This window comes from Scyliorhinus canicula, chromosome 15 (genome assembly GCF_902713615.1).
Source record: "Scyliorhinus canicula chromosome 15, sScyCan1.1, whole genome shotgun sequence".
NCBI classification, from domain to species: domain Eukaryota; kingdom Metazoa; phylum Chordata; class Chondrichthyes; order Carcharhiniformes; family Scyliorhinidae; genus Scyliorhinus; species Scyliorhinus canicula.
In genome coordinates, this window is record NC_052160.1 from 51,584,906 (window position 1) to 52,738,338 (window position 1,153,433).

At 47.0% G+C, this 1,153,433-nt stretch overlaps 2 protein-coding genes across 5 annotated transcripts; one reads left to right on the forward strand and one right to left on the reverse strand.

The window, feature by feature from the left end:
• Positions 1 to 5,082: 5,082 nt before the first annotated feature.
• Positions 5,083 to 950,190, reverse strand: lmf1 (lipase maturation factor 1). 4 transcript variants are annotated; one of them, XM_038821133.1, is made up of 14 exons: positions 949,964 to 950,099; positions 935,722 to 935,850; positions 935,442 to 935,610; positions 907,188 to 907,497; positions 857,850 to 857,860; positions 715,909 to 716,057; positions 592,784 to 592,849; positions 411,076 to 411,243; positions 319,539 to 319,722; positions 304,389 to 304,542; positions 295,030 to 295,213; positions 210,439 to 210,551; positions 88,018 to 88,169; positions 86,908 to 87,129 (listed from the first exon to the last, which is right to left on the reverse strand). In XM_038821133.1, the coding sequence occupies exons 4-14, from the start codon at positions 907,325 to 907,327 to the stop codon at positions 86,963 to 86,965; spliced, it is 1,488 nt and encodes a 495-aa protein (XP_038677061.1). In that variant the 5' UTR covers positions 907,328 to 907,497; positions 935,442 to 935,610; positions 935,722 to 935,850; positions 949,964 to 950,099; the 3' UTR covers positions 86,908 to 86,962. The 4 variants fall into 4 exon arrangements, with proteins under 4 accessions (XP_038677059.1, XP_038677061.1, XP_038677058.1 ...); XM_038821131.1 differs by lacking the exons at positions 86,908 to 87,129; positions 935,442 to 935,610; positions 935,722 to 935,850 and adding an exon at positions 5,083 to 5,140 and having other exon boundaries at positions 949,964 to 950,171; XM_038821130.1 differs by lacking the exons at positions 935,442 to 935,610; positions 935,722 to 935,850 and having other exon boundaries at positions 86,910 to 87,129; positions 949,964 to 950,190.
• A 14,204-nt stretch (positions 950,191 to 964,394) lies between these two features.
• On the forward strand, positions 964,395 to 969,684 carry sox8a (SRY-box transcription factor 8a). Its single transcript, XM_038819847.1, has 3 exons — positions 964,395 to 965,230; positions 967,013 to 967,269; positions 968,909 to 969,684. The coding sequence occupies exons 1-3, from the start codon at positions 964,791 to 964,793 to the stop codon at positions 969,634 to 969,636; spliced, it is 1,425 nt and encodes a 474-aa protein (XP_038675775.1). The 5' UTR covers positions 964,395 to 964,790; the 3' UTR covers positions 969,637 to 969,684.
• Positions 969,685 to 1,153,433: the final 183,749 nt, after the last annotated feature.

Sequence of the window (1,153,433 nt, forward strand, 5' to 3'; positions counted from 1 at the left end):
GTCGGGACGGCCTCAGAATGTCACCTGAGGCCCTCCCTCAATGCTCTGCCCACGATGGGCCAAGTTCCCGACGGCACGGAACACTGAAGCTATTTTATTATGTGGACCCCGCGGGGCGACTACGGACTGTGTCCAGCGCTGCAACAGTCGCGGTGGGGATGCCGTGCCACTGGCAGGGGTGGCTTCGCGAGGGCTGGGGGATTGGTGGGGGGTGGTCCGGAGGTGGTGAGAGGGGTTACTGGGGGTCATTATTTGGTAGGCCTCCAATGTACGGGCCTGACCATTCTCCAGCCGTATTTGGCACGGGAGCCGGGAGCTTTACCTGGCGGGGCAGCAAGGCCCCCAACGGTCCCGGAATCTGGCTTGGGTTGGACAGCTGTCATCATAGTGCGAATTATCTGTAAATGCAATTACTACAAGAGAAAGGACTCAAGGCAGAAATGAAGGGGGCAACCCAGGAACAGCCATTATTTCCTCAAACAGAAAATAAGATGTGGAGAACACATTCCTCTAAGTAACCAGTTTTCAACCTCCCATCACTTCAGGAAACATGAGTTGACGGTCCAAGTCAACTTGAGAGTCGATTTATTGATCTGTGTTTGTCCAGCTGTGAGAGTCCTGCTGAAACCGTCTTTGCCAATAGTCAGAACCAGGGTACCAGCGGAAAACAAGCATTGTTTACTAAGTAAATCAGGTAACTGCAAAGAGAAAGCGAACAGCTACTACGAAAACAATTTTACAGATGGTGATGCAATTACAAAATTGATTATTTAAAAACCCTAATGCTATGCTAGTATGGCCATGTTTTGTACATTGTGGAGGTATACAAACAACTAACAGCTGCTGTAACTGAGAATGAAAGAAATAACTTGTATTTCTTTCTGTAGAACTTTTCGTGACCTCAGGATATCCCAAAGCACTTTACAGCCAATGAAGTGCATTGTGTTGTTAAGTAGGAAACCCGGCAGCCATTTTGAGAGCACTAAGGTCTCACAAACAGCAATGAAATAAATGGCCAGATTGTCTGTTTTGCGATATTAGTGAATGTAGTAGCACTCCCTTTATGGGGCGAGCCCTCAAGGTCCATATGGCCGGCTCAGAGCCTGTTGCACAGGGACTCGTGAACCCCAACCAATGGGGAGAAAGCACAGGGCCTGAGGAGCAAGGGCACAGGTTGTGTGGACCCGGGAGTCAGAGTGTGAAGACTGATTAGTGATTCAGTGCCTGTATAAAGTTTACCTGTACTTGTTACCAATAAACCCTTGTTCTGTTACATTGGGCGTGTCCCGGATATTGTCTCAAGCCACCACGCTGGCGACGAGTGCAATCCGAATCGATTGTAAAATTGTTTTCGTAGTAGCTGTTCGCTTTCTCTTTGCAGTTACCTGGTGATTAGCCATCAATTGCACGAGAGACGAGTTGCTATACAAAAGTTAGGCTTTAATAAGCTAGAACTTAGCCCTGCGGTTGATTACAATAAAATGGACGACTGCCGGGAGTTCCGACTATTTATACCTCGGTATGGCGGCGTGGTTAACTCAGCCTCTCGACCAATCGGAGAGCCGTCACATGACTGGTCTCAACCAATCGGTCGAGAGGCACATGACCGACCAGGGCCAATGGTAAGCCGGTGTTCTGCACCAATGGCAGACAGCTATGCAAATCATACCACCACATTCAACCTTGCGGAGAAAGCGCGGGCGCTTAGTTCGGCGACCTCCAGGGAGGTGGAGAGAGTCCGTGCCTCAGTTAAGCTGAGGTCGTCTTTCTCCAGCATCCGCTGGCGGATAGCAGGGGACTGCATCCCAGCCACGTAAGCGTCTCTGATCAGCAGTTCCATTTGCTCCGTAGCTGAAATAGTGAGGCAGGAGCAGTTCCTCCCCAGGATGGCGAGGGCCTGGTAAAAGTGGTCTAATGACTCACCGGGGAGCTGTTGTCTGGTGGCCAGCAGATGTTGGGCGAATACTCTGTTGACTGGTTTAAGGAATTGTCCATTCAGCTTTAGCATGGCGGCATTGTAATCTTTCTCCTCCTTGATTATGGCGTAGGCTGCTATACCCATGCTGGAGTGGAGGATGTGAAGCTTCTGTGCCATGGTGGGGGGGCTGGTTGCAGATTCCAGTTTTCCTTCGAGACGTGCCAGCCAATGTTGAAAAAGTTCTGAAGAGTTCGGAGTTTGCGGGCTGATGCGGAGGCATTCGGGCTTGATCCGGAACTTCATCTTCAAAAATCTAGCTTATTAAATTGATGAGCCATCAATTGCACGAGAGACGAGTTGCTATACAAAAGTTAGGCTTTAATAAGCTAGAACTTAGCCCTGCGGTTGACTACAATAAAATGGACGACCGCCGGGCGTTCCGACTATTTATACCTCGGTATGGAGGTATGGTTAACTCAGCCTCTCGACCAATCGGAGAGCCGTCACATGATTGGTCTCAACCAATCGGTCGAGAGGCACATGACCGACTAGGGCCAATGGTAAGCCGGTGTTCTGCACCAATGGCAGACAGCTATGCAAATCATACCACCACACCTGGTTTATTTAATAAACAATGCTTGTTTTCCGCTGGTACCCTGGTTCTGACTGTTGGCAAAGACGGTTTCAGCAGGACTCTCACAGCTGGACAAAAACAGATCAATAAATCGACTCTCAAGGTGACTAAGAATTTAAGCGGCAAGGATTTATTTAGTAAACGATGATAGTACCTTGGGAAGGAAGAAGCCTGCAAAATGAACAGAGACATTGCTAAATGTCGACAGCATCGTCATATAGTGAGTGACAAAATGCCCATGGTTGGGAAGCTTGACCCATTCGATCAAGGGGCCGAAGACTGGAGCCAGTATATTGAGAGGTTCCGTTACTTTTTTTTAATGAACAAAATAATGGGGGAAAATAAACAGAAGGTTATCCTATTAATGGTTTATGGACTCCAGTCCTACAGCCCCATAAGGAATTTGACACCCCCAATGGCTCCTGACACTAAATTGTTTGACTATCTGGTGATGCTTGTGAAGGAGCACTTCAACCCCAGATCCTCAATCATACTACAGCGCTATGAGTTTAATTCCGATGTCAGAGACCTAGGAGAGACAATCTCCACCTTCATTGCCAGACTCCACCAAATGGCTGAGCATTGTGAGTTTGGCACAGCGCTCAGTGACATGCTGCTTGACCATTTTGTATGCAGTGTTAACAACATAAGTGTGCAAAAGACGCTTCTGACTGAAACAAAAATTTCCCTAAACAAGGCGGTAAAAATAGCTCAGGCAACCAATGGCACTGAGAGGAGTGCATCAGAGCCTCAAAGCAGGGAATAGGGCAAGGTATACCAGCTGAGCTACGGAATGGCTGTGAGACGTGCCAGGTAGACAGCAACAGAGGACATTCAGCCATAATCCCAGGAACAGGATTGCAGTCAGCGGTCGGGAAAGAAATTGGGTCATCAGCCCAAAAGTCATGGCCTCGCTCATGATGTGGGGGAGGTCACCTCGAAGAAAGGTGTCGCTGCAGGGAGTTTATTTGCATTCGGAGCAATAGGAAGGGTCACATCCAGGTACAGTGCAGCAAATTAAAAAAACGTCAAGATTCCAGTGAACAAAGTGGAAAGAAATTTTGATGAAGAACCTGAAATGTACAGATTAAACATGGTGAAAGTGAGTATTGCCAATTGAGATAGTCCTCACAGTAAATAGAAGACCAATGATGGAGGTCGACACCGGGGCGTTGGCATTCATTGTGGGCGAATAAATATTCAAATACCTCAGAGGAGTTCAGCCTTTGAACCTAACTAGTACAACAGCTAAGTTGGTGATATGTATGGGGAAACATTGAAACGTTTGGTGATAACCCCCCCAACGTCAGTGTCATACCAGCAACAGACTTGCCATTGTGACTTGCTGGATAGCAACCAAGTACCGTACATGGGCCCTGACTAATTTTCTCCTCCTTACCCTGAGGTGCGCTGAGGTGTGCAGGTTAGGAAGGGTTATGGGATAGGGCGGGGGAGTGGGCCTTGATGAGTTGCCCTTTCAGAGGGTCGGTGCAGACATGATGGGCTGAATGGCCTCCTTCTACACTGTAGGGATTCTATGATTCTATTATCTCTAGTAGGGATAACTCATGATGCATTACTACATCAGAGGTTGGAATATTAATAATTTTGCTTCATTCTGAAAATGTCATTTCTTTAGCTGTGGAGGAAATCGCACATAAATAAAAGTTAGTAATTCCACAGTTAATGTAGTAAGTATGGTCCATGTGACCTCCTGACTAGTTTTGATCTCTTGAAGGTATCAGAAAGGAATTTTCCAGATTTCCCTCCTGTTTCTCAGCCCTGGGTTTTGCACTCTGTTTTTTCTGTGCCTCACCCAAGGAGATTACATGGGCTGGCAGGAAGAGTGGGGTGTTCCTGATGAGCCAGCTGTTTTTTTTACTGTCCATCATTTTCCTATGCTTGTGCATGGAGGTTAGATGTTTTTAGGACACTTGGCCCTTCAGAAATTAGGAAAGCCTCAAAGGTGTTGCATTTCCTCTCACCTTCTCCCCGCTCCCCCTCCCCCTCTACCGTCACCACTTGCTCGTCAACCCAGAGAGCAGTTCTATCCCTTGCTGACAGCCAATGGCGCACCATGACAAGCCATCTGAATTCATGCAAAGGTCTCCGGAGCGGTCCCCTCCAATTTGCCCTTTCAGGAACCCATGGGAATTCTTGTTCTCTATGTCCAACCCAGTCTCTCTTCCTCCACCCTCTGACAGCAAGGTTGAGATGGGGAAATGGACTGCATGGCAAGATCCCGGATGTGAGCCCTCGCGCTGTGAATCCATAACGTAAAGCACCACATAACCAGGCACAATAGTGCTGCGGTTGTGGGCTGGACTCGAAATCGAGTGGTAATAATCCAGATAAAGTTGAGGTAGTATCTCACCATGGCATTTTGAGACTTTATTTTTAAAAACCTGGGAACAAAAGGCCACTTTCAGTAAAAGTGTCCACGAAGCTGCTGTTGTTTAAGGTGGAAACCTATTGCTCTTACCTTGAACACCAACGTGGTTGGCCCTGGTCTGTCCCCTGAAGTGGCATTCAGTTGTGTCAAAATGCGTTAGCCATAGTGGTTGTTGAAGAAGGTTTATCACCAGCTTCTGAAGGGAAATCAGGGATTGCAATTAATGTCACCGTTCATGATGATAGCTTCGATTCTGGAATCAGTGGGGCGAATATATGAAAGCAGAAACGGAGACTATTTTGGCCAGAAATTCAGCCACACTAAACCACTTACTGCTATCGGCCTTTCTCATGCAGCATGGCATATTTCAGAACATTCTGTTGCGATTGGCAAAATCCATAATGACACGCAGACAAAGTGTAGAAAATATAATTTTCAAGAGGAGGATGAGAATGTTAGATTGAAGGCAATGGGTTGGGCCAGATGGGAACATAGATCAACGGGAAAGAAGGGCGATGGATAAATTGAACCTGCAAACAAAAAGCAGCAGTGGTGGAGTAATTAAAATGCTTACAAGGGCGGAATTAGGTGAATGCAGAGGTCTCAGAGGATTGCACGGCTAGAGGAGAGAACAGAGTTCGGGAGGAGTGCGGCCGTGAGGGATTTGAGAACAAGAACTAGCATTTGAAAATGGAGGCGTCAATTAACCAGGAGCTTAAGTTGATCAGCGAGCAGAGGGGATTTGCATTTATACAGCTCGAATTCAGGATGTCCCAAAGCACTTTACAGTCAATTAAATACTTCATGAAGCATAGTCAATGAGATATGCATTGGTTCTGGATGTGCATAAATTCAAAGGATCATACTTTCTTTCACACCAGAAAGGTGTAATGTTTTGAGTATTTTAATCTATTTGTGACCTGTCAGAGTCCAAAATGTACCAATGCATCCACAATTAATCAATTATCCAGTTAGCCCACTGGCGATAACCAGAACTAATTCTGGAACTTATTTATCCATTCAAGGTTCAAGGGTCAAATCCCTCCCAGCAAGTTGCCTCTTCAAAAATGTGTGTTGTATTATATCTTGTAATTGCATTTTCAAGCATTTACTGAAAAAAGGAACGATCGACCGGCTGTAATTCTCTGCAATGTTTCTCTGGTGGGCATTTGGAGCAGAGTGTTCATGTATTTTCTGTAAGGTAATAGGTCAAAGATGATACAGCACAGCAGAACACCATTCGGCCCATCGTGCTGGTGACACCTCCTCAGTCGCAATCTCTAATCCTCATTACCCTGTGCTTTTCGCCAAATTCTTTCATATTCTTCCAGGTTATTCTATATAATCGGATGCACTGTGTTAAGGGTCAGGGGTCTGAGATGCAGGTGAGTGGGGAACAGGAAATTTAAAAGGCATTAATGCACACCTGGAGGAAGCAAATGTGGTTCTTCCCATCATCATTAATATAGCACAACGTGAAGGAACAGTTTAAACCAATATTCATCAATGGTACTGTTGCAGATGGTTCAGAGCCTAATGATCCACTGCATATCATCGAGACAGAGAGATTTAGGGCAGAGATACAATGGAAATGGCACTGTGGGATCTTTGCAATGGAAATGGCACTGTGGGATCTTTTACATCCATGCGAGAGTGCAGATGAAACCCAGGGAAGATGGCAGCTCGAACAGTACAATACTTCCTCAGTAATCATAGAATCATAGAATCACTAACAGTGCAGAAGGAGGTCATTCGGCCCATAATGTACTGGAGTGTCAGCCTAGATCTTGTGCTCAAGTGTCTGTGGTGATGTGCATCACTGTAAATACACAAGGGGTTAATGTAAATACACATAGACTAGCTAGACACTAGAGGGAGCACCAGAGACATGACACACAGACATTCAACCAATAGGTCAGTAAGATAAGATACGACCAATGGGCATTCAAGACACACACACAGGTGCCACTACCACAGGAGGGCATTACACCAACCCATATATCAGCACACATGATCTTCCTCTTTCCAGTGGAGACTCTCAGTGAGTACACAGGATTGATTTGAAACACATCACACCCACCACCTGGATTGTAGCAGACTGGTTCGTCAGTCTGAGTAGCTATAGAAGGATTAACAGAGGGTCAAATCCATGCAGGAGAATTGTTAATAGTTTAATAAACATGTTAAAGCTATCTCCAAGTCTGAATCTTCCTTTGTCAGAGTGCACATCAAGGAAGCAGCTTATGTCAAGAGCATAACAAAACATGGTACACAGGAGTGACCTGTTTCAATCCACATAGTTACAATTCAGCGAACAGTGACAACCAGCAACAGCAGTCAGGCAAGATGATGTTCAAGATTCCGGTTCCACAGCAGCTCAGGTACCAAGGGAATCTCAGTGAAAACTGGCGTTGGTTCAGGCAGAGATTCGAGATCTACCTGGTAGCGTCCGACCTAGATGGCGTGGCGGATGCAGAGAAAATAAAGCTTCTACTCACCATCGCGGGTCCAGAAGCAGCTGAAATCTTCTAGACCTTCAAATACTCAAAGGTGCAAAATAAGAGCGACTTCCAGGCAGTTCTGGACAAATTCCAAGAATTCTGCGAGGAACATACAAGAAAAAACAATAAAAGAAGAAAAAACTCACCATGAGGCGAAGGTAGACTTTCCATTGAAGAAATCTGCAGTTTTGAATTGCAGCTACCTTGGTAAAGGTGCTGCACATGCGCAGTTGCGCGAGAAGCGCACAGAACGGGAAGGTCCGTTTGCGCATGCGCGGCTTCTCGCGCATGCGCAATTGCGAAAAAGGCCCCAAGTAAAGGCACAGCGATATGCGCTTGCGCAATCGCTTCCTACGCACTACGTCACACGCTTCATGACGTCAGGGGCCCCGGACCACACCCACTTAAAGGGGAAATGTCCCAAAACGCAAAAGAAAAGCTTTAAAGCCGTAAAACCCGATTCTTTCACCTGGAACGACAGTACAATGACAGAAAATTCGACCAGTAGCTGAAAGTAACCTCCACAGAACCCTGCAACAAGCAGTTAGCACCACCCAAAGAGATGATACAGTCCTTGAAGACAATGACTCAGACCTTGAATTCTTCTTTGGACATTGCGAGCCCAGTGTCAGCTCCGACACAAAACGTGATGATATGGTCTTGGAAGACAATGACTCAGATGAAGATTTCACCTTGGGAGGTGGCTACCCCAGTACCAAATCCGAACTGCAACTAGACGTGTTGTACATTGAAGACCCCGACCACGAGTTCTTCGGATTGAGGAATCTTCAGCTCAGCATATATGACATCCCGACTCGTGAGTGCAGGATTATGCTGCGGCCTGACGCCAAGAGACAGAGAGCGGCACACACCCACAGAGAGAGGCCTGCTTCCACACAAAGAGTGGTCCACGCACCACGAAGGGTCCCCGACTCCACACAGAGAGTGGTCCACGCACCACGAAGAGTCCCCGACTCCACACAGAAAGCGATGAAAGACTCCACAGCAAGACAACTGCACGTCTCCACACAGAAAGTGACTCCAGTGACACAACCCTCCGCAGCGAGCTCGTGGACAGACTCCATGATAGAGTAGACTCCAAAGCGCAGTCCTTGCATGAACAAGACCATTAGGGTCTAGCAACCTTCATTGGACAACCAGTAGCAGACAATGCAAGTCTGCCACGCTCAAGTGAACAACAGAAAGACTATGACAGTCTGCCATGCTCAAGTGCACAGCAAGAAGACTATGACAGTCTACAACACTCCAGTGAACAAAAAGAAGACTCTGAGTGTCTACCCAGCTCAAGTGAACGACAAGAAGACACTGAGGCTCTACCCACTGTATGTGCGACAAGTGACAACAGCATCCCACTTCCCATATAAGATGTGCAACGTGACAGACCTCAGCTGGTGTGTACAGAGGCACTCGACAATCACAGTGAGACTACTGGTGACTCCGGTGACACCACGTTAATTCAAACCTCATCCGCTTGAGCCTCTCCACAAGCAAATTCATTCCTGAACGTTTTGACTCCGGACGTGTAGCATCAAGAAACCTCAGAAGATGCAAGTGAACCTGCAATGACTCTGGATGGGGAGCATCAAGAAACCAAAGCTGATTCAGGTGAACCAGAAAGGGCTCCAGACGGGGAGCATCAACAAGCCAAAATTGACTCAGGTGAAATAGATCAGACTCCAGTCGGGGAGAATCGACAAGCCAAAGCTGGTTCAAGTAAGCCGGACATGACTCCAGACGGGGAGCGCCACAAACTCAGTGACAGCACGCTCAAGGAAACAGCAGATGCCACAAAGCACGCTGACACGAGCAACTGTGTGAAGGACTCATATTATCCACAGAGTGTGGTCCTTGAGTGCAGCAAACACAACAACAAAACCAACCAGCGCAACAACAACATCAAAGACAATAACAAGAAGCGTACCAAAGGCAACAACGTCGACAACAAGCATGACAAAAACAACGCCAATGGAACGACTGGTACAGCATGGTACAACTCTGCCCATGAGGGGCACTGTTACTGCTCAGCTCAGTACAATGACATACCATGGCAGGACGATGCATCTGACCAATTCACGTTTGCTGCACTACCAACAGGCAACCTGGCTTTCAGGACAGATGGCATCCAACATCGCTATCACAAGCTTCGGAAGAGAAAAAAGACTCCAAATCAGACAATGAAGTGATTTGACCACTTCATTGTTCCTTACGCATAGGGACACTGATGGCGTTCACAAGGACATGCCACCATCAACATCACCAACTCACCAACCAAACAAGAAAGACACTCGACCATAATAATTTATGAATTTTGGGCTCGTGCATATGATTTGGACTTATTGTTTAATGATCACTGTTATCATGATTTGTACATAGCATCACTTATCTACCTAGTTTGTTCAATTTTCTTTAACACGGTACAGAAAATGTGTAACACGAAGAAAGGGGGGATGTGGTGATATGCATCACTGTAAATACACAAGGCATTAATGTAAATACACGTAGACTAGCTAGACACTAGAGGGAGCACCAGAGACATGACACACAGTCATTCAACCAATAGGTCAGTAAGATAGGATACGACCAATGGGCATTCAAGATACACACAGAGTTGACACTACCACAGGAGGGCATTACACCAACCCATTTAAAAGGACACAACACACATGATCTTCCTCTTTCCAGTGGAGACTCTCAGTGAGTACACAGGGTTGATTTGAAACACATCACACCCACCACCTGGATTGTAGCAGACTGGTTCGTCAGGATATAGCAGGATAAACAGGAGAGTCGAATCCAAGTAGGAGAATTGTTAAGTTTAATAAATGTGTTAAAGCTATCTCCAAGTCTGAACCTTCCTTTGTCAGAGAGCACATCAAGGAAGCAGCTCATGCTACGTCAAGAGCATAACAAAACAGTGTCTAGAATGGGCCGTGTAACTACAACCTTCTGACATGGAGGCCTGGGTGCGCCGCCCTCTTCACCCCCTCCCCCCCGCACCCCATCCACCCCCTCCGCTCCCCCTACTCCTACACCCCCCAACCCCCTACCCCCTCCCTCCCTATGAGCCACGGTCAACAATTGAGGAAAGAAAACTGTCAAATGCTAAACAGATTTCTGAATTTTGACAGTCTCACATTGATAGATTTTCCAGAATAGACTCAGCATTTACTGATTTGGTCGAACGGTACTTTTTTCAATGTTGCTTGCATATCTGGATGTGATAACACCAGCATAAGCCAATCTCATTGCAGTGAGGAGAAACAGCTCGGTTCAGAGAATAATCCATGTGCACCTTAGACAACATTGATTTTATTATCTGTTTTCAGCTTGTGTTAATAAGAGGGAGGATGTTAACAAGAGTTATGTGAGGGAGTGACAGTTCCTAAACCTGGTCCAATTTTAAATCAATTACCGCCGGACCAACTCACTGGCAGATGGAGACTGAGAGCAAATTTGTTTTAATTAAACTTTGACTGCAGTGCCTTAATGAGGGGGTCAGCCTGACCCACCTTTCTTTACTTGCAACCCAATGCTACTAACCTCATGACATGCAAAGTAAATCAGTGGAGGCTGTGTTATAAAAAATCCACTCTGATGTTCATATTAAACATATACTGCAAATCTGTGGTCATTCAGCCACGTTTTGCATCAAAGGTGACCTACCCAGAACTAAACATGTAAATGTTAGTGAAAATCTGATTATAATCTTTGTTATCCAGGAGATAACTCTGTTCCTCTGCAGCAGCTAACTGTAAATCATTAGCGTCACTGCTAACCCAGTGATATGATACACAATTCGAAAAGATAACAAATTGCTTGCAGCAAATTTTTATTGACCTTTTTCTGCCCTTGATATTCTGAGATTTGAGAATCTGGTATCCCATCATGCATTTGGTCTGACATGATGGTGGCCTACATTACTCTATTTTCAATAATTTTCTCATTCCCAAGATTGAAAGAAATGAATCGGACGGCATGAAAACCTCAAAGTCTTTATCGAAATTCATTCTCAAGACGTCGGCATCACTGGCAAAGCCTCAATTTATTTCCCTGAGAAGTTGGAGATGAACTGTCATCTTGAACCGTTGTAGTCCATGTGGTGTAGATGCACCCACAGTACAACTAGGAAGGGAGTTCCGGGTTTTTAACCCAGTTGACAGCGAAGGAATAGTGATATAGGTGCAAATCAGGATGGTGTGTAACTTGGAAGGGGAGCATACATGTAGGTGATGGCATTCCCCATGCATCTGCTGCCTTTGCCCTTCTAGACATGATGGTCATGAATTGGGGAGATTCAGCTGGAGTAACCTTAGCGAGTAGCTAATGAATTGCAGTGCCAAGACCTCACTGCCATTTGTTTTTGAATTCACTGCTCATATTGGACTGGGAGATATTAAGACCAAAGGATTGGTGGAGAATGGGGCTAGTTTTAAGTCTCCATAAAGAAATACACCATAAGGCTTGGCTGAGAGCCCAGGCATTCATGAGACTGTTGAGACAGCAGCGCCCCAAGGAAAATATTTATAGAATCATAAAATACCTACAGCGCAGAAGGAGGCTATTCGGCCCATTGAGTCTGCACCGACCCTTCAAAAGACCACCCTACCTGGACCCAGTAACCCCACCAACCTTTGGACACTGAGGGGAAATTTAACAATAAACCTAACGTACACATCTTTGGACTGTGGGAAGAAACCGGAGCACATGGAGAAAACCCATGCAGACACGGGGAGAATGTGCAAATTCCATACAGTCACTCGAAGTCAGAATCGAACCCTGGTCCCTTCCGCTGTAAGGCAGCAGCGCTAATCACTGTGCCACTTGCCTAAATCCCCCATTGCATGTATGAGCGCATATCTTATCATTAATGGGGCCTTGTTTTGAACTTACACATAAGTGGAAATATCTCTACATCTACACTATAAAAAACATGCTTTGTGACAATCTGAAACATCTCTTACCATTCAGCCTAGTTTTGGGGCTCCTTGCAAGTGACCACATTTGGTACTCAGAGAGTTAACAGACTAGGTAGTTTTAAGAATAAAGGTCTATCAGTTCCCGGGGTGCTATTTTCTGAATGAAATGTGCATGATGATGTAACCCAGGCTTGCACATGGAAATCACAGTTTTAATATCCTGATTTGAGCTCCAGTCATGCACACCACAAAACCACGTGGAAATGTGCAGGAATTACTTCAGTTGCACAGCCCAACCTCTACATGCCCTGTCCACATCCTCAGTCGGGAAGGTCATCATTAAACCACACAGTCACCTTTCCTGGGAATCACAGTCAGCCTGCGGCCCGGGACCAACTTCCTGCCCATTGGAGAATTAATTAGCTCCAGCTTGAAAATCATCAGCTTCCTAAAAGAAGGCACAGCTTGACCTTTGCCGAACTGAACCCTGGATAATAGAGTTGCTCAAAATTTATGATTTGCTCTTCCATTTAAAGAGGCTCAAATAATTTAATATGCGCCTGAATGTTATTCAAATGAAGTGGTAGCAATTCTTCATTTTCTCTCGGGCACACTGCAGTGCTCATAATGTGTTATAAATCAATCTCAAAGTGGCTCCCTAGAAATATGAAGGAGATGTACCCATCAATATAAATGATGGCTGATGGAATCTCATTCTTCAAAATACTTTAAATTATATTTAGCACTAAGTGCTTTTTTTAAAATAAAGAAATATCTTGCATTGGCATAGTGCCTTTCAGGACGTGAGGACATCTCAAAGTCCTGTACAGCCAATGAAGTACTTTTGCAGCATAATTATATATGCTGCGGCAACCAATTTTTACACAGCAAGATCCCACAAAAACAATCTTCTTTTATGATATAGTCCAGGGATAAATACTGGCCAAGACCAGAGGGGTCAGCTCCCCTCCACCTTAATGCTGTGGGATTTTTCACATTCATCCGAGAGAATAGATGTGACTTCACTTTAATGTTTCATCTGAAAGACCTCCAACTATGCGACACTCCCTAAATACCACACTGGAAGGGTCAGCCTGGAATCTGTGCTCAAGCTTCTCAAGTGGGACTTGAACCCACAACCTTCTGACTCAGACAAGAGAGCAATCAACTGAGCCACAGCTGATGCATGGAAACATTACGTTCACAAGCAGTTACGTCTGACTGATCAAAGGCCAACCCCTTCAGATTAGATCCAGCAGTCTGTTTATATTAATTTCTCGACTTAAAAAGAAAGCTGGCACATCGCCCAGGTTGAGACGGAGCTAAAAATCAGGAAAATCCCAGGCTTTTCCTTGGGCCTTTCGCTGAGTTAACCGGTCCCAATAGTTAATGTAATTGCGATTCTAGAACTGACCTCAATCCCTGCGGCCGATCGGAGAGGGAATGAAATCAGGCCAAGGCTCTCGTTCCTCATCACTGACTGCTGCTGGACAGTGTGTGGAGGTCGGGTCCTCGTTGTGATGCCATACGCATTCGACCTGCACATTGTCACTGTTTAGCAATTTGGACAACATACAGGAGGACGACTGGCTTCAAAAGGACTGGAAACCCAGTCATTTAATTTTAAGGACCAGCTTTCTTCCCTAATACAGTCCGGTTCAAGCTCCAAAAGGGGCATCCCTGCAAATGGTAACAACAACGCAGTACCGCAATTACCTAAAGAGAAACAATTAGAAGCACACATCAAGTCTCACTCCAGTGTTTTAAGCACATAAACTAGGCTGACACCCCAATGCAGTACTAAGGGAGTGCTGCAGCATCAGAGCTGCCATCTTCCTGAACAGGTGCTCAACTGATGTTCCACCTGCCTTCACAGGTCGACAGAGGGCTCCTAGCACTATTTCAAAGCTGGGAGTCCTCCCTGGTGTCTGAACTTATATTTATCCCTGAGCCAAAATGACTAAAATAGGCAACCTGGTTATTATCACATTGCTGCTGGTGGGACCTTTACGTGTACAGAGTGGCTGCTGTGTTCCCTGCATTACAACAATTATTTCAAAACTACCTTATTGGCTGTGAAGGCTTTTAGGATTGTAAAAATTACTACAAAAATGGAAGTTATTTCATCTCTACATACTAATATACAGAATTCTGTCATGTGAGAGTACCTTTAAGAAATGGGTGTTTAAGAAATGTACCTTTAAGAAATGGGTGTTTAAGAAGTGTACCTTTAAGAAATGGGTGTATAAGAAATGTACCTTTAAGAAATAGTGTTTAAGAAATGTACCTTTAAGAAATGAGTGTTTAAGAAATGTACCTTTAAGAAATGGGTGTTTAAGAAATGTACCTTTAAGAAATGCGTGTTTAAGAAATGTACCTTTAAGAAATGGATGTTTATCAGTGATGTCAGAGTGTGAGTGGAGCTGGGCTGTCTGTCAGCTTTTTTACTTTCGTTTTAGGCTGTTTGCTGCAGGGTGTGTTTTAGTTTCATTTTCAGTGTTGGAGCTGAAGCCAGACCAAGCTGCTGTTCTCTCTGCCATCAAAAGACTATCTCTTGATCATTTGGTGAATTCAGAATTATAAATGTTTTCAGTAGTGACTCTAAATATACAGAGTGGCTAAGGTAAATATTGGTCCTTTAGAAGATGAGAAGGGAGACGTAATAATGGGAGATGAGGAAATGGCTGAGGAACTGAACAGATTTTTTGGGTTGGTCTTCACAGTGGAAGACACAAATAACATACCAGTGACTGATAGAAATGAGGCTGTGACAGGTGAGGACCTTGAGATGATTGTTATCACTAAGGAGGTAATGATGGGCAAGCTAATAGGGCTAAAGGTAGACAAGTCTCCTGGTCCTGATGGAATGCATCCCAGAGTGCTAAAAGCAGATGGCTAGGGAAATTGCAAATGCACTCGTGATAATTTACCAAAATCCACTAGACTCTGGGGTGGTCCCGGCGGATTGGAAATTAGCAAACGTGACACCACTGTTTAAAAAAGGAGGTAGGCAGAAAGCGGATAATTATAGGCCAGTGAACTTAACTTCGGTAGTAGGGAAGATGCTGGAATCTATCATCAAGGAAGAAATAGAGAGGCATCTGGATGGAAATTGTCCAATTGGGCAGACACAGCATGGGTTCATAAAGGGCAAGTCGTGCCTAACTAATTTAGTGGAATTTTTTGAGGACATTACCAGTGTGGTAGATAACGGGGAGCCAATGGATATGGTATAACTGGATTTCCAGAAAGCCTTTGACAAGGTGCCACACAAAAGATTGCTGCATTAGATAAAGATGCATGGCATTAAGGGTAAAATAGTAGCATGGATAGAAGATTGGTTAATTAATAGAAAACAAAAAGTGGGATTAATATGTATTTCTCTGGTTGGCAATCAGGGCCCTCAGGGATCAGTGTTGGGCCCACAATTGTTCACAATTTACATAGATGATTTGGAATTGGGGACCAATGGCAATGTGTCCAAGTTTGCAGACGACACTAAGATGAGTGGTAAAGCAAAAAGTGCAGAGGATACTGGAAGTCTGCAGAGGGATTTGGAGAGGTTAAGTGAATGGGACAGGGTCTGGCAGATGGAATACAATGTTGACAAATGTGAGGTTATCCATTTTGGTAGGAATAACAGCAAAAGGGATTATTATTTAAATGGCAAAATATTAAAACATGCTGCTGTGCAGAGAGACCTAGGTGTGCTAGTTCATGAGTCGCAAAAAGTTGGTTTACAGGTGCAACAGGTGATTAAGAATTCTGTCCTTCGTTGCTAGAGGGATGGAGTTTAAGACTAGGGAGGTCATGCTGCAATTGTATAAGGTGTTAGTGAGGCCACACCTGGAGTATTGTGTTCAGTTTTGGTCTCCTTACCTGAGAAAGGACATACTGGCAATGGAGGGTGTGCAGAGGAGATTCACCAGGTTAATCCCAGAGCTGAAGGGGTTGGATTACGAAGAGAGGTTGAGTAGACTGGGACTGTACTCATTGGAATTTAGAAGAATGAGGGGGGATCTTATAGAAACATATAAAATTATGAAGGGAATAGATAGGATAGATGCAGGCAGGTTGTTTCCACTGGTGGGTGAAAGCAGAACTAGGGGGCATAGCCTCAAAATAAGGGGAAGTCGATTTAGGACTGAATTTAGGAGGACCTTCTTCACCCAAAGGGTTGTGAATCTATGGAATTCCTTGCCCAGTTAAGCAGTTGAGGCTCCTTCATTAAATGTTTTTAAGGTAAAGATAGATAGTTTTTTGAAGAATAAAGGGTTATGGTGTTCGGGCCGGAAAGTGGAGCTGAGTCCACAAAAGATCAGCCATGATCTCATTGAATGGCGGAGCAAGCTCGAGGGGCCAGATGGCCTACTCCTGCTCCTAATTCTTATGTTCTTATGTAACCTGGTGTGCTTCTGATAAAGGTTTTGTTTTTAAGTCGTTATGGATGTTAAAAAGGAAAGCTTAAAGGTTTACTTAGTGTTGTAGTCTTTGGGGGTTGTATTTGAATTAATGGTTGCTAAGATGTTCACTGTATGTTTTAAAAAGGTTAACTTGAGTTCATAGAATAAACATTCTTTTGCTTTAAAAAATACTTTTCCATTTCAGCTGTACCACACCTGTAGAGTGGGTCCTGTGCTCCGCATACCACAATCTATTACAAGTTGTGGGTCAGGTGAACTCCATGATACACTTTGGGATTCTCTGAACCCTGGCCCATAACATTCCTTTTAAAATACATGCTACTGCTATTAAGTGCCAAGGTTGAGAGTCTCAGGGATATCTGTAGTTAAAAACACTTTAGCTAATAACATTTGTTTTGTAGCTCCTTTCTGTGAATAAACTTGGAGAGCTCTGTAAAAATCATATCCAATTATTCCCTACAACATCTGGCACAGTGGGTTAAATCAATGCATACATCAGGGTAATGAATAATTAAAAGCCACGATAAAATGTCACGCAAGGCACATAATTGCCCAAATAGAAATATGCAAATGTTCCTTTTGCAATACTAAAAACTTGTTCTCACCCCAAGCATTTTGTTGGAAGTGTCTTATTCCAATATTTTACAAAGTTTTTAAAAAAGTATTCAAAACCATTAAAAGGTCACTGAAATCTGTGAATTTAAAATAAGTATTTTTAGGATATTTTAAAGTTTGTTACTCAACATGTCCACAGAGCCAGGAGTGTCTTTGAGGTATGCAACTGAGATTGGGGGGGGGGGGGGGGGGGGGTGTACATGTCTGTGTGTGTGTCAGTGTGTAATTGTGAGTTTGTGTGTGTGCGCAAAACTGTGTGTGAACATGGTTGTTTGTGCATGTCAGTGGGTGCAATTTTGAGTGTGTGTGCCCGTGGCTGTGTGGTGAACAGGTTTGTGCATGTTGGTGAGCAATTGTGAGTTTGTGTCTGTGCGCGTAGTTGTGTGTGAGCACCTTTGTTTGTACATGTTGGTATGCAATTGTGAATCAGTGTATGTGTGCTTGACTGTGTGTGAGCATGTTTGTGTGTGCGTGTCGGTATGTGCAATTGTGAATCTGTGTGCATGCATGACTGTGTGGTGAACATGTTTATGCATGTTAGTGAGCAATTGCGAGCCTGTAATTTGTGCACATGGCTGTGTGTGAACATGTCTGTGTGTGATGCTGTGCAATTGTGAGTCTGTGTGTGTGCACATGGCTGTGTGTGAGCACCTTTGTTTGTGCATGTCGGTGTGCAATTGTGAGTCTGTGTGTGTACATGGCTGTGTGTGAGTACCTTTGTTTGTGCATGTTGGTGTGCAATTGTGAGTCAGTGTGTATGCGCATGGCTGTGTGTGAACATGTGTGCGCGTGTTGGTGTGCAATTGTGAGTCTGTGTGTGTGCACGTGGTTGTGTGTGAGCAACTTTGTGCATGTTGATGTGAAATTGTGAGTCTGTGTGTGTGCGCATGGCTGTGTGTCTGTGTGTGAACATGTTTGTTTGTGTGAATCAGTGTGTGCAACTGTGCGAAAGAGATAGAACATAGAACAGTACAGCACAGAACAGGCCCTTCGGCCCTCGATGTTGTGCCGAGCAATGATCACCCTACTTAAACCCACGTAACCCGTATACCCGTAACCCAACAATCCCCCCATTAACCTTACACTACGGGCAATTTAGCATGGCCAATCCACCTAACCCGCACATCTTTGGACTGTGGGAGGAAACCGGAGCACCCGGAGGAAACCCACGCACACACGGGGAGGACGTGCAGACTCCACACAGACAGTGACCCAGCCGGGAATCGAACCTGGGACCCTGGAGCTGTGAAGCATTGATGCTAACCACCATGGAGAGGTTTTAACAGCTTTGAAGTGTTAACTGGGCCCGGAGATTGTACCATAAATATAGCGGAGTGTTCCAAAAGCCATAAAAATTTCCTGTGTCAGCTGCGGTTCAGTTTGTAGCACTCTTGCTAGAAAGTCACAAGGTTTAATGTATTCCATCCGACTGATCTAAAGCACTGTCCTCAATGTTGTGTTATTTTGCTTTGTAGTTTTGTTGACCTTGAGTACAAATCTGTTCAAATCTTACCAATAAGGCTTGAAATATTGAAGAGTGCAATATATTAAACCCCTCCTGCTTCCTTGTGTATCTGTAGTCAGAGCTTTTCATAATATTCCTGGTGAAATATTCCCACCTGTGGTTCCACTGGGGATTGGTGCCAAGGCACCAAAGAAAGAAGAAAGATTACTTAAAAAGGAGCTGCTGCCTCAGAGGATAAAAGATCATTTTTCTTGTTGCTGGAACTCCAGCCACAGATAGAAACTATTATCTCGCAACTAGTGTGAATTTGTCTTGGCTACTATCCTGAGAAATGTCAGCTTTATTTTTATTATTACGAAACACGGGTGACCAAGCAACCTGTTACTCAACCCTTGCCAAATCCACTGTTCAGTCAGCCTGTGGGTGGATGCGTCATAGGGGCCCGAGAGTGACTCACCATTTACTTTCGGTCCCCTCCCTCTGCCTAGCCTCTGTTCCATGGCTTCTCCTGACATTATGAGACAGGACAGCACCCTGCTGTCTTGTGAAGAACCACTCCTTCCCTCCTCCCCCATTCTATAGAATTCCCTGCCACAGCGCAATGGTGTGTTGTGATGTTCCCTCAGCTGGAATTATGCCTTCACCATTTTCTTCTCAAAACTAAACCCATCATGTTAATTGCTGATTCTGGACCAGTCAAGCAAAACATGTACTAGGCACAGTTTCTTTGCAACAGAATGCAACGTCTAAGTCAGGGGATGGATGCAATCCTATTTCTATCCTTTGGAGGAAGTCAAAGGCCTCATCAGACCATTAGACGACGACCTGGCTCATGCAGAAATTTTAACTTCACTTTCCAATCCCACCTCAGCGACAGTAACAACAATCCTTATTAGTGTCACAAGTAGGCTTGCATTAACACTGCAATGAAGTTACTGTGAAAAGCCCCTAGTCGCCACATTCCGGTGCCTGTTCGGTTACACTAAGGGAGAATTCAGAATGTCCAATTCACCCAACAAGCGCGTCTTTCGAGACTTGTGGGAGGAAACCGGAGCACCCGGAAGAAACCCACGCAGACACGGGGCGAACGTGCAGACTCCTTATAGACAATGGCCCAAGCCGGGAATCGAACCCGGGTCCCTGGCACTGTGAAGCAACAGTGATAACCACTGTGCTACCCTACCGGCCACAAAAATAATAATCTTTATTAGTGTCACAAGTAGGCTTACATTAACACTGCAGTGAAGTTACTGTCAAAATCCCCTGTTTGCCACACTCCGGTGCCTGTTCGGGTACCTGAGGGGAGCACTAGAAGGAGCAATTCTAACTGAAGCCACCCTTTGGGAACATGACAGGACTGGGCGTGAATCTGGTTTTACATTCTGTCAAAACTGAAACTGAACCTATTGTAGTCAAAGGAGTGTAATACTGAGCAAGGACATTCTACCAATAACCCCTGGGTATCCCACCCAGAGAAATCAGTTCTGATGGATCCTCCACCAAGTTTAGCCATTCTTTTGTATTCAGATTACACCCAAAACAGCTGGAATAAAGTATATGTGGGAGGCTCAATTAGGGATGTCCGGTTTAAAATGTAACTTGTTCCGACTCTGCAGTTTAGGAGAGTCGAAAAGCCAAAACACCTGCACAAGGAGAAGAGGTAGGAAATGAAACAAGAAAACTACGTGGAGAAGCTGCGGTTGTTTGCCTTGGAGTGGAGAAGGACAAGGGAAGATTTGAGTTTAAAATTTTGAAGTGAATTCGATAGAGTAAATGAAGCGAACTGTTTCTAACGGATGGATATCCAATAACAAGAGGACACAGGGCCCTGGTGATTGACAAAAGAACCGGAGGTGATAAAAGGAGACATTGGGCGCGATTCTCCCATATGGGGAGAAATCGTAAGGCTGGCGTCAAATCCGGGCGGGTTTGACGCCAGCCCCCCCTTCCCTACCGGGAACCGATTCTGGTCCCCGGTCGGGGCTAGCATCCCGACGCCGTAAACTCCGGCATCGCGGGCTTGCCAGAGTTAGCGCCGGCTGACGCGTCATATGACGTCAGCCGCGCATGCGCGGATTGGAAGACTCCAACCCGCGCATGCGCGGATGACGTCATCGCGCATTTGTGCAAAACCCGTGCATGCGTGGGCCGGGATGCCCCTCAGCCGCCCCGCGAATGGATACTGCGGGGCTGCGGAAGGACAAAGAGTGCGCGGGCATCGGGCCCGCTGCCCGCGATCGGTGCCCACCGATCGCGGGCCAATGGCACCCTTGGCACGGCCGTGGTACTGCCGTGCCAATCGGTGCCATGGTTTTAAAAATCGACAGTTTACGGCCGTTTTTACGAATGGCCAGACCAGGTGTGTTTGCCGTTCGTAAAAACAGCCGTAAAGGGCTGGGAACTCGGCCCATCCATCAGCTGAGAATCGCTGCCGGCCGTAAAAAAACGGCGGCAGCGATTCGTATCGGGAGTCGGGCGTGGGGGGGGGGGGAGAATAGCGGGAGGGCGTCGGAACAGCGTGGCCGTAAAATTTTACGAGCCACGCTATTCTCCGCACCGTCGGGAGTGCGGAGAATCGCGCCCGTACGTTTTTTAATGTAAAAGTTGATAGGATTTGGAATGCAATGCGCGATAAAGATTCAATAGAGTTTTAAATAAGTACTTGAAGGAGAATAATTGCAGAATTGGGGGGCAAAGACCCAGTGAGATTAACTGGATTACTTTACTAAAGAACCACTACAGAATTGATGGGTTGAATGGCCGCCTTTATTGCTGTATTATTCTAAGATTCTATAATGCTCTGTATTAATAAAATACAATGGGCAGGATACTCCGTTGCCCGATGCCGAAATCAGGAATGGTGATCGGGCAGACACGAACTCCCGACGCCAAAATCGTGTCAGACGCTGGGTTGACGCCGGGTCGTGATGCTCTGCCCCCTCCAAATTGCATCACGACGCACGCAGTTGCAACCATGTTTGCATCTCATTATCGGGCCCACCCACAATGCTCCGCCTCCGATCGGCCGAGTTCCCGACGGCGCGGTCCATGTGTGGTCTCAGTAGTCATGAGCCTGGTGCGGCAGCTGCAGAGAGAGAGCGCATACGGCCAGTGTTCAGCACCACCATACTTTGCCGACAGTCGTGCCGGGGGGCTTTTGCCAGGGCCGGGGGGGAGTAGTAGGGAGGTGGGCTGTGGGGTCGGTGTGGTCCAGCACAACCGGAGCCATCTTTTCGGGCATGATTGGTGCATGTGTGGGGGATGTAAGTGTACGCGCGGCTGCAGCTTGTCAGCCTTGCGCGTGTCCAGCACGGACCCGCCGATTCTCTCATCGTTTTCCGTGTGTTCTGTGAGTTTTTCACACGTAACTGGTGCTAGACTCTCACCAGTAGCAGAATCAGTGTGGGTATGGCACCGATTAATCCGTTGCGGAACTCCATGGATCCTCCGTTGGCTTCAGCACTTGTACGCAGGAATGGAGAGTCCAGCCCAATATATTTCAAAACCAAATTAGAAGATATGCAAGGTTCCAACTCTATCAATTTCACAGGAAAATGGAGGGAATTCCAAAATCAGGTCTCCCCAAAAAGCTGGTAATGACTTTTTAGTTAATATAAACTGGGGCCTTGAATTGTATTTATTACCAAGGGGTTACAAGTCTTCAAAGGGTTAATTGGTGATGAATGTCACTCAGGATAAGTTGCAACACTTAAAAGTTGACCTGAATCTCAACAGGATCATTAATTACAATGATGTTAAGCCACTGAAAAAATATATAACTCAATGAGTGATTAACCTTGAGGGATTCAGTCGCTCTGCACTATAATTCTTCATTAGTTTCTGGGATAAGACACCAGTGGAAGCAACTGCTCTTTGTCTCCTCGAAGGACTTTCTGTAGAATCCCAGCAAGAAAATTATAAGTAAATCATTTATTGTTAAATTCGTCTCTTTAGTCCGATGTGCTTCAGTTGTGTCGAAATATGAATATTACAATTTTCCACACCGTGCCAGTTTTTTTTGCCCCTTTATGTTTTCTGGGGTCTGAAAGGTTCCTGATTGACCAATCAAGAAAAATTAAAATCACGCTGTGCCAAAACAAAATCCTTGAGGTTGAGCCACATTTATGCTTTGTCACCCTATTAACCTCAGCACGATCTCCTACCTCAAACACCACTAAACAAGATTTCATTGTGCTGCTACCCGCAGCAGTCAGCTCATCTCAGGAACAGCAATTTGAATTTACATAGTGGGCGCGATTCCGCGGCCTTGCCACGTCCAATTTGGTATCGGAGCGAGGCCGTTGAATCTTGCAAGGTGCTTCTCGTAAAACTTGCCATGCTCAAAATTCCTCGCAAGATTTAATGAAATCTCATGAGACGTTGCAATCTGGATCTCGACCGCACTGGCCATGATCCAGATCTGCATATTGATATGCTTTTGCGGGTTTCTCCCGGTGCCCGGGGCCTCACGGCCGTGATTGGTAGTTCTCGCCAGGCCGCCATTTAAACTGGCTCTCACAAATGTGGACCAGTCATAATAGCGCCTGGGAGTTTGGGGGGGTGGGAGGCTGGCACAGGCCACTCGTGACCCCCGGGTGGTCGATGACAGGTTCTGGTACCCCGGCAGTGCCATACAGGCATAAAATGTTCTGCCATTCAAGTAGGCCATGGCTTAACTCCATCTATCCACCTTGGTTCAGGAACCCTTAATGCGCTTGTCTAATAAAAACAATATTGTCTGTGGAAGGGAGCGATTTCATGAGAGGAGAGAAGAAAACTGACAGAAAGGAAATAGCAAATCAGCAGCTTGATAGTATTCCGTTACGGCCTGTAGCAAATATGGCTGCCACTTTAGAGACCAAAGCCAGACCTGTGGAGAGAACACTTCATCAAGGTTTGAAATAAAAGTAAAATACAACAAAATCACTCGACAGCTCTCCCAGTCACACTACACTGTCACTCACATCAGCTGTCAGAATATCTTTTCACATTTCAACACATTTTGCATTGAAAAAAAATCTCTCTCGCCGATCTGTGCAGTGAGTGAGTGAGAGAGAGTGCAGCTGATTGAGGTTGGGGGCCTGAATGAGCTCGGACAAGAGACAACAAAAAAAGGAGATTCAATTGCACCTACAAACCAAAACCTAACCAGTCCAGGAAAGGGTTTGCTCAATATTAGACGTCAAGTTATTGAATATAAACACAGCGCTGCAGCTAAAGACATATATAACAGAACCCCACAATAATTGGGAAACATTTTAAAGTTATTTTGGTTAGCTATCAGACGATAAGACCTGGCAGGTTAAAGGACCAAGAAAGATATATCATCATCATGGGAACTCCCACTGGGTTTGAAACTGTTCGATAGGATCTTCCATTTTTTTTTGTTGGTCAGTCCGACATCGAGAATTGGCATGTCTAATAATCTCAAGAGCACAATTCCAGAACCATCATCACAAGGGGTTTGTTTGATTGAGTCCACATAGAATTGGTGTATCACAACACATCCTACTTATTTACATCCAGGACAGCACAGATTGGCAAGCCAAGGATTAGTGAACATATAAACCATGAGTGCAGAATTGGGATAATTGGACAAACGTACTGGCATTTGAATCCCTCCATGGCCTTGCCAATCTCTATTGCTGTAACAGCCTTCAGGCCAACAACCTGAGTCAAGGGGAGTGGGTGGGGGGAACTTAGGCTCCTCAACCTCCTGGAATAGGTAGCCCTATACAAGATAGTTCGGGGAATGAAAAAAAAGCTTGATCAAGTGGAGGGCAAAAGTAATAAAAGGTACATCCAGAACAGAATGTATGGAGAACCTTCGTATGAAAATGGAAAACCCTGAAATTGTAAGTAAGTAACCGTGGAAAGGACTTAACAGTCACATAGAGATGGCGCATTGTCGTCCTGTGAGTATTCAGGAAGGGACCTTTATTGGAAGTGTCTGCACATCGTTTGCATTTCCATCACAATTAAAAATTGCTTTTTGAGTCAAGGACGGTAATTTTGTTTTATTGTTAAGAAAAAATGGTGAATCGTACGAGCAGCAACAGCTGGCATTGCTACACGTCAATTCCCTCCTTTTCCTTTTACTATAAGACACATATGTCGCTGCCTGTTAAACCCACAATTTCACGCTAGAAAAACAGGGTTGACACGAGACAGCCGGCAGGAAATATCAAATGATAGGCCCGTGTAAACAGACGGGAGGTTCTGGAACAGCTTTGTGAAAATGCAAGGGTTGGAGGGCAGCACCAGACTGGGTCAGTTGTTGTTGAGGTGGCTGAGAGATGTAATAGACGTTTCCACCAGTGGAGGACGCTGTTGTCTGGCTCTTTCCAGGAAACTGCGGGCCAGTGAATTCTTGAATACTCACAGAATTATGAATATACAAATCCAAAGGTGGATTACATAGAATCTTATATGTTTCATTCTTCCAAACACCAATGAGCATAGCCCCAACCTGCTGAAACTTTCATCATGGGACACCCTCGTCATCCCAGCAATCAACCGGTGAATCTGCTCTGAACTGCCTCCGATGCAAGTACCGTACATACATCATGGTGTATAAGTTAACCTGGCGTATAATACAACCCCATATTGCTGGTCCCAAAAATGGTCTTTTTTGCAAATACTCGCCATTTAAGTTGACTCGTCTTTTCAGCTAGGACAAGCGATGTCTGCATCAGTACTCAGCATCAATTATTTCCCTCGCAAATGCATGTTTATGGGCGGCACGGTAGCACAGTGGTTAACACTGTTGCTTCACAACGCCAGGGACCCGGGTTCGATTCACGGCTTGGGCCACTGCCTGTGCGGAATTTGCACATTCTCCCCGTGTTTGCGTGGGTTTCCTCTGGATGCTCCGGTTTCCTCCCACACGGCCCGAAAGACGTGCTTGTTAGGTGAATTGGACATTCTGAATTCTCCCTCTGTGTACCCGAATAGGCTCCGTAATGTGGCGTCTAGGGGCTTTTCACAGTAACTTCATTGCAGTGTTAATGTAAGCCTACTTGTAACACTAATAAAAGATTATTATTGATTTACTTACCATTTAAGTGGGTGCAAGTGATCAAGCAGATGATACCAAGCTTTGTGGGAGTTTAATACATGCCCACACAAAGTAGACCCTCTGTACATGGCGAACGACGAAGAGAAACAAATCTTCCAACACAACAAATTTAGTACAAAGCTGGTTTCAAGATATAAGTCAGACCATTTGCGAGCTTGTCACATGACTGCTGCGGCGCGAGAATTCAATCTGAGTGAAAAACTGGCGTGGGAATAGAAGAAAATGCCCAAGATTGAATGCAGCACCAGAACAGGGAGCAGCCATTGGCCTGGTCTTGAGAATAGAACCATCTATCGGAATGAGTCCTCGGAAATCGTCAGAGGGGCTTCGTCAGGACCAGAAATGCAAAACAGTGGTCACATGAAACTCTGAACCTAGCAAAGATTTCAGACCAAGAGTTAGCTGGTATCGTCACTTTGTGGAACAAAATTGTCTGCTGTTGTAGCAGAAGACCAAGATAGCTCACAGACTACCAAAAGACCTTGATGCCAAAATGACCAATTTCCAGTGGGTCACCCAAAACAACAGTAATTTCATGAATGCCTACAAGCCACATCTAGTGAGTACCTCAGGACATGAGAAGACAAGAACCTGGATTTTTGCTCCAAGTCGGGACATTTCACAACTTCGGGGGGGATGGGGTGGGGTGGTGGGGTGGGGTGGTGGGGTGGAGTGGGGGGGGGGGGTGGCTGGGAATGGATCCATGGAGATTCAGGCAGCCGAGGGCCAAGGAATTTTCTTTTTTCTCCCACGTACACAAGGTGTACTCCCGGATAGATTTCTTTGTTGTGGGTAGAGCCCTGTTGGCGGGGGTGGTGGACACAGGGTATTCGCCGATTACGATCTTGGACCATGCTCCGCACTGGGTGGACCTGCAGATCAGTATGGATAGCAAGCAGCGTCCGCAATGGAGGTTGGATGGCGGGCTGTTGGCGGACAAAGCGGTGTGCGAGAGGCTGAGGAAGTGCATGCTGAATGACCTGCAGGTAAACGATACGGGGGAGGTCTCAGCAGCGGTGGTCTGGGAAGCGCTGAAGGCAGTGGTGAGAGGAGAGCTGATCTCGCTCCGGGCTCACAGGGACAGGACGGATAGGGCAGAAACGGACCGACTGGTAAAAGAGATTCTGCGAGTTGATAGGAGGTATGCGGAGGCTCCAGAGGCAGGGCTTTTAAGGGATTGCCGGAGGCTACAGGCGGAATTTGGTTTGTTAACCATCAGAAGGGCAGTGGAACAGCTCAGAAAGGTGAAGGAGGGGATTTATGAGCACGGGGAGAAGGCCAACAGGATGCTGGCACAGCAGCTCAGAAAGAGGGAGGCAGCTAGAGAAATAGGGAATGTTATTGACGGGAATGGGAACTTAGTTGGGGACTCGGCAGGGTGTGAGCAAGACCTGTCGGGACTTTTATAGCAGGTTGTACAGGTTCAAACCCCGCCAGGGCTGGAGGGGATTGGGCACTTTTTGGACAGGTTGACTTTCCCGAAGGTGGACAGGTAGCTGGTAGAAGGGCTGGGGGCCCCGATTGGGTTGGAGGAAATAGTGGAGTGTTTGAAGGCCATGCAGTTGGGTAAGGCCCCGGGACCGGATGTGTACCCAGTCGACTTCCATATAACGTTCTCTGAAATATTGGGGCCGGTGCTGATGAAGGTCTTTAACGAGGCCAAGGAAAGATGTCACAGGCCATGATCGCGCTCATTCTGAAAAGGGACAAGGACCCGGAGCTGTGTGGTTTGTGTAGGCCGATTTTCTTGCTGAACGTAGATGGCAAACTTCTGGCCAAAATTCTGTCCTCCGGGATTGAGGACAGTGTACGGGATGTTGTAGGGGAGGATCAGACTGGGTTCGTTCAGGGCAGGGAGCTGGTGATCAAAGTAAGAAGGCTGCTAAACATGATCATGATGCCCCCAGAAGGTAGGGAAGTTGAAGTGGTGGTCGCGATGGACGCGGAAAAAGCATTTTACTGGATCTAGTGGGATTACTTATGGGAGGTGCTGGAGCGGTTTGGGTTTGGAAGGGGCTTTGGTGACTGGGTTAGGTTGCTGTACCGGGCTCCGGTTGCTAGTGTACGGACAAACAGGACGACTTCGGACTATTTCAGGCTGCACCGGGGGATGAGACAAGGATGCCCCCACTCCTCACTGCTATTTGCGCTGGCGATAGAGCCGCTAGCAATTGCTCTGAGGGCCTCAAGGGGCTCGAAGGGGTTGGTCCGGGGAGGGGGGAGGGGGGGGGCGGTGGAGCACAGAGTCTCGCTGTATGCTGGTGACTTACTATTGTATGTCTCATACCCGATGGAGGGGATGGAAGAAATTATGGGAATCTTCGGGGAATTCGGCCGATTTTCGGGATATAAGCTCAATATGAGTAAGAGCGAGATGTTTGCAGTCCAGGTGTGAGGTCAGGACAGGCGACTGGCGGAACTGCCGTTCAGAGTGGTAGGTACCTGGTTATCCAAGTGGCGAGGGATTGGGATAGGCTACATAAATTGAACTTGGCCCGGTTGGTGGATCAGATGAAGGACAATTTCCAGAGATGGGATGCGCTCCTGTTGTCTCTGGCGGGTAGAGTGCAGTCAGTAAAAATGAAGGTCCTCCCGAGGTTCCTTTTCGTTTTCTAGTGCCTCCCCATCTTCATCCCACGGTCCTTTTTTAAGCGGATCAATAAGATTATCCTGGGCTTTGCGTGGGGGGAGGGGGGGGGGGGGGGGGGAACAAGCCCCTGCGGGTGAAGTGGGCAATGCTCGAGCAGAGTCGGGGGGCTGGCGCTGCCGAATTTCAGCAATTATTACTGGGTGGGAAAATATAGCTGATGTACCATCAATTTAACGCGAGACAGGTTGCTGTACAAAAGTATGGCTTTAATCAGCTAGATGTTAGCCCTGCGGTTGATTACAGTATATGGACGACCGCCGGGAGTACTGGGTATTTATACCCCGCCCTGGAGGCGAGTTAACTCAGCCTCTCGACCAATCGAGGAGCCGTCACATGACTGGTCTCAACCAATCGGTCGAGAGGCACATGATCGACCAGGGCCAATGGTAAGCCGGTGTTCTGCACCAATGGCAGGCAGCTATGCTAATCATACCACCATATTCACCCCTTGCGGAGAAAGAAGCCGGGGGCGGGGGTGGGGGGGGGAGAACTGGTGGTATGAGTAGTAGTGAGAGAAGGAAAAAAAATGTATCCTTGGTTTCCCATTGGCCCAGACATTTAACAACAGTACATACTGTCCATACAAGGTATATGGTGGTGTTGAAAGTTAAATGGACTCGATCAGCCTTTTCGTTGCCCGTGACGTCCTGGCAGACCGCCGCAGGGTAGTTGGTGATGTTGGTTCAGCCGATGGTGGTGTTTCCGCTGATGTCCTGGACTCCGGGAGCGATGGTCCTTGAACTGTCTCCGTAACCCGGGCTGGTGGTGGAGACGCCATGGATGGGGAGGGGTGGCCTGGGTGGGGCGCTGGGGGAAAAAGAACAGGGGGGGGTCTGTGGTGAAGGGGGGGGGAGGGCCGCACGCCGGCGGGTGCCAGGTCCCGGAGGGAGACCGTGTCCTGCCGACCGTCGGGGTACTCCACGTACGCATACTGCGGGTTAGCGTGGAGTAACTGGACTTGTTCCACCCACGGGTCGGAATTGTGCACCCGCACATGCTTCCGGAGCAAGATTGCTCCGGGGGCGGCCAGCCACGTCCGGAGCGGGGATCCGGAGGACGACTTCCTGGGGAAAACAAGAAGACGTTCATGAGGTGTCTGATTTGTTGTGGTACAGAGGAGTGAGCGGATAGAATGTAGGGCATCGGGGATAACCTCTTGCCATCGGGAAATCGGGAGATCTCTGGACCGGAGGGCCAGTAGTATGGTCTTCCAGATGGTACCATTCTCCCGCTCGACCTGTCCGTTACCCCGAGGGTTATAGCTGGTCGTCCTGCTAGAGGCAATGCCCCTGTTGAGCAGGAATTGACGCAGCTCGTCGCTCATAAATGAGGACCCCCGATCGCTATGTATGTATGCGGGGTAGCCGAACAGGGAGAAGACGGAGAGGAGGGCCTTAATGACGGTCGATGTGGTCATGTCGGGGCAGGGAATGGCGAAGGGGAAGCGGGAGTATTCATCGATTACCGTCAGGAAGTAAATGTTGCGGTTGCTAGAGGGAAGGGGCCCCTTGAAGTCAATGCTGAGACGTTCGAAGGGGCGGGATGCTTTGATCAGATGTGCGCGTTCGGGGCGGTAGAAGTGCAGTTTGCACCCTGCGCAGATGTGGCAGTCACGGGTTACTGTCCTGACTTCCTCGATGGAGAAGGGCAGGTTGCGGGCCTTTATGAAATGGTAGAAACGGGTCACCCCTGGATGGCAGAGGTCCGCGTGGAGGGAGCGGAGGCGGTCTATCTGCACGCTGGCGCAGGTACCGCGAGACAGGGCATCAGGAGGCTCATTGAGCTTCCCAGGACGATACAAGATATCGTAGTTGTACGTGGACAACTCGATCCGCCGCCGTAAGATCTTGTCGTTCTTAATCTTGCCCCTCTGTGCATTATCGAACATGAAGGCCACTGACCGTTGGTCTGTGAGGAGGGTAAACTTCCTGCCGGCCAAATAGTGCCTCCAATGTCACACAGCTTCGACTATGGCCTGGGCTTCCTTTTCCAGTGAGGAGTGGCGGAGTTCGGAAGCCCGGAGGGTTCTGGAGAAGAAGGCCATGGGTCTGCCCGCTTGGTTCAGGGTGGCCGCCAGAGCTACTTCTGATGCGTCGCTCTCAACCTGGAAGGGGAGGGACTCAGCGATGGCGCACATCGTGGCCTTTGCGATGTCCGCTTTGATGCGGCTAAAGGCCTGGCAGGCCTCCGACGACGGCGGGAAGGTCGTTGTTTGAATGAGGGGACGGGCCTTGTCAGCGTAATTGGGAACCCATTGGGCGTAGTAAGCGAAGAAACCCAGGCAGCATTTGAGGGATTTGAGGATACTGGGGAGAGGGAGTTCCATCAGGGGGCGCATGCGTTCAGGGTTGGGCCTATCACTCCTTTACGCACTACGTAGCCGAGGGTGGCTAGACGGTCGGTACTAAACACGCACTTATCCTTATTGTAAGTTAGGTTAAGGAGTTTTGCGGTTTGGAGGAATTTTCGGAGGTTGGTGTCATGGTCCTGCTGGTCGTGGCCGCAGATGGTGACATTATCGAGGTACGGGAAGGTAGCCTGCAATCCGTACTTGTCGACCATTCGGTCCATCTCCCGTTAGAAGACCGAGACCCCATTTGTGACACCGAATGGAACCCTAAGGAAGTGGTACAGACGCCCATCAGCCTCGAATGCGGTGTACTTGCGATCACTCGCGCGGATGGGGAGCTGGTGATCGGCGGACTTGAGGTCCACAGTGGAGAAGACTTTGTATTTCGCAATCTCGTTTACCATGGTGGAAATGCGGGGAAGAGGATACGCGTCCAGTTGCGTAAACTGGTTGATGGTCTGGCTGTAGTCGATGACCATCCGGTTTTTCTCCTCAGTCCGGACCACCAGCACTTGGGCTCGCCAGGGACTATTGCTGGCCTCGATGACCCCTTCCTTCAGCAACCTCTGGACCTCAGACCTGATGAAGGTCCGGTCCTGGGCGCTGTACCGTCTGCTCCGGGTCGCGATGGGTTTGCAATCGGGGGTGAAATTAGCAAACAAGGAGGGGGGGTCCACTGTGAGGGACGCGAGGCTGCAGACAGTGAGAGGGAGCATAGGGCCGCCGAATTGAAAGGTCAAGCTCTGCAGGTTGCACTGGAAGTCCAGTCCTAGGAGTGCCGGTGCACAAAGGTCGGGGAGGACAAGGAGTTTATAATTTTTAAAAACCTTCCCTTGGACCATGAGGTCCGCGATGCAGCACCCGGTGATGCGGACGGAGTGCGAACCTGAGGCTAACCCGATTTTGTCTTTTACAGGGTGGACAGGGATGGCGCAGCGTCTTACCGTGTCAGGGTGTACGAAGCTTTCCGTGCTCCCGGAGTCCAGCAGGTAGCCCGTCTCGTGGCCGTTGAGGTGGATTAGCGTTGTCGTTTTGGCGAGCGTGCGTGGACGTGACTGGTCGAGCTGAATGGCCGCGAGCCATGGAGAAGATCCATCGTCGTAGTCGTCGTTGGCCGAGTAGGTGCTGGCAGGACCGTGTGTGCCAGTGCAGGATGGCGGTGCCTAGGATCCGCACGTGGAGTCGGGGCCCCAAGATTGCGGCGCCCAGGACACGCACGTGGAGTCGGGGCCCCAAGATTGCGGCGCCCAGGACCCGCACGTGGAGTCGGGGCCCCAAGATTGCGGCGCCCAGGACCCGCACGTGGAGTCGGGGCCCCAAGATTGCGGTGCCCAGGACCCGCACGTGGAGTCGGTGCCCTAAGATGGCAGCACCCAGGACCCGCACGTGGCGTCCGGGGCCCAAGATGGTGGCGCCCGCGGGACCCTCGTGGTTGCTGGGGGCGGGGTTAGTGGTGCCGGCGGGCTGATCGGAGCGGCTGAGAGCGGGGCCAGAGAGTCGTGCAGGCCGGGCACAGGGGCCCGGGGGCGGGGGGGTGGGGGGGAAATTGGCGCGGTGCGCTGGAAGGGCCCGGACAGGCCCGCAGGGGGGATCCCCGGTCGCTGCACGGCACAGCAGCGACCGATTTGGCCTGGCAGACCGATGAAAAATGGCCCTTCTTCCCGCAGCTCTTACAAAGGGCGGAGCGGGCCGGGCAGCGCGGGCGAAGGGGGTTTGGCAAGCCCACAGAAATAGCAGCGGGGCCCCGCGGACTTGTCGGGGCGTCCCGCGGCGCAGGCCTGAGGGGGGTCGGGAGTGGCGGATGGCGGTGGGGAAGCGTGCCAGGAGGCCCAGGGCGCTGCAGCGCGGCTGGGGACATAGGCGCGGGCGTTTAAATCGGCGACCTCCAGGGAGGTGGAGAGAGTCCGTGCCTCAGTTAGGCTGAGGTCGTCTTTTTCCAGTATCCGCTGGCGGATTGCGGTGGACTGCATCCCAGCCACGTAAGCATCTCTAATCAGAAGTTCCATGTGCTCAGTGGCTGAAACTTGGAGGCAGGTGCAATTCCTCCCCAGGACAGCGAGGGCCTGGTAAAAATCGTCTAAGGACTCACCGGGGAGCTGTTGTCTGGTAGCCAGCAGATGTCGGGCGAACACTCGGTTTACCGGCTTAAGAAACTGTCCTTTCAGCTTATCCATGGCCGCGTCGTAATCCTTTTCTTCCCCTATCATCGCATAGGCCGCCATGCCCACGCTGGAATGGAGAATATGAAGCTTCTGTGCCAGGGTAGGAGGCTGCTTGCGGACGCCAGGTAACCATCGAAACACACCAGCCAATGTTTGAAGATTTCCGATGCGTTCTGAGTTTGCGGGCTGATGCGGAGGCATTCGGGATTGATCCGAAGCTCCATCTTCAAATTTCTAGCTGATTAAATTGATGTACGATCAATTGAACGCGAGACGAGTTGCTGTACAAAAGTATGGCTTTAATCAGCTAGATGTTAGCCCTGCGGTCGATTACAGTATATGGACGACCGCCGGGAATACTGGGTTTTTATACCCCGCCCTGGAGGCGGGGTTAACTCAGCCTCTCGGCCAATCGGGGAGGCGTCACATGACTGGTCTCAACCAATCGGTTAAAAGGCACATGATCGACCAGGGCCAATGGTAAGCCGGTGTTCTGCACCAATGGCAGGCAGCTATGCTGATCATACCACCACAATAGCCATGGTGAGGAGGTGGCTGGTGGGTGTTGAGCTGGCGTGGGTGCACATCAAGGTCGCTTCTTGTAAGGGCACACGCCTGGGGGCGTTGGTAACAGCTCCCCTGTCATTCCCGGCGGTGCGGTATTCCACCAGTCCAGTGGTGGTGGCGGCCCTGAGAGTCTGGGAGCAATGGAGGAGACATGTGGGAGCAGAGGGGGCATCAGTGTGGTCCCCAATCTGCGATAACCATCAGTTTGTCCGGGGAGGATGGAGGGGGGGTTCTGATTTTGGCGGAGAGCAGGGTTTGAGAGGATGGGGGACTTGTTCTTAGAAGGAAGCTTCCTGAGTATGAGGGCGCTGGAGAAGTTTGCATTGGCGGGGGGGAAATGAATTCCGATATTTACAGGTACGGGACTTTCTGCGGGAGCAGGTACCAACCTTCCCACTCCTGCCGCTAAGGGGGATTCAGGATAGGGTGGTCTCTAGAGGATGGATAAGAGAAGGGAGTATCTCGGAGGAGACGCAGACCGAGGAGCTGAAGCAAAAGTGGGAGGAGGAGCTGAGGGGAGAGTTAGAGGAGGGCCTCTGGGTGGACGCGTTAGGAAGGGTCAATGCGACCGCAGCATGTGCCAGGCTCAGCCTGATCCAATTTAAGGCTGTTCACCGGGCTCACATGACAGTGGCCCGGATAAACAGATTCTTTGGGGTGGAAGACAGGTGAGCGAAGTGTGTGGCGGGGGGAGGGGGGGGCAGCAAACCATATCCATATGTTCTGGGCAGCGCCGGCCCTAGGGTTGCTGGCGCCCCGGGCAAGCTGAACTTCGGCGCCCTTGGGGGGGGGGGGGGGGGCGAGAGGGGGGTGGGGCCGAGGGAGGGGGGCGGGGCCGAGGGAGGGGGGGGTGGGGCCGAGGGAGGGGGGGAGGGGGGGTGGGGCCGAGGGGAGGGGGGCGGGACCGAGGGGAGGGGGGGCCGAGGGAGGGGGGGCGGGGCTGAGGGGGGGGGGCGGGGCTGAGGGAGGGGGGCGGGGCTGAGGGAGGGGGGCGGGGCTGAGGAGGGGGGGGCGGGGCGAGGGAGGGGGGCGGGCCGAGGGAGGGGGGGGCATGGCGCAGAGGAGGGGCGGGGCCGAGGGAGGGGGGGGGCCGAGGGAGGGGGCGGGGGCGCGAGGGGGGGGGGCGGGCGAGGGGGGGGGCGGGGCCGGGAGGGGGGGGGGGAGGGAGGGGGGGCGAGGGAGGGGGGGGGGGGAGGGGGGGCGAGGGAGGGGGGGGCGCCGAGGGAGGGGGGGGCGGGGGAGGGGGGGGGGGCGGGGACGGGGGGGGGGGGGCGGGGCCGAGGGGGGGGGTGGGGGGGGGGAGGGGGGGGGGCGGGGAGGGGGGTGGGGGGCGGGGGGGGGGGCGGGGGGCGGGGGGGGGGGGGGGGGGGGGGGGGGGGGGGGGGGCGGGGGGGGGTGGGGAGGGGGGGCGGGGCCGGGGGCGGGCCGAGGGAGGGGGGGGGGGCCGAGGGAGGGGGGGCGGGGGCGAGGGAGGGGGGGGCGGGGAGAGGGAGGGGGGGGGGAGGGAGGGGGGGCGGGGCCGAGGGAGGGGGGGGCGGGGCCGAGGGAGGGGGGGTGAGGGAGGGGGGCGGGGCCGAGGGAGGGGGGGGCGAGGGAGGGGTGGAGGGAGGGGGGGGGGGCGGGGGGCGGGGAGGGGGGGCGTGGAGAGGGAGGGGGGGTGGGGCCGAGGGAGGGCGGCGTGGGAGGGAGGGGGGGAGGGGGGGTGGCCGAGGGAGGGGGGGCGGGCCGAGGGAGGGGGCCGAGGGAGGGGGGGGTCGGGGACGAGGGAGGGGGGGCGAGGGGGGGGGGGGGAGCGAGGGAGGGGGGGCGAGGGAGGGGGGCGGGGCCGAGGGAGGGGGGGGCGAGGGAGGGGGGGGCGGGCACGAGGGGGGGGGCCGAGGGAGGGGGGGGGCCGAGGGAGGGGGGGCGGGGCCGAGGGAGGGGGGGGCCGAGGGGGGGGGGGCGGGGCCGAGTAGGGGGGCGGGGCGAGGGCGGGGGGGCGAGGGAGGGGGGCGGGGCCGAGAGGGGGGCGGGGCCGAGAGGGGGGGCGGAGGCCGAGAGGGGGGGCTGCGGCCCGAGAGGGGGGGCGGACCCGAGGGGGTGCGGACCGGGGGACCCGGGGGGGAGGGGGTGACCCCGAGGGGAGGGCGGGGGGAGCGGACCCGAGGGGGGGCGGACCCGAGGGGGGGGCGGGGCGGGCGGACCCGAGGGGGGGGCGGGGCGGGTGTACCCGAGGGGGGGGCGGGGGGACGGACCGAGGCGGGGGGGGGAGCGGATCGAGCGGGGGGGACGGACCAGGGGGGGCCGCCCTGGGGGAGTGCGGCCACACTGGGGGAGTGCGGCCACCACGCATGCGCTGGTTGGCGCCGGCCCAACTGCGCATGCGCGGGACCCGAGTCTGGCGCCCCCTAGCACATGGCGCCCCGGGCGACAGCCCAAGTTGCCGGTGCCTTGAGCCGGCCCTGGTTCTGGGCATGTTCAAAACTGAGGCGATTTTGGCAGGGGTTTGCTGACGCCATGTCCACAGTATTAAATACGAGGGTGGCAATGAGTCCAGAGGTGGCGATTTTTGGGGTATCGTAGGACCCGGAAATCCAGGAGGAGAAAGAGGCAGATGTTCTGGCCTTTGCTTCCCTGGTAGCCCTGAGGCGTATATTGCTGGCATGGAGGGACTCAAAGCCCCCAAAATCGGAGACCTGGCTTTCAGACATGGCTGGCTTCCTCTGCCTGGATAAAATTAAGTTCGCCATGAGAGGGTCTCTGCTGGGGTTCGCCCGGAGGTGGCAACCATTCGTCGACTTCCTCGCAGAGAATTAATCATCAGCAGAAAGGGGGGGGAGGGGTTAGGTTAGCGTAGGTTAGGGGGGTAGGTAATGGCAGGGCCTGTGGGAGGGGGAGGTGGAATTTGCACTGTGTTTATATTTTTATATGACGTGCATATGTTTTAATGCATGAAGTATAACTGAAGGAAGCTAGAGAGGAAATTGCTGAGGCCTTGACAGAAACCTTTGGATCCTTACTGTCTTCAGGTGATGTCCCGGAGGACTGGAGGAGAACCAATGTTGTTCCTTTGTTTAAGAAGGGTAGCAAGGATAATCCAGGGAACTACAGGCTGGTGAGCCTTACATCAGTGGTAGGAATTACTGGAGAGAATTCTTCGAGACAGGATCTACTCCCATTTGGAAGCAAATGGACGTATTAGCAAGAGGCAGCATGGTTTTGTGAAAGGGAGGTCGTGTCTCACTAACTTGATAGAGTTTTTCGAAGAGGTCACAAAGATGATTGATGCCGGTAGGGCTGTGGATGTTGTCTATATGGACTTTAGTTAGGCCTTTGACAAGGTCCCTCATGGCAGACTGGGACAAAAGGTGAAGCCACACGGGATCAGGGGTGAGCTGGCAAGATGGATACAGAACTGGCTAGGTCATAGAAGGCAGAGAGTTGCAATGGAAGGGTGCTTTTCTGATTGGAGGGCAGTGACAAGTGTTGTTCCGCAGGGATCAGTGCTGGGACTTTTGCTGTTCGTAGCATATATAAATGATTTGGAGGAAAATGTAACTGGTCTGCAGACGACATACAGGTTGGTGAAATTGCAGATAGCGATGAGGACTGTCAGAGGATACAGCAGGATTTAGATTGTTTGGAGACTTGGGTGGAGAAATGGCAGATGGAGTTTAATCCGAACAAATGTGAGGTAATGCATTTTGGAAGGTCTAATGCAGGTAAAGACTATACAGTGAATGGTAGAACCCTCAAGAGTATTGACAGTCAGAGAGATCTAGCTGTACAGGTCCACAGGTCACTGAAAGGGGCAACACAAGTGGAGAAGGTCATCAAGAAGGCATACGGCATGCTTGCCTTCATTGGCCGGGGCATTGAGAATAAGAATAGGCAAGTCATGTTGCAGCTGTATAGAACCATAGTTAGGCCACACTTGGAGTATAGTGTTCAATTCTGGTCACCACACTACCAGGAGGATGTGGAGGATTTAGAGAGGGTGCAGAAGAGATTTATCAGGATGCTGCCTGGTATGGAGGGCATTAGCTATGAGGAGAGGTTGAATAAACTCGGTTTGTTCTCACTGGAACGACGGAGGTTGAGGGATGACCTGATAGAGGTCTACAAAATTATGAGGTGCATAGACATAGTGGATAGTCAGAGGCTTTTGCCCAGGGTAGAGGGGTCAGTTACTAGGGGGCATAGGTTTAAGGTGCGAGGGGCAAGGTTTAGAGTAGATGTATAGAGGGTAGTGGGTGCCTGGAACCCGCTGCCGGAGGAGGTGGTGGAAGCAGGGACAATCGTGACATTTAAGGGACACCTTGACAAATACATGACTAGGATGGGAATCGAGGGATAGTGACCCCAGGGGCGGGATCTTCCGACACCACGCCGGGATAGAGACTCGCCGGGGGCTCGTGAATCATGGCCCTACCGGCTGCCGAATTCTCCGGCGCCGGAGATTTGGCAGGGGCGGCAATCGCGGCACGCCGGTCAGCGGGCTCCCCCGGCGATTCTCCGACCCACAATAGGCCAAAGTCCCGCTTGTTGTATGCAGGTCCCTTACCGGCGGGACCTGGCGGTGCGGGCGGGCTCCGGGGTCCTGGGAGGGGGGGGCGCGGGGCGATCTGGCCCCGGGAGGTACCCCCACAGTGGCCTGGCCCGTGATCGGGGCCCACCGATCTACGGGCAGGCCTGTGCCGTTGGGGCACTCAATTCCTACGCGCCGCCCGTGTAAGCCTCCGTGATTGCTGCCGCGAAGGTGAACCCCCCCTGCGCATGCGCGGGGATGATGTCAGCAGTTGCTGATGCTCCTGTGCATGCGCGGACTCCCGCCAGCCGGCGGACTCCCTTCGGCCCCGGCTGGGACGGCGCCAAAGGCCTTCCACACCGGCTGGAGGATTCCGCACCTTTGGGACGGCCCGACGCCGGAGTGGTTCACGCCACTCCGTCCTGCTGGGACCCGCCAGATACGGGAGAATCCCACCCCAGAAATGCAGAAGATTTAAGTTTAGATGGGAAGCATGGTCGGAGTAGGCTTGGAGGGCCGAAGGGCCTGTTCCTGTGCTGTACTTTTCTTTGTTCTTTCTTTGAACTCTAAATGAATTTTAAGAAAAGCATTATTGGTCAAAATTTGATTTCTAATCAAAGTACAATAACATTATTTCTTATATTCACTAACATGCATGAAAAATATAAACATTTGGTTGTTTTATTTCTTGAAAAGGAGGAAAATATTTTGCATTTGAAAAAAATAATTTTATTAAAGAGCTCATTGAAGCTGACTTCCTGCATCATTGCAATTACACTATAACTGTTTTAATTGCAAATATTTACAAGGAGCACCACAGATAGGGGACAAAATTCTCCACCTTGCGCTGCTGCAATTGCAAACTGTGATTGGACAGAGGATCGGGTGTCCCGCGCCGACGGCTGCATGCAAAACTGGCACTTGCGTGCATTTCAATGTTATTGGCGGGTTGGACACCGTCTGCTCCGCCCTTCCATAAGGCGGTTCCTCTCAGGCGGTTATCTCGCCGGCATGAATTACTACAAATATTTATAAACGTGGACTGGGCGCCGTAGCTGCAGAGTGGGAGCGGGAGTCTAACAAAAACATTGAAAACTGTCGGGCTTGCTAGGTATTGGCTGCCCGACCGGGGTCGGTAATAGGCAGTGACTTGGTGCCATGTCAGTGGACTTGGGTGTTCCCTTCAAGATCAGGGTGGCCTGTCTCAAACCGCCATTGCTACAGTCTGTCATTTAAACACACCCCTTTGATGCTAATAACAGGCTCCTGGCTGCTCACACTGCTGAGGGCTGCCTGTCTCCTCTAAATGTTCAAAAGGCCTCTGATCATCTGGGAAGCCACCCAGGCCACCCCTCTGGTCACCCTCATACCCCAGCTGTATTGTCAAGTGCCAAGCTCAATCAGGAGCCCACCAGGTGTTGGCACTCCTCAGAAGCACTGCCCCATTGCAGGGGAAGCAGGGGATCAGCAGAGTTCACCCCAACCAGAGGACCCCTGTACTGCGGCCTTTGGAATCGTCCCGGGTTCTCTGCCCCTCTCAGGGTGGAGGTCTCACCAGTGACCCCCACCCCTCCGGATCACCAGCTGTCTCACCCTGATGAGACTGGCAGTGGTGACTGCCTCTGCCACCACCTCCCAGGCAGTGTTTCAGGAGGGCAGGCCTGAGTCTGCGACCCATGCTGGGGAAGTGGGTGTCCCTCCGCTACTCACTGGTATGGAACTGTGGGTCCACCTCAGACTCCCAACCTCAGGGGGGGCAAGTCTCTGAGAGCCATTTTTGTGGCTGCAGTGAGTGTTTAGTAAGTGGAGCACTTAAAAACAGTTCCAGCTGACAGTCTCTTTGACGCTAACTCCAGCCCCAGCGGTTACAACGCCCGCTGGGCCAGGAGTTTCTCAGAGTTCCCCAAGGCGCAGGATCGAATGGCCTCACCTAGGAGATCCTACTATTGGGAGGAGGGGGTGGCGGTCTCCCAGGGGTCTCCCAGGCGATCGGAGGCCCCCGTGTGGTCAGGCTCTGGGCAGTGTGGTACCGTAGCACTCCCAAACTTCACCTGAACACCTTGGCACTTCCAGTCTGCCACCCTAGTTGTGCTCAGGTACATGGGTACCAGGTTGCCCATGGCAGGGATCGGGCCTGAGGGTGCTTTCCTCTTTGGGAGGGGGGGGGGGGGGGGAGCGGGCTCGAGGTCCCCCTAATTGAGAAGTTGGGGTGTTGGGGGCCCAGAGGCCACACAGAGTGGATGAGATATTGAAATGCCATTTAAAAATGCCATCCCAATCTCATCCTGCACTGGCAAGCTGAACTCGTTAGTGCAGGAAATTAGTCTAAGTGTGGCCTCAAAGGGGCATTCCTCACCGAGGCTCAGAAATTAAGCAGAATCCCATTTAATAGCGGGATCATTCTCAGCTTTGAAAGAGCCGGGAAACACCTCACTAAATATTCTCAAAATGGGACTCTTTTTTTTCCTATTTAATTGCGTGCTTCCTCTCACAAAATGAGAATTTCACCGAGGGTGACCAACCTCCAGTAAAAAATGTAAGGGTCACTTTGGTATGATGAAGATTAAAGTGCGGAAGCGAGGTGGTGAATTGGTTTGAGGAGAGGTGAGGGGCGGTTTTCCAGTCATCCCAGAATGCAGGACCTGACTCATCTTAAGGCCAGACGCACCGGAAATGACCTGTCCTGCAAAGGAGAAATCTGTGCCAAAACTGTTAGTATGTCCAAATGGTTTTGGTCTGCTATATGGTGATGGTGTCAATCATTTATGATCACTGTCAACGTTCAAGTTTTGGCTATGTAAGCATTTGTAATCTTGTGTAATGTATATTGCTGATGTGGGAGATTGCTATGTGCATGGCTGCCATGTTTTCAACATTATAACAGTCACTACGCTTAAGTATTTTAATGGTTTAAAACTCTTGGGACATCATGGAGTCATTGAAGGTGCTCTCGAAATCAGTACAAGTGCCGGGATCTGGTGATTACCAAATGTAAAGGGAATCAGTGCCAGGGGTTGTAGTGACGTTGTTGCATTGGACTACAAGGACATAAAGATGTGCTGGATGTCAAGGAGGAGGAATGAAGCAACTCCGAGACCCCATCTTTGCAGCAGTAAGTGGCACTTCTATTTCAGGAATTGGCAGCCATGCAGCCTGAGTTCAAGATGACCAACTGTCCTGGATTTTCCAAGACCATCCGTTCACTACCTCGTCTACTGAGGTAGTATGGGCTGAGGTTAGAAACAGGAAAGGAGAGGTCACCCTGTTGGGAGTTTTCTATAGGCCTCAGAAAAGTTCCAGAGATGTAGAGGAAAGGATTGCAAAGATGATTCTGGATCGGAGCGAAATTAACAGGGTAGTTGTTATGGGGGCTTTAACTTTCCAAATATTGACTGGAAACTCTATAGTTTGAGTACTTTAGATGGGTCAGTTTTTGTCCAATGTGTGCAGGAGGGTTTCCTGACACAGTATATAGAGAGGGAGGCCAACAAGAGGCGAGACCACATTGGATTTGGTACTGGGTAATGAACCAGGCCAGGTGTTAGATTTGGAGGTAGGTGAGCACTTTGGTGATAGTGACCACAATTCGGTTACGTTTACTTTCGCGATGGAAAGGGATAGGTATATACAGCAGGGCAAGAGTTATAGCTGGGGGAAAGGCAATTCTGATGCGATTAGGCAAGACTTAGGATGCATAGGATGGGGATGGAAACTGCAGGGGATGGGCACAATTGAAATTTGGATGTTGTTCAAGGAACAGCTACGGCGTGTCCTTGATAAGTATGTGCCCGTCAGGCAGGGAGGAAGTGGTCAAGCAAGGGAACTGTGGTTTACTATGAATCACTTGCCAAGAAGAAGAAGGAGGCTCATGTAAAGGTGAGACATGAAGGTTCAGTTAGGGCGCTTGAGAGTTACAAGTTAGCCAGGAAGGACCTAAAGAGAGAGCTAAGAAGAGCCAGGAGGGGACATGAGAAGTCCTTGGCAAGTAGGATCAAGGAAAACCCTAAAGCTTTCTATAGGTATGTCAGGAATAAAAGAATGAGTAGGGCCAATCAAGGACGGTAGAGGGAAGTTGTGCGTGGAGTCCGAGGAGATCGGAGAGACACTAAATGAATATTTTTCGTCAGTATTCACACAGGAAAAAGACAATGTTGTTGAGGAGAATACTGAGATACAGGCTACTAGACTAGATGGGATTGTGGTTCAAAAGGAGGAGGTGTTAGCAGTTCTGGAAAGTGTGAAAATAGATAAGTCCCCTGGGCCAGATGGGATTTATCCTCGGATTCTCTGGGAAGCTAGGGAGGAGATTGCTGAGCCTTTGGCTTTGATCTTTAAGTCATCTTTGTCTACAGGAATAGTGCCAGAAGACTGGAGCATAGCAAATGCTTTCCCCTTGTTCAAGAAGGGGAGTGGAGACAACCCCGGTCACTATAGACCAGTGAGCCTTACTTCTGTTGTGGGCACAATCTTGGAAAGGATTATAAGAGATCGGATTTCTAATTATCTAGAAAGGAATAATTTGATTAGGGATAGTCAACACGGTTTTGTGAAGTGTAGGTCGTGCCTCACAACCCTTATTGAGTTCTTTGATAAGGTGACAAAACAGGTGGATGAGGGTAAAGCAGTTGATGTGGTGTATATGGATTTCAGTAAAGCACCTGATAAGGTTCCCCACAGTAGGCTGTTGCAGAAAATACAGAGGCATGGGATTGAGGGTGATTTAGCGGTTTAGATCAGAAATTGGCTAGCTGTAAGAAGACAGGGGGTGGTGGTTGATGGGAAATGTTCAGCCTGGAGTTCAGTTGCTACTGGTGTACCACAAGGATCTGTTTTGGGGCCACTGCAGTTTGTTATTTTTATAAATGACCTGGAGGAGGGCGTAGCAGGATGGGTGAGTAAATTTGCAGATGACACTAAAGTCGGTGGAGTTGTGAACAGTGCGGAAGGATGTTGCAGGTTACAGAGGGACATAGATAAGCTGCAGAGCTGGGCTGAGAAGTGGCAAATTGAGTTTAATGCAGAAAAGTGTGAGGTGATTCATTTTGGAAGGAGTAACAGGAATACAAAGTACTGGGCTAATGGTAAGATTCTTGGCAGTGTGGATGAGCAGAGAGATCTCGGTGTCCATGTACATAAATCCCTGAAAGTTGCCACCCAGGTTGATAGGGTTGTTAAGAAGACGTACGGTGTGTTGGCTTTTATTGTTAGAGAGATTGAGTTTCGGAGCAATGAGGTCATGTTGCAGTTGTACAAAACTCTGGTGCTGCCGCATTTGGAGTATTGCGTGCAGTTCTGGTCGCCGCATTATAGGATGTGGAAGCATTGGAAAAGGTACAGAGGAGATTTACCAGGATGTTGCCTGGTATGGAGGGAAGATCTTATGAGGAAATGCTGAGGGACTTGAGGCTGTTTTCGTTAGAGAGAAGAAGGTTAAGAGGTGACTTAATAGATCCTTTTTCCTCGGATGGTGATGGCTAGCACGAGGGGACATAGCTTTAAATTAAGGGGATATAGATTTCATTTCATTTCATTTCATATCGATGTAGGGCAGATGTCAGAGGTAGATTCTTTACTCAGAGAGTAGTAAAGGCATGGAATGCCCTGCCTGCAACAATAGTGGACTCACCAACATTCTGGGCATTTAAATGGTCATTGAATAAACATATGGATGATAATGGAATAGTGTAGATGGGCTTTAGAGTGGTTTCACAGGTTGGCGCAACATCGAGGGCTGAAGGGCCTGTACTGCGCTGTAATGTTCTATTTCTATTTCACTTGGTCTTTCACCCAACATCCTAGGTCAAGCCTTCCCGAGACGTGTTTGTCCCAGGTTTCTTCCTTCGCAGGAGACTTTGTTTCTGCATGTAAGCCGTGCCCAGCACATTAGTCTTTCATTGCTGAGTGTGATGAGAATGTCACTTTAAGAAATGTTTGGTGGCTGATGTTACTGCAGTGATGTCAGAGTGTGGGTGGAGCGGAGCTCTGGATCTGCTTTTTAGTTTCACTTTGAGAAAAGCTTGGGTGTGTCTGTGTTTTTTTGGTTTCGTTTTCAGTGTTGGAGCTGAAGCCAGACAAAGCAGGTGTACTGCTGTTCTCTCTGCCATGAAAAAACTATCTCTTGATCATTTGGTGAATTCAGAATTATAAATGTTCTCAGGAGTGAATGTAAACCTGATGTGCTTCTGTTAAAAGGTGCTTCTTTTGTCTTCTGGATGTTGTTTGGGAAGTTATTAAGGATTACTTAGTGTTGTAGTCTTTGGAGGTTATTTGAATTGATGGTTGCTAAGATGTTCACTGTATGTTTTAAGAAGGTTAACTTGAGTTCATAGAATAAACATTGTTTCGCTTTAAAAAAAAACTTTTCCATTTCTGCTGTACCACACCTGTAGAGTGGGCCGTGTGCTCCCCATACCACAATCTATTAAAAGTTGTGGGTCAGGTGAACTCCATGATACACTTTGGGGTTCTCTAAACCCTGGCGCATAACACTGTGTCTGTCCCCAGAATGCATTGGGCCCTGAGTTCTGGGATGACCGGAAGAACCCACTACTCTCCCCTGCTCCCCCACCCTTGCAGGTTCACCATGCCAAAGTGTCCGTTAAATTTTTCCAAGGGAGTTGGTCACCCTGTCTGTAATGCTCTTGCCAAATATTTGCATTCAAAACAGTTATCCATTGATTTTCCACCATTGTTCAATGTGATCAGCCATGACCTAACTGAATGGCACAACAGACTCGTGGGGTTGAAAGGCCTACTCCTGTTCTATTCATCCAATTCACTCAGATTGAAGAGAAAAGGAGATATAGTGGGAGGGAGGGGAGGGAAAAAGGGAGGAGGGGGAAAAATGGAGAGAGACAGAGCACAAGGGAGGGATGGGGAGAAGGAGTGGGAGAGAGAGATGGAAAGGGATAGAGAGAGAGGAGAGAGGGAAGGAGAAGAAGGGATGGACAGAGAGAGGGATGCAGTGAGAGAGGGACGGGGTGAGAGCGGCATCGACAGAGGGGGATGGACATAAAAGGGATGGAGAAAGAGAGAGGGAAGGGGAGAAAGCAAGAAGGAGGGAGGGAGAGACAGAAATACGGAGGGAGAGAGAAGGTAGGAGAGAGAAGGAGAATGAGAAGGAGAGAGAGAAGAGAGAGTAGAATAATTTTCTCTGCCCTTGGCTCAAAATAAATAAGCTGTAACCGCAACAGGTAAGCTGTTTAACTGTGCTGTCCCAACCCTCGCCGTCCCCCCCACCCTCTCGACTCCCACGTCATCCAGTCTCCAGCTCATCTCCCATCAGGAACATTTACCTTTAGACTCGAGACTGATGGGATGAAAGTCTCCTCCCTGGTTGACTGATAGGATCGGATCAAAATAGTTTCGGGCAGTTTGAATCCATTTCCTTGTGGAATGGGCTTAATTTTGCACTAGCTGGGTATTTCCTTCCAATTCTATGACATGGTGCAGTAAGATGTTCCCTTCTGAGGAAGGTATGACTCAGGGACATTTAAGAAGAGACAGAGCTTTATTCTGCTTACCCTGGAGTGGGAAATGTTCCATTTCTAAGCACTAAACATCCCCTTTGAGGTTCTTGGATTCTAACTTCATTGCAGAAACCCGAGCACATAATCGAGGTTGACACTCCAATGTGGCAGTGAGGGGGTGGGGCACTGTCAGAGGTGTTGTCTTTCACATTTGATATTAAACCTGAGAACCCTGCCAGCCCTCGCAGGGAGGACATGAATGGCAGGTTTTTAAAAGTCTGAAGACGCCAAGAGGAAATCGAGACAAAGGAATGGAAGGTCCCTTGCTTTGAGATTCTGGGATAGGATGAGCAGAGAAAACAAAAAAGGTGCAGTAACTCTTGCTTTCAACACAGCAAGAATGCAGGAAAGAACATGTTGGTGTATTTTTGGACTTTGTAGACATGCAAATTCAGAGGAACAATTATTATGAAGAAAACGTAAAAAAGAAATTGTGTCAGAGAGAAAAAGCGGTTTGGAGGGTTTGGATGTTCAATCAGAAAAAAAGCTGCTTTTTCTGTACAGTGCGCCCAGACTCTTGGAGATCAATGAGATTCGCCATTCATTCAGACTTAATTCAGGAACATAACACTACATCCCTGACATCACATACATCTTGGCGTCTGTAGTAAATATTTTCTTTTCGTTTCACGGTCCTGTGATTTTGAACAGTACGTTCTGCACCCCAGTACCACACATTTATATCTCGTGCATCAAGAACATGCACTGGCCCAAGGCATCAGCTCGTGTCTATTTTGAGAATCAACCCTCTCAGCTTCATGTATTTTAAGAACCTACTGCAATTTGCAAAGAGGTCACTTGTCGGAGAGGAACAACAGAAAATTGTACATCCAAAACACAGGCCAGACTTACACTCCTGTCGACTGTGGTATTCTCACTTCCTATGTGGCATTCTCAAACCCGAGTCAGAAGCCAATGGGTTCATATCCCATTCGAGGACCTGAACACATGACCCAGGCCCCAACTCCAGAGCAGCATTCTCAGATTGGGAGGTTAAACTGAGGTCCCGCCTGCTCTCACCAGTGGATGTAAGGTACCCTTTTGGGCTCTTGAAGAGCAGTAGGGTAGTTTACCTGGTGTTCTGGTCAATATCCATCTCTCAAACCAACATCATAGAAGAGCAGATTACCTGGCCATTATTTCATTGCTGCTTGTGGAGGTTTGCTTTGTGCCAAGTGGCTGCAGCATTTCCTACATGAGAGTGCCCGGACTCTTTTAAGTATTCTGTTGCAAAGCACTTTGGGACAGCCTGAGATTGTGGAAGGTGCTACAGATATCTCCCAGTTGTCAAAGGGACAAAATATGTGGAAAAGCAGCTCTGCCTGTGAAGTGGAAAGATGGCTGATACGCAAGAGATGTCATAGCGACAGTATATTGGAGGCTGCTTCCTTTCAGAATGGCTGAGGTGTTTTATTCATACAATCAGAGAATGATTCCAGTATCACAAAGAGACCACTCAGCCCTTTGTACCTTTGTCAACTCTTTGAAAGTGCTGCCCAATTAGTTCCACTCCCCTGCCATTTACCCATAGCCGGGTAAACGTTCGCCCTTAAAGTATTTATCCAACTCCCTTTTGAAAATTACGATTGAATCCGCTTCCACTGTCCTTGCAGGAAATGCATTTCAGATCATTAGAGCTCACTTTGTAAATTATTTTTCAGTTGCCTCTGTTTTTTCCCAGTCACCTTAAATCTGTGACCTCTGGTTACTGACCCTTCAGCTACTGGAAGCAGTTGGTCTTAATTTGCTTGATCAAAGTCGTTCAGGATTTTGAACACCTCTATCGAATCTCCTCTTAACCTTAGGAAGACCAACCCTAACTTCTTCAGATCATCCATATAACTGAAGTCACCGGAACCATTCCAGTGAATCTCTTCAAGGCCGTGACATCCTCCCTAAAGTGAGCCACTCAAGATTGAACGCTATGCTCCAGTGGAGGACGATAACCGTTGTTTTATAAATGGTTAGCGTGACTTTTGTATTCTACTCTTCTATCAAGGATCCCATATGCTTTATTAACTGCTTTGTCCATTGGAGGGCTGATGGTTCAGTTAAACGGTGAGGAGGTGGAGCTTCACAGAGGAAAAGGGTCAGTCACAGAGATGGCAGCTGGCTACAGAAATTTTATATAAAGCATTTCTGTGGCATCTTTCACAACCCAAGTCATCTTCCAAACATTGAAGTGCTTGTAGAAATTTAGGCTGGGGTTATCTGGCCCCGGCATGGTGGATCCTGCCATGGTGGATGCTGTGAACAAGCCAAAAGCCAAGCGGGGCTGAAAAAAGCTGCCAGTGAGCGGGGCTGGAAAATCCCACGCCTGTCACTGTTGCAAGGTGGTATAGATGGCAGCTATTTTGCACACAGCAACCTGGTAGAATGCCCCTGTTTATCTTTGAAATATGGGGCGCGATTCAGCAGACTTAATAATAATAAGCTTTTATTGAGCTAAGTCTCCTTTCAGGTGTATTTAATGGGGTGCTTTTCGGCAGCTGCAGTGTCAAGAATCTCACCAGATGTTTGCCAGTTCCTTGGGCCTTGGGGAGTTTCTCCGGCCAAGGCCTCACTTTAGTTGACTTCATGCACTGGTGAGCTCAGTCCACCAGCAGGAATGGCTCCTCACAGATCGAGGCGCCATTTTGAGTGCCAGCACTGAACTCTGCATCCCTACCCTTTCTGGCCCGCCCACCCCCTTCAATCTCCCAACCTATTCATGACCCCGGAACCTCCCAAAAACCCTCCCCTCGCATGGACAAGCCCCCCCAAGCCCAAACCCTGGCAGTGGCAACCTGGCACCCAGGCACATTGGCACTGTTAGCTTGGCGCCCTGGCAGTGTGCATGGGATACTGGCAGTAGTGCCACCTGGGACTCTGAGCAGCACCTGGGTGGCCAGGTACCAGGGGATGTGTAAAGGTGCTGCCCTGACCCCGAGAACCAGGGGATCTCTAATGGCCTGCAAGACCTCCCTCCCCAACGTGCCATCATGCCTGGTCCATGAGAGAACAGAGCAAATAGGACACTGGGACAGTCAGCAGCACCAAGAAAAGAGGGCGAGGGGACACCAGGACAGACAGTCAGCAGAACCTAGGCGAGTGCAAGTGGAGGCAGTTGAGCAGTGGTATTGTCAGTGGACTTGTAATCCAGAAAGTCAGGGTCACGTTCTTGGGTCCAGGGTTTGGATCCCGTCTTAGCAAATGGTGAAATTTGAATTCAATAACCTACATGTAACTCCAGTCACACAGCAATGTGGTTGACTCTTAAAACATCCTGCGGATGGCCAATAAATGCTGGTCCAGCCAGCAATGCCCAAATCCCATGAACAAATTTTTTAAAAAGGCAGGATACTGGGACAGACAGTCAGCAGCACCTACAGGAGAGTGCGAGCGGAGGACACCAGGGCAGACAGTCAACAGCACCCAGAGAAGAGTGCAGGCGGAGGGCATTGGGTCAGACAGTCAACAGCACCCAGAGAAGAGTGCAGGCGGAGGGCATTGGGTCAGACAATCAACAGCAGCCAGAGAAGAGTGCAGGCGGAGGACACCGGGACAGACAGTCGGCAGCAGCCAATGAATAGTGTGAGAGGAGGACACCGGGAAAGAATGGCAGCAGTACCCAGAGGAGAGTGCGAGGGGCGGATACCGGGACAGACAGGCAGCAGTACCCAGAGGAGAGTGCGAGCGGAGGACACCGAGACAGACAGGCAGCAGTACCCAGAGGAGAGAGCGAGCGGAGGATACCGAGACAGACAGGCAGCAGTACCCAGAGGAGAGTGCGAGCGGAGGACACCGGGACAGACAGGCAGCAGTACCCAGAGGAGAGTGCGAGCAGCGGATACCGGGACAGACAGGCAGCAGTACCCAGAGGAGAGTGCGAGAGGAGGACACCGAGACAGACAGGCAGCAGTACCCAGAGGAGAGTGCGAGCGGCGGATACCGAGACAGACAGGCAGCAGTACCCAGAGGAGAGTGTGAGCGGCGGATACCGAGACAGACAGGCAGCAGTACCCAGAGAAGAGTGCGAGCGGAGGACTCCGAGACAGACAGGCAGCAGTACCCAGAGGAGAGTGCGAGCGGAGGACACTGAGACAGACAGACAGCAGCACCCAGAGGAGAGTGCGAGTGGAGGATACCGAGACAGACAGGCAGCAGTGCCCAGAGGAGAGTGCGAGCGGAGGACACCGAGACAGACAGGCAGCAGCACCCAGAGAAGAGTGCGAGTGGAGGACACTGGGACAGACAGGCAGCAGTACCCAGAGGAGAGTGCGAGCGGAGGACTCCGAGACAGACAGGCAGCAGTACCCAGAGGAGAGTGCGAGCGGCGGATACCGAGACAGACAGGCAGCAGTACCCAGAGGAGAGTGCGAGTGGAGGACACTGGGACAGACAGGCAGCAGTACCCAGAGGAGAGTGCGAGCGGAGGACTCCGAGACAGACAGGCAGCAGTACCCAGAGGAGAGTGCGAGTGGAGGACACTGGGACAGACAGGCAGCAGTACCCAGAGGAGAGTGTGAGCAGAGGACACCGGGACAGACAGGCAGCAGTACCCAGAGGAGAGTGAGAGCGGGGAAGAGTGCGAGCGGCGGATACCGAGACAGACAGGCAACAGTACCCAGAGGAGAGTGCGAGTGGAGGACACTGAGACAGACAGGCAGCAGCACCCAGAGGAGAGTGCGAGCGGCGGATACCGAGACAGACAGGCAGCAGTGCCCAGAGGAGAGTGCGAGTGGAGGACACTGGGACAGACAGGCAGCAGCACCCAGAGGAGAGTGCGAGTGGAGGACGCAGAGACAGACAGGCAGCAGTACCCAGAGGAGAGTGCGAGCGGCGGATACCGAGACAGACAGGCAGCAGTGCCCAGAGGAGAGTGCGAGTGGAGGACACTGGGACAGACAGGCAGCAGCACCCAGAGGAGAGTGCGAGCGGAGGACACTGGGACAGACAGGCAGCAGTACCCAGAGGAGAGTGCGAGCGGAGGACACTGGGACAGACAGGCAGCAGCACCCAGAGGAGAGTGCGAGCGGCGGATACCGAGACAGACAGGCAGCAGTACCCAGAGGAGAGTGCGAGTGGAGGACGCAGAGACAGACAGGCAGCAGTACCCAGAGGAGAGTGCGAGTGGAGGACACTGGGACAGACAGGCAGCAGCACCCAGAGGAGAGTGCGAGAGGAGGACACCGAGACAGACAGGCAGCAGTACCCAGAGGAGAGTGCGAGCGGAGGACACTGGGACAGACAGGCAGCAGCACCCAGAGGAGAGTGCGAGCGGAGGACACTGGGACAGACAGGCAGCAGTACCCAGAGGAGAGTGCGAGCAGCGGATACCGGGACAGACAGGCAGCAGTACCCAGAGGAGAGTGCGTGCGGAGGACACCGGGACAGACAGGCAGCAGTACCCAGAGGAGAGTGCGAGCGGAGGACACCGGGACAGACAGGCAGCAGTACCCAGAGGAGAGTGCGAGCGGCGGATACCGAGACAGACAGGCAGCAGTACCCAGAGGAGAGTGCGAGAGGAGGACACCGGGAAAGACAGGCAGCAGTACCCAGAGGAGAGTGCGAGCGGCGGATACCGAGACAGACAGGCAGCAGTACCCAGAGGAGAGTGTGAGCGGCGGATACCGAGACAGACAGGCAGCAGTACCCAGAGGAGAGTGCGAGCGGAGGACTCCGAGACAGACAGGCAGCAGTACCCAGAGGAGAGTGCGAGTGGAGGACACTGGGACAGACAGGCAGCAGTACCCAGAGGAGAGTGTGAGCAGAGGACACCGGGACAGACAGGCAGCAGTACCCAGAGGAGAGTGAGAGCGGGGAAGAGTGCGAGCGGCGGATACCGAGACAGACAGGCAACAGTACCCAGAGGAGAGTGCGAGCGGCGGATACCGAGACAGACAGGCAGCAGTGCCCAGAGGAGAGTGCGAGTGGAGGACACTGGGACAGACAGGCAGCAGCACCCAGAGGAGAGTGCGAGCGGAGGACACCGGGACAGACAGGCAGCAGTACCCAGAGGAGAGTGCGAGCGGAGGACACTGGGACAGACAGGCAGCAGCACCCAGAGGAGAGTGCGAGTGGAGGACACCGAGACAGAGAGGCAGCAGTACCCAGAGGAGAGTGCGAGCGGCGGATACCGAGACAGACAGGCAGCAGTACCCAGAGGAGAGTGCGAGAGGAGGACACCGGGAAAGACAGGCAGCAGTACCCAGAGGAGAGTGCAAGCGGCGGATACCGAGACAGACAGGCAGCAGTACCCAGAGGAGAGTGTGAGCGGCGGATACCGAGACAGACAGGCAGCAGTACCCAGAGGAGAGTGCGAGCGGAGGACTCCGAGACAGACAGGCAGCAGTACCCAGAGGAGAGTGCGAGTGGAGGACACTGGGACAGACAGGCAGCAGTACCCAGAGGAGAGTGTGAGCAGAGGACACCGGGACAGACAGGCAGCAGTACCCAGAGGAGAGTGAGAGCGGGGAAGAGTGCGAGCGGCGGATACCGAGACAGACAGGCAACAGTACCCAGAGGAGAGTGCGAGCGGCGGATACCGAGACAGACAGGCAGCAGTGCCCAGAGGAGAGTGCGAGTGGAGGACACTGGGACAGACAGGCAGCAGCACCCAGAGGAGAGTGCGAGCGGAGGACACCGGGACAGACAGGCAGCAGTACCCAGAGGAGAGTGCGAGCGGAGGACACTGGGACAGACAGGCAGCAGCACCCAGAGGAGAGTGTGAGCAGAGGACACCGGGACAGACAGGCAGCAGTACCCAGAGGAGAGTGAGAGCGGGGAAGAGTGCGAGCGGCGGATACCGAGACAGACAGGCAACAGTACCCAGAGGAGAGTGCGAGCGGCGGATACCGAGACAGACAGGCAGCAGTGCCCAGAGGAGAGTGCGAGTGGAGGACACTGGGACAGACAGGCAGCAGCACCCAGAGGAGAGTGCGAGCGGAGGACACCGGGACAGACAGGCAGCAGTACCCAGAGGAGAGTGCGAGCGGAGGACACTGGGACAGACAGGCAGCAGCACCCAGAGGAGAGTGCGAGTGGAGGACACCGAGACAGAGAGGCAGCAGTACCCAGAGGAGAGTGCGAGCGGCGGATACCGAGACAGACAGGCAGCAGTACCCAGAGGAGAGTGCGAGAGGAGGACACCGGGAAAGACAGGCAGCAGTACCCAGAGGAGAGTGCAAGCGGCGGATACCGAGACAGACAGGCAGCAGTACCCAGAGGAGAGTGTGAGCGGCGGATACCGAGACAGACAGGCAGCAGTACCCAGAGGAGAGTGCGAGCGGAGGACTCCGAGACAGACAGGCAGCAGTACCCAGAGGAGAGTGCGAGTGGAGGACACTGGGACAGACAGGCAGCAGTACCCAGAGGAGAGTGTGAGCAGAGGACACCGGGACAGACAGGCAGCAGTACCCAGAGGAGAGTGAGAGCGGGGAAGAGTGCGAGCGGCGGATACCGAGACAGACAGGCAACAGTACCCAGAGGAGAGTGCGAGCGGCGGATACCGAGACAGACAGGCAGCAGTGCCCAGAGGAGAGTGCGAGTGGAGGACACTGGGACAGACAGGCAGCAGCACCCAGAGGAGAGTGCGAGCGGAGGACACCGGGACAGACAGGCAGCAGTACCCAGAGGAGAGTGCGAGCGGAGGACACTGGGACAGACAGGCAGCAGCACCCAGAGGAGAGTGCGAGTGGAGGACGCAGAGACAGACAGGCAGCAGTACCCAGAGGAGAGTGCGAGTGGAGGACACTGGGACAGACAGGCAGCAGCACCCAGAGGAGAGTGCGAGTGGAGGACGCAGAGACAGACAGGCAGCAGTACCCAGAGGAGAGTGCGAGCGGAGGACACCGGGACAGACAGGCAGCAGTACCCAGAGGAGAGTGCGAGAGGAGGACACCGAGACAGACAGGCAGCAGTACCCAGAGGAGAGTGCGAGCGGCGGATACCGAGACAGACAGGCAGCAGTACCCAGAGGAGAGTGCGAGAGGAGGACACCGGGAAAGACAGGCAGCAGTACCCAGAGGAGAGTGCGAGCGGCGGATACCGAGACAGACAGGCAGCAGTACCCAGAGGAGAGTGTGAGCGGCGGATACCGAGACAGACAGGCAGCAGTACCCAGAGGAGAGTGCGAGCGGAGGACACTGGGACAGACAGGCAGCAGCACCCAGAGGAGAGTGCGAGTGGAGGACGCAGAGACAGGCAGGCAGCAGTACCCAGAGGAGAGTGCGAGCGGCGGATACCGAGACAGACAGGCAGCAGTGCCCAGAGGAGAGTGCGAGTGGAGGACACTGGGACAGACAGGCAGCAGCACCCAGAGGAGAGTGCGAGCGGAGGACACCGGGACAGACAGGCAGCAGTACCTAGAGGAGAGTGCGAGCGGAGGATACCGAGACAGACAGTCAGCAGTGCCCAGAGGAGAGTGCGAGCGGAGGATACCGAGACAGACAGTCAGCAGTACCCAGAGGAGAGAGCGAGCGGAGGACATCGGGACAGACAGGCAGCAGCATCTAGTGCACAAAGCTTGGAGTTAGGAGCTCCTGAGATGATGTCACGATTCAAAAGTGGTGTGGGGAAAATGGAAGCAGCTGATTGGATGAGTACGACGTGGTAAGTATTTAGTACTTTTATCGCTTATAGTTTGTAAGGTCTATATATAGATATATATTTTTTAATTTAAAGTACCCGATTCTTTTTTTCCAATTAAGGGGCAATTTAGCATATCCAATTCATCTACCTTGTAATTGATATTATTTGATTTTATGCGTCCTCCAAAAGGTTTAATTTAAAGGGATAAGTCTGGTAGGAGAGCTCAAAGACATGGGGCAGGATTCTCCGGCCGCATCCACCTGGTGACCAGAGACTCCCGCGCAAGGTCAATGAAGTTCTCCATTGTCCGTGACTCGCCCGTGGCGTTCTTTTGGCGGGCAGGGCGGAAGAATCCAGCCCATGGTGTGCATTTCTTGCTCTATGTGGAAATCCAGTGCTCTGGGCCAGCATATGTGCAGGAAGTGACTCCAGCTGCAGCTCCTTGAATCCTATTTTTTTGAGCTGGAGTGGCAGCTGGGGGCATTAGGGGAAGAAAATGCTATGGATAGCACATATAGAGAGGTGGTCACACTGCAGGCTTAGACTCCACACGAAGGAAGGAAATAGGTGGCCACCAGGCAGAGCAAGAGGACTAGACATTTCAGGGATGTGGCTATTCCCCTACTAAACAGATATATATCACTTTGGATATGGTTATGGGGAATGGCCTCTCAGGTGAAATTTGTTGCACCACGGTTGACTCTGCTGCAAAGGGTAGGATTAAAAAGTGTGAAAATGCAATTATTACAGGGGATGCAGTTATAAAGGGAATAGAATAAATCTATGGCCACAAATAAGACCCCAGGATGCTGTCATGTTGCCTCTCTGGTGCTAGGATCAAGGATGTCTCAGAGTAGCTACAGTACATTCTGGAAGGGAGGAGGGTGAACAGTCAGTAGATGGTTACACATTGGTACAAACAACAAAGGTTAAAATAAAGGGATGAGGTCCTCGAAGCAGATTTGGAAGTAAGATGAAAAGTAGGATCTCAAAGATAGTGATCTCAGGATTACTATCCATGTCATGTGTGTCATGCATTGTGGCACACTGCTGGCATTGTTAAGAGACCTCAGACTTCGTTAGGAACAAATAGGTGTTTATTAATAAAGAGTAACTTGGGACAGGATGTTTTGCAGCACTAAGCTGCATTGCAGGAACAGTTCCAAGCCGTTACACTCTTCCCTCGTGGCTACTGGATGTATTCTGCCCAAAAGAGGACTCCAACCCCAAGGGTGATCACTCACTCTTGGTTCCCATTGGTCCATCCAGGTTAGGTGACCCTTTTCAGCTGTACTGTCTTAAAGAGACAGACACCGCAAACACTGCAACATGTTAGTCAGAGCAGACATACTAAGATATATCAGGTGAATACGTTGCTGAAGAGGTGGTGTGAGGGGAAGGGTTTCTGATTCCTGGGGCATTGGGACCAGTTCTGGGGGAGGTGCGGTCAGTACAAACTGGATGAGTTGCGCATGGGCAGGACTAAAGAGGATATTTGCTAGAGTTGTTGGGGAGGGTTTAAACTAAAATGACAGGGGGGTGGGAACCTATGCAAGGAGTCAGAGGAGGGGGAATCAAGGATAAGAACCAAAGACAGAAAAGGGAATACAAAGAGTTAAGGCTGTGAAACCAAGGGCAAGAATCAAACAGGGCCACAATGAAAAATAACATGAAGGGAATGTTAAAAAAAATGAATTAAGGCTTTGTGTCTTAATGCGCTGTGCATTCACAATAAAGCAGATGAATTAATCATGCAAACATGTGAACAAATATATAGGAGGGAATACGGAGACATGGCTGCAGAGTGACCAGCGATGGGAACTGAAAATCCAGGGGTGTTCAGTATTTAGGAAGGACAGATAAAAAAGGAATAGACGGCGGAGTTGCATTGCCGGTTAATGAGGAAATTCAATAGGGATGGTTGAGAAACACCAAAGGGCAAAAATCATTAGTGGGGTTTTACATAGACCCCTAAATTGTAGTTGTGATGTTGGGGATGGCATTAAACAGGGAATTAAAGATGTATGCGATAAAGGGACATTTGTAATTATGGGTGACTTTAATTTCCATATAGATTTGGCAAATCAAATTAGTAATTATACCATAGAGGAGGAATTCTTGGGAGTGTATATGGGATTTTTTTTGGACCAATGCTTTGAGGAACCAACTAGAGAACGGGTCATTCAAGAAAGTGTATTGTGTAATGAGAAAGGAATAATTGGCAATCTAGTTGTATGAGGTTTTTTGGTATGAGCACCTGTAATATGACCGAATTTTTTGATCAAGGTGGAGAGTGACATAGTTGATTCTGAGATTAGGATTTTGAATTTAAACAAAGGAAACTACAATTGCATGAGGTGCGAGTTGGCTATGATCGATTGGGGAATGTTTCTTAAAGGGAAGACCGTGGATTGGCAATGGCAAACATTCAAAGAGCACATGAACTGCAACAATTGTTCATTCCAGTCTGGTGCAAAAATAAAACAGGAAAGCTGGCCAAACTATGGCTCATAAAGGAAATCAGAGATAGTGTTAGATCCAAGGAGCAGGCATCAAATTGGCCAGAAAAAATAGCAGACTTGAAGATTGGGATCAGTTTTGATTTCAGCGAAGGAGGACAAAGGGATTGGGGAAAGTACTACACAAGTACTGTATGCGGGGAACATAAAAACTGAGTGTAAAAGCTTGTATATGTATGTGAAGAGAAAAGCGCTGGTGAAGACAAATGGAGGTCCCTTACAGTCAGAAACCAGGTATTTTTTCATGTTAGGACCCGCTGGGCTAATGCGCGGTCAATTCCAGCCCTACTTGACCCAGAGTTTTAACACAATTGAAATTAACAAATAATTTGTGGAAAAACACTTGAAGCCTTTGGCCCTTGGGACTTCCCATTAACTACCAGGTTTGTAAACTTAAGCACAATTAATTTTATTAATAACAATAACTTCAATATGCAGCAAGTACAACTGGTCAAGTATTATCAAATTCCTAACCCCCCCCCCCCCCCTTCACTCACTCCATGCACACACACACACATACAGATGACAAACAAAGACAGAGGGGAAAAGAGGGGTGTCAAAATAATGATGAAAGTAAAAGAATAAGAGTATTCCAGATTGTTGTCTTGTAGCACTCCTTCCTCCAGTCTAGGCTTTCAGTTCAAGGTTTCTGCTTTCAGTCTGTAATGGTTTTCACTGTAAATTCAAACAGGTTCTCTGTACATTCAGAAATATAGCAGCTATGCAGCTTTGCTGGGGAAAAAGAGAGAGAGATTCACAGCTTCTTCTCTGAGCATCCTGGACCCGACTGACCTTTCCTTGGTTCCCTGAAAACCATTTCACTAGGGTAGGAAGCAATCACCACCCTTTGTCGGGCAGAATATGACCTTTTGGCAAATTCATTGGCTACCAACCAACCAATCAAACAGAGTCCATTCATCTCTCACAGGTCCTGGACCTGTGTCCCATCCCCTGGGTGTTTGGATGTAGGCTGCTGCGTGTGTGGTATTGCCTCCTGCAGTGTTCAAGCACAGTGTCCAGGCATCAATGTGTGATTGGGAGGCTAGGCAATGACATGCAATGTGGTTCGCCACCCATGCAAATCTACTTGGGTTGTGTGAAATGCTCAATTAACCACAATTACCAATTCCCTATTAGCTATGGCCTTCAGCCGCACGGCCAGAGGCCTCAGCAGTCAGTGGGGATTATGGGTGGTCGGTGGGGCAGACAGGCAGGAACATGGGTTTCCCCAGGAATGGGTACACACAATCCAGCGGTTGGTATGGTGGTGCCACATGCGGTTGCCCCCGGGTTGCCCCCACAGCGTCCCTCCAAACCTCTCATGGCAGCCCACAGCTGCAAAGGGTCCCCCACCCCCAGCCGAGGGTCCCCCACTCCCCACCGAGCATTGGGTGCCAAGCCCAGCGCCCCGGGCTCTTTGCCTGTGAGCAAAGATGGCTCCTCAACAACTAGGCTCCGCACAGAAGCCCTTTCGCCAGATTCACGTTTTTCAAAACGAGTACTAATTGGCACCAGTAATCACTTGATGGGGAGGCTGCTGAATGATGGGAGGTTGTTGGATATGGGGTGGCTCTCATTAATTGTATGGAAATGGGGCTTAACTGGTGATAATTGGTATCTCGCCACGCCACGGCGACATTGCAGTTTCGCCAATCGAGTGGGCCGGTTGCATCGCAAACTGTTTGGCGCTTGGCATTGTTCTCGTTTTTGGCCTCTCTCGCTATTCTCTGGCATTGTTTCGCTTGAGCGAGAGAGTAACGAATTGTGCCCTAAATGTGGGCTAAACCAGTGAGAACCTCCCCAGGGCCCAAAAAAATGACTAAGTGTCATTCAATAGCAGTAGGGGACTCGCCGGCAGAGCCGGTGGAAAACTCACTGAAAGATTCGCCACAAATTAACTTAGAAATTTTCCGGAGAATCGTGCCCCTGACTCTCTAAAGCCTGTCCACCACCTGCAAGGCACATGTCAGGATTGTGATGGAATACTCCCCACTTGCGTCGATGAGTGCAGCTCCAACAACACTCAATAAGCTTGACACCATCCAGGACAAAGCAGTCCGCTTTATTGGCAGCCTCGTCCACAAACATTCACTCCTTCCACCACCGATGCACAGTAGCAGCCACGTGTACCATCTACAAGCTGCACTGCTGGAACTCACCAAGGTTCCTTCAACAGCAACTTCCAAACCCCCAGCACTACCACCTAGAAAGACAAGGATAGCAGATACATGGGAACAGCAACAGCTGGAAGTCCCCTCCAAGTCACTCACCATCCTGACTTGGAATTATATCACCATTCTTTCACTGTCATCGGCTCAAAATCCTGGGACTCTCTCCCTAACAGCGCAGTGGGTGCACCTACACCACATGGACTGCAGCGGTTCAAGAAGGCAGCTCACTACCCTTGTCAAGGACAATTTGGGATGGGCATGGTGGTTAGCATAAATGCTTCACAGCTCCAGGGTCCCAGGTTCGGTTCCCGGCTGGGTCACTGTCTGTGCAGAGTCTGCACGTCCTCCCCGTGTGTGCGTGGGTTTCCTCCGGGTACTCCGGTTTCCTCCCACAGTCCAAAGATGTGCGGGTTAGGTGGATTGGCCATGCTAAATTGGCCGTAGTGTCCTAAAAGGTAAGGTTAAGGGGGGGTTGTTGGGTTACGGGTATAGGGTGGATACGTGGGTTTGAGTAGGGTGATCATTGCTCGGCACAACATCGAGGGCCGAAGGGCCTGTTCTGTGCTGTACTGTTCTATGTTCTTTGTAAATGCTGGCCTAGCCAGTGTAACCCACATCCTGTAACAAAAAAAGAATTTTAAAAATTGACATTACCATCAGAATACTGATACACTGACATATTAATACATTTATATCAAACTCATTTGTTCAGAGTTGTTAACCTATTTACATTAAGCATCCAAGCACATCGATTGACAGATATATTTGACATAAGCACGTTTGCTGCTGCAGCACGGAAGACTGGCAAACACAAGCTGAAATAGTCCGGTAATCTACCCAGCCACTTTTTCTCCCTCAGGAAAGCTAAGTATAGATTGATTGCTTTTATACAAGTGTTACATTGTGTGTCAATGACGTCCAATTCTGGTATTCAGCTCTTACGTAGCCAGAGGCAAGACTCCAGTAAAAATAGAACTGCATAGAATTTACAATAGAGCAACAGGCCATTCGGCCCCATCTGCTCAGTGCTAGTGTTCATGCTCCACCTGAACCTCCTCCCACCCTATTTAATGAAATCCTATCAGGATGTCCCTTTATTCCTTTCTCCCTTATGTGCCTGTAACTAGTTTTCCTTTAAATCTATTCCCCTCTATGCACCTTAACCACTGCCTGTAGCAGCAATCTGCACAATCTAACCACTCTGTTCTTTCTAAGTATTTTTATTCCAATTTTCAACATTTTACAGAAAATACATCCAATATATTAACCCCCCCCCCCCCCCCCCCCACACCCAATAAGAACCCCCTCCCCCCATAACAGTCAACGGTCACCAATTCTCTAAAATGCAAAATGAACAAGCCCCAACTCTTGTGGAACCCATCACTTGCCCTCCTGAGGGCAAATTTCACCTTCTCCAATAGGTCCCCCGCCGCGCCAAGACACAGAGTGGAAAAGCTGACCTCCACCCCAACAGGACCCGTCTGCGTGCAATCAGCTAAAACATCTGCCCCCGCAGCCATCTGCAACTCCGGCCAGTCCGTCAACCTGAATATGGTTTCCAGGGAACCGGACTCCAAATCTACATGCAATGCCCCTGGAATGTGTCATAATGTCCACTCATGTATGTAATAAGATGCAGACAGGCAGTGATTGACACATAGGATGACCAGCATGCATACAACACAGTACAGCCAATCACCAGACAGGACACTACCACTATAAAGCCAGAGGGCAGTAGGTTTCCCGCTCTCTCGGAACCCAGCTACTGAGACAGTCAGAGTCCACGAGCTAGCAATTGCTAACACCATGCTGTACCTAGTAAGTCTGGTCAGGCTAGTACAAGGTCACCTGTCAGATCAGTATAGTGTCGACCCACAGCTGAATATGTATAGCAGTTCTATAGTTGAATAAAACAGTGTTGGATCTTCTCCAGTGTTAGACATCTGTTTCTAACTTCCCTGCATCGAGTGCAGTCCACATGGAACCAACCTGCCTAACATATCAGAATGTTGTTGGAAACTGACCTCCAGATTCCTTCCAACTTCGGGCAGGACCAGAACAGATGCACGGGATTAGCAGGACCCCTCCCATACCGCTCACAGATATCCTCTACCCCCTCAAACAGCTGGCGCATCGTTGACTTCGTCAGAGATGCCCTGTCCACCACCTTCAGCTATATCAGCCTCCGCCTCGCACAAAAGATCAAGGCATTCACCCTCCGCAGCACCTCACACCACAATCCCTCCTCCAATGCCACCCCAAACTCCTCTTCCCACTTAGCCTTACTCCCTTATCCTCTTCCGAAACCCTCCAAGATGACAACATTCTCCAACTCCCCCACTGACAGCACCTCCTCCAGCATCTAAGAGGCAGGTGCTATAGGGCAGGTCGCAAAGTCCTGCACCTGCATATGCCGGAAACTCTCCTCCCACGCCAGCCCAAACTTCTCATTCAACTACTCCAAGCTCGCAAACCGCCCTCCTCGAATCAAATCCTTCATCTCCCTGATCCCTCTCTCCTCCCATCACCAGAACCTCGCATCCATCCTCCTGGCTCAAATCCGTGATTCCCCCTGGTTGGCATCGCCTTCGACCTCAATCCCAACTGCAAGTGCTGCCGAAACTACCTCCAAACCTTCAGCATGGCCTCCACCACTAGACTTCCCGAATACTTGCCTGGAACCAGCGGGAGCGGCGCCGTTGCCAGTGCCCGCAACCCCGACCTCCCTGCACAAACCCGCCTCCATCCTTACCCACAAAGCCCTGTTCCAACCCTGTACCCTGTGCTACCGTGTGTTGCACGGTAGCACAGTGGTTAGCACTGTTGCTTCACAGCGCCAGGGTCCCAGGTTTGAATCTCAGCTTGGGTCACTGTCTGTATGCAGTCTGCATGTTCTCCCCGTGTCTGCGTGGGTTTCCTCCGGTTTCCTCCTACAAGTCCGGAAAGACATGCTGTTATGTAACTTGGACATTCTGAATTCTGCCTCTGTGTACCCGAACAAGCGCCAGATTGTGGCAACTAGGAGCTTTTCACAGTAACTTCAATGTTAATGTAAGCCTACTTGTGGCAATAAAGATTATTATTATTATATCTTCTCTGCATTCGCCGCCCAGTAATAATACAGAGGGCCTAACTCTCCCTGACTGCCGTCCTCTCTGCAGTACCACCTTCCTTATCCTGGCCACATTCCCTGCCCAGACAAACAAAGAGATCAACCTGTCCACCCCCTTGAAACACGCTTTAGACATAAAGTGTGGCAGGTACTGAAATAAAAACAAAAACAGTGATAAAATGTTCATCTTCACCGCCTGCACCCAGCCCTCCAACGACAGAGAAAGATTATCCCATCCACAAAATACTCGCTTTTCCCCAAGATTAGCTTATGCCGCAAAAACATCCCAAATCTTTGAAACAAACCCATTATGGCCCCTATCGAGTCTGAAATGTACAACAGCAAATCATCTGTGCAAGGGCACCCTATGTTCCACACCGCCCCCCCCCCCCCCCCCCCCCCCCCCCCCGCCCCCCCTCATTATTCCCTTCCTCATCTCCGAGCACCTCAGACCAATGGCCAAATGCTCTATCGTTAACACAAACAGAACGGGGGACATGGGGCATTGCTACCATGTTCCCCGGTGCAACAAACAATACCCTGAATTCATATAGTTCGTGCACACACTCGCCATCGGCTCCTTATACAGCAACTGCACCCATGTCACAAATTTAGGCCCAATCCCAAACTTCTCCAATACTGCAATCAGATAATTCCACTCCATCCAATCAAACCTTCTCCACGTCCAATGCCAACACTACCTCCAACATCCTTGCCTCTGCCAGAGGAAGCACCACAGACAGCAACTGCCACATGTTCAATGACAACCGTCTTCCCTTAACGAACCCCATCTAATCCTCCCCAACCCTCGGAAGGCACACCTCCAACTTTAACGCCAGCATCATTGCCAATATCTTGCCATCTACATTCAGCAGAGATATGGGTCTGTACAACCCACACTCTACGGGGTCCTTATCCTTCTTTAGCAGCAATGAGATGGAGGCCTGTCCAATCATTTTCAGTAAAACCTCCTGACCATCGCGTCGTCGATCATTTCCACCAGCAACGGTGCCAGCTTATCCCTAAATTTCCTGTAAAATTCCACCGGGAACCCATTCGACCCCACCGCCTTCCCCATCTGCATCTTTCCAATTGCTGTCTTCACCTCCTTTACCCCCACCAACTCCTTCAGCCCTGTCTTCTCCATTTCACCCACCCTTGGGCACTCTAATCTCCCAAAAAATCCCTCATCTCCCGCTCGTCCTCTGGCGGTTGCAGGATACCACATCAGCTTTCAAACTCCTAAATGCAAGAAAACCCTGCCCCTCTCCCCGACCCCACCGCACGCCCGTACATTAGCCAACCTTCGTTTGTTAGCATGGTGGCCCTGTCAGAGCCCCCTCCTCCTCCCAGCCACACCCTTAGCCCCAACCAGCCCCCCATGCCCAGCACCCTCCAACACCCCCACACCGCACTCCCATCAAAAGCACATTTCAGCCCCCCCGGCCATACAGTCAGAGTGGGGAGATGACATCTGCAGAGCAAAAAAGAAACACCAAAAAAAAACCACATAAAAAAACTCCAGTGAAAAATATCAAAGAAAAAAGATCAAAGAAAGAAGATCCCAATCCACACCCTCCAAGTCCAAATCCCAAAGCTCATCTCAGTCCCAGTTCTACAGCCTTCACGAACACCTCTGCCTCCTCCGCTGCCTCAAAATAGAAGTTCTTCAAATTTGAGTCACTCAGCTTCGCAGGATAGACCACTGCAAACCTCACCCCACTGCTGTTCTGTGCCACCTTCACCCGCCCAAAGCCGCCCGCCTTCTCACCAATGCCACTGTAAGATCTTGGTTTATACGTATACCAACACCTTCCCACTTCACGCCCTATTTCTGCTTCACCTATCACAATACCCTCTTCTTCACGTGGTAGCTGTGGAAGCAGACTATGACCACCCTTGGTGACTCATTTGTTCTAGGCCTCAGCCTGAGTGACCAATGGACCCTGTCCAGCTCATAGAGGGAGAGCTCTCCTTCCTCCCCCATCAACTTGGCAAACATGTCTGCAAAATACTTGGTTGGCCTCCGGCCATCCACCCCCTCGGGCTAGCCCACAATTCCCAAATTCTGGCTTCTCAACCTGTTCTCCAGGTCCTCCAGTTTAGCTCTTAGCCCTTTATTTACCTCCACCACCCCCGCATCTCTCACCCATCGAGGTGAACTGGTTTCTATGCTGCAACAATGCTTCTCCACCTCCTTCATCTTCTCTCCTTGCTCCCGCACCTCGACTGACATCTTAAACAATACAGCCTTTATCGGGGCAATTGTCTCCTGCACCCACTCTTTGAATGAGTTCACCATCTCTCCGATGCACCTCCAAATGCTTTGTGGACAGCCTTTCAAACTCCCCCGATACCACCTCGCTCAGAGTTTCAACCATGATGGGAGAGGCCTCACCCGACGAACCGACTCCCGCCATCTTGGACTCACAACAGCACTCGGCGGAGAACTTTTGCTCGCCCCTTCCTTCCCTGACTATTCTTCTGGAACTTCGGCATTCTACCGATTCCTTAGAACTTCCCACCAGCTCATGCAAAAGGTTCCCCTGAGAGCGGGCACAACGATCCAAAAAACAAAGACTCCTGCAGTGTGACCTTCACCTACACGTTCCCACCGGAAGTCCTAACCACTCTTTCCGGCAATGAGTTTTCTCCTGAGTTACATGTTGGAGTTAATGACTGGGATTGACAAAGGATCATCAGGACTGCAAACATTAGCTCTTTTCTATCACTACAGATGCTGCCAAACCTGCTGAGACTTTCCAGCATTTTCTCTTTTGAATTCAGATTCCGGCATCCGGAGTAATTTGCAGTTTTGCTTTTATCCAGTGTTTATTCCTACTCTTTGTTTTCTGCCTGTTAGCCAATTGTCAATCCACGATAGTCTCTTGCCTCTCCCATGTGCTTTTATTTTGCTGATTAATCTCCTGCGGGGAACTTTATTAAAAGCCTCTGAAAGTCCAAATATATGTCTATCAGTTTTGTTAGTAACACACTGCTGATTGAGGGAGCAAGCTGTGTGCAAATTGGTGCTGAATTTCCTATGGGCGGGATTTTCTGGCCCCACCCACCACCAGGATCGTCCGGTCCCACCAAAAATCAAGGGATTGTTGGCTGGACCACCGAATCTCCCATGGCGGGTCCCACCTTGACAGGGCTGGAAATTCCTGGCCATTGTAACACTGACCACAATTATTGTTAAAGCACTTAGTGACTGAAAAACACATTGGGATGTCATATGGTCGTGAAAGTCTATATTTAAATTCATTGTCGTGTTAGGTACACTGGTCTAACACTGGCTGCAACTCGATGCAGCTTGGATCGAAAAGACCTTGAAGTTAGTTCAATCAGGTTTATTGAACCAGTAGCACAGTTAGCACAGTTCTCTGTGAGTTCGACTCTCTGCTAACTTAAGTGTGGTTTCTCTGTCTGACTTAACCAGACTAGCTCTTAGCCACGTGGTGGAGGTGTGAGATTGTAACAACACCCTTGACTGACTCTGTAGATGTTCATCAGTGGAAAGAGGTGAAGTGTGAGTGCCTCGTGTCTTTTATAGTCAGATCCCACCCCTGAGTGTCCTGCCTGCTTAGTGGTCATGTCCTGTTCTCTGTGTCCATTAGCTGCTTGTCTGTGTCTGCCTGCATATCATTATGTGTGTGTTTGCATATCATGACATTCATGTCCTTTTATGTCCTTTTATTTATGGCAGCATGGTAGCATAATGGGGCAGCACGGTAGCATAGTGGTTAGCATCAATGCTTCACAGCTCCAGGGTCCCAGGTTCGGTTCCTGGCTGGGTCACTGTCTGTGCGGAGTCTGCGCGTCCTCCCCGTGTGTGCGTGGGTTTCCTCCGGGTGCTCCGGTTTCCCCCCACAGTCCAAAGATGTGCGGGTTAGGTGGATTGGCCATGCTAAATTGCCCGTAGTGTCCTAAAAAGTAAGGTAAAGGGGGAGTTGTTGGGTTACGGGTATAGGGTGGATACGTGAGTTTGAGTAGGGTGATCATTGCTCGGCACAACATCGAGGGCCGAAGGGCCTGTTCTGTGCTGTACTGTTCTAAATCTAAATCATTCCTCTTATTGGTTAAACTTGTCAAACAGGCTGCTTTAATGTGCTGAACCTGAAGAAGAGGGAAGTGTACGATGAGAATACCTGACGAGTAGAATTAGATTTGTTTTAAAAGGATTCTGAGCTGAGCATTACTTTCTCTGCCCATGTGATAGGAAACAGTTAAAAACCAGAGAAAGTCTGCAGTTGATGCAAATCCAATCCCTTGTGCTGTCCATATTTTGGCCATTAACAAATGCTTTGGCTCCTAGCCCAGCAGGTCCATTTGCATGATAAACCCACAGCTATCAAACCAAAAGCCTTGCCCTAAGTCTACCATGAGCTTTGCCAGGCTGCCCCCCACCCCCCCCCCCCCCCCCCCCCCCCCCCCCCCCCCACCCCCCCCCACCACCACCCCATTGATAAAGACTAAGTATGTGCCAAAGAAAAAGAGTGATGTGTGCATCCTAACAAAAGGAGAAGAAATTCAAGACACAAAGGAAGGTTTATAAGAGGAAATCGCCACCTGACATCCCGAGGAACGTGCTCAGTTGCATCAATCTCCATTCGGGCAGGATTGACACATACAGATAGCAACAGCTGAGTTGAGGCCCTTCCAGGAGATGAACTCACCCAACAGCTGTTCTGCTCCACGATTTTTCTTTCTCTCTCTTCCCTTTTTCATAACTCTACATGTAGTCGTTGAATCAGGCCACTAAAGTGTGACCAATTATTTTTGAACAGATAAGACTGCATTGCAGAACACAGTGCCGAGGGAAACGGTGGCCATTCCGATCATCTGCAGCAAGGGCAGACCCTTTTAACCCTTTGCAGTCTTACAAATGCACCTGCTACAATATATACCCAGTTCAATACCAAATATAGAGACAAATCCATTTCACTTTCATTTGTATCTTCAATTGTACTTTCAAAAGTAACCTTGATGGGTCATAAAGAAATTTATACATGACACCCTCATCACGCTTTGCCCACACAATGAATTACTTTTGAAAGGCAATCACTGATGTGTTCATGAATCCAGTAACCATTTTGCAGCAATTTTTCTGCTGCTGTTTGAGAGGGAAGGTTGTTTGGCCAGAACACCACTCTACTTGAAAAGGTGATGTGGGTTTTTTTTCATCGTTGGCACTGGCTGGCACGGCCTCAGTTTAACTCTCCTCTGGAGGGCGGTGCCCTCAATCCTGTCCTGGGAAAGGCTTCAACCCCAACCTTCTGACTCATAAAGTAAGACTGTTGCCAACTGACACCATGTTGAGTAAAAGGAGGCAATACAGTCAGAAAAATAGTGTAGGGTTTAGTGCCATTCTGTCATTTCAGTTCATGCCAGTGTGTTGTAAACTGTGTAAGTCAGATCTTTCCAATTCAACAAAGGTGAGGTACAAGGAGCAAGATAATAAACATTTGTGATAGGAGTTTTCCTATGTATAGCACTTCAGAAAATAAGCAAAAAAGTGGGATAACGTTCCTCTGTAATATGTACAAAACCCCTGGACAATTGGCATACTGCCACCTCAGAATGAAACGGTGAAATCATGACGTTCTGACTAATCTCAGATTCAGATTCATTACCAAAAAATTCCTTCCATTGCCGTCTACCTCCCAGCTTTCATTAATCTGCCAACAAAACTCTGGTTAATATCTTTACCACATCAAAGCTGGACTTTTCTAGTATCCTCAACTTCCACAGGCTTCAGCTCATCCAAAGAGACTTGCTCCAAGACCTCACCATGCTAATGCAGTAACAGCTCCATCTTCTCACTAATGCTAATGCAGTAACACCTCCATCTTCTCACTAATGCTAATGCAGTAACACCTCCATATTCTCACCATGCTAATGCAGTAACACCTCCATCTTCACACCATGCTAATGCAGTAACACCTCCATATTCTCACCATGCTAATGCAGTAACATCTCCATCGTCTCACCATGCTAATGCAGTAACACCTCCATCTTCTCACCATGCTAACGCAGTAACACCTCCATCATCTCACCGTGCTAATGTAGTAACACCTCCATCTTCCCACCGTGTTAATGTAGTAACATCTCCACCTTCTCACGAAACTTAATGCAGTAACACCTCCATCATCTCACCGTGCTAATGTAGTAACACCTCCATCTTCCCACTGTGCTAATGTAGTAACACCTCCATCTTCTCACCATGCTAATGCAGTAATGCCTCCATCTTCTCACCATGCTAATGCAGTAACACCTTCATCTCACTAATGCTGATGAAGTAACACCTCCATATTCGCACGATGGGAATGTAGGAACACCTCCATCTTCTCACCATGTTAATGCAGTAACACCTCCATCTTCTCACTAATGCTGATGCAGTAATACCTCCATCTTCTCACTAATGCTAATGAAGTATCATCTCCATCTTCTCACTAATTCTAATGCAGTAACACCTCCATCTTCTCACCATGCTAATGCAGTAACACCTCCATCTTCTCACTAATGCTAATGCAGTAACACCTCCATCTTCTCACTAATGCTAATGCAGTAACACCTCCATCTTCTCACCATGCTAATGCAGTAACATCTCCATCTCACTAATGCTGATGCAGTAACACGTCCATCTCCTCACCATACTAATGCAGTAGTACCTCCATCTTCAAGCCATGCTAATGTAGTAACACATCCATCTTCTCACTAATGCTAATTCAGTAACACCTCCATCTTCTCACCATGTTAATGTAGTAACACGTCCACCTTCTCACTAATGCTCATGCAGTAACACCTCCATCTTCTCACCATGCTAATGCAGTAACATCTCCATCTCACTAATGCTGATGCAGTAACACGTCCATCTCCTCACCATACTAATGCAGTAGTACCTCCATCTTCAAGCCATGCTAATGTAGTAACACATCCATCTTCTCACTAATGCTAATGCAGTAACACCTCCATCTTCTCACCATGCTAATGTAGTAACACCTCCAACTTCTCACTAATGCTGATGCAGTAACACCTCCATCTTCTCACTAATGCTAATGCAGTAACACATCCATCTTCTCACTAATGCTAATGCAGTAATACCTCCATCTTCACACCATGCTGATGCAGTAACACCTCCATCTTCTCACTAATGCTAATGCAGTAACACCTCCATCTTCTCACCATGCTAATGCAGTAACTCGTCCATCTCACTAATGCTAATGTAGTAACACCTCCATCTTCACACGAATGCTAATGCAGTAACATCTCCATCTTCTCACCATGCTCCATCTCACTAATGCTAATGCAGTAACACCTCCATATTCTCAGGATGGGAATGTAGGAACACCTCCATCTTCTCACCATGTTAATGCAGTAACAGCTCCATCTTCTCACCATGCTAAAGCATCAACATCTCCATCTTCTCACTAATGCTGATGCAGTAACACCTCCATCTTATCACTAATAGTAATCTAGTAACACCTCCATCTTCTCACCATGCTAAAGCATCAACACCTCCATCTTCTCACTAATGCTAATGCAGTAACACCTCCATCTTATCACTAATAGTAATCTAGTAACACCTCCATCTTCTCACCATGTTAATGTAGCAACACCTCAATCTTCTCACTAATGCTAATCCAGTAAACCCTCCATGTTCTCACCAGGTTAATGCAGCAACACATGAATCTTCTCACCATGTTAATGCAGTAACACCTCCATCTTCCCACTGTGCTAATGTAGTAACATCTCCAACTTCTCACCATGCTAATGCAGTAACACGTCCATCTTCACACAAATGCTAATGCAGTAACACCTCCATCTCACTAATGCTAATGCAGTAACACCTCCATCTCACTAATGCTGATGTAGTAACACCTCCTTATTCTCACGATGGGAATGTAGGAACACCTCCATCTTCTCACCATGCTAATGCAGTAACACCTCCATCTTCTCACTAATGCTAATGCAGTAACACCTCCATCTTCTCACTAATGCTAATGAAGTAACACCTCCATCTTCTCACTAATGCTAATTCAGTAACACCTCCATCTTCTCACTAATGCTAATGCAGTAACACCTCCATCTTCTCACTAATGCTAATGAAGTAACACCTCCATCTTCTCACTAATGCTAATGCAGTAACACCTCCATCTTCTCACAAATGCTAATGTAGTAACACATCCATCTTCTCACTAATGCTAATGCAGTAACAGCTCCATCTTCTCGCCCTGCTAATGTAGTAACAACTCCATCTTCTCATCATACTAATGCAGTAACACCTCCATCTTCTCACTAATGCTAATGCAGAAACACCACCATCTTCTCACAAATGCTAATGCAGTAACACCTCCATCTTCTCACTAATGCTAATGCAGAAACACCACCATCTTCTCACAAATGCTAATGCAGTAACAGCTCCATCTTCTCGCCATGCTAATGCAGTAACACCTCCATCTTCTCACTAATGCTAATGCAGTAACACCTCCATCTTCTCACTAATGCTAATGCAGTAACACCTCCATCTTCTCACCATGCTGATGCAGCAACACATGAATCTTCTCACCATGCTAATGCAGTAACAGCTCCGTCTTCTCACCATGTTAATGTAGCAACACCTCAATCTTCTCACTAATGCTAATCCAGTAAACCCTCCATCTTCTCACCATGCTAATGCAGTAACACCTCCATCTTCTCACCATGCTAATGCAGTAACACCTCCATCTTCTCACCATGCTAATGCAGTAACACCTCCATCTCACTAATGCTGATGCAGTAACACCTCCATATTCTCACCATGTTAATGCAGTAACACCTCCATCTTCTCACTAATGATAATGAAGTATCACCTCCATCTCCTCACCAGGTTAATGCAGCAACACCTCCATCTTCTCACTAATGCTAATGCAGTAACACTCCCATCTTCTCACCATGCTAATGCAGTAACACCTCCACCTTCTCACCATGCTAATGCAGTAACACCTCCATCTCACTAATGCTGATGCAGTACACCTCCATATTCTCACGATGGGAATGTAGTAACACCTCCATCTTCTCACCATGTTAATGCAGTAACACATCCATCTTCTAACCATGCTAATGCAGTAACACCTCCATCTTCTCACTTAGAGAACATAGAACATAGAACAGTACAGAACAGGCCCTTCGGCCCTCAATGTTGTGCCGAGCCATGATCACCCTACTCAAACCCACGTATCCACCCTGTACCCGTAACCCAACAATCCCCCTTTAACCTTACTTTTTTTTTTATTAGGACACTACGGGCAATTTAGCATGGCCAATCCACCTAACCCGCACATCTTTTGGACTGTGGGAGGAAACCGGAGCACCCGGAGGAAACCCACGCACACAGGGGGAGGACGTGCAGACTCCACACAGACAGTGACCCAGCCGGGAATCGAACCTGGGACCCTGGAGCTGTGAAGCATTTATGCTAACCACCATGCTACCCTGCTGCCCCTAAGATGCTAATGCTAATCTAGTATCACCTCCAACTTCTCACCATGCTAATGCAGTAAACCTCCATGTTCTCACTAATGCTAATGCAGTAAACCTTCATCTTCTCACTAATGCTAATACAGTAACACCTCCATCTCTCACCATGTTAATGTAGTAACACCTCCACCTTCTCACTAATGCTAATGCAGTAACTCCTACATCTTCACACCATGCTAATGTAGTAACACTTCCATCTTCTCACTAATGCTAATGCAATAATACCTCCATCTTCTCACTAATGCTAATGCAGTAAAACCTCCATCTTCTCACTAATGCTGATGCAGTACAACCTCCATCTTCTCACTAATGCTAATGCAGTAATACCTCCATCTTCTCACTAATGCTAATGTAGTAAAACCTCCATCTTCTCACTAATGCTGATGCAGTAAAACCTCCATCTTCGCACTAATGCTAATGTAGTAAAACCTCCATCTTCTCACTAACGCTAATGTAGTAACAACTCGATCTTCTCACCATGCTAATGCAGTAACACATCCATCTTCTCACTAATGCTAATGCAGTAATACCTCCATCTTCTCACTAATGCTAATGCAGTAACACATCCATCTTCTCACTAATGCTAATGCAGTAACACATCCATCTTCTCACTAATGCTAATGTAGTAACACCTCCACCTTCTCACCATGTTAATGTAGTAACACCTCCACCTTCTCACTAATGCTAATGCAGTAACACCTCCATATTCTCACGATGCTAATGCAGGAACACCTCCATCATCTCACCATGCTGATGCAGTAACACGTCCATCTCCTCACTAATGCTAATCCAGTAACTCCTCCATCTTCTCACCAGGTTAATGTAGTAACACCTCCATCTTCTCACCAAGCTAATGTAGTAACACCTCCATCTTCTCACCATGTTAATGTAGTAACACGTCCATCTCCTCACTAATGCTAATGCAGTAACACCTCCATATTCTCACCATGCTAATGCAGTAACACCTCCATCTTCTCACGATGCTAATGCAGTAGTACCTCCATCTTCTCACCATGCTAATGTAGTAACACCTCCATCTTCTCACTAATGCTGATGCAGGAACACCTCCATCATCTCACCATGCTGATGCAGTAACACCTCCATCTTCTCACTAATGCTAATGTAGTAACACGTCCATCTCCTCACTAATGCTAATGCAGTAACACCTCCATCTTCTCACCATGCTAATGCAGTAACACCTCCATATTCTCACGATGCTAATGCAGGAACACCTCCATCTTCTCACCATGCTAATGTAGTAACACGTCCATCTCCTCACTAATGCTAATGCAGTAACTCCTCCATCTTCTCACCATGTTAATGCAGTAACACCTCCATCTTCTCACCATGCTAATGTAGTAACAACTCGATCTTCTCACTAATGCTAATGCAGTAACACCTCCATCTTCTCACCATGTTAATGCAGTAACACCTCCATCTTCTCAATAATGCTAATGCAGTAACACGTCCATCTCCTCACTAATGCTAATGCAGTAACAGCTCCATCTTCTCACCATGCAGATGTAGTAACACCTCCATCTCCTAACAATGCTAATGCATCAACACCGCCATCTTCTCACCATGCTAATGCAGTAACTCCTCCATCTTCTCACAAGGTTAATGTAGTAACACCTCCATCTCCTAACAATGCTAATGCAGTAACTCCTCCATCTTCTCACCATGTCAATGCAGTAACTCCTCCATCTTCTCACCATGCTAATGCAGTAACACCTTCATCTTCTCACCAGGTTAATGCAGTAACACTTCCATCTTCTCACCTTGCCAATGCAGCAACACCTGAATCTTCTCACCATGTTAATGCAGTAACACCTCCATCTTCCCACCGTGCTAATGTAGTAACACCTCCATCTTCTCACCATGTTGATGCAGTAACACCTCCATCTTCCCACCGTGCTAATGTAGTAACACCTCCATCTTCCCACCGTGCTATTGTAGTAACACCTCCACCTTCTCCCTAATGTAGTAACACCTCCATCTTCTCACCTTGCCAATGCAGCAACACATGAATCTTCTCACCATGTTAATGTAGTAACACCTCCATCTTCTCACCATGCTGATGTAGTAACATCTCCATCTTCTCACCATGCTGATGTAGTAACACCTTCATCTCACTAATGCTGATGCAGTAACACCTCCATATTCTCACGATGGGAATGCAGTAACACCTCCGTCTTCTCACTAATGCTAATGCAGTAACACCTCCGTCTTCTCACTAATGCTAATGCAGTAACACCTCCATCTTCTCACTAATGCTGATGCAGTAACACCTTCGTCTTCTCACTAATGCTAATGCAGTAACACCTCCATCTTCTCACTAATGCTGATGCAGTAACACCTCCATCTTCTCACTAATGCTAATGCAGTAACACATCCATCTTCTCAATAATGCTAATGCAGTATCACCTCCATCTTCTCACTAATGCTCATGCAGTCAACCTCCATCTTCTCACTAATGCTAATACAGTAACACCTCCATAGTCTCACCATGCTGATGCATTAACACCTCCATGTTCTAACCATGCCAATGCAGTAACACCTCCATCTTCTCACCATGTTAATGCAGTAACACCTCCATCTTCTCACTAATGCTTATACAGTAACACCTCCATAGTCTCACCGTGCTGATGCATTAACACATCCATCTTCTAACCATGTTAATGTAGTAACACCTCCACCTTCTCACTAATGCTAATGCAGTAATACCTCCATCTTCTCACCATGTTAATGTAGTAATACCTCCATCTTCTCACCATGCTAATATAGTAACACCTCCATCTTCTCACTAATGCTGATGCAGTAATACCTCCATCTTCTCACTAATGCTAATGAAGTAACACCTCCATCTTCTCACTAATGCTAATGCTGTAACACCTCCATCTTCTCACCATGCTAATGTAGTAACACCTCCATCTCACTAATGCTGATGCAGTAACACCTCCATATTCTCACGATGGGAATGGCGTAACACCTCCATCTTCTCACCAATGCTGATGCAGTAACACCTCCATCTGCTCACCATGCTGATGCAGTAACACGTCCATCTTCTGACTAATGCTAATACAGTAACACCTCAAACTTCTCACCTTTTTAATGCAGTAACCCTCCATCTTCTCACTAATGCTAATGCAGTAACACCTCCATCTTCTCACTAATGCTAATGCAGTAACACCTCCATCGTCTCACTAATGCTAATGCAGTAACAACTCCATCGTCTCACTAATGCTAATGCAGTAACACCTCCATATTCTCGCCATGCTAATGTATCAACACCTCAATCTTCTCACTAATGCTAATCCAGTAACTCCTCCATCTTCTCACCAGGTTAATGGAGTAACACTTCCATCTTCTCACTAATGCTAATGCAGTAACACCTCAATCTTCTCACTAATGCTAATCCAGTAACTCCTCCATCTTCTCACCAGGTTAATGCAGTAACACTTCCATTTTCTAACCATGCCAATGCAGCCACACCTGAATCTTCTCACCATGTTAATGCAGTAACACCTCCATCTTCCCACCGTGCTAATGTAGTAACACTTCCATCTTCTCACTAACGCTAATGTAGTAACAACTCAATCTTCTCACCATGCTAATGCAGTAATACCGCCATCTTCTCACCATGCTAATACAGTAATACCGCCATCTTCTCACAATGCTAATGCCGTAACAGCTCCATCTTCTCACTAATGCTGATGCAGTAATACCTCCATCTTCTCACTAATGCTAATGCAGTAACACCTCCATCTTCTCACTCATGCTAATGCAGTAACAGCTCCATCTTCTAACCATGCTGATGTATCAACAACTCCATCTTCTCACTCATGCTAATGCAGTAACACCTCCATCTTCTCACTCATGCTAATGCAGTAACACCTCCATCTTCCCACCATGCTATGGTAGTAACACCTCCACCTTGTCACCATGTTAATGCAGCAATACCTCCATCTTCTCACTAATGCTAATGCAGTAACACCTCCATCTTCTCACTCATGCTAATGCAGTAACAGCTCCATCTTCTAACCATGCTGATGTATCAACACCTCCATCTTCTCACTAATGCTAATCCAGTAACTCCTCCATCTTCTCACCAGGTTAATGCAGTAACACCTCCATCTTCTCACTAATGCTAATGCAGTAACACCTCCATCTTCTCACCATGCTAATGCAGTAACACCTCCATCTTCTCACTAATGCTAATGCAGTAACACCTCCATCTTCTCACTAATGCTAATGCAGTAACATCTCCATCTTCTCACCATGCTAATGCAGTAACAGCTCCATCTTCTAACCATGCTGATGTATCAACACCTCCATCTTCTCACTAATGCTAATCCAGTAACTCCTCCATCTTCTCACCATGTTGATGCAGTAACACCTCCATCTTCCCACCGTGCTAATGTAGTAACAGCTCCATCTTCCCACCGTGCTAATGTAGTAACACCTCCACCTTCTCCCTAATGTAGTAACACCTCCATCTTCTCACCTTGCCAATGCAGCAACACATGAATCTTCTCACCATGTTAATGTAGTAACACCTCCATCTTCTCACCATGCTGATGTAGTAACATCTCCATCTTCTCACCATGCTGATGTAGTAACACCTTCATCTCACTAATGCTGATGCAGTAACACCTCCATATTCTCACGATGGGAATGCAGTAACACCTCCGTCTTCTCACTAATGCTAATGCAGTAACACCTCCGTCTTCTCACTAATGCTAATGCAGTAACACCTCCATCTTCTCACTAATGCTGATGCAGTAACACCTCCATCTTCTCACCATGCTAATGCAGTAACACCTCCATCTTCTCACTAATGCTGATGCAGTAACACCTCCATCTTCTCACCATGCTAATGCAGTAACACCTCCATCTTCTCACTAATGCTAATGCAGTAACACCTCCATCTTCTCACTAATGCTAATGCAGTAACATCTCCATCTTCTCACCATGCTAATGCAGTAACACCTCCATCTTCTCACCATGTTGATGCAGTAACACCTCCATCTTCCCACCGTGCTAATGTAGTAACACCTCCATCTTCCCACCGTGCTAATGTAGTAACACCTCCACCTTCTCCCTAATGTAGTAACACCTCCATCTTCTCACCTTGCCAATGCAGCAACACATGAATCTTCTCACCATGTTAATGTAGTAACACCTCCATCTTCTCACCATGCTGATGTAGTAACATCTCCATCTTCTCACCATGCTGATGTAGTAACACCTTCATCTCACTAATGCTAATGCAGTAACACCTCCGTCTTCTCACTAATGCTAATGCAGTAACACCTCCATCTTCTCACTAATGCTGATGCAGTAACACCTCCGTCTTCTCACTAATGCTAATGCAGTAACACCTCCATCTTCTCACTAATGCTGATGCAGTAACACCTCCATCTTCTCACTAATGCTAATGCAGTAACACCTCCATCTTCTCACTAATGCTAATGCAGTAACACCTCCATCTTCTCACTAATGCTGATGCAGTAACACCTCCATCTTCTCACTAATGCTAATGCAGTAACACATCCATCTTCTCAATAATGCTAATGCAGTAACACCTCCATCTTCTCACTAATGCTCATGCAGTCAACCTCCATCTTCTCTCTAATGCTCATGCAGTCAACCTCCATCTTCTCACTAATGCTAATACAGTAACACCTCCATAGTCTCACCATGCTGATGCATTAACACCTCCATGTTCTAACCATGCCAATGCAGTAACACCTCAATCTTCTCACCATGTTAATGTAGTAACACCTCCATCTTCTCACTAATGCTTATACAGTAACACCTCCATAGTCTCACCGTGCTGATGCATTAACACATCCATCTTCTAACCATGTTAATGTAGTAACACCTCCACCTTCTCACTAATGCTAATGCAGTAATACCTCCATCTTCTCACCATGTTAATGTAGTAATACCTCCATCTTCTCACCATGCTAATGCAGTAACACCTCCATCTTCTCACTAATGCTAATGCAGTAATACCTCCATCTTCTCACTAATGCTAATGAAGTAACACCTCCATCTTCTCACCATGCTAATGTAGTAACACCTCCATCTCACTAATGCTGATGCAGTAACACCTCCATATTCTCACGATGGGAATGGCGTAACACCTCCATCTTCGCATTAATGCTAATGCAGTAACACCTACATATTCTCACGATGTTAATGCAGTAACACCTCCATCTTCTCACTAATGCTAATCCAGTAACACCTCCATCTTCTCACTAATGCTAATGCAGTAACACCTCCATCTTCTCACCATGCTAATGTAGTAACACATCCATCTTCTCACTAATGCTAATGTAGTAACACCTCCATCTTCTCACTAATGCTGATGCAGTATCACCTCCATCTTCTCACTAATGCTAATGTAGTAACACCTCCATCCTCTCACGATGGGAATGTAGTAACACCTCCATCTTCTCACCATGTTAATGCAGTAACACCTTCATCTCACTAATGCTAATGCAGTAACATCTCCATCTTCTCACCAGGTTAATGCAGTAACACCTCCATCCTCCCACCATGTTAATGCAGTAACACCTCCATCTTCCCACCATGTTAATGTACTAACACCTCCACCTTCTCACTAACGCTAATGCAGTAACACCTCCATCTTCCCACCATGTTAATGTACTAACACCTCCACCTTCTCACTAATGCTAATGCAGTAACAGCTCCATCTTCTAACCATGCTGATGTAGTAACACCTCCATTTTCTAACAATGCTAATGCATCAACACCTCCACCATCTCACTCATGCTAATGCAGTAACACCTCCATCTCACCATGCTAATGCAGTAACACCTCCATCTCACCATGCTAATGCAGTAACACCTCCATCTTCTCACTAATGCTAATGTAGTAACACCTCCATCTTCTCACTAATGCTAATGTAGTAACACCTCCATCTTCTCACCATGTTAATGCAGTAACACCTCCATCTTCGCATTAATGCTAATGCAGTAACACCTACATATTCTCACGATGTTAATGCAGTAACACCTCCATCGTCTCACTAATGCTAATCCAGTAACTCCTCCATCTTCTCACCATGTTAACGCAGCAATACCTGAATCTTCTCACCATGTTGATGCAGTAACACCTCCATCTTCCCACCGTGCTAATGTAGTAACACCTCCATCTTTTCACTAACGCTAATGCAGTAACACCTCAATCTTCTCACTAACGCTAATGTAGTAACACCTCCATCGTCTCACCATGTCAATGCAGTAACGCCTCCATCCTCTCACCATGCTAATGCAGTAACACCTCCATATTCTCACCATGCTAATGCAGTAACACCTCCACCTTCTCTCGGCTCCATTGCCTTTCCCTACTCAAATGATTTTGAATTTCCACCCTATTTCCACAATCTCCCCCGCCTATGTCCCCACATAAACTCTCTGCAATTTTAACTTTGGATGTTTCTTCATCAGTCATTCCCTCCACTCCGACATCTACAGCCACACCCTCTCAAGCAGTGTAATGTGCATCCTCCATCTCAACACCTTCTCCCTGCCTTGAAAAAGGATCTCAAACGCTCAGCTGCTCCTTTCATTCTCCATCATTGCCCATTCACGTTTTTTCTCCTCCTGTTGTTTGATATTTATTTTAGTCTTTTCTCTCTTTATTGTAAAGCATTCAGAGATCTTCCTGCACTTGAGAAGTAACACATAAATGCTTTAAGATAGCTGGATTTTGCTATATTAAAGGCTCTAAGTAAATTAAAGTTGTTGTTGAATATAAATATACAGGTAGATAGCGAGGCAGGGAGACATAGAGATGGGAATACTTATGTTTAAATGCATCGAAACTCAGATTTGTACCTAAGGCGATCAAATAAGTTACAGAGATCCCAAACTGTTGCTCTGGATTTCATGTCACCACTTTAGCTGTTTTCAACTGCTTACAGCTGACTTTGCTAAAGAGTCAGGTACAGGGTCAGAGTTCAAAGCTGAAACTCTCAGCACTTGACCCCAGAAAGTTAACCCCCCTTCCCCAGGTAATTGCAGGTTCAACTGCAAACTCCTGTCCATTGACCCTCACAGTCAACCTCAGACTCTGAGCAGATGATTTGTACAAGCTGCTGTGGGCACTGGGAATTTGCGGTCATCTAATTTTGCCACCAGGAATCAGTCAACTTTTGGGGCGGGCAGGCGGGGAAGTCAAAACCTCTAACTGCGTTTTTTATTTTTGGACGATGCACAGGCTGAGGTGTGTCATCTGAAGTAGGGAGGAAAGAGAGGAGGGAGGAGGGAGTGGTCAGTCTTGACTCTCTGTCTCGTACGGCTTCTGATTCTGTAACTGTCTTTATTAAAAGAGGAAATGCCGCGCGATTCTACAGTCAGGTCACTGTACTTTCGCCTCTCAGTTAGAAAGTTGTGAGCTCAAATCCCACACCAGGGATTTGAGCATATTTTCGAAACTAACATTTCTCGTACCCCTGCCAATTCTGCACTCCTTCACAGACTCTAGTGCTGACTTTCAGATGCAATGTTCAATAGAGACTGAATCATCCCTCTCAGGTGGATAGAATAGATGCAGTGACACTTTTTACAGAATAGCAGGAGAGTTGTCCTGGGCCAATATTTAACCCTCACTCCACACCACCCAAAATGAACACCACTGATAAATGATCTGGTCGTTTTCCCATTGCGGGAGTTTTGTTTGTGTCAATTCCCCCAGCAGCATTTTCTATATTACAACAGTGACTACACTTCAAGATGTTGTTCATTGGCTGGTAAGCATTTTTGCATGTCCTGCAGCTATAAAACCATGATATAAAATGTTCTGTCTTCCTCCCTTTTAGTCTCGGATTACCTGCCTTACAATCTCCCAGGCTTTTAAAAATCCACAGCTAATGGCAATAACTCACTGCCACAGTCCCACCCCGGATGCTGCCAGATCCCATTCGGAGGTACTGTAAACATGCACCCAATGCAACAAACATCTTCCATCACAATCGTTGACAGGAAATAATCATTTGGTCGTTGGTCAACAATGGGCCAATCACAATCCTATATTAATATATGGGCAGCGCGGTGGCACAGTGGTTAGCACTGCTGCCTCACAGTGCCAGGGACCCAGGTTCGATTCCAGCCTTGGGTGACTGCTGTGTGGAGTTTGCACGCATGTTCTTCCCATATCTGTGTGGGTTTCCTCCGGGTGCTCCGGTTTCCTCTTATAGTTCAAACATGTGCAGGTTAGGTGGAGTGACCACGCTAAATATTGTCCCTTAGTGTTGTTGCTTGTTGTGTTCTCTCTCTAATTGGCTCTGTTTATGGTGGTTAATATGGTCGCCTTCCTTAATTCTAATTACATTTGCTCCAGAGTCGGCAGGTATCTTTCGATACAGCCACAAGGTTCAAAACCGAATACTGATCAAAGACTCGATACACCAGTTAGTAAGTTCAAAATCAATGCTCATTTATTTACACACACAGTCAATTATACTCATGCACAAACTCTACCAACTAAACTATCACTACTACTAACGCCTATACTTAGCTTCGGGCGCCCACTCAGTCAGAGGAACAATGGCCGTTGTCCGGTTCTGAGGCTGCTGGGGTCGAACTGGTATGGAATAGTAGCTAGGAGCGTCTATCTCGTAGCGTGCGTTGACTTTGGAATAACTTGTTCTGGTGCAGCTGCTAGGCAGGCCTCTCGTCCCTGAGAGCCAAGGCCAAGAAGAACAATTCTCTCTTGGGGGCTTCTTCTTATACCCAAAGGGGGCTTCGCGCGCTTTTGGGCGGTCCTTGAACTTGGTCCCAATTAATTGGACCACATCCTGATCATTGGTATCGATTTTCTCCAATAAAGGGGTGGCTGCCCTGATTGCTGGGCGGGCCCTAGGTGTCCGTTGGCCTGTTTTGTTCTAATCTCCTCTGGCACCGGGGTGTCTGCTTTAGTATCGTTTACCTAAATGTTTCCCTTTTGTCCCCGGAGATGGCTCATTAGTATGCTAATGGCTTTGCAGTATAGGTCTTGTCTAGGAGCTGCAAACTCCAATCAACAGACAAACCTTGCACCTGCTTGCTTTCTCAGCATTGTCCATTTTTCCCTTCATTCTCTGCAAGTGTCCATTTTGTAATCGGGGCGTGGCCATTTCAGGTGGCTACAGTGTCTAAAGATGTTAGGTTAGGTGGGGTTATGGGGATAGGACGGGGCAAAGGGCCTATGGTGCTCTTTCAGCGGGTCGGTGCAGACTCCCTGGGCCGAATGGCCTCCTTCTGCACTATAGGAATTCTCTGATTCTATTTTTAACGGGAAATGATCAGACATTCGTGGCATGCAAAGGAGAAATGTTTCACCAACAGAATGTTACTGTGCTTGGTTTTAAACTGAGCAAAGCCATTTGTTCAAACAGCATTTCCACATCATTTATCAGTTGCTGAAGAAGTTATTAACCGGGTGTACAAATCCTGAAATATCTGCCCTCAGAATAGCAGAAGACATCCTTGTAATCTCTTCACAATAAAGCCACAGCAACCCCCCCCCCCCCCCCCCCCCCACCACCTCCTCCCACCCCAATATATATAAAACAGCATGTTAGTCAGCACTGGCATCTTAACAGGAGCTTATCAAAACACTGACCCAGCCGTGTCAGGAAGACATGGTGACCCTGACTGTTCAGGGGTCAGAGGAAGTGTCACTTAGAGAGGGGAGGGGGGTGGGGAGCCGAGGAGGAGGAAATGGAAAGGCCAAGGGATTATCTGTGAAATTCCCCAATAATTCCCACAGGAGGTGGCCCCGACTGGCCACCTGCCTTGTGCAAAATTCTGGGAATTGTTCCGCAGTGATTGAAGATACATTTTAGGAGAGAGTTTTCAGAAGGAAAGCAGCAACACGTTGATTTGAAAGTGCGGTGATACAAGAACTTCTCAATCACAGAGAAATGCAATCACCATCCAATGCCTTTCGCTTACTCCTCATCATTGTCAAGATAAACCGCTTTGTACAAATAAATGAAAGAATTTGATCATTAATGGAATGTTTTATTTCCCTTCATGGCTTGTAGCATACTTGAAGTGGGGACTGCTACCCCCAAAGAGGCCTGTGATTTTGTTCAGCCATGGGAAGTGTGTGTTGCTGACAAGGCCAACATTTATTGTTCTTCACAAGTGGCCTTTAAGGTGGCACTGCTGCCTCACAGCGGCAGGGACCCGGGTTCAATTCCGGCCTTGGATGACTGTCTGTGTGCAGTCTGCACGTTCTCCCCGTGTCTGCGTGGGTTTCCTCCGGGTGCTCCGGTTTCTTTCCACAGTCCAAAGATGTGCAGGTTAGGTGGATTGCCATGCTAAATTGCACATTAGTGTCCAAAGGGGTTCCAGGGATAGGGTGGGGTGTGGACCTCAGTGGGTGCTCTTTCGGAGGGTTGGTGCAGACTTGATGGGCCGAATGGCCTCCTTCTGAAGGTATTCTGTAGGTATTCTATGATCCCTCTGCCACACTCACACTCCCTCCTACACACCCACTCGATGGAGCCATAAAGTCGGACCGTGCAGAAAAGGCCCTTCGGCCCATCAAGTCTGCACTGACAATAACTACCCCTAATCTCACGCTAATTCCATTTACCAGCACTTGTCCCATATCCTTGAATGTGATGGTGTTTCAAGTGTTCGTCCAAGTGCTTTTAAAGATTGTGAGGTTTTCAGCCTCCACAACCTTCCTGGGCAGTACATTCCAGATTCTCACCACCACCTGAGTGAATTCTTTTTTTCTCAAATCCCCTCAGAATTTGTTAGGCATGAGCTCCCTCTGACAAATCCATGCGCACTACCCCTAATCAACCTTTCCAAGTAGAAATGAATTCTCTCCTTCAGAATTTTCTCCAATAGTTTCCTTACCACTAACATGAGACTCTCCGGTTTATAATTCCCTGGTTTATCTCTACCACTCTTCTTGAAAAGTGGAACAACATTAGCTGTTTTCCAGTCCTCTGGCACTTCCCTTTTGGTCAGAGAGGAAATAAAAACTTGCCCCAGCAATTTCCTGCCTCGCCTCTCACAACAGCTTGGGATGCAATTCATCCAGGCCTGGGGATTTATCTATTTTTAACCCCTCAAAGTCTCCAATAGCTCCTCATTTCTTGTGGTTCTCCCTAATCTTTTTTGCAAGTTCTTTTTCATGCCCCCATTTTGCTCTTCTAATTGCTTTCCCCTCTTGCACTTCCTATATTTCTCTAGGGCTGCAGTTGAATTTCTCCCTTTGGACTTGCTAAAAGCCTTTCTATTTGTCCTTATCCAGTCCTGGATTGTTCTAGTCATCCAGGATTCCCTGAACTTATTGCTCCTACATTTCCCCCCATAGGGAACATATTGGACCTGTACTCTCCCTATTTCCTTTTTGAATGCCCTCCATTGCTCCGCTGTAGATTTTCCCGCAAAAAGCTGTTCCCAGTCAACTTTGGCCAGATCCTGCCTTATTTTAGTAAAATCTGCCTTCCCCTAATCCAAAACCGTTTTATGCAGGTTATCTTTTTCCTTGTCCATAACAATTTGAACTGTACCGTGTTGTGGTCGCTATCACTAAACTGCTCCCCCACTGCCTCATTGAACAGTTGTCCAGCTTTGTTCCCCAGAACAGATCCAGCACTGCTCCATCTCTGGTTGGGGCTTCTACATATTGATGCAAAAAAACTCCCCCGAGTACCTTTCAAGAAATTCGCCCCCTCTAAACCCTTTACACTATGACTATCCCAATTTATGTTGAGGAAGTTGAAGTCCCTTAATATAATTACCCGATTATTATTCTTACACACCTCAGTAAATTGCCTACCATATTTGCACCTCTATTTCCCACTGATTCTTTGGGGGCGCATAATACACTACCAGTAATGTGGCTGCCCACCTTTGTATTCCTAAGTTTTACCCAGTGTTCTGGCCGGGCAGTGTTTTATTCTCCTCCCCCACTCCAACCCAGAAGTGTCTTCTTCTCCTCCCCTACTCCAGCTGGCAGTGTCTTCCTCCCCTGTCTTCCTGCACCAGGTACTTGGGAACACGCCCACCCACAAGAATACATCATCCTGATGTGGAAATCACCATTCCTTCATTGTCACTGAGTCAAAATCCTAACAGCACTGTAAGTGTTCCTACACCACCTGGACCACGTAGTACGAGAAGGCCTTTGCCACCCCATGCTCAAAGTGAATATAGGGATGGCCAACCATTGATGGCCTCGCCAGCGATGTTCATGTCCCCAGTCCCCAACATGGACTGCAATGGTTCGAGAGGGGAGCTCACCAGAACTCCCTGTCGGGCAAGTAGTGATGGGCGATAAATTCTGGTCCAGTCAGCAATGCCCACATGTAAAATTGCACATCAAATCAGGTTTTTCTCAAGCGGCCACAGGCGCTGATCAGAGTTTGAATGAAACTTGTACTCGTGGTAGTTTGCTAACTGTGAAATGGATCCTTCACGTTTATATCTGGCCTGTGCCAAGTCTTGCACAATAAGAGTGGCTGCTAGAACTATCAGTACAATATTACTCCATCTGGCCATTAACTCAGCATTATAGAGATATCTGATACAGCATATCAATATTTCACATATTCAGAAAGAAAAATAAGAACACATTCTCCCTGCACTCAGGAACTGAAGGAAATAAACTCCCCTCACACTCCACCGGGTAATGACAGTGTCGCGTGCCGTAGAATGCCAGGTTTGATCCCCATGCTGAATTCAGCTAAAGCTGGGGGTGGTGGGGGGAGTGCCATGCTCGAGCAAGACAGCAGAGTCAGGTGGGGGGGAAAGGTTCCAGCTCCCCACCGTTGCTGGGGGAAAGTAATCCTACATAAGAGGGCAGCAGAGTGGTTAGTGCTGATGCCTCACAGCGTCAGGGACCCGGGTTCAATTCCGCTCTTGTGTGGCTGTGTGGAGTCTGCACTTTCAGTCTCTGCGTGGGTTTCCTCCGGGTGCTCCGGTTTCCTGCCACAGACCAAAGATGTGCAGGTTAGGTGGATTGACCACGCTAAATTGCCCCTTAGTGTCCAAAGATGTGCAGGTATGTGGGGTTATGGGGGTTACAGGATAGGGCGAGAGAGTGGGCCTTGGTAGGGCGCTTTTGTAAAGAGTCAGTGCAGACTCAATGGCCCAATGGCCTCCTTCTGGACTGTAGAAATACTATGGGCGCGATTCTCCCAAAACGGGAGAAATCGTAAAGCTGGCGTAAAATCCGGGCGGGTTTTACGGCAGCGCGCCCCTTCCCGACCGGGAACCGATTCTGGTCCCCGGTCGGGGCTAGCAGCCCGACGCCGTAGGCTCCGGCAAGACGGGCTTAACGAAAATCGTTAAGCCCGCTTGCCGGAGATAGCGCCGGCTGACGCGTCATATGACGTCAGCCGCGCATGCGCAGTTTGGAAGACTCCAACCCGCGCATGCGCGGGTGACGTCATCGCGTTTTTGCGCGAAACCTGCGCATGCGCGGGCCGGGTTGCCCCTCAGCCGCCCCGCGAATGGATACTGCGGGGCGGCGGAAGGACAAGTAGTGCGCGGGCATCGGGCCCGCTGCCCGCGATCGGTGCCCACTGATCGCGGGCCCATGGCACCCTTGGCACGGCCGTGGTACGGCCGTGCCAATCGGTGCCATGGTTATTAATAGCGAGTTAGTCACGCCGTTTTTACGAACGGCAAGACCAGGTGTGTTTGCCGTTCGTAAAAACGGCGTAAAGGGCTGGGACTTCGGCCCATCTAACAGCTGAGAATCGCTGCCGGCCGTAAAAAAACGGCGGCAGCGATTCGGGTCGGGACTTCGGCGTGGGGGGGGGAGAATAGCGGGAGGGCGGCAAAAATGTCGGGAAGGCCCTCCCGCTATTCTCCCACCCGTCGTGGGGGGCGGAGAATTTCGCCCACAGTTTCTATTCTATGTTTCTAAGAACTTCAGGGTGCCATTCAACTCCTCAAGCTTGTTTCACCATTCAGTTGGTTCATTGCCTGGCCTGCATCTCACCTCCATTTACCATCTTTATTTCATATCCCTTCGTATACTTTGCGAACAGAAAATCTATCAATGTTACAATGTAACAACAACCCCCCCACCCCAAGGATCCACAGCATGTTGAGGGGTACATTTCCTGAGCTTCACCATTCCCGAAAAGGTTTTGACCAACTTCACTCTTAAATGGCCTTGTTTTAGTTTTAAGATTGTGCCCTCCTCCTTTCCCCCAAACAGAGGAAACAGGTTTAATGTTCAGGAGCAATGTCTGATTTATTCAGAAGTAGAAATACAAATGAATGATTTTCACAGACAGTGGCATCTGATGCACATGTACAGAACTATCTCCCTCTCTCTCTGCTGCTTTAATCTGGCCTGGGCTGAGACATGGCCTTGTGTGTTATGCACAGCTGCAGGGACCGGCAGCGAGACAGGTGACAACGACAGCTGCTGCCTGCAGTTAACCTCTTCCATCTCAGCCTGCTCCCTCTGCCGGACATGGCCCTGGAAGCCTGAGGGTGCATTGGAAACCCTGAAACAACAATCAGTGGGGTGCATTAATACTGCTTTGCTGGGTAACAGATCCCATTTTGTGACATCCCCGCCCTCCACTCCACGCACCTTTCCGTTCCCCAAATACAGCAGCTTACAATTATTGGTCATCTAACCAGCTTCTCAGGTCAAAGGTCAAAAGGAAGCACCTGCCACTGCAGGGCAGGCTCCAGATAAACAGGTTGCCCAGATGTATCCCCAGTATTCAGATTTGTGGGAATTTGACAGAGTTCATATGAGAATCTTCAGCCTGTTTTCATTTTTCCCATCAAGCCTGACCTGTCACTATGTTTATTATCCAAGTTGTTTCCTTTCTAATACCTGAACTGATTCTGTACCTATGACAACAACCTACACATTCTCACTGAAAGAAGGGTGTATGTAATCATTGCAGGCGGTGCAACACAGATTCAACTGGGTTTGAAGGAGTTGAATTAATCAAAGTGTTTAAGGTGATTAAAGAAGAGAGAAAAACTATTTCCTCCAGCAGGTTATCCAGAACAAAGGGAGCATAACAGAATTGTTTCTAAACATAGCCCAGGTTCAAATGATAAGATTACATCTTTACCTGATATAACCACACTCCAAACTTCAGCATGAACCCATGAACTCACCCACATAGTTACAGGAGGTGAAAGACGTAGAGTCACGGAGCGGGGAAATTCCAGAGCTTAGAACCTTGGCAGCTGAAGGCCAGACACAAATGGTGGTGCGATTAAAATGAGGGTGCAAAAGAGACTAGAATTGAGGGAGTGCAGAGATCTCAAACTTAATATAAATTGAGTCTTTGCTTTAAGAAAGTGAAACCCATACATTGTATGGCGCGGGGACAGTCTCTGCCATTTTCCGACCTCTTGCCGCGCTTTACCTGCTGCTTTATCTGCCGAGATGGAAGACAATCCCTGCTCACAGCTGGTCATTGTCAAATGGGTGACCGGGGACCAGTGTACAAAGTTTCCCAGCCAGTGCTTCTCCAAATCAAACTGACCTTTTTGGTTTTGTGCACACTGAACATAAAGTCTGTAAAACAAAAAAAAGACAAGATCACTTCCATTTCCAACTAAAGAAACAGCTGAAAAATAATCAAAGTGGCTGTGAAATTGTTATTAGGTTTGTGCCTTAAGCAAAGGTCTAGCTCGCTGGTTGAAGCACATCATTGCTGAACTCCTGTTATTATATATCATGTGGATAAATCAGTGACTGGGGAGTAATGCACAAACCTAATCGCAATTTCCCAGCCACTATGTTTCAGCTATTGCCTCCTTGTGTTTCTCCTGGATTGGTTAATAGGGGGTTTATTCATGCACCTCAGTTTACATTCGTTTGTCCTTTTTGTGGATTGCACGCAAGATTATTTCTTTCTCTTTCTTCTTCACAACCCTGACAACCTTAATGAACAGCAATTTATATTTATATCTTCAGCTGCCAAACAGCTATTCTCCACATGCGAGCCTGGACGAGCCTGGGTTTGTTTTCCTTAGTGCAGAGACCGTTAAAGGGTGTTTAACAGGGGGTGTTCAAAATCTGCAAAGGGTTTCAATAAGAGTAGACAAGGAGAAACTGTTTCCATTGACAGTATTGTTAACCAGAGGACATAGGTTTAAGATACTTGACAAAGGAGAAGGCGAGTAGAATTGCTTTCTTTACGCAGCAAGTTGTTGAGATCCGGAATTCACTCCACAAACATTCACTCCCTCCACCACTGACGCACAGTAGCAGCCGTGTGTACCGTCTACAAGATGCACTGCAGGAACTCACCAAGGCTCCTTCGGCAATACCTTCCAAACCCATGACCACTGCCGCCTCAAAAGACAAGTGAAGCAGATACACAGGAACACCACCACTTGAAAGTTCCCCTCCAAGTCACTCATCATCCTGACTTGGAAATATATCACCGTTCCTTCATTGTCGCTGGGTCAAAATCATGGAACTTCCTCCCCAACAACACAGTGGGTGTACCTACACATACGGATTGCAGCGGCTCATGAAGGAAGTTCATCACCATCATTTCAAGGGCAATTAACGATGGCAACAAATTCTGGCTTAGCCAGCGAAGCCACATCCTGTAAAAGATAAACTTTTAAAAAAATTCATTCCCTGAAAAAACAGTGAGGCAGATACAATGATATCTTTCGTGAGATATTTCATAATGGAAGGAATTGCAGGGTTAGGGGGATGCAGCAGGGAGAGTGATTTTGAAAAGCCTGATCAAAGCTTACACAGGGACAAGAGGTTAAATGGCCTTGTTCTTTGGTGAATGAATGACTGCACATAGAGCAGGGTTGGGAAAGGAAAAGGGACATTCCTGCTATACCGCTAACCCACCTTCTGTACCTGACATTATTGGTGGACGATCAGGAGCAGGAACATCGGGACCTTTCTTCCCCCTCCTTACTTCTGAAGCTAAATTTAGGCATGAACATTATCCAGGGCATGGGGGAGAACTCACCAGCTTTTCCACTGAATGTAGTCAGCAAGTAGCTATAGACAGAGTGGGGTAGAAATGCATAATATGGATTTGGACAATTGTCCTCGGAGAAGGGAAGGTTTATAGGGGATTTGATAGAGGTGTTCAAAATCCTGCGGAGTCTGGGCAGGAAAGATGGGGAGAAGCTGCTCCCATTGCTGGATGCATGGAACCAGAGGACACCGATTTCAGATGATTGGCAAAAGAAGAAATGGTGGCAGGTTCAATTGTGGCTTTTAAAAGAGAACTGGAACATACACGGAAAGGGTGGAGGGTATGGCACTAGGGAAAGTGATCTTGTAAAGAGTTGAATTAACATGAGAGGGCAAAAAGCCTCCTTCTGTATTGTCACCATTCTACATACTCTGCCTGATAGGTATGGTCATCAGGTGGTCGTCATGACACCAGGGGCATGTCTCAACATGGCCCAAGGCAGATTTCTACCTCTGGAGCTCTCACCGGGAAGAGGGACAAGAAGCCGCTTTGGTTGTGCAAGTGACAGAACTCGAGACTGAGAAGGAAGTATGAATTGGTGGGAATATCAGAAGCTTAGTCAACCCCAAAAGGATGGAAATTCAGGGCAATAAGACTTTTAGGATGTTAGAGCTGAAAGGGAAAGATCAGGGAATTGAGCTAGAACAGACACAATAGGCTGAATGGCCTCCTACTGTGCTGTATGATTCAATGACATAAAAGGAGCTGGTGTCACTATATATGTCGGGGCAACAAAGAGGACATCCTGTTGGAAGATTTAAACTCTACAGAGGGTTACTTCAGAGAAGAATCTCATGTGTAAAAAAAAATCAAAGTTTACACAAAGGGTTGACTAAGGTGGAGGACTGCTCATTCCATGAAGAGGTGAACAAGAGTATGTAAGAAAGGAAATGTCATTAAAATGGAGATTTGGGTCAACCTGATATAAATTAGTAAAAATCAAGTCTTCTGGAGTAAGAGTTGGTGAATGTAATGCATGACTGCTTCTTGAATCAGGCAATATTCATTTTGACCTAGTATTTACAAATGACCCAGACAGAGTGGAGGAAATGGATATTGTAGTATCTCCAGGGGACAGTGACCACAGATGATCAAGTTTAACATTAACTTTCAACAAGGAGCCAGGTTTACAACTTTAAAATTCCAAGAAATGGGAAAATGTAAAACAAATGGATTCGAAGAGCAGGTTTACTTCATTAGGAAGCAAACGGGAAAAAAGACTTGCTTTTATGTAACTCATTTCACAACCTCAGGATGTCCCAAATTACCTCACAGGTAATTAAGTATTTTGCAGATGCAGTTGTTGTTGCAATGTTGGAAATGGGACAGTCACGTTTGTGCATAGAAAGCTCCCACAAACAGCAGCAAGATAATAATCAGGGAGCCCAGTTTCTGACGCTGATCGAGGGATAAATAGTGGCCAAGACACCAGCTCTTCTTTAAAAGGTGCCATGGGATTATTAACGACCATCTGAGGGGGAGAATGCTGCCTCAATTTAACCTCTTATTTACAAGTCGGCAACTCCAACGGTGAAGCACTCCCTCATTAGTGCTGCAGAGTATTAGCCTGGAGATTATGGGCGGGATTCTCCGCTTGCCGACGCCAAAATCTTATTCGGCGATCGGGCAGAGAATCCCTATTAACACCGAAATTGGGGCGGTGTCTGTTTTTGGATGCTCTCTGCCTCCAAAATGGCATCATCACCGAGTACGGCGCACACCATTGTGACGGCCTCAGGACGTCACCCGAAGGCCCTCCCCGATGCTCCGCCCCCGATGGGCTGACTTCCCGACGGCATGGGACACTTGTGCTCTGAGTTTTCGTCAACCTCGCGTGGCGGCTGCGGAATGTGTCCGTCACCGCCACAGTCGTGCGGGGGGGGGGGGGGGGGGGGGGACCGTTCTGCTGGCCAGGGGGGTTTTGGCGAGGGCTTGGGTGGACTCGTGGGGGGTCGTCCGGGGATGGCAACGGGGGTTACAGGGGGACACTATCTGGTAGGCCGGGTCCGTGCACGCCCGGCGCCATGTTTTATGGCGCAACCGCTGCAGGTCGTTGTCGTGCGCATATGCGGCCACGGACCTGGCAATTTTCCGGCCGTTTCTGTCAGGAACACCAGGGGCTTTACGTGGCACGCCTGCAAGCCCCCCACCGGGTGGAGCATCGGTGGGGTGGGCGCCACCGACTTTTTCTTCGTAAAACCAGACTCTTCCACCAGACGTAGCCTCAAAATCGGAGAATTGTGCCTGGTTTTGAAGTGGAGTTTAAACCCAGGGCCTCTTGACTCAGAGACACGAGTGCTGTGGAAGGACAGAGCAGCAAGTGAAATATCCACTGCGAGGTTAAGTAGAAAAATTCTGAATTCAAGTAATTACAAAGGAGGCCGTAAACTGGGCGATACTGAGGACTCCAATTAACTTGGCCATTCCACGGCTGGGAATGCAAACCTGCACCGAGCTCTTTGACAACAACGCATTCTCAATATTCAATATAAAAATAGAAAATTCAGGGAATATTTAGCGGGTTTTGTGGCATCTGTGTAGATGTTTTGTATCCATTTGACTCATCATAACCTTTACTTTTATTCTCTCTATTCAAGATGGTCCATGAAAGACACTTCTTTCAACACCTTTTGGCTACTTGCACTAAAATATCTCCTGAGGTGGCTTAGTGTCAAATGTTGTTTGGCAATGTGCTTTGGAATGTTACCATGCTAAAGACACCATATAAATGCAACCTTCTGTTGCTACTTGGCAATAGGTCATTTTGACTTATTCTGCTTTAGTTGCTATTGATAGCACGTTACAATAAAAACCAGGAAAAAGACGACGTGCTCCTGCGTTCATCTTCAGTTATTTGCTAAGAGGCCACAGTGAGAGTGAACAAGCCCTCAGGTTAAACCCAAGAGTTCACACTGGATAACATCTCCCTTTTGGATTTCCCTTTGCAGCTCAAAGCTGGGTGGCAGATAGGCTAATCGCCCCAGGGATTCAACGACAACACGCAGGAAAGAAGTTCAGGATTATTCATTTCCTGAGGGGCTTGAAACTTCAAGACCATTTGAGCTATTTAATCTCATCCATCCGGGATATCAACTCTACATTTTCCTGCCATAGCTCCCAGCTATTTCTTGTATGATTCCTGGCCTCTGCAACCCTTCCTGTCAACCAACTCCTGCTATTCATTACCCTTTCCTATGATGTGAAAGAATTGAGCATAAAACTGCCACGAATCCATACAAACAGACAAAGTAGGAGGAGGAGAGCCCTGAAGTTGCATTGTCATTCAGTAAGTTCATGGCTGATCTGATTGTAACCTCAACTCCACATTCCGCCTACCCCTGATAAACTTTCACCCCTTTGCTTATCAAGAATCTATCTATCTCAGCTTTTAAAATATTCAAAGACTCTGCTTCGACCACCTTTTGAGGAAAAGAGTTCCAAAGACTCATAACCCGCTGAGAGAAAAATAGGGCGCGATTCTCCGCCCCCCACGACGGGTCAGAGAATAGTGGGAGGGCCTTCCCGACATTTTTCCCGCCCTCCCGCTATTCTCCCCCCTCCCCCCCCCCCCCCCCCCCCCGCCCAACTCCGGACACAAATCACTGCCGCCGTTTTTTTACGGCCGGCAGCGATTCACAGCTGTTCGATGGGCCGAAGTCCCAGCCCTTTACGCTGTTTTTACGAACGGCAAACAGACCTGGTCTGGCCGTTCGTAAAAACGGCCGTAAAAACTCGCATTTTATAACCATGGCACCGATTGGCACGCCAGTACCACGGCACCGATCGCGGGCAGCGGGCCCGATGCCCGCGCACTATTTCTCCTTCCGCCGCCCCGCAGTATCCATTCGCGGGGTGGCTGAGGGGCATCCCGGCCCGCGCATGCGCGGGTTTCGCGCAAATACGCGATGACGTCATCCGCCCATGCGCGGGTTGGAGTCTTCCAATCCGCGCATGTGCGGCTGACGTCATATGACGCGTCAGCCGGCGCTAACTCCGGCAAGCGGGCTTAACAAAATTCGTTAAGCCCGTGATGCCGGAGCTTACGGCGTCGGGCTGCTAGCCCCGACCGGGGACCAGAATCGGTTCCCGGTCGGGAAGGGGGGGCTGGCGTCAAACCCGGGCGGGTTTGACGCCAGCCTTACGATTTCTCCCGTTTTGGGAGAATCGCGTCCATAATTCTTCACACGTGTGCCTTAAATGAGTAACCCCTTATTTTTAAACAGCGATCCCCTTGTTCTCAATTCTCCCACAAGAGGAAACATCCTCTCCACTTCCCCCCGCCCCCCCGTCAAGATGCCTCAGAGTCTTAAGGTTTCAAACAAGTCACCTCTTACTCTTCTAAATTCCAGCAGATGCAAGCCTAGCCTGTCCAGCCTTTCCTTGTAAGACAGCCCTCCCATTCCAGTAAGCCTTCTCTGAACTGCTTCTAATGCATTTACATTCTTCCTTAAATAAGGAGACCAATACTGTACACAGGACTCCCGATAGAGTTTAACCAATGCCCTAGTTAACTGAAGCATAACCTCACTACTTTTTTGTTCGATTCCCCTCACAATAAAAAATAACATTCTATTAACTTTCCGAATTATTTGATGTACCTGTACACTAATATTTTGCAATTCAGGCACTGGAACACCTAGATCTGCCTGCATCTCAGAGGTCTGCAATCTCTCATTGCCAGATATGCTTTTTTTTTTCTTTTTCCAGCCAAAATGGACAATTTCACATTTTCCCACATTCAACCCCATTTCCCAGATCTTCAACCACTGACTTAACCAATTTATATCCGGTTGTAGCCTCCTTATGTCAACCTTGCATCTTACTTTCCTACCTATCTTTGTATCATCAGCAGATGTAGCAACCAGGCCTTCAGTCCCATCATCCAAATCATTATATAGGACATGATTCTCCGGCCGCATTGCGCTCAAGAGACAGCACAATGCGGCCAGAGAATGCCGCGAGGGGCTTCCAGCATGTCTCCCTCCAGGCTCCACACCTCGCGGAATTCTCTGGAGTCCCGCCAGATGTCGGAACCCTGCTCCAAATGGGCAGGACCAAATGACACTCACAGAAGTAGGTCGTAAATCTACTTACAACCTACCTGCGCGGGATCCACCGATCCCTTGATTTTTCGGCCTCCCCAGGGAGGCTGCAGCCAGGCATCGATCAGTGCTGCTCCACACAAACATGGACCAGGTACAGCAACACCCGGGGGTCTCCTGGCCCATCGGAAACCCCTGGGCGGTCAGGGTAAGTGCAGGGTGGTCCCCCGGCCCTCCTCCTGGAACACAAACACCTTGGCACTGCCTAGCTGGCACCTTGGCATTGCCACTCTGGCACTGCCAAGGTGCCCAGATGGCACTGTCAAGCCAGCAGGAGCACTGTCTGGGTGCCAGGGTGCCCGAGTGCCAGGGTGGCACTGCCAAGGGTCAGGAGGCGATGGGGGCCATGTCCATGAAATGAGGGTGGAGGAGTGCATGGAAAGTAAGTAGTGGTCTCTGAGAGGTTGGGGGGGGGGGGGGTGGATGATGGGTGAGGGTGCTAGAAGGAGGGGTACTGTAACGGGGCTTGGGTGGGCCTGAAGAGGGGAGACCCCCAGGGACCCCCTAGTGGGGTGTCCTTACTTGGGGGTGTGAGGTAGTGTCCATGTGTGTGGGGAGGTGACATTGCCCATGGGTGGGGGGGTGGAGACACAAGCTCAGCTAGAGAACGGGCACCCTTTCAAAATGGCGGCTCGATCTCTGAGTTCAGCTCCCCAGTGCTAAGAAAAAATTTAAGTGTGGGCTAAACCGGTGAGAAACTCCGCAGGGTCCAAAAAAGTGACTAAATGTCATTGAATAGTGGTGGGGAATTTGCCAGCAGAGCCGACGGGAAACTCCCTGAAAAACCCACCACAAATTAATTTAGAAATTGTTTGGAAGAATCGCACCTATAAAGTGTAAAAAGTTGAAGCCCTAGCACAAATCTTCGTGGCACGCCATTCATTATATAAATTACATGTTTGTGTCTACTCTGTTTCCTGTTATCCAGCCAATCTTCTGTTGATAGAATTAAATAACTTACAGTGCAGAAGGAGGCCATTTGGCCCATCGAGTCTGCACCTGCCTCTGGAAGGAGAACCCTGCTTAATGCTTATGTTTCTACCCTATCCCCATAACCCAGTGACCCCACCTAATCTTTTTGGAGACTAAAGGGCAATTTAGCATGGCCAATCCACCTAACCTGCACATCTTTGGACTGTGGGAGGAAACTGGAGCACCCGGATAAAACCCACACAGACACGGGGAGAAAGGGCAAACTCCACACAATCACCCTAAGCCAGATTTGGACCTGGGACCCTGGAGCCGTGAGGCAGCTGTGCTAACCACTGTGCCACTGTGCCAATATGTAACCCGCTATACCATGGGCTTTTATTTTTCACAATAACCTTTGATAATGCCTTCTGGAAATCTAAGTACAGTCTATCCACTGCTTCCCCTTTATCCACAGCATATGTTATTACTTCAAAGAACTCCAAGAAATTGTTTCATCATGATTTCCCTTTCACAAAGTCATGTTGACTCTGCCTGGTCATCTCAAATTTTTCCAAGTGTCCGGCTATAACGTCTTTAATAACAACATTTTCCCTATGACAGATGCTAAGCCTACTAGCCTGTAGTTTCTTGCTTTCTGTCTGCCCCCCTTTTCGAATAAAGAATTACATTAGCTATTTTCTAATCTAATGGAACTCCCCTGAGTGTCAGGAATTTAGGAGAATTAAAGCCACTATCTCACTAGCCACTTCTCTTAAGGCCCTAAGATGAAGTCCATCAGACTCAGAGACTTAGCAGTGCACAGCTCCAACAATTTGCTCACTACCAGTTGCCTGGTGATTGTAATTTTCTTGAGTTCCTCCTTCTCTTCCATTTCCTGATTAAAGTCCAACAGGTTTGTTTCGAATCACTACCTTTCGGAGCACAGCTCCTTCCTCAGGTGAATGATGAGGTGTGTTCCAGAATACATATATAGACAAAGTGAATGATGCAAGATGATACTTTGAATGGGAGTCTGTAGGTAATGAAGTCTTTACAGGTCCAAACGGAGCAACTAGAGAGAGGGATAATCACAAGTTAAAGAGGTGTGAATTGTCTCAAGCTAGGACAGTTGATATGATTTCGCAAGCCCAGACCATTTGGCCTGAGCTTGCGAAATCCAGGACCAAAACACAATCCCTCATAAACTATCTACATCCCAAAACCCAAAACAATATTCCATTATCCCACTATATGTGGACAAGTAAATGGTGAAAACAAAATATTACCTGATTTTTACAACCCCCTTAATCACAGCTTTAGTCGACATCCTGACTGTATGCATCATAAAGCCATTACTCGAAAAAATATAAAATATACCAATTTCTTACATTCATCACAACCTACCCCTTAACCTAATTTGCCAGTTCATTTTAGCTAGCTCTGCTTTCATGCCCTGCTAATTGCCCTTATTTATGTTTTAAATACTAGTCTTAAATCCACTCTTCTCTCCCTCAAATTGAATGTAAAACTCAATCATATTATGATTGCTGGTACTTAGGTGCATCTTCATAATGAAGTCATTAGTTAATCCTATCTCATTGTACAATACCAGTTCCACTATACCCTGCTCAGTCCCAGAACGTGCTGTTATGAGAAACTACCCTGAAAATATTCAGCTGTAAAATTTTTATTAAAAGCAAAAAACACCTATTGTTGCATTCTGACATTAATAACTGATTGTTGTATATATTTCTGACACACAATGCCAAAAGACATTGTGAAATAACAGAAGCTAAGGCTACATGCCCGTACATACAATCTTCCACTCAGAGTTGCTGATCTCAGATGTGTCATTATGGGGAGGGATACCAGCCAAGTGCCAGACATGTCCACGTACAAAGTGAGATTTATCTAAGTCTGTAGTCACCAAGTGCCTTGCAGATGGTGTGGGCTTGCTGGTCATGAACATCATCACTGACTCACTCTTCCACAAGAGTTGCTTCCATGTCCTCTCATTTTCCATTAGTGTCTCCAACATTCTTCCCACATTGGTGCTTGGGAAAGATTGTTTCCGTTGTGGGAGAGTCCAAAACTCGGGGTCATAAAATAAGAAAGTCACTGATAAATCCAATAAGGAATTCAGGGAAAAAAATCTTTACTTAGAGTGTGACAAGAATTTGCTACCCCGTGGAGTAGCTTAGATACCTTGAAGAGGAAGCTAAATAGGTACATGAGGGAGAAAGGAATAGAAGGCTATGCTGATAGGGTAAGATGCATTGGAGCAGGAGAAAACCTGTTCGGGGCATTAACACCAGACCAACTGGACAAAGACCTGATTTTGTTCTGCAAATTCAAAGTCATTCTATAATATGCAAGGGAACAAATAAAGACAAATTCTTTCTCAATTACTCAAATACTTTCCTAACTTCCAGTAAGAAACATATTATCTTTTCAAGTTCCGACGGTCACTAAATAACCCTCAAAATAATTTGGGTTGTAACATTCAAACAGTTGTGACAGAATGACATCATTTGACATGGTAACCACCAGTTGGATACTGTACAGACCACTCTCTGAAATGCTTTTGATAAAGAGGTAACCTCCTTAATGTTGAGTCAATCTCCAGATATTTTATTTTGGGCTGTTTTGAAGCACAGATTATTTTTGTCATTTGTTCATGGGATCTGGCGTTGCTGGTTAGGTCAGCATTTATTGCCCTTCCCTAATTGCCCTTGAGAAGGTGATAGTGAGCTGCCTTCTTGAACCGCAACATCCGTGCAGTGTAGGTACATCCACAATACAGTTAGGAATGGAGTACCAGGATTTTGACCCTGCGACAGTGAAGGAACGGCGGTATAGTTCCAAGTCGGAATAGTGTGTAACTTGGAGGGGAATTTTCAGGTATTGGTGTTCCCAAGAATCTTCTGCCCTTCTCCTTCTAGATGGTAGAGGTTGCGAGTTTGGAAGGAGCCTCAGTGAGTTACTGCAGTGCATGTTGCAGATGGTACACATCTGTGCATCGGTGGTGAATGGAATGAATGTCTATTGTGGTGGATGTGCTGCCAATCAAGCAGGCTGCTTTTTCTTGAGCTTCTTGAGTGTTGTTGGAGCTGCACTCATCCAGGAAGTGGAGAGTATTCCATCATGTGGTGAATTCATACTGTATTGTAATTCACACTGTATTGCATTGCATTGTATTATGTCCTTGTGGGCTCTGTATGTGAGCCGTTGCGCGGCTCTGCCCATAGGGGGAGATGAGGAGCTTGTACAGGGCTCCACCCTTGGCTCCGCCCATGGCTCCGCCCATGGCCCCTCCCACTACCGGAAGTATAAAGTGCTGCAGCCATAAGCCCTGCTCTCAGTTCCTCTGGTCACATGCTGGCTCAGTTGTAAGACTATTAAAACCACAGTTTACTTCCAATCGTGTCTCTAGTGAATTGATGGTCACATCAATTTAATAGTCTTAGAAAACTTGAAGAAAACTACTATGGAATCAACTCTCAAACCTGATCGACTAGAACTCGACCCGCAGGCTGCAGAGGCGAAGGAAATCTTCCTACACTGGCTTCGATGTTTCAAGGCCTACCTGGCTGAATCAAGCACATCCGAGACTACAGAGGAGCAGAAACTCAGCCTACTGCATGCACGGGTGAGCCATCGTATCTCTACGCAACTCAATTGTACCACCTCATATACTGAGGCCCTGGCTATGTTCGACCGATTGTACGTGCGGCCGATTAACGAGGTCTACGCACGGCACATTTTCACGACCCGCCGCCAGCGCCCCGCAGATCGCTAGAGGACTTTCTGCGCGATTTAAAAGCTCTTGCTCGGGAGTGCAATTTTCAGGCTGTAACGGCCTCCCAGCATATGGAACTTGCTGTACGTGATGTATATGTTGCAGGGCTCAGGTCTAACTATGTGGGCCAGCGATTACTTGAGAAAGGGGCCCAGAACTAGGAGGATCGAACTCTCCACCTATAATTACGATATCATATATCAACCGGGGAAGCTCAACGAGCCCCCAGATGCCCTGTCCCGCGGCACAATCGCCAGCGCGCAAGACGACCGCCTGAAGGCTATCCACAATGACCTCTGCCATCCAGGGGTCACCCGGCTCGCCCACTACGTCAAAGCACAAAATCTGCCTTTCTCCACCGAGGAGGTAAAAGCCATCACCAGGGATTGCCCGATCTGCGCGGAGTGCAAACCGCACTTCTATAGACCAGACAAGGCCCACCTGGTAAAGGCATCCCGGCCCTTTGAACACCTGAGCATCGATTTCAAAGGGCCATTCCCCTCGACCAATTGAAACGTGTACTTTCTTAACGTCATCGACGAATTCTCCCACTTCCCCTTTGCCATCCCGTGCCCCGATATGACCTCCCACACAGTCATCACTCATCAGAGCCCTACACAGTGTCTTCACCCTGTTCGGTTTCCCCAGCTACGTACACAGCGACAGGGGTTCATCCTTCATGAGCGACGAGCTGCGTCAGTACCTGCTCGACAAGGGCATCGCCTCGAGCAGGGCTACCAGCTAGAATCCCAGGGGGAACTGGCAGGTGGAGATGGAGAACGCGACGGTCTGGAAGACCGTCCTACTGACCCTCCGGTCCAGGAACCTCCCGACCTCCCATTGGCAGGAGGTCCTCCCCGACGCGCTCCCTGCTATTAGGTCCCTCCTATGCACCGCCACCAACCAGACCCCTCACGAACGGCTATTTGTTTTCTCTAGGGGCACTACCACGGGGGCTTCGCTCCCATCCTGGTTGAGGACACCGGGCCTGGTTCTCCTCCGGAAACACGTCCGGACACACAAAGCAGGCCCGCTAGTAGAGAGAGTGCTACTGCTTCATTCGAACCCCCAATACGCTTTCATCGAATACCCCGACGGCCGTCAGGACACCGTTTCCCTCCGGGACCTGGTGCCTGCAGGATCCACCGCCACCACCACCGAGGTACTCCTCACACTACACCCCACCCAACCCCCCACGCCCTGCGTCCCCGTACCTATAGGTTCCCTGCCCACGCTCGGTGCCCCCGCGCCTATAGGTTTTCTGCGCCCCCCTTCGCCCGTCGCACCGGTCAGGAACGAAGCTCGGACCAAAACACCCCCGGAGTCCGTCCTCGTACCCACACCGATCGTCACCGCCCAGCCATTCCAAGAGGCTGCAACCCTGGTGCTCCGCCGATCCCAAAGGACGACTCGGCCACCGGACCGGCTCAACTTGTAGACCCATCACCCCTGCCGGACTTGATTTTTTTTACAGGGGGTGAATGTGGTTAATTCATACTGTATTGTAATTCACACTGTATTGCATTGCATTGTATTATGTCCTTCTGGGCTCTGTATGTGAACCGTTGCACGGCTCTGCCCATAGGGGGAGATGAGGAGCTTGTACAGGGTTCCACACTTGGCTCCGCCCATGGCTCCGCCCATGGCCCCACCCACTACTGGAAGTATAAAATGCTGCAGCCATGAGCCTGCTCTCAGTTCTTCTGGTCGCAGGCAGGCTCAGTTGTAAGACTATTAAAACCACAGTTTACTTCCAATCGTGTCTCTAGTGAATTGATGGTCACATCACATCACACTCCTGACTTGTGCCTTAGAGATGGTGGACAGGCTTTGGGGAATGGTGAGTTGTTAGATCTATTTGAAATCAATCCCATCTGGCACAGTGGTGGTGCCACACAGCACGATGGAGGGAATCCTCACTGTGAAGGCGGGACTTCATCTCCATAAGGACTGTGCGATGGTCACATCTACCAACACAGTCAAGAACAGGTGCATCCCCTCCCGACTATATAGAACCGTGCCACCACCTTTGCTGGGTCTGTCCTGCCTGTGGGACAGTACAGATCCAGGGATGGTGATGATGGTGTCTGGGTCATTTTGTGTAAGATATGATTCGTTGAGTCAGGCTGCTGTTGACCAGTCTGTCAATTTTTGCACAGGCCTCCAAATGATGCGAAGGAGGACTTTGCAGGATCGACAGGGCTAAGTTTGCCATTGTCAATCCCGGCACCTAGGTCGATGTTGGGTGGTCTGGTCACTTTCAGTCCATTTAGACTTCATAGCGGTTTGATACAACTCAGTGGCTTGCTGCGCCATTTCAGAGGGCATTTAAGAGTCAACCACATTGCTGTGGGTCTGGGATCACATGTAGGCCAGACCAGGTAAGGATGGCAGATTTCCTTCACAAAAGAACATTAGTGCATCAGATGGGCTGTTGCATCAATTGACAATGGTTTTGTGGTCACCATAACTGAGGCTGGCTTTTAATTGCAGGTTTTATTAAGTGAATTAAAATTCCATCAGCTGCCATGGTGGTATTAGAACTTGTGCCTCCAGAGCATTAGCCTGGGGCTCTTGATTACAAATTCACTGATATTACCACCATGCCACTGCTCTTCTCAAACTATCTGTAAATATTAATTTTAGGATAATGTTTGATTCATAAAGTTTCATCACAATCTAAATGGTTAATAAAAATCTCTGCGTGCAAAAGAAAACTCCCTTTTCCTGGTATTCAATGTGCAAAGTAAATGCCTCATCATGTTGCAAAGATTTTGGTCTTTCTATCTCCAATACTATGAATTATAAAGCATCGCTTGGTTTGTTATTGTTCTCAATTTCTACAGAACATTCATATTTCGGCCCAGGACGTAGACCCAGGCTCAGTGGATAACCTTGGGCATCGCCCTATGTATGCGGATTAGTGGACGAGTGGGACAGTGGGCTGGTGAGCAAAAGGGACAGTGAGCTATCGGGGCAATGGGCAATGAGCAAGAAGGGTAGTTGGCCAAAGGAGCAGTGGGCTATCCTGGTCCCCAGCAAGTAAGCAAGAGGGACAGACAGTGGGCTAATGGGTTAGCAGGGTGGAAGATAGCTGTTGATTCCTATCTTTGTTACGTTCGCAGCAGTACGTGGCAACGGCAATTGATAGAGCATCGTAAACAGGGAGGTAAGTAATAAAAGAAATGGGAAGGACACCACGTCAATCCAGGCTCCAACTCACCAAACTTCCTGATCACTGGGTTAAAAACATCAATGACGCGGAGGTGACTGCAGATCAACTTTGACCTTTCCTAGATAAAGATGACCATGTGTCTACGGGGGGAGGGCAGGAAGTGGTGGCAGGGGTTTAGAACTGAAGAAACAAGCGAAGCTGACATTTTAAAACCTTTGATGCTGATTTTACATTTCCCTTTCTTTCAGAAACTTAGAATCGATTTTAGTTTCTGTGCATTGTCAAATGGGTTGGGGGTGGAGGTGGCAGGAGCACATTTCTAGAAAGAAGGTTCTGGAATTAAAGGATTATATTGAACATAGAGGACAGGCGGTTAAACCACTTGGGCTTTAACAGCTGGAATGCTTAATCCCAGAAAATTATAGAAGGAAAATAAATTAATGTTATCCTCAACAGCCCCCCCCCCCCCCAGTAAATGTATCACTTACTGATTTTCAGAACATTTTTCATCCTGCAGAACCTGCTTTCCGAACACAGCCCCCACATCTCCCCGTGCTTTCTAAGAGCCCTTTCCGCATATAATTGTCTACACCAGTCAGCCCTGTGATGAATGGTTAGTCTGGGTCCCCTCTGTACCAAGCACGCGCAGCTGTCTCATTCTTTATTAAGCAAAAATATCAGGGACCTTGCCAGGGCATAAGTCACCTCCTCTCTCTCACAGCGACCAGCTGCAGGGCACCCTGGCCAAAAGCAATGGATTCCAGCTTTCAAAAAATAAACATCGACATTTAAAATGCCCCAAGGACAATAATGCTTGCTTTTCATTGGTATCCCCTTCCCCCATCGAACGTTAACCCCTCATCATGACAACCAGGGCCTCGATCAGACAAAAGACACATTAGGACTGGCGGCAGAGAAGGAGAAAGCGGTCGTCCCACTTTCCTCTCAGTACAGTTCCTGCGGCCGGGACAGTTCAACGGATAGGTCAGCAGAGGGCATAGTTAGCACGGGGGAAGGGGGTAAGAGGGCTAAAATGCAGAGGCAACACTGTAATTCTGGGGATCTGAAATAAACTGGAAAAATGTGGGATAGAGTGGGGTGGAATTATGGAATTATGACTTGCCAATTTTGGCGGAAACACGGTTAAAATGGAGGGATGGAATCACCTGTTGCTTGGATCCTTTAAACTACAGGTCATTTGTCGATGACATCATTGGAATCTGACTGCAGTTTTCACCCCTCCCCGTGTCCTAGTCTGCTTTGGGAAGCCTTCATGGCTTCTCCTCTGGGTTAAGCTCGACAGGAACAGATGATGATGTATATTTCAGCAATTATTTACCTTATTTCCTTGATGAATGTATCATAATATACATCCATGTATATAATGGTGTGCAGACAGGCAGTGATTGACACACAGGATGACCAGTAAGCGCACAGAACAGAGCAGCCAATCACCAGACAGGACACGGTCACTATAATGTCAGAGGGCACCAGTTTTCCCGCTCTCTCAGGATCCAGCCTCTGAGACAGTCAGAGCTCGTGAGCATAGCCAGTACAAACACCATGTGGTGGTCAGTAAGTCTGGTCAGGCTAGCATCAGGTCTCCAGTCAATTCAGCATAGTGTCAACCCACAGTTGGATATGTAAAATAGTTAGATTTTAAATAAAATCGTGTTGCATCTCATCAAGTGTTGGAAGTCTGTCTCTCGCTACACTGCACCAAACGCAGTCCACATAGACACAGCCTGCCCAACACATCATGTTACCAGGTTTGGATGCTGAGAATTGAAGTATCTACCTTGAGTGAATCAGCATTGACCAGCGATCAGCCATCCGGTGACATGGACAATGTCCGCCCTCCTCCGCAGCTCCGCGTCGCCGGCAACCTCGGTGCAAATTGGAAGATCTTCAAACAGAAGTTCCAACTCTATCATAAAGCCACCGACCTCAAGGCCACATCGGACGCCAGGAAGATCGCACTATTCCTCTCCACAGCCGTGGACCACGCCATCCACATCTACAACTCCCTTACATTCGCTGAAGGCGAAGACAAGACAAAATTTAAAACAGTCCTGCTGAAGTTCGACAGCCACTGCGACATTGAGGTGAATGAGAGCTTTGAACGGTACGTTTTCCAGCAGAGGCTTCAGGCTAAGGACGAACCTTTTCAGTCCTTTTTGACCCATCTCCGCATCCTCGTGCAGTCATGTAACTATGACTCAACAACTGATTCCATGATCCGGGATCAGATCGTTTTCGTGGTCCAATCCGATTCCCTTCGCCAGCAGCTCCTGAAAGTCAAGCAGCTCACCCTCACCATCGCCATCGAAACGTGCGTTCTCCACAAGCATGCTAACAACCGGTACTCCTAAATCAGGGCGGCAGAAACGGCAAAGCTAACCCCCCACGAGGCAGAAAGGGTGCAGGCCATCGCACAAATGCAGGGCCTGACTTGATGAGTGTGGCCATTTTGCGTGCTTTTCCCAGGCTCCAGCGCATGCACGCCACGACCAAGGGGACGGCGAGTCCGACGACCAGCCTGCGCAGGTGTGTACGTCATTCGACCGCACTACGCATGTGCGTTGGAGCATGGAACGCGCTGACGTTGGCGTCATGATGTGTCCGAATTGTGGCTCTGCCCATTTAAAGCGGCAATGTCCAGCAAAATTACGACGGTGTCTACAGTGTGGCAAGCTTGGCCACAACACAGCCCTTTGCAGATCTACTCCACTGCCCAGCAGCCAGCGATCCTAGCCATGGCGTAGAAGTGTCCATTCGATACAGCAGGCCGTGCCAGACTCCGACCCCGACAACTCAACAGATCCTGATGCAGAGTGCCTCAAATCCCCCTTCCGCGTAGGCATCATTACGAAGCATGTGCTGCCTTTCTCAAAGATGGTGCAACACCTCCCAATCCTAAGCATGGATCCTGACGACGAGTGATGTGCTGTCCTCACAGTTAGCAAGGCTCGCATCCGTTTCAAGCTGGACACCGGCGCATCAGCTAACCTCATTTCGAAATCCGATCTCGACACCATCCGCGTCAGACCAAGCATTCTTCCACCGGCCTGCCAGCTCCTTGACTACAATGGCAATGCCATTGCTGCCAGTGGCTCATGCCAACTTGGAGTTTCCAATAGGTCACTTAAAGCGACGCTGTCATTTGAGATCATAGGACCTGACAGAGCATCCTTGCTCGGTGCTCGGGCCTACAAACTCCTGTACGTGGTTCAGCGAGTCCACTCCATGTCATCCTCACAGGCGACGGCCTGATGAAAATTTCCAGGCTCAAATTGACGACATCATAGCGCAGTGCCATAGCGTGTTTGAAGGTATGGGCACACTCCCATACCGATACAAAATCCTGCTGAAACCAAATGCCACCCCTGTGGTCCATGCACCATGTCGGGTACCGGCACCCCTCAAGGACCGCCTCAAGCAGCAGTTGCAAGACCTAAGGACCAGGGCGCCATATCAAAGATCATAGAACGCACGGACTGGGTTAGCTCCATGGTCTGTGTCAAGAAGCCATCAGGGGAGCTTTGAATCTGTATTGACCCCAAAGATTTAAACCGCAACATCATGAGGGAACATTACCCGATACCAAAACGAGAAGAGTTAACCAGCGAGATGGCTCATGCCAAATTCTTTACGAAGCTGGACGCCTCCAACGGGTTCTGGCAAATACAGTTGGACGCATCCAGTCGCAAGCTGTGCACATTCAATACCCTGTTTGGTCGCTACTGCCACAACTGGGTGTGTTTTGGCATCATCTCTGCCTCAGAGATATTTGACCGCATAATGGAACAGATGATGGAAGGCATCGAGGGGGTGCGAGTGTACGTCGACGTTGTCAGAATCCACAACTCCTCAAGAACACATCGATCGCCTCAAGCGGGTATTCCACAGGATCTACGAGCATGGCCTCCGACTCAACAGGGCCAAATGCTCATTCGGTCAATCAGAAATCAAATTCCTTGGTGACCACATCTCGCAGCAAGGTATGCAGCCAGATGCTGACAAGGTTTCGGCGATCAACGCCATGAAAACCCCAGAGGACAATCTGCCACCGTCTTCCCAACATTGATTGGCTGCGAGGTATTCCCAACACTTTCTGCTTTTATTTCCGTGCGAATAGAGAGAAAGAGAGAGAGAAAGAAAGTAGACATGAGCGAGAGGCCAAAGAACGCTTTGGAGGGACTTGGGTGTAGTGCCATTGAGGCATACAGCCAGAGGAGCCCACTCTGCCCATCCTATGTGCACCAGCTCTTTTCTTGAGGAATCCAAAGCTTATTTCACTACTCTACCCTCTCCCTGTGGCCCTGTACATCAAATATTTATCCAACTTTCCCTTCAAGAGATCCAATGGTCCTAGCTTCAACCTGTATTCTACATTCCAAGAACCATTTGCACAAAGCAATTTGACCGAAACTTACATCTCAGTGACAAGTTTATGAGTACTCAAGGTGATGGCACCTTGAATTAGATCAAAAGATATAGGATCAGGAGTTGGCCATTCGACCCATAAACCTGCTTCACCATTGAATAAGATCGTTGGTGATCTGATTGTGGATTATTAGATCACAAATGTGTTGAACTCAGTCTTAAATGTATTCAATGGCCCTGCCTCTATTGCTCCCTGTGGAAGAGGATACCAAAGGCTAATTACCTTCGCAGAAATAAATTCCCATCTCTATCTGAAATGAGATGCCATATTTTTAAAACGTGCCCCAAGTCCTAGATTCCGCCATGAGAGGAAAGCGTCTACCCTGTCAATCCCCCTCAGAATCTTATACCTTTCAATAAGATCCACCTCTCATTCTTTTAACCTCCAATGTGTATAGACCCAACCTGTCCTCATAAGATAACCCTTCCACCCCACTCAGCCCTCTCTGAACTGCTTTTAATACACTTCTATCCTTCCTTAAGGAAGGACACCTGAACTGTACATTGTACTCCAGGTGAGGCCTCACCAATACCCTGTACGGTTGTAGCAAGATGTCCCTACTTTACCAACATTCTTTTGTGTTCCAAAGTTTTTGCTGCATCTGCAAGTTGACTTTTTGTGGTTCATGGCCAAGGACATCAAGCCCCCTCAGTAATGCAGTATTTTTCAGTTTCTCTTCATTTAAATAAAATTGCACTTTTCCCGCCAAAGCGGACAACCTCACAATTTCTCACATCAAAATCCATCTGCCAATTTTTGCCCTATCATTTAACCTATCGATATCCCTGTGCACCTTTGTATCCTCCTTAACCAATCTTTACACTGTCAGCAAATTGGGCTGCAATACATTGGGTCTCGTCATCCAAGATATTAATATTGATTATAAATAATTGAGACCCCAGCACTGATCCCTGTGGCACTCCACCAGTTACAATTTGCCAACCTGAAAATGGCTCATTTATCTCGACTCTCTATATAATTAAAAATGACTAACATTTATAATTTCTGCCTTTTCACATGTTTTTCCACATGTTTTTCTTTGCACACCCCATCATAACCGTTCCTAATTTTAGAAATTCTTCTTAATTCTGTTATCTTTCCAGACTCCAGTGGAAATAGGTCCATTTGGTCCAGTCTCCACTTAGAATAACAGATTGGATATTAACTCGGACCCAGGAGGGAACAGGGTGGTGGTGCCATTGTGAGGTCGAGTTCCCAAAGTTTTTAAACTTTTGTCAAATTTGTCGAACAGGACTTGGAATTTAATAGCTCTACGGTGGTTGTCACTGATTAACCCACACATTTCTAAATGTTCACTCATTTAACCTTCAACTCTTCATTTTAAGAGTTCACTCACAAGTGACTGATGTGATTGTGGCCTTAACTCCACTTTCCTGCCTGCCTCTGTAACCCTTGTAGATCAAAAATCTATCCAACTCAAGCCTTGAATGTGTTCAATGACCCAGCCTCCACTGCTTTCTGGAAAAAAGAATTCCAATGATTACTGACCCTCAGAGAAGGAACTCCTCCTCACCTCAGTCTTAACAGAGCCCTTTTATTTTGAAACTGTGCCCCCATTCTAGGTTCCCCTAAAAGTGGAAGTTTCCTCTCAACATCGACCCTGTCAAGGTCCCTCAGAATCTCACAGGTTTCAATAAGACCACCTCTTATTCTTGTCAGTTTGCTCAGTTGACTAAATGGAGAGTGTGGGATGCAAAATAATGCCCGAGGTGCAGGTTCAATGGTTGTACTCGCTGTGGTCAGGCTCGTGGATGATCAAGGCCAAATGGCCTTCTCCTGCTACTATTTTCTACGATGTTCGACTGGTTTAATTTGGATATGTAAAGAGCATCACAAATTTGGGCTGAACGAGCATGGACCAGGCGGAACGGCACCCGAGGGGTCTCCCGGGTCACCGGAGATCCCAGGGTGGTCAGGGTAAATGCAGGATAGCTCCCTGGCCCTCCTCCTGGAAGGTGGGCACCTTGGCATTGCCAAGGTGTCTAGATAGTACTGCCATGCCAGCAGGAGCACTGCCTGGGTGCCAGGGTGGCAGTGCCAAGGGTCAGGGGCAAGGGGGGCCATGCCCATGAAATGAGGGTGACGGAGGAATTTGAAGGGTGTGGAATGCAGGGCAGGTAAGTCGAGGCCTTTGAGAGGTTGCGTGGGTGATGGGTGGGGTTCCTAGAAGGAAGTTGGTACTGTAAATGGCTTGGGGGGGCCCGAAGAGGGGGGATCCCCAGGGAACCCATAGCAGGGTATCTTCACTTGGGGGTGTGTGGGGTTGTGCATATGTGTTGGGGGTGATATTGCCCATGGGTGGGGAGGACCCACAAGCTCACTTAGAGATGGGGGCACCCGGGGCAGCACGGTGGCCTAGTGGTTAGCACAACCGCCTCACGGCGCTGAGGTCCCAGGTTCGATCCTGGCTCTGGGTCACTGTCTGTGTGGAGTTTGCACATTCTCCCCGTGTCTGCGTGGGTTTCGCCCCCACAACCCAAAAATGTGCAGAGTAGGTGGATTGGCCACACTAAATTGCCCCTTAATTGGAAAAAATAATTGGGCACTCTAAATTTATATAAAAAAAGAGATGGGGGCACCCTTTCCAAACAGCGGCCTGATCTGAGTTCAGTTCCCCGGTGCTAAAAAAGTATGGGCTAAACCGGGGAGAAATTCTCCAGTGCCCCAAAAAATGACCAAGTGCCATTGAATAGTGTTGGGTAACTCGTCACAAATTAACTTTGACATTTTTTGGGAGAATCGGGCCCTTAAAGCCAATCCAACAATTATCAACGCTTCCACGACATGGATCAGAGATAAAGATCTTCCTGCATAGTGAAGAAGGAACTTGCATTTATTCGGCATCTCAGAATGTCTCAAAGTGCTTAGAAGTATTTATCAAGATTTTTGAAAAGTAGTTATTATTGTAATGAAATGAAATGAAATGAAATGAAATGAAAATCACTTATTGTCACAAGTAGGCTTCAAATGAAGTTACTGTGAAAAGCCCCTAGTCGCCACATTCCGGCGCCTGTTCGGGGAGGCTGTTACGGGAATTGAACCATGCTGCTGGCCTGCCTTGGTCTGCTTTCAAAGCCAGCGATTTAGCCCTGTGCTAAACAGTCCCTTAATATAGGAAACAGCCAACTTGCGCACAGCAAGGTCCCAAAATGAGCGAATACTTTTCTTTTCCTGAGATGCTGTTTGATGGATAAATATGGGGACCACTTAGCTCAGTTGGCTGGATGGCTAGTTCGTGATGCACAATGTCGGCAACAGCGGCGTTTCAATTGCCGGACCGGCTGAGGTTATTCACGAAAGGGAAGTCCTAACCAAGATGGTGTGCTCAAGTTTCAGGACTGGGACTGGAACCTGCACCCTTCTCAATTGGACAAGAGTACTACCCACTGAGCCACAGGTAGGTGATGTGACTGGGGTATTCGAGCTGAGGTTCACCCAGTACTTGACACAATACAATGCAAGGCCAAGAGAGGAGCCACGAGTCCTTTGAAACACATCCCCCTTGAAACCGGGTTGCAGGGAAATGCATTTGCACAGTATCACTGCCTTGGCTTCTGGTGCTCAGCTTGGAAAATCACAAGGGCTGGAGGAGGCCCATTTAACCCATTGACCAGCTTCCTCTATTTAATTAGATCATGGCCAACCTGCATTTACTTGCCTGTGCTCCAAAAATCCTCACTGAACAAAAGTCTACCAATCTTGAAATTTTCAGTTGCCCCCAGCCTCAACAGAGTTTTGTGGGGTTAAGTATTCCGATTTGCCCTTTGTCTGAACAAACACCTCCTGACATCATCCCTGAATTACCCAACTTTAATTTTAAGGTGATGTCCCGATGTTTCGGATTCTCCCGAAAAGAAATAGGCCGGGATTCTCCAACCCGGTGCCGGGGGACGCGGGAATCGCGCCACGATGCCGGCTTCCCTATTCTCCAGCACAGCGGGACCTGGAAGTTGTGTGTTCAGGGGGCGGCCTGGTTGGGGGTGGGGGGGGGGGGGGGTTCCGACCCCAGCGGGGGGCCAATGTGGCCTGGCCCACGATCGGGGCCTACCGATCAGTGGGTGGGCTGGTTCTGTGGGGGCCTATTTTACTCCGCTCTGGGCCCCTGTAGGGTTTCGCTGTATTGCCCGGGGGCCGGAGCAGAGAAGGGAACCCCCGCGCATATGTAGAAATACGCCGGTCATAGCGCGCATGCGCAGAAATATGCCGGCCATTCCGCGCCGACTGGAGCTGTGGGGACCACTCCGGCGCCAATCTAGCCCCCTCAGAAGGGGAGCATTCCCCATTATCAGGGACCGTTGATGCCAGAGTGGTTGGTGCCACTTTTCACACCGGCGTGGGGACATAGCCCCATTATTGAAGAATCCCGCTCATAGTTTCTCTCCATCTATTGTGATGTCACAAGGGGCCGGGTACTGGAGGGCGGTATTTCCAATACTTGCTCCTCCACTTTCTAGATCGCGTCCATCCCTCACTCAATGTGGCTGAGTACAGCCAACAAGATGGCTGTCAGCAATCCAAGAAGGAGCTGGCGCCCTTCAACCCAGAGCACATCCACATCAATCTCGGAGATGGGGTTCAGCTGCAAACCCTTTGATGGACTACAAAAGTAGATCACCGAGCAATAGTAAAGGGCAGAAACCTTAGGTTTGAATCGAGGAGGACGTTGCATCCCTGTGTACTTTGTGGGTTACAGCTAGTATGACCTGCTTTGGAACCTGACCCTGGACTGTGTGAGAACCTGCCCCTTTTGTGTTTATAAGACTACTAACTTGGCTACGCACCTTCACGTGTGTTAATCAATAAATTGTTTATTGATTTGACTTGGTCTTCCAGTTGCTTACGTTGTGTCTCTAAGCCTCACCTATATCATCGCCCGACCCCTTGCAACATTACACTAAGCTATCAACACTTTTAATCATTGCAAGCACTTTGATCAGGCTGCCTCGTAATCTTCTACACCCAAGGAAATACAAACTCACTCGGTGAAACCTGACTTCATAATTAAACCATTTTATCAATCTGGTAAATCTGTTCTGATCCCCGTCATGCCAATTCGGAGTAAGAAAGGACATGAGGCACTACTGATGTCGACTTACAACAATTAAGTCATGTTTTCCCACTTTGTTGCATTGAGAAAGCCACGATTCTTTAATGTGCAGATGTGCAGAAAACGAGTCACAGCGCAGGAGGTGAACCACTCCCAATAGCTTGTGTTAGTGTCACAGTTTAACTGGTGCTGACCAATTTGATTTAAAGCTCTCCTCCCCCTACTCAGAAGCTTAATTAAAATAAGATGAAACAGTAGCAGGTGAGCTGTGCATTACTATCGAGTATCGACTGAGTGCATTACTTCAGTCGTTAGCTCACCACACAGAAGCATGAGCAATGACTCAGATGTTAAACATTAACAAACAAAATGAGGTCCGCCAGTAAGTGTAGGTGGAGTAGCTGACCTCAAGGCCTCCAGATAACCACAGGTCACACCACCTAATGACTCATGATACTTCTTGGGGGGGGTGGAGGTGAGGGACAAGGCCTTGTGCCAACTAAACAGTATCAGGTGCAGGGAAATAAAGCATTGATCAGTGCATAAAGAGCAGTCCCTCAGGGTCAGCAATCAGCAACTTTGTTACTCAGTGGAATGACTGACAGCCACGAAGGGGAGAACTGCAACTGATGGCCATCTTTGCACCTCCCCCACAATGCTGCCCCATCTCCCCAAATGCTCTCCCCCCCCCACCCCCCAATGCTTTTCCCCATCTCTTCAAGGCGCTGGCCATTCCTGACCTCCTGTATGGAGGCAAAGGTGGTGACTGGCTGTGCAGAAGGTATTGCAGCAAAACGCGAACTTATCTTCCCCTGCTGCCCTTGTGTGAATTATTATTCAGGGTTACTGGAGAGCAGCCAAAAATAGGAATCCAGCCGATTATTTATTACTGCACTAGTCACCGAGAGCTGACCCTGAATGGGCAGCCCAACATTAAATGAAAGAAAGACTGACATTTATACAGCACTGTTCAGGTCTCAGTGTTGTGTTGCATGCTCGGTAGATCTGCTGAAGAGGTTCGGAGTCTTGTCCGGTTGAACATACACGGTGCAATTTTACGGCCATGCTACACCCAAAAAGCAGCTCACCGTGGCACAGCGTGGCCGATAGAAGCCGAGAGACCCCACTCCCAGGATCTACCCGGCTCGCAAGATCTGATGAGATGTTGCAATGTAAAGCCCACCCATTGTGGGTGGGATCATTTTTAGGAAAATCTGCATATTGTAACGAGATAGCTAGTCTCGTTGTAATAAGCAGTTTCCCAAGGCACCCTAAACATGGGATCTTTCTCCTTCCTTGGAGACCTCAGGTGGGCGCCATTCAATGCTGGTCTCCACAAATGGGAACCAGACAGAATGGCACTTATGAGGGTGCCACAGAGGATCAGAGGCCCCCCCAGGTGCATGCTCTTTGGGCAGGGTGTCAGGCTGGCACTGCCAAGCTGGCATTTTCCGCGTGGTGGCGATCGGGCTGGGGGAGCCTGGGGCAGCATGGGAAGATAAGCTTATGTGTTGGATGGGTGGGGACCCTCTCAAGTTGGGGTTTGGAGGGGTTTGGGCGTCACATCGGGATGCCATTTACAAATGACGTCCCGATCTCTCGCTGCACTGAGGAGTTCCGACTACGCAGATCCTAAGTGCAAAAAAGAGGATTATGTGCAGCCTCAGCCGCTTGTTCCCTGCTGAGGCCCCCCATCTATCTGGGGCATGTTAAATAGCAGGGTGTTTCTCAATGCTGCGGCTAAATGTGCTCACTGTGGGACTTTGTTCCCCATTTAATTAAATCACGTCCTAAGTGTTTATTGATAACTATGTACATGTATACAGGGTATAGCGTAACTCCATGCTTGCTTTTACATAGGTCTCTGTTCAGTCCACAGCTGATCCGAGTCGCAGGCCATGTGTCCCTTTACATCACACCGTGGACGGTACTGTTCCCAGTCCCACATTAACCCTTGCTACGCTAGGTTCCTTTATACTACACCTCCCCCAAGTATTTACCCCTCTCGTCACATTTGGAGGAGCAGTGGGTTCTGTTGATTTGGGAAAGCTTTGTTGATTGCGAGTTTGTGTTGTAGTCTGTACTTCCGGCACTTCGTTGTCTTCCTCTGATGCACTTTTTTCCACTCCTTGAAGATGAACCTCTCTTTCTCAACTCCCCATCTGTTTTGCTCAGGGACCACCGACCTATCCCATTGAGTGCTCACTCCATTCATTCATGGTTTTTGAAGTACCTTCCTGTCCTTGCCACATTGTGGCCGGCTCCTGCGGCAATGGCGGTACTAACCTCTTTTGTTTATTTTTTTTGCAGCAATTTGCTAAGTAGACAATTTGGGGTGAGGTCAGAGGATTGTCGGGTGTTTTACTGTGGATCCTGGCTTTGGTTGAGATTTTTAAGCTTTCCAATTTTGTTTCTTTCAACGAGCTCAGCCAATTGCGAACCCAGGCTGGATTTGGGAATGTGCTGCTCTGACTTTTACATACCACTGAAGTTTTTTTAGACTCGTCCTGGCTTAGAACTAAATATTCTAATGCTCATCGCTGCTGGGTCCTTTGAATCCGCACTCTCTGTGAATTCACAATGGACCTTTATGAGATCTTGTGATGTCCACAGCTGCACAGTCCAATTTTTTTCTTCTGCCTTTCTGCTTCCAATTCTGCTACTGAGATTCTTTCAGATGATGTCTCTCTGAGTCTTCACTTCAGGTGATTTCAGTCAGGCCAGAATGCCTGACCTTAACCCTTTCATTTTCCAGCTTTTGAATTTCTGCTGCAGCTTCTCTGAGGTTCTAGGTTTTTCAATTAGCTGCCACCATGTTCTATATTCAGTTGGTCTCATGAAAAGGTTCTGAGTTTTGTACGGTTGAACACCAAGTGTTTCGTGATGACACATAACTTATAATGAGGAGATGGTGGGCAGAAGGCCTTCAGGATGTGCGACAACGCAGAATTGCCGAGCAGAAACTTATAGCCAAGTTCCGCACACATGAGTGCGGCCTCAACCGGGACCTGGGATTCATGTCACATTACATTAATCCCCCACCATCTGGCCTGGGTTTGCGAAATCTTACTAACTGTCCTGGCTTGATACAATTCACACCTCTTTAACCGAGGGTTACCCCTAACTCTGGATCTGTAAAGACCGAATTACCTGCAAATGCTCGCATTCTAAGCATTGTCTGGCATCTTTGAATTTGTCTATATATATGTTTCTGGAACATACCTCTTCATTCACCTGAGGAAGGAGCAGTGCTCTGAAAGCTAGTGTTTGAAATGAACATCTTGGACTTTAACCTGGTGTTGTAAGACTTCTTACATAACTTATATACAGGGTATAGCCCAAGCGGTGAGCTAACTTCATGCTTGTTTCTACACAAGTCTCTGTCCAGCTCACATCTGTCTTTAGTTTCAGGTCATGTTTCTCTTCACGTCACACTGTGTACAATACTGTTATACAGTCCCACATTAACCATGGGCAGCACGGTAGCACAAGTGGATAGCATTGTGGCTTCACAGCGCCAGGGTCCCAGGTTTGATTCCCCGCTGGGTCACTGTCTGTGCGGAGTCTGCACGTTCTCCCGTGTCTGCATGGGTTTCCTCCGGGTGCTCCGGTTTCCTCCCACAGTCCAAAGACGTGCAGGTTAGGTGGATTGGCCACGATAAATTGCCCTTAGTGACCAAAAATAGGTTAGGAGGGGTTATTGGGTTACAGGGATCGGGTGCAAGTGAGGGCTTAAGTGGGTGGGTGCAGACTCGATGGGCCGAATGGCCTCCTTCTGCACTGTATGTTCTATGTTCTATGCTCTATGTAACCCTTGCAAAACCCTTTTACTGCACTCAGGACATCCTTTGGTTTTTTACAACTTATGAAATACATTCTTTTTAAAATGACGTTGCGTGAGGGCTGCTTATTGATCAGAGTGTAATCAATATGCTCTTCCTTGAAATTGTTCCAGGGAATCTTTTACGTCCACCTGACTGGGCTGACAGAGCATTGGTTTACACCCCATCTGATGCTGCAGCATTCCCCCAGTACTGCACCCGGAGTGGCAGTCTCTAATGTGAGTTCCACCATGTCAGCACAGGGTCAGATAGCAAACTCAGAATTTCTGAAGCATTTCAACTGTTAGCAACTGAAAGTTGCCACTCACTTACTGAATCTTCAGAAACATCCGCTTCTGATAATATTTTAAACAGGATAAACTAACAGAAAAAAACTAGCACGACAGGAAGAATTTCCAACATTCAGCAAATTTCCTTTTTTTTCTTCAGCAACAACTTAATTTATATAGCGCCATTCACTCAGTAATTTGTCCCAAGCCACTTTACAGGAGCATTATGAAGTGACGTTTGACCCCAAGCCAGATAAAGGGTTATTAATCTCATTGACCAAAGAGATAGCTTTTACGGACTTAAAGAAGGAGAGGTGGAGTGGGTGAATTTGAGAGCTAAGTAGCTCGGCAGCTGAAGGCACGGCCATTCATGGTGGGGTAATCAAAAGTGGCTGGTTTAGCACAGTGGGCTAAACAGCTGGCTTGTAATGCAGAACAAGCAGCAGTGCGGGGTTCAATTCCCGTTCCGGCCTCCCCGAACAGGCGCTGGAATGTGGCGACGAGGGCTTTTCACAGTAACTTCATTGAAGTCTACTTGTGACAATGAGCGATTATTATTATTATATGGGATGCTCTAAGAGATCGGAATGGGAAGAATGCAGAGATTTCGAAGGGCTGAGGAAAATTACAGAGGTAGGGAGGAGGCAGAAACATGGAGGGATCTGAACATGAGGAAGAGAATTTTAAAACAGAGGTGTTACTAATTTAGTTTAGCAAGTAGTGTTAAAAAACAAAGAACAGGAGCCTGGGAGGACTTCATGTAGAATTTCAGGAAAATTGTACATTAATCCATGTAGTCATCTCCTTCTGTTAACTTCAGATAAGGAAATAAATCTGAATGATCTCCCACCCAAACATGGGAAGTGAAAACCAAGAACTCGGTGGACACAAAATTATCCCACCTCCCCCGCCTCCTCTCGCCTCCCCACAGAGTAGTACGATAAATCGCCATCCGAGCATCTTGAACAGGCTCAGTGGGAGCTGAGATCTCTGGAAAGTGGCTTGAATTCTCCAGTGTTGCAGTGTGATTGCAACCAGTATGTTTTTTCATCTAGTTAAATGTTAAGTGATTTATGAGGCATTAATGTTTGCCAAAGTTTTATCTGGAGACGTACAATATGTAATTTATGATTAAATAAGCAGAAGCACGTAGGCGTTCTGACTAGACAGGACGACAATGCTGACAAATAAACACCGCCCCCCCCCCCCCCCACGCTTCTTTGAAACTGTTGTATCAACACAGCCTGTTGTTATAGCAACATCCACACTGTCTATAAAGCAATACTTGCCTTTCTGAAGATGAAACACTTCTTTAAAAGTAATAAGCAGAACTGGTAGTGCGTCGTCCATGTAAGGCAAAGTGCATTCCTCTGAGGACAGAGAAGGTGAAGGGGTGATCGAACAGAGGTGTTCAAAATTAGGAGGGATTGTGATGGTGAAAAATATAGAGAAACTGTTTCCAGTGGCTGGGGGGCTGAATAACGAAGGGCCACAAATTTAGTCCTGAGTTTTAGTACATTGTCTGAAAGACTGGTGTAAGTCGATTCAATGGTAACTTTATGAGCCACTTTAGCCCTTCAAGGCTGTTTCATAGAATTTATACAGTGCAGGCGAGGGCTATTCGCCCCATTGAGTCTGCACCGACCCTCTGAAAGAGCACCCTACCCGGACTCAATGCCCCTCCCTATCCTCACAACCCCACCTAACCTTGAGACACTGAGGCTCAATTTAGCATGTCAAATCCATCTAACCGGCATATCTTTGGACCGTGGGAGGAAACCGGAGCATCCGGAGGAAACCCACGCAGACAAGGGGAGAACGTGCAAACTCCACACAGTCACCCAAGGTCGGAGCCGAACCCTGGTCTTTGGCGCTGTGAGGCAGCAGTGCTACCCACTGTGCCATCGTGCTGCCCTCTCAAGTGGGAATTGGAAAGGGAAACTTTGCAGGGTTATGGGGGAAGAATAGCGGAGGGGGATTGCTTGGAGTTCTCTCAAAGAGCCTGATTTGTTGAATGGCCTCTTTCTGTGGTCTGAGATTCCAGGTCACTTTCTATGCATCCTTCAATGAGCGGGGTTCATTTTAAAGGTCCCCAACCGGAATATGTGGGGAGCAACATTCTGAACCACATCTAAAACTGACCAACAGGACGTGGTCTAAACATGAAGCTGGCCCATCATTAAAATCAATTCCAGTTTGTTCGCAGAGTGCACGTTGGAACTGGAATTTCAGGAGACAAGTTGTTCGTTCAGCTCTAGATTCTGTGAACATGGATCCTTTCTGGCCAAGTGTCAACTTGGCTCAGTGAGTGGTACTCTCCCTTCTGAGTCAGAAAACTGTGGATTTCAACTCCAGGTACTTGAAACCGCAGATGCTCAGCTGATGTTGCAGAATAGGAGAGAGGGAGCATCGCATTGTTTAAGATACAGAGTTTCAGATGATTTTTTAACTGAGTTTCCACTTGCCTGGATGTGGACTTGGGTAGGGTGCTCTTTCGCAGGGTCAGTGCAGACTTGATGGGCTGAATGGCCTCCTTCTGCAATGTCGGGCCTACTCCTGCTCCTATTTGACATGTTTCGATGAAAAATGAATTATCTTGTCATTATCACAATGCTGCTTATGGATCAAATTGCTGCGCTTCTTACATTACAACGGCTCAAATATATTTCTGTGGATATATAGCGCTTTGGGGTATCATAAGGTCATGAAAGACGCTATATAAATGAATGTTTTATTCTTTCCTTAGAACCGGAGAACAGTGGCCAGAATTCTCCGCTCCCGCGATAAATCGGGAAGGCCTTCGTGAACTCGGCCGAGTTTCACGACGGCCTCGGAGGCCGCTCCTCGCACCTAATTCACCCCCACCCGGGGGCTAGGAGCGGCGCTCCGTAAATCTCGGTCGCCGAGCCTTGACGCTTGCGTTAAGGCGGCGCGCCGAGAATGATGCGATGGCGGCACCTATGTGACGTCAGCCACGCGTGCGCAGGTTGGCCGGCTCCAACCCACGCATGCGCGGTTGACGTCACGACGGCTGACGGCTCCAACCCGCGCATGCGCGGTTGCCGTCTTCCCCTCAGCTGCCCTGCAAGACGTGGCGGCTTGATCTTGCGGGGCGGTGGAGGGGAAAGAGTGCGCCGCTTTGAGACGCCGGCCCGACGATCGGTGGGCACTGATCGCAGGCCAGTTCCCTCCCAAGCAGGGCCGTGGTGCTCACTCCCCTCTCCGCCCCCCACAAGCTTCAAACGAGCATTTGGCATCCATGTTCACAACGGGGGGCAGCACAGTGGCACAGTGGTTAGCATTGCTGCCTATGGCCCTGAGGACCCAGGTTCGAATCCCGGCCCTGGGTCACTATCCGTGTTTGCACATTCTCCCCGTGTCTGCGTGGGTTTCGCCCCCACAACCCAAAAGATGTGCAGGGTAGGTGGATTGGCCACGCTAAATTTCCCCTTAATTGGAAAAGGTAATTGGGTACTCTAAATTTTTTTTTTAAAAAATGTTCAAGACGGCAGCAACCAGGTGTGGTTGCCGCCGTCGTGAACCGGTCGGGAACGGCAGGCCGTCGGCCCATCCGGGCCGGAGAAACGCCGGTAGCCGTGAAAAATGGCGACCGGCTATTCTTCCGAGCCGGGGGGGGGGGGGGGGGGAATCGCGGGGGGCGCCAGGGGGGCGTGTCGTCCGGCCCTCCCGCGATTCTCCCACCCGGCGTGGGGAGCGGAGAATTCCGCCCAGTGTACTTGCAAAATTGTTGCTGTCACACATTCTTCTTGTTATTTCTCTTCCCGCATCTAGTGGTGCACAAGGCAGAATGTCCTCTGTCGCAGTAGCGAATCTCTCTGGAACAGGTCTCCAGTGTGTCGCCATAGGCTTATAGCCTGAGGGGCACCACTCCACATCAAACATGGCTGACCAGGAGTCTCTCTTACCACCTGCCACAGGTGTGTTTTGGAAGGATTTTGCAGATTGACACTGAACCTGTTTGGCCGCATCATGAATGCATCTTCCTCGGCCATCAAGTCCTGGAGTGGGACTCAAACTCGGATCTTCATGGCTGAGAGGCAGGGGCTTTACCCAGTACATCACAAGACACCCCCCCCCCTCCATCACATGTCGTGAGGGTTAATCCACTGAATTCCTATGATCGGGAGCTGGAGCTCTTTCTTACTACGCCAAAAAGCCACCTCATGCTCGAGGTGACACTATTCTGAGCAGCCCATGTGAAAAGTCGGGGGAATTAACAGTTGTGGACTTTTAAAGCTTCTCTTGGACATTTTTCTGCTTAGTTCTAGAAATATTGCAGATGAGGGATGTAATATCCCGCAGGGGATCTACGGGTGGGAATGCTTGTCTTCCCCATGCTCCTTGTGGAGTACGAGCTCCCCCGCCTGGGGCAGAGTATATTGAATAACCCATGTGTATAAGGTCAACCAGTAAGGAACCGACCAGAGAGGAAGACGGTGGGATCTACCAGGTAGCATACATGTCATTTGCATAAATAAACTTTTTTCTTATCCTGAGTGGGTAAGTGCAGTCAGTGTCTGGGACAGTACTGAGCAATGGTCAGTCAGGGGAGTTTCTCCTCATGAGCTGAATATTCATTGGCACATGATGCAAAGGACATATGTAGATATTCAATTCTGATGCCCTCACTAATGCTGAGATTCAACCTAACTAGGATTCCATAAGGTAAGCTTCTGGACATTGCACCTCAGTGCTTTCAATACTGCAACAAATGGCTATGCTTCAATAAGTAGTCAATTGGCTGTGAAGCACTTTTGGGACAGTGGTCATGAAAGGTGCTCTAATAATGGTGTTTATTTTTCCTTTGCAAGTGCCTTCAGGAGTGAAGTATATTGTAGGGCAAGGAAACCGGATAAAACAACATATTTATATGATATACCTCATTGGGAAATGTGTCAAAAGTATTTTCTGGAGGGGGGGAGCAGGAGACAGGAAAATGTCTTGGGCAAGAGTGCTGACAAAAAGGACATGTTTTGAGGCAGCTTTTGAAGTGTTCGTAACAATGAGAAGTTTTGACAGCCGAGATAGAGACACCAATTCCACAGGCAAAAGGATTGAGAAGCAGAGGATGCAGATTTATTGACAATTGGCAAAAGAGTCAAGGGGATACATCATAGACATTCACCACACAGAAAGGCCATTTGGACCATGCTGTCTGTGCTGGCTGAAAAATAATTAAACAGCCTATTCCACTTTCCTGCTTTTAGTCCATAGCCCTGCACGTTACAGAACTTCAGATGCATATCCAAGTATTTTTAAAATACAAAAAGGATTTTTGCCTTTACCAACTTTTTAGGGCAGCGAGCTCCACTTCTATTGCACTCTGAGTGAAAAGTCTCCCCACACTCTTTCAATTCTTCCACAATTACTTTAACTCCATGCCCCCAGTTTCTGACCTCTCAGCTAAGGGGAACAGATCCTGCCTATCCATTCTATCTAGGCCCCTCATCATCCCCACTCAGCTTCCTTTCAGCCAAAGAAAACAATCCCAACCTTTTTCCTCGTAGCTAGAACTCTCCCGCTCCAGCAAAATCCTACTAAATCCCTTCTGTACCCCCTCTCTCGTATGATTGCATCCTTCCCGCACTGAAATAACCAGAACTGTATGCTAGCAAATGAGTATTTTATACAGTTCTAGCATAACATCTCTGCTCTTATATTCCATGCCTGAGCTAATAATGGAAAGTGTAGCGTCTAACTTATAAACCACTTTATCTACCTATCTTGTTACTCTCAGGAATCTCTGGACGTGCACTCCACATCAAAGAGAGAGGCCCTTCGACGGGGATGGGACAATTGGGCGCGGCCGTTTTGGCGCGGCCGTTTGGACGCAGCCGTTTGGGCGCCATGGGACAATTGGGCGTGGCTGTTTGGGCGCAGACGACAGAAATTCTTTTAGTTTTTGTGGCTAGTAACTTGTTGCAAATTGTTGCAAGTAAATTTAAAAACCTTAAATTAGTTCATTTAGTTTAGTTCATTTGGTGATTATGAGCAAGGCTCCTCAAGTACTCAAATTTTCAAATTTAAGAACACTTTCATGTATTCTTTTATCTTTATTGTAAATTAAAAACCTTAAATTAGTTCATTTAGTTAAAAACCTTAAATTAGTTCATTTAGTTAAAAACTAAAGTTAAAAAACCTTTAGTTTAGTTCATAATTACATATATCTGAGAAAAGAGGCTGGGAGCAATACTGAATGTGCCATCTGCAAACCACATATCAGATGTCAATAAGTGCTGTAGCCAGCTCTGTCTTCCGAAGATTAATATCCGGTCGTGACCTGGTCTGCTATCACAAAGTAAAACATTTTCTTCCACTCCTGGTTGAGGGACATATATCCTGTAGCATTCTGGCACAATCAATTGTTGTAAATCACTTGGATTGGTGGGGGCGTTCAATACATAATTACGCTTTCTGCTTATCATTCTCCTCAAAGCAGATATATTAGGAATATATATGGGGGCCTCACGGTAGCATGGTGGTTAGCATCAATGCTTCACAGCTCCAGGGTCCCAGGTTCGATTCCCGGCTGGGTCACTGTCTGTGTGGAGTCTGCACGTCCTCCCCGTGTGTGCGTGGGTTTCCTCCGGGTGCTCCGGTTTCCTCCCACAGTCCAAAGATGTGCGGGTTAGGTGGATTGGCCATGCTAAATTGCCCGTAGTGTAAGGTTAATGGGGGGATTGTTGGGTTACGGGTATACGGGTTACGTGCGTTTAAGTAGGGTGATCATTGCTCGGCACAACATCGAGGGCCGAAGGGCCTGTTCTGTGCTGTACAGTTCTAAGTTCTAAGTTCTAAGGAATGGCTGGTAGACTAGCTTGGGATATGTCTGTCAAACATTCATTAACAACTACAGTCGGTGCCTCAAGGGTTTCCTGTGCTCTCTTTTTTATTTTAGTTTTCACGAGTGCAACCTCTACTTGTGCAGCAGAAGCATCATGCGAATGGCTATTCAGCTGCCTCACCACGTTTGCAGCTTTAGTATGGAGACGTGCTTTGCACCGATTTTTTTGCTCACAACGCCAAAATTTCACTTCGCTGTCACCTTTGCTTGTTTTGTCAAAGACGTAAAGGAATCCGTTATGAACAAATTTTTCTTTACCACGTTTCGTTGATACTGCCTCAGCCATCATATGGGTATGCAAATTGGTTTAGTTAAAAAATATATAAAAAGATGGTGATAGAACGCACCAGCACCCAACTCAACGCACCCGCACCAGCAGCCAACTCACCTGAGGCTAATTCACAAATAAAGAAATGTTATTTTGGCGCCAAAACAGCCGGCGCCAAAACGGCCACGCCACAACGGCCGCGCCCAAATGGCTGCGCCAAAACGTACCTAACCCCCCTTCGACCCATCATGTCCGCACCGGCCATCAAGCATCTATCTACTCTGATCCCATTTTCCAATACTTGGTCCATAGCCTTGCATGCTATGGTGTTACAAGTGCTCATCTAAATGCTTCTTAAATGTTGTGAGGGTTCCCATCTCGACCAGCCTAACAGGCAGTGAGTTCCAGGTTCTTAGATTTCTCTGGGTGAAAAAGCTTTTCCTCAAATCCCCTCCAAGTCTTCAGCCCCTAATCTATGCCACGTGGTTATTGGCCCCTCTACTAAGGGAAAACATTTCTTTCTCTCTACCATATCTATGTTCCTCAAAATTTTGTACACCTCAATCAGATCCCCCTCAGCCTTCCCTGCTCCGGAGGCACACCAAACCCAGCCAAACCAGCCTCTCTTCATAGCTGAAATGCTCAGCCCAGGCAACATCCTGGTGAATCCTTCTCTGCACCCTTTCTATTGCAATCCCATCCTTCCTATAGTGTGGTAACCTGAGCTGCACACAGTACTCTAGCTGTGGCCGAAGCGTTTTATCCAGCTCCGTCATAATATCCCTGCTCTTATACTCTATGCCTCATCTAATAAAGGCAAGTATATGTCATCTCAGTATCCTACGTCCTGTTTTCTTTCCTCAAATGCATTACCTCGAGGTTGATTTCCATGTCATGTTATTACCCCTCTGACCATGGTCAACCACACAATCATTTTTTTGTAGCATCTGCAAACTTCTTAATCATTGATTTAGTCTAAATATACCACAAAAAAAGCAAGGGACCTAGAACTGAATCCTGTGAAACCCCCTGAGAAACAGCTTCCCGGTCACAAAACAGAAGGAGGATAAATATTTTCTTTGTAGCGAGTCTTTGCAATCAGGATTGCGTTGCCTGAAACTGGAAAGAGATTCAATAGCAACTCTCGAAACCGAACTAGATATACCTTTGCAGGTCGATGGGAGAAGAGCAGGGGAGAGGCACTAAGACTTTGGAAGAGCTGATATAAGCGCGATGGACCTTACTCAAGGGCAGCACGGTGGCGCAGTGGTTAGCATTGCTGCCTACGCGCTGAGGACCAGGGTTCGAATCCCGGCCCTGGGTCACTGTCCATGTGGAGTTTGCACATTCTCCCTGTGTCCGCGTGGGTTTCGCCCCCACAACCCAAAGATGTGCAGGATAGGTGGATTGGCCACGTTAAATTGCTCCTTAATTGGAAAAAAATAATTGGGTCCTTTAAATTATTATTTTTTAAACAAACAAAAAAAAAATTCCTTACTCAGCGCACGTGAGGGAAACCAAGGCAGCCTATCCCAGGGAGATCGAGCCAAAGAGCAGGAATACATGATTAAAAGATCAGCATCTTCTGGTGACTGAAGGTATTCCGGGAAATACAGCCGTCAAGAGTGGTGCAAGCCATGGCGTGTGGCTGGGGAGGGTCATCCAGATAAGGTGCGGTGGCGAAAGGACCTTGGAGTTAATATGCAAGTGACAGCAGGCAGAGTTTTGCAAGGATGGGGTAATAAGGTGTGTGGGACTTTATGGAGTTCACTATTAACTAAGTTTGAGACGTATGAAGGACAAGAAGACTAATTGATAAACTGGTCAACAGTAAATGTGTCTACACAGTAACTTTTGTTGATAGGGTCAATGAGAACAGATTGAATGAATACAGTGAGAGCAGAGGTCAAACACGGCAATAATTCAACAAGCATGTTATTTAGTTGGTGGGGCTCCAGTCTGTGGTCGTTTTTCCAGTATACCTTGAAAAACTCACATTTTATATTTGTTTCCTTCTGTTTATGAAGTATTATAAGTTATTTACAGCACAGAAATATGTCATTTGACTCACGAGGTGTACATTGGTGTTTATGTCCAACACCAGCCTCCTCCCACACTATTTTCTTTCTGTACTTTCTGTCTATTGCTAACCAAACACAGCAATGATGTGCATCATTTGGTAGCGAGTCAATTTAAGAGCCGTGAGGTAATGATGCAGCTGTACAAAACCTTGGTAAGGCCACATTTGGAGTACTGTGTGCAGCTCTGGTCGGCTCATTTTAGGAAGGATGTGGAAGCTTTGGAAAAGGTGCAAAGGAGATTTACCAGGATGTTGCCTGGAATGTAGAGTAGGTCTTATGAGAAAAGGTTGAGGGTGCTAGGCCTTTTCTCATTAGAACGGAGAAGGATGAGGGGCGACTTGATAGAGGTTTAGAAGATGATCAGGGGAATAGATAGAGTAGACAGTCAGAGACTTTTTCCCCGGGTGGAACAAACCATTACAATGGGACATAAATTTAAGGTGAATGGTGGAAGATATAGGGGGGATGTCAGAGGTAGGTTCTTTAGCCAGAGAGTAGTGGGGGCATGGACTGCACTGCCTGTGGAAGTAGTTGAGTCGGAAACATTAGGGATCTTCAAGCGGCTATTGGATAGGTACATGGATTACAGTAGAATAATGGAGTGTCGATTAATTTGTTCTTAAGGGCAGCACGATAGCATTGTGGATAGCACAATTGCTTCACAGCTCCAGGGTCAAAGGTTCGATTCCGGCTTGGGTCACTGTGCGGAGTCTGCACAACCTCCCGTGTGTGCGTGTGTTTCCTCCGGGTGCTCCGGTTTCCTCCCACAGTCCAAAGATGTGCAGGTTAGGTGGATTGGCCATGATAAATTGCCCTTAGTATCCAAAATTGCCCTTAGTGTTGGGTGGGGTTACTGGGTTATGGGGATAGGGTGGAGGTGTTGACCTTGGGTAGGGTGCTCTTTCCAAGAGCCGGTGCAGACTCGATGGGCCGAATGGCCTCCTTCTGCACTGTAAATTCTATGATAATCTATGATTAATCTAGGACAAAGGTTCGGCACAACATCGTGGGCCGAAGGGCCTGTTCTGTGCTGTATTTTTCTATGTTCTATGAGTCCCAAATTCTCACCACTTTCTGGATAAGGAAGTTTCTCCTGAATTCCCTACTGAATTTATTAAGTGACAATCTTACATTTATAAATCCTGTTTCTGATCTGTAGCAAAAATAAATCAATCTGTCAGTTGTGTGGTGGTTTAAAACCCTGACTTCTCTCCACTACAGAAAGAGGAATTACACTCGTCCTTCTGCTGCGTAGGAGAGGTTTGGGACAATTCAGATCATGCACTTGATGGATGTGGGTGCAAAGAACTGACCTTAATTCAGCACTAGCTGGAACTCTCTCACTGAAGTGATGCGGGAAGCTCTAATGTCAAGCTGCTCCAGTAGGAGGCACTCATTTGGCATCTGGTGTATATTAGAATACGAAAGCAAGGGAGTTACACTAAACCCGTATAGTGGGTGGATCCCAGCAGGAATACCCAATCCAATACTGTACTTTAGAAAGGAGTTTGAGAAGAGGAGAGAGAAGGGGAGAAGAGGGGAGGGGAGTGGAGGGGAGAGGAGAGGAGGAGGAAGAGGGGGAGGAGGGGGTAGTGGAAGAGGGGGAGAGGATTGGGAGAGAAGTGGAAAGGGAGAGGAAAAGAGAGTGGATGATGGGGCAGGGGAGGAAAGGAGGGGGGTGGAGTAGGCAGAGTGAAGGAGGCGGAGGGCAGGAAAGGTGGGGGGCGGAGAGGGAAGGGAGGAGCGGAGTGGAGGGGAGGGGTGGGTGAGAGGGAATGGTGGGGCAGGAAGGGAGAAGGGAAGGGAGGGGAAGGGAGAAGAGGGAGGGGTAGTGGAGGAGAGGAGAGGGGAAGGGGGAAATGGGAGGGGAGGAGATGGGAGGGGAGGAGTGTGGAGGGGAAGAGCGGGAAGGGGAGCAGGGGAAAGGGGAGGGGAGGAAGAGGGAGAGTTGGAGAAGCGGAGGAAGAGGGGGAGAGGAGGGCGATGGGAGGGGAAGGAAGGGAACTGGAGGGGGAGGGGAGGGGGAGGGGAGGGGGAGGGGAGGGGGAGGGGAGGGGAGGGGGAGGGGAGGGGAGGGGAGAGGATAGGGAGGTGAGGGCGGTAATGCACCATCAATTACCACAAGATGAGAATGGTGGAACAATCGAGGCTTTATTGAACAAGATGTTGTGCCTCCTGTAGCTGGAACCAGAATGGCTGCAGCGCAGGAGAGCACACACTTTTATACACCGCCTGCTGGGCGGAGCCAGCAGACAGGGATTTACCATTGTACCTCTAATATATGGACAGTGCCATAATACATATAATATACCACTAGTGGTGCCTACCACAGGGAGGGGGGGGCAGGGAGTGGGAGGGGGAGGGGAGGGGAACGGTCAGGGAGAGGAGGGGGGGGGGTGGATGCAGATATTTACTACAATGTCTCCAGTTATGATGCGAGATGAGAGAAGCTGAGACTGTTCCTCCAGAAAGTTAACAGGGAATTAATAAAGGATTTAAAAAATGTCATAAGGATAAACGTCCACCGGCACGGTGTAACTTTCAAAAGGAAATGGGATATATTGCTATAAGGGGAAGTTTACAAATAATGAGGAGCCACGCCTGGACAGGTCTCCAACACCGTCCCCACCACTGGGGAGGTTTCTAGTGGCGTGCAACAAGGCAGAGAAGCTGCTCACTTCCTTCGATTTGCACAATAAATGCCCCATTGTGGGCTCATATTACAGGACCTCTGGCCTTTTGCCAAAGGCAGTGCAACATGCCCCATCATGGGGCAGCATAGTAGCAGTGGTTAGCACAGTTGCTTCTCAGATCCAGGGTCCCAGGTTCAAATCCCAGCTTGGGTCACTCTGTGTGGAGTCTGCACGTTCTCCCCGTGTCTGCTCCGGTTTCCTCCCACAGTCTAAAGATTGGACTGGCCATGCTAAATTGCCCTTAGTGTTCAAAACGATTGGGTGGGGTTACAGGGATAGGGTAGAGGTGTGGACTTAGGTAGGGTGCTCTTTCCAAGGACTGGTGCAGACTCGGTGGGCCGAATGGCCTTCTTCTGCACTGTAAATGCTGTGATTCTATGATCACATTGCGAAGTTTCCAGGTTCATGGAAGTGCTTCTCTCTGGTGATGGAACAGGGAGGCCAACCCCCATGGCCCCTGTTGACTGTCAGAGGCCTACAGCTCTTGTCACCTAAATTTTAATTGTGACAGACTTGTCCATGTTGAGAGACCCCTCAGGTTGTCTACCTTCTTCAGCAGTGCTGAAGTAGAAGACCAGCCATGATCATATTGAATAGCAGAGCAGGTTGGAGGGGCCAAATGGTCTACTTTACTCCTATTTCTTATGTTCCAAAGTGGGTTGGCTCCAAATGGGTGGTGACGCAAGTGAAAGAGCTGATTTTGAATCAGTGATTATTTCGGGAATCAGATGTAATAGTCTAGGATTTATTGCAAGGCTGCACAACCCCCAGAGGATTTCTAGCAGTCTGCGGTTTTTGTACGTCTGTTACCTTCTTTTTAAATCTTAACTATTTCCTGGCATATAGAGCTGCTCAAGCCTGAAGGCAGGAAGCTGTGGACTGCACTGCTACTTGTTTGACACACAGGAATGTAGAGCGTTATCAACAGTATATATAATCATTAATACAGGAAGACTCATGCTCTCTGCATCTGTAATACATCACCCTCCCATTTCTATCTGCAATATGTTCATCCTCACTGCCACGTTTTCTCCAAGCTTAGCTACTTAAACACACTATCCTTATTTGATTCATGGAATCATAGAATTGTGACAGCGCAGAACAAGGCCATTCAGCCCATTGGGTCTGTTCCGCCTCTCTGCGGGGGGGTAACTCAGCCAGACCCACTACCCTGGCCTTTCCCCCAAATCCCTGACAATATTCTTTCTCTTGAGGTGCTTATCTAATAACCTTTTGAAAATTCCAATTGACTCTGCCTCAGGCAGTGCATTCCAGATCCAAACTACTCACTGTTATGAAAATATTTTCCATCATGTCACGATTGGCCCTTTTGCCCATCACCTTAAATCGGTGTCCTCTAGTTCTCGACTTTTCTGCCGTTGGGAATGGCTTTCCTCTATCTACTCAGTCTGGACCACTCTTGATTTTGAGCGCTTCTATCAAATTTCCTCTCAACGGTCTCTTCTTTCGAAGGAGAGAAACCCCAGCTGCTTTAATCTATCCGCATTACCGAAGTTCCTCATCTCCAGAAAAATTTTCATTAATCTTTCTGCATCCACTCTAAAGCCTTCTATTCTCCAGTCTCTCTTTCCCTCTGACCTCCATTACCCACTCAGTCCCTCCAGAACGAAAGAGAAAGAGAGAGAGAGATGGTTCCCTCTGCACCAACCCTGCTCCACTCCTCAACCACCTCCCAACAACCCTCTTCAGCTTCCCATGGCACCTTTCCAAAGTGCAGGAGATGCAACAACTGCCCTTCTATCTCTTCGCTCCTCACCATCCAGGCTCTCAAATCACTCCTTTCCAGGTGAAACAGTGATCTATGTGTACCTCTTAAGGTGATAAGAAATAGGAGCAGGAGAGGCCATTCAGCCAATCCATAGTTCAGTAAGATCTAATTGTGGCCTCAACTTAACTTTCTTGCCCGTTCCCCATAACTTTTGTTTCGTCTGTCAATCAAAAATCGATCTAACTCAGCCTTGAGTATATTAAATAAGTCCCAGCTTCCATCATTCCCCGAGGTAGAGAATTCCAAAGACTAATGACTCTTTGAGTTAAGAAATTCCTCTTCATCTCAGTCTTAAATGAGAGGCACCTTATTTTGAAACCGTGCCACCAGTTCCAGATTCCCCCATGACTGAAAACATCCTTTGAGCATGTACTCCATCAGGCTCCCCAAGAATAACATATGCTTTAACAAGATCACCTCTCATTCTTCTGAACTCCAATGAGTATAGATCCAATCTGCTCAGCCTTTCCTCAAAGACAACCCTTCCATTCCAGAAATCATACTAGTGAACATTCTCTGAACTGTTTTCAATGCAACTATATGCTCCTTAAGTAAGGAGACCAAATTGTGTATAGAAATGTACATGCGGTCCCAACAATGCCCTGTACAGTTGGAGCAGGACTTCCCTACATTTATCAAATGCAATGAAGGCCAACATTCTATTTATCTTCCTGATAATTTGCTATACCTGCAGGCTATCCTTTTATGATTCATAAACAGGGGCACCAGATCCCTCTGCATCACAGCATTCTTCAGTCTCTCATTTAAATGATGTTCTGCTTTTTTATTTTTCCTGCCAAAGTGAACATCCTCACATTTTCACACAAGATACTCCAAATGCAAATTTTTCCACAACTCAGCTAACCTATCTATAACCCTTTGCAAACTCTTTGTATCATTCAAACAACTTGCCTTCCGACCTATCTTTATGTTATCAGAAAATTAGGATATGCTACAGTTGGTCCCTTCATCCAAGTCATTAATAAAGCTAGCAAATAGCAGAGATCCCAATGCTGTGGTACTTCACTAGTTACAGATTGCCAACAGGAAAATGATCCATTTATCCCCGACTCTCTGTTTCCTGTTTATCAACTCATCTTCTGCCCATAATATATCACTCCCAATACCATAACCTTTTATGTGGCACCTTATCGAATGTCTTTTGGAAATCCAATCATAGTACATTGACCGGCACCCCTCTATCCACCTATATTCATCAATTTTGTATACTATATTCATTGCTCATATTACTGTTTGCTCTCTATTGAGGAGACCAAATGCATATTGGGTGACCACTTTGCTGAACACCTCCATTCTACAAACATGACTACGAGCTTCTGTCGCCTGTTATTTTAATTCTACCTGTCGGTCTCTTGCCTACTTCTCTGCCCTCAGTTTCCTGCACTGTGCCAATGAAGCTCACAGCAAGCTCAAGGAACAGCACCTCATTTCTCAATTGGGAAGTTTTCCAGCCCTTTAGCACAGGGCTAAATCGCTGGCTTTTAAAGCAGACAAAGGCAGGCCAACAGCGCAGTTCAATTCCTGTACCAGCCTCCCCGAACAGCCGCTGGAATGTGACGACCAGGGGCTTTACACAGTAACTTCATTTGAAGCCTACTTGTGACAATAAGCAATTTTCATTTAATTTTCATTTCATTGAGTTCAAACATTTCAGACGGTAATCTCTGCCTCCATTTTGTTTTTCATTTTCTTTGCAGGATTTATTTTTCATCGTTTTGCTCTTGGATGGCATCACTGCCATTCATACCCCCTCCAGGTACAACTTTTGTATCTTTAGTTGTCCCATTGCTTTTGCCCTTGCACAACCAATTATTTTGCGCATTTAATCTCTTCCATTTTCTGCCCTATCACAGACCTTTTTGTTCTTTGTCTATCCTCTCCCTTTCACGTGCTCAACATCTATTATTTTTCTTACATTTTCCAGTCCTGATCATCATAGAATTTACAGTGCAGAAGGAGGCCATTCGGCCCATCGAGTCTGCACCGGCTCTTGGAAAGAGCACCCTACCCAAGGTCAACACCTCCACCCTATCCCCATAACCCAGTAACCCCACCCAATACTAAGGGCAATTTTGGACACTAAGGACAATTTATCATGGCCAATCCATCTAACCTGCACATCTTTGGACTGTGGGAGGAAACTGGAGCACCCGGAGGAAACCAACGCACACACGGGGAGGATGTGCAGACTCCACACAGAAAGTGACCCAAGCCGGAATTGAACCTGGGACCCTGGAGCTGTGAAGCAATTGTGCTATCCACAATGCTACCGTGCTGCCCCTGATGAAAGGTCATCGACCATGCGCTAATTCAATTCTTTGCTCTCCACAGATGCTGCCTGGCCTGCGATGTACTTCCGGTATCTGCAGTATTTTGCTTATGTTTTGGGTGAGGAATGTCCCAGTTTAAACCACTACCTTGTGCTGTATCAGTCCATCTCCCTAGTTGACAATCTGGATGCTTCAGGGGGAAAAGATAACCTCCTGAGAACTCAGAAGACTGTTAAAAACTCATTCCAACTCCTTGTCTTAGGATCTCAAACATTCAAAGGGTTAAATGGAAATGAAATCCTTCTTCTGTCAGAAATCGATGGCAAAGGATTTCATGATCCAAAGTGTTTTTCAGCATCTGTAGAAGTTGTGGTGAAAATTAGATATAACATGAGCTTTGATGTGAGAGTAATCACAGTGAGCAGAAACTGTGATAAAGGAGAAAGCATTCCACTTCAAACTCTGTGCAGGGAATGACGGGAACAGATAAGGAGTTTGGTTTACAGATGATCAAAAGCAGAAGGGGGACAGGAGGAGGCGAAGGTATATAATAACTTCTCCACAATTATTGCACACATGCTCAATCTACTTTCACTTGAGTAAAAAGCAACAACCTCGCTTTATAACTTTCCTTTTACAGATATAATCTATCCGACCTTGTGCTGACGATAACACTCTGTGATAGTAGCACGTTTTGCCCCCGGGGTCAGATTGGCAGATGGTAATTTGAATGATGATTGATATTCAAAACTTTCATGTTGCGCAGGGTCTGTTTATTTTTTTCAAAAGTGCAATTTTTTTTTTCCTGCTTTCTTGTCATTGAGGACTGAGATAGGCAAGGGCAAGGGATAAAATACTGGCCAATGTTCATCTTTCCCCTCCCCAGCCTGAGTTCAATTCTTTGGGTTAATTGTCAATTGTTGACATCCTATGCAGGTGTTAAAAGCTATCAGGAAAGCCGAGAGTTTATGGCCCTTGTAAGTGCTTGCAGGTGTGAGAATTAGTGTGATTATTACAGTAACCATCCTTGCAGTTCAGGGCTGTGAACTATTGCGTAGTAGAGCTGCTACTCCGAGCTTCCTCCACAAAGAAAGAAATGCCATTCATTGACTACTGTAGTGAGGATTTCTTTACATAAACTAACTGGATTTGTTGGAACGGGGTGAATCTGCTAGTAGTGTTGTACCTCAAGGACTAAACTGGAATTTAACAACTTGGATTTATATAGCACCGTCAGCATTGTAAAATGTAGCAACGTCATTCACAGAAGTGGATATAAAAACTTGACGCCAAGCCACATAAGGAGTTATTATAAGGTGACCAAATGCTTGGTCCAGGAGGTAGGTTGGTGAAATGGCTTGCAGGAGAATGGTAGAGGGCACAGGGAGGAAATTCCAGGGCTTAGGCCCCCAGCAGCTGAAAGCACAGTCATCAATGGCAGGATGAAGGAAATCACGGATGTGTAGGAGGCCGTAATAAAGATATTGAAGAGAACATTTGAACTGTAATTCTCAACTAGTAGACATTGACAATGTGTTCAGGATGGGATTGCGACCTCAGACAGGCAAAAACAATATAAACGTTGAGCAGGACTCTCCGCTCCCCCAGCTGTGTGTTTCTCAGTGGCACGCTGTTCATTGGCAGTGGGATTCCATACTCCCGCTGCTTGGTCAATGGGATTGCCCATTGAAGCTATCCCATGCCACCAGTAAACCCGTGGGCAAGGGTGCGCTGCTGGCGGGAACAGAGAATTCCGGCCATTATAATTCAAAGATATTAAGGGAAAGACGAATAGCATGCAAGGGATCCTGTGCCTTTAAAATAGGCACAATACATGCCTTAATCCATTTTGGGTACATTTTTACTTGTGGTACAAAAGCAATTTCAAGACTTCCCCCTTAAAGCATCACCAAGCATTGCTGAAAAGTTAAAGGCAAACATGAAACAGGACAGCACACATTTCTACAATCAAAGAAATGATCTGAAGCAGACGGGGGAGGGAAGGGTCAGCATAAATCAAATGATCAGTTGGCAGCGATACATGGGAAGCACATCGCTCATCCACCCATCTCACTCTAGGGAAAGAATGGGCACAGTATTACATGTGCTTTTTCCTCCCACATTGCGGACCTAACACTGATGTGGGTGTAAGCATTGATGATCAAAGGGATCAACAGGATTTGTACCAAGGGAGTTGATAAGGTTTAACAGAAACCATGAGCTATGAAGGGGAGACAGAACTTTAATGAAGGAGAAGAAACAGCAATTGTGTAAGCTCGGGTAGAGAGATGAAGTTTAGCTACGGGCGGCGATGCTGAAGAAACAAAATAAAGCTAGATGTGAGTAATTGCATTACTGTGAATATGAAGGTGTTTGGAATCAAAATAAGAGTGATGGGAAACCAAGTTAGTGGGAACACTCAGGAGGTTCAAGGATGACATTGTCTAATATGGGTGGCACGGTAATACAGTGGTTAGCACTGTTGCTTCACAGCTCCAGGGTCCCAGGTTCAATTCCTGGCTTGTGTCACTGTCCCTGTGGAGTTTGCACTTTCTCAACGTGTCTGCGTGGGTTTCCTCCGGGTGCTCCGGTTTCCTCCCACAGTCCAAAGATGTGTAGGTTAGGTGAATTGGCCGCTTTGGATACTGGTGGGGTGGGGGGGGTGGGGGGGGTGGGGGGGGGGGCGCTTGCTGGGGTAAGCCATGGGGTACAGGTCTCTAGCACAGAGTCTGTCCCTGTTGCTCAGAAGGGAAGGGGGGAGAGGAGTAGAGCATTAGTCATTGGAGACTCCATAGTTAGGGGGATAGATAGTAGATTCTGTGGGAACAAGAGAGACTCGCGGTTGGTGTATTGTCTCCCAGGTGCCAGGGTTCGTGATGTCTCGGATCGTGTTTTCGGGATCCTTAAGGGGGAGGGGGAGCAGCCCCAAGTCGTGGTCCACATAGGAACCAACGACATAAGTAGGAAAAGGGATAGGGATGTAAGGCAGGGATTCAGGGAGCTAGGGTGGAAGCTTAGAGCTAGAACAAACAGAGTTATTATCTGTGGGTTGTTACCTGTGCCAAGTGCTAGCGAGACGAGGAATAGGGAGAGAGAGCAGTTGAACACGTGTCTACAGCAATGGTGCAGGAGGGAGGGTTTCAGATACCTGGATAATTGGGGCTAATTCTGGGGTAGGTGAGACCTCTACAAACGGAATGGTCTACACCTGGACCAGAGGGGTACCAATATCCTGGGGGGGGAAATTTGCTAATGCTTTTCGGGAGGGTTTAAACTAATTCAGCAGAGGGTTGGGAACCTGAATTGTAGCTCCAGTGTACAGGAGGTTGAGAGTAGTGAGGTCATGAGTAAGGTTCCAAGGTTGCAGGAGTGTACCGACAGGCAGGAAGGTGGTTTAAAGTGTGTCTACTTCAACGCCAGGAGCATCCGGAATAAGGTGGGTGAACTTGCAGCATGGGCTGGTACCTGGGACTTCGGTGCTGTGGCCATTTCGGAGACATGGCTAGAGCAGGGACAGGAATGGTTGTTGCAGGTTCCGGGGTTTAGATATTTCAGTAAGCTCAAGGAAGGTGGTAAAAGAGGGGGAGGGTGGCATTGTTAGTCAAGGACAGTATTACGGTGGCAGAAAGGACGTTTGATGAGGACTCGTCTACTGAGGTAGTATGGGCTGAGGTTAGGAACAGGAAAGGAGAGGTCACCCTGTTGGGAGTTTTATATAGGCCTCCGAAAAGTTCCAGAGATGTAGAGGAAAGGATTGCAAAGATGGTTCTGGATAGGAGCGAAAGTAACAGGGTAGTTGTTATGGGGGACTTTAAATTTCCAAATATTGACTGGAAACGCTATAGATTGAGTACTTTAGATGGGTCAGTTTTTGTCCAATGTTTGCAGGAGGGTTTCCTGACATAATATGTAGATATGCCAACAAGAGGCGAGGCCACATTTGATTTGGTACTGGGTAATGAACCAGGACAGGTGCTAGATTTGGAGGGAGGTGAGCACTTTGGTGATAGTGACCACAATTCAGTTACGTTTAGAGAAAAGCAAATTACTGCGGATGCTGGAATCTGAAATGAAAGGGAAAATGCTGGAAAATCTCAGCAAGTCTGGCAGCACCTGTAGGGAGAGAAAAGAGCTAACGATTCGAGTCCGATGACTCTTTGTCAAAGCTGGTTATGGTTACATTTACGTAAAGTTACGTTTACTTAGCGATGGAAAGGGATAGGTATATAACAGCAGGGCAAGAGTTATCGCTGGGGGAAAGGCAATTATGATGCGATCAGGCAAGACTTAGGATGCATAGGATGGGGAAGGAAGCTGCAGGGGATGGACACAATTGAAATGTAGAGCTCGTTCAAGGAACAGCTACTGAAATGAAATGAAAATGAAAATCGCTTATTGTCACGAGTAGGCTTCAATGAAGTTACTGTGAAAAGCCCCTAGTCGCCACATTCCGGCGCCTGTCCAGGGAGGCTGGTACTGCGTGTCCTTGATAAGTATGTACCAGTCAGGCAGGGAGGAAGTGGTCGAACGAGGGAACCGTGGTTTACTAAAGTAGTTGAATCACTTGTCAAGAGGAAGAAGGAGGCTTAAAGATGAGACGTGAAGGTTCAGTTAGGGCGCTCGAGAGTTACAAGTTAGCTAGGAAGGACCTAAAGAGAGAGCTAAGAAGAGCCAGGAGGGAACATGAGAAGTCTTTGGCAGGTAGGATCAAGAATAACCCTAAAGCTTTCTATAGGTATGTCAGGAATAAAACAATGACTAGGGTAAGAGTCGGGCTAGTCAAGGACAGTAGTGGGAAGTTGTGCGTAGAGCCTGAGGAGATAGGAGAGGTGCTAAATGAATATTTTTTGTCCGTACTCACGCAGGAAAAAGACAATGTTGTCAAGGAGAATACTGAGATACAGGCTACTAGACTAGTAGGGCTTGACGTTCATCAGGAGGAGGTGTTAGCAATTCTGGAAAGTGTGAAAATAGATAAGTCCCCTGGGCCAGATGGGATTTATCCTCGGATTCTCTGGGAAGCAAGGGAGGAGATTGCTGAGCCTTTGGCTTTGATCTTTATGTCATCATTGTCTACAGGAATAGGGCCAGAAGACTGGAGGATAGCAAATGTTGTCCCCTTGTTCAAGAAGGGGATTAGAGACAAGCCCGGTAACTATAGACCAGTGAGCCTTGCTTCTGTTGTGGGCAAAGTTTTGGAAAGGTTTATAAGAGATAGGATTTGTAATCATCTAGAAAGGAAGAATTTGATTAGGGATAGTCAACACGGTTTTGTGAAGGGTAGGACGTGCCTCACAAACCTTATAGAGTTTTTTGAGAAAGTGACCAAACAGGTGGACGGGGGTAAAGCACTTGATGTGGTTATATGGATTTCAGTAAAGCATTTGATAAGGTTCCCCATGGTAGGCTATTGCAGAAAATACGGAGGCATGGGATTCAGGGTGATTTAGCAGTTTGGATCAGAAATTGGCTCGCTGAAAGAAGACAGAGGGTGGTGGTTGATGGGAAATGTTCATCCTGGAGTTCAGTTACTAGTGGTGTACCACAAGGATCCGTTTTGGGGCCACTGCTGTTTGTCATTTTTATAAATGACCTGGAAGAGGGCGTAGAAGGATGGGTGAGTACATTTGCAGATGACACTAAAGTCGGTGGAGTTGTGGACAGTGCGGAAGGATGTTGCAGGTTACAGAGGGACATAGATAAGCTGCAGAGCTGAGCTGAGAGGTGGCAAATGGAGTTTAATGCAGAAAAGTGTGAGATGATTTACCAGGATGTTGCCTGGTATGGAGGGAAGATCTTATGAGGAAAGGCTGAGGGACCTAAGGCTTGTTTTCATAAGAGAAAAGAAGGTTAAGAGGTGACTTAATTGTGGCATACAAGGTGATCAGAGGATTAGATAGTGGACAGTGAGAGCCTTTTTCCTCGGATGGTGATGGCTAGCACGAGGGGGCATAGCTTTAAATTGAGGGGGGATAGATATAGGACAGATGTCAGAGATAGGATTTTTACTCAGAGAGTAGTGAGGGCGTGGAATAACCTTCCTGCAACAGTAGTGGACTCGCCAACATTAAGGGCATTTAAATGGTCATTAGATAAACATATGGATAAGGGAATAGTGTAGATGGACTTTAAAGTGGTTTCACTGGTCGGTGCAACATCGAGGGCCGAAGGGCCTGTACTGCGCTGTAATGTTCTATGTTCTAAATTGCCCTGACTGTCCAAAAAAAGGTTAGTTGGGGTTCCTGGGTTGCAGGGATAGGGTGGAGGTGTGGACTTAGGTGGGGTGCTCTTTCCAAGGGCCGGTGCAGACTTGATGGGCCAAATGGCCTTCTCCTGCAGTGTAAATTCTATGATTCTATGATTGTCATTGTGCATGAACAGGGCTGGTTAGGCGCCAAGGTATCAGCCATAGCTCAGCCGGCATAAGTCAGAAGTCATGGGTTCAATCTCACTGCATACACTGGAACATACAATTCAGTGAGGGGGTGCTGCTGTGTTGTTTTCTTTTGGGTGAGCACCTCTCAGGTGAATGTATAAGATCCTTTTACAAGGATCAGGACAATCCTCCCCAGTGCTCTGCCCAATATTTATCCTTCAATCAACACTTAAAACAGCTCATCTGGTCTTTGTCACATAGCTGTTTGTGAGACCTTACTGTGAACAAATTGGTTGCCGTAATTGCTATTTTACAACAGTGACTGAACTTCAAAAGTACTGCATTGGCGCTAAAGTACTTTGGGATGCATTGCAAGTTGTGAAAGCATCTGGAGAAATACGCCGTTCTTTTCTTTCCCTGACCAGAATAGTAAGTAATTCAAAATCTGTTGGGTGCAGATTGTAACCAGCTTTTCTTGAATTAAAAACTGTCTTTGCTCATTTTGACAGCAAAACACCTTCTAAATGCAGAATTCAGTCACTGAAGCTAACAAATAGGTATAGTCTCATTCAATATTGGTGCAAAAGTGCTCCCTCATCCCTTTTTATACAAGGATGGCTGCTTTCAACGTGACTTCAGGGAATCGGTACAGCTACAATGCCTTTGGGTTGTCATTGGGCAACCAAGTTTTAAGCAGCTTCCAGCCAAACGGTTACACATTGGCAGCTGTACTGATGTGATGCAAATCTCTGTCTCAATGGGAAAATGGAACAGGTGACAAAAATACAGTGCAGCCTATCAACTGTCTGTTATATCAAAATAATCCTGATTACAAATGGTAAATGGTGTGGGGTGGGGGCAGGAGAGGGGCGGGGGAGGCGCCAGGGGAGAAGGAGCAACTCTAAGATAGCCAAGATTTTTTTTTTTTTTAAAGGAATTCTTAAATCCTGCATCCCTCTGGACAAATTAAACCTTCATCTGCTGAAACAACACTTGAATGTGGAACCATATGGATTTCGTCCAAGAATATGGGTTTTAGAAAATCGCTGAAAACGATATTTCAAAGTGAGTACTTAGTACTCTAAAGTACAGCTGTTCTTATGATCCCTGTAGGGTAGAATGTTTTGCCATTTATGTTAGAAGGCCAGCTTAATTCTGATATCTCTGATCCCTGCTTCTTCCACTATTAAATTCACCTTTTTTTATAAAAAAAATAAGAGCTTTCTAATCCACCTCTGCTCATTGGACAATGTGGCACAGATGGAGGCCATTTGATCCATCGTTCCTGCGCCGTCTCTTTTGAAAGAGGTATCTAATTGATCCCATTCCTCTGTCCTTTCCCCCGAGCCCTACATTTTTTCTCTCCTTATTAAGTACTTATCTAATTCCCTTTAGCAAGTTACTATTAACCCTGCTTCCACCATTACAAGCAGTACATTCAGAACTGTAATAGCACCCTGTGTAAAACAAAAACAAACTCCATTACCTTAAACTGTGGCAGGGATTTACCACCATCCCTCCCCCCACAGGTTTTCTAGCAGTGAAGGCATCTTGCCATTGGTTACCAGCGGGATTTTCCAGTCCCCCCAATGTCAATGGCCATTTGCGTTGCTCGCCGGTTGCACTGCTGGGGAAATTACCGCGGGGATGGGTCGCCTTTGGTGAGACTGGAAGATCCTGGTGGAGGGAAGGGTCAGAAAATCCCACCCTTGCATCTCTGGTCATTCTTCACACCAAGTGCCATCAAACAATGTGCTCTTATTCATGATGTTGGTCAGTTTTGATCCTTTCTTGCCGTGAGGGGAGGTGCACTCCCAGATCATGATTTTTCTGTGCACTGATCCAAAGGTCAGTCCCAACTGTGGTCATTAGAGACCTAGCATCTCTCAAACTGAAATCCGTAAAGCAGGAGGCACTGTCTGCATCAAATAAGCCCTCAACCTAAAGCAGTACAAGTTGTTCAAGCTGAAAAAGAATTAGACAAATAACCAACACTTTACAGAAATTTTGAAGTGCAAGATTTAGTATTCTGTGTCGAGGAGTGTCCAAAGGTTTTTGTAGGGCATTGTATGAGAGTGCATTGTATTGAGGCTTTGGTGTCACATATAATGTTACATTTACATACATCTCAAGTTGCTGATGCTAACAGATCTTGCTGTGTGATTTAAATGTTACATTTGAATTGGGAAAATAAATTTAATTATCCAGCAGTACGAATTAGGCAAATTTAATGAATATATGTTTATTTCATATTTCTGATTCAATAATTTGCATTAAGCAACTCTGCATTAAAAGAAGTAGGCTTCATAGAATCATGCAGCACAGATGGAGTCCATTTGGTTCATTGTGTCTGTGCCAAAACTTTGAAGCAACTATCCAATTGCTCCGATTCACCTGTTCTTCTGCCATAGCCCAGCAAATGCATTCCTTTTTCAAGTATTCCCTTCTGAACTTTATCACTGAATCTACTTCCACCAGCCTGTCCACCAACATATTCCTGATCGGAACAATTTGCTGCATAAATCAAATTCTCATCTCACGTCTGGTGCTTCATCCAATGAACAGCACTAAAAACATCTTTCTAAATTTCCAAGTCTGAACTGGACAAACAAGGAAATCAGAAAGATACTTACAAGAAGCAATATAAAAAAGCAAAAGTCTGTAAAAATCTAGCAGGTCAAGCAGAATCTGTGTATTTGTGTGTGTGTGTGTGGGGGGGGGGGGGGGGGGGGTCAGAGGCTAGCCCCATGGCAGTAGCAGGTAGCCCGTATGAATATTTAAGTATCCATTTGTGAGCAGACTGGGGAGACCACGAGAAACATGCTGCAGTGGTCCACTACCTCTCCTAGTGCCTACAGCAGGGCAACTCTGTGGTCCCCTCCCATTGACTCAGCCAGGTGTCTGTCCTGCCCGTCAGCCTTAATTGGGTGAGATTCCTGGAGGCAACCTCTTCACTGCTCTCTAAGAAGTTTGAATATGGGCAGGCAGTCAGATAGCACCAGCGGGATTGGGATCTGCTCTCCGGCCCTGTCCTCTGAAAATCTCCCAAGGCGGTAAGATTCCATCCAGGGTTCAATGATCTTTTGTCAGAACTGGAAAAAGCTAATGATGTAACAGGATTTAAGCCACTTGGGCACCCTGGCAGTGCCACCCTGTCACACTGGCAGTGTGCCTGCCAGCTGGCAGTGCCACCTGCACACCTTGGCAGTGTCAGACTGGCACCCAGGCAGCAGTGCCAGGGTTCCACCCTGCCCAGAGGGAATGCATCTGGGGGCCCCCAATCCCCTGGGAGACCCAGACGAGTGTTGTTCCATCTGGTCCCTGCTTGTGGGGACCAGCACTGAACGGCGCTCGGCCGAGGTCTCCAAGGCGAGGGAGTTAGATCCCACGCCTTGGGTAGAACTCAGAAATACATATTAGAGACTGGCTGTCTCACTCTAATATGCTGATTTGCCAGAAAGTGATCCTGCCCACAATGGTCAGGACTCACATCGCAACGTCCCGGAAATCACGGTAGGTCTGGGTAGATCCAGGAAGTGAAATCTCCCGGCATCTACCGGTCGCGTTGCGCGCTGTTTTTCAGACACAATGTGACCACTCGATTCCACCCAATAATAAAGATTTGTTGTTCGTGCAATCACTCCTGGAACGAACTATTCTTTCCGCACAGACTTACAAAATAAACTCCATGCAAACTCCACACGGACTGTGACCCAGGGTCGGGATCCGAACCCGGGAGCTACAACAAAACTTAAGAAGCTTGACAACATCCAGAACAAAGCAGAATGCTTAATTTGCGCCCATTCAACATTCAATCCCTCCACCACCAACAAACAATGGCAGCCGTGTGTCCTATCTACAAAATGCAATGCAGGAACTCACCAACGTTCTTCAGACAACACCTTCCAAATTCAAGCCCACTAGCATCTAGAAGGGCAAGGGCAGTAAATACCTGGGTAACACCACCACCTGGAGGTTCCCCTCCAAGTCACTCACCATCCTGACTTGGGAATATATCACCGTTCGTCTACTATTGCTGGGTCAAAATTCTGGAACAACCTCCCTAACAGCACTGTGGGTGCACCTACACCACAGGGACTGCAGCGTTTCAAGAAGGCAGCTCACCACCACCTTCTGAAGGGCAACTATGGATGGGCAATAAATGTTGCCATACTCAGCGATGTCCACATCCTGTAAATGAATTTTTATTTAAATCATCACTATCTCTGCTCCCTCAAAGACCTGCCCTCTTATTCTTTTTCCCCTTGCCCTGCCGTTGTACTTGTTTAAATTGCTCCGGTTCTGGTGAATGTTTCTCTCGCCACCGACTAAGTCTTCCTCGCATTTTCCATTGTTCATTTAGATTTTTTGATTTTCCTCAGACTTGCGGGATTGGCAGGGGACAAGGAGGAGTGACAAGTGGTCCATAAACTAAACCATAGACATCCCTGTTCGTTGTTCAGTGTATGCTGCTCTCTGTGTCGGAATAGACAGACTGCACTAAGCCATCAGTTTGCCTTACGATCAGCCACCGACTCCACGGCATCATCATTCAGTGAATCCGTTCATCTGAAAGAAGGGGAAACAATGGTAATCCCAGCAACACTAAGTTTTAGCTGTGAAACATTCAATTGAAAAAATATGCTTTAAGTGGGTCTTGATGGAATAACTGCTCTGATAAGCAGTACACTTTATGTACACTGGCAGACTGAAGCTGTGAGGTTTATTGATACATCAATTATCTACACAGGTTAAGCACTCTCAACCACAGTGTTCTCAGAGCTCGTGAGTTAAGGCCCAAGTGACAAAATAATCAATCGAAGCCCACTCAGTATTTCTGGATGCGCACTGAAGAGGAACATGGCCCCTGGGGCGATAAGATCTCACTGGCTGAGTAATCAATAAATTCAACGTCAGTTTTACACCTGTAGTTTCTCAGTTGACAGTAAGTGGAAGCGTATTTACTCTGGGATGGGTGAGTGCCTTGAAGAATGAATCGGTTTCCTCCCAAGTGGGATGATTAATTTCTATGGACGATTTGATACTTGCCGCCAAAAACAGGCAGGTGAAGAATGTTGTTGCAAAGGCATTCTGTGACAGTTACTTCCAGTTATTTCAACCCGCCACAACTCAATGCCACTCAACATTGGGGTGGAACCCCAGTGGTGACCCTGGATGTGGAAGATCACTGACCGATAGCATCACCCAGACATCAACAGCTCTGCATTTCCTTGTTGGCACGTTCTCTAAAGCACAATCTTGAAATCTAATCAATATATGCATTCGACCTTACTTACCAATAGAATGCATTTGGTTCATTCTCCATATTGGTTTGTGACTCTTCCTTGTCTCATGCCAATCCCTCAAGGCTGAGGAAACTTGATTCTCTTCCTAAAATAAACTAAAAATGGAACATGCTTGAAATACTCGGTGGGCGGAGAGAGGAACAGAATTGCGCAGGTCGCGTTCAAATTGCTGCATCTGGTTTCTCCAAATTTGGGAAATATTGAGATTATGGCACTCACAATAGTTTTTTTTCCATCCCTTTTGCGCAACTGAAGGAGGCTACCGGCCGACAGACCTCATTCTGGCAAGGCACTTCCTTTTAGTCATGGTTAATGAGAATGAGAGTCTAGTGATGTGGAGAGGAGAGATTCTCTTCTCACAGATGTCATGTTTCAGTGGCCAGGCAATCTGCAAATTTATATTATTTCCTTTTAGAAACACAAATACAAGAGCCCATTCCAGATTTGGGGTGGGGTAAAGAAAGGAAGATGATTATTTTTATAGACCTATGCTGTTTAGAAAATGATCGCTATGTGTCTAGAATGCTTCCTTTTTTAGCTAGACATGAGTTTGTTTCCCAGCCCCCCCCCCCCCTTCTCAGTTCCAAATCTGTTGGGACATTCTACGGTTGTGAAACAGCGAACATCATTAGCAATCAACTGCAATCGAACTACAATGGAGGCCGGGTCCATTTGCCGTCCTTTCTCTAGAACACAAAACCTGAGGTCATAATTATTCCAGCAGAAATCGTGTTATGCGCTGCATCTCAGAGTGTTCCTGAACAGACAGGCAAACGACACCTGAACCCCTCAGTTGTCTCAGATTTCCATTGTGCTATCTGGTTAGCTTATCATGTGATAGCCTGAAAAAGGGGTGGGGTGGGGGAGGGGCAGGGTAGGGGTGTGTGGTGTGGTGACTGCACAAGTTAACCCTTTACAGACTGGACCAATTGTCCTGCAGGAGAGAAAATGGCGAATGCTGGTAATCTGAGTAGTTAATCACCCAAGGGGGTGAAGTTCTCTTGAGAAAAGAGACATGTAGGGAGCAAGCTGCAACTGTACAGCTGCTGAGAATTCTTATTAACAAATCCTTTTTTTATGTTCATTAATGATGTTGGTGAAAGTGCATCATTTTTAAAAAAAATAATTTTTATTCAAATTTTCACAAAATATCAATAACGAAATGAATACCAAGAAAAGAAAGAACAACCCCCCCCCCCCCCCACCTCGTGTATACAAAAAAGAAAAATAAATTAACGCCCGTCATTAGCAATGAACAAATATACACGTCCCTTCAACCCAAAACTAATTCCTTGCTTTACCTCCATTCTAACCTTTTATGATTCATGCACTGCACTTAGATTTCTCTGCATCTCTCACTTTTAGATAATGTTTCTTTCTGTTCTTCCTGCCAAAATTAAACTCCAATTGCCAGATCGTTGCCCACTTACTTAACCTATCTACATCGGGTTACAGCGTCCTTATGTCTTCTTCGCAACTTACTTTCTTACCTAAGTGTTATCAGTAAATTAGCAACCATATCTTCAGTCACTTCACCAAGTCATATATTGTGCCAGGGTGAATCGGAGGAGAGGCGCAATTCATGCTTCGCGGCAGGTGCCGAGCCGATCGCGAGTCGCAGCACTCCAGCAAGGACGTGATCCAGATAATGACATTTAAATGCGCCATTAGGTTAATTTAAATATATTGACGTCGCATTCACCCGCCGCCCGGAAGTCAACGACCGCATTGGCGAGGCCCAACCTGTCAATTAGTACTGGTCTCCACAACGAGATCAGTCATGATGGCCACTTGGGAGCGGGGCCCAGAGGCCATTAGAGTCCTCTGGGTGGTCAGAGGCAGAGCAGGGCAGTACCATGGCACTCCCACTGGCACCCAGGGAAATGCCAGCATGGCACTGCGAGGGTGCCCAGTAGGCACTGTCAGGGGCACTTCTCGGGTGTTAGGTTGGCATTGCCAGGGTGCCAGGTTGGCACTGCCTAGGGTCAGAACCTGAAGAGACCATGCCCATGAAAGGGGTTGAAGAGGGCTATGAAGGGTTTTAGAAAGATTTGGGGGTGAAGAAGGGATCCTGAAAGGGGGCTGGCCCAAAAGGAGGGTGGGGGGTCTAGAAAGGGAGGCCCTCAGTGTCCCGAAGCAGCAGGTAAAGCTCATGTCTGCGGTGGTTGCATTCCCTGTGAGTGATGGGTTTGGGGGACCCTCAAGTGCAGTTAGAGATCAAGGTACCCTTTCAAAATGGCGGCCTGATTTCTGAGGAACCGGTCTAACCAGCATGTTCAGCCCCCCACTGCGAAACCAATTTCGAAGTTTGGGCTGGACCAGGGAAACTCCCCAAGGCCCAAAAAAAACAATTAAGTATGGGTGAATACTGGTGTGGATCTCACCCAAAAAGCCAGTGGGAAACCCCCCGCCAAACCTGCTCAAAATTACACTTCTGGCTCGATTCAACCAAATGGGAACAAAGTTTTCTGGGGAGCACGTTTAGATGTGTATTTCCCAGCGTTTGCAGTGCCGAGAAACACATGGCTATTCAAGCAAGTTGCGTTGTCTAAGGGACCTAAATGGGGAACACGCGACCGAAGGGCCACATAACCCCGTTTTCTACACTGGGGAGCTCCGTTCGCCGGAACTCCACAGTGTAGCAAGAGATTGGGAAGCCATTTATGAATGGTGTCCTGATCTCCGAGGCCCCTGAAGTGATCCCTGACCTACCCCAAAACCCGAATGGACTATGGGAGGGTCCCTGGGCCCCCCTCAACCCATGTAGGGCACTCCAGCATGATTGCCTGCGTGAAAAAAATGCGAACTTAGCACCTTGGCACTGACAACCTGGAAGTGCCCGTGCCAAATGGCAATGCCACCTGCACCCAGGTGGCACTGCCAGGGTGCCAGGCTGGCACTGCTAGAGTGCTCAAGTGGTACCAGCAGTGCCAGGGCACCACCTTGCCCAAACGGCATGCAGCTGGGAGCCTCCGACCCCTGGGAGACCCCCCATAAGTGCCATTCCAGCTGATCCCTGTTTGTGGAGACCAGTGCTGAACGGCTCTTGTCTGAGGTCTCCAAGGTGAAGGGGATGAATCCCAAAGCCTCAGGTACCTCGGGAATCTGCACATTAGAGTGAGATTAACTGTCTTGCTCTAATATGCAGATCTGCCAAAAAGTGCTCCTGCTCACAATGGACGGGATTTACATCCCAATGTCTCACGATATCGCTATGGATCCCATGAGGCGTTGCGAGTTGGGTAGATCCTGGGAGTGTGGTCTCCCTGCTTTTATCGGCCACGTTGCACCACAGTGAACTACTTTTCTAGTGCAGTGTGGCCAATGGATCGCGCCCTTTGGTTGAATTGCGTCCTTAAATTGTAAAATGTTGAGCCCGCAGCTCTGATCCCGGTGGCATGCCAGACTTTACATTTTGCCTACCAGAAAATGATCTATTTATGCCAACTGTTTCCTGTTAGCTAGCCAATCTTCAATCAATGCCAATATGTTAACCTCTACACCATGAACTTTTATTTTCTGCAATAAATTGTTATATCGCACTTGATTAAATGCCTTCTGGAAATCTAAGTACAGCACATCCACTGGTTCCCCTTTCTCCACAGCATATGTCACTTCTTCAAAGAACTCCAATAAATTGGTTAAACATGGCTTCCATTTCACAAAACCTTGTTGTCCCCACCTCATTAGCATTAACTAGCTCACCAGCCACTTCTTTGAAGGCCCTAGGATGAAATCCATCTGGACCTGGGGACTGGCCAGCCCACAGCTGCAACAATTTGTTCAGTACCACTTCCTGTAGAGACCAATAACTTATTTTTAAAAGAAAGGAATCCCCACAACAGCAACGCAAAAGAAGTTGATGGACAAGGTTTTGTATTTTAAAACATTTACTGAAGCTAATATTCCAACAATCTCTGCTTTCATTACTCCTGATTTCAAGTCAATCCTTAATTCCTATGTCACAGCCTTCAAATTAACCTTTGTTAATTGTTCCAAGGCAATGACAGACAAGTCTTCTTCTTCCAAAAATGTTTGACAGTAGAAGCAATCATATTGATTTTACATTGAGGACTGCAAAAGTAAATGTAAAATCTTGTTGATTTAAATTCGGAAAAGTCCAGTGTACGTGCTTTCCTGTCTCAGTGTTTCAAGATCTCAGATGAATCCCCAATTTGTTATGATCCCCATAAAGAGTGATAACTCTCAACAATAAAGGAACAATGGATAGAAAATTGTTGGACAAAATTTTACTTTTGGGAACTTTTACTGTCATGAACCAACTAAAATTAACATCACTCGAACATTATCTGTGGAGAGAAAAGGGAGCTAATGTTTTGAGTCTGGATGACTCTTTGTCAAAGCCATTGACTCGAAACGTTCGCTCCCTTTTCTCTCCACAGATGCTGTCAGACCTGCTGAGATTGTCCATTATTTTGTGATTTTGTTTCAGATTCCAGCATCTGCAGTAATTTGCTTTTATAACTCTAACATTAATTAACAGAGGGAGGATATTTCAAATAAAAAGGTACGTTATTTAAAAATAGTTGATGCAACAAAGATATGCCTGACATACATATCAGAGGCACTGACATTACTTACCACACAAATGTGGCATCAGATGTGATTGCACAGTGGTTCCAATTTGACCTTCATTTTATATGATCGCTCACTTTCCATCCAACTGTTTTGGCCCTTCGAGCCACATTCACCAGCAACTTTTTTCCATCTGAAGTCCCCGAATATGGTTACCGCCAACAAGATCACAATAGACATGATTGCACATTCTATCTCCTAACATTGCATCGTCAGATGTAATTTGGTTGAGAATTTTATTGCTGCAAACAACATACTGTACCAGTTGTAAGAATGGGTTCAATTTTCAGGTGCAAAGAAAGCTTTCAAAAATGGATATCGGAGTGTGCTGGTTGATGGAAATTCATGATAGGGAAGAAAAATAAACATTTTGCAAAGTACAAAATATTGTCAAGATTGCATGAATAGATTTCAGATATTGCTGACGTTAACTAAAGCCACAATTGAATGCCAAAAATACATTGGAAAAAAACTATTTCCATGATAAAGCTTTATAATAGCTGTTAGTTGCCAGAAAAGCCTCATAGGTCCTTCAAAGGATTTTGCCTGTGTGGTTAGGACTGAGGAGTGGATATGGCTGAAATGTAAATGTATATGTTTTGTATTCATTTTCACCATTGAAGATTATTCAGTGGTGTGTAAAAATGTTTTAGATAGTGACTCCTTGAATGTAAATGTATAAATGGCCCTAGATTGGTTTATGGCACAGAAGATTGATCAGGTTGCTGGACCTGATAACATTTAACTTCAAGAGCTGAAAGAAATCGGAGAGGTATAAGGCGAGCCATTAAAATAAAATGCCAATTGGCACTAATATTTTTCACTTAAAAAGCATTGATACTGATGTCTGCCGATTCAAATTATTAATACAGAGGAAAGCAATTGTGGTGATACAACCGCTATAGATATGTGTGCTTGCAGTAGGGGGATGTATGGCCGTACCTGTAATACAGGTTTCTCCGGTAAGCCCCTGCCGGCTAGCTCCGCCCACAGGGAGCTTGTGTATAAATATGCGCTAGCTTCACTGAGATACTATTCTACAGCTGCCGCCGGAGGAATAGCATCTCACAGCAATAAAGCCTCTTGTGGTGAATGTAACATGGTAATTCACATTGTATCTTTGTAAGCGCAGTAAGTAGCGTTATCCGACCACTAGGGGGAGTAGCTCTGGGAATGCTCAGGAGCTTGTGCAGGGCTCCACCCTTGGCTCCGCCCATGACTCCTCCCCCTTGTGCTGCTGTATAAATACCCTCGTCCAGAGTCAGCCTGCAGTTCACCAAGAGTTCATCAAAGGGTAACAGGCTGGCTCTGTAGTAAGTAGATTAAAGCCAATATTCATATCGGAAAACACGTGTCTGGTGAATTGATGGTTCCATCAATTTAATCTACTTAAGAACAGTCAAGATCGATCATGGAATCGGCCCTCAAGCCTGGACGCCTGGAACTCGACCCGCAGGATGCAGAGAAGAAATCTTCTCCCACTGGCTGCGGTGCTTTAAGGCCTACCTGGCAGAAGCGAGCACAGCCGAAACGACAGAGGAACAGAAGTTAAGTCTACTGCAGGCGAGGGTGAGCCACCGAATCTCTACGCAACTAAACTCAGCCGGTTCATATACTGCAGCGCTAGCGGTACTCGATAAGATATATGTAAGGCCCATTAACAAAGTTTACGCACGCCATGTGTTCACGACTCGCCGCCAGCGACCTACAGAATCACTCGCCGAATTTTTAAGGGAACTCAATAATTTGTCAAATGACTGTAATTACCAAGCGGTTACCGCGGCTGAACACAGAGAACTTGCTGTACGCAATGTTTTTGTAGCGGGCCTCAGGTCTAATTATGTGCGCCAACGACTGCTGGAAAAGGGGGCCCAAGACTTAGAAACAACTGTGGAAGCTGCGACCACGATGGAGGTCTCCTTCCGCAGCCTTAACTCGTTCCACGCGGACCCCGCGACCCAATCATGGGCCCCCGACCAGCGACTCCCCCAGGCCTGTGCTACGCTGCTCCAGCCAGCCACTATGCTACTCCAGCCAGCCACTATACTGCTCCAGCCTGCCATTTCTGCGGCCAGAATCAGCACCCGCAGCAGCACTGCCCGGCCCGCAACGTGACCTGCAGCAGCTGCGGGCAGAAAGGCCACTACGCAAGAGTGTGCCTCGCAAAAAGGGCCCCAGCTTCCAACTCCACAGCGGCACAAAGTAATCGCTCCCCACACCCGCAGGCCCACGGGGCCCGAAACGCTGTGGCCTATGCCCCGACTCCGCCCCCTCCCGCCACGTGCGATCCATGGGGGCCGCCATCTTGGCAAACCTCCACCACGTGACCGGCCACGTGAGACTCATGGGGGCCGCCAACTTGGACGCCATCTTCCTCGCCGCCCGCCATGTGCGATCCACGGGCCCGACCTGCATCTCCACGCTCGGACAACTCATCGGAAGAGTACGACTATGAACTCAGAGGGCAGTCATCACGGAGCCACTCCAGCACGCAGTCATCACGGGGCCACTCCAGCACAACTGATCGAGCCGCCGACTACCCGCAACTCAGCGCAGTCTCTCTGGACCAATCACGCCCGAAGCATCTGCGAAAGTCAATGGTCCAAATCAACGGGTACAAAACGCCATGCCTTTTCGACTCCGGGAGCACAGAGAGCTTCATACGTCCAGACCTGGTAAGACGCTGTTCGCTCCCCGTTTTCCCCGTGCGGCAAACTATCTCGCTCGCTTTAGGCTCCCATTCGGTCCAGATCCAGGGGCACACCGCCACGACACTCACAATCCGAGGCGCTAGCTACTCAAAATTCAAACTCTATGTTTTGCCCGACCTCTGCGCGCCACTCTTATTAGGCCTAGACTTTCAATGTAACTTTAAGAGCCTCACCCTCAGCTTCGGTGGGTCCCTGCCCCCACTCACTATCTGCAGCCTCGCTACACTGTGAATCTCCCCCCCTCCTCTCTTCGCCAATCTCACAAAGGACTGTAAACCCATAGCCACTCGTAGCAGGCGGTACAGCCTGCAGGATATGGTATTTATCAGAACAGAGTTCCGAAGGCTTCTCAGTGAGGGGATTATAGAGGCCAGCAATAGTCCCTGGAGAGCTCAGGTGGTGGTCGTTAAGACCGGGGAAAAATTCCGCATGGTTGTCGACTATAGTCAGACCATAAATAGATTTACGCTCCTCGACGCGAATCCCCTCCCCAGGATTGCAGACATGGTAAACCAGATCGCCCAGTACCGGCTCTTTTCCACGGTGGATCTGAAGTCTGTATACCACCAGCTCCCAATCAGCCCGGAGGACCGCCACTACACGGCATTCGAGGCCGATGGCCGCCTTTTCCATTTCCTCCGAGTCCCTTTCGGCGTCACTAATGGGGTCTCGGTGTTCCAACGAGCAATGGGCCGAATGGTGGACCAGTACGGGCTGCGGGCCACGTTTCCGTACTTGGACAATGTCACCATCTGCGGCTATGACCAGCAGGACCACGACGCCAACCTCCACCGTTTTCTCCAGACGGCACAGAAACTGAATCTCATGTATAACAAGGAGAAATGCGTTTTCCGCACAACCAGACTAGCCACCCTCGGCTATGTCGTGGAAAACGGAGTCCTGGGCCCAGACCCGGACCGTATGGGCCCCCTCTTAGTACTCCCCCTCCCCCATTGCCCCAAGGCCCTCAAACGGTGCTTTGGCTTCTTTTCCTACTACGCCCAGTGGGTCCCTCAATATGCGGACAAAGCCCGCCCACTCTTTAGGGCAACACGATTTCCCGTCAGCCGAGGCACGCCAGGCCTTCGACGGCATCAAGGAGGATATCGCCAAAGCGGTCATGCGGGCGGTGGATGAATCCACTCCATTCCAGGTTGAGAGCGTCGCCTCAGAGGTAGCTCTTGCAGCCACACTAAATCAGGCAGGGAGGCCAGTCGCATTTTTCTCCCGTACCCTCTCCGCTTCAGAACTCCGACACTCCTCAGTCGAGAAAGGAGCACAAGCCATTGTGGAGGCTATTCTTTACTGGAGGCACTACCTCGCAGGTAGGAGGTTCACCCTCATCACCGACCATCGATCGATCACCTTTATGTTTGATAACTCGCAAAGGGGCAAAATTAAAAACGACAAAATTCTGAGGTGGAGGATCGAACTCTCCACCTACAATTATGATATTAAGTATCGACCCGGGAAGCTCAACGAGCCTCCGGGATGCCCTATCCCGCGGGACATGCGCCAGCGCGCAGATTGACCGATTGAAAGTCATCCACAATGACCTCTGCCACCCGGGGGTCAGCCGGCTCGCCCACTACATCAGAGCCCGAAACCTGCCTTTCTCCAACGAGGAGGTAAAAGCGGTCACCAGGGACTGCCCGATCTGTGCGGAGTGCAAATCGCACTGCTATAGACCAGACAGGGCCCACCTGGTCAAGGCTTCTAGGCCCTTTGAACGCCTCGCAATTGATTTCAAAGGGCCACTCCCCTCAACTAACAAGAATGTTTACTTTCTAAACGTCGTAGATGAGTTCTCCCGTTTCCCATTTACTATCCCGTGCCCCGACATGACCTCCCACACAGTCATTAGGGCCCTGCATAGCATCTTCACCCTGTTTGGTTTCCCCAGCTACGTACACAGTGACCGGGGTTCGTCCTTCATGAGCAACGAGCTGCGTCAGTACCTACTCGGCAAGGGCATTGCCTCGAGCAGGACTACAACCCCAGGGGGAACGGGCAGGTGGAGAGGGAGAACGCGACGGTCTAGAAGACCGTCCTACTGACCCTCCGGTCTAGAAAGCTCCAAGTCTTCCAGTGGAAGGAAGTCCTCCCAGACGCGCTCCACGCTATTAGGTCCCTTTTGTGCACAGCGACCAATCAGACCCCTCACAAGAGGCTCTTCATTTTTTCCAGGGGCACTACCACGGGGGTCTCACTTCCGGCATGGCTGAGGACGCCGGGCCCCGTACTCCTGAGGAAACAGGTCAGGGCGCATAAAACCAACCCCCTTGTTGAAAAGGTGCGCTTGCTCCACTCCAACCCCCAGTACGCATTTGTCGGGTTCCTGACAGCCATCAGGACACTGTATCCCTCCGGGACCTTGCACCCACCGGATCCAGCACCCCCTCTACCCCCACAGAAGGACCTCTCACCCTACACCCCATGCTGCCACCCCCTCATGCTCCCGAGCCCACGAGCTCACTCCACCAGTTCCGCGCACCCGCGCCGGCCAGCCCCTAGCGCCCCCAGTTCCCGGTCGAACCAGGAGAGTATGAAGCTCGGATACAACCCTCCCTGGAGTCTGCCATCATACCCCAGTGCACAACACCCATCCAGCCACCGCAAGAGGCTGCAACCCCGGTGCTCCGCAGATCACAGCGGACAGTTCTACCAACGGACAGACTGACTTTGTAAACCACCACCCCCGCCGGACTTTTTTTGAAGGGGGTGAATGTGGTGAATGTAACATGGCAATTCACACTGTATCTTTGTAAGCGCAGTAGCGTTATCCGACCACTAGGGGCAGTAGCTCTGGGAATGCTCAGGAGTTTGTACAGGGCTCCACCCTTGGCTCCGCCCATGACTCCTCCCCCTTGTGCTGCTGTATAAATACCCTTGTCCAGAGTCAGCCTGCAGTTCACCGAGAGTTCGTCAATGGGTAACAGGCTGGCTCTGTAGTAAGTAGATTAAAGCCTATATTGTTATTGGAAACCACGTGTCTGGTGAATTGATGGTTCCATCACCTCTCTTGTACCTTATCGAGTCTTTTGTGTGCAATTGTTAGCACCACAATTTATTGCTGTGAGATTTTCCTTACACCATGGACATCAGGATCAAACCTGACCGCCTGCAGCTGGATCCGCAGTCGCCCCACGCCAAGAAAGACATTGTTCACTGGCTTGCATTCTTCGAGGCCTACATCTCTTCAGCGGACCCTCCCCCGACGGAGACTCACAAATGACAGCTTCTCTACTCAAGACTCAGCTCCAGCGGCTTTCCGCTAATTCGCGATGCGCCTGACTACGCCAGGGCCATGGAACTGCTCAAGGAAAACTACGCACAGTCGACGAACACCCTGTTTGCGAGACATCTACTCTCTACTCGCATCCAACAGCCGGGTGAGTCGATTGAGGACTTCTGGAGGGCCCTTATACATCTTGTACGAGACTGCGACTGCCAGGCCCTCACGGCCACGGAACAGTCAGACTTACTCATGCGGGATGCCTTTGTTACGGGCATTGCATCGGACTCCATCCGGCAACGAATGCTGGAAGGGGCCGCTCTTGCGGCTACAAAGACTCTGGCGCTATCAATGACGGCCGCCTCCCGTAGTGCGCGATCCTACCCTGCTAGCCACTCGGCCCACCCGTCCTACCCCTCGTTCACCCCGCAAATGGTCCCCCAGGCCCACCCGTTCTACCCCTTGTTGACCCCGCAACCGCCCCCCCCCCCCCCCAGCAGCCGCCCCCGCGCACTATGCCTGCGCTGCTCGCTGCACCGCGCACCCCGGGGGTCCCCGATGTGGTCAGCAGAAGCATCTCCGCCAGCGCTGCCCGGCCCGCACCGCGACCTGCAAAGCTTGTGGCAAGAAAGGCCACTTTGCAGCGGTGTGTCAGTCCCGGACGGTTGCCGCTATCGCGCCCGCATTCCCCCCTCGCCTCAGCCGATCGCACAATGGACCCTGCCGTCCGCTGCCCCCGACCCCACGTGCGATCAGTGGGCGCCGCCATCTTTTGCCGCCCCGCCATGTGCGCACCATGGGCGCCGCCATCTTCACCCCCCGCCTCCATGTGCATTCCATGGGCGCCGCCATCTTGTCCCACCCCCACAACATGCGCTCCATGGGCGCAGCCATGTTGTCTGCCGACATCTTCTTCCTCACAGGTACTCCAGACGCCGCCGTTTTGTCCTCCCCTTGGGACGGGACCACGGGACCCGGGTCGCTGCCGCTACTCGTCGGACTCATCAGACTTGTCGGCCGATCGCCTCCGTTACACTCGAACAGTCCTGTCCTCGCAACCTGGCACCATTTTCCACGACGGTGCTCGTCAACGGCCATGTGACCTCCTGCCTCATCGACTCCGGGAGCACCGAGAGCTTTATTCACCCAGACACGGTAAGGCGCTACTCCCTTGCGGTCCACCCCGCCAACCGGCAGATCTCCCTAGCCTCCGGTTCCCACTCTGTCCCGATCCGGGGCTCCTGCCTGGTTAAACTTACTGTACAGGGCATGGAATTCGACCGTTTCCGCCTGTACATTCTCCCCAACCTCTGAGCGTCACTCTTACTAGGCCTGGACTTTCAATGCATCCTCCAGAGCCTCACCCTCAAATTCGGCGGACCCCTACCTCCCCTCACCATTTGCGGCCTCGCGACCCTCAAGGTCGAGCCTCCCTCCCTCTTTGCCAATCTGACCACAGATTGCAAGCCCGTCGCCACCAGGAGCAGACGGTACAGCACCCAGGACAAGGCCTTCATCAGGTCGGAAGTCCAGGGGCTGCTTCAGGAGGGTATCATCGAGGCCAGCAACAGTCCCTGGCGAGCCCAGGTGGTAGAGGTTAAAACTGGGGAGAAGCACAGGATAGTCATGGACTACAGCCAGACCATCAACCAGTACACACAGCTCGTCGCGTACCCCCTCCCTCACATATCTGATATGGTCAATCAGATTGCACAGTACCGGGTCTTCTCTACAATTGACCTGAAATCCGCCTACCACCAGGTCCCCATCCGTAAATCAGACCGCCCCTACACTGTCTTCGAGGCGGACGGTCACCTGTGCCAATTTCCGAGGGTTCCCTTCGGCGTCACAAACGGGGTCTCGGTATTTCAACGAGAAATGGACCGAATGGTTGACCGGTACGGACTGCCGGCCACTTTTCCGTACTTAGAGAATGTCACCATCTGCGGCCATGACCAGCAGGACCATGACGCCAACCTTGCTAAATTCCTCCACACTGCATCCCTCCTTAACCTCACGTACAACAAGGAGAAGTGTGTGTTCCGCACAGGCCATTTGGCCATCCCCAACTACATAGTCCAAAACGGACTACTGGGGCCCAATCCCGACCGCATGCGCCCCCTCATGGAGCTCCCCCTCCCCCACTGCCCCAAGGCTCTCAAACGCTGCCTGGGGTTCTTTTCTTACTACGCCCAGTGGGTCCCACAATACGCAGACAAGGCCTGCCCACTAATCCAGTCCACACAATTTCCCCTCACGGCCGAGGCACAACAGGCCTTCGCCCGTATTCGCTCTGACATAGCTAAGGCCGGGATGCACACAGTAGATGAGACTGCCTTTCCAAGTAGAGAGCGACGCTTCAGATGTCACCCTTGCCGCCACACTGAATCAGGCAGGCAGACCCATATCATTCTTTTCCCGCACCCTCCATGCCTCTGAAATTCGACACTCCTCTGTTGAAAAGGAGGCCCAGGCATTCATTGAAGTGGTGCGGCACTGGAGGCATTATCTGGCCGGCAGGAGATTCACTCTCCTCACTGACCAACGGTCGGTAGCCTTCATGTTCAACAACACGCAGCGGGGCAAGATCAAAAATGACAAAATCTTGCGGTGGAGAATCAAGCTCTCCACCTATAATTACGAGATCTTGTATCGCCCCGGCAAGCTCAACGAGCCCCCAGACGCCCTCTCCCGAGGTACATGTGCCAGCGCACAAGTGAACCAGCTCCGTGCCTTGCACGAGAGCCTTTGACATCCAGGGGTCACTCGTTTGTACCACCTCATCAAAGCCCGCAATCTGCCCTACTCCATCGAGAAAGTACGGACAGTCACCAGAGACTGCCAGGTCTGTGCCGAGTGCAAGCCGCACTTCTACCGGCTAGACCGCGCGCGCCTGGTGAAAGCGTCCCGCCCCTTAGAACGCCTCAACGTAGATTTCAAAGAGCCCCTCCCCTCCACCGACCGCAACACCTGCATCCTTAGTGTGGTCGATGAATTTTCTAGGTTCCCCTTTGCCATCCCATGCCCGGATATGACGTCTGCCACCGTCATCAAGGCCCTGGATTCCATTTTTGCTCTGTTCGGTTTCCCCGACTACATCACAGTGACAGGGGATCCTCATTCATGAGCGATGAGCTGCATCAGTTCCTGCTCAGCAGGGGTATCGCCTCCAGCAGGATGACCCCCGGGGAAACGGGCAGGTAGAGAGGGAGAACGGGACGGTATGGAGGGCCGTCCAGCTGGCCCTAAGGTTCAGGAACCTCCCAGCCGCTCGCTGCCAGCAGGTCCTCCCTAACGCGCTCCATTCCATTTGTTCACTACTGTGCACCGCGACTAACAGTACACCCCATGAACCCCATGCCTTCCCTAGGAAGTCTACATCCGGGGAGTCGCTCCTGACTTGGCTCACGACTCCGGGCCCAGTCCTTCTCCGTAGGCATGTCAGGCACCACAAGGCGGAACCCCTGGTGGACAAAGTACACCTGCTCCACGCCAATCCCCAGTATGCCTATGTGGAGTTCCCCGATGGCCGCCAGGACACAGTCTCGCTCCGGGGCCTGGCCCCCTCAGGTGCCGATCCCACGCCCTTTATCCCCCCCGCGCCACCCTCCTTTTCCCCTGCGCCCCCGTAATGATCCCCACCGGGTCCATCCCTCGTCCCCCTGCCCATACTGGAGGACACGGAAGATTCCGGCTCGCTCTCGGAGTCATCCCGCCACTGGCCAGCACCATCACCGCCAGCACCTGCACCGTCATCGCCAAAACCGCCTGTGCCGACGTCGCCACCACAGCTACGCCGATCACAGCGGAACGTCCGACCGCCGATTCAGCTCAACCTGTGACCTGCTAACCGGATGGACTCTTGGTTTTCTGTTGTTTGGACCTTTTGTACATAGATCACCTTTTGTATTATAGTTCCACGTCACCCTGCCGGACTCATTTTTTACAGGGGGTGAATGTGGTGATACAACCACTGTAGATATGTGTGCTTGCAGTAGGGGAATGTATGGCCGTACCTGTAATACAGGTTTCTCCGGTAAGCCGGCTAGCTCTGCCCACAGGGAGCTTGTGTATAAATATGCGCTAGCTTCACTGAGATACTATTCTACAGCTGCCACCGGAGGAATAGCATCTCACAGCAATAAAGCCTCTTTTGTACCTTATCGAGTCTTTTGTGTGCAATTGTTAGCGCCACAGCAATGTAATAAATTATTGAAACATTATATGGGCAACACATTTTCTCTGAACTGTTGCACCTCAAAATCTCCCACTGCACCACTGGTGGTGATGGGAAGAGAGGGAGAGAGAGAGAAAGAGCGAGAGCGAGAGAGAGAGAGAGGGGGGAGAGAGAGAGAGGTGGGGGAGAGAGAGAGAGAGAGAGGGGGAGAGAGAGAGAGAGGGGGAGAGAGAGATTGAGAGAGAGAGAGAGAGAAAGAGAGAGAGCAAGTGCGGGGATCAAAAAGCGTATGTGCAGTGGCTTGGAGTAGAGAGAGCGTATGTGAGGGGTTGGGGGAAGAGAATATGTGCGAGTGGTGGGGGAAGAGAGAGTATGTGCGAGGTGTAGGAGAAGAGAGAATTTTAGTGCGGTTTGGGAAAGAGAGAGTGTGTGTGAGAGGTGGGGGAAGAGACAGTGTGTGCGAGGTGTAGGAGAAGAGAGAATTTTAGTGAGGTTTGGGAAAGAGAGAGTGTGTGTGAGAGGTGGGGGAAGAGACAGTGTGTGCGAGGTGTGAAGAAAGAGTGAATGTGTGTGAGGGAAAAGAGAGAGTGTGTGGGGGGGGGGGGGGGTGGGGGAAGAAAGAGTGTGTGCGAGGTGTGGGGGAAGAGAGAGTGTATGTAGGGGGTGGGGAAAGAGAGTGTGTGAGTGGGGTAAGGGAAAAGAGAGCGTGTGAGAGATGTGGGGGAAGAGAAAGTGTGTGTGGGGGGTGGGGAAAGAGAGAGTGTGTGAGTGGGGTGGGGGAAAAGTGTGTGTGTAAGGTGTGGGGAAAGAGTGTGTGTGAGGTGTGGGGGAAGAGAAAGTGTGTGTGAGGTGTGGGGGAAGACAGTATGTGTGTGTGAGGTGTGAGGAAAGAGAAAATGTGTGAGCAGGGTTGGGAAAGAGAGTGTGTGTGAGGTGTGGGGGAAGACATTGCGTTGTGTGAGAAGGGTGGGAGTGAAGAAAGTGTGTGCGAGGAGTGGGCTTCGACCTTGGGGGGCCCAAAATGAAGATGAGCATTGGGCCCCATGAACTGTAAATCCGCCTCTGTCCAACATGCTCTTCAGCATATTTTGTTCTTAAAGGGACATCAAACAAAAATAAAATACAGGTAAAGCACATAAGTCATCACAATACTGTACTTCTGCTCTGAAAGACATTGATCTCAAACTCTGAAGAATGTCGGGGCGATTTCCTATCTGAACATACAATATAAATGCAAATTTTGTTCACAGTGAGAAAACAGAAGTACTTCATTGCCTTCAATGCATCCACTTTGGCAAGGTAGTGGGCCGGGCACAGGAACTGGGTCCAAATTATGTTGTTGACTCAACCAGTTGTTGGGCTTTCCACATGCTGATGAGTGGTTGAAAATACAATACTACAGTATTACTGCAAGTCTACTGTAGCCTTATGGCCAACGTAGAGAGCATTCACAAGGCAGCAACCCTGCTTTGTGATTCAGGGCCATCATCTGAGCTCCACGAGTTAATAACTGCACAACCTTTTCCATGTATCAGGCAGCTGATATTAAACAAGTGGCATCAATTCATCTTGAGAGATCCAATTGGACCTGCAGGAGCCACATGACAACGACGCACACAGCATGGAGATTCAGACATCATTGGGTGCTGTATTTGTCCTGAAGACTGGTTAATTTCCCGCCTGCTCCTTCCAGTCCAGTGTCCCGATTCCATCCTCCATCCCTGGCCTATTGCTTTCTAGGCCTTTGCACTGTGCATGCCGTTCTTGCTTTGCGTTGTGAATGGCAATAAAGTTAAGGAAAAGCTGTGCTTTCTATGAGTGAAATGGAAGCAACAATTATTGGCAACAATTAGATCAGGTGATGATTTTGGATCTTTACAGTAGCTTTAAACCAAAATATTTTACATAAACTTCTACATAAAAGGAGTGATTCCTCAAGTTTTAATGTTTAATTATTATAATTGTATGATTGAATAATTATAGTATAGTTTATAACGGAACAAGGTTAAACAATATTTAATACAATTTATATTTGTCAGTTGCATATTGAATATTAATGAGTATTGTGAGTGTGGAGACAGAAGAAAGGGGAGAGAGGGAAGGAGAGATTTAACAGGCAGAACATGTACAATGCCTTCCTGGACGTCCCAAAGCGATTTGTGATGTCAGGGTATGGATGAAGTCAGAGACAAATAGAAAGTAAGGGAAAAGAAGAAAGAAAGAGAATGAAAGAAAGAGTGAGAAAGATCAGAGAGATTGACAAAGAAAGGGAACATCACAGCAAGAGAAACTGTCTTTTTAAAATCATGGGCAGAAGTTCAAATAGACTGTTACATTTTATGTTATTTATAGTCATACTTCCTATTTTACATTGTGCTCCATTTTCTTTCAATACCAGGTCAATTTGTGGTAATATTGTATTCAGATCTAGTTCCATGGTTGTTAAGCTATGAGTATAAGCATGGTAGGCACAGGCATTGGCACATTTAATATTGTTGATATGTAATGACATCAAAAGTGAAGGCGTAACAATGATGATTTATAATTCCGAGTTTATTCAGTAAAACAATCGCAGCTCCTTGTCTGAAAATAACAGGACAGTTAACACATAGACTGATAATGGCAGTGATAGGACATTCCCTGGCTTTTTGGAATACAACATTGTGATTTGTCATACAGTAAGGAACGGCGAGCATTCTCAGACTGCTGGGTTATTCTATTGCCATTCTCAGTCAGGCTTCTTCAAATGGAACTGTGCCTCCAACACTAGCCAGGAATGATGTAATGGCTCAAAAAACATGACTGAAATGGTTAGATAATGTGATACGCCGTGACAAAACAACTCAATTTATGCGACTGTTTGAACGCTGCCACTGAGTAACTCTCCAAAAATTCACAAGTGGAATGGATTTCGACCGAATGTCTTGAGATAATCATGTGCCCAGCAACCATGAACTGATTAACTTTTTATCCAGCCACACAAACTCCTAACTCACACCTCATAGGAATGTGATTACACAATAGGAAGCATGCAGGACAGAAACTTGGCATTTTGATATCTGCGAGCCTGATGACTATCCAAGACGATGGATTGAAATGGACAGGAACTACACGTTAGTGAGATGCAGGTAATTTTAAAATTGTGGCAAATCTTTGGTGCACAAACAACTTCTCCACTCCCATACCAAGATATCTTTGCTCAGATTTTCTCTTGTAATGATCTCATAAACCACATTCTCTCAGCTAATTTACCTTTAACTATTTGTCTATCATTGCAAAGACATCGGGGTAGATTCTCCGCATCCCCAGCTGCGTGCTTCTTGGCAGCGTGCCGTCGCTGACAGCGGGATTCTCCATTCCCGTTGCTGGTAAATGGGATTCCCATTGTAGGCCCCCCCTCCCACGCCACGGGAAAACCTGCAGGCGGGGATGCACTGCTGATGGAACGGAGAAACCTGCCGGCTGAGAATTCACCCCTCAGTGTTTGAATTTGGGGAAAAAAACATTGTGGTCACAGCACAAAACATATATTACAATATAATCTCTCCCTTTATTTTATTTTGATTACTCAGAATCTGAAAGTTCTCAAAATATACCTCTGCCTTGAAACATTCACTTTGGTCCAAAATGGCCTGTTTAAAGATAAAGGGCGGGATACTTCAGTCCCCCAGCGCCATTTGCTGGCTGCTGGATTCTCTCTTCCCGCCACTTGTCAATGATCATTTCCCTTTGAAGCCACCCCACGTCGCCGGGAAATCCGCAGGCGGGGGTGCCAGCAGGAAAAGGGAATCCCAACGTCCGGAGAATTCCGGCCAAAGTAAAACCACTCATAAGATTGGGACAGCATTTAGCTGTTCAGTCCCTTGAGCCTGCTCAATTTGATCATGGACAATCTGTACCTCAACTCCAATGACCAGCATTTGCTCCATGTCTCCCTATGCATTTCTATACAAGAATCTTTCTGATCTCACTCTGAAAAATTTCAATTAACCACTGGCTCGCACATCCTTTTGGAGGGGGAAAACAGTTTCAGATTTTTACACCATTTGTGTGAAGAAGTGTTTGCTGATTCCACTTCCGAATGACCTTGCTCTTATTTTATCCTGTGGCCAAGTTTTTACATTTCCCATGAGAGGAAATAGCTCTGCTGTATTTACCCTTGAATCCTTTTATGATTTTAATCACATCAATTAGATCACCCGACAATCTTCCACACCCAAAAGGATTAACGGGCCAAGTTCATGCAACAAACTCATTTTTCTTGAACTGTGAATACCTACAAAATGTGGAAACAATCTGTACTCTGGTCTTATTTCAATTTTCTTCTAAAAGCGATTATTGCTTCTCTTTTCCTACTACATAATGGGCCTGAGCACACACTTCTTTTCATTCCTGTCACAATTGGCATCATGGGGTAACACACATGCAACGGTGCTCTGCCACTCCTTTTTGTAACAGAAGGAGAATAAAGTTTCCCTTCCCCACGGGAATGCATCTACAATACACTCTGAAACTGAGGTCAGGGAGTTGAATGGAAGATCAGAATGCTGAAATGTTGGGGATAACTTTCCAAGGAGGAACGATTTTCATCAGAAGGTGATCTTCATTGTGCCTAGTTTATTACAATGGAAGACGTGGTTATAGAGTGTGTTGTTCCTAACTCGACGGCCATGGAGTTGCATCATGGGATGGACCTCAACTTAATCTCAGCTGTTAAAAGTGCTCTTAGGCCCATGCCTCTTGGAGCTGAGCCTGGAGGTGAAACTGGGCTGCTGCAGTGGTGCAGTATGAGTTGATTTGGCAATCAGCAGCTAGTTATACTCACCGTACTTAATTTTGTTTTCCACTGTCCTTTGTTCAGCCTGTTGTGCACTACACAATATCCCAACCTGTTGTTCCTTATCTTGATGAAATTCTTTTAGCTGACTGGGGGAAGTGAATGATCAGAATGCAAACTTACTTCATGATCGGTGTGTCAAGTGTCTGGACACGTGTTAAGCAACAGGCAAACAGAAGGCTGACTGAAGACCTGGGAAAACGTTCTTGACATGTTGTACATTGCAAATACAAATGTATTCAGGAGAATAACATATCTTTATTGTTAGGACAGTTAACTCTGCTGTGTTAGCTGCTAAAATACTTGACATATTATTCCCCATTATTCCCCATTAAGAACATGAAACAAGTTTATGAATTATTTTTGGCTTCCAAGCATAAACCACATTGTAGGCAGCCAAACATAAAGGTGAACAGTTATAGCAACGCACAAGCACAGTTCAGGCAAGGAAGTTAGAGCTCTTCATTGTTCTGGCAGGCATTTTGGAGGGGGCCCGATTTTCATGTCAGTCCTTGGGTGGAAATGGCACAGTAGTGGTATTCACTATCAGCTCAGGCAGCACAGTTGGCACAGTGGTTAGCACTGCTGCCTCATCACGCCAGGGACCTGCGTTCAATTCCGGCCTCAGGTGACTGTATCTGTGGGGTCGGCACATTCTCCCGGTGTCTGCTTGGGTGTTCTCCGGGTGCTCCGGTTTCCTCCCACAGTCCAAAGATGTGCAGGTTATGTGGATTGGCCATTCTAAATTGTCCCGTAGTTAGATCAGGTTACTGGGTTACAGGAATAGGATGGGGGAGTGGGCCGAGGTTGTGCTCTTTCGGAGAGTCGGTGCAGACTCAATGGGCCAAATGGCATCATTCTGCATTGTAGGGATTATATGGTTAAATCAGCATGTAGAATTATCACCCCACTCCTGCTGTGATTCCTCATACCTCCATTTCAAAATCACTGGGGAGGAGGCAGCCCATGATTTTGATCATCGCCATGGAATCATCAGAGAAGGAGGCCATGACACAGCTACATTACCATTAACTGTTATTCCCGTGGGGGTCATTAAAACACTGAAGATACAACAGGAAACAAGTGATAAATATCCTCCTTCAGGGTTAGAAATTCCAAACTCAATTTCTGGTAACATTTCTGACAAAACAACACATTCCAAACCCTCGAAGAAACCAGAGGATTCATGGCCTCTTTCTTTCCAGAATGGACAAGATCCACCTGACAGCATGATTGATTCATACAGAAAACAAAAGTGTTGGAATTATAAAAGAAATATGATTAAATGGCAGTGGCTCCCAGACTGAATGTAATGTTCTACATCCTCGCACTGTCTCATTATGTTTTCCAATCAAGGCAGCTGTAAGCAATTCTGGTCTTCTAATACTATGGCTAAACATTCCATTGTTTTAACGGGGAAACTGCCACCCCCTTCGTTTACACACCATTCAAATAGCTGATAAAGCCACGGCAAGGCAAGGTGCAGCTGATGTGGATGGTGGCAAACTTGAGATTTGGGGCAAGAAGGAAACTGAGTTGGGAAATATCTGCTCATGCTTAGCGAAGGCCGTGAGGAGAATTACGCAGACACCAGGCTGAGCGGGAAACCACACGGACCAGCAGGCTGAGCGGGGAACCACACAGACCAGCAGGCTGAGCAGGGAACCACACAGACCAGCAGGCTGAGCGGGGAATCACACAGACCAGCAGGCTGAGCGGGGAACCACACGGACCAGCAGGCTGAGCGGGAAATCACACAGACCAGCAGGCTGAGCGGGGAACCACACAGACCAGCAGGCTGAGTGGGGAACCACACAGACCAGCAGGCTGAGCGGGGAACCACACAGACCAGCAGGCTGAGTGGGGAAGCACAAAGACCAGCAGGCTGAGCGGGAACCATACAGACCAGCAGGCTGAGAGGGGAACCACACGGACCAGCAGGCTGAGCGGGGAACCACACAGACCAGCAGGCTGAGCGGGGAAGCAGACAGACCAGCAGGCTGAGTGGGGAAGGAGACAGACCTTCAGGATGAGCGGGGAACCACACAGACCAGCAGGCTGAGTGGGGAAGCAGATAGACCAGCAGGCTGAGTGGGGAAGCACACAGACCAGCAGGCTGAGTGGAGAAGCAGACAGACCAGCAGACTGAGTGGGGAAACACAGAGAGCAGCAAGCCAAGCGGGGAAGCGCATAAACCAGCAAGCTGAGTGGGGAACCACACGGACTAGCAGGCTGAGTGGGGAATCACACAGACTAGCAGGCTGAGCGGGGAACCACACAGACCAGCAGGCTCAGTGGGGAATCACACAGACCAGCAGGCTGCGTGGGGAATCACATAGACTAGCAGGCTGAGCGGGGAACCACACAGACCAGCAGGCTGAGCTTGGAACCACACCGACCAGCAGGCTGAGTGGGGACCCACACAGACCAGCAGGCTGCGTGGGGAAGCACACAGGCACCAGGCTGAGTGGGGAGCCACACAGACCAGCAGGCTCAGTGGGGAATCACACAGACCAGCAGGCTGCGTGGGGAATCACACAGACTAGCAGGCTGAGCGGGGAAGCACACAGACCAGCAGGCTGAGCGGGGACCCACACAGACCAGCAGGCTCAGTGGGGAATCACACAGACTAGCAGGCTGAGCGGGGAAGCACACAGACCAGCAGACTGAGCGGGGAACCACACAGACCAGCAGGCTGAGCTTGGAACCACACCGACCAGCAGGCTGAGCGGGGAACTACACAGACCAGCAGGCTGAGCGGGGAAGCAGATAGACCAGCAGGCTGAGTGGGGAAGGAGACAGACCTTCAGGCTGAGTGGGGAAGCAGACAGACCAGCAGGCTCAGTGGGGAAGCAGATAGACCAGCAGGCTGAGTGGGGAAGGAGACAGACCTTCAGGCTGAGTGGGGAAGCACAAAGAACATCAGACTGAGCGGGGAACCACACAGACCAGCAGGCTGAGCGGGGAACCACACAGACCAGCAGGCTGAGCGGGGAACCACACAGACCAGCAGGCTCAGTGGGGAAGCAGATAGACCAGCCGGCTGAATGGGGAAGCACAGAGACCAGCAGACTGAGTGGGGAAACACACAGAGCAGCAAGCCAGGCGGGGAAGCGCATAAACCAGCAAGCTGAGTGGGGAACCACACGGACTAGCAGGCCGAGTGGAGAAGCAGACAGACCAGCAGGCTGAATGGGGAACCAAACAGACCACCAGGCTGAGCTGGGAACCATACGGACTAGCAGGCTGAGTGGGGAAGCACACGGACTAGCAGGCTGAGTGGGGAAGCACACAGACCAGCAGGCTGAGTGGGGAAGCACACGGACTAGCAGGCTAAGTGGGGAAGCAGACCGACCAGCAGGCTGAGGGGGGAAGCACAGACCACCATGCTGAGTGGAGAAGCAGAGAGACCAGCAGGCTGAGTGGGAAAGCAGACAGACCATCAGGCTCAGTGGGGAAGCACACATACCAGCAGGCTGAATGGGGAACCACACAGACCAGCAGGCTGAGTGGGGAAGCAGACAGACCACGAGGATGAGTGGGGAACCACACAGACCACCAGGCTGAGCGGGGAACCACACAGACTAGCAGGCTGAGCGAGGAACCATACAGACCAGCAGGCTGAGTGGGGAACCACACAGACCAGCAGGCTGAGTGGGGAACCACACAGACCAGCAGGCTGAGTGAGGAACCACACAGACCAGCAGGCTGAGTGGGGAAGCAGATAGACCAGCAGGCTGAGTGGGGAAGCACACAGACCAGCAGGCTGAGTGGAGAAGCAGACAGACCAGCAGACTGAGTGGGGAAACACAGAGAGCAGCAAGCCAAGCGGGGAAGCGCATAAACCAGCAAGCTGAGTGGGGAACCACACGGACTAGCAGGCCGAGTGGAGGGGCAGACAGACCAGCAGGCTGAATGGGGAACCACACAGACCACCAGGCTGAGTGGGGAAGCGGGCAGACCATTCGGCTCAGTGGGTAAGCACACAGACCAGCAGGCTGAATGGGGAACCACACAGACCACCAGGCTGAGCGGGGAACCACAGGGACTAGCAGGCTGAGTGGGGAATCACACAGACTAGCAGGCTGAGCGGGGAACCACACAGACCAGCAGGCTCAGTGGGGAATCACACAGACCAGCAGGCTGCGTGGGGAATCACATAGACTAGCAGGCTGAGCGGGGAACCACACAGACCAGCAGGCTGAGCTTGGAACCACACCGACCAGCAGGCTGAGTGGGGACCCACACAGACCAGCAGGCTGCGTGGGGAAGCACACAGGCACCAGGCTGAGTGGGGAGCCACACAGACCAGCAGGCTCAGTGGGGAATCACACAGACCAGCAGGCTGCGTGGGGAATCACACAGACTAGCAGGCTGAGCGGGGAAGCACACAGACCAGCAGGCTGAGCGGGGCCCACACAGACCAGCAGGCTCAGTGGGGAATCACACAGACTAGCAGGCTGAGCGGGGAAGCACACAGACCAGCAGACTGAGCGGGGAACCACACAGACCAGCAGGCTGAGCTTGGAACCACACCGACCAGCAGGCTGAGCGGGGAACTACACAGACCAGCAGGCTGAGCGGGGAAGCAGATAGACCAGCAGGCTGAGTGGGGAAGGAGACAGACCTTCAGGCTGAGTGGGGAAGCAGACAGACCAGCAGGCTCAGTGGGGAAGCAGATAGACCAGCAGGCTGAGTGGGGAAGGAGACAGACCTTCAGGCTGAGTGGGGAAGCACAAAGAACATCAGACTGAGCGGGGAACCACACAGACCAGCAGGCTGAGCGGGGAACCACACAGACCAGCAGGCTGAGTGGGGAAGCACAAAGACCAGCAGGCTGAGCGGGAACCATACAGACCAGCAGGCTGAGAGGGGAACCACACGGACCAGCAGGCTGAGCGGGGAACCACACAGACCAGCAGGCTGAGCGGGGAAGCAGACAGACCAGCAGGCTGAGTGGGGAAGGAGACAGACCTTCAGGATGAGCGGGGAACCACACAGACCAGCAGGCTGAGTGGGGAAGCAGATAGACCAGCAGGCTGAGTGGGGAAGCACACAGACCAGCAGGCTGAGTGGAGAAGCAGACAGACCAGCAGACTGAGTGGGGAAACACAGAGAGCAGCAAGCCAAGCGGGGAAGCGCATAAACCAGCAAGCTGAGTGGGGAACCACACGGACTAGCAGGCTGAGTGGGGAATCACACAGACTAGCAGGCTGAGCGGGGAACCACACAGACCAGCAGGCTCAGTGGGGAATCACACAGACCAGCAGGCTGCGTGGGGAATCACATAGACTAGCAGGCTGAGCGGGGAACCACACAGACCAGCAGGCTGAGCTTGGAACCACACCGACCAGCAGGCTGAGTGGGGACCCACACAGACCAGCAGGCTGCGTGGGGAAGCACACAGGCACCAGGCTGAGTGGGGAGCCACACAGACCAGCAGGCTCAGTGGGGAATCACACAGACCAGCAGGCTGCGTGGGGAATCACACAGACTAGCAGGCTGAGCGGGGAAGCACACAGACCAGCAGGCTGAGCGGGGACCCACACAGACCAGCAGGCTCAGTGGGGAATCACACAGACTAGCAGGCTGAGCGGGGAAGCACACAGACCAGCAGACTGAGCGGGGAACCACACAGACCAGCAGGCTGAGCTTGGAACCACACCGACCAGCAGGCTGAGCGGGGAACTACACAGACCAGCAGGCTGAGCGGGGAAGCAGATAGACCAGCAGGCTGAGTGGGGAAGGAGACAGACCTTCAGGCTGAGTGGGGAAGCAGACAGACCAGCAGGCTCAGTGGGGAAGCAGATAGACCAGCAGGCTGAGTGGGGAAGGAGACAGACCTTCAGGCTGAGTGGGGAAGCACAAAGAACATCAGACTGAGCGGGGAACCACACAGACCAGCAGGCTGAGCGGGGAACCACACAGACCAGCAGGCTGAGCGGGGAACCACACAGACCAGCAGGCTCAGTGGGGAAGCAGATAGACCAGCAGGCTGAGTGGAGAGGCAGACAGACCAGCAGGCTGAATGGGGAACCACACAGACCAGCAGGCTGAGTGGGGAAGCACACGGACTAGCAGGCTGAGTGGGGAAGCACACAGACCAGCAGGCTGAGTGGGGAAGCACACGGACTAGCAGGCTGAGTGGGGAAGCACACGGACTAGCAGGCTGAGTGGGGAAGCACACGGACTAGCAGGCTGAGTGGGGAAGCACACAGACCAGCAGGCTGAGTGGGGAAGCACACAGACCAGCAGGCTAAGTGGGGAAGCAGACCGACCAGCAGGCTGAGGGGGGAAGCACAGACCACCATGCTGAGTGGAGAAGCAGAGAGACCAGCAGGCTGAGTGGGGAAGCACACAGACCAGCAGGCTGAGTGGGAAAGCAGACAGACCATCAGGCTCAGTGGGGAAGCACACATACCAGCAGGCTGAATGGGGAAGCACACAGACCAGCAAGCTGAGCGGGGAACCACACAGACTAGCAGGCTGAGCGAGGAACCATACAGACCAGCAGGCTGAGTGGGGAACCACACAGACCAGCAGGCTGAGTGGGGAACCACACAGACCAGCAGGCTGAGTGAGGAACCACACAGACCAGCAGGCTGAGTGGGGAAGCAGATAGACCAGCAGGCTGAGTGGGGAAGCACACAGACCAGCAGGCTGAGTGGAGAAGCAGACAGACCAGCAGACTGAGTGGGGAAACACAGAGAGCAGCAAGCCAAGCGGGGAAGCGCATAAACCAGCAAGCTGAGTGGGGAACCACACGGACTAGCAGGCCGAGTGGAGGGGCAGACAGACCAGCAGGCTGAATGGGGAACCACACAGACCACCAGGCTGAGTGGGGAAGCGGGCAGACCATTCGGCTCAGTGGGTAAGCACACAGACCAGCAGGCTGAATGGGGAACCACACAGACCACCAGGCTGAGCGGGGAACCACAGGGACTAGCAGGCTGAGTGGGGAATCACACAGACTAGCAGGCTGAGCGGGGAACCACACAGACCAGCAGGCTCAGTGGGGAATCACACAGACCAGCAGGCTGCGTGGGGAATCACATAGACTAGCAGGCTGAGCGGGGAACCACACAGACCAGCAGGCTGAGCTTGGAACCACACCGACCAGCAGGCTGAGTGGGGACCCACACAGACCAGCAGGCTGCGTGGGGAAGCACACAGGCACCAGGCTGAGTGGGGAGCCACACAGACCAGCAGGCTCAGTGGGGAATCACACAGACCAGCAGGCTGCGTGGGGAATCACACAGACTAGCAGGCTGAGCGGGGAAGCACACAGACCAGCAGGCTGAGCGGGGCCCACACAGACCAGCAGGCTCAGTGGGGAATCACACAGACTAGCAGGCTGAGCGGGGAAGCACACAGACCAGCAGACTGAGCGGGGAACCACACAGACCAGCAGGCTGAGCTTGGAACCACACCGACCAGCAGGCTGAGCGGGGAACTACACAGACCAGCAGGCTGAGCGGGGAAGCAGATAGACCAGCAGGCTGAGTGGGGAAGGAGACAGACCTTCAGGCTGAGTGGGGAAGCAGACAGACCAGCAGGCTCAGTGGGGAAGCAGATAGACCAGCAGGCTGAGTGGGGAAGGAGACAGACCTTCAGGCTGAGTGGGGAAGCACAAAGAACATCAGACTGAGCGGGGAACCACACAGACCAGCAGGCTGAGCGGGGAACCACACAGACCAGCAGGCTGAGTGGGGAAGCACAAAGACCAGCAGGCTGAGCGGGGACCATACAGACCAGCAGGCTGAGAGGGGGACCACACGGACCAGCAGGCTGAGCGGGGAACCACACAGACCAGCAGGCTGAGCGGGGAAGCAGACAGACCAGCAGGCTGAGTGGGGAAGGAGACAGACCTTCAGACTGAGCGGGGAACCACACAGACCAGCAGGCTGAGCGGGGAACCACACAGACCAGCAGGCTGAGCGGGGAACCACACAGACCAGCAGGCTCAGTGGGGAAGCAGATAGACCAGCAGGCTGAATGGGGAAGCACAGAGACCAGCAGGCTGAGTGGAGAAGCAGACAGACCACCAGGCTGAGTGGGGAACCACACGGACTAGCAGGCTGAGTGGAGAGGCAGACAGACCAGCAGGCTGAATGGGGAACCACACAGACCAGCAGGCTGAGTGGGGAAGCACACGGACTAGCAGGCTGAGTGGGGAAGCACACAGACCAGCAGGCTGAGTGGGGAAGCACACGGACTAGCAGGCTGAGTGGGGAAGCAGACCGACCAGCAGGCTGAGGGGGGAAGCACAGACCACCATGCTGAGTGGAGAAGCAGAGAGACCAGCAGGCTGAGTGGGGAAGCACACAGACCAGCAGGCTGAGTGGGAAAGCAGACAGACCATCAGGCTCAGTGGGGAAGCACACATACCAGCAGGCTGAATGGGGAACCACACAGACCACCAGGCTGAGCGGGGAACCACACGGACTAGCAGGCTGAGTGGGGAATCACACAGACTAGCAGGCTGAGCGGGGAACCACACGGACTAGCAGGCTGAGCGGGGAACCACACGGACTAGCAGGCTGAGTGGGGAAGCAGACAGACCACGAGGATGAGTGGGGAAGCACACAGACCAGCAGGCTGAGCGGGGAACCACACAGACCACCAGGCTGAGCGGGGAACCACACAGACTAGCAGGCTGAGCGAGGAACCATACAGACCAGCAGGCTGAGTGGGGAACCACACAGACCAGCAGGCTGAGTGGGGAACCACACAGACCAGCAGGCTGAGTGAGGAACCACACAGACCAGCAGGCTGAGCGAGGAACCATACAGACCAGCAGGCTGAGTGGGGAACCACACAGACCAGCAGGCTGAGTGAGGAACCACACAGACCAGCAGGCTGAGTGGGGAAGCAGATAGACCAGCAGGCTGAGTGGGGAACCACACAGACCAGCAGACTGAGTGGGGAACCACACAGACCAGCAGGCTGAGTGGGGGGTCTGAAGACAGGTGGACAGATACCTCAAAGCCCCATTAACTGTACATTAATAATTGCTGAATGGGGGCATCAGAACCATCCTTGATTACCCCTCCATTATGTAATTTTCCTCGCTTGCCAACAGTAAATTCTGCCTCTTGTTGCATACCTAACCTTTGAGACAGGAGTTGCACACGCTGTAATGGGATTGAATCAGAAAGACATCTCCAGATCAAATCACAAAAAAATCTATTAAAACTTGGAAAAGCTGGTCATAATGAGAACTGAAAATAGATCAAAAACCCACCAGAATTAGCATCACACGTCTTGAAACTGAGTTTCAATTTCAATTAAACATTGTTTACTCCATAAAACTAGAGGTCAAATTGTTCATTGTTGATAATTCCGGTCATGTTGCATCCATCAGTTGTACATTAATCAATGTGCTTCATAGTATGAGGTGACATGTTTGCAGTCCTGAGGTACCATTAATGTGTTCTTGCTGGAAGCCAGTTGTTCTTCCAGAGGGAACATGTCACTTCATTGGGTCTCATGAATTGGCCAGTCACGCTCCTTAAAATACTTCTTCAAGCCCTTCACGTTAACCGGGGGGAAATAAGTGCCGATCCGTTTCCGAATCCACCACTTACCCTCCGCCGCATGGTTGCCACCGGGCTTGCTGAATTTGTAGCGATAGTGTTCACCCCTTATCCACCTGTCGACAAAACGTATTCTGTTATTATGGCTGGATATTGGACCACGCATGCATGAAAATGCACCAGAATCAACACCATGTGAATGACTTGCTGAGGAGGAGGAAAAATAGCTGACTTACGTTCATATAGCATCTTTCACATTGCCAAAACATTCCAAAGCACTTTACAACCAATTCCGTACTTCTTTAAAGTGTAGTCACTGTTGACGCGTAGGAAACTAGGTCATCAGTGAACTTCAGCACACAGCTATGTGACAATGACCAGATAATCCATATGCTGATGTTGGTTCAGGGATGAATATTGGCTGGGACACCAGGGACAACTCCCTATGCCTGCCTGGAAATTTGTCAAGGGTTCTTTTACAACCACCCGAAGGGGCAGAACCTCCGACAAAGCCAGCGCCTCCAACAACGCAGCATTCCCTCAGTACTGCACTGAAAATACCCAACACTGTCACAACTGAAGAAAGATACCAATCAGAACTTTACTGTTACCTAAAGGCTGAAATTTAGGGGTGTGTGGATGGTGTCCAAAGACAAATCAGGCTCAATTGTGCAGCTTCTCCAAGTCAAACAGCACTCCAGTGTCCTTAAGACACTGGGCAACATGCTGGTTAGCACTGCTGCCTCACAGCGCCAGGGACCGGCGTTCGATTTTGACCTCGGTTGACTATGTGGAGTTTGCACGTTCTCCCCGTGTCTGCATGTGTTTCCTGCAGGTGCTCCGGTTTCCACCCACAGTCCAAAGATGTGCAGGCTAGGTGGATTGACCATGCTAAATTGCCCCTAAGTGTCCAAAGGTTAGATGGGGTTATCGGGATAGGGCTGGGGATTGGGCCTAGGTAGGATACTCTTTCGGAGGGTCGGTGCAGACTCGATGGGCCGAATAGCCTCCTTCTGAACTGTAGGAATTCTATGATTCTATGAAAGTTAAAAATTTAGATAGTAAGCTTTTTTATTCTTCCTGTCAAAATGGACAATTTCACATTTGCCCACCTTATACTCCATGTGCCACATCTTTGCCCACTCTCCTAATCTGTCCATATTCCCTTCGAGCCTTTGTATGTCTCCTTCATAATTTACTTTCCTACCTATCTTTATATCATCAGCAAAGTTAGCAACCACACCTTTGGTTCCTTCATCCAAGTCATTTATATAAATTGTTAAAAGTTGAGGTCCCAGCACATCCTTTTGGACCCACTTGTTACATCCTGCCAGCCGGATAATTACCCATTTGTGCCTACTCTCTGTTTCCTGTTAGCTAGCCAATCTTCAATCCATGCCAATATGTTACTGCCATTACCATGAATTATTTGCAGCAATAACCTTTAATGTGGCACCTTATCAAATGCCTTCTGTAAAGCCAAGCACAGTACTTCCACCAGCTCCCCTTTATCCACATATGTTATTGCTTTAAAGAATGCAAATAAACTGGTTAAACACGATTTCCTTTTCACAAAACCATCTTGACTCTGCCCAATTGGCTTGAATTTTTCCACGTTCCCTGTTATAACATCTTTAGTAATAGCTACTAACATTTGACCAATTACAGATGTTAAGATAACTGGCCTAAAGTTTCCTGCTTTCTGTCCCCCGCCGTTTTTGAATAACGGAGTTACATTTGCTACTTTCCAATCTAATGGAGTCTTCCCTGAATTTTGAAAAATTAATACCAACACACCAACCATCTCATTAGCCACTTTTCGAAGACACTAAGGTGAAGTGCTTCAGGACCCATGGATTCGTCAGCCCTTAGTTCCAACAATTTGTTCAGCACCACTTCCCTGGTGATCGTAATTTTGATGAGCAACTCGCTCCCTTTGTTTGTTGCCTTACCGTTATCTCTGGACTGTTACTTATATTTTCCATAGTGAAGATACAGGTTATCCATGGAGGCCCCACTTTCTCAACTTCGCCTGAGGTATGCAGGCCCTCAGGTTAAATCACCACCAGTCAGCTCTCTCTCAAAACCGAAGAACAGCCTATGGTCCTCGATGGTGATGGTGACTTTCACTATCGTGAAGACCAATGCAAAATTCAATTCATTTGCCATCTCTTTATTTTAATTATTAATTCCCAGACTCACTTGCTATAGGACCTACACTCACTTTATTAACTCTTTCCTGATTTAAATATCTATAGAAACTCATCGTACCCGTTTTTACATTTCCAGCTAGCTTTCTTTCGTACTCTAATTTCTCCCTCCTTATTAATCTTCTTGCCACTCTTGGCTGTTCTTTATATTTTGTCCAATTTTCTGGACACACATCTTTGCATAATTATATGCTTTTTCTTTAAGTTTGATACAGTCTTAACTTTGGGGTGGTACGGTGACAGAGTGGGTAACACTGCTGCCCTCACCAGGGACCTGGGTTCAATTCCAGCCTTGGGTGACTGTGTGGAGTTTGCATATTCTCCCTTTTTCTCTGGGTGCTCCAGTTTCCTCCCACAGTCCAAAGATGTGCAGATAAGGTTGAATTAGCCACGTTAAATTGCCCCTTGGTATCCAGAGATGTGCCGGAAATTCTATGGATTTTACTTAACCACGGATGGTGGGTCCTCCCCTTGGAATTTCTCTTTCTCGTTGGAATGTATCTATTGTGTGTATTCTGAAATATACCTTTAAATATCTGCCATGCATCTCTAATGGCCCATCTCTTAAACCCATTTGCCAGTTCACTTCAGCTAGCTCCACTTTCTTGCCCTCATAATTTCACTTATTTAAGTTTAAAATACTGGTCTTGCGCGCACTCTACTCTCCCTCGCATTACATGTAAAATTGAATCATATTATGATCGCTGCTACCTCAGGCTGCCTTCATTATGAGGTTACCAATTAATCCTATTGCATTGCACAATATCAGGCCTGCTGTCTGGTTGACACCAGAACATGCTGTTCTAAGAAACTAACCCCAAAACATTCAATTAACTCTGCATTTATGTTACTTTTGTTCATCTGAATTTTCTAGTCTCTATGTCTGATTCTATGACTCCACGTAGATTAGAATTTCCCCCAGGATTATTGCCGTACCTTTCTGACAAACCCCCATGTTCCCATCCTTTATACTCTGTGGCAGTTAAATTAGAGGGCTGGTTCACCACTCCTACAAGTGACTTCTTGCTTTATCATTTCTCATCTCAACCCAAACCGCTTCTACATCCTGCTTTCCTGAACTTAAGTCATCCCTCTCTAAAGTGCCAGTACTATCATTAATTAACAGTCATCCCTCCATCTTTTCCTAGCTTCCTGCCCTTCCTAAATGTCAGGTACCCTTCAATATTCAGGTGCCAATCTATGTCATCCTGCAGCCATGTCTCTGTAATGGCTATCAGATTATACTTATTTATTTCATAGGAACATAGGAACAGGAGGAGGCCATTCAGCCACTCGAGCCTGTCCCACCATTCAATGAGATCATGGCTGATCTGTGACCTAACTCCGTAAACCTGCCTTTGGCCCATATCCCTTAATATCTTTGCTTAACAAAAACCTATCGATCTCAGCTTTAAAATTAGCATCTGTTCTAGCTTCAATTGATGTTAATGGGTGAGAGTTCCAAACCTCTGCCACCCATTGAATGAAGGAGTTCTTCCTGACATCTCTCCTGAACGGTCTAGCCCTAATTTTTAGACTATGCCTCTCGTTTGAGAAGCTCCAAAGGAAAGCACCTAGCCTGTCTTTCCCTGTTGATATCTTGAATACTTCAATCAGATCACCCCTTAACCTTCTAAATTCTAACGAAAACAGGTCGAATTTGAGTAATCTCTCTTCATAACTCAGCCCCTGTAATCCTGGTATAGAACATTACAGCGCAGTACAGGCCCTTCGGCCCTCGATGTTGCGCCTACCTGTGAAACCACTCTAAAGCCCATCTACAGTATTGTCTTATCATCCATATGTCTATCCAATGACCATTTAAATGCCCTTAATGTTGGCGAGTCCGCTACTGTTGCAGGCAGGGCATTCCATGCCCTTACTACTCTCCGAGTAAAGAATCTACCTCTGACATCTGTCCTATAACTATCTCCCCTCAATTTAAAGCTATGTCCCTCGTGCTGGACATCACCATCCGAGGAAAAAGGCTCTCACTATCCACCCTATCTAATCCTCTGATCATCTTGTATGCCTCAATTAAGTCACCTCTTAACCTTCTTCTCTCTAATGAAAACAGCCTCAAGTCCTTTAGCCTTTCCTCATAAGATCTTCCTTCCATACTAGGCAACATCCTTGTAAATCTCCTCTGCGCCCTTTCCAATCCGTCCACACCCTTCGTATAATGCGGCGACCAGAACTGCACGCATACTCCAAATGCGGCTGCACTTGAGTTTTGTACAGCTGCAACATGACCTCATGGCTCCGAAACTCAATCCCTCTACCAATAAAAGCGAACACATCGTACGCCTTCTTAATAACCCTATCAACCTGGGTGGCAATTTTCAGGGGTCTATGTACATGGACACTGAGATCTCTCTGCTCATCCACACTACCAAGAAACTTACCATTAGCCCAGTACTCTGTCTTCCTGTTATTCCTTCCAAAATGAATCACCTTACAATTTTCTGCATTAAACTCCATTTGCCACCTGTCAGCCCAGCTCTGCAGCTTATCTATGTCCCTCTGTAATTTGCAACATCCTTCCGCACTGTCCACAACCCCACTGACTTTAGTGTTATCTGCAAATTTACTAACGCATCCTTCTACGCCCTGCTCCAGGTCACTTATAAAAATGACAAACAGCAGTGGCCCTAAAACAGATCCTTGTGGTACACCACTAGTAACTGAACTCCAGGCTGAACATTTCCCAACAACCACCATCCTTTGTCTTCTTCCAGCTAGCCAATTTCTGATCCAAACTGCTAAATCACCCTGAATCCCATGCCTCCGTATGTTCTGCAATAGCCTACCAAGGGGAACCTTATCAAATGCTTTACTGAAATCCATATGCACCACATCAACTGCTTTACCCTCGTCCACCTGTTTGGTCACCTTCTCAAAGAACTCAATAAGGTTTGTGAGGCACGACCTACCCTTCACAAAACCATGTTGACTATCGCTAATCAAATTATCCCTTTCCAGATTATTATAAATCCTATCTCTTAAAAACCTTTCCAAGACTTTGCCCACAACAGACGTAAGGCCCACTGGTCTATAGTTACCGGGGTTGTCTCTACTCCCCTTCTTGAACAAGGGGACAACATTTGCTATCCTCCAGTCTTCTGGCACTATTCCTGTAGACAATGATGACATAAAGATCAAAGCCAAAGGCTCAGCAATCTCCTCCCTAGTTTACCAGAGAATCCTAGGATAAAGCCCATCCGGCCCAGGGGACTTATCTATTTTCACACTTTCCAGAATTGCTAACACCTCCTCCTTATGAACCTCAAGCCCTTCTAGTCTAGTAGCCTGTATCTCAGTATTCTCCTCGACAACATTGTCTTTTCCTTGTGTGAATACTGACGAAAAATATTCATTTAGCACCTCTCCTATCTCCACGGACAACTTCCCACTACTGTCCTTGACTGGCCCTACTTTTACCCTTGTCATTCTTTTATTCCTGACATACCTATAGAAAGCTTTAGGGTTATCCTTGATCCTACCTGCCAAAGACTTCTCATGTCCCCTCCTGGCTCTTCTAAGCACTCTCTTTAGGTCCTTCCTAGCTAATTTGTAACTCTTGAGCGCCCTAACTGAACCTTCACGTTTCATCTTTACATAAGCCTCCTTCTTCCTCTTGACCAGTGATTCAACTACTTTAGTAAACCAGAGTTCCCTCGCTCGACCTCTTCCTCCCTGCCTGATAGGTACATACTTATCAAGGACACGCAATAGCTGTTCCTTGAACAAGCTAAGTTGCACTCCCTCCAAGGCCATAATATCCTTCCGGAGGTGTGGTACCCAGAAATGCTTACTACTCCAAGTGGGGTCTAACCAGGGTTTTGTAAAGCTGCAGCATAACCCCTGTGTCTTTATATTCCAATCCTCGTGATATAAAGGCTAGCATTCCATTAGCCTTTTTGATTATTTTCTGCACTTGTTCCTGGAATTTTGAAGATCTATGCACCTGAACCCCCAAGTCTCTTTGAACATCCACTGTAGAGCAGAGTACTTTCTAAATGGAACAAGGTTTTTAACCTCTTCCCATTTAGAAAGTACTCTGCTCTATCTTTTTTTTGATCCAAAATGGATAACCTCACACTTGCTTACATTAAATTCCATCTGCCACAATTTTGCCCACTTACCTGTCAATATCTCCTTGTAATTTTATGTTATCATCTAGGCTGTCTACAATGCCACCTAACTTTGTATCATCAGCAAATTGTGCTAGATGACTTTCTATGCCATCACCCAAGTCGTTAATGAATATTGTGAATAGTTGAGGCCCCAAGACAGATCCCTGTGGTGGACCATTAGTCACATCCTGTCAATTTGAGAAATTACCCATTATCCCCTCTCTGTCGCCTGCCAATGAAACAGTTTCCTAACCATGTCAATAATTTGCCCTCAGTTCCATGGCTTCCACCTTTGTTAAAAGTCTCTTGTGTGGGACTTTATCAAATGCTTTTTGGAAGTCCATATAAGTGACATCCATGCACATTTCCCTGTCCACTACATTAGTCACCTCCTCAAAAAATTCAATGGGCAAAATTCTCCGTTCCTGAAACAAAGTGTTGATGCCAAGGCAGGATTAGTGGAGTTCTACAACAGTAAAAGTGGCGCCACATCTGGACCAATTCAACGACCATTAAGGGCTAGCACCGGCGCCACATGGAACACAATCGATCCAAAAGCGAAACAGTGCCGGATTCGCTGGGTTTGGGATTGACACTCAGGAGGCTGACAAGCTGCATTGCCTACACATACTTCACTCCACACACGACTCATCCCAGCCAACAAGATGGCAGAGGGACGAGCGACACCAAGGTTTAGAGATGTTGAACAGGAGACCACGCTGGATGCTGTGGAGGAGGGGCGGGCAACATTGTACCCCGGGGTGGGAAGGAGGTTGCCAGCTGCCGCCATTCGCCGGGCCTGGGTTCAAGTGGCAGAGGTCGTCGGTGCCATGGAAACACTACAAGGACCAGCCAGCAGTGTCGAAAGAGACTGCACAACCTCCTTAGGGTGACCAGGGTGAGTAGGCAGCACTGTGCCCCTGGCACCAACACACATCCCATACACCCATAACACCACCCCATCTCACCCTCACCCGGAGGGTGGCCGAACCCCCACCTGCACCACATCCCGGCACCCACACCGGCTGCCATGGCCGGTGAAGTCACCAGCGATCCACCCCTTAGGCTGTATTTGTCGATTGTCTAACACTGTGCGTTTTCTGGTTCCCCCCTGCCCCCCAGGAGAAGGCCGCCCACAACTGCTGAGAGAGGGAGAAGACTAGAGGGGGACCATCAGACCTGCAGACGCTCACTGCAGGAGGGTCTCCATGTTCAGAGGGCACTGGACGCGTTGGAGGTCCCGAAGAAAGAGAAGTCACTGGGCGGAGGTCGGCATTGGGCGAGGAAGTCAGACCCCACAGAATTGCGGTTCCCCATGGCACGTGTGTCACCTGACCAATTCTCACCAACACCCCATACCCACCATCACCACCCCCCCCCAAACCCCCTGTCCACCACCACCCCTATCCCCACTAACCCCTCCTTCCCCATTCCTCCCAGCCCACCATGCAATCATGCGTCTTGTCTTGTGTCATGCAGGAGCAGCCGGTGATGAGGCAGGCACTTCTGGTCTCCCCCACCCCCAACCACAGGTGTCGACCAGCAACGTCGATGACACCGACACGGACGGGAGCTCTCGACTCGCCTCCCGTGATACCCCGGAGCCCGAGTCCGGGGAAAACATTGACTTCCCATCACAGCTGCCTCCAACACCCTCCACCATCCCAGAGACACTCACCTCAGTTCAGCACTTTAGTGAAGAGGTTCCTGGGTGTGCTCACCACACACATACTCTGGTAAAACAGATGGAGGTAGGAATCCCCGAGATGTCGGACGGTCGGAGGGCTGCCCAATTCAAGGAACCAGCTGCCGTCTAGACAGGTTTCAGGCTTCTGGAACGGACAGTTCATTGATTGTGGAGATGCCGCCACAGCACCAGGGAGGTTGTCGGCGAGCATCCAGCACCTACAGGTGCAGTTGGAGGAATTCAACCGCCTGCAGGAGCAGAAGGTGGTCCCTTCCATGCATACCACCCAGGCCAACACCACACGGGTGGCGTCAGCGGGGGAGGCCTTGGGGACAGAGATTTCGGTCATCGGTCAACAATGTCCAAGTCCAGGGGCAATTAGTGCAGGCGATTGCCGAGGCCCAGGACAAGGCTGCCCGATCACAGGCAGCCATGTACCAGAGCTACCTGGATATTGCAGCGGCGCACCTGAGCGTGGCCCTGTAACAGCGGGCCATGGCCGAGATCGTCGGGGGCATTGCCCACGTGCTGCCCGATGTGGTACAGGCCCAGAGGGAGGTGGCCCAGTCCCAAAGGGAGATGGCTGATGTGGCACAGGCCCAGAAGGTGGTGGCACAGTAACTGGGTGTGCCACTGTCCCAGATGGGGGTGGTCCACTCCCTGTGCTCCCTGGTCGCGAACATGGAGATCCTGTTCAAGACGGGAGTGGGCCCCCAGGACTGGCAGCGGCAGGTGGCAGGAGGGCCTCAAGGGTTAGCACTGCTTCCACGTCCATCCCTTGGAGTAGCCCGGGGGCCATCAGGTACCCATGTGGGAGGGGGAGGCGATGGGACCCGTGCCGGTCACTCTTGGAGGGGAGGTGTCGGAACACCGCAGTGTCTCGGACCCCTTTCCTCTCCTGTCCCTGGCGCATCACATGGGCAGCGGGCACAGCAGGGTGGCACCATGCCACTTGGGACATGGAGCAGCAACTGGGCCCATCGAGGCCCGGTCATCCCAGAAGACGGCCGTCTACAAGAACTCAGGTCCTAGGGTAGGAATTACAGCAGGCCGCCTCCAGTCCTGCTGTACCGTCTGGGGATCCACCTAGACGTAGCATTAGGGCCCGTAAGGCCAGAAAGGTAGACACCAGCTAATTTGGCATGGGTGCAGGACACAGTATAGCGTTAAGGGCTTGGGCAAAAAACATGTATATATTTGTTCACATTAAACACCTGTGCATAATGTGACAACCTGCCTCTGTGCTCTGTCAGAAGGGTGTGAGGGGTGGGCTGGCCACAGGAAGGAGCATAGGGGTGGGGGGGATGGGCAGATTCTATGGGTGGACTTGGCCCCAGGTCCGCAGTTCAGCCAGTGCTCACTGCTCCAGTGTCCTACCAACAGCACTCCCCTCCCCCCCCCCCGCCCCCCCCAGACACAGTAGCCATGGCCGCCACGCCAGGGATTCGATGGGACTGAGTGATGGAATGGCCAGCTCACATGCAGGGATCACCCAGGTGGACAGTGGAAAGTGCTACCATAGGCAGGAGTCAGACTTTGCCAAATTATGTGGAGCACCAGAGCTCACCCAGAGCAGGTTACCATCATCCTCTATCCCACTGGCCAGATCCACTGTTACTGCCAACCCAAGGCCCACACCCTGTAGTGAGGCAGGTAGGAATCATGGAGGAAGTTTCGGGGGGGGGGGGGGGGGGGGGGGAGGTTTGCAGTGATGCAGGAATTGTGTACATGTGAGGAGGTGGCCGGGGTGGTAGGGGGATTGGGGGTGGGAATGTAAAGTCCGTGCCCCTGGCCAGTCCCCCTAGTTGGTAAACTTGGAAGCGATTAGAGCATCCCATGCCCGTTCCAATATCCATTGTCTGCAGAGGGTGAAAGGCATGTTGTGCATCCCCATGCCCTAACAGATCCAACAAGCTGCATGATGGTCCCAGTTAGCACTGTGGACCCTGCTCCTACATGTCCCCCTCTCTCCCACCCTCCTCCACAATCTCTGCATCCCTGGCCCCTCAGTGGTCCTGGTGCCCGTACATGCTGCCAGGGGTACAATTAGCTGGCATTACCCATGCCAGCAGTATGCTCTGCGGCCCCCATCCGGGGATATCTCCAATACGGGCTACTGTGGGTGTTGCCCTTGGGTGGGCTGGGTGATGCCTTGCCGGAGGGTGGTAGCTGGTTGGACGGGGGTGGGGGTGGGGGGGGGGGGGGGGGGGGGGGGGGGGGGGTGGGTGGTATGGCAGGAGCTGGAGTGTGGGATGCTGGGCTGGATGATGGGGGCTGGGGCACCCATACGGTCATTGGCACGCTGCTTGACCAGGGACCATAACGGGTGGTCAGTAGGGAGCACAGCAAGATGGCTGCCATGCAGGCCGCGGCAATGGCGGTCCATGCCTGGAAACCCCGGCCCCATGGCCAGTCACCCTCCCCACATCCTGCCCATTGTTTTAAAAAAGTGTTATAATGCCATTTTCAAAATTCTGGGGATTGGAGTAAACATCATTAGGAATCTAGTGAAATGTGAGTGGAAGTTACCACTTACCTCTGCTGCCTTGGACTTAGCTACAATATCAGAACATATTTGTTTTGAAAAGGTATTATGAAGAAAGTTACCATTGGCAGTAAGTGCAGTGTAACTGAAATGGTTTATCCAAGTGTGTATCCTTTAAGTCCACAATGGACTCAGAATACCTTTATCGTTTATTAAGTTGGTTGATGTTTCTGCTCCCAGAGTTCTGGGTTGAGATGTATCATAAAGAACTTAATAAGAAATCTTTTGTCTTCCATTTGAAAGTGGTAACTTCCGACAGGATTCAATCTCTTTTTTTTTTTAAAATAATTTTTATTGAAGAAATTTTTCAAAATACAAACATTTTAACCCCCCCTACATTTACATTTAAATTATAACAAAACAAAGTCAAACCCCCCTACTTAACAAGAAAAAGAAAAAAAGTCGCGTCCCCCCCCCCCCCCCCCCCCCCCCCCGCCGGCGAACCGACAGTCAGACCAACTTATCATTTCTAGCAGCGTCCTCGGGCAGGCCTTGCCCGTGCCACCACCGCTACCGTACTTCCTTCGTCTTTGTCCCCCCTCCCCCCCCCCTCCCTCCCGCCCTCCCCTCCCCTCCCGGGTTGCTGCTGTCACGGCCTCAGTTTCTATCTCTGATCCAAGAGGTCTAGGAAGGGTTGCCATCGCCTGAAAAACCCCTGCACCGACCCTCTCAGGGCGAATTTGATCCTTTCCAATTGGATGAAGTTTGCCATGTCGTTTAACCAGGTGTTAACACTCGGAGGCCTTTCGTCCCTCCACTGAATCAGGATCCTCCTCCGAGCCACCAAGGACGCAAAGGCTAATATTCCAGCCTCCCTCGCCTCCTGTACCCCCGGTTCCACCCCAACCCCGAAGATCGCAAGTCCCCATCCTGGCTTGACCCTGGACCCCACCACTCTCGACACCGTCCCTGCCACCCCCTTCCAGAACTCCTCCAGTGCCGGACATGCCCAAAACATATGTGCATGATTCGCAGGGCTTCCCGAACATCTAATACACCTGTCTTCACCCCCGAAAAACCGACTCATCCTTGTCCCCGTCATGTGGGCTCTATGCAGTACCTTAAATTGAATGAGACTTAGTCTCGCACATGACGACGACGAGTTGACACTCTCCAGGGCGTCTGCCCATGTCCCGTCCTCTATCTGTTCCCCCAGCTCTAACTCCCACTTATCTTTCAGCTCCTCTACTGGTACCTCCTCCACCTCCTGCATAATCTTATAGATGTCCGAGATCTTCCCCTCCCCGACCCAGACCCCTGATAGCACCCTATCACTCACCCCCCTGTCGGGAGCGCGGGGAACCCCGCTACCTGTCGTCTGGCAAATGCCTTCACTTGGAGGTACCTGAACGTGTTCCCCGGGGGGAGCCCAAATTTCTCCTCCAGCTCTCCCAGGCTCGCAAACCTCCCCTCTATAAACAAGTCCCTCAGTTGTCTAATACCCGCCCTCTGCCAGCTCTGGAATCCCCCTCCTGTGTTTCCCGGCGCAAATCTGTGGTTCCCTCTTAGTGGTGCCCCTATCAGACCTCCCACTTCCCCCCTGTGTCGCCTCCACTGCCCCCAGATCTTGAGGGTGGCCGCCACCACCGGGCTCGTGGTATACCTCGTGGGAGGGAGCGGCCATGGTGCCGTTACCAGTGCCCCTAAGCTTATGTTGCCGCAGGACGCCCTCTCCATGCGCTTCCAGGCTGCCCCCTCCCCTTCCATCATCCACTTTCGTACCATCGATGTATTTGCCGCCCAGTAATATCCTGAAAGGTTGGGTAACGCCAGCCCTCCACTATCCCTACTCCGCTCCAAAAAGACCCTTCTAACTCTCGGGGTGCCATGTGCCCACACATACCCCATGATACTACTCGTTACCTTCTTGAAAAAGGCCCTGGGGAGGAAGATGGGCAGACACTGGAACAAAACAAGAACCTCGGGAGGACCGTCATTTTAACTGACTGCACCCTCCCTGCCAGCGACAGCGGCACCATGTCCCACCTCTTAAACTCCTCCTCCATCTGTTCCACCAGTCTGGAAAAGTTCAACTTGTGGAGGGTCCCCCAGTTCTTTGCCACCTGCACCCCCAAATACCTAAAACTTTTAACTGCTCTTTTGAAGGGGAGCCTCCCAATTCCCTCCCCTTGGTCTCCCGGGTGTATTACAAAGACCTCACTTTTCCCCAGATTTAATTTATATCCCGAAAAGTCCCCGAACTCCGCTAGTATCCCCATTACCTCCGGCATTCCCCCCTCCGGGTCTGCCACATACAACAACAAATCATCCGCATAGAGCGAGACCCGATGTTCCTCCCCTCCCCTTGTCAGTCCTCTCCACCCCCCTGAACCCCTCAGTGCCATCGCCAACGGCTCAATCGCTAATGCAAAGAGTAAGGGAGATAGGGGACATCCCTGCCTAGTACCTCGATGGAGCCCAAAATATTCTGACCTCCTCCCGTTTGTTACCACACTTGCCATCGGAGCTGAATAGAGCAGTTTTACCCACTTGATAAATCCCTCCCCAAACCCAAACCTTTCCAACGTCTCCCACAAGTATTCCCACTCCACCCTGTCAAATGCCTTCTCCGCGTCCAGCGCTACCACTATCTCCGCCTCCCCTTCCACTGCTGGCATCATAATCACATTTAACAATCTCCGGACATTTGTGTTAAGTTGGCGTCCCTTCACGAACCCCGTCTGGTCTTCATGGACTACCCCTGGCACACAGTCCTCTATCCTGGTTGCCAGGACCTTTGCTAACAGCTTGGCGTCAACATTCAGGAGGGAGATGGGCCTGTAGGACCCGCACTGGACCGGGTCCTTGTCCCGCTTCAAAATCAAGGAGATCAGGGCCTGCGACATTGTTGGGGGCAGAACCCCCCCCTCGCGCGTCTCATTAAAGGCTCGCACCAGCACTGGACCCACCAAGTCCACAAATTTCCTGTAAAACTCCACCGGGAACCCATCCGGCCCCGGCGCCTTCCCCGCCTGCATCTGGCCTATCCCTTTAATTAGCTCCTGCAGCTCTATCGGCGCCCCCAACCCTTCCACCAGCTCCTCCTGTACCTTTGGGAACCCCAATTTATCGAGAAAGTTCTTCATTCCCCCTCTCCTCTTCGGCGGTTCAGACCTATACAATTCCCTATAGAAGTCCCTAAAGACCCTATTCACCTCTTGCCCCTTCTGCACTACGTCCCCACCCCTCTCTCTCACTCCCCCAATCTCTCTGGCTGCATCTCGCTTACGAAGCTGGTGTGCCAGCATCCTGCTCGCCTTTTCCCCGTACTCATACGCCGCACCCTGCGCCCTTCTCCACTGCGTTTCCGCCTTCCTAGTGGTCAGTAGGTCGAACCTGGCCTGCAAGCTACGCCGCTCCCTTAATAGCCCCTCCTCTGGTGCCGCCGCATATTTCCTATCTACTTCTAGGAGCTCCCCCACCAGCCTCTCCCTTTCCTGCCTCTCCTTCCTCTCTCTGTGTGCCCTTATGGAGATCAACTCTCCTCTAATCACTGCTTTCAGGGCCTCCTAGACCGTCCCCACCTGCACCTCACCTGTGTCATTCGTACCCAGATAGTTCTCAATGCCCGTTCTCACCCTTCTGCACACCTCTTCGTCCGCCAACAGCCCTACATCCAGGCGCCACAACGGGCGTTGGTCCCGCGCCTCCCCCATGTCCACGTCCACCCAATGTGGTGCATGGTCCGATATCGCAATGGCCGAGTACTCCGTGTCCTGCACTCTCGGTATCAGCCCCCTGTTCAATACGAAAAAATCGATCCTAGAGTACACTCTGTGGACGTGGGAGAAAAAAGAATACTCCCTCGCCCTAGGTCTACCAAATCTCCATGGGTCTACCCCTCCCATCTGCTCCATGAACCCCCTTAACACCTCTGCCGCTGCCGGCCTCCTATTCGTCCTGGAACTCGATCTATCCAGCCCAGGGTCTAACACCGTATTAAAGTCCCCTCCCATGATCAGGCCCCCTGCCTCCAGTCCCGGGATGAGGCCCAGCAGGCGCCTCATAAAACCCGCGTCGTCCCAGTTCGGGGCATACACATTTACCAGTACCACATTCTCTCCCTGCAGCCTACCCCTCACCATCACGTACCTGCCCTCCTTGTCTGCCACCACCTCTGCCGCCACAAACGACACCCTCTTTCCCACCAAAATCGCCACCCCCCGGTTCTTGATATCCAAGCCTGAGTGGAACACCTGTCCCACCCACCCCCTTCTCAGGCGACCTGATCTGCTACCCTCAAATGAGTCTCCTGCAGCATTGCTACATCAGCCTTCAGTCCCTTCAGGTGTGAGAAGACCCTTGATCTTTTGACCGGCCCATTCAGCCCCCTTACGTTCCACGTGATCAATCGGGTCGCAGAGCGACCCGTCCCTACTCCCTGTCGATTAGCCATGTCTTGTCCCTTGCTCGCCCCGGGTCATCCCTTCTTTTCTGACCCGCTTCCCATAGCGATGGCCCCCCCCCCCCCCCCCCCCGGCTCTCCCCTTCTCGTCCCTGGTCTTTCCAGCAGCAACCCGGTGTCCCCCCCCAGCCTCCCCCCCCCCCCCCGGCTAGGACCCCTCCTAGCCGCGATGTACCCCACATCGTACTCCCGAGAGTCAGCTGGTCTCCGCTGACCCGGCTGCTCCTGCCACATTCCGACTCCTCCCGGTTCACCCCATCTGCGCCCGTGAAAGATCCCCTTAAAACCCCCGAGAAAGACCCGCATAATCAACCCGCTCCCCCCCGTCCCGTCTCCCCAACTTAACGATATAAATACCCAATGGCAACTAAATACATAAATACTTAACTAGAGGATTCAATCTCATTCAGAGGTCCCATGCAAAATGGTCATTCGTCACATGCCAGCTTAGATATCCTTGGAGTCCTTCGCCCTGTCATTGCAGGCCTTGCCTTTAGCTGTCTAAATTCCAAACATTGTACTTCCATCCCTAATCTTCTCCCCATTTTTCAATGACAACTTATTTCTTAATGTCTAAATCTCTCCAAAGATGTTTACGGGGAGAGTTGTCAAACAGAATTTCACACCGAGCCCCATGAAAAATCAGGACAGGCGCCCAAAGACCTTTATCACTGAGGTAACTTGAAAGGAGCATCTTACATGGGGGGAGGGGAAGAACTGAAGAGGTTTACAGAGGAAATTCTAAAACTCATTCTGTCTTAAAGAAACTCAGTGAATTGGCCTACACAGCCTTCTGCGACAAAGAGTTCCACAGATTCACCACCTTCTGGCTGAAGAAATTCCTCCTCATCTCTGTTTTAGAGGACCGTCCCTTTAGTCTAAGATGGTGTCCTCTGGTTCTAGTTTTTGCAGGTTAGGTGGAGCCAATGGAGCTCCACCTAAATCAAGCTCATTGACCAAGCTGTCCTATTATTTCTTTATGTGGCTCAGTGACATGTTAAGGGCAGCACGGTAGCACAAGAGGATAGCACTGTGGCTTCACAGCGTCAGGGTCCCACGTTCGATTCCCTGCTGGGTCACTGTCTGCAGAGTCTGCACGTTCTCCCTGTGTCTGGGAGCTCCGGTTTCCTCCCACAGTCCAAAGACGTGCAGGTCAGGTGATTTGGCCATGATAAATTGCCCTTAGTTATCAAAAAGGTTAGGAGGGATTATTGGGTTACAGGGATAGGGTGGAAGTGAGGGCTTAAGTGGGTCGGTGCAGACTCAATGGGCCGAATGGCCTCCTTCTGCACTGTATGTTTCATCGAATAATGTTCCTGTGAAGCGGCTTGATGCTATGTTTCTGTAAATGGTTGTCGGTTTGCCAGCGTTACATTTTAAAATGGTGCTAAGAGAGCCCAACAGCAGGATTGGGAGCTTTCCTACTTGACAACCAAAAAAAAGTCCCTCTCCTGCCTCCTCCTTTTTTGCCTTCATGTCCATTGGCAGTGCAGAGTTGGAAATGGAGAAGTGAGCTGGAACTTGCAGCCCCATTCAGCACATCGAATCTGCACCAACCTCTGAAAGAACACTCTACATAGGCCCCTTCCCCCTGCTGTATCTCCGTGACTCCACCTAAACTGCACATATTTGGACTGTGGAAGGAAACAGGAGCCATTGGAGGAAACCCATGCAAACACAGGGAGAACATGCAAACTCCACACAGTCACTCAAAGCCGGATTTGAACCCGGGTCCCCAGTGCTGGGAGGCAGAAGTGCTAACCACTGTGCCAGCCTGGCGCCCCACTATCCTCAGTACAAGATGAAATGGCATTTCATTGACAAGTGTACTTGGGTTATTGGCAGGCTTAATTTTTTTTTTATAAATTAGAGTACCAAATTATTTCTTTTTCCAATTAAGGGGCAATTTAGCATGGTCAATCCACCTAACCTGCACATCTTTGGATTGTGGGGTCAAACCCCTGCAGACACGGGGAGAATGTGCAAACCTCACACGGGCAGTAACCCAGGGCCGGGATTCGAACCCGGGTCCTCAGCTCCATAGGCAGCAGTGCTAACCACTGTCCCACGTGCCTATTGGAAGGGTTAATTGCCAGGTATAAACCACTACAATGACCTTGCTAGAATTAACAGCACATATACAACTGTGGGTTTCCGAGAGAGGAAATTATTGCAGATTTATTCTCATAGAAAGAAAAAGACAAAAATAATTTGTGTTCTCCAATTTTGGAGTTACATGCGCCCTTCGAAAATCAATGTGCTCGCTACACTTTAGGTCTTTAAGTGGATTTAGTTCACTGGAGTACCTATTGCAGCACACACTGGCTGCGTGCATCACTGGACAATGGATCGCAGTAACAGCCAAAATACTGAAGGATGCTTGCGAAAATCCTCGAGTCCAATCATGTGTGGGGTGGCCCTTCTGATCATCAGCCTGGCCAAGAATTTGGAACGATAAGTTTGACACAGGAGGAGGTTACTTGACCCATCAAAGTCTCTGCCAGCTTGTTCACAGAACAATGCTTTTAGTTCCATTCCCCGCTCCCCATATCCCTGTAATACTTTCTACTTGAACTATTCATCCAATTCTCTTTTGAAGGTTATTATTGAATCTGTATTCACTACCCACCCATCAGGCAGCCGATTCCAAATCCTAACCACTCGTTTAAAAAAATATTTTTTCTCCATGTTGCCTCTGGATTCTTTTTCCAATCACCTTAAATCTGTGCTCTCTTGTTATCAATCTTTCAGCCATAAAGAGCAGTTTCTCCTCATTTACTATAGCTAAACCCTTCAAGATTTCAAACACCTCCTCTTTACATTCTCTGCTCCATGGAGGGCAGCACCAGCTTGTTCAGTCTATGCACGTATCTGTAATCTCTCATTCCTGGAACCATTCTCGTAAATCTCTTCTGTATCCTCTCTAAAGCCTTCACATCATTCCGAAAGCCCAGAATTGGATATGATTCTCCAGCTGGGGTCCAACATGTGGTTTGTATAGATTTCGCATAACTTCCTGGCTTTTACGCCCAATGCCTCGGGATCTCCATATGCTTTGATAATCATTTAGGTGAGCTGTTGATTCTCTTTACCCTTGTTGTCCTATTTTGTCCTGTCAATTACTTGAAGTCTCTACCTCTCCCTGGAAATCCCAGGAGAAGGACCAGCCAGAGTTTCTGCTCCCAATCCTTGTCCAATGATCCCTTCTGGACAGTATAAGTGAACTGGGGGTGGACTGTGACGCCCCTAGTGGTTAAATAGCCTGCTAACAATCATTAAGCATGGCTCAAACGTGGAAAATAGCCACCCGGGCTATAAATGCAAGAGATGTTTCAGTGAAAGTCGGAGTATCAAGGTGTTGGCAGGTCAAAATGGTGGAGGCAAGGAGAAAGAGATTCAATGAACAAAAACAGGTTTTATCTTCATGGAAGAAAACTTTCGACAATTTTGTTTTGGAACATTTACAGACAGGCTCGAAGCACACCATTTCACTCCCTGATTAAACAACAAAAGAAGCAGCATTTCCGAAACACTTTTTCATGAAGACGGTGGGCCCTTTAAGGATTGAAAACAGCAAATCCTCCCTTCAAAGGAAGGTTTAAAAAGATGATTTCAGTTCCAGATGCGCCAGAGTTGGGTGGTTTCCATGTACACAAGCTGGGTCTTTTTTTTTTTAAAAGCCTGCTTAAAGAAAAGGGAGCACGAGAAAGAAAAGCTGAGGAGGTTAAAATCGCAGAGTTCACCTGCACACTGTTAGGTGATTTACTTGCAATCCTGCAAATGCCTGAGCAAAGGGGACTGCGGCTTTTAATCATTTTGATGATTTTGTTTTGTTTAAATAAGGATTTGAAAGTCAGCAATATTCTGTCCTTATCGTGGACTAACCAGAAGTGAAGTAACACTTAATGAACAGAAAGTGTTATCTTCACTTTGTTATGACATGGGCAAATGCCAGGTTAATCTTTACTATGGTTTAGATAAATTCTACAGTGCACCTGGCAGTTTGGGCTCATTAAAAGTGAGGGCTCGATATCTGGTGATCAACGAGTCAGAATTCCCCCTATTAATATTCAAGTCCTGAGCAGTCTGTCACACAAATCTAGCTGCCAGGGCGGGAATGCTTTGGGGGGGAGGGGGCGGAGTTGAAGCCTCGTAACATAGTGGTGTGTTTCCTCCGTCACAGAGAGGAGCAACAAGACATCTTGGCGTCTGCACCTGTCAGGTCAGAGTTGGAAGGTTGGGGGAGGGGCACTTCCGCGATTCTATTCAGCTGCGCCCCCTGGTGAGTCAGCACAGGAACTAGGCTGAAGGCATCCAAATGGGGATAGCTGTTGGGTACAACATGCCACTTTTTGGCTTGAGGAAGCCTGGGCCCAGCTAGCCTGGAAGGAGAGGGAAAGACAAATGGGTAGAAGGGCAGGTAGAGGGACAGAAAGACTTGCATTTATGTAGCACCTTTCAGGAGCTCTACAAAAAGCAATATGACCAGATATTCTGTTTTCATGACGTCGCACGAAGGATAAATATTGGCAAGACACCAGGGAGAATCCCTGCCACTCTCCCTTGAAAAAGTGTCATGGGATCTTTTATGTCCACTTGAGAGGGCAGGCGGAGCTTCATTTTAACACCCCGTCCAAAAGATGTGGCACCTCCGATAGTGCAGCACTCCTTCAGTACTGTAGTGATGTGCCAGCCCCTGATTGTGTGCTCATGCCTTCTGGAATGGGACTTGAACCCATGATCTTCTGATTCAGACGCGAAAGTGCTACCCACTGAGCCACGATTGTCATCTAAACAGACAACAACAGTGTTCATGAATCTTTGCCAGCAAACTCCACATCTCCACTCTGCATGGCCAGTGGGAAAATGCACCTAACCCATAAATCTTGCATGTAAAAACAGTCAGTAACTAGTCCAGCAGTGCCAGAGCTACAATTTTGGAACAGAGCTTGAATTTATTGGCAATTATTTCATCTCTGAGTCAGATATGATTCATTTCATTTAAAAAATAATGTGTGCTCCAACCCGGGGGGTACATTATATCGAGCTGTGATTCATTACAAAGTTACAGCAATCTGTTATTCCAAAAGTATTACTGATTTACATTTTGTTTTCTAATGAAAGAGGAAAAAAGTAGTGATTTAATCCAAATCCCTCCACAATTCCAATGCTGCAGCTTCATGGTTATCCTTATCCAAGCCTTGAAAGGCTTATTGCATAACATTGAAGTTTGCCCCTCCAGCAATATTGGCCCATAACCACCTGGTTCCCCAGCATCGTATCTAGGGGGATACCCCAGTGGTGCGCTGGGGAATCCCTCTAGGCTGTACCCAGGGTTTACCCGGCAATTATCCAGCAAAGTGATTTAAAGTGCCAACTTCCAATGGTTCTGCCAGTTTTACCCTGATAGTTAAAAGGAGGGAAAGAAACACCGAGACCGAGCTCCGCATGGGAAACACCACGCACTCCCATCCCCTAGGTGGCACCCCACATCAAACCTTGCTGCTCCCCAACACCCCCCCCCCCCCCCCCCCCCCCCCCATGCATGTCCAACTCCATTCCCGGTCTGTCTTCTAATTCGCGGTTCAACTCCTGCTGGTCCGACCCTACCCTGCCCTCCCCAGTAAATATGGAGGACAGCAAGGATACATTAGTTAGTGTGATTCTGAATCGCTACCCTGTAGAAAGTCGAGTCAACGTTTACTGGAGAAATCACACATAGAAGTAATGGAGAGGAGAAAATTCCCATCTAGGAAGTACGTCGGTTCCAGTCACACACAAACAGCAATGGGCAAAATTGCTCAACATTGTGGTGAAGAGTGAGAAACCAGCCTTGTCGCAGAGAAACTGGTTCACAGCATTTAAGTTAAATTGGAGTGATCTGTTTCGCATAGAAGCAAAATTCAGAGTGCAAGACGACGCGATTGACAAGTTCCTTCAAGTGTTTCATGGAACTGGCAAACCGATTCAAGACTGACAGATTCAGAGCAACGTAAGACCAGTTTACTGCAAGCCACTTCCAAAGCTCTCAGGGAGAAAGTTGAGGAAGAATTGAAAACACTTGAGACCGAGAACAATACCACAACAGCAGAATAGGTTAATTGGGCTACTCTCATAGTGGTAATCCCAAAGTGATACAGTAGTGTAAGAATATCTGGAAATTACCCGTAATTCAGGCACTGGAATTTAATCCACCTGATACTTCACCAAACGTGGAGAATCTGTTTACAATGTTGTCAGGGGGCTAGATGAAATAAAATGCAATCTTACAAATGCCAATTTGCAACTTGAGTTAGCCGATGAATCCAAGCTATATTTGACGATGAATACATACAGGGGTCTATTTCAGTTTATTAAACTGCCATTTAGTGCTTGTTCAACCCTCGCATTTTTGAAAGGATAATTAATCAAATTTTGCAAGATATTCAGGGAGTAGTGTACTATTTGGATGACATACTTATTTTAGCTCCAAACAGGCATACCCATGATGACAGGCTGCAAAAGGTGTTCTTTTTTTTAAAAATAATTTTTATTGAAAGAGTTTTTCCATACAGACATTTACCCCTACTAATTTTTAAATTATTTACAACACAATCCCTCTAGGCAAATATCCCTCCCTCGCCCGCCCTCTCGCGCGCACCAGTCCTCTCCCCCCCCCCCCCCCCCCCCCCCCAAGCAACAACTTAACAAACAAGGCAGCCTACAGTTTCAGACATGAGCAGCGAGCAGACTTGCCCGCGTTACAGTCGTGCATGTCCCCCCACGACCATTGCTGCCCCCCCCTTCCCCTCCCCTCCCCCCCTCCCCTCCCTCCCTCCCCTCCCCCCCCTCCCTCCCCTCCCCCCCCTCCCCTCTCCCCCCCCCTCCCCTCTCCCCCCCTCCCTCCCCCCTCCCTCCCCCCTCCCCTCCCCCCCCCTCCCTCCCCCCCCCTCCCTCCCCCCCCCCCTCCCCCCCCCTCCCCTCCCCCCCTCCCCTCTCCCCCCCCCCTTCCCTCTCCCCCCCCCTCCCTCCCCCCTCCCCTCCCCCCCCCTCCCCTCCCCCCCCCTCCCTCCCCCCCCCTCCCTCCCCTCCCCCCCCCCCTCTCCCCGGGTTGCTGCTGCCACGACCCCGTACGCCTATCTCTGATCTAAAAAGTCAAGGAAAGGTTGCCACCCGCCTGGAGAATCCCTGTACCGACCCTCTCAGGGCAAATTTGATCCTTTCTAGCTGAATATAGCTAGCCATATCGTTAATCCAAGTTTCAACGCTTGGAGGCCTCGCGTCCTTCCATTGAATTAATATCCTTCGTCGAGCCACTAGGGACGCAAAGGCCAGTATTCCGGCCTCCCTGGCCTCCTGTACCCCCGGTTCTACCCCGACCCCAAAGATCGCAAGCCCCCATCCTGGTTTGACCCTGGACCCCACCACCTTCGACACCGTCCTTGCCACCCCCTTCCAGAACCCTTCCAGCACCGGACATGCCCAGAACATATGCACATGGTTCGCTGGGCCTCCCAGACATCTGACACACCTGTCCTCACCCCCAAAGAACCGGCTCATCCTTGTCCCCGTCATGTGAGCTCTATGCAGCACCTTAAATTGAATGAGGCTCAGCCTCGCACACGAGGAGGAAGAATTGACCTTCTCCAGTGCATCCGCCCACGTCCCGTCTTCTATCTGCTCTCCCAGCTCCACTTCCCACTTGGCTTTCAGCTCCTCCCCTGATGCTTCTTCCGCCTCCTGCATTATCTTGTAGATGTCTGATATCTTCCCCCCTCCGACCCAGACCCCCGAGAGCACCCTATCACTCGCCCCCTTACTGGGGAGCAGGGGGAACCCCTCCACCTGCCGCCTAGCAAATGCCTTCACTTGTAAATATCTGAACATGTTTCCCGGGGGGAGCTCAAACTTCTCCTCCAGCCCTCCCAGGCTCGCAAACCTCCCCTCTATAAACAGGTCCTTCAGCTGCCGTATGCCCACCCTGTACCAGCTCTGAAATCCCCCGTCGATGTTCCCCGGGATGAATCTGTGGTTCCCTCTTATTGGCGCCGCCAACAGACCTCCCATTTCCCCCCTGTGTCGCCTCCACTGCCCCCATATCTTGAGGGTGGCCGCCACCACCGGGCTCGTGGTGTACCTCGTGGGGGGGAGCGGCCATGGTGCCGTTACTAGGGCCCCCAGGCTTGTGTTGCCACAGGACGCCCTCTCCATTCGTTTCCAAGCTGCCCCCTCCCCTTCCATCATCCACTTGCGCACCATTGACACATTTGCCGCCCAGTAATACCCCGAGAGATTGGGTAGTGCCAGCCCTCCACTGTCCCTACTCCGCTCCAAAAAGACCCTTCTCACCCTTGGGGTGCCATGCGCCCACACATAGCTCATGATGCTACTCGTCACGTTTTTGAAGAAGGCCCTAGGGAGGAAGATGGGCAAGCACTGAAATAAAAACAGGAACCTTGGGAGGACCGTCATTTTGATTGACTGCACCCTCCCCGCCAGCGACAACGGTACCATGTCCCACCTCTTAAATTCCTCCTCCATCTGTTCCACCAGCCTGGAAAAGTTCAACTTGTGGAGGGTCCCCCAGTTCCTTGCCACCTGCACCCCTAAGTACCTAAAGCTCTTTCCTGCTCGCTTGAAGGGGAGTCTCCCAATACCCTCTCCCTGATCCCCCGGGTGTATCACAAAAACCTCGCTTTTGCCCAAATTTAGTTTGTACCCCGAAAAGTCCCCAAACTCTGCTAATAGTTCCATTATCTCCGGCATTCCCCCTTCTGGGTCTGCCACGTACAGCAGTAGATCATCCGCATACAGCGATACTCGATGTTCCTCCCCTCCCCTAGTCAGTCCTCTCCACCCCCCTGAACCCCTCAGTGCCATCGCCAACGGTTCAATCGCCAGTGCGAAAAGTAGGGGGGATAGGGGACATCCCTGCCTGGTCCCTCGGTGGAGCCCGAAATACTCCGACCTCCTCCCGTTTGTCACTACACTCGCCGTCGGGGCCGAGTAGAGCAACTTCACCCACTTAATAAACCCTTCCCCAAACCCAAACCGTTCCAACGTCTCCCACAGGTACTCCCACTCCACCCTATCGAATGCCTTCTCCGCGTCCAGCGCTACCACTATCTCAGCCTCCCCCTCCACTGCCGGCATCATAATTACATTCAGCAATCTCCGCACGTTCGTGTTGAGCTGCCGCCCCTTCACGAACCCTGTCTGGTCCTCATGGATTACCCCTGGCACACAATCCTCTATTCTAGCTGCCAGGATCTTTGCCAGCAACTTGGCATCCACGTTCAGAAGCGAGATAGGCCTGTAGGACCCGCACTGCACGGGGTCTTTATCCCGCTTCAATATCAGGGAGATCAGAGCCTGCGACATTGTCGGGGGCAGAACCCCCCCCTCTCGCGCCTCATTAAAGGCTCGTACCAGTACCGGTCCCACCAAGTCCACATTTTTCTTGTAGAATTCCACCGGGAACCCATCTGGCCCCGGCGCCTTCCCCGCTTGCATCTGACCTATTCCCTTGACTAGCTCCTCTAGCCCTATTGGCGCCCCCAGCCCTTCTACCAGCCCCTCCTGGACCCTTGGGAACCTCAATTTGTTTAGGAAGTCCTCCATTCCCCCTCTCCTCGTCGGCGGCTCAGACCGATACAACTCCTTGTAAAAATCCCTGAAGACCCCATTCACTTCTTGCCCCTTCTGCACTACCTTCCCGCCCCTCTCCTTCACTCCCCCAATCTCCCTAGCCGCATCTCGTTTGCGAAGCTGGTGTGCCAGCATCCTGCTCGCCTTTTCCCCATACTCATAGACCGCGCCCTGTGCCCTTCTCCACTGCGTCTCTGCCTTCCTGGTGGTCAGCAGGTCGAACTTGACCTGCAGGCTGCGCCGTTCTCCCAGCAGCCCCTCCTCTGGTGCCTCCGCATATCTCCTATCCACTTCCAATAGCTCCCCCACCAGCCTCTCCCTCTCCTGCCTCTCCGTTCTTTCTCTGTGCGCCCTTATGGAGATCAGCTCTCCCCTGATCACTGCCTTCAGGGCCTCCCAGACCATCCCCACCTGCACCTCACCCGTGTCATTCAAGTCCAGATAGCTCTCAATGCTCTTCCGGACCCTTTTACACACCTCGTCGTCCGCTAACAGCCCCACATCCAGCCGCCACAGCGGGCGCTGGTCCCGCGCCTCCCCCATTTCCACATCCACCCAATGTGGTGCATGATCAGAGATCGCAATGGCCGAGTACTCAGCTTCCCGTACCCTCGGGATCAGCCCCCTGCTCAACACGAAGAAATCGATTCTGGAGTACACTCTATGGACGTGGGAGAAAAAGGAATACTCCCTCGCCCTCGGCCTACCAAACCTCCATGGGTCTACTCCTCCCATCTGCTCCATGTACCCCCTAAGCACTTCTGCCGCTGCCGGCCTCCTATTGGTCCTTGAGCTCGATCTGTCTAGCCCGGGGTCCAGCACTGTGTTAAAGTCCCCCCCCATGATCAAGCCCCCTGCCTCCAGTCCCGGAATGAGGCCCAATAGGCGCCTCATAAAACCCGCGTCATCCCAGTTCGGGGCATATACGTTGACCATCACCACTTTCTCCCCCTGCAGCTTACCCTTCACCATCACATACCTACCCTCCTTATCCGCCACCACCTCCTCCGCCACGAACGACACCCTCTTTCCCACCAGAATCGCCACCCCCCGGTTCTTTGCGTCCAATCCAGAGTGGAACACCTGTCCCACCCACCCCCTTCTCAGGCGAACCTGGTCCACTACCTTCAAATGGGTCTCCTGTAACATTGCTACATCAGCCTTCAGTCCCTTCAGGTGTGAGAATACCCTTGATCTCTTGACCGGCCCATTCAGCCCCCTCACGTTCCAAGTGATCAGCCGGGTCGCGGGACGACCCGCCCCCTTCCCCTGCCGATTAGCCATGTCCTGTTCCCTGCTCGCCCCGGGTCGACCCTCCCCTTCTGACCCGCTCCCCATGGCGATGTCCCCCTCCCCCCACCCCTCCCGTCCTCCCCTTCCCGTTTCTGGTCTTTTCCGCAGCAACCCGGTGTCCCTCCCTAACCCCCCTCCCCCCCCCCCCCCCCCAGGCTAGGACCCCTCCTAGCCGCGATGTACCCTCCATCGTACTCCCGTAAGTCAGCTGGTTCACGCTGACCCGGCTGCTCCTGCCACACTCCGACTCCCCCCGGCTCGGGGGGGGGGGGCCTCCCCCCCCTTGCCACTCCTCCCTGGCCCCGCTCCAGCGCAGGAAAGGTCGCCATTGCTAGCCACGTCCCGCACTCCTCCCCTCCCCCCCTCCTCTGCCCCGCGCGCGGGAAAACAGAGGAAAGCCCGCGCTTTCGCCCTGCCACACCCCACCCCGCCATCTTCAGTTCCACCCCCGTCCCCGTCCATGCCTGTAAAGAACCCCCCCTAGGAGCCCATATCCCCGATCTGCTCTCCCCCCCGTCCCGCCTCCCCAACTTAACATTATAAATAGCAGATAGATAACAAATAACAATGTACTTAACAGTCGCCCTCTACCAAACAGCATAAATAACCATAAATAACCATGAATAACCACAATAACAATAACTAAGGGAAGTTGGCAAAGGGGGAAAAAACATCAGAAGAAAAACCACAGCAAGAGTTCAAAATCCAAGCAAAGAATTCAGCTGAAAGTACCCGAGCGGCTACGGCCGCCAAGTATCCCCTGGGCCTAATTCGAGTCCAGTTTCTCTTCCTGTACAAAGGCCCACGCCTCCTCTGGGGACTCACAATAGTGGTGTTGGTTCCTGTAGGTGACCCACAAGCGCGCTGGCTGCAGCATTCCGAACCTGATCCGTTTTGCATGTAGCACCGCCTTCGTCCGGTTGTACCGGGCCTGCCGCTTTGCCACCTCCGCACTCCAGTCCTGGTAGACCCTCACCGTCGAATTCTCCCACTTGCTGCTCCTTTCCCTCTTGGCCCACTCCAGCACTCTCTCACGGTCGCTGAGTCGCTGGAACCGCACCAGCACCGCCCTCGGGGGCTCATTTGCTCTTGGCCTCCTAGCCATGACCCTGTAGGCCTCTTCCAGCTCCAGGGGCGAAGGGACGGCCCCTGCCCCCATCAGGGAGCTCAGCATTTCTGCTACATATCCCGGGAGGTCTGACCCCTCCAGGCCTTCTGCCAGGCCCAAGATCCTCAGGTTCTTCCGCCTCATTCGGGTATCCAGCTCCTCAAAACGGCTCTGCCATTTCAGGTGGAGTGCCTCGTGCACCTCTACCTTTCCCACGAGGACCGTGGCCTCCTCCTCCCTCGCAGTCATCTCCTGCTGCAGCTCCCGAATCGACGCCTCTTGGGTCGCCTGGGCTCCCATCAGCCTGGTGGTCGTCGCATTCATTGACTCCAAGAGCTCCATTTTCAGCTCCGTAAAGAAGCGCAGGAGAGCGGCCTGCTGCTCCTCTGCCCATTTCCTCCATTCCTCGGGTGCGCCACCGGCCGCCATTTTGGTCTTCTTCCCCCGCTTTTTTTTGGGAGCTGCTGTTGCTTTCTTTACCACCCCACTCCGGGTACCGACCATAAAGTTGGTCTGGTTCTCTTCAGGGAGCCTTCCCCCACCGGGATTTGTCCTTACAGCGCCGTTGGGGCCCTCCAATCGGCCCGAAAACACCTTTGTAGCAGGAGCAGCCAAACGTGCGACTTAGCTGGTCATAGCCGCAACCGGAAGTCGCAAAAGGTGTTCTAACGTTTGGAAAAGCATGGAGTTCAGGCAAAGACATACAAATGTAAGATATTTTAAAATTCTGTGGAGTATTTAGGTCACTGAGTAGATAAAGATGGGTGACATCCTGCCAAGAGTAAGGTTCAAGCAATAAGAAATGTGCCACAACCTTAGAATCTCCCAAAGCTCAGGGGTTGGATTCTCCGTTTTCTGGACCATGAAAACTGTGGTCTTTTACGCAAGGAAAACTGGCGTCAAAAGGCCACAGAGTAAATATCCCTTGCAGGGTCTAGCAGGCAGCTGTTGATGAGCTAGCAGCTCCAGCTGCCGATACGGCCCCTCGCACTGCTGGGTCAGAGGTTGTGCTTGTGCACGGCGGCAGCCTCCAGCAGCCGCACCGTACTCCATGGCGGACTCAGACCGCGGAGCTGGACTGCTGAAAGAGTGGTCCCAATTGAAGTGTTGGGCACTGTGGATTCGTGAAGTAGACATATGCCACCAACACTGAAGATGGTTGAACACTATTATATTAACTCTTATAAAACGCTGGGCATACTATAACTGTGGGTTTACACGATGCTAGTTTAACTAGAGACCTGTGCCTGTCCGAACCATTTGAATCACTCAGCACGTGGTGAGAGTCTGAATTGTACTTGATGAGCATTTGTGCTTCTGAGAGGCAGCATCCAGAATGAGCTGGAAAAGTGATGCCCTTTGTCTTTATAGTGCGTGTGCTCTAACTGGTGATTGGCTGCGGCGTTTGTGCATGTTGATTGGGCCGAGTGTATGTCCATCAGTGTGTGTGTCTACACCATGATATACTGGTGTATATTATGACACCGATCACCTGACCCGGACGGCCCGCACAAAACTGAGTCCGGAGCTGCCACGCGAGGTTCCCGAACGGCAAGACGGTGAGTGATCCACGCCGACGGGAATTTGGCCGGTTGGGGGGGGCGGAGAATAGTGTGGAGGGCCTCTGGCAATGGCCTCGGAAATGGATAAGGGAGTGTGATAAGGAATCCCAGCTGTGTTAAAATAAATTGGTAGGTGCTGCAATGTTTGGAGACTACAATGTGTCCAAAATTGTAAAAGTTAGCACGTGATGGGGTGGCACGTGGCACAGTGGTTAGCATTGCTGCCTACGGCGCTGAGCACCTGGGTTCGAATCCCGGCTATGAGTCACTGTCCGTGTGCAGTTTGCACATTCTTCCAGTGTCTGCGTGGGTTTCCCCTCCACAACCCAAAGATGTGCAGGTTAGGTGGATTGGCCACGTTAAGTTGCCCATTAATTGGATAAAGAATTAATTGGGTACTCTAAATTTGTTTTAAAAGTTAGCACGTGATTCCTCTCCATCCAGAGTAGATGCTGTAATCTCTCATGCGCTGGTAAATGGTGAGGTGGGACCAATTACATTTGTCTCAAGCATCATCAGTGCCTGTGAGTGAAATTATGCTCAGGGTGAACGTGAAGCTTTGTAAGAGGATCGCACAAATATTAGTAGGTTGTATCTTCACAATCGAAACTGATCATAAACCACTGATGGCTATTTTTAATCCAAAGTCTTCAGTACCCACTTCAGCTTCTGCAGCACGAATGCAGAGATATGCTTTAATTTTATATGGTTATCATAGAATCATAGTGCAGAAGGAGGCCATTCAGCCCATCGAGTCTGCACCGGCCCTTGGAAAGAGCACCCTACTCAAGCCCACGCCTTCACCCTATCCCAGTAACCCCACTTAACCTTTATGGCCCCAAGGGCAATTTCGCATGGCCAATACACCTAACTCGCACATCTTTGGACTGTGGGAGAAAATCAGAGAACCCGGAGGAAACCCACTCAGACACGGGGAGAACGTGCAAACTCCACACGGACCCAGAGTCGGGATCAAACCTGGTACCTCAGCACCGTGAGGCAGCAGTGCAAACCACTGTACCACCGTGCTGCCCTGACATGGATTTATAATAAGGAAATCATGGGTGCGATCATACAGCCACGCTGCACCAGAAAAGCAGCTCGCAGCGGCACACCGTGGCCATTGAAAGACGGAGAACTCCACTCCCGGGATCTACCCAGTTCGCAATTTCTCGCGAGACTCAACGCAATCTCACAAGACTTTGCAATGTGAATCCAACCCACAATGGGTGGGATCACTTTTCTGCATATTGGAGAGAGGCAGTAAGCCTTACTCTAATGTGCAGATTTTCACGTGAGGAAAAATACATTTTCAAAGTGCCTTAAACTTGCAGTCTGGATCGTACCACTGTGGCAGGTGGGAATCGTACCGATTTTCTTGCCAATAATGATACTTTGTCAATTTTTGGGGGAAAATTCCGCCCTTTATCTTAATTTCTGTCAGATTGCAGCTCATTCTGCCTTACTTATATTTCTGTGTGGAAATCTTGCCCCAGGACTGCTGAGATTAGCTAGATGTTGTTCAGGGCAGGAATTGAACCTAGGTCCCTGGCGCTGTGAGGCAGTAGTGCTACCTTGTGCCACCCCAAAGTTAAGACAGCATCAAACCAAAGTTAGGTAGTCAGCAGTTTTGTGAGATCAGATCAGAGAGCAGGATGGAGGTCTCATGGGCTAAATGAGTTTGGAGAGGGTACGAGTGGAGACAGGAAAGGAACTGGAGAAAGACACAATTTCAGGGTGAGGGCAGGAGAATACCAGAGGGAAGTCTGACACTTTGGGCTAGGGCAAAGGAAGGAAGTGGCAGAGGGAGCAGAATAGATGGCCACAATCTCAATGACAAACAGGTCCATGAGCTTCTGAACTTGCTCGAGGTGAGGGTTGAGGGGTTTCAAAAGACAGCTGGTTTAGAGAAAAGAAGCTGGGGTTTATCGTTACATTCTATTCTGGAATAGTACGCAGTTTTGGCAGACAAGAGCAGAATCTGACAGTGCTTTAAGTGGCCCAGCTTCATCTGGCAATGAAAGGTTAAACTGACTGTCCACCATATCTGTTCAAGACTGAGGAAGCGATGCAAGCAACATCATCTAAAATTTTCACAAACCATAAACAACATCATCTAAGTTACTATCTTTCTTCCTTGGTGAAGAAAGTTCACTGAAAGCAGCAGGTGCGTACGTGTGTTGACTCTCGCCTTCCAGCTGGACATGCCAAACATTCAGATTAATGGTAATACAGCACCCATTAGAACCTCATGCAGAATTTTCTCTGGAAGATTGGACAGCGCACATTTTGAAAACTGTTTCAAGTTCCTGAATTTCCACCGTTACTCCAATTGTGTGCATTCTATTGCAACAAAGATGCAAATTCCTAAGGATCAAGAGCATAACCTGTAGTTTATTCATCAACTACTCTCCATTCACAAAATTTGGGTATTGCTCGCACTGCTGCCAAAAGAAGAATGACAGTTATGTATTGCTTGCTGTAGAATCTGCCTCTCACACGGCTTTCCAGCACTGAAGTACAGACAATCAGAAAATCATCATGATTCCAATATGGATTACTATCCCCAATCGAGGTAGAGCCCAAAAGGGAAGATGTATTTTTCTTTCAACAGCAGGTGACAGTAGGAAGAGCTTGGGGGGCGCCCTGCATTTTGGCAGGGGTTATGGCTATATCACATCAGGGCGGCTAACACAGATACTGGATTCAGAAGTCAGGCTATTTTGTTATGCGTAAGAATGAGTTGTCAGTTGATAAAGGTGTGTTATGTGGGGGACTAAGGTTGTAATTCCGGAAAAGTACTGATCGCAGCTGTTCTGTGATCTGTGATCCATACTTGGGAAGACTTTGACAAAGCATCGAATGAGAAACTTTCTTTGGTGGCCAGGGATGGAGAAGGACACAGGAGACAGAGTAAAACAGTGTAGAGTATATCAACTGGTAGAAAAGAAGCTGCCAACGGTATCTATGGAAGCATGGAAATGGCCAGCTGCAGCGTGGCAGGGCTGCAGATAGATCCTGGGGAATTTGGCACCTATACGTTGTGATAGACAACCATTTGAAGTGGGTTGAGGGGTTTCTGATGAATCAAACAACTAGTAAAACTCTCAACATTTGGCAGAGTTTGCTTGCTGCTTATGGGTTTCCGATGATGGATCTCAGGTTTTGTTTGGAAGAGTTTGTAAAATTCATGACAAAACACACTAGAGTTCCACTATATCACCCTGCTCCGGAGCAGCTGAATGCACAGAACAAATTGTTAAGCTTGCTTTTGTTAATAAAATTTATTTGAGATACAAATTGGAAAAAATGTCAATTATCATTGAATCACAACCTGGCAAGTTTTTTTTGCTTATTTATTGTAATATGCTTCGTAGTATACCGGCAAAATGCACGTTGAATTATTTCTCAGAAAACAAGTCTAGGATGAGGTTTTCATTGCTCAAGCCACATTTAGCACAGTCAGTAGAAGACAAACAACTCGGGCAGAAAGAGAGCTATGATAGGAGTGAAATGAGAGAAAGATGTCTGGAGTTGAACGAGAAGGTTAAGATAAAAGATCATTCCAATAAGTGGTTGAAGTATCTACCTAGAAAAATTGTGTAAATATGTGGTCCTCATACATATTTGGTCACATGTTTGGCAGTGGGAAGGTTAGGTCTGTACGTGTAGATCATATTTTACCTTCTGAGGTTCAAGAAGGAGGAAGTTGGGAAGAATCAAATACTTTTGGACAGTTGGGATGCCAGTAGAGTAACGTGTAGTCCTCGAACACAAGTTGTGTCTGAAAGCAGTTCACATGCAATTCAGAGTCAAATAGACATGTTTGATGAAGTGGAAAATTACACTGAAGGTCAAGGTCAAAATCAGTCGTTGTTGGAAAAATCGGATCCTCAGAAATAGATTATGGTATTTCCCCAAGTTCTTAAAGTTTGGGTTAAGAAATGAGGTATCCTCTTAAAAATATGAACCCAGTGGAAAAGTTGGATTTGCAAATAAATGAAAAACAAGAAATATATACAAGTTGAATGGAATTTTCAACATTGTGTAATGTTTTTCATTAAGGAGGGAGGAGCACAATAACAGTGTCGGCATTTTTGCATGTATGTATATAAGTCAAACCGGCATTAACCAGTTCAGTTTGGAGCTCCATGTGCGAGTACGAGTCTCTTTTTGTCCTAATCACATTATGATTAGGTGAGTATGTACAACAATTTGACAGCTTCATGGTCACTCTTCCTGATACCACCTTTTATTATTCCCAGATTCTTTAAAGTAGATTCAAGGTCCAGTACTCAATTTGCCAAGGTGGGATTTGAACTTGCACTGAAATTAGTCTAGTTCTACGTAGCCGTACTGTATAGCAAGGCTGCTGCTGACCAGGGACCTACATTCGAATAACATTCAGCACCTTCAAGGGAGGGCAGGAGTTAAAATGAAATCAAAAGAGTATCATTTTTACAATTAATTGCTAATTTTGGAAGAGGTGAATCCAGTGCTTCAAGTGTTAAAAGATAGACTTAACCTCTTGACTGCTGACCATCTACAGCCACAGCCTGCAGTGAGTACAAGATACCTTTGATCAACACATGAACTGTGTTGAATAGATTAATTATTGACCAACAGAGAGTACAACTGTAAAAGCAACACAAGCCACGCAGGTTTCAATATATTAGCTTTTTTTAAGGATAAACTCAAGAAACATGACCAGAGATTTGCTCGAAAAAGCAAGACCAGTCCCGGTCAGCCAATTACATGGGGGCGGGAATGGGGGGTGGGGTGGGGGGCGGGGGGGGGGGGGGTAATGGACCAAAAAAATTGCAATATACACTAAAAACCACACGGCTATATTCGTAATGTTATGCTTAGCACTTAAGACTCCCGACAGCTGGAATTAATTCCAGAGGGGAGCAGCTGCTCCTAAGCAACAGCTGGGAGGTTTTGGAGGGAAAACGTAATCATGTCTTGTGTCAGGATTAATGGCCTGACAGTCCAGCGGGAAGCTGGGCATCCAAGAGCCAAACTGAGCAACGCAGGGGTTTTGCATCTTCTTTTCCTTTTGTGTAGTTACTGCAAGTCAATGTTCTCCCCCATAAACTTTCACTTTCTTTCTCCCCAGTGCCGGCTTTTAAATCACAAAACCCGTGGTGTAAAAACTGCTGGTGTTTCAGATTACTTTTACTGCATTTATCCCAGCTTTGCTTTGTGTTTCTCTTCAGCTAATACTGTCGTGAGGTAGAAAAAAAAGCCTGTTTAAAATTTAGGCTGCAATATTATCTTTCCGGAGGCTTCTGTGGGTGGCTATGTTATTTTGTTTGCCACATTTTATTTTTCTCAGTTTCCACACAGCAAGTGTTTCTGGCCAAGAAGATAAACAGGCAACCGCCTTCAACAAAAGGAAAAAAGAAAGAAAAGGATGAAAGGATGAAAGAAAAAGAACACATTTACAGCTGAAAACACTCCCAGCCACTGAGACTTCTAAAATACTAAATGAATACTAGTCAATGCCAAGTGATAAATTCAAAGTGCAAGAAAGAACGTGCATTTAAGACAGCACCTTTCATGATTTTGAGATGTCCCAAAGCATTTTACAGCTAACAAAGTACTTTTGAAATGTAGTCACAGTTGCAATATAGGAAATCTGACAGCCAATTTGCACACAGCAAGCTTCCACAAACAGCAATAAAATAAATAACCTGAATGTGTTTTTTAGTAATGGCAGCACGGTAGCACAAGTGGTTGGCACTGTGGCTTCACAGCGCCAGGGTACCAGGTTCGTTTCCCTGCTGGGTCACTGTCTGTGCGGAGTCTGTACTTTCTCCCCGTGTCTGCATGGGTTTCCTCTGGGTGCTCCAGTTTCCTCCCACAGTCCAAAGACGTGCAGGTTAGGTGGATTAGCCATGATAAATTGCCCTTAGTGACCAAAAATGTTAGGAGGGGTTATTGGGTTACGGGGATAGGGTGGAAGTGAGGGCTTAAGTGGGTCGGTGCAGACTCGATGGGCCGAATGGCCTCCTTCTGCACTGTATGTTCTATGTTGGGTGAGAGGTAAATGTTGGCCAGAACACTCTGGTTCTTCAAGTAGCGCCATGGAATCTTACCACTAAGCTAAAGCTGGCCTGTAAACCAATGCTAAAGATGGAAATCTGGGGCATATCTGAGGTGGCTGTGAGTAACAGATAGAGAAGCCACTGTTGTATATGTAGGTGCAGGGAGGATTTAAACTATGAAAAGGTGCTTCATATTTTCCTTTATCCTCACTATCTTTCATCAATATTCTCCCTCCTGCCTAACTCCCACTCATATAGGAAGAGATGCAGTCAGTGTCAAGAACGTATTTAACTGTGAAAGGTCCTGATCTTGCCCTCAATGGACATCATTTGTTTACAAGAGTTGCTTGATAGCCACCAGGAGTGCACCACCTCTATCAGAGTTCTTCTCAAACTGACCAGCTTGACTGTGTTGAGGTCAGCTACCTCAACACAGACTATTAACCGGCCTTGGGCCTTCCTGACCCACATGGGTCCGATACTTAACTGGCCCAGCCATTGGGGAACTGCCAATTCACTCAACAGTAATCAGCACAAACTGTACTTGATGTCAGTCCATTCATATGTCAACGATTCCAAATAAGTTATTTACTGGCTGTGGATGGGGCAGCACAAAAGAGGCATTAGGTTGGTTACATATTAGAGGGCTTATTCTGCCAATTTTTAAATCATTAGTTATTCCAAGTGCTTATCTGTAGATCATCACAATTTATTTGCAACAGAAATTTACTCCAAGGTTAATGCCTTTGTTAAACTGGCAGAAAGAGTCAATTGACACAGGAACAACTTACAGTGCCTTAAAGTAGCAAATCAACCTAAGGCAGAGGCACAATCACAATTGTGTTCAGACACCATATGGTCACATGACTAATGGTCATTCCGAGCTTATGTACAAAATAAACAGGCATTGGGCTGAACAATACGGCGGGGGGGGGGGGGGGGGGGGCGGGCACAGGACCCAAGTCAGTGTGGAGTCAGCACACTCCATACCAACCTACCCTGTAATCATAAAGTGCTGAGGGGCAGATTAATGAGGGTTGAGAGGGATGTACCCACCCTCTGATGCTGCAGGCCCATCTGATTGGCCGTCAGCTCCTTCAGAAGCACCAGGGAGACGTCAGTAGCCATGCCAGGAGTGCTGGAGAAGAAAGGGCCCCAAGGCATTGGATCCCTGGAGAAAGCAAGTCTGGGGTCTTGGGCCAGGGGTGTTTGGGAAGGTCAGGGAGAAGGGCAGTGGGGAGGGTGGGGGGAGAAGTGATAAGTGGGTTTAAGGGAGGGAGCGGATAGGAAGGGGGTTTCAACCTAAGGGAGGTAGTCCCCGAGGAGCGACCGCCACCCCTCCTTCCTTCCTTAACTTTAACAATTTGAGGTAAAAAAATAAATTGGGCTTTCCGCTCCGCCCTGCTCCCCACACTTAATGTTTTATGGCGTGGCAGCATATTGTCAGAGTCAATTGGTTTGATGAGAAGCCTAACTGCCCCTTAATTGTACATTCAAATATGGTGGGCAGGCAGAAAAATTGGCAGCCTAGCTGCTCCCCCTATTATGGGGTGAGCTGAGGGGCAGGCTCCTGCCCCATTTAACACACACCTCCTGGGGGGAAACATGCCCAATTCAGCCCATTATGTTTGCAGTAGGTTTAGTGATGCTTTGCCTGTGTGATACTGTCACACTTTTTTTTTTGAAGAGAAAATACATGCCTCAAAAGCAAATAGCGCATGGTTATTTGAGACCCTATTTATATACTTCATACTGTTCACTAAAGAATAGCCAGCACAACAGGCTTCCCTTGGAATATCTATTACTGGTTGTCACGTGACTAGTCGGTGTGGAAAATGGTGGTGTAATGGGAATGTCACCGGTAATCCAGACAGCCAGGATAATGCTCTAGTGTTCAAATTGCACCACGGCAGCTGGTTGAATTTAAATTCAATTAATAAATCTGGAATTGAAAGCTGGTCTCGGTAATGGTGACCATGAAACTATCATCGATTGTCATAAAACCCCAGCTGGTTCACTGATGTCCTTTAGAGAAGAAAATGTGCCGCCCTTACCTGGTCTGGCCTCCATACAAAGAACAAAGAACAATACAGCACAGGAACAGGCCCTTCGGCCCTCCAAGCCTGTACCGGCCATGATACCAACCTTTGCCAAAACCCTCAGCACTTCCTTGTGCCATGTCCCTCTATACCCATCCTATCCATGTGTTTTTCAAGATGCCTTTTGAATGCCGTTAAATGTATCCCATGTGACTCCAAACCCTCTGAAATGGCCCAGAAAAGCCTCTTGGCTTCTAGCCTCTAGGTCCAAGGGCAATTAGGGATGGGAAATAAATGCTGGCCTTGCCAGCCATGCGGACAACTCAGGAGTGGATTTTAAAAAAAAATGAGTTCAATCAGATTTTGTATTCCCTCACGCTACCCAGCAGAGCCTAATATAGGAACAGGAAAAGGTTCTGAGGGTAAAATAATTGTGGCTATTTGTACCATAGGAGACAATGTAATGGTGAACCATTCGAATACCACGGTTGAATTGATCTCCCATTTGCTATGTATGTGAACTAGGGTGACACGATCAAAATCCTGAAGCTTCCTCCCTAACAGGTCTGCAGGAGTATCTTCACCATTCAGACTGCAGCAGTTCAAGGAGGCCCACCAGCATTTTCTCTAGGGCAACATAGATGGGCAATAATGCCATGAATTGATTTTTTTAAAATTGACTTGGGACCCCTATTGACTGAAACTAAAAGGAAGAGGACACTCTTAACTGAATAGCACCACCGATTCAACTTGAAACATTGAAACATAAATAAAGAAATGGAATGTCTCACCGTGGTGCTCCTCGACTCTCAAAAGGGTTTTGTGCCATTAGCGACAGTATATGGCTGTCATTCTTCAGCAGTCGTCCTGCCAGGTGGATTAACCATTCATTTTGTTCATAGGTCTGGAAAGTTAATAAAAACAAAACAACATTTATTACCACACACTTTCCGAGAGGTCGTAAGACTGCCAGCGTGAGCTTTGGGTGTGCTGCTTTGTCAGGACGAGAGTTGGAGAACTGCTAGAAGGAAGGGAAGGGAAATCAGTCTCATTTGCTCTCCTAGTTGCTACATGTAATTGTGTAATCTCAGCAGTCCTGAGGAAAGATCTCCACACAGAAGTGTAAGTAAGGCCCTATGCGCCAACACACTAGGGAATCAGTCTCGAGTTTGTCTTCGGAGTTTGACTTGGGCCCACAACCTTCCAATTTGAAGGTGCTGAGCCACAGCTGATAATGGCAACCTCTGCTGAGATCACGGCATAGACAAGGGACCGGCTCTGGTTTCTTCCCAATCTGCATGTCTCAGTAATCTGCAGCCTGAATCAGTGGGTGTTATTGGCAAATTCCTCTGGTTCCTTTCTCTATTGTTACTGCCACGCGCTCATTGCTAGTGATCGTGACTGTGGACGTTGCAGACATGGAATGCTGCATGTTGCATTCTTCTCTTTAGCACAAACATACCAATCATGCAGTCAGGATTGATAGAACAATAACGCGTTTTTTTTATTTGAAGCTAAGCCGCTATACATACAATGGTAATTCGGAGACTATGTAGACATGCCTGACCTGTAGGATTGCTACTGTCTTCTGTCCAAAGTCATGGGACTATACATCATATCCTATCTCATGGTGGATTATAATGGACAGCACATAGAACATAGAACAGTACAGCACAGAACAGGCCCTTCGGCCCTCGATGTTGTGCCGAGCAATGATCACCCTACTTAACCCACGTAACCGGTATACCCGTAACCCAACAATCCCCCCCATTAACCTTACACTATGGGCAATTTAGCCTGGCCAATCCACCTAACCCGCACATCTTTGGACTGTGGGAGGAAACCGGAGCACCCGGAGGAAACCCACGCGCACACGGGGAGGACGTGCAGACTCCGCACAGACAGTGACCCAGCCGGGAATCGAACCTGGGACCCTGGAGCTGTGAAGCATTGATGCTAACCACCATGCTACCGTGAGGCCCCCGTGAGCAGCGTAAGATCCTTAAAGGTATATCATAACACTACACAACTAGTGCAGAATTCAAAGGGATTTACCAATAATAGAACAACATCTAATTAATCTCAGCAGTCCTGGGGAAAGATTTCCACACTGAAGTATAAGCAAGGCCCTATGAGATTCGAAAACAGACCAATATATCATTGATGGGTTCACGCATCTCAAACTGACAGAAATTAAGATAAAGGGAGTAATTTTCTGAACAAATTGACAAAGTGTCATTTTCGGCAAGAAAATCGGTGCAATTCCCCCCCCGGCCGTGGTGGTGCGATCCGGACCGCAAGTTTAAGGCACTTTGAAAATTTATTTTTCCCTACGTGAAAATCTCTGTGCCTGAGGCAGGAATCATCTGATTCGTCCAACCTGGGAGTCTTATGAGCACTCCAATGAAGGGGGAACTGCATTTCAACAGCTCCACAGCATTTTCTCTCATTCAAGCCAGCAGGATGGCAGCTATGAAACCAGCTCCTAATTTACAGAGCAGGCCCTCAGTCATTTGTTGGATTCCGGGGAGGAGAGCTGGGCTATGTTATACCCTCGGACTGGCAGGAGACCCTCCAGCAGGGTGACAAATCCTGCCTGGGAGACGGTACATGTCTCCCTGGACTGGTCAGTGCCAACCGCCTAACCAAGAGGACGGGTGTACAAAGCAGAAAAAAGATTAATAACCTACTCCGATCAGTCAGGGTAAGTGGTCCCTGTCTCCTCTCTGCACTCCATCCTTCCATCACCTCCTGGAATGTCACCTCAATCACACATGCCACTACCTCACAGTGCCCAAGGACCCGAACTCCCAAGAACATCCTAAAGCACCCCCCCTCCCCACCCCCGGCACTCCTTAGAAGAACCCCTCCAAGCTTAAGTGTAGTGCAAACATCCGCCAGGTGTCATCGACATCTGATCTGCCATGCGTCCAGCTTACATTATCCCCATTTGTGTTCCTGCAGGAGAAGGGATGCCTGAGCTGAGGAGGCTGACTCCATGCAAGGAAAGAGCCGTGGAACTCGCAGGGGAGGAGCAGGAGTGGGCCTGCGATGAGAGCGAGGTGGACCTGCGAGAGAAACGTGAGGTGCCACCGCACCTTCATCCAAATGAGCAGTCTCAAATGAGTTCTGTGTAATCCAAACCCTTGGCCAGGCCATGTACTGAAACCATGTCCCTTGACTTGCTCCAACATCAACCGAATGCCTGGCCCATCTACCAGCAGTGTCCCACTGCCCACCCTCGACACCACCCTGGAGGAGATCTCAGAGGAATGGATGAAGCACACAACTATTACCCTCACCATCCACCATCAAAGAGACACACACCTTGGTGGGTGCACTGAGCAGGCAGGCTTCTGGGTCACTATCTAGTGATCACCACACAGCTTTTGATGTACATCAGATGGAGGCAGGCGCTCCCGGGGGACAGACAGTTGGAGGACTGCTGAATCCCAGGACTCAGTTGTGCCCCAGCCAGGTGCTGTTCCTCCGGGCATGTTCAGCCCTCAGCTGCCCCAGATGCAAATCCAGAGCCAGGAATACCAGGAGAGGTATGACTACAAGGCCAATTGGTGGAGTCCAAAGCTTTCAGTTGCAGGAGATGTTGTCGGCGATGCATAACATCTAAACCAACATTGCAAGAGTGCCAACCGCAGTGGAAAGCCTGGGGCAAGAGGTCAGATCCATGATGGAAGATCTCCGAAGCATGGCTCAGTCCCAGAGGACCATGGCTGAGGGCTTCAGCACCATAGTGCAACAATGGCAGGTCTCCAGGACTGGCAGCACGAGATGACATTGAGTTCTTTGGAGCTTACTCCAGCTGCCCCTCCATCCCATGGAGTAACCCAGGGGACAACAAGCACCCGGAGGGAAGAGCTTCTGTTGGAGCACATCCTGGGGCCTTCCAACCAGGAGTCCCTGGGAGTGACCAGCCAATCTGAATCCCCCCTCCCTGAGACCGGTGCAACTCAGGCACAGCAAGCAGGATAGGGTGACACGGCAACACCAGTGCCACCCGAAAGTGGGCGGGGTCTCTCCAGGTCAAGAGGATGCCTGCCAAAGGCACCGCAAGCAACAAAGCGTGGAAGGTAGCAGGCTGCCTCCACCTCTATGTGCATCCTAGGAACACACCCAGGCATAGATCCATTTTCTCTGGCGTAAAATGTTACCGTTCCAATGCCGGTATGGCGACAAACCCCCAGAATTGAGGAATCTAGCCTTGGTTTTTCTCTATACCATTGATTTTCTTCAATGAAAGTAATGACTCAGATTTGAAGAACAACAGGAATCCCTGAGGATTGCCCAGGAAGTGCTGAAAGGAAGTTCTCCTTTTGGCATTAATTGAAGCCCTATATATCTCTTCCCTGCTCTGAATTAAGATTCTGGGTGTATTTTGTGATCTCTGAACTTCCAATAGTTCTGCCCAAATATTTGAAACATCCCACCAGTAAGATTATTCAGTGTTCATTCTTGTAGGATCCAACAGAGGGGAGATGAAGAGAATTAGATTTTTACCCAGAGTTATTTGGGTCTGGAATGCATGCCTGGAAGGGTGGTGGGTTAGATTCAATGTCGGTCTTCAAAAGGGAGTTGGATAAATCCATGGTGGGGCAAGAACTTGCAGGGCTTTGGGGAAAGAGCCAGACCAGGGACTGATTGGACTGCCCCTTCAAGGAGCCAGCATAGACAAGATGGGCCAAGTGGCCTGCCTTTGTATTGTAAATTGTAAATGTGTTCCTTTAGAAGTATTCTCTGATTTTACCCCAAATAGCAAATGCAGCACTTTTGCGAGTAATTCTTTTTGTTATCATTCATGGGATTTGGGAATTTCTGGGTAGACCAACATTTATTGTCCATTTCTAATTGTCCTTCAGTAGGTAGTGATGAATTGCCTTCTTTAATCCCTGTAATCCATGTGGTGTAGGTACCCCCACATTGCTCTTTGGGAGAGAGTCTCAGGATTTTGACCCAGTGATAATGAAGGAGCAGTGATAAATTTACCAGTCAGGATGGTGTGCCACCTAGAAGGGAACGTGGGGGTGCTCATATTACTAGCCACCTGCTGCCTTTGTTCTTCTAGGTGGTAGAGGTCACAGGTTTGTAAGGTGCTGTCAATAAAACCTTGGTGAGTTGCTGCCAGTGCATCATGTAGGTGGTACACACAACTGCCACTGCACGTCAGTAGTGGAGGGAGTGAAGTTCTAAGGTGGTGGATAGGACGCTGATCAAGTGGGCTGTTTCGTCCTGGATATTGTTAAGCTTCTTGAGTATTGTTGGAGCTGTACTTATCTGACAGGTGAGGAGTATTCCATCACATTCCTGACTCGTGCCTTCCAGATGGACAGGTTGTGGGGAGTCAGAAGATGAACTACTCGCCACAGAATTCCCAGTCTGTGATGCATTCCGGTAGCCATCATATTTATGTGGCTGATCCAATTAAGTTTCTGGTCGATAGTAATGTCATAATATACACCAGTATATCATGGTGCAGACACACACTGATGGACACACACAGGGACCAATCAACATGTACAAACACCGCAGCCAATCACCAGTTAGAATACACACACTATAAAGGCAGAGGGCACCACGGTTCCCGCTCATTCTGGGTGCTGCCTCTCAGTGTAACAAGAACTCATCCAGCCCAGCACAGACTCACGTCACGTACTGAGAGACCTAGAGGCTTAGGTCTCTAGTTTAAGTTAGCATCATTTAGACCCACAGTCATCGTGTGTTAGTTAGTTCGAAGTAGTTAATAAAATTGAGTTGAACCTTCATCAGTGTTGGAAGTGTCTGTTCATCTCTCAAGTCTACACTAGCCAACACTTCAAGTAACAGCCGGGATAGGATGTTGCTGGTGGGGATTCAGCAAAGGTAATGCCACTGAATGTTAAGAGGAAATGGTTAGGTTCTTTCTTATCGGTGGTAGTCATGGCAGAGACTTGTGTGGCACAAATGTTACTTGTCATTTCTCAACCTATATTGCATTAATTAATTCGCAGAGCAGTCTTAGAAAATAAATAAGCGTATGTGGTTCACGTTTCTGCTGCCATGAGGTGGGCTTTTGAGGGGAAGGTTTTTTTTTAAAGATATTCCTGAAAGCTCACAGACCAGGTCTGGGAGTGAGGAAGCAGCTCTAGGCCAGAGGTTTCTGTCATTCACCATGCAGGAATATAGGTGGGAGCTCGTGCTTGGATTGGAAAGATCAAATTAATTCGGAGTTCAAACAAGTCTGGAAGTTTGTCTAGCTTTAGGTATCTGGAGAAGTCTCTGGGAAAAGATGCAGCATGAAAACCAGTTCTAGAGTTAAAAGTTTCCAGGCTGGGAAAAGAAAGGATCAGAAATAAATCCTCGGGAGATACGAATCATTTTGGGTTTCGGGGGAATTAATTGACTGCTTAAAGGAGAGTGTAACACATACCTTGTTTTGTAGTTAGTAAAATACAGTTTGATCTTTCGTCTGGTTGTCAGAGAAAACATTTTTTATTCTTTCATGAGCTGTGGGCATCACTGCAAGGCCAGCATTTGTTGCCCATCCCTAATTGCCCATGAACTGAATGGCTTTTTAGGCTATATCAGAGGACAGTAAAGAGCCAACCACATCACTGTGCGTATGAGGTTACATGGTGACCAGATCAGTTAAGGGTGGCAGATTTCCTTCATTAGTAAATGAGATGGATTTTTACATCCATTACTGAGACGCGCGTTGTATTTCAGGTTTATTAATTGAATTTAAATTCCACCAGCTGCCGTGGTGGGATTTGAACCCTTGTCCCCAGAGCATTAGCCTGGGCCTCTGGATTACTAGTTCAGTGATATTACCTCTACTCCACCTTCTCCGCTGATGAATGTGAACTCTTGTGTCATCTGTTCAGCTATTAACCGGAAGTTCAAATTTCTTTTTAGAAGTTATTGGTCTCTATGGGGGGGGGGGGGGGGGGGGGGGGGGGGGGTATTATAAAAAATGAAAGAAAGGATGATAAAACCATGGCAGTGACAATATGACATAGGTTCAACATTTTGGTTCATCCACTGATCTTATGTTTTACAACGCCACTTGCTGAGCTCGGTTAACTTCGAAATGATTAATTCGCTATCAGCCATCTAATAACATAATTCCAGCTGAAAAATAACCCACATTGATATCCAGCACTTCAATGATACAAATGTGATATCTAGAAGTAATTAGAAAATGAAATGCTGAAAAAACACAGCTGGTCTGGCAGCATCTGTGGAGAGAGAAACAGAGTTACGTTGTGTGTACAATATGATTCTTCTTTGGAAGAAGATGCTGCCAGACTAGTTGTGGTTTCCCAACACTTTGTTTTTATTTCAGATCTCCAGCATCCGGCCTGATTTCCCAACATAATACCTGGAATTTCCCACAACCAGGAAAGAAAGCTGAAAGAAAATTAATGCTGCCAACTTTGTAGGATGGCACTGGGGTCACCAGGAATTAAAGACTTATCTCCGGATCACTACTACAAGCAATGTAGGAGAAGATCACAGGAAGCGGTAAAAAAAAGTTCCACTTCATGAAATAATTTTGGAAACACTTTTATCGCACAAATATTGGATGTGGGAATAATGGGACTTCCATCGACAGTCAGTCAATGGAGAGTCATCTCACTTTCCAATTGGCGGTGGGAAGGACGTGCAGCACAAGGATGAGCATGTTGGACAGCCAATGACGAGGGTTTGGGGGAGGGGACACCATCATGATTGGCATGTCGGTGGCCAATGACAGGAACATGGGGATGCAATGCTTGTATCGAGGCTGCCATGCAATGATACCCCCAGGAATAAGTCCAACCAGAGTAAACGAGGAGAATCAGCATAGACACTTAAAATGTTTTATTACCATATTAAATAAAGGTAGACATTTCATGCTTGCGATTTGCAGCAGAATTGCAAACTTTGTGTGTTATGAAACAACACAAATGCTGGATTTAAGCAGTCGGGGTTTACAGTACAATTGTTGCGCTACTTCTCGGGGAAGTTTACATGAAGTAGTCGGGAATGGATTCAAAGTTACGGCTGACAAGTTTGTTGACACGTCTGCTGGGTGAATTAAGTGGTCTGATGGAAGTAAAGAAAGAAAATCAGAATAAAGAACTGAGCTGCTCCCATTTGCAAGAGGCTGGCAAGTCTTAGGAAATGGCTCATGCAAAGACACCAGATGTGCAGAAATCGCAAGTCATCATCGATAAATCTTTCAACAATTCAGGAGCTGCCAGCGCACACTGATTACACACAAATAGCATCAGTTAATGACTTTAATCAACAAAATTAAACGTGTCAACACAGTGGGAGATGTACTTCAGTGATTTAGTGGCATAGGGCATTGCTTTGCAAGCAGAAGGCCTTTGATTCCATCTCTGACACCTCCAACTAATTTGACAGTACAGCCAGATTGATGAAGACAGCATTTCCCTGTTTGCTTCCATGTTCAAATGGTAATGGAACATGTTACCGTGTGACCTCGTCATATCAGCATCATATCCCAAATCATGCAATTAAATGAATACCTGGAGAAAGGGCCTGGAGTTCTGGCGAGACTGCAGATTCATGGCTCGAAATGCAAGTTACTTTCTGCACAGAATCATTTTCTTTTGAAACTCTAGGGGACAGTGTAGTAATGCAAGAACCCGAACTCACAAGGCTTTAACTGTGCCAAGGAAATTACATCCAGGCGGAACATTCATTTGTTGATAATCAAAAGCCAATATCCATCTAAGCTCTAGGAAGCCCCAACATCATAGTTAATATCATAATTTTAATATCAAGTGCTGAAAAGCATGTTAAGTTTGACGAAAGCTGAATTTGGAGAACGAACAACTATCGTTCAGGGCTGGGGAATGACCTCAGGCAATGGTGTTGCTGCAATGATTAAAAACATTTGCTTAACGTTCAGAACATTGTTTAAAAATCTGAGCTGGAATAACAATGTTAAAACAAATTAATAAAAAGGAAAAGCAGAAGGGTAATCTGGCAGCCCTACCAACTCTAGTATACCCAAAGCACTGAAGGGAAAAGCTAGATAAACACAAGAGAGAGACCAGAATTGAAAGATAAATTCATGGGATTAAATGATGTGGTGTGGGAGGAAGCTCTGGCCAGCATTAACACTGGTGTGGATCAGTTGGGCTAAATAGCCTGTAACTAGGATACCTGTTGACCATGACCCCTTTGCCAGAGGTGAGTAAGGGAGAGAGAAGAAGAGTGATGGAACCAGAAAAAGGAGGAGACAGGGAGAAAGAAGAAAGGGAGAGGAGACAAAGAGGTGGTCAGGTAGAGGAAATGTCTCTCTGTGCCTCAAGTAGATAGGGATGTCACCCAATCTGGTATTCAATCACTCAGATCAACAAGATTCCTGATTGGTACAAATGATTGATGTCAACCAGTTCAAAAATTGCGAGAGCTACAATTGGGCGCAATGACCCTGAATGGGATAAAGAAATAAAGAATGGAATAAAGAAACAAATCAGCCAAGTGATCTTCAACACAGAATAATATGATACAGATTGAGGCTATTAGACACACTAGGCCTCCACTGGTGCTTTACAGGAGCTATCCAATTGGCCTCACTATTCTCCTCTTCCTACATATTCCTGCTAATGTCTCCTTGTCAAGAATATATTCAATGTCCTTTTGAAAGTTATTTTGAATTTACGTCCACCGCATTGCAGCCAGCGCATTCCAAATCAAAACTTACTGCGTAGTCACTGTCCTTTAGTTCCCACATGCCCCCCACAGCTCTGCCCCATCACACTCCCCACCGTTGCGCCTCTCTACACCACATCCGCTACATCCCACTGCACCCTACCGGACCGCCGCTCCGCACTCCCACCGTTTAGCCCCACCGAAACCACGACCACTGCAACCTCTCTGCCCCACTGCACACTCTCCACCGTTCCACCCTTTCGCACCCTCAATCCGCACCCCGACAGCACCCTCTCCACCGCTCCGCCCCACTGCACCCTCTCCACCGCTCCGCCCCCTCTCCACCGCTCCGCCCCTCCGCACCCTCTCCACCGCTCCGCCCCTCCGCACCATCTCCACCCCACTGCACCCTCTCCACCGCTCCGCCCTCCGCACTCTCTCCACCGCTCCGTCCCTCCGCACCCTCTCCGCCCCACTGCACCCTCTCCACTGCTCCGTCCCTCCGCACCCTCTCCGCCCCACTGCACCCTCTCCACCGCTCCGTCCCTCCGCACCCTCTCCGCCCCACTGCAACCTCTCTGCCCCACTGCACACTCTCCACCGCTCCACCCCACTGCACCCTCTCCACCGCTCCACCCTTTCGCACCCTCAATCCGCACACCGACAGCACCCTCTCCACCGCTCCGCCCCACTGCACCCTCTCCACCGCTCCGCCCCCCACTCCACCGCTCCGCCCCACTGCACCCTCTCTGCCCCACTGCACCCTCTCCACCGCTCCACCCTTTCGCACCCCGACAGCACCCTCTCCACCGCTCCGCCCCACTGCACCCTCTCCACTGCTCCGCCCCTCCGCATCCTCTCCACCGCTCCGCCCCACTGCACCCTCTCCACTGCTCCGCCCCTCCGCATCCTCTCCACCGCTCTGCCCCACTGCACCCTCTCCACTGCTCCCTCTCCACCGCTCCGCCCCTCCGCACCCTCACCACCGCTCCGTCCCTCTCCACCGCACCACCCCACTGCACCCTCTCCACCGCTCCGCCCCTCCGCATCCTCTCCACCGCACCGCCCCTCCGCACCCTCTCCACTGCTCCGCCCCTCCGCACACTCTCCACCGCTCCGCACCCTCTCCACCGCCCCTCCGCATCCTCTCCACCGCTCCGCCCCACTGCACCCTCTCCACTGCTCCCTCCCTCCGCACCCTCACCACCGCTCCGTCCCTCTCCACCGCACCACCCCACTGCACCCTCTCCACCGCTCCGCCCCTCCGCATCCTCTCCACTGCTCCGCCCCTCCGCACCCTCTCCACCGCCCCTCCGCACCCTCTCCACCGCTCCGCACCCTCCCCACCGCTCCGCCCCTCCGCACCCTCTCCACCGCTCCGACCCACTGCACCCTCTCCACCGCTCCGCCCCTCCGCACCCTCTCCACCGCTCCGCCCCTCCGCACCCTCTCCACCGCTCCGCCCCTCCGCACCCTCTCCACCGCACCGCCCCACTGCACCCTCTCCACCGCTCCGCCCCTCCGCACCCTCTCCACCGCTCCGCCCCTCCGCACCCTCTCCACCGCTCCGCCCCTCCGCATCCTCTCCACCGCACCGCCCCACTGCACTCTCTCCACCGCTCCGTCACTCCGCACCATCTCCACCGCGCCGTCACTCCGCACCCTCCCCACCGCCCCTCCGCATCCTCTCCACTGCTCCGCCCCACTGCACCCTCTCCACTGCTCCGCCCCTCCGCATCCTCTCCACCGCACCGCCTCACTGCACCCTCTCCACTGCTCCGCACCACTGCACCCTCTCCACCGCTCCGCCCCTCCGCATCCTCTCCACCGCACCGCCCCACTGCACCCTCTCCACTGCTCCGCACCACTGCACCCTCTCCACTGCTCCGCCCCTCCGCACCCTCTCCACCGCTCTGTCCCTCTCCACCGCTCCGCCCCTCCTCCACCGCTCCGCCCCTCCGCACCCTCCCCACCGCTCCGCCCCTCCGCACCCTCTCCACCGCTCCGCCCCACTGCACCCTCTCCACCGCTCCGCCCCTCCGCACCCTCTCCACTGCTCCGTCCCACTGCACCCTCTCCACCGCTCCGTCCCACTGCACCCTCTCCACCGCTCCGCCCCACTGCACCCTCTCCACCGCTCCGCCCCTCCGCACCCTCCCCACCGCTCCGCCCCTCCGCACCCTCTCCACCGCTCCGCCCCTCCGCACCCTCTCCACCGCTCCGCCCCACTGCACCCTCTCCACCGCTCCGTCCCACTGCACCCTCTCCACCGCTCCGCCCCACTGCACCCTCTCCACCGCTCTGCCCCTCCGCATCCTCTCCACCGCACCGCCCCACTGCACCCTCTCCACCGCTCCGCCCCTCCGCACCCTCTCCACCGCTCCGCCCCTCCGCACCCTCTCCACTGCTCCGCCACTCCACACCCTCCCCACCGCTCCGCACCCTCTCCACCGCTCCGCCCCTCCGCACCCTCTCCACTGCTCCGCCCCTCCGCACCCTCTCCACTGCTCCGCCCCTCCGCACCCTCTCCACCGCCGCTCCGCATCCTCTCCACCGCTCCGTCCCTCCGCACTCTCTCCACCGCTCCGTCCCTCCGCACCCTCTCCGCCCCACTGCACCCTTTCGCACCCCGACAGCACCCTCTCCACCGCTCCGTCCCGCCGCACCCCTCTCCGCTCCACTGCACCCTCTCCACCCCACTGCACCCTCTCCACTGCTCCGCCCCTCCGCATCCTCTCCACCGCTCCGCCCCACTGCACCCTCTCCACTGCTCCGCCCCTCCGCATCCTCTCCACCGCTCCGCCCCACTGCACCCTCTCCACTGCTCTGCCCCTCCGCATCCTCTCCACCGCTCCGCCCCACTGCACCCTCTCCACTGCTCCCTCTCCACCGCTCCGCCCCTCCGCACCCTCACCACCGCTCCGTCCCTCTCCACCGCACCACCCCACTGCACCCTCTCCACCGCTCCGCCCCTCCACATCCTCTCCACCGCACCGCCCCTCCGCACCCTCTCCATCGCCCCTCCGCACCCTCTCCACTGCTCCGCCCCTCCGCACACTCTCCACCGCTCCGCACCCTCTCCACCGCCCCTCCGCATCCTCTCCACCGCTCCGCCCCTCCGCACCCTCACCACCGCCCCTCCGCATCCTCTCCACCGCTCCGCCCCACTGCACCCTCTCCACTGCTCCCTCCCTCCGCACCCTCACCACCGCTCCGTCCCTCTCCACCGCACCACCCCACTGCACCCTCTCCACCGCTCCGCCCCTCCGCATCCTCTCCACTGCTCCGCCCCTCCGCACCCTCTCCATCGCCCCTCCGCACCCTCTCCACCGCTCCGCACCCTCCCCACCGCTCCGCCCCTCCGCACCCTCTCCACCGCTCCGACCCACTGCACCCTCTCCACCGCTCCGCCCCTCCGCACCCTCTCCACCGCTCCGCCCCTCCGCACCCTCTCCACCGCTCCGCCCCTCCGCATCCTCTCCACCGCACCGCCCCACTGCACCCTCTCCACTGCTCCGCCCCACTGCACCCTCTCCACTGCTCCGCACCACTGCACCCTCTCCACCGCTCCGCACCACTGCACCCTCTCCACCGCTCCGCACCACTGCACCCTCTCCACCGCTCCGTCCCTCTCCACCGCACCACCGCTCCGTCCCTCTCCACCGCCCCTCCGCACCCTCTCCACCGCTCCGCCCCTCCGCATCCTCTCCACCGCTCCGCCCCTCCGCACCCTCTCCTCCGCCCCTCCGCACCCTCTCCACCGCTCCGCCCCTCCGCACCCTCTCCACCGCCCCTCCGCACCCTCTCCACCGCTCCGCCCCTCCGCACCCTCTCCACCGCTCCGTCCCTCCGCACCCTCTCCACCGCTCCGCCCCCTCTCCACCGCTCCGTCCCACTGCTCCCTCTCCACCACTCCGCCCCTCCGCACCCTCTCCACCGCTCCGCACCCTCTCCACCGCTCCGCCCCTCCGCACCCTCTCCACCGCTCCGCCCCTCCGCACCCTCTCCACCGCTCCGTCCCTCCGCACCCTCTCCACCGCTCCGTCCCTCCGCACCCTCTCCACCGCTCCGTCACTCCGCACCCTCTACACCGCTCTGCACCCTCTCCACCGCTCCGCCCCACTGCACCCTCTCCACCGCTCCGCCCCACTGCACCCTCTCCACCGCTCCGCCCCACTGCACCCTCTCCACCGCTCCGCCCCACTGCACCCTCTCCACCGCTCCGCCCCTCCGCACCCTCTCCACCGCTCCGCCCCACTGCACCCTCTCCACCGCTCCGCCCCACTGCACCCTCTCCACCGCTCCGCCCCACTGCACCCTCTCCACCGCTCCGCTCCACTGCACCCTCTCCACCGCTCCACCCCACTGCACCCTCTCCACCGCTCCGTCCCTCCGCACCCTCTCCACCGCTCCGTCCCTCCGCACCCTCTCCACCGCTCCGTCCCTCCGCACCCTCTCCACCGCTCCGCCCCACTGCACCCTCTCCACCACTCTGCCCCCTCTCCACCGCTCCGCCCCCTCTCCACCGCTCCGCCCCCTCTCCACCGCTCCGCCCCACTGCACCCCTCTCCACCGCTCCATCCCACTCCACCCTCTCCACCGCTTCGCCCCTTCCGCACCCTCTCCACTGCACCCTCTCCACTGCACCCTCTCCACTGCCCTGCACCCTCTCCACCGCTCCGCCCCCTCTCCACCGCTCCGTCCCTCCGCCCCCTCTCCACCGCTCCGCCCCTCCGCACCCTCTCCACCGCTCCGCCCCTCCGCACCATCTCCACCCCACTGCACCCTCTCCACCGCTCCGCCCCTCCGCACCCTCTCCACCGCCCCTCCGCACCCTCTCCACCGCTCCGCCCCTCCGCACCCTCTCCACCGCTCCGTCCCTCTCCACCGCTCCGCCCCTCCGCACTCTCTCCACCGCTCCGTCCCTCCGCACCCTCTCCGCCCCACTGCACCCTCTCCACTGCTCCGTCCCTCCGCACCCTCTCCGCCCCACTGCACCCTCTCCACCGCTCCGTCCCTCCGCACCCTCTCCGCCCCACTGCAACCTCTCTGCCCCACTGCACACTCTCCACCGCTCCACCCCACTGCACCCTCTCCACCGCTCCACCCTTTCGCACCCTCAATCCGCACACCGACAGCACCCTCTCCACCGCTCCGCCCCACTGCACCCTCTCCACCGCTCCGCCCCCTCTCCACCGCTCCGCCCCACTGCACCCTCTCCGCCCCACTGCACCCTCTCCACCGCTCCACCCTTTCGCACCCCGACAGCACCCTCTCCACCGCTCCGTCCCTCCGCACCCTCTCCGCTCCACTGCACCCTCTCCACCCCACTCCACCCTCTCCACCGCTCCGCCCCACTGCACCCTCTCCACTGCTCAGCCCCTCCGCATCCTCTCCACCGCTCCGCCCCACTGCACCCTCTCCACTGCTCCGCCCCTCCGCATCCTCTCCACCGCTCCGCCCCCACTGCACCCTCTCCACTGCTCTGCCCCTCCGCATCCTCTCCACCGCTCCGCCCCACTGCACCCTCTCCACTGCTCCCTCTCCACCGCTCCGCCCCTCCGCACCCTCTCCACCGCTCCGTCCCTCTCCACCGCTCCGCCCCTCCGCACTCTCTCCACCGCTCCGTCCCTCCGCACCCTCTCCGCCCCACTGCACCCTCTCCACTGCTCCGTCCCTCCGCACCCTCTCCGCCCCACTGCACCCTCTCCACCGCTCCGTCCCTCCGCACCCTCTCCGCCCCACTGCAACCCTCTCTGCCCCACTGCACACTCTCCACCGCTCCACCCCACTGCACCCTCTCCACCGCTCCACCCTTTCGCACCCTCAATCCGCACACCGACAGCACCCTCTCCACCGCTCCGCCCCACTGCACCCTCTCCACCGCTCCGCCCCCTCTCCACCCGCTCCGCCCCACTGCACCCTCTCCGCCCCACTGCACCCTCTCCACCGCTCCACCCTTTCGCACCCCGACAGCACCCTCTCCACCGCTCCGTCCCGCCGCACCCTCTCCGCTCCACTGCACCCTCTCCACCCCACTCCACCCTCTCCACCGCTCCGCCCCACTGCACCCTCTCCACTGCTCCGCCCCTCCGCATCCTCTCCACCGCTCCGCCCCACTGCACCCTCTCCACTGCTCTGCCCCTCCGCATCCTCTCCACCGCTCCGCCCCACTGCACCCTCTCCACTGCTCCGCCCCTCCGCACCCTCTCCACCCCACTCCACCCTCTCCACCGCTCCGCCCCACTGCACCCTCTCCACTGCTCCGCCCCTCCGCATCCTCTCCACCGCTCCGCCCCACTGCACCCTCTCCACTGCTCCGCCCCTCCGCACACTCTCCACCGCTCCGCACCCTCTCCACCGCCCCTCCGCATCCTCTCCACCGCTCCGCCCCACTGCACCCTCTCCACTGCTCCCTCCCTCCGCACCCTCACCACCGCTCCGTCCCTCTCCACGCACCACCCCACTGCACCCCTCTCCACCGCTCCGCCCCTCCGCATCCTCTCCACTGCTCCGCCCCTCCGCACCCTCTCCACCGCCCCTCCGCACCCTCTCCACCGCTCCGCACCCTCCCCACCGCTCCGCCCCTCCGCACCCTCTCCACCGCTCCGACCCACTGCACCCTCTCCACCGCTCCGCCCCTCCGCACCCTCTCCACCGCTCCGCCCCTCCGCACCCTCTCCACCGCTCCGCCCCTCCGCACCCTCTCCACCGCTCCGCCCCTCCGCACCCTCTCCACCGCCCCTCCGCATCCTCTCCACCGCACCGCCCCACTGCACCCTCTCCACTGCTCCGCCCCACTGCACCCTCTCCACTGCTCCGCACCACTGCACCCTCTCCACTGCTCCGCCCCTCCGCACCCTCTCCACCGCTCTGTCCCTCTCCACCGCTCCGCCCCTCCTCCACCGCTCCGCCCCTCCGCACCCTCCCCACCGCTCCGCCCCTCCGCACCCTCTCCACCGCTCCGCCCCACTGCACCCTCCCCACCGCTCCGCCCCTCTGCACCCTCTCCACCGCTCCGCCCCTCCGAACCCTCTCCACCGCTCCGCCCCTCCGCACCCTCCCCACCGCTCCGCCCCTCTGCACCCTCTCCACCGCTCCGCCCCTCCGCACCCTCTCCACTGCTCCGTCCCACTGCACCCTCTCCACCGCTCCGCCCCACTGCACCCTCTCCACCGCTCCGCCCTCCGCATCCTCTCCACCGCACCGCCCCACTGCACCCTCTCCACTGCTCCGCCCCTCCGCACCCTCTCCACCGCTCCGTCCCTCTCCACCGCACCACCGCTCCGCACCCTCTCCACCGCCCCTCCGCACCCTCTCCACCGCTCCGTCCCTCTCCACCGCACCACCGCTCCGCACCCTCTCCACCGCCCCTCCGCATCCTCTCCACCGCTCCGCCCCTCCGCACCCTCTCCACCGCCCCTCCGCACCCTCTCCACCGCTCCGTCCCTCTCCACCCGCTCCGCCCCTCCGCACTCTCTCCACCGCTCCGTCCCTCCGCACCCTCTCCGCCCCACTGCACCCTCTCCACTGCTCCGTCCCTCCGCACCCTCTCCGCCCCACTGCACCCTCTCCACCGCTCCGTCCCTCCGCACCCTCTCCGCCCCACTGCACCCTCTCCGCCCCACTGCACCCTCTCCACCGCTCCACCCTTTCGCACCCCGACAGCACCCTCTCCACCGCTCCGTCCCGCCGCACCCTCTCCGCTCCACTGCACCCTCTCCACCCCACTCCACCCTCTCCACCCGCTCCGCCCCACTGCACCCTCTCCACTGCTCCGCCCCTCCGCATCCTCTCCACCGCTCCCGCCCCACTGCACCCTCTCCACTGCTCCGCCCCTCCGCATCCTCTCCACCGCTCCGCCCCACTGCACCCTCTCCACTGCTCTGCCCCTCCGCATCCTCTCCACCGCTCCGCCCACTGCACCCTCTCCACTGCTCCCTCTCCACCGCTCCGCCCCTCCGCACCCTCACCACCGCTCCGTCCCTCTCCACCGCACCACCCCACTGCACCCTCTCCACCGCTCCGCCCCTCCGCATCCTCTCCACCGCACCGCCCCCTCCGCACCCTCTCCACTGCTCCGCCCCTCCGCACACTCTCCACCGCTCCGCACCCTCTCCACCGCCCCTCCGCATCCTCTCCACCGCTCCGCCCCACTGCACCCTCTCCACTGCTCCCTCCCTCCGCACCCTCACCACCGCTCCGTCCCTCTCCACCGCACCACCCCACTGCACCCTCTCCACCGCTCCGCCCCTCCGCATCCTCTCCACTGCTCCGCCCCTCCGCACCCTCTCCACCGCCCCTCCGCACCCTCTCCACCGCTCCGCACCCTCCCCACCGCTCCGCCCCTCCGCACCCTCTCCACCGCTCCGACCCACTGCACCCTCTCCACCGCTCCGCCCTCCGCACCCTCTCCACCGCTCCGCCCCTCCCGCACCCTCTCCACCGCTCCGCCCCTCCGCATCCTCTCCACCGCTCCGCCCCTCCGCATCCTCTCCACCGCTCCGCCCCTCCACATCCTCTCCACCGCACCGCCCCACTGCACCCTCTCCACTGCTCCGCACCACTGCACCCTCTCCACTGCTCCGCCCCTCCGCACCCTCTCCACCGCTCTGTCCCTCTCCACCCGCTCCGCCCCCTCCTCCACCGCTCCGCCCCTCCGCACCCTCCCCACCGCTCCGCCCCTCCTCCACCGCTCCGCCCCTCCGCACCCTCTCCACCGCTCCGCCCCCACTGCACCCTCTCCACCGCTCCGCCCCTCCGCACCCTCTCCACTGCTCCGTCCACTGCACCCCTCTCCACCGCTCCGTCCCACTGCACCCTCTCCACCGCTCCGCCCCACTGCACCCTCTCCACCGCTCCGTCCCACTGCACCCTCTCCACCGCTCCGCCCCACTGCATCCTCTCCACCGCACCGCCCCACTGCACCCTCTCCACTGCTCCGCCACTCCACACCCTCCCCACCGCTCCGCCCCACTGCACCCTCTCCACCGCTCCGCACCACTGCACCCTCTCCACCGCTCCGCACCACTGCACCCTCTCCACCGCTCCGTCCCTCTCCACCGCACCACCGCTCCGCACCCTCTCCACCGCCCCTCCGCACCCTCTCCACCGCTCCGCCCCCTCTCCACCGCTCCGTCCCTCCGCACCCTCTCCACCGCTCCGTCACTCCGCACCCTCTACACCGCTCAGCACCCTCTCCACCGCTCCGTCCCACTGCACCTCTCCACCGCTCCGCCCCTCCGCACCCTCTCCACCGCTCCGTCCCACTGCACCCTCTCCACCGCTCCGCCCCTCCGCACCCTCTCCACCGCTCCGTCCCACTGCACCCTCTCCACCGCTCCGCCCCACTGCACCCTCTCCACCGCTCCGCCCCACTGCACCCTCTCCACCGCTCCGCCCCACTGCACCCTCTCCACCGCTCCGTCCCTCCGCACCCTCTCCACCGCTCCGTCCTCCGCACCCTCTCCACCGCTCCGCCCCACTGCACCCTCTCCACCGCTCTGCCCCCCTCTCCACCGCTCCGCCCCCTCTCCACCGCTCCGCCCCACTGCACCCTCTCCACCGCTCCATCCCACTCCACCTCTCCACCGCTTCGCCCCTTCCGCACACCTCTCCACTGCACCCTCTCCACTGCCACCCTCTCCACTGCCCTGCACCCTCTCCACCGCTCCGCCCCCTCTCCACCGCTCCGTCCCTCCGCCCCCTCTCCACCCCTCCGCACCCTCTCCACCGCTCCGCCCCTCCGCACCCTCTCCACCGCTCCGCCCCTCCGCACCATCTCCACCCCACTGCACCCTCTCCACCGCTCCGCCCCTCCGCACTCTCTCCACCGCTCCGTCCGCTCCGCACCCCTCTCCGCCCCACTGCACCCTCTCCACCTGCACGTCCCTCCGCACCCTCTCCGCCCCACTGCACCCTCTCCACGCTCCGTCCCTCCGCAACCTCTCCGCCCCACTGCAACCTCTCTGCCCCACTGCACACTCTCCACCGCTCCACCCCACTGCACCCTCTACCACCGCTCCACCCTTTCGCCACCCTCAATCCGCACACACCGACAGCACCCTCTCCACCGCTCCGCCCCACTGCACCCTTCACCTCCACCCGCTCCGCCCCCTCTCCACCGCTACGCACCACTGCACCCTCTTCCGCCACCACTGCACCATCTGCCACCGCTCCCACCCTTCTCGCACCCCGACAGCACCCTCTCCACCGCTCCGTCCCTCCGGCACCCTCTCTCCGCTCCACTGGCACCCTCTCCACCCCACTCCACCCTCTCCACCGCTCCGCCCCACTGCCACCTCTCCCCTGCTCAGCCCCTACGCATTCCTCTCCCACCGCTCCGCCCCACTGCACCCTCTCCACTGCTCTGCCCCTCCGCATCCTATCCACCGCTCCGCCCACTGCACCCTCTCCACTGCACCCTCTCCACTGCTCCGCCCCTCCGCACACCTCACCACCGCTCCGTCCCTCAGCACCCTCCCACTGCTCTGCCCCTCCGCTATCTCCACCGCACCACCCCACTGCACCCTCTCCACCGCCTCCGCCCCTCCGCACCCTCTCCACTGCTCCGCCCGTCCGCACACTCTCCACCGCTCCGCACCCTCTCCACCGCCCCTCCGCATCCTCTCCACCGCTCCGCCCCACTGCACCCTCTCCACTGCTCCCTCCCTCCGCACCCTCACCACCCGCTCCGTCCCTCTCCACCGCACCACCCCACTGCACCCTCTCCACCGCTCCGCCCCTCCGCATCCTCTCCACCGCTCCGCCCCTCCGCATCCTCTCCACCGCTCCGCCCCTCCGCATCCTCTCCACCGCTCCGCCCCACTGCACCCTCTCCACTGCACCCTCTCCACCGCTCCGTCCCTCCGCACCCTCTCCACCGCCCACCACCCACTGCACCCTCTCCACACCGCTCCAGCCCCTCCCGCATCCTCTCACTGCTCCGCCCCTCCGCACCCTCTCCACCGCCCCTCCGCACCCTCTCCACCGCTCCGCACCCTCCCCACCGCTCCGCCCCTCCGCACCCTCTCCACCGCTCCGACCCACTGCACCCTCTCCACCGCTCCCTCCCCTCCGCACCCTCTCCCCAGCTCCGCCCCTCCGCACCCTCTCCACCGCTCCGCCCCCTCCCGCATTCCTCTCCCACCGCACCGCCCCTCCGCACCCTCTCCACCGCTCTGTCCCTCTCCACCGCTCCGCCCCTCCGCACCCTCCCCACCGCTCCGCCCCACTGCACCCGCTCCGCCCCACTGCACCCTCTCCACCGCTCCGCCCCTCCGCCCCCTCTCCACCGCTCCGCCCCTCCGCACCCTCTCCACCGCTCCGCACCCTCTCCACCCCACTGCACCCTCTCCACCGCTCCGCCCCTCCGCACTCTCTCCACCCGACTCCGTCCCTCCGCACCATCTCCACCCCACTGCACCCTCTCCACCGCTCCGCCCCGCCGCACTCTCTCCACCGCTTCCGTCCCTCCCGCACCCTCTCCGCCCCACTGCACCCTCTCCACTGCACCGTCCCTCCGCACCCTCTCCGCCCCACTGCACCCTCTCCACCGCTCCGTCCCTCCGCACCCTCTCCGCCCCACTGCAACCTCTCTGCCCCACTGCACACTCTCCACCGCTCCGCCCCACTGCACCCTCTCCACCCGCTCCACCCTTTCGCACCCTCAATCCGCACACCGACAGCACCCTCTCCACCGCTCCGCCCCACTGCACCCTCTCCACGCTCGCCCCCTCTCCACCGCTCCGCCCCACTGCACCCTCTCCGCCCCACTGCACCCTCTCCACCGCTCCACCCTTTCGCACCCGACAGCACCCTCTCCCGCTCCGTCCCTCCGACCCTCTCCGCTCCACTGCACCCTCTCCGACCCACTGCACCCTCTCCACCGCTCGCCCCTCCGCACCCTCCACCGCTCCGCCCCTCCGCACCCTCTCCACCGCTCCGCCCCTCGCATCCTCTCCACCGCACCGCCCCTCCGCACCTCTCCACCGCTCTGTCCTCTCCACCGCTCCGCCCCTCCGCACCCTCCCCACCGCTCCGCCGCTCCGCACCTCTCCACCGCTCCGCCCCACTGCACCCTCTCCACCGCTCCGCCCCTCCGCCCCCTCTCCACCGCTCCGCCCCTCCGCACCCTCTCCACCGCTCCGCACCCTCTCCACCCCACTGCACCTCTCCACCGCTCCGCCCCTCCGCACCCTCTCCACCGCTCCGTCCCTCCGCACCATCTCCACCCCACTGCACCCTCTCCACCGCTCCGCCCCTCCGCACTCTCTCCACCGCTCCGTCCCTCCGCACCTCTCCGCCCCACTGCACCCTCTCCACCGCACCGTCCCTCCGCACCCTCTCCGCCCACTGCACCCTCTCCACCGCTCCGTCCCTCCGCACCCTCTCCGCCCCACTGCAACCTTCTGCCCACTGCACACTCTCCACCGCTCCACCCCACTGCACCTCTCCACCGCTCCACCCTTTCGCACCTCAATCCGCACACCGACAGCACCCTCTCCACCGCTCCGCCCCACTGCAACCCTCTCCACCGCTCCGCCCCCCCTCCACCGCTCCGCCCCACTGCACCCTCTCCGCCCCACTGCACCCTCTCCACCGCTCCACCCTTTCGCACCCCGACAGCACCCTCTCCACCGCTCCGTCCCTCCGCACCCTCTCGCTCCACTGCCCCTCTCCACCCCACTCCACCCTCTCCACCGCTCCCCCCACGCACCCTCTCCACTGCTCAGCCCCTCCGCATCCTCTCTCCACCGCTCCGCCCCACACTGCACCCTCTCCACTGCTCCGCCCCTCCGCATCCTCTCCACACCCGCTCCGCCCCACTGCACCCTCCCACGTGCTCTGCCCCTCCGCAATCCTCTCCACCGCTCCGCCCCACTGCAACCCTCTCCACTGCTCTGCCCCTCCGCATCCTCTCCACCGCTCCGCCCCACTGCACCCTCTCCACTGCACCCTCTCCACCGCTCCCGCCCCTCCGCACCCTCACCACCCGCTCCGTCCCTCTCCACCGCACCACCACCCACTGCAACCCTCTCCACCGCTCCGCCCCTCCGCATCCTCTCCACCGCACCGCCCTCCGCACCCTCTCCACCGCTCCGCCCCTCCGCACCCTCTCCACTGCTCCGCCCCTCCGCACACTCTCCACCGCTCCGCACCCTCTCCACCGCTCCGCCCCACTGCACCCTCTCCACTGCTCCCTCCCTCCGCACCCTCACCACCGCTCCGTCCCTCTCCACCGCACCACCCACTGCACCCTCTCCACCGCCGCCCCTCCGCATCCTCTCCACTGCTCCGCCCCTCCGCACCCTCTCCACCGCCCCTCCGCACCCTCTCCACCGCTCCGCACCCTCCCCACCGCTCCGCCCCTCCGCACCCTCTCCACCGCTCCGACCCACTGCACCCTCTCCACCGCTCCGCCCCTCCGCACCCTCTCCACCGCTCCCCCTCCGCACCCTCTCCACCGCTCCGCCCTCCGCACCCTCTCCACCGCTCCGCCCCTCCGCACCCTCTCCACCGCTCCGCCCCTCCGCATCCTCTCCACCGCACCGCCCCACTGCACCCTCTCCACTGCTCCGCACCACTGCACCCTCTCCACCGCTCCGCACCACTGCACCCTCTCCACTGCTCCGCACCACTGCACCCTCTCCACCGCTCCGCCCCTCCGCACCCTCTCCACCGCTCTGTCCCTCTCCACCGCTCCGCCCTCCTCCACCGCTCCGCCCTCCTCCACCGCTCCGCCCCTCCGCACCCTCCCCACCGCTCCGCCGCTCCGCACCCTCCCCACACGCTCCGCTCCGCACCTCCCCACCGCTCCGCCCCTCCGCACCCTCCCCACCGCTCCGCCCCACTGCACCCTCTCCACTGCTCCGTCCCTCCGCACCCTCCCCACCGCTCCGCCCCACTGCACCCTCTCCACTGCTCCGTCCCTAGCACCCTCCCACGCTCCGCCCCACTGCACCCTCTCCACTGCTCCGTCCCACTGCACCCTCTCCACCGCTCGCCCCACTGCACCTCTCCACGCTCCGCCCCTCCGCATCCTCTCCACCGCACCGCCCCACTGCACCCTCTCCACTGCTCCGCCCCTCCGCATCCCCCACCGCTCCGCCCCACTGCACCCTCCCACCGCTCCGCACCACTGCACCCTCTCCACTGCTCCGCCCCTCCGCACCTCTCCACCGCTCCGTCCTCCCCACCGCCCCTCCGCACCTCTCCACGCTCCGCCCCTCCGCACCTCTCCACCGCTCCGCACCTCTCCACCCTCCGTCCCTCTCATCCTCTCCACCGCTCCGCCCCTCTCCACCGCTCCGTCCCACTGCACCCTCTCCACCGCTCCGCCCCTCCGCACCCTCTCCACCGCTCCGCCCCTCCGCACCCTCTCCACCGCTCCGTCCCTCCGCACCCCTCCACCGCTCCGCCCCCTCTCCACCGCTCCGCCCCTCCGCACCCTCTCCACCGCTCCGTCACTCCGCACCCTCTACACCGCTCTGCACCCTCTCCACCGCTCCGCCCCACTGCACCCTCTCCAACCGCTTCCCGCCCTCCGCACCCTCTCCACCGCTCCGCCCCACTGCACCCTCTCCACCGCTCCGTCCACTGCACACCCTCCACCGCTCCGCCCCTCCGCACCCCTCTACCACCGCTAAGCCCCCCTCTCCACCGCTCCGTCCCTCCGCACCTCTCCACCGCTCCGCCCCCTCTCCACCGCTCCGTCCCTCCGCACCCTCTACACCGCTCTGCACCCTCTCCACCGCTCCGTCCCTCCGCACCCTCTCCACCGCTCCGCCACCCTCTCCACCGCTCCGCCCCCTCTCCACCGCTCCGTCCCTCCGCACCCTCTACACCGCTCTGCACCCTCTCCACCGCTCCGCCCCACCGCACCCTCTCCACCGCTCCGCCCTCCGCACCCTCTCCACCGCTCCGCCCCACCGCACCCTCTCCACCGCTCCGCCCCTCCGCACCCTCTCCACCGCTCCGCCCCTCCGCACCCTCTCCACCGCTCCGTCCCACTGCACTCCACCGCTCGCCCCACTGCACCCTCTCCACCGCTCCGCTCCACTGCACCCTCTCCACCGCTCCACCCCACTGCACCCTCTCCACCGCTCCGCCCCACTGCAACCTCTCCACCGCTCCGCTCCACTGCACCCCCTCCCCCGCTCCACCCCACTGCACCCTCTCCACCGCTCCGTCCCTCCGCACCCTCTCCACCGCTCCGTCCCTCCGCACCCTCTCCACCGCTCCGTCCCTCCGCACCCTCTCCACCGCTCCCGCCCCACTGCACCCTCTCCACCGCTCCGCCCCCTCTCCACCGCTCCGCCCCCTCTCCACCGCTCCGCACCACTGCACCCTCTCCACCGCTCCGCCCCACTGCACCCTCTCCACCGCTCCATCCCACTCCACCCTCTCCACCGCTTCGCCCCTTCCGCACCCTCTCCACTGCACCCTCTCCACTGCACCCTCTCCACTGCCCTGCACCCTCTCCACCGCTCCGCCCACTCTCCACGCTCCGTCCCTCCGCACCCTCTCACCGCTCCGCCCACTGCACCCTCTCCACGCTCCCTCTCCACCGCTCCGCCCCACTGCACCCTCTCCACCGCTCCGCCCACTCAGCCTCTCCCCGCTCCGTCCCACTGCACCCTCCCCAACTGCTCCATCTCCACGCTCCGTTCCTCAGCCCCCCTCTCCACCGCTACGCCACTCCGCACTCTCTCCACCGCTCCGCCCCTCCGCCACCTCTACACCGTTCCGTCTCACTGCACCCTCTCCACCGCTCTGCCCCTCCTCACCCTCTCCACCGCTCTGCCCCTCCTCACCCTCTCCACCGCTCCGCCACCTCTCCACCGCTCCGCCCCTCCGCACCCCCCTCCACCGCTCCGTCTCACTGCACCCTCTCCACCGCTCTGCCCCTCCTCCCCTTCTCCACCGCTCCGTCCCCCTCGCACCCTCTCCACCACTGACGCCCCCCTCTCCACCGCTCTGCCCATCCGCACCCTCTCACCGCTCCGCCCCTCCGCACCCTCTCCACCGCTCCGTCTCAGTGCACCCTCTCCACCGCTCTGCCCCGCCTCACCCTCTCCACCGCTCCGTCCCTCCGCACCCTCTCCACCACTCCGCCCCCTCTCCACCGCTCCGCCACCTCCGCACACCTCTCCACCGCTCCGCCACCTCTCCACCGCTCCGCCCCACTGCACCCTCTCCACCGCTCCGTCCCTCCGCACCCTCTCCACCGCCTCCGCCCCCTCTCCACCGCTCCGCACCCACTGCACCACCTCTCCACACGCTCCCTCTCCACCGCCCCCTCTCCACCGCTCCCTCTCCACCGCTCCGCCCCACTGCACCCTCTCCACCGCTCCGCCCAACTGCAGCCTCTCCACCGCTCTGCCCCACTGCACCCTCTCCACCGCTCCGCCCCACTGCACCCTCTCCACTGCTCCGCCCCTCCGCCCCCCTCTCCACCGCTCCGTCCCCTCAGCCCCCTCTCCACCGCTACGCCACTCCGCACTCTCTCCGCCCCTCCGCCACCTCTACAACCGCTCCGTCCCACTGCACCCTCTCCACCGCTCCGTCCCTCCGCACCCTCCTCACCGCTCCGCCCCACTGCACCCCTCTCCACCGCTTCCGCCCCTCCGTGCCCTCTCCACCGCTCCGTCCCTCCGCACCCCTCCTCACCGCTCCGCACTCTCTCCACCGCTCCGTCCCTCCGCACCCTCTCCACCCGCTCCGTCCCCTCCGCACCCTCCTCACCGCTCCGCACTCTCTCCACCGCTCCGTTCCCTCCCGCACCCTCTCCACCGCTCCGCCCTCCGCACCCTCTCCACCCCTTCTCCACCGCTCCGCCCCTCCGCACCCTCTCCACCGCTCCGCCCCTTCTCCACACTCCACCCCTCCCGCACCCTCTCCACCCCACTGTACCCTCTGTGCGCACTGCACCTCTTCGCTTCACTGCACCGCCCCACTGCACCCTCGTCACTGCATCCGTCCCACCCACCTCACCCTCCTCCCCCACCTCTCCCCAACATCAGACTTTTTTTCCGAATTACCTTACGACTGCGCTCGGCCAACGGAAACCATTTCGCTCTATCTACTCTATCAAAACCCTTCACAATTGTGAACATCTCTCTTAAATCTCCTCTCAACCCTGCAGAGTGAGAGATTGATGATCTTACACCCAAGTCTCCTGGGGAATACAGGGCAGTTGGTAGTCCTGCATGTTAAATGGTGTCCCAACTAAACAGAAAAAACAAAACGTTGGTATCCTATTGCGAAAGGGGCCACAAACAAATAACTCCCAAGCTTGTTTTCGTCGCCTCTAGGTAGAAAAGCTTTAAATTCAACAAAAAAAAAAAGTCCAATTTTGGCACATAAAACAATCAGCACTTCTTTATAAGGAACATGTGTGGGTAATGTTGGGGAGGGAGGAAGGAGGAACCCCACCAACATCTTTTGTGATTTGTTAGGATAAGTTAGAAACAGTTAAATGTTAATGCTGATATTTTCCCTTTTGTTTGATGGCAGCCCATCGCTCGAATATGAATTTTTAACCAGCAGTGTGAGGACTGACTTTCATTTTTGTCCATTTGGTGTGAGGGATTCAGGTGATGAGGCAGAATATTATTCCACTTGTGGCTACAAAGTACAAGAATCATAGAATAATAGAATTTACAGTGCAGAAGGAGTCCATTCGGGCCCATCGAGTCTGCACCGCCCTTACAAAGAGCACCCTACTCAAGGCCACTCTCTACCTATTCCCGTAACCCAGTAAGCCCCACTTAACCTTTTTGGACACGAAGGGCAATTTAGGATGGCCATCCACCTAACCCGCACATCTTTGGATTGTGGGAGGAGGACCGGAGCACCCGGAGGAAACCCACGCACACACGGGGGGAACGTGTATACTCCGCACAGACAGTGACCCAAGCCGGGATTCGAACCTGGGACCCTGGAGCTGTGAAGCAACTGTGCTAACCACTATGCTACCATGCTGTTTAAGACAGGCACATCACACAGTTTAGCTCCTTCCACGCTTCACAACAATCTGCTTGAAGCTCTGATCTCAGTTTAAGACACCTATTATCATTTCTCTCACCAACGAACCTCGGAACACTTTAAAGTGACAGAGCTGACAATTTGGATATTTACGTGCTCTGGGCTAACACCCAAAAAAGCTGGACTGGGATTACCTCTGTTCATTTACCTAAACTGGAGGAACAAATTGCATTTATATAGCACCTTTCATGACCTTAGGAAATCCCAAAGCACTTTACAGCCAATGAAGCATTGTCTAAAGTGTACCCATTGTTGTAATGGGAACCTTACAACCGGTAGAGAGAAGAGATTTCAACCCCATCAATCTGGGCTCTATTCCAAAAGGTAAGAATTGAAAGACCACACAGTTCTAAACCTCCTTTGGCACTTTAAAAAACACAAACTTCTTTAAAATACTCGGCCACCTTCCAAGGTGAGAAAAGTTCACAAGAACCCCGTCTGAAAGGAAATGTGAAGAGAGAGGCCTTTCAAAGGAACCCTACAGACATCAAAACCCACGACTCTAAGGAAGAGATTTAAAATGCAAAGTGCTGAATTATAACCAACAATATTTAAAATAAATATAGAGTATCCAATTCATTTTTTCCAATTAAGGGGCAATTTAGCGTGGCCAATCCACCTACCCTGCACATCTTTGGGTTGTGGGGGGGAAACCCACGCAGACACGGGTGAGAATGTGCAAACGCCACATGGACAGTGACCCAGAGCCGGCATCGAATCTGGGACCTCGGGGCTGTAAGGAAGTAGTGCCAACCACTGTGCCACTGTGCTGCCCATCCCCAACAGCAAAGACAATGGGAACTGCTAACCAGCCAGATACTTAAACCCACACAGTGGAGGATTAAATAACCCCATCTCCTGTTGGCTGCTACTATCTTGAAAGGTTTACCACATGAAAGATCAAAACATGATTACTTGCTCGACAAAAATGACTGCAAGACCTGTTAATCAAATTTCTTTATGGGAATATATAGACAGCTGGTATATATATAAAAGAGCAGGTTTTGCCAAGCCGGACAGAGAGAAGTCATCATAGTTATCAGGAAAACTGAAGGGAGCCATTCGATATCTTTATTTCTCTCTCCTTTAAGTTGTGAAAAGTCTACGGCTGGAATCTCCGCTCCCCAACGCCAAAATCGCGTTTGGCAGCAGGGCAGAGAATCCGTTTTAGCGGCAAAATCGGGAGCCGGCGGCGGTTTTTGAATTCTCCGCCCCCCTGAAAAGCGCCGTGCTCTCGGTGTACGCCGCGCCGATTATCCACGGCCTCAGGCCATTGTCTGAGGACCGCCCCACAATACTCCATCCCCGATCTGCTGAGTTCCCGATGGCGTGAGGTACACGTGCTCACACCATTCGTGAACTCGGCTGCGGACTCAGTCTTGGGCTGCCACAGTCGGGGGTGGGGGTGATCCGCGGGCAGGGTGGGGGCTTCATTCAGGGTTGGGGGCACCGTGAGCGGGCAATCCGGGGTGTACGTGCGATTTTTCTTCCTCGGATTTAGTTGCTGATAAACTTGCTCTTTCTTGGACTCAAGAAAACCAGGTTAGATTGGCTCCTTACTAAAAAGTCATCTACGGGGAAAATAAATTTTAAAACCTTTGTTATGGCCAACTGAAGAGGCTGAATAAAAAGGAGCCAGTTTGCCCCTCCTCAAACCAAAGAGAAAATGCTTGAAAATCTCAGCAGGTCTGGCAGCATCTGAAGGGAGAGAAAAGAGCTCACGTTTCAAGTCCAGATGACCCAAAGCTTTGACAAAGGTTCATCTGGACTCGAAACGTTAGCTCTTTTCTCTCCTTACAGATGCTGCTAGACCTGCTGAGATTTTCCAACATTTTATCTTTGGTTTCAGATTCCAGCATCTGCAGCAAGTTGCTTTCGTCCCTCCTCACCCTGGTACAACAGTTTCAATAAGGTCACCTCTTACTCTTCTAAACTCCAGAGAATGTAGGCCCAATTTACTCAGCCTCCCATCATAGGAAACCCTCTCAACTCAGGAACCAGGGTCCTTGGTCTCACCAGTGGTGGTTATGTTTCAGATTTCTAGGTCCTGTGTTTCAGAATCCCAATCTAAACTGCTGCTCTCCATCTGCCCTCTTCCAAGATGCCCCTTGAAACCAAATAAGTGAAAAGTAATTCTTCAACCTTCCACCAATTAAAATTTATTCCATGTTCTTACAAAACAATCCATTAAACAGAACTGCTTTGTCTATGTACATGTCAAATTTGCTCTTTGACCAAATGTTTGGTCCTAATAACTCCTCCTCCAGCTGAGTTTCAATTGTTGTCTGGTTATGCTCCAGGGGTGTTTTTACGATGTTCAAGATACTGCAGGAACACAGAAATATTGTTGTTGTATTTGGCCAAACTACATTAACTAAAAATGGCTTTCAAAAGGAACATAAGACTGGTGACGTTTTCTTCTATCTAATCACAACCTATATTATTGTCTGGCATTCTGGTCTCCTGGCTCAAAGATCAAGAGCCCTGCTATTCTGGGCCAGTTGAATTATTATGACAGGGTTGATGTTTCAAGACTACACAGACTGAAAGCAAACAAAGCACTTTGCTGGAGAGATAGAAGTGAAAAGCAGAAAAGCGAAGTTAAACTTAGCGAACTTTGATTGGACCACGTTCTGGTTAGAACAGTTCTGGTCTCCATATTATGTAAAAGGATACAAAAGCACTGGAGGATATACACAAAATAAAAACATGCCAGCAGAACTAAGAGGTTATGGCTATCAGAAAAGATTGACCATGCTGGGGCTTCTGACTCTACAAAAGTGAAGACTGAGGAGGGATAGACATCTTTAAGATTATAACTTGGGTAGACATGAAGATGTTTCAACATGCAGGGAGACCCAAACCAAGGGCAGTAATTAAGATCATCACCACTAAGTCCAACAGGGGCTTCAGGGGTATTCTTTACTCAGAGAACAGTGAGAATGTGGAACCTCCTACCATAAAAACAAATTGAAACAACTAGCATAGATCCATTTCAAATAAACTAGATAAACATGAGGAAGAAAAGAATAGAGGGATATGCTGATATGTTACAAATATTAGTTTAGACCAGTTATGCCAAATAGCCTGTTTTTGCACTGTAAATACGATGTATGACTTCGTATGAACCAGCTCATGGATTGGTTCAAGTGCTACTCCTTAGAAATCTGTACAAAAACAACGCAACTGCAACCAAGATTGATGTCAATGTCTTTGTTATTCAAGCTCTTGGCATTTCCACTTCGAAAACCACACTCGCGAATTACGTAAAACTCAAGGCAGATACCCTCAGTCTTTCACAGGAATATTGCCTGGGCATCTTGCACGCACATTACGTGAATGCCCAACTCCTCAAACATGATGTTCACCTTGTCCTGGACCCACAAAAGCCATTGACTGAAAGTTGCTGAGAAAGTTAAAATACCGAAACAATAGAGTTGACAAGCCTGCCAGCTCCAGCTGGGAAGTGAATCTGCTTTAGCTCAATACAATGACTCTGTTCTCTCTCCCTACGGATGCTGCCTAACCCGCTGAGTTTTTCCAGAATTGCCTGTTTGCGTTGGTTTTAAGTGTTGTTTGAGGGATAGATATTAACCAGGACACTGGGGTAACTGTGCTGCAGAGAGTGCTGTGGGGATTAACATCTTATCTGGAACATGGTGCCTCCAACGATGCCTGCTTCTTCAATTCTGCACGCTGCAAGCCTTTTTTGTGTGCTCAAATCTCTAAAGTAGGGCTTGTACCCATAATCTTCTGACTCTCAGTATAAAGTGCTACCACTGAGTCAGGTTTGCATAGCCTAAATAAATAATAAACATCAAGGCTATATGCCTTGCGTTTACTTTCCAGAATAATACTGTAATGTCGAGGGACATTCTCCCAGAAATTTTGGAGACGAAAAGCAGGAGTCAAAACTTCAAACAGCAACAGAATGTAATCAGCCCCAGGACAGCACAGTAAGGCTACTCAGACCTTTTCTTTGCTGTTATAATAAGCAGATCAATCAAGGGGTGCAAATTACTTTCATTTAATTTTACTCAAACAGCTGTTCCTTTATTGGAAAGTAATCCAGTGAAAGTGGCAAGTTGACTTGGCTAAACACATTGTATGTTTGCAATATTTGTAGTGCTTTGGCAATTCGTGATTCTGGCATTTATCTTCCTATTTTTTCCTCTGGAACTCCTGCAGGCATTCACTTATCTCCAGGTTTGGTTCAGCAGGCACTCGCCACCTTAGTGTATATTATGGTGGCCATAAAGGACACAGGGACACAGATCTCCCCATGGGCATCATGCAAGGGGTTTGATGTTGGGAAACTGGCCTTGGCAAAGTTATTACATTGGCGACAAGGAGTAAAACAGGGTTTCCCAGCAACAGGTGAGAATCAGAAATGTGCAGCTTCTCCAATAAGAAAAAAATGCCTCTCTTCGGTAAACTCCAACCTTGTGACGTTAACGGCGAAAATTGGGCCCAATACACAGAGCACATAGACATAGACATAGAATTTACAGTGCAGAAGGAGGCCATTCGGCCCATCGAGTCTGCACCGGCTCTTGGAAAGAGCACCCTACCCAAGGTCAATATCTCCACCCTATCCCCATAACCCAGTAACCCCACCCAACACCAAGGGAAATTTTGGACACTAAGGGCAATTTATCATGGCCAATCCACCCAACCTGCACATCTTTGGACTGTGGGAGGAAACCGGAGTACCCGGAGGAAACCCATGCACATACGGGGAGGATGTGCAGACTCCACACAGACAGTGACCCAAGCCGGAATCGAACCTGGGACCCTGGAGCTGTGAAGCGATTGCGCTATCCACAATGCTATCGTGCTGCCCTCCTTCCGAGTTCATAGCATTGTGGGAGATGAAGCAGGAAGTAATCCTGCTGACAACATGTGGGGCCCCAACATTCAACATGATAAAAAGCCTGACCTACCCAGATGCCTCGACTCGAAACCTTTTGACAAGCTCTGAGACATATTGCGTAATCACTATGACCCGAAGCCCTTACCATCCTCCAGAGGTGGAACCGGTCACTGAATGATCAGTTTACTGGCAGAATTGTGTGAATTTAGACCATTCCTCACTGAAACATTGCAAGACAGATTGGTGTGTGGAAAATACAGTATGAATACTCAAAATAAGTTACTGGCAGAAACCAATCTGGATTTTAAAAAGCTATTGAAGTAGCTCTTATTGGAAAACACAGAACAAAAGAGCTCAGGAGCTACAAGAGGCATCAAACAGCAATGTCCTCCGGTTAGCGGAAGCAACTCATGAAAAAGTGATCATCCATCACCAAATCAGTGCTCAGCTCGCATCCCCTGAAGGTCAAGGAAACATTATGACAGCCCTAAGGATGCTTGGGAACCTGTTCCGGAAGGTTGCAAATGTCAGATGATGGATTATTGTAGGCACTGTAAAAGTGCACAGCCAAGGCATAGCTAAAGGAATAGGCAATACACATGCTACTCAGGGAAGAAGCCAAGGACAGCATTGGCCCACACCATGCAGGGATACCCACTCTCAGAGCAGAAACAATGCAACTAAACCATATCATCACGACCATGGTATAATGATAGAACTATTGGTAAATGGGCATCCATTGAAAATGGAGGTGAACACGGGAGCTGTGATCTCTGTCATTGGGGAGCAGACATTTGATCACCTCCAAACTGGACAGGTATCCCATGCCATGAATAGAAGACCAATGTGACAAGCTAGTAGATGGCCTGTCATTCACTAAGTTAGGTATGAGCCATGTCTATCTTCAACTCGAATTAGACAAGCATTCCCGCAAGTATGTTATGATCAACAACATAAGGGTCTAAATGAGTATACTCACTTGCCCTTCGGGGTCATCAGCGTGCACCATATTCCAACAAACCATGGAGAACATACTCCAAGGGTTACCTCAAGTAGTGGTGTACTTGGATAACATTCTAATCACACGGATTTCAGAACAGGAGCACCTGGCAAACCCAGAAGAGATCTAGCAGCGATTCACAAAAGCTGGGGTACATCTGAAAAGGGAAAAAATGTGTTTTCTAAGCGGGCATAGTGGCGGTTTGCACTATCAGGTGAATAAAAAGGGCTAAATCCATGGAGGACAAAGTGAAGATCATCAGGAAAACACCAACTCCGAGAAACACAACAGAATTGAAATCTTTCCTGGGGTTAGTAAATTATTATGGGAAGTTTATCCTGCATTTGGTCTTCATGCTGTCTCCACTACACATACTACTACAAAAGTACCAAAAATAGTCTTGGGAGGAGCCATAGGTGTGAGCCTTCGAGAAAGTAAAACAACAGCTGTGTAATATATTGGCGTATTTCGACCTCAAAAAGAAACTCATCCTGACATGTGATGTTTCCCCACACGGGGTTTGGGCCGTACTTTCACACCGCTGGATAAACGGAACAGAAAAGCACATTGCCACGCAAACAGGACTCTTTCGGATACAATGCGTAGTTATTCTCAAATCGAGAAGGACAGCGTGGCAATCGTGCTTGATCCAAAAGAATTTCACCAGTACGTCTACGGCAGGTGTTTTATAAGTGGCCAACCACAAGCCCTTATTGGGCCTTTTGAAAGAGGATAAGTCAAATCCCCTTATTTCCTCTGCTTGGATACAAAGTTGGGCCCTGTTCATATGGCTTACAAACATCTCTTAGAACACTGCCAGGAACACAAATAGCTAACACTGATGCCTTGAGTCACCTCCCGCTGCCCATAAGCCCAGCTCCCTTGCCAGCATTGGAAGAGGTCGAGATTACCCTAAATTTCTTAAAAACCTTATCAGTGTGTGCAAGGTAAATCAAGGCCTAGACACAAAAAGACCCAACACTCTCAAATTGAAGCATTTGATCCTGAACAATGGAATCCAAGGACAACCCTCGGAAGAACTGAAACCTTTTCTGACCAAGAAAGATGAACTCAGTGTTGAGGACAGTATCATTCTTTGGGGATCTCAGGTAGTTGTCCCTTGCCCAGGGCGGCACCCAAGACGAATGGAATTACAAAATAGCCATGCTGGGGTATCTAAAATGAAAATGCTCGCCAGGAGCTATGTCTGGTGGTCCTATCTCAACTCAGACATCACATACTTGATGAATCGGTACGATGCATGCCAGGAGAATCAAAAACACCCTCCTTACACACATGGGAATGGTCATGCAGGCCATTGGTGCAAATGCACGTGAATCTTGCCGTCTATGCATTCCTTGTTTTCGATCCTGATAGGTGCACACTCCAAACAGTTGAAGTTACGCTGCATAGGCTCCACAACCTCACACACTATGATCAAGAAACTATGACAGAGATTTTGCACACATGGCACACTGGAAGTCCTGGTTTCCAACAATGGCACTGCCTTCACCAGTGGTAAGTTCCAAAGCTTCATGCAATCCAATGGCATCAGCCACATTAGAACAGCACCGTATCACCCATCACCAAATGGGCTGGTGGAACTGGCAGTGCAGATATTTATAAAGAGCGTGAAAAGACAACGGGCAGCATCCATGGAGACCAAACTGGCAGGGTTTCTATTCGATTATAGGACCCCTCCTCATATTACAACACCCATGGAACTGTTAATGGGACAGCGGCTTTGTATGTGATTTAGCCTACTATTCCCAAACCTGGCAGGGTGGGTGGTGTCCCAACAAGAGAACCAGAAAATAAATTGTGACTCTGCGAGATCTGAAAGAACATTCAGGGTAGGTGATCTGGTCTAAGTGAGAAACTTCGGACATGACTCCAGCTGGGTCTCTGGAGTCTTAATGGAGAAAATGGGACCAGTATCCTACAAAGTGAAGGTCCAGGATCAGGAGGAAACAGCTGGACCACCTCAGCAGTAGGGATTTCCCCCCCCCCCCCATACAAGCCTCACGACCAGAGGTGCCGCCGTTAGTACTAGTTAACAGGCCGAAGTGAAGCTCTGCATCTGTCTCCCCTGATAATGAGTACACGAGGTCCCAGGTGGAAGCAGAGGCAGCAAGTGTTTAAAGCCCGCTGCTTCAACCCGGACCGATATCTCAGTAGGTTCCCAAGCTAACACACGTAGTGTAAGCCTTTTTCATCATTGCAAAAAAGGGGTTTGGTGTTGGGAGTCTAGCCTTTGTGAAATTGTTACAGTGCACCTAGCGTAAGTTACTGTTCTTATCTGAACCTCGAAAACAAGTCATCAGGAGCATCACAAGTGACTACGATGCTCGCCCCACAACATATCTGTTCTTCCAACCTAGGAAGGTGGTAGGCCATTCATCCTGTCAATGAATCTTAACTCCAAATTCCCAACTTGATTGGCGATCACTTAGTAGCCCTCCCTGAAAAAAACCTCAAGTTTTGACATTTTCAATTGATCCTCAGTCTCAAATGATTTTTGGAGAGAAGTTTCCATGATGCTGTGCGAAGAAATGCATCATGACATCATCCCTTAATGGTCTCGTTCCTAAATTTACGATTATGCTCCCTTGTTTTGTACTCCCCTCTTCCCTCCCTCTACCCTGTCAACCCCATTAATCAGCTTGAAAATGCCGCTTTGATCACCCCTTAACCTCTTACAAGGAGTGCATACTTAGTCTATGCAAACAGTCTTCACAATTTTTACTCTTTTTAGCCCGAGTATCATTCTGGCAAAGCTGGAGCGCACCTCCTCCAAGGACAATACGAGGTCCTAAGCGAGGTCCAATAGGACCTGTACTATACCTTCCATCCCATGACATTGAAAATGAAAATGAAAATCGCTTATTGTCACAAGTAGGCTTCAAATTAAGTTACTGTGAAAAGCCCCAAGTCGCCACATTCCGGCGCCTGTTCGGGGAGGCTGTTACGGGAATTGAACCGTGCTGCTGGCCTGCCTTGGTCTGCTTTCAAAGCCAGCGATTTAGCCCTGTGCTAAACAGCCCCTTCCACCTCGCTTGACAAAGATCAGGGGCTGCACAGCCCCGACAAAGATATTCTCAATGAAGAAGCGTGTTTCAGACTGTAGGAGGGTATGCTCTATTTTGGTTGTGCTTCAGAAAAATAAAATGCAAAACCATTTTTTTTTGTTGCACAGGAAATAGCCAGGAAACAGGCGGCCGCATCATTCCCCTAACTCCCTCAAGTGGGACCCATGGATGGGTCAGCAAATGTCTCAAAAAGTACAGCAGGGGAACAAAAACTGTGAATTATATCAGGCTGTTAATACCACACTGACTAGCTTGGAAAGTATGGCTGGCCTCACTCAAACTGCACTGCAGACTGTAAATGATTTTTATTGCTGTTATTAGGTACAGCAATATTTTTCTAACAGCTGCTTTTGTTTCATTTTTAACTTTCAAAGCCTTTGTGCCTAATCCCATGGGCTGACCTGTAGCACGGTCCAGCTACACTCCTCTCAGGATTTATGGATAGCAAACACTGGGCTGCCAGGTAAAGGCTGAAAAAATAGTGTCGAGCGTTTAATGGTAGCGAATTACAACACCTGGCTCAGCCTCAAATTGTGGCAAATTACTTCACCTTCATTTAACTTCCTAACCTCCCAGTCCAGTATAATTTCTTCATTCTTAGAGAGCTCTTATTTAAAAGATTTCCACATCAGGATCTCTTTCCAAACTCAAGTGGTTACTGAGGATGTGGGATATTTGCATGCGTTTTGTATTAAAAAATAAAATATCAACATTTTCAGGAAATATTATTTAAGTACTAAATGTTAATTATGCAATCAAGGGAAATTATCTTGGAAGACTTCTTATGGAGTGAGGTAACTGAGTTCATTGTAATAATAGTGTAGTCATATTCCTAGGTTGCTCCAGCTAGTGTCTCATTTCAACAGTCTGATCCAACTCCCCTACTGTGCATCCCACTCTCCAAGTCATCTACATAACAGAAAATAATGTACTTAAATTCACACAGCAGATTACAAATCAAAGCACCCCAAGGCACTTTATACAACAAATCACTTTTGAAGTTCATTGTTCTGTCAGCAAACGAGGCAAGCATTTTTAGTCAGCATAATAGCTCTTCCTACGACATCAGAATGAATGTTCCCACCAACTCGTTCACCTTTCACTTTGCGCCCTCTGACCTCCCGCCAACCCCTCATTCTCAATTGGTCCAAGTCCAAAGGCTGTGTGGATGAGCTATTGGATTCTAGATGTTGGTATAAGGTAGATGGATGGCACTGTGATATCTCAACTCAAATACAGGTTTAGACCATGGGGTAGAGCTCTCTCACCACTTCTGTCTCTATTGATCAGAAGAATTTGAAGCATATTTTGGGAGAAGATTCAAAAAGGATGTTGTAAATTCTACAGTGACATGTCAAGTTTCCCTGCTGGAACTACTGATTTGATAACCAGTGAAATCATCTGTGTCCACTGATGAAATATAGGTATTATGGAGGAGACATCAAAAGAGTTTTGTTGATATTTAGTCTTTCATGAAAAAGTTATAAGAATGGCTGCATATACTACAATGGAAAGATACCTGTGAGAACAAATTGCAGAGGGTAGTCTGAAGGTTTGTATCGTGTTCTGTTTACACATGTTCAGAGTTTGAAATTATATCAAACTTTCTCTTATGTCTCAGTGTTAAAATGTATTTTTGACTGCGAGCAAAGCTCTTGGGCAGACGGCCCACATAACTGTGGGCAGAGTAACCATCTTCAACTTTTCCTTTCGGAATTTGTCCTGGTTTCTGAGGTCTAAGAAGGGGGAAGAGTTCTTCCTCATCATTTGAGAACACAAAGTAACATTTGGTTCAAAGACCATTTTTCTTTTGATAAGGTGCAGTAGACTAATGAATAACATCAGAGAATGTGAAGTCACGTTAGAGGGCAGATTGGATTCCTAGCCAGCTTCAAGATAGAAAGCAGAGAAGGGGGACAAAAGGAAGTTATTCAGAGTAGCAGAAGATGGAAAGTGGTGTTCCACAAGGATGAGTCTTGGGACTCATTACATTAACGATTTGGACTTTGGAATCAAAAACACATAGAACATAGAACAGTACAGCACAGAACAGGCCCTTCGGCCCTCGATGTTGTGCCGAGCAATGATCACCCTACTCAACCCCACGTATCCACCCTATACCCGTGACCCAACAACCTTACTTTTAAGGACACTGCGGGCAATTTAGCATGGCCAATCCACCTAACCCGCACATCTTTGGACTGTGGGAGGAAACCGGAGCACCCGGAGGAAACCCACGCACAGACGGGGAGGACGTGCAGACTCCACACAGACAGTGACCCAGCCGGGAACCGAACCTGGGACCCTGGAGCTGTGAAGCATTTATGCTAACCACCATGCTACCATGCTGCCCACCTCAGAATCTTGTCATTCTTGATCTTGCCCCGCTGTGTGTTATTGAACATGAAGGCAACCGACCGTTGGTCAGTGAGGAGAGTGAATCGTCTGCCGGCCAGGTAATGCCTCCAATGTCTCACAGCTTCTACGATGGCTTGGGCTTCCTTTTAGACGGAGGACTGTCGAATTTTGGAGGCATGGATGGTACGGGAGAAAAAAGCCACTGGCCTGCCCGCCTGGTTGAGTGTAGCGGCCAGTGCAAAGTCAGACGCATCGCTCTCCACTTGGAATGGGATGGACTCGGCCAAAGCGTGCATCACAGCTTTGGCAATATCTGCCTTTATGCGATTGAAGATCAGTCGGGCCTCAGCCGTCAGGGGAAAAATGGTTGATTTGATCAGTGGACGGGCCTTGTCCGCATAGTTTGGGACCCACTGGGCACAGTATGAGAAGAACCCCAGGCATCTCTTCAGGGCCTTGGGGCAGTGGGGAGTGGGAGTTCCAGGAGGGGTGCATGCGGTCGGGGGTCGGGCACGAGGACTCTGTGTTCCACGACATAGCCGAGGATGGCTAGGCGGGTTGTGGCGGAGAGACACATTTCTCTCATTATAGGTTAGGTTCAGCGGTATGGAGGAAACGCCGGAGTTCTCGGCATGGTCCGTGCTGGTCATGCCGCAGATGGTGACAGTGTCCAGGTACGGGAACGGGGCCCCGCAGCCCGTACTGGTCAGCATTACGGTGATTCCATTTCTTTATTGGAAGACCGAGACCCCGCGTTGGGGAGCCCCGAGGAAGTGGTAGAGGCGGGCCATCTGCCTCGAAGGCAGTGTTATTGGCGGTCCTCCGGCAGATAGGGAGCTGGTGTACGCGGACTTTCAAGTCGACTGTGGAGAAGAATCGATACTGTGCAATCTGATTGACCATGTCAGACATGTGTGGGAGGGGGGTACGCATCGAGCTGCGTGTACCGGTTGAATGGTCTGGCTGTAATCGAAGACCATCCGGTGCTTCTCCCCAGTCTTGACGACAACCATGTGGCTCTCCGGGGCTGGTACTACCTCATGATCCCCTCTTCGCAGGAGTCGCTGGACCTCCGACCTGATAAAGGCCCTGTCCTCGGCACTGTAGCGTCTGCTTCTGGTAGCGATGGGCTTACAGTCCGGGTGAAGGTTTGCGAAGAGGGAAGGGTGGGGTAACCTTAATGGTCGCGAGGCTACAGACGGTGAGGGAGGGCAGGGGTCCGCCAAACTTCCATATAAGGCTCTGGAGATGGAACTGGAAGTCGAGCCCCAGTAACAGTGCAGCGTAGAGATGGGGAGGACGTAGATCTTAAGTTGGTGTACTCTATGCCTTGTACAGTAAGGTCACGACACAGTACCCCCGGATTTCTACTGTGTGGGATCTGGAAGCCAGGGAGATTTTCTGGGTCGCGGGTAGGATGGGGAGGGAGCCGCACCTTTCTGTATCTGGGTGTATGAAGCTGTCTGTGCACCTGGAGTCAAAAAGGCAGGCCGTCTCGTGCCCAATGATCTGGACGGTCACCGTAGAGATGGTGCGGCCGGGACTGGTCGAGTGTGACAGAGGCGAGCGTCGGAATGCGGTCGGTAGGCCGGTCCGAGGTAGGGGGTCGCGGCGGCCAGCGTACGGTCGGGTGAGCTGGGCTCCTGTAGCTGCGGAGTGGTCCAAGATGGCGGCCCTCATGAGTCGCGGGTGCAGCGGCGATGGCATCCAAGATGGCGGCACCCACGGGTCACACATGGCGGGTGGCGTGGCAGCTGGGGGCGGCCCCGACAGGCAGCGCTTCTGGGCCTAGAAGATTTGGGGGGGGGATTGGGCCTGGCAGGCTTTTGCGAAGTGGCCCTTCTTCCCACAGCTGTGCCGGGCAGTGTTGTCGGGGTGAGTACCCTGGCAACAGTAAGTAGCACCTCGGGCCTCAGGCGTTGACGGGCCGCTGCGCGGTGCAGGCTTGCGTCGCACCCGGGTCGGTTGATGGCTGCGCCCACGAGGCCCACGAGGGTGCCGCGTGGTCGGAGGTGTAGACCCCATGTTCTGGGAGGGCCACCTCCAGTGAGTTGGAGAGTTTCCCCCCTTCTAGTAACTGCTGGCGGATATAGTTAGAGTTCTTGCCCGCGACATAAGTGTCCCTGATCAGCAGCTCCACATGCTGGGTAGCCAATATTGCCCGGCAGTCACAGTTACAGCAGAGGATGCGCAAGGCATGCAGGAATTCTGTGAGTGATTCCCCAGGGCTTTGCCGTTTCGTAGCGATGAGGTGCCGTGCATATACCTGGTTAACGGATTTCACGTATTGTCCTTTGAGCAGCGTTATTGCCTCCGCGTACGAGGGTGCATCCCTAATGAGGTTAAAGACTCTTGGGCTCACCATGCGTGGAGGACCTGCTTCTTCTGGAGGTCTGTGAATTCTTTGTTGAAGGATGCAAGGTAAGCGTCAAAGAAGCTTAGCCAGTGTTCAAACGTTTCTGCAGTGTCGGCTGCTTGTGGGTCCAGTTACAAGCGATCAGGCTTGAGTGATGAGTTCACCTTTAGGAGTTTAGTGTATTAAATTGATACACCATCAATAACACACGACGAGTGATGAACGTAACTGAGGCTTTAATACACTAAACAGCAAGCCCCTGCCTCTGGACCCGAACTGGATCGGAGGCGGAGATTTGCCACCTTTATACATAAGCCCGAGGGGAGGAGCCACAGGCGGAGCCAGCCTGGACAAGACCAGGCATGCACAATACAACACAATTCATATAATGCAATAACATGGTTTACCACAGTCAGCCATGCCTATGTCTGCTTTTAGAAATCAGCTAAGAGCTGTTTGCAGTGAGTCATTAGTTGGTCAGGTTGCTGGACCATGAACTAGCTGCATGTCATCAAGCAGCCAAGGTAAATAGTAGCATGGAGATCCCAACAGTGAGAAGCATTTCCTTCCTGCTCAATATGGTCCTGTCAAAGGTTAGCCTGAGAACCAGCCTCCTTACTATTCAACTACCAGAAACCACACAGCCCGCTGTGAGCTCTTTGCTTGGCAAGATCTTCCCTTCAACCTTAAAGCATCCCAAAAACGACAGGCCTGCCATGTGGGTTACTGGAGATCATTAACCCGAGACTGAGATACCTGTCATTGTGAAAGTGCATGACCTTTATCTATAATCTTTGACTGGTTCTCAGGCTAACCTTTGACAGGGCCATATTGAGCAGGAGGGAAATGCTTCTCACTGTTGGGATCTTCATGCTACTATTTACCTTTGCTGCTTGAGAATGAGTATATCTGATGTTGCGATTAATTTGGGGTAAGTGTGAGAGAATAAATAGCCTTCATTTTAAAATTACCAAAAGCTTGCTGCTAAATTTAAAAAATTTGCATACACTCCAACAATAAGAAACCATCCCTCTTTCGCTAAAAAACATACCAATTTCAGGTAAGAAAACACACTTCTGTCCATGACAATTGTGCTGACTAAAACATAACTCCCTACAGAATCAGGAGACCAAATGCCACACAGGCAAAAAAGGTGTACACTTAAAGAGCCTCTTCTAATCTTTTCCTAGAGTCCACCATTATTACCTCATGCTACTTGCAGTGCAGTGCCTTTGTGCAAGTCAGGTTTCCTAACCACCAACACCACAAAGCACACCTTTAAAAATACTAAACATTTCCAACAGACCATCCCAGAACTAAACTTCAGTCATTTATGCAAAGAGTGTCCCTTCTGCGATGTACGATTCTATGATGGGACTGACTGGCTTCCCACACATCAGTGCCAATATTTTTTGAACCTGTTAATACCAATATTAAATGAAATAGTTATTTAAATGCAATAGTCAATTCCATAATTGAGGGCACCGGAGATGCAAGAGCAACATCAAAGGCATAAAAGCAAATTACTGCGGATGCTGGAATCTGAAACCAAAGAGAAAATGCTGGAAAATCTCAGCAGGTCTGGCAGCATCTGTAGGGAGAGAAAAGAAGCTAACGTTTCGAGTCCAGATGATCCTTTGTCAAAGCTCATTAAAGGCAACATTAAGGCAACTCTGCACAGAAGCTGACACCAGTCCCAATGGGTAAACTTTATGATTTTCCGGGATGGATGAGCAAAGATGGGCCAATTGGCTTTCCGTCAAAATGAGGAAGAGCTTTCCAGGGTCCCTCCAATGTCTCGGTGCCAGTGGTGCTTAAGATGGTTGCTGCTACTATCAGTCCTTCAATTTGGTCCCGCCAAACTGTGTCTTGCTATAGCAGGAACTGCACGCTCACAGTCATGCAGCAGCACACAATTTTGCAGGCCGAGTTATTCATTGTCGCCAATACCAGGGCAGAGTTAAATAAGCCAAAGAATAATCTTATCGTGGTTCTATCACGAGAAAATATAACTGTGAGAACTAAACCAAAAGGGCTCCCTACAGATCAGGAGTGCATTTATTAACGCACGCAAACACACAAAAATAGCACAATCGCTTCACAGCTCCAGGGTCCCAGGTTCGATTCCGGCTTGGGTCACTGTCTGTGCGGAGTCTGCACTTCCTCCCCGTGTGTGCGTGGGTTTCCTCCGGGAGCTCCGGTTTCCTCCCACAGTCCAAAGATGTGCAGGGTAGGTGGGATTTGCCATGATAAATTGCCCTTAGTGTCCAAAATTGCTCTTAGTGTTGGGTGGGGTTACTGGGTTATGGGGATAGAGTGGAGGTGTTGACCTTGGGTAGGGTGCTCTTTCCAAGAGCCGGTGCAGACTCGATGGGCCGAATGGCCTCCTTTTGCACTGTAAATTCTATAAACACATACCTTAGAGCCTCTTATCTTTTTCCAGCGTCCACCATTATTCCCTTATGCTCCTTGCAGTGCAGTATCTATGTACAAGTCATGCAGCTAACACCTACGCCACAAAATAATCGTTCAAAATACTGAACATTTCCGACAGACCATATCAGAACTAAACTTCAGTCATTCGTACCAACAATGTCCAGCTCTTTTTCCCCAGTAGCTCACTTTACGCTATATAAACAAATTCAGTGTGCCAAAGCCTGAAAAGAAGTTTTTAATTACATTTGAGCAGTTTGAAGAATGTTACTATGACTAACCCCTTAAATAGTTTGTTGCTGGAGTCTGGTTATTTTAAAATAGATACACATCAGCACTATATTAGCAATTAATCTCCGAAAATTATGATTTTGTAAAGCGGACATTTAGACATCAGAAGATAGATTTTTTAAACTGCTATGTTGCGCTTACAATTAGTTCTGGTCTTTTATGCCCACTTGATCCCACATCTATTATTCTTCACTGTCAACAACCTCATAGCTTGCAGCCCCTCCTTTACCTTTGTTGTCCATCATTTTCCATGAATAATAAATCTGTTCCCAGAGTGTTTACAGAACAAAAGCTAGTGATTAATTACAGATGGGTGTGGAGTCAATCACTGGCCCAAAGATTTTCATTTGCATGAGTGATTTCAAAGCCATGAACCGGTGTAACAATCCCCAAACGAGTTACAGACACACACATATGCACAAAGGTAATAGGACCGTAACATTGGCAGAAGAAAAGGTACCATTGCCAATGAAAACATAGTAGCATTTGCATTTATATGGTGCCTTCATAACTTCACCATATCTCATAGAGTTTCACAGCAAGTGCGTTACTCTTGAAGTGTTTGCAATATTGTAAGGGCATGCAGCAGACAATTGTGGCAAGGGCAATGAGATAGTGGCCGGATAACCTATTTCAACAATGTTGTTTGAGGGATAAGTGATGAGAACTCCCCTGCTCTTCCTCGAATAGTGTCATTGATTCTTCCATGTTCACCTGAGAGAGTGTACAACATCTCGGTTTAATGTCTCATCTGAAAGACGGCATCAATGATAGGGATCTCCAGGGCTGACTAGGTTGTATGCTTCAGTCGCTGGAGCGAGTTTGAACCTGTGATCTTCTGAATAAGCTTTAGGGAGCTACTAACGCAGCTATGGCTGAGGAAAGAGCAATGTGTACTCATCCCAATGGGATCGACATCTCCAATTTCATCAATCAATTCAAGTCGCTGCAGGCAAGGGGAGGGAGCTGTCAGGTAGGAAGGGAAAACCCAATGCTACCTCACTTACCCTTGCAATAAAAGAGACAGTGGCAGTATGGTCATCAAGCTGGTCGAATGGCAATGATGAATGCTTGTTTTTGGACTGGAAGAAGTTGTACAGTCAGGGTTTGCAGGGGTTGGTACTCAGATCATTTCCCTTCTTGATATATATTAATGCCCTAGAGTTGGGTGTGCAGGGCACAATTTCAAAATCTTCAGATGGCACAAAACTTTGAAATATTGCAAACTGTGAGGTGTATTTTGATAGACTTCAAGAGGACATAGACAAACTGATAGAATAGGCTGACCACGTGACAGATCAAATTTAATGCATGTAAAGGTTAGATGATACATTTTGGAAGGAAGAATGAGGAGAGACAATATAAACTAAAAGGCACATTTCTAAAGGGAGTATATGTGTCTAAAATAGTTCAAAATGCACATAGAAATAGAGGTATAGAGTACAAAAGCAAGGAAGGTATGGTGAATCTTTATAAAATATTGGTTCAGCCTCAATCAATTCTGGGCACCACGCTTTAGGAAGGATATTAAGATGTTAGACAGGATGCAGAAAAGATTTATGAGAATGGTTGCAGGGATAAGGGACTTTGGTTCCGTGGACAGATTGGAAAAGCTGCGGTTGTTCTCCTTAGAGAATGTCGAGAGGAGATTTGATAGGAGGTGTTCAAAATCATGTGGGGTCCAGACAGAGGAGATAGGGGGAAACCTTTCCTGTCGGTGAAAGGGTCAAGAACCAGAGGGCAGAGCTGATTGGTAAAGGAACCACTGGTGACATAACAAAAAACCTTTTACTCAGAGGGTGGATATGGGCTGGAATGCACTGCCTGAGAGTGTGTTGGAGGCAGACTCAATCGCACTTTTCCCAAGAGAATTTTATCATAACCTGAAGAGAAAAGATTTGCAGGGCCACGGGAAGGATGGGGTAGTGAAATGAGCCAAATTGCTCTTACAGAGAGCCGGCATGATGGGCCAAATGGCCTCATTCCCCTACTATAACCATTCTATGACCGATTCTTGTGCATTCCATAAAAAACAGGTACAGATCAGTTTCAACAGAAATCTGGCAAAAGAAAATTAATGAAAAATCAGTACTGTGGATTAGGAAGTGTTATATGAGCCTACATTTTCAGATTTAAAAAAAATGTCCATTTAAATTGGTTGACATGGTAGAAAACGTCATTGTCTTTGAATTTCAAACATCATTGGTCTAGATGGGTCCATCTGCATTAAGTCTACATCTGTTATAGCAGTGCGAATGTAATTCCTGATTCCAAACTGGAACAATTTAGGATACATTTCATCCTTGGAAGTCTAAAATTGTGAAACCACATCTGAAATTGGAATCCTAATGGTTGACAGACTTGTGTCTCTGGAAAGCTGTGGAATATGAGCATGTCTCACATTGCAGTCACATTATATTCAGGCATCCCACAAGAAGCCCCCTTTTCCCCTCCCGACAGCCAATTAGCCCACCTACAGCGTCAGGGATTCCACTCCACACGATCAGCGAGAATGAAGCTAAAGTTTGCACCGATTTCTTACAAATAGCGGGAGAATCTAGTCCTTTGCATCATGTTGGACTACTGAGGTTGCACAGTTGTTGCAGACTGACAAAAATAAGCCACTACCACAATGACCGGTTAAAAAAAAACACCAAGCTAAAACTAGACCTACCTGTGACTCCAGCAACAAAGAGCAATCCTTCAACTGCAACCCCAAAACAGGAAAGTTTCCAGCAAGATGGCGAATTGCAATTGTACTGTCATACCAGTCATGTTACAATTTCCACGTAAGGAAACATATGTTAACACATATGACCAGGAAAAAAAAACATGTATTAATATACAGCCTTTCACGACCTCAGGACATTATAAGTGCTTCACAGCCAATTAAGTACTTTTCACTTTTGTAATGCTTGGAATGCAGCAGCGAGCTTGTGCACAGCAAGCTCCCACAAATGTGGCAGTCTGCTTTATTGTCTGAAATGAAGTTGGTTGAAGGATAGCTACTGGCCAGGTCACTGAACAGAACTCCTTTACTCCTTCAAAATAGTGCCGAGGAATTTTTTTATGTCCATCTGAGAGACAAAATACATACCTCAGAAATATTTATCATGAATTGATAAAGTAGTTGATGCAAAATATTCAAATATTTAGAAGAAAGTTTTGGTTGCAGTGAAACCTACAGAAGCAAATTCCAAAACGCGTTTTTGGTGCAGTCAAAGACACTTCGTCGGGAATTAAAAACTGACAAATGTGTCGGTCTAAGCCTTAACTACAGGGTGTTCACTATAGTTACACATTCATGCTCAATAGTTTGGATAATGCACTCTGTAACTGAAATGGAAGCATGCCAGAGAAGACCAACGTTTATCAGGAAGAAATATTATGCCTGAGAGGACTTAGCAAAAATAATAGAAACTGCTGCATGAGTGCTTTTCACCCCATCTGTTAATTTACCTGACAGAGACAACAACCTGATTCTTTTTTCAGGATAGTAAAATAATGGATCCACAATAATATTTGCTTTTGGCCATTGAACTCTTCAAAGAACAAGAAAAGTACAGCACAGAAACAGGCCCTTCAGCCCTCCAAGCCTACGCCGACCATGCTGCCCAACCAAACTGAAATCTTCTACACTTCCGGGGTCCGTATCCCTCTATTCATCCTATTCATGTATTTGTCAAGACGCCCCTTAAATGTCACCATCGTCCCAGCTTCTCACCCCCCCCCCCACCCCCCCCCCCCCCCCCCCCTCCGCCCCCGGCAGTGAGTTACAGGCACCCACTACCCTCTGTGTAAAAAACTTGCCTCATACATCTTCTCTAAAGCTTGCCCCTTGTGCTTTAAACCCATGCCCGCTAGTAATTGACCCCTCTACCCTGGGAAAAAGCCTCTGATTATCCACTCTGTCTATGCCCCTCATAATTCTGTAGACCTCTATCAAGTCGCCCCTCAACCGAGGGATTGGCCACGCTAAATTGCCCCATCATTGGAACAAATGAAATGGGTACTCTAAATTTATTTTTAAAAAGTCGGCCCTCAACCTCCGACGTTCCAGTGAGAACAAACCGAGTTTATTCAACCGCTCCTCATAGCTAATGCCCTCCATACCAGGCAACATCCTGGTAAATCTCTTCTGCACCCTCTCCAAAGCCTCCACATCCTTCTGGTAGTGTGGTGACCAGAATTTAAAACTATACTCCAAGGGTGGCCTAACTAAGGTTCTATACAGCTGCAACATGACTTGCCAATTTTTATACTCAATGCCCCGGCCAATGAAGGCAAGCATGCCGTATGCCTTCTTGACTACCTTCTCCACCTGTGTTGCCACTTTCAGTGACCTGTGGACCTGTACACCTAGATCTCTCTGACTGTCAATACTCTTGAGGGTTCTACCTTTCACTGTATATTCCCTACCTGTATTAGACCTTCCAAAATACATTACCTCACATTTGTTCGGATTAAACTCCATCTGCCATCTCTCCGCCCAAGTCTCTAAACAATCTAAATCCTGCTGTATCCTCTGAGAGTCCTCATTGCTATCCACAATTCCACCAACCTTTGTGTCGTCCGCAAAGTTACCAATCAGACCAGTTACATTTTTCTCCAAATCATTTATATATACTATGAACAGCAAAGGTCCCAGCACTGATCCCTGCGGAACACCACTAGTCACAGCCCTCCAATCAGAAAAGCACCCTTCCATTGCTAGTCTCAGCCTTCTATGACCTAGTCAGTTCTGTATCCATCTTGCCAGCTCACCTCTGATCCCATGTGACTTCACATTTTGTACTAGTCTGCCATGAGGGACCTTGTCAAAGGCCTTACTGAAGTCCATATAGACTACATCCACTGCCCTACCTGCATCAATCATCTTTGTGACCTCCTCGAAAAACTCTTATCAAGTTAGTGAGACATGACCTCCCCTTCACAAAACTGTGCTGCCTCTCGCTAATCTGTCCACGCTTCCAGATGTGAGTAGATCCTGTCTCGAAGAATTCTCTCCAGTAGTTTCCCTTCCACTGATGTAAGGCTCACCGGCCTGTAGTTCAGTTGTTAAAATGTATTTCTGTCGCAAAATTTAATTTACATATTATTTTATTCCAACTGCTTCCTGCAATTCTTTTCCCACTGGCACCATTGTTCCATTTGGCTCCGGGACATTGTCCAGGATTCCTTGTGTGGATTCTTCTCATGAAGCTTCCTTTGGAATTTAGTCTGCTGGAAGGATCAACAGCTTCCCCAGGTAAGCCTGGGTACTGATGGGGAGCGTGATCTGAACGCTGATCCATTGCTATATATTCAATATAAGGAGCAGTTCAACAAAAGACTCATTTCCCATCTGTAAGTCAATCAGATGACATGTAATCACAAGGCGTGGGTTCAGATCTTGTGATTTCCCACATAACAAGACGGATATAAGATTCTTGATCAACATGGGGGTTGAAAGATTATCGGGACTAGGCAGAAATGTGGGAAAGAAGAAAAGATTGCAAAGCAGTTGATCTATTGCACCTTCAATTGGCTTCCACAGAGGTCTAGAAACAGGTTGCTTGATCACCAAGAAAGTAACACATGGTGCAAAGAGAGAAGTGATAATCTGGAAAGGGAGACTGAAAATGGTTCCAATTTATAAAATCCTTGTTATTCTGCATTTTACAACCAAGGGACAAATTCCATTTCTTGCCACAACCACATTTCCATATTTAGGAGATTTTGAAAGCTTTCTTTGACATGTCTGAACATGCATACTCTTTGATTTCTCTGGTAAGAAATTGGCTGTTAATAATTTCCTATTTTTCCTCTTTAAAGTTGATGAATGCTGTTGCCATATCACTCTCCAGCTACTTTCAGCCCAATTCACACTTCTCAAAACCCTGCTTCCAGCTCTGCCTCACTTTGACAATGCTATATTTGGAACAGACATGGTGGGTTGAATAGTATCCTTTGGTTTTGTATTATTTTCAGATTTTAACTTGAGAGCTGATGTACACACCTAAGGATACTTTGCAGGTCATTTTCCTGAGGGCCGGTTTAGCACAGTGGGCTAAAGAGCTGGCTTGTAAAGCAGAACAAGGGCGGCACCGCGGGTTCAATTTCCGTACCGGCCTCCTCGAACAGGCGCCGGAATGTGGCGACTAGGGGCTTTTCACAGTAACTTAATTTGAAGCCTACTTGCGACAATAAGCGATTTTCATTTCATTTAATTTCATCCTCACCATATCAGTGGTAAGCCAGTGATTCAATCAATGGAAATAAAAATTGGAGGGGTATCTATAATGGCCAGGTGAATTGTTCCACCAGAATATTGCCCATGCGATGCAAATTCATTTCTAACCCAGAACTATAATTTTCCTAAGTGAAACTGGGAAACCATAACCTCACAGATCAACATCGCAGGAACAACTTTAACAGATAGAGTGCACATTTCCCAAGGTTAATGCCTACACATTGGCCAAGATTGACAATTAAAGATTAGCATCAAAGGGACAGCTGCCTTGGGAAAGTATTCAGTAATTCTACCAAATGGGATAGCGAGGCTGAAAAAGAATGCAAAGGTCATAAACGTCTGAGTCATTGACAATTTAAACAGAAACTTGGCACGAACCCTTTGCCCTTACCTTCAGTCTGAATTCTATAAACGTCCAAATTGCCCATTCATTGCAGGCAGCATTTAGATCATAGAATTTACAGTGCAGAAGGAGGCCATTCGGCCCATCGAGTCTGGCACCGGCTCCTGGAAAGAGCACCCTACCCAAGGTCAACAACTCCACCCTATCCCCATAACCCAGTAACCCCACCCAACACTAAGGGCAATTTTGGACTCTAAGGGCAATTTATCATGGCCAATCCACCTAACCTGCACATCTTTGGACTGTGGGAGGAAACCGGAGCACCCGGAGGAAACCCACGCACACACGGGGAGGATGTGCAGACTCCGCACAGACAGTGACCCAAGCCGGAATCGAACCTGGGACCCTGGAGCTGTGAAGCGATTGTGCTACCCACAATGCTACCGTGCTGCCCACGTTGCGAGGGTCTGACTCAAAGTTTATTTTACCAAAATTAAATTTAATTAATTGTGTAAGCTGTTGGCAGGTGAGGGTGGGGGTTAGAGATTTGTCCTATTGCTGATTGTAGCACGTGTCACACCAGGGAATCTTTTGACAGGTGCAATTTCAAAGTACTTTGCTGTAGATAACACTGAAGGAATGTAAAATGCACAGAGCAAAATAGAAAAAACGCATTAATGAAAAAAGTCCATCCAGTGTCAGCCAGCTCATGTTTGAGATTGGATATGGTAAAGGTTCTCTTTCCCTTGTCGATATTATTGACAATCACTTTGTTACGGTTCAATGGCAATTCCATTGTTAAAACAAGTGATGGGTATCAATGCAGCTTTAAATGGGGATAGCTGGGGCACTGGTGGGGCAGAAGATTGTTCACTCTGAACTAAGTCAATAAACTCTCTCTACAAGGAAAGATTCTCTGCCTTAATTTTGGCTTCACCAACTGGCTTGGATCCATGTAACTTGGTCGCAGCGGATGGTTGCCTGAAAGCAAAGATTGGAAACTAGAAAGATTTTTTTTCACAACAGAAGATTATAATTGGAGTTACAAATAGAATATTGTTATCAGAGTTACCTTTGAGAAGAATGGCAGCTGAAACATAGTATAAAGTACCAGGGCATGTTCGGTGAAGCCCAGCCCTATGACCAGTGCAAGAATGAAACATGGATGCGGGCTACGCCCTTAGCTAAGAAAAAACAAGGGCCGGTATTCTCCCCTACCTGGCGGGGCGGGGGGTCCCAGCGTAGCGAAGTGGCGCCAACCACTCTGGCATCAGGCCTCCCCAAAGGTGCGGAATTCTCCGCACCTTTAGGGGCTAGGCCCGCGCCAGGGTGGTTGGCGCCACGCCGACTGGTGCCAAAACCGGCACTAACGGCCTTTGACGCCCGCCACCCGGCGTCGGGACTGGAAGGAAGGCCTTCGCCAGTTCACGCATGCGCTGGTGCGTCAGCGTCCGCTGACGTCACCACCGGCACATGCGCGGTAGGGGGTTCTCTTCCGCCTCCGCCATGGTGGAGGCCGTGGCGGCGGCGGAAGAAAAAGAGTGCCACCACGGCACAGGCCCGCCCGCCGATCTGTGGGCCCCGATCGCAGGTCAGGCCACCATGGGGGCACCCCCCGGGGTCCGATTGCCCCGCGCCCTCCCCAAGGACCCTGGGGGCCAGCTCGCGCTGCCAATCCCGCCGGCAAGAGGAGGTTTAAACCACGACGGCAGGAGTGACCTGACAGCGGCGGGACTTCGGCCCATCGCGGGCCAGAGTATCGCCACGCCAATCGGCGGGGCGCAATTCCTGCTCCCGCCGCTTCCCGGGTGGCGGAGAATTCTGGCCACAGCTGGGGCGGGATTTCCGCCGGCCCCGGGCGATTCCCCGACCCTGTGGGGGGTCGGAGAATTCCACCCCAGGAATCTGCTATCCACAAAGCCTGACATACTATTCTGACACTTTCTGTAGAACAGCTGTTTGTAAATGTGAGGAGCGAATCCATTTCTGTGGTCACCGAGGCTAACTTTTCCCTTCACCACTCAGGCAGAATTGGAATGAATCTGCCAGCTCACTCTCACTCCACTGAAATCAATGGGATGCAGACCAGCAAGGTTCGACAATGGGAGAGCTCCACCCGATTACCAGCCAAGGTGTGAAGCACCCATTGTGCCAAATTGACTCACCGAAACAAGATGCCGACGGGATTGGTGGCGCAAGCAGGCCCCCAGGGTCCTGGGGGGGGGGCACGGGCCGATCGGACCCCGGGGGCCCGCTCGCGCCGCCAATCCCGTCGGCAGCAGAGGTGCTCCAATTCCCGCCGGCGGGAACGGCCTGTCAGCGGCGGGACTTCAGCCCATCGCGGGCTGGAGAATCGCTGCGGGGGGCACGCCGATCGGCGGGGCATGATTCCCGCTCCTGCCAATTCCCGGGTGGCGGAGAATTCCGGCCACAGCGGGGGGCGAGATTTACGCCGGCCCTGGGCGATTCCCCAACCCTGCGGGGGGTCGGAGAATTCCGCTCCAGGTATGGCTGTGACACTCACATTTCTCACCAATCACACAGCTCATATTTGATTATTGAATATCTCCCTCCAAATCCATATCCTTTAACTATTTGCTCGACAAAAATCAATCCAATTCCTTGTTAAATGGTTTGACTGAATGAGCAGCGTCACAAGAAATTACGTGGATTGATGCTTCATTTCCAGATCTGTGCTGATGGAGAAGTCCCTTCATTGCCTTGCACAGAAATGCACAGGCAAGTGGTTTAGGTGCACTCTTTTGGCCAACCATTTATTCTAACCAAAAGAGATTGAGTTAAGATTTTCACTGTACTCCATTCACAGTAAAATTTAAAATTTGATCTTCATAAATGAATTCGCACAATGGACACACAGCAGAAATCATACCGCATGATTTTTTTTTTTCTTAGGAGGCGAGAGGTGCTTGTTACGCTTACCACTTCGGGCCCACAGTGCGGCATTAATCACAGTCAGGTCAAGTATATTAGCATTGGACAGAGAGCAAAACATTTCCCTCACTTTTTTCCCATAACATATCTCAACCAACGACACTTGATTCTATTAGTGTAAAAGGCATTGATGAGTCTGATCAGCTATGATCATATTGAATGGGCTGAATGGCCTACTCCTGTTCCTATGTTCCTAAAATGCATCCCTGCATGTGTTAAGAAAGCAGTACAGTACCAGAGTTCAAAAGACCAAGTATAAAGTACCAGGATAGCTGCACAGTAGCACCGTGGTTAGCACTGTTACTTCACAGCTCCAGGGTCCCAGGTCCGATTCCCAGCTTGGGTCGCTGTCTGCAGAGTCTGCAAGTTCTCCCCGTGTCTGTGTGGGTTTCCTCTGGGCGCTCCAGTTTCCTCCCACAGTCCAAAGATGTGCAGGTTAGGTGGAGTGACCATGCTAAATTACCCCTTAGTGTCCAAAAAGGTTAGGTGGTGTTACTGGGTTACAGGCATAGGGTGGAGGTATGGGTTTAAGTGGGGTGCCCTTTCCAAGAGCTGGTGCAGACTCAATGGGCTGAATGGCCTCCTTCTGCACTGTCAAATCTATATTCTATGAGTGGTGAGAATGTGGAGCTCACGGCCATATGCAACTGCACTTAAAAGGAAGTTTGATATTAAAAGAACAAAGGGTATAGGTTTGTACACGTAGAGACAAATGGTCTGTTTCTGTGTTGGTATAAATTCTATGAAAATGTGTAAGCTTTGTGGTAAGACTTGATCAATGCAAATATTTGGCAGAAGAGCTAACCTTGGCACACAAATCCCTGAAGAATTTGTACCATAGAAAAAATGCCAACTTCGATCTTCAGTGATTCATGAATAAAGGTCATTGGCTTTGGTCAGCACCTTCCTTTGGAAACTCAGTTCCCTCATGTTCCACACGTAATTGTGCAGTTTTAGATGTTGCTATGACAGAATTTCCATCGACAAAGATATCTTTTGCCTTCTATTGAACCTGATAGTGAAAAAAAACTATGACACTATGAAGTGTTATTTTCTTTGGTGTAGCTGCAAATCAGAGGAGGCACATGCCAATAACCTAATGCAAGGGATGTTAATCAGATGTTGCTCAAACAGGGTACAATGGCGAACTCCACAAAAACACTCCAATTATGTCATTGCATAACACGTGATATTACATCGGCCAATGGTGCTACTCTGTTACATAACACCCCTCCATCTTTCCCCTTTAGTTTCCCTGATACTTTGGGCGGGATTCTCCACTCCCGGGACGAAGTGCCCGCGCCGGCGTGAACGCCGTCGCCTTTCACGATGGCGAGAACAGGGCCCAGGCACAACCTATTCGCTGGAGTGGTTCACGCCGCTCCAGCCTCCTTACGTGGCGTCAAATGGGCACCACGCCAACTCACGCATGCGCAGTTGGGGCAGCTCATTCCTGCGCATGCGCAGTTGGGCCGCGCCATCCTGCGCATGCACGAATAACTTCTTACGCGCGCCGGCCCCTCACCAACATGGCGCCGGTGTTCTGGGGCCAACCGCGGAAGGAGGGGGGGGGGGAAAGGCCAGCCCGCCGATTGGTGGGCCCCAATCGCGGGCCAGACCCCATCGGACCCCCCCCCCCCCCCGGTGAATAAGCCCCCCTCCCCTCCCACAGGCCGCACCCCCAGCATTCCCGCACAGTTCCCACCGGCAGCGACCAGGGTGTACGGCACCAGCGGGAACCTGTCATGTCGGAGCAGCCACTCGGCCCATCCGGGCTGGAGCGGCGATTCTCCGAGCGGCCCGGCGTGATTCTCGCGGCGCTGGTTTCGGGAGGGGGGGAATCGCGTGTGGGTGTCGGGGCGGTGTGGCGCAACGCGCGTGGCACCCCGGCGTTTGGGGGGGGGGCGGTGGGGGGAACAATACCGCCATTTTACTTGATCAAACACTTTAACACAGATCAGTGTTATATCTGTCGAAACCAACTCAGGAAATGTCTTTGATTGTATGGATGATCCTGTTGCAACAGATTCTATAATTTCAGCAGTTGTAGTCCTCAAGTCAGACATGTCACTGTCCAAACACTCTATGGTGTAAAGATCTGGTACAGATTCTGTACTCTCACCGCATGCAGACAATAATTGGTCAGCGTGCCTGTGCCAAATTTGTTCATTGTTAGATTGAACGTATATGAAATCAAGCCCGTTTTGACTAATACAATTGTTGGAGTCTCTTTTTCACCTGAGGTGTTATTTATCGCAAGAACACATTCCCCACAGTCAATGACTCTGCTTTTGGGATGTTGCTCCCTTCTAGTCATTTGCATCTGATGTTGTTACCTGACGATCTCTGAAGATGAAGGGGGAGTAGCTGGATGGTAGGGGGCAGATTTAATATGGTGGATGCGAAGGGCTTCCGGTTGCGGCTATGACTAGCTAAGCCGCACATTTGGAAGCTCCTGCAACAAAGGTGTTTTTGGGCCAATTGGAGGGCCCCAACGGCGCTGAAAAAACGAATCCCGGTGGGGGAAGGTCCCCTGAGGAGAACTAGACCGATTTTATGGTCGGTACCCGGAGTGGAGCGGCAAGAAAAACGGCAGCAGCTCCCCAAAAAAAGCGGGGGAAGAAAATCAAAATGGCGGCCGGCGGTGCACCGGAGGAGTGGAAGAAATGGGCGGAGGAGCAGCAGGCCGCTCTCCTCCGTTTTTTCACGGAGATGAAAGTGGAACTCTTAGAGTCCATGAACGCGACGGCCACCAGGTTGGTGGGAGCCCAGGCGATCCAAGAGGCGTCGATTAAAGATCTGCAGCAGGAGATGGCCGCGAGGGAGGAGGAGGCCACAGTCATCGGGGCAAAGGTGGAGGTGCACGAGGCACTCCACATGAAGTGGCAGAGCCGCTTCGAGGAGCTGGACACTCGGATGAGGAGGAAAAATTTGAGGATCCTGGGCCTGGAAGAAGGCCTGGAGGGGTCGGATCTCCCGGGATATGTGGCGGAGATGTTGAGCTCCCTGATGGGGGAAGGGGCCGGTCCGGCGCCCCTGGAATTGGAAGAGGCATACCGGGTCATGGCCAGGAGGCCTAGGGCAAACGAGCCCCCGAGGGCGGTGCTGGTGCGGTTCCAGCGGCTAAGTGATCGAGAGAAAGTCCTGAGGTGGGCTAAAAGGGAGAAAAGCAGCAAGTGGCAGAACTCGACGGTAAGGGTGTACCAGGACTGGAGTGCGGAGGTGGCAAAGCGGCGGGCCCGGTACAACCGGACAAAGGCGGTGCTACACGCGAAAAGATCAAATTTGGAATGTTGCAACCGGCGCGCTTGTGGGTCACCTACAAGGACCAACATCATTATTTCGAGTCCCCAGAGGAGGCCTGGACCTTTGTACAAGAGGAAAAGTTGGACACGAACTAAAACCTGGGAGCACCGGCGGTCGTAGCCGCCGGGGGACTCTTGATTGTGCAAGTGGCCCTTTTCTTTTCAGGCCAGGTCGGAACTGGGTAACAGTTTCGTGGAGTGTTTGGGGTGTTTTTTCTCGAACGGTTGACTTTTCTGAATATTTTGAAGGTTTCGAGTTGTTGGGTGTTTCTGTATATTTGTACTGTTGAAATCTCTATTGTGGGTCGTTGGCTTCTTATGGGTGTTTTTTCCCGTTTCCAATTTCCCTTAGTTATTTACCCCTCTTACCCTTTTCTTTGGGTGCTTGGGGGGGTTTTTTGGTTCTTTTTTTTCTTTTCGGGTTATGGTTATCTGCGGTTATTTATACTGTTTGATGGAGGGTGATGGTTGGGCACGCGGTTAGTTGATAGTTAGTTAATTATTTTGTTATTTAAGTATGTAGTTAAGTATTTATGTATTTAGTTGCCATTGGGTATTTGTATTTATATCGTTAAGTTGGGGAGACGGGGCGGGGGGGAGCGGGTTGATTATGCGGGTCTTTCTCGGGGGTTTTAAGGGGATCTTTCACGGGCGCAGATGGGGTGAACCGGGAGGAGTCGGAATGTGGCAGGAGCAGCCGGGTCAGCGGAGACCAGCTGACTCTCGGGAGTACGATGTGGGGTACATCGCGGCTAGGAGGGGTCCTAGCCAGGGGGGGGGGGGGGGGGGAAGGGGGGGGGACTGGGGGGGGACACCGGGTTGCTGCTAGAAAGACCAGGGACGAGAAGGGGAGAGCCGGGGGGGGTGGGGGGGGGGGCCATCGCTATGGGAAGCGGGTCAGAAAAGAAGGGATGACCCGGGGCGAGCAAGGGACAAGACATGGCTAATCGACAGGGAGTAGGGACGGGTCGCTCTGCGACCCGATTGATCACGTGGAACGTAAGGGGGCTGAATGGGCCGGTCAAAAGATCAAGGGTCTTCTCACACCTGAAGGGACTGAAGGCTGATGTAGCAATGCTGCAGGAGACTCATTTGAGGGTAGCAGATCAGGTCCGCCTGAGAAGGGGGTGGGTGGGACAGGTGTTCCACTCAGGCTTGGATATCAAGAACCGGGGGGTGGCGATTTTGGTGGGAAAGAGAGTGTCGTTTGTGGCGGCAGAGGTGGTGGCAGACAAGGAGGGCAGGTACGTGATGGTGAGGGGTAGGCTGCAGGGAGAGAGTGTGGTACTGGTAAATGTGTATGCCCCGAACTGGGACGACGCGGGTTTATGAGGCGCCTGCTGGGCCTCATCCCGGGACTGGAGGCAGGGGGCCTGATCATGGGAGGGGACTTTAATACGGTGTTAGACCCTGGGCTGGATAGATCGAGTTCCAGGACGAATAGGAGGCCGGCAGCGGCAGAGGTGTTAAGGGGGTTCATGGAGCAGATGGGAGGGGTAGACCCATGGAGATTTGGTAGGCCTAGGGCGAGGGAGTATTCTTTTTTCTCCCACGTCCACAGAGTGTACTCTAGGATCGATTTTTTCGTATTGAACAGGGGGCTGATACCGAGAGTGCAGGACACGGAGTACTCGGCCATTGCGATATCGGACCATGCACCACATGGGTGGACGTGGACATGGGGAGGCGCGGGACCAACGCCCGTTGTGGCGCCTGGATGTAGGGCTGTTGGCGGACGAAGAGGTGTGCAGAAGGGTGAGAACGGGCATTGAGAACTATCTGGGTACGAATGACACAGGTGAGGTGCAGGTGGGGACGGTCTGGGAGGCCTTGAAAGCAGTGATTAGAGGAGAGCTGATCTCCATAAGGGCACACAGAGAGAGGAAGGAGAGGCAGGAAAGGGAGAGGCTGGTGGGGGAGCTCCTAGAAGTAGATAGGAAATATGCGGCGGCGCCAGAGGAGGGGCTATTAAGGGAGCGGCGTAGCTTGCAGGCCAGGTTCGACCTACTGACCACTAGGAAGGCGGAAATGCAGTGGAGAAGGGCGCAGGGTGCGGCGTATGAGTACGGGGAAAAGGCGAGCAGGATGCTGGCACACCAGCTTCGTAAGCGAGATGCAGCCAGAGAGATTGGGGGAGTGAGAGAGAGGGGTGGGGATGTAGTGCAGAAGGGGCAAGAGGTGAATAGGGTCTTTAGGGACTTCTATAGGGAATTGTATAGGTCTGAACCGCCGAAGAGGAGAGGGGGAATGAAGAACTTTCTCGACAAATTGGGGTTCCCAAAGGTACAGGAGGAGCTGGTGGAAGGGTTGGGGGCGCCGATAGAGCTGCAGGAGCTAATTAAAGGGATAGGCCAGATGCAGGCGGGGAAGGCGCCGGGGCCGGATGGGTTCCCGGTGGAGTTTTACAGGAAATTTGTGGACTTGGTGGGTCCAGTGCTGGTGCGAGCCTTCAATGAGGCGCGCGAGGGGGGGGTTCTGCCTCCAACAATGTCGCAGGCCCTGATCTCCTTGATTTTGAAGCGGGACAAGGACCCGGTCCAGTGCGGGTCCTACAGGCCTATCTCCCTCTTAAATGTAGATGCCAAGCTGTTAGCAAAGGTCCTGGCAACCAGGATAGAGGACTGTGTGCCAGGGGTAGTCAGGAAGACCAGACGGGGTTCGTGAAGGGACGCCAACTTAACACAAATGTTCGGCGATTGTTAAATGTGATTATGATGCCAGCAGTGGAAGGGGAGGCGGAGATAGTGGTAGCGCTGGACGCGGAGAAGGCATTTGACAGGGTGGAGTGGGAATACTTGTGGGAGACGTTGGAAAGGTTTGGGTTTGGGGAGGGATTTATCAAGTGGGTAAAACTGCTCTATTCAGCTCCGATGGCAAGTGTGGTAACAAACGGGAGGAGGTCAGAATATTTTGGGCTCCATCGAGGTACTAGGCAGGGATGTCCCCTATCTCCCTTACTCTTTGCATTAGCGATTGAGCCGTTGGCGATGGCACTGAGGGGTTCAGGGGGGTGGAGAGGACTGACAAGGGGAGGGGAGGAACATCGGGTCTCGCTCTATGCGGATGATTTGTTGTTGTATGTGGCAGACCCGGAGGGGGGAATGCCGGAGGTAATGGGGATACTAGCGGAGTTCGGGGACTTTTCGGGATATAAATTAAATCTGGGGAAAAGTGAGGTCTTTGTAATACACCCGGGAGACCAAGGGGAGGGAATTGGGAGGCTCCCCTTCAAAAGAGCAGTTAAAAGTTTTAGGTATTTGGGGGTGCAGGTGGCAAAGAACTGGGGGACCCTACACAAGTTGAACTTTTCCAGACTGGTGGAGCAGATGGAGGAGGAGTTTAAGAGGTGGGACATGGTGCCGCTGTCGCTAGCAGGGAGGGTGCAGTCAGTTAAAATGACGGTCCTCCCGAGGTTCTTGTTTTTGTTCCAGTGTCTGCCCATCTTCCTCCCCAGGGCCTTTTTCAAGAAGGTAACGAGTAGTATCATGGGGTATGTGTGGGCACATGGCACCCCGAGAGTTAGAAGGGTCTTTTTGGAGCGGAGTAGGGATAGTGGAGGGCTGGCGTTACCCAACCTTTCCGGATATTACTGGGCGGCAAATACATCGATGGTACGAAAGTGGATGATGGAAGGGGAGGGGGCAGCCTGGAAGCGCATGGAGAGGGCGTCCTGCGGCAACATAAGCTTAGGGGCACTGGTAACGGCACCATGGCCGCTCCCTCCCACAAGGTATACCACGAGCCCGGTGGTGGCGGCCACCCTCAAGATCTGGGGGCAGTGGAGGCGACACAGGGGGGAAGTGGGAGGTCTGATAGGGGCACCACTAAGAGGGAACCACAGATTTGCGCCGGGAAACACAGGAGGGGGATTCCAGAGCTGGCAGAGGGCGGGTATTAGACAACTGAGGGACTTGTTTATAGAGGGGAGGTTTGCGAGCCTGGGAGAGCTGGAGGAGAAATTTGGGCTCCCCCCCGGGGAACACGTTCAGGTACCTCCAAGTGAAGGCATTTGCCAGACGACAGGTAGCGGGGTTCCCCGCGCTCCCCGACAGGGGGGTGAGTGATAGGGTGCTATCAGGGGTCTGGGTCGGGGAGGGGAAGATCTCAGACATCTATAAGATTATGCAGGAGGTGGAGGAGGTACCAGTAGAGGAGCTGAAAGATAAGTGGGAGTTAGAGCTGGGGGAACAGATAGAGGACGGGACATGGGCAGACGCCCTGGAGAGGGTTAACTCGTCGTCGTCATGTGCGCGACTAAGTCTCATTCAATTTAAGGTACTGCATAGAGCCCACATGACGGGGACAAGGATGAGTCGGTTTTTCGGGGGTGAAGACAGGTGTATTAGATGTTCGGGAAGCCCTGCGAATCATGCACATATGTTTTGGGCATGTCCGGCACTGGAGGAGTTCTGGAAGGGGGTGGCAGGGACGGTGTCGAGAGTGGTGGGGTCCAGGGTCAAGCCAGGATGGGGACTTGCGATCTTCGGGGTTGGGGTGGAACCGGGGGTACAGGAGGCGAGGGAGGCTGGAATATTAGCCTTTGCGTCCTTGGTGGCTCGGAGGAGGATCCTGATTCAGTGGAGGGACGAAAGGCCTCCGAGTGTTAACACCTGGTTAAACGACATGGCAAACTTCATCCAATTGGAAAGGATCAAATTCGCCCTGAGAGGGTCGGTGCAGGGGTTTTCCAGGCGATGGCAACCCTTCCTAGACCTCTTGGATCAGAGATAGAAACTGAGGCCATGACAGCAGCAACCCGGGAGGGGAGGGGAGGGCGGGAGGGGGGGAGGGGGGGGGAGGGGGGAAAACGACGAAGGAAGTACGGTAGCGGCGGTGGCACGGGCAAGGCCTGCCCGAGGACGCTGCTAGAAATGATAAGTTGGTCTGACTGTCGGTTCGCCGGCGGGGGGGGGGGGGGGGGGGGGGGGGGGGGGGGGGGGGAGACGCGTGGGTAGGGGGGGGGGATTCTTTTTCTTTTTCTTGTTAAGTAGGGGGGTTTGACTTTGTTTTGTTATAATTTAAATGTAAATGTAGGGGGGGTTAAAATGTTTGTATTTTGAAAAATTCAATAAAAATGATTTAAAAAAAAATAATATGGTGGATGCCACACCCCTTCAGGTAATCCTCAAATTCAACAGATGTGAACAACGTATATTAATGCTCATGAGTTGTTTAGGTCGCCCAAATCTTGCAGATCCCTTGTCATGACTTTCTATCGTCTGTTCTGTAGTTGTCGATTTCACGATGGCAATCTTTGAATCCGCATCAACCATGACCAAAAACATGTGTCCTTCGAATGGTCCCGCATAATCAACATGGATTCTTTGCCATGGCCTGGTAGACCATTCCCATGGTTGCAAAGTTGTAGTGGAAGTATATTTCTCAACGCAGTGCAGGATTGGCATAACCCCATCTTCATCTTTATCTAGGCATCCAACCCGAGCCACCAGAAGTAGCTTCTCACCAATCCTTCATTTTAACTACGTTGGGATGGCCCTTGTACAACTGTGCCAGGATTCTACTTATTGGACACGGCGGGATGATTACTCTATCACCCTACAATTTTCCATTTTGTACAGTCAACTCAAGATGCCTGGTAAAATAGAGTTTAGGGTCCGGATTCTTTCTGAGCTCTTGTAATAGAGTGCCATTTTGAACCATGTCCAACACCTTCCCCATTACCGGATCTCGCAGCTGAGAAGATGTTACTGGAACATTTTCCACATGGGACAGAGTGAATATATCAGTGAAGTGTTCAACAGATTTGTGCTTATCTTTTTGGTGTTGTTGATCTTGCAGAAGCAAGCAGTCTAGACAAAGTGTCCGCGTTCACGTGCTGTTCAGAACTACAATAGTTTATGACATAATCGTGCCGACAAGATTAATGGCCAATGTTGTAATTGACTCACAGAGAACAAAGGGGTCCCCTTGTGTGGCCAAAAAATGGATGTTAAGGGATGATGGTCGGTTATTAGAATAAATTGATGGCCAGATAAATAATGGTGGAGCCTACAAATAGCAAAAATAATGCTGAGAGTTTCTTTCTCCGGTTGGGCATAGTTGGATTCAGCACGTCCCAGAAGCAAATGCTATTGGTCTCTCTTTGCCTGAAGGCATTATATGTGAGGCAACTGCTCCAAGCCCATAGGGTGATGCACCACAAGCAAGCTACAACTTCAGCTGTGGGTTATAATGGGCGAATAACTCTGTAATTTCTTTTGACATTTTGGTAAACATCTTCACAATCTTTCGGCCAGAGCTAAGCTTGTTTGTTATTAAGCAACGTGTGTAATGGCTTCAGCCTTGTTGCTAAGTGCGGTACAAACTTTCCATTGTAATTTAATAATCCTAGAAACTTAATGAATCACGTTCTGTGGTTAAGGAGCATCTAGTATCGCCAACATCTTCTTAGGTTTTTTGTGAAGACCGACAGGATCGAAGATGTGCCCAAGATAGTGAATAGAAATTTTTTTAAATTTGCACTTCTCTTTCTTGAACCCGAGATTATGTGGTTGCAGCCTTGCAAGAGTAGCTTCCAGGTGCTTTACATGTTCTACATCTTTTGAATCTGTAATCAAAATGTCATCCAGGTAGCATTGAACACCCAATAGCCCAGGCATTGTCAAACTCAGGGGCAGGACCCGCGGGTGGGTTGGCGGGCGGGTGTTGGGAGGGTCGCGGAACCGTCCATCACGGCGCTCCTGATCGCGCAAATTTGCGCGCAACAGCTGGCTGTTAATAACGCCGGCTGTAAATGGCCTTCAAAATGGCCGTGAACATGTAAAAAAAAATGCGGTAGCACTGCGCATGCGTGCCAGATCATCGGCCCGCATGCGCAAAACTATGCGCATGCACGCCCATGATTGGGTATGCTTGCGCAGTGCGGCAATTTTTTTTTTAAACGGTCGCAGCGTTTTGTTTTACAAGTTTGGCTTGGTTTTATTCATTTTATTCATTTATTTTATTCATAAATTTTTTTTCCATTTGTTTTATTCATTTTATTTTTATTTACAAGTTTGGGGGGTTTTATTTGATAAAATGTTACAGGAAAAAAATGCAGAACTTTGGACAGCTGGAGACTCCATACTTTCCGACACCGGAAGGCTTCCCCATCATCCAACAGGAGGAGCGTGTACGAGGGACAAAGGGACCCAAAACCACTTCCTCCATTTTTCTTCAGCAGCAAACAAGGTAAGAGAAAATGGTGGGTCGCGCAGGTCGGCCGGTGTGGGTCGCGAAGGTCGGCCGGCATGGGTCGCGAAGGTTGGCTGACATGGGTCGCAAAGGTCGGCCGGGTTGGGTCCCGAAGGTTGGCCGGTTGGTAAAAATGGGACCCCGGAAAAAAATTTGAAGAACCCTGCGACAGCCCACTCAAGATTTGATCATAGATCGTTGGAAGAGAGCCAGTGATGACATTATCCCCAAACTGAAGGTCCGGTACAGAAACAGGCCCTTGTGTGCTACTATGGTCATAACGGTTGAGACTCACTAGCTACGTTCATTTACAGATAGGCTTGGGAGATCTCAATTTTGCTAAATATTTGGCTGCTTGAGAGCCCTGCAAAAAGACCTTTGTTATGTGATGATCAGCATATAATACAGGGTTCATAGTCATTTTGAAATCTCCACATATTGATACTGAACTATCCTTCTTTAAGACTGGGTCGCTTGGGGTTGCCCAATCGCTGGTGGGGACAGGCTCCTGTCTTCAGTAACCTCTTGAGTTATTCTTCCACTTTAGATAAATAGCATAGGGTATAGTCCGCACTTTCTATCACTTAGGCATGCTGCCTGTCTTTATCTTCAGTTTCACTCCAACCCCAGTCATGCATCCAAGTGATTCCTCAAAGACCTTCTCATACTTTCTCAGAAGTGGTTGAAGATTGCTCCTAGAATTACTAAATTGGTTCACAACGGCCTGGTTTAGCTTAATCTTCCATAATCAAGATCTCCCAAACAATGCCGGAAAATTTCATTGAACAATGTGAACAGGCAACCCCACTTTCTGCTTGTTAACTCCACAATCATCTTGATGAAGCCCTTCAGCGGCACAACCTCCTTGGTAAATGTCCTCAAGACCACATCAGATGGTTGCAATGGCAGATACTTCCGTTTCTGACAGTGTATCAATTCAGGTATAAGTGATACTGCAGTGCCTGTATCCATTTCCATCTTAATAGTGTTCCCTTTCAATTTTGGATAGACCCAAAATCATTACTGATCTCCTGTACTGCTAGAACGCCGAGCTTAAATTCCTTAAGTTGACCTGACACTTTGGTACTTTGGTGAGTCTTCACTTAATTGGTAAACTCACCTTGTAGACTTTGCAGTATTTTTCTTGCTGTACTTCTTTTGTGCTGAAGGAGGTTGGCGTGACCAGCATGCCTTGGCAATGTGACCAACTTTACCATAATTTTTGCATTTGTTCTCCTTGCTCCAGCATATGTCCCACTTGGTTGTAACGATGACATGGTAGGTTCTTGGCGAACATGCTTCTCACAGACTTCATCTAATGGACTTCAGCTCAAACTCCTATCAGTGAAGCTTCTCTTGCAGCATGTTCCATAGAAGTTGCGATTTCCACAGCAGATTTTAGGGTTAATGCACCTTTAGTAAACAATTGCCTTTTGATGACTTAATTCCTGAGGCCACAAACTAAGTATTCGCGAAGTATATCATCCAAAGTCTGGCCAAAATCGCAGTATTTTTCTAGCTTTCGCTGTGATGCCACAAATTGTGAAATGTTTTCCCCTTACTCCTGTACACGAAGGTGAAAGAGGAATGTTTCAGCTATTAATAGTGGATGGGGAGAGAAATGTTCCTGCATGACATTCATTAACTCATCATACAGCTTGTCTCCAGGTTCATAGAATTTACAGTGCAGAAGGAGGCCATTCGGCCCATCGAGTCTGCACTGGCTCTTGGAAAGAGCACCCTACCCAAGCCCCTACCTCCACCCTATCCCCATAACCCATAAATCCCACCTAACACTAAGGGGCAATTTATCATGGCCAATCCACCTAACCTGCACATCTTTGGACTGGTTTAGCTGGGTGTATTAAATTCTGTAGAAATATGAATGTTTTCCTCCCAACTGAGCTGAGAAAGGTTGTAGTATGCAGATCTGCTGGTGTCTGATTGGCTTTAAGAAACGACTGGAACCTTTCCTCATAAGAGCCTCACATGTCCTCCTCCTCATCAAACGCATCCATAGCGCCTTTTCTTCCCGCCATTTTTGGATTGCGGCTCCCTGATCTGTGCTACTCAGCTTCAGTCTGTCTTCACTGCTGTTTATTTTCTCTCAGTCTAAAGCAGACAAACCCGCAGCGCACTGCCCCACTTCCTGAGCAGTAGGTTACAGAGTCGGCAGCTCTATAGGTTCACATGTCTGCTGCCTGTTTCAGTGCCTCGTGCGATGTCTCTGAAACTCTACCCACTACAACGGTAAGTCTACTGAAAACTTGAAAATGAAAAAAATGAAATGAAAATCGCTTATTGTTACGAGTAGGCTTCAATGAAGTTACTGTGAAAAGCCCCTAGTCGCCACATTCCGGCGCCTGTCCAGGGAGGCTGGTACGGGAATCGAACCGTGCTGCCGGCCTGCTTGGTCTGCTTTCAAAGCCAGCGATTTAGCCGAGTGAGCTAAACCAGCCCCTACTTTGATCCTCCGTTTGAAGTAAGCCCCAGTAGTTCGCAATTGTCCAATAGCTTTATTTTTAAAAACCCATTTACTTGCACTGGAGTCTTTTGCGATCAACCGGATGATTAGTCAACTCCCCGCTACAAACAGCACGGTGTCCAAATGTGCAATTGAGAGTTGTTGTTACTGTCACAATGAAGATTTCACCTTGGAAGTGGCTGATATTTCTCCCGACCTCACTCCCGATGATGTATGGGCCTGTGTCCATCGATGATTCCTTCTTCTGGCTCACAAAATCATCATCAAATGTGTTTTTTCTCCCATTTTCTTTTACGGACCAGTTTCTCTTCTGTTACATTCTTTGTTGCAGCCACAAAGAAAAAGAATCAGAGGTGGCACATGTCGAGCTCATATAATATTGTGCAAAGGGTTTACTTACAAGGTGCTGCTCAAACAGAGTACAATAGCGAACTCCACAAAAGCCTGCAAAACACTTTGATGATGTCATGAAAATGAAATGAAATGAAAATCGCTTATTGTCACAAGTAGGCTTCAACTGAAGTTACTGTGAAAAGCCCCTAGTCACCACATTCCGGCTCCTGTTCGGGGAGGCAGGTATGAGAATTGAACCGTGCTGCTGGCCTGCCTTAGTCTGCTTTAAAAGCCAGCGATTTAGCCCAGTGTGCTAAACCAGCCCCATAACGTATGTGACATTACACCAGCCAATGTGTTACTCTGATACATAACACTTTGGATTTCCCATGAATTTCAGTTTTTAAAAGCTTGCTAATGACATAAGGAAACGATACAAATGGGTGCCAGATTCTCCAGAGTGCTTATTTTCTCAAATAATCTTGGCAACTATTTTGATGCAAGCTCACACATTGCTTATTATCTCAGGGTCTGGCAGGCGGTATGGATTCAACAAACGTTGGGAATAATGGGAAACAAAGTGAACTGTAACAGGAGAAAACAAGGCAGTGAGAAAAATGCACAAGAAAAAGTCGCTCGGCTTGACAGAACTTGAATATTGCTGAAAAGAGAGACATGTTGCTGAGGTCTTAAACTCAACGGGTCAAAAACAAGAATGCCAAATTTCAAATGACCACAACAATTTCCATTACAAGTGAAATAGGTGCTGATTGGTTGACAAGTCAATACTGATCGGCCAGGGTGTTGCCATGAGCAAAGCAACAGGGAACTACAGGTTCCTTTAGCTCCCAGGTAATTCAAAAAAAGGAGCAAGGCTTGAACATATTCCTTTTGTTTGCAGAGAATGTGTCCCTGCATTTCACTTCTAGCAAGCATAAATGAACCACGTTACGAGCTTGACTTGTTATCTTAAGTTGGTTTTTAGTGCACTCATATGTGCCCAATCACAGATTTACATCTAAAAGTAGACATTTTTTGTTTTTTAAGCGCAGGATGGTCGAGTACAGTCTGTATTCTGCTTATGAACAACCTGAGGAACATGCTTTTGATTCAACTAGCTAATCACTGTGATATATATTTTTTTAATTAATTATTTCTTACGGGGTATGGGCGTTTGCTGGTTAAGCCAGCATTTGTTGTCCATCACTAATTGCCCTTGAGAAGGCAGTGGTGTTACAGTGCCTTCTTGAACACTGTAATCCATGTGGTGTCGGTATACCCACTATACTGTTAGGGAGTTAGCTACAGGGTTTTAACCCAGCAACAGTGCATAAATGGCGATATAGTTCCAAGTCAGGATGATGAGTGACTTGGAGGGAACATCAAGGTGGTGATGTTCCCATGTATCTGCTGCCCTTGTCCTTCTAGATGGCAGTGGTTGGGGTTTGGCAGGTGTTGCCTTGGTGAGTTCCTGTGGTGAATCTTGTAGATTGTACACGTTGCTGCTACTGTGGGTCAGTGGTGGTGGGAGTGAATGCTTGTGGAAGGGGTGCCAATCAAGTGGCCTACTTCGTCAAGTTGAGCTTCTTGAGTGTTGTTGGAGCTGCACTCATACAAGCAAGTGGGGAGTATTCCATCACACTCCTGACTTGTGCCTTTTCGTGGCGGACAAGCTTTGGGGAGTCAGGAGGTGAGTAACTCGCCACACGATTCCTAGCCTCTGATCTGCTTTTGTAGCCACAGCATTTAACATGGCTAGTCCAGCCCAGTTTCTGATCAATGGTAACCCCAAGGATGTTGATGGTGGGGGACTCAGTGATAATAATGCCATTGAATGTCTAGGGTGATTGTTTGATTATCTCTTATTGGAGATCGTCACTGCCTGGGACTTGTGTGGTGTGAATATTACTTGCCACTTGTCAGCCCAAGCCTGGACATTGTCCAGGTTTTGCTGCATTTGCACAAGGACTGCTTCAGTGTCTGAGGAGTCGCGAATGGTGCTGAACATGTAATCTGTCATAATATACACATCAGTATATAATGGTGCAGACGCACACTGACTGACACACTGCAAGACCAATCAACACACACAACTTAGCAGCCAATCACCAGTTAGGGCACGATCACTATAAAGCCAGAGGGCACTAGTTTTCCCGCTCATTTGGGATGCAGCCTCTGAGAAGGACAGAGCTCGCAGCTTGTAGCACAGACCTTCACCATGTGCGAGCAGTATAGGCTGGTCAGGATAGGCATAGGTCTTTAGTTTAATCTAACATAGTGTCGACCCACAGTGCACGTATGTTCAACAGTTCCTAGATTAATAAAATAGTGTTGTACTATTACAAGTGTGGGTAGCCTGTCTATGTTACTGCTAAGGTAAACGCAGTCTCCACAGATCCAGAGTACCCAACACATCACAATCATTCAGCGAGCATCTCCACTTCTCATCTTATGTTGTAAGAAAGGTAATTGATGAAGCAGCTGAGGATGGCTGGGCTAGGACACTACTCTGAGGAAATCCTGCAGTGATGCCCCAGGCCTCAGATGACTGACCTTCAACCACCTTGACCACCTTCCTTTAGGTATGACTATGTACATGGCATTGCCTGGACCCTGAAATTCATACACAACGTGCTCAAGTGGCAGACTGTCTTTTCAGACCAACAAACCACAACATATTAATAGTGTGAAATAGCATTGCTTCACCTATTATTCAAATTTTGAGGATACTTTGACTTTTTAAGGTAGCTTGAGGATGATGGGCCACTTCCCAGGTCTGGAAGTGGCAGTCTTTGTCCGATTTGGGAATTACACAGTGAACAATCAGTCAGGATAGCTAGTGTCCTGCAGGGTTGCTTTGGTATACTTTATTTCTCTGTCAAGCTCGCAAGGCGAGCAAATGGCTAGTGTTCTATTTACAAGCTTGCTGTTAACTCCACTCTTACAGCACTTGGGGCTATATCAATCCCAACATGTGTCTTGATCAGTGAGGGTAGGCTCATGGTAGACAGTAATGGAGAACCTATTGGGAGGCTTTGCAGTTAGTATGTTGAGAGTGCGTTAGGTTGTTCCACCTCAAAAGTGAATTTAAGCACGGGATGAAACATTTTAAGGTGTATAAGGAAATCCTTACACACAGCTGCAGATTCAAGATCCCAAATAAAGTCAAGTCGAATAATGTCAAAAATAGGAAGACTTCCCATGCTACATGCAGCCAAGCCGAAGTTTCAAAAATTTAACAGAGGCAGCACAATTATTTCCATGGTACAAATGGATATGAGAGCTAATAGAGGACTGCAAGTTTTAGGGATGTTGTGTGAAGAGCTCTCTACGGAAAAAGTCAATTGAGGAAATCTACATGGAGAAGAGAGATCAGTGAGGAGGTCCTTACATGGAACATAGAACATACAGTGCAGCAGGAGGCCATTCAGCCCATCGAGTCTGCACCGACCCACTTAAGCCCTCACTTCTACCCTATCTCCGTAACTCAATAATCCCGCCTAACCCTTTTTGGTCACTAAGGGCAATCTATTATGGCCAATTCACCTAATCTGCACGTCTTTGGACTGTGGGAGGAAACCGAAGCACCCAGAGGAAACCCACGCAGACACTGGGAGAGCGTGCAGACTCTGCACAGTGACCCAGTGCGGAATCGAACCTGGGACCCTGGCGCTGTGAAGCCACAGTGCTATCCACTTGTGCTACCGTGCTGCCCATACAAACAAGAGAGTACTTAGGAAGACCTCCTTGAAGAATGGAACAAAGAATTTGTATTAGCAAATGTCTTTCAAAACCTTCAAACTCCTTTCAGCATTTTCCAGCCAATGAATTCTCTTGAAATGTTATCAATGTTTATCACAATTAATGCCAGTTCCGGTGACATTCCATACCTGGGTAGGTCATTAATGAAGGTCCAGGAGCTGCAACTATGCCAAGGACCAGACATGAAGAAGAACAAACACCTCACTTCAAGTTACCCGAGTTATATTGCTCTTAAACAAAACATACCTGCCCAAAATGACAAAAATTCCCTCCCAAGCAAGTGTACAAAGTCATATGGACTCGGAAATGTTAACTCTTTCTTATTCTCTCCACAGATCCTGCCAGGCCTGCTGAGGTTTTCCAGCATTTTCTGTTTTTATTCAGGGTAAATACGTCTTCATTCAAAACAGATAAACCAATATTGCAAATGGCTCAATTGCACATACACACAGCTCTGCCCATGTGGTTCACTCACTTCATTTGCGCTACCTCCAAGGGAGCTAAAACTGGTTTGTGTAAGTCACAATATGCTGACATGAAAAAAAAAGGTTCCAAGTTATTTTAATTAGTAAGTTGGAACTGGCCACAATAGACCACTGCAGAGCAAAGAGACATGTAATTAAAAACATTTTTCTCCTTTGAATTCTTAAACAAAAGTTTTTTTTTTAAATCCTCTAGCCACTTGCTATCGATGTCAGGGAGATGCTGGAACGAAATGTCCCATGGCTCAGTGCTGCCCTGCTGCAATTTAATACCATATTCCACAGATCCCTTGCAGACAGAACACAATCACACAACTCCACACCAGCCATAAGTGAAGCAAAATCTACTTAGTTGTTGAATATTTTCATTTTCTATCCAAATTTGCCATCGCTCAAAACCACAGGTACTGAATCATAGAATCCCCAGAGTGCAGAAGGAGGCCATTCAGCCCATTGTGTCTGCACCGACCCTCTGAAAGAGCACCCTACCTTGGCCTACTCCCCAACAAATCAGTAACCCCACCTAACCTTTGAACGCTCAGGGGCAATTTATCATGGCCAATCCACCTAACCTGCACATCTTTGGACTGTGGGAGGCAACCAGAGCACCTGGAGGAAATGCATACAGACATGGGGAGAATGTGCAAACGGCCTCCGAGGCCGGAATTGAATCCACATCACTGGCGCTATGAGGCAGCAGTGCTAACCACTATGCCACCACGTTATTGCTTATGTTATGACCCTGTTAAGGTTTAAAGAAAAAATCCAAATATCCAGTAATTAACCAACAGAATTTCACATTTTTTTGATTAAAAACCATTATATACAGTGGCTCAAATCCAGCTGTCTGAAAATTGGACTTTTAAAGCTGCTTCACCTGAATTTCCCTCCTCACCGACATCTTGGGTCTAACAGTATTTCTGGGAAATTCCTTGGAGCTACTCCCACTCCACCACCAAAATTTCATTATAGTGCAGCGAGAAATCCTGTTCCACACATAAGCAGAACTGCTGCCACACTTCTGGCAAATACTGACGGATCTGAAGTAGCCCCGAAGGATTTCGCTGGTGCATCTTGCATTGTGACTATTTCTTTCCAAATGTCCATTGCAATCCTTACTTGAAAAACCTCAACACTCTACATCAGTCATTTTCAAACTCAGGGTCACGACCTGGTGGGTGGGTCATGGGCGGGTGTCGGGAGGGTGGCGGGGCCATTGGTTGCAGCATTCCCCAATGCTGTCCCAAATGGCTGCAACTGGCTTTCAGAATTCTGGCTGTCCTGCGCATGCATACCCCCTCAACAGTGCACAGACCTGGATCCCAGCGAAGCAGACCACCTCCTCCTGATGTCAGCGTCCTGACCCAGGATCAGATTCTTTTTAAAAATCAATAGAGTTTTCTCTTCAGAAGTGGCGGCAGAGAGCAGGTTACGAGCCCCATACACTGATGTCACATGCCCTGGGTGCGCGAGAGATTCTCAGTGCCCAGCGTGAGCGCTTGGGCCTCTGATGAACAAGCCATTAAGAAGCTGACATCAGAAACAGAGCAGTATAAAGATGATTTCTTGAAGTATGGCTTTATCAATTGTGCGACTGCACATCAGGATACCAAGCCCATGTGTGTCATATGTAGGGAAGTACTGGCAAATGAATGTTTAAAACCCTCAAAACTTCAATGGTGCGTTTGAGGACAAACCTCTTGAATTTTTTTCAATGGATGCAGTGAGTACTTAAATCATCAGCTGAAGTTGTGAGCAGAAATGGAACATTGAATGACAAAGCAAGTGAGATTGTGAGGACCAAGCAGGCTCACCTGTCACATTAAAGGTAAAGTGAAAATGGTGGGTCGTGAAGTTCGGGCGGCATGGGTCATGAAGGTCAGCTGGCTTGGGTCCTGAAAGATGGCCGGTTGGTAAAAAATGGGTCCCGGGCAAAAAAGTTTGAAAAACACTTCTCCTACATGTTCAATCCAAAGCAAGCAGCCTGACCTGAAAACCAGCAAGATCCAAAATCAAGCATAGACTCAGTCCTAACATTGTCGGCTTTGAGACACTGGTCTGTAACGTAAAATTAAACAAAGCAAACACCAATAATCTAACACTTTAGCTTATAAAGTTTTAGGCGATATACTCAGTTCCAGATTTCAAGTTTCCATTTTCCCACACCCCACCCCACAAAGTTTTTCATCTTACGAAATATTGAAGATTGCTTCTTTCAACAAACATACACAGATAAATTAAACACAAAAACCTTTGAGCCAATGCTCCACCCTGAATCACTATCTCAATGGCAATGTGGCATGCTTTGGGATAATTCAAATAAAAATTCTAACAAAAGTATTTTACCTTCAATCCAACTCTTTCATTCTGCAATTCATATGAATCATTTATAATGCGAACAGAGTTTTGTGATTCTCTCTCCAGACTGCCTGGCTCCATGACAAGCTTAGAAATGGGCCAGTCATTGTTCAAATTTTTACCACTATCAATCTGACATTTCAAGACAAACATACAATTGCTTTAAAGTGTAATAAACCCAGACTGGTTTGAGTTTCATTAAAATAAGCGTTTCTTATCAGTTTCTCAATCAGATGCCTCCCATTTATTTAGTTAAAACTTTAATTCCTAAAATTAAAAGTTATAAACATATACACCATGAACTAGATTTTCACAACTCTTGAAGTAATTACCATGTTAAATACAGCCAAGCTTAATTTTGGAATACTTAAGAGAGGCAGCATGGTTATTTACATGGTATTGCTGGATATGGAAACAAAGAGGAAATTTATCTGGAGAAGAGTGACTGTTTTGACAAATAATCCTGAAAAGCTGCAAGTTATTAATGCTAGGCACCCGTTTATTTTGCTGGGTCATCATGAAATGTGCAAAAAAAAGTCTTTACCATCAGCTGCCTTAATCACATTCCCAACCCAACAATGGGATTCCTCACATTCCGTTTCAGGTGTGGCAAAGGTGGCTTATTATATGAGAGCAGTGTGCTACAGTCTGGAGGAGTTGTCCAATGGATGGTGTGAACTGAGAAAGTGGTCCAGTATTATAAGAGGCAATGGCAGAGTAGCATATTTGGATTTAACATCATTGTGGATGGACTGCAGTGGTTCAAGATCTCCATTTTCTGAAGCTCAAATTGAGATGGATGAGGAATGAACTTTCCAGCGACGCTCACATTACATGATCAAAAAAATAAGATAAAAAATGAAGCAGCCTGGGGTGGGAGATGATTGCAACATCTCCTAGGAGACTGCTGTGGCACGGTCTGAAAAGTTGGTTTACAGAGCACAGTAATGAGCAATGGCTTATGATAATGGTGCATGGCTTGGAACGCATCGAGGTGTTGTGAAGTACAGTTGGGCAGCTAAACACGTGGCTAAACCAGTGGTGTAGGAGGGGGGTTTCAGATTTGTGCGACCTGTACAAGAAGGACAGGTTGTATCTAAACTCGAGGGGCACCAATATTCTGGCCGGGAGGTTTGCTGGTGTCACTCTGGAGGATTTAAACTAATATGGCAGGGGGGTGGGAACCAGAGCGTTAGCTGAGAAGGTGTCATAACTGAAGGGGAAATAGAAAACAAAAATAAGAGAATAACATCACCCTCAGGAAGAGCAAAAAAGGTGACAAGTGTGATGGTCAATGCAGGACTGAGGGTATTGTACCTTAATGCGCACAGTATATGGAACAAGGTAAATTAGCTTGTTGCGTATATTGAAATTGGCCGGTACGCTGTTGTGGGCATCACAGAGACGTGACTGCAAGGGGATCAGGGCTGGGATCTAAATATACAAGGAAATGTGTCCTATCGAAAGGACAGGCAGATGGGCAAAGAAGGGCAGGGTTTCATTGTCAGTGGTAGAGGGGCTGGTTTAGCATAGTGGACTAAACAGCTGGCTTGTAATGCAGAACAAGTCCAGCAGCGCGGGTTCAATTCCCATACCGGCCTCCCCGAACAGGCTCCGGAATGTGATGACTAGGGGCTTTTCACAATAACTTCACTGAAGCCTACTTGTGACAATAAGTGATTATTATTATTCGTAGTCGTAGTCGTAAGGAATGAAGTTAAATCGATAGCAAGGAGTGATATAGAATCAGAAGGCATAGAATCTCTGTGGATAGAATTGAGGAATTGCAAAAGGTAAAATGACCCTGATGGGAGTTATGTACAAGTTCCAGAGCAGTAGTCAGGATGTGGGGCAGAAAATAAATCAGGAGATAGAGAAAGCATGTAAAAAAGGCAATATCACAATAATCATGGGGGACTTCAATATGCATGTGGACTGGGAAAATCAGGTTGGCAGTGGATCCCAAAAAAAGGAATTTGTGGAATGTTTAAGAGATGGTTCTCTGGAGAAGCTTGTGGAAGAGCTCACTAGGGAACAGGTAATTCTGGATTTGGTGATGTATAATGAGGCAGATTTGATTAGGGACCTTAAGGTGAAGGAACCCTTAGAGAGCAGTGACCACAATATGATAGAATTTACCCTGCAGTTTGAGGGGGAGAAGTTGGCGTCAGATGTCACGGTATTACAATTAAATAAGGGTAGCTGCAAAGACATGAGGGAGGAACTGGCCAGAGGCGATTGGAAAAGGAGCCTAGCAGGGAAGAAGTGGAACAGCAATGGCAGGAGTTTTGGGGGGTTAATCGGGAGGCATAGCAGAAATTCATCCCAAGGCAGAGGAAACATGCTAAGGGCAGGACAAGGCATCCATGGTTGACGAGGGAAGTCAAGGACAACATAAAAGCAAAAGAAAAAGCAAAAAGCATACAAAGTGGCGTGGATTAGTGGGAAGCCAGAGGATTGGGAGTTCTTTAAAAGTGAGCAGCGGACAACTTAAAAAGCAATAAGGGGAGAGAAGATGAAATATGAGTGCAAGCTAGCTAGTAATATAAAAGATAGGAAGAGTTTCTTTCAATACGTAAAAGCTAAGAGAGAGGCAAAAATAGGCACTGGACCACTGGAAAACATGGCTGAAGAAGTAATGATAGGAAACAAAGAAATGGCAGACAAACTGAACAGTTACCTTGCATCAGTCTTCACCAGTGGGATGCCAGAGCTCCAAGAGCATTGGGGGCAGAGCTGAGTGCAGTGGCCATCACTAAGGAGAAGGTCTGAAGGTGGATAAGTCATCTGGACCAGATGGACTACACCCCAGGGTTCTAAAAGAGATAGCTGAGGAGATTGTGGAGGCATTGCTGGTGTTCTTTCAGGAATCACTGGAGGCTGGAAGGGTCCCAGAGGACTCGAAAGTGGCTAATGTAACACCACTGTTTAAGAAGGGAGGGAGGCAGAAGACGGGAAATTATAGGCCGGTGAGCCTGACTTCGGTCATTGGTAAGATTTTAGAGTCCGTTCTTAAAGATGAGATCACGGAGTACTCAGAAGTGTATGGTAAAACAGGACTGAGTCAGTACAGCTTTGTCAAAGGGAGTCATGTCTGACATATCTGTTAGAGTTCTTTGAGGAGGTAACAAGGAAGTTAGACAAAGGAGAACCAGTTGTCGTGATTTATTTCGATTTCCAGAAGGCCTTTGACAAGGTGCCGCATAGGAGATTGTTAAATAAGTTAAGAGCCCATGGTGTCAAGGGTAAGATCCTGGCATGGATAGAGAATTGGTTGACTGGCAGAAGGCAGAGAGTGGGGATAAAGGGTCTTTTCAGGATGGCAGCCGGTGACTAGTGGTGTGCCTCATTGGACTGTGCTGGGACCACAACTTTTCACAATATACATTAATGATCTGGAAGAAGGAACTGAAGGCACTGTTGCTAAGTTTGCAGATGATATAAAGATCTGTAAATGGACAGATAGTATTGAGGAAGCAAGGGGGCTGCAGAAGGATTTGGACAGGCGAGGAGAGTGGGCAATAAAGTGGCAAATGAAATACAATGTGGAAAAGTGTGAGGTTATGCGCTTTGGAAGAAGGAATTTAGGCAGAGACTATTTTCTAAATGGGGAAATGCTTAGGAAATCAGAAGCACAAAGGGACTTGGGAGTCCTTATTCATGATTCTCTTAAGGTTAACATGCAGGTTCAGTTGGCAGTTAAGAGGGCAAACGCAATGTCAGCATTCATGTCAACAGGGCTAGATTACAAGACCAGGGATGTACTTCTGAGGCTGTATAAGGCTCTGGTCAGACCCCATTTGGAGTATTGGGAGCAGTTTTGGGCCCTGTATCTAAGGAAGGATGTGCTGGCCTTGGAAAGGGTCCAGAGGAGGTTCACAGGAATCATCCCTGGAATGAAGAGCTTGTCGTACGAGGAACGGTTGAGGACTTTGGGTCTGTACTCATTGGAGTTTAGAAGGTTGAAGGGGGATCTTATTGAAATGTGCAAGATACTGCGAAGCCTGGGCAGCGTAGATGTGGAGAGAATGCTTCCATTTTTGGGAAAATTTAGAACCAAAGGACACCACCTCAGACTAAGGGGACAATTCTTTAAAACAGAGATGAGGAGGACTTTCTTCAGCCAGAGGGTGGTGAATCTGTGGAACACTTTGCCACAGAATGCTGTGGAGGGCAAATCACTGAGTGCCTTTAAGACAGGGATAGATAGGTTCTTGATTAATAAGGGGATCAGACGTTATGAGGAGAAGGCGGGAAAATGGGGATGTGAAAAATATCAGCCATGACTGCATGGCGGAGCAGACTTGATGGGCCGAGTGGCCTAATTCTGCTCCTATGTCTTGTGGTCTTATGGTACAGGTGCTGAAAATCTAGTTCAATGTTGGAGGATAGGACAGCATAATCAGAAATGGGACTGTGGGATGGCCTGGAGGACAATATTCTTGTGAAAGGATAATCCAGAATTGCATGTAAGGAAAGAAAAGAAGAACAAAGAAAATGATAATGCTAATGTATAAGATAGCAAGAAAGGAGGAAAATAAAATAAGGAACCTGCTTTGACATGGGGCTTCTCACACAACTTCAAAATGTCCAAAGTGCTTCTCAGTGCATTAAGTATTTTTGTTCAAGTGTCTCATCGATTGTCTCACTGAGAAACGCTACAATTACATTTGCACATAGCAATGAGATAAATGACTTATTAGTGAGTTGTAGTGATAACGGGAGGTCGACAGTCATTGTGGTATGTCTGAAGTGGAGTCACTCTTGTAATGTGAGAAATGCAGCAGCCAATTTGGGCAGAGCAACATCCCACAAATCGCAATGGGATAATGACCAGATATTTAATTTTAATGAGGATAACTGAGGGATAAATATTAAGTTAGGACACAAGGAAAATTCCCCTGAGCTCCTTTAAATATAAATTATTTAATTTATTTAAATAAACAAATGCCATGGGATAATTTATGTCCCCCCCCCCCCCCTCTCCCGAGGTCTCAGCTCAAAGGCAGAATCTCTAACAGTGGGGCATTTTTTCAGTGCTAGAGTAAGTACCAGTCTTAATATACAGCAATTCGAGTGGGTAAACATTACTTTTGTGAGGTAAGAAACATTAGAGCAAAGGTGAAAAAATTGTACAGTTTTACTTTTGCATCTTTATATAACTTTATATATTTTAAATCCAAGGACCAGAGCAATAATAAAAACTACCGGTGGTAAAAAAGGAGTTTTTTTACTTAAGAACATTTCATTTTGAAGCAGTAGACTGATACTGCCTGAACTTGCGTTTTCATTTTCAGCACGCCTTGAATTTCTGGCATTCTCTCTACTTACAATTACTGAAAAAGAAGTGCTGTGCAAGTCCTCGTCATTCAGTGACAGGGTCCAAGACCATCAATCGGCACACTCTCCTTTCTGGTGTGGACATTAGTTACAGAAAACATTTGGAAAATATGTTTCAGAAGCAGTTGGTGAAATAAAGTGTCAGGTGCGCTGAGCAGCGTTCAAAGAAAGATGCCCTGTCAGTGGTGGAAAATAAAATGAAATGAAAAAATGAAAAATGAAAATCGCTTATTGTCACGAGTAGGCTTCAAATTAAGTTACTGTGAAAAGCCCCTAGTCGCCACATTCCGGCGCCTGTTCGGGGAGGCTGTTACGGGAATCGAACCGTGCTGCTGGCCTGCTTGGTCTGCTTTCAAAGCCAGCGATTTAGCCCTGTGCTAAACAGCCCCTGTACATTACCTGCCTGGATTTCCAGACCTTCTCAATCTGTGTGACAGTACGCCAGTTGGCCAGTTTGTTTAAGAAATATGAAGTTACCATTATGACATTCTTTGGGCGCTGCGCGCACTGAAGGATTCACAGTGTTCCCAACAGTTTAAAATACTGCTCCTGATACTTGCATTTCCCTCCAAAGTGAGATTTTGACATTTCGTCACAGTGCCTTAGATCACCATAGTATGATGTAAGGTACAATAACCTTTGCAGCTAATATGAAACCGAGATTGAAGCAGTTATGGTATGACAAAACATTGCAAGGACAAGACTGAAATGGTTATAACAATGCACAGTGACCTGTGAGTGTATGGGTAATTGTCTTGTATGGCATTTCATTTTTCCGTCAGTTCCACCAAAAGGTCATGGTTGTTTCAAACCAATTTGCAAATTCTGACGTTTTTGAATCCATAAATCCACTTAAGGAAGTGCAGCTGAACGGGATAATTCATTGAGCTGCAGATTGGCTTTGGTTCAAGTGAGCAGCGAAGCAGGTCTCTGCCTGTTATATAAGGCACAGCTTTGCATCCATGGCAATGTTCGGATCATCACGGGCAGGGGCAGCATGGTAGCACAGTGGTTAGCACAATTGCTTCACAGCTCCAGGGTCACAGGTTCAATTCCCGGCTGGGTCACTGTCTGTGCGGAGTCTGCACATTCCCCCCGTGTCTGCGTGGGTTTCCTCCGGGTGCTCCGGTTTCCTCCCACAGTCCAAAGATGTGCGGGTTAGGTGGATTGGCCATGATAAATTGCCCTTAGTGTCCAAAAAATGTTAAGTGGGGGTTACTGGTTTACGGGGATAGGGTAGGTACGTGGGCTTCAGTAGGGTGCTCTTTGTAAGGGCCAGTGCAGACTCAATAGGCTGAATGGCCTCCTTCTGCACTGTAAATTCTATGAATTCTATGATAATCAGAACAAAGGAAAACATAAGCGAGCACAATGCATATATGGCGGCCAGGATTCTCTGGGCCCCCTGCCAGTGGAGGGAATCCCGGTGGCCCAGAGGGGATCCTAATTGCCCTGAGGGAATCCAGATGGCCCAGTGAATTGGGCCCAGGGCCAAAAACAGGTTTCACGCCGGTCATAAAAACTCCAGTTTTCCCGCTGATGGGCGCATTTAATCTCTGACCGGGACAATCACCCCTGATGAGGCACAAATTCAGGAAGAGCAGATTATGGTAATGCAAAGGAAATGAAAAATATGGAGAAAATAAAGGAGCAGCAAGCAGTTTGAAAGGCAAAATGGTATGTTGGTCTTCATTGTAAGATGACTTGCATACAGGAGCAAAGCTATCTTACTGCAGCTGCACAGGGTCTTGGTGATACCTGGAGTTTTAGTCTCCTTATCCAAGAAAGGATATATTTGATACGGAGGGAGTGCAGCGAAGGGGAACCTCCAGCTGGTGGTGGTACCCAGGTATCTGCGATGCTGGTCCTTCTAGATGGTAGCGGCTGTGGGCTTGGAAGGTGCTGCCGAAGAAACCTTGGTGAGTTCCTGCAGTGCATCTTGTAGATGGTACATGTCATAGTATGCACCCATGCACATCATGAGGTAAAAGCAGGCAGTGACAGACACCCAGATGAGCCAATCAATGTACAGAACAGAACACGACCAATCACAAGACAGGACACCAGAGGGGGATTGACACATACAAAACACACGAGGAATGAACACTCGGCCTCTTTCCATTGGTGGCAGCTATAGTGTTAGTCAGGGTGTACAAATCATTCAACACCTCCAGCACGTGGATCAGAGCTAGCCTGGTCTAGATAGTTAGCTTTAGTTTACTTAGGGTAGTAGAGAGTCAACCCACAGGCAGCTGTTTGTTCTGTTGCTAGAATTCAATAAATCACTTATTGAACCAACGCCTTCATTTGGTGTATACTTGATCAGTTAATTGCATCGTGTGCAATCCGTGTTACCCCAGGGTGAACAACATGACATGATACCAGAAGTGGCTACTGACTCTAAATAATTTACCTTTGAAAATTCTCTTAAGACCAGCGACTGCCTTCCTGTGGCATGGAAAAGATCCTGGCACCTCCGCAGCTCTGCATCTCCAGGAACCTTGGCACCAACTGGCGGGCCTTCAAGCAAAACTTCAGCCCATACCTTGAGGCTTCGGGCCTTGAAAGTGCCTCCAATGCACGAAAAATCGCCCTACTGCTGTCTACTGCGGGGGACCAGGCCATCCAAATCTTCAATTCGCTCACCTTCTCCGACGGTGAGGACAAGGCAAAGTTCCAGACTGTCCTCGCAAAATACGACAGTCGCTGCGAGGTTGAGGCAAATGAAAGCTTTGAGCGTTACGTATTCCAGCAGCGCCTTCAGGGTAAGGACGAGCTTTTTCAGTCTTTTCTTACTCAGCTTCGCATTCTAGCGCAGTCCTGCAACTACAGAGACACTCCCTCATCAGGGATTAGATTGTGTTTGGCATCCATTCCAACGCCCTGCGGGAGCAGCTCCTAAAAATAAAAAATATGGCCCTGCCAGTGGCCATCGAGACATGCAAAGTCCACGAACTGGCGAAAAGTCTCTATTCCCGCCTGAAGTCGCCAGAGCGGGACCAACTCGCCTCCCACGAGGCTGAGAGTGTACAGGCCATCGCCCGAATGCGGGGCCTGAGTATCGATGAAGGCGGCCATTTCACGCGCTTTTCCAGGGCTCCCACGCATGCGCACCACGGTCGGGAAAACGAAGTGGCCGAAGACTACACTGCGCAGGTGCGAGTGGCAGCTGACCGCACTGCGCAGGCGCGACGACGCGCCGAACGTCACAACGACGTGCCCCAACTGCGGTACCGCCCATTTAAAGCGGCAGTGCCCCACGAGAGGCAGGCGATGCCTCAACTGCAAGAAGCTTGGCCATTATACTGCTCTGTGCAGATCTGCAACTCCGACAGGGGGCCTGCAGTACCGGGTCCAACAAAAACGAGTTTGAAGTGTGCAACGCGGGCTGCTGGACTTGGAACCAGATCCCATCACCGATCCAGAGGATGACTGTACCAGCCATTCATATACCTGACCTGGATCACCTACCAGTGTTGCAAAAGATGCAGCAGATCAGAACCAGGCAAAAGATCGCATATGATGCTCACGCTACGGATCTGCCGCTCCTCTCTCCGAAGGACACTGTTCGCATTCAGTTGCCTGGTGGCGGCTGGTCAGCTCCTGCTGTGGTGGTTCGACAGGCTGCTCCCAGATCGTTTGTAGTTTGCAAGGCGGATGGATCGATTGTAAAGCACAACAGAAGGGCTCTACCCAAACTTGCATGCCCACCGCCGGATCTCACTTTCCCAGATGTCACTTTGCCCGACCCGGACACTTCGTTCCAGGAGGCCACCAGCTTGGCTGCATGCCAACCGGTCAAGGCACCATCACCTCCCCCTCCATCTCTCAGGCGGTCCATGAGAATTTCTCGACAGCCTCAACGACTGGACGTATAACTGATTCCCTGTATATATGATATTATGTTTCTGCACGCTAGACACCTTACATGTACATATGCATCCACTCACCGATTTTGTATATAGTTAGTCTTGTAAATATGTCGTTTCTGCTCTAAGCAGCCAACAACATTTTTTTTTTAGAAAGGGGGGATGTCATAATATGCACTCATGCACATCATGAAGTAAAAGCAGGCAGTGACAGACACCCAGATGAGCCAATTAATATACAGAACAGAACACGACCAATCACAAGACAGGACACCAGAGGGGTCTGACACATATAAAACACACCAGGCATGAGCACTCGGCCTCTTTCCATTGGTGGCAGCTATAGTGTTAGTCAGGGTGTACAAATCATTCAACACCTCCAGCACGTGGATCAGAGCTAGCCTGGTCTAGATAGTTAGCTTTAGATTACTTAGGTAGTAGAGAGTCAACCCACAGGCAGCTGTGTGTTCTGTTGCTAGAATTCAATAAATCACTTATTGAACCAACGCCTTCGTTTGGTGTATGCTTGACCGGTTAATTGCATCGTATGCAATCCGTGTTACCCCAGGGTGAACAACACGACAGTACACACTGCTCTTGCTGTGCCTCGGTGGTGGAGGGACTGAATGTTTGTGTAAGGGGTAGCAGTCAAGTGGCTGCTATGTCCTGGATGGTGTGTGATTGGCCTGGATGGTTGAGTCTTGTTTGAGCTGCACTCATCTAGGCACGTGGTGAGTATTCCGTTACACCCCTAATTTGTGGATTGTAGATGGTGGACAGACATTGCGGGGTGGGGGGGTCAGGAGATAAGTTACTTGCCGCAGGATTCCTAGCCTTCAACCTGCTCTGGTAGCCACAGTATTTATATGGCTAGTCCAGTTCAGTTTCTGGTCAATAGTAACCTCCAGGATGTTGACGATGGGGGATTCAGTGATGGTATCACCACTGAATGTTTCAGGGCAATGGTTAGATCTTCTCTTCTCGGAGATGGTCATTGCCTGGCACGAGTGTAGCATGTTACTTGCCACTTGTCATTCCAAGCATGGAGATTATCTCATCCTTGCTGCATATAGACATGAACTGCTTCAGTAACTGAAGAGTCATGAATGGTTCTGAATAACCCCATTTCTGACATTTGATGGAAGGAAGATCATTGATGAAGCAGCTGAAGATGGTTGGGTCTAGGACACCACCCTGAGGAACCCCTGCAGTGATGTCCTGGAGCTTGAGATGATTGACCTCCAACTACCAAATCCAGCTTCCTTTGTGCCAGATAGAACTCCAACCAGCGGAGAGTTTTCCCTGATTAAAATTGACTCCGGCTTTTCTAAGACTCCTTGATGTCATACTTGGTCAGATGCTGCTGTAATGTCAAGAGCAGTTACTCTCACCTGACCTCTGAAGTTCAGGTCTTTTGTCCATGTTTGAACCAACACCGTCAGGATCTGACCTTGGCAGAACCCAAATTGAGTGCCCATGAACAGGTTATGGCTGAGTAAATGCCACCTGATAGCACTGCTGATGGCCCTTTCCATTACTTTGATTATGATCGAAAGTAGACTGATGGGGCAGCAATTGGCCATGCTGGATTTGTCCTGTTTTTTGTGTACAGGACATACCAGGGCAATTTTCCACATTGCCGGGTAGATGCCAGTGTTGCAGCTGTACTGGAACAACTTGGCTAGTGGCACTGCGACGTCTGGAGCACAAGTCTTCAGGACTATTGTCAGGGCCCATAGCCTTTGCAGTATCCAGTGTCTTCAGCTGTTTCTTCATATCACATGAAGCAAATTCAAATTGGCTGAAGGCAGATATCTGTGATGCTGGGGACCTACTTCAATGGAAAACAACAATGAGTCACAAAAAGTTAGTATGGAGGTGCAGCCTATAATCAAAAAGTAACTAAGAAGGCAAATGGAATGCTCTCCTTTATTACAAGTGGAATTGAACATAAAAGTAAGGATGTTAAGCTTCAATTATACAGGACATTGATGAGACCACATCTCAAATACTGCGTTTAGTTTTGGTCTCCTTATTTAAGGAAGGATGTAAATGCATTGGAGGCGGTTCAGAGGAGGTTTACTAGATTGATACCTGGAATGAACAGGTTGTCTTATGATGGTAGTTTGGACAGACTGGGCTTGTTTCCATTGGAGTTTAGAAGCGTGAGGGGTGACTTGATTGAAGTACTTAAGATCCTGAACGGTCTTGATGAGGTGAAAGTGTAAAAGATGTTTCCTCTTGTGGATAAGTCCAGAACTAGGGTGCACAGTTTTAAAATTAGAGGTTGCCTATAGTCAGAAATGAGGAGAATTTTATTCTCAGAGGGTTATGCGGCTTTGGAACTCTGCCTCAGAAAGTAGTTGAGGCCGGGTCACTGAATATTTTATAGGTGGAGATAGAAGAATCGAAGATTATCAGGGTAGACAGCCAATGTGGAACTCAACACAAACAGATCAGCCATGATCTTATTGAATGATGGAGCAGCTTTGAGGGGCCGAATGGCCTACTTCTGCTCCTATTTCATATGTTCATATTTAATCTCAGAAAGCAAGTTTAATGCATTGATTCGTTCGATTCTCTGATTCAAATATCCACTCCCAACAAAGCACTTGCCTGGAATGCAGCAAACCACATTAGCCAATCGAGGCGGTAATGGTACGGACTGATAATACATGGTCTCCGCTTCAAATCACCAGCTTTACACTTGAACTCATATTCCTCCCACAAGGCATTGGGGTCATGCGGATCTTGACTCATTGTCCCCTGAATTATGACCTCGGTCCTTTCCTTTGTAATACTAGACAAATAGAAACAGAACAGAAAAATTACAACGAACGTTCAAAATGCTTTTTCATAAACAATGTTGTCAGAATGCCAATGACTGCAAAATTATCACTTTTCCTCACGTAGGTGCCACCCTGCTTCATCTAACTCTGTCCATCATGTGCTTTGCCAACTTCCCTCAAATTCATCTTTACTACTGCGTGTGGCAGGGGGTTCCACATTCACACCGCTCTGTTCTTCCTCTGCACTATTTAGTTGCCAGCCATCAGAAACTAATTACGGTGCCAATACCTCTAATAAAAGCTCTCCCCAACTGCTGATAGCACAAAAATAGCCAGCATTGTGACATCTATTCCGCTCTACTGAGCATTGAATCGAATCAGATCATGCAAATCACCATCCACATGAAACATTTACTAATATTAATTTCAGCAAAGGATAAACATTTTTAGCTGCTGGAGCTCCCCTGACGGGTCCCTGCGTGAAGTGTCGTTAAGATAGTAAGGTGCCTAATTCAAATCATTGTACCTGGACAGCCAATTTCTATCAGAGCAGTGATGGAAGGTGTCAATTGGTGTCAATGTCTCAGAGTAAAATGGCTGGAGAAATGTCAGCCAAGTTCCATATGCCTGCTCACTATTCAATAACCCATTGATGTCAGGGGAAGGGAATACAAGGTTTAACTGTAATAATTCCTTCCCCACCAGCCAGCAAAGTGGTTAAACATCATGCATATACTACAGTCTAGTGATTATCTTACTGGGCCAGTGAATTTGGGCTAATAATCCAGACAATGTGAATTTCAATTCCACAATGGCAGTTTGAGAATCGTGATGTTTAAAAAAAACCTTGTAACTGAACAATGTAACCGTCATAAAAGGTCAATTGGCTCACTAATCTCATTTTAGGGAAGGCAAATTGCTATCCCGGCCTGGCCTGGATGTGATTCCAGTGCCAGGCAAACTTCATCGAATCTTAACTATCCTCTAAAGTAGCTTCACAAATCACTCAGCTGTACCAAAATTGCAACAGTTCAAGAAGGCCCAAAACCACTGGGTCAGGCGAACCAGGGTTGAGCAATAAATGCCGACCATTCCAGCATCGCTCACATCCCAAAAATAGATTTAAAACAATTCCTCAATGAGGTTCACATGAGAAATATTCACATAGATGATGTATTGATGTTCCTATTGGCGCCTGTGGGACTCAGAGCCCAGTGTCCCAATATTACAATCCCAGTTGATGTTATCACTGAACAGTCAGGTCCCAGAATGGAAGCCTGGCTCAATAGAGCATAACTTATATCTTTTGTTTAGAGACGTAGATGGACAGAATCACACAGGACTACGACTTAAGTTTTAACAAAAGAAAAACATTTGTTACACATGGAAAGATTGATTTATAACACAATACTCCATCACCCCACCCATATATTCACAGGTGTACACAGATTTGTATGAATAACACAAGTTACAAAATATATCTCATACTGTTCTCGGTAAGTACACAGTCCATGTAAACCAACAGGTCAACTGTGGTCAGACACACCCACTTTAAAACCAATGGCAGATGCCACCCAATACAACTTCTATGGGTTTCTCATCAAATCACAGAATAATACAGGGTAGAAGAGACCCTTCTGCTCATCGAGTTTGCACCAACGCATGAAAAGCACCTGACCTGCCTACTTAATTCCATTTTCCAGCACTTGGCCCATAGCCTTGAATCCAGGTACTTTTTAAAGGATGTGAGGCAACACGCCTCTACCACCCAGCCAGGCAGTGCATTCCAGAATGTCACTGCCTCTTTCAGGCTTTTCCTCAAATCCCCCCTAAAGGTCCTGCCCCTCGTCTTGAACTTGTGTCCCCTCATAACTGACCCTTCAACTAAGGAGAGTAGTTGCTCCCGATCCACTCTGTCCATGACCCTCATAATCTTGTACACCTTTATCAGGTCGCCCCTCAGTCTTCTCTGCTCCAGCGAAAACAACCCAAGCCTGTTTGACCACTCTTCATAACTTAAATGTTCCATCCCAGGCAACATCCTGGTGAATCGCCTCTGCACCCCTCCAGTGCAATCACATCCTTCCTATAATGTGGCGACCAGAATTGCACACAGTACTCCAGCTGTGGCCTCACCAAAGTTCCTTACAATTGCAACATGGCCTCCATGCTTTTGTAATCTATGCCTCGATTGATAAAGGCAAGTGTCCCACATGCCTTTTTCACCACCCTGCCCTCCTGCCTTCAGAGATGTATGGACAAACATGCCAAGGTCCCTTAGTTCCTCGGAACTTCCCAGTGTCATGCCATTCATTGAATACTTCCTTGTCACATTACTCCTTCCAAAGTGTAACACCTCACACTTTTCAGGGTAAAATTCCACCTGCTACTTTTCTGCCCATTTGACCATCCCGTCCATATCTTCCTGTAACCCAAGACACTCAACCTCACTGTTAACAACCCGGCAACCCCTCCAAATATGTATCACACTGTGAGTCAACTGGTCTCATGGGAACTTTGACTTCCACTCGAGTGTTTCCAAACTCCACTCTTGGAAAACATGTATTGGAATCTCCTCCCTAACCAACACTTTCTCTTGGATACCTTTACCAAGGATCCAATTCCAGGAAGTCAATCTTTCCTTTCAGTATTTCTCTGCCTTGGATTGCCACATGCATTCAAGCTTCCAAACTATTTCTTAGGTGCCCAGCCATTCCAACAGAACACTACTACTTCACAGGCTGTATTAAGATTTCACCAAACTTTTGATTTATCTCAGATGTCTGGTTTCTCACTTAAATCTGGTTGTTGCAACTGGCTCTTTAACTCAGATACTTTCATACTTTAACTTTAACTTCATGCAACAGAACCTTGTTCAATTTATTGTACTTTGTTCCTTTAACTTAGTTGCCATCCTGAGACATACTCCACCTACTCCCTAGTTCCTGAACTTTCCTTTGTTCTTTTGAGAAGTCGGCTCCCTGAAGCTCCCTGTCCTGTCAAGTTTCCTCTGGGTCCAGCTTAAAGCTAAACTCAAAAGCTCGTTCTAATCCTCGGTGGCCCTGGTTGCTAAGCTACAGTCTAGTCTTTCTTTAAACACTGTTTGTTTTCACATTGTAAACTCCCATTACCATACATGCAACTAAATCAAAATTAAAGTCATTATCCCTTTCAAATACAGAACCGCAAAAAATTAACTTACTTAAAGCTACTATATGCGTTATTTCTAATACACACAAATACAAATGCAGATTATTTAAAACTATCTGTTTCCGGACACCCACTTCTTCTGAAAAGTGAGGAGGGGAAAAGGGAGAAAACAAAACATTGAATTTTGAAAGTCTAAATCTCCCCATCTTTGCGTGATCTGGAAACCACCTTTGAGCCTAATATACAAGCCATTTATTTGTTCCCATTTTCTCCTTGGATAAAAATTCGACGTGCATCCGGCTACTCTCAGACTTTCTGCTGGTGTCACGCCAGATAAATGGACTGCTGATTTTGCATTGCAGATGACATCCAGTGAGCACTGATGTTGCTTTACTGATTGCAGCTCCCTGACTGGAAAGGGTTAACATTATTCCCAGTGTACAAAGTGCCCCTGCAGTCGGGCGGCTCACCTCATTAATGCATGAAGTATGGAGTTTGCTCTAACTTCGGGTTATTGGCAGCACTTACTAAATCAAAATTATTGGACAATTTTTAAACTAAAAAAGTTCTTTGTGTCATTTGAATTAAGTAAAATTCAACATCTATTATGAATTTAACTTCATTGTCTATATTTAATGTGGAGTTGATATTTTATTCAACATAACTTTCAAATTTATGGCATTATTTATTTTTAAAAACTGGTCACAGAGGTTTTCCCTGGTGTTCAATACTGCACTGATGACTATTGCAGAATGATGCATTGCATGAAGCTCCAGATGGCTTGTGGAATCTTGCTCTACGCTGTCAATGATTGACAGTCCTGGTGTAGGGGACAGTTCGAGGCACCTCTCAGTGTGTCAGAACTTGCTGACTATGTGGAGACAACTTCCTGAAATGTCACAGTTACAGTCTCCATAGTAATTACCTTGTGGTGTTTAGTTTGAACATAATTACAGAGATTAATACTCTGAGGACCTAGTTAGTATTTCTGTAAAATGACCAAATGTTCATAGAATCGTACAACACTGAAGGAGGCCATTTGGTCCAACATATTTGCGCCAGCTCTTTCAAAGAACTGTCTATTTTAACCCCATGGCCCAGCTTTCTTCCCCATAAGACTGAGAATAAGTCCCCTCTAATTACTTATCCAATTTTCTTATGAAAGTTATGATTCAGAATTATGAATCTGATTCTACCACTCTTTCAGATAGCACATTCCAGATCTTATTTTGACAGGAATTAAATTGTTCACACACTTAATTTGTGTCAAATTCATTATCATATTGGTAGTTTAACAGCAGTAGAATTCCTGGCAGCATGCACAAAATAAATGCACGCTCACTAATAACATCACATCATATGAAAGTCCAGTTATATGCACCATGTTTATTTTGCCCCAAAGTAGACACCAGGAATCTGCTATCCACAAAGCCTGACATATTATTCTGACACTTTCTGTAGAACAGCTGTTTGTAAATGTGAGGAGCGAATCCATTTCTGTGGTCACCGAGGCTAACTTTTCCCTTCACCACTCAGGCAGTAATTGGAATGAATCTGCCAGCTCACTCTCACTCCACTGAAATCAATGAGATGAAGACCAGCAAGGTTCGACAATGGGAGAGCTCCACCTGATTACCAGCCAAGGTGTGAAGCACCCATTGTGCCCAATTGACTCACCGATACAAGATGCATCAAATCCCAGTTCATAGAATCGTGAGACAGCACTGAGGAGGTCATTCTGCCCACCATTCCTGTGCTAGCTCTTAGGTAGAACTATACAATTATAGTAATTCCACATCCCTGCTCTGATCTCAGAGTCCTATAACATGTTTTCTTCAAATATTTATCCAATTCTATTTGTTAAATCGTATCATTGAACCTACTTCCGCCCTGTCAAGCATAACCCAGGCCAACAATCCTGGGTTAGTCTATTTAGATAAGAAAAGAATGAGAAGCGATTTGGTAGAGGTATTCAAAATCATATGTAGACAGAGAGAAATTGTTCCTGTTGGTGTCAGAGTGGAATAAAAGGCCACCAATTTAACGCGATTGGCAGATAACAGGAAACTTTTGTTATGCAGTGAGTAATTAGGATCTGGAAAGCACTGCCTGAGAGTGTGGAGGAGGCAGATTCAAGTGTGGCTTTCAAAAAGGGAATTGGATGATTACTTGAAGAAAAAAGACTAGCACCGTTGTGGGGAAAAAGCAGGGGACTGGGACTAGTAAAGTTGTTCTTTCAGTGAGCCGGTATGGACAGGATGAGCTGAATGGCCTCCTTATGTGCTGGAAAGTTTTTTGGTTCTCCCCAGAAAAGTTGCTGGTTTTACTCTCCCAAAAGCATTCATGATTTTGAACACCTCCATCAAATTTCCTCACTTTCCTCTGTACGAACAACAACTGTAGCTTTTTTAGTCTTTCTACTCAAGTTTCTCAAGGCCCTTATGAAATGAGAGCCAGCAGTATCCATGGACAGGTCAAGGGAAAACTCAGGTGAAACAGGCTAGAAATTTAAGGAATCCCCCACCCCCCTGGGCTATCAGGCCAGAGAGTAAAATTAGGCACCTGAGGCGCAGCGCCAAGCTAACTGCCTAACTATCTCCGCTGGAATTTACCCACGGCAATGGAGGCATCTGCGGCCTAGAACATAGAACATTACAGCGCAGTACTGGCCCTTCGGCCCTTGATGTTGCACCGTCCTGTGAAACCCCTCTAAAGTCCCTCTGCACTATTCCCTTATCGGCCATATGCCTATCCAATGACCATTTGAATGCGTTTAGTGTTGGCGAGTCTACTACAGTTGCAGGCAGGGCATTCCACGCCCTTACTACTCTCCAGAGTAAAGAACCTACCTTTGACATATGTCCTATATCTATCTCCCCTCAATATAAAGCTATGTCCCCTCGTGCTGGACATCACTATCCGAGGAAAAAGGCTCTCAATGTTCACCCTATCTAATCCTCTGATCATCTTGCATGCCTCAATTAAGTCACCTCTGAACCTTCTTCTCTCTAACGAAAACAGCCTCAAGTCCTTTAGCCTTTCCTCATAAGATCTTCCTTCCATACTAGGCAACATCCTTGTAAATCTCCTCTGTGCCCTTTCCAATGCTTCCACATCCTTCCTATAATGTGGCGACCAGAACTGCACGCAATACTCCAAATGCGGCCGCACCAGAGTTTTGTACAACTGCAACATGACCTCATGGCTCCAAAACTCAATTCCTCTACCAATAAAAGCTAATACACCATACGCCTTCTTAACAACCCTCTCAACCTGGGTGGCAACTTTCAGGGATCTATGGACATGGACACCGAGATCTCTGCTCGTCCACACTATCAAGAATCTTACCATTAGCCCAGTACTCTGTCTTCCTGTTATTCCTTCCAAAATGAATCACCTCACACTTTTCTGCATTAAACTCCATTTGCCACCTGTCAGTCCAGTTCTGCAGCTTATCTATGTCCCTCTGTAACTTGTAACATCCTTCTGCACTGTCCACAACTCCACCGACTTTAGTGTCATCTGCAAATTTACTCACCCATCCTTCTACGCCCTCCTCCAGGTCATTCATAAAAATGACAAACAGCAGTGGCCCCAAAACAGATCCTTGTGGTACACCACTAGTAACTGGACATCAGTCAGAACATTTCCCATCAACCACCACCCTTTGTCTTCTATCAGCTAGCCAATTTCTGATCCAAACTGCTAAATCACCCTGAATCCCATGCCTCTGTATTTTCTGCAGTAGCCTACCGTGGGGTACATGATCAAACGCTTTACTGAAATCCATATACACCACATCAACTGCTTTACCCTCATCCACCTGTTTGGTCACCTTCTCGAAGAACTCAATGAGGTTTGTGAGGCACGACCTACCCTTCACAAAACCATGTTGACTATCTCTAATCAAATTATTCCTTTCCAGATGATTATACATCCTATCTCTTATAAACCTTTCCAAGACTTTTCCCACAACAGAAGTAAGGCTCACTGGTCTATAGTTACCGGGATTATCTCTACTCCCCTTCTTGAACAAGGGGACAACATTTGCTATGCTCCAGTCTTCTGGCACTATTCCTGTAGACAAAGATGACTTAAAGATCAAAGCCAAACGCTCAGCAATCTCCTCCCTAGCTTCCCAGAGAATCCTAGGATAAACCCCATCCGGCCCAGGGGACTTATCTATTTTCACTTTTTCCAGAAACGCTAACACCTCCTCCTTATGAACCTCAAGCCCTTCCAGTCTAGTAGCCTGTATCTCAGTATTCTCCTCGACAACTTTGTCTTTTTCCTGTGTGAATACAGACAAAAATACCCATTTAGCACCTCTCCTATCTCCTCGGACTCCACGCACAACTTCCCACTACTGTCCTTGACTGGCCCTACTCTTACCTTAGTCATTCTTTTATTCCTGACATATCTATAGAAAGCTTTAGGGTTATCTTTGATCCTACCTGCCAATGACTTCTCATGTCCTCGCCTGGCTCTTCTTAGCTCTCTCTTTAGAGCCTTCCTAGCTAACTTGTAACTCTCAAGCGCCCTAACTGAACCATCACGTCTCATCTTTACATAAGCCTCCTTCTTCCTCTTGACAAGTGTTTCAACTGCTTTAGTAACCCATGGTTCCCTCGCTCGACCACTTCCTCCCTGCCTAACAGGTACGTACTTATCAAGGACACGCAGTAACTGTTCCTTGAACATGCTCCACATTTCCATTGTGCCCATCCCCTGCAGTTTTCCTCTCCAGCTGATGCATACTAAGTCTTGCCTCATCGCATCATAATTGCCTTTCCCTCAGCTAGAACTCTTGCCCTGCGGTATATACCTATCCCTTTCCATCGCTAAAGTAAACGTAATCGAATTGTGGTCGCTATCACCAAAGTGCTCACCTACCTCCAAATCTAACACCTGTCCTGGTTCATTACCCAGTACCAAATCCAATACGACCTTGACTCTCGTTGGCCTATCTACATATTGCATCAGGAAACCCTCCTGCACCCATTGGACAAAAATGGACCCATCTAAAGTACTGGAACTATAGTGTTTCCAGTCAATATTTGGAAAGTTAAAGTCCCCCATAACAACTACCCTGTTACTTTCGTTCCTATCCAGAATCATCTTTGCAATCCTTTCCTCTACATCTCTGGAACTTTTCGGAGGCCTATAGAAAAGCCCTAACAGGGTGACCTCTCCTTTCCTGTTTCTTAACTCAGCCCATACTACCTCAGTATTCGAGTCCTCATCAAATGTCCTCTCAGCCACCGTAATACTGTCCTTGACTAACAATGCCACCCCTCCCCACGTTTGTCCGTGGGCCAATTAAGGGCAACTTAAGACTTCCGCCTGTCACTGCTGGAATATTACTGCTGGGAGGTGTCAATGCCACATGGCAAGGCTGGCAGGTAAAACCTGGTGGCCTTTTTGCGGGCTCACGGAGGGGTCTCTCCTGTCTCCCTGTGTTTAACTGAGCTGTCCCTGCATTCCCTGATAAACACAGCCTCTCCATCCGCACTTGTTGGCAAAATCCTGGGACTTACCTTGAAATCCAGGTTCATGGCATCTCTTCTTCGGTAACTGGCTGCAGTCCCAGCAGTGGCCACCGCTACCAGTGGCGACTGTTGGTATTAGAATACCTCTGGCGATTTGATTGCCCAATAGTTCCTTGAGGTGGAACTTCCTCCCATATGAGGGTCTAAGCCCCACATCGAGCCAATTAACGGCCTGACAGCCGTGCAGGACAAGCAGAAGAGGACTCGCCAACGACTTTTCAGTCAGGCTGGCAAAGCAACAAATGCCAGTAGGAGGTATGATAAATAAGTGTCTAAACCAGCCAGCAGCAAACTCGGATAAAAGTTAGAGCAACAATAAAACCATTGAATTAGACTAGAGATACCTCAAATAGAACAAGCAATGATAGCCAGATAGGATATTAATTATGGCTTGTGGCAAATCTTAACTCACTTTTGACAATGCAAAATAACGCTCACATAAAGGATAACAATATTATTGCATCATGCAACTATTTCTGCTTCACACCTTCCAAAGGCTCCATAAGTGTTGACAATTCGTAGTGGATTAAAGGAAGTGTTCATCATTTGTTTTGAGCTGAGCAAGTTTACAATTACTGGCAGACTGAGGTAGGCAATAAGAACCCCAAAGGAGATGTTCAGCGCTCGTCGAATAAAGGCACCTGAAGAAATAGACAGAGAACAAAATCATTTTAATACTTTATCATGGTCCAGAAACATCGGAAGTGCTAAACAAAAGAGAGAAAGGTCCAGCTCGTTCACCTCTTCCCCTCCTGCTTATTGCTTCACATGATGACAATGGAGTTATTGATTAATCATAACGATCAAATCTCTATTAATTAGTCGACAATAAACCCAAACATGACTTAAGGAAAACCCCAGTGGTGCAATGTCCCACGTCACCTGTGCCTCCCAAGTATGCTTCACCATGTGTGATTTCAAAGTCAACTTGGCCTTGTGGGGAAAAAAGAAAGACTTGCAATTAAATTGCTTCTTTCACAGCCTCTGGGTACCCTAAAGTGCTTTACAGCCATTGGCTTACTTTTCTGAGGTGTTGTAACGTAGCTAATTTCTGCAATTCAAGACCCCACAACAGAAATGAGGTAATGATCAGGTAATCTATTTTCGTGACGTTGGTTGAGACCATGAAATGTTGGCGAGGACACCGAGAACTCCCCCTACTGAGGAGGGGGCAGACAGGACTTCATTTAAATTCTCATCGAACAGTGCAGCACTCAGAGTCCAAAGGCAAGCCGCACCCCACTCTCTCAGAGGAGGGGAAGAGGAACAAGGAAGATGAACCATTTGACCATTTCTTTACTCTCAACAGCTGTGCAGCGGCAATACCCTCGAACATTAGGGTGATGTTTTATGTTTATTGCTTCTAGCAAAAGTGTAGAAGTGGACAAAGAAACAGCCGGGTACATTTCCCTCTTTGTTTGTTACATCTAATGAGCTGAGGTACTCCTTGCCAGTGAAGTGCGCTCACAAATGTCTAGCAGGGGGACTTCCGGTTGCGGCTCTGACCAGCTAAGTCGCACGTTTGGCTGCTCCTGTTACAAAGGTGTTTTCGGGCCGATTGGAGGGCCCCAACGGCGCTGTAAGGACAAATCCCGGTGGGGGAAGGCTCCCTGAAGAGAACCAGACCAACTTTATGGTCGGTACCCGGAGTGGGGTGGTAAAGAAAGCAACAGCAGCTCCCCAAAAAAAGCGGGGGAAGAAGACCAAAATGGCGGCCGGTGGCGCACCCGAGGAATGGAGGAAATGGGCGGAGGAGCAGCAGGCCGCTCTCCTGCGCTTCTTTACGGAGCTGAAAATGGAGCTCTTGGAGTCAATGAATGCGACGACCACCAGGCTGATGGGAGCCCAGGCGACCCAAGAGGCGTCGATTCGGGAGCTGCAACAGGAGATGACTGTGAGGGAGGAGGAGGCCACGGTCCTCGTGGGAAAGGTAGAGGTGCACGAGGCACTCCACCTGAAATGGCAGAGCCGTTTTGAGGAGCTGGATACCCGAATGAGGCGGAAGAACCTGAGGATCTTGGGCCTGGCAGAAGGCCTGGAGGGGTCAGACCTCCCGGGATATGTAGCAGAAATGCTGAGCTCCCTGATGGGGGCAGGGGCCGTCCCTTCGCCCCTGGAGCTGGAAGAGGCCTACAGGGTCATGGCTAGGAGGCCAAGAGCAAATGAGCCCCCGAGGGCGGTGCTGGTGCGGTTCCAGCGACTCAGCGACCGTGAGAGAGTGCTGGAGTGGGCCAAGAGGGAAAGGAGCAGCAAGTGGGAGAATTCGACGGTGAGGGTCTACCAGGACTGGAGTGCGGAGGTGGCAAAGCGGCAGGCCCGGTACAACCGGACGAAGGCGGTGCTACATGAAAAACGGATCAGGTTCGGAATGCTGCAGCCAGCGCGCTTGTGGGTCACCTACAGGAACCAACACCACTATTTTGAGTCCCCAGAGGAGGCGTGGGCCTTTGTACAGGAAGAGAAACTGGACTCGAATTAGACCCAGGGGATACTTGGCGGCCGTAGCCGCTCGGGTACTTTCAGCTGAATTCTTTGTTTGGATTTTGATCTCTTGCTGTGGTTTTTCTTCTGATGTTTTTTCCCCCTTTGCCAACTTCCCTTAGTTATTGTTATTGTGGTTATTCATGGTTATTTATGGTTATTTATGCTGTTTGGTAGAGGGCGACTGTTAAGTACATTGTTATTTGTTATTTATCTGTTATTTATAATGTTAAGTTGGGGAGGTGGGACGGGGGGGAGAGCAGATCGGGGATATGGGCCCCTAGGGGGGGTTCTTTTACAGGCATGGACGGGGACGGGGGTGGAACTGAAGATGGCGGGGTGGGGTGTGGCAGGGCGAAAGCGCGGGCTTTCCTCTGTTTTCCCGCGCGCGGGGCAGAGGAGGGGGGAGGGGAGGAGTGCGGGGCGTGGCTAGCAATGGCGACCTTTCCCGCGCTGGAGCGGGGCCAGGGAGGAGTGGCAAGGGGGGGGAGGCCCCCCCCCGAGCCGGGGGGAGTCGGAGTGTGGCAGGAGCAGCCGGGTCAGCGTGAACCAGCTGACTTACGGGAGTACGATGGAGGGTACATCGCAGCTAGGAGGGGTCCTAGTCTGGGGGGGGGGGGGGGGAGGGGGGTTAGGGAGGGACACCGGGTTGCTGCTGAAAAGACCAGAAACGGGAAGTGGAGGACTGGAGAGGTGGGGGGAGGGGGACATCGCCATGGGGAGCGGGTCAGAAGGGGAGGGTCGACCCGGGGCGAGCAGGGAACAGGACATGGCTAATCGGCAGGGGAAGGGGGCGGGTCGTCCCGCGTCCCGGCTGATCACTTGGAACGTGAGGGGGTTGAATGGGCCGGTCAAGAGATCAAGGGTATTCTCACACCTGAAGGGACTGAAGGCTGATGTAGCAATGTTACAGGAGACCCATTTGAAGGTAGTGGACCAGGTTCGCCTGAGAAGGGGGTGGGTGGGACAGGTGTTCCACTCTGGATTGGACGCAAAGAACCGGGGGGTGGTGATTCTGGTGGGAAAGAGGGTGTCGTTCGTGGCGGAGGAGGTGGTGGCGGATAAGGAGGGTAGGTATGTGATGGTGAAGGGTAAGCTGCAGGGGGAGAAAGTGGTGATGGTCAACGTATATGCCCCGAACTGGGATGACGCGGGTTTTATGAGGCGCCTATTGGGCCTCATTCCGGGACTGGAGGCAGGGGGCTTGATCATGGGGGGGGACTTTAACACAGTGCTGGACCCCGGGCTAGACAGATCGAGCTCAAGGACCAATAGGAGGCCGGCAGCGGCAGAAGTGCTGAGGGGGTACATGGAGCAGATGGGAGGAGTAGACCCATGGAGGTTTGGTAGGCCGAGGGCGAGGGAGTATTCCTTTTTCTCCCACGTCCATAGAGTGTACTCCAGAATCGATTTCTTCGTGTTGAGCAGGGGGCTGATCCCGAGGGTACGGGAAGCTGAGTACTCGGCCATTGCGATCTCTGATCATGCACCGCATTGGGTGGATGTGGAAATGGGGGAGGCGCGGGACCAGCGCCCGCTGTGGCGGCTGGATGTGGGGCTGTTAGCGGACGACGAGGTGTGTAAAAGGGTCCGGAAGAGCATTGAGAGCTATCTGGACTTGAATGACACGGGTGAGGTGCAGGTGGGGATGGTCTGGGAGGCCCTGAAGGCAGTGATCAGGGGAGAGCTGATCTCCATAAGGGCGCACAGAGAAAGAAAGGAGAGGCAGGAGAGGGAGAGGCTGGTGGGGGAGCTATTGGAAGTGGATAGGAGATATGCGGAGGCACCAGAGGAGGGGCTGCTGGGAGAACGGCGCAGCCTGCAGGTCAAGTTCGACCTGCTGACCACCAGGAAGGCAGAGACGCAGTGGAGAAGGGCACAGGGCGCGGTCTATGAGTATGGGGAAAAGGCGAGCAGGATGCTGGCACACCAGCTTCGCAAACGAGATGCGGCTAGGGAGATTGGGGGAGTGAAGGAGAGGGGCGGGAAGGTAGTGCAGAAGGGGCAAGAAGTGAACGGGGTCTTCAGGGATTTTTACAAGGAGTTGTATCGGTCTGAGCCGCCAACGAGGAGAGGGGGAATGGAGGACTTCCTAAACAAATTGAGGTTCCCAAGGGTCCAGGAGGGGCTGGTAGAAGGGCTGGGGGCGCCAATAGGGCTAGAGGAGCTAGTCAAGGGAATAGGTCAGATGCAAGCGGGGAAGGCGCCGGGGCCAGATGGGTTCCCGGTGGAATTCTATAAGAAAAATGTGGACTTGGTGGGACCGGTACTGGTACGAGCCTTTAATGAGGCGCGAGAGGGGGGGGTTCTGCCCCCGACAATGTCGCAGGCTCTGATCTCCCTGATATTGAAGCGGGATAAAGACCCCGTGCAGTGCGGGTCCTACAGGCCTATCTCGCTTCTGAACGTGGATGCCAAGTTGCTGGCAAAGATCCTGGCAGCTAGAATAGAGGATTGTGTGCCAGGGGTAATCCATGAGGACCAGACGGGGTTCGTGAAGGGGCGGCAGCTCAACACGAACGTGCGGAGATTGCTGAATGTAATTATGATGCCGGCAGTGGAGGGGGAGGCTGAGATAGTGGTAGCGCTGGACGCGGAGAAGGCATTCGATAGGGTGGAGTGGGAGTACCTGTGGGAGACGTTGGAACGGTTTGGGTTTGGGGAAGGGTTTATTAAGTGGGTGAAGTTGCTCTACTCGGCCCCGACGGCGAGTGTAGTGACAAACGGGAGGAGGTCGGAGTATTTCGGGCTCCACCGAGGGACCAGGCAGGGATGTCCCCTATCCCCCTTCCTTACTTTTCGCACTGGCGATTGAACCGTTGGCGATGGCACTGAGGGGTTCAGGGGGGTGGAGAGGACTGACTAGGGGAGGGGAGGAACATCGGGTATCGCTGTATGCGGATGATCTACTGCTGTACGTGGCAGACCCAGAAGGGGGAATGCCGGAGATAATGGAACTATTAGCAGAGTTTGGGGACTTTTCGGGGTACAAACTAAATTTGGGCAAAAGCGAGGTTTTTGTGATACACCCGGGGGACCAGGGAGAGGGTATTGGGAGACTCCCCTTCAAGCGAGCAGGAAAGAGCTTTAGGTACTTAGGGGTGCAGGTGGCAAGGAACTGGGGGACCCTCCACAAGTTGAACTTTTCCAGGCTGGTGGAACAGATGGAGGAGGAATTTAAGAGGTGGGACATGGTACCGTTGTCGCTGGCGGGGAGGGTGCAGTCAATCAAAATGACGGTCCTCCCAAGGTTCTTGTTTTTATTTCAGTGCTTGCCCATCTTCCTCCCTAGGGCCTTCTTCAAAAAGGTGACGAGTAGCATCATGAGCTACGTGTGGGCGCATGGCACCCCAAGGGTGAGGAGGGTCTTTTTGGAGCGGAGTAGGGACAGTGGAGGGCTGGCACTGCCCAATCTCTCGGGGTACTACTGGGCGGCAAATGTGTCAATGGTGCGCAAGTGGATGATGGAAGGGGAGGGGGCAGCTTGGAAACGAATGGAGAGGGCGTCCTGTGGCAACACAAGCCTGGGGGCCCTAGTAACGGCACCATGGCCGCTCCCCCCCACGAGGTACACCACGAGCCCGGTGGTGGCGGCCACCCTCAAGATATGGGGGCAGTGGAGGCGACATAGGGGGGAAATGGGAGGTCTGTTGGCGGCGCCAATAAGAGGGAACCATAGATTCATCCCGGGGAACATCGACGGGGGATTTCAGAGCTGGTACAGGGTGGGCATACGGCAGCTGAAGGACCTGTTTATAGAGGGGAGGTTTGCGAGCCTGGGAGGGCTGGAGGAGAAGTTTGAGCTCCCCCCGGGAAACATGTTCAGATATTTACAAGTGAAGGCATTTGCTAGGCGGCAGGTGGAGGGGTTTCCCCTGCTCCCCAGTAAGGGGGCGAGTGATAGGGTGCTCTCGGGGGTCTGGGTCGGAGGGGGGAAGATATCAGACATCTACAAGATAATGCAGGAGGCGGAAGCAGCATCAGGGGAGGAGCTGAAAGCCAAGTGGGAAGGGGAGCTGGGAGAGCAGATAGAAGACGGGACGTGGGCGGATGCACTGGAGAAGGTCAACTCTTCCTCCTCGTGTGCGAGACTGAGCCTCATTCAATTTAAGGTGCTGCATAGAGCTCACATGACGGGGACAAGGATGAGCCGGTTCTTTGGGGGTGAGGACAGGTGTGTCAGATGTCTGGGAAGCCCAGCGAACCATGTGCATATGTTCTGGGCATGTCCGGTGCTGGAAGGGTTCTGGAAGGGGGTGGCAAGGACGGTGTCGAAGGTGGTGGGGTCCAGGGTCAAACCAGGATGGGGGCTTGCGATCTTTGGGGTCGGGGTAGAACCGGGGGTACAGGAGGCTAGGGAGGCCGGAATACTGGCCTTTGCGTCCCTAGTGGCTCGACGAAGGATATTAATTCAATGGAAGGACGCGAGGCCTCCAAGCGTTGAAACTTGGATTAACGATATGGCTAGCTATATTCAGCTAGAAAGGATCAAATTTGCCCTGAGAGGGTCGGTACAGGGATTCGCCAGGCGGTGGCAACCTTTCCTTGACTTTTTAGATCAGAGATAGACGTTCGGGGTCGTGGCAGCAGCAACCCGGGGGGGGGGGGGGGGGGGGGGGGGGGGGGGGGGGGGGGAGGGGGGGGGAGGGGGGGGGGGGGGGGAGGGGAGGGGAGGGGGGGGGGCAGCAAGGGTCGTGGGGGGACATGCACGACTGTAACGCGGGCAAGTCTGCTCGCTGCTCATGTCTGAAACTGTAGGCTGCCTCGTTTGTTAAGGTTGTCTGGGGGGGGGGGGGGGGGAGGAGGACTGGTGCGCGCGAGAGGGCGGGCGAGGGAGGGACATTTGCCTAGAGGGATTGTGTTGTAAATAATTTAAAAATTAGTAGGGGTAAATGTCTGTATGGAAAAACTCTTTCAATAAAAATTATTTTAAAAAAAACAAATGTCTAGCAGGAAACCTAGCATCAGTGTCATTACACTGGAATACACCTCTCTGAACCTCTCTGTCTTCATATCACTCTCTTCTCCTTTAATAAGGTCCTTAAAGTCCACCTCCTTTTCTTGCCCTAATATCTCATGAACTGATTTTGTTTGATAATTGCCCCAATGCAATGCCTTGCTATGCCTTGCTTTCTTCTTGTGGCATTGCAACTTTTAGTTAAATGGTTAAATATTTAACAAGTGAGATAGGCCAAAATAGGACAGCATCATTTACTGTTCTGAATGCGACACTGAAGGAACGGCAATATATTTCTATGTCAGGATGGTGAGTGACTTGGAGGGGAACTTCAAGGTGGTGGTGTTCCCATATGTCTGCTACACTTGTCCTTCTAGATGATAGCAGCCCATGGGTTTGGAAGGTGCTGTGTAAGGAGGCTTGGTGAGTTCTCTCAGTGCATCTTGCAGATGGTGCACACTTGTGGCACATACTTGTGACCAGCAAGAGAATCTTTGGTCCCCACACTGGGTTCATCAGTTATTGAATGACACAGGTAAGGGGAAGCAAAACCCCGGCACAAGGAATGTCCATAATTAATATCCAATGGGCATGTAAAATATTTTCCATTTAAAAAGTGCGATACCAATAATTAAGTGTATAAAGTTTAAAATAAGTTACTGATAACTGCATTAACAAATGCCAAGGCAAAGGGATTTAGGTGAACGTGATGTTTCAGTGAAAAATCTTATTGTTATCTCAAAGGCTTCGGCAATGCAGTCCTTGGTTTGAAGTTAAAGATACCACTGCACCAATCAGTCAAATGGTACAGTTGAATTTACTTGGTCAACTGTGGCTTTCTCTTATTCATATTATCAGTTCCTATTGCTGAGGATATTCTTGTTTAGTGGGGCAAGGTTTTACAAAGTTTTTAAAGTAGGTTTCTACCTTGGTAAAATGTATTGACTTTTTACTGCTAAGTACCCACATGAAAGCTATAAATTACATTCCTGATGCACTGGGAGCATATTACTGACAGTCAATTTAAATCTGCTGGAATAGGACCTAAATAGGTATTAATAATGGTTCATCCTCTGAGTCAGCAAGTTGTGGATTGGAGATTTGAGCACAAAATCGAAGCTAACATTTCAGGGCAGCACGAGGGAATGCTGCCATCGGATTAGATGCTGAAATGAGACCCACAGCTTCCCTTTCAGGTGAACCAAAGATCACCTATTCAGAAGAGAAAGAAGTTCCCCCAGGGTCCTGGACAATAGTTATTGCTTAACTAACATAATTCGGGCGGATTATCTGGTCAAGTATCTCATTGCTCTTTGTGGGATCTTGTTCTGCAAAATGTGGCTGCCGTTTTTCTAACATTATAACATTAACTGCACTTCATTGACTGCAAAGTGCTTTAGGACATCTTGGCAACTCTTTCTTTCATTTTGAACCATTCTCAACTCAGTTCCTTCTCCTTTACCAAATGTTTCAGCCCTGTTTAGATTGAAGATTTATCCTTTCTTTTGTATTCACCCCAGCAGCAGGCTGGGTGAATTATGAAGTGGATTAGGTTTAACTTTAAGGTTTCACCTTAATTTGAAGCTGTAATAAAGGAACACCATGTTGCCGACAGGTATCCCAGGATAAAACATTTCTGGGTTAATGTCAACTTTGTCCTATGGGCTCTGAAATATTAATCTGGTGCTTCTATTTGGTGCAGTGACCAGATTCATTAGAATGGCACTTTGTTTCATCTGGGCTTTAATCATAAATCATAGCCACCAAATATCACATCAGGAGTTCTCTGCAGCATTGCCCTCGGCCCAATCATCTTCAGCTCCTTCATCAATAACCTTTCTTCCATCAGAAAGTCAGGAGTAGAGATGTTTCCTGATGACTCTGTGTTGCATAGCCTGTTTCATAACTCCTTCCCACAGCAGGAACTGGATAACAGACTGGATTGAGTTGACAATTGGTGGGCAACATAAGTGCCTGGTAATGATCATCACGCACAAGAGAAAGTCAGTCAGGTGCCAGTGATCGTCAATAATACCATCATTGCCAAGTTGCTCACTCTCAACGTCTTGTGGGGCATTACAGGCCAGAAGCTTAAATATCAACCATGTGGCTACAGCACCAGGACAGAGGCTGGGTACTTTTCAGAAAGCAGCTTACTCCTCATCCCTCAAAACCTACCTACCTTGTGAAAGGCTCAGTTCAGGAGTGTTAGGGAATGCTCATCACACTCCTGGATGAGTGCAGCCGCAGTTACATTAAAGAAGCTCGCTACCACTCAGTTCATTTGACTGGCACCCTGTGAACAGGCACAAGTTGCAGGCTCACTGCAGCTACAGTATGCAACGTAAGAGCTGACCAAAGTTACTTTGACAGCACTCCCCCAACGTCCCCTCCAACCTTGACCACCGGGAAGGACACGACAAAAATATTGTGCCAGCACCATCGCCCTCAAAAATTCCCTCTGGTCCTTGACCATTCTGATTTGGAGATATACCAACATTCTTTAGCTGTTGCTGGGTCAATATTCTGGAGTTCTTTACATTAGACCATTGTTTGAGCACTCTTGTCCATCACTATATTCTCAGGGCAACTATGGTCAATAAATGCAGTGCCAGCATCCCAGAGAATACATTTTAAAAAGCAGAACTGTAGTGCAGTGGTTAGCACTGCTGCCTCATATTGCTGAGGACCTGGGTTCGATCCCGGGTCACTGTCCATGTACAGTTTGCACAGTCTCCCTGGGTCTGTGTGTGTCTCAGTCCCACAACCGAAAGGTGTACAGGGTAGGTGAATTGGCCATGCGAAATTGCCCTATAATTGGGGAAAAAAGGCAGAACTTAGCCAACGGTGCTTCAGTGCAGTCAAAGGCTTTGTGTGTTCAGCAATACGTAGTGGAGTACGATTGGTTTACAAAGTGTTAACGTGATAAAGTGTGAATCTGGTCATTCAGTCCAACTTGTTCATGATGGGCCCCACGTGAGCCTCATCCTATTTTTCTTTATCTAACCCCATCAACATATCCTTCTATTCTTCTCTCCCACATGCTTGTCTGAGGCAACATGCTCCACTGTGGCAGTGAGTTTCACATTATAATCAATCTCTGGATAAAAAGGCTTTTCCTGAATTCCCTATTGGATTTATTAGTGACCGCCTTATATTAATAACCACTGGTTCTGGTCTCACGCATAATATTCAGACTTATCCTCTGCTTCTCCACCCTGCTGTAACTAAGGCAGGAAATGTAATGATTCATTACGGGCGCGCTTTGTGCAACAATGCTGCCTTAAGATCAGCTGCCATGGGTTTTATACAATAATCATTGTACAGCATTGAAAAGACTGCACATTTCCACAGATCACTCTGGCCGCATTGGCATCCACATTTGTATATGACAAAAGGTAGCAAAAAGGATGCTGCCACTCTTCGGGAGTGGGGAGAAACCAAAAACGAGATCAGTGCTCCAGCTTCTTGCCTTTCTCAAGACTCTGACTATCAAATCAGAACTGCATTCTTTACAAATTGGAATTTTAGTAACTATAAAATTCAACAGTAATCACTCACTGTAACCTGAAGCAAATCTGGCTTTCATTTTATTTCAATTCAAAGACATTAACATTTGCGGTCTGGTAAATTAACTTTTCCCAAAGCACAACCGCCATAAATGAATATTTATTAAATGCACGTTCTTGATATATTGGTCATTACAGCAAAATAATGAGCCTCAGTGACAGCACGGAGCCAAGTGTTTAGTTGCTGGACTTGAGTACTCACTGACGAACAGCACACATTTAAAATGTACTGCTTAATGACACAGGTGTTAATGCAATGTTTTAATTGCACATACCGTGACACACCACGTGAGCAATTACAACTTTGAAAACAATCATGCAATGATATGAAAGAAAGTGTGGTGACAATATAATGTGGTTGTTACTCCTTAATGTGCAACAGGTTTATTTCAAAAAATGGAAATCAAACTGGAAGACGATTTAGTGAACTATTAGAGGAAAGTTTAAATTTTACAGTGCAGCGCTTCTGATCTCAATTGGGTGACAGCAGGAACTCCGCATTTTTGATTCCGTGGTGCTGAGCTAGAAAGTGGAAAACTGGAAGGTTCACTATCCTGTAAAATCCAAGTGAATGTGAGAGAGGGCAGAGAAAGGCCATGCAGAAGTCTGTGTGTGTGCATAACCAGCAACCTGCTACCTCCCCTCTGACATGACGAATGGTTGAGCTACTGTAATATACTTCATGCCCATGGTAACTATATCTCAGAAAGGGGGGTCGGTTAACTCAGTTGGCTGGATGGCTGGTTCATGATGCAGAGCGAGGCTAACAGCGCCGGTTCAATTCCCGTACCGGCTGAGGTTATTCACGAAGGTCCGGCCTTCTCAACCTTGCTCCTCGCCCGAGGTGTGTTGGCCCTCACATTAAATCACCACCAGTCAGCTCTCCCCCTCAAAGGGGAAAGCAGCCTGTGGTCTTTGGGGACTATGTAACTTTCACTTTTATCTCAGAAGGGCTGAACACTTTCAGAGGGGCGAGGAGAAAGGTCATAATTTAGAGTTACATATCCAAACGCTATTAATGTCTCAATCATTCCTTGTTTCTGCGTTCTATACATCAAGTAGGTAAAGGGTAATAATAATCTTTTATTGTCACAAGTAGGCTAACTGCAGTGAAGTTAATGTGAAAAGCCCCTAGTCGCCACATCATAGCGCCAGAGTCCCAGGTTCGATTCCCGGTTTGGGTCACTGTCTGTGCGGAGTCTGCACATTCTCGCAGGGGTTGCATGGGTTTCCTCCGGTGCTCCGGTTTCCTCCCACAAGTCCCAAAAGACATGTTGTTAGGTAAATTGGACATTCTGAATTGTCCGTCAGTGTACCCAAACAGGCGCCGGAGTGGGACGCTTCGGGGATTTTCACAGTAACTTCATTGCAGTGTTAATGTAAGCCTACTGTGAAAATATTAAAGATTATTATTAGATTATAAAATGATAGCATTTGAGAATAATTGACATGATATGACGGCAAAATGAATGCAATTGAGTGCAGTTGATGTCAATGAAAGCTGTTGAAAGCAAATAATATGAAACATTTCAGGTAGGGGATGCTTCAAATGACCCTTCTCCTACTTCAACTAACTCTATCAGTATAATCTTATAATCCTTTCTGTCTTGCCTTTTGACCCCCAGGTTTGGACTCCCTTACATTCTCTATGTCTACCCTATCAAACTCATTCCGAGTTTCAAATACACGGTTTTAGGTCTTACTTCAGCTTTCGCTTTCTTGAGAAAAGAGGTCTCTAACTGATCAGTCTTTCCCACGTGTTCTCACAAGCAATTATCTGGCTAGCGTTCTATTTTATTATCTTTCAGAAATAACCAGTTAGCCATCATTTTCACACAGAACCACACTTGTGATGTCAAATGATAGTTATCAACTGACATCATTCTCATCAATTTCCGCCCTGCAGGTAACACAACAAAATGTGATCATATATATATATATACAGTCAAAATGTTCCTAGGTCCCAGCTGATTATGTATGCAGTGGGTAGGGTCACATTGCTCACCCCACTCCCCCATTCCCCACCCACCGTTTCTCTCTCCCTCCTCTCTCTTACTTGCCTCTCACCACACCCCTTATTCCCCTCCAACAACCCCTCTTAATACCCTCTCCAAACCTCTCTATTGTCATCCTTTCTCCCCATCCTGAATATTTCCTTTGCTTTCCCCTTTTCTTTCAACCTACGTCTCCTCCCCTTCTTTTTCCCTACTTCAACTGCTCACCTCTTCTTTCCCTCTTCATCCTCCTCGTGTCTCTCTCCCCCCCCCCCCCCCCCCCCTCTCTCTCTCTCTCTCTCTCTCTCTCTCTCTCTCTCACTAGCTGGTGATCGTTGTTACACACCAGGCTGGAAACCGGAAATGGCATTTCCTGCAGTGGCCCTGTGGAGATTTAAAATGGGTTTGGGAGTAGCATGGACTGTGGAGGCAGGAAAGATGCGAAGCCAGGGTCAGACTGGTGCGAGACTGGGGTCAGACTGGAGCGAAGACAGGGTCGGACCACAGCGATGACGGGGTTGAGCCAGAACGAGGCAGGGGTCGGACCAGAACGAGGCTGGGGTCGGTCCAGAGCGAGGCCGGGGTCAGACCGGGGTGAGGCTGGTTTCGGGCTGGAGCGAGGCTGGGGTCGGGCCGGAGCGAGGCTGGGGTCGGGCCGGAGCGAGGCCGGGGTCAGGGTCAGACCTGAGCGAGGCCGAGGTCAGAACTGGGTGAGGCTGAGGCCGGGACCAGGGTCGGACCTGAGCGAGGCCGGAGTTGGACCGGAGCGAGGCTGGAGTTGGACCGGAGCGAGCCCGGGGTCAGAGCAGAGCGAGGCCAGAGTCAGACCGGAGCGAGGCCAGAGTTGGACCGGAGCGAGGCCGGGGTCGGAGCAGAGCGGGGTCGGAGCAGAGCGAGGCCGGAGTCAGACTGGAGCGAGGCCAGAGTCGGACCGGAGCGAGGCCAGAGTCGGACCGAGCGAGGCCAGAGTCGGACCGAGCGAGGCCGGAGTCGGAGTGAAGCGAGGCCGGAGTCAGACCGGAGCGAGGCCGGGGTCGGAGCAGAGCGAGGCCGGAGTCAGACAGGAGAGAGGCCAGAGTCGGACCGAGCGAGGCCAGAGTCGGAGCGAAGCGAGGCCGGAGTCGGAGCGAAGCGAGGCCGGAGTCAGACCGGAGCGAGGCCGGGGTCGGAGCAGAGCGAGGCCGGAGTCAGACAGGAGCGAGGCCAGAGTTGGACCGGAGCGAGGCCAGAGTCGGAGCGAAGCGAGGCCGGAGTCGGAGCGAAGCGAGGCCGGAGTCAGACCGGAGCGAGGCCAGAGTCGGACCGGAGCGAGGCCAGAGTCGGAGCGAAGCGAGGCCGGAGCGAAGCGAGGCCGGAGTCAGACCGGAGCGAGGCCAGAGTCGGACCGGAGCGAGGCCGGTGTCGGAGCAGAGCGAGGCCGGAGTCAGACAGGAGCGAGGCCAGAGTTGGACCGGAGCGAGGCCGGAGTTGGAGCGAAGCGAGGCCGGAGTCAGACCGGAGCGAGGCCAGAGTCGGACCGGAGCGAGGCCGGGGTCGGAGCAGAGCGAGGCCGGAGTCAGACAGGAGCGAGGCCAGAGTTGGACCGGAGCGAGGCCGGAGTTGGAGCGAAGCGAGGCCGGAGTCGGAGCAGAGCGAGGCTGAGGTTGGAGCGTAATGAGGCTGGAGTCAGACAGGAGCGAGGCCGGAGTCAGACAGGAGCGAGGCCAGAGTTGGACCGGAGCGAGGCCAGAGTCGGAGCGAAGCGAGGCCGGAGTCGGAGCGAAGCGAGGCCGGAGTCAGACCGGAGCGAGGCCAGAGTCGGACCGGAGCGAGGCCGGGGTCGGAGCAGAGCGAGGCTGGAGTCAGACAGGAGCGAGGCCAGAGTTGGACCGGAGCGAGGCCAGAGTCGGACCGAGCGAGGCCGGAGTCGGAGCGAAGCGAGGCCGGAGTCAGACCGGAGCGAGGCCAGATTTGGACCGGAGCGAGGCCGGGGTCGGAACAGAGCGAGGCCGGAGTCAGACAGGAGCGAGGCCAGAGTTGGACCTGAGCGAGGCCGGAGTTGGAGCGAAGCGAGGCCGGAGTCGGAGCAGAGTGAGGCTGGGGTTGGAGCGGAATGAGGCCAAGTTGGGAGCGAGGTGGGATATGTTTGAGTGCACCGGGATAGCTTTGAACATAGTGGGATAGTTTTAAGAGGAGGACCAAATTTGATATAAAATCCATTGTAAATTAGAACTATTGATGTCAAATTGTAATTGAGAACATCGAATGCACATGAAAGCAAAAATGATATCAAAAGATTCAGGTCGGGAAACTCTGGTATAGACCATTTGGGCTGAATGCTCTCTTTCTGTGTTTAAACTTTAGGTAAAAGTGATTCATCAGGAAAGAGATCCAAACTAGTCAATCCAATTCACATTTGATTTAGAATTCAGATTCAATCTCCTCTTTAAATTGTTCTTTAATTGATTTACTAAGCACTATTGACTGAAGTCTATTCACATGTTCTACCTAATGGAAGGGATGCCAGCATCAGTTGACATTTTGATCTCAAGACTGACTCAAAACTTTGTCGTGAATGAGTTAAGGAATAAAAGTAAAGTTCATGGAAAAGGCATTTGTCAAAAAAAGTGGATAGGCCGTTAATCAAGATCACATACCATAACGAGTAGGTGGTTTCTGACCCAGTGCCTCCTTAGCCTGAATCTTGGATACTTGATCTTTGGCCCCCCCTTGTCGTGAGCCAAAGAGAAAGGCCAGATTGGAGTCGTCAAAGCAGGCAATATTTGGAACAATAGTCAACCAGTTCAAGAAGCTGAGATTCCCACTTATGATGAGTAGGACCTGTAGAGAATGGAGGAAAATCAGATTTACAGCTGCAATATACCAAGAAAGTGACACTATGAAGATCTTGTACACATTATGCCGTTTATTTTGTTGATATAGTGTTCAATTATTATCAAGTCACTTGATGGCATTGCCCATTTTTTATCACATTATGTCAAAACACCAAACCATTCTCTATTTCTTTCTATATACTATATGTCAGCGTGTTTTATAACATAACAGAACACAATTCCTGTTTTTTCTTTCTTATATTGTAACATTTCAACAAATCCAATGTTAAAAGTAAACAGTTTTCTTGGCTTGCCTTGTTAGGAATTTCTATCCTCAGAAGCAATTTCTGATAAACTACATATTCACACATTCATAAAACCTTTATTTTCCTATTGTTCACTGTCTTGCTAATGTAAATACCATGCCGTCTCTCCAAATTAGACTTCATTATAATAGTTCCATAATTATCTAATTCATACAGCTTTTGCTTACATCATTGCTCCATAATTTCATTCTGAATTATGACAAAAACATAGAATCCATAAAATACCTACAGTACATAAGGAAGCCATTCGGCCCACCAACACTCTGAAAGAGCACCCGACCTAGGCCTACTCCACCGCCCCAACGCCACAACCCCACCTAACCTGCACATCTCTGGACTGTGGGAGGAAACTGGAGTACGCGGAGGAAACCCATGCATACACAGGGAGAACGTGCAAACTCCAAACAGATGGTTGTCCAAGGCCGAAATTTAACCTGGGTCCCTGGTGCTGTGAGGCAACAGTGCTAACCACTGTGCCACCATGCATTAACATTGCATGAACACACTTTACTGAGAGGGGTGGAAGTAATAGATAAAAGGGGAAATAACTGAGTCAGGGGAAAGAGATGTGGAGTGGTGACTGAAAATGGTCAAAGCAATGATGAGCCTCATTAGGCTGGATACTTTCACTGAGACATCACTACATTCTCCCCATGTTTGCTTGGGTTTCGCCTCCACAACCCAAAGATCTGTAGGTGGATTGGCCACACTAAATTGCCCCTTAATTGGAAAAAAGGAATTGGGTACTCTAAATTTATTTTAAAAAAGAGACTGAAAAACATGTGGTAGGAATTTAACAACATATAGCATTGCACCTGGACTTGAAACCCGAGGCCAGGCCAAAGTTAGGTTTGATCAACATTTTAATACATGAGCCTTTAACAGGCAGCTCGGGTATTTGAATGTCGAGGACATTGTGCTGCTGGCAGGCAAGTATTGAGAGGAAGGATGCAGCATGTAGTTGGAGGTGGTCACTGTGGAGCTCGTGGGTGTAGAGTAAAGGGTTAACATCAGAAGCATACATGATGCTAATTTATAATGATGTCAGATCACAAGGCTGAGAAATAAGAGTAACCTTGAAAAGAGTGGAAGCTCTTAACTTGTGTGGAGGTCCAAATGTGTAAATAGTTGCTGTAAACAAATAATTCTGGTTAAAAAGACTATGAACTCGAACAGCATACTTAGGGAGACTAGGCAACCCCCAAACCCCATCTGAACCTATACCACAAAATAGAGATGTGGGGTTGGGCAAACCTATTTTCGAAGAAGCTTGTTGGAACCAGCTTTAACAAAAAAACAGCTTTTGTTTGGTGGTTGTGGTGGGCATTGAATAAAACTAAAGTTGTTGCTGTTCAGTTCCACAGAGACGATTTTAAACAAGCATCAAATCACTCATTTTATTTACAAGGGACTTGTTGAATCTTTTATGGGCAGCACGGTAGCACAAGTGGACTGCACTGTGGCTTCACAGCGCCAGGATCCCAGGTTCGATTCCCTGCTGGGTCACTGTGCGAAGTCTGCACGCTCTCGTCGTGTCTGTGTGGGTTTCCTCCGGGTGCTCCGGTTTCCTCCCACAGTCCAAAGACGTGCAGGTTAGGTGAATTTGCCATGCTAAATTGCCCTTAGTGTCCAGGAAGGTTAGATGTTACTGGGTTATGGGGATAGGGTGGAGGTGAGGGTTTAAATGGGTCGGTACAGACTCGATGGGCCGAATGGCCTCCTTCTGCACTGTATGTTCTATGGTCATCACGGGTGGCTGTAAAAAGAGCTGACCCAATTCTACGTTGGATGTTTTTCAGGCAGTCTTGGAATGCAGGACATTTGTCCCCAACTTTGTTGTCTCAGCATTTATGCGCCTCTTAGGCAGGCACAATTTGGTCCAATTTCTACACCATGAAACATTAAATAAATTAACAAGGTAAATCCTGATTAAACCCTGATCAAAGTAAACCAGGGAAGTAGGAGCAGATGACAGAATTCAAAATTTATTAAAAATTTATTTAAACCAAATAGCAGGCAGAGCTTCAGAGAAAGGGACTGGAGCTACTGGGTAGATCATACAGTGACACAGTTCAGCAACTAAAGATAAGTGCACTGATGAAAGCATGCCATTTTTCATTGCTCGCTTCATAGTAAGCTCTTATCGTTGACAAAACCTCTTTATTTTGCTATGAGGTAATGTTTAAACAAAAGAAAAATACGAAAAGGGACCATTAAATTCGAGAAATAAAGTCAGAAGTAATCAAACAAAACAAACTCTCAAAAGGCATTTGGAAAGTCTGTGGTGTCACGTATTGGTTCTCGAAGGTCGTCTCGTGAAAACTAAAACTGTAATTCTAAGCAAGAAGTTGTGGGGGACACGGATTGGTGATATATACATCCTGGACTGTTTGCTTTATTTGGATGGCAATCTGGGTGGGCTGACTCCCCCTGGAATTTACAGAGGCCATCCCATTTCAACTTAGCGGAAATCGAAGTAGAGAATCTTGGTTTGTCTTATCGCCACCTTCCTTGGGAAAGGAGGTACTTGACAATGTGATTTCACAGGATAACATTTTGCTAAATCTTTTTTAAAAATAAATTTAGAGTACCCAATTATTTTGTTTCCAATTAAGGGTCTATTTAGCATGATCATTCCACCTACCATGCACATCTTTGGGTTGTGGGGGTGAAAACCACGCAGACACAGGAAGAATGTGCAAACTCCACATCGACAGTGAACCAGGGATGGGATTCGAACCTGGGTCCTCAGCGCCTTAGGCAGCAGTGCTAACCACTGTGCCGTGTGCCGCCCGAACATTTTGCTAAATCAATGTCATGGTAACTATGGTAACTTGACCGTAAAAAGGTCCTCGAAGCACATTGTTAATGAATAAAGTTATCCTTCATTAATATATAAAAATAACAACAAAGTTTAAAACAGTGTTCTTCAAAGTCGGGATGCGACCCGCGGCTGGGTCGCGTGCGGGGGTCGGGAGGATCGCGGAGCCGTTGTCCATGGCGCCCCTCGATCGCGCAAATCCCCGCGCAGCAGCCAGCTTTTCGTAACGCCGGCTGTAAGCCGCCGCGAACATGTAAAAAAATTCGGCCGCATTGCGCATGAGCGCACGATGATCGGCACGCATACGCATTCCGCGAACATGCAAAAAAACATTCGGCCGCATTGCGCATGCAGGTCGATAATTGCGCATGCAGGTCGATAATCGGGCACGCATGCGCAGTGCGGCCGCTATTTTTTAAACGGTTGCAGCTTTTTGTTTCACAAGTACTGTAGTGGTTTTTATTCATTTATTTTATTCATTTGATTTCATTTTTTTTCATTTATTTTATTCACTTTATTTGTTTTACAAGTTCGGGGGGGTTTTATTCATTTTTTTCATTGATTTTAGGCATTTCATTTTTTTTTACAAGTTCGGGGCAGGGGTTTATTTGATAAAACTTTACAGGAACAAAATTCAGAACTTTGGACAGATGAAGACTCTATACTTCCGACACAGGAAGGCTTCACCTTCATCCAACAGGTTCCATTGGAGGAGCGGGTACGAGGGCCAAAGGGACCCAAAACCATTTCCTCAATTTCTGGCAGCAGCAAACAAGGTAAGAGAAAATGGTGGGTCGCGCAGGTTGGCCGGCGTGGGTCGCGAAGGTCGGCCGGCGTGGGTTGCGAAGGTCAGCTGGGTTGGATCCCGAAGATTGGCTGGTTGGTAAAAATGGGTCCCCGGGAAAAAAGTTTGAAGAACACTGGTTTAAAATACAGTATGGACTCAAAAGCAGGAGCAGCTAGCTAAAAATAAAAAATAACAATGACAGAATAGAATTAGAACCAACAGCTGTTAGATATGAATAACCTCAGGTAACAACAATTAATGACGCCACAGCACTTACTGATGGCATCAGCAATGGATTTAAATCAGAAGATGCATAATAATAACACTCCATAACAGTTACCGAAGAAGCAATCATGGAAACACAGCCTGTCCAACTGTGAATCACCTTGAGGATTCTTCCACCACATCGCACCATTTTCCAGGGGAAGACACATAACTGAATGCATGAAGCTTTAAAGAAATTCCGGAATGAATTTAACTTTAATTTGCTATGTTTGTCCAATGTACAGTGACCAAATGAAATATGGGCAAGTGTGCAAATCAGGGAGGGTGGGAGTTTTCCTTCAGATTCGACCCAAGCATTTTAGAAGCCGAAAAATGTAATAAATCATCTTCACAGAGTACGTCATTCTCAAAAGAAAAGGCTCAGTATCTGCCGAGCATAGGTTTCCACTGTACTTGTGTAGGAGAGTTAACAGGAGGCAGTATCCAGCTTGTGAAAGATAATGCAATAGCCTGGGAAGATAGCAACAATTTACAGATGCCAGTGGGAGTGGACTGAGGGAAAGCATAGAAAGCTGCACACACTGGCGTTATCAACCAGTTTTAGACTTTTTTTTTTGGATATGCAACCTGCTGCTGCAGGTCATTCTGCTTGAATAACCTTATCTCACTATGTTTCCCTCCATTGTTTAGACTGATCACTGTAACTGAAGAAGCTGCTGAAGATGGTAGCTGAAGTATCCCTTTACTTTATTGAACTTGAGGACAGGAGTTTATGGCAAATGCAAAGATTGTGTTGGACCCATCTTAACAGCCAGTTTGTAGTGATCTTAACACAAGTGATGTCAAACATCCAGTGGTCAATTGTTCTATTCAACTAAGGGCTTTGATTGAGCTTGTCATCATAACAAATATTCTATCAAAGGATTCCAAATAATGTCAATAATCTCTTGGGCAAACAGAATGCAGAAGGTTTCTTCACCTCCAACCGGACAATTTTGGAGGCATGATATTATGAAGATTGGGTCATGGCTTTACCATTTTACTAGGACACAATGCCTGGCAACTTCAAATACAATGATTCATTAGCTTAATACGCAATGTACCCACAGAAAGAAGTGTTTTTTAAAACCAACTCAGAGTATTGGATTGTGTACATTGGTAATGCATCAACCTTTTATTGGAACCTAATTATAACTAGTGACCAAACGTTGCCGATGTTTGTAAAGTCTCATAATGCGCAATAAAACTCCTCTCAGCCTCCAGGTGTGCCAGCACAGGGGCCGATATAACGATGTGGGCAATTTAGCCAATTAACATGATATTTACTTTGCAAAGTGCTTTATTCTAAGTTACAGAATAGTCAATTAATTGGCCAGGATCTGGACAACCTTCCAGTCTCTGTCACCCCAAAATTTCCCATCGTGTTACTTTCCAAGATGTTAGTTTTAATGTAATTGAATAAGATGTGATTTAGAAACATAGAAAACAGGAGCAGGAGGAGGCCATTCTGCCCTTCGAACCTGCTCCACCACTCACAATGATCATGGCTGATCATCCAACTCAACAGCCTAAGTCCGCTTTCCCCCCATATCCTTTGATCCCCTTTGTCCTAAGTGCTATATCTAACTGCTTCTTGAAAACATGCAATGTTTTGGCCTCAACTATTTCCTCTGGTAATGAATTCCACAGACCGACCACTCTCTGGGTGAAGAAATTTCTCCTCATCTCTGTCCAAAATGGTCTCCCCCGTATCTTCAGACTGTGACCCCTGCTTCTGAAGACACCCACCATCAGGGACATCCTTCCTGCCTCTACCCTGTCTAATCCTGTTAGAATTTTGTAGGTTTCTATGAGGTTCCCCCTCATTCTTTTGATCTCCAGTGAATACAATCCCAACCGATTCAATTTCTTCTCTCCCGCCATCCCATGAATAAGTTTGCGAATTCTTCATTGCACTCCCTCAAGATGAAGAACATCTTTCCTCAGATAAGGAGACTAAAACTGCCCACAATATTCCAGATGTGGCCTCTCTTTGAATAAAAAGACAAGCACAGCACTAACTTGCGCTCCCAAATTGCTTTTTGACTGTGCAGTTTTAACGGTGGAACTACACTATGGAAAAGTATTCTGAAACGGATTTTGTCAGAAGAGTCTGCACAGATATAAATTCCACATGACTTTACTGCAGGGAAAAATAAAAGCACAGACATTTTAAGAAAGGCTTTCTGATGAAAATTCCTCGTCAGGATGGAACATTCACTGTTGCTTTGACCACAGCGCCGATTCCAGGATCAAGGAGCATTTATACATAGCACCAAAATAACTTGCCTATGTATTTATCGAGAATTTCACAAGTCAAGGAAGACCCAAAGTACCTAACAGCCACTGAAGTAATTCTGAAGTGCAGTCACTGTTGTAATGTAGGAAAACACAGCAGCTAATTTGCACACAGCAATGACATGATATTGACCAGATAATCTGTTCTGGTTACATTGGTTGAAGACTAAATATTGATCCAGGGTACCAAGAAAGCTCGGCCCATTTTCCAGTAGTGCCACTGGCTCTCCAACTGGGCACTTGGGGCCTCAGGTGAATGTCTCATCCAAAAGATGGTAGAAATGTGCAGCACACCTACAGTACTGCACTAATGTGTCAGCCTAGATTGTGTGCTCAATATTTTGGAGTGAGACTTGAAATCACAACTTCTTGGTTGTGATCACACAAATTGTTGGTCTGAGGAATCGGATGATCTCCTACGTGACTGCTTAGAGTCAGTGGACTGGTCAGTATTTTAAAAATCTGCCACCAGTCTGAACGAGTACGCCACTACAGTCACTGATTCATTAGTAAGTGTGTAGAAGACTATGTGCCATAGAAGCAAATCCGCGAGTTTCCCAACTGGAAATCCTGGATAAACAGGGATATCTACTGCTTGCTGAAGTCTAGGTCTAAGGCGTTCAAGTCAGATGACCCTGACCTCTACAAGAAAGGCAGATATGATCTAAAGAAATCCATCAAAGATGCCAAAAGGCAGTACTGGACCAAGCACGAGTCCCAGGCTAGCCACACGGATCCCCGCTGTCTATGGCAAGGTCTGCAAGACATAGCGGGCTACAAGATGAAGGAATGTAAAATCGTCAGCTCCAATGCACCCCTCCCTGATGAGCTCAACTCATTCTATGCCCGCTTTGAGCAAGAGGTCAGCGAGAGCAAGCCCTCCATCCCAGAAGCCACAGATGAACTTGTATCTGAGATCATCACTGCAGACGTCAGAGCAGCCTTCTCGAAGGTCAACCCACGGAAAGCCACTGGCCCGGATGGGGTACCTGGACAAGCACTCAGGACTTGCGCGGATCAACTGGCGGGCGTATTCGCAGACATCTTCAACCTCTCTTTACAACAATCTGAGGTCCCTATCTGTTTCAAGAAGACGACCATCATCCCTGTACCAAAAAAAAAGTCAAGCAGGTGGCCTTAATGACTATCGTCCTGTGGCTCTGACATCCATCATCATGAAGTGCTTCGAAAGGTTAGTCACGGCACGAATCAACTCCAGCCTCCCGGATTGCCTTGATCCACTACAGTTCACCTAACGCTGCAACAGGTCTACAGCAGACGCCATCTCCATGGCCTTGCACTCTACCCTGGAACACCTAGATAACAAAGACACCGATGTCAGACTCCTATTTATCAACTACAGCTCAGCCTTCAACACCGTCATTCCTACGAAACTCATCTCCAAACTCCGTGGCCTTGGCCTCGGCTCCTCCCTCTGCGACTGGATCCTGAACTTTCTAACCCACAGGCCACAATCAGTAAAAATAGGCAACAACACCTCCTCCACGATCATCCTCACAAGGCTGTGTCCTCAGCCCCCTACTATACTCCTTATACACCTATGACTGTGTGGCCAAATTCCCCTCCAACTCAATTTTCAAATTTGCTGATGACACCACCGTAGTGGGTCGGAATTCAAACAATGACGAGACAGAGTATAGGAACGAGATGGAGAATCTGGTGAACTGGTGCAACGACAATAATCTCTCCCTCAATATCAACAAAACGAAGGAGATTGTCATCGACTTCAGGAAGCATAGTGGAGAATATGCCCCTGTCTACATCAATGGGAACGAAGTAGAAAGGGTCGAGAGCTTCAAGCATTTAGGTGTACAGATCACCAACAGCCTGTCCTGATGCCCCCATGTCAATACTATAGTTACGAAAGCCCACCAACGACTCTACATTCTCAGAAGACTAAGGAAATTTGGCATGTCAGCAACGGCCCTCACCAACTTCTACAGGTGCACATTGAAAACATTCTTTCTGGTTGTATCACAGCTTGGTATGGAGCCTGCTCTGTCCAAGGCCGCAGGAAACTACAAAAGATCGCGAATGTAGCCCAATCCATCACGCAAACCAGCCTCCCATCCATTGAGTCCATCTATAATTCCCGTTGCCTCAGAAAGACAGCCAGCATAATTAAGGACCCCACGCACCCCGGACATATTCTCTTCCACCTTCTTCCGTCAGGAAAAAGATACCAAAGTTTGAGGTCACGTACCAACCGACTCAAGAGCAGCTTCTTCCCAACTTTCATCATAGAACATAGAACACTACAGCGCAGTACGGGCCCTTCGGCCCTCGATGTTGCGCCGACCTGTGAAACCATCTGAAGCCTATCTGACCTACACTATTCCATTTTCATCCATATGTCTATCCAGTGACCACTTAAATGCCCTTAAAGTTGGCGAGTCTACTACTGTTGCAGAATCATACTTTTGAATGGACCTACCTCGCATTAAGTTGATCTTTTCTCTACACCTTGTTCTAACTGTAACATTATATTCTGCAGTCTCTCCTTCCTTCCCTATGTACGGTATGCACTGTTTCTCCAGCATGCAAGAAACAATACTTTTCACTGTATACTAATACATGTGACAATAATAAATCAAATCAAATCAAAACCAAATCGAAACTTCCAATTTCAATGATGTGAGTCCGACTAGACTAGGGCAAGGCTAACACAATTGTTGCCTAGCTTTTGAAGGGAGGGAATTCACTGCAACCTATTTCACAGCATAGGTGGGCCCACAGATCCAGGTAATGGCTTAGAAAACAAAATATTTCCCCAAGGTTCCATGTGCCAGCTTCCTGAAAGCAATCTGGGATTCATCGTTTTCGAATAAAGCATTTTTAGCTACTCTTCTAAAGGCACTTAGCATTGAAGAATGCCGGAGATGTACAAGCACCTCTCAAGGTCAGCCACAGCATAAATAAAATTAAATACATCATGATTCTCTCAGTATAATGTACACACTTTAATGCATGTAGGTTTGCCCAACCCTATTTGTGAGGAGATTTCACAGCTAATAAAATACTGGTAACCAGATACACGGGGCTGGATTTTATGGTTGGTAGACTGTCCATGAAAAAGCCAGCTGCCACACAGCCATTTTACACTTGACAATCTTATATCGAGGGATGAGAACTCATCTTAGAGAGCTACCAACTAATCTACTTGGCTAGAAGCTGCGTTGTCCCAGCAGCTCCAAGATCATGCTATTGCCACCACTTGAATCAGTTAGAATCCTGAAAAGAAGTTGTGGAAAACAGACTGAAGGTATGTTTGGTGTATCGGTGGGACCTCACTGGCAGGTCCCAGCAAGGTGGGTGGGTTTGAGTGGCCCGCGGGGGAAGAGGTGGTGGAATATCTGCAATTGACAAAAGAGCCACCAAACCCCCTTCTTGCCCGACAACAGCTCGCCCTGTACTAGGCCTCCCCTTATCACAGGTAAAATAGTGACTGTGGAATAAAGGGTTAATATTGGGTGCACCTGATAGATGTAATTACTGACGTAATTATGATGCAATGTCACATGACTGAGATCTAGTGGGAAGCAGAAGGACAACCTTGTGTAGACTACTAAGATGTATACAGATCTACAAATATAAAAGTCTGCTATAGCAGTCTACGGTCACATTCTTACGGCCACAGGAAAACCTGGAGGAAACTCAACCTGGAACCCAAACGAAGACAAAACATGGTGGCAGCACCATTCACAACAGTGACAAGGTTGGAATAGGCACTGAAGTGGCAATTAATTGGTCACTTAAGGACCTTAGTTGGCTCAAGAACAAGCGCGCCACTCGTCGTCTCCAGTAAAATGGGAGACAGATGGAGAGTGAACAGCAAGGAATTGGACAGGCTCCCCCCTGCATATGATGAGCCCCCCACCATCAAACAGGACAGAGGAGAGCCGTCCTGCACACCACCAGTGTACATAGGTAAACAATGAAGCTAACCGGTAGATTTGGGGCATTCAATTAGATAATCTGCTGTTTGATCATTTTTAACCAAGATATGAGACAATCCAACTGGAAAATGCCACACACTGCACTCCAGAAGTAGTTGTTCCGGCACATAAACATTGAATTTATCTCAACTAATTATGACAAAAATCCATAATGAAATTCAAGCTATATATCTTCTGTGCAAATACAAGAATTTTCCCTTAAATATGCTGTATAAGCACTATTTTGACCAAGTAAACACTTACAAGTAAACATAGAAACTCTCATCCATCAAGTCAATCTCTTTTAAATTTCTTATCAGATTCTGTTACTGTAATTAGATTACACAAATATACAACTAGACTTAACTTGGTCATCAATTTTCAACTGTAAGACTTCATTGACTAAACAAAAAGATGTTAAGCGCAAACATCAGCAAGGCTTTCCTCCTCATTTTCAATGTCCAAGGTTCTGACGAAAGATCTACACGAGTCACCATTGGCTGTCGTGCCTTCAGCTGCCTATAGTTCTACATTTCTTTCTTATGCCTCTCGATGCTCCTTTATACCTACCTCTATGGCCCAGCGTTTGGTCACCTGTCTTAATTTCTCACGTAGCTCACTGTGAAGTTTGGAAACGTTTGCAATCTTCAAGTCATTACATAAATGCTAATTGTCATTGAGGCAGTATACATGCTTGCGAGGGACCTACCTCTTTCCAGTAGTGTGCTTTTTTAAATTTCAGCTTGCTGGCTCTCATTTACACATCTTTTGCTGCCAGAAGCTGAAGTGAATCATATTGACTCATGTAACTCATTTAAAAATGTGGAAAGAACTTCAGATAGGATTGACGTTTTGCCCGAATGATATTATAATCTCAGTGAGAAATGTTCAGTCTTGTGAAAGGTTCATGGTTGAGCTCACCTGATTCAGCCTTGCACTGTAAGAGGCTCTCCGATTACATGTGTTTAATCATGTAGCTCCTCCATTGTAAATGGAAGGAGTTCATCCTAAGCTATTTCTTTAAATCTTTTTGCAAATGGAAGAGTTGACTGGCCATTGTGCTTTTTTTAAATATTTGGAGTTCAACTTATGTTCAATTGTAAAAACAAAGCTTCGCCCTTTATTTTTTCTTTAGATGTTAAGTTATGCATTTTAAGGGCAGGACGGTGGCGCAGTGGTTAGCACTGCAGCCTCACGGCGCCGAGGTCCCAGGTTCGATCCCGGCTCTGGGTCACTGCCCATGTGGAGTTTGCACATTCTCCCCGTGTTTGCATGGGTTTCGTCCCCACAACCCAAAGATGTGCAAGGTAGGTGGATTGAACATGCTAAAATTACCCCTTAATTGGAAAAACTCCAATAATTTTAACAGTGAGATTTTTCAATTTAATGCAGTTTAATTGGTGCATATTACAAAAATAGTCTATAACAAAAATTTGGAAAATATCAGTCCAAAAATAGATGCTGACTGCTTTATATAAATCAACGACTTGAGATATTTTTGGCAAAATGATGAAACAAACAAACCAAAAAAATTGCATTCATATAGCACCTTACCTGATTTCAGGATGTCTCCAAGTGCTTTACAAGCAGTGGAATGCTGAATACGGTCACTGATGTAATGTAGGAGATGTGGCAGCAAATTTTGTATTTGACAAAGTCCCACAAACAACAATGAGAAAATGACCAGATAATTCTGTTTTAGAGATGCTGGTCGAGAGAATAAATATAGAGCAGGAAACAAGGGAGAACTTCCCTGATCTTCTTTGAAGTAGCGCCATGGGATCATGAGAGAGCAAATGGGACTTTGGTTCTGAAAGATGGTGCCTCGTGATAGTGCACCACTCCCTCAGTTCTACACGTGTGCGTCAGCCGAGATTATAAGATCCAGTCACAGGAGTGGGTCTTGAATCCACAAACTCCTGATTCAAAGGAAAGAGTGCTACCCACTGAGGCAGAGTTAAACACTTCATCCATGAAGGGGGAAAAGAAAAGATGAAACTTCAGTAAAGAATTGAAAACCTTTCAGTCTGCTGCTTGACGAGGTGAATTCATCTGTCAAAGCTCGCCACCACAATTCACTTACTTTTTCTGCCTTGTGTATAACATTCATACAAAATAATTTCCAGGACTTCACTGCAGGAGTTCCTCAGGGTAATGTCCAAGGCCCAACCATCTTCAGCTGCTTCATCAATAACCTTCCCTTCATAAGGTCTGAAGTGGGATGTTCGCTGATAATTGCACAATGATCAGCACCATTCATGACTCCTCAGATGCTAAAGCAGTCCATCTCCAAATTCAGCAAGACCTGGACAATATCGAGGCTTGGGCTGACAAGTAACATTTCCACCACACAAGTGCCAAGCAATGACCATCTCCAATAAGGGATAATCTAATCATCATCCCTTGACAGTCAATGGCATCACCCTCACTGAATTCCCCATTATCAGCATCCTGGGGGGGGGGGGGGGGGGGGGGGGGGGGGGGGGGGGGTCACCATTGACCAGAAACTGAACTGGACCCAGCCACATTAATACTATGGCCAAAAGAGCAGGTCAGAGACTTCCTTAGGCAGCAACTTCCAAACTCACGACAACTACCATCTTTCTAGAGGGACAAGGACAGCAAACGCATGGGAACATTACTACCTGGAAGTTCCCCCACAAACTATTCATCATCTTGACTTGGCAATATGTCGCCGTTCCTTCTCTGTTGCTCGGTCAAAATCGTGGATTCCCTCCCTAACACAACTGTGGTGTACCTACACCACATGGACTGCAGCCATTTAAATAGCTCACCACCACCTTCTAAAGAGCAATTAGGGATGGGCAACAAATGCTGTCCAGTGACCCCAACATTCCAAGAATGGGTTTTTTGAAAATTCAGGAAGCTTCTGAAGTGACTCCAGTACAAAATTGCCTGGAATCCACTGGCTAACTCCAGACATGAGATACCAGAAGAACCAATTAAATTCTGCAGGGACCCCGATGTGGGCCTTGGAATGTGCCATTGACAGGTCAAAAAACTGGGTGCCCAATCACAGGATGCCGAAAATTCCTGCGGGCACTTCAGGGTCAACATTGAGATATGTACAACCTCACTGACATTATTTTAAAAAGTAGGAATACTGTTTCAAGGTCCTCTGTATATTTGGATTAGACTTCACCCAATGTGATTTCACAGGAATCCCAAGATATTTGGGGGCAGTGGAGGCGACACAGGGGGGAAGTGGGGGGCTCGGTGGAGGCCCCGCGGCGGGGGAACCACGGTTTGTCCCAGGGAACATTGGTGGCGGGTCCCTGAGGTGGCACAGGGTGGACATTAGGAAGTTGGGGGACCTGTTCATTGACGGGAGGTTTGCGAGCCCGGGTGAACTGGAGGAGAAGTTTGAGCTCCTCCCCGGGGAATATGTTCAGGTACCTTCAGGTCAAGGCGTTTGCTAGGCAGCAGGTGGAGGGGTTCCCTTCGCTGCCCCCGCGGGGGGTAAGGGATAGGGTGCTTTCGGGGGTGTGGGTCGGGGATGGGAAGGTATCTGACATCTACCAGGTGATGCAGGAGGTGGAGGAGACTGAAGGCTAAGTGGGAAGTGGAGCTGGGGGAGCAGATTGAGGAGGGGACATGGGCGGACGCCCTGGAGAGGGTGAACTCCTCCTCTTCATGTGCGAGGCTTAGCCTCATCCAGTTCAAGGTACTGCACAGGGCTCATATGTCCGGGACGAGAATGAGCAAGTTTTTTGGGGATGAGGACAGGTGCATTAGGTGTTCGGGGAGCCCAGCGAACCATGCCCATATGTTTTGGGCATGCCCGGCACTGGGAGAATTCTGGCAGGGGGTGGCGAGGACGGTGTCGAGGGTGGTAGGGTCCAGGGTCAAGCCAGGCTGGGGACTCGCGATATTTGGGGTTGGGGTGGAGCTGGGAGTGCAGGAGGCGAAAGAGGCCGATGTTTTGGCCTTTGCGTCCCTAGTAGCCCGGCGGAGGATCTTGCTGCAGTGGAAAGATGCGAGACCTCCGAGCGTGGAGACCTGGATCAATGACATGGCGGGATTCATTAAGCTGGAGAGGGTCAAATCGCCCTGAGGGGATCGGTACAAGGGTTCTTTAGGTGGTGGCAGCCTTTCCTCAACTTTCTGGCTCAACGATAAGGAACTAGGTCAGCAGCAGCAGCAACCCGGTTGGGGGGGGTTTGTTACATGCGTTGTTACGGGTGCCGGGGGGGTGTTTATTATTGTTATTATTATTATTGTTATGTTGCTATATATTTTTCAAAAAATTCCAATAAAAATTATTTTAAAAAAAAAGGAATCCCAAGATATACATGTTTTCATTTTTTACAGGATGTGGGCTTCGCTGGCTCAGCCAACATTTATTGCCCATCCCTAATTACCCTTGAGAAAGTGGTGGTGAGCTGCATGACTGAACCGCTGGTCTGTTCCAAAATGTCTCTAAAAGCTCAGAAATAGTTTTTTGCCGGTCAGTGAAAAAAAATTGCATTTTTATTTCTGTCTCATTAAATTAGCTTATATTGATGGGTTATCCCTGATATTTGGACCCTATTCTTCGTGAATACGTTGTTATTTCTGGTTTCTGCTGGCATTCAAATCACACTCCACAAAGAGGTAAAGATGGCTCTTCCTCTGGGGGTAACAAGTGAACTGCAAAATTGAACCGAAGCACAGGTTTTCGGGTCGAGTAAAGAAATGCACTGATCCCCGTCAAGAGTAATTTTGGCCAGTTCCATCACTTCCTCAGGACTGAAACATTGACAGGCTGGCACAGATGCCATCTGCTGTGCAATGGCCTACAGTCAACATCTGTGTCAAGCATTTTTCCGCAGAAGAGGATTACCACAGCACAAAGTTTTCATGCAACCGCATCCTTTCAAGCCACCCCCAGGAGAACATCTGGTGCTCCAGGCAGTCTGCAGCACAGACATGAAGCAGGGAAGTGACATCTGCTGCATTTGCAAAGGGTTGGGTGGGGGGGGGGGGGGGCATCTTCATCACATTCCCTACAAAGGGCATGTAGCTTTCACCAAGTGGCAAGGTCACCTTGAGTGAAAAGAGTTGCACGTGTTGGGCGAATAGGTTCTTTCTATTAATATGATGGCCTTTGTGGAAATAAATAGTTTGAAGTCAATTACAACATCATGCATGCCAGTGGCTATTATCCAGGAAGCACTGTGCAGCAATCTATACTTTCTATATTAATTCAGAGAAAGAGGAAACAGAGGGTGGAAATCTCTTATTTGTCCACTACATCTGCATAATCTCACTGAGAAATCCCCAAACAGCAGAGGAGCTTACTACCTCAGCATCTACTGGTGTATGTTAGGTGTGATCTCCACCTTTGAACCAAGTGTACTCTGTATTTGACTGTGTGCAAAATGGAGGCAATGTTTTGTGCACAAAGGTGCAGCATATAAGGACCTCCCCAACATGGTTTTGTGCCATGCCTAATGCACCACCTGTGCAAACATGAGATGCATGCTATATTTGTCCCGCGTCTGATATTAGAACACTCCTTCCTTCTCTGCAGGTGGGTAAAAAGACTGTGGGTGATTGCACTGGTTTGGATTGCAATCTCCCCTATTCAGTTTACACACATGCCTTTATTGCAAGGTGGGCTTCCGCCTCACAGAAAAAGGCCCTCTTTGGCTGCAACATTTGCAGGACAACCTCCAATCTGTCAGTATCCAAGGGAGCACAATGCTGTTCACAGGTTTCTGCTAAGCCACTGACAATTAGTCCACTTTTCAGCTGCTGCCATAACCATCCCTTTCCTGATGTGTTGCAGCTTTTTGCAGCCATGACCACAGCTGGGACCTGAATATTCAAGGGTATTTGACATTTTGAAAGGTCAGGAAGAAGGTTAATGGGCATGGGGTAGCTCTGTTAATAAAGAATTAGATCAGTACAATAGTGAGAAATGATCTTGGTTCGGAGGATCAAGATGTAAAATTAGTTCAGGTGGAAAGAACAAAGGGAAGTGACTGGTGTGGGTGGTTTATAGGTCTCCTGACAGTAGCTCCACCGTAGGACAGAATGTAAAGCAAGAAATATTGGGGGCTTATAAGAAAGGTACTATAATACTCATGAGATATTTAATAATTATCGTTATTGTCACACGTAGGCTTACATTAACACTGCAATAAAGTTACTGTGAAAAGCCCCTAGTCACCACATTCTGGTGCCTTTTAGGGGACACGGAGGGAGAATTCAGAATGTCCAATTGACCTAACAGCACGTCTTTCGGGACTTGTGGGAGGAAACCGAGCACCCGGAGGAAACCCACGCAGACACAGGGAAAATGTGCAGACTTCGCAGAGACAATGACTCGAGCTAGGAATAGAACCTGAGACCCTGGCCATATGAAGAAATAGTGCTAACCACTGTGCAACCGTGCCGCCCATACCGTATATTGGAAGCAGTTCAGAGAAGATTCACAAGGCTGATTCTTGGGATGAAATGGTTGTCTTATGAGAAAAGGTTGAGCAAGTTGGGCCTCCATTCATTGGAGTTCAGAAGAATGAGAGGTGATCTTATTTATTCTGAAGGGGCTTGACAGGATAGATGCTGAGAGGATGCATCGCCTCTTGGTAAATCAAGAACATGGTTTAAAAATAAGGGTATTCCCCATTTAAGATGGAGATGACAAGGAATTTCTTCTCTTTAAAGGTAGTTAGTCTTTGGAATTCTCCTCCACAGATAGAATAGGAGATTGGGTCAATTAATATGATCAAGGCTAATTTTGTCATATTTTTGACCTACAAAGGAGTCAAGACTTATGGGGGAGGCAGAAAGTGGAGTTAAGACCGGAATCAAATTAGCCGTGATTCGAATTAACGATGGAGCAGGCTCAATGGGCCAGATTGCCTACTGCTGCTCCAATGACTTGTCATCCTGCAATCTGATATTTATTTTACAGATGATATCTCACAAAATTCTGAGTTTCTTGGCTGAGTGTTCAACAGGCCAGGTTCTCTGTGCAAGCTATCCCGGTCATTTCCAAGTTGCAGGTACACGTGCATTTGTGGCTTCAATTCTGCCAGGATCACAATAAGTCAAAGATTCTAATTGTTAATAACATGTTGGAACTGCGGAGCTCTTACAGGATACAGCTCCATATTGCCAATGTTATAGTTATCACTGATTTTCATTTTTAATCCAGTGCATCAAGCTTTCTCTGATATCTCAGTAACTAAATAGACCGCCAAGGCTGGTACTAAGCTGGCTTCAATCTTTGGCCCATGCTGAGTTAGCTGATCTCAGTCAAGGGAGGGTTTGAGACACCACAAATGATCTGACTAAGTGCTCCTACACTTGATCATTATTTACTAAACCACCGCTGGGTCCAGCTGTACAATCCACCATTTTCTTCGCACTCGAGTGCAATTTGCTTAAATATATTTGTCAAGAATGGTAGCACAGTGGTTAGCACTGTTGCTTGGGTCACTGTGCGGAGTCTGCACGTCCTCCCCGTGTCGGCGCAGGTTTCCTCCTAGTTTCCTCCCACAGTCCAAAGATCTGCAGGTTAGGTGGGTTGGCCATGCTAAATTACCCCTTAGTGTATAAAAAGGTTAAGTGGGGCTACTGGGTTACAGGGATAGGGTGGAGGCGTGGGCTTGGGTAGGGTGCTCTTTCCAAGGGGCGGTGCAGACCCGATAGGCCACACTGTAAATACTATAATTCTATGATTCAAAGAAGAAGCAGTTTCCCACGAAAATAAAATTTTTAACCTTGAAAATACAAAATGTTAACATATTTATGATTTAATTGCTTATACATTACTCATTCAGCTCCACTTGCTCCAGAAATTGTGTCTGTTGGGAAGTCACCAGGAATCCTCCACTTACCCTGATGATTGTCCCCAATTACAGCCGCTAACAAGAACCTTCTCCTTCAGTGGTACAATGGCAGCAGTCAGATGGTGGGAGACCACTGACCCAATGAAGGTCAACTGGTGGTCTGCTTACATGACAGTTCCCATTCTTGGCTTCTGCAATATTGCACAGGAATCGGGTTTGCGGAAACCCTCTTGATTTCTTGCTGGGCAGACTCCACAATATTGGAAGAGCAATTGCACAGGAAGAGCTTGCTTAATACTGCGATTCACAACTGTTTTCGTCTTTAAAAACCAAAAATGGTTTATTTCTTACTTTGCTGATCTTACAGTTGCGGCTGTGTTTGGTAGAGATGTAGTAATGTAATGGGAAAACACTTGTACACTTTCCTGCATCATTTACTGCTCCAATATTCCAACATCCCTTAGGTCAGTTAATATAATTTTCTACCATCTATAAAATATAAGGATTCCAGATTCTCACAACCCTGAGATAATTTGACCTGAGTGCATTATTTGACATACTGCGGCGGTATTAAACTGAGTCCCTACACCCATGTGCACACTGACTCTTACCAACTTTTACAGGCGCACCATAGAAAGCATCCTATCTGGCTGCATCACAGCCTGGTATGGCAGCTGCTCGGCCCAAGACGTACAGAAACTTCAGAGACTTGTGAACACAGCCCAGTCCATCACACAAACCTGCCTACCATCCATTGACTGTATCTACACCTCCCACTGCCTTGGGAAAGTGGGCAGCAAAATCAAAGACCCCTCCCATCCGCTTACTCATCCAACTTCTTCCATCGGGCAGGAGATACAAAAGTCTGAGAACATGCACAAACAGACTCAAAACCAGCTTCTTCCCTGCTGTTACCAGACTCCGAGACGACCGTCTTATGGGCTGACCTGATTAATAGTACACTCCTGTGTGCTTCACCTGATGCCGATGTCTATGTATTTACATTGTTTACCTTGTGTTGCCCTATTATGTATTTTATTTTTATTTTAATGTTCTAAATTATCTGTTTGAGCTGCTCGCAGAAAAATACTTTTCACTGGTACCTTGGTATACGTGACAATAAACACTAACAAACAAACAAACAATTGTGTGGAAAGTCACCTGAGCTCGACAGCAGTTAATGCTGGGTCCATTTGGTTTGGGTTGTGCACTTCAATGCACTGGGGGAACAGGACTGTGGCACCAGAATCTCTTGTACACACAGCCCTGAACAGTTTACAGAGGCCTGATGAACCATCAATTGCACGTGAGACGAGTTGCTGTACAAAAGTTAGGCTTTAATAAGCTAGAACTTAGCCCTGCGGTCGACTACAATAAATGGACGCCGTCGGGCGTTCTGACTATTTATACCTCGGTATGGAGGCGTGGTTAACTCAGCCTCTCGACCAATCGGAGAGCCGTCACATGACTGGTCTCAACCAATCGGTGGAGAGGCACGTGACCGACCAAGGCCAATGGTAAGCCGGTGTTCTGCACCAATGGCAGACAGCTATGCAAATCATACCACCACAAGGCCTTCGTTACCTTTGATCATAGTATGAAGTGGAGTTCAGAAGATGAAGAGACAGCGTTTGGAAACACTATACAAACACTGCTCTGCCCTGTCTCTCAAGAGCGGTGGAGCTACAAGTAAAACTACTTTCAGGTACAACCTGGGTCATTTTTATGCTTGCTTACGCAGCTGACAAAATTCAAAATGATTTCTCATACTTTCTCTCTCACAACGGTCCCTGTGATTTTCAATAATCAAGAAGTAATCAGCCGTGATTAATTCTGTTACAGCTCACACTTTACAGCTTTGTAGCTTGTACACACCTTACATTGTACCACTGGCAATAAATCTTAAAGTTGGGATCTCATTCATTGGGAGCTGCTTGCTATGCTCAACAGTAAGAGCTAAGAAACTGTTAGAGCAATTAGGGAAGCAAAGGAGGAAGGAACGGGAAAAGTAGGCTGTGTGACTGGCTTTTCACAAGGCTGTGTCACCAAGTGGGAAGGCCCAAGTTCAGGATTGGAATTTCCTGAATGGTTGGCTGCAACATGCTGTCATTCTATGCAGGAGACCAATGCAGGGCAGGCCAAGAAAGATGCATATTGCTGGCCAAAATGTTCTCTATGGGGATTGATGGGAAAGTAAGTTTGTTTTAAGTTTTACATCATAGATGAGAATCATAAATGGCTAACCTTGTGCATCCTCTAATCAGCAGCAAAATTAATTAATTTGTCAGGTGTATAGGAATGATAGGAAAACAAAAAAAAAAAGGATTTCACCATTAAGAGGAAAATACAAATGAGTGAACATTTTATTTTGGGGCGAAGATTAAAATTGATTGTCATGACTAACCCCCATTGAAAATTGACATGCATTGTTCCATTGTTGCCAGAGAAGCTAGTGGTTGATGTCGATGTGTTGACTCCGTGGTTAGACAGTCCAATGGTGATCACCATACAGGCTCATACAGGAAGAACTGCCACTAAAACAAGGTATTGGAAAGATGCCCTGTATGTTGGATCTGATCCAAACATGTCACTGCTTCCAGGAGAAGAGAAAAACAAAAACAAAAGGAAAAGCAAATGGAGGAACAAGATTAAGATCACAGGTCGACAATAGGGCTATCAGCCATACTAAGCCTGCCTCCTGATGTGCACGATAGCTTAATCTATTTCATGAAGCAGGTTAATGATGGAAAGGTAAGCATTCCAAGGATAAATCACAGTCAAAGTCCTGCTTCAGTCGCACAATACTACTGCTTACTGATCAAATGCAGAATTATTGTATTTATATCATAGTCTTCGCCCCGTCCAACCATTGAGCATGGTAGGGAAAATACAGGAGTAAAAGAAGACAAAACAAACACAGATTAGACACAAAGAGATCTTGAGAAGAGAATAAAGGGCAAAACGGAAGTAATAGAGAAACTAAAAAGAACATTCCAAAAAACATGAGAAAAAGGTATGAAGCATCAAGTCTGGAGCTTAGAGTGATGGAGTAACACAACTCAAATGTCAATTACTAGTTACAGATATTCTCAGCGCAGAAAAGATAATTGTCAAAGAGTTCCACTCTTTGCTATTTGTAGTCAAATTGTAAATATGGAAATCATGTTCATGGTTTTACGAGAAGAGATCTTCCTCCAAAACTGGGGCACAAAGTCTTTGACAGGACTAAACTGAAAACAGGTTTGAAGTTTTTTCAGACTAGTAACAGTAAGTTGATTCATTCTGGAAAGTCACAGTAAGTAGTTGCCTGGATTGGAATCAGTTTGACAGAGCAAAACACACCTGGGATCTGAAGCTTCTTGAGATTAAGGCTCAGAACAAAATGCTTACAATGGACAACAGTGAATCTGGCGGCTGAGGTGGGCAGGGGACCTCCTGGGATTGAGGCAAAGGAGATTGTCGTGTTCATCGTTCAGGTTGTAGGGTGCAAGAGCAGCAGCCCTAGATCTGAGGTTGGAAGAGCAGTCCTGTATTTAAATGTTGACATCGTATTTGAGAAAAAGTCATTAATGAGAAATGTCTGCCTGAAGATATATGGTCCATCTCTTTTATTACTGGTAAAGATGAGTTGCTCTTTTTCTGGTTTGCCCTGGAATCTCCAGCAATTAGAACATAAGAACATAATAACTAGGAGCAGGAGTAGGCCATCTGGCCCCTCGAGCCTGCTCCGCCATTCAATTAGATCATGGCTGATCTTCTGTGGACTCAGCTCCACTTTCCGGCCCGAACACCATTACCCTTAATCCCTTTATTCTTCAAAAAACTATCTATCTTTACCTTAAAAACATGTAATGAAGGAGCCTCAACTGCTTCACTGGGCAAGGAATTCCATAGATTCATAACCCTTTGGGTGAAGAAGTTCCTCCTAAACTCAGTCCTAAATCTACTTCCCCTTATTTTGAGGCTATGTCCCCTAGTTCTGCTGTCACCTGCCAGTGGAAACAACCTGCCCGCATCTATCCTATCTATTCCCTTCATAATTTTAAATGTTTCTATAAGATCCCCCCTCATCCTTCTAAATTACAATTAGTACAGTCCCAGTCTACTCAACCTCTCCTCATAATCCAACCCCTTCAGCTCTGGGATTAACCTAGTGAATCTCCTCTGCACACCCTCCAGCGCCAGTACGTCCTTTCTCAAGTAAGGAGACCAAAACTGAACACAATACTCCAGGTGTGGCCTCACTAACACCTTATACAATTGCAACATAACCTCCCTAGTCTTAAACTCCATCCCTCTAGCAATGAAGGACAAAATTCCATTTGCCTTCTTAATCACCTGTTGCACTTGTAAACCAACCTTCTGTGACTCATGCACTAGCACAGCCAAGTCTCTCTGAACAGCGGCATGCTTTAATATTTTATCGTTTAAATAATAATCCCGTTTGCTGTTATTCCTACCAAAATGGATAACCTCACATTTGTCAACATTGTATTCCAGCTGCCAGACCCTAGCCCATTCACTTAACCTATCCAAATCCCTCTGCAGACTTCCAGTATCCTCTGCACTTTTCGCTTTACCACTCATCTTAGTGTCATCTGCAAACTTGGACACATTACCCTTGGTCCCCAACTCCAAATCATCTATGTAAATTGTGAACAATTGTGGGCCCAACACGGATCCCTGAGGGACACCACTAGCTACTGATTGCCAACCAGAGAAACACCCATTTATCCCAACTCTTTGCTTTCTATTAAGTAACCAATCCTCTATCCATGCTACTACTTTACCCTTAATGCCATGCATCTTTATCTTATGCAGCAACCTTTTGTGTGGCACCTTGTCAAAGGCTTTCTGGAAATCCAGATATACCACATCCATCGGCTCCCCGTTATCTACTGCACTGGTAATGTCCTCAAAAAATTCCACTAAATTAGTTAGGCATGACCTGCCCTTTACGAACCCATGCTGCGTCTGCCCAATGGGACAATTTCTATCCAGATGCCTCGCAATTTCTTCCTTGATGATAGATTCCAGCATCTTCCCTACTACCGAAGATAAGCTCACTGGCCTATAATTTCCTGCTTTCTGCCTACCTCCTTTTTAAAACAGTGGCGTCACGTTTGCTAATTTCCAATCCACCGGGACCACCCCAGAGTCTAGTGAATTTCGGTAAATTATCACTAGTGCATCTGCAATTTCCCTAGCCATCTCTTTTAGCACTCTGGGATGCATTCCATCAGGGCCAGGAGACTTGTCTACTTTTAGCCCCATTAGCTTGCCCATCACTACCTCCTTAGTGATAACAATCCTCTCAAGGTCCTCACCTGTCATAGCCTCGTTTCTATCAGTCGCTGGCATGTTATTTGTGTCTTCCACTGTGAAGACCGACCCAAAAAACCTGTTCAGTTCCTCAGCCATTTCTTCATTTCCCATTATTGAAACTCCCTTCTCATCCTCTAAAGGACCAATATTTACCTTAGCCACTCTTTTTTGTTTTATATATTTGTAAAAACTTTTACTGTCTGTTTTTATATTCTGAGAAAGTTTACTCTCATACTCTACCTTACTCTTCTCCAGGACACTGCTGTTGCCAACAACCCAGGAGAAAATAATTGCGACAATAAACAATTGTGTTGCTTGCAAAGGTTTTTGGGTCACTTTTACATCGTAGCTGTAAAAATATTGAACTTGGGAGACAAAAGGATCACGCAAATCAGAAAGTAAAAAGTTTAATTACTTTCTGATTGGTTTAGGAAGTCGGTGCACTGTTAGATGACCAATAGCAGGAGTGCAAATTGATGCGCGGGCAAGCAATGCGATAAAACCTTCACAAATATTTGCAACCCTGGGCAGCACGGTGGCACAGTGGTTAGCATTGCTGCCTCACAGCACCGAGGTCCTAGGTTCAATCCCGGCTGTCCGTGTGGAGTTTGCACATTCTCCCTGTGTTTGCGTGGTTTCACCCTCACAACCCAAAGATGAGCAGGTTAGGTTGATTGGCCATGCTAAATTGACCCTTAATTGGAAAAAAATGAATTGGGTACTCTAAATTTATAAAAAATATATATTTGCAACCAGAGTGAGCAAATAAATGAAGATATTACCTTCCAAAGGCTGGGAGGAGGTGAATTGCAGGTGAGAAGTACTTTTCTGGACCCAGTGCCATGAGAAGCAAAAGACAGCAAGTTCCTGCCCAGCATGCCCTCTGTCGCTTTGAACTTCCATCTCAATTTGGGTTCTCAATGTATCACATATCTCACCTCATTGATTAAGAAGCCTGTCATAATACAATAGACTAATGATGGTTGAGATCACGTGGCCATCTAGTCAACCACTACATTTCAGTTATGATGGAGAGTCACTTGCCAACACTTTTTATTATCTCTAAAAAAAAATTTTTGAAGAAAAGTCAAGTTCAACAGTAATACAGTTATTACCAAAAACCTGAATAAGTGACTACAAGCTTTTTTTTTAGAATTTGAGAATTAAAGTTAACTCTAAATTTTAACAATTAGTTTACGCATGCTGTATTGTACATCCAAATCATATCACAATACCAGTTGGGCTCAAATAAAATATTGGGTGGAAGATGACGGGAAATGAAAATGCTAAAGCCACGAAAAGGTTTTGTTCTTTTTGCTACTAATGTTCAGTCACAAAATGAGTATTTAGCACAATTATTCTGATCAACAATTGTCAAGTTCTGGCATACCACATACTTTACAAGATAAAAATTACAAGTACAGTACAGAATTAAAAATATGACCACAGAAACACTGGCTTCCTCTTCAGACACAAGAACAGGAACAGTAGACGTTCAGCCCTTCAAACCCGAATTAAATTAGATCATGGTCGATAGGTCACTCAACTCCACTTACCTACCTTGGCTACATGGCCCGCGATAACCTTACCAAATAAAAGGTAGCAGGGCAGGTGGATATCGTGGTTAAGAAAGCATATGGTATACTTGCCTTTATTAGCCGAAGTGCAGAGTATAGAGCTGGAAGTTATGTTGGAACTGTATAAAACACTGGTCAGGCCACAGCTAGAGTATTGTGTGCAGTTCTGGAATTCATATTATCATATTAATTCATATTATGTGATAGCACTGGAAAGGGTGCAGAACAGATTTACCCAGATGTTGCCTAGGCTCGAGAGTTTTAGTTATGAAGAGAGATTGGACAGACAGGGGGTGATTTCCTTGGAGCAGAGGAGACTGAGGGGGCACATGGTTGAGATGTGTAAAATTATGATAAAATTATTAAATTATCATAGATAGAGGAAACAGGAAGAAACGTTTCCCCTTGGTGGCGAGGGAGGCATAGATGTAAAGTAAGTGGCAGAAGGTTTAGAGAGGATAGGAGGAAAATCTTTTTCACCCAGAGAGTGGTGGGGGTCTGGAACTCATTGCCTGAAAGAGTGGTGGAGGCAGAGACCCTCATAACATTTAAGAAGTATTTAGATCTGCACTTGCGATGCCAAAGCATACAAGGCTATGGGCCAAGTGCTGGAAAATGGGATTAGAATAGTTAGGTGGTTGATTTTGACTGGTGCAGGCAGGATGGGCTGAAGGGCCTTTGTTCTGCTGTAGACCTCTATGACTCTATTATCAAAGCTCCAACTGACCTCCACCTTCTGGGGGAGAGAGTTCCAGATTTCTACTGCCCTTTGTGCGAAAAAGTGCTTCTTGATTTCCTTCTTAAACTGCTCCGCTCTAATTTTCAGATTATGTCCATTTATTCTTGATTCATCATCAGAAAGTAGTTTCTTTGTGTACTGAATCCATTGAACACCTTAACCACACCATCTCTCAATCTTCTAAAGTCAAAGAAATACAAGCCATATATATGCAAGCAATAACTGAATCTTATACGTCTTGGATGACGAGTAACCTGGATCACAGAATCCTGGTAGGTAATAAGAACAAAATTCCTCTTTCAGATTTCCCCATCACATCCGCTGTTAAACTATTCTGAAATAATTCTTAACACCACAGGGCATTGTTGCAAAGCAGTTGGTTGGCAAGAATGCAAGTTTAAGCTAGATAATTTTGAGGTATTTAAAATTCTAAAGGGTTTTCACGGGATAAATAAGGAGAAATTGTTTCCACTGGCTGACAGTCAGTATCCAGAGGACACAGATTTAAGATAACAGCCACAAGAACCAGGGAGGAGATAAGAGATTTTTTAAAATTATTATAATCTGGAATACTGTCTGAAAGGAAACAGATTCAACTGTAATTTTCAAAAGGGAATTGAATGTGTCCTTGAAAAGGAAAAATCTCCTGGACTGCAAGGAAAGAGCAAGTGAACGGGACTATCTGGACAGTTCATCTAAAGAGATGATATCGGCCTGAAGGACTGAATAACCTTCTTCACATCTGCATGATTCTTTAAGATATTGAAATAGACTATCCCCACCTCCAAAGTCACTGAGTTGATTTTATGGGTTTACTTTATCCTATTATTAGCTGATAAGTCATTGATGTACAGTAAGTCAAAGTATTAAAGTACAAAGGTACAAAGATTTAAATCTCCCTATCAAACAAGATATCTTCACAGACAAGATGACAATGAAGTATCTTTCGCACAATAGCACAAATGATGGGAGATTGCTCATAGTGGTAATGTACTGTCAAACTGTAAAGCAGCAGGGCTTTTAGTTATTAAAGGATAAATTACAGACCTGCAGCGAGGAACTGATCTCGGTGTCTCCATTACAGTAAGATTTATTATGAGTGTATATCTATCTGAAAGAGTCGAGTGTAAAGTTACTGAAAATCATTCTCTGGTCACACCAATTGGATATAAACAACAGCAACCACTGCAGATTAACTTTTTTAAATTTGCTTGTTTAACTTGAGTCACTTTGATTTTGTGTTTTTTTTTTGTCTTTGGCGAATTTTGGATCATGCAACCATTTCTATAGCAGTCCTCAGATGCAGAAATTCATTTTTCCCCAATCAGTCCCAAACTAAGCATTCTCTGGGCCAGTTACAGCAAATCTTACATGAACATGTGCGTGGCACACAAGTGGATTACTTGAATTGGGTTCACCATATTGGATCTGACTTCTCTGGCCTAAGGAAACTGTCCCCACATAGTGGAGGAACAGAGCATGTGAAGCTCTCGCTGCATTCTACTGACACGATATCCTTATCTCAACCTAGGATTAGAACCCAAATATTCATTCCAAGTTTTCTATTTCCCTTGTCAGTCACTCTTGTGCATTCTTTAATAATATTAAAGTGTAAAATGGTGTTAGCTAGCATGTAGTTGTCCTGTAAGGGGCAGCAGGGTAGCATTGTGGTTAGCATAAATGCTTCACAGCTCCAGGGTCCCAGGTTCGATTCCCGGCTGGGTCACTGTCTGTGTGGAGTCTGCACGTCCTCCCCCTGTGTGCGTGGGTTTCCTCCGGGTGCTCCGGTTTCCTCCCACAGTCCAAAGATGTGCGGGTTAGGTGGATTGGCCATGCTAAATTGCCCGTAGTGTCCTAATAAAAGTAAGGTTAAGGGGGGGGGTGTTGGGTTATGGGTATAGGGTGGATACGTGGGTTTGAGTAGGGTGATCATGGCTCGGCACAACATTGAGGGCCGAAGGGCCTGTTCTGTGCTGTACTGTTCTATGTTCTATGTAAGTGAATATCCATGAGGAACGACACAAGACACTGGGTGACCATGTTGTAGAATACCCTGTTTAGGTTCCCGAGCTTCTATTCACATTATTTTAATTCTTCACTCCACTCTGACCTTTCTATCCTCTGCTTCCTACACTGTTCAATGCAAGCTTGAGGAATAACATCTCGGGTGCGATTTTCTGGCCACGCTGCGTCCAACCGACAGCTCACCGCGGCGCAGCGTGGCTGATAGAAGCGTCCCGATCTCTCGCTCCACTGAGGAGTTCCGGCAAGTGGAACTCTTCAGTGCACCAAACGGGGCTATCTGTGGCCTCAGTCACATGTTCCCCGCTGAGGTCCCCTATCTAAAATGCGTGCCGTTTTATAGCGTTGTGTTTCTTGGCACTGCGAGCGCCGGGAAACATGTGGCTAAACGTGCTCGCTGTGGAACTTTGTTCCCATTTAGTTAAATCCCACCCCTCATCTTTTAACGAGTCATTTTACAACCTTTCAGACTCAACATTGAGTTCACCAATTTCAGATCATGAAACATGTTTGGCAGTTTTTAATGCTGATTCTGCCTTTCTCAGTTATGCTTCCTCTGGGCACATCTTCTGTTTCTTTACTGGGCCTATTGCATCTAATTTTGCCTTGCACCATTATCCCTTTTGCCATTTTATCTCTCCTGCTTTCCTTCCCCCGAGCACACATCTTCCTTTTTAATTGTTCAGAAACCCTTCCTCAACACTCTCTGCTCTGTTTAACATCATAAGCTAAGACAAAAAGTTATTGACGCAAAATCGTAACTTTATGTCAGCTGCCAGACTTGCTGAGTATTCCCAGTATTTTTATTATTATATCCCCCAAACTGCCACTCAATATGTTTGGGCCATTCCAACAATGAGGGGAACATTTCCGTTCCATCGGTGTGAGGGGGATTTAAGCCACTCTCAATGGTTAGTGCACTCTTGAGGTTGATATCAATCCTCATAAACAGCCCACCCGAGGAAAGGGTTTCACCAAGACCAAAAACAGCAGATTATCTAACTATTACCACAATGCTATTTGTGGGAGCTCGCTTTGTGTCAATCAACTGTCGCATTTTGTACATAGTCACAGTGAAGGGAATAGATAGGATAGATGCGGGCAGGTTGTTTCCACTGGCGGGTGAAAGTAGAACTAGGGGGCATAGCCTCAAAATAAGGGGAAGTAGATTTAGGACTGAGTTTAGGAGGAACTTCTTCACCCAAAGGGTTGTGAATCTATGGAATTCCTTGCCCAGTGAAGCAGTTGAGGCTTCTTCGTTAAATGTTTTTAAGGTAAAGATAGACAGTTTTTTGAAGAAAAAAAGAGATTAAGGGTTATGGTGTTCGGGCCGGAAAGTGGAGCTGAGTCCACAAAAGATCAGCCATGATCTCATTGAATGGTGGAGCAGGCTCGAGGGGCCAGATGGCCTACTCCTGCTCCTAGTTTTTTTATGTTTATGTTCTTATGATTACATATTAAGAGTACTTTATTCTCTGCAAAAATATTTGGAACTTCTTGAGATCATGAAAAGTGCTTATATAAAGGTAAATCTTTCTTCTCTCAGCCTGACACAAATTTTGAGGCAATCTCCTGTGAACTTAATTCTCCAGTTTTGACAGCAGAATGCAACACACTCCCAACTGCATGTACAAAAAATACAGGGGGCGATTTTGAGCCTCAGTTAGCGGCTCTTGGGATCACTGACATGTTTCCTGATTTTTCACGCTGCTCGTTGGTGAGGTCACGAGAATCTGGTTCTGGCCCACAAGGGGCGAGAACCTCATTTCAATTTTTTTTGGTACATTTGAATGTAATTACTCAGCCCCCACCTCATGAACCCCACTAACTGAATATTCAAACCTCATTAATGTAAGGTCATAATGTCGGCAAGGTTTACAACAGCTATTTGAAGATTGTCGATGGGTCCCTGTGGGGTACAAAGGTACGTATAGCACCCAGGGGGAGAGGGACATGCCCGGGCAGTGTCCTGGCACTGCCCCTTGGCACTGGTAAGCACTCCCAGGCTGCCATTGGCAATTTGTTCCAGGGGCCAGGTCCTCTGGGGAGCCTCATGGGGTGGGGCTCCTGTCAGGTGTGGTGATGAGGGAAGAAAGAGAGAGCCAAAGCCATTGAAGGGAGAATTTTCAGGCATGAGGGGCGGGATGGAGTGGACAGTGAAGTGAGGAGGGTACACCACCGATTCATCCGCAGTTAGGGAGGGGAGGGGACGGGGAGGGAAAAAGAGAGCCCCCGATGATTGTGGGGGGTGGGGGGGGTGGGGTGAGGAACACTGGCAATACCTCCATGGCTGAAGGGGCGGGGAGTGGGGTAGGAAATAGGGGAATTCTGATCAGGGTGCCAGCATTCTCTCTGTGGATTCGGCTACGCCGGTTCTATCAGGCCCTGCCGGCTGTATCAGGCCCTGCCGGCTGTATCAGGCCCTGCCGGCTCCATCAGGCCCTGCCGGCTCTATCAGGCCCTGCCGGCTCTCACAGGCCCTGCCGGCTCTATCAGGCCCTGCCGGCTCTATCAGGCCCTGCCGGATCTATCAGGCCCTGCCGGCTCTATCAGGCCCTGCCGGCTCTATCAGGCCCTGCCGGCTCCATCAGACCCTGCCGGCTCCATCAGGCCCTGCCGGCTCCATCAGGCCCTGCCGGCTCCATCAGGCCCTGCCGGCTCTCACAGGCCCTGCCGGCTCTATCAGGCCCTGCCGGCTCTATCAGTCCCTGCCGGCTCTATCAGGCCCTGCCGGCTCTATCAGGCCCTGCCGGTTCTCACAGGCCCTGCGGGCTCCATCAGGCCCTGCCGGCTCCATCAGGCCCTGCCGGCTCCATCAGGCCCTGCCGGCTCCATCAGGCCCTGCCGGCTCCATCAGGCCCTGCCGGCTCTCACAGGCCCTGCAGGCTTTATCAGGCCCTGCCAGCTCTCTCAGGCCCTGCCTGCTCTCTCAGGCCCTGCCGGCTCTATCAGACCCTGCCGGCTTTTTCAGGCCACGCCGGCTCTATCAGGCCCTGCCGGCTCTATCAGGCCCAGCCTGCTCTATCAGGCCCTGCCGGCTCCATCAGGCCCTGCCGACTCCATCAGGCCCTGCCGGCTCCATCAGGCCCTGCCGGCTCCATCAGGCCCTGCCGGCTCCATCAGGCCCTGCCGGCTCCATCAGGCCCTGCCGGCTCCATCAGGCCCTGCCGGCTCCATCAGGCCCTGCCGGCTCTCACAGGCCCTGCAGGCTTTATCAGGCCCTGCCAGCTCTCTCAGGCCCTGCCTGCTCTATCAGGCCCTGCCGGCTCTATCAGACCCTGCCGGCTTTCTCAGGCCACGCCGGCTCTATCAGGCCCTGCCGGCTCTATCAGACCCTGCCGGCTTTCTCAGGCCACGCCGGATCTATCAGGCCCTGCCGGCTCTATCAGGCCCCGCCGGCTCTATCAGGCCCTTCCGGCTCTATCAGGGCCTGCCGGCTCTATCAGGCCCTGCCGGCTCTATCAGGGCCTGCCGGCTCTCTCAGGCCACGCCGGCTCTCTCAGGCCACGCCGGCTCTATCAGGCCCTGCGGGCTTTATCAGGCCCTGCCGGCTCTATCAGGGCCTGCCGGCTCTCTCAGGCCACGCCGGCTCTATCAGGCCCTGCCAGCTCTATCAGGCCCTGCCGGCTCTATCAGGCCCTGCCGGCTCCATCAGACTCTGCCGGCTCTAACAGGCCCTGCCGGCTCTCACAGGCCCTGCCCTGCCAGAGTGACGGCATAAACCACCCCACTCATTTTCTTTGACGCAGAGCAGCTCAAGATCTGGAGTGTAAACGGTCTCTGAAGATGGAGAGCGACACGCTGGTTTTCAGCCTGAGCCAGACACTTTGAAAAAATTATGGCAAGATTCCACCCATAGTAACCAAAATTTTCAGTTGGGAATGTACTCTACTGAAACTCAACTGAATCAGACCTCAATAGTCCAATACTAAACTCAGACTATGGCTTTCAGTCTCAGTTGGAAGCAGCATAAGGTAGTCAGGAATTAGTGAGAAAGCTACCTTGTCTATGGCTCCACAGGCAATAATCACCCTTTCAGTAACTTGTTCGGGTGCCCATTCTTCATGTATAAACCTCAGCAATCAGCGTTGGCAGCCTAGACAACTGGAGTGAATGACAAGCAAGTCTTTTCCTGTCCTTGCCCTGCATTCACACACAACCACTTGTAGCAGGGGTCACTGCATTGCAATAAATGGGGACCCTAGAAGATGGTTCATTCACTAACTAAGAGATGTTGGCAGCCAACTTTAGCATCCTTATTTGCTATTTCAAATTTCACAAAAATAATTGTTTTAAAATTTTTTTTTGAGTACTCAATTTTTTTTCCCCCAATTAAGGGGCAATTTAGCATGGCCAATTCACCTACCATGCACATCTGTGGGTTGTGGGGGTGAAACCCACACAGACACGGGGAGAGTGTGCAAACTCCACACGGACAGTGACCCAGGGCCGGGATTCGAACCCAGGTCCTCAGCACCGCAGTCCCAGTGCTAACCACTGTGCCGCGTGCCACCCAACAAAAATAATTGTTTAAGCAAGGGTCTGGCAGATGGAGTACAATGCTGGTCAATGTGAGGTCATCCATTTTGCTAGTAATAACAGAAAAATTGACTATTATTTAATTGGTAAAAAATTGCAGCATGCTGCTGTGCAGAGGGACCTGGGTGTCCTTGTGCATGAATTGCAAAAATGTCGTTTGCAGGTGCAGCAGATAATTAAGAAGGCAAATGGAATTTTGTCCTTTAGAGGAATGGAGGTTAAAAACAGGGAGGTTATGTTGCAGCTGTAAAGGGTGCTTGTGAGGCCACACCTGGCACCGGAGGGGTTGCAGAGGAGATTCACTAGGTTGATTCCGGAGTTGAGAGGATTGGCTTATGAGGAGAGACTGAGTAGACTGGGACTAAATGCATTGGAATTTAGAAGAATGAGGGAGGATCTTATAGAAACATATGAAATTATGAAGGGAACAGGTAAGATAGAAGCAGGGAGGTTTTTTTCCACTGGCAAGTGAAACTAGAACTAGGGGGCATATCCTCAAAATAAGGAGGAGTAGATTTAGGAATGAGTTGAGGAGGAACTTCTTCACCCAAAGGGTTATGAATCTGTGGAATGCCCTGCCCAGTGAAGCAGTGGAGGTGACCTCTTTGAATGTTTTTAAGGCAAAGACAGATAGATTTTTGAACAGAAAAGGAATTAAGGGTTATGATGAGCGGGCGGGTAAGTGGAGCTGAGTCCACAAAAAGATCAGCCATGATCTTATTGAATGGTGGAGCAGGTTTGAGAGGCCTGATGGCCTACTCCTGCTCCTAGTTCTTATGTTCTTCTATATTTATGACTAGTCTTTGTCCTCTTTGTAGCTGCAGTCTTCAGATCAGCCAGTCAGGTACATTGAATCATGAAGCAAGGTTGACAACCGTGTGGTTATCAATAGTTTTCTTTAAGTAGAGAATGGAAAAGAGAGATAACTGAAGCTAAGAGCTGATAAAACTGCTCAGGAGTACACATGCTGGGCAAAACTAAGTGGTCTTCTTCTGTGCTACAAGATTCTATAATTCTATTGATGATAAAATGCTCCAACGTGCACACAGTGGACAAAATTCAAAAAAGTAACACTCATCTGGTAGTCTCTGAGTCAGTTGCAGTGTGAGATCCTGTATAAATTAACCAGTGGTGGTAACTGCATCTGCAGCCTAAATAGCTACTACCGGAGTACATCTGCTTTAGCCAACTTTGACCTCTTTAGTTGAGGCAAGCAGTCAGTTATATCAGCGTTGAAGGAAAAGGGTGTTCAGATTTACTGCCTGTTGCCAGCTCCAGATGTTTCAAATGAACGGAGGGCCACTGGGGGAGTATTCTAACAAATATGCAGGGCCGTAAAATTACCTTTAAAAGTTTGCAAATTCACAATTTGTTCTAATTAAAAATTGTTCTAATTGGTCCGCCAAATTCGCAATAACATTGCAGCTGGGCTTTAAAGAGAAGTTAGTGGCAAAAACGTAACAGAAAATGGCACAGTAGCTGCCAGAATTACTGAATACCTCCCTCTGATAGCCTTGTAGGGCACTGTTAACATGCATTATACTTACTCAAGTCAAACCAGAGGCAATAGATTCTCTTGAGAAAGGTTTTTGTAATTTGTCCGAATGTTATTGCCTTCAGATACTGACCGAGTCTCTTTCTTACAAATGGAAATTGAATGCCAGCGAGTGTATTTCTCTTTGTTCACATTCAGCCTGTAAAAATTGCAGCTATGGGTAGCTCCTGCATGGGATGTATTGCATTGAGTCCACTGCTTTTATGTTTTCACTCTCCACCTGGATTACGACAGGAAAATGTTTTCCAGGATGGAACATCCAGTTCTTCACACCACTGCAGAGCCTCCAAACTTCAAAAGTGGATGGCGCTACTATTGGAAAATGAACACAAGGGGCCAGGATAAGCTGCTGTGATATTATTGAACCAATGCTTCTGAAGGTAAAATGACATCCTGCTGCTTCAATTGACACATCAACTCATTCCACACAAATGGGCTATTATCTCAGCTGAAACGGTGCGTTGTGAAACATCACATTAAGAGTTTTAAGCAGCATATTTCTCAGCTAAGCCAGGAGGAGCACTCCTTCATCTTCACAATCTATTAATTTTTCAAAAAGCATAGCTTTCCTGAAATCTTCAGCCATCCTCTTAAGGTCCACTGGTTTGGCTGTCAAGTGTTTAGTCTATTAACAGCAGCATAACTATTTCATGCAGTTTTTCTGGATGCTAATACAGGCACCTTCACCAATAATGCAGGCAGGACACATCCTGCATGGAATGATGCCTGGCATATCGGATGCTTAAATATCTATTTTACACCGGTAAATAGGTGCGTGGCATGCACATTTCTAGTCCATTATGTCTACTTCTAATCCAACTTCAGGGTTATATACTGACATTTAACACATCACTTTGTGCGAATGCTGATGTGGAATGACAATCTATTTGAATCCAGCAGCTTAGTTTAATCTAAGCAAAAAGCAAAACAAGTTGGGTGAGTTAAACTGATCTTATGAAACAAATTTCTTGACAACAACCGTCACCTGCTGGGACAGGATGACAGGAATTCAAACATATGTTCTCCATGATGTTCCAGCCACCAAAATTTAAGTGGATAGAACAAATTATCAACATGTCTTCCTGGTGGAGTGGTGCTCCCCACTTGAAGTATGTTTCTTAAGTGAAAAAATCGTGGGGAAATTTTGATCAGGCACTGAAGCGGAGAAACCAAATTTTTGTATAACACAATAACACATATGGATTGGATTCATAAAATATTTGGACATAAATTAGAATTTCACATTTATTATAAACATGCAGTGCCTCACTCACCAGGGTAACACAATAGCTCACATAAAGTTCCATTCACTCATCACATCTATGCTCGTTGACTATATTGGCTCTCAGACCAGCGATGCCCTGCTTTATCTTTGTTTTAATTTTGTTATGATCTGGTTAGGGACCAATAATTGTATTTTTGTCCATGTAGATGATATTTGAAATCCCAGTGTCTGAGTAACAGAATAAAGCCAAAGGATTTCACGGATTTAAACCAGCAGAAGAAATCTTAATACAAACAATCAATATTATCTACTTATAGCCTAACATCCAGAATTAACAGAAGGTAAATATGATTGGATGGTAAATTGTTGAACACACCTCAAACTATAAAGTAAATGGTAGACACACCCAAGACAGATCCCACAAGGGATTTCAGCTCTTCTCTTTTGAGGATAGAGCCTTTGATTTTCCTTCAACAGTCATTCCCACTCAGACTGCTCAATGGCTGCTTGCCTCCCAGTTGCTCAATATCATCTCCCGAGGTTGCATCCCACTTGATGGATATGAATTCCAGGATCTAATCACCATCATGATCCCAGTTCTCCCGTGGACAACTGCTTTCTTTTACTTATTTACGGTATGTGGGTGTCACTGGCTAGGCCGGCATTTATTGCCAATACTCATTTGCCTATGAAACGGTGGTGGTGAGCTACTTTCTTAAACTGCTGCAGTCCCTCTTGAGGTGTAGGTACACCCAAAGTCATGTTAGCATGTGTCAGGATCTTGACCCAGCGATAGTGAAGGAACGGCGATATATTTCCAAGTCAGGTTGGTGAGTGACTTCGAGCGGAACATCCAGGTGGTGGTGTTCCCATGTATCTGCTGCCCTTGTCCTTCCAGATGGTAGTGGCTGTGGGTTTGGAAGGTGTTGCCTAAGGAGCCTTGATAAGTTCCTGTAAGTGCATCTGCATTATAGGAAGCGCTACATAGCAACCGGACAAATGTTTAGATTTTGACCCGTTTATCACCCTGTAGGAATGGCAGCCTTTTCACCTCTGAAGTTGCAGGCAAAGTCAATCTGTGGCACACTGATTACAGATAAAACCTGGCGTGCTTGTCCAAAACAACAAGATTGCAAGCCCGCCTGCACTCGGCGAAACCTGAAGAGACAATGCGGAATACTGTGCAACCGATAAATAAGCACAAACTAAAGTGAAAAATGGCAATGTTTTCAATGAAATATTGATTTATTTCCCCATAAAATCATTTCTAAATATAAAACAGCTCTAGCTTTCTGTTCTCCTATAAGACAATCCTTAAAGTCTCCATTGTCAGGATTTTGGCCATTTGCCCTAAAACTCCTTCTTGTGCTCACGGTCATATTTTGCTTCACAACCTTCCAGTGAAGGATCTTAGAATGTTTTATTATGTTTGAGGCCCTTTAGAAATGCAAGTTGTTGTTGAATCGAAGTTTCTCAACAACAGCAATTAAAAGTAGCTGGGTGACTTGCAAGTGCTGCCAATTTAAGACCAAAGATAATGAGGATGCTGCCTTACCTATTGATTAACTTCAACATTTTCTGCTTGTATTGCAGCCAATTTAGTCTAATTTTAAGATATATGGTACTATATATTAGGTTACTTGATTAATAACCAGAGTGCATCTGTTTAAATGCAATTGCAGACAACTTTAAATTCAATTCAATAAACCTAGGCTTATCATCCCTGCCGCTGCTACCTCGAGACTTGTTAACTGCAACACACTTCCAGGCAGCCTACCACGTTCTACCCTCCAGAAGCTCCAGTTTACCAAACCTCTACTGCCTGTGTCCAAGCTCGCACCAAGGCCATTCACCCTGTACTCGCCGAAGTGCACTGACTCGCGGTCAAGCAACATCACAAAATTCTCATTCTGGTATTCAAATCCCTCTGTGGGTCTTGCCCCTCTCTGTCTTTATGGCTGTCCTATGAAGAGGGATCAAGTTGAATAACACTATTCTCTGGAGTTTAGGAGAATGAGATATGATTCCGCTGAAATATGTAAGACCCTGAGGGGGTTTATCAGGTCAGATGCTGAAAAGCTTCCGCTGGCTTGAGAGTGTAGGGCATCATTTCAGGGCAAGAGACAGCCATGTATATATATTGGGGGCGATTCTCCAAAATGGAGCCCAAGTGTTCGCGCCGTCGTGAATGCCGTTGCGTTTCACGATGGCGCGAAACGGGCACGGGGACGATCGATTCTGGCCCCCACAGGGGGCCAGCTCGGCACTGGAGCGGTTCACGCTGCTCCAGCCTCCCTCCCCAGCGCCAAATCGGCGGCGCGCCAACCTGTACATGCACAGTTGGGCCATGCCAAACTGCGCATGCGCAGGGGACTTCGGCGCGTCGGCCCCAAATCAACATGGTGTCAGTGTTCTGTGGCCGGCCGCACAACAAAGTAGACCCGGGGGAGAAGAGGCTGGCCCACCGATTGGTGGGCCCGGCCAGACCACATCGGAGCCCCCCCCCCCCCCCCCCCCCCCCCCCTTCAGGGAAGGATCGCTTTTCCCCGCCCCACAGGCGGCTCACGGCCCTTCGCGCCGAGTTCCCACCGGCAGCGACCAGGGATAAACGGTGCCGGCAGGACTCTGTCGTATCCGCGTGGCTGCTCGGCCCTGCCTTTTCCAGTGGCCCACGCCCGGCTCCGCGTCAAACACGCCGGAGCAAATGGTGCCGATTCTCCGCACCTCGGACAATCGCGCGCCGGCGTCCGGGCGTCGTGGCGCAGTTGCGGCGATTCTCCAGCGTGGGGCTCGGAGAATCGCCCCCATTATATATATGTATATTTTCAGGAACCGATTGTGGCCTTTTCCCTGAATGGAGCCAACATTAATACTGAGACAAGGGGTGATTCTCATTGTTCATGACCCTTTTTACTTTTGTCAAAATTTGATTTGCTTTGATCTATTGCCACTTGTACCAAGGTACAGTGTAAAGTATTGTTGTGTACAGTCCAGGCAGATCATTCCATGCATGAGATACATTGGACAGACAATAAATACACAATGTAAATACATAGACATCGGTTGAAACATACGGATTGTAGGGCTACTCAGTACAGAGGATGTGTGGAGTGATCAGTTCAGTCCATAAGAGGGTCATTCAGGAGTCTGGTAACAGTAGGGGAGAAGCTGTTTTTGAATCTGTTAGTACGTGTTCTCAGAATTTTGTATCTCCTGCCCGATGGAAGATGTTGGTGGAGAGAAAACCCGGGTTGGGGGGGGGGGGGGTCTTTGATACTGCTCCCGCTTTCCCAAGCCAGAGAGAGGTGTAGACAAAGTAAATGGATGGGAGGTGGATTCGCACGATGGACTGGGGCTGTGCTCACGACTCTGTGGTTTCTTACAGTCTTGGGCTGGGCAGTTGCCATACCAGGCTGTGATGCAGCCAGATGGGATGCTTTCTATGGTGCATCTGTAAAGATTGGTAAGAATCAATGTGGAGATGCCGAGTTTCCTTTGTTTCCTGAGAAAATATAGGCACTGTTACACTTTCTTGGTCGTAGTGTCGACGTGGGTGAACCAGGAGAAATTGTTGGAATTTGAAACTGTCAACCATCGCCATCTTAGCACCATTGATGCAGACAGGGGTGTGTACGGTAATTTGCTTCCTGAAGTCAATGGCCAGCTCCTTGGTTTTGCTGACATTGAGGGAGAGACTGTTGCCATTACACCATGCCACTAGGTTCCCTATCTCCCTCCTTTACTTTGACTCATTGTTGTTTGAGATCCGACCCACTACAGTCGTGTCATCAGCAAACCTGTAGATGGAGATGGAGCTGAATTGTGCCGCACAGTCGTGCATGTATAGGGGGTATAGCAGGAGGATAAGTACACAGCTTTGTGGGGCTCCCTATTCAGGACTATTGAGGAGGAGTTGTTATTGTTTATCCTTACTCATTGAAATGAAATGGAAATCGCTTATTATCACAAGTAGGCTTCAAATGAAGTTACTGTGAAAAGTCCCTAGTCGCCACATTCCGGCGCCTGTTCGGGGAGGCTGGTACGGGAATTGAACCGTGCTGCTGGCCTACCATTGTGGTCTATTGGTCAGGAAGTCAAGGATCCAGGTGCAGAGGGAGGAGCCAAGTCCTAGGATTTGGAGTTTTGATTTGAGCTTGGCTGGGATTATGGTGTTGAAGGCAGAGCTGTAGTCAATGAATAGGTGTCTGACGTAGGAGTCCTTGTTGTCGAGATGCTCCAGAGATGAGATTAGGCCAGGGCGATAGCCCTAGCTGTGACCAGTTGTGGCAGTATGCAAATTCCAGTGGACCAAGGCATGCTGGGAGTACGGAGTTGATCCGTCACACAACCAACCTCTCGAAGCCCTTCATAAGACCACCGGACAGTAGTTATTGAGGCACGTTGCCTGATTCTTCTTTGGCACCGGTATGATGATTGCCTTCTTGAAGCAGGTGGAAACCTCAGAACAGAATAGGGAGACTTGAAGATGTCCACACTCACACCTGCCAGATGGTTTGCGCAGGATCTGAGTGCAAGACTGGGGACTCAGTCAGGACCTGTTGCTTTCCGAGGGTTCACTTTCAAAAAGGCCGATCTGACTTTTGAGACGGTGACGGCAGGTATAGGTGTGTCCAAGGCTGCTGGGGCAGTTTACAACGGTTTGTTGTTTTCCTGCTCGAAACAAGCATAGAATGTATTGTGTTTGTAGGGGAAGGGTGCACTGTTGCTGGAGATTCTACTCAGCTTTGCTTTGTAGACCGTTATGTTGTTTAAGCCTTGCCTCAACCGACGAGAATCCATGTCATTAGTCTGTGACTCTAGCTTAGTCTGGTATTGTCTCTTGGCATCCCTGATGGCTTTGCGGAGGTCATACCTAGATTTCTTGCATAGGTCAGGGTCGCCTGTCTTGAATACCTCAGACTTTACCTTCAGTAGGGAGTGAATCTCCCGGTCAAACCATGGTTTCCGGTTGGGAAACGCACGTTCTATTTTCGTTGGCTTGCAATCTTCCAAACACTTACTGATGTAGTCAGTGATGATGGTGCCATACTCGTTTAGGTTGTCCACTGAGCTGTTGAATATGGAATATGAATGGAAGAACTCCTATGCGACTGCTTGGAGTCAGTGGACCTGTCCATATTCAACATCAAGCGCGGTGAAGAAGAATTTCTTCAACAGAAGATTTCATCGAGAGAGATCTGCTCATCAACTACCCTTCTTGCCTTGTTAAATAATCTCTGCACCCTTAAAAACTCTGCTTTCCTAAAACAGCAGTACTTAGGTGAGGTATCTATAAAGAATAGCACTCTCAACTTCTACTACTACGACTGGAATAGGATCTCAGATTTACAGAATTGGCACAGCACAGGAGGAGGCCATTTGGCCCTTTGTGTCTGCACCGGCTCCTCTCCAAAGGAGCATCATGACTTAGTGCTATTCACCTGCCTTTTCCCCAGACCCCTGCACATTGTTTCTGTTCAAATAATCATCTAACGTCCCCTTGAATGCTTCGATTGAACCTGCCTCCGTCACATTTTCAGGCAGTGCATTCCAGACCCGAACCACTTATGCAAAAAGGTTTTTTTCTCACATCACATTTGCTTAATTTGCAAAACACTTTAAATCTGTGCTCATTCATTCTCAATCCATTTATTGATTTTTTAATAATTTAGAATATCCAATTAATTTTTTCCAATTAAGGGGCAATTTAGCATGGCCAATCCACCTACCCTGCACATCTTTGAGTTGTGGGGGCGAAACCCACGCAAACACAGGGAGAATGTGCAAACTCTACACGGACAGTGACTCAGAGCCGGGTTCGAACCTGGGACCTCAGCGACGTGAGGCAACCGTGCTAACCACTTGCACCACCATGCTGCCCTCTCGATCAATTTATGAGTGGGAACAGTTTCTCCCGATCTTCTCTGTCCAGCCCCCCTCATGATTTTGAGCATTTCTATCAAATCTTCTCTTAACCTTCTTCTCTCCAAGGAGAAGGTGCTAGAGCTGCATGGATCCCTGGCATGGTTCTCCGGGGGGTAATGGGTCCAGTCTCCTACTTGGTTCAGATGCAAGGGCATGAAGCCAGCCACCAACTGGACCACACCGGTGCCACACGCAGAAACCACTGGAACAGGTCGGAGTGCCCTGAGCCGGCTCCTTGCACAGTCCCCCTCACCACCTAGGAGGCTCCCTCTGGCACCGCCGAGATTAGCGCACCACTCTTTGCCACCGCCTGTCGGGCACCGGGAGGCTGAAGTTCCCGATGCACCCTCAGGGCCATCCAACAATGATGACAATGGCTATGACATGGACACGGCAGCATCCAGGCGCCTTTGGCCCCGGCTCCTCCAGGGCCAAGCACTATGTTATATACAATTCCCTTCCTACACCCTGGAATATGAACTCCCCTGATAATTGAGGGAGCAGAGCTTCCCCCTAACTTGGAGGAGCTTCATAGTATATAAACCCTGGCCTGGGTGCAGGTTAGGGAGTGTGTCCCTTTGGAGCGAGGAGTTGTAGTACTTGTGGTTATTTATCATGTAAATAAACCTTGTTCTTCTCTTCCTTCGGCTACTACACTTTCCACCTTGCACTCATCAGGATAATTCCCAAGAATACCACTGTCAGGGAAAGCAACACATTTATACTGTATGAGAATACAGTGCTTTCTGGTTGGCAAATGGCCTCTGATTGGTGGAGGCATTGTCATGGAGCTCATGGTAACTAACTGTTAACTGGCAAGCAATGTTCCAAATTTAAACCAGACAGCTTGACTCCGGTTGGTCAAGACATTAGCTGAGGAATGAGGCAGCAAATCGCTGTCATTTATTTAGTTTTGCTGAAACAGGCGCAATTTGTGTGTGTTCTTTCTTTCAATTTTCTGAGGTATTATAATGGTATCTGTGCCTTGGTCACCACATCTGTACAATTCAACTCGCCATCTATTTTGACACTTAGATACTTTCAGTTCGTAACCATTTCAATCTCCACATCATGAATCTTCACAGGAACAATATTATTACCTGGCCTTTTCCTAAAGTTCTCTTGTCTTGCTTTTGTTCGGTTTAAGATAATTATTGTCTCGCCATTTTACAAACTTCTCCAAGCCCTATGAGGTCATTATTCTTGATGTGATCCAATAGTACCATATCATCAGCATAGTTGCCATGCTCTGATCAACAATCATTTGTATAGAGGATGAAAAGCAGTATTCGCTAACATGAGCTCCGAGAAAATCCTGGAGACTAATGTTGGGTCCTGTTGTGAAGGAAATCACTGATGCAAAGGTGGAGCGTAGGATTAACATCAAGACTTTTCAATTAGATTGAATGGTTGCATGGCATTAAAAGTTGAAGAGAAATCAACAAAGATAGCACAAGCATAGTTGCCTAATTTGTCCGTGTGCTTTTGGTCAATGGACCAAGGTCAGAACAGCATCGTCCACTGACTTATGAGGTTGATAGGCAAACTGTAACTGAACATGCAGAACAAGAGGATCTTGTTCCCCCTGACAAAATGCTCTCAAACCACTTCTTGACTATTGATATAAGAGCAATTGGCTGGTAATCATTCAGTTCAGTGGGCCGTGACCTCTTAGCAACCGGGACAATGATGCCTGATTTCCAACAGCAAGGAACAGTATGTACGTCAAACGATTTCTGAAAGGCTATGTCGAAAGGAACTGCCAACTGATGTGCACATTCATAAGAATTTTTCCGCTGATCTGATCTTGGCCGCATGCTTTCCGTGGATTCACTCACTGGTATTGCATTTCTACCACCCATTTATTGGTGGTAACATGAGATCCTTTAAATTCAGCCTGATTCTAAATCACGCGTTCCTTAAAGTTATCATTTTCAAACTGGCTAAAAAAATCAATTCACTTAATTTACAACATCACAAGAATTATTAACAGGCAAAAGGGGAACATTTTATTACCTTAAATACATTCGATAAATGCAAGTTACTGTTATAGTAAAAAGCCAGCATCAGTAATAATGACCACTTGTCAAAAAACTCAAATGTTTTCCAAAGTTGTTTTGGGAAGGAAATCTGTCATCCTTACCTGAGGCAGCCCTTTTGTGATCCTAGACCTGACTCCTAACTGCCCTCTGAAATGGCCTCACAAACTCTCAGGTGTAGTCAAGGAAGTAGCTCACCACCACCCTCTGAAGGGCAATTAGGGATGGCAAATAAATGCAGGACTTGCCCAATATCCAGATACCATGAATGAAAAAAGGGGAAATATATATTTTTGTACCAACTTGATGTTCAGGAGTTACAATCAAGGGACGTGTTCAAGGATATTGAGAGGTCAATGTATACATTTACTGACTACTGTTTTTTTTTACATAGAATTTACAGCGCAGAAGGAGGCCATTCGGCCCATCGAGTCTGCACCGGCTCTTGGAAAGAGCACCCTACCCAAGGTCAACACCTCCACCCCATCCCCATAACCCAGTAACCCCACCCAACACTAAGGGCAATTTTGGACACTAAGGGCAATTTGTCATGACCAATCCACCTAACCTACACATCTTTGGACTGTGGGAGGAAACCGGAGCACCCGGAGGAAACCCACGCACACACGGGGAGGATGTGCAGACTCCGCACAGACAGCGATCCAAGCCGGAATCGAACCTGGGACCCTGGAGCTGTGAAGCAATTATGCTATCCACAATGCTACCGTGCTGCTCGTTTTTCTTCTTTACATGAGTTTCTAACCATCCCTGCAGAGTTTACAGAACTGTAAATGTTCAGACACTCATAGACGCTGATGTATCCAAACATCTGTGGCTAACGCAAAGGTACACATAAATGCTTCACTAGGCATCAGAGTTGGTGATAGGCATATAAACCGATTCCAGTTTGAGAAGGGAGTCAGACAGGGCGACTTCTGTCACCCATGCTATTTTTTGCAGTTGGCAAGATGAAAATGAGGGTGGTGCAGGGAGAGTTACCAGGGAATGTGGCTGCATCGTAGGAGGTCTTGTCTTATGGAATTTCTGGTAGGCAGAAGGCACCACATTCATAGCCAGACCAAAGGAATAGCTCGAGACTAAGGCAAACCCAATCAGAAGGCACTAAGTCTGTTGGACTAAATACAAATGAGGCAAAGACCAACATTATGGCTCTAACTGGTAATGAAAAAGTCAGGATTGGAAGCAATAGGCAGTGGACAAATAAAGTGCCTTGGCTCGATGGTGAACAGCGACGTTACATCTAAGAAGAAATTGAGTTGAGATTAGCTACAATAAGAGGCATGATCAGTGACATAAGTAGTGTTTGGAAGTTCAAAAGCATCAGCACAAAGCTGAAGTGTTGCACTCTGTGGTTGTGAGAGTTGGACTCCGAAGAAATGAATGAAAGTGTAACAGCTTCTGAAATGTGGATATAGAACAAAGAACAATACAGACAATACAGCACAGGAACAGGTTCTTTGGGCCTCCAAGCCTGTACTTGCCATGACACCACCCTTGCCCAAAACCCTCAGCACTTCCTCGTGACGATATGGTGGAGGAAGCTTTGAATCAGCAGGATTGATAAGAAGACAAATGAGTGGGTTAGATCAAGAGTAGACGTTCAATAGTAAAAAGGGTTGCCAAGTACAGTCAGAGAGCAAAAGGTAGCCAAGTACCGACATTGGAGAAGAAGACATGACAGCTTTGCCCTGGCACCAATCCAAGGAGAAATTGAGGGCAAAAGAGGAAGAAGAAAATCAGATGGGTGGATAACATTGAAATGTGGACTGAGGGAGGCTGGACGAAAGCCAGAGAGGAAGCAAGACGATGCCAATGGCCCCACAATGACAGTGAACAAAGTGCTGATCCATGTGTTGTGGAGATATGTGTTAAAAGAGATGTTCAAATCCCTGTGCTTCAGCACAAACTCCAGGCTGGCCTTCCAGTGCCAGGTGAGCAGTTGCACTGTTGGAGGTGCTGTCTATTTGGATACAATCTGAACTGAGACCTATCTTCTCTCTGAGATGGACATGAAAGATCCCATGGTGCTAGTCTAAAGAAAAGCACAGTAGTTTCCCACTGTGTCTTGGTCAATAGTTATCCCTCAACCAACAATGCTATTAAAAACTGGTCGTTATCATGCTACAGTCTGTGGGACATCTCTATGTGCAAACTGGCTGCCACATTTCCTTGTATTACAACTTTTAAAATATTTCATTGGCTGGAAAGCACTTTGGAATAAAAGCAAATTACTGCAGATGCTGGAATCTGAAACGAAAGGGAAAATGCTGGAAAATCTCAACAAGTCTGGCAGCATCTGTAGGGAGAGAAAAGAGCTAAAGTTTCGAGTCCAATTACTCTTTGTCAAAGCTTTTCTCTCCTCACAGAAGCACTTTGGGATGTTGTGAAAGAACTAAATGCAAGATTTTTTCAAAAATTTCTCCATTGGATGCACTGAGCGTAACAGCCCAAGTACGCCAGGCAGAAAAAGTCCCTAGTATGCAGGTCTGCACTTACATGTCACTCTCCTTGCATTTTTGTGCAACATAAGATTCATCACTAGCATTGGTGATTCGTGCAATAGATAGGCATCTTGTACAACGGGTACATGCTCATTTTATGCACTCAATAAACAAACAGAGAAACATTAGTCTGCTACCAAGGCTGGGGAGAGATTAAACTGAATGAAAGGGAACCTTCATATGCACAAATTAACCAAGTCCACACCAGTTACAGTATTTATATAGACTAATGTCTTGTTTCCCTTACAATTTCCTGTCAAAGTATCTATTTTTAGTCAGTCATATATTTCAACTCTCAACTTATTTAATAAAGAAACCTCCAATGACTTTTCCCATAGATTTTACAAATATATTTCTCACGACAAGACAGACATAAGTTTGATTAAAATCAAACTGTTGGTTTACACGGCAGCTATTGGGAGCAGAACTGGTACTTTTCCCCATCTAACAACTGGGTTTATTTCATTTAAATATATATACTCTTTTTTTAAAAAGGAAAACTTTTATGTCGGTTTTTACAATGTAGTCTGTAATTAGATATAAATAAAAAAATTTACATGGTAATTGATAATTACAGTCTTCATTCTGGATTAAGTCTCCAGCTGCCTTCAAAACTATTGAAAACAAATGTGTGACATTTCCTTTAACATGCCCCATCCTGCCCATAAAGTCACAATCTGTTTCCGTAAAACTATCTCCAGATGACACTGGGTTTGATAAATGTTTCGAATGTCTGGCCTCCATCTTTAACAGACAACAATAAAATGTTTTGCTTTGCATTGTAAGAATTCAATATTAAACAGTAGGAGGCTGGCGTAATCGGGCCGTGCTCACTCGAGGCAATCTGATAAACGATCAGGTACTTTGTTGTTTTAAGGCGCACTGTGAGCCAAGGGTCCATAATTCATGGATCCCCCCCCCCCCCCCCCCCATCCTTTACCAACTCCTCCCTCCCCCTCCTCCTCTCATCCTCCTCCCCTAGGCAAAATCCGGTCATTTTGGTTATTTCATCCGGTCTGTGAAGAACTTCATAATTCATCAGAAGAGCTGAATACTATTAAGTTACTCAAGGTGACGGGCAGCACGGTGGCACAGTGGTTAGCATTGTTGCCTACGGCGCTGAGGACCCGGGTTCGAATCCCGGCCCTGGGTCACTGTCCGTGTGGAGTTTGCACATTCTCCCCGTGTCTGCGTGGGTTTCGCCCCCACAACCCAAAAGATGTGCAGGATAGGTGGATTGGCCACACTAAATTGCCCCTTAATTGGAAAAAATAATTGGGTACGCTAAATTTATTAAAATAAAAAAAAAGTTACTCAAGGTGGCAGTGGTCCAATGGATTGTCCTGCAGACTGGCACAACTTGTACATGGGAACGCTCCCAGTCTTTACAGCACAATTGGGACAGACCCCAAGTATGGATGGAAATTGGTGACCTGATCACGCTGAATTGCTTTTGCACACTTCCTATTGACCGACCAGAAAGCTGCCTGCTTTATTAACCAGTGCCACATGGTTGGGGTGAATATTCCAGGCCAGCCACTCACCCTCCTTAAACTTCAGGTCATCCAAAACTCTGCTGTCCATATCCTAAATCACACCAGGTCCCATTAACCCATTATTACCCCTATGCTCACGCCTGAGTGTGGCGACTAGGGGATTTTCACAGTAACTTCATTTCAGTGTTAATGTTAGCATACTTGTGACACTAATCTAGATTATTATTAAATAGGGTTTCTATAAACATTGGATCCCAGGCCAGCAACACCTCAATTTTAAGATTCTTATCCTTTTTTATAAATGCCTCCCATGATATTCCCTGCCAATGAATCCTCCTTCAGCCTTACACCCTTTCAGTTCTCTATGCTTCTCTAATGCTAGTCTCTTACACATTCCTGATTTTCTTAACTCCACTATAGTGGTTGTGCTTTCAACTGTCTTGGACTCAAACTTCGGAAGTCACTTCCTAAAGCTCTCTGCCTCGTCACCTCTCTTTAATACGCTCCTTAAAATCTACTAAGCTTGGACAAAGAGTCATTGGACTCGAAACGATGCTGCCTACTGATGCTGCCAGACCTGCTGAGATTTTACAGCATTTTCTCTTTGGGTCCTTAAAATCTACTTCTTTGATGAAGCTTTTGGTCACCTGACCTAATATCGTCACCTACAGCTCCGTCTCAAACTATTGCTCCAAACACTCCTGTCAGGTGCCATGAAAAATATCTGTATGATAAAGGCGCTATATTAATGGAAGTTGTTAATGTGAGGAGAAAGAAAAGGCTGTACCATTCTTGGAGGTGAACTGCGCTCAGCAATGTAAGTTTATAGAAACCCTATTTAATAATAATAATCTTTGTAATTGTCACAAGTAGGCTTACATTAACACTGCAATGAAGTTACTGTGAAAATCCTCTAGTCGCCACACTCCGGTGCCTGTTCGGGTACACGGAGGGAGAATTCAGAATGTCCAATTCACCAACAAGCACGTCTTTCAGGACTTGTGGGAGGAAACCGGAGCACCCGGAGGAAACCCACGAGACACGGGTAGAACGTGCAGACTCCGCACAGACAGTGACCCAATGAGGAAACAAACCTGGGACCCTGGCGCTATGAAGCACAGTGCTGTCCACCGTGCTACCGTGCTGTCCTGATCTTAAATAATTCATATTAATGCAGAAAATACATTTACAAGGTTCCACGGTCCAGGTATCTTTCCGAAGACATTTTGGGTGATACCATCCTCAGCACTGTAGACAGATAATCTTCAGTGGGGCAACAGCAAAATATGAAGCCAGATGCACAATACGGAAACCATATCTTCAGCCCCAGAATGACAGAACCCTCCTGTTCTCCGGATGAAACAGTTTAAAGCGGGGCAAAATCCCAATGCCACTTGAAAAATAAAATGGTCACGCAATCAACACTTTACCCTTTACCAACAGTCTCGCTCTAACATTGTCACTAACTTTCATGTTATATTTATGGCTACTACTTCTGAAATGAAAAATGAAATGAAAATCGCTTATTGTCACAAGTAGGCTTCAAATGATGTTACTGTGAAAAGCCCCTAGTCACCACATTCCGGCGCCTGTTTGGGGAGGCTGGTACGGGAATTGGTCTGCTTTAAAAGCCAGCTCTGCCAGCTCTTTAGCCCTGTGCTTAATACTTAATACTTTATGCATTTATAACAGTTAAACTCCAAGTCACCCTCCTTATCTTCATAATGCAAATTTCTATTCATGCTGCTCACTGTTCCCACCTTAGCCATGCTCATATCCACTTCAAAATACTTGCATCCATACCTAACCCCTTTTGATGTTTTAACCTTGCAAGCAAACTGTTGTTAGTCTAATTAAAGTAGTCACACCCATATACACACAAGCCCATTTCACAGAAATATGGGGCGGGATTCTTCCGCAATCGACGGGGCGGGCAACTCTGGAGGGACGGAGTGGCGTGAACCACTCCGGCGTCGGGCCGCCCTGAAGGTGTGGAATCCTCCGCACCTTCAGGGGCAAGGCCCGCAACGGAGTGGTTTGCTCCCCGCTGGCCGGCGGAAAAGGGGCTTGACGCCACGCCAACCGGCGCCGAAGGGCCTCTGCTGGCCGGCGTGAGTTGGCGCATGCGCAGGAGCGCCAACGTGTGCTGCCGTCATCCCCACGCATGTGCAGAGGGCTTTGTTTATGCACCGGGAATGGCAGACCGGTACAACCTCCAGTGCAGAAGGATAGAGTGCCCCCATGGCACAGGCCCGCCCGCGGTTCTGTGGGCCCTGATCGCGGGCCAGGCCACCGTGAGGGAACCTCCCAGGGCCAGATCCGCCCGTGCCCCCCCCAAGATCCCCGGAAGCCACCTGCGCCGCCAGGTCCCGCCAGTAAGGACCTACTCCAATTTACGCCGGCGGGACTGGCAAAAGACAGGCAGGACTTTCGGACATCGCGGGCTGGAGAATTCGGGCAGCCCCGGGGCCCATGGAGTCGCGTTGGTCCCTGCCTTTCTCCAAGGCGGGCCGCGCGACTCACGCCGGGCCAATTTTTGGGGGGGCCAGAGAATTTGGAGGATGGCGGGGGCAGGATTTACGCCGACCCCCTGCGATTCTCCGACCCGACGGGGGGGTCGGAGAATCCCGCCCATGATATTTCCATCACACCTCTACCTTGATGGAAATTCTAACTCTAAAAGACGGTTTCATTTTCTCAGCCTTACTTACCATTCTTATGTATATACACTAAACTATTACACTCTAAGACACATGACAATATATACAAGTCTGTTGTATCAATCAATTTCCCAGGTTTACACACACACAAGCCTGTTTAACATTATTTTTTAAAACTAATTTACAGGATGGGGGCTTCATCAGCTGGGCTAGTATTTCTTGCTATTCCTGGTCGGGTACACAGAGGGAGGATTCAGAATATCCAAATAACCTAACAGAACATCTTTTGGGACTTGTGGGAGGAAACCAGAGCACCCGGAGGAAACCCACACGGACACGGGGAGAAAGTGCAGACTCCGCACCGACAGTGACCCAAGCCGGGAATTGATCCTGGGACCCTGGAGGTGTGAAATAACCGTGCTAACTACTGTGCAACTATGCCGCCCTGAATGCACTGAGAAGTCAGCCTCTGATTAGACAAGCTGGAAAAAGGGACAAAGTGATTGTTAAAAGTTCCAAAAAGACGAAACGAAGGACAGCAGGCAGCAGAATGAAGGCGAGCGGATAGCGGAGTGAGGTAGATCGTGGACATGGGCTGGGAGGGTAAGAGGCCAGTATGCAGGAAGGGGAGAGGCCACGGGATTGGGAGGGGCAGAATCCTTGGGGCTGGGAGGGGAAGAGGCTATGGTGCTGGAGGGGAGAGCCATGAGCGTATGTGAATGTGTGAGTAAGGGACAGCTGAGAGCATGTGAGAGAGACCAAGCGAGCTGAGAATGTGTGTGAAAGAGAGAGAGCAGAGAATGCGCGTGTGTGTGAGAAAGAGCGAGAAAGTGAGAGAGAGCGAGAGAGTGAGTGTGAGTGAGCTGAGAGATGCCTGTGTGTGAGTGAATGGGACAGCTGAGAATATGGCTATAAATGGCAATCGGATTAAATAAGGGATCTCAGTGGGGAACGCGTGGCTGAGGCCGCACACTGAGGAGCTCTGCTCACCGGAACTCCTCAGTGCAGCGAGAAATTGGGCTGCCATTTTAAAATGGTGTCCCGAACTCCCAGGCGCCCGATGCGACCCCCGTCCCCACCCAACACTATTGGAGGGGCCCCAGCCCCCCCCCCCCCCCGCAACATAACCTCCAACGCCCGTGCAGGCACCTTGGCAGTACCACCTGGGCACCTTGGCAGTGCCAGGCTGACACCAATGTGCCACTGCAAGGGTGCTGGGCTAGCGCTGCCAAGGTGCCAACAGTGCCAGGGCACCATCCTGCCCAAAGGGCATGCACCTGGGAACGTCTGATCCCCTGGGAGACTCTCACAAGTGCCGTTCCATCTTGTCCCCATTTGTGGAGGCCAGAACTGAATGGCGCTTGCCTGAGGTCTCCAAGGCAAAGGGGATATATCCAAACGTCTTGGCTCCCTTGAGAAACTGCATATTAAAGTGAGATTCGCTTGCTAAAAAGTGATCCCACCCACAATGGGCGGGATTAACATCACAACGTCTCGCGAGATAGCGTTAGATCTCGTGAGGCTTTACGAGCCAGGTGGGTCCCCGGAGCGTGGTCTCCCGGCTTCTATTGGCCACATTACGCCATGGCAAGCTGCTTTTTGGGTGCAGCGTGGCCATTGGATCACACCCTAAGTGTGGTTAGATAGTGGTGGGGAACTCGCTGTCAGGACTGGCAGGAAACTCCCATCAAAACCCGCCACAAATGACACTCAGAAACATTTGCATTAGATTGCGTCCAGTGAGTGAGGGTGCGTGTGCATTTGCATGTGTGTGTGTGTGTGAGAGAGAGAGAGAGAGAGAGAGAGAGATGAGAGTTGAGAGTATGAGTGTGTGTGAGTGAGTGTGCGTGAGCGAGAGCTGAGAGTGTGTGTGTGAAAGAGAGGGAGAGCAAGAGGTAGAGCTGAGAATATATGTGTGTGAGAGAGGGAGATCTGAGTGTGTGTGAGAGAGAAAGAGACCGTGTGTATATGAAAGAGAAAGAGTGTGTGTGTGTGCCTGATAGAAGAACCCAGCTCTCCAGGGACTCCAAATATTAAACAAATGTATCAGCAAACGAGACAGCATCACTATTCCCATTAAAATTTTCAAAAATGTAAGACTTAAGTATTTGTTGAAAAGGAGAACTTATTAATTCTAATAAATGTATAGATATAAGAAAAAGAAAATACTTCTATAAATTTGATTTCGTATGTCTGTATCTATTGCACAAAAACAATAACTCGTTAACGTGAGGGGTTCTGTCAGGAGTCCTGAGAGATCAAAAGGATTCGGTGACTGGAAAAGTTTGGGAAATAAGTATTTTAAAGGAAAGGGAAAGAGAGGTGGAGAAGTTTTGGAAAGGATGGTAAAGGTGCAGCCACCAATGATGGTGTTATTCAACACACCTCACAAGAGTCACTGGAGTGAGATCAAGAGCAAGAATCCTAACCAATGCTCCCCAAGGCCTGATTGAACCTGGAATTTCGTGGCTCGCATGGTACTGTGGAAAACATGGGTGGCATGGTAGCACAGTGGTTAGCACTGTTGCTTCAGAGAGTCAATGGTTCGATTCCTGGCTTGGACCTCTGTCTGTTTGGAGTCTGCACCTTCCCCCCATGTCTGTGTGGGTTTCCTCCGGGTGCTCCAGGTTCCTCCCACCAGTCCTGAAATACGTGCTCGTTAGGTGAATTGGACATTCTGAATTCTCCCTCAGTGCACCCGAACAGACGCCGGAGTGTGACGACTCGGGGCTTTTCACAGTAACTTCATTGCAGTTTTAATATAAGGCTACTTGTGACAATAATAAAGATTATTATTATAACAACATCTACATTATCTGGAGTGAGTACGTTCTACTCTAAGTGCTTGGTAGTGTGTGTTGTGCCACACATCAGTCAACTAGCTGCACAATATGATGAACTTTTGTTCACCCCAAAAGCAACTTCAGTTGGATGGACATACTTTCTGGATATTCCTGTGTACCTACTACTTTACAACAATGCACAGATGTCCAAGAGTTTGATCTCTTGCACATCCCTGAATTCAATCTCTCCACCACTGGCAGCCGTGTCTTCGATTGCCGAAGCCCTAAACATTTCCCCCTCTCTATCTCTCTTTCCCCTCCAAGACAGTCCTTAAAGACCACCGCATTAACCCTAGTATATGGTTTGATGTCAAATTTTGTTTGATAATACCCTTGGGAAGCTTTTGGATCTTTTATTACGCTAACGATGCTATATAAATACAAAGTGCTGTTGTTACGGCCACATGTTATGCTCCTATATGTTATGCTCCCTGTGAGCTCAAGTATACTTTGGTCAGCTCCTTCCTGCAGTAGTTAAAGAAGATAATTATTTTCAACATTTCTCCCACTTCTAAAAGTGCTGAATCATGCTGGAGTTAAACTCGAGGCATATTAGCAACTCTTGAACGCCTCAGCTGAACACGGGAACTACAGGACTAAGCCTGAGAAGTGAGCATCAATGATCTATTTGGGTGCGCACTGTATCGTAGCTGTGCCCAATTCAGTCTTTGCTTGATGCCCACACCTGTTGCCCTGCCAGAGAATAGCAACAAATTTGTTTTATATACTTATTTTATAAAGAAAGGATAGGGAAATTGAGTCCCTCTTTAATTCATTTGTTACCAGATTTTTGGTTTCAGTTATGAATGAATCCAGCGGGATTTTCCGCCACCGCCACCCACGCCGTGTATTTTCCAGCGGCGGACGTGACCCACCGTCGGCTGCCAGTGGGACCTTCCAGCCCTGCCGAAGTTTACGCCATTTTGCATGCCTTAGCTCTGCCGCCGCCGGGGAACCCGTCGCGAGGGGTCGCTGTTGGCGGGACCGGAAGACACGTTTTGACCATCACAAGGAATCTCTGTGACAAGGTACAAGACTGTGACTCTTCCTATCCTCTTATTGGGCCGCAGTCTCACACTACCACAGTGTCTGTGGTAAAATGCTGCCTCATGCAGACGCCTGTGGTCTGAGCAGCTTTTCATATATGCCCTCGAAGCATGAACTGCAAAGCCCACGAACTCAAATGGCCTTTTCTACTTCCAGATGCATCAAAAGACTGGTGCAATCTGAGTGCCAAACCCCCAAAATAGTTACTTAGCTCAGCAAGCTAATTTTACAATTATTTTTAGTCAGTAGGTTGCAATATAAAATGAGAAGTCAGGTACTTTACTTATGTAATTATGTAAAGAGGCAGTCAGTATCTGCTGTTAGCATAGCTGGTCAGGAAAAAAATTAAGTTCAAAGCTAAAGCTGTTGCATTGTACACCAACACTACTTTGGACTATGGCGATAGATTTTCTAATTATACTGAATTGTTTTGATGACCTCGCCCGTGTCTTTGTCCTACTGACTACTTGATACTTGTGAGCCAACCACACCCTTAATAAAATTGAATCTGGAAAGCACACATTGTCAAGGGAAGAACAAGGCAAAAATAGCCAATTTTCAAATCGTGGTTGCAGCCCATCTAAATTATTCAGTGATTCAATCTAAGTAAAAAGACCAATAACAACAACAGTATTCAAGTGTTTGGACTTTAAAAAGTCATAAGTGTAAATTGACAATGGATTAACAATATTTAAGGGTATTCAAGAGGCAGATCAGTAATTGTGAAAGATTTCACGCTTGGATTAGAAGTTTATTTTCACAGGCTAGGCAATACCTCCAATGAGAATTGTGTGCTTCCAGGCTAATGCACCCAGACCTTAAAGTCGCCATAGTCCTCGATGACCATAGGCTGCTGTCTCCTTTGAGAGAGAGAGCTGACTGGTGGTGATTTAACCTGAGGGTCACTGAAGTGTTGGCTAGTGTAGACTTGAGAGATGAACAGACACTACCAACACTGAGGAAGGTTCAACTCAATTTTATTAACTAACTTCTAACTAACTAATACACGATGACTGCAGGTCTAAATGATGCTAACTTAAACTAGAGACCTAAACCTTGTCCGAACCAGTTGAATCTCTCAGCACGTGGTGTGAGCCTGTGCTGAGCTGGATGAGTTCTTGTTACACTCAGAGGCAGCACCCAGAATGAGCGGGAACCGTGGTGCCCTCTGCCTTTATAGTGTGTGTATTCTAACTGGTGATTGGCTGCGGTGTTTGTATATGTTGATTGGTCCCTGTGTTTGTCCATCAGTGTGTGTCTGCACCATGATATCCTGGTGCATATTATGACAGTCACCACACCACAGACAAGGGGTGAAGTTGAGAAGGTGGGACCTTCATGAATAACCTCAACTGGTACGGGAATTGAACCCGCGTTGTTGGCGTCGTTCCGCATCATGAACCAGCTGTCCAGCCAACTGAGCTACCCAACCTCCCATTCCAGGCTTTATACCGTATATCATTCCACGGGGAATTGACAGCTTAGGTGCTGAGAGGATGTTTCCCTTTGCGAGGGAACCTAGAACCATGGGGCACAGTTTAGATAGAGATTTGTAGAAATGTATTTTCTTTTAGTGTTGTTCATCATTGGAATTCTCATTTGACCCTCGTTCGATCCTGACCCTAGGTCACTGTCCGTGTGGAGTTTGCACATTCTCCGTGTCTATGTGGGTCTCACCCCCACAACCCAAAAATGTGCAGGGTAGGTGGATTGACCACACTAAATTGCCCCTGAATTGAAAAAATCTTCAAAAAGCCTCCACAGAACAGCAAGTCAAGCAGGTTCAACGTGCGAGACAGATTGAAAAGTAGGAAGACAGAAAGAAAGGCAGATATACTTGGATTTATGTAGAATGGTTCATGACCACTGTGCATCGCAAAATTCATTATCATCAATTGGGTACTTTTGAAATGTCGCCACTCTCCTAATGTAGTAAACACGGCAGCTAATTTGCACAGAGGAAGCTCCCACAAATTGATCATCTATTTTTGCTATATTATTTGAGGGATAGATATTGGTCAGGATACAGAGGATAACTCCCCTGTCCTTTGTCAAAATAATGTCATAGGATCCTTTACATTCACCTGTGAGGGCAGATGTGGGCTAATGCCTGATCTGAAAGATGGCACCTCCAACAGTGCAACACGTCCTCAGCACTGCATTGAAGCGACAGCCAAGATTGTTGTGCTCAAGGTCTGGGGCTGGACTTGGACCCACAACCTTCTGACTCAGAGGTGAGGGTGCTACCAACTGAGATACAACTGACGTACAAACAGCAACATGACTGATCAGCTCCTTATAAACTTCCATACCTCAATATAATACTGGGCGTTCGGAATGCAAACAATGAAGAGCACATTTTCTACGTTCTTTGCTGCAGATTGCCTTGGAGACAAAGAATTATATCTTAATGTGTCTTTCATAACCTTAGAGGATGGGAAATTAAGAAATGGAACAATTAGTCTGGAAGTAAGAACAGAAAGTGCTGGGGATACTCAGCGCCTCTGGCAACATCTGAAGAAAGAAAGCAAGAATTAATGGGTGTGATCCTCCGATCCCGCACCGGGTCGGAGAATCGGCGAGGGGGGGTCATGGGAATCGTGCCACGCCGCTCCGCCACCGGGCCGCCGATTCTCCGGCGACTGGAGAATCGGTGTCAATCACGCCCGTGGGGTGTAACCGCTGCACCGGTCTGGGGCCGTTGACAGTGCCCCCCCTCCCCTGCGATGCTCTGCGCTTCGACGGGCTGAGTGCCCGCCCAGTTCGGCCGAATCCCACTGGCGTGGGTTACATATGGTCCTAACCGGCGGGACCTCGGAGTTCTGGCTGCGGGAGCCATCTTGGTGTTTGGGGGGGGGGGGGGGGATATGACTCCACGGGGGGCCTCCATGGTGGCCAGGCCCGCGATCGGGGCCTACCAATTGTCGGGCGGGCTAATTCCGGTGGGGGCCTATGTTCCTCTGTGCCGGGCCCCTGTAGGGCGGCACCACAATGCTCAGGGGCCGGTGCGGAGACGGTAACCCACACGCATGCGTAGACCCGCACGGCCGCGGTGCGTCAGCTTTCACCGCCGGAGCAGCGGACTGCACTCCGGCACCATACTAGCCTCCGAGGAAGGGGTGAATGCCTGGGACTGGAGGCCCATTGACGCTGGAGTCGCTTGCGCCGCTTTTGAGGCCGGTGTCAACACTTGTTTTTCAGGAAGGAAGAGTTCCGAAGGGTGATATTCGATTCAAAATGTTAATGATGTCTCTCTTTCCAGCCAGACCTGCTGAGTATTTCCAGCATTATTTCTTCTTATTTCAGGCTTCCAGTGTCCGTATTAATTTTATTTTATTCCAGTCTGGAGGTAACAAGGACATGGGTGAGGGCTTTGGCAGGATGGAGGCAGGTGATGTTCTGGAGGTGGAATGAGGTTGCCTTTGTGGTGCATCAAGAAGCAGAGGTAGTTCTAAGTGATTTATAATTGCATTGTTAAATGTTAGAAATAAGGTATAGATTGAAGTGGAAGCAAAATAGTGCGGGTGTTGGGAAATACTGGATAAACGCAGCAGGTCTGGCAGCATCTGTGAAGAGAAACAGAGGGCGGGATTCTCCGGCCATGTTTGCCCAGCAACCGGAGAATCCCGCCCAAAATCAATGGAGTTCACCATTCTACGCGGCTTGCCCATAGCGTTCTTGCGGCATGCAGGACGGTAGAATCCTGCCCAGAGTTAACAGGCATGATTCTCGCAAAAGGGAACAAAGTCCCTGCATGTTTCCCAGCACTCACGTTGAATAAGGGGCCTGCCTCGCTCTACTATGCAGATTTTTGAAAAGGTGATCCCACCCATTGTTGACGGGATTTACATCACAACATTTCGCGTGATTGCGTTGCATTGCCGATCCTTGTTGGAGACAGCTGAGGAAAAGCATTGCTTGAAAGAAGATTCTAAAGCATGTCTTTTCAAGAATGGAGGCTGGAAGCTGAAGTCAGTGAGATTATTTGGCACATGGCGAAAGAATTATCTGGGGGGATTTCAAGAGATATCCATGGAGGTTCACCTGGGTGGCAACGGCCACCTGGTTTCAAAGTGGAGTGTCTGATCACAGTGAGCATGTGGATTTAAATGGACTGTGTGTTTACTGAGAACATTATAGCATAAGATATATTTTGTAACCTGTGTTATCTTTAAAATTTATGCATATTTGTGAAGATAAGTGGGAGTAAAAGAGTAATGTATTATACTCAAACTTTGCATGTTTGATAATTTTTTTTGCTAAAAGCTAATCGGTAGACCTATGACATTGTTCATCCACGTTTCTAAAGAAAAAGCTACAGGCCACGATTCTCCGGGAACATTTCTAAGTGAATTTGTGGAGGGTTTTTCACAGAGTTTCCTGCCGGCTCTGCCAGCGAGTTGCCCACCATTATTCAATGACACTTAGCCATTTTTCTGGGCCCTGGGGAGCTTCTCACCCGTTTAATCCACACTTTGAAGTTTTTTTAGCACTGGGGAGCTGAACTCAGAGATCTGGCCGCCATTTTGAAAGGGTAACCCGATCTCTAAATGAGCTTGTGGGTCCCCCCCACCCAAGAGCAATGACACCCCCACATACATGGGCACCACCCAGCACCCCCCCCCCCAAGTGAAAACACCCCGTTATGGGGGTCTTGGGGGGCACCCCTCTTCAGACCTGTTAAGTCCCCTTACAGCACCCTCACCCTTCCAGGACCCCCACCCATCACTTCCCCAATCTCCCGGACGCACTTACTTACTAGCCCTGCACTCCTCCACCCTTCACCCTCATTTCATGGGCATGGCCCCCCTCAGCCCCTGACACTGGGCAGTGCCACGCTGGCACCCACGCAGTGCTGCTGCCAGCTTGGCAGTGCCAAGGTGTGTCCAGGGAGAGGGCCAGGGGACCAGCCTGCACTTACCCTGTCCACCCAGGGGTGTCCAATGGCCCAGGACATCCACCCAGTGCCATTCCGCCTGGTCCATGTTTGTGTGGACTAGTGCTGAATGATGCCCGGCTCCAGCCTCCTTGGGGAGGTCAAAGAATCAAGGAGTTAATGCGCTGAAACATCCAGGAATATGTCCACAAAGTGGAGAGGTGTGTATTCAGGACATTTATGAAAGCTGGCCCAGGATGATGTTGCCAAGAGGTGGGAAGACAGCTGCAAAATGAAAGACAGGCTAAGGTCTGATTGTGGAGTAACATGAGCTTCCAACTCATCTCTCTACCCTTCTGTCCAAAGTCGACTCATAATTACAATCACTGGCCTGAATTATTGATTGTTTTCTACAGAGCCAACAGTGAAGCCCTTCCTGAAATAATGAAACAGCCTTTAAAGAATGACATTGCTACCTCACACATAACAACTTTAAATCATTGCGAATGTTCAACGAGAAAGAAATTCTCTCTTTTAATTACCATACAGCTATGTGTACATATTATCCATCGGGAGTTTATTATGGGGCCCCAACTAAGGAAGTGTTCCTTGTTTTATATTTCACACGTCAAACAGTAATCAATGATTTGGTGGAGAACACATCTGCAGTACATTATCTGAATGCCTCACCATGTTATTAAATTTTAAAGAGGCTGAAATCATTGGCGGCACAGTGGTTAGCGCTTCTGCCTCACAGCGCCAAGGGTTCAATTCTGACCTTGGGTGACTGTGTGGAGTTTGTATGTTCTCCCCGTGTCTGCGTGGGTTTCCTTCGTGTGCTCCGGTTTCCTCTCACAATCCAAAAATGTGCAGGTTAGGTGCATTGGCCAGGCTAAATTGTCCCTTACTGTCCAAAGGTTAGGTGGGGTTATAGGGTTACAGGGATAAGGCGGGGCGTGGGCCTAGATAGGGTACTCTTTCAGAGGGTCGTTGTAGATTTGATGGACCAAACGGCCGCTTTCTACGGATTCTATGATCTGAACATCCCACAGATGAAGGATTTCATACACCATTCTCTACAATCATGTTTTAATGATTAAAAAGCAGAAATTGCTTCAGCATAGATCAGAATATAGAAGGGCGATGACTGTGATCTTGCCCACCACATTTTACGCCTACTTAAAGATAGAAACTGGACAAGGCAGCACTGTGGCGCACTGGTTAGCATTATTGCCTCACGGCGCCAAGGTCCCAGGTTTGGTCCCAGCACTGGGTTACTGTCCATGTGGAGTTTGCACATTCTCCCCATGGTTGCGTAGGTTTCACCCCCATAATCCAAAGACTTGTAGGGTAGGTGGATTGGGCAAGCTAAATTGCCCCTTAAGTGGAAAAAATGAATTGGGCGCTCTAAATTTATTTTTAAAAAGATAAATTGCTAATCTGTGAACTTTGCCCCCTATCCCTGAATGGCACTGGTCAATAGAAATTTGTCAATCTCAGATTTAAAATTTACAAATTGATCAGACATCAACTGCTGTTCCAAATTTGCAACATTCCTTGCGCTTCCAAGTATTCCCTAACAATAGGGGCAGCAGGGTAGCATGGTGGTTAGCATAAATGCTTCGCAGCTCCAGGGTCCCAGGTTCGATTCCCGGCTGGGTCGCTGTCTGTGTGGAGTCTGCATGTCCTCCCCCTGTGTGCGTGGGTTTCCTCCGGGTGCTCCGGTTTCCTCCCACAGTCCAAAGATGTGCGGGTTAGGTGGATTGGCCATGCTAAATTGCCTGTAGTGTCCTAAAAAGTAAGGTTGGGGGGGGGGGTTGTTGGGTTACGGGTATAGGGTGGATACATGGGTTTGAGTAGGGTGATCATGGCTCGGCACAACATTGAGGGCCGAAGGGCCTGTTCTGTGCTGTACTGTTCTATGTTCTATGTTAATACTCCTGAAATAAAAATGGAGAATGCTAGAAACACTCAGCAGGTCAGGCAGCATCTGCGGAGAGGTATACAGAGTTAATGACCTGGGTTCTCTGGACCCCAGCTGCGTGTTTCTTAGCAGTGCGTTGTTTGCTGGCAGTGCGATTCTATCTTCCTGCCACTCGTCAATGGGACTTGCCATTGTTACCACCCCACGGTGGTCATTTTCTAATTCAGATTTCTAGAATTCACAGGATTTTGCTTCTCGGTCACTCCTGAATCACCTGGCTTCAATTTTGAGGCTATTTCCTCAAATCAAAGACTCCCCAACAAGCAGAAACAGCCTATGCATATCTCCCCTGCCATTCCTCCTTCATATCATGAAAACGTCAATCAAGTCAACCCTTAATCTTCCAAATTCAAGGAGATGAAAGCCTACTTTCTGTAATCTCTCCCTGTATTAAATCTACTCTACATTCCGTCCCATGCCATTATACCAATTCCAAATGTGTGGTGCCCACAAACGAACACAATACTCCAGGTGTGGTCTACCAGAGCCTTTTTTTTTTTGCTGAATTATAACTTCCAAGCCCTTGTAGTTGTGCTGCTAAATATTAAGAGATAAATTTCAATGATATAGATAGATCACAAGTCAGAGGTGTGATGGAATATTCCCCACCTGTCCCATTATCAACATCCTGGGGGTTACCATTGACCACAAACTGAAGTAGACTAGCCATATTAATACAGCAGATTAGAGGCTAGGAATCCTGCTGCAAGTAGCTCACCTCCTGATCCCCCCAAAGCCTGTTCACCATCCGCAAGGCACAAGGCACGAGTGTGATGGAATACTCCCCACTTGCCTGGATGAGTGCAGCCCAACAACATGCAAGAAGCTCAACACCAAAAAAAAATCATCGTGGACATTATGAACCCATCCATTGAGTTAAGAGCTGTCAGGACTTTCCAGAGTGATCACCGTGTCTCTGCATCCCATCACACAGTGCAATTTCCCTGCTTCCAAAAATATACTTGTGCACATACACATGTGTAAGCTCCCAGGAAACCTCTATCCCTCTCCAAAATCCAAGATGTCAACTTGAATCTTCCAGGTATTTCTTAAAAAGATCAGCTTGATGGAGAAAAATCTTGAACAATAATCATCAATGATACGAGTTACCAACATACCAATGATTGATTAAAGATATTTTCCAACTCCAAAAGAGACTTAGTTTTCTTCATTTTCCCCTTGGGTCCACAGCCACGATAATGCTACACGTCCGTTGTGGTTCGCAAGATGGTTCCCCCAACTAAAATGTCCCAGGTGCAGTCCACCGTCTTGAGAAAAAGGGGATCCAGTTTCAATCCTTAAGGGTTGGTTGAGCCACTTCTACCCGATGGTTGAGTCTCTCTGGTGCAATATCAACAAGTGACACATCCTCCAGCAACAACTCACCTGAGGGGCCAAACCTAAATGTGAAACTTTCAACATTTGCCTCCCTCCCTCCCCCCTCTCACCGCTTTTCCACTGCTTTCAAAGAAAACTAGGCTCATACTAAAGAACAGAGAGCACATCTGAGAAGGCTCGAGTTTCTTCTGCTTTATTGCCCTGTAACCACTTCAGCCCCGGTGATGGTAGTTTAGAGTTTCACCATTATTTTTAAATTCTGCCTTCAGGAGGAAGTAATGCATCTTCAGTAATTGCAGCTAACACAGCTGAGGTGACTAAGAGTGAGACTGCAGAGAGGTCTGAAATTTAAGTCACTGGGAACAGCAACAGAATGAAGTGTGAAACATGCAGAAGCTTATGAAATTCATCCACACTTTGCTTCCTGTTGTTCAAACTGTCCCACCCTGTACGTCTCCCCGCCAATCTCCCCCCCCCCCCGAAAAAAAATTGAGCAATAAAGAAATATACACAATTTTTAAAAAAAAAATTTTTTTGGAGTACCCAATTAATTTTTTCCAATTAAGGGACAATTTAGCGTGGCCAATCCATCTACCCTGCACATCTTTGGGTTGTGGGGGTGAAACCCATGCAGCCACGGGGAGAATGTGCAAACTCCACATGGGCAGTGGCCCAGAGCCGGAGTCGAACCTGGGACCTCTGCGCCATGAGGCAGCAATGCTAACCACTGCGCCACCATGCTGCCCGAAAAGAATGTACACAACGTAAGGCCGTGGTCAGCAAAATAAAATTCTGATTCCCTCCCTGTGAGCAGGATCTGGTCAATTGTCAGCTCATTAACCAAGCTGAGGATTCAAATCTTGTGTAAAGCTTGCCAAACAGTTCAGTCTATCTCTGTTCATGAAATTTAGAAAGAAGGGGATAAAAAGTCATTCACAACCTCAGGACATCCCAAAGCACTTTGCAGCCAGTAAAGTATTCTTGAAGTGTAATCATTGTTGGAACGTGGAATCGGTGGCAGTTAATTTATGCACAGTTGCATCCCATTAACAGTGATGAGGTACAAGTGGCTGGGGGGGGGGGGGAGGCAGGGAGGTGGGGGGGGGGGGGGGAGGCAGGGAGGTGGGGGGGGGGGAGGCAGGGAGGTGGGGGGGGGGAGGCAGGGAGGTGGGCGGGTGAAGATCAAGGAGAAATGGGGAGGGGAGTTGGGAGGGGAGGTTAATTGGGGAGTATGGAGTGAGGCACTGCATAGGGTAAACATGACCCCCTCCTGTGCAAGGATGAGACTGATACAGTTTAAGGTGGCGCACAGTGTGCATATGACTTGGGCGAGAATCAGTGGGTTCTTCCAGAGGGTAGCAGATGAGTGTGAGAGGTGTGGGCGGGGGCCAGTGCATCACGCGCACATGTTTTGGGGTTGCGAAAAATTGGGAAGATTTTGGGTGGGAGTGTTCGAGTCTTAGCCAAGATCGTGGAGGAGGAGGTGGGCATAGAACTTACAATGCAGAAGGAGGCCATTCAGCCCATCGCGTCTGCACCAGCCGTTGGAAAGAGCACCCTACCTAAGCCCACACCTCCAGCCCATCCCCGTCACCCCATCTAATCTTTTTTGGACACTAAGGGCAATTTAGCAGAGCCAATCCACCTAACCTGCACATCTTTGGACTGTAGGAGGAACTCGGAGCACCCGGAGGAAAGCCACCCACACGGGGAGACTGTGCAGACTCCGCACAGACAGTGACACAAGCCGGGAATCAAATTTGGGACTCTGGAGCTGTGAAATAACTGTGCTAACCACTGTGCTACCATGCTGCCCAAGGTAGCAAAGGTGCCAAAGGTGGGGGATATTTGGGGTTTCACAGAAGCCAGAGCTCATGGAGAGGAGGAAGACCGATGGAGAGGAGGAAGAAGTCGACATCCCCACCAGGGGAGGCGGCTTGGTTGGGTGACCAGTACGACTTCCTGCAGTTGGAGAAGATAAATATGAGTTAAGGGGCTCTGCGGAGGAGTTGAGAAAAGGTGGGGGATATCTGTGACCGTGTTCGAGGAGCTGTACATCACAGGATGGGGGGGGGGGGGGGGGGGGGGTGAGTAGGAGGGGAGGGTGAAAAAGGGAGAAAATTTGTTCAGGCTGTATATTTGATTGCTGTTAAGTATGTTTCCCGTAGTGTTTGTGTGCTGTAACCTCTTTTGATACATGTCTGTAATAAAATATATTTGAAAACAAAACAGCGATGATGTAATGATCAGATAACGTGCTTTTGTGATATTAGCGGAGGGATCTAAATATTGGCTAGGACACTGGGGCAGACATCCTCACCTCCAAAAGTGAGGGAGGATGGGTGGGGTGGGGAAGAATTTAATTATTTCTTGCTCTCTGTGCTTGACCTCAATTTAACATCCCCAACAGTGCAGCACCTCCTCCGCGCTGGAGTACCAGCTTAAATTTGTGTTCGAACTCATAGCTTAATGCCTCGGATCAGAGAGTGTTACTCATCAAGCCATGGTTTACCTCATTGACGGATGGAGGGATTTGAAAGATTTTAAATCGTTTTATGGTTATGGAAAGAACAGGCTGATTTTCCGGTCGTCCATCTGGAAAATTTGGGAATGAGAAGCTTCACCAAACATCTCTGCTGTTTTAAGTATAGAAAAGTGAATTTGTTATTTCCTAAGTCTCATGACTGTAGGGCATCAGTTACTAAGGTTAATAAAGTTTCAATTAATTTTGATTTCTCAAGCAAATTCTCAAACCATGCTCCCACTCCTGCCCTACCCATTGTTCAGCTTTTGACTTGGCTCAAAGCTGGCAACGCTGCTAATCATGATGATCAGACCCCACCCATAACTGTACAATTTACTACTTTCAGACAAACGAGTTTCATATACAAATATTTACTGGCAGCCAGCATCAAGGGGTTGGGATGTGAACATTGAACAGTAAACATTTGGCAAACCTGTGAAGTTTTAAAGGTTAATGTGGCAAATGACAATTGCCCATAAGGGGTCTGACATAATCTTGAAATGAGAAATCCTCACCTGCCATTACTCAGGGAGGGTTGGTGGGGAAATCGGAATAACTGAATTATTTTTTGTTTTTTTTATGCTTGGTCTCAATGCTCTCTTGAAATGAAGCTAATAATGTTGATTTAGAAGGAAGAAAAATGTACTTGTTTAATGACTGAAATCAATCCAGCTGATGGGCACCTATCTGCCAATTATCTGAAGCTTTGTGAAACACTTTTAACAGTTTAGGGTCTGACTTTTGATGGCTCATTCAGCATTTTCTCCACATCTGGAGTGTGTAAAGAAAACAAATAATCTTTGAACAGCTTATGTGTCTTTTCCAGCATTTGCAGACATCATATAAACAGAGGCAGCTAGTTTGGGTCAAAATCTTTTGGCAATTAATTTACTTCCTAATTTTCCATATCTGTCAGCAACTGCCCAAAACTTAAAAAATAAATGGGGAGTATAGAATCACAGAATCATAAAATTCCTGTAGTACAGGGAGGCCATTCGATATATTGAGTCTGCACCGACCCTGCGAAAGAGCATCCTACCTAGGTCCACACCCCCACCCTATCCCCGTAACCCAATAACCCCACCAAATCTTGGACACTAAGGGGCAATTTAGCATGGCCAGTTCACCTAACCTGCACATCGTTGGACTGTAGGAGGAAACCAGAGCACCCGGAGGAAACCCATGCAGACACAGGGTGAATGTGCAAACTCCACACAGTCACCCAAAGCTGGAATTGAACCTGGGTCCCTGGCACTTGAAGCAGCAGTGCTAACAACTGTGCCACCATGCCGCCCATACATTAGCCAATAAAAGACCTCTAACTTAAGGCAGGACAAACCAATGTTGATAACTTAGTTGCCAGAATATTTGTCACTACACATGACCTTTAGGTAATTAATATCCATGTATTTTGGTGGGATAAATTGTGAAAAATATCATTAAGGATCACTCAGAACCATCAGTAGACGTGCTTGTTAGGTGAATTGAACATTCTGAATTCTCCCTCAAGTGTACCCGAACAGGCGCCGGAATGTGGCGACTAGGGGATTTTCATAGTAACTTCATTGCAGTGTTAATGCAAGCCTACTTGTGACACTAATAAAGATCATTATTATTACATAATTTACATTGGTCAGTGTTCTGTGCAAGTTTGCAGAGCAGAAATATTCCAGGTAGATCCAAGATGACCGAGCTCAGAATCATGGGTTTGAGCCGGAGGGGGGGGGGGATGGAGGCCGGGGGGGGGGATGGATAGTGTATACAGGAGGTGGAAGGAAGTGCGGCCGGTCAAGGTGAGGGATTTGTATTTGAAGGAAGGGTTCGACAGTCTGGAGGAGTTAAGGGAAAGGGTAGAGCTGCCGAGAGGTAGTGAGTTCAGGTATCTACATGTTAGCGACTTTGCACAAAAGGTCTGGAATGGGTTCCCTAGATTGCCGGGATACACCCTGCTGGAGCAACTGCTGTTTCCGGATGTGGAAGGGGAGGGAAGAATTGGGGATATATATAAGTGGATGGGGGAGCAGGGAGGCGAGTGAATGGTGAAGATCAAGGAGGGGCAGCACGGTAGCATAGTGGTTAGCATCAATGCTTCACAGCTCCAGGGTCCCAGGTTCGGTTCTCGGCTGGGTCACTGTCTGTGCGGAGTCTGCACGTCCTCCCCGTGTGTGCGTGGGTTTCCTCCGGGTGCTCCGGTTTCCTCCCACAGTCCAAAGATGTGCGGGTTAGGTGGAGTGGCCATGCTAAATTGCCCGTAGTGTCCTAAAAAGTAAGGTTAAGGGGGAAGTTGTTGGGTTGCGGGTACAGGGTGGATATGTGAGTTTGAGTAGGGTGATCATTGCTCGGCACAACATCGAGGGCCGAAGGGCCTGTTCTGTGCTGTACTGTTCTAAATTCTAAATGGGAAGAGGAGTTGGGAATGGAGATCAATTGGGGAGTATGAAGTGAGGCACTGTGAAGGGTAAACGGGACCTCCTCCTGTGCAAGGATGAGCCTGATACAGTTTAAGGTGGTGCACAGGGTGCATATGATTCGGGCAAGAATCAGGGGGTAGCAGATGAGTGTGAGAGGTGTGGGCGGGGCCAGCGAATCATGCGCACATGTTTTTGGGTTGTGAAAAATTCTGAAGATTCTGGGCGGGAGTGTTCGCGGTCTTAGCCAGGATAGTGGAGGAGGGAGTGGACCTGGACCCTTTGGTGGCGATATTTGGGGTTTCTGAGAAGCCGGAGCTCATGGAGAGGAGGAAGGCTGATGTCTTGGCCTTCGCCTCTCTGATTACACGGCGACAAATTTTGCTGGAGTGGGGGTCAGCATCGCCACCGGGGGTTGCAGCATGGTTAGGTGACCTGTATGCCTTCCTGCGGTTAGAGAAGATAAAGTATGAGTTAAGGGGCTCAGCAGGGGAGTTTGTGAAAAGGTGGGGGTGTTTGTGACCGTGTTTGAGGAGCTGTTCGTCACAGAGGGGTGAGGGGGGTGGGTGATGGGGAGGGGGTGTGAAAAATGAGAAAAATCTGTACAAACTGTATAGTTGATTGTTGGGAAGAATGTTTCCCGGGGTGTTTATTTGCTGTAACCTACTTTGATACAAGTTTGAATAAAATGCGTTTAAAAATAAAATAACCCAGCTCATCTCAGTCAGTTGGGCTCAAGCACAATATTTAGTCTCAGTGTCACTGGGCTGAGGTGAGGAAAATAATCTAGAACTTCCAATCTTAATTGTCATGCAGAGTGTATTTGTGTGCATATCTGAGAGAGTACAGAGACACATGCAATACAGAGAGCAATGTGAATGAGTGAGAGAGAAACAATGATTGAATTTCAACCTTTGATTCAGAAGCAGTAGTCAAGAATATTTTTTTTAAAAGGTCTGTGGAATCTGCTTCTAAGAATATTTGAAAAGGACCTTTAAGGGTTTGCACCAATTGTAAAGGAAACAATTATAGTTTTCTTGAACAAGAAGAAAGACTGGTCATGTGACCTGGTAACCCTTGACCTGGAAGCAGTACCAATAGGAAAGAAGTTAAGAACTATAGAATTCCTACAGTGCAGAAGAGGATATTTGGCCCACCGAGTCTGTATCTACTCTCTGAAAGAGCACCCTAACTAGGCCCGCTCCCCCATCCTAATCCCGTAACCCCACCAAACCGGCGCATCTTTGGACACGAGGGGCAATTTAACATGACCAATTCACCTAACCTGCTCTTCTTTGGACTGTGGGAGGAAACAGGAGCATCTGGAGGAAACCCATCAGAGGGCAGCACGGTAGCATTGTGGATAGCACAATCGCTTCACAGCTCCAGGGCCCCAGGTTCGATTCCGGCTTGGGTCACTGTTTGTGCAGAGTCTGCACATCCTCCCCGTGTGTGCGTGGGTTTCCTCCGGGTGCTCCGGTTTCCTCCCACAGTCCAAAGATATGCAGGTTAGGTGGATTGGCCATGATAAATTGCCCTTAGTGTCCAAAGTTGCCCTTAGTGTTGGGTGGGGTTACTGGGTTATGGGGATAGGGTGGAGGTGTTGACCTTGGGTAGGGTGCTCTTTCCAAGAGCCGGTGCAGACTCGATGGGCTGAATGGCCTCCTTCTGCACTGTAAATTCTATGTAAGTGCAAACTCCACCCAGACAGTCATCGGAGACCGGAATTGAACCCGGATCCCGGGCACTGTGAGGCAGAAGTGCTAACCACTGTGCCACTGTGACACCCCAAAGAAAGAAGCCATGTGGCTGGCAGGCACATAGGAAAGATACAAGCAGAGGAACTGGAGGGTGAGGGTGATCAATACACAAGTGTAGACAGAGATAGAAAGAATTTTTGTGAGATTAAAAAGCAAATTGCTCTCAGGAGGTGGACAGTTTTTTCTGATTGCAGAAAAGAGGACAGGAGCTGTTGGAGGTATTATGGCAATCTGGCTGAAAAGGTCTGATGCCAGCAGAGACCTGAGAACTGCTTGGAGGCGCTAAAGCAAAGGGTATTTTCCCTGAAGCGTTAAACCAGGAACCGGGGCATTATGAGTTTCTCGGTCGAAAATAAACTCTGGAAAGCTACACCATCAGGACTGTCAGGTCCTGAGAGAGAATTTGAAGAAATGCGCCAGGCTGATGTTAATCATACTTGTAAAACTGGAAGGTGAAAGCTGTCGTCGGCTAAGATCCTGACCAAGTCTGTGTTAATAAAGAAAAGCATATTGTGGAACTGTGTATCTACATAGTACCAAATGTCTGCGGGGAACAATGTCGATGCTTGTGTAAGATGTATGTATGTTGTATCGACTATTTAAAAAGCAATTTATTTAAAAGTGTAATTTGCCTGTTAACTCATGTTTAGGTTGCGTTGGTTCTGATTCATGTTGAAGTAAAACTGACAAAAAGCAAGATTTTATTGGTAATTATTACATTTAGGAGTCATTTGGTAAACGTCCTTATTTTGAACTTGTCCGGTGGGTTTCCTCCAGATGCTCCTGTTTCCTCCCACAGTCCAAATAAGTGCAGGTTAGGTGAATTGGCCATGTTAAATTGCCCATGTTAAATTGCCCATGTTAAATTGCCCCTAGTGTCCAAAGAGGTCATAACAGTTGCATCTGAGATAGAAAGTGAGTGTGAGAAAATAGAGCGTGAGAGAGCGTGTCTGAGAGCTCGCAGAAGAGGAGAAAGTGAGCGTGTGCGAGGAAAATCACAGAAAATGAAGAATGTGTGAGAAATATTGAAACCGACATGTGAGACAGTGCTGAGGGAGAGAAAGTGAAGTGTATTGAGAGCGCAGAAAGAGAAAGTACACAGTGTATGTGGGAGTGCAAAAGGAGAGGTAGTGAGAGTATTTGAGTACAGTGAAAGAGAGCAAAGGTTTGGGAGCAGAGAAAGAGAAAAAGGAGGCCAGGATTTTTCAGTCCTGCCAATGGCAGAATCAGAAATTCCCAATCAAAATCAATTGATTATTGGCTGCCCTCCAAATTTTCCAGTCCCGCCCACACTGATTCTGGGGCTGGCGGGATCAAACACTTATGGTCATGAAATCTGTAAGAGAATGCGTGAGTCTGTAAGAGTGCAGAAAAAGAAAGTGAAGAACATGTGGAATAGTTCACAGCAAGAGACAGCGGTAGATGGAGAGGAAGAAACTAAACCGTGTGCGAGACAACAAGTATGGGAGAGAGAGAAAGCAAGTATGTGAGAGAGCAGAGAGAGAGACAAAGCAAACATGCATGAGAGAGAGAGCAGAGTGAGAAAGTGATGACTATAAGCAACGGGGGCACGAGAGGAGAAAGAAAAGAAGACTGAATGAAGTTACCATCGAGCTAAATTGCCTCTTCAAATAATGACCAGTTTAGAAAGTACCAAAGGACTTGTCAGCACCCATAGAACTTTAATCGCAGTGCACAGCAGGGCGTTCAGGAGAATAAGGTGAAAGACAAACTCGAGGATGTTTGTCAAAAATATTGAAAGGTTTTTTGGCTCTTGAATGAAGAACATACCTTCAGAGTAAACATCCCACTGTTGACATTTACTTATTTTTTAAATTAACAACTACAAACCAGATCTTGCACTCTAAAGCAACCAAAAAAAAATCCACAGAAGAACATAATTAACAATGAATGACTTAAACAGTAACAAAACAACTTGTTTTAATTAGCTTATGTCAAGGCCACTTCTGGGTGTATTTTGAGGACTAACAGCACCCCAAAAGAATCTGGTTAATGTACTGAAGTCCCAAAGGTTTTGTACATTTAGTTAGTAGTTCATAACTGTGATTCCGTTCAGCAACATTTTAATCACCAATAAATTATTACACAAAGCTATCAACAAATACAGTTGACTGAACACAGCAGAACGAATACACTGGTGCTTCAACAAGCTGTCAGAACGGTAGGGTGTGGGTTCATGGCCATGATCTACCCCCTCCCCGCATTACAGTGGCCTGTCAAGGGAGTCATAGAAGCAGAGAGCAGGGAGCCAGGAACAGGCCAGAGGTGAGCGAGAGATATTCCAGTTACCTGACTGAAAAAGAAGTTCATTAAAAAACAAAACAGCTCTCACGTGACTGTGCTCCCACTGGCTGCTTCCCCGTTGTTCTGAGTGGAATGCTGCCAGCATGTTTCGTCTCTTGTTGCGAGGTGTGGACTTCAGATTCTCACATTTCAGCCAACTGCAACCCCTTTGTTTCCACTACTCGAGTCCTTGAAGCCTTGATCGCTTCTGTGCAATGTGACTGAATAGGGCAGATCTTAGAAAGACGAAGAGTGAACTAGCTGGGGTGGAAAGACTGGAGTGTTGATCATTCATTAGGTGGTGTTAAAAAGGAGATTGCTGAAGTGCAGGATAAATAAATCCGATTTCAAAAGGCTTCAGGATGTAATATTCTAATAAAACACCTGTTTTAAACGGGAATGCTTATCACTTGTGTTAAGATCCCCTCAGAAATCCAGTCAGGTGGCCAGGGGCCGGGGAGGTAGTTTTTTTCAAAAGTAATTGACACACAAACATACGAAATAGGAGCAGGGCTTAGGCCATTCAGCCCCTCTATCCTGTTCCGCCATTCAATAAGATCATGGCTGATCTATTTGGATTTCAAGTTCTAAATTCCCAGTGTTGGAACCAACAATTCTACGGACACATGCTTGTAGGATTAGAATAGCGGTTTTAATATACTTACAACAGAGCCAGCCTGTTAGCCGTTGAACTTTCGGTGAACTGGCCGGCTGACCCTGTGGCACTGATCTTTATACAGAAGCTCCCGGGGGAGGAGTCCTGGGCGGAGCCAAGGGAGACGTCCCGTACAACTCTCGAGCATTCCCAGAGCTACTCCCCCTGGAGGTCAGGTAGTGCAACTGCACTTACAATATAGGCACATGTATATACAGGTTATAATCCGGTGTGAATCACATTCACCACATTCACCCCCTGTGAAGAAAATCGAGTCCAGCAGGGCTGGTGGTTCACAGAGTTAGTCTGTCCGGTGGACGAATTGTTCTTTTCGATCTGCGGAGCACCGGGGTTGCAGCCTCTTGCGGTGACTGGGTGGGTGTTGAGAGCTGGGGTACGATGGCAAACTCCGGGGCGGATCTCATCCGAACTTTATACACCTCTGGCTCGACCGTAGACTGGGGGCGCTGGGGGCGGGCTGGTTCTGGCGCGTGGAACCGGTGGGGTGAGCTTACGGAATCGGGAGCGCGAGGGGGCGGCAGCATAGGGAATGGGGTAAGGGGTTCCTCAGTGGGGGTAGGGAGGGGGGGGGCTGGATCCAGCGGGTGCCAGGTCCCGAAAGGATACTGTTTGGCATACATTGTGGCGACCGTCCAGGAACTCCACGAATGCATACTGGGGTTGGAATGGAGGAGGCGCACCTTTTCAAGAAGGGGGTCAGTTTTGTGCCCCCTGACGTGCTTCCTCAGGAGGACCAGGACTGGTGTCCTCAGCCACGCCGGAAGTGAGACTCCCGTGGTAGTGCCCCTAGGAAAAATTAAGAGTCGCTCGTGAGGGGTTTGATTTGTAGCTGTACAGAGGAGGGATCTGATAGCGTGGAGTGCGTCTGGGAGGACTTCTTGCCATTGGGAGACTTGGGGTTTTCTAGACCGGAGGGTCAGCAGGACGGTCTTCCAGATCGTCGCGTTCTCCCTCTCCACCTGTCCATTCCCCCTGGGGTTGTAGCTGGTAGTCCTGCTCGAGGCAGGTACTGTCGAGCAGGTACTGACGCAGCTCGTCGCTCATAAAGGACGAACCCCTGTCGCTGTGCACGTAGCTGGGGAAACCAAACCGGGTGAAGACACTATGCAGGGCCCAAATGACTGTGTGGGAGGTCATATCAGGGCATGGAATGGCAAAAGGGAGAACTCGTCGATGATGTTGAGGAAATAGATGTTCTTGTTAGTTGAGGGGAGTGGCCCTTTGAAATCGATCGCAAGGCTTTCAAAGGGCCTAGAAGCCTTGACCAGGTGGGCCCTGTCTGGTCTATAAAAGTGCGGTTTGCACTCCGCACAGATCGGGCAGTCCCTGGTGACCGCTTTTACCTCCTCGTTTGAGAAAGGCAGGTTTCGGGCTCTGATGTAGTGGGCGAGCCGGGTGACCCCTGGATGGCAGAGGTCCACGTGGATGGCTTTCAGACGGCTGATCTGCGCGCTGGCACATGTCCTGCGGGATAGGGCATCCGAGGGCTCGTTGAGCTTCCCCGGTAGATATTTAATATCGTAACTATAGGTGGAGAGTCCGATCCTCCACCGAAGGATTTTATCATTTTTTATTTTGCCCCTTTGCGAGTTGTCAAACATAAAGGCAACCGATCGTTGGTCGGTGATGAGGGTGAACCTCCTACCTGCGAGGTAGTGCTTCCAGTGACGAACAGCCTCCACGATGGCTTGCGCTTCCTTCTCGACTGAGGAGTGTCGAAGTTCTGAAGCGGATAGGGTACGGGAGAAAAATGCAACGGGCCTCCCTGCCTGATTTAAAGTGGCTGCTAGAGCTACCTCTCAGGCGTCGCTCTCAACCTGAAAGGGAGTGGATTCATCCACCCGCATGGCTGCTTTGGCGATGTCCTCCTTGATGCAGCTGAAGGCCTGGCGCGCCTCAGCTGACAGGGGAAATCGTGTGGCCTTAAAGAGTGGGCGGGCTTTGTCCGCATATTGAGGGGCCCACTGGCCATAGTATGAAAAGAACCCCAAGCACCATTTGAGGGCCTTGGGGCAATGAGGGAGGGGGAGTTCTAAGAGCATGCGGTCCGGGTCTGGGCCCAGGACTCCGTTCACCACGACGTAGCCGAGGATGGCCAGTCTGTTTGTGCGGAAAACGCATTTCTCCTTGTTAAAAGTGAGATTTAATTTCTGTGCCGTTTGGAGAAAACGGTGGAGGTTGGCGTCGTGGTCCTGCTGGTCATAGCCGCAGATGGTAACATTGTCCAGATATGGAAACGTGGCCCGCAGCCCGTACTGGTCTACCATTCGGTCCATTGCTAATTGGAACACCGAAACCCCGTTAGTGACGCCGAAGGGAACCCGGAGGAAGTGGAAGAGGCGGCCATCGGCCTCGAATGCCGTGTAGTGGCGGTCCTCCGGGCGGATTGGGAGCTGGTGGTATGCAGTCTTCAGATCCACTGTGGAAAATAGCCGATATTGGGCGATCTGATTAACCATGTCTGCAATTCTGGGGAGGGGATGCGCGTCTAGGAGCGTAAAGCGATTTATGGTCTGGCTATAGTCGACGACCATGTAAAATTTTTCCACGGTCTTGACGACAACCACCTGAGCTCTCCAGGATTATTACTGGCCTCTATGATCCCCTCACTGAGCAGCTGTCGGACCTCCGATCGGATAAAGACCCTATCCTGTAGGCTGTATCGCCTGCTGCGAGTAGCTACTGGCTTGCAATCTGGAGTGAGATTGGCGAAGAGAGGAGGGGGGGAGATGCGCAGCGTGGCTAGGCTGCAGATAGTGAGTGGGGGCAGGGGCCCACCGAAGCTGAGGGTGAGGCTCTTGAGGTTGCACTGGAAATCCAGGCCTAATAAGAGTGGCGCGCAGAGGTCGGGCAGGACATAAAGTTTAAATTTAGAATAACTAGCGCCTCGAATTGTGAGCGTAGCGACGGTGCGTCCTTGGATTTGGACTGAGTGGGAGCCCGAAGCGAGGGCAATAGTTTGGCTCACCGGAAAAATAGAAAGCGAACAGCGTCTTACCAGCTCTGGATGTATAAAGCTCTCGGTGCTCCCGGAGTCAAAGAGGCATGGCGTGCTGTACCCGTTGATCTGGACCTCCGCCATCGAACTTAGTAGGTGCTTGGGGCGGGATTGATCCAGGGTGACTGCGTTGAGTTGCGGGCCACGTGGTGAGTGCCCGAGGAAGTCGGATTCTTCAGATGAGCTTTCTGAGCATGCCGATGCAGATGGGGCCCGTGAATCGCACGTGGTGAGCGGCGAGGAAGATGGCGGCCCCCATGAATCGCACGTGGCCGGCCGCATGGTGGGGGTTTGCCAAGATGGCGGCCCCCATGGATCGCACGTGGTGGAAGGGGGCGGAGTCGGGGCCCGCGGGCCCGCTGGTGTTGGGAGCGATTTGTTTTCTCTGCAGGGGCGTTACAAACTGGGGCCCTTTTCACGAGGCACACTCTGGCATAGTGGCCTTTCTTCCCGCAGCTGCTGCAGGTCGCGGATCAGCCTGGGCAGTGCTGCCGCGGGTGTTGGCTTTGGCCACAGAAATGGCAGGCTGGGGCAGCCAAGTAGCTGGCTGGATCAGCTGAGTAGCTGGCTGGGGCAGCAGAGTAACTGGCTTTGGCAGCGCGGTAGCTGGGGGGCCGTGCGGCACAGGCCTGGGGGGGACTGTTGGTCGGGGATCCACGATGGGGTCGCGGGGTCCGCGGGAAACGACGTGAGGCTGCGGAAGGAAACTTCCATCATGGTAGCAGCCTCCACAGTAGTGTCTAAGTCCTGGGCCCCCTTTTCTAGCAGTCTTTGGCGCACATAGTTAGACCTAAGGCCCGCTACGAAAACGTCCCGCACAGCAAGCTCCCTATGTTCAGCCGCGGTAACGGCTTGATAATTACAGTCATTGGAAACATTGTTCAATTCCCTCACAAATTCGGCAAGCGTTTCTGTAGGCCGCTGATGGCGAGTCGTAAACACGTGGTGTGCATAAACCTCGTTAATGGGCCTAACGTACATTTTGTCCAATATTGCCAGCGCTGCGGTGTAAGAACCGGCCGGATTTAGCTGTGTGGAGATTCTGTGGCTTACCCTCGCATGCAGTAGGCTGAGTTTTTGTTCCTCCGTTGTTCCAGCGGTGCTGGCTTCTGCCAGGTAGGCTTTAAAACATCTCAGCCAGTGGGAAAAAATTTCCTTAGCCTCTGCATCCTGTGGGTCGGGTTCTAGGCGTCCGGGCTTGAGGGCTGCTTCCATGATTTCTTCGACTGTTTCCTAAGTATATTAAATTGTTGGAACCAACAATTCTACGGACACGTGCTTGTAGGATTAGAATAGCGGTTTTAATATACTTACAACAGAGCCAGCCTGTTAGCCGTTGAACTTTCGGCGAACTGGCCGACTGACCCTGTGGCACTGATCTTTATACAGCAGCTCCCGGGGGAGGAGTCATGGGTGGAGCCAAGGGAGAAGTCCCGTACAACTCTCGAGCATTCCCAGAGCTACTCCCCCTGGAGGTCAGGTAGTGCAACTGCACTTACAATATAGGCACAGGTTATAATCCGGTGTGAATCACATTCACCACACCCAGCTACACCCAATAATAATTTATTCCCTATTCCCTGAGAATCAATGGGCTGGATTCTCCGCCACATTTCTGTTTTACCCCGCCGGCGGGATGCTCCATTACGCCGGCCGGTCAATGGGGTTCCCATTGTGGGGCAGCCCCACGCTGTTCGGAAACGCCCGGGCTGCAGGCAAAATGGAGCATCCTGCTGGTGGAGAATCCAGCCCCATGTACTTCTTATTTAAAAAAATGTAATGACCCTGCCGTCAGTCCACTGATGTTCCAAAGTTACAAAACTTTCAGAGAAAAAAAATCTCCAAACCTCTGCACTAAAAAGATGAGCCCGAATTTTAAAACCTGAGTCCTCGACTCATGCACAAGAGGAAACTTCCTTTCCACTTCCAGCTCATCAAGACAATTCAGTGTCTTATATACTTCAATCAAGTCACCCTCACTCTTCTAAACTCCAGTGCAAACAAGCCCAGTCTGTCTAACCTTTCAGCATAAGACAACCCACTCATTCCGGGGATCCATCTAGTACACCTCGGAACCACCTCCAACAATTTATAATTTACACCCTTCCATAAATAAGGAGACCAAAACGGAGCACAATATTCAAGATCTGGTCTCACCAATGCCCTGCACAACTGAAGCATGACATCCTTACTTTTATGTTCAATTCCTCTTGCAAGAAAGGATAACATTCCATTAGCCTTCTCAATTACTTGGTGTACCTAAATAACCTTTTGTGACTCATGCACCAGAACACCCAGGTCCCTCTGCACCTCAGAATTTTGCAGCTGCTCTCTGTTTAATACTCGCTTCTTTATTCTGCCAAAGTGAACATCACATTTCCCATTATATACTCCATCGGCCAGATTTTTGTCCATTCACTCAACCTATCTATAGCCACCTGCAAACTCCTTATGTGCTCTTCACAACATACTTTCCTACCTATCTTCACATTTAGCTAACATGGCTTCACTCCCCTCATCGAAGCGTTTGATGTAAAGTGTAAAAAGTTGAGGCCCTACCACAGAGTCCTGTGGGACGTCACTCGTCACATCCTGCCAATCTCAAAAATACCCATTTATGCGTTCTCTGTTTTCTTCCAGCATGCCAATCTTCTGTTCATGCTAATATGTTACTCCATCATTAGCTTTAATTTTCTACGGTAACCTTTGATAGGGCACTTTCTCAAATGAAATGCCTTTTGGAAATCCAAGTTAAACACGTCAACACGCTCCCCTTTATCTACAGTGTATGTTACTCCTTCAAAGAACTCCAATAAATTGGTAAAACATGACTTCTTTTTTACAAAACCATGCTCACTCTTCCTAGTTACCTTGCGTTTTATGAAATGCCGAGCTATAACCTCCTTAATGATCAATTCCAACATAATTGTGAAACTACTGCTTACTGCTTCCTTTTCAGCAAGAAGGTATTAGGATTCAGAAATTTGATCCCAATGTTTTGAAAACCAGTGAACACTATTGGCCTCATCACTGTATGACATTACCCAGAGCTAAGTGAAGGTAATGTACCCACTTGGCAGACTTTGGCAATTATACCTTTAACATATATTCTGAATGTTTATGAAGAAGATGCTTATTATATATGTTGACGATCAAAATAAAATTCTGTAAAACTTTGACATTTACTTACTGGAAAATTAGGATAATTATTAGAGATAAGGAGCATGACCATCGGGAAGACTGTGTTTGTTAACAATGAGGTGTTTTACTGGAATGGAGAAGATGATTTTTATGGTCAAAGCCCATTAATCTGCTGTTTGAAAGTACTGAAGCAAATTCTATTAACTGAGGGACCCTGTATATCAGGAGATTAGATGCAGCAGGTCAGTGTGACCAATTCGCAGTTGGTTAAAATTAATGGTTAGAGGATAGGACAAGAAATGAAACCGGGAGTTCTGCTTACCCAAATTGCCAACATGTACTTTAGTCACAGGAAAGACAATGATGTAAAATTAACCCACTTCTTTTGTCAATAATCCTACATGCAAGTATGTGTGATGTCATTCACCAACAATTGCAGAGGTAGATACAGAGGAGAAAGCTCCAAGACTGTTGGTCTACGCTAAGTTAAATTGAGTATTTCAACGAGATACATCCTACAATCCCTCCACAACCTCCTCTCCACAACTATGTAATTTCCTCGGATAGTCGAAGACTGTGAAAAATTCAGAGCCAAGAAGGAATATAGTATTACGATCCCAAGACCCCAACAGTGGCTAAGATATTGGACAGAAACCCTAGGTAGCATAGTGGTTAGCACAATTGCTTCACAGTGGCAGGATCCAGGTTCGATTCCCGGCTTGGGTCACTGTCTGTGCAGAGTCTGCACGTTCTCCCCGTGTCCACGTGGGCTTCCTCCGCGCGCTCCGGTTTCCTCCCACAAGTCCCGAAAGACGTGCTATTAGATAATTTGGACATTCTGAATTCTCCCTCTGTGTACCCGAATGGGCGGCGGAATGTGGCGACTAGGGGCTTTTCACAGTAACTTCATTGCAGTATTCATGTAAGCCTACTTGTGACAACAAAAATTATTATTATTAATATTTTATTTTAATTTTTTAAGACTGTGAGGAAGGATATTTCACCCCAGGAGTGAGTGCATGGAGAAATAGGGTTGTGCTATATTAAAACAAACTTTATTACTAACACAGCATTAAAATCTTTAACATCACACCAGAGAATAGCTTAAAATTACACCTTAAACAATACTACTCAATACAGTGAATACGATACCCTTAATTGCGACCTTTATTCCCACTTAAATAAGAAGAAACAATCACAGCTCTCAATCCACCTTAAATACCAATGGCACAAAGGAATACTTGCTTTTCAGGGATATTCTTTGATAAAATGATCTTTTTACACTGCTTCACAAAAACAATGGGCTGGATTCTCCGAACCACGATGCAGAAATCATGGCCGGCGCAGGGGCAGAGAATCCATTTTCCCGCAAGAATCGGGACTGGTGCCGGTTCCCTGATTCTGTGGGCCCCGGAAAGGTGTGTACTTGGGGAGTGGGCCTGCGCCGCCTCGGACCTACCTGTGACCATTGCCAGAGGCCCACTCCGCAATTCCCCTCCACCAAACGACCGAAGGAGGAAATTGGAGCGGGGGGGAGGGTGTGCTGACCCTTGCCAGGAAGACATTTTTAGGATTAGCAAGGGACTGGGGGAAGCCCCAGAGGTTAAACGAAGATGAAGGCAGACTTGCAAACATGGGACAGTCTCCCATTATCCCTGGTGAGTTGAATGCAATCGGTTAAGATGAATATCTTGGCGAGATTTTTATTTTAATCCAGTGCCTCCTTGTGTTCTTCAGAAGTATCAACCGACTTGTGACTGGGTTTGTATTGGCGGGTAAGGGCCCAAGGATCAGGAGGACAGTGCTCCAGATGGAGAGGCAAGCAGGGGTCCTGGCCTTGCCAAGCTTTTAAATTACTGCTGGGCGGCCAATGCTGAAAAAGTTCCAGTGGTACAGGGATTCGGAGGAGCTGTGGATCCAGGTACAAGCAGAGTCTGTGAGGGGGACAAGCCTGGGGACGTTTGTAATGGCTCCACCCCTGGTGGTGCCGAAGAAACACTCGACTAAACCAGTGGTATTAGCCACGTTAAAAATTTGGAGGCAATTGTGTCAACATTTCAATTTGAAGATTGCCTTGAGGCTAGATCCCACCTGTGGAAACCAGTTATTCGAGCCTGCCAGGTTTGATGTGAAGTTTACGGAGTGGAAGGAAAAGGGGTTGGGGAAGGTGGAAGATTTGTTTTTAGAGGGCCGGTTCAACAGCCTGGGGGAACTGAAGGATAAATATGGGCTTGCAGATGCTGATGGGTTCAGGTATCTCCAGGTGCGTAGCTGGGTCAAAAGGCACTTCCCAGCTTCTAACTTGTTTGAGCGTTTTTTATCCTGCTCAGGGTCGGAGCTGGCCATTACGTCGGACATATACCTGTAGCGCTAACAATTATACTCAAAGCCGAGAGGCTGGTTCAATAGAGGCTTTATTGTTGTACGATGTTGTCCCTCCATCTGCAACTGTAGACTAAGGGTCTGAGCAGCTCTCATACATTTATACATAAGCTCCCTGTGGGCGGAGGAACCTGTATTACAGGTACAGGCATACATCCCCCTACTGCAGTACACATAACTACAGTGGTTATCTCACCACACTACCAATGGATAGTGCGGGAGGAGACGTGCTTATGAGGGTGTGAAGGCAAAGTGGGCAGAGGGGCTGGGGCCGCTCTTGGAAGAGGAAATTTGGAGAGAGGCACTGAGGAGGGTAAACGTGACCTCATCCTGTGGGAGGCTGAGTTTCATCCAGATAAAGGTAGTGTTTCATGCACACCTCACACAGGCTAGAAAGAGTCTATTTTTCGATAGAGTGAAGGATAGATGTGATCGGTGTTCGAGGGGGCCGGTGCACCGTGCGTACATGTTCTGGCTGTACTCAAAGCTGGTTGGTGATACTATGTCGGCAATCCTGGGCCAATTTTTGAGATTTCAGGTGTGCCTGCTCTCGAGATGAGAGCAGGGCAGATGTCCTGGCCTTTGCCTCGCTTGTGGCCAGGAGGCAGACCCTCTTGGGCTGGAGGTCGATTATGTCGCCAAGCCTCCCCCGGAATATCTGAATGACTTAGTGAAGTTTTTGCACGTCTAGAAGGTCAAGTTTACCGAGAGAGGGTCAGTGGAAGGGTTTTACCGCAGATGCCGACTGTTTATAATGTACTTTAAAGAGTTGGTCACTGTTAGCTGTTGTGGGGTGGGGGGGAATTTATTGGTGAGATTATAGCGTTGTAAGTGGGGGGGTGGAGGTTCTTACTGTTTGGTTGTTATTCTGTGTTATCGTATGTTTTTTATAAAAATTGTTATAAATTATAATTAAAATATTTCCAAAAAAAGTTAAACAGGGTTACTGGGCAAGAACTTGATTAAACTCAGCTGTGGCTCAACCTCCACAAATTATTTGAGCAGACTGATGATGCTAACTTTCTAAAATGATATAAGAAAGGTGGTTATTTTTGAGAGGAACCGTGTGGCAGGGTTGGAGTGATACCCTGTGGTTTACTGTATATCTGCAGTGTAGCCGTCTCCCAGTTAAAGTTGGAAATGTTACTGAAGAGACGAGCCATTTACATGCAATGCAATGGCATCACTGCAAACATTACCATGCTCAGTTCATTCCATGGGCTGTTTTGATAACTATTTCAAAATCAACATATCCAACAAGGTGACTCATTTTCCATCTGTGTATTAGTCGGGAGCAGTCAATGTATTAAAAGAGAATGAAATAAACACATTTATGAGTCTTGCCTTGTGATGAAACTTAGGTTAAACTATAAATCAGACCATAAACCTTCTTTCAGGACATCATTTCAGCCATTTGTCACATAGTTTGAACACCATGGGCAGGATTCTCCGACACCCAGCCGGGTCAGAGAATCGCTGGGGGGTGGCGTAAATCCCGCCCCCGCCAGCCGCCCAATTCTCCGGGAATCGCGCCGGTTGGCGGCCGCTCACAGCGTCCCCCCGGAGATTCTCCAACCCGCGATGGGCCGAAGTCCCGCCCGTTCTATGCAGGTCCCGCTGGCGTAAATTAGACTAGGACCCTTACCGGCGGGACCTGGCGGTGCGGGCGGGCTCCGGGGACCTGGGGGGTGGGGGGCGCGGGGCGAACTGACACCGGGGGGGGGTGCCCCCATGGTGGCCTGGCCTGTGATCGGAGCCCACCGATCCATGGGTGGGCCTGTGATGTGCAGGCACTCATTTCCTACGCGCCAGCCATGTGGTCCTCCGCGATGGCCGGCGCGAAGGTGAACCCCCCCCCCGGCGCATGCGCGGGGATGACGTCAGCAGCCGATGACGCTCCCGCGCATGCGCGGACCCGCGCCGGCCAGCGGAGTCTCTTCGTCCCCGGCTGGCGCGACGCCAAAGGCCTTCCACGCCGGCCGCAAACCACTCCAGCACTGGCCTAGCCCCTGAAGGTGCGGAGGATTCCGCACCTCTGCCGATCCCACGCCGGAGTGGTTCACCACCATGGTGTTGTCCATGAAGACCAGTTTGGCATGGAGATGGAGGGCAGGAACCGATCTGCCCCCAAAGCGCAATGGACAGTGCATCAGGAGCAGTGTGGCACTATGGAAGTGTTACACTCACCTCGGAGTCTCTGCTGAACTGAGGGCCACCTTGTACATGCCACTCTTCATCAATCGGGTGTGATGCCGATGTGATTTCACGCAGGCGAGACGCAAGACTGGAAAGCCTGACAGGATGCCTGTTTTAATGAGCATTCATGAGACGTAAATGAATAAAATAGCATTCGCGCCATCGATCAGTGGGAAAAGCGTCATGCCATTGGGAGAATCTCAACGTGATTTTACGCTGGCAGGTTTCTGACTTTTTGGCTCCCACCAGATTCTCCGCACCTGCCTGCTGCAGGCAGGATGGGAGAATTCTCCCCATGGAAACTTTACTCTGTGGCTATTCTCTAGCATCTACAGTTTATCACACTGTACTTCCAGTTGAGAGACACTACCAAGCTAACTTTGCAATGAGCAGGGGGCCTCCATGCAACAAGTGTATCTCTGCTGCATGATTATCTCTGTGGCCTTCCAAATCTATACTCTACAAAGCTAACTGCAGTTACCATCAGGAGGCTGAAACATTGCAAAGCAACAAACTCAAATGAAAATATATTGGCAGTGTGGTCCCAGGTTGGCAATACAGTCTGTGTGTAGCGGACTTTTTCACAAGAGAGGCTTTCGTGTACATTTGACATCTTCTAAATCAATCTCATCTGATTGACAACTCCTTTCAATGCCATCAGTTCCATATATCACTTTAATGTAACAGGAGGGGAGATGTGCTGTTGCTCTCCTCTAGCCAAACAAAAGGCGTAACATATCACAAAATATTAAAATTCGAACTTGTTGCAATACAGGCAAATCCATAACTTGTTTATTATCTGTACAAATAGAATACCCCCTTTAACTAATTTGCCGTGGAACTGAGCATAGTTTTGCAGATCTCTCAAAAACGTTCACTTAAGAGGAAACGTGGAAGATGTATGGGACATATGATTGCTTCCCTAAAATTTTGCTGCACTTTACTTTGGGACGCCCCGAGGGTGATAGCAATCTACAAATACTTTTGCAAATCCACCGGTGAAATTTTGCATGTGTAGACCCCAAGGTCCAAGCTGCGGAAATACTAAGAGATCCTTCTTGTGATTAATTCCCTGAGAATTCAGTTTGGGTTAACGAGATTATTTAATGTCAGTCAACACTGGGGTAGGCGAAAAACAAAAACAAGTTACTAACTTATCAACGTATGGGCCAAGTCTTGCAGAAAATTACAACATGTGAAAGGGTAGCTTTTTATCCCCAGGCTAGGTTGGATGGATGTAACAATGTACAGAGATCAACATGGCATAATCCATCATTCACTGCTTTAGTATTGAAGTTCCTGTCACTTTGGATTTCCTACTCTCCCCTTCCCAGCCCCTCAGTTGCATTAAAGATGTACGAGACATAAGATTGCTTCCCTAAAACTCCCCTGTGTTTCTCTTATTCACATTTAACGCTGAAACCGCTTAATCCTACGTTACATCTTCACTGTTCCAGTAGTATGCTCATCACTTTAAAAGACTATCTTGACCGTGTAGATAGAGAAAGGAAAAGTTATACCAAGTGTAGTGAAACTATTGTGAGTGACACTTTCCCCCAGGGCATGGGTTGTTGATGATTGTGATTTTTCTTTTCTTCAATAATACTGCAGGTGTGAGTTGTGTGCCAAGGTCATATTTCGTGAAATTACAGTTCTTTACTTTGCAAATACACATTAACAAAGCCTAAGCAATGATTCCTGTGATAGCCAGTATCCTTCAAAAGTATCACTCCAAACATCACTTACGAAGATATTTGCGGGCCGCTGGGGAATAATAAAAGCACAATTGAATATTTCACTTTTCAATTCTTTTTTTTTACAAATTTAGAGCTCCTAATTATTTTTTTTCCCAATTAAGGGGCAATTTAGCATGGCCAATCCACCTACCCTGCATATCTTTGGGTTGTGGGGGTGAGACCTATGCAGACACGGGGAGAATGTGCAAACTCCACAGAGAGAGTGACCCGAGACGGGATCGAACCCGGTTCCTCGGTGCTGTGAGACAGCAGTGCTAACCATTGCGCCACCGTGCTGCCCACCTTTCAATCGTAAAGGTAATATTTGGATGTCTCATCTCCCTTATTAGCATCTGCAGTTATTTTAAGTATTAAATAAAGATAACTGGCCATCACTAATCTAAGAAAGATACAGGCGACATATAAAGGGTGATTTTACAATCTATTATTTCCAGATTGCCATTACTCAATGGAAGCCAAATGCGGGAGAGCACAGGTGCAGAACGTATAATTTTCTACCCATTAATGTTAATGGCAGGGACTTGCATTTGTATGGTGCTTTCATGACTTGAGGGCATCCAAAAGTGCTTTATGGCCAATGAAATACTTCTGAAATGAAGCCTTTCTTATAATTAGGGAACCTGGAAACCAGTTTGCAACTAGCAAGTTTCCAAACAGCGACATGAGAAGGGCCAGATGATCTGTTTTTGCAGTGATGTTGACTTGCGGTTAAACATTGGCCAGGGCTCTTCTAACACCATGGGATCTTATATATGCACCTGAGATGGGGCCTCAGTTTCTGAAAGATGTTACTTACATCAAAATCAAACTCAGCCAAAAAGGTCCTCTCTAATCAAGCCCCTCAACAGCTTCAAAGCCCACTCATGAAGAAATGATCACTTGCGAGAACTGATGCGAGGACAATATATGATTTAGAATAATACATTGTGGTAGCGCGGCCCCTTCAAGGGGCGTGCCCTCACAGTCCATGTGACTGGCTTGGGGCCCATCATGCAGGTGTGAGAGAACCCCAACCAATGAGGTATCAGCCTGGATCCTGGGGTATGGGATCCTGCTCAGAGTGAACCCGGGAGCGAATGTGAACATCTATATTAGATACTCTTGTGTCTGTACATACGTTACCCTTGTTAGTTGCCAATAAGCACTTTGTTCTTCATTATTACCATCTGCCTGGTATTGCCTTGAGACACCATACCATCCCACACTATCTCAACAAAACCAATTCTCAAGGACCAACGTTTAAACGTACCACTTGCTCATATTGATTGCTTGAAGATCAAACCTCGAATAATGACCTGGAACTGACAAATATTCAGTGAAGCTGCCCTGTATAATTGTTAGAAGAGAAGACAGGTGGAATTTTAGCATTAATCACCTCAAAAAAAAATTGAAATTTACTGGAAATTGTCATGTTGTAAAGGCTCCATGTGCTAAATTAATTGGCAATGGCTGGGAACTATTGTTGTTGTACATATAAATGTTTACAGATGAAGCCTTTTAATGTGACATTCTAAAACGTGACGGTAATGCCAGCATGAACCAGTTTAGCATATTTAAATCTTCATTCAATTGTGCTGTCAGTTTTGAGCTGGATTCTCCCTGCTACTGGGATTCATTGGCCTGCAGGAACCCCTGTAAATCACGACTGGTTTCCAAAAGTGGAAACCAGTCGTGATGAACCAGTCGTGATGGCATCATCAGGGGCCTTGGAGGCTATTTAAGCTTGGGGAGGGTGTTCACTCTCGTGCCAGCACCTTGTGTGTGGAGGGTCCCAGACATCTTTTGATGGTGGGGGGTGGAAGGGACCCAGGGGAGAGTGAGAGAGTGGGGGGTGGGGTGGTCCAAATATTCATGGAGGCAAAAGAAAGACCTTCAACTTAGGACATCCCAATCTCTGAGGAGCCCGTCTTGCTGGCATCTTTAGGTCCTCATTCCAAAGAAAATGTGGGAGAATTCAGTGAGAATCTCCCCAGGCTCTGAAAAAAGTGGTTGAATTGCCCAAAGCACCCAGTGGGAATCTCACCCGTTTTCCCACCGGGGACAACACCCAGAAATGTTTTGGGAGAATTCTGCTCATAGTTTTTAAGATAAGCAAGTCACATCGCACAGAAGTACAATTTCCTCTCAGATGATTACAAGAGTTTGCTTTCAATAATGCTCATTTTGGCATGTGAGTCCCTTTACGAAAAGTGTATTTTATCAAATGGCTGCAGTGATGTCATTGTGTGGGTGGAGCTGGAATGTGTTCCGCTTTTTACTTTCATTTTGAGCTGGAAGCTCTTTTTGGCTCTGTTTCTTAGTTTCGCTTTCAGTTAGAGAGCTGCATTCAAGCCAAGCAGATGTATACTGGTGTCTCTTTGTATGTTAAACAAGGTGTTTAGATCACTTGATCATTTAAAAGTGATAACTGGCATGCGGGGATCCTACCCCGGGTGGCCTGGCCCACGACCGGGGCCCACCGATCTGTGGGTGGGCCTGTTCCATGGGGGCACTTCTTCCTTCCGCCCTGGCCATGGCGGAGCCCTACGGAGAAGAGAATCCCCTATGCATGTGCCAAAATATGATGGTCAATCTGCGCATGTTCGTGATCACAAATGCCGTTCCTCGCATGTGTGAACTCGCGCTGTCCCTTCGGCGCTACCCCTCCAGCGTCAACCTAGCCCCCGAGACAGGTGAGAATTCCTCACCTTGGGGGCCCGTTGATGCCGGAGTCGTGGCGCCGGTTTTCCCGCTGGCATGGGGACTTAGACCCTGGAAGGGAGAATCCCAGCCAGGGAATCTGAAAATGCTACATAACCACTGAAGAACTTTTGAAATGTAGTCATGATTGTAATGTGGGAAACATAGCAATTAAATTCTGCACTGTAAAATCCTATAACAGCAATGTAATAATGACCAGATAATCTGTTTTAATAATGTTGATAAAGGATAAACATTAACCAGTACACTGGGAATAACTCCGCCTGGTTTAAAATCTCATCTGAAAGACACCTCTGACAGTGCAGCACTTGTTCACGACTACACTGGAGTGTCAGCCTTGACTTTTGTGCTCAAATGCTGGCATGGGTCTTGACCACAACCCTCTAACTCAGAGGAGAGAGATGTGTGGGTATAGGTTGGGCCTCCACTCTCTTGATGACTAATCAAGATCTTTAGAATCATACAAGGTATAGTTGATCAGGGAGAATGTTTCCTCTTGGGAAAACCATAACTAGAGGCCATCAATATAAAATAGTCACCAAGAAATCCAATAGGGAACTCAGAAGTAACTTCTTCACCAAAAGAGTGATAAGAATGGGGAACCCGGTATCTCATACAGTGTACCGCACAAAGTGGTTGAAGTGAATAGTATAGATGTATTTAGGGAAGGCTAGACAAGTTTGAGGGAGATGGGATTGGATGAGTACGATGATAGATTTAGATGACAAAACATGGGAGGAGACTCAAGTGGAACATAAATGCCGGCGTGGCCTTGCTGGACTGAATAAAGCGTTTCTGTGCCGGACATCCTATGTAATGCGAAAGATGGCAACTGAGCCATAGCCAGAGCAGGCATATGACCAGGAAAGTGCACCCTAATGCATCCAATAATGCTCTATTTTTTGTACCAAATCTCCAGTGGTCATGGATAAGCTAATGCTGTTCTTTGTATAAAATGATAGGTCCATACCTAGGTGCCTGATAGTCATCTAAATGGCCCCTCACATGGAAACATAACAGAAAAAAATCAAACAACAGATTCAATCATCTTTCATATTGATCACTAAAATAGACCTAAAGATAAGATTTTAACAATGATCTATGCGCTCTTGAGGATTTTCAGGTAATGTTTTGAGACAATGTACAGTGCATCAGAAGAAACACGGAAAGAATATTACCATCCATAAGTTCTGAGTACTCCAACCTGTTGGACAAGTACAAAGTCATTTAAGCAGCAAATGTGAAAAAAAAATGTTGCATGCTTTGGAAGTCTGAGGGTAGAAATGGCTGCCAAGAATGCATTAGCAGCCAGATGCTTAATGTCTTCATCCAAGATCCTGCATGTCCACTACTTTAACACACTTGCCAAGCTTATCATTTCAACTGAGTTGGCATCTTCATTAAATAAACACAACATCACTCTTAAGTGCTGCACTCATTTACAGTAAAAAAAAAGGCCATCAACTTTCTCTTTGTTCTTTACTGTTTCCAACCCATCATTGCAGTGGCCCTGCGCTTGGGTCAACTTTATCGAATAACTGTTGAAAGTTACAGGTGCAGCAGCAAGTTGAGCACAAATCTGTTCATTTGCAAAGTCCATTTAATAAACTAGCAGGGCATCATGGAACAGAAGCGCATTATGGGAATTTGGGCAAGGGATTGGTACACCTGATTCACTGCTTGTACAATTTTGAACAGAAAGTCAAGGAGTCACTAATCAGACCGCCACATCTATATTTTTAATGTACCATCCTGCGTCACTCAGAAGCAAGAGATTGTACAAAGTGTGCTTTATAATAATTGCAAAGAAATCCTTAAAATAGAAATACAAGGTGATTAGGCAGCTTCTTTATTCAGAACAATCAATGGGAGTAAAATATTTAGCTGCTAGTCCTTTGAGTATAGAAGATTGAGCGACTGAGGAGTGATCTGATTGAGGTGTTTACAATGATTTAAAACAAAGGTTCTCTGGGGTATTTTCCTCTGGTGGGGAAATCAAAAGGTTCATGGTAGAAATTTATAACTTGTTAGAAACTCTCACCCAAAAAAGTTGTTGATGATGGGCATGTCAACAGAAGCTTTCAATACTGAGATCTTCTTGGGTCAGGAAGTCAAGCACATTTGGCACTGGCAGCGAAATAGAGTTGAGAGGAAGATTAATCATGATCTAATTACATGGTGGAGCAGGCTCAACAGTCTACTCAGGCTCCTAATGTCCCTGTTATGTCCATAATCCCATTCAGAAAGGAACTCATTTATTTCTGTGGAACTGAAGCAAGTGACTAAAATTCAGTCAGTTCAGATATTCCAAATGTATCTGCTAGTGAACAGCTGATGGCAAACTTTATGGATTTGGATTAAAAATGGCATCTTTCATAACCAAAATATGTAACCACAGATGTGATAAGCAAGCATCCCCTTAACATAAAAATGAAGCGCAAGTAAATATCTGAGATTCCTGGCACACAAATTCTGGACACAGTTTGATTCCTTTCTGCCCTGACCATCAGAAATTTGACACCGTTTGGATGTAAAATGTTACACGGAGCAAAAAGAGAACAAAAAGAGGCAGAGTATTCGCGCAGCTGGTAAATTTCATGTCACGGCTGTTGTTATTGAGCAACAGAGAGTTGGGATGTTGCAAATTTAATTCCGTGCTGTCCAAAAAGAAAGGCTTGAATTCACACCCACCTTTTGCAACCTCAAGGTGTATCAGAGTGCCTTCCAGCCAATGAAAAACCTTTTGAAATCTAGTCACTTATGAAATGCAGAGAACATGACAACCAATTTGAACACAGGAAACTCCCACAAACAGTAATCTGATAATGATTAGCTTATCAGCATTTTTTAATGATAGTTGAGGGATACATATTAGCCAGGATACCCCTGCTCCTCATCAGAATAGTGCCCTGATGGGACCCGAGAGGCAGACAGGGCTCAAATCAACATCCCACCAAAAAACCTCCTGGTTGCCTATTGCATAATGAAACCCCCAGAACAGAGGTAGGGCTTGCAGTCTAGAAAGTTACAAATTTGATCACCAGGCTGTGCGAACTAACTGATCTCAGCAATTGTCCCAACCAGATCACAGAATTGGCCTCAATGCCTTTTAATAGGTAGAGGAGGGACTGGGAGCGGGTGGGGGGAGGGGGATTTGGGTTCTTGATTGCTAGCCATTGACTCCCTGCCGGGTAGTCTGCATGTATGGATATTAGGCAAGAACAGGGACAGACTTAAGAGTGCTGCATCACCAAGGCACCTTCCCAGCGGTCAACACATTTACATATGAAGAACAGTCACTTGTGTGAGGCAAGAAGAGACGACTGATGACTATGGGATCATAACATGAGTTGGAACTTTCTTCTCCAGAATGGAGACTAAAGGGGTACCCTGATATGAACTTTAACATTATGAAGGGTAGGTTAGTCATATAAAGCATCACTTGAAGGGGAAATCAAAGCTATGCTTCATAAGTTTAAGATAATCAATAAATCCAATAAGAAATTCAGGAGGAACTCAGAGTGACGAGAATGTGAAACGCTCTATTTCATGGGGTAGTCGTGGCAAATATCAACAATAAGTTTAAGAGGAAGCTGGATAAGTACTTGTGGGAGAAAGGAAAAGTAGGGTTATGCTGTGGGTGAGATAAAGTAGTGTCATGTGCGACCCTTTAGGAAAGCTTTTTGTCTTATCACATGGCTTTAGTGATGTCATTGTGGCGGTGGGCTGGGCTGTGGTTCTGTGAGCTGTTTTTGGTTTTGCTTTCACATTTGGCTGCTGTGGACTCAAGTCAGAGAACAGAAGTGTTTTGGCACATCTCTCTCTATTTTCAATTTAAATATCTGTTCCAGTAAAAATGACCTTGGTGGTAGCTTTCGATATAGTTTGCTTTCTGGAAGGGTTTAAACCTGCTTGTGAGACGGGGATCTCAGGAAAAGCCAGCCTTATTCAAGTCAGAATGCACAGTGCTGTGCTATGCCTTGAAATGGGGTTTTTGGTTTACTGTAACTGGGTGGTGCCTTTATGATTGTAATTGATAAAAATTCTTGCTGTGTGTCTATATAAATGTTTACTCCATCCTTCAAATAAAGCTCGTTAGATTGAAGTGTCTGGGAAGACTGTTGAATCACACCTCTAGTGAAGGCGCTTGTGCTCATCCTAGCCAAATTTAACAAAGGTTATAGGTCAGGTGAACTACATAACTTACTTTGGAGTTTCTAAACCCTGGCCCATATAGGAGGAAGAATATAAACAAAGAGCGTAAACAGCAGCATGGTTCAGGTGGGTCAAATGGCCTGTTGTTGTGGTGTGAATTCGATATACAAGAGTAATACTTTCACAGGAGTTGGTGAAAAATTGGTGAAATAAGCAAAGTAACTGCGTGGGAAAAGAAGCCTAGGAATACACTAGACCATAGAAAATTATCCTGTGGCAGTGACAGTTGTCAGCTAACTGGGATACCTTTAATCCCATTTCTTTTTCTTCTGAGCATTTTTGTAACAATAACATGAGAATTGAGCAGGAGTAGTGGCAAATGTCCAATCCTACCTGGAAAAGGATCTGCAGGATTCCATGGATTGCACACATCCGGCGCCCAATTAACAGGAAAAAGGGCACGATAAGCTCAATAAAATGGTTAGTAAGGACCTCAAAACTGTGGAACCACCATGGGGATCGATGCATATAATATGCAATAGGATTAGGCACAGGTTGAGTCTGGAACATAGAACAAAAAATGATTGAGGATTAACAGAGATGAGCAAACAGATATCAATTTTCGAGTACAAGATGTTGAAAACCTGCAATGAGTTGCTCTTTCTAGGGAAATGCTCTGGAAAATACTGACTGTTATACTTCCAAATGCTTTTTCACAAAGCCTGTACACCTCCTGCAGTTAAAAGAAAAACCCAGTCTCTGTTCTTTGGCATGTCAGGAAACTCCTTGAACATCTGCAAGAAAGAAATTGTAGCCAGATTCTGGGCAGCCATGTGCTTGGGGGAAGGTTGGTATTCTCTGTACCTGAGCCAAGAGCTTACTAGGGTGCTGCTGTAAGAGGGACATGAGAGAAGTCACCCGATTTCCTGAACGCTAATCTAAGTGTTTGTCGGGTCACAAATTGGTGTGGTTTGCTGGTCACAAAGGTAAGCAAAGCTGTCGGCCTGCCGAAAACATGTCCACTGTTCCTCCCTTTATTTTGAGGCACGTAATTGGCAGCAGGGAGAGAATCCCTGGCTCCAAGTTTTCATAGTGGCAGTACAGTGGCACTAAAATACTCATCAGTAGCATCTGAAATCTTTGAGCATTAATTTCATGAGATCCTGCAAGGCTCCTAGGGAAATGAAGTGACTGAATTAAATAAATGTGCAGAACATTTCATCGAGAACAGAAGTGTTCCTGAGCAAGTGTCGTTTTGTTTTTAAATGGCAAAAGGCAAAGGAATTATTTTTACAATCTTGATCAGTTAATTTTGGAAAGAAAAATCATGAGTTTCAAATAGTTATGCGAAGGCCATTGATGTTTTATTAGCACTCTAATTAGCTACTTAGTTGGCATGAACACAAAGCACTTTCACTTGCTGAAACTAGTCAGGATCATCGGGGGTTCTTGAAGTGCTGAGGTTGACTTTCAGAAGGTTGTGGAAATAACATGCACTATCAAAAGTGGAAAACGTACATAACATACTTCTAAACTTGGGTTACATGTTCAGTTCCGACATGTTCATGTTCCTCACAAATGGTACAACATAAATATATCTGCATTGCCAATAAACAAGTGTGATAATAATCTCCATGCAACCTGGAATTAATAAACTAGTTCTTGTGTTTGCATTTGTATTAAATGAGCACAGAATTCAACCCCCTCTCCCTGAGGACACTACCGCATCCTTCCTTCCTCTTCCAAGACCAATGCAGGAAGCACCCAGCAATGGCTAGAAGTTCAACAACTTCACCGGTAAGGGTCACAGAATTATTACTTCCTAGGTCAGCAAGGTGCATGTCTTTGAAATGCTTCTCGAGGCACTTCCTGAGTGGAAACAATTCAATTCAGTGTGGTGTCAAATGCAGCCAGCTTTCACTTGTTCTGAGTTGCAGGTTACAATTCCTTCAGTTAGACATTGCACAATTTAATATTATAATTCTGTTGAGTAACTTTGTAGATTCTGCAATGTAATTGTGCAATCTTCAGAAGCCTTTAACAGAAATTGAAAGCACAGAGCCAATTGATGCTGACCATAATAGTTCGCACAGGTTGAAAAAAATAAGGGGCGGTTCACTGGTGCAAATCTCGTTATGTTGGGAGAATTGCCAGAAAGCCCCGAAACGCGTTTGCGCCAGGCGCTAAACAGCAGGTGATGCTCCCGGCCTGCTGCAGCTGACGCAGTCGGATTCAAGTACTCAGTGGGCATTAACCAGATTCGCAATTTCAAATCCTAACTTAAAAATGCTAGGAGTGTTTGAAGCCGGTTTCTCCTGTCTCCCGGTATTCTCCCATCCGCAAGCGCAACATGAAGCCCTCCCACCACCGGAGACCAGGGGCTGCCCACAATGGAAAACCCCATTGATCAGCTGGTGAGACGGAGAATCCCGCCATCGGCGGGGCATGCTGCACCAGAAAACTGGTTTGGGAGAATCCTGCCCCAGGTGTGATGACCATGGAGCCCCCGGGTGGCCAGGGATATGGCAGCCCAGTGCCAGGTTGGAAATACCAGGACCACATTGGAACTGCCAAGGGCGTGGCCTGAAAGGGGAAGAGGCATGAAGTGAGGAGCATTTGGTGACCCCATTACGGGGTGTCGCTCACCTGGGGGGAGAGTGGGGGGGGGGGGGGGGGGGGTGTGCTGAACAAACACCATTTTGGAGAACCCCAATGCCAGCAATTCTTTGGGTGGGGGAGGGGTGAGGGGGTTGATGCCAAGGATGATGGTGGGTGAACATTGAAGCCCCAATGCCCGCGATGGTGAAGGTGAAGGAGGAGTACTGAACTCCCGATGTCGGCGAAGATGGTGGGGCCTTAACTGTCACTTTGAGGTCAGGGCATCCCGACTTGCCGCCGTGTATAGTGCCGGTGTAAAACTCATTCCCCATCAAATAAATGTCCGAGTGCAGCTGGATCACGCCGAGTCACCTGGCGGGTATCGCACCCCCAATTACCACCGAAGACCACACTGAGACATCACTTGGGAGAATTATGCCCTAAATGTGCAGATATGGGCAGCACAGGACTGTTGCTTCACAGCACCCGGGTTCCAGGTTCAATTCCCGGCTTGGGTCACTGTCTATGCGGAGTCTGCACGTTCTCCCTGTGTCTGCGTGGGTTTCCTCCGGGTGCTCCGGTTTCCTCCCACAAGTCCCGAAAAACATGCTGTTAGGTAATTTGGACATTCTGAATTCTCCCTCTGTGTACCCGAACAGGTGCTGAAATGTGGTGACTAGGGGCCTTCCATGGTAACTTCATTGCAGTGTTAATGTAAGCCTACTTGTGACAATAAAGATGATTATTATGTTTGTCAGTCATGACATGTCTATTACTATTCGCTTGTCAATAGCTTTTCAAAGTGTTACATACATTAGAACATTAGAAAATCATTACTATAATGCCACTTTGCATTTTTCACCAACTAGATTTAAGAAGGACAACTGCAGCAGGTCATGGGAAGAGCACCATCTCCAACCTCTCCCAGTTAAACACCATCCTAACTTGGATATATACAGTATCACTGTTGATTCAGCACCGCCTGCTCCCTGCCTAGCAGCATTTGTCTGCAGAAATTCATGCTGCATCACCTTCTCAAGTGTAACTTGGGATGAGTCCGAATTGCCGGTCTACTGGACATACTCATTTCCCAGGAATGAAAAACAATACTCGGTTTCAGTGAACATGTATGGAATCTACACGCTTATACTTCAACAGCAACAACTTGCATTTACGTATCATCCTCAAAGTAGAAAAACCACTTAAGCGATAGAGTTCTCAACCAAAAGAACATTGGTTTGATGCACATGGTTAACCATAATTCAATTCGCTATCCCTCAACTGGAAACATTTCCACCAGGCCTGGGCAGCAGCATTTTGAATGAGGGTCTCCAGAAAGAATCCGGGCGGTTTGTGACTTCAACAGGATTCTGTCTTTGTTGACTTACACAAAATTTGCATTTTAGAGAAGGTTTTACAGTGACAGTTGAACATGCAAAATGTTTGCAAGTTAGAATCAACTGGCACATTAGCGGCACATCAGTACTGAGAGAAAGCTCAAAGCTACGGCAATATTTTCAAGCGGCCCCTGAACATTGAAGTTTTAAACACCTCAATTAAATGTAGGAGTGATTTATCTCGGAGAAGGATCAAGAAGGGGAAGGAATAAATCATGTCTGACCCACTTTACTCCCCAAATAATATCTCTTATGAATCCTGAAGTTGCAGGGCCGCTAATTCCTACTCATCCATGATTTGCACATGCCCACTTCTACAGCTGGAAAGCATGAATTGATGAGCAATTTACAAGGAGCAGAAAACAATCAAAAAGTTTTATTGAAAACAAATAGACATCAAACTTTTCAACAGCATTGCATGTCCGGCAGTTAAAACTCAGTTGCTGCTCAATACTCATGAAAAGAGAACGAGTAGAAAAGTTCAACACTTTCACACAATCTAAATGTCCGATTGATGTGTCTTCATGAAATTCATGCCATTGTATTGTTAATTTGTTAAGAAATGGATTTCGACATATGCTGTTTTGGACCTTCCAGTGGCAAAGCTAGACCATACTTTGTTGGAGAACTAATTAAAATACACTACAGACAGGGAATTTGGGAGTGGAGCAGCCAATAGCTATTGACAAACATAATAATAATAATCGCTTATTGTCACAAGTAGGCTTCAATGAAAAGCCCCTAGTCGCCACATTCCGGCGCCTGTTCGGGGAGGCCAGTACGGGAATTGAACCCGTGCTGCTGGCATTGTTTTGCATTACCAGCCAGCGGTTTAGCCCACTGTGCTAAACCAGCCCCAACATTGGCCATCAAATCCGATTTTGATCATGTACAAGGTTGAAAGATCCGTGCACGTCTAATGGAAAAGCCCGCACTCGACTGGCAAGTCCACATTTGGAGAATTTACAACAGATCTGTACTTATCATGTTAATAATGCTGCCTTGTGAAGTAATCCCTTGGTGTAATACGGGTAGCCCAAGTGAGGCTGCAAGTACCTGAGCCAATTGAGGACTTCTAAACTGTAATTGTTTTCAGATGTTGGTGGCCCAATTCATTTCAAAGCGCATGTCCTGTGCTTTGCCGTTTAAATATATTAAAATTTCAATGGAAGGTAGGATCGGAAGTAATTATTTAATAATGCATTACTCAGTTACCCCATCTTTAAATTCAGAGCAGCTGCCTGGTCTCCAATCGTTATCTTAACTCTTTAAATATTTCCTGCAATACAATATTTACAAACGCACTGCCCCACTGAACTGCAATTTAATTTAATGTAATTGAATTGTAATTTTCAAAATGAATTTCAAAAGAAACATACTTTTGAGTGGACATCCCATGTTAAAGGTAACACTCAACATTACTAAGTGACCAAGTAAATGGATATAAACGTTAAATGAGTTTTAAAGATTCAATTCCACTGAAGAAGGAACTTTACAGTCAGCTAAAATGCCTGAGTTTATTATTTTTATATGCACTGAGCGTTGAGTATTCATGTTTATTCCCAGGTGGAACAAGATCACTTTAAGAATTCGATCATGCGACATACTGAAGATGTCATCGGCGGTTTGGGCGGGCTAACAGTCAGTCTATTCTAGCAGCCTGTGAGAAAACAGCTTGCTAATAATGCTCTTGTTTGCACTTTCATGGTCTGCCAGCCTATCCTTTAAAAATACCACACCACAGAGGTGAACTTACAATGAGACACACAGACATGCAGTGCGGGACCCGACCAATGATGCGGCTCCATACTGAGAGGTGACTGCAAACCGTTAATCAGAGAACATTAATCAGAGCCTGGTAGCTTGGAATTTGCTGATAGGCTCAACAGAACAACATCGGGCTTTGATTGGTGGGCTCCTCTTTGCAGCGGGAAAACAATGTGCACGACACTGAGGTGGTGGACATGAAGAGCAGTTCAGGGATCGCCTGATTATCTCCTGTGAAATTTCTGAATTTTCATTGAATTTTTTCTGATATTCGGCCTGGCAGCCTTTGGCAAAAGTGAGGTCGCTGACCTTACATCGAAGTGCGAGCCTGTGAAACCTTCAGTAAGGCGAGAAGGTGGTGCTTGGCACCAGCTATTGAGGGAAGCAGCGGGGAGGTGCAAGGACCAGGCAAGCACTGGTGTTCTGGTTTTCAAGGAGCAGCAGCATGACTCAGTTAGAGCGGAGGCCAGGGCTGAGACTGAGAGGGCTTGGCAGCACCAGACTGGCGGGAGAGGCCAGGTCAGATAACCAGCACCAAGGCAGCCAGCGAGGAGCACACGCTGTCGGTGACACTTGAGGCCGGGTCACCCGAGTAAGAGGTGTGCAGTCAGGAGGTGCGAGCGCCAGGTTTTCGAGGAGCAGCAGCTATCTGGGCGACTCGACCAGAGGCCAAGGCTGAGAGTGAGAGGGCTGGGCGGCAACCAGCCTGGCAGTGGTGAGAGCAGGGGCCAAACCAGATAGCCAGCAGCAGCCAGGCAGCCAGAGCACATGTGGACATTCATGTTTGAGACCTGGCCACCCGAACGAGAAGTGAGCAGTCGGGAGGAGCGAGGACCAGGCAAGCGCCGGCATCGTGTTTCTCGGGGCGCAGCAGGGCGACTCGACCACAGGTCAGGGCTAAGAGTGAGAGGGCTGTCTTATGGCCAAAGTTTGTTCCACTTGATATGATTGAATATTTTGTAATAAATAGACCAGAGAACATAGAAAATATGGTAAATTTGAGAAAAGTGTTTGTGGTTTGAGACCGAAAGCAGTTTAGAAGTCTTAATGGGTCCTACTTTCTGAGGGTGAGGAGAATTGGCATGACGGAAAGAAGAAATTGGTTGATTTTCTTCAGAACCTCTAAGGCAGTCAACTGTTCTGTTTGCAAAGTATTCCCTGCTCCAAGTAAAGGGAAACAATCATACGTCGATGGGTGCTCTAACCGGAGAAATGTTGTAAGAGGTATTGGTGGTCATGGAACTTCAAGAAGTCTTTTTAAGCAGTGTGTGTGTTCTTTCAAAGATGTAAATTATCTGGAAGAATTGATTCTGTGTTATCAGCTGTTTGAACGGAGTATTCTTATTGGAGGAAAGTGTTGAGATGTGTTACTGTCAGTGTCAAACTGCTGTCTTCCTTGGGACTTCCTGGAGGAGGATATGATGAGTCATCAATGTCAACTTGAAGATGTAATTTTTTTGCCAGCTTTGAATATTTCACTGAATTTGACGAGCTTCAAAAATGATCAACATTGTGGTTCTGGGTAGACTATCTTTTTAACACTCAGAACTTACGATGACTTCATTACTATAATGGCAGAGCCACTCAGAAACCAATTCAGTAATGAAGTAAAAGATGCCAAATACTATTCCATGATAGTTGATTCAACACCAGGTGTGAGTCATGCAGGCCAATTAATATTCATTTTAGGAGATGTGACCAGCGATGGTAAAGGTGTAGAGCAATTTTTCTGTTTTGTCCAGTTACATTCCCACATTTCTGAGTGCTTGGAGACAACTGTTTTGGAAAACATTGCAAATTTAGGTTTGGACATCAAATACTGTTGTGTGTGAAACTTTGATAATGCCTCAAATATGATAGGAAAATATTCAGGTCTACAAGCAATGTGGAACAACCTATGGCCCTGTGCATTATTCATCCATGTTCCAATCACTCCTTGAATTTAATGTGCAACGCAGCATCTGAATCATGTGAGGCAGGCGTATTTTTAAAAAACTTTGTTCAAAACTTGTATGCCTTTTTTTTCGGTTTCCACACATCAGCGGAATATGCGGCAATCACGCTTGGAGAAGGCACATCAAAAACATTTGACAGTCAAAATAACGTGACACCAGGTGTTCCTCTCGTGCTGATGCTATTTTGGCTTTGAGAATGAACTTGGTTAATATTAAGGAATGCTAATCAGATGTAGTCGCATCAAAACCAAAGAAAACGTGTGAAATCTGAAGCAAAATCCTTAGTAGAGAAGTTTGAAAAGTATAATATTGCAGTTTGTACTGTTTTGTGGAACCATTTACATCAGAGAATTAATATCAACACAAAATGGTTGCAAAATGTTGAAACAACTTTATTCAATGTTTCACAATTGTCAGCCTCAGTTAGAATTTTTTTCATGGAAGTCTGAAATGACTGTACCTCAGTGGAAGCAGAGGCATTAATATTAACAAAGAGTACAAGTCCCTCTGATAATGAGAAGTGGACAGTGCACAGCAGGTTACTTTTAATGAAACAATGGACAACAAAATTACTTTAAACGTGAAAGGGAAGATCATCATTGATACTGTCAATTTCATTTGTGATACTATGGGTGGGATTCTCCAATAATGGGGCTATATCCCATGCCAGCGTGTAAACCGGCACTAACCACTCCAGCGTCAACGGCCACCGAAAGTGAGGAATTCTCCAGTTTCTAGGGGGTTAGGTTGACGCCGGAGTGGTTCCCGCAGCTGCAGCCGGCGCCAAAGGGCTGGCGTGAGTTCGCACATGCGCAGAATGGCAGCGTTTTCCCGCATATGCGCAGAATGGGCGGCAGAGTTCCACGCATGCGCGGGGATTCCCTTCTCCACGCCGGCCGCCGGGCAATATGGTGGAGCACCACAGGGGCCCAGCACGGAAGAAAGAAAGCCCCGACGGAACCAGCCAGCCTACCGATCGTTAGGCCCTGATCGTGGGCCAGGCCACCTTTGCCCCCCCACCTCCCCCCCCCCCCCCCCCCCCCCCCCCCAGGACAGACCCCACACACTTACCTGCCAGGTCCCACCGTGTGTGAGGTGAGTAATCGATGCCGGCGGGACTGGGCAAAACTTTTCGGCCACTCGGCCCATCGGGGCCCGGAGAATCGCCGGGAAGTGCCGCTGTCAACAGACCCCGACCGGCATGGCGGAAATCCCGTCGCCGCCTGAAAAACGGCCTCCAGAGAAGAGGGAAGCCGGCGTCAGGGTAGCGGGGCAGGATTCGCGCTTCCCCCAGGGGATTCTCCAACCCGGCGCAGAGTTGGAGAATACCTGACAATAATGGTGCAATTGCAGAGTAGAAGTGAATCTCTGAAGAACATAGAACATAGAACAGTACAGCACAGAACAGGCCCTTCGGCCCTCGATGTTGTGCCGGGCAATGCTCACCCTACTCAAACCCACGTATCCACCCTATACCCGTAACCCAACAACACCCCCTTAACCTTACTTTTTAGGACACTACGGGCAATTTAGCATGGCCAATCCACCTAACCCGCACATCTTTGGACTGTTGAAGAAAGCTGTTGAATTATTTCGCGTGCTTTTCAACAAAAATTTGGATAAGAATGTTCAAAGCCGTTTAAGTAAGAGATTAATTGAATTCTACTGGGAGGAAACAAATCCTTCTGAAGGTAAAGTAAAACAATTCATTAATTTCATCAATAATGATGAGCTCTATGCTTTGAGATCACCAGCTGATTTACAGGCTTGTACATGATGGATTGTAGCCAACCTTTCCAAATGTGGAAACCATTCTGAAAACATTTTTACCAATAGCTGTCACAAATGCTTCTTGTGAATGTTCATCCCCTGTATTGAAATGAGTGAAAAATTATTTGCGAAGTATGGTGAGTCCAAGAACATTTGACAAGTTCAGCTGCACTGACAATCGAAAATGCAACCTTACAAGATTTTACCTACAATGAAGTTACTGATAATTTTGTGAAGACAAAGTGCAGAGGAAAGGCTACCTAAATTGCAATGGAATGCAAACTGATGAAGCAAGAAAATCTAAAAACATCTGTCCCTCTACCATGTTCTCCAGTCTAAATTCTATTCTCCAAAAGAGAACATATCACTGGTCTGATATAATGCCTGGTTGTCACATGCAGACGATTATATCAGTGAGTAACCACCATCCTCATTGCTCTCACTACTGGCCTTCATAAAGTCTCACCTCTTCTGGACAAAAAGCGGAATCCAGCCAGACAATTGATAGAAAGGCCACTGATACTAGACTTGCATTGGGCACTCCCCTTCATTGCACTGGACGTTTTCTGGCTCATTCTGTGCTGTGCTGCAATCATATGATCTGCTCATTTCTCCATCCCATTGCTCAGCAGCCAATTCATGTTTGCTCACCTCAAGAACACAGATCGCAATATTAACCATCTCTACCATCAGGCTGACAACAGGTAGGCTTGGATTTCAATTAATCAATTACAGGCTTGTTCTTAAAGAGCACTAAATGGGTTAAGCAATGATTTTGGGTTTTTGTGGCATGCATTGTGGATTTCAAATTTATCAATTGCAGACTTGTTCTCATAAGTTAAAGAGCACTAAAGCAGCGATTTTGGCTTTTTGGGACTTACATTGTGTATCTCAATTCATCAATTGCAGGCTTGCTCTCATAAGTTTAATGCACTAAAGCAGTTCAGCAGTGATTTGGGGGTTGTGGCTTGCACTGTCTGAGCTGCAGGGTCAAGAGGACACTGATGTCATTGAGGGCAGGGCTTGACGTCATTGGGGGTGAGACCTGACGCCATCGGGGTGGGGTTTGAGGTCATTGGGGGCAGGTACTGATGTCATTGGGGGCAGGTACTGATGTCATTGGGGGCAGGGCTTGACATCACCAGTGGGTGGGACATGACATGGGGGCCACGTAAAGAGAGAGCGCGCGGGGCCCCAAAAGTGTCAGTACGCCTCTGCCGCGCTGTGTAAATTGACAAAGTTCAGTGAAAGGACAGAAGTTCTTCAACCTGAAACTTTAATTTGGTTTCCATCACCATAGATGCTGCCTGACCTGATGAGTATTTCCAGCACTTTCTGGTTCTTTTTCAGATTCCTTACATCCACAGTATTTTGTCTTTGTATGGGTGAAAAAGGTCCCTTGTCTCGCGAAGTTGATTTCAGAGCAATAAAGTAGGCCGCTGCCAGGTCATCAGTGCCATTCTGCTTCAGGATCAGTGGCACTGGAGTTCAGAGCAGGATTAATTCAGCAACTCGACTTTACCACTGATTTTTATAGGAGCAGTGGCGGAGGGGTGGGTAGAATGATGACATTGGAATTCGGCAAGGGAAACCATACAGCAGCGATAAAGAGACCTTAAATTTGTGCCATGGTTTAATTCCCTTGCACCTTTTCCAGGAAATTCTGGCAACGTTATCATGCCACAGATACATCATATTGCCAAAATAATTCTGGTCGCAGACCTTACACTTTTTAAACTTACACAATATTTGAATAAGGGTTTTTTCTCTTTATTTTCCCTCAGAGCCAACTTTCCAGGCAATTCCTATTAATTAGCCGACAGGGTGAATGAACTTTGACCAGGAGGGACTTAGCCTGGATGGTCATTTTTCCATACAAACCACAGCAACTGTTAAGTGATCTATCTGGTGACCCAGCAATGAACTTGGGATGGGATATTGTCCATGAATGCAACTTAATTTGAATGAATGCAAAAACAAGGAGTCATATTCAAATGCTAAATTTCTCTGAAACAGTCTTATTTTCATGAACATGACCAGTTGAACAATCAAGAAAAAACGAAAAATCTGTCCCTTGAAAACAGTTAATCACATCGTGGGGAAATGACTTTGAGAGTTACGATGACAAAGAGAAATTGCATGCCTAGTTTAAATGAAGTTGTTTTTTATTATTTTAAGGATCGAGTTGTGTCAATTTAGATCAGATTTCTAGCCAAATGATTCAAACTTGGCGAATAGGGCGTCCTTAATTCATGCCTCATGATAGTTGATCATGAATCTTAATTTGACTACTGTTATTAATGGAGCATCCAATACTCTTGCTGGAAGGGAGTTAACCTGAACATAAGAAAAATATATGTAAATGCAAGTGGTGGAAAAAAAGTTAATTCCTTCTATTTCTGAAGGGAAATCAGATGGTAAAGTACTTTATAAAGAGAGGCGTATTCCACCACACAATACATAAGATATCATTGATACAGCTGTGTTTATCTGACTTCTTCCTTTTAGGACACAGCGCTCAATTGTTGCCAACAGGCACAACCTAAAGTCAATTAAAAATTAATTGGTGCTGATCAGGACGGTTGGCAGATGGGCAATTGCTGGCAAGTTCCCAATGCCAGAAGAAATTGCCTCTCGAATTTTATATTTTTGACACTTAAAGTGTAAAAACTGAAGAACGATAGACTGCTGAGGTTAAGATATTGATACATGTGCACACTTCGGGTAATTCTGTCACACATGTAAGCCGTTAGAAGAAACTAACAAAGTGGAACATAAAACGTGACAAGGTGAAGTAAGGTATGGTATACCGGAAGTGTGCACAGGTGCAAGATTTCTAGATATGTGCATGGATACATATGTGTGCATGCTCGTGCATGCATGTGAGTGCTCTTTTTCCATCAGATGCTGCAACTCCTACAAAATATCTTGCCAACTGCAATTTAGGTTCTGACTTTAAATGAGGCTTATACCTGAAATAGAAATTCTAGGTGAAAAGTGTCACTCATTGTGGAGCTACAAGAAACATGGATTTGTATATATTACTGCATAACATCGACGTGCATTCAAAATAACCTTGATAAGGTGACCTCATGGTTTAGTCTGTCACTTGATCCTTATACCCTCGTGGCACATTTTCTCCTCTTGTTTACTTCTAACAAAAAGAACAAAGAACAATACAGCACAGGAACAGACCCTTTGGCCCTCCAAGCCAGTGCCGGTGATGCCACCCTTGGCCAAAACACTCAGCACTTCCTAGTGCCGTATCTCTCTATACCTACTCTATCCATGTATTTGTTGAGATGCCTTTTGAACGCCGTTAATGCATCTGCTTCCACATCATCCCCTGGCAATGCGTTCCAGGCACTCACCACCCTCTGTGTAAGAAACCTGCTCGCACATCTCCTCTAAACTTTGCCCCACAGACTTTAAACCTGTGTCCCCTAGTGACTGACCCCTCCACCCTGGGAAAGAGTGCCTGCCCATCCAATCTACCATGGCTCTCATAATCTTGTAGGGGCATAGATAGAGTGGATGGGCAGTCACTCTTTCCTAGGGTGGAGGGGTCAGTCACTTGGGGCATAGGTTTAAGGTCCTTGGGACAACATTTAGAGGAGATGTGCGAGGCAGGTTTTTTTCTAGAAATGAAGCACTAGTCTAGTCCGTCAAATGTTACTAAATATTCAATTTATTTTTAATCTTATAAAGGGCTGGTTGTTTTCACTGGTCAATGTAAGAAATTGTGAGCATCTGCCACAGTATTTTCAAAATCATGCCGGGTGATTGCTTTAGTATATTACTGCAATAATCGTTAGCAGACCATTCTGCAGGAAGACACTGCGAGACAAATGTGTTGAAGCTCCTTCCAAAAACGTCTGAATTCTCAGCCCTGAACTTCCTTTCAGCTTCCCAAGAGATTTGCAAAAGAATATCTGTAGTATTTGGGCTTTTCTTTCTGACAAATGGTCATCTTTTAGGTGTGATTGCCTCAAGTAGAATACATCAAAAGCTTTTGGAAGCCTCCTGGAATGAACGCATTGCTGTTGGTATAATCTGTACTTAAATCATTCCTTCTAGACTAGAAAGGAGACAGACATTCAATAAAGCATAATCATAACTTCGCTTGAAAATACATCACTGCGGACATAATTCCTTCTAGAAGGCCGTGTACTTTCCTACTCGCTACCCCCTTCGATGTTTTCCTGGTGAAGTCTCCTATTGGCAAACTAAAGATTCATTTTATCCATCCTGGGAATCCCTCGAGGCAGTAAACGTCTGAAGCTGCGCGGATGTTCTGCAATCATGTGACTTAAACAGAAACATCTGGCTATCGTATCATAGTGAAACAGCATCTCCAAGGTATAATAAAAATCAAATGGCAGCTTGACCTACAATTATAAAGTCATCCCTTTAATATTCTGCAGCCACTTTGTTATTAGCCTTCACACATGGTATTTTATAAATATATTCAAAAGCAAAATCAAATGCCCTAAATTTCTGAAATATTTCTGGGAAACGCAGACATAGGTAGTCGCTGAAAACGTTGCCACTATAGATCCTTTTTGAGTTCCAATAGGCTAAGAACCTACATCGAGCAGCTCCACAAAATACATAGCCCTTATCAGAGACGTTAATGAAAATCAGCCTATAGTGGCCTTTTGGCTAAGATCGAGCCTAAGATGAGGTGAAATGTCTTTCCTTGTCAGCTTGGATCTTGTATGTCTCTCTTGTGGAGTCTATGAATTGGATTCAATTTGAATTTGAATTGTTTTTTGGATTAAGGGCGTCCACTGTCCGTCCTGCGCATTGGCTTTGTAACTTTAAGGATGGGATAAGAAAAAAATAAAGGCAATAGTGACAGGGCAATGCTGCTCTGAGACCAGCAGCTGCAGTCAGCAGCTTACAGCAGACAACGACGGAGTTTACACTTTCACTCCTGGTTCAGTAACCCTGCGAGTTAAGAGAGGTCCAAATAATTGTACCACAACATCAATTTACATTCATATAACACATTTAACATAGTAAACATCCTAAGGTACTTCACTTGAGCATTATAATACTAAATTTGACAGCAATCCACACAGGGACATTAGGGCATGTGACAACATGTTTGGCACAGGTGGTCAGTGTTCAGGAGGGTCTTAAAGGAAGAAATTGGCAGAAAGAGAGGGGATTATAAGGAAGGATAGTTGAAGACATGGCCGTCAATACTTGAGGAAGTGAAAATCAAAGATATGTGATGAATCCAAATTAAAAGGGCACAAGGATATCAACTGGTTGTTGGGCAGTAGTCCCCAAATAGGCGATCGCGATTGACAGGTCAGTTCTAGGGTCTCGAACAATTGATTGCCGTTGCCTGCCGAACCTCACCAAATTGCAAGCGCCTCGGGATTTTACGTAATGATGAGAGAATCAGCTCATTGCCTGCTGAACAATGCCAAACATTTGCAGGACTCGGGCAGTAAGCCAAAACTTAGAATAAGTTGGTTGAAGATAAAATGATGAGCAAGGAGCCAGGGGCAAAAATGTACCATTTCCACCAGGAATGGGAAAACAAATATCTTTTTACGAATGTCAAAGGCAAGACCATTTGTAAAAGAGGTCATTTGGAACGGCATCACAAGACAAACATGCACAAATTCAAGAAAATTTCCCATTAAACAATGCAATTTGAATGAAGAAAGTTGGGGAGTTAAATGGAACTTTAAAGTCACTCTTTCCAAAACCTGTGTATAAAGGCAAAGGCTAGCAAAGAGGCAAGATTAGTGAAAAGTGGTGAAGCGTAAGAAACCATTCACCAATGTCAACGTTATCAAAGAGGCTATGACAGTTGCTGCTGACACTTTGTTCAAAAAATTGAAAAACAAATATGAAGTTATGACAGCCATCAAGAGTGCGCAGCTTGGCACTTTAATAGTAGCCAGAAGGATGGAATTGTTGTCCGAAGACGTGTCTCTGCAAATACATCAAGACTTATCAGGATGTCAATGTTTCTCACTGTGGTTTGATGAACCAGTAGTCATGATGGCATGGCGGCACAGTGGTTAGCACTACTGCCTCACAGCACCAGGGACGCGGGTCCAACTCGGCCATAGGTGATGCCTGTGTGGACTCTGCACGTTCTCCTCCTGTCTATGTTGGTTTCTTCCGAGTGCCCCTGTTTCCTCCCACAGTCCAAAGATATGCAGGTTAGGTGGATTGACCATTCAAAATTTCCCCTTCGTGCCCAGGGGCATGCAGGTTAGGTTAAGGAGGTGGGGTGGGCAGGCCCATGGACCTAGGTTGAATGTTTGAGGGTCAGTGCACATTCGATGGACCAAATGGCCTCCTTCTGCATTGTAGGGATTATATGATGACGGATACAGCCCAGCTGATTGATTTCAATCACATGGCATTCGAAGACTCAACAACAAACTCTTCTTCCACTCAAAGAGAAGTCAAGAGGTGAGGATGTCTATAATGAATCCAAAAGGTACGTGACTGAGAAAAACAATCCTATCAAGAAACTGATCTCAATCACAACCGATGGTGGACTATCAATGCTGGGTGTCAATGTAGGATTTGTCGCACTTTGCAGAAATGATCCTGAATTGCCCTCTTTTGTTAATTATCACTGTGTTATCCATCAACAAGTGCTAGCGAGCAGGTTTATTGACTTTTCACATGTCATGACAATTGTTGTCAAGATCGTCAACTCAATTTGTGCCAGAGCTCTGCAATATTGCTTGCTAAAACCGTTACTCAACAAGCTTGTTGCCTTCTGAAGTGAACTAAGCCTTCATGCAGATGTCAGGTTGTTAAGTCAAGGAAGAGTCCTTCAGAGATTTTTAGATCTGCTCCCTGAAATTATCACCTTTCTTAAATTAAGAAATGAGGTGTACAGTGAACTGTCAGATAATGCGCGGTTGCTGGACTTTGTTTCTAAACGCAAAATTGAACGAGCTGAATCGCGAGCTGCAAGGGAAGGACACAGGCTTGTCACACAGGATCAGTGCAGAGAATGTGTTCAAGTTGAAACTGGGTCTGTGGCCTCTCAGATAAAAAAACAAAATTACTGAGCACTTCCCAAATCTGGAGAAAATCCGACAACAGGTCAAACAGGAAGGGTTCCATCCAAACATATTCTGGGGCCACCGTGAACAAATTGGAAAAGGAATTCAACAGACAATTTCAGGAGTCAGACAAGATGGAACACATCACTATGTTTGTCTCAAATCCTTTTCTTCAAGTGGACATTGGAGAACTGACAGCATCTATTCAGCAGGTGCTTGAACAAAGCAGTGGACGTGACAGGAAAATCATCACCATGTAAAATGACAGAGCTGAAAGTTAAGTCGAGGGACAAAGACTTTTGGGGACTTTTAGACAGAGAAGTTCCCTCTTCTGACATACTGTGCACTCAAGGTGAAGGCCTACTTTGGTTCCTCTGTGAGATGGCTTTTTCCCAGATGAAAATCATCAAGTCCAAGTATCACACTAGTCTCACAGATGCCCATCTGATGGACTGAATGACCCTGACTTGACAGCACTCTCAGAGAGTGTCACACTAAGAATAGGTGAGTGTATTGCATAGTGTGCATTTGGGGGGCTTCAGTAGTAAAAAATTTTTTTAATCAAACAATTTTATTGAGGTATTTTTCGGCATTGTAAACAGTTACAGATAACAACACAAAAAAAGCAAAGAAGGCAAAAATGTGCAAACATCAACATAAAAACAATACTTCAATCAACAATACTGCACAAGCCCGCCCCTCTCCCATCGACACTGCCCGCCTATTTATCCCTCCTATTCTACAGTACTCTCCCCTCTCCCCCCCCCCGCTGATGTTTACTCTCCCGCAAAGAAGTCGATGAATGGTTGCCACCTTCGGGCGAACCCCAGTACAGATCCCCTCAAGGCGAACTTAATTTTTTCCATACCCGGAAACTTGACATGTCCAAAAGCCATAGCTCGGTCTTCGGGGGTGTTGAGCCCCTCCATGCCAGCAGTATTCGTCACTGGGCTATCAGGGAAGCAAACGCCAGAACATCGGCCTCTATCTCACCCTAGACTCCCGTGTCTTCCGAAACCCCAAATATTGCCACCCCTGGACCCATCACCACCCTTATTTTTAACACCCGGGACATGATCCCCGCAAATCCCTCCCAGTACCCCCTAAGCTTAGGACATGCCCAAAACATGTGAACGTGGTTTGCTGGTCCTCCCCCGCATCTAGCGCACTTATATCCTCGACCCCAAAGAATTTGCTCATCCGAGCTACCGTCATGTGGGCCCGGTGAACGACCTTAAATTGAATCAGGCCGAACCTGGCACATGTTGCGGTTGAATTTACCCTACTCAGGGCGTCTGCCCACAGCCCGTCCTCCATCTCCCCACCAAGCTCCTCCTCCCATTTGAGTTTCAGTTCCTCCTTCAGGGACTCTTCCCCCTTCATGAGCACCTTATAAATGTCTGAGACTCTACCGTCTCCTCCTACTCCTCTAGAGACTATTCTGTCTTGGATCTCTATTGGCGGGAGGCATGGGAAGGATGGGACCTGTCTGCGGACAAAGTCCCGCATCTGTAAGTACCTGAAATCATATCCCCTTACCAGACCAAATTTATCCTCCAAGCCCCTCAAACTCGCAAAGCTCCCCTCCAGGAACATATCGCCCACCCTCCTCATCCCCGCCTGCCGCCATGTTCGAAACCCCCCATCCATGCTCCCAGGGGCAAATCGATGGTGATCACATATTGGTGCCCAGACGCACCCATCTCCCCTACATGCCTCCTCCACTGGCCCCATATCTGCAGGGTTGCCCCTACCGGGCTGGTGGAGTACCTGGCCGGCGACAGCGGTAGGGGAGCCGTGACCAGGGTTGCCAAACTGGTGCCCCTGCAAGAAACCTCCTCCACCCGCTCCCAAATAGACCACGTACCCACCATTCACTTCCTTATCATGGCTATGTTAGCCGCCCAGTAGTAGTTGATCAGACTCGGCAATGCAAGCCCTCCCTCGCTGCGGCTCCTTTCAAGCATCGCCTTCTTCACCCGCGGGGACTTTCCCGCCCAGACAAAGCTCATGATGATTTTCCCAGTCCTTTTGAAGGACTGTGGGATAAAAATCGGGAGGCACTGGAAGATGAACAGGAATCTAGGGAGGATTGTCATCTTTACAGTCAGCACCCTCCCCGCCAGTGACAGCGGGAGTGCATCCCATCTCCGAAACTCCTTCTTCATTTGTTCCACCACCCTGGTCAAATTCAACTTGTGCAACCTGCCCCAGTCTCGTGCCACCTGTATCCCCAAGTACCGGAAACTTTCCTCAACCAGCCTAAATGACAGCTCCTTCAGTCTATTCTCCTGGCCCCTTGCCTGCACCACAAACATCTCACTCTTGGCCATATTTAATTTGTACCCTGACAACCGGCCGAACTTCCTCAGTGTTTCCAGTATATTTTCCATCCGGCCAGAGGGTCCGACACGTACAGGAGCAGGTCGTCCGCATAGAGAGAAACCCTATGTTCCACCCTGCCCCTGGCCATTCCCTTCCATCCCTTTGCAACTCTCAACGCAATCGCCAACGGCTCTATGGCCAGCGCAAACAGTAACGGGGAGAGTGGGCATCCCTGTCTGGTCCCGCGATGTAGTCTGTAATAATCTGACACTACCCTGTTTGTCCTAATGCTAGCTTTTGGGGCCTGGTACAGTAGTCTGACCCAATTCACCAGTCCCTCCCCGAATCCAAACCATCCGAGCACCTCCCACAGATAGCTGATCGAAGGCCTTCTCAGTGTCCATTGCTATCACGACCTCTACCTCCTTGCCCGTCGGGGGCATCATGATCACATTAAGCAATCTTCTCAAGTTAGCTGTCAGCTGCCTGCCTTTCACGAACCCTGTCTGATTGTCCCCAATCACCTCCGGTATGCAGTCCTCAATTCTAATCGCCAGGACCTTTGCCAGGAGCGTGGCGTCTACATTGATCAGGGAGATTGGTCTGTATGACCCATAAGATTCTGGGTCCTTGTCCCCCTTCAATAACAGCGAGATGGTGGCTTGCAACATCGTCGGCGGCAGGGTCCCTCTGTCCCTTGCCTCATTAAAAATCCTCGTCAAGACCGGTCCCACTAACTCAGAGAACTTCTTGTGAAACTCGACTGGGTATCCATCCGGCCCCGGGGCTTTCCCCGACTGCATGGCCTTCAGGCCCCCCAATACCTCCTCCACTCTAATCGGGGGCCCCAGCCCGTCCGCTAGTCCCCAACCCCCTACTTTTGGGAATGCTAGCCCGTCCAGGAACCTTTTCATCTCCGGCTCTTCCGGGGGTTCTGAAGCATACAGCTTACTATAGAAGTCCCGGAATACCTTATTCAGTCCTGCCGGGTCCTCCACTCTTCTCCGCTCCCCATCTATCACTCTACGTATTTCCCTGGCCGCCTCCCTCTTCCTGAGTTGTTGCGCTAGCAATCTGCTGGCCTTCTCCCCATGCCAATACACCACACCCCTCGCCTTTCTAAGTTGTTCCACGGCCCTACTTGTGGATAACGCCCCCAGTTCCACCTGTAATCTCCGCCTCTCCCTGAGTAGGTCCTCCCCCGGGGACCCCGCATGCTCCTCGTCTATCCGATACATTTCCCTAACCAATCTGTCCATCTCTGCCCTGGCTCTGTGGGCCCCAATTGAGATCAACTCTCCCCGCACTACTGCCTTTAGCGCCTCCCACAGGGTCGCTGCTGAAACCTCCCCTGTATCGTTCACCTGCAAGTAGTTTTGCATACACTTCCGAAGTCTCGCACATATCCCCTCCTCGACAACAATCCTACGTCTAACCTCCATTGCGGGCGTTGGTAACTCGCCTCCCCGACCTGCAGGTCCACCCAGTGCGGGGCATGGTCTGAGATAGTGATTGCCGAATATTCCGTATTCTTTACCTCCCCTACACAGTCCCTGCTCAGGATAAAGAAATCAATCCTAGAGTATACTTTATGAACATGTGAGTAAAACGAGTAGCCCCTTCCTGTCGGCTGTCTGGCTCTCCATGGGTCCACTGCCCCCATTTGCTCCATGAACCCTTTCAGCTCCCTTGCCATTGCTGGGAGTCTACCCATTCTGGGACACGACCGGTCCAGCCCTGGGTCAAGAACCGTATTAAAGTCGTCCACCCCCCCCCCATTATCAAACTACGCGAGTCCAGGTCCGGGATCTTCCCCAGAACTCTTTTGATAAAGTCCGCGTCGTCCCAGTTTGGAGCATATATGTTCACCAGCGCCACTCTTCTCCCCTCCAGTTTGCCCCTTACCATCAGGAATCTCCCCCCCTGTCTGCAACTAAGCCTTCCGCCTCAAATTGAACCCGCTTATTGATCATAATTGCTACCCCCCTGGACTTAGCATCCAGGTCCTAGTGGAAGACCTGGCTGATCCAGCCCTTCCTTAGCCCAGTCTGGTCAGACACTTTCAGATGTGACGCCTGTAACATAATTACATCCGCCTTCAGAGCCTGCAGATGCGCGAACACACGTGCCCTTTTAACTGGCCCATTTATTCCCCTGACATTCCAGGTGATCATCCTGGCTGGGGGGCACAACCCCCCCCCCCCAAATGCCGGTCAGCCATAACCTTTCTCGGGCCCGCCCCCGTCCCGTGCGCCGCGCCATTCTTGGCTCGCCTCTTGGCCGCCTCCACCCCTGACCTCCTTTCCATTACCTCCTTCAGATCCCTCCCACGTCAGCAGAATAACACCCCCCCCACCCCCCCTAGCAACATCCCCCAGTAGCCCCACCCTTGCCATCCATTGGCTGTATTCTCCCCCCCGCCCCCACCTGACTCCCTTGACTAGCCAATCTGCTAGCCCGGTGACTCATCACTCCGGCGCCCACCTGTCTCATTCCCATTGTTTCCCCGACCTCATCCCCACTCCCCAGCATTCCAGCCCCCCCTCCAACCCACTGGAGCAATCTCACTAACACAGGAAGGTCAAACAAAATGTAAACCTCAAACCGCCCCGCGAGGCTGCTCCAGGTACAATACAGTTCCCGCCGTGTACACAGAAAAGTGTTAACCCACGTCCCTTTCTGAGCATTAATAAGATAACCCCGCAATACCCCATTACCCCTACAACCCCCACCCAAAACAAACCCGCAATACCCCATTACCCCTACAACCCCCACCCGAAACAAACCCGCAATACCCCATTACCCCTACAACCCCCACCCGAAACAAACCTAACAAACCATAAACATAAATAAAACAAAAGCCCCCAACCCACGTCTTTAATCCCCATTGCTGACTGGCCACCCCTTTGTTACAATACCGGCTCCAGTGCACTCAGCGAGCCCATCAAAAGGTACCCATCGCTGCAGAAAGACCCAGGAAAATAAAATAAATGCAACAAAAACAGGAAAAAGACCCAGCGAGAGGTGGGGGGGGGGGGGGGGGGACTCCCCTCCCCGCACCCAGGTAAAAATTAAAAACAGAAGACAAAAACCCCAAATACCCCACATGGCACCTTTATAACAGTAAACAGTTGACCAACAGACTAGGCACAATCGGCGTCCCTTCAAACGGTAGGTCTCGGACCCTAGTTTGTGTCCGTGGGACCTCTTTTTGGGACCAGCCCCTGATCCCTCGCAAAGTCATTCGCTTCTTCGGGCTCGGAGAAGTAGTGGTGTTGACCCTGATGCGTAACCCAAAGATGGGCCGGGAACAGCAAACCAAACTTCAAATGCTTCTTGAACAACACCTCCTTAACATTTTTAAAGGCTGCTCGCCGCCTAGCCACCTCCTAGCTTAGGTCCTGGTATATGCGAAGAACACTATTATTCCACGTGCTGCTCTTGGCGCACTTTGCCCACCGCAGCACCCGCTCCTTTTCCACAAACCTGTGGAACCTAATCACCATCGGACGGGGGGGGGAACCTCCCGGGAGCACCTGTCTTGCCTGTACTCTGTGTGCCCCCTCCAGCTCCGGTGGTCGCGGAAAGGCTTCAGCCCCCATCAGCTGCATCAACAGGTCCGCCACAAACGCTGTGGCAGCAGCTCCCTCAGCCCCCTCCAGGAGGCCAATGATCCTTAAATTTTGTCTGCAGGCTCTATTTTCCAACTCCTCTACTCTGTCCAGCAGTCTTCTCTGCCTCTCCTTCAATCCGTCGACTTCTAGCGCCGCAATCGTCTGCGCATCCGCCTGCTCCTCCACTGCCTCTCCCAGCTCCTTAACTTTTTCGTCCTGGGCATCCAGCCTCTGGTTCAGCTGATCCAATGCCTTCTGAACTGGGTCCAAGTTATCCCGCTTCAATGACTCAAAACTGCTTTTAATGACCTGCAGCATATTTTCCAGCGCTTGCTGGATTGCTGGGTCTGAGGTCCGCAGGTCCGCCATCTTGGGTCCCGGGTCAGCTTCTCCTGCACCTTGCCTTTGTCCCTTCCTCTCCCGTTTTCGCTGCTTCCTGCTGTCCCGCGGTTCCATTCAGCGCTGCCCGCTCCTCTGCACCTCCATGGCTGTCCTTTCGCCGCTCCACAGTCCCGCTATCGCAGGGAATCAGGTTCTAAAGCCCCGCCGGAGTGAGAGCCCCCGAATGTGCGGCTCACTGACTCATCGCCGCAACCGGAAGTCCAGTAGTAAAATTTTTAAGAGTAGATCTTGCGCTGCATTTAGATTCTAAAAGTGACTTTGTGCTTGAAAAGGTTGGAGACCACAGTTGTCAGGTAAGAAGACATAACTGAGATAGATAGAGGGCAGTGCCATCCAGGAATTTGAATAAACTGATACTTTCTGTGGCTTTGCTGGACTGGGAGCTAATGTAGGTGAGTAAGGAGAGAGTGATAGGTGAACAGGACTTGGTGCAAGTTAGGATATGGGCAACACAGTTTAAGATGGGCCTCAGTTTATGAAAGGAAAATAAGTTCACAGAAGGTAGGGGTTTGGCCAATAGAGCAACAACAATGTGTATTTACAGATTAACTTCAGCATAATAAAACATCACTGGGATATTCACTGGATAGATGAGAAAAAGTAGGCCAAGATTAGATCCTTAGGAACACCAGATGTAATGATGCAGAAGGAATTCCCTGACTATGGCAGGTGAGACAAGAATGAAATCAGACAAACACAGTCACACCCAGGTGGATGCAGGTGGCACCGGACTAACATGGCCAACCATGTCAAAAGCTGCAAACAGGTCACAATGAACCAAGATGATATTTATGAGACCCACCCCCCCCCCCCCCGTAATCCCCCACATCACCGCCCCCCCCCTCCCTGATGTCCTCCCCCCTTCCAGACCGGTCGGGTGCCCCCCTCCTCCTGGCTGTCCCACCTCCCCCAAACCCCTCCACTCTGACCTCCCTCCCCCCACCTGACCCCTTGCACCCCCCCCGCCCGGAAGGGCACAGGTCATTCCATTCTTCCCGCCCCCTTTGGTCTGCCAACCCGCCCACCTCCGGTCTGACTCCCCCCACCATGACCTCCTCCAGTCCAACTACCCCACTCTGTCTCCCTCCTGTCGTACTCCCCCTCCATCCCCCTCCTCCTAGCCCTCCCCTCTCATCAAAACCCAACCCCTGACCCTCGCCCACATCCCACCCTGTTCCAGTCTCCCCCGACTGTCTGAACCATTTATCTTTGAAACGTACCTTCTCCATTTAAATTGTCCCTTTAAGGGCAGCACGGTGGTGCACAGTGGGTTAGCAACGCGGCCTCATGGCGCCGAGGTCCCAGGTTCAATCCCGGCTCTTGGTCACTGTCCGTGTGGGGTTTGCACATTCTCCCAGTGTTTGCATGGGTTTCATCCCCACAACCCAAAAATGTGCAAGCTAGGTGGATTGAACATGCTAAATTGCCCCTTTAGTGGAAAAATGAATTGGGTACTCTAAATTTAAATTAAAAATTGTCCCTTTAAACATCTCCTTTGCGGCAGCTAGTGCCATGACAAGGGTACATTCCTTTGTTCCCCGTGACCCAGTTACTCCTCGCTGTTGCAACCAGGGCACACTTGGCTGCTCCTGTCTCACCCAGCCTGATTGAGGAAGGTTGGGGGAGTCAGGGCCTTTACAATTTCAACATAGGTAAGTCGTTCAAGAGTGGCAATCCGCCAGGGATTGCCACTCTGCGGAAGCTACTGGCCAATGTTTCCAATTAACACAAAAACTATCACAAGAATACATTACTCATGGAGTGATTGGTCCATACATTGATCATAGGTTTCAGTTCACAAAGGGCTCCTTGTAACTGAGAATAATTGAATCCAGGTATTTATGACAATTTAAATGGACCAGTTCATAAAACAATATCGGAACGTGCATATTTTTACTTCATTCCACAGTGGTAATTTATTTATTGAAGGTTTTCTTCACTCTCAAGACACAAAAGATCTTGAAATCTTCAGCTACACCTACAAATCTAAATTGCATTCATTCACATCAAGAGAAATGTTCAGATTATGGTAGGAAGAACTAGAAGCAACACTCTGCAACATTCAAATTAGAACCATGTAACATAAAAGGTCAGTGAACAAACACAACAACTTAAAAAGAATGCTACCTGTTAAATAGGGACTAATCTGGGAACAAGAGGAACCATAGGAGTAGATGTTAGAGAAAAGGAGGACAGACTTACATTTCCATATGCATTTCCCAATCTCAGCAAAGTCTCAAAGTACTTCACAGGCAACAAAGTACTTTTTGAAGTGTTGTCACTGTTGTGATGTAGGAAATATAGCAACCAATTTGCACAGAGAGAGAGCCCACAAACAGTAATTAAATAAATAAATGGATCATCTATTTTAGGTGATAGAAACAGAAAATACTCAAAAAACACAACAGATCGGGCAGCATCTGTAGAGAGAAAAATAGAGTTCATGTTTTGAGTCAAATTACTTTTCTTTGAAACCCGTTTCAGAACATTTCTATTTCCTCTGCTTTCCTCCAACTTTGGCTTCTCTTGCATCTCCAACTTCCTTCACGTAACCGCGGGCAGCTGTGTCTTCAATTGATAAGGCCTTGTCCTTTGGAAATTCTTTCTTAGACTTCTATCGCCTTCTTTTTTCCTTTAAGACACTCCTTAAGTCTATTTATCTCATTTTTTGGCTTGATGTCAAAAGGTTGGCTGATTGCACTCCTGTGAAGCGCCTGAGGATATTTTACTATGTCACAGGATCTTTGCAAACACTAGTTGGTGCATACTGCTTTACAATGAGGAAGTATCCTGCTGGCCAAGTCATTGCCGTTTCAAAGTTATGACATGAAAGACTTGAAAGTAATTCAATGCTTTTTCTCAGAGACATGACAAATCACTCAACGAATACAAGTCTAAATAGAGTATAAATCAAGCATATATGCAGTTCTGTTGAGATATGGCTGTGCATTGTCAATCAAATTGAAGTGAGCTTACCCTTTAATATGGAATTTTACATGTCGCTTCTTGTCACAATTAGAACTTTGTAACATATTTGATTAGTGGGCCCCAGCATTCCACAAGAATTCTATGCAAGCAGAGCAATGTCTTCAAATAATGAGGACACAATGTTCTACCACTAGCCGCTGAAATATATTCTTGTCCAAACCCATGATGAGACATTAATGACACCACAAAATAATCCAGATGTTATCTGTTTATTCATTCCAAAATGTTCCTGTGTTGTCCTCTTTTAGGTTGCAGTGCACCACAATCTAAAAAAGCCATGCCAACAGACATTTTTCAAGTCTAGGTCGATGGCACTTTGGACTGTATTTCCATTCTAGATAAACATTGTACAATTGGCAGAATAGATCAGAGATCAATAGCTGTCAATCAAGCAAGGTTTTCTATGGGATGCAGCTGTTGTACCAGAGTAATGGATTTCAGTCAAGCTTCACTCCTGGCTGAGAGCCCAAATATCCATGAGACTGTTGAAACATCTGTGCCCCTGGCAAAACATAGCCTGATTGACAGCTCTTGCTCGATGATCTATTTTACCTCTTATAGAATATTTATTTATTCAAGATAAAAGAGATTTGCAGTTTCTGCTACTGATACTTTAAAGAATCTCGATGATTGCTACTTTTATAGGTCTGCGGTTAAAAACAGGTTTTTTATGAAAGTTATGATGAGTGACTTCCTTCAAAATATTTATCACACATCCTATTGTTACTATAGGGTTCATTGATTCTGTATATAGAGTACATAGTGGGTGAGTGGGTATGAAGATTGGTATGGAGGGCATGAGAGGACATGGGGGCAAAGGCTGCATGGAGCCTGAGGGGTTATGGGAAGGTGAGTCAGCGGCACAGCATGGCATGGAGGGTATGGGGCCATGGGGATGGGTGGGGGGTGCATAGGTTTGTATGGGTAGCATGGGTAGGATCTTTTGAAATTACTTTTCAAAAGGTTCTCGTATCCACACTATGGTTCATGACACATAGGAGGGGCCGCGAACCACAAATCCTTTAAAAGCTGACCCATGAAACTCTATGAAAGTTGCAAAGGAATTGGAGATGCCTATCTTGGCAATAGAGGCAGCCAGCTAGGTCAAAAGTGCAAGGTGTGGGCTCTGCGCCAGTCCACACCTTTAGCCCACTCAGGGCAGCACGGTAGCATTGTGGATAGCGCAATTGCTTCACAGCTCCAGGGTCCAAGGTTCGATTCCGGCTTGGGTCACTGTCTGTGCGGAGTCTGCACATCCTCCCCGTGTGTGCGTGGGTTTCCTCCGGGTGCTCCCACAGTCCAAAGATGTGCAGGTTAGGTAGATTGGCCATGATAAATTGCCCTGAGTGTCCAAAATTGCCCTTAGTGTTGGGTGGGGTTACTGGGTTATGGGGATAGGGTGGAGGTGTTGACCTTGGGTAGGGTGCTCTTTCCAAGAGCCGGTGCAGACTCGATGGGCCGAATGGCCTCCTTCTGCACTGTAAATTCTATGTAAAAATATGAAAGTTGGGGATACCAGGAAGGGGGTGAGGAACCCCAGAATTGGGTCTTGGTAATCATTTTTACACTTCCCTGAAGGCCCCCCTACTCCATCCAAATCCAGCCCTTTGTATCTGACTTTAATGATCTTCAAATTTGTTTCCTGCCCTTCTGCCTATCACAAGAGGTTTATATGGCTATGGATGGGAATGTGAGGAAGCTTCTAATCATGAAGCTCCAGGCATCACCAGTGTACGGCAGACTTTCTGAGCAAGCTCCCCGTATGTTCAATACACATAGATCAAGGAGACTGGTACACGCTGAACCCACCGCCTCCTGTCATTCACTTCCTCAGAGAGCCTGCAAACACTGAGAAATTACCAACATGTCAAACTATATTATCAATAATTATCAATGCAAACATAGTTTGTTTTCATTTTTCTAATTTACTCACCTTTTATTCCTTCATACTGATTTTCATTACAAAAAACCCTTTGATACCTTGACCAAATCATTCCTTACTCATCTTCTATATTACAATAGTGACTATAATTCAAAGATACTTCATTGGCTGAAGGCATTTTGGAATATCCTGAGATCATGATGGGAACTGTATAAATTCAACTTTTTCAAGACATTCCTCATGTCAGAACTTATTCAGTGAGCACTCAGAAGCCATGTGTCATTGTCGCCAAGTTGCATAATGCCCGTGAGGCTTGACGACTTCCATACTTTTCAGCGAAGATCAATTAATAATGATGGGCACCTGGAAACCTGGCTGACTTTTGAACATTGTTTTACCTTGAATCGCTAAGACTAAACTGACTGGACTGAAGTAGAGGGGTAACAGGCCATGGTGAGGGTGGCAAAGGCAACTGCAGAATAATCATGTGTGTTATTTGCATTGAGAAGGCTTGAGCTCATTTTTGACAATTTCCTGGCTGAGATCAGGAAACCTACGTAGAGCTAACTGCACAGAAACAGGCCATTCTACCCAATTGTTTCTGTTCCCCATTGTTAATTCCACTAATAGATAATGATGGAGGAATAATGCAGCAGCTTGTCTTCTCCCTTCAGCAAGTTTATGCTTCATACATCTTAGCAGAGATACAAACTCCTGAATGGTTTCCCCACATCAGCTGCCCAGCTCTGCACATTTATACACTTTTGAAAGTCTTTAACAAAGTAATCAGCTTAACAATGCAATTGCCAAAGTAATACATTAGCACCCATGAGCCGCATCACACCACTGTATCAAACCCTAACATACCTTTCTATTCCATTCTCCCTCATGTGTTTACCTAGCTACTCCTTAAATGCATCTTTATGATATTTGCCTCTATTAATCCTTCGGGCAGTGAGCGTCACATCCTCACCATTTATGGAGAAGTTATGCCCGAATGCTTTACTGGATTTATTTATTTGTATTTATCTTATATTTATGGTCCCTAAATTTAGACGAGCTTAGCACAAGTTAACTAAACATCAAACCTGGAATCTTGCTGCAGCACACTAGCACATTTTATGTACTCAGGCTTTATGAGAGTCCCCAGAAAAGGACAACAACGTCAATGATCAGAAAAAAAATCTTTTGTTTTACCTTTAACTTACATTGGCTTCACACGTCAATTTTTCCACACTTAAACAGAAATTGAAAGATGTGTATAATTAAGTCCGCCAGGAATCATAACCGCTTACAGGGCAGTCTGAATCAAGAATTGTCTTCCCAGGCCAGTCAAAAGTAATTCCCCGTCCATAGGCCAACATACAAAATCAGCACGCTGTCGGAGAGCATGCTTGGCCAAAATGATGTGTGTTTGATCCAGAGCTGGTCCAGTCATAAAACTTGGCAATTTAAAAGAGACAGTGTGCCGCGCCACAATCCCAGAGGAATTAAATCAACATCAGATGTCAGCTGTTCAACGGAAGGGGAAAGTTGGGTACCCTGCACAGCGCCCTGTGCTCACTTTGCAAAGACATGTGGATCGTGAATGCACTAACTGTCGACTGCATCACCTGCTGAGTAAAATGCAAACTTAGTAAAATAATTCATGTGGAGATCTGATTTCTTTTCACGGTTAAAATTATTTAGCTGTCGCATTTTCAGCATCTGGGGCATGATGTTGCACGAACAATATTTCACCGTTTTCCTTTTCTGATATTTTGAGTGCTGAATCTCTTTTTTAGCTCCACAGATCGATGCAACCTTGCTGTGCCTATCTAAATCCAGTTCCACACATCAGCCAAGAAAGTGAATGTCAACTGACTGGAAGTGAGAGGGAGGAACCAATGCCTGACTTGTTCTTGTTCTTACCCAAAAAAACAGACAATGCTGGCTAGTGATCAGGAGTAGGAAATTCCTCTGTTATATTGCTGACCTTGAGTAATGACGCAAAACTTGCAGAAAAACAAAATGTATGTAAGTAAGTTTACATATGAACCATCAGCACTACCTATCTATAAACTTTACTGGCTGCCATTAGGTTTTATTTAGACTTCAAAAGAAAAAGTGTGCTGGATGGTGCCAATGCTATATTACTAAAATGGCAGCGGTGAAGGAGCAGGTTAACTTCCCCGAATTTTACCAAATCAGCTTACACTGGTTCCAAGAGAAATAGAGGATTCCACTGTTTTCCCTTGCCTGCCCACACCGATTTCTGCACCCCTGAAGAGAGAGGGGCACATTCTGTTCCATCTGGCTGCAACAAAGTCATAGAATGTTCATAGAATTTACAGTGCAGAAGGAGGCCATTCGGCCCATCGAGTCTGCACCTGCTCTTTGAACGAGAATCCTAGCCAAGCCCACATCTCCACCCTATCCCCATAACCCAGTAACCCCATCCAACACGAAGGGCAATTTTGAACACTTAAGGGCAATTTAGCATGGCCAATCCACCTAACCTGCACATCTTTGGACTGTGGGAGGAAATCGGAGCACGCGGAGGAAACCCATGCACACACGGGGAGAACGTGCAGGCTCCGGACAGACAGTGAATCGAACCTGGGAACCTGGAGCTGTGAAGCAATTGTGCTAACCACCATGCTACCGTGCTGCCCCAGACACCCTGTCAAAAACACAGGCTTTCACATTCAAAAACAATCGTTCAGCCTCATGCAAGAATAAAAGTGCTTTTTCTGAGCTCTTGGCCTCCTGTGTCATTCGGATTGTTTCTCCAATGTGAGCATGCCCTCCATAAGCTGGAGATGCTGAATTTTCCGAGGCATTGTGGCTGAGCTAGGCCAACTCTCTGGTACTGGTTGTGCAAATGTCTCACAAGGAACCTGATCCTCAAAGCAAATGAGGCTGCCAGAAAGTTTACTCCTTATGGACACCAACTGAGGAGGCTTTGTGATTAACACATTCAGTGCCAAATCCCCTGAAACGCTTGCAGACATAGATTAATTTACTTCATGCATTTAGTCCCTTTGATTGCTCATTGCTTCCAATGTGTTGTCCGCCTGAAAAGTTTGCTATTAAAAATATAGAGACAGAAACAGATAGAATGAACAAGATTCTGATTTGTAAAGCTCTCTCATTTCAATATACATAATGATGATTCATCACTTTACCTCACACCATGATGTACACAGATAACCTTGATGAGGACAGAACAAGAGGTTTAAGTTAACATTGTGGGTTGGCATCGCATGCAACACAGTAACCTTTAAACTTCACACTGTGAGGTAGGATGCTGAATGTTCCCAGCACACACTGCAGTGCAGGCGGACGACAATATTTGAGGTGAAACAAATTACTCTTATGGCACCTTGCAAATTGAAGGAGCAATTTGTCAAAACTATTAAATCAGTATTCAGTAACAACAGGTAGAATTGTGTACTCTGCCGATGAGCTTGGAGATGGGAGGGGCAATTACTTGGGAAGGGTGATGGAATATCAGAAAGCCGCCAATTCCCTGCCGCCACCCGAATGAGGTTCTGGGCAGACAGGCTTATGGTCAACTTCCTGCCCTGTTTCCAATTGAGGCCCTTAAATGGCCCATTAAAGGCCACATAAGGGCCTCATCCTGCCACCACTGTGGTTTACCCAGCTGCAGGTGGGCCTGTCACCATGTGGTGTGCATGGCCAACTTGTCAATTTTGGGGGTGGGGGGAGAGATGCCTGCTAAGAGCCATCCGCCTGGCACTTGCTTCAGAACCTGCTGACCCCCCCCCCCCTCTCCTCATGACCTCCACCCCATTAAACCAACCTCCACATAATTTAGCATTGTGTTGGGTTACTGGGGAATGAGGCGAGGGGGTAATGTTCTTCGACAACAGACATGGCCTACTCCATGAGGCTACTGAGCACAAGAGCTACTAGCCTCTGATTTTCTGGCAGCTTTTGCTAGGCAGGATTTGTGTTTGTACCCCTGGGGTCTTGATTTCAGCAGAAGGCCCCGTGGTGTCCTCAACACTGCCTAATTGGCACATGGTTCGGAGGGCTGTCCTGAAAAGAGGCAATGCAGGTGTCCTGTTGGCTCTCTACCTGATTGACGAGACCCCCGACACTTCAACAAGATTCCACCCAATATGCTTTAATGAAGTGTTCCTCCTCCCGAAAAACCATAAATGTGTATGAAAATGAATATTTATATAGCATCTTTCACAATCTCAGGAACTTCCCATAGCACCGCCAATAAAATACTTTGGCAGTATAATCGCTCTTAAAATGTAAAAAATGCAGCTGCCAATTTACACACAGCAAACTCCCACAACACCAATGTGATAAAGACCAATCTCTTTCAGTGATGTTTTTTGAGGGATAAATATAAATTTTTTCAATTAAGGGCCAATTTAGTTTGAATTGTGGGGGTGAGTTCCACGCAGACACAGGAAGAATGTACAAACTCCACACGGACAGTGACCCGGGGCTGGGATCAACCCGGCTCCTCGGCGACGTGAGGCACCAGTGCTAACTATTGCGCCAACGTGCCACCCTGGTTGAGGGATAAATATTAACCAACAACTGTAGAGGACTTTACATCTTTTCTTCAAAATAGCATAATCAATCTTTTTACATCCACCTGTGAAGAAAGAGGAGACCTTGGTTCTCATCTTAAAGACAGCACCGTTAATGTTGTAGCACGTAAAGGTGATATCGCCATAGCCCCAGATGACCTGAGGCTGCGTTCCCCTGGAGGAGGAGAGCTGACTGGTGGTGATTTAACCTGAGGATCACCACAGCTCAGGCGAGGGGCAAGTTTGAGAAGGCGGGGTTGTCATGAATAATCTACTTCATCAGTATTGAACCAGGACAGTCAACCTAGATTCTATGCTCAGGTCTCTGGAGCGAGGCTTGAACCCACAATCTTTTAACTCAGAAGAATCCTACCACTGAGGTACAGTTAACACCACACAATATATATCCGCATGAGCCAGCATGCTACTTACGGGAGCTGATCTACTTGCATTAATGTGTACAGCAAGGGCAGAGACTGAAACAGTACACTTTGTGTGAGGAAGTACAGAGACTCTTTGACCCAACCACATATTTAATACATTAAAAAAGTTTCAAGAAGTCTGAAGGAGAATGCTGTGCAGGCAGCATGGCGTGATTGGGATATTCACAGCCAAAACGGGCTTTGACGACATCATCAAAGGAATGTATCTGTGCAATGTTGACAGAGCGCTCCGTTGTCAGAAATGCTACCCTCTGAATGACAGTCTGCCTATTCCAGAGGTTATACTTTTGAAGACCCCACTGTACTTTTGAAGAACAAGGTTTTCTTCCAGCTGTCCTGGGGAAATGCTTCCCTCCATCAAACATAGGTTTCAGTTTGGTCCGGTTGATAGCACTTATGCTTCCGAGTCAGAAATTTGTGGGTTCAAGTTCCACTCCAGGGCCTGAGTACAAAATCTAGGCTATATGCCAGTGCAGTGCTAATTGTCAAAGGTGCTGGGTTGGATTCTCCGCCCCGCCACTCCATTTTTCAGGATTCTCCGTTACGCCAGCCGATCAGTGGGGTTTCCCATTGTGGGGCAGCCACACGCCGTCGGGAAACTCCCGGCCACCGGCAAAACGGAGAATCCCCCCCAGCAGAGAATAACACCCGCTATCTTTTGGAAGAAATGTTCATGCCCTGTTTTCCTATTGTTGTTTCACTTCCCACTCCTAGTGGTGCACAAGGCAGACTTTCAACTGTTCCCGGAGCGAGATGTTTCCTGGAACAGATTGCTCGCCTTTCACCAGAGGCTTATAGCTTGAGGGGCGCCACTCTGCATCAAGCATGGCTCACCAGAAGTTTCTCCTGCTCTCGGAATGTTGGAATGATTTTGCAGGTTGACACTGAACTTTTGGCCATGTTATGAACGCACTCTCTTTGGTCATCAAGTCTTGAGGTGGGACTCGAACACAAAGCTTCTGGCTCAGAGGCAAGGCTCTACCCACTGCGCCACAAGACCGGTTTGCCTGGATCCAAATGATTCCATGGCACTAACTGAACAAGAGTCTATGCAGGAGTCCTTCCATTATACGGTTCAACATCTACACTCACACCACCCAAAGTAAATTAACTAGCTGCATATCGTGAAGTGGCTGCTGGTTTTGCCTTATAAGCATTAAGAAACCGGACGAGACCCCAACTTTTGTTCGGATGCCGGACAGGAACACCACACAATTTCTGTATTTGTAAAACTGTGAGGAAAGGATACTTTACTCCAGGAGTGATGACTCTGACCAACAGGTATCTTGTTAAAAGCAAACTTTCATATAAACACAGAATTAACCACATTAGCATCAAATAAATAGCTTTACAATTATCAGTTATACCTCCATCCCAAGGTAAATCCCAGGACCCTATTGGGCAACACGTTAGCATAGTTGTCAGCACAGTTGCTTCACAGCTCCAGGGTCCCAGGTTCCTGGCTGGGTCACTGTCTGTGCGGAGTCTGCACATCCTCCCTGTGTCTGCGTGGGTTTCCTCCGGGTGCTTCGGTTTCCTCCACAGTCCAAAGATGTGCAGGTTAGGTGGATTAGCCATGATAAATTGCCCTTAGTGTCCAAAAAGGTGAAGTGGGGGTTACTGGGTTACGGGGATAGGGTAGATACGTGGGCTTGAGTAGGGTGCTCTTTGTAAGGGCCGGAGCAGACTCGATGGGCCGAATGCCCTCCTTCTGCACTGTAAATTCTATGAACCTCGGTACGAAATACTAGTGGTCAGGCTTCTGGGGCACCACACTGCTACTGATGTACATCTAGTGGAGGCAGGAACCCCCAGGTGAGACAGCAGTTGGAGGCCTGCTGGATCCCAGGACCAAATTGAGTCCCAGCATGATGCTGGGCCTCTGCAACATGGTTACCCAGAGCGGATGGAGACATTAGGGAGCGGCCGGGACATTCAGAGGGAGATGTCAGCGACCCTCCAGCAGATCCACAGCCGCTGTGGGTATCCACAGATACCCAGGCAGAGTAGTACAGCTAGGAGGTCGAAGCACATTGAGGATCACTGAGGGCCGGGTGAACGGGGAGAGGGTGGTGGGGAGTAGGTAGGAGGTGAGGGGGCTGGGGGAGGGGGAGGGGCAGCACCGTCGGGTGGGTGAGGAATTGTCAAACACAATAACCAACATTGTGCACAACCAGTATGATGCCTCTGTCACCTTCTTACGCAATGCGGGCGACCTCCGGCCCTTAGCCCATCTCTCCAGGCAGCTCCCCTTCATTTGAAAAATCTGGTCTGGATTTCAGAATACCTCACATGACAATCATCTGGTGGGATTCCGAGGAGACATCCACAAACTTTGACTTGGGGTTCAGAGTGGAGAGTGTATTTGTCCGCAGTCATCTTGTGCACTTAAATGGGACTTTGTGTTAATGAGACCATTGTAGATTAAGATGTAATTTGTAATCGGTGTTAATCCTAAAACTGCGGGTAATCATTAAGACAAGGGATGAGTAAAGGAGTATTGTATCATTACCCTTTTTTTCATGTTTAATAAATGTTTTTTTCTTGTTGATAAAACTAATTAGCGGTCCTTTGACTCTGTTCCTGCACGTTTTATAAAAAAAACTAAAAGTTGCGGTCTTTTGAGCCAGGGCTCCATTCTGAGCAGACATTACATCAACTGGGATCATAACAAAAGGCACTATGGGCTGAATAGTCTCATTCTGTGCTGTAAGATTTTGTAGTTCTATGTATTTCCTGCTTTTTTAATATGCACAAAATAGCTGCTCCAGTTATTTACCTAAGTCACCATATTTCAAAGCAAATCATTGTGTGCAAGACATCCAAGAGATAAAGCACCATATGAATATCAAAATCCAAAGCAAAATACTCAAGATGCCGGAATCTGAAACAATTACTTAAAAATGGTGAAGAAACTCAGCAGATCTGGCAGCATCTGTAGAGAGAGAAAGGAGAGATAATGTTTTGAGTCCGTGTGACTCTTCCTCAGAGCTCTGAAGCGTCATACAGATTTGAAATGGCAATTCTATTTCCTCTTTTCACAGACACCTCCAGACCCGCTGACTTTTTCCAGCATTTTCTGCTTATGTAATGTCTGAATGTCTCTTGGGCTGGATTCTCCGGTCGCCGACGCCAAAATCGCATTCAGAAATCGGCCGGAGAATCCGGGCTCCTGACCGAATCGGGGTTGCTGCCACTTTTGAGATGCTCCGCCCCCTCCAAAGCGGCATACTCTCTGCGAATGCCATACCACGTATCGTTCGCCTCAGGAAATTGCCTGAGGCCCGCCCCCCAATGTTCCACTCCCGACCGTATGAGTTCCCAACCGCGTGGGTTTCTCATGGGCTCATCCGTCGGGAACTCCGCATGGCAGCTGCGGACTCAGCCCAGCGCCGCCACTGTCGGGAGAGGGCCGATCCGCGGGCAGAGGGGGACATTATTCAGGGCTGGAGACACTGTTGGGGGGTGGTCAGGGGCTCGTGAGCTGGCCGAAGGGGGGGCACTATTTCGCAGGCCAGGTCCGCGAGCGGCCTCCACCATGCAGCACGACGCGGCCGCTGCAGGCCGCTGGCGTGCACATGCGGGGCCACGGACCCAGCAATTCTCTGGGCCGCATCGGCAGCTACAGCCGGGTGCTCTACGCTGCTGGTAGGCTAGCCCCCAGCAAAACAGGAAATCGGTGGTGGTTTTGCACTATTTCTGCTATGTAAAACACCACCGTTCCCACATCGGCGTGGGGACATAGCCCCAGCGTGTTCTTGATAAGTTATAATTGCTTCATGAAATGCTCAACGTGCTTTTGTTCGGGACGAGAAGAATTGGGATCTTCTGACCATATGCTGGCACCCAAGTGATGAAATTCCACTCTGGTGTTCCAGTTATAGGATGCAGAGGTCCAACAGCCACATCTGTGGTGGTTAACGAGTCGGTGCAAATGAATCACATTTATGAAAAGTGCCCAGTGCGATCCTATGTCTTCACCCAAAGTGCCCCTCCAAGTTAGGTAGCTTTCAATCCCAAGCCATCCTCCTGAAATACTCTTGCAACAAAAATAATTCTTCACCGATCAAATATATTTCCTGAAGCATTATTAGAACAGTACTGAGTTGGAACTGCTCTACAATTACCTGAGGTAGATTTCCTCAAAATAATTTCCTCAGCCTGTGCACAAAACTAAATCTGGTTAACATGTTCTGATCCATGGAGTACCACACAGATGCAACTGCATGACGAATATTTATTAGCAATGTAAACCTGTATGTAGGTTAATGCTGTCCTGGAGGCAGATTTTCTCAAATCCTGCTCAGGTTTATACCAGTAAATGGGATAATGGATTTTCATGCCAGTTGTGATGCTTTGGCCCATTGGCTGCTGTTGGTCCGTGTTACATTTGCAAAACCTTTTGTATGTGGTCCCAAGGGGAAACCTCTCGTAATTAATCGTTATTGTCACAGAAAGCTCATTGTTATGGAATATAAAAGGTATGTGACCTACCCGTGGGGATATTTGTGTCTGCAGGTGTGTGAATGTGGGTGGCAGGGTGGAAAGAATAATCTATTTCCACTTTTGGAATAAAAAGGGTCAAGTTATCAGCGCTGATCTGTGTTTAGGGTGGCTGCTTTACTTCTGCTTTGCATTAAAAAAATAAATATATTTTTTTAAATTAATAAAACAAAAGTGGCACAAGCTAACCCTTTGCTCTCACCCAAAATGGATGCTAATGAAAGAATTGTCTTTATATAGCACCATTTGCAATCTCAGAGTACTTTACAGCACATTACATATTTTTGAGTGTAATCACTGCTTAAAGTCTGAAACGCAGCAGCCATTTTGTACACAGAAAAGACCCACAAATAGCAAAGTGGTGATGACCAGATTATGTATTTAAGAAATTTTCTTTGAGGAATAAATACTGACCAGGATATCAGACCAACTCCCCTACTCTTTTTTTCAAAATAGTACCATGGGAGGGGAGTTACTCTCCACAAAATTCGAAGGGCTGGATTCTCCGATTTTGCGGCTAAGTGCCGATGCTGGCGTCGGAACAATGGTGTTTTACAACGCCAAAACTGGCACCGAAGCCCTCACTGATTCTGGGACCGGCAAGGGGCTAGCAGCAGCGCCAGGTAAGACGCCTGGCTCCTGCGCCAAAAATGGCCAGGTCCGTGGCCGTGCATGCGCACAGCGATGACGTCCAGCGGTCGTGCCGTACAACATGGCGCTGGCCGCTTTCGGATCCGACCTGCTACATAGTGTCCCTCGAGACCCCCCCCCTCACCAACCCCGTAACCCCCCCCCCCCCCCCTCTCCCCCCCACCAGTCCCAGCCGAAGTCCCCTGGCCACCTGCACAGCTCCCCTTCCAACTGTTGGGGCACTGGACACAGTCCGCAGCTGCCGCCCGAGGTTGACGAAAACTCAGAGCACAAGTGATCTGCGCCGTCGTGAACACGGCCCATCGTGGACGGAGCATCGGGGGAGGGCCTTCAGGTTATGTCCTGAGGCCGTCCCAACGACGTGCGGTGTACTCCCTGATGACGCCGTTTTAGAGGGGGTGGAGAATCAGAAAACAGGCAACACCCCCGATTTTGGCGTCAAAAGGGATTCTCCGCCCGGTCGCCGATTACGATATCGGCGTTGGGCAACGGAAAATCCCGCCCTTAGCCTCTGACCTCTTTTAGCCACAGTATTTAAATAGCTGGTCCAGTTCAGCTTCTGGTCAATCATAACTCCCCATGATGTTGATACTGGGGGATTCAGCAATGGCAATCAAATGATCCCAAACACATTGAAAAGTTGAACAAGAACAATCGATTAACAGCAACCGTCAATTAAGTCAGACGTTTTTGAGATTGTCATTCTCTGAATTGTTGTCGGTGAACCTCGGGCATCTACTTCTTAGTACATGCTGCAACCTCTGATGTATTTGACCTGGTGTGAATGTTGTCAGCGGTTGTTTTACCTGGAGTCGCCATTATGATCTAATGTTTGATTGGCAATTGAGGTACTGTTTTTTCTAATTGTTTCTGTTAGTGTCTGGCTTTTGTGAAAGTCCAGGTCATCTCTCGGCACAGCTGGATTTGAACTCTGTCGTCTCTGCCTCTGGAGATTAGTTCTTGTCACCAAAAGTTGATCGGTGTGTCTCCTCCAAATTACATTGTCTTGGGTTTGGACGGTGTAGGAGACCGCCAGTTTGTGCTATGATGGTAATATCTTTGACCTACAAGGGCAACTCATGCAATTTCTTGGCATCAATTACAGGTCCCAGCTATTTGACTGAAGATTGAAAAAAACTTGTATTTGTCTTTTATTCCATAATCTTCTAATCTCTGAATTGTGGCATCCATGTTGCAGGGGTGATTTTTCACATTCTTCCCAGTCACCAGAATGTCATCCAGGTTACACTGGACTCTGTTTAAGCCACTTAAAATTTGGGTTGAAACAATGCCGGAGCTGAAGTGATGCAAAGTGGTCATCTTTTTGTATAGATAACCAATCATCAAGAACTGTTGTGAAACCTGATCCATATTCATTTGTAGATATGCTTGACCAAAGTCGATCTTACAGCCAATCCTGTGAACAGGCCATCAATCAAGGTAGAGGATATTGTTCGGCGTGGAGTACATAATTAAGGTTACTTTGAAGTCACCATAAATCTGTATGGATCCATCATTTTTCATTACTGGCACGATTGGTGTAGCTCATCCACTCACGTTAACAAGTTTTCGGGCTCCGTCTTGACCAGTTGCTCTAATTCTGCCTCTACTTTAAGTCTGATTGCGTAAGGCACCGACCCAGCCTTTAAGCATTTTGCTAATTCTCTTCTTTGATCTTCAACTTTACTGAGAAATCCTTCATAATTCCCAGATCACTATTGAAAACAATTATGTGTTACTTCAGGATTTTGGTAAGGCCTGATTCGGAATCTGTCATGAGGTTTCATTCAGCCCAATTTAACCTGATCTTTTCAGACCAAGTTTTTCCTATTAGTGCCAGATAATTTCCTTTGACTATGTGCAAGGAAAAATCTGCCGTCTGTCCATTCAATTGTACTGGTGCATAAATATGGTCCCACAACAGAACCACTTCTCCAGTGTAAGTTTTTAACACTGTCTTCGGACGTTTCAGAGATATTGGGCGGCATTCTCCCCTACCCGGCGGGACAGGGGGTCCCGGCGTAGAGGAGTGGCGCCAACCACTCCGGCGTCGGGCCTCCCCAAAGGTGCGGAATTCTCCGCACCTTTGGGGGCTAGGCCCGCTCCGGAGTGGTTGGCACCACGACGACTGGCGCCAAAACCGGCCACAGCGGCCTCTCAGGCCCGCCGCCGGGGCTGGCCGAAAGGCCTTCGCCAGTTCACGCATGCGCGCTGGGGGTTTCTCTTCCGCTTCCGCCATGGCGGAGGCCGTGGCAGCGGCGGAGGAGAAAGAGTGCCCCCATGGCCCAGGACCCCGGGGGCCCGGTCGCGGCACCGATCCCGCCGCCACCAGAGGTGGTTCAAACCTCGGCAGAGGGAGAGGCCTCCCAGCGGCGGGACTTCGGCCAATCGCAGGCCGGAGAATCGCCGCAGGGGCCTCGCCGATCGGCGCGGACGTCACGGCGATCGGTGGGCCGTGATTCCCGCCCCCGCCAATTCCTGGGTGGCGGAGAATCTCTGCCACGGCGGGGGCGGGATTTTCGGCAGCCCCAGGCGATTCTCCGACCCTGCTGGGGGTCGGAGAATTTCACCCCTTGTCTGAGCTTTTCTTTACAGACCGTCTCGACCACCGGCGAGATTGTTGCCCCAGTATCCACCTCCACCTTTACCAGCTGTCCATCTAGTAGTAGTGGAGTGACCCAGGACTGATTTGTAGCACCAGCAATAGCTAGTACATTTAATGACAACTCGTCTTCGGACTGTGAATCGGGTCTCTCTTCACATCCTTTTTGTGCGACATGGACACTTTTTCCTTCATTCTGTTTGCTAGTTGTTTTATTTGGCTCTTGCTGTTTGCAACTTTTACATGAAGCTTATTTCTTTTTCCAACACACGTGTTCAATGCAGCCCTTTCTGCCACACGTTTTGCACATGATGCCTTTGCACCAACTACTTGCTGCTGAGTATGGTTTTAGCACACCTATAGCAAGTGCAAGTCTGTGTTTGCGGTAGAGTATCGGCCAAGATCTTAGGAATTCACTAGTTCATCTTAGGTAATCACTAGTTTAGCTCAGTGGGCTAAATAGCTGGTCTGTGATGCAAAACAAGGCCAGCAGTGTGGGTTCAATTCCTTTACCAGCTTACCCAAACAGGAGCCGGAATGTGATGACTAGGGGCTTTTCACAGTAACTTCATATTTGTGATAATAAAAGGTTATCATCATTATTCTTGCGTTTGTACTCAAATGTTCAGCTTCTTTGGCTGCTAATTCCATTGATACAGCAACTTCCAAAACTTTATTTAAAGTCGGGTTGCTTTCGGTTAACAACTGCTTTTGAATTGCCTCGCTTCTTAACCATCAGACTAGTCTATTTCGGATGGTATCATTTAATACATCCCCAATTTAACAGCCAATCTTTTCAGTGTAACCATAAACTGTGATATCGAATCCCCTCCTTCTTGATTGCACCGATGAAACCTAAATCTTTCTGCGATGACTAGACGTTTCAGTGAATAGTGGGCCTACAAACCTTCCACTATTTCTTTGTAACTTTTTATGTTTGGCACAACAGGCAATGGCACTGAACGTTAAAGGAATCTTGCCAGAATATTGGCAGGGCCCACAGCCTTCACAATAGCGAGTGCCTTTGGCCATTTCTTGATGTCACATGGAGTGAATCGAATTGGCTGAAGACTGGCAACATTGATGCTGGGGACCTCAGGGGTGGATCATCCTCTTGGTGCTTCTGGGTGATGATGGCTGAAAATGTGCTGGCTTTGTCTTGTTCATTGAAGTGCTGGGCTCCTTCATCATTGCGGATCATGATATTTGTGGAGCCTCCTCCTCATTAATTGTTTATTTGTCCACCACCATTCCCAACGAATGTGACAGGACTGCAGAAGTTAGATTTGATCCGCTGGTTGTGGGATTGCCTAACTCTGTCCATTACATGCTGCTTTCACTGTCTGTCATGCAGGCTGTCCTGTGTTGTAGCTTCACCTGTTTGACACCTCGGGTTGGATTCTTCAAAAATGGGGATATACCCCATGCCAGTGTAAAAACGCTGGAGTTTTACTCTAGCGATTCACCCGAGGTTCCCAATGGCAAATACGTGGTGAGAACCACGGCGTCGGGACCTCGGCCACTTTTGCCCGGAAATTCACGGAGGGGGGGTCTCTGTCAATGGCCTCATAATCCGTGCGCGAGAGCTTCTCCAGCTACAATTCTCACGTAAACGGGGATTCTCCACCCCCGCACCGAACGCGATTTCGGCGGGGGCTGCGGAGTATCCAGCCCTCTATCTTTAGGTGTGCCTGGTCCTGCACTCTTCACTGAACTGAGGTTGATCCCCTGGTTTGATGCTCATGGTGGGGTGGGGGATTTACCAGATTGTGGTTGTATACAATTCTGCTGCTGCTGATGGTCCAAAATGCCTCAGGAATGCCAGGTTTTGAGTTGCTGGATCTATTCGAAATATATCTCATTTAGCACAGGGTAGTGCCACACAGCTCAAGGGAGGGTATCCTCACTGTGAATACAAGACTTTGTCTCCACAAGGACTGTGCGGTGGTCACTCCTACCAATACCATCATGGGCAGATGCGTCTGGGGAAGGTAGATTGGTGAGGATGAGAACAACTATGTTTTTCCCTCTTGTCTGTTCCCTCGCCACCTGCTGCAGACCCAGTATAGCAGCTGTGTCATTTCGGACTCAGCCCAGCCTGGTGTGTAGTTTTGCGATCGAGCCGCTCTGTGACGGACACTGAAATCCCCCACCCAGAGTACATTCTGTGTTCCTGCCACCCTCAGTGCATCTTCCAAGTGGTGTTCAACATGGGGCCGTACTGACTGATTCACAAGCTGAGGTGGGGGTGGGGCATTGTTGTAATCAAAGGAGGTTTCCTTGTCCATGTTTGATCGGATGTTACGAGACTTCAGGGGGACCAGAATTGATGTTGAAAACTTCCAGGGCAACTCACTCCTGACTGTGTATCACTGTGGTGCAATCTCTGCTGGGTTTGTCCTTTCAGTGGGACATATCCAGGGAAGGTGATGTTGGTGTCGGGAATATTGTCTGTAAGATACGACTCCGTGAGTATGACTATATCAGGCTGATGGGACATCTGTCCAAAGTTTGACACACGGCGCCAGATGGTATATCATAGATTTCATAGCGTGCAGAAGGAGGCCATAAGACCCATCGAGTCCATACAGGCCCTCGAAAAGAGCAACTCACCCAGGCCCACTCCCCCACCCCATCCCTGTAACCCCACCTGACCTGCACATCTTTGGACTGTGGGAGGAAACCGGAGCACCCAGAGGATACTCCACACAGACAGGCACCCAAGGCCGGAATTGAACCCGGGTCCCTGGAGCTGTGAGGAAGCATTGCTAGCCACTGTGCCGCGTTGCCACTCCAAGGGCTTTGCAGGGTCGTCAGATCATTTTCAGTTCCTCGGTCAATTCTCGGTGATCCATCCAGTTTGATTCCTTTTTATGCGTTCCATTTCAGAGGGCAGATTTCCTTCCCTGAAGGACATTAGAGAACCAATTGGGCTTTTATGACAATCGGCAATGGTTTCATGGTGATTATTACAGAGACTGGCTTTTTTTAAATTCCAGATTTATTAACTGAATTCAAATTCCACCAGCTGCCATGGTGGGATTTGAACCTGTTCCCCCCCACCCAGAGAATTAGCCTAGGCCTCTGGATTACTAGTCTGGTGACATTATTATTACACCACTGCCTTTCCCTTAGATATGATATGCCGAAATCAGCTTACCGTCTCCAAGTTTATTCGTGACTACACTGTCTCACTTTGTTTTCATGGCAAAGTTGAAAACCTCAGTAATACCTTCTCTGAAAATAAACGTCCAAGTTTAGTCAGCAATGATTGCATCTCCTTGTGAATCGTATGTTCACGCACCCCCCCCCCCCACCCCCCACCCCCCCTTCCCTCCAGCCCCCTAAATGTTCTGTTGTTACAGTATAATTTCTAGTGGATCAGTGCTCTCGTAACTGCCACCTATTCACTTGGGATTCTTTCTGAAGGAATGACTGCGGTCCACAAACAATTATTGGGAGTTACCAGAATCATATCTGGGGAAATTTCACTGCTGCTTTTATAAACATTCTCTTGGGCAACTCTGCCAGCAGGAGGGAGTACAACAGGGTGATTCATTTACCAATCTCTCCCGCCCGGTTCAAAAGCATCTGGCTTCCATTCAGAGCTGCCCGACAACATGGTAGAGATAGAAAATCCAAGAACATTCCTCGCTAATAGCCGAGACTTTACAACCACCTAGGGTCAATGCAAGACATCCGCCCTTGTTGCGGCTATTGCCAGCTATCTCTGCCAAATATTACAATATTACAAAAAGGGGACGTTTGCTCAGACAAACCAGCAGGATAAATATGGATTTATAATGCCCCTTATGTAATATTTAACAGAGCCCGTGAGACCAATTTCCAAATCCAACAACATTTGATTTGGATCATCATTTTTCTGTTTCTAACAAAAAAAAGTGTGTATATATTTGACCAAGCTTTCTAGAATATCATAGAAAGGGGGGCGGGGGAGGGGGGAAAACAAAAAAAAAAAGTGGAGCCAGAAGGGGGAAGGGATAAGAGAATAAAAACGGGGGGGGGGGGGGGGTAAGGAAAAACGATAAAAAGAAACAAACAAGGGCCAACGTCGAGGCAACTGCACCAAAGAATATAAATCACACTGGGGGTACCACCCAGATTACGTATTTCCTAGACCCTTTGCGTTTTGCTTTACTATGTATATACCTGTATTTAGATCATGTACAAAACCCAGTAAAAAACATTTTAAAAAAAGAATATAATCTAATCCCCACAGTGCAGAAGGAGGCCATTCGGCCCATCTAGTCTGCCCCCACCCTCCAAAACAGCACTCTACCTAGGCCCACTCCCCCGCCCTATCCCCATAACTCCACCTAACATTTGGACACTAAAGGCAATATTTTAACATGGCCAATCCACCTAACCTGCACATCTTTGGACTGTGGGAGGAAACTGGAGCACCCGGAGGAAACCCACGCAGACACGAGGAGAATGTGCACACTCCACACAGTCACTCAAGGTCGGAATCGAACCGGGGTCCCTAGAGCTGTGAGGCAGCAGTGCTAGCCACTGTACCGCCCTTTGGGGGCCTGTCCTCATTCCTCCTTAAATAAGAGCAGAAAATTCAGGAAATATTTTGCAAATAAATATCTGTATCATCTGTGGAGAGAGGAACACAAATTTCCTTAGGTGGCTTGGTGTCAAAGTTTGTCTGACAACTCTTGGGGCAGCACGGTAGCATGGTGGTTAGCATAAATGCTTCACAGCTCCAGGGTCCCAGGTTCGGTTCCCGGCTGGGTCACTGTCTGTGCGGAGTCTGCACGTCCTCCCCGTGTGTGCGTGGGTTTCCTCTGGGTACTCCGGTTTCCTCCCACAGTCCAAAGATGCGCGGGTTAGGTGGATTGGCCATGCTAAATTGCCCGTAGTGTCCTAAAAAAAGTAAGGTTAAGGGTGGAGGGGTTGTTGGGTTACGGGTATAGGGTATACGGGTATAGGGTGGATACGTGGGTTTGATTAGGGTGATCATTGCTCGGCACAACATCGAGGGCCGAAGGGCCTGTTCTGTGCTGTACTGTTCTATGTTCTATAACTCTCTTATCGAGTACCTTGGGTTGTTTTACTCTGTTAAAGGTGCAAGATATTGAAGTGTTGTGATCAATTATCTATAATGCTGACACCATTTCATTACCCAAAATATGAATGAATGTAAGACCCTAAAACTGCAAGTTCATAATGTGCTTTCTCACCTCGACATCTGCTCCTTGTTATCATTATTTAAGTCTTTGCTACAACAACTATTTTTTACTTATGTTTTCTGGTGCTCCAGCATATTGATTTGGTGGGAGTTACAGTGGGCGGAGGTGTGGTTAGCTCAGTTAGCTAGATGGCTAGTCGGTGGTTCAGAATAACAGCAACAGCATGGGTCCGTACCCTGTTCTGGCTGAGGTTGATTTGGGGCATGCCTCTTCACCCTTTCTGGTAGTAAAATCTATGCATACGCTGTGGCTCCACAATCCTTGAATAATCAAAGCTTCTACCTGGAGGAAGGGGAGAAGAATATAGACACCAGCCCATCAGCTCCACATTAAAGTTGCCTGAAAGCGCTCGATCCGAACACTCTCCATCAGAGCCAGCTGCAGGCTCCACCAAGGATAATCAGTGGCCTCTCCACCTTTAAAAGTGCTAGAGGTGGAACTTGAGTGAAGTGGTTAAGGTGAGTAGCATTGATGACATTTAGTGGGAAGCGAGATATACATATGAGGGAGAAAGGAATAGAATTGCTGATACAGTGGAATGAAATAAGATAAAACCAGCAGAAACCAGTTGGGACAAATGGCCGGTTTCGTGCTGAACATTCGCCATAATTAGTAAAAGAAAATCGAGTGAGAGTGGATAAAATTTGATGCACAACATGACTCAGTAGTTTCACGAAAGCAAATCATCAAATAATTTAGATCAGTGCAACTAGCTATGTGCCATTCATCAATCTTTTGATTTACAAAACAATTTTTTGTTAACATAAGTTTTGTGCACAGCCGATAATGTAAAGTAAGGTGCAGGCCATTATCATCACTGAGGAGTTCAGATGATGTAAATCAACATGACAGCAGGTAATGAACATTTTCTGTACTCTGAAAATAATCACTTGTGTTAATTCATGTCATTTTCCTTCCACAAACCAACTGCAGGCATCAGTCATGAGTTGCGGATTCCTTTCTAATGAGTAGCTGTACAGAATGGTTTGTATGAAGAGTAATTTACAGTGTGGCAAATTGAATTTTGTATGGATTTGTCAATTTGAAACATGGACTCCCTCAGTCTTCCCATCCTCCAGCATACAGGCTATGAAACCCTGAGCTTGCTTATTGTTACTTCTTGAATTATCTGATCTCCTTATATCAATTTTGACCTCAGAAGTGTCCAAAACTGCCGATATCTAAATGAACACCAAGGCCCCTTTCCCCATTAGCCCTGTGCTTATTGACTTACATTGGCACCTAGTGTGGCAATAGCTCAATTTTGATATTCTCATCCTTGTTTGCACAGCTCTCTGTGGCCTTGCCCCATTCATTCTCTGTAACGCCTCACAGCCCTGTGAGATCTCTTCATTCCTCTAATTCTAACATCGCGACCCTCTGAGAAAAAAAACTTCTCCTCATCTCTCTTAAATGGGCGACCCCTTAATTTTTAAACAATGACCCCAAATATTAGATTCTCTCATAAGAGGAAACATCTTTCCCACATCCACCCTGTCAAGACCCCTCGGGGGTTTCTGTTGCTACTGCTATCTTACATCATGAGCTTTATTAATACCTGCTTATATTCGGCAGCTAAAAGAAAATTCTCACAGTTTATGGTAATAAGTAACTTGAGGATGAAATGAGGTCTGGTGTTTCTTGTGCCTGCATTTATAATGAGTTCCTTTTGTTTTGCTGCAACTTGGAAGATAGTGTCATGAAGACAAGGAGGTCTGTAGAGTGACACAGATATAGCATTGGGTGGGAATATTTGACCTGAAGGTTAACAGCCCCGCAGTACAGATTATAAGGGACCAACTAATAGAACTTCAGTTTACATAGTGTACTTCACAACCTCAGAATGCATTTAAGTGCTTTGCAGCCAAGGAAGTTACTGTTGTAATGTAGAAAACACAGAGGCCATTTATGCACAAAAAACGCTCACAAGCAGCAATGAGATAAATGACCAGCTCATCTGTTTCAGTGATGTTGGTGAAAGGATACATATTTTCTAGGACATCAGAGAGAATGACATTGTTCTTGGATGAAATAGTGCCTCAGGACCTTTTACGGTCAGCTGGGTAGGCAGTTGAGGCCTCCAATTACCAACTCAACCAAAAGGTTTGCACACCTCCGACAACACTGCTCTCGTTCGGTGCTGCATTTAGGGTAGTATAGACTAAATTCAATGTACAATGTACGAGTACAAATTAATAAACCGCATCAAAGTTAATAAGAGGGGCATAATAACTACATCAATATCAAGCATATGCTCCTAAAGAGGGCAGCATTGTACACATTCACTGAAGTTATAAAAACACAAGTTCATTCGGTTCCATAAAATGGCTCGGTTTCAGAAGATTGAAGGGCAATGTCTGCAGCCTAGGTAGCAATGAGATTTTTTAAAAAACTGTCCATTCAAATTAACAAACTTCAGACAACCAATAGAGTAACTTCAGTCTAACCCACATTTTGGTACTTCCCCATGTCTTTGGGGAAACTGGATACAGTTTTTAAAAAAAATCTATATTCCAGTCTTCTTTTGAAATGTTCCCAAAATCAAAGCTACTCTGGGCAGCGTTAGTCAGAATCTAGCTTCAATGCCAAAAAACACATTTGTCTTACACTTAAGGCAGGGGAATACATTGAAATTTCCACAATAAACACTGGTCATGAACACTGGACAAAAGTTATCAATTCCCTTCTGTCCGATACAGTGCAACTTCACAATGGCAATTCCTGTACAAGTCTGCTGTGAAGCAGGTAACACGTATACCCACCATCACTGAGGCTTTCTGCGATTAAGATGCAGTGTGTTAAACAGTTGAACCAGTATTTATTTTTCAGTTGTGGCAGCCACACATTATTGGCATGCATACTTAGTAATCCTTAGCATCTTACTGGTCTCCTGAGTAAACGGAGTACAGCTTCAATATAATGAAGCTACATTTGAGTTTTTCCATGATGGATATGTATCTTCAATTATTCATGTTAATAACTCAGCAACTGTACAGTGCAATCTGTTAAAACCATCTCAGACGTGCTGTTATTGATGTCTTCTGTCTATCTTTCTATTGTAAGTTCACAACTATTCATTTGGGTACATCCATTTAGAACAAGAGAAAGTAAGCAAACCAATTCTGTGATTCAGAAAACTGATTCAGCAGTGTTCCCACATCAATCTGTTCAATAGCATTGCTTCTTTTTCATTCATTCTGGGAATATGGGTGTAGCTGGCAAGGCCAGCATTCATTGTCCATTCCTAGTTGCCCTTGGGGAAAGTAATAATAATAATAATAATAATAATAATAATCGTTGATTGTCACAAGTAGGCTTCAATGAAGTTATCGTGCAAAGCCCCTATTCGCACCTGTTCGGGGAGGCTGGTACGGGAAGTGAACCCACGCTGCTGCTTTGTTCTGCATTAGAAGCCAGCTGCTTAGCCTACTGTGCTAAACCAGCAGCAGTGGTGGTGAGCTGAAGTCTGTGTGGTGAAGGTGCTCTCATAATGCTGCTGGTTCAGGAGTTATGGAATTTTGACCCACTGATGAGAAAGGAAAGGTGATAAATGTCCAAGTCAAGATGGTATGATTTGGATGTGATAGAGTCCCCACACATCTTCAGGACCTTGGCCTTCTCGATGATGGAGGTCACGAGCTGGGAAGGTCCTGTTGAAGAAGCTCACTATGATGCAGCTAATAGCTAGTACACACTGCAGTGCAGGTAATGAACGTTTCAGGTGGTAGATTGTGTCAAGATCAGGCACATTAATGTTGAATAACAGCAGTTACAAGTGTTAATTTTCATGGCCTTGCCTCCGAATACGGCCTGGCCACCGTGGAGGCCCACCCCCCGGAGTCGGCTCCCCCCGCCCCCCCACCAGGACAGCCGCTGCAGCCAGAACGGCGAGGTCCCGCTGGGTAAGACAACAAGCAAACAACGCCGGCGGGACTCGGCTCGTCGTGCTCGGAGAATTGCCGGCCCCCAACCGACGGCGCGGTGATCGCGCCGGCGTGATTGCCACCGATTCTCCGGTCGCCGGAGAATCGGCGGCCCAACATCGAAGCGGCGTGGTGCGATTCGCGGGCCCCCCCGCCGATTCCCCGACCCGGCGCGGGCTTGGAGAATCCCGCCCAACGTTACTGAATGTACATATTTAATGTTTCAAAACAATAGCCATTAGTATCAGTCCAGTTTTCTATTTTTAAAATGTTTTCAATTGAGGGACAATTTAAAAAAAAAAATCTTTATTGTCACAAGTAGGCTTACATTAACACAGCAATGAAGTTACTGTGAAAAGCTCCTAGTCGGCACATTCCGGCACCTGTTCTGGTACACCAAGGGTGAATTCAGTTAGCATGGCAAATCCACCTACCCTACACATCTTTGGGTTCTGGGGGTGCAACCTACACAGACAGGGGAAAAACTCCACATGGGCAGTAACCCGGGGTCGGGTTCAAACAGGTCCTCAGCGGCGTGTGGCAGCAGGGCTAACCACTGCACCACCGTGCCACCTGAGTATCGGTCTAGTTTTCTAATGATTACTGTGAAATAAATTAATGAACACTTAACAAACCATCATTTCCTTTGATAATCTGCTATATCAAAATATTTTTAAAAAGAAATGCTTGCATTTATATCACAATTTTCACGATCACCCGGTACTCCCAAGTGCTTTGGGGTCAATAAAGTACTTTTTGAAGTATTGCAATAACAGTAACTCTCTGTTCCGATCTGAACGATTATCCTAAAGGGTTAATCAATGTTTTTTTCATGTGCTGGAGCTTCCAATCCCTCCACAGATATTCACAGGCTAAACGCCAAAGGAGGCCAGAAGGCACATTTTACTGCTGTGGGCAACTCTCAAGCCATTTGTATGCTGGTTTCAACAAAACAACAAAGCTATTTCTACTGCGCTGTGGAGCAATTGATGATAAACAGTGACTGAGCTGAAGTGAAACGCCCAAGAGCTGAGGGGTGAGGTGGGGTGGGGGGGTTCCACACCCAAACTGCCGATTTCAGACTGCAGTGTAGCCCTGGTTTTCTGTAGCTTGACTTCGGAAAGCACAGCAGGCAGGTAAAATTACAAATTTAAGAAATTACGTGTCCTTCCTAGAATAATATAGGATCTACATTTTATTGCTTGTAAATTTAACTAAGTGCATTTTGTTGTGACTTTCTCATTCCAGGGAACAATAAATTCAACAGCATGGGGTTTTGGAGACTCGAAATCTGAGGAAACTCAGTCGTAATTAACTCTTGGTTCATTTGATGCAATAATCGGCCCAGATATATTCAATTCACTTCTTTTCTGACACTTATTGTGTAAAATTAATATCAATGGCTGAAGAAAGGTACTATTTCAAATCTAACTTTTACATTGTTATCAAATTCTTTTAAATGCTAAAGTCCTAGACAAAATAAATCAGTCTGCAGTGTAACTGCTAAAAATAAATTTAGAGTACCCAATTATTTTTTTTCTAATTAGTGTGGCCAATCCACCTATACTGCACATCTTTTGGGTTGTGGGGGGTGAGATCCACTTGGACAGGTGGAGAATGTATGAACACGGACAGTGACCCGGGGCCGGGATCAAGGCCTCATGACTGTTTGTTACTGATTCCAGGTGACATCTCAACTTCAAATTTGCCACTGGTTAATATACTTTGAACCAGTGCATGATAAACGGTTCCCTTCCCCTCTGCAAGCAAAATATACAAGATGAAATAAGTTGGTCTACTGGAAATTGGTCACAATAAATCCACTCCATTTCACTGGTGCCAATGAGATTTGAAAGTTTCAAGAACAAGTGCAAACCAAAGAGCACAAATGATAGAATCATAGATCCATAAAGCACAGGAGAGGCCATTCAGCCCTTTGTATCTGTGCTGGCTCCCTAAAGGTTATCCAATCAGTCACCCAGCTGCTTTTGCTGCACAGCCCGACAAAGTTTTCACTTTCAAGTATTTATCCAATTCCCTTTTGAAAGTGACAATAAATCTGCTTTGTTCAGGCAGTGTATTTGAGGCTCTAACAATTTGCTGCTAAAAAAAGATTTCTCTTCAATTCCTCCATGGATATTTTGACAATTACATTAAATCTGTGTCTTTTGGTCACCAATCCTTCTGCCTGTGAAATAAATTCTCCCCGTCTACCCTATCAAGGCCACTTATCATTTTGAACACCTCTATTAAACCTCCCATTAACTTTTCACTGCTCTAAGAACAACAGGCCACGCTTTTCACATGAGTTAAGTCTCTCATCTCCGATACCATGCTGCAAATTCTCAAGGCCTTGAACTAAGAATCCTCGTGAAGTCATAAACGTTGATGGTTAGGGAAGAAGAGAATGGGAAATGTTAAGAAGTCCAGGATTTAAATGCAATTAGTTACAAAGGGAGGGATTCTCCGATGCCCAGCCAGGTGTTTCCTGGCTGCCGTTCGCTGGCGCCAGAATTCTGTATTCCTGCCGCTTGTTTATGGGATTCCCCATTGTAACCACCCCACATCACTGCAAAACCAGTTGGCGGGGATGAACTGACAGTGGCAAAAGTGAATCACAATAACCAAAGAACTCTGGATATATTTCTGATACTTAAAGCTCCTTTTACTATGTTTTCACTCAAAGGCAGGAAATTGAATGCTCTCCCCTGAGGCGAATTTTGTGAAGGGAGAGCAGTTAATCAAGAGGGAGGGTGGTAGGTGGAGACCTGCTACCTTCCCAACTCTAATTCGATTAAGTCCATGGCGGGAAGATTTGTGGATTGTTCCCAATGGACATCAATTGAGGGTTTCGCCCTGTGGGAAGCCCGAGAAGCAAACCCTGGTCCCTCATTCAAAGGCACTCGGTGTCTAACTGAGGAACCTGTCATTGGGAAAGGAGAGCCACAATTCTATCCTTGCAGCCAACCACCTGCAGCCTCCACCCAGCAATCCTGCCATCAGTCGCCTGTGGCCTGGATCCCTCTGCAATCCTGGGGCTCTGGTGGGCGCAGTACCAGCAGCAGTGACTGCTGCCCTGGTGGTGTTGCTGAGCAATGAAGAGCTGCCGACCTCTGCTTGGCCGGCAGCTCTCAGCAGGCGGGACTTTGACCCCGGGCAAGGTCCAACATTGTCCAATTAAGTGCCTGTTTGGCATTTAATAAGGCAGGCCTTCTGCAAAACGATGCAGCGCAGCCTTCTCACCAGATCACCAACTGGTGGATGAGACCCCAGTCACCATCAATAAATTCTGTCCAAAGAATAACTGAGAGTTGGTTCAACCTTGCTGGACATAATTGGATGCAGAGTGGAACGATTGTCGAAGGATGCTGGGAGTTTTGGCTTGGCATGGTGGGGAGAGGTGAACCTTTGCTGGAGAGATGGGGGTAACTTTGAAACTGTCCCTTTAATGCTACATATCTGCCAGAAGGGTGGCATAGGGTATAAGCATTCCTTAAGTCATATGTTGAGTTGCGTCAGTTTTTCAAGGTGAAACTTACATTTTTCGTAGTTTGATGCTAATTGATGTTTGATCTTTGTGGAATTTAGTTTGTCTGTTGCAGCAAAAGTCTTCAAATGTGAGATTTTGTCCTTTGGTTATTTCTGTTACTCGTTTGAGAAATCCACCTCTTTTAAAACGTTATTGGTCTCCATGGGACTGTAACAGCATCAATTCCCCTCAACAACTCCCCTGTGATAACAGGTTCCAGATCTAGTTCTCCTTAAGGACAAAGAATTCAATAATGTTTAACGTTGTTGAGTTACCACCAATATAAAGATCATTATTCGAACCAGAGAACACACGCCTGACACTTGCTGGATGTGATATTAATCTCCTTGTCTGGTGAAAGACAGACAATGATGTCCAAAGTGTATAACAACAGGTCACCACATTATAAAAGCATCACATACTGTAGGCTTTTAATGTGCTTTTGGTTTGTAATTGAGGATAGTTTTACAAGTATGCACTGGAAGCTTGTAACCTCATCTGCAAATGTACATTCAGAAAATCGCCTCCATGTGTATAAACAGAACTGAAAAATATACTTTCAAAGGTAAATGAGAAGCATCCTCGTTCATCGGCCATGGTGTAAAATGCATTCATTTGCATTTTCTCTCTAACACCATACCAAGATGGAGTTACTGTTCTAAATTTACTTTAAAATACTCCAACTGTGCCAGGAAGTTGGAAACATAATACGCAATGTCCTTAAACAATAAAGGGGCCATCCAGCAAGCAATCGCATGTCAGCGATTTTGCATTTTCGCATGTCCAAATAATCCAATGTATTCCATTTACTTGGCAAGATCAGCCAATGTGGATCGGCAGTGGTGAAACCGGGCAATGGGATTAGTGTTTGTTTAATTGGTCAGTAGTTATTGATCAAGATAAAGCAGGTTTTCAGACATCATCCTGTTGATTTGTTTATCACCATCATCAGGCATCACCAATGCGTAATGTCAGGCCATTTCTAAAATGGGTGGTTAATGCTTACAATTTTAGTCATCAGTAATCTTTTAATTGAGAAGGGAGGCAATCGGTATAAGTAAACAGGGTAATCAACAGTTAAGTCCACATGTTGGGACTGTCCCACTCAGCTGAACAGCAAAGCAATGAAACTTTAAACTCCATATATAGTTTGATTTCCATTTAAAAATCTCTCCAGCGAAACAGTAGGCCTGCCTACCATCAAATACTTGAAGTTAATTAGATTGTGCAGGCCAGAAAAAGCGCCAGAGATCCATCATTCACTCATTGATCACTTTGGTTATTACTCGACACCGTATGACTTACAACAAAAAAAAATGATGAAACTGGGCGAATGTGTTTCCATAATCAGCTCTGCGCTGCCTGTTCAATAAAATTAAAGAAAATAAACAGGTCCAAGTCTTTAAAAAAAACATTACGGAAGCCAAAATACTCATTTAATTACAGTACATTCTCAAGGAGAAAAACATTTCTTCAGGATATAGTCCAAATGCTAATTCGTCCATGTTAGAAACAAGAGCATTCAGAAATGTTTAGAAAGAACAAATGATGGAGCATTTTATGTTTTCCAATCAAAATTAACTTTTCTTAAGTGAGTAGCAATATTTTGTACAGTTTAAAAACTGTCATCTTGAATCTGATGGCTAAGGTGGCATTGCACAGCCACAAACACCCGGAGGGTTATGATGATGCAATGTGATAATGAAGGTCAAGCTCTTTCCAGAAGCCATGCAGATTTGATGTTGGATTATAGTTTGCTTTGAGGAGAGGTAAGAAAGTTGCTCCTGGACCTCAACACATTATCTTTGCCTTAACAGACATCAGAGAAAGCACAAGAGATACACGAGGATGATACTAGAACTGAGAAACTGTTAAGTATCGATGAAGAGGTTATGCTGGAACTGTATAAAATGCTGGGCAGGCCACAGTTGGAATATTGTGTGCAGTTCTGGAATCCATGAGGTCATAAGATATAGGAGCAGAATTAAGCCATTTGGCCCATGGAGTCTACTCCACCATTCAATCATGGCTAATATTTTCTCATCCCCATTCTACTGAGTTCTCCCCATAACCCCTGATCCCCTTATTAATCAAGAAACTATCTGTCTCTCTTTTAAAGATACTCAGTGATTTGGCCTCCACAGTCTTCTGTGGCAATGAGTTCCACAGATTCACCACCCTCTGGCTGAAGAAGTTCCTCCTCATCTCCGTTTTAAAGAATCATCCCTTCAGTCTGAGACTGTGCCCTCGTGTTCTGCGTTTTTCCTACTAGTGGAAATATCCTGTCCATGCCCACTCTATATAGTCCTCTCAATATTCTGTAAGTTTCAATAATATCCCCCTCTTCGAAACTCCATCGAGTACAGGCCCAGAGTCCTCAATCGCTCCTCATATGACAAGTCCTTCATTCCAGGGATCATTCTAGTGAACCTCCTCTGGACCCTCTGCAAGATCAGCACATCCTCCCTTCGATTCAGAGCCCAAAATGCTCACAATCCACATTATAGGAGGGATATACTAGCACTGGAAAGGGTGCAGAGGAATTTTATCAGGATGTTGCCTGGGCTCGAGACTTTAGTCATGAAGAGAGATTGGACAGACTGCGGTTGTTTACCTTGGAGCAGAGGAGATTGGGGAGGGGAGAGAAGAGACATGATGGAGATGTATAAAACTATGAGGGGCACAGGTAGAGTAGACAGGAAGAAAGCATTCCCCTTAGTGGAGGGATCAATGCCAAGGGGCATAGATTTAAGGTAAGGGGCAAGAGGTTTAGAGATGGTGTGAAGAAAAAGTTTTCACCCAGAGGATGGTGGGGGTCTGGAACTCACTGCATGAATAGGTGGTGGAGACAGAGACCCTCATAAAAATTTGAGAAGTATTTAGATGTGCACTTGCAATGGTAAGGCATACAAGGCTAGGGACCAAGTGTTGGAAAATGGGATTAGAATAGTTAGGTGGTTGTTTTTACTGGTGCGTATGCGATGGGCCAAAGCACCTTTTCTGTGCTTTAGGCCCCTGTGACTCTAAAACCGAAGAAGCTTAAAAATTATGAAAGGGTTTGGTAGGGTTTCCATGGAAATTTTCACTTTCAGAGGAAATCCATACCGAGGGGCAAATAAATCCAAGAAAAACTGTTTTTTCTGTTGAGGGTGGTTAGAATATGAAACTCGCGACTGCACAGAGCATAATTTTCTCATTTTTTGACTAAGTGCCAACTCAGGCAGGAAAACCGAGTGTCGAGCCCTTCGGCCCCACTGCTGGCTTTTCGAGCCATTCTTTTTGGCACTTAGGTGAAGAAAAATAATCAAGGAGGCGGGTCCCACAGCATCGCGCTCTGAATAAGCTCACCCTTGTCAGTGACCTCGACTCTTGACTATTGAGGCACCATTGTTAAAGGACACCCCACGTCAGAAAGATAAAATAGAATGAAGGAACATCCCCCCTCTCCCCCAAACCACCGCGGAATAACCACAACTATTACAGAATAACCCCCCCCCCCCCCCCCCCCCCCCCCCCTCCGCCGCCAGTTCCCTATTTTTAAAAACCTGTTGTAAACTCTGCAGATGTGAAGCCACACTGCCAGGAAAGGAGGAGGCCCAATGGGGAGGCCCAATAATTATATTTAAATGTATTAAAATGGGGTTCCTGTAATTCTACAGTGGGATCCCCGTTATGTCACTGATGAGGGGAGGTGGAGACAATCAAACGGAATAATTCCGCCAGCCTGAAAGCGGTTTTGGGTCTCCCACTCGATTCTCTGCCCCCTCCGCCATTCCAGTATGCCAGAAATGAGGGTGAAAAATCCCCACAATAGAACCTACTAAATCACAGGAAGAGGCGAGTCAGCCTTTCAAACATGTGCTGGCTCTTTCTAGACAATCCAGTTCTTTCCACTTCCCAACTCTCCTCCCAAATCCCTACAAACATTTCTGCTGGGGGCATTTATCCAAGTTACCACTGAATCTGTTTCCAGCATCCCATCAGGTAATGCACTACAAAGCACGCGATGCATCAAAGCATTTATTTTTAATCAAAGTTATTGAGATGAATATCGTTAATGCATTTAAAGGGAAACTAGACAAGTACACAGGGGAGAACAGAGGGGTACGCTGACAGGGATAGAAGTAGTTAAGGTGTGGGAAGGCTCGTGTGCGTCATGAGACAGATTGGATGAATGACTTGTTTCTGTGCTGTGAATTTAATGTAATTATATGAAAGAAACTGAAGACACTAAAATTAATCATCACCAGGGATCTGGTCTGGAAAACATAGCCTTGGAGAAACAAAATATATGTCCTATTGCAGACTGCTGCTGTGAACAAATTGGTTAATTTAAAAATATTTCTTCTCACATCGGTAAAGAAAGCACTTACATTTAAATAGAACTCTTCACAAGTTCGAATAACCCATATCAGGCACGATTCACAGGCTATGAAATATAGTCGCTGTTTTAATGTAGAGAAATGTGGCAATCAATTGTGCATGATAGGGTTTCACAAGCTGCAATGTAATAATGACCAGATGATCTATTCTAATTATATTGGTTGATGAATAAATATTGTCCAAGTATTCAGTGAGACCTATCCTGCTCTTCTTCCAAATCATGCCATCAGATCACTCGCATTCACCTTAGGAGACAGGCTTGGTTTAACACTATAATGTCAACTCAGCGTTCAGTATAGCCCTCCGGAATAGCAACTTCGATTATGTGCTCGAACGTCTGGCGTAGGATTGAATATCTGTGCTTCTGACTCACAAATAAGAGAGTGCCACGACTGAGCCAAGCTGACACTAATATGCTGATTTATTTTTAACGACTCACTATTTCACCACAGCTCTTGTGAGTTTCATAAACCATTACTGCACTGCCTGGAATATATGCCTTTTTAAAACAAAAACAAATATTCAGGGCAATCGATATGAAAATCAGTCTACGTCACCTTTCTTTTCCTCATTATTCACAAAGTGCACTGTTGAAACAGAATGAATCAAAAGATTTTATTGCAATCTCTCTCTCTCTCTTTCTGCGAGACTGTTGAGACCCTAAAGAAATCATTGAGAGAAGCCCCACCCCAACCTACCCAATGAAATTTCAGGGCTATTATTAGTAATTGAACACAAGACTGTACAGTTTTTTCTCTTGGATTTATTCTCATGTGATAAGTATTGTTCTGCATACAGTCCATGCAGATCGTTCCATACATGAAAAAGATAGGTCATACTATAAGTACACAATGTAAATATATGGACATAGACATCGGGTGAAGCATCCAGAGTATAGTGATGCAACAGTAGCAAAGATGCTTAGCGATCAGAATCTCAGGATATCCCAAATTACTTTAACAGCCAATGCATTTTAAATGGAGTCACTATCTTAATATAGTAAGAAGAAGCCTTACAACACCAGGTTAAAGTCCAACAGGTTTGTTTTGAACACTAGCTTTTGGAGCGCAGCTCCTTACTCAGGTGAATGGTGGTCGCCAGGAAAGTCCAGAATGATACGTGCCCTTTTTCTCACAGGCGTGGGGACATAGCCTTATTATCAGAGAATTCCTCCCCATATTTGTGGAAAAATCATCTTCATTATAACTAATATGCCCCTTTAGTATTTATACATTTAAATATTAAAGTCTTATTTAAGCACATGGACAACTGAAATCAGCTGAGTGCCTTAAGACTGTAATCAATTTTAATGTGTCCTGAAGGTAGAAAGGTTAAAGATGTGCAGTGCAATTAAAATAACCACATGTCAGCAGGGGGTGAAGCCCTATTAGGAACCCGGCCAGAGTAATCAGACAGTCGAGAAAAAGACTATCGTGTCTGCAAACCATCAAACTATCAAGTAATTTGTCACTCAAGGACAGGAGAGAGAAACACTCTGATGTAATGCAGCCCAATGGCAGCGAGTACTGACTAATGACCCGCAAAATATCCATCAGGATTCTGCACAATGTGTTCTTCCAACCAGGCGCCTGAATAAACTTTAAAGGGGCTCCTGTCACTGGAGGAATTCTGCCCTATGAGACATTCAAGGGTAGAACATAAACCCTTGACTCCCTTATCAATCAAAGATCTGTCCCACTCGGTATTGAACGTTTTCAATGACTCAGCCTCCACTGCTTGCTGGGAAAGGAAAGTCCAAACACAAAAGACCCTCAGAGAGAAGAAATTCCTCCTCATCTTCGTCTTAAATGGGAAAAGATGTTTAAAAATCTGTCTCTGTTATGGCAATGAATGCAAATAGTTATTGTGCAAAACAATTTAATACTTCGTCTCATGGAGGTTTAATACTTTTGGTAAGTATACATGTAGACATTCGTAATCACACCAAACCAAAATTATCCATTAATATTCAAGCAACTAACAAAATAAAGACCCAATCTCTAAAGAACACAGGCCAGTATAGTAAACTCAAACTGTAATGAGTTGACTGGACATTTAAGACATTTAAAGGCCAATTTTCCTCTTCCTCGCATCAAGGAAATGCTCATTTTTCATATAATTTCTTGATTTGGGGAGGTGGGTGAGGGGGGTTTGTAAATCAGCTCCTCAACCTGTCGCAGGCACTTCAATTATATGGAAAGACATTAGGAATAATGTCTCAATGCTTCTTGACTCTTTTTCCTGGGTCACTGCTTAGTAGGGATCCAGCGGCTGAGCGTAGGATTCTCAGCGTATACCAGATCCCTGGCAGGTGATAAGAAGGAACTGAGAGCAAGATACTGCAGGCATAAAACAGGTTGGGTGACTACTATTTTTCCAAGGCCTGCTGAGAGTATTGGTACTGCAGGCAATAGCCATGGCTCGGGACATCAGGGTTTGTCAACTGATTTTATATCGTGGATTTTTTCCAGGGGCAAGAGAAAAGCTATGCATGGGGGAATACAGAAGAGTCTCTATTCCAAGCTGCCACAGGTCAATCTTTTCACATTTTGGAGAAGATCCACCCATCACAAATATTGAGCAGGCTCAATAAAAGCCTTTGACAGCTCCGACATCTTTGCTACCTTTCAGTATTTGGCATTTTACCCTTTTTTCTGCACAAGCATTGTTTTTCCAATGCCAATCTAGCATTTAAAGTGACAACTAACTTCAACAATACAGCGGAAGCTAAAAAGGTTGGAGGATGGGAATTACTATGCCACTGAATGAGCTTTTTAAGCAAAGACATGTAAAGTACTCTGTGCACTCAGATAAGTTCTGCAGGTACTGTAATATGGACCACAGCACTCCTGCCTGAACATGTCCAAAGAGTGTCATTCCTTGGTAAGCTCTATTTCACTTGAATCAGAGAATAATACATTAACATATGTCACAGCTAAAGCGTGAAAGATAAAAACAATGTTAATCAGTTGGACTATCCTTTCGAGGTTGACCGATTGCACAGGGCGCCGAGGAGGAGGCTGCAGGTGGGGGAGCCACTGAGGGTGATGATCCTATGGTTGCAACGTTTATCGATGAGGAGAAGATCTTGAGATGGACGAGGCAGACAAAGAAGTGCACCTGGGAGGAGAACAAGCTGCATATATATCAGGACCTGGGAGCGGAGTGTGCCAACCAGAGTGGTGGGCAAAACCGGATCAATGCCCCCCTCTACAAGAAGGAGTGAAGTTCGGGGTGGGGGGAGATGGATGCTGACGCGGGTGGGGTTGGTGTGACGCAGTTGGTTAGGAAGGGATAGCGGCGGACATTTTGGGACAGGCCTGGAAAGATGCGAAACGCGGACCGGGGGGAGCTGGCTGAAGAAGGAGCCCAACCTGGTTGGTTACATGGAACGTGTGGGGGGGTTAAAGGAGCAGGTTAAACAGTGGCGTGTTTTCGCACACTTGAGGAGTTTGAAGGCAGACATTGTGTTCCTTCAGGAGACGCACCTGACGGTGGGTTATCAGGCGAGGCTGAGGAAGGGATGGGTGGGGCGTGTCTACTCAGGTTTGGACATGAAGACATGGGAGATGGCGGTGCTGCTCAACAAGAACTTGACCTTCAAAGTTGGCAGTATTGTGGCTGACCTCGGGGGCAGATAAGTGATGGTTACTGGGAAGCTGGAAATGCAGCTGTGGTTTTGATGAACCACAGGTCCAAATAGTGACAACGTGGATTTCCTGAGAGGGGTATTAGGGAAGATTCTGGATCTGGACGTGCACCGGCTGATAATCGGGCATCTTTTTTGGAATGAGTAAGGCACTGTTGGCGGGGGTAGCGGACTCGGAGTATTTGCCGATCATGGTCTCGGACCATGTGCCGTGTTGGGTGGATTTGTAGGTGGTACAGGGGGTGGACCAATGGCTGCAGTGGAGGGTAGATGTGGGTTTGTTGACGGATAAGGGGATGTGCAAGAGGGTGAGGGCAGCCATCCAAGATTATGGGGAGCTGAAAGACACGGGGGTGGTCATGGCCTCCAAGCTGAGAGAGGCACTTAAGGCAGTGGTTAAGGGGGAATTTACCTCGATTCGGGTGCACAGGGAGTGAGAAAAGAGAGCAAGACTTGTGGATGAGATTTTGAGGGTGGATCGGCGGTATTTGTTTGCACCAGAGAAGGGGCTACTAAAGTAGAGGCAGAGGCTCCAGATGGAATTTGGGTTGGTGTCTACAGGGGAGGCGGTAGGGCAATTGCGGAGGAACAGTGTACGAGTATGGGGGAAAAGCGAGCTGGATGTTCGCGCACCATGTGAGGAATCAAGCAACAACAAGAGAGATCGGAGGGGTGAGAAATGAGGGAGGTAAGATGGAGTCGGACTCAGGAGGAGCGAATAGGGGTGTTTAAGGCTTTTGACCATAAGATATAGGAGCAGAAGTAGGCCATTTGGCCCATCGAATCTGCTCCACTATTCAATCATGATTGATATGTTTGTCATCCTCATTCTCCTGCCTTCTCCCTATAACCCCTGATCCCCTTATCAATCAAGAAGGTTGTATGAGTCGGAGCCCCCGCCTTGCAAGAAAGGCATGTGGCGGTTCTTGGATGGACTGCAGTTCCCACAGGTGGAGGAGACGATGCAGGGGTTGGCGTCCCCAATGAGGCTGAGGGAGGTGATGGTCTGTGTCGGCACGATGCAGGCGTGAAAGGCCTCAGGGTCGGGTTTCCAGGCGAGTTCTACAAGAAATATGGTGCGGAGCTGGGGCCCTACTCGTGGGGATGTACAATAGTTGAGGAGAAGGGGGGAGGTTCCGCTCACATTGTCGCTGGCATCCATTTAGATGATTTTAAAGAAAGATAACAGCCCGGAGCAGTGTGGGTCGTGGTGGCCGATTTCACTGCTAAATGTGGATGCGAAGCTGTTAGTGTCACAGATAGAGAACTGGACACCGGGGGTGATAGGAGAGGACCAGACAGGGTTTGTGAAGGGACAGTAGCTGTCGATGTATGTGCACAGGTTGCTCAATGTCATTATGATGCTCTCGGAGGGAACAGGAGGTAGAAGTCGTGGTGGCAATGGATGCGAAGAAGGCATTTGATTGGGTGGAATGGGTGTATTTGTTGGAGGTGCTGGGTCAGGAGTTCCTTGATTGGGTTTGGCTACTGTATAGGGCACTGATGGCTATTGTCTGGACAAACAGGGCAAGTTTGGGATACTTCGGGCTGAATCGGGGGACAAGGTAGGGGTGCCCGCTTTTTGGTCTGGCGATGGAGCTGTTGGCAATGGCACTCAAAGCGTTGAGGGGTTGGAAAGGGATTAAGCGGGGTGAGGATGAGCACTTGTATGTGGGCGATCGTCTGTTGTATATTATGGACCTAGCGAGCAGTTTTAACTAGGATCATGGAGATCCTTAGGGAGCCTGGCCGTTTTCCAGGATATAAATTGAACATGAGAAAAAGCGAGGTGCTCCTGATCAAGATGGTGAGAGCAAGTTTGCGGAATCTCGGGAAACAGGTGGTGTGGAGCTGGGCACAGCTGCATAAATTGATTTTGGTACAACCGGTGGAGGGAATAAGGATGGACTTTAAGAGGTGGGATGAGTTGCCGCTGTCACTGGTTGAGCACATGCAGACGGTTAAAATGACAGTGCTGCCCCTGTTCTTGTTGCAGAATCCCCCCCCCCCCATCTTTGTTCCCAAGTCTTTTTATAGGAAGGTGAATGGGATAATGTTAGGGTTCGTGTGGGCGGGGAAGACCCCGCGGGTGAGCAGGATGTTTTTGGAGAGGGGGGGTGAAAGGCGGGGGGGGGCTGGCATTGCCAAGCTTATCGCAATGGTTAGGAAATGTGCAGGGGAGCAGGAGTCGGTGTGGGAGCAGATGGAGGCTGCATTGTGTACGGGACGGGTCTGAGGACACTGTTTTTGGTGCCCCGTCTGTTCTCACCGGTCTGGTGTTCTGCGAGCCTGGTGGTCTCGGCCTTACGAGTTTGGAATAGTGCAGGAGACATTTCGAGTTGGAAGACATGTCTCTGTGGGCGCTGATATACAATAATCACAGGTTTGTGCCGGAGGTACTGGATACGACGTTCCAGGGTTGTGGACAGGTGGGGATAGAGTACTTCAGGGACTTGTTTGTGGGGGACATGTTTGCAGGCCTCGAAGAGCTGGAGGGAATGTACAAGTTGCCCAAGGGGAATGGCTTCAGATACCTGCAGATGAGGGACTTTGTGAGGAGAGAGGTGCCATCCTCCCCAGGGCTTCTGCCTCCGGTGTTGCAAGATCAGCTGTCGTCTTAGGATGATTTGGGGAGGGGAGAATGTTCGACATTCATGCAGAGCTGATGGAGGGAGAGTGCGCTCTGTTGGAGGGGATCAAGTGCAAATGAGCACAGCTGGATGGGGAGGCGAGGGCCGCGACATGGAAAGAAACCTGAGGAAGGTGAACGTGTCCTCGTCGTGTGCGAAGTCGAGCTTCATCCAGTTTAAGGTGGTGCATAGGGCCCACATGACGGAGACGAGGATGAGCCGGTTCTTTGCAGGGGTGGAGGATAGGTGCAGGCGGTGTGCGGGGGAGGCCTGCGAATCATGTCCACATGTTCTGGATGTGTCCAAAGTGAAGAGGTCGGGGGGGGAGGGGGGGGGGGGGGGTCGTGGTCGCCAAAGGTGGTGGTGTGGATGAGCGACCAAGCAGAATTCCTGCACTTGGAAAAGGTCGGGGGGAGCAGAGGATGAGTTCACCTGGAGATGGAAGTCAGTCATTGATTTCTTTAAGGAGAATTATGGAGTCAGTCGGTGAGGGGAGGGGGGGGGGATTTATTTCTGATTTCTTTGTTGGTTTGGGGGGTGGAGATAGGGGGAAAGATTAAGGGTGTGGGGAGAGTTGTGGGCTGATGTTTTTTGTTCCTGCGGATTTTTGGTTTTCTGTTATTTATGTGTATATATGCAAACTGCCTTTAATAAAAATATTTTTAAGAAACCAATGGCCACAGGACGAGGAATCTGGTCCAGCTAAATCAGAACAGCGGAAAACCTTTGCAGGTCTTAATCCCCACTAATGGTGCAAATGGCATTGGCAGCCCTAACACAACAGTTTCCACAAAGAGAGCGGGCGTTAGTTATCCTGACACCAGTGCCTCCAAAAGCAGAAGAAATCCCGACTCCAATTAAACCTCAAGATTCCAGTCAGCCTGTGTCCAACATCGAGGAGGTATGTCACATGACATGACCTCCCCCAAACTGCACTGTGATCTCATCTGTTGGAACCGAATTCCAGCAGTTACTGCTTTGACCCTTCAACATGAACAGAACTCCAGGCAACAGCGTGTGCTGTCTCCCAACAAGCTAGTGGCAGCAGAAAGAACTCAGGCCCTCATTGAACCTGCCAACTGCTGGAACCTCGGAACTCGTGCCTCCAAACTAACTCCTTCTCTGTGCCTCCTCCAGTTGTGCAAAAACAAAACATTCTAAAATCAGCCAACTTCTCCTTGGAAGGAGCATTCCAGTTGACTTCTGATTCTGCACACATGTAAAATGCATGCTTGTATTTTTATTCTGGTCATGTCTGAATCTTCTTCCTTTTTTCCTTATCCCCCATTTATTGTGTTTGTAAAAAGGGTGGTGGTCGTTGCAAAACGCCTGTGTGTTTATGGAAAAATAAACCAACCCTTTTATTTTCACCTTACCTCAAGTTTGCTGTGCAAGTCATTAATGGAGGATTGAAACCTTTCCAAATTTAAGGGTAGGTGAAAATACAACACCATTTTATAAAGGGGAAAATCAGGATAAGAAAAACACCTTCTTGTTTATGGGAAAGTAGAGAGCGGGGAAATCAGGGCAATTTAAATTGCTGCCCCTCCTGTCCGTGACACACAGGAGGTCATACTGACAAGATCTATCCAATTAGTTCCACTCCTCTTGCCTATAGCCCTGCAAATTCTTCCCCTTGAAGGATTTATCCAATTTCTTTCAGAGAGCTATTATTGGACCTCCTTCCAGGCAGTGTGTTCAAAATCATAACACCTAGCCGCATAAAAAATATTCAAGTCTGGCCTATGATTCTTCTGCCAATTATTTTCAATCTTTCTCTTCTTGTTACCAACTCTTTAGCCACTGGAGACAGTTTCTCCTTATTCAGTCCATCAAGGCTCTTCATGATTTTGAAGATATCCACTAAATCTCCCCTCACCCTCTCTACACTAAGGAGAACTTTCCCATTTTCTCTAGTCTCTCCACAGAACTCAACTCCTTCATTCCGGATACCATTCTGGTAAATCTTTATACCATCTCTAAGGGCTTGACATTGTTCCTCAAGTGTGATATCCATAGCTGGACACAATACCTTGGGCGTGATCCACAGGCCATTGTGCTCTCGCTTGAGCGGGTTGCGACTGGTGAATCCCATGAGAGGTCTCTCACGGGTTTCTCGGCAGCCTCCACGCCACGCGGGATTCTCCCAAGTCCCACAAGGTGTCGGCATCTGAATCATGGCCAAATGGGATGGGACCAGACAGCACGCACCGAAGTCGGTTTGAAACCGACTTTGGCGAACTGACCTACTGGCCTCCCAGTATCGATCAGCCTCCCCAGTGAGGCCGCCTCTGGGCGCCGTTCAGTACTGGGGCACACAAACGTGGACCAGGCAGAACCGAACCCAGGGGGTGTCCCGGGCCATCGGAGACCCCTGAATGGTTAGTCAGTGCATGGTGGCTCCCTGGTCTTCCCCCCCGGAATGTGGGCACAATGGAACTTCCCAGCTGGCACCTTGGTACTGCCACCCTGGTACTAGCCACCCTGGCATTGCCAAGGTGCCGAGTCGCACTGCCAATCTGGCAGGAGCACTGCCTGGGTACCAGGGTGGCAGTGCAAGGGTGCCAGGGTGGTACTGCTAAGGCTCAGGGGCTGAGGGGGCCCATGTCCATGAAAGGAGGGTGGATATGAAGGGTGAGGGAGGTGTGTGCATGGCAGGTACGTAGAAGCATCTGGGGGGTGATGGTTGGGGGTCCTGGAAGGGGAGGCATGTAAGAGGGCTTGGGGGGGGTCTGAAGAAGGGGGACCCCCAGGGACCCCATAGCGGGGTGTCCTAACTTAGGGGTAGTGCCCAGGTGTGAAGGGGGTGACAATTCCCATGGGAGACCAACTGGCCCACTTAGAGATCTGGGCACCCTTTCAAATTGGCGGCCCGATCTGAGATCAGCTCCCCCGTGCTAAAAGAAATTCTGTGTAGGCTTAACAGGTGAGAAATTCCCCAGGGTCCAAGAAAAGTGTCATTGCATAGCGGTGGGGAACTCGCCAGCAGAGCGGTGGGAAACTCCCTGAAAAACCCGCCACAAATGAATTTAGAAATGTTTCTGTTGAATCCTACCCCTTAGCTGGGCCCCAACCAGTGATTTATAAAGGTTTAGCAAAACTTTGCTTTTGAACCTTATCCTTCTGTTGGTGGAGTCAAATATCTCATATGCCTCTTTATCAGCCTTCTCAACTTGTCCTTTAACTTTATTAATATTAATATTTATTATTGTCACAAATAGGCTTACATTAAAACTGCAATGAATTTACTGCGTAAATCCCCGAGTCGCCACACTCCAGCGCCTGCTCGGGTACACAGAAGGAGAATTCAGAATGTCCAATTCACCAAACAAGTACGTCATTCGGGACTTGTGGGAGGAAACCGGGGCATCCGGAGGAAACCCACGCAGACACGGGAGAATATCCAGACTCCGCACAGAGATTCCCAAGCAGGAATCGTACCTGGGACCCCGGCGCTGTGAAGCAACAGTGCTAACCACTGTGCTGCCCTGAGACAGGTATCTATAGGATTGTACCATCCATTGTGTAATGGTCTGCAGAAAACTAGTCGATCAGGAAATTGAGAGTTTTCATAGCTTTCAGGTGCTGGATTGTCCAAACCACCCCAGTAGACATCTGCCACATCAGGTGCACATGTATTAAGCAAAACAACAAATACTGTGTCCCAGATTTTCTGTTCCGCAGAGGAATGTATCCCAGAGATTATGCGCTCGGAGGTCCCTTGAAGTCTCCAGAAAAGGACTGCAAGGAATTTTCCCAGGACGTTTAAATTTTGTTGGACAATTATCCTGCGCCGAGAATCTTCCAAAGCTCTGATTTAAAGTCGGAGACTTCAGATGGTTCCGACTCTCTTAACAGGTTAACCACCCAGGAAAAGTTAAAAGGATCAAAATCAGTTCTAACTCCAGGGTAACAATACTACTGACTGACTTCCCAACCCTTTATTGGACCCCTGGACTGTTCCCCCCCCCTCCCCCCTGCCTCCACAATTAACCATCCGACCTCCCAACAACAACATTCTCCACTCGACCCCTGACTCACTACCTACCACCCTCTCACCACCGCCACCGAGCCCCTTGTTGGACCTCCAACTACAAGCTCCATATGCCAACCCCTCCCCACTGGACCCGCAACTTCAACCCCCCACCCCCACTCCAACTACACAACTACGCCCCCCACCCACTACACATACACACACACACACACTGACTGACCTCTCCTACCCTCTCACCCACCTCCTGAAAAGTGGCTGCGACATTTAAATTTACAGCAGCTTGTGCTGAGTAATGGGGTCCATGACTTCATTACTCCTGATGGTCCTGCGCTGCACTGAAGGCCTCCAGGAGCAGCCCGCACTGCACATTTCTCAGCAGGCCCAAATCAGAAAGCATGGTGGGAAATTCGCAGCTTTTCTGCTTTTTCAAATGTAGTCCCTAGATCAGGGGTGGGCAAACTTTTCCGTGCAAGGGCCACATTCAGAAATTCACAATTTTAAAGGGCCGCATAGTATATTAAGTCAAATAATTACTTCACCCGGTTATGATTCTGGGCGCCTCATATAGAACATAGAACAGTACAGCATAGAACAGTACAGCACAGAACAGGCATTTCGGCCCTCGATGTTGTGCCGAGCAATGATCACCCTACTCAAGTCACCGTATCCACCCTATACCAGTAAGTAACCCAACAGCCCCCCCCCCCCCCCCCCCATTAACCTTAAAAAAAAAATTTTTTTTTTTAATTTTTTTTTTTTTTTTTTTTTTTTTATGACTTGGTGGGCCGCATAAAGACCTTTGGCGGGCCGCATGCGGCCCGCGGGCCGTAGTTTGCCCACCCCTGCCCTAGATGCTCAAACTCCCTCAGTTGAAACTTTCTTTGTCCTGCCTACGTCCTTGGTGCCCATGCAGACCACAACAACTGGATCCTTCCCCACTCACTTCACTGTCAACCACACACAATAGAAATATATTAACTTACAGCGATTTATTGTTTTAAAAGATTTTACACCACACAAAGCAGGTCATTGAATGTTATTTAATCACTTGTGTCCCTCCACCCTACCATAGATTTTCCCCCTTTGTTCTTTCCTTACCATCCCCACGCCACCTTTACTTTGTCCCTGGCTGAATCCAAAACTGAAACATTAACTCTGTTTCTCCCTCCGAACATGCTGCCTGACCTGCACAGTATTTCTCAGATTTTCTGCTTGATTTTCATTTTCCTGTCTTTTTGAAATACTTTATTTTGTCTCCTATGTCCCACGCTACATAAAAATAACAGTAATCCAAATGCAAGCCAATTATTCATTAGTCTTACAATGAAAGTTGAATTGACAGTGACTTGCATTAAATAAGAAAAGTTTACTCAGGCAACCTTCCTCAAAACACTTAGGAGTTTTACCCCGAAATCTGCTGAAACTAAATACTCTGGAAATATTTTCTGGTCCCGAGAGAGATCCTCGTCAATCAAAGAACATTAAAAATGATGCTTCATGCAGGCAAGCTCAGGCCTTGAGCAATTGCTGATATCTAGAACAGCATCACATGGTGTTACCTGAAGTAGGCCACTCTCTGCAACTCCACACTGAATGACATGACCTACTTCTGCATTTCTTCATCCTCCACTTTGATATCACTACTTCACTGAAGTATTATTTCCCCAATTCATCGGTATATTCTGGCTCTTATTTCTTATATACAAGAAGGATTGTATTTCTTTTGTTGGTGTCAAGAGTTGAAGTTACAGCAGCTCTCTTGAATATAGTAGAAAGTCATTCAAAAGGACAACATATGCAGACGTCAACCTCAAACAAAGGTTTTTATTTGGAGCATTAAACTTGAACAAAATCGACTAGTTTTACTGCAAATGAAACATTTCTTTGTCCACTGAAGAGGTAAAATGAGGCAAGGATTTAAAATGAGAAGTATATGTTTAGAGGACATGGAAGTTGTGTGGAGAAATCAAATCTTGACATGAAAGTCAACATCAAGACTGGGGAGGAAATCACCTAGAAGTTTTGAGATTCCACTTTAGCCTTAACTGGTAGTAAATCCATCACTGTTCACTTTCCTGTCTGTATCTTGAAAGAATTATATTTGCAGAATGCTTAAGGCAGTCAGAATATTGGTTTCTCATGCGGCTCAGTGTCTATGGTTGATAATACTATTGTCAAATGCCTTAGGAGGTTTTACTGCATTAAAGGCACTTGGTAGGTTTCATCCAGGACCAAATATTGCACTGCGACCGATTGATATCAGTGCCACCTTAGTCCAGAGGTTCTAGATGAACAATGGGGTCTCTTTGACCCACGTTGCATATCTTTACACATCAGAGGACACGAGTGTCAGGGGAAAGGGGAGAGAAGCAGACAATTCAAGATGCAGTGGGGCACGGCATGCTGTTTTTCATTTGTGGGTTGCCATCATGAGGAAAAACTATCAGAAACTATGTAAAAGCCCAGTAGGTCCAACTTCTGGGGGTGACAGGGAGGAAACTTGACATCCCTACCTGGCCTCGCCTACATGTGACTCTGGTCCTGTCCCGCATAACTTGATTCTTAATGTCCTCTGAAGTGGCTGCATAAGTCACACACTTGTAAAGTTTGCAGTCCAGCACTGCTTCTTCAGGGCACAAAGGAATGACCAATATGTGCAGCGTCATCAGCAGCGCACACATCCAGAGATTTTTAATGAACACTTTACCTCCATTAAAATGCTGCCTATTTATTAATAACATGTGGATCATGCCATGCAATGCCCTCATTTAATTAGGTCTCAGAAGGCAAATTTAAATTTCGCTGGTGCTGTTGTATTTGTAACCTGACAGAACACATTCAGGTGGCAGCCCTTCTGCTGTTTCTTTCTCCATCTATCCATTCCTGAAAAAGAAACCTATCCCTACAATTCAATCTGTCTGATCTTTGGGATGACACAACAGAAGATGGGCGGCACGGTGGTTAGCACTGTTGCTTCACAGCACCAGGGACCGGGGTTTGATTCCGATCTTGGGTGACTGTCTGCATGGAGTTTGCACGTTCCCCGCCGTGACTCCATGGGTTTCCTCCGGGTGCTCCGGTTTCTTCCACAGTCCAGGTTAGGTGGATCGTCCACGCTAAATTGGACATTTAGTGTTCAAAGTTAGGTGGGGTTGCGGGGATAGGGTGGGTGAGTGTGAGTGGGTAAGGTGCTCTTTCAGAGGGTCGGTACTGACTCAATGGGCCGAATGGCCTCTTTCGGCACTGTAGGGATTCTATGATTCGAAGATCACTCTCTGCGTGTAAGCCTGAATTTGGAGCGCCAGTGAGCTATTTCAGAAAGGGCGTCACACATCTACGTCCAAGTCTGTCCTCACAAACATCATACATATCTACTCCCAGAAAGGGGTGATGAGGCGGCTCCCACCATTAAGCAAGAAAGCTCATCAACCAAGAAAAAGAAGCATAATTTTAACATAATGACTATCGTAGCATGGTATTTATAGTGTTTAATAACATAATTATTTTGTTAAATAAATGGTACATTTAAAGTTGTCCAGCAGATATTTTTTCTTCTGTACCCATAAATAAAATTAAAGCATCACAGCAGCTGAGGTCACCATTCCTTACTGACACTACACAAAATGGAAACTTCAGTATCTGAATGTAGAAAGGATATAACCTGATTGAAATATCTTCACTATACTTACAATTTTAAAGCAGTCTAAACTGATTTAAATCACACCTGTGGAATAACACAGACACAGGTGTATGGCAATACCATCACCTACCGAGTTCCCCTCTAAGTCACACATCATCCCAACCTGGAAACATACCATCGTTCCTGTTTTTAAATTATTCATTCATGGGATGTGAGTTTCTCAGGCTGGGCTAGCATTCATTATCCATCCCAAATTGGCCTTGAGAAGGTGGTGGTGAGCTGCCTTCATGAGCCACCGTAGTCCATACAGTGTAAGTGCATCCACAGTGCAGTTAGGGAGGGAATTCCAGGATTTTGATGCAGCAACAGTGAAGGAATGCCGATATATTTCCAAGTCAGGATGGTGAGCGACTTGGAGGGGAACCTCCAGCTGGTGGTGTCCCCATGTGTCTGCTGCTCCTCTCCTTCTAGATAGTAGTGGTTGTGGGTTTGGAAAATGCTGCCTAAGAATCCTTGGTGATTTCCTGCAGTGCACATTGTAGGTGACACATACTGCTGCTACTGTGCATCGGTGGTGGAGGGAGTTAGTAGAAGGAATGCCAATCAAGCGGGTTGCTTTGTCCTAGTTGGTATCAAGCTTCTTGAGTGTTGTTGGACACAGACTCATCATGACTAGGGGTGAGTATTCCATAACAATCCTGACCTGTGTCTTGTAGATTGTGGACTGGCTTTGGGAAATCAGGAGTGAGTTACCCACCACAGGATTCCTGACCTCTGACCTACTCTTGTTGATTTGGCTGGTCCAGTTGAGTTTCTGGTCAATGGTAATCCCCAGACTGTTGATAGTAGAGAATCCAACGATGGTAATTCCATTAAATGTCAAGGTGCAATCGCTAGACTTTCTCTTGCTGGAGATGGTCATTGCCTGGTATTTGTGAGTCTCGAATGTTACTTGCCATTTGGTCATATTGAACCTGGGCATGGACTGTTTCACTATTTGAGGAGTTTAAATTGAACATTGTGCAGTCTTCCATGAACATCCCCACTTCTGACCTTGTGATGGAAGGAAGGCATTTGGTGAAGTAGTTGAAGATGGTTAGGCCTTGGCACTCCCCTGAGGAATTTCTGTGGTGATGTCCTGGATGGGAGATGACTGACCTCCAACAAACACAACTTTGTGCTGGGTATAACTCCATCCAGGAGAGCGTTTTCCCCCTGATTCCCACTGACGTTCGTTTTGCTCGGATTCCTTGATGCCACATGCAGCCTAGATATCAAGAGCAGTGACTCTCGCCTCAGAGTTCAGCTTTTTTGCCCATGCTTGAAGCAAGGCTGTAATGTAAGGAGCTGGGTGGCCCTGGCAGAATCTAAACTGAGCGTCAGTGAGCAGGTAATACTTAATTGCACTGTTGATGGCTCCTTTAATCAGTTTACTGATGATCGAGGGTAGCCTGATTGGGTGGTAATTGACTGGGTTGGATTTTTCCTGCTTTTTGTGTGCAGGGCATACCTGGACAACGTTCCACAGTCGATGCTAGTGCTGTAGCTGCACTGGATGGTCTTGACTAGGAACACTGGAGCACAAGTCTTTGGTATTATTGCCAGGGCAGTATCCAGTGCCTTCAGCTGTTTCATGATATCACAGGGAGTGGATCGAATTGGCTGAAGACTGACATCTGTGATGTTGGGAACCTCTGGAAGCGACTGAGATGGATCAATCACTCGGCACTTTTGGCTGAAGATTATAACAAATGCCTCAACCTTGTCTTTTGCACTGATGTGCTGGTTCCCCAGCATGAAGGATGGGCATATTTGTAGAGCCTGCTCCTCCAGTGAGTTGTTTAATTGTCTGCCACCAATATTTGTGGCTGGATGTGGCAGGACTGCAGAGCTTAGATCTGATCTGTTGATTGTGGAGTCGCTTAGGTCTGCCTAACACTTGTGGCTTATGCTGTTTGGCACGCTAATAGTCTTGTGTTGACACCGTATTTTTAGTTTTGCCTGCAGCTGCTCTTGATCTGCCCTCCTGCACTCTTCACTGAACCAAGGTTGATCCCAGCTTGGTGGTAATGGTAGAGTAGGGGATATGCCGGGCCATGAGGTTTCAGATTGTGGTTCAGTCCAACTCTGCTGCTGCTGCTGATGGCCCACAGCGCCTCATGGATGCCCAGTCTTGAGTAGCTAGATCTGATCAAAATCTATCCCATTTCCCATGGTGGTAGTGCCACACAACACGATGGCGGGTATCCTCAATGTGAAGATAAGACTTTGTCTCCATAAGGATGTGTGGTGGTCACTCCTACAATACCATCATGGGCAGATACATCTGCAGCAGGCAGGTTTGTTAGGATAAGGTCAAATGTGTTGTTCCCTCTTGTTGGTTCCTTCACCACCTGCCGCATACCTAGTCTAACAGCCATGTCCTTTAGGAGGCAGCCAACTTGATGAGAGATGATACTGGACATTGAAGACCCCACCCAGTGTACAGTATATGCCCTTGCCAACTTGAATGCTTCCTTCTTGAAATTGCCCTTTTTTCAATTTACTATATTGTATCCGATGTTCACGATGTGGAGTCCTCCACACTGGGGAGACCAAACGCAGATTGGGTGACCGCTTTGTAAAACACCTTAGTTAAGTCTGCTAACATGACCCCAGTTGACTGTCATTTTAATTCTCCACCTTGCTCCCGCTCTGACTGTTCTGGCCTGGGACTCCTACAGTGTTCCAATTGAGCTGAGCTTCAGTTCAAGGGACAACACTCCATCTTTCGATAATGTAGTCTTCCAGACTCAATGGTCAAATTGCAATCCCTGCCCCCATTTTGATTCCTCTTTATATGCTTGTTCCTCGCTATTGCGTTTATGTCTTTTTTTGCTTTTGCACAGCAGCTGTTCATGATCAAGCCCTCCAGACACTTTGGGCACAATTCTCCACCCCCCACGCTGGGTGGGAGAATCGCGTGGGTGCCGGGTGATTCCCGCCACCTGCACGCGATTCTCCCACCCACCCCTGCCAAAATGGCGTGCCGCATTTTAAGACAGGCCGCTCGGAGAATCGTCGCTCGTTGTTTGTAACGGGCGTGCGGAGATTCTCCGGCCCGGATGGGCTGAGCGGCTTGCCCAATACGACGGGTTCACACTGGCGCCAAACACGCATGGTCGCTGCCGGCATGAACAGCGCACGAACCCTGCATGGGTGGCCAGTGGGGAGGGGAGGGAGGATCGAGCACCGGGGGGGGCACTCAGTAGGGGTCTGGCTCACGATCGGTACCCACCGATCGGCGGGCCAGCGTCTCTAAAGGACGCACTCTTTTCCTCCGCCGCTCCGCAAGATCAATCCTTCATGTCTTGCGGGGCGCCCGCGGGGAGGACGGCAACCGCGCATGCGTGGGTTGGCGCCGGCCAACCTGCGCATCGGTGGGTGACATCATTTTCGCAGCGCCGCTTTCACGCGGCACCAGGGCCTGGCGCATGTAAATTACACGGCGTCGCTCCTAGCCCCCCGGGGGTGGGAGAATAGGGGGCGAGGAGCGGCCTCCGACGCCGAAGTCAAACACTCCAGTTTTCACTCCGGCGTCGGAACTTAGTCTCCCGTTGGGAGAATCCCGCCTTTGTATTTTTACTTGTTACCGCTCCCTTTGCCTTGCACCATCAACCCTTTTCTCATTTAATCCGACCTGCCTTGCACACTATCATGGACCTTTCCTCTTTCCCACCAGTGACCCCTCCTCGCCCCTTATATTTGATCAAAGCCTTTTTATATCTAACTATTCCCAGCTCTGATGGAAGCTCATTGACCTCTTACATGTTAGCTCTGTTTCTCCCTCCACAGATGCTGCTAGATCAGAATTTTCTGTTCTAATATCATTAGATATTAATGGTCCCAGGTCACAATCCTGGAATTCCCTCCCTAAAACCACTGTGGGAGCACCTCCACCACAAGGGCCGTTGCAGACCTAGAAGTCTGCTCATCTTCTGGAGGCAACTGAAGGATGGGCAAGAAATGCCAGTCTTGTCAGCAACACCCACATCCAAGATTTCTTTTAAATGGGTCCTGTACTGAGAATTCCAGCATCCAAAGATTAATTTAATAGATTTCCAAATATACAACCTTTAGGGTTGTATTTTGAATGTATTTAGTAAGCGGAAAGGAAAAATAAACTACGATCACTGTTGATATGTGGTAATGAACTTTAAACAGAATAGGGTCCTGTACTGAAAGATGGGTTTCATATGTTTCCAAATGTACAACCTTTAGGCTTTAATTTTTTTTAAAAATCCATATAGTAAACGGAAAGAAAATATCATTATTACAGTAATTGTAGGGACATGTGGCAATCAGCCAAAGAATAAATGTAAATATTTACCTTAAATCTGTAGGGGAATTACAACAGGAATTATTGCATTGCCTGCAGCGATGCAAGAAACTCTACCATATGTCTTTCATTTTTCAATTGTGCATCCGACAAGAAAAGCCCATCTATATGACGTAGATCTGCACTTCACACTGTCAACTGGCCCCTCAAACAGCAGTATATTTAAACACCTACTGGTCAAAAGAGCTTAATGGGAAATTCAGGCTGCTAGTCATCTAAACAGATCCGTGCTCCCTCGTTAAAAGGTGCCTTCACATGTTTTTTTGATTAGCATTTAAAAGGAAATCTCATTTTGAGGATACGCTACCTGCTTTGTCTTCAGACTTTCTCCCTTCAACAATCACTTCATGTGCACTATCTGTCCTGCAGCGCACAGCAGGCAGGGAGGAGAGAGGAAAACGCCACTCCAAGCGCCACTCCAAGCCAGCATGCAGAAGACTTGCATTCACACATTGTCCTTCACGACCTCTGGACACCTAAAGGTATTTCACAACTAATGAAGCCGTTTTTAAGTGCAGTAATTTCTGCAAACAACAGATTGCTACAACCAGCAATGAAGTAAGTGACCATAACACACCTGTATAACGTGTCAGGTATGGGGTAAATATTGACTGAAGCATCTGTAGACATCTCCTGATCTTCTTTGAATAGTGCCATAGGATCTTTTGCATACATGGCACCTCCAATCGCGCAACACTCCTTCAGTACAGTGCTGAAATGTCAGTCTCGATCTTGTGAGGTATCTAATTTGGGCATGACTACCAAATGGGATGAGGCTCACATGGGTCTGTGTGAATATCCAAGTAATCAAGAGTTTGGGTCCAAAGATGTTCCACAAATGCGCTCAAGATTGTATTTCAAGTCACTTAATGAACAGGTTGAGGCAACGGTAATGGTAAGAGTCATATTTGCATGGGTTTCTCTGTCTGATGTCCCTGACTTTCTGCTTCTCAGAAACTACACAGCTCAGTGAAACGTGCTTGGCAGAATCAAGGCACACGTGAGATTTGGTAGACCGAACCAGAAAAATGGCTCAGTTCCATGATGTACCGACGTGTTCTGAGGTTCGCAGAATGACATCCAGAGAGCCTGCAAGTGTCAAAATGCAACGAGCACAGTTAAAAAGCAGAGTAACTTTCGACCTGACGCCCGAGACTTTTGATTGCCAATACAAACCCCACCACCACTTTTTTCAGATAGCCAGCAGCTGGATGCCAAACTGACTCTGTAACAGGGAAGCAAGGCACTCTTCTGCCACTTTCCAGTGAGAGCACCTATTGCAAGTGGAGGACCTGCTTCTCCCCTCAGCAGGAGTCCCAAAAGTCTTAGGCCTATATGAAGTGGACAGAGATAGTGGTTCACGGAGACGGCTTCACATATTGAAATGTTGTTTCCTTCAGTCAGATCTGATTTTCACTTGTGGGATGTCCAAAACATGACTTATGTACTTTAGGTGACACCCCCCTCCCCACTAACTCACGGCCAAATCCCTAACTGACTGCCCAATCCCCCCCCCCCCCCCCCCCCCCCCCGCACTCCCCATCACCGGCTTCCCCTCCCATCTGACCAACCTCCTACATTGGGCATGTGAAATGCCCACTGGCCACCCAAACCCCCCAATGTTCACTGATACCCATCCCCCAAACCACTGGCCATTCCTTCAATACTCCCCCAATCTGACACCCCCCCCACCCACCACCTCTATGTCCTATCTGCTTACCTGACACACTGGCTTCTCAAAGTGACTGAACCATTAAAATGACCTGCCTTATGGCTGCCAGCGCTGTAGAAATGAGGCCCGACTTGCTCACCCTCAACTCTGTTGCACTTGACAGATGACCTTGTGAACTTGCTGCACTGCAATATTTGAACCCAGCCTGATTTGGAAGGTCAGGCGAGAAAGGTGTGGCTGCATTTCAGTGCACAAAACCAGGAGTAGAATCCATCTGGGATTGCCACTCATGTAAGTTATGGTCCATAAATCTGTCTGTGACAATCGTCAAGGCTGATTCTTTTTTCACTGGTTATGAAGTTTTCCTTAAAAACTTCATTGTGTGTGGTCAGTTGTGTGCTCCCTTTAAGTTTTTGCTGTCACGCACTTTATTTATCACAAACAAGGCCTGCATGGCATCTTCAAGCATGCTGCTCAGTCACGCACCCATGGAGCTTACTGGGAGCCTCGGCTAAGAATCCATACCATAAATCTGCAAATAATTCAACCTAATTGGGTCGACCCTGACAAATCTCACTCCCAGTATGAAATGAAATTGGCGTTCCTGCCAATTATAATGAATTTGAAAGGACAGGTATAAAACAGGTTTCCTTCACTGAGAACATACTTGGGCCTTTCCAGTAAATTAGGGAAGACAGCAATTTAACCCCAAGGTTAGCTGGTATGGAAAATGTCACTGTGACATATTGGTGGGAGGGAATACTCACCCAATGCCATGGCTAAGGTACATTATCAGGATTGAGGTGAGGGAGTTTAATACCACATGATATCCATGCAGCAAACAACCTTGAGAGTGATTGATATTGAAAGCCTAGATTTCTTACCTTTAGCTAAACGGGCACAAACAAATTCACCCAATTAAAAAGATCAAATTATTTTATTCAAAGGTAAACTTAGAAAAAGGAAAGAGTCAAAGCTACGATTTTCTTAGTTGATGGTGTCGGAATGACCGTTGGCCTTAATTTTCTCCCCAGCAACAGACAGTTTTACGTTAAGTCTCAGTTTAAGATGACAGCAAACCTAGTGACAGTTCACTGCTTCATACTGCCTGGGAAAAATCATAGTTTGTGTTGTATATGCCCACTTTACACCTTCGTGTTTGAAAGCCTTTAACACCTTGATTTTAATATTTTAACGCTTATTTTCAAATCTCTGCATGGCCTCATGCTTCCCCATCTCTGTAACTACTGCTAGCCCTACAAATCTCCCAAGGTCTCTGCATCACTCCAATTTTGGCCTCATGTGCATCTCCCAATTTCTTAGAGTCACCATTGGCAGAAATGCTTTGGCTGCGTAGGCCTTAAGTTCTGGAATCCCCTCCCTGAACTTTGATGTGTTGGGTACTCTGGATCTGTGGAGACTGCGTTTACCTTCGCAGTAACATAGACAGGCTACCAACACTTGTAATAGTACAACTCTATTTTATTTGCTTAAGAGCTGTTGAACATACTTGCACGGTGGGTCAACACTATGTTAGATTGACTGAAGACCTATGCCTAACCTGACCAGACTATACTGCTAGCACATGGTGGATATTTGTGCTACTGACTGCGGGCTCTGTCTGTCTCAGAGGCTGCATCCCGAATGAGCGGGAAAACTAGTGCCCTCTGGCTTTATAGTGACCATGCCCTAACTGGTGATTGGCTGCTGTGTTGTGTGTGTTGATTGGTCTTGCAGTGTGTCAGTCAGTGTGTGTCTCTGCACCATCATATACTGATGTGTATATTATGACAAACTTCTCTTTCTATTCTAATATCTATTTATATGACTAAGTGTTGACTAGATCGCGCCTTGCGGTTATTTATGACGTGAAAAGTGCAACTTGTTTGTTTGAATCTTCACATTCAAATTTGTGTTCTGATAGATGTCATAGAATCATCATAGAATTTACAGTGCAAAAGGAGGCCATTCGGCCCATCGAGTCTGCACCGGCCCTTGGAAAAAGCACCCTACTTAAGCCCCACACCTCCACCCTATCCCCATAATCCAGTCTAACCTTTTTTGGAGACTAAGGGTAATTTAGCATGGCCAATCACCCTAACCTGCACATTTATGGACTGTGGGAGGAAACCGGAGCACCCGGAGGAAACCTATGCAGACAGGGGGAGAACGTGCCGATACCGCACAGACAGTGACCCTGGGCCCTGACAAGCTGGGAATTGAACCTGGGACCCTGGCGCTGTGAAGCAACCGTGGTAACCACTGTGCTCCCGAGCTGCCCTCAATGATGGGCACCCATGTGTCATGGGGTTTTAGTTCTCGGCTGGACTTCTTATTTCCTTTTAACGTATCCAGTAGCTCAGTTACATTTCCCACCATGGAATGACACTTCCCTGCCCTTCAAAAATGGGCACAGGGGTAGCACGGTGGCACAGTGGTTAGCAGTGCTGCCTACGGCGCTGAGGACCCGGGTTTGAATCCCGGCCCTGGGTTACTGTCCGTGTGGAGTTTGCACATTCTCCCTGTGTCTGCGTGGGTTTCACCCCCCCAACCCAAAGATGTGCAGGATAGGTAGATTGGCCACTCTAAATTGCCCCCTTAATTGGAAAAAATAATTGGGTACTCTAAATTTATTTTTAAAAAATTTAAAAAATTGGGCACACCGGGTTCCACAAGTTATCAAGAGCTGAATCAATACTTCAGCTGCACAGGTTTGCTTGGTTGTCACTTGAGAAGGCTGTGAAATTCTGCTGTGTGTTCGTGTCTTTAACATCATTTAGTTGTGCTTGACATGTTGATTTTCAAGAGGGCAAGTTGTTCTGCTGTACCTGTCACAGGGCAGGCAGCTATGCTTGATCAAATTATCTCTGGCGTATTTGGCTGTCAGTGACACTGACAGGAGAAAAGCAACAAACAGCTGCATGCAAGAATGTGCTCAATCTTGTTGGACAATGAGGTGAGATGGAAGGATATAGAACAGGATGTGAGTGTTTTTAATGAATACTGGACTGCTTTCTAAAGACTTTTTGGATCCGCAAATAGAAAAACTAATTTAGAAAAAAAAGTACGCCGTTTCCTTTAGAAATTCTACAAATCATAGTTTTGGGTGGATTATATGATGTAATAAAAACTAATACAACAGAACAACAAGAAGAATCTTGGGATTGATTCTGCAATTAAAGGGAGATGGTGGCAGAGTATTGATGTCACTGGACTGGTAATCCAGAGGCCCAGGTTAATCCTCTGGGGAAATGGGTTCAAGCCACTCTGTATAAGGGCAATTATGGATGGGCAACAAATGATTGCCTGTAATGATGCCCGCAACCCATGAGAAAATATATTTTTTTTAAATCCCGGCCAATATTTATTCCTTAATCAATGCAGCGGAAACAGATTAGTCACTCATTATCACATTGCTCTCATGAGACCTGGCCCTGTACAAACTGTCTGCCACGTGCCCTGCATTACAAGTACACTTCAATAGTACTTCATTGACCGTAAAGCACTTTGAGACTTCCAAGGTTTTGAGAGGTGCTATACGAATGCAAGTTCTTTATTCTTTGAATGCATGGTGACATGGGCTGGGATTCTCCGATCACTCGCAAGGTCGGAGCATCGGACCCCCATCCGTGGGGGGGTCTATGTTCCTCCGCGCCGGGCCCCTGTAGGGCTCCGCCATATTGTCCGGGGGCCAGCATGGAGACGGCAACCACGTGAATACGGTGACCCGCGCTGGCCGTGGGGTGCCAGTTTTCAAACGCCAGAGGAGCGGACACCACTCCGGCGCCGTAGGAAGGGGTGAATGCCAGAACCTGGAGGCACTTTGACGCCGGAGTCACTCGTGCCGCTTTTGACGCTGGCATCAGAACATGGCTGCAGGATTGGAGAATCCCGGCCATGGACTCTATGAGAACTGAACACTTTATTTTTCAAGTAACAAAAAAAAATCAGAATCATAATGATCCCAGGTAAACCATGTGTGAGTGATAACACTAACCTATAGGGTGGTACGGTGGCACAGTGGTTAGCACTGCTGCCTCACAGCGCCAGGGACTCAGGTTCGATTTCAACCTTGGCTGACTGTCTGTGTGGCGTTTACACTTTCTCCCCGTGTCTGTGTGGGTTTCCTCCGGGTGCTTTGGTTTCCTCCCACAGTCCAAGATGTACAGGTTAGGTGAATTGGCCATGCTAATATTGCCCAAAGGTTAGGTGATTTACAAGAATAGGAATGGGGATTTGGGCCTAGATAGGGGGTTCTATCTGATCAAGGGCCGGTGCAAACTTGATTGGCCAAATGGCCTCTTTCTGCACTATGATATTAATACATATCTTTTATGTTCAAACAAACTTTAACTTAAACACAGAATTAACCACAGTAGCACAAAGAAGTGGCTTTACAGTTTGGTAATAATAATTGTTATTATTGTTACAAGTAAGCTTACATTAAAACGAACAATGAAGTAACAGTTACAACAGCTCTTAAGCAAAACTAAGAAACTTTAACTTAGACCTAAACCTGTCATGATTATAGAACATAGAACATAGAACAGTACAGCACAGAACAGGCCCTTCGGCCCTCGATGTTGTGCCGAGCAATGATCACCCCACTTAAACCCACGTAACCCGTATACCCGTAACCCAACAATCCCCCCATTAACCTTACACTATGGGCAATTTAGCATGGCCAATCCACCTAACCCGCACATCTTTGGACTGTGGGAGGAAACCGGAGCACCCGGAGGAAACCCACGCACACACAGGGAGAACGTGCAGACTCCACACAGACAGTGACCCAGCCGGGAATCGAACCTGGGACCCTGGAGCTGTGAAGCATTGATGCTAACCATCTAATTAAGCAATCAACATATATTAAATAGCACTCTCGAATAAAGTTAAAAACTAGGGTTTTGCTTGTTTTTCTCTATGCAGACTCATTGGAGACATTTCAGGACCAAACTGAAACACTTCCGTTCAGATGAGAGTTCTAGTACCTATTGACTCTTCAGAAAGACCTGATTCTTTCTATTAACTACATCACCTGTGCCCAAAGCGTAAGGCATTCTTTTGTCTTTTATTACAAAATGTCCCTGACTTGTTTAGAAAGGACCAAACACAGTACGTCTCATAAATTATCGACACCCCAGGGGTCCTTCAAATGTAACAATATTCCATTAACTAGCTATACGTAAACAAATAAATGGTTCTCAAAATCTATTGGCAGAACACTTCACCTGCAAATCAATTATTATCTCACTTTTACGACACTTTAATTACACTCTAGCAGTCATACTGTCTGAATGCATCTTAACCCAGGTTTTAATAACAGTACTGCGAAAAATATAAAATATAAAATCTGACAGTTTCTTACATTCATCACAACGTACACTGAAACAAAATGGTAATGCGTGGGCTAATCAACAGGTGTTATTCGAAATTTTCAGGTAGCATATGACTATTGAATTTTTTTTAACACGTTTAAAATACATTCAAATACATGTATTCCAGTTATTCCAAATTAAAGTAAGCAACTAACAATTTAGCAGAATTGACAACAGCTACAGCCAAGGTGGACTGCCTTCTAAACTGTTGGAGAGCATCAGGGAGATAGGAAGGGTACCGCAAACCACTGATGGTGGGTCCCACCAAGTTACATAATCCTCACTGAAGCAAGTGAAGGCATCTCATATTAACAACAGTAAAGACTCTTTCAATGTAACTTGTCATCACAACAAAAATGGAAGTTAATCACATGCCAAATAAAGCAAAGAGTCACGTTCATTTTAAGGAACATTAATACATATTCTCGAAAAGGTACTTCATTTTTGCCAAGCCTTCATTTGTTTTGTTGAATGTACTCTGAACCCCTTAGGAGCCTTCCTGTTGCAGTTTGTTAGTGGTGGAAGTGCCTCAGGCGAATACAGTGCTAACATTCTGCCAACAGAAAAGCTTCTGCAGGATGTAGCAGAGTCTGAGTCTCAGGTTACCCAATGAGGTGGAGAGCAGGAAGCTGAACAGTCTGAATAGCCTGGGATTAACCCTCTTTCCCCAAAGGCGCACAGTAGCATTTCTGACACCACATCATAAGTCTATTACTCATCAATGGTTTTAACTTAAAGAGACAGTTTTTTTTCTAATGGCCAACAGACATACTCTCACACAAAAATGTCAAATATCTTTTAACACTCTCTTATTCTCACCAGTATATTAACTGTGCTAAATTCACTTAGCAAACTGGCAATGCTGTTGATACAGGCCAGGGAACTTTGCAAGCAGTACTGTACCATCATGGTTTCAATGAATGTCAGCAATCAAAGCATTTTCCAGTCTAATGTAACATGTACCAGCATCTACTGACTCTGTGGTCAACTTGCAATGAGTCTAATTACCAAGAACAGGACATTTATCGGTATATTGGTTCAGTTAGTGGTCAACCTTGATGCAAGACAAGCATAATAGAAAATTGGCCGCAAAACTCCAGCCTTCTCCATTCGTCAGAAGTAATGCTATCTCAGAGACTGCAATTACATGACTTAATATACTCATTACACAATTTTACAAACCACCATATCCTCCTTCTCCTCAATTTAATGAAAAAAGAAATTAAAGCTGAGTTATTATTCCAGTTATTCTCTTCTTCCACTCCACCCTAGGAAGCTCTCGCATCCACAAGTTTTTCCTTGGACCAGTGCCCGCCTTGATTTTCAATCCATTCCTCTCCAGACAAGTGGTCGAGATTTCCAAACAAGTTTGGTGGTCAATCGCTGGACTGGGGTTCGCACTGGAGTTTTCCATTGAAAAATTAAACACGAGGAGTGTGTCTAGCCAGCTGTTCACTTCAATTATTTTAACTTGCCCATGGAAAGGGAAGACCCACTACTTCATGTGCTATGTTATCCTTTAGAATGTAACTATGTTCAGTGCATATCAGCTTTCACTAAACATTCAGCAAAAAACTGACATTGAGGGTGGGGGAACACTACTGAATTTATTTGTTACACTTCAAGAAAGGTTGTACTATTTTAGGACATTATAAATGATCCTCGCGTTAAGGCTAAGTGGGAGGATGAGCTGGGGGTGGTGCTGGAGGAGGGATTGTAATGAAAATGAAATAAATGAAAATCGCTTATTGTCACGAGTAGGCTTCAAATGAAGTTACTGTGAAAAGCCCCTAGTCGCCACATTCCGGCGCCTGTCCGGGGAGGCTGGTACGGGAATCGAACCGTGTTGCTGGCCTGCTTGGTCTGCTTTAAAAGCCAGCGATTTAGCTCAGTGAGCTAAACCAGCCCCTTAGCTAAATCAGCCCCTTGTGAGGTACTGTGGAGGGTGAATGCCTCAACTTTGTGTGCGAGGTTAGGGCTTAGACAGCTCAAGGTGGTGTACAGGGCGCACCTAACAAAATCAAGGATAAGGCGGCTGTTTGAAGGGGTGGAGGATACCTGTGAGTGAAGTGGGAGGGGCCCAGCGAACCATGTACATATGTTCTAATCCTGCCCGAAGCTCGAAAGGTTTTGGAGGGCGGTTTTCAGCACCATCTCGTGTGTCCTGCATGTTGATGTGGAGCCGGCAATGAATTTATCGTGAAAGTCCCCTCGTCGCCACACTCTGGCGCTTGTTCGGCAACACAAAGGGAGAATTCAGAATATCCAAATTACCTAACAGCTCTTCTTTCTGGATTTGTGGGAGGAAACCGGAGGACCCGGAGGAAACCCATGCAGACATGGGGAGAATGTGCAGACTCCGCACAGACAGTGACCCAAGCCGGGAATCGAATATTCCGGGTGTCGGACTGGCCGGAGGTGCAGACGGGTGTGGGGGCAGATGTTTCAGCCTTCGCTTCACTGACTGCTCGCAGTTGGGGTGGAGGTCAGCTTCTCCACCCTGTGCCAAGATGTGGCGGGGAGACCTGCTGGAGTTTTTAGCCTGGAGAAAGTGAAATTTGCTTTAAGGGGACAAGTGATGGGTTCTACAAAAGCTGGGGTCCGGGATTCTCCAAGCCTCCGTGCTGAAATCACGCTCGGTGCAGGGGCGGAGAATGGGGTCTCAGACCCACGGCACCGTGACACGATTCTCTGTGGACCGGAGAATCACCATCAGACGCGCGTGCGCGGTCGACATGGCGCCGATCACAGGCTGTCAAAAGAGGCCTCCGCGGCAATTCTCTGCAATCGACCAGCCGAGTTCTCGCCGAGTTCCGCCGGCGTGGTTCCCGTATGGTTTCACCCGGCGGGAGCTCGGACTCGCGGATGCGGTGGTCGTCCTGGTGGGGGGGCAGGAGAATCAGCCTCGGGGGGGGGGGGGCTCCACGATGGACAGGCCCGTGATCTGGGGCTACCGATCGGCGGGCGGGCGCGATCCAGGGGGGGCCTATCTTCTTCCGCGCTGCCTGCTGTGTGGCTCTGCCATGTTGCGCAGGGGCCAGTGTGAAAACGGCCGCCGCGCATGCGTGCACCTGCGACCGGAAGTGCCGGGCCCTGTATCGGCAGCAAGAGCTGCGCGGCGCACGCCGGGGCCCTGCTAACCCTCTTAAAACCGGAGAATCACTCTGGACTTTTTGAAAAAAGTCTGGAGTGATTAGCGCCCGTTTTCCGGCGGGCATGGGGACATAGCCCCATTTTCGGAGAATCCTGGCCGGGGTTTGTTTATTTAGCATTTTGGAGAGTTGGTTACTGTTGACTGTTGAGGGAGGGGTGGGGGGAGGGAGGGGGAGGTACGCGTGGGTGGGGGGGTTTATGGTGTTGGGTAGGTTTTGTTACTGTTGTACATTGTAAAAATGTTGACATTTTGGAATAAAAACTTGCAAACAAAGAAATGCTGCTTGAATCTTCAAATGACTAATGTGGAAAGGAGGTGGAGAAAAGAATGGTTTGGATTACTGGAAACCATTATTGCAATTTAACAAGTTAAAAATACTTATTGTGCATTTGTGTTTTTTGCCCTTTTTTGAAACTACAGCAACTGCTGAGATCTCTCAGGAAATATTTTACGTATAGGGTTATTATCTGTACCTCTACAGAAAGTACCTGCATTTAATTATTTCAGGATTCATTCTAATCACACATTGTCCTTAACAACACACTAACTGAAAGTTGAGCACAGAAAAATATCTTCATCAGGGACATTAGGAGGCTCTGAAAGTTCTGGCAGAGAATCTTGAGGAACTATGTTTGCTTTAACAGTCCAATGACAATTTTAAAAAGTTTCTTTCCAAACAATCACGATTAAGTACATGTCTGAAGGGATTCAACTGCTATGGTTTTCTCCTAAATGCCGATTTACAGGCCTCAGGAGAGGTGTTATACTGTTTTTCTTGGAGATAAAGAACACATAAGTTTGGTTGGTAATAGATGGGCGTTTGCCAAGCTTCAAACCTATTACCACATGAAATGTGTCTCAGATATCGTGTTGAGTCAAAGTGACAACTCCATTTTCACATTTATTGTCTTTGCTGTTTATTTAAATTGGGAGCAATCACCAATAACGCAAGTGCACATTGCTGCTCTGTTAAAGGCATTACATAAATGCAACCTGCTGCTGTTAAAAAATGAACACAAATAAATGGGGGCACATAGGCCCAGTTGAGTGTGAAAAACAACACTCCTCTGGCCTGTACTATTGGTCACCCTCCACTTGTTAGTATAGCATTTATGAAGGTGGCCTTTTCCCTGACGGCAGGCACACATGGGAAAGGTCCAAATAAGCCATTTTCCTTTAATCACTTCAATGCCCTCCTGTGAATCACCTGTCTTTTCAGTTGCCCAAAGTGCTCTTATGGGAACCCCATCCAACGTACTTACACTACTTTGATAATTTCCTGCGATGTCACGAACAGGGTGTGGTAACCATTGTATAATGCATTTACAACTTGCATTATTTCATGTCACAATGACAAAACTGCTTAAGCTACCTGCCGCCTGTCCGAAGTTGCTTTCTGATATCTTTTGCTGCTAGTTAAAACACTGAAATTGAAATGTTACTTTGCCAATCCTGGCATGCTTACTTGAGTGAGAACTCGAGTTAAAACGCAAAACAGCTGCAATGTTGGTGTCACTGATTGTTTGTTAATTGTTGAAGCGCAGAGACCAACTCAAACTCAAGCACTGCATGAAAGCCAAAGGCCAGCTATCATAATGCCATCAGCGTACATGAGCAGGGGCATCTGGTTTCAATTAACCAGGACTCCTGCAGTCCTGCTCTCCAGCCCCTCTGCCAAGATGTAGTCGCAGTAACAAGACTGATCAGTGAGGATGCAATGCTACAGCTATGCCCGGCTCCAGCATTGATACTAAACCAATTTGTGTGTTCGGCTGCAATCCATGAAGGGTGGTTCACAACTGCAGTCACAAAAGATTTGAATTTGTTTTCTTTAAAATTGAATCCGAACATCAGTATTGCTTCCTTCAGGGGACCATACATGCCCATACACTTTGCTCATGCGAACAAAACATGTTGCAAAATTATGACAAATGGATGAGTGACTAGGTTATATGGAGAGACTGGAGAAGTTGGGACTATTCTCCTTAAAGCAGGATGTGGAGATGACGGCATTGGACTGGGGTAGGCAAAGTAAGAAGTCTTACAACACCAGGTTAAAGTCTAACAGGTTTGTTTTGAATCACTAGCTTTCAGAGCGCAGCTCCTTTATCATTCACCTGATGAAGGAACTGCACTCCGAAAGCTAGTGATTCAAAACAAAACTGTTGGACATCTCCTTAAAGCAGAGAAGGATAACAGTTTTGTTTCGGTAGTCAAGCTTATAAGGGGTTTCAATACAGTGGACAGGGAGGCATTGGTCCATGACAGGAAGATCAATGGTCAGGGGGCATAGATTTAAGGTAATTAGCAAAAAATATCCAGAGGTGAATTGGAGTGAATTTGTGTTCTTATGATCTGGAATACATTGCATGAAAGAGCAGTGGAGCTAGATCCAATAGCAACTTTCAAAGGGAAATTCGGGTATATATTTGAAAAGGGAAAACATTCAGGGCAATGGGGAAAGTGCAGAGGGTAGCCCTTTCAAAGTGCTGGCAGATATAATGAGCTGACTGATTTCCATTATTGTATGAGTTAATGATAATTCTTCGAACTTAGTCTACAACGCAAACAACAAATGTCACAAAAAGGCCAACTGCATCGTTCAAAGATGTCCAAACATGTGCAGGTTCTATGGATTGGCCATGTTCAATTGCCACTTAGTGTCGAAAAGGTTAGGTGGAGTTATGTGGATAAGGCGGAGGAGTAGGCAAATATAGGGTGCCCTCTCAGTGGGCCGAATGGTCTCCATATTCACTGTCGAGATTCTATGATTCATTCCCCTACCATGTTCTTTGCTGCTATCCTGAATGTGCTGCCTCATCATGAGGCTCTCCTATTCGTTCGACCAATTAGTAATTTTTCATTCATGGGTCCAGCATATTTGCCATTTCATTAACTATTCTCACACATTCATGCACATGTGCTTGCTAAGAAGAGTCACCAGAAAGCAAACTAAAGTGTGTCTTCCAGGGTGATTTCTCCCCTCCATAGTCCAGAGGCACTGAAGCCAGTTGTTCCACCCCAGCTCAGATGTACCAACTCAGAAGACTGGGAATTGAACCAAGAAACTCTGACCTGCATCAGTTAATGTTCATAGCTTCACAAGATATAGGAGTAAAATTAGGCCATTAGGCCCATCGAGTCTGCTCCGCCATTCGATCATGGCTGATCTCATCCTGGCCTTAACTCCACCGTTCAGCCCGTAATCCATAACCCATCAATTTATTAACAATTAAAAATCCATCTAACTCCTACTTAAATTTACTCACAGTCCCAGCACCCACCACACTCTGGGGTAGCGAATTCCATATAGTGACAACCCTTTAGGAGAGGTAGTTTTTCTTCAACTATTTTTATAATTGCTACCTCTTATCCTGAGACTATGATCTCTGTTATTCTCTGCAGTGGCTTCATTCATTGTGACATCAAGACAGCTATGCAAAAGCCACACTTCCCAAAAAAGCACATCCATTTGTTTTGGCATTTGATGAAACAGAAGTTAACCGCATTCCGGAAATAATCTTTCAAGGTATCCATTTTGTGTCCGCAGTTGTGTTGCATTCCAGCTAATTAGACATAGAATCTATATGGAGAAATTTGATCTATTTAACAAACGGCCTGACCAAGGTTCTCTACAACTTGCCAGTTTTTATACTCAATGCCCCATCCAATGAAGACAAGCATTCCATATGCTTTCTTGACTACCTTATCCACTTGTGTTGCCACTTTCAAAGATCTGTGGACCTTGTCATGGGCCAGGGTTTAGAAAACTCCAAAGTATGTCATGGAGTTCACCTGACCTACAATTTTCGTTATCTTGAGCACAAGGACCTGCCTTTCAGATGTTATTCAACAGAGGCCTTAAACACTTTTAATCAAAAATAAGCTTTATTCGATTAATTTAGTTAACATTTTTATAAACACATACAGTAAGCATTTTTATTAACTACAAACATAAATACCCCCCACAGCTACAGTACTCTATGTATCACCCTTAATACGTTTCCCCCTTTAACTGCTCCAATTTAATAACAAGATCCCATAAACCCCTTTTCAAAGATGTGGCCCAACACACATCACTCTTACTCTCTTTAAGACTTGGCATGGATGCTCTTATTTCCTTTCCAAATCAGCAGGTTTGAATTCCTTCCAGAAAACAGTTATCACTTTTAAGTTATCAAGTAATCTGGAAACAGCTTTTAAACTGAAGATAGAGAGACTTCAAGATACTTCTCTTTATGAATACAGCAGCCAAATGTGAAAACGAAAGCAAAAACCTCAGAACCACAAAGCAGCTCCAAACCAAAGCGCAAGTAAAACCAACTTCCAGAGCCACAGCCCAGCTCCACCCATACAATGACATCAGTGAAGCCATATATTAAAAGAAAAAATATTTCTTAAAGGGACACCCCCATGACAACCTGTACACTCAAATCTCTCTGACCTTCTATATTCCAGGGGTTTTGCCATTTACAGTACATTTCCCCTATATATTAGACCAACCAAAATGCATTGCCTCACATTTGTCTGAATTAAACTCCATTTGCCATTTCTCTGCCCAAATCGCCAACTTATCTATGTACTGCTGTATCCTCTGACAATCCTCAACACTATCTGCCACTCCACCAACCTTGGTGTCATCCGCGAACTTGCTAATCAGACCAGCTACATTTTCCTCCAAATCGTTTATGCGTACTACAAACAAGAGGCCCCAGCACAGATGGGTATAAATACTGTCCCTGAGAAATGATAAAAGACACTAAGAAAATAGCTATTTTAATAAGAAGGTACATAGAGGCTGATTTTGATGATGCAACATTTTTAGACATAAAGACTGCAAGGCTGTTCCCTTTCAGCTCATCTTATTTTAAGCATTTCCGTTGGAAGATTCCTTTCTAAAAACACCCTGCAGTTACCATGCAAACAAATAAATCTGACATACAGATCAGTACTAAGTAATTCTCCTGGTTCCAGCACTGCTCTTCCAAACAACATCTGCTATAAAGAGCATAGCTCAGTTCTACTGTTATCCTTTTCAAAAATAATTTCTGGGACACGTTTGTGCTCGTTGAAGTGAGGGATGATAGTGCTGGGGAATGGAATATGTCCCTATTTCTTCCAGTCACTAACAGCACTTCTAAATCACTTTGGGCATGGAGTAGTGTTCGCTCAATTCTCCTCAATAATGAGCTTCAACCCCACTGTCAATTACAAGATTCCTTTCTTGGCAAATTTCAGAAATGAACAACTAGTGCAGTCCTGCTAATCATGCCTCAACACCCCTAGATCCTGCATGAGTGAGTGTTAGGAACATGGGGTGAAGTAAAAACTTTAGCCTCAGTCATATATAAACCATACATTCTCAAAATAGAGATCCAGTGCAAATACCTTCAAAATCAATGACCGTCGGAAAAAATATTTTCACCAAGCCCTTTTTTGGAACAATTGTTGAGCAAACTCTTTCCTTGGTTCAGTTTTTTTTTTCAGTTCTCTTTTTGCGTTTTTGTTCTGTACTTTTATAAAGTCAAATTCCAGCAAGGCAGCAAATTGTCTCAAGCCACTGAAGCCTTAAAGCTGAAAAATCAATCATAAAGCTCCACACGAAGGGGTGAAACAAGAAGAGCAATCAGTGGATGGACCCAGATGTTTCCGGCTCAAGTATCAGCGCAGCCCAGCTGCACAGCAAAAGTGAGTCCTGCTATGCAATGTCAAATAGCTTCAGAAATAATCAACGCAAACCTATACTCTCTCGAGTTACTGCTAAAAAATATAGTTGTATACAACTGGAGAGGGGACAGGGAAAGTAATTAACTTGGAAGCAGATACACGAATATACCAAGATCATATTTCCTTCCTAAAGTATTCCCTGTGCAGTAGTTTTAAAACATATGCTGATAAGTATGGATGTGTATTTACCTGACACGTTCCAACACTTCCTTGTAAACAGTCAGCAATTAATATGAAAGAAAAGAAAATATTACTGTGGGGTTTACTTTCCTGTTTTGAGTCCAGTTTAAATCCCAGAATAGCACATCAGCGTACCAAACTAGAAATCAACCTAAAAAAATTACATTAATATCGCGCTTCGTCACCATGCTCAGAGATTAATGCCCTGGATTATATTTGTACTACAGCGACTGTTGTTATGTAGAAGAAAGTGGCAGTGATCTTCACACAGCAAGATCCCAGGAGCACAAACAGATGAATTGCCAATTAGTTTGCTTTTGTTGTGTCGTTTGAGAGAGGAATGTTGGCCTGAAACCAAGAAAAGTCCCTGCCGTTCCTCGAGGAGCGGCATGGGTATTTCAAAACCACCTGAACTTACGGGGGCCTCAGTTTTTAACATCTCCTCTGTGAGTGAGGGTATAGCAATTCCCCTTCAGGCTGAACCGCGAGTGTCAGATCAGCTATGTGCTCAAGTCTAGGGTGGGCTTGAACCAACAACCTTCTGCCCATATTGTGCTGCAGAGCCAAAGGACACAAATCTGTCAGTGTAATTTCCTAGCTGGTGAAAGGGAATCCTGCTTATGTGTTTCAGTGAAACTGCCCAGGGGAAGCAAGGCATTTCTTTGCGGGGGGAGACAACGAACCAAGCTCCCTCCAATTTAGATTTAGATTTGATTTCTTGTCACATGTACCGAAGTACAGTGAAAAGTATTTCTCTGCAGCCGCGGGAACGTACACAGTACGTACATAGTAGACAAAAAGAATAATCAACAAGAGTACATTGACAAATGGTACATCGACAAACAGTGATTGGTTACAGTGTGGAACAAACAAAGCAAATAGTTGTGGATAATTATGGCTTATAATTTGCAACTAAATAATTTCAACAATCTTGTGTTAGCATTGGAAGTCAGAGATTGGTGATTATAGATTGCAACCAATCGGGAGGAAAATAAAACTGACAGCAAATCTGAAATCTCTGTCATAGAAATTTTTGCTGAAAGTGGTTTCGTGTTGTGACAAGGCAGGTTCCAGTTACTGCTCACCAATTTTGGTAACTCGATAAAAAAACTTTTGAGGTCTTGGAAGTTAAAATTATTTTTAGGTCACTGAAAGTTGACGATGATTATGCTTTACCATTATGGACAAGCAATCTTGCATCCATATCGTCACAGCAAAATATTCACAATTACTGGAAACATTGGGGAGTGGAAAGGCAAGATGGTGAGCAAAATGAGGTGAAAGCAAGGAGGGGTAAGAGAGGAGGGTGATTATACATACGAGAGAGAGAGGGAGAGAGAGAAAGAGTTGTCAAAAGTTAGTACCTTCAAGAGCGAAGCAAAGCTGCAAGGTGACACATGCAGCCTTGCCAAAAAAATGTTCCAAACTATAACAAAAACAATTGAAAGGCTCCCGATACGTGCCAAATAGATGAGATCCTCGGAATTAGGCTAGAGATTATCAATGAGATAAGATGCAATAAATGGATTAATCAAGAGAGACAAGGAAAAGTTTTAGCTTGCTAAAATAATTTAATAGCCTAGCCACTATCTGTCCATCAAACATTTTTATGAAAAGTAGATTAACTAGTCATTCAAATAAAACAACAAAAATAAAATGCTGCAGATGCCAGAAATCCGAAATAAATTTAGAAAATACAGGAAACAGTCAGCAAAGCAGGCAGCTTCTGTGGAGTGAGAAACACAATTAACATTACAGGTCAATGACCTTTTATCAGAACACTTTAATTATTAGGCCATCTGTGGCTCGTGATTGATCGAGCCCTTTTTGCTTTGTCTCAATCAGTGCAGACTCGATGGCCTTAATGGCCTCCTTCTGCACTGTAAATTATATGACATGATATGAATCCAAATGGACTCTGCTTCGATGTTTGTTTTTCTATTGTCACTGCGTTGCCTCGAATTAGTAGCATTAACCCATTTCCCTTCTTCCTTCCTTCTCCTTTCTAAATATGTCAAATCATTCCTTTTTAACCAATCTCTCCATTGGTGCTAACAGACCTGCTGAGTATATCCAGAATTTTCTGTCTTTAGTTCATTTATTACTGCTGTATGTGGGAGCTGTGTTTTCTCACATAATAATACTCACTGCCCTTGAAAACAAATTGTCATGGGCAAAATGTTTCAAGATGCTTCTGAAATAAATAATCAGGCAATAAGTAAAGGCAAAAGTTCCCTTTAATTTATTTAATGGGACCATAAACTCCTTTCATGTTTTTCCCCTCAGAGAGGGCTTTTCTCATTTGGAAATAATTTTTTCAGAAATTAATTGATTGGCAATTCTACTTTTCAAGTCTCCAAATCTCTGGGTGGCATTGTGATACAGTGGTCAGCACTGCTGTCTAGCAACGCCAGGAACCCATGTTCAATTTTGGCACTGGATGACGGTGTGGAGTTTGCACATTGTCCCCGTCTCTGCGTGGGTTTCTTCCGGGTGCTCTGGTTTCCTCCCACAGTCCAAAGATGTGCAGTTTAAGTGGATTGACCATGATCATTTGCCGGTTAGGGCAGAATCTACCAGCCGTATTGCGTTCAGGCGAGAGAAGGATGTGGCCAGTATATTTCAGAATCGGGATCCCGCCCAAAAGCGCCGTGGCCAAATGCCACGTGCCTATGTAGGGTTTAAACCTACTTAGACAAGCTTACCCGCGGCCTACCAGCATACCGGGATCTACCAGCCTCCTCAGCGACTACAAAAGTGGACCAGGTGGGGTCTCCCGGGCCAACGGAGACCCCTGGGTGGTCAGGGATAGTGCAAGGTGGTTCCCTGACCCTCCACCTAGAACATGGGCACCTTGACACTGCCCAGCTTGCACCTTGGCCTGGCATCCTGGCATTGCCAAGGTGCCCAGGTGGCACTACCAAGCCGGCAGGAGCATTGCCTGGATGCCAGGGTGGCAGTGCAATGGTGCCAAGGGTTAGGGCCCAAGGGAGGGCATGCCACTGAATAGAGGGTGGAGGGGGGTTTGAAGGGTGGGGGAGGTGCATGGCAGCTAAGTAGGGGCCTCTACAAGGTTGAGGAGTGACGGTTGGGGGTCCTGGAAGGTGGGTCTGCAAGGGGCGGTGGGGTGCCTGAAGAGGCGGTCCCATAGAGGGGTGTCCTCACTTGGGGTGTATGTGGGGTAATGCCTGTGTGTGTGGGGGGTGACATTGTCCATAGGTGGGGGGTGTGGGGGACCCACAAGCTTACTTACAGATTTCAAAATGGTGGCCTGATCTCTGAATTCAGCTCCCCCATGCTAAAAGAAATTCTAACTCTCGGCTAAACCGACAAGAAACTCCCCAGGGCCCCAAAAAGGGACCAAGGGCACAGTGCAGCGGCCTGGTTGCAAGAGAAAAGCAGCTCTTTGTGGCACAGCATGGCTGTTGAAAGCCAGGAGACCCCACTCCCAGGATCTACCTGGCTCGCAACACGATCTCGTGGGACGTTGCGATGTGAATCCTGCTCACAATGTGCGGGATCACTTTTTGGCAAATCTGCATATTAGGTAGAGGCAGTAAGTCTCATTCTAATGTGTAGATTCCCGAGATTCTTGAGGATTTTGGATTCAATCCCTTCACCTCAGAGGCCTCGGGCGAACGGCATTCAGCACTAGTTCCCACAAACGGCAACCAGACAAAACAGCACTCGTGGGGGTTTCCCAGGGTATTGGAGGTCCCCAGCTGCTTGCCCTTTGGGTAGAGTGGTGCCCTGGCACTCCTGGTGCCACTTGGGTACCCTACAAGTGCCACCTGGGTGCCAGCCAGGTTGGAATTGCCAGCTGGCAGAGGCACTGCCAGGGTGCAAATTTGGCATTGCCAAGGTCCCAAGCTGGCATTTTCTTTACATGCACAATCGGGTTGAGGGTGCCCTGCGTGGGTGTTGGAGGTGTGAATGGCGCGGGGGGGGGGGGGGGGGGGGGGGGGGGGGGGGAGGCAGGGCCCCTCCCATGGTGCAATTGTTACGGGGGGCTACGGAGATCAGGATGCCATTTAAAATTACCATTTTGTTCTCTCGCTATAAGGGGGAGTTCCGGCGCGTGGAGCTCCTCACTGTACAAAACAGGGCTATGTGTGGCCACAGCTGCACATTCCCCATTCAGGCCCCTTATCGCGTTGAATAGCCATGCGTCTCTCAGCACTGCGAGTGCCGGGAACATGCGGCTAAACATTGTTACCATTTGGGAGAATCGCGCCCCAGTGTCATTTGTTAGCGGTGGAGAACTGACCAGCTCAGGAAACTCCCTAAAAAAAACACAACAAATGAACTCAGAAATGTCTCCATTAAATTTCACCTTTGGTATCCAAAGACGTGCAGGTTAGGTGGGGTTATAAGGATAGGACAGGGGAGTGGGCCGAGGTGGGGTGTTCTTTCAGAGGGTCGGTCCAGACTCAATGGGCCCAATGGCCTCCTTCTGCACTGTAGGGGTTCTATGGTTCTCCTGCTACACCTCTGTGCCTCAGATCAGGACTCATTATGACACATTGGCTCCCCCATTTGTTTCATGCAATTAATTTACTTATGGTAGTTTGGGTCATCAAACGTATCAATATAAACAAATATGTACCAGACAATTTTAAAAATGAATAAAAATAGAATATATTCATACACACTACAGTTATGAATTATGCCAACACATAATTCGAGGCAGCAGCTGTTGTCACAATCGGTCATCGTTATTGAATAAATACCTTCCAGTTGGTTAAGTGGCTGCTCAAGGAAGATATTTTAAAATGATGTAATTTTAGGAGAATTGATTGACATGTAAAACAAGTTGTTCAGCATTTTTCGTGGATTTTCTTTTGTTATTCCTCCACATTCTTCTATAGAAGCCACAAAGTCCCGGCAGTGCAGAAGGAGGCCACTCGGCCCATTGAATCTGCACTGATCCTCCGAAAGAGCAGCCTACCTATGCCCACTCCCCCGTCCCATCTCTGTAACCCCCAGTTAACCTGCTTCTTGGGGACTGTGGGAGGAAACCGGAGCAACCAGAGGAAACCCACGTAGGCACGGGGAGAATGTCTAAAGTCCATAGAGATAATCACCGAAGGTCGGATTCTAACCCAGGACCCTGGCATTGTGAGTCAGCAGTGCTAACCACTGTGCCATCGTGCTGCCCCTTGTTTTAAATTTTATAGTTTTCAATTCTTAGCTTTCAATGTTGTCACTGTTTGCGGGGGAGGGGTTGGGGAATGAGTTTTTTCTCACTCATCTACAATTCCCATTCATTGCCCAATCTCCAAGATTCAAAGCGGTCCTGGAGAGTGTCGGAATTAAAAGTTGGTCTGCTGCACGCAGGTGTCAGGGCGAAAGTGAGAGCGTTTTTATAATTTTCTTTTAAAACTTTGGTATGTCATTAGTTTAAAAATGAGGTGGAGCCGAGGAAAGAATCTTGCTTGACTGAATGAAGCATTTGGAGATGGGACATAATGGAAATTAGTAAGGAAGATGTCCAACCACAGGCGGCAACTCTCAACTCCCGAGATGAAGCTTCATTTTGTTTGCCAGAAAGTGCTTTTACTTGCACGGGTATTGAGGTGGATCTGCAGCACACCCACAGGAGTTCTCACCACCTGGATGCAGAGGCATCTGAGTCACTGCTCCTTCAATACATTAGTGACCAGACATAGAAGCATAACGGGGTGTATGGAAAATGATTCCAATTCCAGTGTCCGCCCACAAAGTAGGCAGACAGTTGATATGCTTTCTACTTTACAACCTTGAGTTCATCAACTTTAGATCAAACCCACTCCTCCCATTTTCTCAGGCAGCAGATACTGACAATGGTTCAGCTGTTGCCATTTATAACTCCTCCTATGTCAGCTTTTGCCTCTTTACCTGACCCTTTGTAACCTTCTTTTGTTAGTCCTGCCTTCCACCCAATCAATAACCTTGACGAAATTTTCTTCCCTCCCCCTTTTCCCCCATATTTCTGTTCTTGTTTAAAAGTTATTGGGCTGGATTGTCCGGTCGCTGGCGTCGATATCGCGTTCGGCCATTGGCCGGTAAATCTCCGTTCACGACCAAATCGCCATGCTCCGCCCCCTCCAAAGCGGCGTACTCCACGTGATGTATCGACGGCCTCAGGAAATTGCCTGAGGCCTGCCCCCAGATGCTCCACCCCCAGCCGGCTGAGTTCCCGAGGCATGGGTATCTCATGCTATTTTGTGTCAGGAACTCAGTGTGGCGGCTGCGGGTTCAGTCCAGCGCCACCACAGTTGGGGAGGGCCAATCAACAGGCAGGGGGGACTTTGCCAAGGGCTGGGTGCACTGTGGGTGGGGGGGGGGGGGGTGGTTTGGGGCACGTGAGCCAGCCAAATGAGGAGCATTATTTTGCAGGCCGGGTCCGCGAACGGCCGCCGCCATGTTGCATGCGCGGCCACAGACCCGGCAATTTTCCGGGCCATATCGGCAGCTACAGCTGAGCGCTCCATGCTACCTTGCAGTTAGCTCCCAACCAAACGGAGGACCGGTGGCCGTTTTACGCCATTTTTTCTGGCGTAAAATGCCACAGTTCCTACGCCAGGGTGGGGACATAGCCTCAAAATCGGAGAATCCAGCCCATTACATCTATAACATGATTCAACAAAGATCCCAACCCGAAACATTAACTCAGTTTCTCCCGCCACAGAAGCTGCCTGATCTGCTGACCTTTTAGCTCCCGTTTTCTGGTTTTACTGAAGCTTTTAATGTCAGTTTTGCGACATCCTGGGCGATGGGGAACCCACAGCTGGGTGGGCTGCCATGGAAAGGCGGGGGTGGGGGAAGGGGACAGCGCTGCGGGGCAACCGCTTGATGCACAGCATGCCAACCCTTGGATTTACATAGATAGATAGAATTTACAGTGCAGAAGGAGGCCATTCGGCCCATCAAGTCTGCACCGGCTCCTGAAAAGAGCACCCTACCCAAGGTTAACACCTCCACCCTATCCCCATACCCCAGTAACCCCACCCAACACTAAGGGCAACTTTGGACACTAAGGGCAATTTATCATGGCCAATCCACCTAACCTGCACATCTTTGGACTGTGGGAGGAAACCGGAGTACCCGGAGGAAACCCACGCACACACGGGGAGGATGTGCAGACTCCACACAGACAGTGACCCAAGCCAGAATCGAACCTGGGACCCTGGAGCTGTGAAGCGATTGCGCTATCCACAATGCTACCGCGCTGCCCCATGTGTACCCATTCCAGGGGAAACCTTAGCCTCTGTCCGTAGACCTACTGACCACCCATAACCCCTACTGACTGCCAGGGCCTCTGGCCGAGCAGCTGAAGGCTATTGCTAATAGTTAATTGGCAATCATGATTCAATGAGCACTTCACACAGCTCAAGTGGATCCCTGTGGGTATGTGGGCCATGATGCATGTGGGAGTCATTGCCTAGTATCCCAATCACACTTTGATGCCTAGATACTGTGCTTGAACACTGCGGGAGGCAACACTACATATGCAGCCGCCAACACCCGAACACCCAGGGGATGGCACACAGCTCCAGGGAAATTTCCTCGGCCGGAGGGTGGGTGAGTGCCAGGGAGGGGGAGATTACTGGAGAGAAATGACAAGTGTTCGGAGGTTGGGCCGCATTGTGGAAGAAAGTGACAGGGCCATCATACGTCTTGTGGTCAAGGGTGATTATTGTGTTTTACAATTCCCCCCCCCCCCCCCCCCCTCCCCCACACCTTCAGCGCTGCATACTCCAACCCCCCATCCTCTCCCCCCTTCCCTGGTGCCCTCAGCGACCCTCCATGTGCCTGGCTCTCCTAGCTCTACCGCTACATCTAGGTGAGTCCCCAGGATGCACATCTGAGGTAGAGGCAGCCAGCTGTTTCCTCATGACGTGGCCTTTGATGCCCCTGGCAGGCGTCCTGTGGGGCCGGAGTACCCCGATGCACTTGTCCCGTGTGCTGGTTGCAAGACATGGCCTCATCAGAGGGGTGGATCATGGGGGACGCTAGTGGCCACCATTGTTACTCCATGGGATGGTCCGGGTTGCCACCCAGCACTCCCTCCCATGGGGCCCCAAGGTCCACCTTGGGCTGGAGGAGCAGCTGGTTCGAACCTCGGTTGTCCTGCATCATCTGCCCCTGCCAGCCCTGGCAGTTCCCCTTGGTCCGCACCATGGTGTCGACAGCATCGGCGATGTTCCTGAGTGATTCGGCAATGCTCTGCAGTGCCTTGACAAATGCCTACTTGCAACTGGGACAAGCTCCGTAGCGCCTCGGCCATTCCCATCTGAGAGCAGACATGTCCCACAGCACCTCTTCGAGAAAGGCCTGGTACTGGGTGACATCCCCTAGCGAGTCGGTCATTCTGCCAAGACCCTCATCCATGGCATTCAACGACTGCACGACGCCTTGGACACCTTCATTAGTGGTGCCAAAGCTGTACACCAGGCTCGCCACTGCAGTCACCAGTGTTGGCCTCAGTGCCACACATTGCTGGCGACATCTCCTGTACCCATAGCCCCTAGACACATCCAATCGGCTATGGATCTGCTGGAGTGACACTGACATCTCCCTCTGAATGTCGCATTCGCTCCCTATCATTTCAATCAGCTCCGGATATACCCCTTCCATAGGCTCAGCGTCAGGCTGGGACCCAGCTGGGTCCTGGGATCCAGCAGATCTCCAACTGCTGTCATGCCTGGAGCTTCCTGCCTCCACCTGATGTACATCAGCAGCTGTGTGGTGTTCACCAGATTGGGCCTCAGAGGTCTGACCACTAACATTTCCCACCGAGATGAGTGTATGTTCGCTGGTAGAGGGTGTGGATGACAGCTGTGAAGCCTCAACCATGTCTCCCTCGGAGCTCCCCTCCGAGGTGTCTCCTGGGAGTCAATAGAGTGGGGCCACCTTGGATGGGGCAGCAGTGTCAGCTGAAGGACCTGCGGGAGAATGGACATGTGGCCAGTTGGAGGGATGGGTCAGTCAGTCAGTAAAGCAATAACAACTCACATTTGACAGGTCCTCCGGGTGGAGCCCGGTGGTTCCTCACTTCTGCAGCGTCCGCCAACCTCTGCGTGGGTGGCCGCCCTATCCTCGGCCACTCCAGTCACCTCCGGGGCCCGCTTCCCGAAGGAGGTGACAATTCTTAAATCTGGCACCCCGCTGCCAGTCTGGGCCCTCTCGCATGATTGTGGGAGAACTTTCCCTGAGGAGACACAAAGAGGCATCATTAGCCACATGCGTGGTTCAAAGTGGTGGGGGGGTGGGGTGCTGTGAAGGAAGGGTTGGGGGGGGTGAAGAGAAAGTTGGATGTCGCATGGGGGAGACACGGGGGTGTGGATGCTCACGTGGGGGTGGAAAAATCTCGGCGGGGGGAGAGTTGGTGTTGGTGTCTACGCACTTGTGCTGCCTGGTATAGGTCGTTGAGTTTTTTTCAACACTGGAGGCCCGTCCTCCTGGTCACACCGCCCGACCTAGCTGCTGGCGCCACCTCATCCCAGGCAGCCCTGTGGCACACATTCTGGGAACCTCGGGGGAACAGGTCATCTCTCCTGTCCTCCACTGTGTCTATGAGCCTCTTCAGATCTGCATCCCCGAATCCTGGGGCCTGTCTCCCCAGCGCCATTGTTGTGAGCTGACTGGGGTTGGCTGAGCAAAAGTGTTGCTTGTTAGTGAGGGGTTAGCAAGCAGGGAGCCGGCTAATCGGCTGGCGAGCCTTCATTTGCGGCGAGAAGCCTGCGGGGCCTCGTTAAGTGGACTAATTAATGTTGAATAGCTTTGCCAGCTTCGCTGGGCCGAACACCGGAAAGCTTGCGGCAGTTCCTGCTCACTACCTCACTTAGAAATCTTTCTGGAGAATTGCGTGCCCTGGTTTACTCACTGCAGAGAACGTGACACCTGCCAAAAGCGATAAACATACTGCATTCTGCAACCTTGGCAATGGCAGAGCTCAACAAGCGTTATGATTCAATGAAAAGGGGCGCCAACTAAAACATTGTAGCAGCTAAACGCAATGAGTTAAAATTTGTTAAATATTTCAAATGAATTATGTTTAAAAAATTTTGCAGTTGACCTTACGGAAAAACATTATAATTGTGCTTGAAAATTGGGCAATTGCAAGGTTCAAGATTGAAAGGGCCATGATCAAATTGATAAAATAGCAATCTGGGTGACACACCCTGTCAATAATAGCGATTAAATCAGTCAGAACATTTGAACAATTCATTGCTGTCCGAAAAGGTTCTTTATTTTTCCTCAGTGTTGGTTTCATCCTGGAAAGAAATCAGTATTGAAAAGCTGCGAATTGTGATTTGATTTCCTCCTCAGAGACTACAACCCTAACGGGCGCATGAGCAGTAAAAATGCTACATTTCCAGCAAGTTTCTTTTTACTTCTAGCCACACTGACATGGTTCATAGGCATTGGAGCCTACCCAGTTATCACATGTATTCAAAGAGAGGCATCTTTCTGTTCGTGAGAAGGTGGAAGGTTGGCTCCTTTGCCGACTCATTTGGAAGTTGGCAAAGTTCACCAGTATCCTTGCTTCTCAACCGTGGGCAGCACTTTCAGCTCTGAGTCAGAACTTGACAAAATCTAGACAGGCACTCCGGCGCAGTGTTTAAGGAGTGTTGCACTATGAGAGGTGTCATCTTTCGGAAGACAAAATTAAACTGAAACAGAGATTACGAGCAATACACAGCAGGTCTGGCAGCACCTGTGGAGAGAAAAAGAGAAACTGTTTCTAAGAGTCACATTCCACTCACAGCATTAACTCTGTTCCTCTCTCCACTGGTGCAGGCAAGGCCTGTTGAGTATTTCCAACGCTTTCTGTTTTTAGCTCAGAATTTTCAGCATCTGCGGTATTTTGTTTTCTATTTAAAATAAATCCAGGGTCTATCCTGTCACGAGGGTGTAAAAGATCCCATGGTACTATTCGACAAAAAGCAGAGCAGTCCTTCCCAGTGCTCTGATAAATATTTTTCTCTCACAAAAACAGATTATCTGGTCGTTATATCAGCGCTATCAGTATTATTTGTTGGCCCTTACTACATGAAAAATTGGCTGCCATGTTTCCTGCGTAACAGCAGCTATGCTTTAAAAATACTTGATTGACTATGGATGTCTGGAAGCTATGGAAGTTGCTGTATAAAGAATTTTATTTCTTTTTGAAGAGTACTTTCAAAGTGCATTTCTTTTCTATATTATTTGATATCTTCAGAGTTTCTTGGGGAATAACTTTACAATCTCCTGTATAAGGAATGATTTCACGCAAGTCTGGTTCTTCCTGCATCTTATGTGGCATTTGGAGTTAGACATGCAAAGTTCACCCTCTTTAGAGTAGCCAAGACTCTCTAAGCTTCAGTTTAACTAACCTTTGCACCAGCGATACATGAGAAACATGGTTTGATGATGAAGATTTTTTTGTTGATTGCAATTGAGAAGCTTACTGTGCAGAGCAGTAACCAGCTAGCCAAGTCACTTCAATGGAGCTGAAAAAGTTTGCATCTGGGGAATCGCATCTCCGTCCGAGAACACGCTCCTTTTCATGCTGTGGATTCTTATTCAACAACTTTGACATTAAACTAATCATCTGAATAAAAGCAGTTAAACTGTTTGTTGTCCAATTACTCCTCCTGGGAGTGAAGAAAAGGCAGAGGAAGATTTGGGGTTCAGATTGGTATGCATCTAGTGCTCAAACATGAAATTGCAAGTTCAGGCATTCTGGCTTGCATCAATCCCAGGATTCATTATCCTTTCACATTCATCAAGATTCCCTGGAAACGCTGGTGGGATACCTTTCGCCCGTCCATATAAACACTGAAGTCAGGAGTTGGTAAGAAGCAAAAAAAGGCCTCCAGTGACAACATTCAGCCAAACTCAAAACTCAGCAAATGAAAATAGTTCTTGAATTCCGGGCCAACAACAAGATGTTGCTCCTGATTGTTCCCCATGATATGTGTGGGATAAAGAAAAATTCTGATGTTTAGTTGTACACATTGAGAAATCAAAAAGTCTCCAGGGAAGGTGAGAGGGAAGATCTTACCAGTCTCTTCCTTTCCAGCTGTTTAATTCCCACTAGCCCAATGGTTTATGCCATCAAACCTCTTAATCAAGTATTAAAACTACAGCATACCCTTCCAGGATTAATAAATGGCTGTCTATCTGGTCAGAAAAGGGGGAGGAAAATAATTCCTTAGGTCTTGTTTATTATATCATAAATCAACCGAAATAAGAACAAATAATTGGAAAATAGGTTGGGAATGCTCTCTTACAAATTACATACACTTTAAAAGCAGTGTGAAAAATAGGCCAGGGCCAAAAGGGAGAGCTCTGCCCTCAGGTGTTTCATGTGCAACTTTGTTCTCAAATGCCCAAAGGACTTCTCGACAAAGGAAGCTCTGTTTGTGTGAGAAAGAAGGATAGACTTTGCTTTCACCATGCATAATTAATTGCGAACCATTAATTTTCTGCAAAGGTCTTGTGACATGGAATTAGTATTGAGCTTTGGACACAGCTAACATGCATCACATTGCTAAATATGCTACAATCAGTTCCTAAACTGGGGCGGACCGCTCTTGATGCCACCACCAACTAGAAAAATGGTGAGGATTATAAAAGTCATGTTTGTACCGCTGCCATTATAATTGCTGCATGAGTGTTCAGTCAGTTGTGTGCACAATACCAGCCTCCCCGGACAGGCGCCGGAATGTGGCGACTAGGGGCTTTTCACAGTAACTTCATTGAAGCCTACTCGTGACAATAAGCGATTTTCATTTCATTTCATTTCATTTCAATAGGACCATTTTGACAACAAAGGCAGCAATTGACCACTGCCAAGAATAACCTCAAACGTACTTTACCCATCATGTCACCGTGCTGATATTTGTAACATTCTTCTCTCTACTCAGAACAAAACAGGACTTTGTAGTTTCTTGTTACAGGTATCAGCAAACAATTGCTGAACTGCCACCATTGGAAGTTTGGGAGAGATTTCTAAGGATTAGAAAACAATTATAAAAACCCCATTACTTAAAAGGGGAAAGAGACATAATTGTCCAGAAAGTTTGCCAGTTGAAGAGACGATTTTAAAACAAGCTTAACGGATCACTTTGGTTGACACATCATAAAATACAGTTTGTTAAAGGCCAGTCAATATAGGTTAAGGAAAGAAAAGTAGGGCAGCATGGTGGTGCAGTGGTTAGCACTGCTGCCTTCCGGCACCAAGGTCCCAGGTTCGATCCCAGCGGAATGTGGAGTTTGCATATTCTTCCCGTGTTTGCATGGGTTTCGCCCCCACAACCCAAAGATTTGCAGGGTAGGTGGATTGGTCACACTAAATTGCCTCTTAATTGGAAAAATGAATTGGGTACTCTTAAATAAAAAAAAGGAAAGAACCAGCCTGCTGCAGCTATTCCAATAGAGAGGGACCTCATCAGTGGTTTCCTCAGTACATCCATTTAGTCTTAATGATTAATCAGATACTTGCAGTGCAAAGAATTCTAACAGCAACAAGTAATCTGCCATTCCATCAGTACACCAGTATTATCATGGGGTCAATGTGACATGTCTTCACACTTTGCACATCTCCCCAGACGTCTCTCCATTCACCTTTCCAGAAATTATATACATTAAGCAAGATATTCTACCCACCAATTTCCCAGTGTCATTTGATTGGGCAGGGGTAGAAAATTGGGCTGGGGCACATTTCACTAGATCCCCACCTTTTCAAACCGCCCTAAAAGTTCTCATTGTCAGTGCCGCCCAATACCAGAAGTGTCTAATATTTATGTTGGGAAATTGGAAATGAGGTAATAATGGTGAAGCGGTATTATAAGACATATAGATATCCTGCATAATTATCTTATCAGCTAGAGAGCTGTTAAGAGCAGCACTTCACAAGCATGTTGAATTAGTAAAGGAATTATGTCACTCTTCGAGGTGCTTGACTCTTTAAATTGCTTCACACGTCCATCTCCTGTAGCAGGAGCTGATCCCAGCTTTCCACTTTTCCCCCAGACTCAATCACCATCTCCTCAATCGCAGGGCACAGGCTACAATCTCATTGGGAAATAGGGTTGACCTTGCCACAGTGCATGGATCGCAGCTCAATCAGTTGGGTGTGCAGGCACAAAATCAACTCTGCCACACTCTATGTCAGGTTCATAATATTCCTTTGCACAGTTCAACTGTAAATTCACAATCTTAGACACAATCTTTACCCTCTGCCATGGCCTGGATATGCCTCAATCTACCACTACCATCGAGTCGAGGGATCAACCCTAGTTCAATGAAGAATGCAGGAGGGCATGCCAGGAGCAGCAGGAGACATATGCAAAATTGAGGTATCAGCCCCATCAGCTGCCTTTCAATCATCAGCAAAGTGCTGAAAGGTGCCGCTGACAATGCTATCAAGTGGCACGTAAACAACAATAAATTGTTCAGTTTGAGTTCCACCAGGGCAGCTTGGCTCCTGACTTCATTACATCCTTGGTCCAAACATGGACAAAAGAGCTGCATTCATGAGGTGAAATGAAACTGGCTGCCCTTGACTTCAAGGCAGCATTTGACCGAGTGAGGCATCAAGGAGCCAGAGTAAAATTGAATTGAATGGACAAGTGCCAGGCAATTACCATCTCCAACAAGAGAGAATCCAATCATCGCCCTTGACATTCAATGGCATGACCATCACTGAAAACCCAACTACCAATAACTTGAGGTTATACCGTTGACCAGAAACTGAAATGGACTCGCCATATCAATACTGTGGCTACAAGAGCAGGTTAGAGACTGGGAATTCTGAGACAAGTAACCAGCCTTTTGACTCCCTAAAGCCTGTCCACTACAATAAATAAGTCAGGAGTGTGATGGAATACTCTACACTTGAGTGCAGCTTCAAGTACACTCAAGAACCTCGACACCATCCAAGGCAAAGCTACCCCCCTGTTTAGCACCCCATCCACTATCTTAAACATTTACTCCTTCGAACGCTGACGCGCAGTGGCAGCAGTGTGTATCATCTACTCGTCCAGGCTCATTCCACAGTACCTTCCAAACCCACAAACTCTGCCACCAAGGAAGACCAAAGCAGCAGAAGCATGGGAGCACATCACCTGCTTATCTCCTCCAAGCCACCATCATTTTAAAAAAAATTTAGAGTACCCAATTTATTTTTTCCAATTAAGCGACAATTTAGCGTGGCCAATCCACCTAACCAGCACATCTTTGGGTTGTGGGGGTGAAACCCACGCAAACACGGGGAGAATATGCAAACTCCACTCCGGGATCGAACCTTGGACCTCGGCGCCGTGAGGCTGTAGTGCTAACCCACTGGGCCACCATGCTGCCCCAAGCCACCATCCTGATTTGGAATTATATTCTTGTTTCTTCACTGTTGCTGGATCAAAATCCTGGGACTCCCTTTCAACACTGTGGGTGTATCTACACCACATAGGCTGCAGCGATTCAAGAAGGCAGCTCATCACCAACTTCTCAAGGACAACTAGGAATGGGCAACAAATGCTGACCTTGCTAATCCAAAAGACTCCCCAAACCAGGAAAGAATAAAAAAAAACAAGACAGCTAGGGGGAAAAAAAACAAGGAGCTAGTCAACTAGGCTGACATAGTTGCAATTACCAGAGGCCCGGAAGCAGGCTGTCTGGTTACTCTATCAGCAAGAGAATAGTATATGACATAAAATAATGAAATGGACGAATTGTATTACAATTTGAAACCTATTAAAATTAATGACAGTTACACAGAGTGCACAGCACAGAAACAGGCCAATCATTCCGTCAGCCTTTATGAGCCTCCTTCCACCTCTTTATACTGAACCAAATCCACGTATCCTCTTACAATAGCTCACAATAAATGCCAACACATACAATACTGCAAAGATTAGAAGAATGGATAAATTTTAGAAACAAGCAAAGAATCACTAAAGGAATAATAAGGAAGAATTTAGAGTATGAGAAAAAGCTAACTACAAATATCGGGCGGAATTCTCAAGCACACTCCATCCCTCTCCCCACCTCCCCCAGCCCACTGGCATGTTTTCCCGCTGCAAAGGTGGCTCACCACGGAATGCGGCAGGATCTTCCAGTCCCACAGAAGGCGATAGTGATTTACATTTATTACCCCAGAGGTCAACCCCTGTCACAAGAAGGGCTGGAGAATTCTGCCCATGTAGACAAATAACAAGAGTTTCTGTAAGCATTTAATGAGGCACCGCGTAACTAAACTCATGTGCTGGTTCCTTACAGGATGAGACTGGGCAATTAATAATGGGCAACAAGGAAATGGCAGAAGTGTCAAACAAGCATTTTCTGTCTGTCTTCATAGATTATCATAGAATTTACAGTGCAGAAGGAGGCCATTCGGCCCATCGTGTCTGCACCGGCTCCTGGAAAGAGCACCCTACCTAAGGAGGTCAACACCTCCACCCTACCCCCATAACCCAGTAACCCCACCCAACACTAAGGGCAATTTTGGACACTAAGGGCAATTTATCATGGCCAATCCACCTAGCCTGCACACCTTTGGACTGTGGGAGGAAACCGGAGCACCCGGAGGAAACCCACGCACACACGGGGAGGATGTGCAGACTCCGCACAGACAGTGACCCAGCGGGGAATCGAACCTGGGACCCTGGAGCTGTGAAGCAATTGTGCTATCCACAATGCTACCGTGCTGCCCTCTGTCTTCATAAAAAACATCCCAAGAATGCCTGAAAGTCAACAGGTTGAAGGGTTTGAGGAACTTAAAACAATCACACTCACTGGGGAAAAGGTACTGGGGAAATTATTAGAGCTAAAAGCTGACAATTCCCCTGGACCCTTCTAGTTTGCATCCTAGGGTCCTGGAAGAAGTGACTGTAAAGATAGTGAATGGAATGCTTGTGAGCTTCCAAAATTCCCTAAATTTGGGAAAGGCCCCAGCAAATTGTAAAATTGCAAATGCAACACCTCTATACAAGAAAGGAGGAAAACAGAAAGCAGGAAATAACAGGCCATTTAGCCATAGGCTACACAATGGAATCCATTATTAATGAGGGAATATCAGGACATTTAGAAAATCAGGCAGAATCAACATTGTTTTGTGAAATGGAACTCACGTTTGATTAATTAATCAGAGTTCATTGAGGATGTATCAAGCACGGTGAATAAAGGTGCAATGTATTGGATTTCCGAAAGGCATTTGAAAAGGTGCCATATCAAATGTTGCCACACAGATAAGAGCTCATGACGCAGAAGGAAATGTATTAGCATGGATAGGGGATTGGTTAGCTAACAGGAAGCAGAGAGTAGGGATAAATAGGTCATTTTGGGTTGGCAACTAGTTGAGTGGCACAGGGATTAGTGCTGGGGTCTCAACGACTTACAATCAATACCAATGACTTGAATGAAGGAACCAAATGGCAGCTATATTTGTGAATGACACAAAGATAGGTAGGAAAGTCAGTTGTCAAGAGGTGGTAATGACCTACAAAGGGATTTAGATAGGTTAAGTGAATGGGTAAAATTTGGCAGATGGCGTTTAATGTGGGAAAATGTGAACATGTCTACTTTGGCCGGAAGAAAAGAAAAGCAGTATATTATATAAATGAGAGACAGCAGAGCTCCGATGTACAAAAGGGTCCTTGTACACAAAAGGTTAATATGCAGATACAGCAAGTGATTTGAAAAGCAAATGGAATGTTGGCATTTATTGCAAGGGGACTGTGTATAAAAGCAGGGAATTACTGCTACAGATATACAGTGGTGAGACCGCATTTTGCGTACTCTGTGCAGTTTTGGTCCAGCTGAGGTTGATAGCGATTTACATTCCTTATCCCTGTGGTCTACTTAAGAAAGGATACAGTCGCATTAGAGGCAGTTGAGAGAAGATTCACTCGATTGATTCCTGGGATGAAGAATTAGCTTGTGAGGAAAGGTTGAGCAGGTTGGGTCTATGTACCCATTGGAGTTTGGAAGAATGAGGGGAGGTCTCATTGAAATTTTTAAGATCCTGAGGGGATTTGACAGGGTGGATGTGGTGAGGATGTCTCCCCTTGTGGGAAATTCTCAAGACTAGGGGGCATGCTTTAAAACTTAGGGGTTTCCCATTTAAGACTGAGGTGATTTGTTTTCCCCTCTGAGGGCCGCCTGTCTGTGGAACTCTCGTTCCCAGAGACCAGTGGAGGCTGGGACATTGAATACATTCAAAGCTGAGTTAGGTAGATTTTTGTTCGACAGGGGAGTCAAAGGTTCTGGGGAGTTGTCAGGTAGGTGGAGCTGAGGACATAATCAGAGCAGCCATGATCTTATCCAACAGCATAGCAGGCTCAAGGGGCGGGATTGTCTTCTCCTGCTCCTAATTCTTATCTCCTTTCTTCCTTCATGTGGTTAACCAGCTTTCCCCCCAGTGCATCCTTTCTAATATGAAACAGTCAAGTCACTATCATGTCTGCGTGTCAAATGTCATCTTAAAGATGTCTGTGACAATCTTACATCCACCAACACTTACTGACTGGGGATCACCTGTAATTAGTTACGTCCTTTGGAAATGATAAAGAACCAGACCAAATTTCTTCTTGCTTATCTATGCCTCATCATTTCTGCAGCTACATTTAAGGAGGGTAGGGTTTGCTCTTTTTAAATGACTGCTACTTCCTGGAAGGAATCATTGCAGTGATGGAATAATAACAGCTAGAAAAAGATCATGGTCAGAAATACGTGGTCAATTTTTACATTTTACTGTCAATTTGGGCTCTTGTTCTATTTACATAGAATTTACAGTGCAGTACAATTGGAAATTTCTTGATTACGACATCATTTTTTGTTCATTTTCAGTACCCTCAATCAGCTCAAATATGCCCAAACTAGGCAAAGGAATCGTTCAATGTTGGAAAATGTTCTTCAAATGAAGAGAATTCTTGAAGTTTCATCTGCTGTTCTAATGTGACATTTGCATTCCCGTATCAACTGTTTTTGCGGCCTAAACATTTAACCAATTTAGGTGCTGCATTGAAACTACCCAAACTCCATGAACTGAGCTTACCTGTAATGTCAGATTATCAGCTGCTGGGGAATACTGACGCAAGCGTTATGGGCGTCACATTGGTTAGCACTGCTGCCTCACAGCACCAGTGACCTGGGTTCGATTCTGGCCTTGGGTAACTGTGTGGAGCTTGCAAGTTCTTCTCGGGTCTGGGTGGGTTTTCTCCGGGTGCTCCGGTTTTCTCCCACAGTCAAAAGATGTTCAGATTAGGTGGATTGGCCATGCTAAATTGATCCTCAGTGTCCAAAGATGTGTAGGTTAGGTGGATTGGGCATGATCAATGTGCGGTGTAACGGAGATAGGGTGGGGATTGGGCCTAGGTAGATTGCTTTTTCAGAGGGTCAGTGTAGACGCGATGGGCCAAATGGCCCCCTTCTGCACTTTCGGGATTCTATGGATCCAAGCGATGGACTGACCACAATGCTCCCACATTTATTGAAAAGCTGACAAACTTCAGCTTGTACCATTTTGATTTTCCTAGAACCCTCAAATCATTAATTTTTGTTCGGCAGCTCTTAAGAATTGTAAAATAATATTGTTAATTTAAAGTGTTCAATTTTCAAGGTCCCATCAGAGAAGAAAAGGTTTGTCTCAGAAATATTACATCTGAGAACCACTGCCCTCTGATTTCACAACGAAAGGAGGAATGATTGCATTTATACGGCACTAACCACCTCAGAACAGCCCAAAGCACTTTAGTTTACAGCCAGTTTCTGAAGTGTAAATCACTTACATAGTGTAGGAAACATGGCAGCAAATTGTGCACAGCAAGGTTCCAAAAAGAGCAATTTGATAACCAGATATTCGTTTTCTAAGGTGTTGTTGAAATTAAATATCTCCTAGGGCTTCTTCGAGTAGCGTCATGCAATCATGCACATTTACTTGAGAAGGAAGATGGGGGTCTTGGATTAATGACCCATCCAAAAGATATCTCCTCAAACTGTGAAACACTCCATTTGCATTGAAATCGGCAACTTTAAGTTTGGGCTGAAATCCCTAATGTGGGACTTGTTCCAGTAACCGTCTGACTCAGAGGAAATGATGTTACTTACTGTGCCACGTTTGACACCGAATTACTATTTCCAATCCAAGGATTCACTTTATTGAATGTAGCACAACATAGCTGCAACATAAGGATACAACACCCTCAGCTGAACAGTCTTCAGTCATTCAAGTTACAAAAGTGGCAACTCCAATATATTAACACCTCTCCCAATTTAAATTTCTATTGTCTTCAATTGGGAGAGACGTATAAAGGGGGGAGGGTGTAGGGGGATCTAATATTACCTGCCTTACATCATCGCCCAAAGATCAAATTACCGACAAGTTCCCAGAGAAAGTGCTGCAGGGAATGAGAGAAGAACATAAAAGAAAAAGTAGGAGGGATATATGAGAGAGAATGAAAGACAGGAGAAAAAGGAATGAGTTACAAAGTATGAAAGGGAATGAGAGACATGAAGAAAAAGGATTGACAGCAGGGAACAATATGTGAGAGAGGAGGTGAGCAGAGGAGTGAGAGAAGGAATAATAAAGTATAATATAGATTTCAATTAAAAGAGGCAACGGAAATTGCATTAGTGGGCAACGTTTTCCCATGTACACATTTAGATAATGCAGTATTAGTGAGTATAAAATTAAATGCTGCGTTTAAATTTTGTAGTCCATTTTCAGAAAAATCGTCTTTCTCTGGCTTCTGCATTGACCATTAAAACACCTTCACCAAGTTGTGGGAGCAGAGATAATCATTGATTTCAGAAGGCAAATGGATGGGCACTTGTGTGGAAAGGAACTTGCAGTACTACAGGCATAGAGCTGCAGAATGGGACTGGCGGGATTGCTCTATCAAGCCTGCAAAAAGTTGATACTGTATGCTGTGCCATCATGACACCATGGCTGCTTGGTGGGGGTAATATGTAATCTCCTTAAACGTAGATATGCTGCAGGACAGAGTATAAATCAAGAAATAATGAGGGATAAGGAGATATGCCATATCTGCATTTCCAAAAGGCATTCAATAAGGTGCCACATAAAAGGTTAAGAGCCCAGGGAGCAGACAGGGGAGGGTGTGTGTCGGTGTAAGGATGGGAGAGAGGGGCTAATATATTAGATTGGATAGATGTTTTGCTAACCAAAAGAAAACAGAACCAGGACAATCGGGTCAATTCCAGATTGGCAAACTGTAACTAATGCTGCGTCATTAGTGTTAGTGCTGGACCCACAATTATTTACGATCTATATTAATGTCTATTGACAATGGATGAACGGACAAATTGTATTGTGTATTACGGCCAAATTTGCTGACAATACAAAGACAGATGGGAGTTGTGAGGAGGATACAAAGACACATAGGTTGAGTGGGAAAATCTGATAGATGGAATACAATATGGAGGAATAAATGAGGTTGGTACAAAGAATAGAAAAGCAAAATATTTTTAAGTGGGAGAGACTATGGAACGCTGTGGTACAGAGGAATCGGGATGTCCTTATGCATGAATCACAATAAGTTAGCATGAAGGGACAGCAAGTAATTGGAACAGCAAATGGAATGTTGGCCTTTATTGCAAGGGGTCGAGTATTAACAAAAGGGAAGCTGTTCTACTTTTGTCCAAGGAAATTTAAAAAAAGATTTGCAACCCTCAAAGAGGAAATTCCTTCTCATTTCAATCTGAAATGAGGGATCCCTTATTCCAAAGTTATGCTCTAGATTCTGCCAAGAAGGGAAGCATCCACTACCCTGTCAAGCCCCCTCAATGTAAGATCACATCTTATTTTTGAGTATAGGCCCAAACTGGAACCACAATTATTTATGATCTATGTTAATGTCTATTGACAATGGAGATCACACATAGAGTACTACATACAATTTTGGTCTTCTTCCATGGAACTAATAGAATACCTACAGTGTAGAAGGAGGCCATTCGGCCCATCGTGTCTGCACTGACCCTCTGAAAGAACACCTGACCTAGACCCAATCCCTCGCTCTATCCCTGCAACTCTCACTATCCTATCCATCTTTCGACACAAAGGGACAATTTAACATAGCACATCTACCTAACCTGCACATCTTTGGACTGTGGGAGGAAACCAGAGCACACGGAGGAAACCCACACAGACACGGGGACAGCATGCAAACTCCACACAGGCTGTCACCCAAGGCCAGAATTGAACCTGGGCCCTTAGTGCTGTGAGGAAACAGCGCTAACCACTCTGTCGCCCTGCTTGTTTAAGGAAGGATACACTTGCACCAGAAGTTCAGAGGAGGTTCACTAGGTTGATTGCTTGGATAAAGGAGTTGTCTTGTGAGGCAACAGTTGAACAGTTTGGGCATATACTCAAAAATGAGACATGATCTTATATTACAGGGTAGATGCTAAGGAGAAGCTTCCCTTCTTGGCAGAATCGAGAGCATAACTTCAGAATAAGGGATCCCTCATTTCAGATTGAAATGAGAAGGAATTTCCTCTTTGAGGGTTGCAAATCTTTTTTTTTTTTTAATTTAAAGTACCCAATTCATTTTTTTTCTAATTAAGCGTCAATTTATGTGTGGCCAATATACCTAGCCTGCACATCTTTAGGTTGTGGGGGTGACACCCACGCAGGCATGGGGAGAAAGTGCAAAATCCACACGGTCAGTGACCTGGGGCTGGGATCAAACCCGGGTCCTCAGTGCCGTGAAAAACAGTGCTAACCACTGCGCCATCATACTGCCCACAAATCTTTTGATTCTCTACCCGAGAGAGATATGAAGACTACCATTGAATACATTCAAAAATGTAATTAATAGATTTTTTTTTAAATACAGGGGAGTAAAGAATGATGGAAAATAGGCAGGAAAGTGGAAGCCAAGATTAGATCAGCCATTATCTTATTTGTGACAGAGCAGGCTTGAGCAGCCAGAAGGCCTACCCCTATTTCTTGTATTACTTTTAACACTGACTGCATGCGAAATACCAAGAACAAGCAATAGAAAGAGCGAAGCAGTCCCAGAACTAACAGAGCAGAACAAAGTTCTACGGTCCTATATGATTTAGAATGATGGTGGACAATCAGACAACAAGCAAGAGGTGGCGGCTCCATGGATATTCCAGAGGCCAAAGGAAATCAAGGAAAGATTAGCCCTTAAGTCAATCGAGTCTCTGATGTCTTATGGGTGGACACAATCCTAATGCGCACATAAGCATTGAAGAATATTAAAAATTATATTTCTATTTATATTATCAAAAAGATTGAAAGTGGTTCAACAGCAAGATTGGAGTTAATTCTGATACGAAATAGAAAGCGTATAGCTCTGTTTTAAAACAGGTACTGGTTCAAGGCCAGTGTCTGCTTTGACTGACAAGGGAGCAACAAACAATTCTGCAAACCCCACCACCCTTTCCAACAAGTGAAACCAGACCTCTCCACAAACATTCTTCACACACCTGCATAGGTAGGCCCATTGGTATGAAATGCTCTTTGTATTTTAATATTACAAAGATTCAATACGATAAGCAGCTCTTGGCTAACATTAAAATAATTGGAATTACAATGAAAAACAGTCACCTTAAAGTTAACTTTGAGTAACTGCGCATTTCACTAAAACAATGTGGTATGCATTATGAAAACTGAAACTGTTTTGTCTCAATGCAAGTTGTAAAGTATAACTGGCCTGTGATATAACAGTGTCTTACCAGGAGCTGGAAATCACCTATCACCAAAAGATCAACTAGTATCTTGCCAAACTCAAGTTCTAAAAATAAATCACAGAAAAGTAAAAAGAACAAAATGAAGAACATCAATAATAACTTTTACAGGGGCAGCACGGTGGCACAGTGGGTTAGCCCTGCTGCCTCACGGCGCCGAGGTCCCAGGTTCGATCCCGGCTCTGGGTTACTGTCAGTGTGGAGTTTGCACATTCTCCCCGTGTGTGCGTGGGTTTCGCCCCCACAACTCAAAGATGTGCGGGGTAGGGGAATCGGCCACGCTAAATTGCCCCTTAATTCGAAAAAATTGAGTACTCTAAATTTATAAAGAAAAATAAATAAAATAATAACTTCTACTAGCTAGAAGGACAAAGGCAGAAAATGCATGGGAGCACCATCGCCCCCAGGTCACACATTGCCATTGCTTCATCATCACTATCTTAGAATTCTCGATCTCCTGACTTAATAGCAATAGTGGACCTTCACCACTTGGACTGCATTAGTTCAAAGCAGACGTTCAGCACCTTCTCAAGGACCACAAGAGATGGGGGATTAATGCCACCTTAGATTGATGCTCACATTCCAAGAATGAAAAAAATATATATAAAGTTGATTAGTCGTTGGATTAGGAGAGCATTACATCAAATAGCAATTGCCGTTACTGAACGGCACCATCAACTTTCTCATATTCAAAATCACAACATTTTACTCAAGCATAATGCATTGCAATGTGTTTGCAATTCATTTCCTCATGAAGAGGAGAAAGTGATTTATCAGAGGAAGCCTTTTCAAAATTTGTAGTAATTGGTGTTGCACTGATTTATGTTCGATAGACCTAAAGTACAGATTGCTAGCCAGCAAGAGCTGGTTCTCTACAGTGTTTTTTATTTGAAACATCTGGGTTGGAATCCTGAATAAAGCCTCGAAGAAATGGCTGTTGTTGCTGGCATTTCTGTTGTTATTTTGTGTTTGTTTTCCAAGCAGGCTTTCAGTGTAAACTCGAGCTGGATGGCGACACTCCACTATAATTGTTAGTAACTATAACCAGCTGACCAATTTTAAGACAGAGCATCCACGCAACTGAACCTAAAACTTTGAACACGTTTCGCAGAATCGGGCTAGGTCCAAAACGATTGTTCAATGAAAGAAAATGAACCCAGATGTTTTTGAAAACGTAATTCCCAGCAACCCTTTAACTCTCGCACATGCAAAGCTCAAGATAACGTGATTGAATCGTGGTGAGGTTCTCCTGAACTTCTGCAGTGCTCCCGAATCTCATCTGCCCTCGATTTCCTCCCTTGTATAATGAAAACACATGACACTTCACTGGAGGGTCAAGACCAAAAGGATGGAAAACACATTTCATTCAAAATAGATGCTGTCAACAGGGATTGCTTCCGCTAACTCATGTAGAAATTAGATCATGAGATCAAACTGCTATGAATACCACAAATTATGTAATACCTAAACCATTCACGGGTATGAAAGTAAAGAGTCTGTATTAATTGAGCACTTCCCGTGACCAATGGAGTGTCAGCCTACATTTTATGCTCGTCTCTGAAATAGGTTTTGAACTGCAGCTCATCAGAGACAAGAGGGCTACCCAGCGGGCCATGGCTGACACCATTTGATCAAAGTGTATGTAAGGCATGCTGTGTAATGTTATTTTAAGGAGAATGTTTGGTGCACAGGAAGATGATGTCTTCAGAAGGTGTTACAGTTTCTATATGCCATGTAAATAGAAAGATAGAAAATAGCAGCAGTGGTAGGGCTTTCGGCCCTTAGAGCCTGCTCCACCATTCAACATGATCATGGCTGCTCCTCAACTCATCACACCGCTTCCGCCCTCGCGCCCGCTCCATACTCCTTGACAAAAATCCACAATCAAATTGTTTCACGCATTTTGACATCCAAATCCAAATTGGGTCATTCAGGATCTTGTCAGCACACAATCTGAATCAATTAGTAGCATCAGTTGGTAGAATCATTCTGGGCTTCAAGACAGTTAATGTGGTTTTGAATCCCACACGAGCACATAATGATTATGCAGAAGTGAGGGACTGCTGTGTTGGCAGAACTGACATTCTTCAGATGGCACATTAAACTGCGTGAGGTTCCATCTGCCTGCTCCAGTAGTTGGGAATGTTGAAAATTTGTCTGGGTCTTATCCAATGCAGAGCACAAATTTTTAATTACCTAATTTCCTAACCAGTGCTCTTCCCTCCACCAGCAAAATAAATGAATGGGACATTCACAAGAACACAAGAAATGGAAGCAGGTCTAGGCCACCAGGCTGTGAAGCCTGCCCTGGCATTCAATACGATCATGACTGATCTATGCTGGCCTCAACTCCTTTTCTGTGCCATTTCCCCATAGATCTCAGTCAAATATTTATCCACCTCCACTTTAAATACTTCTAATGATCCAGCCTCCACCACCCTCCAGGGCAGAGAATTCCAGGCATTCACCACCCTCTGCGAGAAGAAACTTCTACGCACCTCAAGTTTTAAATGACCAGCCCTTTATCTTGGAGCTGTGTCCCCTTGTTCGAGACTCTCCCACTAATGAAAACATCTCGCCATCTACCCTGTCAAGCCACCTCAGGGTGTTTTTTGTTTGAATAAAGTCACCCCTCGCTCTTCTAAACACCAAGGGATACAGACCCAGACTATTTAGTTTCTCTTGATAGGATAACCCTCTCATCCCAGGAATAAGCCTGGTGAATCCTCTTTGGATTGCCTCCAATGAGTGTTAACTAAAGTGGGTTAAGGAAAATTCAGATGATTGTCAATCTTTGGAGTTCGTTACCCTTGGGAATTATAATTCCCAGTCACTGTGCATTAGAAAGCGAGATTTGATAAAGTTTTGGACACTAAGGGAAATAAAGGATTTGGGGATACGGCAGGAAAGTGAAATCAAAGTAGATGATTTTCTTTCACATAATTCATTACGAGAAGTACTTCGACATAAAACACGATAAAGAGACAAGTAAAGAAAAGAGTGGGAGAGAGGAGGACCCAGAGACAGACAGCAGTACCTAATAGAGGAGAGGAGGACCCAGAGACAGACAGCAGTACTGAATAGAGGAGAGGAGGAGGACCCAGAGACAGACAGCAGTACCTAATAGAGGAGAGGAGGAGGACCCAGAGACAGACAAACAGTTGTGGGAACTTGTGCATGGAGTCAGAAGAAATAGGAGAGGCGTTGACTGAATACTTTTCTTCAGTGTTCACCAAGGAGAGGGGCCATGTTTTTGAGGATGAGAGTGTGATACAGGCGAGTAGGCTGGAGGAGGTAGATGTTCCGAGAAAGACTGTATTCGCAATTTTGAAAAACCTGAGGGTCGACAAGTCCGCTGGCCCAGATGGGATATATCCAAGGATTCTTTGGGAGGCAAGGGATGAGATTGCAGAGCCTTTGATCTTTGGGTCCTCACTGTCCACGGGGATAGTGCCAGAGGACTGGAGAGTGGTGAATGTTGTTCCTCTGTTCAAGAAAGGGAATAGGAATGACCCTGGTAATTATAGGCCAGTTAGTCTTACTTCGGTGGTCGGTAAGTTAATGGAAAAGGTCCTGAAGGATAGGATTTATGACCATTTGGAAAGATGCAGCTTAATCCGGGATAGTCAACACGGATTCGTGAAGGGTAAGTCTTGCCTCACAAATTTGATTGAATTCTTTGAGGAGGTAACTAAGTGTGTAGATGAAGGTAGAGCAGTTGATGTTGTATACATGGATTTTAGCAAGGCGTTTGATAAGGTTCCCCACGGTCGGCTCATGAAGAAAGTAAGGATGTGTGGGATAGAGGGAAATTTGGACGATTGGATAAGTAACTGGCTATCACATAGAAGACAGAGGGTGGTGGTGGATGGATCATTTTCAGACTGGAGACCAGTTACCAGCGGTGTACCACAGGGATCAGTGCTGGGTCCTCTGCTATTTGTGATTTTTATCAATGACTTGGAGGAGGGGGCTGAAGGATGGGTCAGTAAATTTACTGATGACACCAATATTGGTGGAGTCGTGGAAGAGGTGGAGGGCTGTTGTAGGCTGCAAAGAGACATTGATAGGATGCAGAGCTGGGCTGAAAAATGGCAGATGGAGTTTAACCCTGATGAATGCAAGGTGATCCATTTTGAATGCAGATTACAGGGTCAATGGCTGGGTTCTGAGGAACGTGGAGGAACAGAGAGATCTTGGGGTTCAAGTCCACAGATCTCTGAAGGTTGCCACTCAAGTCGATAGAGCCGTGAAGAAGGCTTATAGTGTGTTAGCGTTTATTAACAGGTGGCTTGAGTTTAAGAGCCGCGAGGTTCTGCTGCAACTATACATGACCCTGGTGAGACCACATTTAGAGTACTGCGTGCAGTTCTGGTCACCTCATTATAGGAAGGATGTGGAAGCATGGAAAGGGTGCAAAGGAGATTTACCAGGATGCTGCCTGGTTTGCAGGATAGGTCTTATGAGGAAAGGTTGAGGGAGCTAGGGTTTTTCTCTTTGGAGCGGAGGAGGATGAGAGGCGACTTAATAGAGGTTTATAAGATGATGAGGGGGATAGATAGAGTGGACGTTCAGAGACTATTTCTTCGGGTGGATGTAGCTGTTACAAGGGGGCATAACTAAGATTCAGGGTGGGAGATATAGGAGGGATGTCCGAGGTAGGTTCTTTACTCAGAGAGTGGTCAGGGTGTGGAATGGACTGCCTGCAGTGATAGTGGAGTCGGACACTTTAGGAACTTTCAAGCGGTTCTTGGATAGGCACATGGAGCACACCAGAATGACAGGGAGTGGGATAGCCTGATCTTGGTTTCGGACAACGCTCGGCACAACATCGAGGGCCGAAGGGCCTGTTCTGTGCTGTTCTATGTTCTAGTACCTAATAGAGGAGAGGAGGACCCAGAGACAGACAGCAGTACCTAATAGAGGAGAGAGGAGGACCCAGAGACAGACAGCAGTACCTAATAGAGGAGGGAGGAAGACCAAGAGGAAGACAGCAGTACCTAGTAGAGGAGAGGGGGGCCCTGAGACATAGAACATAGAAAAATACAGCACAGAACAGGCCCTTCGGCCCACGATGTTGTGCCAAACTTTTGTCTTGGATTAAGAACAAATTAATCTACACCCCATCATTCTACCATAATCCATGTACCTATGAATGTCCCTAATGTTTCCGACTCAACTACTTCCACAGGCAGTGCATTCCATGCCCCCACTACTCTCTGGGTAAAGAACCTACCTTTGACATCCCCCCTATATCTTCCACCATTCACCTTAAATTTATGTCCCCTTGTAATGGTTTGTTCCACCCAGGGAAAAAGTCTAGTGGGAAATTTGGCCAGTTGGACAACGAACTGGCTAACTGATAGAAGTCAGAGAGTGGTGGTGGATGGCAAATATTCAACCTGGAGCCCAGTTACCAGTGGCGTACCGCAGGGATCAGTTCTGGGTCCAAAGCTGTTTGTGACTAATATGGCCTCCCCTCTGGTCAGACAATCTACATACTGTGTTAGAAAGGCTTCCTGGACACACTGCACAAACACCACCCCATCCAAACTATTTGATCTAAAGAGTTTCCACTCAATATTTGGGAAGTTGAAGTCACCCATGACTACTACCCTGTGACATCTGCACCTTTCCAAAATCTGTTCCTCCACATCTCTGCTGCTATTGGGGAGCCGATAGAAAACTCCCAACAAGGTGACTGCCCCTTTCCTATTTCTGAGTTCAACCCATACTACCTCGATCTGCCTTTCTGCAGCTGTTATACTATCTCTAATTAACAATGCCACCCCTCCTCCCCCCACCTCTTTTACCACCCTCCCTAATCTTATTGAAACATCTATAACCAGGAACCTCCAACAACCATTTCTGCCCCTCTTCTAAGTTTCCATGATGGCCACCACATCATAATCCCAAGTACCGATCCATGCCTTAAGTTCACCCACCTTATTCCTGATGCTTCTTGCTGACAGCAGTATGGAATAGAGGAGAGAGGAGGACCCAGAGGCAGGCAGCAGTATCTGATAGATTAGAGGAGGAGGACCCAGAGACAGATAGCAGTACCTGATAGAGGCGAGAGGGGGACCCACTGACAAACAGAGATATCCAATCCAGTCAAACCTGTGGATCCAATTCAGACCAACCACATTAGGATAAAAATCAAGATGCGAGGACACAAGAAACAGGTAGTTGAGGTGTATATTTCTCAGTTATCTTTTAAAACCTGGGTAATTTTAATAATTGTAAGAGTTTATTGGTAATAAGGTTTACTAATAGTCGTAAAGCTCATTAGATTGGCTGGTGCATATTTATTTATTGTAATTAATATAATATAAGGGCATATATAATAATATAAGGGCAGCACGGTAGCATGGTGGTTAGCATAAATGCTTCACAGCTCCAGGGTCCCAGGTTCGATTCCCGGCTGGGTCACTGTCTGTGCGGAGTCTGCACGTCCTCCCCGTGTGTGCGTGGGTTTCCTCCGGGTGCTCCGGTTTCCTCCCACAGTCCAAAGATGTGCGGGTTAGGCGGATTGGCCATGCTAAATTGCCCGTAGTGTCCTAAAAAAAGTAAGGTTAGGGGGGAGCGTTGTTGGGTTATGGGTATAGGGTGGATACGTGGGTTTGAGTAGGGTGATCATGGCTCGGCACAACATCGAGGGCCGAAGGGCCTGTTCTGTGCTGTACTGTTCTATGAATCTATGAATTAGGAAATTTCAATTGCGCTAAGCAGAGCATTTATTGAAATAATAAAAATGTAAGCACAGACAAGGTTACAGACATTAATTAAAATGTAATCAATAGAATAATGAATTAAATGCCATAAGAATGGCAGGACTGGTGTTGTGTGGTGGCAGCAGAATCTGGGAGCTCATGGGCACCAGTATCATCCACGGCAAACATATCTGCAATACACGTAGGGTGTCACGACAGCACAGTGAAGGGAAAGTACAGAAAGTGCAGGATGGAGCTTAAGCAATCAATTACGAGAGCAAAGAGGGGATATGAGAAAGCCCTGGCTGGTAAAAGGAGAGAAAATCCAATGCTATTCTCGAAGTATATCTATGGCAAGAGGATAACCAGAGATAGAGCAGGGCCCATTAAGCACCCATAGGGAAATCTGTGGGTGGAGCCAGAGGACATTGGAAGGGTGTTGAACGAATATTTCACATCTGTCTTCACCCAAGAGAATGAGGAGGTAGTTATGGAACTCGGAGACAGAGATTGCAAGGTTCTTGAGCAAATTTTCATAGGGAGTGACAAGGTACTGGAGGTATTGGTGGATTTAAAAGTGGACAGAACACCAGGTGCGGATGAATTGTGTCCCAGGCTGCTGTGGGAGGAGAGGGAGGAGATTGCCGGGGCTCTGGCCCAAATTTTTAATTCCTTTCTAGGCACAGGGACGTACCAGAGGACTGAAGAGCAGCTAATGTGGTCCCAATATTTAACAAAGGTCGTAGAGAAAAGCCAGAGAACTACAGACCAGTGACCCTCACATCAGTGGTTGGGAAACTATTGGAGAAGATTCTGAAGGAGGAGGTCATGCCTAACAAATTTGATTGAAATTTTTGAGCATGTACTCAAGTGTATAGATGAGGGTAGTGCAGTTATGTTGTTTACATGGATTTCAGCAAAGCCTGTGACAAGGTCCCACATGGGAAACGTATTAAGAAGGCAATGCACATGAGATACAGGGTGATTTGATAAGGTGAATTCATAATTGCATAGGAGACAGAGGGTGATGTTAAACGGCAGCTTTATTGTCTGGAGGCCAGTGACAATTGGCTTAAAACAGGGATCCATGCTGGGCCCCCTATTGTTTGTCATTTATATAAATGACATAGATGACTATGTGTGCGGTATGATCAGTAAGTTTATGGACGACACAAAGATATAGACGGGATGGTCAAATGGGCGGATGAGTGGCACATGGAATTTAATCCTGAAAAGTGTGAGGTGATACGCTTTGGAAGGAGTAATTTAACAAGGAAGAATACTATGAATGGTCTGACACTGGGAAGTCCCGAAGAACAAAGGACGTGTTTGTCCATCGATCTCTGAGGGCAGAAGGTCAGGTTAATAGCGTAGTGAAAAAGGCATATGGGACACTCGCTTTTATCAATTGAGGCATAGATGACAAAAGCAGGGAGGTCATGATGGAGCTGCATCGAACTTTGGTGAGGCCATAGCTGGAGTACTATGTGCAATTCTGGTCGCCACATTATAGGAAGGATGTAATTACACTGGAAGGCCTGCAGAGAAGATTCACCAGAATGTTGCCTGGGATGGAACATTTAAGTTATAAAGAGAGGCTTGGGTTGCTTTCGCTGGAGCAGAGAAGACAGAAAGGTGACTTGATCAAGGTGTACAAGATTATGAGGGGCATGGACAGGGTGAATAGGGAGCAGCTGTTCCCCTTAGTTGAAGGACCAAGATCACAAGTTCAATGTGAGGAGCAGGAGATTTAGGGGCGATTTGAGGAAAATCTTTTTTACCCAGAGGGTGGTGACAGTCTGGTATGTACTGCCTGAGAGGGAGGTATGGGCGGGATGCCTCACACCTCTTCATTCACCTGAGGAAGGAGCTGCGCTCCGAAAGCTAGTGAATCGAAACAAACTTTTTGGACTTTAACCTGGTGTTGTCAGACTTCTTACAGTTCTTCTTTCAGCTTTGAGCTCAAGGTATTCTTTCCGCAATGGTTGTTCTTCTCTGAGCTCCGAGCTCAGGATCCTCCTTCTGCAATGGTGGCTGCCTGGGTTGCAATGCTTTCCGTTTTTCTTCTTGCATGCTTCAAGAGCCTTTTTCTGATACAGAGCTAGGAAGATGATCAACCATGATATGCCTCAATCATGTTTCTGCCCCGGGCTGGCAAGATGCGCTTAGTTGTGTAGCCATCTGGGATGGCCACTTACAAAGGAAACTTGGATAGTTGCAAAGACTCAAGGGAAATATGGCCAATACAGGATTCAGGCAAACTCAAAGCCCAAATGTATATTTGCTAACAGAAAACCAGACAGTATCGATACCCCTAGCCGATTTGCATTCTAATGGCCCATTTCCCCAGGACAAAGGACTTGTTCTCAGGTATCAGATACAATTCCAGACATATTGGCACCACTCCCTTCACCCAGGAAGCACAAATAGCCAAGGTCAATGACCGCTCAGGACACGCCCAGCCATCAAGGCACCCGTCCCTTTATTGGCTCGAAATCGAAGGCAGTAATCGAAGCCTGCCGAATTAGTGTGTCCAAAGCTAAGGACCGCCCAAAGAGAGACACTGCCGATCTCTTTTGGCCCTGGCACACTGGCATTCTTTCGGCCCGGCCTATACCTGAAGCCAACTGCAGCACCACGACCAGAAGCAAGTTCAAGATTAAAGATCGCTACCAGACGGATGAGCCCAGCAGAACCGAAGTTACTTCTCCAGTCCCAACCACTCCAGATCCGAACAAAGGCCTTGCATCTCTGCCAAAGCCGGGTGCCTGAAGTTAAGTACAGGTTGTTGTAGTGTTAGGTATAATTTAGCTTGTAGTGTTTTTATGTTGCGTGTTGTGTGTTAATCGTGTGTGTAAATAAACTATTATTGAACTTGAACTAACTGACTGGTTGTTGGGTCTTTGATCAATATTCGGTTGAACCTTGTGGTGGTATCATTTGATACCTGGCGACTCTGAAAAGCAATATCATCATTATTAAAAGGGGCAACATTATTGGCGTCTCCAGTGCAAATTGGCAACAGTTGGCACTTCTCCTGCTATGTTTGCCTGTATGCCCATTACAAAGACGTAAGAAAATCCAAAACACCTTTCTGTTTACCGATAGGAAATTAGTGCCGTGTAAATTAACCCACCTCCTGTCGTTAACAGTAGAATATAGGCTCTGAGGTGAGATTTGAATCCACAAACACCTTTTTTCCAAAATAAATTCCAATTAAGTGGCAATTTAGCATGGCCAAACCACCTGCCCTGCACATCTTTGGGTTGTGGGGGGTGAGACCCACGCAGGCACGGGGAGAATGTGCAAACTCCACATAAACAGGATCGAATTAGGGAAACCCACAAACACCTAAGTAGGAAAGTGTGAACCACATTGAACCACAACTAACAAATTATCTGGACTTGTTTTATGGAAAAACACAAAGAGCATCCTGTTGATGCGAGTTTTGTGTACAGTATGCAGAACTGCAGAACAGCATGCAGAAAGAACAATTTTGTGTGAGGCTGACTGACCTAGCTCAGACATTAGTTAGAGATAATTTGTACATCGAGGCCAGATGGTTTCACAAATTCCACACTTGGCCAAGTGGTCAGAAGCAATGAAAAATCCGTGCTATGACCAATTTGCGTCCAGTCAACTCAAAGCACGTTTATTAATAAATCCACCTGGGCTTCCCTCTGCTGCCATTCCACTTTAGACATAGAGATGCTTTTAGCTGCAATAGTTTGACAATTTTCTGAAGCTTGCAATGCTCAGACTGGGTTCCAAAGCTTTCCAAGTGCCTGCAGCAACATAGAAACAGCTGCTTCCACACGCGCTGTGTAACCGTTGTCATCTTGACTTTCGCTTCCTGGCTGCAAACCTTCCCCAATTATGGGAGGGAGTCTGTAATGGGCCAGCAATGTTAAAGCGGTTCCCTGGAGGCTTTTTAAAATTATATTTCTTACATTTGTCCCTGAAGCATCAAGATGTAGTTAGAAAGCATTAAAAAATAATTTTTCTTATTTCTCTTGCACTGACTTCATAATCAATAAGATACATCTAACATGTTTTAGTCATGTGCTCCACACCAAAGGCTGAGTCGCCATAGACTTATAGGGTAGGATTCCCAGATCTGGCACTACGTGCAAGGACAGGGAGTGTTTTTCGCTGTAGAGGCCAACGGGAAACCACATCATATCTTCAATGCCCAGCGCAATTAATTATGTATCCTAGAGTTGGGCGCAGTCTTCAGTGGCGGGGTGGGCTTGATGGCGTGTGTCCCACTGTCATATCTGACTGACATCACTGATCACCGTTGAAGAAAGAAGATGGATTTCCAGGAACATTCTAAGGTGAAAGGTGGACATCCTCAAAGACATTGATGCTGGAAGATGCTGCTGACAGAGGCTGCTCCGCACTGCTGAGCTGTTCCAGAGTTCAGGGTGGCTGGTGGTCTCCATCCCGAACTCCAGAGGCAGCCCAAGGCCTTCTTCTGGAAAGTTCTGACTTTTGCACGCCTCATTAATGCAAATGTGTTCTGGACCATTTTTCCTCTGGTGTCACGGAGAATCGGGCACTGGGGAGGGGGGAAATTCCAGTCAGGCCTTCATCTGCATCTCATTGGCGGGACACAAATCGGTTTCAGGCCAAATTCCGGCCGAATTCTCCCCTCCCCCGCCCACCATTGATCCCACCAGTAGGGATATGGGAATTCTGCCCACAGTCTTTGTACCTCCTGCGTTATAAACCAGCCACTCATCATTACTCTCTGGTCTTGTTGGTGAGATCCTTTGCAGATCATGAAAAATAAAATACGGTGATGTTCAATTTTCTGCTAATTTGTTTTGCTTTCCAGCTGATGTCCTATCATTCTGGTCAGCAAGGCAGAGCAGTATGAAAATGGACTTCCACGGGATCACCACGAATGCCCCTCCATTTAAGCTCATGGAAATAAATTGCTCATCATTCATTTCTAATACCTTCCAAATTTTACTCTGAATTGAAAGAGCTTAAAATAAGTGCACCATCCAGTTCCAGTGTCCTCATCAAACTGTATTGTGTGCCCCGGCACCATGTGGAGTAAAACCAAATCATGATTTCCAGAATGCAGCTCTGCTAAAATGCACAGGATTGACTTGTAAACGTCACTGTTCAGATTTAAGATTGATTTACACATTTTGGCTGGATTGCTGAATCACAGAAGAGCACAGAACTGAAGGTGGATATTTGGCTCATCAGGTCTGCACCAACGCTTTCCCAAAAAAAATAAGACAACATCAATATTCCTCATGGGCCCGGCAATGCTCCGGGCTGAATCGGCAGCCAGAGCTGGGAGCTCTATGCTGCCTGACTGCCAGCGCTCACACACCCCTCACATACCCCACCCCTTCCCCCCCTCGCCCCTCTCCCTCTCCGGAGCAGGAAATCGGTGGCCGTTTTGCGCCAGTTTTTCTGGCGTAAAACACCACCGTTTTCACGCCGGCGTGGGGACTTAGTCTCCCAAATGGAGAATCCAGCCCATGATGGTTTTGTTATTTACCTCTTTAGCTGTCGGGTAGGCCACCTGTTCTCAAGGGTTTGCCTCTTGGGCTTGGTACGTGTACAACCCTCCAATTTTACCACTTTTGCCACAAAGAAACATCTTCCTTTGATAACCCAGCATGTTGGGTGTGTAACGTTAAAAAATCACCACAAATGTTGAAAAACTATTTCACAACAAGTTTTTTCAACTTTCAAATTTCAAACAAACATGAGGCATTTTTAGTTATCGCCAATTTTATTATTAGTCAACTAAAATATACACCGTTAACCGGTTACATATTCCAAAAAAATCTGTTCCAGCTTTGCTGTGACTATGGTACAACTGTGATGTCAAAACAAAAGGCATGCCGAGAATCCCTCAGGCTTTCATAAGAAGCCAATTGAACCTGAAGAGCCATAAAGAGTTTCAAGTAGCTGTGTTCAGTCTCTCACAGGGACAAACAGTTGTTTTCCAGGCCTGTTGAACTGTTCAAAAGGATGAAAAGTGCAGTGAAGGTCATCGTGAAGAGCTGATTAAAGTGCCTGTGAAGTAGGTTTTGGGTTTAACCTGATTAGTACTAAAGAGTTTGCTGTAATATTAAAAGTCAGGTTATGAGTGGCTGGGTGGTCCCTGGCCATGTTTGAGGTTGCTGGGAACTACAGATAGAACAGGAAAAATGATCAATGTCAGAGCAAAACGTTATGTTTAGGGCGAAAGTGCAAACTGTGACAGTTTTAATAAAATAAAATTTGTACAGTTTGCATCCAATATGTACATATTATTAAATGCTTCTTCAGATATTAATCAAAAGGCTGTCTGATTATTAGGTTCAATCATGAGAAATTTCAAATATAAAAAGCATCAAAGCATTGCCACAGTCAAATTTCATTTGGAGCACTATATTTAATTTTGAGCTCACTGCCTCAGCAAAGGTACACATCACTTTAGGAACTTTCAAGCGGTGATTGGATAGGCACATGGAGCACACCAGAATGACAGGGAGTGGGACAGCTGGATCTTGGTTTCGGACAATGCTCGGCACAACATTGAGGGCCTGTTCTGTGCTGTACTGTTCTATGTTCTATGCCGTGTTTTAAAGGTTTAACTAGGGAGGCACAGTGCTTAGCACTGCTGCCTCGCAGTGCCAGGGACCTCAGGTGACTGTGGAGTTTGCACATTCTTCCCTTGTCTGCGTGGGTTTCCTCCGGGTGCTCCGGATTCCTCCCACAGTCCCAAAGATGTGCAGGTTAGGTGGATTGGCCATGCTGAATTGCCCCTTTGAGTCCAAACGTTGAGTTGGGGTTACGGGGATAGGGCCTGGGTAGGGTGCTCTTTTGCAGGACGGTGCAGATCCGATGGGCCAAGTGGTCTCCTTCTGCACTGCAGGAATTCTACGATAAGCAAATAAGATTTGGCAGCAATGAAGCAGTCCGAGTCCACACTTTGCATGTAGCTGACATTGCAAATTCCCTGTTGCATCGTTTAGATAATGTAACCTATTTAGCACCATCAACGAAGAACCAGTCATTTTCCAAGTTCCTTAGGAAGAGGTACCACGGTATCTCCAAGTTTAAAATGTAATAGCAATGAAATGAATTACTGATGAATCACATTGCACACTGATACTTGAAAGGCAATTCAATTGGGCTCAAATTGCAGATGTATTTAGACTAGTTTAGTAGCGTGTAACTTGGCTGTACCTCACCAGTGCTCCTAGTGTATTTTGACAATGTGCACAAAAAAATTCAAGAACAATCTGATTAAGGAGTGGCCTGATGAAATAATTTAGCCTTTGTAGAAATGAGGCATCTTCACATTAATGTATCACACAGAGATCAGGCGTATACTCAGCACCCGTGTCTGCGTGGGTTTCCTCCGGGTGCTCCGGTTTCCTCCCACACTCCAAAGATGTGCAGGTTAGGTGAATTGGCCATGATAAATTGCCCTTCGTGTCCAAAAATGTTAGGTGAGGTTACGGGGATAGGGTGGAAGTGTGGGCTTAGGTGGGGTGCTCTTTCCAAGGGCCAGTGCAGACTCAATGGGCTGAATGGCCTCCTTCTGCACTGTAAATTGAAATGAAAATTGCTTATTGTCACGAGTAGGCTTCAATGAAGTTACTGTGAAAAGCCCCTAGTCGCCACATTCCGGCGCCTGTCCGGGGAGGCTGGTACGGGAATTCTATGATCACACTCAAGTGTAGTGGGGTGTAGGGTTTCTTTCCCTAAGCTTTGCAGTCTCCATTTTCTTTAAATGACAGGCTTATCTTTTAACATACATGTTAAGGAATGTTCTTTTTAAAAGAGTGTTTCACAGCAGAAATCATCTCAGGTTTCAGTGATTCACTTCGCCTTCATCTTGCTGGTTGAGAAATTAACAAACCGCCTTCAGGTTTAACGCCTTATTGTTGCAAACCCGCGGGCATCTACTATCTCCTTAATCACAGGTCCCAGCCAGCTGGTAATCACAGTTTCATACAATCCCAGTTAACTTTGACCAAAGCAAACATTTTACTGCAGACGTTGGAAATCGGAAATAAAAACAAAAAAAGTTGGAAATAGTCAAGTCAGGCACTGTCAAGGAGAGAAACGGTGAATGTTCCAGGTTTATGATCTTTCACCAGTTCGATAAACCTCGCCTGAGGCGTGGCGATCCTCAGGTTAAATCACCACCAGACAGCCCCCCCCCCCCCCCCCCCCCCCCCGCCCCTTCCAAACGGAAAGCAGCCTCTGGTCTTCTGGGACTATGGCGATATTACCTTTTACATTAAATGGTGCCAAAATGTACTTCCAGCATTTTCTGTTTTATCTGAGGTATCTATGATTCTCGGTAGAAGATATTTCAAAATAATTGCTTGCTTTGCTTCAAAAATTCTCCAGTTGTTATTACATTAAAAGATCACACTTGAACACTTCAGGATTAAGGGATAGTTTCTGGATAGCATTTAGGGATGGGCAATAAATGCTGCTCTAACCAGCGGCGCCCACATCCCGTGAACACATTTTTAAAAAATTTGACAACTAGGTTGGGAAGAACATTCCAAATAAGTGGCTTGGAACACAAATCCCCGGGTTCCAAAGCTAAAAACTTGGATTCATACAACAGCTTGGATTGGTCTCATGCCTTGAACACAATAGGACTTTGCAAAGTGCTTCACAGGTGTATAACAGAAAATAAACTGGCAACGAGTCACATAAGGAGCTATTACAACAGCTGGCCAAAGCTTGGTCAAAGATTTTAAGGAGCATCTTAATCAGGAGAGAGATAGAGATTAATAACAAAGAGATTTCAAAAAATAATTCCAGAACTTCCAGGGCCAAAACGGCTAAAAGCAGAATGGCTAAAATCAGAGAGGTTTAAGAGGGCAGGGATTAAAGGAACACAGAGATCATGGAGGATTGATTTGAAAACAAGAATGAGCATTTTAAAGCCACTGTAACCATGCAAGATAACAAAAGGTCATTTGGAAACGGATTTAAGTGTTGATTGTGAGGCTGTGCAGATAGTCAAGCTTTTCAGACTTCTGGTTAATACAGAGGCAAATACTACAAATCTGAAATAAGCACAAAAATAGCTGGGAAAAAACCCAGGCAGCATTTGTGGAGAGAAATAAAATATTGCAAAGGTCGCAGGCAGAGAAGGTGGACTCACATTTCTTTTCACACACGCTGTCTCACCTGCTGAGATTTTCCAACTGTTTTCGTTCCTACTTCTGATTTGTCGCCTTTGACCATGCGCCATTCTACAGTTGCCCCTTGCGGTTTCCCACATAATTAGAAAATAGACATTTACATCAGCCAGGAACTGACATTTCCCTCATTTCAAATTAACTTCAACATAAGATCCAAATGAATCCTGGGTTCTTGCCAATCAGAGCGCTGGGCACAACGTTGAAGAGACCTCGGGTGCAGGTACACAGGCAGGGCCTTCCAAAACTAGCACCACTGGGACACCTTGAACATATTCCTGAAAAATGGGACTTACCACTTAGTCATAGGTCAGAGTAGAAAGAAAACTTCATTACAAATATGGAGCACTGCAGCTTTAATTATCATCAGACAGTGGAACTTTACACAACTTTAAATTACACCACTGGGGAATTAGCATAACAGAAACTACTCTTATTGTAAGTGAAATTAATAATCTCAAGGTCATTTCCTGATTTTTGATCATTTTCCCACCAAGATAGATGACTTCAGAGTTAATGTTTGGCCAAAACAACCCAGAGTGTGTAAGCGTGAGTAATCTTATGGACACCATTCAAATCTAATGGGGAATCATAGATTTATTCATTTTGGATCTGTTTTCAGTAATACGTCTGTTGGTTCAAGTATCCAGACAGTCATCAATTGTGACACCATTACGTTGGGCCAACAGAGGAAATAAATCCTCACTTTCACTCCTCACATTTTATCACTTAACATTGTGAGCTCTAAGAAGATGACGCATTATCAGTTCCTTCATTAAAAAATCGCCATTTTTCTCATCTACCTCTGTAAGCACTTTGCTTCCTACAGCATATTTGTTGTTAAGATCCAGAAGACAGCAGTATACTCTACAGGTCTGGAGTCTTCAAATAGGTCAGCAGGTTTTCATTGAGCTTGCAAAGACTCAGTTACATTTTCTCGACAGGAGGGTGAACATCAGCACTTACAGCGAACATGAACAGCGAAGAGATCGCAGACAGAGAGAACAGCGAGGAGATTGCAGAAAGCAAGAGAGGACAGCGAGGAGACCGAAGACAGCGAGAGAGAAGAGCAAGTGGACCGCAGACAGTGAGAGAGAGCAATGAGGAGATCGCAGACAGAGAGAGAGAACAGCAAGGAGATCGCAGACAGCAAGGGTGAAGACCGAGGAGATTGGAGACAGCAAGGTTGAACACTGAGGAAGTCGTAGGCAGTGAGAGAGAACAGCAAGGAGATCACAAACAGTGACGAGATTGTAGACAGAAAGGGTGAATAGTGAGGAGATTGCAGACAGAAAGGGTGGACAATGAGGGTGAACAGCAAGGAGATTACAGACAGCAAGGGTGAACAGCAAGGAGATTGCAGACAGCAAGGGTGAACAGCAAGGGGATTGCAGACAGCAAGGGTGTACACCGAGGAGATTGCAGACAGCGGAGGTGAACAGCGAGGAGATTGCAGACAGCGAGGAGATCATAGACAGCAGGGATGAACAGCGAGGAGATTGAAGACAGCGAAGGTGGACAGTGAGGCTGAACAGCGAGGAGATCGCAGATAGCGAGGAGATCATAGACAGCAAGGGTGAACAGCGAGGAGATTGAAGACAGCAAGGGTGGACAGTGAGGATGAACATCAAGGAGATTGCAGACAGTAAGAGTGAACAGCGAGGAGATCGCAGACAATGAGGATGAAGACCAAGGAGACCGCAGGCAGCGAGGATAAAGACCGAGGAGATCGCAGACAATGAGGGTGAAGACAGAGATCACAGTCAGCAAGAGTGAACATCAGGAGATCGCAAACCGCGAGTGTGACAACCAGGAGATTGCAAACAGTTATTATGAAGACCAAGGAGGTGACAGACAGCAAGAGTAAACACCAGGACCGCAGACAGCAAGCCCAAACACTGAGGTAATAGCAGATAGTGAGGGTGAACACCAGGAGATCGCAGACAGCAAAAGTGAATGAGGAGATCTCAGAAAGCGAGGGTGAACGAGGAGACCTCAGACTGCGGGGTGAACACGAAGGTGATCGCAGACTGCAAAAGTAAACAGCACAGACAGCAAGTTTGAACATCAAGGTGATCACAGATAGTGAGGATGAATGAGGGGATCACAGACAGAAAGGGTGAAAACTGAAGAGATCGTAGACAACATAGGTAAATAGTAAGGAGTCGCAGACAGTGAGGTTGAACACTAGAGGATCACAGACAGTGAGGCTGAATACCAGGGGACCGCACATATTGGGGTTGAATGAACACCAGGAGATTGCAGATAGTGAGGGTGAAGACAGAGATCATAGACAGCAAGTCTAAATACCAAGGAGATAGCAGATAGTGAGGGTGAACACCGAGGAGATTGCAGACAGTGAGGGTGAAGCCAAAGATCATAGGCAGCAAGTCTAAATACCAAGGAGATAGCAGATAGTGAGGGTGAAAACCGAGGAGATCGCAGACAGCAAAGGTAAACAGTGAGGGGATCAAAGACAGCGAAGGTGAACACAAAAGAGATCACAGGCAAATTTCACACCCTCAATTAGAAGGTTGGGGTCCATTCCCACTTCCAATTGCCCCTTCAGCAATCAGGAAGCTGATTGATGGTGGTGCAGCCTCTCAATATTTGGTGCTGCTTCGCTGGAAAGCTACATGTTACAGTCCCACAGCTGGATGAACACAAGGCTCTAGGCCCAATATCAGGTGAACATGGAGCCTCAACATTCAGGCAAAGGGATAATTCCTTGTGACCGCCATCATATAGATTTGTCTTATCTCATTGTTCCTCTCCCAGCCTGCAGCCAAAAAGGAATCCACCAACATGGCCAGACCCAAGCACAATGAATCAGGTAACATATACTTGAACCCAGCTTTGCCAAAACCTGAACAAAATCTAGTTTCCACAATCTTTCATGTTAGTAAATCACACTAGAAGCCATCCTCCCATCACATAACTGGCTCACCTCAGATCAAATTAGTCACCTTGGCAGGTTTATGATAATTATGCTTGTTTGCCTTCGAAGAGGGTCTTAAAATTCAGCTGGTTCTTTTGGGTTCAAATGCACTAATATGCTACAAATATGAGGTTTGTACGATTAGTTTCGGAGCATGTCTTTAATCCTTTAACATTCAGTCACCCAGGCCTCCTGTGAGGCAGACTTCAGGACAAATCACATAGAACATAGAATATACAGTGCAGAAGGAGGCCATTCAGCCCATCGAGTCTGCACCGACCCACTTAAGCCCTTACTTCTACCCTATCCCCATAACCCAATAACCCCTCCTAACCTTTTAGTCACTGAAGGTAATTTATCATGGCCAATCTACCTAACCTGCACGTCTTTGGACTGTGGGGGGAAAACGGAGCACCCGGAGGAAACCCACACAGACACGGGGAGAACATGCAGACTCCGCACAGACAGTGACCCAGTGGGGAATCGAACCTGGGACCCTGGTGCTGTGAAGCCACAGTGCTATCCACTTGTGCTGCCGTGCTGCCCCTTTCACGTGACCCTCCTTTCATTTTATCCTGAATTATATGGAAGCCAGGGATTTTTGCAGGAAAGAATGTGCAAGATGTTCTCACTTGGGAGACAATGGCAGCAGCAGGAGTTAGACTGCTGGTCTCCAAAATCCCAGGAAGGTGAGAATGACACGTTGGAAACTTTAAACTGTCCATTCGCTTCTGAGAGAGTTAGGGTCTCAAGGATAGCTAATCAGCTTTTCCACCTGGATACAACACCCATGTGATTCACACTGCCATGAAGATGGGCTTGGAAAAGGGATGGCTTTCGAAGATATCCCTGAAACACACAGACAAAGGCAGTTTTCCAGGATCCAGGAGTGAGAGAGCAGCTAGAGTTGGAACATTTTTATAGTTTGCCATGTAGGGATGCGATGATAGTTCACGCTCGGATTGAAAAGACCAGATGCGTGAGGATGCGAAACGTGGCTGGAAAATTCACCTGTGCAAGAAAACCCCATCACTGTGAAAGACAGCTGTGGAGTTACATTTTCCCACTCTGAGAAAGGATAGGAAAGGAACAGAAGTGAACCCTTGTGACCCAAGAATGATTTTGGATTCTGTCAGGGGGAAAATCAAATGATGACTTAGGGCAGTGTAAATTATATTTGTGAAGTGGGTTTTTCAGTTGTGTTGAAAATAAAAAGGGAAAGTTCTGGTCTACAGTTTAAAGAGCATTTAGGCAAGAATGCTTTTAAGTCAATTAGAACATAGAACATAGAACATTACAGCGCAGTACGGGCCCTTCGGCCCTCGATGTTGCGCCGACCTGTGAAACCATCTGAAGCCTATCTGACCTACACTATTCCATTTTCATCCATGTGTATATCCAGTGACCACTTAAATGCCCTTAAAGTTGGCGAGTCTACTACTGTTGCAGGCAGGGCGTTCCATACCCCTACTACTCTCTGAGTAAAGTAACTGCCTCTGACATCTGTCCTATATCTACCACCCCTCAATTTAAAGCTATGTCCCCTCGTGTTGGTCATCACCATCCGAGGAAAAAGACTCTCACTGTCCACCCTATCTAACCCTCTGACTATCTTATATGTCTCTATTAAGTCACCTCTCAGCCTTCTCCTCTCTAACGAAAACAACCTCAAGTCCCTGAGCCTTTCCTCGTAAGACCTTCCCTCCATACCAGGCAACATCCTAGTAAATCTCCTCTGAACCCTTTCCAAAGCTTCCACATCCTTCCTATAATGTGGTGACCAGAACTGCACGCAGTACTCCAGGAGCGGCCGCACCAGAGATATGTACAGCTGCAGCATGACCTTGTGGCTCCGAAACTCAATCCCCCTACTGATAAAGGCTAGCACACCATATGCCTTCTTAACAGCCCTATTAACCTGGGTGGCAACTTTCAGGGATTTATATACCTGGATGCCGAGATCTCTCTGTTCATCTACACTACCAAGAATCTTGCCATTAGCCCAGTACTCTGCATTCCTGTTACTCCTTCCAAAGTGAACCACCTCACACTTTTCCGCATTAAACTCCATCTGCCACCTCTCAGCCCAGCTCTGCAGCTTATCTATGTCCTTCTGTATCCTATAACATCCTTCAGCACTATCCACAACTCCACCGACCTTCGTGTCATCTGCAAATTTACTAACCCATCCTTCTACACCCTCTTCCAGGTCATTTATAAAAATGACAGACAGCAGTGGCCCCAAAACAGATCCTTGCGGTACACCACTAGTAACTGAACTCCAGGATGAACATTTGCCATCAACCACCACTCTCTGTCTTCTTTCAGCTAGCCAATTACTGATCCAAACCGCTAAATCACCTTCAATCCCATACTTCCTTATTTTCTGCAATAGCCTACCGTGGGGAACCTTATCAAACGCTTTACTGAAATCCATATACACCACATCAACCGCTTTACCCTCATCCACCTGTTTGGTCACCTTCTCAAAAAACTCAATAAGGTTTGTGAGGCATAACCTACCCTTCACAAAACCGTGTTGACTATCGCTAATCAACTTGTTCTTTCAAGATGATTATAAACCCTATCTCTTATAACCTTTTCCAACATTTTACCCACAACCGAAGTGAGGCTCACAGGTCTATAATTACCAGGGTTGTCTCTACTCCCCTTCTTGAACAAGGGGACAACTTTTGCTATCCTCCAGTCTTCCGGCACTATTCCTGTCGACAAAGACGACATAAAGATCAAGGACAAAGGCTCTGCAATCTCCTCCCTGGCTTCCCAGAGAATCCTAGGATAAATCCCATCTGGCCCAGGGGACTTATATATTTTGACATTTTCCAAAATTGATAACACCTCCTCCTTTTGAACCTCAATTCCATCTAGCCTGGTCGACTGAACCTGAGTATTCTCCTCGACAACATTGTCTTTCTCCAGTGTAAACACTGATGAAAAATATCCATTTAACGCTTCCCCTATCTCCTCTGATTCCACACACAACTTTCCACTACTATTCTTGATTGGCCCTAATTTTACTCTAGTCATTCTTTTGTTCCTGATATACCTATAGAAAGCCTTAGGGTTTTCCTTGATCCTATCCGCCAACAACTTTTCGTGTCCTCTCCTAGCTCTTCTTAACTCTCCCTTTAGGTCCTTCCTGGCTAACTTGTAACTCTCAAGTGCCCTAACTGAGCCTTCATGTCTCATCCTACCATAAGCCTTCTTCTTCCTCTTGACAAGTGCTTCAACTTCCTTTGTAAACCACGGTTCCCTTGCTCGACAACTTCCTCCCTGCCTGACAGGTACATACTTATCAAGGACACGCAGTAGCTGTTCCTTGAAAAAGCTCCACATTTCGATTGTACCCATCCCCTGCAGTTTCCTTCCCCATCCTATACATCCTAAATCTTGCTGAATAGCATCATAATTGCCTTTCCCCCAGCTATAATTCTTGCCTTGCAGTATATACCTATCCCTGCCCATTGCTAAAGTAAACATAACCGAGTTGTGATCACTATCACCAAAGTGTTCACCTACATCTAAATCTAACACCTGGCCGGGTTCATTACCCAGTACCAAATCCAATGTGGCCTCGCCCCTTGTTGGCCTGTCTACATACTGTGTCAGAAAACCCTCCTGCACACACTGCACAAAAACTGACCCATCTATAGTACTCGAACTATAGTATTTCCAGTCAATATTTGGAAAGTTAAAGTCCCCCATAACAACTACCCTCTTACTCTCGCTCCTGTCGAGAATCATCTTTGCAATCCTTTCCTCTACATCTCTGGAACTATTCGGAGGTCTATAGACAACTCCCAACAGGGTGACCTCTCCTCTACTGTTCCTAACCTCGGCCCATACTACCTCAGTAGACGAGTCCTCAAACGTCCTTTCTACCGCCGTAATACTTTCCTTGATTAACAATGCCACCCCCCCCCCCCCCCCCCTCTTTTACCATCTTCTCTGTTCTTACAGAAACATCTAAATCCTGGAACCTGCAACAACCATTCCTGTCCCTGCTCTACCCATGTCTCCGAAATCGCCACAACATCGAGATCCCAGGTACCAACCCATGCTGCAAGCTCACCCACCTTATTCCGGATGCTCCTGGCGTTGAAGTAGACACACTTCAAACCAGCGTCTTGCTTGCCGGTGCCCTCTTTCGAACTTTTAACCCTATCCCTGACCTCACTACTCTCAACATCCTGTACACTAGGACTACAATTTAGGTTCCCATCCCCCTGCTGAATTAGTTTAAACCCCCCCGAAGAGCACTAGCAAATCTCCCCCCCCCAGCATATTGGTACCCCTCTGGTTCAGGTGAAGACCATCCTGTTTGTAGAGGTCCCACCTACCCCAGAATGATCCCCAATTATCCAGGAAACCAAAACCCTCCCTCCTGCACCATCCCTGTAGCCACGTGTTCAACTCCTCTCTCTCCTTATTTCTCACTTCGCTAGCACGTGGCACGGGTAACAACCCAGAGATAACAACTCTGTTTGTTCTAGCTCTCAGCTTCCACCCTAGCTCCCTGAATTTCTGTCTCAAACCCCATCTCTCTTCCTACCTATGTCGTTGGTACCTATGTGGACCACGACTTGGGGCTGCTCCCCCTCCCCCTTAAGGATCCTAAAACTCAAAATCCTGCCTTGTCATTTTTTTTAGTTGTTAATTGAAAGTTTAAAAATTTGTTTTTCAAAGTTATCATTTTCTACAGGGATCATAACAATAGGTTTGTTTTAAAAGCTTTTAAATATATTTTTTTCAATCCACTGACTACTGTGCATTAAATAACTAGCAAATGGTTCTGTACAGGTTTTAAAAGTCATTTTCAATATAAATCAGGTTACATTCATGTGATGACTCGACACTGATTAAAAGTTTTTTTTGTTGATAAACCCATATTCAGCTGTACTATCAAACTATAATGCTTTGCTACTCTCAAGAATATCAAGGAATACCCTTTAAAGCAACATTTAAAAATCAATAATCTAAAATGCTCTCTGACTGTACCAGCTCATTGCCAGTCTTATATACAGTGATTTAACTGAGTTGAGGGGAAATATAAAGGGATAAAACACTTAAATTGGTGCAATTTGGATCGTGATTTGTGCCCAGATTGCCAATTATGCCTGAAGTGCAAACTGTACTCTGGGGCGGCACAGTAGCCCAGTGGTTAGCACTGTTGCTTCACAGCGCTAGGGACCCGGGTTCAATTTCCAGCTTCGGTCACTGTCTGTGCAGAGTCTGCGCCCCATGTCTGCATGGATTTTCTCCGGGTGTTCCGGTTTCCTCCCACAAGTCCCAAAAGACGTGCTTGTTAGGTGAATTGGACATTCTGAATTCTCCCTTCGTGTCCCCGAACAGGCGCCGTAGTGTGACGATTAGGGGATTTTCACAGTAACTTCATTGCAGTATTAATGTAAGCCTACTTGCGAAAATAAAGATTATTACTAATTCACACTGCACAATGGCTATTGTAAAGCAATGTATCCTCTCATACAATGCGAATGATGCAAGACACAGATATATGGAAGCGAGCATGTGGCGGCTAAATCATTTTAAACTTAAAAGGAGTGGAGTCTCTGAAAAAAATTAAATTTACTGCTGGCCTCTTTTCTCCTATCAATAACAAATTCTGTCAAAAGTCCAAAATGCTAATTACAAACCCCTGCACTGTTCCTGTTTCCACTATCTTAGAGTTCAATCTATTTTTTTGACAGTAAAAGCACACCATGTATCATGCTGACTGTAATATGAGCATGTGGGTGCTTTGTGTGAACCATAGGGCCAATTGTAAACAAAAGAGGAACCAGAATCTTCAACCGGTAAAAAAGTCTCAACAAAAAACGATTTTCCTGGATTCGGAGTCCAAAGAAGGAAACCCTTTGTTATGATCTTACTCCAGCCTCACTAATACAAATATTCCAATATGTACGTGAGAATTGCTGCATCGCAGGAAAGACTTTCCAAAGTGACTACAGCACGAAGGTCACAGTTGTCGTTGCCCAAGGCTGCATTCAAAACCTTAGAATAGGAGCTTTGGGGAAATTAAGACATTTTCTGGGTTAAAACTATTATGGTTTTAGCTTCTTTTACATCATCGTGTCACTTGTTCTGAATATAGCCACAACATTTCTGAAGAGTATAATTATTCCTTATTTTTGAAAGCTACTTGGTCGGAATATATTTAAGGTCACAATTTTCTGGCCACCCAGACAGATAGGTGACCTAATTCTTGGCCTCTGTCCATGCTCGTTGGAGGGAGGTATATATGAGTGCAACCTTTGTTTTCACTCTGATCATCTCTTTCTTCCTTTGAGACTCCACGTACCCATTACAAAGTATCCGTTCGTTGGCAAGCTGCCAAGATTGTGAACTCAGGTGGAGAATCCTGGTCATGAACTTGGAGAGCCTGACATTGTGACAATGATAACGGTTTGTAATTTGATGCCAAAGTAACCATCATTAAGATTCGATCAGCTTTGCTAACAATGCAGAAGGACATCAATTATATGGCCTGTAAAGAAATCATACATAGAAAACATGTCTTTTCTGTGAATTATTTTGAAAATGAGTCAGGCCAATTTTGAAAATGCAAATGCAAAAAGACCCTTCAAAAAATTCCCCTATTACTGCTGAAATATGGCTTCACATAAGTCGGGGCATATCAGATGAAAATTTTCTCCGTTGTGAACATTCCTGTGGAGGGAGGTCAAAAATGCCTAAACCAGTTCTTGGTGGAAATGCGTTTACTCTGCAAATCTGGCTATTGACCCCAAATGGGTGGGCTTTTCCGGCCTTTCCCGCAGGTGGGATCTTGCGGTCCTGCCAAAAGCGGGTTCTCTGGTGGCGGGATGGGCAAACCACACAAAATGCCGCTGATCTCGGTGGGACCGGAAGATCCCGCCAGCGGGCCAATAGCGAGCCAGCGCCAGAAAACACACCCCGACGGGATGGGAAAATCCCGCTCAACAACGAACCAACTGCAGTTAGAGAGCACAGAAAGATTGCCAACACAGCAAATGGAAAGTTCGCACTCTTCCAGCCAGCTCCATTTTCTGGTTTTAATTTTTTTCTTGGGGACACTTTGTGTTTAAGTGAGAGATTTCATAGTTTTTCCAAATTTTTCATCGTGTGTCAGCATCAAGTTTTCCAGGGCCCTGTATAGCGTGTATTTCTCTAAGCCCACATCAAGCATTGGCCGCAACCTCAGTTGAATTCCCTCCTTCCTGGCTGCAGAAATTTTGTATTTCCTGCATCAACCAATGAATTCTCTGACCTCATCAATTTCGTTTTGTGAATTATGGTAGTTTTGCATTGTGGGCTTCATTGGTGTTAAGAATATTTTGACTCTTTGGGGTGGAGGACAGATGTGTGAGGTGTTCGGGGAGCCCAGCAAACCACGCCCATAGGTTCTGGGCGTGCCCGGCGCTTGCGGAGTTCTGGAAGGGCTTTGCAAAGGTCATGTCCAAGGTCTTGGACACTCGGGTGAAACCGAGCTGGGGGATAGCATTATTTGGGGTATCGGAGGATCCGGGAGTGCAGGAGTCAAAAGAGGCCGGAGTTCTGGCCTTTGCCTCCTTGGTAGCCCGGAGAAGGCTCTTGTTAATGTGGAGGGACGCGAAGCCCCCAAGTGTGGAGGCTTGGATCAATGACATGGCGGGGTTTCTCAGGTTGGAGAAGGTAAAGTTTGCCTTGCGAGAGTCCTTGCAGGGGTTCTCCGGGCGGTGGCAACCGTTCCTTGAATTTCTCGCGCAACGTTAGGTGGAAGTCAGCAGCAGCAGCAACCGGGGGGGAGGGGGGGGGGCTGATTTATTTTCCTTTTTGAAAGGGGCACTCGCCCTATTTTGTTTTGAGTTGGGTGTTAATTTGTTAAACTGTTTATCGTTTAGAGGGTTAAGGTGTTCTGTTTGGTTGGCATGTTGCCCTTTTCTCTTTGTATTACTTTCCTTTTTGGAGTGTTCTGTAAAACTTTTTGAAAAACTTTGAATAAATACATTTTTAAAAAAAAGAGTATTTTGACTTAAGGTATGAAAATTGCACTTCAGAATTCACCACTAACTATCCTCGACCGCTCTTGAGCAGCACTCTCGCCCATGAGTTTCCTCAGGGTCCTCCAGTTTCCTCCCACTGTCTAAAGATGTGTAGTTTAGGTGGATTGGCCATGCCAAATTGCCCCTTAGTGTCCAATGGTTAGGTGGAGTTACAGGGATAGGGTGGGGGAGTAGGCCTCGGCAGGGTGCTCTTTTGGAGGTCAGTGCAGACCCAATGGGCCGAATGGCCTCCTTCTCTCCTTCTGCACTGTAGCGGTTCTATGAAATGAGTCAGTCAGGTCAGGGGTTCAAACACCACTCCAGGCATTTGAGCGCAATATCCAAGACTGACACTTCAATGCAGCACCGTGGGAATGCTGCACCATCAAAAACACTGCCCCTCAAATGAAAAGTTTCACAAAGTTTGGCTGTCCTCTCAAGCTCAAACTTTTGAAAGACTTGCATCTCTATTACACTTTTCAAGACTACCTGATGTCTCAAAAGTGGAGTAATAAATATCGAAAAGTTCCCATCCTACCAATCAAGAAACGACAGAGGAGTTCTCCCTGTCTCCTGACCAACAATTATTGCACAACCAACAACTAAAATAGATAGTCCGGTCATTTGTTGCTGTTTGTGTGTCATTACTGTGCCCAAATCAGCTGCCACATTTCCTACATTACAACAGTTAGTGCAATGGGTCCAAATCAGAGAGACGTTTACCTGTGTTGTGATCCACATTGAAAAACTTTAGTTCCTATCCTTCTTTTAAATGTCCCCATATACTACATTCTAGTATACAGTCGACATGAAAGGTAAATGCTTCTTGAATTTAAAAGTAAATAGTACACTGCACAAGAAGCATAACGGATGATGAAATAGCAATCTTGAGAACACTGCTGAGTCCTCTAATGAGAGCGAATTCAACCACATTTAAACAATGTTCTTCAGATTGTCAATTTTTTTTCAATAAATATGCATTACTTGAAACAGAACTAAAGCTTATGCTAAACGCAAAATCTGCAGATGCTCAAAATTGAAAACAAAAAACAGACGAAGCTGGAAATGTTCAGTGGGTCAAGCAGCATCCGTCACCAGACAAGCAACACAGCATTGGGTCATTGATCAAAACTACTTTGGCAAAGGATTCCACACCCAAAGTTTTAAATTGTTTGTTCCATGAGACACATGCTGTCTAATTCGCTGAGTGTTTCCACCATTTTATGATCTTCTGCAGATAACACAGAGACAAACAAGCCCAAGAGCGATAAGGTTGATGCTCAGAAGTTGAACTTCACCATAGTCCAGGAGGTAGTGGAAGGCGAGTCTCACAAAATGAAAATCATGGGTTCAGTTATTGACCTCACTACAACTCACAAATTAATTGACGCTAATTAAGTAAATTTTCATCAGACCTCTGCCAATTTTTGTGGGGGAAAAAGAAAGGCAAATTGCCTGAACTTATTTTTTTTCATGCTTTCCACTCAGTTGTACAATTGTAAATTAAGCAACAAATAGAAGCGTGAATTATTTCAGGACCGAGATTGTGGTGACTGTTTCAAAATAGAATACTCCATTTTTAGGTTCATGCAGTTGAATGTAACTGGGATTTAATGTAGAAGTTGTCTTCCTTTTGAGATGCAAGCAATAAGAGTGCAAGAGATACACCTTGCGTATTATCCAAGTAGGGTCACAGTCCAAAATTAGGCAATAATATTTTGCTTAATTGCTGAGATGAGAAATTTTAAATACAGCTTTTGGTAGAAAATAATGTAATTTCCCATTATTGCTGGCTGTCTAATCATTCAGGCTATTCTTACAAGAAATTGTACAATTCTCTGGTCAGATCGCAGCTTGAATACTTTGCGTTGTTCTGGCCACTGAGGAGCACTGAAGCAGAGGAAACAGAAAATGCCATCAGGCTGATTCCTAGTCTCAAGGGTCCACGTTATTAGGATAAACGGAAGAAACTTGGACATCTCATCCTGAAAAAGAGTTGATCTTACAGAGATATGCAAGATAATCAAGGTAAATCTGGAATATAATCAAATTAAAGCAGAGCAGAACAAGAGGACATAGGTTCAAATTAGTAAAAGGATTTCCTTTTCCATTATTATCACAGGCTGATTCCAATTTTTGCGTACAAGTATTGTGCTAGCTAGTGGTTTTGCTTCCAACTTTTTGTTTCTTGGTGTGTTTATCAATAAGGTTAACAAATTATTTGCGCAAGAGGTGCTAGAAAACATCCAACTGGAAGATCCAAGGTTAGGTGGATTAGCCATGCTAAATTTCCCTTTAGGGTCCAAAGGTTAGGTGGGGTTAGGGGATAGGTTGGGTGATTGGGCTTAAACAGCGTGGTCTTTTGGAGGGTTGGTACAGGCTCAATGGGCTAAATGGCCTCCTCTGCACTGTAGGGATTCTATGATTCCTACCTGAAAGAAAAATTAGTGCACACTCGTCCGAGTTAATACATGCCCTTTACAAACTCTGTAATGCTGTAAACTGTGTGGCGTAGGAATGGTTAATAGCAACTGGTGCAACACTCTTTCAGAATTCAGCATTGCAGGAAACTCTTTAGATCTCACGGTGAAAACAGGGCACGTCATGAATCAAACTGCAATGAAGAGCACCAAAGACCGATTATTTGGTCATCAAAGGAACATAGGAGCCAGGGTAGGCTAGCTTAGTCAAAAGATTGTTAACTCAAGTCTTCTTCAAGTCTCTGGGAGTGAGTTGGTCTACCTCAATAGATCCAAGCATATAACCTTTGCTGATATTTCAGAACAGTATCCATGGGGTGCTGCACTTTCAGAGCTGCCGCCTTTTTGATCAGGCGCTAAGTTGTCTCCCCTATCTGGCGGGGGTAAAAGATCCCATGACAATATTCAAAGAAAATCAAAGGGATTCTCCCTGATGTCCAAGACAGTATCTAACCCTCGACGTTGCCTAAAAAAAGTACCTGTTCATTATCTTATTAGTGTTTGTGGTACCTTGCTGTGCACAAATAAGCTGTTCCACTTTGTTTGATAGCAGTTATTATTTATCCATGGTAACAGTGATGACACTTCAGAAGTATTTCATTGACTGAAGGGTGTTTTGGGCAACTTGAGTTCTAGATAGGCACCAGAGAAATCCATCTGTTTTCATTTATTTTATCCCAAGTGTATGAGAATTAAACTGCTGGATCTTAAACAAATCAAAGCAATATAGTGGTTCACAAAGGGAGGCTGAAGCTTTGAGCTGGATGGTAATGAACCTCAAGAATTGCTGCAAATTATTCAGCAAAAGGACTAGCCAAGAGGTATTTTGGTGCGGTGGCAGTGATGGGGAGGAATGTAGCACACAAAGCAGTGACATTTCTATCAAAGCTTAAAAATTCAGTCAGGCAGTTTGGTCACTGCAGAAGGAGCAAAGCAGTTGCCTGAAGCTGTAACACAACAGCGTTCTGGCTCAGCACAGGTTAAACTTGGCAAATAGTAAATTAGTTCCGTCTGCAACATCTACATCTCAGTTTTTTTCATCATGTACTGCTACTACAGAGGACTTTTGGCATCAGTACTGCAGGGCACGAAAGGACACCCTGGAGACGTCGAGCAGCATGATCCAAAGTACATCATGTGATTGATTAAAAAGTTAAAGCCTGCTCTTTTGGAGTTGGTCATTATCCAATGATTTGGTGCAATATGTCACAAAGCACAAGTTCATGTTCACTGACAGGATTATGGGCTGCAGTGCTCCAGTACCTGTAAAAAGCAGCATTGTTTTCTTTTTTTTTAAACTTTCTCCTCTTCCTTTGGTCATTTGTAGCACTTCCTAATTCTACTCCACTAAAAGCATCTGCAGGTTGGCTGCTCATGGATGTCTGGCACATGCTTGCCTCAAATTTAGATGTTCAGTTTTATTTTCAAGTCATGTAAAATTTAACAAAAGAGGCTTGCGCTGTAGCAAAAGTGAAATGCTTGTAGGAACAGTGAAAGACAAAAGGACGTGCGGCATTGGCATAATGAGAGCTGGCTGTTGCTGCACTGATCAATCAAGATTAGCATTTCTGTAAACTCTTCCAGCCCTACATTCCTCCAGGTGCTCCATACTCCTCCAACTCTGAATTACCCACTCCCTTTGCCACAATAGTGGCTGCTTTGCCAACAGCCATTTAGACTCAATGCAGTGGAATTCTCTCCCGAAGCCTCTTCAACTCTCAAGCTCTCCCCCTCTCTCTTCCTTTTAGGCACTATTATACCCCCACTTGGCAAGAATCTGATCACCTGTCCTGCATAGGTTTAAGTGGTTTGCTGCCAAATCTTGTCTGTGAGTGCCTTTACTTTGCTGCATTAAAAATTGTACATAAGTTCCATTTAATGTTTTGCGATCTGCTGAAAATCAAATGGAGCTGTAACTCTCCGTGGCAGCAAATGAGTTAATGCTCCCTCGGGTCTGCTGCGAGTCACTGAAGCTTTCTGTTGCTTTCTTCTGTTTCAGTTACCTTCTGTATCCTGCTCACCAGTTCCACAGTGGCAATGATGAACACAGCACATGAGGGAGACTTGCTTCATTTTGCAATGCCTTTCAATGCAACAATCTCTGAGACAAAAACATTTCAAAATGATTTGGCAGCAGATTTTTCTTTAAGCACAATGTGGGTTTCTACAAAAAACGGACATGCTTCACAAGCATCACTTGTGTGTCACATCGCTGGGAAAAACTTGGGCCTTGTCAATAAATCTACTAATTGATGCAATAGCCAAATCCTACATTTTCTAAGAAGTTAAGAAATTGGCAACAGGGTAACAAGCGATGGGGACCCAATGCTGTCTCGCTGAAAACTGCATTTAATAGAAACCATTTAAGCTGCAAGGAAAGAGGCAGGAAGTCCAAAATTAAGTACACATTTACTGTGATTATTGCATAACATGTACACTGGACACAGTATTTCCACGAATCGACTGCAAATTATTTCTTGATAAACTTGCAGTACCAAAGACAAAATGGTTAATGCAATTAGGTTATCATCATCATCATGCGTTAAGGACATAGAGTACATTAGTGGCTAAAGTGGGCCAGAACATTCTGCAATGTTGTTCCAGCTTTTGAGCTCATTCCCCGGGCTTTGCTCAGCATTGCTGAAACCCAAAGCATTCTACTGAGAACAGAACTCTTCTTCCGCCTTGGTCAAAAAAACTTCTTTTGCTGAATTTTCAAAATATATTTTTGAAATATTGAGCACGATCTATCGGCCAGGTCGCGCCTGACTCGGGATGCAACAAGGCTGGTAAATCTCACGAGCCATCGTCGCACCTCATGAGATCTCGCAAGGCGTCGTAACTGGATCGTGCCCATTGAGGTTGGGGTCCAGCTTTGCATTTTCACGTGAATGTGTGGAAGCCTGAGATACAAAGGCGCAGGATCTAACGGCCTCGCCTCAATGACCCCGAGCAGGTTTAGCACTGTTTTCCACAAACGTCGACCATGCGTACTGGGACTTGCGGGGATCTCCCAGAGGCCTCTGAGTGGTAGGGCTCGGGGCAGGGTGGTACCTTGGAATCCCCAATGCCATCTGGGCACCTTGTCACTGCCAGTCTGGCACCCTGGCAGTGTCACCTAAGGCACCCTGACAGTGCCACCCAGGTGCCATCCTGGCAATGCCAAGGTGTCCACGTGGCATCTTGCCCATGCTGGGGATTGACCTGGGGTGCCCTGTCCCTGTGAGGTGTGTGTGGGGGGGGGTTCAATGATCCCGTAATTGGTGAGTTGGGTATTGGGCGAGTCCAGAGGCCGCAGTGGGGGGGTCTAGAGAGTGGGGCACCATTTAAAAATGGCCCCACGATCTCTTCCGCACTGACAGGCTGAGCTCGTTAGTGCAGCAAGTGAGCCTGAGAGGGGCCTGGGCATGGGGTTCCTCGCCGAGGCCCAGAAATAAAGCAGGGTCCCGTTTCGTAGCGGAATTGTATTCAGCGCTGCAAACACCAGGAAACACCTCACTAAACAGGCTCAGCACGAGACTCTGCTTCATTGCCCATTATGTTTTCTCCATCACTAAGAAACTTTAAAATGAACACTTCAGCCCTGCCATTCAGATGAGACTGTGTAACCCTCAAACGATGGACAAAATTTAGCAAACCAGAATGAGCACACAAAAGATAATTTAGTACACCGTAGACAGTAATATGCAAATCAGGTTTATTAAAAAGGTGAATATTAAATAGGAAGGATCAATACAGCCACAAGTAACAATGTAATGCAAACTTTACAGCACAAAAGTAACGTAAGAGATGCTAGCTCAAGTTTTGCCCTCTCAGTGATGTAATTTGAGCTGCTCAATTGTGCGGTAGCTTTGTAACAAATTCAAACTCAGCTGTGATTCTGTTAGAAAGTTGTAACCTGAAGCATTTTGCTGTGGGACAAGCTAGAAACAATTCAACTGAATATTTACCTTGGTACCTGGACAACTGCAGCAAATTACTCAAGCAGATTAATTACCTCCATGTAAAGAAAAGGGTTAGGTTCTCATTAAACACATTAATTACAGCTGAAATCTTCCCAGGCTGGGACATTTCCAAGAGTTAGACACTTTGCCGGATATTTATTCTTCTTTAAGACAAAGAGATCGAAGCCTCTGCCAATGTGGCCGGCAACATACCCCGAGACAACGAATCTTTAAACATTTCATTCAACTTTTTTCCATTTTATACATTATGCAAAACAACACAACCAAACAGAGTAAAACCTCCAATCCCACCTGCCTTACCCTAAAACCTATCCCCACCCTTCCCAAATAACTGACTTTTACCCGCCCCTTTTTCCCTTCACCCCCACTTAGCAACTGACGGTGGCCAGCTCTTTGAAATATACAAAGAATGGCTGCCATCTTCGGTAGAACTCCTCAATTGCTCCCCTTGCGGTGTACTTGACTTTCCTAAGGTACAGGAACTCCATCAGATCCCCCAGTACCACTGAGACACTGGACAGAGATGTTGACCTCCAACCCATCAGCACTTCCCTCCAGGCAAAGGCCAGGACATGAGCTCTCACTCCCACCTGCAACTCCGGTGATTCCGACACCCAAATATGGCCACGAAGTGGCAGGGCTCCAGCTCAATTTTCAGAATCACCGACATGGTGCTTAAGAAGGACATCCAGAAAACAACAAGCTTGGGACATGACCAAAACATATGTACATAGTTGGTCGGACCTCCCACACAGCGCTCACCTTGTCCTCCACCACTGCAAAGAGCCGCCTCAACCTGGACCTAGTCAGGTTAACCCAATACACTACCTTAAGTTGTGTTAGGCCAAGCCTCACACACGAGGGCGTGGAGTTCACCCTCTGTAGGGCCTCTCTCCACAACTCATCATCCAAACAGACCCCAACTCCTCCTCCCACTTGGCCTTAACCCCCTCCACAGATACTGAGCCTCTGACATAATCAGTCCATAGATACCGGAAATACTCCCTTCCTGCGAGCAAGACAGCCCTCTCCATTAACAAGGCTGGCAGCGCCACTGGGAATGTCGGAAAGATCAGTTTTGCAAAATTGCAAACTTGTAAGTTACAAAATGAATCAGAGCGCAAGAGAGCCCAAACTTCTCGGACAGTTCATCTAAACTGGCAAACCTCCCTACCAGGAACAGATCCCCCATCATTTCCAACCCCTTCCCCTCACAACCCTCGAACGTGACATCCAATCAGGCAGGCTCAAACCGATGATTCGCACAAATTGGAATCAACTTCGATAGCGCCCCCAATTTACAATGCTGTCGAAATTGTCTCTGTGTCTTCAAGGTGGAGACAACTACCGGATATGCCGAATATTTTACCGGTGAGAACAGGAGCGAGGCCGTCACTACTGCCACCAACCTAGACCCTCTACACGACTTTGATTCCATCAGCATCCACTGGATTCCCGGATTAATACATCAACCCAACACCTTCTCCACATTCACAGGCCAATAATTATGTATCGGGCTCGGCAATACCAAGCCCCCTGACTGTTTATCCTTTTGAAGACTGTCCTCTGAATCCTCGTGGTCTTGCCCGCCTAAATAAAGGATGCAATCAATCTTTCGACTCCCCCCAAAAAAAGGATTTGGGGAGTGAGACCGGCAAACACTGGAACAGAAACAAAATCTTGTCAAAATGTCCACCTTGACGGACAGAGGAACTTTGTCGGTCTATAGATTATTCCTGACCCTACCCACCAAGCTTGTATATTTCAGCTTACTGATCCGGGTCACCTGCATTCCCAGATACCTAAAGTTGGAACCAGTGAACTAGAAGGGCAGCATCCCAGATTGACTCCCCTCCCCGAGGGATTGACCAGGAAGCACTCACTTTTTTCCAAGTTTAACTTGTACCTTGAAAAAGAGCCAAAGTGCCTCAGCGGCCTCATTATATCACCCCTGGTGGGGATGGGGTCCGTCACATACACAGTAAGAGATCATTGGCGTACAGGACACCCTATGTTCCACCTCTCCCCTCATTATCCCTCTCCAGCTACCTGAAGCCCTCAGGGCGATGGCCAAAGGCTCTACCACCAGTGCAAACAAGAAGGGGGAATCCTTAAATACTTCAAACAGCTACGGGCCCCATCTGTCCAGCAAACATCTTGTAAAATTCGATTGGGAATCTGCCCGGTCTCGGCGCCTTACTTGACTGCATCATACCCATGTATTTCCTAACCTCCTATAAGGTCGGCAGGAACTCCAGTTCCTCCCTTCTCTCCTGCTCCACAACCAGGAAAGACAACCCAACCATGAACTCCAACGTTGACAACCTATTCTTCGGGGGCTCCAACATGTTACAGTAAGAAGCCCCAAAAACCTCATTAACCTTAGCTGGGACAGAGACCAACCTGCCACCCGAGACCTTTACCTGCCATATTTCCCGAGGAGCCGCCTGTCACCTCAGCTGGTGCCCTAGCGGGCGCCTGGCCTTCTCTCCATGCTCATAAAAAGCCCCCCTTGAACGTCGCAGCTGGCACACCGTCCTGTCAGTCGAAAGCATCCCAAACTCCAACTGTTGTTTCTTTCTACTTGCCTGGAGCTCTGGTGTCTGACCACTTCTAGGCTGGCATCCACCAATCTTTGCCTCTCCATCCTTTCGCTCCTCTCCTTATGTGCCTTCTAAGAAATTATCACTCCTCCAACAGCCACTAATAACGTCTGCTCCAATATCCTGATAAATTCTCAATGCATGAACCTCCCATCTGCTATCATGATGATCCTTTGCCAATCGTAAAACTCATTCTTTGTGCTGAAAGCTGTTGAAGCGCACGATGATCGCACGTGGTGGTTCATTTGCATGGGCTTCTGCCCCAATGACCTATGGGTACAATCCAACTCGGGAGAGGTCTGCATTTCATCCTCCTCCGCCATCTTCCAAAAGAACGGTGACATGAACTTTGTCAGGCTCAGGCCCTGCAGACCCTCCGGCAACTCAACCCCCCTCAAGTTCTGTCCATGAGAACAATTTTCCAAGTATTCCACCTTGGCCCTTAATATTTTATATCGGTCATCACTCATGCCACCTCCACTTCCAGGGAGGTGATCTGATCACTCTGCCTAATCAGAGCTATCCGTACCTCTTTCAGCTCCACGCCCTGTGCCTTCACCACCTTAGCCAAGGCCATTCGAATTGAGAGTATTACTGCCTCAATTGCTTTCTCATGGTCCCCCAATACCTGTCGGCCTAACTTCTGAAACTCCACCGCTAAGATCTTAGCAGTTAGTGCAGTGAGACCACAGCAGCCTCCGCCATATGTTTCCCAGACAGGACTCTCAATGCTTCCAACTTCGACGATAATTCTTTCTTTTCCTGTTGCCTGGTTCTGTATCTATTGGGCATCCCCTTGATATGGGATACTTAACCCATCAATAAAAACAAACTTGCACCCAAATTTCCTACACAAATCGGGCGAATAGGGCTGAAATAAAGATCTCTGGCTGGAGCCACCTGATGTGCGACTTCTCGCCTGCATGTCGCCACCGGACGTCCCCAACCAAGCCTTTCTGCATTTATACCTGAACTGCTTCAGTACTTGAGGAGTCGCAAATGGTGCTGAACATTGTGCAATCATTAGAGAACTTTCCCGCTTCTGATCTTCTGATCTTATGATGGAAGGAAGGTCATTGATGAAGCAGCTGAAGATGGTTGAGAGGAGGAGTAAAATGCAAAGACTGATCAGACCATTGTGAACAACCAAATGGGTCAATCATAATGGGTTTTTAGAAAAATCAATGGGATGAGGGTTTGTTTTTTAAATGCATCAAGTTATGAGTGTTTGGAATTCACTGCCTGAAAGGATGGTGGAAGCAGATTTAATTGTAGCTTTCAAAAGGAGACCTTTGCAAGATTGTGGAGAAAAAGCAGGGGAATGGACTTATTTGATTGCTCTTCCAAGAGAAAATATATGTACCATGGGCTGAATGGCCTCCTCCTGAGCTGTATAAATTTTTCTCAACAAAAGTAACTTTAAAAAAAAATCAATTTACATTTTATTCATCAGAGAATATTTTAAATATCTGGTCAACATTCCCAGTACTGAGGTGGAGATGTGAGCACGTTGGCAGCTATTGTGCAGAAATCCATCAGCGCGTGGCAGGGTTTTCTTTTTAATTCTTTAATCTTTAAATCTTTGAAATGGAAACTGGGGAATTGGATGTTGCACTGGGCTAATGTTCTGACCTTTCACTTCTGGGATGCTGCTGGAAGTAATCAGTCAGCCTCAAAATTCATTTGTTTTAAAAAAAAGGTAAAAAGGTAACATTAAATGTAGAATTCGGGAAGCACTTTTTACTGAATACTCATTGTGAGCTGCACGACTTGTATCTGCCACTCCTGTCGGTGGTGCTGTTACAGATATTCTCCATGTTTAAGACTTGTGAGACTGACACAAAATAGCTGCTAATTTACATATGAGTAGATTACATTGCATTTGTCCAAAGTAGCCAGCAAATTCCACATATATTCCAGTTGCATTGTTTTCTCAAAAACAGAAATGTTGAATACACAAAATATTGGTTTAAAACAAGCGGCGGGATTCTCCGCGCCTCCACGCTGAAATCGTGCCGGATTAAGGATTTAAAAACCAAGGTATATGCCAATCTGATTCGACATCCAAGTTCTTCAGAGCCAGTCCAGTGTCATATGCATTGCATCAGAAGGGTGGCATGGCAGCACAGTGTTTAGCACTATTGCCTCACAGCTCCAGGGTCCCGGGTTTGATTTTGGTCTTGGATGACTGTGGGGAGTTTGTACGTCCTTCCCTTGTCTGTGAGAGTTTCCTTTGAGTGCTCTGGTTTCCTCCCAAAGTCCAGAGATGTACAGGTTAGGTGGATTGACCAGGCTAAATTATCGCTTCATGTCCAGGGATGTGCAGGGTCGGTTACAGGGATTGGGGGGGGGGGGTGGGCAGGGAAGAGAGCCGAGATGGAGTGCTCTTTCGGAGGGTCAGTGCAGAATCGATGGACCGAATGGCCTCCTTCTGCATTGTCTGATTCTATGATTTAAGGTTGAAGCTGAGCTGAAGCGATTGGAAGATATAGGTACAATCAAGTGGGTTCAGTTTTCAGAATGTGCGGCGGCGATGGTCCTTGTCCTTAGTCCCAATCAATCGATAAGCATTTGTGGGGACTTTAAGCTGACAATAAATCAAGCTGTCCAGGTCAACTGATAGCCAATTCTCTGAATTGAAACCGCTACGTCAAGCTGTCAGGGGGCGTCACCAATCAAAACTGGACCTCAGTGATGCCTAACTGCAACCAGAGTTGGATGTGGGGTCTCAAATTTCTGATGAAATCAATACCCATAAAAGCCTCTTCCAGTATACCAAACTACCATTTGACATCACTTCAGCCTGCGCTATCTACCAGTGCGTGATGGAAAATCACCTCCAGGGAATTCCGAAGGTTATGGTTTACCTTGATGACATGCTCGTCACCGACACAACATCAGAAGAACACATGGCCTAGAGGAAGTATTAAAGAGGTTGTGTGATGCAGGGGTCTGCCGAAAAACGCAAAAACATTACTTTTCAGGCCTCAGAAGTGACGTACCTAGGATTTTGGATTGATGCGGCCAGGGTTGCACCCAGTGGAAGAAAAGGTCAAGACCATATGAGACGTCCCTGTACCCAAACATGTCAGTGAGCTGAAGTCCTACCTTGGTATGGTCAATTATTATGGCGGTTAGCACTGCTGCCTCATGGCGCCGTGGTCCCAGGTTCGATCCGGCCTGGGTCACTGTCCATGTGGATTTTGGACATTCTCCCCGTGTCTGCGTGGGTTTCGCCCCCACAACCCAAAGATGTGCAGGGTAGGTGGATTGACCACGCTAAATTGTCCCTTAATTGGAAAAATTAAATGGATACTCTTAAATTTTATTTTAAAATTATCATGGAGGTTCAATTTGAATTCAGCCACAGCATTGGCGCCATTACACGAGCTATTAAAGAACAATCGGCCGTGACAATGGAGAGAACCACAAGAGGCAGCTTCCCGAGTTGTGAAACAAGCATCACAGTCGTCAAACCTCTTTGTGCATTTTGATCTTGGGAAACCAATCATGCTGACATGTGATGCATCCCTTATGGCATAGGAGCAATTTTATCCCACAAAATGGTACATGGTTCGGAACAACCTATCACCTTTGCCTCAAGGACCCTTTCTAGAGCAGAACAAAACTGTGCGCAGATTGAGAAGTTCGGTGTGAAGGAATTCCACCAGTGTGTGTACGGTTGATGTTTGCCATTATTGAGCCCGGTGAGATATGTCCATACCACCCATCCCCAGCACCAGTCTGGGATGCAAATTGTTAATGCCGATTTATTAATTGTCTGCCCCTACCCAAGAACATTTCACCACCACTGCTACCCCAGGAGATTTTTCAGGCTTTAAACATCCACGGCCCTCTGCCAGTGTCCGCTGGGCACATCTGCAACTGGACCCAAAGAGACCACATTCTTTCAAAGGTTAAAATAATGATGCAGGGTGGCTGGTTAGTCATGCTGTTGGGATCACGAGTGGTCGTCCTGCCTCAGGACAGGGGAGCTCTTCCTTCAAAAGCTAAAAAGCGCCCACCCAGGGCAGACAAAGATGAAGATGCTGGAACGCAGCAATAGAACTAGTGCAACAGTCCACCCTTGCTAAATGCAGCAATCTTTGTCACCTTCCACCAGTCTTCATCCTTGGGAATGGCCAGGTCGCCCGTGGATCAGGGTCTACATTGATTATGCAGCCCTGTTCCTGGGCAAGATGGTTTTGGTGCTGATAAGTGGCTATCAATTCAAGAGATGGGTGCCCCTACCTCCGATACCTCGAGCTGAGTTTTTGCCATTTATGGGCATTCAGAGCCAATTGCTTCAGACAATGGACTTTCATGACAATTGCCATGAAAAAGCAATAAATCACTTCGCCAGTGATTGGCTAATTTTTTGTTGTTGTACAACTTAACCCAGCACATGTGTGCAAAAACAAGGCTGAGGCATTCACAACAATCTTCCAAATGGATGATCCATCTCGGTCTCCTCTGAGGTCCCCAGTATCACAGATGTCTGTCTTCAGCCAATACAAATCACTCCACTTGATATCAAGAAACGGTTGAAGGAACTGAATACTGCAAGGGCTATGGGCCCTTGCACAACATTCCAGCAAGGGTACTAAAGACTTGTGCTCCAGAACTTGATGTACCCCTAGTCAAGCTGTTCCAGTACAGCTCCAACACTGGCATCTACCTGGCAATGTGGAAAATTGTCCAGGTGTGTCCTGTGCACAAGAAACAAGACAAAGCAAACTGAGCCAAGTACTTACCTATCAGTCTACTCTCCATCATCAGCAAAGTGATGGAAGGAGCCATCAACAGTGCTATCAAGCGGCACTTACTCAGCAATAACCTGCTCACGGACACTCAGTTTGGGTTCTGCCAGGGTCACTTAGCTCCTGACCTCATTGCAGCCTTAGTTCAAACATGGACAAAAAAGCTGAATACCAGAGGTGAGGTGAGAGTGACTGCCTTGGCATCAAGGCAGCATTTGACCGAGTGTGGCATCAAGGAGCCCTGGCTAAACTGGAGTCAACGGGAATCAGGGGGGAAACTCTCCATTGATTGGAGTCATACGAGGCACAAAGGAAGATGGTTTTGGTGGTTGGAGGTCAATCATTTCAGCTCGAGGACATCACTGAAGGAGTTCCTCGGGGTAGTGTCCTCAGCGCAACCATCTCCAACTGCTTCATCAAGGTCCTCTCTTGCATAATAAGGTCAGAAGTGGACATGTTTGCTGATGACTACACAATGTTCAGCACCATTCGCGACTCCTCATATAATGAAGCAATCCATGTCCAAATGCAGCAAGACCTGGACAATATCCAGGCTTGGGCTGATGAATGGCAAGTTACATTCGTGCCGCACGAGTGCCCGGCAATGACCATCTCCATCTCCTACAAGAGAGGACCTAACCACCGTCCCTTGACAATCGATGGCATTACCATCGCTGAATTCCCCACAATCAACATCCTGGGGGTTACCACTGGTCAGAAACTGAACTGGACTAGCCATATTAATACTGTGGAGACCAAGTCAGGTCAAAGGCTAGGAATCCTACGGCGAGTAACTAACCTCCTGACGCCCCAAAGCCTGTGCACCGTCTACAAGGCGCAAGTCAAGAGTGTAATGGAATACTCTTCACTTGCCTGGATGAGTGCAGCTCCAACACTCAAGAAGCTCGGCACCGGACGGGGAGCTGGTAGAAGGGTTGGGGGCCCCGATCGGGATCGAAAAGATAGCGGAGGGGCTGCAGGCCATGCAGTCGGGTAAAGTCCCGGGGCCGGATGGGTACCCAGTGGAGTTCTATAAAATGTTCTCTGGGATATTGGGGCCGCTGTTGTTGAGGCCATTCAATGAAGCTAGGGAAAGAGGGGTGCTTCCCCCGATGATGTCACAGGCCACGAGCTCGCTGATCCTGAAGCGGGACAAGGATCCGGAGCTGTGCGGGTCCTACAGGCCGATATCCCTATTGAATGTGGACGCCAAACTGCTGGCCAAAATGTTGTCCTCTAGGATTGAAGACTGCATTCCAGACGTGATTAGGGAGGACCAGACGGGGTTCGTTAAGGGAAGGCAGTTGGTGGCCAATGGAAGAAGGTTGCTAAATGCGATCATGATGCCCCCAGAAAGCAGGGAGGTGGAGGTAGTGGTTGCAATGGACGCAGAGAAGGCTTTTGATTGAGTAGAATGGGAATACCTGTGGGAGGCACTGAGATGGTTTGAATTTGGGCGGGGCTTTATTGACTGGATCAGGTTGCTGTATCAGGCTCCTGTGGCGAGTGTACGCACGAATAGGACAACATCGGACTATTTTAGGCTACATCGGGGGACGAGACAGGGATGCCCCCTCTCCCCACTGTTGTTCGTGTTAGCTATGGAGCCATTGGCAATTGCACTAAGATTCTCACGGGGCTGGAAGAGGCTGTCCGGGGGGGGAGTGGAACACAGAGTCTCGCTTTACGCAGACGACCTGCTCCTGTATGCATTGGACCCAGCAGAGGGGATGGAAGAAATCATAAGGATTCTGGGGAAATTTGGCTGGTTTTCGGGGTACACACTAAATATGGGGAAAAGCAAGATGTTTGCAATCCAGGCAAGGGGACAGGAGGGGCGACTGGGGGAACTGCCATTTGGAGTGGTAGGGGGAAGCTTTAGGTATCTAGGCATCCAAGTGGCGGGGGAATGGGACCGGCTGCACAAACGTAATCTGGCTCGACTAGTAGACCAAATGACGGATGATTTCCAAAGGTGGGACGCGCTCCTATTGTCATTAGCTGGGAGGGATCCAGACGGTGAAGTTGACGGTCCTCCCGAGATTCCTGTTTGTGTTCCAGTGTCTCCCCATCTTTATTCCGTGGTCCTTTTTTAAACGGGTTAACAAAGTTATCACTGACTTTGTATGGGCGGGCAAGACCCCACGAGTAAAAAACGGGATGCTTGAGCGGTGCCGGGGAGAGGGCGGGCTGGCGCTGCCAAACTTCAGTAATTATTATTGGGCGGCGAATATAGCCATGATCAGGAAGTGGGTGATGGGGGGAGGGTCGGCAAGGGAGCGTATGGAGGCAGCATCATGTAAAGGCACCAGCTTGGGGGCATTGATAACAGCGCCTCTGCTGTTCCTGCCGGCACGGTACTCCACCAGCCACATGGTTGTGGTGGCCCTGAGAGTCTGGGGCAATGGAGGAAACATGTGGGAGTGGAGGGAGCATCGGTCTGGTCTCCAATTTGTGATAATCATCGGTTTGCCCCGGGAAGGATGGATGGGGTGTTTCGGAGATGGCAGAGGGCAGGAATTGAGAGGATGGGAGATATGTTTATAGAGGGGAGCTTTCCTAGCTTGAGGGAGCTGGAGGAGAAATTTGGGTTGGCGAGGGGAAACAAATTCAGGTACCTGCAGGTGCGAGACTTCGTATGTCGGCAGGTCTCAACCTTCCCGCTCCTACCACCAAGGGGGATACAGGATAGGATAGTTTCCAGAGCGGGGGTGGGGGAAGGGAAGGTCTCTGACACCTATAAGGAACTCATGGGGTCAGAGGACATGCAGACTGAGGAGCTGAAGCGCAAATGGGAAGAGGAGTTAGGAGGAGTGATAGAGGATGGTCTCTGGACAGATGCTTTGAGGAGAGTCAACGCGTCCACAGCATGCGCCAGGCTCAGCCTGATACAGTTTTGGGGGGGGGGGGGGGGGGGGGGGTGAACCATGTCCACATGTTTTAGACATGTCCAAAGCTTCGGGGATTCTGGCAGGGGTTTGCTGTTCTCATGTCCATGGTGTTAAAAACAAGGGTGGCACCGAGTCCGGAGGTGATGATTTTCGGGGTGTCGGAAGATCCGGGTATCCAGGAGGAGAAAGAGGCAGACGTTCTGGCCTTTGCTTCCCTGGTAACCCGGAGACGGATATTATTAGCTTGGAGGGACTCAAAGCCCCCAAAGTTGGAGAACTGGCTATCTGACATGGCTAGCTTTCTGTGTTTGGAAAAAATCAAGTTCGCCTTGAGAGGGTCACTGTTTGGGTTCGCCCGGAGGTGGCAGCCGTTCGTCAACTTCTTTGCAGAAAGTTAATCGTCAGCAGAAGTTTAGCTTAGAGTAGGGGGGCTAATAAAGGTGGGACCTGTAAGGGAGGTTGCAGGCTTTTGCACTATATTTACTAGACTCATGTACATTGTTTATTGTTGTAAAACCAAAAATACCTTAATAAAATGTTTATTAAAAATAAAGAAGCTCGGCACCATCCAGGCCAAACCAGTCCGCTTGATTGCTCCTCCTGCCACAAACACTCAAACCCTCCACCACTGACGGACAGTGGCAGCCATGTGTAACAACTACAAGATGCACTGCAGTAACTCACAAAGGTTTCTTAGGCAGCACCTTCCAAACCCACGATCACTATCATCCAAAAGGGCAAGAGCAGCAGATATCTGGGATCACCACCACCTGGAGGTTCCCCTCCAAGTCACTTACCCTGACTTGGTAATATATCGTTCTTCCTTCATTGTTACTGGGGCAATATCCTGGAGCTCCCTCCCCAAAAACATAGAATCATAGAATTTACAGTGCAGAAGGAGGCCTTTCGGCCCATCGAGTCTGCAACGGCTCTTGGAAAGAGCACCCTACCCAAGCCCACATCTCCACCCTAACCCCATAGCCCAGTTATCCCACCCATACTAAGAGCAATTTTGGACACTAAGGAATATTTAGCATGGCGAATCCACCTAACCTGCACATCTTTGGACTGTGGGAGGAAACCGCAGCACCCGGAGAAAACCCCCGCACACACGGGGTGAACGTGCAGACTCCGCACAGACAGTGACCCAAGCCAGGAATCGACCCTGGGATCCTGGAGCTGTGAAGCAATTGTGCTAACCACTATGGTACCGTGCTGTCCTCGTGGGTGTACCCACACCTCAAGGACTTCACCTTCTGAAGGGCAACTAGCGATGGGCAATAAATGCTAGCCTAACCAGCGACACCTACATCCCATAAATTAATTTTTAAAAATGTTTTTAAAACTCCTCATTCGACCATAGGGGTCACTCCAGCTGTTGTCAAAGTGGTGTCTCCTGAGATGGCATCGACTGTGGACCACTCGATCAGCCAAAAGGGTGCCAAACCCATGGCTGGACTCTGGAGGTCAGGGACCCGGAGGTCTCTGGATCGATTGACTTTTGATGGACTCTCTTTCCTTGGTTTTACCTGTTAACCACTGTAACTTTTGTACATAGTTTTGGGGCAGTTATTAAGGGACTTAAGGAGGGAGGGATGTGGCCGCGTGGCCTCTTTAAACTGATGGGCTAACAGACCACATGACTGGCTCAGGGCCAATCGCCCAGGAGCATGCGAACCTCAGCCAATGGGAAATTTGCGTGGGCCCTGCTCAGTTTGGACCAGGGGAGCTGAAGTGTAAAGGCCTGTTGTTTAGTGTTCTGTGCCTGTTATCTAACTGTCTTTGCCTTCCATCAATAAACCCCTTTGTTTATTACTGGGAGCCTCCAGACTATGTCTCAGGCCACCACAGGACTCAACTGTTTTGACTGTTTATTGTGAACCGAAGCTTACTGTTTTACAGATATCACAGACACACAATGTCATTACTGACCCCCCTGAGTCTATTTTGCTAAATCAATAAGATCATGGGCAATTTCTTTCCCCAACACCAACAAACCTGCTGTGGCTCCATATTCCTTAATACCATTGGCAAGCAAAAATCCCTAAATCTCAGATTTTAAAGCAGTATCTGAACTGGCAGCTGCTACTTTTTGTGGGCGAGAAGTCCACTTCATGCAATGGGTGGGGAAGAAGTGTTGCCTTCCTGCATGGCCTGAAAATCAGCTAAGAAACCTGAACTTCCACCATCTGGTTCAGGTAACTGAGGATATCCCACAGTATGCCTCTGGCACACGGAGAAATGTGTTGCAGCGCTTAGCCAGTTCAGCAGTTCCACCAATGTGGAAGTCAACACATGGAGACTCCAGAGGGATGGACTCACTCGCATTTACAAGCTCTATGCTACAGGTGATCCAAGTTCTATGGTAACAAAGAGTAAGTTAAGTGTGATTACTTTTATTAAACGGCAGCACGGTAGCATAGTGGAGGCAGCACGGTAGCATAGTGGGGGCAGCACAGTAGCATAGTGGTCAGCATGGATGCTTCACAGCTCCAGGGCCCCAGGTTCGATTCCCAGCTGGGTCACTGTCTGTGTGGAGTCTGCACGCTCTCCCTGTGTCTGCGTGGGTTTCCTCCCACAGTCCAAAGATGTACGGGTTAGTTGGATTGTCCATGCTAAATTGTCCTTAGTGTCCAAAAAAATGTTAAGTGGGGGTTACTGGGTTGCGAAGATAGGGTAGATACATGGGTTTCAGTAGGCTGCACTTTGTAAGGGTCTGTTCCGACTCGATGGGCCAAATGGGCTCCTTCTGCACTGTAAATTCTATGATTCATGAACTGAGAAATTGTAAGCCAAGTGTAGTAAATATTACATTCTGGAATATGTTGTGAGATTCTATGTTGCTATTTAATGCACACCTTTTATTAAACTGATTGGTAGATTATATCCCAAACCACACAGTCTATCAGAATAATAATAATAATCTTTTATTGTCACAAGTATGAAGTTACTGTGAAAAGCCCCTAGTCACCACATTCCGGCGCCTGTTCGTGTAAGCTGGTACGGGAATTGAACCCGCACTGCTGGCCTTGTTCTGAATCACAAACCAGCTGTCTAGCCCACTGAGTTAAACCAGCCCTGTTGACTCTTCTATTTTCTGAAAATGATCAAAACATGATGGGATTCTCCAGTCCACCAGCCCCGTTTTCTGGCAGGGTACACCCCCCCCCCCCCCCCCCCCCCCCCCCCCCCGGCAGCAGGATTCTCTGTTCCTGCAGCCGGCCAATGGAGTTTCCCATTGTGGACACCAAACGCCGTTGGGTGTGCTGCTGACCGACAGACCGGAGGATCCCGCGGATGGAGAATTCCGCTGGATATATTTGTGACATTTCCTGGAAGCAAATTACAGTATTGAGCTACACCAAATATTGTTCACATTGGGCCTGTAAAGAGCAAGAGGCGCCTCCCTTACAGGAATGATTCTTTATACCAAGTACAAGAGAAATATCTGCTGCCACCCAAAAATCTTAACAATTTACAAACAAGGAAACTTGGTCTCACTACAAATCTCAAAATTTAATGGATTTGTCTCTTCAAGGATCCTGGAGATTGTTTGTGAGCTGATTTTTGTCCAGTCACATTACAACTGCAGGGACAGTCATACAAAGCTTTACTAAGTTATTTTCTTCCAGGCTTTGGTTGTTGTTTTACTCTAAAGTTTCAAAGCTTTTATCCACTTTGCATTTCAATCTTTGCAGAGCATGAGCTGGGTCAGGGAGGGGAGAAGCGGCACAGAGACTGGTAATGGGCAATGACCTCGCTTCAGAAAACTTTGAACCCAGCGAAACAAATTCAAAGCTTTGCTAATCAATTGAATTCTTCATTCAAAGCTGTCTCACAAGCTTGTAGGCTAAAGGGCTAGAACATGCCTATGAGTGTTTGGGAAACAGTTAAAAGTGAGATAGCTCGTCCCATATTTATGACTCGCTTAACCGCCTCGCATGGAGCAATGTCCCAAGTGGGCAGCACGGTAGCACATGTGGTTAGCACTGTGGCTTCATACGCCAGGGTCCCAGGTTCAATTCCCTGCTGGGTCACTGTCTGTGTGAAGTCTGCACGTTCTCCCCGTGACTCTGTGGGTTTCCTCCGGGTGCTTCTCTCACAGTCCAAAGAAGTGCAGGTTAGGTGGATTGGCCATGCTAAATAGCCCTTAGTGTCCAAAAAGGTTAGATGGGGTTATTGGGTAACGGGGATAGGGTGGAAGTGAGGGCTTAAGTGGGTTGGTGCAGACCCGATGGGCCGAATGACCTCCTTCTGCACTGTATGTCCTATGTCCTATCTAATACATGACCAAAATGTGCTACAAATGATTTTCATGCACTGTAAAGTTTACATCTGTGAAAGTAGAGGTGGTGTTTTTGCTGGAACTCATTGTAAATTGTAAGAGAAATCAGGAAAGAAAAAAGCAGCTGGCACACATGATCTGATAAATATTTAACTATAAATATTATTAAAACTCAGTTGGAGGACGAAGAGAATCAGCTGTTAACACAATGTGAACATTCAGTAACAACATCCAGCAACAGAACAAAGTAAAATTCTTGAGTGTAGCCCATTCCTTGAGAGCTGCAACATATCACATTCTATTGAAATAACAGGTGCCAGAGATCCAGGGCAAAACAATTGGGTGGGACAGTGTTGCCAACACTAGTCTGATCTATTCCTACAGGTTTCATCGGAAGACCTCTCATGTCCAACCGCCATCCCCAAACTCTCACCCTATACTCCCTCCTGTTCCCTGGCCGTTCCACCCTCATCGTGTCCTGTCTTCCCACACGAACAAGTGAACAGATTCTTTGATAACTGACTGGCTGGCAACACAACAACCTTATCTCTCCATTTCATATTTTTATCAAGGTGATCAAAGAAAACGAGAGAAAAAAAACACTGAAAAATAAAGTCACTGTGATTTTTCCACAGACTGCGCGCTGAAGTATCCTGGAGATTAACCTTCAGCTCCTGCAGACTCAACGGCAACCCAGGAGGATAGCGACTCTGCCTGGAGATGACGTTCAGGGAATGAGGTGGCATCAAGTGTGGAGGGTTTTATTGCGGCAAAAACATGCTTTAAAACAAAATCTGGTTTTATTACAAGAATGATAAATATCGTATTCCTGGTCAAACACAGAAATTGATAAAATAATAATTACGAATGACAGGACTGCAGTGTATGTGGTAGGTACAAGTCCTAATTTTAACCTAACATCCGTGGGAGAACAAGGCGTACTTGGGTCATATTCCTGATTTATATTGACTGTACTCAACAGGGTTCTAACGTTCAATCCAAATGTGCCTGCTTTTCGATGGGCACATTAGTTTAAAACGGAGGCAACAGGATTACCTGATTTATTTTATTTGCTTTCTCAATATGAACCACACATTTCCATTTCAGTGGGTAGCAGAGTAACAGTAGGCCTCTGCATCCCCTCCACTTAAATCATCAGAACATCCACAATAAAACCCACCATCCATGTTTGCAGAAGCACTGACTGAGGAACTGAGCTTACCAGCAAACAAATTCAAAAAGACAACAGAAGGAAGTGAAAAGAAAAATATGGCAAAAGGAAAAAAGATGCTGATAATTCACAGCACGTCTGTCAACATTTGAGGAGAGAATAGACAAGTTAACATTTTGGACATGGATAATTCTTCGTAGAATTAACAGCACAGAAATTGGTCCAATGGGTCCAAGCCCGTGTTTATGCCTTGTAAGAACCTCCTCCCACCTTAATTCATCTCATTAATAGGTCTGTCTTTTCCTCTCTCCCTCAGCTTTTTACTGAGCTGCCCCTCAAAATCATCCGCCTGCTACCAAACAGCGCCTCAGCAAGTTCCACATTCTCACTCCTCTCTGCAGGAAAATGATTCTCTTAAATTCCGAATTGCATTTATTCGTGACCATCTTACATTCATGGTCCCATTCACGGTCCGTACTTTTGGGATTCTGCGATAGAATTGAAAGATCATTCTATGAGACTGCTTCCAATATAATACATTACATTCACTGTTCACAGCAAATGTGCAGATTAGGTGCATTGCTCACTTTTCTGAATCCCTCTGTTGTTTGTAAACGTGACCTGTAAAATTATTCCACTCATCTTTGCTCACTGGGCTTTTAGACAAATGGGAGGGGGTTAATTGTTATTAATAAATCCATCCCCGTCTGATGTTTCAGATTCGAAGGATGTTCACTTGAAATGTTGATTTGTTCGCTCCTTTCACATATACTGACTGACTTTCCACATGTTTGAGGCATTTTCTGCCCTTAAAAGAAGGTTGTCACAAATATTACAGAAACGTGCATAGAAATAGTAGAGTTTACATTTGTGAATACAAGGTTTAAATTCAACAATCCCTTTATTACCTCAAGATCTGGCTACAGTTCTTCACGGCCTAAAGTACACTCATGAAACTTTAGCTTATTCTCTATGCCTAACCAAAAGTATCTTGCAAATACCTACCTTCATTATCACTAAACTACTGGTACCTCTTTGACCCAGATTAATAAGTAACCCAGAAACATCAGCAATAAGACTTTAACATATATATCTAAAGCCTGGCTCAATCCCAAGATATGCCTAGGTCTTTATTAACCTCGTCAATAGACTCCCACAGCACCTATCAAACAAGTTACCAGACGCTGATGATGACATTGCAAGATAATTTTCATCCTCATGAAAATAATTGCCATATAATGAGTTTTCAATTACTCCCAAGGTCATAAAATAGTCAAGGCAGATTCCAGTTCAGTGGTCATTCTGGAGGAAAGACAAAGGGGATGATTGCGTCTGTTAAGTAAAGCGCAAAGGTTAATTGATGTGATGAAACAAGCTCCAAATGACAAGAGTCCCTTCCATACTGATCTTTATCAGAGTGATTATCAGTTAGCAAGTGTGTAATTAGGGGTTACAGACATCACAGTTTATGAGTTCATTTGTGTAAATTGGGAACCAAAGTAAATCTAAACATGCCAATCAAAGTTTCTATTTGAGGAATAATAGTAAATTTTGCAGTCTCAAAGATTGTGTTCAAAGATTTTGTTTAGTACTTACACTGTAGCACAAGATGCATTTTTAAAATTTAAATAGTCTAATATCTAATATTAGCACACAGTGCTGTTAAGATTATTTAGAGCTCTGCAAATTGTACTGCGGAACACATTCTGCTGGGTGATTCATTAACACTGGCCGAGTAGAAAGTTTAGTGCAACTATGATTCCGCAGTCTGCAGCCAGCAACAATGTTCTTGTGGTCAGTTTTTTACAGAGGGTCGGTCTTTCGAAGCCCTATGCCTTGACAAACTTGGACCCGTAGTTCACTTCTAACAGGACGTGCTGATGGTTAAACATTGCAAAATGGACCATTAAATTGGCTCTCGGGCCTCATTTGCTCAATTTGGGTGAGCTGACAGTGGGCATGGCTCCTTCACAAGAAGCACATCCGTATGCAATAAGAAAGAAAATAACAAAAATAAGGAAGTAAAAGGATAGGTAGAAATCCATGTGGAAATGGAACAAAGTATACAACTTATTTTGTAGAGCATGCACTACCACGGGAGCAATGTGCTGTAACATCTATGAACTTATCAAAATATTACAAAGTATTTACTATAGAAGCAGGCCAATGAGCCAAATGGTCTCTGCCATTGTTTAAGCTCCATATGAGCCTCCTCCCACTCTTCCCCAATTAATCTCCCCATCAACTTATCCTTCTATGACTTTCTCCCTTGTGCTTATTCAGCTTCCTCTTAAATGTATCTATGTTAGTCTCCTCAACTATCCACTGTGGCAGCAAGTTCCACATTCAAACTGCTCTCTGGGTAAAGGAGTTTCTCCTGAATTCACTGCTGGATTTATTAGTGGCCTCTGATCTCACCCACAAGTCAAAATATTGTGCTGACGTCTGCCCTATTAAACCCTTTAGAATCTTAAAGGCACCCATCATGTTATCCCCTCCGTCTTCCCTATTCTCGAAAAAAGAGCCCCAGTCTGTTTAATATTACTTGATGGGCACAATCTCCCAGTTCCAGAATTATTCATTCAGCAGGTTTCCAGTCGAGAGACAGAAGCTATACTTATACTCATTTTAGCACCATGTCCATGACTGATCAGATCCACTGTGAAAGAAAAGAGCAGCAAACTTCCTGGTCGTGGATTCCACCGATGACGTTCCAAAATTTTAAACAAGAAAATAAAGATCTCTATGTGTTGACACTAGGTAGTTCACTCAGCTAATGCTATTTTTATAACTCACCATTAGACCATAAGACAAGGGAGCAGAATTGTCTGCTCCACCATTCAATCTTGGCTGATACGTTTCTCATCCCCATTCTCCTGCCTTCTCCCCATAACCCCTGATTCCCTTATTAATCAAGAACCTATCTATCTCGGTCTTAAAGACACTCAGTGACTTGGCCTCCACAGCCTTCTGCGGCAAAGGGTTCCACAGATTCACCACCCTCTGGCTGAAGAAATTCCTCCTTGTCTCTGTTTTAAAGGATCGTCGCTAAGCAGCACTCGCATAAACATCCATGCTCCCATTAGGACAAGCACTTGCTCAACAATATGCCACTGAAATCAGGTACTATCCAGGCAGTTGAGACTCGATACTACCAGTCCTGGTCTATCCTGTCAGCCGGCAAGAAAGTGATGATTCCCCTTAAAAAGTGATGACAAAAGAATTTTCAAAATAAACTTTGTTAGACACATTGGCGTAACATCCATTGAAAGTATGTCCACCCCATCCCTCCCAAAGTAACATTTGGCTTTAAGCATCATATTTGAAAGAACAAAAAGGGTTTCTGTCATTTCATATCAGCAGCAGAGTCCTCAATGCTGGGAGATTTCCCACTGACGTCTCATTTTCACCAAAATAAATGTAAAAAATTACACAATTTGTCAAACAATAATCCCCTTTTAAAATATAACATTTTATTCCTCTGCGAAACAGCCACTTGGACTTAGACCAAAGGAAAATTGGCCAAAGTGGGAAGGGAAAAAAAAACGACAGAACAGAGAAGCAATTAGGAATTGAAACTTGATGGATTAAATACATGGATGTCATTTACATTCTGGCAAATAGCTTGGGTTGGTCGACACACTGCACCATCCTCTATTAGTTGGCAAGTGGAATTTTCCAGTCTGTTATGTCGGTCCTGTACACATGGAACAAATTAATGCAAGGAATCCCAGACCATTGCCTTGACGTATTTTACTAAACCAATAATAAAAGCTAATACTGAGGATGGTCCCATATATGTCCCACATAAGAGCAATTAACTAGCTTAATGTTACAATTACTATCTGCACATGTTCACGGGGAAAATATCAACTGATCAGGTGCACAACAGTTGAGTTGTGAAAGGTCACATGGATTAACAAAGTCAGGCTTAATGAAGATCATATTCAAATTACTACTGTAAATCATCTGATGATGTGCTACATTGGTCAGGACAATTTTCTTGAATGAGAGAACAAATTTTTAAAAAGGCAGAGTGTGATTCACACTTGACTGCACCAGAGTAGCCAAGATAATGTCTTGGACAATTCTGATGAAAGGTTGTCAATCTGAAACATTAATGCTGTTTCTCTCACCAATGATGCTGACTGACCTGCTGAGGATTTCCAGCATTTTTATTGGAGTTTTCCAGCATCCACAGTATTTTGCTTTTGTACCGTTGTTGTACTTCTGTGTACAAAACTGTAGCTGAACTTGCTAACATGACCATCACTGCACTTCAAAGTGAATTGATTGAATTGAAGTGCTTCAAGATGCTTTCATGAGATGTGCTGAGGTGCTAATGTAAATTGATGCATTTCTTTCATGCCCTGCGATTTGGAGTCGCCAAGTTCAAGTTCCAGTCGACAAGAACAAGCAAAATACTGCCAATGCTAGAGTCTGAACAGGAAAAGAGAATGCTGGAAAATTCCCTATAGATGCTGCCAGACCTGTTGAGTTTGTCCGCCATTCTCTCTTCCTGCTCCAATAGACAAGGGGCGCGATCTAACCAAATTAAAACAGTGTCCATTCTGGGCGGGATTAGCCGGGTTGTACCCGGCACTCCGCTACCTAATGGCACTCTATCTTGTCTTTGTTGCAGAAGATGGAAGTAGGGGAATATAAATGAAGCAACAATTCAGCCATTTTTAAACGGTGGCCCAATCTTTCAACTCCCAGACACAACCCCGGATCCCACCAATGCATCAATTCACCTGTTGGGGGACCCCGCACCCCACTTCATATGAGAAGGGCACCCCGGGCCCGATCCCCAGCACAGACACAATGCCACCTCCAGTCTGGCAGTGGCACATATGCACCCTAGTAGCACTGCCAGGGTGCCAGGTTGGCAGTGCCAAGGTGCCCAGGTGAGACCAGCACTGTCAGGGTACCATCTTTTCCTGAGGCCGAACACCCAGGGGTCTCCAATCACCTGGGAGACCCTACCCAATCGCAAATTGCTACCCAAAATGAATCCAGAGAAATGTATTGGGTCTGGCTTGTTCTGTACAGTCCCAGATGTTACCTGATGCATAAGGCATGATTTGACTTGTTATCAAGGAGCATTCCCATTCTAACAAATTTCAGCATATGATCTGGCACTCGATACTGAGGGCGTTCAGCGCTGCTGGAGGAGATGTTCAACTGAGGGCCCTTCACAGCTGGATGGACTGTCACTATTGCGAAGAGAAGGGGAGTTCTCCTCAGTGTCCTGGCTGATATTTGTCCCTCAACCAACATCACTGAAACCGATTAACTAGGCTGAAATTCTCTGCCTCCCGCCGCTGGTAGCGGAGTTACCGATGAGGCAGCAATCACCCCCCTTCATTGTTGAATGATTTTGAAGTGGTGAGCTAGAAAGTGATAGCACTTAACTCTGTTTGAAATGGTCCAGGAGCTGCCAATCAAAGCTTAAAAACATTGTGGTGAGAGCACTTCACGAGTTACTCATTCATGAAGGAAGATGAATGGAACAATGCTGACAGCTGGGGTGTCTGGAAGCTGTCAATCACAGCCTCGTAAAATCAATATCAAAGAGAAATTAATTAATTGCTGGCAGATCAAAGTTCTGAGGGGGCTTAAACACAGCTGACTGATTTTTATTTCCAGGAACCACACCTTGCTGCTTCCTGTGTCTGAGCCAACAGATGTATTGCCCCAATGAGTGTTAAAGCAGTGATTATTTTTCACTGCCTGTGTCTAGACTGCTCTCTAACTTCCAGACAGGGGTCTCTCTTCTGGAGGCTTCCTGAAAGGAGTCTCTTTTCTGGGGGGGCTTCCTGAGAGGGTTCTCTTTTCTGGAGGTCTCTTTATTTAGGGGCTTCTAGGCAGTCTCTTTATTTAGGGCGTCTTGAGGTGGGGCTCTCTGTGGAGTGGGGGAGTTGGGTAACCCCCGTACTTGGGGGGACCTATAATATCCGGGGGTGGGGGGCTGAATTGCACTGCGGGGGAGGTGGCGGTGCCATGCCCCTCAACCATTTTGAGTGGGCGGCCCGATAGCGTGATTCCCTTGCAATCCTCACCATGCATAAATTAGCATGGCGAAGGACTGGGAATCTCGTCCTGATTTTCACCCCCAGCAGGAAGCAAATCAAGTATAGTTCAGCTCCAGTGGGAGAACATAGGGCTGGATTCTCTAATCCCCGATGGCGAATCGCGTTCGGCGACGGGGCGGAGAATCCCCAATGACGGCAGAATCGGGGCCGGCGCCGCTTTCGCGATGCTCCACTCCCTGAAAAGCAGCGTACTTTAGGACTACGCCACACGCTGTATCCACTGCCTCAGGCCATTGCCTGAGGCCTGCCCCATGATGCTCCGTCCCGACCGGCCGGGTTCCCGACGGCTTGGGACACGTGTGGCCTCACCTGTCGGGAACTCAGCTTGGCAGCTGCGGACTCAGGAGGAATCTGTGTCGGGGAACGGAGAATCCCGACCAAAGAACATTGAGCAATGGTTTGTCAGTTGAATTACATAACCTCAGTCTATGCTGTAACTATGCTTGATACAGTTGTACCCATTGCCCTTGAGTAAAAGTATAAAACCAATCAGTTGAAAACCTAGAATGAAAAAGGACTCAAACTTGATGATCTCCACAGTCAAATGGCCTACTCACCATCCATGGTTTATATATTAAAAATGGCCATCTGAGAACGATAATGATTGGCCGGATGCTGGCATCTGTAGAACTGCACTCCAAGCTTGGGGAGGGAAGTGAGCAATTGAAAAATCACTGGAAAGTACTGGTCACTTCAAAACAATGTGACTCCAGTATACTACAGCAACAGGTTTCATGTGTTTAAAGGTATGAGTAAATATTTCAGTTTTAAGATGAAAAGGCAATTGAACCATTGTTTCAGCCATCACTCTATTTGATTGAATGGATGTTCCAACTGAGCAAGTGAGGCAACAAATGCCCTGGCCAATGATGCTTGCAGATGACATTGAAATGCATGGTGGGCCTAATGAGAATATGACTGAATATCTGGAGAACTGGAGAGCGGCATGGCATGACAGGGGTACGAAGATTAGTAGACCAAAGGCCTAATGTGTAGACCGTCAGTTTGAGCCTCGGGAAGGAGATTGAGAAGACCTGGGAAAAGAGAGTTGTTTGAAGTAACTAGTAATAGTTGTAAGATGGAAGTAGGGGAATAAGAAATTAAGGAACAAATTTGTTCTGGTTGGCATAATTAGAAGAAGTGCAATGGAGTGTTTTATGACAGAAAGTTATTGCTAAAACTGAGAGGAAGAACAAGACAGTTGTGAGACCTGCCTTGTTATAAAGTGCAGAAACCTGAGCAACATCAAGAAGAGAGAAACAAAGACTAGCTATTAATGAGATACAGATGTTAAGATGCATATGCAGAGTGACGAGAAAGGACACGATCAGGAACCAGCACATCAGTGAGCCGGTGAAGATTATGGAAACTTTGAAGAAAGTAGTCCAGAAGAGGTTGAAATGGTATGGCCACCTGTTGCGAGAAGAGAGGACATGTGGCAATTAGAAATGCAGTGGGATTAGAAGAAGAAAGGGTGACTGACGGGGAGAGATGGAGAAGCATTGTGGTGACCCCAAGTCCAAAATACATGCTTTCTTTCCCCGCACGAGACTACAAAACATTCCGTGATGCTGGGGACTTCAACAACCTTCTTTATCTCCTGCATACACGTTTTGCAAGGAAAACAGATTTTACTGATACATGTTTTATATTAAACTACAAGTCCCAAGGTCTTACTCAACACTAGTGTGCTATTCAGGAAAAATTGCATTGGATTCATTCCAAACAAAATCAACGTGAAAGTAAACTGATGATGTTTCTATTACCCACTGATTCCATGCCCTATTGTAGTTTCTCCTACTCATCCTCCCTGTTGCTGTCATTGCTCCTGCAGTTTTGCAAAGAATCAAGGTTCTGCTTTCAAGGGAGTGAAAATAAACTTTGTTTGCAGGCTAATCTACAATTAAATTTTAACCATATATCGAAGGAATCAATTCATTACGAACAAGCATTCCTCACACATTAGTGCGGAACTGGCATATTACAGAAGTTATTGCCACATAATTGAATCTATAATTTTACTTACAGGTTGGTCATACTGCAATGTTTTGCGCTGATGCAAAGCCTTTTCATCAATACAAAATAGGTTGCATAACTGGGGAGTGAAGTCGCCTGGATTGAATTCTGGCAAGCAGCGTGAGACCACTTCAAGGAGGTAGTTTCACACTGCAATCAGCGCAAACCAAGCTTAAAAAATGTTCCAGAGTTGTCTAACCTAAAGTTTTAACCTTTTGAATTCCGACAAAAAGGAAAATTTACTTCTTGGGAGATATGTGGCACCTTATTATTTCACTCAAAAAGTATCAATTAAGCTGATGACATTAATGAATAATTGGAAATGAGATAGTAACGTGTGTTATGTTGGCAAATATGACAGCCATTGAATACATGGCCAGATGCCATAAACACCAGTGACCTGTTAATACATTTTTAGGTGATACCGATTGAGATTGGAATAACAGCCAGGAGAATCCTCTGGTTTTCTTTGAATAATGTCAGATTGTGAACTCTCACCTGGATCAGAACAGACAAATGGGGATTTGTTTCATGTCTTATTCAAAAAATGGAATCTCAAACACTTCCTCTTTGCCTCATTTGAACGTCAGCCTCTTTTATAAGCTAAAGGCTTATAACGGAAGACAACGCACAACCTTCTGACTCCGACAAAAAGGGTGATACAAACTGTCAGTTTGAAAGCAAAGAGCTGGCAGGACACAATTAGTTCCTTAACAATATTAATAAAAACTAATACATTTAACCAACATTTGGACAGCAGCGTGTGGAAGTTTCCATTTGAATGCTCGCATATAGCTCCTTTGTGCTTCAGCCAAGCATGCTACAGAGTTGCTAGTATTTTAGCAGTCAGATCCCACCCATTCTAAGGAGTAGCCAGCCTTCACACCAGTATCCAGTATATCACAGAATTACTACATTACTTTAACGGAAAACTTAAAGCAATTGAAGAAGAAAAAAAATATCAAAACATCTACAAAAGTCAGAAGATTTCAATGTCAAAGTCTGTGGACTCAGCAAACATATGCCTCAGAAAAATTACAAGACAGTGAGCTAGGAGGGTCAATAGCTTCATATATAGAAGATAGTAATCAATCCTCTGTATCATTTCATTCAAGTGTAACTTCAGGTGACGGGGCTGTGTATAATTGGGCCAGTATGTGTAATTATACAAAATAGATAACTATAAATTGATATACTTATATATTTACATATAAATATATAAATTTATATATATAGATTTTTTTAAATTTAGATTACCCAATTATTTTTTCCAATTAAGGGGTAATTTAGCGTGGCCAATCCACCTACTCTGCACATTTTTGGGTTGTGGGGGCGAAACCCACGCAGACACGGGGAGAATGTGCAAACTCCACACAGACAGTGACGCAGAGCCGGGATCGAACCTGGGATCTCAGCGCCGTGAGGCAGTTGTGCTAACCACTAAGCCACCGTGCTGCCCTATAAATTAATATTTATATATTACTTGAAACATTGTCCGTAGAGAAGTTGGAAAAAATAAAACTGTTTTATAAAAGTAATAAACACGTCCATTGCAAACATCCATTATACCGACATGTTGCGGGATAATTACGTTTTGAAATCCTCTTTAAATTGCTAACATTGTTTGTGACTGTGAGAAGCACTGGCCGGCGGGAGGTACGGTGGTTTCACAAACTGCATCGTGCAGATAACTTTGTTTGGAAATAACAGATAATCTTTTCACACCAATTTACTACTGGAAAGGGTACAGCCAGTGATGACAAGTCGAAAACGGTCAAACTGTCCTCTGAATTACCCAGTCAAGTCCAGACAAATGTGTAACTGATCCATATGCAAAATCCCAACACAACATTTACATTTTCTCCAGCCATGTAGGAGTTGGAAACAAATAGTTTAAGTGGATCATAAACCCATGGAATTTGTGATAAATATCAGAGTTTGAAACAGCTGCTCCAGCCCAAATTACTTATTCACTTTCTTCCAAGTTTAACTCAGTTGCCCGTCCTATGGGCTTGTTTCCAATCTTCCAAAGATCTCTTAACAATCATGAGCAAAGCTCCATGCATATATCTGTGCACCTATGATGCAAAATTATGCCATCCTCCATTCAAGAGAAGCTTGAGCAGGGTGTCAAAAGGTAAATCTTGATACAGTGCAATTAGAGTAGAAGGCTTTATCTGTCAAAAGTAAGCCCAAGGCTTGACGTGAAAAACAAATTAATTGTCTCTTATTAGTGTTAGTATGTATCTGCAACAGGCCAGTGTGTGAATGTTCAAAATGTAAACAGTGAATTGCCCGTACGACTGATTACAGCTTTGTCTCCCTATAATCTAACTGTGATAAAAAGTGGAGCCAGAATACAAACAGAGATCTGTTACCAATCTAGTACCATTTGCAATTGAAATCAGACTTCAAAAGGAAAGAAGAGAGCATAATGGGATACAAGTTGAGGCCTTCATGTGTTCAGCTATAGGATATTACCCTTACGTAAAGATTTGACAGTTTATTGTCTGTTGTGTTTAATGATTATTACACTGTAAATATTTGCAAAGAATCCAATAACTGTTTAGCTAGCCTTGTAGTAAATGCTTGAAGTATTGATATCACAGTATTGAAATGAGACAAGGGATGGAAAATAGCACAAGTATGTTTGAACAGAAAGCAGAATATTTCACGTTAGTGGCTTTTTTTTTGTTTTTGGTGGTTTTACCTCCAAAAGTATCAAGTATCAACTCAGCAACTACACTGATAATGATTCACTTCTCTGGCGGCATGCTAAGGCTTAAATAAGCTTGCACCACTGGCACAATCATGGTCAGAATATTATTCTGTCAGTTATATGGAACACAAGTGAAAACAAAGAATGCTGAATGTATATCAAGTCCATCAGCACCTGAAAAAGGCATTAGCAAGTTGGGTGCAGGCCGAGAGAAGGTTAGATAATGAGCTGATAAAGGCACAGACTATGGCCAGGAATCCCTGCTCTTGTTTTTGATGGGCAAGAAAGCCTCTGGGTTTGGATATCCAAAGTGGTTCCTCAAACGCCTTACTCACAGCGGGGTTTCCAATTCCATTTTCCCTCCCCGCTGGCCAATGATGTAGCGGAGGACCCTTCTCACGAACCTCCCCAGCAGAATCCTCCCTCCATGGTACTGCCTTGGCACTGCCCCCTGGAGGCACCCCCGGAGACAGGGACTTCGGCTGGGGAGGTCCAAGAGGGGGGTTCTCTGTGTCTGGGGGCGGGCGTTCCCCATGCATTCCCCAAGTCCGGGTGGGAGAGTGGGTGCTCACGGTACCTGCTCCAGGATTTTGTTTTATTATGTTTCAAAAAACCTGTCAGGAAAAGCAGTCAGCGGGGCCAGCGAGCTAGATACCACTTTTCCTGCCTGAGTTGACAGTCAATTTAAAAACAGAGAAAATCCTGGCCTATGATTTAGTGGTGAAGATGATAACTGACAGAGGTATGCAATGTTGTAATGGTGAATAAAAGCAAACTTGGTCAGGGAATGGGGGTGGGAATGGAAGCGGAACTTGATACAACAAAGCTTCACACCTCTGGACTCAGCCTGTGGTAATAGGTGGTGAGGTAGACAGCATAAACAACATCCAAATGTAGACTCGAATCGGAGTTGAAAAGGGTATAGTCACTTAACGGAATATTGAGGTGGAGGTACATTAGATGTCAATAAAGCAGTTGAAGCCGTTGAATCAATGGAGGAGGCAGAGAAATAAAGCAGGGTGCCAGCAGTATACGTGTGGGAGCAGAACCCATAAGCCTTGCTTCCGGATAATGGCGCCAAGGGGCAATATGTAAATGAGACAGAGGAAAGGGGACGCAAGGACAATGACCTTTCTTAATTCCCTGACAGTTGGGGAAGGGAGGTCACATAACAAGGAACACCTCTGTATGTTTTAAACATATTTTCTTGGCTGAACTGAGAACAAGGAGCTTCAATCCACCTGGTAGCTGCAAGTTGTGTTTACTGACTATGATCACCCAGGGTGCCCGGCTTCAGGCAGAGATTTCATAAAAGAATCTAACCCAGCACTACCACCTCCTAAAGAACAACCAACTCGATCATTTCTATCTTTAAATCAGAAGCATTGAGACCATGAAATTCAACATGAAGCCAGCTGTGTCACCAAACTACAGCTGCATACGTATGTGCGTTTGTGTGTGTGCGTGGTTGGATGTGTGTGTGCATGCACAAAAGTTAATGTATATTTTATTAATTTCCTCAGATCAGTTTAAGTATAATAAAGCTAACTTCTTTCTTTGTTATAGTCAAGAAAACTTGCTCTATTATTATCACAGCACGTAACAGTTTAAGTACTCACTGAATTGGCTAGTATATCCTTTTCAAAGGGCAAAACACAGAGGGCAAAGAGGGTACCCTTCTAGCCCTCCTCAGCTGGTCAGCACAGTGCGCCAACATGAGTTGCTGTTGAAGTCAGTACAAACTCTCACGTACTCCCAGAGCGACTCCCCCTGGTGGTCGGATAGTGCAACAGCACTTACAATGGGTAGATAACGAAAATATATACATGGAGTGGTATTGGCAACTATATATAGTGTGAATCACATTCACCCCCTGTTAAAAAAATCAAGTCCGGCGGGGGTGATGGCTCAAAAAGTCAGTCTGTCCGGTGGTCGAATTGTCCGTTTTGATCTGCGGAGCACCGGAGTTGCAGCCTCTTGCGGTGGCTGGGCGGGCGTCGGGTCTGGGGTACGATTGCCGGCTCCGGGGCGAGTCTTGTCCGAGCCTCATACACCTCCTGGTCGAATGGAGACTGGGGGCGTGGGGGGGCGGGCTGGTGCTGGCGCTCGGGACTGGTGGGTTGAGCTCGCAGAATCGGGGGCGCAAGGGGGTGGCCGCATAAGGAACGGGGAAAGGAGTTCCTCGGTGGGGGTAGATGGGGGGCTGGATGCAGCGGGTGCCAGGTCCCGGAGGGATACTGTGTCCTGGCGACCATCCGGGAACTCAACAAATGCGTACTGTGGGTTGGAATGAAGTTCGCACACCTTTTCAACAATGGGGTCGGTCTTGTGAGCCCTGACGTGCTTCCTTAGGAGAACCGGGCCTGGCGTCCTCAGCCACGCCGGAAGTGAGACCCCTGTGGTAATGCCCCTGGAAAAAATGAAGAGCCGCTTGTGGGGGGTTTGGTTGGTAGCTGTACACAGGAGGGATCTAATTGTGTGGAGCGCGTCAGGGAGGACTTCCTGCCATTGGGAAACTTGGAGCTTCCTGGACCTGAGGGTCAGTAGGACGGTCTTCCAGACCATCGCGTTCTCCCTCTGCACCTGTCCGGTCCCCCTGGGGTTGTAGCTGGTAGTCCTGCTCGAGGCGATGCCCTTGTCGAGCAGGTACTGACGCAGCTCGTCACTCATAAAGGACGCACCACGGTCGCTGTGCACGTAGCTGGGGAAACCGAACAGTGTGAAGACACTATGCAGGGCCCTAATGACTGTGTGGGAGGTCATATCGGGGAATGGGATGGCGAAGGGGAATCGGGAGAACTCGTCAATAATGTTAAGGAAGTAAATGTTTTTGTTAGTGGAGGGGGGTGGCCCTTTGAAATCGACCGCAAGGCGTTCAAAGGGCCTAGAAGCCTTGACCAGGTGGGCCCTGTCTGGTCTATTGAAGTGCGGTTTGCACTCCGCACAGATCGGGCTGTCCCGGGTGACCGCTTTTACCTCCTCGTTGGAGAAAGGTAGGTTTCGGGCTCTGATGTAGTGGGCGAGCCGGGTGACCCCTGGGTGGCAGAGGTCATCGTGGATGGCTTTTAGGCGGCTGATTTGCGCGCTGGCGCATGTCCCGGGGTATAGGGCATCCGAGGGCTCGTTGAGCCTCCCCAGTCGATATTTGATATCGTAATTGTAGGTGGAGAGTTCAATCCTCCACCGAAGAATTTTGTCATTTTTAATTTTGCCCCTTTGCGAGTTGTCGAACATGAAGGCGACCGACCGTTGGTCGGTAATGAGGGTGAACCTCCTACCTGCGAGGTAGTGCCTCCAGTGTCAGACAGCCTCCACGATGGCTTGTGCTTCCTTCTCGACTGAGGAGTGTCGGAGTTCTGAAGCGGATAGGGCACGGGAGAAAAATGCAACGGGCCGCCCTGCTTGGTTTAAAGTGGCTGCTAGCGCTACCTCTGAGGCGTCGCTCTCAACCTGAAAGGGAGTGGATTCATCCACCGTCCGCATGGCTGCTTTGGCGATGTCGTCCCTGATGCAGCTGAAGGCTTTGCGCGCCTCAGCAGACAGGGGAAATAGTGTGGCCTTGAAGAGTGGGCGGGCTTTGTCCCCATATTGGGGGACCCACTGGGCGTAGTACGAAAAGAGCCCCAAGCACCGTTTGAGGGCCTTGGGGCCATGGGGGAGGGGGAGTTCTAAGAGGGGGCGCATGCGGTCCGGGTCTGGGCCCAGGACTCCGTTCTCCACGGCGTAGCCGAGGATGGCTAGTCTGTTTGTGCGGAACACGCATTTCTCCTTGTTTAATGTAAGGTTTAATTTTTGGGCCGTCTGGAGAAAACGGTGGAGGTTGGCGTCGTGGTCCTGCTGGTCATGGCCGCAGATGGTAACATTATCCAGATACGGAAACGTGGCCCGCAGCCCGTACTGGTCTACCATTCGGTCCATTGCTCGTTGGAACACCGAAACCCCGTTAGTGATGCCGAAGGGAACCCGGAGGAAATGGAAGAGGCGGCCATCGGCCTCGAACGCCGTGTAGTGGCGGTCCTCCGGGTGGATTGGGAGCTGGTGGTATGCAGACTTCAGATCCACCGTGGAAAATACCCGATATTGGGCGATCTGGTTTACCATGTCTGCAATTCTTGGGGGGGATATGCGTCTAGGAACGTAAAGCGATTGATGGTCTGGCTATAATCGACGACCATGCGGAATTTTTCCCCGGTCTTGACGACCACCACCTGAGCTCTCCAGGGACTGTTACTGGCCTCTATGATCCCCTCACTGAGCAGCCTTCGGACCTCCGTTCTGATAAATACCCTATTCTGCAGGCTGTACCGCCTGCTGCGGGTGGCTACCGGTTTGCAATCCGGGGTGAGGTTGGCGAAGAGAGGAGGGGGGGGCGATGCGCAGCGTGGCGCGGCTGCAGATAGTGAGTGGGGGCAGGGGCCCGCTGAAGCGGAGGGTGAGACTCTTGAGATTACATTGGAAATCCAAGCCTAAGAGGAGTGGTGCGCAGAGGTCGGGCAAGACATACAGTTTAAATTTGGAATAGCTAGCGCCTCGAATCGTTAGCGTTGCTGTAGTGCGGCCTTGGATTTGGATGGAATGGGAGCCCGAAGCGAGGGCGATAGTTTGGTTGGCGGGATAAATAGGGAGGGAACAGCGTCTTACCAGCTCTGGGTGTATGAAGCTCTCTGTGCTCCCGGAGTCGAAGAGGCACGACGTGTTGTACCCGTTGATCTGGACCTCCGTCATCGAATTTCTCAGATGCTTGGGGCGAGATTGGTCGAGGGTGACCGTGTTGAGTTGCGGGCCGCGTGGTGGGTGCCCGGGGGAGTCGAATTCTTCCGATCGGGCATCCTGTCGAGTCGATGCCGCTGCGTTCTGGCGAGCTTGATGCAGGAACACTGCGCTGAGTTGCGGGCCATGTGGTGACTGCCCCGGGAGGTCGTACTGCTCCGATGAGCTGTTTGAGTCTGGGGATGCAGCTAGGGCCCGTGGATCGCACGTGGAGGGTGGTGATGAAGGTGGCGTCCAAGATGGTGGCCCCCATGAATCGCACGTGGCCGGCTGCATGGTGGGGGTTTGCCAAGATGGCAGCCCCCCTGGATCGCACGTGGCGGGAGGGGGCGGAGCCTGAGCATAGGCCGCAGCGTGTCAGGCCCCGCGGGCCTGCTGGTGCTGGGGGCGATGTTTTTGGACTGTTGGGGTGTTGAGGGCTGGGGCCCTCCTGCCGAGGCACACTTTAGCATAGTGGCCTTTCTTCCCGCAGCTGCTGCAGGTCGCGGATCGGGCTGAACAGTGCTGCCGCGGGTGCTGGCTTTGTCCACAGAAGTGGCAGGCTGGAGCAGTTGAATAACTGGTTTGGGGAGCTGAATAGTGGCAGGCTGGAGCAGTTGAATAACTGGTTTGGCGAGCTGAGTAGCTGGCTGGGGGAACTGAGTAATTAGCTGGAGCAGCTGGATAGTTTGAGTAGTTGACTGGGACAGTAGGACCGGCTGCGGCAGCACGATAGCTGGGGGGCCTTGCGGCACAGGCTTGGGGGGTCCTCAGGTCGGGGGTCCATGCGGGGTTAGCGGGGTCCGCGGGAAACGAGTTGAGGCTGCGGAAGGAAACTTCCATCATGATAGCAGCCTCTACGGTAGTCTCTAAGCCCTGGGCCCCATTTTCTAATAGTCTCTGGCATACATAGCTAGATCGAAGGCCTGCTACAAAAACATCCCGCACAGCAAGCTCCCTATGTTCGGCCGCGGTTACGGCCTGGTAATTGCAGTCATTTGAGAGATTGTTCAACTCGCGTGCAAATTCAGCTAAAGTTTCAGTAGCCCGTTGTCGGCAAGTCGTGAACACATGGCGGGCAAAGACCTCATTCATGGGCCTAATATACATTTTGTCCAAAATCGCCAGCACTGCGGTGTAGGAACCGGATGGATTTAGTTGTGTAGAAATTCTGTGGCTTACCCTCGGTAATGCAGTAGATTGAGCTTTTGTTTCTCCGTAGTTTCAGCGGTGCTGATTTCGGCCAGGTAGGCCTTAAAACATTTCAGCCAGTGGCAGAAGCTTTTTTTCGCCTCTGCATCCTGCGGATCGAGTTCTAGACGTCCGGGTTTTAGAGCGGATTCCATGCTTTACTTCGTCAGCTTCTTAAGTGTATTAAATTGATGGAACCATCAATTCAGCGAACACGTGTAGTTGGATCTGAACAGAGGCTTTAATACACTTACAATAGAGCCAGCCTATTCGTAGTTGAACTTCAGGCGAACTGGCAGGCTGGCTCTAAGGCACTGATCTTTATACATCGGTCCCGGGGGAGGAGTCTTGGGCGGAGCCAAGGGAGGAGCCCAGTACAAACTCTCGCGTACTCCCAGAGCGACTCCCCCTGGTGGTCGGATAGTGCAACTGCACTTACAATGGGTAGATAACGAACATATATACATGGAGTGATATTGGCAACTATATATAGCATGAATCACATTCACCACACATGCCATACAAAAATATATTATTGATCACACACTGATTGATCAGTCATTCCGAGGTGACATTCTAAAATGGGTCAAATATACTTTATGCAACCTTGCTGCAATGCACATACCTCATAATGATAGTTCATACAGGTCAGGTCCTTCCAACAGCGATCTCCGCGAATTTTAATCAGCCCCTGTTAATTAAAAAATAGAAGTACACTGTTTACAATTGACCAATGGGTCAGGAAATAAATTAAAACATTATTGAGAAAGTGGCACAGTATTTGAAAACTTTCAAAAGTAAAACTATAACAATAAATATAGGTCCAGATCTTGAAGAGGATAATAAGAGCAATATACTGCAGATGCTGGAATCTGAAAAAGCTCTGAAGTCATACGGGCACGAAACATTAACTCTGGGTAAGATCTACCTGCTGCATTGAGTTGGGGCTTGGGGGTCGAGTCAGGGGATCACATGATCGGGGCGCCATTTTCAAATGGCGCCCCAATCTCTCCCTACATTGAGGAGTCCTCGGCCACGTGTTCCCTGCTGAGGCCCTCAATCTACCTGAATGGCCATTCGTTCGTGTGGTGTTTCTTGGTGCTCCAAGCGCCGGGAGACACTTGGCTAATCACAGGCGCTATGAGACTGTTCCCATTCAGGTAGATTGTGCACTCTATCTTCTCTCTCCACAGATGCTGCCACACTTACTGAGTTTTTCCAACATTTATCTGTTTTTGTTTGTTGCTGAAGAGTACATTTCCCTGAATGGTTAAATCAGGCTACACCGTTCACTTTACTCCCGATCATGGGATGCTGTTTCTACTTTTTGGACGTTAAAACATTACAAATTCTATTCTTTATTGTTCTTGGGATGTCTATCAAACTTTAATGTGTTTTGTGTCACACTATGGTGGCATTAACAGTGATTTTAAGGAAACTTTATATACAGTGTCTTTGTGATTACGTACAAGTGTATGGATTTCACTTTCGGTGTAATATTCTCTTTAATTGATATAATCTGTGCTACACAAGCAGCAATTGCTTCTTTAATAAGGCTTGGAGAGTCCAAAGTAAGTAAAAGTAAACAACATTCATTTTACCATAATTACATACACGGGTCCTGATAAAACCTCACCCGGTACTCTCTCCTGACGGTCAATTGCACACTGCCCAACCTTTTATATAAGTTAGGGTAAGCTAACTTGCCCCTAACGGGGGAGCTCGTACTCCTCAAGGAGCATGAGGTAAACAATCATCCCCACACCAGGGGCGCAATTCTCGCCCGCCCACGCCGGATGGGAGAATCGCGGGAGCGTCGGGCGAGTCCCGCCACGCCGCCCCGGCACCCGCACGCGATTCTCTCACCCCCCCCAAAACGGCGCGCTGAGATTTACCGTTTGTAACGGGCGAGCGGCGAATGAGCCCGAATGAGCGGCCAATGCGATGTGTTCATGTCGGCGCCAACCACACATGGTCGCTGCCGGCGTGAACAGCGCGCGAACGCTGCGGGGGCGGCCTGTGGGGGGGGGAAGGGAGGATCGAGCACCGGGGGGGCGCTCAAAAGGAGTCTGGCCCGCGATCAGTGCCCTCCGATCGACAGGCCGGCGTCTCTGAAGGACGTACTCCTTTCCTCCGCCGCCCTGCAAGATTACTCCTCCATTTCTTGCGGAACGCCCGCGGGGAGGACGGCAACCGCGCATGTGCGGGTTGGCGCCGGCCAACCTGCGCATGCGCGGGTGACATAATTTACGCGCCACCGCTTTTACGCGTCGCCAAGGCCCGGCGCACGTAAATGACGCGGCACCGCTCCTGGCCCCCCGGGAGAATAGGGGGCAAGAAGTGGCCTCCGACGCCGGAGTGAAACACTCCGGTTTTCACTCCGGCATCGGCACTTTGTCTCCCGTTGGGAGAATCCCGCCCCAGATGTCCCGTGCTGGTTATTATAGCTTTCATAACCAAGACACTCAAACCTATCACTCTTTTGAAAACATCTAACAATAAATAACCTAGAAGGCAGCAGATTGCACCTGGAGTACAGAATTTCTTTTAAATTTGGACTCATATTTTCCATGATTTCTTCACAAAAATGATGTTGTAAATATGGTTATAGTAAGAGAGTACTTTACATATACAGGATAATAGTTCAGCTAAAAATGTGCTGCAGTAACAACTTGCATGTAAGTTGCATCTTTACCACAGCTAAAGGGGGTGAGAGGCATTTTGAAACAGAATTTGACACCAAGTCACATAAGCAATATTACAGACAGGGCTTGGTCAAAGAGATAAAGTTGGAGGAGCATCTTCATGGAGGAGAGAGGTAGAGACTTGGTGAGGTTTCGGGGGTGAATTATAGAATTCAAAAGACTTTTCCATCCAGATGATATTTAATACTGACACCAAAGCACAGTTGATCTTTGATGATTTTAGAAGCACCGTATTCCAGATCAGGTGGTGTCCAATAAAGGCTCGCAATTCACAAATGAACCTTCATCCAATTTGCCATCAGTTACGGCTTTCAACCCTGCACCAGCTCCCCAATCACGGGTCGACCAGTTAGGCGGAAAGACACATATTAAAGCTCTAAATGAGAAAGTACGATGACTTCCTGACAGCGCTTTTACTTATAGGTCCATTTGGCTGCAATGTAGATCAGCCCCATCAAAGCTCTTGCTGGACAGAAAACTCCTCATCTAACTCCCAATGCTGCCAAAAAATAATCCCAGGGTTGGAAGCGGATGACTAAAACATTCAGGACCGAGAACAGCAGATCTCTGACTACAATAGAAGCATTAGAGACTTGACACAGTTGCACACAGGGAACAGGGTGTGGACCAGGAACCTTGAAAGAGAAAGCATCATTGTCTGGGGAGACAATGGCCCACCAAAGTCATACCTCATCCATACACCAGAAGGTACGATCAGGAAGAACAGGTGACGTCTCATCCTTATCCTTTGAGTCAAACCTCCAACTATAGATTTGAGTGAATAAGAAGTCAACTGCTGGCTGCAACACAAACTCTGAATGAACATAGGGTGTCCATATCAATTGAATCTTCCACTCCTCCAAACGTGACCAGAATGAGATCTTGGGGGGGGGGGGGGGGGGAAGGAGAAGAGAGGGTGTTGTGTGCGGCAGCATAATTATGATATAAATACATTCTGTAAAGACTTGGGGGGGGAGGTGTAGTATAAGAGTATCTGATATCGTAAGGGGTGTGGTGAGACTGGAAAACAATCCACAGTGTGGTGTAAAGAGGCATACATGACCTGAAAACAGAGCCGGCTCTGGGCTGGACAGAGACCTGTGTAGCGGCAAGCATTGAGTTAGTTCATAGCTCAGGTTATACTTGTGTAAATGTACAATGTTGTGTGTTACCTCTAACCTGTTAATATTCAACCATACAAGACTCAGAATCTCTTCATGAGAAGATACAACAGTGCTGCCAAGTTAAGTTTTATTGGATAAAATTTACTGTCTAGAAACGGGCCAAATTCAAGTCAAGCCTCATTATGTCCTGCTCCATCTCATCCAATCAGCATATCCTTCTGTTCTTTTCTCACTCATGCATTTATTTAGCTTACTCTATCTATTGGTAATTTAATATTTATTATCTCTAATTTGGACTCCCCATAAGTCGAAGCATCTTTTCCTTATAATTTGAAAGACCTCCACTACTTAAGTCTTCCCTTTTCTAAAGAGAGTTCCAACCTCAGTTTTCCCTGATAATTCTATCTTTTCAGTCCTGGTATAATCTGATATGAAGCTGACAAATCAATGTATGCATCCGTAACTGATCGGCCGCTGGGACATACTACAAGGAAGCTATAATGAAAAAGAAGGCACTGTTATTGCCTTTCTTGCATTTGAATTTCAAATTAAGTGCAGGATAATATTTCCAACCCACTGAGTTGTGCCAGGACTCATAAAAAATGGATTAAATTTCTTCATCACCACAAATAATAAAAAGGAGCTAGTGGCCCGCAACAACAAAGACACCTGGATCATGGCAACACTACTGACAGGGAGATACACAATCAGATCGCATGGGCCCGAAGCTATGCGGCCTGTCATGGGCCTTTGAAGTGCAGGCAGGTTCTGATTAGAATTACAAATGCAACAGACCAAAGGAGGCATCAGCAGTCAGAAAAACCTGATCCAATCTCAGCCTTTGCCTTCTAGGATTACAGGGATATCTCTTCAGGTGATCTCAGAGGAATTCAGGATACATACTGCCAAAGCTGTCACCAAGAGGGAAGACGGCACATTATAGACAAGCATGCAGAAGAATTGAACAGGATGGCGGTTAATATGAACGCAAAGATTATCTTGATGACCTTCTGCCATTCTCCAGCTCCTTCTGTTATCAGGCTGTAATATTTCAAATTAAGTTTCAAAATGGATCCCTATTCCAAATTTTGTTACGAGTACCACATTCCCTCTTTCCATCTGTACAACACAAGGGCAGATCAATAGCTGTTTTAACCTAGTAAATAAGCAACCAGAATTTGCCTCCGGTCCGAATCAAGCTTGGAGCATATTTCTGGCAATTAAACACCCACTCGCCTTACAATTCCATTTCTTTCTATCCCATATAATTCGACAACAACTTATATTTATACTGTGCCTTTAACATAGTGAAACATTCTGTGGTGCTTCGCACAGCAGTATAAAATTAAGTATTACACTGAGCCACATAAGGCGATATTAAGTTAAATAACCAAAAGTTTGGGCAACGAGTTAGGTTTGAAGGAGCCTCTTAAGGAGGAAAGCAAGACAGGGGCAGAGGTGTCGGGAAAGAAGTTTAGAACTTAGGGCCCAGGCAACTGAAAGCGCAGCCATAAGCACTGGAACACCTTGGCCCTTCAAGCCTGCTCAGCTTTTCAATAAGATCATGGCTGATCATATAGAACATAGAACAGTACAGCACAGAACAGGCCCTTCGGCCCTCGATGTTGTGCCGAGCCATGATCGCCCTACTCAAACCCCCGTATCCACCCTGTACCCGTAACCCAACAACCTCCCCCTTAACCTTACTTTTTAGGACACTAAGGGCAATTTAGCATGGCCAATCCACCTAACCCGCACATCTTTGGACTGTGGGAGGAAACCGGAGCACCCGGAGGAAACCCACGCACACACGGGGAGGACGTGCAGACTCCGCACAGACAGTGACCCAGCCGGGAATCGAACCTGGGACCCTGGAGCTGTGAAGCATTTATGCTAACCACCATGCTACCGTGCTGCCCATATTGTAACCTCAACTCCGCATTCCTGCCTACCTCCGAGAATCTTTCACCCCCTTGTTGAGCAAGAATCTATCTAGCTCTGTCTTAAAAACATTCAAAGGCTTTGCTTCCACTGCCTTTTGAGGAATAGAGTTCCAGAGACTCAAGACCCTCTGTGAGAAAAAGATGCTCCTCATCTCAGGGTTATGGAGCAGGGGGAGATAATGGAGCTAGGGAGTGGTGAGGCCGTGGAGGCATTTAAAAAGAAAGTTGTGAATTATAAATTCAAGGCATGCTTAACCAGGAGCCAGTGTTGGTCAGCAAGCACAGAGGTGATGGGTGAACATGCTCAGCGCAAGTAAAGACACTTGTGGCTGCTGTGAACAGAAGTGGGGTGAATGGACAACTCTGTTTTGTGCCCCTAAATAGTTGTAAATAACCCAAGCTAGTCAAATTAGTCTTAACATGAACTGTGGGGGCCGTTTATAATAATCTAACCCATGAGATGAATGTTGGCCCAAATCGGAACTTACTCAAAACCTCCAACAAATAACTCCACTCAATCTTATCAAAAGCTAGGCGGCACAGTGGTGCAATGGTTAGCACTGCTGCCTCACAGCACAAGGACCTGGGTTCGATCCCAGCCCTAGGTTCGATCCCAGCCCTAGGCTCCTGTCCGTGTGGAGTTTGCACATTCTCCCCGTGTCTACGTGGGTCTCACCCCCACAACACAAAGATGCGCAGGGTAGGTGAATTGGCCATGCTTAATTGAAAAAAAAAATGAATTGGGTGCTCTAAATTTATTTTTTTTAAACCCTATCAAACTTTTCTCTGCATCATAGCTACCTTAACCTCCAGCACCTCAATTTTAGAGGATGTCATAACAACATTTAATAGGTGTCTGATATTATTAGACAACTGCCTATCTTTCACAAAACCTATTCGATCTTCCATCACTACATCTGGAACATACCCCTCGAGCTGTAGTGCTAACACCTTAGCAAGAATTTTTACATCTGTATTCAACAAGGAGATGGGTCTTTACGATCCACATTGCATTAGTTCTTTTTCTTTTTTGGAGATTAATGAAATAGACGCTGAAGTAAGCGTGGTTGGTAATTCCCCCCCCCCTCCCCATGTCAAAGGATCAGAAAATATATTTAAGAGATGTGGGGCCAATACTGTCGCAAATCGTTTACATAAATAAATTGGAAATCCATCTGGGCCTGGCGCCTTCCCTGACTACATTGTGACAATTGCATCGATCACTTCTTGTTTTTCAGTGGAGCGTCCTTTCTTGTCGGTTAGCTACAGAACCTCTGGCTATTGCTTTCCGAGCTTCTCTGGAATAGTCAGGTATTGTTAGAGATAATAGAGAACATAGAGTTTCGCTCTATGCGGACAATTTATTATTATATGAATCTAACCCATTGAAATCTATGGATAAGATTATGAATATGTTGAAAATATTTGGAAACTTCTTGGGCTATAAATTGAATATGACAAAAAGCAAATATTTCTAATAAATACCCTGGGGAGAGGATCAGATTTAAGTACCATTCCATTTAAACTAACCAAAAATAAATTTAAATACTGAGGTATTGAGGTGGCTCATGACTGGGCCACAATGTATAAATGTAATTTGACAGTCCTGGTGGAGGGGGTAAAAGAAGATTTAAAAAGGTGAATACCCTTCCCCTTTCATTAGCTGAGTGGGTACAAACGATAAAAATGAACATCCTTCCAAAATTTTTATTCGTGTTTCAATCGCTTCAAATATTTCTACCCAAAATATTTTTCTATAAAATGGATCAAATAATTTTGGATTTTATATGGGCTAATAAAATTCCACGAACTGGACAGATAGTTTTACAAAATAAACGGCAACGGGAGGGCTAATACTGACCAATCTTTTGTATTATTATTAGGCGGCAAATATAGAAAAGATTCAGCAATGATGGAAAGAGGAAGAAGTGGAATGGGTACAGGTGGAGGAAGCATCGTGTAAGGGAGCCAGCTTGAAGGCTTTAACTGCTGCCCCACCCCCATTTATCCCGGGGAAGTTTACAGAAAGTCCGGTGGTGACATCATCCTGAAAATCTGGAGCCAATTGAGGCAACATATTGGTTTGGGAAACATGTCAGTGCTAGCCCCTATTTATGGAAACCACTGATTCATCATGACAATATTGGATATAACATTTAAATAGTGGGCATAAAGAGGGATTGAGACAAGTAGAAGACTTATCATTAGAAGATAGACTTGTGAAGTTTGAAGAATGGAGGGAGAAACACAATGCAGAAGGAGGAGAAGTTTAAATATCTTCGATTACGAAATTTGGTGAAACATCAAAACATAGAAAATAGAAGCAGGAGGAGGCCATTCAGCCCTCTGAGCCTCATCTGCCATTCATTATGATCATGGCTGATCATCAAGTTCAATACTCTGATCCCGCCTCCCCCCCCAATATCCCTTGGTCCCTTCAGCCCCTAGAGCAATATCTTTTTTTGAATAAATTTAGAGTATCCAATTCTTTTTTTCCAATTAAGGGGCAATTTGATGGGGCCAATTCACCAACCTGCACATATTTCTGAGTTGTGGGGGTGAGACCCACGCAGGCATGGGGAGAATGTGCAAACTCCACAAGGTCAGTCACCCGGAGTCGAGATCGAACCCGGGTCATCAGCACGCGCTACAGCTATATCTAATTCTTTCTGGAAATTACACAAAGTTTTGGCCTCAACTACTTTCTGTGGTAGCGAATTCCACAGATTCACCACTCTCTTGGTGAAGAAATTTCCCCTCACCTCAATCTTAAAAGGGTTACTTCTTATCCTCCAACTATGACCCCTAGTTTTGGACACCCCACCATCGGGAACATTCTTTCTGAATCTAGCGTTCCTAATCCTGTTAGAATTTTGGACGTTTTGATGAGATCCCCTCTCACTCTTCGAAACTCCAATGAATATAATCTTAACTGACTTAGTCTCTCCTTCCTAGAAATCAGCTTGGTAAACCTTTGCTGCCATCCCTCCATAGTAAGAACATCCTTCCTCAGATAAGAGTGCCAAAACTGCACACAAACAGGAGTTGTCCACTTTCCCTCGACTACCAGATAACAACCTCCTTGATAAATTGCTGGTTCCAGATGATTTGAGAGTTGGGAAAACTACTAACATTTATAGATGGCTGATGGACACAAAGAAAACACTGATTGAAGAAATAAAACAAAAGTGGGGGAAAGAGTTGGATGTGGCATGAGAATGGGGACTATAGAGTGAAATTATGCACAGGGTCGAAACTTCATCTTCATGTGCTAGAATAAGCTTAGTACAATTCAAGATAGTACATAGGGCCCACATGCCATAAGAAAGAATGAGCGGGTTATTCACAGTAGAAGATAATTGTGAGAGGTGTAAAGGAGGAGCAGCTAACCACGTTCACGTGTTCTGGTCATGGCCACGATTAGTAGGGTTTTGGACCTCAGTGTTTAAAACATGATTAAAAATTGTGGAGGTGGAAATATGACCAGGACCTTTTGAAGCAATTTTTAGAGTGTCGGAAATACCTGGAGTAATGGAAGGGAAAAGAGCCTATGTTGTGGTCTTTGCCACATTGATTGCCCGAAGGCAAATTTTATTAGAATGGAAATCCGAAGATCTGCCAAAAATATCAACATGGTTGGAGGATATTGTGGGATTCCTTAAACTTGAAAAAAAAATAAGTTTGTCCTTTGTGGCTCAGATGGGGAATTGTGGACAAGACGGAAGCTATTCCTGCCTCTATTTACAGACGTATTTGTTGCCAGTGGGTAAAGTGAAGGGGAGGTAGAGGAGAGAAGAAATGGAACGTTTTAATGGAAATAAAAGAAAATAAATCTCAAATTAGGAGGATTGTATTTTGTTTATTTTATTATTGTTTGATTGTGTATCTGTTGTTATATTCCCTAATTGAATAAAAATATTTTTTAAAAAGACATGGCTAACAGAGTTTTGGATAACTCAAGTTGACAACGGATGGAAGAAAGCGGGAGGTGGGTCAGAAGTGCATTGGAACAGTTTGGTCTAGGGGTAACAAAGGCACGGATGAAGGTTTCAGCAGTACAGAGCAAAGTGATGGAAGATTAAGGAAATGGAAGTAGGCGATCTTCGTGGTTGCCCAGATATGTGGTCAAAAGTTCATCTCAACCATATACAACATCAAACTTGTGGAAATTTGCGAACGACATGGTTCAGCCTCGGGCAGGTGCTAGGGGGAGGGCCAGGGAATGAAGTTTGACCTGGGGATTAAAATTAGTAGATTCAGTCTTCTCAATGATTAACTGGAGGATGTTTTCACACATTCAGTGCTGGATGTCGAATAAGCAGTCTGATAATTTGGCAATAGTGGAGTGGAATTGGTGGAGACATATAGCTTAATGTCATCAACGTATATGCGAAAACTGACCTGGTGTTTTCCAATGATGTGCCGCAGAAGCAGTGCATAAATGAGAATCATAGATCATAGAATTTACAGAGCAGAAGGAGGCCATTCAGCCCATCGAGTCTGCACCTGCCCTTGGAAAGAGCACTCTACTTAAGCCCCATGCCTCCACCCTATCCCCCTTTATCCCCGTAACCCTGTAACCCCAGCTAACCTTTTTTTTGGACACTAAGGCCAATCCACCTAACCTGCACATCTTTGGACCATGGGAGGAAACCGGAGCACCTGGAGGAAACTCACGCAGACACGGGGAGAATGTGCAGACTCCACACAGACAGTGACCCAAGCTGGGAATCGAACCTGGGGCCCTGGAGCTGTGAAGCAACTGTGCTAAATACTATGCTACCGTGCAGTCTTCTGGAGTTCTGTCTCCTGGAGCGATTCTCCAGGTCCTCCAATTTCTCTCTCAGCCTCTTCTGCCTGTCGAAAACCATCTACAAATCCATCTCCAAGAAGGCCATCCATTCTTTGTGCTCCCCACCGCCTCCTCCACCTTCTGAATCGCCAGGCCCGGAGCGAGCCTCCAATCTCTGCTCCACTCTCTCAATTGCAGCTCTTTTGAAAAATATTTTTTTATTCTCCTTTTTCACATTTTCTCCCAAATTTACTCCCAACAATAAACAATAATCAGTAACAAATGTAATGTCAACCCCCATATCAATAACAACGATCCCATCCTCCTACCAAACCCCCAAACAGCAGCCCGCATGTTAACATAAACAAATGACAAAAAGGAATCAGGAATCACCCAGTCACCATTAACACATACAGTCCCCCTCCCCCCAACCCTCCCAGCCCCCAACCCCCCTAATGTTGGATGTGAACCAATTCTAGAAAGTGCATATTGAATAACGCGCATGAATTGTAGAACCCCTCCATCCTTCCCCTCAGTTCAAATTTGACCTTTTCAAGTGTTAAAAATTCCAGCAGGTCCCCCCCCCCCCGCCACGCCAGGCACTGGGTAGAGAGGTTGATCTCCACCCTAACAAGAACAACCTTTGGGCGATCAACGAGGTGAAGGCTACAACATTTGCCTCCGCGCCCGTTTCCAACCTTGGCTGGTCCGACACCCCTAATATGGCCTCCCGAGGGCCCAGATCCAGTTTCACGTGCACCACTTTAGAGATTGCCCTAACACCTCCTTCCAGTAATCCTCCAGTTTTGGACAGGACCAAAACATATGAACGTGGTTGGTGGGGCGCCCACTGCAACGTTCACACACATCTTCTACCCCCTCAAAGAGCTGGCTCACCTCACCCTTGTAAGGTGTGCTCTATACACCACCTTCAGCTGTATCAACCCCAACCTCACACACGAGGTTGTGGCGTTCACTTTCCGGAGCACCTCACACCAGAACCCCTCCTCCATACCCTCTCCCAACTCTTTCTCCTTTGCCTTGATTCCATCTAGTGGTGCCTTCTCCTCCTCCAAAATAGCCCCGCAAACCACCGATAATACCCCATTCTCCAGTCCCCCTGTCGTCAGCACCTCCTCCAGCAATGTGGAAGCCGGCTCCACTGGGAAGCTCTGTATATCCTTTCTGGCAAAGTCTCGAACCTGCATGTATCTAAACATTTCCCCCTGTTCCAGTCCATACTTCGCTCCCAGCTCCTTCAAGCCTGCAAAACCACCCCCAAGAAATAAATCTTTTAATGTCCTAATTCCTTTCTCCTCCTATCTCCGAAAATTTCCATCCCATTTCCCTGGCTCAAATCTATGGTTCCCCCGAATCGGCATTTTCTCAATTGCAGCTCTGAGTGTCTTCACCACCCGAGCCAGGTCTTCCAAAGCCTCCTTCCTCTGCTGTTGGAATTTTCCGTTCAAAAACTCCACCAGCTGCTCTGTCGATCACTTGGCAGGCAACACTGCCCCTTGCCCTCCGCCATCTTAACCTGCGGTGCACCAGCTGTCCTGGTCCAGCTGTTCTCTCTTTCTCGTGACACTTCTCATCCTCTGATCAATCCACCGATCTCACCAGAGGAGAATTACCTTCCCTCGGCACTCACACTCCTTTTGCCCTCAAAAATCTCCCCATATGGGCGGGGAAGGACCAACAAAATCCACCTTGAGCGGGACCCAGTAAATGTGCGACCATTCATTCCATGGCCACCACCGGACGTCAACTTGTTGGAGTTTTTGAGGAGGTAACAGAAAGGGTTAATGAGGGTAATGCTGTAGATGTGGTGTACTTAGACATTTCAAAAGGCATTCAGTACATGGCCACACAACAGACTAGTAAGAAAAGTTATAGCTCAAGGAATAAAGGGACAGTAGAAGTGTGGATACAAAATTGGCTGAATAATAGGAAGCAGAGAGTAATAGATATTTTTCAGGCTGAAGGAAGGTTTGTAGTGGTGTTCTGCAGGAGTGGGTATTGTAATCCTTGCTTTTCCTGATATATATTAATGATCTAGATCTTGGTGTGCTGGGAGCAATTTCAAAGTTCGCAGATGACACAAAGCTGTGAAGATGATAGTGTAGAATTATGTCCTTCAAAAAAACATAGATAAGTCGGTGGAGTTGGCAGATAGGGGCAGATGAAGTTCAATGCGGAGAAGTGTGGGGTGATGCATTTTGGTAAGAAGTGCGTGGAGAAACAATATACAATAAGGGGTAAAATTCTTAAGGGGGTGCAGGAGCAGAAGGACCTGGGTGAATGTGTTTAGACCATTGAAGGAGGCAGGACAGGGGGAGAGAGCAGTTAATAAAGCACATAGTATTTTGGGCGGGCATAGAGTACAAGAGCAAGGAGGTTATGCTGAAGACACTAGTTAGTCCTCGGCTGGAGTCTTATGTACAGTTCTGGGCATCGGACTATAGGAAGGATGTGAACGCATTGGAGAGAGTGCAGAAGAGGTTTACAAGAATAGTTCCAGGGATGGAAGCTTCAGTTACGAGGATAGATTGGAGAGGTTATGATTTTGCTCCGTGGAGAGAAGATCAAGAGGAGATTTTATAGAGATGCTCAAAACCATGAGGGGGCTGGACAGAGTCGATGGGGAGAAACTGCTCCGGCTCATAAAAGGATCAAGAACAAGCAGACACAGATTAAAGTGATTTGCAAAACAAGCAAATGTGATGTGAGAAAAAACATTTTCAGACAGTGAGTGGTTGGGGCCTGGAACGTCCTGCCTGTGAGTGTGGTAGAGGTCGGATCAATCCAGACATTCAAGAGGGCATTAGATGGTTACTTAAATAGAAACAGTGTGCAGGGGTACGAGGAAAAGGCAGGAGAATGGCACTAAGTCACGATGCCGCGTTGGAGAGCCAGTGCAGGCACGATGGGCCAAATAGCCACCTTCTGCACCGTAACAATTCTCTGATTCTGTGATAGCATTGAAAACAGGAGTATTAGCAATCAAAATCTGGCACCAAGCCACATTAGGATGAATTAGCACAGCTAACCTGCTCAAAGTGCTATGCTTAATCAAACGTCTCAACGGAGAAGAGGCAGAGAGGTACAGAGGCCCCGAGGATCGGTGGGATATTCCTGAGTTTCGGGTTGAGGCCGTTGAAGGCTCGGCTACCAATGATGGAGCAAAGAAAATTGGGAATACACAAGGGGCCAGAATTGGAGGAGCTTAGAAATCTCCAAGAGTTGCTGGCTTACAGGGACAGAGTGGGGCAAGTCCACAGAGAAATTTGAAAAGAAGTTGTGTCGTTGCCAGATCGTGGGCAAATATTGTTAAGTGCAGAGTTGATACATGGACAAGGTGTGAGCGAGGTGGGACACTAACGGTAGAGGTGCAGGATGAGAGATCAGCCAGGAGTGCAGTGGAATATTCGAGTCTAGAGGTTACACAGGCAATATAATGTAAGTGTAAGTATACATAGACTGTGTGCAGCGCTGCGACTTGAAAGGACGGTCACTTCACATGTTTTTGAAGAGGGGAGATTGACTCAGATCAGGAATTTTCAGGCACTCTAATTTCCTGATCGCCGACTGCCAAATTGGCTGCCACACAAGCTTAGTTTGCAACAGGGACACCTGCTCTACCAGAACAATCTGTTTTTAAATGTGCTTTAAATTTCAATTGATTTTTCAAATTTGAAATATTACTATTAACACAGGTTAAAAAGAAAGATCTGCTCCATATCAAAGAAATATTGAAGTCTCTGCAGATCTCCTTAATTCTAATTCTCAGAAACATAGACCACAAAAAAGGAGGTCTTTCAGGCTGATTCAGGTTCTCCACAAGAGCAGTTTAGTTAGTTCCACACCCCTGCCCTTTCTACATCTATCTATAAACAAAGTAAAATGGAGAAGGTTTGAGGTGCTGAATGTCCTATTCTTGCGTTCCCATGTCTCGCAAGAATCGGTTTTGCCCCTTTAATCCTCAGAACCTTTGGACTGATTTTGTCCTATCCTGCAAGAGCTGAAAATACAATCTGAGACATGTTGATTGTAAAATATAACTTTTAGAAAAACGTTTTAAACCGTTCACACAGAAACCCCTTTACTTTAAAGCGGGCTGGCACTTTTCAAATTGCATGGAACTTCTGCTGATTAGTTTGCCAATGTTTTCCAAATAGTTTAACCAATTTCTAAACCATCAGGATGTCCATGCACTAGGTAGATTTGTTATCACTTGTTACTATTTACAATGTTATCTGCAGTGGCTCAGGACAGGGGCAGTTAAAATTCTGCAACAGGCTTAAATTACAGCTCCTGTGGGACAGGGAACACATATTGTTTCAGAGGCAAATGCTCAATAAAAATCATTCAAAGGAATCCAAGATAAGAGTTCAAAATCTATGTGTGTGTGTTTGTGTGCGCAAAGAGACGTTGACCGACACACCCTCGCAAAGAACCGTTGCACAGCAACTAGAATATTACGCAATCTACAACAGATATCATTACAGCTACATCAAACCAATTTTCTGCTCATTAAGCAATATGGAAAGCTTATCCGTACCGCCCTGGTGGTCACTCCCATTGTTTGAAATAATTCAGTAAAAAAGTGAACCTTCAGCAGTGCACTTCCACACAAAAGCCCTGCTTTTTATTTTTTTCAGTTGTCCTGCTTTGCATACAATTTAATGCAAACAAAATTGCTGAGGATATCAGAAAATAGAGAAGGGCGCAAAATCAAAGGTTGCATTATGTATCTGAACACAAGAGGCATTATGATCCCGCAGTTCTTGACTGCCATATCCAGCCACTTAAAACGCATGATTTTGGAAATCTGCCACCTTGGCCAAAATGGTTGCCAGTTCCACACAAAAGGAAGAAATTCTAAAGGAAACTGCCCAGGAACAGGCTATTTTGAGTATTATTTTTATAAAGAAACCAGGTCTTGCAGTAAGGCCTCTCACAGAAGAGTTAGTGAAGTGACCAGTAACTTCAGGCAAAAGGTTGTCTCACAGCGAGTGGTCAGCAACCCCACCCCCCCCAAACTGAATTTTGGCCAACGCGGTAGCGCAAATAACTCACTGAGAGTTGAACCCAAGTGCATATGGGGATCACAAAAACAACCATTCCCGAGATCACTCTCATTTCACTTTTTGCTAAAGGTTTGTGGACCTTGGTCACCTTCTAGGGAATAGAAATGGAGGGGGCGGAAATGTATGAAGCAAATTAAATTGCTGCCTCTAGCAAAGCCTGCAGCAGTTGGGAGCAAGACTACAGGGGCATGTACGCGTTACAACAGTAGTTTTATAATCTCAGTGGAGAAAATTCTACAGCTTATTTTTGGCACCATTTCAAGTTGAGGACGTGTGTATGGCAATTCAGTGTCCCCTCTCTCACAGCAACTGCTGTCTATTCATTGCAGTGGGGGACGTTGTTAGAAATTGCCAACAGCTGCCAGTAATTTCATTTCATTTTGCGTCATATCGAATCTCCAAACTGAAAATACAGTTTAAAAAGCAAAAAATGTTTTTTCATTCTTCCCTTCTAACGCATGCAAAATGGAATGCCAAACACTAATTAACATAACAGCTCATCCAGAAGCATCTTGCAGTTAACAAGGCACCCTTTTACTTGAGCAAAGCCAAGCTTACTGTAACAGATACTGTATGGTTGCAGAATAACTGTTCATTTTCGTACTGCACCAACTTTTCCCATATTCATATGCAAAGCTGACAAATGCAACCGGATCTGAACAAAGGCACCTTTCACTCGGAAAGCGAAAAATAATGCCATTCAATTCAAATAACAAGGCTTATAGAGGCAATGTGCAAATTAGGGCACTTCTATCTCCCATCAAAACGATATAACAGCAGGTGTCAGTGCAAGTTATGCTAATTGCCAATTTTGCCATTTGTGCAAACATAAAACATCGTGTTAGTACTTATTTGGCAGGCAATAAAAACTGGCAACATTTCACTCTCATTACGCACCCTTGACTCTTCAATAATTCTGTTGAAGTGGGAATCTCAACTTGGGTAACTCTCATTAAACACATACACATTTCAAAACAAGCCTGATTCATTTTCCATTTCCTGTATGTGTTTTGGTCACATATAGTTGAAATCACTGGGCTGCTGGGTTGCAAAAGCTGCAGATGCAAGTAGAATTAATATGCACAGTTGAAAATGTACAATCAACAAAGGACTCAAATAAAATAGATAATCCTGCAAAGTCACCATAAGTTAGTCAACACCACAGAGGAATAATGTTAAGAGTGGGACTCTTCATCAGACACCCTGTTGATTTTTATTAGAAAGTGCACACATGATAGAGATGTCCAAAATACCACCAATAAAATAATAATAATAATCATCTTTATTGTCACAAGTAGGCTTACATTAACACTAAAATGAAGTTACTGTGAAAAGCCCCCAGTCGCCATATTCCAGCGCCTGTTGGGGTACATAGAGGGGGAATTCAGAATGTCCAAATTACCTAACAGCGCGTCTTTCAGGATTTGTGGGAGGAAACCGGAGCACCCGGAGGAAACCCATGCAGACACGGGGAGAACGTGCAGACTCCACACAGACAGTGACCCAAGCTAGGAAGCAAACCTGGGATTCTGGTGCTGTGAAGCATCAGTGCGAACCACTGTGCTACCTTGCCTCCCACTTGTTTTAAATGGAGGCATTGCAAGACGTTTTAGCTGATAGTGCTGTGGAATTTGCATCATTCTGTCCCAGGTTTCTATTATCATGTATTTGAAGTATTTCCTGACATCGCCCTTGAGTAACATAGCTCTAATTTTAAAGTTATCCCAAACTTGTTCCTGACTCCTCTCAACAGAGCAAATATAATAACAATAATCTTTATTGTCACAAGTAGGCTTACATTAACACTGCAATGAAGTTACTGTGAAAGGTTCCTCGTCACCACATTCCAGCGCCTGTTCGGGTACAAATGAAATGAAAAATGAAATGAAAATCGCTTATTGTCACAAGTAGGCTTCAAAGGAAGTTACTGTGAAAAGCCCCTAGTCGCCACATTCCAGCGCCTGTTCGGGGAGGCTGATACAGGAATCGAGCCGTGCTGCTGGCCTGCCTTGGTCTGCTTTCAAAGCCAGCGATTTAGCCCTGTGCTAAACAGCCCAACAATCAACTCCGATCGTCTTAAACACCTCAATTAGCTCACCATTCTATACTTGATTAAATACAAGCATAATTGACCCAACTTGGCCTCATAATTGAACCCTTTTAACCTTGTATCATTCTGCTGCATTGGCTGCACCCATTCCCAGGCCGATATTTCCCTCCTTCGGTGTGGTGTTCAGAAGTGAACACAGTGCTCTAAACATCACCGGTGATTCAGGAGGTATAACACTCTGGCTATCCCCGAGTCGGGATATTGTGGGTCTGAGCGCTCTCCAGAGACTTGAATAGGAAATTCTGGGCGAACACCCAGTGCTATACTGAGGGAATGCTGCACAGTCAGAGGTGCTGACTTGCAGACAAAAACTTAAATTGAGGCTTTCCCAGGTGGAGCCATGGCAGTACTGAACAGTAGCAGGTGAGTTATTCCCAGAGTCATGGCCAATAGAACATAGAACAGTACAGCACAGAACAGGCCCTTCGGCCCTCGATGTTGTGCCGAGCAATGATCACCCTACTCAAACTCACGTATCCACCCTATACCTGTAACCCAACAACTCCCCCTTAACCTTACCTTTTAGGACACTACGGGCAATTTAGCATGGCCAATCCACCTAACCCGCACATCTTTGGACTGTGGGAGGAAACCGGAGCACCCGGAGGAAACCCACGCACACACGGGGAGGACGTGCAGACTCCGCACAGACAGTGACCCAGCCAGGAACCGAACCTGGGACCCTGGAGCTGTGAAGCATTGATGCTAACCACTATGCTACCGTGTTGCCAAATATTCATCCTTCAATCGGCATCACTAAACAGAACATCACACTACTGCCTGTGTAAGGTTGCTGCGCACAGATGAGGGGCCACATTTACTATATTTACAACAGTGACTACGCTTCAAAAGTACTTCGTTAGCAAGAATTAAATTCTTTAAACTTCCTGAGGCTGAGAAAGGTGCTAAATAAACGCATGCCATTTTTTAAAATGGGGTCGAACCAAAACTTTATGCAACTGTAACACAACTTCACCTCTTTGTGCCCCAGCTCCTTTGGAGAAAGGTTTAATCCTTTAATCACCTGAAGTGGTTCAATTAGGGCATGCCTTCCTCAATGTCAATGAACGATTCGGCCAGTGATTTAAAACTAACAGTTGGAGGCCCTTGGAGTGATGCATTGGCCCATTTGAACCAGGAATGATTACGTAATGATGTCTGGCCACAGCTACGGCACAAATGAAAATTCTCAAACCAGTTCAGTTACATTACTGCACTGTCAGTGTATTGGGGTAAATCTGGCAAAAGCACTAAACGGACATGCACAACACAAGGGGCGCGATTTAATGAGCGCGTTGCACTTAAGCAAGAGCGCGACACGGTCATTAAATAGCGGGAAAGGCCAGAAACGAGAACCACGCCGGGTGCTGATCTGTTAACATCTAACCATCCTTGCTGAAATCTGGATCTCGCTTTGCGAGAAACCAATAATCACCAATTAAGCCCAATCTCCATACAATTAACAGCAGTGACCCCCTATCTAACGACCTCCCCAGCAAGTGGCCACACGGCGCCAATTGGTACTGGCAGGGGGGCTGCTGCGGGGACCCGAGGTAGTGAATAGTCACTCACAGGCAAAGAGTCCAAGGGCACTGGGGTTGCTGCCCCGGAAGGTGTGGGGGAGCAACCAGTGCGCCAACCTCGGTCAGGGTGGGCCGCCATGGCGTTTGGGGGTTGCAGAATGGGGGGGTGGTGGCTGTCCATAGTCCCGCTGGGGGGTATAATCACTCGCGGGTCCGCCATGCCAATCCCTGGATCGTGTACACCCATTCCGGGGGCAAACCTAGCACCTGTCTGTCTGCCCCACCGACCAGCCATAACTCCTACTGATGGAGGCCTCTGGCCAAGCGGCTGAAGGCTATTGTTAATTGGGAATGAGCATCATAGTTAAGTGAGCACCTCACAGCTCCCAAGTGGATTCCCGTGGGTAGATGTGCCATGTAGCCTGTGGGAGTTGTGGCCGACCATCCCAATCAGACCGTAATGCCTGGGCGCTGTGCCTGAGCACTGCAAGAAGCAACACCACAGACGCAGCAGCCAGCATCCCAGGAACTGGGCTCCAGCAAAGGGGACCTTACTGCGGCCGGAAGATGGGTTATGACACTGGGGAGAGGACCTGTGCCGGTCCCAGGTAACGTTGTGTATGGGTTTCTGGGGTGCAGGGTCCAATGAGCAGGGGCCCTCACTGTGGCTGGAGGGGTGTGGGCAGGTTGGGGGGATGGGGACCAATGGGGGGGACTGGAGAGTCCTGGTTGGAAGACATTGCTGGTTGTCAGTCTCATACCCTCTACAATTCCTTAGATACTGGATGGTATGGACGATATTTTGGTCCCAGAGGAACTTGCCCTAGGGGTGCTGCTGGCAGACCAGGCGGCCAGATGCCGGAGAAGGTGGCGGCAAGCTGCAGAATCGACAGCGGCTCCAGGCGTTGGCCTATGTGTTGAGCCCTGCTCCACACCCTACGGACCTAGTCACCCAACAGGCCAGGGAGGCACCCAGAAGGGTTGGTCCGTGATGGCACAAGGTGTACAAACGTCGCAAGTCCTTCGAGCCGATGGCTGACAGTCTGTGCTGCAGGCTGCTCCGCCTCAACAAGGGGACAATGCGGCACCTGTGCCATGTCCTTGCGGACGTGGCACCACATAAAGGAGGAGCATACCCCCTCCTAGTGACCATCAAAGTCATGTCAGCTCCGAACATCTACTCCTCAGGATCATTCTGGGGCTCAAGCGGGGCGTTGTGCGGCATCTCACAAACCACAGTCCACAAGTGCTTCTGTGAAGTCACAGTTGCCCTGCTTGCCCGGGCAGCAAACTATATAAACTTTGACATGGGCCAGGCCCAACAAGTTGCCCAGGCAGCTGGATTCTCTGAAATCGACGGGATGCCCCAGATCCAGGGGCTAATAGATGGCATGCATGTCGCCTTGCGCTCCCTGGGAATCAAGGAGTTCCCTACATCAACACGAGATGAAGATCATGCACATGTGTGCAAGTTTTCCAAGGAGTGTGCATGACATCTACATCCTGGGACAGTCGGATGTCCCCGGCCTCTTCCAGGATCACCCCAGGATGGCCGGTTGGCTCCTGGGGGATAAGGGGTCCTCGCTGAGGACCTGGCTAATGATGCTAATACGGAGACCGGTGACCGATGCAGAGACCCGATGCAACGTGGCCCATGCAGCCACATGGGCTGTCACTGAACATGCATCGGACTCCTCAAAATGCGGTTCCGATGCCTCGACCGCTCTGGTGGTGCACTGTTGAGTCCTCCACAACTGGCACAGCAGTGGAGCGACGTGCTGGAGGCAGAGGAATATGTGGCCACATCTGAGGAGGACGAGGGGGCGCCGGACCAGGAGGGGCTGGAGGAAAGCCCGGGGAGGAACCGCAGGACAAGCTGGAGGCTGGAGGACAGAGAGTAGCAGCGAGACTCCGGCAAGCCGGAGTTCTGGGGAGGCCCTCAGCCTCGGCCGCTTCATACAGGATAAGGCCTTGCCCATCATTCCCCCTCTCCCCAACCCCCTTCCCATCCCACATCCCTCCCTTCACCAACTTCCCCTTTTCCCCCACCCATCTCCCCACTGCCCCCACCATTTTTCACCCTCCCAGGGCCTGTGTAATATCAATCGAGGGTGCTGGGACTGTGTCGGCGGGTCACTGTTGAGGGCAATGATAATCCGCAGTGATGATAACCCGCAGACAGCTGAGTGCTGGTGCTCCTCAATCTACATCACAGTCTGACCCGTGGCTGTCTGCTGAATGCTTGTTCACATCCATCACATGCACATGATATGTCGAAGGTGGGGGGTGGAGGGCAAGTGGCAGGAGTCTAGGACTCCCATGCCCAGGGAGATGGGGCGTGGGTTTGGTGCCCGGTCCACATAGCGGAAGTAAGTGCCGGCGGCATCATAGTGATCGAGATGCAGATATTTTAATGGGTTTCACAGAGTGTCCACGATTGCCCCACTCTCCCTACCCCTCCCCCTAACATGCACTCCCACCACTTTCCTACCCCTCTTTCCCCCTCCTCCCAGTGCCCTCTCAGTGATTTTTAACGTGCTCTACCACTGTGTCTAGGTGTATCCCCAGGATGCACATCAGAGGTGGAAGCAATCAACTGCTAACCACGTCCCATGGCCCTCGATGACCCTGGCAGGCATCCTCTGGGGCTGGTGGGCCCCGGTGCACTTGCCGGCGGCACATGCCCCTCCGTGCCGCACTGTAGCGATGCTGACTGAGACACAGCATTTGTCAGAGAGAAGCTAGTGGCCACTCCGTAGGATGGGCCGGTTGGCGTCTTATGTCTCCTCCTCCCAGTCTGTCCCCTTAGGGCCCTGGGGTTCTCTTCGGGACGGAGGGGCAGCTGGTTTGAGCCCCTACGTTATCTGGCTCTGCCAGCCCTGGTGGCTCCCCAATGTCTGCAGCATGGTGCCAGCGCCCTCGGAGATACTCCTCAGTGACTGTGACAAGCTCTGCAGAGCCTCGGCTATTCCCATCAGAGAGCGGGCGTGGCCTGCAAAACCTCATCAAGATTTGCCTGATACTGGGTCACGACTCCCAGCGAGTCGGGCATCCAACCGAGGCCCTCGGCCATGGCAGTCACTGACTGAACCGCGCCTTGGTTACATCCACTAATACTACTGACATCATGCACCAGACGCTCCTCTGCGGTCACCACCCTAGCAGTGTTGGCCTCGCCGCAAATTGACGATGCCATCTCCTGCACCCGTAGCTTCTGGGAGTCCTCCAATCAGCTATGGACCTGCTGGAGAGTCACTGACCGCCTCCTCTAAATATCATGGCCACATCCTATCGTCTGTAACAGCTCCGGGTAAACCTGGTGCCGAGGCTCAGCATTGGTTTGGGACCCAGCTGGGTCCTGGGACACAGCAGATCTCTAACTGCTGTCTCACCTGGGCATTGCTGCCTCCACCTGATGTACATCTGCAACTGTGTGGTGGTCAGCAGAATGTGCACCAGAAACCTGACCATTACCGTTGCCCACCGAGGTGTGTGTCTCTGCGTTGGTGGAGGGTGGGGATGACAGCTATGCCACGTGGATGGTGGCATCCTTGGAGCACTGTTCTGAGGTGTTCTCATGGGAGGTAGTTAGGGGACGGAGGATGGGCCGGCACCATCGTGTATGGCATTAACAACTCAATTTCGACAGGTCATCGGGGAGTTGCCGGTGGATCCTGACTGCTGCAACCTCCACATTGGTGACTGATCTGTTCTCTGCCATCCCATAACCTCCACGGCTCATTCCTCATAGGGAGTGAGGACTCTGCAGCCGGATTCTCGTGAATCCCCACGATGCCCCGACGGCGGCGTATAAAGCGGCTCAAACCACTCCGGCATCGGGCCGACCGGAAGTTACGGAATCCTCCGCACTTCCTACCGCCAGAGGGCTTGGCGCCGCGCCAACCGCGCCGAAGGGCCGGCATGAGTTAGCGCATGTGAAGAACCGCCGGCATGGTTCCGCGCATGCGCAGACCAGTCGGCGTATTCTAGTACATGCGCAGGGGGGTGTCTTCTCCGCTCCAGCCACGGCGGAGCCCAGAGGCTGGCGCGGAAGTAAGGAGTGCCCCCACTGCACTGGCCCGCCCGCAGATCGTGGTCCCCAATTGCGGGACAGGCCACCGTGTGGGGACCCCCGGGGCCGGATCGGCCGGATCACCCCGCCCCCCCTCCCACCCCCACCCGACGACCGCACCAGGTCCCGCCGCGTGGGACCATGTCCAATCCGCGCCGGCCACTCGGCCCATCGGGGCCCGGAGCGTGATCCCCGCCTGAAAACCGGCGCCGGAGAATACGGCAGCCGGCATCTGAGCAGTGGGGCAGGATTCACGCCACCCCCCGGAGATTCTCCGACCCAGATTGGGGGGGTCAGAGAATCCCGCCCCTGATGTCTGGCACCCCGCTTCCCGTCTGTGCCTTCTCCTGTCAGTTGTGGGCCAATTTCCCCTGCGGGGACACAGAGTGGCCATCGTTAGCCACACGCGTGATTAATCGCGGAAGGGGGGGCTTTGGGATTGTGGGAGGGTGCTTGGATGGATGGACTGTATTAGGAGGGATGGAGTATGGGTGGGAGAGTCGGCGGTCTGGTGCGAATTTAACTGAGCAGCCCGAGACTGTCATTGACATTCTTGAGGGGCTGGGTGCCAGTCTTCCTGGTCATGCTCCCCGAGCTGACAGTCGCTGCCACTGTCTCCCAGGTGACGATGGCTGCCCTGTGGCGGACTCTCCTGGACCCTGGGGGGAACAGGACATTCCCTCTGACCTCCACAGCGACCAACAGTCGTCGCAGATCGACGTCACCAAAGTGTGAAGCTGGTCTCCATGGTGGTATGACAACGAGCAGAGAGGGGTTAGCTGTGCAGGAGTGGTTTAAATGCTGTTGTCACTTGTTAGCAGGGGACTGACAAGCGCAGTGCCGAGCGAATCAGCCAGCAAACCATGATATGCGTCGGGTATCCCGTGGGACCTCGTTAAGTGGGCCAATTAACGTTTTACAGAGGTGATGACCTCGCGGGGCCACACGTCAGGGAGCTCGCAGCATTTCCTGCTCGCTCCCACACTTAGAAACCTTTCCAGTAAATCGCACCCAAGAAGCCCCTTCTCTTAGTCAAAACAGAAGCAAATGTGAGCTGTCAAATGTAATCATTCGATCCCGCAGCCCAAAACGAATATTTGCCAAAGGCACACTATTGTATTTGTCATCATCCGTAACATGTTTTTTTTTTAAACAAGGAAATAAATGCTTGTAGTAAGGAAAAGCTGAGCATCAACTTTCCCTGAAACTGCTGCAGGGCACAAAATAGTTTTTGCATAGCCGTTTGGAAAGTGTACGCAGCAGTCGACACCTTCCCAGGAAAAAACCATGTCGGGGTCCATCCCCATTTCCATTCCTGGCAATTTTTGTTGGTGTTATCAAGGATGCAGGTAGCCAGCCCACACACAGCACTCCCACCCTTGCCGACTCCATCTTGGGGATGGGGAGTTTAAACCTCTCTGAAATATTTGGGTGTCGAGCCCCTTCCATAAGAATATGTGCGTTCCGACATCTCACATGAGTCACCGTGAACCATGGGGAACTCCAGTTCCATGTTGAAAACCAAAAAAACTAAATCACCTGCTCCTGGAATTCTTTCATCGACAGGATTTGAACTTTAAAAAAATCTTTCTTTCAATTTAAATAATTATATGCTGTGTTGCAAGTTAAATGTTTGTTTTACTGCAGTGATTGATTACAAGGCTCTGCATATGTAAGTTGACCAGTGCATTATGGCATTGGTTAAGTGTTAAATGCATTAGAGTACTTTTCCCACTGGGAAACCTGTCTGTTTCCACCACAAAAATTACACCAACTCTGTAAAATATTTGCATTTATAATAAATAAACAAATATAGTGGACACGATTTCATGAGAAATGTTCCAAGCGTCATATCGGGCGTGACTTCCCAAATGTTTCCCAACAGCCGAGCCGGTGAGATCGCAGCCCGTATTGAACGCACTTAGTGCCGGAAATGATCCCTCACAAGCTTCACACCGGACCTGGCTGCCCAGTCAGCAAATCCCCCAGACCTGCACCTGGCAGTTCCCTGCTAACAAGGCGGAGCTGCTCTTAAACGCTCCCTCGAACTCACACCCAGTCAGCACACGAGCATGGCGCCATGAAAATGTGCTCCACGCTTTGGAGATGCTGAACTGGCCAGGCCGCTGGATGCCAGGGGACAAGGACTCCCTGCTCCCCCGAGGAGGTCGGAGGGCCAGTAGCAGGGCTGCCAATGCTGCCTGGGAGGCAGTGGCAATCAGTTCCGACAGTGTGACCAGGAGGACCACTGTACAATGCAGTCAGGAAGACCAACTGCTTCCACTGGACTGCAAGGGTAAGTTAACACTGGCCCCCTGCCACTCCCTTGACCTCTGTTCCCCCCCACTCCCCCAAGTCAGCAGCTGGCACCTCACACTTTCCCCACATCAGATCAGCGCGCTCATGGCCCTGGCGCCCACCAGCACAAGCTCACCATGCCCAGGTATGGTGTCCACACATGCCACCTGTCATGGAACCCCTTGATGCATCAAGCGTGCAGTTCACAATGTCCCCTCTCTGTCCACTTAACTTCTACTGCAGGATAAGTTAGCCCATTATTATAGGTATGAAAGGGCCGAGACGGGCGACAGAGTTCCAGTTATGAGTGTTCTCACCCACTATGAGGAACAGGCCCAGGAGATCGTGGGGTTGGCCGAGGACAAAGCAGTCACCGGCAGGGAGGTTGGCCTGAGGATGCACTGCCCCTTCACCCAAATGACCTGTTTCAAGTGAGTAGTTCATGTCAGATAAAATGGTCCTCCCCTTCCAATGACCATACACCCATTCTCTCGCAGGATCTCCACCTGCTGGGGCCGGGCCATCTGGGTCACCACCACACCGCCCCCACCGTCACCCAAGAGAATATCTCGGAGGAGAGCACTGAGATGACCATCATCAAGGCATTACTGTTGTCACTTCCATACTCTACCAGCACAGAGACACACACCTCAGGGAGCAACATCCTCCACCAGCACAGAGACACACACCTCGGGGAGCAACATCCTCCACCAGCACAGAGACACACACCTTGGGGAGCAACGTCCTCCACCAGCACAGAGACACACACCTTGTGGACAAGCTTCTGGGGCACAGATGCTGATGCACATCAGGTGGAGGCCAGAACATCCACGGGAGTCAGCAGTTGGATCAGTGGGATCCCAAAAGTCAGCTGATTCCCAGTCAGATGCCAAGCCTCTGGGTAGGTGCAAGGGTACGGCCGTGAAATTTGGTTCGGGAGGGATGTCAGCGACACTCGAGCGAGTGCATAGCCGATTGGAAGAATTCCAAAGGCTATGGGTGCAGGAGATGGCACTCTTGTTGCAGTCCGTGTTACCCCAGGGTGAATAACACGGCACTATCTTCATTTATAAAAAATAGAACATATTTTCAAAATGCAAGGTGTGCTGAACTGAACTGATCACCAAATTTGTGATTTGTTACAATGGAGCGGAACCATCTTACCCCATACAACTGATGGCAGCAGCTGACTGATTGTCCCAATCTCTGTAATCTTCAGTCCCATAACCTCTTAAGTATATCTGCTCCTCTAACTTTGACCTCTTGAACATCCCTAATTTCAATCGCTCCACCTCTGATGGCTGTGCTCCATTTATTGAGGTCCTTAGCTCTGGAATTCCCTTCCTACTTCTCTAGGTTCCCTCATGGAGGAGGGAAGCATCTTCTCAGTATCTACACAAAATATGTTTACAGCTTTAAAAATAAAAATAGTCCTGGTCCCAGGTCAATGTCTGTGTGGAGTTTGAACATTCTCCCCGTATTTGCGTGGATCTCACCCCCACAACCCAAAAAGATGTGTAGGGTAGGTGAATTGGCCATGCTAAATTGCCCCTTAATTGGAAAAAAAAGGATTGGGTACTCAAAATTTATTTTTAAAATAAAAATAAATATTGAATTATAGCAATTACAGGAAACCCTTCTATTTCAGCATGGCCCATTGTTCTGTGTGGTATTATCATAACTGTAAGAACTGCAAGGGTTAATGAAATGCCTAGAGTAGCCACTAGAGTGAGCTACAGCTACAACTACACACGGCAATGATGCTAAGCCTTGTGGGAGAGTGTGTGACGAGATAACTAAAGAGAGTCAGAAGTGCAGATAGTGTAAGTGAGAGCAGATCATAGTTTATATCTGTCGTGAGATTAGCTGCGGATGAGTGTAGTTTAAATGTTATTAATCAACTGTGTATTCTTGAGGAGTACGTGTTGAATCCAAGTTAGTAGTGTTAATAAATTTACATTCTGTAGTGTTCTTCAAATTTTAAAAGAAATTAGAACTTGAAAATTTCATTATTTGGATATATGGTAGGCCCGCAGGCTGTTTATTAATTTCTCATTCTATCAAATGTTTTCCTCTCTCTTAAAATGCTACTCAAATCAAGATGTGAAACTACACAAGCCCCCTCAGAATCTTGTGTTTCAAAAAGATCACCTCTCATTCTTCTAAACTCAAATGAGTATAGGACCAACTTTCTTAAGGATTTTTAACACCACGGGCTGAATTTTTTGCCTCTTCCCGCCAGCAGGCCCAGAAGATCCTGTTGGCCGCCGATAGCAAGCTGCTTCCATCACTGTAAAACATGTCCTGGGGTTGGGGGGGGGGCAGAAAGCCCTGGCCAACGCCCTAGATACTGTTTTGGGAAAGGAATGCAGTTTTACTTTGTCCTATTCAGACCTGCATTAATGTTCATGGTCTTTGAAATGCAGTCAACTAGATAACTCAGAAATTAATATAAATAGAGAGATGTTTTGTTGTGTGTTCAACCCTGCCAACTTATTTCAATATTTTGGTATTTGAATATTACTTTACTAAGAGATGCAAACACAAGCAGGAATATTAGCAGTATTTCTCCTAGCCCTAGTTACAGGGATTCTTTGAAACAGAATAGGGATATTTTGAAACAGAAATTTATCCGCTTGTGCATTTGGAATAACTGTAGCTGTTTGCTCGTTAAAACCAAAATAGATTTGTTAACTCTTTAGTATACATGTTTAATTTGTGGAATATCTAAAAAGTACACTCTGCCAAGAGCACTTCCTTTGAAAGCCACATAATAAGCAATGGCAAACAAGACAGATCAATATTTGAACCAGAAACACTGTTTCCTACTTTGCATGTCACACTTGACAGTTTTATGGCAGAAGTTACAGTGGACCAAATCAAGATTCCAAGATAATTGCACACAATGCAATGAGAAACAAGTTTCATGGATAAAGGTACCGCCTGATATAGTGCTGAACCATATAAATCCGGAGGTCAATCTGGGGTCTCTGTTGAATATACAAATAAATCTCAGGCACATCTGCAGCTGCAGAACAACAATCAACCCTACTGTCCCCATGCTCAGCAGCAAAGAAGGGGGAAAGAAGTTAATTAGTCAAGACACCCAGTACTAACTGTTATGCAGTAACCCCCCCTTGGAAAATATCTACATGCAGTCATTAAGAGCAAATAAAACCAATCTGGGTCTGAATGCTCTACACGCACTCATTTTCTAAGCTTGAACACGCCCAATCATAGGGATAGGTAATGGACGTTGGCCTTGCCAGTGATGCTCACATCCCACAAAAGATTAAATAAAACGTGGTTCCAAAGAAGAGTTACTCACCCAAAACTTTAACTCTACTGTTTTTCTCTCCACAGTTGATGCCAAACCCCCTGGGTTTTCCAGCACTTTCTGTTTTTATTTCAGACTTTCAGCATCCACAGTATTAAAAAATTACGGTAATTTTATTTTAAAAAGCACGCACTTGCCTGAGGTATTCGAGAACCGGCAACATTTGTGAATCCATGCATTCGCGACAAACAATGAGGAGAAACCTGTCGGGCAAATTTATTTCGACCCAACTCTTCATCACGTCTAACGTGGGACTATTGCTACAACTAGCTTTCCTCAGCTTCAGTTGAAATAAAATGTTGGTCAATGTTCTATGAAGCATAATGAAAATTAAGTGCACAGAGTTACTACCTATGTCAAAAGCTGATATGAGGCATTGTACTGTGAAAGCCTGCATCTTAATCAAGGTGCTCAAGGCTATGTGTTTCCAAGATATCCTGACGGCATTTCACCAACCCAATAGGATACAACATTGTTGACCTTGCTGCTCGCTGTTAATTTCAATCAAGCTATGAAATTCAAACATTTCAGGTCCATGTGGTTGTAAAGGGCATTGGGCTATTGTGTGAATGGTACAATGCAAGTTGCGCTTAGAAGCTCCAAACCAATTTAGGTCTGTGTGTACCATAACAGCCGCTCTGATAGAGAATCAAGTAGTCAACACACCAAGGCAATACTTCTAATTAAAGCAGGAATAAAGCTACGGAAATATTATGGTTCTCAATTTCTCGTTGCTTTATTTTCTTGTTCATGTTTCTTTTCCTCTCTCCGACATTCTCCTTTCTCTGTCAGAAACCAGACACGCATCTATGTTGCTACATACCACGAACAAAAGTAAAATGACAATGATTAGTTATTTTCCAAGAAGGATTCAGCTTTTTGCACTGTTCAAACTGAAAAAGCAAGTTGTCCTATTTCTCTCTATGAAATGCTGTGCACAATACACATGTCCTCATGTATTTGGAATGGGCAGCATCAGTAGCAATAAGCATTTAGCAACTCACATTATATCAACAACAACGCATCTGGAAAGCACCTTTAATGTAAGAAAACGTACAAAGCAATTGACAGGAGTGCTTTCAGGCACAGTTGGCACCGAAAAGAGGTAAAGAAGTGGCAAATTTAGAGAAGGAACTCAAGAGATTCGGGCTGAGGCTGCTGTAGGCATGATCATCATTAGTGAAACAAAGAGTAACAGGGATGAACACAAGGCCAGAATTGAGGGAGTGCAGAGGTCTCAGGGGATTTTAGGACCTGGAGGTTGCAGAGATGAGGAGCATTCATGGAAAGATTTGAACAAAAGGACTTGAATTTTAAAATCTCAATCAACACAATGCAATTCTTTGATTTGTGAAATAGTGATCTTATTCATATTAAAAGATCACGACAATCTGAGAAATCCATCTGTGGGGGGCGGGGGAGGGGGGGGTTCTGTTCTTTTTGTTCTTAGAATTTTCTGTTATTGTTTTCTTTTTTGTGAAAATGTGAAAATTTGAATAAAATTTTTTTTAAAAAGAAAGAAATCTGTCTGTGTGAGGAACTTCAAATGTGGACACACTTCTGAGGATCAATGCCCCAACTTCCAGAAGACAGTTGCCCACACATCTGTGTGTATACATAAAAACAAAATGATGTTGCATGGTCAGGCAAGGTTATATTACTTGCACTATTTTTATTCCTGTTAAGTTGTTGGAAATACCTGCGAAAATCGACTTCCCAAATTAGGCAGTGTCCGTGGGAACTGAGGAAGAGTCTTCCATGTGATACCTCCAGACATACATCTGGCGTGAGGTACTGTGCATCCCCCGCCAAGGATGTGAAGCAGATCGGCCCAGAGCAGCTCTCAGGCCCAGTTCAAAGTCACAGTTCTTTCCTATAAAGCTGCTCCAAGACGTTCCCCATCAGCATCATCACCGAGGGGCCTACTAGGGAGGGAATCCCAACAACTGAGAAAATCAATGTTTTATTTTTGTAAAACATGTTGCTTGAGTTATTTGCCTTCATTAAATGCAGGAATACTTTAAGGAAAAAAAATGGTGTGCCTTCCAGAATTGCTTTCATCAGTTAACTTAGTCTTTACAAACACTTCTCAAACTTTTATTTAAAATTGCAGATTGCTGGCATTCGCTTACTTTTTAGTTTTTACTTCATCGAACGCATTTCAACACTCATAACTTAGGAAACATCTGTGCATAATTGTGTTTTGCCTGCACAACAACAGCCATTCCACTTCAAATGTAACTCACTGCATGGATTCCTATTAGGTCCTCTGTGTGCATCAATGCCGAAATTCAAGAATTATCTCGACAAACTACAAAAATATGATTAAATTACAATTTATTTGAAACTTAGCAAAATGTGCAAAAGGGAAAATTTACTTTATAATCCCCCCAAAAAAGCCAAGATTAACTGAATCACATTCAAGAAAGATGACACAGTAATATCCTGATATATGCACAAGCAATAATTTGCAATCAAAAAGTGATCCAAAATAAATTTCGCCATTAATCACTGAAGCATAATGAGTCAATTTATATCTGTGGGTATCATTTTTCTTATTTTCTTTCTGCTCCCCTCTCTCAGACGCGTAAAGTCTAGCTGGAACACAATTTCAGGAGTGGAAACTTGCCTTCAATATTTCACCCTACTGCCATTTTTCTTATGCAAACCTAGACAGCAATCATTAACATGCTATTTTGCTAAGGAACACAGCACATTCAAGTCTGATGCTGTCATCAGTAGCAGAGCCTTCATTGATTCCCCTACCAAGCCCAGAGGCACTGAAAACAATTGTACTGTTTTAACCAAGAACTCAGTACAGGTCAACGGTGAGGGCGCTTTCTCCTTCAGGCTTCACATGATATCTTCCTTATTTTCGCCATTGTAAGACCTCAGGTATCATTCAGAGACTATAGACTAGATCCTCTGATTGCCAACGCCAAAATTGGGTTCGGCTAATTAGCCAGGGAATCCGTTTTTACGCCAAATTCAGGGGAGAAGCCGTTTTTCAGATTGTCCGCCCCTCAAAAACGGCACAATCGCTGAGTATGCCACATGGCGTTGGGACGGCCTCAGGACGTCACCCGAGGCTCTCCACCGATGCTCTGCACCCGATGGGCCGACTTCCCAATGCCATCGGTCGCGTGTCCTCACAGTTTTCAGGGACCTCGCGTGGCGGACTGCGTTCAACGTTGCCACAGTCGGCGGGAGGGGAGCCGTTCCGCAGGCCAGGGGCAGATTCGGCGGGAACTGGTGGGGGGTTGTCCGGGGACCGGGGATGGGGCGGGGGGACTATCTGGCTGGCCGGGTCTGCTCGCGGTCGGCACCATGTTGTACGGCGCAGCCGCCAAAGGTCGCCGCCGTGCACATGCGTGGCCACAGAACCGGCTATTCTCCAGCCATATCTGCAGGTATGTGGTACGGCTGTTAGACCCCCACCGGGTGGAACATCGGTGCGGGGGTGGCGCTGACGTTTTGGTCATATGGCCAGACACATGTTCCAGACGTAGTCTCAAAATCGGAGTCTCCAGCCCAGATCTTTGTAATAGGGTACAGGGGGCCTTTAACATGTAAGTGTGAGAGTGTCTCCCACTGCACCCATGTTCAGTCAGCTTTTACATTCTGCTGTTGGTTCTGGTTGAAACGAGTGATGATGCTGAGCTTCTGTTTCACAGATACACACCTCAGTGGCACTACTAAAACAATTATTTTCTACATCTTCAATCCAAAGCCCCACCATTAAACGGACAAATTCAACCCCAACTATAATTTGGGTCTGCAAAATATCTCTTCCGCAGCCTCGGCTGAGACGGAAACTTGAATTCACTTGTGATACTTAGCAGACCATGAATTTACATACTTTTGGCAGGAGCTAACCTAGGCCCCTCAGAGTTTCTCAGCTTGGGGTCATCATTAGAAGCTGGGGAATAAAAAAGTTGGTAGGAAGCATACAAGGATTGTGGAACTTTTAGACCCAATTATAGCACCAGCCAAGTTTCGTTCTTCAAAATAAGTTAGATTTTAGCAGCTATGGTTTCAAAGCTAAGACGTCAATCCTCAATAATTTGAAGCCCTGCTTAACCACTGCTTTTATCTAATCTCTTTGTGCTGCACTGAATGGCTATTCCCAGAACTAAAGCACAGTGAATGGGACCAGCACATAATGTAGAATGGTCACATCTTCCAAATTCAAAATGAGAGTGAGTCGGTTTGCGGAATACTTCAGTATGTGTGTGCGCAGATGATAAAAGCTGACTGAAAACCATAATAAATTAATGCCTCCACATCAGAAACAATGATATCTCAGCATGGCCAAAAAAAAATGGATTGCTATTATAAAAGTGAGGGTTTAAAATTTGCTTCACATCCTAGAAATTCCAAACAACCTGTGCAAAAAGAAAAATTCTAAACAGAACAGTTGCCATCTTTCATGTTATCAACTAATGGTATCTAATGATAATTAAATGCAAAAATTCAGAAATGCTCCATATGCTGGAATTGTTCCACACCTTTCAGAGGTCAAGTTTTAAAACTGCTGTCAATAACCTCACGTCCCTTCATGGGGATTAATTGGGTTAATCAAGTCAACTGGGAGACGATGTAAATGAGCGAACTGAACATTTCTGTTATTTAGATGATCAAATGATCTAAAATTCCCTCACAGTACAACATGACTTACAGTATTCAGAACTAATGCAAATCCACGCTATTTGTTAGTCAAAGTTCCACTGATGCCGAAGAAGATTATACATCTTTACACAGTTAATTCTGTTAATATCTTCATCACAAATACGGTTCTGAACTGTTCAGCTGACTGAAGAGGTGAAACAATATGATCCAGTAACACAACCTTTGGCAGAATGCAAAGCCCCATGTGTGCATGAATTTGATTTCCAAAGCAAGGGTAAGCCGAAAGATGGGTCGAACATTTAAAATGCCTGCCCAGTGATGGTGCTGATCACTGTCTTCCTCAACATTCGTCTTCCACCATATCTTCTCCTGAAGATACCAACTCATCACTGAGTGCCAATAACCCTCAGTAGGCCAAATAGCAGATGTCATTCAAGTGTTGTCTTTGACAGTGAGCAAACAGTTGAACTGCTCACCTGCTGAGCATTAGCAGAGCCCAATCACATTGCCAATATTGTGTTGCTGTGCTAACAATGTGCTACAGTAATATGAAATAGAAACATACAATTATGTGGAACGTATACAAAGAAACAGGTCAATTAGTCTATGCCAATTTTCAGGATACACAAGAGCTCCTCCCACTGTAATTAACCCTATCGGTATTATCCCTCCATTCTTTGCTGCCTGATGAACTTAGCCAGCTGCCCCTTAAATACTTCGTGTGGTAACAAGTACCACATTCTAACCACTCCATGGGTAAATATTCTCCTGAATTTGTTATTGGATTTGTTAGTAACTATTATAATTATGGACCCTAAATGGAAATATATTCTCCATGTCTAAAGCATGCACTCACAATATCATTAAATTATGCAGTATAGTTTTTAAGAAATGCATCTTTATTTAATTTGTTTATTGAATTTGAGCATCACTGGTTCGACCAACATTTAGTGCCCATTCCTAATTGCGCTCGAGGTGATGAGCCATCACCTTGAATCACTGCACTCCAAGTAGTCTAGGTACAGCACTGTCAAGGGGGAGTTTTAGGATTTTGTCCCAGGGATAGTGAAGAAACAGCAATATAGTTCCAATAATACAGGTCAGTGTGTAAATTGGAGGGGAACTTGCAGTTGGTGATGTTCCCACTCATCTGGTACCCTTATTCTTCTGGGTGGTATTGGTCATGGATTTGGAAGGTGCTGCCAAAGGAGCCTGGTAAAGTTGCTGCAATGCATGCTGCAGATGTTCCCAGCCTCCCAGCCTCTGACACACTTCATATGGCCTGGCCAATTAGGTTGTTGGCCAATAGTAATGCCCAGGATGTTGACTCAGCGAAGGCAGAGGATTCAGTAAAGGTAATGCTGTTGAATGTCAAGGAGGGATGGTTTGATTCGCTCTTGTTGAATTCTCAATGCCTGGCACTTGTATGACAAAAATATTATTTGCTACATATCAGCGCAAGCCTGAATGTTGTCCGGGCCTTGCTCATATCGTCAACGACTGCTTCATTTTCTGAGGAGTTGCAAATAATTGAGATGCACAACCATCAGTAAATATTCCCACTTCTGACCTTCTGATGGAGGAAAGATCATTGATGAAGCAGCTAAAGCTGGTTCGGCCGAGGACACTACAATGGGGAACTCCAGCAGCGATATCCCGGGGCTGAGGTGATTGGCCTCCAACAACCACAACCATCTACCTTTGTGCACATTATGATGCCATCCAGTGGAGAGCTTCCCCCGATTCCCACTGACTTCAATTTTGCAAGGGCTCCTTGCCTTTACAACCTGCCTCATGTCCAGGCCAGTCACTCTCACCTCACTTCTGTGTTTCAGCTTTTTGATCAATATTTGGACCAAGTCTGTAGTAAGGTACAGAGCTGAGCAGCCCTGGTATAACCTAAACTGAGCATCGGTGTGGAGATTATTGCTGTGGGCAAGTGCCACTTGATACCACTGTCAATGACACCATCCATCACTTTGAACACGGGACAATGATTGGCCTGAATAGATTTGTCCTGCTTTTTGTGGACAGGACATATGTGGACAATTTTCCAAATTGCCAGACGCCAGTGTTCTAGCTGTACTGGAACTGTTTCACTACGGACATGTTTAGTTCTTCAGCCCTATTGCCTGAATATTGTCAGGGCCGCTAGAATTTAATGTATCCAATGCATTCAGTAGTTTCTTTAAATCATGCTTATATGTTCTACAAACACAGAGAAGTTATGAGAATCCACTTGTTTATTTTGCTTTTCTCATTCTGTTTTGACCGTATACTTTCTCTTAGCATAATCTTCATTTCCCTTATGCATTCACTTAGTACATTTTTGACTGCCTTCCAGTTTATGTCATCAACTTTTCATTTCAGTTCTTCTCACTATCTGTTTTGATGGATTCTTTTGCCTTTCACTTCTCCCAATTCCTTTCTTTTGATGCGTAATTGTTTCCTGTTTGCATGTTGCCTTTTTTAACCTCAGTCATTTCATTCCCAGCTGGCAAGCCAATTGGACAGACGAGAATGACTGTTGGGAACCATTCCTGCCAGTATCCCACGTAGCTGGGGAAGGCCGAATTGCCGTGGTGGCAAAAACCTATGTCCTATTTTGCACTGACTGCAACAGTAATTCGAGGACAGCCAGATACTTTATTTTCCTCTTTCGCTTGTTTGGTGTATCTTATTTCCTAACTTTCTCGCCTATTTACTTTTATGAGTAGATGCGAGAAATGAGAGGAAAATTACAGGAAAGGGGAACTCAATGGATAATTATGATACTATCACAGATATTTCCTTGTAGGTTACTTGTGGCTTTTTTCGTTTTCGAAAACATTCATATTCGCCCTCCACACTTCAGATTCAGATAATGTTTATAAATTGGCCATGCTTTTGCTCTGAGTCTATTAGTTTTCGGCACTCTGAGCCCCTAAATGTATTGTTGCCTTTTTAAAAAATCAGACTCCTTGGCCCTACTCTATTGGTCACGGCAATGATTTTTCTTCTAGTAACAAAAAAAAGGGAAACTTGTATTTATATGACATCTTAGCATGCCTTTGAGACTTCACAAGGTGCTGTCTATTCACCATGGTTATGTAGGTAAAACATCTTGTAATAAATTGCAATGTTTATTTTGAACTTTTAGCTTTTGGCTTGAAATTTATTGCATCGCTTTTGATAAAAAATCACCAGAATGTTTCAGTGGAGTTCTTTACTGGCTAAAATAAAACTTCATTAATATTTATTTTCAGAATTGTGATCAACATTTCGAAGTACAAAACAGGTTCTTATCACTACAGAATCAACTAAAAGCTGTGGGTATTATAAAGTGTAAAAACCTTTTGCTAAAACATATTACAAAGCATTAGTAAGCTATAACGGAAAGTATGTCGCAAATGATGAAAAATTCTGCCCCAATTAAGTATGAAAGGATGCAGAAATCTTTCGGAAACAGTGTATAATTATACTCACTCTTAATCTATTGATTTTCTACATGCAGATGTCAGATCCTCCATGGATTCTTAGATCACAAGTGTCTGCTGAACAAAGCGGTCTTTGAGCAATTCAACCCCAAATTAATTCAAAAACTGGTATCGACAGGGCAAGGGCACGGGAGGCAAATAAAAGCCAAGTGACCTACAGCTATGTCTGCATTGCTATTCATATCTGCTGGGAAACAATGAGAAGAAAATGCCATCAGCCCTGCGATTTGAGACCATTTCCAAAAATGCAGCCTCAACTCTCACGAACAGCTTGTTAACTCAAAAACTGGCCAACGTGAGCATCTTTTTAAACTTAAAATTTCTGGAAGCACAACTACAATTAAATGTTCCAAAATCATGAGCGTTCATCTGTTTTTCAGATATTGGCTGTCCGTCCTGCATTTCCAGCTTTCCTGACCTTTAGATCACATTTCCAAAGTCCAGAATTCTGATAACAAGAACAAAGCCACCAGTTTCTTGCACTTTATTTAAATTCTGGCACCCAAGTTGCACAATAAACACACAACCGGCGATCGTTACCATGCAGGTAGCTTTAAATAGAATAATCCAAAATTTCAATGCAGAGATTAATGATGGGCATATTTACCAATATTTCACAGGGCTCAGACTGGAATAATGTGAAAATTATTTCATTGCACAGTATTAAGAAATTGGTACTTTGTAAATAGCCTCACGGACGGATTCGAATGATTGAGATTTTATAAACTAAAATGTAGAGAATCCATAATGAGAAATGGTGGGACACTGAGTATTTCAATGAGTGAGGGCGAAGTAATAAATTACATGCAGCAAAGCCCTCAATGATGAGGAGTGTTTTTTGAGTTTTGTATCGGGAATTTTCACCTATTTTCATTAAATACTCGGTTATATCATTTAAAAATTAACACCAATCAACAGAAGCTTGCATCTTATGCAGCACCTTTAAATAAAATATTCACTGGAGTCTAATCCAATAGAAGTGACATCAAGTGACATGGGCAGCACGGTAGCACAGTGATTAGCACTGTTGCTTCAAAGCGCCAGATTCCCATGTTCGATTTCCGGCTTGGGCCACTGTCTGTGCGGAGTCTGCACGTTCTCCCCGTGTCTGCGTGGGTTTCCTCCAGGTGCTCTGGTTTTCTCCCACAGATCCCGAAAGACGTGCTGTTAGGTGAATTGGACATTTTTAATTCCCCCTCTATGTACGCAAATAGATGCAGACGACTAGGGGATTTTCATAGTAACTTCATTGCAGTGTTAATGTAAGCCTACTTGTGACAATAATAAAAGAAGAATAAAGAATAAGCCAAAGGAAATGCATTAGATAGGTGACCGAGAGCTTTGTCAAGAAGGTGGATTTTATAGGAATGCCTTAGAGGCAGGAAGGTTTCAAAAGGGGATTCCAGAGATTAGGATTAGGGCCCTGACAGTTGAAGTAACAGCCAACAATAGTGGGGGAAAGGAAGTTAGGGAAATGGGATTACTACAGTATCAGAAATATTTCAAGACCCGATGCTGGTTTTCATCAGTGTCCAATGAATCTTTAACAACCAGAAAGGGCATTCACTGTTAACCTCATAGAATCACCTCACCCAATATACTTACAGAAGTCAGCAAATTTGCATCTCCAATTTAAACTTTACAAAGGTACTTTGAAAAATGCTTCAATTCCAAACAATTTCCATACAAATAAAGCACATTTATTTAAAGAGCTAAACAATTCCACCCTGGCTGCGTTATCTCAAGGACATAGCACAATTTCACACAGGCATAATTAGATCTATCACATGCATCTGCTGATGGACTATGGAGTTTTTGCCAACTTTGGAGCTGAAAGTTGCAGACAACTTTTAACTGAGGACAAGAGATTGGACAGAATCCATTCTGAAAAAAGCCATCCTGTTTTGTATGTAACCAGTTAAATAAAATGCAAACACATATAACTTTTTAAAAACCTATTCTGTTTGATTCAAAATAGAAGTAAATCTAATGAGGGAGTGCCACGATTTAAGTTTTGTCTATGACAAACATACTTGTTTTAATTAAGAATAAGTTATTACAGGTGTAATTGGCTTTGAAACCCAATTGTCGAAACCCTGTTAAGGTTTGCATAAAGAACAAAACAAGTCTTGAACAAAGGGGAGGGAAAAAACCCAGATTACCACAGGAACCTTTTGATTCCTTTTTGAGCAGAAATGGAGAGAAATGCCAAGTTGTTTAAAAGTGCACTGGGTACCAAATATTGCATCTTCCTTTGAGCACATACCAACATTATCCTCCCCTCACCTCCGTAACACACAAAAGCTTAAATAAAACATTTTGGTCCCAATGAGGAGAGGGCTTCAAGCATTTTTCTAATAGCAGCATTCCTGAATTTATCCTCACAGTAGGCAACAGTATGTGTAAAATGGGAATAATAGCTTGGAAGGAGCAGGCCACCCCTCATCAACTGGCTTTTCAATTCTCTATGACCATCAGCCATCCAGGTATTAACTAAAAATATTTTCACTGAAACCAAGCAGTCCTGCACCATCTGTTAACAGGACAGTGATAAACAATGTTCCCACACTCCAGTTTAATTATGCTATGATATGCTGAGGGGGTGAGGTGTGCTGCTGGGCCAAACGGACTGTTTCCTTGCTGCAGACTGCAAGATCGTCTGGCTGTTCACAGGGATATTCCGGTCCCGCTGATGCACACCCCTGCCACTGGTTTCCTGGCAGTGTGGGGTAGATTCAGTGGGAAATCCAGCAGTGGCACCAGAAAATCCCGTCGCCGGGAAACAGACCGCAGGGAGGTCAGGGAATCTCATCATATGTAAATCATAGAAAATGCTGCAAAACAATATTCTGGATCTCAAAGCAGAAACTGGTTCAACTGTTAAAGAGGATCAAGATGTTCATAATAATAATAATCTTCATTGTCACAAGTTTGTAAAGCCCCTAGTTGCCACATTCCGGCGCCTGTTCGGGTACACTGAGGGAGAATTCAGAATGTCCAAATTACCTTACAAGCACGTCTTTCAGGGTTTGTGGGAAGAAACCGGAGCGCCCGGAGGAAACCCACGCAGACACAGGGAGAACATGCAGACTCCGCACAGACAGTGAGCCCAAACCGGGAATCGAACCTTGGACCCTGGAACTGTGAAACAACAGTGCTACCCACTGTGCTACCTTGCCGCAGTGAATTGTCAGAGCAGACAATTGCCTTTTGCCAGTTTCCTAACTTTCCAAAGAATTAAAAGAACTGACAATACCAAGTATTTAGCCAATGTTGCAGACCCAAAGCAGCAGAATTGGTTAACATTTTCCAATGAATGTGATGTTCCAAGTGAGAACCTATTATTGAAATGAGTTTTGACAAAAAGTCATAGGTTTACTTGGTTTGGAAAAGCTAAGGAGACTCGGACCTGCTAATTGGAAATAGGGGGCTGTTAGTATTTCTCTGAAAATAGCAACCTGCAAATGAAGTCCTGGAAAAGCCCACTTTTGAAAACTGTAATTTCTGAAACACAATTTTGTTTGCGAGTCAGATGTAACAAAAAAAAGCAGTCTCAGAATCTTAACGCATAAAGTCATTTCAGCCTCTTAAATGATAAATTATCTGACAGAATTTTGTTGGACCAGCCTTCAATTTGATTTCATGTACACACCAGATGTTAGGAAATTCCGGAACCATTTGATATTCCAAGTTTTGTTGACCAGTCTTCCGGCAACAAAAAACAAGTCAACAAGACATCAGCTGCACATAAACAGGAAAAATGATTTTTTTTTTTCTCTGTTTTGTCGAGTTTATTCAAGCTATTGAACAAAGAATGCATCGTCTTTGGCTTCATGCAAAGAACCTCAATGTGCAGGATTTTGGGGAAAAAAACAACTCATTCAAAACTGATAACAACAGTGATAACATTGTTTTATTCAATGTTACAACCATTACTAGCTCCAATCCACTGCTTCACGCGAGCCAACGACCAGCACCTCAGGGCACATCATAGTGCCTGAACAAAATGTTTTTAGTCCTTTATTTCTGTTCAGCTGATTAAAAATTTAATTATATTTCAAGTTCAAGTAACTTCCTAATGTTGCATTAAACACAGCATTAACTTTCTATCCCTTTCCTCTAAAGCAACCGAACAAGCTAATGGCACTTTGAAACCAAACAAATATTTTGAGGCATAACTGAGACAGTGAAGGCAGATGGCCAAAGTCATTTATTGGGCTGGTGGGACTGGACAACATAAAATAGATGTTAAATAAAAAACAGACACACTTTAAAAGAGGATTGCACTAAACAAAAGGCAAGAATGAAAAAACGGGAATCAAAAAACATCTTGGAGTGGATTCTCCGCTGCCCATCGCCGGTAGCAGGGTTCCCAATGTGGTGGAGAGTCGAGCGTCGGGCTAAAAACAGGGGGCTGGATTGTCCGCCGGCGAGATGCTCCGTTTTTCCGGCAGACCAGTGGTTTTCCGATGGCATGGGGTTGCCCCACAATGGGAAACCCCATTGACTAGCCGGCGTAACGGAGCACCCCGCCGGCGGGTTGAAACAGAAATGTGGCGCGGTGGGGTGGAGATTCCAGCCCAGGATCAGCGTTCTGATTCTTCGGTCGCCAGTCGGCAGCGGCAATGAGCTCCACGTCCCGCACCAGAGCTCCCCGCCATGCATAAATGTGCATGGTAAGGGAGAGGGAATCGCTCCTGGGCGCTGCTCCTTGCGCCAATGGAGACCCGGAGTTATTTTACTCCGGCCCCTTAGCCCCCTCCAATTTGTGGTGTCTGTAGTATATACATGGTAATCGGAAAAGGATCTGATTCATAACTTAAAAGATATGGATGATTGACAGGCTTATGCTTGTCAACAATAAAATAAGCAATTTACCGCATTGTTTCCACATACGATGCAAAATAGTCTTGTTTCCTGATGTCTGCCTTTACACAAGGAGACTCCATTAACGATGCTGAAGGATGATGTATGGCAGTCCAACTGTGCGATTTATGACACCATAGCATATTAACTTAGTAAAATGATGAGCTGGCTTTAGACTAAAAGTCAAAATTCTTCAATTGTTTGATTAACTACGACTTCATGATGAAGCCACTTGGAAATGTGGAATCATTTTGGAGTGAGATAACACCTGAATTAAATTCTGGAGTTCAGACTGTCTTCACATGTTGACGTATGTAAACGTGTAGCATGACAATGCTCTCTGATAATGCATGTGGGAGTGATGTTTAGCAGGGGAGTAGTTCTCCGATGACCTGGTCAATATTTATTCCTCAATTCATACATGGAATGAGTGAGTTGTCTTAAGAGGAGAGGTTGGACAGATTGGAATTTTTACCGGAATTTAGAAGAGTGAGGGGTGACTTGATTGAAGTATATAAGACCTTAAATGGTCTTGACAAGGTGAATGTGTCAAGGCAATTTCCTTTTGTGGGCGAGTCGTAAACTGGGGAGCACCGTTTTAAAATTTGGGGTCGGCCTTTTAGGTCAGAGATGAGGAGAATCTTTTTCTCACAGAGAGTTATGCGATGTTTGAATTCTCTGCCTCAGAAGGCAGCAGAGGTGGGCTCACTGGATATTTTTATCAGAAGTAGATAGATTCATGCAAGGCAAAGCAACTGAAGGGTTATGGGGGAAGATGGAATTATAGAGCTTGCAACACAACAGATCAACCACGTTCTTTTTAAATGGCAGTGCAGACTTGAGGGACTGAATTGTCTATTTCTGTTCCTCTTTCATATACCTGTAATAAGCATCACTAAAACAGGTTATCTGATCATGTCACACAGCGTAATTTGGCTGTTGCATCTCCTACAGTAAGACAGCTAGAATCCGTGCAGTGCAGAAGGAGGCCATTTGTTCCATTAAGTTTGCACCGACTGTCTGAAAAAGAGCACCCTACCTAGCCCACACCCTCATCCTCTCCCCGGAACCCCACCTAACCTCCACTTCTAATGTACGTTATTAGCTGTTAAGCCTTTTCGTATGTTCTGAGTTTAAGAAAAGGGCTACATAAAGGAAAGTTCTTCAGCACACAGGCAGTAACAGGTTGACTGAATTACCCACTCACTACAGAACATTCTCAATCCGCATTCATTTGAAAGAGACAGTGGCGTGCAGAGGGGGGGGCCGACGGTGCGTTGGCCCCGGGCATCCATTGGATGGGGGCATCAATCAGAGGCTATTGCTCTCCCCAATGTCACCCAGATGCCTAAATTTTTCCACCTGAATTTAACAAATTGTTTTGCTGGGGGGTGGGCGTCACAATCAAATCCAGTGACTACCGACATGTACCTTGTGTCAGGGTGAGGTGACTGCGCTCCCAGAAACCGCTCTATCTGCCGCGCGGGCGGGCGGCCCGGGACTGCGCATGTCCAAGGGAGGGGGAGCTCCTCACATGCAGGGAAAGGCCCCGCCCCCTGATCTGCGTGCTGAGATGTTGACCAATGAAAAAAGATTGAGGACCGGAGGGACTGTGGTTCTCCAGCCAATCAGAGCTCCTCACATGTAGGGAAAGGCCCCGCCCCCTGATCTGCATGCTGAGATGTTGACCAATGAAAAAAGATTGAGGACCGGAGGGACTGTGGTTCTCCAGCCAATCAGAGCTCCTCACATGCAGGGAAAGGCCCCGCCCCCTGATCTGCGTGCTGAGATGTTGACCAATGAAAAAAGATTGAGGACCGGAGGGACTGTGGTTCTCCAGCCAATCAGAGCACGGGCTTTGTGTGAGTGATAATTGAGCTTTCACACCGACGGAATCTTCCTCCTGTCTCCAACATCTGTGAGTAAAACACTTTCTTTTCTCCCCCTTTCCATTTCTTTTTTCATTCTGACCATAAATTGGTCACTTGCAGCAACTGAAGGGAAAGGAAGTGAATCCAGGGAGGGTTCAGACTCTGGAAAGCTTGGCCCAGGTCTCTCTCTCAAAAATATTGACATCCTTTGCTCCCTCAGTTTGACACATGAAATGAAATGAAAATCGCTTATTGTCAGGGGCTGTTTAGCACAGGGCTACATTGTTGGCTTTGAAAGCAGACCAAGGCAAGCCAGCAGCACGATTCGATTCCTGTAACAGCCTCCCCAAACAGGCGCTGGAATGTGGCGAATGCGGAATGTGACAATAAGCGATTTTCATTTCATAAGTAGGCTTCAAATGAAGTTACTGTGAAAAGCCCCTAGTATTGACCAGGACACGGGGGTAACTCCCCTGCTCTTCTTCAAAATAGTGGCTGTGGGATCTTCAACATCCACCTAATAGGGACAGACAGAGCCTCAGTTTAACAACTTATTTGAAAAAAGGCTGTTCTGACAGTGCAGCACTCCCTCAGTTCTGAGTGTGATTAGGGATTCAGTCATTCACCCCAACTGCTGACACACCAGCGAGTTCACTCTGGGGAGAGGCTGATCACCTGCTCTGTGTGTGGGAAGAGATTCTCTCAATTAACCAACCTGCTGACACACCAGAGAGTTCACTCCGGGAAGAGGCCGTTCACCTGCAGTGTGTGTGGGAGGGGATTCACTCAGCCATCCATCCTGCTGAGACATCAGTGAGTTCATACAGGTGAGAAGCCATTGACCTGCCATCTGTGTGGTAAGGGATTCAGTCATTCACCCCAACTGCTGAGACACCAGCGAGTTCACACTGGGGAGAGACCATTCACTGCTCTCTGCACACAGCGGTTTAGAACATCATCTACATTGAAATGAAAATCACTTATTGTCACAAGTAGGCTTCACTGAAGTTACTGTGAAAAGCCCCTAGTCGCCACATTCCGGCGCCTGTTCAGGAGGCTGGTACGGGAAGTTATATTCAAAATGTTTTCCTTTCTCATAATATTCCTCAGTATATTAGGCCTTATACTTGAGTCTTTGGGGCATACAATCAAGATTTGCCCCGGGCATCACCAGACCTCTGCACGCCACTGGAAAGAGATGAAAATCTGGCAGGTTCCATGAAGGATTCTGCAACAGGGTGATCCACGCTGCCAGATTACCACCCAGGGTGACAGTCAAAATGACCAGATATCGTCAAATCGTGAAGGGCAACTAAATTTTATCCCTTGTCAGGGTATACAGATTTAAACCAGCAGGTGGTAAAGTTAAAGAATGAAAAGAAGACTTGCATTTTGCATCATCGCTAACTGTTCCAAAATGTTTTACAGCCGATGAAGTCACTTTTAAAGTGTACACAGTAAGATATTAGGGTAGATGGTCAAAAGGTTGATTGAAGAGTTAGGTTTTAAGGAGCATCTTAAAGGAGGAAAGAGAGTGAGAGATGTTTAGGGAAGGAGCTGAGGGCTGTGGCATTTCTCGGTACAGCCAGCAATGCTGCGGCAAATTAAAATCAGGATGCTTCAGAGGTCAGATTTGGAGGAGTGCAGACATCGGAGGGTTGTGAATCTCAAGGAGATTACAAAGACAGGGAGAGATGTGGCAATGGACGGAGTTGAAAACAAGGATGAGAATTTCAAAAACAAGGCATAACTTAACTGGGAGCCAATCAGGTCAGCAAGCAAAGTAAGGACACAGGCAGCAGCTATTTCGATGGCCCCAAATGTACAGAAGCCAGAATGTGGGAGGCTGATTAAGAGTGTGTTAGAGCAGGCATTCTCAAACTCGGAGGCGCGACCCGCAGGTGGGTTGCGGGCGGGTGTCGGGAGGGTCGCAGAGCCGTCCGTCGCGGCGTTCCCGATCTTGCAAATCTGCCTGCAACAGCCGCAGCAGCCGACCGTTAATAACGCCGGCTGCAAGCGGCCTTCAAAATGGCCATGACATGTAAAAAAAAAGCGGCCGCACTGCACATGCATGCCCGATCATCGGCGCGCATGCGCATATGATCGGGCGCACATGCGCAGAGCGGCCGCTTTTTTTTCTAAACTGTCGCAGCTTTTTGTTTTGCAAGTTCGGGGGGGTTTAAACATTTTATTCATTAAATTTTTTTTTTTTCATTTATTTTATTCATTTTTTTTTACAAGTTCGGGGGGGGTTTTATTTAATAAAATTTTACAGGAAAAAAATGCAGAATTTTGGACAGATGGAGACTCCATACTTTCCGACACCGGAAGGCTTCACCTTCATCCAACAGGTTCCATTGGAGGAGCGTGAACGAGGGCCAAAGGGACTCAAAACCATTTCCTCCATTTTTGTCAGCAGTAAACAAGGTAACAGAAAATGGTGCGTCGCGAAAGTCGGCCAGCGTGCGTCGCGAAAGTCGGCCAGCGTGGGTCGTGAAGGTCGGCCAGCGCGGGTCGCGAAAGTCGACCAGCGTGGGTCGTGAAGGTCGGCTGGGTTGGGTCCCGAATGTTAGCCGGTTGGTAAAAATGGGTCCCGGAAAAAAAGTTTGAAGAACACTGTTAGAGTAGTCAAGTCGAGAGGTAACAAAAACATGGACGAGGCTTTCAGTAGTAGTTAAGCTCTGGCAGGGGCAAAATCAGGCAATGTTACAGAGGTGGAAACCGGTGGTTTTACTGATGGCAGGGATGTGACATTGGAAACTCATCCTAGGGGCAAATATGAGACCAAAGTGGCAGAGTGTCCTGATCAGCCTCAGATTGTTGCTTGGAAACGGGATGGAGTTGGTTGCCAGGTAACACATTTTACAGTGTACCTCAAAAACAATAGCTTCTGTCTTCCTAATATTTAATTGGAGGGAATTTCAGCTCATCTGGTTGCCGGATAAGCAATTTGATAATTCAGTGGCAGGGAGTATCCAAGAGAGATAATGGTGAGGATTAGCTGGGTACCGTCAGCACACATGCATACAAAATCTAAAGCTGTGCTCCTGGATGATGTCACTGAGGGGCAGTATGTGATGAGTAATAGGAGAGGGAAAAGGATAGATTCTTGGTGGACACCAGGGGTGACAGTGCAGAAGTGGGAAGAGGAGTCGCAGGTGATATTCTGGCTCGGATGGAAACAGGTGTATTCAGTCCAACCCAGATGGATCATGTGAAAGAGCACAGACAGGTTGAGGAGAATAAGATGGGATAACTTACCTTTGTCACAGTCCCATTGGGTATTATGTGTGCTTCTGGGAGTTGGTGGAATCAATGGGATTCAAATATGGAGTTCTGGGAAAGGTAAGTACAGATTTGGGAGGCACTGAGATCATCCTTTTTCAAAACGAATGTTGGTTGATGGATAAATAACCGGACACAAGGGACAACGCTGCTTGAATACCGCCATGGCATAATTTAAGTCCACCTAAGGGGGCAGACTAGGACCCAGTTTAACACAACAGTTGCCTCAGCCCTAAACTCTGGATTACCCTTCCTAAACCTCTCCACATCTCTAACTCACTTTAGAACAGAATCTCTACCGTGCAGAAGGAGGCCATTTGGCCCATCAGCACCAATCCTCTGAAAGAGCTCCCTACCTCGGCCCACTTCCCCGTCCTATTCCCGCAAACCCACCTAACCCGCATATCTTTCGACTGTGGGAGGAAATTGGAGCACCCGGAGGAAACCCACGCAAACATGGAGAGGAAGTGCAAACTCTACACAGACAGTTACCTGAGGTTGGAATTGAACCCAGGTCCCTGGCGCTCTGAGGCAGCAATGCTAACCCCACTCCTCCCATACGATTCTCCTTAAAACCTACCTCTTTGACCAAGCTTTCGGTCATCTTATCTCAATGTCATATTTTGTTTATTAATGCTCCAGTGAAGCACCTTGAGATGTTTTGTTATGTTGAAAATGGTATGTAAATATAAGCTTTTTTAGTCTTTCATTCGATACAGGAGTCACTGACAAGGACAGCATTTCTTGCCCATCCCTAATTGCCCTTGAACTGAGTGACTAAATCGGCCATTTCGAGGGCACTTAAGAGTCAACCACATTGCTGTGGGCCTAAGGTCAGATGTAGATCAGACCGCGTAAACACGCCAGATTTCTTTCCCTACAGGACATCGGTGAAACAGATAGGTCTTTACAACAATCAATGACAGCTGTCATGATCATTATTATGAGGCTAGTTTTATATTCTAGATTTATTAATTGAATTTATATTCCAGCAGCTGCCGTGGTGGTATTTGAACCTGTGTCCACAGAGCATTGGCCTGGGCCTCTGGATTACTAGCCGAGAAATATCATGCCTAAATTCCAAAGAGGGACACATCCGGCATTGAAATCGGGTATGTTAGCCTCGATTTTTTGCCCAGTCTTTGAAGTGCTGCTTGAAACCACAATCTTCTAAGTCAAAAGATTTAAGACTAATATAACAAAGCTTTTCTTCACACAAATAGCGGCAACATTTGAAATGGAGTTCAAATAGAAATACGAGAGCAAAAACTCTGGAATTATTTGAGTGAAAATAGGAGCAGTTTTGGAATTATCTGGTGTTATCAGTTGTGAAACTTTCAAGCATCTCTACGTTCAAAGCAAAATAGGTGCTCCAAAAACGGTAGCAAATGACCAAAATGGATACTCGATTCATGCAGCATCAACCATTTTGTCAGCTGCCACTTTACAATTGAGAAGCAGAACTGGTTAGACAATAATTCTTGAGTAGCAATTAATTTGACAGCATATGTCAGCTGCACGTATTCACAACATGATTTTGGTATAATATTACAAATTTCATAGAAGAGACAAAAGACACTGTCATCTAAAGTTAAGTTTCAGAAGCTAGAAAAGCTTCAAACAGTTGCAAACAAGATGGCAAAAATTAGGTGAATCATGTAAGCCCTCAAAACAAATGGCAGCCATGCGCTAGGTGAGCTTGTTAAATATTCCAGGAGTTACCAAATTCTAACTGGGAAACTCTCTCAAATAGTTGCAGCTTTGCCCACAGAGGTCAATGGGTTGCTTTTTAATTTGATCCTTTGAAGCATTACCCCTTTTATTTAAATACAAATTAGTTTTTCTTTGTGTATTTGCATGACTATTGATTTAACTTAATAATCCAGAAAACAAAACATTTTAACTGGTCTATAAAAAATACAATCACACATTCCCTTCTCCTTCTCTCCTGCCAACCACCACCACCCCCCAAAAAACTCTTAATTTCATAATTTAGGTGATGGTATGTCGGAATCGGGATCTGAATGGAAAACATTTTCTTGTAAGAGCACTTTTTTTGGAGCACTCTGAGGGATCTGGGCTCTATTTGGAGAGTTAAATGGTAGGTACTTTCCAATGTGGATAACAGTTATGCATGTAGGCCTGGAAGCATTGGGAATGATTACATTGTGGAGGAAGGGGGAAGGAAGTTAAATGTAAAAAAGAATCTTGCGGGTTTTAACTAACCACTCATTGATCTGGTCTGAATGCTTTCAAGCATGTTTCAATGGATGTGCAGGGTGTGCATCAAACTTATATCCAGAGTGATGATATCAACCCTTTACAATGCTTTGGTTTGACCACATTTAAGACTTCTACAAGAAGCATTAGTCTCTGTGTCTCCATGCTCAAGGGAAATACACTGCTGATTTGGGAGACTAGTGAATCGAATGCAGAGGCACAGATCACTGTGGTTATTAATATAGATTAGGTATCTTTTCAGGAGAGGTGTGGTTGAGTGGGCAGATTTTGGAAAGGAAGCCAAAATGTTCATTGCACTTGATGTTGACCACAGACCAAGAGGGCAACCTTATTGCAAAAACAGAAAATTAAACACAGATTTTTCCCACAAGAATAATTGTTTGGCAGTCCCTACATTAAAACGATGACTATACCTCAAAAGTAGCTGGGAGGGGACTTTGGGACATTGTACGGATACATAAAGTGCTATATAAAGGGAATTTCCTGGTTGCCTGTTCATGGAGTTAATGGAAAGCTACAAACACCGCCAAAGGAATAAAATCTACTGGGTGATTAAGTTTGAGTAAAATCTCAAATTATTTTAATATGGCAGCAGTGAGACTGATGAAATCCAAGGGGACGAGAGAGTGTACACTAATACAGAATAACGGATAGATAAATAAACCTGTCAACCAGAGCAATGTTATAATTTAGTCCTCATAGCACAGAGCTGTGCACAAAAGAAGTGCATATCAGGAAATTATACATGGATGCAAGTACAACAAATTCAAGCCTGCCCAATTCTTCATCCCCCAAAACATGAATCACCAATGTCAGCATCATGCACCAATTCCCAATATGTGCTCCCATTGCTCAAGCTCTGCCCTAGGTACGCTAAAGGGTAACATTTTTTGAATTGCCTTTGCAATTCTAATGTCTGTAGCAAATGAATGTCCAGTGACGACGAATAACTCAGCTTCAGGCTTTCCATTAGCAGATGGTCCAGATTCAAATCTGATCGGTCTCATCATATTCAAACTAATTTCACCGAATTGTACAGAAAAGGAGGATACCATTCAACCCATCAAAGCCTGGAAAAGCTACCCAATTTACCTCACTCCCTTCCTCACCATTTAATCTCATGGGGGAAAATCTAACCTGCTCTTCAACACACTGCTAGACAAAGGTCTTTGGGATAACAGACAGAAAGAGAAAGTGAAAAGATCAACCACACATATGCAGAAAAGGCAGGACACCTTTCTCCGAATAAATCAAAGTAATTTACTGTGCTAAAAATGGATATTACCTAATCATTTGAACCAGACAATGTAAACACCACAGAAAAGTGAGTATTTTCAGACTAAATTATCAGACTCTCCGAATTAAGAGTAGACCACACTGGAAACCGATTCTGAAGAGAAGAAACATGGGCCAGAATTTTAACAGCATGTCTTGGGTGTGCCATCAGGACCAAAGACAGGTCCCAAGCGCACTCAGGTTGAGCAATGGGAATTTGGTGACAATTTTACAGGTATCGGCCAATTGAGAGGCTGCTGCGGGTGACACCATCCCATTACGGACCATGGTTTGCTTCTCCAAACTGCCGGCCCAAAGAATGCTGGCAGCTCGGCAGCCTCAGCAACACCACCAATAGAGGTGCTCACTTCTGAGGGTGCAAGGAAAAGGAGACGGCAACTCCATGTTCAGGTGCACTTAAAAAGCCGACAGTAGGGCAGCAGGGTAGCATGGTGGTTAGCATAAATGCTTCACAGCTCCAGGGTCCCAGGTTCGATTCCCGGCTGGGTCACTGTCTGTGCGGAGTCTGCACGTCCTACCCGTGTGTGCGTGGGTTTCCTCCGGGTGCTCCGGTTTCCTCCCACAGTCCAAAGATGTGCGGGTTAGGTGGATTGGCCATGCTAAATTGCCCGTAGTGTCCTAATAAAGTAAGGTTAAGGGGGGGTTATTGGGTTACGGGTATAGGGTGGATACGTGGGTTTGAGTAGGGTGATCATGGCTCAGCACAACATCGAGGGCCGAAGAGCCTGTTCTGTGCTGTACTGTTCTATGTTCTAAAAGCAGCTACATGCCATATCTGGTGGCAGCACGGACACGCACTCTCCTTCCAATGCTTTTCGGCACTGCTTCACTGACCCTCCCACCTTCCAGCCCATATCTAAAGGGCTGGTAACATTTCAGCCACAGGTACAAACACAAGCAACTCTGTGTCTTTTCCACTATTCATGTATTTTTTTTATTGTTCCTGGCTTCTCAACTCCACTGGGGAATTGCACGGTCATAGATAAATAAGATGTTATCATTTTAAATTAGTTTCAAGGCAATGAACATCTCAAATGGCAATGTGGCAAATCAGGTCAACAAAGTATCTTTAAAAGTGTTGACTGTGCGAACTATGCAAAGACAAAAGCGACCTTGGGAATGGATCTTGCATGCTTAATGCTTATGGCTGAGTGGCAATTTGTAATTTCAACTGTAGAAACTGATGCAATTATAATCTGGGTGTTATTGTGCCAAGTCTGGTTCAATGTTTCTAAATTTCCACCTCACATAAAATTACACAGAGTATATTTTACAGCCTACACTGCTCCAGTAAAAATAGTTCTTCAAACAGCTTTATTTGCATAGGTATAAAGCTTTACAGGTTACATGTTGGCAAATAGTTTAAGGCCTGTCTTCCTTTCTACTTACTTTTAAGCTACCCCTCCCTATAATATGGGTTCTTTCTGCTGCTGTAGGGATGGCTTATTGATGAGATCATGTTTAAGCATAAACAACTTTATTGGTAGGCTTTAGCCATACACAGTTGAAAGCCATGTCCACGCATGGTGGTGCTCCAACATGTAGGCCAGCTACTTAGAGAGTGTTCTCTATACTGTCCCTTACCATGTGACCATGAGCAGTGCCACTCTCCAGTCGCACGTTATCACCTTATTCAGCTGAGTGCCTTTACGTTACAATGCATGCAGGCATATCATAGACTCCCTACTGTGTAGAAGGAGGTCATTTGGCCCATCAAGTCTACACCGGCCCTTTGAATCAGCATTCAACCCATGTCCACTCCCCTGTCCACCCCGCCCTATCCAATTAACCCTATAACCTAACCCGCACATCCCTGGACACCAAGGGGAAATTTATCATGGTCAATCCACCTAACCTGCACATCTTTAAACTGTGGGAGGAAACCGGAGCACCCGGAGGAAACCCACGCTGACACCGGGAGAACCTACAAACTCGACACAGACAGTGGCCCAAGGCCGGAATTGAACCTGGGTCCCTGGCGCTGTGAGACAGTAGTGCCAACCATTGTGCCACCGTCCCACCTTACATCAAAACACCAACCACCTCTGCACCACCCTTTACCAAAGAGGGCCATGAAACCTGTTTCTGGGCTTTTGCCAATGAGCTTCGCTGAGATGCAACTAGAAAGTGCACTGAAGCAACATGGGGTGAGCTCTCGCAGATTTGCGCCAGCTGGCAATAGAAAAGTTTCCACTGAGCACTCCCTGAACCCCAACCCCAACTGCCAATTTGGTGAAGATCAGGAACTTGTTATGATAAGGAATTACTGGCATGAAAATGTGTTGCTACTAATCTGACATCCTTTGGCGATCAGAAGCATACAGCTACCCCATTGTTATTCCTTTAGTCGCCCAATTATTTAACTGAGGAATTTTTATTTAAATATTGGAACAGCCTTCAGTTCAAATGTATTCCCTAAATTCAAGTTAATTATTTAATCTAATTTGGATACAGAAAAAGATATATCCTTAAAATGATCAAGCACAGCATATTCAAAAAATGGAATACAAAAATTACACTTTGAAATGGATGAAACTTCAACAGCGAACACTCTCAGTCACAGGCAGTTAACAGCTATTGTGGTGGTTTGAGATTTACACACTGGTGGCGTTTGGTGTAAACCAGTTATTTTCAAACTCAGGGTCACGACTTGCGGGTGGGTCGCGGGCGGGTGCCGAGAGGGCAATCAGCCGTGGTGTTCCCAATCATGGGATGAAGGCTCAAAGGCCGCGACCGGCTTTCAGAATGCTGGCTGTCCCGTGCATGCGTGCCCCCTCAGCAGTGTGGTGGGCCAGGGCCCAGCGAAGCAGACCACCACACTGCTGAAGCCGACGCGCTGACCCAGGAGCAGATTCTTTTTGAAAGTTGATGGAGTCTTCTCTCCAGAAGTGGTGGCAGGGAGCAAGTCATGTACACTGATTTCACATGCTCTCGGCATGAGAGAGATTCCTCCATTTTGTAGATGCCAGCAGTGCTCGTGTGAGCTCCAGGCCGGTGAACAACCCATTAAGAGCTGAAATCAGAAACAAATGCAGAATAAAGACGTTTTCTTGAGGTATGGGTTTATTAATTGTGCCACCGCAAATGAGGATACAAAGTCCAAGTGTGTTATACGCAGGGAAGTACTGGTAAATGAAAGATTAAAACCTTCAAAACTTCAAAGGCATTTGAAGACGAAGCCATGGAGAGTTCGAGGACAAATCTTTGATTTTTTTTTCCATGGACGCAGTGAGATCTTATATCATCAGCTGAAGTCCTTCGCAGAAAGGGAACATTGAATGACAAAGCAAGTGAGATTGTGAGGACCAAGCAGGCTCACCTGTCACATTAAAAGTAAGCAAAAATGGTGGGTCATGACGTTCGTTTGGTGTGGATCGCGAAGTTCGGATGGCGCGGGTCACGAAGTCCGGCCATCGTGGGTCGCGATGGTTGACCGGCATGGGCCATGAAGGTGGGCCGGATGGGTCGTGAAGGTGGGCCGGCGAGGGCTGCGAAGATGGGCTGGCGTGGGCTGCAAAGGTCGGCCGGCATGGGCCACGAAGGTGGGCTGGCGTGGGTCCCAAAGGATGGCCAGTTGGTAAAATGGGTCCCGGGCAAAAAAGTTTGAAAAACACTGGTGTAAACCAAAAGAGGTTTATTAGGGAAGACAAAGACAAGCATGATATTGGCAGGGAGTAGCTGTGTATGGGTGTTCCCTCCCCAGCTCGGGGGTTTACTTCGCCTGGCCCCACACTGGCACGCTATTGGCCAGAGTTTGTTTGCTCCTGCACAATTGGCTCAGAACTTGTCACATGGCCCATGAGCCTGCCCCCTAAAGGGATCACGCTACCACAACCCTCCCCCCTTAAATCCTTTGCTTAACAACAAGAAAACTATTTACAATATGATACATATTAGGGATTACAACAGAAGGGAAAGGCAGCCAGTCCATTAAAGAGTCAATCGGTCTGGTGACTTTCTGATCCGAGTGGACGATCTCAACATGAGAGCTTGTCTTTTACCTCCTGGAACAGTCGAGACCTCCGAAGCACCAACAACTGGAATAGCAAGTTCACCACTCGATGCAAGCACCACAGGTACAGCAGTCTCCTGAACCCGCGACTCCCCCTGTACGGGGACAGCCACAGGCACCCCGCAGACCCCGCATCTTTCTTTAAGATGGACCCCCACATTACAGCAGTGCTTTAACATTTCTTCCAGACTTGACATATGTTGCTCCAGAGTGGTTCCTGTAACCAGCACATCATCAAGGTAAACCATTACCTTTGGGTTCCCCTGGAGGAGGTTTACCATTGTGCGCTGGAAGATGGCGCAGGCTGATGCTACACCAAAATGCAATCTTGTGTGTTGGTACAACCCTTTGTGGGTGTTTATCGTGGTATAGTTCTGTCACTCCTCAACCAACTCTAGCTGGAGGTAGGCGTGGCTAAGGTCCAGCTTCAAATAGGTCAGGCCTCCTGACAACTTGGCATAGAAGCCTTTGATCCTGGGGATGGGGTATCTGTCCATCTGAGCAAACTGGTGTATTGTCACCTACAGTCCCCACAAAGTTTGATAGATCTGTCCGGTTTGAGGAAAGGAACTATGAGAGCAGCCCATTCCAAGAATTGGACTGGTCTTATCATGCCCAACAAGGCCTTTTAACTCAGTCTCCGCCTTCTGCTGCAGGCATAAGGAACTGATCTCGCTCTCAAGAATATGGGCTTTGCGTCAGGGCTTACATAAAACTTTGCTTTCATGCATTTGATACAGCGCAGTTCACTGTGGAAGACGTCATTGTAACGATGCAGGACATCTTATAGTACACCGTAGGAAACGTTTAAAATTACCATCCAGTACAGCCTGATATGTTTCAACCAGTCCCATCCCAGGAGGCTGGGTGTGTCCCATTCGACGACAGCCAATGGATGATTTGCTTCTTGCCCCTTGTAAACCACTGAAGTTCCCACAGAACCGAGGATCTCCTGTAAACATGGATAGCTTCGCCTTAGTGCTGCTTAACTGCAGGACCCAGGTTCCCTCCCAGATATAGTTAAAGGCTTGCCCACCCACGATGGTCACCGAAGCCCAAGTGTAAACCTCCATCTTTTAAGGATTTGCCATTCATGTTCAAGACAATCTCAATAAGATTTGTTGTTTTCACTTGAACAACATTGAATCGATATATGATGAGCTTCTCCCTAGAGCTCCTCTGCACTTGGCACAGTTGTTCCATGGACTGTTGCTGCCCCTTCTTTTTTTCCTTTTTTGCATCACTGTGCCGTTTTTTTGCCCATCGTGCTTGGAAGTGGCCTTGTCGACTGCATGTAAAACACACAACACCCAACAGGGGCAATTCTCCTGGGGATGGTCCCATCCCCAACCATCACAGTCCTCTACAACTAGGGGTCGATGACCTAACCGGTCCCCTGTTCTCTGATGTCGGTCCCGTACTCAGGACCAGGTCTAGTTCCACGCTGCGCCTGGTTATCCTGCCGCTCGTCTCACAGCCGTACCGCCCCAAAATTTATTTATTTCGCCTTCAGCCACAGTCTGGAGTTCACTGGCACTTTTTGCCACAAACCAACTGGTATCAAAGTATGTTTCTAAGCCCTCCGAACTCGCAGTGCTCAGCGAGTTGTCAAAGTCTGGCGATGAAGACCGAAGTGGATTACTCGGGGTCCTGGACTGCCTGTAACGCTGAAGAATGATTGAGGGCCCTGGGTTAAAATGCTCCTTAAAATGATCAGCTGGCCCAAGAACTTCGAGTCAAGTGCCTCAGCGGACATCAGATTCCTAATCTAGTTGTAGGTTTGAGGCACACAGGTTGTCAGAAGATTCATCTTTTTCTCTTCACCAGTGATCTCACTTGCAGTGAAGAAGTAACGGAGCCGTTCTATGGACTAACTTCAACCCTCAGCAACTTGGTCAAAAGATTCCAATTTACCTCTGATCGGCATTTTGACTCACATTTTATTTGATCAATGCTGGTTCTCGACTTTACAATGAAGTTTTCTGGGATTTCTGCCTTCTTGGGCACTTTTCTCTCCTCCCTCACCTCCACCCGCCCCGCCCTTCAATTTTGCAGAACTTTGCTGCGGATAAAGTTTTTACCTCATTGCCAAAGTGGCGGCTCGAGATATACACGCTGGAGGCACACGGCGCAAACCAAAAGTGGTTTGTCAAGGAAGATAAGAGCAAGCATAATATCAGCGTGGAGTAACTATGTAACTCCCAGCTCCGGGATTTACACTGCACCGGCCCCTCCGCTCCCCGGCCTCGCGCTGGCTCGCCATTGGCCAGGGTTCGCGCATCCCACATGATTTTCTCGGACCCCGTCACATGCGACCGCAACCTGCCACCTTTTCGGATCCGCGCCACCACAGTTGTATTAAGCAAATTATTTTGAAAACTGAATACTGTCTTTTCAGCCAATTGAGTCACAATTTAAAAAAAAATATTTTGCACATACAGATCTGCCACATTTAAGAGCCACAGCAGCAATCCCCTAATTGTTCCAAGCTTGCATTTCTCTAAAACACAACAAAAAATCTAAACCAACCCCAAGTTTTTTAATGTTAACTTCTATCCGTCCGTTGGATAGTCAACGTATTTGCACCCAAACAGGATTGTTTGCAATCCAGCCACTTTCAAGTCTAGCTTTAAGTAGTGGGTGAAAGGGATTTGAAAAGAACTTGGCATTAATGATTCTACGCCTTTTATTCCTTTCAGTGGCATCAAATCGTGCTGCCAAAGGCTACGGCAAAACAAACGGATGAAGATAACGACTACAAAGGACTTTCTAAAGAGTCAAGTATGGGATTCCTGTGGAGAGCAGAGGCTGCAGCTGGAAAGGTCGCAGGTCAGAGCATTTTAGACATCATTTTCTAAAAATTCCCATGAAGCACAGCACAAAAGTCACAAGTCTGGTCTAGCTGACTCTTCTCCTATGAATAATAATAAAGCATTAAATAAAGCCTCCTTTATTCGTACGACCTACACTAATGTAATAAAACAAATTAGAATAATTACTCTCAATTTAAGACTCATAATATACAGGATGAGGACATGCACATAAACAGGATGGCAAATGCATCTGTCACTATTGGTATTTATCAACAGCAAGAGGCCAGTTCATTCCTACATTTATCTCATTATATCATTAAGCATATGAGCATGAAGAAATGCAATGCCATTCCATCACTGTAACAGTGAAGTATTCAACAGTTTGGTTCAGAGAGCTTGGTATTTCCCTTGCGGGTTGGAGCAAATGAACGTTTTCCATCAACTTGAATAGGATTTGCCTTTGTATAGTGCCGCACTTGACCACCAGACATCCCAAAGTTTATAGCCAATAAAGTATGCTGAAGTGTAACCACAATAGAAAACATGGTGGCCAAACTGTGCACAGCAAGCTTCCAGGGCTAGGTATTGCCCAGGACAACAGGGATAGATCCCCTGCTCTTCAAAATTGAATCTTTTACATCAGCTGGCAAAGGAGACTGGATCACAGCTTAACGTCTCACCCAAATGACAGCACCTCCGATAATGCAGCACTCCCCCCCCCCCCCCCCCCCCCCCCCACCCCCCCCAACAGAAAATGGTATTAGAGATCAGCTGTTGTGCTCTCTCATTTTTGAGCTGCCGATTTAAATGGGGATAATGCCACCATATTCCTTCCTCAGCAACATTCCTTTCTCAGCTATGCCACGGTGTGGAAATGGCAGGGCAGAGTTCTGGTGAGTTCCTGGATATTATACTGAGAGGGTGAGTCCTATTTGATCCAAAATTTTGTTTCTGATCTACAACTTAACTCCATTATAAAGTTCCCATACTAACACATCGTGAAACTTTTGATGTTGTTGGCGTCTCCAGGCTCAATTATTCCAATGCTCTGGTAGCTAGCATTCCATCTTCCGATCTCCAAAAATGTTCACTTCATTCAGACCTTTACTATTGTCATCCAACTCCAAACAAAGATCCACACTCCCACTGCTCCTGCACGTTCTGATGTACTCTGGCCTCCATTCTCCCAATGCCTCTAATTTAAAATTCTCATCCTTGTGTTTAAATCATCTTGTTACAACATCTCTGTAATCACCTCTCATTACACGAAGCCCTTGCCTGCCCCAAACCCTCTCTCTGCCAGACTCTGCTCTCTTGCCACCAGTGGAGGCTGTGCCTTTGGCAACCCAGGTCCCATGCTACAGATTTCCCTCCCATAAGGGCCAGGGCCTCCACCTCCATCTCGTACTTTACGACACTTAAATTCCAACACTTGGGCAAAGCTTCTGGTCACACCTTCTAATATCTCCTATGTTGGCTCAGTGTCCACTTTTTTTGAATGTACTTATCATTCTAAATACTGAGCGTCGCAGAGTATCATTATGCTGTACTGAATTTAAAAAAATTGAATTTTCTTTTTGCCTCAACTGATTAAATGCATTTTTTTAAAAAATAGATAGGATTTATCCACGGAGAAGCATTGGAGGTCATTTTGCTGTGGGGCATCTAATCGCGAACAAATAATAGCTATTCTCATGTTCACGTTCAACTAATGGAACCAGAATGTCTAAATTTATTATTTTTTCTTGTCGAGTACAAACAAGGTCAACACATGAACTATAAGATTCCTCATAGTTGGGAGTGGTTGATTAGATTGTAATTTAATCAAAAGGTTCAGATAATGTGATGAAGCACAGCAGTAAAACTCAAGTGGCTCATAGATGTCATCTGAAACCTGTGATTCAATTACACCATTATTACTCAGTTTCTCTGATCTATCATTTAGTTTTTAAAAGCTCCATACTTTGAGCTCAAAATTGAAACAATGCCAATGATAGTAACATAGAGCTCACATCATATTGACTGACTATTTTGTATGCAGCTCCTGTTCTTTGGATCAACTCAGTTTGTTAAAATTTTCAACTTGTGCAACTATGATACAGAAACCATAGCAATATTAAACAAGATAATACAGAAATCAAGGTTAAACTTCTGCTCACTCCATTTTCTTTTTCCCCTATATGCTATCATTTTTCTCAAACTCTCTCTTCAATGTTTTTAATTTCTATTTTCCTTCATCATACCTTGTCCTATTTTACTTTCTTATTGAGCTGAAATATTTTACTTTTCTCCCGACGACGAAGTCTCCCTTCTTCAACTCTGGAGGTCAAAACCATCCACATAAATTTTACATTTTGGCAAGAGCCAAACTGAGTTTTTCTGACAAAACGTCTCAACAGGGCAATTGTGACCGGAAGAGATAATTCAACACAGTTGTTCACAATCCCATGGTTTAGCTTCATCCTGTTGAAAATTGTTCATCCAAGTTGTAGCCCTAACGTACTGTCCATTTGCTGTATCCTCAGGGAGGTCTCTTGCCAAGTTAGCGCACAGCACTTGGAGCACACCCTCATTCTACAAAACCTGCATGGCACAGTACCAGCGGCCCAACCTTTCCATAAACATAGCTCTTCATAGCTCAATCACAAATCAGTCAGGAATGATCAATGCAGAGGGGTGGTGATTGTTCACTTCCGCCAAAAGTTAATCGTTTTATAAACGCTGCCCTGTTCACAGGCCAAGGCTATGCGAAACCATCGAGAAAGGTGGTGGTTGTCACTCACTACACATGAGGAGCTAGTCCTCACATTTTCAGGACAAGCATTGGCAAGAAAGTGTTAGTCATGGTGGTACTATCCATCAGAAATGCTCCATTTCTTATGATACTGCACATAAAAGCTCTGTTGGCAAATTGAGTCAGCGAGGCCTTCAATCAACTTCAAATGACAGAAAGCAAATCATGCAAGTTGTATAAGGGTGGTCAACCCGTTACTTCCAGCATTGCTCTCCCACTGAACTTGAATTGCACCCTAGGTCTGCCGGAATAGAGACAAAAAGAGGACAAGTATAACAAGTTGCATTTATATAAGCATCTTTTACATAGCAAAGTGACCCAAGAAGTTTTGCAGGAGAACTATCAAACACGATTTGACATTAGGACATATAAGGAGATTTTAGGACTGGTGACAAAGAAGTGGGTTTTAAAGGGCACCTTAAACAAGGGGAGTGGCCTGGAGAGGCAGGGAACCTCTATAGTGTGGGAAGACCAGAGGTCACAACTGCCAGATTTACTATTGTACTGTTACAGGAAATTCCAGGCCACTTTTAAAATTAACCCTTTGATTTCTCCTCATAATTTATTAACATTTCCACCTCATTGGAAATGCACTCTGCTCTGAACAATCTCAATACATCCATTTTGCAGCAAAAGATTTTAAAAACTCATGATGGAAGGGTATGAAATCAGAGGGATTTGAAGAATTTTCCCTTCTATTTTTACACTGTACTGCAAAGTAAAACTGTTGATATGGGCAAGGAAGAGGAGAGTGTTACAATCAGCCATACACTTCATACAACTGATGGGCATCAACAATGCAGTAAGTATTTTGTGCTACCAATTAAAGATTGGGTTTTCACAAAATCATTTGCATTGACATACAGTACTCAATTAACTTCCATGCAGTCGCACTTTAAGCAGACTGCGATGCACACTGACTGTCCTGTATAGTTTGGTTCTTTGATAAAGGTAATACTCAATTCAAGTGGCATTCAAAACATAATTGCTATCGCGTAATCACAGTAGCAGCGAAAGCATGGTCTCAGTAAAATTGCAAGCACAGACATAAATACAGTAGTGCTGTACATCCAGTGGTGAAATCTAGAGGGGAAATGTCTCTGGACTATTTTACCCCCACCTCTCACTTGCCATGGAAACTCTTGAACCATATAGTCCTTATGCTCAGTTAAATTGCGCCAAGAATGCTTCTATAATCCACCTGTGCCGTCCGATTGCAAAGTGCAATGAAACACTGCTCACACCAATCTCCAATTGTTGGTGACCATTCAAATAGCGGGCTGAACAGTCAATGGGATTTCATTCTAAGAGTGCCAAAAAAAATAGAAAGGAGATATCTGGTCAATTTATAAGAAAAGTAGAAATAACAGGCTCAGAAAAATGGGTGATATTTATTATCCACAGATTTACTTGACTCAAAGTAGTATGCACCAATAAAGGGGAGAGGTTTGTACAGAACATCTAAGACTGTATTCTAAAGTGCCTTTATCCCCAACAAAGGAGGCAGAGAAACAATAATGAGAAGGAAGAATTTTAAGACAATCACAAAAATATTGAAAAATATTGAAAGTGCAGCATATGACCATGGAGGATAACAAAAATGTAGAATTTTCCACCACAAATCATTGTTGAGTCAAAGTTCACAAATTCCTAAAAACGGAAATGCTTTGCTTGAAATCAGAAATCAGAAAGTGGAATGAGCAGAAAATTGGGGAGGCTCCTGTGGAGAAAACACTGGTGCAAGCTTGATTAACTAAGACTTGTATTTATATAGCCACCTTTCATTATTACAGGAAGTCCCAAAGGGCTTTACAGTCAATAAATTCCTTTTGAAGTGTAGTCATTGGAGAGTATGAAATGCGACAGCCAATTTGCACACAGAAAACACAACAAATATAATAACAAATAGATATCGTGTCTTTGTGACATTGATCAAAGGGTAACTACTAGACAGGATGCCAGCAATAACTAGGCAATTTCCCTACTCTTCTTCAAGATAGTGCCGTGGAATGTTTACATCCGTGTGCAAGGGAGATGGGGCCTCGGTTTAATGCTTCATACGAAAGATGACACCTCCAACATGCAGCCCTTCCTTCAGCACTGAGTGTCAGCCTTGGACCTTTGTGCTCAAACCCTGGAGTGGGACCTGAACCCACAACCTGAGTTCCCACAACCCACAAGACTGAGTCACGGCTCACACTGATGGGCAAAATGGTGTCAAGTTTAGAAAAAGAACATTTAAGGAATTTGACGCAAAACTGCATCCTAGCTCTTAAAAATTGGTGTTCCAAAGCACGACAACACTGCCACTCTGAAACAATTGTGTACAGACACTTCATTATAATGTGGGAATGATCCAACAACAACTTACACTGATGTGGCCCTTTTAACAAATTACGACAATACTTAAATTTTTGACAGGTCGACAAGTTTTTCAATGTAAATATCTGAACAATTTCTTGTCTCAGTAGATGTATACCGTAGCGGTTCCTACTAGGATCACAAAACAACTCAGCTATCCAGACTGCACTGTAGTTATGCAATTGTTACCTAGAAGAATTCCCTAGAAGAAACCAATGCACGTAGAAATTAACCTCTATGCAAGCAGGATGAGGTGATGAAAACAGTTTGCAGTCCTTGGAATAAAAAGCAAAAAAAGTCCTGGAAACACAACACCGGCGGAGAACGGAATAAGATTAGTACTAGGTTCAAAACCTTTCGGCAGAACCACTTTGGACTTTCCACACTTCCTTTGATCAGATCCAGTTCTGTATATTTGCCAAGATGGTTGCCTTGTACAGTAGGAGTCAACATCTTGACAATGTCTTCTCAACCATGTGTAACTGTGGAGTATTGAGATTTTAAATGCTATTTACTCTAATCATGGAAAATGGGTGTTTTTGATGAAAAGCTGTTTATTTCGTCAGTTGCAGAAAGTTTTAGACTGTAGTAAAATATCAGAGAAGTTTTGGCAGAAACTCAAGATAGAAAGTGAAAGTTTTGTGGTAGGAAATTAGGGAAGTTCTTTTCACTATTAGTGCTGTGCTTACTTATTCCAAGTGACAGTATAATTGATCCACATGATATGATATTGCACATGACCTGTGAAACAACATGTATGGTAATTGTTGTTCATGCAATCTCTTAAGCTCCTCGTGTGGCAGTAATTGTGTCGAAGACGGTAAGCCTATACCCTAAGAAATCCTTTTTTCTTCTTCTTACTGTATCATGCACAGTTGTGTAACAAAGCAACTGAATGTTTTGAGATTCTAGTTATTGTGATTTTGAAGTGGCATTTAGAAACATTTAATTTCTTTCTTTTCCCCACAATAGTATTTATTTTTCAATCTTGTTGCCCTGAAGCCAAGGGCACCATGGATGATAACTAAGGAAAGAAATGTCTCCTTGCTACATCATTAACCAAAAGCTTAACAGGACCACCCATATCAACATCATGGCTACAGATAATACAAGTGCAACCTGTGGCGAGTGGCTCACCTTCTAACTCTTCCAAATCTCTCCTGAACTGTGATGGAATACCCACCACTCACATGGATTGGTGCAGCTACGATACTCAGGAAGATCAATGCCCCGGGGGGGCAGCACGGTGGCACCGTGGTTAGCATTGCTGCCACACGGCGCCGAGGTCCCAGGTTCGATCCCGGCTCTGGGTCACTGGCCGTGTAGAGTTTGCACATTCTCCCCGTGTTTACATGGGTTTCGCTCCCACAACCCTAGGGTAGGTGAATTGGCCACGATAAATTGCCCCTGAATTGGAAAACATTAATTGGGTACTCTAAAATTTTAAAAACAAGGAAGATCAATGCCACTGGAAAGGTTGTCTTTTTCATATGCATCTGTCACTGGACTTGGCAGCCGCCCCCTGCCATCAAAACCCATCACAAATACAGTATATGCTACCGACAGGATGTTTTGCAGAAATCCAAGGTTATTTCAAGAACCCCACAATGTCCGCCACCAAGAAAAGAGCAAGAATATGAGAACACAGTCACCTCCAAGGGCACACACTATGTCAGCATGGACACTTACTGCCTACCTTGATAATCACTGGAACATTATTTTTATACGTCTTACCTATCAGCATTGCAGCATATAGGCTACAGTGGCGACGACAATGGTTCCCAGAGAATGGTCAATAAATGTGGCCAGTGCTGTCATATTTCAAGATTAAATCAAACTTAAAAGAAAACTGCTTTGAAAGGTGCAGAAAATTTACAAATATAAGGGTTAAATGCAGATAAAAATTTGCAGTATTGCCTCATTTCAATTGGTCATCATGAAACTACAAATTAAATTTAGTCCATTTTTCCATTTTGCGAAAAATCTGACTTACCATTGTGTCCCCAATCTTTCACTTTATTCAACCAGGCATTATTCTCAGCTCAAATGATGCCTAGGTTAAGAGACGGAGATTGATTTCTAAGACTAGGATGGTAAAGACTGGGAGCACAAAGTCATAGGGAGATAGCTCGGTTGAACACTTATCACACTGAAATCAGAAGATCAGGAGCACGTCGATATCAGAAAAAAGGGTCAAACTGAAAATAAACGAAAATAGAAACAGAACCACATTTGGAAATCATGTGAGGAATATTAAAATGTACATCAGACGGCAGATCTTTACAATCATTTCATTTGAAGACACATTGTCATGAAATTAATTCATTGGAAAATTAGAAATAAGTTGTATTTAAAATTATGCACAACAGTAAGGATTTCTAAATGCCACAGCCAAGAGAAGCAATAGGGCTTTCAATCAGTCAAGATTACCAAGCAGTTTGAAAAATAAAAAATCGATATGCTCCAATGTCATTGAAAAATAAGACCATCAAGGTTTTATTTTACAACTGTGTTTAGTCAACATTATATTTCATAGCATTCCAGCCACCCTAGAGTAATGTATCTGGCAGGACAGATTGCAAACGAACTGATTTTTAACCATCTGACAAAATTGTAATGCAAAGTGACACTCCAAAGGGAGTCAGTGCGTGTTCCAATTAACAATTACATATGTGCCAGGACAAAACAATTACTTATTCCGCTTAGATCAAAATATCAATGTTATACATTTCAATATAAAAGTTCAAGGACGCAATTCTCTGTTTCAGAGACTAAGTGCTGACGCTGGGACTGAATCGGTGGTGTTTTACAACAACAGAAGCGGTGCCTGTCCCAGAGCAATTCAGGATCCGTTAATGGCCTAGCTTCGGCACCACGTGGAACTAGAGAAATTCCAATGGACAACAGTATCTGATGGGGTCAGGAATGGCACTCGAGAGGCTGACAAGCTGCAGCCACATATAAACACTCCACTCCCCACACACACCCATTCCAGCCAACAAATGGCACCGCGAAGAGTGGCACCCCGTTTGGCAGACCCTGTCAGACGCCGTGGAGGAGAGGCAGGGCACCCGGTACTCGCCATACACCGGGCCTTGGTGCAGGTGGCAGAGGCCGTGAGCGTCGTGGGCCCCACTGCCAGATCGGCCAACAGTGCCGGGAAAAGCTGCAAGAGCTCTTCAGGGCGGCCAGGGTGAGTCGCCAGCACCATCACCCTGTCACCAACCCTCGTCCCACATACCCGTAACTACCCCCCCCCTCCAATCCCTGACCCCCGCCCACACCCCGCATGCCAGAAGTCTGCTTGCACCCTATCCTGCACCACATGCCAGCACCCATACCAGCTGCCATGGCCGGGTGCCCTGTTAACAAAGGTCACCAGCTGCCCACCCCTGTGCTGTCGACATCCGATTGCTTAACACATTTTCTGTCTCCATCCCCCCCTTCCCCCCCCTCCTCCTCTCCCCCCCCTCCTCCTCTCCCCCCCTCCTCCTCTCCCCCCCCCCTCCTCTCCCCCCCCTCCTCCTCCTCTCCCCCCCCTCCTCCTCCTCCTCTCCCCCCCTCCTCCTCCTCTCCCCCCCCTCCTCCTCCTCTCCCCCCCCCTCCTCTCCCCCCCCCCTCCTCCTCTCCCCCCCCTCCTCCTCTCTCCCCCCCTCCTCCTCTCCCCCCCCCTCCTCCTCTCCCCCCCCCCTCCTCTCCCCCCCCCCCCTCCTCTCCCCCCCCTCCTCCTCTCCCCCCCCTCCTCCTCTCCCCCCCCTCCTCCTCTCCCCACCCCTCCTCTCCCCCCCCTCCTCTCCCCCCCTCCTCCTCTCCCCCTCCTCCTCTCCCCCCCCTCCTCCTCCTCTCCCCCCCTCCTCCTCCTCTCCCCCCCTCCTCCTCTCCCCCCCTCCTCCTCTCCCCCCCCTCCTCCTCTCCCCCCCCTCCTCCTCTCCCCCCCCTCCTCCTCTCCCCCCCCTCCTCCTCTTCCCCCCCCCTCCTCCTCTCCCCCCCTCCTCTCCCCTCCCCCCTCCTCTCCTCCCCCCTCCTCCTCTCCCCCCCCCTCCTCCTCTCCTCCCCCCTCCTCCTCTCCCCCCCCTCCTCCTCTCTCCCCCTCCTCCTCTCCCCCCCCTCCTCCTCTCCCCCCCTCCTCCTCTTCCCCCCCCCCTCCTCCTCTCCCCCCCTCCTCCTCTCCCCCCCTCCTCTCCCCTCCCCCCTCCTCTCCTCCCCCCTCCTCCTCTCCCCCCCCTCCTCCTCTCCTCCCCCCTCCTCCTCTTCCCCCCCCCCTCCTCCTCTCCCCCCCTCCTCTCCCCTCCCCCCTCCTCTCCTCCCCCCTCCTCCTCTCCCCCCCCCTCCTCCTCTCCTCCCCCCTCCTCCTCTCCCCCCCCTCCTCCTCTCTCCCCCTCCTCCTCTCCCCCCCCTCCTCCTCTCCCCCCCCTCCTCCTCTTCCCCCCCCCTCCTCCTCTCCCCCCCTCCTCTCCCCTCCCCCCTCCTCTCCTCCCCCCTCCTCCTCTCCCCCCCCTCCTCCTCTCCTCCCCCCTCCTCCTCTCCCCCCCCTCCTCCTCTCTCCCCACCCTCCTCCTCTCCCCCCCTCCTCTCCCCCCCCCCTCCTCTCCCCCCCCTCCTCTCCCCCCCACCTCTGGAGGAGGCAGCGCACAACTGCAGGGAGCAAGAGAAGAATGGACAGGGCCCGCGGGAACTGCAGCCCTCACCAACGCAGAGCGGGCACTGGACCTGGTCGGTGGGCCTGGGGAGAGGGCAGTCACTGAGGCAGAGGTCGGCATTGTGGAGACAGGTTAGCCCCAGCTGAGTTACAGTGTCTCTGTGGCACAACCCCCACACCACAGCGCCACTCCCATACCACCTCATCTCCAGCCCACCACACCCACACCATAGCGCCACTCCCATACCACCTCATCTCCAGCCCACCACCCCCACACCACAGCGCCACTCCCATAACACCTCATCTCCATCCGACTCCAGCACCCCACCTCCCCTACACCACCCCATCTCCCCCGCATTATCCTAACCCCACCACCCCCACACCACACCCACCCCACCACCCCCACACCACCCCATTTCCTAAACATCATCCCAACCCCAGCACCCCCCAACGCCACACCACGCCCACCCCAACATCCCACCACCTCCACACCACACCACACTCCCCACACCACCCCACCCCTCCCCAACCACCTACACACCACCCGATGACCCACTCCCCCACATTACCACCCAAACCCGTAATCCAACCATACGTCATGTCTTGTGTCTATCAGGATCACCTGACGACAAGGTGGACCCTTCTGGTGTCCCCCCACACCTGGCCACATCAAGACCCCAAACGTCAGCTCGCAACACCCCGGAGCAGCAGTCCAGCGACACCGACTTTCTGTCACATCCGCCTCCAACAGCCTCCACCATCCCAGAGGCACTTACCTCGGTTGGGCACTTTAGTGAAGAGGCTCCTAAGGCACTATCTAGTGCGCACCAAACACATGCGGTATCCATGAGGTGGAGGTAGGAACCCCCGCGTGATTGGCCGATCGGAGGGCAGCCCACTGCAGGGACTAGCTGCCATCCAGACCGGTCTTGAGCTTCTGGAAAAGGCAGCCGCATTGATGCTGGAGATGCAGCCTGAGAGCTGGAGACTACATGAGGGGTTTTCGGAAACCATCCAGCGCCTGCAGGTGCTTTGGAGGAGCCCAACCACCTGCAGGGGTAGGATTAAGAGCCGAAACATGCGTGCCACCCAGGCCAATACCGAATGGATGGCGTCTGCGGTGGAGGCCGGGGGGGGGGGGGGGGGGGGGCGCAAAGATATTGGCCATGGGTCAGCATTTCCAAGACCTGGGGCACTCTGTGCGGGTGGTGTCTGAGGTACAGGACACGGCTGCCCTGTCACCAACAGCTATGCGCCTAGCCATTGCAGCAGTGCTCCAGAGCTTGGCCCAGTCACAAGGGGTCATGGTTGCGGGCGTCAATGGCATTGCCCAGGCGTGGCTGACCCGAGCCAGTCACAGAGGGACATGGCACAGTCCTCAAGGGACGTGAACCAGTCCCTGTGCTCTATGGCCGTGAGCATTGAGATCCTGGTCGAGACAAGAGTGGGTCCCCAGGGCTGGCAACGCCAGGTAGTGGGGGAGCCCTCAGAGTTTGATCTGGCCACAGTACCATTCCAAGGAGTAGCCCAGGGGCTCCTAGGCACATCGAGGGAGGACGAGGTGATGGGACCCATGCCAGGGACTCCCGCGACAGAGATACAAGAACACCACAGAGCCACAGACTCCCCCCTCCCGGCCCAGGTGCATCCGATGGGCAACGGACAAAACAGGGTGGCACCACACCACTTGGGACACCCAAGAGACTGCCCGCCCAGGCCCGGTTGCTCCACGGGACAGCCGCCAAAGGGAACCTAGCAGCAGGCCGCTCCACCCCTGATATACCGGCTGGGGATCCACCTAGACGTAGAGTTAGGGCTCGTAAGGCCAGAATGTTAGATACCAGTTGAGTTGGTACGGATGCAGCACACAGGATAGTGTTAGAAGCTAGGGCACGAGACTTTAGAAATATTTTCACCCACATGTACATGAACGTTTAAACCTGCATTGATGCTCTGTCAGAAGGGTGTGAGGGATGAGCTGGACTGACGGCTGATGAGGTGCTGGGGGGAGGGGATGTGCAGCCGCTAGAGGTGGACATGGGCCAGGGCCCCCAGGTCAGTCACCACTCACTCACCACCCCAGTATCCAGACCCACCCACCCCTGTCCCTCTCCACCCCAACCCTGCACGCCACCCCCCCCACCCCTTCCAACATGCTCGTACCTCCGCCATCCTAAGGGTTCGATGGGATCATGTGATGAAATGGCCAGTTCACATGCAGGGGTCACCCATGTGGTGGAAAGTGCTACCATGGGCAGGAGTCAGATGTTGTCAAATAATGCAGAGCATCAGAGCTCATTGCAGAGTAAGTCATCATCTTCTATCATCCCATGGACCAGACCCGCTGTTACTGTCAGCCCAGGGCCCACACCTCATAGTGAGGCAGGTAGGAATCACGGAGGAGGTTTCAGGTGCGGGGTGTGGGGGGGGAGGGGGGGGGGGCGTGGATGGTGCTGGGAGGGAAGAGGAGGTGGGATGAGATGTTCTTGCCACTGTCGGCCAGGTCCCCTAATCGGCATACCTGGAGGTGATTAGTTCGTCCAGCGCCCAGGGGCCCTGGCGGACATTTTGTGCAGCCTCCAGTGCCTACCCAGGCCCCATGACCTGCCTATTGTGGCCTCACCCTCATCCTTCTCATTGGACCAGACCTGGCATTCATCCCCCTTATCCAGCATGTCACCTCTCTGCTGCGCAATGTTGTGGATCAGGATGCATCATCGTGTGGACAGCGATATTGGTGACCCACCCAGCATTATACTGGATGGCCCCTCCAGAGCGGTCCAGGCACCTGAACTGCATCTTCAGGATGCCAATGCACCGCTTGATCATGGCCCTGGTCGCCGCAGCATGTGTGTCATTCTAGCGGGTCTCCGCGTCAGTCTGTGGCCTCTGGATAGGCGTCATCAGCCATGGCAGCAGCGGATAGCCCCTATCGCACAGGAGCCAACCCATCATCCTGGGTTGCGCCTCGAAGGTGGGGAGAACCGTCAAATGCGCCAGGATGAAGGCGTCATGTACGCTGTTTGGGTACTGGCGCAGACGTACATGATGTGCATCTTGTGGTCACCAGCTGCACGTTCATGGAGTGGAACCCCTTTCACTTTGTGAAGATCACCCCACCCATGCACCGGTGCTTATAGAGGGACATGCGCACTGGTGATCACTCCCTGAACCTGGGGCATCCCAGCAATGGAGGTGAACCCCGCTGCCCGGGCATCCTGGTGGGCTCACTCCACAAAGATGATCATATATTGTGCCGTGTGGACACATAAGGCATCCGTGACGGCGCGAATGAACCTGTGCAACAAGGTCTGCAAGATCCCTGACAGGTCCCCACTTGGCGCCTGGAAGGACCCCGTGGCGAGAATGTTCAGGGCGACCACCATATAGAATCTATTATAGATGGTCACCGATGGTTCAAGGTGTGCCATGATCTGTCAGATATGCCATACGGTCCACATGCTCAACTGGAGTCTTCAATGGCATGCCCGGTCCAACAGGTCCTCGAATGACAGGTGCTGCCAGTACACATGAGGCCTAATTCGGCGCCTCCTTCCCACCTCCTCCTCGGCCTCTTGGGCGGCCAGTTCTCTATCCTCACAGGTTGATTACTGCTCCTCTGGTACAGGCTCCACTGCTCTAGGGTGCTCCCTGAGTAGCTCCTGCTCGTACAGCATCAGTACATCCCCCAGGTCTGCAGCAGCAAGGCAGATGGCAACCATTCCCGGTTGGATTCCGAAATCCATTGTCTTCAGGGGATGCAAGGCAGGCATGTTAGCATGGTGTGTACCCCTGGGCCCAACTAGATCCAGCTAGCTCCAAGGTGGCCCCAGCCTGCACTGCAACCACTGCCCTGCATGTCCCAACCCCAACCCTCTCCCCCTCTCCTCCACCATCCCAATACCCACCCCCGGCACTCTGCCCGGCAGCCGTCCTTGCTGGCAGCGATGACAGTGGCTGGCGCTACCCATGCCAGCGGTATGCACTGTTGCCCCTGTCCGGTGCCCTCCTGTAGGGGCTACCATGGGTATTGCCCATGGGTGGGCTTCGTGATGGCCCGCCATCAGGTGATGCCCAGTTGTGGGTGGGGGGATGGACGGAGGGGTTGGGTTTGTGGGTGCATCCATGCAGCCGGTGTCGCTCTACCCAACCACGGACCACGGTGAGAAGTGGGGTGTACAGCAAGGTGGCTACCTTGCAGGCCGCGGCAATGCAGCCCGTGCTTGGATACCTCGGTCCTGGGTGTCACCTGACGTCACATCCCATCTCCTCATCACCCCCGGTTACTCCCCCCAGCTCTGACAGGCGCCCCCTCCCTCACCCCCCCGTCAGCCAAGCCAGTGGCCCACGGTCGCAACGCTGGGAACATAACCCACCTCTGCTCTCACCCTCAGCACCCACTGCGCCTGTTTCCCAATTTGTAGAACCACAAGTTACCCTCGCTGTCAGTGATCCCTCCTGGCGGAGGCGGAGCATCGCAGGAGCCCCGGTGAAATGAGGTTTCCTGGGGAGTAAATAATTAGATAGGTTGGGGGCAATTTTCTCACTGCGTTGCACATGGTGCCCATCTCATTGCGCGGGGGCATCGCAGGAGAGGTCCAAATCGGGGAACATGTTGGACAAAAACTGCGAGCAAGTCAGCGCTCCCTTGGCAACTGCCGCTATCTGGATCACAATAAATATCCATGGCCCGGTTGAGGCCGCATTCTCACGGATCCTGGGATCCTAACCCGGGCGGCGATTAGTACTGGTCTCCAGTGATAGCCACGCCGAGGATCATGGGAGGCCATTGGACCCCCAGGTGGTCAGGGACAGGGCAGGGCAGTACGCTGGTACTCTCCCTGTCACCTGTGCACCCTGGCGGTGCCCAGCTGGCATTTCCAGTGTGCCAGGTTGGCACTGCTAGTGTGTAAGGGGCCAAACCTGCCCAAATGACATTTTTTGGGTGAATCACGCCATTGTGTTTAGTTTCAGTAAGATGGTGCAGCTAATCGGAGGAGCCAGGAGCTGAAGCAGTCCGGTGTTGTGTATTTACTTTCTGGCAAAACATTTTCGTTCAAGATTTGACTTTAGACGGTGGACCAGCAGCTGCTATCAAATCAGTGAATTTTAGATTGGGATGTGGACAGACAAGCAGCTTCTCTGAAAACAGTGAGTTTAGGTCTGTGAACAGGAAACGTTTCTCTCAAGACAGCGAGTCAAAGATTTTCCTGTGAACAGAACAGGAGCAGTTTCTCAAAAGCTGGCAGGTTAAACAGTATTTTGAGACAGGCAAGAATCTGAAAGATGTGTCGGGACACCTCTTTCTCGAAGCAGGGTATCTAAAACATTTCTATCAAGCAAGTATTCCTGGGTCTGCTGACTGTAAAGTGGATTTTCACCTGAGATAGGTGCTGTTTGAGTGGAGATAAAGTTTGCACTTAGGAGTTAGAGTTTCATTGTATTGATAAGCATTGTTTAACTGGTGATTGTAACCTGTTGTCTTTATTTTTTAAAATAAATTTAGAGTACCCAATTTATTTTTTCCAATTAAGGGGCAATTTAGCATGGCCAATCAACCTACCCTGAACATCTTTGGGTTGTGGGGACGAAACCAAGGTCATTGTTCGGGTAAACTGAGGGAGAATTCAGAATGTCCAAATTACCTAACGAGCACGTCTTTCGGAACTTGTGGAAGGAAACCAGAGCACCCGGAGGAAACCACCGCAGAGACAGGGATAACTCTCTTCCCTATCTCTACGTGCCTTGCAGGCTATATTTCCACTCTGATCACAGCCTTCAGTGCCTCCCAGAGTGTGTGGGGGGGTGGGGGGGGGGGGGTGAGACCTCCCCGTTCCGGTTGTTAGTGACGTAGCCGCCTATAGCCTGCGGTGTTTTCTGGCAGAAGGCCTTGTCGGCCAGGAGGTCAAAGTCCAGCCTGCGTGTGGGTGTATACCTTGCGCAGTTGTAGGAACAGGAATCTCCATGGATCCACCGCCCCATCTGCTCCATATATGCTCCTAGTTACTTAGCCATGCCTGTCGTTTTCCCCGCTCTGGGGTTGAATTGGTCGGTTAGCGGGTCCTGTACACAGTTAAAGTCACCCCCATGATCAGTCGGTGTATGTCAATGTCGGGGATTCCCGCCATGGTCTTCTTTATGAATTCTGTGTCGTCCCAGTTGGGAGTGTACACATTCACCAGTACCACCGGTGCCCCTCCAGGACACCGCTGACCATGATGTACCTTCCCTTCGATCCGTAACCGTCCTAGTCTCAGTAAACTTTATGCTCTTGCAGACCAGTATGGTTACTTCTTCAGTCCTCGTCCTGTAGCATGAATAGTACGTCTGTCCCACCCAGCCCTTCCTTATCAGTAGTCTGTCCTTCTCCCTCAGGTTTATCTCCTGCAGGTAGATTATGTCAGCCTTCAGGCTTCCAAGGTGGGCGAAGACTCTGGATCTTTTCACCGGACCATTAAGTCCCCTTACATTCCAGGTGACTATCCTGGTGGGAGATTCTGAATCCTGTTCCTGCGGGATCAACCATATTTACCTGTTGGCTGCACCCCTGCACTCCGGGATTTCACTGTGTTAGGGGGTCGTCCAAAATAGCCGCGGTCGCCGCTCTCACCATGAGGTCAGGCCCTGCGCTCCGGGGTTTCCCCTTGTCCAGGGGCACCCAACATTGCCGGCAGTTATGTGTTGGCCATGTGGGTGCGGCCCAGCACTCCGGCGTCTCCCTTTGTTTAGGGCCTCCCCAAAGTAGCTTGATTTCTCGGCCTGTTTCATGCTCGCTGAGGCCTGTGTCTGTCTCGCTGCCAACCCTCTCCCATCTTTCTGCCCCCTTTCTGTTCTCTGAGTTCCCCCCGTCTGTGTTCCCCGCACCCCAACCCCCCTGTACTTTCCTCCCTTCTGCCAGAGTGACTTGTGAGCCCTGTCGAGTTCTGGGGGGTTTGGGAAGCTGTCACTCCCAACTAGGTTGCCCAGCATTTGCGCAAAGTAGTCCATCGGGTCCCTTCCCTCAATGTCCTCCGACAGGCCCACGATGTGGACATTTTGCCATCGGGACCTGTTTTCCTGGTCCTCGACTTTCCCCTTCACGTTTACCCGGGCCGCCACCAACCTCTTCACCTCGGCCTCCAGAGTCACGATCCGGTCGCTCTGGTCCGATGATGCCTTCTCCAGGTCCAGGATCGTATTTTCCTGGGCTTCCACCTTCCTCCCCAGGCTGTCCCTCGTGCGCTGGAGGTCATCGCTTCCGTCACCCCTATTTCACCACCACCTGGAACTCCATTTTAATCGCCTCCCTCATGGAGATCAATTCCTTTTTGAGGAAACTATTCCATCCGTCGGGGCGAGACATTGCTCTCCGCTCCTGTTCCGCCGTTCGGTCGCCGGTTGTCCCCTCGTCCGCCTCAACTTGTGGTTCCGCTGGTTCATCCGCCCGTTGTCCGTGCCCCTTTCCACCGTTTGTGCCTTCTCGCCGACTCTTTGAACTGCTGTTTGCCGGCACCTTCCTTTCCACTTCGTTGCTGTCGCACCTTCTGGGTTTGGGAGAGTTTTGGGTTGCTTTTAGGGCCAAGAATCTTAGAACATTCACTATTTTAGGTCCGATTGGGAGGAGAGCCACCTGATGTGCGTTCGCTCAGCACATCACTGCCACTGGAAGTTATGGAGGAATATTTCAAAAGGGAAACATATAAATTTGTAGGGCTATAGGTTATGAGCTGGGGAGTGTACTGAATTGGGTAGATCTTTCAAATAACCAGCACAGACACAGTGGGCCAAATAGTCCCTTTATATGCTGCAGCATTCTGTATACACAGGCTGTAAAATATTTTGTTCGTGAATAGTTACTTGGGATGAATGGTATCTACAGTTGATTCAATCACTAAGATCAGAAACTTCTAACCAGGATACATAGTGCATGTCATATTATTGTTCACATTCTTTGGCACATACACAAGTTTGCTATTAAAAAAATGAAATTATATTTAGATTCTTATTTCAAAACCTTTTCAACACCTGATTAAACTGTAAGGTATTTATAAATCTATCAATTGAGTGATTGTAATTAAGTTCATACGATAAATGTAGTGTTTGCATAGGAGTTTCAATTTACACAAGGCTACAGATGATTTTAGAGTCAGCCTGGAATCAGAGCCCAGCCTGGCGCTGGGTTGAAAGGATGTAGGACCCCTTGGTGGAGAGTCTCACTTTGTTTTGTCATGTGAGAGTACCTTTAAGAAATGGGTGTTTAAGAAATGTACCTTTAAGAAATGGGTGTTTATCAGTGATGTCAGAGTGTGAGTGTAGCTGGGCTGTCTGTCAGCTTTTTACTTTTGTTTTAGGCTGTTTGTTGCAGGGTGCGTTTTAGTTTCGTTTTCAGTGTTGGAGCTGAAGCCAGACAGAGCAAGTGTACTGTTGTTCTTTCTGCCATGAAAAGACTATCTCTTGATCATTTGGTGAATTCAGAATTACAAATGTTCTCAGTCGTGAATGTAAACCCAATGTGCTTCTATTAAAAGGGGTTTCTTTTGTCTTCTGGATGTTGTTGGGGAAGTTATTAAGGATTACTTAGTGTTGTGCTCGTTGAGGGTTGTATTTGAATTGATGGTTGCTAAGATGTTCACTCTATGTTTTAAAAAGGTTAACTTGAGTTCACAGAATAAACATTGTTTTACATTAAAAAATACTTTTCCATTTCTGCTGTACCACACCTGTGGAGTGGGCCGTGTGCTCCCCATACCACAATCTATTAAAAGTTGTGGGTCAGGTGAACTCCATGATACACTTTGGGGTTCTCTAAACCCTGGCCCATAACAGTTTCACTCAGAAGTTAGTTCTGCCCTGATTTACACTACACAAAGTTAGTTCAATGCAAAGCTGAAACTGCATCATACCAATATTACATTTGCAGCATAAATGCATGTAGACATTTGGCAATTAAATTTCTTGTCTTTAGAACTTCTGAATCCTAACTTTGATCAACCTTTCACACTGCATAAAAGCTCTTTAAGCATAATCACTTGAAAACAAATTGCATTCACAGTTGCCATGGGATACTCCTATTGTACTGGTCATTAATTAGCAGAAACTAAATGACAAAACAGGGTCGTTTCTTTCCAGGTTCATTGCACCTTTAGTACAAATGATCGACAAATCATGGGTGGTGCACCTATGATCTATTAATGGGGGAGATGGCAGGCAAGACTCATGCTAGTAGCGTGAGCTTGAGAAATTACCCCTATTTTATTGAATTCAGTAACCCACGAAAACTTCAAAAAGGTGTCTGCCAAGTGGCATGGGATCTTACACTAGTAGATAGTCTCAGCCTGTGTCAGCCCAGGAAGATGCAATGGGATATTCAGTGGCAGTAAAGGGGTAGGAAGGTCACATTTGAAGCCTCAGGGAGACCTAATCCTGTTCCCATAGCAGAGAGGGCATGGCTACATTCCCAAAACTGCTGAATTAGTGTTCTACCATGTCAGCTTAAAATTCAGCTAGAATAAAGGATTGCCTGTACAATCTGAACCAAGTAGATTTCTTAAACCCAAATTTAAAACATATACTTAAAAATACAGCAAAAGAATAATTACAAAATATGTACTTTATGTTCTCTTGACTACTTAAAAAAGAACCCTCAATTACTGAGCTGAAATACCTCCAACTGATTTTCCTAAACGTCTACAGAATATTCCCATGAGTGTGAAACAACTGGATAAACATCAAAAGATGTAACAATTGAAATTCCACTCAGTTGGGCTGATCACAAGCACTCTTGAGGTGCCCATACAAAATCCCTCTGCATGCCATTTTAACATAATTCAAAATTGGTGTTTAAAATTGGAAATAAACTTGACTTAAATCTCAACCCTCCTTGACCAGGAGGGTTGAGAATCAGAGGACAGGGATTTAAAACAATTGGCAAATATCTTTCACACAAGTTGTCACGCTCTGAAATGCACAGCTTGAAAGGGCAGTGGACGAAGATTCAATAATGACTTTCAAGAGGGGATTGGAAAAATGCTGAAAAGAGAAATCTGCATGGCGATGGGAAATGAGCAGGACAATAGGATAATTCTTTCAACGAGCTGTTGCAGGCACAAAGAGTTAAATAGGCTCCCGCATGCCAATATTTTAACCCATTTGAGGGCATTTCAACACTGGTCGAAAGATAGCAACATACATTACTGTAAATGGCTATTTTGGCCCGCCTGATTAGTCTCAAAACTCAGAAAGGGTGCTTTAGCACAGGAGTTCTCATCCAGGCTGAACAATGAGACTTTGAGTCTGTCCTCCTGTGATCATCTCTGGACCAGCCTCCTTCATCAGCAATTTTTACAGAAGCAATTCCCGGTGACAAGTGTCCTGGTCCCAAAGTTCTAACCCTTGGATCTAGGTAATGGTTCTCACTGGGTTTGGGCAAGAGATTAGTGGTTAACATTTAAATAAGGCCAAGGCATTAAAATTGTTAAAAGCTTTTGTGACACCGTGTTGCAGCTTAGACGACTGCCTGATATCAACAAGCCACACTCAAATCCCAAGTTAAAATCGAGCCTTAAATACTCAGGTCAGATATTCATAGATTGTCCTGCTGTGATTTCAAACAAGGTTTTGTCAATTGTGCAGCACAATCCCACAAATAATAATTGTTTCATTTCAAATGTCAACCTCAACATGTGTTCTTTTCACACACTTACCGAGGAACAGAAAGCTTATTGTGGATATTGGTGCTACATATACAGCACACATACTGCACAGTCTAATTAACAATCCAGCTAGTTATATGTTTGTGCTTGTAAACATAAAATGGAACCATGTCTCTTTTCTTAGCACCATCAATAGCTCTTTGTTACACACCCAAATCTGAGCCTTCCCCCATTCAAAATTCTGGAAATGCAAGCTGATATGTATACCCAAGGCAACATATACCCAGCATTCACTGCAACCATTATGTTAGGTATGGAATATTAATGTAAGAAAAAGAAATGTGAGAATATACCTTTTAGAATTGCATGACCATCAAAGGAGACCCACAATGCACATTTAGCCTGCACTTAAAACTAGCAGGCAATTCAAAATTCTGCAAAATACATTTTAATAAAGGTCATCAACAACTTTGAAATTTAAAAAAAGGTCATACAACTAAATTTGGAACTGCAAAGTGACCCGGTTGTGATGGGAAAATATAATCGTGCATACCCATTGCTTGCAATGGAATGAACCGGATGAAAATTAATTTGCCATTAACCACATCAAGTTTGGACAAAGAAAATTCAGTACACAAAGTCGCTGACTTGTGGATTTCATGTTGGGTTGCACCTCATTGTCTATAAGCTCTAATTATAAAAGTATTACTTCCAACCCTGAAATTATGATTCTCACCCAGAACATTCCAAAGTTAGATTTTAAAAACTGTTGAAAAAAAACCAACTGAAATCAGTATGAGCAGGTCTATGAAAATAAATCTAGTTTAATGACTAACTTTGTCAACATGTGCTGTTTTCCCAATTCAGGACTGGAGCTGCGGCCTTTATCTATAATGTGAAGGCAGTGCTTATGATATAATTCATTTTTAATTCCAAAGCGTATTAAAGTAAAAATCAGCCGAGATAATTGTATGCAATGATCATCACACATGACCTGACTTTAATAATAAAGAGCAAAGATAAAATAAACATTCCCTGTCACACGGCAACACAATGCATTTCGTAAATGGTTTTTCCCCCTTTTTCCGACATGATGGTTGAGTGGCCTTTTGCCCTCAATTAACAAGCACACCTCCAGGCAACTGAATCAATAAGCATCATTTAGAAGAAACGAACCAGTATTCATAGACCCTCGTCACATGCTCAGGATGCCCCAAAGCACTTCATATTCAATGAATTATTTTTGAAGTGAAGTCACTGTTATTATGTAGGCAAATTCAACTGCCAATTTGAACAGCGAAGTTCCAAAATAGCAAGTGAGATGAATAACACTTTTAATTTGCTTTGCTGGTGATGGTTCAAGAAGGAATTGGCCAGGACAGCGGAAAAAAAATCCCCTGCTCTTCTTTGAATAAATCTTTTTCATGCCCCTGGACAGGCAGCCAAGGTCTTGGCTTAACATCTCATTCAAAACATGGCTCTTCTGACTGTGCAGCTCTCCGTCGAGGCTGTGCTGAAGTAGCAGCCCATGCACGAACGTGAAATGGGACCTGCAGCTTCCTATTCAAAGTGCTATTAACCAAGTTAAGCTGACACTCATTTACATAAGGATGAGCTCTTTGCTAAAAACTCACATTTGAAAGATTGGAATAAAAAATGCAAATTTTAGATAAGATGCGTGCACTTTAAAATTAAGCAGACTGGATGTTAAATATGCTGGTAGAGGGACAGTGCTGCTCAGGTTCTTTCAAGCCCTGAGTCAATCACAGCACACACCCTCCTATTACCACAGCCATGCATGTCTAGTTTTACTCACTCTGAATTCCATGACGTTTAGTTGAGCCATGTTTCCGTGTTGCTGCAACAGCACCAGTCTCGTCCCATCTGCTCACTCAGTTGCCCTCACCCGATCTTTCCTGCTTCCATTACTGGTGGCTATAAAACGGCAACGGCTTGAATCTCTCCCCTATGGGGAAAATATGAGAATCGAGACTTCCGGTGACGGTGATGTGCTGAGCAGACCCACATCAGATGGCTCTCCTCTAGAACATAGCCAAATAGGAGCTGGTTTAGCACAGTGGGCTAAACAGCTGGCCTGTAATGCAGAACAAGGCCAGCAGCGCGGGTTCAATTCCCGTACCGGCCTTCCTGAACAGGCACCGGAATGTGGCAACTAGGGAATTTTCACAGTAACTTCATTGAAGCCTACTTGTGACAATAAGCGATTATTATTATTAGGCACTTTTAGTCAAAATTAGCCCGGAAATCCGGTAGCATCTCACCCAAAATTCAGAAAGGGAAAGAACAGAGCCACAATGCCAGCAAACGGGAGCTCAAGAGGCCACGGAGATGGCAGGAGCAGAGGAAAAGGCCATGAACAGCGGGGCCATCTTGTAAGGGAACCAAGCAAGGAATGGAGGAAAATGGAGCCCTCCTGTACAGGAACGACCCTCCAAGTCCTGGCCATGACAGCGCTTCCATCCCCAATGGCAAATGCACATCCAGCCCAGTAGTGAAAAGTTGAAAATTTGGAAGCAGATGAGACAGCACTTCGGTTTAACCAAGGTGTTTGCCATGGCCCCCATCTGCAGTAACCACAAACTTCCACCAGCCATGCTAGACACCACTTTTAAGAAGTGGAGACAGAACAGGGGGACGCTAGCGATTAGGGACTTGTACACGGGAGACAGAATTGCAATCCTGGACGACCTGACAGAAAGACTGGAATTACCAAACAGACAGAAGCTCCAACATTTACAGATCAAAAACTTTCTCCGAAAGGAGACAACGAGGCATCCTAGGGCCCCGAGAGACACAATGCTGCAGGAATTACTAGACGTGGATGGTATGGAGAAGGGGAACTGTGGAGACATCTATGGATGGCTGTCAGAAAGGGTGAGGACACCATTAGACAGAGCAAAACAAAAATGGGAGGACGAACTAGTGACGGAGGTGGGGTGGGGGCTCCGGAGTGAAGCACTGAGCATGGCCAACTCCATCACCTCTTGCGGAAGGCTAAGCTTCATGCAGTTCAAAATGGTGCACAGAGTGCACCTAACCAGAACCCGAATGAACCGGTTCTTCCCAGAGGTGAAGGACATGTGAATGGTGCTATAGCCCAGCCAACCACGCCCAAATGTTCCGCGCCTGCCCCAGACTTGTCGGGTTCTGGACAGCCTTCTTCGAGGCGATGCCCAAGGTTGTGGGGGTGAGGGTGGTACCGTGCCCTAGAGTGGCAATCTTCGGGGTATCAGAATAGCCAGAGCTACACATGGGGAAGGGGGCCGACGCACTAGCTTTCTCTTCCCTAATCGCATGTCGGAGAATCCTACTTGACTGGTTGCAGACTGGGTGGCAGACCTGTTGGAATTTCTCCATCTGGAGAAGATCAAATACACCATCTGAGGGTTGGGCAGCACAGTAGCGCAAGTGGATAGCAGTGTGGCTTCACAGCGCCATGGTCCCAGGTTCGATTCCCTGCTGGGTCACTATCTGTGCGGAGTCTGCACCTTCTCCCCGTGTCTGCGTGCGTTTGCTCCGGTTTCCTCCCGCAGTCCAAGGACGTGCAGGTTAGGTGGATTGGCCGTGCTAAATTGCCCTTAGCTACCAAAAGGTTTAGGAGGGGTTATTGGGTTATGGGGATAGGGTGGAAGTGAGGGCTTAAGTGGGTCGGTGCAGACTCGATGGGCTGAATGGCCTCCTTCTGCACTGTATGTTCTCTGTTCTATGAGGGCTTCCACAAAGTGTGGGGGCCATTTATCAGCCTGTTCTAAGACCTGTTCGAGGCCAATAGCGAATAGGAAGGGAGGTGGGCGGGGGGCGGGGGGGGGCAGTGTGGGCAGATAGGACCACACAGAGCGGATAGGAATAAGGGAGGCAAGGAGGCAGCAAGGGAGGAACCCAGGGAAATATCAGGAGGGGACACGGGAAGAGACCGAGGAGGCGGCCAGAGTGCCCCCCCAAACAAAGCCATGGGGGGCAATAGTAACAAAATTGCACATATGAACTGTCTCACTCAACTATTGTACAGTGTACAGTTGTAAAAATTCAACAAACATATTTTAAAGTAAAATAAAAAGGACAGGGGTTCCGGGGGAGGGGGGTAAAGACTTGATGTTACCTCTCGTGTTTGTCTTTTGTAAATTGTATGTGCTCTACAGACGTGTTTATTTTGTGTTATATAAAATGAAGACCTGAATAAAAACATTTAGAAAAAAAGAAAATATGAGAATCCATTCTTGAGTAAGCAGTATCAGAGCATTTGGAAAATCAAACTACAATTAGGCAGAGTCAACATAGTTTTGTGAAAGGGAAATCGTGTTTCACAAATTTATTAGTTATTTGGGGATGCAAAAAGGAGGGTAGATAAAGGGATACTAGTAACTGTAATACATTTGGACTGCCAAAAGGCATTCAAAGTGGTGCCACATAAAATGTTGCTGCACAAGAGCTCATGGTGTTCGGGTGATATTTTAGCATTGAGGGAAGATTGCCTAACTGACAGGCAACAGAGAGCCAGAATAAAAGGATAATTTTCAATTTGCCAAACTGTAATGAGTGGAGCAACAAAGGGATCAGTAGTGGGGCGTCAACTATTTTGATCTATATGAATGTTTTAGATCAAGGAATCGACTGCATTATAGCCAAATTAGCTGGCGATACAATAATAGGTCGGAAAGCAAGTTGCAAGGAGGACATGAAGAGTCTGCAAAGGGATATAAACAGATGAAATGAGTGGGCAAAAAAATTGGCAGATGGAGTATGGTGTGGGGAAAATGGGAAGTTGTCCACTTAGGCAAGAGGACCAGAAAAACAGATTATCATTTAAACAGAAAGTGACTCCAGAATGATCTTTATGTTCTCATACATGCATCATAAAAAGTTAGAATGCATGTACAGCAGGAATTAGGAAGCAAATGGGATATTGACCTTTCTTGCAAAGGGGGTGGGGTATTAAAGTAGGGAAGCCTTGTTACAACTGCACAGGGTATTGTGAGACTGTACCAAGGGTATTGTGTACAATTTTTCTCTACTTACTAAGGCAGGATACACCTGCATTGGAAGCAGTTTAGGGAAGGTTCACTGGATGGATTCCTGGGACGAAGGGGTTGGTTTATGAGGAAAGGATGGGCCTCAACTTACTGAGGTTCAGAAGAATCACAGGTGATCTCAATTAAACATAATATTTAGAGGAGGTCTGGTAGGGTGGAGATTTCCCCTCATGGAGGGCATCTGGAACTCGGACACACATTTTGAAAATAAAGACTGAGATGAGAAGAATCCTCTGGATTGTTAGTCTTCAGAATTTTCTTCCATAGACAAGAGTGGAGACTAGGCTGAGTATATTCAAAGCTGAATAAGACAGTTTTTTGATCAACAAGAGAGTCAAAGATTATGGAGGGAAAGCAGTAAAGTGGAGTTCAGACCGAGATGGCCGGGATTCTCCGGTATCCTGCGGGTGGGCCGTACCGGCGCCAAAGAGTGGTGCGAACCAATACGGCGCAGGGCCACCCGGAAGGTGGTGAATCCTCCGCACGTTTGGGGGCTAGGCCGGCACTGGAGTGATTGGCGCTGCGCCAACTGGCGCCGAAGGGCCTCCACCAGCCGGCGTGAGTTGGCGCATGCGCAGGAGCGCCAGCGTGTTCCCAGAATGGCAGGAGTGATTCCTGCTCTTGTGCAGGGGGTTTCATCTCCGCGCCAGCCATGGCATAGCTTTGCACAGGCTGGCGCAGGGGGAAAGAGTACTCCCACCATGGCACAGGCCCGCCTGTAGATCGGTGGGCCCAGATTGTGGGCTAGGCTATCGTGGACCCCCCCCCCCGCCAGATCCCCACTCCCCCACCTCCCCCGGGCCAGATCCCCCACTCCCTCCCCCCCCCGGGCCGGGCTTACCCCTGCTCCTACTTCTTAAGTTCTTATGAACTACGCCATCAGGCTTGCCTATTCCAATCAGTACAAATCAAACTTCATCAAATGCGATTGCGACAGGAACAAGTTGCCATCTTCAGCTCCTGGCTCATTTAAAAACCATACACAAAAATCCACATTAAATGGTTCAAGAAACCATGTGGATCGTTTTAGAAAGGACTGAACTGTATCAAACCAGACCCCATGTACAAGTACATCTGATTGCTGATAATTCTGAAAAAACAGCTCAAGGCCATGGAAAAGGAAGCCCCATCTCTTCCAGGTTTTCTTTCCATTAGTCAATCAGATGATACAGTCAAGTTGGCAGCATAGCAATGCCAGGAAGTCATTTGACTTAATGAATGACTGTAGGAAACGTTCAACAGCTCAGTTGGTATAGCTTAGTCAAATAGGCAATAACTCACATACGGCAGTTATTGTGGGTTTCAACATATTAAAATAGCTTTGCTCAAGAGAACAAAATCACCAATAACATGGTCGGAGCTACTTCGAAAAAAATGTGCTAACACTTGACAATGAAACTGGAACACAAGGTGATCATTTCTGCTGTTTCTGCTTCACAGTAATCTATTTGTTGCATGCAACGAGAACAACTAAAATATGGCAAATCTGAGTGCTTTTTGTGCACCATTTCGCTCAGATTTTGCAACGAATTGCAAAGCCTGCAAAAAGTGACACAGAGACGCCATAATCAAGATGCAGTTGGGCTCCAAGGAGTGGCGTACTTCAGGGCTTTGCAAACCCGGTTCTGCAGAACCCAAACTAATCCAAGAGTTCCATGCCAGGTCCAGAAGTTTTAAATTTGAAAAGAAACTTTCCCTTCCACCTCTTCCAATCAGAGGTGGATTTCACACAACATTGGCTTCTGATAGGCTAGCCAATTGGCTCTGATGGGGGAGAGCTGGAAATACCGACCATGTCAATCTAAAATCACAGGAAAGACCAAGAGCAAAGACGACCGGACAAAAGAAGGTAGGTTACAACCACGGAGCGAGCGAGACCAAGGCCAGCAGGGAGGGGACCCAGGAAATAACGGGGTCAGGGGCGGTCCCGAGGAAGAGAGGAGGGAGGTGTTCATATGAGCGTGCACCTGAAAGAGAGATGAGCATGTGTATGTGAGCGAGAGGTGAGCGAGTGCATGTGAGCGAGAGGTGAGCGAGTGCATGTGAGCGAGAGGTGAGCGTGTGCATGTGAGAGGGGTGAGCGTGTGCATGTGTGAGAGAGGTGTGCATGTGTGAGAGAGGTGAGCATGTGTATGTGAGAGAGGTGAGCGGGAGCATGTGAGCGAGAGGTGAGCGTGTGCATGTGAGAGAGAGAGAGGTGAGCATGTGAGAGAGAGCTGAGCGTGTGCATGTGAGCAAGAGGTGAGTGTGTGCATGAGAGAGAAGTGAGCATGTGCATGTGAATGAGAGGTGAGCGTGAGCATGTGTGAGAGAGGTGTGTGTGTGTGTGTATAAGTAAGAGGTATATGTGCGTGTGTGTGAAATAGAGGGGTGAGTAAGTGTGTGTGAAACCGAGTGAGTGTGAGAGAGAGCGAAGTGAGTGTGTGCCAGAGTGAGGTGAGTGTTTGCAAGAGCAAGGTGAGTGGGTATGTGTGTGTGTGTGTGAGAGAGAAGTGGGGATTTGAGAGAGAGAGAGAGAGGGAGGTGTGGGTATGAAAGGGAGAGGTGAGTGTGTGAGAGAAAGTTGAGAGGGAGTGTCAGTGTGTGTGAGAGAAAGAGGTGTGCGCTTTGAAGTAATTATGCGCATGTCTGAAAGAGGTGAGGATGTTTGTGTGTGTGTATGTGAGTGAGTGAGTGAGAGAGAGGTATGTATATGTGAGGGAGAGGTATGATGGAGAGGTGTGAGAAAGGTGCGCGTGTATGCTTGTGTGAGAGTTGAGTGCATGTGTATGTGTGTGAGAGAGAGGTGAGTGTAGGCGCATGTGTGAGAAAGAGAGGTGAGTGTGTGTGTGAGAGGTGCTTGTGTGTGAGAGGTGCTTGTGTGTGAGAGGTGTGCGTATGTGTGCGAGAGACACGGTAGTGCGTGCATGTGCAAGAGAGAGAGGTGTGTGTGACAGAAGTGAGTGTGAGAGAGACGTGAGCGTGTGTGATAGAAGTGTGTGCATGTGAGAGATGAGTGTGTGTGCATGTGTGAGAGAGGCGAGTGTGTGTGTGAGAGAGGCGAGTGTGTGTGAGAGAGAGGTGAGTGTGTGTGTGAGAGAGGGGTATGTGTTTGTGCGCGAGAGGTGCTTTCGCTTCTTTTGAGTGTGTGTGCATGTGTCAGAAATGAAAATCCAGCTCTCCAGCAGCACTCCCAGTATTAAATAAACCTGTGAGCAAAAGATCAGAATCACTTCTCCCATTAAAAATGTCAAAATGAAACCCAATAAAAAACATTTATAAAAAAAAAGTCAAAAAGACAAGATTTAGAAGTAGTTGTTGAATAACAGGACATTTTAATTATAATATAAGTGCACATACTAGAAATAGAAAATACTTTTATAAATTTGATTTTGTATGTTTGTACCTATTGCACAATAAAATAATATTTTTGGTTCAACATAATAAGAATGTTTCTTAGGTGTTCTGACAGTACTCTTGGGAGCTTAAAATGGGTCCCTGGTAGGAGAAGTTAGGGAAACCCTGTTCTAGTTTAATCAGGTGCATATCACCGTCACAATTTATCGAACAAAAATGTATGGAGGTGAACTAAGACAAAAATGTTTCACTTTAATATATTTTTGTGTGTCCATGTTTTTGATTAGTTAAGTGTTCCATAAGTTGCATAAGAAATAGGAGGACGAATAGGTCAACCAGCCCTTCGAGCCTGTTCCACCATTCAACACAATCATGGCTCAACTTCTATCTGAAGTCCACTTTCCTGCAGTATCCCACATGCCTATTAATTCCCTAGATATTCAAAACTCCTTTGGTCTGCCTTGAATGTACCGATCAGCTGAACATCAGTTCTCTGGGATAGAGAATCCCGAATTTCACACTCTTTCATCTCAGTCTTAAATGGCTAACTCCTTCTTTTGAGACTGTACCCAACATCCTGCACACTACTAATACTCTTATGTGTCTCAGATTGAACCAATGCAAACGGGAAATGGGGAGCAGCCAGCTGCACACTCGCTGGGCGCCAGCAGCGCAGTTGCTTTGGTAACCATTGCTTCTGATCGGATTCTCCCAACAGGTTTCTCAGGTGGCACTATCTGGTTCCTTGACTACACATCGCCAGTCTTCAATTCATCAGTGGCACTTACCTCATTCACCTGCAACTTTGCTGGCATAGGCAGACAGCCATTTTCTTTCATGCTCGAGCCGTTGCTGTGGCAACTGCAGGAGGACTGAACAGAATTTTCAGGCCACACCGAATTCAGGAATGGAAGTACTTGTGTCCCAGAAATAGCAGCGTCATCTAACATAAAGTTACCCCACGCTGACCCCAGTGTCATCGGTTTTATGGAAGGTGGGTTCAGGGACTGCTAAGGTTGCCCATCTCGTGGGGTTGGGTGGCCAATTCGGCTCATCAGCAGCTTCATTACAATAACTGGATTTTCCGGTCGGCCTCCAATGAGGGCAATCCCATGCTGAAGAATCCTCTCAGTTACCTAGCCTTTACTGCAGCCTCTGATTGACTGTCCATTCTCAAATGTTCATCTGTTATCCTTAATCGGATAGGAAACCTGACTCCATACCAATTAAGAGAGCGGCTCCATAATATTTGAGGGGTAGGGACAGGTATGGGACCCAGAAACAGTCAGTCCCTGACTCCTGCTGCCTGGTTCCAAGGCAAACATTCAGCCCACCTTTTTTTTTAAAACAGTGGCGCAGTGATTAGCACTGCTGCCTCAAAGTGCCAGGGACACTAGTTCAATTCCAGCCTGAAGTGACTGTTTGTGCTGAGTTTGCACGTTCTGCCCATGTCTGCATGGGTTTCCTCCGGGTGCTCCCTTTTCCTCCCACAGTCTATAGATGTGCAGGTTAGGTGGATTGACAACGCTAAATTTTCCCTTAGTGTCCAGGGATGTGCAGATTAGATGGTGTTACGGGAGTAGGAAGGCTGCTCTTTCAGTGGGTCGGTGCAAACTCAATGGGGCCAAATGGTCTCCTTCTGCACAGTTGGGATTCTGTGGTTCTACGGATAAAAACTGGTTCATGTGATTTCTTGGACTGGTTCTGATAATCTTCGGGCATCAGAAAAACCTTTTTACAATAGGCCCTTTTTGGACCTAGTGGATGGTTGGTGGGTAGGGGAAGGGTGGGGGTAGGGGAAGGCTTAATTATAGTACTAATTGGGGTTCTACAATTCATGGGCGTTATTCGTTATGCACTTTCGAGAATTGGATCACATCGAACATTAGGGGGGGGTTGCTGGGAGGGGGACTGTGTGTGTCAATGGTGATTATGGGTGATTCCTGATTCCATTTTGTCATTTGTTTATGTTAACATGCGGGCTAATGTTTGGGGGTTTGGTGGGAGGATGGGATCCGTTATTGATATGGGGATTGACATTCATTCGTTACTGATTATTGTTTATTGTTGGGTGTAAATTTGGGAGAAAATGTGAAAAAGGAGGAGAATAAAAAATACTTTTTCAAGAAAATTCTAATACTCCTGCGAAGATGGTGGTGTGGGGCAGGCTTGATGGACGAGTTGATCTTTTCCTGCTTGTCAAAGAGAATAAATGCAGACATAATCATGTCTGACAAACAGATTTAGGAAATTGATTGACTAAAGAGCATCAATTTCATATATATTATGGTTACCAGTATTTATTCCAGAATTTGTTTGGAATTAGAATTCTGCTTGTGAGAAAAGCAATCTGATGATTATTGAAGTGAACCATGACCAGCTTTATGATGGACAAAATGGAACAAGCTAACTCAACAAAATAATTCTTTTTAAAAGTAAACCAAAAGCAGCTGTCGGAAAGTAAGTGTGCATCCACAGCTACTACATACATTTTCAGTCTGAGGTTTCATTTAAATTGGGCATGCTCTATTCTCTTTCAACACAGAACATTTTAATATAGCTGTATTCCCAGGGAGGCCGATTTTCAGGAATGTCTTTTAAGGATGTGGGCTAGTTCAGGTCGCTCATACCCAACTGGCTCCATTGGGGTGGGGGGGACAGGCATGTCCTAGTCCCTGCGTAATTGTCATCGAGTTGGACCAACATTTTCAAAAGGTTGTGGTTCACGGCAGCTCGGAGGTTACAAGCCATAATCTGCATGAGGGAGGCTTTTGAAAAAAGTCCTCCCCCTGCCCTAAAGCTCCTCATGTCCCCCCTGCTACGTCATGGAACTCCTATGCCCATTCATTCACTCTACATTGTATAGAATCAATGAACCCTATAGTGACGATAGAATGCATAAAAAAGGCTTTAAAAAAAGCAATTCACTAGTAATTTTCCAGAAAATACCCTTTTTACTGCAGGTTAATAAAAGTGCCAATTATCCATACCCTTTGAAGTATCAACAGCTCAAACTACAAGTGCTTCTATCTTGTGTACATAAACATTGTGAAATTGACAGCACAGTTCCAAGGGCAGGAACAGTCAATGAAGCAATATTATCCTGGTGCTCAGGTGTTATAGTATTCTAATGGATTGCTGGACTCTCAGACAAACCTTATTATGTATTCTTGGCTGGGAACCGAGATATCCATTAGAAAGTAGAAAATTATCAGCTTTTTGAAAAAAACATATTGTATTGTCACTGTGGGGAACATTGGTTCTCAATAGAGTATAGTGGGTGAATGAGGATGGAAGTGCCGTAGGCTGACATGGGAGGGAATGAGGAGCCACAGGGAGGTGGGTGGGGAGTATGAGGTGGCATTGGCAGTGTGTGGGGATGAGGGGGTCTGAGTGGTAAGAGCTAGAGGGCCTTACGTTTTCATTACAACAGGACTCACAGCCGCACGGTGGGCCTTTTAAACCAGCCTCCTGACTCTCCTGACTCCTGACAGCTTTTACCGACTCTCGCTGCCCATCTCGAAGATGAAAATCAGCTCCTCATTTGTAACCTGCTCCAGGCGTATTTCTTCCCAAGATACTTTGCAATCCTGTGATTTTGGCCTTTTATGCAATCTGGAAATTTAATCACCGCACCATTGGTGGTTGTGTCCTTCAGCTGTAGCTCTCTCCACCTCTCTATTTCATTTTCTTCAAATTTTGTTTGAAAACGCTTCTGAGAAGTGCCTTGGGACGTTTGATTATGTTAAAAGCTCTATATAATGCAAGTTTCTGTCATTGTTGGCATGACCAAAACAGGAGTGTCTGACCTAGATTTTCCAATCCAAATATTAGTAGTGAGGCCAAGTACAATTCGCACCTGCCTTACATAACAAATGTTAAGGCATCATTTCTGGGGCTCGGCTCCTTGCAATTATTTGAGCAAATTCTAGGTACAAAAACAGCATGCACTGCAATCTCCTGCATGGGGTTGTCAAAATAGCTATAAACTTTCAAGGGTTACAAGCTGCTTAAATGGCCAATTCATCACCTTGCTTACATTTTTTGCAGCAGCGAAGAAATTTGTCACTAAATATCAACGAGGTTCATTGGAGGAAAGCAGCCCCCTGCTTTATGTACTTCATTACAACTGTTGGTGAAGGAGGTTGGTCCTCTTTGCAAAATAAAAATGCAGGACTCCCAATGAATGAAGGTCAAAATTCACTGCCAACTCCCAAAACCTCATTCACAGCCAATCAGTTTCAATAAATCTTTAATGCTCTTACTGGACCAGGCAAGGCAGGAGGAAGTCATCGTGCACATCTTCCAAGACTGGCTGCCACATATAATAGCCCTCACCTCATGCTCTGGCAATGAGCTTGAGTTGTTCACCATCACTGCCCAGGAGGTAATGCCATGTCCGTTGCACCTTCCCTACCCCCACCCCACAACTGGAAGCGAACCTTCTCTCATCCTTCCATTATTCACTTCGCAAATGCAGTGGGTGGAACGTAAGTACTTGCTGCACTCAATTAACATAAAACATATTGTATTTTGCTACACCGAACAAAGGGTAATTTACATTCTTTCAAGGAGAGAGCCGATAGTCAGCAAGACAAAGCTGCAACAAGAAGAGATAACTAAACATCAGGCCTCTAACGCCTCAAGGATGAATTATGAATTGTGCATCAAAGAGACAGCATGGTGGTGCAGTGTTTAGCACTACTGCCTCATGGCACCGAGGACCCAGGTTCAATCCCAGCCCCCGGTCACTGTCCGTGTGGAGTTTTTGCATTCTCCCCACCTGCTTGGGTCTCACCCCCACAATCCAAAAGATGTGCAGGTAGGTGAATTGGCCAGGCTAAAATTGCCCTTAACTGTGAGAAAAAAAGAATTGGGTACTCTAAATGTATATTTAAAATAAATAAATCATGCATAAAAAGGTTGCAAGGTCATAAGATATAGGTGCAGGAGTAGGCTATTGGGCTATCGAGCCTGCTTCACCTATCAATAAGATAATGGCTGAACTGACTGTGACCGTACCTCCACTTTCCTACCTGTCCCCCATAACCCTTGACAGGGAAACAGGGGGTCTCTCAACAAACAAAGAACAAAGAAAAGTACAGCACAGGAACAGGCCCTTCGGCCCTCCAAGCCTGCGGCGACCATGCTGCCCATCGAAACTAAAATCTTCTACACTTCCGGGGTCCGTATCCCTCTATTCCCATCCTATTCATGTATTTGTCAAGATGCCCCTTAAACGTCACTATCGTCCCTACTTCCACCACCTCCTCCGGCAGCGAGTTCTAGGCACTACCCTCTGGTAAAAAACTTGCCTCGTACATCTCCTCTAAACCTTGCCCCTTGTACCTTAAACCTATGCCCCCTAGTAATTGACTCCTCTACCCTGGGGAAAAGTCTTTGACTATCCACTCTGTCTGTGCCTCTCTTAATTTTGTATACCTCTATCAGGTAGCCCCTCAACCTCCTTCATTTTGTTTACCTGTCAGCTGCATCCTTCATTAAGTGTCGAGCGTCGTAAAGTAAATTAGTAAAGTAGCAGTATGCCATTTGGAGGAAAGGAGATGAGACAGGCCTCTTACATATTATCCAATAAGCAATTTACTCTAGTCCACTTGAGTATTAAGTGCGACTAAATATGGCAAAAAGTAAAGATTTACTTTGCTCGTGGAAACTATTGTCAAGCCATTTCCCCAAGGAAAAGGTTTTGAACAAAAGAGTATAAACGATTAAGAGGCAATCACAACTGAGCTGTTTAAGATGACTACAGGAATTGATAGGCTATATAAAGTGAAACTATTTTCTTTGGCAGGCAGTCCAGAACAAGGGGATGTAGCCTTAAAATTAGTGCCAGGCCAATCCGGGGCAATGCCAGGAAACACTTCTTCGCACAAAAAGTTGGAACTTTTTCCCACTAAAAGCTTTTGAGGCAAGATCAAATGAAAATTTCTAAAGCTTCCAACAACACAAAGTGTAAGTACAATTCAACCGGTATCCTCATTAAGCTACCCTGGCAAAGCATTTCGCACAGCTAACTAACCAACTTGTTTCCTAAATATTTCCTGTTACTTCAGGGAAGGAAAACTACATTAATTGGATAAGGAATATGTTGCAAATGAGATTTTCAAAACATTTACTCCACAAGGATCTGTCGTGCTGATGGCACTGGACAGCATTGACTGTCTTTTGCCATACATTTGGTGGACTACATTAGCAATTCTCCGAAAGGAGTCGCTCCCTAAAAAATAATTATTTAGAAGAAAGATTTGCCCAAAAAAAAGAACTTTTCAACAGCATATACATAAAATAATGCAGGAGCTAGAGTAGTTTTAGAAATTGCAGATAAAGTTGAAATAAAATTGTGACATTTTGTAAATTACCAAAGTGCTAGGTTGGGGGCAGCACGGTAGCATTGTGGTTAGCACAATTGCTTCACAGCTCCAGGGTCCCATGTTCGATTCTTGGCTTGGGTCACTGTCTGTGCGGAGTCTGCACATTCTCCCCGTGTCAAAGAACAAAGAAAATTACAGCACAGGAACAGACCCTTAGGCCCTCCCAGCCTGCGCCGATCCAGATCCTTTATCTAAACCTGTTGCCTATTTTCCAAGGATCTACTTCCCTCTGTTCCCCGCCCGTTCATATATCTGTCCAGATGCATCTTAAATGATGCTATCGTGCCCGCCTCTACCACCTCCGCTGGCAAAGTGTTCCAGGCACCCACCACCCTCTGCGTAAAAAACTTTCCACGCACATCTCCCTTAAACTTTCCCCCTCTCGCCTTGAAATCGTGACCCCTTGTAATTGACCAATGTCTGTGTCTGCGTGGGTTTCCTTCGGGTGCTCCGGTTTCCTCCCACAGTCCAAAGATGTGCAGGTTAGGTGGATCGGCCATGCTAAATTGCCCTTAGTGTCCAAAATTGCCCTTAGTGTTGGATGGGGTTACTAGGTTATGGGGATAGGGTGGAGGTGTGGACCTTGGGTAGGGTGCTCTTTCCAAGAGCCGGTGCAGACTCGAAGGGCCAAATGGCCTCCTTCTGCACTGTAAATTCTATAAATTCTATAAAACATTTGTATTCATGACTCCACAATATTTGATGGGAAATTGAACTTAAAAAGTATCAACAGCCAAACTAAGCCCCAGCTGCACCAGAATATCTTCTTTTGGCTATTAGAATTCCCTTTTCCACAGAGACTTTCAAGAGGGAGTTTGACAGGTTCCTAACTGCAGTAGAGATTGCAGTAGGTACTGTAAGTGCCTTTATAGATAACACTTGGTCCATGTGATCTCCCGAAGTGGTTTCAATCACTTGGTGAGATCAAAAAAGAGTTAACATTCCCTTTGTTGGGCCTTGCCTTTTACCTGTTTTTTTTGTGTCTCTCCTATGCGATTATTTGGCTGCAGGGGAAGTTGGTGAAGAGGAGCGAGGGGAAGTGGAAGGAATGTTTAGTCACGACACTCCATCTTCACGGTGTTGGGGGAAGGCTTGCTGAACCCACTGGTCTTTTCCTGCCTGCCAATTTTGCATGTTCGTATCTAACCAATCACCATCATGTAAACAGGAACAGCAAAATTCAGAGTTATAGTTGGCCAGGAACACTAGAAGAAAAAAATATGGATCGGGGAAGGAAAGGAACTTATAGATTTTACTAAGGTTGCTGGGCTTTGTTTTGATTAGGGTGCCTTTATATTTCTATCACCCAGAAAAATATAAGATTAGTGCAAGTAGAAAACCCATGTGAGGAAAAAGTCAAATGCAGACTTTTATTACCTACAACACCAGGATTTTTCTTAAAGTAACATTGCAGATTTTGTACGTTCTGAAAACCTTCTTTAAAATATGGTTTTCTCGGAATTCTAAAAGCAACATGTAAAAACTGAATGTTCTTGCCCTCCACTGACAACAGATGACTCCACTGACACTACATGAGGCCAGAGCCTCTTTCACTCTGAACAGCTGTGTTTTCCCACTTTCTCCATTCCGTCACACCAATTCATCGGCATCTGTTGCTATTTTTCAACGTTGCAACACACTGTTAAAATCTCAGTATTACTTAGCATTATTAAAAGCTTACTTTAAAGATAATTTCTCAGAGTTAAATATCATAAGTTCTTTAAGATCAATAGCCCAGTTAATAAAACTTTTACCTAAGAATGGGCCAACATAGGACTCAAGCATCTATAATCTTACATTCAGCAAATTATTTTTTGTGACCTTTCACTCCGATTTGTTGCAAGGAGGGAAATAAGATGCCAAAATAGATTAGCAATTAGAATTAGACTGCATCAGATAAGTGTATTGCAACTGTATACAGATCTTCTGTAGTATTTACTTGTAACTTAGTTTACCTTCTGGCACAATGCTGATACAAATACCAAGAAGTGCACAAGTAGGGGGCTCACTGGGGAAGGAATTGGGGAAAGAAAATTGATTAATTAAATGCACATGTTGTGCATTTAAAGAATTGCTGCAGTTTAGTACTTAGACAGTTGCATCGTCCTTCTGGTTGCAACAGAAATACAGACCCCGATACATGCACACTCACGGGAACGAGAGGCATTGTGGACTGGAAATCCAGAAATGTAGGTTTCCCACACAAATACAGGGATGCCCTTTGAATTGTTTCTTCAGATTTCCCACATGACAACCAGTGAAATTGACAGCCTGACTGACTACATGTAGAACAGGAAAACGTGCCGTAGAAGAACACCACCAACACCAAGTAGGGAGGTAGCGAGAGATTGCAGTCAGAGGGTGGATTCGAGCAGATGGTGGTCGAGGGTGAGAGGTCATGAGGGATGTGGGGGGGGGGGGGCAGGTAAAATTGAGGGGTCAGATTGGGGGGAGGAGGGTTGGTGATCATGGAGTTGGAAGCAGCTAAACTTGTTAGGCCAGAGTGTGGAGGGAATAGGGGAAGGAAAGACTAATTTGAAGAATGTTACGATTAAAATAAAATGTGTTACAAGACAATAGCACATTTCGCGTTTTGGGTTGGCATCAATAGTTTTACTTGGGCTGTATTCTTCAACTTGTGATATCATCTGAACCTTTGATCTTTTTATGCTTGGAACACTTTCCATTATGGGGCCAGTTTTCCAAGCTGTTGGCAAGGAGGCTCACCCACTGTCAGCACATATTGGGAAATAACAGGCATGCTGCCCAACAATTCTGCATCCATGAACAGGGAATTGTCCACTAGATGCCTGCAACTTTCCAAAATGTACAGCCGACATGAAAATTATCCCCCTTGTGTCATTTTTACACAAGTACATAGAACTTGATCCAAATCAATGCTGCGGAGCAAAGAACATAAGTAACATTATAGTTTGCCTACACAGTAACAAAATAATCCAGTGGCTGTGAAGTGCTTGGGATATCCCAAGAATCCAATAAAGCATTCTATATATTCAAACTGGGGCAGCACAGTGGTTAGCACTGCTGCCTCACAGCGCCAGGGTCCCGGGTCCAATTCCAGCCTCCGGTGACTGCATGGGTTTCCTCCGAGTGCTCCAGTTTCCTCCCACAGTTCAAAGATGTGTAGGTTAAGTGGATTGGTCATGCTAAATTGCCCCTTAGTGTCCAAAGTTAGGTGGGGTTACTGGGATAGGGTGGCGGCGTGGACTTAAGAAGGGTGCTCTTTCCAAGGGTCGATGCAGACTCTATTGGCCGAATAGCTTCATTCTGCATTGTAAATTCTATGATTCTATGATTAAGTTCTCTCTTTGTCATTTTGTATCTCAGAACTATGTTCTGTAGTTTTCCAATTTTTTTGTAACCAATTGTCAGATTTTAAAGGCTTTCCAAATTGTTTCTTTTTTTGGCTTTTCACTCAAAATGGGCAAATTCCTCCAGCCATCCAACTTCCCATGGTCTTCCGATTTGCATGCACCTCAGGTTTCCTGAAATTTGGGGCTGTCAGCTTTTTTCAGCTGCACACCACTTTAGCACCTTATCTAAAAGGTGAGTCATGAATATACGAATCCTATTTTGGGATCTCTGCCACTTGTGACTTGCCCGCCCACCCGATTCTCCATTTTCCTGAGCGAAATATTGATCCCTATATTTACCCTCAACCTCTTTGTATTTCAGCCTTTGGCATAAGGTTTATCTACATCAAATACCAAGATTCAAATACCAAGATCCAATTACCCCCATCTGACTTCAGGAGTTCTTGTAAAACCACGTCACATGAAATGTTCAAAGAAAACTGTTCATCTCGAGGGAAAATTGTTATCTTAATTTTTAAAATGACGTGCTCATTCATACTTTTTTCTAATTTCAAGTAATTTTAAGTAAAACAAGCAAAATAAGGAAAAGTATAATCTGAGCATCATTTTAGTGCATTTTGGCATTAATGTTTGTGCGTGTTATTTTAACGAATCACAGGAATTAATCTGACCTCAAATGAAAAGGTGCAGGAGATTATTTTCTGACTTTTTTTGCATACTGAATTCCCTCTCTGACATCCTCAGCCAGCTCCAGAAAATGTATCATTTGTTCTGTTTTGTGTTTTAATTTACCTGCTCAGGCTGATGTAGAAGATCTCAGGGTCCTATGAAAAGGGGAGGGAGCTCTCTCAATGTCTCTTCCAAAATATTCTCTTCCAACTAACACCATCAAGACAGATTATCTGGTCATTTATGGATTTGTTATTTGCAGAACCTTCCTGTCTCAGCTGGCCTACATATAAATACTGTACAGGTCAAATGTAATTCATAAATGTTAAAGCAATTTGGGATGCCCTAAGGCCATGATAAAGTGTTGTACTTCCGCAAGATATTTCACACTGCAGTGATATTAATTTTAATTGAATGCTTCAGGTAAGAATCATAGAATTTACAGTGCAGAAAGAGGCCATTCGGCCCATCGAGTCTGCACCGGCTCTTGGAAAGAGCACCCTACCCAAGCCCACACCTCCAACCTATCCCCATAACCCAGTAACCCCACCCAACACTAAGGGCCATTTTGGATACTAAGGACAATTTAGCTTGGCCAATCCACCTAACCTGCACATCTTTGGACTGTGGGAGGAAACCGGAGCACCCGGAGGAAACCCACGCACACACAGGGAGAACGTGCAGACTCCGCACAGACAGTGACCCAAGCCGGGGTTCGAACCTGGGACCCTGGTGCTGTGAAGCAATTGTGCTAACCACAATGCTACCATGCTGCCCCCACTGTTAGGTAAAAGGTAGAAACAAATTGATATGCATAGTTAACTTTGTTTTGGTTTTTAAGCTCATGGTTAACAGTGAAGAAGTTTTTAGTTAATCCTTTGACAGAAGGAATACATGCCTAGCCTCAGTCATAAGTTACATTGATGTACATTAATGTAGGATAATCATTAGACACATCACACTTAAAGCTTAATAGCTGTATATTAAAGTTGCATAATGTGCATTATAAATTAGTGATCATCAACCTATTATACCTATATTGGCTCTTTGTCTGTGTACAAAGTCTGGCAAACGTACCAAATTAATTCTAGTTTTTTTTTGCCAAGACCTTAAGCTGGAAGAACATCAAGTAGCAGAAACATGGAATAAAATAAGAACAATATGTCCCGTTCACTATACAATTAGGAATTTAAAATCAGAAAAAGCAGTTACCAAGGGAAAAGAGTGGTACATTAATCATCTTTTTTTCTTAAAACATTCAGCATATAGTCTTAAAGTAAATTCACTTTTCTACATTATTAATGAAGATTTCATAAATATTCCAGTACGCGACCTGAATGTCATAAAAATATTATAGGTTGCCATTTCTGAAATATATTTACTTATATATGTTTACTTTAGCAAACAAAGGTCCCCAAATCCTTTTAATGTTTATATCGGTTGAGTAAAAATTGTATTCATGACTTATTTGCAGACTGTCAGCTCGTTAAGTTTGTAACAGTCTCGGCTCTGGGAGAGAAGTTCAAACCCCACACCAGAATCTGAGAACATGATCTAGGCTGATGTTTCATTGGAGCTGTCACCCTTCAGATGAGACACTAAGCCAAGTCTCATGTGCCTATTCGGGTGGTTCAGATGGATTTTAAAGAACCCACTAGTTCAACACTCCATCCTCAAACATGACCACAAAAAAAATAAGTCAGCTGGTCACTCATCCAATCCTGCTTTTGGGATGCTGGTGACAATAAAATGGCTGCCATGTTTGCCTACATAATAGTCACAGTAATTTCATGTGATGTTGAGTGATAAGGTTCTATGTAAATCCAAAGTCTTCCTTTTTCTCTACCCAAGAGGCAAAATTTTGGTTGCATTTTCATATAATTTGCCACCTTGTTCGCAAGCAGAAGGTGCAATTTATGCATCGTACTTGCAGTTTCAGAGTTAGTCCCAATTCTGAGAACATATTGCAACTCCGGCATGATTGGACTTTTAATTTTCCATCAACAGTAAGTGAGGGAAGCTGTATAATTGCGAAAATTGGAGGTGACCTGTTAAACAATTCACCATTTTATAGAAGAATGTGTTCAGAATTTAGGATCAAAATACCTAGAAGTGAATGAGGTCACGAGTCCCAAATATGTATATGCAAATTGAGGTCTCCCAGTAACTGAGCAAAGTTGCAAAGAAAATGCTACTCACTAAACCAGCACCAATTTCTGCTCCATCACTGTCAAAAAGGAAATAATTTCCCTGTCACTGCACATGAAGTAATAAAGATCTTGAAGCTATTCAGAATGTTGAGATGGACGTAAGATAGACCAAGTAATGTATATTCTCATGCAAAAGTCGAGTTGCTAAGACTAAATTTTGAGTCAAAGAATAGGGGATCGACCTTTACACAAATAACAGTTTTGAAAGGTTGAAATCCACCTTCTCCCATCGTCTCACTAGCGTGGAGTTGCTAACTCTAATCCTGTAGAAGAGTGAGTCGAAGCATCCTTTCTTTCACCTCATTATTTAATAAAATTCCAGGAGGTCCAGTGAAACACAGCACAGGTAATAGAAGACAATCGGCACTGTTACAAAAGCCACAGTTACCTCATTAGCGAGCGGGAGATCAGGAACTCCAAATCCTGGCAGACCTCAGATAAAGCAGTGGTGATCAAAAAGGGCTCGAGAGAAGTCCTGAGGATCCATGAAGGTATCAGAAGGTCAGTGACTCTGTGGTACGGGCTGTTGGGGTGAAGGTAAACCTTCGGAGCAATAGTGTTCTACTGAGCTCAGGCAAAGTGCTGAAGTCGTGCTTGTGTTGGTGCTTGAGTGGAGATTTGCAAATCCAGGGGAATGGAGTCTTGGGAGATGAAATTAAAAGACTGCAAGATGGACAATAATTGAGGTAATCTGAAGTGGAGCAACTTGTGGAGGGAATGTCAAGGCAAGATTTTCATGAGAGGGACTGTGTTTCATTGAGATTGGTTGATTCACAATGTTTACTGATGTCTGGGTGGACTGTTGAGAAATCCATGGATTCTGCCTTGGGCGCATTTGCCATTTATTTTGCAGTGGGGCGGCACTGTAGCACAGTGGCTAGGACAATTACTTCACAGCTCTAGGGTCCCTGGTTAGTTTCCCGGCTTGGGTCACTGTCTGTGCGGAGTCTACACATTCTCCCCGTGTCTGCATGGGTTTCCTCCGGGTGCTTCGCTTTCCTCCCATAGTCGAAAGATGTGCGTGTTAGGTGGATTGACCATGCTAAATTGCCCTTAGTGTCCAAAAAGATTCAGTGGGGTTGCTGGACTACGGGGATGGGATGGAAGTGTGGGCTTCAGCAGGGTGCTCTTCCAAGGGCTGGTGCCGACTCGATGGGCCGAATGGCCTCCTTCTGCACTGTAAATTCTATGATACACTATGAGTGTGATGTGTTCAACCACAGTTTGCCTGTTAATTCACATATGCCTCATATTTACCTTGCTTGTTAGAGTATATTGTAGATATTTCAAATTGCTTTATCTTTCTGACCTTGTATAATACAATTTATGTTTACATGTTCAAAACCCATGGAATTTTGTGATTTTATTCTCTGAGCAAGTGTCTTGAATCTCAAACTTTGTCCACTTGAAACAAAACATTATCGGTTCCTACCTGGATCTTGTTTTAAACTTGGGGAATCTGGTCTAGGATTATAACAATGCCAGTGAGGTGATGGTGCTTATTGTGTCTCATGCTTGTTGATGCCTGGAGAGACTGTTTCTACCAACTCCACCCCCAAATGTATGGCACGAAAAGGTTTGCACCAAGGTGAGTCTGACTTCAAGAGGTGTAGACGGTAAGTACAACGACTCATTAAAAAATCAGTTCTGACTCCAGAGGAACTATTTAAAAACCCCAGACCCAACCTCGAACGGGACACCCCCTCCCCCAAAAGCATGCCTCTCCCACCCACCAGGGGAACCCCCTACACCAACTCTCACCTCCCCCCACTCCTGCCCCAACCTGACCTGACCCCCCCCCCCCCCCCCCTTTGGTCAATCAGTACTTAAGTGTATACGGCATATCAAACTCTTACATTTTGGGGGGGGGGGGGAGTGGGCAGAGGTAGAGTGTCTTTTGGAGGGTCAGTGCAGACTCGATGGGCTAGACCAGGGGTGGGCAAACTACGGCCCGCGGGCCGCATGCGGCCCGCCAAAGGTTTTTATGCGGCCCACCAAGATCAAGTCATAAAAAAAAAAAAATTTTTTTTAAAGAACATTTTTTTTTTAATAAGGTTAATTGGGGGGGGGGGGGGCTGTTGGGTTACTGGTATAGGGTGGATACGTTGACTTGAGTAGGGTGCTCATTGCTCGGCACAACATCGATGGCCGAAGGGCCTGTTCTGTGCTGTACTGTTCTATGTTCTATATGAGGTGCCCAGAATCATAACCGGGTGAAGCTCCATTTTTGAAAAGTAGAGAAAAAGAGGGCTAAAGGCAGGATGCCGCCGGGGGAAGCGCTGAGGTATATGCCGCACGCTAATTGGTTACAACCGGGGCTATTAATTAATATACTATGCGGCCCTTTAAAATTGTGAATTTCTGAATGTGGCCCTTGCACGGAAAAGTTTGCCCACCCCTGGGCTAGACTGTAGGGATTCTATGGAAAGTAGCTTAAAAAAAGACAAATGCCTTTGTGGTTACTTAAATAATCATGTGATAACACTTTAATACTGAAGCTGCCTCCCTCCACATTTTGATCACCTGATTTGATTCATACATACTACAAACCAGCCAAGATAACTTTATTAGGTTGTTGGGAATGGTATTCTGAAATCAGTATCTGATAGCTGTGATACTGCACTATTATTTAAAAAATTACAACAATTCAGAGACAATACACAGCAACATAAAAATGGTCAATTCTCCGAGATCTTTTTCTGCATCTTGGTTGCATTTGTTATGCTGAGATCGAAAAGCAAAATCTGCCCTGAGCTTTCGGAATGCACTCGCAGTTATCAGGCCATTATCATTTGGTTATTTGTGGGACCTACCTTGCTATGCACCAAAATGTCTGCTGTGCTTCGTACATCATGACAGTGGCAAAACTTCAAAAGTGCTTTGAGACAACCTGAGGTCATGAAAGGCGCTGTGTAAATGCCGATGCCTCTTGCTTTCCATTACACAGATAAAACAACTCTTTATTGTACACACGCAGTGAGAATGTTCGACAGCATTCCAGGAGAACAGCACTGAGAAACTGACTTTTGTTGTTTTTTTAATCTCTGCTGGACTAGCATAATACCTACATTGTGGTCACGTCTGGATTACACTGGTATACATTAAGAACTAGGAAGTTGTGTAGTTTGTAGCAGCGCACACAGGTCAGATTTGAGGGCAAATCTTACCTCTTGCTAAAATTTTCATATGAACATGAGCCAATGGGAAAGTGCTGGGAATATCTTTAAGGCTACCCTTTAGGCTGCTTATTGATCCCATGCCTGCTTTAATTAAGAACATTTCTCATTTAGTAAATCAAGTTATTTATTATATGTATAATCACTTGGCAAGGGTATAAAAAGAGATTATGCCTTATATGAATTAAGTTACATTTTTTCCAAAATCACTGTAATCAAAAACTTGTTATCTATTCAACAAATATTTCCTAGGTTCAATTTTTATATTAATCTTGCCTACAGCTAGCACAAGCCATTTACAATTTTTTTTAGAAAATCATGGCATGGAATAAACATCTGTACAGTCGATGCCAGTAATGTATCGAGTAATTTGCTTATTGAAACAATGTGCTGTTATTTTTCAATGAACCCGTGGAAAGCCTTCCAATTTATAACTCAGCATGCTGTTAGGAGGCACGTCTTCATCAGTTTATGAAATGGGGCAGCCTAATGGATTTTCTTTTGTCAACATATTACCATTTTATTAACATGCGGGTGTACAAATCCCAGTGATACTGTGAGCCTGATGTCAGTGTTCTTTTTAAATTGGTCATAGTTATCACACTTTTGTGCAAATTGCTCTCGGCAACAGTAATTGTAGAAATGTATTCACTTACAACTTAATCTCAAATGCGATTGAGAGGGTTTTCTTTCCCCAGTCTAGTCTCTGAATCGTGTTCAATAATTTTTTCATTCGTATCACAAATTGCGATGCCTTAGTTTTGCACACTGCTTTCAGAAATGGTTAACTATATAGTAAATAACCGGTATATTTTATTAACAGCACTTTTGTTCTTGAAGTAAATTAATCCAATAGAAATAAGAACTGTGACGTTTAAATTAGCTCCTTGTTTACTGATAAATGTCTCGCTGATTGGAAAGTCGCCCGATTCCATGCAGCTTTGGAAAGATTTAAATGTTTCTTCTATAAACAGGTGACAGAACCTTGTAATCTAAGCAACCTGGTCATTTTAGAAGAAAAGAACAGGGGCAGACCTTTAAACATATACTTTTGTTTTTCTGTTAAGTGGTATCAGGGTTTGTAGCTCACTGGGACATGTGTTATGCAAGGCTCACTAAGCTCGGTTGCTTGCTTAAAACCAGCCCTGGGAAACTTCTTGTGAAGTACACGTGTTACATCTCCTGCTAGGCTTAGTGTGGTACTCAGAACTGCAACCTAACAGGTGCACTCCCCTTTCCAAAGGAAATGGGAGTTTCATGCATTAAACTAACTTTATCATGCCTGTCAAGCACATTATCGTCGCACAGAAGGAATCCTACAAGTGTCTATGTGTCATGTTCATAACCAGTGACATTAACACCCCCATCAATCACAGCTCTTTCTCCTTTCACAGATTAACCATTTAACTGATCTCCAAGGACCTTTCCTTCCTAAAACAGCTATAGTTCTGTGAAATATATCTATCCTGAGCAGTCCATTTTCTAAAAGAAGACACCATGTGCCCAGCCTTTCAAAACAATCGTAAATCAAACGCAAGTTACTCACTTCAGTGCCATGGTCAGCAACTGAAGTCCTGTCAAAGCCTACTAAACAATCAAAAAATAGCAAGAATATTCAATGCATACGCACTTTATTCCACAGCTGGCTAAAGATCTCAACCTTGACTTGCATCAACCACACCTAATGAATGAATGATATTCCAGTTGGATGCCACAAACAGGATTTAGGCTGCCCAAACTGGACACTGCTTTAAGAGAAAGTAATATAAAAAAGGATTGATGCTGAGCCACTAGATGCCATGAGCATTCTTTGCAAATGATACGTTATGCAGGTGTTGAATCTAGTATAAGATGACACATGTGACTATCACCCAAGATAAACACAAATGAGGGTGCGACAAGCTAAACACTGAGAGCCTGCAGTTTCCTCTGGCTGCAGAGAACTAGGGGCCATGGTCTTAGGGTAAGGGACCATACTATTGAGTACTGAGTTGAGGAGGCATTTCTTCATTTCGAGGATTGTGAATCTATCTAAGTCCCAGAGGACTGTGGCTGCTCAGTCACTGACTATATTCAAGACGAGAAGGGAATCAGTGACAAACAAGAAGGAAATCAGGAATATGGTGATTAGGGAGGGAAGGTCGAGTTGCTATAGAAGATCAGCTATGATCTTGCTGAATGGCGGAGCAGAATCGAGGGGTTTACTCTTCCGATTTTTGGGTCAAGAGTAGAACTTAGGCCAGCACTCTGTAATAATTCATTTGACTTCAACACTTTTGGCTTTCTGATTTAGCTCAGTGGGCTAGACAGCTGGTTTGTGATGTGCAGGGTAGGTGGATTGGTCACACTGAATTGCCCCTTAATTGGAAAATAAAAGCACGGGTTCAATTCCCGTACCAGCTTACCTGAACAGGCGCCGGAATGTGGCGACTAGGGGCTTTTCACAGTAACTTAGTACTTGTGATAATAAAAGGTTATTATTATTATAGTCTATAGCAGTTCAAACACTGTTCTGATGTTCAAACATGCCCTTGAATATCTTTTGTAAATTGTGCAATAGTACATTTATCGAGAGTGGTAGCATTCTGTCCAAATTACTTGAGACTTTAAACAACGCAATGGAGAAGTGTGCACTTTCTCTATTTTGCTGTCAAACCTGATACCAGGAGGTGTCAGACAGGGGTAACGCCCATCACATCTACCAAGCTGCTCCATCAGGTGGATGTCGGCAAACTGTATTTTGTAGATTTCAGTGTAGTAGGGGCATGTTTCGAAACAGGAAAGAGATTGATTACTAGCATAGTCAGTACTTCCATAATTCAAAACAAAAATGGTTCTGAAAATCCCCAAATTCCAGTCATAGCCATCAATCACAGCAAAGTGATGTGAGTGACCCAATTCCCGACCAGGGAAAGGAGCTCTCGAATGAAGCATTAGATAAGGAGAGAGAAAGAAAAAGAGAAATAAATAAAAATGGGAAAAAAGTAAGAATTAGATTTTATTAGTCATAACATACTAAAGAAAACCTGTAAAATCTCAATATGGTGTATTATATATCACTCAAGAACATAAATATTTGTCGCAAAGAGTGAGTGATGTTGGAATTAAGCCCAATTTTAATCGGGAAATTTAAAGGGGTCAAAACTTCTTCTGATGTATTGACTTGCAAAATCTGTTATTCCGGCTGTGAAATAATAAAACATGCCACAATTAATAAAAACAAACTACTGCGGATGCTGGAATCTGAAACCAAAGAGAAAATGCTGGAAAATCTCAGCAGGTCTGGCAGCATCTGTCGGGAGAGAAAAGAGCTAACGTTTCGAGTCCAGATGATCCTTTGTCAAAACATACCACAATTACCAAGACGAACATTTGCACTAATATAAGCAACATTGAGTCGGGAAATTCAGATAAATTGGCTGGCATTTGCTGACTCTCAGGTGTTTCTGGGTTTGAACAGTGAACGGCCACGTTTACATGCAAACACTAACTCTCAGTGGCGGCGTGGTGGCACAGTGGTTAGCACTGCTGCCTCATGACACTGAAGACCCGGGTTCAATCCCAGCCCCGGGTCACTGTCGGTGTGGAGTTTGCACATTCTCCCCATGTCTGCGTTGGGTCTCACCCCCACAACCGAAAAAGATGTGCAGGGTAGGTGGATTGGTCACACTGAATTGCCCCTTAATTGGAAAATAAAAGAATTGGGTACTCTAAATTTATTTTTTATTTTTAAATATTTTTATTCTCCATTTTCACATTTTCCTTCAACATTTACACCCCCCAACAAGCATTAAACGGTGACAAATACAAAGTCAATACCCTTAAAATCAACGACGATCTCATCCTCCCACCACCCCAACCAACGGCCCACCTGTCAATAGATGCATCAAATGAAACAAACCCTCCCACGGTGGAAAAAAAACAAAGGAGAAAAAGAAAAGGGAGTCCGGAATCACCCATAGTGACCATTAACCTATAGAGTTCTCCCCTCCCCCTGACACTCAATGCCATCCAGCCTCCGAAAGAGTATCGTAAATGACACCCAAGAGTTGTAAACCGTCCGCCCCCCCCAAACTCCTGCCCTCCACTTCCTCTTGTAAAACTCCTCCACCCAACCTTGGTTCCTTCCCCCCAACTTTCCACCCCGGCTAGACTCATCGGACCCTGTTCTGCCAGCTCCGATGGCCGCAGCCCCTCCCCCCACCTCACCCCTATTCACTGGCCGGCTTACACCGGCCAGCGTGGAGGCCCCCACCCGGGTCTCTTTCCCCATTGCCCGGCCCCAGGAAAAACCCAGAAGTCCCCTTTAGCACACAAACCCCGCATACACACCCACACCCCAAAGAACCCTCATTACGACTGAAAGTCCCATTTCTTCCCTTGTCCAAATATACACAACGTTGGCTCCTGTAGCCCATACACCAGCACACAGTGAAACAAAAAAGAAAAAATACAGTCATGAGGCTATATCGGTACATGACCATTTCTCAATTCTGCCACAGTCCTTCTGCCTTTGCAAACTCCTCCGCTGCTTCCGCCGTCCCAAAACTAAATTTATTATTTAAAAACATTTATTCTCAGACAACCAAATAACACAAGGCATATCTGGCAGCATAAGATACACTGCTATTCTTGTATTGCTGTCACTGCCACTATCTGGATGTCATTCCATGACTAAAATTCAATCAATGGCCCAAAAAGTGTACACTTGTCAAAAAAAACACAAAAAGGAAAAGGAAATTGAAATACTTGCCTAAGTTGTGAAAAAAGAGTTTTTTGTATTACTGGCTCTTTGGATGAAGAAGCACATTTGTCAAGATTATTGTTCTACATGTTAGGATTCCACTGACACGGATATTGACATTCAGTTCAGGGCAACTTGGAGAACAAACAAGGAACTTTGGCAAATACGTAAAACTGCAATCTACAGCAAGTTTGAATTAAGTTAACATGTGCCACTCCAATACCTCAGTAAATTCAACGCTGTGTTCGTATTTGGTGCAAGGTTTTTCTATCCTGTTTTTTCCCTTCCCCCAAATGTAGGGTTTTATTATTTTGCCCCCCCCAAACTTAGGATTTTACTATTTTGCTACAATACTCCCCTTTTCTCCTACCGTCTTATCCTAAACCAATGATTCATAGGAGCAGGCAACATTCTGGTACCTTGATACTCTTCATCGCTGAGCATAGTCAGAATGCTTTGGCAGGCTGCCTGACTGTGATGGCATCGCGGTTCAACCCAATCTTGTCCCTACCTAGGTGCACACATGCACAATTTGCAGTGGGATTACCCAGTAACCGTCAGGCATGCTCTCTCGGGGTCATTTTGTTTTTCTTCCCTCAATCAGAGTGCAGAGGCCACATGAAGTGTCCTTTTACAGCCTTGCATAATGCCAGGTTTTGCAGCACAAAGTAATGGTTAGGGAAAAGATGATTCCAGTCTGTACGCCTCAAAGCCACACTGGGTAGAGCAATTACTCACTCAGGCACTGGCAGGATCATGCTATCAATTTAATTTCTGTGCACAAATTGTGGAGTAAAAATTTAGGTCCTAACCTATAATGCCTGTAACAGAATAGGTGCGCCAAAGATTACTCTTGCGCATTATGAGATAGAAGTTCTGCTTCTGGACTCACATGGACACAATATTCCAAGCACTTGAAGTGAATGGATAAAAGGCTAATTGTTTAAATATAGTGAGGATAAAAAAGAACAAATGATTTAATTGTGGGTAATATGAACCAGAACAGAATATTATTGTAGAACTTGACACTTTTACGGCCAAATTCTGGCTGCAAATATGGGAAATATAAGAATATCCTCGTGGGGATCATACAATAGAATTATGAAGCACAAAATCTAAAATTACACTAATGCAGTTTTGGTCGAGTTAATTTTTTTTTCAAAAATTTAACTTAATTTGCGATGTAATTGTATTTTTCTTCATACTGTTATGTTACATTTTTGAAGTACTGTCTTTCAAGGCAGTAGAAACACGAATATTTTCTATTTCACAGAAAAACTTTGATCATGTCCTGTTATTGCAGTCTTCACAGCACCACTCAGTCAAATACCTTGGGCTGGATTCTCTGCACCCTGACGGCGAAATCGTGGCCGGCGCCGGGATGGAGAATCCATTTTGGTGCACGAAATCGGGACCGGCGCGATTCCCCGATTCTCCGGGCCCCAAAACGTGGTGCACTCTCTGAGTACGTCGCGCCGCATATCAGCTACCCCTGGCCATTTCTAGAGGCCCGGCCCGCCATTCTCCACCCTCGGCCAGCCGACGTCCCGACAGCATGGATCTAACATGGTCCTGCCGGTCGGGATACTAGTGTATCGGCTGTGGACACAGTCTGTGCCGCCCTGGTCGGGGGCGGGGCAATCGGAGGGCAGGGTGGGGCCTTGTACGCGGCAGGCAACGTTTGGGCAGGCGGTCAGGGTCGGGCGCGCGGCTGATCGAGGCACTCTGTTTAGAGTCCAGTTCTCACTCTGAGTCCGCCTGGAGCACATCGTGGCCGCTGGAGGCAGCCACTGTGCACATGTGTGGCCTCGGACCCAGAAGTGCAGGGGCCAGTACGTGCAGCAAAAGCTGCCAGATTTACGCTGGTTCACTGCTAGCCCCCTGCTGGGCTGAGAATATGTGGCCCTATCACGCCAGTTTGTCTGACGTGAAAGTCCACAGTTTTTCGACGGCGTGGGGACATCGTCCCAAAAACAGAGAATCCAGCCCCTCGTCAGAAATACACAAATGAACTTTGAAGTAAATCACTAGTAAATTCAGAGAAATCAGATTTTTACTTTTTCAGGAAGGCAAATACAATTTTAAGTGAGGACCGATTGTACTCCAACAAACTGCTTGGCTGGCCTCCCGATCTACACCTTCCATAAACCTCTGTCCTACTGCAAGTATTCAAATTCACCTCAAGTCCTGTTGCACCAATCACCTCTTGCAGACATACATTGGCTACTGGTACAGCAAAGCCTTCAGGCCGGGGCCGGATGGGATTTATCCTAGGATTCTCTGGGAAGCCAGGGAAGAGATTGCTGAGCCTTTGGCTTTGATTTTTAGGTCATCATTAGCTACAGGAATAGTGCCAGAGGACTGGAGGATAGCAAATGTGGTCCCTTTGTTCAAGAAGGGGAGTAGAGATAACCCCGGTAACTATAGGCCGGTGAGCCTAACGTCTGTGGTGGGTAAAGTCTTGGAGAGGATTATAAAAGATACGATTTATAATCATCTAGATAGGAATAATATGATTAGGGATAGTCAGCATGGTTTTGTGAAGGGTAGGTCATGCCTCACAAACCTTATTGAGTTCTTTGAGAAGGTGACTGAACAGGTAGACGAGGGTAGAGCAGTTGATGTGGTGTATATGGATTTCAGTAAAGCGTTTGATAAGGTTCCCCACGGTCGGCTATTGCAGAAAATACGGAGGCTGGGGATTGAGGGTGATTTAGAGATGTGGATCAGAAATTGGCTAGTTGAAAGAAGACAGAGAGTGGTAGTTGATGGGAAATGTTCAGAATGGAGTTCAGTTACGAGTGGCGTACCACAAGGATCTGTTCTGGGGCCGTTGCTGTTTGTCATTTTTATAAATGACCTAGAGGAGGGCGCAGAAGGATGGGTGAGTAAATTTGCAGACGACACTAAAGTCGGTGGAGTTGTAGACAGTGCGGAAGGATGTTGCAGGTTACAGAGGGACATAGATAAGCTGCAGAGCTGGACTGAGAGGTGGCAAATGGAGTTTAATGTGGAGAAGTGTGAGGTGATTCACTTTGGAAAGAATAACAGGAATGCGGAATATTTGGCTAATGGTAAAATTCTTGGTAGTGTGGATGAGCAGAGGGATCTCGGTGTCCATGTACATAGATCCCTGAAAGTTGCCACCCAGGTTGATAGGGTTGTGAAGAAGGCCTATGGTGTGTTGGCCTTTATTGGTAGAGGGATTGAGTTCCGGAGCCATGAGGTCATGATGCAGCTGTACCAAACTCTGGTACGGCCGCATTTGGAGTATTGCGTACAGTTCTGGTCGCCTCATTATAGGAAGGACGTGGAAGCTTTGGAACGGGTGCAGAGGAGATTTACCAGGATGTTGCCTGGTATGGAGGGAAAATCTTATGAGGAAAGGCTGATGGACTTGAGGTTGTTTTCGTTAGAGAGAAGAAGGTTAAGAGGTGACTTAATAGAGGCATACAAAATGATCAGAGGGTTAGATAGGGTGGACAGCGAGAGCCTTCTCCCGCGGATGGAGGTGGCTAGCACGAGGGGACATAGCCTTAAATTGAGGGGTAATAGATATAGGACAGAGGTCAGAGGTGGGTTTTTTACGCAAAGAGTGGTGAGGCCGTGGAATGCCCTACCTGCAACAGTAGTGAACTCGCCAACATTGAGGGCATTTAAAAATTTATTGGATAAGCATATGGATGATAAGGGCATAGTGTAGGTTAGATGGCCTTTAGTTTTTTTTTCCATGTCGGTGCAACATCGAGGGCCGAAGGGCCTGTACTGCGCTGTATCGTTCTATGTTCTATGTTCTATGTTCTATGTTTGAAATTCTCCTCCTTATTTTCAATCTCTCCATGGCCTCAGCCCCTCTCTGTCACTATGACCTCCTACAGATCTCCCAAAATATTTGTGATGCTCCAATTCTGTTCCATGTATCCCTGACTTTATTTGCTCACCATTTGCAGCAATGCTTTCAGTTGCCTTGACCCTGAATTCCCTCCCTAAACGTCTCTGCCTCTCTTCCTCTCTCCAGTTCCTACAAGACCCTCTTTAAAACCTACCCCGTCGACCAAGCGATTGGTTTTCTGTCCGAAAATCTCCATCTATAACTCAATGTCAAATTTTCTATGAATGCGTGTTGTTGAATGCAATAAGGTAGAGTGGAATACTACACTCGCCATATACAAGTATCCTACTGGATAGTCAGTCAGAATTCAGAGCAAGGTTTCTGGTCTCCACTTAACAGGATTTCATTCAGGATTCTATCATTTACATCTCCTTTAGATGCATCTTTCATTCTGTTCCTATAATTATTTCATTTGGCTTTTCACCATGACCACTCAATTTATCCTGCCCTCCACCCCATCACCCTTTCATTCTTCTTCCCACTCTGCTCCTTTTCATTTGGTTGCTCGGGAATTGAGCTCCAAACTCCATTCCCCAGCAACCAACTCCATCCTCTATCTGGAAACAGTCTAAGATTAAGCCAGTCTGTTTGTCCCCAAGATGTGCGCCATCGATGACTACTTTCATCTTCATAATGTCACCAATCTCAGCTTAACTTCTGCTGAAACTCTTATTCATTACTTCATTACCTCTAAATTTGACTATTCTAATACACTCCTGGATGGATTCCCACGTCCCACCCTCTGTAAACTTGAATTCATCCAAAACTCTGCTCACACGTCTTTACTCGCATCAAGTTCTGGTCTCCCATCGCCGCTGTGCTCTTTGACCTACCTTGGCTCCCAGTCACATTAAATCTCGATGTTGCAATTCTAACCCTTATTTTCAAATCCCTACATAGGCCCGCCCCTCTCTATCTCTGCAGTTTCCTCTAGCCTCAAAACCTTCCAAGATATCTGTAAACCTCTAATTCTGGATTCTTGTGCATCTCAAGTTTTATTTGCTCCACCACTGGTGGCCAAGCCTTCTATTTCCCAGGCACAAAGTACGAGAATACTATTCCCTCACCCCTGCCCTTTTTACATCACTTTCCACCACTGAAATACTCCACACTGGAGGGTGTGCAGAGGAGATTCACTAGGTTAATCCCAGAGCTGAAGGGGTTGGATTACGAAGAGAGGTTGAGTAGACTGGGACTGTACTCATTGGAATTTAGAAGGATGAGGGGGGATATTATAGAAACATTTAAAATTATGAAGGGAATAGATAGGATAGATGCGGGCAGGTTGTTTCCACTGGCGGGTGAAAGCAGAACTAGGGGACATAGCCTCAAAATAAGGGGAAGTAGATTTAGGACTGAGTTTAGGAGGAACTTCTTCACCCAAAGGGTTGTGAATCTATGGAATTCCTTGCCCAGTGAAGCAGTTGAGGCTCCTTCATTACATGTTTTTAAGGTAAAGGTAGATAGTTTTTTTAAGAATAAAGGGATTAAGGGTTATGGTGTTCGGGCCGGAAAGTGGAGCTGAGTCCACAAAAGATTAGCCATGATCTCACTGAATGGCGGAGCAGGCTCGAGGGGCCAGATGGCCGACTCCTGCTCCTAGTTCTTATGTTCTTATAAAACATTTGACTAAGCTTTTAGTCACCTGATCTAATATCATAGTATTTAGCTGACATTTGATTTTATAAGCTCCTGTAAAGAGTTTTGTTTCATTCACTCAAGACCTGTTACATTTCTAACTTTCCCCAGTTCTAATGAAATGTCATAACCTGAAACCTACTGAGAATTTCTGACAACTTCTGTTTTCTATTTCAGATTTCCTGTATCTGTAGTATTTGCTTTTGTGTGAGCTTGAAAGGATAGTGGAAGTTGTTGGAATGTAACTTTCAAAAGTAAATTGAATATATACTTGCATTAGGAAAACAAAGGTAGTTTTAAGAGACTTATTTATTTTTAAAAAAAATTTTGAATACCCAATTCATTTTTCCAACTAAGGGGCACTTTAGCATGGCCAATCCACCTACCCTGCACATCTTTGGGTTGTGGGGGTGAAACCCATGCAAACACGGGGAGAATATGCAATCTACACACGGACAGTGACCCGGGCCCGGGGTGGAATCTAGGACCTCGGTGCAGTGAGGCAGCAGTACTAACCACTGCACCACCGTGCTGCTCTTTAGAGATTTATATTTGCATTGGTGAACATGAGAAATAAGGTATAGTTTTCCGAAGTGGATTTAAGTTAATGTTTCTGCGCCTGGAAGGTTAAAACCTAGAGTTAAATTCATGCTGGACAAAGGTGTTTGTATATGTGGGGGCTGGTTTAAATTCCAACTGCAATCCTATTGTGCTTAGAGATGGTTACACCATGAAGAGTAAATAGAAGTAAGCCATTGCTCAGCAACAGAAGGCCACTTTTGAGAGGGAAAAGCTTTCTTTTGTTCAACTGGAAACCAGAGCAGTTGGAGACAGAACACTGGGGAGTGAACAGCTCTCGACTCTACCAAGAGAAGGTGGACAGAACAAAGGAGTTGCAAAGATACAAGCTTCCTAAGCAACAAGTTACAGTTGACATAACCAGAGAATGGGACAGAAAGAATGTTTCAGACGATTGAAGTTAAGAGAACAGAGACCAAGGCATTGTTCTGAAGAATTCAAGGAAGAGTAAACAAACTATTCTGAGTTAAAGAGACAATTGCAGTAACTAGATTTAAAGTGGGACAGCAGATTTCAAGGTAAATGAAACTTTTGATACCATATTAATAGTCTAGGAATCAAGAGTTAAAACAACTGTGAACAGTTTGTACACCAGCCAAGACAAATAAATCCGAACGGTCTTGGGGTAAAATGCTGGACTGGATTCACTGTTAAAACTGGAGCGGAAGCTTTGTTTAAAAGTGTCATTTGGATTGGCGGGGAGGGTGCAGTCCATCAAAATGACGGTGCTTCCGAGGTTCTTGTTCCTCTTTCAGTGCCTGCCCATCTTTATCCCCAGGGCCTTCTTTAGGAGAGTGACTAGCAGTATTCTGAGCTTTGTGTGGGCACATGGGACTCCGAGAGTGAAGAGGGTATTCCTGGAGCGAGGGAGGGATAGAGGCGGGCTGGCGCTGCCCAACCTTTTGGGGTACTATTGGGCGGCCAATGCGTCAATGGTGCGTAAATGGGTGATGGAGGGGGGAGGGGCGGCGTGGAAAAGAATGATGGCGTCATGTAGAGGTACGAGCCTGGGTGCCATGGTAACGGCGCCGTTGCCCCTCTCCCCTAAGAGGTTTACCACAAGCCCGGTGGTGGCGGCGACCCTAAGAATCTGGGGACAGTGGAGACGGCATAGGGGAGAAACAGGGGGCTCGATGGAGGCTCCATTGGGTGGCAATCATCGGTTCATCCCAGGGAACAGGGATGGGGGATTTAGGGGGTGGCAAAGGGTGGGCATCAGTAAATTGAGGGACCTGTTTATTGGCGGGAGGTTTGCGGGCCTGGGGGAACTGGAAGATAAATTTGGTCTTCCCCAAGGGAACATGTTCAGATACTTGCAGGTAAAGGCGTTTGCTAGGCGACAGGTAGAGGGGTTCCCTTTGCTGCCCTCGCGGAGGACGATGGACAGAGTGCTTTCGGGGGTGTGGGTCGGAGAGGGGAAGGTGTCTGACATCTATAAGGTAAGGCAGGAGGTGGAGGCGTCATCAGTGGAGGAGCTGAAGGCTAAATGGGAGGAGGAACCCGGGGAGCAGATAGAGGACGGGACTTGGGCGGGTGCCTTGGAGAGAGTCAACTCTTCCTCCTCATGTGCGAGGCTTAGTCTCATCCAATTTAAGGTGCTGCACCAGGCCCACATGTCCGGGACTAGGATGAGTAGGTTCTTTGGGGGTGAGGACAGGTGCACCAGATGTTCGGGGAGCCCAGTGAACCATGCCCATATGTTCTGGGCATGCCCAGCACTGGAAGAATTCTGGAAGGGGGTGGCGGGGACATGGTTGAGGGTGGTTGGATCCAGGGTCAAACCAGGGTGGGGACTCGAGATTTTTGGAGTTGCGGTAGAGCCGGGAATGCAGGAGGCGAAAGAGGCCGGTGTCCTGGCCTTTGCGTCCCTAGTAGCCCGACGAAGGATCTTGCTGCAGTGGAAGGATGCAAGGCCCCCAGGTGTGGAGACCTGGATCAGTGACATGGCGGGATGTATAAAATTGGAAAGGGTTAAATTTGCCCTGAGAGGATCAATACAAGGGTTCCATAAACGATGGCAGCCTTTTCTGGACTTCCTGGCTCAAAGATAGGTATCTTGGTCAATAGCAGCAGCAACCCGGGGAGGGGGTTGTTCCTTATTGTAGTTTCAATTATGTAACTTAATATTGTGTTAATTTGTGTTGTTGGTAATATGCTGTGCTGTTCATGGAGGTGGGGCGAATGTTTATGATTGCTAATATTATTGTTATTTTTGGTATTTTATTATGGCTCGTTGTTGTTGTATAAATTCAAAATTTTTCAATAAAAATTTTTTTTTTTTTTTTTTTAAAGTGTCATTTGGAAACCTGATCTGGATTTCAGAATGCAAAAGGCTAAGGGGAAACATTATTATGTGAAAATTTAAAACATGTTTTCGAAATGAAGTTTGGAAACTCACATCTGATAATTATCTGGGAGATTTCTGAGGAGAAATCTACAGATACTACCTTATGTTCAGAGAGAGTGTATTTGACCACAGTCATCTTGTGCTTAAAAGGGACTTTGTGTTGATGAGACCATTGTAATTTAAGATGCATTTCATAATGCATCAATATATTAATCCTGTGTGTAATTGTTAAACTAAAAGGGGAGTAAAGGAGTATTGTATTATAATCCAATTTTTTCATGTTTAATACATTTTGTTTCTTGCTGTCAAAACTAATTAGAGGTCCTGTGACTGTCCCTACATATTTTGTAAAAAAACCCTAAAAGTTATGGTCTTTTGATCCAGGGTTTCATTCTGGAATCTTCCTGACAAGGTATGACATCAACTGGGATCATAACACTTGGAAGGGGAGAAATCTGCAGGTTATGTGGGAAATGGGACTAACAGGCTAGTTCTTTCAAAGACCCGGCCTAGGCAAAAAAGGGCCGAATGGTCTTTTTCTGTGCTGCAAGATTCTATAATTCTAGAGTTAAGCCAAACTACAATGAGTCTGATCGTTATGGTTTTAGAATTGTTTACTTTTAGTTGAGTTATATGAATTTCACTTAATTACTGAAATACAAGCTATTGCAGTCTGTGATTGTTCCAAAAATCAAACTTTGAAATGGTAGCCATCTGCAACATTTCACATTTTACTATATTGGTCACCCCCACTGACGTTAATGTCCTAAGTCTCATTAAACAGATGGATGGCACTTCACTTAGACATCTTAAACTAATTTGCGATATTTATGCATTGCTGGTAGTCTTGGCTGCTGGCAACAGAAAATAACCACTTTTGGTCCCTTTGACTAAGAATTATTTTGGCCCGTGTAGTCTGGATCGGAATGTAGCAACTAGGACCATATGCAGAGTAGCTTTGTTCTTTCCAGTAAGGAGCAACTTGTCAGAGTATCTCGATACCTTGTACTGAAACACCGTTTGAACTTTACCCCCATCTCTTAATCCTCTACAATATATTTGAACAGCCACATGGATTAGGTCCAGCAAGTTACTGAGAGCAAAGCTGAACAAAGCTTTAACAAATTCAGCACCTCAACCCTTGCAAGTAGCGTTTTAGTTTCTAACCTTGCAGTACAGTATCAGAGCAGGGAAGAACAAAGTCTGGGCACTTCGCAAACCATTTATTGTGAATATGTGCACTGAAGGAAGTCCACAAATCTTTTGCTGTAATATAGACTAAAACAGTTGTTTTTGTTAGCTAAGTTAACATAGTTGACAAATGTGCATGCTTGGCAAAGTTATACCATAAAAAAGACTGTATTTAAGGAAAATGGTTGTTGCCTTGCTGTACATTGTAGACGATGAGTAAGATAAACAGAAAAGTGCCAATTATGAAGTAATTATGGATGAGGGACGCCACTTGGCCCAATTCATCCATCGAGGAGAGCCCTAGAAGCCCCCCAGAGAAACATCTTAAGTGATTCCAGGCCTTCTTTTCCATTCTCCATCTTTCCTCATACCTCACATCTCTAACAGGACAGATCAGATCAAGTTTTAACTATACACTTACTGCTAAAAATCCACTGCTTCGACCAGTGAGGCAGTGTTTCTTTTATTAAGGCTACGATTTTCAAGATTTACAGATCTCAATTTTGCTTTCATTGAACACAACAAAACAAAACAGAAACATTGGTCACTGTGCCAAAATTGAAGTCAGGAGAAATATTTTTAAAAGCTAGTTTTACAAAATGATGTAATAATCAATATTTCCAATTCCTTCTATGTAGTCAGTGTCACTGATCTAATGACTCTCTTCATCAATGAAGAGGAAGGATTTGGAGGTAACTAGGATCACTCGGTTATTTTCTCATCTCATAAATTGTGAGGTTGAATGTCCAATCCCAGGCTCACAGAAGATATACTTCCACTTCTATACTTCTGACCAAAAGAGACTGGATTCGATCGCACTCCATTTCAATTCTTTGTAGCTTGAGCCACCAATGCATAACTCTATAAAAAGTCAAAAGTAGAAGATGTCTACTCGTGCAATAGCTGTGGGTATAAGCACATTCAGGTCATGATAGCTAAAACTGAATTCAGTTTCTCAATGTTTGCACATACAGATGTCCTGCTTTTTTCACTATGTCTGGATGAAGAGTCTGAAGCGCGGATTGGATGATTTTTCCCCGCAGTAAATACAATGAGATTGACAAACGGAGCTTTCCTCACCAAAATGCAAACGTCCCACTCAGCAGTAGCGATCAACTCCACTGGCAAGCGACAGCGTTTCCTCTTCAGCTGTGCTCCAAGTATAAACCCTGCACAATTTATCCTTGACCATTCACACTGAAACAGCTGCAATTTGATGCAAATTAACAGCAGTAGGAAGGAGGCAAAAGATTACTTGCTGCTGTAGTATTCATGCTTTGAATTGAAGCTGCAATTAAATATTAAAAATGCAGATTATTTCAGACAATTAGAAGAAACTACTGTTCATCCCCACTAATTTCTCACACTTAATCTGTGACATCCGTGTAGTTATTATCTGTCCCCTGCTTTCTGCACTGCTGAAGCTGATTTAGGTTTACGTGTTTTTTTTCCCAGTTCAGTTTCAACTGACCATAGCTACTTGACCTAACTTATTTCCGAAGGCTCATGATGGATCAGACGTCTGAAAGTCTTTGTTCTTGCAACAAGGTTAATATGTTAAATAATCTTGGCTTCTTATTCAATGATGTTTCTCCTCCATAATCCTGCAGGTCTCAGCCATTCACTCCCTATCATTTTACCTGAACAGGGAGAATTGAACTACAGTCCACTCCGTTGCCTGAGCATTGTAATGGACATCTTCCTCATTGAAGGCTTTTTTGTGAAGTGATGTTAACATCAGACAGCATTGAACCAAAATAAAGGAATTATCTAACTTGTGGCATCCCTCTTAGTCAGATTCAGCTAGTTGTGAGGGCGGCACAGAGGTGCAGTAGTTAGCACGGCTGCCTGACGGCGCTGAGGTCCACTGTTCGATCCCGGCCCGGGGTCACTGTCCGTGTGAAGTCTGCATATCCTCCCCACGATCCAAAAAGACATGCAGGGTAGGTGGATTGGCCACGCTAAATTGCCCCTTAATTGGATAAAAACTTATTGTGGAGTCTAAATTCATAAAAAAGAAAAAAAAGATTCAGCTTGTTGCAACGTTGGTTCTCTGCCAATTTGCATCCACAGTCAAAAGGCAATAAGTAGGCCAAGGCTTGTTCATTCCACAAAGCCAGGCCATCAGGTTGAGACTAAAATTACGATAGAAATTTATTTACAACTAAGGTAACTACAGTAGGAGGAAAGAATTGCGAGATATTGGTGAATAGATACTTAGGAGAGGATAAGGATGAAATGAATCCATAAGCGTTTAAGGATATTCCACATAAGGTTATTTTTGCAATCAATATCTTTAAACAGCAAAACGAGACAGACTACTCTTATTTGTTATGCTGCCAAATCCAGAGAACTTTGCGTATTGGAAATTATTTTGACACAGAGATTGAGACTGCCATATTCAACACTTAAAACATACTCACCCTTCTTAGCTAAAAGTATCTAAAAATAATAGAAATAACAGAAATATTCCCATAAAAAGATGAAACTACTGTCATTACACAATTTGCTGTTCCCTCTAAACCAGTGGTTCCCAACCGTTTCCTTCATGCGGACCACGGACTGTCATCAAAACCTTTCACGGACCACTGTTTTAAACATTTTTTTTGCGTAACCAATGGCTGACGTGAGTTGAACTTCTATAATATATCAAGACTGCTATTAGTAATGCAGCTACTTCTAATAGTTCATGATGCACACTCACAAATACATGGCATCCATCACAGCACATTACCTGAAATAGGCCCACCAGTGGAAAAAGTTAACGCTTACCGGTGGCACAGTGGTTAGCACTGCTACCTCACAGCGCCAGGGATCCGGGTTCAATTCTGGCCTTGGGTGACTGTCTGCGTCGAGTTTGCACTTTCTCCCTGTGTCTGCGTGGGTTTCCTCCGAGTGCCCCGGCTTCCTTGTGCAGTCCAAAGATGTGCAGGTTAGGTGGATTGGCCATGTTAAGTTGTCCCTTAGTGTTCGAAGATGTGGTTAGGTGGGATTGCAGGGATGGAGCGGGGGAATGGGCATAAAGTGGGGTGCTATTTTGGAGCACCGGTGCCGACATGATGGGCTGAATGGTCTCCTTCTGCACTGCAGGAATTCTTAATGAGAAAGCTGATATTGTTTCCCAGATGTTAAATGCTGGGTTGTCAAGTTCCAATGGATGACAGTCTCAGGTCCAATGTTACAAGCCCTGAAAATCCAGTTTCGCAAAGGTAGGTTGTAGGTAAAGGCATCAGAAACTTTACTGCCATGTAGGACAATTCTGGGTATTCTGAGGATACTGCCATGTAGGACAATTCTGGGTATTCTGAGGCAACTTTAAGCCAAGAGTCCATCAGGGAATTGTGAGAGAAATCCAGCTTTAAAGCACTGTCACAAGACAGGTTCATAAGTCAGTCTTTCTCTCTCGAGGTCAAGAAGAAAAAAAATGTTAGTTGCTGTCCAGCTCTCTCACTCTCAGCAGCTGTGCCTAGCTGGCTTTTGGCTCTGGTTGAGTCACCCCGCTCCTGCTGGCTGCTGCTCCCCGATTCCAGAGACACAACACCAGTGCTTGCCTGGCCTTCTTCGCATTGCCCGACTGCTGCTCTGCTCACCTCTCGCTTGTGACATCAGGACTCGAGCCTTGACGACTGCATGTGCTCGCAGCAGACGGCCTGGCTGCCTAGCTGTTGGTTATCTGGCCTGGCATCTGCTCTCTCTCGGCCTCACTGCCCTGTCCAGTTGCTGCCCAGCCCACTCATTCTCAGCCCTATTGCCTGGCTGGCCTCTGACTGTGGTTGAGTCACCCTGCTCCCTCTGCTTGCTGCTCGCCAATTCTCCAAGACACGACGCCGGTGCTTGCCTGGCCTTCTTCACACTTTGCAACTGCTGCTCTGCTCATCTCCCGGCTCTCTCTCGGGTGGCTGGGCCTCAAACCTCGACCGCATGTGTTCCTGGCTAGCTACCTGACTGTTGCTGCTAGCTATCTAGCCTGGTGACCTCTGTCCTTTTTGGTTGGTTGCACACACGCCCTCCTCAGTCCTGTCCTGGAGGTCAAGAGTCACCCCACTGTTCCCTTCGAAGGTCATATGCCAGCACCTCACTGAAGGCTTCGCAGGCACGCAACCCAATGTTAGATCGGTGACCTCACTTTTGCCTCAGGCTGCCTGCCAGACCAAATGCCAGGAACCTGGCTGCTGCTTTGTACCTTTACTCAATGAAAGTTCAGAAACTTCACACCAATTTAGGACATCCATATCTGAATTTCTCTAAGTCTCCACCACCTCTTGATATCTGGCAAATTGTTTTCCCACTCTAAAGGGGAGTCCACCAAACAGAGCCCAATGTTGTTCTGTATTGCCTGCTGATTGGCTCAATCTTTAGCCTATCAGCAAATTTAGGGCAACCAAGGCTAAGATTAGTGTTCTCATGGTGTTCCCACTATAACAGTCCCACGATAGGCCTCCCTATCCCCCATTGGCGGGGCAGCGCTGTGTGTTTCATTGAAAGACCACCTTTGGCCACAATATTTAATTTCAGGGATTAATATAATACCAAAATTAATCATGAAAATAGTTTAACAACGATTAGTATGCTACATAATAATAATTTTCATTTGTGTCACAAGTAGGCTTACATTAACACTTCAATGAAGTTACTGTGAAAATCCCCTAGTTGCCACATTCCAACGCCTGTTCGGGTACATAGAGGGAGAATTCAGAATGTCCAATTCACGTAACAAGCATGTCTTTCAGGACTTGTGGGAGGAAACCGGAGAACCCGGAAGAAACCCAAGCAGACACGGGGAGAATGTGCAGACTCCGCACAGATAGTGACCCAAACAAGGAATTGAACCCGGGTCCCCGGCACTGTAAAGGAACTGTGCTAACTACTGTGCTACCGTGCCGCCCACAAGGTACTTGTTATATTTTCTCTAATAAATTTTAATTTCACCAACCTTTAATGATGATAATGATCTTTTATTGTCACAAGTATGAAGTTACTGTGAAAAGCCCTTAGACTCCAAATTTCGGTACTTGTTCGGATAAGCTGGTACGGGAATTAAACCCGCGTTGCTGGCCTTGTTCTGCATTGCAAACCAGCTGTCTAGCCAATTGAGCTAAACCAGCCCTTTACTTCCCTCATCGGACACACAGACCACCTGCAGTACCGTCACGGACCACAGGTTGGGAACTACTGCTCTAAATAATTACCTGCAGCCTTTATACAATTCTGGAAATCAGCTCGGTTATCTCAGAACATATTATGGCTGCTTCAGCCTTCTGTATAGGGTTGAGGGCTAACTTACATTGTTGCCTATTTTCTGAGAACAGAATTTTTCTCTGGTTTAATCGATCGAAAGCAATGCACTCCAGCAGTATTACGTAATAACCTCGTTTGCAAATTTGGCCAATGCACGTTTTGAGCTGATAGTCATTTTTTATCTCAAGTTCTTGTTGGAATGATCACAGTAACTTTTATCTGGATCGTCAGTAACCTGCGATCTCCCTTCGCTGACTATTGCTGCCTCTAAATTTAACTCAATAAGATGCCTCTGAATCTCAACTCTCAATTCCTTCCACCTAATCTGGTGGATGAATTCTGTGCACACCCAGCTACGATTGCATCATCTTCCTAGTCAAATTCAGAGAAAATTCCACTACTTTGGCAAGCAAGCCGCTTTACATGAGGTTGCCTTTTTAAAGTCTGAACTCTCTGCATGGACCCTTCCCCATTAACCACAATAAAGGATCACAAGCAACAAATGTTAACTGAGTTCTCAAGTAAATGGCTGAAAGTATTATCATTTATTATCAATTGATCAACATATCCATCTTCTCCGATTTTCACCAGCTGCTTGTCTAGAATTAGTGGGTGGTATTAATTAGATTGGCACAACTAAGGTGACTGGGTTTATTGAGACAGTTCTCTGGTGATCCTCCAGGTGAAACATCCACTTTGAGGGGAAAAGCAAAATAAGATACTCAATCATATTTTGTAACTCCTTATACACAGAATTACAAAGGAATAGGCCATTCAGGCCACCTGATGTGTGCAGATGTTTATGCTTGTGGTATCTTCAGACCACAATGAGGGCAGTCGAATGTCTTTTAAACGAAGGAACTTCATATTATATATATAAATAAAATGTTTAACAGGAACTCAGCATAACAGAAATAACCATTAAAACAGGAGCAGTAGCAAAACAATAGAGAGAAAATCATGCCCAAAGCTCGCACATCCTCCGAACCTTCAACAGATACCAGCAGAACAATTACGTTGGAGAAAGGCTTATAAGAATACTCTGTTCTCAAAATGACACTGTGTAACAATGCTCCACACGCGCCCCTTCACGCTCTATTTTAACTGCATATCCTTCTATTTCTTTCTTCCGCGTGCATATCTAGCTTCCCCTGAAATGGACCGAGAATATTGAGCTCAACTACTGCAAGTGGTTGCAAGTTACCACTCGCTGGTAACTCATGGGCAGCACGGTAACATAATGGTTAGCACAATTGCTTCACAGCTCCAGGGTCCCAGGTTTGATACCTGGCTTGGGTCACTGTCTGTGCGGAGTCTGTACGTTCTCCCCGTGTGTGCATGGGTTTCCTCCGGGTGCTCCGGTTTCCTCCCACAGTCCAAAGATGTGCAGGTTAGGTGGATTGGCCATGCTAAATTGTCCTTAGTGTCCAAAATTGCCCTTAGTGTTGGGTGGGGTAACTGGGTTATGGGGATAGGGTGGAGGTATGGGCTTGGTTAGGGTGCTCTTTCCAAGAGCTGGTGCAGACTCGATGGGCCGAATGGCCTCCTTCTGCACTGTAAATTCTTTGATTCTATGATTAGATTTTCTCGTGACTTTAATTGGGTAATGGCTTGCAACCTATAGTTACACACACAAGATCGGCAAGCTCTTAATATTTCTTTAAAGGCTGCAGCCAGCACTAGAATATGTAATTATCAGATGGGAAGAAAGGCCCGACAATGAAGAAGGTCAATGTTCTTATTGTGAAAGGAGAAGTGTAACTGATGGTTACTGATACACCTTTAAATGTAATAGATATTCATCAATAAGATCTATTCGCATTATTTAACTTTGGTTGCCAGATGCAGCATCTTATATTTCTTCTCTCGGTAGTTTACTCAATGACTTTTAGAAGAACTCGTTTATATCCCCTCATTCTTCGTAAGCCACTCACCCTGATTGTACATCTCTAAATTGCATCTGTTGCTAATTAATGTTGCAAAACAGAAGATTACAGTGAAACACAGGATCTGTATTAAATGATTTTTTTTTTTAAATCCTTACCGCTCCCAGCATGATGCGGCAAATGAGCCAACGAAAAGACCATATGACAATTTTGGATGGTGGTGTATGACGTGGAATGGTGCGGAGAGTCAGAACAGGACACAGGAAAATACCTAGGAAGCCAGTTTCCAGAAGCTGAGACTCCCAGCCTGTAGGAAATAGAAGATGAGAACATTCAAAAAGTTAACTATGTGCAGATGTGGAACTTTCTTCTGTGAACATACACTGTAAAACCCATAAGCTTCTTTATCGCCCTCCCTAATTCTAGGTCGTTGGTAGGAAACTATCTAATTGGGGTGTAAAGGCAGGGTAACACCTCTCACAAGGGTTTCATCCTGCTTTGGCCCTCACCTTCACCCAGCTTTCACCTGTGATCTATGTATGTATCAGCATATGACAGCATTAGACACCCTTGAAACCATTTTGACTGGTGAGCGAAACCCAGATGAGGGTTGCCATTAGGTCTCTTACCCTCAGCAGCTTAGGGATTTGTCTACCCTGCCATGTAAAGAATGGTTCTAACGGACTGGGCAAATGAGACCTATCGAAGGTCGAATGGCCAAACAGCATCATGTTGTGGAACGTGTAGATGATGTCCTGGTCAGCCACTGCATCCAGATCTATCCCCAGCCATCTTGAATGGTCTTGCCACTGGACCAATGTAGGTCAGGGTGAGGGAATAGATGGATACATAGATAATGGCTTTATTGAAAATCATCGTGGTGGCACGTGGCAAATTGTGATGATGATACAAAAAAAAGCAAGCCATCATAATCCATAGTTACAATCATTAAAATGAAAGCAAAAAGCATAAAATAATAAAAGAATTGCACAGCTGAGAACATTTAAGTGTACACACAATTACAATACTATAGAAAATTCAAAAGTTTTCTCTTAAGTTCAGACAGCATGTTTTCGGCCTTTCAGCAAGGGAACACTTCCGGTTGTTTGGTCGTGTCAAAGAGTAGCTTTGGTGCACATTACACAGAACAGCTCCAATGCTTGTTCCTGAATGCTTTCAAGCTTGTTCAAATGCTCTTTGATAAGCTCAGCAATTCAAACCAGGTCCGCCAGCCGCAATGTCCGGCGCTGCGTGCCCCCTCCGTTTCTTGTCTTGTTCTCCAAGATGGCCAGATATGTAGTGTTGACAAAGAATATAAAACTAAGAAGTTTAAATCAAAACTAATTTATTTTACACTGCTTAATTTGATTAGATTCGCACACTTTACGGAGTAACAGATAATAGCATAATAGTTCTGAATCTGTGGTACAGTAATCAATAATCTCTCTAATTTATAAACTACAGGAGAATTCAACCTCACACTATCCTTCTACATTGAAATCTCCATCAGCTTCTCCCAGCATGCCTAGAGATGCAGCCTTTTATTGGATCACTTAGTAACGCCATCTAGTGTTGAGTTACGTGTAGTCTCTCTTTTTAACCCTTTACTACACTTGTACTGAACTTATCATTACACCACTGACAGCTTCTGTAACTCTGATCAAGACTGGCTCTGTCTGGTTCGAGTGTCCTGTTCCTGTTGCATGACAGCTAGTAGTAGGAGACTATATACACTTTTATATACACTGTTACTGCATATCATTACAGACAGGCCACCTAGTATCAACCTAGTCAATTCTGCACTATCTTAATCATCAACATCCCCTCTAAACTAAGACATTCTACGATGGACACAATGGAGTATAGGTTTCCACTAGGTTATCAGCACAATTCACCCGAAATCTGTCAAACCAGCATTAGAATAATCAGAGAATTTAAACTACAAGTCATGTCCAGTGCGGTAAATTTTCTGCAATGTTCTGTACTAGTTTATAAAGTTTATAAAAACATTACATTGAAAGTTAACCTCTCCCACAAAACTAGCCATGCCCCTAGATTGAAAGAACAATGACAGTGAGTCTCTACAAATCGCATCCTTAATGTCTTGTCTTAGCACAAAGGCATTTGGCGACACTTTAAGAAGTTTTTAGCACACTGAACATTTCTAAATATTTAAGAAACTGACCAGTGTACAGCTCTGAAACTAGTAAACAGTTCTGCATTTTCTTTCAACAAATCCTTCTCAGTCATTTAAAGTCAGATTATTCACAGGTTATGGACGGCGCCATATTTTAAAAAGCTTAACTTTTGCGAAACCCAATTTCAGCTGTATTAGTAAAATGGCACCATGTTGCCACTCTTAAATAAAACAAGAAATATTTTAATGCAAGGCATTAAAGGACTTATTACATTCTGAAACACTGTCACATGGTGCTGGTCACAAAAAAAAAATTATCTTTATGGTTACGCAAATGGGTTTGAGCCAAAATTTTAACCATTACTGCACTTTGGAGAGTGAGCACAATTGTGCCTCGATTGTCGATAGCGCTCAAAGCAGAAACTCTACCTAACTTTTCGAAATGCAACCAATAACCAATATAAGCTTTGCTGTGTGAAGTTTTTGTTTCATACATTGTAACAGTGACTAAAAAAGTACTTCATTGGCTATAAAGTAATTTGGGGTTCCCTGAGATCATGAAGGCACTATATAAATAGAAATCTTCTCTTTCTTCGGATTATCATGTGAATGTAAATGTTGGTTGGCATATAAGAAATATTTTAATGCAAGGCATTAAAGGACTTATTACATTCTAAAACACTGTCACATGGTGCTGGTCACAAAAAAAAATTATCTTTATGGTTACGCAAATGGGTTTGAGCCAAAATTTTAACCATTACTGCACTTTGGAGAGTGAGCACAATTGAGCCTCGATTGTCGATAGCGCTCAAAGCAGAAACTCTACCTAACTTTTCGAAATGCAACCAATAACCAATATAAGCTTTGCTGTGTGAAGTTTTTGTTTCCTACATTGTAACAGTGACTAAAAAAGTACTTCATTGGCTATAAAGTAATTTGGGGTTCCCTGAGATCATGAAGGCACTATATAAATAGAAGTCTTCTCTTTCTTCGGATTATCATGTGAATGTAAATGTTGGTTGGCATAAAATAAATTTTGACTTCTTCTGTCAACTTAATTTTAGTCTTGACAGGATCAAATGAACTTATTTGAATGTACATGGTAAGTAAACAATCAGATTAGATGACTAAGGATTGGGCTGGTAGTAATACTCAATTTACTTTGTGGCCACCATTCAAAGAGCTGAATGCTTGTTAACAGGTAAATTATACTTCATTTTACAGTACCACAAATGACACTCTGTTTATTGAAACAGACTGTGTGAAAGCCAAATGCATTTACACAAAAACTGCAGTCTGCAAACATAGACTAAGTGTGACTACTGTGTCTGAACGTCATTCCGAGATTATTTGTGAGTCCAGCTAGCCTAACCCACTCATGGATTTTCTACTTACCGGCTCTGTGGTTAGATTTGTGTGCTGTCCAAAATAAAATTGTATGCCATGTCTGGCAGGCGCAAATCCTTTGCATGCCGTAGTGTCCATCGCAAACAACTGAGTGCAGTTGGTTTCCATGTGACTCGCTCACGGACAGAGAACAAAAGGCTGAAAATAAATTTTAACTCGGATGGTATCCTCAGGCCTTGTATTCACTGCTGCAATTTTCTCTCATACTTCTGACACAACGACAAGAATTTGAAACCAACAGTGGCATCTCTCAAACTGTCGATTCTCCTAATCCAGAAACAAAAGTCTTAATTTCTTATGATCGTAGCCAAACCAACTAGAAAGTTTCTCTTGGTCAAATAGGTCAGGCTACAGCTGACTACTGGACTACAGCTGAGGTTTTTACGAGAGCTTCAAACCATCAGCTCCTGGAGTTTGAAGTTGGTTCCAGGAAGGTTTGTGAGGAGTTTACAATTATTTTTCAGTGTTCAGTGAGGGCTGAGTTATTCTCAGTTGTTCGAAAGGATCACTCGAGAGCAATTTCGTAAAAGGTCCTCTTTCATTTTGAGGCTATGATGTGGAGATGCCGGCGTTGGACTGGGGTGAGCACAGTAAGAAGTCTTACAACACCAGGTTAAAGTCCAACAGGTTTGTTTCAAACACGAGCTTTCGGAGCACGGCTCCTTCACCTGAAGAAGGAGCCGTGCTCCGAAAGCTCGTGTTTGAAACAAACCTGTTGGACTTTAACCTGGTGTTGTAAGACTTCTTATTTTGAGGCTGGCACTGCTGGGTCCTTCTGGGGGACTGATCATGGAACTGGCACAACGGAAACCCAGGAGGGCAAGGAAGAAAGATACAATTTCTATTCACGTTCCCAAAGTGCTTTATAGCAAATTTAGTACTGTAACTAAAGTGTAGTCACTGTCACAATGCTAGACAGGAGACAGCCAAATTTCATACTGTGGTGTAATAATATGGTGTGCCATAGTGGTAGGAGACAATTTCACCTGACAACTCTCCAGCGAATTGATTGTTCAGTCACCTTGATGTAAACGTTCCTCACAATGCAGCTTTCAAATTCAATTTTCAACTATCGCAAGACAATTCGCAGAAACGTTTAATCCAATATGAGAAAATTAGGATGGACAAAAGCCTTATCAAACCAACTATTTTGCACATTTAGTGTTTGCAGCTAGTTTAGTTAGAATCCAATGGATTAGCACGTCCAGAAGGGCTCGATGAGTAAACACAGCCTATGTTGTAGTGCAGTCACAAAGGTCAGGAAGGCGCTGAACACATGTTGATTTCATCGGAATATGACCTCTCAAGCTTGGTCCAGATTACCATTCAATTTGATCATAACTAACCTGACAATTAGCTGCAGCTACCCACCTTGGCTCTGTAACACTTACCTAACTGAATTCTACCAACCTCAGTTTTTTTTTAATTTTCAATTGACCTCCAGGTTCAACAGTTTTCAAGGATGGAGAGTGTTCCAGATTTCCACTACCTTATGTGCGAAAAGATGCACTCATAATTAGCCCAACTCAAATTTTAAGGTAATGCCCCAATGTTCTGAACACATTGCCAGAGGAAATAGTCATTGTAGGGTGCCTTTAATTGCCTTCAATGCCCTGGGACAATAAGGAGAAGAACTGGTTAGGGTTTTGCTGCTAGCTATCCATTACAAGGTCGCAGTTATGAATTTCCTAAGACCTGCATTCATAGGTGCTTACTATATTTTTAAGAAGTGTTTCATACTTTAATCAGCTGTCTGTTCACTAATTCAGCACAGAATCTCAAGTCTAGACAGATATGTAGGCTAAAAATCACGGGGACACTGAAAGCAGCAGTCATAACTCAAATGGACTAATTCTAATTGTGCAATATGATTCCAGAAGCAGGCTATTTTCTCAGGAGAAAAATGCAGCAGTAAAAACTAATACTGCATTGGACAGTTCCATTGTGGCAATAAGGGCCAATGCACTCCTGTATTAGAGTGCAGCAATGCTGTATGGGCAATCTGGCAATATGGATAGATTCTGGACATTAACCCTCTTCAGCTAATACATGAGCCACTGTTGTGCCTCAATACCTGCCATCAACATCATTGCACAGTGGCACAAAGCACACAATAGCTTATTTGTTCCCATAGCGCTCTCCTTAGATTAACATGTAACACTTTTGATGAATTTATCTCCTAAACTTGAGTTAGGAATTCTTTACGACAAAGCAATGGTATTAATTGGATCACCTGTGACAATTCAACTCGAGGAAGTAAATTAACAACTTCAGAGCAGTGGCAACACAATGGCACAGTGGTTAGCACTGCTGCCTCACGGTGCTGAGGGCCCGGATTCAATCCCGGGTCACTGTCCGTGTTGGGTTTGCACATTCTCCCTGAGTCTGCATGGATCCGCACCCCCACAAACCCAAAAGATGGGCAGGGTAGATTAGCGATGATAAAATGCCCTTAATTGGAAAAAAAGAATTGGGCACTCTAAATTTATTAGAAAAAACAACTTCAGGGCAATGGAACAATTAACAATGTGAACTCAAAGCATCTCATGCAGCTCAAAATGTGTATGGCAGGGGCTGGTTTAGCTCACTGAGCTAAATCGCTGGCTTTTTAAGCAGACCAAGCAGGCCAGCAGCACGGTTCGATTCCCGTACCAGCCTCCCCGAACAGGCGCCGGAATGTGGCGACTAGGGACTTTTCACAGTAACTTCATTGAAGCCTACTCGTGACAATAAGCGATTTTCATTTCATTTCATTTTTCATTTCATTTCATTTCAGAGCACTGAGGAATAGGTGCAATCTCGTCTCCCAACCAATCCACCTTCATACAATCAAATCGTGGGCAGCACGGTAGCATGGTGGTTAGCATAAATGCTTCACAGCTCCAGGGTCCCAGGTTCGATTCCCGGCTGGGTCACTGTCTGTGCGGAGTCTGCACATCCTCCCCGTGTGTGCGTGGGTTTCCTCCGGGTGCTCCGATTTCCTCCCACAGTCCAAAGATGTGCGGGTTAGGTGGATTGGCCAGGCTAAATTGCCCTTATTGTCCTAAAAAATAAGGTTAATGGGGGTTGTTGGGTTACTGGGATAGGTATACGTGGGCTTGAGTAGGGTGATCATTGCTCGGCACAACATCGAGGGCCGAAGGGCCTGTTCTGTGCTGTACTGTTCTAATTCTAAAAAAAAATCAGAACATTTTCCAAATTGAGTTTATTTCATAAATTATTTAGGAATTATTTACACCCAACTCCTGTGATAGTGATTGGGCCAGTGTTTTAAGAAGAGACCTACCACCGATAGATTGGAAAAGGCAGTTGCAAAGAAAAGCAGTAACAGAGAAATTGAGAGCATTCAAGGAAAAGATAGTTCAGTTACCAGCATTTTCCTTTGGGAGGGGAAAACCTAAATTGCTCTGAATGGCTAAATAAAGTTAAAACAGGAAAAGGAGACAAAGGCCAGGAGCAAGATTCAGTTAATAATTGGGAAGGTCATGGAAAGCACAGGAAGTAAATGGAAAAGTTAATACAAGAGGCAAAGATTAGCAGGAAATATCAAATTGAACCCTAAAATATTTTATTAACATAGACAGTACAAATGGTTTGCAAGGAAAAAGATTTGGCCTCTTAAGGACTCAAGGGGAAATCTTCAAGTAGAGGCAAAGGACATGGCAAAAGTATTAAATACTTTGTAAGCCACTTTCCAAAGGAAGCAGATGATAAGTAGGCTACACTAAAAGAGGCAGCAAAAGTTATAGATGGGATTATAATCGAGAGATAAGATGCATTAAAAGGGTAATTATTAATAATTCACCTGGTCGGAGGAAAGAAGCAAAGGTAGAAACAGGAGGGGCATTGGTCACTTAATGATCCTCATTGGATTCAAGAGATTTTTGGATTTGTTTAGAAGATATAAGCATCGTCAGCAAGAACAGTATTTATTGCCAACACAAATTGTTCCAGAGGTGGTGGTGTGATGACTTCTCGGACTACCCCAACATACTCATAATGCTGTTGGAGAGGGAGTTGCAGATTTGGACCCAGCAACAGTGAAGGAACAACGATATAGTTTCAACTCAGAATGTTGTGCGACTTGCAAGAGCAATTGTGTTTCCATCCCTCTGCTACCTTTGTTCTTCTATTGAGTAGTGGTCCAGGGTTTGGAAGATGCCAAAAATGTTTTGGCAAGTTACTGCAGTGCATCTTGTAGGTAGTATTGCTGCTACCTGCACTGCTGTTGAAGAGAGTGAATATTTAAGATGGTGGTTGGGAGGGCCACTTAAGCAGATTGCTTTGTCCTGGATGGCATTGAGCTTCTTTAGTGTTGTTGGAAATACACTAATCCAGACAAGTGGAGACTAGTCTATCACACTCTTGACTGGTGCCTTGTAGATAATAAACAGTCTTAGAGGATTCAGCAAGTGAGCAACTCTCTACAGATCTCCCAGTCTCCGGCCTGCTCTTGGAACCACAGTATTTATATGACTGGTCCAGTTAAATTTCTGGTCAATGGTAACGCCCAGACTTCCGGTGGCGGCGATGTCCGAGTGAGCCGCACATTCGGTGGGCTCTCACTCCGGCGGGGTGGAACAGATGATTCCCCGCGATAGCGGGACCACGGGGGCGGCAGAAAAGCTGCCGTGAAAGAAGAGGAGAGAGAGCTGCAGCAAATGGAAGTGTGGGAGGCCAGCAGGTGAGGAAGAAAGAGAGAGAGACGGAGGCAAGGAGGAAGCTGACCTGAAGGGTAAGATGGCGGACCCACGGACCTTCCTTCCTCCAGGACAAAGGGAAGAAAAAGTTTGGAGTTGCTGAGGAGGGACAGCTTGGACCCGCTTCAGATGCCCAGGAGGGGAAAAATTTAAGGAGCTGGGCAAAGGAAAGCGGCAGCGAAGGTGCTGAGGAGCGGGCTGCGGCATATGGAACAGCGGGATTCCAGAAGGCAGAAGAAGAAGGAGAAAAAGGGACAGAGACAAGGACCTGAAGAAAATTACCTGGGACCTAAGATGGCGGACACACGGACCCCGGACTCAGCAATCCAGCTGGCGCTGGATAACATGCTCCAGGTAATGAAGTCCAGTTTTGAAGCGCTGAAGCGGGACAGCTTGGACCCAATCCAGAAAGCGGTGGATCAGCTGAACCAGAGGCTGGACGCCCAGGATGTTAAAGTTAAGGAGCTGGGAGAGGCGGTGGAGGAGCAGGCGGATGCGCAAAAGGTTGCAGCGATAGAAGTGGACGGCCTGAAAGAGCGGCAGAGAAGACTGCTGGACAGAGTGGAGGGGCTGGAGAATAGAGTCCGCAGGAACAATCTGAGGATGGTCGGCCTCCCGGAGGGGGCGGAGGGAGCTGATGCTGCAGCGTTTGTAGCAGACCTGCTGAAGCAGCTGATGGGGGCCGAAGCCTTTCCACGACCGCTGGAGCTGGAGGGGGCACACAGAGTGCAGGCAAGGCAGGGGCGGCCGGGCGGACCCCCCCGCCCGATGGTGATTAGGTTCCACAGGTTCGTGGACAAGGAGCGGGTGCTGCAGTGGACAAGGCTGGAGCAGAGTGGTCCTTGTGGAACATAATCTGAGCATTGATGAGTAGATTATTGCTGCACTGTCGACAACACCTTCCATTTCTGTGCTAGTGATTGAGAGAAGAGCAAAAGGGCAATAATTGGCCTGAATGGAATTGCTCTGCTCTCTGGACAATTTTCCACAATCAGGTGGATGTGAGCTGTCCAGAAACAGATTGACTAAGGGAGTAACTAGTTATGGAGCACAACTCTTCAGTACTACATCCATGATATTGTGAACATCGTCTTTGCTGTTTCTGTGTGTTGAGCTGTGTTTTGATGTCATGTGAAGCAAGTCAGGATGTCAGGAACAGGCCAAGATAATTTCCAATGCTTCAGCCTTGTTTTTCCCATGGATTGCAGCGCTCCCCTTTCACTGTTAATGGGGATATTCATGGGGCTTTCTCTAGTTAGTTGTTTAATTGGCTGCCACCATTCCCTTCTAGATATGACAGTCTGCAGAACTTTGATATAATCTGTTGGTTGTGGAATCACTTAACTCTTTCTATTACCTGCTGTTTCAGCTGTTCAGCACGCATGCAATCCAATGTTACAGCTTCACAAGGTTGGTATCTCATTTTTAGATATGCCTGGTTCTGCTCCTGGCATGCCATCTCATGCCCCTCAACGAGGTCATGCCTCCAAAGCATTAGTCGGGCTTCTTAATTACTAGTCCAGTAACATTACCACTATGTTACCATTCCCATGCAAAAGGACTGGAAGTATTCAGGAAAGAGAGAGGAATAAACCAGGAAATTAGTCAGCCCAACATCAATAGTTGGGAAGTTACTGGAAACCATTGTCAGAGACAAATTAAACTTTAATTTGGAAAGGCACAGATTGGTTAAAGGTATATCGTATCTGCTACACATCGTTGAATGTTTTTGATCCGGTAACAGAGAAATGTATCAAAGAAATGCAGTAATATGCATATATGGACCATCAGAAGGCATTTATAGAATCCCTACAGTGCCATTCGGCCCATTGAATCTACACCGACCCTCCGAAAGAGCACTTTACCTAGGCCCATGCCCCCCGTCCTATCCCCATAACGTCATCTAACCTTTGGACACTAAGGGGCAATTTAGAATGGCCAATCCACCTAACCTGCACATCTTTTGAGTGTGGGAGGAAACCGGAGCATCCAGAGAAAATCCACGCAGGCACAGGGAGAACGTGCAAACTCCACACAGTCACCCAAGGCTGGAATTGAACCCGGGTCCCTGTCACTGTGAGGCAGCAGTGCTAACCATTGTTCCACCATGGGGACTAAATGCCACACAGGAAGCTTATTAAGAAGATGGAAGTCCATGGAATTAAGGAAAAAGTGACTGTAAACTGGCTCAATGACAAGAAGCAAAGGCTGGCGGTGGATGGATGTTTTCCAGACTTAAGTGTGGGTGGAAGGTGCATTAGCTTGCAGTGGTGTTCCCAAGGGCCGGTCTTGGATTCATTACTCGTTGCGATTTTTATAAATCACTTTGGCTTGGGTGTAGCGAGCAGCATTATAAAATTTGCACGATACAAAACTTGGCAAAGTAGTAAATCATGATGAGGGTGGTGACGGGCATCAGGATGACATCGGGCAACATGATGAAATTAGCAAGGGCGCTGCAGATGGAGTCCAATGAAGAGAGGTGTGAAGCAATGTCCTCTGACAGGACTAATATAAAAAAATCGAATACTATTAATTGCACAATTTGGTAATATGTACTATATATGTACACAAATTTTTAAAGGTGGCAGCCCAAGTTGATAAGGCGATTTAAAAAGCCAGGTTATTTGGATTTAAAAATAGAGGAGCAGAATACGCAAGCAAATTAATGATGATAGAACTTTATAAATCAACGTTTTGCTGGAGTATTGGGGACCATTTGAGACACCACAATTCAGTTAAGATGCAAAGGCAATAAAAAGGATGAGGGACTTCAGTCATGTGGAAATGTTTAAAAAGTTAGGAGTGTTCTTGGAAAAATTATTTCATAAAAATTAAGAAGTTAATAAGTGACCTAATAGATGTTTTCAAGAAGATGAGAATCTCTGAAACAGTGAATAAGGGGGGGAAAAATCACTCCGGCGGGTAAGTCAATAGGAGTTCATGGACTCAAAACCATTCGAAAAATGGGGCGATGAGAAATTTTTTTATTCCCTCAGTTGTCAGGATCTGGATTGCTCCTCCAGAAAAGGCGAGGCAAGCTGATTCCATAAACAATTTTAACAGGGAGCTGTACAGGTACTTCAGGATGAGGAATTCAGAGGATTACCAACATACAATGGAGCCTCTAACTTTATAGAATGACACAACACAGAAGGAGGTTTGGTCCATGGTGTCTGCATTGGCTCTTGATAGAACATTTTGATTAGTGCCACTCCCTCTTCCTTCCCTAAAGCCCCATAGATTTCTCTTTTCAAGTATTTAGCCAATTCCCTTTTGAAAGTTGCTACGAAACTGCTGGGCCACCCTTTCAGGCAGTGCATTTGCAAAACCGATGAAACCCGATACACAGGATTAACTGTACAAGATTCTGCCTTGGATAGTTTTAAAATTCCTCATATGTTATGGTTGATTGAAAAACCGGCACCAAACCAAAGCTCGGCAATCCTGCCCCCTCCCTCCCCCTCCCCTGCCCCCGTGGCACTTTTTGCACCTTTCCGAAAAATGTGAAACACTTAACAGAAAGGGAGTCACTTGGAAATGGAAGGAATGGTTTAACGTTGATAAACAAAGTTCCCATTTTACACGCAACAGTTCATCTGTTTTTTTGCCAGTGCAATGAACAATCTCCTTAACCCTCCTTCAATAGCATGATGTTATTTTTAAACATCCACCTGAGCCATTGGAACTGACAGCAAAGTATCTCATCTGAAGGCCTGCCCCCCCCCCCCCCCCCCCGGCCAGCAATGTAATTGTAGTCAGACTGCACTCTGTGTTTCAGTCTTGGGTTTAAACCAACAACCTTTTTAATCGAAGGCAAGAGTGCTGCCAATTGAATCAAACTGAGACCTGGGTAGTAATCGGTTGTATTCTTCAGAAACCCATCATTGTTACATATGACGAACAAACACTTTTCAACTATAAGTACTCAGACAAATAATTTGGTGAAAACTGGGTCCTGGGAGCAGTGCACAAAATTTTAACAGAACAAAATAAAAGCCAGGAGGGGAAAATTAAGAGGATAGCTATAAACTTTAAAAAGACTGATGTGCTCCTCATCGAAGCACAAAGGCAAAATTTGCAGCAGGCTGTATTCCAAAAGAGAAATTTAGAATTTGAATGTGCAGATGGAGCAAAAACTGCATATATTTGCACAGGAAATGGGTCCTGGAGATTTATCTTCAATCCCTGGAGATTAAGAAAGCAGAAGAGATTTCTAATAACAAAGATTGGACTGGACAATGCCTGTCTATGGTGCTATCAGGAAGAAGTAATCTAAGCCAGTGGTGATCTACTCCCAAGGCACAGCTTTGGAAGCAAAACTGTGTTGATTCAAATGAGTAGAAGAAATGTCACTCCAACAAAATAAGTTTTCTTGGTCTGCAACTGGATCAGGAGGACCTTGTGTTGGAGTTGGCTTTCTACAATCAAATTAATAGAAAAAAGCCAACATAGCATAAGTCAGAACTCGTGTCATTAACTGCTGAGACAATGCATTTGGACCAAGGGCCACTAATATACCACTTTCCCATACACCAATTATAGCAGGAAGCAGGCTTTTGAGCATTTGTACCACTGGATATGTCACGTTAGGAATGTGAAAACGTCTAAATTCCTCAAGAGGTTTCTGGAGCGAGATAGAACCAAGGATATTGAGAACTGCGCCGTATGCAAAAGACGTCAACACAACCCACCCAAAGTGGCCTGAACGCAGGAACAGAAATAAGCCAATCAGCCTCTCTAGTCTGTTCTGTATTCAATGAGGTCATGACTTATTTGCATCGCAACTCCAACCTGGCTTCATATTCTTTTATACCGTTGCAATAAATATCTATCAATATTAGCTTTAAAACTATTAATAGAATTCCTACAGTGCAAATGGAGGCCATTCAGCCCATCGAGCCTGCATCGACCTTCTGAAAGAGCACCCTTCCTACGTCCACCCGCACACCCTATCCCCGTACCCACAACTATCCTTAGGACACTGATGGGCAATTTAGCATGGCCAATCCACCTAACCTCCCAACCTGCACGTCTTTGGACTGTGGGAGGAAACCAGAGCACCCGGAGGGAACCCACAGGGACATGAGGAGAATGTGCAAACTCACACAGACAGTCACCGAAGGTTGGAATCAAATCCGGGGCGCTGTGAGGCAGCAGTGCTAACCACTGTGCCATTGTGCTGCCCAGATCTTAGATCAACATAGATCTTACATCAACACATATTTTCTGTGGAAGGAGTTCCACACTTTACATAAGTGTTGCATTTATGAATGGTGTGGCTCTGATTTTAAGATTATGTTACCTTGTTCTTAACAAACCCCCCCGCCCCCACCTCACGAGCAGAATCAAATTCTATCTACCCTCAAAAATCCTTCAAAAATCCTAGAAACTTGAGTTAACTCACCCCTTCACGTTCTATATTCCAGAAATACAAACCTAGATTAGGTAATGTAACTACAGTATTAGGTCCAATGGTAACATTCTGGTGAATCGATGTCACACTCCTTCCAAGGCCAGAATATCTTTAAAAGGTGCAGTGACCAGAATTCTGCACAGTGCCCCAAGGGTCTGTTGAGTTACAGCAAATCATCGTCCCCTTTATATTGTACCCCTTCAGTTGGATGGGCTGACATTCCACTAGTCTTTCTACTCTTTTTTTCTTCCTGGCTACTATATTTCAGTGATCTGAACATGTGGGCCTCTAAATCTCCTTGGATCTCCATTTTTATCTTTTCACCATTTTTGCTCCTGCAAGTATGTCGTCAAACTTGCATTGAAATCCATCTACCAGGGATTTGCCCATCAATGTATTAAGCTACTTTATAGCTCTACACTCCCGCATGCATTACTTACTGTGTCATTTATCATTGACAAACATGGATATATTGCTTTTTGTTGTGTTATCAGTCATTATAAATAGTGTGAACTGTTGAGGGCCCAGCACAAATCCTTGCGGGACACCACTGGTCACTTATCCAGACTCAGGTTAGGTAGCAACAATCTCCAAAGCAGGTGAATAATTTTCCCTCAATTCCACAAAAGGCCAAGGCATGGAATTACGCTAGCCAGTAAAATCAACCTCAGCTGCTGCAGAGGTGGTAAAATATCATGGACATGGTTAAGAACCTCGCTGATGGTAAATGCAAGGGTATCCCAAAATCCAGAAAGGTAACTTGGGACATCTGTTCTTAGGGTCCATATTTTCAATTTGGTATACCGTGAGAAAAGTTATGAATTTAAAAAAGTTTAAATGAATAAAGAATATTAACTTTAAAAGAAAATACATGACAAGAAGGGCTTTAATACACTATAATACTTTACTACATTGATGGCTGTATACTCACACTACAGTATTACAGAAAGTTACCGCTTTGTTCCCAACTGCCTGGGCGGGATTCTCTGATTCTAAGTGTTGGCGCCATCGTAAATGCCGTCGCGTTTCTCGACAGCGTCAACATGGCCTCAGGAGCAGCGATTCTGACCCTTACAGGGAGCCATCATGGCACTGGAGCGACCCATGCTGCTCCAGCTGTCAATCCCGGCGTCCGATGGGCACTGCAGGTCTGCGTATGCGCAGTGGGACCAGCGTCAATGCGCGCATGCGCAATGGCTTCCTTCTCCGTGCCGGTCCCGACGCAACATGGCGTAGGGCTACAGGGGCCGGCACGGAACAAAAGAGGCCCCCAGCCCGAGAGGCCAGCCCGCCAATCGGTAGGCCCCGATCGCGGGCCTGGCCACAACGGAGGTCGTACCCCCCTTCCCCCCCCCCACCCCCCCACCACCAGGCCGCCTCCGGATGCATCCACACCGAGGTCCGGCGCTGGCGGGACTCGGGTTTTTCTGCGTGGCCGCTCAGCCCATACCGGGCCAAGAATCACCGGGGAGCCTGCGTAGAGCGGCCCCTGACCGCGCCCAATGGCGCCGATTCTCCATTCTCCGCCCGTCCCGCCGATTCTCCAGCCCGGCACGGGCTAAGAGAATCCCTCCCCCGATGTTTCCTGAACTCTGAGATGCCCCTTTTGTTCTCAAACAACATCCAATATTGTATAACTCTGAGCTAAATCCAGTAGATAACTACCATGCACAGGGTAGTTATCCACATTTGGGAAAACTATCTTCAGTTTCAGCCAAGGCAAAATCTTCTCAGTTCGAGCTTTGCATCTTAACCGGCTGTCCTTTTTGCAATAACTTGTTTTCAGGGAGACTGGATTTCTGCAGCTGGGTGTGGCTGTGATGGTAGCTGCCTCTACTGTGTCCCTTCCTCCAGTTATTGTTCTATGGACACATCATTCTTTCTCTTTGATGTTACCCACCCTGTGGACCCAGCCTTTGAGCATCCAAGTGCAAATTCCCTTATCTCTTCACTATGAAGTTACCTCTTCTATACCCTATTGTTTTCCCCGAGTCACAAAAGCAAATACTTGTTCTTCTCACTAGTATGCTAATTCACAAATCAAAACCCCCATCAGACAGCTGCCCTTATCAATTCCTTTTTATTTTATTTTGTCCCCATTTCATTTTTTAAATATTAATTTTTCCCAGTTCTTAACACCCACAAACTGCCATTTTACACCATGGACGCAAAAATCTGAGAATCGCAACAACAGAGAGAAAGTTTGTCCTGCTTTTCAATTATAGGATACAGCATGAGAATTGAGCATGTATACCTTTTGATTGTGATTCACCAGGCTAAAAAAACTGCAGGCGCAAGATTCAGAGTTTCTGGTTCTTTTCTCAAAAACTTTGGCCATCACCTCTCTGCCTTATGCCTGAACTAGAAATTTTGCAGCATTAATACGTTTTCCATGGTGAGCGCAATACCCAGAAAAAGCTTAATTTTTAAAATATATCACTATAGTGCAGAAGGAGGCCATTCAGCATTGATTCTGCACTGACCCGCCGAAAGAGCACCCCCAACCTAGGCCCAATCCCCACCCTATCCTTGTAACCCCATCTATTTAGCATTTCCAATCCACCTAACCTGCACATCTTCGGATTGTGGGAGGAAACCAGAGTACCCGGAAGAAACCCACACAGACACGGGAAGAGTCCATACAGACAGTTGCGCAAGGTCGGGATTGAACCATTGTGCCACCATGCCGCCCAAACACACAGAAAAAAAATATTTTAGCAGTAATAAGTATTAAGCAGCAATTTCAACCCTGGCTGAAGTTTCACAATTATTTTCTGCCTCTGGCTCTAATCTGGGCCTTTAGGATTCATGAACATAGCAATGACCTTTCAATGTATTTCTTTATTCTTTTTTTCCATAAATTTAGAGTGCCCAATTATTTTTTTTCCAATTAAGGGGTAATTTAGCATGGCAAATCCACCTACCCTGCACATCTTTTGGGTTGTGGGGGTGAGACCCACGCAGACATGGGGAGAATGTGCAAACTCTACACAGACAGTGACCCAGGGCCGGGATCAAACCGGGTCCTCAGCACCATGAGGCAGCAGTGCTAACCACTGTGCCATTTTTTATTCATCATTTCAGCGTTCTTGGTCAAAAAGCAAATACATTAAGAAACTGTTTCTGGCATAAGAAGAACATGACACTTTCTCATGTGCTAAAGTCAACAGAAGCAGGAAATAGAATGCAAATATTGCTTTGCATACCATTTTTTAAAAGGCTATCTAGCTTTGAAGTATGTAAATATCTGTGCAGTAATAATATCTAACTTGCAAAATATTCATGTTTTTATCTGATCCCAGTTTCCCCCGATAAACATATTGGTTGCTAATGCAAAATTAACATATTTTGTCTTGATCGGGTTGCTGAACTTAGCAGAGGTCATTCTGCACCAGAGGAAACCTTGTTTTCTGGAAATGAAAACAATGGAAAGCAAAACCATCTGTTACTTTAAACGCAAAATACTGCGGATACTGGAAATCTGAAGTAAAAATAGAAAATGCTGGAAAGATTCAGGTCTGGCTGCATCTGTGGAGAGAGAAAAATGTTAACGTTTCGAGACCGCATGACTCTACATCAGGAGGAAGACAGTAAGAAGTCTGACAACACCAGGTTAAAGTCCAATAGGTTTGTTTCAAACACTAGCTTTTGGAGCACTGCTCCTTCCTCAGGTGAAACTAGCTCCGAAAGCTAGTGTTTGAAACAAACCTGTTGAACTTTAACCTGGTGTTGTAAGACTTCTTACTGTGCTCACCCCAGTCCAACGCCGGCATCGCCACATCAGGAGGAAGAGTAATATGAACTCAAAACATTAACTCTGTTCATCTCTGCACACAGGCTGCCAGGCTTGTTGCATATTTCCAGTACTTTTAATTGTCAGTAACTTGCTGCCCAAAATAGCTCAGCAATGGGGCAGCATGGTAGCATGGTGGTTAGCATAAATGCTTCACAGCTCCAGGGTCCCAGGTTCGATTCCCGGCTGGGTCACTGTCTGTGCGGAGTCTGCACGTCCTCCCCGTGTGTGCGTGGGTTTCCTCCGGGTGCTCCGGTTTCCTCCCACAGTCCAAAGATGTGCGGGTTAGGTGGATTGGCCATGCTAAATTGCCCGTAGTGTCCTAAAAAGTAAGGTTAAGGGGGGGTTGTTGGGTTACGGGTATAGGGTGGATACGTGAGTTTGAGTAGGGTGATCATTGCTCGGCACAACATCGAGGGCCGGAGGGCCTGTTCTGTGCTGTACTGTTCTATTCTAATGCTTTAAAAAGATAACCACAGAATGCCTAACGTCTCCCATATTATCCAACTCTTCCAAGGCTCATCTATCAATGTAAGATTGAGCCAATGGTAGTAAGGTGTTTGGTCTAAGACCAATGCACTGGGAAATCTTCCCCACCATTGGTAATGGGTACAATCTTCTAGTTTCTTGCCGAGAGGCATAGGCTTAGCAAGAGCCAATCATATCAAAGCAAATACAGAGGACAGACAGTAACTTAAACACAAGTCTAAAAATTTAATTGAGGTGAAATAATCTGAGCCACTTTAAAATTGTAACTGAAAGTTTAAGTAGCAATAATGGTAAATATTTTAAAATCTAAGTGAAAATTCAGCTAAGCAGTTAGGAAGGAGACTAGCAAGCCAGGCCTCAAAGGTAGTGATCGTCAGATTACTCTTGGTGCCACATGCTAGTGAGCATAAAAATAAGACGATAGAGCAGGTGAATGTGTGGCAGAGGAGATGGAGCAGGAGGGAGGAATACAAATTCACAGAAAATTGAGACGGGGGGGGGGGGGGGGGGGGGGGGGATCGGCACAGACCAGATAAGTTGCATTTCAACAGAACTGGGATCAATTACCTTTGTGGGAGGATTTGCTCAGGCTGTTGGGGGAGTTTTCAAATAACTTGGAGGAGGTGAGAACTGGGATGTCGCAGTGGAAAGGAGAAACTAGGTGAATAAAGGAAGAGACAGATCGCATTCGAGTAAGAAGTAGTAAAGTAATCAGTGGGGTCAGAATGAGAGGGAATGTAAGACAATTAGGTCATGTATGTAAATGCACAAAGCATGGTCAATAAAATTGATGAGCTACAGAGATAAATAACCATCTGGAAATATGTTGTTGTGGCGATAATGAAGGCCAGGCTCAAAAAAGGCAAGACTGGGTATTAAAAATAGAGAAGGAAGGAAAGGAAGAAGGGTGGCAGTATTTAAGAGAACATTATGGTACTGGGGAAAGATGGAGTCAAGGACAGAATTATTTGGGTGGAGCTAAGAAACAATAGAAGAACCATTATGTGCACAAATCATTGAAGGTGGCAGGGCAGGTTGAGAAGGTGGTTAAAAAGGCATATGGGAAACTGAGCTTTATAAAGAGAGGCATAGAGTACTCAAGGAAGGACGTTATAGTGCACCTTCATAAAACACTGGTTCGGCCTGAACTGGAGTAATGTTTCCAATTCTGGAACAAGCTTTAGGAAGGATGTGAAGGCTTTATAGTAGGTTCAGAAATTATTCATCCAGAACCGTTCCAGGCCAAGACGGAGGCCATTCGGCCCATCTAGTCTGTACTGACCCTCTGAAAGGGCGCTCTACCTTGGCCCACTCCCCAACCCTGTCGCCGTAACTCCGCACGTTGATCATGGTCAATCCACCTAACCGGCACATCTTTGAACTGTGAGAGGAAACTGGAGCACCCAGAGGAAACTCACGCAGACACAGAGAGAAAGTGCAAACTCCACTCAGACAGTCATCTAAGGCTGGAATTGAACCCAGGTCCCTAGCGCTGTGAGGCAACGAGACTGACCACTGTACTGTCCTAGCGGCACGGGGATAATAATTTGGTACAGCAAGTGGTTGGGAGAATGCACTGCTGGCAAGTGAGGTGGAGGCAGACTCAAATATTGCATTCAAAAGGGAATTGGATGAGCAGATGAATGGAAAACATTTTCAAGACAATGGGGAAAGGGTAGGGGTGTTGGATTAGATGAGTTAGAACATAGAACATAGAACAGTACAGCACAGAACAGGCCCTTCGGCCCTCAATGTTGTGCCGAGCCATGATCACCCTACTCAAACCCACATATCCACCCTATACCCGTAACCCAACAACCCCCCCCCCCCCCCCTTCCCTTAACCTTACATTTATTAGGACACTACGGGCAATTTAGCATGGCCAATCCACCTAACCCGCACATCTTTGGACTGTGGGAGGAAACCGGAGCACCCGGAGAAAACCCACGCACACAGGGGGAGGACGTGCAGACTCCACACAGACAGTGACCCAGCCGGGAATCGAACCTGGGACCCTGGAGCTGTGAAGCATTTATGCTAACCACCAAGCTACCCTGCTGCCCCAAAGTTGTTCTTGTTGAGAGCCTGCACGGACATGGCAGGTAAAAATGGCCTCTATATGTGCCATAACCATTTTATGATTTGCCTTTGAGAATGAGGGAAGTCATGTAGAGGGTTGTAACTGGAACATCACTCTACTATGTTCACATCATTGTCTTTTACGGATCTTCATATGAGTCTGTGGGAGCGATTCAGAGATGATTGAGCAACGTCACACTGTAAGAGAATGTCCTATCTTGTCACAACCTGTGCAGGTATAAGGAAACTAGATACTGAGCTATCAGATGCGTCAAAAGCTCACACTGCTGTTTATATTATAAAGTACTGATACAGCCCAGCCCATTTAGCCAGTTGCAGAGGGGGGTTGCCATTGGAATCACTGATCAGGAAGCTGACAATAAAGTTCCTATCCTTCCCTTTGGTTATATAAAGGTCAAATTATTCACAAGTGCCATGGCTGAGGTAAGACCTGCATTCCAGCAGGCATTGACTTTTGGAAACAACCAATCCTCTCCACTATCCGATTCCTCTCCAAAGTCCCTAAATTACACAGCCTTCCAAATCCCTGTACATTTTACCCAAACTCCATGCTTGAATCCCTCTAATCAAGTTCCTGTCTTTGCCACAGTACTGAAAGTGCTCAAAGTCACAAATGGCTTTCGATGTGACTGTAAACTACCCCTCCTCCTCTATCTTGACCTGCCTTCAGTCTTTGACATAGTTACTACACCATCTCCTTCCCAAAGCCTCTCCACTGTCACCCAGCTGGAGAGGACTGCATTCACCTCCATTCTCAACTAGCCAGATGTAGCCAGGGAATCAGAATGGGTACTCTTCCAAGTCCCTGGTATTCCCCAAGCATCTATCTTTGACTCCCGTCTATTTTCCAGCAACATATTGCCCTTCGGTGACACCATTAGAAGACACAATGGGCACGATCCACCAGCCGCATTGCACTCTCGCTTGAGCATGATGCAACCAGTGGATTCCTGGAGAGGCCGCCCACGGGTTTCCTAGCAGCCTTCACGCCTCGCGGGATCCACCCAAGTCCCGTGAGCTGTTGGAATCAGAAACATGCCCAAAAGGGATGTGATCAAATGGCCCTCACTGAAGCCGGTTTAAAACCAGCTTTGGCGAGCTTACCTGAATCCAACCAGCCTCTCGGGAAATACCACCTTCTCAGCGAGGCCGCAGCCGGGCGCCGTACAGCAATGTGGACAAGGTGGAATTGCACACGGGGGGTCTCCTGGGCTATCAGAGACCCCAGAGTGATCATGGTCAGTGCGGGGTTGTTCCCGGCCCTCTCCATGGAATGCAAGCACCTTGGCACTGACCAGCTGGCACTGCTGAAGGTGCCTGGATGGCATGGCCGAGCTGGCAGAAGCACTGCCCTGGTGTCAGGGTAGTGCAAGGGTGCTACTGCCAAAGGGTCAGGGGCCGAGGGGGGCCATGCCCATGAAAGGAGGGTGGAGGGGTGGTATGAAGGCGGGGTGGGTGCATGGCAGGTACGTAGGGGCATCTGGGAGGTTGGGGGGGGTGACGTGTGAACAAAGAACAAAGAAAAGTCCAGCACAGGAACAGGCCCTTCGGCCCTCCAACCCTGTACCGACAATGCTGCCCATCTAAACTAAAGTCTTCTACACTTCCTGGGTCCGTATCCCTCTATTCCCATCCTATTCATGTATGTCAAGATGCCCCTTAAATGTCACTATCGTCCCTCCTTCCACCACCTCCTCTGGCAGCCCCCTATGACCCCTAGTAGCTGACCCCTCTACCCTGGGGAAAAGCCTCTGACTATCCACTCTGTCTATCCCCCTCATAATTTTGTAGACCTCTATCATGTCGCCCCACAACCTCCGTTGTTCTAGTGAGAACAAACCGGGTTTATTCAACCGCTCCTCACAGCTAATGCCCTCCATACTAGGCAACATCCTGGTAAATCTCTTCTGCACCCTCTCCAAAGCTTTCACATCCTTCTGGTAGTGTGGTGACCAGAATTGAACACGATACTCCAAGTGTGGCCTAACTAAGGTTCTATACAGCTGCAACATGACTTGCCAATTCTTATACTCAATACCCCGGCCAATGAAGGCAAGTATGCCGTATGCCTTCTTATAGAATCATAGAATCATAGAATTTACAGTGCAGGAGGCCATTTGGCCTATCGAGTCTGCACCGGCTGTTGGAAAGAGCACCCCACCCAAGGTCAACACCTCCACCCTATCCCCATAACCCAGTAACCCCACCCAACACTAAGGGCAATTTGGACACTAAGGGCAATTTATCATGGCCAATCCACTTAACCTGCACATCTTTGGACTGTCTTGACTACCTTCTCCACCTGAGTTGCCCCTTTCAGTGACCTGTGGACCTGTACACCTATATTTCTCTGACTTTCAATATTCTTGAGGGTTCTACCATTCACTGTATATTCCCTACCTGCATTAGACCTTCCAAAATGCATTACCTGACATTTGTCCGGATTAAACTCCATCTGCCATCTCTCCGCCCAAGTCTCCAAACGATCTAAATCCTGCTGTATTTTCTGACAGTCCTCATTGCTATCCGCAATTCCTTTGTGTCGTCTGCAAACTTACTAATCAGGCCAGTTACACTTTCCTCCAAATCATTTATATATACTACAAACAGCAAAGATCCCAGCACTGATCCCTGCGGAACACCACTAGTCACAGCCCTCCAATTAGAAAAGCACCCTTCCATTGCTACTCTCTGCCTTCTATGACCTAGCCAGTTCTGTATCCACCTTGCCAGCTCACCCCTGATCCCGTGTGACTTCAACCTTTGTACCAGTCTACCATGAGGGATCTTGTCAAAAGCCTTACTGAAGTCCATATAGACAACATCCACTGACCTACCTGCATCAATCATCTTTGTGACCTCTTCGAAAAACTCTATCAAGTTAGTGAGACACGGCCTCCCCTTCACAAAACCATGCTGCCTTGCACTAATATGTCCATTTGCTTCCAAATGGGAGTAGATCCTATCTCGAAGAATTCTCTCCAGTAATTTCCCTACCACTGGCGTAAGGCTCACCGGCCTATAGTTCCCTGGGTTATCCTTACTACCCTTCTTAAACAAAGGAACAACATTGGCTATTCTCCAGTCCTCCAGGACATCACCTGAAGACAGTGAGGATCCAAAGATTTCTGTCAAGGCCTCAGAAATTTCCTCTCTAGCATCCTTCGGTATCCCATCCGGCCCTGGGGACTTATCTACCGTAATATTTTTCAAGACACCCAACCTCGCCTTTTTGGATCTCAATGTCACCCAGGCTATCTACACACCCTTCTCCAGACTCAACATCCACCAGTTCCTTCTCTTTGGTGAATACTGATGCAAAGTATTCATTTAGTACCACACCCATTTCCTCTGGCTCCACACAAAGATTCCCCAGCCTATCCTTCAGTGAGCCAACCCTTTCCCTGGCTACCCTCTTGCTTTTTATATACGTGCAAAAAGCCTTGGGATTTTCCTTAACCGTATTTGCCAATGACTTTTCGTGACCCCTTCTAGCCCTCCTGACTCCTTGCTTAAGTTCCTTCCTACTTTCCATATATTCCACACAGGCTTTGTCTCTTCCCAGCCTTCTAGCCCTGACAAATGCCTCCTTTATCTTTTTGACGAGGCCTGCAATATCTCTTATTATCCAAGGTTCCCGAAATTTGCCATATTTATCCTTCTTCCACACAGGAACATGCCGGTCCTGACTTCCTTTCAACTGACATTTCAAAGCCTCCCACATGTCAGATGTTGATTTACCCTCAAACATCCTCCCCCAATCTATGTTCTTCAGTTCCCGCCTAATATTGTTATAATTAGCCTTCCCCCAATTTAGCACATTCACCCTCGGACCACTCTTATCCTTGTCCACCAGCACTTTAAAACTTACTGAATTGTGGTCACTGTTTCCGAAATGCTCCCCTACTGAAACCTCTACCACCTGGCCGGGCTCATTTCACAATACCAGGTCCAGTACAGCCCCTTTCCTAGTTGGACATATTGTTTTAAGAAGCCCTCCTGGATGCTCCTTACAAACTCTGCCCCGTCCAGGCCCCTAGCACTAAGTAAGTCCCAGTCAATATTGGGGAAGTTGAAGTCTCCCATCACAACAACCCTGTTGTTTTTACTCGTTTCCAAAATCTGTCTACCTATCTGCTCCTCTATCTCCCGCAGGCTGTTGGGAGGCCTGTAGTAAACCCCCAACACTGTGACTGCACCCTTCTTATTCCTGATCTCCACCCATATAGCCTCGCTGCCCTCTGAGGTGTCGTCCCATAGTACAACTGTGATATTCTCCCTAACCAGCAGCGCAACTCAGCCACTCCTTTTACATCGCCCTCTATCCAGCCTGAAACATCTAAATCCTGGAACGTTTAGCTGCCAATCCTGTCCTTCCCTCAACTAGGAGTCTGTAATGGCAACAACATCATAGTTACAAGTACTAAGCCAAGCTCTATGTTCATCTGCCTTACCCGTAATACTTCTTGCATTAAAACATATGCACTTCAGGCCACCAGACCCACTGTTTTCAGCAACATCTCCCTGTCTGCTCTTCCTCAGAGCCATACTGGCCCTATTCCCTAATTCTCCCTCAATGCTTTCACCTTCTGACCTATTGCTCCGGTACCCACCCCCCTGCCATACTAGTTTAAACCCTCCCGTGTAACACTAGCAAACCTCGTGGCCAGGATATTTATGCCTCTCCAGTTTAGATGCAACCCATCCTTCATATACAGGTCACACCTGCCCAAGAGGATCTCCCAGTGGTCCACATAACGGAAACCCTCCCTCCTACACCAGCTGTTTAGCCACGTGTTTAGCTGCTCTATCTTCCTATTTCTAGCCTCACTGGCACGTGGCACAGGGAGTAATCCCGAGATTAAACCCTAGAGGTCCTGTCTTTTAACTTTCTGCCTAGCTCCCTTAACTCCTGCCGCAGGACCTCATGCCCCTTCCTGCCTATGTGGTTAGTACCAATATGCACAACAACCTCTGCCTGTTTGCCCTCCCCCTTCAGGATGTCCGCTACCCGTTCGGAGACATCCTGGACCCTGGCACCAGGGAGGCAACATACCATCCTGGAGTCTCTTTCACGTCCACAGAAGCGCCTATCAATGCCCCTGACTAGAGTCCCCTGTGACTACTGATCTACTGCGCTTTGGCCCTCCCTGCTGAACATCAGAGCTAGCCGTGGTGCCACTGCTCTGGCTGCTGCTGTTTTCCCCTGATAGGCTATCCCCACCGACAGTATCCAAATGGGTACACATGTTCAAGAGGGGGACAACCACAGGGCTTCCTGGACGGGGGGGGAGGGCCTGTAAGGGGGTGTGGGGGGCCTGAAGAGGGGGGAACCCAGGGATCCCAAAGTGGGGTGTCCTCATTTGGGGGGGGGGGGGGGGGTTGTGGGGTAGTGCCCATGTATGTGGGGGTGACATTGCCCATGGGTGGGTAGTGTGGGGATGCACCCAAATTAGCGGCCCGATCTCTGAGTTCAGCTCCCAGTGCTGAAAAATATTCTATGTGGGCTAAACCAGTGAGAAACTCCTCCTAGGGCCCAAAAGAGTGACTAAGTGTCATTGGATGGCGGTGGTGAACTCGCTAGCAGAGCCGGCGGGAAACTCCCTGAAAAATCCGCCACAACTGAACTCAGAAAAGTTTCCATTGAATTCCGCCCAATGTCAGGTTCCATAACCCTGAAGTACTCAAAAACCCATAGCCATGGGGCTAACTTGCACCAGGTCCCATGCATCTTTCATTCTGTGCTCCTGGTTAAGCAAGATCTCACGTCTGGCTTGTCGGGACCGGGTTGGGCCGCCGCTGTGCGCATGCACGGGCTCACGACTGGAAGTGCGGGGGCTGTATCCGCAGCTGAAGCTGCGAGAAGCACTCCGGTGCCCTGCCAGCCCCTTCAAGGTAGGTCAATAGCTGTAAATTTATTTAAGCAAACTCTGGCGTCAAACGCCACCCTTTTTACGCCGGCGGGGGGACATAGCCCCACTTTTGGAGAATCCAGCCCCAGAGCTCAAGTTTCACTGCAGGTTGGTACTGTAATATAATTCACCAAATCAACACGATAAAGCCTCCAATTTATTATTTATTTCAAATGCTGACATAAAAATAATCGAAGGAGAAACTTCAAAAGCAACAGTCCAATCAGGATTTTTTCCACGTTTCAATCTGTTCGGTATCTTGGCTGCCTACTCTGAAATAATACTTCAGGGGTTAAGTGAACTGGTGAAATGTCAGCAAGGTGGTTATGCATATCATGAGCTTAAATTGCAAATCACTTGAAGTACACAACTATACCACTGTTTCTGATCTTTTCAGATGGAAATTTCACCCACATTCTGTGGTCTATTCGCACCAAGGCCTTTGTTCTTTTTTCAGATTGTTGTGCTGTATTGTGGAATTTTAAAATCGTACAGCACAGCAGGTCATTCATCACATGAAGCCTGCTTGAAGATCTTTCGAAGAACATCCAGTGAGTCCAGCCTGCCCTTTTCTCCATGTCCCCGCAATTATTTCTCCTTCAAGTATTTGTCCAATTCCCTTTTGAAGAGGTTACTATTCATCAATCTATCAGATAATGTGTTGCAAGCCCTAACCCCTCATTCAGTACAAGTGTTCTTTTTTCTCTCATCACCTGGTTCTTTTGTTGTTTTCAATTACAATAGCACAGGTTTAGCTCAGTGGGCTAGACAGCTGGTTTGTGATGCAGACCAAGGCCAGCAGCATGGGTTGAATTCCCGTACCAGCTGAGAATTCTAAATTCTCCCTCTGTGTATCCAAGGAGGCGCCGGAATATGGCGACTCAGGGCTTTTCACAGTAACTTCATTACAGCGTTAATGTAAGCCTACTTGTGACAATAAAGGTTATTTTTTATCTCACAGGTTTGAGGGCTGTTGCAGGTTAAAACAGGACATTGACAGGATGCAGAGCTGGGCTGAGAAGTGGCAGATGGTGTTCAACCTTGATAAATATGAAGTGATTCATTTTGGATGGTCGAATTTGAATGCCGAATACAGGGTTAAAGACAGGGGGTGGGATTCTCCGACACCGCGCCGGGTTGGAGAATCGCCGGGGGGGGGGCATAAATCACGTGACGCTGCTCTGTCGCCGGTCCGCCAATTCTCCGGCGACTGAAGAATTGCCGCCATTGGTGCCGGCGTGGTGCCGGTCGGGGGCCGCTCCACGCTGCCCCCCCCCCCCCCCACCCCGGCGATTCTCCCCGCACGATGGGCTGAGTGCCCGCCGAGTTAGGCTGAGTCCTGCCGCCGCCGTTCACGTGTGGTCCTACCCAACGGGACCTCGGCGTTCATGCTGTGGGGGCGGCCTAGTGGTGGTGGGGGATCCCACTCTGGGGGGAGGGCCTCCATGGTGGCCTGGCCCGCGATCGGGGCCTACCAATCGGCGAGCGGGCTTATCCCGGTGGGGGCCTATGTTCCTCCACGCTGGGCCCCTGTAGGTCTCCACCATGTTGCATCGGGGCTGGCGCAGAGAAGGCAACCCACGCGCATGCACGAACTCGCGCCGGCCAAGGCGCTCATGCGCAAACCTGCACTACTCGTGCTATCGTCCATATCGGCAGCTGGAGCAGTATGAGGCTCTCCAGTGCTGTGCTGGCCCACTGTGTGGCGCAGGATCGCTGATCAGGGGCCAGATGACACCGTCGTAAAACGCCCCGGCGTTTACAACAGCGTCAATACTTAGCCCCAGGATCGGAGAATCCCGCCCAGAATTATTGGAAGTGTGGAGGAACAGAGGGATCGGGTCCAGGTACATAGTTCCCTTAAAGTTGCCACCTAGTTGACAGGGTTGTTAAGAAGGCATATGGTGTGCTGGCATTCATTAACAGGGGGATTGAGTTTAAGAGCCGCGAGGTTTTGCTGCAGCTTCATAAGACCCTGGTTAGACCACACTTCGAATATTGTGTCCAGTTCTGATCGCATCATTATATTAAGGATGTGGATGCTTTGGAGAGGGCGCAGAGGAGATTTAACGGGATGCTGGCTGTACTAGAGGGCATGTCTTATGAAGAAAGGTTGAGGGAGCTAAGGCTTTTCTCACTGAAGTGAAGGAAGAGAGGAGACTTGATAGAGGTGGACAAGGTGATGACAGGCATGGATAGAGTGGATAGGCAGAGAATTTTCCCCAAGGCGAAAAGAGCTGTCATGAGCGGACATAATTTTAAGGTGATTGGAGGAAGGTATAGGGAAGATGTGCGAAGTAGGTTCTTTACACAGAGTGGTGGGTGCGTGGAGGTGATGCAGTCAGAGTCATTAGGGACATTTAAGCGACTCTTGGACAGGCACATCGACAGCAGTAAACTGAGGGGTGCAGGTTAGGGTGATCTTAGATTAGGATAAATGGTCGGCACAACATCGTGGGCCTAAGGGTGCGTACTGTGCTGCACTTCACGGTCTGTGTTAATAGCACAGGCCATGTGAATGTGGACTAAATGCTCCTCATCTGTATGTATTAACAAGATATGTCTGGGGTGAGAAAAGGCCATTTGCCCCATGGAAACTCTTCCCTCCAGTGTCCCTAATTATCCCATCAGAACATAACTGCATTTCTACAAGTTTTCGGAGCAGATATTCCAAACATTTATCATTCTTTACTGCGTTCATTTTAAAAATTTGCCAATTTCAACTTACACCACAACATGCCGCTTCTGAAAGGAAAATTACGCGTACAGTTAGTCTATCTACAGCTAGTCTATTATAAAGTTTCGATACAGCTGATTCAACTGTGATTTTAAAACTGTTGTATTATGGGCCAGGGTTTAGAGAACCCCAAAATATATCATGGAGTTCACCTGACCCACAACTTTAAATAGAATTTGGTTAGGGCAGCACATGGGCCTACTTTACAGGTCTGATGCAACAGAGAACTAAAAGTATTTTTAAATAAAGACAATGTTTATTTTATGAATCCAGTTAACAGAAACCCACGCAGTCACGGGGAGAATGTGCAAACTCCGCAAAGATAGTGACCCAGCGGGGAATCGAACCTGGGACCCTGGCATGAAGCCACAGTGCTATCCACTTGTGCTACCGTGCCCATTCTTTAGCTTGTAGAGAGAGAGATCATTACACAGATGGTTGCTTTGAATGCAGCTCTCCAACTCTGAAAACAAAACTAAACACACACTGCAGCTCCCAGCTCAAAATGAAAGTGAAAGACAGACAGCCCAGCTCCGTCCACACACTGACATTACTGCAGCTATTTGATAAACACTCAAACACCCATTTCTTAAAGGTACATCCACCTGACAATTGTAGAAGCCTAATCTTTAGCACAAGAATGATATCATTTGATTAAAGCACCCTTAGATCTGAGAGAAACACAAGTTTCCCATATCTGATATATCGGCACTGTATAAAGGTTGACAAAACACAGCTTTGTGATTCTGCCAATTGTAAATTCCCATCACCACGTAGCCCAACAAAAAAGAGACGCGAGGCAACAACAATTTTTAACACCACTTCAATTCAAAATATTGAAGACATCTACTGTCTCAAACTTTGATGTAAACAAAGCTTAATGTTCCTTGCACTGTAGCTGCTAATGCCGTATGTGGCTAGTGTGTTGAATACTATCACTTCAAACTTTATTTTAAAAGAATACAATGAGGTATGTTTGGCACACCACCACCAATGTACTGAGAACACATGGCAAAACAAACATCATACTTTACCTACAAATTACCTAATTTAGCAGGTACATGAGGAAAAATTGATCTCAATAGATTTGGATCAGATTTCCTCATGGCTCAGAGAGAAGCTAAGTCTGGAAATATTCAGGTTCCATCACTGTTGTATTGTGGCAGCGTGAGTCTGCAATTCACCTCAGTGCATCAGGATACAAGAAGGAAATCAGCGCGAGTTCCCACTCCTGATTCCGAACAATATGCTCTGCTAGAAATAGGGGAGTATGAACGCTGGAAGAGGACGCAATCTGTCTCAGCTATGTTCCCCTCATGTTACTATAGCATAGTAACAACACTCAATATAAAGATTCATATTCACTGAGGCTAGGCATCAACTGGACGATCAGATTCTTGAAGCCATACTCCAGCAAGGAGTCAACATCTCCATGTAAAAGGTGGGAATTAATAATAATAATTAATAATAATAATAATAATAATCACTTATTGTCACAAGTAGGTTTCAATGAAGTTACTGTGAAAAGCCCCTAGTCACCACATTCCGGCGCCTGTTCGGGGAGGCCGGCACGGGAATTGAATCCGTGCTGCTGGCATTGTTCTGCATTACAAGCATTACAAGCCAGCTATTTAGCCCACTGTGCTAAACCAGCTAATCAAGAAAAGCAACTAAGAATGCAAACTCATATTCATCGAAGGACTACAATCGAAAGAAAACAAGACACAAAAATTTGAACACAAGATCCAACAAGTATGTACGAACAAACAGAATCTGATAGTATCTCCCACAAATAAACAAAATGGCTCAGACCATAATAAGACGTTGTTTTCACTATTGGCCAGGGTGCATAGGTAAACCCCTGAAAGGAAAACTGGATGGGTTTACAAACAATGGCCAATCTACTACCTCTTTTTTTGCACAGTGCCAAAAGTGAAAATGGACAAAGGGTGCAATTTAACTTAAATGAAACTGAGACCTACGTCAAGCGCATTTAGCCGGGTGGTTCCCGGCATTGGCAGCGCCAAGAATTACCCGACTATCAAATAGGACTCTGCTTCAGGAATTCCCCACCAAGGCTGCACTCAGTCCCGTTGGGGCCATTCTCTAGACTGCAAACTGGGGCCTCCAGACCCACCAATGCCCAATGTAAAATACAGATGGAGGGTGAGAAAGTAAAATAAAATACTAGTGTTTTGTGTTTAAACAAAGGAGATTACAAGGGGATGAGAGAAGAACTAGCTAAGGTAGACTGGGAGCTAAGACTTTATGGTGGAACTGTTGAGGAACAGTGGAGAACCTTCCAAGCAATTTTTCACAGTGCTCAGCAAAGGTTTATACCAACAAAAAGGAAGGACGGAAGAAAGAGGGAAAATCGACCGTGGATATCTAAGGAAATAAGGGAGAGTATCAAATTGAAGGAAAAAGCATATAAAGTGGTAAAGATTGCTGGGAGATTAGAGGACTGGGAAATCTTTAGGGGGCAACAGAAAGCTACTAATAAAGCTATAAAGAAGAGTAAGATAGAGTATGAGAGTAAACTTGTTCAGAATATAAAAACAGACAGTAAAAGTTTTTACAAATATATAAGACAAAAAAGAGTGGCTAAGGTAAATATTGGTCCTTTAGAGGATGAGAAGGGAGATTTAATAATGGGAGATGAGAAATGGCTGAGGAACTGAACAGGTTTTTTGGGTCGGTCTTCACAGTGGAAGACACAAATAACATGCCAGCGACTGATAGAAATGAGGCTATGACAGGTGAGGACCTTGAGAGGATTGTTATCACTAAGGAGGGAGTGATGGGCAAGCTAATGGGGCTAAAGGTAGACAAGTCTCCTGGCCCTGATGGAATGCATCCCAGAGTGCTAAAAGAGATGGCTAGGGAAATTGCAGATGCACTAGTGATAATTTACCGAAATTCACTAGGCTCTGGGGTGGTCCCGGTGGATTGGAAATTAGCAAACGTGACGCCACTGTTTAAAAAAGGAGGTAGGCAGAAAGCAGGAAATTATAGGCCAGTGAGTTTAACTTCGGTAATAGGGAAGATGCTGGAATCTATCATCAAGGAAGAAATTGCGAGGCATCTGGATAGAAATTGTCCCATTGGGCAGACGCAGCATGGGTTCATTAAAGGCAGGTCATGCCTAACTAATTTAGTGGAATTTTTTGAGGACATTACCAGTGCAGTAGATAACGGGGAGCCGATGGATGTGGTATATCTGGATTTCCAGAAAGCCTTTGACAAGGTGCCACACAAAAGGTTGCTGCATAAGATAAAGATGCATGGCATTAAGGGTAAAGTAGTAGCATGGATAGAGGATTGGTTAATTAATAGAAAGCAAAGATTTGGGATAAATGGGTGTTTCTCTGGTTGGCAATCAGTAGCTAGTGGTGTCCCTCAGGGATCCGTGTTGGGCCCACAATTGTTCACAATTTACATAGATGATTTGGAGTTCGGGACCAAGGGCAATGTGTCCAAGTTTGCAGATGACACTAAGATGAGTGGTAAAGCGAAAAGTGCAGAGGATACTGGAAGTCTGCAGAGGGATTTGGATAGGTTAAGTGAATGGGCTCGGGTCTGGCAGATGGAATACAATGTTGACAAATGTGAGGTTATCCATTTTGGTAGGAATAACAGCAAACGGGATTATTATTAAATATTAAAATATTAAAGCATGCCGCTGTTCAGAGAGACTTGGGTGTGCTAGTGCATGAGTCACAGAAGGTTGGTTTACAAGTGCAACAGGTGATTAAGAAGGCAAATGGAATTTTGTCCTTCATTGCTAGAGGGATGGAGTTTAAGACTAGGGAGGTTATGTTGCAATTGTATAAGGTGTTAGTGCGGCCACACCTGGAGTATTGTGTTCAGTTTTGGTCTCCTTACTTGAGAAAGGACATACTGGCGCTGGAGGGTGTGCAGAGGAGATTCACTAGGTTAATCCCAGAGCTGAAGGGGTTGGATTATGAGGAGAGGTTGAGTAGACTGGGACTGTACTCGTTGGAATTTAGAAGGATGAGGGGGGATCTTATAGAAACATTTAAAATTATGAAGGGAATAGATAGGATAGATGCGGGCAGGTTGTTTCCACTGGCGGGTGACAGCAGAACTAGGGGACATAGCCTCAAAATAAGGGGAAGTAGATTTAGGACTGAGTTTAGGAGGAACTTCTTCACCCAAAGGGTTGTGAATCTATGGAATTCCTTGCCCAGTGAAGCAGTTGAGGCTCCTTCATTACATGTTTTTAAGGTAAAGATAGATAGTTTTTTGAAGAATAAAGGGATTAAGGGTTATGGTGTTCGGGCCGGAAAGTGGAGCTGAGTCCACAAAAGATCAGCCATGATCTCATTGAATGGCGGAGCAGGCTCGAGGGGCCAGATGGCCTACTCCTGCTCCTAGTTCTTATGTTCTTATGTTCTTATATAATTCACCTGTAAGGTCGGCATCGAGTCCCCCCAACTTCACACCTCACAAGAGCTGGACACCCTCAGGCCTATTGCTGGCATGGGCAAAATGCCACCCAGGCTGGCAGTGCCCAGCTGGCAATGCGCGGGTGCCAGGTTAGCAGTCCAGGATGTCCAGGTGGCATGAGGAGTGCCAGAGTGCCCCACTGCCCAGAGCTCAAGCACTCAGAGCCCTTTGAATCCCTGGAAACCTACCCCCGCAAAAAGTGCTGGTACACCTGGTCCATGTTTGTGGCGAACAGTGCTTATCGACGCTTGCTCGGGGCGTGCCTTACTGCACACTACAATATGTAAATTTAGGTCCCGCCTACTGTGGACGGGATCTAGATCACAACGTCTCACAATATCCGGTTAGATTTTGTGAGGCGGAGCAAGCAGAATAAATCTTGCGAGAGGCCTCTTGCGCCCACAGTGTAAAACCTACATTGCTGCAGCTCCCCAACCTAATAAAACTCCCTGTAGCACCATATCAGAGTATACTTTTGGATCACAAGGGTGCTCGGATAGAAATTTGTGTGGCATAAATACCTTATAAAACTTCAGTTTCTTTGTAGACCAAATACACTGGCTATGACTATTGCTGGCTAATATTAGAGACATGTTTTATTTGAGTCTAAAGAACTTCTTCCTTATAAATCTTCCTGGCTGTCTGAATTTTTAACAGCAAGAAATGTCTCTTTACTTTACTTACTCTCTACACTGTTGAGATTTTATGCTCCACCTCCATTTACAACAGTGGAAGAGTCAATAAAGAACATGATCGTGTGCACATTTTCAGCATGGTCATAGTCCAAAGACCATTTTCACTGTTACTCTGGTAATGCGTTAAGTGTTTACAGAGGAGTGGAAGATCAGATAATGTACCCTGTTCTGAATAGAGCAAAAATCTGGCCCTTGTGCATCCCTGATTTTAATTGCTCCACCTTTGGTGGGCACGCCTTTTGTTGCCTCGGCCACAAGCTCAGGAATGCCCACCCTCTGCCACACCTCTCTAATTCCTTAAAGTCTAGCTCTTTGACCAAGCTTCGTACATGGCTTGGTGTTATACGTTGTTTTATGATGTTCCTGTGAAGCGCCATGGGATGTATTATTACATTAAATGCACAGTATAAATATAAGTTGTTGTTTTTGTTGATCCACCAAAATTCGTTTGAGTTTGACAACAAAAACAACTTTGATGGTGCTTATAAGAAACATGTAGACATTAAGATGGAAAGCACTGAAGAACCTACAGCACCGTCAACTTACGATGAAAGGAATATGTAAAACATACCTGCAGTTTAGAAGCACATCAGTGAAGGTATTTTGAGGAGCAGTAAGATGTGGGTTTGTATCTATGCCTACATACGCCTACATACAAGATACCCCATTTTCTGTTATGCCATCATATTTATGTGGTAAATGCTCCAACTCTGGTACAATTGAGTAAATGCAATATGAGGAAAAGGAAAGTGTGAAAAGGAGAAAAACGTAGGGTTACTTTAATCTAGATAATTGTCTCATCTCCTTTCTTATTTTTTTCTCTGCAGTTATTGCTCCCTATTCATATTTCTTATACAGTATCTATCTGCACATTTTTCTGGTTATAGGAATGGCATTTGTCTGACCTTAGTGCAGCCATCCTTGTACCAAAAGCATTTTGATCCAAGGCAAAATGATTCAACAACTATTCAGATATCTTGACTGCTTTGTGCAGTGATGGATATGCTACAATAAGCGCTGAAATAACTGAAATTACTGAGCAGTTTTATTGGAAACTAGCAGCACACCTTACCATTGGTCGGTTAAGTAGTTTATTCATTATTTATTTACAATATTGAATTCATGTGGGTCCGACAATATTTGAAGGCAAGTACATTAATACTATTGAAATTTTCTTTCTCAGGGCAGCACGGTGGCACAGTGGGTCACACTACTGCCTCACGGCGCCGAGGTCCCAGGTTCGATCCCAGGTCACTAACCTTGTAGAGTTTGCACATTCCACCCGTGTTTGCATGGGTTTTGCCCCCACAACCCAAAGATGTGCAGGGTAGGTGGATTGGCCATGTTAAATTGCCCCTTAATTGAAAAAATTAATTGGGTACTCGAAACTTTAAAAAACAAATTCTTGCTCCTTTCTTTAATTCATTTACGGGATGTGAGTGTCGCTAGGCATGACAAGCATTTATTACCCATTCCTAATTGCCCTTGGGAAGGTGCTGGTGAGCTGCTTTCTTGAATTGCAGCAGTCTATGATGTGGAGGTACGTCCACGGTGGTGATCACAAGGAAATTCCTGGATTTTGCCCCAGCGACAGTGAAGGAAAGACTATTTATTTCCTTAATTCCAGACCTCCAATCTATTGTTGGCTCCCAAGAATTACAAAAGGAAACCTGCAACCACTGGCTGACTAGTTATCTCCTCCGTTATGGGGATACCAGCCTTCAGGTAGCACTTCTCCACGCTTCTCCATGGTGATACAATTAAGACAGAACTTTTTTTTTTTTTTTTACAGTTCTCGACTCTAAAGCATGAACCAAAATATTATTTTGAACTAAAAATGTTGAGTTGCTCCCTCTTAAGAAAATATTAACATGAGTACTTATTAAAATGAAAACAAACTTTAGATGCTGTGAGTGAGAAGAAAATAAGTAAATAAATAATTAAGCTAATCAACCATTGTGATTTTGTATCCTTTCCCAGTACAACATGTCAGAGAACTGTAAGCAGAACGTTACAAACAGGTTCTGAAATGTAGGGAGAATCAGTGAAAAGAATTTCAGAAGTGGGGTGTATGGGTGGGTGGAAGGAGGGTGCAGATTATGATCCATCTAGAATGTGGTTAGACTGACGTCTTTCTTAACCGCAGATGTGGTGCCTGTTATGCAGCAAACACTTTTGAGAATAAAATACAAATGAATATGTAGTGATATGTACATAGAGAGGCATGTAAAGGGTTAATGATTACATCTTAGTGTAACACAACCACTAGAGGGCAAAACTGATTCCACTATATATATGAGAACTCAAAGCATCTTGGGTATCTTCCAACGGAGTGACTAGACAGCAGACTGTTAGAGAGATAGATCACAGCATAGTTAGCACATGTAGTTTATATTAGTTAATACTTTAGTATAGATGACTTGATTATTAGTTATAATTCTGCAGAGTCAAACTCAATATTAACAAATTAGTTATTCAATAAATCTGTTTTGCTTTAAGTTGAAGATTGGTGTTTTTTTCAGAATCACACCGTCAGACCATTCTGGATATATGAAGCAAAGAGTAACGATATATTACCAAAGAATAATATCACATGGTACCAGGTCATTGGCTACAGAAACTAGCTAGCATAATCTAGTAAAATGAGAAAAAAGAAGAAACGAAGAAGCATCACCATCAAACAACAGAACTTCAATGAACACAGGATCGATGGATAAAGCTCAAGCTCCTCGACACCTAAGGATAACCGGTAACTTAAATGTAAACTGGCATTTGTTCAAACAGCAATTCCAAATTTATCTAGAAGCCTCTGATTTGACTAATGCAACCGATACTCGCAAAGATGCTCTGCTATTACCTCTGGCTGGTCAACATGAATACTTTTCACTGTATACTGATACATGTGACAATAATAAATCAAATCAACACAAATCAAATGCAATTGAGATCTACAGTTCTTTTCAGTACACTGCGGGTCAAGACAAAATAAAGTTTGACATAATTCTTGCCAAATTCGATGGCCGTTGTAAAATTCAAACTAATGAAACGTTTGAGCGCTTCATATTTAAGAAGCAATTACAAAACAAGGGTGAATCGTTTAACAGCTTTGTTACTGATCTGAGACTGCAAGCACAATCCTGTAACTTTTCCGCATTGCATGATTGAATGATTCGGGGCCAAATAGTGTTTGGTATTAATGATGAACAGCTCAGAGAAAGATTACTTAGGCAAAAGGATCTAACTCTAGAAATCGCGATTGAAAAGTGACTTGTTCATCAACAATCAAAAAATCAGTACCAAGAGAATTATCTCCGTGAAAAGGGCAAGAAAATTCTCCATGAGGTGAGTGTGTTAAGGCAGTGTCGCAGATGAAGAAGATGCACGTTTCGGGTGCAAGCTATCTTGCACGTGCGCACTTTAACCCTGCACATGCGCACTTTTTGAAAAGATGCACGATGGATGAAAGCCGATCTGCGCATGCACAAAGTGTCGTGCATAATGACGTCAACATCATGATGTGTTCAAGGTGTGGAACCTCCCACTTTCAAAAAAAATGCCCTGCAAGAGGAAAACAATGCTCACAGTGTGGCAAATTAAACCATTTTGCTACACATTTAAATCTGCTAAACAGGCTTCAGGATAGATTAATGTACGAAGTGTTGAATCCAAGGAAGAAGATTCAGAAGATAATTGTTCAACAGACATAGATAGTTACTCTCTGAAAAACACATTCTTTGTAGGAATAATAGAGAAATTTGAAGAATCAATTGAAGAATCACCTCCTAAATTAATAAACTTCATACATTTGGACACTGAATGGAACACTGTTTAAAAGTAAACAATTGTCCAATTAAATCAAGCTAACGTGCTCTCAAAGCTTGATCTCACAAAGCTTAAGCAAATACCTGAGATACTTCCAGCAGCCTGTAGATTAAAAGACTGCAATGGCAATTCAATCTCATCGATTGGATCATGCTACTTAAAGATTCCAACAAGAATATTGTGGCTTTGAGATTGTCAAGTCAGATAAATCATCACTCTTAGGTGCTCAAGCTTGAAAGGAGTTACATCTAATACAGCAAATTTATACTGCAACTACTTCTCAACCTATATTGCATTATGATATCCAAAGTATATTGAATCAATGTCCAGATGTCTTTAAAGGCATGGGTACGCTTCTATTCAAGTATAAAATATTGTTAAGAACGGATGCCAAACCTGTGGTAATCCTCCGAGGAGAATTCCTGCTCTACTAAGAGAAAGATTAAAACCAAAATTAGAAAGGCTACAACGACAAAGAAAAATTTCCAGAGTCACTGAACCGACTGATTGGGTCAGTTCAATGGTTTGCATGAAGAAACCGTCAGGTGATCTACAGATATATATAGACCCCAAGGATCTCAATAAAAACATCATGAGGGAACACTATTCCATTCCAAAATGAGAGGAGTCCACCAGTGAGTGGACAAGTGATCATCAAAAAGAGTGGCTTGATTTAAAATCACAATTAACAACTGCTCCTATATTAGCATTTTTCGATCCAAACAGGGAGATGAAAATATCCACTGATGCAAGTCAGGAAAGAATGGGAGCAGTGCTGTTTTAAAAGATGACAGCTCTTTGATTCCTGTTGCATATGCATCTAGAGCAATGACACCAACAGAATGTCGATATACTCAAATTGAAAAAGAATGTCTTGGGACTACGAACAGGCATATTGAAGTTCCATCATTATGTCTATGGACTCCCTACTTTCACTGTAGAAACGGATCACATGAGAAGGATCTCAACGACATGACTCCACGACTCCAGAGAATTTTGATGAAGCTCAGAAGGTACGACTGCGACCTCATCTATACACCAGGAAAAGATTGGATCATAGCAGATGTACTATCACACTCCATAAAGTCTGCAAGTGAACCTTTTGAGAAGAGACCAAACTTATCTATTTCCATGTTTTTCTTTCCTCAGCTACTTCAAGCACCGGCATTCATTTCAAAGAGATTATGATAGACCTTGGTTCTATCTTTTCATGAAAAGGAAGCTAATAATCTACTTGCTGACAGGTCAAAGTTACAACATAGTGGTGTCCATAAAGTAACTTCCTTATTTAATTGTCCCTCGAGATTTATTTTGCCCGTCCTGTCTTCTTTTCTCCCCTCCTGAAACCACAAGCAAGCTACATCGCAGCTCACATTTATGGTAGCACAGTGGTTAGCACTGTTACTTCGCAGCACCAGGGTCCCGAGTTCGATTCCGGCTTGGGTCACTGTCTGTGTGGAGTCTGCACATTCTCCTCGTGTCTGCGTGGGTTTCCTCCGGGTGCTCCAGTTTCCTCCCACAAGTCCCGAAAGACATGCTTGTTAGGTGAATTGGATATTCTGAATTCTCTCTCAGTGTACCCATACAGGCGTCGGAGTGTGGAGACTAGGAGATTTTCACAGTTACTTCTTTACAGTGATATTATATGCCTACTTGTGACACTAATAAAGATTGTTGTTGTCACAGGGCATCCTCTGATATCTATTCCACATGGCCCTTTCCCATGTCTAACCTTATTGACTGAAACTTTCTTCAATGTCTTTGTTATCGCCAGATTCAACCATTCCAATGCTCTCCTCACCAGCCTCCCATTCTCCACCATCCGCCAATGGTTTAGAAAAGTGCGAGAGTTCCTTTCCTTTCTTCACCCATAAACCTTGTGCTGGATTCTCCGAGCCTCTGGGCCGAAATTGCGTTCGGCGCGGGGGCGGACAATGGACATTCGCACGGAAATCGTGACCGCCACCGCTGAAGCGATTCTGCGGTCCCTGGAGAATCTCTTGGGCACGTGAGCGATCTACGCACTGTGGGTAGGGGGCCATTGACAGAGCTCCCGCCCCCCCCCCCCCGCGGTTATCCGCGCGTAACTGGCCGAGTGCCCTACAGCGTAGATCTAACCAAGTATCTGCCGTCGGCAACCTCAGGTGGCAGCTGCAGACTCAGTCCGCGGCCACCCTGGTAGGGGGTGGGGGGACCGTTCACCGGGGTAGGCCTCATGGACGGCTGGGAGTGCGATCGGGCGGCCCTGATCTAAGGGCGCGCGCGATCTCACAGGGACCTACATTCCATGACGGCCCGCGGTGCGAGTCCGCCATATCGCACGGGACAGCCGCCGCAGCACTCCAAGGCCTTGCTAGCCCCCTGCAGGTAGAATCACTCAGGACTTTTTTAAGGAAAGTCCAGAGTGAAATGCCAGCGTTTTGATGCTGGCATGGGGACATAGCCCCATTTTTGGAGAATCCAGCCCCTGATATCGCCAAGCCTCCTTTTAGATGAAGCTCCTTCACCTGTCCTATTCATCTGCCAAAGAATCATGCTGCTTTCATTTTCTGGGAGCAGGTTTCAGTCCAATGGCAAGAACAGGTATAAAAAAAAACCTAAACTGATGTTCCAAATCTATTGAGTGTAAATGATACGCTGTTCTGTGCGAGTTGAACACTTCAGTATGTAGTGCAGATGCTTCTTATACCAAATGCCTGGGCTCTTTCAAATCAAACGGTGGCTTTCTGTTTAAACATTTGGTCTTATGCTGCTGAAAGACTGCAGGGTGATTTTTTGTACCTTCTCTTTCCCTATGCCCTCATTCACCTATCCGTCTACGCAACTTCCTTCAAATGCTGATGAGGGCTCCAGTCGACCACTGGAAAACATTTTATAATCGTACAGTCATTTATAAAAACTGACCAATGTTTCTTCATTAGGATTTTAAATTCTGACTTCCAACTGAAGGAAAAAGATGGCATCTTCCAGGGACTTTTATCAAAAGTCACAAAACTTCCAAGGGAGAGCAGAAATCATTAGCTTACGAGAAAGACAGTAAAAAAAGCACCTTGTGCCAAATAGTAAAATACAACAGCAGCACAAATATTTTTCCGACAAATACTTTCTAATTTGAGGTGATATTTGCTACATTGCTCCCAAATACAGGGCAGAAAAGGTTTGCAGTCGAGCGAGTTCAAACACCTAATTCACTTTTAAAGTAGGATAGAAAGTCCACTGTGCGATACATACCTCTAGGGAAACTGCTGAAACCCAATATATCAAACCCTAATGATGAAATCTATCAACAAAACACTTGCAACCAGATTAAATCTGATAAGAGACTTTACTCAGTAGCAAGCAGGTCCCAAAGCCTCTTAGACTGCGCAAAGGGGACTGAGGGCCTAATGACACTTAATGCAGCATCCCCCTGGACCCAGAGTGGAGTTTGATATTTATGGGAAAGAACAGAGTGTGATGTTAGTCCACCTGCTCCTACTCCTCTCTATCCTGTTGGATTTCCCCGCACACCAGCTGCAGTCCAATACAATAAGCCACTGTTGTTTCACGCTGAAGAGTCAGATATAAATCCTACCAAAAAGAGCGCCAATTGACACAAATGTCATTGTCTGACTTGTGTCCATGAAGCGCATTTTCTTTTACAAAGACTATAGTACCAGTCAACAATTCTACCCTGGATGCAGCCAAAATATAATAGATAACCGTTGGTGGTTCTTCACTGACCTGCCATCACAAGTTGAATTCTAAACCAAGCATCCTTAAAATTACAAATCAGCAAAATATCAAACTGATTATGTAAAAAAAGACTAATCAATTTTTTAAAAATCCTTTACGTCTTCTGCAATTTTGCTCTAAGAAATATCTCCACTAGAGCAAGAGTGTACAGTTGCTTTAGTGCCACTACATTAGGCAACTTTGACTATTTATTGAGCCTCAAAATGCAGGTAAGATCTTTGTTATGTATTAGAGAATAAATCCCTGTTGGTAAAACATCACATGGTCTGTAGTGGCGTGAACAGTGATTGTTTGCGTGGGGTTCTGTTCTCCATCTTAGATTGTATGAGCAACATCCCTAATAAAACCTCTCACCTTGCTTGCCGAAAACTCAGAGACAGAACAGTTTTCACTTAGTTGACCATTCTGCATGTTCTCACCAGATAGTTTCAATAAAATCTGTGTCCTTATTGTTAAGTTATTTCAGGCAAATCCCCTCCAAGTGGAAAATACTTGATAGTACTTGTGTCATCAGTATGCGATTAGTAACAAACTCAATTTCTTCCAAAAGTAGTATAATTGAATAAGGAACTGTAATAGGAAACACCAAGTATCTTTTAAGCCCTCCATTCCTCTTTTCTGGACATCTCACAAAACTGATACAGAAAACCCAGAGCTATGGTTAATAATTAGCATTAACCTTTCACCTTTATCTGGGGTGAACTATTTTATACACAAGTCAACTGGTATGTTTTGAATTTGAAATTGGGGTTGAAAATACAAGCTAGAACTAAATCCAGAGTTTTCAGAAGATGGAAGCTGAATGTCAGTTTATACATTCTCCAGACAATGATAGAAGGTTTAATTACAGTGTCAAGAGATAAAAAGGAACAGATAGACGAAAGAGCAAGTGCCACTAATGGGTGGAAGAAGACAACAAATTGGAGAACGAGTAGGTCAAACAGCCCAGCGAACATAGTCCTTTCAGTATGATCATGGCTGATTTTGGGCTTCAGCTCTACTTTCCAGTCTATTCCCTATATTCCGAGACACCAGAAATCTGACTATCCCAGCCTCAGCATATTCAACCCTCTGTGGTAGCAAATTTCAAAGATTCACAACCATTTGGGTGAAGTAATTTTTCATATCACCCTAAATGATCAACCCCTTATCCTGAGACTGTGCCCCGTGTTTTAGATTCCCCAGCCAGCTGAAGCAATCTCTCAGAGCTCACCCCGTGAAGCCCCTTCAGAACCTTGAATGGTTCAATAAGATGACTTCCCATCCTTCTAAACTCCAGATAAAAAAGGTCCCATTTTACTCAGCCTCCCATCGTCGGACAATGCCCTCATCCCAGGGATCAATTTGGTAAAATTTTGCTGTACCACCCCCAATGCAGGCGGCATAGTAGCCCAGTGGTTAGCACTATTGCTTCACAGCGCCAGGGTCCCGGGTTCAATTCCCGCTTGGGTCACTGTCTGTGCCGAGTCTGCATGTTCTTCACATCTGCATGGGTTTTCTCCCGGTGCTCTAGTTTCCTCCCACAAGTCCCGAAAGACATGCTTGTTAGGTGAATTCTCCCTCTGTGTACCCGAACAGATGCTGGAGTGTGGCGACTTTCACAGGAGATTTTCACAGTAACTTCATTGCAGTGTTAATGTAAGCCTACTTGGGACAATAATAAAAATTATATTATATATATATATTAAATGCGAGTATATCTTTCCTTAAATATGGGGACCAAAACTGCACAAAATACTTCACGTGTGGTCTCAATAAAGCACTGTGCAAATGTAGCAAGATTTCTTTATTCTTGTGCAATGAAGGCTAGCATGCCATTCAGCATCCTAGTTGCTTGCTATAACTGCATGCTAGCTTTGTGTCTCTTGTATGAGTGCACCAAAGTCTCTCTGACTATCAAAATTTACAAGATCCGAGTAAGGGGATGGATCCAGGAGCCAGAAGCTGAGTGGGTGCGTGCGGAGGAGGCCTCCTGCATGGGAACCTCCCTCCGGGCCCTCGCCACGGCAGCACTCCCATCCCCACCCAAAAAACACTCCAGCAGCCCAGTGGTGACAGCCACCCTCCAATCCTGGAACCAACTGCGGCAGCAACTTGGCCTGACCAAAATGTCGAACAGGGCTCCCATCTGCAACAACCATAGGTTCAAACCAGCACTGACCGACGCCACCTTCAAAAGGTGGAGGCAGGACGGGGGGACACTGACAGTCAGGGACATATACACGGACGACAGGATCGCAACACTGGACGAACTGACAGAGAAATTTCAGCTAGCTGGGGGGATCGAGCTACGGTACCTGCAGCTCAAAAACTTCCTACGAAAGGAGACAAGGACGTACCCACAACCGCCACGACAGACACTACTGGAAGACCTACTGGACGCAAGTATCCTAGAGAAAGGGAACTGTAGTGACATGTATGACCGACTGGTAGATAGGGACGACACCGTACTGGACGCAACAAGGAGGAAATGGGAGGACGACCTGGGGATGGAGATAGGGTGGGGACTCTGGAGCGAAGCACTGCATAGGGTCAACTCCACCTCCACGTGCGCAAGGCTCAGCCTGACGCAACTAAAAGTGGTACATATTGCCCACTTAACAAGAACCCGTATGAGTAGGTTCTTCCCGGAGGTGGAAGACAGATGTGAACGGTGCCAAAGAGGCCCGGCCAACCACGTCCACATGTTCTGGTCTTGCCCCAGACTCGTGGAGTACTGGACAGCCTTCTTCGAGGTTATGTCCAAAGTGGTGGGAGTGAGGGTGGAGCCATGCCCGATAGTGGCGGTCTTCGGGGTTTCAGAACAGCCAGATCTATTCCTGGGGAGGAGGGCGGACGCCCTTGCCTTTGCCTCCCTGATCGCCCGCCGTAGAATCCTGTTTGGCTGGCGGTCAGCAGCACCGCCCAGAGCTGCGGACTGGCTGTCCGACCTCTCGGAATCTCTCCAAATGGAGAAAATCAAATTTGCCATCCGAGGGTCGGACGACGGCTTCCACAGAACGTGGGAGCCATTCATGCAACTGTTCCGGGACCTATTTGTGGCCAATGTACAAGAGGAAGAATAGTCGGGGGAAGGTAGCGGGAGGGGGGGGGGCTACAGGTTCGTTACGGGGGTTCGATGGCTAGCTAAGGCCCAAAACCAAACTAAATAAACATGTTGAGGGGGGGGGGGGGGCGCAGTTACTACTACGAAGATGCTTACCTGTAAATATGTATGTTAATTTTTGCGTGTTTGTTTTTTTTTCTCTCTCTCCTAACAATTTGTAATTTGTTCAATATAAAATATGAAAACTGAATAAAAACATTTATAAAAAAAAAAATTTACAAGATTCATGCCATTGAAAATATATTCTGATGTTCTATTCTTTAATAATAATCTTTATTGTCACAATAACTATAAATCTGCAGCAAATACAACAGGTTAACTGTTACATAATTCCTAACACTAATAAGTCAGGTAAAAAGATAAGTCTTTGTTTCAGATGGTTGTTTCCAGCACACCTTCCTTCAAGGCTTTCAGTTTGAGATTTCTGTTTCCAGACTGTAATCGTTTTCACTGTGAATTCATTCAGGTCTCTGCAGTTTCAGAAATACAGCAGTTGCTCTGGAGAAACCATGAGAGAGAGGGAGAGCCGGTGCTTTTCTTTGAGTGTCCAGGTCTCCAAATGTTCCCCTTGGCTCTCTGTAAATCATCCTACAGGCAGGACTGAATCACTGCCTGTTACCCAGCAGAATACGGCCTTTTGACCAATTCATTGGCCACCAGCCAACCAATCGAACCAAGTCTCACCGATCTCTCAGGTGCCTGTCCAAAGCTAGCGCGATGTACTATGTTGTAACTTCAAAGTTCCTCATTTCCCCTGCTCGACTTAAAGATACATATGTCCATTAAGCATCCATTGATCAAAAATGATAACAGGAAAAATAAAGAAGTGGGAACTAAGGCAATCAACAAGAAGGATCCTTCCACATGAAATCATTGTCACATAGAAAAAAATTAAAATACCTCCTACCAACCCCAATCTCAAAAAATTAAATAACTCATTACCAAAAGAATGGCACGGAGATATTATTCTGTATACTGACCAGTAGCCCTCAATCCAATAACCAATCTGTGTAAGGTAGCTGACTTTAAACAAGCAGCACTTAAGATGCAACAAACATTGGGGGGGGGGGGGGGGGGGGGGGTTGAAATAAGGCAACACTGAAGAGGAAGGAAATCAGCCAGTGTTCCAATCCTGAACATTACATAGTGACTCCTGCTGGAAAATGCAAGTATTTAGTCAGAGTGTTTGAGTAAAACAGAATTAAATCTGCTTGTGATATCGTCCATGATGGAATATCCTGCCAGCACTTATGATTCAGGTCATAGAGAAAGAATGGTCACCTGAATGAAAGATTGAACCATGCCCCCAGTATCTTCAAAACAAAAAAGAGGAGAAAATCTGGAGCATGAGAGAATTCCCATCAAATCACATTCCACTGCTTTTAAGTTTCTTCTGTAATTTTCTGCAAGAAATCGACATTATCATAGAATATGATTTAATAGAGGGTACAAGCTACAGAACAAATTTCACAATACTTCCAGATAATTGCAGTGAGGGTCATACATCGTTTTACAAGCTTCATACATCAGGCCGAAGAGTGCTTAGTGACAGGCCCTGGTCACAAACATTCATGGAAAATTGGGGGTTGGCAGTGCAAGGAGTGTGGTGTGGTAATAAGTTGCTATCTTACACTGAGTTGATGAAATAGTGAAGTCAACAGTTAAACTTTGAGTCGCAAATACTTTGTTGCTTTCAAAATGATTGTCAAATAATGGTGAAACTCATTTTTCATTTGCTTGCAACATCTCAGTTAATAATTTGAATAATTTGACACATTCTTCAAATTATTAACCGAATAAAGTATTTAGAAAAGAAGACCCAACTTCTGATGTTGCTTTACAAGCATATTTGCCAACGTCCTTAAAGGCTGGTCAGAATTTCTGAAACATCAGAGCAATGTTTGTGCCACTGCAAGTATAAAGAAACTTAGGCTGACAATGAACGGCTTTTTCTGTTCATTATTGAGGGAATAAAAGGTTCTGCTGAGTGAACATTTCCCTTTTGTCATTTCCTACTTCTTTCGCTGCCGATGTACATCTGTGCCATTAATGGCAGAGTTAATTGTTAACATTTTTAAAAGACTTTGCAAATGACTAGACAGACAGGAAGTGACTAGGGTGACCCAAACACCCACACTAATAACCTCACAGTCAAATTCATCTCCTGCCATGATGCTTGCTGAAAGTCAGTCTCCATAACAACCAGCATTCCCACTCACAGATGTCCAGTATGCCCCGAGTCTACACAGGTGGCAGAAGACTGGTGTTCCAAAATAACCACAACAATGACCTTGGTCAATTTTATTGCTGTCAAACAGCCATCTGAGACGTTCTTTCCTTTTGAAGGAAATTAAACCAAGCAACACAGGGCTCTTTGAGGGCAATAGATTCCAGCAAAGCAACACACGGCTCAAAGCCATTTTTGATGCAGGAGGAGAATTCATTTTTCAGCAGTTTAAGACTGCCAAGAATTGGTCTTCCTTCAGAGGTGAAATAGCTGAAAAAGTCCATAGTTTGAGATACTTTTTTGCACAATGTTCCAAAAGAGTGTTTCCCAAACATCATTTGTCAAAACTGGCTACAACGCCATGTGTGCTGATGTCAAGTAAAGCTGTATCAGGCTAGGCTATGATAACGCTACAGCAAAAGGTTACTGACAGTCCCGGCTTACACTCAAACATAAAGAATAAACGCATTTGAAGTAACAGAGAATATCTCAGGCTAGCTATTCCTTTGTTCCGCAGAATCCTAACAGTGCGGAAAGAGGCCATTTGACCCATCATGTCTGTACTGACCCTCTGAAAGAGCACCCTGCCTGGACCCACTCACCCATACTATCCCCACAACCCCACCTAACATGCATACCTTTGGGCCCCCAGGGACAATTTTAGCATGGGCAATCCGCCTACCATCTTTGGACTGTGGGAGGAAATCGGAGCACCCGGAGGAAACCCAATGCAGACACGGTGAAAACGTGCAAACTCTACAGTGTCATCCAAGGCCAGAATTGAACCCAGGTCCCTGGCATGTGAGGCAGCTGTGCTAACCACTGTGCCATCATGATGCACTGTTAAGGGGGTATGGTTGGAATATGGACCCAACTGCCAGGGAGTGCTTGGCAGCTATTCCTTTGCAATGATTCTGCAGCTCATTTGGGTATGCTGGAGCAGGTTTTGCAAAAGGTGATTATACAGTGCATAACTACTATTCTATCCCTGCGTTATGCTGTCATGCAAGAAAATTTAGAGCAGTATGAGTCAACTCCCATAAAAGTAAGATGTTCAGTGTGCTGTTGACGTGAACAGAATACACAGAAAGTTATCCGTGCCAGACCTAAATTTGGAACAAATGGACAAAGAGAGTCAAAGCTGGGTATCACCAGCACACGCAAGGTACCGGAACCCTTTTACGAATTAAGTTAGAATTAAATTGTAATGATTCTCATTGGTTCGTGTCGTCTTCTTCTAGAGAAGTCCTTCAGGGTCAAGGATGACTTCCTTTCAATCTGGGGAGGTGGGTCTGTGGTGGCTTAATAGCCCAATCCTAGATCTGCAGACTCTGCCACAGGTTTGTCAGGTGGTGTTTGATGGGTGGGATGCTCTGGATTCTGCGCTCTCTTCCCGCTGTTTATGCTTGGCCTCTGCATGCTCCACCCTGTGACGCTCGAGGTGATTGACGCCTTCGCGAATGTTTCTTCTCCAGTTTGTGCGTTCTAAGGCAAGCGATTCACAAATGTCAGTGGGGATGTTGCACTTACTTAGCGTTTCCTCTAGCCTCCTAGTGATCGTTTGCTGTTGCGGAGCTTGGAGTAGAGCACTTGTTTCAGGAGTCTTGTGATGGACATGTGGGCAATGTGGCCTATCCATCGCAGTTGGTCGAGCATGACCAGTGCCTTCATGCTGGGGATATTGACCTGGGAGAGGACGTTCACATTGGTACACCTATACTGTCAGTGGATTTGCAGGACTTTGCGGAGGCAACATTGGTGATATCTCTCCAGGGATTTGAGGTGTCTGCTGTAGATTGTCCATTGCCCAAGAGGGCAGGTACCACACCTGCTTTGCAAACCATGAGCTTGGTGCTGAATTTGAGTCTCAATCTTCGAATACGCAGTTCCTCAGCAGTTTGAAGACTGCACTGGCACATTGCAGTCTTTGCTGGATTTCATCACTGATGTCTGCTTGCGCCGAGATGAAGCTCCCAAGGTATGAGAAATTGTCCAGGTGCTCACCATGGATCTAGATGGTCGGACGGCAGTTTTGTATGGCAGGGATTGTGAAACATATTCCTCAAATACAGTTGCCCGCAGAAATTCGGCACCGTTCTTCGCCTGTTCAACAATGGCATGCAAGCCATGATCTTCACTAACAGAATTACCACAGACCCAAGACGTGTGCAAACTGGGGTCAAACAGGGCTGCGTCATCGCACCAACGGTCTTCTCCATCTTCCTTGCAGGGCTCGGAATATGTGGCCCTTTCACGTCAGTTTTTCTGCCGTGAAAGTCCACAGTTTTGACGCCGGCGTGAGGGCATAGTCCCAAAAGCAGAGAATCCAGCCCGAGGTCTTTTGGGTTTGCTTGTAGATACACCCTTTTAATGGGGTTTTGCAAGCCCTGTAGATAAAGGGATGGATTAAAAGGAGTTACACATTTAGTGATTCAGGGAAAATAAACATGAAGTAGAAAACCTTTACTGTTGCCCAGCAGTGTTTAAGTGACTACAAAAAAAAAAGTCAGAAGAGAGATATCAATGTGCGTTAGAGAGAGAAGACAGGATTTTAAAGCTCTCTGAGGACAGTAGTTGACTAAATTTTTAGGTTCATAACTCAGGAAAGGTGTTACCCGAATACTGAGTTTATGATACTCATCTGTTTGCTCTGCGGTTAAAGAAAGAATGGGTTAGAGTAAGGTTTTTGGGTGGCTCGGGAAGAGATTATATTTGGGTGAAAAGGTCGCCCAGGAATTTACAGGAAAAAACTGTAACTGTGCTAATCCCAAATGAGAAGCCTCTGTGCCAGATTAGTGGGAACTCTTCACTGATTTAGTGCCTCTAATGATATTGCTGGGGTAAAGGAACAGTGTCAATTTGAAGTAGTTTCTTGTGTTTGAATCGAGATCTTTCCAACCTTTTGGTCTGGTGTGATCTAGTGCATCTTTCTTGTTTAATAAATATTTTATTCTTTGTGCTAAAAGTTCATCAGCAGACATTTGTGAATTTTTTTCAGTAACTTTCCTCCAGTTTCTAAACAAAACATTGGGAGCTTTCAAGTCAGTTGCAATCTGGGGTATGACTTGTTCAGTATTAACATCAGCTCAGATGATAAAGACATGGACAATGAGGGTCTAACTGACATAACAGCCTTTCCTGGTGCCATACTTTGCGTATGAATCCTGCCTGTACAGCATATGTCATTTGACACCCACTTCTTCCATGTGTAGAGGATAAACATATTATAGAAACTCTCTGTTTCAGTTGCCCCAAAGAAGGCCAGAGTTCCTATCCAGTGAAGCTAGGTTTGATGTAAATAGATATGCAGCTTTATTTGCATCAAATTAACGTACAGAACAGAAATTTTGATCAGTTTCATATTGAAGTCTTCTAATTGTTTCTCCAACATTTCTGACTTTTGAAACCACCGCAATAAAGACCCTGACAGCATTTCTGTGATTAAAAATCTGACCTATGGATGTTTTTGTTCACCTCTTTCCTGCCTCCACAGGACGTTGGGATAGGTTCCTGGCCATGTCTTTGGAATAGCTTTCTGTAAAGCACAACAGGAAGAGAGATTCTATCCTCCCGTGATGTGAATGTTTGATGGGAGCCTTTGTGTTATGATAACTCTCTTACACCTTCCAATTCTCCTGGTCAACAACACTACATTGCTGAACACCCAGAAAATACTGAAAGCATCCCAAATCCACTTTGTTTTTCAAATTCAACATTTAGAAACCTTTTTTTCCCCCAAATTTAATCCGTAATACCATATCATCCACTGATTGCAAAGCTCTTGCTAAAGTTCCAATTGCACATCCAACTTCAGAGCTTGAATACTCAAAATCTGCTGTAGCTCATCGTTGGTACTTGAAAGAAAATAAAGATCCTGTACTTATGTAGCACCTTCCACAACTGGATACTGAAAACACTTCACAGCCCAATGAAGTGCCTGCAACCTAAGAACATTTGGCAGCAAACTTGCACTTTGCAAGATCTCACAAATAGCAGTGAAATAATGATGAATTGATCCAGTTTAAAGATGCTGATGGAGGGATACACTTTGTCCAGGACACAGGATCCCAATTAAATATCATTGCTCTTCTTCAAATAATACTATTGGGTCATGCACATGCAGCTTGGACTTTGATTTACCAGTTCAACCTAAAGTCTTGCTTGTACTCTCTCAGCACTGGACTGAAGTGATGTGCTTAAATGGCTGGAGCAGAGTTTGAGTAGAGCCCAGAGCGCTGCCTTAATCCAAGGCTGACACCTAAAACCAACACCATTATCTTCAATTTCCTCCAGCACCATGTGCCTCTGCCCTTGAGTGCATCAACCTGCTAGATGCATTTGGAAAGCTTGATATCATTTGAGGTGGCAGCCACATGAAACCCGGTGCGAGGCTGAGGTGAAGTTACATTCCTGTGGTGGTATGAATGTGAGCACTGCCATTGGTGCAGAGCATTGGTTTCCCATTGGCCCTGGCTGGTCATGTGCCACTCGTCCGATTGGCTGGGACTAGTCATGTGACTGCTCACCAATTTGTCGAGAGGCAAGTAGACCCTGCCTCCGAGGCGGGGTATAAGTACCCAGTTTTCCCGGCGGTCGGCCTTTCTCTGTAGTCGATCACCGGGCTAACAACTAGATGATTAAAGCCACAGTTTGGATCTTCATCGTGTCTTGAGTCCAATTGATGGTACATCAATTCCCACACATAATCTGTTGCCAAGAACACATTTGTCTACTTGTGAAACATTATCAATTTGCAAACTTTCACTGGTCATTGCCTAAAGCCTAATGTATGCCTTCATCACTTTAAAATTCAACGTCTCTTAAAAAAAACTTGCTAGTCTCCCCACCTGTTCTACAAACTACAATTTATATACAGAACCTGGACTGCACTGCATTCTTGCCACACTCTACTTCACAGTATCTCAGCAAATTCATTTTAAGAATGTTGTCCAAGCTTTTAAATTATATCCAAGGACTTGCTTTACATCAGTAACTGTAAACCGATATGTTTAGATGTCCGACCCAAACGTTACTCTAATACTTGCACTAGTTCCAATAAAAGCTGCCACCTGTTATTTTGTTTCAGGTAATCAAGCTGCTGTGCATTTCCAGTATCTTTTTTTTAAATTATGAAATGAGATTTTAGCTGGCTGTGTGTACACAATGATGCAGTGAAGTCCAAAAATCCACAGTGGTGCATAAAAGCAGTCTTCAATTAATCGGGACTTAATGAGTACATGCCCTCTTCACAAGTTCACAGCAACATGCTGCATATTAGAGACTATTCAAATGCTAAATTTTACTAAGATTTTACTATTCAAGATAACCACTGAAGCAATAACTGCAGTTACCTGGAATAGTAAAATATGATATTTGAATACCAATTACACAATTTCAATTTCTTAGACATGTTTTTGTATTTTTCTTCAGGTACTGGGGGAGAATAATGGAACACTTTCTGTTTCAGCACAGAGATGGGATATTTCGAGGCTCCAAAAACTAACCCGGGGAAAAAACAGCCAGATAGGATTTTCATTTGTGTGGGGCTGGGGTGACCCAGAAGCCGGGAACGCCAGTCTCAAAACAAATGCGGGGGCAGCTGGGTGCAGAGGTGAGCTGGCCGGAAGGCCTGCCTCTGTGCTCTGGCTCTTGGTTACATTTATTAAAGAAATGAACAAAACATAAAACAGCCCTCACCAACCCCCTCTACACACACGCCATACATACCAACCTATGCCACCCTATGCCCTCTACCTACCCCATGGTCCCTCATATCTCCTACGCTAACCAAATCTCTCCCCTCATCCCCATGCCCCTTTCTAGCCCCTATCCGAACTTAGTGCCAATCATGCCTGCACCCAGCACTTGCTGCCCTTCTGCCCTCCATCCCAACTCTAGTATTCATGGGAAAACCTCAGGCACCATGCTGACATGAAATAACGTTGTGTGTCCATTGATGGCATCACAATTTTTTAAAAAACTTTCCTTGATAAAAAAAAAAACAATAGAATCTATTGAAATTCATTCTTATGAAAACAAACATTTCTATTCTATAACCATTTTGAGTTCTCAATCAAACTGCTCACTTAACTCGCTGTAATATTAGGTTATAAAATTAGTCATGCAGCACAATTCCTATAATGAAGGCCCTCAGGCTTATGTCAACAGAGTGAAATATCAAAAAGTTAATGCCCAGCAGATACAAATCCCTTCCTAGTTTTGACAGTTTCAATGAATTTCGACAATTTTTTGACAACCATGACAGTTCTTGGACAGGTTTGACAGTATTGGCAGTTCTTTAACAGCCTTGACAGTTCGGACAGTTCTTTAACAGCTTGGACAATTCGAATAAGTTTATGCTACTTTTACGCGCAATCAGGTTGACGGTTAAAAATCCCAAAAGGCACCGAACATACTCAAAAGGTTGAGTTACCTCTTCCAAATGTTGCCTTATCTTTCCAAACAGAGCCTTTCCTCTCCCAAAGGAGTACCAGGAACATATCTAAAGAGTACCCTAGATCTCCAAAAGGGCACTCTGGCTGTCCAAACAAATCTGCAAGGTTCGGACCTGCACTTACCTGGTCTAAGTTGCACACTTCAAGTCTCAGACACCTATCTCATCGAAATCACACAAGTAGAGGCAGCTGCTGGGAACCACAATTATGTTATTACAACCACCCTGTGAAAATGACAAAAGTTGGGTTGATGTCCAGATTTGGAGCTCTGCCGAAATGTTCAGAAATTCAGGCCTAGGTGTCACCATAGAGCATGACTAGATCAGGTAACTACATGGGCAGGTCCTTCGGATCTGCTCAATTTGTCACATTCTTGGACAACGCTTTGCCATTTGCGACAACAACCAACTTGAAATGAGTGAAATACCAATGAAGTGTTGTGCGCACTGAGTGAATTGGGTTGCCGAACAGCCTGCCATGCAGCATCTCTTAGCTGGTGCACAAATGAGTCTTTAATCTCATGATTCTGAATTTGTGTATTGAGCTTGTTGTTAACTTGGCCACAAAGAATGGCAGCAAAGAATGTGTCAAATACAATGCAAATGCATCACTCACCGGAGAAGGATGTACAGTACAGAATCCAAAAGTACAAAACGAAAAGTGGAAATAAATAATAAATTCACTTGTAACTTTTTTAAAAATCCTTTTTAATCGCCCATCTCTTATGTTTCATCTCTCATACCTTAGATTATGATCATTAGGTATAAGTCCTGGCTTCCATTCCTTCGAGGGGTACTATCGGGATTCTCCAGTCAACTCCATTCCAATCAAGATCCCCGATCGGGCAAAGAATGGGTTTGCTGCTCCGATCCCCCCACCAGCATCCTCAATGTGCTACCTGCCCTACGCCATAGGGAGGAAACATTTAAATAACTGTTAATGTCATTACCGGGCTCAAAGCCAGAGATTGGTGCTGCCCCATTGTGCTCCGACCCCCACAGCACCAAATACATCAGGTGGGCTTTGGTGAAAGTTTGCCCAAGTGTGGCCCTAACGCGGTGAACCCCAACTTGGATTAAGAGGGTCAGAGCCTAACTGAGATGACCCCCAAAGTCCAACTGAAGGCCCAGTCCCCATAATGCAAATCGTGCCCCCCCCCACCTCCTGCCCCACAGACAAGGAGAGGCATCCTCCCCTCACCGTGGCAATAACGGGTCACCCCCCCCCCCCCACCACAGCACACCGCATGAGGGTGACTCACCCCCCACCCACTGACCCCCCCAGCTCGCTCATCAGCCAAACCCCTATTAGAGAGTCCCCCCCAAAGGACCTCCCCGCATCAGAACCCAATAGAGACCCCCATCAGTCATGCCTGCCTGAAAGCTAAACAATAGTCCAGGCAGTAGAGTAAAAACCACGGCATTTTCACTTACCCTTCCCTAACATCTGCTGCCTCAAACAGAAGTCTTTAAAGCAGTGGCTGTGTCAGAGGCTTCTTTGAAAGTCATATATACTTCAAAGGGCTGTGTGATACATTTCAGTAACCAGCAATTGACAGATTTATTAGTCCAGACACTGCTGCTTAAGGGGTGTGTTTATTTATCTGTCCCTTCACGCTTGAATGCATCTCAAGTACCCTGCTTTGATGCTAACCAACACTCTTACTATGATTGACAGCTCCTCACCCCACAAAAGGAGATACGTGCTTTCTGTTGGGAAAAAGAGGAAGTAAAAGCATTTATGGGGATTTGACGGGGGTGTTCTTATTGGGGATGTCTTGGATGGGGAGTCTTGGAAGGGGAGTCTTGGATGGGGGGGGGAAGTCTCTGATGGGCGGCTCTCAATTGGGCGGGTCTCAGATGGAGGTCTCAGATGGAGGTCTCTTATGGGGGTCTCTTATGGGGGTCTCTTATGGGGGACTCTTATGGGGGTCTCTTATGGGGGTCTCTTATGGGGGTCTCTTATGGGGGTCTCTTATGGGGGTCTCTTATGGGGGTCTCTTATGGGGGTCTCTTATGGGGGTCTCTTATGGGGGTCTCTTATGGGGGTCTCTTATGGGGGTCTCTTATGGGGGTCTCTTATGGGGGTCTCTTATGGGGGTCTCTGATCAAGGGGGTCTCTGATCAAGGGGGTCTCTGATCAAGGGGGTCTCTGATCAAGGGGGTCTCTGATCAAGGGGGTCTCTGATCAAGGGGGTCTCTGATCAAGGGGGTCTCTGATCAAAGGGGTCTCTGATCAAAGGGGTCTCTGATCAAAGGGGTCTCTGATGGGGGGTCGGGTCACCCTCATGTGTGCGTGCTGTAGTGCGTGTGAACTGTTAGTTCTGTGGTGGGGATGGGGCTCAAAATGGCAGCCTGATACCAGGTTTCCAATGGAATCTGACGAGCACTTCCCATGCATAAATTAAGCATGGTGAAGGGGAGAGGCTTACAGAACAGGCCCCACTCCGAGCACCAGTGGAGATCAGTGGTGGGAGCACTTGGGCTCCAAAACCGAGAATCCCGGCCAATACCTTTGCCTTCCACTTTCTACTAACTGGACTTATACTGTGCCTCATTCGAATCTCACTCCGATGTTTGGCAGTGTTAGAAAATTACACCATTTTTTTTTTAGAAAAGAAGCAATTTAGCACGGCCAATCCCCCAACTCTGCATATCTCTGGGTTGTGGGGGTGAGACCCACACAGACAAGGGGAGAATGTGTAAACTCCACACGGACAGTGACCCAGAGCCCGGGTCCTCAGCGCTGTGAGGCAGTAGTGCTAACGACTGCTCCACCATGCCAACTTATTACATCAAAATTTAACCTGAAATGATCAAGTTAATTAATTTTACCAAAGATGAACAAGTAAATAAGTTACAGTAATAAGTTAGATATTTGCAGAAGATATACTTCCATCTAACCCCGATAAATGAATCAAACAATAAAAAGATAACTCAAGGAACAAAGTTAACTCCGAAAATAACTTGTAAAATATTAGGTCAGCCTTGGTTGAGTGGTAGCACTTTTACCTTGCATCAGGCTGTCATCGGTTCAAAACCCGCTCCAGACCTTGAGCACATCATCTAGATTAACACTTCACTGCAGTGCCACGGGCGTGCTACACTGTCAGAGGCACTGTTTTTCACAGGAGGCCCTCTTGATGATTGTGGGCACGATTTTGTGGGTCTGTTAGCCACGAACACAAATGCTGTAATGGCCTTATAAATACTGTGAGAGGCAAAACACAGGATCTGCACCAGCGAGATTTTGGAAAGCGATGTTCCCGGGCCCTCTCCGATGACATGATTAGGTTCACACTGAGGCAAGAGGGTAATCTGATCTGAATGAATTTGAATGCATTTTAATCTAAGTAGCGAGTTTGAAGTCGAATCTTTAGACCTCACTGAATCGTCCCACTCACCAGGGTGATGTCACGTAAGTGTGAATTACAACTGGTTTTATGAAATGGGAAACAGGCGCCATGATCTCTGAGAGAGAAGAAGGAAGGGGACCCTCTCATCCGGGGAGTGCAGGGGGTCAGTTCTCACCCAACTGTTCCTGGCCCGTTGTGAGGGGGGGGGGCAAGGGTTTTGGGGGCCTCCTCCGGGATGGAGGTCGTAGCTGCTCTAAGTTGTCCTGAATTCTGCAAGCTGTGTATTTTTTAACGTTTTCAGAACACTGTGTCAATCTGCAGGCTGTGCTGTCAGGAAATGAAATGAAGAGCGGAGTTACTCAGCTGTTAGTGGTATGGAGCATCTGAGGGTTGCGCAGCTCATGAGATGGGGAGGATGTGATGTGGCTGGATGGATGAGACCCCGGATCAGGTGATCAGCCTGGGGCGGGCGGGGGGTGGTCAGGTGGGCAACCATTTAAAATTCATGGGTGGCTATCTTAAGTGCTTTGTCTTAAGTGGAAAGTCCTGTCAGCAATGAGATCTTGGAATGATGCAGCCTGAGAAAGAACAGTGCCTCTCAGCCTTGTCCATCCCTGGTTCAAAGAATAAATGTGCATTCTACCATTCATGAGCCTCATGCTCATCAAACTAATTGGCCACCATGAGTTAATCTTTCATAATGTTAGCTGTCCACATTCTCAAATCAAGGACATAGGTGAAAACGCATGTTTCAAGGGTAAAATATTGGGCGCAGGAGTGGCCTGGTAGCACTGCTGTCTCGTGGCGCCAAGGACCCGGGTTCGATCCCAGCCCTGAGTCACTGTCCGTCTGGAGTTTGCACATTCTTCCTGTGTCTGTGTGGGTCTCACCCCCACAGCCCAAAGTGTACAGAGTAGGTGGATTGGCCAGGCTAAATTGCCCCTTAATCAGAAAAAAATAATTGGGTACTCGAAATTTATATCAGTAAAAATGTTGGGCGCAGGGGATGGAGCAGAAATGTGTGAGCATAATAGCCAGACCCCAGTGCCTGCCACAGAGGATCCATTAGCCCTCAAGATATACATAAGCATCCAGTTAACACTGCCCATGAGGGTTGAGCAACCATAGAAACAACCTGCCAGAATCCCCACTGATGTATATATATGAGGGGACAACTGATGGGAGGCCACAGGTGACTCTGAAGGGGCAAGCGACGAAGTTGGAAGGACACCAGGCATGAGTGAGTGAGCATGAGCAGCCAGATAAGGTGTAGGAATGAGTGCTTCCAGGACTGAAAGGACAAGATTTGAGGGGAAGGTCTGAAGGTAACCGTCTGGGACACCAACCTGATGGTCTGTCTAGCTCTCTCTCTCTCTCGTCCCGTTCCCCCTCCCCCCCCCCCCCCCTCCCCCAGTTTTACGAGAGATCTTGGGATGGAGCCAGTGGAGCTGGCAATACTGCTTCCAACAGTGCTGGAGGAGCACAGGCTCCAGGAACAACGAGCGGCCGCACCCCAGCAGAACCCAGCGCTGGGGGCCACAGGCCAGGCTCAAGGGCTGGATGCAGCACAAGCCAAACAGGGGGCCAAAGGTGAAGAAGGAGATCAAGGATTTACAGGACACAGGTTCCTTTATGGAGCTGTTAGACAACATGTGCATCAAGAGACTTCACTCAACAGGGAGACAGTGCAGCACCTGTGCGACATTGTTGTCAACTTGGTGCCACATGGAAGAGGAGGGCACCTGCTCCCTGTGACCGTGAAGGCCACGGCAATCCTAAACCTCTACGCCATGGGATCAATCCAGGGCTCGATGGGTTACCTGTGTGGCATCTCACAGTCATCTTCCCACGAATGCATCCATGAAGTCACGATGAACTCTATGCCAGGACATGAGGTCACATTAGGTTCGGACTGGACCAGGCCCATCAGGCCGAGAGGACTGCGGGATCCGTCACCAAAGCTGGTCTGCCACAGGTGAAGGGGGCCATCAAAAGCAATCATGTGGTTCTGCATGCTCTGTGGCATCAGGGAGTCCCGTTTATCCACAGGAAGGGGTTCCTCTCCCTTCAGTCCAGGTGGTCTGTGATAACCAGGTGAGGATCATGCACAGGTGTGCACATTTTCCAGAAAAAGTGCATGATAGCTTCACCCTTGGGCAATCTCAAATACCTGCGAGGTTCGAGGGTTACCCAAAGCCGCAAGGATGGCTTGTTGGAGCCAAGGGATACCTGCTGCGATCTTGGTGATGTCAGTGTGGAGGCCCGCAACTAATGCAGACACTCGTTACGAGGCTCACAGTGCCATCGGTCTGTGATTGAGCGGAGCATGGGGCTGCTTATGATACATTTTTGCTACCTCAACAGGTCTAGTGGGGCCCTGGGTGTGTTGGATCATTGTGGTCTGCTGTGCCCTACATAACTTGGCACAGCAGTTGGGAACGTTCTTGATGATGACAAACAGGAGGAGTGGAACATTTCCTCTCTTGTGGAGGTAGTCCAGGAGGAAATGGGGGGGAAGACCAAAGATAAGCTGGAGGATGAAGGCCAGGTGGGGGCTTGCTTGGGTAGAAGGTCCAGGGATGCACTTAGCACTTCCCACTTTGCACAATAAGACCCTCATGTTTCCCGACAGCTCTACAACTGCCCTCCCCAACCCCCTGCAAGAGCTTTGCGACCACGCCGCAACCAAGTGAGGAGGTCCACATCAAAACCAAGTGTTCAGCGTGCTTGGCTTGAGCATATTTGTGCCTGATCAACCTGTCATTGCAGGAGGGTGATGATGACTCAAAGTGAGGAAAGCTCTGATGCTCCTCAGCTTTTACTCATGTCTGACTCCTTGTCGGTCTGCGGACGGCACGCTGACTCACCGGCTCATGTGCGAGTGAGGTTCGGGCCTACATCCCCTTGTCCCACAGCACTAAAAGGGGATGAGGGGCAAGGTTGTAGGGTTCACGGATTAACACCAGAGTCCTTCCAAGCGGTTTGCTACTCTCGGTCTGAATGGGCCTAACCATTTCCCTCACATTTAGGGCCTGTGAGAAAAGCTGTGAACAGATGGGGTGAAGAGCTATCTCAGTGGGAGAAGGGTCAAAGAAAATGAGGCCTTAAGGTTGTGAAGCACAAGAGGTTTTAATAAGGTGACAAGTGCAATTGTGACATTTCATTATGAACCCCAACTATTTCTGCGTGACTTCACCCCTGCCCATTCTGTGCCCCTACAACTCCTTACTCTTGCAGACCCTCCCACAATGTCTCGGTGTGCCCCAAGGATGCACATCAGAAGTTGAGGCAGCCTGCTGCTATCCATGCCCTATTGTCCGGGCGTCCTTGGAGGGACGGACCTGGAGGGCCCTGGTATACTTTTGAATGGCACTGATGTTGCCCTATCCCCCTGTTCTATCCACTGTTCGAGAGATGTGCCGGTATCAGGAAGGGGAGATTCAAAAGAGCTGATCACTCCCAGGCTCTCCTGGGTGGCAGGCCCTGGGAGGGGCTCCCATGCTTCCTCCTCCCTCTGGGTGCTCGGGGGCCCCTGGGTTACTCCACGGGATGGAACAAGAGCTGAAGTGAGCTCTAGAAGCCTCAACATCATCTAGCATTGCCTGTCCTGGAAGCCTGCCTATGTCTGCACCACAGTACCAAGCCCCTCAGCCACAGACCTCAGAGACTGAGCCATGCTTCAGAATTTGCTGGTCATGGCTCTGATATCTTGCTCCAGGCTTCCCACTGCGGACACCACCCTTGCAATGTTGAATTGGGTACCACGCAATGCCGGCAACATCCCCTGCGACTGAAAGCTTTGAGACTCCACCATCCGGCTTTGCAATCACAGGAATGTCTGGTAAACTTTCTGGTAATCCTGGCTCTTCCTCTGGATCTCCAGCAACTAAGGGCCAAATATACCCAAAGGCACAATACCTGGCTGGGGCACAGCTGTCCTGGGATCCAGCAGGCCACTGAAGGTCTGATCACTGGGATGCTCCTGTCTCCACCTGATGTGCATCAGAAGCAATGTGGTTCTCAACAGATAGTGATCAAGAAGTCTGTCTGCTAAGGTCAGTGAATGGTGTGGGTGATGGCTGTGATGCGTCATCCGAGTCCTCTTCAGGGATCTTCTCCGAAGTGCTGCTGAGGGTGACTGAGTCGAGGGGTGGAGGGGTGTGCGCGCTCTGCTGGTTCGTGGCCAAGGCTCATTGGTTGATGTTCCTGCAAGGTAACTGATATGGTTTCAGTAGACCCTGGTCAAGGGTTCGCACAACAAAAATATCAAGATTTTCATCTAGATGAAGGTTCCATGACTCCGCATTATCTGTCGCAGGCAAACTTGGGAATCTGAGAAGGCCCACTCCTGCGAATTCCATGGCTACCCCCTAAAAAGTAGTCACAATCCTTGGTTTGGGCATTCCACCATCCGTCTTCTCTCTCTTTCTCTCTGCAGTTGTGGGCAACCTTCTCCTCAGGGACACAAAAGGGGCTGTGAGCCAGAAGTCTGGCAGGCCAGAGGTCGAGGACATCTGGCACGTGTGGGCACTGTGCATAAGCGGGGAAGGGGGGTGGTTTGAAGATTATGCTGGAAGGTCAGGTGCTGGGAACCTGTGAGGTAGCTGCATGTGGGTTCAACTTAACATTCCAGGGGTTGATAGACAGGTGGAGTAGCTAGGGGAGGTAGTGGGCACTTACCCTTGCAGTTTGTAGTCGGGTCATTAATTATTTTCCGACATTGAACCCTCGTCCTCTTCGTTAGGCTACTGGCACTGACCTGTGCTGCCACCATCTCACAGGTGGGATCGGTGACTTTGCCCATCCGTGGGTAAATTGGGGTCTGCCTCTCCTCTGTGGCACCCAATATTAGAGTGAGGGCCCCTTCCAAAAATCTGGGAGCTGGTCTTCAAGCTGCCATTTTCCTGACTTGAATGCGACCAAGTGCTGTGGAGATGTGTAAATGCAGTTTGAAGTGCTCCGATGACCCCCGAGGCAGGTGAATCAGATGCTAAAAGCCTCAGGCGTTGCGTTTTTCATGTAGGGGGGAATAAAAATTCCGAGTGCCTAAAGGTTGTGACCCAGATCACGCCCAGTGGGATACGCACCAATTTTTAGGCCGAAAATGACACTGCCATTTTTACAAGAAAATTCCACCTCATATCTCAAAATTAACTAATTGTGTGTGAGGCACTTAGGGATATCCGAAGGTTGTGAAACATAGTTAGAAAAATATAATTTTTACCTTTTCTTCTTGAAATCCTTAACGAGGAGCCTAAAGTATTCTGTTCTTCAGAAATTAAAAGCAATTTTTTTCCCCTCATAAGACTTTTAGCCTGATCAGGTCCTTGCCCAAGATTCCCAAAGTGTTCCATCTGTGATCCTTGTCTACGTTGAGTTAACAGATTCTGTTCGGGATGGTGAAGCAGCGTTACAATTAGTCCCAGTGCTTCTGGGTTGAAAAGTAGAATCAGCCAGGTTTCCTGCTTACTGCTATCCAGTAATTTCAGTTAAACTGGTTTTGGGCATGGGCAGGTTCAGATTCAGTCAATGGCCGCATAGTCTGCCCATATTCACCGCTGGTGCTTGCAAATGAAGAATGGTCACTTGGGGACAAGAATACGAGTAGGCATCAATGCCTTGGAATCATATTCAAGTAAGGAGTTAATTCAGAGAAATTAAGTAGGAGAAAGTAAAATGCATCTCCTGCAAATTTGTCAAGTCAATTATTACATGGATTTGTCTCAGTTACACTCTCTTTAACTCGTTAACATTGGAACTGGAGATGTGTTGTCCAATACCCAAGTCAGGCAACGGAGAAATCTCAATAAACTGAATGAGATAATCGTTCCCTTCAAACAAACTCTGCGTTTCTATATGTGAACTATAGTTCAGAGGCTTGTCAGGAAAACCACACAGCGTACTGAAACAACCAATCTGGTTTTGTTGTTGCTTTTTTTGGCACACATCTTGCAAAACACTGCATTTTCTATCCTGTCTGCTTGATTGGGAGGGACTTCAATTGGGCTCGGTTAGATCAAGAGACTAAATCCGACCAAATATGCTAATAGGCAGATTGGAATCAGTCTTCGAGCCAAAGTTTTACACAAATACACAGTTTTTGCCCTTAACCATATCCAGTCGGACTAGTTACATTTACATAGGAAACAGAGAGCAATATACTGTAGTATTCTGATTTCTATTACCCTTCACACTTCTGTACACACTTCACACCAACCCAAATTGAGGGGCCACATGGGTGAATAAGTTACTGCACTATAGTCGACCTAACAACTAACTGCATGAGGTCAAGGGACAAACTCAGCTGCCGAGATAAACAGGGAACATAAAATACCCTTTTAGATATATTGAGATTTAGGGTTTCAAATATACAATAAGCAACTGCCCTGATACAAAATATCATGACACATTTATTTTCAAATGCAAGAATACAGCATTAAATTCGGGTATTGCTGAAAAAAAGAGAGACATGACGAAGCTTTTCATCTTGCACTCATCAGGATGCTCTGCAAGAATACCAGTACAAAGGAAAAACAAAAGTTTACCTTGCATGATAAGCGAATGCTAATTGGTTGGCAATAGGTGCTGATCGATAGACGCGGGGCCCTGGAAAATGCACCAGTTGATGGTGATTGACAGACGACTGCCAAGCATCGTTTAAAATTTCAACCATGCAGTTTGATCCTGACATCAATTACATCAAAGGCATCCTATGGGATAATAGGCGACCCTGATCAGATCATTTTGGACCGCAAAACATGCAAACTCATAAACAGGCTGAAGGCCACCACCTTTGGGCCAGAAAAATGCCTAGCTTGCCCTGGAAGGGGAAGGTACCTCAAAGATTTGAGTAACAAGCTAGTTGTTTCATGCTGCTACTATGTAGTAGCAACACGAGTTGTATTCGCCACTAACGGGATGCTGCCGTCAAGCCAAAAAGATGTTCACACAAAGAGGTAATGCGGTAAATGGATTACAATGCCAGTGTGATGCAAGGTTTGTCGGCCATATGTCCCCAAAACAAGTGGGTCATATCAAACAGCATGTCCCAGCAGCTGTTCTTAATGGGCAAGGTACAGACTGTACCCTACAAGCCCGTGCATGCAGAACTCAAAACACAATGTCCAACATTAGATGTGATTATGCGATTGGATAACATTTGCTGAGTAATCCGCACTTGGCAACAACTGCAACCAGAGGCAGACCAGTGGAGGGCTTTCCGTTGACGATATGGCCATTTTCTTTCTTGCTCTATCTCTCTTATCTGGCATTGAAGACTACAGCATCTTCCATGCTGGCCGGCCTCGAATTGGTCTAGTTGCACACACTGCAGGGTCATGACCGCCCACCCACCACCTCACCCTCACTCCCCTAGTCACCTAGATGTATAAAGGCCAGCTTTCTAGTAGTCCTTTTGATTATTCTCAGCTTGTTAATGCTATTAAAATGCTTCATTTATATCGTCCCAAGCTTCTTTGGATCCCCACTGTTTCTAACTTTCCACCATTTAGAAAGTACTTAGATCCAAAGGGGGCAGCCACATATGTTCCCAGTGTTGCCTCTTCACTTCATCTATTAATATCACTTTGCAAAGTTATGTTTTCATCTGTAATACATGTACTTACAACGTCACCAATCCTTATATCATCAGCAAAGCTGGTCTTGTGATTTTCTATCCCATTATCAAAATTTTTAACATATGATGAATGGCTCAGGCTCCAACAATGGTACAGGACACCACCAGCCACATGCTGCCTAATAGAGTACCTGCCCATTATCCCTGCCCGCTGTCTCCACTCACTTTGCCAATTTCTGAACCAATCAATAATTTACATTCAATTCCATGAATATCAGCTTTAATAAGAAATCTCTTGTGAGGGAGTTATCAAATTCCTTCTGAGATCCATGTAAATTTAAAAATCAGGTTCATCGGGCTTGGCCTACCCTTTACAATTCCGCATTGGCTCTCTCTGGCCAGCTGAATATTTTCAAGGTGTTTCGTCCCTCTATCCTTAATTTCCCAGCATCTGATGTTAGGCTAACTGGAATATAAAGCCCTGGTTTCCCTCTCATTTGAGCACAACATTACTGTAATAATCCAAGCACCATCAGTCCCAACTGAGACAAAACAAACTACCTTTGGAGTCAAGTTTATTATTTTTTTGTGGCATTGCACAGGACACTACTCATATCATGATCTCAACACACAGTCTTGTTCATGTGTAAAGCATTCATGTAAACCTCGGAAATGAATTGTGAATCTAATACAATTATCGCAGAACAATGACCAGGCTGTACAGACAACAGTATGAAATACATGTAATAAGAATATAACTGTTTTATTACATTTTCAATACTTGATTAATTTTCCATACTTCTCTTGGAGGTGATTTATGCTCCTTTTCTAGCAGCCTACTGTCCTAGTTGAGACAGGAAGGACAATAAATACATATCTACGTCAACCGGATTATTCTGTAAAATTATCACTTTTATTTTTATAACAGATGAGGCTTTCCATGACTAGCCATGACTCATACCAGAGAAATTATTAACCTCCAGAAAACAAGCATTATTTTTGCAAGAGGGGTTAGTACCTCTGTGACCGCCAACAGTGGCATTTCAGAGAAAAACAGCAACCCTTTTCGCATTTATAAGGCAGAGCTCCCAGAGACGGTATGTCTGTCCCAGCTAGCTATGGACGAAAGCAGCTATTTGGTGACTCCTAATGTCCCAAGTGGCAATCATGGCCCAACTGTTACCTGCTCCCAAACACAATGGGTTGCAACCAGAGGGTCTTGTTAGTTACCCATGCTGTCACATGACTAAAACTTGAGCTATCTGATTTTCTTTTTTTTTTAATTTTGAGTGTCCAATTCATTTTTTCCAATTAAGGGGCAATTTAGTATGGCCAATCCACCTACTATGTACATCTTTGGGTTGTGGGGGCGAAACCCACGCAAACACGGGAAGAACTCCTCCATTAGACATTTGATTCTGTATTCTGGACTCACATAAAGCCATATTTTGTATTTTCTTTTGATCTAGCTCTGTACCCTTTTATTTCTCTTATCTCCTTTTTATTGTATGGGTGTGAAAAGGTGATCTCGAGTTTGCTGTACAGGTTATTCATGGACAATTAGACACTCCAAATTTAAATTTGGGGCAAACATATTACCACTTATAAAGGGGAAATCAAAAGTCAAAAAACACCTTTTTTGTTTATGGGGCAGTCAGAGAAAAATCAGGGCTGTTTAAATTAACACCCACCTGCCCCTAACACAACGCTAAACAGAAAATATGCATGAGAATTATTATCATCTAAATATAACTATGCTTATTTTAATTATCATTAAGTCAAAAAAACTAGAAGGTTACACTGTGGTATGTGAACGAAGGCCATCTGTAAATAATGCATTTTATGCAGACCCATCTTAAGTATCAAGAATCATATCACATTCAACAAAACCCCTGTCCATTCATTGCTATCCAGAAAACTATACAAAATACATGACATTTAAAACACAGAAATAGCCCAACTAGTTTATGTTGGTGTTTATACTCCAGACTGACTTACTCCAACTCCTCTTCAACTAATTCTGTCAGCATACCCTTCTAATTCAACGTATCAATCTCTTCGTGCAGAGCAAGAAAGAATGGTTCCATCAGAAAAGGAACACCTGGGTAACAAATGATTAAAACAGTATCCAAATATACCCCATCCCCTCGAGTGAAAAAAAGTGTCAAGATATTGTTGAAATTTTCCACTCCCCACTCTCCCCAAAACCGATGCCTGTCAAGAAAGCATACGGTAGTGAAACAGCTAAATGAGTCCTCGAGTGGGAGCAACTTGAAACAGCAGCAGAAAAATTGCCAATGATCGGCAGGAATTAAAGTGAAGCGCGCATTTTTCAAGCCAGTTTTTAATTGATTAATTTGACCAAGTTATTCCAGGCATTACTATTTGATGATGCATGGATGTGGTTTTCTCAATCCAACAGCAGCCAATTATTTCTACTGGAGCTTCCTGTGCACATAGCTAGTTGCCAAATTGACTAATTGGTCAGTAAAAGTCTTTAACAAATTAAGAAGTTCTTAATGTTTTGTTAATGAATTGGCTACAAAGCCACAAGTCCAACTATGTCTATCACTATCACCCTAGTACACTTCTGAAAGAACAAATTGTGCAATGATTTGGAAGATGGAAGGAGGCACTGAAGGCACTGTTGCTAAGTTTGCAGATGACACAAAGGTATGTAGAGGGACAGGTAGTATTGAGGAAGCAGGGGGGCTGCAGAAGGACTTGGACAAGCTAGGAGAGTGGGCAAAGAAGTGGCAGATGGAATACTATGTGGAAAAGTGTGAGGTTATGCACTTTGGAAGCAGGAATAGAGGCATAAACTATTTTCTAAATGGGGAAATGCTTAGGAAATCAAAAGCACAAAGGGACTTTGGAGTCTTTGTTCAAGATTCTCTTAAGGTTAATGCGCAGGTTCAATTGGCAGTTAGGAAGGTAAATGCAATGTTAGCATTCATGTCAACAGGGCTAGAATACAAGAGCAGGAATGTACTTCTGAGGCTGCATAAGGCTCTGGTCAGACCCCATTTGGAGTATTGTGAGCAGCTTTCCCCCCGTATCTAAGGAAGGATGTGCTGGCCTTGGAATGGGTGCAGAGGAGGTTCATAAGAATGATCCCTGAAATTAAGAGCTTGTCATATGAGGAACGGTTGAGGACTCTGGGTCTGTACTCATTAGAGTTTAGAAGGATGAGGGAGATGTTATTGAAACTTACAGGATACTGCGAGGCCTGGACAGAGTGGACGTGGAGAGGACGTTTCTACTAGTAGGAAAAACTAGAACCAAGAGGGCACAATCTCGGACTAAAAGGACGATCCTTTAAAACAGAGATGAGGAGGAATATCTTCAGCCAGAGGGTGGTGAATCTGTGGAACTCTTTAACGCAGAAGGCTGCGGAGGCCAAGTCACTGAGTGTCTTTAAGACAGAGATAGATACGTTCTTGATTAATAAGGGGATCGGGGGTTATGAGGAAAAGGCAGGAGAATGGGGATGAGAAAAATTCCAGCCATGATTGGATGGTGGAGCAGAATCGATAGGCCGAGGCCCAATGATGTTCCTATGTCTTATGGTCTATGCACTCTTAAAATTTTGTCACCATATGGACTACTGGCTTAAACTTGGATTCTGGCAAGAAGGGCAAAAGAACATACTCCGAGTCATTGTATCTCAAGAATTCCACCAAAACATCAACATTTCGATAACAGCACATAGCAACCAAAAATAACACACTGTTCCGTTTCTTCATTTCCCCCTGCCCATGCACACGATGACACATAAAGCCCAAAGAAACCTACTTAGAATGGAAAGACAGAGGGAAACAACAGACAGAAAAAACAGCCATACCGTGAAAAGCAAAAAGCAAAACAAGAATTTGCTGGTTTGAAACAAGATCCTTGTGAGGAAAGATTGTAAACAAAAGCAGAGATCATTCAGGCACTAATCTGATCTCTACATTGATCTAACAATGTTGAACAGCTCATATCTGCCCTTAATAAAAACAAATTACTGTGGATGCTGGAATCTGAAACAAAAGAGAAAATGCTGGAAAATCTCAGCAGATCTGGCAGCATCTGTAGGGAGAGAAAAGAGCTAATGTTTTGAATCCAGATGACCTGGACAACGGTTTTGACAAAGGGTCATCTGGACTCAAAATGTTAGCTCTTTTCTCTCCCTACAGATGCTGCCAGACCTGCTGAGATTTTCCAGCATTTTTTCTTTCGTTTCATATCTGCCCTTGTAATATGTGATATCAACCAGACCCCTTAACAATTTACTGGCTTGCAATTCCTTTGCATGCATGTAGAATTCCCGATATGCCTCTTACAGTTTGTACACTTGCTGATATTTCTTGATAAACATAAAAATAATGTCACAACAGTTACTCTCTCACGTGAGTACCAACAGGAGCAGACTGAGCCAAGTCATCACCGACTGTGCTGCAATTCCAAGACTAATATCATCGGGTATTCAAGAGGGTTCAAATTCACACCAACATGCATCCACAGCTCGTACTGAAAACAGCAAAAACTGAATAATTTCCCCATGAATAATTGAGACAGTATACATTACAAATAATAACATATCAGTAAATGATTTCAATGTTGCAACATAATCTATGTTCAAACGACTCAATCTGCACAAGCTTCATTCTCCTATTTGTCTTCTGAAGGTTGATTAGATTACTGCTTTGAAATCACTCCCGGGTGTCTATTATTCATTTTAAATCCCTTGGGAACATTTCTCAGCTGTACAAAATGGATTTTCTTTTTAAACTACTTAGCAGTGGAGGGCTCAAACTGTGGTCACCAAGAAGATGTTTACCATACATCCATTTATTTCAATTTGGTATTTTCATTTCTTACATCCAAAATAAGGAGCTCACCCAGGAGCAAAACTCCCCAGGGTCTTTCAGCTAGTATCTGTAGCAAAGCTAATCTTGTTTCTTCAACATTATGGATAATAAATACAGTGTACATTTCCTAGTTTCCATCTGGACTGACTTCCCTACTAGCACCAGAAGCACAACAACTTCGAAATTGTAGAAATTAATTCTTTGTAGTGCCATCTACATTAATTTTGGAAGTTGTGAAATCCAGGGCAAGGATTTATGGAGACTTATGGAAACAATCAGTCAAAGATTAATAGAGGAGGTTGGAGGAAGAAAGATAGGAAAGGAAAGAAAGATATTGATTAAGGAGGGTATTGCAATGCTGGAAGGAGAGGATATTCCAGAGGGGCTGGAGCTAAGAAATAAAGAAGGTGAAATTACATTGCTCAGTGTAGTCTATTGTCACGAGTTTATTGTCACGAGTAGGCTTCAATGAAGTTACTGTGAAAAGCCCCTAGTCGCCACATTCCGGCGCCTGTCCGGGGAGGCTGATACGGGAATCGAACCGTGCTGCTGGCCTGCTTGGTCTGCTTTAAAAGCCAGCGATTTAGCCCTGTGAGCTAAATCAGCCCTTAAATCACCGTGAGCCTGACGTGATGAATAAGATGAATAATACAATTGAGAACAAGGCACAGAGGGGAGATAAAAACACAAATAAGAGAAGCAAAGACAGAGCATGAAAAGAGATGGACAACTAACTATTGCAAAATAAATAGTAAACGGGTGGTGAAAGAAGGAGGAGGGTTCTTTAGAGACAAAAAAGGGGATATTTGTATGGAGGTAGAGGGCAGAGCGGAGGTACAACATTGAAATTGTCTTTACCAAAGAAGAAGCAGCAGCTCAGGTGTGGTGAAAGAGGTGGAAATTAAGACAGCTGAATGATTCAAATTGATCAGGAGGAAGTGATAGATGGCTGTCTGTACTTAATGCTCACAAGTCTCCAGGTCCGGATGAGATGTAATCAAGGATACGGCATCAGATCAAGGAAACTCCTTGCTGATTACCATGGACTGATCATGGACTGCACCCCAGCCCCCAGGTGTTGAATCAGTACTCTGCCATGTTGAACACCACTTAGAGGAAGCACAGGATGTACTCTGGATGGGGTACTGCAATGTCCATTACCAAGAGTGGCTCGGTTACACCACTACCAACCAAGCTGGCTGAGTCCTGAAGGAGGGGGTGATGTAGTGGTATAATCATTGGACTGGTAATCCAGGCACCCAGGGTAATGCTCTGGGGACCCAGGTTCAAATCCCACTACAGCAGATAGTGAAATTTGAATTCGATAAAAATCTGAAATTAAACCACTGTATATTGTCATAAAACTATCTGGTCCTTTAGGGAAAGAAGGAAATCTGCCATCCTTACCACCAGGCCTTTATGTGACTCTTGGATGCCTTCTGAAATGGCCTAACAAGCCAATTAGTTCAAGGTCAATTAGGAATGGGCAACAATTGCTGAATAAAATAAAGCTAACTGAAATAAATAGGGCTCTTTGTAGAAGAGGGAAGGTTAAGAGGAAATTTGATAGAGGTACTCGAAATTGTGAAGGATTTTGATAAAGTAAAACCAGTAGGTAACCAAAGAGCATAAATTTAGCATCATCAGCAAAATGTGTGTTCTTCGGACATGGAGTGCCTCATTAGGAACATCATCTACAAATAAATATTAGAAACACAAAAATTGATCAGTATATGGACAAAGAACAGTGGAATTTGAAACAGATAGCTCTTTCTCTTTTTTTTTCATAAATTTGGAGTACCCAATCCTTTTTTTCCCAATCAAGGGGCAATTTAGCATGGCCAATTCACCTACCCTGCACATTATTTTGGGTTGTGCGAGTGAAACCCACGCAGACACGGGGAGAATGTGCAAAGTCCACACGGATAGTGACCCGGGGCCGGTTCGAACCTGCGTCCTTGGCGCCGTGAGGCAGCAGTGCTAGCCACAACGCGACTGTACTGCCCTGAAACAGACAGCTCTTTCAGAGAGCCATCACAGGTGTGATGTGCCAAATAGTGATCATTTATGATTTTATAATGCTAGTGGAAAATCCTAATGAATGGTCAAGGCCATATGCCCAGGGACAAGACTTCTGGGGCGGGATTCTCCCCTACCGGGCGGGGGGCCCCAGTGTAGCGGAGTGGTGCCACCCATTCCGGCGTCGGGCCTCCCAAAAGGTGCGGAATTCTCCGCACCTTTGGGGGCCAAGCCCTCACATTGAGGGGCCAGGCCCGCGCTGGAGCGGTTGGCACCACGCCGACTGGCGGCAAAATCGGCACAACGGCCTTTGATGCCCGCCGCCGGGGCTGGCCGAAAGGCCTTCGCCGGTTCACGCTCTGCTGACGTCACCACGGCGCATGCGCGCTGGGGGATTGTCTTCCACGTCCGACATGGTGGAGGCCGTGGCGGCGGCGGAAGAAAAAGAGTGCCCCCACGGCACTGGCCCGCCCGCCGATCGGTGGGCCCCGAATGCGGGCCTGGCCATCGTGGGGGCACCCCTCGGGGTCCGATCGCCCCGCAGCCCCCCAGGACCCCAGGGGTCCGCTCCCGCCGCCGATCCCGCCGCCACCAGAGGTGGTTCAAACCACGGCAGTGGGAGAGGCCTCCCAGCGGCGGGACTTCGGCCCATCGCGGGCCGGAGAATCGCCGCAGGGGGCTCGCCGCTCGGCGCAGCGCGATTCCCGCCCCCGCCAATTCCCGGGTGGCGGAAAATTTCTGCCACGGCGGGGGCGGGATTTTCGGCGGCCCCGGGCGATTCTCGGGCCCTGCGGGGGGTCGGAGAATTTCGCCCTAGATTCTTTCAGGATTTTAATCAAAATACAAATCCTCAGGCTTTTTTTTAAATTGAAAGAGCCCAATTCCATTTGTACAATGAGAGGGCAATTTAGCGTGGCCAATCCACCAACCCTGCGCATCTTTGGGTGTAAGACTCCCGCAGACACCGGGGCAATGTGCAAACTCAACATGGACAGTGACCAGAGTCGGGATCGAACCCGGGTCCTCAGCGCTGTTTTGTTACCTGTCTGGTAGGTAACATATGCTACTCAAACCTTGGTTAGTGATGAGGTATTCCAAATCCCGATAAAGAAGATTCAAACATCTCCCAGTAGTAACAAAATGTTTATTGAGTAACTACAACAATATTTACATGAGTTCTTTACTTTAACTTTGATACTAATGATAAGGTTAACAAGATCTAACTTTGGTAACTATATGTAACTCCATTGGCCATCTAAACTCGTCTACTGTTGCTATGATCACCGTGCACCCAAGAGAGAGAGAGATACCCAATGTGGCTGTCCTTTGTACCCATGTTGGTCCGGCCCTCTAGTGATCATGTGGTGCTACTGATGACACATTAACCCCTTGTGTACATGCACACATAGAGATCATCATATCCCCCTTTTTACGTGTTACATAATTTCTGTATGTTGTAAAGAAAATTGAGCAAAACATAATGGATGCAGCTTGCAAATGCATTACAGAAAATCAATGAGTTAGTCCGTCAAATGTTAATACATTTAGTCTCTTAAGTTCTTATTTTTTTTGCTTGCGTAAAATAGGTAGACAAATGATGTTATGTACAGGTTGTGATGATCTTGACGATTATACAAAGCCAATTAATATTTGAGTCCAGTCTTAATTTTAAAAAAATTTGTGAGTCCATACTTTATGAATTTGTTTGGTCGAGTTGCTTTTGTCTTTTGTTGTTGAAGTGGTGATGTTGATGTTGTTATTTCTTTGCGAACGTCATCAGTGTTCCTGTGTTTAAGTAACCAAGAAGTCATCAATGAGGTATTTGAATGGTCGAATCACTTTGTTGTCTGATTTATGCTTTTTTTTTCAATGCGTGTGGTAGCAATTCTGTGTTACATCTTTGTTGTCTGACCTGGACTTTTTCTTGTGTTTGTGGTACTGATTCTGCATGTCATCTTTCTTGACAGCTGGTTTGCTTGTTTGTTGTGGAGCAAATGTGAATTTGTGAGATTTGTTGCCATGGCATGTTTGTGCTCTTGCCATTGTTTTGCAGTGAGCTGTGGCATTGCCCTTCATGTGCAGAGTTGTACCATGTTGTACATGTCGTTGGTTCATTGTTGTCGTTTCTGTCTTGGTCGTTTTTGTTGTTGTTCTTGTTTTTGTTGTGCTTGTTGTTTCTGTTTTTGTTCTGCTTCTTGTTGTTTTTGTTGTACTCAATGAGTGTTCCGTGTGGATGATATGAGTCATTGTCACAATTATTGGTGTGGTATCTGTTACATTGAGCGTTTCTTCTTGAGAATTATGAGAATGATCTGATGTTGCATTGATGTTAGTGACATCAGTCATTTGTGATAGATTTGATTCCTCTTCTTTGCTTCCTTGGTACTCCTCTTCTAGAGTCATTTCTCGTTCACTTGAATCATCTGTGATCTCTTTGTGCTCCTCTTCTGGAGTTATTTCTGGTTCATTTGAATCACCTTTGGTTTCTTGGTGGTCCTCTTCTGGAGTCAATATCTTCAAGATTTCTATTGACATGGTCTCTCTGGACTCATGAGTAGGCCTCCTCTGATTTAGGGCAGCACGGTAGCATAGTGGTTAGCACAATTGCTTCACAGCTCCAGGGTCCCAGGTTCCATTCCCGACTTGGGTCACTGTCTGTGTGGAGTCTGCACGTTCTCCCCGTGTCTGCGTGGGTTTCCTCCGGGTGCTCCGGTTTCCTCCCACAGTCCAAAGATGTGCGGGTTAGGTGGACTGGCCATGCTAAATCGCCCGTAGTGTCCTAAAAGGTTAAGTGGGGGTTGCTGGGTTACGGGAATAGGATGGATACGTGTGCTTGAGTAGGATGATCTTTGTAAGGGCCGGTGCAGACTCGATGGGCCGAATGGCCTCCTTCTACACTGTAAATTCTATGATTGTTGAGTGCTTCTCTGCAGACAAGCTGAGATCTGTCAGTCTCGCTGTGATCCTGCACATGCTGTATGGGAATTGTGGTTTCTTCGTCACTTGTCTCACATATAGTGGGTTGACATTCAATGTCTTCTTGTTGGTTAAATGAGCTGGGTAGACTTTCATAGTCTTCTTCTGGTGGTTCAAATAAGCTTGATAGATCTGCATGGTCTTGTTCATGCATGGTGTTCGCTATGGAGTCTTCCATTTTTGAGTCTGTCACCAAGCTGTCTGTGGAGGCTTGTCGCTCTCTTTGTGGAGGCTTGTGTGGCTCTCTTTGTGGAGTCTTTCATCACTCGCTCTGTGGAGTCCTTCGTTACTCTCTCTGTGGAGTCCTTCATCGCTCTCTCTGTGGAGTCCATCATCGCTCTCTCTGTGGAGTCCGTCATCGCTCTCTCTGTGGAGTCTGTCATCGCTCTCTCTGTGGAGTCTGTCATCGCTCTTTCTGTGGAGTCTGTCATCGCTCTCTTTGTGGAGTTGTGCAGTGTTCTCTCTGTAGAGTCGATCTGTGCTCTCTCAACTGAGTCGTTCTGTGCTCTCTGTGTGGCGTCGTCTTCTTCTTGGGTATTGGTGTCATCCAATGTATCGACGATCTGCCATGGCATCATGGTATTGGATTCATCTACCATGAAAAGAGTCGTGTTGAGCTTTTCAACCATGTTGCTGATGCTGTGATCAGGATCTCCGAATAACTCAGCCATGTCTGAGCAGTATTGTGTGTATTGTTCAATAGAAAAATCATCACTTTTTGTTTCGGAGTTGTTATCGTTCTCTTCATGTTCAATGAACAAATAGTCTTCTTTGGTTTCTGATTTTTCATTGTGCTCTTCGCTTTGGGTGGTGCAGACTGCTTGTTCCAGGGTGTTGTGAAAGTTGTTTTCAACTGCTGGTGTAAGTTTGGGTATTGTTCTGTCTTTTGAGGTAAGAAAATTGGTTTTTGCAGCTTTAAATTTCTTTTTGTTCATTTTTGTGCATTTCCCTTTTAAGTGGGCGTGGTCCTGGTCCTCTGGCGTCATGACGCTCGTGACGTCATCCGTAGGTCTCGATTGCACATGCGCAATTCGAGTTTCCTTCACTGTGCGCTCTTGGCGCAACTGCACATGCGCGGGCACTCGCACATGCACAGAACATTGTTTTGCGGTTTGCATCTTTTGGGGAAGTGCGCACATGCGGTTCCTTTATGAAGATAGCTGCCAATCAAAAAGAGCTGTTGCATAGAGTGAGATCCTGCCTCTGCCTCGTGGTAAGTTTTGGCGCCTCTTTTACCGATTTTGTTTTCCAAATAATGATTCTGTGTTTGTAGAGACTCAAAGTATTGATTTTGTTTTTGTTCATAAGCAAGGCATTTTTGTATAGCGATTTCGAGAGTTAGGTGCTTATTTTGGAATAGTTCCTCCCTCAAATTTTTATCAGATAGTCCAGAAATTAATTGATCCATTTTCGCAGTGTCTCTGAAATCAGCATAATCACAGCCTTGTGGTATCAACTTGAGATTTGTAATAAAATCGGTGATGGGCCCTCCGTTTCTCTGGCATTTATGACAATTGTTAAATCTTTCCAGCATCTCACCAGACGGACTCTTACAGTAGTAACAAAATGTTTATTGAGTAACTACAACAATATTTACATGAGTTCTCAACTTTAACTTTGATACTAATGATAAGGTTGACAAGATCTAACTATGGTAACTATACGTAACTCCATTGGCCATCTAAACTTGTCTGCTGTTGCGATGATCACCATGCACCCAAGAGAGAGAGAGAGAGAGAGAGAGCCCCAATGTGGCTGCCTTTTATACCCCTGTTGGTCCGGCCCTCTGGTGATCATGTGGTGCTACTGATGACACATTAACCCCTTATGTACATGCACACATAGAGATCACCACAAGCGCCATGAGGCAGCAATGCTAACCACTGTGCCACCGTGCCTCCCACAAATCCTCAGGCTAATGTGAGAATCTACTTCAACCTAAACTCAGCCCAGTGGATTAATGCACTAAATTGGAAAAAATTGTGCCAAGAAACTAATCCGATGTGTGCAAAATGGCCACAGCAGTATCAAAGCCCCATGGGCATCAAGCAAAGAACCATTTACTACCCGGTATGAGGAGAGCATAAGAGATCTGATGTAAAAATATGTCCTCAAAACATTGCGCTTAATTTTGAGCAGTTGCTGAGGAATTGTGTGTTCAATGTGCACTAACAGCAGCTTTTAGTGAGAAATGACAGGACCTTACAAGAGTACATACAACATCCCCCCCCCCCCCAACAAACTCTACTTTGTGACAGTGCAAAAGGGCTATTCAGAGAAAAGACAATACGGTGGCTAATAAAATCTATCACAGCCCAATACTAATTTAAGAAACCTATGGACAAGAGTTTTAGGAACATATCCACACTTGGACAAAAAGGACGAGCTGCACATTTCAAGTTGCAGCCTCAGTTTATTGTAGATATCGATGACCTCCATGAAAGGAAAACAGCTCAAATACTGCTACAATGATTCAACCTTTATAACCCTTTTATAGATCCTGGCTAAATATCAACAAACCAATTTAGCAAGTCAAGAAAGAAATGTAGGACTTTTAAATAAAATACAATGGTCAGTTATGAAACAAAAGACTGGGGAAGGTCAGGTTAATTACTTACAACTGCTCACATGAATATATGTTTCTTGGCTTGTCTACTCCCTTTCCTCCATAGTAACTTCAGGCTGGATTATTTTCCCTATAACTGCAACGTTCATCCCCTTTTTATTATTTTAAATAAAATATGGTCTCTGCCACCATTTCTTGCAAACTAGCAGAGAAGACATTACAGTGGGTAGGTGGAAAAAATCCCGAGGTTAAAAAAACTTAATTCGTTCTTGCAAAATTGTGCACTTTTCAGCCAGAACCTATTCATACAGCTGGCTTGCTGTGGAAACCATTATCTCTTGTAAATACAGGAGTTACAAAGACTGCAAAATGTGTTTTCCAGAAATGTGATCAGAAAATTGCAGATTTACAAGGTGAATCATATCTATTCTGGTGCCTTGCTGACTAATTTAAAGGATATCTCACTTTTACGATAGTTCCATGCAACATGACCATTCTCAAGTTAATTAATTCCCAAACCAAGCTGGCAAGCAGACAATAACGTAACTGGTAACTAGGACGTGTAGAAAAGGAGCCTGAATTTATACTCCTTGACTGAGGTACAGTGTCCTCCCCCCCCGCAAAAAGGGCTGATTGACGGTGGAAATTCATCATGAAGGGGTACAGCGTGTAACAGTAGCTAACAAACTCTGTTGCAGCAAACCTCATTGAGGCCAATTGTTGTGCCTCCTCCACTGCCAAGCCACTACAGAGAATGAACATTGAATGTTACAAGCCTGGATGGTCAAAAAACCAAGGTTGAGCTCCTACAGTCACTCCGAAACAATCCTCTAAGTCTACTGTCACCAACAGAATTTGCTCTCATACTATCTGTAAACAGTATCTCTTGTATGGAAACCATGATGTGGAGATGCCGGCGTTGCCCGTTGGACTGGGGTGAGCACAGTAAGAAGTCTTACAACACCAGGTTAATATCCAACAGGTTTGTTTCAAATCACTAGCTTTCCTCCGAAAGCTAGTGATTTGAAACAAACCTGTTGGTGACAGTAGACTTAGAGGATTGTTTCGGAGCTAGTGATTGAAACAAACCTGTTGGACTTTAACCTGGTGTTGTATGGAAAGCAGTGTGTATTTTCTTCCCCTTGGATTGGGTATTCTAAGTAAATTATTCAGAAGCAAGCTTTTGCATGTTTAAAGTAAAGAACGTTATTTATTCACATACATTGAACCTAAATAAGTGTAACGTGACACACTTGGTCTCATGTATGTACATATATACACAAGATTGGATGTGAATAAAGATCATGCACTTTTAAAGATAACAGTTCATTCAATGTGTGATATATTATTTCCCGTACCCCATGTGGCAATCCTACGGTTTCTTGAATAGGTTCAATGATTTAAAGTTGAAATGAGGGTTGAAGTAAAGTTGAAAGCTTTTGCTCTGCTATTGTTGTCAAATATCTAGGAGGTTGTTTTGCAAGTGAACTTTTAAACTGGGAAATGTTAAGTACCCGGGGCTGCTTGATGACTTGTAGCTAGTTTCAGAGTCTGGTTCTCAGACTGGCTGACGACGGGTTCTGATGGGTCCTGGGTAATAAGGATGCAGTCCCTGAAGCCAGCTTTGATCACATGACGCTGGGTTGACACTTCAGAAGCCACCCAGTCCTGTGTGGATGAGGGAGGCCATCATGATACAATGGGAAGTTGTTAGCATCCATTGAGTTCTAATCTTCTCTTTGGGCCAGTATGAAACATGGAGACAAGCAGTTTGGAAACTCCATGGTCTTTAGGTCTTGACCCACCTTTAAACAATGCGCTGTGTAAATTCCATAAATGGTCATGAGGTACTCTCACTTATGTCCATATTTAATTAGGTATTCACCAGAAACTAATACTACCTGTAGTCCAAACACCAAAAGTCACATGATTTGTGGCGGCCATCTTGGCAGCTTGTTTGTGTCCTATGTTTTAATAAATATTTTTATTCTCCTCCTTTTCACATTTTCATCATATTTACAACAATAATTAACAATAACAACAAATACAATGGCAATCCCCTAGCCAAAAATTCCCTTATCCCACCCACTCTCAAACAACTCCCAACATTTTGAATACAAAACACCAATGAAAAAGAATCATCATTAATTTATACATTCCAACCTCTCCCCAACCCCCTTGAGCCAGCTTGTTGGGGCTCGGTAGGGATTTTGCTTTAGCGGTTGGGTCTCTCCCACATTTATATCATGGTCCATCAGTGAGTTACATCTTGGTTGGTGCCTAAAGATTTTTTTTTAATTCCTTGAGCACTGTAGCTGTATAGTTTTTCTGCTCTTCTGTTAGGTAGGTTAATAGGCCATTTAGATTTTTGCAGGATCTCTGCGGTCGCCAGCCTAATAGTCATGGGTTCGACCTGGGAATCTTCCAGTCCCTCTATCTCATATGGTGCCCTTCAGCTCTCCTCTGCTATCCCGATCCTCTGACAAACATTTACTAGCTGACTAGGCTCTCGGCTGTTATGTTTCTTTAACATATTAAGGTGACATAACTGGTGTTGTCTTTTCTGCGCTGGGGTGGGATCAAATAACTTAGCTCATTGATCCTTTTGGCTACCTGATAGGATCATTTGGCAGTGGCAGCCGGTCTTCCAAGGAGTCTTCACTTCTGCATTACTGTCCCATCATATAAGTCATAGCACTCGGGGATCTGAGCGGGTTGCACTTTAATTTGGGATTGACCTGCTATGCCTTCATAAAGGAGGCTCAGCTGAGCACCTCCTCTCCTTCAGACAGATTTCCAAATTAGGTGTCAGATAGCCAGGCCTCCGGCTCATCCACCAAGGGCGCTGGCTCTTTCTCATTTAAATTTACCTATCCAGCATGGGACTAATTCACAACCTAATCAGGAAAAATACCCGGAACTTTCTCCTGTGGCTGCTTGGCTTCCCTTTTCTCACTTGTCTGGTCACGGATTATGGGCCTCCTTGTGTCTTTTCAGCTTCATGTATCTCCTCTTGAGGAGGACGTCTCGTACCCTTATTTTTATTTCCTTTTTTGTGGCTATCCCACATTCTAGTGTGTTCCCCCTTATTATTTTTCCTAAATTTATGGAGGTCATTAGTATGAGATCATGTGAATATCAACAGAGGTAGCAGTATTCCTGGCTGTTAAAATGTTCTGTTCCTCAACATGAATTTTGATGCCCAGTGGGAGGCAGTGGCGTTGTGGTATTGTCACTGGACTAATAATCCAGAGGCCCAGGATAATGCTCTGGGTACCTGGGTTCGAATCCCACCAGGCGAGATGGTTCAATTTGAATTAAATTTTTTATAAATATGTAATTAAATGAATGGAAAGTGGTGCATCTTTTCCAACCCCGGGAGAGTGTATTCCAGCTTGAAATATTTACAAAAATTAATTTGTTTCTCTTGCAACGATGTGCCAGTTACACGAACTGGGATTTACATTCTGTAATCAAGAGGTACGAGCCAATCATATTATATAACTCAAAAGGCATCTGATAAGACTAGTTTTGCGCACATCTTTATAACGGGCAAGGTCTTGAACTTACAAGGATAGAGACACAATATTCTAACAATATTGATGCCATTCAAGTTGGGGGGGCGGGGGGGAGCACATAAGACTGTAATGGTTGTATGGAGACAGTATCGGGAGGGGGATTGCCATTGTTCTCCGTAGCAAGGAGTGAAAGTCCAGGCGGCTATGTTGCCCGTCCGGTGCCAGCGTCCGGGCTGGAGAGGAATTTGCACTGGAAGGAGATGGGGGGGGGGATTCTGTGGTCATTGTCGATGTAGATACCAATGACAAAGACAGGACGAGGAAGAAAGTTCTGCATAGTCAGTATGAGGAACTAGGCACCAAATTAAGAAGCAGACCTCAAAGGTAATAACTTCTGGAGTATTGCTTGAGCCACGTGCAAATTGCCTAGGATAAATAAGATTGGAGGAATGTCAAAGACTGTTATTGGGAGAAATGGGTTCCAGTTCATGGGGCACTGGCACCAGTATTGGGGAAAGTGGGGTCTGTACCATTTGGATGGTATACACCTGAACCATGCTGGGGCTGATGTTCTAGCGAGCCGCATGACTAGGCAAGTAGTGAGAATTTTAAACTAAATAGTGGGGATAAGAGATCAAACTTGGGAAGATGTGGTAAACCAAAGTGTAGAGACAAGGCCAGTGAGATAGGTAGTAATATGGGAAATGATAAACAGTCTGTGACAGGAAGGGACAGAAAGTATGAATCTAAGAGTAAATCAGCAGATGATACAAAAATCAGAAATGGACAAAATTTAAGGCTTTGTATCTGACTGCACAGAGCATTTTAAACCAAACAGATTAACCAATAGCACAATTTAAAATTAATAAGTATGATCGGTTAGCCTTTACAGAAATATGACTACAGAATGATATAACCTTCAATATTGAGGTCCCAATCTATGTGACATTTAGGAAGGATAGGAAGCTAAGAAAAGGTGGAGTGGTGGCTATGTTAATTAATGATGATATTGGCACATTAGAGAGGGTTGACCTAAGTTCACAAAACCAGGATGTAGAAGCATTATAAGGGCAAGAAGTCACTTGTGGGAGTGGTATACAGGCCCCCTAATTGTAACTACACGTTATGGCAGAATGTAAAAGAAGAGACAATGGAAGCTTCTCAGAAAAGTACTGCAATAATCATGGGATACTTTAATCTACATACAGAATTGAAAAATCAGATGGGCAAAGGGAATGTAGTTTGGAAATTCAGAGAATATTTTCAGGCTAGTTTCTTAGAATAGTACATTCTCGAGCCAACCAGAGGGCAGGCGATACTAGATCTGATACTGTGTAATGAGACGCGATTAATTAATAACCTCATGGTGAAGGCACCCCTAGGTAGCAGCAAACATTATATAATTGAATTATACATCTAGTTTAAGGGAGAGAAGAATGCGTCTAAGACTGGTATTTTTAACCTAAATAAGGGCATTTTATGAGGGCATGGAGCGGAGTTAGCTGAAGTGAACTTATAAATATGCTTAAGGGATAGATCAACAGATGTTCAGTGGCAGACAATTAAAGGGATATTTCAGGATACACAGAATAGACACATTCCAAGGAGAATGAAAAATTCCAAGGGGAGGGCAGGTTGGATCTTTGAGGAGTGGGTAGTTCCATAGGGGGTGAAATCCTGTGTGGGGGCAGGATCCCATTTTCAGAGTTGGGAGGGAGAGGTAAAATAGTCAAGGGTGTGGTTGATCCCGTGGGGATTCGGGGGCTGGGTGGGCGGAGGTGGCGAGTCCCATGAAATGAAATGAAATGAAAATCGCTTATTGTCACAAGTAAGCTTCAAATGAAGTTACCGTGAAAAGCCCCTAGTCACCATATTTCAGCGCCTGTTCGGGGAGGGTTGGTTATGGGTCTGTACAACAGTTACCCTGAAGGCAGAAGCAGTTTTAAACATTCTAGCTTTACATGGGTAACTACTGGTGAAACACAGACCGAATCATCCAAAATTTGTGATTTAAATTGCATTTTTGGATTGTTCCAAGTACAGGGCAATTGTCCAAGGGAAGTTTCTACTACCCAGGCAATTGCCATGCAAAGCTTACCTGGGAAACATTTGTGTTGCGTAGTGGGATGGGGTGGGGTTGTCTCGCATATCTTTGGAGTACTCCCCAGTTACACTGCTCTGGGGCTCGGAATTTACAGTCCTAATGTTTTTTGGTTAGTGCATGGACCACAAATAGGGAAATAGGGAGATGTTCTCCCTAACCTGTTGTTTATGGTAATTCTTAAACAGAACCATCTGGCAAAGATGCCTGAGAATGGCAGTCCTTTTAGAGCATTGTGTAGATTTATCCTCAAGCTGAGGTTTGGAAGAGATAGTTTTTTAGACTGACAGTCTCTTGTGGTGACAGCCCCTGCCTGAAGAAGCAATTTTCTAACAGTCAATTTCTGTAAGCATCTTCATCACTAGAATGTGACTTCAGTAACCCTAGTATCCCTGGTTTAAATAGAACAAGCTGAAAATCATTTTCAAAAGTTAAACATTTTGAGCTTTTCAATTTTTATCCCTTTGAATTTTAAGCAAATATGGTTCATAATAATTTATGGTTTAAAGACAAAATTCACAGTATTCTTTTGTAATTGCTTGAGTTTTATAATCACGAGGGGAAACAATAAGTTTAGCAAAAGCCTCTGAATTAATCACTTGAGTGAAATATTACGTCATTATACAGACTCTTGTGTTATGCATATTTTGCCTCCCTTGGACCATAAAATTTCCACAAAGTGGCAAACAGCAGCAGATTGCCACTCCATAGCAAATTACTTTCACTGGAATTCCAAAACCTATCTCGCCCAACCTTCCTCACTCAGGCCAGGTGAGGCAGGAACAACCAAGCAGCCGGGGCTCCAGCAGCGAGGTGTAAATGGTCCTCTTTCGGTATTTATATTTTGTTATCCTTCATTCTTCTCACAAGTAAACATCAATATTTGGGAACTCTCAACTACCCACCACTCTCTGAACTTCCAATGGGTGCCTCCATTAAAGTGGACTATGTAGGGCTCACTATAATAGTCCATTAATTTGGTCTTTCATCCCATATATTTGCTTTATTCAATGTTCCCTTATCAAAAGGATTAACAAAGTTTTATGACTCTGAAGCAATTAATACCAGTAACATGGGGATTTTGGTGTCACCTGCAGAAATATACCTACTGTAAACCTACTTAACAACTTTAAAACCATTTACAGTACAATAGCCCAGTGGTATATGGTTGTTTCTCCAGGGTAATATGCAAGTATGTTGATCTGTTGCAGATGTATGCTCTTACAAAGTACGAACATTACATTAATAGATTCCTATCCGAAATTCATTTAAACCAAACAGTTTTATTAGTCTTCTAGCTACCAAGAATATGCTTAGTTTCCAGTATAATGGCTTATTGCAGTTAATTTATGCTCTTCCCAAGGTGTAGCCTACAGTCTTTCTGTAACAAATAACAAGACAGAGCAAAATGACCTTGTAAATGCTAATATTTTTTTTTAATCTTTGGAAGGGCTTCTTTCATAGAGAAAGAGTACGTTCTATGCAGGTGTTCCACTCATCTCCTTTGACCCCTATTGCCTTAAACTAGTCCATTTCCCCCACATCCTAAAAGTGAGAAGATAAAAGTTTTGAAGAGTGTAGAGAACACATCTGATATCAATAGAGAACAGCTCAAACTGTCAGATTTTCCCTATTCCCTCCCTTGTGAAAGTATCAGAACTCAAACTGCAGTCCTGCATTAGCGCAGCTAAAAATTAAGAAGTCCCCATATGGTAAATCACTTCGAAATTCTGCGCCTTACCACTACATTTGACCTTAACAACAGGTCTTGTGACATTTCTGTTTATTGCATTGCCCGCTACAACAACATGCTTTCCTAAGGGGGAATTTGCAGTAGAAACAGGAAATGCTGGAAAAGCCCTAGCAGAATCTATGGAGTGAAACAAAGTTAACTTTTCATATGAATAGTCTTTCATCATCTGTTTCTCTCTCCACAGATGTTGCCTGACTGGCTAAGAATTTCCAGAATTTGCTATTTTATTTTGATTTCCAGCACCCACCCTATTCGGCTTCTGGGGATTAAGGATATATTTTGTAATCCCAGCATTGTGTTGGTCGAGTCAGGTTTGAAATTTCTTCCGTGTACATAGCACTATCAGTGAGCAAACATTTGGAGCAGGGTTTTATCACAGAGGGTGGCTCCTTTATGTACACTTGAGGTTTTGTCCCACGTTAGCATAATTGCCATATGAAAGCCCTAAATCCACAAAAATACACGCATAAAGATAAAATATTGTGTGAAAAAAATACATCTTAAAAAAACTGAAAACTGCATGCTGAAAGAGTTAAAGCACGTACGATGCTTCTCAAATGGGAAACATCCCACATATACACCTCAAAGCAACCGCTTAATCAAACCAATCATACTCTAGAAACAGTCTGACATGCACCCCCCAAGGAGATTTAAAATGGTTCCCAGCAGAACTATTTAGAAAAGTCCACAAACTATGTAATATGATGCTTTTTAAAATCAGCATCTGCGCCTAAAGGGAGGGAGATACTCTTAAACATCCATTTCTTAAAGTCACTCTCACATGACACCGCCCCCCAAGAAAAAAAAATAAACCATCAACTTCAAGATGGTTTCATTTTTTCACTTTAGCACCATCCACTAAGAAATGCACAAAAGTATTTTACACACTTTTTTTGTGTGTTTGTTTTAATTTAGTGTACCCAATTAATTTTTTTCCAATTAAGGGACAATTTAGCGTGTTCAATCCACCTACCTTGCATATCTTTGGGTTCTGAGGGCGTAACCTAATGCAAACACGGGGAGAATGTGCAAACTCCACACGAACAGTGACCCAGAGCCGGGATCGAACCTGGGACCTTGGCGCCGTGAGGCAGCAGGGCTAACCCACTGCGCCTCCGTGCTGCCCACCCAAGGGAGGTCTAATGTTCTGCTGAGCAGCTTCCCATAGAACAAAGGGAAAGTCTTTACTGGGGTAAGATTACACTTCTCCATGTAGCCTGCTGAAACCAACATTGGGAGAGGCATTGAGGAGCAGGTTACCTCTTCTCCATGCTTGGGAGGGCATTAATGGTAGAATAAGGAGAAAATAAAAGGATAGCAGAAATTTTGAATAAGAAGGCACCAGACTCGCACACTTAGATGCACTTGGCGATTGGCCTCAAAATTTTGTTTTGTTGAACATAATCAAGAAATCTTGAATTTCTCAATCTCTATATATTAAAACCAGATAATCTAATAAACGTCTGCCACAATTAACAAATAAACCAGTCCTCATTGCATCTTTGCAAAATTAATTGAAAATTAAAACAAAACAAACACAAAGAGCAGGCATTTCACATCTTTGCATGGATAAATGTGCAACATCCTGGTCAATTCTAACCCATGCTGGAACTTGAATACATACAATGAAAAATTCCAGAAGATTACAATTATATCTTCCATTATAAAGAAAAAGATTTTTAAATAATAGATGAATTTTCCCCATTATAAAACGTATATAAGAGATTAAAATGCACACTAACACACACACACAGGGCTGGCATTGTAGCACATTGGTTAGCACTGTCGCTTCACAGCTCCAGGATCCCAGGTTTGATTCCCGGCTTGCGTCACTGTGCGGAGTCTGCACGTTCTCCCTGTGACTTGCGTGGGTTTCCTCCGGTTGCTCCAGTTTCTTCCCGCAGTCCAAAGATATGCAGGTTAGGTGGATTGGCCATGCTAAATTGCCCCTAGTGTCCAAAAATGGTTTGGTGGGGTTACTGGGTTAGAGGGATGGGGTGTAGGCGTGGGCTTAAGTCTTTCCGAGGGCAGGTGCAAACCTAATGGGCTGAAGGCCTCTTTCTGCACTGTAAATTCTATGATTCAGGTGCACATCTGAAATACACTTCACATGTGTCAAACTTTTGCATAACTACAGGTTAAGCATGATACCAATTAGTTTCAGTTTCGCACTGCATGAAACTTGGGAAGATATATCAGCCTTCAAGAGGAAAAATGATTCCAAAACAAGACAAGTTAAATTTTCCTTCTCATAGTTTCAGTGTCAGCCTGGACTTTCACTCAGGAATCAGGGGCGTAATTCTCCCATCGGGAGATTAAGGGCGGAATTCTCCGCAGGGTGCCGAATTCGTGAAGGCCGTCGTGAACTCGGCCGAGGTTCACGACGGCCTCGGAGCCCGCTCCCCGCACCTAATTCACCCCCTAGAAGTGGGCCTCCGTCTTTCTCGGCAGTGACCTCGTCACGCCAAGAATGTGAAGCCATTCGCGCATGCGCGGGTTGCCGGTTCCATCGAGCAGACGGCACAAACCTGCGCATGCGCGGTGGTCGACTTTCTCCTCAGCCGCCCGGCAGGACGTGGCGGCTTGATGTTGCCGGGCAGCGGAGGGGAAAGAGTGCGTCCGTTTTGGACACTGGTCCAATGATCGGTGGGCACCGATCGCGGGCCTGTCCCCTCCCGAGCACAGTCGTGGTGCTCCCGTCCCAATCGGGCCCCTAGATGTCCCAAACGGGCATCTGGCACCCGTTTCTCGAATGCAGCGACCAGGTATGGTTGTCGCCGTCGTGAAACGGGCGTGAAGGGCCAGCCGCTCGGCCCATCAGGCTCGGAGAATCGCCGTTCGCTGTGAAAAACGGCGAGCGGTGATTTTTCCGAGCCGGGGGAGGGGGGGGAGACAATCGCCGGGGACGCCAGGGGCCGTAAAAAATGTCGGGGGGCCCTTCCGCGATTCTCCCAGGCCGCGTGGGGAGCGGAGAATTGCGCCATATGTGCCGACGCCGGAGTGAAAACCGGCGCATGTGCGGTTGTCGTCCTCCCCGCAGCAAGACATGGAGGATTGATCTTGCGGGGCAGCGGAGGTAAAGTGTGCGTCCTTTAGAGAAGCCGGCCCGCCGATCGGTGGGCACCGATCGCGGGCCAGACCCCTACTGAGCTCGATCCTCCCTCCCCCCCCCCCCCCACAGGCCGCACACGCAGCGTTCGCGCGCTGTTCACGCCGGCAGCGACCAGGTGTGGTTGGCGCCGACGTGAACCCGTCGGATTGGGCAGGCCGCTCGGCCCATCTGGGCCGGAGAATCGCCGCTCGACTGTTAGAAACGGCGAGCGCCGATTCTCCGAGCGGCCTGTCGTGAAACGCAGCACGCCGTTTTAGGGGGGGTGGAAGAATCGCGTGTGGGTGCCAGGGCGGCGTGGCGGGAATCGCCCGGCACTCCCGCGATTCTCCCACCCGGCGTGGGGGTCGGAGAATTGCGCCCCAGGCTTCAATTACACTATGGATGCAACATGAACACAAAGCAACTAGCTGTAGTACAACTATTGGTTGTAGAAAGTTAATTAGCGGGGTTTGTGGTGGTGAACGGTGGCTACCTACAGCCCATGAATGTAAACCTGGAGCCGGGAGGTACATGCCTCCTCCTCCTCCTGCTCCACAACCAGGTAAGTTTAAAAAAGCGCATGTCTTTCTAGTGGAAGTATTCATCCAATGTTTTAAGGTGCATTAGTTTAGCTGTCAAGCATTTTGAAAGCAACCTGCCAATTTCATGCAGTGATTCTGGATGCTAATACAGGCATCTTTACCAATAATGCAGGTCGGACACATCCACCATGGAATGACTGCCTGGTATATCGGATGCTTTAGAATCAATTTTACGCCTGTAAAATAAGTGCATTACTGTCACATTACTAGTCCATTATGTCCACATCTAATCCAACATCAGGGTTATATACTGACACTGAACACATCACGTTGTGGGAACGCTATTATGGAATGAGAAAATATATAACATTCTGAATCCAGCAGCTTAATTTAAAGTAAAAAGCAAAACAACTTGAGCAGGTTTGACTTATCTTATGAAACCATTTTCTTGACAAGAACCTTCAACTGCTGGGAGAGAATGTTAGGAATCTAAACATATGTTCTCCATGATGTTCCAACCATTACTGGATATAGAAATGATCAATATGTCTTCCTGGTGGTGTGGAGTTTCCTACTTGAAGCATGTTTCTCAAGTCAAAAAACTCACCCGGCATCAAAGTTGAGAACCCAAATTTTCATATTGCGCATATGGGTTTGATCTATATTATTTCTGGACATGAATTATAATTTCACGTTTATTACAAACAGGCAATTCTGCACTGATTGGGTAACACTATGCCTGCTCTGACACAAGCAGCTTTTTGTCCACCTCAACCTATTGCTTAAAACAGAGTTCCAGGGCAAACCACCTGTATTCCAGAAATCGTAATTCTCATTCCCAGAATTCAGGAAATGTTGGCACACTAAGTAAACGCAACGTTCATCAACCACTATCATTATTTTTAAAATGATAACACCATGAAGAAAAGACAAATTTTTCAACGTGCCTTCACAGTACACACTGTACAAAAAATTTGAAACAAAGTCTTTGTGGGAAAAGTTTACAGCTGGTTAAATTCCCATTATGGACAAAATTTTATAACTTTGTGAATGCTAAAACCATATTGGGCGATAAAAGACAAATGTCAACAAATATAATTACTTTGCTGCCCCTTTCCACCGCAAATTAGCTTTAAAAAAATTCTTTGGGTTTTAATTTGTAAATCACACTTAAACCTGCGATATTACTTTTGGAATTGATTCTGTTACAAACCCCAGACACCAATAACCTTTAAAAAGAAATTCATACTTCCATTTAATAGCTGAATGAATGGCATGTCAAGAATTCAAGTTTAAGACATTTACTATAACAAATGAATAAACCACTATTAACTAAATACCATATTTGTAGGCAACTTAGACTTCAAAATCACACAATGGAATACCCTCCTCCTTATTCTTAGTCTGACCAAAAAATTTACATTTCATAGGACTATTTTGGGTAGACATCTAATTTTTCTGGTATCAATCCAATATGAGGCTAAGCTCCCAAGAGTTGCTTTTTTCCCCAATTCTCAGCTGAGTAAATTGCAATCTTACAACTGTCTTTCACAGACACTCCTGCTAGCCCAAATTAGGTGACTCAATTTAACTCCCAAGAATTTGGTCTTTTTAATCCGAACACGAGTTTCCACCTGTATTCCTGCAACAAAACTTGCAGATATTTTCGGCCTCAAGTTGCTCCCTCTCTCCAGTCTGTGATATTCAGTAACATTCTAAGAAAGCCGATAAACTGATCTTTACAATGATTCTGTCTGCATCCTTCACTAAGGTAGCATGAATCACGGGGGCTTTGTATCCAGGTAGAAATGCGAATTAGCACTTCTTGAGAGCCCAATTCTCTTTCATCTTGGAACTAAATGGGAAGTTTAAAGCACAACTTCTTACAAACTGTCATTCACACCACTTTCCTGGGAGTTTGGAGATTCATAGGACATGATTCTCTAGCCTTGTTGCGCTCGAGCGAGAGCACAACACGGCCGGAGAATCCCAGGAGAGCCCACTCGCTCGCTTCCGGGAAGCCGCAAGATTCACCCATGTCCCGTGAGGTATCGGATTCGGCACTCCACCCAAAAGGGGCGTGACCAAATGGCGCTCACGGAAAACGTCTTAGACCTCCTGAGGACCTACTCACCTGGGATACACCGGCACCCCTCGATTTACCGGCCTCCAAGGTAGGCTGCAGCAGGGCGCCAATCAGTGCTGGTCAACAAGAATGTGGACCACGTGGAACAGCACCCGAGGCGTCTCCCAGGCCATCAGAGACCCTAGGTGGTCAGTGTAAGGTGGATTTGGGGGGCCTTCAGGGACCCCCATAGCGGGGTCTCCTCACTTGGGGGATGTGAGGTAGTGCCCATGTGTGTGGGGGGAATGCCATTGCCCATGGGTGGGGGCTATGGGAGATCCACAAGCTCACTTAGATATCGGGGCACCCTTTCAAAATTGCAGCCCGATCTCTGACTTCAGCTCCCCAGTGCAAAAAAAATTCTAAGCATGAGTTAAACCGGTGAGAAACTCCCCAGGGTCCAAAACAATGACTAAGTTTCATTGAATTGCGGTGGGGAACTCGCCGTCAGAACCAGTGGGAAACTCAGCGAGGTGATGGCCGCAGAATTTGAGAGGCAGTTAGTCAACGACATGGAGGTGTGGCGGAGGGGGATGATGGCTGCGATGAAAACGTGGGGGGAGGAGATAATTCTCCCGGTAAAGGTGGCAGTGTCGAAGGTACGGGAGCAAGGAGAGAAGTTTATTTTTTGAATTTAAAGTACCCAATTAATTTTTTCCAATTAAGGGGCAATTTAGTATGGCCGATACACCTAGCCTGCACATCTTTGGGTTGTGGGAGCGAAACCCACGCAAACGCGGGGAGAACGTGTAAACCCCACACGGACAGTGACCCAGAGCCGGGATCGAACCTGGGACCTTGTCGGCGTGAGACAACAGGGCTAACCCACTGCATCACCGTGCTGCCCTGCAAGGAGAGAAGTTGAAGGGGGTGGAGGAAGCTCTGTCGCAGCACAGTGACCAAAGGGTGAGGAGCTGCGGAGGGTGGTGGACGCCAACAAAGGGCTCAGAGCCGAGGTGGAGGACAGGTCAAGGAGGCAAAATCTGTGGATCGTGGGCCTGCCTTATGGCGTGGAGGGCCCGAGGCCGACCGAGTACTTTGCAAAGATGCTGGCGGAGTTGATGGGGGAGGGGAAAGAACCTTCCCGAGACGAGCTGGACAGTGCATATCGGTCACTCAGGCCGAAGCCGAAAGCGAATGAGCCACCAAGGGCGGTTATAATTTACTTCCATAAGTTTTGTGTTAAGGAGAAGGTCCTGAGTTGGGCGAAGCAAAGGCGAGAGGTGGAGTGGGAAGGTTTTGATAATCATATATACCAAGATTTGACGGTTCATCTGGTGAGAAGGCGGGCGGCCTTTGGACGGGTGAAGGCAGCACTGTACAGCAACAGTGTGAGGTTTGAGTGGTCTACCCAGTAAAGTTGAGGGAGATGCGCAACGCGAGAGATTTCTACTTCGACGGTGGAGGCGTTGGTGAAGGCCGAAGGATTGGGACTGAAATAAGAGATGGAATTGGGACTTGGTCTGAGGGGAGGGGGACTGTGCTTAGTCTTTATTTCTCTTTTCTGTTGTTTCTCGTTTTTTGTACTTGTTGGTGGGAATATACGGGTTTTGGGTTGGTTGAACGGGAGAGGATAGTTACCTTTGTTTAGGGTTGGTTACAAGTATATTGAGCTTGGGGGTTATGTGCACTGGTTCTGTTTGTTTTTTCTGAGACTATGTTATGGAGGAGGGGATTGGGAGGAGGGGGCTCGGGGAGGTAACTCCGCACTGGCAAGCAGAGGTCGGCTAGTATGGTGGGAGAGGGGCCGTGACCGTCGGTACCTGGACGAACAGGTTTCGATGGGCCTGAGAGGTGTAAAAGGTGGGGGGAGGGGATTGATACTTGGAGAAGGGTTTGCAAGAGTAAATGGTTGGGGGGATTCTGGGAGGGGGGGGCGGGGTTTGACGGTAACAAAAGGATGGGGCGTGTCAGGTCTGAGAGGCAGGGCCCGGGGTTATGGTGATGGTGGATAGGAGGGGCGGGGTGGGTGAGAGAACTCCGGTCAGAACAATGACACGGAGCGTGAGGGGGTTAGGGGGACTGATGAAGAGATCAAAGGTATTCACACATTTGAAGACCGATGTGTGGTGCTGCAGGAGACCACTCTGAGGGTGAAGGATCAGGTGAGGGTTAGGGAGGGTTAGGTAACCCGGGTGTTCCATTTGGGGTTTGATATTAGGGCTCGGGGAACAGCGGTATTGGTGGGCAAGAGGGTGAGGTTTCAGATGGAGAAGGTGAGAAGATTAGGGGTGCAGATATGTGATAGTAACGAGGGGGGCGAGACGGGAGGTTGATGGTGCTGGCGAGCGTATATGGTCCCAGTTGGAACGATGCGGGGTTTGTGAAGAGAGTGCTGTGGCCATCCCGGATCTGGACACCCATGTGCTAATAGTAGGGGGGTTTAGAACATGGCGTTGGGGCTGAAGGTGGCCAGGTCCCAGTCGTGCTCGCAGCCTCAGTCAATGGGGCAAAGACGCTGGCTGAGCTCATGGGGGAGATGGGAGGAGTGGATCCGTGGAGGTTCTTACATCCAAGGGAACAAGGGTATTTGTTTTTCTCTCCAATACACAAGGTGCACTCGAGAATTGACTTTTTTGTGGTCAGAAAGGCGCTATTAACTGGGGTTAGAAGGTCGGAGTAGTCAGCAATCATTGGGCAGCACTGTGGTACAGTGATTAGCATTGCTGTCTCATAGCGCCGAGGGCCCGGGTTCAATCCCGGCCCCACGTCACTGTCCATGTGGAATTTGCACATTCTCCCCGTGTCTGTGTGGGTCTCACCCCCACAACCCAAAGATGTGATTGGTAGGTGGATTGGCCACAATAAATTGCCCCTTAATTGAAAAAAAAGAATTGGATACTCTAAATTTATTTTTAAAAAGCAATCGTGATTTTGGATCATGCTCCGCGTTGGATGGATGTGGTTTTGGAGAAGGGAGTAGTGCAGAGGCCGGGGTGGAGAATGTTCGTGGGGTCGTTAGCGGAACTGAGCTTCTGTGATAAGATTGGGAAGATGGTCGAGGAGTATGTGGGGTTTAACTGCACGGGGGAAGTCTCGGAGTCGGTGGTTTGGGAGGCGCTGAAGGCCATAGTTCGCTGGGAGGTGATTTCATTCAAGGCTAAGGTGGATAGGGAGGAAAGGGAGGAACGCCAAAAACTGATAGAGGAGATCTTGGAAGTAGAGGGGAGGTATCCGGACCTGGGCCCGGATCTCCTGGTTAGGAGGAAGGAGTTGCAGGCGAAGTCCGATCAATTGCCCACAGGGAAAGCAGTGCATCAGCTGAGAAGTGTGAGGGGGCGGTATCTGAGTATGGGGAAAAGGCAGGACGTATGCTATTTGGCCAGTTCCAGAGGGAGGCAGCAGCGAGGGAGATAGTTCAGGTACGGAACAGGGCAGGGAAGTTGGTGATGGCCCCAGAGCAGATTAATAAAGTATTTGAGGAATTTTTTGTTTTTTTAGAAAATATTTTACTGAGGCATTTATAATTTTAACATTTTAAAAAACAGAGAGATCCGACACACGCAAAAAAAACCCACAATAACATACCCAATGGTTGTATAAAGAACTGTATGGGTAGGAGCGTCGGAGGAGGAGCGGGGGATGAGGGAGTTCCTGGATGGGTTGGAGAACCCGAAGCTGGGAGAGGAGGATAGAGCAGGGTTGGAGGAGCCAGTGGGGGAGCAGATGATGAAGTAGGCGATTGGGAGGATGCAGGCAGGGAAGGTGGCGGGGCCCAATGGGTTCCCGGAAGAATTTTGTAAGAAATTCAAAGACAAGCTGGCCCAGTGATGGTGGGAATGGTTGAGGATGCGATTGGGAGGGGCATTGGTAGGGACGACGGGGCAGGCTTCCATCTTGTTGCTGCTAAAGAAAGAAATGGAACCAGTGGAGTCTGGGTGGTACAGACCCATATCGCAGCTGAATGTAGATGCCAAGGTATTGACAAAGGCTTTGGCGTTAAGATGAGAGAGGTGTCTCCTGAAGGTTATTGGGAGGACCAGATGGGATTTGTTCTCGAACATGAGGAGGTTGTTGAATGTGGTCCTGTCACCTGTGGAAGAAAGAGAGACAGAGGTGGTGGTGGCACTGGATGCAGAGAAGACATTTAATCGGTAGAGTGGGGTTACCTGACTGCGGTATTGGAAAGGTTTGGAATTGGGCAGAAGTTTGTGGCGTGGGTGCGGCTGGTGTCTAAGGAACCGATGGCAGACTGTGCGCACTAACAGCACGAACGCAGTGATTTCGCACTGCACCGGGGCACAAGCCAAGGTGCCCTATGTCCCCCCCTTCCATTTGCATTGGCTATAGAGTCATTGGCCATTGCGCTAAGGAGTTTGGGGCTGTGGAAGGGGATAGTGAGGTGGGGTGTAGAGCATAGGGTGTTCCTATAAACTGAGGATTTGCTGTTGTACATTTTGGAGTGGATTGCATTAATGGAGGATATAATGGAGCGGCTCCAGAGAAGTGGGATGTTGTCAGGGTAAAAATTGAACCCCACCGGGAGTGGGAACGGTGTTGGGAGTATAATTTTACTAGTTTGGTGGGGAGTGGGAAAAAGAATTGGGGTGGCGCTGGAAGAGGGACTGTAGCGTGAGGTGCTACGGAGAGTGAATGCCTTGACTTCATGTGCAAGGTTGGGGCTGATACAGCTGAAGGTAGTGTGGAGGTTGCACTTCACAAAATCGAAGATGAGCCGGCTGTGCGGGGGGGGGCGGGTGGAAGATGTCTGTGAGCGATGTGGAGGTGCCCTGCGAACCATGTCCATTTGTTTTAGTCCTGCCCAAAGCTGAAAAGGTTTTCGAGGATGGTGTTCAGTACAATTTTGGGAATCTTGCATATGAATGTGGAGCCCGGCCCGCTAGAAGCCATATTCGGGGTGTCAGACCAGCTCAAGCTGCAGGCAGGTTTGGGGTAGATGTTTTAGCATTCACCTCGCTGCTCTCTCGGAGGTGGGTCTTGTTGGGGTGGAGGTCAGCCTCTCTACCCCGTGCCTCAGTGTGGCGGGGGGACTTGCTGGAGTTTTTGACCCGAGAGAAGGTAAAGTTCGAGCTGAGGGGGGTGAAGGGGGGGTTCTGCAATTGTTGGGGTTTGTTTATCATGCACTTTTGGGAGTTGGTTACCGTTGACTGTTGGGGGAGGATGTTTGAAGGTTGTTTGGGTTTTGTATTATGAAAATGTTGAAAATCTGTCGAATAAAAATACTTTTAAAAAAAAGAAATTTTGGGGGAGAATCGCACTCTTAGTCTCCATTGTTAATGCACAGGCTGCTGCCGCTGTCTCTAAAGCGCAAATACCTTGCATCTTCTTCCCAGTAAAACAATATCAGCTTTCCTTGGATGTCGAACAATCAAACCTCCCAGACTTACTGTCAGCCAGGTTCCAGAACAGATCACATGACACTCTTCATTTACCTTGAATTTAAAGACACAGTCCCAAAACATAAAAATCTTATAAACCTCATAATTCTGTGGGTTAGAATTTGTAAACCGCACATAGACTATGATATTACTTTTGAAATTGAATACAAGTTGGAGGAAAAGTTAAACATCATCAGTAGATGTAATAATAGCAAACAGATGGCAATGCACTGTAGGAAGTCAAAGAAAGTTTGCCAAGAAAATTTAATCCAGTCTTACTTATTAACCCTCACAATACAAGCACGTTTGAGGTTTGGTGAGTCTTGGTCATACATTATGGTTATAAAAATATTTATCCCTCATGTACCATACTTTCAGTTTGAATAATGTTGGAATAGGACCTCAGTGAGACCTTTCAAACTGAATTTGATTTGAAGCCAATGTATTCAAAGTATGGCCTCCCTGCCCCGTGACCTCTACCACTGAGAAGGAAAAGAGAAGCAGTCATGGGAAGATCATGGTCATCAAGTCTCTCTGTCATGGTTTGGGCACACAACATCATTCCATCCTTATCGCTGGGACATTATCCTCAAATTCTATGCTCAGCACCAGTGTCAAACGGACACTCAGTGATTCAAAGAGTTGGTCCGCTACCACCTTCTAAATAGGTCTTTGCTGCATACAAAGAACAAACGTTTAAAACATTTATCTAAAACCCCAGCAACTCAATTTCGATTTTGTGTTCGTATTCCTTATTCTGCTGGTAAATCTGTTTTACTTTTGTGGGCCTGAGGTTTGGCAAGCTACTCCCCATTGTTGAGTAACTCCAAAATCTGATCTGGTGAGTATTGGCAGTTAGATGTGTGCAAATTAGTGGGAAATTGTATTTAATGTCGCCCAGAGGCTAAGCATCTCATAATGGCATATTATAGTTTAGACACCACTGAGTTACGGGCACATTTACTTTTAAGTCTTTCAAAGTCTAGGCAGTTTTATTTCCATATTTTCAAACAACACTGTCATCGCTGCCTTCCGAGAATCCTCAAGCAAAGGTCGCGATCTTCCAGCCTCGTTACATCATGCTCAAGCGTAACGAGTGTGGTGATATAACCACTGTAGTGATGTGTACTTGCAGTAGGGGGATGTATGCCTGTACCTGTAATACAGGTTCCTCCGGTAAGCCCCTGCCGGCTAGCTCCGCCCACAGGGAGCTTGTGTATAAATATGCGTGTGAGTCACTCAGTCCCTAGTCTACAGTTGCAGATGGAGGAATAGCATCACACAGCAATAAAGCCTCTATTGTACTTGTCTCTCGTCTTTGAGTACAATTGTTACCGCCACAATTTATTGCTGTGTGATTTTCCGTTCACCATTGACATCAGAATCAAGCCTGACTGCCTGCAGCTGGATCCGCAGTTGCATCACGCCAGAAAAGACTTTGTTCACTGGCTGGCAGTCTTCGAGGCCTACATCTCTTCAGCGGACCCTTCCCCGACGGAGGCTCAGAAAAAGCAACTCCTGTACTCCAGACTTAGCTCCAGTGTCTTTCCGCTAATTCTAGATGTGCTTGACTACGCCAGGGCCATGGAACGGCTCAAGGAAAACTATACACAGTCGGCGAACACCCTGTTTGCGAGGCATCAACTTTCTACTCGCGTCCAGCAGCCGGTTGAGTCGATTGAGGACTTCTGGAGGGCCCTTATACCTCTGGTACGAGACTGCGACTGCCGGGCCCTCACAGCCACGGAACACTCTGACTTACTCATGCGCGATGCCTTTGTTACAGGCATTGCATCGGACCCCATCGGGCAATGACTGCTGGAAGGGCCGCCCCTGACCTCGCGGCCACAAAGGCTCTGGCACTTTCCATGAAGGCCGCCTCCCGTAGTGCGCGATCTTACTCCGCTAGCCACTCGGCCCACACATCCTACCCCTCGTGGAACCCGCAAACGGCCCCCCAGGCACACCCGTCCTACCCCTCTTAGACCCCGCAAATGACCCCCCCCCCAGCAGCCGCCCCTGCGCACTACGCCTGCGCTGCTCGCCGCATCGCGCTCCCCAGGGGGCCCCACTGTTACTTCTGCGGTCAGCAGAAGCACCCCGCCAAGGCTGCCCGGCCCGCACCGCGACCTGCAAAGCTTGTGACAAGAAAGGCCACTTTGCAGCGGTGTGTCAGTCCCGGACGGTTGCCTCTATCGCGCCCCCGGTCCCCTCGCCTCAGCTGCTCACTCAATGGGCCCCGCAGTCCGCTCCACCCGACCCCACGTGCGATCAGTGGGCGCCGCCATCTTTCACCGCCCCGCCACGTGGGCTCCATGGGCGCCGCCATCTTCATCCACCACCGCCATGTGCGTTCCATGGGCGCCGCCATTTTATCCACAGGTACTCCAGGTACCGCCATTTTGTCCTCCCCCGGGACGGGGCCACGGGTCGCTGCTGCTCCTCTTCGGACTCATCTGACTCGACCGCCGATCGCCCACTACTCGCCTCCGTTACGCTCGACCAGTCGCGTCCTCGCAACCTGGCACCCTCTTCCACATCGGTGCTGGTCAACGGCCACGTGACCTCCTGCCTCGGGCACCTGGACACGGTAAGGCGCTATTCCCTTGCGGTCCATCCCGCCAACCGGCAGATCTCTGTCACCTCCGGGTCCCACTCTGTCCCAATCCGGGGTTTCTGCCTGGTTAAACTTACTGTACAGGGCGTGGAACTCAACAGTTTCCCTCTGTACATTCTCCCCAACCTCTGCGCGTCACTCTTACTTGGCCTGGATTTCCAGTGCAATCTCCAGAGCCTCACTCTCAAATTTGGCGGACCCCTACCTCCCCTCACTGTTTGTGGCCTCGCGACCCTCAAGGTCGAGCCTCCCTCACTCTTTGCCAATCTGACCGCAGACTGCAAGCCCGTCGCCACCAGGAGCAGATGGTACAGCACCCAGGACAAGGCCTTCATCAGGTCCGAAGTCTAGCGGCTGCTTCGGGAGGGTATCATCGAGGCCAGCAACAGCCCTTGGAGAGCCCAGTTGGTAGTGGTTAAGACCGGGGAGAAGCACAGGATGGTCGTGGACTACAGCCAGACCATCAACCGATACACGCAGCTCGACGCGTACCCCCACCCCCGCATTTCTGATATGGTCAATCAGATTGCACAGTACCGGGTCTTCTCTACTATTGACCTGAAATCTGCCGACCACCAGCTCCCCATCCGTAAATCGGACAGTGCCTTCGAGGCAGACGGTCGTCTGTACCAATTCCTTAGGGTTCCCTTCGGCGTCACGAATGGAGTCTCGGTATTTCAACGAGAAATGAACCGAATGGTTGACCGGTACGGACTGCAGGCCACCTTCCTGTACCTCGACAATGTCACATGAGTATAATTGTTAGCGCCACAACGAGGCCGGTGGATAGCGGAAGAGGCCAAAAAACGGGAACCGCGCCAACAGTTTACGATGCAACTGGCCCCCTCCCGTAGTCGAAATCAGGATCTCGCCGTAGTGTGGCGAGAAACCAAATATCACCACGTAAGCCCGATTTCCATACAATTCACCAGAGCCATCCCTTTTCCAACGGCCTCCTGCATTCAGCAAGTACTCACACTGGTGCCAATTAGTACTCTTTTTTAACGTGAACCTGACGGAAAGGCTTCTGTTGGGAGCTGAGGAGGTGAGTCCGGGGTTGCTGAGCCTGCTACCCCTTTGCTCAGTGGGGGATGGGAGACCCCCGGCTGGGGGTGGGGAGACCCCCCGCAGTGGTGGGCTGCCATGGGAGGGTGGGGGGTGCTGGGGGGGCAACCGCTCACTGAACCAACATGCCAATCCCTGGGTTGTGTGTCCCCGTTCCGGGGGCAGCTCTTGTCCCAGCATGTCTATCTCTGGACCACCCATAACCCCCACTGACTGCCAAGGCCTCTGTATGTGCAGCTGAAGGCAATCGTGGGTAAGTGATCACACATGCCAAGTGTATTCCTGTGGGCCATGTAGCATGTGGAAGTCATTGCCTACCATCCCAATCAGACCATGATGTCTAGAGTGTACCTGAACACTGCGGAAGGCAACACCACACACGCGACAGCCAACATGCGAACACCCAGAGGATGGGACACAGCTCTGGGGGGACATGTCCACAGCCGGAGGGTAGGTAAATGCTATGGGGAGGGGGCCAGTACCCAGTCCGGCTGACGTTGTGAGCGGTTGTCCGGGGTACAGGATCTGGGGCCCGCTGCAGCCTGGAGTACGTGGGGAAAGTGTTCCGGTAGGGTGGTGGGGGTTAAATCAATGGGGGAATCGAGGGTCACGGGCGTGAGAGCCACCACTTTTTTTCAGTGGAACACCCTCTCCCAATGCCTTACAGATATTGAACACCATGGCAGGGACATTGGATGCAGAGGTTGCCCTAGTGGCGCTGGTGCTACACGATATGGCCAGGTGCTGGAGAAGGCAGCAGCATCTGCGCAGCATGGTAGCACAGTGGTTAGCACAGTTGCTTCACAGCTCCTGGGTCCCAACTGCGTGAGTTTCCTCCGGGTGCTCCAGTTTCCTCCCACAGTACAAAGATAGGCAGGTTAGGTGGATTGTCCATGCTAAATTGCCCTTAGTGTCCAAACAAGGATAGGTGGGGTTAGGGGATAGGATGGAAGTGCAGGGATAGGGTGCAGGTGTGGGCTTGGGTAGGATGCTCTTTCCCACGGCTGGTGCAGACTCGAAGGGCCAAATGGCCTCCTTCTGCACTGTAAATTCTATGATTCTATGAGGCAGCGGCCCATGTGCCGGACCCTGCCCCACACCCTGAGGACTCTGCCACCCATCAGGCTGGTGACGGACCCAGAGGAGGAGTCCCACAATGGCCCAGGGTGTACAGGCACTGCTGGTCATTCAAACAAATGACGGACAGCGTGTGCCACAGGAGGCTCCGTCTCAACAAGGAGAAGGTGAGACACCTGTACCATACCCTCGCCACTTGGCACCACGTAGAGGAGGAAGACTACCGGTGGCCGGGAGTTACTGCTGCCCTGAACCTTTATGCCACGGGATCATTCTAGGGCTCGAGCGGGAACCCTTGTGGTATCTCACAGGCCACAGCCCACAGGTACAACCGGCAGGTCACAAATGCCCTGTATGCCCGGGCGGAAGACTGCATCATTTTTGACATGGTCCAGGCCCAACAGGCTGCCCAGGCAGCAGGTTCCTCCACCATTGCTGGGATGCTCCAGGTCCTGGAGTCATAGATGCCACGCATGTTGCCCGGCACACCGGAGCATCTGGGAGTACCCAATGTTAACCGAAAAGGGTTTCACTCCCACAACATACAGCTCGTGTGCGACCACCAGATGAAGATAATATGTGTGTGCCCCCTTCCCGGCAAGTGTCCATGACAGCTACATCCTGGGGCAGTCGGTCATCCCTGCCCTCTTCGAGAAGCACCCCAGGATGGGTAGCTGGCTCTTGGGGGATTTGGGGTACACACGGAGGACTTTGCCAATGACACAAGCACGGAGGCTGGAGACTGAAGCGGATCAATCACAGGTTCAGTCACACCCTGGTGACTGCATGGGCCTCATCAAGATACTGTTCCGATGCGTCAACCGTTCTGGAGGTGCACTCCAGTACACCCCCGGAGGGTCACCTGCTTTGTTGTGGTCTGCTCTGTCCTCCACAACCTCGCACAGCAGCGGGGCGATGAGGTAGAGGTTGGTGATGAAGAACCTCAAAGGAGGAGGGGGACGGGGTCGAGGATGCTGAGGAGGCGCGGGACCAGCAGGGGCTGGAGGACGAGGCCGGGGAGGAAACCGAGGCCCAGCTGGAGGTTGCAGGACAGACGGCTACAGCACTTGGAATAAATCTATCCTATCTTGATCAAATCACATTTTATCACATCGAGTTACAACTATTCCCACGCAGCAACAGCTGCTGCCACGACTGATATAGATTAAAACTCTAATCATATCCACGCATTAAAATAAATTCATAAGGTACTTCCCAATCCAATGTGTTACTTAATGCAGGAAAATGTTAGGCATACTATCGCAGTTAGTGATAACAAACCTAAATAAACCAGGTACCACAAAACGCAAAGTGTATTGCCCAGCCAGTAAATCACACGTGTCAACTGAACAAATTTCATGAATTCATTGGACAGAACAACTCACTGAAGCAACGCAAGGCAAATCAGTGGCACCAAAATTGCACTACTTATCGTGTTCTGGTATAATCACACTACTCTGCCAGCTGACTACATAACAGCAACGATGTGGTCATACAGAAGCCCACACGCCAGACCATTCCACATGACTGTGAAGGAGGCTGTAGTGTTGTATATGGAGGGGGGGGGCAGAAAGGAGGGAAAGAATTAGAAAAGCGGAGGAACAAAAAAGTTAAAAGAAACTCTATGGAAGGGAACATCTCCGGTAGTGAAAAAAATAATTAGAAAATAAACACGACAATTTCAGCTTCATATGTTTCTCCTGGCCTATCATCTCCATATTATAATTTCACTGACTAATTATCATCAGCTCTTGCAAACACACTTCTCAGTTTACTGTTCAGCCTGTTTGCTTTTAACTCATTTTTCTTATCACTGCATCACAACAAAATTTGCACAAGAGAAATTCAAAAAGCTACAAATATTTGGGCAAATGATGTTGCATGCTTTTATTTGAATTGTATGGCTTGACTCCTCCACCAACCAAACCTATTTCATAGATTTCATAGAATTTCCAGTGCAGAAGGAGGCCATTCAGCCCATCATGGCTGCACCGGCTCTTGGAAAGAGCACCCTACCCAAGCACACACCTCCAACCCAGTAACCCCACCCAACCTAAGGGCAATTTATCATGGCCAATCCACCTAACCTGCACATCTTTGGACTTTTGGAAGAAACCGGAGCACCCGGAGGAAACCCACGCACACACGGGGAGAACGTGCAGACTCCGCACAGGCAGTGACCCAAGCTGGGTATCGAACCTGGGATCCTGGAGCTGTGAAGCAATTGTGCTAACCACTATGATACCGTGCTGCCCCTATGTCGGGGCATTGCACCAAGATAAGCTGCAACATAACATATCAGCGAAGCTACTCGTCACTGCTTATATACTATCACAGAATTTTTAAAAGCTTGGAGTAAAACCTTCGACTGCTTAATTTCATCACAGAAAGCACTAATTTCAGATACACCAGCAAATATTTACAAATCCTCAGTAGTAAGCAGCAAAATATAAGATAAATAAGCCAAAAGCAACACAACCATCTTTCAGCAATACTGATTCAGAAATAAGTGTCATTCTTTCTGGTGCATGAAGTGTATTGTTTTGGGAAATGAAAATACAAAGCACTGGATAAATGTAAAGAAAATTTAAATCATGTGTTGTAGATCACAACAGTAACTGGACCATAATTTAAGGATTAAATGTGTCTTCTGAGCAAAGTAAGATGTCATTTTGAAAGATTCAATGCACTTAAAATACCTACAACACCAGGTTAAAGTCCAACAGGTTTGATTCAAACACGAGCTTTCGGAGCGCAGCTCCTTCCTCAGGTGAATCAGCATTCACCTGAGGAAGGAGCTGCGCTCCGAAAGCTCGTGTTTGAATCAAACCTGTTGGACTTTAACCTGGTGTTGTAAGACTTCTTACTGTGCTCACCCCAGTACAACGCCGGCATCTCCACATCTTAAAATACCTGATCATGGTTTGTCAAAGTGTGATATAGGTATCAAATTCAGAAGTAAAAAAGGGAACCTGTATTATCATTGGGAATTCTTGGGACAGTGTGGCTTCTACCCACCCACTTCTGGTGTCCCTTACCTCAGGGTTAGGATTATTTAAATCTCGCAGTGATGAGCACGGCTGCCTCACAGCACCAGGGGCCCGGGTTCAATTCCAACCTCGGGTGACTGTGTGGAATTTGCACTGTGTTTCCTCCAAGTGCTCTAGTTTCCTCCCACAGTCCAAAGATGTGCGGTTTAGGTCGATTGGCCATGCTAAATTGTCTCTAGGTGTCCAAAGGTTAGGTGGGCTACAGGGATAGGGCGGGGTATTGTGCCTGAAAAGGGGGGGGGGGTGCTCTTTTGGAGGGTCGGTGCAGACTCGATGGGCCGAATGGCCTCCTTGAACACTGTAGGAATTCTTTGATTTTATGATTTGTGGCATTTCAGTCATACCTAGAGCACCTATTTCGATTGGGGAGGGGCGCCGGGGACAGTGCAGAGAGGTGGGGAACAAATCTCACTCTGGCATTTTGTCATAACATGATCAGGACTGTGTGACTCTCATGGGTAGTTGAAAAATTGAACTTGCTCTGTGCCAATTTCGGCAACATACTCAACTCTCTACATTTAACTGCATTTCAGAATCCAGACCCGCAGAAGGGCACCAGGGATTTGTTGACATCATGAGGTCGAAGCCATGTGTGGAAAAGCAAAATACTGCAGTTGCTGGAATTCTGAAATAAAAACAGAAAATGCTGGACACATTCAGGCCAGGCAATATCCGTGGAAAGGGAAACAAAGTTAACTTTCAGGTCAATGACCTTTCATCAAAACTGGAAAACGTTAGAGATGTATCAGGTTTTAAGCAAGCACAGAGACCTCATTTTTGAAAATAATGTCGACTATTAGGCTTTCTTGCCACCAAAATAAAAATCTTTCACTGCTTGAATCTCAGTATACCTATGTCCCTGTGTCTAAAGCAGACAAAAAGAGAAACTCAAAGCTGTTGTAGCAGGTAGCCCAGACCAGTCAGAAGCATTTAAATGCCATGTTGATAAGGCATGAACATTGAGGTGCCTCCCACTATTTTGCAGATTCCCCAAATGCTGAAATCTAAACACAATGGAGCCCATCTCTGGTGAGCCCTCCATGTTTCACCCATCTGTCTTCCAGATTATACCACGCTCCCTTCCAAGGGGCTTTTCACAGTAACTTCATTTGAAACCTACTTGTGACAATTAGCGATTTTCATTTCATTTCATTTTCAAGATCTGAGAAATGGCTGTCAGCACTATTTAATAATAATCTTTATTCGTGTCACAAGTAGGCTTACATTACAATTAAGTTATTGTGAAATACCCCTAGTCGCCACACTCCGGCGCCTGTTCGGGTACACTGAGGGAGAATTCGGAATGTCCAATTCACCTAACAAGCACGTCTTTCAGGACTTGTGGGAGGAAACCGGAGCACCGGAGGAAGCCCACGCAGACACAGGGAGAACGTACGGGCTCCGCACAGAAAGTGACCTGTTGCACGTTTTACTATGGGTGTAATACGTGTTTATTGGAGTGTATTAACACGCCTCCGTTTAAAGGCCGTGTGCTTAACACTACTAGGCTCTATGTATGTATTTTCAGCTCAGGAGTCGCCAGATGCCGTATAGACACCTCACAAATATTCCAAGGTCAGGTTCAAAGTAATAAAACGATACACCGATTAGTAAGTTCCAAACGATCAATATTTATTATACAATTATAATAAATACGCATGCACACGCTAAGGGACTAAGCTATGACTAAACTAAGCAATCAGAATACTTAACTAAACAGGAACAGGCAAGGTCAGGGAGCGAGGCCTTCGTTCCGATCTTGGTCTGCAACCTTCAGAGAGCGTGCTGGTCACTGGGGGTCTAGAGGGCCTGGTTCGCGTAGCGAGCGTCGTATTGGCACTTACGGTTCGGCGGCTGGTGCTCAACGGCTGGAGTCAGGATACAGGTTGGAGTTCTTGGTCAAAGCCGGAGCACAAAACAACAGACAGGACCATGGGTGGGGGTCTATCTTTTATAGGGGTCCCCAATGTCTGTGCCTTTCCGAGGCGGGCTTTACCTTCAGGTATCGATTGTATCACTCCCAATCGATATCTTTTGAATTCCTCCAATGTGAGGGTCTTTCTTGATGGCGGGGGCGGTTTCTATAGTGGATACTTCTGGTGCCGCTCTGTCTGGACATCCACTTAAAGTATCTTATTCAAACCCAAATGTTGCCATTGTGTGTGCCTAGATCTGGACTGCCTCATTAGTATGCAAAGCGTTTTGCTATTATCACCTTTGGTTTGAGATCTTCCACCTGGCCAGAAACTAGTTTTGCTGCTTGCAAAATGCTAATGAGTCTTTGCAGACTGCTGCCTTGGCTAAACTGCTTTTTCCCTGCAGTCTTAGCGATTCTCCATCTTGTTTAGTCCAGTGTCCATTTTAGGTGGCTACAGTGGCTACAGACCGAAGCTGGGAATCGAACTCAGGTCCTTGACACTGTGAAGCAACAGTGTTAACCACTGTGCTACCATGCTGCCATATTTTCTTGTCCTCATACAGGTAAGAAGGTTAAGCAAGGCTATTCTTTTAAACTTGAAGCTAAAATCAGCAGCCAGAGCACTCCAAAGGTCAATGCCCTGCTCAGACTAATACAGGCAAGTTCAGGTCTTTTCAGTTTGATTGATAAATTTGTTGGGTGCCTGTGCCACAAGTACACACTCCCTCCACCACTGAAAAACAGAAGCAGCAGTATGCACCATCTAATTCTCAGAACATAAATGCTGTCCATGTGTTGTAGAAATTACACCATTTTAATAAGATACACATAGCATTTTTGGCTCTTATGCAGTGTCAACTTTACTGGTGCCTATTAACTGACACAAAACATTCATTTTGCAAGGACGCCAAACGCACTGCAGAAACTCACCGAGACTCCTTAGATGGCACCTTCGAAACCCACAACCGCTACCATCTACGAAGATAAGGTCAGCAGACACATGGGAACGCCGCCCTGTACAAGTTCCCCTCCAAGTCACTCACCATCCTTACTTGGGAATATATCGCTGTTGCTTCACTGTTATTGGGTCAAAATCTGGAACTCCCTCATTAACAGCACTGTAAGTGTACCCCACCACATGGACTGCAGCAGTTCAAGGAGGCCGCTCACCGCCGTCTTCTCAAGGGCAATTAGGAATGGGCAACAAAACTGACTTAGTCAGTAACAACCATGTCCCATAAATTAATTCTTAAAAAGTTGAAGCACAACCTTAACCATACACCAGAAGGCATAGACTCACGTGGGGGAGGGTAAGGGTTGGGGAATATCGAAAATTAGCCCTTTACATCAAATGAATGTACCAGCATAATACAAACAGCTAAAACAAAACAATTCACACAGCTGGTTCTGTATAATGTTGCAGAAATCTATCAACATATGCATTTATACAATAACTTGTAAGTCTGCCAAAAGTTGAGAGACAAGTAACCAAGAGTATAAAAAGTTACATTAGTAGTGAGGACAGCAATTCAATTGTATCAAAGACAGGTAGAGAATTCTCAGAACATAAATGCTGTCCATGTGCTGTAGAAATTACACAATTTTAATAAGATACACATAGCATTTTTGGCTCTTATGCAGTGTCAACGTTACTGGTGCCTATTAACTGACACAAAACATTCATTTTGCAAGGACGCCAAAACATACATAATATTAATCCTTTTTTAAATGAAGATCCATGAGCATAAATTTCATTCAAGTTGAGCCTATTTTATGTCAGTTTTAAGTTGATCAATTTTCCATTATTTTGATAAACTGAGAAATCATATATTGAATGTATCATTTTCACATTATTTATAAATGACAGTTTACTTCTGTAATTTCAAAGACGTCTTTATTCAAAAAGATTCACGTTATCTATAAATCGTAACTGTCCCATTTTCTTGTTTCATGAACCAGCTGTTGGAAATTATTTTGCCTTTTTCATTGCAGCTCCACCAGGCACAGCTTTTGTTTCTTTACTTATCCCATTACCACCTCTTTGTCTTTCACTATCATCCGTTTTGTCATTTAATCTCTCCTGCCTTTCATTCTGTCACAGATCTTCCCTTTTGTTTTCCCACACCACTCCACCTCCTTGCCCCACTTTCCCTGGCTTTAAACCAGTACAGTATTTGCTTCAATTCTGAAGAAAGATCATCTAACATTTTTCAAATTTAAAATGTGCTGGTAGCACTCAGCAGGTTCGACAGCATCTGTGGAGGGAGAACCAAAGTCAACGTTTCAGGTCATCACCTTTCATGAGATCCTTTTTTTTATTCCTTCAAGCAATATGAAAGGTCACTGCAAAGGTCAACATTTGTTGCCCATCCCCGCTTGCCTTTGCGAGGTTGAAATTGAGCCTTCTTGAAACACCGTAGTTCACAGTGCTGCTAGAAATGAATTCCAGGCAGCACGGTGGCACAGTGGGTTCGCCCTGCTACCTCACGCCGCCAAAGTCCCAGGTTCGATCCCAGCTCTGGGTCACTGTCCGTGTGGAGTTCACACATTCTCCCCGTGTTTGTGTGGGTTTCGCCCCCACAACTCAAAAGATGTGCAGCATAGGTGGATTGGCCATGCTAAATTGCCCCTTAATTGGAAAAAAATGAATTGGGTCCTCTAAATTTTTTTTTTTAATTTTTTGAAAAAGTCAGAATGGCTTAGAAGGAAAATTGCAAATAGTGTCCCATGCATCTGTTGCTCTTGTCCTTCTTGATGTTAGCGGTCGCATGTTTGGATGGTGCTGTCGAAGGAAGCTTGCTGAAACATTAACTCTTGTTTCTCTCTCCACAGATTTCCAGCCATTTTCCACTTTATTTTAATTTCTTCATTAATCAAATTAAACAATTTTATGAAACACTATAAGACACATCTTTTGCATGTCTTCAATTCAACTCTCTCTCTTTCCAGGTGCTATGCCATGGACCTCAATGTTAATCAACTCAACAAAGCTGATCCATATCTCCAGAGCATGTTTGATTTCACTGAGTTTGTGAGGCTCTTTAGAAAGATAATTTTTTGTCCACCTCAATCACTTTTACCATCAATCTTCCCCATCAGTTCAGACTTTTTATATCCAGATTTCTTATTCCATGCCCAAGAAATTCCAACTGTCCTTTCCTGATCATGGTCAGCAGAGTTCCTTTGGTCTCAGATTTTACTAACACCTCTTCATTGGTAGCGTGACTTGCCCAGGGTTAACTACATTATTCATCTCAAACACCACAACTCTGCAATCTCAATTCTTCTCTGCATTTCTTCACTGATCTTCCAATGCTGACTTTCATATGTCAAAATTGGTGTGATCTAGCATCCCTGAAAATGTAAACAATGGTAACAGGGCCTTATAACCAGGGAAGTTCTGTGTACATTGTGAATGTTTCTTGAAACACATACCTTGGAATCTTCTTGATAAAAGTCTTATATTTTCCTCTGTTTGCTAAACAAAAATGACATGCGTGTACAGAGAGATACCACCAGCAGGAAACAACAGACATTTCAACCTTGCTCAGTATGACTTTTAGTAGTCCCACCTTTCTAAAAATTGTAGTGATACAGTAGTCCCCCGTTATACCGCGCTCCGCAATACCGCGGTTCGTGATATACGGCGGGGGGGGCTTCCCAACTGTCAGCTTCCCTCTCCGGATCAAAGTGAGCCAGCCGCTGAAATTGACACTGCCGGCTGCTCTCTCCCTCCAATCAGCCGGCAGTGTCAATTTCAGCGGCCGGCTCACTTTGATCCGGAGAGGGAAGCTGCTCTCTCACTGAAACAATCAGCCGGCCGCTGAAATTGACACTGCCGGCTGATTGGAGGGAGAGAGCAGCCGGCAATGTCAACTTCAGCGGCCGGCTGATTGTTTCAGTGAGAGAGCAGCTTCCCTCTCCGGATCAAAGTGAGCCGGCCGCTGAAATTGACACTGTCGGCTGCTCTCTCCCTCCAATCCAACTTTTAAGTTGTTAAAAATGCAGCAGTGCTTGTTTTAATTAGATCCACGATGGGGGTTTTAAATTTATTTAAAAATCTATGCATGCGCTTCCCATTGTGAGTCTACGGGGGTCTGACCTCTCCCCCCGCTCCCCGTAGACTCACAATGGGAAGCGCATGCATAGATTTTAAAATAAATTTAAAACCCCCATCGTGGATATCCGCGGCTCGGATGCAACGCGGGTGGCTGTCTTGGACCCCAACACCCGCATTATAAAGGGGGACTACTGTATCATGGTTGTGTTGTAATTCACCGACTGACCACTAGGAGTCTCACTAGTATATATGTGAATGTTAGAGTCAGGTAACCTCAGACTGACTGGAGAGCAAGGAAGAGATAGGTTGCTTGTGCATGATCATACTGTTATTTATCTGTTGTTGTGTATATAGTTGACCCACAGTTTATGTTAATAAATCATTTATAGCTTTAGCTACAAATGTTCTTGTAATATAAATCAGGCCACCCGACACGAATGTTACAAAAATGTGTTAACAATTAGTGAGAAGTCAAAAGAGAATTTCTCATTAAAGCCACTGATAAGAACAAATCTAACAATTGGCAATAGCAAAGTTAAATTAAAGTAATAATTCTTGACTCCTTTTCAACCAGAAACTGGTGAGCTGAATTGACAGGAAGGTCTGGAGATTTTAATCCTGGCAGTGACAGAGCTGGCAGTAGGCAATCAAGGTTTTTGGGGGGTCAGAGAACATGATGCACATCAGCAACTAACAGTTATATCATAGTAGGCAAAGCTAATGAGGATCTCGGAGATTCATGATACACAGAGCGCATTACCGTAGGACATGAGGGTGTGTTATAACAGTCACTCTGTGGCCACGAGGAGATTCAGCAAATCAGGAGACTTGTGGCTTAAGTCTGTAACCAGAGAGTTATTCCGCTGCATGCGCTAAATAGGTGCCAGTTATCCTCACTACTTTTTGGCATGGGCTATCACAGACTCAAGACACAGTAAGTCAATAAATTTTATTTTGTGCTTCAGTTTATTTTTTACTTATGTTTGATGTATTTTCAATATATATATATATATGCCATGAACATTTCATGGTTGCTTACTGTTAAGTCCTTTGTACATTTGGTGGTGAGATTTCAGTCATTCGCAGAGTACAAAAGCTAACTATATGTATCTGCAACCACAGACGGTACACCTGCATCGATCGGTATACTGAAGTTGCTGCAGATACAGCACTTCGGTGGCCAACAAAATGCCAAGTACAGGTACAACAACTTGCCACTAATATCAGTGTTGATATTAGCGTTGCTACACTGACATTAGTGGCAAGTTGTTGTACCTGTACTACTTGAAACATGCAACGGGCATTTTCTCCACATGGACAAAGAAGTGGTAGTATTCAAGAGAGTTGTCCCTATTTTGCCTATGGCCTCGCACACAGCAGATGCTACTAATGTTGCCACGTGCTTAATGACAGTTTGCAGTATAATCACTCCTTCAGCTTAAACTGAGTGTGGGTCAACTCCTCTATCCCAGACCGAGATCAAGAAAAATGTTTTAAAGGTGCATTTATGTAAGAATGACAAAGTTTGGATTCACGAGTAACTCTCTCTCCTTAACCCCAGGGAGCGAGGGTCAGTTGCATCACATCTACCATTTAAATTGTGCAACATTTTCCTATTTTTCCAACATGTCCAATAATGAGTCACTGGTATAATTATTTTCCTGCATGCTTGCTTGTTGCCTTTTTGCACTGTAGAGTGAAATATTTATCCATTACAGTTTATTAACAATTCAGGGCCTCGTTTGTAAGCCAGATTTTCCTCTGTTCTGCTTAAGTTATTTCACGCACAAATTATGCACTAGTTATGTAATGTTTATACCCTTAACAATGTTAATTAGTTGCAAGTTGATTATTATGCCTTGTAAGTTGATTATTTTGCCTTTGCTAGTGCATATTCACAGCTCCAAGTCCCAGGTTCGATTCCCGGCTTGGGTCACTGTCTGTGCGGAGTCTGCGCGTTCTCCCCGTGTCTGTGTGGGTTTCCTCCGGGTGCTCCAGTTTCATCCCACAGTCCAAAGATGTGCAGGTTAGGTGGATTGGCCATTCTAAATTGCCCTTAGTGTTCAAAAAAGGTGAGTTGGGTTTCTGGGTTACGGGGATAGGGTGGAAGTGTGAGCTTAAGTAGGATGCTCTTTAAGAGCCGGCGCAGACTCAAAGGGCCGATTGGGCTCCTTCTGAAATGTAAATTCTTTGAAATATTCACATAAAATCACATTCACAGAAGTCACACATTGCTAAATCAGGCATTCCCACCATGGTGCTTGTAGATCATCAGTAAAAATTGGCATTTTCCCATCATTTTGTCAAACGCAGCAAATACAGCCTCTGCTTTTCTATTTCACAGGCATTACTCACGCCAAAAGGCAAAATTGTGTTACAGTCCACCTTATGACTCAAAATTAAAAACATATTTTATAGGCTGGCACAGATTTTTTTATATCTGTGATGTCAACATTAAAAAAAAAACTTTAAGAGGGAAATGAATACCTTCAGGTAAAAACGCAACAGTGTCTGAGCGAGAATGACAAACATGCCACCAAATCAGTCTCAAGACAGACAGCATTAAAGCCTGATGCAAATGAACTTCATGTGGATCTCCATTGGTTGTGTCATCACAACACAGCAGTTCCAATATTTAGCAGTGATCCTCCCAGATCTGACAAGTAAAACTCACTCTGCTCCACCCCAGCAATGTGTGTTGACCAATCCCTCAAAGGGACAACTTCAGCAACAAAAGGATAAATGTTTCTATTTTCCACATCAACCACCCTTATGGGCATTGGAAGATTGCCAGTTTTGTGGTCACTTGTGCTTCACTGTAAGCAGTTATCTGCTGTAGATTTTATGACTTCTACCTCTCTCAAACTGAGCTAAGCTAATCAAATTCAATTTACAGCCGTCATCGGAACTGACACTATTGCCAACACACTTTGGCTAGATTTGAATATGAGAAGTAAAAGATAAGTATGTGATTCCAATGCAAACTCAAACCCTTCCCAGCTCACCCCAAGGGTGTATTTATAATCTTGTTGTCATGGCCCATATGTGTATGACACCATAAAGAGTGAAATGAGCAAGTGTGAAGATGAGGTAAATCAAAAAATAGTGAAAAGGTAAGAACCTGTAGGAAGGAGGATTGAGGAAGTAAGAGTTGGAAGATAATGCAATGACTCTTGACCGCAATACGACTTCCACATTTACCAGCCTAAATACAACAGTATTACTGAAAATGAAGTCGGCCAAGTGTCGCGGAACCTCAATGTGCTCGATGTGCACAAGAAGAACAACTATAGTATATTGCCTAGATCAATTACAGGTCAGGTTTTACATTCTGGAAAACTTTGTGCCTGCAATATTTTCAATGGGCAATCATTACAAATGTGGAACATTCCTACGTAAGTGAGAGTGAGGCAAGAGTTCCCTCCTGCATTGAACCAGCAGCTTCCGCAGCTAACCTTCAAGCCATGCTTTTTATAAAGTGCGTACAACATAAAAGAATGTCATTTTAGCTGCCTCAAGAGGATAAATGACGACTGAGATCAGAGGCCAGCTGCCTGAATACAATCCATGGCACACCTCGGAGGCTGTAAGCTTCACGGAGTTTACTGATAAACCAATCAGGGGAAGAAATGAGCCAGTAAAACAAAAATGCCCACAAATGGTAGCCAGCTGGCTGGACATCTGCCTCAGTTAACCCTACAACTACTGATGTTTTCTTCATACATCTGACTTATGTCATATGAATTTAATCTCATGAACTTTAAAACAATCAATCTGAGATAGTTAACAATATTAATCCAGCACCCATAAAGACGACATTTCCTCTGTACATATTTTCTTTTGAAATGAGAATCAAATATTTTTTCTCCTAAAGAAGAATGTTCTTGAAGTACCAAGTATTAAAGGATCCCTCTTTCTTATATATATGCTCTTAGCCTTTGCATCAGGTAAAGATGGTGAGCTCAGAGGAGACTGCAGAGATGCTTCAGTGTGATTTGGACAAGTTGAGTGAGCGGGAAAATGCATGTCAGATGCAATGTAATGTGGATAAATGTGAGGTATTACACTTTGGTGGCAAAATCAGAAAGGCAGAGGGCGGCACAGTGGCGCAGTGGGTTAGCCTTGCTGCCTCATGGCACCGAGTTCCCAGGTTCGATCCCGGCTCTGGGTCACTGTCTGTGTGGAGTTTGCACATTCTCCCCGTGTTTGCGTGGGTTTCGCCCCCACAACCCAAAGATGTGCAGGCGTGGTGGATTGGCTAAATTGCCCCTTAATTGGAAAAAATGGATTGGGGGCTCTAAATTTAAAAAAGAAATGAGAAAGGCAGTGTATTATCTGAATGGCTGCAGATTGAGAAAGGGGAATTTGCAAAGAGACTTGGGTGCCCTTGTACAATAGTCACTGAAAATACGCATGCAGGTGCAGTAGACAATGAAGGCGGCAAATGGTATGTTGGCCTTCATAAAGGTTTCCAACACAGAAGCAGGGATGTCTTGCTGCAGTTAAACAGGGTCTTTTGTGAGACCGCACCTGGAATATTGTGTGCAATTTGGGTCTACTTATCTGTGGAAGGATGTTCTTGCTATGGAGAGAGTGCAGCAAAGGTTTACCAGACTAATCCCTGGGGTGGCAGGACTAACGTTTGAGGAGCGATTAAGTCAGTTTGGATTATATTCGCTGGAGTTCAGAATAATGAGGGGGATCTCATAGAAACCGCCAAAAATTTTAACAGGACTAGAAAGGGTGGATATATAAATGATGTTACCAGTGGCGGGGGAGTCCAGAACCAGGGGTCTAAGGATACGGAGTAAACCATTTAGGACTGAGGTGAGGAGAAATTTCTTCACTCAGAGAACGGAGTGCCAATGAAGTTCTCTACTACAGAAAGGAGTTGAGGCCAGAACACTGAATGTTTTCACAAAGGAGTTAGATATAGCTCTTGGGGTTAAAGGAATAAAAGGTTATGAGGGGGAAAGCGTGAACAGGTTACTGAGTTGGATGATCATAATGAATGGCCGAGCAGGCTCAAAGGGCCAAATAGCCTACTCCTGCTCCCATTTTCTCACTTTCAATATTAAAACTGATCTTCTCACTATCTTACGGTTGCAACCTATTTCATTATTTGAAAGCCATATGTACATGAGACCAATTTGTCTCAATATATATAATTCTATTCATCTCAAGATAAATAATTCTCAATGTAAAGTATTATGAGCTTTGATGTATGCAATGCAGACACTCATCAAAACTGTACAGGTCAAACGTAGTTTCTAAATGTCATAGCATACTGGTGTGCTAAGACCACAGTGGTTATCACTGTTGCTTCACAGCGCCAAGGTCCCAGGTTCGATTTCCAGCTTGGATCACTGTCTGTGCAGAGTCTGCATGTTGTCCCTGTGTCTGCGTGGGTTTCCTTTGTGTGCTCCAGTTTCCTCCCACAAGTCCCAAAGACATGCTTGTTAGGTGAATTGGATATTCTGAATTCTCCCTCTGTGTACCCGAACAGGTGCCGGAATGTGGCGACTAGGGGGTTTTCACAGAAAGTACATTGCTATGTTAATGTAAGTCTACTTGTGACAATAATGAAAATTATTATTGTTGGCAAAGAGGGTCAAACATAGAACATAGAACATAGAACAGTACAGCACAGAACAGGCCCTTCGGCCCTCAATGTTGTGCCGAGCCATGATCACCCTACTCAAACCCACATATCCACCCTATACCCGTAACCCAACAAGCCCCCCCCCTTAACCTTACTTTTATTAGGACACTACGGGCAATTTAGCATGGCCAATCCACCTAACCCGCACATCTTTGGACTGTGGGAGGAAACCGGAGCACCCGGAGGAAACCCACGCACACAGGGGGAGGACGTGCAGACTCCACACAGACAGTGACCCAGCCGGGAATCGAACCTGGGACTCTGGAGCTGTGAAGCATTTATGCTAACCACCATGCTACCCTGCTACCCTGGAAGTAGTGGTTTCCATCCACTACTTTCTCCACAATCAGCTTATCCAAGAATGGCATGGACAGACAAAATCATCGAGACCCAGCACAGCTATCACATAGGAAACACTTCACTGTCACTACTCAGGTGGACCATTTAGCATATTATAAACCATGAAATCAGGCACAATATACAACCACCTTCATAGATTATAGTCACCTTATGGCTTAGTCTATTTCTGACATTCTTGGGATGGAATGTTTGTCTCCTGGGCAAATGACTAATAATGTGAAGGACAGAGTTCTCATTTGTGCCCAAAGGCAATAATGTAAATAAATGGCAATGGAAAGACAAGATAAAGTATGCAAAAAAATTGCTCCGCTGTCCCCAATATTAATTCCACTCAATAGATAGAGCTTTTTTAAAAACATATATATTTATAGAAAAATGTCTCAGTTTAGAATGTTTTGTGCCCTTTGGAGACAGGAACAGAAAGATGATTCAAGCAATTAACAAAAGAAAGTCCCAAATTTGGAAACTTCTAATGCCACGAGGACGTGCCAACAATATAGAAATGTGGGCAAACTCATGAAAGGTGTACATGAAATATGACGAAACCTCTGTAATTACAGGAAATAGATTTAAGCTGTTTCAAGAAAAATGGGTTTTCGGTTATCCAATAGCTCAGTGAATTTCCCCAGTGAATAGTCGATCCATAAGAACAAGTTATGATGCATAGTCTGTGTGCAGTGCACGGACCTCATCGTAGCTGTTTGTAAAATTACTCTTCGCATCCCTAAATTAGGATGGGGTGGAAAGAGAAAGTAGCCAGGGTTCCTACGACAGATCAGCATTCGGCAGCACGGAGGTGCAACAGTGTAAGAGAACAATCGCAAAGGTGTAAACTATTTACAACATACAAAGTTGAACAGGGCTAACAACACAACTATTTACATTGTGCAAAACATTGATTAGGCTGCTGCAGCTGATGCATAGCCCATCATGTGTCCAGTCACCCCTTTTTAAAAAGGGGTTGTAGACTTGTTCATCGCATAGTCCTCGAATCTTGTATTTTGTTTACTCAATACAAGACAGGTAGATAAGGTGGTTAAGAAGATATGGGATACATGTCTTTATTAACCAAAGCATAGAATACAAGGGCAGGGAGGTTATGATGGAGCTGTATAAAAAGCTCATTAGACAACAGCTAGAGTACTGTTTGCAGTTCTGGTCGCCACACTATAGGAAGGATGTGTTAGAAAGGGTGCAGAGGAGATTTATCAGGATGTTGCCTGAGCTGGAGAATGTCAGCAATGAAGAGAGTCTGGTTAGGCTGGGTCTTTTTTTCCCTTAGTGCAGAGAGCTGTGGGGGGGGGGGGGGGGGGGGGGGGGGGGCATGATCGAGGTGTACAAAGGGACATAGTTAGGATAGACAAGAAGAAACCTTTCCTCTGAGTAGAGGGGTCGATAACTAGGGGGGCATAGATTTATGGTCAGGAGACTTAGAACATACTTGAGGCAAAACCGTTCACCCAGAGAGTGGTGGGAATCTGGAACTTATTACCTGATAGGGTGGTAGAGGTGGGAACCCACATAACATTTAAGAAGCATTTAGATAAGCACTTTGTAAGGATCCTGCCTAGTGATTTCTTTATTTCCCGTTTCATTTACTCTGCGGTTGCAATTTTGATCCATGGATATTTAGATATAGAGAAATACAGCACAGAACAGGCCCTTCGGCCCACAATGTTGCGCCGAACTTTTGTCCTAGGTTAATCATAGAATTTTGGACAATTTTTCATGGCCAATCCACCCAACCTGCACATCTTTGGACTGTGGGAGGAAACCGGAGTATCCGGAGGAAACCCACGCAGTCACGGGGAGGATGTGCAGACTCCACACAGACAGTGACCCAAGTCGAAATCGAACTTGGGACCCTGGAGCTGTGAAGCAATTGTGCTATCCACAATGCTACCGTGCTGCCCTTAAGAAGTTAACCTACACTCCCTTATTCTACCCTAATCCAAGTACCTATCCAATAGCCGCTTGAAGGTCCATAAATTTTCCGACTCAACTACTACCACAGGCAGTGCATTCCATGCCCCCACTACTCTCTGGGTAAAGAACCTACCTCTGACATCCCCTCTATATCTTCCACCATTTATCTTAAATTTATGTCCCTTTGTAATGGTGTGTTCCACCCGGGGAAAAAGTCTCTGACTGTCTACTCTATCTATTCCCCTGATCATCTTATAAACCTCTATCAAGTCGCCCCTCATCCTTCTCCGTTCTAATGAGAAAAGGCCTAGCACCCTCAACCTTTCCTCGTATGACCTACTCTCCATTCCAGGCAACATCCTGGTAAATCTCCTTTGCACCTTTTCCAAAGCTTCCACATCCTTCCTAAAATGAGGTGACCAGAACTGCACACAGTACTCCAAATGTGGCCTGACCAAGGTTCTGTACAGCTGCATCATCACCTCACGGCTCTTAAATTCAATCCCTCTGCTAATGAACGCTAGCACACCATAGGCCTTCTTCACAGCTCTATCCACTTGAGTGGCAACTTTCAAAGAACTATGAACATAGACCCCAAGATCTCTCTGCTCCTCCACATTGCCAAGAACCCTACCATTAACCCTGTATTCCGCATTCAGATTTGTCCTTCCAAAATGGACAACCTCACACTTGTCAGGGTTAAACTCCATCTGCCACTTCTCAGCCCAGCTCTGCATTCTATCTATGTCTCTTTGAAGCCGACAACAGCCCTCCTCACTATCCACAACTCCACCAATCTTCGTATCATCTGCAAATTTACTGACCCACCCTTCAACTCCCTCATCCAAGTTATGTAATGCACATGTACCTTTAAGTCGAACAGAGGAAGTCAAAAGCTAAAAAATGATACACTGAGCTATGGAGGTTTAGCTTCTGAATGGAAAATCTCAAGACATTTTGGCACCCATGAGATCGGAGGGATTTGATTCAAGTGGTTGGGTTGTGGCCAATGAATTGGCAAAAGGACATATTCTTCCCAGAGACAGGCAGTGGGTGATTGGGTCCTACCCGAGTGGGATGGTTTTCAGAAGACACAGGAAGTGAGAGTTGGATTCCGGAAGCTGAGAAGAGCAGCATTGAATGTCTGTCTGTCTGTCTCTCTCTCCCTCTTCCCCCCCATCCCACCCCACCCCTCTCCTGAAATACTGCCTATCTGCTATTTTTCTGAACCTGCAGAGTCTTGAGAAGTCTTGCAGTGAAAATTATTAGAAACTGTAAACAAAAAGCTCCAACTGAAGGCCTAGATTGAAGAAAGGTGTATTGGAAGATGTCCATCTGAAACAAAGACTCTTATCCTTTTATTTTCATCATTATTTTACACCCCTCTGTGTTTGTCTCTCTTCTGTGTGTAGGGGGTGTGAGTTAAAGAGCAAAAGATGGGGGTTAGGAATTAGATAAGTGCACTTTTACAGCATTTACCCAATGCCAAACACGTAGTTCTGTTCTGAATTAGAGCAGGGTGTGTCCTGTATCGCAAAATCTTCTGTTTCCGACCTCAACTTTTTTGTTGATTCTTTCTGATTGCTCATTCAGCATACATATGCTGGTGGCAGATTCCAGCATTAAACCTTTCTTGCAAGCTGCTTGCAGACGACCTCACTATGGACCCCACACACAATGCAATCTCTCACAGGTTCCTCAGTGAGGGTGTCAAACGTGCATTTTTTGCATTTATACAAGGATAAGGTTATGCTTCAGCACTCAAAAGACAATTTGAGAAGAGCCCACATTTTAAGAAAAGGAAAATTACCAATTATCCTATTAAAAAAATGTATGAGTTTTATGGAACACAAAGTTGTATATCAAAATTTTATTGCATCATTAATAATTTTGATAGCATATAAGAACATAAGAACAAGGAGCAGTCGGCAATTTAGCTCCTCGAGCCTGCTCTGCCATTCAATACGATCATGGTTGATCTCATCTCTGCCTCAACTCTACCGTCCTGCCCGATCTCTATAACCCTTCAACCCATTAAGTATTAAAAATCTGTCTAGCTCCTTCTTAAATTTACTCAATGTCCCAGCATCTACCTCACTCTGGAATAGTGAATTCTACAGATTCACAACCCTTTGAGAAGCAATTTTTCCTCATCTCTGTTTTAAATCTGCTACCCCTCATCCTAAAACTCTGACCTAGATTGCCCGCACAGGAAACATCCACTTTCCATCTACTTTGTAAATACCTTGATCATCTTGCATACCTCAATTCAATCTCCTCTCCATAGAACCATAGAATCATTACAGTGCAGGAGGCGGTCCATCGAGTCTGCCCTGGCCCTTGGAAAGAGCACCCTACTTAAACTCAACATCTACATCCTATCCCCATAACCCCAGTAACCCCATCTAAGTTTTTGGATGTTAAGGGGCAAATTAGCATGGCCAATCCCACCTAACCTGCACATCTTTAGACTGTGGGAGGAAACCGGAGCTCCCAGAGGAAACCCACGCAGACACGGGGCAAGAGTGCAAACTCCACACATACAGTTACCTGAGGCCGGAATCGAACGCAGGACCCTGGAGCTGTGAGGCAGCAGTGCTACCCACTGTGCCACCCCACGTAAGAGAATCCTACCCCACTCTCCCACCCTATCCCCCTAATACCATAACCCCACCGAACCTGCATAAGCTTTTGGATGTTGAGGGGCAATTTTATCATAGCCAATCCACCCAACCTGCACATCTTTGGACTGTGGGAGGAAACTCTGAGTAAATCCACACAGAAAGTGCAAACTCCACACGCTCACCCAAGGCCGGAAGTGAACCCAGGTTCCTGTCACTGTGCCACCGTACTGCCCACTCTCATTCTTCTAAACCTGAAAGAATATAGGCTGACCCTGTTTAATCTCTCTTCATAAGACAAACTGTTCATCTCTGGAATGAATCTCATGAACCTTCTCTGAATTGCCTCGAACAACTACATCCCTCCTCAAGTAAGTGGACCAAAACTGTACACAGTAATCCAGGTGCAGTCTCATGAATGACTTGTATGTTTGCAGCAACACTTCCCTACTTTTCCTTTAGCAATAAATGCCAAAATTCCATTAGCCTTCCTTATGATCTGCTGTACCTGCATACTAGTGCACAAGGCCGTACCTGTTTGCATCCTCCCTATAGTTGCTAAGACTTCCACAGGTGCCTCCAACTCTTCACGCTCCTCCTCTTCCATCACAGGATATTCCAGACCCTCCAAAAATGCCAACATATCCCTACTGGCGGCGCCAACCTACAAAGACTTTTGTAAAAAGCCTCAAACGCACTGTTAACTCTATCCGGGGCAGACACCAGCTTGACGCTCAAGTCCTGATCTGAATGATCTCCTGGGAGGCAGCATGCCACCTCAATTGGTGATCCAGGAGATGGCTAGCCTTCTCCCCATACTCATAAATATCCCCCTTCAAACGCCTCAGTTGGCGCACCGCCTTACCCGTAGATGACAGATCAAATAGCATCTGTACTTTCTTCCTATTCGCCAGGAACTCCAGGGTAGAGTCACTCAAATACTTGCGGTCCACCTCCAGAATGTCGTCAATTAGCTTCTGAAGCTCTTTTCTTACCTCCCTACCCATATGTGTCTTACATATATAATCTCCCCTCTAATAACTGCTTTCAAAGCCTCCCACAGTTTGGAAGGAGACAGACCTATTCCAAGTGAACCCCACAAGCTCATCTATTGTCTTAGAAATGCGCCCACAAAACCCCATATCCGCCAGTAGCCCTGCGTCCAGCGTCCATACCGTATGTGGAACAGGGCCTACCTCTAAAACCAAGCCCACCAAGTGAAGAGCATGGTCCGAAATGACGATAGCCGAATATAACATATGCAAACCCCAATAACGAATATATACAATACACAAGAAATTCCAAACAAATCCACTCCATCAACAGCCATAACAGTCCCTACAGAACCCCTTTATCTAAGTCCAAGACCGTGTTCTTTAACAATGCCTCCACCTATTCCACTGCATTGAAATAATGGTCTTTAAGCCCATAGATAACTCGCAGCTTGTTCAGTACTCCACCCCAAACTTCACTCCACTCTATTATAACGCTAACTTCGCCTTATTAAAGGCCGGCCGCCTCTTCGCCTGTTCCACTCCAATGTCTTGATATACCCAGATGGTGCATTCCCACCTTAAGTCTCGATTCTTTTTGGCCCACTTCAAACCCCCTCCTTCTCTCAGAAACTGTGAAAACTTACAACCACAGCTTGTGGTTGCTCATTTGCTCAGGGCTTCGGCCAGAGAGTTTGATGGGACCTATCCACCTCTGGCGGGAACATCTGTCCATCCATCCACCCCCACCCCCCCCAACCAGCTTCCCGAATATCTGAGAAAAATATTCAGTGGGATTCGGGCTCTCCATCCTCTCCGGCAACCCCACGATCCTAAGGTTTTGTCTCCTTGACCTGTTCTCCACATTACCCACTTTCACCCTCAGAATCTTGTTTCTCTCCCCCGCCGAGATCTCAGCCTCTAACAACACAATGTGACTGCTGTGCCTCGTCAAAGTTTCCACTCTGTTCAACATTTCTCCGTGTCCCTTCAAGCCTCCATGGTTTTCTCCAGCTTCTCTCGAATCGGACCAAGCACCTCCTCAATCGACGTTTTGAGCTTTTCCATCATCACCTGCCCTTGTTTCTCGAAATGCTTTCCGAACTGCTTATCAAACGCTGAGGCCAGTACCTCCGACAGTATATCCGCCATAATAGGAGCTGCCGCACCCACTGGAGCTTGTATCCGCCATCTTCCCTCCAGGTGAGCCACGCAGACTCCCCAAATCCGTCGATGGATTTCCACTTGCAACTTTCTCTCCACTAGTCTTTTTGAGACTTTCGACCTTCCTTCCTCAGCAGGCACATTAAACCTTTAGATGGACTGTGTTTGTTCACCAAATTTCCTCCGGATCCAGGCAAAAAGGACCAAAGAAACAAGTACCCTGATGAGAGCTACCTCATGTGCAACCTTCTCCCACATGCCACCACCAGAACCAACATTCACTTTACCTACTCTCTGCCCTTTTATATGCTTATAAAAGCTTTTGATATCCTTTTTTATATATTTTTTGATAAACTTAGAGTACCCAATTCTTTTTGTCCAATTAAGGGGCAATTTAGCGTGGCCAACCCACCTACCTTGCACATCATTGGGTTGTGGGGGTGAGACCCACGCAGACACGGGGAGAATGTGCAAACTCCACATGGACAGTGACCTGGGGCCGGTATCAAACCCGGGTCCTCGGCACTGTGAAGCAGCAGTGCTAACCACTGCGCCACCATGCTGCCCCAAACTTTTTTATATTTTGCACTGGTTTTCTTTCCGAATTTACCCTTTGCTCTTTTTATTACTTTAATAGCCTTTTGTTGGTTTTTAAAAGTGTCCCAATCTTACAACCTGCCACTGGCCTTTGCAATATTGTATACCTTAGAGTTTGTCTTCATGTTATCTTTAACTTCCTTGCTTAGCCATGGATGTTTCAACACCTCTTACAAACTTTCTTCCTCTCTGGAACATAATTTAATTGGGAGGAATTGAATATCTTCGGAAACAACTGCTACTGCTCATCAACTGTCCTACTTTTTAGTCGTCTTGCCCAGTGCACCTGGGCCTCATGCCTATCACCTTTGTTTAACTCCAGAATGAGAGTGTGGGACAGTTTGTCATCCTCAAAGTGAATTTTGTATTGTACCATGCTATGATCACTCTTCCCGAGACAATCCTGAACTATGAGATCATTACTTAATTCCTCCTCATTACACAATACCAAATCCAGAATAGCCTGCTCCCTCGTTGGTTCCAGAACATATTGCTCCAAGAAGCAATCTCTCATAAATTCAGTAAACTCTCCCTCAAGGCTTCCCTCACCAATTTGATTAATCCAGTCTATATGCACATTAAAATTACCCATGATTATTGTCATACCTTTCTTATAAGTCCCCGGTATTTCCTGATATATACTGAGCCCTACTGTGGAGCTACTATTTGGTAACCTATAGATTACTCCCAACAGGGACTTCTTTCCCTTGTTATTTCTTGTTTCTACCCAGACTGATTCTACGTCTTGATCTCCAGTGCCTATATCATTTCTTACTGCAACACTGATCCCTTCCTTTACTAGCAAAGCTGCACCACCTCCTTTTCCTTTCTGTCTATCCTTCCAAAATGTACTCTTGGATATTCAACTCCCAGACCTGGTCTCCTTGTAATCATGTCTCAGTATTCACCTCCACACCAGACCCTTTTGTCTCTATTTGCGCTGTTAACTTATGGATTTTATTCCAAATGCTTTGTGCATTCAGATACAAAGCCTCTAAGTTTGTTCTATTATCAAGTTTACAAAACTCTTGTATGATTCCTTGGTGCAATATGACGTTCACTCGTTCTGTCCCTTCTTTTTATTTTCTGGTAACAATCAGCCTCAGCGGCAACCTGCACTCCTACCTTCTCCTTTAACTTTGATTTTCTAATTTTCCACGCAAGTGAGCCCTCCCCCATCTATAAAACAAAGGACTTATTTGAGCTCGGTGGCCCTTTGTCCATATAAGAAAATTATTCACAGCCAGTAATGTCCTGCTATAGGAATCACATTTTTGTACCTTTCAGTCAATCTGAACATTTTTTTTGCCTCTGCACAGCCTGGAATTTTAACAAGGCTCTCTTGGAAACCATTCATCTTCATCCTCCACCAATCATCACCTCCTCCACACAAATATACATAACTAAATAACTTGAAGGAAAAATATAAAATAATGATCTTGTATGAAGAAAGGGCCTTTTAAGAAAGTGTTTGTCACTGACATCATTTAATTTAAAAAAAATTAAAACAGCATGAACATAATCTAAGAAAACTAATATTGCTACACTTAGTTCATTATTTTGGAATTACTATTGCCGACAAATCTCATCCAGAATGCCAGATAAGTAAATGCATGGAAACAATAACCAAACCATTTGAATAAATCAAAAACATACCAAACCTGACATGATGACAAATGGGATGCACATTTTATGCATTAAATCTGATGGGGTTGACTTTCTCGTGTATAAATCAACATGTACTAACTAGGACTGGGATAAATCAGAGCCTCCAAGGAGGAGACTTTATCAAAAACGTACCATGTGCTTTGGGAGGTGCAGGAGGAGTGATAACATTCAGCAGTAACCCACAGGCATTATAAATATAAAGTACTGTACAAGAACGTATCAATGATTTCTTGAGAAAATGCATTGGGTTATTGTTGCTGAACAACATAGCCACAATTGCTAGTTAGCATGAAAGATTTTACACCACTGGTCACATGTCAACAATCGCCTTGTAATTATGGATTAAGAACTGGACTAAGAAACCAGAGGTCATGAGATCAAATCTCACCATCGTGAACTGAGAAACTGAAATCAATAAAATGGATCTTTTCTGGGCTAGAATCAGAAAGGTTCCAAGAAAGCTTCTAATCACCCCAACCTGCTCTGTCTGGCACATGATTCCAGTCTCACAATTCCCTCAGGGAAGTTCAGGATCATTAACAATACTGTACCTTGTTGGTGTCATCCACATCCCAAGAACAAAATGTAAATAACTGTAGGCTGCTGAGCAGGCCAGTATTCCTATCGTATTCATGCAGTGCAAACCTGGAAATTTCAGGTGTAACAATGTTGTAGTTAGGTAGGCTATTCTGTATATATTCTCTTCTGACTACAGATTACATTAGATCGAATAGTTCCTTATCATAAGCCAAAATACCAAGTCAAATACCTTTGACCTGGAAACAGTATAGTAAGGAACATATGTAACTTTTTTGAAAATTTCTAGGGAATCTGTAGCTGGCTTCAAGGATGTTTGAAAAGGACTTGAAGAGTTTGCATCAGTTGAAAAGAGATCAATTGTAATTTTCTCAAATAGTAAGAAACACTGGTTTGTGTGGCCTAGCAATCCTTGACCTGGAAGCAGTACCAACAGGATGGCAGTTAAAATTAGAAGACATTTACACGGAGGCAAAGAAGAGGGGAAGAACAGAGAAGGCACATTTACCAGGAGCTCTTTGTGTCATACACCAAAAAAGAACAGAAAACTTAAGATAGTAATGGAGCAGAGAATGTGAATTAGACAATTCTATGGCTCTGCTTCAGTTTTTTTCAGCTGACCATATTGTTAAAAGATGTTTATTAAAGGAGTCAGATAAAGGAGTCTCTCGGGAATCTATGCGATCAAGACTGTTCTGAATCGAGTCATTGAGGTTCTGCAGAAATGTGCTATTTGGAGCATAGGAATATAAGAGCATGTCCCTTAAACCAACTCCATCGTTTAACTAGATCATGGCTGATTGTCTACCTCAAAGCCATCTTCCTGCACTTTCCCTTTATCCTTTAATGTAATTGATCTCTGGAATACTTAGGTGTCAGAGTAGAGCTACTGTTGCAAGTGACTCAAGGACCAAATCCATTGAGTGGGTGATTCTGCATTCTGGAGGACCAGCTAGAAAGGCTGCAAGATTGCATAGAGTGTGACAGCTCTGTGGAAAGTTATACAAATACTTGGAAATTCATTAGATAGTCTTTATTGTGTTGTGAAAATGTATCATTTTATGATTCACATGCTATCGGAATATAACTTTTAGTTTAAGGATTGAAATTTTTAAACGTAAGGTAATGGAAGCAACAGGCGAGAAGCTGGTAAACAAACCTAAAGTAATTGCAATTCAAAGGGTGGCCACAGAGCGGCAAGTACAACTCCAGACATTAACATAAACATTCAATAAATCATTGTTTTACCTACAATGAAGAAATGTCCCTCACTCCCCTGTAACCATCAATATTTTCCAACTATGAAGTATACCAGTACATTTAGTCCTCTGATCAGCTAGTCTCAAGAAATAATGATGATGAACATATGCATAAAGTTAAGATAATATAATATGAAATATTTACACATGAAATTTAAATTTGAAGATACCTGAGCCACCTCTGTGCTCTCAATAAGTCTAATATGTTAATACAATGAGCTTGGCAGGAAAGTTGTGGCAGGAAAGAGCCTCCCTATTTTTCCAGGAGGGTTTTTTATAGCCCAGCTGAAACCTGCTGCACTGCCAACTAGCAGTGGGTTTCACCACTGAAAAGCTTCCTCCACTGCATGGTCAGATAAGTCTCCCATGCATGCCACCAGCACTTTTAAGTTTTACCTGTAATTGGGTGGAAACCAGTAAAAAAACAAGAAAGCAAAAGTGACACCCTCCTCCTCTTCTGCCATCAGAATGGTGCACCATAGATAACATTTCACCCCTGCAATGCTCAAGAGAGTTGGAGGATCATCTAGCCAGATGCTAGTGGAAGGATCCCAAGAAATCTCATTGCTTAGAGAAGAGTAGAAAACCAAGGAGAATTAAGTGAATTTCTGAGAGCTGTGGCACAGCTTGGTCTGGTCCCAAGAGAAGTGAAGGAATCCTCAAGGTCCTGTACATTATAAGGGAAAATAAAAGTAGTAAAGCGAGTGTTCTGTTGAGACTTTCAGGTTTAAAGAATAAGTGTTTATGACATATAGTGTTAGTAGTACTTACTTTGCTTAACTCTTGTACGATTTTGTTTAAAATGTGAACCCTTGCGGCATAATTCTCTCAGTTAATAACCGGAAGTTGGAATTTCTTTTCAAAAGTTAATCATCTCCCTCAAGATCATAACAGTTGTATCTGTTACTCCACGTGTAATTTGTTGTTCATACCAACCATCATTTGTCTATTAATTCATGTTTAATTTATGTTGATTCTGATTAGGGTTAAAAAAAACAAAAAGTCGAATCTTGTTGGTAATTCCTTCATTTGTGGGTCATTCATTAAATTTGGAAATTTTGGTTTGCTTCCCCATAGGGATCGTAACAAACCTGTCAGATTTGAGTTGGGAACATAACCATTCAACATCCAGACCAGTTAGGCTGCCTTTGCACTGAAATTACCAAATGCCACATACTAAAATGCTGCAGCAAGATTGTCCAAAGGTTTTATCTTTGGAGGCTGACTACTTGCCTTGGCTCCTCATAACCTCATTTAAAGCTGGAATCAATGTTCCCATTGATTTGCATTTACAGTATTTCAAACTGCAGATGCTTGGGTGATCATATATCATCCAATAAAATAAATATAAACCTCTACGATAATTGAACAGCAGTCCACCCAAAACTGCTGTAACATGACATTCTCTGACTTGTACTGTCTCAAAAGTGATCTGGGTGCATGGTTCGGAATTCTATATGCATTGTGGATTCCCGAATGCTGGATTACTGTCACAAATCTGTCCGTCTCCTGTAGTCAGAATCTGATGGGTTACACTGAGCTCTGAATCCAAGTCACTTGTGTAAGTTAATAACATTGGGTATGCAAACACCAATCTTTGGGGCACTCCCCTCAGTTTTGTCCCCTCTCCAAGTACGATATCGCTCCTCAACTCAGACATTGCTGCTTCCATCCCTTCAGCCATTTCTTATTGATAGCTCAGATTTTCTTTAAATTCCAACTGCCTTATAAATTGGCAAAAGCACAGCATGAACTATTTATATGACTGAAAATTTGACAGAAAACATGGTTGAAAAGCATTGTTTAGTGCCTGGTCTATTATTTATGGAGACTGATAATCAGTGTCCATAATTTTTATTCCAACAGTTTCTATCAATATTAACTGGCACAAATCCAGTTTGGTTATTGTTCCTTAAGAGTGGTGGGTCTCGAATCAGAAAAGATTATGTTTAAATCTTGGATTAGGTTACAGTGGTCATGGGTACATGTCTGTAGCTTTGAGTCCAATGTTGAAGCTAGAGTTCAGTCTCAGTGCATAAAACAGAGCCAAATGTATCAGTTTGGCACTCCAGTTACAAAAACGTCAATGCTCAAGAGTGCATCTTTGTAGATAGAGTTCGCAGAGAAAGCATTTACAGCAGAATAGTGGGAATGCAAGAGTTAAATAACCAATCTGGAAACATTTAATGGGAATGTCCATTACCTAGGCCAGCACCAAGCTGGGTTTCTTTTAGTAATTGCTTCCTTAAGGCACAACTTTTAGCACTAATAGGTTTTATTAAAACTTCCAATTGGGTCAGTAAACCCCTCATTATGCTGTTTTTACAGCATGAAATTAAAGAAGAAGAGGTGAAAGGTCGAAACTAAAATTTGACACAGAACTATTCTCCAAAGGTGATGTTATGATTAGAAACACAAGGGTTCAACTGGCCAGGCCACATAAACATCCGACTCCATCACTGCAAACGCAAAAAAAAAGTGACAGCATGAAATATTAACCTACACTTCCTTCTGACATGCTGCTGCAAAAGAAAACACTATGACCTGCTCTTTAAAATGGAAATAAATTCAAATTAATTGAAATGAACATATCCGATATGTTGATTTCAATAAAGTGCACTTTTCTTCAAATTTATTAGCAATATACCTTGCCTCAAATATGTTGGTCAACATGCAAGCCAATCTGATAACAGGTTAATTGTAAGAAACCGAGATCTGACATAAATCCACAGAATGTTGAAGCTCCAAACCAAGCCAGAGAGATTTAGGACACAAAGTCATTCCCATACTTCCTCAATGGGGAAAGCCAATAAATAATCTTGGCTCTGCCACCATAAGGTAGTACTCGTGGAAGGTAGATCGTAGATAGCACTCCAAACCACTGCCCAGAAATATAGGTAAAGGACTGATGTGTTTCAAACACACAAGCACAGACGCTTTAAAAAAAAACAATCCAGTGAAATACTTCATGAAAATCTACAATCAATGCAGGAAATGTGTTTCCCCACTTGCACTTCAGCAAAAAAGTATGAGGACTTGCTTCCGCAGTAGCGGAGCTATCTTATTCAATTGTACCAGAGACATAGTCTCATTCATTCTCTGCAGCTTTAAAGGACTAACATGGTTGTGGGGTCACTTTTGACAGCAATGCTTCTCCCAAAGTTCATGAGCAAGAATACAGTCTATGTCAGACTGCCAACCTATAGTTTCCTAAGACAGGTGACAAAAGTCAGAAGCAAGATTTATATTGGCACAGAAAAGGTAATTGCCCAACATTTTCCTTCAGCAGTCTCATGAATCTGACATAAATTGCTTTGGACAGTAGAAATACAGGAGCAGAAATAGGCTATTCAAGCTTTTGCAACAGTTAATTAGATTGTCGCTGATCTATATCTCAACTCCACTTACCCATCTTTGCTCCATATGCCTTCAAGTGATTCCCGAACAAAAACTAAAAGCAGGCTTGAAAATTTCAGTTGATCCAACAGCAACAGCCTCTTGGGGGACTAGTGTCCCAGATTCCCATTAATCTTTGGAAAATGCACTTCTTGGCCTGGGTCTCATTTTAGGATGGTATCCCCTTGTTCTCAATTCCTCATTGGAGGGAACAGTTTCCAGCACCTACTTGTGAATCATTTAACATGAATTCAAACCTTAAAATCAATTGCAGAGCCTAATTTGAAGATTAGAGGCAGTTAATGTAATTAGATGATCTTGATCTAAAATTCCCACCCAAGGATCAGTCTGTTTACAAATTAACCAAAACAGAAAATACTGGACAATCTCAGCAGGTCTGACAGCATCTGTGGAGAGAAAAGGGAGTTAATGTTTCGAGTCTGGGTGACTCTTGCCAAATTAACGATATGCATGGCCTTAGTATGTAAATAAACCATTGCATTCATCCAGATTTAAACAACTCAGTTGATGTGTTCAATAAAACACCAATCTCAATTGCCTCAGGAACAAATAAAGAACACAAGTTCAAATCGTGGTGGTCATGAATATTATGTAGGCCACTGTATTAATGCAATGGTCAATTTTGAAATTAGACTTCCATGGCTAAGATAGCAGCACAGATTGCCAAACAAATAATGAAGTAATAATTATGCAGGTTATTCCTATTAAGGGTGGAACGGTGGCACAGTGGTTATTTAGCACTGCTGCATCACAGCGGCAGGGACCCGGGTCCGATTCTGATTTTGACCTCGGGTGACTGACTGTGGACTTTACACATTTCCCCCCATGCCTGCGTAGGTTTCCGCCGGGTGCTCCAGTTTCCTCCCACAGTCCAAAGATGTGCAGGTTAGGTAGGTTGATCGTGCTAAATTGTCCCTTAGAGGTTAGGTGGGATTATGGGGTTGCGGGTATGCAAATGGCCTCCTTCTGCACTGTAGGGATTCTATGATTCTAAAATGAAAATAACATCCCAGCACACATAATATGAAACACAATTATTTTGTGCTGACTGTATACATCAATCAACTTTCCACTTAAATATTGCCAAAGAAAAGAGACATATTGGCGGAAGCTTTTCATCTTGCACTCATCAGGCCAAATGCAAGAATGCCAAATTTGATAAAATCATATAGGAGAAAATAGTGCTAACTGGTTTGGAAGCCAACTCTGATTGGCTGAGGTGTTGCCATGAAGAAAGCACTTGCTGAACAATTGCATGTGTGCTAATAACTACACTAACAACCATCTTAAGATAAACAGTTGGGCTCGTAACATGCATCAGTGGATTGCTAGAAGCGACATTCATTCATATATGATTTCACGCCATCTGCAAGCAAAGCCTTGCACCTCTTTAGAATTAACTAGGGTTTGATTTGATTTGATTTATTATTGTCACATGTATTAGTATACAGTGAAAAGTATTGTTTCTTGCATGCTGTACAAACAATGCATATCGTACATAAGGAAGGAAGGAGAGACTGCAGAATATAATGTTACAGTTATAGCAAGGTGTCGAGAAAAGATCAACTTAATACGAGGTAGGTCCATTCAAAAGTCTGATGGCAGTAGGGAAGAAGCTGTTCTTGAGTCGGTTGGTATGTGACCTCAAACTTTGGTATCTTTTTCCTGATGGAAGGAGGTGGAAGAGAGTATGTCTGGGGTGCATGGGGTCCTTAATTATGCTGGCTGCCTTTCTGAGGCAGCGGGAATTATAGATAGAGCCAATGGATGGGAGGCTGGTTTGCATGATGGACTGGGCTACATTCACGACCTTTTGTAGTTTCCTGCGGTCTTGGGTAGAGCAGGCACCATACCAAGCTGTGATACAACCAGAAATAATGCTTTCTATGGTGCATCTGTAGAAGTTGGTGAGGGTCATAGCGGACATGCCAAATTTCCTCAGTCTTCTGAGAAAGTAGAGTCGTTGGTGGGCTTTCTTAACTATAGTGTCGGCATGGGGGGACCAAGGCAGGCTGTTGGTGATATGTACACCTAAAAACTTGAAGCTCTCGACCCTTTCTACTTCCTTCCCATTGATGTAGGCAGGGGCATGTTCTCCACTACGCTTCCGGAAGCCGATGATAATCTCCTTCATTTTGTTGACATTGAGGGAGAAATTATTGTTGTCGCACCAGTTCACCAGATTCTCTATCTCATTCCTGTACTCTGTCTCGTCATTGTTTGAAATCCGGCCCACTACGGTGGTGTCATCAGCAAATTTGAAAATCGAGTTGGAGGGGAATTTTGCCACACAGACATAGGTGTATAAGGAGTACAGTAGGGGGCTGAGGACACAGCCTTGTGGGGCACCGGTGTTGACGATGATCGTGGAGGAGGTGTTGTTGCCTATCTTTATTGATTGTGATCTGTGGGTTAGAAAGTTCAGGATCCAGTCACAGAGGGAGTAGCCGAGGCCAAGGCCATGGAGTTTGGAGATGAGTTTCGTAGGAATGATGGTGTTGAAGGCTGAGCTGTAGTCGATAAATAGGAGTCTGATATAGGTGTCTTTGCTTTCTAGGTGTTCCAGGGTAGTGTGCAAGGCCATGGAGATGGCGTCTGCTGTGGACCTGTTGCAGCGGTAGGCAAACTGTAGTAGATCAAGGCAATCTGGGAGGCTGGAGTTGATTCGTGCCATGACTAACCTTTCGAAGCACTTCATGATGATGGATGTCAGAGCCACTGGACGATAGTCATTAAGGCACGCTGCCTGACATTTCTTTTGGTACAGGGATGATGGTTGTCTTCTTGAGGCAAATAGGGACCTCAGATTGTTGTAAAGAGAGGTAGAAGATGTCTGTGAATACCCCCGCCAACTGATCCGCGCAAGTCCTGAGTGCTCGTCCGGGTACCCCATCCGGGCCAGTGGCTTTCCGTGGGTTGACCTTCGAGAAGGCTGCTCTTGACATCTGCAGTAGTGATCTCAGACACAGGTTCATCCGTGGCTTCTGGGGTGTAGGGCTCGCTCTCGCTGACCTCTTGCTCAAAGCGGGCATAGAATACGTTGAGCGCATCAGTGAGGAGTGCGTTGGAGCCGACAATTTTACGTGCCTTCATCTTGCAACCTGTTATGTCTTGCAGACCTTGCCATAGACAGCGGGGATCCGTGTGGCTAGCCTGGGACTTGAGCTTGGTCCGGTACTGTCTTTTGGCATCTTTGATGGATTTCTTTAGATCATATCTGCCTTTCTTGTAGAGGTCAGGGTCACCTGACTTGAACGCCTCAGACTTAGACTTCAGCAAGCAGTGGATACCCCTCTTCATCCAGGGTTTCCGGTTGGGAAACATGCGGATTTGCTTCTTTGGCACACAGTCTTCTACACACTTACTAATGAAGTCAGTTATTGTAGTGGCGCTACAGTAAGAGCTGGCGGAGACAAAATTTCCAGGTTTGTTTTCTCCAAGGCAATGCCTCAGCCAGTCACCTTTGCCAACCAATCTGTACCCTTTTTTCCTGTCGTATAAATCGTTTTAAACTTTTGAAATTTGGCATTCTTGCATGTGTTTTTGTGAATGCAAGATGAAAAGCTTCAATGTGTTATCTCTTTTTAGTAATATCAATTTTTTCCACTGCACCAAATTCAAATCCACGTGCTCTATCAAGTATTAAGCATTAAGATTCTGTGATCCTGAGGCTAAGTGTTGACGCCGTCGGAAATGCCGTCGCGTTTCTCGACAGCATCAACACGGCCTCAGGATCAGCAATTCTGGCCTGTACAGGGGCTGTTTAGCACACTGGGCTAAATTGCTGGCTTTTAAAGCAGACCAAGGCAGGCCAGCAGCACGGTTCAATTCCCGTACCAGCCTCCCCGAACAGGCGCCGGAATATGGCGACTAGGGGCTTTTCACAGTAACTTAATTGAAGCCTACTCGTGACAATAAGCGATTTTCATTTCATTCATTTCATTACAGGGGGCCAACATGGCACTGGAGCGGTTCATGCCACTCCAGCTGCTGATCCCGGTGTCAACTGGACGCTGCGGGATCCACGCATGCACAGTGGTACCGGCGCCAACGCGCGTATGAGCAGCGGCTTCCTTCAACGCGCCGGCCCCAACGCAACATAGCGCAGGACTACAGGGGCCGGCGCGGAAGAAAGGAGGTCCCCAGCCAAGAGGCCGGCCCGCCGATCGGTGAACCCTGATCTTGGGCCAGGCCACATCGGAGCCCCCCCCCCCAGGATCGGACACCCCCTCACCCCCCACTGAGCAGGTGTGGACAGCGCCAGCGGGACTAGGCTTTTTTATGACGGCTGCTCGGCCTATCCAGGGTCGAGAATTGGCGGGCTGGCCGCGTAGAACGGCCCCCGACCGGAGCTGTGCAAACTCCGCCGGCGCCAATGGCGCCAATTCTCCACTCTGCAGAGAATCGTGTGCCGGCGTCAGGGCAGCCTGGCGCGATTCGCGATTCACGCCGGTCACGGGGATTCTCCAGCCGGGCCCCGGGCTGAAAGAATCCCGCCCAGTATATATTTCGTTAGGCCCAAAAAGTGTGACATTAGACAAGAGCAACTCATTGAGTAAAATAAAAATATGATAAGAGCAAACTATTTCTGGAAGCTATATAGTGGGCCCAAAACCTCTGTAGTAGGGGGATCAAACTCGCACACAGTTCTCTTGTCAAACTCAAATCCACTCCCTGATAAATAAAAATTAAAGAAGAATAGTTTCTCATGTGCTCTCATACAGTTCCTTGGCTCAGGCTCCAAGCAGCACTGGTAGTGTCACAGCAGACTGGCCAGTTACCCTCTTGTCTGCCACATGATCTGAGGAAATCAAGAGCATTAGGTAGGAAGTAGAACAAATTCCATATCACTGAAGGAACCAAAAAAATACATTGCTGAAGGTGGTACATTATTGTGACATCAATCCTGTAACATTGTCACTTCAGTCGATGTGCTAACATCATAGAAGAATGAAGGCAATTTATAGTATTTTTGAAAATAATGTAAAAGCAGCCATAAATACAACTTATTGAATTAGCTGTTAAAGCCATACCACAGAAGACATTGCAACCGTCAGCCCCCGTGCGGGTCGGCGCCCTGTACAAAAGCTACACTTTGGTTAATAATGTAAATACTGCAAAATACAATTGAAAACAATTAATCCTTTCATCAATTAGTGTTGTTACTAATTAAAATAACACTGAAGTATCCTACTTTCTCTGCTATAATCAGAATGGAATAGGAAGTAATATACATGTTCCCTTTATCCTTTACTTGTAAAAGTAACATAAATATATAATTTCCTGTGGCCTACACACCTTCACCTTGGGTCTGAGTTTTATTCCTCCCAGTACAAATCCCTAAGAAAATTAATTATGAACATAAATCGTCTGTTGGTTCTAAATTACTTGACAATTAGCCCAGCAATGTTTCAAGCTGGTGGATCCGCCTGGGAATAGGCCTGATTGATTGTGGTGCTGATGGCAAAATTTGTCGGAGCCAGCAGAACTAATAATTAGACAGTTATTGATTTCAGAGGTGATGGTAGGAGTGGTGAGCTGACAGTAAACAGAACCAGATAACAGGCTAAGGACAAAAATCTCCCACTGACAGACCATTCATCAGACTGTTCAATGGGACATAAACCCATTATGCATGTGGTTATGAGTACAGAATGTAAGCAAGGTTAATTTCATTCAAAGAAAAGCACTACTGGTGCATTCTTCTAACACATATTGTTGACAGTTTCAAATATGGCTGTTTCTGAAGTTCCCATGTAACAAATATTCTTGAACATTACCATATTTTGATTCCCAGATGAGCACAACCCACAGCCAACTCATTGCTAGACAAATCTAAAACTTGCTTCATTGTGCTGTGGTTTTCCTGTAGCTTTCATTTTCTTTTGTGAGGGAACGAAGACTTCATATTGCATATTTGTATTATATATCCGTGATCCTTGCACAAAAAAAGCTGCCTGGCAGTATCAATGGAACTTGCACCTCTCTATCCCTGAAGATACACTAACAATCCCTTGTGGGCTGCAGAGACCAAATTCAAAGAAAACTATACTGAGGCCATCTGCATTTCATAACCCAGGTTGGCTAAATGGAGTCTACTCATCTGTTAGCACAAAGGGCCCCAACAACATTCCTTTTGATTCTTAATGGTTGAGACATGTATCTATCTCAGGGACCTGAGAGGTGGGAGTCATGTGACATAGACTTCTAGCTTGTGAAATCAGTAATATTGCCTTGTGGTACTGCAAGCTTAGTCTGCTGATTACCATTCGACAAGCAGCCTCAGAGAAAAGAGGCACTGCGCAGAAATGAATATCTGGCCCCATCTACTCGGTTTCTGCTGCAAATTCTGCACCATCGCTAACAAGACGGAATCGTTTCAGCATGCTATCTCATCATCTGAAGTCAAATCCACCTGAAAAGTTGATTTTCAACCTGCCAACCTCCATGAAGCAATACACCATTGAACTTTGATTCTGCACTTTGGAACCCACGTGAAACACCATTTATTTTCTCCGTGATCTCTGCACTGTAAGTCTTCCTGTTCTCTATCGCTCTTTAGCTGTATGAATGCAAAGGGGACAACGCTGAAACCCTCCTCCCGCATCAAGTGCACACAAACAAACTAATCCCTTGAGTTCCTCCCATCTCATTGCTGTGGGGTTGATAATAGAAACTGGATTGCACCAAAGCTGAGGGGTTGGGAAATACACCACGGCTTATAATGGGGGAAGCAAATCAAAAACGCCTTACTGCTTATGGATGGGTGGGTAGAGGAAAAATTAGTGCTGTTTAAATAAATGCCCTCCTGCCTGTAACACTTTGCTTCAAAATTTATGACATTTTGTCTTGAAAGATGCAATGATTGCCTCCCCAACCACAACCTGTGACAAAGCATTCCATCCCCAACAACTAAAGATAATTTTCCCCAAGCTCCCTCCTCTTTTCTTAACCCATAGAATCCCTGCAGAGCAGAAAGAGGTCAATCAGCCCATCGAGTCTGCACCGACCCTCTTGACAAGCACCATGCCTGGACCCACTCCCACGCCCTATCCCCATAACCCCACCTTACATGCACATCTTTGGACACTAAGGGGCAATTTCGCATGGCCAATCAACCCAGCCTGCACATCTTTGGGCTGTGGGAGGAAACCGGAGCATCTGGAGGAAACCAACGCAAACATGCGGAGAAAGTACAAACTCCACATGGTCACCCAAAACCGGAAATGAAGCCGGGTCCCTGGCATAATCTTAAATTGATGACCACACCCCCCCCCCCCCCCCCCCCCCCCGACCCATCACTTACCACCATCAAATCTCATCATGACGTTAAATGTCTCCAAAAAACTTCCTCTTATACTTCCCTGATGCTGAGAAAATAATCCTAGTATCACATTTATCCTCATAATTGTATATTTCATGCGTTATGCTGCTGAATCGACAAAGTGCATCTTAGGCTTAAATATCCTTGTCTAAATGGAAATAGATATAGATACAATCAATCTTCAACTCAATTCCAATATGAATAATCCATATTTCCAACATATTAATCTACAAATTCGATTTTAATACACATGTTTCAGGTAAAAATGCTATTATTTAGCCCAAGGACGAATTTCTTGAGATCCTTGAACCTAAATCTTTGAGCACAGAAATTGTTCCCCTCTCACATTTGGAGCTTGATTCATGCCAAAAGCAATGTTTTCTTTGAGTCAGGTGATTTATCAAATAGGGAAGAAATGAGGATTTGCAACAAAGAACATTCTAGTGGTATTATTTCATACAGTGGTCAGTACCTATTAATCTAAAGCAAGCTTAGTTTCTATCATTCATATGAGAAATACAAGTTGCCTTGAACAAATATTCTGGTGTAACAGATAAGTTTAGTCAAGGCCAACAGATACCTCATTGATAGTCTCCCCCACCTCTCCATTGCTGGTATCTGAACTAATCAAAAATAGTCTCATTCAGTATACCTCACATCACTGGTACCTCGTAGAGTGACAGCTTGCAGAAGAACATAAGATAAGCAATAACTTAGCAATCTCCCCTTGGGCAGAAAATTTATATAATAGATCTTTGACTAATATTGCTGATAGATCTACATACAATGTTAGCTACCAGTCGCGTTTGAGGACTGGCCAGTTAAATGGGAATTTTATTGGACATATGAAATAATGGAGATGCAAAGTATAATTCAATTGCCTCACCATGTGGCAAATGGAGGAGGATGAAGAGAAAGCGAAGGAAAGAGGAAGTTGGAAAAGAATAGTCTGGAGGCAAAAGACATCACAAGAAAGAATGAAAGCACCTGTGTCGGCATGCAGCAAGGCCTGGACAACATTCAGGTTTGAGCTGATAAATAACAAGTGATGTTTGCGTCACACAAGCGCGAGATAATGACCATCTCCAACAAGAGAGAGTCTACCCTCCACACTCAACAGCATTGCCATCCCCACTATCAAATCCAGGGGGTTATGATTGACCAGACACTGAACTGTAACAACCATATAAATATGATGAACAAGAAAAGGCCAAAGGCTCGGATTCTGCAACGGCTTACTCATTCCCTGACTCCCCAAAGCTTACCCACCATTTACAAGGCACAAGTTAAGAGTGTGATGCACTCACCCACGTGCCTGGACACTCACCTAGAAGGACAAGGGTAGCAAATGAATGGGAACATCACAAAGTTCCCCTTCAAACAACACATCAACCAGACTTGGAAATACATCGCCATTCCTTCATTGTCGCTGGATCAAAACCCTGGCACTCCCTAACTGGGCGTTGGGTGTACCTACACCACATGGCTGCAGAAGGCTGCTCATCATCACTTTCTCAAGGGCAATTAAGACTGGGCAATGTCCACATCCTTTCAAATAATTTAAAAATGCAGTTCCAAAAAAAATTTCACATCACATTTTCTGGTTACAAATAATAATAACTAAACACATCACTGTGAAGGAACACAACATAATCAGGGATTAAAATGTGTTATAGGTCTAAAAACAGCTTTTAAACAAAGACATCAATCCAGCACTTATAATTAATTCTAAGTCATTTTGGAACCAAGGCTGCCCAGATTATATTAAGAATCCATTTTCCCTTTTACTGCTTTTACTTCATATATTTTAAATGCTTTATTTCCCACTTGCTCTTTGTGTCAATATTTATTGATCTTGGTCACAAATGAATGTTTTCTTTAAACTTGCCACCTATCAACTGGGCAAAGGGACTTAAAAGGAATGCATTCTGGAAGACACAACCTAAAAATAGCAGGTCCCAGACCTCAGATCAGTGGAAATTCTTGACCCTTGATAGTGGAGTATTCAGTTCAAGTTGTGTGTTAGTACAGCTGCTCCTCACTTGCAGATAATCAGTCCACCTTTTTTGTTTCAAGTGATTTGATTACATAATTATATCCTGATGGGCAATTTATATTATCTCCAACAGATTCGTCAAGGCAGAAGATAGAACTTACAAAGGATTCCTGTAAATTATAACATTTACCAAGTTTGCTCAACAGCTTTCAAAGATTCACTTTCAATATTCACAGGAACATCCATAAACACCAGTAATTTGGAGGCGATTGGGAGCACAAGATTTTTTTATGCAGAAAAAGTCCAGCAAGATCGTTCCATTTGGATCTTTAGTGCACACAAATCACCTTCTCATCAGACGTCGACCTCTTCTCGCTCCAGTCGTACATATAATTGTTTTTTTTTAATTCAGTGAAACAATTGGCTTAATTGACAGTTTTGCAAAATTCTTATTAAACTATATCCCTTTGAGGAAAATGAAGTTCTTGCACCTAATTTAGTGATTCCCAACTTTTAATGTGACATTGAGTCATTCAACATTGGTAATTGGAAAAGATCAATAGTGACATCCTCACAATTCTTGAACTTTGTCAAAACCAGGTACGAGAGTCTCATGTAAAAAACAAATACCATGGCTGCTGCAAAACTGAAATAAAAACTGAAGATGTTGGAAATACTGAGCAAGTCAGGAAACAACTATGGAGAGACAGAGTTAATGTTTCAGCTCGATAATCTTTCAATAAGTTGGGCAAAGAGACTCTCTCTTCACTCGCATCATTTGTGGTAGAACAACTAAATAGATGCACACATATGCATAGGATTAGTTTAAGATGCTACAATTTAGCATCTTTCTTCATTTGTTCATGGGATGTGGGCATCACTGGCAAGACCAACATTTATTGCCCATCCCCAATTGCTCGGGAAGGTGCTGGTGAGTCACCTTCTTGAACCACTGTGGGCCATGTGGTGTAGACACACTCATGCTGTCAATGTATCAGCAATTGCATCGTTAAACCAATTGCATTGTTACAGATAGGTGATGACCATTGCCTCAACAATGAATGGACACAGCTGGAACAGTTCGGTGTGGGGAAACTGCCAAGCATCAGCTAAGCTGTTGCAAGAATAATCTTAAGGTAAAAGACAAGCTTCAGACTTCACCATAGACTATTACTGGATTTAACATACAGTTCTGTAAAAAGAAAGGAGTTCCAGGATTTTGACCCAGTGACACACAAGAAATGGGGATACATTTCCAAGTGAGAATGGTGTGCGACTTGGATGAGACTTATTTCTATGTGCCTGCATGATCTTGGTTGTAGAGATTGTGGGTTTGGAAGGTGCTGATGAAGGAGCCTTAGTGAGTCACTGCAATGTATTTTGTAGATAGTACACATTGCTGCCACTGTGTGCCAGTGTGAAGGGAGTGAATGTTTAAGCTGGTGGATAGTGTGCCATTTAAGCAGATTGCTTTCTACTGGATGTTGTTGAGCTTCTTGCGTGTCGTGGAACTGCACTCACCCAGGCAAGTGGAGAGTCAACCATCACACTCCAAGGACAGGATTGTTCGGTCGTGCCCGCCCCCGAGGGTGGAAATTCCTGCGCAAGATCAATGGACCTTTAAATGGTCCATCAAATTTTGCATGCTGCCCATGATGATTCCTGTAGTGGGTAGGACCGGAAAACTTGCCCTAGATTTGTGCCTTGCAGTAATTAGAGCTGCATTGCTATAATATGACTTTAAATGCAAACTTGTATTCTCCAAGTAAATGGTGCATGCTGGCAAAGCAAACTATATACTGTTAATGATAAAACATAAAATTGCTCTTCTTTGAATTTAGAAGGATGAGGGGAGATCTTATAGAAACATATAAAATTATAAAGGGAATAGATAGGATAGATGCGGGCAGGTTGTTTCCGCTGGCTGGTGAAAGCCGAACTAGGGGGCATAGCCTCAAAATAAGGGGAAGTAGATTTAGGACTGAGTTTAGGAGGAACTTCTTCACCCAAAGGGTTGTGAATCGATGGAATTCCTTACCCAGTGAAGCAGTTGAGGCTCCTTCATTAAAAGTTTTTAAGATAAAGATAGATAGTTTTTTGAAGAATAAAGGGATTAAGGGTTATGGTGTTTGGGCCGGAAAGTGGAGCTGAGTCCACAAAAGATCAGCCATGATCTAATTGAATGGCGGAGCAGGCTCGAGGGGCCATATGGCCTACTCCTGCTCCTAGTTCTTATGTTCTAATGGTGTACCTTTACGCTTTGTCAAAACCTGCATCTTCAATTTTTTATAATCCAGCATCAACTTTAGATATTTTTGTGACAGTTCTGCTTGGCTTCACCTGTTAGGTTCTACTGGCAAAAACTCAAAACACGTCAAAGCAATCAACCATTACAATACCTTTACAGCCCAATTTAAACTGGAGCTAAATTTAGAATCTCCAGAAGGGAGGTTTACGAGACCTGTCACTTCTGACATTGTGGCCTTTAGCTCTCAGCCACGTTTTTAATCCCAATTCCTCGTGGCTTAATAGGTAAGCAAAAAAGAATTGGGACTAAACATTTGCCTGCAACATTCCAACTAGACATCGATTTTTTAAAAAACATTTAATTAATTTATTCAAATACATTTTTAAGCCTGGACTTCCTACGGGTGGTCGGTGGCAGAAAGTTTGTGGAATTGCTGAATGAACAGTCGATTAAAAACACTTCATTTCTCCAGTACTTCTGCTGGTTTATTACTGAATATGGAGCAGAAGATCAGGATGATCCTGCAGAAACTTTTCCAATTGTTTCTATGAATGCATAGTGTAGTAGTATGCTTTGAACCAATCGTTTGGCAGTCGTACTCTTGGCGACACTTAAGGAGCCGGAACCTACATTCTGTCAATATTTGTCTGAACACCCAATTCCATAACCAACAATCAGCTCAGTAATCCTGTACCATCCTGCATAATTTCTCATGACTATGTCAAAAACATGAAGATTTTATTTGGAGAGTCTTTCTTCTCCATTTGCAGGACACATAATGGTCATAAGAAACTACAGAAGATCTTTGATCCTTGATAATGAATATTGCAAATATATAAATACCATTACTAGCAAGACACTCACGCCCTCAAGGAACAGACGCTATAAATATCATGGAAAGAAATGAACACAAACAATTCATTCTTTGGATGTGCATCGTTTCAATAATCTTTTTTAAAAATTTTCACAATTAAGGGGCAATTTAGCATGGCCAATCCACCTACCCTGCGCATCTCTGGGTTGTGGAGGTGAGACCCACACAGTCACGGGGAGAATGTGCAAACTCCACACGGACAGTGACCCAGGGCCGCGATCAAACCCGGGTCCTCGGCATCGTGAGGGAGCAGTGCTAACCACTGCGCCACTCAATCTTGAACACATTACCTGCAACAGTTAGAATGTAACTAAAGCAGATAATTTTATCACTCAATAATCAAGTTTCCTTTCAGCATCTAAGACCTCAAACAAAATGAATGGACATGTTTCACCAAGTGTAGTCTGGTCATTAAGGAAACAGTGTTTATGAATCATTCACATTAATTGCAGTGTTTTTACATCCACTGAAATGGCAGATAGATATTATTAACACACAATGTGGACTACTCTATCACTCACCATTATTGCAACTGATATTCTTCATCAAGGTCATTAAGTGTTGGTTTACAAATTGTGAACTAAAACCATGCTCTTTCTACTGTATCAGTAGCATATAAATCTTCAAAATGTCTGAAATTTCATCGACTTACCAAACGAGTACCTGGAAAACAAAAACAGACAATTGTATGTGTAACACAATCACTTAAAACTTTTGTTTTATGCATTGAAATTTGATTTTAAGGGTTATTATTTGTCATTTCAACCATCCTGGTAAAAGGAAAATAACTAGCAATAGTCGATTACATAATCTCATTGCTAACAGGGTCCATGGTTTTCAAAATATAATGGATGTGATGGGTTGAAGGCTCACATCCACAACACAATAGCTTGTGCAATCTCGAGTCCGGCGCAGTGGGGTTAGAAAGTGAGCAAAGTCCATATGTTGGGAGGGAAAATCCGTAAACAGTTTACTTTTTGGGTCAACTCTAATGCAGAGGTGATGGCGCAAAATTCCCGTCCACCATCTTGAGGCAAGGAGGCTGTATAGCTACAAGAGCAAACTATACGTTAAAAGCTGTAATGACATCTGGGGAGAATTGGGGAAAATTAAGATTAGAAAATGAAATTGGAATCAAATCAAATTTGAAAAGGGAGCTGATAACGACAGCTGCCTGAACAGATTTTGATTTACAAATTAGCATACCAGTGAGAAAAGCAAGTGTTTACCACATGATGAGGGGAAAACAATGGGGTATAGAAGAGGTCACTTCAAAGTGGAGCGATAAGGAAATTGACATATAGATGCTAAAAACCAGATCCACAAGGTGGGTAACATCAAACGGAGAGAATAATATGTCCACAGCTCAGTAACTAGAGAAAGGGGCACAGCAGCAATTGCTACCATCACCGCCATACCCAGCTACAGAAAGTCTCCCAAACACAAGTAATTGCTAATCAGCAGCTGGTTAAGATGTAAAACTGAAAGGGAGAAGATTTTCCCAAACATGGACAAATAACCTGCGTGGAAATTATCTGCTGGTTATATCATGTTGGATGTTGTTTGGGAACAAAGGGGTGTCTTGGAGTTCAGTAAATGTAGGTAGTTATAAATCATGGGATAATTTCATATAATGCTGTGTATATAGCCATCAGTTTAGTTAGGTGCACTGTTGTTGTATATTATAGTCCTCCTTGCCTTGTGTTTTTCTTTTAAATTAATAAATATTCTTTATTAATTGATTATACAACAACTGGACTATTCCTCCCTGGTTTGCATAACTTTTCTCACATCATGCCAAATTGAACACCACTAAGAATTTGTGTTCCAAGTTCCCTGAAACATGCTTTCAGAACTTCGAGAATTTTGTGACTCAATTACTGCCTTGTGGTATTTTTGTAGGCTGGGCGTTAGGAATAAATCTAATAGCTTAAACATCAAGTTGCTAATTCCGACATAAGTTTTTTTTAAATAAATTTAGAGTATCCAATTACTTTTTTCCAATTAAGGGGCAATTCAGCATGGCCAATCAACCTACCCTGCCCATCTTTGGGTGAGACCCACACAGACACGGGGAGAATGTACAAACTCCACATGTTGAGTGACCCGGGGCCGGGATTGAACCCGGGTCCTCAGCTCTGTGAGGCAGCAGTGCTAACCACTTCAACATAAGTTAAAGATGAATTTTCACCACTATCAAAATAAAGAGAACACATCACTTTAGCCAAATGAAATGTTAGGAGGCAGGCAGATACTATTACATCAGTGTTAAAGCCATGAGGAGTCTGTCACAATTTGAAAATGCTCACAGCACAAAAGTTCCTAGTCACTTCTAGCCGTGCTTCCAGCAAAATGTGACCTTATGCACAATGTTACCGAGGACGGTGAGCCAAACAGTGAGCAATACACCATTTTACTGCTACAGAAAATAGTATAGGTTATGATTTTACTGCAGGCTTTGCATCTCTATCACTGTTAAGTTCTCACAGACCATATTATTCTGATTCGTACTGACTACAACGATGAATCAAATGTGTCAAATAAAGTTACCAGAGAAAACATTAAATTAGAAAACTTTACTTAAAAAAACATTTCAAAATAGCAAATATCTCAAAACTCCAGATGAGCTTGAAAGTCATGATCTTCATTTAGACTAGGTGTCCATGAGATTAAATACACATGAAGTCAGACTAGTACATCGTGTTCCAGAATCTCCAGCTCATTAGCTGCCTAGAAAAGCAGAGATTTTCTGAAGAAATCTGCTATGGGAAAATAATTATACCTCCTTTTTCCTTTTAAAGTCCTAACTGGGACAAATAAATACGAACTTTCTAATTATTAACAGTTCTGATAACCAAAGCAATGTTCAAAAGAAGAACTACCTAGCAGATTTTCCTGCAGAAAGGATCTCTGAAACAATAGGTAAATAACCTTTCCCCTACTAAACTGGCCAACATGTCAGAATCAGGCAAGCCCATTTGAAATGACATTAGCCACTGTATACTTTCCCCCAAAGGAACAAAAGGCAGCCTCTAGAGTACAATGGAGAATGCTTCTTGCAGTACTACCAATTGACAAATTCTCCAAACAAATATTAAAAGTCAATATAATTTGAAGAAGGTAAAAACCACTAATTCTCTACAAGTCTTTTATTACCCCTCAGGACACGAAGAAAATGCAGCTATCCATTTTTGTTGAATGGTACAGGGCATAATTTAAGTTGTAAAATAACTGTTCAAACTTTATTGGCATATTACAATGCATCATGAAGCAACAATAATTTCTATCTCCATCCCACCGACATCACTGTCACTTTGATCAACAGGTCCAAATCAGCCAAGTCTTCGCAAAAGATTGTTAGAAGTATCCAACTGTATTCTGTACAGTTTTCTAATGGGGAAAGTAACTAATATCTTTCAACTTATAAAAACCAAGACACCTTCTATGCTGAAAGATTAACGCAGCTAGGGTCCGAGATTAAAAGTATAGCAATATGCAGCATGGAATTTCAGAATTTTAAGCATATGCTGGAAGGTGGTGCAGAGAAAAGAAGCAGCATGTTTCAAATATAGGACTGAGAATGCAGAGAAGGAAAAGTGGCAATCAATAAAGACGTGGGGCTGGATTCTCTGAGCCTCCGCGCCAAAATCGCGATCGGCGTGGGGGGGGGGGGCGGAGAATCGCTTGGGAGTCTCTTGCGCTCGAACTACGCCATTGACAGAGGCACCCCCCCCCCCCCCCCCCCCACGATTCTCCGAGAAAAACTGGCCAAGTTCCCGACGGCATGGTTTTAACCACGTATCGGCCCATTGGGAATGGCCGCCCTGGTGTGGGGAGGCGGGAGGATCTATCACCGGGGTGGCCTCCTGAACGGCCAGGGGTCGTGATTGGGCATCATGGACCTGTGGGCGCACGCAATCTCGGGGGGGGGGGGGGGGGGGGGGAGGGGCCTACATTTCAGGTGCCGCGCCGTGGTCCGAATCTGCCATGTCCCACAGGGCAGCCGCCGTAGGACTCCCGACTGGAAGTGCGGGGCCCCATTATCTGCAGCCAGAGCTGCGAGAATCACTCTGGGGCCCTGCCAGTCCCCTGCAGGGAGGAGAATCACTCAGGATTTCTTAAGGAATGTCCAGAGTGATTCTCCAGCGTTATTACGCTGGCGTGGGACCACAGCCCCATTATTGGAGAATCCCGCCCATGATATTTGCCTGGGAAATGGATGTTAATGAGGTGAACATATTTATTCACTCCCCAACAGCCAGCTGGTGATTGTAGTTACTTCAACACATCTCATGTTAATCATAGAGCAGTTATAAAACTTGTTGGCCACTGACTCCATTTCCTTCTCTAGTCACTGTCTCGTGCAGAAGCAGCGTACTTGAACGAGGTATCCGACTTAATCCAGAGTTGGTGTTCACCCCACACCAGCTCTCCCCCACCCTCTCCAGCTCCGCTATTACAAAACAGTCTAATTCCACCTCTGTAACATCACCAATCTTTGGCCACACCTTGGCCCATCCACTGTTGAACCCTTCATCCAGGCCTTTTGTCCTTCATTCTTCATAAACTTGGAGGCTCAGCACCCACACTACTCTGCTGTCCACCAACTAGTCTGCAAGGTCCTGTTTGTCCATTACTGCTGTTGCATATGGGTCCTAAAATAGCTTGGAATAAACTGAGGAATGATCACCATCAAAGCCAAAGTCAAGGCCCCACCTCATGGAGACACTCACTCCCAGGTTAGATTCCAGCAGAAGTGAGCCACTACCTTGCTGATGAAATTAAACCTTCGAAGATATATTTATTTTTTCGAGGTAGGTATGTCTGGGCCAGTGCAAATAACGGGGCAAGAGTAGACAGCCTCTGCTACAAGCTAACCTGTCCCAATATCAACTTCTCATCCTCTTCTTCCACATTTCCAAAAAGCAAATTTCAAGTAGAGAAACACGCAAATCAATACACATTCAGAAATTAGATTGCAGCAACAAAGATTTCAGCAATATGGCCTTTTAATTGCCTTATTTTAAACCGACAGGTGAGCATGCACAGCACATTCTTCATAAGAAATTAACAGCACTACAGGCAGTCTGTTTTAAATACCATTTATATTTTAAAATGATGCTCACCAGAAGGTACATGAGTATTATTTTTTGAGGGCAGGAAAATTAAGCCACACATGATTCGAATGGGAATCCAGTGGTATGGACCCCTACCCACATTGCACTGGCACAACAATCCTGCCAACCAAAAAAAAATAAATCACACTTTAAAAATAGAAATCCCAAACATCACTCCTGCAAATTTACTTCAGAATCGTTTGCAACTGATCATAATGTGATGGGTTGACTACCTCCAAAAGTATGATCTGTTGGTATCCTAACGTCCGCTAAAATTGTTTACAGTAAGGCTATAGACAAAAAGAATTAACCCACCCAACAATATCATTCTGCCACCGAAAGTGGTGGCCATCTCTTTTCACTTCCTCCTTTTCTTCACCCCTTCTTTCCATAAGGTGTTGACTCCTTGTTGTGATGTAGTTCTATTAGCGTCATACGCCCTGCAACCCCATACTCATGCAGCCATTTGTTCTTGCATCTTCCTTATCTGTATGGTTCAGCAACTACCCAAGGTCACTAAACTATAATGGGGCCAATGAACTACATTTTTTTTTCAAGTTTGCATTCTCCAAATGGTGGACTTGTGGTCATTCATCAATGGTTTTACATTTTAGATTGTATTAATTAAAGCCCAATCCATTTTTGTTCATTTTGAGTCCTGATTATAGTTATTTTTTTAACTGCACATTACTTAACGGTTTATTTACCTAGTTTTTTGTTCTTATCTGGAGTCAACAACCTAACTTTGTACTGTTTTCAGTTAAAACTTAGTAACTGAAAAATTATTAATTCCACAGTTGGCTATTTTGCTGCTCGGTCAGATTGACATTTTGAATTTGATCAGACGAAACAGACATTAGCTCCACATCACCTCTCTGTTCCCGAGGTTTCATATACTGCAATGACTGAAATGATAGGTTTGTGACCACATCTGACTGATCTGAAGAGGAAAACGAACAAGGTTTAGATCTGTGAGTGGGATTATTTGAATGAAATGAAATGAAAATGAAATATGAAATGAAGTTATTTTTAAATAATTATTTTGAAATAAATTAAAGAACTATCAACTAAATCCATCTCAACAACAAACTAAATTCCATATTATAATACCGTCCCTTCACACAGTCAAATCTGCAATGGCTAAAATGTCACCGTTAAGAAAGATACAGTCATGTAAACGTCTTGTAACTTTGCATTAACTGAACCAATTTCTCCAGAGTATATCATCACCAAATCACAGACCAGAAAATAACAACCAGCTTTCACGTACATCATTCAACTAAAGATTTGATTTCAGCTAACCATGGTGAAAATTCTAAGTGACCAATACTGTTTGCATTGCAATTTCCATTAATTCTTGAAATTATTTGGTTCTCAGTTTTACCAAGTAACAGACCAACTCTTCAGACCTCCACACTGCTAAACTTGTGAAAATACCCTGTAATTACTTTACTTTGGCAGGTTTATATGAATTGACTATAGTTCTTGTTTATAAAAACAGCATGTACACTGCAAGGTAATATTTCTCCAATTACCAGGGCCCTGGAGTTCTTCAGCAAGACCCTTCCTTCCGTCTCTATAATCAAATACCCTAGAGGAGAAAGCTTCCTCTGCATTTCTTTTTCCTTCCTAGCAATATGGACAGTGTAATTACAGAGTTTAGAAACCCAGTTTGGAGAACTGCAACCACAACAAAGGGAATGCTGAAACCAGACAAGTGGTTTCATTTACCACCATTCCAGCTTATTTCCTCCCCTACGACTGTTGCAGAATATTTAGGTTTGGCACCAACTAAAAACAGCTGTCGAAGATGTAAATTATTTTTTCTTTGTCTAATGATGGTCTTCAGTTACATGCTTTACATGAAGCAAAAGTTTTTTTTTCAAATTTTCCTTAAAGATCACCTTTTAATCCACTTGCATAGCTTGTTTAATGACCTTCTGTGAGCCATTCCAACACACACGGGGTGATTATTTTCACAACTTTTTGTTTTTAACAAGGGCATTGAGGCTTGTAATAATTACAAGGCATCCTAAATAGCTTTAACCTTTTGCCCTTACCCCCTAATAAGTGCTTCAAACGTCAATCTGTTTGTGACAGAGAGTACCCTGAAGAGGGCAAATGGTTAAATGTTCAAAAGCCATTTAAACCCTGCTCCACCTCTACCCCACCAGTTATTGTGCCAATTTAAGCAAGAATATGCAGAGAACCAGGTCAATTATTGTGCACAGTGCTTATGTGATGCAGGCATCTCAATCATTCTTTTACATATCGATTCAAATTCAAATCAACATGATCTCAAAATTTTAGATTATTTCCCCACTGGCTTTGCTTACTATAACACATTGAGTTTTAGGCATGGTTTATGGATCAGCGTTGAAATAACAAGACCCAACGATGGCAAACAAGCCTAAAAGCAAGAAATTAAGTTTTTTTTCACATTTTACTGGTGTCATTGTACAATTAAATATTGAACAATTCAAACTGAAGGAAGTTTCACAGCAGCAAATCTTTGTAGTTTCAATAGAGCAGAGGGAGGGTTAAGTTCCATATGGTGAGTTCTTTGCCCTTTTGGTTTTAACAGAAAACACAACAGGTGGGCACTGAAGGAACCCAACTTTAAAAGGGGAAGAACCCGAAGGTGCTGGCATAGCTGCTGAGAATCGACCACTGGAAATAGGCTCAGATTAACATCAGGATGTTTAATCCATGACTGCTTCAGGTGCAAGGAGTCAGCTACTGAGTGAATAATTACATCTTGGTCATGAGGTCTGGCCATTCCTTGTACGTACGGCACTAGAACAATCATACAATACGCCAAAATCCTCAAAAGCTACATCAGAAATGTCTACCAGTTTGAAACAGAGGATAGCATAACATCATTGCAATGTCTAGCACTGACGTTGGGTCTTGTTTCAACGCTGATCCATAAACCATGCCTAAAACTCAATGTGTTATCTACATATTAAGCAAAGCCAGTGGGGAAATAATATAAAATTTTGTTGTGTAGCTTCCAGATTTTAAAAACAAGTCTTTTATATTTCTGTATTCCAACAGAAAATAAAAATACATTGATATTAGTGCATGGTTCACATTGCTACAAGATTCAACTACTCCCTGGACTCCCAAGTCTACAGAATTTTTAAAAAATTTACTCATCACAATGCCCATGTTTCACTGTCCAGGTCCTTGCTGACAATTCATGAGCCATGAGAATAAATAACAGGCATAATGCGAACAAATGAAAATCCCCTATTTATTAAAGTTTAAGCTTTAAGGGCAAGTTTAAAGAATGCTGTCTCTTAATTCTAGCGGATTACTCTTCATTTGTCAACTAAAGTGAATATAGGAATGCTCACAATACTTTCATAACTACTGAAAAATATTTAATAACACTTGTCTCTATTTCAAATCAGATGCATTATTATATTTTCCTTAGAATCATAGAATAGTATGGCACAGAAACAGATTACTCAGCCAATCAACTCTATACCAATGCTTGTCTAATCTCACTTCCCTACTGAAACATTAACTCTGTTTCTTTCCACAGATACTGTTGAGTGGCTTCAACATTTTCTGGGGGGTTTTTCAAGTTTTTTGTGAATATAGACAACCCTCTAGAATCTTAGCAAATGTATTTTTTTCTTTAACGGAAGTCATCTGTCTAGTGCTAGATATATTCCACGCTACCTAATTTGAGAGTCCTCTATTGTTTTTCAGTTGGTCAGACAATGGTTATGAATCAACAATCTACCTGACAATGGCTATTCACCTCATAACCCTCCGGTTTGAGTATTAAGTATCATCCAGACAGAAAACTCTTTAACCTCAGTTGCCTCTATGTCAAGACGAAATGAACTGACCACCATAGGCACATGATCTGCAATTTGCAGGTGACTGTAGCATCTTTGCCCACTTTGCACCAAATTTGCAAGTATTCTGCATGTAAGAATATCAAACCAAAACACCCATCAAACCACATCTGGTCAGCTAAATATTCCATTCCCCAATATATGTTGAAGAGGAGACTGGAATAAGTTGAGCACTTCCCATGCAGCCACCTCTCTCAAAAGGCCACCACTGACTAGGAAATCCTTACTAGATAAGCTATGCCAGCTCAGGGTTCTATGGACTACAGCAGTGAGTATTTGTCTGAGAGCAAAGCCATCCCCAAGTCAACAAAACTCCAAGTGGACAGAGCAGCTGTCGTCGCCACACTCCTGTACTACAGCGAGACATGGACTATGTATCAGCAACACAAAAGAGCACTGGAGAAACTCCATTAGCAATGTCTCTGTCACATCCTTTTGGTTGAATGGAAGGACAACTGTCAACTGAAGTCAGCTCCACTAACATTCAGGATAAACTCCTGAAAAATCAACTTCAATGGACTGGACATTATGTCTGGATGGTCAAAATCTATCTCCCCTGCCAAGTCCTGTTTCGTAACTCAAATGACTAACATTCCGGGGGAAGACAAAGAAAACACCTCAAAGACACACTGAATATCTTCTTGAAGTGCAGCAGGAGCTTACTACCAATCATTAGGAATGGTGACAGCTTATCCATCAAGCTGCATTACACTTTTGAGTCACAATGCTGTAATGATGAGGCAGAGTGGTGACAAACATCGAAGGAGCATGGCCTCACGACGTGAGATAATTTATTAAATATATTTGGCATTTTGTTTTACATTAATCATATTCTCAGACATTTAGTTTACACTATCAACATAAACTGTAACTAAATTTTATTCAATTGACAATCTTCATAATTTAAAATCAACTGATTTTACAAATGTGTTTATCCATTAATGATCCCATGAAAAAGTTCACAATAATAAGTCGCAGTGGAGGCCAAAAATGCAACTGAACTTTGGACAAACTTGAAGCCCATTCTAAAACAGATACCTTTCTCCTGCATTTCAAACAGGAGACAGACAAACCCACATCCTCTGTGGCGATAGAATGAACCCACAAAGCTGTTTTTTTATTACTAGGTTTAAGGCTATAGCCAGCTGCTCAATTTATGAAACAACTCGTGCACTTTTTGTTCAATGAGACAGGACAATGCCATGGAATGAAACTTCCCCTCCCCATCCCTTTTAACTTTACATCTGGTGACTATACAAAATACTTCTACCGCAGGCATGATACAAAACAGCGAAGACATTAAGGGAAGCACTGGTATAGCCTGGGAGGGCAATTAATTTAAACTTGACATGAATATTTTCCAGAACGCAGACAGCAGTTGTTACCTGATTAACACCTCATCACTAGAGTTAGAAGATTAAATTAAGTTGATGTTGTGGAACATGCTGTGTCAATTAAATGAGTTTTTTCTATATTTACAAATTAGTTTGGCTGCAGTGAGAACACTGTTGTCCAATATATTACCCACTGCCCACATGTGGCTAATTAGGACTCCAGATGTGGCTAGTTGCATTGCTAATCAGTAAATACAAAATGAGTAATAGACACATTATTGGGCGTTTGATCTCAAATACATATTCACACAGTATATGAAGTGCTTTTTTGCTCATTTGTTGATAAAATGGGAAGATGAAAAGCAGAGCTTACGTGGGTTGTTCTTATTTTTTGTGTTTTACACTTCCTTGGATATTGAATGGTGATAGGTGTTCAAGTAAATCCTCGCGTGAAAAGTATCTGCCTGTATTGTATGAATGTCCACAAGGCACTTAAACCAAAATAGTTGCTTGAGGCTAAAATAGTGACAATATAGCCACACCTTTGCAAAGTCAACAATATCTACACTGACTTAGAATTATAGGTTATAGGTGCCTACTTTAGGAAGGGTGGTAAGGGCATGAAAAGGACAATTCGCCAAGGGGGAATAATATTCTTTATGAAGAAAGACAAAGGAAAGAAAGAATTTCAATTTAGATAACACCTTTCACATAGTCAGGATATTCCAAATTGCTTCATAGACAAGTACTTTGCAAATACTGATCTTCCATCGGCAAACAGCAAAAACCAGTCACTGCAACATGTTTCAGCAGTGTTGGTTGAAGGTCATGCTTTGGTCAAAAAGCTGGGGAAAGAATTTCCCCTGCTCTTCTTCAAATACTTACTTTAAAAAATAATTATCCCATGCTTAAAGTTACAAAGCCAATGCGCAGATTGGACAGGGCAAACCCTCAATTCAACTCATTACTTGCTCCAAAAACCAATTCAAATTCAAATTCAACCCATTTCATGGTTGCCACAAGAGAGACATACAAGATACAAGCTGGCAAGAAAGGTCTTGCACCTCATCTTGGGCTTAACCTGACACTTGATCATAGCCAAAAGGCCAAGAAGTGATTCCTTCAAATATTTACTGATCATCGCACTGAGTAATTAGATAATTGCCTTTTCAGCTTTGCCCATATCCTGAGAACAAATAAAAAGCGCCATAGAATTTTTAAAAAATTATTATTTTTTTTAATTTAGAGTACCCAATTAGTTTTTTCTAATTAAGGGGCAATTTAGTGTGGCCAATTCACCTAGCCTACACATCTTTGGGTTGTGGGGGTAAAACCCATGCAAACACGGGGAGAATATGCAAACTCTATACGGACAGTGACCCAGAGCCGGGATCGAACATGGGACCTCGGCGCCGTGAGGCAGCAGTGCTAACCAGTGTACCACCATGCTGCCCAGGAATTTTTTTTAAAATCCTACTGACAAGCAGACATGGCAGACCTGGTGCAACATATCATCCAAAAGATGGCACCTCCAACAATGAAGCCTCAGGGTACTGCAGTCAGTCAGCTTTACAAGTCCTCAAACAGGGCTTGAACCCACAACCTTCTGACCAAGAGGCAACAGTGCGACGTCTGAGTCAAAGTGAGAATGGGGAATGCTAGAACTCATGCCATTACAGCAGAGAAAGTTTAGGAAAATCCATTCAAAGTATTAAAAATTATGAGGAGGAAAAGCTACCATTGCTTGGGGAGTTGGAAATTGGAAGCAGAAATTTATGATTGCCATCAAAAAACAGAAACATGAGGATTAATCTCTTTACATAGAAAGTTATTCAAACACAGAGTAACCTACCAGAATCAATGATGAAAGCACAATTTACAATATTATTTAAAAATACTTCATGGGGTAAAGGGCAGGCTACAAAAATACGTACAGGTAGATAGATCAGAAAGCAAGCCAAACGATCTCCCCCCCAGAACTGTAAAATGTTGTAATTCTGATCATACAGTATGGGTTTGTCAACCATTCATGGATCAAGTCAGGCCCTTACCTTTTACAAAGACCTCCTCAGAGATTAAAGCTTTAGTCACTTCTTCCCCTCCATGGGTTATATAGGACAATGTTTTAGCGATTAAGAATCCATGATTGCAGAAGAACAAGACTATATATTGCCACATGCAGAATACATAAGGCAGGCAGATTATTGAACTTTTACTCAAATCATAATTAGATCTGATGATACCCAGAAATTACCATTAGTTATAACATCAATCCATACAATTAAGCTTCAATAAACATGTCTTTTTACTACTTTGTGATTTTATTTTCCAAAACAGTTCTGCCACACAGTAATCAATCAATCAAATCAAACAGAATTTGGGCATTACCTTTTAAAGACATTTTAAGATACCATACAATTATGCCAATTCTGTTTGTGCTGTCTTTTATTAAAAACATATTGAGAACATGTGTCCTTAGCTCATCTATGGCAGAAATTCAAACTTTTCTGTGTCTGCGTATCTCATAATCACATTTTCATCTAGTCTGTTTGCAATCTGATGTATACTGTGTATGGAATTTTCCTGTAATTTACTGCTAATTATTTTCCAATAAACCAGCAGTAAAACAAAAACAGAGCAGCAGGGGCTTTAAAATGCTTGGGGGGTTGCTGGAGTAGTCACGTAAAAATGAGCGAAAATAATTCAATTTTATGTTCGGAGGAGAGGAAAATATTTATAAAACAACAGCAGAAATGAATCAAACATACCTTAGGATTCAGCTAACGTTAGCAAGCTTCTGGATTGAACACCATTCCTTGAGCAATTAGATCATTTCATTATTTTCAGTGTTGCCCATATCCTGAGAACAACTAAAAAGCGGCAAGAGATTTTTTTTTTTTGAAGTCCACCTGAAAGTGAGGGGAGGCCTTGGCACAACATAAAGCCACAACCTGGTGACTGACAGGCAACAGTGCTACTTCCGAGCCAAAGTGAGAATGGGGAAAGCTAGAACTCATTGCATTACAGCAGAGAAAGTCAAGGTAAATCCATTCCAAGTATTCAAAATTATGCGGGGGGAAAGCTGCGGAGAACGGATGGCTTCGCAATAATGTTACTGCACTCGTAACCCCAGAGGCCCTGGCTAATGTCCTCAGGGTTTTGATCCCACCATGGCATCTGGTTGAATTTAAATTCAATTAATAAAATCTGCAACTGAAAGGTGATCTCAGCAATGGTGGTGATGACAACTATCATCAATTATTGTAAATGCCCATTTGGTTCATTAACGTCCATCCTTTCGGGAAAGAAATCTGACCGCCTTCCCTGGTCTGGCCTACATGGGACTCCAGACCCACAGCAATAAGCGCACAGGCAATTAGGGATGGGCAACAAATACTGGCCTTGCCGGTGATGTCCATATCCCATAAAATAAGAAAAAAAGATGATGCCACATATTGCATTTTAAAATCTCGGTCTGGGTCAAAGGTCAGACTGGAGTACATAATAAAGGTTTTTTAGAAAGTGGGAAGAGGGTGAGATAAATCAAGTTGTTTTTAAACACCTTTAACATTAGAGTATGGAAACCTAAGGGAGGTAAAGAGTTCCAAAGTTCTGAAGTTCAGGTGTGTTGCAAATAAATAAATAAATAACATTCAAGTGACTCCAGCCTGAACTGGAGATCAACATTCAAACCCCCAATGTGTTGTAAAAAAATTCTAAATCATAAGCTGTTGATCATTTGGCCCACATGAATGCTCTGCCATTCAAGACCATCATGGCTAATCTGACTGTGGCCTTAACTCCACTTTCCTGTTGCCCACAACCCTAGACTCACTTATAGATCAAAAGATTTGTGCCAAATCAGCCATGAATATATTCAATGACTCAACCTCCAGTGCTCTCTGGAGGAGTGAATGCCAAAGGCTGGCTGCTCTCAGAGAAATAATTCTTCCTCATCTCATTGACGTTTAATAACATCCAACCATTTATGACTACAATGCTTATTTCAGTCATCGTCATTTTGACATCATCTCAACCACTTGATTAGACTCAGAGTACCTGGAAACGAATAACTGGCCAACTGGTCCATTCTTAGCAATCTGATTGCATGTAAAACAAAAATCAAAAGAGTGAATTTTGAATAGTTCACGATGATCACCAGGACCTTGAAATTAGACAACAGCTCTGAACTTTCCCTAAAGTATTGGAAGAAGAATCGGTGTTCAACGTTGTAGGCTGCTGGTCATTTTTGTTCCATGAAGCAGCAACACCAACTAGCTGTTGATCTTAAATCTTCGTTGGATTCGGGGTTTGAATTGGCCCTCTTAAGAGCGTATATGTGTCTTGCACTTCTGGTGACGATGTAACCATTCTGAAAATTTGAGGACTTCTTACGATAGATATCTCTCAAGGTCAGGTCAGTGGCTGATCTCTATTCTGATGGCGCATTTGATCTTGGCCTCCTTGTTCTTCAGGATGGATTCCTGCTCCTTCCATTCCTGCACCAGTTTTTAACTCATACGAAATTCCCTCGCTGCAGCAGAGTTCTGGATGTGTTATCAAATGTTATGACTTTTAGCTTGAAAACAGCTTCGTATTTTGTTCTTTTTGCTGGAGAATTCATTTCTGTTCATCACTTGCCATGTCGTGAGCGGTGTACTGTGTATGGGTGTGTTTTCAACTCCTGTGCATCTTCTTTGCAACACAACCAAAATCGTCTGCTTAGTCCAATGCGCCGATTTACAGTATAAGCTGACAAAAGCATGTATTTCTGGGGTACAAAATTGAGACTGACAACAAATGCAAGTATAGCATGTCATGACTGAAAAGAGGGGTCAACCTATACGCCTAGTTTATGCAAACACATGAATTTTTGGTGCCCAAAACTCTGGGCTGTGTTTTCCACAGCGATCTACAGCAAACGATGCACAATACTCAACGGGGTAGTTATGCTGCACAAAGTCAACAAAATGATAGGAGTTACACACTGGTTTAACTAAATGTAACATATTGAATGGTTACATTTATAATGCTTTAAATTGCACATTTGTATGTTGACAAATTGTCTTGCTTTCTGTTGCCATGACCAAGACATGATGAGGTATGTCATATCCAGTAACCCATGTCTTGTACCATGTGTCAACACTCAACATCACAACTGCACACCATCATAATCTGCCAGGATCAACTACAGGATCTGACCTGAAGAAGTTGAATTTTTTCAAGACAGAACTGCCAAACATTTCAAACAACAACCACAGCAATGTGTTACCAATGACAACAATGAGTCTGGAAGGATCATACTGTACTGAAAAAGGATTTCTTCTTAAAGCAAAGAAAATGAAACACTTGGTTCAAATTTAGATACGGTAAAAGGTTGTTTAGCAGAATTAAAAAAGTAAAGTCGCCATAGTCCCAGATGACCATGGGCTGCTTTCCCCTTTGAGGGGGGAGAGCTGACTGGTGGTGATTTCGGAGGACCACCACAGCACTGAAATAGGTCACTCTGCCCAACTGGTCGATGCAGGTGTTTATGTTCCACACGAGCTCTTCCATCCTATTTCGTCCACGCCCAGAATATCTCCTGCTGTCCCTTTCCCCTTTAGGAACTTATCCAGCTTCTCCTCAACGTACATTAATGCTCTTTGCCTCAACAATGCCACGTAGTTGCGAATTTCACTTTCACAGGCGTGATATAAACTTCCACAACACGTGATGTGAATACTGAACGAAGCTGAACTAAACACTCACTGACGTTTGGACAACCAGACCTTGAACAATCGAGGTAAAAATTATATAAGCTGTTTCCCCTGGCCACCCCAGAGCAAGTTCAAACAATAAATAATTTGAGATTCATTACTGAGTTCCTGAGATACACAAAAGCTCTGAAGTGCACAAATTGTAATTGTTACATCGCATACTTTTGCACATAATGTACAGAATGCATAGGTCATTTTCTCCTGCGAGTTGGAATTGCTGGTAAAGGACCTGAACCAGGGAGCATATTAACACTGATTACTTTTATTATCCAAGGATCTACAACAGATTAAACTCCTGTAATATCGCAGAAATAAGCATGACATTTGTAGTGTGAAAGGGGTGTGCTGGCTGGTGCCAACCAAGGCAATATCCAGTCTCAGCCACATCATTTACATATTCTGAAATAACATTCATACATTTGTTACAGATTATTTTGAAAAAATGAATGGTGGAACTAATCACAGACTGAAACAATAAGCCCACAAAGCCTCACTTTTATGGGTTATAATGTCATTGGAACCACTTGTAGTAGCTTTCATTAGCACATTGTTTCCTATTTGTTGTGGCTGGTTGAAAACGAGGAAAAGTTCCACATACTTGGTTGAACATGAAATATATGGTGTGTACAATAGACTGTTTATGACTTCAAGTTCTTTGTTTAACTTCCAATCTACATGTCAATAAAGAGAAAATCCATTTACTTGCAGAAATAAATTCTAACACTCCTTCACACATAGAAACTTGAAGACTTAAAAGTTCGAACTTTTTAAGGAGTAACAAGTTAAATACTCTGCTCAGTTGGTAACTGAGCTTCTGAATCAGAATATTATGGATTAAACTCCAGTCCAGGACCTGAGCACATAATCCGAGCTCGATGCATTACGAAAATAGGGCTGCAATATGATAGTGTGATTTGCCCGTACTGATCATTAAGGAGGCGATAAAAGTTCCCACAGCACCATTCAGAGATTTATGATCAGGAAGTCTACCAGTGTGAAAACTAACATTTCAAATCTAACAAAAAAAATTAATATGTTCTTTATTTTGTTCTCCGAGGCAAGCAAGTGCTCATGTTTGGCAACATAACAGCAGTGGTCCACACACAGTAATTCACTTCCAAGCACTTACAGATCTCAGAGATGCAATATAGATCAAACAAATGCAAGATTATCTTTCTTTGTGACAAAAAGATTCCCATTGAAAGTTCCAGGATTTAGACCAGTCAGGATGGTGTGTGGCTTTGAGGGGAATTTGCAGGTGGTCATGTACCTGCTGCCCTTGTTCCTCTGGTGGTAGATGATGCGGATTGGAAGTCGAAGAAGCCTTGGCAAATTGCTGCAATGCATCCTGTAGATAGTCCACAATGCAGCCACTGAATGTTGATGGTTGAGGGGGTGAATGTTTCTGTTGGTGAATAGGGTGCAAATCAAATCAGCTGCTTTGTCCTTGATGGTGGAAAGCTTCTTAAGTTTTGTTAGAGCTACATTCATCTAGACAAGTGGTGAGTATTCCATCACACTCTGGACATGTGCTTCATCAATGGCGGACATGTTTTGGGGTCAGGAGGTAAGTTACTCACTGCACAACTCCCAGTTTCTGACTTTCGCTTGTAGTCACATCGTTTATACAGTTGGACTAGTTTCTCGATGTTGATTGTGAGGATTTGGTGATGGCTGCGTTGAATTCAAAGGAAAGATGTTAGGACCTCTCATTGTCTGGCACCTGCATGGTGCATAGGTTACTTGTCATGTCTCAGCCAAAGGCTGAATGCTGTCCACGACTTGCTACATGTGGGTCAAGACCACTTCAGTATCTGAAGTTTCAAATGGAACTGAACACTGCAATCATCAGCAAACATTCTCATTTCTGACAATATGTTGGAGGGAAGGTCATTGAAGAAGCTGCTGAAGATGTGTGGACCTAGGACAATGTCCTTGGGCTGAGACAATTGACTTCTAACAACTATAACCATACTCCTTTGTACTAGGTGTGACTCCAGCAAGTGAAGAGCTTTCTATCGCATTCAAATTGACTTCAATTTTAATCAGACTCTGGAATGCCACATGCTACCTTCAAGTCAAGGGCAGTCACTCTCACCTCACCTCTGGACTTCAGCTCTTTTCTCCAATTTTGGACCAAGGCCACAATGGGACCTGGAGCTGAGTAATCTTGGTGGAACCCAAACTAAGCATCGGTGAGCGAGTGCTATTCGACAGATCTGTCAATGACACGTTCCCTCACTTTGCTGATGCCTAAAAGCAGACTAATGGGGTAGTAACTGGCTGGGTTAAATTTGTCCTTTTTGTGGCCAGGACACACTTAGACAATTGTCTGCATTGTCCGACGGATGCCAGTGTTGTACTGCACTGGAACAGCTCAGCTAGTTCAGAGGTGCGGCTAGTTCTGGAGAAAAAGTTTTCAGCAGATGTAAGTGAGATATGTAGCCTTCGCTATTACCAAATGTCAGCCATTTCTGGATATCATATGGAGTAAATGGAACAGGGATGGGGACCTCGGGAGGGGGCCAAGATGCATCATCCACGGCATTTATAGCTGAAGATGGTTGCAAAAGTTGCAGTGTTGTCTTTTGTACTGAAGTACTGGGCTACATTGAGGTTAGGGATGTTTAACTGTCTATTGCCATTTAGAATTGAATGTTGCAGACAGCAGAGTTTTTGATCTGTTTGGCACATACATCATCCTGTGATATAGTTTCACCAGGTTGGCATCTCATTTAGGTATGCCTGGTTCTTTGGCCTAATGGTAATGAACGAATGGGAGATATGCCTGACCACGACATTGCAGACTGTAGCGGAATACAATTCTGACCCACAGCACATCATGGATTCCCAGTTTTGACCTGCCAACTATGATTTGAATCTATTCCATTTAGCGGTGTCAGACAACATGATGGATGGATCCTTAGTGTGAAGACGAAAGATCATCTTCACAAGGACTGGACGGTGGTCATTACTACCATTGACAGATGCATTTGAAATAGTTAGATGGGAGAGGACGAGGTCAAGTCAGTTTTCTCTCATGTTTTTCTCTCAACACCTGCCACAGGCCCAGCTGGCAGAAATGTCTTCCAGGGCATGGTCAACTCAGTCAGTAGCGGTGTTACCATGCCACTTTTGCTGGTGGATATTAAAGTCTCTCATTCAGAGTACATTGAAAAATGAAATGAAATGAAAATCGCTTATTGTCACAAGTAGGATTCAAATTAAGTTACTGTGAAAAGCCCCTAGTTGCCACATTCCGGCGCCTGTTCGGGGAGGCTGGTACGGGAATTGAACCGTGCTGATGGTCTCCCTTGGTCTGCTTTCAAAGCCAGCTCTTTAGCCCTGTGTTATACCAGCCCCTTAGCCCTGTGCTAAACCAGCCCCTTACTATCCTCAGTATATCTTCTAAGCGGTGGCCAACATGAAGAAGTACTGATTAATACGCTGAGGGGGTGTGGTAGACAGTAATCAGCAAGATGTTGCCTTCTGCATTTTTAACTTGATGCTATGAAACTTCATTAGGTCTGGCGTCACCGGGGAGTGGAAGGACAGCGGACCCAGAGGGGCGGAGCATCGGAGCAGCGAGTATAAATAAGTTACCTCGGGGATTTTGTCATAATCATAATAATAATCTTTATTAGTGTCACAAGTAGACTTACATTAATACTGCAATTAAGTTATTGTGAAAAAACCCTAGTCGCCACATTCTGGCACCTGTTCGAGTACACTGAGGGAGAATTCAGAATGTCCAATTCACCCAACAAGCACATCTTTTGGGACTTGTGGGAGGAAACCAGAGCACCCGGCCCACTAAAAGCTGAAAATTAAGATAATGCCGTGTTTTGTGGCCACGTTGCACATGAGCGAGAGCGCAACACAGCCGGAAGATCCCGGGAGAGGCCTCTCACGGACATTACGGCAGCCTTCACGCCTCGCGGGATCTACCCAAGTCCCGCGAGGAATCGGAATCTGAAGCACGCCCAAAAGGGCATGACCAAACTTCACATGCCTAAGTTGGTTTTAAACCTACTTAGGCGAACTTACCTGGTATGTACCGGCCTCCCGGACTCTACCAGCCACCCCATGGAAGCTGCAGCCGGGTGACGTTCAGTACTGGTCCACAACAAACATGGACTAGGGTGAACGGCACCTTGGGGGGGGGGGTCTTCCGGTCCATTATCCATGCCTGGGTGGATAGCGAGGGTAGCTCCCTGGCCCTCCCCATGGAATACAGATGCCTTGGTACTGCCAAGGTGCCCAGATGGCACTGCCAGGCAGGGAGGCACACATCCTAAGTGCCAGGGAGGCAGTGCAAGGCTGTCTGGCTGCCAGGGTGTCACTGCGAAGGGTCAGAGCTCAAGGGGGGCCGTACCCATGAAAGGAGGGTGAAGGGGATTTTGAAGGTTGAGGGGGTGCACAGCAGGTAAGTAGCCCCTCTGGGAGGTTGGGTGGGGTGACAGGTGGGCTTCCTGCAGGGTTCTCTGTAAGGTGGCATGGGTGGGCCCGAAAAGGGGGGAGGTGACAGGGATCCCATAGCAGGGCGTCCTCACCTAGGGGGTGTGGGGTAATGCCCATGTGTGTGGGGGGGGGGGGGGGGGGGGTGACATTGCCCATGAGTGGGGGTGAAGCTGACGAAAATGGTAGCTTAACCTCTGAATTCAGCTCCCCAGTGATGAAAAAAATTCTAAGTGTGCGCTAAACCAGTGATAAATTCCCAGGGCCCAAAAAAGTGACAGGGGCTCGATTCAGCCAATTGTGAACAAAATCCCATAGCGAGTGACTGCCGGTACTCACAGTGGCATGAAACACATGGCTATACAACGCAACTCGCATTGTGTAAGGGGCTTCAGTGGGGAACACGTATCCTCGGCTGCACATAACTCCGTTTTGTACACTGAGGAGCTCCGCTCGCCTGAACTACCCAGTGCAGCAAGTGATCGAGACGCCATTTCTCCGAGGACCCCAAAGCAAATTCCCAACCTCCCATCCCCCCCTCCCCCCAGCCCAAACGCACTATGGGAGGGTCCCCGTTCCTCCCTTGCCCCCCACCAACACCCATGCAGGCACACCCAGCCCGATTGCATACGCACGCAAAGAATGCCAGCTTGGCACCTTGACAGTGCCAACCTGGCACCCTGACAGTGCCCATGCCAACTGGTGGTGCCACCTGGGCACCTTTGCCTTGCTAGACTGGCATCCATGTAGCATTGCCAGGGTGCCCAGGTGGCACCAGCAGTGCCAGGGCACCACCATGCCCAAAGGGCATGCAGCAGGGAGCCTCCGGTCCCCTGGGAGATCCCCAAGAGTGCTGTTCGCCTGGTCCCGATTTGTGGGACTCCACTTTTTAAGAAGGGTGAAATGGTGGAACCAGGGAATTACATATCAATGAGCCTAACATCTGTGGTGAGGATATTGCTGGAGTCATCAGGGATGGAGTAATTGAACACCTTGAAAAACTTTGGTCGATCAAGGAGAGCCAACATGGATTTGTGAAGGGATGGTCATGATTGACAAATCTCATTGAATTTTTTGAAGAGGTGACGAAGGTAGTGGACAGGGGAATGTCTATGGATGTTATTTATATGGACTTCCAGAAGGCATTTGATAAAGTCCCACATAAGAGACTGTTAACTAAGGTGGACGCCCACGGAGTTGAGGGCAAATTATTGACATGGTTAGGAAACTGGTTGGGTGGCAGGCGACAGAGTGGAGAAATATGGGTAATTACTCTAATTGGCAGGATGTGACTAGTGGTGTACCACAGGCATCTGTGTTAGGACCTCAATTAGTCACAGTACTCATTAACGGCTTGGATGATGGCATAGAAAGTTGTATATCCAAATTTGCTGATCATACAAAGTTAGGAGGCATTGTCGACAGTCCAGATGAGAGCATAAAATTGCAAGGAGGAATTGACAGACTAGGTGAACGGACAAAATTGTGGCAGATGGAATTTAATGTAAGCAAGTGTGAGGTTATCCATTTTGGACCAAAAAAGGATAGAGTTGGAAATTTTCTAAATGGAAAGCGGTTAAGGACAGTGGATGTCCAAAGGATTCAGGTGCATAGATCTTTAAAATGCAATGGACAAGTGCAGAAAATAACCAAAGAGGTGAATGGAATGCTAGCCTTTATATCTAGTGTGGCCAATCCACCTACCCTGCACACCTTTGGGTTGTGGGGGGAATCCCAGGTAAACATGGGGAGAATGTGCAAACTCCACACGGACAGTGACCCAGAGCTGGGGTTGAACCTGGGACCTCGGCGCTGTGAGGCAGCAGTGCTAACCACCGCACCACCCTGCTGCCCGTTGAGGTTCTGACCTCATATCTACACCATTACTAAGACCACAACTACCACCTTCATAGCTTTATCCAACCCTGCCCTGCCTCAGCACACCTACTGCTGAAACACTCATGCCTTTGTTATGTCTGGACTTGACTACTTCAATTCTCTCCTGACTGGTCTCCCATCTTTCACCATCTGTAAACTTGAGGTAATCCCAAATTTTGCTACATGTGTTCTAACCCACATCTAGACCCATTTACCCATCACCCCGTGCTTACTGAACTACAACTGGTTAGCAATGCCTCAATGGTAAAATGCTCATCCTTATTTCCAAATTCCTCCATGACCTCATCCCTCCCCATCTATCCCCTCTTGCAGTCCTATAGCATTTCTTCCCATATGTCCTTTGGACATCCTCAATTTTAATTGCTCCACGTCAGTTAGCCGCGCCTTCAGCTGCTAAAATATGAATCTCTGGAATTTTCTCCCCAAACATCTACGCCTCTTTACCACTCTTACTTCCCATGATCCAATACTTAAAACCCACTACTTTGACCTTATCGGCCATGTCCTTTTTACATTGCATCCTTATATTCCTAGGAGACTAAAATACATCAAAGGCACTATATCAATGCTTGTTGTTATTTTTGATAGAACATGGGTTCAATGCTCAAATTTTCCCATAGAGTGGATTCCCAATCATTGCTGTACTGGAAAGGGAGGCAGTGGGAAATGTGGCATTTCTACATAGACAGGACCAACATTCTTCGAAAAACAGAATGTATGTCACTCTTGGCGACCCTTGTATTCCTCTTTGCAACAAAGCCACAATAGGACCTATCAGAAAATACCTACCCAACTCATTGATTAAGTGGATGGCATACGACTAGGATATGCAAAAGTAAATGTAAAAAAGAGTGGATAATAAAAATGACATAAACTAGGGAGATACTTTTTTAAAATAAAAATTGTGTTCAAACACAAGGCCCTAACAACATAAATTAGAGGAAAAAGTCTTGGAAATCAATTAAAATAGGAGGTGTGTGTATGGAGCTGGGGAAAGGCGGTAAATTACCATAATTTAGTGAAAAAACAACTGCAATTAGATAAATGACCTTCTCTGCAGTCCTCTTACAGAGCAAGACTCGGTAACTCTGTTCATACAACCAATACGTGTGAAAAAAAGACATATGAGAAAAACAAAAGGATTATTTACATATATTTAAAACACTTGCATTGGCAAAAATATACTGCATCTAGATCTACAGCTAACCAAGATGTAACCACAGAAACAGCATGACCTGTATTGATTTCTCCACAACATGACAAATAAAGTCGCAAATTCATTTACAAAAATTAAATCAACTAAAGGATGAACCCCCAAAACACGGGGAAGAATACAACGCATCAATATAAACCAGTATTCAGAAAATAATGTTTAATAAGACAAAGGATATTTTGCTGCCAGACAGAGAAACAGTTGGACCTGTATTGTGTTTTAGCGCTCCATGCAAGCTGTCAAAATGCTTGACAAAATTAATCTCCCCTTTGGATTTCAGTATATTTTTATCAACAGCATCCTTAGAATTTGAAACTGAAATGAAAATTGAATGAAAATCGCTTATTGTCACAAGTAGGCTTCAAATGAAGTTACTGTGAAAAGCCCCAAGTCGCCACATTCCGGCGCCTGTTCGGGGAGGCTGGAACGGGAATTTATCCGTGCTGCTGGCCTGCCTTGGTCTGCTTTAAAAGCCAGCTATTGAGCCCTGTGCTAAACCAGCCCCTCTCCTGGTTGAGGACTATCATGGTCGCGGAACATCTTTTGGCAAAACATACCAAATCAAACCGCGAAAAGACACAGCCAAAACAAGAATGAGAAATCAAAAGAAAAATAGGGTTTCTACAAAAACAAAATCATGGAATATTATAAAACAGTGGGAGGCCATTTGGCCCATTGTACCTGTACTAGCTCTTTGATAATTATTCCTTCAGTCCCACTTTCCTGAGCTTCCCCAACAGCCCATTCACAGAAGGAAATATGAAATTTAGCAGCAATAAAGTATCGATATTCGGATGCAAAATGAAACATAAAGTCAACTTTAAACTTCATGGTGACTTGTTTGTCAATTTCCCACACGCTGTTCCAGGAAACCTCTCAAGGAAGATGCATAACATATGTTCCTGTATTTTCCACTCACCGTCTCCCATTTCCAGTTACTGTCTTAACAATTAGAGAAAAATAACTGGATCCTGCTGTCACTCAATGCAATAAAGTACTCATTTCCAATTTGTGAAAAGAATCGCCTCCCCTACCGTCCCGCCACCATGAACGTGAAATGAGAACCAAGGAATGCTCAACTAATTTGATTACCAAGTGCAACAAGTCATCTTGTGGTTGATCAGTTGACATTTTTTGGCCTTAAATGTTCAAAATGTTGAATCACAACATGAATCTGAAGCATCCAACAATTGAAATATCTGCATGGGATAATCTGAGGAAGATAATTGGAGCACTGTGTGCAGTCAGCCAGTATTTGAGGTTTCTAAATTATGACTTAATCTATACATCTCGGTCTTGAAATTTTTACTTGGCTGTTCTGTGCTGTTCCAACAGGCATCCTCCTTTATGACAAAAGAAGTTGCCAGAAATACTTAATTTCAAAAAAATCTGTGGTTTTTGAAAAAAAATGTAATTAAGAGGCAAGTTCAATGGCAGCAGAGACCATTTTTTTAAACAATTCTCTCAATGATGAATTTTTTTTTGATATCTGCTCTAAAATGCCTAACACTAGCGTGTGCCTGATTCCAGCAGTTCAATTTCAACGAATATTTCAACTTAAAACTGTCCTCTACATTCCCCTTTGTCCTTATAAAATCACTTAATGCCTCTTTCCTAGTCTGAAAAACGCAAACTTTTCCGGTCTTTCATCAGAACTCAAATCCCAGACCATGGGCGGGATTCTCCCCTACCCGGTGGGGCGGGGGGTCCCGGCGGGATGGAGTGGCATGAACTACTCTGGCGTCATGCCGCCCCAAAGGTGCGGACATCTCCGCACCTTTAGGGCCAAGTCCTAACATTGAGGGGCTAGGCCCGCGCCGGAGCGGTTGGCGCCACGGCCGGCGGTAACAGCCTTTGGTGCCACGCCAGCCGGGGCTGAAGGGACTTCGCCGGCCAGCGGAAGTCTGCGCATGTGCCGGAGCATCAGCGGCTGCTGACATCATCCCCGCACATGCGCAGGGGAGGGGGTTACTTCTGCCTGCGCCATCATGAAGACTATGGGGAATGCGGAAGGAAAAGAGTGCCCCCACAGCACAGGCCTGCCCGCCGATCGGTGGGCCCCGATCGCGGGCCAGGCCACCGTGGGGGCACCCCCCCGGGGCCAGATCACCCCGCGCCGCACCGCCTGGTCCCGCCGGTAAGGTAGGTGGTTTGATTCAAGCCGGCGGGACCGGCATGACAGCGGCGGGACTTCGGCCCATCGCGGGTCGGAGAATCGGCGGGGAGGCCCGCTGACAGGCGCGGCACGATTCCCGCCCCCGCCGAATCTCTGGTGCCGGAGACTTCGGGAGACGGCGGGGGCGGGATTCACGCCGGCCCCCGGCGATTCTCCGACCCGGCGTGGGGTCGGAGAATCCCGCCCCATGTTTTTTTCCCTCTCTCTGCAGTGCTTCCAGTGCTCATTGACATCCTATAGAGCTCACTCTCTTGCTGTCAAGATCATTTGGACTTGGCGATATTAAAGTGGACTTCCTTTCAAATGTTTTTTTTTATCTACAAAATAGGGAAACATTCTATTTGAGGGCTAGATATTCTTCATCGGTGATATATATATAAGTTTAATTACTCCCCAGAACAATTGCCTCAAAGTGTGGAGTAATGTAAAAAGCTATACACAGTCCAGCAACATGAGTGTGCAAATATGGTCGTCTGGAGAATATTGTAGGAATGCACTGATAACAGGAAATTTGAACATTTTTCAAAACTCAATTGAGATGTGTTCAATCATCGTCTCATCTAATGCAATGTAATTTTCAACGTTGACAGTAATTAATAATGAATGCTATAGCCTAGTCGGAAAAGCAACCCAGAAATCAAGAGTTTACATCCACCATGGGAAACTGTGAAATTAAACTCAATAAATCTGATAATTTGTCGGCTAGCATATTAGAAAAAGCTAACTGGCCCAATAATGTTCTTTTGCGAAAAAAACATGCATCCGTGACATGTGGATTAGCCTGTATGTTACTCCAGTCGCACACTACGGGCACAGTTTACTGGTCACGTCGTGCCCCAATGGAACTACCCAAGTACTGTGAAGCGTCAGGATCAGGAACCCGCCCACAATGGACGGCACCAAGTCACGCTCGCGTAAGTAGGCCTGAAATCTACTTAAGGCCACTTACCTGGTACCTATCAGCTTCCTAGGATCTACTGGTGTTCCCAGAGAGGCCGCAGCCGGGGGCCATTCAGTACTGGTCCATAGAACATGAACCAGGCGAATCAGCGCCCGGGGATGGTCTCCCAGGCTATCGGTGGCCCCTGGGTGGTTAGGGATAATGCCCCACTGACTCCCCCCAGAATATAGGCACCTTAGCACTGCCACCTGGGCTGTGCCTGGGTGGCACTACCAAGCCAACTGGAGCACTGCCAGGGTGACAGTGCAAGAGTACTAGGGTGGCACTGTCAAGACTCAGAGCCCGAGGGGGCCATACCCATGAAAGGAGGGTGCAGGGTGTATGAAGGATGGGAGGAGGGTGCAGGGCAGGTAAGAAGGGGCATTTGGGAGGTTGGGGGGTGACGGGTGGGGGACCTGGAGGGGGTACCTGTAAGAGAGTGTGGGGGGAGGCCTGAAGAGGGGAACACCCAGGGACCCCATAGTGGGGTATCCTCATTTGTGGGAATAATGCCCATGTGTGTGGGGGGTGACATTGCCCATGGGTAGGGGTGGACCCACACGCTCACTTAGAGATTGAGGCACCTTTTCAAAATGGCGGCCCGATCTTAGAGTTTAACTACTCCGTGATGAAAAAAATTCTAAGTGTGGGCTAAACCGGTGAGAAACTCCCCAGGGCCAAAATATGTGACTACATGTGGTTACATAGCAGTGGAAAACCCGTTGGCAAAGCTGGCAGGAAACTCCCAGCAAAAATGACACCTAGTAAAAATTCCATTAAATCCCGCCCTACGTGTTTGACTTTTAATATCCTCCGGTTAACTGGGAATGAGCAACAAATATTAACTTGTCAGCATTGCCCACAACTGATAAGCAAGTTAAAAAATGAGAAAAAAATATACAGAATGATCATTTTTTGAAACCACGGATTTTTCCAACACTGAGATATGGTGCCTTATGACAATGTTTTCTTTTTCTCCTCTTGCAGACTTGGTGGTTCAAGAATGCTTCAAATCTTTGCAAGAAAGATTTCAACGTGCAGATTAATTTAAAAAAGGGTCTGCAGATTTTCCAGGGCTTATTCTTTAATAATTAGAAATTGATACATAAGAGCACTCAATGATTCAGGTGACTGCCATATCCTTCCCATCTAAAATGTACTTTTTAGACGGTTACATATTATCCAATTCACTCTCACAGGAACAAGGCCAGTACTAAGTTTGTCATTGGTAGCAGAAACCAGATGTTGGAACTGCAGCGTTCAAAGGACAGAAATATATCTGAACAACACGAAGTGCAGAGACTGCGCTCTCATTCTGCACAAATATTGCCCATTTTTTGTGAGCAATCCGAAATGAAGGACGAATGTCCACACTGCAAGATCCCAACTGAAGTCAAAACAGAGCAGAACGGAAAAGGAGACAAGTCGGGGACTAATCATAAAATTCTAAATCTTGGTTTTTGAAGACATGGAGATCGTTAAGAGGAAGTGAAAACTGAAGAACCACAGGATTGCATGTATTCAAAAAGACCAGTAAAGATGCTGTCAGAACTACCCTAGCTCTGGCAATGCCAAACTTTAAACACATATACTGTACAAGTCGGAATTTCACAAAAGTATCTGTGCATTTTGCTATTTCCGTGACGTTAAAAGAAACATAATTAAAGGCAACTGATTTCAATTGTTCATTTCAGGATTTTTTTTGTGTGGCACAACTACAAAGATCACACTGGCATTATTTCAGTTTTACAATAAAAATTGGATTGACAATTAAATAAAAAGCACCCAAAAGACAAAAAGCTTATAGTTCAATCCCATACCCTTCAGTTGCCGTCAACAACTTCTGACCCACAGACTTCAGCACATTATCTGACCTTGTTATCCCTGTCCCAATAAAACTCTTCTTTTCCAATATGCAGGAACGGAAAAGTTCGAATTAACCTAGCATCTACAGCTTTTGGGGGTGAAGATAGTTCCAAACGTTTACCACGTTTGTGTGAAAAGGTGCTTTCTGATTTTACCCTTGAAGGACCAAGATCTAATTTCACTAAGCATTTGCAGTACTGAAATATGCCTTTCACACTATCAGGTCCACGTTGGTATTTATGCGCGACATGAGCCTCCTCCCACCATTTTTCCCATCAATATATCCCTCTATTTCGCTCTCCTCTATGAGCTAAATTTAGCTTTTTCTTGCGTGCATGCATGCTACAGCTACTCCCTGTGGTAGCAAGTTCTACCGTCTATCCACTTTCCACATAAGAAGTTTCTCCTGAATTCCTTATTGGGTTTATTACTATTTTCGTTTTCTGGCCACTAGTTTGTATACTGCCCACAGCCGGAAACATCTCTAAATCTACCACGTCAAAATCCTTCATAATCTATCAGATCGCTCCTCAGATCTCTCTTTTCCAAAGGAAGAGTCCCAGCCTGTTCAATCTTTCCCAGGGCTAAACGGTATGGAAAGCAAACACAATGAATCTGAACAGGCAACATACACGGTGGAGCTCATTGCAATGTAGATGGCAGCAATTATAGCAGCAACGGGCAAAAACAATTCATTTGTGCATCATTTTCGCCTGAGACGGTAAATAGCACGCTCACTCAATATAGTGGATAATGGGATACCAAATAAAACCTCGAAAATTACGATATAACTGAAATTAAGCAGTATCTGCCCTTTGTGTGATAGTGTTTAAAAATAATTATAATGTACTCAAATGGGTTAACGGTAAGTCCCTGGACATACAACATGGTAATGTGTTATTTGACCATGCAGTGACCTATATCAGAATGACTGATGAATAAAATAATTATGCTTGAATGAACTGTAGCACGTATGCACAGTGCACAATTGCTTCCTTAACAGATTTCGATTACCGTTATATAGATGTAATAAATGCTAAAGTGTGTGTGTAGCTGACAATATTCATTAATTTCAAGCAATGGCACATAGCAAGATGCATACAGAAAGGAAGCAGGGTGCATTAAAATTACCCTTTTTCGAGGCGGTAGCAGCGATTTTCCATTTTCTAAAGAGTCACTAAAAATAGAAACCAAAATCTGTAAAGGATCTGTTTTCAGGATGAGTAATAATGAACAAAATCAAGTATGATAAAAGCAATAATCTTTCAGCTCACTCAGAAATTACACAGTGACAAGCATGACTTTTCACATTGAAACCATTCAGAATATTGTGCATGCACTGCAACACGATGTAATCTGTGTTTTAATCTGATAAGAATTTGTTTCATCATGGAATAAAGTGCAACATGATGTGGGTTGCATATTTTAACTAGGGAAAACATTCCTCAGTTTTGCTCAAGAAAGCAGCTACAGATCTAGATGTCTTTAAAATTGATATGTCTTGTAAGAAATATTTCCAGTGAGAGTTGTACAGCAAATCAGTTTTCATGGCTACATTTACCACAGCATTATATGCAAGCAAAATCTTTAATGGCATTAAACCATGAAAGTCACTAAAATCAAAGAATAAACTGAAGCATTTAGGATTTTCATACGCTTTAGTTACCTTACGGCAAGACTTCCAATGGGTGAAGGGCATTTGCAAACATTAAATACTCTTGCACTACACTTGTGTGTACGTTATTTTACAAACCTGTCAAATCACCTGTAATTTCCTCTACTCTAACAAAAATTCCCTGTATTTTTCTGGTAGCATTTAGAATATAGACTGGTTGATCCAAACACTCTGTGTGCTGTCATTTCTAATTCTAAATAAAACACACAAGCATTGTTTCTCAGACCACCAACCCTCACCTCCAACCTCCAAAACTTTTGAAATATTTTCTGCCACTGATTGTAGTATAAGAGTCTGCCACATATGGAGATAACATGGGAATAAGTACTGTACTGCCCTCACAGTGATATAAGAGAACGCATGACGCACACCTAGGGGGTCAGTCTAATGTTGAATAGAGCCATGAACACAAGCAAGTATTGGACAGCGCCTCGTTTGAACCTTTTACTATATAAATGTGCATAGTTCTTGTACTTAATACATATCGTTAACATAAAGACTACAATAACTTCATTAAGGCTTACAGAACGGTATCCAACAACACAATGCCCGGGTCCCCCAGCGTCACATTTATGGGATACCCCTACGATGCGCTGGGAATCTCCTTGGAGGTTCCAACATAAGGGTCTACCCAGCAATTGCCCAGAAGAGCTAACTTCTTTTGGATAATTGCACTGGGTTGAGAACCATCCGACAGAAGCAATTTAAATTGCTAATTCTGAATGGTTCCAGCAGTTCCCCTGACCCACATCCTTTTCTCCTAGATCTGCCTCCCCTCCCGGACCCCTCCGCACCAGCAAAAAGAGGGAGTGACTGGCGATTGACTTACCTGTCTGTACCCCAGTTACTCCACGACGATCCTGCTGGGGTTCAGCTTCCCTGCTCCTATCTACCCCAGCCTGAGTGAGGAAAGTAAGGCGAGACAGGAGGTTAGGAATCCCAGCGCAGGCAACTCTGGCGCGATTGCCACTCTGTAGAAGTTACGGACCATAGTATCAGTGAATTGAAAAACACAAAACCTCACGAAAATGCAGAGACAAACTAAAGTCCTGCAAGACGAAAGAAAAATTTGACAAATCGTTCTGACCTGAAGAAAAGTTCAAGAAATAGACGTTGCGGAGATAAAGCGCCAGAGAAAAGCTCCAAAGAATGGTTTGGAAGCTGAAGGCAGAAATTTGAAATTTCTCACTGCAGCAGAAGGCACTGTGGGATCTCTTGGCATTCTAGCTTCAATTCCCAATGTGCAGAGTCAATGAACCTGGCATGGGTGGGCTAAGGGATTTAAATTCCAGGATACAGCAATGATGCACGATCAATTACACAAAAGACTCAGATTGGTACAACTGTGGCTTTATTACAGTCAGATGCGTGGCCTCCTACTGCAGCTGGCGAAATGGCTGATCAGGAGGAGGTCACGCATATTTATACGGCTCTTTGTGGGCGGAGCTAGCCGGCAGGGGTTACCGGTGAACCTGTAGTGCAGGTCCTACCATACATCCCCTAATACAGGTGCACAGTGATTCACCACATTCACCCCCTGTTAAAAATGAGTCAGGCGGGGGTGGCGTGGAAATACATACAGATTTACAAATAATTTACAGTGGGGAGGTGAAAACAATATGTCCATTTAGGTAGTCCGGTGCCCGACAGAGGTTAAGTCGGTCCAGTGGTTTGACGGTTCGCTGGGAGCGACGTAATGGTGACGGCGATATCGGTGCTGGCGTCGTCGACGTCGGTGCTGGCGATGTTGGTGCTGGCCAGTAGTCGGATGACTCTGGGAGCGTGCCAAAATCTTCCTCGTCCTCTAGCGTGGGCAGGGGAAGGAGGGATGGACCTGGTGGGGCTAATGTTGGGAGCTCCGGGGGAGGGGTGTTGGTGCGTGGGTGGGGAAGTGTGTGGGAGTGGAACCTGAGGGAGGCAGGTCCCCGAGTGAGACCGTATCCTGGGGGCCGTCGGGGAACTCCACATAGGCATACTGGGGGTTGGCGTGGAGCAAGTGTACCCTGTCCACCAACGGGTCCACCTTGTGGAGTCGGGCTTGCCTACATAGAAGGACCGGTCCTGGAGCTGTGAGCCAAGTCGGGAGCGACACCCCGGATGTGGACGTCCTGGGGAAGGTAAAAACACGTTCATGGGGTGTGTTGTGGCAGTGCACAGTAGAGACTGTATGGAGGTTTTTATGGAGTGTAGTCCATCAGGGAGGACCTGTTACCAGCGAGAGGCTGGGAGGTTTCTGGACCGTAGGGCCAGCTGGACGGCCCTCCAAACCGTCCCGTTCTCCCTTTCTACCTGCCCATTTCTCCGGGGGTTGTAGCTGGTCATCCTGCTGGAGGCGATACCCCAGCTAAGCAGGAACTGACGCAGCTCATCGCTCATGAATGAGGATCCCCTGTCACTGTGGATGCAGTCGGGGAAACAAATCAGAGCAAAGATAGTGTTGAGGGCCTTGATGACGGTGGCGAAGGGGAACCTGGAGAATTCATCGACCACACTGAGGATATATGTGTTGCGGTCGGAGGAGGGGAGGGGCCCCATGAAATCCACACCGAGGCGTTCAAAGGGGCGGGAGGCCTTCACCAGGTGCGTGCGGTCCGGCCGGTAGAAGTGCGGCTTGCACTCCGCACAGACCTGGCAGTCTCTGGTGACTGTCCGTACGTTCTCGACGGAGTAGGGCAGATTGCAGGGTTTGATGAGGTGGTACAATCGAGTGACCCCGGGTGACAAAGGCTGTAGTGCAGAGCACGGAGTTGGTCTACTTGTGCGCTGGCACATGTACCTCGGCAGAGGGCGTCACGCATCTGACTGTAATAAATTGATGGACGATCAATTGCACGAAAGACTAAGATTGGTACAACTGTGGCTTTATTACAGTCAGATGCGTGGCCTCCTACTGCAGCTGGCGAAATGGCTGATCAGGAGGAGGTCACGCATATTTATATGGCTCCTTGTGGGTGGAGCCAGCCGTAAGGGGCTACCGGCGAACCTGTAGTGCAGGTCCTACCGTACATCCCCTAATACAGGTGCACAGTGGTTCACCACAAGCAAGTCTTGAGAAACTTTTAAATAGCTCAGTGCTTAGACATTGCCATTTAAAAACTCCTTTGGTGAAAACAGATTCACGAGTTCTTCCAAAAGGGAAGTATCAATTAACTTGGAAGAATCGCAACTAAAGAACCAACTTTAAAGACTGGCAATGGCCAGGATGCAATGTTTACGTACCCCTAAAGAACAGCACTGAAATGCAAAAGTTTGGCGCTAGTCAATCCAGTCAGCCACTACCGTAGTTTCCGGACTATAAGCCGCTACTTATTTCACACGTTTTGAACCTCGCGGCTTATACAACGACGCGGCTTATTTATGGATTTTTCCCGCTTTCTTTTCACTAAACCAATGAAATTGCGTAACGGGTCAAGGTAAAACAATGTAACTTTTTAGTTTACTGTTTAGATTAAATCGAGCGCGCTCAAACATCCCATCATTCTGATTACGGTAGTCATTTTGTCACCCTCATCATGGCAAAGACACGGAGAAATGCATATGATGCAGCTTTCAAGTTGAAGGCGATCGATCTGGCTGTTGGAAAAGGAAATAGAGCTGCTGCACTAGAGCTTGGTCTTAATGAGTCGATGATAAGACGTTGGAAACAGCAGCGTGAGGAATTGACTCAGTGCAAAAAGACAACTAAAGCTTTCAGAGGGAAGAAAAGCAGATGGCCCGAACTAGAAAATGAGCTCGAAGACTGGGTCAACATGCAGAGAGCAGACGGCCGAGGTGTTTCAACTGTACAGATCCGACTGAAAGCCAAAACAATCGCCACCGCAATGAAGTTTGAGAATTTTAGAGGTGGACCATCGTGGTGTCTCAGATTTATGAGACGTAAAGGCCTGTCCATCAGGGTACGGACGAGTTTGTGTCAGCAGCTCCCTCCCGACTACGAGGAAAAAATTTCAAACTTCCGCAAATTCATTGATGCAAAGATAGCAGAGCATTCCATTGGCCCGCACAATATCATAAATATGGATGAGGTTCCTCTGACATTTGACCTGCCTCTCACTCGGACTGTCAACAGGAAAGGTGAATCATCCGTCATGCTGAAAACAACTGGGCATGAAAAAACGCACTTCACCTGTGTTCTGAGTTGCACGGCATCGGGAGAAAAGCTTCCACCGATGGTGATTTTTAAACGCACGACGATACCAAAAGAAAAATTCCCTACAGGAATTGTTGTGAAAGTCAACAAGAAAGGATGGATGACGGAAAGCCTAATGCACGAATGGCATACGGAGTGCTACGGCAAGCGACCGGGAGGATTCTTTCACAGGAACAAGGCATTGCTCGTTTTGGACAGCATGAGGGCCCACATAACAGATTCTGTGAAAGAAGCCATCAAGAGGACGAACTCAATTCCAGCTGTGATTCCTGGGGGCACAACAAAGTATTTACAGCCACTCGACATCAGTTTAAATCGTGCATTTAAGGTGGCGCTTCGTGTTCAGTGGGAGGCTTGGATGACAAGTGGGGAGAAATCCTTCACTAAAACGGGCCGCATGCGAAGAGCAACTTATGGTCAAGTCTGCCAGTGGGTCCTGACAGCGTGGAGCATTGTTAAAAAATCCACTATCATCAACGGGTTTCGAAAAGCTGGATTGCTGCGTGTTGAAGAGGGCAGCATGAGCTCAGCGGGAAATTTGCCTCCGGATGAAAGTGATGAGAGCGACAATGAAAACAATCCAACATCGGATGAAGCAATTCTGAGGCTATTCAACTCTGACACTGAAGGAGATGACTTCAGTGGTTTCAGTGCACAAGAGGAGGATAGTGACTCTGATCACCTGGGTTGGTGATATCTTGATTACGATCAGTAATAAAATACTTCTTTTTACACATGATTTATTTATTTTTAATGTTTCAAACTGATGATTCTATGTTAATCTTAAGAGCTTAATCGGATTGATTTCGCTCCACAGTGACCAATGACTTTCTTGGTAGGCTATTCTTTACCGCTAATTTTTTATTTTTGTTACAAGCCGTATTTCGTTAAGGCCTGTGTAAAGCTCATTTGTTTCAATGTACCGGTAAGCACCTGCGGCTTATATACGTGTGCGGTTTATTTATGTTCAAAATAAAAAAAAATTTCAAAATCAGTGGGTGCAGCTTATAGTCAGGTGCGCTTTATAGTCCGGAAATTACGGTACTTAAAATATTTTCAAAGCGGAGCATGAGCGCATTTTCAGCGGGAACTCTCCAAAACCAGCAAGCACGGGTAAACCCTGCCACTTCAAACAAACAGTGGTGCCAGCATGAATTTCAACGGCTTCTTAAAAGCTGAACTGAGATGAAAATCTTTTAACCATGAGTCTGATATCCACTCTTCCAAATCAATTTGGACTTCTCCAAGGCTCAGGTCATTCAGGTAATGAGGGACATTGGAGAAAAAGATTCCTTAGATACAGAATTGCTTCAGGTCTGGATAAAAAGGTATACGGCAAGATTATTATTCAAGGTGCAGCACTGAGGCTGGAACCACGTCTCCCTCAAGTTATTGGGGGAGATCAGACGGGTTTTGTTAAGACTGGCAATTGTTGTCTAACGCGGCAATTGCTAAATATGGTGCTTTCCCTGTCTGAGGGGACGGATTCCGAGGTAATCATTGCATTAGATGCCAAAGAGACATTCAATAGGCTAGAATGGGGGTATCATTTTGCAGTTTTGAAGAAGTTTGGGTTGGGGCCCAAGTTTATGCCTTGGATACAACTGGTGTACAAAGCCCCAAGAACTAGCGTCCGCACCAATAACATGACCTCAGGGTATTTCCAGTTAAATAGGAGAATGAGGCAGGGGTGCCCTATGTCGGTGTTTTTCAAACTTCTTTTCCGGGGACCCAATTTTACCAACCAGCCAACCTTTGGGACCCACGCCGGCCGACCTCTGTAAACCACCATTTTCTCTTACCTTTAATGCGAGAGGTGAAACTGCTTGGTCCTCATAATCTCACTGCAATCAGGTTCACAGGAGGAGAGGTAAGACATAGTTAGCATCCAAGTTTCATCAGCAAACGAATCAGCCAGAGAGGGCAATTTCTCGAGGAGGAAAGCGCGGATTTCGTACCTCAATTCGTAAACTCTGAGCAGCTCCCCTTTAGACTGATCATTACAGTAACTCTTCAAGCGGATGAAGTCCACTGTCATTGGGATTGACTGGACACTGTTTTGATTCAATGCTTTAATGTAGTCTAAAAGGTCAGCAAGACATTTATAGCCACCGTTCAGTACACAGAGGATGAGATGTGATGATTTCCGATGGTTTTCATTATATCCCTTGCCAAATGTTCAATTCTGTCCATGATTAAACCATGAGGAATATATACCCTCTCCAGATCATTTGAGTAATGTTTAGGGATGCAAAACAGATCAAGGTGATAGCCTTGTTCATTATCGGTTATCACCACGCAGTCAGCCACCGCCATGTCGCTATACACTTTGATCCCGGGTTCAGGTCCCAACACTCCCGGCCCGCATGTGCACTGATAAGCAGGCATGCATGCGCAGTGCTCCCGCATTTTTTTAGCTAGTCGCGGCTGTCAATTTCAAAGTCGTTTGCAGCCGGCTGTGCGTGTGAATTCCCACGATCGAGAAGGCTGCGATGGGCGACCCTCCCGACACCCGCTTGTGACCCACCTGTGGGTCGCAACCACCACTTTTAAAATGCCTGCCCTAGGTCCCCCCTCTTGTTTGCATTGATGATAGCCTTTGGCCATCACCTTGGGGGCATCAGATATGTGGAGGGGAATAGTGAGGGGACGCGTGGACCACTAGGTGTCCCTGCATGCTGATGAACCCGGTCTGCACCATGTGCGATATATTGGAACTGCTGAGGCACTTTGGCTCTTTTTCAGGGTTCAAGCTGAACCTGAAAAAAAGTGAGTGCTTTCCTGTTAATCCCCGGGTTAGGGAGTTAATCTAGGGGTGCTACCTTTTGATATGGCTGGTTCCAGCGTTAGGTATCTGGGGGTTCAAGTAGCCCAGGAGTGAGCCCATCTCCATAAACTATATGGACTTAGTAGGCAAGGTTAGGACCGGTCTGCAAAGGTGGGATAATCTTCCACCTGTCCATAGTGAGCAGGGTTCAGTCAGTCAAGATGGATATTTTGCTGAGATTTTTGTTTTTTTTCCCCAGTGTTTGTCGGTCTTCCTCCATATATCCTTTTATGGGGGAGTCGAAAAGTTGATTACGTCCATTTTTATGGGCAGGCATGACCACGAGAATTCAGAGGACAGACCTTCAAAGGGATAGGCAGTCAGGGGCTTTGCGTTGCCAAACTTGATATTTTATTACTGGGCAGAGAATGCAGAGAAGGTGTTAGGTTGGTACAGTGATCCGGGAGTTACGTGGGTGCAGATGGAATCGAAGTCGGGTAGAGGATCTAGGTTGGTGGCATTAGTGACGGCCTCGCTCCCATTCTCACCGGCAAAGTGTTCGGCAAATCCAGTGTTTGTCTCCTCTTTGGAGATATGGAGACAATTTCAACAGCTTTTTAAATTGGAGTTAGTGTCAAAGCTGGCTCTCATTTGTGCGAATCATCTGCTCGATCCTGCGAGATAGATGCCACTTTCTGGGGTGGGAGGGGAAGGGGTTGGAGCGAATGGGTGATCTTCTCCTGGAGGGGCGGCTTGCCAGTTTAGAGCAACTGTCGGAGAAATTTGGGCTCTCTCAACCTGACTTATTCAGATATTTACAAGTTCAAACCTTTACAAAATAGGTTTTCCCGAGATTCCCCATGGTGCCGACAACCTCTCTAATGGAGAGGGTTCTTTCGCTCGCAGGGTCGGTGGAAGGGAGCACCTCCGGTATTTATGGGCGGATTATATCGGAGGTGTCAGTGTTGGTGGAAGTGGTTACATCCAGGTGGGAGGAGGAATTTGGGCCCATTTTAGATGACGGGGTGTGGAGCGAGGCCCTGAGGAGAGTGAACTCCATGTCCTCGTGTGCGAGGCTTGGTTCAAACCAACTCAAAATAGGGTGGAATATAAGTGTGAGTGCTGTTCAGGGGATCCGGCCAACCATGTGCACAGATTCTGATCTTGCCCCAAGCTTGTGGGTTTCTGGGTCTCCTTCTTTCGCACCAAGTCAGGGATTGTGAACACTGAAGTGGAGCCCTGTCCTTCAGTGGCCATATTTGGGATGTCAGACTTGCAGGAGCTACAGACAGGCGTGGGGGCCAACATCCTGGCCTTCACCTCACTGATTGTCTGCAGACAGGCACTCCTGGGGTGGAGATCGGCTGCTGCGCCCAGTGCCTCAGAGTGACGAGTAGATCTGATAGAGTTCCTATACCTCGGGAAAGTCACGTACGCCGCAAGGGGAGCAATTATGGGGAGATGGCAGCCATTTATTGTGTATTTCAAGGAGCTGGTCACCGTTAGTTGCCAAGTGGGGGAGGGGTTGGGAGGAGAGGTTAAGTTTTGGGAAGGGTTAGGCTCTGTTTTGGGAGTTGTGTGTATTGGTGTTTTATTCTATTTCGTTGCTTTGTATTATTTTGTTTTATGTGGAAGATGGAAAAATTTGACCAATGAACCACTCCGATATTTCTCCAGTGGAGAATAGACAAGAGAGCAACCAACAACCAGAGGAGCCTCAACCTTCTGCTCCGATGGCTGTTGATGAGGTCAACACAGCGACCGCAGAGCAAATGCTGCAACTCCTGGCCAGCATGGTAGTGCCAACAGATGATGCTGGAACAAAGTGGCAGCCCTCCATTGAAGTCAGCGCACCACACAGCCAAATGCAAAGGGGAGCTTACCACAACACTACATACACACAGAGAAGATTGCGACGACCCACAAAATGAAGGAAGTGGAGGAAAAACTGACATAAAGATGAGCACAACATCAGTCCACCTTGCAAGATACAGGACGGAACAACAATCATCTCTCACCGCAGCTGCCGAATCGACAAAGAGCAATTCACTACCCAGGAATGGAAGACGATAAAAAAATGCCCAGATGCCAGAACACCCTCCATATCAATAAGAGTTTAACTGTAACAACACAGCCTAGTATTCCTCCAAACATAGTGCAAACAAAATATGAAAGGGATACAAGGTCTGAACTTATGAACTCAGAAACTTGAAGGGGGGGGGGGGGGGGGGGAGGTGGGATAGTAATTGTGAGGTAAGCACATGGAGTAAACTAGAATAACTTGAAGTACATTTGCTAAACACTTTGGTGGGGCACGGCCGTAGTTTGAGGGTCTGGAACATTTAAGGTTAACGTGGAACTGAGTATAGTACCATCCACACAGTGATGTGAAAGAACACATGATCCACACAGAGGGACCAGTCTCGTGATAGGCAGAGCCATGTGCACAAGCAAGCTTGTAGACAGCTCCGAGCTTAAATCCTTTATTATATATGTACATAGTTCTTGTAGTTAATAAATACTTAAGACTATGAAGATTTCATTAAGATCTACTATGATATCTAACACCCTACAACACTAATTGCAGGCAGCAGTAGAGGAGTATTTCATTTGGCCCCATCACCACCAGGATCAGCTACTCCAATACTTTCTTGGCTAACATGCCATAGTCCAGCCACTGCATCTGTCCTGCAGTAAGTTCCACTTGACCAACCTCCGTTCTCAACGACTTACACTGGCTCCCCTAACACCTCAAATTCAAAATTCTACCCTGGTGTTTAAATTCTTCTGTGACCTCACCCTTCCCTACCTTTCTAACCTCCTCCAGCCTTAAAACCCCACCCTTAAGAGTTTTTAACAGCACAGCAAGAGGCCCATTCATCCATTGTGTCCATGCCAGCCATCAAGCCCCTATCTATTCTAATCACATTTCCCAGCACTTGGTCTGCAGTCTTGTATGCTATGGCTTCTCAACTGCTCATCTGAATGCTTCTTAAATGTTGAGGGTTCTTGCCTCTACCATCCTTTCAGGCAGTGAGTTCCAGATTCCTACAACCCTCTGGGTGAAAAAATATTTCCTCAAATCCCCTCTAAATCTCCTGTTCCTTACCTTAAATCTATGCCCCCTGGTTATTGACCCCTGTACTAAGGGGAAAGGTTTCTTCCCATCTCCCTGGGTCCCTCATAATTTTGTACACCTAAAGCAGGTCCCCCCTCAGCTTCCTCTGCTCAAAGAAAAATAACTCCATCAGAGGCAACATCCTGGTGAATCCCCCTCTGCACCCTTTCTAGTACAATTGCATCCTTCCTATAGTGCGGCGACCAGAACTGCACCCAATACTCTAGCTGTGGCCTAATTAGCATTTTATTTATCTCCATCATAACCTCCCTTTTATATACTATGCCTCGGTTAATAAAGGCAAGTATCCCATATGGCTTTATAACCATATCTGCTCTGTTGCCTTCAGGGATGTTTGGACAAGCAGACCAAGCTGCCTCTGGTCCTCCGAGCATCCTACTGTTCGTTGTGTATTCCGTTCCCTCATTAGACCAAACCTGCGCTTCTTAGGACTCCTGCCTCTTGTGCATTTCTCCTCCCTGTACATCTCCAGTTACCCTACTCCTTTAAGGCCCATCTTCAAACCAACTGCTTTGACCAGTGGTGAAATTTTTAATTTTGGCAGGGGTGCAAAACAGTCAATCAAGCCACACATCATACAACCAACCTACCAGAGTTTTGTTGTTGAAATAAATTGAGAGGAAATTGGGGTTGCAGCGGACAATGGGCAACCAATCTGATACTGTTGGATGACCGTGTACCCCAAGTCTTTGGTCATCTCTTGATTTTTCCTTCATTAGCTCTGTATCCATTTAGTTCCCTCTTACCTCAGTGAAGCATCTAAGAGTATTTTTCTGTATTAGAAAGTGGTTCATAAATGCAAACTTTGTGTTTATAGAAATAAGGTTCTAAATTCCCTCAGGGGTCAAGACAAACGGATTATGCTATTGAGGCAAGGGGGGGTGGGGGGAGAAAATCTGGCAGTGCCCAGTAACACTTTCTAACACTGACTGTTGCACAGCACAATTTCCTCCCCCACCTAGCAGGTTCTCCAGCTCGGATGATATTTGTTCAATTGCCCACTCTTATTTAAATTGTCTGATCCCAAGAAATTCAATGGCGCCATTCCCACAAGTTCCTAATGGAGAAGCTGCATTGCATGAAAAGGATTATTCGGGAGGCCAGATTATCAATTACCCACCATGAAAACGGAAAGTAAATTACAGCATTTATTTCCTAGATCACAGGTGCGCTGCAGCTGATGATAGTTTCTAATCTTAAGGTTCAGTAAGTCAGTTTTAGTTTGTGCAACAAAGGTTTATCATCAGACAGTAGCACAAGAGTAGAGTATAATTTGGAGTTGTTCTCCTTAAGAAAGGATAAAATTGAGACAAAGTTTGAAAAAGCAAAAAAAAACTCTGGGAGACAATCTTTTAGTGGTAATATCATTGGCTGAGTAATTCAGAGGCCCAGCCTAATGCTTTTTTTTATCTGAAAAGGAAGAATGTGCACGGTTACCAGAGAAAGGTCGGAAAATGGCATAAGTGAATAGCTGATTCAGAGAGCTGACGCAGATTTGATGGGCCAAATGGACTCCTTCTGTGCTGTAACAATTCTCTGATTATGAATCTGTTTTCAGATTAAAATAATACACCACCCTAGATCCTTGTGTTATAGAGGAATACTGCATTAAACTACTTAGTATTTCAACATTTTGTCCAAAACATGTGTACATGTATATCGCAATAAGACTACAAACATCTAGAGCTCCTGAACAGACACAATGAGCTACTATCCAGTCTGAGAAGTGTTACAGATGGGGAGAGATAGCAGGATAACTTTACTCCTTTTTCCTTGCCTCTTGGTTGTTAACAACAAGATATACATTCAGAAGGAATGTTTTAAACACTTGAGTGCTGCGATTTTGAAGAATAGACACAAACAGGCTTTCTGGTAAGTTTGAATAAAAAAAAATCAATGTTTATTCACACAATACCCAGAACATGAGTGCAATGAAACTCCCTCAAAAAACAGACACGCACACACAAGTTGAGTTCTAGAAATTTCACATGCAGTTAGATGAGCAGAATTACAAAGATGAGCAGAAACAAATAAGGACACAGAACTTAGGAGCAGGATTAGGCCATTTGGCCCGCAGAGCCTGCTCTGCCATTTTTGAGATCATGGCTGGTTGTGGTTGTGGTCTCAACTCCAGTTTCCTGTCTGCCCCGAGTAACTCTGCACTCCCTTGTCTATCAAAAATCTATCTAACCCAGCCTTCAGTAAATTCAATGACCCAGCCTCCATTGCTTTCCGGGAAAGAGAGGTCCAGACCAACAACTCTGTGGTGAGGAAACAATTCTCCTCATCTCCTTTTTAAAAGGGAGATCTCTTTATTTTAAACTGTGCCCCCTAGTTCTCTCCTCCCCCACAAGAGGAAATGTCCTCCGGATATTTACCCTATCAATTCCACTCAAGATCTTACATTTTTTGATTCTGATGAAGTCAGAGTGGGCTCAAAGTGCCAGACCTGCCAGCATTTTCTTTTTGTTAAATTTCCACTAAGATCACCTCTCAGTCTTCTAATCCCCAATGGGTATAGGCCCAACCCATTCAACCTTTCTTCAGAAGGCAAGCCCTTCATCCCACATGAACCTTCTTCGAACTGCTTCTAGCACAATAACATCCTTTTTCAAATGAGGAGGCCAAAACTGAACACAGTACTCTAGATGTGGTATCACCAAGGCGCTTCAGAGCTGCAATAAAATATCCCTTCTTTTTCATTCCATTCCCCTTGCAATAAACGCCAACCCAGCATGCCATTTGCCTTGCTTATCAGGAGTTCTTAATCAGTCCTTTAAGATAAAAACGCTGCAGGGCTAAAGAGTTTCTCTTCTCTGGATGTTTCTAGTTTTTCAGGCAAAGTTGTGGCTGAGCTTCATTTTGCAGGTGAAAACAAATTAACTCCTCTGCTCACTGCCTGAGATGATTGTCTGTTTAGGCAGGGTTCCTTCCTTCTTCCTGGGGAGGTGATGGTCCCTTTGTCCTAAGTTGTCCCAGATTGACTTGCTCTGGCCTGTTTTTGGAACAACAAAATTTGTTATCTCAAGCCAATTTTGATATTGTGACCATAGAATCAACACTTCCATTATCCACTCAACTGATCTATTGCCACACAATGGGGATTGAACAGTGGCCATTCACATTTGCTTGCGATAAAATGGTTTCCCCACAACTCCCTATTGGGGATGGGCAATAAATGCTGGCTGAGCCAGTGACACCCACATCCCATAAATGAACTTTAAAAGCCTCTGTTAGAATTTGAATCTACAGATACCAAGTCTGGGGTATCTATTATCTTTGAGGTTCTGCATATATCCAGCCAATAGAGCTGTAAATTCACCAAGTGATCCTGCATCATGAATGTCTTTTCATGGGAAGGTCCTCCACACAGACATATACATTTTAATGACTTCCCAGAGAGATACACCACAGAAACGTTATGGTGCAAAAGAGCCCATTCAGCCCATTGTGTCTGCACAGTCAAAAGATAAATAAAATAAACTAGTCACTCATTTAAATCCCATTTTCTAGGACCTGGTCCATGGCCTTGCAGGTTACAACACTTCAGATGCAGATCCTGGTATATTTTAATGAGTTGGGCATTTCAGCCTCAACCACCAACTTAGGCAGTGAATTCCAGATGGCTAAACAATTTCCTCATGTCCTCTCTAATCCTTCTATCAATCACCTTAAATCTATGCCCTCTGGTGATTGATCCCTCATCTCGGAGAAACAAGTCTGTCCTGTCCGCCGCATCTGGGCCCCTCATCATTTCATACATCTTAATTAGATCACTCCTTAGTCTCCTCTGTTCTAAGGAAAACAATCCTAGCCTATTCAATGTCTCCTCAGACCTACAACATTTTTGTAAATCTCCTCTGCACTCTCTCCAAAGCAATTATGTCTTTCCTGTAATGGGGTACATAAAACTCCAGCTGTGGCCTAATCCGCTTTTTACACAATTCCATCATTACATCCCTGCTTTTTGTATTCAATGCCTCATCCAATAAAGACAAACATTCCATACGCTTCTTGACCACCTTGTCCATCTGTCCTGCCACATTCAAGGACCTGTGGACATGCATTCCCAGGTTCTCTCACTTCCTCAACCCATCTCAATATCTTCCCATTTATTGAGTATTCCCTTGCTTTGTTTGCCCACCCTAAATGCATTACCCCGTACTTTACTGGGCTGAATTCCATTTGTCACTTCTCTGCCTACTCAACCAAACCTTTGTGATATAATTCTGGAATCAATAGCTATCTCTCTCCCCTATCAACTCCAAATTACAACTACCATTTTATCGCACACAAATGCCAATTTTTGTGTCATCTACAAATTTCCCAATCATGCCACCCACATTTAAGTCTATATCATTAATATACAAGAAATAGCAAGGATCCCAACACTGAGCCCGTGGAACGCCACTGGAAATTGTTTTCCCATTTACAAAAACATCAACCCTTTGTTTCCTGACACTGAGCCTGTTTTGGATCCAACCTGCTACCTGCCCCGTATCCCAGGAGATCTCACTTTTCCGGAGAATTGCCAGGTCCGTGTACACTCATGCGCTTATACCCCCCCCCCCCCCCCCCCCCCCCCGACTGAGGCAGCGCTGGACTGAGTCCGCAGTTGCTACGCCGAGTTCCCGACGGATGAGACCACCTGCGACCGACATGTAAGGAATTCGACCAGTCGTGGACGGAGCATCAGGATACGGGCCTCAGGCAATTTCCTGAGGCCGTAGATACATCGTGGCTTTGGATGGTGCGGAGCATGGCGAAAGCAGCGCCGCCCCAATTTGGTCAGAAACTTTGATTCTCCTGGCGATCGCCGAACGCGATTTTAGCGTCGGCAATCGGAGAATCCCACCCAGGGTCGAACAAACCATGCTGACGACCACGAATCAATCCATGCCTTTCGCAGTGACAGTTTGTCCTGTCTGTTCAGAAATCACCTGACCACCAGACTGAACCTTGGGTCAAAGTAAGTTGCCCATATTCCATGTTTTTTAAAAGGGTAAAAATGTCCATGGTATTCATAGGTTCTCGGTTAGCGTGATAGTGTGACAGATCCGACTGGCCGAGATTGTCCCTAAACCAAACATCATAAAGATTTGGTCCCTTTCTCAATCTATTGAAACAATGGTGATTTAAATTGCAAAATCATCCAAAAAAGAGCAACGAGATATTAGAAATTTATAATTCATAGTTCAACATCCGAAACATGAAATGTGGACATTTGAGTTCACGAATTGATTCGCGTACTGCAACCCTGTATCTCAGACTCAAAAGTCATCAACTTCCAGAGCTGCTGCAGGGTCATACCTTCTAAACCAGGCATTTTCAAACCAAGGGTCACCACCCGCAGGTGGGTTGCAGAGCCATCCATTGCGGCGTTCTCGGTCGCGTGAATTCAGGCACAACGGCTGCAGCAGCTGGCTTTTAAAAATGCTATCTGCGAACGGCTTTAAAAATGACGGCCGCGATCAGCTAAAAAAATGCGGGTGCGCTGCGTGTGCCTGCCGGCTCATCAGTGTGCATGCCCAGAGCCCAGGGAGAAACGCCTCCTCCTCCTGACGTCAGCATGCTGACCCAGGAGAAAACTTTTTGGATTTCAATTCAGTCTTCCTGCATCTGTCTTGAATATGCTCAACGGCTGAGCCTGCAGAACTCTCGTCGATAGTGAATTTTAAGATTAAAAAGATTCACAATACTTTGAGTTAAGTAATTCCCCCTCATCTATGTCTAAAATCATCACGTTGTAATTTACAAACTATAACCCGAGGCTGTAAACCACCCATCTGAGGAAACCTTACATTCTGCATCTGCTCTGTAGAGTCCAGAGGGAATAATGCCTATTTCAATTAGACCATTTCTCATTCTTCACTACTTTAGACTATAGAATATAAGCCCAGGCTCACCTCTTGCATTAAAGGGAAGAGAAAATGGTGGGTCCCGAATGTTGGCTAACGTGAGTCGCGAAGGTCGGCTGGCGTGGGTCGTGAAGGTCGGCCGGTTGGTAAAAATGGGTCCCGGGCAAAAAAAGTTTGAAAAACATTGTTCGAAACTGCCCGCTTTGGCTTTTGTTGTAATGAAAAAGATTAATTTGTAACTCTTTTGTTATATCTTTTTCTTTTTATCCCTGCTCGCTCCAAAATATCAAAACGTCCCGAAGCTTCATTGAAAAACTACACTGATAAGTGGGTAAGGGAATAGGGTGTGGAATCCGGTAGGGTGGATAAGCAAGTGGGTAAGGGAGTAGGATGCGGTATAGGATAGGGTGGATAAGAAAGTAAGAGATAGGGCAGATAAGTAGGTATGGGATTGGGTGGATAACTGGGCAAGGGTGACAAGGAGGGTAAGAGCAGCTGGGTGGGGAAGGAAAAAGGGTGACAGAAGGGTGTGGTAGGTGCTCGAGGTGGGTAGAGTGGCAAAATAGCAGGATGGTAGGTGGCTGGTTCTCAACACTTCCACCAATGAGAATAGATTCTCTCAATCTACTTTGTCCCAACCAGTCTTGATCTTATACACTTTCACCAAGTCTCCTCTGAATCTTCTCTCCTCTCAGGAGAACAATGTCAGCTTCTCCAATCTAACTGAAGTCCCTCATCCCTGGAACAATTTTAATAAAGCTTTTCTACACCCTTGCTCATGTCTTCCTATCCTTTTTCAAGTGTTTTCTAGAATTGGACACAATACTCCAGTCAAACTAGTTTTTTTATACAGGTTCATCAAAATGTCTTATTTTTATACTCTGCTTCTATGTATAATGTCCATGAACTTGTTTGCCTTATTACCAATTTTCTCAACCTGCTCCGCCATGTCAATGATTTGTGCACATGTACCTCAGGTTTCTGTCCCTGCACCACTTTTTTATATTTGTTTTATATTACCTCTCCTAATTCAATTCGTACTTATCTGCATTAAATTTCTTCTGCCACTTAACTGCCGTTACACTAGCCTGCATTTTCTCTTGAAATCTATCACTATCCTCCACACAGTTCTCAATACTTCCGAGTTCTGCCATCTGCAAATTTAGAATTTCTACCCTGTACAACAAGGTCCAAGTCATTAATACCGATTAAGAAAAGCAGTGGTCCTTGTGCTAACCCCCTGTAGAAACCTACTGTACATTTTTCTCTGGTCAGAAAAACAAATGTTTTTCTGTTTCCTTTGACACAGCCAACTTTGTATCCATGCTGCCACACTCCCTTTTATTTCATGGGCTTTAACTTTGCTATTTATTGGCACTTTATCAACCACCTTTGTAAAATCTAGGTATGTCACATCAAATACATTACCTTCATCAATCCTCCCTAACACCTCATCAAAAAACTCAATCAAGTTATTTAAACACGGTTTGCCTTTCACAACTCCGTGCTGACTTTACTTAATTAATTGCTCATCGAAGTGACTGTTAATTCTTGGGAAATATAGAGCGAACAATACTCAGGCATGTGGTCTGGGTAAGCATCCAGCCTTAATGGACAGTTCTGACTCCTTCTGCTGACCTCTGAAGGCATGGTTGACCAATCTCAAGTTGCTAGATCTGTTTTGAATCTATCCCATTTAACACGATGATAGGATCACTCAACACTATAGAGGTTGGGACAGGATATAATGGGACAGGGATGGTGATGGTGGTGCCTGAGACATTATCGCTAAAGAATTATTTTGTGAGTATGACAATGTCAGACTGTTGCTTGACTAGTTTGTGAGGAAGCTCCCCCAATTTTGGCACAAAGCTCCAGATGTCAGTAAGGAGCACATTGCAAGGTCAACAGGGCTGGGGGTTTGCCGTTTCGGGTGCCTAAGTTGATGCCAGTTGGTCCGTCCGGTTTCATTCCTTTTTATTGTCTTTGTGGAGTATAGAAATCCATTATTTCCTTCTTAAATATATTGAGTGACTTGGAGACTCCCACAGGTTCACCCAACTTCAAGTGAAGAGGTTTCTACTCATCTCAGGCCGAAACGGCCTACTCCTTGTCCTGACAGTGTGACCCATGTGTTAGACCCTCCAGTCAGTGGAAATGACATCCCTAGAACCAGTCTGTCCAATCCTGTCAGAATTTTGTACCTTTCATAGAATCATAGAATTTACAGTGCAGAAGGAGGCCATTCAGCCCATCGAATCTGCACCGGCTCTTGGAAAAAGCACCCTACTTAAGCCCACGCCTCCACCCTATCCCCATAACCTAGTAACCCCACCTAACCTTTTTGGACACTAAGGGCAATTTATAACGGCCAATCCACCTAACCTGCACATCTTTCGACTGTCGGAGGAAACGGAGCACCCGGAGGAAACCCACGCAGACACGGGGAGAACATGCAGACTCCAGACAGACAGTGACCCAAGCCGGGAATGGAACCTGGGATCCTGGAGCTGTGAGGCAACTGTGCTAACCACTGTGCTGCCCTTTCAATTAGATTCCCTCTCATTCTTCTAAATTCCAGGGAATACAGGCTCAACCAACCCAATCTCTCCTCAAACAACTATCCTGCCATCCCAGGAACCAGTCTGGTGAACCTTCACTGCACTTCCTCTATGGCAAGTATATTTTTGCTTAGATAAGGAGACCAAAACTGCACACAGTACTCCAGATGTGGTCTCATCAAGGCACTGCTGTAGTACAATATCCTCAAGTCCTCTTGCAATGAAGGTCAACATACCTTTTGCCTTCCTAACTATTTACTGTACCTGCTTGTTTAGGACACTCAGGTACCTTTGTCGGTCAATATTTCCTAATCTATCACCATTTAAATACTCTGCCTTTCCGTTTTGCCATCTGAAGTGTATTGCTTCACATTTATCCACATTATACTGCATCTGCCATGTATTTGTCCACTCACTCAACTTGGCCAAGTCACTTTTAAGCCTCTTAACATCCTCCACACCACTCACATTCCCATTAAGTTTCGTGTCGTGAGCAAACGTGGAAATATTACTTCTGGTTCACTCATCCAAATCATAGATGTGTATTGTGAATGGTTGGGCCCCAAGCACTGATCCCTGCAGGGCCCCAATAGTCACTCCTGCCACTTCTAAAAAGGCTCAGTTATTCCTACTCTGTTTCCTGTCTGCTAACTAATTCTCAAGTTAATCAAGTACAATGTTGCCAAACTGTGCCTGTATCTAATGGTAATTTTTAGACAGTCACCATACCATAACTACACCTATTACCATATCTCATGTTTTATTTCAAGGCCTACAGGGAAAATCCAACTAAATCAGTGCATTTTTGGCAACATAATTTATTCTTAAGACACAATTTATTTTTCAATGACCTGGGTATTGTACAGTTGTTACAACTGTCTGTCTTTATATGGAATATTATGGTTCCATATAAAATTATATTGAATGTTGCAATATCAAAATTGAAAACAAGGGCCCTGTGAAGCTTTTCTTACTAAATAGATATGTCTTCTTGCTATCTCAAAGAAAATAAAACACAAAAATAATTTTCTATTAATGATAAGACTTTTTAAAAAATCTCCTATGATGCTGTTCATACTAGATCATAGCATACACCATTTTACAAGGTAGGAGCATTTTCCCATGCAACAGTACTATTCAACCAATTAATCGCGATAGAATATATTTTTTACTCTAACTATACAATATTATAGTCACTCCACTCACCAGATTTGGCCAATGTTCACCAACGAGTGATAGAGGATCCACAAAAGAAGCATGATGATCATGTTGGCGCAACCTGTGAGTAGTATAAACACTGAAAGGCCCATTCCCAACAAGGCAATATTGTCAAGGTGTGCATCCATGTTAGACCAATCCAGGAACCACAGAATGGTTGGTGCATAGCTAAAAGCCTCAAAACCAACTCTGCCCCCAGCATAACGTCGAATGTTCTGTAAATACAGTTTTCCTGGTAGCAGTCCCGTCTCTCCAAACAACTGTCTGTTTTGATGGTAGCCAACAGAGAAGGCCACAACTGCAAAGGAGAGAGACAACACTGAATAACATTATGAATGAAACATAACAAAATAGGATGTACAAAACAATATCTTTCACTCTGAAGAGATAATTCAACATTGAAAGTAACAAATGCTGTGCATGAATTGTCATGAAGCTGACAATTGTAGCAACTGTGCAATACCCAGGTCACTGAAAAAATTGTGTCTAAGAATAAATGTTGCCAAAAATGCCAGCCCTACAGCAACAAATTTAAGACATGATAAATTTCTCTTTCATAATCCATTGTGTTTCTAGAGGTGCTTAATAATGAACATTATAATTGAAAAGAACAAGCTGATCCTAGTTAGATCAGTGTCATGTATTTTGAAATGAGATCCAAATTTAAACAGAAGGCAACATGTACATTCGCAAATGTGTTAGTACTGTATCAGGATCGCGAAACAAGTTAAGTCTCTGAAATATTGTTCATTATGTTTACAGAAGACTTATTGTGTTTTCTATCTAACATGCATGTTTATCAAAACAAGAAGTCTGTCTCTCTTCAATAATCAGCTTACCTCAAGCAAATCCCAAGGGCTGTTGCACCACAAACAAGATAGGATTTGAACACAGTTGATGACTAATTTTGCCAATCATATCCTTCCTTTATCTTGGAAATTTATGCACATGATAATTCAACAAAGTTTTGAATGTTCTGATATAAGTTGTTGTAAAACCTGGAGTATAATTCTACACTCCACAGCTCAACAGAGCTGTGTGCAAGTCAAAAAACCTTAAAATTCATATTCACTATAAAAGTGTAACTACCATGTGCATTATGATCATATTCCTATACTAAAAATCAAATACCTCTGAAAACATACCATTTTAAATTGAAATGTACAATATCAAGTTTCTTTAAATAGAAAATAATCAAACAACCATTTAGCTCAGCATTCCAGAAAGAATTTAAATGCTAACAGGATCCTCAATCTTAAATTGTACAAATAAGATTAATTTAGAATATTAGTTCATGGTACATCAAGCCAGTGGTACAAAATTACATACATTTTAGTTCGCCTAAGGTAAATTCTAAACTGACCTCGGAAAAAGATCATGAGTGATTGAATGATAACAAATTGGAACATTCCAACAGTTAAGAGAGGGAACTCAGAAGCATTGGAGGAGTTCGAAAAGCAGCTGATTGCTGTGCTGGGCTAGCTGAAGTGGATGAAACAATCTTTTTTCATCTTTGGCTTTTTCGCATGAACACAGGATTCACAATTTTGCGGAGAGGAATACCTCAATACAGGACGTAAGTTCTTGATACCAACACATAAAACGTTAAATTTAAAAAGCACATACGCTTCAGCCACCTTTGAATGCCAATTTATTTTAAGAGTTTAAACTTTTTAAAAAACCACCATTGAGCATTTATAGTGAAAAATTAACAGTTAGGTCGCAACTTGGAGCATTCCACGTTCTGGTTTGATCAAACATTAATTTGCTTGCCCTACATTCATCGGATTCCCCAATCTCAGCCTCAATGTAATGAAAGATGTCAAGTGGAAACTAGCAACTACTAACAGGAGGAAGAAAAATTGGAAGTCCAGTTGTGCTCATGCTTCCCTTAAAAAAGAACTCCCAAGAAGTCATAGTGATATTTGCAATGGCCTGGAAACAATTTGCCTGCCTCTCTCGAGGTGACAACTTGGTCCTAAGAGAGTAAAAGATTAGATTGAGACGGGAGGGTGTCATACAATCCAAACAGTTTAAATTGATCGCACAGTTTAATTGACAGTCAACACAAACAATACATGAAAAGCTCACAAAGAAAAAACATGTTTGCGCTGATCAACCTTCAGGTCCACGTTTGACAGGAAGCTACAGGCACCAATTTCTTTTTAGAATTTAGAATTTACAGTGCAGATGAAGGCTATTCGGACCATCAAGTCTGCACCGGCCCTTGGAAACAGCACCCCATCCAAGACCGCACATCCACCCTCTCCCCGTAACCCCAACCTAACCTTTCTGGACATTGAGGACAATTTAGCTTGGCCAATCCACCTAACCTGCACATCTTTGGACTGTGGGAGGAAACCGGAGCACTCGGAGGAAGTCCAAGTAGACACGGGGAGAATGTGCAGACTCCACACAGACAGCGACCCAAGCTTGAATCTGGGACCCTGGAGCTGTGAAGCAACTGTGCTAACTACTGTGCTACCGTGCCGCCCCAGTAAACACAGAGGATGCCAGTTTACAAACTATCTCTTAACTTGCTGAGTTTCTGTAAACATCTAAACCCTGCATTGCATTATGACACAGTGACGCACTTCAAGCCAATTTTTAAAAACAGAAACAAAATATAGTTGACAACTGTTTAAACACTGAATAGGTAGAACTGCAGGTCCTTTCCCCACCTAACACTTCAATATGATGAGAATCACTGAATCATAAAAGGAGTAACCCCAAGGAAAGCTGTCAGAAACTAACGTTTGGTACACACTTTCTCAGATCATGACAGTAATTCAAATAACCTTTGCACTGATCTCCTAGGGTAACACATGTCCCAACTGTCAAAGCTACTTTCAGTTCAAGACAGAAACCACACCTGGCCATTAATAATCAGTCTTTTGCCTGTCACCTGTTTGCTACATGTTAGTCATACTTGGTTTAAAATTAAAAAGGAAATTTAAGTAATAAATACAATGTTATGGAGTGAGCTGTTAGATTTCTGATGTCAGATTTTTTAAGTAAATAATGGATGAATGATCAACTGGGCATATGGACTTTTCTGTACAAACTGGGTAATTTTCCTGACGTGCATCATAAAGAAAATAATCAAACTTTACTGCACTCTGCACCTAGATGGTGAACTGGATGGGAAAGAAACATGAGGAGTGTGAGGACATTAAACTTTGGAGAGATGTTTTGTGTAAATTGTGGGGCACATTGGGTGGGTAGGTTTCGATGGAGGAGCAGTGATGGCGAGTGTGCCTTTTGTTTCTCTTTGTTTGTTGGTGGTTTGGAGGATTGGGCGGGGGGGGGGGTGGATTGGATTGGTGAGGGAAGTCAGAGGCCTTAGGCGGAGGCCACCATGCCAGCTGGGCGGTCTAGTTAATGGAAGTGAAGTGGGGGGTTGCCAGGAGGAAGGTGTGGATGGGGGGATCGGGTTGGTTTTTTGTTTGGTTGTAGGGGTTGGGGATGTGGGGAAGGATGCTGACGTGGATCTGGCTGGTGTGGAACAGTTGGGAAGGGAGAGATGGCGGCAGGCATCTGAGTGCGGGTCTGGAGGGGCACGTGACGCAGGCCGGGCTGGCTTAAAAAGGAATATGGCTGATCAGCAGGGGAGCGTAGGGAGGGCCTCCTGACCAGGCTGGTCATATGGAACGTGCGAGGGTTGAATGGTCCGGTTAAACGGTCACATGTTTTCTTGCATCTGAGGAGCCTGAAGGCGACGTGGTGTTCTTGCAGGAGACACACCTGAAGTTGGGGGATCAAATGAGGCTGAGGAAGGGATGGGTGGGGCAGGTGTTGGACATGAAGATGAGGGGGGAGGCGGTGTTGGTTAATAAGAGAGTGGCTTTTGAGATGGGGTATATTGTGGCCGGCCCGGGGGGTAGATATGTGATGGTCAGTGGGAAGTTGGAGGGGATGCTGGTAGTCCTGGTGAATGTTTATGCCCCAAATTAGGACTACTTGGACTTTATGAGGCAAGTATGAGGGAGGATCCCGGACCTAGACACGCATCGGTTGATTATGTGGAGCGATTTCAATACAGTCGTAGATTGAGTTTGGACTGGTCAATTCCTAAGTCATCGAAGGTGTCGGCGGTGGTGAGAGAGTTAAGGGGGTAGGGCAGCACGGTGGCGCAGTGGTTAGCACTGCTGCCTCACAGCATCGAGGGCTCAGATTTGATCCCGGCCCCAGGTAACCGTTTGTGTAGAGTTTGCACATTCTCCCCGTGTCTACATGGGTCACATCCCCACAACCAAAAGAGATGTGCGAGGTAGGTGGATTGGCCACGCTAAATTGGCCAGTTTTCTGAGGGGGTGGAGGATAGGTGTGGGCAGTGTGCGAGTGGGCCTGCGAATCATGTCCACATGTTTTGGGCCTGTCCGAAGCTTGGGGTATTCTGGCAGGGGTTTGCCGACGTTATGTGAGAGGTCTTGAAGGTGAAGGTGGTCCCGAGTCCAGAAGTGACGATCTTTGGAGTATCATAAGACCCGGGAGTCCAGGGGGCAAGAGAGGCTGATGTCTTGGCCTTTGCCTCCCTGGTAGCTTGGAGACGGATCTTATTAGAATGGAGGGACTCAGGGTGTGGTTGAGTGACCTGGCAGAGTTTCTCAGATTGGATAAGATAAAGTTTACCTTCGGAGGGTCTGTGGAGAGGTTTGCCCGGAGATGGCAGCTGTTCATTGACTTCTTTGAGAACAGTTAAGATGTCAGCAGTTGGGGTGGTTGGGGTGGGGGGGTAAAATAGGGAAGTTGGGGAGCTGGGAAGCGGGATGGTGGGGTGTTAGTTATTTAGTTGATTTGATTATTTGCAGCCTCGTTGGCCTGTTTTGTTTTGTGGTTGTGTTTGATGTGTAAATAAATAAGTGCCTCAATAAAATATTTTTCAAAAAAGGTGCTAAGATCGTAAATTGAGGACAGTGTGCCGGAAGTGATGGGGAGAACCAGACGGGGTTTGTGGCGGAAAGGCAGTTGTCGGCGAATGTCTGTAGGCTACTTAATATAATTATGGCGCCCTCGGAGGGACAGGAGGTAGAAGTAGTGGTGGCAACGGACACGGAGAAGACCTTTGAGCGGATGGAGTGGGCATATGTGTGGGCATGGAGTGGGAGGTGCTGGGGCGGTTTGGATTTGGGCAGGGTTTATAGATTGGGTTCAGCGAATTTACAGGACACCTGTGGTGAGTGTCCGGACAACCCGGATGAGTTCTGGGTGCTTGGAGTTGCATTGTGGGATGAGACAGGACTGCCTAATCTCCCCTTTACTTTTTTGCCTTGGCAATAGAGTCTTTGGCAATGGCACAAAGGGACTGGGGGATTGGTATGGGATTGCAGAACATTATACTGTCTGTGTCTTGCTAGTTCTTTCATACTCCAATTTCTCGCGTGATCATTTTTTAGTCACCTTTTGCTGTTCGCAATCCTCAGGGCTACCACTAATCTTTGCAGCATAGTACATCTCTTCTTCCCTTACTTAGCCACAGAGGTTGCCGCGTTCTCCAAGAGTCTTTCTTTCTCAATGGAATATATCTTTGTTGAGAGTTTGAAATATCTGCTCAAATGTCTGCCGATGCTTCTCTACTGTCTTATCTTTCAATCAATTTTCCCATACCACTTTAGCAACTCCTTCTTCAACCCCTTGTAATCACCTTTATTTAGGTTTACTACATAATTCTATCATATTATGATCACTTCTCCCTGGAGGATCCTTCACTGTTAGAATATTGCAAAAGGAACAGAGTAGCCTCAGATCTAATATTCTAACATACCTATAATGAAACAAAGCATTTTTAATACATACATTTGTGTTAAATGGATTGAGGGATAAAACAATTGGTAGTGGCGTCAATAGCAAAACTGAATTCCTTTTGCAATTAGTGCTCGAGGATGAACAACAGCAGTTATAAAAAAAATCAGAGGCAGTCAACTGTGCAAAGTTGAGACAGACAGGCTCCAATTCCGCATACAGTCAGTTCTCATTTTCAACATGATAGCAAAGGACAAGTGGGTGGAATCTAGATGATGTGCCTCAGCAGAGGAATAGGGCGGGGGAAAAAATAGATTAAAGGGATATTCACTGTGGCTGTGCTTGCAACTTCAGTAAGCTTCTTAGTTAGAATGTTGTGGGTTAAAGCCCTATTGCTGTGCACCATCGAGAGGCTAATATATTGTGCGAGGTGCTGTCTCTCCGATAAATAATAGTCCGATTTGCATAAGCAGGGATATAAAGGATTTGATGGCACAATGCAAAGAGCAGGAAAGTTCCTTTGTGTCTTGGCCGACAAATAGCACCTCCAAAAAAAGGCTAACTAGTCATGTATCTAATTGCTTTTTGTTGAACCCTCCTGTTTGAAAATTGCCTGTAGCATTTATCTTTGAAACAAAAGTGACTACAGTTCAACAGTGATTAATTGTCTGTGAAACATTTTGCAATGACCCGAGAACTCCGAATATAGTACATAAAGAAAAGTTCTTTCTTTAAATTGGTCACGAGTGAGACACCAAAAAGTTGCAAGTATACCTACCTGCTCTCTCACCCAAAGTACAATACATGCCAAGGACAGGTTAGTAAAGAGGAATTAGATAAACAGAAAATAACTTACAAAGAACATAATCACAGCTACATTGTCCTGGCTTATTGTGCTGCTTGTTGCACAAAAGCAATTTTCAACCCTTTCAATAATTTCTGATTTTTTATTCAACACCAAGTTTAAGCAGCAATTTGTTGCCGAGTCTTTCAACTTCATTCTCTTCTTCTAACTCTTATAAAAACATAGTTTTGAATACTGAATCCAGATTTATAAACATACATTCCATTTAATTTTCAACTTAACTGGACTTTGAACAGGAAATTGAGCATCAAAAACAATCTCCAAAATGAGATCAAATTAATCCGCAACAGTTCCTCTGAAAGATACGGTCAAATTGCAAAAGTGATTCAAAATGCAAAGGTATTTGACAATTTGAAACTAATTTTCACTTGACTGTATAACAGCTACTTAATGGGTGAAATGCTTAATAGCCATGCTGCTTCTTAAGACATTGCCCGACTTCAAACAGTCGTTGGTCTGTGCGGCGCAGAGTATAACCACAGGTCACAATATTAACTGCATGGATTGTGAACAAAGGGGAAGATTAGGACAGGGCAAGAGCACTGTGGTGCAGAAATTACCGTCAGTATTTGTGGATCATGGTAGCTTGATTCAGCATTTAGCAATGAAATGAAAATCGCTTATTGTCATAAGTAGGCTTTAAATGAAGTTACTGTGAAAAGCCCCTAGTCGCCACATTCCGGCACCCGTTCGGGGAGGCCGGTACAGGAATTGAACTGTGCTGCTGGCCTGCCTGGTCTGCTTTAAAAGCCAGCGATTTAGCATGCTAAACCAGCCCCTATAACTCTCAAAACTGACAGAAAGGTAATCACCTAGATAGGAGGATCAAACATGAAGAACTAAGAATAATCCTAAAGCGGGAACACTTCAGCTGTCAAGGACATTCAGCCTCCGATCTTCGGGTAAACATTCTCCAAGGCAGCTTTCAAGACACACGGCAATGCAGAATCGCTGAGCAGAAACTGGTAGCCAAGTTCCGCATGCATGAGATGGCCTCAACCAGGACCTTGGGTTCCTGTCGCATTACATATAACCCCCACCATACAGCCCAGGTTTGCAGAATCCTACTAACTGTCCTGGCTTGAGACTATTCACACCTCGATTACCTGTGATTATCCCTCAGTCCACTCACATTGTTTGTACCTGAAAGACTTGTTTACCTGTAAAGACTCGCATTTCAACCATTCTTCACATTCCAACCTGTAAATATCTTGCAATTGTGTCTTTGCCTATATATGCTGTGTTTGTGAACCTGCCTCTACATCATCTGATAAAGGAGCAGCGCTCCAAAAGCTTGTGATTTCAAATAAACCTGTTGGACTTTAAACTAGTGTTGTGAGACTTCTTACAAAAAGCGTGAGATTTCACAGCAGCGTCCACTCAGTTGAGGTAAACTCCCAAATCCGGTGGCATCACAGGACAGCAAGTTGATGAATGTATTACTCACCCGCTATATTTTATTTCTTTGTTCTTTCATGTGAGTAAACAGTAAAAAAAACATTTTTTTTTCTTTCACGGAGTGTGGACATCGCTGGCTAGACAAGCATTTATTGCCCATTCATTTTTGCCTTTGAGGTGGTGGTGGCGAGCTGCCTCCTTAAAACGCTTCAATATATGTGGTGTAGGTACACCCACAGTACTGTTAGGAAGGAAGTTCCAGGATTTTGATTCAGTAACAGTGGAACTGTGATTTGGTTCCAAGTCAGGTGGTGTGTGGTTCAGAGGGGAACTTGCAGGAGGTGATGTTCAAATGCATTTGCTGCCCTAGTGCTTTTAGGTGGCAACGGTCATGGGTTTGGAAGGTATTGTCGAAATAACCTTTGTGAGTTACTACAGTGCATCTTGAGGATGGTCGACACTGCGGCCACCGTGCATCTGTGGTGGAGGGAGTGAATGTTTAAGACGGTGGATGGGGTGCTAATCTAGAGGATTGCTTTGTGCGAGATGGTCTCAAACTTCTGGTTTTTGGAACTGCAGTCATCCAGGCAAGTGGAGAGCATTCCATCATACTCCAAACTTGTCCCCTTTAAATGCTGAGCAGCTCCTGAGCAGCTGAAGGGATCAAGGGATATGGGGGGGGGGGGAAGGCGGGATCAGGGTATTCAACTTGATGATCAGCCTTCATCATAATGAATGGCAGAGCAAGCTTGAAGGGCTGAATGGCCTTCTTCTGCTTCTATTTTTTTATGTTTCTATGAACAGGCTTTGGGGAGTCAGGAGGTGAGTTACTCACCAGAGTTCCCAGCCTCTCTTGGAGCCACAGTACTTTTGGACCAGTTCAGTTTCCAGTCAATGGTAACCACCCCCCCCCCCCCCCCCCCACCACAATATTGATCATGGGGGAATAATAATAATCTTTATTTGTGTCACAAGTTGGTTCGCATTAGCCCTGCAATGATGTTACTGTGGAAATCAGTGATTGAAATATAATTGAGGTTAATGGGAGATGGCTAGATTTTCTCTTGAAGATGTTCACTGCCTGACTTGTGTGATGCGAATGTTACTTGCCACTTAACAGCCCAAGCCTGAATATCATACAGGCCTTGTTGCAGAGACACAGACTGCTTCAGTATCTGAGCAGTCAGGAATGGCGCTGAAGACTGTTCAATCATCAGCAAGCATCCCCACTTCTTGGTTTTATTTTTAAACAGAGTTTATCTAATCCTAATTCAGGCTATCAATAAATTAATTAATGAAGAATTCTAGCGATGACAGGCCAAGCGTCAGGATTGCAGCATGTGAGAGCATATGAACAATGAGACTATTCTTCCGGAAAAAATGACTCGGTCTTCAGTCACTCTGGTTCATTGGGAAGGGCAAGAATTTCTGGAAACAAAAAACAGGTAACCCCCAGAGGAAAGCACAAGTTCAGGAGGGAAAGAATGATTGTTAGGGGACCAGGTACCTGGGAATTTAGAACGGTCAAGAAGGTGGTCCAAGAAATGCCACTTCTGTCTAGCAGGTATGATGTACTTGCTACCTGTAAGGGCAAAGAGAATGAATGTGGCGAGGAAAATCAGTGCTCAGGTACCATGGCTCAGAACACTGCCATGGACAGAATAGAAATGTCAGCATGATGGGGGTTTTATAATAAGGAGACAGAAAGCACTGTCTACAGCCTTGAACAGAAATCCAAATAGTGTTGCCTACCCAGTGTCAAAATAGGGGATAGCTAGAACCGGCCAGAGGAGAATTTGAAAAAGGAGAGGGAAATCTGGTTATCATGGTCCATGTTGGAACAAACAACATAGGCAGGTAAAGGGAGACGGTTGCGCCAAGGGAATAACAGGAGTTAGGAGCAAAGTTTAAAAAGTAAGACCTCAAGGGTAATAATATCTGGATTACTGCCCGAGTCACATGACACAGACCTAAAGTCAGACAGATCCAGAGAATTAATATCTGGCTGAAGGGGCAATGGCATAGAGGGGTCCTTTTACATTGGACACTTGCACCCCTGGTTAATTGCATACTAATTGTGTTTAATTGTTCACAAATGGTGAACATTAACCGTTGATGCACTTGAGCCCCGATAAATTAACATAGATCGAAGATGTGGTGGTTGGGGTTCGGAGATGTATGTTTGTAATGTGTAACTGCGAACAAATATAAAAGTTGACTCAAGTTTTATCCTTCACCAACTGACTTTCTGAAGTACTGGGACTGGAAGGAGCTTCAGCAAAGCGTAGAGAGTGAATAGGATAGTTGCAAAGCTTTAAAGTAGTAAGGAGGAGTTTGGGGAGGTGGTGGAGGCATTTGCAAGGGCAAGTCTAAATATACGCAAATCAGGAATGGGAAGCATAGGACAGACAAAACTAAGATGGAACATTAATTGTCAGAGAATAAAAAACATAAAAAGATAATTAAAAATAAAGAGAGAGGTACTTCTATTGAAAACTGGGCTAAACTTCTGTACAACAATGCAGTGCCCGTTCTGGAACTGGAGTCAATAATACAGAGTTCACGGTCAGCAGTGAAGTAAGGATGATCACCAATGCCCTTGATATCTCACAGAGATTTAGTTATCTCTCTGGAACGATTTAACCTCTATCACTGTGCAGTAGGACTGTAACTGACTGCAGTATTCTTTAATGGGAATTTCCCAGAATGGAGTGATGTCATCAAGCTGTCCAAGAAGTCATTTGTACAGTCATAGTCATGGAGCCATTACAGCACTTGAGGTCATTCAGTTAAACAAACATATGAAATAGGGGAAGACATAAGCCATTCAGTCCCTCAGGCCTGCTCTGCCATTCAATAAGATCATGGCTGATGGGTTTGTGTTTCACATTCTACATTCCTATCTACCCCCAATAACCTTTGATTCCCTTTCCCAACAAGAATCCATCTGCCTCTGCCTTAAAAATATTCACTGAACCTGCCTCCACCACCTTTTGAGGCAGAGTTCCAAAATCGCTCAACCCTCAGAAAACATTTCTCCTCATCTCTGCCCTAAAAGAGTGACCCCTAATTTTAAAACAGTCCCCATAGTTCGGGACTTACCCACGAGGACAGGTCCACCTTGTCGATACCGTTCAGGATCTTGTACACTTTTATATCTATATATATTTATTTATATATTGATGGGCAGCACGGTAGCACAAGCAGATAGCACTGTGGCTTCACAACGCCAGGGTCCCAGGTTCGATTCCCCGCTGGGTCACTGTCTGTGTGGAGTCTGCACGTTCTCCCGTGTCTGCATGGGTTTCCTCCGGGTGCTCCGGTTTCCTCCCACAGTCCAAAGACGTGCAGGTTAGGTGGATTGGCCATGATAAATTGCCCTTAGTGATCAAAAAGGTTAGATGGTGTTATTGGGTTATGGGGATAGGGTGGAATTGAGGGCTTAAGTGGGTCGGTGCAGACTCAATGGGCCGAATGGCCTCCTTCTGCACTGTATGTTCTATGTTCATATCAATCAAGTCACCCCTCACTCTATCAATCCATGCCAGATCTTTGCAGAGCAATCCAATCACTCCTTTCCCTTGCTCTATTCCATTTGTTCTGCAAGTATATTTCCCTCAAATTTACATCCAACTTCCTTTTGAAATCATTCATTGTCACTTCCACCGCCCTTATGACTAAAAATTCCAGGTCATTCCCATTTACTGTATAAAACAGATCTTCCTCGCATCCCCCTGCATTGCTTTCCTTAAACCTTGACTATATATCACTAGTCGTTATACCATCAGCTAATGGGAACATCTTGCCTCTGTCTGACTATCTAAACCCATCATATTCCTGTACACCTGTATCAAATTACGCCTCAATCGCCTTTCCTCTTAACCACCCCAACTTCTCCAATTTAACCTCAGAGCTAAAATCCCTCATCCCTGACCCATTCGGGTGCATCTCCTCAACAAAATCTCTAGGACACTCGTAACCATTCTCAAGTGTGGTGGCCAGAATTACAGAGCTTTGTAAAAACTCAGCATAACCTCCCTGTTTTAAGGCCGTATGCCGTATTCTCAATATGTCCTGCCACCTTCAAAGAATGCACATAACCCGCCCCAGAACCCTCTGCCCTATGGTTTTGAGAACGATGCCATTAAGTCGAGATTGCCTCTTCCTATCCCTGCTGTTAAAATGCATTACCTCACACTTCTGTGTATCAAATTCCATCTGCCATTCGTCTGCCCATTCTGACCTACGTCCTGCTGCAGTCAACTGGTATCATCTTCACTGTCTTCACACCTCCAAGCTTGCTATCATCAGCAAATTGTGAAATATTATTCTGCATTCCAATATCCAATTCATTTATGTCTATTTCAAAAGCAGCGTTCCTACCACTGAACGTTGGGAAACATCACTTCTTACCATCTGCCAATCTGGAAAAAAGTATTTACCAAGCCTCACCGTTTTCAGTTCTTATGCCAATTTTTTAAAATCTAAATTGACATTGACTCTCCTAATCCATGAGCCTCAATTTTGTACAAACTTTGACAAACACTTTGCCTGAAAAAAAATCCATATAAACAAGTATTGCTTTCCCTTCATCAGCATTCTGTTACTTCACCAAAATAAATAAATTAGTCAAGCATAATCTACTTTTTATAAATTTGTGCTGACTCTCCTTGATTAACTCAAATTAATCTAAGTGCCTGATTATTTTTCCCTGATCACTGTTTCTAAAATCTTCCGCACCAGCGATATTAAACTGGCCATCCTGCAGTTACTCTGAACATCCTTACATCCTTTTTTGAATAAGGGTGTCATATTTGTCACTTTCCAATATTCTGGCACCACCCACGTATCTGGGGAAGACTGGAGGATTATGGCGAGCCCTTCTCTAGCCCGATTTTCTTTCACAACCTGGGATACAAGGTGATTTATTCACTCGAAGCACAGTCAGCCTTTCCAGCATACCCTTCCTTCCCATCAATTTTCACTCCATCCACTACCTCGATCATCTTTACTTCTACCAATATTTTGTCAGCTTTCTCTTCTTTCGTAAATACCAATACAAAGTGCACATCAATGTTGCTAACCTTATCGTAAGCATATATCACCTTCTTTGTCCCAAATAGAACCCACCCTGTCTCTTATTATCCAATAATCAATCACATTAAAGGATTTCACAGGAGATCCAAACAGAAAACAAAAAGTAGTAAAATAAAAATCACTTAACATATAACAAATTAAAGATTGGGACATACACAGAGTGACGGTAGGGAAGCTAAAATATTCTAGCAAAACATGTGGATTGTTTTGAATTAGCTCATAAATCTGCTAAGTAATCATTTTTTTTTTTTTAAATAATTTTTATTGAATTTTTCAAAATACAAACATTTTAACCCCCCCTACATTTACATTTAAATTATAACAAAACAAAGTCAAACCCCCCTACTTAACAAGAAAAAGAAAAAAAAAAATAAATAAATAAATAAAAAATCCCCCCCCCCCCCGCCGGCGAACCGACAGTCAGACCAACTTATCATTTCTAGCAGCGTCCTCGGGCAGGCCTTGCCCGTGCCACCGCCGCTACCGTACTTCCTTCGCCGTTGTCCCCCCTCCCCCCCCCCCCCTCCCCCCCTCCCGCCCTCCCCTCCCCTCCCGGGTTGCTGCTGTCATGGCCTCAGTTTCTATCTCTGATCCAAGAGGTCTAGGAAGGGTTGCCATCGCCTGGAAAACCCCTGCACCGACCCTCTCAGGGCGAATTTGATCCTTTCCAATTGGATGAAGTTTGCCATGTCGTTTAACCAGGTGTTAACACTCGGAGGCCTTTCGTCCCTCCACTGAATCAGGATCCTCCTCCGAGCCACCAAGGACGCAAAGGCTAATATTCCAGCCTCCCTCGCCTCCTGTACCCCCGGTTCCACCCCAACCCCGAAGATCGCAAGTCCCCATCCTGGCTTGACCCTGGACCCCACCACTCTCGACACCGTCCCTGCCACCCCCTTCCAGAACTCCTCCAGTGCCGGACATGCCCAAAACATATGTGCATGATTCGCAGGGCTTCCCGAACATCTAATACACCTGTCTTCACCCCCGAAAAACCGACTCATCCTTGTCCCCGTCATGTGGGCTCTATGCAGTACCTTAAATTGAATGAGACTTAGTCTCGCACATGACGACGACGAGTTAACCCTCTCCAGGGCGTCTGCCCATGTCCCGTCCTCTATCTGTTCCCCCAGCTCTAACTCCCACTTATCTTTCAGCTCCTCTACTGGTACCTCCTCCACCTCCTGCATAATCTTATAGATGTCCGAGATCTTCCCCTCCCCGACCCAGACCCCTGATAGCACCCTATCACTCACCCCCCTGTCGGGGAGCGCGGGGAACCCCGCTACCTGTCGTCTGGCAAATGCCTTCACTTGGAGGTACCTGAACGTGTTCCCCGGGGGGAGCCCAAATTTCTCCTCCAGCTCTCCCAGGCTCGCAAACCTCCCCTCTATAAACAAGTCCCTCAGTTGTCTAATACCCGCCCTCTGCCAGCTCTGGAATCCCCCTCCTGTGTTTCCCGGCGCAAATCTGTGGTTCCCTCTTAGTGGTGCCCCTATCAGACCTCCCACTTCCCCCCTGTGTCGCCTCCACTGCCCCCAGATCTTGAGGGTGGCCGCCACCACCGGGCTCGTGGTATACCTCGTGGGAGGGAGCGGCCATGGTGCCGTTACCAGTGCCCCTAAGCTTATGTTGCCGCAGGACGCCCTCTCCATGCGCTTCCAGGCTGCCCCCTCCCCTTCCATCATCCACTTTCGTACCATCGATGTATTTGCCGCCCAGTAATATCCTGAAAGGTTGGGTAACGCCAGCCCTCCACTATCCCTACTCCGCTCCAAAAAGACCCTTCTAACTCTCGGGGTGCCATGTGCCCACACATACCCCATGATACTACTCGTTACCTTCTTGAAAAAGGCCCTGGGGAGGAAGATGGGCAGACACTGGAACAAAAACAAGAACCTCGGGAGGACCGTCATTTTAACTGACTGCACCCTCCCTGCTAGCGACAGCGGCACCATGTCCCACCTCTTAAACTCCTCCTCCATCTGCTCCACCAGTCTGGAAAAATTCAACTTGTGTAGGGTCCCCCAGTTCTTTGCCACCTGCACCCCCAAATACCTAAAACTTTTAACTGCTCTTTTGAAGGGGAGCCTCCCAATTCCCTCCCCTTGGTCTCCCGGGTGTATTACAAAGACCTCACTTTTCCCCAGATTTAATTTATATCCCGAAAAGTCCCCGAACTCCGCTAGTATCCCCATTACCTCCGGCATTCCCCCCTCCGGGTCTGCCACATACAACAACAAATCATCCGCATAGAGCGAGACCCGATGTTCCTCCCCTCCCCTTGTCAGTCCTCTCCACCCCCCTGAACCCCTCAGTGCCATCGCCAACGGCTCAATCGCTAATGCAAAGAGTAAGGGAGATAGGGGACATCCCTGCCTAGTACCTCGATGGAGCCCAAAATATTCTGACCTCCTCCCGTTTGTTACCACACTTGCCATCGGAGCTGAATAGAGCAGTTTTACCCACTTGATAAATCCCTCCCCAAACCCAAACCTTTCCAACGTCTCCCACAAGTATTCCCACTCCACCCTGTCAAATGCCTTCTCCGCGTCCAGCGCTACCACTATCTCCGCCTCCCCTTCCACTGCTGGCATCATAATCACATTTAACAATCTCCGGACATTTGTGTTAAGTTGGCGTCCCTTCACGAACCCCGTCTGGTCTTCATGGACTACCCCTGGCACACAGTCCTCTATCCTGGTTGCCAGGACCTTTGCTAACAGCTTGGCATCTACATTTAAGAGGGAGATAGGCCTGTAGGACCCGCACTGGACCGGGTCCTTGTCCCGCTTCAAAATCAAGGAGATCAGGGCCTGCGACATTGTTGGAGGCAGAACCCCCCCCTCGCGCGCCTCATTGAAGGCTCGCACCAGCACTGGACCCACCAAGTCCACAAATTTCCTGTAAAACTCCACCGGGAACCCATCCGGCCCCGGCGCCTTCCCCGCCTGCATCTGGCCTATCCCTTTAATTAGCTCCTGCAGCTCTATCGGCGCCCCCAACCCTTCCACCAGCTCCTCCTGTACCTTTGGGAACCCCAATTTGTCGAGAAAGTTCTTCATTCCCCCTCTCCTCTTCGGCGGTTCAGACCTATACAATTCCCTATAGAAGTCCCTAAAGACCCTATTCACCTCTTGCCCCTTCTGCACTACATCCCCACCCCTCTCTCTCACTCCCCCAATCTCTCTGGCTGCATCTCGCTTACGAAGCTGGTGTGCCAGCATCCTGCTCGCCTTTTCCCCGTACTCATACGCCGCACCCTGCGCCCTTCTCCACTGCATTTCCGCCTTCCTAGTGGTCAGTAGGTCGAACCTGGCCTGCAAGCTACGCCGCTCCCTTAATAGCCCCTCCTCTGGCGCCGCCGCATATTTCCTATCTACCTCTAGGAGCTCCCCCACCAGCCTCTCCCTTTCCTGCCTCTCCTTCCTCTCTCTGTGTGCCCTTATGGAGATCAGCTCTCCTCTAATCACTGCTTTCAAGGCCTCCCAGACCGTCCCCACCTGCACCTCACCTGTGTCATTCGTACCCAGATAGTTCTCAATGCCCGTTCTCACCCTTCTGCACACCTCTTCGTCCGCCAACAGCCCTACATCCAGGCGCCACAACGGGCGTTGGTCCCGCGCCTCCCCCATGTCCACGTCCACCCAATGTGGTGCATGGTCCGATATCGCAATGGCCGAGTACTCCGTGTCCTGCACTCTCGGTATCAGCCCCCTGTTCAATACGAAAAAAATCGATCCTAGAGTACACTCTGTGGACGTGGGAGAAAAAAGAATACTCCCTCGCCCTAGGCCTACCAAATCTCCATGGGTCTACCCCTCCCATCTGCTCCATGAACCCCCTTAACACCTCTGCCGCTGCCGGCCTCCTATTCGTCCTGGAACTCGATCTATCCAGCCCAGGGTCTAACACCGTATTAAAGTCCCCTCCCATGATCAGGCCCCCTGCCTCCAGTCCCGGGATGAGGCCCAGCAGGCGCCTCATAAAACCCGCGTCGTCCCAGTTCGGGGCATACACATTTACCAGTACCACACTCTCTCCCTGCAGCCTACCCCTCACCATCACGTACCTGCCCTCCTTGTCTGCCACCACCTCTGCCGCCACAAACGACACTCTCTTTCCCACCAAAATCGCCACCCCCCGGTTCTTGATATCCAAGCCTGAGTGGAACACCTGTCCCACCCACCCCCTTCTCAGGCGGACCTGATCTGCTACCCTCAAATGAGTCTCCTGCAGCATTGCTACATCAGCCTTCAGTCCCTTCAGGTGTGAGAAGACCCTTGATCTTTTGACCGGCCCATTCAGCCCCCTTACGTTCCACGTGATCAATCGGGTCGCAGAGCGACCCGTCCCTACTCCCTGTCGATTAGCCATGTCTTGTCCCTTGCTCGCCCCGGGTCATCCCTTCTTTTCTGACCCGCTTCCCATAGCGATGGCCCCCCCCCCCCCCACCCCCCCCGGCTCTCCCCTTCTCGTCCCTGGTCTTTCTAGCAGCAACCCGGTGTCCCCCCCCAGTCCCCCCCCCCCCCCCCCCTGGCTAGGACCCCTCCTAGCCGCGATGTACCCCACATCGTACTCCCGAGAGTCAGCTGGTCTCCGCTGACCCGGCTGCTCCTGCCACATTCCGACTCCTCCCGGTTCACCCCATCTGCGCCCGTGAAAGATCCCCTTAAAACCCCCGAGAAAGACCCGCATAATCAACCCGCTCCCCCCCCGTCCCGTCTCCCCAACTTAACGATATAAATACAAATACCCAATGGCAACTAAATACATAAATACTTAACTACATACTTAAATAACAAAATAATTAACTAACTATCAACTAACAGTGTGCCCAACCATCACCCTCCACCAAACAGTATAAATAACCGCAGATAACCATAACCCGAAAAGAAAAAAAAGAACAAAAAACCCCCCCAAGCACCCAAAGACAAAGGGTAAGAGGGGTAAATAACTAAGGGAAATTGGAAACGGGAAAAAACACCCCATAAGAAGCCAACGACCCACAATAGAGATTTCAACAGTACAAATATACAGAAACACCCAACAACTCGAAACCTTCAAAATATTCAGAAAAGTCAACCGTTCGAGGAAAAACACCCCAAACACTCCACGAAACTGTTACCCAGTTCCGACCTGGCCTGAAAAAGAAAAGGGCCACTTGCACAATCAAGAGTCCCCCGGCGGCTACGACCGCCGGTGCTCCCAGGTTTTAGTTCGTGTCCAACTTTTCCTCTTGTACAAAGGTCCAGGCCTCCTCTGGGGACTCGAAATAATGATGTTGGTCCTTGTAGGTGACCCACAAGCGCGCCGGTTGCAACATTCCAAATTTGATCTTTTTCGCGTGTAGCACCGCCTTTGTCCGGTTGTACCGGGCCCGCCGCTTTGCCACCTCCGCACTCCAGTCCTGGTACACCCTTACCGTCGAGTTCTGCCACTTGCTGCTTTTCTCCCTTTTAGCCCACCTCAGGACTTTCTCTCGATCACTTAGCCGCTGGAACCGCACCAGCACCGCCCTCGGGGGCTCGTTTGCCCTAGGCCTCCTGGCCATGACCCGGTATGCCTCTTCCAATTCCAGGGGCGCCGGACCGGCCCCTTCCCCCATCAGGGAGCTCAACATCTCCGCCACATATCCCGGGAGATCCGACCCCTCCAGGCCTTCTTCCAGGCCCAGGATCCTCAAATTATTCCTCCTCATCCGAGTGTCCAGCTCCTCGAAGCGGCTCTGCCACTTCATGTGGAGTGCCTCGTGCACCTCCACCTTTGCCCCGATGACTGTGGCCTCCTCCTCCCTCGCGGCCATCTCCTGCTGCAGATCTTTAATCGACGCCTCTTGGATCGCCTGGGCTCCCACCAACCTGGTGGCCGTCGCGTTCATGGACTCTAAGAGTTCCACTTTCATCTCCGTGAAAAAACGGAGGAGAGCGGCCTGCTGCTCCTCCGCCCATTTCTTCCACTCCTCCGGTGCACCGCCGGCCGCCATTTTGATTTTCTTCCCCCGCTTTTTTTGGGGAGCTGCTGCCGTTTTTCTTGCCGCTCCACTCCGGGTACCGACCATAAAATCGGTCTAGTTCTCCTCAGGGGACCTTCCCCCACCGGGATTCGTTTTTTCAGCGCCGTTGGGGCCCTCCAATTGGCCCAAAAACACCTTTGTTGCAGGAGCTTCCAAATGTGCGGCTTAGCTAGTCATAGCCGCAACCGGAAGTCGGGAGGAGCGCTAAGTAATCATTAACAGCACTTCACAAATGCAAAATTATTTTTCAGGACAAGTTCTGTTGTCCCATATTTTATTAACCATATTGCTGTTAAAAGCCCAGCTACACCAAATTAACCATGTTGGATTTTTTTAACGGGAGCTCTAACAGTAAAGCGGGAGCAGGAAAATTGAAGTTCCCATTGATTTTATGATCACTGGCTCCAGGGCAGGGTCGGGGTTTGGGCAATCACACCTGTTGGAACCCTAAGTGACAAACTGCAAATTCAGGATTTCCGCAATAATCTGCACATGGCGAACACCCTGATGTCACAGTCAGTTTCAGAGGGCAATGAGAGCCAATAGTGACAGTATACTGTCACCACCTACTCCCCTACAAAATGCTGGCAAATGTCCCATGTTAACAGTATGTCAATTGCATTATTAATGTTAAGGACATGCGGATGGATGACTTTGATTAATTAAGTGCCTTGAGCACATATGAAGAGAGTACCCCCTTTGAAGGGCTGTTAATGCGTTTGATTAATTAGTGTTAAGGGTGTACTCTAAAGAGTAGAGTGTACCTGTGGGGCCAGTGGGCAATGCGGGGGCTGGAGTGCATCATCAGCCCCAAAAACATTATATTAATTGAATTTCATAAGTTTTCTTTAGAGTTCCATTGCTTTGTTACAGTCTTCCTTTAGGGGACTGCTAATTATTTAATTTGTTATTTGTTCATTAGTTCAATTATTCAATATACTCAATAGAGTTAAAAGAGACACTTGTATTGAGAGTCCTTGGTGGGGGGGGGATGTCAATTAGTTAATAAGGTTTTTTTTTCTGAAGAGTATAAAGAGAGAGTGGCCTTTCACTGACACGGTAATGGTTTCATCATTATGGAGTTTCAAAAAGAAGTATAGAGATCTCTAGTACACTGGTGGTTGGTTGGGAGGAGGCAGACATTTGTAATGTTACACTCTGTACATAAATCATCTAGTATGAAGTAAAACATTTGCGTCTCGTTTCCTACTTCACCATCAAATGTTTGACATCTCAGTCATAAAGGATGCCACAATTAATTTTGTGGTACAAGCAAGTTGAAACCAGGAACAATTCATACAGAGGACGATAGAAGAGGAAAATATAGGATGGCTAATTTAACACATTTGAGACCTTTTACATGAAAGGAGGATTCAAGAGGGGCGGCACTGCGAATGGTCCATCTTGGTGTATTGTATATTAGTTAGGAACCAGTTTTAGATCACATCTAATGCAGATTGCTTAATTACAAAGATCCCAATAATATTAATAAATTAAGTTTCATACTTGGTTTTCAATAACCACCCTGCAGAATTAGTTACAATGGAAGAGTTAGTCCAACACACGACAAGTATAATGCTGATCATAATACATTCTATTGTTACAGGTCAAGTCAAAATAACTTTAGAGGATTACAATAAGGAAGCTCGCAATAAAGATCAAACATAGTTCAGCATGACCTAAGCTTGCTATAAAATACAATACAATATTAAATAGTTTTGAGGAAAAAAGGAGATGCTTTAGTGCAACATGTAAATCATCACTTCAGACATAATAACCTGTTCTTACCTATCGGAAATGAGTTTGGTCTTCCAATAAATTTTCACCAATTTTCTTCTTAAACCGAAACCATCCGCTCATCCACAATTACAATCTCCAGGTTTACAGCTATTCTTCAAAACCAGCCAGATCTTCCCAACACAAGCCGTCAGTTCGACTATTCTTTCCTGTCGCTCCACCTTTCCACTATCCTGATCTTTTTATACAGAACATCAATACATAGGGTCCCTTTGTGAGGTCTGAATCAGCAAGAAGGGTGTCACAAAATAGGTTTTTGTCTGCAGAATCCTCTCCAACAATAAGGAGTGGCTGGCATTAGTCAAGTCCTTTAACTTGTCTAAAAGTGCTAAGTAAACAGCTCCTATACGGTGCTGGATGAAAGGTCACTGTTAACTGACAAAACCTTTCATTTAAAAGTACAATAGTAAAAATAGCTCATTCATACTGTATACAGAATGTGTACTGCCATTGTTCTAATATCTGATACAAACTAACTATGAAGAGAGGGCTGTGTGTTTGATCGACCAACATTTAACCTATGCAATGCCTAGAAACAGGTGCATTATCACAGAAGGCTACAGTTTAAAATCAAGTAGCAGAAAATGCTCCAGCTACAATGTGAAGAATGGAAAAAAAAGAGATTGCATTCTTGTACTGGCCATCCATTTCAATATATATACATCAGTCACAGTAGCTAATAACTGAGGTTTCCTTTTAGTAATGCATTTGTAATGCTGATTGATAGACACATTTGCACCTCTTCATTTCTCCAGATGTCTGCCTCTGATCAACTCCCTGTTTTACTTTGTTTTTTAATCTTAGTTTCCCCAATTCTCAACATGATTAATTACTCTCTTACTGTAGGAAGTATGGAAATACTTTGTTCTAAAAACAATCTACCTTCTCTTTCCTTATTATGCAAAGCCAATGCACAGCTTAAAATCACTGTTTTTGAAGTAGTGGACAAATTTTCCAAAATTATATCGGAATGACAATTTTAGTTGTGTATACCTAGTTGTTCTTCAAAGCAACAATTTACATTTATACAGTACCTTTAATGTAGTAAAGGTACTGAAGCACTTCACAGGAACTACAATGACCAAAAAACTTGGTCAAAAAGGTAGGTTTTAATTAATACGTTAAAGGAGCAAAGACGTTTCAGGAGGGAATTCCAGGGCACAGGATCTTGGCAAATGGAGGCAAGTACACTAACAAGAGTGGTTAAATTCAAGGGTGCACAATGGCCAGCGTTGGAGGAATGCAGAGATCCCAAGGACAGGGCCTTCAGAAGTTACAAAGGTCAGGAAGGGCGACACTTCTCCCACTTTCGGGGGTGGGGGGAAACGACGGCTGGGTTGGAAAATTCTGTGAGCATCCCAAAATGGCTTTTATGCCAACAGGATTTCCATTTGGGATTATCTCTCGTCAATGACATAACGGGAATCCCAATTTTGAAAGTTGTAGCCTTTACACCTGATAGTCCCTCTCCCTCTCACGCTGGATTGTTGATTTATGCCAGTGTGCCCCAATGGCAACGTGAGTCACGACAGGTTCCTCACAACATGCACCTGGCGAGCAGAACCCACCTGAGGAGCACAGCCCCCAGAGGAGAGAGGGACATGCATAAGCAGTACCCCGGCCTTGCCTGGGTGTCGTGCCAGGGAGAAGTGCACAGACAATGCGTGGGAGGGGGGGTGGAGAATTTGTGTGTGTTGGAGTTGCCTTAGGGTGGGGGTAGGGAGAGTTCCGTGGTGGTTGGAGTTCCCAGAGGGAAGTGCCAGGGAGAGTTCCGTGGGGAGGGAGGTCCCCTCCCGCTAGTGGTGGTTGGAGGCGTTTTTTTTATATAAAGGGTGCTCTGATCTTTTGAAAACCTAAATTGGCAAGTGATGTTATGGGGCCCAGCCTTTAATTTGTTTTTGCCTCAAGAGGCTAAAAATACAGCGGAGGAAGTCATCTTGGGGCTGGTGGGTTCCACTCTGTTTTTCCCAACCTCTGCACCATGCTGCAGAAAATGAGAAAATTCCACCCATTTTCTCTTCTATCCCATTCTCCATTCAGCCATCCTTTCCAACCAAATCCACCAATCCTAATCCTTTTTTTCCAAAAGAGAGAAACTAATTTCATCTTCTTCCTGGTTGTCCCACCACTTCAAGGAAAGAAGCAACTTCTAAATATTTGGAATTTCAAGCAGTTTTTTTATTCTTTCATGGGATGTGCACATCACTGGGAATGCCAGCATAATTGCCCTTGGGCTGAGTGGCTTAGCGCTGTCGTTTCAAGGGACAATTAGGAATGAACCACATTGCCCTGGGTCTGGAGTCACATGCAAGCCAGACCCAGTAAGTACAACAGATTTCCGTCCCTAAAGAACATTCTATGATCTATGATCATTAGTGAACCAGATGGGTTTTGACAAGAATCGATCACCATGACTGAGACTATCTTTATATTCCAAATTTATTCATTGAATTTACATTCCAACAGATGCTGTGGTGGGATTTGAACCCATACCCCCTACAGCATTAGCCTGGACTTCTGGATTACTAGTCCAGTGACATTACCACTACACCAGTGGTGTACACTGCGAGTTCAAAAGGAAACTTTCCTACCCCACATAAAAAAAAGGTTTGACGACAGGCATGGTCACATGTTAGGTAGAAAAACACTGAATAATTTCAAATTGCTTCATCTATTTTCATTCTTAACAGCATGCACAACTCCCTAACCAAACTCGCTCCCACTGTTGCTGTGCAACTAATATATGGGAAAGATCTTCCTAACAAACAGAAAATACACATTTATCTTCCTCCAGTTTTTATAAGAAATTTTCCGATGGATGCTCCGTCACACCTGACTCAATGCAGGGAATCACGTAAGGAGCAGTGCAGGGAATCCATGCAGAAACTATTCCCCCCCTTTCAAGGCAGCAGCTGCTGTTTTCCTGTTAGTAAAATGTGGTAATGTCCCAAAGTTGCTTTAAGAACAGCTGAAGAGAGAAGGAAAACATGAAAGGGGGTAGGAGGATAAAGTGGCAGGTAGGCAGGGTGGGCAGAGTGGCAAGCAGATGAGATGGGTAAGGGATATGTGGATCAGGTGGGTAGCTGGGGGAATTGGATAGGGTGACAGGCAGGTGAGTGAATAGGTGGGTCAGGGGGTAGACAGGTCAAATTTGGTGGGGGGGGGGGAAAGAAAGAGTGATGAAGGCTAGACAGGTAAGGAGGGAAGGGTCAGTTGTAATAGTTACCCAGGTTTTAAACTAGGTTCTTTCCTGCCCGACAGTTCCCTGGGTAACTATCCAGGTAAGACAGAATGGTCAGAGTCTGTCCCTCACTTGGAGTTAGAGACATTTCCAGAGCATCCCGGGGAGCAGGGAAATTGTCCATCAGGAGGTTAAACTTCCCAGGCAATTCCCAGAGTGTCCTTGTGTTGGGACTTCAAAAGGGTCCTGCAGCACAACCTCCATGGTACATCTGGTCTGACTATCCAGAGGTTGAAAGATCTGGGCCAATGTATAAAGTCACTGCAAATGGAGTTTGCCAGCATTTGTGGAGAGAAAAACAGTTAAAGTTTTTAATCCAATATCACTCTTCCGCATGGAAGAGTTATACTGAACTTCAAACGTTGACTTGCTCCACTGATACTACCAGGCCTGCTGAGTTTTTATGCACTTTGTTTCATTATTTCAAATCTCCAGTACCTGCAGCATTTTGCTTTTATTATAGCAAATGGAGCTCGTTTGCTTTCCAATTCTCCACTCCTCCTGCTGAAGAAATGCAAGTTCTCTGCATACTAGTTCCACCCAGAAACCTATTGAGATGGAACTCATAAACATGCAAATGTCCACCTCATTACTCCACAATACAAACAGCTCCTCGGCCTGTCAGTACATTACTTCCGTTTGTGTCATTATTTAAGGTATGACATTTTTAGTTTTCCAAATATGCCCTTCAGATAATTGCTTTCTTGGCACTGTCCACAGTTTATATAATGTAACTTCAGGTACTGGATTCATAAAGCAACGTGAATAATTGAGAAAGGCAAATAGGTGTAAACTAAAACAAATATTGTTCTCTGCAGATCAAGGAGCATCTGTAGAGTGAACAAACATTATCATTCATGTGGTTCTGTCACCATAACTGGAAGATATTACAAACAGCATATAAAAAGCAATAGAACAAGTGGAAGAGGGAGGGGAACATATGCACACAAATAAATAGAAAAGTGTGAAACACAACTGAAAAGCAGACGATGGTTAAAACGGGAGAAGTGATCTTGGCATTAATTTTTGATGGTTTGTTTCAGAATTCCAGCAAAGTTAATATCTTATCTGTCAATGAACCATCTGTACATATGTTTGCATGTTTTCCCTCTCCCCTTTGTGCTGTTCTTTTTCACGCTGCTCATCCATAACATCCTCCAGCTCTGATGAAAGGTCCACACTTGAAACATGAATGTGTTTGTTCTCATCACAGATGCTGTCTGACCTGCTGGGGTTTCCAGCAATTTCTGTTTCCATGTCAGAATTCCAACAACTGCAGTATTTTGCTACTTGCTCATGTGCATGCTAAAGCCTGTCACCGATACTGCATCAATTTGAAAGTCAAACCGTTTGCGCAGAAATAAAATTTGCATACATCAGGCAAATCTATGCAGTCAAGGATTAGGTCTTATGGTTTCATACTGTATCAAGCAAAGTTTTGTATGTGGGTGTAACAGAACAATGTCTGTTGCGTTATACATGCCATTAGTCAAAGGTAGGTGAACTTTGTACCTATCCAAACCCAACCTCCACCTGATAGTGAAATTAGAATTCTGTCACTTATTTAGTTTTAACGTAAAAATATAGCCACTACTAGAAAAGCACTTTAATAAAAAAGACTTGTATTTATATAGCCAAACACCTTTCATGACCACCAGATGTCTCAAAGTGCTACAGCCAAGGAAATACTTTTGAACTACAATCACTGTTGCAGTGCAGGGATTGAGCCTGTCAACTTGAACACAATAAATCCCCACAAACAGCAATGTGATAATGACCAGATAACCTGTTTCTGTGATGTACAGGAATAAACGTGTGCCAGCCCACCAGGGTTCATTTCCCCAGCTCTCCTTCAAAATAATGCTCTGGGATCTTTCCATCCACCCAAACATATAGGTGGGGGCTCTGTTTAATGCCACATTAGAAGAATAGCACCCCTGGCAGTGCAGTGCTCTCAATGCTGCTTTGGAGTGTGAGCTCTGTTTTTTGTGCCAGGTCCTGGACTGGGACTTGAAAAGGCCAATTGTGCAGTTTGCATTGACATGTATTTCACAAAGTAACAAAATACTTAACAGCCATCTTATGAAGCCAATACAACCAACATGTTTCCATTTTAAGTGAGTTTTGTTTTACTATAAACCTGTCAAAACAATGTAAAAGACTGAAATGCGACTCAATCAGTTTCTTTGCACAGAATCAGGATTTGTTACTTCCTAACGCTGTTTATACAGTACAGAAGGAAATAGCACTGTAGCATAGCACCTTAAAGTAATAAGTCATAGCACCAAAGGAAAAAATAGACAAAAAATAGACAAAGGAAAAAATGTACATACATCTTCTGCATTTAAAAAAAAATTAAATCCCTATTTTTCTTAGGCAAATGCAGCAGCCAATTTGCACATCGCAAAATCTCATAAACAGTACTGACGCATGTGATGTTGATTAAGGAATGAAGGACTGTTAATCAAGACACTGAGAACACCCTGGTCCTCTTTGAAAAAGTGCTGGAGGAGGCTTCACAGATACCCAAATTGTTGATCTCAGCCATGTAACTTTAAGGAGACTGCAAATTATTAGTTGGCACAGATGGGAGGATAAATGAGGAAACGTGTTTTTGTGCACTTCTCAACCACCAGTGCTAAATGACAATGGTGGGAAGCAGAAAATTGCACAGCTTCTAAGTCATAGTGGATGCATAGCCTGAGGAATGCAAATTAAAAGAAGAACTAGGTAAATTTACTGAATCCAACATCTAGTTTATTCTGTTCTCTGTAAAAGATATAAACCTGATAAATTTTATGTTTGGTGTAAAATCACTGAGTTCGCAACATTGTAGCTAATCCAGAATTATATTATCAAGAATTACTGCTGATTGGAAGCCATTCTTTGCACAGGTGATAACTAGCCTGACTTGTACTTCATATTGGCTGTGGTACAACTGCAACTGGGTATGAAACCTGCTTACTTTTTCAAAATAAAGCAAAGTTTGGTTTATAGTTTTCAAGGTCAGGAAACAGGTGGTGACAAAGCCTATTCTTTCCTGACATTAGAACCCATGTTAGATTGTGAGCAGAAGTCTATACAGACCCGTGCTTAAGTAAAAGTAGGGAACCCCTGACCCAAGGGCCGGATTAGGCCCATTGCACTTTTTTTTATTCAGCCCACAGGGATATTTCAAAATCCATTTTTTCCCTCCGCTATGTTCGGATGTCTGTCACCAGAAGCCCAGCTTGTGGGGAGAGAGCGAGGCCCGAGATCCAGGAGCAGGATCAAAGGGCAAGGACAGGAAGCTGGCAAGTGAGTGATGAGGTGGTGAAGAGCGAGTAACCCAGAGCAGGGGAGAAAGTGAGCTGGATGCCCCCCCCTCCGATCCCTCCATTGGTGTCCCAGGGCAGGGGCTCAGCACCTGCAAATTGAGCAAGGGGCCCAGGCTCCAGGCCCAGTTTCAGACTCGTACTATGAGTTAGCCAGAGCCTTGGCTTGTTGAGTCACTGTCCTGGGCTCGTTTGGGGAGTGAGACTTGTTGAGAAAGGAGAGAGACAGAGAGAGAGAGAGAGAATGGGAAAGGAAATCAAGGAAACATTTGAGCTGAATTTCAGTACTGTAATTGAGACACAGAGGCTGTGCTACTCATTAAGCAAAAGCAAACTCGGGCATCGCATTGAAGCAGTGGGTGAGTTGAATATTTCTGTATTCTCTCTTTTAAAAATAATGAATTAAGTTTATTTTTGTGTGTGACCTGCGTCTGATTTTGTCTTTGTGCGAGTAGCTCTTGATAAGAAAAAGATTCCCCACCCCTCCATCTGTTCACACATGCAATTAAGCATCATGTGCAGAACGTTGCTCTCTCTTGACATTACAGGAAAACAAGCAGTGAAGTATAATTCAATGCCAAAAATTTAACCCATCGCAAAGCCTATCTATTAATGCAATTTTAAAGTCAAGCTATAAATAGAATATCTTAAACATAATTTCTGCACTTTTTCCATTGCTATGAAACCAAAACCAACTCATGATAACATAAAGCATATACTGTAAACACCACAAGTATCCCACTCTGTGCTCCCAAGATCACTTGCTCACAACCTTTGTCCAAGTCTCTGGCAATACTGCTCTTGATCAAACGGCTGTAAAGTAGAGGAATACAATTTTCTAATCAATTTTCGTAGTCATCCTCCCTTTGGGCAAATTCTTGGCTTCCTCATCATGAAACAGAAACAGAAACCGCTGAGCCACTCAGCAGGTCAGGCACCATCTGTCAAGAGAGCACAAGTCAACCTTTCGGGTGTTGAACAAATTCTCAAAACTGGGGAAGGATTCAATATCTAAAACATTAACTTGAATTCTCTCAAGGGATGCTGCTGACCTGGTGAGTGTTTCTTGCTTTTGCATCAGATTTCCAGCATCATTGGTATTTGACTTTTTGCCTCCTCTTCCTGACAGGTTAAGGTTCACCTCCAATTGCTACACTGGGGAAGCACCATTTGTTTGACATCTGCGTACACACATTAAGAGATTAGAAGGCAAGAAAGAACTTGCATTTGTGTAGTACCTATCATAACATCAGAAAATCATAAAGCACTTTGCAGCAAATGATGCACTTCTAAAGTGTAGTCACTGTTGTACTGTGGAGAAATGTGGCAGATAATGTCCCACATAATAATGAGTTGATGACCTGATCATCTGTTTTGGGTACTGGCTGTTGGGTAACTATCAGTCAGGACACTGGGTGCCATAGAACCTTCGACATTCACTACAGAGCAGGCATTATCAAACTCAGGGGCGCGACCTGTGGGTGGGTCACAGGTAGGTTTTGGGAGAGTTGCCGGCGCTCCCGATTGCGCAAGTCTGCGCACAACAGCCGCAGCAGTCGGCTTTTAATAATGCCGGCTGCGAGCGGCCTTCAAAGTGGCCAGGAACAGATTAAGAAAATTCGGCCGCACTGCACATGCGTGCCTGATCATCGGTGTGCATGCACAAAATTATGTGCATCAATGATCGGGCACGCATGCGCAGTGCGGCCACAATTTTTTTTATATGGTTGCAGCCTTTTTTTTCCCCCAAGTTCAGAGGCCTAAGGGACAAAGGGACCATTGGGGCCAAAGGGACCCAAAACCATTTCCTCCATTTTTGTCAGCAACAAACAAGAGAAAATGGTGGGTCGCGCAGGTCGGCCGGGGTGGGCCGCGAAGGTCGGCTGGCGTGGGTCGCGACGGTTGGCTGGTTGGCAAAAATGGGTCCCCGGAAAAAAAGTTTGAAAAACACTGGTATAGAGAGCAGATAGGACCTTGGCTTAAAATCTCATCTGAGAGACAACAACTCCGAGTTGCCGCGTTTCTTCAGTACTGTACTGGAGCCCTAGTAAATGCTGTACTCAATTCCATGGAGTGGGACTGGAACCCAAAAGTTTCTGACTGAGAGGCGAGAGTGCCTCCTACTGAACCACAGTTGACACTTAGAACACACCCAACCAGAAATCTTGGGAAAGACGCACACCACAACAGGTTTGTGCACCAGCTCACTGTTCATCGGCTCTCACTGCAGCATGAATACTTCACCTTTCTGTTCATTTTTTAAATGTTAATGAAATTAATGCTCAACTTATCAATGCAATGGGATGAAGTTCTTTTGGGAAAATAAACTTTTGAGACCTTGCAAGTTATTTTCAGCAAGAGCACGGTTTTCAGATCAGATATAGTTATCTTTGTATATTTATGACCAGCTATCAACTAGACTTATGCAGCATTAAGGGAGAATTCAGGCAGTGCATGCCCATCTGCATGTGACTCAAGACTTGAGTGATGTTTTTTTCAATAAACTCTATTCCGGGAGCTTCAGATGGCTATCTGAGTGGAGTGGAACATTTGCATTTGTTTTTTCATGGGCCAATAATTAGGATTTTGTGGTTTCAACTTAGTTTAGCTTGATATTAGATTTTGATGATTACAATTAGGTGGGTTTGAGTCTAAAGGTCACTTTGAGGACAACGTTTGGGGCTTGTACATGTTAAGGAAGCCTGTGATTTGAAACTAGACATTTGGATAAAAGTTATTTCATTTATTTTATGACACATGTGCATGGTGTAAATGCAACTATTGAGATGCAGTGCTCAATGTGAGCATTCTACACACAGAGGAATAAACACCCTTGGACTCAGATGGCAAATAGAATAAAATCGCTATCACAGGAAAATGATGCTCATGGTTTTCTTGCTATTTGGCATAAAGAGAACAACATGTATGAGGGTACAAAACATGGTATACTCTACTGATGGAAGAATGATGTGGTTCTCAATCAAATGGCGAAAATTATGGACAAGCCAACATAAAGCCACAAAAGCCTAACATGATGATAGCTCACTTGGCAAGTGCATTTTCTAGTGCAGCACTAATTCAAAAAATAACTTGTGCTTCATGCACTTTTAGTACAAAATAAAGTATCTCAGAGGCATGAGCAGGTGTGTGTAGGGGTGGGGTGAACACAATTCTAACTACAAAGTGCCTGGAGAACACTATAAAGGAGATAACACCAACAGAAATAATGGCATTGTGTTAAATTTCAAATGTGCTGACATTTATCCCGGTTAGTCATTCCTGCTACGGGTCATGTTTCCACTTATAATAATCCCAAATCCAGCAGTCATTTTGTGGTTGCCTGTTTTACACTCGATTTTTAACCCTATTGATAGATTTCCAAACAAAAAGACCAAATGATTTTACATAGTATCCAGAAATGAAACAAGTCATTTAGCCTAAATGGCCATACCAACATTTGTGCTCCACATAGAACAGAGAACGATACAGCGCAGTACAGGCCCTTCGGCCCACGATGTTGCACCAACATGGGAAGTCAAAAACTAAAGGCCATCTAACCTACACTATGTCATTATCATCCATATGCTTATCCAATAAACTTTTAAATGCCCTCAATGTTGGCGAGTTCACTACTGTTGCAGGTAGGGCATTCCACGGCCTCACCACTCTTTGCGTAAAAAACCTACCTCTGACCTCTGTCTATATCTATTACCCCTCAATTTAAGGCTATGTCCCCTCGTGCTAGCCACCTCCATCCGCGGGAGAAGGCTCTCACTGTCCACCCTATCTAACCCTCTGATCATTTTGTATGCCTCTATTAAGTCACCTCTTAACCTTCTTCTCTCTAACGAAAACAACCTCAAGTCCATCAGCCTTTCCTCATAAGATTTTCCCTCCATACCAGGCAACATCCTGGTAAATCTCCTCTGCACCCGTTCCAAAGCTTCCACGTCCTTCCTATAATGAGGCGACCAGAACTGTACGCAATACTCCAAATGCGGCCGTACTAGAGTTTTGTACAACTGCAACATGACCTCATGGCTCCGGAACTCAATCCCTCTACCAATAAAGGCCAACACACCATAGGCCTTCTTCACAACCCTATCAACCTGGGTGGCAACTTTCAGGGATCTATGTACATGGACACCGAGATCCTTCTGCTCATCCACACTACCAAGAATTTTACCATTAGCCAAATATTCCTTATTTCTGTTATTCTTTCCAAAGTGAATCACCTCACACTTCTCCACATTAAACTCCATTTGCCACCTCTCAGCCCAGCTCTGCAGCTTATCTATGTCCCTCTGTAACCTGCAACATCCTTCCGCACTGTCTACAACTCCACCGACTTTAGTGTCGTCTGCAAATTTACTCACCCATCCTTCTGCGCCCTCCTCTAGGTCATTTATAAAAATGACAAACAGCAACGGCCCCAGAACAGATTTTTGTGGTACGCCACTCGTAACTGAACTCCATTCTGAACATTTCCCATCAACCACCACTCTCTGTCTTCTTTCAACTAGCCAATTTCTGATCCACATCTCTAAATCACCCTCAATCCCCAGCCTCCGTATTTTCTGCAATAGCCGTCCGTGGGGAACCTTATCAAACGCTTTACTGAAATCCATATACACCACATCAACTGCTCTACCCTCGTCTACCTGTTCAGTCACCTTCTCAAAGAACTCGATAAGGTTTGTGAGGCATGACCTACCCTTCACAAAACCATGCTGACTATCCCTAATCATGTTATTCCTATCTAGATGATTATAAATCGTAAGTCTTATAATCCTCTCCAAGACTTTATCCACAACAGACGTGAGGCTCACCGGCCTATAGTTACCGGGGTTATCTCTACTCCCCTTCTTGAACAAAGGGACCACGTTTGCTATCCTCCAGTCCTCTGACACTATTCCTGTAGCCAATGATGACATAAAAATCAAAGCCAAAGGCTCAGCAATCTCTTCCCTGGCTTCCCAGAGAATCCTAGGATAAATCCCATCAGGCCCCGGGGACTTATCTATTTTCACCTTGTCCAGAATTGCCAACACTTCTTCCCTACGCACCTCAATGCCATCTATTCTAATAGCCTGGGTCTCAGCATTCTCCTCCACAACATTATCTTTTTCCTGAGTGAATACTGACGAAAAGTATTCATTTAGTATCTCGCTTATCTCCTCAGCCTCCACACACAACTTCCCACCACTGTCCTTGACTGGCCCTACTCTTACCCTAGTCATTCTTTTATTCCTGACATACCTATAGAAAGCTTTTGGGTTTTCCTTGATCCTACCTGCCAAAGACATCTCATGTCCCCTCCTTGCTCGTCTTAGCTCTCTCTTTAGATCCTTCCTCGCTTCCTTGTAACTATCAAGCGCCCAACTGAAACTTCACGCCTCATCTTCACATAGGCCTCCTTCCTCCTCTTAACAAGAGATTCCACTTCTTTGGTAAACCACAGTTCCCTCGCTCGACCCCTTCCTCCCTGCGTACGTACTTATCAAGAACACGCAATAGCTGTTCCTTGAACAAGCTCCACATATCCAGTGTGCCCAACCCTTGCAGCCTACTTCTCCAACCTACACATCCTAAGTCATGTCTAATGGCATCATAATTGCCCTTCCCCCAGCTATAACTCTTGCCCTGCGGAGTATACTTATCCCTTTCCATCACTAACATATAGGTCACCGAATTGTGGTCACTGTTTCCAAAGTGCTCACCTACCTCCAGATCTAACACCTGGCCTGGTTCATTACCCAAAACCCAAATCCAATGTGGCCTCGCCTCTTGTTGGCCTGTCAACATATTGTGTCAGGAAACCCTCCTGCACACATTGTACAAAGAATGACCCATCTAATGTACTCGAACTATATCTTTTCCAGTCAATATTTGGAAAGTTAAAGTCTCCCATAACAACTACCCTGTTACTTTCGCTCTTTTCCAGAATCATCTTCGCTATCCTTTCCTCTACATCCCTAGAACTATTAGGTGGCCTATAGAAAACTCCCAACAGGGTGAACTCTCCTTTCCTGTTTCTAACCTCAGCCCATACTACCTCGGAAGAAGAGTCCCCATCTAGCATCCTTTCCGCTACCGTAATACTGTCCTTGACTAGCAGAGCCACACCTCCCCCTCTTTTGCCCCCTTCTCTGAGCTTACTAAAACACCTAAACCCCGGAACCTGCAACAGCCATTCCTGTCGCTGCTCTATCTATGTCTCTGAAATGGCCACAACATTGAAGTCCCAGGTACCAACCCATGCTGCCAGTTCCACTACCTTATTTCGTATACTCCTGGCATTGAAGTAGACACACTTCAAACCACCTACCTGAACACTGGCACCCTCCTGCGAAGTCAAATCTGTGCTCCTGACCTCTATACTCTCAATCTCCCGTACCCCAAAACTACAATCCAGGTTCCCATGCCCCTGCTGAATTAGTTTAAACCCCCCCCCCAAAGAGCACTAACAGATCTCCCCCCCAGGATATTGGTGCCCCTCAGGTTCAGATGTAGACCACCCTGTCTATAGAGGTCCCACCTTCCCCAGAAAGAGCCCCAGTTATCCAGAAATCTGAATCCCTCCCGCCTGCACCATCCCTGTAGCCACGTGTTTAATTGCTCTCTCTCCCTACTCCTCGTCTCACTATCACGTGGCACGGGCAACTACCCAGAGATGACAACTCTGTTTGTTCTCGCTCTGAGCTTCCATCCTGGCTCCCTAAAGGCCTGCCTGACATCCTTGTCCCCTTTCCTAACTATGTCGTTAGTGCCAATGTGGACTACGACTTGGGGCTGCTCCCCCTCCCCCTTAAGGACCCGGAAAACACGATCCGAGACATCACGTACCCTTGCACCTGGGAGGCAACATACCAAACGCGAGTCTCTCTCGCTCCCACAAAATCTCCTATCTGTGCCCCTGACTATTGAGTCCCCAATTACTAATGCTCTGCTCCTCTCCCCCCTTCCCTTCTGAGCAACAGGGACAGACTCCATGCCAGAGGCCCATGGCTCACCCCTGGTAAGTCTCCCCCCCCCACAAGTATCCAAAACGGTATACTTGTTACTCAGGGGAATGACCACGGGGGGTCCCTGCACTGACTGCTTCTTCCCAGTCCCTCTTACAGTAACCCATCTATCTCCAGTCTTTGGTGCAACTACTTCCCTGAAGCTCCTATCTATGACCCCCTCTGCCTCCCGAATGATCCGAAGTTCATCCAGCTCCAGTTCCCTAACTCGGTCTTGGAGGAGCTGGAGATGGCTGCACTTCCTGCAGGTAAAATCAGCAGGGACAAGTCCCGGCTGGCTCTCCCTCTCGCGCTCGTTTGAAAGTCCCGGCTGGCTCTCCCTCTCGCGCTCGTTTGAAAGTCCCGCATGGCTCTCCCTCTCGCGCCCTTTTTAAAGTCCCGGCTGGCTCACCTCTCGCGCTCTTTTGAGCCTCTGCCAACCCCTCTTCATCTAACCCAATCAGTAAATCCTTCTATATCTTTCTCCCGTGTACTTTTCTAGCTTCCCCTTAAAAGGTGCCTGCATTGTTAAACAACTCAATACGATAAGTGTTTTCCACAATTAACCAATCTCCTATATTTACAGCCCATAAATTTGATTGCCATTCAATTGAACACTTCCTGTCCAGTAAGACATGGGGGTGAATGGGTGTGGGCAGATATGGTGAGGGGGAGGCGCGGAGGGAGGGGGAGGCGCGGAGGGAGGGGGAGGCGCGGAGGGGGGGGAGGCGCGGAGGGAGGGGGAGGCGCGGAGGGAGGGGGAGGCGCGGAGGGGGGGGAGGCGCGGAGGGAGGGGGAGGCGCGGACGGAGGGGGCGGAGGCGGGGGCGCGGAGGCTGGGGGCAGAGGCGGGGGCGCGGAGGCTTGGGGGCAGAGGCGGGGGTGCGGCGGGGGGCGGAGACGGGGCGCGGGAGGTGGAGACGGGGGCATGGGCGGCGGAGACGGGGGCACGGAGACGGGGGGCGGAAACGGGAGCGCAGGGGGGGGCGGAGACGGGTGAGTGGGTTGGTGGAGATGGGGGCATGGGGAGGTGGAGAGTGTAGATGGGGCGCGGGGGTGGAAATGTGGGCGTGGGAGGGGTTAATCCCCAATCGGAAACCCTGGCTCACTCCATGCTGATGTTCTGGACGGAGGCGTTCATGTTTGGCGACATTGAACTCTATAAGAAATCCAGGTACGACGTATGGAAAGCCATCAGAGATGCAAAAAGACAATGCCGCATCAAACTAGATGTCCAGGCCAACGACACTAACTCACGACGATGATCGCAGGGCCGACACAAGACCACAGGCTATAAAGCATGGCAAGGCGGAATATCGGCGGAATATGGCAAGGGGGCAGCACAGTAGCATAGTGGTTAGCATCAATGCTTCACAGCTCCAGGGTCCCAGGTTCGGTTCCCGGCTGGGTCACTGTCTGTGCGGAGTCTGCACGTCCTCCCCGTGTGTGCGTGGGTTTCCTCCGGGTGCTCCGGTTTCCTCCCACAGTCCAAAGATGTGCGGGTTAGGTGGATTGGCCATGCTAAATTGCCCGTAGTGTCCTAAAAAAAGTAAAGTTAAGGGGGAGTTGTTGAGTTACGGGTATAGGGTGGATACGTGAGTTTGAGTAGGGTGATCATTGCTCGGCACAACATCGAGGGCTGAAGGGCCTGTTCTGTGCTGTACTGTTCTAAATTCTAAATCTGTGGCTACAGCACCCCTCCCCGATGATCTGAACAAGTTCCATGCCTGCTTTGAGCAGTCATGCGATGCATCAGTGCCGCCCGCCCCAACAGCCCTGGACACATCCATACCCACTATTACAGCCTCAGGAGGTAAGCTGCCTTCTTGAAAGTGAATCTGAAAAAGCTGCGGGCCTCGACTGTGCGAGCACTCAGAGCCTGAGCAGACCAGCTGGCAAGTGTATTCGCAGAGATCTTCAAGACCTCACTCCTCCGCTCTGAGGTCCGTACCTCCTTCAAAAAGACCACCATAATTCCAGTACCAAAGAACAAGGTAGCCTGTCTCAACGAATACAGACCGGTGGCCCTGATGTCTGTTATCATGAAATGCTTTGAGCAACTATTCATGAGACAGATCACTGCCAGCCTCCCTGGACAGGCGTCGAAATGTGGCGGCGAGGGGCTTTTCACAGTAACTTAATTTGAAGCCTACTTGTGACAATAAATGATTTTCATTTTTTTTATTTCGGACAGTCTCGATCCACTGCAGTTTGCCTATCACCGCGACTATTCCACAGCAGATGCTATCTCCCTGGCTCTACAATCAACCCTCGAGCACCTCGACAAGGACACCTATGTAAGATTACTGTTCATCGACTACAGCTCCGCCTTCAACACTATTATCCCGACAAGACTAATAACCAAACTCTGCAATCTTGGACTTGACCCGTCCTTGTGCAGTTGGATCCTTGACTTCCTCACCAACAGACCGCAATCTGTCAGGATAGGCAACAGGACTTCCTCCACAATAGTCCTCAACACCGGGGCCCGCAAGGATGTGTTCAGTCCTCACTGCACTCCCTATATACACATGACTGTGGCAAGATTTAACTCCAACTCAATCTATAAGTTTGCGGATGATACGACTGTGGTGGGCCACATCTCAAACAACGACGAATCAGACTGCAGGAGGGAGATAAATCACTTGGTTGCATGGCGTACCAAAAACAACCTCTCTCTAAATGTCGGAAAGACCAAGGAACTGATCATCGACTTCAGGAAGCATAGCACGACACACACTCCCATTTGCATCAATGGCTCCGAAGTGGAGATGGTCGACAGCTTTAAGGTCCTGGGGGTCACCATCACCAACAGTCTGTCCTGGTCCACTAACGCTGATACACGAGTAGAAAGCCCAACAACGTCTCTACTTTCTACGGAAGCAAAAGAAATTTGGCATGTCTACATCGACTCTCACAAACTTCTACAGATGTGCAATAGAGAGCATCCTCTCCGGGTGCATCACAGCTTGGTATGGCAACTGCTCGATCCAAGATCGTAAGAAGGTGGAGAGAATGGTGAACTCAGCCCAACCCATCACACAAGCTTGCCATCTGTTATGGGCCAGGGTTTAGAGAACCCCGAGGTGTATCATGGAATTCACCTGACCCACAACTTTTAATAGACTGTGGTATGAGGAGCACACGCCCCACTCTACAGGTGTGGTACAGCAAAAATGGAAAAGTATTTTTTAAAGCAGAACAATGTTTATTCTATGAACTCAAGTTAACCTTTTAAAACATATAGTGAACATCTCAGCAACCATTAATTCAAATACAACCCCCAAATACTACAACACTAAGTAATCCTTTAAGCTTTCCTTTTAACATCCATATGACTTAAAAAACAAACCATTTAAGCACATCAGGTTAAAGTCACTACTGAAAACATTTATAATTTCTGAATTCACCAAATGATGAAGAGATAGTCTTTTCATGGCAGAGAGATCAACAGTACACCTGTTCTGTCTGGCTTCAGCTCCAACACTGAAAATGAAACTAAAACACACCCTGCAGCAAACAGCCTAAAACGAAAGTAAAAAGCTGACAGACAGCTCAGCTCCACCCACTCTGACATCACTGCAGCAGTAAACACCCTCTGACACCACTGCAGTAGTAAACACCCATTTCTTAAAAGGTACTCTCACTACAGATTTTTATATATTCATCCATCTATAAACACCCATTTCTTAAAAGGTACTCTCACATGACACACCCCCACATTGATTCTGTATACACCTCCCGCTGCCTCAGTAAGGCAGACAGCATTATCAGGGCCCCGTTCCACCCAGGCATTGCCTTCTTCCAGACCCTTCCACCAGGGAGATGGTACAGAAGTGTGAATGCCTGCACAGCCAGGCATAGGAATAGCTTCTTTCCCACAGCTACAAGACTCCTCAACGACTCCCCCTCAGACTGATCTGTTCCCTGTAAGAACACTGTTCATGATGCCCTATGCTGCTCTTAATCATGTATTTGCTTTGTTTGGCCCTTGTTCCGCACAGCAACCTATCACTGTTTGTCGATGTACTATTTGTCAATGTTCTCTGTTGATTACTCTTTTTGTCTACAATGTACGTACTGTATACGTTCTCTCGGCCGCAGAATAATACTTTTCACTGTACTTCGGTACATGTGACACTAAATCAAATCAAATCAGATGGGGGCATGGGGGGGGGGAGATGGGGGAGTGGTGGGGGGCAGAGATGGGGGAGTGGTGGGAGGGCAGAGATGGGGGAGTGGTGGGGGGGCAGAGATGGGGGAGTGGTGGGGGGGCAGAGATGGGGGAGTGGTGGGGGGGCAGAGATGGGGGAGTGGTGGGGGGGCAGAGATGGGGGAGTGGTGGGGGGGCAGAGATGGGGGAGTGGTGGGGGGCGGAGATGGGGGAGTGGTGGGGGGCGGAGATGGCGGAGTGGTGGGGGGGCGGAGATGGGGTTGCGGAGATGGGGGGGTGTGGTGGGGGTGGAGGTGGGGGGAGTGGTGGGGGGGCAGAGATGGGTGGGAGGGGTGGGGGGGCAGAGATGGGTGGGAGTGGTGGGGGACAGAGATGGGGGGGGAGTGGTGGGGGGCAGAGATGGGGGGAGTGGTGGGGGGCAGAATGGGGGGGAGTGGTGGGGGGCAGAGATGGGGGGGAGTGGTGGGGGGCAGAGATGGGGAGGGGGAGTGGTGGGGGGCAGAGAAGGGCGGGAGTGGTGGGACGGAGATGGGGGGCGGAGATGCGGGGGGAGTGGTGGGGCGGCAGAGATGGGGGGGGGGGAGTGGTGGGGAGCAGAGATGGGGGGGAGTGGTGGGGGGCGGAGATGGGGGGGAGGGAGATGGGAGAGTGGTGGGGGGAGCGGAGATGGGGACGGAGATGGGGGGGGGGGGGGAGTGGTGGGGGAGGTGGAGATGGGGGGGGGGGGGAATGGTGGGGGGGCGGAGATGGGGGTGGAGTGGTGGGGGGCGGAGATGGGGGTGGAGTGGTGGGAGGGCGGAGATGGGGGGTGGGAGTGGTGGGGGGCAGAGAATGGGGGGGAGTGGTGAGGGGCAGAGATGGGGGGAGTGGTGGGGGGCAGAGATGGGAGTGGTGGGGGGGTGGAGATGGGAGTGGTCGGGTGGCGGAGATGGGGGTGGTGGGGGGGCGGAGATGGGGGTGGTGGAGGGGCGGAGATGGGGGTGGTGGGGGGGCGGAGATGGGGGTGGTGGGGGGGCGGAGATGGGGGTGGTGGGGCACGGAGATGGGGGTGGTGGGGGGCGGTGATGGGGGTGGTGGGGGGCGGAGATGGGGTGGTGGGGGGCGGAGATGGGGGTGGTGGGGGGGCGGAGATGGGGGTGGTGGGGGTGCGGAGATGGGGTGGTGGGGGGGCGGAGATGGGGGTGGGGGGGGCGGAGATGGGGGTGGTGGGGGGGGCGGAGATGGGGGTGGTGGGGGGGGCGGAGATGGGGGTGGTGGGGGGGGCGGAGATGGGGGTGGTGGGGGGGGCGGAGATGGGGGTGGTGGGGGGGGGCGGAGATGGGTGGGGGGGGGGGGGGGGTGGGGGGGGCGGGTGGGGGGGGGTGGGGGTGGGGGTGGGGCGGAGGAGGGGGGGGGGGGGGGGTGGGGGGTGGGGGGCGGAGAGGGGTGGGGGGGGGAGGGGGGGGGGTGGTGGGGGGGGAGAGGGGGGAGTGGGGGGGGGGGGTGGGGGTGAGGGGGGGGGGGGGCGGAGATGGGGGGGGGGGGGGGGAGATGGGGGTGTGGTGGGGGCGGGGGGGGGGGGGGGGAGGAGAGGTGGGGGGGGGGTGGGGGGGGAGGGGGGGTGGGAGGTGGGGTGGGGGGGGAAGGGGGGTGGGGGGGCGGAGAGGGGGGGGGGAGAGGGGGGGGGGGGGGGGGAGAGGGGGTGGGGGGGGGGGGGGGAGATGGGGGTGGGGGGGGGTGGGGGGGTGGGGGTGGGGGGGAGGGGGGGGGGTGGGGGGGGGGTGGGGGGGGGGGGGGAGGGGGGGGGTGGTGGGGGGGGAGGGATGGGGTGGTGGGGGTGCGGAGGGGATGGGGGTGGTGGGGGGGCGGAGAGGGGGTGGGGGGGGGGCGGAGATGGGGGTGGTGGGGGGGGGCGGAGATGGGGGTGGTGGGGGGGGCGGAGATGGGGGTGGTGGGGGGGCGGAGATGGGGTGGGGGGGGTGGTGGGGGGCGGGAGATGGGGGTGGTGGGGGTGCGGAGATGGGGGTGGTGGGGGGGCGGAGATGGGGTGGTGGGGGGCGGAGATGGGGGTGGTGGGGGGGGGCGGAGAGAGATGGGGGTTGGTGGGGGGGCGGAGATGGGGGTGGTGGGGGGGCGGAGATGGGAGTGGTGGGGGGGGCGGAGATGGGGGTGGTGGGGGGGCGGAGATGGGGGTGGTGGTGGGGTCGGAGATGGGGTGGTGGGGGGGCGGAAATGGCGGTGGTGGGGGACGGAGATGGGGGTGGTGGGGGGCGGAGAGATGGGGGTGGTGGGGGTGCGGAGATGGGGGTGGTGGGGGTGCGGAGATGGGGGTGGTGGGGGGGCAGAGATGGGGGTGGTGGGGGGGCAGAGATGGGGGTGGTGGGGGGGGCAGAGATGGGGGTGGTGGGGGGGGCGGAGATGGGGGTGGTGGGGGGGTGGAGATGGGGGTGGTGGGGGGTGGAGATGGGGGTGGTGGGGGGGGGCGGAGATGGGGGTGGTGAGGGGGCGGAGATGGGGGTGGTGGGGGTGCGGTGGTGGGGGTGCGGAGATGGGGGTGGTGGGGGGGCAGAGATGGGGGTGGTGGGGGGGCAGAGATGGGGGTGGTGGGGGGGGCAGAGATGGGGGTGGTGGGGGGGGCGGAGATGGGGGTGGTGGGGGGGTGGAGATGGGGGTGGTGGGGGGTGGAGATGGGGGTGGTGGGGGGGGCGGAGATGGGGGTGGTGAGGGGGCGGAGATGGGGGTGGTGGGGGACGGAGATGGGGGTGGTGGGGGACGGAGATGGGGGTGGTAGGGGGCGGAGATGGGGGTGGTAGGGGGCGGAGATGGGGGTGGTGGGGGGACGGAGATGGGGGTGGTGGGGGGCAGAGATGGGGGTGGTGGGGGGCGGAGATGGGGGTGGTGGGGGACGGAGATGGGGGTGGTGGGGGGCGGAGATGGGGGTGGTGGGGGGCGGAGATGGGGGTGGTGGGGGGGACGGAGATGGGGGTGGTGGGGGGGACGGAGATGGGGGTGGTGGGGGGGACGGAGATGGGGGTGGTGGGGGGCGGAGATGGGGTGGTGGGGGGCGGAGATGGGGGTGGTGGGGGTGCGGAGATGGGGGTGGTGGGGGTGCGGAGATGGGGGTGGTGGGGGGGCAGAGATGGGGGTGGTGGGGGGCAGAGATGGGGGTGGTGGGGGGGCAGAGATGGGGGTGGTGGGGGGGCGGAGATGGGGGTGGGGGGGGGGGCGGAGATGGGGGTGGTGGGGGGCGGAGATGGGGGGGTGGTGGGGGGGGCGGAGATGGGGGTGGTGAGGGGTGCGGAGATGGGGGTGGTGGGGGGGCGGAGATGGGGGTGGTGGGGGGCGGAGATGGGGGTGGTGGGGGGGCGGAGATGGGGGTGGTGGGGGGCGGAGATGGGGGTGGTGGGGGGCGGAGATGGGGGTGGTGGGGGGCGGAGATGGGGGTGGTGGGGGTGCGGAGATGGGGGTGGTGGGGGTGCGGAGATGGGGGTGGTGGGGGGGCGGAGATGGGGGTGGTGGGGGGGCAGAGATGGGGTGGTGGGGGGGCGGAGATGGGGGTGGTGGGGGGGCGGAGATGGGGGTGGTGGGGGGGCGGAGATGGGGGTGGTGGGGGGGCGGAGATGGGGGTGGTGGGGGGGCAGAGATGGGGTGGTGGGGGGGCGGAGATGGGGGTGGTGGGGGGGCGGAGATGGGGTGGTGGGGGGGCGGAGATGGGGTGGTGGGGGGCGGAGATGGGGTGGTGGGGGGCGGAGATGGGGGTGGTGGGGACGGAGATGGTGGTGGTGGGGGGCGGAGATGGGGGTGGTGGGGGGGGCGGAGATGGGGGTGGTGGGGGTGGCGGAGATGGGGGCGGTGGGGGGGGCGGAGATGGGGGTGGTGGGGGGCAGAGATGGTGGTGGTGGGGGGGGGCGGAGATGGGGGTGGTGGGGGGGCGGAGATGGGGGTGGTGGGGGTGGTGGGGGGCGGAGATGGGGGTGGTGGGGGGCAGAGATGGGGGGGGGGCACGGAGATGGGTGGGTGGGGGGCCTGAGATGGGGGTGGTGGGGGGGGGCGGATATGGGGGTGGTGGGGGGAGCGGAGGTGCTGCTGGTCGATTCAAATCGGTAGACCTATTTATATCCCCATCCATTCCACTCACAGTAAATAAATGCTATGAAGCGCAGCAAAACTATCCTGGTCAGCCAGAAGGTGCCCGGCTGCACCTGCACGCCGCCGTCAGCAGGCCCAGCAGCGCTTCCCTGCTCCTGCTGGCCGCCTTTGGTGCCCTGGCTGAGGAGATGCTCCCGGCGGCTGCCGCCTGTCTGTGCTGGGCCCACCCGCCGGCCTCTCAGCTCTGCCGCCGCCATCTTCACTGGTCCGCGCCTGCGCGCTGCCGGCCCCGAGCAGTCACACTGGCTGATTGATGCAAAGCTGCTCGGTCCTCCTGTGTCCCTTCTCACTCTGTCTGCTCACGTTAAAGACTCCACCATCTATCCTCACGCCGATATTTTTGTAGTAATGCGTTTACTTTGCACAAAACATTTTTGGAGGAACATTTTGAGGGGCAGGTTATTGAACATGATAAATTCACACAAAACTGACACCAAGTGTCTTGAAGGCAGAAGGTGTGTATTGTTTTGGGATTAATGGAATTTACAAATCACACCGATCGGAATGAGGGGGAATCGTTGACTTGAGTTGAAAACATGCCTAATTTCAATGCGTTTGTTCAAAACCTTTTATGCCCCAAATATCCTGCTGTTTACATATTTTCTCCAGCTCTGCAGCAACTGTTTCTAAACAAATGAAAAATTTTGCTCAAGGTAAATGCTCCTTTGAAGTTAAATATAATTACAAATTATTTATATTTTTCGTATTGTTGAAATAATTAATATATCACTCGTTTATGTCTGCAGTAATCCATTTTAAGGTTGTTTTCAAAGTAATCCACTTTAAGGTTGTTGTCCTAGTTCATCGTTTATGTTGCGCATCTTTGTTGATTTCGTTTGTTCTTTCTCGTTCTGGCAGTCGTATGTTAGTAGAATAATAGGAAATAATGCAAAAAAATTGTTCAATCTTATCTGAACATTAAAAAGTAGAATTAGTATAATCCACGTGTGTATCCCCCTGAATTTGTGATACTTGCATGACACTAGATCTGTCACTTAAGTCTCAGTGATCTGAAATTCCCTCTCTTTCTCACAAGATGCAAATGTGCCGATCTGCACGCTTCTCTGCACGTCCTCTCCCTGTTCGTTTCAAGAATCATGGAACAGCCTCAATCCAATGCACCGCTCCCCAAGACTTTAAACCTACCTCCGTCTCGCTGTCCTTTCTCCCTGCAGTCTTCAGACCTTTAACATTCATCCTCCTTTCACCTACTCGCTACTGCTTGAGTTAACTTGTATTCATGTTTTGTTTAATCCTTGTCTGTGCCCTGCACTGTAAGTTTTTTTTGCGTGGGCAAGTTTTTTTTTGCAATGCTGTTATGCATTTTGATTTGATTCATGCCAGAACACTGCGTTTACAAAAGGGGTAGGTGAAGTTTATCAAATACCTTCTCATGCAGACTATGCCTTCATTACATCTTTAGGCAGGTCGCCTTTTGGCGCCACGGTTTATAGATTTCTATGTTATTGGTTTATTGATCCTACCCAAATTCAAAATATTTTGGCATAGACCTTACATAAGAACTAATGACTTTATTGTCCAATTTGCCTCCAAATTGCGGGGCAAATTAATTCGCAAACCATTTAACGTGGATAAAGCCATATGCTTCAAAGCCATACTGCATAGTAATGTAATTTTTCGGCATTTGGCGCAATCATCTCATTATAATATGATGTGGAGATGCCGGCGTTGGACTGGAGTGAGCACAGTAAGAAGTCTTACAACACTTCAGCAGTGCTCCGAAAGCTATTGATTTGAAACAAACCTGATGGACTTTAACCTGGTGTTGTAAGACTTCTTACTGTGCTCATTATAATAAGCTTTATTGTCACACGTGGGTTTACATTAACACTGCAATTAAGTTACTGTGAAAATCCCCTGGTCGCCACATTCCAGCGCCTGTTCGGGTACACAGAGGGAGAATTCAGAATGTCCAAATTACCTAACAGGTACGTCTTTCGGGACTTGTGAGAGGAAACCTGAGCACCCGGAGGAAACCCACGCAGACACGGGGAGAACGTGCAGCTCCACAAAGACAGTGTCCCAAGTTGGAATCGGACCTGGGACCCTGGAGCTGTGAAGCAACTATGCTAACCACTGTGCTACCGTGCTGAACTAGATTAAAAGCTGGGTCCAGCCTGTTGCCTCACGGCGCCGAGGTTCCAGGTTCGATCCCGGCTCTGGGTCACTGTCCGTGTGGAGTTTGCACATTCTTCCCGTGTTTGCGTGGGGTTCGCCCCCACAACCCAAAGATGTGCAGGGTAGGTGGATTGGCCATGCTAAATTGCCCCATAATTGGAAAAAATGAATTGGGTATTCTAAATTTATTTTAAAGAAGCTGGATCCAGATGGTGGTCGAATAGGCACCTTTCCAATGTCACAAATAGTAACTTTCTGTCAGAAGTATACTATTGTAGAAAGCAAGAGAGGTGAATAAGCAAGCATATGGGGTGGGATTCTCCTTTTCTGAGACTAAGTGTAGATACCAATGCAGAATCCGTTGACTTTCACAACAGAAAAACTGGCACCACACATGGACCGATTCTGCTACTATTAAGAGGCCAGCACCAGTGCCACGTAGAACACAATTGATTCCAATCAAAAATGGTGTGGGATTCGCCGGGTCCATGATTGACACTCGGGAGGCTGACAAGCTGCAGCCGCACATACACATTACACTCCCCACACGTACTCATCCCAGTCAACAAGATGGCATTGGTTACGCTGCAGCGTGCCCATACAGCTGATGCATCGGCTGGGGCCAGAGTGCACACCCCTGGGGGGACACCTATATGACCCGTGGCACTAAGTTCAAAGTGGATTGTTAGTGGTGTGCGCAGCTGCATGGCTGCCTTGCCATCTGTGGCAATATGTTCTATGCTTGTCCATCCTGACCCCATAGCCCACCTCCTGGCCACCTCCTGCTGCCGATTCTCTGACCAATCACCTTTCCCGATTTCAGCATCGGCTAACGGAGAATCCCGCCCATGATGCATTAATGGATTACCACAATACACATAATTCGCCTGGATAGTTTTCAGCCTAGTTTAGTTGAATTTAGTCCTTCATAGAAAAGAAAATATAGATCCCAAATAAGGGAATATTTATATATGTATATACAAAGCTACTCCAAAATTCAACTAATAAAGTGCTGAAAAACACTTTTCCAACATTGCATTCTCCAACGTCTTGCCCCATCACCCTCCCAAAAAATTACAAGTGACAGGTATATTGCCACTATTTTAATCAAAATGTAGAACAAACACTTGATTATGGTACAATCCTGGTGAAATTCAAACAGAAAATGTCACCTTCCTATACAGTTTCAATTAACACAGAATATACAGTGCAGATGGATGCCATTCAGCCCATCGAGTCTGCACCGCCCCTGCGAAAGAGCACCCTGCCTAGGCCGATGCCCCGACCATATCACTGTAACCCCATCTAAGGGCAATTTAACATGGCCAGTCCACCTTACCTGCACATCTATGGGCTGTGGAGCATCTGGAGAAAACCCACGCAAACACAGGGAGAAAGTGCAAACTCCATACAGACAGCGACCCAAGGCCAGAATTGAACCCAGGTCGCTGGCACTGTGAGGCAGCAGTGCTAGCCACCATGCCGTCTAGCATTATAGTTCCGAACCCAGGTGAGGTGGTCAAATTGTTGGAGCCTTCAGTGCAAGAATGGAGTGAAAATGGACCAAAACCATTGCCATATTGTCCATTAAAAGAAATGTTACAAAGGGGAGGATTGCCAAGATGCGGCCTTCAAATGGAAAACAAAAAGATCAACGTATCTCTGGAAAATGTGACATTTCTAATGCTATTCACTTGTGTTGCTCTGGATGTTTTTTTGTCTGTAACATCTCTGCCTCTAAGTTCCCTCAGCCAAATCCCTCATTGTTTATGTGTGGAATTCAGTGCAGATAATTTATAAGAGAAAAATAACTTATATTTATATAGCCCCTTGCACCTAATGGAACTTCCCAGGGGCATGAAAAATCAAAGCATGAGGGCAATCCACACAGGGAGAAATCAGGTCAGATGACCAAAAGCTTTGTCAATGTGTTATGATTTTAAGCAGTGTATTGAAATGGAAGAAAGCGAGGTGAGGCGGTGCAAAGGTGTAGGAAGGGCCTTGGGGCCCACACACTGAGGCACTGACATCAATGGCAGAGCGAATATAATTGGGAAATCACAAGAGTCCAGGATTAGAGGAATGCAGATATTGCCGTAGGGCCAGAGGAGGTCACAGAGAGAGGGAGGGGTCAAGACCACAGAGGGTTCGAAAGGAAGGATGAGAATTCTAAAATCAAGGCAGAGCCAATGTAAATCAGTGAGCACATGGGTGATAGGGGAATGGAACTTGGCAGAAGTGTTAAAACTCAGGCAGCTGAGCTTTGCATCATCTCAGGTTTTTATTGGGTAGAACAAGGGAGACAGCCAAGAGTACATTGGAATAATCGAGGCTCGAGGTAATGAAGGCACAAGTTGTGGACAGGCAGGTTTAATCTCAGACTGCTGCCAGGGAGAGGGATGCAGTCAGTAGCTCTGGGGGTGGAGTTTGCAGCAGGAACCAAAATAATGGTTTCAGTCTCCCAATATGTAACTGGAAGAGATTTCTGTTCATCCAGTACTGGATGTCGGTTCAACAGTCTGATAGTTTAGCAACAGTGTAGGAGCTGAGAGAGGTGATGGTGAGGTAGAGCTGGAAACTAACACTGTGCTTTCAGGTGATTTTGTCCAGGAGCAACAGGTCAATGAGAAATAGGTGTGGGGGTTGGAGGGGGAGCATGGATGTATCCATGTGCGGGGTGTGGGGGGGAACACCAGAGATAACCGTACAGGGGTAGAAAAATAAGTTATTGCGAATGATTATTTGATTTGATTATGTGAATAAGAGTGGAATCAGGTGAATGCAGTCCCACGAGGCTTGATGACAGTGAGAAGTGTTGGAGGAGGATGGTGTGGCCAACTATCTCAGACAGAGCCAGGGAAGTTCACCTTTATTGCAGTGACAATATATTACTTGTAACTTTGATAAGTGCCCTCTGGGTTCTGTGGCAGAGGGATTAGAGGGATGCAATAGATACAGCCACAAGGAGTAGTTAAAGCCAATGGCATTGCAATGTTTAAGGTGAAGGTAGGAAGGGAGGAACAAATAGAAGGATATGCTGATAGGGTTACCATAAGTTGTAGGAGCAGAAGTAGGCCACTTGGCCCATCGCGTCTGCTCCACCATTCAGCAAGATCATGATTGATCTGATATGATAATCCTCAAACCCAGTTTACTGCTTACCTCATAACCTTTGATTCCCTTACTAATTAAAAAATCTGTCTATCTCAGCCTTGAACATGCTTAATGAATCAGCCTCTATAGCTTTCTGCGGTATAGAATTCCACAGATTCACTACCCTGTGAGAGAAGAAATTCCTCCTCAACTCTGTCTTAAATAGGCAACCCCTTACTCTGAGATTATTCCCTCTGGTCCTAGACTCTCCCACCAGGGGAAACAACTCTCAGCATCTACCCTATCAAGGGCCCTGAAATCATATATGTCTCAATAAGGTCACCTCTCATTTTTTTTGAACTCTAATGAGTACAGGCCCAATCTACTCAGCTTTGCTGATAAGAAAATCCATCCATACCCAGGATCAACCTTGTGAATCTTCCCTGGACTGCCTCCAATGGCAGCACACCTTTCCTTAGATAAGGGGATCAAACCTGTTCACAGTATTGCAGGTGTAGTCTAACTAGTGCCTTCTACAGTTTGGGCAAGATTTCCTGATTTTTATACACCAATCCCTTTAAAATAAAGTCCAACATTCCATTTGCCTTCCCAATTACCCGCTGAACTTCCATGTTAGCTTTTTGTGATTTATGCATTTTACTGCAGACTTCTCGTATTTAGATAATATTCAGCTCCTTTATTCTTCCTACCAAAGTGCATAATATGCACATTTTCCTACATTACATTCCATCTGTTAGACGAAAAAGTGTGGGAGCGCGAAGCAGAAACAGTGGCAAAAAACTGATGGGCCGAATGTCCGTTTTTGAAACATAAAATCCAACACCTAACCACTCCTTTCCATGCATTCCTTGTGTTTCTTCCCATTTTATTGGGATTTCCAATTGTTTGCTCACTCAGCTACTTAGAACACTGTGTCCTCATTCACTTAGGCCACCAGGGCTTTAGTATCATATTACTCTGATCTACCAGTCATGGATGAATTGTGTCACGCAGTTACTTTCTGGCTGAATGACACGGTTATAATTTTTTAAATGTTGGAGCGAGATTCTACTGACATCAACCATTATAGAATGAGCAATAAGCAACAAAACCCTTTCCCTTCTTAACCAATCGAGGAAAGTGTTGGCAAATAAGGCTCTTCCCGGTAATGCCACTTCTTCCGTCGGGCAGGGGATACAGAAGTCTGAGAACACACGAACAGACTTAAAAACAGCTTCTTCCCCGCTGTTACCAGACTCCTAAATGACCCTCTTATGGACTGACCTCATTATCATTACACCCATGTATGCTTCATCCGATGCCGGTGCTTATGTAGTTACATTGTATACCTTGTGTTGCCCTATTATGTATTTTCTTTTATTCCCTTTTCTTCCCATGATCTGTTGAGCTGCTGGCAGAAAAATACTTTTCACTGTACCTCGGTACACGTGACAATAAACAGATCCAATCCGGAGACACAATTCGTTTAAGCCACTGTTACACTTTTAAGACTTAGTGGTTGTATTATTACTTGTTCTGTCAACGTTTCTGGTGCCCAAGGTAATTGCAAAGCCACATTTTAAGACTATCCAGGTTGACACGTGAGCTCCTTGGGAAAGTCGTTGGCTAACTTTTGATACTTAAAAAAAAAACGACGGGAACACAGCACCTGCCAATTCTCGGAACATGTCGAGCCTTGGCTGCTTCGGAACACAGCTCGCCGCATCCCGCGTGAACATGGTGCTTTGTCAACCGGCCTGCAGGTTAAGGTGCAGCTTGTAAGTCTGTCTGGCTCGTCCCTGGCGGCACATTTTAGTAACAGACAGTATTCCCCAGAGGCGCAGTGCTTCCCAAATGGACAATTACAAAATTCGCACCTCCCTCAGGATGCGAAGGCATATAATAACGCATGATGTGGAGATGCCGTCGTTGGACTGGGGTGAGCACAGTAAGAAGTCTGACAACACCAGGTTAAAGTTCAACAGGTTTGTTTCAAATACGAGCGTTCGGAGCAATGCTCCTTCCTCAGGTGCTGCCCGACTTGCTGAGTATTTCTAGCATTTCCTCAGGTGAGGAAGGAGCAGTGCTCCGAGAGCTCGTTTTTGAAACAAACCTGTTGGACTTTAACCCGGTGTTGTAAGACTTCTTAATATAATAACTCAGTGAGCACATTCTCCTTTAATAAAAATGGCAAATGTTGCAAGTTGCACATTATATGTGTGCGTGATGTGTATCCGTGCGGTCTTTTCTTTATCCAATGAGATAGAAAAGCAATACTGATGCAATGAAGACATTGCATTGGTTACAATCCATGGCATCTCTAACTACTCACGGTTCTGTTGACTGACCACCGAGATTGACGCTGTTTCTCTCTCCACAGATGCTGCTTGACTTGCTGAGTATTTCTAACATTTCCTGACTTTATTTCAAAAGTCCAGCATCCGCACTATTTTGCTTTTATTGATAGAAAGGAATTGATTTCAATTTTCTCCTGCCGGTGGGTTTACGAAACAATGCGCCAACTAAACAGACGGGCGCAGGCTGGGAGGGCCGAAGGGCCTGTTCCTGTGCTGTAATTTTCTTTGTTTTCGTTTTTTAAACGTAAAACCCCCGAGTAACTGTCAAGTCTTTAAAAAAATCTAGTGAAATGACGCAAGCGGGCCCGTGTTCCCTAAAGGTTGACAGGTATGTAAAGCAAAAATGTAACATAGTTCAATGAATCGCATCACAAAACAATTGCATTCCTTGTTGATCGCAAACCCATTCCCCGTCCCAACGCCAAAAGATCTCTACATTAAAAATGGCACCGTTTCAATTAATGCAAACACGTTTCAGGAACTCACGGAAGCTGGCAATTTACAATAGGGCTGACCGAAATCTAAATTATGAAACGGATTTAAGCTTTTGAAGCCCTCCTGTACCACTGGCGACCCCCCTCCCCCCGAACCCAATATCTGAATGCTCCCTTTGTTAACCTCCCCCACACCGGTGCTGTCTTCTTATCGCTGCTAGAATTGCAGAGGTTTGTGACAGCCGCTGACCATTCCTGAACAGGTTGGTAAGCGTGGAAGAGTTTGGTGAACACTGGTTGTTTCTGCTGCAATGAGGGTGTCTCTCGAAGGATAAGAGTCAGCAAGCGGATCACAGAGGTCATTCAAATGGAGACTCAGACACAGGGAATCTAATGCAACGCGAGAATGACAGCCCTCCACAAATATCTGGGCCGACGAGGACTGAGGCTGCATCAGTCTAGGTCTGGAAGGAAACCTTTATTCTTCTTAAATTGAATGAACTCCTCTTGTCCTGTTCCATGCGGCCGGGTTACATCACTTCAGCTTTTACCTCGAGTGTTAGTTCAGAGTTAGCAATGTGAACCACTGCCAATTTTCATTTATAACGTGTGTGTGGATGCTTGATTATTTATTATTTCGGATTGCTTGATGAAGTGACTTTTGAATAATGCAGCACGGGCATAAACTCCCCCAGATTGCTTTTTGCTCACCCATTCTGCTTCTGAAGTTAAGAACGAAAACATTGGGCACCTGTGCACCTGGAAATTCATTCAATGGCGTTGGGAAGGGGGAGGGGAGTGGGGGTGGATTGCAGAGCCCTCCACCAAGTGCAGCAGGCCCAATTATCTCCCAGTTTCTTTCATATGCTCACTCTCACATGCAAACGATCAAATAGACCAAAATAATCAAAATCTGCCCCAAGTCGCCATTAAGTTAGATGACCCGGTTGTTAACCTCTGTAAATTACATTCCATTATTATTGTGGCGAACATCAAACACTTGGGTTTCTAATAGATGTGTTTCTGGTTTGTGTGGATGTGGGTAGGAACACGGTGGAGGACCCTGTTAAAGAAGTTCTGCAGCTATCTCTGTCATCGTTTGCTAACCATTGCCGTCCGTTTCTCGTCCAAACGCGCTATCATTCCCACGGTGACTGTCTTGAAATTTACCAATAAATCAAAATCAAAGAACGAAATTAAGATACCGTAAATAATTATGAAATGCGACAATTAATTCAACAATATAAAGGCACTAGCAACAGGTAGGCGGGCGTAAATTTTCCATTTAGTTTCGAGTGCACATTATCCAATCGAATGCCTGTGCAGATGCACAAATGTCGGAAATCTATCCCCCACCCCCACCCTCAAGTCCTTTCGTTTGACAGTCATCGGAGTCATTCAGCAATCGGTCTGTACTGAAACAGCCCCGCCATTGAGTGGGATGGGATATTGGAATGGCTGTCGTACAATTCAGAAAGAAAACTCACAACAATGCTTATCAATAAACACAAGTATTTTTTTTTTCTGACAAGAGTATGCTTTATTTTTCTGTCTTTCATTTGACAAAACATCCCTTTCCGAAACTGTGCCGCCAAACACAATGCAACATCTGATTAATTTCAGGTCGTGGACAAATATTGATACATGAAATAACCATAATCAACCACCATCCATTGGCAGCTGATGAACCTTGCTGATATTTTGAACATAGTTTGCTGTATGTACCGTCCCTACTTATTTGTGAAAGGGCTTCCGTTCCGCAAAATAAATCTTTTGAAGAATTGGGCTTCGTCCAAAACTAAATGTCATCAATTAATGGAGAACAGCTTTGAAAATTAGAGCACTGGGTAGAAATAACAGGAATTCTCTCCCATCGGTTTATACTATAGTTGGAAAGCTATCATTCACGAGAGGGCTCTTGTAAGAATGGCTCAGAAGGTTCTCCTGAGATTTGAGGAAGGAATATTGGACAGCATGAAGTGGATTTGCAGAAACGTTTGAGCCGAACAGCCAATTTCCAAAATGACTGGAAACTTAACTCCTTAACAAAAACAAAAGCGGAATGTTGTTCTTGTTGTTCGACAGAATGAGGCCGAATAAGCCCCTCATTGGCAATGCATCGCCCACAAACTAGATCAGACAGATTTGACTGCGGAAAGTAAAAGGCTTCCATTTGTAATAAATTTAATTTCCAAAACAAAACACATAATAGATCTTATTCCCCGTTTTCGAATTTGCATACTGAAATGACTGTACACAATATGCGTTTATTAGTGGCTAGATGTTAGTTAACATTCGTATATAGTTAAGAAATAACAAAAGGAGAATGCTGACGGGGATTTTAAAGTCATATGCATATTGCGTTTATTGTTGAATAATGATATTACATGATACAAATAAAACGATGATCCGTATTGTTGTGTTTGTGGGGGGGGGGGGGGGTGTGTTGGACAACATGTATTGTCCTTGAAGGCTTTTTAGTTCTGGGCCAGAGCTGCAGGGTTTAGCACAAGATGATCTGCGGGATGTATGCTCTGATATTTCGACTGCTGGGCTGAAGATACTGTATGATGTCAATAACTCCGACTGGAACCTCGTCAGAAGAATAAAATCGTATTTGTTCCTCTCGTTCCAGAGCAGGTCTTTTATTTGTTTAAAATAACAAGCCATGCGTCCAATTTGTGGGAAGGGATTGGTTGCCAAGTCCGTGCATTAGTGGGAGTCCGCCTTCCCTGCGGATATATGTATTATATACATAAAAGTCCACCACCTAATTGCAATGGTGCCCCAATAGTTTGCCAGAAAAACGCGGGGATAAAATGTACTCACAGTCCGGACCTGCTGTTCTTTTTTTTGACTACATCTTGAATTTGAGCATCATATTACAGGTCAGACAAGATTCTCAAAACACACACACACAGAGTTGTGAAGGACCGTGACACTGGGTGACATGCAGGCAGGCCCAAAGGGAGATAATTAGACATACACTAACATCAAAACTCCTGCGCCCCCCCCCCCCCCCCCATCACCACTGCAGCAAACACCAACAAGCGAGTATGCCCTGGGAACATGTGCGTTGTAAACACATGTGTGTTTACAGTATCCACTCGTGAAGGAACACAAACGTACGACGCGGGCTCGGCAGAATCCTGTCGACAAAAGCTATTCAATGGATCAGAATAAATGACTAAGTGGTGATAGCGGGGCAGAGAGCGCAGCCCCGGGATGAAGTTAAAATCGAACGTAAACACAGCTGGAAAAATCGAACAGTGACAAACAAAATAAATCTGAAGCTTGGAAGCGAAATAAATGTGTGAGACGTTTATAAGCGGCTGTGACCCCCCATTTACCCCCGGGAAATTCTCCCCCTCCTCCAAATCCATGTCCTCAACCATTCATAATTTTCAACACCACCCGCCCCCTCCCCACCCGTCCCACATCGCCCCCAAGATCACCTTTCGAATCCCATCTAAACAACTACATCGGGGACTTATTATTAGTTTTGCCTGCTTGCTGTCTGTCCACACACAGATAGATCCAGTATGGGGAATCCGCACAAACGACTCATTATGCAACCCAGCAGTGGCGATTCTTAAGATCGTTTCCGTTTCCTCTGACCCTTCTCCAAGTTGGACAGAATATTCACTCGCAGGCATTCGATCGATTCTGCCTCGTGGATATTTTCCACAATCAAGTCAATGTATAACTGGAGGGGAGGGGAAAAAAGACAATCATATTCACAGCACTTCCTTTGTACGTGACCCGTGTTTTTAAAAAAAGATTCTGTAAGGAAACTGGCTGAAGATTGTCAGCATCAACCCTTGCGGAAATCTCGCACTCTCTCCACTCGGAGTCGGCGCTTTCTTCACCAATGCTTGCCAAACACCCCAGAAATGGCATCAAACCACAGCATTTGCGAAGACTTCTCTCTTGCCATTGATTTGATTCTCAATTCCAACACGAGAAGAAAAAAGGCAAGCTGTAAGTCTGGATCGTTCGGCGAGCAGAAAAATAGATTCTGATTGAGACCTGGGTCTTTACAAAGTTTAGATTGATCAATTTCGACCGGGTGTCTAAAGTTTTGTTTTAAAGCACGGTTTTGGTAACCGACACACAGACACACATATTAGAACCGGTTAGACCAAGTCTTATGATGACTATTCCTAATTTAAAAAGGAACACTATATTCAATAAACGTCATTTGGCTGTCAGTTTCAGCTCTGTATTATGCATATATCAGCTGAAATTGACAGAACCACTTCATGTTTTCTTCCCTTTACTTGGGCACACGGGATCACTCTGCAATGCGCTGTTAAATCCAGTCAGACTTAACTAGAGTAGGAGGAAATATTCACGTTAGGTTAAAATGCCTCATTAATTTAGTTCATATTAACTCTGAAATATATTTATTAGCCAGTGGATTATGGGCATATTGCATGTATCAACATAACTTTACATTAAAACGACTATATTAAAATTACCGGTGTATATGAACACACGAATAAGTCATGTGTCAGTTAGATGTTTACTAATTAATGAATAGACAATTATACTTCAGTTGTCACCACCCCCCTATGCTTTACGCTTGAAACAAATAATGTTGGCCTTTTAACTGTACAGCCGGCTTTCCCGCTTCAGACAATAAATTTAAGGGTTAAAAAAAAACCGAATAACGTTCCTTGTAGGAAAGTAGTGAGGGAGTGCAGCAGAATTCGAACACCTCCTTCTCCAAATTGTCCAAACTCTTTTCGCGCGCGTTTTACCCAAACACTAATGACAGGTGTTATTGGAGTGTTAGCCCGGAGAATTGATGTTGAGGTATTTTCCAAACGGACCCGAGTAAAAGATAAGAGCGCTGCCCTCTATTTTTAGGCCCACGCTCAAACTTCGAATAAAAACAATTTCGCTTAGATATGAATCCGCCTCCCAATAGTTCTATTGCGCGCGATTGATCGCAATGTTTCCGGCTGCAACAGAACTCCAGATGGGAATGATATGAGCGAGAAGGGCCCGATAGCGAGGGAAAGAGGAAATGAAATAAACCGCAAATGAGAAAGACAGATAAACATCCAAAAGCAAACCTTTCAGAAATTAACGTGAAATTAACTGGAAACCGCGCAGGGGGAAAAAAAGGAACATTTTTAAATAAACAACTCAATACAGCTCTTGTCTGTCTTCTGCCTGAGATGCAACATTTGACAATTTAGTAATATTGGTTTCAGCTCACAAATCTATTCGAATGTTATTTTTAAAAAAGCACAAGTTATTATTAGCTGCACCAAAAGCTGTAAATTATAAATCTGTCCATATTTATATCGCCAGGCTGGAAAGTGCCAGTAGAGTTTCAGCAGATGCCGAAATCTCTAAATTGCACCGTCTAGGTCAGTGAACACAGTTTATTTTTTTGGGGGGAGGGGGAGAGATTACACATCAACTCCTCTCCTGTACAATAATGTGGCTTGAAGTGTTTGATAACACTGTCTGGTATTTGGGAACTCAGCCGAAGCGCGATATAACAATTAAACGATCACTTACCGAACCAACTTCTGCAAATTGTTAACACTAAACAAAGTCTAAAGACCCCCTTGTGTGCACCTGAAGTCCACAGTGCTTAACACGGGTTCAAACGTTGCAATGAACCAAATAAAGCATCCACATCCACACCGATTGTCCTGCATGTGAGTTACTTACGTTTTTTTAAATCAATAAAACAATCGAAGTGGACGAAAGTTGATAGGAAAGTTGTCCTTGATATCTGAGCTCATTTAGAGGTGAACCATATATTTCTTTGGCAGGCTGGCGCCGATTGACTGATCCATACATCTAAGGATAATTAGATACTCATTTCTAAGGGATCTGATTTACAAATGGGATCGTCTGAATGGCCATATGCTTGAAAATTGAATGGGTTACATACAAGCTACGAACAATGCGGGGGACGCAGCGAGCCGCTTAGCGTGGGAAATGTATATTGCAACTTAATTCTTTTTAAAGAATGCATACCTTTGAATATAAATATTTATACATCTTTCAAACCAATGAAATGAGTGGGCTTCGAATCCTATAACCTTTTTATGAGGAGGAAGAAGCAAAAAAGCTAATTATGGTCCATGGACCGTAAACCTTTTGTATTACAATTTACCTCTCATCTTGACAGCAGCTTTGAAGCAGGATATTTGTGGCGACCTGCCGTTTTTAAGACTTAAAAAGTTTTTAAAAAAAGGTTTTCCGGGGAGTTGGAATTTGACAAAGGCAGAAAGAGAGAGAGAAAATCTGCGATCGTTCCTTTAAGAAAATCCCACCCATTGAACAAGGTAGGCCAATCAGAGGGACGGCAGCCCCAACCAATCAGAGAGCCGCAGGAGAGACTGATATAGTGTAGCCGTAAACAAACTTCTGGCAAAAAAAGTTTCTTTTGCAAGTTTTCAGTGAGGCAGCTGCGCGGCCACTACCGAGGGGGATTTGACAGCCTGTCCCGCACTGAGACCATCTCACTGAGTGACTCACATGGACGTCGCCCGCTAGTTCTCTGCTCAAAGGAGTTCTTATCTAACCTTGTGTTTCAAATGCACAAATCGAAACATGACTTTAAATTACGATCCTGATTTTGACTGAACTCTCGCATTTTGCGAAGTTGAACTTGTGTTATTTGCGTAGCAATTTTAATGACACATCATTGCAAAGATTTTTCTTTTGCAATTTACTTTTTGGATTGCAAACTGTCTCTTTGCAGTTTTGTCTTAAAAAAAAACCCATTTGTGGCTGCAATAAGACGGTCGGATTTGCCAAGTCGATGCTGAACATGGCAGAAGAACACGATAAGGTGGTGGCGGAGGGGGCGTGCAGCCCGGGTTGCAGCGGCTCCGAGAGCGAGTCGGTGGGTTCCCCGGGCTCCCTGTCGGACAGCGAGGCGCAGAACGCCGGCATGTCCGAGCCCGAGGACGGCGGCGGCCGCCCGCTCTCTTCCGCCAACGGCAAGAAGCTGAGCGGTGAGGAGGACGAGCGCTTCCCGGCCTGCATCCGGGAGGCAGTGAGCCAGGTGCTGAAGGGATACGACTGGACCCTGGTGCCCATGCCTGTGCGGATTAACGGCACGTCCAAGAACAAGCCCCATGTCAAGAGACCCATGAACGCTTTCATGGTGTGGGCGCAGGCAGCCCGCCGGAAACTGGCCGACCAGTACCCGCACCTACACAACGCCGAGCTCAGCAAAACCCTGGGCAAACTCTGGCGGTAAGTACGCCTTTCGATGTGTGTGTGTGTGTCCATTCAGCCAATACAGCGTCAAACTGACAACTTCAATTATTAACCCACATAACATTACATTGGAAAGGAACTGATTGAATCGAAATATAAACCGATACAATATAACAAATATGATAAACCTGAGATGACTGGCGTAATGTCGATATAAAATACATTATTATACAATATATGATTTCGCTATAAAACTGATACAATATAAAATATATGATATAACAGAGAAATGATAGAATATAAATATAAACCGATACAATATAAATATGATACAGTTGAGGGAACTGATAGAATAGAAACAGTTTAAATTAGAATAAAAAGTAATGATGTAGCTGAGGGAACTGGTACAATATGAATATAAACTGATACAATAATAATAACTATAATTTTTATTAGTGTTACAAGTATGCTTACATTAACACTGCAATGAAGTTACTGTGAAAATCCAACTATAAGTGTGATATAGCTGAGAGAACTGGCGCAATAGAAATCGAAACTGATACAATATATGTATGATGTAGCTGAGAGAACTGATACAATATAAATGCAAGTGATACTATTCGATATAAATATTGTGTTAAATATCCGCTCTGGATAATCATTTCAATCTCACGTTGATAAATAGCCGCTCATTCGGCCCTGTGATCATCAAAGCGAAAGGTTATGAACCCAGCTGGCAATATCTGGCGATCTTTTTTTTGCGGGAGGTTGAAAATTCACCTGCCCTTAATGTAGCATTTCTCCAGGAATACCGATCACAGTTTATATGTTCATGAAGACGTTTGCCAAGTCACAGCGAATAAGGGACCCAAGCGCTCGGTTATTCTATTGTCACACCCCATGTAATGCAGGATGAATAAGGACCTTCTTTCTGAATCTGTTAAGATTTGACTGAACTCCCAGTGTTAATTCATGGGTCATCCATGGGAGCTTTGAGCCAGATGTTGGACGGTTTTGAAAACGGAGAAGTTTCCAGTTGGTCATAATTGCTGGAATGGGTTGGTGGGCTTTGGCGCCCGTTTTGCTCCCTTCTATCCTAAGAGGAAATTCAATGGTCAGGGCTGTGCCCTAAGCGAAAGGCATGGATCCCAGTCCCCAGGGGGCTGCCCGTCCTCTGAGGGGGAACCGCCCCTGTCTTCTCCAGCTGACTGGCACACCAGGGCTGGGTGTATCCAGCCATCTCCCCGCTTCCATGTCGCTTCTACCCTCCTCTGTGAGTAGGAGGCACCCATCTGTTAGCGTTTAGCTCATTAAACAATACTCATTATATCCAGCAATTGTAGTTGGGTGGGGGCGAGGACACTTCAGTTTTACCCTGGAAAAAATATTTGACTCCTTAATCAGGAAGCAAGACTTTGGCGGCCACTTGATCCCTTTATTAAGACCAGGTTACATCTTTGAGTGGCCCCAGACCACACAAGTGCTATTCAGATTCGAATAAGGATTGTTGTGCCCTCACAATCACCCGGTCCGATTTCTCATCAAACTAACTGGAATCCAGAAAGCATGGTCCCTTCGACTGGATGTGCTGGGTACAATGAGTGCTGGCATTGCTATCGGAGAGGCGCTGAGGGACTGCAGTCACCTCTGGTCGTTTTATTCAGTAATAGCTTTCTGGAGGGGTTTGGATGATATTTGAAGAGGAAATTGAGCGGGGAGATCGAGCCTCCCCCTGTGTTTGAGGTTGCGGGAGGAGTGTGGTGATGGGGGAACTTCCATTTCTAAGACTCTTTGGTGTGTCTTGTTTGAAACTAAAAGGTTGCTGAGCGAGAATGAGAAGCGTCCCTTTGTGGAGGAGGCGGAGCGCCTGAGGGTGCAGCACAAGAAGGACCACCCCGACTACAAGTACCAGCCCCGCCGGAGGAAGAGCGTGAAGAACGGGCAGGCGGACTCGGAGCAGGGCGCCGAGCAAAGTCACCTGCCCGCCAGCCAGCTGTTCAAAAGCGGCCACCCCGGAGACAGCCTCCCCGGAGGCAGAGCGCTTGCCGATGGCCACCACCCTTCTGAACACACAGGTGAGGGTGGGCAGTTTCCGATGGGGGTAGTACGAGTTAGAGGGGAGAAGGGCAGAATAGGACAAAAAAAAAGGCAGGGAGGGGAGCTGTGGAAAAATTGCACACCAGACTGAATGCCTAAAGCGAGGGGAGTGAGTGGCAGGGAATCTGGGACAAGGCAGCGATGGGGTTGCAATGATTAGACCAACGCCGCCTCCCGGGAATTTTAGCAGGCGGGCTAGGGGTTTAATTTGGCAAAACGTCATCCAGACTCGAAAGGATAGCTCCCTTCTTTCACCGCAGATGCTGTCAGACCTGCTGAGATGGTCCAGTATTTTCTGTTTTTGTTTCAGATTCCAGCATCCGCAGTAATTTGCTTTTATCTCAGGGTTTCCGTTTGTTGCCTTGCGTTTGCAAGGTAGTGTTTTTGAAGAGGGGTTAAGTTCATCCGCATTAAATTAAGATGCCCATTTCAAGAAAACAAAAAATCAGAGTGCCCACAGCTGAATCTGCATCCAGCAATGAGACTCTCCATTGTCCCAAATGGTCCCTCAGTTTCCTTTGAATTCTTGGTATCTGCCAGGTGTCAAAACAACCATTTCCCCTCCTTTCCTAGAACTGCATGAGGTAAATCAGAAAGAACCAGTCAGTCCCTCGGGGCAAAACCTGTCAACGACAGGGGCAAAAAAAGGCTTTCAACTTTCTAAACTAGATTAATTTCTGTGCAAAATGAGCAAGGTTTGATAATTACAGCAGTTAATTTAAAATCGATTTGACTGGTAATTATTTCACAGAGAATTGCTCTTTGTTTTCAAACATACAAGGGGAGGCGGCACTTTGGTTAGGTGGGGGGAGGTCAAAGATGTGGGAATAAAAACAGAAAATGCTGGAAAATCCCGGGTTGGGCAGCTTCTGTGGAGGGAGAAACAGTTACCGTTTCAGGCCTGTCTGACTCTTTGGCAGAGCTCAAGAGAGGGAGAAACGTGACGGATTATATACTGTCTGAGAGAGGGTGCAGCGGGTGGAGCAGAGTAGGGGGTCAGTGATAGGCGTGAGCTCGGAGAGATTGCAGTAAAGTTGTGTCGGGCACAAAGCGGAGGCAGTGTTAACGACAATGTGAAGGACGATGGGAGGTGCTGATATACAGGTAAAGTAGCAGAATGTGTTCACAGGAGAACAAAGGCTAGTGCTCAGAGATGCTGGGACTGTTTTCCTTCGAGCAGAGAAGGTTAAATGGAGACGTAACAGAGGGGTGCAGAATAAAGAGGGGTTTGATTCGAGTGAAAAGGGAGAAATCGGATGAACTGGCAACAGAGACGACAGATTTGAAGAAACTGGTTAAAACGCATGCTTTGGAATGCCCTGTATACCAGGTTTTTATGGGGGGGGGGGGGGGCAGGGGGGCGTTGGATGCAGATTCAATAGTTACTTTCACAAAGGAATTATTATATAATTTGAAGGTGAGGTGTGGGGTGGAATGTAAGGCTATAGGGAAAGAGCTGGTGAGTGAGAGTAATTGAATATTTCTGAAGAGCCATGATGGGCGACACCACCTCTTCCTTTACGATACGATTCTAAATACTGAATTCTTGGCCACGCTTGTTAGCCACAGTGTAATTGGTTTGTTTATGACCTGCCTCTTTGTTTTGCTTCCAACCAGGCCATGCACAAGGGCCCCCAACACCACCCACCACCCCCAAAACCGACCTCCACACAGGGAAGCATGAGCTGAAAAGAGAGGGGCGTCCGATGGCGGAGAATGGCCGCCAGAACATCGACTTCAGCAATGTGGACATCAGTGAGCTGAGCAGCGAGGTCATCAACAACATGGAGACTTTTGATGTCCACGAGTTTGACCAGTACCTACCGCTGAATGGCCACGCAGTGCCTCTCTCTTCTGACCACAGCCATGGACCGAACCCGGCAGGCTCCTACAGTGCCGCCTACATAACCAGCAGCAACCCAGCTCAAGTTGTCTGGAACCACAAGAGTGCCTCATCCTCTTCACCGTCATCATCAGTTTCCAGCGAGCCAAGTCAGCAAAGGCCGCACATTAAGACCGAACAACTCAGCCCAAGCCACTACAATGACCAGCAGCATGGCTCTTCACCGCAAACCGATTATAGCTCCTACAATACCCAGTGTTGCTCACCTGCCAATGCTGCTGCAGCTGCCTTTTCTGGCTCCCAGTGTGACTATTCAGATGTCCAGGGCCCCAATTACTACAATCCTTACTCTGGATACCCTTCGAGCATCTACCAGTACCCATATTTCCATTCATCCCGTCGTGCTTACGCTTCACCCATCCTGAATACTCTGTCCATTCCTCCATCCCACAGTCCAACCAACTGGGACCAACCAGTCTACACGACCCTCACCAGGCCATAGGAAGTCCTCGCCTGCCAGGAAAAGTGTTGGGTGGGGGTTGAGGGTTGGGGGGTGGGTGGGTTGCGGGGAGTCGGGATAGTTGGGGAAACAGCGAACTCAAGAAACCTTGAGACATAAGCAGTCTTCCATGGCATTATGCACTAATGAAGGACTGAACAAGTGGAGCACTGTGCCATTCCAGTTTAAGTGCCTGCTGATTCAAAAGGTTGCCAATCCTGGCCAATGAACACCACCTCTTCCTTTTTTTTTAGATTAAACAAAAGAAGGAACGCAAAGCTTTTGGTACGTACGGACAGATTTCCAGGTTGATTACAGACAAAAAAAATAGGAATCTCTAAAATCCTCTGTGAGGACAAAGGATGCTGAAGTGAAATTGGTCAAATTCTGCAAACATATTTTTCCCCCTCAGTTTGTTTTATTGCTTGTTTTTGTGAAAGGAGGTACTGCAAGCGTTGAAGAGTTCTTGAGCTTTGAAACATGTCATTTCTGAAACTTCAGAAAGTTGTTGAAATGTATATTTATCTTATGTATTTTTTCCCCTTTTATCTGGAATACATCCAGCGGCAAAAATATTGGACTTTCGCATGGGATCAGGAATTTGTGTGTAACAATGGAGAGTGTGTCTTGAGGGAATATAAGTCTGTTAACTTATTTCCCATGGGAGGAGAGATGGTTCTTGATTTTGATTGATGAACCAACTGCTTTCTAAATCAGAGCCAAAGCTGTACCTTACTAAACATGTTACACACTTTGCAATCCTGTGTTTATCACCTTAGCTGAATTTCTGGAGAAAATGGTAACACTTTTCTAACAGAGCAATTCTAAGAAAGTTTGTTCCTTTTCAACTGGGGCTATTGGGGACCAGATATTTTAGCCAATAAGCTGTGAATCTTTTAATTCTCCTCTACAATAAAAACTGCACCTATATTAACAAACGCTGTCCGATAAGTAGCATAGTCTAATACTGTCTTTGTTCTCCAGTTTTAATTGTATGCTGAGCATATAAACTCTACTTCAATTTAAGTGCTAACTTGTGCCTTTACATATTTGTAAAACTAAAAAAAAAAAAATTTTTTTAATGCTAATTTTTACTTCTATTTTTGGAAACAAAAGTGTTCATTTTGGCAAAGATATTCTTGGCGAATTCCTTTCTCTTTTGCAAACCGTTTTCTGTATAAAGTTTGAAAAAAAAATCAACTGTAACTTAACCATTCTGTGTTTGTACTAGAAACCTCTCTTAGAGGTAAGCAGAATAATTTCTGACTAAGCAATGTTAACTTTTGTACAGGTAAAATTTGTCAAGATTAAAAATGAAGCTTTTTACTGTATATTGTTGGTGTATCTACTTTTAAAGAAAATAATTACATTCCATATTCCATTTCTAGATAAAAATATTGGACAGTGAAAGGTTAAATCTGAAACGAGGGAACCTGACACTGGATAATAATCAAAAGATCAGTTTCTGGTTTTATCCTATCCAGTGAAGATAAATCTGAAGTTTACCATCTAAAAACTCAGTATATTATTTTTGATTATATCTCAAAAGTCCACTTCTATTTTTTGGCAGATTTAGACAGATCATGTTTGACTTTTGAGTGGGTTTCCTCCAGGTGCTCCAGTTTCCTCCCACAGTCCAAAGATAGTTAGGTTAGGTGGATTGGCCATGCTAAATTGCCCTTTAGTGTCCAAAAAGTTAGGTGGGGTTTCGGGGATAGGGCGGGAGAATGGGCCTGGGTAGGGTGTTCTTTCGGCAGGTTAGTGCAGACTCGATGGGCTGAATGGCCTCCTTCTGCACTGTCGGACTCTATGATTGAGTGAAATATCTTCTCAAACATGAAAATCTCGAGAAATGGATTGAAATACTTCAATTAGCTAACTATGTTCTAACTTCTTAAGGGCATGGGAGAATGCTGAAGAAAACGGCTCACTTGTTTTATAAAGGAAGGGACTTTCATTTATATAGCGCCTTTGACAACGTCAGGATATCCCAAAGCGTTTCATAGCCAATTAAGTACTATTGAAGTACAATGACTATTGTGTCATTTTCAAGGGAGATATTTTTCTCTCAGTAAACCTGAATTTCTACATTTTAAGTGATCTTAGAAATGTAGTCATTTAACAAGAACAAAATGTCACAAGAAATAGAAGCAGGACCAGGCCACCAGACCCTTCAAGCCTGCCCCACCGTTCAATATGATCATGGCTGATCTATGCAAGACTCAAATCTTTTTCTGTGCCCTCTATTCCTCGATGTTTCAAATATTTATCCATTTCCTCTTTAAATACTTCTAATGATCCAGCCTCCACCACCTTCCAGGGCAGAGAATTCCAGGCATTCACCACCCTCTGCGAGAAGAAATTTCTACCCACCTCAATTTTAAATGACCAGCCCTTTACCTTGTAGCTATGTCCCCTCTCCCACTAGTGAAAACATCTCACTGTCTACCCTGTCAAGCCCCCCCCTATTTACTCTCTCTTGATAGGACAACCCTCTCATCCCAGGAATTAACATGGTGAATCTCCTTTGGACTGCCTCCGATGTTGCTATATTCTTTTCTAGATAAGGGGACCAAAACTGTATGCAGTATTCCAGGTGAGGCCTCGCAAAACCTTTCTATTTTTAAACTCCAACCCCTTTCCATTACAGGGCAAAATGCCGTTTGTCTTCTTAACTATTATTTGGGCCTGCCTGCTTGCTTTTTGTGATTCATGCACTTGAACACCTAGATCGCTCTGTACTTCACTCACCTACTATCTCCCTCCATTTAGATAATAAATTGCCTTGTGATTCCTCCTTTCGAAGTGCATGGCCTCATACTTCCCCTCATTAAATTCCATTTGCCAGGTTTTTGCCAAGTCACCCAATCTATCTATACCCCGTTGCAGAATCACAACATCCTCAGCACCACATGCCCTTCCACCTATATTGGTATCATTGGCAAATTTGTAAACCTCACATCTGATCCTTACTCCAGGTCATTAATGTAAACAGTGAACAATCGCAGGCCAAGAACCCTGTGGTACTCCACTAGTTACATCTTTCCACTCTGAATAGGACCCATTTATACCAACTTTATTTTCTATGTGACAGCCAGTTTTCAATCCATGCTAACACACTTCCTCCAATTCCATGGGCTTTTACTTTATGCACCATCCTCTTATGCGGCACCTAATCAAATGTGTTTTGGAAATCTAAATATACTACATCTACTGATTCCCCTCCATCGATTCACTCTGTTACATCCTCAAAGAATTCGAGCAAATTTGCCAATCATAATTTGCCTTGCATAAAACCATGTTGACTAGGTTTGATTATATTCAGCTTTCCTAAATGATTAGCTATTTCCTCTTTGACTCCAGCGGCTTACCAATAACAGATGTTGAACTAACTGGCCTATAGTTACATAGAACATAGAACATAGAACGATACAGTGCAGTACAGGCCCTTCGGCCCTCGATGTTGCACCGACATGGAAAAAATCTAAAGGCCATCTAACCTACACTATGCCCTTATCATCCAAATGCTTATCCAATAAATTTTTAAATGCCCTCAATGTTGGCGAGTTCACTACTGTTGCAGGTAGGGCATTCCACGGCCTCACCACTCTTTGCGTAAAAAACCCACCTCTGACCTCTGTCCTATATCTATTACCCCTCAATTTAAGGCTATGTCCCCTCGTGCTAGCCACCTCCATCCGCGGGAGAAGGCTCTCACTGTCCACCCTATCTAACCCTCTGATCATTTTGTATGCCTCTATTAAGTCACCTCTTAACCTTCTTCTCTCTAACAAAAACAACCTCAAGTCCATCAGCCTTTCCTCATAAGATTTTCCCTCCATACCAGGCAACATCCTGGTAAATCTCCTCTGCACCCGTTCCAAAGCGTCCAAGTCCTTCCTATAATGAGGCGACCAGAACTGTACGCAATACTCCAAATGCGGCCGTACTAGAGTTTTGTACAACTGCAACATGACCTCATGGCTCCGGAACTCAATCCCTCTACCAATAAAGGCCAACACACCATAGGCCTTCTTCACAACCCTATCAACCTGGGTGGCAACTTTCAGGGATCTATGTACATGGACACCGAGATCCCTCTGCTCATCCACACTACCAAGAATTTTACCATTAGCCAAATATTCCTTATTTCTGTTATTCTTTCCAAAGTGAATCACCTCACACTTCTCCACATTAAACTCCATTTGCCACCTTTCAGCCCAGCTCTGCAGCTTATCTATGTCCCTCTGTAACCTGCAACATCCTTCCGCACTGTCTACAACTCCACCGACTTTAGTGTCGTCTACAAATCTACTCACCCATCCTTCTGCGCCCTCCTCTAGGTCATTTATAAAAATGACAAACAGCAACGGCCCCAGAACAGATCCTTGTGGTACGCCACTCGTAACTGAACTCCATTCTGAACATTTCCCATCAACTACCACTCTCTGTCTTCTTTCAACTAGCCAATTTCTGATCCACAAATCTAAATCACCCTCAATCCCCAGCCTCCGTATTTTCTGCAATAGCCGACCGTGGGGAACCTTATCAAACGCTTTACTGAAATCCATATACACCACATCAACTGCTCTACCCTCGTCTACCTGTTCAGTCACCTTCACAAAGAACTCGATAAGGTTTGTGAGGCATGATCTACCCTTCAGTAGTAAGGCAGTTCCCTGCCTTTTGCCTTGCTTGCTTTTTGAACAAGGGAGTCACATTGGCTGTTTCCAAACTTCTGGAACCCTTCCAGAATTTAGCGAGTTGCAAAAGATTTCAACCAATGAGTCCACTATCTCTGCAGCCACTTCCATTAAACCCTTAGCATGCAGCTCATCAGGTCCGAGCAACGTATCTGCCTTTAGCCCCTTGAGTTTCTCTAATACTCTGTCCCTTGTGATTGGGATTTTTGTAAGTTCTACCATGTTATTTGAAATCTGTCCATCTGATAACTTTGGGATATTTGCAATATCTTCCACAGTGAAGACTGATGCAAAAAATCTATTTGGCATATCCACCATTTCTTTGTTTGCTGTTATTAATGCACCAGTCTCATTCAGTAGAGGTCCCACATTTACCTTAGCCGCCCGCTTCCTATTTATATATCCATAAAAACTCTTGCTGTTTGTTTTTATACTGCATGCAAGTTTTCCCTCAAAACTAATTTCCTCCCTTCTTATGAGCTTTTTAGTATTTTGCTGCTGGATCCTAAAAACCTCCCAGTCTTCTGGTCTACCACTAAACTCCAATCAATTTTGCAGAGCATTATGGACCAGCAATTTGAATATCTGCCACTGCTCAACTACAGAGCAGTACAGAGCCTGTTTACCTAGTTCATATTAGACAACTTCTTCCTTTACAATTTCTCTTATTTAGGTTGAAGACATTGGTTACGGACCGATGGCGTTCACCCTCAAACTGTATCTGGAATTCTATTATATTGTGGTCACCAACCCCTAGGGGATCCTTAACCACAAGATCCCTTATTAATCTTTCCGCATTGTACCAAACCAAATCTAAAAGAACCCGTTCCTGGATAGGTTCGAGAACGTACTGCTCTAAAACGCAATCCTTGACATACTCCACAAATTCTTCTTCAATGCTACCCTTATTCTTATGAAGAACTAGAAGTGTATTTACAAGGGATTAATAGCTTCCATGTGGGAATATAGCGCATACACCACAAAGCTGATATATACAGCAGGATACAACGTGTCATCGTGACTCAGATTATTTTTTTAGTACAATAATTGGGGTGTATAGTGGACAAAATTTTACAGGAAATAAGTGCAACACCTTTTCCGCACATGGTGGTGCACTATGGGGTGGCAGTAGCGTAGTGGTATTGTCACTGGACTAGTAATCCAGAGTGCCAGGGTAATGCTCTGAGGACCTGGGTTCAAATCCCACCAGGGCAAATGGTGGAATTTGAATTCAATAATCTGGAATTAAAAGTCTGCTGATGACGTGAAACCACAGTCGTAAAAACCAATCTGGTTCACTAATGCCCTTTAGGAGAGGAAATCTGTCATCGATACCTGGTTTGGCTTACATGTGACTCCAGACCCTCACCAATATGTTAAATGCCCTCAGGGATGGGCAATAAATGCTGGCCCAGCCAGTGCACACAACCCATGAAGAAATAAAGATAAAGACAGGCAGACTTTCACTCTCATAATTCCTGGAACATGTCGTTAGTCTGGCCCTTGAAGGGCATCACTCCATATGAAGTCTGGCTGACCAGGGGTCTCTCCACTCTTACCACCAGCCATTGGCATATTTGGAAGGATTTTGCAGGTTGACCACATTGTGAACGTACCTTGGTCATCAAATCCTGGCATGAGACTCGAACCCGGAGCTTCTGGCTTAGAGGTAGGAACGCCACCCACTGCGCCACAACGTGACACTGTACGCTGACCTTTAATACATACACTCAAAAAGATACCTTCATTTGTGTCAAACCTGTCATGAGTTCAGGACATGCAAAAGCACTTTACAGCCAATTAAGCACTTTTTTTGAATGCTAATGACTGTTGTGCCGTAGGAAACACAGCAGTCAATTTGTACACAGCAAGCTCCCGCCAATAGCAACATGATGATGACCAGATAGTACGATTTTAATCAGTATTAGTTGAGGAAGAAGTGCTGTAAGATTTATGGGTTTAACTAAGATTGCACTAACCCCTCCACATCATGTTCTAGTAACCTAACTATATGGCAAGAGAGAGAGAGTGCTTCAAATGATGAATTCAGAAAGTTTATTAACCATTAAAAAGGTAACAAGTCAGATAAAGAGCAAAGTATCAATCAACAGCAATTAGCAGTAATTAACAGTAAGAGGAGAAAGCTAAACTTTAACAATTGAACAGACCCCCACTTCTCAGACCAGGCCATGAAGCAACAACTCCAAAAACATTAAAGGCAGCTCTCAGCACCTCTCCCTAAACTTCGCTCTCTTCTTCTCTCGGCCTCTGGCAGACCTAACTCCTGAGAATGGCTTCTCGGGACACTACTTTTAATACTGTAAAATATCGAAATCCCACCTTAGCCAAATGTGGGAAAAATAGCCAATTGGTCGATAACGTCAATAATAAAATAAGAGCTAGTCCATTGGCTTTAGCTAATTACGCATAATGTCTTAGTTTCAAGGCAATGCTTGTCTCAAACTATCTCATCTATTGAGACAGACCTAGGTCTCGACCAATAATTGACCAACATAGCTGTCTGTCATCCGTCATCATTAAACCAGAGCCTATTCTGTCCTGCTCCAAGTCAAGGTTAACATCTATGTTATCTCTTTATTCTGTGTCATGAGAAACACACATGAATCTTTTTCTCTCACAGCACTTTAAAAGTTTACATCAATAACCGAGTATGCTTAAAATGACAAAAGTCATAAATATTTATGTTCCCAATTGCATTTCCAGCCTTTTAATTAATATCTATTAATGAATTACTTATTCTTTAATTGTCTCACAATTAAGGATGTCTACACTGTCTACTTAACTAATCTAGATTCCAATACTTCTGTTTAGCTTTTATTAAAATTGCTTCCAGCAGTTTCAGGTAAGAACATATTAATTCAAACTACAAAATAATAGCCACACTAAAATGGATGATTTTCAAACTACCAACAGTATTGCCCAGGACTTCCTTGTTCTTACCTGAGTAGATCCATGGGATATTTTATGTCCACTCAAGGGGACAGAATGGGTCTTGATTTAATATTTCATTCAAAAGACATATACATTTTATTGTTATACATGAACCGACAAGTTTCTTCTGTATTCGAATGAGCAATGAACAATGGAACGTTAGTGGACACTGTCAGCTTGCTTGATGATTGAGAACTGTAATTATTTGCACAACTAATATATTGAATAGCTCCCACCCATAATAAGGTTATATAACATGAGCTATTTTTCCCTTTTGATCAGAGTGAACCAATATTACTGCATATTTGAAAATGAAAAATGCTTATTGTCACGAGTAGGCTTCAATGAAGTTACTGTGAAAAGCCCCTAGTCGCCACATTCAGGCGCTTGTCCGGGGAGGCTGGTACGGGAATCGAACCTTGCTGCTGGCCTGCCTTGGTCTGCTTTAAAAGCCAGCAATTTAGCTCAGTGAGCTAAACCAGCCCCAGGTTTGCCACAGGTTTATCAAAAGATTCCGAGACTATCAGCAATTACTCTTTCTCATCAGTTTATCCATCCAGTCCATATCTAATAGCCAGATAATTTGTCATAGTGATGCTAGATTTGAGGGATAAATATTGGCCAGAACATTGGGAAGAATTCCTCTGCTCTTGCGGAATATTTTACTGGCATCTGAAAGGGCTGGCCGGTCCCCAGTTTCATATCTCATCTGAAAGACGGTGAGCTCAATTTAATGGCTTTGTCGTGCCCGACTTGGTGATGCGACAAGGAGGCTGAATCTCACAAGAGGCCTCTCACAAGATTCGCAACGCTCAAAACGCCTCATGAGATTTAACGAGTTCTCGCAAGATGCTGGGAACTGGATCTCGCACTCGCTGGGCAAGATCCAGATTTAAATATCTAAATGAGCCATGAGGCCTCGGTTGAGAGACCACGCCAGGGCACCGTTTGGCACTGGTTTCCACAAATGTGGACCAGACGTAACTGCACCTGGGGGTGGGGAGGTGGGGGGGGTTCTCCCTTGCAACTTGGCACTGTCAGCCTGGCACCTTGGCACTGCCACCCAAGTACCCTGGCAGTACCAGGGTGTAATCCTGGCAGTGCCAATGTGCCTGGGTGCCAGGTTGCCCATGCCAGTGATCGGGCCCATCGTGCCTTGCCCATAAGAGGTAGGGCGAGTTGGGGGGGGGGGGGGGGGGGGAGGAGGCTTGAGGACCCCCTAAGAGGGGGCGGGGGGGGGGAGGGGTCTGGAGGCCGCACTGTGGTGGTAGAGGAGGTCGAAAGATGGGGCCGGCATTTAAAAATGGTGCCCTGATCCATGCCTACTCTTTTTGCATTGGTGAGCTGAGCTCGTCAGTGCAGGAAACGAGGTAAGTGCGGCCTCAGCTGGGCGTTCCTCGCCGAGGCCCAAAAAACAGTAAAGTCCTGTTTAATACCCGTGGTGTTCTCAGCACTGCAGGCTCTGAGAAACACCCTGCTAAACATACCCAAAATTGACTCTGTTTTTGTCTCATTAAATCGCACCTGGCACCTCTGGCAGAGTACCACCCCCTCAGTACTATACAGATCCTTCAACCTTGATTTTGTGTTCCAGTTCCTGGAGTTGGACCGAAAACAACAACATTATGACTCAGAGGTGCGTGTGTTACAATTAAATGGTGGCTGACACCTGAAATGATAATAGAAAAGATAGCAGTTTACTCAGTTACCTGTAAGATGCTGTTATTCTGACTGAACAGGTTTGTATATTTCAGGGGGGCCAAGACCAATATGTATAGATAGTTGCTCTGATGTGAAGTGAAACATTGAAATGCCATCACACTGGCTTTACAGGAGGTCACAGACAAGGGGAATTGGGTTAATGAATTTAACAAAGTTTGAACAATGACTGGACCCAAGCCAATGGAGTCAAGTTGAAAGTGTGCACTTTTGTACACATCCAAAATACATTCTAGTATTCAATTCTATTTAAAATAAAAATAGTAAATGCTGGAAATACTCAGCAATACTTAGCATAAATGCTTCACAGCTCCAGGGTCCCAGGTTCAATTCCCAGCTGGGTCACTGTCTGTGCGGAATCTGCACATCCTCCCCGTGTGTGCGTGGGTTTCCTCCGGGTGCTCCGGTTTCCTCCCACAGTCCAAAGATGTGCGGGTTAGGTGGATTGGCCATGCTAAATTGCCTGTAGTGTCCTAAAAAGTAAAGTTAAGGGGGGGGGGGTTGTTGGGTTACGGGTATAGGGTGGATACGTGGGTTTGAGTAGGGTGATCATTGCTCGGCACAACATCGAGGGCCGAAGGGCCTGTTCTGTGCTGTACTGTTCTATGTTCTATGTTCTAAGTCCAACATCATCTGTGGAGAGAGACAGTTGAACCATAGAATCCCTACGGTGCAGAAGAAGATCATTCAGCCCATCAAGTCTGCACCGACCCTTCGAATGAGCACTCTACCCATTTATACTCCCCCTTCCACTCTGCTCTGTTCCGTAACCTAAGCTGCACATCCCTGGACACTAAGGGACAATTTAGCATGGCCATTCCACCTAATGCGCACATCTTTGGACTGTGGAAGTAAACCTGAGCTCCCGGAGGAAGCCACGCAGACACAGGGAGAATGTACAAACTCCACACAGACAGTCACCCAAGGCCGGAATTGAATCCGGGTCTCTGGCGCTGTGAGGCAGCAGTGCTAACCACTGTGCCGCCCATAACACTTCAGAAGTTAACATTTCAAGGTTGATGACCTTTCATCGAGACTGAAATTCAATTTATTGTTACATTAACATTTATTGGCCATGCTTAAATATTAATATTATATAAGTAGTATTAGCATAGACCTTTGTTAAATGGAGATTAAAATGGACATTCAATTGGAAGACTGATCAAAGTAGATCATTACTGCTTCCATTTGCATCAAAACATTTCCTGGTCATTACTTTACTGTTGATTTCCTCCTCCACATTGCAACCATTTCACATTCACACGCTCATTTCCTGACCCATGCCCCGTTTATGAGTAAGGTTCATCTTTGTTTCACTGTTGTAACACAATCTTTAACAATTCATGATACACCAAAGCTTCTCTTAGTCACAAGTGGCTCTTTTCCAGCCCAGTGTAAGAGTTGTGATTCCTCAGAAGGCCAACCAGCTTGTTTAGAATGTCAATGCCAAGCTGCATTGTGTTAGAGTCACCAGAGCAGTCCCATTTATTTCTTCATATTTTCACTTTAAAATATTTCTCTCTCTTCCCAATGTTAAATTAGAAAAAAGAATCCAGCACCATTCACAAACTCAGGATTTTCCAAAGAGCTTTGCAGCCCATTAAGTTTTTTTTAAGTATAGACAACATTTTGAATGGCCTTGCAACCCTTCGACGGAAGAACACCACCATGTCTGTTGTTCTGAAGAACATTTGGTCCAGTAGGGTAAACTACAGAGAGTACCATGAAGGACAACAATAATACTGCAATCTTTCGTCTGGTAATGTGCTTACACAAAGATGATAACCGTATCAAAATTTCCCTTACTGTCTCACTAAAGTGAGGCACTCCATCTAGTGGTGCAGTTGGGAACTTCATTATTCCAAACAGCAGCAGGTGAATTCAGGTGATGGACAGGCAGCTTTGCGACTTTCCACCTTATACCCCACGTATATCGCTAAATAAACCCAGTGGATTTTGGCTGTGATTATGTTACCTCCTAATTTGACTATTCCAATCCTCTTCTGGCCGACTTCCCCCTTTGTAAACTCAAGCCCATCCAAACCATGGTTGCCCATTTCCTCATCCGCAATGATTCTCCCTCATTCTTCACCACTGTGCCCACTGACCTAAAAGTCTCAATTTTCAAATCTTATCCTTGTTTTCCAAACCCCCGGGGACCTCAGGCCTTCCTATCTTAGTAATCTTCTCCAGCCTGAGATCCCTGCGCTCTTCAAGTTCTGAATTCTTGTGCATTCCTAATTTTAATCAGTCCCAGTTGGAGGCTGTGTCTTCAGCTGCCTGAGCCTTACGTTCTGGAATCTTTACCTAAATCTCCCCACTTTGCAACCTCCCTCTCCTCCTTTAAGTTGATTCTCAAATTGAACAAGCCTTTGATCACTATCCTAATATCTCTTTATGTGGTTTGGTCATATTGTGTTTGATAACGGTCCTATGAGACACCATGATAGTGTGGTAATAGTGCTGTATAGATGCAATTTGTTAGTAGCACTTTAGAATTGACACAAAGGCCCAGTGGCAACCATGATAACTGAGCATCCTTTGGGATGGCAACCATTGCCTTACATTCATGGTGGGTGGTCTACACAAGCTAGTTATGCAAAAACCACATTACCCAGTCTAGTCCGTACGTGGCTCCAGCCCACACAGAGATGGTTGATTCTTAGCCTTTCTCTGGAGTGGCCTAGGAAGCCACTCAGTTTTCAAGGTAACGGGGGCTGGGCAATAAATGATGGCCACGCCAGCAGCGACCACATCCTGAGAATGAACCGATCAGATGACATTGGGGTTCGGTTGATACAGTCAGCCGAGAAGAAGGTGACCGTTTGTGTTTGGCACCAGAAGTGTGAAACCACAGGGTCAAACAATCTCAGAAAATGATATTCTGTATCTTAGGCATGTGCGGTGCCTCATTTATATTAGCCATCCCTTTGAAGCCTGTGCTGCAGTATAAATGCAACACTCAACGCTCTGTTTGGGGCCACCTCATAGCCTAACAGCTACCACTGGGACTCTGAATACCCCCCTTATTCATATTCTCTTCTGTACAAAGTGTCCTTGTATACAGAGACATATAAAACTGCAACCAGATAAACCAAGGCTACATAAACATAACATGGGGAGCTGGCAGTGATTTGCGTTTCAGAAATTAGGAGAGTTGTGGAACTGCAGTAAAAGCTTTTGCCACATTTTATGCCAGCGGTGATTTGTTTAAACATTAAATTATATTTAGTCCCCACTTCCTTTTCTTCCCTCTTTGCCACTTCACTACCATAAACCCCTCCAGGTCTCATCCAATGCTCCCTATAAATACCTGGGTGCCACCCACGAGTCTTCATCTCACCTCACCAACATAGCCCTTTATTCCTTTCACTCTCAAGTTTTATCTAGGTTCCTCTTAAACGTATTTATGCTCTTCACTTCAAATACTATGGGTGTGTGTGGGGGGGGGGGGGGGGGGGGGGGGGGGGGGGGGATTTTCTGCACCCCGGCGTGTTTTGCAGGGGCCGAGGGGGCCCACCAAAATGGCCGGGGGGGGGGGGCAGGGACCGGGGGTACCGCCGGCACGATCGGATCATCCTGCTGGTGGGAATGATGGCTGGAAAGTCCTACCCTATATGTGTAGCAAGTACCACATTCTAACCACTCTCTGGATAAATCCATTCTTCCTGAATTCTCCAGTGACAATCTCATCCAAATGGCTTCCTAGTTTTGGCCTCCACTGCAAGTGGACTCATGTGTTATGAGCAGTGTAGCCAGGAAAGTGGGGCTAAAGCCACAATAAGAGCAGGCTGGAAAGGTCAAATGACCGAGTCCTACTCCTTTTTCTTATGTCCTTCCCCATGTCTACCCGATGACGCTGTTCAATAATATTACACATCTCTGTCAGGTTTCTCCTCAGCCCTTTTCTTTTACATAGAACATAGAGTGCAGAAGGAGGCCATTCGGCTCATCGAGTCTGCACTGACCCACTTAAGCCCTCACTTCCACCCTATCCCTGTAACCCAATAACCCCTCCTAATCTTTTTGGTCACTACGGGCAATTTATCATGGCCAATCCACCTAACCTGCACATCTTTGGACTGTGGGAGGAAACTGGAGCACCCGGAGGAAACCCACGCACACACGGGCAGAATGTGCAGACTCCGCACAGACAGTGACCCAGCGGGGAATTGAACCTGGGACCCTTGTGCTGTGAAGCCACAGTGCTATCCACTTGTGCTACTGTGCTCCCCCTCTTTTGAAGAAAAAGAGCCAAGCTTGTTCCGTTCCTTTCCTGACAGGTAAACCTCAAAGTTTGGACTCACTCGGGGGCAAAAGTAAACGATTAACGTAAGTTCTGTAGCATGCTGAGCAGTGCTACCTCCGGATCATTACCTCTGGTTTATTCCGCGATATTACGCAGCTTTAGAATATTCAATCTTTCCCCCTTATTTTTAAAGGTTTTTGTTTGAGCCAGATAATGCAAGAGGCATTTTGTCACATTTGAAAATAGGGTAGACATGGGGAAGAACATAAGAGAAAGGAGCAGGACTAGGTCATTTGACCCATCGAACCTGCTCTTATTGTGGTGGCTCCACTTCCCTGGCTGCCCCACTCATAACACAAGAGTCCACTTGCAATGGAGACCAAAACTAGGAAGCCATTTGTATGAGATTGTCACTGGAGAATTCAAGAGGGATGTCTTTATCCAGAGAGTGGTTAGAATGTGGTATGTTGCTCCACATATAGTGCAGGATTTTCCGGTCCTTCCTTCCTGGGCACAAAGTATCCCACCTTCCAATTCCTCCCAGTGGGACCGTTCATCAGCCCTAGCAATTGTCAGAGTAAAAACAGTGGCTACTGATTCATAGCACAACACACCCTACTGCATCTCCTCAGGACCAATAAGGAACCATTTATGCCACAGACTTAGATCAATATCCACTGAGCACGACACACGGTCTCAAAGACCTGAACCATTCTGCTGTCTCCATATTGTCCTTTGCTGACCATCAATGAAACTCGTGCCCAGACCTCCAGCCACAAGTTTCATTTTAATGTTAGCGGAGAGCCGATTTCCCTTTTAGCCCTATGCTGTCATTGGAAGTGAAGTTTAAGAAGTATAAGCAAGGCGTGGTCTGGAATCATACTGTGGCACCCTCTGTAAAATTGAATACATCAAAGATTCTGCTGTCCATGTCATAACTTGCACTAACCTACACTAGCTCTGTATAGTGGTTTGTCAAGTGATTCTTTGTACAATGTCGTTACATTTTGCTTTCAAAATAGTTGTGTAGATATGATTCTAAATCACATCACATGAGGAAAATGCATCAAAAGTGTAACATGGGAGAAGCGGCACTGTAGCACAGTGGTTAGCACTATTGCTTCACAGCACCAGGGTCCCAGGTTCGATTCCCGGCTTGGGTCACTGTCTGTGCGGAGTCTGCACGTTCTCCCCGTGTCTGCGTGGGTTTCCTCCGGGTGCTCGAGTTTCCTCCCACAAGTCCCGAAAGATTTGCTTGTTGAGGTCATTTGGACATTCTGAATTCTCCTTCTGTGTACCCGAACAGGCGCCGGAGGGTGGCGACTAGGGGCTTTTCACAGTAACTTCATTGCAGTGTTAATGTAGCTTACTTGTGACAATAAAGATGATTAATTATTAAATTATTGATTACACCATGATGCAATAATCCATTATTTTAGATACCGAGTATCAAGAAAAGGTTAAATTCACATGCATATTCATATTTTCTCATGCTTACTGCGTCTGCAGTTTCTTTTTGTGCCTTTTGTTTTCAAACTTATACATTGTGTTTCTTGTTTACCAGATGCCTAAACTGCTCGCAGAGGAAGACTACACTGCAGGAAGGTATACTCCAGGGAATGATTACTGATGCTTTTGCTGGGGTAAGCTGAATTTTAAACATTGTTAGTATACAGAAGGAAAGGAGGCAGTGCTCGGTTGGCAAAAAGCCAAGCGCACACTAAGGGGAACCTGCTGAATTTTAATGATCGGTTATTGTGTGCAAAAAGGCCTTTGTTTTTTTTTTAACCCAGAGCACAATGAGAGAATTAATTGGACAGAAAATGGCAGGGCATATAACTGACAAGTCATTAATGCCTTCTGTATGGCTGATTAGATGCACACGTGGGCGGAATTTCAACTGCATTTCATTTTTCAGGACGGACATCAAGTTGTGAAGGAATGTTGTTCCAGAACATGTAAATTCTGCCACCAGCTATTGCATTTTTCAATAATCTCTTACTTTTAATCCGTGGGCTGTTAACATTAATTGAGCAGAGAAAGAGATGATTTACCATCCAAAAGAATTTTATTATTCAGCCGCCTGCATTAGACTTTACAACTTTTATGAAGAGCTCTCCAGGCTTCAACATGTTTTGCTTTGCATTTTCTTTCTTCCATTCAGCTGCGAAGGCGGTGGAAGGAACTTAGTTCATAAGTGCTGCAAGTTATTTTGAACGCAAGCTTGGGGGCGGGGGGGGGGGGGGGGGGGGGGGGTGGTTATAACCCTAGTTTCATTAACCTGTGCTCTGCTATAACCTGTTTCCCAGAAGCGATGGAGCGATCTGAGCAGTGAGTTTGGGCACTCGGTTCTGGCATCTATTTCCCGCTGCGGTTTTAATAATTTTCTTTAATTGACTCCCCGATCTGTGTTCCAACTTATCACACATGGTCCTCTGTGCCTGCTTTGTTCATAGAATCATAGGGTTCGATTCTCCGGAAAGATTTCTAAGTGTTGTGGCGAGCGGGAATTGCTGCAAGCTTCACGGCGCTCGACCCAGCGAAGCCGGCAACGCTACTCAATGTTAATTGGTCCACTTAACGAGGCCTCACAGGCTTCGCCCTGCAAATAACGGCTCGCCAGCTGATTCACCGAGACTGCACTTGCCAGCCCCCCGCTAACAAGGTCGAGCGGCACTTAAGCTGCACTTGCTCAGCTAACCCCAGCCAGCTCGCAACAATGGCGCCGAGGAGACCAGCCCCAAGGTTTGGGGACGCTGATCTGGGGAGGCTGCTAGATGCAGTGGAGGCCAGGAGGGTTGTCTTATTCCCCCGAGGGTCCTGGAGGGTGAGCCACAAGGCAACCAGTGCTGCCTGGGTTGAGGTGGCGGCTAGTTAGTTTGATCAAGAGGAATGGCCAGCAGTGCAGGAAGAAGGGCCTACATCGGGCAGCATGAGTGAGTAGACACCAACGGCCCACCCCCCTGAGACCCTTCCACCCCCACGGGAGCATCCACCCTCCAACTCTCAATCAGGTGAGCACCACACTGCTGATGATGCACATTAGGTGGAGCCAGGGACCCCCAGGTGAGACAGCAGTTGGAGGGCTCTGGATCCCAGGACCCAGCTGGGTCCCAGCTAGATGCTGAGCTTGTGGAAGTGGGTTACCCAGAGCTGATGCATATAGGGAGCAGCCAGGACATTCAGAGGGAGATGTCAGCATCGCTCCAGCCGACCTATAGCCGATTGGAGGAGTCCCAGAGGCGACGTGCAGAAGGAGGCGTCGGCAATGAGTGGAACTGAGGCCAACACTGCGGGGTGGCGACCACAGGGGAGAGCCTGGTGCATGACATCTGCACCATGAGTGAAGGTGTTCAAGGTGTCGCCAGGGCATGGCTGAGGGCCTCGGCAGAATGACCGCCTTGCTGGGCGATGTCACCCAACACCAGGCCGACCTTGATGAGGTTCAGCAGGACATGCCCTGCTCTCAGATGGGATGGTCGAGGCACTGCGCAGCTTGTCACAGTCGCAGGTGGGCATGGCTGAGGCGCTGCAGAGCATGGCCCAAAAACTGAGGAGCATCACTGAGGGCATCAACACCATGGTGCGGACCATGGGGAGCCGCTAGGGCTGGCAGTGCCAAATGCCCCTCAATCTCAAGGTGAAATCCAGGGTCCTATGGACACCGACCGGGCAGAGGTGGTGCTGGGTGCCAACCAGGACTCATCCCATGGAGTGGCAACAATAGGCACCAGCTCCCCCAAGTTCCACTCCTCTGATGAGACCGCGTCTCGAGGTCAGCACAATGACAAGTAAGCCAGGGCCTTCTGGCCATAGAGCTCCCAGAGGACACCTGCCAGGGGCATCGAAGATAACAGGACGATGTAGGGAGCTGACAGTCAGGGGAAACACCTCAACATAGTGATAGAGCTAGAAGGGCCAAGCACGTTGAGGGTCACTGAGGGCACCGGGGGAGCGGGGGTCAGGGGGCTAGTTAGGAGGTGGCGAGAGGGGGGGGGTGTTGGGGGCTCGGGGTGGGGGCGGGCGGCACCACCAGGAGTCGGGTATTGTACAGCACATTAAGCTCCTTTTTGCACAACCATTATGATGCCGCTGTGACTTTCTTCCGCACTGTGGACCAACCTCCGGGCCATTTGCCCATCTCTCCAGGCATTCCCCCCTCCCCATGGCACACACCCAGCCTCCGGCCATGGTCATGTCCCCAGAGCTGTGTCCCATCCCCTGGGTGTTCGGATGTTGGCTACTGTGCTGTTGCCTCCCGCGGTGTTCAGCCACAGTCTCCAGGCATCAGGGTGTGATTGGAATGTGAGGCAATGACTCCCACAAGCTCCAAGGCCCACTCACCCACGGGAATTCACTTGGGTTGTGTGAACTGCTAACTTAACCACGATTGCCAATTCCCCATTAGCAATAGCCTTCATCCGCGCAGCCAGAGGCATCAGCAGTCGGTGGGGGTAATGAGTGGTCGGTGGGGCAGACAGGCAGGGACAAGGGTTGCCCCGGAACAGGTACACATGATCCAGGGGTTGGCATGGTTGTGGCGAGAATGGTTGCCCCTCGGTTGCCCCACCCAGTGCCTCCCCCCACCCCTGTGGAGTGTCTCCCAGCTGCAGCCGAGCTCCCCCTCCCCTTCTGCCAAGCACTGAGGTGGAAATCCCAGCACCACTGAGCTCTTTGCCTATAAGCAAAGATGGCTACTCACCCCCTTGGCTCCCAACAGAAGCCCTTCTGCCAGGTTCACGTTTTTCAAAAGTACTAATCGGCACCAGCGTGACCACTTGCTGAAGAGGCCACTGAATGATGGGAAGCCGTTGGATATGGGGTCGCTCTCGTTGATTCTGTTGAATGGGGCTTAAGTAGTGATAATTGGTTTCTTGCCAGGTTCTGCGGAGTGAGATCCAGATTTTGCCTCGAGGAGCAGGCTGGTTGCATCGCAAACTGTTTGGCGGCTGACGTGGATTTCGTTTTTGGCCTCTTTCGCTATTCATTGGCCTCGTTACGCTTGAGCGAGAGCACAAGGAGGCCGGAGAATCGCGCCCACAGAATCCCTACAGTGCAGAAGGAGGCAATTCAGCCCATCGTCTGCACCGACCCCCTGAAAGAGCACCCTACCTATGCCCAGTCCGCCGCCCTGTCTCTGTAACCACACCTAACCTTTGGACACTAAGAGGCAATTTATCGTGGCCAATCCACCTAACCTGCACATCTTTGAACTATGGGAGAAATGAGGATCACCTGGAGGAAACCCACACAGATACAGGGAGAAGGTGAAAACTCCACCGACACACGGAAAGAGAACTAGGATTTCAAAAAGTGATTTTCATAGAATCATAGAATTTACAGTGCAGAAGCAGGCCATTCGGCCCATGGAGTCTGCACCGACCCTTGGAAAGAGCACCCTACCCAAGCCCACATCGCCACCCTATTCCCGTAACCCAGTAACCCCACCCAACCTTTTTGGACACTAAGGTCAATTTAGCATGGCCAATCCACCTAACCCCCACATTTTTGGACTGTGGGAGGAAACCGGAGCGCCCGGAGGAAACCCACGCAGAGACAGGGTGCACGTGCAGACTCCACACAGGCAGTGACCCTAGCCGCGAATCAAACCCGGGACCCTGCAAAGCAACTGTGCTAACCACTGTGCTCCCGTGCTGCCCATTGAAGAAGCTTCAAAAAGCTAAAGCTGAAGGTGTTTCTTTTGTATGGAGGCAACATTTATTTATATAACAGGAGAGATGACAAGTGCGGATGGGATATTTTCCACATTTGCATCCAGGGTCACCATCAAACACTTCTGCTCTAACATAGTATGGGTCATATGCAGGGTAAAGCTAGCCTCTACTAAAACGCATCAAATGGAATCTCCGAAATGTACCCTTTCCTCGTGTGACATCTCTATTTTACAGAAACTAAGCCTTCTAGGGGAGACTCCTGCTGACTTACAGGGTGATGTAATAGAACAGCCTCAAGCTCACAGGGGACTGGATTGCGATGACATGAGGCTTTTACACTTGGCAGAGAAGAGAGTCAGGGTTGGATCTGAACCAAGTCCCCAGGAAGTGCAAGTGCACTGCTCTAACTCACTGTGCCACCCAGCCCTGAAGGCTGCAGCAACCAAAACAATGGGGCGGAAATCTATTCCAATGCTCATAAACTGTTTCACATGCTCAGGAACTATAATGTATTCTTCTCAGTGTAAAGAAGGCCAAGATAGGATGTGTTATTTTCCAAATTGACAGAAATTGGCCAAAGGAAAGAAAGACTTGTATTTCTATAGCACCTTTCAGAGGCACAGGAAGTCCCAAAGTGCTTTACACGCAATGAAGCGCTTCTGAAATGGAGGTCGTGGGTCTCCCATTACAAAACTAAGTTTCACGGCCAGCGTGAAAACCGGAGTGGTACCTGCTGGCACTAGGAACGTCGCCAAGGTGGGATTCATGCTAAAATATGCATAGCGGGTAGCACACTGGCCAGCCTGCCATTTAACAATTTTGGGGCACCATTTTTAATGGGCTTCCGATCCCAGCACCCAGAGACAGGCCTATCTCCCCAACCGAAATGGAAAGTGTGACCCACTCCTCCCCGCTGACAAGGGGAGCTCCCTCTGCCCCACCGCCACAGAAATAATGGGTCACCCCCCTGCTCCCATACCTCACCGCCAACCCCTCCCCCTCAACCACCCCCCCTCGGCCATCCCCCTTCTGGCCCCACCCCTTGGCATTGCCAATGATGCCCCCCGGCATCCTGGTACTGACACCATGGCAGTGATGGCCTGGTGTGTTGGGCACTGAGGAGTGCAAAGGTTGTATGTTCAATGCCCATGTGCCCCTCTGCCACTACCAGGTTTAGAGGGAGGGTGTCCCAATGGTCCTGGGGGCTAGGTGGGCTTGGGCTGGGGGTAAGGGGTTGACCTCGGGGCTCACCCTCGAGATAAGGGTCCTGTGGTTGGACTGCCCCTTTGAGCCCTGGGGAACCTGAACATTACTTTGCATGATGATTTCAGGCAAGTCTTTTTAAAAAATAAATTTAGAGTACCCAATTCATATTATCCAGTTAAGAGGCAATTTAGCATGGCCAATCCACCTACTCTGCACAGGGGCAGCACGGTAGCATAGTGGTTAGCATCAATGCTTCACAGCTCCAGGGTCCCAGGTTCGATTCCCGGCTGGGTCACTGTCTGTGCGGAGTCTGCACGTCCTCCCCGTGTGTGCGTGGGTTTCCTCCGGGTGCTCCGGTTTCCTCCCACAGTCCAAAGATGTGCGGGTTAGGTGGATTGGCCAGGATAAAATTGCCCGTAGTGTCCTAAAAAAAGTAAGGTTAAGGGGGAGTTGTTGGGTTACGGGTATAGGGTGGATACGTGAGTTTGAGTAGGGTGATCATTGCTCGGCACAACATCGAGGGCCGAAGGGCCTGTTCTGTGCTGTACTGTTCTAAATTCTAAATCTGTGGGTTGTGGGGGTGAAACCCACGCAAACATAGGGAGAATGTGCAAACTCCACATGGACAGTGACCCAGAGCTGGGATCGAACCTGGGACCTCGGCGCTGTGAGGCTGCAGGGCTAACCCACTGTTCCATCGTGCTACCCCCTTCAGGCAAGTCTTTGATCAAAATCTTCATCCTTGTCTGTGTTCTGTGAAAACTTTGAAGTGGCTTCCTCACTTTGAACTGTTGTGCCTGACAGCTGATTAGCAGATCAGTTCATTATAGATACAAGCCAGGGAGCCTCAAGTGCTTGCCCTTTCTCCATGTTTGCTCACTCAGCCACATACTTCTAACATCTCAGATTTTGGAAGTCTCCATACCTTCCGAGAATGTTTACAACCGTTGAAAAGCATTGAAATCCACGGAGAACCTTTGACTCGGGCGCATGGTTGCCTGTGAGTCGGAAACCCTGCCCTGGGCCTCGGCCAGCGCCCGCAAAGAACGTCCCAGGCCTTGGAAATGCTGATCCATAGCCGAAACCTTCGACCCCAATGCCTCCACTGCTGATGCCACCCGTGCAGTGTTGGCGTGGGTGGCTCACATTGCTGGCACCACCTCCTGCAGGCGGTTGGATTCTTCCAACCGCATTGCAGGTGTTGGATGGTCGCCGACAACCCCTCATGTACTCCCTGGCTCTGCAACTGCATCTCCACGATTGATGGGCCTGTCCATTCCAGAAGCCCTCCTACCGTCCGCCCCTCGGGTGTTCCTACCTCCACCTGATGTACAGGATCGGCTGTGTGGTGCGCACAGGAGAGTGTCCTGGGAGCCTCTTCACTAAAGTGCCCAACCGAAGTGAGTGCCTCTGGGATGGTGGAGGGTGTTGGATTGGATTTGTTTATTGTCACGTGTACCCAGGTACAGTGAAAACTGCTTTTCTGCGAGCAGCTCAAACAGATCATTAACTACATGACAATAAAATAAAATAAAATAAAAAGAAAATACATAATGGGGCAACACAAGGCACACAAAGTAAATACATAGACACCGGCATCGGGTGAAATATACAGGGGTGTCGTGTTCATCAGGTCAGTCCATAAGAGGGTCATTTAGGAGTCTGGTAACAGTGGAGAAGAAGCTGTTTTTGAATCTGTTTGTGCGTGTTCTCAGACTTTTGTATCTCCTGCCAGATGGAAGAAGTTGAAAGAGTGAGTAAGCCGGGTGGGTGGCGTCTTTGCAGGAGGTGGTGCCAGCAATGTGAGCCACCCACGCCAACACTGCACGGGTGGCATCAGCAGTGGAGGCATTGGGGTCGAAGGTTTCGGCTATGGATCAGCATTTCCAAGGCCTGGGACGTTCTTTGCGGGCGCTGGCCGAGGCCCAGGGCAGGGTTTCCGACTCACAGGCAACCATGTGCCCAAGTCAAAGGTTCTCCGTGGATTTCAATGCTTTTCAACGGTTGTAAACATTCTCGGAAGGTACGGAGACTTCAAAAATCTGAGATGAAAGTGGCTGCCCACTTTCCCCAGGCAGCGGGAGGTGTAGATGGAGTCAATGGATGGGAGGCAGGTTTGTGTAATGGACTGGCTGTGTTCACGACTCGTTGAAGTTTCCTGCGGTCTTAGGCTGAGCAGTTGCCATACCAGGCTACGATGCAGCCAGATAGGATGCTTTCTGTGGTGCATCTGTAAAGGTTGGTAAGAGGTAATGTGGACATGCCGTATATCCTTAGGTTCCTGAGGAAGTATAGAAAGTATAGATAGCTGTGACAGAAAATCACTGTCATCCTCTGACCCAAGCTCCGGAGTCTCCTGAGTCTCGGGCGGAGGGCTGGTATTCAAGCTGCTCCCATTGCTGCTCGGCTCATGGGTGGGGGCTCCAGCTGTGGCACTATCTGGGGGAGGGGGGGATGCGAGATGGACACACCCCATCACCAACAGGTACTGTAAAGACACACGACAAGACGCATGATTATATTGCGGGTCGGGGTGGAGTGGGGTTGAGCGTGTGGGTGGAGGTGGGGGGTGGTGGGGTGGGGGTGGTGTTGGGTGAGGGTGGTGAGGCGGTGAGGGTGGTGTGGGGGTGGTTTGGGGGTGACAGTAGTGCAGGGGTGAGGGTAGAGGTAGTGAGGGCCGAACTCCACCTCAGCGACCTCCCTTTCCTCTGGGCCGCAGACCACATCCAGGGCCCTCTGCTCTGCCACAGTGAGGGGCCGCAGGTTCAGCGGTCCTCCTCCTGTCTTTTCTTGCTCTCGGTGGTTGTGTGCGGTCTTCTCCTGGGGTGGGGGAAACAGACAATGACAGTGTTAGACAGTCCGACGCATGCAGCCCAGGGGGTGGGTAGCTGGAGGCCTCAGTGGCTGGGGCACCCGGCCATGGTGGTCGGTATGGCTACCGGCATGTGGTGCAGGGTGGGGGTTCACATGCACCCAGGAGGGGTGTGTAGGGTTATGGGTGTGTGGGAGGGAGGTTGGTCCCAGTGGCACAGTGCTGACTACTCACCCTGGCCACCCTGAGTAGGTCGTGCAGTTGTTTATGGCACTGCTGGCCAGTCCGGACGACATTACCCACGGCATCCACCACCTCTGCCACCTGTGCCGAGGCATGGTGAATGGCGGCATCTGGCAGCTTCCTTCCTGGGCTAAGGTACAGGGTCATCCTCATCTCCTCCATGGCCACCAAGAGAGCCTTGAGCTCTGCGTCCGTGAACTTTGGAGCCGCTCTCCTTACTGCCATCTTGTTGGCTGGGCTGGTGTGTGTGGGGAGTGAAGTGTGTATGCGGCAGCAGCTTTTCAGCCTCCTGAGTGTCAATCATGAAAGCCGAGAATCCGGCACCGTTTCTCATTAGAATCGATTATGTTCCACATGGCGCCGGTGCTAGCCCCTTAACAGGAGCAAAATTGTTCCAGGTGCACACTGTCATGAAAGTCCACGAATTCCGATGGGCCGACTTCCCAATAGCGTGGATCACTTGTGGTCTGAGGTTTTGACAACCTCACGTGATGGCTGCGGACTGTGTCCAGCGCCGCCACAGTTGGGGGGGGGGGGGGGGGGGGAGAGAGAAAGAGAGTTGGGGGGGACAGGCGCTCCGCTGGCTAAGGGGTCTTTGGAGGGGGCTTGGGGGTCTGGTGGGGGGTCGTCCAAGGGGCGGTAAGGGAGGTAACGGGGGGGGGGGGGGGCACTATCTGGCAGGCCGGGTCCATGTGCGGACGATGCCATATTGTACAGCGCGACTGCTACAGGTCGCTGCCATGCGCATGCGCGGCCATGGACGCGGAAATTCTCCATACGTACAGGTAAAGCCGGCAGCTGCTGGCCCCTCACCGGGAGGAGCACGGTGCGGTGTGGGGGCGGGGGGGAGCTCCACTGGCTAGGGGGTCTTTGGCGGGGGCTTGGGGGTCTGGTGGTCTGGTGGGGGGTCATCCGGGGGGCGGTAAGGGCAGTGTGTGTGTGTGTGTGTGTGTGTGGGGGGGGGGGGGGGCACCGACATTTTGGTCATAATACTAGACACATACTCCGGACATCGCCTCAAAATCAGAGAATCCAGCCCTTTGTGTCAGAAATGGAGATTCTCGCCAACCATGTTTATATGTTTATACCCTTCCTGCCCGAAAGATTAATTCTGACTCTCTCTCCACTGATCCTACCAGGCTGGCTCAGTATTTTCAGAACTTTGCTTTTATTTCAGACTTCCAGAATTTGCAGTATTTTGCTTTTTAAGCAATGTTTGCTGCTGCCTTTGCTCTGCAGCAGTTGATTGGTCAAGCCTTCAGCTGATCCATTAAGACTCCTTCCCAGACCCTCTCCACCCCTACATTCACAAAGATCTGCAACTAGAGGTGTAAATTTGTGAATAAGGCTTTTGAACAAGGAACCAGAGACAACCAAGTTGCCAATGCACTGAGTTATATGGGTAGAGTGTAGAGTATATGAGTTGGGTAGAGTGACTCAGGCCGTATGGGTGCACCCCAACCCCAACACCGACGTCCACCCCACCTCAACCCCACCAATTCCCCTCCCTACCCACAACTGGGCCCCATCCGCCGGCAGGACATCACGTGGCTCATCCAACACAGGCCACGGTGGGCTGTCAGTGGGGTGCACAGCAAGATGGCTACCTTACAGGCCGTGGCAATGGCAATCCATGCCTGGACATCCCAGTCCCAGGAGTCACCCCGGTGCCACGACCCATCCCCTAGTCACCCCACGCTACTCCCTGCAGTTGTGGCAGACCCCCCCCCCCCCCCAGCCAGCCATGCCAGCGGCAGGGCCGGCAGCCCACGGTAGTGCATTTGGGAACATAACCTACTCCCGCTCTCTCACCCTCAGCAGCCACTGGGCCTGTTTTCCAATTTTTAAAACCACAAGTGAACCTCTCCATTGGTAATTCCTCCTGACAGGTACGGACCATTGTGCGAGCCCAGGAGAATATCGGAACAAACCCGTTAATCATATGCCAACGGCCTTTACTGTATGTAAGGTGTAGAATGCATTCACTCTGCTGTCAAGGCACTGGAGCATGGCATTCCATCGGGCGCCTGGCACTGGCCTCGATTTTTGGCTGATGCTCGACTCTCCGCCCAATCGTGTTTCCCAATTCCGATGTCGACCGACAGTGAATCCCGCCCAATGTTATTTCCTTGATTCTTTGTTGCCATTTTTTATTCTTGAAGGTTAAACCTTTTGTTCAGGTAAAACGGGCGATGTTGTGATTGGCGGCATTCTCCCCTACCCGGCGTGACTGAGGGTCCCGGAGTAGGGGAGTAGCGCCAACCACTCAGGGGTCGGGCCTCCCCAAAGGTGGGGAACTGGCCGCTGACGTCACTGCCGGCGCATGCGCGATGTGGGGTTCTCTTCCACTTCCGCCATGGTGGACGCGGAAGGAGAAAGAGTGCCGCCAGGGCACTGGCCCGGAGTCTGAGCGGGGGGCCCCGATCGCGGGCCAGGCCACCGTGGGGGCACCCCCCGGGGTTCGATCGCCCCCCGCCCCCCCCAGGACTGCTCGCGCCGCTGATCCCGCCGTTCCAGAGGTGGTTCAAACCTCGGCGGCGGGAGAGGCCTCCCAGCGGCGGGACTTCGGCCCATCCGGGCGGGAGAATCACCGCAGGGGCCTCTCCGATCGGAGTGGCGAGATTCCGCCGCCGCCTCTTCCCGGGTGGCGGAGAATCTCTGCCACGACGGGGGCGGGATTTTAGGCGGCCCCAGGCGATTCTCCGACCCTGCTGGGGGTCGGAGAATTTCGCCCATGATGTGTATATACCTTCAAGGAAGCAATACGTAAACTACTGTCAGTCAGTACCCACATCAACAGGATATGGTTCATTAGTCCCATGACTTGTTCGACAGTCTGCAAATAGCAGGGGAGAAGTCAGATGCACCACATTATGCCTCTCAATAAATCTAACTTAAATCCCTCCTTGTTTCACCAATGCTTGTGCAGGATTGGGATGTTCATGTTGAAGAAAATAGAACCATAACAGGAGCAGAGCTGTGTGAAGGAAAATGGTGGCAGGGGAGCAGTTTAAAAGGAGAGGTTCGGAGTGGAGCAGGGCAGCTCTGTGATCAAATTCAAGGAAAATAAATATCGCGAAGCAAGGGTCACACGGAGTGAGCTTCTAATTGCATTAAATTAATTCTAATTTAATCAACTATGAAGTAAGATTAGATGAATTAATTCACATAAAAACTAATTTGATAATTTTATCATATTACTACAATCAGTGTTCAATTACATAATCAGATGAATCATAATATTAAAAATATTTAGGAAGGAATAGTAACACTAATTTAAAATCTGAGATATATAGATGATAAGATTTCATAAAATATATAAAGTTAACTCTTCATAAAATGAAACAATGTCACCATAAGAGGAGCAGCCGATTGGTGAGTAGCTGCGGAGTCTTTATTTATTTAAGACTTCCCAATTACCTGCTAAACTTGCAAGTTAGATTTAGTGATTAATGCACGAGGACCCGCAAATCCCTCTGTGTTGCAGTTTTCTGCAGTCTATTTCTATTTAAATAATATTCAGCTCCTTCAAACTTTATTCTTTCTACCAAAGTGCAGAACTTCACATTTTCCTGCATTGTATTCCATCTGCCACGTTTTTTGCCCACTCACCTAACCTGTCGATAACCCCCTGTAGATTGTTTGTGTCAATCTCACCACTTGTCTTCCAAGAATTGGAAAAGACAGATTGCGCTTGAGTCGGGGTTAGCCAGGTATATATGTCTAAACTGTGGATGTTTGTGAATGTGAGTGGTAGATAAGGTTGATGAGCTGCAGATTCAGGTAGCAACATGGAAGTATGAAGCCATGGTGATAATGGAGACTGACTTGAAAAAGGGCAGGACCGGGCACTAAATATTCCTGAATACAATGGGCCTGATTTACCCGCCTCGTCGCACCCGACTTGGTGACGTGGCGAGGCCGTTGAATCTCGCGAGATGTCGCAATCTGGATCTTGGAATTAATCTTCAGATTAGCAAGTTTAAGTGAGCCATTGGGCTCACTTAAAAACGTTTGCACTGGGATCCCCCGGCACCTGGGGCCCAACGGCTGCGCCCGGAAGACCTTGCCAGGGTACCGTTGAGCACTGGTTTGCACAAATGTGGACCAGTCACAACAGCACCTGGGGGTCTCATGGGCCATTAGAGACCTCTGGATGGTTGGGCTCTGGACAGGGTGGTACCCTGGCACTCCCACTGGCACCTGGGCACCTTGGCACTGTCAGCCTGGCACTTTGGGTGACATTGCCACCCTAGTGCTGTCAGGGTGCCTTGGTGGCAATGTCAGGTAGGCAGGGGCACTGCCAAGGTGCCAAGCTGGCAGTGCCAAGGTTCCCAGGTGCCAGGTTGCCCGTGACAGGGGTCTGGCCCAGACTGCCTGGCCCATAAGAGGTGGGGTGAGGGACGTGGCTTGCTAACCCCAAAAGAGATAAGCTGGAAGCAGTGGGGGGGGGTCGAGAAACTGTGGTTGGGATACTGACGGGAGTTGAAAAATAAGGGCGGCCTTTAAAAATGGCGTCCCCATCTGCGACTGCTCTTCCTGCATGGGTGAGCTGAGCTCGTCAGTGCAGGAAATTATGTAAGTGTGACCTCAGTGGGGTGTTCCCTGCTGAGCAAAAAAATACGGTAATGTTCCATTGATTCGTGGGGTATTGCTCTGACTATAACCTGGGATAGTCGTAGTATAAAAGGGTAGAGAGGGATGTGTTTAGGTGAATTTCCTCGATCAATATGTTTCCAGTCTAATGAGGAAGGAGGCATTTCTGCATCTCATTCTAGAAAATGAGATGGAATAAATAGATCAAATGTGAACAGGGGAACATTGAGGGCACGGTGATCATGGAATCATGATATTTAGGTTGGTAATAGAAAAGGACAAGAAGCAGTCCAGAGTTAAAACTAATTAATTGGGGAGCATCAATTTGTTTTATTCATTCATGGGATGTGGGCGTCACTGGCTGGGCCAGCATTTATTGCTCTTGAATGGAATGGTTTGCTCGGCCATTTCAGAGGACAGTTATAAACAAACCACATTGCAGTGGGTCTGGAGTCACATGTAGGCTAGACTAGTTTTCCTTGTAGATTATGTCATTTGATGATCGTTTAATGGTCACCATTACTGAGGCTAACTTTGTATTCCAGATTTACTAATTGAATTCAAATTCCACCAACTTCTGTGGTGGGTTTTGAACTTGTGTCCCCAAAGCAATAGCCTGTGCCTCTGGATTACTAGCCCAGTGACTGTCACCATCTCCCTCAAATGGGTATGATCCTGGGTTCCATTTTGGAAAGGGAAAGCACCATCTTGGAGACATAAGGCACCTTTTGGGAATGTTAAAAGTAAACATGATGGTGCGTAACAATATATGAACTCATTGGAACTGTCTTGCTGCTAAATAACTGTCAAGCTGCTAAATAACTAAAAAAGCTGTCAAGGAACTGTCAAGGTATACTATGTGAGTTGGCATGGAGGAGGGAATGGCAAAGGGTGGTGGGTGGGCGGCATGGTTCGGCCTGAGAGCTGTAAAGAGAGTGTGGGATATGAGGATCGATGGAGTTGAATAAAGGGTCATTGGTTGGCATGGAAGTACAAGGGGCCTTGAGATATGGATAGAGGGGCATGGGCTGGTATAGCACCCCCCATGGAGGGTCGTGGAGGTTTGAGATGGCATAGGTTGGCATGGATGGGGCATGGGGAGTGTATGAGAGGGTGAGGGGAAGTGAAGGGTCAGGTTTGTTTAAAAAAAATGTAATTCAACAAAATGCCAGATCAAGAGACTGGGACTCCGTCCAGCCTGCCTCTGCACAGAGCAGCATCTGCACTCATTCTGGGAAAGCAGGCTCGACTTCAATCCAGCCTACACCCCCAATCCCCTTTTTACGCATGGAGGCCGAGGGCATAGTTGGGGTACTAAATGAATAATTTGTATCCGTCTCTGCCAAAGGCGAAGATGCTGCTGAAGTGATAGTGGTAGGGGTGATAGTTGAGACGCTGCATAAGCTATAAGTTGATAGAGGAGGCTTAGAAAGGCTGACTGCACTTAAATGTTTTTAAATGATCTATCTACTTTTTAAAATTTAGAGTACCCAATTATATTTTCCAATTAAGGGGCAATTTAGCATGGCCAATTCACCTAACCTGCACATCTTTGGGTTGTGGGGGTGAAACCCACACAGACACGGGGAGAACGTGCAAACTCCACATAGACAATGGCCCAGGGCCGGGATCGAACCCGGGTCCACTGCGCCGCCGTGCCACCCGGCTGCACTTAAAGATGACTAGTGACATGGACTGGATCAAATGCATCTGAGGATACTGGGGGATGTAAGGGTGGAAATTGTGAAGGCACTGACCATAATCTTCTTCAGATATAGGGGTAGTGCCAGAGACCTGGAGAACTAAACTGTGTTTAAGAAAGGGTGCAAGGATGAGCCCAGAAACTATATGCCAGACAGTTTGATCTCAGTGGTAGAAAATGTTTCCGAAATAATAATTTTTGACACAATCAACAGTCACTTGGACAAATGTGGATTAATTAAGGAAAACCAGCATAGCTTTGTTAAAGGCAAATTTTGAGTTTTTTGATGACGTAGCAAGAGGGTTAATGAAGGTAACGGGGTTGAGGTGGTGTACACAGACTTCCAAAAGGCCACATAACAGGTTGGTCAGCAAGTTTAATGCCCATGGAATAAAAAGGAAAGTGGCAGCACTGATTGACTGAATAATAGGAAACTGCAGGAGCGATGAACGGTTATTTTATAGATCGGAAGAAGATAAATCAGGGGCTGGCAGTGGGGTTACTGCTTTTCTTGTTGATTATTAAAGATCTAGACATGGGTGTACTGGGCACAAGTTCAAAAGTTACAGATGGCACAAAAGTTGGAAGTATTGTGGGCTGTGAGGGTGGTCATAGGCTGGTGGAATGGGCAGGCATGTGACAAACGACACGTAGCAGATGAAATTTAATACAGATTAGTGTGAAGTGAAAAACTTTGGTGGGAAGGAGAGACAATCGAAAATAGAAGATATAATTCGAAAGGCATGCAGGAGTAGAGGGACCTGGGGTGGGCAGGATGAACAAATAAATGAAGGTGGCAAGAAAGATTGAGGAAGTGATTTGGAATGCATATGGAATCCTGGGCTTTCTTAGTCGAGGCATAGTCTACTAAGGCAAGGGAATTATGGTGAATCATTGTAAAACACTGATTCGGCCTCAACTAGAGTTTGAGTTCAATTTTAGGCACCACACTTTCAGAAGGACGAGAAAACTTTAGAGATGTTGCAGAAAAGATTTTTGCAAGAATGGTTCCAGGGATTAGGAACTTCATGGACAGATTTCAGGAACTGAGGCTTTTCTCTTCAGAGAAGAGAACATCGAGTGGGAATTTGACAGAAATATTCAAAACCATGGCAGATCTGGACAGTGAGAAACTGTTCCAATTGGTGGAAGAGGACACTGAATTAAGGGGAACGGCAGACGGACCATGAGGAAAGCAAGTGGCTAGGAACAGGAATGGACTGCCTGAGAGTGCGGTGGAGGCATTTCGATGGAGGCTTTCTAAACGGAATTGGAAAATTATCTGAAAAAAGAAAAGCCTGCAGGCCCACAGATGGGCGAGTGGCACGAGCTGAAATGTTCTTGTAGACTGTCAGCATAGACAGAAGAACCTCCTTGTGTGCTGTAACTGGTCCATGATTCGATGGCAAGGCCAAGTGACTCAAATCTTGGTCAAAGATGTCGGGCAAAATTCTCCATTTGGGAGACTATGGTCTGGATTCTCTGATTTTGAGGACCAAGTGTCACGCTCGCGATGAAAAAGATCGCCGAGGCCCCAGCACCGACCCTCCGACTGGTGAGTGTCGAGCAGCCGCGCCACGTACGGTCTTTATGAAACAAAAGGCCGGAGAATTGCCAGGTCCGTGGCCGCGTATGAGCCTGGCGACAACCTGCAGCGGTCACATCGTACAACATGGTGCTGGCTGTGGGAGGATCCGACCTGCCAGATAGTGTCCCCCAGGTTTTCTGGGTCTACCCCCTCCCCCCAGTACGGGGGTGACCTGATCCGCCCCCACCCCCCCAGAGATCCCCTAAATAAGGTCCCCTAGAGACCCCCAATGGAAAGAGATCCCCCACAGAGATCCTCTAAATAAGGAGACCTCACGACAGACCCCGCAGAAAAATGACCCTTATCAGGAAGTTCCCCAGAAGTGAGAGCCCTCTCACGAAGCCCCCAGAAGAGAGAACCCTCTCAGGAAGCCCCCACCAGAAGAGAGACCCCTGTCAGGAAGCCCCCAGAAGATAGAGCCCTCTCAGAAAGCAACCCCCCCCCCCCCGCCCCAGAAGAGAGACCCCTGTCAGGAAGCTGGAGAGCAGCCCAGGCAGACACGCAGTGAAAGGAACACATCAAACAGAATTAAGTGTTTTCCAATGATCTCTCCATGGTTGAGTGATGTTGTAGTGGTCAGGTGGAAATTGACAGCACTTAACTCCAAAGTGGTCCAGGAGCTGTCAAACAGAGCTTGATGTTTATAAAATTGCAGTTAGAGCACTTCAAAGTTACTCAAACGTGCAGGAAGATGACTGGAACAATGCTGACAACTGTGGTGTGTGGAATCTGTCAATCACAGCCTAGTAAAATCATTATCAAAGAGAAATGAATGAATAGTTTGCAGATCAAAGATCTGACGAGTTTAAACACAGCTGACTATTTTACTCTTTCTAGGAATTGACAACTGGTGCTTTCTGTGTCTGAGTCAGCAGGTGCATTGCCCAGGTGAGTGTTAAAGAAGTATTTTTTTTTCATTGCCTCTGCCTGGACTTCTCCCTAGCTTCCTGACAGAGGTCCCTCTTCGGGATGTGGGGGGGGGGGGGGGGGGGGGGGTGGGGGGGGGGGTGGGGGGGGGGGGGGGTGGGAGGGGGGGGGGGGTCTTTCTGACAGGGTTTTTTTATCCCGAGGGTCTTACTGACAGGGGTCTCTCTTCTACGAGGCTTCCTGACAGGGTTTTTTCTTCTGGGGGCTTCCTGACAGGGGTCTTTCTTCTGGGGGCTTCCAGACGTTGTCCGTTTTCTAGGAAGCTTCCTGACAGGGGCCACTTTTCTGGAAGTCTGAGGAGGGTCTCGTTACCTCGGGGGTCTCGGGGGGGTCTCTTTATTTAGGAAGTCTGTGGGGAGTTCTTTATTTCGAGGGTCTCTTGAGGTTCTCTTTATTTAGGGAGTCTCTGGTAGGGGTGGGCAGATGCTGCATTGTGGGGGGTGTGGTAACGTGGCCTTTGGATGGACTTTGGGGGCAATTCCCTTAAAGAGTTACCCCCCTCTTTGCCCACCACGGGGTCCACCACATCAGGGCCACGCTTGTTAGGAGCAGTAGTGATTCTCGCCCATGTGATTCCCGGCCCAGAAGACTGGAGAATCACGCAGACACAGAGAATATGGTGCCTGGTCCATAAAGTGGATGCAAATGGGTCTTAATGAACTTCAGAAACTGATCCCATTTTCCTTCACGATGTTGGATTCTCCGCCTCATTGATAACTCAGGAATGCGTGAAGTGGAGAATTTTACCTCTAGTTTTTATGAAACATTCTAAAGGATGTTCCTGAAGGATAGGGAGGTGGAGCGGTTTAGGAAAAGAATTCCAGAGGCTGGAGCCTACGCAGCTGAAAGCATGGATTCTTAGAACCATAGAATTCCTACAGTGCAGAAGGAGGCCATTCATCCCATTAAGTCAGCCGACCCTACCCACTCTCCTGCCCTAACCCGCGACCCCACCTAACTTGCACATCTTTGGACACTAAGGGGCAATTTAGCATGGCCAATCCACCTAACCTGCACATCTATGGACTGTGGGAGGAAACCAGAGCACCCAGAGGAAACCCCAGACAGTCACCCAAGGTTGGTAATGAACCTGGGTTCCTGGAGATGTGAGGCAGCAGTGCTAACTGTGCCACACCTTGTGAAATTTTTCTTAAACTCCGCGTTGCCACTAACATTTGCTTACCTATCCCTTTACATAGAATTGTCTGGTTGCATCATATAAATATTAAATCAGTTCATCCACTGTGCCAAATAATTGTTGGACTGCTTGAGTTGAAGGACTTAAGAAACTGAAGGTAAAAGAGCTCTGCCTTTAATAGTGGTATTTAATCTTTTTTCAAATGGGTCTGGAACCATATTTTCATGTGTTTTATGACAGGAACTACCAACAGAGCCAAGCACCTGGCATCTGCCCAGAAAAATATGCTTATTAAATTAGAGATTACTAAACCCAAAACGCTAAAAAAATATTTGTATGGATAAGGAAATGCTTTCGAGTTTGAAAAACATCCCACTCGATGGAGCAAAATACAAGCCCACAATATTGAGCAACACAAATGTATTCGCAAGATGCATTGGTCTGCGAGTGAGCTGAGTTTCGTTGTGAAGTAATTAATTGTTGCCATAATGTTGACGCAATTCTTTACAATGTAAAGATTTTCATGGAAGTAGCAAGTGCATTCACGTTGTGCAACACATGGATAAATGAATTATTACATTGGAAATGAGTAATGTTTTGGGCAGCACCCCATTATCAAAATGTAAGAGCTCTGTATCCCCTTTCCCCTGGCACGAGTTCACCAAATCATTTTTGAACATCCTGCTGCGGTTTTCTATTTCACCATCTGGAGTACAGTGTTCAGACTGGGCACCGCATCTTAGGAAACATACACTGGTTAGGAGGACAGCAATCCGTACTGGGCATAAAAGAGTCAAATTATGAAGCTTCACACATGGGTATAGAATATTAAGGGTGATCTGACTGAAATGTTTAAGGTGATTAACATTGCATTTATTTTCTTTAATGGGGGTGTCCAGAACAAAGATACATTCCTTAGGATTTATTGGGCTGTTCACTAGAAGATGCCCTGAAGCACTTCTTCACAAAAAGTGTAGTGGTAGTCTTTAGCTCTCCCCCTCAAAAAGCTGTCAAAAGAAGGATCAATTGAAAATGTCACAACTGAGCAGGTGCGGAGGCAGATGTTTTAGCCTTTGCCTCGCTAATTGCCCAAAGGCGGATCCTGTTGGGGTGGAGGTCAGTCTCTCCACTCTGTGCCCTGGTGTGGGTGGTGGTGGTGTGGGGGGGGGGGGGGGGGGGGGGTTGGACTTTTTAACACTCGGGAAGGTGAAGTTTGAGTTGAGGGGAAGGATGGAAGGGTTCCACAAATCATGGGTTTTGTTCATTATGCACTTTTAAGAATTGGATGGCATTGAACATTATGGGGGGGGGGGGGGGGGGAGAGGGTCGGGGGGGGGGGGGGTGGTGGGGGGTGGACTGTGTATGTTGTTGGTTACTATGTATGGGTGGATGATGGATTCCTGAACCCTTTTCTTTGATTTTTGCATTTAACATTTTGGGGATGTTTGGGGGTCGTGGGAGAAAGGAATTGTTGGCCAGGGGATTGGCATTGTATTTGTTACCGTTGATGGTTTGTTGGTGAATGTAAATTTGGATGAAAATGTGAAAAAGGCGGATAATAAAAATATATATAAAAAATGAAAATGTCACAACTGAGATTAATACATTTTGTTAGGCAATGTTATTAAGGGATAAAGAAACTGAGGGTCAAATCAGCTGTGATAGAATAGGTAGAATTCCTACAGTGGAGAAGGAGGCCATTTGGTACATAAGGTCTGTACTGACCCTCTGAAAGAGCATCCTACCTAGGCCCACTTACCTGCCCTATCCACATAACCCCCCAACCTGCATATATTTGGACTGTGGGAGGAAACCGGAGCACCCAGAGGATTCCCATGCATATATGGTGAGAATGTACAAACTCTACTCAAGACAGTCACCCAAGGCCAGAATCAAAGCCGGGTGCCTGGCACAATGAGGATCTTATTGAATGGTAGCGTAATGGTCCAAAGGTCAATGTTCTTCAGTCTTTGCTCTTGGGTCAGCTTTGGCTGATTTCCATTGACATCAGTTTTGCTTGGATTCCTTGATGTCACACCCCGTCAGATGCCACCTTGATGACAAGGGCTGTTCACTCTCACCTCCCCTCGTCTTGCATTCATCAGGACAGTCTGAAAGAATACCAGGAGTAGAGGGAACAACAATTTACATTGCGTGAGAAGAGAATGCTGATTGGTTGGCATATGGACTCTGACTGGTAGAGATACTGGCATGGAGAATGCACCATGGAACAATTATTTGCCAACCTCTTGATCAAGTTCAAAGCAGGCAGGTTGACGCTGATTGGCCAAGGCGTTGTCTTGGTGAATGAAGCAGGCAATTCTCCATGACAATGCCTCTTCTAATCATAATCCACTTGTTAACCAATCAGCACTCTCTTCCCATGCAGTATAAATTCTTGTTCCTTTTACTGACTGACTGCAAGGTTATGGGCACTAGCCATAATCTTTCAGGCTTCTCTAGACTCAGGGGAGGTTCCAGAGAACTGTAAAATTGCAAATATTACACCCTTGTTCTAAAAAGGTTGCAAAGCCCCAACAATTACAGACCAGCCAGTTTAACCTCAGTGGTGGAAAGTTTTGAGAAACAATTATTAGGGATAGAATTAGTAGTCACATGGAAAGATGTGGGTTAATTAGGAAGAGCCAGCATGGATTTCTAAAGGGGAAATCGTATTTAGTTAACTTGCTGGAGTTCTTTTGGAGGTCACGGAAAGGGTCGATGGGGGTAATGCTGTTGATGCAGTGTACATAGACTTTCAGAAGGCATTCGATACAATGCCATACAACAGACTTGTAAGAAGAATTATAGCTCATAGAATAAAAGGGACAGTATCAAATTGATTCCAAATTTGGTTGAATAATAGGAAGCAGAGAGTAATCGTCAATGGATGTTTTTTGGGCTGGAGGAAGGTTTGTTGTGATGCTCTCCAGGGGTCGGTATTGGGATCCTTGCTTTTCCTGATGTATCTTAATGATCTAGATCTTGGTGTGCAAGGGACAATTTCAGCCATTGCGAATGAACTTGAAAGTACTGTAAACAGTGAAGGGGATAGTGCAGAACTTCAAAGGACATAAACAAGTTGGTAGAGTAGGCAGATAGGTAGCAGATAAAGTTCAATGCAGAGACATGTGAGGTGATGCATTTTGGCACAAAGAACATGGAGAGGCAATATAACATAAGGAGTAAAATTCTTAAGGGAATGCAGGAGCAGAGGGACCCGGGTATATATGTACATGGATCATTGAAGGTGACAGGACAGGTGAAGAGGGCAGTTAATAAAGCACATAGTGTTCTGGGTTTTGTAATGGGGGCATAGAGTACAAGAGCAAGGAGGTGATGCTGAACTTAAACAAGACACTAGTTAGGCCACAGCTAGAATACTGTGTACAGTTCTGGGTGCATCACTATGGAGAAAGTGCAGAAGAGGTTTACAAGAATGGTTCCAGGGATGTAAAAACGTCAGTTCTAAGGATAGATCGGAGAGGTTGGAAGTGTTCTCTCTGGAGATGAGAAGGATATTTGATAGAGGTGTTCAAAATCATGAGGGGGCTGAGCAGAGTACATAAGGAGAAACTGTTCCTGATTGTAAAAGGATCAAGAACGAGATTTAAAGTGATTTTCAAAACAAGCAAATATAATCTGAGAAAAAACCTTTTGACACATCGAGTGGTTCAATTCTGGAAGGGACTGCCTGGAAGTGAGGTGGAGGAAGGATCAATCAAGACATTCAAGGGGGCATTAGATGATTACTTGAATAGAAACAATATGCAGGGGTATGTAGAAATAGCAGGGGAGTAGCGCTAAATCAAGATACTTAATTGGAGAGCCAGTGCAAACAAGATGGACTAAATGGCTTCCTTCTGCACTGTAATGATTCTGCGATTATGTGATTATTGGTACTGTATTCTTATGAATTGTCCCGATGAGTGTAAGATGAAAAGCTTCGAGAGCATGTCTCTTTTTTTCAGCAATACTCATTCTGTTCTACCGAACGGCTATTTGAATTTACCTTAAATTAAACACGTTGATTTAAAAAAAGGGAAGAGAAGAAAATAAAACAAAGGATTTTAGAATATAATTAATTCTAAACAGCCAAATGATGCATCCTTCACAGCCTTGATTTTGTTGGTGGGATATGAACTTAACCTGCTGTGTTTGTAAAATACCATCTGACACAGATGATTAAAAATGATGCCCGTAAGTTGCCTCTGATTCTGTTGTTCTCTGTAGAGTATTTCAGGTGACTGTAGACGATGACCTGGGCGTGGTGAGGGGACTTGATAAACGGGATGACTCAAAATCCCCCAAGTCATGATCTGAACCCCATGGTATAGTCACATGCACAAACCTTAAATAACATCCCATTAAGGGCAGGATTTTCTGCCCTACTGAGACACCTGCCAAGACTGAACCAGGTATGGGGCCAATATGCCCAAGACTGCTTCACTCCATGCCAGCCTTTGGCACATCCTTCAATCCTTCCTGTTTGTCAAAAATGCAGGCACATTTGCTTTTACAATGAGAGTTTGAAACCCGTTGTGAATGCTTTAACTGAAAGCAACCAGTTCTCGATGTTTGATTGTGTAACCCACCCCCTTTCCGACCTCATAGATTATGTAGTCGGACATCATCCTGTGAGTTATTTTGTTTGGAAACCTACCCTTCTCCATCTCGTATTTTATCTGCAGTGAACAAACTTGGAAAGCTTTCCCAAACCCTTTTACAGGCCACTTCATCCTGAAATCAGCTAAAAATTCACAAGGCTATTTACTCCTTTCACATTGGTGCTGAATCAGAAAAATTGTGTTCTTGCCCAATGTTCCCAAATATGAAACAGTTTATAGGCAGCAAAGTCTCGGAACAGAAACTGGAGAATGTCGGTCTCACATACGCTGCACTTGATTAAATTGGATGTGAATTGTTAAGGCTATTTTAGGTAATAGTAAGTGCTTTAGACTCAAGTGGCAAAACCCCTGGGCATTCCAGCTGCCAAGTAAATTAGATGTCAAATTTCTTGAAACAGAATTAAATACAGGCAGCCCTCGGACTTGCGACATAATTAGTTCCTGGAAACCGCGTTGGAAGTCGAAGCGGCGTAAGTTGGAACCAATTTCCCCCATTGGAAACAATGTTAAAAATGAGGGATCGGTTCCGTTAGTGGGGAAAATTGCAACCTCACTCCCCCATGGGTTTAGATGTTGGTCCCGATGCATTCAGACCTATTTAGGCGGGCCACAGACTCTCCATCTCTGGTCGAATAAAAATCTTCGAACTGCAGCCATGAAAGATCCCATTGCAATCAATGGGCAATCAGCCAACGGGTCATTTTCACCAGCAACTCGCGACCACATTTCTTGGTTTACAAGAACAATTTTCCGGTCTCATGCTCTAGTTCGGCCTGGCAGAGTGCTGCCAGTGGGCCACAATGACCGTTCTCCGTAGCGACCTTCCGGCCTGGAGCTACATTGAGTGAGTAAAGGATGTAGGAGGCCCGGTGTTTCAGCAGGCGGTTTCACAACTACCACCCCGGCTCATTCAGAGCATATCAAATTTATAAATCAGATTTATAAAAAATAGAAAAGACGGGCTGGTGTGGCGCCGTAAAGTCGAAATCGACGACATGAGTTTGAAACTGTGTCAATTTTTAAACATCATAACTTGAACATCATAAAGCGGAGAACTGTCTGTATCTGCTACAGACTCAGAAAGGAATGTTGGAATTTGGGAACTTGGGCGATGCAAGATTCGTATTGAACCCATATCCACGTGTTCCCCTCAGGATCTATACGTCTCCCTCCTCATGCCTCCCTCACCTGCACATTCTCCCATACAGCCTCCTGTCGCAGGCAAGGCTGACCTACCGTCTTCCCTGTTGCCAATAGGTCAAACTGCCCCTGTGGTTTATTCCTTTCAGCCAACAGCTCCCTCGTCGGAACCACTGAGTACCTCCCATCCCAAACCCAACCAGAAAGTCATCTGCATCACAGCCTCCTCCCCTCCCCCTGCCCTATCCTCAAACCCCTCCCCTTCATCCTTTCCCCCCTCCCTCCATGCTATAACCACTGCCCCCGCCCCATGCCTCTGGCTACCTGCCACAGCCCCCAGCCCCACGCTGCTTCCATTTACTAGCATTCCCTGCCAGAATGGCGACTCCCATCTGGAGATCAACACAAAGGACCCCACTCAAACTGCCCAAACTATATAATTGAAAGACTTTGGACTGGATTCTCCATCGGCAGGATCCTTGGCGGGATACTCCGACCCCCTGCCGGGTTGGAGAATCGCCGGTTGGTGGCGTGAATCCCGCCACTCTGACATTGGCTGCCGAATTCTCCGGTGCCGGTTTTTTGGAGGGGGCGGGGATTGCGCCGGTCGGGGACCGTTGGTAGCGGCCCTCCCGGTGATTCTCCGGTTCCCGATGGGCCGAGCGGCTGCCCATTTTCGGCCAGTCCCGCCGCCGTGGATTAGACCAGGTCTGTACCGGTGGGACCTGGCTCTGAGGGTGGCCTGCGGAGTCCTCGGGGGAGCACGGGGGGATCTGGCCTGCGGGGTGCCCCCACGGTGGCCTGGCCCATGAACGGGGCCCACCGATCTGTAGGCGGGCCTGTGCCATGGGGGCACTCTTTCCCTCTGTGCCGGCCTGTGTAAAGCTCCGCCATGGCCGGCGCGGAGAAGAAACCCCCTGCGCATGCGCAGGAATCACGCCAGTGGTTCTGGGAACACGCTGGTGCTCCTGCGCATGCGCCAACTCGCGCCAGCTGGCGGAGGCCCTTCGGTGCCGGTTGGCACGGTGCCAACCACTCCAGCGTCGGCCAAGCTCCCGAAGGCGCAGAGGATTCCGCACCTTCCAGGCGGCCCGATGCCGGAGTGGTTCACGCCGTTCTTTGGCGCTGGTACGGCCTGCCTGCCAGATACCGGAGAATCCCAGCCTTCTGTTTCGTTGGCAGCGCACTCACGACTGCGGATTTTCCGATGGGCATGATCCACCTCCGGGGCCTTCTCAAAGACCCCTGCCTTGACCAGCTCGAATATCTTTGAAACGTAGCTTGTGGCTCTCATTCCCTCCACATCCTCCCGCTGACCTACCATTTGCACAGTCTGCCACCTGGACGATTCTCCTGGTCATTCCATCTTTGCCATCAGCACCTTACAGGCCTCTCCCTGCACCGCTATCTCTGCCTCCAATTACACGATCCCTTCGATATAGTCCGACACCACCCTTTCCACCTCTCGGATCGTCGCACCTTACGACTCCAAGCACTTCTCCACCCCATCCAAAGTCTCACGAATTGGGGTTACTGCTCCCTCAATTACCCTTCGCCAGTACTCCTGCATCTTTCTTTGCTGTTGCCAAAACTCCCCCCCGATAAATTCCATCAACTGCTCCACAGGTAGTGTGGTTGATGACGTTGCTTCCCCCAACCGCCATTTTCTCCATTGCGCTCCTCCAAACCTTGAGCCAGAGCTTTTACCAACGTTCGCTGGCTGTGATAACTCCTCGACATCCCACAATGAGGGAGAAACCAACACATCCACTCACTCTGCACTTTTTGCACAAAAATCACCCAGTAACTCAGTATAAAGGACCAAATCTAACTTCTCCAAGGAGGAGTCACCTTGCGTGCGACAGATCAACTCATGGTGACCACCGGAGGTCCATGATGTGGATTTCCTCCAATGTCGGCAAAGGCCGGTGTTGGGTATGAAATTCGACATTGAAGATGCTGACAGCAATGGTGGCTTTCTTCACCAAATCGTGTGGCATTTAGAAAGAAAAAACTTGAGTTCATGGATTCTATGGCATATTGTTTGCCAACAGCAGAATCATCACAACAGCTTCAGTCTGGAATAATGTGGGTCGGTGATTTTAAGCTGAAATTGTTGAACATAAATGTTGAGTCCAGAAGGTGGAAAAGTGCTTAATTGGAAGATGAGATGTTGCACCTCAAGCTTACATTGAACTTTAATGGGACAATGCAGGAGGCCAAGAACAGAATGGCAGGCAACTGGATCAGAGGGTTCCACAAAGTGATGGCACAATGGTTAGCACTGCTGCCTCACAATGCCAGGGACCCGGGTTCAATTCTGACCTCGGGTGATGGTCTGTGTGGAGTTTGGCCCCCCTCCCCGTGTCTCCTTGTGTTTCCTCCGGGTGCTCCAGTTTCCTCCCACAGTCCAAAGATGTGCGGGTTAGGTAGGGCTACGGGTATAGGGCAGAGTAGTGGACCTTGGTAGGGGTTTCTTTCAGAGGGCCAGTGTAGACTGGATGGGCCAAATGGCTTCCTTCTGCACTCTACGGATTCTATGGTAACCCAGTCTACATCTGGCCTCCCTAATGTAGAAGAGACCACATCATGAACAGTAAATACGGTTCACTAAACTGAACATGTAAACAGGTGGGCGAAACCTTCGCATTTTTATTCAAAGTGTTAATTTGTGTGGGAAAAGTGGCGTGCAGCCCCTTGGCTGCGCTGCCGGATTTTCCTACTGGTTCTTTGAACGCTCTGAAAACAAAATTCCAGGAGGTGGGTCCCACAATATCATGCAGGTGGGGCGGACTCTGAATGACCAGCAACTCAGACACCTGTGCCCTGATGTTAAAACAAAAGGAATAACCCGATGGATGCGGAGCCCCCGAGGGAACAATCCGGCTCCCATGGGCACGGAACCCATCCTGAACCTCCTCAATGGAAACCCACTCCACCTACACCCCGGGCATGACCTTCTCCCCCCCCCCCCCGGGCACGGTACTTACCTGTTCACCCCTGACGTGTTCTGTTTGCCAGTTTCCCGTTTTTAAAACCTGTTGGAAAATCCACCAAAGTACGCCACACTGCTGGGGGAGGGGGAGGTTGGAGGGGAGGATGTTACAGTGGAGATTGCCCACTAGTCATATCTAATTGTATTCAAATTGGGTTCCCGCCACTACTGGCTGGGGGCAGAGACATTTCAGCAATTAAAGTAAGTTTTGACCATACTTGGAAACATTAGGTTCTGTTCATTTTTGGTTTTGGCAAAGATAGATTTTAAATAAGAAGATTTGCTACAAGAGTAAAATATTGGTTACTATGTAATGCCTAAGTTTAAGATAACAACAAAAATACATGTATTTTTGTATGTCAGTGAGCTATCAACAGTGATTATTCTGGTAGTTACATTTTTAAAAAGAAGGGAACAGTGCCAATGGGGTAATTTTAACTTTGGCCATTGCTGTACAATGGTCGATAATTTGCATTTATGTAGCACTTAATGAAGTTAAACTTCCTCTAGTGCTTCCCAGGAGTTTATCAAATAATATTAGGCACTGAGCCTCTTAAGAAATTATTCAGATGGGTGACTCCATTATGCAGTTTAAATTACAGTCGACAATATTTCCCCATAATTTAATTCTTTTGGCTTCACTCTTCACGTGATAGTAAACAATGTAGCGAATGAGACATCGAATTCTAGAATCCCCACAGTGTAGACGGAGGCCCTTCGACCCTTCGAATCTGCACCGACCCTCTGAAAGAGCACGTCATGTAGGCCCACTCCCCCACCCTACCCTGCAAACCCAACCAACCTGCACATTCCTGGAAACTAAGGGGCAATTTTTTCATGGCCAATCCACCTAACCTGCACATCTTTGGACTCTATATGCCTTTGCGCGATCTAGCCTTTGAATTTCCTCAGTCTAGACACCCTGGTCGGGATTCTCTAATCCCGCGGCAGAGTGTCCACGTCGTTGAAAACGCCGTCGTGCTTTACGACGGTGTGAACGGGCCGACCCGACGACTAAATCTGGCCCGCAAAAGGGGCCAGCACGGTACTGGAGCGGTTCACGCCACTCTAGCTGCTGATCCCGGCGCAAACTGGGTCCCGCGAGATCTGCGCATGTGCAGTGGCGCCAACGCGCACATGTGCCGTGGCTTCCTTCAACGCGCCGGCCCCGACGCAACATGGCGCAGGACTACAGGCGCCAGCGCGGGAGAAACGAGGCCCCTAGCCAGAGAGGAGGACCCCCCCAGGGTCGGACCCCACCTCCCCCCTCACAGGCCGCCCCCTCCGACCCTTCCACGCCAAGGTCCCGCCGGCTGAGAGCAGGTGTGGACGGCGCCTGCGGGAGTTGGCGATTTACGACGGCATCCCGGGCCGAGAATCAGCGGGCCGGCCGTGTAGAGCGGCCCCCGACCGGTGCCCCGCCAACCCCGCCGGCACGCGATTTTCTGCAGAGCATAGATTGGCGCCACGGGGTGGTGTGGCGCAGTTCGCGCCGGTCGCGCGGATTCTCCGTCCCGTCCCTGGGCTCCGAGAATCCCGCCCAGAAGGTAGAAAAAGATGAAGATGAAGTTCGACGAAAAAATATATGTGAAGAAAATAGGTCGCAAAATAACCAAGGACGCTGAAATAAACTCGCCTTCTCCTCCTCACCAGAGACAGTGGGTGGGATTCTCCAGTAGGGAGGGGCACAGTGTTGTTCACTGGCAGTGGGATGCTCTGCTTCAACCGTTGTCAATGGGAATTGCCAGTGAAGCCACTACACACCACCGGGAAACCTGTGGTGAAGAGGAGCTGCCGGAGGGATCAGAGAATCTTTTCTTTCCCTCCATCAATCATGAGGGAAATGGGTGACATCCTTCAAGGCAGCAATTGCAACAGGCACCCCGAGTCCCATGTATAACCGACAATTGAAGAGCTATTTTATTGAAGAATAATTTTCTAAACTAACCTCTTAAGACAGAACATAACTCTCACATGTCAGAAAAATGTGCAAACATTTGTATGTTACAACCAATATGGGCATGGCCCTGTGCAAACGTAACAGACTCTTTCCACATAATAGGAAACAACAAAACCAGGAGGTTGACTAATGTATGTCCAGAGGTTGATGTGAATGATGGACGAAAAAAAAATATTTTGTAAGTGCTGCATGAAATACAAGGATTGTAAATGGAAGTGACATTATGTGAGATGTCTTTATCGTCAGCTTGCTATAGGTAGTGCCACTTGTGAAGATTGCAGTCAAGCTTTGCATTTTGGATACAAGAGCTGGACCTTGTTATCGAATGAATATAATCAGTCGGAAACAATTAGAATGTGCGCACACAGCAATTCCTCTGAATTTTCAGCATAACTATAAACAGTTGGGATTGGAGAAACATTTGACCTACCCTCCCTAAAAAAATAAATATCACATGAAGCTGTGGGGTCAGTGACATTGCTCAGAATGAAATGTTGGCACTCGTAACACTCCAATAAAAAAGGACGTCCAATTCATTTTCTGCTTCCGACAGTTAGACCAGCACAAGACAATTTTCAGCAACAGAACAATTAACAACATTAATGAAAATATTTTTATTTTGGATAGCTAAGTGATGCTCAGAATTAGAATTGGAGTTTGCAGCTTTGGCCTGCGCTTATGAAATGTATTTGTTGCATTTTAGTTTTGATAAGAAGACTCAGGTAATTGATGGCAGACCTTATCTGTTCTTTGCGATGCACAACTCCTTTCATTCAATGTCTTGTGGAATGAAGAGTGCCGTTTTTTTGACTAGTTTCGATGATTGTTCTTGTGAAAGTACAGGTACAGCAGGCAGTAAAGAAGGCGAATGGTATGTTGGCCTTCATAGCAAGAGGATTTGAGGCTAGGAATGGAGATGTTTTACTACAATTGTATGGGGCATTGGTGAGGCCACACCTGGAGCATTGTGTGCAGTTTTGGTGTCCCTATCTGAGGAAGTATGTTCTTGCTAGGGAAGCAGTGCAGAGAAGGTTGACCAGGCTGATTCCTGGGATGCTGGGACTGTCATGTGAGGAGAAACTAAATTGGTTAGGATTATATTCATTGGAGTTTAGAAGAGTGAGAGGGAATATCATAGAAACGTATGAAATTCTAACAGGATTAGACAGGGTAAATTCAGAAAGAATGTTCCCGATGGTGGGGAAGGCCAGAACTAGGGCTAATAGTTTGAGGATAAGGGGGTAAACCTTTTTGGACTGAGGTGAGGAGAGAGTGGTGAATCTGTAGAATTTGCTGCCACAGAAAGTAGTTGAGGCTGAAACGTTGTGTAATTTCAAGAAGGAATTAGATATAGCTCTTGGGGCTAAAGGGATCAAGGGACATGGGGGGAAGGCGGAATTACGATATTGAGCTTGATGATCAACTATGATCATAATGAATAGTGGAACAGGCTCGAAGGGCCAAATGGCCTCCTCCTGTTTTTATTTACTATGTTTCTATGACAACATCTGGGGCGCGATTCTCCGCACCCGCGAAAAATCGCAAAACTGTCGTAAAAACGGGCGCGTTTTACGACGGTCGTGAAGGGTCCATTTCCCGACGTATTCACTTCCGGGAAATGGGCTAGTAATGCGGCCGCGTCAATCACGTGCGCGATGACGACGGAACGCGGCGACGACACGAACACGCCCACGTGACGCCGCCCGACGTCGTAAAAAGGCGCGGGCGAGCACAGAATCTGTCGGCCATGATGTCGGAGTCCAGGAGAGCTGCACCTCGTTTTGTGGAGGCCGATGTCGAGACTCTGCTCGATGCTGTCGAGCAGAGGAGGGGCATCCTCCGCCCGCGGAGAGGGCATCGCCAACCTGCCAGCGTGGTACGCCAGGCCTGGCGTGAGGTGGCCGCTGCCGTCAGTGCTGTGGGGCAGAACCCTCGCTCTGCAGAGCAGTGCCGGAAAAATCTACACGACCTCACCAGGGCTGCCAGGGTAAGTGCCAAGAAGGTGCCCCCTGGTCACAACCATCCCTCCCCCCCCCCTTTACCTAATCACCCACCTCCCCCCCCCCCCCCCCGGCACGGGGGGTGGAGGGGGATTGGGCCAGAGTTATTTGAGGATGGGTCACAAAGTTGTCACAGACCCAGCGCTCTGGCCCCGTGGAGAGATGCAATCGTCTTATGACAACTTGACCCCCAAACTGTGCCAGTATCTGAACGGACTGCTGATACCTGCCGTATTGTAATGATCTACCTATGTACCCTCCCCCAACAGGCCAAGTCCGCTCACAACAACCGTGAGCGGCACAAGACTGGAGGGGGTTCGCCCAACCTGCACCCCCTCACCACCTTTGAGCAGAGGGCACTGGACCTTGTTGGGGAGTCTGCCACCCGGGATGTCGCGCTATGCGAGGCTGGCGGAGCTGCAACAAGTGAGACAACCCTCCTTGACAAACACCCACCCCTCCCCCATCCTCTGTCCTTTCACACACCCTGCCCACTTGGACACCTCCCCCATCCTCTGTCCCTTCACACACACTGCCCACTGGGATACCTCCCCCATCCTCTGTCCCTTCACACACCCTGCCCACTGGGATACCTCCCCCATCCTCTGTCCCTTCACACACCCTGCCCACTGGGATACCTCCCCCATCCTCTGTCCCTTCACACACCCTGCCCACTGGGATACCTCCCCCATCCTCTGTCCCTTCACACGCTGCCCACTGGGACCGTCCAGCGGCCTGCCGAGCAAATCTAAATAACCCGTTTCATTCTCTTCCCTAGGACGTGATGCCGAACGACCAGGGCCGTCTGGCTGCAGACGGACACAGGCATCTGCCCCCACTTCACCCAGGGCCGCACGACAGAGGGTGCCCGATCAGCGGGGAGCCCCATCCTCCCCAACCCAATCTGCGGATCAGGACGCCCAGAGGGTGGCGAGACCACAAGCCACGGAAATGGCCAGGGATAACCCTCCGGACTCTGAGCGGCCCCACACCATTGAGGAGGGGCTAAATTGCGAAAACATCGGGCTTGCGGCACTGCTAAATCCCACAACATCCATCATCCCAGAGACACTCACCCCGGCGGGCCTATTTAGTGATGAGTCTCCTGGGTCACAGTCTGGTTCGCACATCACAGCTGAGCAGGTACAGCAGGTGGAGGTCGGAGCAACCGAGGGCCCGGACTCGCGGAGGCCAGACCAGGCCCAGGATGCAGCTGGCTCCCAGACGTTTTCGGAGTTCCTGGAGTTTCTCAACCCACCCGCACAGCCGATGCCTCAAGAAACCCAGGGAGACAACGACGGGATGAGGGCTTCCTTCCAGACTCTGCAGACGCTGTTAGAGGAGTCGAACCGCGTCCACGAGCAGGGAGTGGTGCCGCTCATGGCAGAGACCCAGTCCGACACCGCACGGGTGGCATCCGCGGTGGAGGCAATGGGTCAGGTGATGCAAGGCATTGGGGTTCATATGCACGCGTCATCCTCGGCTCTGGACAGGGTTGCCCTCTCACAGGCAGCAATGTGCCAGAGGCAAAACGACATTGCCGGCGCCCTGCAGGCCTTGGCCCAGTCTCACCAGGTCATTGGCCAGTCGCAGCAGTCAGTCGCCGAGAGCATCAACCGCCTGACACATGTGCTGGATGGCGTCGTGCACTCACAGGTTGAGATCGCACAGTCCCTGGCGGGAATGTCTAACTCCCTGGACTCTGTCTCTGCAAACCTTCGGATCCTGGTGGATACTGTTGCAGGCCTCCAGGACTGGCAGCGCCAGGTGTCGGTGGTGCGACGGGGCACCTCCCCGCTCGCACCTCTGTCCCAAAGTGAGGCCCGGGGGCCACCGGGCTCCCCGAGGGAGGAGGAGGTTTCGGGGCCCGTCCCATTAAGTCCATCACGGGACGTCCTGGAATTCTCGGCCTCCCCCCGTCCCATTCCTGGTGCATTGGGTGGGCAGCAGGCAGAGCAGGGTGGCACAATGTCACCCGAGATGCCCGCAGAGCAGCCTGGTCCATCAAGGCCGGGTCGCCCCAGGAAACGCTTGGCCAAGGAGAAACGAGTCGAGGGGGGCGATTCGCAGCAATCCTCCTCCACTCCTGCTGTATCATCTGGGGAGTCACTTAGACGTAGTGGTAGGGCCCGTAAGGCAACTAAGATAGACACTGAGTAAGTTGGCACGGGTGAAGGGCACAGTTTAGTTGTAGGGGCTAGGGCACCTGTAAATAATTGTTAACATTAAACGCACTGTTCCACCTTACTTGTAATACCGTGTGATTGTTCCACAGCCACAGGATTTGTGATGGTGACCGAGTGTCGCTGGGGTTGACGAGTGATGAAACTTCGATGCCGGGTGTGCAGTCCCTGCCCCTCCCCCCCCCCCCAACCCCTCCCACAGATAGCCCACGCGGGCACGTGATGGAGTGTCAGTGACGATCTCAGCGGCCACCAAGGTGGATGGTTCAGCTATTGCCATGGGTCAGACTCTCTCTAACGATTCTGAGCTCACAGCTCATCGCAGAGCGGGCTGTCATCATTCCACATGGCACTGATCACACCCGCTTACACAGCCATCAATGTTGTGCCATACCGTCTGGACCCAGTGGTAAGGTGATGTCGAAGTGGAGCAGGGTACACTGAGAGGGGGTGGGGGGGTTGTGCTGGTGGAAGTTGTGTGTTGACCCTCTGCACGACTAGCGATGCAGGTGGTGGTTTGGTGTTCAGCGGGGACATTGCATACGGCGCGTGAACCGTGCTGCCACCAAGGCGTCGCGTGCCCGCCATCCTCGCCGGGTCTGTCGTGCCGCCTCCTGGACATCACCAGCACCTGGGTTGTGTCTGCGTGCTGCGCCCGCCACTCCACCAGCCTCCTCCTCCTCCCTCTCCTCCTCCTCCTCCTCCTCCTCCTCTGTGCTGTAACCACTGCCACTGGCTTCTCCCTCCGCCTCCTGCAGCAGGTCATCTCCCCTCTGCATCGCGATGTTGTGCAGCGCACAGCAGACCACAACAATGCGAGCGACCCTTTCGGCCTGGTACTGCAGGGCCCCTCCGGAGCGGTCCAGGCACCTGAATCTCATCTTCAGGAGGCCAAGGCAGCGCTCCACCACACCCCTGGTTGCTGCATGGGCCTCGTTGTATCGTGTTTGCGCATTGGTCTGAGGCCTCCGTATAGGCGTCATCAGCCAAGACCTCAGCGGATAACCCCTGTCGCCTAGCAACCAGCCCCTCAGCCGGGGGGAACGTCCCTCAAACATCGCAGGGATGAACGACTGCGCCAGTATGTAGGAGTCATGCACACTCCCTGGGAACCTTGCAGAGACGTTCATGATCCTCATGTGGGGGTCGCATACCACCTGGATATTCATGGAGTATGTCCCCCTTCTGTTTGTGAACACATCCCTGTCCCCTGCAGGCGGGCGCATGGGGACGTGAACACAATCGATTGCCCCCTGCACCCTCGGTATCCCGGCCATGCTGGCAAATCCACGAGCTCGTGAGTCTTGACTTGCTTGGTCCTCGGGAAAGGTGATGTAGCGGTCCGCGATGGCATAGAGGGCGTCGGTCACATCCCGGATACACCTGTGGACCGATGACTGGGAGATCCCGGAGAGGTCCCCGCTCGGAGACTGGAAGGAACCGGTAGCATAGAAGTTAAGAGCGACCGTCACCTTGATGGCAACCGGGATCGCGTGTCCTCCCCCCGTTCCACGTGGGGCGAGGTGCGACAGGAGTTGGCAGATATGTATCACCGTCTGCCTACTCAGCCGGAGTCTCCTCCTGCAGATGATGTCCGTCATTGTTAGGAAAGAGACCCGGACACGGTACACCCTCGGCTTTGGTCGTCGCCTCTGGCGCCGTGGCTGCACCCTCACTCTCTCCTCTTCCTCTTCCTCCTCCTCCTCCTCCTCCCCATGCTGCTCGACGACTGGCAACTCCTCGGCCCTTCCCTCTGCTGCTGCAGCTGGCCCTGCATCCACTGCGGGTTGTGGCTGTGGATGCTGCTGCATCGCCAAATGCAGTGTAGCGGCCCCAACCACTGCGCAGAACATAGCCGTTCTGTTCGCAGACATTGTGCTAACCTACAGAAGGGTGGTCGGGGGCAGAGAAACGGGACATGTTAGACGGAGGTTAGTCGACACCTCGGCAGCTGCCTGCCACGGGATACCTGTGTGTCCCGGTGGCCTGGTCGCTCTGCTGACACGCGGGCAGCCTAACCCCTGGTCACTTTCTGCATCCAACGGCCAGTAAACTATGGCCTCCTCACAGGTGCGTCAGTGGCCTGTGGCCGGAAGCCACAGGGCAACCAGCGGCCGTGTCCTCGTGACCGGCACACCATGGCATGGTGGCAGACATTTTGTAACGGGGTTGGACGGCTCACTTGCTCACTCTCTACCTAACCCCCCCCACTCCCACTCCCCCCCCCATCTCCCCCGCTCCCCCCCCGTCTCCCCCACTCCCCCGTCCCCCCGTCTCCCCCACTCCCCCCCCACTCCCCCCCGTCCCCCCCACTGCCCCCGTCCCTCCCACTGCCCCCGTCTCCCCCACTCCCCCCCCCACTCCCCCCACTGCCCCCCCGTCCCCACCACTGCCCCTTCCGTCTCCCCTACTCCCTCCCCCGTCTCCCCCCCGCCCCCCCCACTGCCCCCCCCCTCCCCCCACTGCCCCCCCGTCCCCCCCACTGCCCCCCCCTGTCCCCCCCACTGCCCCCCCCCGTCCCCCCCACTGCCCCCCCGTCTCCCCCACTGACCCCGCTCTGGACCCCCCCTCCCGTTCTCAGGGATGCCTTCTCCGTTGTGGCCAGACTCGAGCGGTGCGCTGAGCGGTGCGCTGAGCGGTGCGCTGAGCGGTGCGCTGAGCGGTGCGCTCACCTCCTCCAAGCTATCGTCAGCCAGCCCGACTGGTTGACGAACTTAAATAGCAGGTGTGTTTCACGCCGTGCAAACAGGGCGCGATGATGTCGGGACTTCGGCCCATTCGGGCCGGTGAATAGCGGGGGGGGGGGGCTATTCGTGGCGAATCTGGTTGTGTCGGGGGCGGGAAGGAGGCGTTTGTCGGGAATGGCGACTCCGAGATTTTGCGGGGTTCGGAGAATAGCGGGAGGGCGTCGGAACAGCGTCGCCATAAAAATTTGCGACGCCTGCTATTCTCCGAAACGTCGTTAGTCCGGAGAATCGCGCCCCTGTTTTGTGGATTGCTGGCCTTACCTCAGCTGCTCAGGCCCTAAGTTCTGGAATTCCCTCACTAAACCTCTCCGCCTCGCTGTCCTCTATTTGAGACACCCTCTTTCACCAGAGAGGCTGTGGAAAGGCACCATAGAAAGCATCCTATCGGGCTGCATCACAGCCTGGTATGGCAACTGCTCGGCCCAGACCGCAAGGAACTTCAGAGAGTCGTGAACACCGCCCAGTCCATCACACGAACCTGCCTCCTATGCATTGACTCCATCTACACCTTCGGCTGCCTGGGGAAAGCGGGCAGCATAATCAAGGATCCCTCCCACCCGGCTTACTCACTTTTCCAACTTCTTCCATCGGGCAGGAGATTCAGAGGTCTGAGAACACACAGGAACAGACTCAAAAACAGCTTCTTCCCCACTGTCACCAGACTCCTAAATGACCCTCTTATGGACTGACCTCATTAACACTACACCCTGTATGCTCATCGATGCCGGTGCTTATGTAGTTACACTGTATATCTTCATAGATTATCATAGAATTTACAGTGCAGAAGGAGGCCATTCGGCCCATCGTGTCTGCACAGGCTCTTGGAAAGAGCACCCTACCCCCTACCCAAGGTCAACACCTCCACCCTATCCCCAATGGAAGAAGTTCGAAGAGTGAGTACGCCGGGTGGGAGGGATCTTTGATTATGCTGCCCGCTATCCCCATAACCCAGTAACCCCACCCAACACTAAGGGCAATCCTGGACACTAAGGGGAATTTATCATGGCCAACCCACCTAACCTGCACATCTTTGGACTGTGGGTGGAACCCGGAGCACCCGGAGGAAACCCACGCACACACGGGGAGGATGTGCAGACTCCGCACAGACAGTGACCCAAGCCGGAATCGAACCTGGGACCCTGGAGCTCTGAAGCGATTGTGCTATCCACAATGCTACCGTGCTGCCCGATCTTGTGTTGCCCTGTCATGTATTTTCTTTTATTCCCTTTTCTTCCCATGTACTTAATGATCTGTTGAGCTGCTCGCAGAAAAATACTTTTCACTGTACCTCAGTACACGTGACAATAAACAAATCCAATCCAATCAATCCAAAGAATCCAGGGAATATTTTGCACTGTGTTTTCCTGACACTATTCTTTTATTTCAACTTGAACTCTACCTGTTTTCATCTTCTGTTTGTGGGGTCGAGGGATTCGGAGCTCCGGGTCATGCAATATCAAATATATTTTTTAAAATATATATATTTTATTAAGGTATTTGAAAATAACATAGACAATGACATCAACATGGTATAATAAACATTTACCCCCATCTCAATCTTCACACACCCCAACCATAAAACAACAATCCGCCCCCCCCTCCCTTGGAATTCTGCTTCTGCTGAAATTTAATTTTCCCCGAGAAAGTCAACGAACGGCTGCCACCTCCGGGTGAACCCGACCATTAAGGCAAACTTTATTTCCTCGAGACTGAGAAACCCAGTCATGTCACTAACCCAGGTCTCTACACTCGGGGGTTTCGAGACCCTCCACATTAACAAGATCCATCTCCGGGATATCAGGGAGGCAAAGGCCAAGACGTCGGCCTCTTTCGCCCCCTGGACTCCCGGCTATTCCGACACTCGAAAGATCGCTACCTCCGGACTTTATAGTACCGTGGACATTGCCTTAGCAAAACCCTGCCAAAACCCTCTAAGCTTCGGGCATGCCCAAAACATGTGGACATGATTTGCTGGGCTTCCCGTGCACCTCGCACACCTATCTTCTACCTGCTCATCCTAGCCGCTGTCATGTGTGCCCAGTGGACTACCTTAAATTGTATCAGGCTACGCCTGGCACATGATGAGGAGGTATTAACCCTGCATAGGGCATCGGACCATAGCCCCGCCTCTATCTCTCCTCCTAGCTCGTCCTCCCACTTGCCCTTAAGCTCCTCCACCGGAGTTTTCTCCGCCTCCGAAAGCTCCTGGTAAATATCCAATACCTTCCCCTCTCCCACCCAGGTACTGGAGACTGCTCTATCCTGTATCCCCCGTGGTGGCAGCAACGGAAAGGCCGAAACCTGCTTTCTCAGGAAGTCTCGCACCTGCAAATACCTAAACCCGTTCCCTGCTGGCAATGCAAATTTATCCTCCAAGGCTTTCAAGCTGAGAAAGCTCCCATCTATAAATAGATCCCCCATCCTTCTAATTCCTGCCATTTGCCATCTCCGGAACCCACCATCTCGCCTACCCGGTACAAACTGATGATTATTATAAATCGGGGTCCAAACCGATGCTCCCTCCACTCTCTTATATCTCCTCCATTGCCCCCAGATTCTCAGAGCCGCCTCTACCACCGGACTTGAGGAGTATCGGGCCGGCGAGAACGGAAGAGGTGTCGTTATCAATGCTCCGAAACAGGTGTCTTTGCATGACGCTGCCTCCATCAGCTCCCACACCGACCCCTCCCCCACTACCCACTTCCTAATCATGGCTATATTAGCTGCCCAGTAGTAATTACAGAAGTTTGGCAGCGCCAACCCACCCTCCCCCCGACCGCGCTCCAGCAACACTTCCTTCACTCGCGGGGTTTTACCCGCCCACACACAGCCCAAAATAACCTTATTCACCCGCTTGAAAAAGGCCTCAGGGATGAAGATGGGGAGGCACTGAAAGACGAACAGAAATCTGGGGAGGACCGTCATTTTCACGATCTGTACCATCGCCAATGATAACAGGAGCATGTCCCATCTCTTAAAGTCCCCTTCCATTTATTCTACCACTTGTGCAGTGCCTCCCATTCCCGGGCCACCTGGATTCCCAGATATTGAAAACTCTTCCCTACCATTCTAAGCGGCAGCTCTCCCAGTCTCTTCTCCTGTCCTCTTGCCTGGATCGCAAACATCTTGCTTTTCCACATGTTCAATTTATACCCCGAAAAATTACCAAATTCCTCCAGGATTATCATTACTTCGCCCATCCCCTCCAACGGGTCTGAAATATACAAGAGCAGGTCATCTACGTAAAGCGAGACCCGGTGCTCCACCCCCCTGAACCAGCCCTTTCCAGTTCCTAGAGGCTCTTAACGCCATGGCCAATGGCTCTATGGCCAGAGCAAACAGTAAACGGGGAGAGGGGGCACCCTTGCCTCATCCCTCAGTGTAGTTTAAAGTACCCTGACCTCAGCCGGTTCGTACGCACACTCGCTACTGGTGCCTGATAGAGCAACTGCACCCAGTCAATAAAGCCCTCACCCAACCCAAACCTTCCCAGCGCCTCCCACAGGTAATTCCACTCCACCCGATCGAAAGCCTTCTCCGCATCCAACGCTACCACCACCTCCGCCTCCTCTCCTTCTGAGGGCATCATAATAACATTGAAAAGCCTCCGAACATTGGCCTTGAGTTGCCTGCCCTTTACAAATCCCATCTGGTCTTCCCCTATCACCTCCGCGACACAGTCCTCTATCTTTGTGGCTAGTATCTTAGCCAGCAGTTTGGCGTCCACATTCAGTAGAGAAATTGGCCTGTATGGCCCGCATTGCTCCGGATCCTTCTCCCGTTAATGATCAATGAAATCTAGGCCTGCAACATTGTTGGGGGAGGATTCCCTTCTCTCTTGCTTCATGAAATGTCCTCACCAGCAGTGGGCTCAATATCTCTGAAAACCTCATAGAATTCCACCGGGTAGCTGTCAGGCCCCGGGGCCTTGCCCGACTGCATGCCCTCCAGTCCTTTGATTATTTCCTCAATCTCAATTGTGGCTCCCAGCCCTTCACAACAGATTCTCATCTACCCTCGGGAACCTCAACTGATCCAAAAACTGCCTCATCCCCTCCACCCCAGGCTGGGGTTCCGACTCATATAATTTACTATAGAAGTCCTTAAACACCTCATTCAACCCCGCTATTCCCACTTCTACTTTTCACTTTACCTATCTCCCTGGCCGCCTCCCTTTTCTTGAGCTGGTGCGCCAACATTCTGCTTGCCTTTTCTCCGTACTCATAAATCTCCCCCCTCTCCTTCCTCAACTGTCCCACTGCTTTCCCTGTAGTCAACAGCCCAAACTCCGCCTGTAAACTACACCGCTCCCTCAGTAGCCCCGTGTCCGGGGCCTCCGAGTATCTCCTGTCCACCTGGAGTATCTCCTCCACTAATCTATCCCTCTCAGCCCGTTCCGCCTTTTCTCTGTGGGCCCGTATCGAGATTAATTCCCCTCTGACCACTGCCTTCAGAGCTTCCCAAACCGTCACTGCAGAGACCTCCCCCATATCATTTGTTTACAGCAGGGGTAGGCAAACTACGGCCCGCGGGCCGCATGCGGCCCGCCAAAAGTCTTTATGCGGCCCACCAAGTCATTAAAAAAAAAATTTTTTTTTAAATTTTTTTTTTAAATTAAAAAATTTTTTTTTTTAAGATTAATGGGGGGGGGGGGGCTGTTGGGTTACTTACTGGTATAGGGTTGATACGTTGACTTGAGTAGGGTGATCATTGCTCGGCACAACGTCGAGGGCCGAAGGGCCTGTTCTGTGCTGTACTGTTCTATGTTCTATATGAGGCGCCCAGAATCATAACCGGGTGAAGTAATTATTTTACTTAATACAGTATACTATGCGGCCCTTTAAAATTGTGAATTTCTGAATGTGGCCCTTGCACGGAAAAGTTTGCCCACCCCTGGTTTACAGGTAGTTCTGGATGGACTTGTTAACCCGCCCACAGATCGCTTTGTCCGCTAGCAACCCCACATCCAGTCTCCACAGCGGGTGTTGCCCTCTCTCCACACTAACCCGTAGATCCACTCAATGCGGGGAACGATCAGACACTGAGATTGCCGAGTAGCCACCACCTCCGGTATTAGAACCCTGCTCAGAACAAAAAAGTCGACGCAAGAGTATACCTTGTGGACATGTGAGAAAAAGGAAAACTCCTTCGCCGTTGGTCGTGCAAACCTCCATGGGTGTACTCCCCCCATCTGTTCCATAAACCCCTTCAATTCCTTTGCGACAGCCGGCCTCCTCCCTGTCCTGGATTTTGACTGGTCTAATTCCGGATCAATGACTGTGTTAAAGTCTCCTCCCATGATCAGGTTATGTGACTCTAAGTCTGGGATCTTACCTAAAACCCGTCTCATAAATTCCACATCATCCCAATTCGGAGCATAGATGTTCACGAATACCACCCGCACCCCCTCCAACTTCCCACTCACCGTTATATACCTACCTCCCTTGTCTGACACAATTATCCCTGCCTCGAATGCCACCATTTGTTGATCGCTACCCCATGGTCTTTGAGTCCAGCCCTGAATTGAATACCTGGTGGACCCACCCCTTTCTCAATCTCGTCTGGTCCGTAACCTTTATGTATGTCTCTTGTAGCATTTCCACATCCACCTTCAGCCCCCTCAAATGCACAAACACGCGAGCACTCTTGACCATCCCATTCAGCCCTCTGACGTTCCATGTAACCAGCCTGGTCATGGGGCTAACCACCCCCCCACCCCGCCGACTAGCCATCATGCTTTTTATACCAGCCTCTAGTTCCCGACCTCCCATTTGCCCCTAGTAACAGTTCCTCCCCTGTCAGCAAAGCAGCTCCCCCCTCTCCCTCCCCCCAGCAACAACACTAGAAACCCAACCCCCCCAAGTCAAGCTCCATCTTAACACCTGCTCACCCCCCACTGCGCTTCCGAGAGTCAGCTGACCCATGCTGATTTGATAGCGCCCGCCCCTGCCCCTGGCACCAAGCAGTCTGTCTCCCCATTGTTCTCTCCCCTCTCCCCCCACATGGACAAGCATCAGAAAAATCAGTGAGGAAACAGCCACTTTAGAAAAATAATCACCCAAAAAAGCACAACCAACCCCAAAGCCCATCTCCTCTCTAACCAGCTCCTTGCAAGACAAAGTTATGTTTAGCCATCCAAACAGCCCCTTATTACACATAGCACTGCTTGTATTTATACAACCCAGCACAACAAATCGCCGCCACAGTACTTCTCCAAGGCTTCAGTGTCTTTTAATTCACCCCCAGCCTCTTTTCTTTAATAAAAGTCCATACTTCATCTGTTTTTTCAAAATAGAAGTCTCGTTCCTCATGTGTGACCCACAGACGGGCTGGGTACAGCATCCTAAACTTCACCCCCTTCATAAAGAGGGCCGTTTTTGCCCGATTAAATCCAGCTCGCCTCTTGGCCAGATCCGCGCCCAGATCCTGATAAATGCACATCTCACAGTTCTCCCATTTGCTGCTCTGTTCCTTCTTGGCCCACCGCAGAATGTGTTCCTTGTCCAGGAAACGGTGAAAGCGTACCACCATGGCCCTCAGCAGCTCGTTCGCTCAGGGCTTCTTCGAGAGGGCTCTGGGCACTCTATCCACTTTCCAGGGGCTAAGGGAATGCCTCAGCCCCCATCAACTTCTCCAACATGCCCGTCACATAGGCCCTCACATCCGATCCCTCATGCCTTCAGGAAGGCCGACAATTCTAAGATTCTGCCTCCTGGACCTGTTCTCCAGGTCCTCCAGCTTCTCCTGCATCCTTTTCTGGCGGTCGTTCATCATCTCCACCTTGGTCTCCAGCACGGTTATGTACTCCTCATGCTCTGACACCTTTTTCTCCACCTCCTGGATCATTCTCCCATGGATCTCTTGATTCTGCACAACTAGATCAATCGAAGACTTAATCGGGTCCAGCGTGCCCTTCTTCAGCTTGGTGAAGCAATCTTTGAAAAACTTCACCAGCTGCTCCATCGACCACTGTGCCGTTTCCCCATAGCCCTTGTTCTACGCCATGCTCTCCCGCGTTACCAGCTCTGCTCATGTCTTCCTTATAGGACTTTGTCTTCTCACACGGCTACTTCTGGTCTAAATTCTCCATACACCGGAGGGGGATTTCTCCTCACTGTCTCACTCTTCACCGATTTATCCAATAATATCCGGGAAAAAATGGGGGAAAAAGGTCCAAAAGTCCGTCACAGGCGGGAGCTATCAAATGTGTGACCTACTCCTCCATGGCCGCCATCGGAAGTCGTTCAATAGCAAATTTTTCTTATTCACAGCACTCTGCACCATCACAGTTGTGGGTGAATCTAAAAAAATTACAATGAAAAGTTCTGGACTGTAATTTAAACTGTTTCAGTTCCGACCATGCTGATTAACTTCCTGACCTTGTGTGGATGGGGTCTAAACAAATCCTTAATACTTCTGATCAGTTAGTATCAGCATCAACAACAAGCACTTTATTGTTGATACCGTGACAGAAACAGACCATTCAGCATGTCTCGTCATTCAGTTAGATTATGGATGATCTGTATCACAAATCCATCTATCTGTCATTTACTTTGAAGCCTAGTGGGGATATTAGGGATGCTGGGGTGGGGGGCGCAGGCAGGGATGGTGTTAGCAGTCAATATCAGTCGTGCAAAATGGTCTGATAGTGAATTGGTAGCATATCAATGCTGAAGAGAATCAGGCCTTGTAAATCAGGCTGCTGAGTTACTGTTAATCCATTTTCATGTTACTGCAATTGACCAATTTCATTCCCTTGCCATTTGCCTTTTTTAAAAATCTCCAGGATTGGGGATAAGATTTTCAAAAGATTCTTCAGTTTGTGCTGGTTTGATTGTCTCTGTTCAGGTTTCACAAGTGATTGTACAAATTTCAAACCACACAAACTCCACCATTTTCAGGGCGGGGTTGGAGCAGCTGGGTCGATGCACAAATTAAATTTTCCGTTGCACTTTTCTCCCATCATTTCTTCTCCTGAAGTTTTTTTAAAAATAATTTTTATTCAAATTTTTCAACTACAAATTTTCTCCCAACAATAAAATAAACAGTATAAAAATAAACAGAAATAACACCCCACTCAATACAAAGCAATAAATTAATAACAATACAAAAAAACAAGAAAGTAGCAAACAAACAGTCGCAAAAACAAACCCCCTTAACAGATCCCTAACCCACCCCCCCCCCCCCCCCCCCCCCCCTTGCATATATCTAAAAGTATTCCCGGGGGGAGACCCCACTTCCCCTCCAACTCCTCTAAAGTCGCAAACTTCCCATCGAGGAAAAGGTCCCCCATCCGCCTGATGCCTGCCCTATGCCAACTCAAAAACCCACCATCAATTCTCCCTGGTGTAAATCGGTGATTGCCCCATATCGGGGCCCACACTGAGGCCCTCACCTCCGTCCGATGCCGCCTCCACTGTCCCCAAATTTTGAGGGAAGCCATCACTACTGGACTCGTAGAATACCTTGCCGGGGGGAGTAGGAGCGGGGCCGTCACCAGTGCCTCCAAAGTCATGCCCACACAGGACGCTGCCTCCATCCTCTTCCATGCGGCACCCTCCCCCTCCATCACCCACCTACGGATCATTGCCACATTTGCAGCCCAGTAGTATCCACACAAGTTGGGCAATGCCAACCCACCTACCTCCCTGCCTTGTTCCAGGAATACCCTCCTCACCCTCGTGGTCTTGTGCGCCCACATGAACCCAAGAATACTCCTGTTAACCCTCCTAAAAAAAGCCTTCGGGATCAATATGGGGAGGCACTGGAAGAGAAACAAGAACCTCAGGAGCACCGTCATCTTAACTGACTGGACCCTACCCGCCAAAGAGAGTGGCAACGCGTCCCACCTCCTGAACTCCTCCTCCATCTGTTCCATCAACCTCGAAAAATTTAGTCGATGTAGGGCCCCTCAGATCCTAGCTATCCGGACCCCAAGATATCTAAAGCTCCTCACTGCCCTCTTCAATGAGAGCTCTCCTATCTCCGTCTCTTGGTCCCCCGGGTGCAGCACGAAAAGCTCACTCTTCCCCATGTTGAGCTTATAGCCTGAAAAATCCCCAAACTCCCCAAGTATCTTCAGCACCTCTGGCACCCCCCCCCCCCCCCCCCCCACCCCCGATCCGCAATGTACAGCAGTAAATTATCCATGTACAGCGACAATCGGTGCTCCCCCCCCCCTCCCCCCCGCACAATCCCCCTCCAGTTCTTCGAGTCCCTCAGTGCCATGGCCAAGGACTCAATCGCTAACGTGAAGAGCAGAGTAGACAAGGGGCACCCCTGCCTCATCCCCCGGTACAGCCGGAAGTCTTCCGACCTCCTCCCATTCGTCACCACGCTCGCTACCGGGGCACTATACAGCAGCCTCACCCAGCTAATGAATCCCTCACCAATCCCCTCCCAAGATCAAGCCCCCCCGTCTCCAGGTCCGGGATCCGGTTCAACATTCGCTGGGTGAAGCCCGAATCGTCCCAATTGGGGACGTACACATTAACCAGAACCACCCGTTCCCCTTGAAGCCTACCACTCACCATTACGTATCTACCTGTGCTGTCCGCCACCACACCCGACGCCACAAACGACAAGCTCTTGGCCACTAAAATCGCCACTCCTCGATTCTTCGCATTTAGCCCCGCATGAAATACCTCTCCAACCCAGCCTCGTCTCAGCCTCACCTGATCCGCCACTTTAAGGTGAGTCTCCTGGAGCATAGCCACGTCCGCACCCAGCCCCTTCAGACGCGCCAAGACCCGGGACCGCGTCTCCGGTCCATTCAGCCCCCTCATGTTCCATGTGACCAGCCGAATCTGGGGTGTCCTCCCCCTCCCTCTGTGCCGGTCAGCCATAGCTCTCCCATGGCTCACCACGTGCCCGCAGAACCCCGCCCCCATTCCCCATGGTGGCAGACCCCCCAACCCTCCCCATCACCAGCAGTTCCCATTCGGCCCCTACAGCAGCAACCCGGTACCCCCCCCTATTCCACCCCCCCCCCAAGCCCCCCCACCCCCTCCAAGCTAGGGCCCCCCTTAGCTGCGTAACCCCTTCCATTGTACTTCCGTAAGTCAGCCGACTCCTGCTGACCCCGGCTGCTCCCGCCATCCCAACGACCCCCCCGATGCAACACAACCACCACTCCCCCCCCCACCCAGTGCCGGCCCCGCCCACTGCTCCTCCAGCGCGGGAGGAAAGCCCGCGCTTCAATCCCAAACCCCGCCCCCCGACCCAACACGCGGGAAAAGACGGGCACATGACCCAACAGGACTGCGAACCGCTCCCCAACCGTCCACCAGTGTAAAAAAAAACGAAAAAGCACCAAGTAAAAAAAATAACAGTCACAAAAAGCGAAAAAGCAGAACAACAAAAAGGCATCATCAAATACAACCAATAAAAGCGAAAGGATACCAAGGAGGACAAAGCCTCCAGACCATGCACATTATTCCCCAGTCCTCAGTCCTCAGTTCAAGTCCAGCTTCTCTGCCTGGACAAAAGCACAGGCCTCCTCCGGAGAGTCAAAGTATAGCTGGCGGTCTTTATACGTGACCCAGAGGCGTGCCGGCTGTAACAGGCCAAACCTCACTCCCTTCTTGTGAAGCTCTACCTTTGTCTGATTAAAACCAGCCCTTCTCTTTGCCACCTCCGCACTCCAGTCCTGATAGATCCTGATCTCTGCGTTCTCCCACTTACTACTCCTCTCCTTCTTCGCCCATCTCAGGACACACTTATGGTCGACGAAGCGGTGGAAACGGACCAGCACCGCCCGAGGCGGCTCGTTTGGCCTGGGTTTCCTCAACAGCACTCGATGGGCACCCTCCAGCTCCAAGGGTCCCTGGAACGACCCCACGTCCATTAGCGAGTTCAGCATCATAACCATCATAGGCCTCCAAATCCGAAACTTCCAGCCCCTTCGGGAAGCCCAGAATCCACAGGTTTTTTCGACGGGAGCGGTTCTCCATCTCTTCCATCTTCGCTAACCACTTAGAACATAGAACAGTATAGAACAGTACAGCACAGAACAGGCCCTTCGGCCCTCAATGTTGTGCCGAGCCATGATCACCCTACTCAAACCCACATATCCACCCTATACCCGTAACCCAACAACCCCCCCCCCCCCTTAACCTTACATTTATTAGGACACTACGGGCAATTTAGCATGGCCAATCCACCTAACCCGCACATCTTTGGACTGTGGGAGGAAACCGGAGCACCCGGAGGAAACCCACGCACACAGGGGGAGGACGTGCAGACTCCACACAGACAGTGACCCAGCCGGGAATCGAACCTGGGACCCTGGAGCTGTGAAGCATTTATGCTAACCACTATGCTACCCTGCTGCCCCTGGTTTTCTTGTGGAGCGCCTCGTGCGACTCCACCTTCACTGCCAGGCCCAGGAATTCGTCCTCGCTATCTGAGGCCTTTTGCCGTAGCTCTCGGAGCTCCGCACCCTGAGCCGTCTGAGTCGCCGTGAGCTTGTCCAGCGAGGCCTTAAACAGTTCCAGGATCTCGGCCTTCAGCTCTCTGAAGCAGCGCTGAAGCAGCTCCTGCTGCTCCCGCGCCCACTGCTGCCACACTGCTGGTTCCCCGCCCACCGCCATCTTGCTTTTCCTGCCTCGCACTTTTCTCTGCTCCAAAGCCGATTTTTTGACCGCTCCGCTCCTGGTCCAGTCCATCCACCGGCAGATAATCTTAGTGGAAGTGTTCCCACATGGGGAAAAGTCCAACCAGCACAGCCCAAAAGACCAAAAATAGCGGGAGCTACCGAACGTGCGGCTTAGCTCCGCATCACCGCAACCGGAAGTCCTTCTTCTCCTGAAGTTGAGGCTCACTGCTGGATTGCCACCTCTTCAAAAAAAAACATTGAGGAATGATGGTTGCATTGTGGTAATGTCACTGGATTGGTAATCCAGAGGCCCAGGCTAAAGCCCAAGATAGATGGGTTCAAATCCCACCATGGCAGTTGGTAGAATTTAAATTCAATTAATAAAACCTGGAATATGAAGTTAGTTTCAGTAATGGTGACCGTGAAACTATCATCAATTGGCGTAAAAACCCATCTGGTTTACTACTGTCCTTATCTTTTCTGGTCCCACCAGACCCACAGTAATGTAATGGACTCTTAACTACCCTCTGAAATGGCCACTGAGCTAACCCACCCCCTTCATTGGGTTAGCTCAGTTGGCTGGACACCTGGTAGGTGATATGCAGGAGTGCCAACAGCACAGGTTCAATTCCCGTACCAGCTGAGGCTATTTGTAAGATTACAAATCTACTCAGCCTTGCCCCTTACCTGAGGCGTGCTGACCCTCAGGTTAAATCACCACCTGTCAGCTCTCAAAGGGGAGAGCAGCCTCTATGGACCTCTGGGACCATGGCAACATTTACATTTTTTAATAACATTGGCTTTCAATACCTCTTGTAGATTCCAAAACAAGTTATTGACACTTCTGTATGAAGTTGCAATGCTGAAGATGTATAGAAAGTAATCAATCATCTCCCTTATCAGCCAGTACTGCATTGGCATGCGGTCCAGCGGACATTTACAACACAATTTAAGTGACAGCAGCACCAGGCAAATGCAATTAAAAACAGTATTTTTACATAATATGTTTCAGTCATTCCATTTTGTTTCCAAGAGTAATTTCTACTGCACAGAAATAAAGATGGTAAAACAGGAACTGAGGTTAGCTGGTAAAAAGAGGGCCATAAGCTTTTTCCTGAGGAAAAGCGGCAAGGTAGCACTGTCGCTTCACAGCGCCAGGGACCTGGGCTTGATTCCAGCGCCGGCCCTAGGGTTGCTGGCGCCCCGGGCAAGCTGAACTTCAGCGCCCTTCGGGGGCCGGGGGGGTGAGGGGGGCGGGGCCGAGGGGGGGCCGAGGGGGGGGCGGGGCCGAGGTGGGGGGGGGGGGGGGGCGAGGCGGGGGGCGGGACCGAGGCGGGGGAGGGGGGTGGAGGAAGGGGGGGGCCGGAGGGGGCCGCCCTGGGGAGGGCGGCCACCGCGCATGCGCTGGTTGGCACCGGCCCAACTGTGCATGCGCGGGACCCGAGTCTCTGGCGCCCCCTAACATATTGCGCCCCGGGCGACTGCCCGAGTTGCCGGTACCTTGGGCCGGCCCTGCTTGATTCCTAGCTTGGGTCACTGTCTGTGCGGAGTCTGCACGTTCTCCCCGTGTCTGCGTGGGTTTCCTCCAGGTGCTCCGGTTTCCTCCCACAAGTCCTGAAAGACGTGCTTGTTAGGTGAATTGGACATTCTGAATTGTCCCTCAGTCTATCTGAACAGGCGCCGAAATGTGGGGACTAGGGGCTTTTCACAGTAACTTCATTGCGGTGTTAATGTCAGCCTATTTGTGACACTAATAAAGATTATTATTATTAGTAGTATGTTAACTGGTTCAACATTTCCAAAAGACAGTGAGGCCTGTCGTGCCACAAATTTCTAACATTGTTACTCCACTGTACAGTTACTCCACTGTACATTTAGTCACTTCAAAGTCATTTATTTGGGATACCAGGACAATCACCTAAAGCATACAGTTGTTAGAAATGCCGTGTAACGGTTGAGGTATGTAATGATTGTAGGCGATATATTGAGTTGCTAAATAAGAAAAACTTTAACTTCCCTTGGATCATACAGTACAACTCGAAGATTTCTGAAAAGCGCATCTATTGGAAGGAGTCTTGTAATTTCTTCAAGGGGTCTAAATATGCTTCTGGAGTATTTGGTGTGGTTCATTCCTAGACCATTTCCCATTTAGGTCCTTCTCATTAGGCTGGTTTTCATGTGCCGGTGTAGCCAGCCCTGCAACATTATGCACTTATAAAACTTCTAGATTCTTATTTTGCAGTTAAAGACTTGCTCAATGCCACTTTGGTAGAGTCAGCTGCCATCCAGTTTCAGAAACTTTACAAACTTCATAATCTTAATAATCTGAGTGTTAACTAGAGCTGAAACATGACCATCACTGAACTGATATGTTTAGCGATTATTTTAGGACATTTCAGGTGATTATAATTCTTTACTTCTATGCTCTCATGACAGTTACGATTTCATTTTATTTTTCAATCGTTTTTGAAATAGGAAAAGGAGGTCTAACCCTTAACAATGCAATACATCTTCCAAAGGAAATGTTTTATTTAACTTTCTCGGTTCCAAATGGATGTTCAGAATAAAGTTTTCATATGTTCCTTTAGTAATAAAGCACAAACATCATTATATTCACTCCTCCACATGTGTTCCTTCAAAGCTTCGTGCCCAAGGGCAAAAACGGAGTTAGCAATTACGCACAACATCTGGTCAATTTGCATCAAGCTATCATGCTTTTAAATCTACAACTGGTTACTTCTCCTATTACTAGATGGACCTGGCAAACATTCAGCTAGCCTGATTATCGGTGCATGCGAGGCTTGTGAGTGGAAAGCATGGCTGGCCTGTGAATCAACAGAAGAGCAAAGGTGTGGACTTAGTTTTCACTGGACAAAATGGACAATTGATCAACAATTCCAAAGGACAGTAAGGTCTCTCGTGACACAAATGTATAGCATTGCTACTCCACTGTGCATTTTACTCACTGCAATGTCATCAATCTGAAGATTTTGGGCGCGATTCTCCGACACCCACGCCGGGTGGGAGAATTACGGGAGTGCCAGGCGATTCACGCCATTCCGCCCTGGCACCCGCATGCGATTCTCCCACCCCCCCCCAAAACGGCGTGTCGCGTTTTGCCACACCTGGTCGCTGCCGGCAACCGCGCATGCGGGGTTGGCGCCGGCCAACCTGCGCTTGCGTGGGTGACGTCATTTAGGCGCCGCCGGCCGCGTCATTCAAGCGGCGTTGCTTTGACACAGGCGCCAAGGCCCGGCGTGCGGGATTTACGTGCCGCCGCTCCTAGCCCCCTAAGCGTGGAAGAATAGGGGGCGAGGAGCGGCCTCCGACGCCGGAGTGAAACACTCCGGTTTTCACTCCCGCGTCGGCACTTTGTCTCCCTTTGGGAGAATCGCGCCTTTTGTTCCAATGCTTCCCAGTAATCAGACAACGTACGCAGAATGCAGTTTTTGCCTGAGGATGGGAAGCACAGAAGGAAAGATTTGAATTTTATATAGTGACTTTCACAATTTCAGGACATTCCAATGTGCTTCTTGGCCAATGATTTTTTTTTAAATGCAGTAATTGTGATTATGGAGAAAATGCAGCAGTCAATTTTCACACAAGGTCCGATGAATGGCTTTTTAGTTGAAGTATAAATATTGTCCAGGACATATCTGCTGGTGTGTCTCTGACATCTTCATCTGAATCTCATGGCCGCACGCTATTGTCTCCATCAGCTCCGGGTAAACCTGTCCTGGAGGCTCAGCATCTGACTGGGACCCAGCTGGGTCCTAGGATCCAGCGGACCTCTGACTGTTCTCTCTCCTGGGCGTTCCTGCCTCCACCTGTTGTACATCAGCAGCAGTGTGGTGCTCAGCAGATTGTGCCCAGAAGCGTGACCATTAACATTTCCCACCAAGGTGTGTGTATCTGCGTTGGTGGTGTGGTGTTGGGGGGGGGGGGGGGGGGGGGGGAGGATGACAGCTGTGACGCATTGACTGTGACTGTGCCAGGGACTGGTTTAGCACAGTGGGCTAAATCATTGGTTTGTAATGTAAAACACAGCCAGCAGCGCAGGTTCAATCCCCGCACCAGCCTCCCCGAGCAGGTGCCGGAATGTGGCGACTAGGGGCTTTTCACAGTAACTTCATTGAAGCCTACTTGTGACAATAAGCGATTATTATTATTATTATCCTCGGAGCTCTCCTCTGAGGTGGTCTCATAGGAGGCAGTGAGGGGGCCATCCCAGATGGGTCAGCACCGTTGACTGGAGGACCTGCCGGAGAATGAACATGTGGTCTTGGGCAGGGATGGGCCAGTCTGCATGGCATTAACAACTAACGTTTGATAGGTCCCCCGGGTTGGGCCCGGTGGATCCTCGCCCATGCGGCGTGCGCCGACCTCCGCATTGGTGACTGCTCGAGCCACCCCCGTCTAGGGCCTGTTCCACGTAGGTCATGAGGATTCTTATATCTGTCATTCCTCTGCCGGTCTGGGCCATCTCCCGCCGATTGTGGGAGAGCTTCTCGTGCAGAGGCACAGAGAGGGCATCATTGGGCACATGTGTGGGTCACAGTGCTGGGGGCTGGGGTGTGAAGGGAGGGTGGAGGTGAATGGAATGGTATGTTTAAGGGTGGGTTGGGGGGACAGATGAGGGTTGGGGAGTGCTGGTTGTATTGGGGGGTTCCGGGGTGGGGGGATGGTGTGGGGTGGGGTTGGTGTCAACCCACCCGTGCTGCCCGGTGTAGGCTTTTGATCTTCTTGCGGCACTGGAGGCCAGTCCTCCTGGTCATGGTTTCTGAGCTGATGGTCGCTGTCACTTTATCCCAGCCAGCACTGGCTGCCCTGTTGCTCACCATCCGGGACCCTCGATGGAACAGGAAATCTCTCTGGCCTCCACCACAGCGAGGAGCCTCCCCAGGTCTCCATCTCCGAATCTTGGGACCAGTCTTCCCGGCGCCATGGCTGCGAGCTGAGGGGGGTTGGCCATCCAAGTGCTGTTTAAGTGTTGCTTGACCTTGTTAGTGGGGGGGGGGGGGGGGGGGGGGGGGGGGGGGGGGGGTGCTGGCGAACACGGTCTCGGTGAATCAGCTGCTGAGCCTTCATTTGCTGCTGCAAATCCTGTGGGATCTCGATACGTGGACCAATTATCATTGAATAGCATTCCCGGCCTCACCGGGCCAAGCGCCGGGAAGCTCGCGTCAGTTCCAGGCTCAGAAATCTTTCTGGCGAATCGCGTCCTTAATAATTTTGGCTACACATCTGCTGGATGTGCGGCATAATGTTAAAATGTATAAATTATATTTTAGTTGTAATAGTTACATTTTCTTTAGTTTGGTGCATTAGTTGATTATTAATAATGTTTAGTGCATGTTGGTTTTAGTTTGTTTGTTGCATTCAAAGTCTTAAAACACAAAATCTTGTCCTTTGGGTTATTTCTGTTTGTCGCTGGGGAATTTGCCTCTTTTTAATTCTTCGCAGATCACAACACTGACTGCAAAAGAGTACATGCTTGTCTTGCTAAAAATCTGGGACTATAGGTAAATCAACAAAAGCTTTCTCATGAATTGGTGCTACAAGGATTATCGGACAGAGGTCGAAAATTTTTGGCAAGAAATGGGTGGCAGGGGAAGAGTAAGTGAGGTAAGGCTTTTTTATGCCGTGGGTGGGAATGGTCTGGAATGAGGGTGGTGGAAGTACAATGAATGATTTTGAAAGGAAAATGGATGAGCACTTGAGGGAAATAAACTGACAAGGGATAGTAATAGTAATAATCTTTATTGTCACAAGCAGGCTAACATTAACACTGCTACGACGTTACTGTGAAAAGCCCCTAGTCGCCACACTACAGTTCCTGTTGGGGTACACAGAGGGAGAATTCAGTATGTCCAAATTACCTAACAGCATGTCTTTCGGGAAGAAACCAGAGCACCCGGAGGAAACCCACGCAGACACAGGGCGAACGTGCAGACTCCACACAGACAGTGACCCAAGTCGGGAATCGAACCAGGGACCCTGGTGCTGTGAAGCCACAGTGCTAACCACTGTGCTACTGTGTATGGGGGTAATGGTACTGATTGAATTGCTCCAAATAAGAACATCCCTATAGATAGCTGAATGACCTTGTTTGATGCCGTAATGACCCCCAACCCCACGGCTCTGTTGACCCTACGGCTTGGACCCTGCGACATGCAGCTGGTTTGTACTGAATAATATAAAATTGATCATTGTGATTCATTGTTTTGCTTAGTTACATTCGGCAGCGGGTGTGGGGGGGAGGGTGGTGTCAGATGATGGTTTTGCTTTTTTATCGTGTTACTCTGTGATTATTCATATTCCCTCAGGAAATTAATTTAATTAAATCAGAAAGAGTCAGTGAAAACATAGACTGTCCAAGGTCAGTCAGGAGGAATTGGTGGGATGAAAGGAATGCTTTTGCTTGTTCCAAATGATTCCATGTTCTCAAAGAGAAACAAACAATCCTTTGGTAGAGATAACAAGTTAGCAAATTAGAAGCTACATGCGGCCAGAAAAGATCGATTGTATGAAGAAAGCCAGGAAAAAACAACAATAGAGTGGGGATGGATAAATAAGCACACTGATGTTGCGAGTGAGCATACATTTTAACTTCGCAAAACTGAACTTAACTAAATGGTGAGTGGAACTTCACATTAAGCACGGGTTGTGTGTCTTCCAGCACAATCTTTTTTTGGGAGGCAGTGTAGAGTGTGAATCCGATACCAGGGGCAGGATTTTCCTATTCCATTCACACCGAGACCGGAAATTCCCACCCGAGGTCAACAGACCTTTCAATGGCCTGTCAAATGTTCCGTCCTGCCCACGATGATCCCTTCAGTGGACGGGCAGGACCAGAAGATTTCATGCCTATATCGATTGAGCCAAGAAGGAGCCCAAATTCTGCACCCAAGCAGGCACGGCAGCACAGTGGTTAGCACAGTTGCTTCACAGCTCCAGGGTTCCAGGTTCGATTCCCGGCTTGGGTCACTGTCTGCGTGGAGGCTGCACATTCTCCTCGTGTCTGCATGGGTTTCCTCCGGGTGCTCCGGTTTCCTCCCACAGTCCAAAGATGTGCAGGCTGGGTGGATCGGCCGTGCTAAATTGCCCTTAGTGTCCAAAAAGGTTAGGTGGCGTTATGGGGATAGGATGGAGGCATGGGCTTAAGTGGGGTGCTCATTCCAAGGGCCGGTGCAGACCCGATGGGCCGAATGGCCACCTTCTGGACTGTACATTCTATGATTCTATGATTTGTGCAGACAGGGGAGAATTCTTGGCTCTGTGAAACTGACCTCTTGAAAATGGCTGCCTGAACTTCCAATTTTTAGCCCTGGGGGCCAGGCCGGCATAGGTGTTTGGGCAGAAGTAGTGAGGGGTCAGAGGCAGGCCAACACTGGTCGAGCGACCAGGGTGCAGATATAAAGCTGGTCTTCAGAAAGGCCTCAGAAATTCTCTGGCGCGGGGTTTCGGCGGGGGCGGGAATCACAATGCGCCGGTTGGCGGCTCTGACAGCGGTCCCCCCCTGGAGATTCTCCGGCCCGCGATGGGCCGAGTGGCCGCCCATTTTCGGCGGGTCCCGCCGGCGTAAATCACAACAGGTCCTTACCGGCGGGACCTGGCTCCACAGGTCGCCTGCAGAGTCCTTGGGGGGGCGCGGGAGGATCTGACGCCGTGGGGGTGCCCCCACGGTGGCCTGGCCCGCGATCGGGGCCCACTGATCCGTGGGCGGGCCTGTGCCATGGGGGCACTCTTTCCCTCTGTCAACCTCCGCCATGGCTGGTGCGGAGAAGAACCCCCATGCGCATGCACTGGGATGATGCCAGCACACACTGGCGCACCCGCGCATGCGCCAACTCGCGCTGGCTGGCGGAGGCCCTTTGGCACCGGTTGGCGTGGCTCAAGCCCTTCCGCGCCGGCTGGCGCAACGTCAAACACTCCAGCACCGCCCTTGCCCCTGAAGGTGCGTAGGATTCTGCACCTTCGGGGCAGCCCGATGCCGGAGTGGCCCGCCCCGCCGGTTTGTGAAAAATCCCGCCCCACGATCTTAATAATCTTTTATTACTGTTACAAGCAGGCTTACACTGCAATGCCGTTACTGTGAAAAGCCCTTAGTTGCCACACTCTGGCGCCTGTTCAGGTACACAGTGGGAGAATTCATAATGTCCAATTCGCCTAACAAGCACGTTTTTCAGAACTTGTGGGAGGAAACTGGAGCACCCAGAGAAAACCCACGCAGACACTGGGAGAATGTGCAGACTCCGCACAGACATTGACCCAAACAGAAATCAAACCTGGGTCCTTGGGGCTGAGAAGCAACTGTGCTACCCTGCCACCCATGCCCATACCATGCCACTCATGGCAGGAGTAAAAACTAGGAAAGATTCCCTGCTCTTTACCGAGTTCTCTGAACTGCATTCCCATCAGGGGGCAGCAGGGTAGCATTGTGGATAGCACAATCGCTTCACAGCTCCAGGGTCCCAGGTTCCATTCCGACTCGGGTCACTGTCTGTGCGGAATCTGCACATCCTCCCCGTGTGTGCGTGGGTTTCCTCCGGGTGCTCCGGTTTCCTCCCACAGTCCAAAGATGTGCAGGTTAGGTGGATTGGACATGATAAATTGCCCTTAGTGTCCAAAATTCCCCTTGGTGTTGGGTGGGGTTACTGGGTTATGGGGATAGGGTGGAGGTGTTAACCTTGGGTAGGGTGCTCTTTCCAGGAGACGGTGCAGACTTGATGGGCCAAATGGTCTCCTTCTGCACTGTAAATTCTTAGATCTATGATCAGATGTGACCTCACATGAACAAAAGCAGCAGCAAGCTGTAATGTGTTGCGTGGAAAATTTCAAATAATGGATTTGGTTCAGGGCACCCTTCTAGGATGCAGTACTTGGCTCAGATAATGTTACATTCTGTGAGTCAGTCGTGTATTCGATCAAACCATACTTCAGAGACTTCGGCCTGAATTTTTTGTCACCGAATGCAGCACTTGGCGGACCCAGAAGGGGTCACAAAACGCTTTCCCGGCTGCACTCTGAAATGCACTCTGTGAAGGGCTGAGCGGTGCCGGCGAGGTCAGGTGCCAAGGTGCGGCTGGCGTTTCTAGTGTGCTCCCACGATGGGTACAGCCTCTGTGGGGATGTCTCAGGGAGCTGCTGACCGTGAAAAATAAATATTAGTGTTAAAACTATGCCACGAGTGTCTAGGCAGCACAAACATAGACCGACCTCAGTCCTCAGGCACATTGATTAATTATATTTGAGCCCTGACCTTTCACCCCACAGCTGAAGGCTGTCTGGCCAATTGGTCCGCTCGCTAACCGTAAACGCAGACCAGCCAATTAAAATCCAGGTCATTGGTGTTTAATTAATTTAAATTGGCTTCTTGATTGGTGAGCTTGTGAAGTTGAGATAAATAAATGCAGTAATTTGAAAACTGGCATTAGATAAAATGGCCATTAAAGGGGCTAAGAACACAATTAGTGGTTCACTGATGTCCTTGAGGGAAGGCAACCAGCTGTCCCTACCTAGTCTGGCCTACATGTAACTTCATTCATACAATATTTCACAATTGTTCACAATTTACATAGATGATTTGGAGTTGGGGACCAAGGGCAATGTGTCCAAGTTTGCAGATGACACTAAGATGAGTGGTAAAGCAAAAAGTGCAGAGGATACTGGAAGTCTGCAGAGGGATTTGGATAGGTTAAGTGAATGGGCTAGGGTCTGGCAGATGGAATACAATGTTGACAAATGTGAGTTTATCCATTTTGGTAGGAATAACAGCAAACGGGATTATTATTTAAAAGATAAAATATTAAAGCATGCCGCTGTGCAGAGAGACCTGGGTGTGCTAGTGCATGAGCCACAGAAAGTTGGTTTACAGGTGCAACAGGTGATTAAGAAGGCAAATGGAATTTTGTCCTTCATTGCTAGAGGGATGGAGTTTAAGACTAGGAAGGTTATGTTGCAATTGTCTAAGGTGTTAGTGAGGCCACACGTGGAGTATTGTGTTCAGTTTTGGTCTCCTTACTTGAGAAAGGACATACTGGCACTGGAGGGTGTGCAGAGGAGATTCACTAGTTAATCCCAGAGCTGAAGGGGTTGGATTATGAGGAGAGGTTGAGTCGACTGGGACTGTACTCGTTGGAAATTAGAAGGATGAGGGGGGATCTTATAGAAACATTTAAAATTATGAAGGGAATAGCTATGATAGATGCGGGCAGGTTGTTTCCACTGGCGGGTGAAAGCAGAACTAGGGGACATAGCCTCAAAATAAGGGGAAGTAGATTTAAGACTGAGTTTAGGAGGAACTTCTTCACCTAAAGGGTTATGAATCTATGGAATTCCTTGCCCAGTGAAGCAGTTGAGGCTCCTTCATTAAATGTTTTTAAGGTAAAGATAGATAGTTTTTTGAAGAATAAAGAATAACGTCCTTATGGTATGACGTTCCTGAGTTCCTTTCCAACAAATAACACCCTGGTTCACAGTTTAGCCACTTCTGTGAGCCATTCAGCCCCTTGATCCTGTTCTGCCATTCAATTATATCACAGTTGATGTGTACTTTAACTATATTAAGCCACCTCGATTCCACATATCCCTCAAAATTCTTTCATAAATTAAGATTAAATTAATATTATAACATTCCCCAATAAAAGAAAGAATTTCCATTTGTGTGACTACACCTCAAAAATACTTCACTTGCTATAAAGTATTTTGACACTTGAGGTTGCAAAAGCAGTTATAAATGTAAGTCTTTCTACTTTTTTCCTATCTATCCTATCAGATCTTGCTAGACATGTTGGTTACTGCGCTGTGTGTTAATATTTTGTCCTTTTGCAGGGAAAAGTTAAACTCAAAAAAGTTTTGATTCAGACAACCTTTTACGTACAGACACACACATACAATTACTTTTAATTGCACAATGCTCTCGGAACAACTTTGTTTACCAAATTACTTTTTGGAAATTCGCTGGATGTAGAAACCTATTCATTATCTCCATCAGCCTTAACCAGCATTACTATGCAAATCTGCAACATTCAAATTTATGAAGGCATTTAAAGTAGAATATTTTACATTGAGATTACATTGTAGGCAAAGCAATAGCCGTAGCATTTTTAAAGAAAAATTAAATTTGCAGAAACGATAGAAAATCAATAATTGTTGTGTGATTGGATGAAAAAAGGAAGGATATGTATTGGGAGATCCAGAGAATACCAGAACCACTTAACAGGTCCATTGGTGCCTGAAGGGAAAGAAATGCTCATGTTTTGGGTGGGATTTTTCAGTTGAGGTGAAGGAGGTGGTTTGTTACAGCAAATTCAGGCGTTTGGGTTGCTGTGGCAACGTGTACATGCATGTTGAGGTCTGGAGTGATGAATAGCAATGGCTCCAACTTGCTTTGCATTGTATGGGTGACCAGGAATCGCTCCCGCTCTTACTGCCTGCCATTGGCATATGTTGGAAGGATTTGGTGGTTGATAGTCAAACCCTTTGGCTGCTTTATAAATGCACCTTCCTTGGCAATCAAGGCCTGGCTCTGGCTCAGGGCCGCAACTCACTGTGCCACAACACCCCTGAGGTGAAGGGTCTTTTCTACAACAAGGCATCTTCTTCCTTTCAGTGGCTGACTATCAGATCTGTTCTGTATTTCCAGTAATTACTGTTTCCACTTTATTAAGTTTCTCTTTCATAGCTATAATATAGCTCTTAGTATGCAACTTGCCAATTCTGTGTAAAGAATTAGATCAGGCATCAATTTTGCCTTTGCTTGATACTTTACAAACATGTTGAGAAGTTGTTAAAAATATTCCCTCTGGAATGGAAGGAATTTTGGCAAAAATAATTTTGCCCAAGTAATGAGAATTTTTAAAAAAAGAACAGGAGCCAACAAATAAGATTATCTACTTGATGGTGACCAGGAGTATAAACAGAATATACCTCTGGGCTTTAGAAAATCGCTATTGCCATGACTACGATTGTTATTAATCTCCAGTTGCTTCTGGCACCAGCAGTCGACCATGTGGATCAACTGCAAAGTTGCAGTCTTCATGACTACCAGTGTAAGAGGTGAGCTGAACGAGGAGCTAGACTTAACGAAAACAAGCGAAATACTGTGGATCTTGGAATCTGAAACAAGAACAGAGGATGCCGGGAAAACTCAGCATCTGTCAGGAGAGAAAGCTGTGATAATGTTAATAATAATAATCTTTGGACTTCCGGTTGCGGCTATGCGGAGCTAAGCCGCACGTTCGGCAGCTCCCACCAGGAATGGACTTTTGGGCTCTTTTAAGGGCCCCCAGCGGTACTTGCTCGACGGTTTCCGACGTGGGAAGGTGTCTGCAGCGGATCCCCAGTGGTCTATGATCTTGACCAGGAGGGGGCCAGCAAAATAACAGCGCCTAAGAAAAAGCGGGGGAAGAGAATCAAGATGGCGGCCGGCGGAGGCCTCGAGGAATGGAGGCAGTGGGCTCAGGTGCAGCAGGAGACTCTCCAGTGCTGTTTTCAGGAGCTAAAAGTGGAGTTGCTAGACTCGCTGAAGGCGAATATGGACAAGCTGCTGGCGACGCAGACAGCCCAGGGGGTAGAGATCCGGGAGCTCCGACAACAAGCCTCCGAAAGAGAGGCCCTAGCGGTAAAGGGGGAGATGCATGAGGTGCTCCATAAGAAGTGGCAGGAGCGGTTCGAGGAGATGGAGAACCGGTCGAGGCGGAAAAACTTGCGGATCTGGGCCTCATGGAGGGGCTGGAGGGGTCAGACCTGGGGGCCTATGTGGTCGTTTTGTTGAACTCGCTGATGGGAGCTGGGTCCTTCCAGGGGCCCCTGGAGCTGGAGGGGGCTCACAGAATACTGGCCAGGAGGCCCAAACCGAATGAGCTGCCACGGGCGGTGCTGGTGCGGTTCCACCGGTTCGTTGACCGAGAGTGCATGCTTAGGTGGGCCAAGAAGGAGCGGAGCAGCAAGTGGGAGAACACAGTAGTGCGGATCTACCAGGACTGGAGTGCGGAGGTGGCTAAGCGGAGGGCCGGGTACAACCGGACGAAGGCGGTGCTCCACAGAAAGAGTGTGAAGTTTGGCATGTTACAGCCAGCACGTCTGTGGGTCACTTACAAGGACCGGCACTTTTATTTTGAGTTCCCGGAGGAGGCGTGGGCCTTTGTGCGGGCCGAGAAGTTGGACTCTGGCTGAGGGTCGGGGGTTTGTAAATAACTGTTTTAAGTTTTGGTGGGAAGGGTCTCCGTTTTATGTTGTTTCATGCTGTTTTAAGTTGGTTGTGTGTTATTTCTAGGGCGGGTGGGCTGCTGTCTTTTTTTGCGTGGGCGGGATCGGGCAGAGGGAAAGCGCGGGCTTTTCTTCTGTTTCCCGCACTGAGGGTGGATGGGGGCGGGGTCGGAATTGAGAAGCGCGGGCTTTTTTCCCGCGCATGAGCGGGAGGGGGAGGAGGAGGGTCTGCTGATGGGTCTGGGGGAGGAGAAGTAGCCCCACGTTGGGAGGGGTCGGAGGTGTGGCGGGAGCTGCCGGGGTCAGCAGAAGTTAGCTGGCTCACGGGAGTGCTATGGAGGGAGTAATACAGCTGGGAGAGGTCCTAGCCTGGGGGGGGGGGGGGGGGGGGGGTACCGGGTTACTGCTGAAATGGCCAGGAAGGAGCTGGTGTATGCAGGGGGGGGGCCGGGGTGGGGGTTTGCCGCCGTGGGGAACGGGCCGAGCGGGGGGCGCTGGCCTGGGGCGGGCAGGGGACGGGTTATGGCTAGCCGGCAGGGGAGGGGGGCAGGGAGCCTTCTGATCCGGCTGATAACTTGGAATGTGAGGGGGCTGAATGGGCCGGTCAAACGGGCCGGGTGTTTACGCACCTGAAGGGGCTGAAGGCGGATGTGGCTATGCTCCAGGAGACGCACCTGAAGGTGGCGGACCAGGTTAGACTGAGGAAGGGCTGGGTAGGCCAGATGTTTCATTCGGGGCTGGATGCAAAAAATCTGGGGGGTGGCGATTCTGGTGGGGAAAAGGGTGTCGTTTGAAGCGTCAAAGGTGGTGGCTGAGAGTAGAGGGAGGTATGTGATGGTGAACGGCAAGTTGCAAGGGGAGCGGGTGGTGCTGGTGAATGTCTATGCCCCAAATTGGGACGATGCGGGTTTTATGTGGCGCATGTTGGGCCGCATTCCGGATCTAGAGACGGGGGGCCTGATACTGGGGGGGGGATTTTAACACGGTGCTGGATCCCCCATTAGATCGATCCATGTCCAGGACGGGCAGGAGGCCCGCGGCGGCTAAGGTGTTGAGGGGGTTTATGGACCAGATGGGAGGGGTGGATCCGTGGAGGTTTGCAAGGCCGAGGGCCAGGGAGTATTCATTTTTCTCCCACAAGCATAAAGCCTATTCCCGGATCGATTTTTTTGTCCTGAGCAGGGGCCTGATTTCGAGGGTGGAGGATGCCGAGTATTCGGCCATAATCATTTCGGATCATGCCCCGCACTGGGTAGACCTTGAGCTGGGGGAGGAGAGGGACCAGCGCCCGCTCTGGCGCCTGGAGGTGGGACTGCTGGCGGAAGAGAAGGTGGGTGGGCGGGTTCGGGGGTGTATCAAGAGGTACTTAGAGGCCAATGATAATGGGGAGGTCCGGGTGGGGACGGTTTGGGAGGCATTGAAGGCGGTGGTTAGAGGAGAGTTGATTTCCATCCGAGCCCATAGGGAGAGGGGAGACAAAAGAGAGAGGGAGAGGTTGGTGGGGGAAATGGTGAGGGTAGACAGGAGATACGCGGAGGCTCCGGAGGAGGGACTGTTGAGGGAGCGATGTAACCTTCAGGCCAAGTTCGACTTGCTGACCACCGGAAAGGCGGAAGCTCAGTGGAGAAAGGCACAGGGAGCGGTGTACGAATATGGGGAGAAGGCGAGTAGGATGCTGGCGCATCAGCTTCGTAAGCACGACGCGGCCAGGGAGATTGGTGGAGTGACGGATAGGGGAGGCAATGTGGTGCGAAGGGGGGTGGACATTAATGGGGTCTTCAGGGACATTTATGGGGAATTGTACCGGTCCGAGCCCCCGGTGGAAGGGGGGGGGGGGGGATGGGGCGCTTTTTGGACAGGGCGCTGATTGAGCTGGAGGAGCTGGTTAAAGGGATAGGTAGCATGCAGTCGGGGAAGGCGCCGGAGCCGGATGGGTTTTCGGTCGTATTTCACAAAATGTATGCAGACCTGCTGGGCCCCCTGTTGGTTAGGACCTTTAACAAGGCAAGGGAGGGAGGGGCTTTGCCCCCAACTATGTCACGGGCGCTGATTTTCTTGATCCTTAAACGGGACAAGGACCCCCTGCAGTGTGGATCACATAGGCCGATATCGTTGTTAAATGTGGATGCCAAGCTGTTGGCGAAGATCTTGGCCACAAGGATGGAGGACTGTGTGCCAGGGGTCATTCATGAGGACCATGAGACGGGGTTTGTGAAGGGAAGGCAGCTGAACACCGATATACGTAGGCTTCTGAATGTTATCATGATGCCGGCGGTAGAAGGTGAGGCGGAGATAGTGGTACCATTAGACGCGGAGAAGGCCTTTGATAGGGTTGAGTGGGGATACTTGTGGGAGGTGCTGGAAAGGTTTGGGTTCGGGGAGGGGTTTGTCAGTTGGGTGAGGCTGTTACATGAGGCCCCGATGGCGAGCGTAGCCACGAATAGGAGGAGATCGGAGTACTTTCGGTTGTACCGGGGGACGAGGCAGGGGTGTCCCCTGTCCCTCTAGCTCTTTGCGTTGGCAATTGAGCCCCTGGCCATGGCGTTGAGGGAGTCGAGGAATTGGAGGGGTCTGGTGCGGGGTGGGGAGGAGCACCGAGTGTCATTATACGCAGATGACTTGTTGCTATATGTGGCGGACCCAGTGGGGGGAATGCCAGAGGTGATGAAGATCCTTAGGGAACTTGGAGGCTTTTCTGGGTACAAGCTCAACCTGGGTAGGAGTGAGCTGTTCATCGTGCACCCGGGGGATCAAGAGGAGGGGATTGGTAGGCTCCCTCTGAAAAGGGCAGGGAGGAGCTTTCGGTACCTGGGAGTCCAGGTGGCTAGGAGCTGGGGGGCCCTCCACACACTTAACCTCACTAAGCTGGTGGAGCAAATGGAGGAGGAGTTTAATAGATGGGACATGTTGCCGCTGTCGCTGGCGGGCAGGGTGCAGTCCATCAAGATGACGGTGCTCCCGAGGCTTTTGTTCCTGTTCCAGTGCCTCCCCACCCTTATCCCGAAGGCCTTTTTTAGGAGGGTCAACAGGAGTATTACGGAATTTGTATGGGCGCATGGGACTCCGAGGGTGAGAAGGGTGTTTTTGGAGCGGGGCAGGGATGGGGGGGGCTGGCATTGCCCAACCTCTGTGGGCACTATTGGGCTGCCAACTGCTGCGTAAGTGGGTAATGGACGGGGCAGGGGCAGCATGGAAGAGGATGGAGATGGCGTCCTGTGTGGACACAAGCCTGGAGGAGCTGGTAACGGCGCCGTTGCCACTCCCTCCAATGAGGTATACCATGAGCCCGGTGGTGGTGGCTACCCTCAAAATGTGGGGGCAATGGAGACGGCATAAGGGGGAGGTGGGGGGGCTCAATGGAGTCCCCGATACGGGGGAACCACCGGTTTGTTCCAGGGAGCATCGATGGTGGGTTTCTTGGCTGGCACAGGGTAGGTATTAGGAGGTTGCGGGACCTGTTTGTGGATGAGAGGTTTGCCAGCCTGGGTGAGTTAGAGGGGAAGTTTGGGCTCCCCCCGGGGAACATGTTTAGGTACATGCAGGTTAGGGCGTTTGCCAGGCGGCAGGTGGAGGGGTTCCCTCTGCTGCCCCCACTTGGGGTACGGGACAGGGTGCTCTCGGGAGTGTGGGTTGGAGGGGTAGGATATTGGACGTGTACCAAGTCATGCAGGAGGTGGATGTGGCCTCGGTGGAGGAGCTGAAGGGTAAATGGGAAGAGGAGCTGGGTGAGGAGATTGAGGAGGGGACATGGGCGGATGCCCTGGAAAGAGTGAATTCCTCCTCTTCCTGTGTGAGGCTTAGCCTCATACAGTTCAAGGTGCTACATAGGGCCCACATGACCGGGACGAGGATAAGTAGGTTTTTCGGAGGCGAAGACGTGTGCTAGGTGCTCGGGGAGCCCAGCGAACCACGCCCATATGTTCTGGGCATGCCCAGCGCTGGAGGAGTTTTGGAAGGGGGTAGCAAGGACGGTGTCGAGGGTGGTAGGATCCAGCGTCAAGCCAGGTTGGGGTTATCGCAATTTTTGGGGTTGCAGTGGAGCCAGGAGTGCAGGAGGCAAAAGAGGCCGGTGTTCTGGCCTTTGCGTCATTAGTAGCCCGGCGGAGGATTTTGCTTCAATGGAAGGATGCGAGGCCCCGAAGCATGGAGGCCTGGATCAATGATATGGCGGGGTTCATCAAATTGGAGAGGGTGAAATTTGCCCTGAGGGGATCAGTACAGGGGTTCTTTAGGCGGTAGCAGCCTTTCCTGGCAGAACGGTAGGAAAATAGGGCGGCAGCAATTCACCTAACAGCATGTCTTTCAGGACTTGTGGGAGGAAACCAGAGCACCCAGAGGAAATCCATGCAGACACGGGGAAAACATGCAGGGCGCTATTCTCCACCCCCCACGCCGGGTGGAAGAATAGCGGGAGGGCCTCCCAACATTTTTCACGCCCTCCCGCTATTCTCCCCCCCCCCCCACGCCCGACCCACGCCAAAAACGGCGAGCGGCGATTCTCCGAGGCCGATGGGTCGAGCGGCCGGGCCTTCACGCCCGTTTCAACACGGCAGCAAACACACCTGCTCGCTGCCGTCGTGAAATGGGTGCCAGATGCCCGTTGGGGCATCTGGGGGCCCAATTGGCACGGCAGTACCACGGCCGTGCCAAGGGGAGCATAGGCCCGCGATCGGTGCCTAACAATCGTGGGCCATGCATCCGTTTCGGACGCACTCTTTTCCCTCCGCCGCCCCGCAAGATCAAGCCGCCACGTCTTGCGGGAATAGACGCCAACTGCGCATGCGCGACCGACGTCATCGGCTGCGTCAGCCGGCGTGACGCTTGACGTGCGGCCTTGACGACCGTCGTCAAGGCCGCGCCACCGTGACGCACGGGGCCGCGCTCCTAGCCCCGCCTGGGGGGGGAGAATCGGCCCCGGAAGTGGGCGTGAAGGCTGCCGTGGGTCACGGCCTGTCCCACGGCAGCCTTTACGATTCTCCGCATTTGCGGAGAATCTCGCCTGCAGACTCCGCGCAGACAGTGACCCAAGTTGGGAATCGAACCTGGGACCCTGGTGCTGTGAAGCAACAGTGCAAACCACTTTTCAAGTTCTTCGACTCTCCATCAGAACTAAAGAGAAGTTAGAGCTGTAAGAGATTGTAACCAAGAGTAGCAACTTTCAGAACAAAAGACAGATGGCCTTGTGTGAGGTGGGGAATTTGCATTAATATCCCATACATGGGATTAATACCCTTGACATGTACTGCTTCAATATGCAAAACCCTCCCTTCCACTCCCTCTCCGCATTGTCTTGGCCAAAAGTTATCCTTCAATCATTAGCTAAAAATAGATTACCTGGTCATCGTAATGTGATTGTTTTGTAACCTTGTTCTGTGCAAATCGACTGTCATATTTCTTACAATGCAATAATCACACTTAAAAGAAAGGACTTCATTGGCAGTAATGCAATTTGATAGGGCCTAAGATCATGAAAGGCTTTGTATGAATGTGAGTCTCTTTTATTTTCTCTTCTAGCTTAAATCTCCCCAAAATACCCAAGTGGGGCATTTTTCCGCTGCAATCTGTCAAAGGGAATGAGTGAAATCCTATGATTCATTCATAGGTGCTTCCTTCAGATTTCAACCAAACTCAATTACCTGACTAATTATTATTAATTGTTATTATTATCAATTATCTTTTCAAAACCAGTCTGCTCATTCTTGACCAATTACTTTGTGAATCCCAAAGCTATTCTCAGGGAATGCCTCTCCTACATTGTGAATTGCTTTGCATTTCTTTAGACTGCGTTTGAGCCATGTGGAAAAATTAACCCCAACTGTACACAGAAGTACCTTTCGTCTGAAATCTGTAACAATCTAGAATGTCGAGGAAGTTCATTTTGCAATATTGAAGTGTTTGCTCGTGTTGTATGGGAACTTTATCCATTGGAATCCGAGTTCAAATCCAGCCCAGGCTGACAAGTTTCCAATAGAACATAGAACATTACAGCGCAGTACAGGCCCTTCGGCCCTCGATGTTGCGCCGACCTGTGAAACCACTCTAAAGCTCATCTACACTATTCCCTTATCATCCATATGTCTATCCAATGACCATTTGAATGTGTTTAGTGTTGGCGAGTTCACTACTGTTGCAGGCAGAGCATTCCACGCCCGTACTACTCTCTGAGTAAAGAACCTACCTCTGACATCTGTCCTGTGTCTAGCTCCCCTCAATTTAAAGCTATGCCCCCTCGTGCTAGACATCACCATCCGAGGAAAAAGGCTCTCACTGTCCACCCTATCTAATCCTCTGATCATCTTGTATGCCTCAATTAAGTCACCTCTTAACCTTCTTCTCTCTAACGAAAACAGCCTCAAGTCCCTCAGCCTTCCCTCATAAGATCTTCCCTCCATACCAGGCAACATTCTGGTAAATCTCCTCTGCACCCTTTCCAATGCTTCCACATTCTTCCTATAATGCGGCGACCAGAATTGCATGCAATACTCCAAATGCGGCCGCACCAGAGTTTTGTACAACTGCAATGTGACCTCATGGCTCCGAAACTCAATCCCTCTACCAATAAAAGCTAACACACCGTACGCCTTCTTAACAACCCTCTCAACCTGGGTGGCAACTTTCAGGGATCTATGTACAGGGACACCGAGATCTCTCTGCTCATCCACACTACCAAAAATCTTACCATTAGCCCAGTACTCTGTCTTCCTGTTATTTCTTCCAAAATGAATCACCTCACACTTTTCTGCATTAAAATCCATTTGCCACCTCTCAGCCCAGCTCTGCAGCTTATCTATGTCCCTCTGTAACTTACAACATCCTTCCACACTGTCCACAATTCCACCGACTTTAGTGTTATCTGCAAATTTACTCACCCATCCTTCTACGCCCTCCTCCAGGTCATTTATAAAAATGACAAACAGCAGTGGCCCCAAAACAATCTTTGTGGTACACCACTAGTAACTGGACTCCAGTCTGAACATTTCCCATCAACCACCACCCTTCGTCTTCTTCCAGCTAGCCAATTTCTGATCCAAACTGCTAAATAACCCTGAATCCCATGCCTCCGTATTTTCTGCAATAGCCTACCATGGGGAAACTTATCAAACGCTTTACTGAAATCCATATACACCACATCAACTGCTTTACCCTCATCCACCTGTTTGGTCACCTTCTCAAAGAACTGAATAAGGTTTGTTAGGCACGACCTACCCTTCACAAAACCGTGTTGACTATCTCTAATCAAATTATTCCTTTCCAGATGATTATACATCCTATCTCTTATTAACCTTTCCAAGGCTTTGCCCACAACAGAAGTAACGCTCACTGGTCTATAGTTACCGGGGTTGTCTCTACTCCCCTTCTTGAACAACGGGACAACATTTGCTATCCTCCAATCTTCTGGCACTATTCCTGTAGACAAAGACGACTTAAAGATCAAAGCCAAAGGCTCAGCAATCTCCTCACTAGCTTCCCAGAGAATTCGAGGATAAATCACATCCGGCCCAGGGGACTTTTCTATTTTCACTCTTTCCAGAATTGCTAACACCTCCTCCTTATGAACCTCAAGCCCTTCTAGTCTAATAGCCTGTAGCTCAGTATTCTCCTCGACAATATTGTCTTTTTCCTGCGTGAATACTGACGAAAAATATTAATTTAGCAGCTCTCCTATCTCCTCGGACTCCACGCACAACTTCCCACTACTGTCTTTGACTGGCCCTACTCTTACCTTAGTCATTCTTTTATTCCTGACATATCTATAGAAAGCTTTAGGGTTATCCTTGATCCTACCTGCCAAAGACTTCTTATGTCCCCTCCTGGCTCTTCTTAGCTCTCTCTTTATGTCCTTCCTAGCTACCTTGTAACTCTCGAGCGCCCTAACTGAACCTTCATGTCACATCTTTACATAAGCCTCCTTCTTCCTCTTGACAAATGTTTCAACTACTTTAGTAAACCACGGTTCCCTCACTCGACCACTTCCTCCCTGCCTAACAGGTACATACTTATCAAGGACACGCAGTAGCTGTTCCTTGCACAAGCTCCACATTTCCATTGTGCCCATCCCCTGCAATTTCCCTCCCCATCCGATGCATCCTAAATCTTGCCTCATCGTATCATAATTGCCTTTCCCCCAGATATGACTCTTGCCCTGCGGTATATACCTATCCCTTTCCATCACTAAAGTAAACGTAATTGAATTGTGGTCACTATCACCAAAGTGTTCACGTACCTCCAAATCTAACACCTATCCTGGTTCATTACCCAGTACCAAATCCAATATGGCCTCGCCTCTTGTTGGCCTATCTACATACTGTGTCAGGAATCCCCCCTGCACACATTGGACAAAAACGGACCCATCTAAAGTACTCGAACTATAGCGTTTCCAGTCAATATTTGGAAAGTTAATGTCCCCCATAACAACTACCCTGTTACTTTCACTCCTATCCAGAATCATCTTTGCAATCCTTTCCTCTACATCTCTGGAACTTTTCAGAGGCCTGTAGAAAATCCCTAACAGGGTGACCTCTCCTTTCCTGTTTCTAACCTCAGCCCATACTACCTCAGTAGACGAGTCCTCATCAAACATCCTTTCTGCCACCGTAATACTGTCCTTGACTAACAATGCCACCCCTCCCCCTCCTTTACCAACTTCCCTGAGCTTACTGAAATATCTAAACCCCGGCACCTGCAACAACCATTCCTGTCCCTGCTCTATCCATGTCTCCAAAATGGCCACAACATCGAAGTCCCAGGTACTAATCCATGCCGCAAGTTCACCCACCTTATTCCGGATGCCCCTGGCATTGAAGTAGACACAGTTTAAATCACCTTCCTGCCTGCCGGTACACTCCTGCAACTTTGAAACCTTACTCATGACCTCACTACTCTCAACCTCCTGTATACTGAAGCTACAATTCAGGTTCACAATCCCCTGCTGAACTAGTTTAAACCCTCCCGAAGAGCATTAGCAAATTTCCCCCCCCAGGATATTGGAACCCCTCTGGTCCAGGTGTAGACCATCCCGTTTGTAGAGGTCCCACCTACCCCAGAATGAGCCCCAATTATCCAGGAATCTGAAACCCTCCCTCCTGCACCATCCCTGTAGCCACGTGTTCAACTGCTCTCTCTCCCTATTCCTTGTCTCGCTAGCACATGGCACGGGTAACAACCCAGAGATAATAACTCTGTTTGTCCCAGATCTAAGTTTCCACTCTAGCTCCCTGAATTCCTGCCTTGCATCCCTATCCCTTTTCCCACCTATGTCGTTGGTACCTCTGTGGACCACGACTTGGGGCTGCTCCCCCTCCCCCTTAAGGATCCCGAAAGCACGATCCGAGACATCACGGAGGCAACACACCAACCGCGAGTCTCTCTCGTTCCCACAGAATCTCCTATCTGTCCCCCTAACTATGGCGTCTCAATGACTAATGCTCTACTCCTCTCCCCCCTTCCCTTCTGAGCAACAGGGACAGACTCTGTGCCAGAGACCTAAACCCCATGACTTACCCCTGGTAAGTCGTCCCCCCAACAGTATCCAAAGCGGTATACTTGTTAGTAAGGGGAACGACCATAGGGGACCCCTGTACTGACTGCTTCCTCCCAGCCCCTCTCACCGTCACCCATCTATCTTTATTCTTCGGAGTAACTACATCCCTGAAGCTTCTATCTATGACCACCTCTGCCTCCCGAATGATCCGAAGTTCATCCAGCTCCAGCTCCAGTTCCCTAACACGGTTTCTGAGGAACTGGAGATGAGTGCACTTCCCACAGATGAAATCAGCAGGGACACTGACGGCGTCCCTCACCTCAAACATTCTGCAGGAAATGTCTGTTAGCTGCAAGAGGAATGAGTCTCGACAAGCTCAATTCAGTACAGAGTGGCTCGGGGCCCGTGCAAGAATGTGCTATTTGGCTTTGAACCGGTCACCTCATTATGAAAGACCTTTAGGCAGCTTATGTGGGAAATAAAAATATATCACATCATGGCAGTAGAAGGTCCCAATGTTGCTGATAGTGAAGGATACTTCTGAGGCAGAACAGTTAAATTTTACTCTGTCTAGTTAGTGTCCATGGCTTCACCTTTCTCTATCTCTGTAACCTTCTCCAACATTACGACCCACCACGATCTCTACACTCCTCCAGTTCTCTAGTCTCTTGCACATTGCTGAGTTTCAGTGCGTCACAATTGGTGCTGTGGCTTCAGCTGTCTTGGCTCTAAGCTCTGAAATTACCACACTAAACCCTGCTACCTCTCTATCTTTTTCCCTCCTTCTTCAAGCACTCCTTAAAATCTACCTTTTTGACCAAGCTTTTGGTCTATCCTAACATCTCTCTAGATGGCTCGGTGTTAAGTTTTGTCCGATAATAATCCTGTGAAAAAGCTGGGACATTTTCATGACATTATAGATGCTATATAAATGCATGTTATTTTTCTGATACCTGATTTGGGAGTGCATGATGCTGATAATTGGCGCCTGGAAAAGGAAGGAGTCCTTTTCCTCAGCACTCATATGCATCCGTTTAACAAATGTAAAATCCACAAAATGCACAGAAACTTTTAATACCACAAAGGAGAAATGACCACAGAGTATTCCATTTTTTGGGGTGTTCAACACAAAGTTTGCATAAAGAGAGAACTTGCTTTTATATAAGACCTCTCACAAGTGGTTGAAGTATAATGCCACTATCGTGACTGTAGTATGAGGATGTGGGACAAACAGGATTAATGTGGGACTGAGTACAGTACCGCCTACACAGTGATGTAAGAAGGCACATGACCCAGAGCCAGTGTCAGTCTAGTGATGGATGGAGATGTGTAAAGATCTAGAATAGAGTCAGTTCAGTACCTGTACCCTCCACTGTATAAATGTATATAGTTATAAATTGTTAATAAAAACTTGCTATTAATATACGCAAGACTACAAGGTCTACTTCATGGGGTTTGAAACAGGGGGCGGGATCGCCCAGAGAAACAATGTTCTCATTGAAATCGGGGGCGGCACTGCTTTCGCGGTGCTCTGCCCCCTCCAAAGTGGCGTACAGAGTATGCCACACGCCATATCGACGGCCTCAGGACGTTGCCAGAGGCCCCCCCCCCCCCGATGCTCCACCCACGACCGGCTGAGTTCCCAACGGCGTTGGTGTCTCATGCAATTATCGGGAATTCGGTGTGGCAGCTGTGGACTCAGTCCAGCCCTGCCACAGTCGGGGGAGAGCCGATCCGCGGGGAGGGGGGACTTTGGCAGGGGCTGGGGGCTCTTTCGGAGGGTGGTCCGGGGGTCGCGAGCCAGCCAAAGGGGGAGTCACTATTTGGCAGGCCGGGTCGGCGTGCGGCCGGCGCCATGTTGCATGGCGCGGCCGCCGCCGTGCGCAGCCACGGACACGGCAATTCTCCGGCAGTATCGGCAGCGAGAGCCGGGTGCTCTACGCTGCCTGCCTCCCAGTGTCCTACCATATGGAGGATCGGTGGCTGCTTTGCACCAAATTTTTGGTCGTAAAACGCCACCGTTCCCATGCCAGTGACAGGACACAGCCTAAAAATCGGAGAATCCAGCCGAGGATTCTTCAGTGACAAACAGCATTCATCAAATATGTACAGATTCCTTCCTGATAGCTTTGAGAATTGGAAACAAATATATTGGTGATAAAGAATGACCTGCATTTATGTAATGCCTTTCATGATCTTAGAGCATCCCCAAGCATTTTACAGCTGTTGAAATACTTTTGAAATTCAATCACTTGCAAGGAAGTGAACACAGCAGCCAATATGGGCACTGTAAGCTCCCTCAAACAGCGATGCCATAATGACCAGATGACCTATTTCAGCGATGGAGGTTGAGGGATATATATTGGCTAGGACATCAAGGTGAACTCCCTCAATGTTTGTTGAATTAGTGCCATGGGATTTTCTACGACCATTCGAGAGGTATAGTCACTGTAGACTCTGCGGACGTTACAGCCAGTGAAACATTTTGTGATTGTCGGTAACGCTCATTTTCGGCCCGAGTCAGGTGGTTGAACAGGAACTTCCACAGTACAAATAAATGTGCAACTGATTACAATAATTAAGTTTCAAGGATAATGCCCCTCTAGGGTTTACTGCTCCAACTGATTTTTCGAACAAATGTTGAATAAACAACTGACCAGGGAAGAACAAAGCAATAAGGAAATATTGGTTTCCACAATGGGTGTCAAATCAATCATAAGGTTGGATGTAACTTGATCTTATTGAAGTCCCAGACTAATTTGCTAAGTTAATCACAAAGGAGTTCCTGTTTATTGAACATAAGAATTAAAACCTCATAAGTTGTCACCTCAGGACTGGTCCTATTTGTAGGCAGGTATTGTTTGTTATTCCCCATAACAGCTACTCAGTTTCCGCTACTTGTATTTGCATTTGTTAATAAAGTAATAGCTTCTGAGGGCAACACGGTGGCGCAATGGTTAGCATTGCTGCCTCACGGTGCTGCAGTCCCAGGTTCGATCCCGGCTCTGGGTCACTGTCCGTGTGGCGTTTGCACATTCTCCCCGTGTTTGCGTGGGTTTCATCCCCACAACCCAAAGGTGTGTGTGGTAGATGGATTGGCCACGCTAAATTGTCCCTTAATTGGAAAAAATTAATTGGGTATTCTAAATTTAACATTTAAAAAAAAAAGTAATCCCACTCTGAGGGAGGGCATCTTCACACTGTTTGCCAAGAACCTTTTTTTTATTACAGATTAATGTTTCTGAGATCAGCCACAGTAGAAATTGAATGCAACGACATATTTTTGGAATGGAGGGACAAGGTGCACACTCCACAACATCTGAGATCCCTCATATCACCCATACCTTCACCATGCCATTAAAGTCCATGTCCCCTCCATGGTTGCCAATGAACCCTCATATTTCCCATACCCCTGGGCGCCATTTAATGACGTTGTTGCATTCGACTTGGTTTAGAGATGAGGCACTTGAAACACCTTGCGAGATTTTTTTTTTTTTAGTTTTTTTTTCCCAATTAAGAGGCCATTTAGCGTGGCCAATCCACCTACCGCGCACATCTTTGGGTTGTGGGAGTGAAACACACGCAAAAACGGGGAGAATGTGCAAACTCCACAAGGATAGTGACCCAGAGCTGGGATCGAACCTGGGACCTCGACGCCGTGAGGCTGCAGGGCTGACCCACTGCGCCACCGTGCTGCCCTGACCTGCTGAGATTTAACAAAATGTCGCGAGATGTCATGATCTGGACCACGCTCTCACTGGGCATGGTCCAAATCTGCACAGTTAAATGAGCCATTTGGCTCAATTAAATATGAATTAGTGGGATTCTCCTGTGCCCGGGACCTAAGGCCATGCCTGGGAGACCTTGCCAGGGCACTGTTTAGTACCAGTTTCCATAAACGTGGACCAGTTGAAATACCACATGGGGGCGTCTCCCAGGCCATTGGAGACCACCGGGTGGTCGGGGACAGGGTAGAGTGGTATCCTGGCATTCCCTCTGGCACCCGGGTACCTTGGCACTGCCAGCATGGTACCATGGCAGTGCCACCCATGCACCCTGGCAGTGCCGCCCTGGTGCCAGTGTGCTAGGGTGGAACTTCCAGGTTGACATTAGTAGTGCCAGGGTGGTGGTGCCAAGCTGCACAGGTGCGAGGTTGACATTGCCATGAATCGGGCCTGGGGGAGCCTTACCAGGTTGGGGGGAGGGGATCCCAGAGGTCTCCCCGAGAGGCAGGGGTGTCGAAAACGGTGGGGAGGGCTGAAAGGTGGCCGTGGGGGGGAGGAGAGATCCCGACAGCCTTCCAAAATGGCGCCTCGATTTGTGAGGAGCCTTTACTGCATGCCACCCTGAAATGATGCAAGTGCTGCCTGGGCAGAAACTTCCCGAGGCCAAAGAAAACTGGCAAAGTGCTGTTGAATAGCGGGGTGTTTCTAGACACTGCAGCCACCAGGAACAGCCCATTAAACATGCCCAAAACTGGACATAGACTTTTTCCCGGTTGAATCATGCCTCCCATATCTCCCTTGCCCCCTCAAATCCCCATGCTCCATGCATGCCCTCCCCATACATCCTGTATACTCTCAATATCCATCATTATACAGAACCAATGAACCATTGACAAATCTTTGTAATGCTTATGAAACTGACACAATGTGCAAAGGAGTCTTGAATATCTTCCCTAAAAAAAAACTTCTCGGTGCAGTGGTTAGCATTGCTGCCTCAAGGCGCCAAAGACCTGGGTTCGATCCTGGCCCCGGGTCACTGCCTGCGAGGAGTTTTCACAATTCTCTCCGTGTCTGCTTGGGTCTCACCTCCACACCTAAAGATGGGCAGGGTAGGTGGATTGGCCATGCTAAATTGCCCCATAATTGGAAAAAAAAAGAATTGGGTGCTCTAAATTTATCGAAAAAGAAGAAAGAAAGTCCTCAGCTTACACCTTAAAAAAAAAAGGGTCAATTAGAAGGTGGGTTAAGACTCCCCTGACCTACTGCATGTTGAACAGAGTATAATAGCGGGATAATTTTAATCTGACATGCCCAGTGGATTGGCTGGGCTGGGTGGTGGGGGGAGGGGGGACGGGCATGGGCTCTGTTTTAAAACCTGCCCTATCCTTCGTTGACTAAAAATCAAGAATCAAATCGAATGGATGGAAAATTAGCGTTGCAGTCAATATTAACTGATTCCCAACAAGCAGACAGGGTTGCCGATTCTGGTTGGCTGTTAATCCTGGAGGTTCCACCTCATGGTTTCACACCTCCATATGACCGATCTAATCAAACAGCCATTTTCCCTATCTCCTAATTATTTTAAAATAAGTGGAAGAGTTCAGAGAAATTGACAGGAAACACAATTCTTTTCAACATCTTTTTGACTTCTGTTGGCTCGAACCAATGTCCAGGAGGTTGGACTGCGGAGTTCAGGCCAATCCTGGAGGGTCGAGAGCTCTACAAGGGGCTTTGGTTAAAATTGTCCTTATCGTTTCAGTCAACTCAAGAGGGAACTGGGCAGCTGGCTGTTAGAGAAAGTGGTTGGCGAGTGAGACAGTCAAAATAGTCAACCAAAAGTTCAACTTTAAACTGGTCTTGTTCATTGCAATAGTTGCTTCTGACCCTGTACAAACGATCTTAAAAAAGGATTGTTTCTTAAAAAGACGGCAGCAAATGTTTACTTAAATGTGAAAGTCCAGGGACTGGAATTAATCATTTCCCCCTCGTACATTTTCAATATGATAGAGGATGTGGTAGAGAGCCATGTTAATGTATAATTTAATTTGTGTGCAGCTTTTCACTGTACCATAATTACCTCTGAAGCAACAATTCAGTGCTTGAGGGCATAAGCTATGCTAATTTATGCCAACTTTTGATAAAGTTGTGGTTGCTGTTTTTGTGACTCGCACTGCCTGATGACTTAGTCACCACCCGGACTTAAACCGAGATCCACAATGTATCCCAATCAAGATACTACCGGGCTGGTAGATTTATATTATCTTTTGAGCAAAACTCTCATAGCCAGATGGGCATCATGGTTTCTGTTGGAGACATACCCTTCACTGAGGAAGAGAGAAGGGTTTAGAAAGAGGAGTTGGAGAAAGAGAAGAGGAATAAGTGAACCCAGGGAAGCTCAGGATGCTTTGGGTCCTCAAGAAGGGGACAGAGCACAGCCAGACCCCAATGGTCAAGAAGAACCTAGAAACACAACCTAGAAACCCTCATCAGACATTTTGCTCTTCTTCTGTTTAATTACAATCCAAATAGAAAGCGAGGGGATTTTAAAACAAGGTTTTATATGGAGGGCAGCAACTCTTGACGGTGCAGCTTGCCCTCGGCACTGTACTGAATTGTCAACTTTCAAGTCTGGAAGTAAAGCCCGCAACCACAATTGTCCAACTCAGAGGAGGGAGGTGGGGGAGGCAGAGGAGTAGTGATATTGTCACAGGACTGGTAAACCCAGCATAATGCTCTGGGGACCCAGGTTCAAATCCTGCAGGTGGTGCAATAAGAATTCAATAAATTCTGGAATTAAAAGACCAGGTGGCTCGGTTAGCAGTACTGCCTCACAGCGCCATGGACACGGGTTCGATTCCGAGCTCGGGTGACTGTATGTGTGGAGTATGCACATTCTCCCTGTGCATGGGTTTCCTCCGGGTTCCTTCCACAGTCGAAAGATGTGAAGGTTAGGCGAATGGCCATGCTAAATTGCCCCTTAGCGTGGGGTTGCATAAATTGGACGGCGATTGGGCCTATGTAGGGTCTTTCCAAGGGTTGGTGCAGACCCGATGAGCCAAATGGCCTCCTTTTGCACGCTATGGATTCGTCTATTCTGTGAGAGGTAAGAAAGTGCTGCCAGTCCAAGCTGACAAGAGCTGTGAAGCAGTCCCGGGATTATGAACAGGGGCAGACTGTCTGATGATTCCCAAAATGAACCAGATTACAGACTGCCAAAGAGCAACGCAGTTATGCTTCTTCAGTGATGCCTATAAATGCGCGGAAGTATTTCAGAAAAGAACCTTCGACAATGCATTCACCTTGAAGTAGGAAATGGGCCATCAAGACTGCACCTAGTGGTTGCTCTGTGTAAACTGTCATAATTTGGTGGCACAGTGGTTAGCACTGTTGCCTCACAGCTCCAAGGTCCCAGATTCTGGCCTCGAGTGACTGTGTGGAGTTTGCATGGTCTCCCCATGTCTGCGTGGGTTTTGTCTGGGTGCTACGGTTTCCTCCCAGTCTAAAGATGTGCAGGCGAGGCGGATTGGCCATGCTAAATTGCCCCTTAGAGTCCAATGGTTAGGTTGTTTTGTGGGGATTGGGGTGGAGGCATGGGCTTAAGTAGTATGCTCTTTCAAAGGCCGGTGCAGACTCAATGGGCTGAATGGCCTCCTTCTGCACTGTAAATTCTATGATAATTCGTCAACAGGTGAAGGGTCAAATTTTCTTTGACTTGCAAGTGGAGGATAGTGAACGTTTAAACAGTTTATATGACTTAGATGTTCATTTGTGAGCATTAGGATACAGGACAGACTCCAATTTATATTAGAAAACTGGACATGAAACCCCAACATTTTTTCAATTTGTAAACTGTGAGCAAAGGATACTTTGCCCCAGGAGTGATTCCACTAATGGGGTTCTTTATTTTAAAACAAACGTTATTATTAACACAGGAGTAACTACATTAACATCACAGAAATAGCTTTTAAATGAACAATTAAACAATTCTTAAAGTAAAAGGAAAGACTATAACTCTAACTTATACCTTCTCAATGTCCAATTAAGCAAAGCTCATTATAGGTCAAAAGCTACTGGTTAATAAAGTTAGAAAGCACATGAATACTTACTGTACTCTTGTGTTGAGTTTTCTTAGAAAGACAGCTGGTGAGGGAGAGAGAGAGAGAGACGCTTTCAAGAACAGCCTGCAAATCCTTCAGCCTTTGTCAGTTGAAAAAAATCCTACAGTCAGACCTGGTTCCTCCCATTAATTGCATCATCCTCTCCCACTCAGATCCCAGGACCTGCTTAACCAACACTAAACACAATGTCACAAATGATCTACACTCCAGGGAATCTCCAAAAATCATAGCAAGGTTCCATTAGGCATTCCTTTGTGAAACAAGTAAATGGTTGTAATCAATGATGATCCCATTTTTACAACATCTTAATTACAGCCTGAGCAGACACATCACCTGCCTGTATGTTGAACCAAGATTTTTTTAAAAATACTACAACAGATATATATTACACACATTCACTCATGCTTTTATTAACATTACTGCAACAGATATATAAATAATACAATCTGTGTAAAAAATTGCTATATTCATCACGAGTTATAGTCAGCCTTTGCCCAAAGTGTAAATAATAAATAAATATTTAACTGTTCATCAGTGTTTTTATTTTATTACCCATAAAAATAACTCGGCCAGTGACATTTATCGTTTTTATAGCTTCCTTTCAAAACTTCTGTTTGGTGTGAGGATTATGTTCCAGCTCTCTGGTTTGACTATGGGGTTATCATGCCTCCCCTCAAGGTTAGAGCCACTTGTTTTCTAGTGAGGGTGAGGCCACTGCGTGCATTATTTTGGTTACTATTATTAAGCTTTTTAAGTGCTGTGTATAAAAGTAAATCTTGAAAAGCATTCATTTGGTTCTTTGATGACTTTATTGTTGAAGTCACAACTCAGTGGGGAACTGAGCTGTAGATGGGGAGGGGGCAGGGAGGAGGTGGCAGTGGGGAGGTCAGGGTGGGGAGGAAGGGTGAGATTTCAACTTCGATCCAACAGGTGAATTGGTGAAGTGCTGGCGATGCTCACTCAGAGCCACCTTTGGGTGGCCCATCTTGGATGTAGGGGCCTCATTTAACTGCGGCTGCAGTTGTGCGGGAAGCTTCCTGCAGCTCGCTATTTGTGGGAAGCTGAAAAATTGGACAGTTCCCGTTATGAACCAGCCAGTCAGTTTGGTTTGGGGGAGGGGTGTGGTGAATGGGATGGGATGGGAGGAGAAGGTGAGGAGGGACATACGGAGCCACAAGCCGTTTTTTGCCCCCCCCCCCCAACCCGGAATGATGATTTTATTTGCACAAAATCACAGCAGCACCGCTGCGTTCAGACATTTGTCATGTGACCTGATGGCCACTTTGCACTGGCAACAATGTATTCCTGGCAGGTTGCTGAGACCTACTTGTTTGATTGGATGCTTGCACTCCAAACATCGCTTTATAAGCACCACAGTCTCTATATGTTCAATCCCGCTGCTTTCATGTTGAATTAGAGCGAACCTTTTGCTCCCTGATGGCACTGGCTCATTTGGTAGCATTCTCGGTGAGTCAGGAAGTCTTGGGGGAGCGTTGCACTGTCTTAAGATGGGACATTAAACCATTGGCCTGTTGGGCGACACAGTGGTTAGCACTGCTGCTTCACATCACCTGAGACTCAGGCTCAATTCTGGCTTTGGGTGACTGCGGTGTTTGCAATTTCTCCCTGTGTCTGAGTGGGTTTCCTCCAGGTGCTCCATTTTCCTCCCAAAGTCAAATGATGTGCAGGTGAGGTGGATTGGCCATGCTAAAATTGCCCCTTAGTATCCAAGGATGTGTAGGTTAGGTGGAGTTATAGGGAGAGGGAGGGGGAATAGGCCTAGGTAGGGTGCTATTTCAGAGGATGGTGCAGACCTGATGGGCCAAATGGTCTTCTTCGCTGTAGGAATTCTATAACTCTATTCAGATAATTTGAATAGATGTCCAAAGTCTTGCGGCACTGAAGAGTTGGTGTGCTGATCCAACACTCTTCTCTATTCGCTAATGAATAATTTAACTGGTTATTCATATTGCTGTTGTTGGATCAGTTGTTATGAACAATTTGGCGAAGCCTTTTGAGGCACTTCTGATGTAATTATGCCTTTATATAAGAAAGATCCTGGAGTATATAATACCTTTTCCGGCCTCTGAGGGACATTCCAAAGTACTTTGTATCCATGAATTACTTTGAAGCTCAATCACTGTTGTTGTAAAAGTGATTATAAATAGCCATCTATTTTTCATTCCTGAGAGAAAGGGTGAGTCTTCCTGGTTTGACTTTTGCGGTTTAAGTTGTGTATAGATATTGCGCAATCCATTGGATCATGGATTGCATGAGGGACCACAGGGTAAGTCTTAGGTTTCAGTACTGGCTGAATTTTCCTGTCCTTTTTATCCTTGAGTGGAAAGTGCCGTCTGTTTTTTGGATTTGTGCAGATCCTAGCTTTTGTTTGTCTTTTAAACCCTCCACAGCTTTAATGAGCTTGGAGCTTACAAAGACCAAAGTTGTTGGGAGCAACTCATTGCTTGATTTAATCTGACCCATTTTTGTCTTGCTTTCGCTGTCCACCTTATCGTATTACCTTCAACACTCATTCTTCAACCGTAATCATAGTGTGTATTCCATTGCTAATGGACCAATTTTTTCTTTTTAACTGTTTTTCCCCCCACTGTTCTTGCATTTTTGTTTGTTTGTGGAGTAGATTTATACTATTTTTGCTGCATGTGCAACCTTCTGCCTGCTGTGCATTCCAGGCCAAGTAAACAATCAGCTGTGCTTGAATTTGGCAAAATTTGTATTGAATTCCAACTCAAAGAGATCCAAATTCATCGTCCAGATGGTCCTTTGTCTGGTATGCCCAATGTTTGGAGAAGATTAACAAATAAAGGTGTAAATATGTCAACACTGGATGATGGAGTGTTTTTCCAATTTGTAGTTATGTCGAAATTAAGTAATCCTGAAACAAATCCAACAACGATTAACTGCAAGGGAAGTTTTCAGTTGGGAGCGGGGAGAATGGGGTGTGTAATTGGCTTACTCCAGTTGTGCAAAACGGACTCATAGCAAAGTGACAGCTCTGTTCAAACAATGTCCAATTTTTAACAAAAGAATCAGGCACAGTATGAAATGGACGGGGTGCATATTGACAGGAAGTAAAAACTGGCAGGATATAAAATAGGAAGCAAACAGGTGCTATGTAAACTATGCTGGCAATTTGTTACCTGTCCATTCTGTGCCAGTCCCTGCAGAGTAAAGGGTTAACTCTAATACTGCTCTATTAATAGCAACTAAGCATGTGCATAAGGAGCTATGTTCTAATCATGTCACTCAGAGACAGATGAGTGAGAGGAACTGAAGAGAGAAGCAGTGGCGCTCTCCTGCTCTGTTCTGTAATGTTGAATATAGTTGGCTATGTAAATAAAAGTATTTTGCTGTCAGCTAGATCTCTTGCTCGAGTGAGACACCCTAAGTCTTCTGAGACATCTATCCCCTGGTGCCTCAGGGGATTGCTCCATTCGCAGCCCCGTCCCATGGAATAGCCCGGGGGGCCATCGGGCTCCCCAAGGGAGGGGGAGGTGATGGGGCCCCGCCGGTGACTCCCGCAAGGGAGGTGCTGGAAGACCGCGGCACCTCGGACTCCCATCCTCCTGTCCCTGGAGCATCTGGTGGGCAGCGGGCAGAACAAGGGGCACCATGCCAGTTGGGATACCAGCAGGCCGGTTGTCCCGGAGGACAGCCGCCAATGGGGACCCAGGTCACAGGGCGGGAATCACAGCAGGCCGCCTCCACTCCTGATGTACCATCTGGGGATCCACCTAGATGTTAGGGCCTGTAAGGCCAGAAAGCTATATACCAATTTAGTTGGCACGGGTGCAGAGCACAGTTTATAGGGGCTAGGCTACGTACATGTATATTTCTGTGCACATTAAACACCTGTTCACACTGTTACAACCTGTCTTGGTGCTCTGTCAGATGGTGTGTGTGAGGTGGACTGGTCTGGGCTGGCCAGTGGGGGGGGGGGGGGGGAGGCAGGGATGAGTGGATGTTGTGGGTGGGCTGGGCTCCACACCCTACCCCACCCAATGTCCTCGCCACCACCACCCCAGGGATCCAATGGCACCCTGTGATGGAATAGCCAACTTGCAGGCAGGGATCATCCAGTGGATAGTGGAAAGTGTCACCATGGGCAGGAATCAGACATTGTCAAACGATGGAGTTCATCGCAGTGCGGGCTGCCATCATCCTCCATCCCATGGACTAGACCAGATTTTACTGTCAACCCAGGGCCCGAACCCCCATAGTGTGGCAGGTATGTATCAAGGAGGGGTTGCAGCCAGCAGGGGGGGGGAAGAAATGTCTGTGCCCCTGGTCAGTCTCACCACCCCCTCCAGTCAGTGAACCGGGAGACGATCAGAACGTCCCGTGCATGTTGGCCATGGTTCACACGTTGTGCGGCCTCCCGTGCCACCTAGGCCCCATATGCTGCCCATTCTCGCCCTCCCCGGAACCTCCTCATCGGAGGAGGCCTGGCGTTGGAGAGGTTTAGAGGGAGAGAGAGAGAGAGAGAGGTTAGTACGGCCCAAGACCGTAAGAAACTACAGACAGAGTCGTGAACACAGCCCAGTCCATCGCACAAACCCGCCTCCCATCCATTGACTCTGTCTACACCTCACTGCCTTGGGAAAGTGGGTAGCATAATCAAAGACCCCACCCACTCGGGTTATTCTCTTCCAACTTCTTCCATCGGGCAGGTGATACATAAGTTTGAGAACACGCACTAACAGGTTCAAACACAGCTTCTTCCCCGCTGTTACCAGACCCCTGAATGACCCTCTTATGGACTGACTGGGCTAAATTGCTGGCTTTTAAAGCAGACCGAGCAGGCTAGCAGCACGGTTCGATTCCCATACCAGCCTCCCCAGACAGGCGCCGGAATATGGCGACTAGGGGCTTTTCACAGTAACTTCATTAGAAGCCTACTCGTGACAATAAGCGATTTTCATTTCATTTCATTTTCATTTCATTTCATTCACACATCTTCGACACGGAGTAGTACTACACTCCCTATGCTCACCCGATGCTTGTGCCTATGTATTTACATTGTGTACTTTTGTATATCCCGGGCGGGATTCTCTCAGCCCAGGGCTGGGCCGAAGAATTCCTGCGATTGGGCCACGCCGCCCCGACGCCAGCAGAGCGGAGAATCAGCGCAATTGGCGGCAGCATGTTTGGCGCGGTGCCGGTCGTGGGCCACAATTAAAATGCTGAGTCCCGCCAACGCCGTCCACACCTGCTCGCAGCCGGTGGGAACTCCTCCTCGGCCTATTGGCCGGCAGCCTCTCCATTTTCAGTGACTGCGTCCTGTTCCCCTGCTGCCCGCTCCACTGCTGCACGTTGCGCTGCTGTACATTCTGCTGCTGCACGCTCTGTTGCTGCCCACTCTACTGCTGCAGCTTCCTCCTCTTCGAGAAGCTGCAGGTCATACAGCCACAGGACATACAGCTGCAGGACATCCACCAGGGCTGCAGTGACTAGCAGGGAGCTGTTGGTTCAATTCCAATATCTATTGTTTGCCAATATCTAACCAATATCTATTGGTTAAAGGCCAACATGTTAGCATGGTGTGTACCCCACCAAGTACACGGAGGCCCCGGCTGACACTGTCAACCCTGCCCCCGCATGTCTGCCTTGCTCCACCGCTCCGCACCCTGGGCTCCATCACTGCCTGGCACCATGTGGGCCTCTGGTCCTGGTGCCCATACCTGCTGCCAGTAGTACTGTCGGTTGGTGCTGCCCTTGCCAGTGGTATGATCCGCTTCCCCCACCGGCGCCCTTGTAGGGGCTACAGTGGGCATTGTCCTGGGGGGGTGGTATGGCATAGGATGGGGTGGAGTGTGGGGTGCAAGGTTAGTGGGGTGGGGGCACCCATACAGCTGGTGTCACTCTGCAGAATGAAGGAAAGTTGGGTGGTCAGTGCGTTGCGCAACAAGGGGCTGTTTAGCACAGGGCTAAATTGCTGGCTTTGAAAGCAGACCAAGCAGGCCAGCAGCACGGTTCAATTCCCGTAACAGCCTCCCCGAACAGGCGCCGGAATGTGGCGACTAGGGGCTTTTCACAGTAACTTCATTTGAAGCCTACTCGTGACAATAAGCGATTTTCATTTCATTTCATTTTCATTTTCAGATGGCTGTGTTGCAGGCTGTGTCAAAGGTGGCTCGTGCTTAGGTACTGCCCCAATCCTGTGGGAGGGGGTTGCCCCAGCAACAAGGTCCACCCCCCCTCCCCACCCAGTCCTGGCAGGGCCCCCTCACTAGCCAGCCTTCCTGGCCAGTGTCCGGCCTTGCAGCCCACAGTCGCGCCTCTCCATGTCCTACCTCCTCTCTCTTCTCCATGAGCCACAACGCCGGTTTCACGATTTTTAAAATCACAAGTGAACCTCGCCATCGGGAATTCGGCCTATTGGAGGCAGAGAATCTCAGAGGCCGCGGAGAATACTGGGTCGGGCCCGCTACTGATATGTCAACGGTGTTTACTGTATATGCGATCTGAAATGCATTAACGCCGCTGTCAAGGCGACGGAGAGTTGCGCCGCAATTTGGGCCTCAGAATCGATTCTCTGCCCAATTGTGTTTCCCGATTCTGGGATCGGCCGACGGTCAATCCTACCCATTTTCAAAGAAGCACTACAAACAAAATGCAGGAACCAGACAACCAGGCAATCACTTGCTGGGGGAAATATAAGAAAATAAAAGCCAATTCTTAACATCGAAGACAACGGACACTAACAGGTGTTGGAGTCTCAGTTTTAGCAGATAGAGTTTAGTGGCTGCAAAGAAATACTCTGAAACCTTCACCAATCCAACTCCAAGGTGCAGGAGGAATCGAGTCAAATGTCAAAGGTCAGCTTGATGCAACATTGAAAAACAAAGATAGAAAACTCTGAGATTCTATTGGCTGGATTTTCCATTCCCCAGTTGTGGATTCTCGGCACCTGCCGTTGTCAATGGGGATTCCCATTGAAGACATCCTACACTGCTGGGAAAACCCACGGGCAGGGGGACGCTGCCGGCGGAGCCAGAGAATCTTGCCGCCAGTGAACAGCCGGAGATTTCTGGCCCAGACGTGATTCAGAACTAGAATGCTCTTTGTTGTGGAGGAAAGCCTGTTGAGATCTGAAACAAATCCTTGAAGTGGATGAAGTCAACGAAAAAGAACAAGACAACAAATTTAGAAGAGAATTTCGAAACCTCTTCGGAGGCTTGGGTATTTTGAAACTGTGTATCACATCAGGCTCATGACGGAGCCATTTGTCTATTCCCTCAGGAAGAGCTCACACCCATTTCTAAAACAGAGTGATATTGAGACAATGGGTCAACAGGGGTTATTTTGCCAATCACTGAACCAACCAGGTGACGCTCTGGTACGGTCCCAGTTCTAAAACCAAGTGGCTTCATCTGAATCTGGTACAATCTTTACCTAGCTCGATATAAACAGTGGATTTTGGCAATTATTGCTGGATCCGAAGTCAAAACTTCGAACCACCGTCTTCATGGCAACCTTTGGATGTTACTGTTTTAACCGTCTGCCTTTTGGCATCATGTCTGCACTGGAGATTTTCCAAAGGACCGTGCCTAAAATACTTGAAGTCTTGGAAGGTATCAAATGCTGCACGGATGGTGTTTTAATCCAGGGATCAACGAAGGAAGAACAAGACAACAGAGTAAGAGAAATACTAAGAACACTGTAGGCTTAACACTTAATGAGAAGTGTGAGTTTTCTAAACATATAATAATATTCCTAGCCATATTATACAAGCAATAGGGGTCACTGCAGACACGCAGAGGGCAAAATTCGTAACAGAATTCTTTCTACCCAGGAATATAACCAAACCTATACCCACCTCGCTCAATAAATTAACCTCGAAGACAACTCTTGTGACAAGACAGGAGTGGTCTGGAATGAGCAACAATAGCAATCCTTTGAATAAATCAAAACTAAGTTGGTAGCTTTGGAGCCCCTAGCTCACTATGATCCTCAATTTCCAACTATTGTACTGGCAGATGCATCAGCAACAGGATTGGGAGCAGCGTTATTCCAGATCCAGACTAATGGAACAAGGAGACCTGTCTATTATACATCGAGGTCCTTCCCCTGGACCGAACAGTGCTAAATTGTCACAGAGAAAGAAGCCCTCTCAGCAACCCGGGCATGGGAAACATTTTCTGATTACATCTTGGGCTTGTAGCTCGAGATCGAAACTCTTCACAAACCGTGCATAACCTTGTTGAACACCAAGAAATCACAAAGCTGCCACCCTAAATCCCGAGATTCAGATTGAGGCTCATGCAATACTGCACTATTACACAGTGCAGGGTAAATACCAAACTGCAGCCAACACTCAGTAATGAATATCCCCCAACTGGCCAGAACAAGGAGATAAAACTTTCATTGAGGAATTTGAGGCCTTCATGAGCTTAACCACTAAATGCACAGACTGCCTTAATGGATGGTCACAGTATTTTCCTAATAACCCTATCCTGAGGCAGTACTTTAAACAACGTTGCCACATTCACATCATTGATGACCCTTTGCTCTACACTTAGTAACTGATGGCACCATTAGCTCTCTACTTTAAAGTTCTCTAGAAAATTCTCCAAGGACAACTTTGTGGTAGTCACCACTGATGTATATATTGTATATAGAGGATGTTGATGTAGGTGTTCTGTGGTAAGGCCCTGTACTACAGGTACGGGGGTAGTTCCCTGCCTGCTGGCTCTGCCCAGTAGGTGGAGTATAAATATGTGTGCTCCCAGTAGAGCAGCCACTTCGTCAGCTGCTGTAGGAGGCCACCCATCTCTGTGTAATAAAGCCTCGATTGCATCCAACTCTCGTCTTTGTGTAATTGATCGTGCATCAAACTTGATATTACCAAGTGTCCAATCAGGACACAAAAGTCCGGTGGGCAAGCATCTGTTCTTGAGTCGGTTGGTACGTGACCTCAAACTTTGGTATCTTTTTCCTGACGGAAGAAGGTGGAAGAGAGTATGTCCGAGGTGCGTGGGGTCCTTAATTATGTTGGCTGTCGTTCTGAGGCAGCGGGAATTGTAGACAGAGTCAATGGATGGGAGGCTGGTTTGCGTGATGGATTGGGCTACATTCACGACCTTTTGTAGTCTTGGTATGGATCCTGCGGTCTTGGACAGAGCAGGATCCATACCAAGTTGTGATACAACCAGAAAGAATGTTTTCTATGGTGCATCTGTAGAAGTTGGTGAGAGTCGTTGGTGACATGCCAAATTTCCTTAGCCTTCTGAGAAAGTAGAGTCGTTGGTGGGCTTTCTTAACAATATTGTCAGCATGGGGGGACCAGGACAGGCTGTTGGTGATCTGGACACCTAAGAATATGTGCTTCACACTAAATGCAAACTACTTTAAGCTCCATCTCCAGATATCTAAGCAATTACCACGAGAATACAAAGAATACTAATTTCCCTTCCTCCTCCTTCCAAGCAGCCCATCAAAATGATTGTTTTCCCTTCTCTAATTAGTACTGAGTTAACTTGTGCTTTGCTCTGTCACTCTGTAGCACTCTGATCAAGATATTATTTTTACCAGGATCCTTCCAGCCAGCATGGAGTAAATACCTTTATTCTATTAGGCTAACTTCAAACACCATGACTTACATGTCACCTGCAACCCTCACACAACATTCCCAAAGGTGCTTCCCAGGGAGAAATAGCTGAACTCTTGATCCACTTAGAATCATACAACACAGGAGGCCATTGGGCCCAGTGTGCGTGTGTTCAAACTAAGTTTCCACGCTGGTATCTGGGGGTGTAATAGTGTTGATGTGTTAATTGTGAGCTTTGCTTACTGGTTAGAGTGTAAAGCTATATGAAACGTGCTGGTACCAGGCAGAACGTAACTCTAGTGATAGTAGATTTTATGAATCTAATTTTTTTAAAAATCAGCTTAACTGTTGTGCAGCTGAAATTGGGGTGATTAATGCTACAGTATATTAGTACACACTAGTACAAGGTGCGTTGCCGTGTCTGTTGAGGAGGGGCCAGTTGCTCTGGTGATAGAATACTGCCGAGTTGCAATTGGCTATTAATTAATCTGATCTCACGTTGTTGCAGTTTTGCAGGCAGACACATACGAACATACAAAGCAGGCCACTCGGCCCCTCGAGTTTGCTCTGCCATTCAATAAGTTCATGGCTGATCTGATTGTAACTTCAGCCTCACATTCCTGCCTATGCCCGATAACCTTTCACCCCATTGGTAATCAAGAATCTATCGACCTCCCCCTTCAAAATATTCAAAGACTCTGGGCGCAATTCTCCCAAAGGGAGACAAACAGCCAACGCCGGAGTGAAACCCAGAGGGCGCGATTCTCCCAAACCGGGAGAAATCGTAAGGCTGTAAAAAAACGGCGGCAGCGATTCGTATCGGGAGTCGGGCGTGGGGGGGGGGGGGGGGGGGGGGGGAGAATAGCGGAAGGGCGTCGGAACAGCGTGGCCGTAAAATTTTACGAGCCCACGCTATTCTCCGCCACGTCGGGAGTGCGGAGAATCTCGCCCGGAGTGTTTCACTCGGCGTCAGAGGCCGCTCCTCGCCCTCTATTCTCCCCCACTCCCCCCCCCCCCCCCCCCGGGGTGCTAGGAGTGGTGGCGTGTGAATTCCGAGCGCCCGGCCTTGACGCTTGTGTCAAAGCGGCGCGCCGGGAATGACGCGGCCGGCGGTGCCTAAGTGACGTCAGTCGTGCATGCGTAGGTTGGCCGGCGCCAACCTGCGCATGCGCGGTTGCCGTCTTCCCCACCGCTGCCCCACAAGACATGGCGGCTTGATCTTGCGGGCCGGCGGAGGGAAAAGAGTGCGTCTTTTAGAGACGCCGGCCTGATGATCGGTGGGTACCGATAGCGGACCAGACACATCTTGAGCACGCCCGAGGTGCTCGATCCTCCCTCCGCCCCCCACAGGCCCCACACACAGCGGTCACGCGCTGTTCACGCCAGCAGCGACCAGGTGTGGTTGGCGCCGGTGTGAACCGGTCGGGTTCAGCAGGCCGCTCGGCCCATCCAGGCCGGAGAATCGCCGGTCGGCGTTAGAAACGGCGAGCGACGATTCTCCGAGCGGCTTGTCGCAAAACGCGCCATTTTGGGGAGCATGGGAGAATCGCGGGAGGTGCCAGGGCGGCGTGGTGTGATTCGCCCGGCCCTCCCGCAGTTCTCCCACCCGGCGTGGGGGGCGGAGAATTGCGCCCTCTGTTTCCACTGCCTATTGAGTAAGAGCGTTCCAGAGGCTCACGATCCTCTGAGAGAAAATGTTCTCCTTATTCTGATTTAAATGAGCAAGCCCTTATTTTTAAACAGTGATCCCTAGTTGTAGATTCTCTGATGAGAGGAAACATCCTCTCCACATCCATCCTGTCAAAACCCCTCAGGATCGTAAAGATTTTATATTTGCTGCATCAAAATGTGTGGTACAAATGTTCCAGTGCAAATTTTAAATATAACCTGCCATCCCTCCTTCTCTATTATCCAATAATTGGAGGATAGAATGACCTGGATTGTAGTCGCAGGGTCTGGCACAAAAAGGGCTAATGTGGGACTCAGGACAGTACCACCCACACTGATGTAAGAAGATACCTGAACCAGAGCCAGGAAATGGGTACAGTTGGGTTACGAACTAGAATGGAGTCGGCTCTTTCTCTGTACCTTCTACTGTAAATATGTACATAGTTATGTGTTATTAATAAAGTCTCGCTGTTGACACACTCTAGACTGAAAGCCTACTTCATGCTGTCCGAATCAGGATTCTTCATGGATGGGCCAAATATTCTCCAACATCCACTTTCCCAGAAAAGGTGGAATCGGGCCATAAACAGTCATTTCGGGGTTATCTGAGGATTTCCATATCTCATTGCTATGCTCCAAGGAGCTTCCTCACCCTACCCAGATTTACTGGTCAAGTCCACCCCTACGGCATCTTTGGGTTCCTATTTCTGAGGACCAAGTTCACTTCCTGGGAGTACAACAGTGATTCTCTTGATTGCCATGTCAGAATTAGCTACTTTGCCACAAGCAATGATTTGAGAATCCAGTGTTCAACTCTCGACACCTTGGGAAAAATATACTGAGTTCGGAGAGAGTACGAGAGCAGAGTTACCAGAATGAAATGGGCTCCAGGGCTTAAATTATGAGGAGAGATGACACAAAGTAGGCTTGTATTCCCTGGAATTTCGAAGATTAATAATAGCTCATTGTCACAAGTTGGCTTCAAGGAAGTTACTGTGAAAAGTCCCTAGTCGCCACATTACGGCACCTGTTCGGGAAGGCTGGAACGGGAATTGAACCCGCGCTGCTGGTCTTGTTCTGCATTACAAACCAGCTGTCTTAGCCTACTTTGCTAAACCAGCCACTTTAGGGCATTAGGGGATGACCTGATCAAAGTTTCAAGAATTTAAAAGGAAAGGTTGGCAGAACAGGCTCAAGGAGTGAAATGACCCACTGTTGTTCATACCTCATGATAATTGCAAAGGATGTCTTTTTAACCTCGGCTGTAAGTTATGTACTCCTACTTCCCAAAATGTGATAGGGTTTAAGACAATATGCACTGCATGATACATGCACTGTGCCACCAAGTGGATTAAGTGTAACTGTAATTGTACTACATTTATCACAGAAAATAAATAGATGATATACTGATAGCATTGTGCGTCCGATGTAAACCATCAAGAAAAAGAAATAAATAATAATAATCATTATTATTGTCATAAATAGGCTTTGTGAAAATCTCCTTGTCGCCACACTCCGTCTCCTGTTCGGGTACACAGAGAGGGAATTCAGAATATCCAATTCACCTAGCAAGCAAGCCTTTTGGGACTTGTGGGGGGAAACCGGAGCACCCAGAGGAAATCCACGCAGACACATGCAGACTCTGCACAGACAGCAACCCAAGCCAGGAATCGAACCTGAGACTCTGGCGCTGTGAAGCAAAGGTGCCAACCACTGTGCTACCATGCATCTACATGGTCAGTTTCACAACCTCAGGGCGCTCTTAAGCATTTTACGGTCAATGAGGTACTTTTGAAGTGTACTTATTATCGTAATGTCGGAAATGCTGCAGCTAATTTGCGCTCAGCCAGCTCCCACACACAATAATGAATAATGAGGCAGATCCTCAGTTTATTTCCATTGATGTGCTGAGCGATAAATATTGTAAGATTAAACTTCCTTCTGCTTCGTGGTCGCAGTGTAGGATTCTTTATGTTCACCTGAGAGGGCAGATGAGGCCCGGTTTAACATCTGATCAAAAAGCTGGATGCAGGAGAGTTTAACGATGTTTAATGGAGGTGTGGTGGCGCACAGAGGCCACAGCCAAATGTTTTAATCGGCTGTAGAAATATTCCAAGGATTCATAATGGACTTTTGCCAATAGACTGCGATTGGACTCCTGAGATATGAAATAAATATCTCATCTGAAGATATCTCATCTTGAAAAAACAACTATGTAAAATTCAATTATTTATTTATTTATTGTTAGTAAAAAATAGTATGTACTTCAATTTCCTCAGTGATAATGAACAAGGAGGTCCAGCATACACCATGAATGTCTAATTCTGAGTAAATGTTGAGTTAGTTATTCTCAGCCATGATAGCAGGGAATAGGCTACGATTTTATTCTGGGCGGGGAAATGATCAACGTGCGCCTGATTATCATTCAATGGCTTTGGCAAAGATTTATTTACCTCAGTGGTTCCAATGCCAGCTGGCTTGAGTGGCAAACGGAAAATTGACACTTGAAAGATATGCCAGTGTTTCTGGTTAAGTATTAGGGCTATAATTTCCGAGCTACAAGCACCGGATTGTGGAGTATCCCAAAGATACGCTGGAGAATCCCTCTTGGAATGTCACAAATAAGGGGCAAAATTCTCCGAGCCCCAGTAGGGTCGGAGAATCGGCTGGGGCCGCCGAAAATCCGGCCCCTGCCGTGGCAGAGATTCTCCGCCACCCGGGAAGTGGCGGCGGCGGGAATCACGCCACTCCGATTGGCGAGGCCCCTGCGGCGATTCTCTGGCCCGCGATGGGCCGAAGTCCCGCCGCTGGGAGGCCTCTCCCGCCGCCGAGGTTTGAACCACCTCTGGTGGCGGTGGGATCGGCGGCGCGAGCGGGCCCCCGGGGTCCTGGGGGGTGGGGGGGGGGGGCGATCAGACCCCGGGGGGTGCCCCCATGGTGGCCAGGCCCGCGATCGGAGCCCCCCGCTCAGACTCCGGGCCAGTGCCCTGGGTGCACTCTTTCTCTTCCGCGGCCGTCACGGCCTCCGCCATGGTGGAAGCGGAAGAGAAACCCACATCGCGCATGCGCCGGTGGTGACGTCAGCGGCCAGGTCGTCTGAGCGGGGGGCCCCGATCGCGGGCCTGGCCACCGTGGGGGCACCCCCTGGGGTCCGATTGCCCCACGCCCCCCCAGGACCCCGGGGGCCCGCTCCCGCCGCCGATCCCGCCGCCACCAGAGGTGGTTCAAACCTCGGCGGCGGGAGAGGCCTCCCAGCGGCGGGACTTCGGCCCATCGCAGGCCGGATAATCGCCGCAGGGGCCCCGTCGATCAGAGTGGCGTGATTCCCGCCCCCGCCACTTCCCGGGTGGCGGAGAATCTCTGCCACGGCGGGGGCGGGATTTTCGGCGGCCCCAGGCAATTGCCCAAAAGCACCAACTTCCTCCGGGCCATTGTCCTGTGCTGGAAACCATCCAAAAATGCACTTAAAATCACAAACGTTGGATGATTTCGACTAATTGTTAACCAGAAGAATTTAGAAGAATTGAAACCTCTTCTAACCACTGTAAACATCCAGACTGAACCCACTTCCCAGGACTGCCCCCCCCCCCCCCCCCCCCCCCCGATGCCCCCATGGAACTCCCCCCACACCACTCACCCTCCCAAGGGAACACTCCCCACACGTCTGACTAAACACCCCCCCATAGTATTCCCCATCCCCTCCCGATCCCTAATAGAATTCAATCTAACTGGGTAGGATTCTTCTCACCCCCTCACCGGCCCGAGACTCAACCCCACCCACTGACCGGTCCTACCAAATCCACCCCCGCAAGCCCTATCTGACCCAAACTCTGCCGCTCCTAATACCCACTCCTTGCACCCCCGCTCCCACCTGGGCCCCACCTGATAGGATCATGTGAAATTTAACATAAGTAGTTAATTAGGCCCGGAGTGGCAATCCGGCATTGATTTGCTTGCCACTCCAAAGAAATGATGGCCCCAGGTGTCGTCTGCTCAGTGGGTAGCCCCATCAACTTGATGTCATTCAAAACACTGCATCTTAACTCGCACCAAGTCCTGTTCCGCTGACACTCTTGTGCTCACTGACCTATTTTGATTCACTGGTTGAGCAATGTCTCAGCTTTAAAATTCCCATCTTTTCTCTAAAATCTCTCCGTGGCTTTTCCCTTCCCTACCTCTGTAAGCTCCTCCAATTTCACAACCCTTTGAGATGTCTATGCTCCTCTAATTCTGGCCTCTTGTGCATTCGCAATTATAATTGTTCCACCACTGATGGCTGTGTCTTCAGTTGCATAAGTTTAGGAATGCCCTCCCCACGCCTCCCTGCCTCCCGACCTCACATTTCTATTTTAAAACACTCCCATCTATTATCTCCTTATGTGGCTCGGTGTCATATTTTGTTTTTTAATGATCCTGTGAAATACTTTCGGACATTTCATTATGTTAAAGGTGAAATATAAACATATGTTGATGTATCCCTCAGTCAGAAGGTTGAGCGATGTAGGTCTACTCACATAAGGACAGATGAAACATCAAACAGAGGTCCTGCCTGATCTCTGAGCTAGATGCAAAAGATCCTGGGCAGCACGGTAGCATAGTGGATAGCACAATTGCTTCACAGCCCCAGGGTCCCAGGTTCAATTCCGGCTTGGGTCACTGTCTGTGCGGAGTCTGCACATTCTCCCCGTGTGTGCGTGGGTTTCCTCCGGGTGCTCCGGTTTCCTCCCACAGTCCATAGATGTGCAGGTTAGGTGGATTGGCCATGATAAATTGCCCTTAGTGTCCAAAATTGCCCTTAGTGTTGGATGGGGTTACTGGGTTATGGGGATAGGGTGGAGGTGTTGACCGTGGGTAGGGTGCTCTTTCCAAGAGCCGGTGCAGACTCGATGGGCTGAATGGCCTCCTTCTGCACTGTAAATTCTATGATAATCTATCTATGATAATCCCAAGGCACAATTCAAAAATGAGCAGGGATATTTGCCTATTATGGAGCCCAACATTTACCCCTCAACCAACATCACAAAAAACAAACTGGCTCTTTGTTTATCTTATGGTTATCACACCAACATAACATCAATATTTGTATTTAGAAACCTGCTATCGAGTAATCGGGGAGGTGGAAGTGCTATATAACTATATGCTCCTTCATTTATCAAAGTAGGCAGTGAGCAATGCATTGCTCAATTCTCCTCAATAAGGTATGAACTGCCTTTGCGAATGAATGTTTCAGAATGATTCAGGTGAGTGAAAAGGATTGGGTTTTTGACAACAATCCTTATAATGGTGAGTTCCTCATGTCAGCCCTGCTATGGATGGCAGTGAGTGGAGCTACAATATCTCTGCAGGCAGGCTAATGGGAGACTAAGTCATATTGGAATCATTCTCACTGTCTTTTCTCTGGCTAAGCATTCAGCTGGTGATAGTGTATGGCTTGCGGAGTCTGGGGTGGGGGAGTGCGGGGGGGGGGGGGGGGGGGGGGGGGGGATGAGATTGGGACATATGAATAGGAGAAGGTCACCTAGCCCCAGAAGTTTGTTTTGCCATTCCATGAGACCAGGGTTAATATGCAGCTTATCTCCAACGATCCACCTTGGTTCTATAAAACCGAATACCCTTGCTTAGAAGTCTTAGTTTTGACATTTTCAATTGACCCAGTCTGAACGGATGCATGAGAGATTCAACAAATCCTTCAGAACACAAGTCCAATTTTTTTCCACAAATTTATTTATTTATTTGCGACATACCAACCGTCACATACTGCAAAGGCATCCAATTAATTTAATTCTGTTTTTAGAAAGTTCTCGAACAGCAGGCATGAATCGCTAACAGACTGCTAGTGTGAGGCCTGTTTTCACTGGACCAAGATCATTTTTTCCTGGACTTGATCCAATGATCTAACATTGGTTCAATTCCCTGATGATATTGGTTAGCGCAAAGTGTTGTATTACATCAATGGTGATACTTGCAATCCCTAAGCTAACAAAAAAATAGCAGGCATAGAACCAGAGAATGATACAGCACGGAAGGAGGTCATTCATCCATTGTTCCTCTGCCGAATCTATTAGTAGAACTATTTAATTAATCCCACTCTTCTGCTCTTTCCCCATAGCCCTGTAAATTATTTCCCTTCAAATATTTATCCAATTCCCTTTTGAATGTTGCTATTGGATCTGCTTCCACCATCCTTTCAGGCTGTGCATTCCATATCACAACAACTCACTGTGTAAAAGAAGGTTTCCACATATCGCCTGTGGTTTTATTTAACCAATCACTTAAATCTGTGCCCTCTGGTCCACCAACATGTGAAGACATTGCATTCTGCCACTGGAAACATTATTTATTCTATCAAAACAATTCACAATTTTGAACACCTCTATCAAATCTCCTCTTCACCGTCTCTGCTCCACGGAAAACGATTCCAGCTTTTCATCTCTCGACGCGGTCCAGAATATCACAGGAGTGACAGAAAACTTACCACAGAGCGGGACAGACAATAATAATTCAGGGAGAGTTGAGGTGGTGATGTAGCAGTATTGTCGCTTGACTAGCAATCCAGAGACCCAGGGTAATGCCCTGGGGAGAAGGGCTAGAAGCCCAGCACTGCAGATGGTGACATTTTAATTCATTAAAAATCTGGAATTAAAAGGCTAAAGATGACCATGAAACCGTTGCGATAGTCTTAAAAACAAATGCCCTTCAGGGAAGGAAATCTGCCACATTTATCTGGTCTGGCCTACATCTTATTCCTACAGCTCTTAAATCGTCCTCTGAAATGGCTCTAAAGCCAGTTGAAGGGCAATTGGAGGTGGATAACAAATGTTGGCGTAGCCAGTGACAGTCACATCCAATTAATAAAACGCGCATTACAGTCTTCAGAATTTTTATTTATTTATTCAATTTTACAGAATGTGGGCTTTGCTGACTAGGCCAACAATTGTTGCTCATCCCTAATTGCTGTTCAGAAGTTGGTGGTGAGCTGACTTCTTGAACCGCAGTACACCCACAGTGGTGTAGGGAGTGAGTTCAGGATTTTGACCCAATGCCAATGAAGGAACGGGGATATATTTCCAAGTCGGGGTGGCGAGTAACTTGAAGGGGAACTTCCAAGTGCTAATGTGCATTAGTGGTGGAGGGAGTGAATGTTTGTGGAAGGTATGCCAATTAAGCAGGCTGCTTTATACTGGATGGTGTCTAGCTTCTTGTGTGCTACAGGAGCTGCACTCAAACAGGTAAGTGGGAAGCCATACCATCACACTCGAACTTGTGCATTGCAGATGGTGGATTGGCTTTGGGGAGTCAGGAGGTCAGTTACTTGCCACAGGATTCCTAGCCTCTGACCTGCTCTTGTAGCCATACCATTAATGTGGCTAATCCAGTTCAGTTGATAGTGAGGTTGTCAGTGATGGTTATGCCATTGAATGTCAAGGGGTGATGGTTTGATTCTCTTGTATTGGAGATGGTCATTGCCTGGCACTTGTGTGGCGTGAATGTTACTTGTCAGCCCAAGACTGGATATTATCCAGGTCTTGCTGCATTTGAACATGGACTGCTTCATTATCTGAGGAGGTGCGAATAGTACTGAACAATGTGCAGTCATCAGCGACCGTGCCCACATCTGACCTTATGTCAGAAGGAAGGTCATTGGTGAAGCAGCTGGAGATGGTTGGGCCGAGGAGAGTACCCAGAGGGACTCCTGCAGTGATGTCGCGAACTGAGATGACTGATCTCCAACAACCACAAACATCTTCATTTATGCCAGGTATGGCTCTAAGCAGCAGGGAGTTCCCCCCCACCCCCCCCCCAGATTCCCATTGACTCCAGTTTTGCTAGGATTCCTTGATGCCATACTCAGTCAAATGCTGCCTTCATGTCAAGGGCAGAAACTCTCACCTTGGCCGGGATTCTCCGAGCCTCCACATCGAAATCGCACTCGGCGTGGGGGCGGAGAATGGGGTGTCAGATCCACGATCGGGCCCGACGTCTTCCTGCGATTCTCTGGGAGCCGGAGAATCGCCACCAGTCATGCGAGCGCGGTCGATGCGGCACCAGTCGGGGGCCATTGAAAGAGGCCCACGCAACGATTCTCCGCCAGCAGCTGGCTGAGTTCCCACCGGCATGGTTCTAACATGGTTCCACCCGGCGGGCACTCGGAGTGGCGGCTGCTGCGGCCGCCCTGGTAGGGGGGCGAGGGATCCGTCACCGGGGGGTCCTTGAGAACAGCCAGGGTTTCGATTGGGGGCCACCGATCGGTGGACATGCATGATCTGGGGGGGAAGGGATCTATATTGTTGAAGCCGGCTTGCTGTGTGGGTCCGCCATGTTGCGCGGACCCGTGGCCGGAAGTGCAGGGCCCCGTATTGGCAGCCGGAGCTGCGCGGAGCACTCCGGCACCGTGCTGGCCCCCTTCAGGTAAGCGACCCGCTGGGCCATTGACGCAGGTGTGAAATACTCCGGTGTTTACGCTGGCGTCAGCACTTTGCCGCCATTTAGGAGAATCCCGCCCCTTACCTTTGGAGTTCAGCTTTTTTGACCATATTTGAACCAAGGCTGTACTGAGATCAGGAGCTGAGTGACCCTGGCGGAAACCTAACTGAGCGTCAATGTGCAGGTTATTGCAAAGTAGGTACCGCTTAATAGCACTGTTGATGACTCCTTACATAATGTTACTGATGATTGAGAGTAGACTGATAGGGCAGCAATTGGCCATGCTGGATTTGTTCTGATTTTTGTGCACAGGATATACCTGGGCAATTTTCCACATTGCCAGGTAGGTGCCAGTGTTATAGCTCCATTGGAACAACTTGGCTAGAGGTGCGGCAAGATCTGGAGTACAAGTATTTTGTACTACTGCCAGGATATGGTCAGGGCCCACAGTCGTTTCGGAATCCAGTGCCTTCAGCCATTTCTTCATATCACGTGGGGTTAATTGAATTGGTTGAAGACCGACATCTGTGATGCTGGGGACCTCTGGAGGAAACAGAGATGATCATTCACTCACACTTCTGGCTGAAGAGTAGTGCACATTTTTCAGCCTTGTTTTTTGCACCTATTTGCTGGGATCCTCCAATATTGAGGAAAGGGATATTTGTGGAGACTCCTCCTCCAGTTAGCGGCTTAATTGTCCACCACCATTCATGACTGGATGTGGCAGGACTGTAGATTTTAGAACTGATCTGTTTGTTGTGGGATCACTTAGCTCTATATGTCGGTTGCTGCTTATGTTGTTTAGCATGCAAGTGGTCTGGTGTTGTAGCTTCACCAGGTTGACACTTCATTTTTCGGAATGCCTGATGTTGCTCCTGGCATGCTGTCCTGCATTCTTCATTGAACCAAGGTTGATCCACTGGCTTGTTGGTAATAATAGAGTGGGGGATATGCCGGGCCATGAGATTACAGATTGTGGCTGAGTACAATTCTGCTGCTGCTGATGGCGTGCAGCACCTCATGGATGCTCAGTCTTGAGTTACTAGATTAGTTCTGAACCTATCCATTCAGCACAGTGGTCATGCTGCACAACACGGAGGGTATCCTCAATGTGAAGGCAAGATTTTGTCTCCACAAAGACTGTGTGATGGCCACCCCCACCAATACTGTCATGGACAGATGCATCTGCAGCAGGCAGGTTTGTGAGGATGAGGTTGTAAAGTTTAAGGCAAGCGACCACTCGGAAGCGACGACGAGGGAAAAAGTTAGATTTATTTCTTTATATATTTATACCTCCTACTCTCTGAAGGGTCTCCCGCACCCGATCCACACTTGGGCCTGGGTATTTGTGTCCCAGCAGTCTCTGGTTTAAAGGGTAGCTCTGTCCCCCCCTCATCTGGGTGGATCGTACTCAGGTGAGGCCACGGGGACTCTGAGGTTGCAGATCCCTGGGCCTCCTGTAGGGTTACAACAGAGGGCTAGTCAGCTTTTTCCTCTTCTTGGTTCCCTCACCATCTCTAGCAGTTATGTCCTTTGGGACTTAGCCAGCTTTGTCTGCAGAGGTGGTACAGAGCCCCTCTTGATGATGGACATCGAAGTCCCCCTTGCCGTCCTCAGGGCTTCCTCCAAGTGGTGTTCAACATAATACTAATTCATCAGCTGGTGGATGGTAGGGATAATCAGAATGCCTATGTTTGATCTAAAGCCACAAGACTTCATGGGGTCCAGAGTCGATGTTGTGGACTCCAGGGCAGCACCCGCCCGACTGTATACCTCTGTACCGCCACCTCTCCTGAGTCAGTCCTGCCGGACCTAGGGATGGTGTTGTGGTGTCTGGGTCTCATGTGTAAAGTATGATTCCGTGACTATGACTACGTCAGGCTGTTGCTTTACTAGTCTGTAACACCGCCTCTCAGTATTTACCATGTCAAGACTTTAAGCATTTTGTACTTAATGTGTTGATGAATTTCTTGAGAAAAAATTTCATAAACAGTGAAAAGACTGACCCAGATACAGACAGTAAATATTTACAGTATGGCAGGAATTGGTGAGATGTTGTGACAGTGGTAAATGTCAAGTAAGGAACGGTGAAGAATGTAGATTCTAGGGTTTGATAGATATTCCAGAATTTAATTAAACGGGAAAGATTGCTTTTATCACAATATATTTCTCAAGAATGTTTCAAAGGTATGAATTACTATTTATTTTCTGAAGTACACTGAATGTTATTGTGTAAGCAAATGCTGTTCAGCACATGGCAAACTTCTACAATCCGCAATGAAGAGAATGAGCAATTAATCTGTTTTAGTGGCAGGAGAAAGTAAGAATGTTGGACAGGGAAACTAAAAGAACTTCCTGTAGCCACTTGGATAATAATAATAATCTTTATTGTCACAAGTAGGCTTACATTAACACTGGAATGAAGTTACTGTGAAAAGCCTGTAGACGCCACACTCCGGCGCCTGTGCGGGTACACAGAGGGACAATTCAGAATGTCCAAATTACCTAATCGAACGATGTTTGGGAGGAAACCGGAGCATGCAGGGGAAACCTATGGGGACACGGGGATAACGTACAGACTCCAGACAGTGACCCAAGCCAGGAATTGAACCTGGGACCCTGGTGCTGTGAAGCCATAGTGCTAACCCCTATGCTACCCGTGCTGCCCTCAGCAGAGGGGTCTCGTTTTACATGTTATTCCAGGGACAGAACCTCCAACAGTGCAGCCCTCCCTCAGTACTGCAATGGAGTTAGGTTAGATCCCGAGGTGGGGCTTGAACCCACAGTCAACTGACACAAAGTAAGCACTACCTACTTATTCAAGCTGGCAGTCAACCACCCTCTGGCAGGTAATGTCAGGAAGGGAAGAGCTTTGCGGAATCTGCCCTAAAGGGGTTGAAAGGGCTTGTGGACTATACGATTGCCAAGGTAATTTGTTTTGCCAAGGGTGAATGAATGAATGAGCTTCCAATTCATTAAACAGAATTCTATGTATGTTTTGGTGCCTGAAAGTGGTGAATCCATCCACCGGGTTCAGGGTGTACTAGCTAGATGGATAAAGAACTGGCTGGGCAACAGGAGACAGAGAGTAGTGGTGGAAGGGAGTGTCTCAAAATGAAGGTGACTAGTGGTGTTCCACAGGGATCCGTGCTCGGACCATTGTTGTTTTTGATATATAGAAATGATCTGGATGAAGGTATAAGTGGTCTGATGAGCAAGTTTGTAGATGATACTAAGATTGGTGGAGTTGCAGATAACGAGGAGGACTGTCAGAGAATACAGCAAAGTATAGATAGATTGGAGAGTTGGGCAGAGAAATGACAGATGGAGTTCAATCCAGGCAAATGCGAGGTGATGCATTTTGGAAGATCTAACTCAAGAGCAGACTATATGGTCAATGCAAGAGTCCTGGGGAAAATTGATGTACAGAGAGATCTGGGAGTTCAGGTCCATTGTACCCTGAAGGTGGCAATGCAGGTCAATAGAGTGGTCAAGAAGGCATACAGCATGCTTGCCTTCATTGGAAGGGGTATTGAGTACAAGAGTTGGCAGGTCGTGTTACAGTTGTATAGGACTTTGGTTCGGCCACATTTGGAATACTGCGTGCAGTTCTGGTCGCCACATTACCAGAAGGATGTGGATGCTTTAGAGAGGGTGCAGAGGAGGTTCACCAGGATGTTGCCTGGTATGGAGGGTGCTAGCTATGAAGAAAGATTGAGTAGATTAGGATTGTTTTCGTTGGAAAGGCGGAGGTTGAGGGGGGCCCTGATTGAGGTCTACAAAATTATGAGAGGTATGGACAGGGTGGTTAGCAACTAGCTTTTTCCAAGAGTGGGGGTGTCAATTACAAGGGGTCACGATTTCAAGGTGAGAGGGGGAAAGTTTAAGGGAGATGTGCGTGGAAAGTTTTTTATGCAGAGGGTGGTGGGTGCCTGGAACGCTTTGCCAGCGGAGGTGGTGGAGGCAGGCACGATAGCATCATTTAAGATGCATCTGGACAGATATATGAACAGGCGGGGAACAGAGGGAAGTAGATCCTTGGAAAATAGGCTTAGATAAAGGATCTAGATCGGCGCAGGCTGGGAGGGCCGAAGGGCCTGTTCCTGTGCTGTAATTTTCTTTGTTCTTTGTACTCCTCTGTGAGAGGCATATGAGTCGCTTTGATGATGAGGCAGGTCTATGTAAGGGATATTGGATGGCCTTTTCTATCCACATGCTTCTGTTCTGATCAGCATTCCCCATCAACTTGTACTTTTTAAAGTAGGTTTATGACTAAATGTTTGTACTCATTAAGGTGATGGTGATCAGTGATCTGGAAGAGAACATTTAGATCAAATTTTCTCCTTATTATTCCTTCAGTGGATCCAGGTCATTTGAACACAGAGTACAAAACAAGAAACTCAAAGATAAACTTCAGTCACTGTTTGGTATCTTCACGTGCACTTTTTCCCCTTTGGGGAATAGTGGGGAAATGTTGGCAGGATTAGCAGGCTGATGACCAACCAGTTTGAACAGCATCACGAACACTCTTTCCATGGCCAACAAGTCCTGAAGTGGGACTTGAATCCAAAGCTTCATGCTCAGAGGCAGGAGCATCACTTCCTGTGTCACAGAGCTTCCATACATCTTCCACTAACATCTACCTATATTCAGAGATGCCAAAATTAAGAAGCACGATGTAACACGTTGCAGTGCATGTTTCAGTGTTGTGCATATGTTTGTATGTGTGTGCGTGTATGCATGTTTATGCACGTGTTAGTACATTTGTATGTTTGGGCATGGCAGCTGGTATGCATGCATGTTTACTGTATGTTTATAATGTATGTGTGTACATGTTACAGGGTATGTGCCAGTTGTAATTACAGCTGAGCCTCTCCAAATCCCACACAAACAGCAAAATGTACTTCTCAAATACCTAAGCTGTAATATAACAGAAATTCTATCTCTCTTCTGGGAGCCTTATAAATACTTACCTTAATGTACACGTGTCAAGACCTTTCAGCTGTTTTCCACAAACCCCTCTTGCTCTCCCCCCAACTACCCCCCTATCCTCCACAACCAGTAGTGGAGTGGTTTATCTGAAAGGATGCTTCGAGCCAAAAGCTAGCAAAGACAATTAACTGAAGATGTGGTTGCAGCATGGTGGCTGTTGTGGCTACATGGCTTGGGAGTTAAGCAGTAGCTCTTGCTGCTCATTGCAATAACTTAAAAACAAAATCTGAGCTTTGGTTTCCGCAAATTAGAATCACGAAGGAAACTTGAACTCCGATAGTTTGCAGTAACAATAACAGATACAATAAATTATTATTTGTGAAAGAGGAATTTTCTGAAATTGCACAGATTAACCATTGGAGTTTGTTTAATAACAAAAAGCACATGGCAAAGATTAAATTAATTTCACTGTTTTATTCTGAATTGATTTGACATCATCATTTCCAGAGAGAGCAGACTGCTAATCTCTTCAAAATTACAGGAGGATCACTGTATTAAAATTAAAGGGAAAATATGCCCTTTTGCTTAAAGGGCATACTACAGATACTGGTTGACCGGTTGCCAACTCCAAATGAATTTATTCCTGGAGATTTCACCACATGGCTTCCTATCTCCAGCTGTCACGCTCACATCATTGGTCGTCTGACTTAGAACATGGAACAGTACAGCACAGTACAGGCCCTTCGGCCCATGATGTTGTGCCGACCATGTTCATCATTGCAGGCTCCCACCTTCCCATGTGAAAAAACATTAGTATCCAGTTGAATGCTCCTTGACGTCAGTCAAACAGCCTACACCGAGCATTCCCCAATTTTTCTTTCTCGTACATCTTCACACACTTTTTTCGTTGTTTTGAAGAATAGTGGGGAAAGTGGTGCAAGGATTCCTGAGCTAATAGTCAGCCTATTGAACCGCATTATGAACACTCATTCTATGGCCTACAAGACCTTGCGTTGGACTTGAACCCAGAGCTACTGGTCCAGCGGTAGGACACTGTGCCACAAGACCGCCTGATCCTCATGTTTATACAACTAGTGAATGGAAATGAAAAAAACAAAATCACAATTTCTTTTGAGGGCCCCCTGTGATTTTTCCCGTGGCCTTTCTTTCCTGCAGCAGAGCCTTACAGATTAACCTTTAATTTCAGAAGACGTCAGGTCAATCCTGGAGAGTTCAGGGCGCGAGTTTGAGGCTGGTATCTGATCTGGAATAAGGCATGGCTGGGAGATCGGAGTTATACTGCCAGAACGACTTTGCACTTGGGCCATCAAAAGACTGGGCAACTGCATTTGAATGCTGATTACATTCTAACTTCAGACAGTTCTTTGGCCTTTGCAAGTTGAATAAAATGAAAGTTACATTGTTTGTAACATTTGAAAAATGAATCTGATATTATCAGGGACAGAGAGAAGCCGAGTGGCTGTCAAACCAGCTCTCCCTTGAGAGGCTCTTGTGTTATTCCATAAATTGCAATTTGGCATCTTTTACTATTGATGTCTACTCTTTTTGCTACATGGAGAAGCCAAAATCACTTTGCTTTATTGTTCAATATGTAATTTAACTTGTCTACTAAACACATTAACAACTGCAAGTCTTTGCATTTTTTCTAATCTAGTTTTGTAGGGAATTATATCCTCCCTCCATCTTCCTCTCTAATTCTATCTCTCGTATTACACTATGAGAGAAAAGTCAAGACTTCCCAAATCCTCGACCTCCACCATGTGGAAAAACAAGGATAGCAGGTGCATGGGAATACCACATTCTGCAAAACTCCCTCCAGGTCACACACCATCCTGACCTGGAAATGTATCAGTGTTCCTTCATCACTGCTGGGTCAAAATACTGGAACTACCCATCTAAGAATACTGTGGGAACACCTTCACGACATAGACTGCAAAATTCAAGAAGCCACCTCACAGACACCCTGTCAAGAGCAACGCGGGATAGGCAACAAATGCTGGTCTTGCTCGTGGTGTCCACATCTGAGAATTAATTCAGAGAAAGTTATCAGACAGGCCTCTACCAGCTGCTGTAAGATGCAATGAGTAGGTCAGGACAGGTAATTCATTGGCTTTTCCCCTTTGTCCAATCGGTAAACACTTTGCTTCTGCTTGATGTCTTCATCATGACTGGGCTGAGATTGGGACTCTGTGGCGATGGGAATCTGTGGCGATGAAGGTCACACCAAGGGGGCTTTATCAGAGTGGAACTTTAACATCTTGCTGCAGCAGTCCCTCACTCAGTTAGTTCTACAGTTTTTTTTTAATTTAAACTTTATATTAGTTTAAATTGAAGTAATTTTAAAGCAAAACCACCTTTGGTTGTAGAACCTTCAGCCATCTTGGCTCCATACTCTGTACAGAATCGCAGACAATCACCGAATTATTAAAACACAGGAGGAGGCCATTCAGACCATTGTGTCCAGACCAGGGGCGGGATTCTCCGACCCCCGGGATCGCCCGGGGCCGGCGTCAATCCCGCCCCCGCCGTGTCCCAAATTCTCTGCCCCCCCCCCCCCCCCGAAATTTGGCGGGGGCGGGAATCGCACCCCGCCGGTCGGCGGGCCCCCCCGTGCCCCCGAGTAGGGGAGAATCCCGGCTCAGCTCTCCGAATGAGCAATTGGTTTCATGCCATTCTGCCACCTTCTCCTCGTAACCCTGCACATTCTTCCTTTTAAGGTAACAGACTAATTCCTCTTTGAGTGATCCATCGAATCTTCCACCACTACTCTCAGGCAGTGCACTCCAGATCGTAACCACTCGCTGTGTAAAAAGGTTTTTCCTCGCATCACTATTGTTTCTCTTGCCAATTATTTGAAATCTGTGCCCTCTCATTCTCGATCCTTACAGCTCTGTCTACACTGTGCAGATGCTTCACGATTTTGAACACCTCTCTCAAATCTCCTCAGCCTTCTTTTCTGTAAGGAAACACTCCTAACTGCAAATCTTTTCTAAATTCCTTTGCCTCGTCACTTCTTTTCCTCCTACTATTTGACGTCTATTTTACATCTGCATGAGGTGTTGTGGGATATTTTACAACATTAAAAGCCCCATTTAAATTTTTGTTGTTTGATCCTCAACACCTGGATTTGAGATTTCATCCGCATGTTCAGGGAGCACAAGTGACTAGCACTGTGGCTTCACAGCGCCAGGTTCGCTTCCCCGCAGGGTCACTGCCTGTGCAGAGTCTGCAGATTCTCCCCGTGTCTGTGTGGGTTTGCTCCGGGAGCTCCGGTTTCCTCCCACAGTCCAAAGACTGTGGATTGGTGGATTGGCCATGCTAAATTGCCCTTAGTGTCCAAAAGGTTAGGCGGGGTTATTGGGTTACCGGGATAGGGTGGAAGTGAGGGCTTAAGTGGGTCGCTGCAGACTTGATGGGCCAAATAGCCTCCTTCTGCATGTTCTATGTTCAAATTCTACCTTTGTCTTGCCCCTCAATATCTCTGCAGTTTCTCCCTGCCATTGTAATCTCCGCACATATCCTATTATGGCTTTGTGCACATCCTTCGTCTATCACCATTGGCCACGCCTTCAGTCGACTAGAACCGCAGTTCTGGAATTCCAATTCCTAAACCTCCCACCTCACCCCCACCTCTTCCACCTCCCGCCCCGCCCACCCTTTTAGGACCCCCCTTAAAACCTGCCCCTGACAAAGCTTTTGGTTACCTGTCTCTTTCTTAAAAGGATAAATCTCTGGCCAGGACTTTTAGGCCCCAAAATGGCGGGCACGCCACGAGAGATTCGGCCGGCCATCCATGACTTGCGGCTGGACCTGGCGATCCTGGTGGTGGGTATGGTCGGAAAATCCTGCCCTCCGTCTGGAATGATTTTTTAAATATAAATTTAGAGTACCCAATTCATTTTTTCCAATTAAGGGGCAATTTAGTGTGTCCAATTCACCTACCGTGCACATCTTTTTGGGTTGTGGGGGCGAAACCCACGCAGACACGGGAAGAATGTGCAAACTCCACACAGACAGTGACATAGAGCTGGGATCGAACCTGGGACCTCGGCGCCGTGAGGCAGCAGTGCTAACCACTGCGTCACCGTGCTACCCCATCTGAAACGATTTCAGACTGCCGAAAGCTAATCTTCTTCAAAGATAAGCATGTGTTTAAAAAAGAAAGTGATTCAAATTTCCAAAACTGCTCCATAGAGCTTCCACCAAATATGGTTCAGATAATTTAAAGGTGAACCCATTCTTCCAGCCCTGTGCCCGTCTCCGTTGACTCCCTTCAACTTTCTTTTACGACTGAAGTACATGAAACTAACTATGACTGCAAGTTGGATTATTTTTATTTGAACCCAGCTTCTGAATGCCTGCAACAGGATCAGAATCTCATTAACAGACTATACATTACTAATCTGAATTATAGTATTACTTTCTAAATGGGTTCAGTGGGTCTCACCAGTCTTAGATTTAATGGACGAGGAAATGCTTGCCTGCCAGTGGTCGACTGTGTCTCATTACAGAAGTACGAACACCAGTAAATCAGCAGCAAAGTTCACTGCATTTTAATCATATTGGCGCCATTTGATCTAAGTGGGTGAAACCTGTACTGTCCATAAACACTACGTTCTCAGCTCTGTCGATAGCCCAGTGGGATAGACCATTTCCGGTGTAGCACTCAAGCCACGCAAGCTGGAAGGTGCTAGATCTGTATTGAGTTCACACAATTCACCTTTGGCAGACTTTGCACTCATGCAAGTGGGCCCCTGACGGGGGTAGGAATAAAGATGTGGAGGGAATCAGGCAGGCTTCTTGCTTCTGAGTGTGTGATTGAAGAATAGTTCTGAAGAATGCTGCCAGCTCCTGTGAAACTGTACTTCTGCATGTGCCAGTCTTTGAGGGAGACGAGAAAGGATTGGGTCATTGAGCATATTCAATGCTGAGTTCGACAGATTTTTAATTGACAAGGGAGACAATAGTGATGGGGAGAGGGCAGACAGGAAAGTGCTTTTACGGCCACAATCGGCCTGGGTCAAATGCGCAGAAACCTGTGCAGTTTGGAACTTTGTTGCATTGAATTTTTAAAATCAAAACAAAAAAACAGCCGTCACCAACCCCCCCCCATAGTCCCCATGCCCCATCTATACCAATCTATGCCACCTCATTACCCCTTACTCATCCCATGGCCCTTCATACACTTTAAGCCAATAAATGGTCCTCTACCCATGCTCAAAGACCTCTCATATCCTATGCAAATACAGTTGCCAATACCCATCTCCATAGCCCTTCATATCCCATATGCCAACCCGTGCCCTTCTACCTACCCCATGATGCCTCATATTTCCGAAACCCCATGGCTCTTTAGAACCCTTATGCTAACTTAGTGCCAATTCATGCCAACCCATGGCCCCTACTCGCCCCCTCCGTGCCAGCTAGTTCTTTCATTGTTTGACAGTTCTTTGGAAGCTTTGATAATTATTTGACAGGGTTGTGAGTTCCTTGATAGTTCCAATTAGTTTATGCACTGTTTAATGGACAATCATGTTTTAACAATCCCAAAGAATGCCTCATCTCCCAAAAAGGGGTCCAAGGGGTTACCTCTCCAAAGGGTCTCCTGGCTAACCAAATGAATCCACCAAGTTCAGACCTCCTTTTGCATGATCTAATCTCACACTCCTTGCCTACAAAAATCCCACTTTAGTGAGGAGGAGCTGGTGATTTAAATGGCCAGCTGGCCTCCGTAAACTGAGCATACATGCACACTGGCCCGACCCCATTCCCGATGCGCGTAAATAGGAAGTCTCATGTTTGGAAGTAGGGCTCGGGGCTCGTCTGCCATTTTCCCCCCCACGATGGAAAGGCTTTCTGTCGTGGTGAAAACCTTGTCCTTGAAATTTAAAGAAGGCAACACCCATAAAATTATTTCACAGGAGCTTGAGGTTTAGGTGAGGCCACATGATTGGCCTTTTTTTGTGCTTTAAAAATGCCTGATGCAAAGTTGTAGAAGAATGAAGAGAAGAGGTTTTTAAAGAAAAAGTATTTAAAATTGCTAAATTAACTCAGTGCGATGTAAGATAGTGACCATAACAACGCTACTCCTGGTATTCCAATTGTGTTATTGCCATTGTTTAGGATTTTAACAAATGAATAGTGAGATGAAATCACTCCAAACAGAAAATGGGTGTTTGGCTCGGGCAGCAAGTAATTCACTGGAGCTGTTGGTGTTTTATGATCAACCTTCCCTTGCAATGCCATTAAACTCCCAGTGGCTTCCCTCCAATTGAGATCAAAGTAATACCGGTCTACAATTTGTGAGAATTTTTTTAACAGTTCAGATGAAATGTTGGGTGGGGGGGGGGGGGGGGGGGGGGGGGGGTGCTTGTATGTTGGTGCAAGAAAATAAATGCCAATGGGGTGCAGAGTATAGATAGGTACAATGTAGGAGTCTAAACTAAAACCTTCTGCCAGGAGTTTCTGTGACAGAAAAAAAAGTAGAAAATGAGATTGCAACTTGTTTAAAATTATCCTCCTCCGTGCTCATTATCTACAAACCATAATTCGTCTTTTGTACTCATTACACCAGCCTTTTCTGAGTTAACTCCTTGTATGAATTCAACGAGGACATACACTGTACAGAAAGTTCGCTACCAAGAATCTCAGTGGGCATTGTGTTGATAAATGTGACAATCAAATTAAACTTGGCACTAAAATATTCAATATGGAATTTTGGAGAATCTTCTCAAGCAGAGAGTGGTTAGAAGAAGGAACTCAAAACTACGTAAAGTGAATAATCCAGATGCATTTCAGAGAAAGGAAGCTAAATAAGTGCATGACAGGGAAAGGAATAGAATATTGCCAGGATTGCATATAGAGGGGTGGGAGGAGGTTCTTGGGGACCACAAAACTGGCATGGATTCGATGGGCTGAATGTACTGTTTGTTGCTGTGCATTCTGAGCAATAATGGTGCTTCCATACTAACTACTGAGTTTTAATCTTTCAAGCAATGCCCATCTGATGAATGTGAAAATGACCACACGATATTCTTTCCAGCAAGCTGCGGTGACCTTCTTAAATTCCATGTGGTTTTTTTTCCAACGTTTATAATTACTATTTGGAAGCAGCTGTACAGACATGTAAAGGAAGACATGGCATGCGTGCCCTGCCACTGTGTTTTGCCATGTTTACTGCTCATGCAACTAACAGCTGGAAAACTTTCTGGTAAAACAGTGGGATGATGGCGACTGCAGTATTCCTTCAAGATGCATTTACAATGCAGCCTTGGTGCTGGTGAGAAGCGGCTTGCACCAGGACCGACACTGCAGTGTCATTCGATAGTCAAGGCTTCATGGTAACTGTAGACTGCAGTGGAACAAGGCACGTTTCTGATTTGAGCATTGGTCCCATAAACAGCTCTGCACCGATACTAGGGCCATGTACCGGCTTCCTAGAAGGGGGTCCAAAACCATTACTATTCGTGTTCCTCAGTTGCTGCGTCTGATCCAGAAGAGCTCCACAACACGATTTAACTGTACAATCCAGGCCAACACTCAAATGTGTTACTGAGGGCTTTTAGAAAAGGTGCACCACAAGGATAGGTTTGAGGAAATATATGACGGTGAGGCAGGGGATGGGGGAGCGGCGGAAGGGGGATCGGGGAGTTGAGGAAAGGGGGAGGAATCAGCAAGTTTGAGGAATCTAAGGAGGGAGAGAATTGAGAAACTAGGACTTGGGTAACTGAAGGTTCTATCTTTATGTAATGTAGCAAGGAATTCACACACAAAAGGTTAGAGTCAGAAAACACCAGAACCTGTGTAGGGATGTGGGTTTGGGAAGGCTTCTGAGGTAGGTTGCTGGTGGGACTTGCAAACAAGGTCAAAGAGCTTCATTTCCATGTGTCAAGCGCACACACGGAGATTGGTGGGCATGAGTAATGAATCAATGGAATTCCTGTTCGGCATCCACAGGCTTGCCCACCAGCTGGTGTCAAGTGTAGTGAACGGGAAGTGATTTCTCCACTTCCCTGTCCACATATGTTACAGCATAAAGCATCAGCTGAGTGCTAGACATTCAGCACATTATCAGCAGTAAAATCAACGATATAGATCAGTTCCAAAAGTTATACTGTGTTTACTCTCTGAGCCAGATATGGAAAGCTATAGGAAATACTTTGGTTTACACTAAAGGTGTATATGGGAAATATTTGCGAGGGTTAATGTCCTTGATCCCATGCCAAGCATGAGTTGGGGAAATCCATGTCCCACGACTCTCACTTATGACTCTAAGCTGATGGTTGTTGACACCAGTGGCTATGCCTCAGGGTCTCAACTTGATAGTCGTGCAAAAACTAAGTTTCAATCTCAGCTGGTATGGTGTATGGATGCTACGCTTTCGAACGTACATGGCGGCTGGGAACAGAGAAAGAGGCAGAAGCTCCCAGCAGGTAAGCTTAACAGGACAATGGCTCAGAAGATGGAAGGCCACCAAGGTGTGTGACACACTCAAGGTACAGTCATAACGTTCAGTAAGGCAATATGGTCAGTCACTTGTGAAGAGTCTGGGATCTCGCACAGTATAAGCCCCAGAATTAGGCATGGAATGTCCCAGTCGAAGAATAGAAGATACAGTATAACTGCCAGCAGTGCAAATGCACAACTGCAGGAGCTGGGTGTGAAGATGTGCTGGATAGGAATGAGCTGAATAACGTACACACACTGAAAATGGGGGAACCCACCTCCTCCATTTCTGGCAATACTATTCAGACAAGAAACCCAAATAAAAAGATATTGCATATGTGTTCATGTTGGTAATAATTTTGGTTTCATTTGTCTATGATGCATTCTACAAGCACCATACCAACACTCACCATCAAAGCTGTAACTTGAAGAAAATGCAGATGGGGCTCAGATGAAGTAGGGTGGTTGCAGCAAACTTGAACAGTGAGGTTAGGCTGAATGACCTTTCCACGCTGCAAGTTCCATGTAATATCTTTTTAGCTGGACAAGGAACCAGTTGGTTGCCAGTGGTCAAGATATTGTGCCTACAGAAGAAGGGAGTGGGTAACAGGAAAGAAAAATGGGCAGGGAGAAACCCCAAATAGTTACATTTGATGTAAGACATGAAAGTATCCATCCAGCTCATACTGTCAGTTCAACTCGACACAGTGGAGCTGGAAAGTGCTTGATGAAGATGGTGTCAGTGGGTCAAATAATTTATAGATTTCCTCTGTATAGATGTGTGGTAAATCGCAACAGCCATCACCCTCCACCGCTTGTATATTTTTCTTTTTAAAAGGCAATTCATTCAGCTATCACACAGTAAATTGCCAGCCACTGGCAGCTTCCAATTCCCAAGCACTCATGCTAATATGTTCTTGGTTCCAGGGAACTGCACCTTAACGTGGGGAAGTTATGAAGCAAGAGTGAAAGGTCAGGAAAACAATTGCCATCTATCTTTATTTATTGCACCTTTGAGAACTATATTTCTGCAACAACTATTTCCAAAGAAAAGAGCATAGCCCGTTCGCTTTTTCGCTGCATTTCAACATATTTCACACAATCAGCATTAAACTGCTTTCATTTATATGGTATGTTATTGAAACTGAACTATACACGAACACACATAAATATAGAAAACGTGCAAATAATTAGCTGGTTGATGTTGCCCTGAAGTCTGGATAACAGCGGTTTGCCATCTTGATCAAAGAGGAGCCTATGGCAGCTGAAGCATAATATTTTGAATCAGAGCTGTTATCAGATGGTTGAGGCTGCGATACAATTGGGAGGAGAGTTCCTGTATCGGCTGAAACTTTCCAGGCCACACTGCAGTCTTCCCAATCATGATCTTAGCCTCTGCAGAGGAACTTTCCCCATTTTAGATCATGACCGATGACTGGTTCAACACGATGCTGCAACAGCTGGCTTGGTCCTGGTTCAGTTCGGACCTGGCTAGTGCAGCCCAGTCCAGTTCAAGGTGCTGGCCATGGCTTAAACCAAATGGAACCACTAACCTAGCACCAGGTTGAGTTTGCCTCGGCCGCTATCCAAGCACCTGGCTTGGCCCACTCAGTCCTTTACTAAAAAAAGAAATAATTTACATTTACATAAGGATCTTACTGCTTTGGGATGTCCAAAAGTGCTCTGCAGCCAGGGTCAAGGAGAGAAATTGTGGCTTCTGCTGCTTTTCCTGTTTCTGAACCAGTGGTCACATTATGTAAAAATTTTAAGTTATGAATTTAAGTAAGTTTGACAATTTTGTTTGTTCTGGAATTTCAATTTCTTTGCACATGATACCAATTTTAATACAATGGAATCGGCTTTGTGTCATGTCCCTAAGACATGAAAGAGATCATAAAATGTTTAAATAACTGGTATCACTGGAACTCCGACTTGCATACAAAGAATTCCAAACTCCACTTTCAAAGAACACGCTTGGGATCTTCTCTCAAACAACGCTTTCTCTTGGATACCTTCAACAAGAATTTACATCCAGGGCTTCAACCTTTCCTTTCAGTATTCCTCTGACCCGGAACATCCTGTGCCTTCAAGCATCCACACAATCTCTATGGTAGCCAGCCATGCCAATAGAACACCACTGCTCCACATTAATGTGTCACCAACCTTAGGATCACCACAGATGTCTGGCTTCCCGGTAGCCAACTTCAAATCTGCTTCATGCAGCTGCCTCTTTAGTGATAGAGTCATAGATGTTTACAGCATGGGAACAGACCCTTTGGCCCAGCTTGTCCTTGCCACCCAGTTTCTATCACTAAGCTAGTCCCACTTGCCTGCATTTGGCCCATATCCCTCTATACCCACCCTGCCCATGTTACTGGCTAACTGTTTTTTAAAGGAAAAGATTGTACCCGCTTCTGGCAGCCTGTTCCAGATGCTCGCCGCCCTCTGTGTAAAAGAACTTCCCCTCTGGTTATTTTGTACCTCCCCTCTCACCTTAAACTTATGTCCTCTAGTTCCTCTACCTTTGGGAAAAGATGTTGACTATCTACCTTATCTAGGCACCTCAATATTTTATAGACCTCTATAAGATCACCCCTAAGCCTCTTACTCGCCAGGGAAAAAAAGCCCCAGCTTATCCAGCCTCTCCTTATACTCAGACCATCAAGTCCTGGTAGCATCCTCCCAGGGCCCTTTCTCTGCTCTTTCCTTTAACGTCACCAAACAGGACATCGTCCAGATTCCTATTCTTGGAGTCAACTGTCTTCTTTGGTTTCTGGGACTTTCTACTTCAAATTCGGGGACTGGCTTTCTGACCCTCTTCATTGTCCTGCCTATACAGACAGTTCCTGTGGAAATCTCCTTGCCACTGGGCTACCTGGTTCCAAACTGAAACTCAACTTCTTCTTCTTCTCAGTATCAGTCTCTGGTTGCTAATGAACAACTTTTAAAAAATACCCTGGGCGCGATTCTCTGCCCACCACGCCGGGTGGGAGAATAGCGGGAGGGCCTCCCAAAATTTTTGCACGCCCTCCCGCTATTCTCCCCCCCCCCCCGCCACGCCCGACCCACGCCATGAATCGGCGCTCGCCGTTTTCTACGGCGAGCGGCGATTCTCCGATTCTCCGAGGCCGATGGGACGAGCGGCCGGGCCTTCATGCCCGTTTCAACACGGCAGCAAACACACCTGCTCGCCGCCGTCGTGAAACAGGCACCAGATGCCCGTTTAGGGCATCTGGGGGCTCGATTGGCACGGCCGTACCACGGCCGTGCCAAGGGGGGCATAGGCACGCGATCGGTGAGCACCGATCGTGGGCCGCGCGTCCATAACGGACGCACTCTTTTCCCTCCGCCGTCCCGCAATATCAAGCCGCCATGTCTTGCGGGGTGGCTGAGGGAAAAGACGGCAACTGCGCATGCGCGGGTTGGCGTTGTCCAATCTGCGCATGCGCTGCTGACGTCATCGGCCGCGTCAGCCGGTATGACGCTTGACGAGCGGCCTTGACGACCGTCGTCAAGGCTGCGCCGCTGTGACGCAGGGGCCGCGCTCCTAGCCCCGCCCGGGGGGGGAGAATCGGCCCCGGAAGTGGACGTGAAGGCTGCCGTGGGTCACGGCCTGTCCCACGGCAGCCTTTATGATTCCCCGCATTTGCGGAGAATCTCGCCCCCTATTTTTATTGCTTTATGTAAAACCTCCATTACAATGAGGGTAAACGTTAAAGTGAAACTAAGCCTGCAGGCTTGAAGGCACCTTTCATAGATTTCATAGAATTTACAGTGCAACAGGAGGCCATTTGGCCCATCGAGTCTGCACCAGCTCTTGGAAAGAGCACCCTACCCAACCCCACACCTCCACCCTATCCACATAACCCTACCCAACACCAAGAGCAATTTTGGAGACTAAGGGCAATTTAGCTTGCCCAATTCACCTAACCTGCACATCTTTGGACTGTGGGAGGAAACTGGAGCACCTGGAGGAAACATACGGGGAGAACGTACAGACTCCGCACAGTGACCCAAGCCGGGAATCGAACCTGGCGCCCTGGAGCTGTGAAGCAATTGTGCTAACCGCAATGCTACCTTGCTACCATGCCTTTGTTTAACATGAAGCTGACCTGCAGTTTTAACTCTTAGCACCTAAGTACAGAAATGCAAATCAAGCCTAAACATATACATTATTCCGAATACACAATTAAAACATAAATTGCTTAAATTATTTCTATGTCCTCATGGACATATTAGGTCAATCTGGGGCAATCCAGATCTCTCATACTGTATGATCCAATGAGCTGCATATATTAGATTTGTGTTTGCCCTTGTTACGACATCCTGGGCTAGTGCGTGGTCAATTCCAGCCTCACTTAACTCTGAGTCACAACAAGTGAATTAATCAATAATTCTTAGAAAAATACCCCTAAGTCTTTGGATCTAGACTGGCCATTAATTACAGTCACCAGGTTTCAAAATATCAACACAATTACTGTTTATTATTAAAAAGAACTATAAGGAAATATGCAGCAAAAACAGGTTAATTATTATGTAATTCCTAACCCCCACTTTAACCTGTCTCCACCCTCCATGCACACACACACAAGATGTACAAACACAGAGGGGTAGAAAGGAGTACAATTCATAAGCAATATTAAAAAGAGTCTTTGTTTAAGATGGTGGATTTTAGCACATCTTCGTTCACAGCAAGCTTGCAGATTAAGATATCTGCTTGCAGCCTGTAATGGTCTTCTTCATAGATTCATTCATTCAGATTATTTGCAAGTTTATAAATACAGCAGTCACAGCCTTTCTGGAGAGAGAGTAGAAAGAGCTTGCTTCTGTGCTTCCAGGATCAAAACTGAAACCCGTTGGGACTCTGAAAATCATTTCACTGGAATATCTAATCACCGCCTGTTACCGGGCAGAGTACGGCTCCCCTACGCTATCCTCATACCCCTGTGACCCACCTAGGGGGACACTAGGGGGCAATTTAGCTTGTTCAATCCACATAACCTGCACATCTTTGGACTGTGTGAGGAAACCGGAGCACCTGGAGAAAACCCACACAGACAGGGAGCAAAAGTGCAATCTCCATACTGACAGTTACCCAAGGTCAAAATCGAAATCGGGTTCCTGGCGCTGAACTAACCACTGTGCCATGTGCCCCTCCTGCAACCATTAGCACCCAGTTGATTATAACGGGAAAGAAAGCACCACTAAACAGATAGAAGAGATGAGAATAATGTGCTCTATATTGTGATGTTGTTTTGGCCTTACCAGGACTGCACTCCTTCATCCAATACAATATCCATCCCAAGATTGATCTGGCTTTGGCGGGGCAGACATAGCTATTGAAATGGCCTGTTTCTGTGCTGTAAAAGTCTTTGTTAGAGGCAAATTGGTGAAAGTTGTCTATCTAATGTTTTGATTGATAACCTTATGTCCAAACTGTGACGTTACCAATACGAAAATGTGCCCTCCAATCTTCTGACTTGGGCCAGAGTGGAAAAAAATAACTTGCATTTGCATTGTGCCCCTCTCTCCCTCAAGACATCCCAAAGTGCACCAACTGAGACAAATAAGCATCATATTGGGATCATGGGACACAGATGAAATCATGATTTCTACACAGTATCATGTCTAAGCTCCATGATATATCGATCCTGACATCGATATAGCTTTCTATGAATAGCACATTGCCCTTGATTTTTAACATCCCCAACACTCCGGTAGGTGGGCCGGTAGGTGTTAAGTCAAAAAATACTTAAATCTAATTTACAAGCCTTTGCATTCCTTCCCAGTGTAATATTAATGGTGATGGTTCAGGCCCTGGACGTGAAAGGACAATTTAGCAAGGCTAATTCACCTAACCTTCACACCTTTGGACTGTGGGAGGAAACCAAAGCATCTGGTGGAAACGGCGGTGGCATGGTGGCACAGTAGTTAGCACTGCTGCCTCACAGTTCCAGGGACCCGGGTTCAATTCCAACCTTGGATGACTGTCCATGTGGAGTTTGTACTTTCTCCCTGTGTCTGGGTGGGTTTCCTCCGGGTGCTCTGGCTTCCTCCCACAGTCCAAAGGTTCGTAGGTTAGGTAGATTGGCTGTGATAAATTTCCCCTTAGTGTCCAAGGATGTTCAGGTTAGGTGGGTTATGGGGATATGTCAGGGGAGTGGGCCTGGATAGGGTGCTCTTTCAGAGTGTCAGTACAGACTTGATGTTCCAAATGTCCAACTATATAAATATAGGTTATTGCTGTTGGGCGAAGAGGAGGAGAAGCTTTTCCTTCAGGCCTCATAAGTAAGCTTTGGGCCCTCTCTAGTTTGATTCAGCCTCTCCTAATTGCAGGGAGATCACCCCTCCCCAACCCACCACCCACAACTCCTTTCTTCTCCCCTAGCTGCGGCCTTCTGCCACTAAGTTTCCAATCCTGCCTGGTAGTCAATCTGGCCAGATGTGGGGTGGGAGACTGGAAATCTTCACTTAAACAATGCCCGGCGAACCACTATCATGTCCCGACCAAGTAGGATGTATATCTCATTGTCCGATGACACTCCTATACATTTTCCATTCCCTCCTGCACCCCATGGAAAACTGAGCCAAGTGTACTTGACTCACAAGTCACATAGCAGAGAAAGTCTCCCAGGCACCAACACCAACGGATATGATGGACCGAGTGAACAAGGCAGGAAAAGGAAACAGAAAGATTATCCACTCTGTGACAACCGAAAGATTACTGTCCCAACAAATATTACTCTCAAGAAATAGCACTTTTCCTCTTAAAAGATCAATTCACAAGATATCCCCCAAAACTATATCTGTCAAATCCTTGTAATAAAACACACTACTTGAATACTCTTTTTTCTTTGGTTAAAGCACCATCTGGATAGCGAGGTAACCTGGCCTTATGGTCTTGGGCAATGAATGCTCCATTCTTGTAATCTGGGATTTTCAGTTAGTTCAAATGCTTCAGATTACTGCAGATTTTCTGAAATGCCATCTCTCACAATTACCCAGCAAGGTAGTGCATATGCATCTTTCTGATTTTGGGGCTTTTGTGCCAAAAATCAGACATTTTATTTGAAACAACCACGAATCTTTATATTTTCAAGATGCTTATTCCGATAAATGCCAATTAAAGCAAACACTAAATGGGAACAGGAAAATAACAATTCTCAGACTCGGAAAGAGAATCCCACTCAATTTATGGTCTGGTTTTGCAAAGGGTCATAATTCACGCTCTGAATGTGTTGCCACAAAATCCTGCTCTCCCCAGTTTTAGCGTAGGCTCTAATCATTAATCGTCAAACCAGAGGCCATAACTGTAAGATAGTCACTAATTCAGGAGAAACCTCTGTAACCGGAAACTTTTAGGAATGTGGAACTTGCGGAGCAGGCGAGGCGAAAAGCATCGATGCATTCAAGGGAAAGCTCGATAAATACACCAGAGAGAAGGGAATAGTGCTGATGGGGGTTAGATGAAGTAGCGGGTGGGAGGAAGAGGAACACCAACACAGACCAGTTGGGCAGAACTTTGTGCTGCAAATTCTATGTTATCCTCTGTATTTATCCAATTTGTTTGTGAAACCTACTATTGAATCTGGTTTCCAGTATTCCTGTACGGCTGAACATTCTGCGTAATAATCTGTGCCCAAGATTTCAATGCAAATAGCTTGCACGAGAGTTTTTCAGTTGAGATCCTTGTGTTTTGTTATTTTATATGTCTGTCAAATTCAAACAAAAGATAAATGTTGAGTTTTTTTTTGTTGTTGCCAGAAGCACAGAGATGTATGCCTGCTGTGTTTTAGTCATGCTTTAGATTTCAAAACTAGTCAGTATGATGCACTAGGTGGCCTACATGTGGGAGGGGAGATCAGGCATCTGCCATCTGTCGTGAGCAGTGAGGAGGGTCTCGGTGCAGTCTTCAGTTCCATGATTATGAAACACTGATAATTATGGTACATACCTCGTGACCAAAACGATCATTCTGTTAACGACTGGGGGAAATTGGATGTCTCTAATTACAGCACTAGGATAAACTGCTTTTAGTTAGAAATAAAATCCCATGCAATATTTTGGAGATGATACATTTTCAATCATATGTTAACCATTTGTCAAGCCTAGAATCGCAGAATCCGACAGCCAGCAGTGAAGGAGGCCATCTTGCCATTCAGCCAGTCTTGGATCTTTGAAAGGGTTTATCCAACTAATCCCATTCTCCTGTCCTTTCCCAAAACCCAGAATTTCTTTTTGCTTGCGTGGAACAAAAATGAGTAAAGTAATTGTCAGTCAGTAATTTTAGATGTCAGGTATATTCTGAAGCTTGAGGATGCTAAAAGTGAAATATTCAAGCGATTTTTAAAAAAATTACATTTTCAAAATTTTAAGGTAATTTTCAAAAAATGGTTAAACTGGCCAAGAAGAGCATAAACTGCATGTGGGACGGTGTTTCATTCCCCGGAGAATAATGAGCCTCTGGAATGTGCTGCTGGCTGTTGTGGTGGTTACTGACTTTCTGCCTACAAGAGAGAGCTGGACAGGTTTCTGACTGGGGTAGGGGCCACACCTGACACCTGTTTTATAGATAACACTTGGACCATGTTCCTAGAACATAGAACATAGAACAGTACAGCACAGAACAGGCCCTTCGGCCCTCAATGTTGTGCCGAGCCATGATCACCCTACTCAAACCCATGTATCCACCCTATACCCGTAACCCATAGAAGGGGATGACAGACATAAAGTAATCCTTTTGTCAGCATGCAGGCCCCCGACTTTCAGCATTATTAAGACTTTAACTAATCCTGCAGCCCTGACACTTAAATGTTCAATGAGCTTGGGGATCTAGTAAGGAACCATTACAACCCAAAGCCATCTGTAATCCTCCAGCGTTACCAATTCTACATGGCTGGGAGAACTCCTGGGGAACCTGTGACAGAATTTCTGGCTAGATTAAGGAAGCTGGCCGAATACTGAGAGTTTGGCCCACCCCTGAGCGAGATGCTAAATGATTGGCTAGTGTGTGGGATCAATAATGTCACAATGCAAAAGAAATTGATGGCAGAACCCACCCTAGACCTCAAAAGGGCTATAGAATTAGCACTATCCTGGAGAACGCTGAGAAAGGGGCCCAAGAACTCCAAAGGATTATGGACAGCAGTGTTCTCAAACTTGGAAGCTGGGGAGGACACTCATATAGAAAAGCCAGAATTCCCAGTGAAGGCTCTCACACCAGGACATTCTGACATCTCAAAATATGGCCCGATGAACCTAGAAGTACCAGGGAAGCCATCCCGGAGGACTACAAGTGTCAGTGCAGTGCTGTTCTAAGTGTGGCCAACGGTCACGACCCAGGCAAGGCTGCCAGAATCAGCAGTACGCGTGCCACCCAGGCAGGAAGCCAAAGCCACCTCAGGCCCGGGCTGTGCAAGTCTATCAGCCTGGAGAGGATGAAACGGTGCAGCTAAACTGTATAATCATCCCTAAGGTTGCCCTGATAAAGAGATCACTCTTGGTCAATGGTCATTGCCTAGAAATTGAGGTGGATCCGGGAGCTGCCGGCTCCATTGTCGGGGAACACACCTTCTGTCATCTCCAGATGGTTATTCCCTTGGCATACGAGACACCATGGCCAGATTGGTCACATATACAGGGGAACATTTGAAGATTACTGGGACAACTATGACCTTGGTTACCTATGGGCAGCAAACCAGGACTTAGCCTCCTGGGCACAGTCTGACTCCAGAGGATCCATCTGGACTGGCTACAAATGTTTAAACTAGGAACAGGTGGACAGATACCCTGAGTTATTCCAAGAAGGACTTGGTAGAATAACGGGTGCAAGGGCAAACATTTATGTGGACTCTGGTGCTCTAACCAAATATTTCAGGGCATGGCCAGTCTCATATGCTTTACTTACCAAAGTAGAGACAGAACTCGAGTATAAGAGAGCCTCGGGTTAATATGACCAGTGCAGTTTGCAGAGGGGGCTGCATCAGTCGTTCCCGTCCTCAAGCCCGACAAGTTGATTTATAAAGCCTCACTCTTCTATTGGTACCCCATTCCACACATAGAAGATCTAAATGCCAAACTGGCAGGTGGGTTCAAACCTTCACGAAACTAGATATAAGCCATGTCTACCTCCAGCTAGAATTAGATGAGTCATCCAGGAAGTATGTGACAATTAACGCCCATAAGAGCTTATATTAATATACACGCCTGCCCTTTGGAGTCTCGTAGGCATGCACCTGTTTTCAAAGTGTGCAGGAGAACATTCTCCAAGGTGGCAGTACACTTAGATGACAGACAAATCAGAGGAGCCACAGAAAAAGAGCACTTAACAAACCTGGAGGAGATATTGAGAAGATTTTCAAATGCAGGTGTCCATCTCAAATGAGATAAATGTGTGTTCCAAGCAGGCAAAGCGATCGACCTAATGTACCAAGTCAATAAAAAAGGTCTACACCCTGTGGAGGATAAAGTTAAGGCCAACAAAAAGGCAGCGGTCCCGAAAAATGTGACAGAATTAAAGTTTTTCCTAGGCCTTGTAAAGTACAATGAGAAAGTGATCCCAAACTTTGCCACTTTATTGTCACTCCTGCATAAAACCCATCAGACGTGGTCGTGGTAGGTGCCGCAGGATTAAGCCTTCACAAAGGTGAAGCAGCAGTTATTATCATCAAACATCCTGGCTCATTACAATCCCAAGAGAGAACTGCCAGTATACTTGTAATGTGGTAGATGCAATCCTTTTCCATCAATGGGACGATGGCACAGAGAGACCAATAATACATACATCCAGATACTTGGTGACGCCTCAAGACGTTATTCTCAGATCAAAAAGGAAGGTTTGGCTGTTACTTTTTAGGTGAAGAAATCCCATCGATATGACTACAGCCGGCAGTTCACAATTGTAACAGGCCATAAATCCCTGCTGGGGCTTTCCAATCAGGATACAACAATCCCCCCAGTCGCCTTGTCTCGGACAATTGTTCGGTATTATTGTTGGGGGCCTACGAATACTCTCTCGAGCACCGGTCAGAAACACACATTGCCAATGTAGATGCCCCGAGTCACCTCCCGCTGCCCACAAGCTTGATCCTGGCATTGTAAGTACTCATTATACCTTGAACTCCCTGGATACCTTGCCAGTATTCATGTAGCAGGTTCAAGTGTGGACCCAGAAGGACCTCACACTGGCAAAATTACACCATATGCTCCTAAATGGCAGAATCTAAGGACATCCACAGATGGCATTGAGCCCTTCCTCACTGAATGACAAGAGCTGATTGTAGAAGATGGCATAATTCTGTGGGCAGCCCGAATATTCATCACCCACCCAGGTTGGTGCATAATACTGATGGAATTACACAATGGACACCCCGGGGTATCTCAGATGAAAATGCTGGCCAAGAGCTACATCTGGTGACCCTGACTCGATACATACATCGAGAATCTGGTGAAGCAGTGCCCCTTGCGCCAGGAGAAACAGTAGATCCCACCTTTGGCCTCTAAGCATTCATTGAAATGGCCAGGAAGATCATGGATACAGGTGCACATGTACCGTTCTTGGAATTGACGTTTCTTATTATGGTCGACGTCCACTCAAAATGGTTAGAAGTACATGGTATGACCTCCACGACTCTCATGCAACAATAGAAAAACCCCAGCAATGTTTCTGTACCCACGGCATGCCAGAGGTCCTCGTATCTGTTAATGGTACCGGCTTAGCCAGTGGAGAATGTCATGCATTCATGAAATCGAGCAGCACTCAACCCATCCGAACGGCGCTTTACCATCCATCGCCTAATGGCCTGGCTGAACGGGCAGTTCAAACATTTAAATTTGGAATGGAGAAAAAGCCTGCTGGTTCTCTGGACACAAAATTGGCCAAGTTCCTCTTTGATTATAGAACAACACTGTACACGATGATGGGAGTCGTACCAGTGGAATTGTTTATGGGATGGCTTAGCCTGCTGTATCCCAACTTGAGGGGAAGGTGGAATCAAAACAGGAGACCCATGAAAGGAACTACGTCATCAGAAGACTTCATTTTTCATTTCATTTTCAAAAGGGGTTTCAGAACAGGAGATGGCTGAGTGCAGAACTTTGGAGATGGCTCCCAATGGATTCCAGGAGTTGTGCTAGTTCTGTTCTGTTTCGTACAAAGTCAAAGTCCAGGGGAAGGCCTTGAAGAAACACCTGGACCATCTGAGAAGCTGAGACAATTTCAGCAGAGGCAACGTCCTTGATACCCGTTGCGCGACCTCCAGCAAGGGGATTCAGCCTATGGGGGGACCTGAGAGTCATTCCCCCTAGCAATGAAGATTCGGAGTCTGAAATGGAGACGGAGGAGATTGATCCTCTGCTGGAGGTCAGCACTGAAGGCGAGCCTCCGCCTGTGGCCCTTCAGCGCTTGACGAGGAAGCGATGATCCTTAGTCCACTTCACGCCCCCAATCCAGTTCTACTTGCCGCCGACTTGAGGCTTGTGCCAAGTGACAAAAGCGACCTCATTGTTGTGGGAGTGAGTGGGATGATTCGGACTTGAGAGGGGAGGTATATGATAACCCTCACGAGGACCATGTGGGATCACTGATTGATTTTCCAGTGGACTTCGTAGAATGGGAGTTCCCATGATGAGCGGGAGGAACCACACACATCTGCTGGACTTTTGAATGTAGCTCCCAGACCCAGGCGGGCATTTCCCGATAGTCCTGGGCTTGGACAATTATTTTGTGAGCTGCGGTAGCGGCTTTATTTTCAGTTTTCAAATAAACCCGTTTGGCCTTCGCTCCGCCCCTCTTGGAATTATTACAGATCCCACGTGTCAGCTTTGGCTCAGGAGTAGCACTCATGTCTCTGACTCAGAAGATTGTAGGTTCTTTCCCCATTCCACACATAATCCAGGCTGACAGTCCGGTGCAGCACTGAGGATGTATTGCATGCCAGAGGTGCCGTCTTTCCGATGCGACATTAATTCAAGCGCATCGAAGAGCAGGAGATTTCTCACAATATTTACCTCTGAGACAAAGTCAATTTAAATAAATAGCCATTATTTTGGCTTGTGAAAATGAATGCTGTGTTTGTGAAAAGTGACAATGTTTGAAAATTACTTCATTGGCTGCAAAGCATTTGGGAACATTCTGAGAATAAAAGGTGCGATTATGAATGCAGATCAATCCAGTTCTTTCTGAAGAAGTGCTGGCGAATTCTGTGGAGAACTATTTGAGATCAGGGGATCAGGCTCCAGAAAAGTAGCTTGGCGTTTCGCGAAAGTACAATCATAATGAGCTCAGACCAGAGTTCCCAACTCTGGTTGAACATATTCTTCAAAGTTTCATCATATGAACTCGCACTTGCAATACAGTCAAAGAGGTTGACAACACAGCAAGAGGTCCATTGTGGCTGCGCTGGCCTTTAATCCCATTTTCCATCTCTTCGTCAGTAGCCTTGTATGCTGCAATCTCTTTGCCCAATCAATTATTTTATCCTTCTTCCAATTTTTTATAAAGTGCCCCCTATCATTTTCAACTTTATTTTTTTTTGATTGTTGCACTGTCCTGGAGATTTATCTTTAATTCCTGCTGAGTTATGAAAGTTAGCTTTGGCCCAGGAAGGTGTGGCCAAGGCCCAGGGAGGTGTCGCCTAGGCCCAGGGAGGTGTGGCTGAGACCCAGGGAGGTGTGGTGGAGGCCTAGGGAGGTGTGGCTGAGACCCAGAAAGGTGTGGCTTAGGGCCAGGGAGGTGTGGCCTAGGCCCAGGGAGGTGTGGCTGAGACCCAGAGAGGTGTGGCGGAGGCCTAGGGAGGTGTGGCCGAGGCCCAGGGAGGTGTCGCCGAGGCCAATGGGAGATGTGGCTGAGACCCAGGGAGGTGTGGCCTAAGCCGAGGGAGGTGTGGCCAAGGCCGAGAGAGATGTGGCCTAGGCCCAGGGAGGCATAGAGTTCAAGAGCAGGGAGATTATGCTGGACCTAAATAAAACGTTGATTAGGCCACAGCTAGTGTATTGTGTGCAGTTTTGGAATCCACATTGTAGGAGGGATGTGATAGCATTGGAAAGTGTGCAGAGGAGATTTACCAGGATTTTGCCTAGGCTGGAGAGTTTTAGTTATGAAGAGAGATTGGATAGATTTGGATTACATAGAACATACAGTGCAGAAGGAGGCCATTCAGCCCATCAAGTCTGCACCTACCCACTTAAGCCTTCACTTCTGATGTGACCATCAATTCACTAGAGACATGATTGGAAGTAAACTGTGGTTTTAATAGTCTTACAACTGAGCCAGCCTGCGATCAGAGGAACTGAGAGCAGGGCTTACGGCTGCAGCACTTTATACTTCCGGTAGTGGGAGGGGCCATGGGCAGAGCCATGGGCGGAGCCAAGGGTGGAGCCCTGTACAAGCTCCTCATCTCCCCCTATGGGCAGAGCCGCGCAACGGCTCACATACAGAGCCCACAAGGACATAATACAATGCAATGCAATACAGTGTGAATTACAATGCAGTATAATTCACCACAACGTCCACCCTATCCCCATAACCCAATAACCCCTCCTAACCTTTTTGGTCACGAAGGGCAATTTATCATGGGCAATCCACCTAACCTGCACGTCTTTGGACTGTGGGAGGAAACCGGAGCGCCCAGAGGAAACCCACGCAGACACAGAGAGAACGTGCAGTCTCCGCACAGACAGTGACCCAGTGGGGAATCAAACCTGGGACACTGGCGCTGTGAAAACAGGATTGTTTTCCTTGGAGCAGAGGCGACTGAGGGGGGACATGATTGAGATGTGTAAAATTATGAGGGGCATAAATAGAGTAGACAGGAAGAATCTTTTCTCCTAGGTGGAGGGATCAATGACCAGGGGCAATAGATTTCAGGTAAGGGGCAGGAGGTTTAGAGGAGATAGCATGAGTGCACAGTGATTAGCATTGTTCCTTCACAGCGCCTGAGACCCAAGTTCAATTCCCGGCATGGATCACTGTCTGCACGTTCTCCCCATGTCTGTGTGGCTTTCCTCCAGGCGCTCCAGTTTCCTCCCACAAGTCCCGAAAGACGTGCTCGTTAGGTGAATTGGACATTCTGAATTCTCCCGCTGTCACGAACAGGCGCTGGAGTGTGGCAACTCGGGGATCTTCACAGTAACTTCATTGCAGTGTTAATGTCAGCCTACTTGTGACACTAATAAAGATTATTATTATTATGTGAGGAAAAACATTTTTTACCAAGAGGGTGGTGGGAGTTCAGAAATCGCAGCTTGGAAGGGTGGTGGAGGCAGATACCCTCATAACACTTAAGAAGTATTTAGATGCGCATTTCCCATCCCAAGGCATACAAGGCTATGGGCCAAGTGCAGGGTAAATGGGATTAGAATAGTTAGGTGGTTGTTTTTGACTGGTGCAGACTCAGTGGGCCAAAGGACCTTTTCTGTGCTGTATGACTCTATGACAGTCCATGACCTAGACCCAGGAAAGTGTAGCCTCGGCCCAAGGAAATGTGGCCGAGACCCAGGGTGATGTGGCGTAGGCCTAGGGATGTGGGACCGAGGCCCGGGGAGGTGTCAACTCGGCCTAGGGAGATGTGGCCCAGGCCCAGGGTGATGTAGTGTAGGCCTAGGGAGTAGGTACCAAGGCCCAGGGAGGTGTGGCCTAGGCCCAGGGAGGTGTTGCCTAGGCCCAGGGAAGTGTGGCCAAGGCCCAGGGAGATGTGGCCTAGGCCCAGGGAAGTGTGGCTTACTCCAGGGGCGTGTGGCTATATAGATATACATATAGTACTGAGCACAGAAACATGCTTTTTGGTCCAGCCAGTACATGATGCCCATGCTTCACTCAAGCGTCCACCCATCCTTCCTTATCTAATTTTCTCAGCATACTCCTCTATTCCCTTCACTTTCATGTGCAATCTAGATCATTCTTAAATTCATCTAATTACTCAACTCAATTACTTACAATGACAACAAAGAGAATGGAGCTGGAAAGTAATACTGACTGGATTTCTCACTGGTGAGCCTGCATGGACTCAATTGGCTCTATGGCCTCCTCCGAAAGTCATAAATGACTGCACGGGCTAGATTTTCACTGAGTTGGGAAGACTTGTGAACCCATTAAAAATAGAAGCTGGGTCCCTATTTCCACGATTTCTGACCTTATTCCTGGGCTTTCCGATTTTTAGGGGTGCCTCTAACTGGTGAAGGCTGTACTCCGAGTCTAGCCGGCTCCATTGAGCGGATAGCCATTTCCTAGACCTCCACAGTTTTCAGCGAGTTGGGCCAGATTTTCAAAAAGTCATAGAGGCGCCATAAAGGGTGAATGGGGGCATACCTTTTCATGAGGGACCATAGGCTGCTTGAGGGATGCACTTTAACATGGGAGGCATGAGGAAATTATCATTCAAAAATTCCCTCAAGCAGGCTCTAAATACTAATGAGGCCTGGCCGAAAGCCCAAAGATCTATTCGCCTGTTGAAACACCTAAACTCCCAGGGAAAATATTGCTTGATTGAAAACTCTAACTCTCTGATCTATGCTGTCAACTGCACAATTTTTGTTTACACAAGATGAAGAGGCTTTAAGTACTTGCAATTTTTACAATTGGTACTTTAAAGGTCTTGGATGATTGACACTTTTGTTGGGCTATAGTAAAGAGGTTTTGGTTTAAGAAAGTCCAAAGTTATCAATAAATGCTATTAAAAAACGTTGTTTACACTGTTTATTGTCATTACAGGGCTCATTGCTTCTATATCGTGTATAATGGGTAAATGGGCATGGAATTACACAGCTAGGCATGGAGGATATGAGGTGCCATGTGGAGTGAGTGAGGAGCATACTTTGGCATGAAGGATCACGGGGTGGGGGTGGGGGAAGTGGGTGGCAGTCCTTCACATGAGGCATGGAGGCGAGGGCTGGAGGGTCTATTCTAACTGCACAAAGGCGGGCTTGTACATGGCCTATCTCCTCACTCTGTGGCTGTTTCCAAACTCTTTCCCAGGTCAGCTGGCCTGACTGCAGCCTGCACCTACCCCCCGCAATACAAATCCTGTCCTTGTGGGAACTTTCTCCTGGGAATTTTCCTGACTCCCGCTACCCGTCTTATGGATGAAAATCCAGTCCCACGACTCCATAATAAATTACATATTCGGGTGACTCCAGATATTTCTTCTCAATTCCCTATTTCTTAGTGAATACTGATTGCTCGTGTTTTTCTCCTGGGCCCCTTTGCTCCTCCAACCCGTTTTGGATTCTTACTTTCCAAGTAACATGTGGGGCTCCTCAATTTCCTTGCCAAAATTTAAATAGCTATACTGCAAGTTTATTAGCATCTTCCCGTAATTTGTCACAATCCTCCTCGGTATTGGCTACTCCTCCCGTAAATTTGGAAATTTTGCTTATGATTTCAAAGTTTAACCAATTAATATGAATTGAGAATGACAGTGATCCCAGTGCTGATCCTTTTGGGAGCCCACTTTCCATCGTTTGCCCCTCTAAATAGCAATCTTTTACCCCATTCCCGTTGGGTCAAAGAGACATGAGAAATGTAGAGTGTCCAGAACACGGTTGGCATTTTGTTGTGGTAAATGAAGAATTATTTGTGGAGGTGGGGATAGAAGAGCAGTTTGATTAAAGACGTCACTGCAGTCTCAGTTGCTCTGCATATTTCAGCATGTTTTGGTGGTATTGGAACCATGTTTTTGCAGACTCTGTCATTACAAACTTATTATTGTAATTTTCCCTGCCCCCAGCTGAAGCTCCATTATAGTCCGTAGTGGAGCTTAAATCTCAGTCAGATGATCTCCTAACTACTTTGCTTGTCACCACGGGTTTGTAATAATGAGGTTAGAATGCTTATGGCTTAGGGCTTCAAGGGAATCGTGTTGGTAGGTCTGCATCGTGAAGGCTATGGGAAGTGTAGTGTGTGGGGTCTGGCGAAAGCCACAGTACCAATGGGATATGTGCTGTATTTTAACCTTGTGGTTGCCAGCTCTGTTGCAAGGGCCTGCATTTTCTTGATGGTGTCAGGGTGGGACTTCCACCTCTCCCTTGAAACCTGCTGCAACCACAACCCATTCCCCTGAGCTAGGATTGGAGTGACTGGGCTGGCGGGGTGGGCTTCCTGCCAGCCAGAGAAAGAAGATGAGGGACTTTGAGGGGATAGAATATCCCCCAAGAAGGATGGAATTGCCTTTCCCAGAAGCCATGAGCCACGGAGGATGAGCTTTGGTGATCAAATCTTTACATAGCCCAGTTTGTCAACTTGTGGGCATTGAGAACATTGCCAGCAATAACTACACTGCCGACTCTCTGCCACTTGACCCTGAGGAAACATGGTAGAAAGGAAATGAGGGGAGAGGGTTGATGCTGTTCCCCATGTGGGCAGGAGCCAGGACAGGGGCAGGCAAACACAGGTTAGCACGAGTGATGGAGCAGCATTGGGATGGGTGGAACAAGCAAGGTTAGATGTTACCGTTCCGTTTCTCAACATTGCTGCTGTCACCATGTACAATTTCTAATTGGCGGTGGAAGAAAATGCAGGCCATGATCTCCAGATTTTATTAAAGGCTCTGTAAACCTCTCCCATCTCACTTCCCACCTACCCCTCTGCCACCTCACATTCCCCCATGTCCCTTCACATTCTCCCATCCCCCTCACATCCCCCCATTCCCTCTCATATTCCCTCATGCCTCCTCACACTCCCTAATGCCTCCTCACACTCCCCATGCCCTCTCATCTTGGGCAGCACGGTAGCACAGTGTGAAGCATTGTTGCTTCACAGCACCAGGGTCTCAGGTTCGATTCCTGGCTTAGGTCATTGTCTGTGCAGAATCTGCACGTTCTCCCTGTGTCTGCGTGGGTTTCCTCCGGGTGCTCGACTTTCCTCCCACAAGTCCCGAAATACATGCTGTTAGGTGGATTAGACATTCTAAATTCTCCCTCAGTATACCCGAACTGGCGCTGGAACATGGTGACTAGGGGCTTTTCACAGTAACTTCATTACAGTGTTAATGTAAGCCTACTTGTGACAATAAAGATTATTAAATTAAATTAAAATTCCCCATGCCCCATCATAGTCCCCATGCAACCCTCTCATTCCCCCATGGCCCATCATATTCCTTCCTGCACATTCACATTCCCCGTCCCCCTCACATTCTCCATGCCCCCTCACATTCCCCGTTCCCTTTACATTCTCCATGCTCCCTCACATTACCCATGCCCCCTCACATTCCCCATGCCCCCTCACATTCCCCATGCCCCCTCATATTCCCCATGCTCCCTCACATTCCCCATCCCCCTCACATTCTCCATGCCCCCTCACATTCTCCATGCCCCCTCATATTCCCCATGCTCCCTCACATTCTCCATGCCCCCTCAAATTCCCCATGCCCCCTCATATTCCCCATGCCCCCTCATATTCCCCATGCTCTGATTCCCGGCTGGGCCACTGTCTGTGCGGAGTCTGCACGTCCTCCCCATGTGTGCGTGGGTTTCCTCCGGGTGCTCCGGTTTCCTCCCACAGTCCAAAGATGTGCGGGCTAGGTGGATTGGCCATGCTAAATTGCCCGTAGTGTCCTAAAAAGTAAGGTTACGGGGGGGGGGGGGGGGGGGGGGGGGGGGGGTTGTTTGGGTATAGGGTGGATACGTGGGTTTGAGTAGGGTGATCATTGCTCGGCACAACATTGAGGGCCAAAGGGCCTGTTCTGTGCTGTACTGTTCTATTCCCCATGCCCCCTCACATTCCCCGTTCCACTCACATTCCCCGTCCCCCTCACATTCTCCATGCCCCCTCATATTCCCCATGCCCCCTCATATTCCACATGCCCCCTCATATTCCCCATGCCCTCTCATATTCCCCATGCCCCCTCATATTCCCCATGCCCCCTCATATTCCCCATGCCCCCTCATATTCCCCATGCCCCCTCACATTCCCCATGCCCCCTCACATTCCCCGTTCCCCTCACATTCCCCCATGACCCCTCACATCCCCATCTCCCTCACATTCCCCATGTCCCCTCACATTCCCTGTTCCCCTCACATTCCCCGTCCCTCTCACATTCTCCATGACCCCTCACATTCCCCATGCCCCCTCATATTCCCCATGCCCCATCATATTCCCCATGCCCCCTCACATTCCCCATGCCCCCTCGCATTCCGCATGCCCCCTCACATTCCCCATGCCCCCTCACATTCCCCATGCCCCCTCACATTCCCCATGCCCCCTCACATTCCCCATGCCCCCTCACATTCCCCATGCCCCCTCACATTCCCCATGCCCCCTCACATTCCCCATGCCCCCTCACATTCCCCATGCCCCCTCACATTCTCCCATGACCCCTCACATTCCCCATGCCCCCTCACATTCCCCATGCCCCCTCACATTCCCCCATGCCCCCTCACATTCCCCATGCCCCCTCACATTCTCCCATGACCCCTCACATTCCCCATCCAGCTCACATTCCCCATCCACCTCACATTCTCCATGCCCCCTCACATTGCCCATGCCCCCTCACATTCCCCATCCACCATTGTGGCAGTGCCATGATGGATCAGGGTGGGCCAAAATGTCCACCATGCCAGGGCCATGATTCTAGAGATCACAAGGGAACCGCGCCCGTGTGATTGTCGGCCGCGGGGACCGGAGAATCACGGGATGGTGGAGCATAGGGTGCCGAGCCCGCTAAATAGATACAAATGAGTCATGACAACCCATTTACATTCATTTACGTTCGCGCCGCCAGCGGAAGAGCGTAGCATTGCGTTCCGGTCGGCTCTCGCCATCGATCCTGATTTTGCCCTAACGCCCGATTCTTGGTCCCATTGGGGAATGCATTCCAGATGCCCAGGAATGGACAATCTAGCCCATAAAGTATTTCTGGATATCTTTGTATTTCAAAAAGATGGGTTAATTGCAAGAGTATAATCTACCAAATTTAGAAGCGAAGAAAAGAATGCTGAAGAACTTGTTAATATTGTACATTTATTTTAAAATATATTTCTATTTTATTACATAGTAAATGTCTAACATTGTTGCCTCTGTATAGTATTCTAATGTAAATAAATCTGGCGAGCTGTATTAACCTGTAGATATTTAGTTTAGGGTTCGATATTTTCTGCCATTCGGCAGACTCCAAGTGCCAACCCTGCATCAATTCTATGGTGCATTCTCTGCAAAAGGGACCCATTGGTACTTCTCTTTTGTTCTGCATTTGTATGTGCAAGCAATCCGTGATTTACAATCTGCGAATTTTACTGTGGAAAATCCCCGGAGTTATGCAATTTCACAACAAAGAAACAGAATTTGTCCCTCTAAACATTTTACAGCTGCGCTAACACTCCGTTGTCATTTTATTTTACCAATAAGTTGGTCAGCCAGAATAACAACCAGAATTTTGTGGTAATGAGCAGAAGAAATCTATTGCACACCATCTACAATATTATGCAGGTCGAGCATGGAACGAGAATACTTGGGAGGATATCCAACTTAAACATGGGCAGTGAAGTTGTCTAATGTTACATACCTTCCCTGGGTCTGGAGGTTAGACTGGAACTTGGCTCTGTTTCTACACAAAATCTCACTGCTCGCCTGGTGAAAGGGGCTATACGAAAAATCATCCCTTTAGATCAGAAAACTCTACTGTGCTTCTGAACAACCTCTGATTCGTGGTGCTAATATGGAAGGTTAGTCTTGCAGCATTTTCACTTCTCCCAGATCAGATTCAAAGCTACAGGGGAAATCTACTGTTGCCCCCGATTGACCTCTGTTCAGAGAATCTCTGATTCGTCAGCTGCTTAAGTGAGCCAGCATTCTCTGGAGCATCCTCCAAATGTCTGGGGCTGGATTCTCAGGTCCCCCACCAGCGTGTTTCTCAGCGGCGCACCATTCACTGCCAGTGGGATTCCATACTCGCAGACAATTCCATACTCCCATACAATGGAGTTCCCACTGAAGCCATCCCATGCCGCCGGGAAACCCACGGGCGGGGGGGGGGGCTGCCGGCGGGAACAGACAATCCCAAGGGCTGGAGAATTCCGGCCCTGGTCCCGTGTGTGAGCTGTACGTCACAAATGTTGGTCCAAAGTGAGACGCTGCCATGTCAGGAAGAAGACAAATGAGAATATGAAGGAAAATGCAATTGAAGTAGAAGTAAGGTGGGAGGAAGCTTCTGCGGAGCATAAACACTGGCATAGATCAGTCGGACCGAATGGCCTGTTAGTGTGCTAGAATTTCTAAATAATGTCTAAAACTGAGGCATCCTGGACGGGGTTCTCCATTGGCTGATGCTGAAATCGTGAAACTCGATTGGGCGGAGAATAGGTTCCAATGCCAAAATCGCGGCGGGCTCCGATTTGCCGCTAAATCGCAATTCTCCGACTCCTCGACTGTGGCTCCAATGCATTTCAGAACGCACGTAGAGTAAGCACCATTTCCATGTAATTAGCGGGAGTAACCCGGTATTCTCCAGGGCCTCCGCCATGCTCCGCCTCCGATAGTCCCAATTCCCGACGGCGCGGTTCACTTGTGCTTTTAAAAATCGCGAAACCAGCATCGTGGCTGCTGAGGGAGAGAGAGGCGGTACGGAAAGTGTCCAAGATCGCCATAGTTTGCTGATGGGGGGGCTTCTGCCAGGGTGGGGGAGAGTGGTGGGGGGTGGCCAGGAGTTGGGCTGTGGGGTTGGGGTGAACGGGACAGAACACCATTGCCGCAGTCAGCAAGGCAGCCATGCAGCTGCGTACGGGATTGATAGCCCACTGTGAATTTAGGGCCATAGGCCGTATAGCTTCTCCCCCAGGTCACCCCACTAGGTGCCCACTAGCCCCAGCCGACCCATCAGCTGTATGGACGAGCTCCATCACAACCAGTGCCATCCTGTTGGCTGGGATTATGTGTTTGTGGGGAGTGAAGTGTGTATATGCAGCTGCAGCTTGTCAGTCTCCCGAGTGTCAATCACGGGCACGGTGAATTCCACACCGTTTTTCATTGGACTCGATTGTGTTCCACATGGCACTGGTGCTAACCCCTCCACAGTTGCTGAATTGATCCAGGTTCAGCCCCAATTTTGCTGCCGTGAAAGTCCCCGGCATCAACACTTAAGTCTCAGGAATGGAGAATCCTACCCCTTATTGTTTTGGAACACATTTTGTGAATTAAGGCCCATATTTTTGACCTCGGGTTGGTTGCACTGAAATTCAGGAGATTTCCTGGCTTTCTGAACTCAGCCTTTCAGAATGTCTGCTCACAGTTCAGATGCTCTGGAACTAATAGAGAGGCTGCCAGGTGCAGATGTGGGCTGAGTGCAGGGGCCTGCCTCCGTGTTCCAGCATGGTGTTTAGATAAATTAAAGAAACAAAAATCACCCTTCCAGTTCTCATCTCTCTCTACCACTCCCACACATTCCCAATGTTCCATCCATCCCATGCTAACCCATGACCTTTTACTCATCCTAGGATACCTCATAGTCCCATGCCAAACTATGCCCCTCTACCCACCCCCATGGCCTCTCATATCCCCTGCCAACATAATGCCAATTCATGACAATCCATGGTCCATATAACCACCATTTGCCCTTAACGTCTCCATGTCAACTCCTCCAATATCCTTGGACACTTCCTTGACAGCTCGACAGTTCCAAGAGGTTAGTGTGCAAAACGTGTATTATCACATTCAATTCTAACAATCCTAAAGGTTACCTTGCCTCTCCCTAAGGTGTCCTGGGACCACATCCAAAGGGATACACCAGCTCAGTGTTTTTCATACTTTTATTCCCGGGACCCACCTTTACCCACTGGTCAACTTTCGAGTCCCACCCCGGCCAACCTTTGCGCCCACCATTATTTTTTACCTATAGTGTGACAGATGAGCCTGCTTGGTCCTCACAATCTCACTTACTTTGACATTCAATGTTACATTTCTCCTAAGGACTTTAGCTGATGATTTAGGTTCTTGCTGCATCCTTTGAGAAAATTCAAGACGTTTGTACTCAAACTCGCCATTCTTAGTCTTAAAATGCCTTTGAGGATTCAAATTTACATTTTCCAGGGCTTCCCTGCATATAACACACATGGCCTTTGCATTCTGATTTGCATTGGTACAATTAACAAAGCCATGCCTTAATAGATCATCTTTGTACTGCTTTGATCCCAATTTCAGTTTTTTCTTTGTTGGGTGTTCACCAGAGGTCCTGGAGCTCAGCATACAGCTCACACTAGCACTGCTTTGGTTGGCGCTGACTCTCCTAAGAAGCTCTATCCAGCAGATTCAGTTGTTAGATTCTGGCCTGTTTGTCTCTGGCTCTCTCTTCCTGCTTACAAAATGGTCCATCTTCAGTTCTTCACATGGTCCTGTTGCCTTGCTTGCTGGCAGCTACAAAATGGAGGAATCTCTCTTCCATGATTTCACGCCCAAAGCATGAATGTACAGAGCGTGTGACATCAGTGTACATGTCGGGTGCGTAACCTGCTCTCTGCTGCCGGTTCTGGCAGGAAGACTCCTTCGTTTGTATTTAAACCGGTCGCGGCCGGCATTCTCAACTTAAACGCTGGTTGTGGCTGGCATCCTTATGAGCCGATCACGGCCATTGGGCACTACTCCCGCAATCGGGAACACCGCGACTGACAGCTCCACGACCCTCCCGACACCCATCCAGGGGTCCTGACCCTGAGTTTCAAAAACCCTTCTCAAGCTATCCAAAGAATCCACCAAGTTCAAATGTCCTCTTACCTGATCTGCAACGAGCGCTCTGGGATTCACACAATTGCGGTCAAAAATTGGAAATCAGTGCGGACAACTGATGATTGAAATGATCAGCTGCCTCCGCGATTCACACATGTGCGAACCCTATTCTGACTCTAGTTCCGCCCCCGCGAAAATTGGAAATGCATGGTGTAGGAGAGCCTCTCCATCGAGGTGAAAACTAAGGGCACGATTCTCCGCTCCCGCGCGGCATCGGGAAGGCCGTCGTGAACTCGGCCGAGTTTCACGACGGCGTCGGAGGCCGCTCCTCGCACCCTATTCACCCCCCAGGGGGCTAGGAGCGGCAGTGTGAGAAACCCGGCCGCCGGGCCTTGACACTTGAGTCAAAGCGGCGCGCCGAGAATGACGCGACGGCGGCGCCTAAGTGAAGTCAGCCGCGCATGCGCAGGTTGGCCGGCTCCAACCCGCGCATGCGCAGTTGCCGTCTTCCCCTCCGCTGCCCCGCAAGACATGGTGGCTTGATCTTGCGGGGTGGCGGAGGGGAAAGAGTGCGTTTCTTAGAGACGCCGGCCCAACGATCGGTGGGCACCGATCGCGTGCCAGTCACCTCCCGAGCACGCCCATGGTGCTCGTTCTTCTCTACGCCCCACACTTGCCTGTCGCGCGATGTTCACGCCGGCAGCGACCAGGTGTGGTTGGCGCCGGCGTGAACCGGTTGGGTTCAACAGGCCGCTCGGCCCATCCGGGCCGGAGAATCCGCGACATGCCATTTTGGGGGGGGTGGGAGAATCGCGGGGGGGGGGGGTGCCAGGGCAGCGTGTCGTGATTCACCCGGTGCTCCCACGATTCTCCCACCCGGCGTGGGGAGCGGAGAATCGCGCCCTAAGTCTAAATGAAAGATTGGGCTCTATTCCCCCCCATTATTTCTAAGTGTGGTCTCCAGTAGGAAACAGGGTGCATTACCCCTTTGGCGGATCAGCGCGATCCAGATCACACTCCACCCTCACCCAGGGATGCCAGTACCTGAGGACCTGACAAGGCCAGATCTTCAGAGATTGGAGGCATTTTTAGAAGGTGCCACAAGCTCAAAATAAATTTTTTAAAAGCCCCCCTTATTGCCTGAAAATACTCCCCCCTCCCACCGGAAAAGAGCCCCCCACCCAATCACTGTCACCAGGCACCCTGCCCCCAAATGAGCAACACACTGCTTTGTGGTTGGCAAAGCCCCCTCATTCAGGGTCCCACCTTCTGGCCCCTCCCCTTTCAGGCCCTTGCTCCTTCAGGCTCTCCCGTTAGACCCCTTCAGGCCCAACCCCTTGTCAGTGTCACCTGGCACTACCCTTTGGCACCCTGGCTGTAGTACTGCCATGTTGGTACTGCCAGGATGCCGAGGGAATTCCAGGGCACTGCCCTGCCGTATCCCTGCCCACCCGGGGGATATAATGACCTGCGATAACCCCCGACGTGATCATCATGTCTACCTAGTCAATTCAACAGTGGCTGTGAGAAGGTCCTCTTTGAGGAACTCTTGCACTTCATTGTCTGAGTGGTGCCAGCTGCTTCTATGGTGGAAACATTCCTCCAGTTCAGGCATGCTGTTCAGGCATCAGAAATTGAAAAAGAACCAGTCTAACAAAATGCTCTCAGGCTGCACACATGCTCTTTCTAGGAAGCACTTCAGACTTTAAAAATTCCACTGTGAAAAGTAAGTGCTCAGACAGAACACCTGCTCTTTCTTGGAAGCAATTCAGAGTACAAAAAATCCACTATAGAAAAAAAGGCAGTCAGACAGGACACCTGCTCAAAAGAGGAAGCACTTCAGAGTTCATGGACCGTGAAATCTATAAAAACAAACAAAGCTAATCCCTCCTTTGAGTTAGCCTTCATCTGCCAATTAACAGGGTCATAAACGTCAATGGGGTGTGAAATGGAATGTAAACAACCAGCCACAAAGGGATAAAATCAGGCATACTGCAACAGTGAAACTGCAGAGGCTCATAAAAGTCAATGGGGTGTGACATTCAATGTAGACAACCAAGTACAAAGGGCTAAAAGAAGGCACACTGCAACACTGAAACTTCAGAGCATATTGAAACTTCAAGGGATGTGAAATACTTATCCAAGAGACAAGTTGCAGGATGGCTCAGTCGTGTGAGAGGATTTTAAGACAGGCTGCAGCTGTACTTTGCACTGTTATGGGGTGCTTAACATGAAAGAAAGCAGGCTTCAGGACTTTGCAGGCCCAAAGCAACCTCCATCCTGGGGGAGTCCCCTGTCTTGACCTCCTCCCAGGAGGTCTTAGCCCAGCCCCCCCCCACCCCCCCCCCCCCCCCCCCCAACCCCTTGCACCCCCGTGGCATCTGGCAAGCACCCTTGTGCTTTCTGGAGATAAGTGGAGAGGAGTACTAATGAGATGAAAATGAATGCAAATGAGCTGTGATCTGTTTCTCGCCCTTTCTGAGTGATGATGTGGAGATGCCGGCGTTGGACTGGGGTGAGCACAGTAAGAAGTCTTACAACACCAGGTTAAAGTCCAATAGGTTTGTTTCAAACATGAGCTTTCGGAGCCTGAGGAAGGAGCTGCGCTCCGAAAGCTCGTGTTTGAAACAAACCTGTTGGACTTTAACCTGGTGTTGTAAGACTTCTTACTTTCTGAGTGAGATTTTAATCATGCCAGAGGATCAGGCTGGGAGCATCGGAAACTGTTTTGCGGCCAGCTCAAATCTCATTTTGGGCCTCCCCCGGAATTCTCCCGACATAGCGGATTTGTGCCGGGCTCAACATGGCAAGAGAATCACCCCCATCATAATTAATCTGTTTGCTCTTCTTTTAGTTCTGCTTGTTTCATTTTTCATAAACTTGAGAAATATGGTCTGCCACGCCTGTGACTCAGAAGGACTATACAGTAGTACCTCATTGATGAACCCTGTTCATTGTCTGATACTGAAACCAACCACCTCAGATTCCACTCATCGGCAGAGCTTGTGGAAGTAGACTTTTGCATTGGACTTGGGTAAAACCATCCGCAGTCCATCCAAACCCGAACAGTAAGTTTAGTCTTAGCTATGTTGATGCAGACGAACACTGGGAACTAGCATGGCACTATGCACAGGCAAGCCACAAATTCAATCTCCCGAGCTTTCAACGTCAGCAATCATGAAATTGGAAAGCATAAACTCGACTGTCATTATTCTAACTTGCACTAAGACCTATTGCTCTACCACCCCTGGCCTCGGTGACCTGCATTGGTTTCCGGCTAAACAATGTCTCGCTTTTAAAATTCTCATTTTGTTAGCACTTGCCCTTCCCCATCTCTGTAATCTCCCACAACACTCTGCGCTCCTATAACTCTGGCCTCCTGAACATCACTGCTTTAAATTGCTCCACCACTGGCAGCCATAAGCTGCCAGGACCCTTCGGCACTCCCTAAACCTCTCTCAGCCTTGCTACCTCTCCTTCCTTAAAATGTACCACTTTGAGCAAGCATTTGGTCATCTGTCCTAACATTCCCTTATGTCCCTTGTCATTAGATTTTGTTTGCTAATGCTCCCACACTAAAGGTGCTATACAAACGCAGGTTGAAGCTGCTGAAGTTGATCAGCAGAATCCAAAACAATGCAGTAACTCTCATTACCCTGCTGCGATATTCGGGAAGCTACACACAGTAAATGAAACTCTCCTCAAAATTGACAATCTGCCCATAGTTTTTAGGGCCGTGTCCTTGAATGTCAAGCTGGTTGGTTGGGAGACGTGATGCTTTTGGCACCGTAATTCCCATTCCGCAGTTTTATTATTGTTAATTTTCCTTTTGTTCCGAGAGCTCATTATGCTAATGAAAATTCCTGAAACAAAGCCGGAAAAGAATAGCTAATTGTAATTGTAGCATCCCTCGCTTCATTCATCTCCAACTGACGCCCCTGGACACTGCAGAAGCCCAGGCAGCAGATTATTCCGTTGATAAATCTGGCTGACTAGTTTTTAGATTTTGATAGTTTTAATAGCAAATGACAGACAAGCCGTCAACAAACCAAGCAATTGTGCGAATTGATGAGCAGCAAAAAATATTTTGAGAAGTAACCGACAATAGGCTAGGTTTCCCTCGCCATCCTGAATTAAATCATAGTGGGAGCCCTGGCCAGGTGTCAGCTGTGGTTGTGTGAATAGCTCTCTGGCCTCTGAACCAGCAGGTTCAAGTCCTGCTTCAGAGGAAATCTAGGCCGACACTCCATTGCAGGACAGAGGGACTGCTGCACAATTGATGACGTGGTTTTCAGAGAAGACTGTGGTCCCTTTCTGCACTGTCAGGTAAATGGAAACAATCCAATGGCACTATTCCAAATGGAGATTGGGACTTCCTTTTTGATTGCTGGGTTTCCTGTGGCTATTAAATTCAAAAAGCTGCCACTTTCAAGGAATGGAGCCTCATTCAAATATTGAAATTACAGACCTTCCTGGAGCAGGGTACTCCCAAAGTGACTGCAGTTAAACTGGAAGTAGGTGAGTTGTGGGTTAATATCCTCCCTACCTCCATGACATCTGGATCAGATGGTGTATAGAGGTTTACAGGGCCACGTTCATCTGGAACTCCTCTGTAACTCAGTCTTGGGGGTTGTTACCTATCCATCATAACTTGAATGAAGTTAGACCTCATTGCAGCCTTGGTCCAAACAAGGACAAACAAGCTGACTTCCAGAGGTAAGAGCCAATGACATCAGGACAGCATTTGACCAACTGTGGCATCAAGGAGCCTGAGAAAAATTGAAGTCAGTGGGCATCAGGGGAAACTCTCCACTGGTTTATAAACAAAGGAAAATAGTTGTTGTTGTTAGAGGCCAATAATCCCACCCCCAGGGAATTGCTGCAGGAGTTCCACAGTGTCCGAGGTCCAAACATCTTTTGCTATTTCATTTATGAGCATCTCTCTATGGTGAGATCCAAAGTGGAGATTTTTGATGATGATTTCACAGTGTTCAGCGCCATGCACATGTCCTCAGGTAATGAAAGCGGTTATTGGATAGGCACATGGAGCACACCTGAATGACAGGGAGTGGGATAGCTTGATCTTGGTTTCGGACAATGCTCGGCACAACATCGAGGGCCGAAGGGCCTGTTCTGGGCTATACTGTTCTATAAAACGGTGCGTGCCTACATGCAGCAAGGCCAGGTCAACATTTAGGCTTCAGCTGATAAGTGGTAAATAACATTCACGGCACACAAACGCCAGGCAATGACCATCTCTGACAACAGAGAATATAACTATCTTCCCTTAACATTCAACAATATTCCCATCATTGAATCCCCTATCATAAACATCTTGGGGTATTGATGAGGCACTTAAGTGGACTAGTCATATAAACATTGTGGCTATAAGAGCAGGTTAGAGACTGTGGCTCCCCTGACCCCTGACTCCACAAAGCCTGTCCACAATCTACAAAGCTTATGTCAGGTGTGTAATGGAATACCGCCCCCCCCCCCCCCCCCAAGCATCAAGCAAAACACCCGTACACAACACCAACATTGGGCCCCAGCTCCCCCCATCGCAGGCATCAGGGCTCTTCCTTCTCCACCACACAAAGGGGAACCCCCCCCCCCCCCTCCCCTCCCAATGGAGTTCCCTAGAGAACCTACCCCAACAGTGTTCTTAGCACTGCCAGTTTGACACTGCCACGGTGCCGGGGGGAGTGACCCATGTCCCACACCACTCATGGGCTATACGTACCTCTGCACCCCCTAAGTGGTTATGATGAAGTGTTTTCGTTTTTGAAGACCTTTAGTGATTCTCGCCGGTGTGACATCACACCGACTGGGTGTGAGGATAGGGCATGGGTAGATACGTGTCGAGGCTGATAAGTTGATTTATCAATTGGCTTTACAGTAGAAGCACCAATTGGGCATCACTGAAAGGATGTGGAGGTGGAAGAGGCGTGGATGAGGAAGAGGTGGATTTCCCAAGGAGCATTGATGGATTTGATCTAAGAGGAAAGCGAGAGTTTGAAAGGCATAGTGGAAATGACAAAGCATTAATGTTAATTCATAAAAATGCATGGAAATCACACTTTCTGGGCATGAACCTGATCATGCTACCAGCGATGGGTAGGGCTGGAGGAACGGAGAAGATCACAAACCAAGATCTCGCTGGCACAAATCCTGTTTTGGCCCCCGAGCAAGATTTAGAGGCCAATACAGGATTTGCGCCCACTGCTAGCATGGCTGCTGAGCCACGGTTATAATATCTAGTTGGCAGAGAAACCATCTTTTGTTGAATTTTTTTAATTGATGGATGGTATTCCAAAGTTAGGCTGGCAGAACAGGTTTGAAATGTACATGCATATTGGAATGAATAGATGGAATTGATCAAGTTGATGGCAGCATGTTGTTCTTTTACATCTGGGACTTCGATACAACTCCAATCCATGGGATGGATCTTTATCTTTGCAAATGGCCGACTTGAGATGATTTTGCACAGTTTTGGTATATGTGCGATAACAGCAAAAATAAAATGTTCATAATTTTGCACAAGACAGAAAGTTAACTCAAAGAGGTCAGCTGGAGATAGATATGAGTACTTAAGTAGGAAATAATTTTCTTCGCTTTTTACAGTCACTTACATATCTTGGATGAAAGGACTTTCCCTTTCCAATGTCGAGAAGCATTTTACATTAATTAAATTGTTTTCAACTGCAGTCACTACTGTGTAGGTGAAATACGACATCTATGTTGTGCAAAACAATGAGATGTTACAATCCGCATCGAGACTGTTAATGTTTAAAAAGAACTTCCAGTGATTGACTGGAAGGAACACATTATAATATTTCAAGTTTTAAGACTTTTACTGTAAATAAATAAACTAAAAACAAAATTGACTAAACCATATTTTTGGAGGCATCTTGAAATCTAGACTGCAGAAACATTTTCCCCAATTAACCTTTAAAACAACTGAAAAACTGCCGCTACTTACGCTGCCCCTGAAGTGGATACTTTATTCTCCCGGGAACAATCTAAACCTATTTTCTGCTCCTCATGGCCTGCTTGCTTTTACCTTTCCCAGCTGGCTAACTTCTAATCCCTGAACTGACTTTCACAATGAGGCTTACCTTGGAAATTCCCTCCTCCAGCAAAAGCTAGGTGAATCATCCAGCCTCATTTAATTCTGCTCTCTTCCATCTGAACACAAGCTTGCATCACTTTCCACATGGTGAATAATAATGACAGCCTTTTCTCTGCTTCAGGTGCAGGATGGGTTGCCTCTATCTCTCAGTTCTCTTGCTCTCTGTCACACTTTCTTGCAGAATTGATTGTGTCTGTGAGTTTCAGGGAGATGTTAGAAAAACCTTACAACCGTTTACCACAATGGCTTGATATGGCCTTTTGCCCATCTCCATGGCAATGTGGATCACATGTACCTTCTGCGCAGCTGGATATGCTAATTATCAATCCTGTAGACCCCCAATTCCATTCTAACTTGAAATTGAATAGACAGTTTAAAGTATAACCATTTATTAAAGCTGACATTCCTAACACATCCCCATAAGACTCGGAGAAGAATAGTCCAGTCACAGCAGCTCTTACCATTGTCTACAGGTGAGAACATCTTGCACCTTATTCCCAGTAAAACAACTTGAACCCGCCTTTAACCACCAAACCACCCAAGCTTGTTGTTGTGCAGGAGTCAGAGCAGGTCACATTATCCCCTTAATTCCCCCATTTAACTCTAAATTAAAGAGACAGTCCCAAAACATAATACTCTGATAGACTTTGCATTGGCAATGGTGTTAATTATTAAATATATCTTTTTTCTTTTGTTTGTTGAGGGAAGAATGTCGGTTTAGATGTTGAGAGGAATGGCACGGTGGTGCAGTGGCTACCACTGCTACCTCACAGTGCCAGGGACCCGGGTTCAATTCTGGTTTCCTCCCACAGTCCAAAGTCCAAAGATGTGCAGGTTAAGTGGATTGGCCATGTTGGGTTGCCCCTCAGTGTACAAGGTTAGGTGGAATTCCGGGGCTAGGGTGGGCAAGTGGACGGAGGTAGGGTGCTCTTTCGAAAATTCAGTGCAGACTCGAGGGGCCAAATGGCCTCCTTCTGCACTGTCGGGATTCTATGGTATTCTATGAAACCTCTGTTCTTTCAACACTGCCTTGGAATCTGTAATGTGTTCCTAAACAGGTAAACCTTCTTTATTTTTGTGTCTCTATGGAAGGGCTGCCCCTACTGCAATTACTCCCTCAGTATTGCACTGAAGTATCACCTTAAGCTTTGTGCTCATAATCAGGAGAGGGGCTAGATCTCACCACCTTCTAACCTTGAGGCAAGTGTGTCACCAACTGAATTTGGAGACTGGATATCAGACAAAGTTGTTGGGCAAAGCAAAGGGAGTCTTAGTCTGCATGTAATCACCCTACATCTAACCTGAGATGGCATGATTCTCGTACTGAATACAGGAAAGTGGAATCTTCTTCTGCTTTCTCATACCGAATTGGACAGATAATTATTTATAGATACTCGACTGAATCTGACATGGTCTTCACACTCTTAATCAATCTACTCCAGGCCATTTTATTTTCTAAGCTGAAGTGTACATTTTTTATTCTTTATTTTTAAACAATGGCTAGCTCTTTCATCCCAGGAGTCCCAGGTTCAATCAGGAAGAATATTAGGTTATGCAATCTGAAGACAAGTGGCGGGGGGGGGGGGGGGGGGGGGGGGGCAATACAGCCATTGTTTTGGGGGGGGGGGGGAGGCAATACAGCCATTGTTGCACAAAGAAATCCCCAAACAACGACCTGAAATTTGAAAGGGCGGATGCCGAATGTCAGTCAGAAATACGCTGTGAAGCAAATGTAGCATTCATTGGGTATAACAAAACTTTATATATTTTGGAGCACGGTTGGCTCATAATTCAGACTTTATGGCAATTAAACGTCCAACCAGCTTCTCCTAACATACTTAACTTTTCTTTTTCAGGTTCCCCTATAGGTCATGGAGGTTTCGTTAGAATGCAGCAGGAGACTAAGGCTTCACTGTGTTACAGCCGCAGCCTGCTAATGCGCGGCTCAAATGTTCAGCCCAAAGCTGGAGTCAGTGGTTTCATTAGAAAGTGGCTGGAGGCTGAAGGTTAATTTACATTGGACCAAAATGAAGAGGAAAAGTACCCACCTTGCCCAGTTGTCTGCAGCATAAGGTAACTCATTCAAAAATATATACAATGAAACCCTCAGTCTATTGCAGGGAGAATATTGACAGTAATACAGGCTGCTAGCTGACATTTTATGATCAAATTCAGCTGCTTGAAAGTCACATTCAGATTTGAACTGCCAGCATGACTGACCAAATACTGTAGTTGACGTTCAATGGATATTTCAATGTATCTGTTAGCACATAGCTAAGGGTCATAGGAGAGTTACCAAAACCTCACAAAGCACGACTCGACTGACTGTTTTACAAGTGCAATGTTTCACTACTTTTTGTGGCTGTGATTGTAACAGTGCCAAAGGTCAGTCTATTAAAGCCAAATAGCTGTCTCATATTTGGGTGTATAGCCTAATGTTCCTCACCTTAGCTCCTCTGAGTCAGAAAGTCATGGGCTGGGATTTTCCGGTCCATTTCCCACCAAAAGTCAATGGGCTTCTTTGTTAGTTTGCCAAGTCGGCGGGCGGGAGTGGATATTCCCAGCCGTGGCCTCAAGTCTCACTCCAGAAAGGTGAGTGCGTAATCCAGGCTGCAGTACTGGAGGGAGTGCTGCATTGGCAGAGATGCCAGCCTCCAGATGAGACATCAGACCAAGGCCCCGCCCGCCCTCTCAGGCAGATGTAAAACAAAATCCTGCAGCACAGTGGTTAGCACTGTTGCTTCACAGCTCCTGGGTCACAGGTTAAATTCCCGGCTTGGGTCACTGTCTGTGCAGAGTCTGCACCTTCTCTCTGTGTCTGCGTGGGTTTCCTCCGGGTGCCTCCCACAGTCCAAAGACGTGCAGGTTAGGTGGATTGGCCATGATAAATTGCCCCTTAGTGTCCAAAAAGGTTAGGTGGAGTTACTGGGATAGGAAGGACGTGTGGGCTTAAGCAGGGTGCTTTTTCCAGGGGCCAGTGCAGACTCAATGGGCCGAGTGACCTCCTTCGGCACTGTAAATTCTATAATTCTATGATTATTTCATGAGGAGCAGTGTAATTCTGGCCGGTATCCTGGTCAATATTTATCCGGCAGAGGGAATCACTAAAACGGATTCGCTGTTCAATATCTCATTGCTGTCTGTGGAGTCTTTCTGCGTACATTTAGCTGCTACGTTTCTAAAAGTGCACCAGGAACACATTTCAAAAGTACTTCATTGGTCTAAAGTGCTTGGGGATATCCTGGAGTTGTTGAAAGTGCTATGTAAATGCAAGTTTTTTTCTGAAACTTTATAGGTAGTGGTGCAAAATATCCAAGGGTTTACTATTTCCCTTGAGGAGTACCAATATCTAATGATTGAATACAGTACTTTATAACACGTTATATTTGACAAAGGAATGGGAATGCTTAAAACCTAAGCTAAAGCTCACAGGGACTGACAATGTTGTTTTATCAGGGGTTCGAGCTTGTTTAGGCTTTTGCTGTTTTCACTACACATGTCAGGAAGACCTAAGGAGAGAGTGCTGGGACAATGGGAGGTCTGTTGCGACAATCTTAGCTGTAATGAAATTTGACTGCACGAGTACAACACTTAACCCCTTCAATAATCCAGTGAATAAAAGGGTTATTTATTAAAGTCGCCAAAGTTTCCATACTCTCTTGGGGTATGGTATACTGCAGATTACCTTACACGGCATCTACCAGTTCAGAGAGTGAGGTTCTTTCAGAGCTTTGTTTTAAACATTAGCACTGAACTCTCAAAGCTGACAGGATGAGGGATGCTTTCTAGATGAGAGGTTGAGGGGTGTCGGCCGGTCAGGGTACTTGCTGGATACTGGGGGCGACAGAAAAGTATATGAAGGGAGTCGCTCAATGTGGGCAGTGGAAGATCCAGCAACTAATGACCCAGAGCCCTGCTGTGTGTGTGAAAGGTATTGGGACCAGAAGATTTTCTATTGCACTGTCAGCTTCTCTCATTCAACAGATCAGTGTCAGTGGCAAAGTGGCTCAACTTCCACCCTAGACCACACGCTCAGAATATAGGTCAAGACCCTAATATTGCGGAAGTGCGATACTCTCAGTGAGATCCCAACTGCCTGCTCCAGTGGTTCAAACAAAGACATCTATTTGCGCTCTTCGTGGCTTTAGTTCTTTTTCCTTCATGTCAGGGGTGGCATGGTAGCATAGTGGTTAACACTGCTGCCTCACAGCACCAGGGACCCGGGTTCAATTCCGGCCTCGGGTGACTGTTTGGAGTATGTACATTCTCCTTGTGTCTGCGTGGGTTTCCTCCGGGTGCTCCGGTTTCCTCCCACAGTCCAAAGATGTGCAGGTTAGGTGGATTGGCCAAATTGCACCTTAGTGTCCAAAATGTAGGTTCCGTTATGTGGATAGGGTGGGGGCGTGGGCCTAGGTGGAATGTTCAGATTCGATGGGCTGAAGGGCCTTCTTCTGTACTGTAGCGATTCTATACAAAAATTATTTGACAAAGGGTCATCTGGACTCGAAATATTGGCTCTTTTCTATCCCTGCAGATGCTGCCAGACCTGCTGAGATTTTCCAGCATTTTCTCTTTTGGTATAAAAATGATTTCCGCTGTTAGCATTTACTTCCACAAAGGGAAGGAGGATAATGTAAAAAAAAACATTCTTGGCTCTTTCAGCTGAAGGTCAAATATTTGCATTATGGCAGTGCTTTAAAAAAAAAAAATTACCCCATTCCCTTTCTTTTTTAAAGGCACAATTTTCTCTTTCTCAGCACGAGAAAGAAAATGCAGAATGTTGTGCAAAGTTGTGCTGCCCTCGGCCTCTGTAAAACGTCGGGTAGTTGGGAAGAGAGTTCAAATGACCTGAGTTCACGGAAGATGCTTTATAAATGCAAGTTATTCCTCTTCAAGGAACTGAAATTCTCTCTTTCAAAAAGATTTTGCAAGACTGTATGAGGTGACTACTTTGTACTTGACAGTGATCAACAGGGTCGTTGAGGCCTTATTCTCGGAAGTACTGTGAGCTGAAAAAGGTTTTACGTTGGACGGAGCTTGCGGAGGTGAAGAGGATCCTGGCTGACGAGACGGTGAGAGATTGCCTCGCCATTTTTCAGGAATGGCTGCAGCATTTTGTGCCAAACAGTCACTTGAGACGGAGAGGCAGGCCTTCCACATGATGAAGGACACCGGGAGCAGAAATCCCACCCTCTCAGAGTTGTTGGCCAATTAGAGGCTGGCAGCTCTTTTGAATGACAGCGTTACTGGGGAAGTGGTGGCTGCTGCTGGTATGACACTCACCCAAGGCCTAGGTTTGTGGAAGGGCCCAGAGGTGAATGATATTGGGGGTGGGGGATGGGGCGTGGGTTGGGGAAGGTTGTGGGGGAGGCGCAGAGGGAGGGGCTTGACAGTATAGGCAGGGTAATTGTTTACAGTGGGCCCCCACCCCCTCATAGGCAGTGACATTGTTTTCAGTGGGCAACACCCCCCCCCCCCCCCCTTCCTGACATTGGCCCCTCAATCAGGCACTGAGTGCCTTTAGAAGAGGTTAACCTTCCTTCCTCTCAAAAGAAGCCTACAAGCCAGGTTTGCTTGCCGTATTCCCTGCATGGTGAGTCCCTCAGCCTGCCACAGCATTAGGGGTCTCAATTGGCTATGGGCAGGAAGGCCAAGGGCTTTCTCAACATGGAGTTAATCAACGTGAAAGTGGGAAGGCGGCCGGGTCCCCAGCTGCCACCTTCTCACTCTCCCCATTGTGTTTTTATTCATCACTAAATCATAGGACACAACTCCACTCAGATTCATGGCAGGTTGTAGGATAACCTACTTCAATGTGTCTGTGTCATCACATAAACTATCCCCGAACCAGCATCTTGTCCCCAAGCCTGTAAAAGATTATCACCAGAATCACTAGGAGAAACCACATGGAATTTCTGTGTGGCAATGGATGTAACTGGGGAAAAGACGGCATTTAAAATTGGAGAGACTGAAGGCCCCACATTGGTTTGACGCCTTCATCTTTACTACTGTTAATGGGGAGCTACTTCAGAATCTTCAAGGGTAAAATTGCTGCTCAGACAGGAACTATTAAAGAAAAAGTACAACAGACAGAATATGGATGGAACTTGGTTGCCTGAATCTGTGCTGAGTTAGCAGATCATGAATGAGTTGGTGGTGGGGCCGCCACAAATGGCTGTGGAACGCTTTTGGGAGGAGGAGACTTGAAAGGAAAAGCCACAGCTCCTGCTGCTGGAATGATGAACTCCAGCTGGCAATCGCATCTGTGTGAAACACTGACGGAGGGAGAAAGGGGAGGGGTGGGAGGACAGAATTGGGACCTGGCTTGTGACACTCTCTGCCGTTAAAGTCCACACAGAATCTCTGGGCTTACACAGGCTGTGGTACCAGTGGGCAACCTGTGCTTACGGAAGAGTCTGACAGGAAGAGCACAGGCCTTCACAGGAGACGGGAGAAGAATTTGGGAAGGTATTAAAGAAATGGACAATCATAACTCTTCATAACTATTGATAGTTGGTTGAGGTGAGTAACACTGACAGGTTTAAGGGGAATCTAGATAAAGATGAGAGAGAAAAGAATGGAAGGTTATGGTGATAGGCTTAGATGACGAGGAGTAGCCGGAGGCTTGTGCGGTGTTGAACAGTGACATGTGCCGGATGGGTTGAATGTAAAATTAAACGTAAATTTACATGTACAACATCAAAGGAACACACTTGGGATTGAATGTCTTGTTGCTCTGAAGATGTGGGGCATACACACTACGTCCCAGGTTTGATGCCAGGTCTGTATTGAGTTATCTGGTCTCCGTCTGGGAGCTATTGGAGGTGCGGTACCAAGATTTAATATTCAACAACAACATACACTTTTAACATAGTCAAATTGTCCCAAAGCCACTTCACAGGAGTGTAGTCAGACACATTTGACACCGAGCTACGTAGCAAATATTAGCTCACATGACCAAAAGCTTGGTCAAAAAGGAAGGTGAAGTGTCCTGAAAAAGGAGAAACTGGTAAAGGGGTTTGGGAAGAGAATACCTGGGATTGGGGCCACAGTAGCTGAAGTAATGACAATCAACAGTGGACAGTTAAGATGAGGGGAACTCAAAAGGCCAGCATTAGAGGAATGCACATATCTCAGAGGATTATAGGACTGGGGGAGGTCATAGAGATAGAGAGGGATTTGCAAACAAATTTATGAATTTTAAATTAATTAAGGTTGGTCAAACCTGAAGAGGAACCAAACCAACTTTGGAACTGTGCAATACCAATATTGTCCAAGTACCCCATACACACAAATATTTACTATGAACAGACACAAGGTGGGAAGGGAACTGGGCAGGTTGGACTGAGGCTGCGATTCCCTCCTGTTCTTATCTGGAAGATGACACTATCGGTAGTGCAGCGTTCCCTCGGTACTGCACCAGAGGGATGGCCTGGAATATTTTTGCTGCTTCAGTGTCTGAGCTGGACCACAAATCCACCAACATTCAGGTGCAGAGGTGAGGGTGCTATCCACTACCCCACAGCTGACACAGGAAAAACGCAGCTTCTGGGAAGCTGATGGCAAGGTCAGAAGAAAATTGGGGATGCTTGGAAGCTCGACATTGAGGAGAACGGACATCTCAGAGGATTGTGGGGTAGTGGAAGGTTACAGAGATAGCGGGTAAGAGGTGATGGAAGGATTTGGAAACAAAGATGAGAATTTTAGCATTATGTAAGTCCTACGGAAAGAAAAACAAAGACAATGGGCGGGATTCTCCATTTGGGAGACTTTCGGCTGGATTCTCTGTCAGCGGGATCCTCCGAATTGCAACCGATTTAGATTCCCATTAGGAGCCCAAATCGGGAAGCAATTCTGTATCCCTTGCCATGCAAATTCATGCATGGTGAGGGATATGAGGGATTCCCGAAGGAATGCCACTATCGGATCGCCATTTTGAGAGGGCGGCCTGATACTGAAGACCATGGTTAGCTACTGCCCCGACCCCCTGAACCGCAAGTCAGACCCACCCCTCGCAGCACAAAGCAGCCCTTCAGATTGCCTAGGTGCCCCCCTTTCCGCCTAGTATGGGTGAACTGCCCTTCCCCCCCAGGCCACCTTACCTAGGGAGAGCCCCCTTCAGGGGTCCCCTTAATAGGGAGCCTCCCTAGACCCCATGAATAGGGAGATCCCCCCCCCCCCACACCAGGACCCACTTAATAGGGAGACCCCCAGGAACCCCCTGAATAGGAAGACCCCAAAATAGGGAGACCCCCCGGGACCCCCTAACTGTTGGATCCCCCCACAGTGACCCCCCCTCATCTGAAGCGTGTGATCGCAATACACTTACCACTCTTTGATGTGGTTGATATTTGTAAATGTTGGGATTTCAGCACTTAGGGTCACAAGTCCATGAAGGGCGATGAATGAATCAAGGCTGCAGCTGTTTTGTAAATTTGTCAATCACAGACCACTATGAGAAAGGAATGAATGGCTTGCAGCTAATGGATCTGCAGAGATTGAAACACAGGTCACTGCTGTTCTCCTTCCAGCAATGGACACGTGGGACTTCCAGGTAAGCGTTACAGCTGTAATTTTCTTTATGGTCCTGTCTGGACTGCTCTCTAGCTTCCAGACGGACGTCTCTTTTCTGGGTGGTGGGGTGGGGGGGGGGAAGAGTCCCTTTAGTCAGGGGGTTCCTGTGGGGGGTTTCTTTAGTTAGGGGATCCTGGGGGTGTCTCCCTAATCATGGGGTCCCTTGGGGGTGTCTCCCTATTAAGAGGGTCCTTGGGGGTTTTCCAATTCATGGGGTCCTTCGGAGGGATCTTTTTATTCAGGGGATCTCTTGGGGGGTTCTCCCATTTTGGGGTCTCTGGTAGTGGGCAACTCCTTTAAGGGTTCACCCCCTTGGCTTATCACGAGGGCCACAACATCAGTCACATGTTTTGTGAAACCTATAGTAATCCCCATCCATGCGATTCCCAGCCCTGCGCTGGGAATCAGAGAATCATTGAGGGCCGGTGATTAGGGTGCCGGGCTGGCTAAATGGATGCAAATGAGTAATTAAGACCCAATTGCATTAATTTGCATGCCCCCGCTTGCGCGTGGATGTGAAACCTGATCCCGCTGCCCATAGGGGGGTTGGAGCATCATGTTCGGATCGGTGTCCCTCGACGCCCAGCACCAATCACGATTTTTCGATTCACCGTTCCATTGGGAAAGACGTTTTGGGCGTTCCGGGGTGGAGAATTCACCCCGATGTTTAAATTTCAAATTGGTAGCTCCACCTTGTTTACTAATATTATAAATATAAACAGCCCCTTGTTAATATGCAGGCTATATTAGAGTATATACTCTTTTATAACAATTCAATAAAGATGTTACTCTATGTAACAGATGCTGGGAGGATGTTTCAACTTGGCTGACAGTATCAAATGCACAATATTAGTTTGGTCGTTCTGCCCAATATTCGTCTCCATAGAAGTCAGCTGAATGAAGATCATATCCTGAGCGGGATTCTCCAGTCTTCCAGCTGCGTGTTTCATGGCGGTGCGCCGTTTGCTGGCAGCGGGATTCTGTCTTCCCGCCGCTTGTCAATGGGATTTCCCGTTGGAACCACCCTGTGCCGCCGCAAAACCCACGGATGGGTGTGTGCTGTCAGCGGGAAAGATGAATCCCGACGACCGGTGAATTCTCCTGAGAAATATTCCTGGAAAGAGAGCAAGAAAAAGAAAGTAAGAGGAGAAATACCTTTAAAATGAGCCATGCCCTCAAAAATATCTGAACCCAAAATCATAACTGGACATCCATTAATCCCACCCATTGTCTTCCATCCTAATTATCCACCAGAATTTTCACAGGACAATATATTGTGTGACACGCTGCCTCATTAGACAGCTTCCTTTGTTACGTGTATTCATCCTCTTTTCCGGGTGAATAAAACTACATAATGTGTCGTTTGTTATTTGTATTATATTCGGCTATTGTGCCATATAAGGAAGACCAGAGTTCACGGACACTTGGCTGTTTGCCAACTTCTATTCTCCATCTGGGGTTGGGAGTGGCTGCTGGGCTCCTGTCACATATTGCAGGCTGCCTCCACTCCCCCAAAGCGGACGAAGCAGCTCCCCGAGTGTGCACAACTATCGCAGTTAGCTATTGTATGAAGTCTCGCAGTTAACACAAAAATCACAGAAAACATTTCATCCAACGTACCTTTTACATTCCTTTTGATTTGCAAAAAAAAACCATTCACATACCATCTTCGAGAAAAGAAAAATTGTGAGAGGGTAAAGACTGCAATATATTTTCAAATGCTACACCAATTACTAAAACTGAAAGGGGATTTGAGTTGCAATGATAGTGGTTTTGTGGAATTAATTGCACATAGTGAATACTTCCATTCCACCAAAATGTGTAAACCCTCAAACCACTTTCTGCTTGTGTGTGTGTGTGTGTGTGTGTGTGTGCGCATATTGATTTCAGTCTGTACCGTACCTGCTGCTGGCTCCTGTGGGATCTCTGCCGCTTCTGCCGTACCTCTAACTAGTCTGCATGTCGCCTCCCTGTCATCTTCTGGGGCACTACTGGGGAGGGGGGAGCTTTCACTGAGGAGGTCTGTGGTGTGGGGGGCGGGGTGGAGGAGGCGGGGGGGGGGGGGGGAGCGTGGAGGGTGCGGTCGAAGGCCATAATCCACAAAACTTCAGGAATACAACCAGTCAGATTTGGCAACTAGCGCAGCAACAAAAAAAAATCATTCTCACACGCTTGAAAATAAATGATCTTGTGGGGGACAACGTCAGTAATTAGCAGCGAGAGCGGGTGTGAGGAACTCAGGCTCTGGAATGAAAATGAAATGAAAATCGCTTATTGTAGGCTTCAATGAAGTTACTGTGAAAAGCCCCTAGTCGCCACATTCCGGCGCCTGTCCAGGGAGGCCGGTACGGGAATCGAACCGTGCTGCTGGTCTGCTTGGTCTGCTTTAAAAGCCAGCGATTTAGCTGAGTGAGCTAAACCAGCCCCTAAAGTAGGCCATTCAGCCCATCCTGCCTGAATTGATCAATTAAATCAGGGCTGATTTTTGTATCTTAAACCAGGAACCCACCTTGGATCCATAACTTTTCGATTGATCTCAATTTTATCATTTTCAACTGCTCCCCAGCTTCAACCATTTTTTGGCTGAGGATGTCCCAGATTTCCACTACAGTTAGTGAGTGACCCGCCTCTAATTTCAAGGTTATTATTATGATTTTGATTTATAGATGTGAGGGCGAGAGACCAGATACTATTCCGTGACTTCCACCCAATGTAGGGGCTGGTTTAGCACAGGGCTAAATCGCTGGCTTTGAAAGCAGTCCAAGGCAGGCCAGCAGCACGGTTCAATTCCCGTAGCAGGCGCTGGAATGTGGCGACTAGGGGCTTTTCACAGTAACATCATTTGAAGCCTACTTGTGACAATAAGCGGTTTTCATTTCATGTGGAGTTGTTTTCTCACCTGCCCATTCATGTACTGAAGTGACTGTACTGTTTCAATTCTTCAGAGCTAGCCTTAACCTAAAAACGTAGGGCTGGATTCTCTGATTTTGAGGCTATGCCAGAGCATAGTATTACAACCAAAAAGTCGGCGCCGCCACCCCACCAATGCACCACCCAGTGGGGGTCTAGCAGTCGTGCCACGTAAAACCCCCCGGCTTTCCCTACAGATACGGACAGAGAATTGCCGGTCCGTGGCCGCGCATGGCGGCGACCTGCAGCGGTCGCGCCGTACAACATGGCCCCGGCCGCGCACGGACTCGGCCTGCCAGATAGTGCCCCCCCCTTGAAAACCCCCTTGCCACCCAAGGACCACATCTCACCAGTCTCCCCAGCCCTCGCTGAAGCCTTCCTGGCCAGCGGAGTGGCTTCCCCCTTCCCCGGCTGAGGTGGCGTAGGACACAATCTGTAGCCGCCATGCAAGGTTGATGAAGCCTCAGACCACAAGTGATCCACAACGTCGGGAAGTCGGCCCATTGGGGGTGGAGTATCGGGAGAGTGCCTTCACGTGACGTCCTGAGGCCGTCCCAACGGCATGCGGTGTACTCACTGATGATGCTGTTTTGGAGGGGGCAGAGCATCCGAAAACAGTCACCGCCCCCGATTTTGGCGTCAAAAGGGTCAACTGGCGTCTGCGATTTCGGTGTTGGCAATTGGAAAATCCAGCCCTTAATTTCTGTTGCAGGGCAGCACGGTGGCACAGTGGGTTAGCCCTGCTGCCTCACAGCGCCGAGGTCCCAGGTTCGATCCCGGCTCTGGGTCACTGTCCGTGTGGAGTCTGCATATTTTAGAGAAATACAGCACAGAACAGGCCCTTCGGCCCACGATGTTGTGCCGAACTTTTGCCTCGGGTTAACCATAGATTATCATAGAATTTTGGACACTAAGGGCAATTTATCGTGGCCAATCCACCCAACCAGCACATCTTTGGACTGTGGGAGGAAACCGGAGCACCCGGAGGAAACCCACGCACACACGGGGAGGATATGCAGACTCCGCACAGACAGTGACCCAAGCCGGAATCGAAACTGGGACCCTGGAGCTGTGAAGCAATTGTGCTATCCACAATGCTATCGTGCTGCCTATATTGTCCCCGTGTTTGCGTGGGACTTGCCCCCACAACCCAAAGATGTGCAGGGTAGGTGGATTGGCCATGCTAAATTGCCCCTTAATTGGAAAAAATGAATTGGGTACTCTAAATTTATATTTAAAAAAATAAAATAAAAAAAATTTCTGTTGCAAAGGCAAGAATTCTCCGGCCGCTGGGATTCTCTTCTCCCCCAAGCAGCAGACCCCCCCCTCCCCCCCTCCACCCCCACCCATGAGTTTCCCGACGGCCTGGGGTGGTTTCAATGGGAAATGCCATTGCCAAGCGACGGGAGTAGAGAATGCCAGCACCAGTGAAGGGCGTGCCCCTGAGAAATACACAGCTGTTGGTTTGATGTTATCCTGTATCTCTCAGCTCCTTCCACTGGGCCTGCAACCCAGCCTAATTTGTTGCTTTAGTTTCCCTGAAGCCCAAGATTCATGATCAATCGGTTTTAGGAACTGAACGAGAACCCAGTGGGATTGGGATGTACCAATACTCCTGATCGTCTTTCAGAAGACTTGCTATATATTCACGTGCTGTAAAACACTCTCAAAAGTTTGCAATTGACTGCACAATCTGTTTTTGATTATGCGTCTGGTCCATTAAGAAAACTATCCCAATAATTGGAATTTCATACTAGTTGGAATTCCTGGTCCCCAAATTCTCGGAAAATAACCTTTGGGAGGGTAGGTTCAGGAGAACACCCCATTAAATGTTTGCGTAGTCACAAATTAAATATGTGCTTACGAATGGAAGTTCCTTGGAAAAATAGCCCTCCTATCTTTAACCTTAACAGGACTGCTTCAAGGAATGTGAACAGCTAATAGAGCACAGGTATGAGACAGTTTCACAGGTTATTCAATGTTAGTTACTTAGCTCAATAGATTTCCCCAGCCGCCTGAGTCTCGTTGGCGTGCCAATTGCTGGCAGTGAGATTCTCTCTTCCCGCCGCTTGTGAATAGGATTTCCCATTGACGCCTGTGAAACCCGTGAACGGGGTTGCACTGCCAGTGAGAAAAGATAGTCCCAAGGTCGGCCTGCAGGCACGCCAAATGGTGGCGCCTGATGGCCTTCCTCCCGGGCCCGAGTGCAGGGTCAGCCGCCTCACCCCCACGGCATCCAGAAGGGTGTCCAAGGCTACGGATCAGCCCGGTCCCCTGCTGGCCGTTATGCTGCTGCCCGCTCCGCTGCTGCAGCTTCCCCCTCCTCTCCAAGCTGCCCCCGCTCACGTGGCCGTAGGGCATCTTGCGGAGCTGTGACCATTAACACAGCGGCCAGCATTGCTGGCTGAATGCCAAACACTATTGTCTGCAGGGGGTAAAAGGCCAACATGTTAGCATGGTGCATACTCCTGTGCCCAAACAGGTTCCATGGGCTACACGGTGGCCCCGGTTGGCAGTGCGGGCTCTGCCCCGTATGTCCCTCCCCCATCCCCTCACCCCTGCCCCGGCGGTATCCGGCAGTGTCGGTGCCCCCAGTCCTGGCGCCCGTCCCTGCTGCCAGGGGTACCGTTGGCTGGCACTGCCCTCACTGGGGGTTTCCTTGGGTGTGGCCCTGGGTGGTTCCTCGGTGGGTGGCGGTCGGTTGGGCGGGGTGTTTGTGGGCGGGGGGATGCACTGTGGTGGGGTGCGGGGTTGGGAGCACCCATACGACCGTGCCGCTGTTTAGAGCCAGCGGCCGAGGTGGGTGGTCAGTGGGTGTACAGCAAGATGGCCGCACTAATGTGGTTGGTGCCTCTGCGCCATCCCAGCCCTGTGGGGGGGGGGGGCACCCCAGCTGCAAGGCCTGTCACCCCCTCCCCCCTCCTGGCCCTGGCAAGGGGCCCGCCACCCCAGCCAGCAGCTCACAGTCACTCCATTTACTACCTCCTCTCTCGCCCTCAGCAGCCATGAAGCCAGGTTCATGATTTTTGAGAGCTCAAGTGAACCACGGCGTCGGGAACTCAGCCAATCAGAGGCGGTGAATCTCTGAGGCCGCGGAGAATAGGGACGGGATTCTCTCAGCCCACTTCGGGCCAGAGAATCGCCGGGCCGGGTGGGAATTGTGCGACGCTGCCCCAACGCTGGTCCATCGATGCGCGCCCCCCCCCCCCCCCCCCCCCCACCCCGGCCGATTCTCCGCCCGGGATGGGCCAAGCGGTGGCAAAAAAAATTAGAGTCCCGCCGGCGCCGTCCACGTGTGGTCTTCCACAGGACATCGGCGTGCATCCATCCGGGAACAGCTTGGTGGGGGGCCAGGGGAGGGTCGGGCCTCCGCTGTGGCCTGGCCCGTGATTGGGGCCTACCGATCGGCGGGCCAGCCTCTCGGACTGGGGCCTCTTTTGCTCCGCGCCGGCCCCTGTAGCCTTACGTCATGTTGCGTCGGGGCCGGCGCGGAGAAGGGAGCCACCACGCATGCGCGCAATTGCGGCGGTCATACTGCGCATGCGTAGACCCGCGGCACCCATCTAACGCCGGCATCGACAGCTGGAGTGGCGTGGGTTGCTCCAGTGCCGCGCTGGTCCCCTGTAGGGGTCAGAATCCTGGGGGCATGTTGACACCGTCGTGAAACACGACAGCGTTTATGACGCCGTCAACACTTCACCTCGGGATCAGAGAATCCCGCCCAGGGTGTCAGGCCCATTAATGATGTGCCTACTGTACTTTAACCCCACGTGACAAGCGACGCATTTACGCCATTGTCGGGGTGCTGGAGCATCCCGATTTGGTGTCAACCCGGTGCCTACCCCGATTTTGTCGGAAGCTATTCGCTGCCTAATTGGGAAGCGGAGAATCCCGCCCAGTATCTTTCATACCCGCAGGATGCCCCTGAAATCCTTTCTCCAAAATTAACTACTTTTGAAGTGTAGTCACTGTTGTAACGTAGGGCATCTGGGAACCCAATACTGTAGTTTGAACCTATGTCTACCTTGTGAAAAAATGTTAGATGTATTGATGGAAAGGTATTTAAACCCAAATTGAATCTGCACTTCTCTGTATGCCCTGCCGCTGTTTTATGCTGCTCATACCTAGATTGCGCTAAAAATAATGTCCAACGATTTAACCTCAGCACATCTGGAGGATATAATTACAGCAATTATTTGTTGTTGAAAAGGACAATAAGATCATGCTCGAGTTCGAAATAAACACTTTTGGTCTGTCCTGACAGCCATGTTAGTTTGTTATGAACACAAACAATTCTGCAACAAAGGATAGCCCTTCATTTAAGATATTTCCCATGTACGGCTCAATTGCACCAGAACTCTCATAAGCAAATTTTCTTTCCACAAGGCAACGTTGGAAGAAGAGAGTTCTTCGGGCCCTTTTGATCTCGTGCTTCCTCCTGTTCTCCCGTTAAGAAATTGTTTTTTAAAGTCTAGTTGGAGCATAGAGAGATCCTGAACAGGGTAATTCAAAGGTTGTGGTAAGTCGATACAAACATGCTCCACAATTATTTACTGTTCACTAAAAAACGCTTTCAAGGCATAGTCAGCTATTCACTTTATAGGGTTTGACATATTCCCTTTTCAGTTTGTCCATGAAGTGCTGTGTACAGCCGGCAATGGGGGATTGCAAGGAAAATCAGTGGCTTTAAGGTTGACTCTGAGGAGAGAGGGGGGGGGTGGGGTGAGGTTTCACAAGTAATATTTTGGTTTAACTACTGATACTTAGTGTCGCCAGCACTGACAACTCAGCCAACTTGTAACTCAGAATCCTGGTATGAACTAAATCAGTAATTTAACACAGAGGAATAATTTACTCAAAGAACATTATGGGCCTATTTGTGGTATGAGCCAGCAGGATTTATTTTACACTTAAAGCAACAATAAAAGATACCGCTCGACTGGGATGATGGGAAAATATTGAGACAGAATGTAATCTCTGTCATACCCAGCACGGGATTTACAGGGTGGCAACAATTAGAACCCCCGTTAATCACGCTGAATACGAACTCCCCTGTTCAGGGGGCGGGGAACACAAAACCATATGTAATTATCTTTTGTATAAAGTCGGACGGTTTTGGTACCGTCAGGAAGATACCCAGCAGAGATCTTCCGTGTTGTGTAAATAATAGTTCATTGTAATAAAATTTTGTTTCATTTGAACTACTCGTTGTGGACCCCTTCATGGTCCGACACCAAAATCGGGGCCGCACGGTAGCACAGTGGTTAGCACAGTTGCTTCACCGCTCCAGCGTCCGAGGTTCGATCCCCACTTGGGTCACTGTCTGTGCGGAGTCTGCACGTTCTCCCCGTGTCCGTGTGGGTTTCCTCCAGGTGCTCCGGTTTCCTCCCACAGTCCAAAGATGTGCAGGTTAGGTTGAGAGGCCATGCTAAATTGCCCTTAGTGTCCAAAAAATGGTTAGGTGGGGTTAGGATGGAGGTGTGGGATCAGGGTGGAGCTTTGTGTTTAGTTAGGGTTCTCTTTCCAAGGGATGGTGCAGACCGATGGGCCGAATGGCCTCCTTTTGCACTGTAAATTCTATGATTCTCTGATCTCAAAACTGTTGAACCCTTTGCAGACTGCGTTGACTTTAGCTTTTGAGTAATAAATACGTAAGGTGTTTGAAGAAGCACTGAACTGCACAATTAGCATCTTAGAGAGGATACCTACTGTGAAGACAACTATTGGATTCCATCTTTAGCAGAGATCTTGAGGCATTATCTGATCACTGGATGGAGGGCATCTGGGAAAAAGCAAATCATTGCATTGTAAGTGATTAGTTCATGAGGTCAATTTATTGACACTAAGGTTGGCTATGTTTTCAGTAATGAGGATTGAAGGATGAGACAGTAACTGCAATAGAGAAGAAAAGTTGATTTTTAAATCTAAGCTGATGAACAAAGAGCAATTATAGAATTCCTTTCGTAAGCCTGAGAACTCAACTATTCTTTCAAGAGCCATTGACTTTGATTTCTGCCTTTACCTTGGTTAACAGTTTAACCAAAATTTAACACCAACAGAATGACAGCGTGGAATTTTTATTGAAGGTCTCATCTTCAAGCCTCTTCTCACACTTTCGTGTCCCTTGTTGCCTCTGCAGTTGCTTTGGATCCCTATTAGAACATAGAACATTACAGCGCAGTACAGGCCCTTCGGCCCACGATGTTGCGCCGACCTGTGAAACCCCTCTAAAGCCCATCTACACTATTCCCTTATCGTCCATATGTCTATCCAATGACCATTTGAATGTGTTTAGTGTTGGCGAGTCCACTACTGTTGCAGGCAGGGCATTCCACGCCCTTACTACTCTCTGAGTAAAGAACCTACCTCTGACATCTGTCCTATATCTATCTCCCCTCAATTTAAAGCTATGTCCCCTCATGCTGGACATCACCATCCGAGGAAAAAGGCTCTCAATGTCCACCCTGTCTAATCCTCTGATCAGCTTGTATGCCTCAATTAAGTCACCTCTTAACCTTCTTCTCTCTAACGAAAACAGCCTCAAGTCCTTCAGCCTTTCCTCGTAAGATCTTCCCTCCATACCAGGCAACATCCTTGTAAATCTCCTCTGTACCCTTTCCAATGCTTCCACAACCTTCCTATAATGCGGTGACCAGAACTGCACGCAATACTCCAAATGCAGCCGCACCAGAGTTTTGTACAACTGCAACATGACCTCAGGGCTCCGAAACTCACTTCCTCTACCAATAAAAGCTAAGATGTGGAGATGCCGGTGTTGGACTGGGGTGAGCACAGTAAGAAGTCTTACAACACCAGGTTAAAGTCCAACAGGTTTGTTTCAAACACGAGCTTTCGGAGCGCAGCTCCTTCTTCAGGTGACTGGAGAGGTATGATCCAGAAACATTTATATAGACAAAGTCAGCGATGCCAGACAATCCTTGGAATGCGAGAATTTGCAGGTAATCAAATCATTACAGATCCAGAGAGAGGGATAATCACAGGTTAAAGAGGTGTGAATTGTCTCAAGCCAGAACAGTTGGTGGAATTTTGCAACTCCAGGCCAGATGGTGGGGAGTGGATGTAATGCGACATGAATCCAAGATCCCGGTTGAGGCCGCACTCATGCGTGAGGAACTTAGCTATAAGTTTTTGCTCGGCAATTCTGCGTTGTCGCGTGTCCTGAAGGCTGCCTGGAGATCCGAGGCTGAATGCCCTTGACTGCTGATAAAAGCTAACACACCGTACGCCTTCTGAACAATCCTCTCAACCTGGGTGGCAACTTTCAGGGATCTATGGACATGGACACCGAGATCTCTCTGTTCATTCACACTAGCAAGAATCTTACCATTAGCCCAGTACATCATATTGGCAAACGGGAATCCCACCTGCAAACCTGCTGTGCGTATGACATGACCCCCAAAACCCAAAAAGTGGGGAGAATTGGCACAGAGTCAAAAGGTTATTGCGAGCCAACTTCTTTGGGCTGGCATAGTCATAATTGACATCAATACACAACATTGCTTGGGTCATTTTTGGGAATGACCCTACTCAAAGAAAATGGGATGGTGGTGGCACAGGGAAAAGGGTTATCGCGAACCAAGTTCTTTGGATTAGCACAGTGGGAACTAATATCAACATGTTAAATAGCTTGTTGAAGTGAAAGAAGTGAAATTTCCCCGTTGAGTACCTGGGCGAGAGTCTGTTATTTATCCTGTTAAATGAAACAGGAAGGACTATGTAATTCATTCCAGATTCAATGGTCTGCATGTGAATTATAAGTGACCTCCAAGATCCCCAATGTTTCCTGGCTTTCTTAAGCCTGTTATTCATTCGCTGATTACTTTTAAAGAAAGTACGATTCGGCACAAGGGCAGAAATCATAGACAACTGTTTGATGGCACTCAACTATTCTTTGAGGAGCTATTAGCTTTGACTCCTGCCTTTTTCTTGGCTGACAGTTTAACCAAATTTTAACACAAACAGAATGACAGCTTGGAATTTTTATTGAGGCTTTTGTATTCTCCACCCACAAATATAATTGCCACTATAATGATGCCACATTCATAACTGGTTTTCTGCATGCATTGTGCAACAGCGCTCTCCCAGATCTCAATCCAATTCCGTGGTGGATGAACTCTTTCTTTGTCAAACCCTTTGTAATCAACCTTGTAATTTATGGAAAGACTTTCTTAAAAAAGACCTTTGAAGCAACTGACTCGGATTCTTACTAAATTTAGCTTCAAGAGTACCATGTGTTGGAGCTTGGGAAGATTTTTTGTTTTACGCAGCTATTTTGGCAAGTCCAGTCGAACATATTTGGACTTTCACAGTTTATGCTTGTGCATAGCAATTTTATTGCGCTTAATGCAAGTGTGGCCTGCTTCAGATTGAATCGAGACAAAGCGGTGTAAGGTTGGCATCACTTCAGTTCTCAGGGGAATTGCAAGCCATACAAAGCAAGCTTAACAAAGCAGCGAAGCTTCACGTTTAGTCCATTCGTTTTCGCAAGGAGCTGACCGCTCCAACCGGTCTCGGCTTGTGCTAGATTGTTACAAACATTCGGATGCCAGCGAGCAGAACTTGGTGCATGTACAGACTACAGTTTTTTCTGACCTGAGAACTGCTACGCTGGCTCAAGGCAGCTGCCATTTTTGTAAAACAAAACAGGTTCTGGTCCAGTGACCAAGGGTCATAACTGTGCCCTTGTACTGACCAATGCAGGCAAATTTTGGTATCACGGGCCTGTGATCTTAAATCTGGATGATAGAAGTCTAGAATGCCTAATTTCCAAACTGGATGACTGAAATCAAAAGGCCGTGAAGCCTTTTGCGACAGCTGTTCTGGGAGCTATTAAATACTCAAAGTCAAAGAACAAAAATCGGCAAGTGAATGGAAACAATTTTAACTTGCAGAAAGAAACCTCCACAAATCAAATACTATGGAAGTTGCTATGTGATTCCAGAGATAGATCAAGCCGTGAAAGATAAATTCATCTTCATTTGTCCTCCGAGATGCAAAACCCTGCACTCAATGACTGACAATCTCCCTTCCCCATCCGAGATCCACTCAGTTATCTATCCCAAGCACTGATTACTTTTCATGCAGCTATTTCTCCTGACTTCAGTTTAAATTTGTCTTTCACCTCCATCTTTCTGCTACACCAAGTGTGCTTGCACTGCAAGTCTGACACAGGGAGAAGTAACGGTACTAAATACATATTTATTCTAGAAACAAGTATCTGGCAGTGAATTTACGCTGAAAATTGAATTTCCAAAGATATTCATCAACAGCAAAGGGACCATGAGAAAGCCTTAGGTCAGTGCTAGCTACCAATTTGGAGCAAATATTAAGGTCTAGTCCACAGGACGAAGGGTGATTTTGTTAACTTCTCAATTTTACAAAACTGTGCTTTGTCCATATAACATAGTCAGTTTAGTTCAGAATACAGGAGCCGTAAGCTTTAAAAAATCCACAAAATGCACGTGTAAATTGGTACACCAATTCTTAAAGTGGGCTAAATCGCTGGCTTGTAAAGCAGACCAAGGCAGGCCATCAGCGCAGGCTCAATTCCTGTACCAGCCTCCCCGAACAGGCGCCGGAATGTGGCGACTAGGGGCTTTTCACAGTAACTTCATTGAATCCTACTTGTGACAATAAGTGATTATTATTATTATTATTATTATAAATTCTTATCATCGTGTTCAAACGCCTGCGTAACTTGCCCAACCCTATTTCCATAACCTCCCCCAGTCCTGTAATGATCCAGGAATTCTGTGCACGATCTACCTGAATGGGGACAGAATCCCATAGCGCAAGATTAGCTGGGTGTTTCCTACCGCTCGGAGTGCTGAGGAACACCCTGTTATCTAACGCCCATCCGGGTAGATCGGGTCCTCAGCGGGGAACTCCACAACGAGGATTACTTAGCCCCGTTTACTGTGCTGAGTAGCTGCAATCACCTATCTCTCATGCCCCAACACATCCCCTGAAACCCACAAGCCCCAACTCACTATAAGGGAGTCCCCCAGCACCCCCCCCTCCCCCCCACCGCCCCACCCTCCCCATACACACACCTGCACAGAGCACCCCCCGGCCCAATCACCGCCGCACAAAACATACCAGCTTGGCACCATGGCAGAGCCAGCCCCACCCTGGCAGTGCCCCTGCCAGCTTCCCGTGCCACCAGGTTACCTTGGCAGTGCCAGGCTAGCAATGCCAGGGTGCCAAGATGGCATCAGCAGTGCCAGGGTACCACCCAGCCCAGAGGAAAGCACCTGGGGCCTCCAATCACATGGAAGACCCCCATGAGTGCAGTTCCATCTGGTTCCCGTTTGTGGAGACCAGTACTGAACGGCACTCAACCGAGTTCTCCAAGGAGAGGGAGTTAGATCCCACGCCTTAGTTAGACCTCGGCAACACATGTTAGAGCAGACTAGCTGTCACACTGTAATATGCAGATTTGCTAGAAAGTGATCTCGCCCAGTGTCGATCTCACAAGGCGTGGCAAGCCGGGTAGATCCTTGAAGTGGAATCTCCTGCATCTACCGTCACGTTGCGCCACGCTGCGCTGCTTTTTGGGTACAAAGCAACCAGTAGATCCCACCTTCTGTATCGGTAGTCCTGGGTTTTTGCATATGCCCCCCTTCTCTCATCTCACAACCGTAATCTCTGCCCCTCTTTCCTTCTTTAATATGCTCCTTAAAACCTAATCCTTTGACCAAATGTTTGGTCACTTGTCTTAAAATCCTAGACTCGGTGCCAATTTTTATTCAGTTGCACTTTGGGTGAAAGACATTGGGACCTTTTTTGACATTAAACATACTGCCAGTATATAAATGTAAGTTGCTGCAAGAAGATTGCAACTCAGTCCATTTCAGTTCACTTGCCGAGAAACATCCAGCCTCTCCTTCCTACACTGTGACTGTAAAGGCTCCAAGACATTATAAACCTAAATCTTCTGGTCCCGCCCACCGCGGGAATAATGACGGACAAGCCAAAGGTGCGTTGACCTCGGGCGGGAATCCCCCGCCCATTGTCTCTACTTTTCTATTCATATTCTTGCATGAAGAACTTCTTGAAATTGATCGCCTCAAACATAGCGCTGTGGGTATGTCATTTAATACCTCAATTGCCCATTCAGAACTGACGATGCCAACTTTCTCCAGTCTTTCCTTAGAGTTTAATCTGCTGATGACACGAATAACATTTGTGTTTTACCCCGTTAGGGAATGTTGCTTCCTCCATCTCTCGGTGACCAAGAAGTAGACACACAACTCAAGGTACAGTTTAATTGGAATACTATAATATTGAAGCATGACAACCACATAGTCAACTGATGAGAGTGCACCGTTCTATTTGCTGATTGCTGCTCCACAGTGATTGGCCATAAGAATCCATTATATTTTTGGTCACAGTGATGGTACGGCTATTGGAACTCACCTTTATTATTGCACAAGTGCAACATCAATGTCAGGCAAGCGGAAGGTGTTGCAGTTAAATGCGGAAATCCAAATATTGCTATCCAAGGTGCACCATTTTGCCAGCAGCTTCACGAAAGCAAAACCTCCTGAATCTTTGTACTTGCACTGGCATTACAGACTAAATGTTAATTCAATCATTTTCACAAGTAAGTTCCCTTTCAGCATTCTAAATTAGTCGCTACAGCCAGTGAACCGCTGCCCGCACATTCCTCCAGGTTTGGAGACTCAAAAATGCAAAATTGTGAATTAAATTTTTCTGCACTTTTCCTTTCTGTCTCCTTTTTCTCAATCTCTTAATCCCATCGTTCTTTCCCAATCTTTCCTTCTCTTGCAATTATTAAGGATAAAGGAGAAGGGCCAACAGAATCTGTGGTAGTCTGGATTGAAGCTGACATTAGCATGATTACGGATAATCTTTAAAACAGAACAGCAATTATATTTTTGGCGTCACGCTGCAGAAGGCAGGCAGCAATTACAAGAAGCAATTAGGCCAGGGGGACAACAGAAATAATTGAATATATATTTACACAAACAGCAACACCAGTGTTTCTACAAATAACTGTTTCGGAAAAGAACATGCATTTGTGTAGCACCTTTTGCTACCTCCTGAAGTACTTTTGAAGTGTAGTCTCTGTTGTAATGTAGGTCCCAAAAAAGGATGCTGTGATCATGATGCATAATTAATCTTTGCCTGTTGAGTGCAACACAGACAGCCTGCCAGCTTTGTTGTGTCTGCTGATTGTAACGATCTCTGCATGCAGTCAGCATCAGCAGGGAGCCCAATATCGTTACTTGCTCGCGCAACTTCAAAGCTAGCCTGCACTGCTTAAAGGAAAGGTGCACTGGGGTTGCTGGAGGTGCTGAGATCATAGGCCAAAGCCCATCAGATCAGACATCATTGGTGTTGAAAGCAGAGCGTGTAGTAAGGACAGGGAAGGGGTTTAAATGGCAGGAGGTTGTAGAATAGGAGTGAAATTGGGTAGCTGCTGAAAATGGGTATTGCACTGTGCGATTATAATCACTGCCCATCAAGTGGAATGTGGGCAGGATGGAAATATCACGCTGCCTACTCATTATAATGCAGCTCTTAAAGGGGAGGTGCATTTCAGCTAGAGAAAGTGCGGGTAGCTGCTCCACAGTTGAAGTTGACCTGGGAGAGAGAGCAGGCACCCAGGTTTTCAGATACCGCAGTACCTCTTGGTGACAGAGGTGGAAATGAGAGCATTCCTATATTCACTGGGTCCAGGAGGCTTGCCAGGCACAGGATAGCTTTAAGTAGGGCAAGTTAGCAATGATATTGGGGCTCCCTGCAGATGTGTGCAGCCTCTGAATAGTGCCGTGAACATCAGTTACTCACAGAAATCATTATAATGAGCAAGCAGCGTGAAGTTGTCCTGCCACCTGCTTTCCACTCAACGGGTGTAAAGTAACCACACAATGCAATACCCATGCCCATTTCAAACACAATGGTGGAGATCAATGCCAAGAATTTAGCCCCAAGGATCTGAATGTAGTGCCGCATAAAGTTTAATGACCTCACATGAGTGATCAAGGTCAGTGAAGGCATCTTCAATATCTCCAAATGCTATATTCCACCAAAGAGCATTAAAAATAGACCAAACGCATAACGCTCTGAGGGATTATTTTGGAGGGATTTAAAAATTCACTTCCCGCAGTAGTGAGAGTTCATGTGGAAGATCAAAGGGTTAAAACTGCTAGACTGGCTGTAGAAATGGCCGATGGTTTTGAATAAGTTCATAAATTAAGGTCTAGTTTCATTGTCAATTTCAATCTGTGAAGGACAGAGACTGCGGAAATTAGAAATCTACAGTGTGCAAGACAAAGGAGGTCTTGTTGAAGATAAGAAGTAGAGTTTGCCTCATGTCAGAAAGGGAACCTATGACAGTGGAAGAGAGATAAGAAAACTTAAATCATTTCATTGTAATAAAATATAGTTGCGGTGTTTGTAGCTGAAGAAAAATACTGGGATTAAAACAAGATTATTCTGGCCAATGATATAGCTGGATCACAGGTGGGTATGATGCCTACTGAGGTTGAAAAGCCGGTGGAAAGTCAGACAACTAGGGTGTTGCAAGAAGCATATCTTCGGTTTTCCTGATTGTGTGGGGACAAGATCACAAGACCACAGATTGAGACAGGAGGAGGAGAAATTGAGGACTACAGATAGGGAGGCTGAGGTTCAGTTATCAGAAACAATCTTTGACCAGATGGTTGATAAAGAACAAGAGCAGATAGTGGATCAAGCGGATATTTTTGGTTCAAGGAAATTGGGAGAATTACAGCAGAAAGACTCTGAGGTAAAGCAGTTGTATGAAAAAGCATATACAGAAATATAATCTGAGTATATGCCCGAGTGTTAGTATATTAGAAATAATATATTGATGAGGAAATTGAGATAATTGCATATTTAGGCAGATGGGAAGTGGACAGAAGTTCATCAAATTTAGACTATAAGATGATGAGGGGGATAGATAGAGTGGACGTTCAGAGACTATTTCCTCGGGTGGATGTAGCTGTTACAAGGGGGCATAACTATAAGATTCAGGGTGGGAGATATAGGAGGGATATCCGAGGTAGGTTTTTTACTCAGAGAGTGGTTAGGGTGTGGAATGGATTGCCTGATGTGATAGTGAAGTCGGACACTTTAGGAACTTTCAAGTGGTTATTGGATAGGCACATGGAGCACA

Coding starts and splice junctions, on each gene's coding strand:
- sox8a (XM_038819847.1), top strand. CDS start 964,791: ATGCTGAACATGGCAGAAGAACACGATAAGGTGGTGGCGGAGGGGGCG. Junction 965,231..967,012: donor ACCCTGGGCAAACTCTGGCG/GTAAGTACGCCT, acceptor TGAAACTAAAAG/GTTGCTGAGCGAGAATGAGA. Junction 967,270..968,908: donor CCACCCTTCTGAACACACAG/GTGAGGGTGGGC, acceptor GCTTCCAACCAG/GCCATGCACAAGGGCCCCCA.
- lmf1 (XM_038821130.1), bottom strand. CDS start 950,171: ATGGCGGCGGCAGAGCTGAGAGGCCGGCGGGTGGGCCCAGCACAGACA. Junction 295,214..304,388: donor ACTTATGGAGCCTTTGGAAG/GTGTGAAGCAGA, acceptor CTATTTGTCTAG/TATTACAAAGGAAAGGACCG. Junction 88,170..210,438: donor GAGAGTCGAGGAGCACCACG/GTGAGACATTCC, acceptor TTTGTTTTACAG/ACTTTATGTTCAGTGTGCAC.